Here is a 1,131,255-nt window from a genome sequence, read left to right on the forward strand (position 1 = left end):
ACATTTATTGGGCTTCTGTATAACACAGTCTGGAATGTCAGGGAAAGAGTCCCTGAAAAGACAGAAATTGACCTCAGCATGTAAGGCAGTACTAATCAATAAATATAGGATCCGGGGATAGAAAGGGTGTTCCAAGCCTTTCATTTTACTTCCTAAAATATCTCCCAAATCCATTTGCTTCCCTCCATCTCCAACACCAAATAATCCAAACTGCAATCCACTCCTGCCTAAACTATTAGAGTGACTTCAATCGCTGGCCTAACTATAGTCACTCTTGCCTCCTAGCTGTCTGGTCTCCACACTGCAGCCAGAGTGGTCCTTTCAAAATGTGACTCTCCCGGACTCCTCACCATGATTCCCCGAAAGGCCTGGATAATCTGGGCCCTGCCTGACTCCTCCTCCTCGCTGAACACCCCACATCCCCTCATGCTTCACTAACTAACCCACAGCAGCCTTCTAGGACTTTGTATTTGGTCTCTCCCTCCTATCCAAGGACGCTTTTACATGATGTTTTGACCTAAACTCAGGAATTTTATTTTATTTTAAAAGCAGTGGGAACTCTGAAGGACTTTAGGCAGAGTAGTGACTATATCTGAGTTAATCCATATTCCTAGAAAAGCATCCTGGCTACTGTGTGAAGAGTGGATTTGTGGGAGTGGAGGATAAAGCAAGGAGACCACTGAGGTCTCCTTTTATTTGGTAATGGATTTGGTGAAGGAGAGGGAGACAAACGGAGAAACTGAAAATGACCCCAAGATTCTGGCCTAAACGACGGAGTGGGTGTTGGTTTCACTAAAAATCTGTAATAAAAGGTGCTGGTGAGGTTGCAGAGAAAAAAGCAAACTTATACACTGTTGGTGGGAGTGTACATTTATTCAAGCTTTGTGGGAAAACAGTGTGGCAATTCCTCAAATACCTAAAAGGAGAGCTACCATTTGATGCAGCAATCCCATTACTGGGTATATACCCAAAGGAATATAAATCGTTCTATCATAAAGATACATGCACATGTATGTTCGTTGCAGCACTATTCACAATAGCAAAGACACGGAAGCAACCTAGGTGCCCATATATGGTAGACTGGATAAAGAAAATGTGGTACAGATACACCATGGAATACTATGCAGCCATAAGAAAACAATGAAATCATGTCCTTTTCAGGAACATGGATGTAGCTGGAGGCCATTATCCTTAGCAAACTAAAGCAGGAACAGAAAGCCAAATACCACATGTTCTTACTTATAAGTGGGAGCTAAATGATGAGAACGCATGAACACAAAGAAGCGAACAACATACACTGGGGTCTATCAGAGGGTGGAGGGTGGGAGGAGGGAGAGAATCAGGAAAAATACCTAATGGGCACTAGGCTTAATACCTGGGTGATGAAATAATCTTTACAACAAACCCCCACGACACAAGTTTATCTATATAACAAACCTGCACATGTATCCCTGAACTCAAACGTTTTTTTTAAAAAAGGAAGTTTGCGGGAGGGACAGCTATGCGGATAATACAGGCTCACTGTCCTATCTCTACTGATTACCTGGTGTTCCCAGCTCTTTGTGGCCTGCAAGTTGTTAGGGTCATGGGGCTGTGGAGCTCTTGATAAGAAGTAAACTGTGGAAGATATCAAAGTGTGGAGAAGATTGAAGAGCATGGCCTATATAAAGCATGGTGCAAATTCATCCCTAAGAGATGACCTTGAGATGTTACCTTGCTTGTCCATGATACCCAGCACTCATTTTCCTCTGTATCTCAGCTCCCTCCTGTCTTCACTTCCTTCCCTATCTAGCTCGGATGTCATTTCTTATCATTTCAACCTCTCTCTCACCAATACCCTTGCCCCATTGTTCCCCCAATCCCACTTCTGGAAAAACACCAACTTTGGATGAATCCAATTATCACTCATCTTTGGTTGCTAAGCACTGCTGGAAATCCACACACACTGGTGTCACTATAAATCATTGGTGCCACTCTAAATTTATGGTCTCTGACTTCAAATGGCCCCTCAGTGCTGCTTAGCAATCCTTCTGTATTTCCCTTGTCAGCTCTCTCTCTCATTCTCCACAATGGCTATTGTGAATATTAACCCTCTCTTCAAGCCCACTTCCCCTTCTGTCCCTGAGGATATGAATTCACTCCAATTCACAGAGAAAACAGAAGCCATTGGAAAGGTGAACTACCTGAGCTTTCCTCCATCAACATATAAACTTACTAAAGTCTGAAACTATCTTTTCTGACCTCTCACCAGTTACATGTCTCTTCTTCTGTTTAAAAGTGGTACTTCAGCCTGGATCTTATTCCTTCCCACCTGTTTGGAATATTCCTCTAATGAATTCCTTTCTTCCCTATATTGTTCATCCATTTCTCTACCAGCTCCTTCCCAACTGCGTGAAAACTTGCTCAGATAGCCTCATCTCAAAAAAGAAAAACAGAACATGTTCTTTCCTTTACCCCTAACTGGCTACTACCAGTAATGTAACTTTGTAATTCTTCCCATCAGCAGGTGGAGTCTATTTATCTGCCTCTTGAATCTAGACTGGCCTTGACCGACTTCGGCTAAGAGAAGATGGCAAAGCAACATTGTGGCAGTCCCCAGCCTGGGACTCACTGCCATATGAGCAAGCCTGTGCTAGCCTTTTGGATGATGACAGCCCTATGGTCTAGTCACTCCAGCCGATAAACAAGCAAGCTGCTGCTGAGTGAGGCTGTCTGAGACCAGCCAGCCTCAGTAAAACTTCAAAGCCTATTTTGTCACCATTATACTGCTTTCCCCAACCACTTGCAGTTCCAAGTACATAATACGTTCTCATGTCTCTAACTTCACTCACGCTGACTTTTATTCCTTAAGCATCCTATGCTTCTGCTTTTTCTTTTTTTTTCTTTTTTTTTTTTTAGCTTTTACTTATTTATTTATTTTAAATTGAAGTTTTGGGTACAGAAAGTTAATTATCTTTTTAATTCATACCATGAAATATTTTACCCCTACTCTAATTCTACCCCCACATTAGTATCCTTTCTAATTTTTTTTTTTATTATACTTTAAGTTCTAGGGTACATGTGCATAACGTGCAGGTTTGTTACATATGTATACTTGTGCCATGTTGGTGTGCTGCACCCATCAACTCGTCAGCACCCATCAACTCGTCATTTACATCAGGTATAACTCCCAATGCAATCCCTCCCCCCTCCCCCCTCCTCATGATAGGCCCTGGTGTGTGATGTTCCCCTTCCCAAGTCCAAGTGATCTCATTGTTCAGTTCCCACCTATGAGTGAGAACATGCGGTGTTTGGTTTTCTCTTCTTGTGATAGTTTGCTAAGAATGATGGTTTCCAGCTGCATCCATGTCCCTACAAAGGACGCAAACTCATCCTTTTTGATGGCTGCATAGTATTCCATGGTGTATATGTGCCACATTTTCTTAATCCAGTCTGTCACAGATGGACATTTGGGTTGATTCCAAGTCTTTGCTATTGTGAATAGTGCCGCAATAAACATACGTGTGCATGTGTCTTTATAGCAGCATGATTTATAATCCTTTGGGTATATACCCAGTAGTGGGATGGCTGGGTCATATGGTACATCTAGTTCTAGATTCTTGAGGAATTGCCATACTGTTTTTCATAATGGTTGAACTAGTCCTGGCTAACTCCTACTTTACTTGAATACGTCTCTTTAAGAAGTCTTTCAGCCTTTCCTTCCTTCCATGGGAACGGATTAGAGAACCCTCCTCTCTGTCACTATAACATCTCCTGCACACTTCCACCCTACTCTCACAGCATCATACTGACGTTATGTCTCTGCTCCTAGACTACGAGCCCCTTGGGGACAGGAACTCTGACCTCAGGAATAGTACCAGTGGGTGCTACATTCACTTCACCCAGCCAGACACCATAAGCCAATATACACCAAAGGAATCGTTGCTCAGATATCATCATGGTACTGCCCAAGGTCAGACAAGTAGAGCCCAAGTACCTAAAACTGCTCAAAATACCAGCTACTCATATAGAATGGAAATTTCAATTCATTTGGCAATTTCTAAGGCAGTGAATCTTCAAATGAACTTTTCACGGGTAGAGAATTTGCAAAACCACTCACCCTAAACTCAAATACGTGAGCTAGAAGAGAAACTGCAAGAGATCACGGGGTTCCTGCTCTTTCTTCCTTATTTCATCGATAGACAGTTTCTCACGAAAATAGACTCTAAAACGTGCTAGAAATGAAAGATTTAAGAAATGGAACAGGTCACCCTGGCTATAAGATTCAAATGGCCCCCAAAAGTCATTTTGTCTTTGACAATGAAAGCCATCCCTCTCTAGGATGGGTGGGGCTTCCCTAGAGTCCCCAGTCTTAAAAACTGCTGTTATCCGCTAGGGAAAGAAAGGTGTCATGCAGCACGGGGCCATCAGTTCCACTTCAGCCATCTTTGATATGATGAGACAGTGATGAAGGAAGCTGCCATCAGGAGAGGAGAGTACTTAGAGAACAACATCCTGGGTTCTAGCGAATGTCCCAAGCAATTAAAAAAACCATTATAAAGTGTGTAGGGAGCAAACACTGATATGTTGATATTACATGTCCAGAACGCATTTTGCAAAGTTTCTCAGTGAAACATCAGGGAATCTTTAGCCATCTACCTTTTAAGAGATTTCTTTTAAAAGCCCTGGATTCTAAAAGTAAGAGCACACCAGTGAGGGGCTGTGGAGCCCGCACGATCATAGGGTACTGTAGGTTGGTTTGTCCTTGGGTTAGTGGTGTTTGCATTGTAATTATGGCTTAGCATAATTTTGGAATGTAGACACTGTTGTACAGAAGTGTGGCAAAGACTAATGCTTCTTACCAAAAATATATCTTTAACTCTTCTTCTTGAGTACACAGTCAGGCTACATTTTCCAGTCTCCCTTGAAGTTAGGTGTGGCCATAAGACTAAGTTCTCATCATTGAAATGTGACAGAAAGTGATTTGTACCACTTCTAGGCTTGGCCCTTCAAAACCCCCATACCTCATGTTTGCAAGATGGAAAAGGTTCTAGAGATGGATGGTGGTGATGGGTGTGCACCAATGTGAGTGTACTTAATGCCACTGGACTATACCCTTTAAAATGGTTAAAATGGCAAATTGTATCTTATGTATATTTTATTACAATTTAAAAATAAATTTTAAAAGTTTCTATACATGTTTCATGATTGTTTTACTCCCTTTCAACTGACTGATATGGAGACAATTTCAGGGCAATCTTGGAAGCCACTGAAAATGTTGAAAATGACAGAGTCTCTGTAAGCATGGTTATGGGTAATTTGGTTACGTGAAATAAATTTCTATTGTATTTGGGCCCTTAGAACTTATTGGAGTTTGCATTAATGACCTATTGCTGTATAACAAATTGCCCCAAATCTTAGTGGCTTAAAACAACAACATTTATCATCTCAGAGTTTCTGTGGGTCAGGAATCCAGGTGAGGCTTAGCTGGGTCCTCTACTTCAAGGTCCCTGGAGACAGTAATCAGAGTGTCAGCCAGGGCACAGTTATCCCAGCCTTGACTAGGGAAGAAAGTATCTGTCTCCAAGCTCACTCATGTGATCATTGGCAAGATTTGGTTCCTCACAGGCCACTGGACAGAGGCAATCCTCAGTTCCAGGCCATGTGGGCCTCTCCACAGGGCTGCTCTCAACATGACAGTGGCCACCAAGCAAGAAAAGCCAGCATGAGGGAGTGAATGAGGCCGAACTCACCATCCTGAGTTACGTCGTCTCAGAAGTGACATCCCTTCTTTGTGCCACATCAATTCACTAGAAATAAGGAATGAGGTCCAGCCCGTACCTTAAGGGCTTTTACACAAGAGTGAAAAAGGAGAATTATACCAGAGTATGAGAGCCAGGAGACAGGGATCCTTGGTAGCCACAGGCTGTATTTGCTACAACAGCGATCCTACTCTCACTATCATAACGAGCCTAATGGATCAGGTTGCAGCTTTGGTATTGGTGAGCATTTTTGAAGGTTGTTTGAACGTTAGCCCCATGTATCCTGCCTCTCCCTGGGAGCAGAGGCAGGAATGCCCAATTTCAGGTTATTTGTAAATGAAGAGATGAGAGGCGGCGTTTCAAAGAAGACTGAGTTTTTCTGGCATGATCCATAGAAGCATCATGACCATAGCTGACCAACCATAAATCCAAGACCCAATGGAGAATTCATTTTCTCTTGCTACCAAATGCTCCTACTTCCTTTCACCCAGTGACTAAAACCCATGACAGCAGGATGTTCCCCATAGTGGTGGCTTTGCTATGCTCTTCCTTGAGGGGTCTGACCAGTTTCCACTACTTTGGGAGGTGGAGAAGGGAGCTTATAGGTCAGGCTTTCACAAGCTGAATGGAGGTGGGGCTGGCCAGACAGCTGTCAGATGCAAAGATCCTGGCTTTATGTGTCGTTCAACATAATTGCTCATCTGGCTGAGCCCTGCTTCTCCCCAGATGTTGCATCACTGCACTGCTGGAATTGCTGCTGCTTTCAGCCCCCTCTCATCACTCTAATTAAGCCCAAATAATAAGGCAACATGTTAGACATGATGATCGAGTTTTAATTAGACTTTGATAAACCCAATGTGAATTTGGTCTCATCAGGTGCAACATTTCTGATGAGAAGGAAGGCTGTGAATCATGAGATGGTTTTGGTATAAATAGCTGTTATGGTTTCAGTGTCATCTGTGTGCAGGGAGGCTAGAGGTTGGGCATGCATGTAATCATACTAACCCTTTACATTTGGGAAATACATTACTGCTTTCAAATTTCTTTCAGATCATTGCTATGTGACTGTGGGAGCTGAGGCTCATCTGGTACAAAGCGTGCAAGTCCAGATGGGGAGAAGAGGGAGACGATAATGTTTAGTCAGTTCCTAAGGCATACCAGGCACTGGGCTAGGAACATCATACATGGAATAGAAGACAGATGTCTCACCAAAGTCTCAGTACTTAAGAAGTGTCAGAGCAAAGACCCCTCCCTGCTCATGTCTGTTCATTTCCTTCATAGGTCTCTCTTTGCCATGTCAAGCAAACAGTCTTCCAAAGCCATCCTGGAAGATGACAGTCACAGAGGCGAAACCACAGAATTAGAGCTGAAAGTGCCCTTAGAGATAGATCCAACCTCCTCATTGTACTCATGGAGAAACTGAGGCACAGAACGGCAAAGACCATCACCCTGGTCACATGATGATTTGGTGGCAAAATCAGACAAGAATTTGTCTGACCCTACAACTCCCTCTAATTCATTTAATTCAATTTGATTCAACAAACACTTGTGGAGCATCCTCTATGGGCCAAGCACTGTTTTAGGGTTGTGTCCATAGATTAAAACAAATAGAGATCCGTCTAGTAGGCTTCCATTCTGAGGGGTGGGGAACAGAAAGTGCACAGTAAATACTTTATATAGTATGTTAAGAGAGGGTAAGTGCTATGGACAAGAGAGCGAGAGAGAGAGAGCAGGATACAGGACATTGGGAGTCCCAGAGATGAGAGAGCTTAAATTTAAAACAGTGTGATTAAGGTAGGTTGTACTGAGATAAGAAACATTCTAAAGGCAAAGGTCTCCATCCATTCCTTCACCTATCCATTCCTTGAGAATTTATTGAACATTTCCTGTGTCCAGTCTTTTAATGGCAGTGGGCTATGATGTCAGTAGGACCCAACCACCCATCTTTCTTAGGAATCTCTGCTAAATCCAAGGTCACCATGGTGTTCTGAGCTACTTTTTCCTAATAAATGGCATTCCCCAAGATCATGACCAGCCAAGTGGCTCCAATGGTATTGACCACTTCCACAGGGCACACAACCTCTGTATGCAAGGAGAGAAATACAATAGCGGGTGAGGAGGTGAGAAGGTGTCCCTTGCCACACTTGGGAGCAGGCAGTTTATCTGTGGGAGCCTTCCTCTCCTCCCACTCGCTCATCCCATGTGGTACCCCCGAGAATCCTCCCTTCTTGGAAAATGCCCCACCTCACCTCTACCCACCTCTTCCCTTCATGACTCCCTCAGACTGGAGCTAACACCACCATCAAAGCCCCATCTGAAACCCTCAGTCATCCCTGTGTGCTAAAGGAGTCTGTGGATTCCTGCGCCTACTCCAGTCTGCTAATTGGAGTCCACTGACCCCAGGCCATTCATCTTTCACCTTCTCCTAATTTGTTGAAGTAGCATTCTAGGATTCTAGGCAAAAGTGCTCTCTGTCAGGGATCTTCATATTACACTATGTGGAAGCAACAACCTTTTGTGCTTGGGTAGATTTTTACAATTGACAAACAAGGCACTTTCCCACCCATCATGTTATTTGAGCCCCACAAAAGTGCTGGGCCATTATTCCCTTTTTTCTCCCCTAGATTAGGAAGCCAACGCTCTTTGGAGTGAAAGATTTTGTTCAACATCACACAGCCATTGAAGCACAATTCAGTGTCCAGTGATCTTTCTGGAACCGTATGCTGGCTGGCCCTGTGGACATTTGGTGACAGGCCATGTGGACAAAGTAGAAGTAACAGCACTCCAAGTTGAGTAGAAAAGTAACACAGGGGTAGGACAGTGTCATATTTCTGAAACTTCAATGTGTGCAGAAGTCACCAGGGGATCTTGTCAACATGCAGATTCAGAATCCGCAGGTGTGAGGCAAGGCCTAAAATTCTGCAGTTCATGAAAACTTCCAGATGATAGCAATACAACTGGCCATAGGCCACACTTTAAATAGCAAGGGGATGATACAAGTCTGCTCACCACATTGTCCCATTGGATGGAGTTCTGCCGTTTAGGAACCATGTGACTTTGAGCTGGTCTCATGGACAAGCTGAAAGTCAGGGTGGTTATTTTTCCCTAAACTATGTGACAGAGAAATGCCATGGTGAACTTTCAGACAAGACTCTGATTGAGCTACATCCTGAAACTGCCATGTAATGTTATGCAAGGTGTACACTGCACAAAGGCACCTGCCTGTAGGGGATGGGTGTCCCCTAAACTCCAGCTCTCACTCCATTCACCATGCAGCACCTCTGCACCTAGAGAAAGGAGCACCATTTCTTTCATTGATACAAGGGCACCACATGGACAAGCAGAGGTCTTGTATACCTTCCTGCCCTCCTTGACAATTACTCATGGTCTAATTGATCCACCTCTATAGGGTTTGATATAGTTAAATAGATATCTGTCCTTTGTCTCCTCCCTCATGCCACTTGTTTCTGAGAGCTGTTCTGGTAATGGCCTCTTCTGTAGAGCTCTCTTTACCACTTCATGCAAACAAAGTCATCCTGGAAGATGACAGTCACAGAGGCAGAGCCACAGAATCAGAGTTGAGAGTGCCCTGAAAGGCAGATCCAACCTCCTCATCTCCAGACCTCTTCTGTGTCCTCCATACCTCTTCCATGTCCTCCAGACCTCTTCTGTGTCCTACCTCCATCAAAAGCTTGCAGTAGGGCCCACGTCAGTTCATTTCCATTCATCCATTCAACAGAAAATATTTATGGGGTGGCCTCTATGTGCTGGGCACAGTTCCAAGCATTGAGAATACAGTCAGTAGTAAACACACAAGACAAAGCCCCCACCCTTATGGAGCTACCATTCTCAAAGGGAAGAGAAAATACATAAATAATGTTTATGATAATGGCAGGCAATATTCCTTATGTATAATGAGGAAAATAAGGAAGGGTGGTCAGGAGATGACATTTGGGCAGGGACCTGAGGAAGGTGAGGGAGTGGGCCGTGGGAGGGTGGAGAAGGTGGTGGGCAAGCACAGTTTTGGCAGAGGAAGGGCCAAAGAGCAAAAGCAGCAGAGGAAGGGCCAAAGGTCCTGGAGCAGCAATGTGCCTGGCATGACTTTTCAAAGGGGACTGAATTTTTCTTGGCATAGCAAAGGAGCCCAGAGAAGGCCAGTGTGGCTGGGGCTGCACGTGTCAAAAGATGCATCTCGACCATGGGGAGAGCTTTGTGTTTCATTCTAAATGTGAGGGATAACACTGGAGCTACACACCCCGGCCATTGCTGCCGCTTTGTGATGCCCCCAACCTTTGTCTCTGGTTTAAGTGTTTTATGGGGGTAGGAGTGTGACACAATTCATTTAACAAATTCAACAGATATTTCTTGAGTCCCCTACCATGTGTGCCAGGCACTGTTCTGGGCCTTTTCTAGGTCTTGGAAATATACCAGTGAGTAAGAAATGCAAATTCCCCACCCTTGTGGGGCTTATATTCCCATCAACAGGAAGACGAATCTTCACACTGCACTCTTATCCTTGCTGAGACCCACATGGGGATGAGAGTGGGATGGGCACTGCATAATTGAGCCTCCCTCTCTGTAGATACGCATGTTTGAGAGGGGTGAAGCAAGCCAGCAAGGGCAGAAGGATCTGCTGCTACTCTTACACAAATGCTCTGTGTTGGTGGCTCTTGTGGAAGTCTAGAACAAGAGGTGGATATAAAGCAGACAGAAAGGATAGTTCCAGGAAGGAAAAGCTTGTGAGGTTGAGTATTTGCCCTCAGAATGTATGTAAATTCTGGAAAAAATAGAAAATGGGATGCGAAGCTTAACTTTGTTTGTATCTTACATGCACACAAGAGGCACAAAAACAAAAATAGACAAATGGGATTACATCAAGATGAAAAGCTTCTTCACAGCAAAGGAAACAATCAACAAGTGAAGAGACAGCCTACAGAATGAAAATATTTCAAATAATTCATCCAACAAGTAATTAATGACCACAACATATAAAAAACTCAACTCAATAGCAAAAAAACAATCTGATTTTTAAAATGGGAAAAGACTTGAATAGACATTTCTCAAGAGAAGACCACAAATGGCCAACAAGTGAACGAAAAATTGCTCAACCTCACTGATCATCGGGAAATACAAGTCAAAACCACAATGAGATATCATCTTACCCCAGATAGAATGGATATTATAAAAAGAAACAGAAAATAAAAAGTGCTGGTAAGGATGCAGAGAAAAAGAATTGCTCATACTCTGTTGGTGGGAATGTAAAGTAGTATAGCTATTATGGAAAACAGTATGAAGATTCCTCAAAAAACTAAAAATAAAACAGCAATCCCATTGCCTAGTACACATCCAAAAGGTAAAACCGTTGTATTGAAAAGATAGCTGCACTCCTATGTTTATTGTGGTACTATTCAAAATAGCCAAGATACGGAATCAACCAATGTCCATCAACAGAGGAATGGATAGAAACTGTGGTAAATATATACAATGGAACATTATTCAACCATAAAAAAGAATGAAATCCTGTCATTCACAGCACCATGGATGGAACAAGAGTTCATTGTGTTAAACGAGATAAGCCAGTCACGGATAGACAAATGTCATATGTTCTCACACGTGGGAGCTAAAAAGTTGGATCAAATGGATCAAACAGAGGAAGAATGCAGATTGGTGGTTATCAGAGGCTAGGAAGCCAGGTCAGGGAGGGTGACGATAAGTTGGTTAAAGAATACAAAAATACAGTTAGATATACAGTTAAATAGAAGAAATAAGCTCTAGTATTTGACAGTACCATAGGTAAATTATAGTTAACAATAATTTATTGTATATTTCAAAACAGCTAGAAGAGGATAATTATAATGTTCCCATCACAAAGAAAACATACATATTTGAAGTGATAGATAGCCCAATTACCCTGATTTGATTATTATGCATTGTATACAGGTATCAAAAGAGAACATGTACTCCCAAAATACGAACAACTATTATATATCAATTTTAAAGTGACTTTTAAAAAGACTTGATCTCTTCTTCCTTTCAACAGATGTCTCGCCCTACACCTAACTCAGTACTTCTGGTATCTGTCACAGAACCTGGCTTATGTCAGGTACTCGATAAATACACTTACTGGGGGAGTACTGGGATGGATGGATGATATGATGTCCATCTGACTATAATTTTATCTCAGAGTAGCTTGTTGTTCTAGGGTGTATGCATGTGGGGATAGAGGAGCCCACAAGAAAGTTCTGAGGCTCATTAATTCATCTATTTTTCACCCTGTAGCACCTACACGATGGTCTTGTACATAATAAGAGTTTAATAAGTATGTGCTAAATGAAAGAAGATAAGCTTTGACCAGAAATATGAGTCCAAGGATTCAGTTTTTCCCACGAAACTTTAATGCCATAAAGGATTTCTGCATATGAAATTTACCCTTCTCTGCTCACCTTTACATAATTCAAGCAGCATGTGGCTCCTTGGGGACTTCTTTGGACATTAAGTTCTCTCTCAACAGTCCTAGGATTGAACAGCTGCACGTAAGCAATTACCATTGATTTGTCATTACCAGGGGGTTATGGGGAGCCGTGGAGGAAGGGCATGGAGATGAGAGACAGTGTTGCAAAAGGGCCCAGGGACCAAGAGGCACGGGGATGGGGTCCGAGGCATGAGGCCTGCCTTTGTGGAGGTCCAAGCTTGGGGAAGTCAGGATAGAAGACAAGGCCATGAAAACACCCCAGAGGCATGGGGGACTTTAAGCCACTTCCTGGTATGCTTGTTTCTTTCTCCCTGAACAATATCTAGCTCATGGCCCCTCAACATCTGCTTGACAAGCACATCTCAACAAGGAAAGGCAGAAAAGGGAAGAGGTCGGAGAGGTTGTCTTTATTTTGCAGCGAAAACCCAGGAGATGATGAGGAAAAGCACTGAGGCACTCTTTGAAGATGGGAGTCCCCTGAGAGCTGTCAGAGAAGTGGAAAATGGCTCAGGCAGGGTTTGCTGGCTCCCCCTACACCCCTCAATTCCAAGAAACATCTGCACTGATGACTTGGTAAGGACAGACCCAGGCTGGAGATGACGCAGTTGGCTGGGACCCTCTGAGAAAAGATAAGAAACAACTCCTGTAGCGACCCAGGACGCAGGAGGACGCCTTCAGAAAAAGGAGAGGAATAATGTCCCTCTTCTGGCTCTTCATTTAAAATGACATTCTCTCCAGTGGAGGTAGAGGGGGAGAAGAAATCCTTTGATCCCAGCCACTTCATTGTGAGTTAGTAGTGCTAAACCCTTTCGAGGACAGAGGGAAAAGTAGAGGAGAACACTAGCATTTAACACCTACCCACTCTGGGGCAGGCTGTCTCCCACACCTTGTTTCAGGGACCTCTCACAACAACTCTCTGAAACAAGTTATGTGATTTTCATCTGTAGTAAATTGAATTGTCCCACAACCTCATCCCCTAAAAAGGTATGTCTGGGAAACTGCCAATGCAATGTTATTTGGAAAAAAAGGATATTTGCTGATGTACTTAAGGATCTCAAGAAGAGATCATCCTGGGTTATCTCTGTGGGCCCTAAATCCAAAGACAAGTAAGTGTCCTCGCTAAAAGACAGAAAAGGAGAAGATACAGGGAGAGAAGAGGAGAGGCCGTATGAAGATGGAGGCAGAGATTGGAGTCACAACCCAATCTCTGCCTCCATCACAACCTTGGTTGTGATGCAACTACAACCCAAGAAATGGCCAACACAAGTGGGAGGAGGCAAAGAGGGATTATCCCCTACTGCCTTCAGCCAGAGTGTGGCCCTCCCACCGCCTTGACTTCAGACTTCCAGCCTCCAGAATTGTGACAGAGTACATTTCTGTTGTTTAAGGCTACCTGGTTTGTGGCAATTTGTTATGGTAACCCTAGAAAATTAATACATCATTTCATAGATGAGAAAAATGAGGTTCAGAGAAATCGAGCACCCTATCTGAAGATACCTGAGTCATCTGAGACAGATCTGGGTTACAGACTTTGCAGTGGGAGCCAACTGTTGGCATTTTTCAATGAGCATCCTTCAGAAATGAGCCCATGAAGGTCCCCTGAAAAGAGTCCCATTGCCAGAAAGTGTGGGAAATGCTGTACCTCGTACTTTTCCACAGCTAATGTGCATAGTAAAAGCTCAACAAGACCTTCCCTTGCCCTGGAGAAGGGTAGGTCCTTACGTAGGCTGTTTTTCCTCTAACACCTTCCTAAGCTTCCCTCCTTGGCACTTAAAAATCACGAAGCTGAGTAAATGTATATCTGGAATTTGTTTTGGTCTAATGTGTCTCTCTCCAGCTGGACCCCAAGCTCCACAATCCAGGGCAGCATCTGATCTCTTCCCCCACGGGATTCCCAGCCTTTTGCATAACCCTTGGTGCATGGCGAGGGCCCATTGATATCTGCTGAATGAACGATCAAGAAAAAAATGAACTTTGTTTAAGCCCAAGGTGTCCCAAACTTGTTTACCAAACTCTTTCCTCTACAGCACCATAGAAGATCAGATTCGGGGAAAGGTAAGGGGCCTCACCAAGAAGTTAATCTGTCTGTGCTGTTTTCCAAGCTTGAGCACAGACCTCTATATGAAAAGCTCCTTGGCCCAGAGACTCTGTTCTCTCTCTCTCTAGGAAAGAGAGATGCTCATGCAATCCCAATGAACACACCTGTGGGATCTGGGGGGTGAGGAGAAACAGGTGAGATGATTTAAAGTCTACTTGGAAAAATAGCCATGTGATACTAGCCAGGAAAATTCTAAAATTAAAAAAAAATGGATAAAGGAAAATGACAACCCTTGCCAGATATATAAAAATAATAAAAATTGACAATACTTAAAACTGTTTGGTACTAGAACAAGCCAGTAAAGGAAGAGAATTCAGATAGAAATCCAAGAACACACAGGAATTTAGTATAGGAATTGTATGGTATTTCACATCAGTTAGGCAAAAAGGATTATTCAAGAAGGGGTGTTGAGACAACCGCCTTGCCATCTGGAAAAAAGTAAATCTGAATCTGGTCTTTGCTTCTCACACCAAAGCAAATTCCAGATGGAGCAAGGATTTAAACATAAAAAATAAGCCCATAAAAGTACTAGAAAGAAACATGGAAGAATTTTTTTTTTTTTTTATGGCTATGGAGCAGAGACAGCCTTTCTAAGCAAGACATAAACCCTAAACTGAAGAAGTAAAGAACTGATTCATTTCAGTAGAAAAATTGAATGTTCTAAACTTCAAAAAGTACAGTAAATGAACTCAAAAGTCAACTAACAAACTGGGAAAAAAATCTGCACCATATATGACAAAGGTCTGGTTTACTTAATATGTTAAAAGCTCTTATAGATTGATAAGAAAATGACAATCTATCAGGAAAAATAAATGAACAAAAAAACAACAAAATTATAACCTGACAACTCAGAGAAAAAGACTTGCAAATGGCTACTAATATATTTTTCATTTTTTTAAATTGACAGCTTTGCATGCTTTTATCACGTATAACATGATGTTTTGAGGTATATATACACTGTGAAATAGTTCAATCTATCTAATTAGCAAATGCACCACCTCATAGTTATCATTTTGTGGTGAGAGTACTTAACATCCATTCTTTTAAAATTTTTCAGGAATATATTTTATTAACTATAGTCACCTTGCTGTGACAATAGAACTCTTGAAATTTATTCCTTCTATCTAACTGTAATTATGTATCCTTTGACCTAAACTTCTTTTTGTAATTAAAGAAATGCACATTTTAAATGAGACATGATTTTCAGCTATTAGACTGGCAAAATTCAAAAATTTGATAGGACATAGTACAGTGGTAGCACAAGGGTAGAGAAAGATACTCTTGCCTACTGTTCATGGAACCATAAATTGGCGCAGGCCCTTTGCTGGGGAATCTGGTGACATTTGTCAAAATGGAAAGAGTGGACCAGATGCTCAGTGGATACAGTTCCTGCTTCAGTAGTGCTTAGGCTGAACCAGTGTTCGCCCTTGTCAAGCCCCTAGAGCCTCAAGTCCACCTCTCCTCAGCCACCTGTCAGGATCCTGTACACCCCTTGAACTACTTCCAGCACCAGAGACCTCCCTCAAGCCCAGATCACCCCGGAGCCGCGTGTCTCCTGCATCAACTCTCCATGGCTTACCACTTTGTTTGGGATGACATGGTTGTGAATAACTCTGCCAAATGTCTTCTTCTCAAATCCCATTAAGAGATAGAACATACTGAGACCCCATTGAAGCAGAACCTATGGGGTGGCCAATCTTCCTTCAGAACACCAAGAAAGTAGTCCATGGCAAATGGGAGGTGGTTGAATGTAGTGAAGTCTGCATTCCACTTGAGCGAGAGTGTGAGTGGTCGTTATTAAAATTGTGCGTACTGGCTGCCAACACAAACGACCCCTGCTTTGAGAATTCTCTGAGACCCATTACTTGAATGAGTACAAGTAATCCATCAAAGAATGGAGTGGCCATGAAGCCAACTTAAGGAAGATAGGGCCCTAGGAGTATGGCATGGTGGATAGCTTTCAGACAAGTATGTCCTAAGAGACAGTGCCTTTGAGAGCTAAGCCCAGGCTAGCTTCCTCAAAATCATGAGGTAGCTTCCCGAGGCAGCACATGCATCCTGGAGATATCTGTAACTTTTCCAAAAGCTGTGTCAAAACATCCCCCACATCTTCTTTGTATATGCCCACCATTCTTGCCAGAAAGAAATCTTGTGATCTCTGTCAAATAAATATTAAAACAGCACATACATTTTAACCTGGCAGTCTGTCTTCTAGGAACTTATCTTTCAGATATGCTCATGCTTGTGACAAAGACACACACAATTACAGGATCTGTAGTAAGAGTAGAAAACAAAAAGTAATTTAAATGTCAATCAATGGAAAACTAGTTAGATAAATTATAGACCATCATACAGTGGAAAATTAGGCAGCCATGAAAAAAGATGAGACAGCTGATATAGACACATCCAAGATATATTATTTATTTAAAAGCAAGGCACTGAATATTCCATCATTGATGCATAAAAAGGATTATATGTGCCTAGAATATTTCTAGAAGAAAAATTGTCAGTGCAAAAGGTGTACAGTAACAGGATCTGTCTATCTCACTGCAGACCAATGTCACCATAACTCAAAGGAGGGAAGATCCATTATCTGAAATGTTAGGGTCTTCAGGTATGGCCTTTCTCCCAGCCCAGTGGCCCAATCATAGATCTGGGTTCTTGTTCAGGGTTGTCCTCCAAAATCTGCTTAACTAACTAGGCCCCCACCAAGGTTGGGATAGGGGTTCTCTGTTCTGGCCAGGCTCCTAACAGCTGCGTATGGACTCACACACTGAGGCCAGAAACCCATTCCCACTATGTGTGTCTTCCTTACCGATCAGCAATGCTTCTGAGGTGTGGAGCAGTCTGTGTGGAATATCCAGTGCCATTTTCTGCAGTCCTGAGTTGTACCTCCTTCATGACTTCATGAGCACTATTTAATGGAGTATTGAGAACCACGCCTGGAGTATCAGACACAGCTTCCAGGAGTCCTGTGCTCTGCCTGGGGTGTAGATGGCCATCTCTCTGGAGTACAGAGCCCTGATTGCCTGGAGTCCAGAGCACTTCAATCCTGAGCACTTGCTGCCTGCCAGGGAACTGAGCAGGGCCTGTGAGTGCCGACTGCTATATGCCTGGACTGTGGGGTTGAGTGTGCTGAGAGTTTTGAGCACCCTCTCGGAGTTGTGATTCTATACCTGGCTGAAGAGAAGGACACCTCTCCACTACCACCAGCACCACTTTCTCATGAGTCACATGTTGTTAAATACTGTCTCAAGCCAGGATTATATTTTTCTTCCTGCCTATATGACCTCCTATTCAGCATCTTCCCCAAGATAAATCTACCCTACAATAGTAGTAACATATTTATTGAATATCTACTTCATGCTGGACATGGTGGTAACCTTGACATCTACTGTGTGCTGGCCATGCTGGTACCTTGATACCTACTGTGTGTTAAGTATAGTGGTAGCCTTGACAGCTACTGTATGCTGGGCATGTTCGTACCTTGATACCTACTGTGTGTTAAGTATAGTGGTAGCCTTGACAGCTACTGTATGCTGGGCATGTTCGTACCTTGATACCTACTGTGTGCGGGGTATAGTGGTAGACTTGACACCTACTGTGTGCTGGGCATGTTGGTACCTTGATACCTACTGTGTGTTGTGTATAGTGATAACCTTGACATTTACTGTGTGCTGGGCATGTTGGTACCTTCATACCTACTGTATGCTGGGGATGCTCGTACATTGATACCTACTGTGTGCTGGGTATGGTGGTAGTCTCATAGGATTGGTAGTAATAGAGAAGGACAGGACCTGCTTCCTTGCTCCAGGTCTTGCTCAGACATACACAGGGTGATCTGGCAGTTTTCTGAGCTGTTCAGAGTGAGTTTAGCAGTCAGCATATAGATCGTGGTTGGCCAAGCCCCCAGAAAGCCGAGGGCTAGAAAGATAGATTGACTTCATTTTAGGAAAGGCCAGAAGATCTGAGATTGGTTGTGAATGCTGATAACTCCATGCGTGTGTTCCATGGGTCAGAGGCTAGACTAGGGGAGCCGAGGCTATGCCACAGTACCCAAGACTCCATCTACATTCTTCTGTCCTGGGTACTGCACTCCTTCCACCAACACCAATTTAGGCCACAGTTATAATTAAACCTCTCCAGTTCTCAATATCAGATTCCTTCTACTAGGCGCTCAGTAGGAGAGGTATCAGCAGTGTTTTGCCTCTGGGCTGCAAGCCTGGGTGCATGGTCAGTGGTTAGTACACAGTAAATTTAACAGTCTCTCTCTCTGCCAGGGATTACTTTCTCTCTCACTTTTTCTCCATGCTGATCTGTATCTCCAGTGCTGGCTCAGTCTTTCTGAAGAAAGATGGCTCCAGGCAGTCTCATACCTGCTTGAAATACATCACAAATTCTAATACCAATCCAAAAGATTTTGCAGCCACTGCTATTATGTGTGACAATCCCACTGCTATTGTGTGTGACAATCCCATGGTGCTGGGTGTGAATAAGTGTATGAGCATCGGGCTGAAAATCTTAATCACAGGCAAGTTGCTCAACTTCTCCAAGCCTTAGTTTTTTTCACTGACAACAGAGGATAAAAGTTGAATCTGTTTCATAGGGTTATTGTGAAGATTAAGTGAATTAATATATTTAAAAGCCCTTGAAACTGTGCCTGGCACGCACTAAGCGCTAAATATAAACTAACATCACTACTAACAATGATATACTGAACATCAAACATTGTCCTTTATAAATGTTATTTAATTTTCACACAATGCCCAGGGCAGGTACTCTCATCCTTCCTTTACTCATGAGGAAACCGAGTCAAAGAAAGACAAGGTAACTTTACATCTAGAGAGTGGTGGAGCTGAGATGGGAACCTAGCGGATGAGGCTCAGAGCTCATTTTGACTCTAATCACTATGCTACACTGCCCAGCACCAGAAGCCTCCTCAGATGGTTTTGTTAGAAGCATCATAGGACAGCAGGTGTCTTCAGAAACGGGATCCTGCTGAGCTCTGCTTCACGTACAGCAGGTACAATGTCTTGTAGCACAGAAGGTTACCTGGGATAGGGTTGCCACAGGGGTGGTTATTGGTCCAGGTGAGCCGGCTCCTGCCAGTGTAGGGAAATCAGGATGGGAGCCAGCAGTCATAAGAGCTAAGACTTACCTAGTTCTGAGTTAAACACTTTGCCTTCATTTGAGCCTCGAGCAGCCCTATGATTTAGATATTATTTTTATCTCATTGTGTAGATTATGAAGCTGAGGCACAGGCAAGAAATCTACCCAAGACCACACAGTTAGGGAGTGGCAGAACCAGGATTTGAACCATACACAGCCTGGCTCCAGAGGCCATGCTCTTAAACACTATCCCAAACTGCATGAGGAATTGGCATACCTGACAAATTGCCAAGCCAGGTCCCACACACTGAGGGTTCAGAGTTGACCTCCAGGCCCTTCTACACTTCAGCAAAGCAGGGAGGAGCCCGAGCCACTGTCAGCTCCAAAGGGACACATAGGTGGAGCCTATCAGGAGGTACAGGACTTCAGTCAGCCCCAAGTGTCATGCTGAGAACTGCAGGAAGTGGGCCACAGAGCAGAGCGAGAGGGGCACCCAGCTGGGAGCCAGAGGAGTTGGTCTCCAGTTCCAGACACATGACCTGCAGAGCACCTTTTTCCTTTCTGGGCATCAGTCTTCTTGTCCGTAAATTAGGGTGATCTGTTTATATCAGCTGTAAGGCTCTTTTGTTCTGATACTCTTTGTTCTGTCAAGAGAATTATGGTCCACTCTGGGAACAGAAACTTATAATGAGTTGATCTGTCTAAGGATGACATTTCCCAGAGGGTGGGGACTACTCCCCTAACTTGTCTTGGGTGTATCTGACTGCGGACAGCAATGGCATTTGTGTTGGCAGAGGCTGAGAAGGTGATGCTGCACCTCTGATGTGGGTGGCCCTTTGAAGGGCCCAAGAGGTGGAGTGAATCCCAGGCAGCTCCCAGGCCAATACTTGAGCCAGAGGGTGGAAGTGGAAGAAGGACAGAATTCAGCTCTATATAGAAATAAAACAGTGTAATAAGTTGTCTTACAAATAAAGGACCTGCCTGTTACTGGCGATATCTGTGCAGAGGTGCATGTTTGTCTTCCAGGGGCCTTGGAGAGGAAGTTCTTTCCTTCCCCACTAGATGTACCATCTCTTAGTCCATTCATTCATTGATCAGTTATTCACACAATGAATATTTAATGAGGGCCTATGATGTGTCAGACACTGGGCTAAGAACAACTCATACAAAGGTGAACAAGACACGGGCCTGCCTTTGACCATAAAGGTTAATGTATGATCAAGAGTATTGAGAAGGACTCTCCTCCACAGGCCTGTAACATTCTTGTAGCTTCAAGGACCACTTGAAGAAAGCATTGGACATGCACACCTGTATAATATTTTATATCCAAATTTAAAGTTTGCAGGGGAATGAGAGATGATATCCTAAAGTTCATGCTTCCAAGCTATTACCTCCAATGCCTGCACAACTGAGCAGAGACTGGCTAGCTGCCAGCCATTCTGGGAGATGGGAGACACATACAGGGACATGACGATGGAGCTAGCAGGGATGCAGGGCAACTGCAAACAGAACAAGTGTCAAGGGAAGCCAGCCATGGTGACAGATTCCAAGCTCTAAGAGGGCAGAGGCAGACCTACTCCATCAGTTCATGGTCCGAGAGGAATCAGTGCTGCTGGCAGGATGAGCAGAGAAGGATATTTCTGAAGGGCAAAGTAATGACTGAGGGAAGAGTGAGACCCAAAGCCAGATCTTTTCTGGCATTCCAGGAGGGAAACAAAACTGAGCTCATTCAGGGGTGAGAAGAGTGGCCAAACTGAGGACCCAGGCAGAAAACAGGGTACCCTGAGCACCTTGGAGGATTAGATGTGGGAAGCTGTGGGCAGAAAACATGAAATAGCCAAGGGATGTGGGGAGGAAAATGCCAGGGAGCCACTCCAGTCTCCAACAAGGATTTCTCTGCTTTTGTTCTGCATAGAGCAGTCAAGACTATTCTAACCCGCTGCTGTTTCCAGGACAAAAACCTCTTGCTAGTAAGCTCTGAAGGAGGTTAGGGCTGGCCACAGACCAGGAGTGCCCAGGGGATGGAACTTTGAATGGGTGAGCACTGCCAAGAACCCTCAAAAAGACCACTAGAATCCAAGCCCCATGGCCAAGCCAGGTCATCTAGGGAGTAGGGATAGGGCCTCAAAGCAAGCCTCTCTCTGGGTTAATCCTGGAAAACAAAGGGGCTGGGACCTCCATGAGGAGGCCTTGGAAATGCTGAAAATGAGATGAAAAGTTGGGATTAGAGGACTTGCCTCATTTCAGAAATGAGGCTGACCATTGATTCATCTTCCATCAAGAAGGGGTTCAAAGAGCTTCTCCCAGGGTGACATTTTTCCAACTCTGGTCTTTCATCCCCAAAGCTTTGGGTACCTGCTCTGGTTGGCAGGAAGGCCCATAGGACAGAGGCAGCCTGTCTCTATCCACTTTTCCATTAACTTAAAAACGATAGTGCTCACAATCTCCCTGCTACTGTGTACCAGACACTTCTGGTCACTTTGCATACACATTTCCTGTTATCCTCAAGGACCATCATTGTCTTCAGAAGTCAAGTACAGAGAGAGAGAGAGGGAGAGAGAGAGAGAGATCTGGAGAATTTCAGTAATTGTCCGAGATCACCAGGTAGTAATGGTAGAGATAGAGTTTAGACCCAGGCCAGTTTGGAAGCTGCATCATTGAACATCCCCGCCCCCTTGTCACCGGTCCTGACTTGGCTCCTCCAGTGACATCACAGGAGCTTCTCATTTTATGGCCTTTCATATGGCATTTTGATAACCACACCAACCACACTCCTTGAGGAAGGCCTGGACTCAGCTCTGGTTGGCATCTCTCTGGCTTTCTTCCTCAGATGGCTGCATTAACTCCATGCAGCAGGCACAGATTTCCACATTCACTCTGGTGTAATCCATGTGGCAGCTGGTACCTCCAAGCCCTTGATTTCTAATGCCAATGCTTCTCCTTGGTTGATATTTTCCCCAAACTTTGCAATGGTGTTATCTCTCTGCCCACTTCTCACTCAAATATCAGCCCACTCATAGCTCTGCCCAGTGAGACACTGTAGGCAGGCTGGCTGAACCTGATACCATGTGCTTTGTTTCTCCCTTACTATGATGTCTCCCTTAGTATCTTCTGATGATGTCACAGACTTTAAGCCTGAGTCTCACCCACATTTAGTCCAGCTTTCCTCAGCCACAGAAAATAATCTTTCTCCAAAAGAGATCCTGCCAACTGAGATTTTTTTATCCTCAAATGTTCTAACCCAAGAGATCCAAAAGCCTGTCTCTAAGGTAACTGGGATCTGCTCTGTTGTATTTCAGTCCAGGGTGGATCTGGAAGTTCAGCAAATTGGCCATGATGATTGACAGGAGAAGTCCCATCTGGCAATCTCTGAATAAGTTCAGGCATTTGGCCCTTAAACAAATGTCATGGTGAGTCATGACTTAACTGGTTCTTGTCTTCTCTCTCCAACTAGGTTGTAGAGTCTCAAGGTTCATCTTGCTCTACATGTCCGAATAACGAATCAAAACAATAATTGTAGGAGGAGAGGGGAACTTTCGTTTACTGAGCATCTACTTTGAAAAAGGCACTTAGGGTTTGCTATGACCGAATTGTGACCCTCTCCCAAATTCATATGTGGAAGCCCTAACCCCCAATGTGATCATATTTCAAGATGGGGCCCTTGGGAGGTACTTAGGGTTAGATGAGGTCATCAGGGTGAAGGCCCTGTGATGGCATTGGTGTCCTTATAAGAAGAGACACCAGAGAGTGTCTCTCTTCCTCTCTCCTCCCCACACAAAGAAGTGGTCATGTAAGCCCACTGCTAGATGCTGCCCATCTACCGGCCAAAAGAAGAGGTCTTTTACCTACCCTGCCAACATCTTGACCTTGGACTTCCCAGCCCTTAATAAATTAATTTCTGTTGTGTAAGCCCCTCAATATTTGGTATTTTGTCATGCAACCTAAACAGATGAAGATGGGCATTCTGTCTTTTCTCCCTCTAGCAACGTGGGAAGTAGTGGGGTAGACAACTCTGGTTTCTACCCCAAACCATTTCCCCTTCTGCCTTAGTTTATAGATCCCCAATTGATTTTCTTATTAGCTAAGTCTAATATGCTCAGGAAAGTAGGTTGCTTCAATGGCCCCGGGGTCTCATCTTTTACCAGTCATGCTCTAAGGCTGAACAAGTGAACATACAACCATCATTTAAATTCCAGTTGCAGAACCTGAGCTCTATAGCCAAGCTATCTGGGTCCAAATCTCAGCTCTGACAGTTACCTGTTGAGTAGCTTTGGGCAAGTTGTTTTAACCTCTCTACATCTTAGAAATGGCACCTTTTTCTTGGGATCGTTGTATTAAGTTAATGCATGGAAAGTATATGAAAAGGTGCCTATCATGTAGTAAGTACTCGATAAATGCTACTGTTGTTGTTATTTCTATGAGCCATAAAGGGGAAGTCCCCTTGTTGCTTCTATGCAAAATTATGCTCCTTGATTAAAAGGGAAGTGACATAGAAAGCTGCCTCCTTTTTCCTTCCTTGAATTTGATTGCGATATGATTTGATGCCTGAAGCTGCCATTTTGAGATTTTGAAGCCATAACCCAAGGACAATACATATATATATATATATATATGCTGGTATGACAAGATCAAAACTTAGAGGAGCCTATGTCAGAACGTTATGTGAGATAACAGTGTACTATTATTAGCCCCGTTGTAGCAATGGGGAAACGGAGGCAGGGGAAGGGATAGGGAGTGGTTAAGTAATTTGCTTAGGATCACACAACTAGATGGCAGATCTGGGATTCAAACCCATGCCTAAGCTCTTTCCTTGGAACCAACAAGGCTGGAGGCTTGGAGAGAAGACAGCATCTCTTGGAGAGGGGTGAGGGAGGGGTGCACGCTCCCTGACTCCAAGCTTCCTCTGGAAGAGGTGTACTGGAGCAGGTGCCTGCCTGCCTCCAGTGCCTCAGCTGTCAATAAAACCCCCAGCCTGGCTGTGGCAAGCTGCAGATTCATGCAAATTCAGGGCCTATATTTAGCTGTAATTTAGCTGTCATCAGTCAGAGGGAGAAGAAAAAACCCTCCCCAGTGTAATGGTTATTCATATCGACTACCTACTCCTCTGGTGCCTCATAAATCCAGTGGAATCTGACTCCAAGTGGCAGTGGCATGCAGGGGTCTGGCTGGCTTGGATTATTCGACCTCCTGGGGCAGAGATGATGGGGCAATGACCTGAATACAAAGGGAAGGAGGGTGCATTTTTCATGGAGGGTGATGATAAGGAGAGAGATGGAGAAAGATGAGTCAGTCGTGGAAATCTAATAAAAAACCTGAAACAAGAAGGATGCCAATGAGTCAGAGGATGCTGGAGCTGGGAGGGCCCTCGGAAATCAAGCAGTCCAACCCCCAAGGAAACTGAGTCAGAGAGGAGAGCAATCATAATAACAGCTATCTTAATTACCATTAATTGAATTCTTGTACTCTGTGCCAGATATTGTGCTGAGCATTTTCCTGGCTTGTAGTCATTTGGTTCTCTCAGTAACCCTACTGGATCAGAATGATTTTCCCCATTTACACATCAGGAACCAGATACAGTCACTTGCCTTATGTCCAAAAATGGCAGTGCTAGGATTTGAGCCCGTGTCTGCCTGATGCCATAGATCATTGCTCATAACCACTAACAATACTGCGGGATTTGTGGACAAGTTCAAGGTTAGTAAATGTCAGAGTTGGACCAAACTTCGTCTTGACCAACTCTTGGTCCACTTGTTTTTTCTCATGTATCTCCCAGGTGATGATTAGTGAGAAGACAGAAGGAAAGAGTGATGAGCACAACGGAGAATGAATTTGTGCTTGAGGTGGTTGGATGTTTGAGGAAACTGCAACTACAACGTATGGTTTTCTCCCTTTAGTGATATGTCCATTCGATTTATTTGAGGGTGGTTATGGGACACCTCCTGTAAGACTGGAAAAGAGGGAGAGAGAGGCATGTCTAGATAGACATAATGATGGGGGAGCTTAGGGCATTATGAGGGCATCCAGAGGGTGAAGAGACTGGACCCAAAAAGGGAAGACCGTGAAGTTAACTCTGCCTTCTCATGCGGAAGGTCTGCTCTCTTCCCTAAAGTAGACCAGGAATCGCTTTGCATGAGGAGCCTTCAGGGAGAGAAACAACCCTAGAGAGAGTGATATTCAGGCAACACACTTGTCCTCATAACGATCGGGCTGGGAAGCAGCCATGCCCCTGCTCCCCGCCCACAGAACCTAACCACAGATGTGGAATGAACTCAGGTTCCGTGCTGGTGCCAGAATCTCTCACAAGCAGCCCCTCCAGGACTAAAAACACGGCCTCTGTACCAAAGTGCCTGAGTTCAAATCCTTATTAGCTGTGTGACCTTGAGTAAGTCACTTAACTACTCTAAGCCTCACTTTACACGACTGTACAATGGGAATAATAATAGTCCCTACCTCATAGGGTTGGTGTGAGGATGAAATGAGTTAATGTAAATGATGTGCTTCGTAAAGTGCCTGGCACCGAGTCAGTGCTACATCATGTTAGCTATTACTATTGCTTTTGTTGTTGTTAATTCTGAGAAGCTTTTATCTGCTGAAGCAGAAGGTCTGTAGGACTGAGCGTTTTCCCTCTGTAAACTCAGGATGATTAAATTATCCTCTTTCCATGCCATAGAATGTACACGCCAGTCATTCAGATGATATGCAAAAATATTATATTTCTATCCCTATCCTTTCCCCACAGTTCCCCACCCCCTACACACACCACCTCCTCATAACCACATTTATCCAGATAATAATAGAGAAAAAAAATTCCTGCTTTGTCCTCAAATTGCTCAGGTATCTTAAGGCCAGTTGGCTTCATTTGGATATTTTGGCTCAGAGTGACTCTGGCTAGCCTCCTCTTCTGCCCACACCCTCCCCCTCCCCAGCTGCTACTACATCATGGTCCCCCACCCCTGCCTGTTGCTGCTCTGGTCACCTGGGTCGGAGACCATCAGATCCCTCCTTCTGTCCTGGAAGTTTCAGACATCACGTGTAGCTTCGCAGTCAGCACGTTATATCCCAAGCAGCCAGGAAGAGGAATTGCCACAAATAACCATGCTAATGGAGGTAATGGAAGGAGGGAGACTGATGTCTGCAGTTCACAGGAGGGCTGGTGGCACAGGCTTGCTGAGCCGAGCCGAGCCCCCGTCTGAGTGCTTCAGCTGGCTGCCAGCACCTTAAGAAAAGGAGCTATGGAGCAAGCTGTCCTTCTGAGACCCTGCCGACAGTGACAGCATCTCAGGAAAGAGCTCCGCGGTTCTCAGGTCTGAGGAAGATCCTGAGAGGACATTCTATCCATCCTCCTGCCTCCACAAGGCTTGCTCCCATTTCCCCCTTGCAAAACCCTTCCTGGGAGGCAGGATGCACAGAGTGAATGGTGCCTTCCATCAGTGGCTCTCAGCATGTGGATCCTGCACTAGAGACAGTAGCACCACCAGGGAACTTGTCAGGAATGCAATTTGCTAGCAGGCTCCACCCCACAACTACTGAACACTGATTCAGAAATTCTGGAGGTGGGTTACAGCATGCTGGGTTTTAACAAGCCCTCCAGGGAATTCTGCAACACTCTCAGGTTTGAGAACCACCGGTTTAGTCAACAGTTCTCAAACTTTGCTGAATATTAGAATCACCTGGGGAGCTTTTAAAAATCCCAACGGCCAGGCTACACTCCAGCCCAATTAAATCAGAATCCTCAGGGTGGGATTCAGACTTCAGTGTGTTTAAGTTCCCCTGGGTGACTCGGGTGCACATTGAGAGATGCGAACCACTGATCTAAATATTTAATAGACAAATCCGCAAACATTCTCTTTCCAATATGACTGTGCTTAGCAGAAGCCATAAGGATATTTTGCCTCTGTGCAAGAGAAGAGACAACAAGATTATGTTATACCTATTGGATGCCAAGATATTACTGTATCTATTTTATCAAGGAATAAACGAAGACATGAAACTTAAGTACCTGTCCAGAGCCAGAAGCAAGGCTATTGGAGGGAGAACTACACAAATTCTAATCAGGGGCCTCAGGCTAGACCTTGGGTCTGAATCTAGACCACGACACCACATGCTGTATCAAATGTGCACACCATTACTGTCACAACAAACGTAGTTACTCCAACTCCGCTTCAGCTCTTGTGAATGACAGCACCACGTGACACACCTGAAGTGCATTCAACCAATGAGAATTCAGCAGGGCCAAGACTGCACACCAGTTGGACACAGAGTAATGCCTACAGGAGCGTCACAAAGCTGAAATTCAACTGTAGTTGTAGGGGGTGTGGCCTCATATAAAAAAGTAAAAATTCATTACCTCTGCTTAGCACCTAAAAATATAAACTAGAAATTTTTAACCATGGCAAGTACAACTTCTGACCTTGGTTCCTCATCCAGTAAATTTGGTTTTTCTGTTAAGTAAGAATTGGAGTCTTCCTCTTCCTCACCCCAAAGCTTAGGCACTTAATAGTACTCTTGAGGATTCATACTTAGGAAACAATTCAAAAGAAGCAAAAAATAGAAACATTTGCATGAGGATATTCGGCAAGGTGCTACCTATAACAGCAAAAAAGTTGAAAAAGCACAATAATGAAAATAATAGTAACGATGCTAGTGTCTGCCCTTTACTGAGTGCTCCCTAAATTCCCGGGAAGCCGTACTAAGAAATTTACATGTATTATTTCATTTTGCTTATATGTTGTAGAAATAATTGTAATAGCATATAGTTCCATACTTCTTTGCTGTGGAAATTATCAAATAGCTCTAGTTTTCCCTTTCCAGAGCACGAGGCAAAATTGTACTTCTAGTCCCCCTTGCTGGTGGGTGGGGTCATGTAATTCTGTCAAGTGAGTTGTAAACGGAAGTGACCCATGTTTGCTTTGTCAGTCAGAGTCCCTAAGCAACTACAATGAGAAAAATCGCAGCACCCTCTCCCCATTCCCACCCTCTCCCCATTCCCACCCTCTCTCTACTGCCACCCTCTCCCCACCACCAGTCAACCCAAGATGTGTGTGTAACCAAAGGAAGGAAAAACCTTGTTATTTTTTTAAGCCACTGAGACTTGTGGTTTGTTTGTTACCACAGCGTAACAGCCTATCTTGGCTGATACACAGTTGATACACACATTGATACACAGACTTATATGCCATTGACCCTTAAACAACACAGGGGTTAGGGCACTGAATCTCCATGAAGTAAAAATCCGAGCATTACCTTTGATTCCTCCAAAACTTAACTACTAACAGCTTACTGTTGACCAGAAGCCTTGCCAATAACATAAACAGTTGATAACACATATTTTATACGTTGTATGTATTATTACTATTATTACTGTGTTCTTACAATAAAGTAAGCTAGAGAAAAGAAAATGTTATTAGGACAATCACAAGGAAGAGAAAGTGTATTTACTATTCATTAAGTGGAAATGGATTATCACAAAGGTCTTCATCCTCATTGTCTTCTCATTGAGTAGGCTGAGGAAGAAGAGGAAGAGGAGGAAGAGGAAGAAAAAGAGAGGGTTGTCTTGCTGTCTCAGGGGTGGCTAGATGGAAGAAAACCTGAGTCTAAGTAAATCCCCATAGTTCAAACCTGTGCTGTTCAAGGGTCAACTGTGTAATATCTCATTTTAGGCCGGGCGCAGTGGCTCAAGCCTGTAATCCCAGCACTTTGGGAGGCCGAGACGGGTGGATCACGAGGTCAGGAGATCGAGACCATCCTGGCTAACATGGTGAAACCCCGTCTCTACTAAAAAATACAAAAAAACTAGCCGGGCGAGGTGGCGGGCGCCTGTAGCCCCAGCTACTGGGGAGGCTGAGGCAGGAGAATGGCGTAAACCCGGGAGGCGGAGCTTGCAGTGAGCTGAGATCCGGCCACTGCACTCCAGCCTGGATGACAGAGCAAGACTCTGTCTCAAAAAAAAAAAAAAAAAAAAAAAAAAATCTCATTTAACCCTGACATCTCTATGAGTTACTACTATTAATTCCATTTTATAGATGTAGACACTGAGACTCAGGGAGATTAAATTAACTTGCCCAAGTTCCCAGAGCTATTAGGTTTTCAATGAGGCTGGCTAACCCCAAGACCATGTTCTTAATCACTACATTAAGGAAATGGTATATCCATTCCCAAGGCCTACTAGGAAGTCATTAAGATCAATCATTTTAAAGATAATGAGGGAGGGTACATATGATGAAAGAAGTCAATTACCAAGTGATGGCAATATTGTGTTTGCAATTATATTTCTATGTATCTAAGATGAACAAAACAAGAAAAAATATGCAAAAGTAGAAATGATTGTTGTATGAGAAGAGTAGGATTATGTGTGACTCATCAAGTTTCTCCAGTGTTATTTCATCACTTGTTCATTAATAAAACAAATCAGTCTTCCTTTCCACATGCCTACATCTGCACAATGTCAAACACATGGGTGGAAGGTAAAAATGTGCCATCCGTCAGCAGCATGCATCTCTTGCCCAACATCAGACATCTGGAAAGTCTGAATGAGCCAAATGACTGAATTTTTCATGCCTCACTGAAGATTTTGGGGAGTGGGGAGGACAGATCTCTCTGAATAACTTGTGAACTTCACAGAGAAGCCAAGTTAGGCAAAGATGCTGCAGAGAGCAATGCCCTATGGAGGAAAAGTATGGGAGGGAGAGAACACAGTCTCCCCAGCAAATCGAATGCAAGATACTGCCCTGATTGGCCACCTCTACCTCAGGTCCTGGTAAGAAATGTGGTCACTGGGGACCACATGAGGTCATTTAGCTGAGGACAGACGTTGGGGCTTACAGAGCAGGTACTGTCTAGCCAGGACTCACTGACCTCCACTTCTGAATATGAGAAGCACTGAGGACTGTTTCAACCTACTTGAAGGAGACACTACCAGGTCAGTGCAGCTACCCCCATCGTGGCTCCAGCTGAGGGACCACAGCAGAACACCTGAGCCAACGGACAGGAAGCTACAGGCTTGCCAGTGGCCTCTGACGTGGTCTAGCCAGGAAGCTCTACTCAAAGTGACAATGTTATCTCACAAGACCACCAAACTCTCTCTAGTGGGAGTACTAATATGAGGCAGAGTCTGTGCAGTAAATAGCAAGAACAGAAGCAGAAAGACACAGAGGAAGAAACTAAGATGAGAATGTGTCCTGGTCACCATCATGGCAGAGGACTGGACACTCTCTTTCTTCCTGGGGCGGAGGATTGATACTGAAATGACTTGGCGGTTAAGCAGTGTTAAGCCCTGGAGGGTCTTTCAGTTCCTAAGCTATCTTCCGGTGTCAAGGTCACCTGGCTGTGGGACTGTTCTGAGGATGCCTTGTTTGGGGTTGTTTCCTTAGGGTCGTTCCTAAAACCCGCAGTGTGCTAGAAGGACAAGAAGCTTTGCCCAGGGAGCAGGTCTATGACATGGATGCAAAACAGCAATGAAGGGAAGTGATAAGTTCTGCAGGCACACTTCTAGTTCTAATTGGGTGGATTGTGGGGAAAAGAACGAGAGATCAGTTGGTTACCATGTCTATATAGAAGGAAGTAGACATAAAAAACTCCATTTAGTTCTGTATTTGAGATGCTGTTACTCTGTGACCTTACCTTCAACTTTGTCCTTGCAAGAGACATGTGCAAAGGTGACTTAGGTTAAAAGGATTTTGGGCGGTGCAGAATGTGCCTTGTTAAACAAGTGCCTAAAGGCTGCTTATGGTTAAAGGTCATCAACATTCTCTTAAATCTCAAGAAAGAGAAAAACATTTGTCTCCTGCCCCTCCCTGGGCAATGGAACATCTCCGGGTAACACCCATTGTGCGTTCTGTTTACTGAGCAAGGAGAAAACCACCTTTAGGAATAAGGTGGGGCTTGCTGGAGCAATACTGCTAAAAGGTTTATGGAGATGTTCGCATATGCATCTCAAGGCACAGCATTTTCCTTTAAACTTATTCATGTCACAGGGATTTTTGTTCATATGTCTTACTGCTGATTTCCTCCCTACCATAGTCCTATTGTCCAGTCACTCCCTTATCTTTTTGATGGTAAAGATAATTGTCAATAAATACTAAGGGAACTCAGAGGCCGGTGCCGGCGTGGGTCCTCTGTAAGCTGAGCGCCGGTCCCCTGGGCCCCGCTTTTCTTTCTCTACACTTTGTCTCTGTGTTTTATTCCTTTTCTCAAGTCTTTCGTTTCCATCTAACGAGAAACACCCACAAGTGTGGAGGGGCAGGCCACCCCTTCAGTGGATCAGGAATTGGCAAACTTTTTTCTGCCACATAACCCCTTTTCAGCTTTGAGAGCCAAACAGTTCCTATCATAATGACTCTACCGTCATGTTGTGGCTTGAAAGCAGTCATAGGCGAAGTGTAAATGAATGGGCATGGCTGCGGACCAGACACTTCACTTACAAAAACACGTGGCTTCGGTCCTTAGGCTGTGGTGTGCTGGTCCCTGAGGTGGGCCTGATGGTGAGTGTCCACATGCCTCTCGGGGTGAGGTTCCTAGAGCTCATTGGCTGGTCCGCCGACGCATGAGCAGCTGATAATGGTAGTGGAGGGATGGTGCATAGGGAAGACAGAGCATAATTGCTAGCTAATGTCACTTTCTGCCACTATGTGGCCTAGAGGTCTTACAGCTCCTGGATTTTGGGGACTGTCTGAAAATGAGGAGAGAGGATCCAGAGCCCTGCCTCTCATAATTCCTCTGCCTTCTGGGGAAAAACAACTTCCAAAGGTGTGGGAAGATGTTGATTATTTCAAGAAAAGACGCCATCTGCAAAAAAAAAAAAAAAAAAAAAAAACCAAAGCAAGAAACTTCTTTCTTGACTCCGCCCATCCCTAAAAAAATGTCCTTGCTTAGATTCTTTTTTTCTTTGAGACGGAGTCTCGCTCTGTCACCCAGGCTGGAGTGCAGTGGCGCAATCTCGGCTCACTGCAAGCTCCACCTCCCAGGTTCACGCCATTCTCCTGCCTCAGTCTCCCGAGTAACTGGAACTACAGGTGCCCGCCACCACACCTGGCTAATTTTTTTGTATTTTTAGTAGAGACGGGGTTTCACTATGTTAGCTAGGATGGTCTCTATCTCCTGACCTCGTGATCTGCCCGCCTCGGCCTCCCAAAGTGCTGGGATTACAGGTGTGAGCCACCGCGCCCAGCCCTTGCTCGGATTCTTAACAACACCCAGCCACTTTGGTGTCTGTCATTTCTCCCAGACGTGCCACACTGCCTGATTGTGAAGCCTCTACTCTGAGCTCCAGGTACAGACAGACAAGTGTCTCCACTTGGGGGTCCAGTCAACGTTTATTGATTGATATTTCCTAATTTCCACTCCTCATGGAGCTTAGATCTGTTCTTGCCCCAGCTATTCCATGTCACCAAAATGTCACCTTCAAATATTCAACTGCTCAGAAGTTCAAGAAATCCTTGTCTCTCATACCTCACACGTCTAATCCATTGCCTAGTCTGATCAGTTTCACCTCCCAATGTATCTCAAATCTTTTGTCCTGCCTTCACCCCCACTGCCCCTTCTGTAGCATAAGCCTGATCATCATCTCTCACAATAGCTTCCAAAGTCCTTTTTTTTGTTGTTTTTTTTTGTTCTTCTCCTGCACTCTGCATTCTATTCTCCATTGATCATTGATCAGCTGGAGTGATCATTTTTAAAGCAGAAAGACTGGGTGGGCTCATATTTCATCCTTCAATCTCCTGCTTGAAATCCTTCCTTAGCTTCCCATAGCTCTTAGAATAAAGCCCAAGATGCTTATATGGCATTCAAGGCCTGGAATAACCTGACTCCTGCCCACTTCTCCAACCCTTTGCTAGAACACTCTCCTTGTTCATAATACTTCCGTGCAGGTCTCCTTTCTCCTCTTCAAATACAACAAAGTCTCCAGGCCTTTGTGCTTGCTGTTCTCTCTGCCTGGGGGCTCCACCAAGTCCTCTGCAGGATTGGCTTATTCTCATCCCTCAGGTCTCAGTTCAAATGCAATCATCTCATAGAGGCCACAGTAGCTACAGCCTGGCCCCAAGGTACTATCACAATACCCACCTGTTTGCTTCAGAGCCCTTGGCTTAGTCTAAACTAATTTTTTGAAGAGAGAGAGGGGAATGCTTGTTTATTTGTTTATAGTTGTCCCTTCTACTGGAATTTAATAAATATGAGTACTTAAATCTTGTCTGCCTAATCTGCTTTTGCTTCCCAATGCCTAGAAGAGAGCCTGGCACAGAGTCTGTGTTCAGTAAATACTTGTTGATTGAGTGAGTGTGTAACTTCATCCTGCAACATATCAGGAAAAACTCCAGTGGCCCTACCTCTTTCCTTTCTCCTTCTCCTTCTTCTCCCCAGTCATTCAGGATACTTGGCCCACATTTCCAGCCCACAGGAGAAAAGAAGGAGCCCTTTTATTATTATTCTTATTGTAAGAACAGATCACATGACATCTACCCTGTTCACAAATTTTTAAGAGTAAAGTATGGTACTGTCAACTATGAGCACAATATTTTATGCCAGACCTCTAGGACTTATTCATCTTGCATACCTGACACTAGACCAGTTGAACAGCAAACTCCCCATTCCCCCTTTCCTCCAGCTCCTACCAACCAACCACCATTCTCCTTTGCGTCTATGAATTTGACTATTTTAAATACCTCAAATAAATGGAAGCATGTGGCATTTGTCCTTCTGTGATTGGTTTATTTCACTAGCATAATGTTCTCAGAGTTCATGTTGTCTCATATGGTGGGATTTAAGAGGGGATCTTGAAGTCTGCTGGAGGCCCTATAGGCTGCCCTCCCAGCCCAGAGCAGAAGGAGTATAACAAGACCCAGAAACTCTTAGTTATAACTTTAAAAATAAAAATAAAGGCCAGGCGCGGTGGCTCACACCTGTAATTCCAGCATTTTGGGAGGCCAAGGAGGGTGGATCACTTGAGGCCAGGAGTTCGAGACCAGCCTGCCAACATAGCAAAACCCCATTTCTACTAAAAACACAAAAAATTATCCAGGCATGGTGGTGCACACCTGTAATCACAGCTGTTTAGAAGGCTGAGGCATGAAAATTGCTTGAACCCGGGAAGTGGAGGTTGCAGTGAGCTGAGATCGTGCCACTGCATTCCAGCCTGGGCAACAGAGCAAGAAATTGTCTCAAAATTAAATAAATAAATAAACAAATGAAAAGAAAGAGTAAGTGGGTATGGTCAGGACTGTAATTAAATATCTCAAACCTGTTTGGGAGTTAAATACCGGTTTTAGCACCTGGGAACCTTGTTCTTCGGGGCTGTTATTTTATCCCTTTCTCATCTCTTTCCTGTTTGGACTCAATATATTTCCCAGCAGCCAGCCTTCCATATTACTTTTCTACCATGCTTCACTTACCCCAGACAGACTCTGGGATTAACTCGGGCAATCCATTCTCTTCAGTTGAGGAAACTCTTCGTTCGGTCTGATGGATGTGGAAACACAAGTAAATTATTCACTCAGAATCAGTCATTCTTTGTCAGATGTGGAGAGGATGCAGCAGCCTGGGCTTGAGCCTCTCTTGGTCCTGGCCCTGGTGCCTGGGACTGATGCTAGCAGGGCCCATCCAAAATTGTTTCATCTCAAAAGCTGCCAATTCCCTGCTAGGCCATTTCCCAAGGCAAAACAATTTACAGTCATTTGTGTGTGACTACTACCCACTTGGGATGTGAGTCTGAGCTTCTTGGCTAGGCTCAGAGTGTGGATGGAATTGAGGAGGGAGGAAGCAGCATCTCACATGCTATCTTGTCCCAGCCCTATCCTAAGCAGCCCTCAGTTTGAATGTCATCTGAGCTTCCACTCTAGCTATTTCCTATGCAAGAAAAAGGTTTCCCCTTGTTTTTTTCTCCTGGCTTATCCCTCAAGATTTAGCATAGGTATTTCCTGCAAGGACCCATGCTAACGACTTCTAGGAAATCTTCTCTGATCTTGCTGACTGAATCAAGAGTCCTTCTTTCTGACCCTGCACTGGCTCCTAACACAGCCCTTAACTCACTATCTCTCCAACTGCGTTACGCTGAGAGCTCCCCCAGGGAAGGAATCTGTCTTATTCCTCTTTGATCACCACTGTCTAAACAGAACTTATCACATAGTAAGCATCAGTGAATGCTGGCATTAAATAAATGAAGCAAGTTTCTGACTGCCACACAGTCCAGGAGTGACAAATTCAGGTATATTAGTCAGCTTTGAAGTATAATAAACAACTCCCAAGTCTCAAAGCTTAAAGCAACATGCCTTTACTTTGTCCTCATGTGGCATGTGTCTCTATACCATGTAACTTCTCATTCTAGGACCCAGGTCGAAGAATCATCCCCTATGTAGAATATGTCCATTCTCAGAGAAGAGGGGAAGAACTACAGGCAGACACAGAACACACATTTAAAGCTTCTGCCCAGACACGGTATATATCAATTCCACTCATGTTCCATTGGCCAAAGGTAGTAAAGTAGCAAAGCAAAAAGTCAGTGGAGTAGGGACGTACACTCATTCTTCGTGGATCATTTAAGAAGAATTAAGCGGTCTACCACAGCAGTTGGTGTAACTCCAAAGTTGCCCATCTTTCCTTTGCACCTGGTTTCTAGCTTAGAAGCTCCCTCCTGGCAGTATATGGTGGCTCATGCCTGTAATCCCAGTACTTTGGGAGGACGAGGTGGGCAGATCACCTAAGATCAGGAGTTCGAGACCAGCCTGGCCAACCTGGTGAAACCCCATCTCTACTAAAAATACAAAAATTAGCTGGGCCTGGTGGCGGGCACCTGTAATCCCAGCTACTCTGGAGGCTGAGGCAGAAGAATCGCTTGAACCCGGGAGGTGGAGGTTGCAGTGAGCTGAGATTGAGATCGCGCCACTGCACTCTAGCCTGGGCGACAAAGCCAGACTCTGTCTCAAAAAATAAATAAATAAAAAAGAGAAGCTCCCTCCTTAGGGCTTGAATAGGGCTTGAACCTCAGGAGATAAGAGAGACGATAGGATCCAGATATAAAGAGCAAGGCTGATGGTGAAGAATTACTGGGCCCCCTTCCTAAAAATGCTGTGTTTATTTTCCATCTTCATGAAAAATTTGCAATGTTTACAGCATCACAGCACAAGTAGAGCCATGACTTAAGTTCTGAAACTTCATAACTGATTCCATGCATTTTTGGCCGTCTTATCGCATTTCAAGGAATCATAAATTTTCTCTTTCGTGAGGGAACCATGTCCTCAAAATACAATGCCTATAGAAATAATTATAGGAAACACATACAACATAAGGTAAATCCTCTTCCAAGCCTACATTTGTGAGCCATGAAATATTAGGTGATGTAAGAAAGCACTGTACCGAGCCAGCACCTTCAACTCAAGTCCAGATTATGACAATGACCCCTATTGAGAAATGACAAGTCCCCTCAGGAACACAGGCCTGGCTTTCCCTCCTTCCTTAATGCTCTGCCTGTTGGTGGCCCATGTTTGACTCCCCTAGGAGCTGGGAAGAAGAAGATAGTCAGAATAGGACTAATGCCTATTTGCAAACTAGATAGGAAACATGAAAACAATCTTGAGATGTTACTCAAAAATCCAGATTTCCAGGCCCTAGAAAATTTGGAAGATGAAGCAAGGTTAGTCTGCTTTCCCACATGGCAAAAGTTGGCTAGAGCTGAGGGTGTGGAGCTATGTGAGGACTGCCTCAGCCAACTGGGACACAGACTCTGGTCTCTGGATGAACCCAATCACCACTAGGGTCTGAATGTGCACCTACATCTAGCCTGCTTCACTCATTTATGGTATCATCTGGTTCCTTAGGGTATCTGCTGTTTTCAACTCTTTATTAAGTGCTTACTGTATTCCGAATCTACTGTTCTCCTTATTTAGATACCTTCTCCAAGGTCAGTGTAAAAGACTGTCCCTTCCTTTCTAAACCTCCTACTTGATTCAGTGTTCTGTTGAGAGAGACCCATAATGACTTTGGGCCTAGGGTTGCAGGTAGCCCCTAAGGCCTAGTGAATGGCTTTGGTTAGGCCATTGACTCATTCTCTCTGGATCACTCCCTAATGATATGTTCATGTTAGCTCTCATTGTTCACCTCTAAGATGGTGATAAGATTGAAAGAAGATGAGCTTTTGGTCAAATCGGCATGGGCTCAAATTCCAGCTTCAATTCAATTCATTCATATCAATGCTCTGAGCCTGAGTTAATTCCATATTTTATTGTAATGTGGATAGAGTAAGTGAGGACATGTATATAAAAAGCAGACCACACATTGTAAAATATTCAATGTGTTATCTCTCTTTCAAAATCCCATTCACTTACAGTCTCACAAAATATGAATACTTGATGCAGGCAATAATTACACAGACAGAAAGTTAGCTAACATATATGAGTGGGAGAGAATATGAATATTCTCTCAAAGGGACAATGGAAGGCCAGAAAGCTCCCTTTGTTTTAGGAAAGAAATATGCTATTGCCCATTAATGCCATGTCCCATGACAAGGCTTCCTATGGACAGGCTATCTCTGTTTGGGGCTAGGAAGGTGTTTTCTTACTTATTATTTGTACTTTTGTTTCTTACCATTGCATTTTGCTTTATGAATTTGGTTAGGCAGATGGCCCATCTTACAGATACAGAAAGTAAGTCCCAGGTATTCTGGTCAGGATTCTTGGTTGCAAAAGTTGAAAGCCACTCAGGCTATCTTTGGTTGGGCAATCTAGTGAACATGCAAGGTCTGGAGTTCGAGGGCAACTGAGCCTTGCAGAGACAGAAATTGGTAAGTCGGAGCCCCGGCTGCTTTTTCCCTCGACACCCTCACAGTCTCTCATCTCTTCTTCTCTCTGATTACTAGGCTTTCAATTGGCCTAATATGGCCACCAGCCTGACTCTATCCCCTGTCCTTTGAACTTAGAGCTAACCACTAACTCTCAGTTTTCCATACCCTAAGGTTGAGATTCTCTCCTGGAGTCAGAAGTTCTTGTCCTGCTGCTGGGAATAAGATGCCAGATGGAGGACCCTACATTAGATACTGCACCTGCTTCCAGGGGATTTTTCCTGCCCTCTGGCCAGTCTTCATAATAGATAGAGTGGAGGAATGGGAATATTCAAAGAGAGGGTAACTTGGAATTTCCCAGAATTGATAAACGATAATATTAATATGTGGGCAAGTCCAAATAAATATTGGCTGTACACATGATGATAATAATAATGTCTAATTTGTGATATTAAAAAATAATGAACAAGAACAGCCTTTAGTCAAAAAAAGGATAATCGTAGCTAAAGTCCTAAATTCCTTCAATTGTCTGGGTGGAAAGCATAATCATTTTATTTATTATTTTAAATATATATAATGCAATTTCTAAGGTAACACTAAAAGGACAAAAACATGATGTGTAATTTCCATATTATTTGATGGATAATGAATAAGTTTAGGAGCAAAATTAATCAATCCAAAAGAAGACAAAAGAAAGTAGAGCAGAGAGGGAAAAAAACAAAAGGGTAGGACCAATAGAAAGCACAAAATAAAACGGTAGAATACAGTGCCACTCCACCAGTGATCTCAATAAATATAAAGTGACTAAATTCTCCAGGTAAAATTAAAAGGTTACCAGAATTTTAAAAAGCCACTTCACTTCTATACGATATATAAGACAGAAAGTAATCAAAAGTATACGAAAAGATTATAGCATAAAGATGGGAAAAAATGTGTCAGTTAGATACCAAACAAAAGAAAGCTGATATCGCTCTATCATTATTGTCTGATTAAATAGATTTAAGCAAAAATTATTACCAGAGATAAGAAGAGTTAGTACATATTGATAAAAGTTCAATTCACTAGGAAAATTTAACAATTCTAAGTTTGCATGCACATAGTGATATTGCTTCAAAATAAATAAAACAAGGACACATAGAACCACAAAAGAAGCTGATTAATCTGCCTCCATAAAGGGAGATTTTAAAGCATTTTCACAGTGCAATAATAAATACATAAGCAAGAAAAAAAAGTCAGTAGAGATATAGAAGATCTGAATACAAAATTAAAATCTTGATTTAATTGAATTCTGTAGCAGCAGTTGGAGAACAACAATTTTTCCCATGTAAATAAGAAACATTAAACAAAGGCTAAACAAATTCCACATAGTTTGCATTACACAGACTATGTTTAATGATCATAAAGCAAAAAAATCAGCTGATAATCACAAATGACTAACTTAAAATTTTATTTGAAAATTAAAAATCACACATTTAAGTAACTCTTATGTCAAAAGGAGAATTTAATGGAAATTAGAAAATACTTAAAGCTAAATAATATTGAAATACACAAAATTGTAGGATGAAGCTAAGATGATTCTTATAGGGAAATTTATAGAGAGAAATCCTTATTTTATAATGAAAATTGCAAATTAATGAACTAAGCTTATTCCAACTTTAATTAGAAATGGATAACAATGGAATAAGGAATAAAAGGAAAAAATAAGAATAGGAGCAAAGTTACTAAAATTAGGAATATGTGTGATACAGAGAATCTGCAAAGTCAAAAGTAAATACTTTAAAAAGATCAAAATAATTGCCATATCATAGAGAGGCACAGTTCATGACATCCTGAAATAATTACAATAGTAACATCGAAGATCAATGACTACAGATTACTATACAGATATAATAATAGCGATAATAATAAAAGTTTAAAATGTCAGCCAGCACCATGAGTCACGCCTATAATCCCAGCACTTTGGGATTACTTGAGCTCAGGAGTTTGATATCAGCCTGAAAAACATGGCAAAACCCCATCTCTACAAAAAATACAAAAATTAGCCGGGCCTGGTGGTGTGCACTTGTAGTCCCAGCTACTTGGGAGGCTGAGGTGGGAGGACTGCTTGAGCCTGGGAGGTCAAGGCTGCAGTGAGTCATGATCACACCACTGCAGCCTGGGTGACAAAGTGAGACTCTCTCTCTCTCACTCGCTCTGTTTTTGTCTCTCTCTCTCCTCTCTCTCTCTCTCTCTCTCTCTCACACACACACACACACACGCACACTTTAAAACATTGCAAGAGGCTGAGTGTGGTGGCTCACATCTTTAATCCCAGCACTTTGGAAGGCCAAGGCAGGCAGATCACCTGAGGTGTCAGGAGTTCTAGATCAGCCTGGCCAACATGGTGAAACCCCATCTCTACTAAAAACACAAAAATTACCTGGGTGTGGTGGCAAGAGCCTATAATCCCAGCTACTCAGGAGGCTAAGGCAGGAGAATCACTTGAACCCGGGAGGCGGATTTGCCGTGAGCCAAGATGGTGCCACTGCACTCTAGCCTTGGTGACAAGAGTATAATTCTGCCTAAAACAAAACTAAAACAAACAAACAAACAAAATTGCAAGAATTACCAAAATGTGGCATAGAGACACGAAATAAGCACATGCTACTGGAAAAAATGGCACCGAAATGGACTTGTTTGACACAGGGTTGCCACAAACCTTCAATTTGTAAAAAATGTAATATCTGCAAAGCACAATAAAGCAAAGAACAATGAAACAAGGTATGAGCCGCAGTGTTCTGGTTCACCACATCCCTCTATCTGACTTCTGCTGATGTGGTTGATTGGATCCATGAGTCACACACCTAATCTCTTTTGCAAGTAGTTGTCCAGTCCCACCCTTGTCCAGACCACAGTATTTAGATAGGATGAGAATTCTCCAAATCATCAATTGCTGATTTATTTTGGCTTAGCAATTCCTTCCTCAATTTATTTTTCTCCCTTCCCAGCAAGGAGACATCAGCCTCAATACTTTGCTGAGAAAGCTCTTCAGTTAAACATCCAGGTTCAGTGCTTACAAGTTCTACTTCCCATCCAACAGAACACAATTCAGCCAAATCCTCCACCACATTATAACAAGTCTGCTCCAGTTTCCAAAATGTCTCTCATTTCTATCTGAAATCTCACTAGAAGCACCTTTAATATTTATATTTTTAGCAGCATTCTGTTCCTGATGATCCATGTATTCTCTAAGATGACAGAAGCTTTCTCTACAACTTTCTTTTCTTTCAGAGACATCACCAGAATGTCCTTTTGTGTCCATATTTCTACTGCTAACTTAAAAACCACACAATTTCTATATTTAGAAGGGAGACTTCATTCCTTATAAAGAGTTGTAGCCTATGAGGTGGCCATCCTCACAGGCTGGGAAGCACACCCTTCAGCAGAAGCTAGAAACAGGCACTTCTAAGGAGGAAAAGGTGGAGCAGGGGCTTTATGATGAACGGATTGGCTAAACATACATATTCAACAGGCTATTGGAAGAGCTATGAATATTAATGAAGGTGGTCCTAACACTTGGGTCCTGAATAAATATGCATGTTACATGTGATCCCATGTTCACCTTGGGGTGGAGACTTAACAGTTCAGTGTATTACAGTTAGGCCCTGTACATCAAAAGGTGAAGCAGGGACACCAAAGCACTCAAGTGCAGCCTCTGTAAACCCGCTGGAACTAGTCCCTGCTTGGTGGTCTCTTATCAGAAGAAAGCTACTGAAATCAGTCTCTTGTCCAATCAAAGCTATAGTCATGGCTCATGGAACAGAGGGCTGTGGGGTGAATGTCTGGTGATAGATGAGCTGCAAACTGTTTTAATATTCCTGATTCGAATCCAGTGTTTGTGTAGCTGCTGGAGAAGAAGAAAAATCTTACGGCAATTAGAACATAGCTTCTACTTTAAGTAGAGGGGTGCGTGACTTAACCCGTACTTGCATGCCTTAGGTCCCATTTATAATTCAGTATCTGATTGCCACCGAATCTGTTCTATCAGTCTTATGATCTCTATTTTAACATTCATACTCGTCCGTTGTTGTGTCTACATCACAAAAGGGAGGGATATAACAAGGTGTGTCTGACCTTCTTTCCCGCCATAGCCAGGAACTCAGTTTTTAAGGTTTCTCTGGGGTCCCCTTGGACAAGAGAAGATCCTTTTCATGGTTGGGAGGCTTATGATTTTATTTCTAGTTTACACCACCAACAGCTTCTTCAAGGCATAGGCTTCAATTCAGTCTGCAACACTACTGGGAGGGTCATACATTAAACATTATTCGAAACACGCTTAATAAATTTAAAAAACAGTAGGGGGTGGGAGGAGGGAGAACATCAAGAAGAACAGATAATGGATGCTGGGCTTAATACCTGGGTGATGGGATGATCTGTGCAGTAAACCACCATGGCACACATTTACCTATGTAACAAACCTGCCCAACCTGCACATGTACCCCTGAACTTAAAATATAAGTTGGAAATTTAAAAAAATATGTGAAAAGCATATTGTAAATCCCAAGGCATACACTAAAAACAATTTTAAATATAGATGTATAGTTAATAAGATCACATGGAAATAAAAATTGAGTACTGAAAAAAAGAAGGCAAGGAAAGAAGAAAAAGAAATAAAGAACAGATGGGACAAACAGAAAACAAATTACAAAGTTGTAAATTTAAACCCAACCATATTGATAATTACATTAAGTGTAAATAAAAAAATCTAAGCAAGCCAATTAAAAGGGATTGTCATACTGGATTTATAAAGCAAGGCCCAACTCTGTGTTGCCTGTAAGAAACACATTTTAAACATAAAGACACAGGTAAATTAAAGTAAAATGACAGAAAAAGGTATACCATGCAAACACTAATTATAGAAATCCTGGTGTAATTATACAGATATCAAAGTAGGCCTCAATGCAAAAAAATTACCAGGAAAAAACAGATTCATTTTACAACAATAAAGGGTTCATTCTTCAAAGAGATATCTCCATCTTAAATGTGTACACACAACAGAATTTCAAAATATGTGAAATAAAAACTGATAGAGCAGAGAAAAGAAATAGACAAATGTATGATTAGAGTGGGAGATTACAATGATTCTTTCTAAGTAATTGACACAACAAATAGAAAATCAGTAAGGGTATAGAATACTTGATCTATCAAAAAAAACTGGAAATAATTGACATTTATAGAACACTCCTCCAACAACAGACTACGTATTCTTTTCAAGTGAACATGTAAGACAAACCACATACTGTATCATAAAATAAATGTTCACAAATTTAAAAGAATTGGGATCATATAGAGTATGTTCTCTGAATATAAAGGAATTAAATTAGAAATAACAAAAATCCACCTGGAAAATCTCTAGAGATTTAGAAACTGAACCAAACATTTCTAACTCATATCAAAGAAATAAATCACAAGGCAAATGAGAAAGTATTTTGAATTAAATAAAAACAAAAGTAAGACATATTCAAATCTCTGGGATGAAGCTAAAAGAATGCTTTGAGGAAAATGTAGAGCTTTAAATGTTCATGTTAAGAAAGAGGAAAGGTCTAAAGTCAGTTATCTAAGATTCTACTACCTTAAGAAGATAGAAAAAGAAGAACATGTAATACCAAAATAAGTGGAAAAAATATGTAACAAAGAGCAGGAATTAATAAAAAAAATGGATAAAAATGGGAAAATTAATAAAATTAAAAAATCATTTTAAAAAAAATGCAACTTAATTGATAAACCTACAGTGAGTGGGCTTGATCAAGAAATAAAGAGAGAAGACACAAATTACCAATATCAGGAATGAAAGAGGGACCATCGTGACATATTTTGTAGGGTGTATTATGAACAACTTTATGCAACAAACAGGAGAATTCCTTGAAAGACAAAATCTACTGTAGTTTACTTAAAAAGAAACAAGGAATCTGAATAGTCCTATATCAATTAATAAATGTGAATTTTTAATTAAACACCTTCCCGTAAAGAAAACATATGGTGTAGACGGCTTTGCTGATGAGTTCTAGAAGACATTTATGGAAAAATAATAGTACTACAGTTTTATACAAAATATTTCAGAAATAGATATGGAGAAAACACTTCCCAAATGATAATATGAGACCAGAATGAACATGATAACAAAACTACACAAAGATTGGGAAGACAATATTGGTTTAAAATATAAAATTAATCAACATAATTTAGCATATTAGTAGAATAAAAAGTTTTTTTTAAACTGTGATTACTTTAGTAGACAGAGAAAAAGCATTTGAAAATTTTCAGACCTATTCATGACATAATCTCTCAGCAAACTAGGAAGAAAAAGAAACTTTCTTAATATAATAACAGATGTTTACAAAAAATACCTGCCGACAGCATCATACTTGGTGGTGAAAGACTAAATGCTTTGCCCCATAAATTCGGAACAAGATAAAGACGTCTGTTCTCACTGCTTCTAACCAACTTTGTACTGAAGGTCCTAGCCAGTATAAAATGACAGGAAAAAGTTATAAAAAAAACTAAATTGATATCTCTAAATAGAAAATCCTATGCAGTGTACAAAAGAGCCACTTGTACTAAGAAGTGAGTTTAGTAAGGTCAGTATACAAAATAGATTGTAGTTGTAAAAACTACCAACGTTCAATGGGAATAAGAAAATCATGCCATTTAGAGTAGCATCACAAAACATGAAATACTTAGGGATAAATTTAATGACATATATTACAGATCTACACACTAAAAACTACAAAAATAAAAAGTGAAGAACTAAAAAATGGAGTGATATATCATGTTCATGGATCAGAGCACAATATTATTATGATGTCTGTCAATTTTTCCCAAAACAATCCATAGATTCAATGCAATCCTAATGAAAAATAGAAGTTGGAAAAGTGATTCAAAAATTAATATGGAAATGCAAGGGGACCGGAACAACACATACTATTTTTAAGAAGAACAAACTAGGGGACTTAGACGATCTAATTTAAGGATTTATGATGAAGCTCCTTTTAAAGGTACGGTAACAACACAAGGTGGCATTGGCACACAGACAAATATATAGATCAATGGAACAGTATGAAAATAGATCCACATATGTATGGCCAATTGATTTTTTTACTTTATTTATTTATTTGTTTGTTTGTTTGTTTATTTATTTATTTATTTATTTATTGAGAGGGAGTCTCGCTCTGTCGTCCAGACTGGAGTGCCGTGGTGCGAACTCAGCTCACTGCAAGCTCCACCTCCCAGGTTTACGCCATTCTCCTGCCTCAGCCTCCCGAGTAGCTGGGACTACAGGCTCCTGCCACCATGGCTGGCTAATTTTGTGTGTGTGTGTGTGTTTGTAGCAGAGACGAGGTTTCACTGTGTTAGCCAGGATGGTCTTGATCTACTGACCTTGTGATCCGCCCGCCTTGGCCTCCCAAAGTGCTGGGATTACAGGCAAAGGTGCTGTATTATTCTTCTATTGCTGCTGTAACAAATTACTACCAACTTAGTGGTTTAAAACAATACAAATGTTTTATTTTACAGTTCTGTAAGTTAGAAGTCCAACACAAGTCTCACAGGACTCAAAGTCAATGTGTCAGGAAGGCTGTGCTCCTCCTAGGGGCGTATCTGTTTCTTTGCCTTTCCCAGCTTCTAGGGGTTGCCCACAATCCTTGGCTCATGGCCCCTTCCTCTATTTCAGTTCAGTGATAGTAGGTCAAGTCCTTTCACACTGCCTCACACCAACCTCTGCTTCCCTCTTCCATTTTTTAAGGACCTTTATGATTACCTTGTGTTGATGCAGAACATTCAGGATAAACTCCCTATTTTAAGGTCAGAATATCAGCAACACAAATTTCATCTGTAACCTTAGTTCCCCTTTGTTATGTCATTTAACATATTCATATGTTAAGTTTGGACATGGACATCGTTGGGCAGAGAGGGACACTATGCTGCCTGGAACAGGCATCAAAGTCATTCCATAGGGAAAGGGTAGTCTCTTCAACAAATGGTGCCAGCAACATTGAATATCCATATGGAAAAAAGAAAGGGATCTTGACTGTTACTTTATCCCACCCACAAAATTATCTTGAAAAGGATCATATATCTAAACATAAAACCATAAAACTTCTCAAAGAAAATCTTCATGACCTGAAAGAGGTATTAGGAGACAAGATACCTTAGGACACAAAAGGTATAATCTATAAAGGAAAAATCTGGTAAATTGGTCTATATCAACATGAAAAACTTTGATCTTTGAAAGATTCTATTTAAAGAATAAAAAGTTAAGTCTCAGAGAAAATAGTCACATGCGTGTATCCGACAAAGAATTTGTAAACAGAATATATAAAGAATGTTTGTCCCTTAATAATGGGAAGACAAAAATTCAATTAAAAATGAGCAAAAGAGGTCAGGTGTGGTGACTCACGCCTGTAATCCCAGGACTTTGAGAGGCCAAGGCGGGCAGATCACTTGAGGTCAGGAGTTCAAGATCAGCCTGGGCAACATGGCAAAACCCCATCTCTACTAAAAATACAAAAATTAGCAGGATGTGGTGGTACACACCTGTAGTCCCAGCTACTCAGTAGACTGAGGCATGAGAATCACTTGAAACTGGGAGGCAGTGAGTCGAGATCGTGCCACTGCACTCCAGCCTGAGCAATAGAGCGAGACTCTGTCTCCAACAAAAACAAAAACTTGTACTTAAATGTTCATAGCAGCATTATTCATATTAGCCGTTAATTAGAAACAACCCAAATATCCAAATTCAGGAAAATTGCAGCATATACATATAATGGGATATTATACAGTAGTGAAAATGGATGAATAACTATTGAACACATCAAAATGAATGAATCTCATATATGTAATGCTGACTGAAAAAATAAGTCACAGAAGAACACACACAGGTTGGAGCCCATATATAAATTCATAAACACATTTTGTTTATGAGTTTATATATGTAAGATAACTATAAAGAGAAGCAAAAGAATGACAAACATAAAACATAGGATAGCGGTTACCTCTGGGAGGGTTAGGATGGAGTATGTTTTGCTGTGGGTCACACAGGAGGAGTACGTGGTGTTGGCAATATTCCATCTCTTACATTGAATCATGGTAACATAGGTTTCCGTTCCTCTTGATAAACACACTTTCTAATCATTCTTTTGTGCGAATGTTATACTTATATGTAAACATTTTAAATCACATAGCATTTCAACGGTGGAGCTGGAACTTGAACTAAACTCTCTTGACCTCCAAGACTCCCGAGTCTACAAATTCTGAGCACAGGGGGAGAAGCAGTCTTTGTGATGGTGCCTCCAGGTAGAAGTTGAATGTTTGGGGACACAGGCAGTGTGGCAGCTGGCTGGAGAGACAGCGTTCATTCCAGGGGCTCTCTCATCCATGGATCTAGTGGACATCAGCTGCCTCTTCTCTCCATCGAATATCTCCTCTTAGTACTAGGACATTGGACAGCAGATTAGACCCTACACAGGTTAGATCTCCACCACAAAGGGAGATTTTCTCCTTCCTAGTGAGAATCATAGACAGCGAGTATGCTAGCTACCCGCATGTGTTCATTCTATCCTGAAGCAGTTGGGAGCGCAAGGTTAAGCACTCCATTAGCAGACGAGCCACCTGCGGGGCTTCCTTCCCTAACCACAGACAGAGTGGATATCCACCTCTGATACAAGGGGGAGGCTTGCAAGCCTCCCTGGAAAAGACTGTCTCCATGTCACCCACCCTCCTGGTGGACATGAAGGACCCACCATTTGTTACTCCCCCAAGATGATATTAAAGTAAATACATATTCTTTACTTTGGACAGTCAGTTGGCCCCCTCCCATTAGCACATCTATACTGGTGAGATCAAATCTCTCTAGGGGTTGTTCCTTCATCTGCTCATTAGACTCAACATTTATTAAGCAACTACTAATGGCAGAAGTTGTCATAGTGGGTGGGGCACAAAGATGATGAAGCAGTCAATGTATCATTCCAGAAGGAGCTTTTAAAGGGAGAAAAAATATAGACATAGAATTGCAACACATTAATTTTGGTGCTAGTTGAGTTTCGTTACAGAGGAAGAAGTGGTAAACTTCTGGGTTTATCAGAAGTAGTAGTAAACTGCTGGGTTCATCAGAAGAGGTGACATTTGAGAAGAGGCTCAAAAAAGGGGTAGGAATTCACCAGAGAGAAAGATGGCAGCAGAGACCCTCTGAAGGTGTGGAAGCTTCTGGTGCTCTCAGGAGAAACAAAAAAGTTATCTCCACAGTTGGAAATTGAATATATGTGGGAGGGTGGTGTTCCCAGAGGCTCTTTACAAGTGCTGGGAGGAACAAGAAGCTTAGAGTTTAAGTTCTAGGCCAATCATTTCCAACTTGTAAGCCCCCAAAGACCTTCATAGGGCCATGAAGTTACTTGCAAGGATTCCTCAAATTCTTGTGTGCACTGAGCATTTTCCACTGAATGAATAAATGCTGCATATATATATATATATACACACTATTTAAAATGTAAATAAATATTTCAATAATTTTTAAAATTAAAATATATTTAAAAGTCAGAGCATTTGTTGGCATTATGCGTTTTCCCCACTGACAGTTACTAGAAGTACAGCTACTGTCATGGGTTGAGGTTTGAGGAAGTGTCTAGCAACATTTTTGATGTTAAAGGTGGGGATGATAGTCATCTTAAGTGAAGTCTGGGCATTCTCTAGGGTTATGAGAAAACATGGAACAGTATTAAGAAGGGGCAGAACATTGTCAGGTTTCTGTTTTGGAAGGCCCTATTGGCCACCAGTGGGGCAGGATGGGTCACAGAGGTGATATCCCAGCAGTCCAGGGACTCTGGCAGTGATGGAAATGAGAGATAAAGGTGTCCTGAATCAGAAGTGGAGAGAGAGGCATGTTCAGGAGGCAGTGGAAAAGAAGAATTGGTGGAACTTGGTGATCAGCAGATGTAGGAGGTGAAGGAGATGAAGGATTCAGGACAACATCAGTTTTCTTGCTTTGATGGTAGCTGAGACCATTTGTATTAATCTGTTCTCACGCTGCTAATAAAGACATACCTGAGACTGGGTAATTTATAAAGGAAAGCGGTTTACTGCACTCACAGTTCCACATGGCTGGGGAGGCCTCACAATCATGGCCGAAGACAAAGGAAGAGCAAAGGCATGCCTTACATGATGGCAGGCAAAAGAGCTTGTGCAAGGGACCCCATTCATAAAACCATCAGACTTCATGAGACTTATTCACTACCATGAGGACAGTACAGGAAAGACCTGCCTGGATGATTCAATTACCTCCCACAAGGTCCCTCCCACAATACCTGGGAATTATGGGAACTACAATTCAAGATGAGATTGGAGTGGGGACACAGCCAAACCATATCACTGTTCATTAAGGCTGTCTACATTACCCTCTGTCATCCCCACAGCCATCCTGTGTGGTGTGTCCTGCAATTAGCTCCTTTCTGGAGATGGTCTGAGCCTTTATATTCAGAAGTCAGTAAGCTCTGCATTTAAAGAGAAAAGTCTTGAAACTCCCGTGTTTGTGGGATAAGGGGGCAGAAGGAATGAAGTAAAGATGTGCATCCATGGATGAATCTCCAAGGAAGAGAGGTGATTGAATGGCACAGGTTACTAAATGCAGGTGCATAGTCATTATCTGGGTTATGGCCAAAAAAGGAGAAAACATTTTGAGCCTAGAGATCACAAAACTTTTCTGCTAAGCATTCTTACTTGCTTATGGGAATGGATATGCTACTACAGGGGGACTGTGAGGGTAGTTTTGAAGCTCCAGCTTAGATTAAGTCACTCACACAGTTTCACAGATGGTAAATGGTAGGGAAAGGGTAATAATAATATCTAACACTTGTGGAGTGCTTACTAGGTGTCACAAGCTGCTCTCAGTTCATAATATGTATGAATTTATTTAATAAACCTCCTAGCTCTGTGAGGTAAGTAGTATTATCATCCCCATTTTGCAAGTGAGAAAACTGAGGCTGACAGAGATTAAATAACCAATGTAAGATAGCATGCATAGTAAGTAGGGAAGCCAGAAATTAGCCAGCAACCTCGCACCAAAGTCTGCTCACTTAGCCACTACTCAATACCCCAGGTCTGGCTGTTCAGCCTGAGAATGATTGCGCTTAATTACTGAGCCACGCTACCCTGACATGGGAGGGAGTCCATGTACAAAGGGAGGTGGTAAAGCCAGTCCAAGCTCAGGGCAGTGACAGGCCAGGGACAGTGGGTGTCACGCAGGAGGTGCATTTGCACAGTAAGGTGGGTCCGGGTGAGCCTCTGGATCCCGAAAGCCTAGGAAAGAGTGGGGGCAGCAGGAGGATTGACAGCTATACCCCGCTCTGGACAGAGATAGGTGAGAGATTGAGGGACTGCAAAAATCCATTGAGGCTGGATCAAAGGCACGGTGGTGGGAGGGGCTGGAAGACTGGGGGTGCTGAAGCTTGTTGAAATTCTACAGGGACACTTTACAAGAAGAATCAGGCTTTCTGGGTCTTGTGAAATTGATTTTATTTTTATGTCTTAAGTTTGTGCCAGGATGTTATTTCTCAGTTGAATTCCTTCGACTACTTCTATCTCCAAATTACACTCTCATCTTCCTCCTGTAGCTGTGCATTCATTCCGACGTGCAAACGGGGACGGTAAGCGAACCTTGTTTCCTGTAGGCTAAACATGCTGTCTGCCCATTGGCCATGACCCAGAAAAAGAGTGCTCTTCTGACTCTAGAAACTCGTATTAATTCAGACCTTCTCCCTTAACATTGGTTTTGCTTATTTATTTATTTTTTAATTCCATTTGCCTCATTAGCTGTTCACTCCAGAGTCTGCTTTTTTTTTAACTGTAGAAATTCAGTGATACCAAAGTTTAAAAGTTCCAAGAGCACTAACCTTTGCTTCCTGCCTTTCCCCTTAGCTCGCAGGCTCTAGCTAAACTTCAGTGCCCTTGGGCAAGGCAACATCCTACTTAAGACTACTTTCCCAGAGGCTCTGAGAGGCTCCTTCTGATAGAAGTAACCTCAGGAACAAGCAGAAGGGAAGGGGGATGCGGATGCCCATTTACTGAGCCCCAGTTATGTATCCTGCCGACACTGGGCAGTCTCCAACTTAATACATTTACCAGGTGCTGGACTCCATGTTAAGTGCTTTATATACCACGGTGATCTTTAAAAATAAGAATCTAGGCCTGTCATCTTCCTGCTAACAAACCATTTAAAGGCTTCCCATTGCTGTTGGGATAGAATTCCAAGTGGAGTTCTTACCATGGTCTACAAGGTCCTATTGTTACCCGTAGAGGGTCTTTCTTGACTGCAAGTTGTCCAGGTTCTTAGTGTTTTAAGCAAAGAATTGGACAAAATGTACAGCAAAGCAAGGAAAGAATGAAGCAACAAAAAAATGAAAGCAGGGATTATTGAAAATGGAAGTACACTCCACAGTGTGGGAGCCAGCCAGAGCAGCGGCTCAACACCTGGATACAGAATCTTCTCCCGTCCAAATACCCTCTAGAGGTTTCCCATTGGCCACTTGGTTCATGTAAATGAACTGGTGGCCCCCAATCAGAGGCTGAAGTGAAGTTACAAAGATCACACTCCTGTGTGAACATCTGATTGGTTGCAGAAAAGCAACCAATCAGAGGCTAATGTGCAGTTGCAAAGTTGCACTTCTGTGCAAACGAAGACTTGGCCCACAACCAGTCTGAGCGGAGAGAAGTTACAAAGTCACACTCCCATGCAACCAATCAGAGGTACCTTCAATTTCCCATCTGCCAGGCAGAAAAGGTGGGGGTTTGCAAAGGGAGTAGCCTCTGGTCCATTTGTTACTTAGATGTGGAGAGTTGGGGTTTTCCTTTCAATTTAGTTCTAGGAAGTCAACGTGAAATGGCCTTAGGTTCCTTGCCTCCAGACCCTACTCTCCTACCTCACATATGGTCGGGGCCCTGACTACATCTGCAGCCTCACGGCATCATCATCTACTAATTTAACATTCATCCTTTAGATCTCACCTCAAAGGACATAGCATACAGGAGGCAGAGGAACACAGTGGTTTGATGCATGGCCTCTAAAGCCAACTAACTGGGCTCTGCACCTGATTGGTCTAATTTGGGTCAGGAGCCCATGGATACACCAATCACTGGCTAGCGTGAAGGCATATGCTGATCAGCTTAGCCAAGCTTCCAGTGCTATCCCCCAGGGCGCCGGAGGAATATCAACTTTATGGGGAGCCTGTGGGCTGAAAGCTGGGGAGAGATGATTCATCCAAGAAGATTAGGAAACGTTGCCCCAAGAAGGAAGAGTGGATGCGTGAATAACAAACGACCACTTCAGTGTCATGCTATGTTTTCCAGACTTTAACCATATGACCTCCTCCGTCATACTTGCCATATTCCTGTGCCAAGTGTACTATTATTTAATTAGTGTTTTTCACAACTCTCTTTTGTACTTGGAGCTTCATTTTAAAATAGATTTATTTATTTATTTCACTGCTGTGAATGAAAAACCAATATCACTTGCCACGAATAGGAGGTAATGTTAATTTTTTTTTTACATTGAAAACAAAACCATATTATTAAATTCCAGCTAGAGACTGTGGCCTGCTAAAAATGCTCTGAGACTGTGGCCTTGTTCTTTCTTTGTTAAGAAGAGAGATTATCAAGTGTTACAGAGGTGTAAAGACATACTAACACCAAACTGAGCCTTTCTCCCTGATGTAATCAGAAGGCCCAAGAAAGAATTGAAAAGGAAATTACTTTCTCACTGTGTGATTCAATGTGATGTGATGCCATATCCATACAGCATTGAGAAGTCATTTTCTATGCCACTTGCAATCATCTGGTAGACCACTAGTGCTACCTGCCCAACACTTCAAAGAACACTGTCTTGGAGTGTTTGAACTTGGTCAGAATTGTTAAATGCATGACCAAAGACAGTGAGACTGAGGACTAGCTGGTTATTAGAGAAGAAGAGAGCAAAATAGCCAGTACATTTTATCAATAGAAAATTACCACTTTGTCTAACTGTTCCTCACCTCTGGTGAGAGGTGAAAGGCAGTAGCTCAAGTCATCTTGTTTCTCACCCTGCCTTCCTGTGGAACTGCCAGTCCCCTATGTCATACCCTGTCCTTCTAAGCTGGTGCCTGCACTGTCTTCCCAGTGAATGACCCCTCCTTCCACCCAGCTGTAAACCTGAACTCCATCCTTGACACCTCCTTTTCACTCAACCCCTTCACTGTGATAATTTTCCTGATGTATTCAGTCATTTCCATATCCTATTTTCTCTAATCCGTCTGTTTCTGTTCCTCTCCATTGTGATCATCATAGTTCACACCACCATTTGGTCTCTTCCAGACTACTACAACTGCCTCCTATCATTCTGCTTCCCCTTTTTCTCCAATTCCCCAATCCACTTTCCAACTTCCATCCAGAGTGATCTGTCTAGAAAATGAATTGGAACACTCACCCCCCTCTATGAAGACTTCAATGTTTCATTGAGGTTAGAATAAAAGCTATTGCTAGGTCTACCTGACTGTCATCTGGACTTACCTCAGTCTGACTCCTAACCTCATACCACCCACCTCCTCCATTCCTGTATTGGAGAGAGACCTCTCATTACTCTTATTGGGGTCCTGGAATGAGTGACTCCCTGTCCCTGGAGCCCTCTTCCCTGACACTCTGCCCCTACTCCTCCTCTGGCTCAGTCCTTCTCATTCTTCATTTCAAATGTCACTCTTTCAGTAAAGCCTTCCCTGGCTCCCAGTACATCTCCTCATCATAGGATCCCCATTCCTTGCCTGTATTGTGCTTTTCATCATTCAAACTTTATATTTGTGTGTGTTTGCTTAATGTCATTCTTCCCAGTCTGATAAAAAGCCCTTTGAGAGAAGGGGCTATGTCTGTCTTTCTTATTCACTGATCTACCCCCCACCACTAGCCCAGAATGGACACTCATTCATCTCTGTTAAAAAGCGTACAGCAAATAATGTCCTTAAGGTCTAAAACTGGCTTAGAGGGAAACGCATTGCATTTGAAGAGAATTTGTAGGTTAAGCATTAAGTGTATTTAGTAAGAAGTTTGATAGTGGATAAGGTATAATTATGCAGCTTAAATATGTTTAAGAGTGATTTGTGTTTATGCATAGTTGGTGGAAATAAAAATCTGTTAAGTTGGGAATTCAAGAAAACATAAAGAGTTCATTGCATCATCGGAAGAAACAGGCAAAATAATTCAGAGGGTGTGAGTGTTCACCTCCATGAGACCACAGGATGTGAGGTGAGCAATGGATATGGCTGTATTCCATGTCCATAAAAGAGGACTCTGCAAAGGCTAACCTATGTGGCCACCCCTCCACTTGTCTCTCTTCCCATTAATTATGCCAGAAATGGAAAACCCACCTGCAAACGGGGCTAGTACAAAAGGGAGTCAAGCTAGCTCCAATTCAGAGAGAAGTTGGATGTAAACAGGAGGGGTTTGAGAAAAGTCTAAACTGTGACATCATGTGGGGATGACACTGAGGAGCGATTGATTATAGAAGAATACACTGAGACTGTGTGCTTGAGAATGTCTTGACCAAGTTACCTTACTGCATGTTTCTCCTGCAAGCATGTGGCAGCCAGTGTAAATCAATTACAAGTTTCTGAATCCACATTTCCTCTCCTGTCCTGCTCACCACTACTGCTACTTGAAAGAGAAAGGGAGCAGGGCAAGGAAAAGTCAAGAGTCTCCACCAGATGGTAAAAATCAGATGCCTTCATCCGATAATACTAATAAGGCCAGTGGGGTCGGAGACACGCTGCGTAGACAGGACAAACTCTCAGGGGATCAACACATACATACTTTGTGTGTGTAGTTCATAGACAATTCCCAGAACTTCAAAATAAGACAACTCCTTGAGAGCGAATTTGTCCAAATTGTCAACTAGAGAGTACGTCTGACCATCAGCACAAGGCCTCACTGCATAAACCAGCGATGTGCTAGAGCTAGCTCATACTGGCTTGCAGGAGTCCGTGGTTAAATTTGCAGAATTTTGTGAACCAGTTGTAAAGCACAAACATTATTGAAAGTTAAATTTTCTAAATCTGTAATTAATAAAATGTATTAAAAACAAAGGTGATAGGCCGGGCGCGGTGGCTCAAGCCTGTAATCCCAGCACTTTGGGAGGCCCAGACGGGCGGATCACGAGGTCAGGAGATCGAGACCATCCTGGCTAACACGGTGAAACCCAGTCTCTACTAAAAAATACAAAAAAAAACTTGCCGGGCGAGGTGGCGGGCGCCTGTAGTCCCAGCTACTCGGAGACTGAGGGAGGAGAATGGCATAAACCCGGGAGGCGGAGCTTGCAGTGAGCTAAGAACCGGCCACTGCACTCCAGCCCGGGCAACAGAGCGAGACTCCGTCTCAAAACAAAAAACAAAAAACAAAAAAACACAAAGGTGATAAATACTGAGAATTCATCATTTACAAATTACTGTACATCATTTTACTACTGTCTGTACTCTGGGGATTATTTGCATCTATTGTCTCTGTATGGTGGAAATATTACATCATGGTGTGCTACTGCACAGCTCTGCCAACTCAGGTTCAGTAACATCACATTGGTAGCCTGAAGTCAGTCAAGGTGGGTGTATTTATACCATGGAAATTAAAAAAAAAATGCTACAAATCAGGGCTTGCTTTATTGTTTTTTTGATTGTTTAGACTTAAGAAAGTGATGGAAAAAAGGGTAATAATGCAGATTAAACTTAAAAGCCTGTCATGTCTGGAAATGTTACATGGCAAATGGCATAAAAATTGAGGAAATATTCTTCCAGTATTTGAAAACTGTTATCTGGTTCAGCAAAGCAATCGTTCATCTCCTTGATGAACGAATGGAGTTCTGGCATGCCCTTGTTGCTTCACTTTCATCTTACTCGTTAATGTAAAAGAAAATATCAGCCGAAATTCATGTCAGAACTACATTCATTTCCCAGTTGCTTCCCTAGATTGGCAATAGATACAAGAGCTCAGCAAAAATCAATTAAAGTGTTCTATGAGAACCGATTGGCTACGTGGATTTTAAAATAAAGTGTTGTTGTTTGCTTATTTTATGATTTTATGAAGTGGTATACTATGCATCCTTTGTATCAGTTAAATTTTAACAAACTTACGTACATAAGTTCAATAGATGCATAATTTTTCGAAAGCTGGTTGTCAAATATTAACCCGCACACTGCTTGGTATCTCCCACAGCAAAGCAGGGGACTGATCATAAGAGGATGCTGGGTTCTAATGAATGACAGTAATAGTTTTGCAGGAAGAATGCCAGTGAAAGGAAGCTGGACTTCATGAAGCCCTAACAGGATCTGACAAAGGGGAATTTCATTGTTTATACAGCCCTGACCAGATGGGAGACACAGGGAGACTGGGAGTAACAGGCATTAAAGAGCTGTTTTTGTGGTTGTTTTGGGGAGAACAAAGGTTTCATTGGGTCTCACCACTGCCTACATCATGGTTTCTCAATCTTGGCTCTACTTGGGACCAAATAATTCTTGTAGTGAGGCTCTCCCCTGCACATTGCAGGGTGTTTAGCAGCATGCCTTACCTCCACCTTCCACATGCTGGTATGCCCTTCCCAGTTGTCTGAAGACATTCCCAAAATGTCTGAAGATGTTGCCCCAGAGTGACAGTATTGCACCTGGTTGAAAATCACTGACCCAGATCAAATATCACTTATATTTATTCAACTCAACAAATATTATCATCTTCTATATGCAAGACACTGTTCTAGGCACTTGGGATATAGATGAAGAAAGCAAAGAGGACTTCCCTCATGGAGCTGCAATTGTGATTTACTAATTCCATTGAGTTTTTTTTCCACCAGAATGTGAGCAGAAATTGAGTCTTATTTATCTCTGGGACTCCAGCCCGTCAGGGCACAAGGCCTGGCACTAAGGTCCTCACTAAATGTCTGTTGAACTGCGTCAGTCTGAACCCCCTTGCCGGTTGGATACCCTGCCTACCCCTACACTCTGTGTGCTTCAGCCATGCTGAATGTTCTCATGCTTTCTTTCGCTTGGAGATCTTTCTTAATGTTGTTCCCTGGTGTGTTTGTCTTCTATTGATGTGTTACAAACTGCTACAAACATGGCAGCTTAAAAAACATCTGTTGATCATCTCACGATTCTGTAGGTCAGAAGTCTAGGCACAATGTGGCTGGGTTCTCTGCTCACAGTCTTGCAAGTCTGAAATCGAGGCTTCAGCAGACTTCATTCTCATCTGCAGCTCAGGGTCCTCTTCCAAGCTCATTCATGTTGTTGGCAAAATTCAGTTTCTTGCTGGCTGTTCTTGGGGGGTTGCACACAGCTCTGAGAGGCGGTTCGCTTGTCCTTGTCACATGGGCAACTCCATGTTCAAAGGCTGAAGTGGAGAATTTCTCATACATCAAATCCTTCTCATGCTTCGAATCTTTCTCTAGGAAGGAACTTGTCCCTTTCAAGGACTCATGTGATTAGGTCATGTAATATGCCAGATAACATAACCTAACCATGGAAGTGATATCCTGTTATATTCACAGGCTCCTTCACCTCCTGATGCAGGGAACTAACAAGGCTATGGATCCTTAGGGATCATCTTAGCATTTTTGTCTCTGACACTTGGACTCCCCCACTCCTCTTCAACTTCATTACCCCATTCTTCTTGCCTTTTATAATAGATCTTGGCTTTTATGTCACTATTTAATAGCAATAGTAGTTTACTTTCATTCAGTTATTTTTAAAAGCTGTGCCCCATGCTTTACATATAGTATTGTATTTACTTTTCATGGCAGCCACATGAAGTAAATATTATTTTTATTTTTGCACTTAGAGTTCCCTCTGCCTACCACTCTTCCCCTACATAATCTTCCCTGATGATTCTATCTTAAAATAGCTTGTAGTAGAATGCCAACTAATACATGCAGAAGGAATGATGAAGGAATTAGAAAATCACCTCTTGGCAACCATTGTGCTAGTAATTGATTCAGGCAAGAATCATTAATGGATGTTAAAACCAGTGGGTAAAAGTTTGATGGGGAACAGGATAATTATATAAGCTCAAAGTATCTCCCTAAAATATTTTTAGATACTTTTAAAGGAAAAAGTGGTGTCTTTATGTTGAAGAAAGCTGGCAAACATCACTTTAACTAAATTATCAGAGTTAATGTTACCAGTAATGGGATAAAGCTGTCCCATATGCTCCCTAAGATGAAGTGCTGAGAAGGACATCTCACTTCCAGGGTTTTCCCGCCATATCAGATATGCCCAAATTGAGGGGTTACTCTGCAAAATAACTAGTCTGTACTTTTCAAAAATTTCAAGGTTACAAAAGGCAAAGAAAAGCTGAGCAACCATTAATTGATGGAAATTAAAGAAACATGACAATTAAATGGGACATGTGATCCAGAATTGAATCCTAGACTAGAAAAAAAAAGTACACGTGTTAAAATTTTAATAAAATCTGTTGATGAGATAATAGTATCAATGTTAATTTCCCAATTTTTGTAATTATATTATGACTGTGTAAGGAAAACATCTTTGCTCTTAGAAAATATACATCAAAGTATTTAGAGGTAAAGGGATATTATATCAGTAACTTACTGTCAAATATTTCAGAAAATAACAACATAAAAGAAAGAATGACAAAGCAAACATGGCAAAACAATAATAGAGAGCCTGAGTGAATGGTATATAGCAGATCTTTGTATTATTCTTGCAACTTTTCTGTATGTATATTTGAAATTATTTAAAAATAAAATTTACCAAAAGAAAATATAGTAAGATTAGCATCCCACTCTCCATCCCTTAACCTGCTTTACTTTTCTGCAGGGCCCCTTCTCTGCTGTCTGTAGCATATGTTTTATTTAACTTTCACAGCAACCATATAAATTAGGTACTATTATTGTTCTTTGCTTTTACAACTCCTTTTGCGTGAAAGGCTGTCCTCCCCAGGTATGTGATGCAATTCCCTAAGGTCTTTCTGGACGCCACTGAAATACCATTGATAATAGCAGCAATGTTAATTTCTTCCTTGACTAGGCTGCAAACTTCATGGGAGCAGACTTCGTTTTGTTCACTGCTGATTCCTCAGTGTCTTCAATAGTACCTGGTACAAAAGTAGGCACTCAATAAATATGTGTTGAATGAAACATCTAGATGTTAGAGAAGGGTAAGCTTAGGAAGAACAGTAGGTGGTAGAATCAGACTTTGAATACAAGAAAAATGATTCTAGAACTACTAACTACTGTTCTGTACTGGGGCTGCTTTTCCAGGCAACCCCCGGCTTTTCCCAATTCAAGACAAGACCACTGTGGTAGTCAGCTTCCGATGTGGCTCCCAGTAACTCTCACCTCCTGGATTCATGCCTTTGTGTGTTCCTCTCCTTGGGCTGGACCTTGTAACTCACTTACAGCAAATAAAATTTGAGAAAAATGGTGGTGTGCCACTTCCATGATTAGATTATTTACAAAAATATATAGTTATCTACAAAAAATATATAATTATCCACAAAAAAAGATTACACTTTTCATCTTGCTAGTAGACTCTTGCTGGCACATTTTCTTGCCTTCCTGCGGCTATGTTGTAAGATGCTCTCTGGAGAGCAACAAGGAACCAGGTAAGGCCTCTAGCCAATAGCGTGAAAAGAACTGATTCCTGCCAACAAACACAAGAGTACTCACTTTAGAAGCAGATCCTCTCCAGTCAAGCCTTCTAATAAGACTGCAGCCCTAGAAAACCCTTGGATTGCATCCTGTGAGAGACCCTAGGGCAGAGGAGCCAGATAAGCCATGCCCAAGAAAATGTGAGATCATAAGTGTTATTGTTTTATACCGATATGTCTTGGAGTAATTTGTTACACCAAGCAGTAGATAACTAACACTACAACCCTCTGCATCTCCGTGGCACCTGGAGAACCATGATAGTAGAAACATTTCATAGTATATTTGTATCTCTCACCCTCCCCATCACTCACACTATAAACTTCGTGGGCACAGTCTATGATGTGTTTACCATTTAATCTATGGTTAATGCCTATTTCATAGTTAGAGTTCAACAAATACTTGTTAAAAATTATTGCAGGACAGGCACAGTGGCTCACGCCTGTAATCCTAGCACTTTGGGAGACCGAGGCGGGTGGATCACGAGGTCAGGAGTTAAAGACCAGCCTGGCCAATATGGTCAAACCCCGTCTCTAATAAAAATACAAAAATTAGCCAGGTGTGGTGGTGTGCGCCTGTAGTCCCAGCTACTCAGGAGGCTGAGACAGGAGAATTGCTTGAACCTGGGAGGCGGGGGTTGCAGTGAGCCAAGATCACACCACTTCACTCCAGCCTGAGTAACAGTGCGAGACTCCATCTCAAAAAAAAAAAAAAAAAAAAATTATTGAGGAGTCTCTCATTAGAAATAAATTACAGTTGGGTTTATGCATTAACCAGTGAATTAGGTTAGTTCTGAGGCTCTGATAAAGTTTTTGAATTTGCAAAGCTCAGAAGCAGAACCTGAACTGAGAGCACTTTACTGTGGCTTTGCTCCCCTCAAAGCCCCATTTGGGTGGCCAGCTAGTCTCTAGACAACATCTCTATCTCAGGTACTTCAACATCATAATTTTTGAAAATAGTATTTGTAACACTAAACCACATGAGAGGACAAAGTGACCTGCCCGTTCACCTGTTCTAATTAATATGCTTTTAAACCTTTCAAGGAAAACCATGTCTCCTCCTTTCTTTATACCACACAAAGATTTAGCCATAAAATTTTGGCTCAGAATAATCACATCCTGAATCAATGGCTTGTTTTTTGAGTTAAAAAAAAATCCCTCTAACATGTTCATTTTAATTTTAAAAGTGCTATTTTAAATGGTAGGGAGCCTTTTAATTCTCCACTCTGGGTTATAAAAAAATAATAGATAGGCAGAAATGTGTTATTAAAGCTATTTTTCTTGGCGTTCTGGTAATTTAATAAACTGCTGAAGCTAAGCCTTAAGACTTTATGATGCAGCAAGAAGAGGACTTTTCTGTTGATTAATAGTTTTTGATCGCCCCCCACCCAACCCCCCTGCTTCCTGGGGTGATTCCTGAAGGACAACAGGCAATTTCTGAAGAATGAAGAGGATTTGGAGAAACATTGTACAAAAATGTTTTGTCCAGGGAATGTTAACATCTAGGAACATACACACACTCCTCTCTTCTCTAAGGCTTGGTATGCTTGTAAACTGGTGGAGATGAGTCTCAGAAGATAACTCTTGGAGAGAATTCACTTCCACATTTGATAACTTCAAGCATTCCACAAACATTCAAAAGTTCCCACATCAAGGTTATTGGAGAATATCTTAGTTTGCTCGGGCTGCCATAACAAAATAGTATAGACTGGGTGGCTTAAACGACAGGAATTTATTTCTCACAGTTCTGAAGGCTGGGAAGACCAAGATCAAGGTGCCAGCAAGTAGGTTTTATTCTGAGGCTTCCTTTCTTGGCATGCAGGTAGCTTCCATCTCACTCTGTGCTCACATGACCTCTTCTTTGGAGAGAGAGTAAGCTTTCTGTTGGCTCTTCCTGTGAGGACACTAAACCCATCTAATCTAATAGGACCTAATAGGACTTCATCCAATCCTAATTACCTCCACGGGTCCCATCTCTAAAAACCATCACACTGTGGGTGAGGACTTCAACATATGAATTTTCGGAGGATACAAACCTTCAGTCTATAACTGAGGGTTTTCTAGTTATTAGGCCAGTTACTTGGCTTCAAACCCATTCCCAGTGCTCCTGAAACTCTGTAAGCCATATTTCTGCTTTGCCTTCTGGTTGCCTGTCAGGCTCTGCCAATAAGGGGCACTAGAGGCTGGAGGAGGAAGAAGGGATTATTTGGTCCCATTTGGCTCCTATGCTGGTCAACATCAACCTAGCAACGGCAATTTTTTTTTCTAATAGCAATAGTTGCATCCAGTTTACTATTTTCCCAACACTTGCAAACTTGCAAAACCAGTCTCAATGCACCTCCCCCTCAGAGAATGGGTCCCTACCCCATAAAGCCCTCCTGTGTGCCCAGAAACACTAACATCAGCTAAATAGCCCCTGCTTCCCAGATCCGGACATCAGCTCCTCGAGGCTCCTCCTCCAGCCTTTTACGTTTTAATCATTACACCCTCTTCCCTTTGGGCAACAGCTGCTTCCTGCAGTTGCTACTTCTGTGATACCCTTGGAATTCTTGTTATGCCTTTTCAGCTTTTCGGTACAGACTTAATCATTACATATATTAAATTCTTTCTATTGAAATAATTGAAGTCACTTCTGTCTCATGCCTGGGCCCTGACTGATAGTGGGGACTTGGCCCCATTTATTGCACAAAAAGACGCAATGCTGGAAAAGATAGATAGGCCACCTTTGCATCCTCTAGGACTGTTTATCTCCTTGTAAAGTGAAGCAAATGACAAATATGTTTCATTTATGAGCTTGACCCCACCAAGTCAATTATCTCTTTCTCTGTTTGGTAACGTCTGGACAATGTGTTTGTGGCAAGGAAAGCTTTCTTTGTTGAAAAGTCTTTCTTCTTTCTTGCAAGATAGTTAACTCTGTGAGGTCAGAGCATACGATTGTTTACCTACGTAACTCAGCACCTAGCCCAGTGCCTGGTACAAGGGAGGCATTCAATAAATATCTACTAAATAATTGGATGAATAAATACAAAGATGGGTGAATGGAAGAATGGATGGATAAATGGATGGATGAACATTACCTAATATGAAGAACATCTGGTAGTGAAAAGAGGAAGGTGTTCTTGAAGGAATAGTGTTACTTCATTTTAAAATGTCAATTAAGGGTCAGGCGCGGTGGCTCACGCCTATAATCCCAGCACTTTGGGAGGCCAAGGGGGGTGGGTCACGAGGTCAGGCAATCGAGACCATCCTGGCCAACATGGTGAAACCCCATCTCTACTAAAAATACAAAAATTAGCTGGGTGTGGTGGCGCATGCCTGTAATCCCAGCTACTTGGGAGACTGAGGCAGGAGAATCACTTGAGCCAGGGAGGCGGAAATTGCCATGAGCAGAGATTGCGCCACTGCACTCCAGCCTGGTGACAGAGCGAGACTCCATCTCAAAAAAAAAAAAAAAAAAAGCATTCACTTTCCAATCATGTAAACAAAACCCAGGGATAGGCACTCCCTTGTGGGAGGGTTGGTTTGACCATTCCACAATCTTAAAGGTACTAAGAGGCCCAGTTCCTTCTTGAGGTTGGTTGATCTACCAACTTCATCATGAGGCCTCCACCTCTAGAAACCATAGAGAATACTTCTGCCTACATCCCATTTGGCCATAAGTAAGTCACATACTCTGGATGCCCATGTGTCACTCTGAAAGTGGGGTTCCTTTACTAAGGAGAAAGAGGGAATGCATATTTCGTCCCAACTGACAATCCCTGTCATGTGGAGGAACGTATAACACAGAACTGAGGAAGTTCTCCCAAAAGAGGGAGGCTGGGAAAATGATTTGAAGTCCTGGAGGAGGAGTTTGAAGGCTGAGAGCCGATTTCCCTGCTTCAGGTGATCTCTCCCTTTCTTATGGAGAATCCACCGCTGCTTCCCTGACCTCCTCAGCCCCTGCCTCCTACTTTCTTATGACACCGACTCATACCGGAAAATGTCTCAGAAGTCTTAGCTGTCTGAAATTGTAATAGCCATGAACCATATGGGATAAGTTCCAACAAAGTTCATTCACTGCAGGCTGTGTTACGAGAAACAGGGAAGGACCAGGAAAAGTGGGTAAGAATACTAGCTCACTGCGTGACCTGAAACAAGATACTTACTCACTGTGAACCTTAGTTTCTGCATCTGTAATAAATATATATATCTCACAGGGTTATTATGAACATTAGATAATAAAGGTGATGTATATAGCACTGCGCCTGTTCCATTGTAAGTGCTTGATGATTAGTAGCTGGTATTACTTTATGAAGTATTTCTAGAACTCCCACAAAATGCTACTCCTCAACTCAAACTACATAAAGACTACTGTTTGTGTTAAGGTTCACAAATAGGCTGGACTCGGTGGCTCAGGCCTGTAATCCCAGCACTTTAGGAGGCCAAGGTGGGTGGATCACCTGAGGTCAGGAGTTTGAGACCAGTCTGACCCATATGGTGAAACCCTGTCTCTACTGAAAATACAAAAATTAACCAGGCATGGTGGTGTGTGCCTATAGTCCCAGCTACTTGGGAGGCTGAGGCAAGAAAATTGCTTGAACACGGGAGGTGGAGGTTGCAGTGAGCTGAGATCATGCCACTGCACTCCAGCCTGGGGGACAGAGCGAGACTCCTTCTAAAATAAAGAGAGAGCGAGAGAGAGAGAGAGAGAAATTCACAAGTAGAGTGTGTCCAGGAAGAAAACTGGAGGCTTACAACTCGAAAACATGTCACATGGGAATTCACTGCAAAGACCAGGAATGTTAAAAGAGCAGACATCACTTGGCCAGGCACAGTGGCTCACGCCGATAATCCCAGCACTTCGGGAGGCTGAGGCAGGCAGATCACAAGGTCAAGAGATTGCGACCATCCTGGCCACCATGGTGAAAACCCGTCTCTACTAAAAATACAAAAATTAGCCAGGCGTGGTGGCGCATGCCTGTAGTCCCAGCTACTTGAAAGGCTGAGGCAGGAGAATCACTTGAACCCGAACCCAGGAAGCAAAGGTTGCAGTGAGCTGAGATCGCACCACTGCACTCCACCCTGGCAACAGAGTGAGACTCTGTCTTAAAAAAAAAAAAAAGAAAAGAAAAGAAAGAAAGACAAAGAAAAAAAAAGAGCAGACATCACTTATCTGACTCTCTGAACTGGATTGGGTGATCCTGGTATGTGCTCTCACAGCTCCCAGTGTGTGCCACTGATGTATCCCTAAGGATTCATTTTCAGTGACTGTGTGCTGAATGAATGGGGTGGGGGAAGGTGGGTTTGAAGGAACCCATAGAAGAGCCGGGAAGAGCTGGGAGTTTTCAGTCCCATCCAGACTTCATGATGCTGGATCAGGAAAAGCACTCAGGGTCCCTGTTCCCATTATTCTTCAACTATTTCTGGAATTCCCTGAGTGAGAGGTGAGCAGAGTCAGGGGTGCAATGTGTTGGAAAAGCATTGACCATTGGCTCCGGGCCCCCCTTCACCTAAATTCTCTTCATAAGAATTTCTTGAGAAAAAAAGTTTCTAAGGACTTCTGAGAATGTGATTCTCAAACATTCTGGGATGAGAGCTGGGGCAGTGAGCTCTAGCTGTGTCAGAAGGCAGCTTGATACAATTCAACAAGAATTTTTGATACCTACTGTGTGCCAAGCATCATACTAGTGTTCTACATGCAACTTCTCTCTCTTTTAAATAAATCCTTATTTTTATTAAAGTAATGCATATACATTGTTTAAAAGCCAAATAGTGCTAAAAAGTCTCATAAACAAGGCAGTGATCCCTGCACCGTCTTCCCCCACAAATCAATGCCCCTAACTCTCTTGACTCTTTATCTTGGTGTTTATCTCCAGATTTCTAGATAATTATATGAATTCCACTATCTCTGGTATCATCCATTTTAGATATTATCTCCTGCCTTCCTATTATGATAAATGAGGATTTTAGCTCTATTCACACCTTCTCTCCACCTTCATCCTCCCACCACGGTTACAATTTATCACCATTTTTTGTTAAATCTATATTTGAACTTTCTATTGTTGTGACCAGGTAAATATTGTTCACTGCTGAGTTAATAACAATTGTTTCTTTTTTAATTTGAATTTATAGTTAAAGCTTCCCACCCCCACCAATTGCTATAAAACAACTCTTAATACAATTTTCCACAGAATCAGCTCCATCAGAATAATCTATCATTTTTTTCTCCAGCCATTTCCCAACCCCCACTGACATGCCTCTCTTCTGGAGCTCACCAACTTCCTACTCCAATCTGGACTGGTGGCAGTGGCTCTCAGAGGCTCTGTTTCATGTCTCCTGAGTGAAGACATTCCTTTTCCATCATCCCAGGAATCTCCTTAGCCTCCCTCCACATTGAATACCTGATTCCTGGATTCCATGTCTTCTTCCTTTGTTTACCCACTTGTCTTATTGGAGTACACCTTCCCTCAGCTTCCTGACAAATGTGCAAGGAAGTAAATTTTTTGAGACTTTGCATATCTGAAAGCATCTTATTCTACCTTCACAAGGCAGAGTTTGGATTTAGAATTCTTGGTTGAAAATTATTTCCACTTGAAGTTCTGTCGCCTTTGTTTCAGGATGTTCTAGGTACCAGTGTTACTGTTGAGAACTCTGCTGCCATTTTGGTTCTTGAGCATTTGTATGTGAGTTGGTTTTTTGGGAAATTTTAGAATCTTGTCTTTATCTTTGCTCTCCTGAAATTTCATAGGGATATTCTTCGGTGTGCATCTTATTCTTTCACTTTGCTGAGCACTTGTTTGGGCCTTTCAATCTGGGGGATTTTCTTTTATTTTTTTCATTAGTATTTCCATCCCCTCCATTTTCACTCTGTTGCCTAGAATGTCCCTTAGCCAGATATTGGGTCTTCTGTACTGGTCCTCTCATTTGCTTATCTTTTATCTCCTATAACCCACCCTTATGTATTGTTTTATTCTTCTTTCATGAGATCTCTGTGATGTTAACTTCCAGCCCTTTCACTTAAAAAATTACATCAGCTATCGCTGTTTTAATTTCCAAAAACACTTTCTTATTCTGATTTAAAACAATAAGCATATGGCATATCATCCTTATTTTTAAAATGTACTACCTTATCTCCCTTATAATACTGCAGTCGGTCTCTCCTTAGTTCCTTCTTACCTTTGCTTTGATCTATTTCTTTCTTGTTGGAGATTGTCCTTCCAAAGAGTTGATTGGAAGGTCTTTGTAAAAGGGCATTAATCATAGGGTAATTTTCCCTGGTACCTCCAAATGCCTTGAGGCAATTCAGCTTCTCTAGTGGACCTTCCAAACCTCTGCTTCTTGGTTAAAGCCTAGCTGCTGGTATTGAGGAGTGTATGTGTATTTCACTTGATCCCCATTTTCCGTCTGGGCCATCTCCACCGTCCTTATGCATGGTCTGTACATTTCTCTGGAGAAAATGCCTCCTGTCTCCTACAGAACCGGCCACGGCTTTTGACTTTGTGGAGCCAGGTTGCTTTCACCTCTTCCTAGCCCCACCTTCCATGGAGTCTAGCACCTGGCACCTCCAGTTTCTAGGACCATCGGGGCTCTGCAGGAGAAATGGCTAGCTTCTTGTTGATATTTCCTTTGGCAGGCATTTCCGTGTGATCTTCCCCTGTTCTGCTAAGGCATTTATCTTTCCTCCATCCCATTTCTGCCTTTGTATATGGGATGGGATTACCAACTTCTCCGAGTTTCATTGAGGATAGAGTTCGTACAGGTTTACTTGTTCTCCTTATTATTTGGGGGTAAGTTTCAAGAAAAGAGGAAAAGAAACATCTTTACTCCACCATCTTAAAGCCACAAGTCTATGTTAAGTAGACAAAGTTTATGTTAAGTCTACATTATCTTTTAATCCTCACAACTCTTAATATGGCCACTCACGGAAAAGAGGTTCAGAGAAGTTAAGTTCTCTGCCCCAAGTCATAGTTGGAAAGCAGCTAAGAAACCAGGTCTGGCCGAAGGCAAACCCATGATTTTTCTTTTACTGTCTCCTGTTTCCCAACATGCTGAGATCAAGGGAGGGTGGCAAACTATAGTCTAGCCTGGATCAATAACTAGAAGTACAATATAAGAAAGACCTTTGGGACAGACTGTTAACCAAGGCTATCAAGAAGAAACAAGAAATGCCCAAAGTAGGGTCGAGCATTGGGGAAGGGAGTTGAAGGACGTCCAGGGAATCCTAGACTTAGGCCATGAAGAAAGTAAGAAGGCATAAGTCTTGAGGGAACTTGGGAGAGAAATTGGTTTCCAGGGACCCAGAAAGAAAGATGAGGCCACTGGAGTTACACTGTGAGAGCAAAAGAAATGCTCCTGTGGGCACTGGACTTAGGTCCATCCTGAAACACTGGTGACCTCCAGACCCTCAGCCTCCCATTGCTGTCTTGATTAGGACTCCTAATGTTCCCCAGACTGTCTCTCAATGGCCTCATTCACGGTGGAGTTCAACTTCCAGGTGAATAACTGGGTTGGTAATAGAGCAGGTGAGAACTGAGAATGCTGGTCCAACCTAGATGTGCATAGTTCAGTTTTTAGACCAAAGAATATCCTTACATTAATTCCTGTTTACACATGGCACATGGGTTTCATTTCACAGACCAACTCTGGTCAGTGACAGCTGCCTGGAGCACCACATGGAGAATGACTCTGTAGCTTTGTCCAAGCTTATGGGGATAGAATGACATAGCTGATTAGCGATGTCTGCCAAGGGGGTACAATAGAAGAGTTAAAGAATGTGCGCTGTTGGCCGGGCGCAGTGGCTCATGCCTGTAATCCCAGCACTTTGGGAGGCCAAGGCGGGCAGAATATGAGATCAGGAGATTGAGACCATCCTGGCTAACACGGTGAAACCCCATCTCTACTAAAAATACAAAAAATTAGCCGGGCGTGGTGATGGGCACCTGTAGTCTCAGCTACTTGGGAGGCTGAGGCAGAAGAATGGCGTGAACCCAGGAGGTGCAGCTTGTAGTGAGCTGAGATCGCACCACTGCATTCCAGCCTGGGCGACAGAGAGAGACTCCATCTCAAAAAAAAAAAAAAAAGAGTGTGTGCTGTCATAGATCCAGGCTATCTCCTCTTCCCAGAGTCATGTCCTCCATCAATGTGATTAAGTTGCTCTCAACGTCCTTATTCGAATCATTGGTAAGAGTTTGACAAGATAGGACTAGGGATGCAGCCATTAGGTGCAGTTTTGACACTGACCTCTATCTTGGTACTGATGTACAATCATTGGATATAGTCTGTCACATTTAGCGTTAGTTTTGAAATTGTTTTCCAGGCTACATTTTCCAATTGTTTGTCCAAAAGAGACCTTTTATGGAAAACTTCCACTTGGGATAGGAGAGAGTGCATTCCCTTTATGATGTCCCTTCCTGAGATGCATACACTGGGATGTTGAGAAGTGAGTGGATCACAGGGGAAAAGAGATAAGCCCTCTCGCTTATGATCCCTTAGGTCCCATATTTAGATAGCAGCACTCTGAGGACTCCAGCTTGTGGTCTCCTTTCATGTCCTGAGTAAACACTGAGTCTTGTGGGGAAAATGAGCAGTAAAGATTACGCAGAACACAACAAAAATAAACAGGCGCATTCCATTTGAAGCAGCTCATACTTTTATCATAAAATACAAACTTTCTAAAATTAAGTGTCTTACTTCTATTTTACCAACAACAACAAAAACAAAAATCACTCATGTTAGCTAAATACAGATGCATAAGTGGTTGAGCAAGCAAGTATGAATATGAGGAGCGTGTGTGTGTAGCTTGTGCCATGTGTGAGGGGGGCTGTTTGTGTGTCAGTGTTGGCCAATAGACGAATCTGATCTTGCTGTTTTCTGTCTGTGACCTGGTCAGAACCTTGCCTTTCCAAACTTCATACCAAGCTTTTGCAGAATCCAAAAATTCAAAAAGCCCTTAGCCGTGATCCGAGGGCTAAGGGAGGAAAAGGGGGAAGAGAAGGAGATCTAAAAGTTTATGCCATTCCCACTGGAGGAAAAATAGGGGCTGTGCATCAAGGGCCCTCCGGATGTTGAGCCGAACCTGGAAGAGAGGGAGGGTAGACGCCATGATGAGATTCCTAATGTTATCGGAAAGGATTAGAAAAAAATATATATTAATTTTTGAAACAGTGAAGACCATGACAGGCTTAGAAGGTAAAGGCTTTGCCATAAGAAAAAAGCTTTGGCCTTGGGAAAGTAAAATATTAAAATAATACAATTAGAGGACAACCAAGCACTTCTCCTTATGTTTACTTGGATCAGGAAGCCCCTGGGAGCCTGCAAATATTGTTTCAATGAAGCCTACACTCTCTCCCTGCCCAAGACCCATAGAACAGGGACCCTCTCTGGATTTAAGCATCTTACCTGTATTCCTGTGACCACTCTACCTGCCTTAGAGGACCAGATGTGTCCCTCAGGAAAATCTACAACATCAGAGAACTTAGAGGCAAGTCCAGCGTAAGATCTTCGAGGCTGGACAATCCTAGAGTCCCTCCTCCCCTTACCAGCACCAAACTAAATCAGGCCCTTCACTCCAACCCTGACTGAGAAGTAAGCGTTGAGACATCACTGAGTGCCTAGGTCTTTGCTAGACCCTCAGGGAAGGAAGAGTTAAGACGTGCGCCTCACCCTCTAAGAGCAGAAATGCACACGCCTCTCCTTTTCTCCCTGGCACACTCCTATCCATACTTCAAAATAGAGTTCAAAAGCCATCTCCTCTGTGAAGACTTCCCTGACCTCTCCAGATGGAATCATTTACTCACACTTCTGGAATCCTACTGTAATTTCTCCACCCATCTGCTCAGATATTTTGAATGAATGGGAACAGAACTCAATACAAATTACAGTAGAGCAAATGGCTAGATTTAATCTAATCCTGGATTCTCAATCACTTTTCAGCTGGCCAGATGCATGTTATACAAGAGATTCACGTCCGTGGTACCCTCCTATGAACTGATGAAACAATTTCTCAATTGGAGGAGGGAAGAAGCAATGGAAATAGACCACAGCATTCATTTGTAGTGCCTCAGCAACTAACTGTGTCTGTTGCTCACTGAGGGTCCATAGGCAAGTTAGTCTGGGTCGTGTCACTCCCTTCTCACTAAAATAAGTCCCAAGAGAGCACAGACTACCTATTTCACATCCAGTGCCCAGGACCTGACACAATGTGAGTGCCTCATAAGCAATCCATGCCAGCGGTAACCCAACCTCTATTTCTCTCTTTCAGAAATCATATTGGAAGATCATTCAGAAATAGTAATGATATTATTACAGGGATACCCTACCTTCTACTTTCAAAATAAAGGCTGTAACCCATACTTCAGTATTTAACAATTATCAGTAATCAACAATGATCATGACACAGCTCATATCTGGTTGCCACACATGCAGCTAGCTCCTCCAGGTTGAGAACTTCTGATCAGATCAACGGCCACCAGCATGATCAAGACAGTATGTACACTAGAGGGCCAGGAAGAGGAGCAATCTGTGTGGACAAGAGTTAACAAGGAATGCTTCCTGGAGGAGGAGGAGCTTGAGTTGCCTGTTGAGTACGATGAACATATGTCTTGGTTTGCCTGGGCCAGCCTCTATGTTGGTATTTCTGGTATAATTATTTTATAGTTTTTTATTTGAAACAGAGTCTTACTCTGTCACTCAGGCTGGAGTGCAGTGGCACAATCTCGACTCACTGCAATCTCTGCCTCCCAGGTCCAAGCGATTCTTGTGCCTCAGTCTCCCAAGTAGTTGGGACTACACGTGTGCATCATCACACCCGGCTAATTTTTTTATTTTTAGTAGAGATGGGGTTTCACCATGTTGGCCAGGATGGTCTCAAACTCCTGACCTCAGGTGATCCACCTGCTTTGGCCTCCCAAAGTGCTGGAATTACAGGTGTGAGCCACTGTGTCTGGCCTGGTATAATTATTATCTGTACTCCTTTTAACTCTCAAATTTATTATTGCTTGGAAGATAAATTGTATGGTTATCCCACTCTGATGAATGTATACAAATTGACTTGGCAGAGGGGAGGGTTCTACTTCTCCTTCCCTGAGGACATGGAAGCCCCTCTCTCCTTCCTCTCCCCTTTACATAGTTTTGTCTCTTGATTCCACCTTTTCTGCTAACCCTCGTTGTCTTCCACACTAAACTCTCTGCTTAGGCCCATGCGTCTTCCCCAGCCAGGTGCAGCCTCACCTTGATCTTGTTCCATCCAGCACCTCGCATCACCACCCCAAAACCAGCTCTTTGTTCAGGAAACACTTTCTTCACCTGGCTTCCTGCACTCCACTTTCCCATTTTTTCCCCACCTCACTAGGTAGTCCTCCTTATTGATAGAGTCTTTGCTGGTTCCTCCACATCTCTGCAGCCTCTACATGCTGGAAGTCTCAAGGCTCAGCCCTTAGACCTCTTCTCTTCTCTATACTCGTGTATTTTGGGCCATCTCATTCCATCCCATCCCATTCCTTGAAATATCATGTATATGCAAATGGCTCCCAAATGTATTACCAGCCCCAATCTCTCCCCTGAGTTCCAGACTCCTATATGCACCTACCTATCCAAAACTCCACCCATCTGTCTAATGACACTCACAATTTTCACATGTCCAAGACTGACTCAGTAAACAGATCCTTGTTCTAGTCATCATTACCTTGGTTGTTTTTTGTTTTTGTTGTTGGTTGTTTATTTTGCTTTGTTTTGTTTTGTTTTTGAGATGGAGTCTTGCTCTGTTGCCCAGGCTGAAGTACAATGGCATGATCTCAGCTCACTGCAACCTCCGTTTCCCAGGCTCAAGTGATTCTCCTGCCTCAGCCACCCGAATATCTGGGATTACAGGCACCCACCACCATGCCCAGCTAATTTTTGTATTTTTAGTAGAGACGGGGTTTTACCATCTTGGCCAGACTGGTCTCGAACTCCTGACCTCAAGTGATCCACCCACCTTGGCCTCCCAAAGTGCTGGGATTACAGGCATGAGCCACTGCGCCTGGCCCAATGACCTTAGTATTTTGGCATTGCTGCTGCTCCAGTTGCACAAGTCAAAAACCAAGGAATTTGCTTGACTTTTCCCTTCCCTCATTACACATTTAACCATCATCAAGTCCCACCAATTCTACCAAGAAAAGAACACATCACAGATCTTTTCACCTGCCCCCTTTCCCAGGGCCACTGCCTTCATCCATGCCACCAATGCCTCGTGCTCAATATAAAGCGCCTAGCCTACTCCCCTGCCTCAGCTCTTACCCTCACAGTCCATTCTTCAGACATTGGCCAATGTGATCTGTTTTATATAGAAATTTAGAACATGTCCTCATCAATTTAAAAGCCTACATGGTTTTCCACTGCTGCTGAAACAAGACTTCTAGCCATGCCTACCAGGCCTTGTCTAGTCTGGCCCTGGCTACCTCTGATTTTAATTCCATGCACTCCATCCCTCACTGTTTGTGCTGCAGCCACAGGTTCCCACCTCACAGCCTTTGCACTTTCTATTCTTTCTGCCCAGAGGCTCATCCCTGACATATATGCATGGTTCTTTCTCTCATTTCATTTAGATCCTGGCTCAAGAGGCTACCCTTGATTCTTCTCCCCACCCTAACCCATATCTCGAGGACCTGACTTTACATACTTACTTCTTTATCTCCTTATTGTCCTTTTCTCCTCCTAGAATGAAAGTTCCTTAGGAGAAGGAAAACTTTTGTCTTGTTCACTCCATTATCCCTGGCGCCTACAACAGTGCCAGGCACATACAAGGTGCTGGATCAATGTTTTTTGAATGAACAGATCATCCCCTCTGGGTACTCAGGCTTGCACCCTTGACCTCGTGATCCTGGTTTCTTCAGCCTCTCAGAACGCCAATCCACCCCGCTCCTTCTCCTCACCCTCCTCTTTGCCTCCACTGTCTCTGGCTCTCCCCAGGCCGTCTCCCACATCTCAGGCTACTCCTTCCTCGGGTTACCTTCCCACTCCTCCAACCTCTGCAGACCTGTGGAGACCAGGCCTCAACCTTCTGGTCTCACAGCTCCCAATTGGTGGTTCCCGAAAGCTGACTGAGGAGACATTAAGACCACTCTTCCTCCCAGACAGAGCCAGGGCTATCTTCTTCAGCAAGTCTATCTTCCCAGAAACCAGAGTCACAGCACAGAATGTGGGAAGTTGTCCAGCCCGCAGGCAGCTTATCTGGTCTCTATTCTCACCTCCAGGGGATGATAATCTCTCCCACAGGCCCTTAGAGCCACCTCCAGACCACATTCTATCTTGCTACCTGTTTCTCTTACTTCCAGCCCATCAATTCACTCTGATGTGCATAAATCTTCCCCGGATCCCCAGGCCTAGCAGTCCAAAGTCTTTCATAATCCAGTCCCAACCTCCCTTTTCCAATCCTGTTTTCCACCTTTTTCAGAGACAAATCTAATGCTTCAGCCAGACGCCTTTATTCCCCAGGTCTCCAGCTTGCCACATGCCTTCCCATCTGAGGGCCTTACTCCTCCTGCCTGGAATGCCCTCCTCCCAGCGCTGCTCACAGGAACCTCCCCCGCTGCAGGGATCCTGCCTCTGTCCTCGGGCCACTTTGATGGCTTTCACTTTGCCAGGGCACGAACATTGTTGTACCCACATTTCATCTGCTCTCAGTTCTCTGAAGGGAAGAAGCATATGCTATTCATCTATGGGTCCCCTGCAGGCTAAATTCAAATTAACTACATGTGTTAACACAGTGTTTCCCAGGGTGTGTTAGGTGGAACACACCATGATATACTCTGCAAGAGAAAGGAAAAGAGAGGGAGGGAGAGAGGAAAAGAGGGAGGGAGGGAGGAGGGAAGGAAGGAAGGAGGAAGGAAGGAGGGAGGGAGGAGGGAAGGAAGGAAGGAAGGAAGGAAGGAAGGAAGGAAGGAAGGAAGGAAGGAAAGGAAGGAAGGAAATATTTTTTTAAAAGGGTGTGGATGCTGGGCGCAGTGGCTCATGGCTGTAATTCCAGCACTTTGGGAGGCCAAGGCAGGCAGATCTCCTGACCTCAGGTGATCTGCCTGCCTTGGCCTCCCAAAGTGCTGGGAGTTGAGACCAGCCTGGCCAACATGGTGAAACCCCGTCTCTACTAAAAATACAAAAATTAGCTGGATGTGGTGGTGGACGCCTGTAATCCCAGCTACTTGGGAGGCTGAGGCAAGATAATCGCTTGAACCTGGGAGGTGGAGGTTGCAGTGAGCCGAGATCGCACCATTGTGCTCCAGCCTGGGCAACAAGAGTGAAACTCCATCTCAAAAAATAATAATAATAAAATAAAAAAGAGCGTGGATTTCACATTTAAATAATACTATTGACCACCTTCTTGAACATTCTCCATGCACCCTAGGAAATTAAATGATCTGAGAATTCCAACAGTTAAGAAATCTGTTTATCTCTGTTTCCCACAGCTTTTCCCAAACAGATCTGACTACTGAAACCACTTTCTGCATTTATGCCTTTTAACAAGCTATTTGGAGAAAATACTGATTGAAAGGATGAGAGTTTGGGGACATGGGTCGGCACAGCAGAGAAGGTTCTGTGATGGGGAGGTGGAAGGATGGGAATCACTGTCAGGCTGGGAAGTTTGGCCTTCATCCTATAAAGTGAGTTTCTCAAACCCGGGCATCCATTCCCCAGGGTGTGCAGGGGAGACTGGGATTCCCAGGAATGATACGGCACCACCTGACGCTTGGAGCATCCATATTAGTGGAAGGTTTGGTGGGTGGGAATGACTGGCTATGTATTATTATATTAAAACAAACACAAATTTATGACTCAACAGCATGCACAATTTGAGTAGAATTTTCAGCCAGAATGTTGAGTTTGTGCTGGCTGTTTGCTGTTAAGCCCTCAGACCGTCCCAGGAAATAGGAGCTCCTTGCCTCTGCAGTTTGGGGAACGTGGTGGAAAAGTGTGGGCAGCCCTGATAAGTAGTCGAAGGCTCTTCAGCAGGGCCCATCACAAAGTCAATGGGATGTTCGGGAGATTAGTCTGGCAAGGAGCTCAGGGTGCCAACAGTGGGAGGTGAGAGCTCTAAGGAGATTAGCTGGCCATGTCCTGTTGTAACCAAGCACATGGGTAAAGGCAAATGTATCATTGCACCAACTGCCCCTGCCTGTGGAGAGGGGTATCCATATGTTATGAACCACATAGTTGCATTTCTGCAACCAGACCTGAAATGCACCTACAAAAGGGGCCCACCAGGGCCCAGACCCTCTTCATCGCTGCACCGAGTCCCTCCAGGACCCACACAACCACTGGCCACAGGTACAGGGCCCATCCCATCCCACAGCCATGGAACACATGTACCAAGAAAGCACTGGCAAGCCCATTCAACTTGCCCCCACTCCCACCAGCTTTCTGGATACCCTTAGGCCTCCAGTATGGGCTGACTCACCCATATGCTTGAGGAAAGAGGTACTGCGGTCCATCTCCTGCCATTGGGGGAGGGTCTCGGGGGTTGGCAGACATCTTTGGAGGTGTCCTCTGAGGGTAGGGATAATTGGGCTGGACAAAAGGGATGTAGCTCAGTAGTGGGGTGTAGGAAGAGCGGAAGATCTGCTGTCCCATCTGCTGTGGGTTGTATGGCGTCACCTGCAGGCCACAGAGAAGAGAGGGGTGAGGTCACCATTCCCCAGCCCAACTCTAAGCCCAGCCACCCGCCCCCAGCCTCGCTCCTGTGCCCCTCAGTCACTGTTGGGTACATAGAAGGCAACATATTGGAATGGAGAAAGCCTAGGGCTCAACTTCTGTAGTGAGCCCAGCAAGTTACCGAATTTATCTGGGCCTCAGTTTCCCCATCTGCAAAATGAGAAAACACTACATTGTTAGTGGGGATGGAGTCAGGTGATACGAATAAAGAGACAGGCATATAAGCACATAGCAAATCAATATTATTTCCATTCTCTTCCCTGTTTCCCTAGCTTTTCCCTCTGTCAATAATCATCTCAAAAGCCCCTTGTTTATTTTTAAGGCTTTCATTATCCCCAGAAAGCTGTTGTGATTTACACAGCTCTGGCTTCTATCTCTCCTGAGATCCTTTCAACAGATTCCAAGTCTGAGACAGCCCTGCCCAGTGGAAAGTCCTGCGATGGCAGCAATGTCCTACATCTGTGCCATGTGACGTGGAAGCCACCAGCCACACACGACAATTGAGCATTTGAAATGTGGCTCATGGGCATGAGGAACTGAGTTTTGAATTATACTTAATTTCAGCTAATTTAAATTTATTTATTTATTTATTTATTTATTTTTTTTTTTTTTTTTTTTTTTTTTTTTGAGACGGAGTCTCGCTCTGCCGCCCAGGCTGGAGTGCAGTGGCCGGATCTCGGCTCACTGCAAGCTCCGCCTCCCGGGTTCACGCCATTCTCCTGCCTCAGCCTCCCGAGTAGCTGGGACTACAGGCGCCCGCCACGTCGCCCGGCTAGTTTTTTGTATTTTTAGTAGAGACGGGGTTTCACCATGTTAGCCAGGATGGTCTCGATCTCCTGACCTCGTGATCCGCCCGTCTCGGCCTCCCAAAGTGCTGGGATTACAGGCTTGAGCCACCGCGCCCGGCGCTAATTTAAATTTAAATAGCTACACATAGTTGGTGGCTGCCATCGTGGACAGTGTGAGTCTAGGAGGAAGGGCAAAAAAGGGCAATGGGGTGGAGCACAAACTCTAGGGAAATACAGGAATTCAGTGGGGCTTCCGAGATTGCCCGTGATGAGCTCCAACCAAGAGCTGTGGCTCCCACCATCTTGTCACAACAAGGCAGAGACCTCATCCATCTTGTTGACGCCTCTCTCCCCAGCCCTACGACAGTGTCTGGGACACAGTCGCTGCTTAACAAACATACGTTAAATGAATGAATGCAAGAAAAGGAGAGAGAGGAAAGCGAAGGGGGCAGAAGGAAGGAGGGAGGAAAGAAAAGACCACTAAGGCATCTTCTTGAATACCTAAATGATGCGGGGCTCGTTACCTTATGAGCACTACATTCCACTACTGACAGCTCCAAATATCAGAAAACCTTTTCTCATACGGAGCTGACATCTATCCTCTTCTGTGCTGAGGGGAGTATCAGTCAGAACTTGAAGAAACTTCTGGATTTCCATTTTAATAGCAAGTCTGGGGTCCAAGTGCTCAGGAATCGGGCACTCTGACAGCCCCCTCTCACCCCATACGCCCTTATCTAAAAAAAATCCACAGAGGGGGCCTGGTGCGATGGCTCACGCCTGTAATCCCAGTACTTTGGGAGGCCAAGGCGGGCGGATCACAAGGTCAGCAGTTCGAGACCAGCCTGGCCAATATGGTGAAACCCCGTCTCCACTAAAAATACAACAATTAGTCAGGCGTGGTGGTGCATGCCTGTAGCCCCAGCTACTCGGGAGGCTGAGGCAGGAGAATCGCTTGAACATAGGAGGCAGAGGTTGCAGTGAGTTAAGATCATGCCACTGCACTCCAGCTTGGGCAACAGAGCGAGACTCTGTCTAAAAAAAAAAAAAAAAAAAAAATCCACAAAGGCTAGCACTCATTGAGTGCTTAAAATGTGCCCAGCCCTTCACATGGATGCTGTCATTAAAACTCCAGAAAGCCCTGTGAGGTAGGACTATTATTATTTCCAGTTTGGAAACAGGAAATCTGAGTTTCAGAGAAGTAAAGCAACTTTCTCAGTGTTTCCAGCATCTGATTTGTGGTCAGAACCCTGGAAGGGTAAGCCCAGAGCTCATACCTTGTTTCACACCAGCCTCTCTGTGCTGTGTCCTCTCTGGAAACCTGGGTCCTCCCTCCTGGTCCTCCCCAGTGTTCTCCAGTGGAGATGTGAGGCCTGGTGATGCTGGGTGCAGGCACCAAATCCCAAGGTGATGAGCTAAAGGTCAGAACACACCAAGAGCACCTCCCAGGACAGATGGGAGTCGTGACCCTGTGGGTCAGCATGGCAGAAAGTACCCCTGTCCTCATGGGGGAAGAACTGCCTGGCCCTGGAAGGAGATCAAAATGGAGGAGGCAGGTTCTAGGGCTCACACAATGTCATAAAAAATGTGCCCCTGATTCCATGTATATGATGACACTATAAAGTAGAGCTTTGTAGCCTGCTCTGGAGCCGTCTCCAAATATAATCCTCACTGACAAAAGCAATGGAACAGTGTGCCCAGAATGCTGCATTTATATAAAAATGTTTATATAAATAGATATCGCCAGAAAAATATGTTTAAAAAAAAATTAAACAGTGATTACCTCCAAGTTTTAAAATTTTTTACCATGTTTTTATATTACTTTTTTCAAATACATACACATGCATGTGTGCGTACACATACACGTAATTGTCTAAAAATATTCTCTCTGGAGCCAGGTCGACGATATTCCTGTTCAGGGGGTGGAGGCAATGGGGCTGAGGTTTTCTGACCCAGATCATCTCTCATCCCAGCTTCGTCTCAGGATGCAAGGGTTCCTGCTGCTGAGAAATGAGTGCTGGCCCAGGTAACAAAGCTGCCTACACCTACGGGCTGTTCCCTACCCTCCTGAACGTTCTAACACATTTCAGGTCAGAGGTGCAGTTTGCACAGAGGGTGGGGCTCCCTGGGGAGACAGGAGAGGCAGAGGCCGTATGAGTTGGAGTGTGGGGGTGTCCACCTTTGTGTGGAGGAGCAAGGCCAACCTGGGGCTATGGCAGGCTGGGTGTTGGTGCCTTCTGCTCCTCCATTCTAAGCTCCTTTCCTCATACCCCCATCCCTGCCCCAAGACTCAATACCCCTCAATGTGCTTCTGTATCTATTTGTGTGCCTGTGCCTGCACACAGACTCCCGCAGCTTGGTGGCATGTGTACAACTGTACCTGTGTTTCTATCTGCGTGTGTGTGTGTGTGTGTGTGTGTGTGTGTGTGTGTTTGCATTTCTCTTTCTGCCGCTTTATTTTCTGGTGGTATTTTTGTGCATCTACATACAAGACGTAGTAAAGCATGGTCATTGGCACGCCAGCCTGCCAGAGGTCAAACCTCAATTATTGTCCCACAGGTATTTATCCCGACCTACCCATGAAAGTAGTGTTGCCAGATTTAGCAAATAAAAATACAGGACACCTGGTTAAATTCAAATTTCAGATAAATACATATTTTTAGCATAAGTATATCCTGTGAAATATTTGGGACATACTGACACTACACCTTTTTTCCTTGTTTATCTGAAATTCAAATTTAACTGGGTGTCCTGGATTTTAACTGGCAACCCTACATGGGAAGAATATGACTCCTCAGTCCCACTGATGCTGAGCAAAGCCATGTCGTTTGCGTTGGCCAGTGGAAGGTGGGTGGAAGTTCCCACAGACAGGTCTGAGCTGAGGATTTCAGAGGGATCACGTATTTCTTCTTGCCCTGTTGGGCTCTTGCCATCCACCGTGGAAAGAGCAACAGGTACTGAATCTTCAGCACTGGCCCAGAAGAGGCATGTGGAACCCACGTAAACCTGATCCACAGCCCAGCTCAGCCAGTCCGTAGACCCGAGCAAGAAATTAATATTCATTGTTGAAAGTCCCCGAGATGTGGGGGCGATGTATTGCCACAGCAACACCTAATTTATATGTTCACTTTATGACTTTGGGCAAGTTACTTAATCTCTCTGCACTTGGGTTTCCCCATCTATAACCCACCTCACAGGGTAATTTTGAAGGCTAAATTAGTTAGTGCAGACACAGTGCTTAAGGACAGGCCCAGCATGCAGGAGGGGCTCCCTTAAGTGCCCGGTGTTGTCACACAGGGACATCGGTTTGTGATTTCCACATGCATGCCAGTATGTGAGTCTGTACTCCAGAGCCAATGGTAGGCCAGGTGGCTGGTCACCATCTGGACCAAGAGGAGGGAGCAGATGCACCCTCTGACCCAAAGGCCTTCATGAAGCCAGGACAGAGGAGGAGAGAACGTCTACTCACCTGTTGGGAGTAACATCCTAGCTGGGGGTGCAAAGCCTGCTGATAGGGCATCCTCGCTGCCTGCTGTGGATACAGGCCCTGGGGAGAAAGAGAGGCTCAGTATGGCCAGGCAGGGGGCTCCCTGCCAGAAGGCAGCAGCTTCTCAGCTCAGTCCCCAGACAGGGTCGAGTTTGTTCCATCACATCGCTGGCCACACCCATGGGCTGTCTGAGGCCAGCTGGAATCAGACCAGGCAAAGCAGGACTCACACCACACAGGAAGCCCCTCTTAGGCAGCCTTCACAGCCTTTCTGGTGAGTGTGGGAGATAGGAGCTTCAGGAGCCTGACTGCCTCCTGGGTCCCAGATCTGTCTCTTAGTGGCTGTGTGACCTTGGGCAAATCACTTCACATCACATCTCTGAGCCTCTTTTTCCTTCTCTAAAAAATTACATGTGCTCAGGGCCGCAAAGCCTGTGAAGGTAGCCACATTATCTTTGTTGCTGTCCACACAACTTTTTAAATGCCTTCCCCTAATCCCATACCTGCCCCCTGAAGACACAAGGTGTCCATGCATATCTCTACGTGTGAGTGTTGGTTTGCATCCATATTTAAGTACACCTGCATGTGTGTTTGCACTTGTGTCTATACAGCTGTGTATTTCTGTGTACAAATATACAACTGTGAACCCAGGCGTGTTAGTGTTGCTGTGTATCTATGTGCCCATGCATATACCTGTGTCTGTAGCATACGGAGAGGGGCAGTGTGAGGATGAATGTGTTAACACATCTAAAGAGCTTTCAGTAGTGCCCAGCACATAGTAAGGACTCAATGTTCAGTGTGTTTGTCATCCCTCACTGCCTCTTCTCTTAAACAGCTTTCTGGCAGTTCAGCCAGATGGGAAATTGACATTTTACTCACAATTCTGTCTTGGGGTGCTCATGTGTTCACACACAGACATAAGACACACACACACACACACACACACACACCCCGCAGAACTGCTTCTGTGGCAATGGTAATTTCTAGATTTCTAGTCCCAGACTCTGCCTCCACCTGCAAATCCAGAGTTTTCCCTTAAGATAAGGCTCAAAACCCAAAGCACCTCTCAGCCCAGGACATCTCAAAAGATCTGCTGCCCGAGAGGCTGCCTTCATTCTGGGCTCAGCTTGTGCCAATGACCAAAGTACTGATGATGGCTAACCCTACATCCTTGAGGATTTCCTCATGGCCTGTGGACTTTCTGATATGGAGTCTGTGAGTAGGTCTCCCTGCTCTCCTCCTGCTCCATCTTCCAGGTCCCCAAGAGTGCACATCCTCTCAGAGCCCTCCTTGCTCTCTGCTCCCATGCAGGGGACACTCCTGACATTCCTGTGCTCAGGCTTCTCCCACTTCTGCCCACACCTTCACCTGAAACCACTCACTGCTGCCCTTTACTCCAAGCCCTACAGCCCGGGGCAGCCTCTCTCTCCCACTATGACCGCTGCCCAGTCCCTGCAACCCCAGCCTCTGCCTGAACCTGGACAGAGCAGTCAGACTGATGGGGTTGCCTTACCTGTTCCCAGCCCTCCATGAGCTCCAAGGCCACTAGGCAGGTTGCTAAGTGTCCCTCCTCTGTTTCACCTCCTCCTCCGAACCCCGTTAGCACTCGTCTCTGCTTTCTACAGGCAGTTGTGCACCTGCCTGTTTCTATGTGTGTACATCAGACATGCATATATATCGTTTGTGTGCATGTGTGTGTGTGCACAGCGTCATACACAAAGATCTCTGCTGGGAGCATTCCATGTCATCATTTTTGAGGCTCATCGTGCCCTCTCAGAGGGTGGCCAGAGCTATGCCACCAGACTGCAGAGCCTAAGTTGTGCAGCTGAGCTTCCTTATAGGACTCTTTCATCTTCCCTCTGCCTCTCTTTCATCATCTTCTCCCTCAGGTATAGCACTGAGCAATCTCCAGAATGCTCAGCATGGGCCACGCCATCCACCCCTCACAGGAGCCCATCCAGTAGGGACAGCAGAGCGCTTAAGCTGGTGGCCCTGGTTCTCCTGGCAGCACCAGGGAGGAAGGTGCCCCTTGCTTTCTACAGCCAACTTTCCCAGCCTCCGCCTTCCCACACCTGCTTGTGCCGGGCTGCCCTAGGTTCTGTGGATGGCAAACAGCTGCCTACCGCTGCTCAGTCCCGGGACGGATTCTCGGGAGATGGTGCCACACTCATGAGTTAGGAAACACTGCATGACTTCAGCAACATTTCTAGTTGTTAGAATTGCAAGTTTGTAAAATCACAGGGAAGGGTAAATAAACATTCACTCTTCTTTTCTTAAGCCATGGCTTCTTCCCATGCACTCTCCCTCCTTAACTGGGAGCAGAGTTCCTTTATGCCAAGTAGCCCAGGAGCCTCTAAAGCTCCTTGGTGTTGGGGACTTTGTCTTCCACATCTCGGAGTCCTCCCACCACAGAACTCTGAGTAAATTGGATTTGGGACCTCATCTTTATTCCCAGTACTAAGGAGGGAAGAGACTAGGCTAGACCGTTCCCCATTTCTCCTCTCTGTCCCCTCAAGGTCTGTGAAGCTCTCTGACCCCATTTCCTTGGAAGATTGAGGCTGAATAATAATAAAAACCAACATCTGTGTCACAGCTTAAATTTTACAGAGCCTTTGCTCTTCCATGGACTCAATTAATCCTTACAACCATATCAGTAGCTACTGCTGCTGCTGCTGCTGTAATTATTATGAACCCATTTCACAAGTGAGGAAACCGTGGCTCTGAGCAGCTAACCAGCCTAAGGCCTAACTTGGAAGCAGCAGAACCTTTAAAGCCAAGTCTACTGATTTCAAAACCTGCCTGCTATTATCTCAGGCCCCTTGATCAGCTATCTTGAAGCTGAACAGCATTGTGAGATCACAGAAGCTGGGAGAAGGTAAATTATGCTGTCCTTCCTTACCACCTGGGAGGACCAATGCCTTCCACAGCCAACTTCAGCTGGGCCCATTCAGTGCTTAAACGGTCTCATAGAACCCAGCAGGCCTTACCAGCCAGCGTCCTTCTGCTGCTTCTGCTCAGAAGCCCAGAAACCTCATAGTCAGCCCTATGATGCTAAAGACAGAGGACCTTCATGCTCAGAAAATGATATGTCCAAATCTCACCCACTCCAAAACGTCAGAAGAAATTAACATAGCAAAGAGATACTATCCCCACTTAATAAAGCAAACCATTGCAAATTAGTTTTACATGGTGAGCTCTGTGAGGGCATTTTAGAGTGAATCGGCTTATACTAAGTGAATTATGCAGTTGCTTCCCCTTTAGAGACGGAGATGCATAGAGCTGGTCTCTGGTTTATTCCTGAACTTGTATTATACTCCAAGCTTCTTTCTTAGTCATTTTTTTTCAGAGACAGGGTTTCGCTATATTGTCCAGGCTAGCCTTGAACTCCTGAGCTCAGGCAGTTCTCCTGTCTCAGCCTCTGGTGTAGGCTGGGGCTCCAGGCACACACTGCCACACCTGACTTTAGTCATCTTTGAATCCCTCCACCTAGAACAATGCTCAGCCTATAGTAGGGGTAGGGAGAAAAGCTTTTCAAAATTACTTAAATTAATGAGTAAATAAATACACAGAAATGAGTAAATCATGAGTAGGTGAGTAAATGAATGGTGAATAAGCACACAAAAATGAAAGGGTAGAAGCATATTGGTAAAGGAGTCAGTGAATCAATGAACAGGACATTTCAAGACCTGTGTAAGGACAATAGACTACTAATATGAAACTGGTCCATGACAATAGATTACTAATGTGAAACTGGTCCACTTCGGCTTCCTTCTTAGGTCACCTTTCATCACTACCTCTCACCTCCACAGTGGGGTGTGAGCTTTCCTTCCCTGGGGAGGGGACGGGTACTTGTTCTCTTTAGCAAACACACACACACAAACAAAAAGCTTGAAAACAAAACAGAGAGAGACTTTGCTAAGTTCCTTTAAGATTCAGAAGCTAAGCCTGGTGGACCAGATTGAAGAGTCTTTATATAGAGAAGAGCCAATCCCCTTTCCCCGTAGGACATAAGGCTTGTGCTGTGTTGAAAGGGAAAGAATGGCATAGGGTTCCTGGGGATGGAGAGGGGGGAAGGGACATAGCAACAGGACAAACCAAGTTGGAAATATTCCCTTCTCTGCTTTCTTACTTCAGGCTGTGCTGGGCCAAGCTGCGGCAGCAAATTGCCAAGGTCCTGGATGCACAAATTTGAGTTCCTGTCCTTCCCCATATGACATACAATTCTGGAGAGAAGCCAGTGAGGGGAACAGAAGACAGAAATCTTAGGCATGGAGAATCTTTCCTGAAAAAATTGAGTTCTACCTAAAGGGACTATTTAAGTTATTGGATTGGGCTAAGGCTTAAACCAGAGTGGACATTTATTTAATTTTTCCCTCCTTCTACCCAGTGGGTGGCAGCTCTTAAGGGATATTAAGTTAAATCGACAAAATAAAGAAACTACATTTTCCCTGCATAAATAAGTTCTGTGAGTAGAATTTCCAGCCCTGCTACAGGTGCTTCACTGTCCCTTTGTGTCTGGCCACTGGTTTTCTCCTTCAGCTATGAGCCCAAGAACAAGAATGTGTGCCAAACCACCTTGGTTGACACAAGATAAGACTGCTTGGGTGTAGTTTAAGTAAGAGGGCCATATACACTCATCCCATGGTATCCTCAGAGGATTGGTTCCAAGGCCACCCTCCCTCCCCTGCCTTGTGGATACCAAAATCTGAGGATGCTCAAGTCCCCGATATAAAATGACATATAAAGATGCTCAAGTCACTGATATAAAATGGTATTTGAGGGCTGGGTGCAGTGGCTTACGTCTGTACTCCCAGCTCTTTGGGACGTGGAAGCGGGTGGATCACATGAGTTGGGGAATTCAAGACCAGCCTGGCCAACATGGTGAAACCCTGCCTCTACTAAAAATACAAAAATTAACCAGGTGTGGTGGCACACATACCAGTAATCCCAGCTACGTGGGAGGCTGAGGTAGGAGAATCACTTGAACCTAGGAGGCAGAGGTTGCAGTGAGCCAAGATCATGCCACTGCACTCCACCCTGGGCAATAAAGTGAGACTCTGTCTCTAATAAAATAAAATGGCATATGAGGATGCTCAAGTCCCTGATATAAAATGGCATAGTATTTGCACGCAGCTTATGCACATGCTCCTGTATCCTTTAATCTCTAGATTACTAACAATGCCTAATAATGTACTATGTAAATAGTTATTATACTATATTGTCTTTTATTAGCATTATTTTTTGTTGTTGTATTTTTTTTAATTGTTTCCTTCTTCAAGTATTTTCCATCCAAGATTGGTTGAATCTGTAGATGTGGAACCCATGGATATAGAGGGCTGACTGTAATTTGTGGTGCAAACAAGGACACTTGAGAGTGAAAAGAGATGCCATTAATATTATTCTGAAACAGAAGGCCTAAATTGGGACAGTCCCAAATAATCTAGGATATATGTCATCCAACTTCAAAGGAAGTCACAGGAAGGAGGTGGGAAACAAGGACTGTGACATCATCTTCTCCTATGGAGCCCAGCACTTAACCAGCCACAACTAGCAAAGAGACTCTGCAATAAAGAGCACAGTGTGAACTGGAATTCAGACAGTGGAAAGTTAGGACTAAATATACATATATGTGTTTGTGGAGGTATGCACACGCATGCACATGAACCAAGGGGTAGATCTGATATGACCACAATGAAAGAAATAACCAACAAGATGACAAGTTGACAGTGCCCTTCCATAGCCCCAGCGAAGCTTCTTGCATGTACGGAAGGGATTCAGAAGAATCTAAAGACTCTTTGTGAAATAGATCCCCAGCCCCCCATGCCTCCTCTGTGGCCATAACCCCTGTGGATGTCCACAGGAGAGCCAGGCCCGCTCACTGACCTGATACTGCAGGAAGGTAGAGTGATTCGTGAACACTGGTGGAGGTGGATAGTTCAGGTTGAGCCAGAGTGGCTGGTTCAGGGTTGCTGAGGTCAAGGCTGTAGCAAAGCGTGGAGTGAAAACATTCCCTGTGTATTTCGGGTTGTTCTTATCAGCAACCGTCACAGGTGCGTTAACTGCAAGTCACAGGAGAGGTGAAGCGGGTCAGTAATGGAGGCAGGGAAAGGCCAGGACACCTTCAGCATCACAACTTCCCTAGGGATTCACAATCTCACAGGTCAGGTCCTTTAAGCTCCAAGAGGGTTCTTCAAAGTCCTAGTACATTTCCAACTATAGGTAAACATCATTAGTTCACACCTTGCCAATTTGGAAGGGATGAAAATCCCAGAAGGTCTGGCTTGGAGCTTTTCTTTCCATCATTCACTAGTAAAGAAGGCAGTTTAGCAAGGGAATACAATAAGCCAGATTGCTAGGGCTATATTTCACCTACTTACAAAATGAAATTCTTTCAACTGCTTTGGAAAAATCCAACTTTCTGTGAACCACTGCTATGCCATTGGAATTCATCCTTATCAAATGATTAAAGCAGCCCTCCCTAAGGACATACATTTGGCAACACTAAGAAACTTTCACAGGTTGTTGTATCTATATGGGAATTTTAAAAAATATATTTTAAAACATTAAATAATTCAGCATGCAGTGAATCAAAATGGGTCTAAACGAACGAAGTTAGGCTGAGTTGTTTCAAGATAAGAATCCTGGCTTCTTCCTTTCTACAAGATGTTGTGGGGGGTTATAAAACCAGAAATGGGTCCTCAGTTTCCCCCTTATTGGCATCCTTTTGGGAAAAGAGGTTTGACGAGAACACTTATAGGAAGAGAAAGCAGGAACATAATCTCAATGCAGAAATGATCTAAAGCAAGGATCTTTTGTTTTGGCTTGGGCAATTTGAGAGGATATAATACATGCTGGGTCAGGGCTATATTCAGAGGTGACCGTTAATAATGCTGATGTGACTCTTGAAAGCCAACTACATTTTTCTAGCAACTGTATTCCCAACAAGGGATATAGGGAGAAAGTTACCGCCCCCATTTTATGGGTTTAAAACCTGACACCTCTAGAAAGGCCGTAAATTGCCTATAGATAAGACAGCCACTTGGTGACAGAGCCACCCTGAAGCCTGTGAGGGCCGCTGCAATCCCCCCTCCCCTCCAGTCCCTCCCTGGGTAGGTCAGCTCACGTTTCAGCTCTGGCCCATCCACTTCTACTTTGTTTCGAAGTCTCGGCTGCCCACTTGGGTTCTTGGTGGCCCCAAGGAACTCATAGAGCAAGTTCTTCTTGGCTGGACATGCAGGTTTCTTGGGTGGCAGGGTCAGTGATGCGGTGCCCACTGGGTCACAGCAACCCTCCTCACCACAGGTGTCCTTCTGGCTCTGGGGCCACTGACTGAGAAAGAGACTCTCTTGACCCTTTGTTGGCTCCTTGGTGCCAGGGCTCCATTCTATAGCAGGAGAGAAACTGAGTCAATGCCTCTGGAAGGCCAAGTGCTGTCTGCCAGAAGCACCTTTTTGTGCACTAAATGATGAATCCTCTGTAGCATACACCTGAGGCTTGGACCACTCTGGGGGACTCTGTTCCAGCCAAATACAATCCCAATCTCTCCCTGAAACCCTCCCTGGCCCCTGCCCATTCTGATCCCCCGATCTCATGCATCCATCAATCCATCCATCTGTTCATTCATCCACCCATCTGTCCATCATCTTTTTTTTTTTTTTTTTGAGGCGGAGTCTTGCTCTATCGCCCAGGCTGGAGTGCAGTGGCCAGATCTCGGCTCACTGCAAGCTCCGCCTCCCGGGTTTTACGCCATTCTCCTGCCTCAGCCTCCCGAGTAGCTGGGACTACAGGCGCCCGCCACCTCGCCCGGCTAGATTTTTGTATTTTTTAGTAGAGACGGGGTTTCACTGTGTTAGCCAGGATGGTCTCGATCTCCTGACCTCGTGATCCACCCGTCTCGGCCTCCCAAAGTGCTGGGATTACAGGCTTGAGCCACCACGCCCGGCCACCATCTGTCCATCATCTTTGCCTTTCTTCCTTCTATCCATCTACTTATTCATCCATCCATCTGTCCATCCATTTGACTGTCTATCCATCTTTATCTTCCTACCTTCCTTCCATCCATCCACTCCTTCATCCTTCCTTCTATCATTCCTTTATTTGAATTACTTTTCTTTTCTTTCCTCTCCTTCCTTACTTTTCCTCCTTCCTTCCACCCTTCCTTCTCTCCAACCATCCATAGTGCCAGGCTGAGAATACAAGGATGTTGTGGACACAGTTCCTGCTTTCAGTGAGCACATGGCTTAGTGAGGGAGTCACACATTCCCACAGAACATGTGGTCTGAGCCACACACTTTGGTCTCTCATCCTGAATTCTACTTTCATTTTATTACTCACAGGTGATTCAGCTCACTTCTCAGTGCCAGGCCTTGACCTGAGTGCTGGGGACACAGTTGTGAGTCAGAGCTAGACTGTGCCCTGCAGGAGCTCATAACAAGGAAAAAAAGAGAGACATTCCCAGAAATAGCCCCAGGACAAGGCAGATGAACACCACGAGGTGGCAGAGGGAAGAAATGGAGAACAGGGTGGCTGAGACTGCTTCTGTCTGAGAAGGTTCCTTCCAGAATGAAGCAGGGTTGCAGCAAGGCCTTATATCCAGGGGTACTGGGGAGGAAGGCATGACAGGCATGGATAACTGTGGGCAAAGGCCTGGAAGCATCAAGGAGACATTGTGAGTCACTGGATATGGCTGGAGTGTGGAGCAGGGACACGATTGGTGGCAGACCCAGGTCTCTCACTAAGGAGACTGAGCATTTATTCTCCCAATGCAGACATACTTTGGGGACCATCACAGGATCCTCCACAGCAGTGGTGGGAAACCTGGCCACCCACTGGATGGCTATGCACTGCACTGTCCAACAGCAGGCACCGGGATCTCTCTGGATGCCAGAAAGGACCTGTGCCTCAGTGTTACCTGTTGATAATAATAGACCTGATCCCACCAGCTTTTGGCCCCCTAGCCCAGCGGCTTGGGGTCTGAGCTTGGGGGAAAAAGCTGTCTTCCTAGCACCATTCTAGCAAAGGAAAGAGCTGCTCTAGCCTAAGCCAATTTAGGAGGAAACAACATTTTTAGCAAAACATTCCTAGAGTCTTTTCCAGGAGTTCCTCCGGTTGCCGAATTCAGCCCCTAGCCAGTGAGCTGAAATAACGGTACCCACTAATAATAGCCCTTTCCCCAGAGACATACACACCTGCAGCTTCCCACTCATATTTACAGGTGCCTTAGACATCTACAAAGCTCCCTCTTCCAAGGTCTGGACCCACAGACACACACACACACATTCCTATCTGTTGTTCCTTTGACTTAGTGACATGTACACAACTACACACATGACAGACACATGCACAAATGTGTACACAGACATGCTTAGATACACCACTCCTGCATTTTCTCTAAGAAATACACTCAAACCTTCAAAACTCCTTTTGGCACACTTTTGCCCACACATTCGTACACACAGACATGCGCAAGTGGTGGGTGGGGTGGGTGGGACAGAACTGCCTCCAGTCCAGCAGCCCCATCCAACAGGGAGGTATCTATGGGTCCCTCCTGGAGAATAGGTAGGAGGAAGGTCTCCCCTCTGGGAAGAGCCCAACTATCTCTCTCCTACAGCTCCTCATCCTAAAGCCCTCTGGCTCCTAGAAACCTGTCCAGGACCCAAAGTTCAGCTTGTTATCCACAGCTCTGATTCCTTGGCCTTCCTGTGGTGCTCCAGGACACAGAATGTTCAGGATGACTTTGCTCTTATTTTCTCAGGTAGATGAATTTGGACCCTCCTGATACAGGTGTATCTCAGTTATCCATCCATGCTCATAGCCCAGAAGGAATTGTTCTTTTGGCTAACATGAGTATGATCACTCTCTTAGTGACTGCTAACGCAAGGCAATGGCCATGGCCATCAGCCTACCTTCTTGGAACCATATAGTCTGACTGGTTAGATTAGAACAACACACAGAATCCTGGGCATAAAGTAGGAGAAGATTGGGAGGTGGCTGGCTTTCCTGGGAAGAATGTGAGCTCCTCAATAAAGTAAGTCCCAGGAAACAGATCCCAGAGTCAACAGCCTGCACTGTGTCTGGATAATTTACACAGATCCCCCCTACCCCAGAGGGGGAGGACCAGGCCTCATGTCCAGAAAAGGTGCCTCCATGAGATAGATGTCAAACGACCCCAGCTACCAATCAAATTTCTCTTCTATACATCTTGGCATCCCCATGCTTCAGTTTTGCCCTGAACTCAGCTGGGGTAAACACTTCCTTCAATGTATTCTGGATACCCGTTTGATTCCAAAGTTAAGCCAGTTACTACATGGTGCCTATTTCTCTTCTCAAAGTATGTTGAGATCAGGGACTCTAGGTTTGCTTACAAAAGCTGTGTCCTGCACAGGGGCACCCAGCAAAAGAAGCCTGTGGGGGTTGGAAACAGCCTGTCCCTCGGGGCTGTGCCCACCAGAGAGGCTGCTTTGTCCTGCTTTGCACAAAGATGCTTTACATGCATGCTGCAGCCCTGATTGGCTTCCTGGGAAGGACCTCCTCCTTGCAGGCCCACTCTACCCCAGTTCCAGCCCCACTCACCCATCAAGTGGTGCCTCTCCACAGCAGGGTCAGCCTTGGGCTTGGAACAGATCTTGGCAAACACTGGGAGCTGCCTCTTCTGAGCAGGGAGCTCAGGGAGCTTGTCACGGGGTGCAGGGGGAGGTGGGGGAGGCAGCAGCAGAAACGGGCTCAGCCCTGTGGGCTCCTTGGGTTCAGGGCCACCAAACAGGTTGTCCTGTAGGAAGTCCTTGGTGACTCTTGTCTCGTTCAGCACCCTCTTGTTGTCGGGGGCCTTGGATGTCTCAATGGACTTCAGTGGGAACTGGGACAGAAGCTTGCTGACCTCCAAGTTGGAGTCACCCAGGATGTGGCCCCTGTCCTCTGTCCCCTTGCTGCTCTTGACCTTGGCGGCACGCAGAATGTCTGTGACAGTAGACGTGGCAGAATCGCAGTCCTGCCTGCTGCTGATAACGGGCATGGCCACCTTCTGCTTCAGAAGCTTGTCTCCGACAATCATGGAGGCTCTGGGGCGCTCATTACTGCCTGCCGCTAGAGGAGGGGCAAGAATGCAGGAAGCCAGCTCTCTGGTGCCCTCAGGAGAGCTGCCTGGTGCCTCCAGCTCCCCAGAACTCTCTTCGACCAGGATCGAGTGCTCTTTAGTGAGGCTCAGGAACTCCTGTTCCACTAACAAGGAGATCTCATCTTTGCCACTGCTGAGCTCCAGAGCTCTGGAAATGGGTCAGAGAGACAGACGGTGTTAGTGCCAGCTCACCAAGGCATGGCTCTGCAGAAGGACATAGGCCCCAGAAGATGGAGATGGATGCATAACATGATAGAAGCACACTTCCAGGTAAGAGAACCCAGCGGACACAGTGGACCCCCAGAGGGTCCTATACCACAGTGGTGGGATGCAGTACTGAGATCATGGTTTTGAAAAATGGGGAAACCTGGATCCTCTCCCAACAACCTTGCTGAGTGAGCTGGGGCAAGTCACAGCCTCACTGAGCCTTAATTTTAGTCCATTCCTCCATGTTCTTCATGCTCAGGACCTGAAGCAATGAAAGACCAGAGAAAGGGTTCACTGGGGAATTTTACCCAGCAGCAAAGGTGTCAGGAGCAAGCCAACAGCTCTAAGTGCAGAGTCTAGGGTGCTGGGGCTGAGCTCTGGGAAGCCCCCAGGAGCGTAGCGCAACCCCCATCACCTCACTGCAGAATGGTGGAGTGGACAGCCTGAGCTTACACCCTGATCCAGTCACTTCCCATCGGTATGACCCTGGGGAGATTGTTCAGCATCTTGGTATTCTGTCTCCTCCTCTCATTACTAGGAGTATCACAGAGGTGCAAAGTACTTTGAATGGTGTCTGGCATAGAGTAAGGGCGATTCAAAGGTCAGCTGTCATGTTTACACCACTGTCAGCCTTGGTTGGTCCCCGCCCCTGGATCTCATATAGTAGTCTCTTGGATACTCATGTTCACTCTGGCATGGCCTCTGACCCAATCACAGCCTGTAGACTGGGTCTCACTTCATGGGCAGCACCAGCAATTGGGAGATCCCTGCACTGATCCACTGGGGTCTTCCTGAAACTAAATATTGGCCTCAACCTGCACCCTGGACCCTGGGTCCTCCGCTGCACCCTTGCTGGTCAGCATCTGTCTGGTGCTGTCATAGCACCTGATGATCTCCTGGATTCTAGGCTCCTCGTTGCCACTTCTCTCCAGGGGTAGAAAGGATTGCAATCCTACTGGCCTGGCTGGTGGCCCCGGCCAACTCACCAACATCCTTGGCAAGCAGGCACCTTCCTTCCTAGTGCTCCCAGGAGGACAAGAACCACCAACCTAGAACCATCTGCTGTCCCCACTCAAGGGGCTCCTATGAGAGGTGGATGATGTGGCCTACACCAAGTATTCTGGAAATGGCTCAGCCTTCTATCATGGGAGCGCTAAAGGAGAAGATGATGAAGAAGACCCAAGGGAAAAAATTGAGGAGCCCCATAGGGGAGCTCAGCTGCTGTGGCTTAGGCTTTGCAGTCTGGAGGCCCAGCACATGATCCAGCTCTGGCCAGCCTCTCAGAGGGCATGATGAGTCTCCAAAACGGTGACCATGGAATGCTTCCAGCAGGGTCCATGCCTTCCTGATAATGCTCATTGTGTACAAGCGCACACACACACAGACACGAATAGAAACAGGCAGGCACACAATTCACATGTCACCAAACACAGACCCAGGGGAGTAGTTACTGCATTTAACAGTCAATCAGAGTGGACACAGTCTACAGTCTTAGAGGCTTCCTCCTGTGCCAGACAGGAAAACTTTAGTTGCTGAGTCCTGATGAGTCCTGAGGCAAAGACTTGGTGGTCCACGGTGCTTGGGGAGCTTGGGGAAGAGCTATGTACTAAAGACATGGGAATGTACCAATAGTCCAGCAGCCAAGACAGTCATACTTCTTGAACATTAGCCTCTCTACCCCCACGGGGAACCTTACCAAACTTGGAGGCAGAGAGTAATACCTGCAAAAAGCAGACTCCAGACAAACAAACCTGGGTTCGAATCCAGGCACCACTGCTCTTTTCATGTCAGACCCTGGAACCTCAGTGTCTTCCCCTGTAAAACGGGTGTGACACCTAACATCACCTGCCTCATGGGATGGTTGGGAGCATTCAGTGAGATCACTGGTATGTGAGCTCAGCACAGTGCCGAGCACAGGAAACATTCAGTCAGTGTCAGCTGTGAGCATTAGCTAGTGTGAGCTGGTCCTGGCCGGCTCCTGGAGGGCCACTGGAGCTGTGTGTGCAGTAATGTCACTCTCTATTATTTTTTCTTTCCTCCACTCTCTCTTCTGTCCCCTTTCCCTGACTTGTCACCTATTCCCTTCCTTTGCCTCCTTCCCATGTCTAGACTTAGGCCTATAAATAGGCCTCACTTTCCCGGCTGTGTCCCCCTGAGAACAATCAGAATAAAGGGGCTGCCAATCCGAGGTCTCAAGTTTTAGATCCCCCTCCTCTTCCTCCTCTTCACCATCCGCCTCAAAAGGAACGGGTGAGTCTCAAGTCACAGAAGTCAGACATTTGAAGGACTAGTTTTTGACTCCCCTTCCCAAATACTTTGCAAAGCAAGCCATACATCAATAGCTTCACTGAATTAGAAAGACACAGTACAATTATGTTAATTTTTTAAAATTGTGATAATGGTATTGTGGTTATACCTAACAACAACAAAGAGTCCTTATCTCTAAGAAATACATACTATTTACAGCGAAAATGATGCCTGGGACTGCCTTTAAAATTAATCCAGCAGAAGGAGGAAAAAGTAATAGATGAAACAAGATTGGCCATATGTTGCTCATTGCTAAAGCCAGGTAATGGTTACATAGGGTTGTAACACACTAGTCATTCTATTTGTCTGTATTTGCTTTCTGCTTTATTGTATACAAATATTACACATACATACTCAAAGTAGCTTCTAGAAGCCCCACAGGGCCCTGAGATCCCTGTACCAAAAAACACCCCATGATAGTCCCTTCTCAGCACCCGGGAGATCACTCCTGCCCTCCCCAACCTGAAGCCAGGCTAGCAGACAGGAACTAGCAGGGGCTGAGTGTGAATCCCTGCTCTGCCTCTCAAGAGCTGCCTTCTACACCTTGTATTCCTCATCTGTCAAGGTTAGACTGTGAGCATTCTATAAGTTGTACGAAACACTTAGCACAAGCCGGGTACACAGTGGGCCCTCGAGAAATGCTCACAGCATAATTATTATAATGTAATTATCAATGTTTAGATCTCAGTTATGAGGCATCCATATGTGCCTCTGCACAACTTCTCCTCATAGGCATCCAGAGCAACGAAGAAAGCATCTTCCTCATTCGTTCCCACACTGCAGCCTTTGTGGTGTTTAAGGAAACATTCATGTTCCCCCCTCCAACCGCAGCTGCAACCACCTTCTTCTCTCCATTCTGAACTCACAGTGGCTTTCAAGGGATATGGCTTCCAGACCTGACCCCTCCAGGCCATTCTCCTTTACATACCGCAGGAACCAATGAGACTTTTAGAAAGCTGGCATTGGTGTGCCGAGAACATAGGGGCCCACCCTGGCTGTAAGCCCTGCCAGGTGCCCTTGAAAGGTTGCCGTAAGATACCCATTCTCTTGCCAACCTCTACAAATTCATATTTCCCTTGCATTTGTCATGAGCCTACTATGGGCCAGACAGGAAGCCAGTCATCCACATATGTGTTCATATTTAATCCTCCCCACATGCCTGGGCAGTAGCCAGAATCATCCCCACTTTACAGATGGGAAGAATGACCCTGAAAGGCTAAGGGCCTTGCCACTCGGAGGCAAGAAATTGATGTAGGGACTTGGCTGGGTCCAGCTGCCTCCACTAATTCCTCCCCACCCCTAGCCTGGGCTTCCTTTCAGGAGATTGTTATCCAACAAGGTCTCCCTGATCCCTGGCCAGGCTTTCTTCCCCAGTCTGAATGGAATCAGGAATATTGCTGGTTTCGTCCCATCACTCCAGCCTGTGGAGGATCATCACAGTGAATCTTGAGCCTGTCATCTGTGGCATTAGCTGTCCCTGACAGCTCCATGTCAGCTGCATGTCTGATGAGCACATCTTCTGAGTCTTCCGCCAATTTACAAATAGAAATGTTGAACAGGAGAGAGTCTGGGGCAGAGCCTCAGGGACACTACCGGAGAGTCTCCTCCCAGTCTGACAGTAATCCTGGATCAACATTTTGGGGGAATAAATCAAGCCCATCACTGTCATACCATCTCCATTCCCTCCCAAGAGCCTTTATCAAACCCTTCGCTGCCATCGAGATTCGCCATACAGTTAAAAGTCCCTGATTCAGGGTCTCCTCCCAACACGCCCCTCCACTTCAAGAAAACAAGATCTGCTTGTTCTTATTTATTCTAGAAAACTGCGTGCCTGCCGAGCTAGGACATTCTCAGAACTCAGATCAAACCATTCCCCTGCTGAAAATCCTCCTGTGGATTCTCACTACACACAGGATAAAATACAAACTCCTTTATGATGCCCAGAGCACTACACAAATTGGCCACATCTCCTCCCTCTTCCAGCCATGTTGGGCTTTTATCTACCCCTTGAAATACTAAGTTCAGTCCAGCCCGAGGGCCTTTGCACTTCCTTTGGAATGCTTCTCCCTGCAACCCCCAAGTGTCCCTTGACTAGCTCCTCCTCATCATTCAGGCCTCAGTTCCAGTGTCACAGTCTCAAAGTAGCCTTTGAGACAGTGTCACAGTCTCAAAACAGCCAGTAGACTGTTATTTGAAAGGGTCCCTCCCCAGCCTCACTCCGTCGATATTTATTTTCTTCACAGCATTGATTACCATCATCTATTTTAATAGTATCCTTTTTGTGTCTTTACTCCACAAGGGCAGGGACTTTATCTTGTTCACCACAGAGGCCTCCAAACCTAGAATAGTGTTTGGTACATAACTCCAGCTCAGTCGGGATTTGAACAAAGGACTGAACTAGCTCACTTGCCTTTACCCATGCCAAGACCTCTAAGAGCTGATTGTCACCTGTCTGGCTTTGGTTCCATTTGCTGGCCTTCCATCTCACATCCCATCTCTGGCCTGGCATCCCTATGAACTGATCAGATGGCACTAACCATCCTGTTTGACCTGGTCCTAAGACCTCCCAAACTCCGCAAGGCGGTTCCGTGGCAGACCCCACACAGAACCCGCATTGACCTTGAGTAATCACCTTGGGGCTCACAGAAAGATTTTGTGGGCACCCCACCGCTTTGCTGGGTTCACGGTTAGACCTGCTCACCCCCATTCCCTGCAATCTACCTTTCCCCCCCAAGTTTTGCTAGTCCTGGCATCTCTCCCGTGCTGTTTGCTTTCTCTTTGGGGTTGGTAAAAGCCACCGAATCTATCACAGACACTATCACAGTGAATCATTCAGGTAGGTTAACCCAGCTCCTGGGCTCCTGACAAAGAAAGCAAGTCAGAATCAGTTCTGTGGCTCCAGCTCCACGCGGTGCCACCTCTGCTTTGCCCACCTCCAGAAATGATAGTTGCCCAATGGTAGCTCCATATTCGGATGCTGTGCATTATTTCTGCATTTGCAGTGTACAGAGTCATACAGAAATAAAGGCTATTGACTGGTTGGCACCCCTTCCCAGAATAATGACTAAGCAAGCATGCTGTTAGCTCCTCAACAGCAGTTCTGTGTACATGATAACACAGAGCAAAGATGAAAACTGCTATTCATCTGAGCCAAACAACAGAAAAATGCAAGTAGAAAATTGTTACTGCTGGAGGAGGATACCAAAACAAATATTTTCTTCCAGCAATGAAATTTTAGACCAATGACAAACACAGTACCCAAGGCAACCTGACTGATTAGAGTGAAGTGGAGGACTCTGGGGTCAGGCACAGACCTGGGCTTGAATTGTGGTCCATCTGCAGACTAACCTCATGGCTTTGGGTGAGTTTCTGCCATTATGTGTCTATGTGGGTGGAGCAGCACAGCATACTAGTTAAGAGGTCAGTCCCTGGAGGGAAGTGGAAACTAGATTCAAATCCCCACCGTTTAATGGGGGTGGGGGGAGGGCTGTCCTAAAGAAAGCTACCTAATATGTCAAAGCCTCAAGTCCTATTTCACAAAATAATAATAAGCGTTAATTATTTATTTAGTACGAACTAACAAGCCAGGCACTGTGCTAAGCACTTTACAAGAAAAACTCTCATTTTATTCCCCCCAACAGCCCCAGTGGGGTAGTGAGGTAGACTAATTATAGCAATGGCCCCCATTTTATCACAACCTCCTGTATGCTTACTCTTTGGTAGTTCCCTCTCATCCTAATTTGTAAGACATAGATACCTGAAAAGTGTTTGGGAATTAGGGCTTAGATTCTTATTTATCTTGGGACTTGCAACCTCCATGTGAACGAGCCCAGGCTAACACATCACACAGAGCAAAACTCCAAGTTGCATCAGCCAACCCAGACCTAACTAAGTGCAGATGCATGAGTGAGCATGAGCCAAGTTCAGCCAAGCCCAGCCCACAGCGGAAGAACCCCCCAGCTGAACCCAACCCAAATTGCCAAACTATAGAAATGAGAGCTAAATAAGTAATAGTTTTCAACCACTGAGCTTTGGGGTGGTTTGTTATATATCAAAAGCTTCCTGTCACAGATAGGTACAGTCATCTCAATTTTCAAAATGAAGAAGCCAAGGGACAGAGAAGTTAAGTAATTTTCCTGTGGTCACAGACTTACTAAGGGACAAAGCCAGTGGTCTGAGGCAATCTTGCTCTGATGCTGCTCTCTTAACCACTAGCTATGTTGCTCTGAAAACCAACAGTGAAATGCTGTGTGTGAGAATACTAGTAATAGGTACCTAAGTTAGGAGAGCAGAATAGGCTTCTTTGCACATTTGTCTTTTAAGTTGCGGCCTAAAGGAGAATAAAGACTTAGCCAGATAACGAATGCAAAGAAGAGCTTGTCAGACACAGGGAACAGCATGTGCAAAGACCATAAGGAGGGAAAGAGCTTGGTGCATCGTTGGGAATGATGTCCAAGTGGGTGGGGCACATGAATGGAGGTGGAGGGGAGAAGTTAGAGGCAAAGCAGGAGTTAGAATCTGCCAGGCCTTGGAGGTGATGCTAAGGAATTTTGTTCTAAAGGTATAGGGAAACCACTGGAGAGATTTAGGCAGGGAGATGTCAGGCTCTGGTTTCCATGGGTGAGAGTTATTTCTCCCAAGAAAAGCTAGAGGAGTGACAGGAGGGGACCGGGGCCTGAACCAGTATTTGCGAGGAGTTTGCTAGGTACTGGGTTTTGCAGGTGGCACTTGTCCCCACCACAACCATGAGGGATACAAAGCATCTTCCTTCCCAATTGAGAAAGAGGAAATTGAGGCTCAGGAAGGTTAAATGATGTATTCAAGTTGACCCTAGAGAATAAGTGTTGGGGTGGCATTGGGCCCCAGGCCCATGTGACTTCCAAATCTCCCCTCTTACCCCTGCCCTCCACTTCCCCTAACAGTGGAAGAAGAAGAAAGAGCAAGGGCTTTGCAGTCAGGAGACCTGGATTCAAAGCCCAACTCTGTCCTTTCTGAAGGGTGACCTTCTACAATTCACTTCCCTTCTCTGAGCCTCAGTTTCAGGCAGGGCCAGAGGCCAGGAGCCAGCCAGGAGCCAGCCAAGTGCCAGGAGGATGAGGCAGCAGAAGGCAGAACTCAGTGGACAGGCAGGGGTCCAGCATGGGGAGGGCACCAAAGGTCCCAGGCTAGGAGAGGCCCCTTATCCTGTAAGCAGTGGCTCTGACATTCAACCTAGCATCTTCCCCAGTGGAGCTCCACCCTGGCTCAGGCCAAAGCCGGTGGGCACTTCTGAGTCTACCTGTCTGCATAGGGATCAGAGACCCATGTTCTCTGACAGAGACCTATTTCTCTGGTGCATGTCACAGCACCCAGTGTGGCTCCTGCCCAGTGTGAAGGTAAGGGAGGTGGCCACTTCTGCCAAGCTGCCTGTGTCTTCCTTCATTTTCCTTCTCCTCCAGATCCAGGATTCACTGAATTACCCAGGTACCCTCTCCCCACATACACACCATAGCCACACACACACACACACAAACACACACACATGCACACACACACTCAGGCACATATACACCCATGCACCACACACCAGTCATGCACACACACTATGCACACGTACACCCATTCACACATGCACACACGTACCGCAGCCATGCCCACATATCACAGCCATGCACACAAATATACCACAGCCATGTACAAACACCCATGCACATATATACACACGTACACATGTACACACAAACAGTCATGCACACACATCCATCTGCACACGTCCTGCACGCATGGACACGCACTCATACACACACACACATCCGTGCATACACATGCACACCTATGCACACACCCACGTACACATACACACAACACCCATGCACATACACACACAAACACACAAATCACCATAGCCTTCCTGCCTGGAAAACCAGCAGGAAGGAAATAAAACAGGGAAGGAAGGTGGATTCTACCTCTCTCACTATCTGGGGGGTCTAGGCTGACTTCTTTCAGCTTGGCGGTAAGGAACAATTGAGAGAAACTGCAGATTCATTCAGTTGCTGTGCCAGGGCTTGTGAACCCATGTCCCAAAGGTACATGGAAACTCCTTAAGCTCTGTCTCCTGGGACTTTCCTGATAGGAGGCAGGGGACTGAGCTGAGGGCTGGAGAAAGCTTTGGCCTCCCCACACCCAGCCCTCCTCCACCCTCCAGGCCGCAGTGAGGATTAAGTGAGGTGATAAATGTGAAAGCACTCGGTAAATTGTAACCAGCGCTATGCAAATGTTAGCAGCTCTGACTGAGACAGCGTGGTGTGGGAGAGCCAAGCCTGGCTGCAGGCTTTGGAGTCCCACTGGCCCTGATTCACAGCCAGGAGCCTGGGTTACTAAAGGTATAAAATTGGGGAAATCACGGAGACCTCGGTCTCTTCATCTGCAAAGTGGGGATGGTGATACCCAAAGTTAAAGGAGGCAACACTGTGAAGTCTCTCAGCTCCCTTAATGCCAAGCCTGGACTTTATTTCACGTCATTTCTTACCAAAGGTCTTCGCACATAGTAGATTCAACTTTTTTTAAATGTCCCTGGCATACACTTAGAACTCAATAAAGGTCAGTCTCCTTCCTTCCTTCCACACTTTTCTCTGAAACACCTCCTTCTCAAAGATGTGCCAGACTAAGGTTTCGTCATCTTTGACCCCCTTCCAAAGTATCAGAGAACCTTTCATACACATGCATGAGTCACCTGTGGTGCTGGTTTCAAATACAGATTCCTGAGCACCCTTGGAGAAATAGCAATTCCACTGATCTAGAATGGGGCCCAGGTATCTGCATTTTGAGCAAGTATTCTTCCTCCACTTGTGGCATCCCCATTTTCCCCCCAGTCTCGCATACCACTTCTCCACCCTGGTTTTAATGCAATCGTGCACTTGCTGACACCCACCCAGTGAGAATTTCCCTCTAGATGCTTTGCAATAATTTCCTGCTCATTAGGGCAGGTGAGACAGCCTTAGAAGGCATATTGTCAGGTGGAAGTGAGAAACCTTGCTCCCCACAATGTCCTCCACCTGATTCTCCCTCCAGGGACCGGGTGAGTTGGGCAAGAACTAGAAGTGTTGGTTGGCAGGGCGGGGGGATTCAGTGAACTGGGGAATGAGACAGGAAATACCAGGGAATAAATACAGCAATAAAGGAACTTCGACTGGGAGGTACAGAGTGATTCTTATTGTTCAAATTATCTTTAAAACTTTTCATTTGAATCCGTTTAATAAGGAAAGGCTTACTCTAAGGAAGAGGTGTTTTTTTTTTTTTATTGTGACTTGGGAGCTGAATTGGAAATAACGTTGCAACAAAGATATTAAGAAGGGGATTAAACCAAACCACTGGTGGCCCATCTCTGCAGGCTCCCACAACCTGCGACACAGCTCCTGAAACCATAAAATTAAATTACAAAGGGGGACACAGGAAGTGGGACGTTAATCATGATTCATCTTTCTTCACCACTCATGGCTCCTGGTGCTAAGCAGACATGGAAGGGCTATTCAGAAGGGCCCAAGGTTCAGGGTAGAACTCAAGCCTTGAAGCCACATCAGACTCGTATCCCTGCTCTGCTTCCTCTGAGTTCGATGACCCTGGGCAAGTTGCTTAACCTCTCTGAGCCTCACCTTTCTCATCTATAAAATGGGAGTAATATTAACCATTTACTGGGAAGGGTTGCTAAGAAAGTGAAATAAAGAGGAAAATTAAAATATAGAGCCTGGCACATACAAGGTGCTCAAGAAAATATTAGTTCTGTTTTCTGCAGACTAAGACAGAAGGAGAAAAAACCTGCGATGTCTTGAGTTATTGATATTCTGTGCTTCCTCTGATAACCATGACCCCTTGCTTGGATCCTGGCTACCTCTGGGTGGTGGCAGTTTTATGGCTCATTCACCATTCCCTTCCTTATTTATTCATACCCACTGCATAGCCACCAAGTGCCAGGAACTCAGCTGGGCACTGGGGAGACAAAGATGAGTAAGACACAGACCTTGCCCTTAAGAAGCCCATAGTGCAGTAGCAGAAGAGGAATTGTTGCCACAAGGCAGCACACGATATGTGCCAGGTGCCCACCACCTCGTCAGAATCCCACACTGGAACTGGGCTGATAGCCCCGAGTAAGGGGCTGTGTCCTTCCCTCTGGCCAATGGTCAAGGAGAGAGCTAATTTTAAACTGACTCTTCCATTCTATCATCCTCAAAAGATCCATCCCACGTTGTTCTCAGTGCTAAGGAAGCATTTGTCTCTCATGATGACCCCTTCTGCTTTCTCCTAGAATACAACATGAGTTATGAAAACCGAATGCTATGATCTCCCTTTATGCCCTGGCTGCCAAGAATCTCAAACCAGATGCTGTCATCAGTTGAGTAGTTTCCCTTCAGCCTAAGTTTCCTGGCATATAAATCTCCTTGTCTCATATCAATCATGTCCTATCATTTTATCCATGATAATGACAATGATGACAGTGGAATGGTGATGATGATGATGAACATCAAGTCCTTCTCTTATTCCCAGTGCTGTGTGAGCTTTATATATATCGTTTCATTTGCTTCCATGGTAATCCCTTGAAATAGTTGTTCTGACTTTTCTCAGTTTTTCAAATGAGGAAAATAGGGCACAGAAAGTTTGGGGAACTTGGTTACAGCTAGAAAGGGTGCTGTAACTCTAATCCACCTGTCTCCTTATTTTTTGTTATCTGGGCCACCTTAAATCACTTAGGAAAGAGGTGGAATATAGTTGTTTATTTCAATTAAAAAGAGGACCATTGAAAAAAGAGAAAGAAAAATGTTGAACGATGTGAGCAACAAATAATTCAGAGGACAACACACTTATTCTAGGTCCTTAAGGACGGCTAAGATTTAGATAGACAGAGATATGGGAGGACATTCCTGGTAGAGGAATAACATGCGCAAAGGCAAGGTGACATGCACCTGCTGGTAGCTCCTGTTGGTTTATAGAGCAAGTGCAGGAGACCAGCAAGACATGCATCCAGAGATGGAGGCAGGGCCACTACAGAGACCCCTGAAAACCAGGCCCAAGGGGCCAGAGGACAGGGGGAGCCATGAGAGATATCTGAGCAGTGCTGCTGACCTGCTTCAGAAGATGAAATTGGCGAAGGGTGGAGGGCATCCTGGAAAGAAAGGCACCAAATGCAGTGAGAAGAGATGTGGTGAGGGTGGCAGAGGAGAGACGAGCAGGGAGGCAAGGTGCCAAAGGCCATCATGAAGGGGGACTGCTAGGACATGTGGCAGGCTGGAGGAGGGAAGGGCCAGTGTCTGCTAGCACTAGTTCACTTGACAAACAAGAACGGGGGTGCATCAGTGTCAATGGGACTAGGGTGTTGAGACTCAGCATTGGGAAGCTCAAGAGAGGGAAAGGCTGGGTGCAGTGGCTCACACCTGTATCCCAGCACTTTGAGAGGCCAAGGCAGATGGTTCCCCAGAGATCAGGAGTCCGAGACCAGCCTGATGAATATGGTGAAACCCTGTCTCTACTAAAAATACAAAAATTAGCCGGACATGGAGATGCATGCCTATAATCCCAGCTACTTGGGAGGCTGAGGCAGGAGAATTGCTTGAACCTGGGAGATGGAGGTTGCAGTGAGCCAAGATCACGCCACTGCACTCTAGCCTGGGTGACAGAGCAAGACTCCATCTAAAAAATAAAAATAAATTTAAAAATAAAATAAAATAAGGAGAGAGGGAGACACTTGCTTAAGGGTTGGGTTTCAGAGCAAAGGGTTCCAACTTGTGGCCCACGGGGTCTCTGAAATCATTCCCAAATACTGAGAGATGTGAGGATGTGTTTCAGACAAAAGGCTGCACAGAAGCTTTTTTCAGATTTTCAAAGAGGTATTGACCCCTCCAAGAGGCGAAAACACTAGCCAGGATTAGACTCCAAAGATCTTCAGAGCTGGCTTCTAGTCTGAGACACCAGCCTGAGTTTTCATGTCTGAGTCTTGTCTTTATCACTCCCATCACCAGGTTTCAAGCTTTTTAAAAAATAATGCCAAAAAAAAAAAGGCTATGTATTCCAAGCAACTTTTCCAGAGAAGTCGGGTTCATCCAATTGTTTAAATAACAGTAGCACAAATAGTTGTTCGTTGGGAGAGCAATTCAAGCAAGGAAGCCCAGTAGGTTCCCAAATATCACTTGCTCACCAGCATGGAGAACTGGCCAATGGAAGCCAACAGTGAAAGTTTACCAAAATAAGTGCAAAAAAGCCTTCTTCCTTCTTGCAACAAATAGCCCCAGAAAGCTGCCAATCAATAAACCACTTCTATTTTTTAAAAAATGCTTAAACAGATTTCTTTTATTTTGGTAGATTAATCTCCCTACCTGAGTCTGCCTTGGAATAATGCCCCAAAGCCTTTCCACTCTGCAGACCAGGTTTATTATGATGGGTAAATGGGAAAGTCTTGGGTGCTGACAGAGGGCCTGGAAGCATCCAGGGAAGCCAACCACACCCAGCAAGCTGGAACCACCTTCCCCTGGTCACTAACACATGCTACACTTCGCTCCCATGGAACTTCTCATCTTTCCCTGCACCTGCTGCTGGGCTGTTTCTTGTAGGCGGTTCTTTCTCTCTTCTCAAGACCTAGCTAAGGGACACAACTATGGAAACCTTTGCAGTTATTAATCATGACATTCCTGCTCCCAGGAGATTATACCTGCATCTTTCATCACACAGTGCAGGGGTCTCATCTGTTGCTGCTTCAGCTTGCTTCCCTGAGAGGAAGACTTCCCTAAGTACCAAGCCCGGTCCAGTGGTCAAGTACCATGTTCAGTCATGTGCGTCTCAGTGTGCTTCCACGGCACTGGCAATTCATCATCAGAACACTTACTATATGTGTTGCGATCTGCCTTTTGCAAGATGTTGAAGGTTCATAAAGGAGGTCAGTGACTGTCCCCAGCTTTTCCACCATTGTATTTTTTTTTTCAAACATTTCAGTAATAGGTGAATACTAATTTTTTTTTTGGGGGGGGAGACGGAGTTTTGTTCTTGTTACCCAGACTGGAGTGCAATGGCACGATCTCAGCTCACTGCAACCTCCACCTCCTGGGTTCAATCAATTCTCCTGCCTTAGCCTCCTGAGTAGCTGGGATTACAGGCACCTGCCAACATACCCAGCTAATTTTTGTATTTTTAGTAGAGACAGGGTTTTACCATGTTGGCTAGGCTGGTCTCAAACTCCTGACCTCAAGTAATCCACCCACCTCGGCCTCCCAAAGTGCTGGGATTACAGGCATGAGCCACCACACCCCACAATATTTGTTGAATGTCATTGTTGTCAGATGTATCTGTGTTCATCCAACCCACTAGACTGGGAGCTCTTTGAGGAAAGGGCTTCTGTTCTACTTATCTCTGCATCCCTGGGACCCACCATATAGCCTGGTACTGAGAAGGCAATTGCGTTTGTTGAATGAATTCATGAATGAAGAATGAACAAATGTCATTCTGTAGTTAGGGCAATGGAGTCAACAGCAAATCCAAAGACCTCATTCTGAGGCTTTGAAGTTTTAGAGATTAGGGAAATGAATGAATAAGTAATCCTTGAATAAGTGGCTTGCCACAATTCTCTAAGCCCAAACTTAAGACTAATTAGATTTTGGAGTTAAATCAGCACTAGACAGAACTACTGATTTCTCCCCCAAAACCTGTCGCTCCCCATTTCTTCCCCACCTTTGTAAATGGCACACTGTCCAACCAGGGGCTCAAGCTTGGAATACATAGCCTCTTTTATTGTCATTATTATTTTAAAAGCTTGAAACTTGGTGATGGGAGTAATAAAGACAAGACTCAGACATGGAACTCAGGCTGATGTTTTAGACTAGAAACTAGCTCTGGAGATCTTTAGAGTCTAATACTCTTAGCTAGTGTTTTCTCCTCTTGGAGGGGTCAATACCTCTTTGAAAATCTGAGGAAAGCTTCTGCACATCCTTTTGCCTGAAAGACATCCTCACATCTCTCAGCATTTGGGGAATGATTTCAGAGACCCCCATGGGCCACAGGTTGGAATCCTTTCCACTGAAGCCCTACACTCCCCACCTTGAGTTTCCCAGTGTTGGGTCTCAACATCCCAGTCACACTGATACTGATGCAGGCCGCCGTCCTTGTTTGTCAAGTGAACTAGTGCATGAAACAGAGCGTGAGCCTCAATGTCTCTGTTTGTGTACCCAAATCCTCAGTAGGTCCATTGGCTCATCTTAAAACACACATTGACACACATTGAATCCTCCACTTTTTCCATCCCTACTGCAGTCACTCCTACCCAGCCACTGCCACCATTAGGCCTCCCCTGGACTCTGACAGTATCTTCCCAGAGGCCTCCCACTTCGTCTCTCACATACTTACAAACCGTCTCCACACAGAAGTTGGACAGAGATTCAAACGTTAGTGAATATGTTCTTGTTACACCCCTTCCTAAAAACCTGCAAAAGTGTTCCATAACATGTGGAATAAAATCCAAACTCCCCGCAGTGATCCTCCAGGCCTCCTGAGGCCTTGCCTGCCTGTCTCTGTTATACTTATACCGTGGCCATGTCCCCACCCCTCTTGACTCTCTAGTCTCACTGTCCCTCTCTAGGCTCACTCCCACCTCACAGTCTTTGCATTTGCTCTTCCTTTTGTCTTTGTTTTGAGACAGGGTCTCACTCTGTCACTCAGGCTGGAGTGCAGCAGTGCAATCTTGGCTCATTGCAGCCTTGACCTCCCTGAGCTCAAGTGTTCCTCCTGCCTCACCCTCCCGAGTAGCTAGAACTACAGGTGTGTGCCACCATGCCCAGCTAATTTTTGTATTTTTTGTAGAGATGAGGTCTCGCCACATTGCCCAGGCTGGTCTCGAACTCCTGGTCTCAAGCGTTCTGCCCACCTCAGCCTCCCAAAGTGTTGGAACTGCAGGCCTTACCCACCACGCCTGACCATTGCTCTTCATTTTGTCCAGACATTCTTCCCAGAACTTCCTTTGACTGGCTCCTTCTTAGAACCCAGGTCTCAGCCCTGATAATCACATCTCCTCAGAGAAGCCTTCCTTGACACCTGGCCTAAAGGAGCTCTTCCTATCACTTCACTCTGCTTTATTTCCATCATCACACTTGTCACCGAAATTATCTTGTTTATTTTTATGTGTTTCTTATGGGTTTCCTCCACCTGGAATACCATTCTCTTCACATTCCGAAGTTATCAGTTTTTGTATTTACATGCTTCTTTTTTCTCCTATACTGGAATGTGAGCTCTAGGAAGACAGAGATTAATGGAGTTCACAGCTCCATTCCCCCTAGTTTTTCACACAGTTCTAGCATATAGTAGATGTTTAACAAATATTTGTTAACTCAATAATTGAGTGAATGAATTAATACATTGAAAATGTGTCCATAGAGTGAAAGTCGGCTTGGGGAAAAAGAGTGTAGTATTGGTCGTTGTTAACAGGAACCGGAATGCAGACAGGGAGGATCCAATCTACATGGATTGGATCACCCCGGATTACTGTACTTGACTTTCAAAGTTACACTGCCACAAGGACCAACTGTGTGGACAGGAAACTAAGTTGGCAAGTGGGGAGAAACAGAAAACCAGAGGTGATTAGCTTATAGAGACAAAAACATTCTGGAAGGAATGTTGTTGCTGTCTTGCTGTCTTTCACTATCTAAAGGGGTATTGAAAGAAAAAGGAAATAGCTTTGGCTTGGAGTACTAAGGGCAGAATCCAGATCAATGGGAATTAGTTTGATAGAGACATATTTCAGTGATAGAAAGCAAATGGTGTTTTGAGGGGGTTCATAGCAAGGGAAGGGGCAGCAAAGGGAAATGGTAAGCTTCCCATCTGAGAAACTGTACAAGTGGTACAAGTGCACCATTTGGCAGAGACACTAAGGAGGGGATTCAATCAGCAGAAGATGACCTCAAAAATCTCTTTCAAATTTGAAATATCTGGGTTCCTATGATATATAGGTACAGAGTCAAGAAAAACAAATTCTGGCCAAAAAGAGTTCTAGAATGCACTTACCTATCTACCCCAATAAAAGAAAACACCACCAAAACCGGGTCTACAAATTAAGCAGCAGAAAGACTAGCTGAGAGATGTCTTGTGCACCTGAAGGCATTCTAGAAACAATAAGAACAGCTTTCTGGCTTTTCACTATGTGTGTGATCATTCAGAACATGGGACTCCCAAATATTTTGACTATTCAAAGATGCCTCAGATTCTAAGAGAGGACAGCCGACATTAATGCCTCAGGGCCAAGGTGGTCTTGGGTTTCATTTCTGAAACTCTACCACTTCCTAACTGTGGGACCTTGGGCAAAGAAATTAAACCCTCCAAACCTCAACCACATTATCTGTAAAAGGAATTTCACTTACAAATGGAGGGGTGGAGGTAGCAATTGAAACCAGAATGGCACAATGTGATAATTATCAAAACTCAGTGATAGACACATAGATATTCACCATATTATTCTACGTGTTTGAAAATCTGCATAATAAAAAGTAAAAAGAGATGGAAAGTTCAAAAGAGTACCTACCTCATACAATAATTGTAGAGCTTAAAGAAATGATCACATCTGAATTGCAGGGAATTTTTACAAATCTGAATTATTACCATAGATGTTTAAATATCCCATTTAGTCATTCCAACAATCCTACAAAATGTGTAGTATTAATCTCCATTTGGCAGATGAGGAAACCAAAGTTTAGATAAATTAAACCATAACAAATTCTTCAAATGTCGTGGGGCTGAAATGGAATCTGAAACCAGAGTTTTCTGACTCCACCAGCACACCGCCTTTATTTTAAGAATAGCTGATTGTGTTCTATTTTGTTGACAATTAGGATATCATTTATTCATCTAAGTCAGTGGTTTCCTATCTCTTTTCTCAATAGCAGAAACGTATTTTTCAAATTCAGCCCTTCTCAGAACTCCAGTAAGTAAAACTGATGAAAGCTAAACAGCTCTGGCTGAAATGGATTTTGGGGCCCAGCAACCAGCCCATTTGACTCCACGGTACCCCTGAAGCACCTTGAGGTATATGGAGCATAGTGTGAAACCCCAGATTGAAGCCGTCAACAACAACAACAACAACAACAAATCTCAACCTGAAGAAGTACATGTTAAGGGCAGCCTGATTTGTATAATGCATCTTTCATTTCCCTGTCTCCCATCACATCGGATCCTCATTATCAACTCTGAGGTGGACAAGGCAGTGCATTATCATCCTCAATTTGCAAATGAGGAAATAAAGGCCAAATGGAGTTAAGCAGCTGGCCAAAGGTGCACCAGTTCAATTTTCAGCCAAGTGCAGACTGGAAGTAGAGTCTGTCTCCATTAACTCCGTGTGACCTGGCAAAGAGGGTGCCATCTACTGGAAATTGCTACTGACCCTTGGTCCACGAAGTGGACAATCAGCTCCTTGGCCACTAAGAGCTGAGCACAGCCCCATGGGCCCTCCTGCCAAGGCCCTGTCCCGGAGCAGATGGCAATGAGCAGGGGAGAAGGGCTCAGTGCCACTGAAGGGCCTGACAGCAGGATTTTGGCTGTAGATAGGCCATTCCTGTCTGAGCCATGTCGTGCTGAGCACAGGGCAGGGAGGCAGGACTAGCCAAAGTACCTTCCACCTTCATCTGCAGTAAGTAAATGAGCCCACAGAGGGACAGCAGGTAGTGCAGAGGTGAGTGTCAGTTACACTTTGCGTTTCTTCTTAGCTCTTGCTTTGGCATCCCTGAAACCTGAGGCAGCTGATAAATGCCTGAATGGCTCCCCAACTCCAGAGCATCTCTGAACTGAGCTGTAGCATGTGTTGGAGCAGGCAACACTTAATTATCGGTTAGTCTTTAATTAGCTCTTAATTATTAACACTTAATCCATCTGTAAAATGGGGACACTAATACCTGCCTCATAGGGACTCTGGGAGCATTAATTAAGTTTACAGTCCACTTTGAAGATGCAAAATGTGAAATAAGTGCTCAACAGTGGTATTAATAACCACAGCAGATTTACTTTCTTTTCCTAATGAGGTCCCTTTTTCCTCTCTGCTCCTTCCTTTCCTTTCGAATATCTATCCCCAACAATATCTGCCCAACTTTGCCCTGATGGAAAAACACTTAGCTCTGTGTTTCCCAGACACAGGATTTCCCATCCAGGAAACGGGCTATTTACAGCCATCTTCCCGCACTTTAATTTTCTATTATGTCCTCTGAATATGTCAGTGCCTTCCCAGTAAATATTTTGATGTGTGCTCTTGCAGCAGCTTCTGTGGAGGCTGAATGGGACAGCTGCTCCCTGTATTAGGGAATTCCAGATGTGATTTAAAACCATCAGTCTCATCCATGTGAATGCCTAGCCTTTAGGTGGGAGAGGGAAAGGATCTTCTAATTGCTTCTGGGGAAAGCCACAAGCCATATAACCCTTAGCCTTGGCTAGGGTGGTTTTTCAAGGACCTCAGATTCACATGTGTTTAGGATGAGAGATGTCTGCTTAGCAGGCTAGTGAAGAGGCAGCCTGAAATATAGCCCTAATCTGGCTCTTCACCCACGAAACATCAGAACCTTGGTCAGCTCTTCTATAACGCTTGGACAAAGGACCATGGAAGGGGCAATATACAGCCTTTAGGGTTTCAGCAGCCTCAACGGTGGGCCAGAACATTCCCCTAGAAGGTCAGACTTCATCTCCTCCCTCCTCCCTTTCTGCCAATGGAATAGGGGGGTACTCACTCTTCTCGAAAGCTGAGCTCATTGCCTCTTAGAGTTCCAGCCAAGGGGACAGAGAGCTGATCCATGGAGGTCCAGGGCTGTGAGGCTTCAGGCAGGCCTTGAACTCTCTTCCAGATTTCATGGCAAGTCTTGTCTAGGCTGTCTTGGGGTGTGTCCTGGTGGATCCAGATGTATCTGGGGAATGGGCCCAGGGCGCAGGGGTGCTTGGCCACCAGGGCCAAGGATGAAGGAAGCCCATTCCCACTGGCCATCCTCCTCCGCTCTTTCTGGAAGCCCCTCTGTCCACCCAGGGCTAGAAGACATCCACCACCACTCCTCATTCACCAGAAAGGGAGATGAGGATGGGTCTTGGCAGAAGTGGGTCAGTTCTGTCTGGCTGTCGCTCCCGCAAGGTGGTTAGGTTCAGAGGCCTTCGATTTGTGCGGGAGGGGTGGGTGGAGGACAGTTTTTTTGGGGGGAGGGGAGGGCTTATTTTGATTTGCTTTTATTTGCTCTTTCCTGACTTTTGCCGCCCTCCCCCTCTCCCTTAGAAGAAAATATTTAAAAGTCAACAAAAACCAGTAGCTTAGGAACAGTGGAATGCCCCGGAGCTCAGGAACCAGGCGCCTGGGCGGGCAGAATGACATCTGGGAACAGCTGGAGGGGGAGGGGTGGCTCTCCCCACAGTCCCTGGCACTGCCCCCTTGCGACGCCGCCGTGACAACTTGGCGGCGCCTGGGCTCAGCCCATGCTGGCCCGCTAAGACATGCGGAGAACTGGGTGCCGGCCTGACACCATGGTAGGCACCCGGGGGGCGGGGCCCCTCAGGAAACGCTCGCCTGGGCGTTCCCAGGGAGCCCCTCGCAGAGCGAGCGCCAACGGCCCGGTCCCCGCCGCCGGCCCAGTTCTTGCTTTACTCTCGCCCTACCCCACCTGCTCCCGGTCTCCCGCTGCTGCTCTGCCGCCCCGGGAAAGAAGGGACGCGGCGTGTGTGGATGGGCCCACAGCCCTCAGTCCCGGCCCCCAGCAGACCCCTGCCCCGGCCGCGCCGCGCCGCGGGGTGGGCACCGGGAAGGGCCCAGCAGCTCAAGAGCGCGCTGACTCCGCAAGGCAGGCTGGGCCGGGCGGCTCCCACCAATTTGCCCTGCCAATGGCTCCCACACCCTCGCCGTCGTCGAGCGGGGGAATTCTTTCTGTGGGCTTCAAACGCAACGGCTCGGTGCGCGGGACGCCCTGGGTTCGGAGCCCAAGACCCGCCAGTGGGGTTGGTGGGGGTGGGGCCCAAAGGACCCCAGAGCGCTTCGGGGGATCAGAAGTCAAAGCCAAACGCGCCGCCGCCCCACTTCACCGCTCCACACAAACCTCAGCTCCTGCCTGGGGGCCCCCCTCATCCTCGATTTTAATCCTAACTGCCATTTTATGGGGCGCTTGCCCTGTGCCAAGCACTGCGCTCACATTCAATCCTATTAAAGCTCGTGAAATTAGTACCACTTTTTATTATCGTTCTAAATGGGAGGAAAGCGAATCTCAAAGTCATAAATGATAGTGTCCAAGGCCTACTAAGAAAAGGGGAGCTGAGATTCAGACCCCAGCACTCTAGGCCTGATCTAGCCCTTGAGTACTGAGACTGCTTCAGAAGGTGGGCAGGAGCAGGGGTAGGAGGTCCGAGGTGCTGGGAGAAGGGCTAAGTTAGCTGTTTACTGATCAACAGGCCCCTACCCTCCCTGAAGCGGCTTCATTCAACTGACACAGTACCTCCGCTGAGGGAGACTTTCTGGTCCCAAGAGTCAGGGGGTTGTTTCTTTAATAATACTCCTGAAAAGGAAGAGCAAGAGGGCAGAGAAGGAAGAAAGAAGAATGGACACAAATAGAAGAAGATGGCAGTCTATACATGCAGGGCTGGGTTGAATCCTGACACTCACTTCCCCGCTGTGTGACCCTAAGAACTTTCTGAACTTCTCCTATCCCCATTCATAATTCCCCCAGTACTGATGCAACCCCTCCTTTGTGCCTGATGAGTTGCTGGGCACTGAAGAAGCATAAGGGTGGGCAAAAGTGGCATGGTCCCTGCTCTCATGGAGCCTGTATACTAGTGAGGAGAGATCGATGCAAACTAGCCAAGCAAGTAAAGCAGCAATAATTACAGATGCAATGGGGCTCTGACGGAAAATAACTATTAGGTTGGTGCAAAAGTTACTGCCGTTTTTGCCATCACTTGCAATGGCAAAAACTACAATTACTTTTGCACCAACCCAATAACAAAGTGAGGCATTGGGGAGAAGAGGGGAGGCAACATTCCATGGTGGTCCAGGCCCACCTCTTTGAGGAGGTAAATTTGAGAAGGATGAGAGGAATTCCTTTTCTGTAAAATGGTGTTCATAAATTATGAGGATCATGTTTCTGGCATATAGTAAGCACCCAAAAAATGTGTTGGATGAATTAATGGTATACTGTATGTAAAGTGCCTGTTATATAGTAGGTGCCCAATACACAACCCTGCTCTTTACAGAGGGGCTGAGTTCCTGGAAATGTTGACTCTAAATTTTGAAATCTGAGCTTCATTCTCCTTAGATTTTCATTACAAAATTGAAGATGTGTTCCTTTGGGGAAAATTCCGAGGGCCTCGACCGAATAAAATTATAGTTAAGAATGTAGAAACCCTTTTAAAATAGTGTATTTAAAGGAAAAGTGATCATTTCTGATGAAATATTAATAGTTCTGAAAATGTCACTCAGTGTTTGTGCTGCTTGGCATTTGGTTGGCTAACACCTAAGCTTAGAGCAGAACGCCAACGACCCTGCACTGCCCAGGCCCCAGGATTCTGGAAAGTTAGCCAGCTCACTCTCTCTTCCTGTTCCCTCGCCCCCTCAGCAGGAGACCAGGCAACAGGGGCTAAATCAGAAAGGACTGAAAAAAAAAAAAAAATCAAATACAGCAGGGATAGGGAACAAAGATAGATGTTTTTAGAGCGCACAGATGAGATTTCTAGAAAATTCTGCAAAAATCATAAGTGATGTACTTAGAAATAGCATAAAGCTATGTCCATATGGTAGCCACTAGCCACATGGGGTTGTTTTAATTTTAATTTTATTTTAATATAAATTAAATGAAAAACTCAACTCCTCATTTGCATTAGCCACATATTATGTGCTCAGGAGCCACATACGGCTAGTGGCTACCATATTGGACAGCATAGAGAACACTTCCTATCATTAAATACATATACTCGGGAACCAGAGTCCCTGGGTTCAGATTCTGAGTTCACGTTTTCTGGCAATGTAGGCTTGGGCAAGTTCCTCTGTGCCTTGGTGTATTGGTTTGGGAAGGCTGCCATAATGAAGTCCACAGGCTGTGTGGCTTAAACAACAGAACTTTATTTCCTTGCCATTCTAGAGGCTAGAAGGCCAAGATCAAGATGTTGGCATGGTTAGTTTCATTCTGAGGTCTCTCTCCCTGGCTTGCAGTTGGCTGTCTTCTCCCTGTCCTCACATGGTCTTCCCTGTATATCTGTCCCCATCCTAATGGCTCCTTTAAAAGACACCAGTCACATTAGATTAGGATACACCCTAATGGCTTTTTTTTTGTTTTTGTTTTTGTTTTTTAATCTTAACTACCTCTTTAAAGGACTCATCGCCAAATACAGTCACATTCTGAGGTATTTGGGTTTAGGATTGCAGCATATAATTCAACCCATAACACTTGATTTCCTAGTCTGTAAAATGGGATGATAATAAAAAATACTCGCTTTGTAGAATTACTATAGATATTCTATTACTCACCAATTGCTTAACACATGGAAAGTCCCTCAAACAACAACTGGCAGATAAACGTGTATAGTCATTTGCTTGTTGATTACACTGAAATGCATGCTTTTGGAGTTTCTGAATAGCAGATTTGGTGTTTTGTGTAGGTAGGGAGAATTTTGTTGTACTGGGGAAGTTGTTCTGTGATGGAGAGATGAATTCACATAATCACTTACTCTTTTCCAGGCTTTATTCAGTTTTTAGCACCCATCATGGGTCAAAATTGTGCAAGACACAGGGATTAGAGATGATGAAAAAGATGTCTACCTAGACAGAATCACCTAGTGAAGGAGGCAGGGGTAAAGCATTCCGTAAGTGCCTGGTGCAGAGCAGTGTGATGTAAACTGACTTATTCCAGTTTCCATCCAGCATGGAGTTATGTTCCTCCAACACATGTATCTATGCCCAGCACTGTTTGAGGTGCTGAAGATAGGGTAAGGAAGAAGACGAGCTTGGTCTCTGTCTTTTTTAGAGTTTGAAGTGAAGCATTTAATGGTCATGGACACCATTTCATCTGTGAATTATTTTTAGCTTGAAAAACTTCTTGAACTCCCCCTGACTAGCTACATTACCCTGGGCAGGTTGGTTTAACCTCAATGTCTCCATTTGCTCATCTATGAAACAGAGACAATAAAATACCAACCTCATAGACTTGTTTTATGATAATGAAATAATACATGTAAAGTGCTTATAATAGCTTGGCTAATGTATGTATCCAATGAATGTTGGCTATCATTATTTAGAATTCTGAGATTCTTAACTTTTCTCTGTGGAACCAGGAAGGCCTAAGGAAGAGGCAATTCTCCTTACCTCCCATCCAGTCAAAGCCTCTTGTCACCTGGCTTTCATCTCTGACACAAACATGGCTTGGCTGGAAAACTCAGGAACATGGGAATGTCCTAGGCTCTTTTACAATCATCATATAGTCCCTAACGCTGCTTACTCTTGTAGGTCCTTTTAGGTTCCTCATCTAACATATTTTAAACACACCCACCTCTCACCGTAAAAATAACTTTTTGGCTATAGAAGAAAATCGAAAGGCTTTTTGCCATTTTGCTTTTGAAAGTTTTTGGCCATGAGTAATTTATTTAATTTGTGATGGGCTGTGATTTCTCACCAATCTTAGTGCCTACTCGAGAAATCTTGTGCAGTGAGAAAACTCCAACCTACAAATTGTTACCAAATGCAATGAAATTTTTATGACTACTAAATACAACAGTTAATGAAGTTGACATAACGTTATACTCTGCATTTAATTAAATATTTACTGATTTCCATGTGGCAGTTTTCTTCTTTGTATTGTGGGACTAATCATAAAATGTTTAGGACTCAAAGGTTTTTGTAGGTCCCCTAAAATCCAGAGGGACCCCCATTCCCATGCGAATAAGGTTTAACGGGTCAAACTGCAAGAGGCAGGATCCATGCATAGGGGTATCCCAGGCAAATATCTTGGGGATTTAGCCATCAGAGCTAAAGGAAGGGGAGGTTGCAGCCATGTTTCATGGGAATGGGCCTCCCCCTCATGTTGTCTCAGCAACAGGACAGGGCTGCAGAGCAGCCAGCCATTTCTAGGACTTTGGAAAGGTACCTTGAATATTCTGTAAGCAAAGCTGTGACTCTGTGGCTTCTCTCTCCTGGCAACACCATCAGTGATCTCTGCCATTTCTTGGGGGTGTATTCCTTATTATTGCCTCATTCCTGGCCCACAGGAGAGGAGGCAGTTAAGAGCTTGGGTGGTGGCAGCTGACACACTTGAATTGGAATTCCTGCTCTACTACTTGATAAAGGTGACTTTGTATATGCTGAACTTCTCTGACATATCTTCATCTGCAAAGTGGTAAAAACAATAGGTTTGGGGTAGGGAGAAGGTTTAAATATGGAAATGCATGTGAACTTCTCAACATGGTGCCTGGCTTATGGTAAGCTCTTAATAAAAAGAAATGTATAATTATGATTATCACTAACTATTATTATTGACAGCCTAGCAATGTAAAAATGGCAGCCTATGAGATCTGCACTTAAAGTTAGGGAAAAAGAAGGTCATAGATGACAGAAGAAAAGAATATGGTGGTGGCAGTAGTGGTGCAGTGAGGTAGCAACAAAGTCAGAATTCAGCTGGCTTTCTTCCTGCTTTGGTCTTTCTGCCAGACACCAGTAGTGATAGGTACACCAAGGATTCCTGGCCAGGCCCTTTATGGGAAACCCTTCAGCTAGAAGCTTTGTATTGTGCCCTTCCTTCCATAGCTTCCATGTCGGGACATTGGTCACTAAAATGCATTCACTTAAGACTTCTTCTACCTTACTGCTGAGATGATTTGAGGCAGTCTTTCAGATTAAAAAGTACAAACTACACCATCAAAGAATAAAGGAAGAACTGACTCCATCTAAAGAAAAGCAGAAACAGTTGCTACTTTCCAGCACCTGAATTGGTCTGGCCGCATGGAGGTAATAAGGCAATAAAACTGAGTATCCTTATTTGTCAGCTAAAGCAAAAATGGAAACACGTCGAGTGGCAGAGTTTTTATTTTCTGACAGCAGAAAATACACATCTTCATCTGCAGATACAAAATGTTTCCAGGAAATAACCCCAAGCATGAATTTATCATGAGTCCTTGTATAAAGGACACTGAGTGACATAGTGGGCAATATACGCAATTCTGTTTTCATAAAAGACAGAGATGCTGTTAGGTTCGTCAGTTTCTCACATCAGTGTTCTCTGAAAACAGCATAACATTAAATCATAACTCAGTGAAGGCATTTCTTTAAGGAACTCAAATAATGAAGTCTAGAAGAGACACCTTTGGGTCCATTCCACAAACATTACTGAGCACCTACTTAACCATTCATTCATCCATCCACCCATCCATCTCTTTATCCATTCATTCAGCAAAAATTCCCCGAATGTCCACCATGTACCAGGCATTCTGAATGGCACTGACAAATACTGCTTGTAAGAACTGTCAACCTGGACTGAATTTTGAAGGGCAAATAGGAGAAGGCTAGTCACAGAAGGAGGAGGGGAGCTTTCTAGGCAAAGAGAACAAAACACAGAAGGACTCAGGGGAAAGGGGAGAGAAAGGAGGGCTGATTGCAAGAGTGCAAGGGTATCAGAATGGCTAGAGGTTGGGGCTTTGGGAGGAGGGAGATCTGAGGCTAGAGGAGCTGGCAGGGACAGATGATGGAGGCTCTTGTAGGGAGAGTCTAGCAGGGAGCTTGGATTTTACTCTGCAGGCCATGGGGGAAAGTCCGGAGAAGACAGAGGAGCTGTGAAATCAGGTGAGTGTTTTAAAAAGATAGCTGGTGGCAGAGAGGAAGACGCATTGAATAGGGCTAGAGCAGAGATGGGCATCTGTTACTCAGTTGTTGTAAGTAACCTGAAACACAGCCATTGTGGACTCTGGTTAGAATCTGGGAGGTATCTAGGAGGCAGAATCTGGAGGGCTCTGTGAAGGCTTGATGTGGGGACTGGGCAAGATGGGAGTCCAGGATAAATAGGTTTCTGGCTCAGGATCTGGGTGAATGTGGAAACTGTTTCCTGAATTGGGGAGCTGTGCAGAGAGGCAGGCTGGGTGGAGAATTAGAATTGAATAAGCCCAGGTCTGAGCAGGCTGTGGAGGAAGTGGTGGGGTGGGGCTCCTATGAGACATCTGAGGAGAGAGAATATCAGATACAATACAGACCCTGGGACTTGGGAGAAAAGAGGTTTCCGTCCTAGGATTTGCCCACCCATCAGCAGGGACAAATAAGAAAACCAGCAATTATGGAGAGACTGTTGAGTCAGAAGAGAGGTCTATTTCCACCCCCACACCCTTCCTTGGTACCCTGTGAGTGCTGCAGATTTACACACTGTGTCCTCCCTCCCTGAGCTGGTCCACTCTGTGCTTTCTTCCTGGAAAGTGCTGGTTCTCACCTGCCCTTCCAGTAGGCTGAGCTAGGAGCCCTTCTTGTTTCCATCACACGCTATATCTCTTCTGGAGTAATCAGTCATGCTTTGCTATTTAACTCTCTTCTCAATAAACTATCAACCCCTTGAGGACAGGGGCCATGGGAATGTCTTATTCTTCTTTATGTTTGTTTCCTCAGCACCTAGCACAGACTCTGACATGCAGCTCAGTGTGGCATGAACAAACAAATGAAAGAGTACGTGAAGAGTAAGTGAATGACTACACAGGATACTATGCAAAAAACGAGGAAGCCTGTATATGAGTATTGCTAGCTGCTGGAACAAACTCCAATATTTCAATGGCTTAACACTTTGTTTTGTCACTGGCATGAGCTGTTTTCCCTTATACACAAACGAAGAATTTTCTCCAAGAATGTCAGAATTTGGTGACCACAGCACGTGGTAGCACTAGAGGAACAGCCTAGGCTGTGGGCCCCTTCTCACTTCTCCCTCCTCATTTCAGAAGCCCATAGCCTCACCTTGGTGTGGTCTGGGCTTTTTCCTCATGAAGCCCCTCTCTTGCCACTCCTTGGACAGCAGATCACTGCCACCTCTATGGTGATAGCCTCACCCTTGGGAGATACTCGCTTTGGCTTGATCATGCTCATGATTTTAAAATTGTGCCCCAGTTGGGATCCCAAGCTTTTCCTCTGAGCCCATCTTTGTCCTGTAGCCCTTCTCTGCAGCCCTGCCTGCCCCTTGGCCTCTGTTTCTGCCCTTACATTGCTTGAATCTCCCATTTGCTCACTCTCTCTCCTTTGGCTTCAGAAGGCTTTTTTGATCTTTTCCTGGGTCAGAATGAAAATTTCAGGGCATCAGGTCTACAGCGCCTCCTTGAATGAGGCAGAGTTCTCCAGAGCATAAGGGTTTGTATTCTTTCTAAATCAAACTCTGATTTTATGTGGATATTAGGCTTATCTTGGCTAGTCACTAGACTGCATTGGGCTTTTTTGCAATGTGATACTGTAAAGACACCTCAACCCACGGCTGCCTGTTGTTCATAGAGAGAATGGGAGGGGGAGGCAGGGAGCCAGCACCGGAGGCTGGGCTGAGACCCACACTCTCCTAGGCTAGATGGGAGTGGGCTGTTGTGTCTGACTCCTGCCTCTCCATTGCCCTGCAGATGTTTCCAGGGTCCCCATCTCTGCCTCTGCCCCCATGTTCCCTCGCTCAGACCATCGTACTAGTCTTCCAAGTGGTACCCTTTCCCTTCTTACCCTTTCCTCACAGAGAAGCTAGAGTATATGTCAGGCCACATCACTTGGCTTCTCTTTCCCAGAAATGAAAACCTGCCTTTCGTATTCAGAGCTGTCTACTTTTCGCTAAAGGAGCCATGCTGTACACAGAAAATAAATGTAAACAGATATCTCTTTACATATATTTTCTGACTTCCAAGCATCTCTCTCCTCCTTCCATCTGAAAAGTCATCTCCTCCTGTTATAGGATGAATTGTGTGCCCCCCACCCAAATTCATGGGTTGAAGTCCTAATCCCTAGTACTTCAGGATGTGACCTTATTTTGAGTTAGAGTCTTTAAAAAGTCAATTAAGTTAAAATGAGGTCATTGGGTTGGGCCTGAATCCAGTATGACTGGTGTCCTTATTAGAAGAAGTTTGGACACAGATATGTACCATGGGAACACATGTGAAGACACAGGGAGAAGAAGGCAGAAATCTACAAGCCAGAGATAGAAGCCTCAGAGGGAACCAACCGTGTTGACACCTTGATCTTGGACTTCCAGCCTCCAGAATTGTGAGGCAATACATTTCTGTTGTTTAAGTCACAGGGTCTATGGTACTTTGTTGTGGCAGCAGCCCTAGCAAATTAATACACCTTCTATTTCTCACTGGCTAAGAATAAAATGCAAACTCCTCGCCATCCACTAATAGACCCTATGTGATCTGCCCCACTCCCCATCTCCCATTGCTTACCTCAATCCAGCCCCATCTTCCTCCACCTAGCCTGCTTCCCTTTTTACAGCCTTGCCTGTGCTCACTATACCAAAAGCTCTTTCCCCAACTTTGCATGGCTATCTTGCTTAATTCTATTATTACATTAATTAATTAATTAATAGACAGAGTCTGGCTCTGACACCCAGGCTGGAGTGCTGTGGTGCGATCATGGCTCACCGCAGCCTTGAACAGCTGGGCTCAAATGATCCTCTGGCTTCAGCTTCCTGAGCATCTTGCTTAATTTTAGATCCCACCTTTCCACCGTTGCCATCTCAGAGAGGCCTTCCGAGACCATCTCTTTAAAGCACGTCACTGTATTGTTTCTTCTAGCACCATAAACTTTCCTTTTGTAGCATCCTTAATTAGTAACTTTATGTGTATTTGTGTACATATTTCCTGCATTCATCAAGTCAGGAACTGTTCACTAGGTGTATACTCATTGTCTAGCACAGCACCTGGACACATAATGATGCTCAATAAATATTTGTTGAGTAAATGAATCTTCACCTTTTTAAGGTCTTTATCCATGTCTCAGGTTCCAGCCCAAATCCTACTTTCCTTCTTAAATTAGCCTTCTGATCCCCCAAGTCCAAGAAAAGCTCACTGTCTTGACATGCCTCTCGGTAGCATGCCAGTTCTTCAGTCATGGTGATTATCGCTGTCTGATGGTATCAGTTACATCAGTTATGTGTGGGTTTCCACCTCTGGCCTGCATCCTCCCAAAGGAGGACCACACCCTGTGCATCTCTGCATGGCCCACAGCACAGCCTGGCTCAGGGCCCCAGAGCACCCGAGGTAAATGCAAGTGGATCCAAATAGATCAGAGAGCAGGAATGGCGGAGAATGTGAGTAACCTGGCCTTTTACAGGGATAAAATAGGTGCCCCTGCCACAGCACCCAGGGAGAAGGATGACAAACACTCCTTTTGCCTGGGAAGGTTTTGGGGGTAAATCTCATCTGCCTGTTGTAGCCACAGAGCAAAGTTCTGGAGCTGAGAAGAGGGTAAGAGAAAGCCCATTGGCCTGCAGCCCTAGAATTACAGAGCAGCCCAGACTCTCTTCTGCCCAGCTGTGGGCTTCACAGGAGGCCTGGGCATCTCTGCCAGTTCCTTTCTCTGGAGGAGAACCCCGCCTCCAAGAGAGCGGTAAAGTCGGAGTTTAGAAGCCAGGAGCCCACCCCCAGGCAAGCGCAGCTAACAGCCCCCAAGGCCACCACCACCACTCACTCCCAGCGTAGTCAGTCCCTTCCTCCTCTCCAGGGCTGGTGGAAAGGCTGAGCCCTCTCTTTCGGGGGCTGAGTCTGGACAATGGGAAGGGAGAAGCCCCCTCCCCGCTGCCCCAGGGATATAAAGCAGGCCTTTCACTGAGGAGTTCTGGCTGCTTCGGTTGGTTCTTGGCACCCAGCAAGGCGGCGTCAGGAGGGGCGGGCAAGCAAGCGTGTTGGGGGTGGGGACCGGGCCGGCGATTCTGAGGAGGTTCGCCCGCCCAGGGCCACCGGGCTGGCTCCCCAGCTGTGGGATGAGCTCATGCAGGGAAACCGGAACAACTTGGGGTAGGGGGGAGGGAGGAAGAGTGGCATCTAGGAGGCTGCGAAAGCGTGGCTCTGGGGAGGAAGTTTTTCATGGGGAGTAGGGACAAGCCTCCACTCCTCCAGCCCTGCCCCCGCCCGCCAATTCATATCAACTCCACAGCCCCTCTTCACACCCTTCCTTGGATGGAAAGTCCTGGCCACGCGGACAGCCGGCGAACTTGGGTTGCCAACCACTCCCAGCCTGGGTCGCCATCCCTATAGTCCCTCTCTACACGCTTCCCCGGAAATTCTCAGGCCCCACCGCCTGCCGGCCACTGCCCCCTTGGCCACACAGATGCCAACGCTCCGTTTTGGCCAAAACGGGCTGCGCCTAAGCCCGGAGCACAGCTTCTCTGGGGTGCGTCGACAAAGCGGGTGGGGGCGCCCAACGCAGGTGCCTTTCCACTGCACGCGCCAGCAGGAGCCTCCTCTCCGGGTCTTGCCCCTCCCAGTTTCCTCCAGCCTCCCTCCATGAAGCGTCTCTTCCCTCTCGCCGAGAGTTTGGCGTAGACAGCGAAAGAGCCATCGTGACTGGCGGAGAAGCCTGGAGTAGACAGACAGAGACGGCGACCGAGTCGGGTGGGGGATGGGGTGGGGACCGACGCTGAGCCCTTGGGGCCTGGAAGCCGCGGCTACTGGGGAGGGGTGGGGAGTGGCTCACGCCCTTGGGAAGAACTCTCTTGGTCTGGGGCCTTGGCTGGGAGGAGGAGGGGGAGAGGAAGAAATAGGGTCCGATTATTTAAATTTGGGGATAAATTGTACTAGTAACTCTCGCACCGTCCTTTCACCAATCTCACTCCCCACCCCCAACTCCCGTGCACACAGGGACTGCCTCTGCCATCCTGAGGTTTTTGTCTTAGGGTAGGAGTGGGACCGCACTAGGTCAAATGAACAGGTCCCCTCTCCCCCCACCCCCACAACCCCGCTCCACCGCCCTCCAATTCTTAACCCTGCGTCTGTCTACGCACACACGCACCTCTCCTGGGATGGGGTAGAAGGCTATTGTGAAAGAGGCTCATAAGCATCGCCCCCGGCCCCAGATTGCAAGTTCAAAGCCACCAGCCAAGATCAGCTCTTAAGAACCAAGACTTGGGGAACCGCGTCCTTCTTTGGCTACCTTTTCCCAGACAGGATTCCAATTTCCAAACGTGGAAGAGGCGTGTGTGTATGTGCCTGTGTGTGTGAGTGCGTGTGTCTATGTCACTGTGTATGTGTGGAGAGGGGGATGTATTAATGGGTGATCTTATAAATGAAAACGGGAGGACTGAACTTAAAAGAAACTGGTCAATTGCAAAACAAACAAGGATAAACAACCCTTTAGATGTAATTTGTGGTTTATCTGGAGGTGGAGGTGGCGCTGAAGAGGAACCCTCACCCCCCAATATTTTTTCCTTAGCTGTGCCTCCACCCCCAGCATTTGGAGCGGCTGAGAAGCGGCTCCGGAGTGATTAATCCGGGGATAATTCACCCCCCCGCCCCCCGGCGCGAACCCCGCGAAGCGGGATTGGAGCGAGTCATTTCCGAGAGCGCAGCGCGCCTCTCCCCGGCCGGGCGGACACTTGGTTCATTCCAGCCGCAGAAGCTCCGGGCTCCCGCGTACCGGGATTTTTTCCGAGCAGAAAAAAGCTCCAGAGCTCTCCTGACCTCCTTTCTCCTCAGCGGCGAGCGGAGCCTCTCCCTCGGCGCTGCCGGCCGCGCCATGCCGCGCTCGCGGGGACTGGAGCTGGGGCGCTGCGGCTGCCCCGCGGGGAGGGCTCGCGGCGAAGCAGGGATTTCGGCGCTCGTGCCGGGCGCCGGGAGCCGCTGGGGCCGCCCGCCGCCGCCAACGCCGCCGCCTCTGCTGCTGCTGCTGGGCTGGGGGCTGCTCAGCGTCTCGGCCGCCGCGGGTGAGTCCAGCCGCGCCGAGGAGCCAGCGGCCGCCGCGCGCCCCACCCGAGCCCCGAGCCCACCCATCCTGACCCGGTCCCATTCCCTCCCCCCGCCTCTATCCCTGCCAGAATCTCCCACCCTCCCAATTGCCTACTCCCATTCTTATCGCCTGCTTCAGTCTCCCACCCCACCCTCAGCCACGTCCTCACCTCCACTCTCACCCTCATTGCTGCCCCAACCCCAGCCGCAACTTGGCCGGATGCGGCCGGTGTGGGGGCCTGGGAGACAGACATCCCCGTCCGGGGTTGCGGGGCACCTGGTCTGTGGCTTCAGTTTCTCCAACCTCCCAGCCCCCAAGGTGCTAGGCTTTTTTCCGATAAACTTTCCCGGAGCCCTACTCCCCCGGCTCCCGATTCTGCCAGGCACGCTGGTCCTGGGGGCTGCAGAGGAACCGTGCACCCCCTCCCCATTTCCGCATCTACAAGGTCTGCCCTTCCCTGCCCCCGCCCATTTTCTCCAGTTGAAACCGGTGCCCCCTCTAGAGCCGCCTGGAGACTGCGGCCGCCACCCCCCTCCCCAAATGCGACCCCTCCCTCGGCCCTCGGAGCTAGGAGGGGGTTCAGGTGGGCGCGTGCCCACGGTGGGGGTCCGGCGCATTCCTTGCAGGAGGGCTCAGGTGGGGGCTGGAGGGTGTTGAAGGACTGGAAGGAGGGGGGTGGGGGTTGTAGCCGGGGGCGGGGGAGGGAGTGTCGCCGCCAGGCTTCTCGCTGCCACATTCCCCTCGGTTCTCACTCCGCGCCAAAGTGCCCTTTCCCGCGCCCTGCTGCAGCCGAGCGCCTGGGCTGCGGCAGCGGCAGCGGCAGCGGCAGCGGCGGCACGGGCGGCTGGACCAGCTCCCGACGACCGAGTCCGGGAGGGGGCAGACCTAGCGAGTGCGGAGAGTCCCGGAACTTCGCGGGTGTCTGGCTGCAGCTTGCAGCGCGCGGGGGAGGTACGCGAACCTTCGAGGGAACCGGGTCCCCTGTGGAGGCTACTGGCCGCGACTGGTCCTCTCCCACTTTACCCACAGCACCCCTCCGAAGCTCAGTTCTAGCCACAACCTAGAAAGTTCCGTGTGCCCGGGTGGAGACGGGTCCAAACCGGGATGCCTGGAACCGCATTTTCATTTAGCCCTGGAGGCTGACACCCACTGTGGGAGAAACCGAAACACCTGCTGCCCAGGTCTGGACCTAGGGCACCTTCGACCTGGAGCCGTGTTTTCTTTTGTTTTTGTTTTGTTTTGAAACCACCGATTGAACCTCTGAAAGCTTGGCCTGGACCACCCCAGTTCCCCTTCTCGGGGAAGTGCGCCTCTCCTCAGGCAGGTCAGTGAGTGGCGAGCTCTGTGGTCCACTCTGGCCTCCAGCATCTTGTGAGTCTGTCCTCGCAGACCGTGTCGCCCACCGCTTAACCGCGGCGTGTTGGGGTTCTTGGTCAGGGAGGGCGCCCCGAGCCAGCTCTGGCTATCTCATTCCTAGCTGACGGGACTTTCTCAGGTTCTGCTAAGAGTCATAGCCACCGACACCCAGAGAGGGGCGCCCGCGGTGCGCGCGCCTGGGAGCTCTGGCCTCTCGCACACCCACACCCACAGGGAGGCTGTCCATACCGACGCTGCTGGGCACCCAGACTTGCCACATGGGCAGTGGGGGGATTGCTGCTACCTCCCGCCAGGCCTCCCGGACGTTTGTCGAGGCGAGGCCGGTGTCTGGCTTAGCTGATTGGAGAATGTCTCGGCATCGGACTGAATCGTTTTTCTGGCTAGATTTGTCCCTGCCCCTTGGGCATATCCTGCCCCTAGGGGAGAGAAAAAGGCCGACTCACTGGCGCTTGCACTGCTCAGCGGTGTTGGAATCCTGCCCTATAGAGATCCATTTGCTCGAAGCTCCTTGGTCAGTAGAGAAGTTGAGGGGAGGGGACCTTATGTTCATGGCTTGGGGTAGTTCCTCTCTGGCAGGCCCTGCTCTGGCTTCCAAGCTTCCAGCACATTTCTTTTCTTCTCTTTCTTTTTTTATTTTTATTTTTATTTTTATTTTATATGGAGTTTTGCTCTTGTCGCCCAGGCTGGAGTGCAATGGCGTGGTCTCAGCTCACTGCAACCTCGGCCTCCTGGGTTCAAGCGTTTCTCCTGCCTCAGTCTCCCGAGTAGGTGGGATTACAGGCGACCGTCACCACGCCCGGTTAACTCTTGTATTTTTAGGAGAAACGGGGTTTCACCATGTTGGCCAGGCTGGTCTCGAGCTTCTGACCTCAGGTGATCCGCCTGCCTCAGCCTCCCAAAGTGCTGGGATTACAGATGTGAGCCACCGCGCCCAGCCCAGTACATTTCTTTTTAAGCTTTTCCTGCATTTAGATGGGCTGTTTGGCCTTGCAGGCAGCAGAGATTTGGAAATGAACTTGGTGACAGAAGATCGGCAGGATTAGGTACATTAGAAGGGGAAACACATTCATTTTGTGTTCAGTTCACATTGTTGAATTTAAAAGATGCTCAGGACTGAACCGTCTCCCTTCCTCGGCTCAGTGATCACTGGATAAATATCACTGTATAAATTAAATGATTTGAAAAAGGGGAGTCTTCTTACCCACTATTTATACAGATCACCGTATAAATTAAACGATTTGAAAAAGGGGAGTCTCCTTACCCAACCATACCTTCTCCCCTCCACCCCTTTAGTCCCTGTCTTGCCTTATACTCCCCCTCCCCCAGCCTCCCTGGCGACTTCCCACCACTTACCTGCTCTCCCCATCAATCGCCCTCCTTTTTTTTTCTTTTTTCTTTTTTTTTTTTTTTTTTGAGAGGGAGTTTCACTCTTGTGGCCCAGGCTGGAGTGCAGTGGTGCAATCTTGGCTCGCCATAGCCTCTGCCTCCCGGGTTCAAGTGATTCTCCTGCCTCAGCCTCCGGAGTAGCTGTGATTACAGGTGCAGGCTACCATGCCCAGCTAATTTTGTATTTTTAGTAGAGACGAGGGTTTCTTCATGTTGGTCAGGCTGGTCTTGAACTCCTGACCTCATGATCTGCCCACCAAAATGCTGGAATTACAGGCGTGAGCCACCGCACCTGGCCACCCTCCCTTCTTAAAACATGTTTCCCTTTGACCTGTAAACAGGCTCATCTTTAACATAAAACAAACCAAGAAGACTTCTTGGCCCTATTGACCTGTCTAAGCCACTGTCCCATCTCTCTTTGTCTTTTACAGTCATTTCTCTTCAAAGGGGTCTTCATGTCACTTTTCTGTACTACCAGTCACTCCTTACTTCAGCCTCTGTCTCCAGGATGACACTGGAACACTCTAGAAGACAGCACCAGTGACCATCTCAATTGCCAAATACATTGTACTTTGTCTTTATTTTCTTTTATCTCTCTGTGGCTGTGGCCACTTTGGATGAATTTCTCTTCCTTGGGCTTCTGGGACACTGTGTCTTACTGATTTTTTCTCCTGTCTCTTGTGTGTTCCTTCTCAGTCTCTAACACTCACTTATTCCCCTCCCTGAAATATGGTGTCCTGCAGCATCTAATTCTTTGTACTTTTTCCCATTCCTTTTCACCACTGCCTGGGTGAGCTCATCCTTGCCCAACCCTTCCACTACCACACTCAGAAGCTTCCAGACAGATCTCTTCTGCCAAGACGTCTCTCCTGATATTCATCTATTGACTTCCTGGTCCACGGGAACTCTGGGTCTAGGTAACCCATATATCCAGCTGATTCTTGGACATCTTCACTTAGCTGTTTCTCTTCCGAAGCAATCTTATTAGCTTCTTTCTTAAGCCTCCAGTATTTCCTGTGTGAGCTGGTGGTTCCTGTAGCCTCCCAGTTATGGAGCCCAGAAACCTTAGGATTATCCTCAACTCCTTCATTATTGAGTGGCCATCAAATTCTGTCAGTTTCATATCCTCAATCATTCTCAAACCTAGCTACTTTCCTTGAGAAGCTCTGAACATTGAAAAAGCTATCTTGCCTTCCACTCCCTTACTAATTTTAAAAAAGCAATATTAAACTATAAGTAGACGGAATTCTGACAAAGTTCTGATTTTTCCCATGCCAACCACGTCACGGCTTAAAAAAAAAAATCAAATGCCAAATTAAAAAAATTTCCCCTGCTTTGTATGTTGTCTGAGTACTTGCTTTTAGTCAGCCTCTTGTAGACTAGAGCACTGACTGTACTCAATATTCTATTATAGTGCAAACTGAGTTGTATTAAAAAGCATTTATTTGTCTGCTTTATGTATTAAACTGTGAGCTTACTGAAGGCGGGGACGGTGCTTTATTTCTCTTGGTATCCCCTTATCCAGCTTAGGTTCTGGCATAGAATTGGTGCTTGGTGTATGGCTGTTCAGTCAGATAATTTGTACAGTTTTTTTTCCTTGGACAGTTTTCCAGGGACTGATAAGACTAAATCAGGGGTCAAGGAAGCCAGCTGGTTTGCAGAGGTAATAAGATGACATAGACACCTGGTCCCCTGTTCCTTTTCCCCACAACTAAGTATCACCGTTTGGTGACAGCTCCCTAGATCCTAGAACCAATGCAACAATAAGCCCTTGGCATACCACTCTCCTCCAACCCTGAGCTAAGGAAAGGCATTTCACTACTCAGTCACCAGTGTGTATATGAATTTGAATTTCCATTTGCAATCAAGCTGAGGGTTTATGGTTTTTAAAAAATGAGCTGACTGCAGCAGAGAGTGCTAGTGAGTGTGTGGCTTTGTTGAAGGTGAGATTAGAATCATGCACCAGGGACTGGAGGACCAAATTGCAGGTTCTTCTTGGACACTGCCTGGTTTGGGTTTCTCCGGCAAAGCCCAGCAGGCAGCTTCAGCAGCATCCCCTTCACCCTCATTCATGTCCCTGACCTGCCTATTTCACTCTCATCATCACGCTAGCAGGATTAAGGGAATCTGATTGCTTCGCAGAGCCTTGTTGGAGACCCAGCTGATCTTCAGGCCTCTCTAGGGCTCAGGCTCCCTGCTGTAAAAAGGACAAGTAATTCCTGAGTTTTTGGAAGGATTAGAAACCAGAGATGCAACCAGTCCAGTGCCATACCTCATCAAATGTGCCTATGAAATAGAAACTGTGGCCGAAGGAATCAGCCAGGAAGTCTGTGTGCCCTCACCATGTCCTGCCCCACCTACTATGCTCAGAATACTGTTCTGGGCACCCAGGGGAGTTACACTAACAGCTCATGTTTACTGAGTACTCACTGGCACTGTCTTAAGCACTTGTGTGTATTAACTCAATCCTCTCAGCAACCCAGTGAAGCCTGCACTATTATTATTCCCATTTCATAGATGAAGAAACAGGTTCAGAGAGGACACATAACTTATCTACACACTAAGTAAATAGCCAAGCCACAGTTTGGATGCAGGCCTGGCTGATGCCAAATCTTTTACTCATACCCTATTGCTATTCAACTTCTTGGGGACTCAGCTGGTACCACATCCCTGGAAGCTTCTGCCCAGGCTGCCTTCTTTGGCCTTGCTCTTCCCACTGGGCTGTCCTCGTCAGTTATGCTGTGCTGCTTTTGAGGCCTGAATCCTAAAAGTGCTTTTGAGGCACTTTTAATCCTCAAGCAGCTATTGTCCATTCCTTTCCACCACAAGCTCCTGGCAGGGGAGGCTGTAAAGTCATTCTTGGTTTCTATCCCCAAACACCCATCTAGGTGGAACTCTACTGTGGGTTCTTACAACTCCTCAAATTTCCTCTGTTGTCAGACTCATCAGGACATATTGAAATTTCTTGCTTAATGAGGTGATATCTGTCTCATTTCCCTAAAGGACTGTGAACTCAGGCAGGGCAGTGTAGCCCAGCTCAGAGCACATAGTGGACACTCATTGAGTGTGCTGATGAGACAGTCAGAGCTGATGAGACAATCAGAGGCAAGTTGTTTGGAACCCAGGGCTTCCTTTCCCTCAGACCACCCTCTTGGGCATTCCCAGGGCAACTGGGAGCTGAGAAGACTGGAAATGGGTTAAGGGGCATCTTCAAGTGGGAGGCAGCCCCAGGCCCATCTGCACAATAATAATAGCTCTCCTTTACCGAGTGCTGGTCAAATGCTTTATAGACATTACCATTTAATTATCACTGTAATCTTATATTTGAAGATACTGAGGCTCAGAAAGTAAGCAGCTGGGCCAAGGCTGTAGAGCAAGTAGGTAAAGAAAGCAGGATTAAACCTCAAGTCTATCTGACCCTAGGGCCCATCTTTATGGAAAGCACTTGTTACAGTGCTGGGCCCATTGTTAGCATTCAATATATATTACATACTATTACTATTAGTACAACTACACTCTACTTGCTTTCTGCACCAGCTTCCTAGAAATATAAGAGAAACAATTCACACACTCTGCCACTCTCAGGCACCACTATATGCAGTGGGGAGGGTCTTTTCTCTTTGCTCCCCTGGCTGAAAGCACACACCTTAGAACCTGGTCCCCTCACCCAGCCCATCAACCCAGCTCTGTGCTCTTCATCCAGGAGGGTAGGGAGGGAGAACCCCGTACCTCGAGAATGCACTGCATTGCCCTCCCTGGGTTTCTCACTGGGTAGCATATGGCCTCTCACCCTTCCTCTCCATCTGCTGCAGTGTCGTGAGAGCTTCCCCAACAACAGGGGAACATCAGGGTGAACCTGCAAATGGAGGATTATTTCAGAGTGTTTATTCTTACAAAGACTCTGTCTCAAGGTTCACTCACTTTGAGAAGGGCTTGGTTTTCCCTTGGACCCACAGAAAGCAAAGAGTGGGCTATGCAACATGGGACTTTCTCAACTTGAAAATGATGGCGTGGCTCTCAGAGCTCTTTCCTTACTCTTGTAAGTTAAGAGAAACAAAGGAAACTCATATTTGTTTTTTCCCTGGATCTAGAGAGCTCAACCTCCTGGACTGTCTTTTCATGCTCCTCTTCTAAAAATGAAATTCTCTATCTTCTTTTCTTTTCTTCCACCGAAACACACACTTAGTTCTTAGAGCTTTGGGAGAAGGTGAGACCCCTTTGGCCTTCTCAGGTAGCTTAATGTCACATAAAATATAGTCTTGGCCCACTATACACCCACAAATGTGAACTTTAGCCAAACAGCGTATGAGAGGGGAGGAGATGGAGTGGAACATGATGAGGTGGGATTGGAGACATAGCATAACTTGAGGTAGACTGAGCTCAAGTAGGAAGGCATAAACTGGGTAAGATCAAAGGTAGGTTGGGCTGTATTGGCACAGGATAGATAGAGTGAGATAGGTGATGGAATGGAATGGGATAGGATTGAGTGAGATGTGATGTTGGGGATGGGATTGAGAGGGTGGGGTGTGCAGTATTCAGGGGATTGACTGGGATGCGGGGTGAGGTGGGGAGGGAATGTGTTAGAAGACACTGGGGTGGGATGGGATAAGATGGGGTGGGTGGAGTTGGGATGGAGTGGAATGGAACAATTGGGATATGATGGAGTGGAGGTGAGATGTATTGTGGTAGAATGGAATGAGATAGAGGTGAGTCAGATTTATTGGGATGGTTTGGGTTGGTTGAGTTGGAACAAGAGACTGGGAGATAAGATGGAGTTCTTATATAACCAATTGAATGGGCACCAATTGAGTGGGTATGAGGAAATGGAAAGTGAGGGAAGGCACTGGAAATAGCTGGGCCCGCCTCACAGTGTCATAGCATCTTCATCTTCCTGAGCAGGACTTCTTGAACGTTGGTCAGTTTCTTTCTCACCTGTGAAATTTCCAGCAGATATAAAGTCTCCGTTAGCCTTTGGTCCCATATAGCATGAATCCTAAAATGCTGGAGGCTCCCTTTTCCTGCCATAAGGGATCATTCTTCAGAAAGACGCTGGGAGTGCCATGTGGCCACCACCAGGAATCCATCAGAAAAATATGCTTGGTACAAACCAGGAGCACCAGGGCATCTCCTATCAAGTCCACCATCAGAGAAAGACATTGTGCCTACCCTAGAGCTAGTACAGTGGCTCCACTCACAGAAAGGAAAGCCGAGGATGGAGTAGGGGTTTACCTCCACGGCCCCCTCTGCTGGGGGACTCTCTTTCCTAGAGACTCTTTTACTTTCCACCTGTTTGTGTCTGTATTGTTGGAAAATTTTAAACTGAATTTGTCTTTCAACGGATGTCAGTCCCACCCTTGAAAAATCATTATTATAAGGAACTTTTATGATGCTAAAAATAATGTATGTATAGTTAAATTACTGAGAGCACCAAATTACTCTGAGAAATTTACTTGAGAATCTCCTGTGCCATCTAACACAGAAAATAAGGGCTTATATTGCAACACAAATAGCCTTCCTACCTGCCAATGTCTAATTTATACCAATTAAGTGCAATTATAATCCAGAAACCTCAAAAAATTATGTATCCATCTTCAAGGTTTTCAAATAGAAAACAGAATAAGTTCTATTATTAAGTAGCTACATCTATTTATTGATTGAAAGTAAGCGAGTGTGACGGATGTAACTGTAAAGGGAAAAAGCAGAGACTTTGAAATTTGAGATACAAGTATATTATGAGAGAATGTGCAGACATTTTGTGCAGAATGATTGATGGCCCTTTCTGAGATGAGTAAGTGTGGTAGAGTCGACTCAGGCCTCGGGAGATTTGTCTTCAGGTTGCTGCCTGACCCCACCCCTTTCTCTACCCCAGCCTCAATCTCTCTACCTAACGACCTTCTTTGCTTCCTGCATTGCCGTTTCAGGAATGGAGGGAGTTCAGTGATTGGGTGGGACTTGGTGATGTGTGTGGACTTGGCAGTAAGAAGGAGATGACAGTTTAATAGTTTATTTTCAATTCATGCCAAAATGTTCCTAGCGTGAAAACAGACATCTCAATGTTGGCATCCCCTCCTGCCAGGGACCTATGTGGCCCTATCCTCCTGGCCTTATCATATGTGCATTCCTAGAAGGGCTGACCCATAGCAGATCCTCAGCTGGGAGAAAGGCCTTGTTCGGCCTGGGAGTCAGGAATTCAGCCTTCCAGACTTGGCTATGCCCCTAACCATCTATGTGACCAGAAGCCAATCATTTCATCTTCCTAGGCCTCTATTTTCCCACCTATAAAATGGGGATAATAATACACAGTGTGTCTATGCAATGATGGATTTGGAAGTTCTTTAATCAACAAAATAAAAAGAAGCCAGAGATATTAGAATAAGACCGAAAAAGTATCTAGTTTAAGCCCATCCAGTGGGAGATCCTGCCCAGGGCTCAGGCTTCTAGACTTTCGAGGGGTGGGGAGCTCATGACCTCTGCAGACAGCTTGCCAGGCTATTTTTCAGGTCTCAGAGCTGATAGGTGAAGGAGGGTGGGCTTGCTGAGCTTCTTGGCCTTCATCCATTCTTGCCCTCCAGTGGCCTGTGGGACTGCTCCTGAGAACTCAAAAGGGAAGAAAGAAGCCATCTCTGTCCAGAGCCCGTCAGACATCCTGGTTGCAGCCTTTTCCCCAACCACCACCCACTCCTGGGCAGCAGCACTGTGAGTTCAGTCTCAGAGAGTTGACTGCTTGGGCTTTGCTCTCACTAACACGTTCATCCAGGGTACGAGATCTGAATGAGGCCTTTAACTATAGCAAGAGGAAAATTCTCTGTATTCGAGAACCACTGGGACTCACATCTCCCACGATATTTTGTTCTAAGGAACATGGAAAGAAGACAATGTTATAGGGACAGTTTTCCTGAGTTACGTGGAAGGCACAGTTGACGTTTTCTGTTTTCTGCACCCCCACCAAGTCTCAGGTGCATGACATTTGAATTAATCCTACCCTCAGTCCACAAACACTTTATGATCACCTATCTGTGTGAAGCTCCTCTCTTATTCACAAAGTTTGCCTCCTTTCATCCCCAATCCTAAAGCTATCCCAATCCCAATAAGTACCCATTCTGATGTGTTTGATATATGTCTTCAAATATGCATGGATCCAGGCAGGGCACGGTGGCTCACACTTGTAATCCCAGCACTTTGGGAGGCTGAGGCAGGCAGATCACGAGGTCAGGAATTTGAGACCAGTCTGATCAAAATGGTGAAACCCCATCTGTACTAAAAATACAAAAATTAGCCAGGCGTGGTGGTGTGCACCTGTAATCCCAGCTACTTAGGAGGCTGAGGCAGGAGAATCACTTGAACCCAGGAGGTGGAGGTTGCAGTGAGCCAAGATCTCACCACTGCACTCCAGCCTGGGTGACAGAACAAAACTCTATCTCCAAAAAAAAAGTAAAATAAAATAACATTAAAAAAAGCATGGATCCTTATAAAATATATAGGGTTGTTTGTATGTATATGTATTTTTTATTTCTATAAGTGATATTGAAGTATAAATTTCATCTGCTTTCTTTATTTACTCAATAACATATTTTGCATATCTCGCCATGCCCATTGAGTGTACCTAGTCAGTGGTTTCTAACTGCTGCATTGCATTACGAGTTATACATCCATCACGTTTTACGTATCTGTTCCCCTGAGGATAGCCCTCTAGCTTATCAGCAACTCCCCATTACTCCACCACTCAAAGTTCTGAAGAACATCCTTGTACATTCCCTCTTGGGACCCTGTGTGAGAATAGTTCTGGACTATATGAAGGAGGATTTCGTACCTGGGTTAATGTGTTAATTTTTCATGTTCTGCCATGGTGTTTTCCAGAGCACCATGGAAATGGTGTGGCAAGTCACATTTCCACTAAGAGTGCCCAAGAGTTTCTGTCTTCCCACGTCCTCATGAGTACCTAATATTAGCCACCTGTCCAATTTTGCCATTTTTAGGAATGTAAAGTGCCATCTCATTGTATTAATTTACACTTTGATTACTAAAGTCTGAACCTCTCTTACAGGCTTGTTAGCTGTTTGAACTTCTCTTTTTCTGAATTACCTATTTATATTCTTTGCCCATGTACAAATTGGATTTCTTATCTTAGAAATCTTTTGGTTGATTTGTAGAAGTTTTGTTTATAGTCTAGGTGTTGCCCTTTGTTAATTTTAGAAGTTACAACTAGCTTCTTCTAGTCTTTTATCCATCTGTTTGGCATATGGCAGCTTTCTCTGGACAGACAGGCTTCCTTTTGATATAGTCAGATCCATCAGTGTTTTGGGGGAGGTGGAGATTGAGATATGAGGGCACTGATGAGCTAGACAACAGGGTGGGGTCCCATGGGACCTGCTGTCTGTGTGGAGGACTCTGAGGAGTCCTAGAATCTTCTTGTCCATCCTGGGCCCCCACATTCTACAAGAGGTTTCTCTTCTGGCTCAAGGCGCTGTGTTTCCTGAAGGCCCCAGTTAAAGAACAATTTAATGGATGGATGCTATACCTAGAGATTGGGCAGGATTGCTCAGTCCTTCAGCAGGCATTTATTGAGTGCCTCTGTGTGCCTGAGCTCTCAGCTGCACTGGGGACATGGGCAAGTTTCAGCGCTGAGTGTACATAAGAGAGGCAGCTCCACACAGGCTCAGAGCAGCATTACTCACAACAGCCAAATGGCGGAAGCAACCCATGTGTCCATGTGCAGATGAGCGGATAAACAAAATGTGGTATATCCATATGATGGAGTATCTCTCAGCTTGAAAAAGGAAGGAAATTCTGACACCTGCTATAGCATGGCTGAACCTTGAGGACATCATGCTAGGTGAAGGAAACCAGTTACAGGCCAGGTGCACTGGCTCATACCTATAATCCCAGCACTTTGGGAGGCCTAGGCAGGTGGATCGCTTCAGGCCAGGAGTTCAAGACCAGCCTGGCCAACATGGTGTAACCCCGTCTCTACTAAAAATACAAAAATCAGCCGGGCATACTGGTGCATGCCTGTAGTCCCAGCTACTGAGGAGCCTGAGTCACAAGAATCGCTTGACCCGGGGGGGTGGAGGTTGCAGTGAGCCGAGATCGCGCCACTGCATTCCAGCCTGGGTGACAGAGCGAGAGTCTGTCTCCAACAACAACAACAAAAAAAAACAGAAAAGAAAGGAGCCAGTTACAAAAGGGCAAATAAATACCTACCATATGCTTCCACTGATGTGTGAGGTATTTAGTGCAGGCAAATTCATAGAGACAGAAAATAGAATGTTGGTTGCCAGGGGCTGGGGAGGGAGAGATGGGGAGTTAATCGTTTAATGGGCAGTGACTTTCAGTTTTGCAAGATGGAGAGAGTTCTGCGGATGAATGGTGGTGATATTAGCACAGCAGTGTGAATGGACTTAATGCCACTACATTATATACTTCTAAATGGTTAAGATAGCACATCTTATGTTATATGTATTTCACCACAATTTTTTTTTTAAAAAGAGGGACAGCTCTTTAGACACAAGGGATCAAGGAAAGCTCCCAGAGAAGGATGTTCAAGCCCAGACCTGCCAGATCAACAGGAGTGAGCAGGTGAAGAGAGGAGCAGGAAACGGCTTTCGACAGTGCAGGTTCATCTGCATGGGCTCCTGGTTGAGTGAGAGTGGGTTGTTCCAGGTCTGGAAGAAGGTCTGGTCACCAAAGAAAGGCACTGAGAAGTCTGGAGGGTTTGGAGGAGGAGGATGGCCGGATGGCTTGGCTGGCAGCCACAGGTCTCTGAAATAACACAATGAGGGTAGGATGCTACTGGGGAAGGCAGGTCTAGGTGAGGGTGCCTGGAGCCCCATATCAGCAAGGAGGGGCTGAGGGGATCCTTTTTCTTCCACAAGTCCTCTATCCGGTGCCCCAGCCTCCCAGGGAGGGTAAACAGCTGAGTGAACAGCCCAAAGTACATGAAACCCATTCCATGAGTCGTGGGTCATAAGTCAATGTTCTGTTCATCGTGCCTCTGTGAAAATACCACAAAACTTCCATCTAGAAAGAAAATAGGCCAAGTGTGGTGGCTCACGCCTCTCATCTCAGCAGTTTGGAAGGCCGAGGTGGGAGGATTGTTTGAGGCCAGGAGTTTGAGACCCGCCTAAGTGACAAAAAGTGAGACCTCTTCTGTATATAAATAAATAAATAATTAGCTGGGTATAGTGGCATGTGTCTGTAGTCCTAGCTACTCGAGAGGCTGAGGCCGGGGGATGGCTTGAGTCCAGGACTTGGAGGCTGCAGTGAGCTATGATTGTGTGGAGCTACACTCCAGCCTGGGTGACAGAGTTAGAAGACCCTGTCTCTCTTAAAAACGTGACTGAGGCCGGGCGCGGTGGCTCAAGCCTGTAATCCCAGCACTTTGGGAGGCCGAGACGGGCGGATCACAAGGTCAGGAGATCGAGACCATCCTGGCTAACATGGTGAAACCCCGTCTCTACTAAAAAATGCAAAAAAAAAACCTAGCCGGGCAAGGTGGCGGGCGCCTGTAGTCCCAGCTACTCGGGAGGCTGAGGCAGGAGAATGGCGTAAACCTGGGAGGCAGAGCTTGCAGTGAGCTGAGATCCGGCCACTGCACTCCAGCCTGGGCGACAGAGCGAGACTCGTCTCAAAAAAAAAAAAAAAAAAAAACACGTGACTGAAAGAAAGGAAGAGAGAAAGGCGGGGGGAGGGAGGGGAGAAAGGAAGGAAGGGAGGGAAGAAAGGAGAAATAAAAGGAAAATAGAAAGTCTACCTGCTTGGGCTGAGTTAGCAAGTCCTTTCCAGGTGCTGTCTGTGGGGAGACCCGCTATATTCTACCTTGTCCAGGCCATGTGTGCCTGTCAACTTTTTGTTCCTTCTGCCTCTCTCCTTTTCTCTCCCTTCTCTGCCAATCTCCTCTACTTAAGTCTTTTCCTTTCCTTTCCTGTCCATCCTCTTCCCCAGTGCTGCTACTTCCCAGGAAACCAGGACTCCTCCTCATTGTGAGTCATCCTCCTCCCGATCCTCAGCCTTGCCATCTGTGAGAGCCTATTCCTGACCTTTGACCTTGCTGCCGCCACCCTCACCCCATCCAGGACCCTCCCCTCCGTGGCCTTTTCTTTAGCCAGGCTTCAACCCCATACCTCTGTCAACAAGGTGGCTTTTTAAGGCCTTTGGCTGCTCCTGTCTGCCCAGGAGCTTGGGGCTGGGTTGTGGAACAACCAACCCAGGGCCCATGGGCACAAATACCTTTTAAAACTAAGTTCCTCCCCGCAAGGACTGTTATAAGCTACTAAAGGCCAAAGGAGCTCCAAGCACAGCGGAGGGGAAGAGGGGAAGAAGGAAGACTTCATTCAGAAGGTGCCAGCAGGCTCTTCAAGAGTGAGCAGGCATTCGGTTGAAGGAGGGCAATTTGCAGGTTGAATATCTTAGAGGGAGCAGCTAGACAAAGGCTTAAAGCAGCAGGCTGTGCTTGGGAGATGTCAAGTTTGCATCCCCCCTTTATCAGCATCATAGTCTTCTTTGTGGAAGCTGTCCCTTAGTTTTTATTTTTATCTTTTTCATAGGCAGAGTCTTGATCTGTCACCCAGGCTGGAATGCAGTGGTGTGATCATGGCTCAATGTAACCTCGACCTCCTGGGCTCAAGTGATCCTCCCGCTTCAGCCTCCTGAGTAGCTGGGGCTATAGGCACATGCCACCACACTTGGCTATTTTTTTTTTTTTCTAAATTTTTTTGTAGAGATGGGGGTCTTGCTATGTTGCCCAGGCTAGTCTTGCACTCCTGACCTCAAGTAATCTTCCCCATTCAGCCTCCCAAAATGCCAGGATTACAAGCGTGAGCTGCAGTCCCTGGCTGGCTGTCCCTTGTTGAACACTCAGGCCCTATGCTTAGTGAGAGCTGCTCATTCCTCCCTTACACCTTACAAAACTCCTAAGAATTCTATCATTTTGCAGTTGAGGAAACTGAGGTTTAAGAAATTAAATTACTTGCTAAGACCACACAACTAGGACGAGGGAGAGCCTGGGTTTAAACCTAGTCTGATTCTAGAGCCCATAGGCTTAACCACTGTACAGGTTTCCCAGTTAAAAATGTAGATTCTGGCCAGGTGCAGTGGCTCACATCTGTAATCCCAGCACTTTGAGAGGCTGAAGTGGGAGGCTTGCTTGAGGCCAGTAGTTCAAGACCAACCTGGGCAGCATAGTAATACCCTGTCTCTACAAAAAATAAAAATATTAGCTGGGTGTGGTCGCAGCACACACCTGTAGTCCCAGCAAGTCGGGAGGCTGAGGCAAGTGGATTGCTTGAGCCCAGGAGGTTAAGGCTGCAGTGAGCCATGATTGCACCACTGCACTCTAGCCTGGGTCGTAGAGCAAGATCCTGTCTCAAAAAAAAAAAAAGTAGATTTCCAGGTCTTCCTCTGATTTTCTGAATCAGAGGATCTGAGAGCAGGGTGCAGGGATCTGCGTCTTTAGTGAGTTCTTCCTGCTCACCTTCTGATGACCCTGGTCTTAACCCCACTCAGGAATGACTAGAAGAAGGGCTCAGGTCTTGGGTGACTTTGAGCAAAGGCTCTGCCTCCACAAGTCAGCCCACACTTGGGCTGCCTTTGCAGCACCTCCTTCCCCTCCCTCTGTCCCTCCTTTATAATTAGCCCTGGCGCTGATGGCGTCAGGACCTGTTCCCAGGGAGTGCGGCAGCCCAGAGGTGGTCACCAGGGTGACCAGATTTGTGTTGATGAGATTAGGCAGCCCCCTGGAAGAGCCTGGGAAGGCACCAGCCCCGAAGGCACACATTAGCATTCCTAAACTGCTTCATACACTTCACAAAAGGCCTGTTGGTGAGGGTTGGCCTGACAGCTTGGAGCTCCTGAATCACTAAGTCTTTCCTCCAGCCCTGGATTTGTTAGGTGAGAAATCAGGACACTCAGGGGAGTCTTATCCTCAACTTCTTCCGTGTACTAATTCCCATTATTCTAGATTTAATACTCTCTGAAGAGCAGACACGCAGCACTGAAATGCCATTTTCTTCGGGCCTGTTGGTGGGGGGCAGCTGGCATTTCAGGATGAGGCATGGCAGGCAGGCTGAGGTGAGGTCAGCCAGCCAGGAGATGAGGAAGCTACAGAGGGTGGGGTTGAGGCGGCCAGGGTCCAGCCTTCGCTTTGTGCCTGGCTGGAACAGGACCTCGGACCCAGGGGAGGGAGCAAGCAGGGTAGAATGGCCCTAGCTCGGTGAACGGGTATTTAGAGAGTCTGTGGTCCCAGTGAGGACCCAAGGGGCTCAGCAGGGAAACTGAAGCAAATGGCCAGTTATGCAAATAGGGCCGTGAAGGTGGGAAGCACAGTAACACTGGGAGGCCCAGAGATGGCATTCATTCATTTATTCAGCCATTCCTGGGGTTTCATTCATTCCTTGGGTTTCAGGAAGTGAAGTAGGGACTAGTAAATAAACGCTCGAGGAGGGCAAAGGTTTCATGACCAGATGAGTGTGGGAAACACTAGACCCTTGGCTTCTGAGGTATGGTTCAAGGCCTTGCCAGGAAGCTTTTTAGAAATGTAGCCTCTTGGATCCCATCCCCCACCTACTGAACCTACATTTTAACAAGATCCCCAGGTCAATTCCTATGCCTGTGAGAGTCTGAGAAGAACTAGGTAGTGCATTCTCTGAACACGAACTTTAGAATAAGGCCGACCCCGGGCAAATCCTGGTCCTAGTTCGTTCTTGGCCTCAGTCGTCACATTAGTAAAATGGGGCAAAAATCCTGACTTCAAAGTCATGCTTGTAAAGGTCCATGCTTGCAGAGTGCCTGGCTCAGAGCATGCAGCTCTCCTTCCCCTTTGTCCTGATGAGTCTATGCCCCACTGAAGGAGGGGGTTTGGCCCTTTTGTTCTCTGCTGTGTCTGCAGCATGTAGCACAGTACCTGCAGCATGGTGGATGCTCAGTAAATATTGTGAATGAATGAATGAATGAGTGCTCATCAAGTGGTTGTCAGATCAAACTGAACATCCTGGAGACTGCTTTTGGGAGCAGCAAAGATGCAATTTTCCTTTTTATTTTCTGTTGCTGCACCAAATTATGGCAGATTTTTCAATGTGAAGGATTGCTGAGAGGCTGAGCAAGGGACTGGTAGAGGTTTTTGATGCACAGCAATGAGATAGTTGCTCTGTGTCTGCCTGCATTTCAGGAAAATTCTGTTATTATTGAAATCTTTAGTTTGAAAGCCGTTGTTAAAACTAAATATTTTGGGAAATGTTAGCCATTAACACCTTAGTAAGAATAAGCTGATTCATCCAGAAAGAGTAGGATCAGGTAAGGTGGTAAGGGGGTAGACTTCTGTGGATCTGGACCCTCCCAGTGTCCCTGGGCCTCAATGAGATTTTGAACCTAAAGTTCGTCTTACCCAATGCTGTGCCTCTCTTTACTCTTGCTCTAGCCCTTGTGGGCCCCTCCCTCTCAATTCAGTCCCTCGAGTGTCCTGCCTCTGGCTCTGGACCACAGGCTCTGTCCTGGGGCCATTCTCATCTCTGTGGCAGCCTCACCCGCTCACTCTCTTAAATAACCTTGTGTCCTACTTCACAGAAAAGTTGACACTAAAGGAAACAGCTGCGTGAGCCTTGCTACTGAATTTGTGCAGGGAAGCGCTGAGGACACCATACCCTGTGTTATGCAGGGACGTCACTGCCATAATTGGCATCCCTGTGCCCCATTTCTCTAACTTCTCCTCCCTCCCCTCTGTTTCTTTCCCATTAGCCCATGCACATACTTTCTTTGTGTGTTAATAATACACTAAAAAACAGCCCCTCCCTGACTGTGCACCCGCTTTTGGCTGTCACCCCGTCTCTCTCCTTTCCTCCCCAGCCATGCTTCCTGAGATGATGTCTGCCAACTCATTTCTCAGTGCCTGTTACCTGGCTTACACTTTCCTCAATCCAGGGGAAGTGCTACAGCCCAGGGCACCACATGACTTCCTGTTTACTAAATCCAAGCATCTCTCCTGGCTCCTAGACCTTCCACAGTCTGGCCACAGCCAAGCTTCTTGACCTTCTGACTGTCCTCCTCCCTCCCCTCCCCATCTTCAGTGTCTGACACTGCCCATCACTCCTTCCCACTTAACATTTGCTTTAATATTGGAACTTCCAGTATTTGGCCTTGACCTTCTCTTTTGATTCTTTCTTTCTTTTTTTTGAGATGGAGTCTCCCTCTGTCGCCTAGGCTGGAGTGCAGTGGCACGATCTTGGCTCACTGCAAGCTCTGCCTCCTGGGTTGACGCCATTCTCCTGCCTCAGCCTCCTGAGTAGCTGGGACTACAGGCACCCGCCACCATGTCCAGCTAATTTTTTTTGTATTTTTAGTAGACATGGGGTTTCACCATGTTAGCCAGGATGGTCTCGATCTTCTGACCTCGTGATCCGCCCGCCTCGGCCTCCCAAAGTGCTGGGATTACAGGCGTGAGCCACCGCACCTGGCCTTATTCTTCATTCCATTCGCTCCTATGGCTTTCATGCCACTGTCCAAATGCTGAGAATCTCCGTACTTAGGTCTCTGATGAAGACCTTGCTCCTGAACTCTGGACCCGCATAACTCCCCATTCTGCACACTGAATTCTTCATTCCTGCTGTCACCTATATGACTCTCTCCCACCCCCAGAAACTTTACCATCCCAAACTTTTGTGGCCCACCTCTATGAATTGCTTCATGCATCTTCACAGTCATGCATCTTCCTAAGCCAGAAACCTGGGACTCATCCTGGGATTCCACCCCTCTCTGCTCCCTTTCGCTAACAACATCTTACAGATTTTACTTCTGAAATAATTCTCAAGCATTTTTCTGCATCTTTGCTGGTGGCTTGAAACTCACCCCTTTTCTCCTGAACAGTTGGAACATAGCACTCTTGCAACTGCAGTGGCAGGGCTATGGCCTCCCACATCTGTCCTGGCTTCTTCCCATAGGTGGTTCATGCTTAAGTCAGACAAAGGGAGTGAGTTTACTCTCTAGAATGGAAGAGGAGGGGCAAGACAAAGGTCAATGAGAAGTTGGTACCTCTTGAAGAACTGGCAAAGAGTTTGAAGCTTTTGGGTTAAGAGTGACTTTGGAAGGTGCTTAAACTGATATGCCACTAACACCTGCTCCCTGCTGGGGCTCTGATGAGTAGGGTAAGGACCTAGAATAATGGTCAAAGGGAAAAGTACTGATTCATTTATTAATAGCCAGGCATGTGCTGGATGCCCCTCAAGACACAGGTCCTGAGCTGGGCTCTGGTGGTACATTCCTGTAATCCTGGTGACTCCAGAGGCTGGAGTGGGAGATTCACTTGAGCCCAGGAGTGATCATGCCATTGCACTCCAGCGTGGGTGACAGAGTGAGACCCTGACTCTAAACAAACACAAATCATTGGTCTTTGGTGTGTCATGTTGGAGAACATGGCTTGACCTGCTGAGGCTGAATGGGGCTTTCCACCTCCTTTCACCATGAATCTAAATCTTGAGAATGGAGCACTCAGGACATCTGCAGAGGCTGGGATTGTGCCTCTTGAGAAGCCTCAGTGTCCACTTTCCCAGCCAGCTCTCAGCACGAGAATGACAGAGGGCTTGTTCTACTCATCAGTTTCAGGTAGAACAGGGGGCGTCTGGTGCCTTGGGAGTCCTCTCTCGCCTGGGCAGAAAGGAGGTCCCCTCTCCTGTGTGTGCTGAGACTGCCATGGGAAGGCGACAGGACTCCTAAATGCCTCCCCCTCTCTCGACACAACCTAACATTGTTATGGCGAGGGATGTTCTCCCATTCTCCGAGTTCCTCCTAAGAGTCTTGTGTTTCAAGGCACTGTTTCTACCAGGCTGCAGTCATTAAGAAGGACATGGATTCATTTCCCCATTTCTATTCCTGTGTTTTCAGGTCTGCTGGCACAGATCAGCTCTCCCCAGATCCCACCTACCCTACAAAAATTACACTGGGAGATGCTGCCAAGGGGCAGGGAGGAGGTTCATTAGCATTCTCAGCTACAGAGCCACCCCTCCAGGCAGCAAGAGGGCAAAGCCATGGCCAAGTGAGGAGGCGCCACTCAAAGAAGCAGGCATGCAGCCCTCCTACCTTTCTGCTGTCCTGGTACAGAACCTCAGCCCCTCCCAACTTCTTATGGCCTCGACTTTCCTTTATCCCCCATATGTGGTCTGAGTCATGAGCTATACACTTTCCTAACTTGGGTAGTTCTGTTCTTTGGCCCTGGGAAAAGACATCTTCTTAGGACCTCATTCTTATTCCCTTTGTCTAAGATTGAGGCTACCCTCATTCATCTCCTAAATGCACCTCATTTCAACTTCCTCTTTCAAAGGAGCAGGCATCCTTGCCAAGGGGCTAAAGTTTCTCATGCAGTCAAGCAGAGGGGTTGGGGAACCACCATCCCTTAACTGGCAAGCCTCTGGGGTCCCCCAAGGGCCATAGCTCCGTCTTACCAATCAGAGTGGACAAAGGGCAGTGTGACCTCACTGACTGGGAGTAGTTCCAGCCCAAAGCAGACTTGGCATTTATTTGGCCTGTACATTTTGATCACGGATAAATGCAGTTTCCGTTAGGCTCTTTGAGATATTGAAAATAGCTCACAAACTCTGATTACTGCCTTTGAAGACCCACAGGGGTCTGGGAACCCCAGGCAGTGAAGACCATTCTTGCCCAGTTTCTCCTCTACACCCTCAACATCCCCTTCCTTTCTTCCCTTCTCAAGTTTGGAACGAACTGGGTAAAAAACACAAGAGGAGTCAAATGGAGAGATCAAAATGTCAGCTTCATTACCTTACCGATAAAGCTGATTGGAGGACGTGGCTTTGGATATGTGGCAAAATTGTCTTGTTAATACATCACTCTTGAATTGAAGAAGTTACCCACTCATTCACCAGCAAAGGAAACAACCTCAGGCTTCCCTCACAGGGGCAAGGCCTGCTGGATAAGTTAAGGAGGTGCAAAGGTGGGTTAGGGCTGAGCTAAGTATGCCAAGTTATTTCCGCACAAATGTGCTTTGGACAAGTCACTCTTCCTCCAGGATAGGGAGAGAGTTAGGGGTCAGAGAGAGACTGGAAAAATGTTTGTCACTGGTACTTGGTCCTCTGGAGCATGGACTGGGAAGTCTTTCCCCTCTGTGGAGACAAGAGTAGGATGAACATGTTCTCTCCTAACACTGCCCAGTGAATCTGGACCTGCGCTGGTTGGTACCGCCTGCAGCTGGGGATGACTGGGGCAGGCGGGACCTGTCCCACCCAGTCAAGAGGAATGGTAGGAGCCCCACCCACCTTGGACTCAGCTGTAGATACCAGAGAGCCTTGGAGGTGTCTCAAAGCTGTTATCCAGAATGAGAGGAAATGTTGACTAAGGCATTGATCCTCTGGCCCGCTTATCTCTGTGGCGTATTTAAATAAGAAAATAAATTGTTCATTTTTCTTTACCCTTCATTGTCCCCTGGAAGAGTAAATGGAGAATATATTTCAACTAGGTGACTTGTTAGGAAATGGGACCACGGTTTAAAATGCATCAGCTCTGGAGTCAGACCTGATTCTCCTTGGTTAACTCCTTGCTAGATACTGATGCCAGATTAGGGCTGGGCATCACACATTTGCTTTGCATACGAAGGGCCAAAATTGACTGGAATAACAGGTCCAAGGCAAGACAGGCAGGCTGGAGATGACAGAGACAGTTACTAGCGTAAGGCAGTAGCAACGCCAAGACTCTCCTCCTCCTTCCTTCCTTCTTTTTTTCTTCCATCCGTGTATCTGTTTAACCAAGTTGTATTGAGCTACCACCTTGTGCCAGATACTGTGCTGGGTTCTGGGATATAGAGTTTGATGTCATGCATGGGATCTATCCTTTGGCCCCCATCCCCCTAACCTTTCAGTCTTTCTAATATATACCTGTGGAGTGGACAGATAATTACACAGATAATTTAAATGCAATGTGGTGAACATCACAATAGAGTTTAAATGGGGCAAGGAGAGGGGTTATGGGAGCACAGGGAAAGGTCAGGAGTCCAGCCAGCAGCTATCAGGGATGACTTCCTGAAGGAGGCAATGTTAAACGAGACCTGGAGGTCCAGGGGACAGTTAGTGTAGAAAAGACCGAAAAGAGTCACAGCGTTTTCACCTGGTAAAGCTATTATTGTTAATGCCCTGGGAGGCTGCTGCTCTGGGTGGACAGGCACTGGGACCCATGAGGTGCCAGTCTGATTCTGACTCTGATTATGTTGAACACGTTGCTGTACCCAGGCACTATGCTAGATTTTTATATGATTATCATATTCCGTGGGCTCCAGACCCCACTGAAGGTAGGTAGTATAATGATTCTCATTTTATAGACATAGTCTGAGATTTGGTGGAATAAGATGGCTTGCCCAAAGATCACACAGCAGGGCAAGGATGGGGCTGGGACTGTTGTTACCACATAGCAGCATCCACATGGAATTTCTTAATCGTGTTTTTACAGCTGTTTCCACACAGCACACAATGTGGCAGCCCTAGATAGAGTCCAGCAGTGGCACAAATCACAAACCATTTCAATAGTAATAGCACTGATAATATCATCTTCATGTATGGAGTGCCTACTGTGAGCCTCTGTGCCAAGCATTTTATATACACCATCTAAAATAAGCCTTAAAACAGGCCCGTAAGATAGACAGCATTATTATCCCCATCTTGCAGATGGGCAGACCAAGGCTCAGTCATGTTAAGTCATGTCACACAAAGTCACACATGGTTGGTAAATGTTGGAGTTACATCCAGGGCTGCATGATTCCAAAGCCCACACTGCTGAGCAGAACACTATTTCATTCCTGATACAATTTCACACAAGAAGATGGAGTGAGGGGGCCATTCTCCTCTTCCATCACCCCCTGCCACTTTCCAGACCTTCGTTTTCTTATCTCTGTAAAGGAGACAGCCTTGTGTCTGCCTCAAACAAAGATGGTGACGGGATCACCAGAGCTTTGCAAAGGCCACTTCCGCTGGGCTTGTAAGATGCTTGCAGCTGAATTTCAGGACTTGTGTCTCCTGGGGCACCAGGTGGCTTCTGAAAGGACACTGAGGGGGCAGAGAAGAGCCGATCTTGGGCCTCGGCTCCAAGGACAAGTTGTTTGATTTGATCCTGCAGACCCTTCATCTCTGGATGAGTGTATCCCCATTTGCATGTAGTTATTAAATGTGTAAAGATAACCTATTTGGAGACTGAGGGGGCTGCCAGGACAGGATGATCCATCTCTTCCCCAAAGGCCATGGCAGCAAAAGAATGGCTCAGAGAAGCTGCTTAGGGACACTTCATGACTCATACACTCAGCAAACATATATGGGGTGGGCCCTGTACAGTGTCACAAAGAGGGAAGACAGCATCCCTGCCTTAAGGAGCTCACATTTCTATGAGGGAGGCACATCACAGCAGTCACCGTGCAACGTGGTGCCCAGAAACCTGGTGGTCACCCTTGACACCTCTTTCTCCCTTTCCTTCTCTCCCCACATCAAGCCATGAGCAAATCCTGTTGGCTCCACCTTCAAAATAAATCCAGGATCCCAGCCCCTGGTGCCACCCCATCACACCCCGGGGTCCAAGCCATCTTCTTTTGCCTGGACCCTTCCTTGGTTTCCCTCCTTGCATTCTCATCGCTTTCCACTTTCCTCCAACCTGGCAGCTGGAGAGCTTTGAACATGGTTAGGTAGATCATTCATTCCCCTGCCATCATTCAGAAATAAGTCAAGTGCTTTCCTTGTGCTCACCCCTCATTTTTTTCCTGATCTCATCCCCCTAAGACTTGCTCCTGCTTACTCTGCTCCGGCCAGTGGCTTCTCTGCTGTTTCTTAGACACACTGGGCGGTGGGGCATGCATGCAAATAGATTTGGGGCTTGCCATCCCCTGGGTAGCCACAAGGCCCAGCCATCACTTCAGTAAATTCTTGTTCCAACATCACCTCCTTGGAGAGGTCTCCTCCACCCCCTCATCCACAGTAATCCCTTCCTTCGCTTACCCTGCTCTGGCTTCCTTCATAGTCCTTAGAACCACCCAACATAGGATATATGCATTTTAAAACATTTACTGACTTCTCAAGCAAATCCCTTGAGATCAAGGAGCTTGTCTATCTTGTTCTCTGTGGTATACCCAACTCCTAGAACAGTGTCTTACACATAATAGGGGCTCGATGAATATTTATGGGATGTTTAATGAATGAATGCAGAGGGAGAACCAAGACATGAAAATCCAGTAGATGGAGTTAACTCCAGTGTATGGGGGTGGGTGGGGGGTACAGGTGGGTTCACTGTTGGGTGATGTGACATTTGAGATGGGACTTAAAAGGTGGAGCAGGCAATTTTCAGGGGAAGAAAGGAGTGGGATGTATCCCAGGAAGAACCTCCAAACCTCAAAGGGCCCTATATTCACAGGAGGAAATGAGAAGTTCTGTGTGTTCGAGTGCTCCTTGTGTGTGTGTGGTGGCTGGGGCTGCAGGAAGTGAGGCTGGAGAGGGGACAGGTTGTAGAGGAGGGGAAGGGTGTGGCTGTTCAGTGGGAAGTGATTATAAGCCTGGTCTCTGGAACCAGCCCAGCTGGGTTCAAATCCCAGCCCTACGTCAAAAACGTATAAGTCACCCTTGGAGGTGGCTATGAAATCTTTGCTTAGGACCTCAGAGAAAAGTGTTGTTCTCTGTTCTATATTCTGAGAGGCATGGATTGGAGATTGGGAGAGACCAAGGCTTAAATCCTGGCCCTGCTTGGTACTAGCCTGTGTAAGGAGCATAGTAATCTCTTTAGGCCTCAGTTCCCCATCTCTAAAACAGGAACAGTAGTGCCTCATTCACAAAGCCTTTGTAACAATGCAATGAGATGATATACATGATGCATTTACTTAGGCCTGGCCTGGTACTCCCTCATGGTTGCCAAGGTGATGGGGCCTGCTGAACACAGTGTGATCCGAGGCATTGGGAGAACACTTGCCTTTAAGCTCTCGGTCGGGCCGCAGGTGTTCTCTAGACATTTGCCAGGCCTTGCTTGCAAGTGGCGGTGCCTTTGCTCAGAGAGCCTGCATTTCAGCCTGCTGTCCCCTTCAGGTTCACAGAGGGCCATGCTTTCTTCTGCCGCTGTTTTTTTTTTTTTTTTTTTTTCCCACGTGCCAATTCCTCTGTCTGGAGTATTCTCTTCCCCTTTCACTGCATTAACCATGGCTCAAGTTTCACTTCCTCAGAGAAGGCCCCCTGCACCCCAGTCTAAATCATTCTCATAGAATTGTGTGTCTTGCCTTTAGATAACTTATCTCAGTTGATCATGATACATTGATCAAAGCCATTAATTATTATCAAGCTTGCTCTCTAGACTGGAAGGTTTAGGAGGTCAGGGACTTTGCCTGGCTTTGCTTATGTATCCTACCTCTGGACCACGGATGGTCCCTGGCAAATAGTAAGTCCTTAGTTATTTAGGCACCATGGAAATGACATGCACAACTCTAGGAACATCGCCTTTGCCTGTTCCTTCCCACACAAGACTGGGAGGACTGGGGAGCCACTTTACCCGTGAACCTCACAGCTTTAGGAGGGTTGCCAGTTTGTCTTTTTAATTTATAACAACAACAACAATGAATAAGATGTACTCAGTGCTCCAGCCGCTGTGCTAAGTACTCTGTAGACATTATTCCTTCACTTAATGGAAACATCATTATTACTGAGAGAAAAGAAAGATGCTGAGAAGTTTGTATAATGTGGTACAATTTTAAGGAAACAAACAATGGCAAACCCCTACTGTATATATAAATGTGTATATGTGGGCCTGTCAGTTTATGTTTGTGACTCTGTCTGCTTTCTGTAGCTTACAACAGAATTACCACAAAAATCTGAAGCCTATAACAAAATTGCCACAAACTATCTGTTGCTTATAATAGAATAACCACAAAATTCTAAAGAACAAAATTACCTGAAGATGGATAATTTATAAAGAAAAGGAATTTTTTTTTTTTTTTTTTTTTTTTTGAGACAGAGTTTTGCTCTTGTTGCCCAGGCTGGAGTGCAATGGCGCGATCTCGGCTCAACGCAACCTCCGCCTCCCAGGTTTAAGCAGTTCTCCTGCCTCAGCCTCCTGAGTAGCTGGAATTACAGGCATGCACCACCATGCCCGGTAATTTTGTATTTTTAGTAGAGACAGGGTTTCTCCATGTTTAGGTTGGTCTCGAACTCCTGACCTCCTGTAAAAGGAATTTAACTCTTACAGTTCTGAAGGCTGAGAAGTCCCAGGTCGAGGGGCTGCATCTGGTGTGGGTCTTCTTGCTGATGAGACTCTCTGCAGAGTCCCACAGTGGCACAGGGCATCACATGGTGAAGGGAGCTGAGTGTGCCAGTCCAGGAGTTCTCTCTTCTTCTTCTTACAAGCCACTACTTCCACTCCCATGATAACCTATTAATCCATTAACCCATTATGGATTAATCACTCCTGAGGGCAGAGGCCCTCACCTTTTAAAGGCCCTGCCTCTCAATACTGCCACTTTGGGGATTCAGTTTCAGTACAAGGTTTGGATGGGACAAACATTCAAATGGTAGTAGTATGCATGTGGTTTTATAAGAAAGCATAAAGATTTGGGAAGACGAAAACTAGATTTTAATATGGGTTGCCTAGGAGTGAGTGTTGGTTAAGGGTGGGGTGATGGAGAGGAAGCCAAGTGTGAAAAGGAAAAGTAAAACTAAAATTTCACTGAAATCTCAATATGATACATGAGAAGATCGTATTTGTGCATTCATGCAAGGTTATATATGAATGTGTATGTAAAAATATATAAAAATTGTTTCAAAAAAGTAGTATATGCTGGCAAGGGTGCAGGGCGATGGGTACTTTCCTAAGTTGCCTGTAGGGGTGTAAATTGTTACAAACTTACTGGAAAGGAACTTGGTACTATATTGTCAACAGCCTTTAAAATATTATATATTTGGACTCGATATTTCATTTCAAAGAATTTACCCTAAAGAAATAATCAGACATGTAGTCAACCATTTATGTATAAGATGCATAGCATTACTTATAATAGAGGGAAAAAATGAAAATGAAATAAGCAGCCAACCATAAGAGAAAAGCTAAGCTGTTACAGCAAAATCTTAATTGAAGTCTCCTGATAGTCCTGTAGATATGGTTACTCTTACCACCTCCATTTTACAGAAGGAGAAAACAGAGGTTCAGGGAGGTGAAGGAGGTTGGCTGCAGTAATACAGCAAGTGGTGGAGCAGGATTTGAACTTCTACATATTTGCAAACACATGAGAATCCTTACCTTAGTGACAAGTTTGTCACATCTGTCATTCAAATCCCTCTCCTGGAGGAAATTGTATGGCTCCAAAGTACAATGTACATGCTCCAAACCCTTAAAACCTTGATCTGGGACCTGCTTAACCATAGTATGTGGAGGCGCCCCAGAAGGATCATCAAAAGAACTTCACTTTGTTTTAAATAAATTGTAAAGCTTGTTTAGCCAGCACCTGACATAGACTTACCACTTAGTAAATACTACAACTTATGATTCACATGATTGTATTTTCTTGGTTAGAGAATCAGTTCAGAAAATGGAATGTTTTCTTGCTTATCATTCTGATTTCCCCTACTTGGTTTAGCTTGGAAATGGTCCTCTTGATAGCAGCTTGTTGGAGTGGCAAGGCCGAAGCTTTAGAGTCAGACCGGGGTTTGAATTCTGATACGTCTATTACATGTTAGGCTGTCTCGTAGAAGGCGTCTATTACATGTTAGGCTGTCTCGTAGAAGGCGTCTATTACATGTTAGGCTGTCTCGTAGAAGGCGTCTATTACATGTTAGGCTGTCTCGTAGAAGGCGTCTATTACATGTTAGGCTGTCTCGTAGAAGGTGTCTATTACATGTTAGGTTGCTTGCCTCCCCAATTGGAAAGCACATTCTTCAGTTTAATCACTGGATTGTGAGTTGTTTTAGCCAGGTTGGGCCAGGCTGGGACAGGGTGTACACTGGGCCAGGGGCACTGGCATCATGGCTAGGGCTTCACCCCAGGCTAGAGTTCAAAGGGAGGAGGGTGAAGGAGGGAAGGGAGCATATAGTTAGCTGGACCCAGAACGGACACTGGAGGTTACAGGGTAGTTTTGAGCCTGATGTGTTTACTCTTGTTGGTAGCTAGAAGTCCCAGCTGGTCAGAGACCAGCAGGAGAATCTGGGCATGAGAGGAAGAGGAGGGATGTAAATGTGGATAAAGACTTGCTGTTAAGAGTGCTCAAAGATGTTCTGGTGAAAGCTTAGTGGGCCTTGTCGAAAAAGTAATAACGTTTCAGTCACTTTTTTTTTTCTTATACTCATTGGGCCTTGCTTGCCCCAGTCTCTTCGCCTCCAGAGATATAAGTAAGTCTAGGCTATGGGGTGGGATGAAGAGGTGCAATTGCTGAATGGGTGAGTGGATGGATGGATGGGATGGATAGAGATAGTGGGTGATGGAAGAATGGATAGGTGGATGGGATGGATTGCTAGAGAGCATTCCATATTTGGGATGGGATGCTGGGATAGATATTTGGGATGGATGAATAAGTGGATGGGGTATTAGATGGGGGGATGGATAAATGCATGGATGACTAGGATGGAAGGATGTGGTTGATTGATGAGTGGATAAAGTGGAAGAATAGGTAGGCTAAATGGGATCAATGGATGGAATGGATGACTAAATGGAAAGATTAGTGGAACGGTGAATGGATGGATGACAGGATTGGCTTGATAGAGATTATAGCAATGAAATGAGATGGCTGAATGAAACAGTGGAATGGACAACAAGTAGATTCATGGGATGAGCAGACATATAGACAGATGAGTGTACAAGAGGAAAGACCCATGGATGGTAGATGGAAGGATGATTGGATAACGGATGGATCACAGTTCTCATAATTTATTGTTTAAGCAAACTCATTTGGGGACTGGCTGGACAAAAATGGTGATAAAGGGTGAACTGGATAATTTTATTAAAGGCATCATGGGAATTGATAAGCGAATGATGCAGAGATGAGTCCAGGCTCCTATCCCAAGGAAGTTTCTCTAACAAGTGCCCTTAATGAAAAATCATGATATATCAAGCCTGGAATCCCAGCACAGACCATGTTCATATAGCTCTGTGAAAGACTGTGTCTGTTCTCATGCACAAGCACTGTCTTCATGATCCCTGATCTGCAAATACAGGATATGTCCACACTGGCATTCACACTCACATGTAATATTTTATGGAGACCACTTGTTCACACTCTTTTTGGAACCAAAAGAAACTCAATGGCTAACATCCACAGCACATTCAACTGAGTGGGCTGAACTCACAGGAAGGAAAATCAGGTGGCTCAGGGGTTACCTGGTTTAATGGGTGTGAGTTTTTTTCTTAGTTAAATAAGTAATTAATTTTGAAAGTCAGTGAATTTATTTTGAAAGTTCAGTGAAATAGTTTCTAAGTTTTCTTTACCAGAGCAACCTGTGTGACTGAAGATAAAGTACAGACGAGATCTGTGAGTTTCTCAGTCAGGGCCTGGATAGTCTCCAGGATGCAGTTACCCAAATGACCTAATTTTTCTCCCCTTCTAGCCATGCCTCTCTCTCCCGCTTGCTCTTTCTCTTCCCTTTAAGTTTAATTAGTTATAACTACTTTTTAATTACTATAGAAGTAATACATGCTCAGGGCAAAAATTCAAATGGCATAGAAGAGCATATGGTGAAAAAAGCCCTTCTCCCCACTGCAGAGCTCAGTCCCACTTATCAACAGTTTCTTCTGAATTACTCCAGACATTTTCAAAACATACAAGAAAATGTAAATGAAACACAAATTATATTTCACAAAAATGGGATTATTGTAGATATATCATATACATTACTCTGTAACATGCTTTTTTCTCTTAGAAATATCTCTTATACCTCTTTCTAGGTAGGTGTACATAGATTTATCTCATTCCTCATAGTGGCTACAAGATATTTCATAAGTTACTGTAAATTAGTCAATCAGTTCTTTTCATTTTTTGAGATGGAATCTTGCTCTGTTGCCAGGCTGGAGTGTAGTGGCGTGATCTCTTCTCACTGCAACCTCCGCCTCCCGGGTTTAGGCAATTCTCCTGCCTTAGCCTCCTGAGTAGCTGGGACTATAGGCGCGCGCCACCACACCAGCTAATTTTTGTATTTTTGTTAGGTATGGGGTTTCACCATGTTGGTCAGGATGGTCTCGATCTCTTGACCTAGTGATCCACCCGCCTCGGCCTCCCAAAGTGCTGGGATTACAAGAGTCAATCAGTTCTTTGTTATTTAGGCTTTTTCTAGTTTTGGCTACCCTAAACAATATCACAACAAAATAATTGTGTGTGTGTGTGTGTGTGTGTGTGATTTCAAAATGAAGGAAGATGTCTATAGAATGAATTTGTTGCCTCAAAGGATATATGCATTTATGCTGATAAACTTGCCAATTTGCATTAATTTAAATACTGCCAATAGTATTTGAAAGTTCTTTGTAACGCTACACTTTAGGGTACATCAGAATCACCTGGAGAGCTTGTTAAACTACAGATTGCTGGGCCCAGGAGTTTCTGATTAAGTGAATCTGTGATCAAATAGGTCTGCAATAGAGTAGATTTGGGATGAGAGTATTTGCATTTCTAACAAGTTCTCTGGTGATGCTGATGTACTGGTCAAGGAACCACTGCTCCATCCTTTCCCAACAACTTTTTAAAAACTTGCAAGTCTGATGGAAATCAGAAAAGTAGCTCGTTATTGCATTCCTTTAATTATAACTGAAGTTAAGCATCTTTTCATGTTTCTTAGTCATCTGTATCTCTTCTCCTGAAAACTATCTGTTTATGCACCTTGCTCATTTTCTATGGCATTGTTTCTGTTTTTCTTATTGATTTATAAGAACTCTTTGCATATAAAAGACACTGGCTCTTTAATCTATAGTAGCATGGCACATCTTTTTTGCAGTTTGGACCTGTGTTTACACTCTGTGGTATCTGTATTTTATTTTTTACATAGAGAGGTTCTACATATTTATGCACTTAAATTTGTCTGTGTTTTGGCTTCTGGTTTTGTGTCGTACTTAGAGAAAGACCTTTTTCTTTTTAAGATTATATAAAATTTAACAATGAATGTGTCTTGATGCTTTCTTTTATAATAATTTCTAATCTAAAATAGGGCAGCAAATGTTACTATGGTAATGTAGTGACTGCTTATTTGGAAATGAAAATATGAAGTTTTCACATTTCTGAATTAACCTAAAGGGATCTTTGCAGCCTCTTTATCCCCTGGGTCTGTCAGAGAGAAAAGAAACTCCCATTTTGTAGCTTTCCCCTCTCCAGGCTATTACTGTAATGAGTTGAGATTTAAAGAAGAGTCTGAAGATGGAGGGCAAAGAGTGTTGGCTGTTGTCAAGCAAACAGATGCTTCTAAAGTGATGGAGGCACCAAGAGAACCATGGAGACCATAGGCATGAGGCAGCACAGCACACAAATGCTCCCTCCTCTTTCTGCCTGTTTGGCTGCCAGAGCTGCTCTTTTATTTTATTTTATTTTATTATTTTTTTATTTTATACTTTAAGTTCTAGGGTACATGTGCACAACGTGCAGGTTTGTTACATATATATACATGTGCCATGTTGGTGTGCTGCACCCATCAACTCGGTATTTACATTAGGTATATCTCCCAATGCTATCCCTCCCCCCTCCCCTAACCCCACAATAGGCCCTGGTGTGTGATGTTCCCCTTCCTGTGTCCAAGTGTTCTCGTTGTTCACTTCCCACCTATGAGTGAGAACATGCGGTGTTTGGTTTTTTGTCCTTGCGATAGTTTCCTGAGGATGATGGTTTCCAGCCTCATCCATGTCCCTACAAAGGAGTTGAACTCATCCCTTTTTATGGCTGCATAGTATTTCATGGTGTATATGTGCCACATTTTCTTAATCCAGTCTGTCATTGATGGACATTTGGGTTGGTTCCAAGTCTTTGCTATTGTGAATAGTGCTGCAATAAACATACATGTGCATGTGTCTTTATAGCAGCACGATTTATAATCCTTTGGGTATATACCCAGTAATGGGATGGGTGAGTCAAATGGTATTTCTAGTTCTAGGTCCTTGAGGAATCGCCACACTGTCTTCCACAATGGTTGAACTAGTTTACAGTCCCACCAACAGTGTAAAAGTGTTCCTATTTGTTCATATCCTCGCCAGCACCTGTTGTTTCCTGACTTTTTAATGATCGCCATTCTAACTGGTGTGAGCTGGTATCTCATTGTGGTTTTGATTTGCATTTCTCTGATGGCCAGTGACGATGAGCATTTTTTCATGTGTCTGTTGGCTGCGTAAATGTCTTTTTTGGGGAAGTGTCTGTTTTTGATGGGGTTGTTTGTTTTCTTCTTGTAAAGTTGTTAAAGTTCTTTGTAGATTCTGGATATTAGCCCTTTGTCAGACAAGTAGATTGCAAAAATTTTCTCCCAATCTGTAGGTTGCCTGTTCACCCTGATGGTAGTTTCTTTTGCTGTGCAGAAGCTCTTTAGTTTAATTAGATCCCATTTGTCAATTTTGGCTTTTGTTGCTATTGCTTTTGGTGTTTTAGACATGAAGTCCGTGCCTATGCCTATGTCTTGAATGGTATTGCCTAGGTTTTCTTCTAGGGTTTTTATGGTTTTAGGTCTAACATTTAAGTCTTTAATCCATAATCCATCTTGAATTAATTTTTGTATAAGGTGTAAGGAAGGGATCCAGTTTCAGCTTTCTACATATGGCTAGCCAGTTTTCCCAGCACCGTTTATTAAATAGGGAATCCTTTCCCCATTTCTTGTTTTTGTCAGGTTTGTCAAAGATCAGATGGTTGTAGATGTGTGGTATTATTTCTGAGGGCTCTGTTCTGTTCCATTGGTCTATATCTCTGTTTTGATACCAGTACCATGCTGTTTTGGTTACTGTAGCCTTGTAGTATAGTTTGAAGTCAGGTAGCGTGATGCCTCCAGCTTTGTTCTTTTGGCTTAGGATTGTCTTGACAATGTGGGCTCTTTTTTGGTTCCATATGAACTTTAAATTAGTTTTTTCCAATTCTGTGAAGAAAGTCGTTGGTAGCTTGATGGGGATGGCATTAAATCTATAAATTACCTTGGGCAGTATGGCCATTTTCATGATGTTGATTCTTCCTGTCCATGAGCATGGAATGTTCTTCCATTTGTTTGTGTCCTCTTTTATTTTGTTGAGCAGTGGTTTGTAGTTCTCCTTGAAGAGGTCCTTGACATCCCTTGTAAGTTGGATTCCTAGCTATTTTACTCTCTTTGAAGCAGTTGTGAATGGGACTTCACTCATGATTTGGCTCTCTGTTTGTCTGTGATTGGTATATAAGAATGCTTGTGATTTTTGCACATTGATTTTGTATCCTGAGACTTTGCTGAAGTTGCTTATCAGCTTAAGGAGATTTTGGGCTGAGACGATGGGGTTTTCTAAATATACAATCATGTCATCTGCAAACAGGGGCAATTTGACTTCCTCTTTTCCTAATTGAATACCCTTTATTTCTTTATCCTGCCTGATTGCCCTGGCCGGAACTTCCAACACTATGTTGGAAGCACAGCACACAAATGCTCCCTCCTCTTTCTACCTGTTTGGCTGCCAGAGCGGCTCACTTTTTTTTTTTTTCTTTTCTTTTTTTTTTTTTTTTTGAGACAGTCTCACTGTGTCACCCAGGCTGGAGTGTAGTGGTACAATCTCTACCTCCCAGATTCAAGGGATTCTCCTGCCTCAGCCTCCTGAGTAGCTGGTACTATAGGTGCCCACCACCACGCCCGGCTAATTTTTGTATTTTCAGTAGAGACGGGATTTCACCGTGTTGGCCAGGATGGTCTCGATCTCCTGACCTCGTGATGCCTCAGCCTCCCAAAGTGCTGGGATTATAGGTGTGAGCCACTGCACCCAGCCTGCCCGGGTTTTATATTCACACTCTCTACCTCTGGGCATGCTCTCTTTGACTAAGTAGCAAGATGTACCATGGGAAAGGAACATAAGGGATGGGAAAGTGTGAAACATAGTCTTTTGCATAACCTGTAACTATGGGCTGACTTTTTTTTTTTTTTTTACAGGGTCTTGCTCTATCACCCAGGCTGGAGTGCAGTGGTACAATATTGGCTCACTGCAACCTCCACCTCCCTAGTTCAAATGATTCTCCTGCCTCAGACTCCAGAGTAGCAGGGATTACAGGTACCCACCACCACACCTGGCTAATTTTTGTATTTTTAGTAGAGACAGGGTTTTGCCATGTTGGCCAGGCTGGTTTCGAACTCCTGACCTCAGGTGATCTACCCACCTGAGCCTCCCAGAGTGCTGGGATTACAGGTGTGAGCCACCACACCCAGCCTGGGCTGACTGAATTAATGGAAGCATCATTATTTGCGAGGCTTGCTTTTCTGTTATTCAGACAACTTCAAGTGCAGAGTTCAGTGCTCCATACTGGGACGATATCACTCACAAGTCACTGTACTGGCTTAGCAGGAACTGGCAGTCTAGTGGACAACTAGATACAGAAACAAGTGGTATTTCAAAAGAGGGAGAGAGGTGGTAATAGAAGGTGCTAGACTTTACAAGGACGGGGACTATGCCTTATCTGTCATTCTGTCCTAGGATGAAGCATGAGGCCTGACACTGAGGTGCCCAATCAATGTTTGGTGATTGAATGAATTAATTTGAAAGCTGTATTAGTCAAGGTTCACCAGAGAAATAGAACAAAAAAAAAAAAAAGGTGTGTTTGTGTGTTTGTGTGTGTGTGTACAAAATTTATTATGAGAATTGGCTCATGCAATTATGAAGGCTGAAAAGCCCCACAATCTGCCACCTGTAAGCCGCAGACCCAGGAAAGCTGATGGTGTAATTCAGTCTGAATCTGAAGGCCTGAGAAAAGGGATGTGGGATAGTGAGGGTGAACCCTGGTGTAAGTCCCAGAGTGTGAAGGCCCTAAAATTAGGAGCTCTGACGTCTTAGGGCAGGGGAATATCCCAGCTCAAGGAGAGAGAATTTGCCTCTCCTCTTTCTATTTCTTCTTTAGGGGACTTCAATGGATTTGATGGGCACACCCACATTGGTGAGGGCTGATCTATTTTATTTAGTCTACTGATTCCAATGCTAGTATTTTCCTGAACACCTTCACACACACATCCAGAAATAATGTTTTCCCAGCTGTCTGGGCATCCTTTAGCCCAGTCAAGTTGACACATAAAGTTAACCATCACAGGAACAGAGGGGAGGGAGCAAGTAACTACACCTGGAGGAGGTGTCAGAGGAGGGGATATTTGGGTCTTAATCAGAAGAAGAGGGGTGACAGAGAAGTGGGTAATAATCAAGATGGTTTTCCGTGGGTGCCACCTGTTACCCACCTGGGCCTGGGATGAATTCCACAATGTCACATGGCAAGAGTGAATCGGGGCTTTATTAGGGGAAGGGAAAGCTGACTAAGTCAGGGTCAGCAGGATGAGGCGCCACGGGTCTCCCATTCTCCCTTACATCCATGGAGGGGTGTGCTGGGGCCGTAGTGTCCAGCACCATGGCCTGACATGCATCCCGAGTCTGTTCCAGAGGCGAGTCCTCCCTCTCTCTTGCTTTACCTCCTTACAGATCAAGTGTGTGAATCACCTCATCAGTGAAGTGACGTGCAAGCTGCTTGGGTGTGTGCTGTTTTTAGGAATTGTCTATAAGGTTAGCTGTCCCATACTTGGGGGAATTTGTGGCCCATGAGAGGTTGGAGTCCCCCTTGTCTCTTGGGAAGCTGAATTTGGATGCCCCCGGTCCCAGCCAGCTCATGATTTAGGCAACCCCGAGTGAGCACTCAGAAGTATTTTCAGGGGATCCTGACCCTTGCATTGCAGTGGGAAAGGGTGTGTGGGCTGAGAGGTGAGCTTGTGCAAAGACAGAGCTGTGCCACTGGATGGGAGGCAGAAGAACCTCCTGACTGGAGGCTCTGGCCTGGGCTCATTTGAAAACGAGAAGGAAATCTTATGCCTGATCAGGGATGAGCAGCTTGGTGATGGTGGCCTCAGGGATCCCCACTCTGTGCTGCCTCAGAGGGAGGCCTGGGCCTGGAGGCTGTAGGTAGGGGTCAGCATGAGTCTGTGGCTTCAACCTGATTTCCACTCCTGCAGTTCCTGATGATGAGTAAGCCGCCCTCAAACTAGGTCCCTGGAGCGGAGTTCAGGAAGAAGGTGCAGGATGCCAAGATTGATATGATGCCAGGGCCAAGTCAGTGGGCAGGGTCTGGTCTACACCGTCTCCTAGAGAGTGTAGGACAGAGACATCCCCAGGCAGGCTGGCCTGTGTAAATAACTTGCAAGATATATTTCCCTGTTTGTTTATTGAAAAGAAAAATTAAGACTCCCCTCTCCTTCACCTCCCAATAGAGCAGACAGAACTTTGACTTTGGGTCAAATATAATTCATTCTTGTCTAGTACTTTCACTATTGGCTGGCTCTGCCAACCTCTCTTCACCTCAGTGTCCTCATCTGTAAAGGGGGGTTATAATAGCCCCTGCCTCATGGGATAGTCGGGAAGGAGAAATGAGAGCATGCACTCGCAGGGACCCAGTGCATGGCAGGTACTTAATAATGTTTAACAAAAACGAAGCATGGCCGGGCCCGGTGGCTCAAGTCTGTAATCCCAGCACTTTGGGAGGCCGAGACGGGCGGATCATGAGGTCAGTAGATCGAAACCATCCTGGCTAACATGGTGAAACCCCGTCTCTACTAAAAAATACAAAAAACTAGCCGGGCGAGGTGGCGGGCGCCTGTAGTCCCAGCTACTCAGGAGGCTGAGGCAGGAGAATGGCGTAAACCTGGGAGGCGGAGCTTGCAGTGAGCTGAGATCGGCCACTGCACTCCAGCCTGGGCAACAGAGCAAGACTCCGTCTCAAAAAACAAACAAACAAACAAACAAAACAAAAGAAGCATTGCTTGGTGAGGTGGGAGGTGGAGAAACAGGAGCAGGGAGGAGTATGGAACCCTAGGCAGAAAGGAGTGGGTACCACGTTGAATGCCAACATTTATTGAACACCTATTATATGCTCTATATGGTGGGGAGATACGTAAAGGAGAATCAGATGCCTTATGTTTTTCTTGATTCCTGGGTAGGATGGTCCTGGTTTGTCCTTTAAACCAGGAACCAAGCTGTGGATATGCAGAGATGGGGACCTGGGAGGGGTTTCTGGGAAGGAGGCCCTTGAAAACAGGCTCCAAGGGTTGCAAAATGGATACTATAGTCAGGAGTCATCAGAGAAGAAAGACATACTGAGAGAGGAGCCTGAGGATTGGTGGGGGGCAGGGAAGGCATTGAGGGCAGGGCTGAGCAGGGTGAGTATTTAAAGCCTTCTTTGTCTCTCCCTGGGACAGTCGATCCCTGGCTGGTCCACCTGCTTCCCCTGTTCTCACCTGTGGTTCCTTCTTCACACAGCAGCTGGAGAAATCCTAAAACATGCAGATCTGATTCGGTCACCCCTCCCACTGCATACACACAGTTGAAACCATCCTGATTTGATCTGGCCTTGACTGCCAGTCTATGCACGCTTCCCCTCCCGCCACTCCTGTACGCTTCTCCATACCCCAGGTGTACTTGCCTTTTTGCTTTTACTGGAAAACAACAAACTTTTTTTTTTTTGCCTCCTGACATTTCTTCCTGCTGTTTTTTTCTGCCTGGAATGCTCTCCCTCCTACCTTCACACAGTTCGTTCACTCTTACCCTGCAGATACCTGCTCAGGGACGGCACTGTCAGAGGTGACCACTGTAGATAAAGCACCACCACGTCACCTTCTTCATAGCTCTGATCATGCTCATTATATGATCTGTTGTTGTTTACTTGTTTACTGTCTGTCTTCCCCACTAGACAACAAGCAGCATGAGGATGACGACAGGCACTCTGTACCCCCAGTGCCACACACAGTTAGTGCTTGATAAATATTTATCAATTGCATGAATGAAAGGCACAGGGTGGGGTGGAAGGGAGAGAATGAGCAGTAATTAATGTTTCTTGAGCTCCCCAGGGCCTGGAGTCTCATGTTCATAATCTTATTTAATTTTCCCAGCATGGCTGTGAGGAAGGTATTATTAATATTATGCTTTCCTTATAGACGAGGGAGCTGAGACTCAGAGAGGGTGAGCAGGGCACCCCAGGTCACACAGCCAGCAAGTGGCAGAGTGGGACTGTGAATTCAGTTTTGTCTGACTCTGCAGGCCCGGCTTGTTCCTTCCTGTAGTGCTGCCGGATGCTCTGTGTGTGCAGGGAGCACTGAGCCAGCCAGAGCGGCGGATGCCCTGGCACGTGTGCATGTCTGCAGTAGTGGGTGGTGGTGAGGACGCAATCCCAGCTATCATGGGCTCTTTTAAATTCCTCCCTATTTACACATATCCTTCCATGTATTGTAACGGATACATGTAAGCACATGTGCACACACACATGCTTCTACACACAACATGTGTTCACACACACAGTTTCACAAGACAGGTACACTGCTTTACCACTCGCAAACAACACTAGGTGGAAGGGACACCCAGACTTTTACACAGATTCTTCCAGAAGGGCACTGATATCCTAGTGGAGGGAAGGGGTGGCAGCAGGACTCATGAAACCTCCATCCAGGATAGGAGGGTGGGTGTGCAGCCATGTACTGAAGAGCTATGTGCATGAGAACTGTGTGTGCAAAATGTATCTGTGTATGTGGAGGGGTACACATGTATGTTGTGGGCATGGACGTCTGTTTCTGTAGCTGTTGATGTGTGTGTGTGCATGTGTGAATTCTGCATGCCAGGACTTGGGCAGTCGTGAGCTTCTTGCTTAGCCTGGGTTCCAGCTCCCAGCTCTCCAGCCCCAAGGGTGGGTCAGGCTTTGACCTTGAACCTCCCCCATCCCTAGTCACTGTCCTTCTGAGCTGGCAGAGTTTAGGGACGACGCCCCTCCCGACTACACTTCAGGCTGTGTGTGGAGTGGCTTTCCTGGGAACAAAAGCCGGTCTACTCACTCCCGGATGACCCAGGATGTGAGTTTGCACTTGACAACCATGCCTGGCAACAGCCAGGGCTCAACAAGGCCGGCAGCTGCACAGAGCCTGCCAGGCTGTGTGCGTCCTTCAGGGAGGTAGGGGCCTGGTGCTCTGTGCTCAGCAAGACAGGTTTGTGCCTCTGCCTGAACTTCAGGCTTCTTTGAACACCCGGGTCTTCTCTTTTGGTGGAGCTGCCACCACTGTGACAACGTGCTGGCTTGGAACCCTCACTGTCTGTCTGTGCTTTCTCGGGGAGAAGGAAGGTGGAAGACACACCCTCAGACCCGAGCACAGCATCCCTTCCTGTGGGTACAGTCTTTGAAGGACATGGGATTCCCCCAAATTTCTACCAAGAGTCACCACTGAGTTGAACCGGAGAGGTTTTCCGCCTCAGTCTCTGCACTCAGTCCTTCAAGTGCTCTGGGGAGGAGCCTTAGAAGCTTCCAGTGCTGGGGTCTAAGTGGAGCAGGCAGGGGTCAGCTGCCTGGGTTTTGCTTGGAGAGAAGCCCTCAAACAAGGTCCCGACTGAGCTCAGGGTCCAGAGGGAATGTGGGAGGAAGGACACTCCGGTCTTGGGCATGCAGCAGAAGTGAGGTCAGGGAGCAGGTGAGGCTGATTGCTGAGAAGGTGGAAGAGGCCACTTCCCACAAGGAATAAATCAAGAACTGCAGCCAAGGGGCAAATGGAGGTCTTGCTGGCCTGAGAAGAGGGTGGGACGATGGGTGTGGTGGTGCCCAGCCATGCAAGGCCCCTTCGAAAGCTGGAGACCCTGACTCCCTCAACAACTCCTCTCGGAGCAGCCCCTTTCCTCAGTACAAAGGCCGGCCTGTCTCCACTGTGCATCCCTTGAACCACTGTTCCACTAGGACCCTCAGTCTCTACATGCTCCAGCCCTGGGTCAGTCCTGCACCTCAACTCTGGGCCTGCCACCTGGACTGTGAATCCTGCTGCCACTGCGAACTCACGTCTCTAACCTAAGCCCAGCACCCCTTAACTATCTTTCTATCAGCCACCTGGTTAGCTTCCTGTCTTAATCCTAAGAGTGGCCCTTCTGAGGCACAAATCCCTGGTTCTATCACAGGATGACTACCCTGGCACCTCACTGAGAACAGGCAGACCATCAGAATGGACTTCCACATCCTCCTCCTACCTGTGGTTACCTGCCTCTGCAGCCACTCATCCTCCCCCAACTCCTCGAGGAAGAGGTGGGGTCTCTCCTACAGTCCCCAGTTCCCAGAGCCCAGGACCCCTTTCTTCCATCTCTCTTCTTTGTGATATGTCCCTTCTCTCCCCTCTTCCCTCCCATTTTATTTTTCTTCTCCACTGACTTCACTCCTTGAATTTAAAACAGGTTCAAAATAGAAGGTAGAAGCTTTTTGGGCCCTGAACTCCTCTCTGTCTGCCACCCTGTTCTTTGCCATTTAAAGCTAAGTTCCTCAAATAGTCCATACTCAGTCTCTGGTTCTTCCAGTTAGCTCCCGTGGGGACCTGGGGGTTGGATACCGCTGACAGAGCCTTTGTTGTTAAGCTGTGCATGGCTTCTCGGCGTCTCACTCTAGGTCATGCCCTTGTTGCCTTCCACTGTCCCTGTCTGGTCTCTCTGTGCCTGTCTGCCTCTTTCCTGTGTCTCTGTCACTTTTCTGTCTCTCTATTTCTTTTTCTTTCCTCTTCCGTCTCCTCCCTGGCTTGCAGTCTCACTCTCTATCTGCCGTTGTGTCTTTTTCTATCTACCCATCTCTCTTACTGCCTGTTCTTTTCTTCGAGTCCCTGATTTTCTCTGCTCTCTTTCTTTCTACCTGGCTGTCTCTGCGGGTCCTGTCTCTGTGTCCCTACTCCCTCTCCTGCCCATCTCTCTCCCCATCTATGTCTCTCTCTCTCTCCCTGAGTCTCTCATTGCCTCCTTTTCCTTCCTGCTGGCCACAAGGACAGCCTGCCTTGCTGGCTGTAATGTCCCTGACAGCGGGAATCAGTGTTCTTTCCCAGTCCACTCCCTCCTGCAGTGTCATATGGCCTCCCAACTCTCCCCATCTCCCTTGTCTGGGTGTCTAACTGCTGCTGCAAGGGAGCGAGGGTGCAGGACTCTTAGAAACCCCAAAGGGTGTAGATTTTGAAACAAAATGAGCACAGCACCTTTTGTGTCCCACAGATAATACTTGGGGGATGGGCAGTGGCTGCAGGCTGGGCTCCCCATGAAACGCTACAGCTGTGCCACCTCCCATAACCATGGCCTTAGAGGATCACAGAGCCTGTGCTCATGGGCAAGGATCCTTGGGTTCTGCCTAGCTCCATTACGGGAAGGTGGTTTAGTTCAGGGCTCAACCAGGAGCAGGAAGTATGTGCTAGGTGGGCTCAGCCAGAGTCCAGGCCTGTGGGGAAGAGCTCAGCTTTATTTTCTAGGGAATGGATTGGGAGCTGCTGGAAGACTTTGAGCAAGGGAAGTGTCTTAGGTTTAGCTCCTGGGAGGCAGGCCTGAGACAAGGATTAAGTGTAAGTAGTTAAAATTGGAGGTGGCCCAAGAAATACCAGTTGAGGAGTGGTAAGGGAGAGTCATCAGTAAAGGGTTTGTCTGTAACCCAGCTACTGCTGTGGGCGACTGGAGTGGGTCTGGATCAGGGCATGGGTGGAATGGACTCTTGGCCTTCCCATGCCCTACAGTGACATTTATTGGATTTTATTTGGAGCTGAAGAAGTGGGGCTAGGGCTTTGCAGTCCTCTCCCTTCTGAATATCACTAGGATGTCAGGTCAGGGATGGTGTCACTGAACAGACGCCCACTGGGTCCTGGAGATCTACCCCTCAAAAACCCTCCTGGGGCCTGGACTGGAGCAGCATGTCTGGCTATTCTGGGGCCTGGCATGGTGGCCCCACCTAAAGAAATTCCTTCCAGACAACAGTGGGGCTAGGGGAGAGTCCATCTCTGTGTGGATCTGTGGAGCGCCTCCAGTTAGTGTAATTACATTCTTCCTGTTGACAGTTCCCACCATGGTCTCAATTGGATGTGACATTCTTATTAAATAACTTCACCAGTAACTAGTAATAATAACACAGTCCTTACTTCCTGACCTAAATTGCTCAATGCTATTTTGGTGAGCAACCACCGTGCTGCAGGGCTTCTGCAGAACGGCCTGCCAGATTGCTGCCAACACACACACACACACACACACACACACACAGCCAAGGTTGATGGGAAGTGTGCTTGCACCATCTGTGCACGGCCTACCTGTGTGTGCCCTGGAGCACATGTGAGTGCCGTACCCGCCGTCCAAATGAGGGAGCCCCAAATGCCTGATGGCAGGGCAAGTTTCCCTGGCAAGGGCTAACCTTCCCAGCCTGGTTGTTGCACAGAATGGAGATTTGACTTCCAAAGTACCTCTTATGCCATGTCCCTCTCTCTCTACCTGCCCCAGCTTCTGTGCATTTGTATCTGTCTTCCCTTGCCTCTGAAGTTTCCTTCCCTTCCTTTTCTACCTGTGAAATTTTATTCATCTTTCAAGACCCAATGCAGATGTTACCTCTGCCAGGAAGCCGTCCCTGATTCCACTATAGAGGTAGTTGTCACTCCCTGAGTTGGTATCCTTTATTTGGTCTGGTCTTACTCTATATTCTAATTATTTTAGCTGGATATATGATGGTCAAGGGCAGGGATTGGGTCATAATCACTTCTGATGTTTGATATACTCATTCCCATTGAAAGACTCCCTGAGTGTTTACTGAATCAAAGTGATGGAAGTGGATGTAGATTTATGGGGAGGGGGCATTGTTGGAAACAGATTTTTCTGGTGGTGGCTTTCTCCACAGAGACGAAATGCTTGCAATGCCCCTAGTTGGTCTTTGTTTTTATTTTTCATCTTTACAAAAAATGTGAGATGTTCACTCTTTCAGAACAAATAGATCTGTGACTTTGGTTTCACAATTTATGTGGCTGATTTTGTCTGCTTTTGACAGTTCTGTCGTGTTCCTGACAGTTACAATTTGGTTTCTCTCTGGGACCTCGGGATGATAAGTTGAGATGCCAACCTTGCTTTGATCCACTGGGGGAGCACAGACCCCTTCTTGTTTCTCCCCATGCTGTGCTTATGAATGGGAAGGTCTGAGCAAGCCAGTGAGAAGACAAATGGGGAGAAAATAAGGAAACATGAAAGTGTGCAGGTGTGCGCCAGGACCCAGGTGACCAGCCGATGGCATGAGCAGTGGACACTTGGATTTCTCCAGACCCTCTCCCCATATCTGTCCAGTCTCCCAGAAGGCAAGTGTAAGTGGACTCCTCTGCGCTCCTATGCCATTCCCTTTCTCCTTAGTCCACCCACCAGCATGTGGCATGTTCCCCAAAATTTATGTGAGCTCCCAAGCAGAGGGATCATGGTTGAATTTTCTCTGGATCCTCAGTACACAGAACAAGCCTCACTGGCAGGAAGCATCAGTATATGTGTGCTGAGTGCCTGATGGATAAATGAATGAATGAATGAATGAATGAATGGGTGAATGGTGCCACCTTCTAAAGCTTATAATTTCCTTCCTTGGCCTGAGCATGGAATTTCTGTTTTGGATTTGAATCCCAGGACCACGACTTATTAGCTGAGTCATTTTGGAAAATTATTTTGCCTTTGAGAAACTGGATTCCATCTTCAAAACCAACAGCAGAATCCAAGCCTGCCTGGGTTATTGTCAATGTCAAGCACATAAGGGACTGTATAGTACAGTGGTTAAATCCATGGGCTCTGGACCTAAACTGCCTGTGTTCACAACCTTACTCTACTACTTCCTAGGTGTATGACCGTGGACAACTTACTTAGTCTCTTACTGTTTAGGGAAAAGCTCTCTCAAGCCACATTTTTTTTTTTCTGCTCTCACACCACCACCACCACCACCACCACCACAGTCATCAATACAGAGGAAGACTTCTGTGACCAAAGGTGGGGTTTTTTTTTTCAGCAGTGGACACCAGCTAAGCGTCCTCCAATTCAACTCCTACCCTATCTACCTGATGATAGAGTCACATCCCATGGGTTGGGGGCTCAGTCCCCAAGACTTCCCCACTGCTTCAGACACCAGTCACATGTCCAAACCTCCAGAACTTCTGACTAATTGGCTTCAAGTTGGGGTTTCCACAACCCCCACACCTTTAAGTTCGATTACTTTGTTGGAGTAGCCCACAGAAGTCAGGGAAACATATACGTTTACCAGTTTGTTATAAAGGATATACAAAGGATACAGATGAACGTTAGATGAAGAGGTGTGTAGGGCAAGGTGTAGGGGGAGGGGCTTGGAGCTTCCATGCCCTCCCTGGGCACACCACCCTCCAGGAATCTCCAGTGTTCCACTCTCTGGAAGCTCTCTGAACCGTGTCCTCTTGGGTTTTTAGGGAAGCTTCATTACGTAGGCATGATTAATGAAACCATTGGCCATTGGTGATTGACTTGACCTTCAGCCCTGTCCCTTTCAGGAGTGGAGCTGTAAGTCCCAACCCTCTAATCCTGCCTTATTCTTTCCAGTAATCAGCCCCACTTTGAACCTATCACACAAAAGAAAGACAGCACTTTGGAGATCCCAAGGATTTTAGGAGTTATGAGCCAGGAACTACAGACAAAAATAGCAGCACTTAACCTCAGTCTGCTCATTATACATGGGGATGACCTTAGTACCTACCTGCCAGGACTCTTGGGAGAATTTCATGAGGCAAAGCACTTAAAGCAGGGCCTTCACCTAGCAAGTGCCCAGGATATATATGACAGGGTGTCCTGCCTGAGTTGCCACTGAAGTGGGATTAGGAAGGCATTTGGGGATCAGGCTATTCTCCCTCTAGTGGGCTTCTCTGTCCTCTGGTCAGATGCCCTTCATCTCTCAAAGAACTTTCAGGGTGACTGGCCCCAGCCCTGGTTAGCATGGGTACAGGAATTTCACGAGAAGGAACTTGAATCCTGAGCACAGATGGGGTATAGAAATAGGTAGACCTGTATAATGGGTGGGAGGAGGCTCTATGAAAATTAAAACTCTGGGGGAGATAAAGTAACACCAGAAAAGAAATAGGTAGACATGTATAATGGGTGGGAGGAGGCTCTATGAAAATTAAAACACTGGGGGAGATAAAGTAGCACCAGAGAGGAAATTCACCCACTTTGGTTGAGGAAGATTGGTGGAGTGGGCTGGACAGGGAGGGCCCTGCTGCTTGAAGGTAAGAGAAGACAGAGGTTCTGGATACAGCAAGAGGCTACTCTTGGACCCAGCCCTTCCCATTTTTTCCCCTGCAGATCCCGGACCTCGGTGCCTGGAGGAGAGGGTAGCTTGGTAAAGATGAAAGATGTGCCCCAACAGCTCAGCTGTGGGTCTCCCATCTCCTGCATGTTGTCTCAGCCTTGGGCATTTTGGGCTGGACACTGTTCTGGAGCACTATCCTGTGCATCATGGGAAGTTTAGCAGCCTCTTCAGCCTCCACCCACCAGATGCCAGTAGCAGCCCCCTACTCTGAGTTGTGATAATTAAAAATGTCTCCAGACATTGCCAGATATCCCCTGAGAACAAAATCGCCCCCAAATTTAGAACCGTTGTTCCACTTGACTAGAAGAGAATATTTCCCTACTAGCTGGAAAGAGAGGTGAAAAGTGGAAGTCAGGAGGTAGAAAAAAAAACAGAAAAGTTCCTTCCAGCTGCGTAAGAGTGTTGACTAACCCTGTTGTATATCCAAGATCAAGGTGTGCCTGTGTTCACCCATGGCTCTCAGCAGACACTCAGCAGCAATAGTGAAGTCTCAGCAGTCCTGAGGTTGTGGAGAAAGGGGACAAAAGCTGGAAATAAGGACTACAGGGCCCAAAACAATGGCTCTGCTTCCATTAGAGTTAGTGCCCTTGGAAGAGCCCCTGGAGTGCCAGTTCTCAACCTGAGCCATACCATAGCCAGAGTCCCATTCCCAGAGGGCTAATTTTAATTAATTTAATTTAATTGGGACACTGTGATTTTACAAAGCTTCCCAGGTGCCACATGGTTGAGAACCAGCCACTGTAAGCAAGAATTTATATCAGTATCACCTGGAAGCTTATTAGAAATGCAGGTTCTCAAACCCCACCCAGACCTACTGAACACCAAGGTGATTTGTATGCACATTAAAGTTTGAGAAGCACTGACCTAGGATATAAAAAGTGGGAAAAATGAGGACTTTTTATTCTAACAGTTAGAGTCTGCTGATTCAGTAAGAGCTACACCAAACTGGCAAGATCTAGTGGTCATAGCCTCCATCTTTTGCTGAACCAGAAGAGACTCAGGACAGGGACTGTATAGTAGACAGATATTCCTCATCCTTCATACTTCTCAAGCTGATCTGGCTGCCCCCACAAACCCAGTGAAAAGACATCTGTCCTTCCTAGTCTGTTACATGTCTTCCTCCCTCTCCTCTTTTCTGTCTTCCCCAAGTAGATTGAAGAACATAGGAGAAAACCCCCAACTTCAGATGCCCTTTGGCTCTCCTGACTTCCACATTCACTCATTCATTCAGTGACTGTTCACTGTGCACCTCTTGTAGGCACACACTCTTCTAGATTCTGAGGATTCAGTAATACACAAGAAAGTAATAAATTCCTGTCTTCTGGGAGTTTGCATGTCTGATTATTCACATATAATAAACAAATCCATTAGTAAATATGTAACATGTTGGGTAGTAAGTGCTCTGAAAAAAAATAAGGCAGAGAATGAGGGGTTGGAAACATCTCACTGGGCATATGGCAGGAGGGGGACATGTTTTATTTTCTTCTAATGGAAAGGTATGAAACTAAAGTTACCAGGCCGGGCGTGGTGCCTCATGCCTGTAGTCCCAGCACTTTGGGAGGCCGAGGCAGGCAGATCGCCTGAGATCAGGAGTTCGAGATCAGCCTGGCCAACATGGTGAAACACCGTCTCTTCTAAAAATACAAAAATTGGCCGGGCATTGTGGCAGGCACCTGTAATCCCAGCTATTCGGGAGGCTGAGGCAGAATCGTTTGAACCTGGGAGGTGGAGGTTGCAGTGAGCCGAGATAGTGCCATTGCACTCCATCCTGGGCAGCAAGAGCAAAACTCCATCTCAAAAAAAGAAATTCAAGTTACCAATTAATTGTTGTCCTACTGTACACCTCATATTGCTCTGTATAAAGCTTACACAATCTCCTATGCCCCTCGTTTCTTCACTGTAGTAAGGAACACATAATATAAAATTTACTGTCTTAACTACTAACTATACAGCACAGTAGTGTTAACTATATGTGACTTATTGTGCACATAGAACTCTAGAACTTTTTCATTTTGCAAAACTGCAACACTACATGCGTTGAGCAACAACTCTCCTTTCCCCCAGCCCATGACAATCACCATCTTAATTTCTGTTTCTGAGAGTCTCTGTTAGAGTCTGAGAGTCTATTTTAAATATCTCATGTAAATGGAATTATGCAGTAATGTCTTTTTGTGACTTATTTTTAGGCATAATGACTTATTGTTGGTTTATTGCACTTCATTTATATGTCTTCAAGATTCATTCATGTCATAGCATATGAAAAGATTTCCTTCTTTATTTAAAGGCGGAGTAATATTCAATTGTATGTATATACCACATACTCTTTATCCATTCATCCATGTAGGTACATTTAGGTTGCTTCTACCTCTTGTCCATTGTGAATAATTGCTGCAATGAACATTGGTGTACAAATATCTCTTGGAGATACTGTTTTCAATTTCTTTTGGATATAGACCCAGAAATAGGTTGTTGAATCAGATAGTAATTCTATTTTTATGTTTTTGAGGATCTTCCATGCTGTTTTTTGCAGAAGCTGTACCATTTTAAATTCCCAACAATGCACAAGGGTACCAGTTTCTCCACATCCTCACCAACACTTGCCATTTTCAGTTTTGTGGATGGTGGCTATTGTAACAGGTGTGAGGTGATATCTCATGGTGGCTTAAATTTCATTTCCCTAATGGTTGTTGAAATGATGTTGTACATCATTTCGTATGTTTGTCAGTCATTTGTCTGTCTTCTTTGGGGAAATGTCTATTAAAGTCCTTTGCTCATTTTAAAATCAGATTATTCATTCAGTTACTGTTGAGTTGGAGGAGTTCTCTATATATTCTGTAAAGCCACTCACCAGATATATGGTTTGCAAATATTTCCTCCCATTTTTTTTAGGTTGGCTTTCCATTCTGTTGACTATTTCCTTTGCTGCACAGAAGTTCTTAAGTTTGATGTAGTTTCATTTGTCTATTTTTGCTTTTGTTGCCTGTGCTTGTGTTGCCATATCCAAGAAATCTTTGTCAAATGCAATGTCATAAAGCTTTCATTTTATGTTTTCTTCTAGGAATTTTATAGTTTCAGGTCTTGCTTTTAGATCTTATTCCATTTTGAGTTAATTTTTATGTATAGTATATGGTAAGGGTCCAACTTTATTCTTCTGCATGTAGATATACAGTTTTCCCAACAACATTTGTTAAAGAGACCATTCTTTCCCCGTTTTGTAGCTTTGACACCCTTGTCAAAGACCATTTGACAATATATTTATTTCTGAGGTTTCTATTCTGTTTCACTGCTCTATTTGTCTTTCTTTAGTCCAGTACTATACTGTTTCGATTACTGTAGCTTTGCAATGTGTTTTGAAATTAGGAAGTGTGGGGCCTCCAGCTTTGTTTTTCTTTCTCAGATTTGTTTTGGCTATTCGGGGTCCTTTGAGATTCCATATATATATTATAATGGCCTTTTCTATTTCTGCAAAATGTGCCATTGGGATTTTGATAGGGATTGCATTGAATCTGAAGATCACTTTGGGAAAACATGAGCATTAACAACATTAAGTCTTCCAACTCATGGACAAGGGATGTCTTTCCATTTATTTGTGTTTTCTTTAATTTTTGTAAGCAGTGTTCTATAGTTTTCAGTGTACAAGTCTTTTGCTTCCTCAGTTAAGCTTATTTCTAAGTAGTTTATTCCTTTTGATGCCATTGCAAGTGAAAGACGAGATGAGGAGAAAGATAAAAAACAAAACAAATCTCCTTTTTAGATTGTTCATTGTTGGTGTATAGAAATGCAACTGATTTTTGTGTGTTAATTTTATATCCAGCAACTTTGCTGAAATTCTTTATTAGTTCTAACAGTTTTGTATATATGTGTGGAATCTTTAGGGTTTTCTACATACAAGATCAGGTTGTCTGCAAACAGAAATAATGTTAGTTTGGATCCCTTTTGTTTCTTTCCCTTGTCCTATGGCAAGGACTTCCAGTATTATACTGAATAGACTGGTGAGAGAGAGCATGCATACCTTGTTCCTGATCTTAGAGGGAAAGTTTTCAGTTTTTCACCATTCAGTATAATGTTAGCTATGGGCCTTTTATATATGGTCTTTACTATGTTGAAGTAATTTCTTTCTATTCCTAGTTTGTCAAGTGTTTCTTCTTTTTTATTTTGAGACAGTCTCACTCTGTCAACCGGGCTGAAGTTCAATGGCATGATCTTGGCTCACTGCAACCTTTGCCTCCTGGATTCAAGTGACTCTCTTGCCTCAGCCTCCCAAGTAGCTGGGATTACAGGTGCCCACCACCTTGCCCAGCTAATTTTTTAAAAAATTTTATTTTTAGTAGAGGTGGGGTTTCACCAAGTTGATCAGGCTGGTCTTGAACTCCTGACTTCAGGTGATCCACCCGCCTTGGCTTCCTGAAGTGCTGGTATTACAGGCATGAGTCACCATGCCCGGCCGAGTGTTTTTTCTTTTAATCATGAAAGGGTGCTGAATTTTTCAAATGCTTTTTCTCCATTAAGATGATCATATGGTTAACATGGGATATTATGTTGACTGATTTTCATATGCTGAATAAAATTTTTGCATTTCAAACATAAATTCCATTTGGTCATGCTGTACAATCATTTTATATAATGTTGAATTTCATTTGCTAGTATTTTGTTGAGGATTTTTGCACCTGTATTCATCAGGTATATTGGCCTGTAGTTTGTTTGTTTGTTTGTTTGTTTTTTGTAGTATCTTTGATTTTGGTATTAGGGTAATGCTGGGCTCATAAAATGATTTTGAAAGTGTTCTGTCCTCTTCAATTTTAGGGGGAAAGTTTAAAAAGGATTGATGTTAGTTCTTCTTTAAATGTTTTGTAGAATTCTCCAGTGAATCCATGTGGTCCTGGGCTTTTCTTTGTAGATAGGTTTTTGATTACTGATTCAGTCTCCTCAGTAGCTCTAATTCTGTTTAGAATTTTTATTTCTTCATGATTCAATCCTGGTAGGTTATACGTTTCTAGAAATGTATCAGTTTCTTCTAGGTTATCCAGTTTGTTGGCATACAGTTGTTCATTGTAGTCTTTTATAATCCTTTTTACTTATGTGTCATCAATTGTAAGTCTTCTCTTTCATTTCTGATTTTTATTTGAGCTTCTTTACTTTTACTAAGCTAGTCTAAGAAAAAATCAACTCTTAATATTGCTTATTTTTCCCCTATTTTAAAAATTATTTATTTCTTATGTTTTTGCTCTAATCTTTATGACTTTGTTCCATTTGATAACTTTAGGTTTCATTTGTTCTTTCTCTAGTTCTTTTACATGTAAAGTTAGGTTATTGATTTGAGATCATTCTTTTTTTTTAATATATGTGCAACGTGCTGCTATAAATTTCTGTCTTAGTAACACTTGCTGCATCCTATAAGTTTTTGGCATGCTTTATCTTTATTTTCATTCATCTCAAGATATTTTCTAATTCCCGTGTGATTTTTTCTTTGACCCATTGGTTGTTCAAGAGTATGGTGTTTAATTTTCATATATTTGTGAATTTCCAGTTTTCTTTTTGCTACTGATTTGTAGTTATATTCCTTTATAGTTGAAAAATGTAATTGGTATGATTTTAATCTTCTCGAATTTATTAAGACTTGTTTTATGGCCTAGCATGTGATCTGTCTTGAAGAATGTTTCATATGCACTTGAGAAGAATGTATATTCTGTTGTTGGATAGGGTATTCTAGATATGTCTGTTTGGTCCAATTGGTCTATAGTGTTTTTCAGGTTTTCTGTTTCCTTATTGATTTTCTATTTGATTAATTATCCATTATTGAAAGTGGGACATGGAAATCTTTCCTCCTTATCATGTTACTGTCTATTTTTCTCTTTAATTTTGTCAATGTTTGCTTCATACATTTGGGTGCTCTTCTGTTAGTTGCATATATGTTTATAATTATTGTATCTTCCTTGTTGAATTGACCCTTTTTTCATTATATACTGTCTTTCTTTGTCTCTTGTGACAGTTTTTGATTTAATGTATATTTTTTCTAATATAATTATATACCCACCTTGCTCTCTTTGGTTACCATTTCCATGAAAAATCTTTTTCTATTCTTTCACTTTTAGCCTATTGCATGGAATATCTTTGTCCATTGTTTTACTTTTAGTTTATGTACGTCCTTATGTATAAAACGAGTCTCTTGTAGACAGTGTATAGTTAGATCTTGTTTTTATAAGTCAGTTTGACCACTTTATGTCTTTTGATTGCTGAGTTTAATCCATTTACATTGAAAGTAATTACTGATAGAGGACTTACTATTACCATTTTCTTATTGTTTTCTGTATATCTTATAGTTACTTTGTTCCTTTTTCCTCTCTTGCTACATTCCTTTGTGTTTTGTTGATTTGTAGTGACGTTCTTTGATTTCTTTCTTATTTTCTTTGGTGCATCTTCTATAGGTATTTTCTTTGTGGTTACAATGGGGATTACATAAAACATTTTACAATTATAATAATCTGTCTTAGACTGATAACAAGTTTCAGTTGCATATAAAAACTTCACTTTATTACACCTCCTTTCTCCCCACACATGGTATTAGCAATATCACACATTTTACCTTTTACAATTTTGTATTCATTGACATAGTTTTATACTTACATTTTTATGCTTTTATCTTTTAAGTTTTATACTAGAATAAAAATGATTTAGGCATCACTATTATAGTATTACAGGATTCTATTTGTCTATATATTTATTTTTACTAAAGAGTTGTATATTTTTGTATGCTTTCATGTTGCTGTCTGGTGTGTCCTTTAATTACAATTCTTGTAAGGCAGATCTAATGGTGATGAACTCCTCACCTTGTTTACCCGGGAAGGTCTTTATTTCTCCTTCATTTTTGAAAGACAGTCTTGCCAGATAAAGGATTATTGGTTGACATGGTTTCTTTTTCCTTTCAGCACTTTGAATATATCACTTCTTTGGCTTCTGGGCCTGTACTGTTTATGCTGAGAAATCTGCTGATAATCTTGTGGGAGCTCTTTTGTAGGTGACAAGTCATGTTTCTTTGCTGCTTTCAAGATTCTTTCCTTCCTTGTCTTTAACTTTTTCTTGTCTCAATATTGACTTCTTTGGGGTCTTTTAAGCTTCTTTACTTTGGATATTGATTTTCTTCTTTAGATTTAGGAAGTTTTCAGTCATTATTTTTTCAAATAAGCTCTCTGTTCCTTTTTTTCTCTTTTCTCCTTCTAAGACTTTTGTAACACACATATTGGTCAATTTCATGGGGTCCTCTAAGTCCTTTAGGCTTCATTCACTTTTGTTCATTCTTTTTTCTATTTGTTCCTCTGACTTAATACTTTCAAATGACCTGTTTTTTGAGTTCACTGATTCTTTTTTCTGCTTGATTAAGTCTGTTATTGAACCCCTCTAGTAAAATTTTAAATTCAGTTATTATAGTCTTCAGCTCTAGAATTTCTGTTTGATCTTGTATTATAGTTTCTAACTTTCTGTTGATATTATCATTTTGTTTGTGCATCATTTTCCTGATTTTATTTAGTTTGTCTATTTGTGTCCTCTTGTAGCATATTGAGTTTCTTAAAGACAATTATTTTGAATTCTTTGTCAAATAATTAATAGATCTCCATTACTTTAGGATTGGTTTCTGAAGATTTATTGTGTACACCACTCTTCCTTTTTTTTTTTTTTTTTTTTTTTTGAGACAGGTTCTCATCCTGTTTCCCAGACTGGAATGCAGTGGTGTGATAATATCTCATTGTAACCTCAACTTCTGGGCTTAAGTGATCCTCCCACTTCAGCCTCCTGAGTAGCTAGGACTATAGGTGTACCATTATGCCCAGCTATTTTTTAAAAAATTGTTTTTAGGGATGGGGGTCTTGCTACCTTTCCCAGGCTGGTCTGGAACACCTGGCCTCAAATTATCCTCTTGCTTTGGCCTCCCAAAGCACTGGGATGACAGGTGTGAACCACTGTGCTCAGCCTATTTTCTTATTTTCTTCCTTTAGTTGAGCCATGTTACCTTTTTTGTTTGTTTGTTTTTGTTTTGTTTTTTTAGTGTGCTTTGTTATTTTTTGAGTGATTTCTGCATTTGAGAAACAACAACAACAACAAACAAGTTCTCCCAGACTTCACAGAGTAGTTTTACACAAGTGAAGGTCTTCAGCAAATAGAGGTTCTGGGGGCTTTCCTGAGGATATATATTCTCTGAGCTTGCATGTGTACTTTCTTAATTAAAGAGGTTTGCTGGGTCTTGTTTGTTTTTCCTTAAAGGGCTTGTAATTTCTTGCTCCCTCTTGTGTCTGATTATGGTACTCAGGTTCTCTGGTGTTGCGAAAAGCCAGTGAACTGTCTTTTGTTCTCAGTGGCCCCCAAGCATCGAAAGTATGCTGGTTCCCCATCAGCACTCTGAGTCAGGTGAGATAGAAACCAGTTCGTCTGCAGCCCACTGAAAAGTGGGAACATTGAATGTATGCTCTGCTCTTCTTCTCTTTCCTTTCCAAGGGGCAAGCTGCAAGTTGAACTTTTTCCTTCAGTCTCACTGAACTGTGACAGTGGGAGAAGGGTTTTTATGGTTGACATGAAACAATTTTTCTTACGCAATTCAGTATGGTGGTTTTTCACTTTGAGCTTGCCTGGGGTATTGTAACTTCTTAACTGGTTTCTAGAGTTCTCATAAAGGCTTTTTTGCACTGTATATTGTTGTTAAGTCAGTGTTTCTGTGGGAAGTAATGTCTGGGGCTTTCTATGCTACCATCTAGCTGATGTCATTCCCAAGCCCCTGGCACCTCCTCCAGGCACCTTTCCCCCACTGTCCCTCAGCAGAAGCCACAGGACTGTAAGGGCCATGAGGGGGCGCCAGGGATTTTCACTTGTAAAGGTCTTGTTGGGCCATAATAAAGTCCCTGTCAACCGACAGGTGACCATGGTGCATGTGATGGTCGAATGTAAGTGTGTTCTTGCTTTGTTCACCCATGTGCATGTTGCATATTATTCTTGCTATGGATGAACATGTGCTCCTAGTCGTTTCAAGGTTAGACATGTTTTGAGAGGATGTTGCATCTGTGACATGTCAGGAGTCAGAGGTCCTGGGTCCCTGCTCTGCCACCCCCATGTGACACCTCTGGCTCTCTCAACTCATGCGCTGCAAGACCCACACTTTCTCTTGGGGGACGTGGGGAGATAAATACCTCTTGATCCTAAGAATTCAGTTGGGAAGGGTCACAAGGTCACAAGGAGGGTATGAGGAAGCTCAGAGACACAACCATTTCCAAACCTAAGTTAAGAGGTCTGAGCCATGAGTAACTCAGCCAGGAGTAGAACTTAGTTCACAGTGATGGGGTTGAAGCTGGGTCCTACCTTCCCATCCATGTCCCTCTTTTTCTGCTTTCCTTAAATTCCTTGCTTTCCTATGTTACACACCCACACACCAGCTGCCCCTCAGCCACGAGCATTGTCAGGGAAGGGTCAGACTCTCTTTTAGGAGGCCCTGATAAAAATCCATTGAATTGGCTTGAATCCTTTTATTTCTATATCCCCATGCTACTCCCAAGCCAGTGCGTTTCTTGCCAGAAATCTCTAGCGTTGGACAAACTAGATTCTAGAGGCCTATATTAGATTTTACTCTTTATAGATTATCTTATTGGAAGGCACATTCATTCTTTCATTCACCATATACTTTTGATTTTTCTCAAGGCCGCCCGTATGACCCTGGAAATTCGTGCCTCTGTCTCTGGCATGATGACAAAGCATAGTATGCCCACAGGAGAAGAAGGCTAGCATTGGAAGTATTTCTGGAGGCTTTGAAGGGTCTTCAGGACCTTCATTCATGGAACTCTGCAGAGCAGTCCACTGGGAAACCCTTTGACTTACCTCATGGCTGCAGTGCTTATAGATAGAGCTGTCTGCTGCAGTGTGGAGGCGGTTGGACAGCAGATAGTTATATAGGCTGGGGCTGCAGCTGACAAGGTTGGGGAATCCCAGGGTGAGCAAAAGCCATTAAGGGTAGAACTGGGCATAAGGGGAAATGGCCATAGCAATGTCTTCTAACCAGAAGTCTGAGGTCACTGGGGTGGGTTCTGAACCCAGTGTCTCCACGTGCCCAGCCTGATCATGCTTTTCACCTTGGTTTGCATGTGTATGGGCAAGGGGCAACAATGGGCTTGTTAGGGTTTCCTTTTATAGAGACTGTAAGAGGAAGTACATTTCTCTACTCCCTGACACAATTTTTAGATTATCTGTCTACCCACTCAGATATATTTTTCCCTCAGTTCATTCAAACTGAGAGAGAGAGAGAGAGAGAGAATTTGAAATAATTTATTGAAATAAGTTCCCTTTCAACCAAGACTGCCACGTCTGTTCTTCTTCTGGGGGCAGGGAGACAGAGACAGGGCTGTAATGGAGTCGTGTCTAGTTGAGAAAAGCTTCTTAGCTCTGGTCAGCTTTTTTAGGCCTCCATGCTATGTCTGGCATATGACCAGCCCAAGTCTTTTTCTCTCTCCCTCCCTTCCTCTTTCATACCAATGAGGTGGTAGAGCCTATGCGTTAAGATCTCAGTCTCAGGAGTCAGAGAATCCTGTGTTTTAACCCCAGCTTTGCCAGATGTTATTGTATGTGTAAGCTTGGGCAATCTTCTTACCCTGATCCTCATTTCTTACATGGGGTGAAGAATAATATCTGCTTCTTTGGGATATTGGAAGTTTTAACAGAAATAACACAAGGACCGAGGTCATCATTGTGTGGGGCACACACAGTCAGTGCCTGATAAATGATGGCTGAAATTCCTTCAACTTCCTGCTTACTGTCACATGCATCCTGTGGCAGCTCTGTGCTGGGTCCTCAATGATGTAGCGGTAAAAAAGGCAGACCATGCTCTCTGTCCCTAAGGAACTCAGTCTGGTGGGGAGATGGTTATGGAAGTCATGGGCAAGTGGCATTCAGGATCCTTCCTTCCCAGATTTTCTTTGTGGGCTGGGTTTCTGGGTCTGTGTGCTACCAGACAGAGCCACACCAACTGGTTTGGTTTCCTAGGTCTTTAGGGAGTTGGGTCCCTATAAGTTGTATTTTTGTAAAAGCACTGGATTGCAGTTTATTCATTCATTCAACCAATATTAACTGAGTGCTGACTATGTGCCAGTCACTGTTCTAGGCACTTGGGATGTACCAGTCAGTAAAACAAAGGCCTTTCTCTTGTGAAGTAAATATTCTAGCAGGAGGAAGTAAACAACAAACAGTAAGCACAATATATAAGTAAATTACTCAGGGTGCTATAGAGTGATACATGCTATTAAAGTAAGAAAACATAGAGCAGGTAAGGGAGATTGGAGGTGCCAGGGATGAAAGTAGGGGGTTAGTTAATATTTTATTTCATTTTATTTTATTTTTTAACTTTTATTTTAGATTTGGGGTACATGTGCAAGTTTGTTATACAGGTAAACTCATGTCATGGGGGTTTGTTGAGTAGATTATTTTGTCACCTAGATATTAAGCTTAGTAACTGATAGTTATTTTTTGGATCCTTTCCCTCCTCCCATTCTCCACCCTCAGGTAGTCCCTGGTGTATGTGGCTCGCCTCTTTGTGTCCATGTGTTCTTATATTAGCTCCCACTTATAAGTAAGAATATGTGGTACTTGGTTTTCTATTCCTGTGTTGGTTTGCTAAGGATGATGGCCTCTAGCTTAAGATAGAGATCTTATATATATGCTCCATTCATGTTCCTGCAAGAGACATGATCTTGGTTTTTTTATGATTGGATAGTATTCCATGGTGTATATGTACCATATTTTCTTTATCCAGTCTCCTACTGATGGACATTTAGGTTGATTCCATGTTGTTGCTATTGTGAATAGTGCTTCAATGAACATACATGTGCATGCGTCTTTATGGTGGAATGATTTATGTTCCTTTGTATATGTACCCAGTTATGGGATTGCTGGGTTAAATGATAATTCTGTTTCTAGGTCTTTGAGGAATCACCAAACTGCTTTCTACAATGGTTGAACTAATTTACACTCTCACCAACAGTGTAAAAGCATTCTCTTTTCTCCACCACCTTGCCAGCATCTGTTGTTTTTTGACTTTTTAATAGTAGCCATTCTGAGTGTTGTAAGATGGGATCTCATTGTGATTTTGATTTATATTTCTCTAATGATCAGTGATATCGAGCTTTTTAAAATATGCTTGTTAGTCTCATGTATGTCTTCTTTAGGAAAGTGTTTGTTCATGTCCTTTGCCCACTTTTTAATGGGGTTGTTTATTTTTTTCTTATAAATTTGTTTAAGTTCCTTATAGATGCTGAATATTACACCTTTGTCAGATGCATAGTTTGCAAATATTTTCTTCCCTTCTTTAGGTTGTCTGTTTACTCTGTTGATAGTTTCTTTTGCTGTGCAGAAGCTCTAAAAGACTTAAATGTAAAACCCAAAAATGCAAAAACTCTGAGGGACAACGTAGGCAATACCATTCTGGGTTGGCAAAAATTTCATGATGAAGATGCCGAATGTTCATTGAATGATGAGTCCCTGCTGGCATCTAGGCTGGTCTGAGCTGAACCAGGTCCATACTGACCCCATCACTCATTTGCTTGAGCAGTGGGAGCTGATTTGAGCTCTCCCTTTTGATAGGAACAATTTTCAAAACACCATCAGTGCTCATACAATTCAAATGTGCAGTTGGGGTCATCAGAACACAAAACCCTTTCCTTTGTATGTAAAATGAGAAACACGTCTGCTAAAGATTGGGAAAACAAAGCGAAATTGCAGATGACCTTTGAATACCTTAATTTAAAGAATGATCTGGATTGAGCTTACCCTGGATCTGCTGCCACTGTCTTCATGAATGAACCTTCTGGATTCCCAGTGGATGTCCAGTCTGAAGCTGTCAGAGGAATGAGGGGGTTGGACTGCTATGGAGGAAGAAGAGGATGCATGCAACAGCTGGTGACCACATGTCATGCCCTCTTTGATGCTGGCCCTCATGCTTTCTGATTTCAAGTCTTCCCACCCCTCATCTCTAGAGGCATCTAGAGGCATATCTTCCATGTCATTGGCTGCTGAAGAATAAGTGCCAGAAACATCTCAGGAGTACACCTTGGAAGGTTTGCCCTCCCTATCCCAGGACTCCTGTGTCAAATCATCTCTGCTGTGGTTCCGTCTGGCCCAAGGTGGGAAGACAGAGTCTCAGGCACTCAGGATTCTGAATGGAGCTGCAGTGCTCTCTCTTTTCTACCTTCACCCCTTTCCCTCTTCAGTCTCTTTTCCTCTTTCTATCCCTCTGTTTCTTTATCTCACCAGTTCTCTTTATTATTTTCTTATCATTGTAGTTCCTTTTTCTTCTGGTGCAGAAATTATGGGAGAGGTTGGACAGGCGTCCCCAGTGGCTTAGGATCAGGAGAAACAACCTCCCCTGAGGACATTCACGATTCAGGACCATGGACAGGGCTCCTCTTGCTCCTGTCAGGCACCAACCACTCACTTGGGCTAGCTGCCTCAGAGCATCTCTGTCAATGTGGTCTTGAGAACCTCATTCCATAGAGGGGCAGGGGCCTTAAGTGACTAAGGGACTTGACCATATTCCTTGCTAGCAAGTGGCAAAGCAGAGTTAAGAACCCAGGCTTTCTGATTCCATGGCACTATCTTAGGGTTTTGTTTTCTCTTTTTTCTCTCTCTCATTAGGGTTTTGTTTTCTTTTTCTCTCTCTCATTTTTAAAATTAACTTTCAAATATGTGTCACATATGGGCACAGGGCTTACAGTTGCCTATTTTCTTTAGGGATGAGGCCAGTTCCACCAGATAAAACAGGAGCCATGTGTTTTTAATGGATAAAGAAACAAATGAAAAGAAAAAACAAGACACAGTTGACAAGAAGACAATTAATCCATTTATTTGACAAATATTAATGGAGTGTCTATGAAATGCCAAACCTTGTGTTGGGATTTAACAGTGAGTCAGGTGTGGTCCTGCCATCATGAGGTTCTCATGATGAGAGAAACAGCAGCATAGGCTTGGTTTCACATATTTTGACAATTCACTCCTATTTCCCGAGTTGTTATGTTTCTTTTTCTTCTGGGAAGTTCAATGTGCACAGATGTCCCCATGTGGTCCCCTTTCTGCCGCTGTGCTGAACCTCACCATAGGGGACTCATTCCCCAAATGTCAGGCAAAGGGGCAGAAGCCTAGGAGTTCTAACTGACATGACTGATACTTGAGGAAAGGGCTACCTAAGATGAAGTTCTTTGCTGTATGAGGGTGCTCTAGAAAGGGTTTAGCTTACTACATTGGCCACCCCTCATCCATCCACCCACCCATCTATCCATCCATCATCTATGATAGAGTAGTGGTTAAGAAGACAGGATGTGGTACCAGATTGCCTGGGGTTGATTCTTATTTCCACTATTTATCAGCTGTCTGACCTTGGGCACATTACTTAACCTTCCTAGACCTCAGTTTCCTTACCTATGAAATGGGGAGAGTAATAGCACCTATCTCATTCAGTTGTGAGAATGGAATGAATTATTATATGTACAATGCATAAGACAGTACTTAGCACAGAAAAAAATGTTTAATAATATATTATTATTAGACTGTAAGCTCCATGAGGGCAGGAATAATGCCTGGGACACAGTGGATGCTTAATACTATTTTCAAAATAAGTAAATGAATTAATCAAGCATTTGCTAAGCCCTCAACTTTCATGAATCTGTTCCTGTGCTTAGCCGTTGTCCCGTGGACAAAACCATAGCTCAGGCATCTTCTCAGCTGGGGAGAATTCAATGATAGTTCCTCGTTTTCACTCTGAAAGACCCAGACAGGAGTAGAACCAGCCTGGCAGAGGTTCCTGGCCCCAGAGATACCTGGCCCTTTCTCTTGCTGCTGATCCAGGGATGTAGCATAATGAGAATCAGTAAAGCAGAGTTGCTTCTGCTAGTCCAGGATTCCCTGTCAAAATAATAAACAACCCCTGACTAGTGTTGGCTCAGGATGATGGGAAATGAACTGCATCTGTATCGCCATGCAGGGAAAATCATGTTTGGTCCACAGTGGTGGCTTCTGTGTTAAACATGTCCAGGAGAATCAGAAAGCCTGGAGTTAGAATTAGGAAGCTGAGTGGCATGGGATTATTCTCACGGAGCAATTGGATATGGTACAGGGACAGGCTTGCTGCTTCACTCCACCTGCTATGCATTGTTTTGTGCCTTTGTTGCATGCATCCCCAGCTTGAGAGGAAAGCGGAGACCCTGTTTTGTATCCAGGTCCCTGAGGCACAGCAGCTGTGCTAAGCTCTTTTCAGTAAATCCCAGGCTCTGACCCCTGGCGCTGGGTGCAGAGTGGAACCAGGACTATAGCTTTAGGAGTATGTCCCAAGATGGTGTGTGAAATATTTGCAGCCTGGCAGAGGGAAGGGTGGTAGGGTTGAGAGCCTGAGTTTTGCTTTTGTACAGATCTGGGTTGGAATCTCGGTTTTTCCATTGCTATTTGTTTGACCTTGAACATGTTTTTAAGCCTTGAAGAGCCTTAGTTTCTTTACCTGTAATGTGATGGGGGTGGGGCTGTAGCAGCCATTTCAAAAGGGTCATTGCAAATGTTAGAGAGATAATGTTAGTGAAGCACAAAAATGTTGGTCCCTTCTCAGACCTGCATGAAAGCACCAGTCCTTTTAGGTTTGTCTATGCTCCTTTCTGTTCCCCTAAGATTGAACAACGTGGTTTCCCTGAACCACTTGTCACATGGAGATGACTAGTAAGATGGGCCATGTCTGTCTCCTACAATCCACTGTGAACTCCTTGAAGGCATGGACCACACTGTATGCAATCTGCTCCTCCCATCTCCACCAACTCCCTACTGCCCATTAACACCCCCCACCTATACACCCTGGAACGAAGCCAACCATTCCCCAGATTTGCTGAATGAAAGACTGAATTTGGCTTGGACCTCTGGGGTTCTTGATAGAATCCATGGGGTCCCTAACTTGGATGAGGACAATTGCATTATTTTCAGTAATCTCCTACTGAAACAACGTTTCTACCAATCATGAAGATAGGCAACAAACACCGAAGTGGTATTACCAGTACCTGTGAATTTGTCACTAGTAAGATCACCGATATTTCCATAGAACATTACAGTTGGTACAATTATCTTGAAGTAGCATTTATGCTTCAAACTATAATATGTATCAGGCCCACTGCTAGATCTTATTAATAATGCATTAATAAAGGAGCACTTATTAGTATATGATCAATTTTCAATATATTTTAAAAACTGTATTTCGATCTAACTGATTTCCTTTGCAATTCTATGTGTTTTGTTTTACATATTTAAAGACATCATTTGAGATGGTGTCACCAGGCTCCAAGGAGGGCATGGCAGAACGAAGATGAAGGATTTCAGGTCATGGGGGGTCCAGCGACAGGCTTCTTTGGCCTGCTAATCCCCTGAAATGAATGAAAACGGTGGGAGGTTAGTTTCCTATGTATGTGATTCTAGATGGAGTATTTCTGACCTTCATTAGGAACTTCAATATGGCTAAGAATTAGACTAGTCGTTCTCAACTAGGGGTGATTTTCCCCCTACGGGACATTTGGCAATGTCTGGAGAAATTTTGGTTGTCACATTGGGAGGTGCTACTGGCATCCACTGGGTAGAGGCCAGGGATGCTGCTAAACATTCTATGTGTGCAGGACAGCCTCCCACAATGAAGAATTATCCCACCCAAAATGCTGATACTGTCGAGGTTGAGAAACCCTGGATTAGGCTATTACACATTCACGGAAATCTCTCTGAATGTTAAGATCTGTAGTAAAAAAAAAATGCACATCTTCATTAGAAACATCTGTGATAACTGTCTCACCCAACACTTAATGCATGAAATAGGGAGATGAGGGTGGCAGAGAGAGAAGAGTAACTGCCTGCAGACTAGAGGAGGCTCCTTAGAGGAGATGAACTGAGCCTGGGACCGTGAGTTAGATTTGCTAGGTTGAGAAGGTTGCAGTGGGGAAGGGCGTATGAGGCAAAGGGCCAAGCACTGCAGGTGACAAATTAGTGGTGTGACTGAGGCACATGCTGTGCAGGGGAGTGGGGCTAAAATGAGGCTCAGTGCCAGCATCCCTAATGACCTAGTTCTTGGTCCTTTCCTAAAGGGTCATTGCAGAGAGCCAAAGATACTGTTTGACCCCTGCCTCTTTCATCAGCAGACAAGGTGCCCCTGCCAGAAGGCATACATAGTGATGGGCCAGAGGCTGACTGTAGACTTGAGGTGTCCAGCTGGCACTCTGTGTGGCAGGTGAGACACCTTCAGCAGGCACGATGATTTATCCAGCATCTGCAGCTCCCCCCTGTGTTTCCTCTTAGGGCAGTTTCATTAATTGCATGGCTTCAACAAATCCATATCTCCAGTCCAGACTGCACTCCCAAACACCAGTCTGTAGCCCTAATTGCCTTCTGGCCATCTCCGTCTGGATGTCCCACTGGCATCTCCAACTAAATTTGTCCAAAATTGACCTTATCAGTCAATAAATATTTGCAGAATTGAATTGGATTTTCCTGCCAAACTTCTCAAAAGAGTTATCTCCTTAAAATTATTATTATTTGTAGACAACATGATTGTGTACCTAAAACACCCAAGGGAACCAACTGAGAAATTTTTAGAATTAATAAGTGTTTAGAAACCTAGCTGGATGTGAGATGAATGTATAAAAATCAATAGGTTTTCTGTATATCATAAAAACCAGTTAGAAAAAAATAATGAGAAAAAATGGCATTCACTAGTGCAGCAAAAAGTGCATAAAATGTCTGTGAATGACCTTAACAATATGTGACTGGGACTTACATCAAGAAAAGCATGGCTCTTTACTGGAAGATTAGGTGGTGTTTGTTGTACCAAGTTCTGTACTGAACATTTAGCAACTCAGCAGATATCACATTAATCTGTACAACCATCCTAGAAGTGGGTGTTAATCTTAAAGATGTCAAAACTAAGGCTTAAAGAGTTTAAATAAGTTGCCCACACACAATATTAAGTGGCAAATCTGAAATTTGAACCCAAAGTTTTTGTTTCCAAAAACTCATGCTTTTAACCTTTCCACTAAGCCACTTCCAAAAGAAACCATAAATACACAGATAAGTGAAGTTGGTATTTTTTAAATATTAGATTAGTGCAAAAGTAATTTTTTTTTTATGCCATTACTGTTAATGGCAAAAACCGCAATTACCTTTGCACTAACCTACTACAAAAGATTAATTCATTTCACTCACTCATTCATTTAAAAAAATGTACTGAGTGTCTGCTATGGGCAAGTACTGGGCTAGGTGATGGAAATAAAATTGAAGAAAAGCTCAAGGAGTTTGCTGGTAGAGACAGCCACATAAGCATATCATTACATCACCATTGCTGAAGGCAATGACATTCATCATGAATGATGAACAAGGAGTGGACAAATACTTGATGGTGTCTTAAGGGTTCCCAGAAGGCTTTCTGGAGAAGGTAATGAGTTTGAAAATGCCTGGAGTTGGCCGGGCGCGGTGGCTCAAGCCTATAATCCCAGCACTTTGGGAGGCCGAGACGGGCGGATCACGAGGTCAGGAGATCGAGACCATCCTGGCTAACACAGTGAAACCCCGTCTCTACTAAAAAATACAAAAAACTAGCCGGGCGAGGTGGCAGGCGCCTGTAGTCCCAGCTACTCGGGAGGCTGAGGCAGGAGAATGGCGTAAACCCAGGAGGTGGAGCTTGTAGTGAGCTGAGATCCGGCCACTGCACTCCAGCCTGGGCGACAGAGCCAGACTCCATCTCAAAAAAAAAAGAAAAAAAAAAAAGAAAATGCCTGGAGTTAGCCGAGTGAGGGAACAATCCAAGCACAGAATGCTAGGTGGGCAATTAATATTCATTTATTCATTCATTCAACCAACAACTATTCTGTGAACATCTACTGTATGCCAGGTTCAGGTCTGGGAGCTAGAGACAGAGCAGAGAACAAAATGGCACCCCACTCTCATGGAGATTGCATGTTAATTGGGGGGGTGCATCAGAAAATAAACAAGAGGAAAATATATGTCAGAGGTGCTAAGTGCTGTGAACAGAAATAAAGCAGGCACCTGGAACACCTGACTTGAAAGGCAGGTCTGAATTGTACTTAGGGTGGTCTCCGAGAAGACCCATATTTGACTAGATACCGGAAATAAGTTAGGGTCCCATGGCTACTGGGGAAACATTTTCCAGGCTGAAGCCTCAGCAAATGCAAAGGTCCAGCATGGCCGGATTATAGGGATATGGCTGGATCACAGGGATATGGTTGGATCACAGGGATGAGGGGACAAGAGATAGGAGAGGAGGTGGACAGGCATCTGGGTACCCATTCCTTTAAAGTTTAGAGGACTATGGTGAGGACTTTGGCTTTTATGTTGAGTGAGATGAGAAGCCAACCAATCTTTAGTTGAGAGAAGTCTTTCTCAATGCGAACAAGGGAAAAATATTACCAAGAAAAAAAGAGATAAATGTGACTGCCTATAAAAAGTGACATTTTAATCTACATGGGAAATCTAAACAAAACAAAAAGCACACAAAAAGCACAGGTAGAAAACAATATTTGCAACAAATATGACAAAAGATTAAAATTCTGACTCTATAAAGAGTTAGTACAAATTGACAAGAAAAATAGTAAGACCTAATAGAAGATTTCAGTATATAACATTTAGAAACTTCAGAATGTCAAGCATGATAAAATTAAAGGCCAAACAACTACAAAACAGGTATGTAGCAATGCTATGCATAAAGGATTAATATATTACACATATATAAAATAGATAAATAGGTAAGAAATCAGGAAAAAAAAACAAATACCACAATGAAAAGTGAGCTGAGGGCTTAATCAGATAGTTCCAAAAAGAAGGAATTAAAATTATTAGAAAAAGTGAAAAAGATGTTGAATCTGAGTCATAAAACATCACTAACTAAAAAATTTCCAAATAAGATGATACACAGTGTTGGCAAAGATGCTGTGAGATAGGCATTCCTAGACATGACTATTGAGAGTTTAATGGGTGCACATTTCCTAGAAAGGATATTGTTAACCCAGAGCCAAAGCCTCAGAAATGTTCATACCCTTTGACCCAGTCTTCTGCTATTGGAAGTCTGTCCTGGGGAAATAATCCAAAACAAATGAATAAGCAATGACCTGAGGAGTCTAGTTCTCTGGGATTGTTCTGGAGCCTGATCGGGGTATCTGCATTGAACAGAACCTCAAGGCATGGGTGAGAGAAGGCAGACCATCCTGGCTAGAGAGAAATGCAAGGTGCCATCAAAATGATGGTCAGTAGCAGCATTCCTATCTACAGGGCAGAACATCAGTCACTAGAAGTGAAGAAAAGGTAGCGTTTTTCTTTTCTTTCTTTTTTTTTTTATTATACTTTAAGTTCTAGGGTACATGTGCATAACGTGCAGGTTTGTTACATATGTATACTTGTGCCATGTTGGTGTGCTGCACCCAACTCGTCAGCACCCCTCAATTCATTATTTATATCATGTATAACTTCCAATGCAATCCCTCCCCCCTCCCCCCTCCCCATGATAGGCCCCAGTGTGTGATGTTCCCCTTTCCGAGTCCAAGTGATCTCATTGTTCAATTCCCACCTATGAGTGAGAACATGCGGTGTTTGGTTTTCTGGAAACCATCATTCTTAGCAAACTGTCACAAGAACGGTAGCGTTTTTCTTGAAAGAAATTCAACATTTCATGGGCGTGAAAGGACAAAGCCATTTTGACATGAGCTCCCATTCCATTCACATTTCAATCTGGAGTGACTGCTCTGGGTTATAACTTCCTCAGCTTACTAACATACACTGGTTTCAGGGAGGTTTCCAAATGAGTCATGCTCTTAACCCTTTCTAGCCATCCCTGACAGAGGTCAGCCAGCCTAATGTGGACAGTACCTTACCTGACCCCACCTGAAACCAAAGCTGGAGGCAGTTACTGCATAGGAGAATATTCGTTCTGGGATTCTGGTCGTGGAAAGGCATTTTCTACTGCATTGACCAGCATTCTGTCACCAGATCTAACTAAGGGTCCAGGTCTTATTTACAATGGAACAAAAAATCCAGAAGCAATTTAAATGTTTGACAATAGGAGAATGGCTAACTAAATTCTAGTGTAACCGTACATTGAAACGTTGTGCATCCATTTAAAATGCTGTTTATGAACAGATTCAGTATCTTAGGGAACGTTCATGTTATAATGTTTACTGAATTGTTACAAAAGAAAACCGAGAAATGACCTGAATGGCCATCAACAGGGGGGTGGTTGCATAAATTGAGATACATCCATGGCATGGAATATTACACATTCATATAAAAAATAAGTTAGATCTGTATCTACTGACCTGGAAGGTGTCCCCAGCGTATTGTTATGTGAAAAAGCAAGTTGCAGAAAAATGAACTAAACTACAGTTTTATTTTTTAAACGAAATAATAAAAATTCTCCCAGAATGTGTCCATATGGTTTGCATGAGAGAGAAGAAGGTGAGGGAGGGACATATACCTGGCTGTTAACTTCGGTAATTTTGGATTGGGTGGGGAGGAGGGAGACTGGATATATATTTTTTATACTTGCATTGCAAATGTGCATATCTATGCATATTACAAGTCCACATTGCCTTTTTAAATTGAAGATTGAAGAATAACTTACTGAAAAAATAGCACACAAAATTATATATATGGTGTTATCTCAACAATGTGAAATATGCATGGAAAAAATTTCAAAAAAATGAAAGTATTAACAGCAGTTGCCTCTGGAAGGAAGAGATTATAATCAGTTTTCTCTTTATTATTTTTATTTTTTTATTTTATTTCATGTTTTTTGAGATGGAGTCTCGCTCTGTCGCCCAGGCTGGAGTGCAGTGGAGCGATGTTGGCTCACTGCAAACTCCGCCTCCCGGTTTCACGCCATTCTCCTGCCTCAGCCTCTCGAGTAGGTGGGACTACAGGCGCCCGCCACCACGCCCGGCTATTTTTTTTTCTTGTATTTTTAGTGGAGACGGGGTTTTACCGTGTTAGCCAGGATGGTCTTGTTCTCCTGACCTTGTGATCCGCCCGCCTCGGCCTCCCAAAGTGCTGGGATTACAGGCGTGAGCCACCGTGCCCGGCCAGTTTTCTCTTTTTAAATCTTGCCTATATTTTACAAAGTTTTTACAATGTAAAAGTTATTGTTTAGAATACAATGGCCTTCCAACTTCTCATCAGCCAGTCTTGCCTATTACAATCTGCCCTCTTTCCACCTTGCCATCCTCCCACCGGCCTTTGCTGAAATTGATCTATCCATTCAGCAAATACTTACTGAATTCTAGGCACTAGGGATGCAGCAGGGACCAGGTCAAGGCTCCAGCTCTTGACATTGCTTCCAGAGGGACTATTTAGACACCAGACAGAGTGACCTCATTCAAGACCCTCATCTTAGTCTTTCTGTGCTGTTCACCACATTGAGTCGCCCTCTCCTGCATGGAACTGCCCTCTGGATCCTCTCCTACTATTCTACCTGTTCCCTACTCTGTCACGTTTTCTGTCCCCTTACATGGGAGATGTTCCTGGAGGCTTTGTTCTGAACTCCTTCACTTCTTTCCCTATAGCAGAAGATGCCATTCTGGCCCAGATTCTTAATCAGAATCTCCAGTCCTTGGCAGGTCTGAGCCAAGGCAGAGGTCTAGGATGCTGGTGCTGGTGGTGAATGTTGATATTTCATTGGTTGCCCACAACTCGAATGGGGGAGGCCCTTAAGATGTGGCACCTGTGGCATCTATACTTCAGAACCACTCTAGCATGTGTACCCCTCCAGCATGTTATTGTCCAATGACTGGATTTACTTATTTCTAGTGTATGATCCAGGCTCCCTTGGCTTATCACAGGATCTATCCTAGAGGAATGAATGAAGGAAGGAAGGAAGGAATGGCATGATGCAATGACATTACCAGGCAGGTTTTAGGGACAGGAGCGAAGTAAATCTGGTACCTGTACCAGTGAGGGAAAGTTCAAGGAAGTGTACTCTGGGCTCCTCTGAAAGTTGTGGAGTTAGAGGCTTTATTTCATTATCACTGTGGCTGGATATTTTTCCGGCTTCTGGGCCATTTATGTCTTCTTTTGTGAACTAATTTGTTCAGATCCTGCCCAATTATTACTAATAGTACTTTCCGCCCTAAGTATTAGTAATAGTTCTTTCTGTATTCATGATATTACTTTTCTCCTAACATTTTTGTATGCTTTCTGATATTGTTTCTATTGTTGACATATGCATACTTTTCATATCAATCTTGTAGTATCCTCCACAGTTATTATGCTAAAAAGTCAGTCAGATAATTACCTAGGTTTTCTTCTAATTATTTTATGACTTTGTTTTTTAATATGTAACTCTTTGCTCCATCTGGAAGTTATTTTGGTATATGGTGTGATTTGAGGAGATAATTATTTTCCCAAACAGTTTATTAGTTGACCCAGCAGAAGTCTTTTTCTTTTCTCATTGTTTTTTTTAATATTGCCTGATACATATTTCCATTTTTATGTGCATTAAAGGTATTCATGTAATGCCATTTCATGTCCTACCTGTTTACTCCTGGACCACCCCCACACTATTTCATAAGAGTCATTTATGATGCTGTTTAGTATCTTGTGGAATGAGACTGCTAAATTTACTATTTTTTCTTAAAAAATGCATTGTGACAATCTGTTTTTCCAGTTAAACTTAGGTATCATTTTGCCAAATTTAAAACAGGTCATTGGGCTTTTCATCTGAATTGCATTAAACTTATAAATTAACTTTTCTATAACTTTTCAAGAGGTTAATATCATAAATTAACCTTTCTGTATCCACTCAAGATTATGCTATGTCTCTCCAATTATTCAAATTTTTTATCCCTCTGTAAAAGTCATTTTCATATGGCGCCTGCACATTTCTTGTTAAGTTTATTTATATGTACTATATGCATTTTGTGGTTACCATAAACAAGATATTTTTTCTTTATATTTTTATCTGTCATTGACATATAGGAATGTTACTGATTTTTGTGTATTATTTTGCATTTGGCTAGTTTATTAAAATTTCATATTATTTCTAATAGCTTTATTATGAATTCTCCTGGGTTTTCTAGGTATATTAATGTATCATCTACAAACCATAATTTTTCTTCCTCTTTTCTTATTTCTTTTCCTTGTGTCGCATGGGTTAACTCTTCCAATAAGCCGTGAAATCCCAGAGGTGATGGTGGCATCTCTGTCTTGTTCCCGATCTTAATCAGGTGTTTCACTATAAGTACAAGGTAGAGTATTGTTCTAAAATTGAAGCTTTATCATGGTAAGGAATTATTCTTTTTCTTGGTTTTGAATGCTTATTTTAATCAGGGTTACATGCCTAATTTTATGAAATGCCTGTTTAGGATTTATTCAGAAGACCTTAACATGTTTTTTTTTTTTTTTTTTTTTGTCATTTAATGGGATACTTCGTGTTAAGAGATTTCTTAATATTAAAGTCCTTTAGAGATTAACTGTCCTTTGTCGGTTAATCCCTAAAATTGGCTTTAAAAAAATTAGTGTCGAGTCAATTTATCAGCATCATGGTGAAGAAAATGGATTTGAAGTGGACTGCTTATGTTTGAGTCCCACCTTTGTGTAACAGTGACTTGGGCCCCATGCCTTAATTTCCTTCTGCCTTAGTTCTTTGTCTGTAAAATGGAGATGATAGTAATGGTATCTACTTATAGGGCTGTTGTGAGGATTAGACAAGTCAATATAGGTAGTTTTTAGGAGAGTGTCTAGCCAAACACCAAATAAATACAAACAATATATTAAATTTTTGAGAACTTACCACATACGTGATACTGAGCTTGGGACATGGATTCAAAGATGGGAAATTCACGTATGGTGTCTGCTCTCATGAAGCATTCGGCCTGGTGAGAAGACAGATACTTGTGAAACAATCATATGGAAGCGTGGAGATTTATAATAAGTGCCACTAAGGAGAAGTTACGATGTCATGACAGTGTATAGTAGTGGGCTTGATCTGACCAAGGAAGGACACTAGGCTGAGATCTGAAAGATGGGCGTGCTAGAAGTGTTGTAGGCAAAGAGAACCACACATGCAAAGGTCCTGTGGCTCTGCAGTACAAGAGTGTGGCAGGTACAAAGGACATAAAAAGGCAGGATTTGACTGGAAAACTGGTGGATATGAAGCTGGGAGATCACTAAGGGCCAGGCCACGTAGAGACCCTTGTATACTTCAAATGCTTTTTTCTTTATTGAAAAGCAAGGAGGAGCCATTGAACGTTTAGGGCAGATGGGAGGTTGGGATGACCTCACCGTATTCTGCCTGCAGTGTGAAGAACAGATTGGCAAGGACCAGAGCAAATGCGGCTGACCAGTTAGGAGTTAATATGGCAGTTTAGGAATGAGTTTGGCGTGGGGTGGGGACAGATGGACACAGAGATAGAGTGGTAGATTAGCCATGGGGTTGTGAAGAAGAGGAAGCTTTTAGGTGAGCCTTACTTAGATAAAGAGATGGAGGCACGATTCCATTCATTGAGTTGCGGAGGAGGCAACAGAAGAGGAGAGAGTGGGTGGGGGGACATCGAGAGCATCCCAAAGGGGTGATGGGCCTGGATCACAACATTGTGAGTAACCAATGCATAAGTGGGAAGTCCCCCAAATTGGAGAGAGGAGGAGAAGCCTTGGCATAGAGACTGAAAGGAGGCAGAGAAAGAGCGGGATCAGGAAAGGAGTATGGTATTGTGGGAGGAAGCTCAGGGCACTGCTGCTCAAAATATGGTCCCATACAGGGCATCATCACATCACCAGGGAGCAAGGTGGAAAGGCAGTCTCTCCAGTCCCACCCCAGTGTCGAGCTGAATCTCCATTTGAGACAGATCCCCAGGTGATGCGTGTGCACAGTGAGGTCTGAGATGCTCTGGCCCGGAGGAGTGTTTCGGAAAGGAGGGTGAGCAACAGCAGTCAGAGGTACTGAGCAGTCAATTAACCAGAAGATGGAGAAATAGCCACTGAGCCCATGGGTAGTAGACCTGTTTGGGTGGATCGATGGGACCAGAAGGCAGAATTGACAGGGTTGGAGAGTGAGTGGGAAGTAAGGAAATGGAGACAGAAAGTATAGACAGATTGTGTTTTCTATAAATTTGGCTGTGAAGAAGAAGAGAGAGAGACAAGACTGGAGGGAGATGAGAAGTGGGGTGGGGAATTGTTTTCTTAACGATAGTCTTGAGCACATTTAAAATGAGAAGGTACTAGTGGAGAGGAAATGACTGAACACAAGTTAGAGAGAAAAAGGATTGTATACTGTTCTTGAAGAGTAGGGAATGCAGTAGGGAAACCCTTCCTCCATTTAGGTGGAGGAAGAGGTGGCTCATCTGTAGCAGGAATGAAGACAGCTGGGATAGGCTAAAAGGGTTTGGAATGGGGAAGGCAAGGGAATCCTTAGGAATGGCTTTTATTTTCTATGGAGAGTGAGGGAGAGGAGTTGGCTGAGAGCCAGGAGGTTGTAGACAGTGGAGAAGATTTGAAATTGTCGTTCTGACATTCCATGTTGTAGAGGGGAAGTCTGAGTTCAGCCTGGTATTGGTGACTTTGTAGTTCTGACTCTCAAAACCTTAATTTTCTACTGCATAGAGTTGCTGTAAGCCTTGATTAAATGATACACAATCTATCACCTGGTCAGTACACAGCACACAGCAAGCCCACAGTCAATGTCAGTCACTCTTTGTACCTCCCTCAGTGCCAAGCACAGGGCTGGCTCATGGGAAGCACTTGGAAAAGTGGGTTCATGATTGGTTAACACATTACTCCTGACTCTCTAGAAGCTTCTAGGAGTTATTCCGGCTATTCTGAACTGCTCTGTTTCTCTTTCCCAGGCCAGAACTGCACGTTCCAATTGCACGGTCCCAATGGGACAGTTGAGAGCCCAGGGTTCCCATATGGTTACCCCAATTACGCCAACTGCACGTGGACCATCACCGCGGAAGAGCAGCACAGGATCCAGCTTGTGTTCCAGTCCTTTGCCCTGGAAGAGGACTTTGATGTCCTGTCAGTGTTTGATGGTCCACCCCAGCCAGAGAATCTGCGTACAAGGTACCATGCCGCCTACCTTCCCTGTAGCAAACAGCTGGGCTCTGAGCCAGGCTCACTAGGAGAAAGAACTTTCTTGAGTGAAAAGTTTATGGTCATCAACAAAGACCGCTGTTTTCATGATGCCCTTAACTCCTCTGGTTTCCCAATTCATGTCTCTTGCTTAGAGGTTTCCAGTTGGGAAGATTGATTAGTAGGACATTTGGGAAGACTAGAGAGAAAACACAAGAGGGTTCTAGACAAATTCAGCTCTTTCTATTGAAACTGATTTTTCATGCACAGGGTGTATTATTTGTATACACAGAAATATAAGTTGGAACCAACAGATGTGGGTGTTGAAGTGATGCAATGAATACGTCTTGCATCATGGTATTTGAAACCATCAATACTTTTTTGGAATCTGCTTTGCATTTGCAAGGCCTTGGTTGTGAGTGTAGACTCTGGAATTTGGGGGAGTTCCCACCCTTTTAATCCCCATCCCTGTGATGGAAGAGAACCCCATGGAGAGAGTAAGATGGCTTCCTGTACCCCTGAGGCCTCTCAAGGAGAAGATCTCACAGGAGGGAGATGGGAGGAAGGCTTCCACCCTCTACAGAAAAGGCAGACTTTTCTGGGGCAAAGGTGAAGACCCCAGTGTCATAACTCTCTAGGTGACCCAGAGGCCGGCCAGCCTGTGTCACAAGCCTTGTCCAGGTCAGGTCAGCGTGGCTTCCCATCTCCTCAGGAAGCCAAAGGGTTAATGGCTTACCAGCCAAGCCCTGGGGAGCCGGAGGTGCTAATTGCTTCTAATGACATGATGCACTAATGAGTGGTTCCCAGCCAAATGCTTAACCTCCAAGCTTTGTTTAAGATGCATCTCAGCCCTTGGCTTCCAAGCTCCTGCAGCAGGGTCTCACACACACATTTACTGCACAGTCTTCAGCCCTCTTCTCTTTCTCCTCAGGGCAGAAGTGAGTCTGGGAAGCCTACAGCAGAGGTGGGGGGCATCTGGGGCCCCCCTGCACCCCTCCTGCAGTTTCTCCCAGAAAAGACTGGGCTAATCATCTTCCCTTGAGGTTCAGCAGGGTTCTGTGAAACATTGGTAAAGGGCTAGAGTCCTCTTCACTCATTCATTCCACAAATATTTCATGGGTACCTATTATGTCTTGACACTGGCCTGGATGCTGGGGAATAGCAGTGAGAAAAACAAAGCCGCTGCCTTCATGCAGTGGCTACATGCTAATGGGGAAGGAGGCATGGAAATATATAACATGTCTGGTTCTGTGAAGACAAAGCACACAGGGTAAGAAAGTGATGGTAGGAGTACTGGCTTTATTATTGTTATTATTATTATTGTTATACTTTAAGTTCTGGGATACATGTGCAGCACATGCAGTTGTTACATAAGTGTACAGGTGCCATGGTGGTTTTCTGCACCCATCAACCAGTCATCTACATTAGGTATTTCTCCTAATATCCCTCCCCTAACCCCCAACCCCCGACAGGCCCCGGTGTGTGATGTTCCCCTCCCTGTGTCCATGTGTTCTCATTGTTCAACTCCCACTTGTGAGTGAGAACATACTGTGTTTGGTTTTCTGTTCCTGTGTAAGTTTGCTGAGAATGATGGTTTCCAGCTTCATCCATGTCCCTGCAAAGGACATGAACTCATCCTTTTTTATAACTGTGATTGCTGGTTTTTATAGGGTGGTCAGGGATGGCTTTTCCGAGCGGAAAGAGAGCTATGAGCAGAGAGCTGAATCATGGAATATCATGTATGGTGTGGTATCCTGTATAGGTATCTAGGGAAAGCTTCTAGGCCAAGGGCACAGGAAATGTAAAGGGTACAGGGCCAACCTTTGGAGGATGGTCTTGCTGTGGCACAGTCCACTCAGGCCAAGCCAACCATGTTGACTAGGGAGACCTGCAGTTTTGGAATCCTCATTCTAGATCATCCCAGGTGTGGTCTTTATGCTGTGCTAGTTTGAATTCCTCTCACAAGCAAAGGAGGGTATGCAGGAGGCCAGTGGTTAAAGACTAGAGCAAGCCAGTGGGTAGGAGTTACGGAAGGGAAAAGGTGAGGCTGGGAGGTGGCAGAAGGTGGTAGATCCTGCAGGGCCTCATAGGCCACACAGAGACTTTGGCCTTGATCCTGAGGCACAGGAAACCCTTGGAGGGTTCTGAGCAGAAGAGGGACCTGCCGTGACAGGCCTTTGCCATTGTAGGGAAAATGGAGTGAAAGGGGTGAGGCTGGAGGCTGCTGCGCAGGGCAGAGAAGAAGGAGGCTTGGGTCTCCTGGAACTGGGGACATGATGACAAATGGTCAGCTTTGTGCTGTATTCCAAACACAGAGCAGACAGGATTTGTTGTTGCATTGGGTGTGGGCTGTGGGAGAAAGGAGATGAGGATGATTCCAGTCTCCTTGGCCTTAATGATTATAGAAAGAAGTAGCTGTTTCCTGAGATGGGGACAGCTACAGGAGGAGCTGGAAGTTAAGATTCAGTTTGGCCATATAAAATTTTAGATGTCTATTAGATATCCAGGTGGAGAAGGCATTGAACATGCACTTGAATATGTGGGTTTTGAGTTCAAGGGCGTCAGGGCTAGAGATACAAATTTGGGAGACTAGGACTGGATGGTGCCTAAAACATAAGACTGGATGTGGTCACAAGGGAGCCAGTCTTCTCCATCAGATTTTGAGCTCATGATGTTGAATACATATTTGAAAGATAGAATGTCAGATCAGATCAATGGGGCACTGATTGAGGTGTGGACAGCTAGAGGCAAATTCTCCAATTCTACCTACTAGAGTTATTTAAGCTTGTCCTGCTCTTAAGGCAGGGTCCCCACATATGTGGTGGAGTCTTTGTTTTCTGACACTTGGGTTTTCTGACTCCGAGGGGAAGTATGGAAGACTCAGCAGAGTGGAGACTGGCCTGACCGGTGTTCTAGCATGGAAGGGTGGGAGTTTCCATGACCTGGAGAAGTGGTTCTGGCAGGGAGGCTTCCTCTTGTCCTTAGGATGCAGAAGAATCAGATGTGTCCCCAGCCACGGCACGGTGTTCCTGGCCAACCAGCCATGAGCATGAAGCTCTGGGGTTGAACCTTCATTAGGTTGTCCCTGTTTGTGCTCTGATCTCTGTCATCTTTATGATCTGCTTGTTCTAATTCGTTTCACAAGGTCACACGGGGTTAGCAAAGGGGAAGGGCTAGAAGGAGACCACTGCCTTTTATTGACCTGGAACCAGAGGAGCTCACTCTCTGGAGGACGATAGGAGGGGAAATGACCTTAGAGGACAGTCCAAGTAACATTGGAAGATGCTGTCCTTAATACTGGAATGGTGCTGCTCTGGGGGTGTAGAGAGGCAGCAGCAAGCATGCTTGGTGGGGACCCTTGGGTCTTTGTGAATTTTTTTTTTAATGTTCTTGCATGGTTTTTAGTCTACTCAGATTTCTTTTATTCACGAATCAGTTTTTGTCTGTGTGTTAGTCCAGGGAATCACCAATAAAATCACCTATTTTATTGAGAGTGTCAAGTCTCTTATCCTAGGGTTGTACATAGTTTTCCCACTCAGCCTTTCTTTCTCCATGGTGTCTGGGTCACATCCCTTTCTCACATCTGCTCCTGCGCATTTCTTTCTTTCTTTTTTTTTTTCCCCACTCAGTTAGTCTTGCCAGAAGTTTGCCTATTTTATTGGTCTTTTTAAAGTTCCAATGCTAGGGCGATCCATTTTATTCTCTTTTATCTGAATTATTGATTTCTGCTTTTATCCTTATCCATTTTTTTCTCTCACTTTCCTTAGGCTAATATTGCTCTTTTGCCAATTTTGTAAATTAAATTGGTTTTATTATTTATTGTTTGATAATAAAAACATTAAGAGGCATTTCCCCCTAAGTACAGCTTTGACCATATTCCATAAATTTTTATGGCTAGTTGTTAGTTTAGAAAGAGTTTCTAATTGCAGTTTTGTTCTTTCTTTGACTCTAGGGTTTTCCCCTTACATTTTCAAGTAATATTTGTTTATACTTTAGAAATTATTATCTAGCTTTATTTCATTGTGATTAGATTATGATTTCTACTTTGGAGTATTTGTTGACTTGTTTCCCTCTGTATAAGATCATTTTTGTCAGTATTCTATGAAGAAAGATATTCTGTGTATGAAGGGTGAAAAAATTAAGTTATTAATAGCATTCAGTTTTTCTAATTTCGTATCTATTGCCTAATTGATATTTGCCAAGATAGGCAATATATTGCTCTCACATTCTTCCTGTAGTTTATATCAATTTCTCTTTTTATTCCTGTTTTTATTTTATATACTGTGATTCTGTACTCTTCAGCATATTCATATTTTCAAACGTTACATCTTCAGAGTGAATTATATATATATTTCCAATATAAAAGTTGTAGTTATTCCCTATCTCTACTGGTTTTTTCTTTTTTTCTTGTTTGCTCTACATTCTACTTTGTACCAATATTACACGCTTTTTTTCTTTCAGATATGCATTGAATGAGTCCATCTTTGCCAATTTCTCTATTTTTAATATGTCTATATTCCTGTTTTAGGAATAGCTCTTAGCACAATATACATAGTTGTTGAATTTTTTAAAAATTGTGGCTGAGAATCACTGTCCTTCAACAGCAAAGTTTAGTTCACTCATATTTTTTGGTAACAACTGATATGTTTGCTCTTCTATTATACTTAATGCTTTCTATTATTTTTAAGCTTCCTTACTGTTGCTTCCTTTTATCTGTCTTCTAGTGCAAGTTTTCTTTGTTTTTTTTTTTCTGTGATTTTTATTCTATTAGTGCTTAAAGTTGCTTCTTTACAACATGTTTTAAGCTATATTTTTCTGTCAACATCCTGCCTAGCTAGCTTTTGTCTTAGTTAGGTCTTACTGACTATCTTGTAAAAATTTCTTTGTGTTTGCAGCATGTAGGTATCCATCTCTTTTTCTTAGTTTCCAAAGTTAATTGTAGATATTCCATCTCTTTATATACTTTAGATCATTTTCATGAGAATGTAGGGGGTCAGGCAAGGCAGAGTTTAATATGTTATCTTTCCTCTTCATATTGACAAGGAAATTTTTAAAATAAAAGTTTTATTCTTTTTGATGCTATTGAGAATGGATTTTAAAAAAATTTTGGTTTTGGACTAGCCATTGTTAATATATAGAAATACAATTGATTTTTGTAAATTGATCTTGTATCTTGTGACCTTGCTGAATTTGTTGTTAGTTCAGTTCTTTTACATCTGTGAATAAAAGTTTTAATTCTTCCTTTCCAATCGGGATACCTCTCATTTCCTTTTTTCCCTGATTGCACTGTCTAGAACCTCCAGTATAATATTGAATAGAAGTGGTCAGAGTGGCTAGCCTTGACTTATTCCTGATGTTAAGGGAAAAACATTTCATCTTTTAGCATTAAGTATGATGTTATCTGTAGGTTTTTTGTGGATATCCTTCTAATAAAAGTTTTTAAGCAGAGGATTTCGGCATGATTTTGTGGCAGTGTGGAAAATGCACTGGGGTGGAGGGCAGACTGGCGACCGTGGGGCAAGGAAAGAGACAGCAGTAGCCTGGACTAAAGCAATGAAGGGTAAAGATGGTGTGGATGTGTATGATGCTATGGGAAAGAGTTGTCCCCAGAGTTAGTAGTTAGTAGTGGATGTATAGGGACAGTGGAGTGGGAGTAAGAAAAGGAATGGAGGATGACTCCGCAGTGTCTGCCTTGGAAACAGAAAACAAACCAGATCAGTATGCAGTGAATTCCAGTCTCCAGTAAAACGTGTTCTTGGACCTAGCAGGATATTTGCTGCACTGACATTTTTTCTTCACTTGTCTGGTAGATAGAGCTGGTAGGTCACCTCCTCTCTGTGTTTTCCTGTGAGACAGAAGTGTACAGTGGGGACAGACCTAGATTTATACCTAGCTAGACTCTACATTTATTAATGCTGTGCCCTCATGCAAGGTTTGGCTTCTCTGAGCCTCATCTATAACGGAGGTGACATTTACCCTCCTTACAGGGTTGTTGTATGTGAGCCACCAGCTATAGATGCTTATGTGGTCCGGAAACATTGTTTACGTCCTTTCCTGCCCTTCTGTTCTTAGGACCCAGTAACTCAGACCTTTCCAGAGAGTTCTAGTGCCTGTGATGAAACTTCGTCTATGGCCAATTCATCAGACTTTTTAGACTTGGAATATCAGGTGTGGTAGAAAGACACTGAAGGAGGCACTGAGCTCAGGAACAGTCATTAACTGTGCATGTATGTATCATGTGTATGTTTGCAATGTGTATGTATCATAGCATTACTGATCCCATGATAACCTCCTCTCCTCTCCCTTCCCACACAGACAGTGGGGCCAGACCACCAAGAGGCCTGCAGCAGATTTTTCTTTGCTTGCATTACCTGGGGGATTTCCATGTTTATTGTCTAAAACTTAATGAGCTGGACACAGTGGCATCCACCTGTAGTCCCAGCTACTACTTGGGAGGCTGAGGCAAGAGAATTGTTTGAGCCCAGGAATTCAAGACTAGCATGGGCAACACAGTAAAACCTAATCTCAGAAAAATAAAAATAAAAAAATTTCATGAGTACAAGTTTTGCAATTACTGCTTTCACTACATTTTTTAAAAGTTATTTTTTTTTAGATTAGGAGGTTATATGTGCTGGTTCTTTACGTGGATACATTGCATCATGGAGGGGTTTGGGCTTCTAGTTTGTACCCATCACCCAAATAGTGAGCACTGTACACAATAGGCAGTTTTTCAACCCTCACTCCCTCCCAGACTCCTCCCTTTTGGAGTCTCCTCATTGCAATTTTTTTTTTTTTTTTTTTTTTTTTTGAGACGGAGTCTCGCTTTGTCGCCCAGGCTGGAGTGCAGTGGCCAGATCTCAGCTCACTGCAAGCTCCGCCTCCCAGGTTCATGCCATTCTCCTGCCTCAGCCTCCCGAGTAGCTGGGACTACAGGTGCCCGCCACCTCTCCCGGCTAGTTTTTTGTGTTTTTAGTAGAGACGGGGTTTCACCGTGTTAGCCAGGATGGTCTCGATCTCCTGACCTCGTGATCCGCCCGTCTCGGCCTCCCAAAGTGCTGGGATTACAGTCCTCATTGCATTTTTAAGGCATCTCTCTTTTCTCCTCTTCTCTCCAACACTCTGGTCTTCTTTCTTTATGGATGCATTCCAACAAAAGGCTGAAACGTTACCCACCTAACCCCAATCCCAGCCCGCTTTAATCTCACCTTTCTCCAGCTGCCTCCTCTTGGATTGTGTTGTGAGCAATGAGCTTTCCTCCTATTAGATTCTAAGCTCCTTAAGGCTGGGAGTCAAGCCTTCTTTTTAATTTTTTATTTTTTGCTTTGCTGTAACAGAGCCACACAGTGGAATATACACCAGTCTTGCCAGTAGACGACATGAGTTTGATCTCTAGCTCCTTCCTAGCTGCATAGCATTGGCAAGTCACTTTTACTCTTAACCACAGTGTCCTAATTGATAAAGGGAGTATATCAAGATCTGCCTTATAGGTTGGTTGATCAAGATTAAGTTAAAACAGTATATAAACTGCTTTAATTATGATGAGATAGAAACAAAAGGAATACTTGTGCATTTGTAGGAAAAATTAGAAAGTACAATTTAGCAAAAAGACAAAATAATACATTTGTGAGTCATGAGGTAGAGCAGTGGTTCTCAACTGAAGGCACTTTTGTCCCCCGGGGGACGTTTGGCCACATCTGGAGAAATCTGTGGTTGTCCCAACTGCAAGTGGAGAGGTGCTGATGACATCTACCAGGTTGAGGCCAGGGATTCTGCTAAACATCATCCCACAATGCACAGCACAGCTGTCTACAGTAAAGAATTATCTGACCCCAAATGCCAGTAAAGCTGAGATTGAAAAACCCCGAGGTGGATTGATTTGAGAGGTTCATACCTTTAGCATAAGACATACCTGGGTTTTCATCCTCTTTCTATGTCTGTGAACTTGGGCAAGTGAGTCAACCCATTCAAGCCTCAGTTTCCTCCTCAGCGAAATGGGAACTTCTCACTGATGCTATGTACTGGCGGCTGCACCTGGCATCATTGATGAAAAGGTGCCAATAGACACACTGCGCACAGCTTGTTCTATATGCAGATGCTATTCATCTCCCGGTGACTCCCTTTCTCTACCAGGAGTTCATAGCCATCTCCTTGAAAGCATCTCACATTTCATCTGGAGCTATTCACAAGCAGCCACATCCCAGGGTGCCAGAAGGCAGCGTCTGGCTGCTTCAAATTAAATTTACAATAGAAGCTGATCAGACTCTTCTCCTAATGGATCAGGGTGGGGAATGGGAGTAGGAGCTGGTCCTAAAGGCCAGGAGCCTGTAGGAGTTTGGAAATTAGCAAGGAAAGAACAAAGAACCTTCCAGATAATGCAGTGTCAGCCCTGTCTGGATGAAGTACTGAAACAATCCCCACGTCTCTGCTTTTGCACACTTAAATGGCCTCTCCATGCTGGCAAACATCCTATTGCATTGCAGTTTAATGTGGAATGAAGTTTTCTAATGGGACACGAGCAAACATAATCTATGAAGACACTGCTAATAAATTGCATCCTGTATATTGAAGGGTTTATAGGGTACTGGTGATGACTGCACCAGTTAAGCACAGCTAAACATCTCTTAATTTAGAGATTTGGGCTCAAGTTATGGGAAACACTACAACTCGTTCCCTCAATTACTGGCAATACGCATGCTGTCATCAGCCTAAGGTGCAATGTAGTTTTAGTCATTTGGAGCTAGTTGCAGATTTCACTCAACTGGCGTTAGACACCTGTTTGGAAGTTGTAAAAATCCACAAATTTGCCAGATTTACTGTCTTCTTATGAATATGTATCACAGCAGAGGCCCCCAAAGGACCTGTTTGTTGGATTCCTTAAAAGGTGTGCCTTGCACATCAATAGGGATGTCCTTGAAGGGTCCGCTGCCCAGAACCCCTCTGGGAATGTGCTCTTGTGGGCAGGAGGAGGCTGGGAGGACCTATGAGGATGAGGGAAAAGTATTTGTTTAAGATTGAAACAGAGTGAGGACACTGGAAAGGAGAACAAAGGAACGAGGACACCGAACAGCTACTATGTTCCAGCCACCATGCTGGACACATGTGTTCATGCTGTCATGGAAATTTATTCTATATTTATTGAATGCCTACCAGGAATGCCAGGTGTCGGAGATACGACAGTTAACGAGACAGCTTCTGCCTTCAAGGAACTCACGATATCTTTAGGGAGACAGTTAAATAATCAGGCTATAAGTGCTATGACTGGGGAACCTGATCTAGCCTTGGGGGAGATCTTTGTGGATGCTCATCTGGAGGTCTGGGATGAACCGCCTCCATCTGCCCCTTTGCTTAGTTGTCCCTTACTTATTCTTCAAATAATTCAGTTGTCCCTTCCTTGCCCAGGGACACCCTTTCCTCACAACCTGGTCAAACCCCTCCTGTGATACCTGCTCAGATTACCGTGCATTCACCCTTTGTGGTTTTACGTGTGTGTGTGTGTGTCTACTTCATTTATGCCCATCTACCGCACAAGGCTGTAAGCTCCTTGATGACAAGAACTGTTTCTCTTTACTCTTTACTTTTCATTGTAGCTCTTTACTTTTCATTGTAGCTCTCCAGGGCCTAACAGAGAGCCTGGCATATAGTAGGTGCTAAACAGATACTTATGGAGTGAGTGAATCAATGCTCTCTGGAGGAAGAGATCCCTAATAGAGAGTGGAAGGAGGGATGGGAGTGTTTTGAGCCAAGAAATAGTATGTGCATAGGTCTAGGCAAAAGTAAGAGAAAGGTGAGGTGCAGAATGACAATGGGTAGGTTCACTTTGGCTGGATTATAGTGGGAAGGTGGAGCAGTGGCCCAGGCCAGCTCCACCAGAGACCCTGTATGCCCTGCTGAGGAACTCAATACATATCTAAAAAAGATGGTTCATACTGAAAGGTTTTAAATAGACATTGTACATGTTTTCTAATAATTCAACAACACCCTTAGGAGGTGGGTGGTATTAATTCCCTTTGCAGAAGTTAAGCAAGCATGTAAGGCCTCTAAGCTGTCAAATAGCTGATATAGTTTAGATCTGTATCCCTGCCCAGATCTCATGCTGGATTGTAATCTCCAATGTTGGAGGTGGGGCCTGGTGGGAAGTAATTCGATCATAGGGGTGGATTTCTCATGAATGGTTATCACCATCCTCTTGGTCCTGTCCTCACGATAGTGAATGAGTTCTCACGAGATCTGGTCATTTAAGTGTGGGGCACCTCCCCTATCTCTCTTGCTCCTGCTTTTGCCATGTGATGTGCTTGTTCCCCCTTTGCCTTATGCCATGGTTGTAAGTTTCCTAAGGCCTCCCCAGGAGCCGGGCAAATGCCAGCATCGTGCTTCCTCTATAGCCAGTGTGACTGTGAGCCAATTAAACCACTTTTCTTTATAAATTTCCCAGTCTCAGGTATTTCTTTACAGCAATGCAAGAATGGACTAACACAACGGCTAAAGAGGGGTGGGCAAGGGATCCCCTAGAGCCAGAAACAAGGCTTTTCCCCACTACACCAAAATGCCTTTTCACTGCTTGGGATTTATTTGCATTCATTCATTCAATTTCCTTTTTAAAAATCCATTCCTTTTTCCTTTTTAAGCAGTTTCTCTAAAATAGAAAATGTAATAGATATTTTCTGCTTTAAGAAGGTCAGCAGTATATAGAGTGAGAAAAATGCACCTGCCTCCTTTCCCAGGCCCTTGTCCCAGCCTTGCTCCCTAGAGGTAACCGCTGTTAACAGTTTGGTGTGTGTCCAATTTCTTTTTAAATAAAGATTCATTAAACTGCCCATGAGGCTTATTGGGACATCCATCAGACCTTTAAAAATTGTTCTGATGAATTAAGTGTAAACTAATTAGAAACATGGATTCAATTACCCTTGAAACACACAAGGGTTTAATAATTAATAGGAAGAGGGTTTGAGGCCAAAGGCATTATGGATTTTATCAAACCCCTAACATCTGAAAAGTAAATATGTTTGATTCACCCTAAATGCTGGCAAATTTGCCATCCGGAGGCAAACTTGTTGGTAGGAGCTGTGTAGTTAATTAGGAAAGTTAGCTATGGTTAATAAGGAGGCAGAGGAAGTGGGCTGCAGAAGACAAAACCCGCTGGTTATTGCTAGGAGGGCTTCTTGGGATAGGGAAGTGGCCTGTTTTGTGGCCACTGCCACAAAAGTGGTTACTGCAGTCTGCTTCCTTCACAATCCTTTACCAGGTAGGCTTTGGAGTGGAAGGCTGGATACCTGGGACCCTGATATCTGCTTAACACCCAAGTTCACACAGGTCAGCACCACCTGACCAGCACTGAAGGGGGTTATGGAAGGGGAGGAGTGGGGTCTGCCAGGGATGAGGCTCTGGAAACCAATTGCAGTGACCCCATGGGGGCAGCCATGTGCTCCATCCCTAATGCCAAAGGGAGGGTCTGGGCAGATGTGGCGGGGGAGGGGTTGGCAGCAGGTGATACACAAAGCCAGGTGGGCAGCAGTGTCGGGGTCCTGAGCAATCTCTCCACTCACAGTAGGACCCTGTGGTTCAAGGTCAAAATCAATATTTGTGACAAAGCCTCACCTTGCTCATTCACCAAGTCTGCTGTTTAATAGCAGCCAAAATTTAACACTCCCTGGAGCCGGAGGCTCAGTCCAAAAGACTGTGCTGCCTGCATCACTTCTCACAATTGGTCCTGCTTGCAGCGTCATGAGATATTGGCCAAAGATGCAACATTCCGCTAGAGCAGAGGTGCCCACCTCTAGACCCTCGTCGGCCCCTCTCTTCCAAGTGGCTGCTGACAGCACTGTTGCTGAGATAGGATGTTTCCCCCTTCTTTATCCTCAACTCTTATTCCCTGAACTTTTGGGGCCACAGAATTTGCTCTTCAAGGGACCCTAGTAACATGGGGATGTTGTCTGCAGGGTGGAGGCAGGTTTGGACTTGTCATTCTAGTCTTCCCTCTGTTTCTTTTTCAGCAGACATGGTACCCAAATAAACACCTCCCAAATATTGAGTACCTCATTCTCTTGGAGTTAAAGTAAATCTAAAACTAAATCAATTCTCAACTTTTCAGGGACAAAAGAGTCAAATTATTGTACCCTTAAGTGGGTCTACTCTGTCACAAGATGTGGTGCCAAGAGCCAGGCCAGGGGCGTGGAGACCTGGGTTCTGTCCCAGCTTGGCCACTGGTTTGCTTGTGATCTTCACGAAGTCCTATTCCTTCTCAGGGCCAGCTGCATTTTCCTGACTTACAATATGAGGATTTAAATCTAGAGGAACTCCAAAGCTTCCTCCAGCTCTGAAATTGTGTGACTGAGTGATGCTGGAGATGCATGTAGAAGGACTATAAACTATCCCTGACCTTCTGGGATTCGTTCCACTCTACGTAGGTATCGCTCTTGGCTGTTTCAACAATTCCAGCATTTGTCTTTGGCAAACAGTTTATTTTCCAATGGCACGTTAAGCAGTGTGGCAGAGAAGGCTAATGGCCCCCATCAATCTTGCTCCTTTTCCACAGTGTAGGTGTTAGTGGGAAGCAGCTGCCTAGCTAGGGACAATATTTTCCCAGACCTCCTTGCATCTAGATGGAGCCATATGACTTAGTGGAAGGTAGATGGAAATGATGTGTGCCCCTTCCAGGTCTGGGCAGAAAGCCTCCTCTGCAATCCTCTCTTTCTATCTTTCCCTGGAGAGAGGAGATAGAGATGCCTAGATGCCCGAATGACTGCATGGAGCAGAACCCCCCCTCCCCTATCTGCTGCTGACTGATTGAATTTTACATAAGTGAGAAATAAACTTTCATGTAAACTTAGACCTCACGTATTACTGCACCCGTTGCCCCAGGAGCTGCAGCTGACTGGGGTTGCCTAGGTGACATGGTAAAGACTGTAGACATTATAGGCTACTAGCCTGGCTGTTGAATTCATGGAAGCAGTTTCTGACCACGTGATGCCCCTACCATCTTGCGGACTGGCAATGCAGTGTCTTCAATCCTGCCTGGAGGAGAAAATGTTTTCATGAATTTTATAGTGGCTAGCTCATCTGCACCTGGCAGTCTTTCGCTGTGCCAGTTCAGTCTCTCCCATCATCACTGCCACCTTTGTCCCTCCATAAGCAGTGGCTGTCTTATCAAGCCTCATAAGGAAGGAAGCCTGAACAATTGACTCCACCTTCCCAATTTGATTATTTTATCCCAAAGAGCTCTTAACTAGAGATGTGGGGGCTTTTGTGATGCCCTGGTCAGCTGGTAGAGCCGCATACAACTTCTCCCTTCTCCAAAGTTCCACAGCTACATATCAAAGACAAGGCAAATCTTAAACTTACATGAACCCTACAAAGCAAAGAGGAACAGGGACGGATCTCAGCTCTGATAGTTTAGCTGGATTTCAGTTATAAGAGGAACTCTTCACAGTCCAGAGATAAAGAAATCTGGACAATAAAGAAGCTTTCTAGTTCTGGAAGAAGCTTTGCAGTAGTGGATATTTTCAAACCTGCCTTGGTCTGCAAGGGTCGGGGAATGCAGACACAAAGAGTTCTTGCAGACAGAGGCAGATTTGTATCCACTACTGCAAAGCTCCACCCTTGTAAGTGCCCAGCGTTGCTCCTCTCAATTCCGTTTGATTGTTGTGGCTTCTCAGACGCATTATGTTATTGACTTCTCTCAACAATCCAACTGAAGTGTCGTATTAATCCCATTTTGCAGAGGAGAAAGCTGAGCTTCAGAATGGCTCATAAGCCCTATGCTAACAAGGTGTGGCTGAGTTCTTAGCATTTTCTCCCGGCTCTGAGCCAGTGCCCTCTAGCCACATGGGCCTGTGGAGGGCAGGAGAAAGGTCCTGGGCAACAGTCAGCCAGAATAAGGACCCATCTACCCTAAAGGACAGTGATGGATGAGAGGAAATCTGCCAGAGACACGATTCTACAGCCCTGTCTCCCTTGACGTTTGGAATTTGCCTGCACTTAGGCAAGAAGGAAAGGAAGAGGGAATGGCTGTCTTTTCTCCACTGCACTGTTCCTCCAGTGTAAGCTAGGTGAAGGCCTCAACGTGGCAAATTATTTGTAGAACTCCGAAGGAGTGGGCTTGTTCTATTTTGGAGTATGTAGAAGAGTAAAGATTTTCTTTAATTAGATAGTGCCGGATAGATTTAATTAAAGCTTCAAACCTGCAATTTTCTTTGTTTGATTGATCAGTTGGTGCTGATTGCCTGGAGTAATTATGAAGGGGGAGGTGGAGTTTTCAAAGTCTGATAGTGATAAGCAGACTGAGTCAACTCATGGATACTTGTTTGTCAGAGTGATTCTGAAAAGATTTAAATTGCACAAATGTTTGTTGGCTGGTCAAATGAAAAATAAGGTATCTAAATTACACTTTTGTCTAAATCATGCTCCTGGTGGATGTGCTTCTGCAGAAAATGTCCCCTTTTCCCCTCCTTTCTCCAAATATAATCACACCTCTGAGACCAGGCAGTATTCTGTTATTTTTATCTTTCTTTTATGAAATAATTGAAGCACATTGTTGGGAGTGTCTCATAATGGCCTTCTAAAATTTCTAGAGCTTACTGGAGGGTCAGGAGAGAAAGAGCATCTTATAATCTCCATGTAAATTTAGGGAATTCAGAAAGAGCTTTAAAGTCAGGTACTCCTGAGGTTGAATTCTGCCTTCACCATTTACTACCTCTTTGACTTTGGAGAAGTATCCTTGAACTGCTTTTTCCTCATCTGCAATGCAAAAGAGTTGTGAGGATTCTGTGAGCTGATGTATGCAAGTCAAGCACCCATGGTTAGCCTGTGATGGGTTCTTACTGGATTTCTGTCTCTTCCCCTTCCTGTGCTCTATTGCTTTGCTGAGGTCACCACCGTAAAAGTTCCATGAACTCATGGGACCAGAGATGTCTTGTTCACCACTGCAGAGAGAGACCCCAGCATACTGCTTTGTACATGGTGGGTCTCAGCAAATTCTTGCCCAATGAATGAATAAATGGTTGAATGCCCTGTATATTTAGGCCTCCCTAAAAGTAGAAGACATCAGTACAGAATAAAAGAAGGGGCTCCAAAGAGCTGCCACATTTATGAGACCCTAGGGGGTGCAAGATGAACAATGCCATGCAGCCTGCCATATGAAAGCATTAGTGGAGAAACTCTTCTATTTTTCCTCTGAACCGGTCAAATCATCTGTATTAGTTCATTTTCATGCTGCTGATAAAGACATACCCAAGACTGGGCAATTTACAAAAGAAAGAGGTTTAATGGACTTACAGTTCCACATGGCTGAGGAGGCCTCACAATCATGGCAGATGGCAAGAAGGAGCAAGTCACATCTTACATGGATGGCAGCAGGCAAAGAGCGAGCTTGTGCAAGGGAACTCCCCTTTTAAAAACTATCAGATCTCACAAGACTCATTCACTATTATGAGAACAGCAGGGGAAAGACCTGCCCCCATGATTCAATTACCTCCCACTGGGTTCCTCCCACAACAAGTGGGAATTCAAGATGAGATTTGGGTGGGGACACAGTCAAACCATTTTCAACATCTTGGGGGACTGAGTTCAGTTCTCAGTTACACACTGGAGTGGGAAGCTAATGACTGTCAAGACTGCTACAGCATAAAAAATGTTTGAGTTAAAAAATAACAAAACAGGCTACAGAATTATCTGTTTATTATGTACATTACCATGTAAGGATGTATAAGCAGGTGAATAAGACTAGAAGGAAATATAGCAACATGCTAATAATAATATGGGTATGAGGATGGCTTGATTATGAATGATTTTTTAATCTTTTGTATTGAAAAGGTTTTGTAACATAGTTATGTTATTTTTACAATAAGAATGCATGTTTTGGTTAATGTAAGGTTAAATGTAAAAGAAAAGAGAAAAGTTTAAGTATATGCCTTGCTACCCATACCCAAAGAGGGACACTGACAAACTCAAGTGGGACCACAGGAGAACGACCAGGATGAGGAAGGACTTTATGTTGCAAGATGGGTCTTGAAGGACTTCAGGCTGTTCACTTGAAGGAAGGAGACTCTTAGGGGAAATGAGGATTGTTGTCAAAAGCTGACATCAGATAGTGGCAGTCAGGCTGTGAAATGTACATTCCAGAGGAGCAAACTTAAAGTCATTTCTAACACTCATATCTGCCTAGAACTGAGGCTCCCTGCCTCGGGAAGCACCAAAGCAGAAATTGGGGCTCCTTGGGCAGCCCCTCTCTGGGCTACAGACATGCCATCTGCACAACGGGGCTATAGCTCTCTGTCAGTCATTCTTTACCTGGGGACATGCCTCCCCAATCCTGACTTCCTGGAGTCATGGAGAGTGGTTTTTGCATCATATATTGTAAGTGGGAGCCAGAAGGGAGGTATATGTGCAGTTTGAAAAAGCATCTTCAGAATGACCTTTGCTTTGACTTGTTTTTATTCATTTTATTTTGAATTTTAAACCACACTGAAGAAGGAGGCAATCATTTTATGTGAATCTTCATAAGGGGTTCCTGATTTTAAAAGGTTGACACTGCTCTGGAAAGGTGCTTCTCAAACTTTCACATGCATGCAAATCAGCTGGGAATTTGTGAATGTGCACAATCAGATTCCGTCTGAGACGCATTTCCAAGGAGCTCACAGGTGATGCTGGTGCTACTGGCTCATGGACTACTCAGAATCATCCCTGAGGCTCTTCCTGGCAGCCCCTGGGGCCCCTGGCTCCCTAGAATGGCAGAATATTGGTTTTTTATGTACAAGTCATTGGCCTATCCTTTGTAGAGTTTGTTGAATGGAGAGTAACCATGTAAGAACGTACCCACCACCTAATCCAGGCAGCAAATAAGAACTATCTTCAGAAGCAATATAACTAAGCATTCACTGCTCAGATTTACATCTTTTGTACGTGTTTAAATCTGCGCCCATGTCTGTTTATCACTTGCAAATAATGCTCTGTTGTCTTAATCCTACTTTTATGGCTAATGATGTGTGTTTCATTCTCAAGTGTAGAATTGGAGTAAATATATATTTCTCAATAGCTTTCCCTCTAATCACTACCCAGGGCTGTGAGTCATTGGGATAACTCATGTATGAGGAAGCTTGTATCTGGAGTCCGTCCCTCAATGCCAGCCTCTCTGCCTGCCTGTTACAGCCCTCGTGCGGGCATTCATCCTCGCCTGTGCCTTCCCTGCAGGCTGAGGGAGCCACCACAACTTTCTCCATGAGTCTGTAAGGGCATGACAGGCCTGCCAATACCATCGATCCTGTCCCCTTCCAAGCAGAATTGCTTCACTGTCATTTCCAGGAATTTGTGATGTTTCTAATTTGATGATTGAGTATCGCTCTCCCCATCCCTGCTCAGCTATAGATAGTGCTGTCTGTCCTGCAGACCCCAAGCCCATCCTGACTGTGGAGAAGCCCCATCATTCCCAGAGGGTGGCACAGGGCCGAGCATTTTAGGAACAGGACACGCAGATGCCTACTGTGCTGCAGTGTACCCAAGCCCCTGGCTGGTCCATACCCTGCTGCGTCCAAGTCTGCCAGACCCTTGCCTCCCTAGGCTAGGGCCAGACTCCACCTGCCTCTCTTGAGCCCACTTCTCTCCACAACTGGACTCAGACCCTGACTTCTAACTCCATGTCAGAGCCAGCTTCCAGGGCCTTAGCAGCTACCAAGACTTGCACCTCGAGCTTCATGGCATCCGCTATCTACTAGTCTGGTTTCTGAGCCCCAAACGTTGATTCTTTCCCCTCTTCCTTTCTCTGCCCATTATTTCTGCTGACTTTGTTGGTGTTTCAAGATGCCAAGGATCAGGGAATGCTGAGGGAGAGGAAATTCCAAGGTGGAGAGGGGGATGCAGGAGGGAATGAGCAAGGAGTAGGGTGCGATGAATCAACTGCAGGCTTTGGAATGGCACTTCCTGATCACAAAAATGAGCACTTATGTATTTGTATATGCAGTGTATATATTAAGTGTGCTGTGTGTATGTGTCTGCATAAAAAACACTCGTACATATAACACATCCTTGTGCCCAGCACTCTTCTCAGCTTGAAATGCAACGTCTCATTGAGTGTTCTCAGCAGTCCTGTGGGGAGTGTATTATCATTAGCCCAGTATTATGGATAGAAACTGAAGGAAGAGGAGGGATGAAGTGACTTCCCAAGGTCACACAGCTGGCTGATCCAGGTGATCAGACTTCAGAGTTGACCATTATATCTTGACTATTCTGTAATACTGTCTCAAGTTCCTAACTTGGGCAGGGTGGAGATATGGATCCCTCTGAACTTCTGATGACATCCAGGGACTCTCTCCCATAATATACACACATTGAACTAAAATTTTGCATTTAATTTCTATGGGTGGACTCACAAACTACTTGAAACTCATCTTTGAGCCCCAGGGTAACAACTCGTGCTTTAGAGGTTGTGCATATAAATGGCAATAATGATAATAGGAATTTACACTTTTTTTGAGCATTTACTGTGTTCTGGGTACAGTGCTAAAGGCTTTCCATGAATTATCTTGCTTACAACATTTCCATAACATTTCCATTCACCCACATTGCACAGATAAGAAAACTGAGGTTAAAGAGGTCAAGTCATTATCTCAAGCTCAAGCAGCTAGTAAGCACCAGAGATGAACTAAAACCCAGCTCTGCTGGTTCCAAAGTCAGTGCTGTGTGCACTATGCAGCTGGTACTGCTTAGGGCTGGTGGTGCCCTTGTAGACATAGGCCTGAGGGAGAGAAGGGGCAGTTTTGGGGATGGTTTAGAATGTATGCTTCTGGACTGTTTTACTGCCTAAACCTTTGGAGATTTGGACCCCAGCCCATGTCTGATGGAGTCTGCTGTTTGACATAAGGAATTCTGTGCATACCCGGCAATTCGGCCCTATCTTGCAGAGCAGAAAGACAGAGTGGGGCAAAGAAGGAAAATGCTAGTGCACCCAAAGGCAGAGATGGACATGGAAGAGAAAAGGAAGTCTGTTTCAAGCTGTCTGTAAGACCCTCTCAGAGTTAAGAGACCATCAGGAGGTGGGGTTGGGGGAGGGGAGCAAAGGAAGGGAAGGAAGGGGAGCAAAGGAAGCAAAGGAAGGGGAGCAAAGGAAGGGTAGGAGCAAAGGAAGGGAAGGAAGAGCTTTCAGGAAGCCTCCTTGATATGGTTTGGCTCTGTGTCTCCATCCAAATTTCATCTTGAATTATACTCCCATAATTCCCACATGTTGTGGGAGGGATCTGGTGGAAGGTAATTTGAATCATGGGGGTGGCTTCCCCTATATTATTCTCGTGGTAGTGAGTAAGTCTCATGAGATCTGATGGTTTTATTCGAGTTTTCCGCTTTTGCATCTTCCTCATTTTTCTCTTGTTGCCACCATGTAAGAAGTGCCTTGGCTGGGCGCGGTGGCTCAAGCCTGTAATCCCAGCACTTTGGGAGGCCGAGACGGGCGGATCACGAGGTCAGGAGATCGAGACCATCCTGGCTAACACGGTGAAACACCGTCTCTACTAAAAAAAATACAAAAAACTAGCCGGGCGAGGTGGCGGGTGCCTGTAGTCCCAGCTACTCGGAGGCTGAGGCAGGAGAATGGCATAAACCCGGGAGGCGGAGCTTGCAGTGAGCTGAGAACCGGCCACTGCACTCCAGCCCGGGCGACAGAGCGAGACTCCGTCTCAAAAAAAAAAAAAAAAAAAAAAAAAGAAGTGCCTTTCGCCTGCCACCATGATTCTGAGGCCTCCCCAGCCATGTGGAACTGTAAGTCCAATTAAACTTCTTTGTCTTCCCAGTCTCGGGTATGTCTTTATCAGCAGCATGAAAATGGACTAATACAGTAAATTGGTACCAGTAGAGTGAGGTGTTGCTGAAAAGATACCCGAAAATGTGGAAGTGACTTTGGAACTGGGTAACAGGAAGAGGTTGAAATAGTTTGGAGGGCTCAGAAGAAGACAAGAAAATCTGTGAAAGTTTGAAACTTTGGAACCTCGTAGAGGTTTGTTGAACGGCCTTGACAAAAATGCTGATAGTGATATGAACAATAAGGTCCAGGCTGAGATGGTCTTGGATGGAGAGGAGGAACTTGTTGGAAACTGGAGCAGAGGTGACTCTTGTTACGTTTCAGCAAAGAGACTGGTGACATTTTGCCCCTGCCCTAGAGATTTGTGGAACTTTGAACTTGAGAGTGTTGATTTAGGGTATTTGTCAGAAGAAATTTCTAATCAGCAAAGCATTCAAGAGGTGACTTGGGTGCTGTTAAAAACGTTCCATTTTAAAAGAGAAACAGAGTATAAAAGTTCAGAAAATTTGCAGCCTGATGATGCAGTGGAAATGAAAAACCCATTTTTTGAGGAGAAATTCAAACAGGCTGCAAAAATTTGCATAAGTAACAAGGAGCCAAATGTTAATCCCCAAGACAATGGAAAAATGTCTCTAGGCCATGTCAGAGACCTTCAAAAGCAGCCCCTCCTATCACACCCCCAGAGGCCCAGGAGGAATAAGTAGTTTTGTGGGCCGGACCCAGGATCCCCATGCTGTGTGCAGCCTAGGACTTAGTGTCCTGTGTCGCAGATGCTCCAGCCATGGCTGAAAGGGGCCAACATAGAGCTCATGCTGTGGCTTCAGAGGGTGGAAGCCCCAAGTCTTGGCAGCTTCCATGTGGTATCGAGTCTGCGGTTGCTCAGAAGTCAAGGATTGAGCTTTGGCAACCTCCACCTAGAATTCAGATGTATCCAAATGCCTAGATGCCCAGGCAAAAGTTTGCTGTAGGGGTGGGGACCTCATGGAGGACCTCTGCTAGGGCAGTGCAAGGGCAGTGCAGAAGGGAAATGTGGGATCAGAGCACCCACACAGAGTCCCTGCTGGGGCACCGCCTAGTGGAGCTGTGAGAAGAGGGCCACCATCTTCCAGACCCCAGAATGGTAGATCCACCTACAGCTTGCAGTGTGTGCCTGGAAAAGCAGCACTCAATGCCAGCCCATGAAAGCAGCCAAGAGTGGGGCTATCCCCTGCAAAGCCACAGGCTGGAGCTGCCCAAGACTATGGGAACCTACCTCTTGCATCAGCATGACCTGGATGCAAGACATGGAGTCAAAGGAGATCATTTTGGAGCTTTAAAATGTGACTGCCCCATCTGGATTTCAGACTTGCATGGGCTCTGTAACCCCTGGTTTTGGCCAATTTCTCACATTTGGAATGGCTGTATTTACCCAATACCTGTACTGCCATTGTATCTAGGAAATAACTAGCTTGCTTTTGATTTTACAGGCTCATAGGCCTGTAGGAAGGGACTTGCCTTATCTCAGATGAGACTTTGAGCTATGGACTTTCGTGTTAATGCTGAACTGAGTTAAGACTTTGGGGGACTGTTGGGAAGGCATGATAGGTTTTGAAATATGAGGACATGAGATGTGGAGGGGCCAGGGGCGGAATGATATGGTTTGGCTGTGTACCCACCCAAATCTCAACTTGAATTTTACTCCCATAATTCCTACAGGCTGTGGGAAGGAGCTGGTGGGAGGTAATTTGAATCATGGGGGCGGTTTCCCCCATACTGTTCTTGTGGTAGTGAATAAGTCTCATGAGATCTGATGGTTTTATCAGGGGTTTCTGCTTTTGCATCTTCCTCACTTTTCTCTTGTGGCCACCATGTAAGAAGTGCTTTTCACCTCCTACCATGATTCTGAGGCCTCCCCAGGCATGTGGAACTGTAAGTCCAATTAAACCACTTTTTCTTCCCAGTCTAGGGTATGTCTTTATTAGCAGTGTGAAAAGAGACTAATACACTCCTCTTGCCCATGAAGGTTTGGCCATAGGTTTCTATAGCCAGTTGTGTTGCTTTGCTTCTCCAGGGACCGTCAGTGGTGGCATCAGAGAACAGAGTCACAAACACCAGCAGAAGTAAGGGTGTGGCTGGAGGCCTTTCAGCAGAACAGGCCAAAGCAGAGCCAGTTCAGCCACAGATGTTGAAGGCTGCCCTTGGCCATCCTGTCCTCCCTTGTCTGGCTGTCCCGCCCTTGGGATGGACACTCACCTTGGGATCTCTTGCTCATGATCTTACCCCTGGAGCCCCTCCCTCTGCCCTCTTCACCACCTTCCCTGTCCGCCATGTCCTTCCTGTACCCCCTGTCTTCACTGCCAGCTTGAATGCATGTCCTGAAACATGGCCACAGCGGGACTTCCTGGCTTGGCTGTTTTAAAGCATCCACATTAAAGTGACTGTCAGAATGTATAAGCTACTCTTTTGTTACCAGTCGTGTGGACCATGGACACCCCAATGGATATCAATGACATGTGTTACTTGGTAATAAAAATAGTTAAAGCTTAAGGGTTTATTTTTAGGCTGGGTCCAAATGCTACCTCAAAATGCCTCTGCAGAGTCTCGGAGGGCCTGGTGGGTGCTTGCCTGGTTTTGCTTTGAGCTATTGCCAGCACCTGAGTCCCAACAAGGTCAAGGGCTATGGTAAGATGTGCTCTTGCTGATTTTAGATTCACCAAGTTCACAAAGAAGTTAAGAGTCCAAAGATCTATGTTGCTGGACTTCCCATCAGAGGGGAAGCCAGCATACTCGTGACATTGGGATCTTATCCCATCCTGATGACCTGAATGCTTTCACCTCTAGGGCCATGCACATAGATGACAATAATAGTGCCAGGTTATAAGGCCTCCAGGAGGTCTTGTAGGAGCCAGCACTGAAGCATGTGCCTTTGTGTGTGATGGTGGGGATTGCACTGCAGTCACAATGAGCTATGGTGCCCAGCAATCTCTTTCACTCATCTGAGTAATAATATTAATAATATTAATGGCTACTATTATTGAGCACTTACTATGTACCAGGTACTGCTCTAAGCACTTTGCATATATTAACCCTTTTAAGTCTTACAAGAACCCTATGAAATAGGTGTTGCCATTCTACAGATGAGGAAGCTGAGGCTCAGGGAGATTCAGTGACTTGTAAGTGGTAGTGCTGGGATTTGAGGCCCGTAAGTCAGGTAGTTGAGCCCCTGAGCCCGTCTCAGAACACAGATAGCAGAGAAGCAGTGAGTGGTGGCCCTGGGTGCTAAAGAAGAGCCGGGACATGGTCTTCCGTGGTGAGGCAGCCTTGGTGCCCTGTGTCCCGGCTGCTCCAGCCATTGCTAAATGGGGCCAATCCAACATCTGGATCAGCTAAGGATAGACAGCCATCAGAATGCAGTCTGCCTTGCGGTCAGAGTGAGATGTGGCACATGAGGGCCTGGTATGGAGCCTGGCACACTGTCCAGCAGGCTTCTCACCACGGCACCCTTGACATTCAGGACTATGGAATTTCTTCGTTGTAAGGAGCGGTCCTCCACCTTGTAGAATATTTAGCAGCATCCCTGGCCTGCCAGTAGCCACCCCGTCCCCATTGCAGAGAAGAAAAATGTCCTGAGACATTGGCCAGTGTCCCAGGCAAGGTGGGAGTGAAGCAAGCTTGCTGTGGAGATTGGGAAGTGTGAGCTTCCCTTTCTGCCAAAGACTCTTCCACAGCTACAGGTTATGGTTTCTTATGGAATAGCTGTCTCCAGTTGTGACAGAAAGCTGACTTTTCTGACCTAGGGGATACAGGTGGGTAGGGCCTTTGTGTATCTTAACCACCAGGCAGAAGCATGTCTGGAGGAGGAATGGGGATCACGAAGATGAGGCCTGACTGAGAGGGGACTGGACAGTGACCGCTTTCCAAACCTTCACAGCCTTTTTATCCTTTTCCATTAAAGGGATTCATGACACTTCTGTTACTCCATTTCTGCGAAGAATCAATTGAAAAGATAAAAAATATGGCATCTGGAGAATGTAAAATTAGATTCTTACAGAACACAAAGTGGAAGAGAGAAGAAAAAAAAAAAAAAAGAAACAGGGAGCCCCATGACTTGCACAAATCCTGCATTTGTTGCCTGGGAGCTGAGCAATCCTGGCTCCAGATGAGAAGGAATTCCAGGATGCCTGGGGGCGAGGTACGCTGGGGAGGGCAAGGCAGATTCAGAGCTCCCCCAAGGCTGCCGCGGTTGCATGTCCTCCCCCAGGGTCCCTGCATCCTCCGCCTCCTGGTCTTTCTCCTTCCCATCTTTTGATATATATGTTTTCAGTATATAAATACATTCTAATTATAGAAAACTTGGAAAATGAAGACTGTCATAAAGAAGAATTTTTAAAAGTCAGCTGTCGTGTTGGCAACCAGAAAGAGGCACTGATAACACATCCTCACACACTTATGCATTGATTTTACCCAAACTGAATCCTACTGTCTGTTCCTTAGCTGCCTGCAGTCATGTTTCAGAGCCTCCCTCGCCTGCAGATCCACTTCTTAGGATGTTCATTCCCCTGACCCAGGGGCCTGTTCTTGGCTGGTCCTCAGGGGCCTGTTCTTGGCTGGTCCTCCTTTTCCTCTGTGGCATCAATCCTGTTGACCTTTCCCATCCTGGTCCTCACCCTCAGCTCCTGGCGCCCTGTACCTTCCTGGCATTCTTCTTTCCCTCTCTTCTAGAGCTCACAAATGTGATGAAATCCAATGAGCCAATCGCGGCCATGGCTGTGGCTTCCATCAGGCCAGAGGTGGCCCTCTGATGGTCCTGATGGTCCAGCATGGTGGGGGTGAGAGGGACATTTGAATGAACACAGATGAGATGGGACCAGCCAGGCAAGAGTCCAAGGGAGTGGTGGTTGACGGGGATTCAGCCCAGAGGGATCTAGGCAGGGGAATTAGGAAAGCAATTATCCACCACGATCCAGGGTGTGCTGCAGTACCGACAATGTCGACTTTTACTGCTTGTGTTCATTCATTCATTCATTCATTCATTTCATGTATTCATTCCCCACATAGTTACTGAGCACCTGTTAGGGGCCAGGCACTGAGGGAGACCATATAATGTGTTAATTATACTGGGCCATGTGGTCACTCTGCAGGGTCAGGCATTGCGAAAACAGTGGGGGAACAAAATACACAGATTCCCATCTCTCCCAAACTTAGTTTCTAGTAAAGGAGATTAGTAAATAAACTAGGAAACAGACAGAATGATTACAGACTTGATAAGCTTCTGAAGGAAAGAAATAGGGTGCTAGAATTGACATGGCCTGGGGGACCTACTTGGGTGGCTTGAATATTCTGGAAGGACCCACTTAGGATGAGGGGGCTGATGGAAGAGAATGTCAGATGGAGGCTCATGTAGCAAAAAGCTGTGAGCCAGGAAGGCAGTGGCCTTTTGAGGCACAGAAGGGCCCATGGGTCTCTGCTCCACCCATCTCAGCCCTTGGAATGTAGCTTTTGTTGGTCACTGGAAGCACCTTGACTTCTGATGATACTGATAGCTTCATCCTTTTGCATGTGTAGCAGTGACCTTAGGGTCACAATGTCACCAAATACTTGAGCTATGACTTGGGGAACCCTTGAGCCTAGCAGGGCCTTAGGGATATTATTGTCATTGCTCACTTACTTGTGTCCTGCCATGACCCCTCATGCTTCTGTCCTGTGAGACACAGCAAGTGGCCCAGTCTCTAGATTTGCAAATGGGGAGCAGGGCTGGGTTTCATTGCCTGGGACATTCACTGATCACCACCTAAGAAGCAGCGGGTCCTAAAGTTTGGTTTAGACGAGGGCCCCACCCAAGGTTCAAGGCTAGTTGAGATCTAAAAATATAGCATCCATGGGTTCCAGCTTGTAAAATGGCTTTATGTCTGGCAGGTGGTAGAGCAATCATGTAATTCAGGGCTGGGGTGTGGGGAGCAGGTTCCAGGCTTCTGGGGACCAGGACTGACCAGCCCTAATAAAGTAGGGTGAACAGTGCTGAAGGCCAGGTATGTGGTTGCAACCAGGGTGGGCAGCCTACTGGGCACTCAGACCCTCAGACCTGACACCCACTCCAAACCCAGATCCCCAGACAGCAGGCATAGGTGGTGATTCCAACTCTAAACCCTGCCTTCTCCCTGTCTCGTCTGCCTGGGTGGATATAGACTTCCTCTGCTACCGTGGGCCATTCACATATTTCATTCTGATTCCACAACCTTGCACACTGTGACTCAACAACTTCCCTCTCCTTAGGGTAGGTCTTGGTTGATTTATCTTCATAAATTTTGTTTGATAGCTATAGGAATGTAGAGGATTTGTTTTTATATCATCATCACCATCATGATCATCATCATCATTTCAAGCCCTTGCACTAGGTCAGGCATCGTGCTAAGTGCCTTCCCTATACCACCCTGTTGAATCATCACAAAGATCATCTGGGATAGGTACTGTCATTATCTCCATTTTGCAGGTGCGGAAACAAGGATGAGAGAGGGGAAGTGACCTACCTGGGGTAACGCAGCAAGTAAATGGCAGAGCTGGAGTCTGACTGAAGTGCACCCATGCTCTACCCAGCTCCTATGTGATGCAGGAACCTGGGAATGGGACCCTGTTTCTCCCAGCTCAAAAGCCATCCTTGGCAAATGGAGTTATCACCCCACTACAGTTGTGCTCATCCCTGTCCCAACTAGGTGACTATGATTGGCTTTCCCTCCTCCCACACCCCTACACCCAGGCTAGTTTTCTCTTTCAGGCCAGGAGAAGCCAAGCCTGCCAGAAGTAGCTCTGGCCAATGTCACTGCCAGCCCAGAGCATGGCTCACCTCCTCACCCCAACCCCCAGCTCCCCTGCCAGTGCTCAGATGTGTGGTGCTATAAAAAGCCAAGTAGTAATATGCAAATTGCCCTGATTATTTATGGCCAAGTTAGTAAATAAGCCAGAGAGACTAGGTGGGTAGTTGTTTTTATGATCTCTGCAGTCCTTGCAGGAAAGTCTACAGTAGGCAGAGTCTGGGTGAGCAGAGCTGGAGCCCGTGGTTTAACAAACACAGCCTAATTATCAGGCACTGGGGACAAACAAGCAAGGGGGCTTGTGGAAGGGAGTAACGGGAAGCGGTGGCCAAGAGGTGGAGGCAAGGGGCTGGAGGACTGAGTCTGGCAGCTGGACCCTATCTGCCCACCTCTCTCTGGCTCAGCCTTTGAGCTGCCTGCCGGGAGGGGGTGGGGACTGAGACACCAATCAGTGTAAGGGGCTGTAGTGTTGCTGGGAGGAGAGGGGTCCTGTCAGTTTGCCAGGACATCGCCTTCACCAGGAGCCTCCCACTCTAAAGCTGCAGGAAACAGCATAGAAACAGCGAGAGGCTCAGGGCTTAGGGGGTCTAGGAGAAGGAAGAACGGAAGCTTCCTGCCAGCCATTAGCCTGTGCTGAGGTTGGCGTGGCATCCTGGGTGTGCACCTGAAGTAGTTTTCAGCACTGTTGCATTTCTGTGGTTCCAGTCCTTGGGAGATTGTGATCATGATGGAATCAAGCAGAGAGACCAGGGCAGAGGCTGTGGTGCTCGAGAGACTTGAGGAGATCAAGACTCCAAGCAGCCACAAGACTCCAGCAGCAGAGCTGCTGGGCTTTCACTCCGACTCTCTGCTCGGCTCAGGTATCACTGGGAGTGGAGGGGAGACACAGCAGATCTGGTAGATGCCACATCCATAGTTCATTGGTTGGAGCTAATGACCCCGAGAGCAACCAGCAACCCAAAAGGAGGGAGTTAGTGGATTGATACCCCAGCCTCCTCTCCCTGTAATAGGATGACTCTGAGTTGTGTGTTCTATGCCCACTCCCAGTGTTCTCTGATAGGATTTAGCTCCATTGACTCCCAGTGGCACCTTATATGACTAGGTCCCCTTTCTCAACTGCCTTCTCTTTCCTGTTTCATATCCCTCCCCTCACTGTGCTCTTGGGGTCAACTCCCAGATAAGCTCACTCATAGCCAAATCTTTAACACAGGTCCTGTTTTAAGTGGAAATCCAACTCAGATGATATAGCTAACAGGTGCTGAACATTTTGATAGAAATAATTGTGATAACTATGAGCACTTATTCTGTGCTAGGCACCATTCAAAACATTTTGCCTGTATTAAGTTATTGAAACCTCTCAACAGTCTGTAAGGTAGATACCATTGTTAACTATACATTTGACGAAGGAGAAAATGGAGCACACATATGTTAAGGAACTTACCCAAGGTCACACAGCCGAACCAGGATGCAAAACAAAACGCTACTAGCTTTAGAGACTATTTTCCTAATTATTACACTAAATTGCAGGCCTTTCAAATATTCCCCAAAGGCCTCTTCATTCCAGGCATTATGCTTAGCATTGGGATCCAGAGATGAAGCAGATATGGGCCCTGACCTTGGAGAGCTCAAAGTCTTGAGGCAGAAACATGAAGGAAATAGACAAGCCAGTGCAGCGTCGAGGGGTGTGTCCAGAGCTGGGGCGAATTTAGAGGCAGAGCACCAGGAATCTGGGAAGGTGTCACTAAGGAGATGTCACTTGAACACAAGTCTTAAAGAAGAAATGGGAGTTGAGAGATAGCAGGGGATAAATGAGGTGGGAAGAATAGTCCAGGCAGGGGAACAGTGGTATAAAGGAGGTGAAGTGAGTGTACCGTGGTGATAGTCAGGGAATTGCATGCCATTCTATATGGCTGGTGTGATATTGTGAAATATATATTTGGTCTTTGTCTCTTGTCCTGACATACGGCTGCTGAAATCCTTGGAATCTCCAAAGTGATACACATCTTATGAATGCTAATGGGTTGACTGTTGACTTGCCATCCCTAGATATCTTCAAGATGGGGGTTGGTTACTGGGAAGACCAAGCCATGATTAAAGAGTTGGGATTTTCGGTGTCAACTTGCAACCTCAGGAGGAGAGAGGGGCTGAAGGTTGAGTTGATCACCCCTGGCCTGTGATTTAATTAATCATGCCTATGTAGTGAAGATTCTATAAAAACTCAGAAAGACTGGGTTCAAGGAGCTTCCAGATAGTGGAACATGTGGAGGTTCTTGGAGAGTGACATGCTCAAAGAAGATGTGGAAGCTCCATGCCCCTTCCTGCATACCTTGCCCTGTCCATCTCTTCATCTGGTGGTCATTGGTATCTTCTTGTAATATTCTTTATAATAAACCAGTAAATGTAAGTAAGTGTTTCCCTGAGTCCTATGAACCACATTAGCAAGTTAATCAAATCTGGGGAGGGGGTTCTGGGAATCTTGCTTTACAGTCAGTTGGTCAGAAGTAAAGGTAAAACAACCCGGGTCTTGTGATTGGCATCTGCAGTGGGAGGCAGTCTTGTAAGACTGAGCCCTCAACCTACAGGACCTGATGCTAACTCCAGGTAGATGTCAGAGTTGAATTGTGTCATAGGACATCCAGCCTGCATCCACTGCAGAAATGATTGCTTGTTTGCTGTGTGGGGAACCCCATCCCACCTCCTTTTGGTTACAGAGGTATTCTGTGTTGATTGGAGTGACAGCAGAGGAAAAACAGTTTGTTTTTCTACTGCTGAAAAGTTGGGAGTAGGCTGGCTATTTGCTTGTTTATTGTTATTGTTGTTTGGGGAGAGAGTGGATGACTGCTGGGAGAAGCAGCAGAGGCCAGATTACAAAGGGTCTTGTCACCATGCCAGGGGGAGGCAGAGCTACCCAGAGCTCCAACTGTGTTTACAATGTTTTATTTCCTTTGTGGGTGTTGTATATACAGGTGCTTATTATATTATTCTTCATCTTTGTGTCTCTGAAAGATTCTTATTTTTGAAAATGATATAGAAAAAATAGAAGCATTTAGGAGGTAAACAAACCCAAAGGATAGACTGGAATCATCACCTCTCCTTACAGAGACATAGTTCTGGGAAAGTGCCCTAAAGTCTCAAGCTTTCTTTGCACAAGCTCACACGATCAGAGAAAATCACAAACTCCAGAATGTTAGACAGTGGCCTGGTTAGAAACCACTTTTATAGGTTGGATCTCAGACCCAAGGACAAAAGTTCACTCATGTCTGTCTTTAGTGCAAGTTCTCTAGATTAAGCCTGAGGAAACTTTTAGGATTCTGGTCTTAGTTATCTAGGACGTTCCTGCTGGCTTCATACTAGTCAAAAGTTGATCAGTATGACACCTCTGTTCCCAGAAAAGATATTAAAAATTACAGGCAAATGTAGTATCCCGGATTGGATCTCGGAAGAGAAGAAGGACATTTGTGGAAAACCAGGCAAAATCCAGATAAAGTCTACAGCTTAGTTAATAGTAAAATACCTATGTTAATCTCTTAGTCTTGACAAATGTGCCATGGTTATTTAAGCTGTTGACATTTAGGAAAAATTGGATAAAGAGTATATAGGAACTTTCTGTGCCATCTTTGCAGCTTTTCTATAAATCTGAAATTATTTCAAAATTAGGAGTCTATTTAAAAATTCAAGTGGGTTGGGCAGGGCTAAGGATTTAGCTCTGTCGCAGGCCACTAGAGCCCTATTCCCAGTTGACGACTCTGTAGAGTTGTTGAGCCAGTAATCCGTGGGTCTTATTGTGATAAATTCTAGCTCATCTTTCCCTTTCTTATGCATTTATAAGTGCCTTGTTGAAGCTAGTATATTCCATATCTGTTGTATTTTCCTGCTTTCCCACCCAGTAACTCTTTTCAAAAGGAAATAAAGATGATAATAATGCACTTTGCAGAGAAACTCAACTTGATCAAAAGATTTGCCAGAGGATGCCTGGAAATAGCATGGTTTCTTACCACATTTGAAGAAATGTATCTACTAAAGTTGCATGTTCATATGCCTTTTCAGATTCTGAAGCAATGCAGACTTGTTTTGCTGAAGAAACAAAGGGAGAAAGAGGGATTCTAGGGTAGTAGAGCACTGCAATCATAATGGACCTGTATTGAACCTACACGTGCCATTACATGTTAACCTTTCTTGGAGCTTTCTTGTGTCCACTTTGCTAGGAGGGACTCAAGAAGGTGGACTAAAGAAGAGCCAGTCACCCATGGAAGCATCCCATTTTGACTTCGAGATCTGGTGACCTTTCAGTCTTTCCCAGACAGGCTACATGGCAAATTGTCCTCCACTTACATCATTCTAATTGTCCCTGCTGATTAATGAGGTCATTTACAGTATCAATTATTATCCTATCAAGAGAATGAATATGAGACTAAAACAAATGTCCATGAACCTGCTTATTCTATTAAAAAATAAAGTAATGAGAGATGATTGATGGTGGGTGCCCCAAGAGAAGGCATGGGAGAAGGGATGGACAGGAGAGAGGGGTAGAAATGAGCATGTTCTGATTAGGGGTTAAAAGAGGCTTTTGTTTAAAAGTAGTTTGCTGTTGACCTCTTCCTTCCAAAGCCACTTCTTGAGAGAGCTCTCCAAACTCCTTGTCTCACGTGCTTCCTTCCCATCACCAGCTTGCCCTTTGTCCCCCAGTTTCAGCGTTGCCACTGACACTGCTCTCGAGCAGGTCACCACCACTGTCCTCATTGCCAAATCCACAGACCCTCTTGGTCGTCTTTTATCGAGCCCCTCAAAAGTGTTTGCTGCCAATGACCTAATTCTTCTCGAAACACTTATACCACCAATTCCTCATTCATTCATTCATTCATTCATTCAATCTTGTGTATATTTACTGAGCATCCACTGTGCACCAGGCACCGAGCCAGGGACTGAGCATACTAGAGTAAGCATGATGGACACAGTCCTTCTTGTTCTAAATGGAGTTTGCATTCAGATAGGGGAAGATAGGCAATTAACAAGTACACACATATAAATGAGCTGTGTTAATCTGGGTTCTCCAGAGAAATAGAACCTACAGGATACTCAATAGATCCTATAGGATACTCTCTCTCTCTTACACACACACATACGCATACACACACACAGACACAGTTGTCTCACAGGGGATTGACTTCTGGACCCCCCATGGATATAAAAATCTGCAGATGCTCAAGTCTCCTATATAAAATGGTGTAGTATTTGCATATAACCTCCCATATCCTCCCATATCCTTTAAATCATCTCTAGATTACTGACAATACCTAATACAATGTAAATACCATGTAGTAATTGTACTGCATTGTTTTAAAGTTTTTATTATTTTTATTAATATTATTTATTATTATTTAATATTTTCAATGCGTGGTTGGTTGACTCTGCAGATGTGGAATGCTACTGTGTGTATGTGGGGTGTGTGTGTGTGTTTGTGTGTGTTTACATATGCTTTATTATAAGGAATTGGCCCACATGGTTATGAAGACTCAGATCTGCAGTTGGCAAGCTGGAGACCCAGGAAAGCTGATAATGTAAGTTTCAGTCTGAGTTCCCATCAGAAGACAGGAGAGAAGACCAATATCCCTGGCTGAAGACAGTCAGAGAGAGTACCTTCCCCCTTACTCAGATTTTTGTTCTATTTAGGCCCTTAATGGATTGGATGATCCCCACCCCCGTTAGTGAGGGCAGTCTACTGATTCAAATGTTAATCTCAACCAGAACCTCCTTCACAGACACACCCAGAATAATGTTTAACCAAATATCTGGGCATCCTATGCCCTGTAAAGTTGGCATCTGATATTAACCATCACAAATCCACCCCTTGTCAACTCAGCACTATATACCTCTTAAAACACACTTAATTGCTAAATAAAGACAATAACAAACTTACAATTTTGCCTAACATTATATGACTATCCTGCATACTATTGAAAAGGCATTAACCCCTCACCCAGAGGAGGAGACAAAATCTTGAAATGATGTTTACTCTTCTCGATATCCTGCAACTTAAATACTATGGTGTAAAAATAACAATACTTAAATACCATAACATAAAGTTATTATATCTTATGTTATATGAAAAGGGAATAAGAAAACAAATATGTGTTACTTAATATGTATGTATGTGTGTATATATTTATATTTATGTATATTTATATACACATATATGAATAGATATATCCTTACATACACACGCAAACACTCATAACAAAATCAAGAGGGATACCCATAACAATGACAGTCTTTATTTCTGTAACTGGCCATGTGGTCACAGCTGGTATTTATAACTAACTCTTTCACTACCCATTCTGTATTCCTTTTGTCTTCAGCAAGCATCACAGCTGATCATGGTTCTTTCCCACGTGGGGTGACCTAAACTTAAAGTGCCTGAGCCATTAATAGTCCTGCCCTGATTGAGTTGTTCTGATTTTTTCATTGACCTTAATCATAGGCCATGATAATACTAAGAGATGCCCTAAGGGATCTTCTTTATTCCAGACATACTCTTCCTTACCTCCATTGTGGAGTAGCAGTCCTGTTTCCATTTGGTAGTCACAATCAATCACCCTGGCTAACATAGTTACTCTTTTCTTTGCCTGTTGATTCAGAGGTATGAGAGGTATGAGGAGTACAAAGTGGCCAGGTAGCAGTCTTAACTTTCAGCACAGTAGGATCATTGTTGTAACACCTGGAACTAAGACCTCTGGGCTAGCATAGCATTAACTTTCAGCTCAGTAGGATCATTGTTGTGACACCTGGTGGAGGCATATTCCTCCCTTTGCAACTAAGACCTCTGGGCTAGCATAGCATAAGGTCATAGAACAGGAAGCAAACATTTTGTTAGTCTGTCACTAGAGGTGATAGTGAGTGGAGCTACTGCTATTTCCATCCCTTGATTTCTAGACTTGTGAATCCTGGCTGTGGGAGAAAGAGCACTATATATAGATGATGATTCAGAGCATATACAACCTTCTGGAGAACCTTGCCCCAGCCCTGCAAGGTATTGCCACCTAGCTGGCATTGTAATTGAGTCTTCAAAAGGTCATTTCACTGTTTTACCAAGCCAGCTGCTTCAGGATGGAGGGCTTACATGGTAGGACCAGTGAATCCCATGAGCATGAGCCCACTGCCACATTTCTTTGGCTATAAAGCGAGTTTATTGGTCAGAAGCAGCACAGTGTGGAATACCATGACAGTGGATAAGGCATTATGTAAGTTCAAGGATGGTAGTTTTGGCAGAAGCATTGCATACAGGGAAGGCAAATTCATATCCAAAATAACTGTCTATTACAGTAAGAACAAAACACTTCCGCTTCTGCAATGGAAGCAGCCCAGTGTTATCAAACTACCAGGGTAGTTGGCTTATCACCCCAGGGAAGGGTACCATATTGGGAACCCCACTTCTGGTACCAAAATCTGTTTTGGTCTCTTTGGGTTGCCATCACAAAATACTCATAGACTGGGTGGCTTAAACAATAGAAATTTATTTTTTAACTGTCCTGGAGGCTAAAATGCAAGATCAGGGTGCCAAAATGGCATGATTCTTGTGAGAGTTTTCATTCTGGCTTGCAGATGGCTGCATTCTCACTGCATCTTCACATTGCAGAGAGAGTTGGCAAGAGAGGCAGAGAAAGGTGTCTCTTCTCATAAGGGCACTAATCTCATGATGGAAGTCCCATCCTCATGACCTCATCTAATCCTAATTACCTCCCAAAGATCCCACCTCCAAATACCAATACATTGAGGTTCAGGGCTTCAACATATAAACTTTGGGAGGACACAAGCACTCAGTCCATTACATAAGCCATTCAGGTAGTGGTAAATGTTATGAGAAAAATAAAGCAGAGCAACTGGCAGAGTATGACAAGGTGCAATCAATGGAACCTTATTGGGAAGTGATACCTCAATTGTTTTCACATGTCAGTCCCTTAAATCTCACCACTGTCTTCAGGGTTTCATGTCTTCTTTTGTGGCACCTCACTCTCTATACACTTGGATTGGATCTTTCGGGTGAGCAAGTCCCTGTTTTACAGAATGTGTCACTAAAAGTGATTCAAAAGATGGCATCTGGGGTTGGGGGGGCAAAACCCAGTTCCAAATTCCAGCTGACAATTATCCTAAGGGTCCAGGCAGAAAAACAGAATTCAGGGATAAGGCAACAGTTCAGAATCCAGGGTCATCTACCGTAATATGAACGATGCTCCTGAAAGATGTGCGACATAGTGACCCTGAAAAATCCTAGAAGCCGAAGCAGAGTTACAGGTTCACAACAGACACTGGGAAGCAGGGCCTGAGAAAGTCCCTGAACCACCTGCAAAAACTCTCCAGTGATGAAACTCTCTTACTGCCCCTGTGGCTCCTCCCTCTCTTAGTTACAGATGAGGCCCACAGGCAAAGCCTCTTTACTATTAACTGCAAATATCAATGGTTTGGATATAATTCAGGTTGACCCTCCACTGTTCACAACGTGTGACCTGGGCTTGGGTAATCACGTTTCACACTGCACAGCTGTAGGCTCAGCAGACCCTGCAATCCCAGCCTGAGCAAAACCCCCGGAGCCCCTCTTGCTGAGAAGTTTCTCTCCATAGTTCCTTCTGGAGAAGGAACCATGATTCTGGAGACCATGGTTCTGGAAGCTCCTGTTTATCCTGGTTCCCTGGAGTATTGGAAACAATGGACATGGTGTCCTGGTGCCTGACCCTGCCCTCCAAGTGGGCCAACAAGCATTTCTATCTAGTTCACAAAGACAGGGCCTGATATTCTCCCATTTCATGGCCAACACCTTCTGGTGGTGGCTGTGCAGCAGCTGATAATAATGATGATGTTTGGTATTAACCTGTGCACAGGTGCTGCCTGTAGCACTCTGTGACGTGCTGTCTTTAAATAGAGACCTAATCTTTCAAACCAGGTGCAGTGCTCAAAACCAGCTCTGGCGGCCAACAGGAAGGGCATTGTGGTACAGAGCAGGTAAGGAGAGGACTCCCATTCTCTCTGCCCATCTTCTCCATCCTCTTGCAGGCATGTTCAGCATCTTGAGCCTTCTTAGAATTCTCAGAGGCTCCACCTGCTCCCTCCCCAGGTTGGCCCCAGCAGCTGTCTGAGGGGGTAGGTGGGTACAAAGCCCTCAGGATGGAGAATCTGCTGGCCATTCACTGATATTTTTACAATTGTTGTTGTTTGTGTCTCTCTGGTACACGAGGAACAAAAAATGCAGAGATCTTCCAGATGATGCCAGTCCTAGCCTGGCACCATCTGAGGGCCTGGGTAAATCTCAGCTGTTCCATCAAACCTCCTGGGGTGATCCGAACTTTAAGGACTGCCTTGACAGAGAGCAGTTTCCATTCCTGAATGGGTGATGTCACTAAGCCTGATTTAGGGGAGGTGGCTATGGAAGGTAGCACCTGTGTATGGGCTAATACCAAACATCATCATTATTATCAGCTGCTGCACAGCCACCGCCAGAAGGTGTTGGCCATGAAGTAGGAGGCAGGCTTCTGGAACATGACGACCTCTTCCTCAAAGCTTGCTTCCCCATTTCCATCCTTGCCAACCTCCTGACACATGGTGTTGGATGCTTCAGTCTCTGTCATGGAAGACCAAGCTGGCTCAGGGGTTTTCAGGCTTCTGTGGAAGTAAATGAAGTCTGCATCTGCTAGAAGGTTGGGCAGCCTCCAGAAAAATCCCCTCTCTTGGGGAGCCTGGTAATTAAGCAGTCATGGCAAACAAGTGGAGGAGGAACATCTGTTTGTATCCGTTTGTTCTCCTGTCATTGGTTGGGGAACAATTTTATAAATTACATGTAAAGTTGTGTTTTGTCTTTCCTCTGCTTGTACCATCCTCTTTGTTTAAGATGACCTCAGTATCCTACCACAGACCGCCATGCCCTTTGGATGACTGGCTAACAATTTATCTTTTTAGATCAGCTCAGACTGGTGCATCAGATTCCCTGGATGCATCCTTATCACTGCACTTACTATTTTGCATTATAACTGTGTGTTCAATAATAATAAAATTAATTATCTCCTGTGGTGTATCTGGCACTGTTCTCAATGCTAGGGTTAGATAAGTGAACTAAATGGATAGAAATCCCTGCCCTCGTGGAATTCACACACTGGTGGGAAAAGGTAGACTTAATAAATAAGGAGTGATCAAATATATAGGAAGTCAGATTATGGTAAGTGTTAGGAGAAATGCAGGACAAGGGGAATCAGGAATCAGGAAATGGGACAGGAGAGGAGGAGGGTTGCAATTTTAAATAGAGTAGTCATCAAAGCCTTGGTGTAAAGGGTATGTGAACAAAGACCTGCAGAAGATGAAGGAACAAGCCATACACATCTGGAGGAAGAGATGAGGTAGCTGGAGGAAACTGAGAGAAGAGCAGGTGTAAAGGCCTTGAGGCAGAACTTGCTAGGTGTGTTTTAGGAACAGCAAGTGGCCGTTATGGTTATAGTGAGTGAGCAGGGGGAAGTAGTTGGTGTTAAGGAGGGTGGTGATGGAGTGGGAACAGGTAGTGGCAGCAGAGGATTCCCCAGGGACTTTAGACCATTATGAAGACTTTGCCTTTTTTTTTTATTGCTGTATTTATTTATTTTTAATTTTTATTTATTATACTTTTAAGTTCTAGAGTACATGTGCACAACATGCAGGTTTGTTACATATGTATAACTGTGCCATGTTGGTGTGCTGCACCCATTAACTCATCATTTACATTAGGTGTATCTCCTAATGCTATCCCTGCCCCCTCCCCACAGTAGGCCCCAATGTGTGATGTTCCCCTTCCTATGTCCAAGCGATCTCATTGTTCAGTTCCCACCTATGAGTGACAACATGCGGTGTTTGGTTTTCTGTTCTTGTGATTGTTTGCTGAGAATGATGGTTTCCAGCTGCATCCATGTCCCTACGAAGAACATGAACTCATCGTTTTTTATGGCTACATAGTATTCCATGGTGTATATGTGCCACATTTTCTTAATCCATGGACATTTGGGTTGATTTCAAGTCTTTGCTATTGTGAATAGTGCCGCAATAAACATACGTGTGCATGTGTCTTTATAGCAGCATGATTTATAATCCTTTGGGTATATACCCAGTAGTGGGATGGCTGGGTCAAATGGTATTTCTAGTTCTAGATCCTTGAGGAATTGCCACCCTGTTTTCCATAATGGTTGAACTAGTTTACAGTCCCACCAACAGTATAAAAGTGTTCCTATTTCTCCACATCCTCTCCAGCACCTGTTGTTTCCTGACTTTTTAATGATTGCCGTTCTAACTGGTGTGAGATGGTATCCCATTGTGGTTTTGATTTGCATTTCTCTGATGGCGAGTGATGATGAGCATTTTTTCATGTGTCTGTTGGCTTTATAAATGTCTTCTTTTGAGAAGTGTCTGTTCATATCCTTTGCCCACTTTTTGAAGGGGTTATTTTTTCTTGTAAATTTGTTTGAGTTCTTTGTAAATTCTGGATATTAGCCCTTTGTCACATGAGTACATTGCAAAAATTTTCTCCCATTCTGTAGTTTGCCTGTTCACTCTGATGGTAGTTTCTTTTGCTGTGCAGAAACTCTTTAGTTTAATTAGATCCCATTTGTCAATTTTGGCTTTTGTTGCCATTGCTTTTGGTGTTTTAGACATGAAGTCCTTGCCCATGCCTCTGTCCTGAATGGTATTACCTAGGTTTTCTTCTAGGGTTTTTATAGTTTTAGGTCTAACATTTAAGTCTCTAATCCATCTTGAATTAATTTTCATATAAGGAGTAAGGAAAGGATCCAGTTTCAGCTTTCTACTTATGGCTAGCCAATTTTCCCAGCACCATTTATTAACTAGGAAATCCTTTCCCCATTTTTTTTTGTCAGGTTTGTCAAAGATCAGATGGCTGTAGATGTGTGGTAGTATTTCTGAGGGCTCTGTTCTGTTCCATTGGTCTCTGTCTCTGTTTTGGTACCAGTACCATGCTGTTTTGGTTACTGTAGCCTTGTAGTATAGTTTGAAGTCCGGTAGCATGATACCTCCAGCTTTGTTCTTTTGGCTTAGGATTGTCTTGGCAATGTGGGCTCTTTTTTGTTTCCATATGAACTTTAAAGCAGTTTTTTCTAATTCTGTGAAGAAAGTCATTGGTAGCTTAATGGGGATGGCATTGAATCTATAAATAACCTTGGGCAGTATGGCCATTTTCACGATATTGATTCTTCCTATCCATGAGCATGGTATGTTCTTCCATTTGTTTGTGTTCTCTTTTATTTCACTGAGCAGTGGTTTGTAGTTCTCCTTGAAGAGGTCCTTCACATCCCTTGTAAGTTGGATTCCTAGGTATTTTATCTCTTTGAAGCCATTGTGAATGGGACTTCACTCATGATTTGGCTCTCTGTTAGTCTGTTATTGGTGTATAAGAATGCTTGTGATTTTCGCACATTGATTTTGTATCCTGAGACTTTGCTGAAGTTGCTTATCAGCTTAAGGAGATTTTGGGCTGAGATGATGGGGTTTTCTAAATATACAATCCTGTCATCTGCAAACAGAGACAATTTGACTTCTTCTTTTCCTAACTGAATACCCTTTATTTCTTTCTCTTGCCTGATTGCCCTGGCCAGAACTTCCAACACTATGTTGAATAGGAGTGGTGAGAGAGGGCATCCCTGTCTTGTGCCAGTTTTCAAAGGGAATACTTCCAGTTTTTGCCCATTCTGTATGATATTGGCTGTGGGTTTGTCATAAATAGCTCTTATTATTTTGAGATACGTTCCATCAGTACCGAATTTATTGAGGGTTTTTAGCATGAAGGGCTGTTGAATTTTGTCAAAGGCCTTTTCTGCATCTATTGAGATAATCATGTGGCTTTTGTCTTTGGTTCTGTTTATATGCTGAATTACGTTTATTGATTTGCATATGTTGAACCAGCCTTGCATCCCAGGGATGAAGCCCACTTGATCATGGTGGATCAGCTTTTTGATGTGCTGCTGGATTCGGTTTGCCAGTATTTTATTGAGGATTTTTGCATTGATGTTCATCAGGGATATTGGTCTAAAATTCTCTTTTTTTGTTGTGTCTCTGCCAGGCTTTGGTATCAGGATGATGTTGGCCTCATAAAATGAGTTAGGGAGGATTCCCTCTTTTTCTATTGATTGGAATAGTTTCAGAAGGAATGGTACCAGCTCCTCCTTGTACCTCTGGTAGAATTTGGCTGTGAATCCATCTGGTCCTGGACTTTTTTTGGTTGGTAGGCTATTAATTTCAGAGCCTGTTATTGGTCTATTCAGGGATTCAACTTCTTCTTGGTTTAGTCTTGGGAGAGTGTATGTGTCCAGGAATTTATCCATTTCTTCTAGATAGTTTATTTGCATAGAGGTGTTTATAGTATTCTCTGATGGTAGTTTGTGTTTCTGTGGGGTCGGTGGTAATATCCCCTTTATCATTTTTTATTGCATCTATTTGATTCTTCTCTCTTTTCTTCTGTATTAGTCTTGCTACCAGTCTATCAATTTTGTTGAACTCTTCAAAAAACCAGCTCCTGGATTCACTGATTTTTTGGAGGGTTTTTTGTGTCTCTATCTCCTTCAGTTCTGCTCTGATCTTAGTTATTTCTTGCCTTCTGCTAGCTTTTGAATGTGTTTTCTCTTCTCTAATTCTTTTAATTGTGATGTTAGGGTGTCAATTTTAGATCTTTCCTGCTTTCTCTTGTGGGCATTTAGTGCTATAAATTTCCCTCTACACACTGCTTTAAATGTGTCCCAGAGATTCTGGTATGTTGTATCTTTGTTCTCATTGGTTTCAAAGAACATCTTTATTTCTGCCTTCATTTCGTTATGTACCCAGTAGTCATTCAGTAGCAGGTTGTTCAGTTTCCATATAGTTGAGCGGTTTTGGTTGAGTTTCTTAGTCCCCAGTTCTAGTTTGATTGCCCTGTGGTCTGAGAGACAGTTATCATTTCTGTTCTTGTACATTCACTGCGGAGTGTTTTACTTCCAACTATGTGGTCAATTTTGGAATAAGTGTGATGTGGTGCAGAGAACAATGTATACTCTGTTGATTTCGGGTGTAGAGTTCTGTAGATGTCTATTAGGTCGGCTTGGTGCAGAGCTGAGTTTGATTCCTGGATATCCTTGTTAACTTTCTGTCTCGTTGATCTGTCTAATGTTCACAGTGGGGTGTTAAAGTCTCCCATTATTATTGCATGGGAGTCTAAGTCTCTTTGTAAGTCTCTAAGGACTTGCTTTATGAATCTGGGTGCTCCTGTATTGGGTGCATATATATTTAGGATAGTTACCTCTTCTTGGTGAATTGAATTCTGTACCATTATGTAATGGCCTTCTTTGTCTCTTTTGATCTTTGTTGGTTTAAAGTCTGTTTTATCAGAGACTAGGATTGCAACCCCTACCTTTTTTTTGTTTTCTGTTTGCTTGGTAGATCTTCCTCCATCCCTTTATTTTGAGCCTATGTGTGTCTCTGCATGTGAGATGGGTCTCCTGTATACAGCACAGTGATGGGTCTTGACTCTTTATCCAATTTGCCAGTCTGTGTCTTTTAATTGGACCATTTAGTCCATTTACATTTAAGGTTAATATTGTTATGTGTGAACTTGATCCTGTCATTATGATATTAGCTGGTTATTTTGCTCATTAGTTGATGCAGTTTCTTCCTAGCATCGATGGTCTTTACATTTTGGCATGTTTTTGCAGTGGCTGGTACTGGTTGTTCTTTTCCATGGTTAGTGCTTCCTTCAGGATCTCTTGTAAGGCAGGCCTGGTGGTGACAAAATCTCTAAGCATTTGCTTGTCTGTAAAGGATTTTATTTCTCCTTCAGTTATGAAACTTAGTCTCGCTGGATATGAAATTCTGGGTTGAAAATTCTTTTCTTTAAGAATGTTGAAGATTGGCCTCCACTCTCTGCTAGCTTGGAGAGTTTCTGCCGAGAGATCTGCTGTTAGTCTGATGGGCTTCCCTTTGTGGGTAACCCGACCTTTCTCTCTGGCTGCCCTTAACATTTTTTCCTTCATTTCAACTTTGGTGAGTCTGACAATTATGTATCTTGGAGTTGCTCTTTTCAAGGAGTATCTTTTTGGCATTCTCTGTATTTCCTGAATTTGAATGTTGGCCTGCCTTGCTAGGTTGGGGAAGTTCTCCTGGATAATATCCTGCAGAGTGTTTTCCAACTTGGTTCCATTCTTCCTGTCACTTTCAGGCACAGCAATCAGACGTAGATTTGGTCTTTTCACATAATCCCATATTTCTTGGAGGCTTTGTTCATTTGTTTTTACTCCTTTTTCTCTGCACTTCTCTTCTCGCTTCATTTCATTCATTTGATCTTCAATCACTGATAATCTTTCTTCCAGTTGATCGAGTCAGTTACTGAAGCTTGTGCATTTGTCACGTAGTTCTCGTGTCATGGTTTTCATCTCTGTCAGTTCGTTTATGGACTTCTCTCCATTTGTTCTAGTTATCCATTCTTCCTTTCTTTTTTCAAGGTTTTAGTTTCTTTTGTGCTGGGTACATAGTTCCTCCTTTAGCTCTGAGAGGTTTGATATACTGAAGCCTTCTTCTCTCAAGTCATCAAAGTCATTCTCCATCCAGCTTTGTTCTGTTGCTGGCGATGAGCTGCGTTCCTTTGGAGGGGGAGAGGCCCTCTGACTTTTTGAATTTCCAGCTTTTCTGCACTGCTTTTTCCCCATCTTTGTGGTTTTATATGCCTTTGGTCTTTGATGATGGTGATGTACTGATGGGGTTTTGGTGTGGGTGTCCTTTCTGTTTGTTAGTTTTCCTTCTAACAGTCAGGACCCTCAACTGCAGGTCTGTTGGAGTTTGCTGGAGGTCCACTCCAGACCCTGTTTGCCTGGGTATCAGCAGCGGAGGCTGCAGAAGATAAAATATTGCTGAACAGCAAGTTTTGCTGTCTGATTCTTTCTCTGGAAGCTTTGTCTCGGAGGTGTACCCAGCCGTGTGAGGTGTGAGGTGTCAGTCTGCACCTAGTGGGGGATGTCTCCCAGTTAGGTTACTCATGGCTCAGGGACCCACTTGAGCAGGCAGTCTGTCCGTTCTCAGATCTCAACCTCCGTTCTCAGATCTCAACCTCCGTTCTCAGATCTCAGCCTCCGTTCTCAGATCTCAGCCTCCGTTCTCAGATCTCAGCCTCCGTGCTGGGAGAACCACTGCTCTCTTCAAAGCTGTCAGACAGGGACATTTACATCTGCAGAGGTTTCTGCTGCTTTTTGTTTAGCTGTGCCCTGTCCCCAGAGGTAGAGTCTACAGAGGCAGGCAGGCCTCCTTCAGCTGTGGTGGGCTCCACCCAGTTCAAGCTTCCAGGTGGCTTTGTTTACCTACTCTAGCCTCAACAATGGCGGGCACCCCTCCCCCAGCCTTGCTGCCACCTTGCAGTTAGATCGCAGACTACTGTGCTAGCAATGAGGGAGGCTCTGTGGGCGTGGGACCCTGTGGGCCAGACGTGGGATATAATCTCCTGGTGTGCCATTTGCTGAGACCCTTCGTAAAGTGCAGTATTAGGGTGGGAGTTACCTGATTTTCCAGGTGTTGCATGTCTCAGTTTTCCTTGGCTAGGAAAAGGAATTCCCTTCTCGTTGCGCTTCCCAGGTGAGGCAATGCCTCGCCCTGCTTCAGCTCTTGCTGGTTGGGCTGCACCCACTGACCAGCACTGACTATCCAACACACCCCAGTGAGATGAACCCGGTACCTCAGTTGAAAATGCAGAAATCACCCGTCTCCTGTGTCGCTCACGCTGGGAGCTGGAGTCTGGAGCTGTTCCTATTTGGCCATCTTGGGTACCCCGTAATTGCTGTATTTGGCTTTTATGCCAAATTGAGTGGGATGCCTTTGGATGAGTTTCTAGCAGAGAAGTGACATGATCCTACTTAAGATGATCACACAGGCTGCTGTGTTAAGGAGGATCTCTAGGTGGACTAGGGGGAAAGTAGGAAGACTGATTAGGAGGTTATTGCAGTAATTGAGGCAAGAGATGGTGGTGTCTTGTTCCAGGGTGATAGTAATGAAGGTGATGAGAACTGGCTGGATTTCTAGATAAATTAATGTAAATGCCTCCATTTGAGGGTAAATCCCTCGAGAGCAAGTCCATGTCTTATGAATTTTTATCCCGAGAACAAAGCATAGTACATAGCTTTTAATAGGGCATACAATTAATATTTGTTGAATGAATGATTGATGAGAAAAATGTGTAATTGTTACCAGTGGGAATATGCCAGCCTTTAATCTCTTTTGTGAACCTATCAGATCATAGAGAAAAATCATGAATAACATCTATTTTATTTTCTCAACTGATGTCATAAATAAAGCTATTCATGCATGTACTGAACCAAGAAGTGTGGGGCCTGCTGGATCCAACTGTCTTTGTCTATTACTCAGGACTTTCCAAAGCTTTTCATACAGTAATGCAAAGGTTCCCAAAGTTTCTTAGGTGCCATTAGTGTCTCAGTAACGTTTCCACGGTGCTCCATGGGTAAAAGAAATACCCATTAGCTCTACTTATTAAGCATTTGAGGTCCAAATAACTGAATAAGTATTTATATCCCAACACCTCTGTATCTGTTTGGAAAGATAATATAAATTGAAAGAAAAATATTTTTATTTCATCCTTAAATAATTGTTAAATAACAATTGATTGCTAATGGTATGTGTTTCCTTGTTGGTCATTGCAAAGATTCTCAAACCTTGGGCTCAGATTGGACACTACCACCTTCATATCCTGTTCCACACTGATTCACACATGGTCCCTACTTCCCATCACACCAACTACCAAAGCTTTGCAAAGATATGATGTCATCTAATGCAAGGTAGCTTTACATTGAAGCTGTGAACCACCTTGAGCTAATAGTTTGTGTGTCCAGCAGATATTAAGTGCCACTATTTCCTTTGAAAGTTTAAAATATTCCATGGTTACCCTTGTAAACTCACTGCAATGCCCTGGGGCACCATGGTGCACTTTTTGGGAAGCATGGTACATTTCCCAAAATTACTTATTTTTTTCAGGCAAACCTACTAACATCACACTGGATAGTATTCTGTGCAACATTATTTGGGAACTTTTGAGGTAGAGCACATCAAGAGGGCTCCCTGCTGCAGAAGGAGAAGCTGCAGTCCAATGGGAAACACCCCTGGGTTTTGACGGAGCGAGTGTGCTTAGAGGATTTGCATTCTGAACGTAGTGCTTCTTCCCTATTTTTAGACCTCAGCAGGCGGGTCTGCTATGACTCCAGATCTTGCTTCTAAAGAGAGTCCACATCCTAGAAAGTGTACTGTATATGGAGATTTGGAGGCCTAGCTTTGCTCCCATCCAGTCATACTTAAGACAGGTATCTCAGCCTCCAAAAGTAAATGCACATGTGCAGCTGAAAGCAGAGGTTTGCAGAGCCAGTAGATGTTTTCTGGAAAGGCAGGGACATTTTAGACAAGATCCTTTGGATGTAAGTTGGGCTTTTTCAGCAGCTATCTAGCTAATGCAAGATCACCCTCAGAAATGGGAGTTTATTACAAGGATCTCCAGATCTCAAGACAGCACAAGAATCATCTCTTTAGACTTCCTCTCATTCTAGGTTTCAGGGTGTTGAAGACTGAGAGTGTCAGTGGTCTCATAGCTAATGTAGCTACAGCCTCAGCTCCATGATCTACCTTCTGTGGGCATATCCTTTCCCAGAGTGTTCCACAGAATCCCAGCCCACAAGATGCTTTAAGAATAAAGGGGTCTCAGCCATCCCACTACTGGGTATATACCCAAAGGATTATAAATTACTCTACTACAAAGACACATGCACACGTATGTTTATTGCGGCACTATTCACAATAGCAAAGACTTGGAATCAACCCAAATGTCCATCTGTGACAGACTGGATTAAGAAAATGTGGCACATATACACCATGGAATACTATGCAGCCATAAAAAAGGATGAGTTTGCGTCCTTTGTAGGGACATGGATGCAGCTGGAAACCATCATTCTTAGCAAACTATCACAAGAAGAGAAAACCAAACACCGCATGTTCTCACTCATAGGTGGGAACTGAACAATGAGATCACTTGGACTCGGGAAGGGGAACATCACACACTGGGGCCTATCATGGGGAGGGGGGAGGAGGGAGGGATTGCATTGGGGAGTTATACATGATATAAACGTCATGCACATGTACCCTAGAACTTAAAGTATAATAAAGAAAAATAAAAAATAAAAAAAGAATAAAGGGGTCTATGATGTATATATAGAAAGGCACAAAAAGCCTAGATTTTCCAAGTTTCCCAGTTTTAGAGGCTCTTGATGAAATGCAAAGGGGAATTACCAGTGAAAACATGTGTTTGCAGGTGTATGTGTGTGTGGTGTGGTGTGTGATTATGACTAATGTCCATCAATTACCTGCAAATTACTAGATGATGCCTGTAATGATAGTTCTGTTTTTAGCTTAATGGTTTATGTATCTAACCAGTGGCTGCTGTCTGGAGTAGGGCTGCTGGCAAATCAAAACACTATTTGCCAAGCCTGTCAGTGTGACAAGTGTTGCTTACATTTACTCTTTTATTCCCAAGGTCAATTGGTATGTCTTTTTTCATATCACTGTTTGACGTGCTAACAGCCTTAAATGAGAACCATTCATTAAAGGCCCAATTTGCTTTATTACTATTTATTCCTGGGTAATTCTATATTGGGCTATTTAATATTGCAAAGAAGAGACATGCGTAGATCACCCTCGGAAGTGGAGGCGTAGCACGTGGTTCTCTAGATCTTGGGGCAACACAGAACTGCATTTCAGACCTTTGGTCACTCTGGGTTTCAGAACTTTCAAGACAGGTAGTGTCAGCAGCACCATGGCTGACATAGCAACAGCCTCATGATTGTTGCAGCAACAGCCTCAGCTCAACAACCTGCCTTCTCTGGGCATATTGTTTCCCAGAGAGGGTTCCACAGAACCCTAGCCCACAGGATGCTTTAAGAATCAATGAGGCTATAATATAATGGGTTTGGGATCTGTTACATAATCTATTCCAGCCTTGAAGGTTTACATTGACTTCGCTTGTTCAAAGTCCTCCTATGCATTTTATTTTTTATTTGTTTTCTGAAAAATCCTTGCTTTGTTTAACCCAGCATCTCCCAATTCTGTTTAACTGGTGAACACTCTAGAAACATGCTTTGAAAAATAACCTAGTTTTGGTACTTTCTAGAAAAATCTGGTTGTAATAATTTGTCACCCTCTGTATTGAGGGGTCCACATCACCACCCTCATGATTTATTAGGACTCACATGATTCAGGATATATTTGTACCCATGGCTATGATTTATTATGGTGAAAGGATACAGAGCAAAGTCAGCAAGGGGAAAAGGCACATCCTGGGGCGATGGCTGGGAGAAGCCAGGCACAAGCTTCCAAGAGTTCTCGTCTGGCAAAGTCACACAGGTCGTGCTTCAAACCCCCGGCAACTAATTGTGACAACACGTATGAAATATTGCCAGCCAGGAAAGCTTAGCAGAGACTCATTGCCCAGCGTCTTCCCACAGAGATGATTACCTAGACCCCTCTTCCTGATACATACCAACATTCTAGGCTCCCAGGTGGAAAGCAGGTGTTCAGCATAAACCATAATGTTTGTACAAATTGTTTAGACCTCTCCTGAAAGTACTAGAAATGGAGGGAACCCTCCTGAAATCCCTGGTTCCCAGATGCCAGACAGGGATTATACTTGTAAGCGGGCCTTTCAAAGGATAGCAGTCAGGTCTTTTCTGTCTGCTTTCTCATAGTAAAACCTTCATTTATTCACTCTATATTACATCTAATATGTGCTGTGCACTAGTGATATAGTGAAAAGGTTATAGATAGTCTTTGCCTCCAAGAGACTTACCATCAAGAAGGAAAGACAGATATATAACAATTCAATAAGAAAATCGATTCATGATCATTGGGATGAATGTTACAAAGTAGAAGTACTCTGTTATCTGAGGACATTTATCAGGGATCCCTAAACTCTTTCCCAGAGGAACTGATGCTGAAAGTGAGCCCTGAAAAGCTAATGCAGGGTTGGGGGGAAGATAAGATGGAGGCGGCCTGGATGGCTAAGGGAGGCATCTGGGCACAGAGTCCTAGGGATAGCATCTGCAAAGGCCCTGAGATGGGAAGAGATGTGGCACCTTCAAGGACAGTATAAGAAGCCAGCTCACACCTGTAATCCCAGCACTCAGGGAGGCTGAGGCAGGCAGATCACAAGGTCAGGAGATAGAGAGCATCCTGGCTAACACGGTGAAACCCCGTCTCTACTAAAAATACAAAAAAAATGAGCCAGGCGTGGTGGTGGGCGCCTGTAGTCCCAGCTACTTGGGAGGCTGAGGCAGGAGAATAGCGTGACCCCCAGAGGCAGAGCTTCTGTCACCCAGACTGGAATGCAGTGACATGACCATAGCTCACTGCAGCCTCAAACTGCTGGGATCAAGCAATCCTTCTGCCTCAGACTCCTGAGTAGCTGGGACTACAGGCATGCACTACCGTGCCCAACTATTCTTGAAAGTTTTTGGAAAGACAGGATCTCACTATATTGACTAGTGTGGTCTCGAACTCCTGGCCTCAAGTGATCCTCCCACCTCGTCCTCCCAAAATGTTGGGATTGCAGGCACAAGCTACTGCACGCAGCGTAACACCCTCTTTAAAATAAAAGCTCCCACCTTTTTATTTTTCCTGGGATGATTAGGAAGAAATGGAGGTGTTCAAAGCAGTCTGCTTTTTCCTTATATCTCACCTCATTTCATGGGTATGAAGGGGATTTGCCACATCAATAAGTGTTACTTAGCCCAAGTCTGGATGTCTCTCCCTCCTGTTGTCCATACTGCCAGCATCAGAGTTACCTAAGATGTGTGGCTTCTTATGCAACTAGAAGCCACACATCTTAGGCTTCTTAGTTTGTGTGGCTGCTCCTAGAAACACCGAATAGCTTGCCACTCATTCATTCATCCATTCATTTAGAAACACACATTCAAGGTGAGCAACACAAACTCAGCCATGGCTCTTGTGGTGCTTTCATCTAGTCAGGGAGACCTTAATGAAAACTATTTACCCCAATAAACATCTAATTAGGAATTATGGTTAGTGCTAGTAAAGAAAAGACAAGGGATATCAGTCAGGATTGGTCAGGTTACACTCTGTGTACTAATCATGTTTTTAAATTGTCTGTATTTTCTGATACTTTGACATCTTGGGACTTTGTTGACCTAAAATAGCAAACTTCTTCCCGAAGTGTGCCTTTCGTATGCAAACTGATTATCCCAATTGGGTAGAGCACAACTAAGTCTTTTATTTATTTTTTTTAATTTCAGTTTAATTTTTCTCTTTTTTTGAGTTAGGATCTCACTTTTTTACCCAGACTGGAGCACAGTGGTACAATCATGGGTCACTGCAGCCTCGAACTCCTACGTTCAAGTGATCTTCCCACTACAGCCTCCTGAATAACTGGGACCACTTCAGCCCCCTGAGTAGCTGGGACCACAAGTTTAGCTGAGTAATCAACACATTCAGACAATTTTTTTTTTATAATTCTTTGTAGAGATGGAGTTTCACCATGTTGCTCAGGCTGATCTGGAACTCCTGAGCTGAAGTGATCCTCCCACCTTGGCCTCCCAAAGTGCTGGGATTACAGGTGTGAGTCACCGTGCCTGGCCTCTACCTCCTTTATTGAGATCTCATTGTTTATCTACTATCCCCGTGCCCTAGTTACCCAGGGCCAGAAATCAGACAACTAAGGGTGGTGCACATACCCTGGTACCCTCTGAAATTATTTAAACTAGGCAATCCTAAACCTGCTCAGCTGCTTACCTGATCTGGCCCATTCCTTCTTGGGAAAACCATAATAAAGGCTCTTGCCCACGTTTTCCCAGGCTCCTTCTGCCTTGTCACTGACCCTGGAGCTTCCCACATGCTTGTGGCTCTGCTTGGCGTAGTATGCCCCTTCCTCTAGGAAACCGTGTGTTATCTTTTCAGCGGCAATGTCTTCTGATCTGTTGGCCTCACCATACCTGAGTGGTAATAACAAAACCTACAATTGAAAATATGGTGGTAGCAAACAACACTCGAATTGAAATGGCTTAACTCACCAAAAGTTTATTTCTTGCTCATGCTGCAGATTCAAAAAAGGTTTGCAGGGGCTCTCTGCTTAGGGGAGTTGCTCAGAGACCGTGACTGACAGAGGCCAAGGATCACTGACCTTAGATAAGGGGAAGGGAATTCAGCACAAGGTACACAGGCTGTTCAAGCCTCCCTCCTGGCAACAGAAACCTTCACTGCTACCTACATCTCCCTGGCCAAGCTGGTGTCTTGGCCAGGCCTGACCTCAGCAGGGATGGGAGGTGCTGTTCCACTCCGTGTCTAGAAGGAAAACTGGAAATACAAGGTGAACCGTACCAGTGACTTCCACTGGGACCTCTGAGCATGCAGCATAGGCTGGTCTGGGATGTCAGGAATGCACCTTTCTAGAAGTAATGTTGAGACACTCGTGATAAGATTTGAATGGTGAGAAAGAGCTAATTAGACAAATCCCAAGAATTAGAAAGTGTTCTAAATAGGAGACAGTGTGTGCAAAGACCCTGAAGACGGGGCATGGCAAATTGAAGGAACTGAAACCAGAGGTGTACGAAGGAAGGGAGCGGGAGAAAAGTGGGGGAAGAGTATTTAATCACTGACATTATTTAGAACATGGATGCGTGGTAATAAGAAGTGAACTCTTAAAGTCCATTTTATTATTGATTTCAAATTTCCAACAGGAAATTCATGCCCTTATTGCCTGCACTTTGGGCTGACCACTTCCTTTGCCCTTGGCATGGCCTTGACCAAAGAAGACTGGGGGGCTGGAGCCAGGCAGGAGACAGAGCAGAGAATCTATCACGGCCAACCCATGCAGGCTTCGTGAACCTCGTCAGGGATTCTGGCTTTAATCCTAAGAACAGTGGGAGGCTGTGGATAGATTCTGAGCTGAGAAATGAGGAGTATATGGGGTCCTGGCCATACTGTTTTCAATACTTTGGGTTACTTTTGGCAGGAAGGCAAAAACAAAAGGCACTGGAGAAAATGGGAAGACAATAAGGCTGATGTAAAGCAGAAGATGAGTATTGTTTTACATGTTTGGCTATGCCACCTGTTTGCAAAATGCTGTTCTCTGTGCGTTTTAGAGTCTGCAGAGAGGATAACTAATAGCAACAGAGGCCTCTCACCTGCCTTGCCATCATTTTACTACATTTCTTTACTAAGTCTGGATTTCACTATTAAAGGATACCTCACTCCTTTCAATATGGTATTTAATCTTGTCAAATAAAAGATGGGAAAGTCTGAAAGTTTTATTTGCTCATTCCGTCACGCAACACCATAGCTCCTCCTAACTGCGGGGTCATCCGCGTGTCTAAAATAGATCTCAAAGATGAGTGGGTGGGGGAGTGATGATTCAGGTATCTAGCTGGGGAGATTCAATTTCCCATCCCCTCCCCCAGCCTTAGCCAGCGGCTTTGAGGAATCCTCCCTGCTAGAATTTACCAACCCTGGGAAAGAGCAGAGCAGTGGTAAATATCTGATTAGAGAAGATGCCTAGCAAGCTGCAATTTCATATATTGTAAGTGATAAAACTGTAATTGTTTGTTGACAGTGTACATTAGCTATTCACAGCTTGCATCAATATAGTACCAAGAAACTAGGGTCTAGGAATTTTTAATAGCAATGCAAAAATATCCCGGAACTAAGTTGGGGGAATAAAAATCAACCATTTCTGTTTAGTGAGGGGAATGCCATTCTCAGAGAGGACTTCATATGAGAAGCCTTGGTGAGGTTTGAGATTCCTCCATGAGGCTCTATGTAATTGAAGGAAAGATGGTCCCTATGCTGAGTGTCTGGGAAGGGCACCCAAGGGCATAATTCTGGTAGACATGGGTGAGAGACAAGTTGCACCTGCTGTGAATTGGGCCCACTTGGAGATAGAGGCAACCAGAGCTTGCTAGGATGGGGCCTGGGGAGCCAGATATAGGTCTGGCCTCACTGGGGACAATTTACTGTTTTAATCCTTAGGGTCCAATGGGATGATGTCAGTCTGTCACTGAAGATATGAATATTTCGGAAGAGGGAAAGGGCAACTGGTGCATGGGCAAGTCAACAGGAAGCCAAGGAATAGGCTAACGGGGACCCTGTGGCCCGAGTTCTGGTACTGGTAGTCAGCAAGGCTACAGTCAAATGCTGCTGGTGGGGGCAGGGAGGGTGCAGTACAGGCTGGAGTGGACAAGAGGTGTCTGGAGTGAGGGACCTGGAAAAGACAAAGCTCAAAGCCCAATCCAGGGAGACTGTATGTCTGGTCTAATGGAGGACTGAGGTACTGTCCAATAGCAATATAATATGAGTGATAGATACAATTTTTTAAAATTTTAAATTAAATTAAATTTTTTTTGTTGGTAAAGGGTGTTTTATTGGGGAAATTCACAGAGAGAAGCATGGTCTTGGGTAGCCACAAGGCAGATAGATCTCTGCAGTCTTACTCCCTAGAGCCAGGGCTTATGGACCATAGGGAAAGGGTGTATGTGTCCAGCAAGGAAATGAAAAGCAGCCTCCAGAACAGGCAAGGGGACTGTATGTGTCATAACCTATAATTTGTATGATAACATCAAGATTGACATGTTCTTATGCTAGGAACAGTAAATAGGAATCAGGAGGCATTCTCAAGACTGGGGCTAATCAGAAGTCAATATGGTAGATCTGCATTCATAAAACTTTTTATTTTGAAATAATAATAGATTCACAGGAGAGGTTCCATGTACCCTTCTCCCAGTTTCCTCCAAATAGTTACATCTTACATAACTATAGCACACTCTCAAAACCAGGAAACTGCCATTGGTGCAATGTGTGTGTATACTTCTATGTCATTTTATTACATGCAGATTCCCATAACCATCACTGCAATCAAGACAGAATGATTCCATCACCCAAAGATCTCCCTCATACTACCTCTTTATGGTCATACCCATTTCCCTTCCTCTTACGATCCCTAATCTCTGGCAAGCACTAATCTGTTTTCCATCTCTTTAATTTTATCATCTCTAGAATGTTATATAAAGTGAATGATATGGCATGTGATCTTTTGAGATTAGCTTTTTTTTCCTACTTGGCTTAATGACCTTGAGGTCCACCCAAGTTGCTACATGTATTCATAGTCCATTCCTTTTTATTGCTGAGTAGTATTCTATGGTATGGATGTACCCCAGTTTGTTTAGTCATTCACCTATTATTGTAGGACATTTTGGTTGTTTCCAGTTTGGGCTATTAGGAATAAAGCTGCTATGAACAATTATGCATAGATTTTTTTGCATAATGGATATAAGTTTCCGTTTCTCTGGAGTAAATTGCTGAGTTGTATAGTTAGTGTATATGGGTTTTTTTTCTTTTTTTTTTTTTCATGTTACCCTATTTTGTTCTTTATTGTGTGATGCCTTTCTGAAATTGTTATTTTTTTTCTTTTTTCTTTTTTATTGTACTTTAAGTTCTAGGGTACATGTGCATAACGTGCAGGTTTGTTACATATGTATACTTGTGCCATGTTGGTGTGCTGCACCCATCAACTCGTCAGCACCCATCAATTCGTCATTTATATCAGATATAACTCCCAATGCAATCCCTCTCCCCTCCCCCCTCCCCATGATAGGCCCCGATGTGTGATGTTCCCCTTCCCGAGTCCAAGTGATCTCATTGTTCAGTTCCCACCTATGAGTGAGAACATGCGGTGTTTGGTTTTCTGTTCTTGTGATAGTTTGCTAAGAGTGATGGTTTCCAGCTGCATCCATGTCCCTACGGAGGACGCAAACTCATCCTTTTTTATGGCTGTATAATATTCCATGGTGTATATGTGCCACATTTTCTTAATCCAGTCTGTCACAGATGGACATTTGGGTTGATTCCAAGTCTTTGCTATTGCGAATAGTGCCGCAATAAACATATGGGTGCATGTGTCTTTATAGCAGCATGATTTATAATCCTTTGCGTATATACCCAGTAGTGGGATGGCTGGGTCATATGGTACATCTAGTTCTAGATCCTTGAGGAATTGCCATACTGTTTTCCATAATGGTTGAACTAGTTTGCAATCCCACCAACAATGTAAAAGTGTTCCTATTTCTCCACATCCTCTCCAGCACCTGTTGTTTCCTGACTTTTTAATGATTGCCATTCTAACTGGTGTGAGATGGTATCTCATTGTGGTTTTGATTTGCATTTCTCTGATGGCGAGTGATGATGAGCATTTTTTCATGTGTCTGTTGGCTGTATGAATGTCTTCTTTTGAGAAATGTCTGTTCATATCCTTTGCCCACTTTTTGATGGGGTTGTTTGTTTTTTTCTTGTAAATTTGTTTGAGTTCTTTGCAGGTTCTGGATATTAGCCCTTTGTCACATGAGTACATTGCAAAAATTTTCTCCCATTCTGTAGGTTGCCTGTTCACTCTGATGGTAATTTCTTTTGCTGTGCAGAAGCTCTTTAGTTTAATTAGATCCCATTTGTCAATTTTGGCTTTTGCTGCGGTTGCTTTTGGTGTTTTAGACATGAAGTCCTTGCCCATGCCTCTGTCCTGAATGGTATTACCCAGGTTTTCTTCTAGGGTTTTTATGGTATTAGGTCTAATGTTTAAGTCTCTAATCCATCTTGAATTAATTTTCGTATAAGGAGTAAGGAAAGGATCCAGTTTCAGCTTTCTACTTATGGCTAGCCAATTTTCCCAGCACCATTTATTAACTAGGAAATCCTTTCCCCATTTCTTGTTTCTCTTAGGTTTGTCAAAGATCAGATGGCTGTAGATGTGTGGTATTATTTCTGAGGACTCTGTTCTGTTCCATTGGTCTATATCTCTGTTTTGGTACCAGTACCATGCTGTTTTGGTTACTGTAGCCTTGTAGTATAGTTTGAAGTCAGGTAGCGTGATGCCTCCAGCTTTGTTCTTTTGACTTAGGATTGTGTTGGCAATGCGGGCTCTTTTTTGTTTCCATATGAACTTTAAAGCAGTTTTTTCCAATTCTGTGAAGAAACTCATTGGTAACTTGATGGGGATGGCATTGAATCTATAAATAACCTTGGGCAGTATGGCCATTTTCACGATATTGATTCTTCCTATCCATGAGCATGGTATGTTCTTCCATTTGTTTATGTCCTCTTTGATTTCACTGAGCAGTGGTTTGTAGTTCTCCTTGAAGAGGTCCTTGACATCCCTTGTCAGGTGGATTCCTAGGTATTTTATTCTCTTTGAAGCCATTGTGAATGGAAGTTCATTCATGATTTGGCTCTCTGTTTGTCTGTTACTGGTGTATAAGAATGCTTGTGATTTTTGCACATTAATTTTGTATCCTGAGACTTTGCTGAAGTTGCTTATCAGCTTAAGGAGATTTTGGGCTGAGACAATGGGGTTTTCTAAATATACAATCATGTCATCTGCAAACAGGGATAATTTGACTTCTTCTTTTCCTAACTGGATACCCTTTATTTCTTTCTCTTGCCTGATTGCTCTAGCCAGAACTTCCAAGACTATGTTGAATAGGAGTGGTGAGAGAGGGCATCCCTGTCTTGTGCCAGTTTTCAAAAGGAATGTTTCCAGTTTTTGCCCATTCAGTATGATATTGGCTGTGGGTTTGTCGTAAATAGCTCTTATTATTTTGAGGTACGTTCCATCAATATCGAATTTATTGAGCGTTTTTAGCATGAAGGGCTGTTGAATTTTGTCAAAAGCCTTTTCTGCATCTGTTGAGATAATCATGTGGTTCTTGTCTTTGGTTCTGTTTATATGCTGGATTACATTTATTGATTTGTGAATGTTGAACCAGCCTTGCATCCCAGGGATGAAGCCCACTTGATCATGGTGGATCAGCTTTTTGATGTGCTGCTGAATCCGGTTTGCCAGTATTTTATTGAGGATTTTTGCATTGATGTTCATCAGGGATATTCGTCTAAAATTCTCTTTTTTTGTTGTGTCTCTGCCAGGCTTTGGTATCAGGATGATGTTGGCCTCATAAAATGAGTTAGGGAGGATTCCCTCTTTTTCTATTGATTGGAATAGTTTCAGAAGGAATGGTACCAGCTCCTCCTTGTACCTCTGGTAGAATTCAGCTGTGAATCCATCTGGTCCTGGACTTTGTTTGGTTGGTAGGCTATTAATTATTGCCTCAATTTCAGAGCCTGCTATTGGTCTATTCAGGGATTCAACTTCTTCCTGGTTTAGTCTTGGGAGAGTGTAAGTGTCCAGGAAATTATCCATTTCTTCTAGATTTTCTAGTTTATTTGCATAGAGGTGTTTATAGTATTCTCTGATGGTAGTTTGTATTTCTGTGGGGTCGGTGGTAATATCCCCTTTATCATTTTTTATTGCATCTATTTGATTCTTCTCTCTTCTTTATTAGTCTTGCTAGCGGTCTGTCAATTTTGTTGATTTTTTCAAAAAATCAACTCCTGGATTCATTGATTTTTTGGAGGGTTTTTTATGTCTCTATCTCCTTAAGTTCTTCTCTGATCTTAGTTATTTCTTGCCTTCTGCTAGCTTTTGAATGTGTTTGCTCTTGCTTCTCCAGTTCTTTTAATTGTGATGTTAGAGTGCCAATTTTAGATCTTTCCAGCTTTCTCCTGTGGGCATTTAGTGCTATAAATTTCCCTCTACACACTGCTTTAAATGTGTCCCAGAGATTCTGGGATGTTGTATCTTTGTTCTCATTGGTTTCAAAGAACATCTTTATTTCTGCCTTCATTTCGTTATGTACCCAGTAGTCATTCAGGTGCAGGTTCAGTTTCCATGTAGTTGAGCGGTTTTGATTGAGTTTCTTAGTCCTGAGTTCTAGTTTGATTGCACTGTGGTCTGAGAGACAGTTTGTTATAATTTCTGTTCTTTTACATTTGCTAAGGAGTGCTTTACTTCCAATTATGTGGTCAATTTTGGAATAAGTGCGATGTGGTGCTGAGAAGAATGTATATTCTGTTGATTTGGGGTGGAGAGTTCTATAGATGTCTATTAGGTCCGCTTGGTGCAGAGATGAGTTCAGTTCCTGGATATCCTTGTTAACTTTCTGTCTCATTGATCTGTCTAATGTTGACAGTGGTTTGTTGAAGTCTCCCATTATTATTATTATATGGGAGTCTAAGTTTCTTTGTAAGTCTCTAAGGGCTTGCTTTATGAATCTGGGTGCTCCTGTATTGGGTGCATATATATGTAGGATAGTTAGCTCTTCCTGTTGAATTGATCCCTTTACCATTATGTAATGGCCTTCTTTGTCTCTTTTGATCTTTGATGGTTTAAAGTCTATTTTATCAGAGACTAGGATTGCAACCCCTGCTTTTTTTTGTTCTCCATTTGCTTGGTAGATCTTCCTCCATCCCTTTATTTTGAGCCTATATATGTCTCTGCATGTGAGATGTGTCTCCTGAATACAGCAGACTGATGGGTCTTGAGTCTTTATCCAGTTTGCCAGTCTGTGTCTTTTAATTGGAGCATTTAGTCCATTTACATTTAAAGTTAATATTGTTATGTGTGAACTTGTTCCTGCCATTATGATATTAACTGGTTATTTTCCTCATTAGTTGATGCAGTTTCTTCCTAGCATCGATGGTCTTTACATTTTGGCATGTTTTTGCCATGGCTGGTACCGGTTATTCCTTTCCATGTTTAGGGTTTCCTTTAGGGTCTCTTGTAAGGCAGGCCTGGTGGTGACAAAATCTCTAAGCATTTGCTTATCTGTGAAGGATTTTATTTCTCCTTCACTTATGAAACTTAGTTTGGCTGGATATGAAATTCTGGGTTGAAAATTCTTTTCTTTAAGAATGTTGAATATTGGCCCCCACTCTCTTCTGGCTTGTAGAGTTTCTGCCGAGAGGTCTGCTGTTAGTCTGATGGGCTTCCCTTTGTGGGTAACCCGACCTTTCTCTCTGGCTGCCCTTAAGATTTTTTCCTTCATTTCAACTTTGGCGAATCTGGCAATTATGTGTCTTGGAGTTGCTCTTCTCGAGGAGGACCTTTGTGGTGTTCTCTGTATTTCCTGAATTTGAATGTTGGCCTGCCCTACTAGGTTGGGGAAGTTCTCCTGGATGATATCCTGAAGAGTGTTTTCCAACTTGGTTCCATTTTCCCCCTCACTTTCAGGCACCCCAATCAGACGTAGATTTGGTCTTTTTACATAATCTCATACTTCTTGCAGGCTTTGTTCATTTCTTTCTCTTCTTTTTTCTTTTGGTTTCTCTTCTCGCTTCATTTCATTCATTTGATCCTCAATCGCTGATACTCTTTCTTCCAGTTGATCGAGTCGGTTACTGAAGCTTGTGGATTTGTCACGTATTTCTTGTGTCATGGTTTTCATCTCTGTCATTTCGTTTATGACCTTCTCTGCATTAATTATTCTAGCTATCAATTCTTCCACTCTTTTTTCAAGATTTTTAGTTTCTTTGCGCTGGGTACATAATTCCTCCTTTAGCTCTGAGAATCTTGATGGACTGAAGCCTTCTTCTCTCATCTCGTCAAAGTCATTCTCTGACCAGCTTTGATCCGTTGCTGGCGATGAGCTGCGCTCCTTTGCAGGGGGAGATGCGTTCTTATTTTTTGAATTTCCAGCTTTTCTGCCCTGCTTTTTCCCCATCTTTGTGGTTTTATCTGCCTCTGGCCTTTGATGATGGTGACGTACTGATGGGGTTTTGGTATAGGTGTTCTTCCTGTTTGATAGTTTGCCTTCTAATAGTCAGGACCCTCAGCTGTAGGTCTGTTCGAGATTGCTTGAGGTCCACTCCAGACCCTGTTTGCCTGGGTATCAGCAGCAGACGTTGCAGAAGATAGAATATTGCTGAACAGCGAGTGTACCTGTCTGATTCTTCCTTTGGAAGCTTCCTCTCAGGGGTGTACTCCACCCTGTGAGGTGTGGGGTGTCAGACTGCCCCTAGTGGGGGATGTCTCCCAGTTAGGCTACTCAGGGGTCAGGGGCCCACTTGAGCAGGCAATCTGTCTGTTCTCAGGTCTCAACCTCCGTGTTGGGAGATCCACTGCTCTCTTCAAAGCTGTCAGACAGAGTCGTTTCCGTCTGCACAGGTTTCTGCTGCTTTTTGTTGTTGTTGTTGTTTAGCTGTGCCCTGTCCCCAGTGGTGGATTCTACAGAGACAGGCAGGTTTCCTTGAGCTGCTGTGAGCTCCACCCAGTTCGAGCTTCCCAGCGGCTTTGTTTACCTACTTAAGCCTCACCAATGGCGGGTGCCCCTCCCCCAGCCTCACTGCTGCCTTGCCGTTAGATCACAGACTGCTGTGCTAGCAATGAGGGAGGCTCCGTGGCCGTGGGTCCCTCCTGGCCAGGTGTGGGTATAATCTCCTGGTGTGCCCGTTTGCTTAAAGCGCAGTATTGGGGTGGGAGTTACCCGATTTTCCAGGTTTTGTGTGTCTCAGTTCCCCTGGCTAGGAAAAGGGATTCCCTTCCCCCTTGCGCTTCCCAGGTGAGGCAATGCCTTGCCCTGCTTCAGCTCTCGCTTGTCGGGCTGCAGCAGCTGACCAGGACCGATTGTCTGGCACTCCCTAGTGAGATGACCCCAGTACCTCAGTTGAAAATGCAGAAATCACCGGTCTTCTGTGTGGCTCGCTCTGGGAGTTGGAGACTGGAGCTGTTCCTATTCGGCCATCTTGCTCTGCCCCTGGTTTTTTTTTTTCTTAAAGAAACTGCCAAACTATTTTCCAGAGTCACTGCATGTTTTTGCATTTCTACCAGCATTGCATGAGGAATCCAGGTTTCCTGTATCATCACCAGCATTGAATATTGTGACTACAGTGTTTTATTTTAGCTGTTCCAGTGGGTATGTAGTAATATTTCTTCATGGTCTTAACCTGTATTTCTTTAAAGGCTAGTGATGTTGAACATCTTTTCATGTGCTTATTTGCCATACATATATCTTGTTTGGTGAAATGTCTCTTCCATGTCTTTGCTGATTTTCTAACTGAGTTGTTGAATCTTTGCCTTGTTCTCAATCTTAAGAGAAAAGGATTCAGTCTTTCACCATGAAGTGTGATGTCAGCTACTGTTTTTTGTTTTGTTTCGTTTTGTTTGTAGATGTTCTTTATCAAGTTCAGAAACTAACACTGTATTTGTAGGTTTCTGAATTTTTTTTTCGTTTAATTGCAAATGGGTGTTTAAATGTGTCAAATACTTTTTCTGCATCAGTTGATGTGGTCATGTGATTTTTCTGCCTTTAGCCTGTTAATATGGTAGATCACACTGATTAATTTTTCAAATGTTGAACTAGCCTTGCCTCTTTAGAATCAACCCCACTTGGTTATGGTTTATAAATATTTTTATATATTGCTGAATTCTCCTTGCCAATATTTTGTTAAGGTTTTTGTGTTTGTATTCATGTGAAATATTGATCTTCAGTTTTCTTTATTTGTACTGTCTTTGGCTTGGCATCAGGGCAATACTGGTCTCATAATATGAGTTTGGAAATGTTCGTTCTTCTTTTCTAGAAGAGATTAGAGTAGAATTGGTGTTCATTCTTCTTTACATGTTTGGTAGAATTCTCTAGTGAAATCATCTAGGCCTAGATATTCTTTTTTGGGAGTTTTAAAATCAATTTCCTGAATAGTTATAGGTCTATTCAAATGATCTCTTTCATATTGGGAAACTTATGGTAGTTTGGGCTTCTTAAGTTTGTGCCCATTTCATTTAATGTGTCAAATGCATGTGTATAATTTGTAGTATTTCCTTATTATCCTGCTGTTAAGTGCAGGATCTGTTTTCCTTAGCCTTTGCCAACTCTAGATACGTGAAAAATGAGTCTTGGGGTTTCAGTTTTCACATTTTTATATTAATTAGGTGGATCGTTAATTTGTATTGTACCTTTTGCTCTTTTCCTCCTAGCTCTTTTCCATTTTCTTACTGATTTGTAAGTACTTTTTCTAGGTTGTAAATACAAATCCTCCTCCCGTCACATATTCATAACCTTTCAGTTTGCACTTTTCCCATTACCTTTTACAGTTTTTTGTCACACATACATGCTTTTAATTTTCATGTAGTTATTAATCAGTATTTTCCTTTAAGGCCTCTGGGGTTTCATGTTGTATCCATTAGTACTCAATTTCAAGAGATAGAAAACCAAGTCAAGCTAGTTTAAGAAAAAAAGAAAGAAAGAATGTTGGCTTATGTAACTGGGCATTGAAGAGATAGATCGCACTGCGTGGATTAAGGATCTGAAAAATACATCATCAGGGTTCTGTTTCTCTTCTCTTGCCACTGCTTAGCTTTTATTTATATCTATCTGGTGATATCATTTTCTTTAAAGCAGGTAATCTCTGTGTGATGATAAAAAGGCTGCTGGGAGTCTCAAGCTTACATTGTGGTAGTTTAAGGTCCAAAAATAAAAAGCTTTCAGAGTCTGTATATTATATCCCATAGAAGGACTCAGAATGACTCTGCTTGGGTGATATGGTCTCTTCCCTCTTCCCCATACCCTGAACCAGTCAATAAAAATGAGGGATAGTATGTCGTGATTGGTCATTTACCCAGCTCTGTGGCTAGTGGGCAGGTGGAGTACCTGTCAGAAATCCATGCCATGGACAGCTCCCATGGAAGATTGACAGGCAAGTAGGTGCAAAGAGAGTCCTCTGCATGTCTTGCTTAGAAGACCTTTCCCCAGCATAGGATGATTAAACAAATTTTGTTTCCTTATAATATGTATGATTTCATTGTTTTATGTATACATTTTTAATGAGAGAGAGTATATGAATATGGGGTGAGGTAGGGATCTTTTGCTGGATGTGTTTATATTTGAAAAGAAGATGCCCTTGAAACTATTTGGTTACCTGCTGCATAATTTGATCATTTTTTCTTTGCTTTTTCTTGAGTCTATTCTGAGTTAACATGAATCCCACAAGGTTAGGATGGTGAGAAGGGCGAGGGCTTCATCTAGCATAAGGGTTTTCACAGTGTCTGTTTACAAATATCTGATTTAACTCGTCTGAACCCAATACTCATGCCCTTTGGTGGATATCCTGGGCATCAAGATATTGTATAGCAGTGGGAGGTATACAGAGGCATCCAGGAGAATCACGGATATTTCAAATTACCTGAAAATGGGCACAAAGTTAAACCTTGAAATTCCTCCTAGATTCCTACCTGGGTGTGGTAACGTAGGCTGAGGCTTAGAGGGAGTTAAGGACAAAGGTATGTAGGAGACTGGCCACCTCACTATGACCTGTGTGCACAGTCGGGTCCCTGTGAGGGTCACCATGCATGGACGCCCAGCGGTGGACAAGGTCTTTCCTAAATGTATTCCCAAGTGTTCAGTGGTATCTTTTTCTCTTAGAGGAATCTTTAAAAATGATAATCTTGTGCTAAAAGTATATTATTTCAGGTTCAACAAGTCCTTTAGCTTCACACCTGTTTCCTTTTATTCAGTTAAGTTCCAGAAAGAAAGTTTAAACATTTTAATTTTAATAGCACACACAGTTTGATCCCATTTGTATGAAATTATTTCATTGAATATGATTCCGTCTATTGATCCCAGCATCTCTTTGTATGTCAACTGTCAGGAATAATTATTTCCAGATTGTGTTGGTTTCTTATTTTTTGCTTTCTTTAAAAACTAATAGGCACTTATTTCTATAAAAGCAGTAGACATTCCTTTGAAAGAATAAAGTCTATGATAAGAAGCATCCTCATTCTTCTACTTAGAGTTGGCTCTATTTCCCTTACTATGTGAATAAATATTGTCTACTGGCAATTGTTAGTTGTAAACTCATGGGGAATTATACCCAGAGCCTCACAGGCCCTCAGCCAGAAAGAGAGAAGACAGGAAAAGAAATCAGAAAAGGAGAAAAGAGGAAACACAAAGGAGGCAGGCAAGCCTCCAGGTGGGAGATTAGACCATGGCTTTGGGGGAGTCACTTCCTCATGTTTCTGGGGCAGAAACCTGCTAGTTTTCATCACCTCTGCTGAGAATCACTTTGTCTTTGAACACCCTCTATGTGCCTAGATCAGCATTGTGTATCCAGTAGGCACTCAGTAAATGCTTCATGGATGTGTAGTTTCCCAAGGGGGTCATGCTCCCTAATCCACTTCTTTGTCTTTCAGGCTCACAGGCTTTCAGCTGCCAGCCACCATTGTTAGTGCAGCCACCACCCTCTCTCTGCGCCTCATCAGTGACTATGCAGTCAGTGCCCAAGGCTTCCATGCCACCTATGAAGGTAGGTGCCTCCCTCATTGGCCACAGGAGCCTGAGATGTGATGTCCTAATAGCCACAAGCAGGACTGCATCACTCACAGATGCAGGGAAGTGTTCTTCAGACCCAGAGCTTGCACCTGTCCAAACAAGGCTGGTTACTAACCAGTAACTCAGTTACTTTACTTAAATTGTCCCTCTTGGTTCCCGGGAAACTGGGAATGGATATCAAAACTTGTGTGCAGTAGTTTATCCTGAGGGCCTGGTAACGTCCAATTCTCTGTCCCCTTTAACTGGGTTTTGTTGTGTTTTTATTTTTTTAATTCTGTTTTATATTGGGCTTCATTGTATAAGGTACCTCAGGTTGTTTTTGAAAATAAGAGACATATAAACCTTAAGTAAAAGAAATAAAATAAGCAGCTGAAAACACCATACAGTGACTGCCAAGAGTCAGTTTTATATCATTCAGAGAAGAACAATCGATGTTTCCTTAATAGCATGGATTAGGGGCTTTTGGTTCGCGCTATGCAAATAATTTGTACTTCTCTCAGTCTGTTTAAATATGGTGTTAGAATTCAAATTAACACTAATATCTTCAGATTATACACTATTATTATTATTAACTTTATTATGTTAGTTCAGAAGATGGTACTTCTAGATCTCTGTCATTTCCCTGGGAAATTTACATCTCATTAATAGGTAATTATGCCGCTCTTGGCTAAGACCTGCACTGTTATTTTGTGTTAAGATCATTAATAGGCGTATTTTAAGACTATTAATGATAATTAATAACAGTAATGACATAATACCCTAGTAAAGCATGCCAGATATCCAAAAGCTTTTTTTTTTTTTTTGCCTTTGCCTTTGTTTAAGAACTTAAAGAGTAAGCGATGCTTTCTCGAATGAAGCTATAGCAATATAGAAACAAATACTGCCTGTCTTGGCCAGGGGTGGTAATGCATAAAGAGGACAAGTTCTGCCTCCTTAGCAAAAAGCCACCCCTGGTGGCAGGGGTATGGGGAGATGGTTTGATGCTTTAACCTGAGCAACTGGGGGCTCCTGGGAAGGCCTCAATTATTTTTAACTAAAGGTTGCTCAGAAGGCTCCTGAGAAAGTTCCACCTGCCTTTTGCTGAGGGCTTCTGACATAACTCTGTTTCACCTTAACTGAGGGCTCCTGACAAAGACTGACCTTAAAGTGAGGATTCCTGAAATAGCCTAATTTCTTTTTTAAAAATGATCAGATTTCAGCCGGCTGTGGTGGCTAACTCTTGTAATCCCAGCACTTTGGGAGGACGAGGCGAGTGAATCACTTGAGGCCAGGAGTTCGAGACCATCCTGGGAAACATCCCATCTCTACTGAAAATACAAAAATTAGCTGGGCATGGTGGTGCACACCTGTAATCCCAGCTACTTGGGAGGTTGAGGCACAAAAACTGCTTGAACCTGCGTGATGGATATCACCCCACTGCACTCCAGCCTGGGTGACAGAGCGAGACTATGTCTCAAAAAAAAAAAAAAAAAAAAAGTTCCTCCTAATATCAAGCCTGTGATTTTTGTCATCCTATTTATACCTTCACCCTGGCCCTGAATCCAAAGTAATTTTCTCCAAGTTTGAGCAACAAGCTCCTCACGAAGAGAGGCCTCTTCAGAAGCTTCCTATAGTCTCTCTGGCCATTAGCTCCTTCCACTATAGGTTGGCCTTGGGGACATTGACTACATTTGGGGCCCAGGGCCAGGGAAAGGGAGACCGGGTCAGGGACACTAGAAGAGGTGCCATCAGAGATGCTGGGAGTGACTGACACATGGGAGACCTGGCCGGGCCCTAGATTCTCATGGTGCCCTCATTTCTCAGTCCTGGTTGATCTTTGAGGCCCTGGCTTCCCTGAGGCTTGAGGAAAAAGGTGTCCCTGAACACACTGCCCTGTTAGGGGCACAAGCACTTCTCATTAAGCAGAGCAGATCTGAGGGCACATTCAGAGTCCTCTGAAAACAGACACTGTAGCCTGGAAATCATGAGCAGGGTCTGTAGTTGGGCAACGAGAGGTTTGTAAACTCCATGACATGAGAGACAAAAGTTCTGAGGGTGGGTGTATCTTTTTCTAAGGAGAATATACAGCAGGCATTAGAAAACTCAGATCGCCTTGGCCGACTCTAGCCAGCAGCTTGTTTTTGTAAATAAAGTTTTATTGGAACATAACCATGCCCATTTGTTGACATGTGTTTGGTGGCTGTTTTCATGCACTACAACTGCAGAGTTGAGCTATTGTGACAGAGACCCTATGCAAAGCCAATGAGATACTTAATTTTTGACCCTTTACAGAAAAAAATTTGCTTACCCCTGGTCTACAGCTGTATTGTCTAATACAGTAGCCATTAGCCACATATGGCTATTTACATTTAAATTAACTAAAATTGAATAGAATTTAAAATTCAGTTTCTTAGTCACACTAGCCTTGTGTCAAATGTTCAGTAACCACATGTGGCTTGTCTACCATGTTGAACAGCCCAGATACCCAGATACAGAACATTTCCATCATTGCAGAAAATTCTGCTGGACAGAGCTGAGCTGGAGCTTCCATCAGATTCATAAAGAGGCCTGTGATTCTAAAGAGATTGCAAAACATTAGGGATAAATTAGAGGCCAGTGGATCCCTCCTCTCATCTGCCTGGCACAGGTGAGGCCATCCAGGCATGAGAATGCTCAACATTGCACAGCAAGACTCACAGGGCAGAAGGAAGAGCCTGCTTCACCTCAACCACATGATGATGTCAGGTCTCTAAGTCATGGGCGCTAAGAAAATAAAGCCTTGGAGGCAAGGCCCCTGCAAATGTTAGACCAATGCTAACAAATTGCTGTAGCCGAGCGAGTCTCTATGCAGTCACCTGTTGCAGGGTTTCTGCAGACTTTGCAGGATGTGTGGCTGGCTGTTTTGTACTGCATGATAAAGTGGGTCACAGGTGTCTGTGCTAACAAAGGAGTCAGACACCCATAAGCCAACGCTGTGGCTATCACTGAAGCTCATTAATTTGACTTGGGACTGGGCTATGTGGCAATCCATGCATTTGGACAAATGTGAGTTGCACTCACTTCTGAAACACCCAAAGTGGATGGACAAGGATGGAAGGTGGGAGGCATGAGTAGGGGCAGCCCCTGCTGTGAGCATACTCATCTGATATATGCCCTGGGATCTCTTTATCTCTGAGCTTATTCAACAGGCAACTGAAACATGTTGAACCCGTACCTGACTCACTGGGTGACCTTGGACAGATTTTTAAGCTCTCTGAGCCTCATTGTGGAGTGGAGGAGGGGAGATTCAATAGTCAAAAGGAATTTGTGAAGATTTGGCTCTCAGGGAAGGGGCTCAGCCCCCTTCCTCCATTGCAGAGTCCCCTTGGACATTTGTGCTGGGTGGCAAGCAGGGAGAATGACAGGCTTCAAAGGAGAGGCCCCCACTTCCAGCCTAGGCTGCCGCAAGTCAGGATGGTTTCCTTATATTTTCTATTCATCATGTTGTTGTGTCCATTTCAAAATGGCATCAGGGCGCTGCTCTTGGTAGCTCCCCTTGGCTGACATCCCCGAATGTCTGCTATCAAAACGAGTTTGATCCTCCTCCACCCTCATCCGGAATGTGAAAAGTGTAGATAAGGAACTGAACTGCTGCTAGGGATTTTGGAGAAAGGTGAAGTCAGGTGATGAGTGTCAGCCCACGGCTGCTGCTGCTGCTGCTGCAAGGAAAAGATCAAAAAGGCCGGTAGTCAAACCCTGAGATGACAGAAGGTGCTTGGTTTGTAATCCCTGGGGGCAAGAGCATGGGCTGCAGCAGCTGAATGGGAGGGAAGGGGATCAACCTGTATTAAGCACTGACTGTATGCCAGGCACTTTACATACATTATCTCATTTAATCCCCCACCACAACCCTGTGGACAGACGTTGCTATCCATCTTACAGAAGTACACGCTGGGCCTCAGGGAAGTTTTGTGTGCAGTTTAGGGCTTGATGGCCAGGAATTTTAACGTGGCTTTTCTGCAAAACTCTTTGAGTAAGGCAGAGGCTAGTGACTCCATTTCACGGGCAGGTAAACTGGAGCTAAGCCAGAGGCAGGAGAGGATGTGGGAACTTCCAGGCTGGCGTGGGTCATCCATGGAGGCAACAAGAGATGTGTTCCTGAGCTTCTCAGCTAGGGTCACCAGATAAAATACAGGGTACTCAGTTAATTTGAATTTTAAATTATTCAGATTTTTGAAATGGGAATAATATTTAGTGTAAGCATACCCCAAATATACTTATTTTATGGTTTTTTTTTTTTTTTCTTTTGAGATAGGGCCTAACTTTGTCCCCCAGGCTTCAGTCCAGTGGCACGATCTCGGCTCACTGCAGCCACGACCTCCTGGGTTCAGCCTCCTGCCTCAGCCCCCAAAGTAGCTGGGACTACAGGCATGCGCCACCACAGCCAGCTAATTTCTTTGTATTTTTGGTAAAGACAGAGTTTCACCATGTTTCCCAGGCTAGTCTCGAATTCCTGAGCTGGAGTGATCTGCCTGCCTTGACCTTCCAAAGTGCTGGGATTACAAGCATGAGCCACCACACTGGGCCTGAAATTTAAATATAACTGAGCACCCTGCATTTTCAGTTGCTAGATCTGACAATCCCATTTTCAGCATGGAGTCTAAAAATAGCCCCCAGGAGCCCTCACCCCACTCACCTCCTCCTCTTCCTCCTCCTGCTGACTCCCAGGTCTGCCCACGTCCTGCTCTGCCCAGGTAGGGCTGTCTGCCCAGGTCTAGCCTCAGTTCTGCCATTCCAATGAATATACATTTAGACATCCCTCTGCACACACACATATGCACACAGGTGTGGATCCATGGGCACTTGGGATTATGCTATCTGTGCAATTCTGTAATCTGGTTAATGAGGCCAACGTTTTTCTGTGTTAATAAAAGTAGCCCTGATTTGTCTTTCTAATGAACATCACTGAGGGAGCCATTGTGGTTTGCATATACCATAGTTATCTAACCAGTCATCTTCTGTGGATATTTAGGTGAAGAACATCCTCGTACATACAATTTAAGCCCTCATCTAATTATCTTCTTAGAATAAATTCTTGGAAGTACAATTGCTGGGTCAAAGAGTATGTAGATTTTCCATTTGATACATAATTCCATCGTGTCTTCAGAAAGGTTATACGAACGTATACTTCTACCAACAGTGCACAAGCAGGCCTGAGCCCATTCCTCCCACCTTGCCAGGGTTACATGTTGGTGAGTTTTAAGTCAGTTTCATGGATTAAAATGGGTAGAAAATGACATCCCGTTTGTTGTGATAATTTGCATCTCTTTGATTGATTATAGGTAAGGTGAAGCACCTGTCATCACTTACTGGCCATGTATCGATAATTGTATAAATCCTCTCTCTTGGTCTCTGCCATGGGGGTGTTAGAATTTTTCTTATCTTCTTTGTAAGTGCTTTTTGCATATTAAGGATATTAATGTGATGGGTTTCCTTTTGAGGTGCATCAGTTTTCATTTTTATGCCACTCATTTTACATTTTAATTTTTTAATTTTTCTTTTATGCTCTCTACTTTTGGTGCCATGCTTGGAAAGGCTTTTTCTGTGTGAAGATTAGATAAATGTTCATTTAAAGGCTCACCTTATTCTTTTCGTTTTATTTTACTGTTTATTTATTTATTTATTTATTTTTGAGACCGAGTCTCACTCTGTTGCCCAGGCTGGAGTGCAGTGGCGTGATCTCGGCTCACTGCAAGCTCCGCCTCCTGGGTTCATGCCATTCTCCTGCCTCAGCCTCCTGAGCAGCTGGGACCACAGGAGCCCACCACCACGGCTGGCTAATTTTTCATATTTTTAGTAGAGATGGGGTTTCACTGTGTTAGCCAGGATGGTCTCAATATCCTGACCTCATGATCCGCCCGCCTCAGCCTCCCAAAGTGCTGGGATTACAGGCGTGAGCCGCCGCACCTGGCCTTTACTGTTTATTTTTAAAGCTTCCTGGAACCCAGTTGTGTTGGTCTTGGTTTCTGTGACTCCCTTTCTGTCTTTGGCTGTCTGATGCTCGCCATGTGTCACTCTGTCTGAGTTCACAGAAGCCTGCATCTTCCCCACTTTACCACCAGTGTGTCTCTATCTGATGTTTCCAGTCACCCTGCCATTTGGACATTTTTTCTCACCCTAGCCCCAGACTTCCCACCTTCCTCACACACAGCTCCCAACTCTTGCATGGGATTGTTTCTGACTGTTCCAGACTGATCACCAGGTAAGCGAGCATGATGGACAGATCAGAAATGCCAATTAGGGAAGAGTCTCTGCAGGTTTTTGGTGCTTAATCCTGGTCGCACCTCTGCATTGTAGCAGCATGGATCTTGTGCACTCTGACACTTTTGTGAAGGAAAGCCCATCTCTGAGTGTTAGGACTCAGTCTATTAGATCTACTTAATACTCTGGCTCTCAAAACAGGTATTTCTTTGCTTAGCGAAGTCTAACTGTGATCTGGGCATCTCAGTATCAAACTATAGGCTTCGTTAAAAATCATACCTCTGGCCGGGCGCGGTGGCTGAAGCCTGTAATCCCAGCACTTTGGGAGGCCGAGATGGGCGGATCACGAGGTCAGGAAATGGAGACCGTCCTGGCTAACACGGTGAAACCTCGTCTCTACTAAAATAATACAAAAAAACTAGCCGGGCGAGGTGACGGGTGCCTGTAGTCCCAGCTAATCGGGAGGCTGAGGCAGGAGAATGGCGTAAACCCGGGAGGCGGAGCTTGCAGTGAGCTGAGATCCGGCCACTGCACTCCAGCCTGGGCGACAGAGCGAGACTCCCGTCTCAAAACAAAAACAAAAACAAAAAAAAAACATACCTCTTCTGTTCCACTGATTATCTCTATAAAGAATCTTAGAAAGATGACGTACCCTTATTTTCTATTATTTTTGTGGACTCCTTGGTAACCATAAGGGGAGAGGTGGCATAGTACAAGAATTAAGATCTCAGGTTCTGAATTCAGACACCTGGAATCAAATCCTATCTTGCCATTCACTTGCTGGGTGACCTTGGGCAAGTTATGTCATTTCATTGAGCTCCAGCCTCTGTGCCTGTAAAATCAGGATAAGAATAATACTTACTTCATAGAGCTGTTGTGAGGATTAAGGAAGAGAATGCACAAGTCACAAGATGTGCTCAGTATGGGACCTGGCAAATTGTCAGCGCTTGATAAATGTCAGCTAATTAATTAAGTCACTCTCATCCTAACCTTAGTTGACTGGGATTATTTCAGGGATGGAAGGAATATGTCAACTTCATAGCTCACAATCCCAGCCCCACCCCAGTACCCTGGCTCCAGAGTTTGCACAGAATTCTTAATCCAGCCGTTCGTGGTGTGTCTAGTTTTACAGCTAGACCGTGGCTTTTGGAGGGAAGAAGCAGAATGTTCTTCATATTCATGAGCCTCCAGCACTGCTTGAGCCTGTGTCCATTGGATAGGGATGAAGTCTCAGGCTTTGTCACCTGGTAGATGGGAGCTAATGAGGCCAAGCCAGGAACTTAGTCTGTTCATGGCCTCTTCTCTTTTTTTTTTTTTTGAGACGGAGTCTCGCTCTGTCTCCCGGGCTGGAGTGCAGTGGCCGGATCTCAGCTCACTGCAAGCTCCGCCTCCCAGGTTAACGCCATTCTCCTGCCTCAGCCTCCCGAGTAGCTGGGACTACAGGCGCCCGCCACTTCGCCCGGCTAGATTTTTGTATTTTTTAGTAGAGACGGGGTTTCACCGTGTTAGCCAGGATGGTCTCGATCTCCTGACCTCGTGATCCGCCCGTCTCGGCCTCCCAAAGTGCTGGGATTACAGGCTTGAGCCACCGCGCCCGGCCGGCCTCTTCTCTTTGTATCAGAGATGTTGGCTTTAGAGCTAAGGGTCCTAGTAACAAGTCAAGTAGGCCTTAGGCTTTTGAGGTCATGGATTTGACACACATGTGCATGTACACATATTCACACAAATACGACTCTTTTCCATAAGATTCACAGGGAGTTCACAGATGCCCTGTGGCCACCCCGATCCCCTTGTTCACCTAAAAAAACTGAGCCCAGGGAGGTTGACCTCACACATTAAGTTGATGGTAGAGATTTCTTCATTCATTGAGCTAATATTTATCGGGCACCTATTGTGTGCAGTCCTTGACTTTCATCCCAGCTTCATTTTCATTGTCACAATTTGTGCTCTCACCCTAGTCTATCTCCCCTCCCAAAGGGGAGCAGGGGGAAAGAAGAAATGCTCCACTTAGTGTCACTTCTGGAAAAAAAAAAAAAAACACAAAAACCCTGGTATGCTTTTGCTACCAATGGAAGATCAGTAATATCATCTCTGCATAAGGACCACAGTGTGTTGCAACAGGGTCAGACAGACTCATCTGTGAGGAATGGACAGATGGAGCCGGAGCTGCCTGTTTTGCTGTACCAGGAGAAGCAGGTTAGGAGCAAGCTTCAGAACAAAATGTGCTTCTGTGATGTTTGGAGGTGGGAGTAGGGTTGGAGGTGGTCATGCCACTGTGCACACAGATAAATTGGGGCCCAGAGATGGAATTGGAACCAAGTGCATGGGAGAAATAGACCTTTCCTGGTTGTATTTTTTCCTGTAATTAGACCTGCTGATTCTCTCTCTCGGCCTCAGCCTCTCAGACAATTTCCTCATTCCAAAAGAGTTCCCCAATTCTGGGACATTATGCAGACATCTCAAAATTGGGCTAATGGAAGCCATTTGATCACATATATATATAGATAGACATACACTGAATATGCAATTTGCAGCATTTAAGCCACTCCAGGCCAGAACAGCAGAACAGCAGGCCAATGCCTCCTTCAGGGAGGGAGGTGATAGATGTCCATTTCCCCCGTTCAGGAGGGGTGGTGTGTGCTTCCTGAGTGAACCTGTTCCATTTCCGATGGCTCTGCCTTGGGAGTTGGAGAACATTCATTTTAATCAGTACTGTGGAGTAGCAAATTAATACATAGAGATGTGACATTTGAGACAAATTGGGCAGCACTTCTCAATAAGTGGAGAATCAGGATGATTTTCATATCACGTCCTCAATAATCCCACAAATAGTTCATCATGCATAGTAATATTTTACCCCTTTGGGGAAGAGTATTAACATAGCTTTAAGATGATATTATGCCAAACTCTAGTGCCCTGACCCTCTTCCTGTGAGGGTGTCAGAAGAAACAGTGATGAGGAGGAAGGAGCATTCTCAGGCAGCTGCCTTCCTGCAGATACAGTGTACCTCTGCTTCACTTCTCTGTCCCCATTCATTCATTCTTCATTCATTCAACAAATATTTACTGAACGCCTGCTATGTTATCAATCCCAAAGTAGTCTTTAAGGATACAAGAATGAATAAGAAGTGGCCCCTACATTCAAGGAGCTCTGAAACCTAAAAATGTTGGGAGAGAAGTAAGGGCATAAGCCCAGGAGATGGGAAATGTGGATCCAAACCCTGGCTTTCCCTCAGGCTGGCTGTGAGACCTTGGGCAAGTCTCCCATCCTCCCTGCCTGAAATGATTTTTTTGCAAAACAGAAACTATAATGCCCACTATAATAGGTTATAATGAGGATTAAAGGAGTTGGTGCATGAAAAGTGCCTGGCATAGAGTTGCAATTCAGTAACAACCAATTCCTCTACAACATGGAGAAAATTGCTCTCATGCCTGGTTAGGTCTCTGGAGATCAAGTTTGAGCTCTGCTACATCCCCACTGTATGCCCTTAGATAAGGAACTACACCTCTCAGACTCCTCCTAAATTTTCTCTCCATTTCAAGAGGACTGTGAGCATGAGTGACAAGGTCTAGAAAGAACCTAGGGTGACATTTGGCACATAGTAGGCGCTCAGTAAAAGGAAGCTAATATAACAAGACATGGTGGGTTTTATGGCGGTGAAAAAAAATTCGTTCCCCTGACAAAACCTTTGGTCAAATCTTGTGGGTCTCCAAGGGCAAGAACGATCACTTATTTTTTTGTTTTCTCTGCCACCATGATACCTCAGTCCAGAGCCTGCCACACAGTAGGAGCCCTGCAATGGTAGCTATTGCTTGCATCTCCTGACTTGGATCCCTGCTAGTCTATATAGGGCTTTTGTGCGAATTAACACAAGTGGCTACTCTGAGAAGACACTATCCTGTAAGCATATGGCTCAGTGGATGGCATATAGGCTGGATTTTAATCCTCATCACCCCTCTGCCTGGGCATACTTTCGCAGTACTCAACTTGAACAACTTGAAGGTTCTGCAGCTTTTCTCCAGAACCTTCCTTGGGTTCTGCGGTCATTCACTATCCAACAAAAGATTCAGAGATTCATTGGATGCTTGGGAGCAAAGATCTGAGAGAGCTTTCACTTGAAACCCTTTAATTGGGTTAAAGGGTTTAGCCCTTTAAATCTTTCGAGTGTAGTGGCTTACACCTGTAATCCTAGCACTTTGGGAGGCCAAGGCCAGAGGATCATTTGAGGACAGTAGTTTGAGACCAGCCTGGGCAACATAGCAAGATTCCATCTCTACAAAATATTAAAAAGAAAATTAGCTAGGCATGGTGGCATGCACTCGTAGGCCTACCTGTTCAGGAAGCTGAGGCAGGAGGATCACTAGAGCCCAGAGGTTTGAGGCTGGAGTGAGCTGTGATTGCGCCACTGCACTCCAGCGTGGGCAACAGAACAAGATTCTGTCTCAAACAAACAAACAAACCAAACCAACCAACCAACCAAACAAACAAACAAAAAACCCAACCATTTAATTGCTTCCATGATGGAGTACAGACTCCTTGCCTGGCCATCAAAACTTCCAGCATCAGGCCTACTTCCGCCCCCTTCCAGTTCTCAGATGCACCATACCCTGTCTTCCCACTTATCTTTCAAACACACTGAGTCCCCTCTCCTGAACCACCTCACCACTACCACCCAATTCTTCTCTTCTGTCCTCTGCCTAAACTAAATCCAAGAAGCTGCCTCTGTGCACAACAGCCCTATTCTATTATCTCTCGGCTCCCTGCACTTCTCCTTCTATCACGTGCATCACTCGTGTATTTCCTGTTCCTTGTCTACCTTCTTTACTCTTGTGTGTGCTTCTGGGTGGGAAGAACACTCAATAGAGCACTGAAGTCAGAGCTCAGGGTCTGAAGGAAGACGACTCCCAACTCGTCCAGGTAGTAGCCAGCATGTGACTTTGAGCAAGTCACTTAACCTCCTCTGACCTCATCATAGGAGGACAATAAGAATAATAAACCCTACTCCATGGGATTGTTATAGGGAAGAAATGGGACAACACATCAAGTGCTCCTAATAGTGCCTGGCATAGAATAAACAGTAAGTGGACGTGTAAGCTATTACGATCACTCTTCACAGTTGTGCCTAGCCCAGGGTCAGACACATAGTAGGTGCTCAACAAATATCGATTAAACAAGTGAATGGATGATTGTCTTGCCCCATATGAAAGGCCCAGACAAGGAAAGAGATTTAGGCTCAAGGCATCTGATACCATATTTCATTGACTCTAAGATGCCCCCAGTCGTGAGATCCAGCTTTAGTTGATGTACCATTAAGAAACAAAAAAATGCTGCCAATTAAAGTGTGACATGTCATTGACTATAAGACACATCCCAATTTCAGAGATATTAAAATATGGAAAAGCTTGCATCCAAGAACCGAAGAAATATGGTAACTGCTTAATTGCTCCTAACCACCCCTTAGCCTCAGTTGAGATGTACTTATCTTTCTGACCTCTTCTCTGACCCAGAGCTCTCCGATGGTCAGGACTTCTCCTTTTCAGCATTCAGGTGGAGGCTCTTAACCATGTGATCACCTGTTAATTTATTCTCTCGGCTCCAAGTCTCATTACTTCTCAATTTTCTGCATTGAACTCTATTTAACACTTATTAGCACAGGTCTTTAGCTGATAAACACCCTTTTCATGGGAAGCAGCAGGGTGCCCCAGGCTTGACCCTGCCTCCCATAACCGTGCTCAAGGCAGGAGGGCCCAGAGACCCCCAGACATGGCTAGCTCAGGACCACTGGCAGCCCATTCCCCTCCTAGCCCCTCCTAGGATGGACCCCGTGGTACGGAAGAACCACTGAGTGGGGACCTGGATGTGATTTCTCCCATGTGGATAGAAGGGGAGAGGGCTGTCCTTTAACTGTTGCTCTGGTAGGGACTGTAGCTGGACATGTGTATCTGTCTCCTTCCTGTGCCCTTGGGTCAGGTAACCCTATTGGAGCTTCTTCCACTGACCCCAGCCCTAGAGGTTTAGGGGATACATGCCTTTCTGCCACCTCTTCCTTGGGGTGACTTACTTCCCAACCCATGAGCCCAGCATCAGTGGGGAGAGAACGCTTCCAAACAGAAGTGTCAAATTGGATATTACAGTCCCACTTCTTGCCATTAATGAAGAACTCGCGAGTGATTAATCACTGTTTGGGATTATTCTTTCTACCTTTTCCTTCATTAATGTGAATAATTGAGAGTTGAACCCACTGACATTTCATTTTAACAGCAGGAGAGAAAAGTAGTTACCCCATTAGGTAGGAGATTCTGATTTGGAGATTTGGCGGTGGACAGATGGCATCCCTGTCTTTCCCCTGTGGATGCCATTGCATGATAGGAGTTGTTTCATGGTCTTTTATCCTCATACAAGCTGCAGGGTCCATAGCTCAGGGCCTGTGAGATGAAGAAAACAAAGGAACTGACACTTGTCGAGCACCTTCGACCTGCTCAGCGATGCAAGCGGACCTTTATAGACAAGCGACATATCACCACCTCATGAGCAAGGCCTTAGGATCCCCATTTTACAGATAAGGAAGTTGAGGCCCAGAGAGGTGAGTTACCTTGCCTGAGGTGAACCAGGACCTAAGGGTCATGCACAGTTTAAAAATCAGTCTGGTTCCAAAGCCCACACTCTCTCCACTATGTTCCCTCTGAAAATAAGCCCCGCACAGTTCTCCAGGCCTGCCCCACTCACCTATCCCTACCGGACAGAAGGAGGGGCCTGGGAGAGTTGGGTGGGCCAGCAGCATGGTGCTGGGGCATCTTCCTGGGCCTGTGGTCCCCAACCCTGGCCTTGCTCGGGGCGTTGTCACTGCCTGAGACCTGTCTCGTGGACAGTGGCTTTGCTTCCCAGCTGTGTCATCCTTCCTTCCAGCTCTCCGTTTCCTGTTTTCCCTCAAGACCTTTATCCAGCTATATTTGCGGAATAAAACAGACTGGGTTGGTAATGAATTACTTGACCAGGAGCTAGTCTTGGGAAGTGGAGGGTTAGGGCAAGTGAAGCACATTTGAGCCTCAGGGTCTCCATGCATTCTGTTCCTCTTGCCTGTATCTGGTGGCCCCAAAGCCCTCTCCCTGGCTCCATTCAGCTCTGTGCTCATGTGTCTTCTTATTGAGAGGCCTTTTCTGACCACACTGTGTAACACAGACCCTGTTACCCATCACTCCCTATCACCTCCTGACATATGCTATGATTGTTTGTTTGCTTATTGTCCTTCTCTGCCAGAAAGTGAGCTTCCTGGGGTCAGGGGCTTTGTATTGTTTTGCATTGCTATTGTTCTTTGCTGAATCCTCCGCTCCTAGGACAGGTCCTGTCATATGTTAAGTACTCAGTAAATATTTGGTGAATGAATGGAATCAAAGACCAGAAGAAAGAGCAGAGGCATTTGAGCAACTGCAAGAAGGGCAGTTGTAGAGTAGGAGGGCAGGGGAGTGGCAGGAGCTGAATTGGCTTGAGGGACAGGGAACAGCTCACGCAGGACCTAGGAGGCCACAGGAAGGAGTTTGGACTTCACTCACAAGAAGGGGACAATCGCTGAAGGGTCTTAGGCAGGTAAGTGGCACAGTGAGATTTATGCTTTAGAGATATTGGGGAGGGCAGGGGCAGACTGGGGGGAAGGAAACCAGTCACAGGAGGCAAAACAGGGACCATTGTCCAGCATAGAATGTTTCTGAACCTTCACCAGCACTGAGGATGGTACCAGGACAAGGGGAGACCAAGCCCAGGGCTCAGTCCCCACATTGCTTTTATGGATGGACATTTACACTGCTGGAACAGAAAGAATGCCCTCTACATGGAGCAGCTTAGCCTTCACAATTAATGTTTGTGATATTTCTGTCTGTTCTGCTGACATTCACGATGTGACTGTAACTGATTGAACAAGCTCACCTGAAGAGTCCTGCTGAATAGAGGAATGTTCAAGTGCTGGGGTCTCCAGTTGTGAGTGATGTGGATGGAGCCCTAGAGATCATACTTCAAAATTATGCAGAGGAGTCAGCGCAGGGAGACATAGCAAATGCTTTGGGTGATTATGATTGTCAGGATGATAATGAAAGCTAGCATTGCTGGGGCTCTTACCAGGTGCCAGGCACTCTTCTAAGTGCCTTACATTTTAATGTTTAATTCTTAAGCAGTCCTTTGAGGTAGGCACTATTATTATCTCCATTTTACAGATGAGGCACTGAAAGGTTAAGTAACTTGATTGAGGTCACACAGCTAGTAAGAGGTAAAGTGTGGGTTTGAACCCAGACAGTTTGACTTCAGCCTACAAAAAGGAATAAAATAATTTCACATAGTTGCAACTATTGGATCCAAATTAAATATTCCACTATAATAGGGAGCAGTGTCAAGCTTTGTACCTTAAATAATCTAACAAAAGGAAAAGATTAGTGATCAGACCATATTCAAATGTAAAAGTTCTGCACAGTAAAAAATCACGTAAAATGGGAAGAGAAACAACAAACTTGAATAATATTCTACCAAATGTGGCAGCAAAGGGTTAACCTCTGCATTGTATCATGAACCCATACAAAGTGGTAAAAAAGGTATCAAGGAGTTCACACCAGAGGAAATAGAGTAGCAAATAAATACACAGCAGCACTACCTGGTCCTGATAGTTATCAGTGTAATGTCAGTTAAGACAATGAAATGGTACTTTATCCCTATTCAGTTAGGCTGAAGAACTTCAGTGGGTATGATGCAGTGCTGGAGTCGGGGCAGAGATACAGACACACTCGCACATGGCTGGTGCTGATGTAAATTAGTCCTTTGGGAATCCAGCTTGACAATGTGTATCAAGAGTCATAAAATGCTCATGTCATTTGACCCAGTAATTCCCCTCCTGGGAATATATCCTAAGGAAATAATTCAACAGAAGAAGAAAGTTATATGCATCAAAGTGTTGATTTCGGCATTATTTATAATGATGAAAAATTGGAAACTGTAAAAATGTCCAACAATAGGAGCATGGCCAGGCAAATTATGGTAGATCTACCTAATAGATTTATGCAGCCATTTAAAAGTATAATAGCATTATTTGGCAATACAGAAAGATGTTTATGATATTATTTTCCAGGAAAAAAACAGAATGCAAAATTGATTCTTCATATTTATGACAAACATGTAAAGTAGGTCTTATATGAACAGGGACTGGATGGAAATAAAAAGAGAAACAATTGACATGGGCGGGCAGTGAGATGTGGGTGAATTTTTTTTTAAGTTCTTCTTTATGGCTACTCTAGTGTTGTTTGTGTGATAAAGTAGCAAATGGGAGAAAAAACAAAATCAGAGTAAACTAAAACTCAAACCAACATCAGTGAAGTGCTGACTTGTATGAAAGCTACGTGTGGGTGTCAGTTGGCTATGAACATAACATGAATCAAATGTCACATGGCTCTATTAATCGAAATATAGACTCTGGATCTTGGGGGATGGATGCATTCAGAAGAAGGAAATTCATGCAGTAAAGCGTTGATCAGTAGCAAGATGTTTTGTTTTATTGAGATAAGGCCTTACTCTGTCGCCCAGGCTGGAGTGCTATGGTGTGATCATGGCTCACTGTAACCTTGACCTCCTGGGTTTAAGTAATCCTCCTGCCTCAGCTTACTGAGTAGCTGGAACTACAGGTGAAGCACCACTACACTCGGCTAAATTTCTGTAGAGATGGTGTCTTGCTACGTTGCTCAGGCTGGTCTCGAACTCCCGGGTTCAAATGATCCTTCCATCTCGGCCTCCCAAAATGCTGGGATTACAGGCATGAGCCACTGTGCCTGCCCACAAGATGTTTTTGAGGGTCATGGATTGTATCTCTGGCACAACACCCAAAACTAAGTAGGTATTTGGGAGAAATTAATGAGACAAGTAACTATGACACAAAGAATAGTTAAAGAGAAGATCTTGAAGTGATGAGAGTTTGTCTCACATAAGACAAATAAGGATTCGTTCTGCATTGCTGCAGGGAGTAGAACAACGTCCAATGGAAAGATGTTAAAAGTAGGTGAATTTCAGCCAAGAATCAAGAAGTTGTTTTATATAGCTTTAATTACCCTAAATTAGAGTAGGCTGCCTTGTGAGGTAGTGAGTTCCTCATTTCTGGAGGTGATCAAGCAAGGCTTTGATTGATCAAGCTCTGCCAAGGATTCTGTTAACATACTTTCCAAACTGGTGTATATATTGGATTTTATCAAAGTTGACATTCTGTTGACTGTAAGATGCACCATTATTTTATGCACCACTGAGAAAGAAAAAAGTGCCAATTAAACGATCACATACCCTTGCTTGTAATACTGATTCTAATTTGTGAATTGCTTATATGTGAAAAAAAATCTATGAAATACTATATAGCCTGGAGGGTTGCACTATGGGAACACCCAAGCCTACAAGCTAAATGTGGCACATTTTCTAATCTTATCATAAAGCAAATATATATGAAATCATTCTATCTATGTATATCAAATACTAAAGTAAATACATATATTTCAACAAAATATATATTTTAAAAATATGTTTCTTTATGCAGTCTATCATTGGTAGGCATTTGGGTTGGTTCCAAGTCTTCGCTGTTGTAAATAGTGCTGCAGTAAACATATGTGTGCATGTATCTTTATAGGAGAATGATTTATAATCCTTTGGGTATGTACCCAGTAATGGGATTGCTGGGTCAAATGGTGTCTCTGGTTCAAGATCCTTGAGGAGTTGCCACACTGTCTTCCACATGGACACCATGAAATACTATGCAGCCTTGAAAAAGAATGAGCTCATGTCCTTTGCAGGGACATGGACGAAACTGGAAACCGTCATCCTCAGCAAACTAACACAGGAACAGAAAACCAAACACTGCATGTTCTCACTCTTAAGTGGGAGTTGAACAATGAGAACACATGGACACAGGGAAGGGAACATCACACTATGGGCCCTATTGGGGGGTCGGGGGAAAGGGGAGGGAGAGCATTAGGACAAATACCTAATGCATGTGGGGCTTAAAACCTAGATGACGGAATGATAGGTGCAGCAAACCACCATGGCACATGTATACCTATGTAAGAAACCTGCACATTCAGCACATGTATCCCAGAACTTAAAGTAAAATTAAAAACATGTATGTTTTTATATAAATAAAATAGTAAACTATAAATCTGAACTAAATATATGTATATAAATAAAATATTCATGCATATAGACTAAATACACACACACACACACACCACACACACACACACACACACATACACAGAGAGGGAGGAGTCCAGTGTAAATGGGCATCTTTCAAAAGATAGAGGAGGAGACTTCAGAGATATCCTGCTGGTGGCTGGCCATACTATCTGGAGTCCCATGTCCCAGGTGCGTGTACCCACATTCTTTTCCTGCTGAAGATTTATTCATGTGAGAAGCTTGGCTGAACTGCGTAGGGGCTTGCTCTAGATGCCTTCTAAAATCCATGACAAATCTAGGAGTCACTAATCCAGTGGATCTATAATACTTTATATCAGCAACTCCTTATCCACTCATGCCATTGACTTTGATTCCAAAGTGCTTTCTTTTTTTTTTTTTTTTTATTTTATTTTTTGAGACGGAGTCTTGCTCTGTCGCCCGGGCTGGAGTGTAGTGGCCGGATCTCAGCTCACTGCAAGCTCCGCCTCCCGGGTTTACACCATTCTCCTGGCTCAGCCTCCCGAGTAGCTGGGACTACAGGCGCCCGCCACCTCACCCGGCTAGTTTTTTGTATTTTTTAGTAGAGACGGGGTTTCACTGTGTTAGCCAGGATGGTCTCGATCTCCTGACCTCGTGATCCACCTGTCTCGGCCTCCCAAAGTGCTGGGATTACAGGCTTGAGCCACCGCGCTCGGCCCCCAAAGTGCTTTCTAATTCCTAGTATTGGTCTAGGCCCTGCCTTTCAGGTGCTGTCAACAATAAGACTGCAGGGATCCAGACCCATGGCCCTCCTGTTGTCCCATAGCCCCAGCATCTCTGGAACCACTGCAGCCCTTTGTGATCCAGGAATCTGCAGAGGGCCTGGGAAGGGATGGACGCTTCACCCAGGCATTAGCTTTCCCCAGGCCCAAGTAAGCCTAGACCCAGTGCCATAGTGGCTCCTCATGCCTCTCACCTAGCTACTTTCCCACCCGCTTCTGGAGGCAGGGAGAAGACAGGACGCCGCTGGGATGACAGGATGAGTTTATACTTTGGAATCATAGAGTTCTTGGGTTAATCTGCCAGTCACTGTGGAATGCTCTGTAATATCTCTGAGGCTCAGTTTTCTCCGCTGTAAAACAGGGTAGGAGCATAATGAGGTAACAGTGGAGCTCACATACAGCCATGCCCAGTGAGGTTGAATGTGCTAACCCGCCAAGATCCCATTTTGCCCTGGGAAGGAAAAGAATTTTCAGCAGGAAAAGAATATGGGTGCATGCGCCTGGGTTCTGGGGCTCCAGCTAGTATGGTCATGGGATTCTTCTCCTAAAGCTTCTGTGTCCATCTAAAATGAGGGGTAAGATGCAGGAGGACTTCCTTCCTTTCTTGAGAAATATGTGTGGAAGACTGTAGTTTTAGCAGCTCTCCCCTTCATGAGCCAGGGAGAATACATACTTTCTTTCCTGTGCTGCACACCCAGCTGCCTTGGGGAAAAGCACAGACCCTGCTTAGAGGCAGCACATGGACTGGTTAGCTTCTGGCTGAGGCTTCCTGGTACAGAGAGTATCTTCGTTTCTCATTGTCCAACCAAGCACAAGCAAGAGGAAATGCCCTCAAACACTATAAAGGTTCTGCAAACCTAGGTGTTTTGTTGTTGCTGTTGTTAACCTGCTCATCCATCCATTCATATGCCTTGAATACCTCTTCTGAACAAGGCCTGGAAAAACCCAAATGGGTAGCATCAGCCCTGGCCCTTGGGCAATCATGGTCTAGTGGAGGAGACAGATAAAAAATCAGACAACTGTGACAGCTGCTGGAGAGCTGAGCACTTAGGGCACAGTGGTCGCTTGCCTAGGCTCCAGGAAAAGAGCACACTGGAGCAACTGTGGATTCCACACCATGGCCTAGTGGGGAATTCTCAGGCTCTGAGCCAGCAGCACTTCTGACCTCTCAAGGTGAGAGTTTCCCTGGCATATCTGGAGAACAGAGATACAACCAGTGGTCCTGGAGCAGAGTGAGGGAGACGAGTGGTACGCAGTGATAAAGTTGGAGACAAGCGACCAGGTCACAGACAGCCTTTACATTATGGGAAGAACTTGGCTTTTACTCTGAGTTTATCAGGGCCCATGGGCAGGTTCTGAGCAGAAGCTGACCTGGTCTGACCTACCTTTAACCAGCTGCTGTGCTGAGAATATGCTAAAGGAGTGCAGAGTGGGAACAGGGAGACTGGCCCGGAGTCTAATGCAGCAATGCAGGCGAGAGGCCAGGGGGAGCTCAGGGTGAGAGCCATAGCAGTGAAGGCGGAGAGAAGTGGGCCTCTTCCAGACAGAGTTTGAAGGTGGAGCTAGTAGAACTGGCTGGCAGATTAGAAGTGGGTGCTGGAGAGGAGCCAAGGTTGGCTCCCAGGTTTGGGGGATCAACGGGCAGCATGGAGCTGCCCCTAACTGAGGTGGCAAAGCCCATAGCAAGAGCAGGTTTGGGGTACGGAGATCAGGAGCTCAGTTCAGACTGTTAGGTGTGAGATGCCTGCCAGGAATATGGGAGGAACTGGTGGGTAGGCAGCATGGATGGAGAGAGCCTATCTATATATGTAAGTTGGAGCATCCTTAGCGTGTAGATTGTATTGAAAGCCATGAGGTCAGATGAGATGACCTGGCAAGGGAGTAGAAATAGAAAAGAGAGATTCTCTTTACTCCCCAAGGCTGCTTTTGCCTGTGGTATTCAGAGAGTGCCCTTTGCCCCTTTTTTTCCCCAGGTGTGGACCTGGAAAACAGTTATGTCTGTTTCTGGTTCTTTTTTTTTTTTTTTTTTTTTGAGACAGAGTCTCGCTCTGTCGCCCAGGCTGGAGTGCAGTGGCCGGATCTCAGCTCACTGCAAACTCTGCCTCCCGGGTTTACGCCATTCTCCTGCCTCAGCCTCCCAAGTAGCTGGGACTATAGGCGCCCGCCACCTCGCCCAGCTAGTTTTTTGTATTTTTTTTTTTTTAGTAGAGACGGGGTTTCACCATGTTAGCCAGGATGGTCTCGATCTCCTGACCTCGTGATCCGCCCGTCTCGGCCTCCCAAAGTGCTGGGATTACAGGCTTGAGCCACTGCGCCTGGCCTGTTTCTGGTTCTTGCAGCAGTTGTAGTGTCAGCTCCTTCCAGAGGTCTAAGAAGGGGCAGATCAGGCTGCAGAGAGCTGGGAACCAAGGATAGTACCGCCCCTGGCAAAGGAGACCCGGCCCCTGCCCCGAAGGGCTTCCCATCTCCCTACTTATCTCCCTGAAGCAGGTGCCCAGCCCCCAGCAGGAGCTCAGCACATGTTGGCTGAGCAGAGGGATGTGGGGTCTCAGGAGAGCTGGTGGGTTCTACCCCACGGTCCTGAGAGAAGCAAGGACTGTTGTCGAGAGGATGCCCCTCTGAGGGAAAGAGGCAGGTCGTGTGTGTGCATGGGTACCAGGGAGCAGATGGCAGCGCAGACAAAGTCTCGCTCGCAGCACGGGGCACGGAAGCTCATCTCTGCCTGGCAGGCACCTATTGCCAAGGGAACGATGGATTGAAAAATCCATAACGGCACGATGATGACTGATAATACTTGAGGGGAAACCGCAATGTCTGCTTTCAAAGCAGCCCTCCCCAGAATGCTGAACTGCCCTCGGCTCCCATCTCAGTGCCTTTGTCGATGGCCATAACGCTCAGCCAGCTTGCTGGCATTCACACCTAGATAACAATTAATCAATTTGTGGCTTGGGCTTGGTGTTTGGCTTCTTCCTAAAGGCTAATTGTTGGTTCACAAAAATGAAACTTTGGCGGCCCATTGCAGATGGGAACCGCAGGAAAACAAAATGTGGAAAAGCCTGGAGAGGCAAATGAATCCCCGTTGTGCCCAGGCTCTGGCAGCTATGATGAAGGAAGCTGTATGGGACTTGGTTATATTTCACTGGCTTTGTTTATGTGACTGTGTGTGTTTGAAGGAGAATCTTTTATTCATTCAATATATATTTCTTATGTACTTACTACTGTGTGCCAGACACAATTTGAAATTCTAGGCTCAGAGAAGTGAATAAAACAGATAAAAATTCTCTGTCCTTATGGAACTTACATTCCAGTGTATGGAGCAGATAATAGTCAAGCTACATGGTGAAACCCTGTCTCTAATAAAAATAAAATATAAACATTAGCTGGGCGTGGTGGTGCTACTCAGGAGGATGAGGCAAGAGAATCACTTGAACCTGGGAGGCGGAGGTTGCAGCGAGCCAAGATCACGCCATTGTACTCCAGCCTGGGTGACAAAGCAAGACTCTCTCAAAAAAGAAAAAAAAAATAGACAAGATAAATGAGAAACTTGTGTAGTATATACATGTTGATGTGCAAAGCAAATTAAGAAACAGAGGACGGTAAGATGGATCTGGGGCAGAGAGATGACCATTTTAGATGGGCAGTTGGGGGAGACCTTGAGGGCGGGGAGAGAGGCACAGGTGGTGGAATCAGAGAGGTCATGGGGCCGCATGACGTAGTTCCTGATAGACTGTTCTAAAACTGGAAGAAAACTGAACCACTCAGCCCAAATTCCCAGTTTTTCAGATGAGGAAACTGCCGCTAGCCATGCAAAGCAATTTGTCCATAGTCTTACTGTCAGTAGCAGACCTGGTTCTATCACTTGAGTGCCTTGACATCCAAATTACTCCTTTTCATTTAACTCATCTAGTCACTCAGAATGTGCTTATGGGTTACCAGAGGCTGGGAAGGGTTGTGAGTGGGGAAGGAGGAGGTGAGAATGATTAATGGGTAGAAAAAATCATTATAACGAATAAGACCTACAATTTGATACCCCAATAGGATAACTATAGTCAATAATAATATAATTTATGCTTTAAAATAAGTGAAACAGTATAATTGGATTGTTTGTAACACCAAGGATACATGCCTGAGGAGATGGATACCCCGTTCTCCATGATGTGATTATCACCCATTGCATGCCTGTATCAAAATGTCTCATGTACCCCATAAATATATACACCTATGTACTCATAAAAGTTAAAAATTAAAAAAAAAAAAACACACCCATAGGCTTTTCATTCACTATTAGGCATGAGCTAGAAACAAAACTGGTGGAGAAGCCCCTGGAACTAGGGTGGAGAGAGAATGGGCTCTCATAGGCACGTGCTCTTAGCCTGTCTTTGTTTCTGTTTCCCATCTTGATGGAAACACTGCAACGTTTACCTAACCTCAGAGCAAATGGAAATTGGACTCCTTTGCCAGTTTACCAAACTGATTTCTGGACTTTTGAGTTTTAATATCAGTCCACCCCAACCCACCTTTATACCTAGAAGTTATTAGAAAGAGTTATTAGCCTGGGGCTCAGCCTCTAGTGGGAAAAAGAAGGGAAGCATATAGTAGTCTGATCAGGAATTACTAGCACAGTGCCAGGCAGTGGGGATTCACTCACAAGCACAGGCAGCCTCTCCCTGAGACCTCCTGGAGCCCCCAGCCCAGCTTGGGGCTAGACCAGTAGTCAAAGCACAGTGACCAAGGCTGTGATAGGGGTTGACAGGGGACCATGGGAGTGAAATGGAAGGGCATCCAAGCCAGACTTAAGGTGCTTGGGTTAGGGAAAGCCTCCTAGAGGAAGTAAAGGCCTAAAGGATGAAAAGAAAGTGGCTAGGCCTTACCAAGGCAGAGGAAGCTCAAAAATCACTGGCCGGGCGCAGTGGCTCATGCCTGTAATCCCAGCACTTTGGGAGGCCGAGGTGGGTGGATCATGAGGTCAGGAGATCGAGACCATCCTGGCTAACCCGGTGAAACCCTGTCTCTACTAAAAATACAAAAAACTAGCCGGGCGAGATGGCGGGCGCCTGTAGTCCCAGCTACTTGGGAGGCTGAGGCAGGAGAATGGCGTGAACCCGGGAGGCGGAACTTGCAGTGAACGGAGATCATGCCATTGCACTCCAGCCTGGGTGACAGTGGGAGACTCCATCTCAAAAAAAAAAATTTTCATCAAGAGAGTCAGGGTGGCAGGCTCTGCTGACAATAAACCCGGATTCAGGCCCAGCTCCATTGGTTACACCCTTTGTGACCTTGGGCCAGTCACTGAACCTCTCTATGTCTCTCAGCTTCCATGTTTATAAAATGAGACTAACAATAGAACTTACCTTACAGAGTTACTGTTATAAGGATATAACAGGAGAATGCAGGTAAACTACATGGCACATTTTAAATGCTCATAGATGATGGATTATCCTTATAATCCAGTATGATAGAGGGTTGTGGATGATAACTGCCTGCCCAGGCCCTGCTTCCTGGAGGTGGCACCACTGTGGCGGAGTCTTACAGGAAAAGGGTCAGTGAACCAAGGGAAGGATGAAGAAGTGGAGAGGAAGGGATTCCAGACAGAAAGAGGAAAGACTGAGCAAAGACTGGAGGCCAAGGCCCACATGGAGAGGTGGAAAGTTACATGTCATTCCATCTCTGGGAATAATACCAGAAGGCAAGGAAGGCTCTACAGTGGTCAGACCTGTATGAATATTAAGGATCTGAACATTGTCTTGTAGACAATGGAGAGCCACTGAGAGGCTCTTAGAAGCAAGGGTGACACTATTAGACATTTCAAAAGATCACTCTGAAGGGGGAATGGATTGCAAGGATGCAAGACTGGAGGCTGGGAGCCTGCTTAGGAAAACATTGCCTTGGCCCAGATGAGAGATGATGAGACCTGAGCTAGGATAATGGCCGTGGGAATGGGATGTAGAGGAGAGACTAGGGTTGAGTCACATAGGACTGAAATCAGCAGGAGTTAATATTTTATTAAATGTAGGGGAGTGGGGGTAGGAGGAAGCAATAAGGCAAAGGAATGTGCAGAATGTCCAGGAAGTCAGCAGTTTTAGGAAAGAAACTCCTAATGGATTTAGGAGTTAAGCACTACTATATGCTAGTTAACCGTATAAGAGGGTGTGAGATCACTCAGGGAGAGGCAGTTTCAGTGGGGAGTGCAGTGGTTAGTGAGGGAGGCTTGGGAGAGACCCAGGGCAGGCAGAGGGAGAGGCTTAAATTGAGGGACCATCACTGAGGTCCCAGGAGAGTTGGGAGTAGATTGAGCAGATATTGGGGTCAGATCCTCCAGGAGCGGTGTCAGCAGGGTGAAGGCCCAGAAAGATTGGGGCTGCACAGTGTCTCCTGGCTTCGGCTCTCAGATGCTACCCTGGAGTATGCAGAGTTCACTGTGGAAGGCCCTTCCACCCTCCTCCACCCGACCCTCAATTCAGGGAGCTGGGGCAAGAATTGGAGGTGAGCAAGTAGAGAAGGGTGTCTCGTCACCTCTTACAAGACATTAAAATGATAAGGAGAGATGCGGGGCCAGGTTTGTTTGGCTTTGTTTTTCTCATAAGAGAGACAAGGGTGAGTTTAAAAACCAAGGAGAAGGAGCTTGCTGGAAAAGAGAGAAAAGGATCACTAAGTCCTGAGAGAGAGAGGGTCCTGAGAAGGAGGAAGAGCCCCTTATTCTCTGCAGCTGGCTCCAAGTTGTTAAGGGTGGGGAAGGATACCAATGTGTTTGTGTGTTGTGTTGTGTGTTGTGTTGTGTGTGTGTCGGAGGGTGGATGGGGTAGGCAAAGAAAGCTAAGGGAGCTCATTCCCAAATATCCTCAATTTCCTCCCAACAGGCTGAAGAGAGAAGGGTTGTGAAGATGCCAAATCACCATTCATTTATTCATTCATTCAGCAAATAGTTATGGTGCACCCACTGTATGCAAAGCATTTGAGAGGCACTGGGAATATAGTCATGAACAACACACACCCTGTCCTCATGGAACTTACAGCCTAGTAGGGGAAGAGATGTTAAACAACCACACAAATAAATACAAAGATATTCAGGAATAAATGAATATCACAAGACTTCACTTATATTCCTACCAAGCTTCAACTTTATTAGAAGCTGCCCATCTGCGTGTTTAGATGAGAAAGAGTTTTTGAACCTGAACCTGTTCTGCTTAGTTCTGTTGAACAGAACAGAATCATGACAGAGCCCTGAGGCAGACCACTAGAGACCACCTTCAGATGGGCACAAGTCTACTAACTTAACCTACATCTTTTTATTAGTACTCAGACCTAGCAGTTCTTCGTATTGACTCCCAGAAGCTTCTGCCCATCCACAGTAATTTGGATGAGAAAAAAAACAACATGGTACAACTAAAAAAGTTGGGATTTGGGGTTAGAAAACCCGAGATTAAAGTCCCAGTGATGCTGCTCACTAGGGGGACAAGTATGAATGAGACATTTAGCCTTTCAGGGCCTTCATTTCTTCCTGCATCAAAATAGGTAGAATCCTGACACCTGCTCTGCCTTCTTCATAGGGTACTTGGGAAGGTGAAATGAGGGAACCTGTGGGGAGATGGGCAGTGAACGTAAAGAATAGAGCATGTCTGTGGTTTTATTTTTTACCTGTGCCCACTTTGAGTTGGAGCCACTGATGGATGAGTGCAGAGAACTGACAGCAAATTTCAGAATTCTGATTTGGTTTTGCGTACTCTATCAAGCATAGTCATTTGTTGGTTTAAGTGAGATCTCCAGGCTTTTTCAAAGAGTCAAACAATTTATACTCAAACTGCATTTGGACTGCCAGCCTTGGATAGGCTCATCTTTTTTCAAGACCACATGTCTTGCTTTTACAGATTATGTTACATGTTCATGGAAGAAAATGGGAGACATTCACAAGAGCACAAAGAAGAAAATTAAAATCAACTGTTATCAGACCCCCTAGATATAACCACAACTAATATGTAATTTATTCTTCCAGGCATATATGTGCATGTTAGTGCATAAAATTAAAAAAATATATATTTATGCTATTTATATTGCGGTAATTATTCAGCCAATCCCCTGTGTTTAAATTTAGATTGTTTCTACTCTTCCCCTATGACAGATAATGCTGTCGTGAAAAATTCCTATGGCTAAATCATTGGGTTGTATCTGATTATTTCCTTAGAATAAATCTATAAGGTCATGGCCATTTCAAAGAGTTTTGGTATGTGGTTTCAAATTGCTTTCCAGAGAGATTTATGTTCTTACTAGTAATGCATACCCATTTCTTCACTCCCTCCCCAACACTGAATATCAACACTTTTAGACCAATTAGTTTCAAATTGGATGGGTAACAGATGGCTCAACAACAGGGGTCAGAGGAGGCTAATCTTGAGGGATTGCCCATATCCCAGCAGCTGTAGGACTCTTAGCAGAGCTCCTGTTTCTCAGAAGCTTGTTCCGTGGCCAGGCTCTGGCCTGCTTCCCATCCACAGAGGACCGAGTAAGTGCTGTCTGTATGCTTGCCCCAGAGTGGGCACTTCCATGAGGCTGAGGTCAGGTGTGATGCTCAAGGGCATCTGAGTCCTGGAGAGAGAGAGAGGGAGCTTCAGGTTGAGGCAGGCCAGTCCTCGCTTATCATCTTAGATGCAATTCTGGACTTCGACTGAAATAAAGGTCCTTTTTTAGGCTCCACCAGAACTGGGCACCAGGATGCTCTGGTCATTCACAGGGCATGCCTCTTTACAGACTAGATGCAGAATCTCCAGAGGCAGTGAGCTAGCATCCTGCTCTGGGAGAGGACATTTTTTATGCCTAGATGGGAACGTGTCAGAGTTTCCATGCCTGAGAGAGTCTGGCAGTGGACTCCCTGGGGATGCTCACCTTCCTCACTAGCACTTGCATACTCCTTAGGGGGTTTTACTCTCATGGACCTGGGGAACCTTGGGGTAGTTATGACTCCACCCTGGACATGGCTGGTGGCTTATAGGAGATGAGAAGGCAGAGAGCGTGAACTTCCTAAGCCTAGTACCCAAGAATGAACTGTGGCTCATTCGCTTGTTCATCCCACCTTGCATCGTGCTAGTTATTAGGGGGTAAAAAAATGAAGATAAACAGGACCAAGTATTTTGGTGACTTGCAGGAACTCACAATTAAGTAAGACAGACAAACCCATCAACCAGCAATTGCAAAACAGTGAAGCGTTTGATAAGCCCTAGAATAATTTCTTTCTGAGGCTCTGGAAACCCAGGCTACTCACCTATCTTTATCTGTTATTTATACTCTAGAAAAATTCCTATGGAAACAGTGTGGAGGTGAACTGGTAGTGAGAGGGTCAGGTAATGAGATCTGGGGTGGGCTGGGGTGGAATACGAGCAGTTGGTCTATTGGTGGCTCTAGGTTGAAGCTCCTGGAATAATAGAAGCAGGTGTAGGTGGGGTCTTGGGGCCACAGAATTCTCCAGGTGTAACATGCAGCATCCCCATCCTCCAGGCAAGATATTAACCTCTGAGTTAAGGACTAAGGGACTCTGGTGAGGTCTGGGAGGACTGTCTCGAAGGTTCTGTAGACTGAGGCACCTTGGCTTTGTATTTGGCTGCGATTCAGGATGGAGTGAGTGATGAACCAAGATGGGTTGGAGTTCTAAGGAACAGAGGGCCAAGTGTATACTGTTAGAAGGATATGGTAGTGAGGGCAAAATGGACTTTATCTTGTATTGCCACTATCAGTCAATTGGTTGTGGTTGACAGGAACCATGTGTTGAGGCCACATCTAGATTCACTCAGAAGAGGGCAGAGATCAGTTAGTGATGTCTGCATGGGGGTGGATGAGCAAAATAGTGGCACATATGCTATTTGTGTCATTTCTGACCTCAGGCATCACAGAGCATATTGCTGGATGGCAGAGAGGACAGCATCATGACAGTATGCATGATTGACGCTTATCCCTGGGAAGTGGGCTGTGTAGGCTTTGCTAGAATACAAATCTGAGGTATCAGAGGAGTAGGAGCCATCCGTGGAAGAAAGACTCTTGAGCTCAGCAGGGTCCCAAACCTTGGTGACCAGAATCTGACAAGCTTCCAGTGCTAGGAGAGCTATAGCATGAGTCAAGGAAACTGAGGCAGAAACTCAGTCATAGACACTAGACCAAACCGGTGAGTGCAAGGAAGATTCAAGCTTGATGGGTTCCTCTTGACTCATAATATTTGGCCTGTGGCCACATGGCTAATTTGGACTCCACCTTCTAATAATGTCCTTGCCCTAGTCAGGACCAAATTCAAGGCCTGGGCATGGTAGAGCCTACAGTAGCCACATGGGTTATACCTAATCATAAATATATCACAGATTGCTTCTACAAAGGGGAAGTGGAGGATTCCTGGCAAGTGAGATATGAGGAGCATTTAAAAGTTCTCTTTTCTCCCCACACTTAATCCTTTCCCGTAGCCTAAGCACTGTCTATATTTTCACTATCAGAGATGGCCCCATAAAATGCCTAAGCCAGAAATGAGCACATGACCTGTCATTGCCCAGGAAGTAGATCTCTCTCTCCCCCTCTGCCACTTGGCCAAGGCAGAGAGGGTCTCCCTAGCTGAATGTGCTTTGGTCTGGGCACTTTCTATTACTCTGGGAAGATTTCTGTCTCTCAGATCTGATTAGCTTTCCTATTGAGAGATCACTTTCTTTAAATGGGAACTCTGTTCATGGGTTTCCCATGTCAGCATGAAGAGCCACTGATGGAAAGTGGTGGGGGATTATACAGTTGCTGAACCATCCATGCCCATTGTCTTCAGGGGTAATTGACAAATGACCAACAGGTCAGGGCTCAGCCCAGCCCAGAAAGGATGGAGGAGAGGTAATTGCTGGGGAAGAAGGAGAGAGAGTGAGAACTGGCAAGTCCAGAGCCAGATGGGGAACACTCTTAGAACAACATCAAGCTCCTAGATGTAGGAGAGAGTTGGAAATAATAGATTCGGTGGAATTAAGATGCTGTTTGACCAAGCCATAGGAATACTTCGACCCTACCTCAGGCCATCTCTTTCTAAAAAGCCCTCCAGGGAGATTTCATACATCCTCAATTCCAAGATGTACTCCCTCCCCTCCTACACCCTAATCAATAGTTTAATCTTTTGGAAATCAAAACACATCTTACTATCAACAAATGCAGTTTGTACTGTGTTTTTCTTTCTCTCTTTTTCCCAAAAAGCCCTAATTAAATTGACAGCACATGTCATTATTGATGTCGTGCTTGAATCAAGAAAATATAGTATATGTACAAAGAATGGCACTGACAAAATAAACAACAACAACAAAAAAAACCCCTTGATTACTAGGTAAAGTTGTGGCTCCAAATGCTCTAGCAAGCTGGCTAGATTCCAATGAGAATGTCTTTAGCCTACTTCCATGATTTTTGTGTATGAGAGAAGGCCTACTCAAATTTTAACATGAAAGGGAATCTATTGGCTTAAGTTCCAGGGAAATCCAAAGGGTGGCAGATGTGGCCTCAGGAACAGCGGATCCAGTGTCACTCATTCATCTCTCAGTCCTGCTTTATCTCTTTTATGTGGCAACAAGATGGCTTCTGGGAGCTTTGGATTCACATGATCCTAGAGAAAGAGAGAGATGATATTTCCCCTGACATCTGCAGATCTGAAGTCATGGAAGAACTGTTACTGGTCATGCTCAGGTTATGTGCCTCACCTCAAGAGAAATCCCAGCGGACTGAGGGATGGGATGTCATATAGGCTGGTCTCCTGGGGCTAGAGGACAGGTAGGCATTGTGATTTGATTGAGAGTCTGCACAGAGCCACATGGGATGGGGGGCAGGGTGGTTCTCCAATGGGAAGAGAAATGCTAGACAAATAAAAGCAATAGCTGTCCACTCTTGGATCAGCCTGAAAGGCCTTGGACTAAGACTTCTTCCTTCTAAAGCTCATTCTGAGACTTGACTCTTACCACTTCTGTTTGAGGAAAGGCCGGTCTAGACTAGACCATTGGAGTGACAGAGGACAAGGAAAGGAAGAGGCAGGGTGTGGTGCCTGGATGGTGCAGTAGAGTCCCTCCAGGGTGTTGGCTGCCTCTGAACATGTCCCCACCAAGGGGATATGAGAAGAAGCAAAACAGCCAGAGAGGCTTAGAGCAGCCTAATCCATGCCGGCAAAGAAGGAAGAAGCCAGAGAGACTGCATCCTCCTGTGAAGATAATGTATGGGAATGCTTAGCCCAGTGCCTGGCACCCGGCGCCCAATCAATAAATGGTAGCTATTATCATTACCCATTAGGGATCATCCCTCAGCGCCTGCAGTCTGGGCATGATGGATGCAGGCTGTGCTTGTGTAATGGGGATTATTTATTAGTCACCTTGTAAAAAGCAATGACAGAAAGGCGCAGAACTATGTTACCACAGAGGGATCTTATCTCATGGAAATCAAAAGCTTCTCCGTTTTTCCACTAAGAAACAAGAGCACTTGTTCTCAGAGATTAATCCAATTCCACTGTTAAGACCTCAAGGGGAAGGAGGAGATGTAATTCCCACAGATTTCAGCACTGCTTTTGGGATAATACTCCTCCAGCTCCTAACTACCTGGGACTTGGGCATGGACGAGAGGGAGGGCAGGGAATGGGAGTTGGAGAAGGAAGTGGGGAGTTGGTGTGAAGAGGCAGGAGAGTCCCCTTGGAGCTCACTTAGGCCTTGCCCGGCTTTCTCTACTGGTTCAGGGCAAAGCCCCCAGAGGTACTGTTTATGCAAGTCGGTTGCTATCCAATGAAGGAGGCTGACCCACTTTGACCACTCCCTATAGCTGTACCTGTTTTCAGCTTCCTCACCTGGCCCACTGCAGACCCAGGGCTCATTTTACAAAACTTGGGCCCATTACCTATTGCCATTTAATTACAAATACTGTTGCAAACCACTTTAATTTTTTTTTTAATTTTATCTTTTCCATTAACAGATGTAGCAAGAGTATATTTATGTGGCAATGCTTATACAACAATTCAGAGTGGCCACTAAATCCCCATGTGTGGGCTTAGGCCTTTTGTTAATTATTTGTTTAATAACAGCTCAGCCTGACAACAATCAGCAATGGCTCCCCAAAGAACATGGGAAAGTTTAAAATTTATGTGGCAAATAGGAGGCAGCGTACAAATCACTTCTAATTAGCATGCCACAAGCCTTTGTGGCCACCCTGAATATTAACATTGATTAAGCACTTAAGTTGCCCCAACCCCTCATAATAATTATGTTGTTTATTCCCCACAACTATCCTCGGAGGCAGTTGTTACTAACTATTATGTGCCCATTTTACAGGTGAGAAACTGAGGCACCAGGAGAGTAATAGCCTGGGGGAGTGTTGAACCCAGAACTTTAGAACCAGGCCCTGCCACTACCACCAGACAAGGCATCCTGGTAGAAGCCACCTCATCAGCTTGTAAACAGGAATTATGATTTAGTCTTTTAAAATGACCCATGTCTGTTATAAGCATTCAAACAATACAGTAAGAATATAAATATGAGACATTTTATAATCACTCGCAATTCAACATTCCAGAAGTAGAGCAGTGTCCAGGTTTTCAGGGCATCACCCTTGACATCTAGCTATCTGGAGAGATAACAAACTAATGCTAATGCTGGAAAGAAAAAATTTTCAAGAAAACACAATGAGATTGCTACATACTCTCCATTTCATTTTTACTTTTGAAAATTTTACTTAAATTCAACAGATGAAAAAAAAACAAGGAAAGGTTGAAGGAATCATTAAACTCCAGATCATTAGACATTAGCTCCTCAAATATGCCTCTGAAGCTAAGAACAAAGTTCAAATAGCACGTTAAGAAGTTGCAGTCATTACTATCCTTTTAAAATTATTATTTTTGCAGCATTTATTAACCACCCCTGCATTGAAGATGAAGAGGTTGGCACATGTATATTTGTTCTTATTTCCATAAACTCCCTTTCCTGGTATATATATTTTTTAATTTGGCAAGATCTATAACATTTATATTCTGTTCTGTACAATCCTCAGGGTTGTGTAATCTTAGTTCCATATTTAATAGGATTTAACATTCACCACCAATTTTCTTGCCATACACTTTACATTCCAAAGTGTTGTATTTTGATTGATTTCTTCATTTGCCGGAGTCCACTGTCAAATACATTTTACAAGAAAGGTTCATGGGTATTGTATTCCCCGAATTCATACCCGTGAATGTCCACCTATTGTCTAAATAGGTAAATGACAACTTCAATGAGTATACACCTCTTAAGCTGCAATTCTCCTTGGAGCTTGAATGGCTTGACTGGAGGCTGGAGGCCAGCCAGACTTATTTCTCTCTTGTTTAGCTTGGTGTTCCTGCCTAGATGTCCATATGATTCATTCTTTTCCCTTGAAATGTAGTATCTTCACCAGAATACATCTTGAAGGTGATTGCTATACATAAAATTTTTGGAGACCTCATGTGCTCTTTTGATCTTGAAATTCAACTTTCACTATTTCAGGGATGTTTTTGTCCATTATATCTTTGTATGTTTTTCTCTATGGATACGTTGAATTTCTTTTGTCGATATTCCCTATCTGTGATCTTCCCTGTAATCATGTTTATATATTTGATCTTTTCCATGTATTTATTTAATTTTCTCAAGCTTGTTTGCCAAGTTCCTGAGTTGGGTTTTCAGACACGTTTAATTCATTCCTCCTCCTCCTTTTCCTCCTCTTTTCTCTCCCTCCTCTTCCTCCTCCTCCCCTCGCTCCTCTTTTCCCTCCTCCCCTTCTTCCTCCTTCCCCTTTCTCCTTCTCCCCTCCTTCCTCCTCCTCTTTCTACTCCCTTTCCTCCTCCACCTCCCCTTCTACTTCCTCCCTCTTCTCTTCCTGTTTTAGCTGTTTTCAGTGTGGTACTCCTTTTTCTTTCCGAGCTCATCTTTCATGGTTTTTGCTTATCTTATAATTTTTCTTTTCTTTTTTTTTTTTTTTTTTTTTGAGACGGAGTCTCGCTCTGTCGTCCAGGCTGGAGTGCAGTGGCCGGATCTCAGCTCACTGCAAGCTCCGCCCCCCGGGTTCACGCCATTCTCCTGCCTCAGCCTCCCGAGTAGCTGGGACTGCAGGCGCCCGCCACCTCGCCTGGCTAGTTTTTTGTATTTTTTAGTAGAGACGGGGTTTCACCATGTTAGCCAGGATGGTCTCGATCTCCTGACCTCGTGATCCGCCCGTCTCGGCCTCCCAAAGTGCTGGGATTACAGGCTTGAGCCACCGCGCCCGGCCATAATTTTTCTTTTAGGTCCTTGAAACTCTTCTTTGAATTCCTTTTTAAAAACTCAGTAATTTCTTTGAGATTAGACAACAATGGTTTTCTGAATTCATCTTGCTTCCTTTGACAATTCCCTCTGAGGTCTATGTTTTCTGCAGCCTTTTACTTTATTCATTTCTTTCTTTCTTATTTTGTTTGTTTATTTTGTAAATTCTACTGACACTTCTGTGGTTAGTTCCCTACTAATTATCTCTGTCTTTTTTGGAGTTGGACCAAATATTTGCCAAAGAATAGTGTGCAGAACTCTGGGGCCTGGGAAAGGGGATTATGAACTGAGCAGTTCCACGTTGCCGGTAAGGTTTTGTGGTCCATTTGTCGTCTGTCTCACCAAATCCAGCATTTCTCTTTGCTCTGTGCCAAAGCTGCTGTGTGTGGTGGTTTGGGGATGGATGCCTCATTTGTCCACTGCCTTACTCTTCAGACTCCCTAGGACAGAGGCAGGGCCATCCATCATTCAGGTGGAAAGGCACATAGTCTCTCCTTCAGCCTCCTCACATTCCTTCCTGCTTGAAGTGCTGAAGAGATTTCTGCTGGACACTTCCATGGCTGGTCCACATTCCCACATCTTGTCACTTTCATTGAAAAGTTTATTGAAGTCCTTTTGAGGGCTGAGATACTTTGTTTTAAGAAAATTTTGCTGAAGGTCTGAGGATTTCTGTATAGACTATCAACACTTCTTCTTGTTTAGATTCACGTGTCTCAGTATTTGGCAAATATGCCTAATGGTTTGTGGTCAGGACCAATTTCCTTGTTTCACTGAAGATAGTTTCTACTCCTCTATATTTTTGTTGTTGTCATTGGATTTCAAGAGAGATTTAAAAATGTAAATACCTTTGCTGGACATCTTTATAAAGAAATCTCCCTTATCAGTGTTGTTTAATGGTTATACAGAATTCCACTCTGCAAATATATAACATTTACTACAATTCTCTCTTGAAGGACATTAATGCTGTTTCCTTTTCTTCTTCTTCTTTTTTTTTTTTTGAGTATAAACAAGGTTATGATGAATAGCCTTGGGTATTGTCCAGTTATCCTCATCATAGTTTAAAGAACTGGGGGAAAGTATTAGAGAGGTTCAAGGGTTTACCCAGGACCAAGAATCTAGTTTCTGGTTAGGGATGGCAGCTTATATCTGTAACCTAGCACTTTGAATGACTGAGGCAAGAGGATCACTTGGGTCCAGGAGTTTGAGGCCAGACTGGACAACATAACAAGACCCTTTCTCTAAAAAAAAAAAAAAAAAGAAAGAAAAAAAATTAACTGGGTGAAGTGGTGCACACATGTGGTCTCAACTACTCAAGAGGCTGAGTCAGGAGGATCCCTTAAGCCCAGGAGTTAAAGACTGCAGTGAGTGAGCTATGATCTTACTACTGCACTTGAGCCTGGGTGGCAGAATGAGACCCTATCTCAAAAAAAAAATTTTTTTTTTTTTTAATTTTTAAAAAGAGTGTAGTTGCCATAGACCTGGATGCAAGCTCAACCTTGACACGCCCATTTCAAAGCTGTCCAGCCTGCCACAGCCCTGCCTCTCTGTTCATCTCAGGCAAGACCCTTCCCACTGCCCGTCCTCTCTAATTTTATTGCCTCCTCCTCTGGCTTTGCAGTCTTGTAGATTTAGCCCCTGTTCTCAAAGGGATTAACTGTAAGAGGATTTCTGTGCAGCTTTTCTCCTGGATTCACACAAAAGGACTTAGATAAGTCTTGGCTTATGGGGCCTTAATGGGCTATTAGGGGAAAGTGGAACATCTGGGGCCACTCAAACCAGAGGGAGGCATCAGAGAGGCTGGCCATGCCTGGGGAGGGCCTTCCAAAGCCTCTTCTTCAATGTCCTTATTAAGGACAGAATCTGGGAGCCTGGGCTGTTTATGCAACCCAGATATTTGGACTTCCTAAGTTGAGGACCAACTCTTTGGGGGCATTCACACATCAACTACAAATAATTAGGTATCTAACAGGTAGCCAGAGCCAGCTTCATAAGCATTTAACCTATGCAGTCATACAGGGCCCTGCTTAGGGAAGAACCCTGAGCTTGGTTTAATGCTCTTCTGTTGACCTCTTGAAATTAATAATCATATTTGAACCAGGGTCCCTGCCTTTTCATTGTGTACTAGATGGTGATTATGTAGCTGGTCCTCCATGTGCCAGACACAACACCAGGCTCTTTCACCTGTGCCAGCTGAGGCTGCCATAGGGAGAAGCAGAGAACTGGATCTGAGGGCCGCCAGGCTGGGAGTCTACAGATCCACAGGCTGTAGTCTGAGCAGCCTTGCATGAAAATAGCAGGAAAGTTAACGAAGCTGGGCAGACAGAAGGACACCTGGACAAGGTGACTGTTCTCTGGGCCTGTAGCCACAACTGACCCTACTACAGACTAGTCATTTTGCATGTACATGAGCTGGAGATCTTAGTCTGTTTTCTGTTGTTTATAACAGAGTACCTGAAACTGGGAAATTTATTTAAAAAGGAATGGAGGCTGAGTGATGGAGGCTGAGAAGTCCAAGGACTAGGGGCCACATCTGATGAGGGCCTTTTTGCTGGTGGAGACTCTGCAGAGTCCAGAGGAGGTGCAGGGCACCATGCAGCACACAGCAAGAGTGCTGAGCATTCTGATGTACTAGCTGAGGCCTCTTTTCATTTTCTTATAGAGCCACCAGTTCCTTTCCCATGCTTGCCTATTAATCCATTAACCCATTAGCCCATTAATCCATGAAGGTATTAATCCATTTATGAGGACAGAGCCTCATGACCTAATCGCCTCTTCAAGGCCCCACCTCTCAATACTGGCACATTGGGGATTAAATTTCAGCATGAATTATAAAGGGAACAAATTTTTAAAATCATGACAGAGTCCTCATTTTGTACCTCAGGGGCAGAGGAGGTACCCATCCCAGCTTGCTGGACTGCAGCCTGATGACAGAGGCTTCGAGAAAAGAAGGCATTCCTTAGATTGCCACTACATTTTTCTCCCATCACTAGTCACATCACTGAAGCAAAGGAGTCCACTTCCAATAATTGTGCAGACAGAGCCTCGCATTTCATCCTAGCTAACCGTGGCTGGAAGATGGCCTCCTTCTTTCTCCCTCTCCAACTCTCTCTTTCTCTCTTTTCTTTCTTCTGTTTTATTAGCTGCACACACACAAAAGATTTTTATTACTCAAATGAGCTCTCAGCACGTCTGCTAATACACTCCTAATGGGTTTTAAGACCTAAAAGCAACAGCATGGATCACCATTTGCCTGCTCAGCAAGAATTTGCCTGGTGGGAGGGCGGGCCTGAGAGAGGGGAGGACGACAGGGAACAGGAGCTACCTCTGTTGGCCAGGCCCACCATGCAAATAAGCTGGGATGCGGTCCCAACATATTAAATGGATCAGAGCAGCTTCTCATTCACATGTGCAAATTAGATTAATCAGACCAGACGCAGAAAGAGGAGAATAATAATGCTGTTACTAAGGACTTGCAGGCACCCGCAGGGACCCTCAGGAGCCATACCTGGACTGAGAATCATATTTGGACGCCGAGTCATGACCTGGCTTCTCTCACTAAGCCATTCCACTGGGGCCAAATCTGCCACATGATCCCAGCCTCTGCAGCTCTCCAAGCCCTTCCTGTTGGGCCCAGCCTGCCCAGGCAGCTTCCAAGGCACCGACGAGCAGGGAAACCAACTCTGGTTTCTTCACAGCCCCCTTGGTGCCTAGGTCTGAGCCCTGCACAGAGGATAGGCATCAGAGAGATCCAGTGTGGCCTGAGGATTGAGAACACAAAACCCAGAGTGTGTTGAACTGACATGGTCCTTACCCATTGTATGACCTTGAGAAAGTGACTTGAACTTCAGTTTCTGCATGTGCAGAATAATTCTCTCAAAGGATTGTTCTGCAGGTTAAATGAGATAATATGTACAAAGAACTGTGCCAGATGCAATAAATATTATCTATTATTGTCTTTCTTTTTCTGGTCCCTTTGTTCTCCTTTCTGCCTACCTTCCTGCCTTTCTCTCTGCTTTCCCCTCTTCCTCCTTCCCCTTCCTCTTCCTCCCATCCTTTTCTCCTTCCTTTCCTCCCTTCCTTCCTTCCTTTCTCTTTTCTGCATCATAGAATTGGTTCCAGTTTTCTATAAGTTGATTCATAGAACTGATTCCATGATTTATCTAATTTGATCTTCCAGGAGAGGCACACAAGTCCAGAGATGGTGGTGTCCTTTGGATACCCCAGATGCCTGCCTAGAGGGCTGGCCCCTTGAGTGAGCAACCCTTTCCTTCCAGTACGTGCATGCTCCTGGGTCTCCTTCCTCAGGGCTTGGCTCAGTCCTCTTGTCTGCCCAGCTCTCAGTAGCTCCAGGATGAGTAGGACTTGCTGCCAAGACATTCTGTTTGTTCCCTGCATGTTGTGCCCTGACAGCTGATATATGCAGAATCCACACACCTGTGCCAAGGCCTGTAGGCAAAGAGGTTTTCGTGGAAAAGCCAGGGCGTAGGGATTCAAAGCTTGACCGAGTGTGGCTTTTCATCATCCTCTGACACTTTTTCATCCTTCTCTGAGTTTTATTTTAGTGGACACTGTGTGTCCAGGATTGGAGCAGAAGGAAAGGGTGGCAGATCCAGCCAGAGGGCAGGTGATTGCATATTGCTTTGATTACCAGTGAGGTGGAGCATCTTTTCATGTTTATTGGCCATTTGCATTTCCTTTGCTGTGAATTTTCTGTCCATATCCTTTGCCTGTTTCATTAGGTCGTTTGAATTTCTTTTCCTTTTTCAGTAATTTGCAGGAGCTATGAATAATATTAGGACATTTGTTATTTGTTTGTTACGTCTATTGTGCACATTTTCTTTTAGTTGGCTGCTTGTCCCTACCTTGTCAATTGTATTTTCCACAAACTGACCTCAGTGAGGGATGCATCAGCACCAGGGGGTGCATTAGCAGTAAAGATAGCTGAAGTCACACCTGGGAATCATATCCATCAGGTGCATATCAACAGAAAAATCTAGATGAACCTCTGCTCCCGGTTACTGAATATGAACACAACTGGACTTTAGAATTTTAAAAGCATTGCTTTTCCTATTTGCAACAAGTCCATTTCTTTCTTGGGTGAAAGAGAGCAGAGATATGGTAAACTCTCATAGCTCTGCTGTAGCTGGAAGCTGAATTTGAACAAAATCATGAGGGGGTGGTTCAGAAGTGGGGACTGGTGAGACAGCTGCCATACTTTTCAGCTGCCATATTTTTCTGTCTCCTGAGAGCTGAGCAGGATCTCAGACCTTTGGAGGAATCGAAGTTTTGCAAAAGCCCTGGGTCTTGACCTGGAGGCCGATTGCAGAGACCATATCGCACAAGCAGGAGGCCAGACTGGCTTTTGGTCCTAGATTGCTGGGCTGGTAACAAGTGGAATCCAAAGAGACAAGGTCCGATGTCCCAGAGTATAGCCCTGAAGCCACCAGGCCCGGCTGAATCATCTACTTGGCAGCCTCTGATGGTGACAGTGTAGTCATCCTGCAGCTGAGGGCTTAACTTGGCTGAGTCCAGCTTTGGTAAAGCCAAAGACCCAACATGCATATACAACTGGGGCTTTTCATTCTGTGAGACGTGAGGACAGCAGAGTCGTCCAACTGTGGACTTCGCAGGAGTCTTGCTGGATCCACTTGTGGAGAATTTATACTCTTGCAGAACCTTTCTTCTCTTTCTCTTCATCACTGGAAACATTTACGAAGAACCCATTGTGTTCAGGACTGATAAGAGCTCATGGAAACACCTCTTTTTTTTTTTTTTTTTTTTTTGAGACGGAGTCTTGCTCTGTCACCAGGCTAGAGTGCAGTGGGGCGATCTTGGCTCACTGCAGCCTCCGACTCCCTGGCTCAAGCGATTCTCCTGCCTCAGTCTCCTGAGTAGCTGAGATTATGGGCACGCACCACCATGCCCAGCTAATTTTTGTATTTTTAGTAGAGACAGGGTTTCACCGTGTTGACCAGAATGGTCTCAACCTGACCTCATGATCCACCTGCCTTGGCCTCCCAAAGTGCTGGGATTACAGGCATGAGCCTTCGTGCCCAGTGGAAATATGCCTTAACTATGTAAACCAACTGATCTATGAATGAGGCCAGTGAGATTAGATTCCTGGGCCCATCAGTGTTCGAGAAGTAGAAGTGGGTTTAGGGAAGTGGTTCAAGGGTGAAGGGCATTGTAAGTAAGAATTAACTAAATTCCTTTTTTAAAAAGATGAATATTTATGGAATATCTGCCATGTGTTGGGTACTGAGTTGGGCTCTGGAAATATAATGAAAAACAAAAATAGGTACAATCCTTCCTTTCATTGATCTTAAAGGAGAGAGTAGGAGACAGACATTAATCAAAGAGCCCCTAAACATATGTAAAAGACAACTCTGAAAACGGTCATTCATGGTGCTGTGATCATGGGATTGGGAGAGCTGGCCTAGTGGGAGGCAGTGGTCCCTGAGCTGGCTCTGGAGGAAGAGGGGATTCATCAGGGGGAAGATAGGCCTTCCCAGCTCAGTGAAGTTTGCCTGCCTGTCACTCGTTCTCCCTTCTTCCTCTCACTCACCTACGCCACTCTCATAACCCACAGCATACCCCCCTGGATCCAATGCATTATTATGTCCTATTTATTCTACCTCTGAAAAATTCCTCAAATTTTAACCCCCTTTTCAGATCCCCCTACTGGCTCTGCCTCAATTATCTTTTTATCTCTCCTCCAGATACCTTTAAGGGTATCTTCACTGTCATATTGCCCTCCAGTGTCTCCCTTCACTAATTCACACATCCTGGAGTCAAAGAATTGTCTCCACCCATGGGCAAAAGCCTTCTTAACAGAACATGACCTTTTTCATTTAACCCATTCACATTGAAAGGTGGTTATAAGTCAGACACTAAGGAGGACATTGGACTTACTAGAAAGAAAGGGCTAGATTTCTTGCAAGGGGCAGCCTTTGAGTGGTACAAAGAAGAAAGGATAAAATATGGATATAAGGGGCGGGCAGGGGAGGCCACTGCAAACAAGCAAAAGAGTAGTGGTAAATATTTCCAAGGGGATCTAGGAGTGTGAGTTTTGAGAGAAAGCAACTGGGTGGGGCAGCCAGGAGGGGGACTTCCAAGGAAGTGTTTCCTTAATGTGATAGGAATAGATAGAAACTAGATAGTATAGAGTTATGAATCATGAGAGACATAGGCAAAGGAATGCATTTCTTTTTCAATATTATTGGTCATAAGAAGAGCAAAGCAAGAAGGTGGCTGGAGGCAGAAGTAGCAAAGGAAAAAAGAAGTGACGAGAGAGAAACGGGGAGAGGCTGGCTGAGGGTGTAGTAGTGTGGACTTGCTGATAGAGAAGGGCCCAGCAGACACAGAGTGGGCAGAGGCGGCTGAGATGGGGTCGAGAACACAAGCCCAAGGACTCCCAAAGAGAGAAGCCCTCCTTGAGAGAAGAAGCAAGTGGAAATCAGTAGCACTGGTGGAATGAGATGGATAGAAGCAAGGTGAGGGAGGGAGCCAGTGTGACCTGTTGTGGTTCTATAAACCAAGTTTTTAAATAATAAAAATAAATATTAATAGTATATTTTGCTATAAAATTTTCAAACAATGCAAACTACAAACTGAAGGTCCACCTTCACCAGCCCTCTCCTGCCCTCCCCTCTCAGAGGTTTATAGGGTTCATGGATTGATGTGTAACCCTCCAGGTTCTTTTCTATACATTCACACCACTATAAATATATCTAGATAGGGATATATACATAGACACAGACATATACATATAGAGAGACACATACATGTGCACACAATACACATATACATATGCAGACATAGTCATACTTTTTTACAGAAGTGGGACAATACGAGATGTACTATTCTGGAACTTGCTTTTTTTCATGTCATATGTCTTTAGAGCTCTTTCTCTATTCATATTCATTCTTCCTAGTGGATCTATGCATCTCTGTGCCATGAGTTGTTTAACTTTTTTTTTTTTTTTTTTTTTGAGATGGAGTCTTGCTCTGTCGCCCAGGCTGGAGTGCTGTGGCACAATCTCAGCTCACTGCAAGCTCCGCCTCCCAGGTTCACACCATTCTCCTGCATCAGCCTCCCAAGCAGCCGGGACCCCAGGCTCCCCCGACTACTCCCAGCTGATTTGTTTTTTTGTATTTTTAGTAGAGACAGAGTTTCACCGTGCTAGCCAGGATGGTCTCGATCTCCTGTTCTCATGATCCGTCCACCTTGGCTTCCCAAAGTACTGGGATTACAGGCACGAGCCACCATGCCCGGCCGAGTTATCTTTTTTTTTTTTTGAGACGGAGTCTTGCTCTGCCGCCAGGCTGGAGTGCAGTGGCCGGCTCTCAGCTCACTGCAAGCTCCGCCTCCCGGGTTCACGCCATTCTCCTGTCTCAGCCTCCCGAGTAGCTGGGACTACAGGCGCCCGCCTCGTCGCCCGGCTAGTTTTTTGTATTTTTTAGTAGAGACGGGGTTTCACCATATTAGCCAGGATGGTCTCGATCTCCTGACCTCGTGATCCGCCCGTCTCGGCCTCCCAAAGTGCTGGGATTACAGGCTTGAGCCACCGCGCCCGGCCCCGGCCGAGTTATCTAACATTTTATTGATGGACATTGAAGTTGCTTCCAGTGATCTCTGTTAAAAAAGCCATGCTAGGGCTGGGTGCGGTGACTCATGCCTGTAATCCCAACACTTTGGGAGGCTGAGACGCTGAGCTGGGTGCATTGCTTGAGCCCAGGAGTTCAAGAACAGCCTGGGCAACATGGCAAAACCCCGTCTCTACCAAAAATACAAAAAATTAGCTGGGCGTGGTGAGCATGGTGAACATGGTGGCGCATGCCTACGGTCCCAGCTACCTGGGAGGCTGAGGTGGGAGGTCAAAGCTTCAATGAGCCGTACTGTCATGAGTACCATCATCAATGCACGTTTATGAGCTTATATAAGAATGTCTATCAGATGGAAAGTGAGGAATGGAATTTTTGAGTCAGAGACTATGTAGGCTGTAATTTTGTTATTGTGAGATTGTCTTCCCCAAAGCTTGTTTACACTCCCACTAACCACCTGGGTTGATTCCCCCACCCTCTCCCAACACTAGATTTTATCAGGCTTTTTCATTTCTGCCAATCTTATTGTCAGATAATGCTATCTCATTGTTGTTCTGATTTGTATTTTCCTGATTAGCAACTTGGTGCCTCTTTTTGTATACTTACCCTCTATTTGTTTTTGTGATTTTTTTTCAAGTGGATTACCTGTTCATATCTCCTGCCCATTTTTTTTTTTTTCTGTTGGGTTATTTGCCTTTTTTTATTGACTTGCAGCACTTAATATATTCTGAGTGTCACTGTATCGTCCATTATATGTATTATGGCTTTCTTTTTCTACTGTGTAATTTGTATTTTAACTTTGTTTTGAGGCCCATTTTATTGAGACAGAGACAGACAGCTTAAAGGATTTGCCCAGGGTCCCTCTGCCTAGAGCTGTTTTCTGACTCCTAGTGGTGTTTCACCAGATCCAGTATTCCTCTGCAGAACAGCAAGACCATGTCTTCCTCTGGCTCCCGTTCAGGGGGATTTTTTAAATTAAATTAAAAAATTTTTTAAATTATACTTTATGTTCTAGGGTACATGTGCACAATGTGCAGGTTTGTTACATATGTATACATGTGCCATGTTGGTGTGCTGCACCCATTAACTCATCATTTACATTAGGTATATCTTCTAATGCTATCCCTCCCCACTCCCCGCACCCCACAACAGGCCCTGGTGTGTGATGTCCTCCGCCCTGTGTCCAAGCATTCTCATTGTTCAGTTCCCACCTATGAGTGAGAACATGCGATGTTTGGTTTTCTGTTCTTGCGATCGTTTGCTGAGAATGATGGTTTCCAGCTGCATCCATGTCCCTACAAAGGACGTGAACTCATCCTTTTTATGGCTGCATAGTATTCCGTGGTGTTTATGTGCCACATTTTCTTAATCCAGTCTGTCACTGATGGACATCTGGGTTGGTTCCAAGTCTTTGCTATTGTGAATAGTGCCGCAATAAACATACATGTGCATGTGTCTTTATAGCAGCATGACTTATAATCCTTTGGGTATATACCCAGTAATGGGATGGCTGGGTCAAATGGTATTTCTAGTTCTAGACCCTTGAGGAATCGCCACACTGTCTTCCACAATGGTTGAACTAATTTTTTTAGCATGCACTCTTGGAGTAGCTAACTTTGATCCTGTTGCAAAGCTGGCTGAGACAGGGAGACCCATGACTGTGGCTGTTGCTGGGTTCTACTCCACCTATTCCATTTCTCTTCTCAATTTTGATGGAAGAATTTCCAAGATTTTCTAGCCCACACTTCAAGTTCACATAGGATGTGCAGCAGTAAACTGAAAGGTTTCAGTGTTCTCTGAAACCCTAAAGATTCAAGGATGGTGTATCAGGAGCCACCTGGAATAAGGTTGCCAGATGTTCCAGTTAGAAATACAGGACACAGCCAGGGGTGGTGGCTGATGCCTGTAATCCCAGCTCTTTGGGAGTCTGAGGGAGGAGGATTGCTTGAGGCCAGGAGTTCCATGCCAGCTGGGACAACATAGCAAGATCCTGTCTCTACAAAAAAATGAAAAATATCAGCCAGACATGGTGGCGAATGCCTGTAGTCCTAGCTACTTGGGAGGATCACTTAAGCCCAGGAGTTCTAGGCTGCAGTGAGCTAAGATTATGCCTCTGTACTCCAGTGTGGGCAACAAACAGAGGCCCTGTCTTTAAAAAAGAAGGAAAAAAAACCCAAAACACCCAGTTAAGTTTGATTTTCACATAAATAACAATACTATTTTACCATAAATATGTCCCATACAATATTCTAGTATAAATAAGTATGACCCATGCAATATTTACTTATACTAAAACATTATTCATTTTTATCTGGAATCAGTTTTAGCTGGGGTTGTATATTTTATCTGGCAACCCTAATCTGGAGGAGACAGGAAAGGGTAGGAGGTAACTGAGTGAGCTTAGTAGGCTCACCCCTGGCCTCAGCCTAAGGCTGGCACTGTTAAATGTCTTAGATTTTTAGATTTAAGAATGTAAGGTACGAGGAGATCAAGTGACTAGGCAGAGCTGAAGTTTGGATCAAGATATGTATGATTGAAGAGCCCATTGTTTTTCCCAAGTCCCTTGAGTTTGGGGTGACTGATTCTCCTCTTCATATCCTCTCCCCAGGGTGTGGAAGAGACAGCCCCAGAGCAGCAAACAGTGTGAGGAAATAGGCCTATCAGAATCGGGCTTCCCATGTGCAGAAAGTGTGGGGTGAAGGGAGAGTAATGTGTTTCCTGCAACACTCTCATCACCTTAAATGGGGTGAATCCTCATTAATTCAAATTAAATAACTGTTTAATTGGTTCTAACTCCATTTCCAGGAGTGAGCTCACAGCCCATGAATGGATCTTTGGACTTCTGACTACTACATATCTTACATTACTACTACATCCTATCACTTTTTTTGATACCTAGTCTAAATTTTTTTTTCTTTTTTTTTTTTTTTTTTTTTTTGAGATGGAGTTTTGCTCTTGTCCAGCCTGGAGTGCAATGGCACAATCTCAGCTCACTGCAACCTCCACCTCCCAGGTTCAAGTGATTCTCCTGCCTCAGCCTCCTGAGTAGTTGGGATTACAGGCGCATGCCACCATGCCTGGCTAATTTTTTTGTATTTTTAGTAGAGACGGGGTTTCACCATGTTAGCCAAGCTGGTCTCGAATGCCGGACCTCAGGTGATCTGCCAGCCTCAGCCTCCCAAAGTCTAAATTTTTAAATCACTCTTATTGTTATGTAATTAGTATACAATAAAATACACCATTTTGGAGTGTACAGTTTGGTGCATTTTGACAAGTTCATGCATACGTCTAGCTACCACCACAATCAAGACATAAACATCTCCATCGCTGTAAAAAGTTTATTTGTGCTGGTTCTTAGTTATTTTCCTCCCATCCCTCACTGCAGGTAACTGATCTGCTTTCTGTCACGTCAGATTAGATTTCTCTCTCCTAGAGTTTCACATAGCGGAATCGTACAGTGTAATCATACAATATATACGCTTTTGTGTCTGACTTTTCTCAGTATAATGACGATGATTCATTCTTGTGTTGTTGTGTGTATCAGGAGTTCATTCATTTTTTTACTGCTGAAAACTATTCTGTTTTATTAATATACCATAATTTCTATATCCATCCAAATATCCTTTTGGTGAAAATTTGGGTTGTTGGTTTGGGGTCATTATAAGTAAACCTGCTGTGAATGAGCATTCATATAATATAAGTCTCTGTGTGATTATATATTTCATTTCCTCGGGGTCAATTCTGAGGAATCAAATTACCAGGTTGTGTGGTCAGTGTTTATTTACATAAAATACTGCTCAACTGTTTTCCAAAGTAGTTATACCATTTTACACTCCCATCAGCCATGTATGGTGGACATGCCCTTGTTGCAACTTGGTACCTTTACTCTTTTAAATTGTAACCGTTCTAATGGGTGTGTGGTGGTATCTCACTGTGGTTTTAATTTGCATTTCCCTGATGGCTAATGAGGATAAACATTTTTTTAACCTGTTTATTGACCATTTGGAAATCATCTGTTCAAACTTCTGCCCATTTAAATTGAATTGTTTGTCTTATTAGTGAGTTATAAGATTATATGTATGTGTGTTTTATTTATATATAATTCATATATATTAATATACTATAATTTGTTTATGCATCCATATATATATGGAGGGAGAGAGAGACTTTTATCTGTCCCAAAGCCATGAAGGTTTTCTCTTGTTTTCTTCCGCAAGTTTTATAGTTTTAGCTTGTATATACACTTAGATGTCTGATTCCTTTTGTGTTAATATTTGTGTATGGGGTGAAGTGAGAGCTGAGGTTCATTTTTTTCCCTGTGTGAATATCCAGTTGTTCTAGCACCATTGGTTGACAAGGCAGATCATATTTTGAATAAGATGCAGATACAACATGATTGATTCCCTATCAGCATCCCCTCCTTGTTTTAGTATTTTTTTTCCATCAACAAGTATTTGTTGATTTTCTGTGACATGTCAGGTGTTGTTTTAATTGCTGGGCATCAGTCCTAAATAAAGTGGAACAAGTCCCTGCTCTCATGGAGACCGTGGCTTAGCCACAGGAGACAGTCAACAACTTAACCCAAAATAATAATAGTAGACCTGGCCCTAGAAAGATAACTAAAATAGGGTTAGGAAACAGAGAGTGGCAGGACATTCTGGAGTGAAACGGAGAGGGCGACATTTCTCAGAAGGCAACGTTTGAGCAGAGGCCTGTAGGATAGGGGGTGTGAGGGCCTGGCTCTCTGCAGATGGGCTAAGTGGAGACCCTGATTGCCAGAGCCTCCCATTCCCGGCCCACCTTCTCAGACACTCCCTTAGGGGTCTACAGTTGTGGCAAGGGCCCTCTGCAGAGCTAATGTACCATCAGATGTCAGTCAGGTCTCCTCCATGTCCTGGCTACTCCAGCCACTGCTCACAAAGCTGCATCTGACAGCAGGGAGTGACTTTAGCAGATTTCACTCCTTCATTTATTTCTTTAATTAAAAGGTATGTATTAAGCCCAGTAAGTGTGCTTGGCACTGCGCTAGACTCTGGGGAGGCAGAGATGAACAAATGAATGGGCCCGAAGGTGTGTCCGAAGAATCTTCAGCAGGAGCCAGCTCAAGAAAAGTCTTAAATGCACTTGGTACATGAGGTTTTTGCCCTGCAGACAGGAGAGCTCCGTGAATGGCTAAAGCGACTGGATTTGGGGGAGTGAGGAATGAGAGACAAGCAGAGTTTAGCCTAGAGGACGGTTGCAATAGGTCAGGTAAGATATGATGCAGGTGTGAATTAAAGCAGTGGAGATGCCAGGGGATGGGAGAAAGAATATTGGACACTCCAGGTTTCTAACTTGAACACAAGGACATGGTGGTGCTACTGATTTTAGGGGACACAGGAGGAAGAACAGGTCTGGAATTAAGTGAGTTCATGAGTAAAGTGATAAAGAGTCTGTTTGGAGGCACGGCAAGGGTGAGGTGCTCCTGGTAGAAATGTCTAGGACTTAATTGCACTTGAAGGTCTGAAGCTCATGAAGGAGATCTGGGTGGGAGGTCAAGCCTTGCAATTTATCCACAGAGGAATTACAATTGACAACAGAGATGGAAGAGATACTCCTGGGAGGTATCTAAACAAATACTTGCTCTGTGTCAGACTTTTGCCTAGCATGCTACTAAATGTTTAATATACTGGTTAGGACATTGGGTTCTGATGCCCAACTTCCTGGGTTAAAACTTTAGCACTAGCGCTTACGAGCAGGATGACCTTGGGCACGTCACTTCAACTCTATATTCCTCTGCTAAATGTTGATAGTAATAAATTTACCTGTTCTTGAGATCGTTTGCTGAGAATGATGGTTTCCAGCTGCATCCAGTTCATCACCATTAGACCTGCCTTATAAGAAGAGTAAAGGGCATTCTTCATGTTGAAAGGAAAGATGCTAATTAATAACATGAAAACATATGAAAATGTGTAACTCACTGTAAAGATAAGTATATAGTAAAATTCAGAATACTCTAATCCTGTAATTGCCAGTGTGTACATCACTTCTAACTCTAATATAAAAAGATAATAGACAAAAGTATTAACAATAACTAAAGCTATAATAATTTGTTAATAGATACATATTAGTAGATATAAATTGACATTAATAACAAACTGTATGTGTGAGAAATAAAAGTGTAGAGTTTTTGTAAAAAAATAAATAAACTTACCTTTTGGGGTGTTATGAGGATTAAATTATCTAGTATGTGTATAACACATAGAATAGTGTAATACCATGTGATTGGTAAATGTTAGTTGGTTCTAGTATCCTTTCATCCTCACAACACACCTATAGCATAGGGAGTATCATTACCTGTTTTACAGATAAGGGAATTGTCCAAGGTTATGGAATAAGGTAGTGGAAGAACAAGGACTTGAATGCAGGCCTATGTGTCTCCAGAGTCTACCATTCAAGGCTGTTTTCTATTGTGGGGAAAGGTCTGTGCATTCATTGGCTACTTGATGAACTTAGCCCCTCTGAGCAGAGGGATTCCAATGCCTGGCTGAGCCCCCATCCCTGCTGTGCCATCGGCCATGGCCAGTATCTTCTACCTGCAACCTGGAGCCAGCAGACCCCGCAGCCCCTCCTGCAAGCCTTACACCCACATGAGAAGGATGCTGCCTTTCTCACCTCCTCCAGATGCTTGTACCTACTGTGCCATGTTGGAGTCAGGGGCTGCATGTCCCTGCCTTGGCCCCAGAACAAAGGAAGAAAGGAGCCCTGGAGTCCATGCTGACAAAGGTCTGTTTACCATCATGCCCAATGCCCTGCATTATGCTCCAGGTGTTCCATCTGGAGAAGAGAGCGAGTCAGGATCCCTGTCTGAGAGACTGTGGCAGCTTGGGGTTGAAGCCAGGAGAGCAGACTTGGAAGGACTTTAAGCTATTAGCAAATACAGCACAGAGAGAGGCCAGAAGTTCTGAGAGGAACTGGGGTTAGGGAACAGGCTGAGTCATGGCCTGGCAGGGAAGCAGGAAGGCAGCCAGCTCTGGGGAGGGCACTGAGAACAAGCAGGCCTGGGCTGGATGCCTGGCTCTACCTACCTGCTCTGTCACAAGATGTTGTGCTTCTCTGGGCCTCAGTTTCTTCAGCTGTAAAATGGGCATGGCAAGCATACATCCCTTCTAGGGGTGATATGAAGACTCCTTGCTATGCCAAGGACGTTATATGTTAGTTTCCCTTCCCTTGCCCCTGGCTACCCAAGGAGGGAGGATTTCCTGCAGAAGGCAAGCTTTCAGCAGCACTGGGAAGGTACGGAAGGACATGGATTGAGAAAGTGAAGGAGGACAGTGTCGCTGCAAAGGCATGAGCCTTGTATCCCCGGAAGCCGGGGCTGAGTGGAGAGCTTCAAGGTGAAGGGATTATTGGGCGTAAATATGTAAAGAGGAAAGGAACTGGCTGCTGTCATTCTAGTAATCCTGGCTGGTGCCAGCTCTGTGGCAGGCATTGGGCTGGACTGGGGTAGTGCTGAGGTGAATGAGGTGCCACCTCTGCCCTCAAGGAGCTCCTGGGTTGGGCCAGTCAGACTTATTAATGGAGCGTTTAGCATCCAGGGTGCTAATTGATGCTGAAGGGTTGGACAAGGGAAACAACTTAGAGCAGAGAGTGACTGCTCTTTCCAAATGAGCACGAGTCGCTGTGCCCTGGCAGCCGGTGAGTGGACTGAGGCCCCATGCATTCCTCTAAGGGTGGGGCGATCAAAGAGGTTCCTGGCCTCTGCTCTATAGACTGGAGGCTTGAAAGGGAGCACAAGTTTGTACCAGCAGGACTAAGCTTGGCAGTGCACCGAGGACCTTGACCTCCAGCCAGGAAAAACAAAGGCACAAGATCTACTGGGGAGCAGGGACTTTCACATACATTATCCCACTTAACCTCCTTAAAGTACTGAGTGTCCTTTTTTTATCCAAAGCCAAGAGATGTTAAACAACCTACCTAGAGACACACAGTGAGCAAGTGGCAGCACCAGGATTCACACTCGGGCACGTTTCGACTCCACTGGCTTAATCTTTCCTACAAGCACCCTCCTGCCAGCCCCATGCCTTCCCAACAGATGGGCCACTTCTACCTCTCTGCCAGCCTCTGCAGACGTGGCTACGTCCTGCCTTCCTCCAGAGGAGCCTGGGCAGCCTCAGGGCCTGGCCCACCACGGTCCCTCCTGTCCTCCCCAGCTGCCAAACCACTAATTAGTGTGCCTGGCATTGTGGACTGCAGTGTGCACTAACAATTGTTCCTCACAGCTTCCCTCTCACTCTCGCCTCCCCTAGAAAGCCTAGCTCCCAGCTAAATTTAGCTGTGACTGCTTCCCAGGGAGGGGTGGGGTGTATGGGGAAGGAAGGCTAAGTCCTGAGCTTTGAGTCTCCATAGTGAAAGGGAGACAGCCCAGGGCTCCATCCCTCCAGGACAGCCTCCCCTCCGTCGACCTGCTGGTGCAGCCTTGAAGCTGTGGCATTGCATTACTGCACACACTTGGCTTGAATATGATGGATTCTGAGGTCCACGTACAATAGCAATGGGAACCTTTAACACCACGCCTCTGTCTTCAACAAAGCTGCCTTGTTTTCACTGACAGGTTAAGCAATCATTACCCGTTTGTGCAATACTTTTATATTAGCATCACCTCTTTTATACACTGGGGTTCTGGGGTTCTGTGTGAGATTTCCTTCCTTCCTTCCTCCTTCCTTCCTTCCTTCCTTCCTTCCTTCCTTCTTTCTTTCCTTCCCCTTTTCCCTTTCCTTTTCTTTTTCTTTTGACAGGGTCTCACTCTATCACCCAAGTTTGAATGCAGTGGAGAAATCTCAGCTCACTGCAGCCTTCAACTTTGGGACCGAAGGGATCCTCTCACCTCAGCCTCCCGAGTAGTTGGGACTAAAGGTGCATGCCACCATACCTGGTTAATGTTTTTACTTTTTGTAAAGACAGAGTCTCACTGTGTTGCCCAGGCTGGTCTAGAACTCCTGCAATCCTTCTTCCTCCATCTCCCAAAGCACAGGCTTGAGCCATTGCACTCAGACCAAGATTTCTTTTGGGAGGGATTTGTTTTCTTAAAAAGCAAGTTTGGAAACCAGAGCTTCACACTTGAGTGCCTTGCTGTTTTGAGTGTGATCTGAGAAGCAGCTGCATGGGCACCCCTGAGAGCTTGTTAGGAATGCAGAACTCAGCCCCCACCCCACACTGAGTGAATCAGAGTCTGTTGCACTTTACAAGATCCTCAAGTGATCTCTACACTGTTTGAGAAGCACTGCCTTAGTCTAAATCAGGATCATTGAGGAGCTTGTCAAAATGCAGATTCCCTGGCTTGCTCCATGAGATTCTGACTCAGGAGCAGGGGAAGGCCCAAGCTATGTCAATTTTGTCCCCTTTTTTTTTTTTTTTTTTGAGATGGAGTTTCGCTCTCGTTGCCCAGGCTGGAGTACAATGGTGCGATCTCGGCTCACTGCAACCTCTGCCTCCCAGGTTCAAACAATTCTCCTGCCTGAACTCCCTAGAAGCTGGGAGTACAGGCATGCATCACCGCGCCCATCTAATTCTTTGTATTTTTAGTAGAGATGGGGTTTCACCACATTGTTCAGACTGATCTTGAACTCCCGACCTCAGGTGATCCACCTGCCTTGGCCTCCCATAGTGCTGGGATTACAGGCATAAGCCACCACACCCAGCCTATGTCCATTTTTCATAGCACTCCTGGTTATGGTGCAAGTCTTTCGTTTGCCCTGAGATGTTAATGTTCACTCTCTGCTAACAGCTTCAGGGAGGCAGGCTGCCAAATAAATGCGCAGAAACAAGCTTCCTCAAAACATCTTTCTCTCCTTTCCAGAGATCCTGTCCTCTGATGTCCCTGACCTTAGGGGTAGTGGGATGGGTGATGGGCTGGGGAGAAAGCATGCCTGTGACCTGTAGCTTAGTTCCGATACCACTTTATCAGAGAGACAAGTTCTTACTTTAGCCTTGACCACCGAGACATCCTTCTGCTACAGGGAGAGATAGACTAAGACAGAAGACGTTCTGTGAGAACCAGGTCTGTACCCAACAAGAGGCAGTCTTGCAGACTACAGACCAGATCTGCAAATTTTCCTGCAGACTCTTTGAAATTACTCTCTACATAACCAGTCCCCAAGGATTTGGTGCCAGTTCTTTACTCCCTTCTTGCCCGCTAGACCTTCCCACAGGGAAAAATGTTCCCAAGTAGAGAGATGTCCCAAGAAAGGTGGCAAGGAAGGGAGAGGCAGGTGATTAGACCAGCTGAATTGCCCACATCCTGGAGCATGAGGCCCCGAATGAGTTCTTGGCATCTGCTAAGTGCTCAAAAAATAATCATTGATTTTTTTTTTTTTAAAGAGCCATCTCCCACCTGGATTGTTGCAATGCCTTCTAAGCAGCTTCCTGCCTCCAATCTCCCTCTGCAGAGGGTACAACTATAGAACCCTAAGAGAGTGTCTGAGAAGCTGGGCTGGCAATGGGAGGCTCTGACAATCAGGCTTTTCCCATAACAGCCCATCTGCAGCGAGCTGGGTCCCCACTTCCCCGCTCCTGCAGGTTTCTGCTCACATGTTGCCTTCTTAGAAGTGTTACGCTCCTCATCTCACTCCCCTTTAATTCATCCTTCTTGGGCCGCTAGCCCTGCCATCCCTTGTTCTGAGTCCCCCAAGACTCCTTGGACTCCCAGGGTCTGGTCCAAATGCCTTGGATGTACAAAGCCTTCATGAGCTAGAGCTAGGTTCTGCCTGCCCCTTCACCCGCATCTTTGCCTATGCTCCACCAAGGCCACCGTAGGTCCAGAGCCTTGAGGGTGCCATGCCCTTGCGGGCGTCTCTGCCTGTGTACCTGCTGCTCCCTCTGCCAGGGATCTCCTTTCCTCCACCCACTGGCGGGTCTCCTATAACCCATCCCAGCAGTCTCTTCATGGGTCCATCATTCATTCATTCAACAAGAATTGAGTGAGTTCCTACCATGTGCCACATACTAACCTAGAGTCTGGGGACATACAGTGCCTACGATAGATTCATCAACTCATTTAAAATACTCCTGGACCAAGAAGCTTCAGGATAACCTCTCCCCTCCCTTCCACAGTTTGCTAATGAGGAAACTGAAGCACGGTGTGGTTAAATGACTTTCTCAAGGACAAACTACTAGAAGATAGAGGGTCAGGACTGGAGCACAGAGTCTGGCTCCAGAGCCCAGGGCCTGGGCTCTATGCCATTGTGCAGCCCCTTTGCAAAGGTCTGTTTCTCAATGTCTCCTGTGCTCCTGCTCCTCCTTCCTCCCACCCTGGTTCTACTCTGGTGCTCCCAGCTCAGAGGATGGAACCTCTGTTTATCAAGTAGCCCCCCCAAAACAGTGGGAGTCATTTTGGCCACTGATCTTTCCATTACCCAGTTCTGCTTGCCTCCTGAATGTCTCTGACTCTGTCCACTTTCCACTTTCTTCACCGTCCCCTGTCACCCACTAGCCTGAGGTTCCATCTTGTCTCACCTGGACAGCTGCGGTAGCTCTAAATTGCCTTCTGTGCCTTCACCCATGCCCTCAGCACAAATCGACAGACTCAGAGCCAGCCTGATCAGGGCACCCAGCCTGACTTCCACAGGCCTCCCATACTGCCCTCCCTGTCCCTTCTCAGCCCTCCCTCCGAAGCATCTGCACAGGGGACCCCCTCTGCTTGGGGGTGCTTCTCATCCTCCAGCTCCACCCCAGCGGAATCTCACTGTGCCCATTCCTCAGCTCTCAGCTCCAGATTCATTGTCCCAGGGGTTCCCCTCTGATGGCCTGTCCAGCCCAAATGCTTTTGCTTCCCTCATGGGCCTGTCTGGCTCTATGATTACATACTTGGCAGTGTCATTGCTGTATGAGCACCTGTCTCCTTCATGAGACTGAAAGCTCCAGGAGAGTGGCAACATATCTAGTTCTGGTCTCTAGTGTATACTCAGTGCGTGGCCCAGGGCCAGATACAGAGTAGGACAGAAATATGTGATGAACAAATGAAGGGGTTATTATGACGATCAAATCAGAAAGTATAGGTAAAAGTACTCAAAACAGCCCCTAGCATAAATCAGGTACTCAATTATAAGCTAATAGTAATGAGTCTTGTTGTTAGAACCACTCTTGAGCAAGCCTTACCTGATGCCCAAAGAGGGGATGAAAATTGCAAATAACGAGGATGGCAACTGCACACAGCTGGAAGGGACTGTACAGAGCTGAGGGGGGAAGCTGCAAACAGCTGGGAAGTTGATTATGAACAGCTGGGGTTGTGACTGCACATTCCTGAGGATAAGGCCTGAAAGTAAGTGGGAAGTGGTGCAAATAACTGGACTGTTGAACTGCAAACAACTGGAAGTAAGGACTGCAAAACAACCGGAGCAGAGGCTGCATCTGGGGCGCAGAAGAGCCTCGGAGCGCTCACATCACCCACTGCCTCTGCAGTACTGGGTCCCTGCACTTTCTGCTCTCTCCCAACAAAGTGTGCCCAAGAGATCCCGGGGGGATCTTTCATGAGCCCACAAACAAGACTGGTTCACCTGTTCTATTCTGATCACCTAAGTAACTTTTTCCCTCCCCTCCCATGCTCTACCATGTCACCTTCCCTCAGTTCTTCAGATAGGTTTGCATCCCACTACCTGAGCTTTGCACATGCCAGGCCCTCCTTCTGGAAGTTCCCCACCCCTCAGATCTTAGTTCCAATACCACTTTATCAGAGAGACAAGATCAGATTATCCTTCTCTATCTTCCTTCATTTCATCATCTTCAGTGAGAACAATGATTAGCATTTGCATATACTTGTTGGGCTTTCTGATGACTGCCTACCACCCTTACTAGACTCTAATCTTCTAGACAATGGGGCTTAGCACCTAGTTCAGGGCCTGACACGTAGTAGCTGCTCATAAATGTGAGATGGATGGAAGGGTGAATGGAGGAACTGGAGCAATGGTCAAGTGGACAGAGAGTTCCTCAAAGGCACAAGCAAAGAAATAAAGCAGCTGTCTTAATTGAGTGCCTACTGTGTACCTGGCCCTGGAACAAGTCATCCCTTTCTTGTTAATGCTTGGGATGTATATGAATGAATCATTCTTCATCTCTCCAGGAAGTCAGAAGATCTTGATTCTTTCCTTTGTTCAGCCAGTGTTTCACTGTGAGACCTGACCTACTAGGAAACCTGTTAGGAAAAGACAAAATGTTCCTGCCAGTGCTTTGCACTGACAGCTACCCTTCCTGCAGCCTACCTCAGACAACAGCAAGGAAGGAGCCAGTGGCCCTGAGGCTCCAGTTTACCCATTTATAAGAGAGGGATTTGGGTTCTAAGATGATCCCTAAGGACCATGCCAGGTGGGATAGTCTGAGTCTGTGAAACTTCTCAGAAGGTTCCTTATATCTTTATTTTGGAGCTGGTCAGGTTCCAGAGTCCCAGCCCCAGATCAGAGTCGAGGGTTTTGGCCACTGGTGCCCACTGCCTTGGCCAGGAAAGGGTCCACAGTGAAGGCTCTCCCCTGGCTCCATGTCACTTGTTCTATCTACCAAGTTGCCTACACAAATCTCACAGATCTCTGAAGTGGGCACAGAACCAAGACTCACACAGACACAGAAACCCACTAAGAAACCCCCCAAAACAGCAATAGTCGATCTTTATAAAGCACTGGCTAGATGCCTGGCATTGCTCTAAACTGAAGCTCAGAGAGGTTAAAGAACTTGCCCAAGGTCACATAGCTAGTAAGTCAGAGCTGGGCTTTGGACCCAGGCAGATGGGCTCTGGAGTCCCTGCTCTTAACCCCTGCATCATAGTCTGAGACACCCTGTCACACTCACCACCAGACACATAGGCTCACAAAAGTACACACACACATAAAACACACACAAACTTTTCCGGTGAAGGCAACAAAATGGCTGCTGTCTCCCTTCTCTTTCCTTTCTTGTAGTGATTTAGGCTCTGTGGGATAAGAACTCCGCACAAAGCCAGAAAGGGTCTCTTGTTACCAGTCGGTTTCTCTCTCAAATGGGTTGGCGTTCACAGTTGCTCTGCCAGCCAGGCTGGAAATGAGACTTGGGAAGCACTGAACCTGCAGTGCCCTTGGATACTGGAACCCACAGTAGGAGGAAGGGCAGGGCTATTTCTCAGCAGATTGACGACTGCTTTGGATGGTAGCCGAAATGCCTCCTTTATCTCTGTCCTGTTAAATTCAAAGATGCCGTAGGAAACCTGTTAGGAAAACACAAAAGAGGCTTGTCTGGCTCTCTGCACTGACAACCACCCCTACTCCACCCTGCTTCAGACACAGCGAGGAAGGGAACCCGGGCAGCTGTGATGGGGCCAGGTCCTACTGGGCACAGCCACCCTGGGCATCTCACTGGCAGGGGATCTGGCAAGGGAGTGGGCAAGGAGAACCTCAGAAAGACTGAGAAGGGCAAAGTAAACCAGCAGGAGCGACAGGAGCATGTCAGATGGGCAAGCAGAGCAACAGAAATGTGGAGTTCAAGTCCAGGATCTTCCGGAAAGGTATATGTACCTGCAATGATGGGAGGGTGGAGATGACTGTGGTTGATCCTGACTCTGATTCTTATTGACTATGTGGCTTTGGACAAGTTACTTAACTCTCTATGTGTCAGTTTCCTCTTCTGTAAAATAGAGATGGCAATAGTACTCACTTTTCTTTTTTTTTTTTTTTTGAGACGGAGTCTTGCTCTGTCGCCCAGGCTGGAGTGCAGTGGTGCGATCTCTGCTCACTGCAAGCTCCGCCTCCCCGGTTCTCGCCATTCTCCTGCCTCAGCCTCCTGAGTAGCTGGGACTACAGGCGCCTGTCACCACGCCCAGCTAGTACTCACTTCTTAGAGTTGTTAAGTGGATTTAATGAGATAATTTTGCAAAGAGCTTAGTATGATGCCTGGAATATCATAGACATGCAATAAATGTTAGCTCTCATTCCTGGAAACAATGAGGATGATGAAGATGCAGCGGGCTCAGGAGAGACAGAAGAGTCTGTGCCAGGGCTAGGTGGCTCTTAAGCATTCTTGCATCACCCCAGCCACTCTGAGTTTCTATAGTTCTTAGGTACGGTGTCCTCTCCTGGCCTTCGCATCTGCTGTTCTCACCGCCTAGAGCACTCTTCCTTCTCTTCTCTGGATTAACTCCTGCGTATCCTTCAGGTGTCAAACTTAGACCTCACTCTGCCCAGGAAGCCCTTCCTGACCCTGACCCTGTAGGTCTGGCTGAAATGCCTTCTCTCAGAGTTCTCACGGCTGTCTAAACAGCTCGGCATGACCTTTCTCGCCCTGGAGTGGGTTGTGGGTCTACCTGTCTGCCCTCTATGGTGTGTCATGCTCAGCACCAAATCACCAGAGATTCACAGAGCCTGGAACACAGTGGATGCTAAATAATATGTTGAGAATGAATGAAATAATGACTCTTATGTTGGATAATAGAACATTGTCCCATTACACCCAGCTGCTTCTCAAAGACAAAATTTGAAGCACCAGACATAATGAGATGCTGAATGTGATGGGGCCAAGAGTACAGGCTCTGGAGTCAGACTTCCTGTGTTGTAATCTCCTGGCCTTCCCCAGTACCTGCATGACCTTGGGAAAATTGCTTAACCTTTTTCTTCCTCAAGTTCCTCATCCATATAATGGGAATAATAAAGTCTCCGCCTCGCTGAGTTGCTGCAAGGATAAACAACGCACTTAAAAGTTTTTAGACAGAGCTGGCCCAGATGAGCTCTCAGCAAGCCTTAGTCTGCCTTAGAGGTGATGCTCCACCTCACGCCTGCCCTTCCCACGTTGTGAATCATGTTAGCCCTGACCGGGCCTCCTGCCCCCTTCTGTTGACTCTTTCAGTAGGTTATAGAAGCTGTTGCAATTTTTTTCTAATTTAATATTTATATCCTTTTATGTCCTGACCAAAAACAAATGGCCCAGGAGGAAGGCTGGAGAGAGGGGACATCTGAGTTGAGGCTTCCAGTCCCACCATTGTAGGTTCTGTTTCTTGGGCTCTTATTCCACAGGGTCAGCGTGTGGAAGGGTTGGGTCAGGACAGGGCGTCTCAGGCAGAGGCAGCAGCAGGAGTAGGAGCTGGCAAGAGTACAGCTCAGTGCTCCTGCTGCAGCAAAGGATGGGGAGGTACAGTGAGGAGTTGGCAGGGGATTGGTCATGGGGTGCCCTGAGGGTCCCTGGGAGTTGCTTGGAATCTAGGCTGCAGGCAACAGAGCACCACTGAGGGCTCTGAGCAGGTGAGACCTAAGAGAGACTGCCCTGATGGAGGGATGGATAGAGGAGATTTGCTGGGTAATAGGGAAGGTATCTGAACATTCATGGGGTTGAATCTCCTGCTCCCACAGAGTCCTGTTCTGCCCTGATGGAGGGATGGACCGAGGAGAGTTTGCTGGGTAATAGGGAGGGTATCTGAACATTCATGGGGTTGAATCTCCTGTTCCTACAAGGTCCTATTCTTGCCCACTCACCTCCCTCACCACCCACACCCACTGGGCCTGTTTGCCCATCTGCCCACTCCCCACCCAGCCCGACTGCCAGGCTGGGAGTTCTATGGGAAGGGGGTCATTCCCTGCCAGCTCTTTACCTCCAGCACCCTGGACAGCATCTGGCTCAGCATAGGTGGAAGTGTTTCCCTCCATCCTTTCTTGCTAACTTCCTAACCCCTCTCCTCCTAACTTCAACTTTCGTTTCTACTTTTGTCCCTCTCTGCCTCTTTGCTTGAATAACAGCCTCGGCTGCGAATCAATTTCTGTCCTCTGTTTCCCCTACACCCTCCCCCATATCCCATAAACTGCCACTTCTTTTCTGGAAAAGCTCCGAACTCTGCAACACTTGAGGAACCTAAAGGGAGGGGGTAAAGAACCAATATCAGTCGAACACCTTTCATATGCCAAGAACTATGCTGGGAGCTCTATATGGATTCCTTCATTTACCTTTTAAAACAGCCCAAGGAGAAATGTATTAGCATCCCACCTTATCAATGAGGAGTTCAATGAGCAGTTCAAAGTTGCCCAGTGTCACATTGTGGCAGAGCCAGAGGCCTCATCAAAAGAATGGTTCTCTAGTGGTGGAACCGCAGGCATTTGGATGGGGTAGCGGGAAAGATTTGGAATAAGGAGACCTTCCTGGACCACTCACATCATGCCCTGGTGGTGTTGCCTCCATTGCTTCTGCCTTGGGTCAGGGATTCCTGATCCACAGCCCTGCTCTGAGCTGGAGTAGATTCCATGAACATCCCTGGGTCAGATGGTACTCCAGGAAGGCAGAGAGAGCGTCCCGCATCCTGCTGAGATAGTGCTGCAATGGTGGGGTTGGAGCCAGGGAAGAAATGAGGCCAGAGGCCAGATCCCCATGGCTAAAGTTACACCCTAGGCTGGGAATCTCCAGGGGCGTTCTGAGATTTTGTTTCCTCATCCTCAACCACCCCCTTTTGGATCCATCAGCCTTTGTTTAAACCCATTTTACCAAGTCCTCAATCATCTCCTGCCCCTGACCCTGTGCATGTCTCTGGCCCCGGTCACAGCCCTTAGCCAAGACAGCTGAGCTCCCCTTCTGGGTCTCACCATGGCAAATGGAGACCTGCAGCTGTCCACATCCCGAGCTTCCTCTGAAAATTGAATCAGCACATTCTACTCAGGTTAGACAGCAGCCCAGGTTCCTTGGCTCAGCATCAAAGGGTTGGGAATCATCATCAAGTTGCTGTTGAGAATAGAGAAATGAAATGTGTGAGGATATAACTTTTAACGTAAAATGTGGTGCCCCCTGCATTTGGATGTCAGGAGGGATCTTGAGTGACATTTGTGGAGCTGCTGGAGTGAGCGTGTGAGGTCAAGTATACTCATTAGCCATGCTTAGAGGCAACGGTGGAGGGAGCAGAGAATTACACTGGTTCCACCTGCTGGGTTTCTCCCTGTCAAGAGGGAAGTAGAGCTCAGATTCAGTTCGACATCCCCAAAGCAGGCCCACAGCCATGCAGAGAGAGAGCATCCACAGAGGCCACTGGAGCATCAGAGGAGTCCAGCCAGGCTGTACCAGCTTCCAGATGCCCTTCACCTGCTGCAGAGGGGAGGCCCCCAGGTGGTTCCTTTCAATGGCACCCATGTAGCATCATCTCTGCTTGGAATAAACCATGTTTTGGCTGTCAGGAATCTTATTACAGAAGGAATCCGGGTGGATGGCCAGACTTTGTGTGAGATTCCCTAACCTGCGGACTTGGGAAATTTGTGCGCTCTTGTGTACATGTGTGTGTGTACACTTGGGAGAGGGAGGATCCATGGATCTACTGAATGTCTTCTAATTCTGAAAGAGATCTATTCATTTATTTAAAATAATGCCATATATTATGTCCCTGATACTGTTCCAGGCACTGGGGATATAGCAGTGAACAAGACAAAGACTGTTTGTACTCTAACCCAGGAGACAGAAAATAAATACATGACTCTAAAGCTGTCAGGAGCCCTTTGATTACAGTAAGTGGATTCCAGTCTATGTGAGGGGTACCCCTGGATCCATTGCACCTTGCAGAGGAGGTCTGAGTGCAGCCTGGATACCCTCAGAGGCCAGGCCCTCTGGTGCTGGGCATGGACCCTGGAAATAGACACAGTGACTCCTCCCAGTCCTCGTTCCTCTACCTAGCCTGAGGCCAGCCTCCTGAAGGAAAGGGTGGGACTTGCCCAGCGAGGGGCAGTCTGAGCAGAGCTTTGTGCAGTGGGAAGTGCCTGGCTTCAGAGTGTTGTGAGGTGAACTGGGTGGACGCATCTAGCATCATGCCTGGCTCAGGGTGGCTATTCCGTCCATAGCGTACCCTCTTCATATGCCTTATTAGGGACACTCAAAGATGAAAAGTGTGCAGTCATCTGAGTGCGCTCTTGTAGGAGGGGCCAGGAAGCTCCAGCCCTAAGAAGATCATTCCTTGGAGATGCTCCTTCCACTCTGTGGGACTTGGAGGCTTAAATGTGCAATGTAGGAATTGGATCCTGAGATGGGCCTTACCTGGCTTTCAAGCTCATGCTCAAACACTTGCCAGTGTTCCCCTGAGGTGTGCTTTGTGTCAAGCCCTGTGCTGAGATGAATAACTCTCAGCTTCTGACCTGGGAACACTCACAGTTCCATGCAAGCAAAGCACCTCTGCCACTGACTAGCCCCGGGACATCAAGCAAGTGACTTAACTTTCTCTCAGTTTCCTCATCTGTAAAATGGGGATAGTTGGAGTACCTTCTGGGACTTTTGCAACATATAAAGCACTTAACATAGCATTCAGTAAAACTTGCTCCTTGCGGGCAGCCTGACTGGCTCACGTCCATGTCCGTGGTGCTTGGCCCCATGCCTGGCTCAGAGGAGCATTTTCAGAAGAAAGGCAGAATGAGCAAGCAGTAGGAGGAATCTCCTCTGTATGCTGCTGGGTTATCAGTTTCCAGAACCATGTGAGATTTGTGTGAACCCACGTGACCCACAGACAGTTCTTGCAGGCTGCTATAAAGCTATCGCCAACACCTGTCCCTATGAGCCGCTGCATTGTGTATTTGAGCCTTTGATATACTGGGGATGTTTGCCAAGGGAGAGAAATGTTATTGGACATTTTTCGTGGTTGTAAAGATTACTTCTTGATGAAAACACACACAAAGAAAGACTTACAAGCTGCCCTTAAGGTAGGCAAATGAATGATGTGTGTTTACAGCATCCAAGCCATTGCTCAGGGCTGTCAGCTCTGCAGACTCCTTGCAGGGGCTGAAGCAGAAGAAGGGAAGTGGCCAGCACATCCACGTGGCTGAGCAGAGGGCAGTTCTGTGCTCAAACTGCAGCAGCCCATTATTCTGATTCATCCCTTGACTCTTCCTACTCCTCTCAGCTTGTTGACGTCTTTCCTATAAAGACCGAGCCTTTTACCTGAGCTCTGTCCTGGTCACTCCCCATTCCCCAAACTAGAAGGCACCTTCTCCTGAGTGCATCTGCCTAGAGAGCCCGTCCCTGCTCAGGCACCCTGGGGGCTCTTCCCTTCTCATGTGGGAGTCCTGTCTCCCCAGCCAGATCTTACGTGCTAAAGGGCAGGGTGCCTGACCAGTCTTCTTAGGCTCCTTCTACCCTCAAGTGCATTTTCCTGCACTAACAGGCAGGCGAGAAAGAGAAGAGGAGAATCATCTCCCCAGGTGCACTTCACCTTCTCACTGCAGTTATCACACTCAGCTACCTTATACCCTGACCTGGGAGCCCCCTGGGGCAGGAAGCTTGTCTGGTTCAACCCAGGACCCCCTCAGGGTCTGCAGAGCCTGGGGCAGTTCATGGAGTAAATGAATATCTGAATGAATGAGTGAATAATGAAACCCAGCTTTAGCTTCTATGCTGACCCTTCCCCTATTCCGTTTCAGACCCCATCTCCTGTGCAGGAAGCCCCCTTGACTTCCCTAGTGGGTGGCAATGTCCCCTCTCAGCTGTCTGCACTGCCTCCTCCTCTGAGTCTGCTTACTGGCATTGAGTGTTCTTCCTACTGTCAACACAGCTTGGGGACATGCCAGCGTGCTGGGCAACAGGCCTGGCACATCCTAAAGCAGATAGTGTGGGCAGGGGAAGATCCTAGCAGGGCTGGATTCTGGCAGGGCTAGGCCTGGGATCTGGTTGAGTAGAGGGTTAAAGAAAGACCGGGTCAGGAGGGGTGGCTGGGAGCTGACTCTTGGGGTCAGAGGCTGAGACCTACTTGCAACTGGGCAACCTTGGATGGATGGCTTACCCTCTCTGAACCTCAGCCGTCTCTCAGTCTGCAAGGGAGACGCCTGAATGGAGACTCTTAGTCTTTTAACTGTGAGGGTCGTCCTGCTGCTTCGGGTCCTGTGCTGAGCCTTGGAGAAATATCAGTAGATGAGTCAGTTGCGCTTGTGCAGGTCGTGGTCTGTGCGTTGGTTTCCTATGGCCGCTATAACAAATCTCTACAAGCATAATGGTTTAAGACAGCACAGATTTATTCTGTTACAGTTCCAGAGGCCAGAAGTCCACAATCAGTCTCACTGAGCTAAAGTCAAGTGTTGGCAGGGCCGATTCCTTCTGGAGGCTCTAGGGGAGACTATGTTTCCTTTCCTTTCCCAGCTTCGGAGAGGCCACCTGCTTGGCTTATGGCCCCATCCTTCCACCACTCTGATCTCCCACTTCCATGGTCATAGCCCCTATTACTGACTCCAATCCTCCTTCCCCCTTCTTATAAGGACCCTTGTGATTACACTGGACACATCAGGATAATCCAGGATGACCTCTCCATCTCATCCTTAACTTAATGATATCTGTAAAGTCCCTTTTGCCATGTAAGGCAACATATTTCCATGTTCTGGAAATCAGGGCATGGACATCTCTGGGTGGGAGTGAGGAGTATTATTAAGCCTGCCAGTGTGGTCGAATCTAAAACTATGAATCAAATAATCATCAAATAAATGAATTACTATGAACTCTAATGGTGCTAGCCACAAAGCAGCACTGTGTTGTGAAAGCATCACAGGGACCTGGCTTAGCCTTGGGGACAGCAAGGGCTGGGCCACATTCCCCTTTTTCTTTTCTCTGTTCTCTCAAGCCCTGTTCATCCCACTGCCCCCTCTGCTGTCCAGAAGTCCCCAGGGAGTCCCTTTCTGCAGCCACCCACCACCCACTCCCACGGTCCCTGCCCCACGCTGGGACATCCTTAAGGAGTGGCTGTCGTGAACGTTAGCAATGCTTTCACCTCCTAAGCAACAGTCCTGTGAGGACTAGCTTCCCTAGGGAGGACCAGTGATGGAAATATCAATATTATTAGTATTTGTCTCCTGGGCTGGAAGAAGGATCCAACTGTGATTTAGTCAGTTGTGCTGCCTCTCTCTAACCACCCAAATTCTCCTTTGCCTCTTTGGAAGACTTAGAGGAATCGATCTCATCAACTCTCCATGGCTCCCAGGGCACTCTGAGGAACCAAGCTGAGAGGGTGAAGTCAGGTAGAGTTTGGGCTCCTTGGAGGCACTCCCTCTCACCCACCTCCCAAAACAGGCACCGCCCAGCCTGCGGAAGGCACTTGAACTAATCCCACGTGACCTTCCCAAGCTTGCAGAAAAGGCCAAGAAGTAATCAGCTGCTTGCCACTGTGCTCCACGGAGAAAACTCAGCTCTGTCCTTTCATGAGGATGTGACTCCCAGAGCTGCTCGAAAGCTGGTGGCTCTGCTCTCACCCACGCACATTGCAGAAAAGACATTGGAATATGTCTGGCTTTGCACAAAAGCTGAAGCAACCAGGAACAGGAGACAGACCTGAGCCAGGCACGATGTTTCCCGAGGCAATGCAGATCTCCCAGCCTGTGAGCAGTGTCAGGGCTGGACCCAGTGGCTGCCCCACCCGTGAGGCTGGAGGAAGATTGGTCACGGGCGTTGATTTCCATGAAGCCACTACACTGGCTCACCCATGCACGTGAGACACTTCTGCCGGCCTCAGGGAGTCTGGAGGTCATGGCTAATGTGGCCCAGGTGGGGCCTCAAGGGAGGACAAAGGCTGGTGTTCATCCACCGCATATTAGTCGCGAGTCCTGCTCTCCAGGAGGGTGTCCTTGGCCGTGCCAGAAGCGTTGAAGGAGATCCTCTTAACTGCCAGTGACTTCCCACCAGTCCCAGCAGACACCGCAAGGGCTGCCATAATGATAATGATAATGGTTCCGGTAATGATCATTGCTCTCATTTGCCGAGTGTTTATGTTGTGCCAGGCACTGTGCTAAGCTCTTTATGTGCATTACCCCAATTAATCCTCCCAGCAATCTGATTGTTATCATCCTGATTTTACTGATGAGGAAACTGAGGCAGAGGGAATTAAGCAACAATGCAGATGGTTGGTTGAGGAGAGAGGCAGCATGGGTTATGGTAAACAGAGCACACATTCGGGAGTTACACAGAACTGGATTCAAATCTAGAGTTTGCCACTTACCAATTAAGTGACCTGGAAAATCACCTGCCTGCCCTGAGGCTCAGGGAAGCAGGAGGGAGCAAGTGGATACATATGGACATAGGGACCCCTTCCCGGGGGTCCATACCTGTCCCTGCACACACCTGGACTCAGGTAGGCCCTGAAGGCTGGGGATGAGCCTCAGAGGAAGCCATCTCCCTTCTGAGGATGGAATGGGCTGGGAAGGAGAGCTGCCCTATTGAGTGGGCATCTGATCTTTCCTGCCAGGAAGGACGGGGGGCAGGAATGTGCCAGGTGAGCACCTGTAGTATCATCTGCTCCTGGGTGCCCAGGCCTGAACTCAGTCTTGGGTGCCATTGAATGTCACTATGAGATCCCACAAGCTGGCCTCACTTTACCAGAACAGAGACAATGGGCAAGATCTGGAATGAGGGTGGGATTAGTGATTGCAGACACAGGGATTCCTGAGGGAGGGAGAAAAAGAGGGAGGGGATTGAGTCTTGGGCACCATCACCACACGGGGCCTGCTGTTGCCTAGAGGTCTGGTGTGTAAGAGCTGAAACTGTTCCACCTTTCTTCTCCATCTGAAGCACACACACTTACTCACTCATGTATTCATTCATCTAATGAGCCAGCCAGCACGGTGGCTAAGAGCACAGGCTTTGGAGTCAGATGGACCAAGCTTTGAATTTCTACCTTTTCATGAATTCTTAGTGTGATCTCAGGAAAGTCACATACAATCTGAAGCATACATATTCATTCATTCAGTCAGTCATTCATTCATTCATCCAAGGAGCCAGCCAGCACGGTGGCTAAGAGCACAGGCTTTGGAGTCAGATGGACCTAGCTTTGCATTTCTGCCTTTTCATGGATTCTTAGTGTGATCTCAGGAAAGTCACTTACAATCTGAAGCATACACATTCATTCATTCATTCAGTCATTCATTCATTCATCCAAGGAGCCAGCCAGCACGGTGGCTAAGAGCACAGGCTTTGAAGTCAGATGGGACTGGCTTTGAATTTCTGCCTTTTCATGGATTCTTAATGTGATCTCAGGAAAGTCACTTACAATCTGAAGCATACACACTCATTCATTCATTCATTCAGTCATTCATTCATTCATCCAAGGAGCTAGCCAGCACGGTGGCTAAGAGCACAGGCTTTGGAGTCAGATGGGACTGGCTTTGAATTTCTGCCTTTTCATGGATTCTTAATGTGATCTCAGGAAAGTCACTTACAATCTGAAGCATACACACTCATTCATTCATTCAGTCATCCATTCATTCATCCAAGGAGCCAGCCAGCACAATGGCTAAGAGCACAGGCTTTGGAGTCAGATGGACCTGGCTTTGAATTTCTGCCTTCTCATGAATTCTTAGTGTGATCTCAGAAAAGTCACTTACCTCTCAAAACCTTAACTTTCACATGTGTAAAAGGGAAATAATAATACCTAATTCACAAGGCTGAAGGTAGGATCCAATGAGGTAGTGTTGTAAATCACTTAGCATAGTGCATGGCATGTGTAACTGCTCAATAAATAATTTCAAAATCTATCTATCTATCTATCTGTCTGTCTATCTATCTATCCATCCATCCATTGCACTGTCTAGTAGAAATGTGATCTAAACCTCAAATGTGAGCCCTGCCTATAATTTTACATTTCTAGTAGCCATGTTAAAAGACTAAGAAACAGGTGAATCAAATCCAGTAGTATAGTTTCTTTAACCCCATCTGTTCAATATATTACTATTTAAAAATGTAACCAATGTAAAATGCGATATTTTACATTGTTGCTTTCATACTGTCTTTGAAATTGGGTGCATGTATTATGCTTAAAGCACATTTCAATTCAGACCAGCTGCCTGGAACGGTGTGGCCATTCTCCAGGGTTTGGTCCTTGTTTTCTTCTTCTCTGACCATGTTCTTTCTCCTGTGATCTCACTGACTCCCACTGTTTCAATTATCACCTCTAAGTGAACAACATTGGGAGTAACTTACAGGCCCTACTCCAGAGAGCTTGAGAACAGACAGGATGTATCCAGAACATGCCAAGGGGGACATGTGACCGACAAGGTTGAAGGCTAGCAGGGGCCTGAAAAAGTAGCATCAAGGTGGTAAAGTCCCAGAACAAGCTGGATGTATGAGTTTCCTATTGTTCCGGATAAATTATCAAAATTACCAACAATCACAGTTATAGTTAATCACAATTATAAAATTGTCACCAACTTAGTGGCCTAAAATAACACACATGTACTTTCTCAGTTTCTGTGGGTCGGGGGTCTGGGTATGGCCTTGTGGGTCCTCTGTGCAGGGTTTCAAAAAGCTGCTGTCAAGTGATGGCGGGGCTGCATTCTCATCTGGAGGGGGATCAGTTCCAAGCTCATTCAGGTGTCTGGTAGGTGGATGTCAGGTGGGGGCCATCCTCAGATTCTAAAGGCAGGCGTTTCACCCCAGAGGCCAACTTCAATTCCTTTACACATGGCTTCTCCAACATGGCCCCTTCCTTCATCAAGCCTGCAAGCAGAACATATCTCTAATCTACTAAGACGGAGTCTTACACAATGTAGCATAATCATGGTTGTGACATCCCATCCCCTTTTTCATGTTCTGTTGGCGAGAGGCAAATCACAGGCCTCACTAATACCAAAGGTGATGGAAATACACAAAGGCATGAACACCAGATGCTAGAGGATTGTTGGGAGTCACCTTGGGGGCCATCTGCCACCTGGAATTTGTAAAAAACTCTAAAGATGGACAGCAAGAGGTTAGGGGGCTTAAGACTCACCCCAGCTCCCATTTGAGTTCTAAATCAAGGAAGGATGAGATGCAAAGATAACTCACCCAATAGAACTCAAAGAACCAGCTTGATTCATTTCTAGACAGGCTCCCAGAAGTGTGGGACTATGACAAGGCCAGGATGGAAAATGGGTGGGGCTTCTCATCTTCCTCCCAAAGAGGAGACCGTTAAACTCGTGGGGCAAGGCTGACCAGATTGACCCAGCTGGCCACACAGGGAAAAGGTGGGCCACAGGGAAGGGATGGTGTATTTTCCCCCTAGAAGGCAGATTCAGTCAGAACAAAATGCAAGAGTCAGCCCCTTTTACTATTGCTGTAGTGACCCTGTTCCTAATAAAAAGCACTTGATAGATAGCAGGTTCTTGATAACTAGTTGCTACTCTTTTTCTTGAGGAACAAATAAGGGCAGGGACAGGGAGGAGAGAAAGAAACCAGAAGTGTCCTCTCCTGGATGGATGGGAGATAAGGACTTCCCTCAACACGCATAAAGGGAATTTTCAATTATGTTGGAGTAGGAAGAAGTGCCAGGTCCACTGCTAGACAATCAATAACCCCTCACCCATGCATGGGAATTTATAGGCTGCTGAATGCTTTTGTGTCTGCTGACCCATTGGGTCTGCATACCAGCAGCAGTCACAGCAGAAGTTTAGAAGCCGGAAAGCTGAAGCTCAGGCTGTCATGTGGCCTTGCTGTCAGGTTGTGGGGCGGGACCTTGAATCCAAGTGCCCCAGTTCCCCAGCTAGTTCTCCTCCTACTCTATATTTTGCTGGTCACAAAATAAAGAGAGAATTCAACCTCTCTCTGTCATGGGTTCTTATTTTTTATGTCAGTATCAGGGAAAGTTTAACAAAGACCAATAAATTAGTAGCTGGAAAGCATCTAGGGTCAGCTCAACATAGACACACTAAGACCATGACCCATCAAATTTTCCTTGCTTGTGATAGTTAACCAGGGGTTGAAAATAGTCGCAGAGATGGGCAGCTTCTATGCTTTAGCATCTAAGAATACTCCTGCAGTGATGGGATCTCATCTGTGGTTTCTGATCACCTTGCAGAAAACTATCTAAGGAAGACATGGCATCCTTCTGAGTCTGTTATCCTAGAGGATGGGGCTCTTCAGACCAGCCCTCCTTCCTTCATCTCAAGGTTTATCCTGCCCCGTGGAGGTTCTTCTTCACAGACTGGAGGTCACAAAGTGCAAACAAAACTGAAACAAAGAATGTGACCTGAGATCTTCTCAGAGACCCATTGCCCCAAGTGAGGCATTGGCACTGGGGCACCCCAAACCTATTGGCCCTAATCTCATTGGGAAGGCCCCCTGAGGCATTCCCTCCAAGATGGAAGCCCTGACTTCCTGGTTACAAGGAGTTAATATATTGTTTTTCATAATACCTCTAGAACACCTGTTGGGTGACCATCATGGACTTTTGGCTGGGATTTCACGTGGGGAGTGCAGAGGGGGATGCGGATCACTATGGAGAGAAAGAAATCAATAGAGATACCTTTAGGGTGTAGGGAAGGAGGGTATGCACATTTGAGCCTGGGTTCCCCTGTGGGTGCAGGTGTGCTGGGTGATGAAACAGGAGTATATACATGCATTTGTTCACACCGGGGTGTGGATGTCTACCTGTGTGTTTAGAGCCTTGGAATTCAAGCCAGGCCTATCCTGAGAACCTGACATTCCCAGATCCTCAAATATCTTTATAGACTACCCCCGCTACTAAAAAAAAAATCTGTAAAGTATGTACTTAAGAAAAAAATGTTTCGGTGACCTCTTCAGACCTTTAATGATTCCATAAATGTGAGATCAAAGCCATTTATAAAATATTAAAATCAATTCTCCACTAAAATATACTCTCCTCTACATCGCCCCACATCATTATGACCAACACATTCACATGGAGTTTAACTAAAGCTTCTAAGACGAAATAGAATCGTGATGAATAATAATGCCACGCCCCTATTAACTTCTCCTGTGGCAAGGGAAAACGCTTTGCGAAACATTTAAACCTTTTCTCAAGCTTAAAGGTCAGCTCAGCAGCCACAGGACTGCCTCCACCACGTGGTGCTTTATGGAAATGTTGACGTGGCTCCCAGCTGTAGTCTGAGCGCATTTCCACAGAGAGTCGTGGGATTCCTGGGCATATACTCACAACACTCTCAACCTCCTTTTTAGCTGTCACAAAAGTATTCATTCCCACTCAATGAGCAATTTTTGCCCTGGCTGAAGCACTTGCTGAAATGATTTCATAAATCATCTTTTTCTTGTTTTCAAACACTGGCAAATCAGAGCCACCATCAAATTCAACATCCATTCCTGAATTCACCCGCAGCTTCTATTTTCTTGCTAGAAACCATTACTTCCTTAGACTCCCTCGCTTACTTTTCACTTTCATTACCACCCTGGGCAGTTGGCTCTATTTTGTGAAACGACTTTTCACAATAAAATAAAGATTCTTATTACTTTACAGAGCTGCTACATAAGCCCCAACAACAAACGCCCCTAGAACCCAAGATCCTGAGGGGTCAAGAAGGTTTCTTCACTAGCTGAGTGTCTCCCTCACATGCCAGCCTCCTGGCACATGTGATTCACATTTAAGCCTCAGTATAATTGGGTATTATGTCCTGGACCAAAAGTCTACTTTATGTAGACCAGGCCTTCGAGGATTTGCAACCATCAGGGCAGAAAATTTCCATGGTTGCTGCTAGGGATGTGCAGGTGAGATCAAGGTTGGCCTAGAATTGCAGTCAAGAAGGCTTCACTGCTGGTGGGCTGGCAGAATCTGGAGTCAAGACCAGAGGCTCAAGGCTGGACTCCTTGGATTAGGAAACTCCATGGAAGTTCAGGGAGCCATGTGGGTTTCCTGTCCTGTAAGATTCAGGTCTTGCATCATTTCTTCCTGGAAGCCATCTCTGACCCCTCCCTTGTCTCCCCAGAGCAGGTGAGCTACTTCCACTAAGCTCATGCCATTCCACCTCATTCCTTGACCATTGGACTTATACCCTATGCTGTGCTTACTGCTAGTTTCTCTCCTCTCTGCATCCTGCATTAGGTTGTGATTCCCTGAGGAGGGACTCCTTGTCTGCTTATTCATTTTGTTGCCAGTCATATGGCTTATGGAAAGGATGTGCCCCTAATGTGGCTATCCGCATTCAGGGTCAGCTTCATGGGTTCACGAACTGTGTGGTCACACAGGGCACCGAGGACCCTATGCCTGGTATTATGCTCTGCTACTACCATCTTGAAATTATGAACCATTTTTTTGAACAAGAGGCCCTGCATTTTCATCCAGCACTGCACCCTGAAAATTAGGTAGCCATTCTTACCTGCATTTAATAAACTGGTAGACAGGAAGTATTTTTAGAGGGTTGTTGTGCCTAGATGTCTAATGTCAATGTAGCATTAGATGAGAATCCCTGAAGGCAAGGACCCCAGTTATGGAGCACTTCCTGACAGCACCCAGCATCAGCTGAGGCACAATGGCATCCTTCACCATCATACTTATCCCATGGCCATGGTTGGAGCAAGTTGAAGGTATGGAGAGTGTCACCAGCACCTAAGAGGACTCTTCAACAAGAACCTGGAGGTTGTTTGTTTATGGCACTAAGTGTGGCATGCATTTGTTCTCTTGCATAATTTCAGAGCCAGACAGTGAAATTATAAAGCTAGGAATGACAAGAATGATGAGGCCTTGCAAATCAGGGAAGACACATCACCCTAAACTCTTTATCAGGCCTTTGCCCAAGAGGCCCTCTGTGGAAAGTGGGAAGCAGGAGGGCCTTCACTCCACGGTCGAGGGGAAGAGGATGAGTGGAGAGAAGACTTCTAACCCCATCCCGGGTGATTTTTGACTCAAGCTCCATGAGGTTTACCAAGGAGAAGCTTGCTGATTCGAGGCAACGCACAGGGACAGAGTCAGTCCAGGTGCCTGGGCCAAGCAGCCCTCTGCCTCTGCACCTTTGAGGTATACAGAAGAATAGTAAATGTTTCCTGAGGGCTTTCCATGGGCTACTTGTCGCAGTGCTAAATGCAAGTTCTCATCTGATCCTCCACAGTCTTGCTACAGAGGTGTTATGAGCACTGACATTTCATCAATGAGGACACTGAGCACAGAGAAGTCCAGTGATGTGTCCCCAGTCACTCAGCTCATAGTTAAGGGGAGAGCCAGAATATAAAGCCAGATACACTGGTTCTGTAACCTGAACTCCCAGTGCTGCAGTACCCCACCTGTCAACCATCTAGGGCCAGGAAGGCCCCGCTTCGGTGGTCTGGGAGCAGAGGCTTTCATATGATGAGAGGGGTTGTACATCTATCTGCTAGGACAGATCAAAAGGAGAGAAGAGGCTTGGGGTCCCCATTCTCAGAAATAAAAACAGAAAAGTAGAAGTCTTGGTGGGAGTGGGAGGATGAGTCCTAAAATTATCTCAAAACAAGTCAGAAACCTGGAATATAGAAACATTAAGGCTTCTAGAACCTCTGCCCTTGTCCTATTCCAGTTGCTTATTTCTTCATTCATCCAGCAATTACCTCTAAGGAGCCTAACATGTGCCAAACAAATTTTACTGGGGACTAGGAGTGCAGAGATTCAAAGAGAATTACAGATATGGATGAGGTACTGATCATGTGCCAGGGGCTGGTTTAAGTACATTCTATGTACTTCTTTCTTCACAATAGCCCTGTGAGGCAGGCACTGTTATTATCATCTCTGTGTTTTAGCTGAACACATTGAGACATAGAGAGGATACGTCCCACACCTAGGAAGTGGTAGAACCAGGATTTGAACCCGGACAGTCTTGCTACAGAGCCTTCTCTCTCCATCACTTCATGGAACCACTTCAACCTCAAAGATCTTACTGTTTAGAGCTGTTGTTCTAATCCCGAACCCCACATTAGAATCATCCAAGGATCTTTTAAAAATCTGTACACTCATGGAGACTCTCATACACTGTAGGTGAGAAGACAAAATGGCACAACCACTTTAGACAAAAAGCTTGGCAGCTTGGCAGTTTCCTGAAAAGTTAAAGATACATCTGCCATCTGACACAGCCATTCTACTCCCAGGCATTACCCCAAGGAAAATAAACACATATGTCCACACAAAGACTTGTACCCAAATGTTTATAGCAGTTTTATTTGTAAGAACAGAAAACTAGAAATAATGCAAATGTCCATCAACAGATGAATGAATAACTAAATGGTGGTATATCCCTTCAATGGAATACTACACAGCAATAAACAAGAATGAACTGATACAAGCAATAGTATGGATGAATATCAAGTGAACTACCCTGAGTGGAATAAGTCAGACCAAAATGAGTCCTGTATGATTGCATTTATATGAAATTCTGTACATTTTAAACTAATTGAGAGTGAGGGAAAGCAGATCAGTGGTTGCCTGGGGAGAGAGGATAGAGAGGAGAAGAGAGAGGGACTGCATGGGGTGGGTCCCAAGGAAAATCTCGGGGATGATTGATACCTTCATTATCCGGATTGTGGTGATGGTTTAAGAGGAGTATACATACTTTAAAATATATCAAAGTGTACACTTTAAATATTTGTAGTTAAAATAAAGTGTGTACACTTTAAATATATGCCAATTATAACCTCAAAAAGGCTGTAAGAAAGCCCATGCTGAGACCTCATCCCAGACCAAATAAACTGAAATCTTTGGGAGTAGAACCCAGACAGCTGTATTTTAAAGTTCCTCAGAGATTCCAATGGGCTGTCAAGGTGCAGAAGGGCAGATGCGGTGGGGAGACAGGTGCGTAAGCCGGGGGTAGGTATTCAGATTAGGTGAGAGGCCCCATAAGGGACTTTGAGAGGAGAATGGTGTGGCCAGGGTTGCATTTAAGACACTGCTGTTGGATCCAGGATGAGGAAGACAGGTTCTAGACTGTCAACCTTTTGACAGCAAGAGCTGCACTTTCAGGCAGGTGACACCTGCTCTTCATTCTTCCTTTCCCTTATTCATTCATTCATAGATATTTACTGAGGGCCAACTACATGCCAGACATTGCTCTAAGCTCTAAAGACAAAAATAAAGGAAACAGACAGCAACCTCTTCCTTCACGAGCTTGCATTCCAGAGAAAATAAACAGTGTGATTACAGGTTCTATATGATATATTAGACGCTACGAATGAAAAGGAAACAGGGAATAGAAGTGAAGAGAGATGGGTCTGGATGCAGTTTTAAAGAAGATCTCTCTGAGAAGCAGACATGTGTGGAAACACCTGAAGGAAATGAGGGAGTGAATCTTGCTGATTTGGGGGAGGAAGATTATTCCAGGCAGAGGGAGCTGCAAGTGCAAAGGCCCAGAGGCAGGAGCAAGGGAGGGGTAGAGAGGAAGGCAGAGAAGAAGCAACTCACCTGGGGCCCTGCAGGCCATTGCAAGGACCTGGCATTTCCTCTGAGTAAGAGGGGAAGCTGTTGGGGCATTGGAATAGAGAAGCCGTAATAAATTTGTTCCCTCAAGGTTCCTTGTAAATCAGATGTTTGTCAAGTGAATCCTGCTTCAAATCCCCTATGAGAACCCAGGCTGACCTTGCTTGAAAGCGGCTGGATTCCACAGAGCATGAGTGTTTGCACAGACGCTGCACATGCTTTACTCAAATGAAGTCTTTCTGTGGCCCCCTGAACCCCAAACTCTTTTGGGTAAGAGAGCAAGCCCCCTAAATAGTAACACTGCCCACATACAGAACCCGCTCCCCCTCCTCAGGGGCTGCTTTCAGGCAGACCTGCTCCTCATCATTAAAAGTGGATGAAGCCTGCACAGAGGAGGGAAGCATGCAAGGAAGACGTCAACTGTGAGTGAGGCTGCTGGCCCCGCAGTACAAGTCCTGAGCAAAGGAGCCTGAACATCCTCTCTCTTGCCCAAACCGCATGAATTTGCTGGAATGTTTTCCGTTCCCTCCAGCCTGAACAGCTAGTGTACCATTTTTTGAGTCCTTACTAGGTGTCAGTGTCTGTGACATGTGTTTTTCACATGGTCTATCTCATTTAATCCTCTGAACCTCCCTGAGTCTTAATAACTCCCTGTATTCATCCATTTGTGTTGCTATAAAGGAACGTGTGAGGCTGGGCAATTCGTAAATAGGTTGATTTGATTCACGGTTCTGTGGGCTGTACGTGAAGCATAGTGCCAGCATCTGCTTCTGGTGAGGCCTCAGGAAGCTTACAGTCATAGGGGAAGGTGAAGAGGAGCCAGCATGTCCTATGGCAAGAGAGGGAGCAAGAGAGAAAGAAAGGGGATTTCAGGCTCCTTTAAATGATCAACTGTGTGAACTCATGGAGTGAGAACTCACTCATTACTGCCAGGACAGCACCAAAGCCTTCATGAGAGATCCACCCCCATGACCCAAACACCTCTCACTAGGCTCACATTCAAAGCATCTCACTCTCAGCTCACTGATGAGGCCCCTGAAGATCAGAGAGGTATGTAGTTCTCAAAGTCACACAGCTAAGGTAGATGCCTAGGCCTATCTGATTCCAGAACCATGCTTGGAACCACACCATGACATTGCCACTCCCTCCCAGATGTCACTGAGACACTGCGTCCTTTGCCCTCCAAGCAGGACAGGGCATGCAGAGCCAGGAGACTCCTGTCCCGGTGAGCACAGCTCCCCAGTCTTACACAGGCCTAATGGAATGTCAAAGGCAGAGGCAGGCTGTGAGAAAGAGGTGGGGTTTGGGATCAGGCTGGTCTTGAACTGGGGGAAGCACAGCCCTTGTGAAGATGCCCAGTGACATCAGCTACAAAGCCTTTGACACCCACTGATGCACCTGCAGGGGGCTCTGGGGTGATGGTGAGACCAGGCAGGGAGGCTGCCAAGCCATGAGTTGTAGGTGCTCCTCCTTGGAAAGTGTGACTACAGCTGGCAAGTAGGGGATTGGCAGGGGAGGGGGCTGATGCCCTCTAGTGCATGGATGGTCTGGATTTCATTTAAGGACCAGTAAACCAGAAACAATAGAGAAGGGCAGGAGACGGAGTCAGAAATCGTGGCCTGGGGTTGTCTATGCTCACACAGGGATCAGAAAAAGGATGGCAGATGTGGCCCACGTAAGACCCCACCTGCCGTGGACATGCTTCCTGAATCACTGCCTTCCAATAACTCACTAATTCCAGAGTCACCCTCAAACCAGATATGTCCCTAATCAGTGGGCGCTTTCTAAAGACATCATTATACATATACATATACTGAGACCGAAATGCAAAATTATCGTCCTCCAGAGAGATCCTGTTAGCTGGGAGAGGAGGCGTCTGATTCCCGAGCTTAGAAAGGTTGGCAAATGAGAGTCTCTGTTTCCATGGGAAATGCGTGCAGTGCCCCTGGGCTCCCGTGGTGCCTGGCACAGGCTTCCACTGCAGCACCCCCTTATCTCTCTGTAATTATTTGGCTGCACGTCTGTCTCCGCCACAACACCATGCAGGACCTATGTCTGATCAATGTCCCTGTCCCCAGTGGCTGGCCCAGACTGCTCCACAGAGTTATAAAATAAATTATTGAATAATTAGGAAGAAACTGCTTCCAGAGAGCATCAAGGTTCCAAGTCAGTGGTCTGATAATGTCTGTGTGAGCGAATCCACCTCCCGTGGATTTTGTGTGTTGAATAATTGAGTGAGGTATGCCAAAGGCAGAACAGATGTGAGATTGCTCAAACCTCTGACAAATGAAAGACAGTTTCCAGCACAGAGGAGGTGGTCTGAGGCCGAGACCCATTCCAGGGAGCTGGGCCTCTGGGGATTCCCGAGAGGTCCGCCTGAGGACGATGATAGGGTGGGGCAAGAGGCCAGCTTGAGTTGAAAGATGACAGTCAGCACAGCCCTGGAGGCACCAGGGATGGCAAGAGTGGGCTGGGGGCAGGAGCAGGGTAGGGTCCTCACTGTGAACCAGTGTGACCTCCTGAGACCCAGAGGTCTTCTGTCACGTGGAGATCAGGATTTGGAAAGGGGCTGCAAGTCAAGTTGCCAGACAAAGCTTTATTCATTCATTCATTTGACCTATGCCCACGCTGCTGGGATCCAGCAGGAATGCAAAAAAAGCCGCTGTCCTTGTAGAGGTTGACTTCTAGTGGAGAGACAGCCAGGGGACAGGCCAACCAAAAAATAATCTAATTTCAGACTGGGATAAACGGCATGCAGAACAAAAGCAGGGTCAGGGGAAGAGAGTGGGGAGCTGCATTACATGGGACAGGGCAGTCTGTGAGGGCTTCCTGGAGGAGCTGACCCTTGAGAAGAGACCTGAAAGATGTGAAGCCAGGAGTTTTTGCAGACACTGCAAAGGGCTTTGAGTTTGGCAGGTGTGAGGAGCCTCTTGAAGGCCCCTATGGAAGGAGTCAAGGGCAGCAGGAGGGGGAGGGGTCAGGGTGAGCAATTGTGCTGCTTTGCTTTGACAGAGGATTTTCCAGGACACAGGACTTTCAGTACTAAACCTGGATACGTCCCAGGCAAACTGGGACTAAATTGGTCACCTAGAGGTAGGGCCCGAGGACAGAGAGGCTGCTGAGGCCAGAACACGCAGGCCCACCTCTGAGGTCACAGGGAGGACTTTGGGTTTTATTCTACATTTAATGGAAATAGGAGGCAATAACTCATTTCTGACTTAACAAATATCTGTGTGTGTCTGGCATTGTGCTGGGCCATTGATAAGGATGAGGCATACACGATCCCTGCCTTGGCGGAGTTTCAGGCTTTTGTGTTTTCTCACATTGGCAATTAAGCCAGCAGTGTCACACATGTCACCACACGCCTTCTCTGTGGCATTTTTTATCTAGGCTCAGAGTAAACAAAGAGAAGCATCCATAGTCTTCAGAGCAGACACTTTTCCTCTCCACCTAGATGAGCAGGTCGCTATTTCCAGATATCATCTCATTGTGACCGTGAGGGAAGCACATGTTATCTGATCTGGAAAACTGAGCAGGGGCTCACCTTTACTGGGCACCTGTGTGGGAAGGTCACAGGTCAGCAGGGAGTCAAGATAAATGGGCAGCTACAACACAGTGTGGCGAGGGTCTTGTGCAGGCAAAGGGGTATCATATCCGCAAGCGTGAACATCTCTTCAATACTGTTTCAGCTTTCTACTGCTGCATAAAAAAATCACCACGTGTATAGCAGCTTAAACCACATTTATTACCACACAGTTTCCATGGGTCAGAAGTCCAGGCATGGCTGAGCTAAGTTCTCTACTAAGGGTCTCAAAAGCTGTCATCCAGGTGCAGCTGAGGCTGGGGTTTTATCAGAGACCTGAGGGCCTCTCTCAAGTTCATGTAATTGGTGGCAAAATGGTCTCCTTACAGCTGTAAAATCAGGACGGCTTCCTTCTTCAAAGTCAGCAGAAAAGTTTCTGCTGCTTCAAGTCTCTAACCTCCAGACCCTCAGAGCTTTCCTGATTTGACCAGGCTCACCCAGGAGAATTTCTTTTTGGATTAACTCAAAGTCAACTCATCAGGGACCTCAATTACGTCTGAAAAAAAAAAATCCCTTCATCTTTGCCATAGAACTTTACCTAGTCATGGGGGTGACAGCCCATCATCTCTATGGGTCCTATTCACACCCAAGGGGAGGGTATTGTGGAGATGGGACCAAGGGGTGGGATGCTGAAGGGCATTTCAGAATTCTGCTTACCGCACTAACCATGGAAGAGGTGCTTCACACCAACTCATTTCATTCCTTAGAACAATCCTATGTGATAGATGCTATCATTGTCCTCATTTACAAGTGAGGAAACTGAGGCAGAGAGGGGGTAAGTAATCAAGTCAAGGTCCCACAGCCAAGAGGACCCAGTGCTTTGGAAAAACATAGCCTCATAGAACGAGGATCCCTGTGGCAGTCAGGGAAAGAGGCGTGGGGGTAGGGGGAGCCTACCAAAGCTCGCCTTGCTGTTTCATAAAGCGTTGCCATGGAAACCCTGCATGAAGCATCACTTAAAGAGCTGTTTGATTATTTTTTCAGGGTGGCATCTGCAGTCACCTAGCAGCAGCACTGACACACACATGCGCGCACACACATACACACACACACACACACACACACACACCACACACACACACACACATACACAGTGACTGAGTTAATGGGTCTAGTACAGGCACATGGCAGGAGATCTCTAAGGTCTGTTGATAAAAGAATTGCTTATTGACAGGATCAGGGTTCTGGTCAGTGTCTCTACTGCAGGGAACCCAGATCTGGGAACCTTTCAGATCCCGATGGTCATGGTGCTGTTGGTCTTCAGTCACTGTGGGTCCAGAGAGACTCTCAGCTGCCCCCTCCGTCTCCTCCCACTGGCTTATCCTTTCAGCTCCAGCCCTGCCTGCCCTTCTTGGATCTTCTCATGTCAGCAATCTTAATGTCTTTTCCCCACCGGGGAGTGGGATAGGACTGTGTAGAACTCATGAACGTTAAGCCTGGACACACAAACCTATAAGGCATGAAACTTGTTCACTCACAGCCCCTTGGATGAATTCCAGCTCCCATGATGACACAGAAAGTCCTGGACACTTATTAATCTTGTCCCAAATCTTCAAGCAAGGTCTAGCCTTGCAGACCAATGAGGCAGGAGGCCCAGGGTAATCATTATGATGACAATGATGATGATAATAATTCTGCCATCTAGTACAACGTCTTGCCAAGCCCCATGCAAAGTGCTTTCTATATATTGTTTCATTGCTCATTTGTCAGTTCATTCAACAAGTATCTATTGAGCAATGGCTCTCTGCCAAGTTCTGGGTCTATACTAATGAATGGGTTAGACAGGCTCCCTGCTTGCATGGAGTATACCTTCTGGTAGGGAAGACAGACAGTAAACAAAGCGGGGAAAGACAGCCAGTTGTGATAAGTGCCATGCAGAGACTTAAAATAGGATAGCCTTGGAGACAGGACCAGTGAGCTTCTGCCTCTTTGATTTGTGTGGTGAGGGGAGGCCTCTCGGAGGAGGTGATAGGTAAATGCACGAGCCCTGAGGTGGGAACTTGGTAAGCCTAAGGACCAGAAAGAGGGGCCATAGTGGCTGGAGCATGGTGAGGAAGGAATCAAGGGCACCAGCAGAGGTTGGCCATGGAGACTGCAGGTCTAGGACAGGAGGGTGGGTTCTATTTGAAGGGAGATGAGAAGACTTTGGGGAGGGTGTTAAGCAGGGGAGAGACATGCTCTAATTTGTGTTTTAACAGATCCCTCTGGCTGCTGTGGAGGCAAGAGTGGAATCAGGGAGCTTAGTTAGACCTTTGCAGACACCGGGTGAAGGATACTGAGGCTTGGGCCATGGAGGTAACACAGGAGCCAAAGAGGAGTGCTTGGATTAAGGTATGGTCAGCAGGGCTGACTGATGGTGTGGATGTGGGGGTGGAGAAAAGAGAGGATTCTGGAATATTCCTAAGATTTTGGTCTGAGCAAGAGGGTAGATAGAGATTCCATCTTCAGAGCAACTCTAAGATGTCATGTTTTCTGCACTGCATAACTTAAAAAGCAGACCCACAATGGCCTGTCACCTGCTACAGCATGGATGACTCTCAAGGACATGCGAAGTGAAGGAAGCCAGTCACAAAAGGATAAAACGATATGACTCCGCTTACATGCAGTGCTTGGACTAGTCAAATTCATAGAGACAGAAAGTAGAATGGTGGTTGCCAGGGCTTGGGAGGAGGGGGAAATGGAGAGTTATTGCAGAGTGGGTACAGTTTGAGTTTTGCAAAATGAAAACAGTTTTGTGGATGGATAGTGGTGATGTTGTACAACAATGTGAATATTCTTTTTATTTTATTTTTTTTTTAATTTTTATTATACTTTCAGTTCTAGGGTACATGTGCATAACGTGCAGGTTTGTTACATATGTATACTTATGCCATGTTGGTGTGCTGTACCCATCAACTCGTCAGCACCCATCAATTCATCATTTATATCATGTATAACTCCCCAATGCAATCCCTCCCTCCTCCCCCCTCCCCACGAAAGGCCCCAGTGTGTGATGTTCCCCTTCCCGAGTCCAAGTGATCTCATTGTTCAGTTCCCACCTATGAGTGAGAACATGCGGTGTTTGGTTTTCTCTTCTTGTGATAGTTTGCTAAGAATGATGGTTTCCAGCTGCATCCATGTCCCTACAAAGGACGCAAACTCATCCTTTTTGATGGCTGCATAGTATTCCATGGTGTATATGTGCCACATTTTCTTAATCCAGTCTGTCACAGATGGACATTTGGGTTGATTCCAAGTCTTTGCTATTGTGAATAGTGCTGCAATAAACATACGTGTGCATGTGTCTTTGTAGTAGAATAATTTATAATCCTTTGGGTATATACCCAGTAGTGGGATGGCTGGGTCATATGGTACATCTAGTTCTAGATCCTTAAGGAATTGCCATACTGTTTTCCATAATGGTTGAACTAGTTTACAATCCCACCAACAGTGTAAAAGTGTTCCTATTTCTCCACATCCTCTCCAACACCTGTTGTTTCCTGACTTCTTAATGATTGCCATTCTAACTGGTGTGAGATGGTATCTCATTGTGGTTTTGATTTGCATTTCTCTGATGGCGAGTGATGATGAGCATTTTTTCATGTGTCTGTTGGCTGTATGAATGTCTTCTTTTGAGAAATGTCTGTTCATATCCTTTCCCCACTTTTTGATGGGGTTGTTTGTTTTTTTCTTGTATATTTGTTTGAGTTCTTTGTAGATTCTGGATATTAGCCCTTTGTCAGATGAGTAGGTTGCAAAAATTTTCTCCCATTCTGTAGGTTGCCTGTTCACTCTGATGGTAGTTTCTTTTGCTGTGCAGAAGCTCTTTAGTTTAATTAGATCCCATTTGTCAATTTTGGCTTTTGCTGCCGTTGCTTTTGGTGTTTTAGACATGAAATCCTTGCCCATGCCTATGTCCTGAATGGTACTACCTAGATTTTCTTCTAGGGTTTTTATGGCATTAGGTCTAACATTTATTCTTAATGTCACCAAACTACACTTAAAAATGGTTAAGATGCTAAATTTTATGTTATGTATATTTTACTATAATTAAAAAGAACGGAGCCAGGATCTCATAGTTGGTAAAAGGCCAAGCCACGTTTGAACTCAGATCTGGTGTGTTAATTGCCGCATCACCCTGCTTCCAGGAACACATGCCCCAGCCTGGATGAGAGCTCCCTCATGGTACCAGTGTCGAGGTAGAGATCAGCCCACATCATACACTGGTGTGGCCACCATAGGAGGACACCAATCCCCAGGTGTGGCTGGTTTGGCACCTGCAAATGGGATGTTTGACTGGAGAGATGAACAATAGAAAGTAGAATGAACACCACCACTTTATTTTGTCTAATAGTGTCAGCAAAGTAGCCCGATAGAAATGATGATAGTGATGATGATGATGGTGGTGGTGATGATCAGGGTGACACAAAGTCAGCTTCCACACACGGGCATATTGGTGCCAAGCCCTTCACACATGACATTTTATCAATCCTCACCACAACCGTACAATGTAGGTACTTTCATTATTCTACATTTCATTCTTCAGATGAGAAGACTGAGGCTGAGTGACTTTCGTTAAGGTTACCCATGAGTAAGCGGGAGTGGAAAATCAAAACGTGGTCTGTCTCCAGAGCCTGAAAGCCTTTCTAGAGATGACCCGGTTAAATGAGGAAACTAATTAAGAAGGTATAACAGCACTCACTCCTGAGTGTTCTATTTTTTGGGCCAACTTGAAGGGACACCCGGGTAATTATTTCCTAGAATGAGCATCCTCTGCACAGGCCCCAGGATGCTCCACACTCAGCCTCCTGCGCAGAAGCTGACACCGCATTTGCTTGGCGACAAGTCACAACAAAGCTCTGCACACTCCCACCCCGCCCCACTCAGGCGGCGCTTCGTGGGGGAAAATAAGATAAAACAAAATCAAGCTGAGCTCCTAATTCACATTCCATCTCCGGCAGCTCCTTGATGATAAATAATTCTGGAACTGGAAATGAGGCAGGAGAAAGGCAGATGAGGATCCGGGCAGTGTGGCCCAGCAGCCCGTTCTAGTTGGGATCGTCCTCTCTTCTTCCTTGGGATGGTGAGACAGGGTCCACGGGTGATGAATAAACACCTTGACCTCCTCCTCCTTTTAAAAGAATCATTATTTTCAACCGTGGTGAAATACACATAACACACCACTCATTATCTTAACCATTTTTAAGTGTGGAGTTAGTTCATTGGCATTAAGTATCTGAAGTACATTCACACTGTTGTATAACCATCCCTGCCATCCATCTCCAGAACCTTTTCATTTTCCCAGGCTGAAGCTCTGACCCTAGAGTCTATAGTAACTTCTCTTTTCCCTCTCCCCCAGCCCCTGGTAACCTCTATTCTGCTTTCTTTCTCAATGAGTTTGACTACTCTAGGTATCTTATTTAAGTGGAATCATACAGTATTTGTTGTTTTTGTGACTGGCTCATTTCACTTACCATGATGTTCTCATGGTTCATCCATATTGTAGTATGTGTCAGAATTCCCTTCTTTTGTCAGGGTGAATAACATTCCATTGTTCGGATGTACTATGTTTTGTTTAGCCATTCACCCATCATGGACACTGGAGTTGCTTCTCCTACTTGGCTGTTGTGAATAGTGCTGCTATGAACATACCTCCTTCTCCTTTACTGCAGGCTTGGGCAAGTTAATACTGACTTAACCCTGGCTACCTTCAGTTGTATAATTGTCGGTATTTGGATGACCAGAGTTAAGTCAGCGTTCCCTCCCCCGCCACCAACAGAACTGCCACCCGCACACCCCTCACTTGGCCTCCACTAGATCTTACCCTGGGCCCTGCTGGTTTCCATAGCAACCCAGTACCAATCAGCTGTGGAAGGCAATCAAGTTTAGGGGTTTGAGTCCAGGCTTGTTACTTACAAGGTTTATGACCTAGGGCAAGTTAGTTCATTTCTCTGGTCTTGTTTCCTCATTTGTAGAAACAATATCATGATAGTACTCTACCTACTTCGACTCTCAGGGGAGGGGGTTGAAGGAGATAATACTAGCCCTAGGTCTGTGCCAGGAATTGTGCTGTGCCAGGTGCCTTGCATGGATTATCTGCCTGGATCCACACAACAACCCTAAGAGGTAGTTATATTATTATCCTCTTTATAGATGAGGAAACTGAATCTTGGGGAGGGAAAGGACTTGCTCGAGGTCACAAGGTAGCGTGGGGGGTTGGAGAAGGGAGTGAGCGTGGCAGGGAACCAGCATCACTGGGCAGTGGTACTGGGATTCTGAGCACTGGGCTTGTACCCTTATCCATGGGAACTGCCCTGCAAATGAAGGCTAGTCTGACAAATTTTTGACGTGGTCATGGCTGGCTCCTTAGTCAATAAAATCAATCCATATCTCTCAGGGAGCAGGATCAGCTTGAACAGGCAAGGCCCTTCTCTGGCGGGGATATTTTAAGCTTGGAATGGGGCTGTCAGGTGAGCCATGCTGGGCAAAAGCACTAGGAACCCATGCCTGACCTCGGGGGCCTGTGGCTCCTGTCTTCCTGGGAGGAGGGTACATGTGTTTTATCTTTTCTCAAAAGATCCCTGACTCCAAAGTAGTAAAGACCCTTTTGCTTCTAGCCCATGGATCTCAGAAAAAGCTACAGACTCTAAAAGGACTATGAGCAACAGAGATTGGGTTCTACTGAAAGCTTAGAGAGGGCAGGTTCCTAGGTCAGCTGGACTGTAGACATCATGGAAATGTGGCGAGTTGGCACAACTTGAGGTTGCAGGACAGACAGACTGTGAGGATTCCGGGGCATGTGAGAGAAGCTGGTCCTGGCTGTGTAGCAGAGAATGGGTAGGCCATGGTGACCACAAGACACCACATTTCTACGACTCTGCAAATTTAAATTCATTTACTGCTCATGTATCTGTCCTGGGAAGGTGTTTAATGTGGTGGGGAACTCTACTCCACCCGGAAATTCAGGGATAAAGCCTTCTTCCACCTTGGAGACCCACATCCCCTTGGGTCTGATCAACAACATCCAGCCAATGTAGGAAGAACATGCAGGAGGCTGCATGGAGGTTTTTATGGGCTAAGCCTGGCCATGGCCTATATCACTTTTGCCCATGGTCCACCTAACTGCAGGGAGGTCTAGGAAAGGTTGTCTAGCTGTGTGCCCCAAGAAGGGAAGATGGAATTTTGGTGGAGCTAGACTTTTTTGCCACATGCAGCCATCCAACAAACATTTGCTGGTGCCCAATGCCTTAGGGAATGTTTAAGGAACAGAAGCCCCCTGACGTGAGTTCAGTAAACATATGGCCAACAATCTCAAGAAAGCTAAGTACATTGAGGTGTCATCCATCAACTCATTTATGCATCCATACAGTCATGGAGTCATTGATTCAACAAATAGTTTTTGAGTGTCTACTGTGTGCTGGCCACTGTGCTATATGCTGGGATACAAAAGTGAAAAAAGTCAGACAAAGTCTCTGTTTGCATGGAGCTTACATGTTACTGTGTGTGTGCCTGTGTGTGTGTGTATGTGTGTGTGTAAACAACAAAAACAAGAACCACGTAAAATGATTACTCATGACTGTAAATGCTCTGGAGATATAATAAAGGGTGGTGAGGCAGAATAGCTGAGGTTGGATTAAATGTCAGGGTAGGCTTCTCTGAGGAGGTGACATTTGAGCTGAGTGCTGAAAGATGATCATGAGTGAGCAATGCAGAGTGGAAGACAGAGCACTTCTGGGCCAGGGAATATTGTGTAAAGGCCCTGGGACAGAGAAGAACTTCATGTACTTAAAGATTATCCACCATCACTAGTGTTATCCTTATTCAGACCTCTACCTCTTTGCTCTATTACTTTTCCTCTGTTTAATACCACTGGTTCTATAACTGGACCATCAAATTCAACAGCTCTGTTCAGTCATCTTCTGGCTTCAGCTCTCTTGGTGGCATTTCATACATTGCCAGCCAAGTTGTCATTCTCAAGATACTTGTGGGCATCATAGCCTCTTGGTCAGAGTTTCCTAGGACTCAGCCCTTAACTGCTCTTCTCGTTCTCTCTGCCTTGGCTCCTGTGGTCTCCCCACCATGCTGAGTGTCATTGGAGGTGTGTACAAAGCACGCTGGACCACTGGGCTCCACGGAGGAGAAGGGGATGTCTTCCCAGAGGTGATATTTGAACTGAGTCTCGAAAGGTGGAGAAGGATGTGCCAGATGAGGAAAACCAGAAGAGTATTTCAGAGGTGGGGCCAGCAACCGCAGAGGCCCAGAAGCATGAAAGGGCACACAGGAGAGGTCATGGAAGGAGAGGTGATAATTCCAAAGGAGCAGGAATGTGCATGGTTGAGGGTGTGGTAAGGATGGAAGTAGCGGGAGGAAAATCTGGACAGATGGCTGAGTCCAGATCATGCAGGACCTTAAATGTCTTGCTAAGAAGTAGACAGTTTCTTCTGCTGGCATCAAAGAGTCACAAGAAGCTTAAGGATGGTGCCTGGGTTTGTTTTATAGGCAGGTGAGTGTCGGAGCAGGAGAACTGGAGAAGGAGGTGAGCGTGGCAGGGAACCTGAAGTGGAGGATGGGTGGGTAGATGGGAGAAAGGCAGGGAAGAGATTGATTTTTCTTGGCAATCAATGATGTAAATGGCTGGTATAATTGCTTGGCACAGAGCAGATCCTTGAAGGTCATTTGGCCTCACCTCTTCTTAGGGATTGCAGCCTGGAATGGGCTCTGATAGTTTTCTAAACACAAGAGCACCTTTTGTAGAGTGTAAGCATGATGAGGGCAGGGAGGACACTCATCATCAGTTCCCAGCATACCACCGGTGTGTGAAGACACCGGTTGAATGAGTGAATGAATGAGCAGCTCCAGTAAGCCATGTGCCTCTTGAACAGATGACAGAGTGGAATGCAGTGTCCCTAACATTTAGACAAATTCTTGTCCTTTTGCTCAAGGGAGGAAAGAGAGAACTAGGCTGGCTTCTGAAGCCTCCCTCCTGCCCTGGAGATGTGTGCTAACAGACTGGCCTGGGAAAAGAGGGTGGAAGGTTAGAGACTTGGCCAATGTCAGTCAGGAATGACTGTGGGTCAGATTGTCCCATAGAGGACCAAGGGGAAAGATAAATTGGGGTTCTCAGGTGTCTAGAAAAACACCCAAGGTTCTGGATGAGGCCTGACTCAATGCAGTAATCAGTTAGGAGTTGGAATTAACAGCTTTCTGTCTTTGGTGAACAATCACCATGGTGGGATGATCAGGTCAGCAGCGGCTCTTCAGAGACATGAGACAGATGCAGGCTGTTTGGAGGCCTCTCATCCCAATCCTTGGCTGAATAGGAAGGAGGGAGACAAGATACCCAGGGATATGGCATAAGGCTTCTTCTGTGCATATGACCTGTGCCCCAGGACAGTTGCAGGCCAGGTCTGGAGAGTGGGGAGTGCAGCTCCCTTGATTTCACCTGGGAATATTCAGGGCCTGGTAACACCTGACTCCTAGGCCTTGATTTCCTGGACCTGTCAGTAGCCTAGCCTTTGCTGTAAATGTCATCTTGCCCAACTATGCCAACCACTGGCTTCTCAACCATGTTTCCCTCAATGCCTATCCTCAACAGGCTCTCCTACCTAAATACCCACATGCCACATGCCGTGTCCCTGCACATACCCACATACCCACACATTTCATACATATGTAGCTTACATGCATACATAGACACACACATGCTCGTGTAACACCAACACACCAGCATGACTATAGACACTCTCCTCTCTCTCTCTCTCTCTCTCTCTCTCTCTCTCTCCTCTCTCTCTCTCATCTCTCTCTCTCTCTGCTGGAGGAGATATAAGGAAAGCCATTGTTGCTGGAACATTGGGTATGAGGAGGAGACAGGGGTACGTACAGTTGGAGACATGGGTGGAGCTAGCTCATGGAGGACCTTGAGTGACATTCTAGAACTTGACACCAACTGAAGAGCTTTTAGGAGTGAATAGCCATGATCCTACTAGTTGTTTAGAGAATGGGTTGGATTGGGGCAAGTCTGAAGACAGAACAATGAGGAGGCTATCTCCAAGTCCAAGAGAAGAAACTGAGATAGGGTAGGGGCTGGTCCTGGAGCCTGAGCAATGGGGTGGGGGCAGATATAAGAGATGGAAGAAAGCTAATTCAAGAGACTGGATGTGAGACCAGATGAGGTCTCGGCTTGGATGGCTGGCTGGATGATGGGCCAGTCCCAGGTGCAAGGAACCCAGGGGAGAGATAGGTTTAGAGTAAGGGCAGGAGAATGCTTTGGGTCATGTGCAGTTGGAGGTATCTCTGAGATTTTCACTTAGAGAAACCTGAAAGTAGCAAGACTTGGGGTCTGGAGTCAGGAGGAAGGTCTGTACTGGGACTTGGACTGCAGACAGGAAGTTAAGAGTCACTAACCCTGGGAATAAGAGCCTGGAAAGCAAGCAGTGGGGGCTTCTGTACTCCTGGCCATGTGCCACTTCCTCTCTCTGGAACATCCTTCCTTCTCTGTCAAGACTGTACCAAATGCCTCTTCCAGGAAACTTCTCTGAATTATTCCTTCCCCTCATCCCTGAAGCTGTGAGCCACTGGCTGGTGGGCCAGGGCCCAGCACAGGGCAGCTGAGGAGAGGGTCAGAGAGGGGACCAGGTCTGAATCCAGTGATACATAGGGTCTCCTCTTGCATTTCAGTTTGCAGCTGGGTAGGACTATTCATGAGTAATGCTTATTAGGCTGTAAGGGACGTCTTTAGAATTCAAAGCAGCAGACCCCTCCCTGGCTCAACAAGAGCAGTGTAGGTCTAAGGGATGCTGCCTGCCTGGTAGAGCCAGGGTGCATCCCATGTTCTGGTTCCTGGGGCCATCTGCTCTCTCCAGCCACTGTGCCCGGCTTCTCTTCATTTCAGCTCCAGCCTCTCCCACGCTGCCCTGGCATCTTCTCCCAGGGAACTCCAGGGGCTTATATGTAATCACATCCTAAACTTATTGAGCACTTCTTGTGTGTCAGACACTGAGATAAGCACTTTGCCTGGTTTATCGGACTTAATCCTCTCAACAGCTCTCTAAGCTGGGTGCGATTATTACCCCCATTTTATTGGTGAGGAAGCTGAGATGCAGGAAGGTGAAGTAGCTTGCTATTTAAGTAACAGTGCTGGGCTTTGATTATGAACCAGAGTCCACCTCCAGAGTCCACTCTCCTAATCCATACCTGTTATATAACCAGTAACCCACAGCCAGGAGAGGCACAGATGGAATTCAAACCCAGGTCTATGGGACGCCAGAGACATTTTCTGGACCATGACGCCCTGTGTCTCCCTGATCCTGACAGCCCGTGATCCCTACCTCTGAGATCACAGACTGAGCCAGCAGATGCTTGAGACGTCTCTAGGGTTAGAACTACCTCCACACCTCTATCCCTGCATTCTGTACTGTGTCTGGGAAAACAGAAGCTTAAACACAAGTGTCAGGCAGGCCCCATGAGTGTGTGATATAACACTGACTTCTGAGGGCTGTTCTGGTTGTATAAAGAGACATCTGTGTAAAAGTTTATTAATCCAGAGAGGCTACACGGAAATGGATCGGTATCTTGAGGTGGACACAGGTTGTACATAAACATGAGTGGTTTATTCAAATATGTGGGAGAGTAAGTGTGTTGTATCTTTTGTCATGTGTGTGAATGTAAGAGCTGTGTTCAGATGCATCCTGAATTTGTCTGTTTTTATATGTGTATGTTTATGTGTATGACAATGTATGTGTGTGCATGTCTCTTGTAAAGGGGAGTATGTGCATGGATGGATTTGTGCATGTTGAGTGTGAGAGTGTGTTAGTATGCTTGTGTTTCTCTGTAAGACATTTCTGGGTCTTCCAAGTAAGGAGCTTGTCCAGGGTAGAGGGCAGAGGGCAGAGGGCAGAGCCCGTTCTACCACTTGCCTCTGTGATGTCAGAGGACCTGAACAGATGGCCTCCCCCTGCCCAGGGGCCTCCATGAGGCCTTTGGAGAGTAGTTGGACTTCAGAGATGAGTGAAAGTGAATGGATGAGGCAGGGGCTCTCCTTTCCTGCTGTTCCTGATCCTCAAACTGCAAAATGTTCACCAAGCACCATCTTTGGTCCAGTTAGAGGGACCTGTAGAAAACAAAGCCTCAAAGCAGACTCCGTAGCCAGCAAGATAGTCTTGTGACTCACCAACTCTTCCTCTGCTTCTACAGCAGCTAAGAAAGAAGGTGCCAAAGTCAGGCTGACTAGGTGTACATCCCAGCTCCCCTGGTACCATGCTGTGTGAATATGAGCAAGTGACTCACCCTCTCTGAGCCTCAGTTTCCTCTCCTGTCCAATGGGCACAGTATCCACCTCAGGGCTGTTATGAGCATTAAATGAGACAGGATTAAGTATGAAGTTTGTCATAGAAGTGGTCCGTAAGCAATGGTGCTGATGCTGAAGGAGGAAGTGAGGAGAACGAGGATTCACAGGACACTCTATGGAAACTCAGGTGCACCACATGTTGAGTCCCTGTCTTTTGTAGTCACCCTGTTCACCATCCTTTGCAGAAGGTACAAGAATCAGATGGATGATGGTGGTCAGACACCACTTCCTCAGTTCCTCTTTGGGCCCCCTGTCTAACTTTTCTTGGAAGGAGAGAAGCCATGGGTCTGGAGCCTTGGGAACATTGTGCTTCTTCCAGTAGAATATGAGTTCAGCTGTCTCTTGCCTTAAGAAGAGAGATGGCTGTGAGGTGTGCTGGGGCTTCAGGGCCCTGGACAGGGAGCCAAGCAGAGGAAATAGGGGCTCTGGAGTTCTGTTGTCTACGGGATTAGTTGATGTGTGGGACATTGCTATGGGCATCCCAAGTAATGCTGGTCCTTAAAGCAATACTTCCCTACCAGTCAGCGGGATATAGGGGACTAAGACTCAGCCTTGGGCAGGGACAGCAGAGCCTGACCCAGAGCAGGGCTCCCACCCTGGGGGAGGTTAAGGAGATAACAGGGCTAGTTATGCAGTCTGTTGGGACAGCCCTGGCAAGTGATAGAGTGACTTCCCAGGTGGGCAGCCTCACCGATAGTTATAACCCCCAGCCTCAAGGCAGGACACTCCAGCTGGGTTCAGAGCCTCCTCCTCTTTGAGCTCCTTTGCCAGGATTGGTTCAAGGCTGAGGCCATAGAAGATGACATTCTGTCTGCAGCTGGACGGGGAGGTGGGCCAAACATGGCAGCCCTGGCCATAAACCTCCCAAAGCCTGAGAGTCATTCTGCCCCAGACAAACAGAAAACATATCCTGCTATAAAAGTTGCCAGGCAGCTGGGTGCGGTGGCTCACGCCTATAATCCCAGCGCTTTGGGAGGCTGAGGCAGGTGGATCACTTGAGGTCAGGAGTTCGAGACCAGCCTAGCTCACATGGTAAATCCCCATCTCTACTAAAAATACAAAAAAAAAAGAAAAAAAAATTAGCTGGGCGTGGTGGTACGTACCTGTAATCCCAGTTACTCGGGAGGCTGAGGCAGGAGACTTGCTTGAACCCGGGAGGTGGAGGTTGCAGTGAGCCAAGATTATGCCACTGTACTCTACCCTGAGCAACAGGGTCAAAAAAACTCTGTCTCAAAAAAAAAAAGTTCTCAGATGAAAAGAAAGAAGGTTTTCTTTCTCTTTGTTTGGCCTCTTTGTCCTTCCTTAACATGCTACATTCATCTGGAAGCGATTAGTTTACCTCTTTGGTAAGAATTGATTTTACCACCACAAGTTACTAGCCAATGGGTCATAGAAGACCTTAGGCCAACCCTGCCCCCAGAACAAACAGTTCTTTGCGTGTTCCAGTGGGAGACATGTTTGTCAAGAAAAACATTTTCATATTAACCTGGAAAGTTCTATGTAAATGTCAACTACCCTGGCTATTGTTGTTTTATTTTCGTGATGACTAATACAGAAAGTAAAGCAACTCAGGTTTATCTTATCCCAGAATCCAATACTTCCCAAAATGTGTTTCACAGAACAATTCAGATGTTATTAGGCATTACTGAGAGAAAAGTTCCAAAGTCAGGGCAGTGATTATATAGTCACATTTTTGGAAATTCTGGATTAAGCAAGGTTAAGCTGGTTTCTCCTGCAGAAACTCAGATCAACTTGTAAGCACTGGTTTCTTCACAAGGAGGGAGTTTCTGTGGTATTTTTAAAAATTACCTGACACACTGAACGTTTTTCTCGTTACATTTATTTCTCAGCCAGTGTATCATGGAACACACCGGAAGATATTTCTCGACCCCATTATGCAGTTGATCAAATTTAGCCCCAAATTGCATATTTAGCTATTCTAAGACTAATTTTAACAGTATTTTGCCATGCTTCACCATAGGGTACCACTGATTTTCCATGTGTTTTTCTGTCTAGATACGTTTGATTATCCCTGTGCTAGGGTGCCATGGGGGCATGTCGAGCTGAGCAGGGGGCAGAGAGGCAGGTGCTGGAGAGGATCACATAGGCCATAGGATAAAGGACCTGGTGCCAGCCTAATGCTCTTCCTCCAAGGAACCAAGGCTTGCCATAGTCTCCTGAAACAGGGGCAGCACATGTTATCGGTTTGGAAAAAGTGCACTTCCCCCAGAGAGTGACAGGAGAAAGAAGGAGGTAATGTGGCTCACTGCTCCCCTACAATCTTGCTGTATCCCAAACCTTCTCAGGTCCTACCCTAGGAGGCCCTGAAATGTTCCCCTCTACGTCCACTCTTCTAGTTCAATATTAAATTCCTTAAAGGCAGGGTCTAGCTCTTCCCCTTTTCCTCTACCCCATTTCCCCAGAGAAATGGCCCCAACTTTTTAAGAGGTTGAAGTCTTCGATGTCGAAGAGATACCTCTTCCCTCTGGGTCGGGATTGCCCAAATTGGCAAATGAAAATGCAAGAAACCCAGTTAAATTTGAATTCCAAATAACAAAGTCTTTTTAGTATAGGTATATTCCAAATAGTCCAAGGGATATGCTTATACTATAGAAGGGTTTGTGTTTCTCGAACTGGGAGTCCTGTACTTTACTTGGCAGCTCTATTCTGGGGCCTATGATGTTTGCTTCTTGGTGGTGCTTCTTTAAAAGAATCCCAGGTGGAAGAAAGGAAGCCATGGGTTCTGTGGTTAGGAAGCAGCAAGGAGAGTTCTGTTCTGACAGCCTCTCTGCGGCCCCTCTGGTGCAATGATGGATAGATTTGCAGCCCCAGCTAGTCCAGGTTGGAGGAAAGGGGCCAAGGAGAGCTCTGACTGGGTGTGGGTTGGGCATGCTCTAGGCCTGGCAAGGAGAGGAACTCTGAAGGTACCAAGAGCATGGACTTCACACCGGACAAGCAGTGAAACAAACATAGGTCTTCAATTCTGGGAGATCAAATTACAACATGGCAAAGGGCACAGCCCTTAGATCAAGCAGCTTGGGTTTCAACCCCAGCTTTGATCCCAACCTGCAGTGTAGCCCTGGGTCAGAGTTAGCCCAGCTGTTCCTCAGTTTCCTCCCTGTAAAAAGGAGACATTTGTGCCTCCGTCCAGGTAAGATGAAATAGAAGATTACTGAGCAGTGTGCCCAGCTCATAGTAAACACTCAAGCCGTGACTATTATTACTTTCACTACTTCTATTACCTGTGTGACCCTTCGGGTCTCTAAATTCAGCTGTCTCTTTGGTAAAATAAGGTCATCATTACCAACCTAAGGATTAGCTATAAAGACTAAAAATGAATCCCATTTTGATGGGGAAGGGTGGAAGCTATAAATACACAAGCCCTTCCCTGCAGCCAGCACAATGTCCACCTGTCCCCAGGGCCACATGGAAGGGAAAAGGAAATTTGATGTAGGTCTCAATATTCAAGTGCCACCTGCCTGTCCCTTCCAGTACCTGCCAGTCACCTCTGTCCAGCACCCTCCCTGGTGCAGCTCACTTGCCCCACAGTCCCTTCCCATCTTTGACTCCCATCAAAACTGACCTTTCCTCACTCGCCTTTATCACAGGAGAGGGGTGGTTCCTGAGATATGAATCATATGCCTCACATAAGTACATAACTGAATAAACACTAGTTCAGGGTCAGCAAACCGTGGTCTGTGGGTCAGCTGGCTGTTTTTATAACTAAAGTTTGGTTGGAACACATATTGCCTGTGGCTGCTTTCACACTGCATGGAAAAAATCAGGTCCCTGTGACAGAGATCATATAGTCTACAAGGTCAAAAAAATTTTCTGTCTGGCCCTGTATGGAAAATGTTTACCAATTCTTACACTAGTTTATTGCTTCGTGTGTGTGTGTGTAATTCTGATTAATATATAATATATATTTTATTATGTATACATATAGATTTCATTCACTCAACACATTCCGGCTTCAATTGAGCACTCTCTTCCTGCCAGACATGAAATCAAATGCTAGATATATAAAGAATACAGTACCGTTCCTGCCCCTCAAGGAGTCCAGAGATGAAAATAGACACCTAAAGAAACAATTACAAGCAGGCTCAGCTCCTGTTTGGAAGCCAGGGTGTTATAAATGGATGAATGAATGAATTACAACATATAACAAAGTGCAGGAATTGAAGCTCAAGGAAACCCCCACATAACTCCTTAGGTGGGGTCCAAAAAAAACCCAATCTTGTAAAATGTGGGATTGTGAGATTGCAACATTAACCAAATGAGCGGAGGGAGCCTGCCTATTTCGTGGGCCAGGAGATTCAGGATTCTAAGAGCCAATCTCCACTGACACTGTGACAGTATTTATATTCAATCAAGATGTGTTCTTGCGGGATCTTATGGGTTATACAGGACACCAAGGGTATCAAGGAGGGCTTTACGGAGGAGGTGACATTTAAGTGTGGTTTTGATGGAGTTTGCCAGATGAAGAATTTGAGAGAAAAAGAAGGAGTGCTTGGGGAGCCTGTAGTTTAGAGTAGCAACGGTAGAGAGGACTAGATGAGAGAAGGCACAAAACATCAACAACAGTCAGATCACAAGGATGGGGGCTGCCTAGGCCTAAGCTTTAATTTATACTGAAGGCAACAGAGAGGTTCTTAAGGTTTTCTTTTTATTTCCTTTTTTAAATTAATCTTTCAAATCATTACATATTCTCATTAGAGTCACCCAGAAGACCAGAGGTTCTGTGTTTGCCTGTGCCTTGGTGGTAAGGAACTTACTTTTTTTTTTTGAAACAGAGTCTCACTCTGTTGCCCAGGCTGGAGTGCAGTGGCCAGATCTCGGCTCACTGCAAGCTCCGCCTCCCAGGTTTATGCCATTCTCGTGCCTCAGCCTTCCAAGTAGCTGGGACTACAGGTGCCCGCCACCTCGCCCGGCTAGTTTTTTTTGTATTTTTTAGTAGAGACGGAGTTTCACCGTGTTAGCCAGGATGGTCTCGATCTCCTGACCTCGTGATCTGCCCGTCTTGGCCTCCCAAAGTGCTGGGATTGCAGGCTTGAGCCACCGCGCCCGGCAGAACTTACTTTTATAATGTGGGCTCCCGGCAGGGTCAATAGGGCAGTACCATGGTGAATTTGTCATTCTAGAATGCTGGCTTCAGCATTGCTGGGTACAATGCATTGGAGAGGGCAAGGCCAGCAGTGAGAAGATCAGAGTTGGGTACAGAAGTCCAGGGAAGAGGCATGAGGGTCTTCAAATGAGAGGAAAAGTTGTAGGGCTAATGTGGTTTATGGAGGACAGGGAACTCCAGGAGAGAGGCCAGGTTTGCTACTCTCAGAAGTAAAAACCTAAAAGCAAGAAAGGCCCTGGTGATTGAGCAGTTAAAGCTCACAGAGGTAAACCCAGCTGGGCCAGTGGAATAACTTACATGAATAGATTACTGGGAGTTGTTCTCAATCTCAGCTTTTCATTCTCCTGGAGCAGCCCAGGCTCTATTTCTCATATTATGATTCAGTAGGTTTAGGGATAGGGTCTAAGCATCAGTATCTTTATAAAACTTTCCACATGACCATGATGCTGAAGGTTGCAAAATCACAAACGTGAGTAGAGAGAATAGGCTTATGGCGGAGGACTTCCGCCTGACAGTGGTTAGGGCAAAGCCCAGCAGGGCGGGGCCCACTGACTAGTTGTGGGTAGCATCCTCTATCTGATGCCCTGGCACCCTTGCCTCTGTTTGATTGACAGGTAGCAGGAAATATACAGGACCAACCTAGAGGTCAACTTGCCTGGTTGTCACCCCAAATCCTCTCCCTGAGGAGAATGCATGTGAATTCCTTGTGAGAATGTTTCAAGGTACACTAGTCACCATAGACTTCCTGTGGAATGGTCAGTGCAAGACTGGCCTAGTGCAGGCAGAAATGTGGAATCCCAGGCAGTGATGTGAAAACCCACCTCTGTCCCTGGAGTGAGCTGTGTGGCCTTGGATAAATGCTCCAACATCTCTGGCAACCATGCTTATCTCAACAAGGGATGATAATAGCACCTCTCTCAATACGTTGTTGGGAGGATTGCATAAGATCACTAAGTCTCTCAGTAAACTTTTATGAAGGTATTATTATACATCAGGCACTGTTCTGGGAACTGAGAAACAGAATTGAACAAAAAAGACCAAAAAATGTGTGTCCTTATGGAGCTTACACTGTTGCAAGGTGAGACAAATAATAAACAAATGGATGTATCAAGCAAAAATATATATCATATGTAGTATATGATGTATATTAACTTTATATATGACATATATAAAATGTATAATTATATATCTCATGTATAATAAAATATAAATATATATCAGTTGAGTGGAGAGGAAATGGAGACAGCAAGTATAGAAAACTCTTGGGGATGGAAATACATGAAAAGCACTTGACATTAAGGATAGCACAGAGTAAGTATGCAATGAATTATGTTTAAAAGGCCAAACTGCTAAAAATAAGGGAGTTATAAAGATTGAATAAGCTAATATATGATGTAGAAGTGCCTAGCACAGATCCGGGACTCAAAAAAGAGTAGTTCCTATTCCTCCCTCCCCGATCCTGCCCACTGCCCCCGCATCACACACATATGGACACACGTACACAAGCATCACCTTCTCTTCTTTCCATGCTGAGGATTGTGGGAAGACTAAATCCTTCTCCCTGAATTCTTCTTCCCAACTAGCCTACCACTTGGTATCAATCGTATGGCCATGGAGATGAAACAAGTTACTTGATGGAAGATAAGAAATCAAAACATATGGAGGGTGCTTGTCCAGAGAGCGTAAATGACTCTTCATTATAATATGGGAACCAAAGTCTCAAGTTAAAAATAAAAGAAGGCATGGTGTAGCTTTTGCTGCACTTGAGCCACAGAGGAGATTCATTGTCATACAGTCACTGAGAATATTATGTTGATTGGCAAGAGTCAGGCTTTGTAGAAGGGACAGAAATTCCCCACAGCTAATCTACAATGGAATTGTTCAATGTCAGGCACCGCTTTAATAATATTGTTCTGGGCTGCGCTGGATGTAAATATCTCCCTCTTCATTTTGTAAGCAATCAAAGGGAAGCTTTATAGATGGGAGAGCATGAACGGTTATAGTGTCTGTGCTAAAAAATACATGGACATTCTAAAAAAAATCAAAGAACACGGTACCTTAGAAAGGATTGGCTTTGTAGCTTATCTCCAATCTCCTATGTCTGTCCAGCAAGTTGCGCATTAGACACATAACAAAAGACCACACTTTAAATGTTGCCCTTGACATTATTAAAAAGTATAGGATTGGCAAATCAGACTGGGAAAAAAATCAGGCTATTAAATCTGGACAGTCAGGTAATCTCTCTTCATCTTACTGCAGTGCCTAGAATGATGAAGGGAGTAAGGGGGCTCTTGTTTATTAAGCACCCACTATGTGCTTGGACGCTTTGCCTCTGTCAGAAGCAGGCTCATATTCCAGAGTGCTGAACAATGGAGGCAGAAAGACCAAGGTCCTCAACCTAGCTCTGAGATTTTCTAGTTGTGTGGCCTTGGACAAGCAAGTGAATGAAGCTCTCTGTGCCTGGTTTTTTGATTTTTTTTTTTTTTTCCACCTGTAAAATGAGGATACTACATATCCCACAAGATAAAGTGCCTAGTATGTTTCAGGTCCTGGACTAAAAGTAAAATAAACTTTTAGTCCAGGACCTGAAACATACTTGGCACTCAGGGATAGGTATTATAAGGTGAATTTTAATCTGCACAGCAGCCCTGCGATGAGCTGAATTGTGTCTCCCTAAAAGCTATGTTGAAGACTTAACCCCCAGTACCTGTGAATATGACCTCATTTGGAACAGGGTCTTTGCAGATGATTAAGTTAGGATGAGGTCATTAGGATGTACCCTATCCAATATGAGTGGTGTCCTTATAAAAAGGGGACATTCAGACACAGAAACAAAGCGAGGGAACACCATGTGAAGACAGAGGATTGGAATGACGCATCTGCAAGGAACAGCAAAAGTTGCCAGCAAACCACCAGAAACTAGGAAGAGGAAAGGAAGGATTCCCCTACAGGCTTCAAAGAGATCATGGCTCTGCTGACACCTTGATTTTAAACTTCTAGCCTTCATAGCTGAGAAAATAAGTTTCTGTTGTTTTCAGCCACCTAGTTTGTGGTGCTTTGTTACAGCAGTCCTAGCAAACAAAAACACCCTTACATGATGAAAAAGTATCCCCATTTTCAGAAGAATTGAAGGCCATTTGAACCCAGGTCTCTCTGAGCCTAAAGTCTGCCCTTTCTCCATTCACTGTGGGACCTCTCAGGAGTGGAGCTTGGCATAAAAAAGCAGGTGGGGTTGGAAATGAGCCCCATTCATTACACCCAGGTCCCAATGGAAGCGTCAGGTCAGAGTGGTCTGATTATGAACAGCTCATTAAGTAAAGAGCAGTGAGCGTTTGAGAGTGACTTTTTAAGAAGAATCGACTTTTATTTATAGTGACGTTCCAGTCATTAATTTCGAAGGAAGAAAGCCCAAAGCAGAAGCAGGTTCATTAAAAATTTGACATTAGTAATTTAATTAAATTGGGTCTTTGCATCTCATTGCGGAAAATGAAACGTTAGTTCTACACCAGTTCTCAGCTCATTTCCCCTAGTTGGCTCCCTCCCCTCACCTTACCTTGCTTTTTTCTCCAAATGTTTACCTGACCTGTCCGTCCCACCCCCAACACTCATAAACATGCACACATCACAGTTATTGCCTCTGCTGTAAGCCAGCTGCATGGGATTATGGGAAACGCCAAGTGAACCAGCAGCAGGGCATCATGGGAAATGCCAAGTGAACCAGCAGCAGGGGACTGATCATAGAAGATGCTAAATAAGCCAGGAGCATGGGATCATGGGATACGCCAAGTAAGCCAGCTGCAGGGGATCATGGGAAATACCAAGTAAGCCAGTAGTGTGAGATAATGGGAAATGTTAAGTAAGCCAGCAACAGTACAGGATCATGGGAAACACCAAGTAAGTCAGCAGCAGATCATGGGAAGTATCAAGTAAGCCAGCAGCATGGGATCATGGGAAATGCCAAGTAAACCAGCAGCAGAGGATCATGGGAAATGCCAAGTAAGCCAACAGCAAGAGATCATGGAAAGTACCAACTAAGCCAGCAGCATGGGATCATGGGAAATGCCAAGTACGTCAGCAGCAGGGGATCATGGGAAATGCCAAGTAAGGCAGCAGCAGGACAGGATCATGGGAAACACCAAGTAAGTCAGCAGTAGGGGATCATGGGAAGTACCAAGTAAGCCAACAGCAGGAGATCATGGAAAATGCCAAGTAAGCCAGCAACAGGGAATCATAGGAAATTCCAAGTGGCAGGGGATCATGAGAAATGCCAAGTAAGCCAGCACTGTGGGATCATGGGAAATACCAAGTAAGCCAGCAGCAGTACAGGATCATGGGAAACACCAGGTAAGTCAGCAGCAGGAGATCATGGGAAGTACCAAGTAAGCCAACAGCAGGGGATCATGGGAAATGCCAAGTAAGCCAGGAACATGGGAACATGGGAAATGCCAAGTAAGCCAGCAACATGTGATCATAGGGAATGCCAAGTAAACCAGCAGCAGGGGATCATGGGAAATGCCAAGTAAGCCAGCAGTGTGAGATCATGGGAAATACCAAGTAAGCCAGCAACATGGGATCATGGGAAATGCCAAGTAAGTCAGCAGCAGGGGATCATGGGAAATGCCAAGTAAGCCAGCAGCAGGGGATCATGGGAAATGCCAAGTAAGCCAGCAGCAGTACAGGATCATGGGAAACACCAAGCAAGCCAGCAGCAAGGGAATATGATAAATGCTAAGTAAACCAGCAACACAGGATCATGGGAAATGCTAAGTAAACTAGCAGTGTGGGATCATGGGAAATGCTAAGCTGGGACAGTGGACAGGGCAATAGAGATAAATCTGTTCATCTAGGTCATCTCGCTTGTCACAGGTAAAGAATGGGCAAGGGAAAGCTCTTCAGTCGTTAAGATTCACTCTCACAAAAGCATAAGCCTCTGAGGGCTGGCCCCACTGTGCCAAGCACAGAAATCCCATGATGAATTTTTGTTGCATGAAGGAATTAATACATGAATGAGTAACTCCCCAAATAACTAATTAATGGACATGCACATATGTCCCTACAAGTGCCAGGCACTGTGCTAGTCTCCCAGGATATACCTGTGAACCAGACTAGGCCCATGCCCTCATGGCCCTGTGGCCTAATGGAATGAGAACATTTGCCATTTTGTGAGCACCTACTATGTTCTGGGCATTGTGCCAGGTGTGCGGCATTTATATTGGTAACCCCCTCAACTGCTAAATATTTTTGGCCTCACTCCTTTCTCAGTTGAAGAAACTAAGGCTCAGAGAGTTCATGTGGCTCAAGGTCACACAGAATAAGACACGATGGCACCTGGTTTCACACCCAGATCAGGCTGGTTCCAAAGTCTACCATTACCCTCCACACTGAGCTGTTTCCTCTCAGAAGAGGGAGAGAGGAATGGGGAGGGAATACCTTTTTTCAGAGGGTTCTGAGATCATCAGGGCTGGTAGAGAGGGTTCTGGAAAGAAGATACTAACAGCAACATTGGCAGGAAGGGGGTATTGCAAGGACTAGGGGAGCCATTTAGAGTCCAGACCTACCCACTTCCACTTCCCCATCACTGCCACCCCACTCTTTTACTCCAGGCTCCCTCAGCTCCTGGGTTATCTCTGGCCTCAGGGCCTTTGCACATGCTGTTTACTCTTTTTTGTTTAGCTAAGTCTTACTAATCTCCCAGGGTTCTGAAGAGTTGTCACTTCCTCTAGGAAGTGATCTCTGACCTCTCGCCCAGCTGGATTTGGTTCCCTACCTGTCCCTGTCCCATCATAACACTCAGTATGCCATTAATTGTGCACACCACCCACTGGACTGAGACTTAGATTCATTTGTGTTGTACTCATTGTACATCAGGCCCTGTCCTAAGCACTTTGCATACCTCAACTGGCTTAATTCTTGCAACAATTAATTTGATATAAGGAAGGTGCTGTTGAGCTCCCTATCTTACAAATGAGGAAACCGAAGTGCAAAAAGGTTAAAAGACTTGCTCACGGTCCCATGGGTGGTAAGATGTCAGGCTGGGAAGTGAACCTAAGCACGCTGGCTTCCAAGTCTGCACTTTCCACCATCTGGCTGCATGGCCTCTCAGAGATAGCCTCAATAAATCATTGCCAGGTGGATTAATGGAGAGGTACTTAAACGGTAGTCTGGCCATGACTAAGACCCCTACTCCTCACCCCATGGGGGTATCCTAGAATGATAGGAGGTGTTGACCTTTAAGGCACAGGCAGTTCCAACTCTGGGGGACAAGGCAGAGGGCAGGGGGAGCTGGGTCAGGTGGAACAGGTGACTGACTTATGGGCACAGAGAAGCTGTGTCCTCCTCCCTCCTTACTGCCAGGTCGTGTTACTCTTGCATCTTCCCCAAGACTATTTCCTCTGCCTCATGAGAGCACACTTGCAGGTGACCATGATTGCTTGACTCTGGCCACACACTGTGCATGGTGTTCCCTGGCTCCCAATTTTCCCCCTTTAAACCAGTCAGGCTGATGAGAACCCGGGCTCTTGTCTTCCCACTTCACTGCCTATTCTGCCTAATCCAACCCTTTCAACTCCCCTGAACCTGCGGGGCCAAAGTGCCCCTCTGGCTGCCAGGGTGGATCACACATGAAAGAAAGGACACTGGATTTAATGAACACCTACTCTTATGCCATGCCTTATGTCCCTTCTATGGTATTTAGTGAGAAGGAGTGTGGAGTCTGAAATCAGGCCAGCCATGCCCAAGAGATTAAAGTGATATTCCTGGGATTGCATCTCTAGTGATCAGGATGGACATAATTCACATCCATGGCTGCACATTAGAAAAGGCAAGAAACCTGGACGTCCGATTGTAAATCTCATGTGTGAGATTTTGAGTAACCCCTCTCTCTTCTGAGTAACCCATTCTCAGGGAATCCACAGCCTTGAGAAGCGGGCAGATCAGCAGTGGGTAATGCTGTTCACAGAAGAAGAAATGAGTTCCAGGAAGCCCAAGTGACCTAGGGAGATGCTACTAGAAAACCTGGCAGGGCTCCAGCCCAACTCACAGGCTACCTGTCTCTTTCTCTGTCTCTCCTCACAGTTCTCCCCAGCCACACATGTGGGAACCCAGGGAGGCTGCCCAATGGCATCCAGCAGGGCTCAACCTTCAACCTCGGTGACAAGGTCCGCTACAGCTGCAACCCTGGCTTCTTCCTGGAGGGCCACGCCGTGCTCACCTGCCACGCTGGCTCTGAGAACAGCGCCACGTGGGACTTCCCCTTGCCTTCCTGCAGAGGTAGGTGGCCAGAGAGGGGTCTGACGGAGTGGGGCAGTGGCTGGAAGGGGATGCTGGAGCTTCCAGTGACATCTAGTCTCAAAGGGGAAAGCTACACCCCAGCAGGGAGGGAGGTGCCCAAGTCTGGACAGCACAGAGGGTCTTCAGGGTACCCAGGTGTTCTAGGGGCGTTTCAGCCTCACCTGACCTCCTCACCCTCAGGCGTGCGCTCCCTCATTGTTTCTCCTGCATCAACAAACTTATATGTAGTCAGTCTTCCCTCACCTCTAGCCCTCCTGTCTCAGAAGAAACATCATTTCTCTTCCTATTGCAGACCCTCTCTCCTCTTGTGGAAGCCAGATCACTTTCCCAACAGCTTTCATACTGACCTCGCTGTAGGAATTATTCTTTTCTCTTTCCTACAAATTCAGCCTCTCTCCCTATCTAATAGTTTCTTCCTCTCAGCCTCCAAATATGCTCAAAATCTCTTTACTCCAACAACCTCCTCCCCTAGAAAAACACCTCTCTTCTATGCCTCAGCCTCCCAGCTAGGATGACCAACTTGTCCATATTTGTGTAGGACCTTCCCACTTTTAGTCCTGAAAGTTCCGCATCCTGGAAACCCTCTCAGTTTCAGGCAACAGAGACATTTGTCACCCTACTCCCAGCCTATTCCTTACACAATCTTTTTTTTTTTCTCTTTCTTTTCTTTTTCTTTTTTCTTTTTCTTTTTCTTTTTTTTTTTTTTTTTTTTTTTTTATTTGAGACAGGATCTTCCTGTGTCCTCCATGCTGGAGTTCAGTGACATAATCATGGCTCACTGCAGCCTCAAACTCCTGGGATCAAGCGATCCTCCTGGCTTAGCCTCTGGAGTTGCGGGGACCTCAGGCATGTATTACCATGCCCGGCTAATTTTTGTTGTTTTTGTTGTTGTTGTTGTTTTTCATGGAGACAGAGTCTCTCTATGTTGCCCAGGCTGGTCTTGAACTCCTGAGCTCAAATAATCCTCAGGCCTTGGCATCCCAAAGTGCTGAGATTATAGGCATAAGCCACCATACCTGGCACATGATCATCTTTAAAAGCTTAGGAAATACAGAAGAAAATAAAGAAGAAAGAAATTTTACCTGTTTTAACCGTGATTTTAATGTATTTCCTTTCCATCTTCTTCCAATACATATTGCACATAAGCATATATTACAAATATGTATGTAAATTGAGATTATGATGCATGCAGACAATTTTTAGCCACCTTTGAAAAACAATCACATCACACTGTAAGATTTCCCATGCCATCTACACAGCCCAGCATCTTGAAAGCTCCATCCAGCCCTGTCCCTCCTTTTCCCTTCTCATTTGCTCCTCTGCAGACTGGCCTTTGCCCTCAGTATTTGCATCATTTTGCCAAATCAGATGGGAATTGTTTTGGCTCTTATATTTCTTGACCTCTTAAGAAACCTTTGCACTATTGACCACTCTTTTCTTCTAGTAACGCTCATCTCTAAATTCCATGGATCCTGAACATCCATATATCAGTCTAGGAGGAACATTTCCAGGAGTTGAGAAGTCATTGGAATAAGTAGGTCCACCTTAGTTCAAGTTTTATTTTTCTTTTGGAGGAAGGTTTTCTGTAATTACTATAAAAGGCTAGCTCCAGGGATAAGCAACTCCCTCTTCCTGCCACATGCACACACTTTTTGTTATTGACACCAAGGATAAAAATTACATGGCGTGTATACCTATTTCCCTCCTTCCCACTCCCATGGCGGACATAATTGGTCATTGCACCCTTTCTGCTTGAGTCCAGACGCAGCTGTGAATTCCCTCCCAATAGGCAAGCCACAGCCAATCAGTCTGAGTTGCCACTTGACTTCACCTTTGTTTACCTCTCCTCAACCAATAGAATGGGCCTTGGCCATGTTGAGCCTTCTTGGTGGAGGGCAAGGGAACTAGAGTTCCCTTTCCTGATTTCCTAAGTCCCATCTTCCCAGGCTCCATTCCTAACTCAGGGCCTGCCTCTTTCCATGATTGACTTCAGGAATTACCAAACCAATCAGGTGAGACCTTGGCCCCTACACGCAGGTGTGTGGCCCAACCACAGCCTGAAAGCTGCTGTATCTGCCCTTTCTTATAGCATCCTTACCCACCTCCTGCCTTGAGGAAGTTACAGTTAACATTCTGATCTTCCAAGGAGGGTGTCAGAGTTGTGAAATGACGATAGAACTGACATATGATAGTAAATAAAATCAAGTGTCTAAGTTATGAAATATAAACTGCAGTTCTTTTTCTTTTTGCAGCACTGTAAATGTCATGCTATTTTGTTCAAGATAAAATCCAAAAACAAATGTAATCCAATTATCGGATGCAGTGGGGGTATCACTCTGCTTAGTGAAGTATAATTTGCAGCAATATCCCATGCTAATATGGTGGAAATCCACTAACCCTCCTAGTATCTCCAGGAATCTGTCAGCTTTAGCTTCCTCTGAACCTTGAACTCACTACCATGTCTCCCTTCCCCTGATTCTGCTCTGCCAACTTAGGTTGGGAACTGAGTCCATTTTTCTTGGATCCCCCACTTCTCCAAAATACAAAATACAAGCCAACAAGCAAAAACACCAATAAAGGTGTCGGCATGTAGTTCAGGCTTTATGGAAGCTGTGGCAATGCAAGGAGCTTACATCTTAGTAATGCAGATGACTTAAAATGAAAGTATGAGCAACCAGGAGCCTCACAGTCTTTTGGCCCCTCCTCCCGGGAAGCTTCTCCCTGGCTTCTGTCTTGGCAGACCCCAGGTTCCCCTGTAATGTGCATTGTACCCTCTCTTCTTTCTCCAGCCTCTTCCACCTTGGTGCCACCTGCACCTTGAGCCCATTTCAGAATTTCCATCAACTTCTTAGGCACAAGAGCCTGATTTCCTCTTGGTTTTGTCATCTCCTTGCAGTCTAATGTCTCGCCTCCTCATCCAAGCTGTTTAGGTATAGAGTAGTATTTTCCTGAACAAAGAGAACTCTCATTCTATAAGAAACTCTGGGGCTGAATGTTAACATATCTTTTTGTTACCCCATCAGCCAGAGATAAGTGATGATGAGGGGCACCTCATGGAGGTCTTCTACCTCTTGGAGGTCTTCTAGGTCTGACCAAGGCTCACAACCCAGTGTCTTTGTGTCCAGGCCCAGCAGGCAGCAAGGGCTGGCCTTTCTGTGGGAAGGAGCAGGGTGGAGAGATACCACTCTTCTAGCATTCACACCACACAGAAATTCATGGGCCTGGGCGGAGGTGGCATGTCTTTTGGTGGCACGACTCTCTGAAGTCTTCCAGTTCTTTTTTCGTCTTCTGAAATAATGATGATTCTTTCCCTCCTTCTCCTTCACTGACTTTCCACCCTCCTTCCCCTTAAATACTGGAGGGCCAAGCGTGGCCTCTTCTCTGGGGACTTCTTCCATCTCTTGGAATTTCTCATCTACTATGTTGCTGTAATTGTTACTAGGGAGCAACTCTCCAATCCCCACCTCTAACCCCATTCTCTGTCCTGAGCTTCAGGCCCGCGTGGATAGTGAACCGTGCTGAAGTTCTCCTCAGCTTGTGTTTCAAACTTGGCCCATGAAAACCTCACTCTTCCTGCTTTCCCCAAACCTGCTCTTTTTGCTGTCTTCTCCAGCTCAGTGAAGAGTGTCCCCACCAACAGTGGCCAAGCCAGACCCCTCAGGGCATCTTATACTCTTGCTTTTCTTGCTGTTCACATCGCTTCATTGGCCCCCATGTCCCTCTGCACCAGCCCACTCCTTCCACATCTCTGTCGCTCTTCAGATGGTGGTCCAGGCTCTCTTGTCTCTCACTTGCCTCACTGAAGGTTGACCCTCCGTAGGCAGGTGTGCCCCTGTTCTCTCCTGCTCACACCAGCCCATTCCTACCTGTATTGCTAGGGAGAACTTTCTAAGGCACAGATCTGACAAAACTAAGTGGCTCAGTCACTTAGTGGCTCTTCATCACTGACAGGGTCTAGTTCAGATTCCTTAGCATGGAGCACAAGGTTCTTCCAGAAAGAGTCCCACCCCAATCTTTCTAGTCTGTCTCTTAGACTTATTTTAAGTAGCTTCCACTTTAGCCACACCAGAGAATGCTCCCTTCCAAATGCCCTAGGGAAGCCAGCTGAGGATGTCAAGTCCTGCTTCCAGAAGGGCTTCCAGCCCCCTGCTGCCTGAGGGGACTGAGATGTGGTTCTGCTCAAAAGCTGGGAGAGAATAAAATGGCTCTTCTACTCTCAGACACCCTAGGGTCTCCCCCCACCCCCATCTACCTCCCTACTTTCAGGTTCATCTCTCTATTCTAATTCCCACAGGCTACAAGAATATCCTAAGAAACATCCTCAATAATGTCAGTGATTTTGCAAAAGTGATTTCCCAAACTGTTCTTCCTTAGGAGGCCAAGCTAAACAGGAACAAAGAGTACCCACCATACACCCATCCTGTGCCAGCAGCGGTAGTCATGCCAGAGTGAACGGGTTCATACTTGGGAAGCATTAAAAGCCTTTTGGCCTTTCTTCCTCTCATGTAGAACTCTCAAGAGCTGGCATCTGCGAGCGGATTAAACCTCATCCACTGGGCAGTGGTCCGTAAATATTTGCTGAATGAAAGGCTGTCTGGATGGGTCTAATTCACCATCAGAATCATGCTGGCATACAAGCCCGAAAGGGAAATTACTAGCCTGGGTTACCCCACCTGCCCGGTAGCTCTGAATGACAATCTCTTTAAGTCCAAAGCTTCCCAGAGCAGACTGGAGAGTCATGTGTGTCTGTTTTATCTAGGAAATGTCATGTGCCCAGCTGGAGGGTGGACTTGGTCTGGGGATACAGCACAAACTAGGAGTGGGGGGAATAGGAAACAGCTGGGAATAGGGGGGAGCAGGTGTGAGGCCAACCCCCAAGGAGGCCCATCCCAAAGATCCTGACCCATCAGGACTCGGTCCAGCTGACAGAGGGAAGGAGGTGGGGCCTGTGACCTCCCTTCACTTTGTGTCGCACCGGGCACATTTTCAAAGGCAGAGGTCCCTGGGAGGGGCTGAGCTTTGTGTCATCTCTTTGATCCACAAGAAGGAAGACCATGTGGATTTCAGCAACAGGCCTCTGACTTGTAAGGGCCATTGACCCTGGATCAAAGAAGGCTGTATGGGGAAGCAACGGAGTTCATATGCGCTGGGGGCTGAGAGGCAGGTGGTAGGGAGAAAGCTGGCCAGAGCAAGAAGTGCTTGGCCTCTGAGGTTCAAGCCAAACACGGCAGGCTGTAGCCATACCTGGGGAAGAGGGAATATGGTCTGCAGAAGCTTGGACTGCAAGTGCTGAGCTGTATTCCAAATTTTCTGGCCCCAGGGGAAGAAGCCTGCACAATGTGAAACAGAAGCAGTGGTGTCAGGTATGGACAGTACATAGAGACAGACTGGCCTGGGTTCAGCCCTAGCTAAGCCAGCCCCTAGCTGTGTGGTTGCCAGGGTGCTGCTAAACCCCTTTGAGTTTTAAAGGTGGGACACAAGTAGCAGCCTTACAGGGCTGATTGCATCCTCATTCATTCACTTGGCTACTCAACAACTTTCTCTTGAGTGCCTGTTATGAGCCAGCCAGTCATTAATTCAATTATCATTTATTGACTGCCTATTAAGTACAAAATATTGTTCTAGGCTCAGAATTGCAATGATGAACAAGTCAGACCAAATTCCTTGATCTCTTGGAGTTTACATTCTAGCAGCCAGGAGGCAGAAAACAGATACACAAACCAAATGAACAAATTTCGGGTGATGGTAGGAGCTATGAGGAAATAAAGTCTTAGCCAGTGATGAGGAAAGCTACCTTAGACGGAGCAGTCAGGAGAGGCCTCTCTGGGGAGGTGGCCTCTGAAATGAGTCCTGAATGACAAGAAGGAGCCTGTTGTGTGAAGACCTGGAAAATGGCGTTCCTGGCAAAGGCAGCAGCAAGTGCAAAGGCCCTGAGGTGGGGGAAAGTACTGGACACGCTAGAGGAACAGAAAACAGGCCCCTGCGGCAAAAGTAGAGTGAGGGGTAGGTGGAGAGGGCAGGGATGGGGTGAAGCAGGGTAAGAAGGTAGAGGCCGAGGCGGGTGGATCACGAGGTCGGGAGTTTGAGACCAGCCTGACCAACATCATGAAACCCCGTCTCTACTAAAAATTAAAAAATTAGCCGGGCACGGTGGCACGTGCCTGTAATCCCAGCTACTCAGGAGGCTGAGGCAGGAGAATCTCTTGAACCCAGGAGGTGGAGGTTGCAGTGAGCTGAGATCATACCACTGCAACAGAGCGAGACTCCATCCCTCAAAAAAAAAAAGATACAGGCTTGGTTCTGAGTCCAGGAGGCAACCAGGGGAGAGTTTTAAGCAGAGGTATAGTTCAATTTAACTTAATTTTTTAAAAAGATCATGCTGGATACTAGCTGGCAAGAGGCACAATAAGAAGACCAGTTAGGCAGCAGCTATTATGGGCAACCAGCTTGGAGATGCTGCATCTTGGTTGAGGGTGGCCGGAGTAGAGGTGGAGGGACATGCATAGATTGGGGCTGTGCTTTGAGGGTACAGCCAACAGACCTTAGGGATGGATTGGATGGCTGATAGAATAAAGGATCAAAGTTGACTCCTAGGCTTTTTCTGGAGGGCTTGTGGGTGGGGATTGCAGTGACCAAGATGGAGATGACTGGCACAGAGGGCAGGAAGTGTGTGCCCTAAAGGGAAGCAAGACAGCTCACTTTGTCCGGGTAAAGTTTGAGATGCCTGTGAGACATCCAAATGGGGGCATTAATTCTGCATCTGGGAGGAGTCCTAAGCTAGAAAGGTATCTGGGAGAGGCATAAGAGGGCAACACTGGGCCAGGCATAGTGGCTCACGCCTGTAATCCCAGCACTAGGGGAGGCCGAGGCGGACGGATTACGAAGTCAGGAGATCGAGACCATTCTGGCTAACACGGTGAAACCCCGTCTCTACTAAAAATACAAAAAATTATCTGGGTGTGGTGGCAGGTGCCTGTAGTCCCAGCTACTTAGGAGGCTGAGGCAGGAGAATGGCGTGAACCCGGGAGATGGAGCTTGCAGTGAGCCGAGATCACACCACTGCACTCCAGCCTGGGCGACAGAGCAAGACGCCATCTCAAAAAAAAAAAAAAGGAGGGGGGGCAACACTGTAGATAGCAAAGAGGGTCTGGGCATTGCATGCTGGACACCATTGTGTTGATCAAATTTAACAACACGGAGAAGACACTAAACACTATGCACCTTGAGTGATTCTGAGCACTGGGGCCTCAGCAGGGACCACAGCTACCCAAGGCCACTCTTTGCTATAGGATACCTCTGCTGCTGCTGGGATCACTAGCCTTCCATCACCTTTGAAATTACTGTTACTATACCAGAACATTTCACAACATGGGCTCTGGAGGCCAGTCACCTAGATTCAAATCCTGGCCTTGCCACTTACACCCACTGGCTGAGTGGCTTTGGACAAGTTACTCAACCTCTCTATGCCCCAGTTTTCTCGTTTGTAAATGGGAATAATAATGATACTTAACTTATAAGTTGGCAGTGAGGTTCACATTGATAAATGCTAAGCACATAGCAGAGGGGCCTATTCATGGTTATGACTCAGTGAGGGCTATCAATCATTGCCATTCTCACTGCCACAGCCTCACTGGCCACCATTTATTGAGCCCTAACTAAGTGCCAGGTCCTGCGTTACCTGTTTTAATCCTCACAAATCTGAAGGAGGTTAGGGTATTATTACCTCTTATTACAAATGAGGGAACTGAGGCCCAGAGAGGTGCAGTGCTTTGCCTGTGATTACACAGCTTGAGAGTGGTGGAGCCAGGATTCAGCTCAAGTCCACGTGCCTAACAGCCATGAACTTGACCACCACCCTCCACTGCAGGCAAGGATGGTGGCCTCTGGCCCACAGCAGGAGACTCACAATGACGCTGTGATTTCCAGAGCTTCTCCAGCCTGGTGGTTCAGGGCCTGAGAGCTTGGCCTGCAGGTGCATGCATTCACTGCATGGCTCCACCAGTCAGGGACTGGCAGTCTCTTGTGGTTTACCCTTGACCTTCCACTTGAACTTGTTCCATGAACTCCTCAGGAGAGACACCTCTGGGAAAGGGCCTGAGGTTATTCTGCTGGACAGATGCTGCTTCAGGGTGGGGGTTGGGAACTACTTTTCCATCCTATGAAGAGAGCCAGACCCAAGGTTCACCCTTGGAAGCGTCTCATGCCTGGAAAACCCCATCTCCACGGTCTGGTGCTTCCAGGAGCCTGCTCCTAGCCCGTGTCAGGAACAGGATTACAGTGACTGAGGCCCAGGAGGCAGAGAAATAGGTGGGTAATGGTGTGGGCCTGGAGTCACAAGGTCTTGGGTTCAAACCCTAGCTACAACATTTAGTAGCTATGTGGCACAAAGAAGTCTTAAAAGCTCACTGAGTCTGTTTCCTTATCTGTAAAATGTGCATGATAATACCTGTGCTCTCGAAGGTTTGAGGATTAAAGGAGAAAATGCAGGTGAAACATTTTGCACAATGCCTGACCCATAATGAAAGCTCAATAAGAAGTGTCATGTAATCAAATACCATGTCCTGTCTACATTCTTCCCCTCAGAAGGATACCTCAGGTGGCTGTAACTATAGGAGTCTGGGGGCAAGAGTGATGTTCTCGGAATTGGTCATTTCCTCATTTTAAGGAGTGTCACTGATAAAGCCAAGGATAAATGGGCAGAGTCCAAAGTCCCCGGGAAGAGGGGACTGAAGAAGTTGAGCAAGTTATGGGGGCCCCAGCATGGATAGGCACACGGAACGATTCACCACAGGAAAAGGGGGCGGGCTGTAGCTTTGGGGCACTCCTGCCCTGATGCTGTCAGTCTTGCACTGGAATTGCAAGATGGTGGCTTCTCCTCTGGGGCCTGTTGGCATCTTCATTTCCACAGAGGCTGAGGGGTCCTGGGGAAGATGATATGAACAGAAACCAATTCCAAGAACCCCAAATCTTCTAGGCATGCAAGATGGTACCCTAGAGCTCGCCTGAAGTGGAGAGGATAATGTCCTGTTTTCTCCGTTTCCCACCTGAAATTTGTCAGTCATTGTAGAGTTAACAGATATCAAAGAGGATTGAGGGATAGTTCTCTAAAATTATGGTTAATTGAAGAGATTTCCATAGAACTTAAGTCGATCGTAAATAAAGTCATAAACTTGGAAAGGCAACTATCAGCATAACACACCTGCACCTCAGAATATGCATGACTTAATGGTGGTGCAAAATGCCCATTGCCAGAGAAGGAGAAAGAGTGTAAATGAATATTTTAGGACTATGGTGTCAGCTGAAGGTTGTATTTTATGACTCTGGAGTTGTAACCATGAAATATGATGCCTTGTTTAAAGTGTGAGAAAACCTCCAAACAGCTTTTGCAGGATCTTCAATCAAAACAGGATGATGCAAGGGCCAGGGTGTCAGATGAGCCCAAGAGGCAGGGTTGGCTAAAATGGTAAAGGTGCCACCTTAAGAGGAGACTGGTAGCTCTGGCCAGAGGATCTCAAGTTCTCAAGTCCTCAGTTCTAGCACAGTCCAGAAATCATTGCCTACAGTTGGGAAGTTTGAAAATCTCAGGATGGCTTACTAAACCACTGTCAAGCAGGGACGTGCCTTATAGCAGAGGAGACTACCATCCTGGTACCAGAGAGACTCAACTGAAATCTTGACTCAGCCACTTCCTATGTGACCTTGGGAAAGCTACTTAACCTCTCTGAGCTTCAGTTTCCTGTTACATTTATTTATTCAGCAGATATTAGTCAAGTGCCTGCTATATGCCAGAAAATCTCCTAAGTGCTTGGGACAGAACAGACATGGCCTCTGTTCTCATGGAGTTTACTATCTACATGTTAACTAAGTAATGACATAATTGATCAATTAATTATGGAAAATCAATTATGGCAAAATATGTGGTACTCAGAAAGTATATGATGGGGGAGGGGTTATTCTGTTTCTATAGAGATCCTTGAGGAAGCAGCACTTGGATTGGGACCTAAAGGCTGAGGGCAGTGGGCAGTCAGGCCCAACAAGATAGGGAGGAAGTTTCCAGAAAGAGAAAATAACACTTTCAGAGACCCTGGAGCAAGGCAATGCTTAGTGAATCGGAAGAGCTGCGAGGAGGCCAGGGTGGCTACAGATAATAGGGAAGGAGAGACTGGCATGAGGCAAGGCCCTGTAAGGTCCTTGTGAGTCATCGAGTATTCCACTTTATCCTGAGTGACAATGGAGGTTATTGACGGTTCCAACAGAGAGAGTGGCGTAATCAGGCCCATGCTTTCCAGTATTACTCTGGCCTCTGTGAAGAATGGACAGAGGCTGCAAAGCAATCTACAGATTCAATGTAATCTGTATCAAAATACCAGTGTCATTTTTCACAGAAATAGAAAAAACAATCCTAAAATTCATATGGAACAACAAAAAAAGCCTGAATAGCCAAAGCAATCTGGAGCAAAAAGAACAAAGCTGGAAGCATCATGCTACCTGGCTTCAAAATATATTACAAGGCTATAATAACCAAAATAGGATGGTGTTGGTATAAAAACAGACACATAGACCAATGGAACAGAATAGAGTCCAGAAATAAATTCACATACTTATAACCAACTGATTTTCAACAAAGGCACTACGAACATGCATTAGGGGAAGGACACTTGCTTCAATAGTGCTGGGAAAACTGGATAACCATACGCAGAAAAATGAAACTAAACCCCCATCTCTCACCATATACAAAAATCAACTTAAAATGAATTAGAGACCTAAACTTAAGACCTGAAACTATAAAACTACTGGAAGAAGACATAGGGGAGTTATTACAGGATATTGGTCTAGGGAAAGATTTTATGGCTAAGACCTCAAAAGCACAGGCAACAAAAACAAAAATACACAAGTGGGACTCTATTAAACTAAAAAGCTTCTACAAAGAGAAAGAAACCATCAACAAAGCGAAAAGACAACCTGTTAAAGATGAGAAAATATTTGCAAACTATTCATCCGACAGGGGACTGATGTCCAGAATGTGCAAGTAACTCAAACAACAGCAAAATAATAATAATAATAATAATAATAATAATCCCATTAAAAAGTGAGCTAAGGACATGAATAGACATTTTTTTCAAAAGAAGACATAAAAATGGCAAACAGGTATATGAAAAAATGTTCAACATTTCTAATCATCAGGGAAGTGTAAGTCAAAATCACAATGAGATACCATTTTACCCTAGTTAGAATGGCCATTATTAAAAAAGCAACAAACAACAGATGTTGGCAAGGATATGGAGAAAAGGGAGCTCTGATACTTTGTTGGTGGGAATGTAAATTACTACAGCCACTATAGAAAACAGTATGGAGATTTCTCAAAAGACTGAAAATAGAACTACCATATGACCAAGCCATTCCACTACCGAGTATTTATCCAAAGGAAAGGAAATCAGTATATCAAAGGGATACCTGCACCCCCGTATTTACTGAAACACAATTCATAACAGCAAAGATAGGGAATCAACATAAGTGCACATCATTGGATAAATGTATAAAGAAAATGTGATATACATATATACGCACACATACATGGTGGAGTACCACTCAGATGTTAAAAAATGCAATTAGCTAGGTACAGTGGCATGCGCCCATAGACCCCAGTTACTTGAGAGGCTGAGGCGAGGGATCTCTTGAGCCCAGGAGTTCAAGTCCAGCCTGGGCAATGTCCAGCACAACTCCATCTCTTTCTTTTTTTTAGAAGAGTGAAATCCTGTCATTTGCAGGAACATGGGTGGAACTGGAGGTCATTATGCTAAGTAAAATAAGCCAGGCACAGAAAGACAAATATCACCTAACACTCATACGAGGAGTTAAAAAAGTGGATCTCATGGAGGTTGAGAGTAGAATGATTGATAGTTCCAGAGGCTGGGAAGGCTGTGTGTGTCCAGGATTGGAGGATGTAGGGGACAAAGAGAGACTGGTTAACAGGTACAAACACACAGTTAGGTCAGTGGTCCCCAACCTTTTTGGCACCAGGGACCAGTTTCATGGAAGACAATGTTTCCATGGACAGGAGGTGGGGGATGGTTTCAAGATGTAACTTCCACCTCAGATCATCAGGCATTAGATAACTTGCTCAACACTCACCTCCTACTGTGCAGCCCAGGTTCTAACAGGTCCCAGTCCACGGCCCAGGGGTTGGGGACCCCTGAGTTAGGTAGAAAGAATAATAAGTTCTAATGTTCAATAGCAGACTAGGGTGACTATAGTTAAAACAACGATGTATTGTATATTTCAAAATAGCTAGAAGAGAGAACTTGAAATGTTCCCAACACATAAAAGTGATAAACTGTTGAGGTGGTGGATGTCCTAAATACCCTGACTGGATCATTATACCTACCGTGTTAGGCTTTTCTTGCATTGCTGTAAAGAAATGCTGGAGACCGGGTAATTTATAAACAAAGGAGGTTTAACTGGCTCATAGTTCCGCAGGCTGTACAGGAAGCATGGCATCAGCATCTGCTCAGCTTCTGGGGAGACCTCAGGGAGCTTTTACTCATGACGGAAGGTGAAGTGGGAGCAGACACTTCACATGACCAGAGCAAGAGCAAGAGAGGGAGTGAGGGAGAGGTGTCACACAATTTTAAACAATCAGATCTTGAGATGAGTCACTCACTATCACAAGGACAGCACCAAGCCATGAGGCATCCCTCCCCATGACCCACACACCTTCCACCAGGTCCCACCTCCAGTATTGGAGATTACATTTCAACATGAGACTTGGGAGGGACATTCAAATTATATCACTCACCTACTGTGCATGTCAGAAAATAACACACATACCCCATAAAAGTGTACAAATATTTTATAACAAAGTTTTTTTAAAGGAGTGCTCCAAGATAATGTTCTCAATGCAAAAAAATAGTATGTGAAGTGATTGGTATGTTAATTAGCTTGATTTAATCATTCCACAATACATACATATATCAGAACATCACAGTGTATTCCATAAGGACATACAACTATTGTCAACTAAAAATAAAATTTTAAAAACTGCAAAACCAAAAGAATGGATGGGCTGGAGGAGGAAGGAGGCTTGGAGACCAGGAGGGGGCTTCATGGCTCTAGTTAACTTGGAGTGTGACATGGCTTGGGGTAGAGCAATGGCAGTGATGGCGGGGAACAGAATTGAGAGCCACCTAGATGGACTGCCAGGTGAGTGCCTGGCTGGATGAGGGGGTGCGGGAGGAGTTGAGGATGTCCCCTGAGCCTCTGCCATGAGGAAGTGGGTGAATAGTGCTGACACTCCAAGATGGGAAAGTCTGGAAGAAGGCTAGGCTTCTGGGAGGAAAGAATGAGAGTGATTTTGGTTGGGTTGGGTTTGAGAGCAATGTGGAATATCTAGTTGGGTTTCTAAGACTGGAGGTAGGCAGAAGGCTCTGGAGTCACTGTCTTTCCCCCAAGACCTGCGTTTTTTCTGGAATTCTTTGTTGTCCACCTGGTTGTGCAGGCCAGATTAAATGAGACCATGTGGACCAAGGGCCTGATTAGAGACTTGGCCACACAGAGTGGCTGCACCTGCTCTGCAGCTCCTGAGCCACTCCCTCCCTCTAATGTTTCTCTTTGGTCCCTACTCACTTTCCACCTGAGTGCCCCTCCCTTCCCACCTTCTCTTCTTTCAGGTATCTTTGCTTCTGCCTGCTCTGTACATGTCTGTTCAGTCCCCAGCCTTCTCCACTCCTGTGGTGGGAGGTTCCCTCTTTGTCCTGCTGATTCCCTGCCTCACGGTCTCTGGGATCCCAGACCCATAGGTATCCCCATCTGTTTATTCCCCAGGATCTCACACTCAACATGGGAGTACGGAAGAGCAGGGGAGGAAGGGCCATCACTCTTCCTGCAGAGCTCCTCTAGTGTCCCTGTCTCCGCTCTCTCCTTCACCATCCATTTTCTGTTGGAGACCTCACCCTCTCATTCCTCCACAGCCTGCCTCCTAAATCCCTTCCTGCTGCTTCTCTTTCTTCCCTCCCTAGTTGCGGCTTTGATGATGGGAACAACCTCTTCTTCAGTCTCTGTCTCTGGTCTCCCTACCAGCCACCTTCCTTGGCCACCAAACCATATCATTCATCCATTACTACGGGACCAAATCATCTTTCTAAAATAGGTCTGAACTTGTACTTCTTGCTGAAAACCCTCTTCTCCACACCTACTGTGACTCCCCTGCACCTGCAGAGGAAAGTCCAAACACCTCGGCAGCGCCATCAAGGCCTTCACCCAAGCAGCGTGCCCTTCCAGGCCTTCTTGCCTCTGAGGGCCCGTTTGCTCTGCCTGGAACCCCTCTATTTCTTCCCTTCCAGCATACTCCTACACCTTTTTGAAGGTTCGGGGTAAAAGGCCCTTCCTTCACCACGATCCCTTTCCCCAGTACAGTCGAGACTCAGCCGTTGTGCCCAGGGCTGAAGACAGTTCCACCTGGTGTAGTAAGCGCCAGTGACAGGACTGTCGGGAACCAGTGGGCCCGGTGCTTGCTGGGAACAACATTGACAAATCTCCGTTTGTTGGCTGGCTCCTGTGGCTTATCTCCCTGGTAATGTTCACGGTGAATTTATTTACATCAGAAGGAGACAAACTCTGCCTCAGATGTCAGACATCATAGCCTCCTGCCAGAGAGATACTCAAGGCAGAAATACTGTGCAACTTGATAAAACAAATCAACAGCACCACTAAACTGGATTTAAAGCCAAGCAAGGCCAATCTTGCCTACCTTCTCTCCCTTCCTGCTTCCTGGGGCCTGGGCAGCTGGGTTGGGGGTAGCAAAGCAGGAAGAGGGGAGGAGAATAGAACCTCAGCTCCTCTACTTGGCATTCAAGGACCTTCACAGTCCAGCTCTTGCCTTCCTGCCCAGCCCAGCTCTGTCATCTCTGCATGTCCCTTTCAGTTCACATGGTCCTGCCTAATAAGTCCCTAAACATGCCACAATCCCCAACTTCAACTGTCCTTGCTGTTTTTCTGCCTAAAACACCCTCTCCCCTGAGGTCTACCAGGCAGGCAGCCCTCAGCTGATATATGCTGCCAGCTCAGTGTTGGAAACGAAGCCAGACTCTGACTATGTCTCGCTGTTACCACCTGGTCTAAGCCACCATCGCCTCTCACTGGATTATCGTGGTAGCTTCAAGAGGCCCCCAGCTTCTTCCTTTGCTCTCTTAGGTCTGCTATCTACATGGCATCCCAAGGGATCCTGTTAATACACAAATGACATCATATCATCCTTAGCCCAGAACCCTCCACTGCCTTCTCAACTCATTCTGAGTAAAAGTCCACATCCTTACACTGGCCTCTCAGGTCGCCCTGCCTCTTAGCTCAGTAGTCCTGCCTCTGCTAACCTCATCCCCTGCCACTTTCCTTCTTCTTCCTGCATTCCAGCCCCTTGGGTCGGTCTCTCTCTCTCTCTCTCTCTCTCTCTCTCTCTCTCTCTCTCTTCTCTCTCTCTTTCTCTCTCTCTCTCTCTCTCTAGATGGAGTTTCTCTCTTATTCCCCAGGCTGGAGTGCAATGGCACAATCTCGGCTCACTGCAACATCCATCTCCTGGGTTCAAGTGATTCTTCTGCCTCAGCCTCCTGAGTAGCTGGGACTACAGGTGCACACCACTATGCCCAGCTAATTTTTTTTTTTCTCGTATTTTTAGTAGAGATAGGGTTTCGTCATGTTGGCCTAGCTGGTCTCAAACTCCTGACCTCAGTTGATCCACCCGCCTCGGCCTCCCAAAGTGCTGGGATTACAGGCGTGAACCAGCGCACCCAGCCCTTGGGTCTCTTGATGCTCTTCAATGTGCCAGGCCTCTGTACCCTGTGGCCTTTGGATTTGCTGTTCCATCTGCTGTGAATGCTCTTCCCCCAGATAACCACGTGACTCCCTCTCTCATTCCTTCAAGTCTTGGTTCAAATGTCAACTTCTCAGTGGGTCTTTCCTGACCACCCTTTCTGAAATGTCCATACCCTCACTTCCAACACCAGCCACCCCATTTTCCTCTGCACTTACCACTTCATTTACCATAGAGTTAATTATTTATCTTGGAGTTGTCGTCATCCTTCTGATCAGAATGTAAGCTCTGAGAGAATAGGAATTTTTGTTTCATTCACAACTGAATCCCCAGCACCTAGAACAGTGGCTGACACGTAGTAGGTGCTCAGTTAGCATTTGTTGAATGAATGAATGAATGAATGAATATTAATACAAATTCTGTCTCTTCCATAAAGCCCTTCCTACCTATGTGCTATCACTGTGCCTTGAGCATCCCCGTCATAACTATTCTGTGTTGCCATTGCTGGCTTGCCTGCCCACTTCTCTCAGAAGAACTTGAGGGCAGAGAGGAAATCAAGCTTTTCACATTGTAGTGCTGGCCCTACCCAGTATTTGGCCCACAGTAGGTGCTCAGTTAATGGGTGTAGGAGGGAAACTTTCATAAGCACCCACTCTGGGAGAGTAGGTGTATTTCTTACATTTCTGCACTCATACAAACTTAGAAGTTAGCAGTGAGAAATGCTATGAGTTGGCTCATGATTGTCTTGACCTTGTAAAGAACATTAATAAGAATAGTTCAGAACTGCTAAACAAGATCACTTTTATCTCTAGCCCAGATGGCTCCTATAGATCTGTTAATCTGAGCTCACCATTGGAGGTCTCACAGACATACCCACTTCTACGTGTCCAAAACTGTTCTCCTGGTTGCCTTCCATACCACAAGGAGCTCCCTTCCTGGGTTTTCTGCCTCAAGAAATAGCACCTTTCATCCATCCAGATGTTTATACCAGCAACATGGGATTTTATACCTCCTAGTTGCTGATTCCTAGAGATTCTCCTTCCTGAATATCTCTCAAATAAATCCTTTCCCACCCTCCACATGACCTCAGCTTGATCTCATCCAGCCTCACCTGGACTTTGGTGATTTTGGTGATACCAAGAGCATCCGATGTGCTTCCCTGACTCAGACCTCCTTTATACCATAGCCAGTGTTCTTTCTAAAATGCAAGTTTAATCATATTTCTTCACTGCCTTTGATCCTTAAGATGAAATGGAAGGAAAAAGGAGAACCTTGCATTAGCATCTACCACATGTCAGTCACTGGCTAATACTAGTTACCGTCACATTAACTATCTAATTCAGTTATCATAACAGAGAAGCAAACTGAGGCTTAAAAAAATAAATTTCCCAAAGTTATGCAGGTGGCTGGGAAATTGTGGAGCCTAAATTCAAATCTAGACCTTTCTTACCCTAAAATCCATTTCCTTTCCAATGCGCTCCCCTGTCTCCAAATCTTTTTGACTCGGTGCTCTCTGCCTTGTGACTTCTCCTACATGCCATTACTATCTTATATTATTCCTCTTTTTTACCCTGTGATGAGCCATCTAGAGCTGTTTATCTTAGACATGCCTTGCACATTCATATTTCTCTGCTTATGACCATTTAGTTCCTTCTTCCCTGAAATGTCCTTCCCTTTCTTCTCTATCTAGTGAACTCCTACTCATTCATCAAAACCCAGCTGTAATGACACTTCCTCTGTTAAGGCTTCTCAGATGGACTCATCCAAACAAAGTCATTTGCTGCTTTATCTATATCCACAAACTGTGAATTGTACTCTTGGGAGACAGAAGGATGTATTGCAGGTAAAGCCCATTGGTGAGTGCTAGGGGCTTGAAAACCAGACTACTCATGTGAGCCTCTTGTCTCTGTGCCCACAGCTGATGATGCCTGTGGTGGGACCCTGCGGGGCCAGAGTGGCATCATCTCCAGCCCCCACTTCCCCTCGGAGTACCATAACAATGCCGACTGCACATGGACCATCCTGGCTGAGCTAGGAGACACCATCGCCCTGGTCTTTATTGACTTCCAGCTGGAGGATGGTTACGACTTTCTGGAAGTCACTGGGACGGAAGGCTCCTCCCTCTGGTAAGCACAACATCCCCTTCATTTTCTACCCTATTCTCTGCAACTGTGAATTACTAGGATGCTTACAGTCTCCTCAGTGCCTGGACCCACAGCCAGAGGCCTCTTAGCCTCTTCCGTATACCTACTGTTACAGTCCTTTCATCTCATCCTAATGAAAAAGCACTACATATTTTTAGAGCTGGGATAATTTTTATAGTGATTTCAATATCTGATTTGAAACATGTTCTTGCTGAAGAATTTTATGATGGGTCTTGGTTGAATAACTTGCATTAACACTAAAAATGTTCTGGTCTCAGGATGTGGACAGGGTCTAGTAAAATGATTTGAAATATTGTTCCATTTCTGGAAGACATATGCATAGCATCCAAAAAGGGACTAGAACCATAAGTGACCATTGCTGACACAAGAACAATTTTTAGTCTTAATTCTTCCCACTCCAAGGGTCCTGAGACATCAGAAAAGCATTATGTCTCAGTGTCTGAAGGGCTAAAATGTGCAGGCTCTTCTGTAGTGTGCTCCGTGGAGAGTCTTGGTTGTTGATGGGTTAGGGAGGATGTGAGTTGTTGAAGATTTACAGCCATCGTGTCTTGTCTCCCAGACTTGGGCTCGCAGGATGTGCTCAAACTGAGCATGGCTTAAGGAAGTATCTGGCTTCCTGTTTGGGTGACAAGCATCACAAGTGGTATTGTGGCATTTGGAACACTCTCTTGTATTCTCATTGTGGCTGTGTTATCAGGAGGACTTTTGTTAGCACATCAGGAGCCAATAGAAGGATATGTCCAGGTGTACTTCAGGCAAGGATGGGGCATCATTGGAGCCTTAGTTGCTGCATGGTGTCAGCTGAAGATGGGGATTCCACTTCCTGGCGCCAGGTGGGCGTCGCAGCGTTGGCTCCCAGGGGGCGCCTTGGTGGGAATAGCAGTTCTGGTGGAGGCCCTGGGTGCGGGGCTGGGCCAGGCCGGGTCTGGTGGGCCACACTCCAGGAGTGGATGGAGGGAGGGGATAGGAGTGGGAGGAGGTGTCACTGAGGATTCTGAGCAGAGCAGAAAGTGGGTGTCTGCAAGAGTCAGAGAAGACAGAGATGTGGCAGTCAGTGGGAGCAGGGAGGAGGAAGACAGGAGGGAGAGGAGGAAAGGAGGGGAATGAGGCGCATTTATTGCACACCTTCCCTGTGCCGGGTTTCATGGTGGTAGGAACACCAGTTGAGTGAGACGTGGTTTTTTAAGGAGCTCATTGTCTATTAGGTAAGAAAATCAGACAAACCATGGTAGGAGCCAAGTGTGACTGTTAAATATTTAAGAGGGATAAAGGGGGATTGGATTCTTCCCAAATATAGGCTCAGATTTGGGAACTATAGTGTAACCAGAAAACTCAAGTTTCCTGGTGCAGTGGAAGGTGAGCCGACATGGGAGTCAAAAGACCCTGGTGTCACTGCTAGCTTATCACAGGAAACTGGCCAGGTCATTTCCTACCCTGGTCAGAGGGCTGAGAGAAGCACAGGTGAATGAGGACAACCTGCTCTGTGGGGGGTGACAGTCTATAAACTAGTCCAAGAGTAAAAGCTGGTGATTTTATGCTAGGAGTTGGGTTGAAGGTTTAGGTGAGTCTTCACTCAACTGGAATCCTGATGACCTGCCCAGTGTGAAGACCCTTGGACCTCTGCCTCTTTTTGTAAAATACCTGTTTACTGATTGTAAATGTAATGCATATGCTCCTTGTAGAAAACATGGAAAATCGACAAAGGTATGGAAAAATTAAAATTATTAAAATTTTGACGTACTCCTCTTTGACCTTTTTTCTTGGCCTAGGTCAAGCTAGCTGGCTATTTATATATATTTTAATATTGCCAAATTAGGATCGAAAAATATCTGTAGTTATATATTTTTAGCTAATCATTGTGTCATGAAATTTTTTCCTGTACCATCACAGATGCCTCCAAAATATACCAGGTCTGATAGTAATATCATTTGTTGACCCTTTATTGCCAATATGTGCCAGACAGGTTATAAGTTCTTTAGAGCTGTAATTTCATTTCATCTTTATAAAAATTCTATGAATAGGTAGAATAGTTTTCCTCCTTTTACAGAAGAGGAAAATGAGGCCCAGAGAGTTTATAGTACCTGCTTGAGATCACACTGGTGAGTAAGGAGCAGAGCTGGGATTCAATCCCAGGTTAGTTTGATACTAAAGCCTGTCTTCCAAGCCATGACAGCATGCTATTATGCTATTAACATGTGATATCTGTCATGGGTTTTCCGGGCTGTGTAGCATTCCCTTGTTAAGTCTGTAGCATAGTTTACTCATCAAACCTCTTGTTAGGTGGTTCCCAGGTTTTCACTTCTATAAACAGGTGCCAAGATGAATATCCTTGCCAGTTCCCTCTCTTCCAGTCCCAAGGCCTTTTCGACTCCCTTGTTCATCCGCGGGCCAAATGGTCTTCTATAGCTTCTGCCCTCCAGGAGTGAGTCTACACATTGTCCAAACTTTTGGAGTGAAACAAATCTGAAAGAGTTCCTTTTCCTATTAAGTCACTCAGTGGGGAAGGAATTAAGCAGAGGAAATTGTTAGGGGAGTCATTCAGAACTCTTTGCTATAAGATTAAATTATAATTATTTACAGGGTTAGTGTCACCACTGCCAGGCAGGATGCAGTTGTTGTTCTAGTTTATACTTGCATAGCAATTATGGATAAACAAACTTGGAGGCTCAGGACGTATGTGTGGGAAGAATCAGCTCTCTCCCTTGCCCCTCTCCTTTATGGATCCCTGGATTCCTGTAAAAGTTTGATGCTGCTAGTTTATGAGTATACTGCTTTTGTAAGCATACATTAAGATTTCAGGCTGTTCTCTTGCATTCTGTGCCAAGGCATATAAAAACAACAAATCCTGTTAGCAAAGATGGATTTGGACAACTGGGCACCCCCTTCACCTATCAAGAAGACAGGAATTCCTTTGAGAGAAAAAACATCCACTACCTCCGTTACCAGATAACAGGTTCCCACTGATTCAGAAGGGCGAGTGGCATGCAATCTCCCTGACTCAATTTCCCTACTCTTCTCCTCCCCCTAAATGGGATAGCAACAGGAGAGTTTAAATTAGGGCTTCTGGACTAGTAGAATTTCCAAACAATTGGCGAAACATGGGATTGGTCATTTTTTATTTTGCCAAGTAAGGATGTTAGAAGTAAACCTGCCAACTCCTCAGAATATTATTCATAAAACAAAGGACAATTCAAAGCCAAAACTGTGGCAGGAAGTAATCAATTGGAAGTGTTGTGCTGACATCATGAAAGATAAGGTGGGGGGAGCACACATAAATAACAGTGTGTGCCCATCACCGGAGTGTCCAACAGTATATATGCAGCAATCAGTGGACCAATTCTCCCTGTTTTGCTGGTCCTGGACCAGCCTTTGGAGATCCAACAATACGTGTTTTGAACAGGAAAAAGCTGTTACTATGGTGAGCACTGGACCCTGTAGCTCTGACATGTTGAGAGATTCGCTAGTATTTTAGACTTAACTCCCCCTAAAAGTTAATTGCATTTTTGTATGTGTGACCATGAGCAAAAGCTGGGCTTGGACTGACTGAGGATTACAACCCACAAAGAAGAATGGGTATTATACCCTGACTACACATACATGTTTGCAACCCTCACTCCAACACACACACAAACACACACACACACACACACACTGCCAAATCATCTCTGACACATACCTTTCCAAGTCACTGCCAAATTCACATCACCAAGTCATCCCCTGCTCTCAGACCACGTTAAGCACATGTACACACCTGCCCCTCCTTACACACAGTTCCATTTCCAGTTCAATATAGGAGCCAGATTTTCTCTCACTGACCCTGCTGGAGGGTGGAGGTGGTGGGTCTTCCTTCTCTGCTCTGCTCTGCTCTGACCCAGTCACTTGGCTCTGACCATCATGGAGCTCCATTCCTTTCCATCACGTTCTAAGGAAACACTCTCACCTTTGCTAAGCTTCCTCCTGAGGCCCCAGGACTTTTTTGAAGGACTGGGACTGGCAATACAGAAGACCCTTTTAACAATATGGGGATGTAGGTCCCTGGAGGGTATCGGGATCACGTTATACTGAGTACAAGTTGTCACCAGCCCATCACAGAACTGGCCTCTCCGTTGGTGGAGAAAATCAGCAAAGTGAAGACCCCTGAGAAGCCACTAGATCCAGAATCTGTCTCCTCCTTCCTCTGCCTCATACCCAACGCTCTCCATCTGAGTCTCTCCAGAACCCTCCCCAGACTAAAAGAAAGGAGGGAAAGCCAGACATCCTCTCCTAGAATATGGGAGAGGAAGTTTGTGCAGTTTCTCTGGAATTAGATATCGAGACTGCACCATGGCATCGAACTGGGAAGGGGGCAGGCTTGGAAGTCGGCAGATAGACTTGGTCTCAAAACCAGCTACCTCTCAGTAGTTGTGTCATCTTAGGATATTTACCAGCTTTTCTGAGTCTGTTTCTGCATCTGAAAAATGGGTCTCAGTATACCAACCTACAAAGCATCTTGAGAGTGCAAAATGTGGCAACTGCTGCCTGGCTCACCATAGGTACAATACTCCTAGGATGAGGCTTTGAGAAGAAAAAAGTAAGATGAGGCAACCGCAGCAATTCATAGCCTTGTTGACCTCATTTTTGGTGGTCCCACTGAAGTCAACATATGAGCTTTCCAGCCCAGTGGCATCTCACCAGCAGAAAGGCACAGCCTGGCTGGCTGGCTCTATCTAGCTTCCAGGGGAATTGCCTGGAAACTCAAAGAAGGTTAATGTGAGGAGAATCTCTGGGTGAGACTGGAGGATGTCCTTGCAAAGTCAGAAGAGGGGACAGTGATTTCGCTGGAACTATCTTCCCAGGGCTGCACTTGGCAAGCATGTTATGGGTAGCATCACTTCTGTGCCTAGATCTAGCCCCAGGCTGGCCAGTTAGCTGCTTTGTTAGAAAAGCAGAAGAGAGCCGGATGCTGTAATCCCAACACTTTGGGAGGCTGAGGTGGGTGGATCACTTGAGTCTAGGAGTTCAAGATGAGCCTGGGCAACATGCAGAAACCCGTCTCTACAAAAAATACAAAAATTAGGTGGATGTGGTGGCACACACCTGTAGTAGCTGCTACTCAGGAGGCTGAGGTGGGAGAATCACCTGAGCCCTGGAGGTAGAGGCTGCAGGGAGCTGAGATTGTGCCACTGTACTCCAGCCCAGGAGACAGAGTAAGACTCTGTCAAGAAAGAAAGAAGGAAAGGAAAGGAGAGGAGAGGAGAGGGGATGAGAGGAGAGGGGAGGGGAGGGGAGGGGGGAGGGGAGGGGAGGAGGGAGGGGAGGGGAGGCGGGAGGCGAGGGGAGGGGATTCTACCAATGCAGCTACCACTAATCACTCTGTGCAAGACTAGGAAAGCAGAGGCACTCCACAGTGAGTCAGGCACAGCCCCTGCACTGGGGTGCTCACAGAGTAGGGGGATGGGGACCGTAAGTATGGAGAAGGCATTCAGGAGACAACTACCAGAGACAGGAGGGGTATCTCTTCCTGGCCCCCCTCGCTCTCTCTGGACCATGTGATTGGAGGGTTCTACTGGGGGGCCTTCTTCTCTCCTTCTTTCCTCTGCCCCTCCCCAAGGGGCAATTTCTTCCTACAACAGGGAAGGTAGGCAGGCAGAATCTGACCTGCACTCAGAATTGAAGCCACCCTTGTCTTGGGGGCCAGTGGAAGTGCCAGCCTCAGGAATGTTTGTGGGGTGTGTATGGTTTGGGGGACATCCAAAGCTCCTTCCCACCTGTGGGATTTCTGTGTAGATCCTGGAACAAACCTCTGCCCCTCCAATTTCCTTGGCTGTGACTCTGTGGGTCAGTTTCGGCCAGTGGTTCCCAGCCTCTCTTCCTCGCCCTGGCCACTGTACATTGATTTTCCTTTATATCTGTTTCACTCTGATCACCCTGAATGGGCTCTGCCTGCCTGTTCTCTATGTCCCCGCACTCCCAGGCCCAGTCCCCACAGACTTTTGTGCCAACAAACTCCACCAAACATTCAAAGTAGGAAAAGAGAGGAGAGCACTGTCCTGGGGCAGGAGACCAAGGCCTCAAGGCAGAGGCTGCACTTGAGACAGGTCGAGAAGGATGCATACCATTTTAATATAGGAGATGAGGTATTGGGAAGAGCATTCTTCTAGGGCTTCTGCCTAGTCCTCCTGGCCAAAGTGTGGGAGTTCCTTGATCCCTGGGAGGCAGTCCAAGAAGAAATAGTCCCAAAAATTCTCTAAGGAAGATGTTCTCCACCGTGCACCCACCCCAGGGCTCTGGCATCTACCTTTGAGCCTAGGCATCTCCCTCCACCTGCAGAGGAATAGAATGCCTGCTCTTATCTGTCTGGACTTCCCAGATCCTGGCCCTGTGGCCACTGGGTAGACTTTGGCTGTTTTTGGAAAGAGAATTTCCCTGGAAACCAGGCTCAACCTACTCTGTAGGTCCAGCAACTAACCCTTTTGAGTTTCATCATTAAATTTCCTTAATTTCACATCCCTCCTTTTCATGTCCTTAGAGCTTCGATGGATTTGCTCCACTTCATTCCCTTCATTCGTTTGCTTTTGTTTTTGTAGGTGGCAATACAAAAACTCTTGTCTATTCTGCAGACGTTCACTTTGAAAATTTTGCCAGCAACACTGTTTCTCCTCTGGAATGATCTTGCTTTAGTTATTAGGCATTTTACACATGGAAGTTGAGCCAACTAGAACCATTTGATCTCAGCGACTTTTAACTAGATATTTCATTTAAGAACCTTTAAATCCAGATATAGTTAGAATGAGAATTACACGCCAATGGAGATTTGTTAATAATAACTATCCACTTATTTATTTATTCACATATACTTTATCAAACCATTGGTTTAGCTCATTCACGTTCTTTGTTACTTTCCCCCTATTTATTTTCTGTAATCATTTATTGAGACTCTTCTATGAACGAGGCTCTCCTAGGTGCCAGAGGGACAAAGCCACAGTCTGGGTTCCTAAGGAGTTATTTATTCCTTCCACAAATGTTTATGTAATAGCCAAGCACCATGCTGGACCCTGAAGCTCACAGTTGGGGCAAAGAGGCAGAATATAATTAAATGCTTTGCAATATCATGTGTTAGGTGCTTTTCTAAGAGGTATAAAGAAGTTCCCCTAGGAAATAAGGAGAAATGTAATGGCCAGGATTCTTTGGGTTTAAGAAATAGAAACTCACCTCCAGCTAACTCAAGCTACAAAGGGAATGTGCTGGCCTCTGTAACTGAAAAGTCCAAAACTTGACTTCAGGCGGCGCTGGACCGAGGCATGCAAATCATGTTTCTCCCCGTCCCGAGGCTTTGCTCTCTTGTGTGTTAGTTTCATTCTCAGGCAGGCTTTCCCAAGAGATGGCAAAGGTGACCACCCTCAGCTCCCTATAACCTACCTGTCTTGGCAATCCCAGCAAAAAGGGAGCATATCTTTCCTAATGGGTCCTACAAAAGCCCTCAGATAAACCTTGGTGGACCAGCCTGAGTCATGTGCCCACCCCTCAACACCAGTGTAGCCAAGGGATGTCCTCATTGATCTCAGATCATGTGACTGTCTGCCCTCCCAAAAACTCAGGCTGGGAGTGGCAGCCCTGGCAAAACCAAAACTAAGACTGTCCTTCAAACAAGTCATCAGCCTTCCTATAAGAGGGTGGTGATTCTGGAAGGGCTCAGAAAAATTAGTCCCACAGGATGATTTTTGATTTGAACTGAGGGGTAAGATTTTGCCATTGGCATGGAGCCAAAAAGAGCCCTGGTGTGTTTGGGGCATTGCAAGTCAGGTGCAGGAGCAAGGGAGGAAGAGCAGAACACGAGACCCGAAATGAACACAGGAGGAGCATGGACCAGGAGCAAGAACCCTGCCCCTTGTTCATAAGCCAGAGAGGATTCCATAAGCTATGGAAAGCTATTAAGAGACTTTAAGCAGGGAAGTAAAATAATCATTCTGAATTTTAAGTGAGTTAAACAGGAAGGCCCAGAAATCAGCTGTAAAACTTTTTGTGTAACTCCGCAGGCAAAAGAATCCAGCCTTGAACTGAGACAGCTGTGAAGGGGTAGAGAGGAGGAGGGGCTGATGATTACCAAGTTTCTGGCTGAATGACTGTGGTGGGGCCATGTGCTGAACAGAGGAACGCAGGAGCAGAAGTGGGCTGGGGTGGAGTGGGGAATGGCGATGCCCATTGGTCTCTCCAGCACAAAATGAGCACTAATAGGGGAGTCAAGGCTGCAAGAAGGAAGAAGATAAGGCTGGACGTGCAGGGACGCAGCTGCCCTTGGTAACTAATTCACAGTCATTGGGATAAGACTGGTGAGGGTGGTCAGGTGAAATCAACAGCTACACCTGAAAACTTGGTGTTCAGTACCCTGGCAGACCATGAGCAGTCATCTTCACAGTGAGCACCAGCATCATCTTTCATAGGGAAAATCTCCTTCATTATGGTCACTGTCTTCTCACCGTTTCATCTTCATTACCAGCATCTCTCTACCATCATTCAGTCATTCAAACAAGCTACTCAGGCCCTTCTCCTGCTTGACATTGAGCTTGGCACTGGGAATGCAATGGTGGAGAAGACAAGGCCTCTGCCTTTGTGGAACTTATGGTCTATTTGGGGGAGACTGAAGTTAGTAAAATATTCAAACATAAATGTAAAACGTATGACACATGTCATAAAGGAAATGAACAGGATGGAGAATAACAGCAGTAGGGACCCTCTTCTGAATCTGACCTCTCTGAGGAGGGTAGGATTTAAGCTGAGACCTGACTTTTGAGGAGTCACAGGGAAGAACTCAGGCAGCAGCCTTCCAGGCAGAGGGAACTGCATATGTAAAGACTTATCATTTCTATGTCCTATTTGCTCCTGAACTTCGTCCATGGAAGTAGCATAGATCTGGTACCTGTCCTCCGAGATTTCCTCTTTGGATGTCAGGAGCAAGGCAGAGTCAAGGTTTCAAGCTAGCGGAGACGCTCAGAAAACAGCTCAGATGGTGCATGACTAAGGATGCTGAACCCATGTTGGCTGAGCTGGTAAGCAAATAAGGCCCATTCTAACCGAGCCTCAGACCTCCTGCCTTCCTGTGGGCTTGTGACGCCCTTGCTTCTCTCTCCTTCCTTGACACATCACAACTCTTTAAGTCACAGTAAGTAACTGTCCTTTTTTGATGGAACCCATGAAATTGCATCTGCTGTATCCATCAGGAGCCAGGCCATAAATAACTAGCCCTTTAAAATCTCATCTCCCGTATCTCTTGGATACAAGCTCTGCAGCAGAGCAGTAGGAAAAGATCAGTGCCTTAGCATGCTGCTGGCACAAATGTGTCCGGAAGGGTGAAGGCCAAGGCTCCAGCACTCTCTATGGAGTATCAGTGTGACTTCCTTGCTTCCACTAGTGAGAACTTGCTCTCAAAAAGAGAACAAAAGCCACAGCTGGGAGGAGCAGGAAGTGAGCCGGTGTTGTCACAGTGGGCACAGCGGCTCTGCTAAAGCTTGTGACTTGGCAAAGTTCTGTGCATGGGAAGCTGAGGTCGAGCAGCTGGCCTGCCCCCCACGGGTCTGACTGCATGCCACAGGTTTGTACTAAGTGCCTCGTCTGTGAGGAGGCCTGTGCCAGGACTGCGAAGGGCACCAGACAACAAGATGCTGTCCTCGACCTCTCTTGAGGAGCTGCCAGATGCCTGATGGTGCCGCTAAGAGAGATGGAAGGAGTTGTTCCGGGCCCTCCAGAGCCCCTCGTTCTGGCAAGACCTGTCTTCTGGAATGACATTGGTTCATTCTGAATGTTCAAGACCCCCTCCTGGTCTCTGTTTTCATGTTTGGCCACAAATGTTTGTTCCACTCACTCACTCTCAGCTTAACCTACACGGCATTTCACATTGGTTTACCTCTCTCCTGCTACTGTAGCCACTTCCCAGGTTCCCAAGACTGAGTTAAGTCTTTAGTTCTATCCCTTAGTCTGTTATTTTTTTTTCTTTTCTTTCTTTCTCTTTTTGTTTGTTTGTTTGTTTGTTTTTTTGAGATGGAGTCTTGCTCTGTCACCCAGGCTGGAGTGCAATGGCGTGATCTCGGCTCACTTCAACCTCTGCCTCCCGGGTTCAAGTGATTCTCCTGTCTCAGCCTCCGAAGTAGCTAGGACTACAGGCACGTGCCACCATGCCCAGCTAATTTTTGTATTTTTAGTAGAGACGGGGTTTAGTAGAGACCATATTGGTCAGGCTGGTCTTGAACTCCTGGCCTCAGGTGAGCCACCACGCCAGCCCAGTCTATACTTCTTTTCATCCTAGTTTCTCTTTATCCAGTGGCTGATGAGTGACATCCATAGACTCACCAGAGAGGCAGGATTCACACAGAAAACTAGCAATGACAGTCCGATGAAATGGCAAAATCGCCATTTCACATATGGCGAAACTTCAACAGTTCAGATTCACATATGGTGGATCTCAACAGTTTGGGTCATTTGGGGAGGGAGAGGGCAAAGTTTCTTTGAACAAAATGAGGTGGCTTCATGGAGGAGGTAGATCTCTAGCATCCCTGGGAATTTCTCACCCAAGCTTCTTGAAGAGTGGTCTACACTGGCTACCTTCAAGTCTTCTCTCCCCTTTCATTCCTTACCTACTTCACTCCCACTCTTGAACCCTCCAGCCTCCCCCTGAAATCATTCACATTAAGATAATCATCAAAGGGCCGGGCGCGCTGACTCATGCCTGTAATCCCAGCACTTTGGGAGACTGAGGCGGGCAGATCACGAGGTCAGAAGATCGAGACCTTCCTGGCTAACACAGTGAAACCCCGTCTCTACTGAAAATACAAAAAAAAAAAAAAAAAAATCAGCCAGACGTGGTGGTAGGTGCCTGTAGTCCCAGCTACTCAGGAGGCTGAGGCAGGAGAATGGGGCAAACCCGGGAGGCGGAGCTTGCAGTGAGCCGAGATCACGCCACTACACTCCAGCCTGGGCGACAGAACGAGACTCTGTCTCAAAAAAAAAAGGTAATCATCAAATAACCATCCCCACCCCTACCCCATTCCAAAGACTACCATTTCCAATTACCAACGCCAGAAGGCGTTTTTCAGGTCTCACCTTCTGGACATTTCTGCATTACTTTACACTGTCAGTCATTTTCTCCCCTGGGGGCTCTGCTTTCTCCTTGCCTTCATGCCACTCTTTCTGATTCTTCTTGGATCTTTGTGGCCATTCCTTCTGTGTCTCCTTTGATGTCCATTCCTTCTTGCTGTGCTGCTCTGCTCACTCCACGCATCTCCCACGGTAGTCTTACCTGCTCTCAAAGTTTCAGATACCACCTATTTCCTCCCAAATATGGCTCCCTAGCCCAGCCTACCCAGTGAGCCAGTCAAACTGTAGAGCCAGCTACCTGATGGACATCTCCACTTTGGTGGACCACCAATATCTCCAACTTAAGTTGTCTCAACTTTGCTCATAATTGACCCACAAAATCATCAGTCTGTGTCCTCTCTTAATTTATGGTACCATTCCCTACCTAGTTATCCAGAAATCTGGGAATATCCCTATTTAATCCCTCTCTCTCACTAGCCACATTCAATTGATTGCTAAGTTCTCCCAATATACCATATCTTTCCATCCTTTCTACCACTTCCTGAATTCAGCCCATCATGTTTTCTTCTTTGAGGGAGGTAATAGTCTCCTTAGTGATCTCCCAGCATCTTGGCACTGTCCAAGTCATTCTCCTCACTCCTACCAGAATGGCTTAATTAAAATGCAGATCTGACATGCTAAGCCCCAGGCAAAAGCTTTCAATCATCTTCTGTTGTCTACAGAATAAAATTCAATCCCTTGATAGGGCACACAAGGCCCATCTGGATCTAACCCTTGCCTAAAGTAATTGCCCCAGCCTCACATCTTGCCACTTCCTTCTTTAAATTTCATTAACCGTTAAACTCAGTGGTATAATATCACAAAGATTTCTTTCTTGCTCATGTTACACATTTGTGATGAGCCAATGGGAGTGGCTCTGATCCACATCGTCACACATGTGGGTACTCAGTGTGGGGGGGGGGTTGCACCATATTCTTTTTTTTTTTTTTTAATTATACTTTAAATTCTAGGGTACATGTGCATAACGTGCAGGTTTGTTACATATGTATACTTGTGCCATGTTGGTGTGCTGCACGCATGAACTCGTCATTTATATCACGTATAACTCCCAATGCAATCCCTACCCCCCGCCATAATAGGCCCCAATGTGTGATGTTCCCCTTCCCAAGATCAAGTGATCTCATTGTTCAGTTTCCACCTATGAGTGAGAACATGTGGTGTTTGGTTTTCTGTTCTTGCGATAATTTGCTGAGAATGATGGTTTCCAGCTGCATCCATGTCCCTACAAAGGACACAAACTCATCCTTTTTTATGGCTGCATAGTATTCCATGGTGTATATGTGCCACATTTTCTTAATCCAGTCTGTCACTGATGGACATTTGGGTTGATTCCAAGTCTTTGCTATTGTGAATAGTGCCGCAATGAACATACGTATGCATGTGTCTTTATAGCAGCATGATTTATAATCCTTTGGGTATATACCCAGTAATGGGATGGCTGGGTCATATGGTACCTCTAGTTCTAGATCCTTGAGGAATCACCATACTGTGTTCCATAATGGTTGAACTGGTTTACAGTCCCACCAACAGTGTAAAAGTGTTCCTGTTTCTCCACATCCTCTCCAGCACCTGTCGTTTCCTGACTTTTTAGTGATTGCCATTCTAACTGGTGTGAGATGGTATCTTATCGTGGTTTTGATTTGCATTTCTCTGATGGCCAGTGATGATGAGCATTTTTCCATGTATCTGTTGGCTGTATGCATGTCTTCTTTTGAGAAATGTCTGTTCATATCCTTTGCCCACTTTTTGATGGGGTTGTTTGTTTTTTTCTTGTAAATTTGTTTGAGTTCTATGTAGGTTCTGGATATTAGCCCTTTGTCAGATGAGTAGGTTGCAAAAATTTTCTCCCATTCTGTAGGTTGCCTGTTCACTCTGATGGTAGTTTCTTTTGCTGTGCAGAAGCTCTTTAGTTTAATTAGATCCCAGTTGTCAATTTTGGCTTTTGTTGCTATTGCTTTTGGTGTTTTAGACATGAAGTCCTTGCCCATGCCTATGTCCTGAATGGTATTGCCTAGGTTTTCTTCAAGGGTTTTTATGGTAACAGATCTAACATTTAAGTCTCTAATCCATCTTGAATTAATTTTCATATAAGGAGTAAGGAAAGGATCCAGTTTCAGCTTTCTACTTATGGCTAGCCAATTTTCCCAGCACCATTTATTAAATAGGGAATCCTTTCCCCATTTCTTGTTTTTCTCAGGTTTGTCAAAGATCAGATGGCTGTAGATATGTGGTATTGTTTCTGAGGACTCTGTTCTGTTCCATTGGTCTATATCTCTGTTTTGGTACCAGTACCATGCTGTTTTGGTTACTGTAGCCTTGTAGTATAGTTTCAAGTCGGGTAGCATGATGCCTCCAGCTTTGTTCTTTTAACTTAGGATTGTCTTGGCAATGCAGGCTCTCTTTTGTTTCCATATGAACTTTAAAGCAGTTTTTTCCAATTCTGTGAAGAAAGTCATTGGTAGCTTAATGGGGATGGCATTGAATCTATAAATTACCTTGGGCAGTATGGCCATTTTCACGATATTGATTCCTCCAATCCATGAACATGGTATGTTCTTCCATTTGTTTGTGTCCTCTTTTATTTCACTGAGCAGTGGTTGTAGTTCTCCTTGAAGAGGTCCTTTACATCCCTTGTCAGTTGGATTCCTAGGTATTTTATTCTCTTTGAAGCAATTGTGAATGGGACTTCACTCATGATTTGGTTTTCTGTTTGTCTGTTACTGGTATATAAGAATGCTTGTGATTTCTGCACATTAATTTTGTATCCTGAGACTTTGCTGAAGTTGCTTATCAGCGGAAGGAGATTTTGGGCTGAGATGATGAGGTTTTATAAATATACAATCATGTCATCTGCAAACAGGGACAATTTGACTTCTTCTTTTCCTGACTGAATACCCTTGATTTCTTTCTCTTGCCTGATTGCCCTGGCCAGAACTTCCAACACTATGCTGAATAGGAGTGGTGAGAGAGGGCATCCCTATCAATACCGAATTTATTGAGAGTTTTTAGCATGAAGGGCTGTTGAATTTTGTCAAAGGCCTTTTCTGCATCTATTGAGATAATCATGTGGTTCTTGTCTTTGGTTCTGTTTATATGCTGGATTACGTTTATTGATTTTCGTATATTGAACCAGCCTTGCATCCCAGGGGTGAAGCCCACTTGATCATGGTGGATCAGCTTTTTGATGTGCTGCTGGATTCGGTTTGCCAGTATATTTATTGAGGAGTTTTGCATCGATGTTCATCAGGGATATTGGTCTAAAATTCTTTTTTTTTTGTTGTGTCTGTGCCAGGCTTTGGTATCAGGATGATGTTGGCCTCATAAATGAGTTAGGGAGGATTCTCTCTTTTCTATTGATTGGAATAGTTTCAGAAGGAATGGTACCAGCTCCTCCTGTACCTCTGGCAGAATTCAGCTGTGAATCCATCTTGTCCTGGACTTTTTTTGGTGGTGGGCTTCATTATTGCCTCAGTTCAGAGCCTGCTATTGGTCTATTCAGGGATTCAACTTCTTCCTGGTTTAGTCTTGGGAGAGTGTAAGTGTCCAGGAAATTATCCATTTCTTCTAGATTTTCTAGTTTATTTGCATAGAGGTGTTTATAGTATTCTCTGATGGTAGTTTGTATTTCTGTGTGATCGGTGGTGATATCCCCTTTATCATTTTTTATTGCATCTGTTTGATTCTTCTCTCTTTTCTTCTTTATTAATCTTGCTAGTGGTCTATCAATTTTGTTGATCTTTTCAAAAAATCAACTCTGGATCATCATTGATTTTTGGAGGGTTTTTGTGTCTCTATCTCCTTCAGTTCTGCTCTGATCTTAGTTATTTCTTGCCTTCTGCTAGCTTTTGAATGTGTTTGCTCTTGCTTCTCTAGTTCTTTCAATTGTGATGTTAGAGTGTCAATTTTAGATCTTTCCAGCTTTCTCTTGTGGGCATTTAGTGCTATAAATTTCCCTCTACACACTGCTTTAATGTGTCCCAGAGATTCTGGGTGTTGTATCTTTGTTCTCATTGGTTTCAAAGAGCATCTTTATTTCTGCCTTCATTTCGTTATGTACTCAGTAGTCATTCAGGAGCAGGTGTTCAGTTTCCATGTAGTTGAGTGGTGGTTTGATTGAGTTTCTTAGTCCTGAGTTCTAGTTTGATTGCACTGTGGTCAGAGAGACAGTTTGTTATAATTTCTTTTCTTTTACATTTGCTGAGAGTGCTTTACTTCCAATTACGTGGTCAATTTTGGAATAAGTGTGATGTAGTGCTAAGAAGAATGTATATTCTGTTGATTTGGGATGGAGAGTTCTGTAGATGTCTATTAGGTCCGCTTGGTACAGAGATGAGTTCAATTCCTGGATATCCTTGTTAACTTTCTGTCTTGTTGATCTGTCTAATGTTGACAGTGGGGTGTTGAAGTCTCCCATTATTATTGTATGGGAGTCTAAGTCGCTTTGTAAGTCTCTAAGGGCTTGCTTTATGAATCTGGGTGCTCCTGTATTGGGTGCATATATATTTAGGATAGTTAGCTCTTCCTGTTGAATTGATCCCTTTACCATTATGTAATGGCCTTCTTTGTCTTTTTCATCTTTGATGGTTTAAAGTCTGTTTTATCAGAGACTAAGATTGCAACCCATGCTTTTTTTTGTTCTCCATTTGCTTGGTAGATCTTCCTCCATCCCTTAATTTTGAGCCTATGTGTCTCTGCATATGAGATGGGTCTCCTGAATACAGCACACTGATGGGTCTTGAGTCTTTATCCAGTTTGCCAGTCTGTGTCTTTTAATTGGACCATTTAGTCCATTATTTACATTTAAGGTTAATATTGTTATGTGTGAACTTGATCCTGTCATTATGATATTAACTGGTTATTTTGCTCGTTAGTTGATGCAGTTTCTTCCTAACATCGATGGTCTTTACATTTTGGCATGTTTTTGCAATGGCTGGTACTGGTTGTTCCTTTCCATGTTTAGTGCTTCCTTCGGGGTCTCTTGTAAGGCAGGCCTGGTGATGACTAACTCTCTAAGCATTTGCTTATCTGTAAAGGATTTTATTTCTCCTTCACTTATGAAATTTAGTCTGGCTGGATATGAAATTCTGGGTTGAAAATTCTTTTCTTTAAAATGTTGAATATTGGCCCCCGCTCTCTTCTGGCTTGTAGAGTTTCTGCCAAGAGATCTGCTGTTAGTATGATGGGCTCCCCTTTGTGGGTAACCCGACCTTTCTCTCTGAATGCCCTTAACAGTTTTTCCTTCATTTCAACTTTGGTGAATCTGACAGTTATTTGTCTTGGAGTTGCTCTTCTCGAGGAGTATCTTTTTGGCATTCTCTGTATTTCCTGAATTTGAATGTTGGCCTGCCTTACTAGGTTGGGGAAGTTCTCCTGGATGATATCTGAAGAGTGTTTTCCAACTTGGTTCCATTTCCCCCCTCACTTTCAGGCACCCCAATCAGATGTATATTTGGTCTTTTCACATAATCCCATACTTCTTGAAGGCTTTGTTTATTTCTTTTTACTCTTTTATCTTTAGACTTCTCTTCTCCCTTCATTTCATTCATTTGATCCTCAATTGCTGATACTGTTTCTTCCAGTTCAGTCAGTTAATGAAGCTTGTGCATTTGTCACGTATTTCTTGTGTCATGGTTTTTATCTCTGTCAGTTCGTTTATTGCCTTCTCTGCATTGATTATTCTAGTTATCCATTCTTCCATTCTTTTTTCAAGATTTTTAGGCCGGGCGCGGTGGCTCAAGCCTGTAATCCCAGCACTTTGGGAGGCCGAGACGGCGGATCACAAGGTCAGGAGATCGAGACCATCCTGGCTAACACGGTGAAACCCCATCTCTACTAAAAATACAAAAAAACTAGCCGGCGAGGTGGCGGGCGCCTGTAGTCCCAGCTACTCGGAGGCTGAGGCAGGAGAATGGCGTAAACCCAGGAGGCGGAGCTTGCAGTGAGCTGAGATCTGGCCACTGCACTCCAGTCCGGGCGACAGAGCGAGACTCCGCCTCAAAAAAAAAAAAAAAAAAAGATTTTTAGTTTCTTTGCGCTGGGTACGTAATTCCTCCTTTAGCTCTAAGAAGTTTGATGGACTGACACCGTCTTCTCTCAACTCGTCAAAGTCATTCTCCATCCAGCTTTGATCCATTGCTGGCGATGAGCTGTGTTCCTTTGGAGGGGGAGATGCGCTCTTATTTTTTGAATTTCCAGCTTTTCTGCCCTGCTTTTTCCCCATCTTTGTGGTTTTATCTGCCTTTGGTCTTTGATGATGGTGACGCACTGATGGGGTTTTGGTGTGGGTGTCCTTCCTGTTTGTTAGTTTTCCTTCTAATAGTCAGGACCCTTAGCTTTAGGTCTTTGGAGATTGCTTGAGGTCCACTCCAGACCCTGTTTGCCTGGGTATTAGCAGCAGAGACTGCAGAAGATAGAATATTGCTAAACAGCGAGTGTACCTGTCTGATTCTTGCTTTGGAAGCTTTATCTCAGGGGTGTACCCTGCCGTGTGAGGTGTGCGATGTTGGTCTGCCCCTAGTGGGAATGTCTCCCAGTTAGGCTACTCAGTGGTCAGGGACCCACTTGAGCAGGCAGTCTGTCCGTTCTCAGATCTCAACCTCCATGTTGGGAGATCCACTGCTCTCTTCAAAGCTATCAGACAGGGTCGTTTGTGTCTGCAAAGGTTTCTGCTGCTTTTTTTTGTTTGTTTGTTTAGCTGTGCCCTGTCCGGAGAGGTGGAGTCTACAGAGACAGGCAGGATTCCTTGAGCTGCTTTGGGTTCCACCCAGTTCGAGCTTCCCAGCGGCTTTGTTTACCTACTTAAGCCTCAGCAATGGCGGGCGCCCCTCCCCCAGCCTGGTTGCTGCCTTGCGGTTAGATCGCAGACTGCTGTGCTAGCAATGAGGGAGGCTACTGCTGTGCTAGCAATGAGGGAGGCTCCGTGGGCGTGGGACCCTCCCGGCCAGGTGTGAGATATAATCTCCTGGTGTGCCGTTTGCTAAGACCCTTGGTAAAGTGCAGTATTGGGGTGAGAGTTACCAGATTTTCCAGGTGTTGTGTGTCTCAGTTCCCCTGGCTAGGAAAAGGGATTCCCTTCCCCCTTGCACTTCCCAGGTGAGGCGATGCCTTGCCCTGCTTCAGCGCTTGCTGGTTGGGCTGCACCCACTGACCAGCACTGACCGTCCAACATGCCCCAGTGAGATGACCCCAGTACCTCAGTTGAAAATGCAGAAATCACCCATCTTCTGTGTCGCTCGTGCTGGGAGCTGGAGACTGGAGCTCTTCCTATTCGGCCATCTTGCTCCCTGGTCCAGCCAGGTTGCACCATATTCTAACCATACCATCTGGAACATGTGGCCTTCTCTAATACCATGACAGGGAAAATGAGTGGAGAATCCAGCATGGCTTTCCACCACCCTAGTCCAGATATGCTGTACATAATTTCCAACTCATATTTCATTGGCCACAAACAGTCGCACGGTCCAACTTTGCTGCGAGGGAGCCAGGAAATGTGGATGAGCAGATGAGATGCTTGGTGAGCCAAGTTGTCTGCCACACCTCGTGCTTCTGTAGACAAGATGCCCTGGTTCCTGTCAAAGGCCAGCCCTCTCCTGTGCTCCAGAGCTCATCTTCCTCCAAAACTTCCCTACTATATGTATCTCCTTTTTCTTGCATTCCACAATTGTTCTCTCTATTGAGCCCTTCTAACACCATAAAGGCATGTTTGTTCTAATATCTACCACCTAAAATCAAAATAAAAACAGCACCCATCAGACCCCTATTACTCCATCCCACCCAGCTACCATGGAATGGCTCAGCCACTGCCAATTGCTGAGACAGTTCCTTCTCAGTTTCTGTCCTGCTTTGTCACTAAAACTGACCTTGCTAAAATTGACAGCAACCTCCAAGTTGCCCATTCCAGTGTCATTTCTCCATCTTTATCTGACTCAGCCTCTTGCAACATATGACACTGGTCACCTGTCCTTCTTGGACTATTTCCTTCTCTTGGCTCCTATGAAACCATGTAGCTGGTCACCCTGTGGCCATTCCTTCTTAGTCTGTTTTGCTGTTTCTTCCAGTGTCCACTCTCTATCCAGCCTTTATGCCTGGACTGCCCAGAGTGTCCTGGGACTCTCCTCTTTTTTATTCTCTTTCCCAGCTAGCCCCAACCAATCACACATGGGCTTTCAATATCATCCAGATGCCAGTGGCTCTTGATTTAAATTTTCAGCCCTGAAGGGTCTTCTGGGTTTCATGTATATTAACAGGAATATTAAAATGAACATATCGCCAGGCATGGTGGCATGTGCCCCTAGTTTCAGCTACTTGGGAGACTGAGGTGGGAGGATTTTGCTTGAGCTCAGGAGTTCAAGACCAGCCTGAGCAACATAGCGAGACCCTGTCTCTTAAAAAAAATACGGAAAAATATATATAACATAAAACCTATCGGCCGGGCACGGTGGCTCATGCCTGTAATCCCAGCACTTTGGGAGGCCAAGGCGGGTGGATCATGAGGTGAGGAGATCGAGACCATCCTGGCTAACACGGTGAAACCCCATCTCTACTAAAAATGCAAAATATTAGCCGGGCGTGGTGGTGGGCGACTGTAGTCCCAGCTACTCAGGGGGCTGAGGCAGGAGAATGGCATGAACCCAGGAGGTGAAGCTTGTAGTGAGATCGCACCACTGCACTCCAGCCTGGGTGACAGAGCGAGACTCGGTCTCAAAAAAAACAAAAACAAAAACAAAAGCAACCTACCATTCCATTTTTTAAGTGTACAATTTAGTAGCATTAAGCACTTTGGCTATTTAGCAGTGGATAACACCACTATCTATCTCTAGTACCATTTTTGCCTTCCCAAATGGAACTCCATGGCCGTTAAAGAAGAATACCCAGAATAACCAGATTTATAGACAGAAAATGGAAGAGTAGTGACCAGGAGATGGGCCATTATTTCTTTTTAAGGCTGAGTAATATTCCCTTGTATGTCTAAACCACATTTTGTTTATCCATTGATCTATTGATGGACATTTGGGGGTTGTTTCCATCCAATTCAGACTTCTCATCCCCTCCCCATTCATAATCTGTTCTTCTCCTAGCCTTCCCTACAACCTCCCACATCTATGTTTTCCTAAGAGGAAGCTGCTTCTGCCCATTTGGTGCTGCCGGCACCTTTGGGCTACTCGGGAGCCTTATCTCCCTGCTTCTACCCCTCTGTAATCCATTCTCCAGATGGTACCCAGAGTGACTTGGGTTTATTAATCAAATCATGTCTCCCCTGTTTAAAGCCTCCTGATGGCTTACCATCACATTTAGAATAAAATCCTACAAGACCCTATATTGTTTATCCACTGCCTACCTGTCTGACTTCCCTCCTATCCCTTATACACACGCATTCTCTGTGCCCTTCATCCTGTCCCTAGGGTGGGCTGAGCAGGTTCCCTCCTCAGACCGCTGCACTAGCTGTCCCCAGGGCTTAGGATCCTCCTCCTTCACAGTCTTCAAATCTTCCTTCCAAGTTTAAAAAAATAAATAAAAAACTGGCTTTTTTGAAATATAGAGTTCAATGTAAATTTCCTATCTTTAGAAAAGCCTTTCCCATCCATGCAGCCTAAAGTAACCCTTGCTCTCTATCTTGTTTTGTTTTAAACATTCATCAATACCTGATATTTTCTTGCTAACTTATGTATTTATCTTTCTTCTGTGCCCTTTCCCTCCCCTGCCATTGCCAGCAGAACCGTCACAAGCCCCTAATGTGCGTCTTGGCACTTAGTAGGTATCCAAGATTGATTTGTTTGGGGGAGAGATCTGCTTCTGCCTTGCCAGTTACAATGTCCTGTGGCTAATTGCAAAGGTTAACATGGAGCCTCTCCACCAAGTATTTTAAGTAATAACCTTCCTGGGGGACATTTGCAAATTAGCACTGACTCTTGCTGATTACTCATCCTAAACTCAGTCTGATTAATAATTAATCAGCAAACTGCTTGGCCAGAGCGGGCTGATCAGTGCTAGAAAGGATCTTAAATTATGCAAGTCACTTGGCCAGTCTTAAAAAAGAAAAGCTCAGCAGTCGACAACAGAACTGGAGAGGTTTGATTGCAATGTGAGTGAGGTCTCTCAGTTGTTTGTTTTTCCTTTTTGGCTTTTTTTTTTTTTTTTTTTTTTTTTTTTTGACTAAGAAATCAATTAGGCTCAAACTTGCAACCTCAGAGAGAGACTATGTAGCACAGAAATAGAAATGTGTTAAATATCACTTTCTTTTTGTTTCTTTCCTTGAAAAGAGTTCTGGTCTGGGAGGCAGAGGTTAAAATTAGCCAATTTGCTAAGCAAATGCCTGTCTGGCACTTGATGTCAATTTGTGCAGCCACGTCAGTTTCAGCTATTCACTCACTTCCTCTGAGCTGCAGTGCACTATGTCTGGCAGGAAGCAGGTGAGAGATTTGATGGGTACTGTCTGCTTGCCCACCCTGGGGTTGGGGTGAAGTCAATTTGCCAGCCACCTGTACCACCAGGAGTCTTTATAGTGCTCTTTGTCTCTTGCCGACAAACCCCAGGGAGACAGGAGGAAAGGCGATCGGAGGGTGATAAATAGGCTTCCTACTCAGGAGTGAACTTGGGGACCACCAGGGACCCCTCTTAAGCCTTGTCTGTAGCCTCCAACCTCCAGGGCCAGTCCTGCATGTGGCTTTTTCTTTCTTCTCTAGATACCTCTTCTGGTCACTGGAGATAGGGCTGAGGGGGATACTCTGTGAAAGCTGAGGGGTCTGTGGACATTGATCTCTGGGCCAGAAAAAAGGTGAAGGGATAAAGTGTTTAGTGCAGTCCATACAACCCAGATCCTGATTAGGACCAGCAGGGTGACAAGGTGATGCCCCAGACCAAATAAGTCAGCATGCCCAGGGAGGGACCCAGGCATCCATGATTTTTACAGCTCCCCGTGGATTTGTGTGCACCAAAGCGGAGAAACTTGATGTGATGGAGCAAGAGAGGCTTTTGGGAAAGAGATTATGAAGGACATCAAAGAGTGAAGTAGAAAATGGGCTTTTCAGGAATTGGTTGTCTTTCTGGAAATAGAGAGGCATCTCTTTATGTTGTGTCAGGCAGGGTGAGGGGAGAAGAGGCGGCCGGATGAGGTGGCTTCCAGGAGCCCTGCAGTTTCTGATCCATCTCAGTTATACCCCCCACTTTAAAAAAGATACCCTGCATTTCCTTTAAAAAAAAATGCTCTCCAGGACTTATCCCATGTCTCTCAAACTGGGTTGCACTGACCAGCTCCCTGTTTCAGAAGACTTGCTTGAATGCTGTTTGGAAGAATGCAGATTCCTGGGCCCCACCTCTGTAAAATCATGGATTCCTGAGGATGGAACTCAACTAATTCAGTATTTTTAACCTTCTCCTGGGTGTTCTGAAATAGACTTACGTTTAAGAGCTACCCTGGGCCTAAATAGAATACTTTCCAGAATGATAACATAAAGGAAGTGGATTTTGCCCATTATGAAATGTTTTGTCTTTTAATGAATGGATTCATTATTGAATTTCTTCCCAGTTATGTTTGACGTATAGGTTTGGTTACAGCTTATGTGTGAGTTTGGGCAAGCACATCTATTCCATAAAATGAAGCACATTGACTCCTAATAAACTGTATTAATTTATTTCACAAACATTTTTGCTTGCCTGCTGTGTGCCAGTTTCTGTGATAAGCCTTGTGATTATGATGCTGAACTAGGAAGTCTCAATCTTTCAAGGAGCTGCTAAAGTTTAGTCTTGAAGTCTAGTCTCACCTCCTTGTCTACCTGGTATAAGCCTATTAAAGGGGTCTCCCTCCTGAAACCTTTAGATGCATTGGTACCTCTGCCCTCCCTCAGCCCCACACTGGGCCACCCCAGGCTCCTACGCCACTGGCACAAGCCAAACTTTTCTAAAATACAGAATCCTCCTCCCAACATGAACTCTTTCAGAGAATGGACTTGGCCCATCATCTCTGAATCCTCAGGGCTCAGTAGAGTCCTGGCACAGACAGGTGTAAAGATTTTCTGACAATTTGTTGAATAAATATAGCCTCTGAGATCTTAGAGTCTCAGCACCTTTCTCACAGCCAGCCGCATCTCACCAGCATCAAAGGGAAAAGCGTATGGCACTTGGCTCACCTTGCGTGGTGTCAGAGCCCTTTGGCAACAGGACCAATGTCAAGATAAATAGGCAGATAGTCATTGTTTGCCTCTATGATTGAATTGAGGCCATCACATGTATGGAATACCATCTTGTCCCACTGGGTCTTCACCCCTACGTTTGAGTTAGGTAGTGGTATACCCATCTTGCAGATGAAGAAACTGAGCCTCAGAGACTTAGCTTCCTCCTCACCTACACGTGGTCCTTCCCAGCTAGGTTTTCCCATTTTGTTCCCTCTGCAGATCCTAGGCCAGCCACTCCTGGGATCATTTCTCACCCTTAGAGCAGCCTCTGATGCAATCTGTCCCCTTTGAGTCTCTATCTGCCTTCCTCCTGCCTTAATATACCTTCCACAGTATAATTACTTTTAAGAGCTACCATGTGTCAGGCACCGTAGTAAGGTTTTTATGTGCATTGTCTCATTAATGCTTACAAAACTCTTTTTTTTTTTTTTTTTTTTGGAGACAGAGTTTTGCTCTTGTTGCCCAGGTTGGAGTACAATGGTGTGATCTTAGCTCACTGCAACCTCTGCCTCCCGGGTTCAAGCAATTCTCCTCACCTCAGCCTCCCCAGTAGCTGGGATTGCAAGCATCTCCACCATGCCTGGCTAATTTTTTTGTATTTTTAGTAGAGACGAGGTTTCACCATGTTGGCCAGGCTGGTCTCGAACTCCTAACCTCAGGTGATCCACCACGGCCTTCCAAAGTGTTAAGATTATAGGCATGAGCCACTGCACCCAGCCACAAAACTCTTGTAAAATAATAATATTATCATAAAGAGATTAAGAAACCTGATGTAATATAGCTGTTAACTGTCTGAGCCAGAAATTAGACCCCCATCGTCTGGACTCTAAATCCTGATCTACCCCTCCTTCTCTTCTGCTCTTCCGGACTCTAATTCATTTTCTTTCCTGACACGAAGGAGGGCAGCATGGAGCATAGATAGCATTTGGAGTCAATGTTGGGTTCAAATACCAATTCTGCTACCAACTAATCACGTGACCTCAGTTAACTTTCTGACCCTCTCAAGGCCTTACATAGAGTTATAAGAAATAATTGGGCACAGAAGACTTTGAACAACCCCAGGTTCCCAGATTGTAAATCTGGCTTGTGTCCTTCTTCTGACCTTGCATGGTTACAGCACCTGGAAGGACCTTCATCCCCTCCTCCCCTGCCCCTCTCTCACCCCACTCCCAGAGCCTCCCAGCATGTGCTCCGTGCAGACAGCTGCACACAGCTTCTTTCAGAGATTCAAAGTCCTGTGGGTCTTGGCCTCTGCAGTTGATAAGTCAGGGAGGCAGCTTCTGGCTGACCGAGGCGGAGGCCACAGCAAGAGGTTGTCATGTCTCCTTGGGCCAGGCAGCTCTGAGGTCCCAGGGCCATTTGGCAGTACCCTGAAGGGTACATGGGGAAAGTCGGGGTTGAACAATAATGGCTTTTACTCTTCTCTTATAGCAAGTCACTTAGCTTTCTGAACTTCAGTTACCCTAGTTTTATAAGGCAGGTGATGGGTCCTCACCACCTCCACTGTAACCTGCTGGAAACATGCAGCTTGGTACACAGAGACTTCCTAATTTTTCACATATAAATCCAACCCCACAGGTTCGCTTCCAGTGGGATCTGCCTCCTAAGGTGATTTTTCTGGGACTGAGAGGGTTTTAAGGAAGAAAATACAATTACTATGTGTAGGGTACCAACGACATGCCAGGAATCTACACTGATTATTTCCTTTGCGCCTTTAAGCAACTCTGAGAACCCGAGACTCAGTGAGGTCATTTACCCAAGGTCACAGAGCTAGGAAGTTGCAGCCTGAAGCCAGGGCCCTTTGCCTCCCAACCTCTGCTCTTTCTGCCCCTCTGGATTTTGGAGGTTGGGAAGAGACCTTGGGTATCCTGAAAAGATGGCCCTGGGCCTATGCCGTTGGCTTCAACTTCTTCCCCCTGGGGCTGCTTTTATCCCATGGGCTGTGGTTGCTTGAAACTGTGGGCTGGCTTCACAGATAGCCAGGCTCATCAAGGCCTTGGCTCCCACATCCTGCCAGCTCCCTAGATGCCAGCCCTGGTGAGCATAGGACAGACCGCCATCAGCCTTCCCCTTTCAAGAGAGCCCTGTCAATGCAGATAAATGGCCCGTGTCATTTAGCCACATCCGTCGCGTCCTTCTCATTGCTGGTCTGTGGCCTGGGTTGTCCAGATAACCCTTTTCATTTAGTGTTGTCTTTATGGATGCCACAGAGGTCCCCAGGCAATGACAGCCCAGCCTTTGCCCCGACCAGGAAGAGTCACAAGCAGGCCTGCTTCCTGACTTCTGTTTGCTGTCTGTTCGGCTCCCACAATTATTGGAATCTGTCAAGCTCCATCAAGTGACATTTTTCACATGAGGGCAATTGTCCTTTAGGCCTCACTCTGAGCTGGAAATGACATCCTGGATGCTGACGTGGCCTCCCTCCTTCCACCAGCAGTTTCCTTCACAGTTGCCAAGCTTCCTTCAGCCCTGGCTCAACAGTGCCCTCCTGAGCTCTCCCCTCAATCCCCCCAGTCCCTCTTCTTGTAATTACCCTCCCCCAAGCCCTTTCCCCAGCCCCACATCCCCCTGGTGCCTTAGCAAGTAATTACCTTCACAGGGAAGTTGACAAGTCTCTGGCGACTCCTAGCCCCGGCTGGAAAAGATTCATTATTCTGTATCTAGAAATTACCAGCTCCATCAGCACAGGGGCTGAGATAACACCAATGTAAAAGTTCCCTATTCAGGGGGATTAATTAGGATTCCTTATTAAAGATCCAATTAGGCAAAAGGGCATTTTTATCTGTGATAGTCAGCTGCTCCTATTTTTCTAAAGCTATAACTCTAAGTTTTTTTTAAAAAGGAAAAAGCAGGGGGTTGTGTTTTTGTCTAAAACAATTCACTCTTTCATTGTCAGCTATGTCTTCATCAGGATGTGAAAATAGATTTTCTCATTCAATTTGCAATGCTTTATCTCTTTGGAATGTGGTAACGACTCCACGATATCCCTTCAACAAGAACCGCAGTTCAGATGGATTGTTTGGGGAGTGGGATGTTTGGTTAGCAAGAGAAATAGTAATAGCATTTTTTCGCAACCTGACTCCATGGGCTGGCAGGAAATGCCATCTCTGCCATGTAATGTCTGTGTGACCTTAGGCAAGTTGTTTCATCTCTCTGAACCTCAACGTTCTCCTCTCTCAATCTAACTCCAAGGATCAGGGTAAGGATTTTTTTTTTTTTTTTTTTGAGATGGAGTCTCACTCTGTTGCCCGGCTGGACTGCAGTGGCCGGATCTCAGCTCACTGCAAGCTCCGCCTCCCGGGTTTACGCCATTCTCCTGCCTCAGCCTCCCGAGTAGCTGGGACTACAGGCGCCTGCCACCTCGCCCGGCTAGTTTTTTGTATTTTTTAGTAGAGACGGGGTTTCACCGTGTTAGCCAGGATGGTCTCGATCTCCTGACCTCGTGATCCGCCCATCTAGGCCTCCCAAAGTGCTGGGATTACAGGCTTGAGCCACCGCGCCCGGCCAGGGTAAGGATTTAACTGGGGCAATATTACAAAGTGACTAGGAACCCAGGCTCTTGACTGAGACCATTTTACACCCACACTCACAAGCCATGTAGACTTCTGAACCTTGGTTTCCTAATCTGCACAATGGGAGGGAAATACCTCCTCCATCGGGTCTCTGGGAGGATTGAGAGAGATGACATTTGTGGGACCACCTTGCCCGTGGAGGGCCCTTGATACGTCTTTACCAAACATGAATCAACTCATTTTGTATTTCCCTCAAAGAAGCTCAGTGAGGTTCCCTGGAGTGAGCTGTTGCCACTCCCCACCTCAGGTGAATGGAGCTCATTTTGTCCCTGGTAGTGCCTGGGTGATTCCACAGCACAGTGAGGCTGAGACTCCTGGCTCTGTGTCACCCGACTGTGTCCTGAGTGGCTCCCTATGGAAGCAGTACTGGCTCTAGGAGGGGTGACCTCTTGACCTCAGTCATGATGTGGACATATACAGCATGAACCCACAAGTTTTTACTTGCATTGTTAAAGACAGCAGCAGCAGCTTGTTTACCCCAGGAAAGAGAAGCCCTGGAGAAAAAAAAAATAATCTGACTTCCAGAAAGTTCAATAGAAAGTGTTTTGTCCAATTGCCGGATTCCACAGATGAGGAAACTGAGTCCTAGCATCACTCAGCAAACATGTGGCAGAGCCAGGGCAGAATCCAAGCTCTCCATGTCTGATCCATATCTGTTTCCACCACCTTCAATGTTTCCTGGCCACCTAGCACTGAGTCGGCGTTTGTAGACTTCACATGAGAAGGTCATAGCAGCACCTGGTTCCAGCAGGATCTGAATCCACATAAACCCGACTTCACGTGGTGTTCCTCACCTGTCTGCCTGTCCTAGCTCCTCAATGCTTGTGCCTCAGTGCCTCAGTTTACCCCACAGAGGAGCCATTTTAGCTTCCGGTTCATCTTCTCACCTTTCCACAATATTGTTTTGGCCTGAGTATCCTCTTTTACAGGCCCTGCCCCCTGTAACCCTGCCCCCTCCACCATGGCCTCTCTGACCTTTCCTCCTCCTACCCTCCCTCTTATTCACTTCCCCAGCCACAATGGCTTCCTTGCTGTTCCTTAGATGCCATGCATGCTCTTCCCGCCTCAGGGCCTTTGCACATGCTTTCCCCTCCACTTGGAATGCTCTCCCCCCGAGATATCCACACATCTCACTCTCTCCCCTCTTTCAGGTGCCACCTTTAAGATCACATTCTCAGTGAGGCCTTCCCCAACCACCTATTTAAAATGGCAGGTGCCTCCTCCCAGTCAGTAGAGTGTCTGCCCATGTCTGCTCCTTTTCAGCCTGGATCTTCACACTTCAAAGTGTGCCTAGCTCACAGGGAGCCTGGAACTTGGGAATTCAACCCCTCTTCTTGGTTCCAGTCCTGAAAGCTCTGTTGCTCGACAGCCATCATTCTCCTTCGCCAGATGAAGAAACTGAGGCACAGGGAGGTGGCATGTGACTTGCCAAAGTCACCCAGGGAGTTCGTGTCACAGGAGTGACTGCTGGGGTAATCTAAAAACAATGGTAAAAATAGTTGTACTTGTGGGGTTATTTATATCTCTCTACCTGGTTTGCCCTGGATCTTGGTGTGACCTCACCAGGTGATGTCCTCAAGCTTCACTGAGGCCTCCAGTATGTGGCCATGTGTAAGACCCATGTCGCAGAAACAAATGGTCCTACTGCAAAAATGTCTTGCTGGAAGAGAACTCAGCCTATGCTGAGAACCAAGAAATCCTCTCCCCCTCGCTACTCCCCTCCTTACCCTCCTACCCCCTCTGCCAATTCCCCCATCAAATAATTCCTGATAATGAAGTTAGGATGATTCATTGGTTTTCTGATGAGCATGAATTCATCATCGAAATCTGCATATTTCAATCCCCTGATATGTGCTTTCATATTCCTAACCTGATTAATATGTAAAGTGCTTTATCCTGTGACTTAACAAAAGAAAAATCAGCTTGGATTTAGGGACCTGCATGGCTCCCAGACTCTGGGGTTCTAGGAAGTGTGGAGAGATGCCACTGCCTCTGTCTTGGGGGAAACGACAGCATCTCGTCAGGGACTGGGTCAAGGTGCCGGCAGGTGCTACAGTGGAGAGGGGAGTTGGTTGCTCAGGACCAGGCCCTGGGATACCTGAGCACTGCAGCTTCAGACCCCTCATCCCATAACCCAGAAAGACCTGGCTACAAAGTTGTTCAATATTCACAACCCCGCAAACTCGTGGGGGCTGGGAACAGCCTGCATCCCATGCCTAGGAACCTGGACAAGATGCAGCATCCCCCTCTAAGCCTTTCTGGAGGACAGCCAGTGTGGTCTGCCCCTCTCTGCCGAGGCCACCTAAGCCACATCCCTGCACCAAGTCCCCCTGCCTCTCCAGAGGGCGGGCTCAAGCTCTGCATGAAAGCCTCAAGCCTCCCTTTCCCAGCCACCACCCCTGGGGTGACTCTGCTGCTGTTAACCTCTTGTCTTATCCATGATTCCCTCAATATAAGATACAGCCTCCCAACCCTCTGTCACTTCATCCTCCATACATCCCAACCCCTCTACTACCAATTGTGGGCCACACCTCCTTGGACTCAGACCATTTCCCAGTACCCCCATGTAAGACCAATCCCTGCCTCTTTCACCACTGACCCACAAACCCATACACCACACAGGCATTCCCACCAGGTGCTCTGTGCCTGTATCATGAGAAGCTGTTTGCCTAGAGGGCTCTGGGGTCAGATGTGAATTCCAAGCTCTGCTCCAGGATTTGGGGAAGCTATTTAACCTCTCTGATCCTCGGTTTCTTTAACTTTAAAACAACGCTATCAGGAATAATAATTTCTATTTCTTAGGACTGCTGTCAATTTCCAATTAGCATTAAGCAGAGAATCTAACATACAACGTATAGGTAACACTCAATAATGTAGCAATTATTGATACTCATCCTTATGGCTACTGACCGAGGTGGGCAAGAATTACTTCCATTTTTCTGATGTGGAAGTGGAAGCTCAGAGATGTTGGGGTTGGATGTGGTTGAGAGGAGCCAGGCAGCACCTCTTCTCCACAGAAGTACCTGGGGCATCTTGAGGGAAGAGGATTTGGGACCCTGTGGAAGACAGGATACCTGAGAGGAGACTTGCCCTGCAGGAGATGGGGACCCAGTCAGTGACCCAGATGCCCCAACAAGACAGAGGTCCCAGAAGAGGGCCGCTCCTAGGCATATTATGTGTCTGATGCCTGAGTTCTTGCCCCTCTGGAACCAGGGTATTTTCTAAGTTTGGGTTCCCCAAAAGCAGGCCTGAGATAAGGATTCAAGTACAAGTGTTCTATTAGGAAGTACAGGTGACACTAGCAGATAAGAGGGACATAATACAGGGAAGAGACAGTAGCTAATAAAGGGTGGTCATACCAGCTACCACAGTGGGGGCCTGGGCCGTAATTCCACAGGGATACTCTGGGAAACCCAGGTCTGCAGAACCCAGATCTTAGAATTATCCCATACAAGGAATGAGGGAGCTGAGGTATTTATACACCAATTCCTGAATGTCATTGAATGAGGACTGCTCCTGAGGGGTTATTAATTCCCTAGCCCTTCCAGCCTGCTGTGCACATGGGCAAAGTGGCCTAGCATTGGGGGAAACAATCCTTTGAGCACAGGGATACAGACGCGGGGAGCTTGCAGTCAGCTGGCCCACTCTGAAAGATGAAGTATTACAGGCAGGACACTAGCAGCACCTGCTACAGGTGTACATGTATTAAAGGGCAGTGTTACTGACAGAGCTGTAACACTGGGGGCCTAGGCAGCCCTGGGGTGAGACCCAGCTCACTAAAAGTGACCTTGGAAGGACCACCTTCCGTTCGGCCTTGGGGAGCCACTGAAATTTGGGCAAATCCACAGAAACCTGTGGAGTAGACAGTGGTCCTAGTAAGCAGGCACAGAGAAAAAGAAGAATTCATTATCCAGGTAGCCCCATTAACAGTAATCCTCCTGTCCCCGTCACTACTGTCAGACAACGGCTGTAGACCCCACATCAGGATATGTTTGGTCTCCTGCCCTTCTAGCAGGCTGCAGCCAGTGAGCAAGAGGACTGCCTTAAAGCCCAGTATCACCCACCCCAGCATCCTGGGAAAAGGCATGGCTGCCTGCTAGCTTGGCAATTAGCCATTGAGATTTGGAAAGTCAGGGCTATGAAACTTACTTTGTATAGTCACAGAATGGTAACTTCTGTGGATTTAGGTCACACACACACTCATACAAACCAATTATTCACTGGAACGCAAGAGAGTCTGCTGTCAACATTCAAATATTTTTGGAAAGTTTGTATGTTTCTGGCTGTTCTCTGAGTGAAGTCGTGCTTATTTCACAAGTTGTAGGCTGGAGGATGAAGTCACAAAGAGCTCATGCATAGCTGAGCAGGAACACCCACTTAGGGGCTTTATTTAGATGTGCCCCAGCATTCCGTCCATCGCTCTCTTGAACCGCCAGGAGAAGTTTCAGAGCTCAGCCTGGGGAGGAAGAAAAGGGCTCAGAGTTCAGACACATTCTTCTCTAGAGTATGTAGGTGAAAGCTGCTTTGTGCGCACTTCCCCATCCTTTCCCCTCTCCCATCCTCTGCCTGGGAGACCCGTGGGAAGAGGCCAGGATCTGGACTCAGATAAACCAAGTTCCACTGGGCAATCTTAGGCAAGTGGACTAATCTCTCAGTGCTCCCAGCTGCAAAATAGGTAGAATAGTGTCAAAAATGGTTCTTATGAGATAAGTAGCACAGAGTGAGTGCACCATAATAGCCACTCCCCCTCCTTTCTTATAAGTAATTTTAGCTCCCTCTCTGTTTTAATTTCTTTCCCCTCCTCTGCCATTCAGATTGTACCAGGCAGAGCTGTGACCCAGATATTTCTCCTGATGTGAGAATCAGATGGATGGAAAGCATGATGATCCATTCACAATCGTAATCAAGCATCATCAATTTATTATACACACACGATTATGCTAGGAAAATCCCATTAATCATTTTTGATAGGATAACATGAACCCTTTCACCAGACCTGTTTGCTCTTGAGCCTGTCTGCATTTGGTCATTCACCTCCTACAAATGCACTCGAGTCGGTGCTGAGGGCCCAGGGATGCCCAGCCTCACTTTCTGCTTCAAAATCACCCAACCAGACTCAGAGGGAAAGAGAAATTATTTTACTGCATTTGCTTACAGCAAAAAGTAAGCAGAACTTTAAAAGAATAAAGAGTATTAGTAGCACAATTTGCAATTGCAAAAATAAGAAACCAACCTAAGTGCCCATCAACCAACGAGTGGATAAAGAAAACATAGTATATATACACCATGGAATACTACTCAGCCGTAAAAAGGAATGACACAGTGTCTTTTGCAGCAACTTGGATGGAGCTGGAGACCATTATTCTAAGAGAAGTAGCTCAGGAGTGGAAAACCGAATAACTTATAAGTAGGAGCTAAGGTATGAGGATGCAAAGGCATAAGAATGATATAATGGACTTTGGGGACTTGGAGGAGAAGATTGAGAGGGGGTTAAGGGATAAAAGACTACATATCGGGTACAATATACACTGCTCAGGTGATGGGTGCACTAAAATCTCAGAAATCACCACTAAAGAACGTGTCCATGAACCAAAAACCTGTACACCCAAAAACTATTGAGATGAAAAATCAATCAATCAATAAAAATTTTTAATTTTAAAAGAATAAGCTGGGCACAGTGGCTTATGCCTGTAATCCCAGCCCTTTGGGAGGCCGAGGCGGGCAGATCACGAGGACAGGAGATTGAGACCATCCTGGCTAACATGGTGAAACCCTGTCTCTACTAAAAATACAAAAAACTAGCCGGCCGAGGTGGCGGGCATCTGTAGTCCCAGCTACTCAGGAGGCTGAGGCAGGAGAATGGCGTGAACCCGGGAGGCGGAGCTTGCAGTGAGCTGAAATCGCGCCACTGCACTCCAGCCTGGGTGACAGAGTGAGACTCTATCTCAAAAAAAAAAAAAGAAAGAAAAAAAGAATATATATATTCTTTTATATATATCTCCCCACAAAAGCAAATGAGTATTATATTTTTTTATTTCCATTGTAAACATAAAGCATGGTCATTAAAGACAATTTAGAAAATAGAGAAAAACTGAGTAAAGAAGTTCTATGCATGAACATTTTGATTCATTTCTTTCTATTTTTTTTATAGGTATGACTTTGTTTTGTTTTTAAAGAGCTGTGTTCATAGAGTGTGTGTGTGTGTGTGTGTGTATGTGTGTGTGTGTATGTGTGTTTAAATATATATCCATTTTTATTATAAGAGCAATTTATACTCTTTGTGAAAAATTCAAAACATACCTGAGAGTACAGAATAAAATGTTAAAGTCGTCTGTGTGTTAAATCCCTACCCTAATTCCACTGTCTTCCCTAAGCATTATTAAGTTGATCTATTAGCCTAGGCATTACACACACGCGCGCCCACATGCGTGTGCACACCCACGCACCCACACAAACACACACAGGATAGGAGGTGAAACATAAACATATTATTCTACAGCTTGTTTTTATTCTCTTAAATGTCTACGTTACATATTTTTCAATGTCAGTACGTGTATCAGCCTCTTTTTTTTAACAATTTCCCTAATAATTGCATTTTTCACTATTTTGAATAATGTTACAGTTAACGTCATCATGCATATATCTCAGTGCACATTGGCGCATTAATAGGATAGCTTTCTTTCAAATAGAATTTCTGGGTCAAAGTATACATTATTTTTAAATGTAGACTCTGCTAAAGTGTACTCCAGAAAGACTGTGCCAATTTAATGTTTCCATTAACTATGTATAAGAGTGGCTATTTCCCTACTCCTTCCCAAATTAAAGTTTTGTTTTTATCCATCTCAGTGGGTGAAAAACATTTCTCCAATTATTAGTGTAGTTAATAATCTCTTCATATGTCCATGGTCACTTTTATATTCTGGATTGCCTGTTCATATTCGTTACCTATTTTTCTATCAGGTCATGTTTGTTTTTCCTATTCATTTATAGGAGCCCTTTGTATATTTCTAACATTAATATTAAAATCAATATATGTTGTAAAAAGGTTTTATCCATCAGTAGCTTGTCCTTTAGCCTCACTGTATTGTCTCTCACAGCATAAATTTTATTTTGTGTGTGTGTGTTCAAATCAGTTGATTTCCTGATTTGATCACATAAAACTTCTCAGTTTTGTATCTTGGTTAGGAATACCTTCCTGCTTGGAGATTGTAAAAATAGTCTTCTTTGTTTATTCTGGAACTCTCAGAATTTTTATGTCTTACATTTAGCTATTTCATCTGTGTGAATTATATTTTTGTACCAGGTGTGAGCTATAGATCTAGCTTTATTTTAGTTATAAATGAATAATGAATTAACTCCAAACCTGTCCTTTCTGATTTGAAATAGTCCTTTCATCATAAACTGAGTTCAGCTCTATTCATGGTTCTACGCCTGGACTTTCTCTTCTATTGTATTTCTCTATTATTCTATTTCTGTGTCATAATTGTATCATTTGAATTTTACCATAGCTTTATAATAATTTTTGTTTTCTAACCGGAAAAGACCTCCTTCATTATTATTACTTTGAAAATACTTGTTGGTGATTCTTGTGCGTTTACTTTTCCAGATGAATGTTAGAGTAAGTTTTTCAGATTTCCCCCAAAGAAATTTCATTGTGACTTTTGTTGGAATTTCACTGAATTTGTAGATTGATTTGGAAAGAATTAACATTTTTACAGTAGTGAATATTCCTATCCTGGACCATGGTATGCCTCTTATTTTTCAGGCCTTTTTTAATGATCTTGAATAAAATTTTATAGTTTTCATCACATAAGTTTAGTAAATTTCTTGTTAGATTTTTTCCTAGGTCCTTTTATAGTTTTTATTGTTACAGTGAATAGGGCCATTTTGTCATTGCATTTTTTTTCTAGTTGCTCATTGCTGGTAAATAAGAAAGCTATTGATTTCTGCACATTTCTTCTGCAACCAGCCATCTTACTGAACTCTCTCATGAGCCCTAATAGTTTTAAAGTTGATTATTTTAGATTTTCTAGATTAGACAATCATATTAGCTGGAAGTAATGTAATTTTATTTCTTCTTTCCCACATGGATGCTTTTTTTTTCTTTTTTTCTTTTTTTCTTTTTTTTTTTTTTGGCTTCTTATATGGCTACTGCCTCCAGAATTATATTATATTAAAGAGGAGTGATAGGTTTGGCAGCTCTAGGATTTCTGAATAAGAGGAAATTAAAGGCAAGCATAGTTTTTACTAAATTCTATATGACAGATCAATAAAAACAGTAAAATTAGTTCTAGAGGTTTTTTTCTCACATTATATAACATTGAGAAATTATATGTTCTTCTTATTAAGTAGTGTTTGTTTTTTTTTTAATCTGGAGTGATTTGGAAGGAGCTGAATGGAGGTTGGAGAGGAAAGTACTCTAAATGGAAACCCCAGTGGCTCTATAACACCATCGCTTGATAAGGCTAAATACAATTTTGTATCCTGATTATTCTGCACTTATAACATTAGCATTTTCTCTGTTATTATAAACCTTGACCTCAAAATATTCCATTAAGTGGATATATCATAGCTTACTTAACCATTCCTCTTTCTGCGAACATTTAGACTGTTCCTAGTTGTTTATGTTATAAATATTGCTGCAAGGAACATTTTTGTGTGCAAAGCTTTTTGTTTTCTGAATTTATGATTGTTTCTTTAGGAGCAATTCCCAGAATGAATGTTTCTTAAGACACTCGATTCTTATTGTCAAATTGTTTTCTAAAAGCATTTGATCATTTTACACTGCCACAGTATGTGAATGTCTAAGGAAACAGACCTTTTAAAATTAAGGATTATAAAATATGTTTTATAATCCAAAGTCCATTCTCATAGAAGAAAGAGAATGCACTTTGCAATCAAAGCAATGGGTTTGAATTCTGAAACTGAATTCCACTGAAAAATGTTCATATTTAAATAAATTAAAAAAAAAAAAAAACTCTGAGTCTCAGTGTCCCCTTCTGTAAAATGTGCAGCTAATTCTTCTGCAGTCATGCTGAAGGCTGGGTGAGAACAAACTGGCGATGGCGCTCAGCACAAAGTAGCTCTAAACAACTATGGGAGCCACTTTCCCTGTATTTGGACTGTTTTCAGAGGTTTTATTTTCTAAACAGCTTTGGAGACTTCCCCTGAAAAACATGCTGTAATTAGGAATGACTTCTGTCCCTTAGCCGAGGCCTGTCTGCCAAGGGGAAACCCTTTCCTGCGGCTGGCTGCTGGCCCCAGCTGTAAGCTCTGAGATCTGTTATGCAGGAGAATTTCCCATTGGCTGCCCACTCTGCCCCACGCTGTGGCAGGCCACTCATGAACCTCTGCTCTGTGGTGGGGCAGAGGAACGAGCAGCACTCAGTATTCCCAGTGAAAACAGTGGCCGGGGGCTTCCTGAGAGGCCCTCAGCTTCTCCCCTGATTCCCTAACTGGATTCTTCTTTTTTGACATTGCACAGAGCAGGGTCGTTGTCATCTGCTCCCATCTCTTGGTTGCCAAGTCCTGCCAGTTCTGCCTCCTGAGTATCTTTCCAATTTTTCCCTTTCTCTGCAACACCAGTACCCCCGAATTTGCTCAGGTGCTCTCACACTTGGAACACGGAAGCAGCCTCCTGCTTGTCTCCAGAATTTCTCCCTCCTGCCCATCCTCTATCCTGGTCCAGTGTGACCTTTCTCAACCAAATCTGGCCGTGCTGTTTCCTTGCTGAAAACCCTTCGATGGCTCCTGTCACCCATGGAATAGAGGCCAGAGCCTTAGCTCAGCATCCAGTATCCTCTAGCTGTCTGTCTCTCCTAAGTTGTACATTCTATTCATGCATTCTTTTATTCAGGAGACATTTATTAAGTATCAGCGACCAGACTAGGTATTGGAATTATAATTATTATCTGTTTCGAGCTAACCAGTGCAGAATAAGAATTGTATTCACTAACACTTTTTGCACTTTTTCTAGGCACTTTGGGGCCGGCCTAAGTGCTTGATATTCATTATCTCTCTTAACCCTTTTAGTAACCCTATGAGGCTGGTATTATTTTCATTCCCCTTTGACACGTGAGGAAGTTGAGCCCAGAAAGTTAACCTAGCCTGCCCAAGATGGCTCAGCTAGGAAGTAATAGAGCCAAGACTTTGTCTCCCAAGCCCATGTTCTTAACTACTCATCAATCCCAATTTCTTTCATATATATTAGGCCTGAGAATGCCTATTAAACTGGTGACATCTTTCTCCATACACATATTTTGTAAGAAATATGGGCATAGAATTCATACTAATTAAAAATTACAAAGCTTGCTGCCAACCAGACACTGGCATAGGAATTTGGCAAGTTCTTCTCCTGAGTGCTCCAGGGCTGACCACAAGTTCTTGCCTTGAACCCCAGATCCCAGAACCCCCATTCCTGCTTCCTCATGTGGTGCCCATGTGGGCATCTGCCTTTCTCTCTGGACCAGCCCTATGGGGTGCATGGTGGGCACTCGATAACTGCACTGAATTAAATCGGATTGAATTGAACCAAACTGAATTCACAGGCAAATATTCTCCAGCAGTGGCTGGGATTTAAGTTCATTGTTGTCTTAATCATCTTGTGGTAGATTGCATTGCTTCCTCCATAAGCCAGGCTAAGCGCTTAGGTTTTTGAGAATAGTATATCTTAAGGGATTTCCATTCAAGCAGGGTAGCTCTTCTGCATAGGCCACTGGAAATAGGTGTGAGTTGTACATGTTCTCTGATGTAGTTTTCTGATATGTCTCGGAAGTCAAACAATGTGGGCTTAAGAATCATCTGTACTGCTTACACTGCTGCATGACCTTGGGCAAGCTACTTAACCTCTCTGGGTCTCTGGTTCTTCATCTGTCTGTCCCATCAGGATACTGTGAGAATTAAAATGAGAAACGTAATGTGAACTCTTACTATGCACAATGCATAGTAACAGAACATAGCTTTTGGCAATAATTATAACAACAGTTGCTTTTCTTTCCCTGTCTCTCCTGTCCATGCTGAATTGAACAGTGAGCTGGATTGAGAGCAGGGACAATAAGGAAGTGACAGGCAGAAATCAGAAAGCATGGTCTTCAGTGGGGGTTGGTCAGCCTAGGGCTCTGGACGACGGGTTAGTTCTTAGCTTCTATGCCTGAGAAAGTAGCTGGACGATATGGAAAACTGAGAGAGGATGAGCCTGGAGAGATAGATGGAGGCCAGACAATTTGTATTTTATTCCGAAGGCAATAGGAAGCCACTGGAAGGTTTACAGCAGGGAGTAACATGATCAGCTTTGCATTTTTGAAAGACCACCCTGGCTGCTGCTAGAGAACAAGATAGAAGGATGGATACAGGCACAGACACAAGCTGCTCGTTGTTGCAGTTGCCCAGGTGAGATGATGAGGCCTGAATTAACACAGACAGTATTAATGGAGACTGAGAGAAGGGAGGGATTTAACAGACTTTAAAACAGCATAATTTGGTTAGCAATGCAATTAACATGAGGGACAAAGTGGGAGGAGGAATAAGATGGCTGTCAGCCCTTGGTTTGAGTGGCCAGTGTGTGGGATGGCAGGAATTGGCAAAGGGGGTGATGGCATCTTAAGTTTGAAGTGCCCTGGGACACCAGAGGTAGATGGATGTAAGGATCTAAAGTTTTGGGGAGGAGTAAAGGTGGAAAATAGATGTTTGGGAGACATCAGCATAAAATTAGGTGTGAGGACACCTAATTACAACTGGGACACAACAGGCAAAGAGGGAGGATGAGAGGACAAGAGGACAAGCGGAATAAATTAGAGTGTTGGAGTTCCTGGGAGCCTAGATACATCCACTAGAGAGGGTGGACATGGAGTTGATTGCGCTGACATCCAGCATGTCAGGGAAAGGCCTGGGAATTCCACTGGGTGTCCACTGTGTGTCTGCTGTGGTCATGGGAGGCCCTCTAGCTTCCTGCCTGGCCTAGAGAGTCCCCTGAATTCCAATCGGTTGCACTGGCCCATGAACCCCAGCCATGCCCTGCCCAGCTTCTCCTCCTTCCAGGGCTGGCCCTCTCCTTTGAGTTATATTGAAGAGCCCTGGTCTTCATTGGCCTTTCCCAATCTCTTCCGAGTTCCACACTCCAAATTCCATAATAAGAGGGAAGGCTTCTCTATCTGAGAGTGAGCAAAAGAGACACCTTGAAAGTGGGGCCTTGTTTTCCAATTCAAGGCATGTGTCCCAGGGATCATATGAGTCCTTGATTGTAGACTCCCTGAGAAGGCTTGGAGAGTTCCCATATGTGTTAAGGCCTTCTAACTTCTTGGCTCCATGGATACTTCTCTAAACTAAACAAATGAAAGTGACTAGATTTCATACTCACAGACTCACATACTTAGTTGATTAGGAGTTGATTCAGAAATTTACATTTTCAATACTCACCCTAGGCTATCTCAATACAACTAGTCAGAGACCACCTTAGAGAAACACTGACTTAAAAAAAAAAGGTGGTGGCGATTCCAAGATGGCCAAATAGGAACAGCTCCAGTCTATAGCTCCCAGCATGAGCAACTCAGAAGACAGGTGATTTCTGCGTTGCCAACTGAGGTACCGGGTTCATCTCACTGGGGCTTGTCAGACAGTGAGTGCAGCTCACCGAGCATGAGCCAAAGCAGGACGAGGCATCGCCTCACCTGGGAAGCACAAGGGGTCAGGGAATTCCCTTTCCTAGTCAAGGGAAGCTGTGACAGATGGTATCTGGAAAATTGGGTCATTCCCACCCTAATATTGCACTTTTCCAATGGTCTTAGCAAACGGCACACCAGAAGATTATATCCCACACCTGGCTCAGAGGGTCCCATACCCACGGAGCCTCGCTCGTTGCTAGCACAGCAGTCTGAGATCTAACTGCAAGGTGGCAGCGAGACTGAGGGAGGGGCGCCCGCCATTGCTGAGGCTTGATTAGGTAAACAAAGTGGCTGGGAAGCTCGAACTGGATGGAGCCCACCTCAGCTCAAGGAGGCCTGCCTGCCTGCCTCTGTAGACTCCACCTCTGGGGGCAGGGCGTAGAGAACAAAAGGCAGCAGAAACCTCTGCAGACTTAATTGTCCCTGTCTGATAGCTTTGAAGAGAGTAGTGGTTCTCCCAACATGGAGTTTGAGACCTGAGAACAGACAGATTGCCTCCTCAAGTGGGTCCCTGATCCCTGAGTATCCTAACTGGGAGGCACCCACAAGTAGGGGCAGAATGACACCTCACACAACTGGGTACCCCTCTGAGACGAAACTTCCAGAGGAACGATCAGGTAGCAACATTTACTGTTCAGCAATATTCGCTGTTCTGCAGCCTCCGCTGCTGATACCCAAGCAAACAGGATCTGGAGTGAACCTCCAGCAAACTCCAACAGACCTGCAACTGAGGTTCCTGACTGTTAGAAGGAAAACTAACAAACAGAAAGAACATCCACACCAAAACCCCATCTGTACGTCACCATCATCAAAGACCAAAGGTAGATAAAACCACAAAGATGGGGAAAAAAGCAGAGCAGAAAAGCTGAAAATTCTAAAAATCAGAGCGCCTCTCCCCCTCCAAAGGAACACTGCTCCTCACCAGCAACAGAACAAAGCTGGATGAAGAATAACTTTGACAAGTTGAGAGAAGAAGGCTTCAGACGATCAAACTTCTCCGAGCTAAAGGAGGAAGTTTGAACCCATCACAAAGAAGCTAAAAACCTTGAAAAAAGATTAGACAAAAGGCTAACTAGAATAACCAGTGTAGAGAAGTCCTTAAATGACCTGATGGAGCTGAAAACCATGGCACGAGAACTATGTGACAAATGCACAAGCTTCAGTAGCCGATTTGATCAACTGGAAGAAAGGGTATCAGTGATTGAAGATCAAATGCATGAAATGAAGTGACAAGAGAAGTTTAGAGAAAAAAGAGTAAAAAGAAACGAACAAAGCCTCCAAGAAATATGGGACTATGTGAAAAGACCAAATCTACATCTGATGGTGTACCTGAAAGTGACAGGGAAAATGGAACCAAGTTGGAAAACACTCTGCAGGATATTATGCAGGAGAACTTCCCCAACCTAGCAAGGCAGGCCAACATTCAAATTCAGGAAATACAGAGAACACTACAAAGATACTCCTCAAGAAGAGCAACTCCAAGACCACATGATTGTCAGATTCACCAAAGTTGAAATGAAGGAAAAAATGTTAAGGGCAGCCAGAGAGAAAGGTCAGGTTACCCACAAAGGGAAGCCCATCAGACTTAACAGCAGATCTCTCAGCAGAAACTCTACAAGCCAGAAGAGAGTGGAGGTCAATCTTCAACATTCTTAAAGAAAAGAATTTTCAACCCAGAATTTCATATCCAGCCAGACTAAATTTCATAAGTGAAGGAGAAATAAAATCCTTTACAGACAAGCAAATGCTGAGAGATTTTGTCACCACCAGGCCTGCCCTACAAGAGATCCTGAAGGAAGGACTAAACATGGATAAGAATAACTGGTACCAGCCGCGGCAAAAACATGCCAAATTGTAAAGACCATCGAAGCTAGGAAGAAACAGCATCAACTAATGAGCAAAATAACCAGATAACATCATAATGACAGGATCAAGTTCACACATAACAATATTAACCTTAAATGTAAATGGACTAAATGGTCCAATTAAAAGACAGAGACTGACAATTGGATAAAGACTCAAGACCCATCAGTGTGCTGTATTCAGGAGACCCATCTCACATGCAGAGACACATATAGGCTCAAAATAAAGGGGTGGAGGAAGATCTACCAAGCAAATGGAAAACAAAAAAAGTCAGGGGTTGCAATTCTAGTCTCTGATAAAACAGACTTTAAATCAACAAAGATCAAAAGAGACAAAGAAGGCCATTACATAATGGTAAAGGGATCAATTCAACAAGAAGAACTAACTATCCTAAATATATATGCACCCAATACAGGAGCACCCAGATTCATAAAGCAAGTCCTTAGAGACCTACAAAGAGACTTAGACTCCCACACAATAATAATGGGAGGCTTTAACACCCCACTGTCAACATTAGACAGATCAACAAGACAGAAAGTTAAAAAGGATATCCAGGAATTGAACTCATCTCTGCACCAAGCTGACCTAATAGACATCTACAAAACTCTCCACCCCAAATCAACAGAATATACATTCTTCTTATTACCACATCACACTTACTCCACAACTGACCACATAGTTGGAAGTAAAGCACTCCTCAGCAAATGTAAAAGAACAGAAATTATAACAAACTGTCTCTCAGACCACAGGGCAATCAAACTAGAACTGAGGATTAAGAAACTCACTGAAAACTGCTCAACTACGTGGAAACTGAGCAACCCGCTCCCGAATGACTACTGGTTACATAACGAAACGAAGGCAGAAATAAAGATGTTCTTTGAAACCAATGAGAACAAAGATACAACATACCAGAATCTCTGGGACACATTTAAAGCAGTGTATAGAGGGAAATGTATAGCACTAAATGCCCATGAGAGAGAGCAAGAAAGATCTAAAATTGACACCCTAACATCACAATTAAAAGAACTAGAGAAGCAAGAGCAAACACATTCAAAAGCTAACAGAAGGCAAGAAATGACTAAGATCAGAGCAGAACTGAAGAAGATAGAGACACAAAAAACCCTTCAAAAAATCAATGAATCCCTCAGGAGCTGGTTTTTTGAAGAGATCAACAAAATTGATAGACTGCTAGCAAGACTAATAAAGAAGAAAAGAGAGAAGAATCAAACAGATGCAATAAAAAATGATAAAGGGGATATCACCACCGACCCCACAGAAATACAAACAACCATCAGAGAATACTATAAACACCTCTATGCAAATAAATTAGAATATCTAGAAGAAATGGATAAATTCCTGGACACATACACCCTCCCAAGACTAAACCAGGAAGAAGTTGAATCCCTGAATAGACCAATAGCAGGCTCTGAAACTGAAGCAATAATTAATAGCCTACCAACCAAAAAGAGTCCAGGACAAGATGGATTCACAGCTGAATTCTGCCAGAGGTACAAGGAGGAGCTGGTACCATTCCTTCTGAAACTATTCCAATCAATAGAAAAAGAGAGAATCCTCCCTAACTCATTTTATGAGGCCAACATCATCCTGATACCAAAGCCTGGCAGAGACACAACAAAAAAAGAGAATTTTAGACCAATATCCCTAATGAACATCGATGCAAAACTCCTCAATAAAATACTGGCAAACCGAATCCAGCAGCACATCAAAAAGCTGATCCACCATGATCAAGTGGGCTTCATCCCTGGGATGCAAGGCTGGTTCAACATACGCAAATCAATAAACGTAATCCAGCATATAAACAGAACCAAAGACAAAAACACATGATTATCTCCATAGATGCAGAAAAGACCTTTGACAAAATTCAACAGCCCTTCATGCTAAAAACTCTCAATAAATTCGGTATTGATGGAACGTATCTCAAAATAATAAGAGCTATTTATGAGAAACCCACAGCCAATATCATACTGAATGGGCAAAAACTGGAAGCATTCCCTTTGAAAACTGGCACAAGACAGGGATACCATCTCTCACCACTCTTACTTAGCATAGTGTTGGAAGTTCTGGCCAGGGCAATCAGGCAGGAGAAAGAAATAAAGGGCATTTCAATTAGGAAAAGAAGAAGTCAAATTGTCCCTATTTGCAGATGACATGATTGTATATTTAGAAAACCCCATCATCTCAGCCCAAAATCTCCTTAAGCTGATAAGCAACTTCAGCAACGTTTCAGGATACAAAATCAATGTGCAAAAATCACAAGCATTCTTATACACCAATAACAGACAAACAGAGAGCCAAATCATGAGTGAAGTCCCATTCACAATTGCTTCAAAGAGAATAAAATACCTAGGAATCCAACCTACAAGGGATGTGAAGGACCTCTTCAAGGAGAACTACAAACCACTGCTCAACGAAATAAAAGAGGACACAAACAAATGGAAGAACATTCTATGCTCATGGATAGGAAGAATCAATATAATGAAAATGGCCATACTGCCTAAGGTAATTTATAGATTCAGTGCCATCCCCATCAAGCTACCAACGACTTTCTTCACAGAATTGGAAAAAACTAGTTTAAAGTTCATATGGAGCCAAAAAAGAGCCAAGACAATTCTAAGCCAAAAGAACAAAGCTGGAGGCAACATGCTACCTGACTTCAAACTATACTACAAGGCTACAGTAACCAAAACAGCATGGTACTGGTACCAAAACAGAGATATAGACAAATGGAACAGAACAGAGCCCTCAGAAATAATACCACACATCTACCACCATCTGATCTTTGACAAACCTGACAAAAACAAGAAATGGGGAAAAGATTCCCTATTTGGTAAATGGTGTTGGGAAAAAATGGTTCTGGGAAAGGATTGTCTATTTAATAAATGGTGCTGGGAAATATGTAGAAATCTGAAACTGGATCCCTTCCTTACACCTTATACAAAAATTAATTCAAGATGGATTAAAGACTTAAATGTTAGACCTAAGACCATAAAAACCCTAGAAGAAAACCTAGGCAATACCATTCAGGACCTAGGCATGGACAACGACTTCATCTCTAAAACACCAAAAGCAATGGCAACAAAAGCCAAAATTGACAAACGGAATCTAATTAAACTAAAGAACTTCTGCACAGCAAAAGAAACTACCATCAGAGTGAACAGGCAACCTATAGAATGGGAGAAAATTTTTACAATCTACTCATCTGACAAAGTGCTAATATCCAGAATCTACAAAGAATTCAAACAAGTTTACAAGAAAAAAACAACCCCATCAAAAAGTGGGCGAAGCATATGAACAGACACTTCTCAAAAGAAGACATTTATGCAGCCAACAGGCACATGAAAAAATGCTCATCATCACTGACCGTCAGAGATACGTGAATCAAAACCACAATGAGACACCACCTCACACCAGTTAGAATGGTGTTCATTCAAAAGTCAAGAAACAACAGGTGCTGGAGAGGATGTATGTTTATTGCAGCACTATTCACAATAGCACAGACTTGGAACCAACCCAAATGTCCATCAGTGATAGACGGGATTAAGAAAATGTGGCACATATACACCGTGAAATACTATGCAGCCATAAAAAAAGGATGAGTTCATGTCCTTTGTAGGGACATGGATGCAACTGGAAACCATCATTCTCAGTAAAGTATCGCAAGGACAAGAAAAACAAACACTGCATCCTCTCACTTATAGGTGGGAATTGAACAACAAGAACACTTGGACACAGGAAGGGGAACATCACACACCAGGGCCTGACGTGGGGTGGGGGAGTGGGGAGGGATAGCACTAGGAGATATATCTAATGTAAATGACGAGTTAATGGGTGCAGCACACCAACATGGCACATGTATACATATGTAACAAACCTGCACGTTGTGCACATGTACCCTAGAACTTAAAGTATAATAATAAAAAAAAAGACAACTGTGAGGGGACCCAGCATCTAACAACCATCCACAATTTGCCATACTATTGACATTTCATTTAGTCAATGAGGTGAGGGAAATGTGTCATCATGTATTGTCGAGGAAATAATCTAAGGCTCGGAGATACTTAGCAACTTACCCAACTGCACATAGCTGGTTGGTGGCAGATTCAATATTGGAAGCCCAGGTCTTTTTCACTCCAAAGCCTAAGACATATTCCAATGTATCACCTACTGAGAGGAAAATGGCACCTGTTTGGGGGTAGCTAAATGTGCATTCTATGGAAGAAAGTTTGAATAACTGGCAAAAACTGAACCAATGGGTAGTTGCAGGAGTCAGACCTTGACTCAGTGCAAAGGCCTTTGTAGTAAATCGGTACAGCTTCCTTGGCGAGACCACTGGAAGAGTCAAGGGGGGACTGGACAAGCACCAGCTGGAGGCGTGGTAAAGAGAGTTTATGAAGTAGGCTGAAGTACATGACTCTGAATCCCTTTCAAGCCTGTGATGTCTAAGATATGGAGCTTTGATAACTTGATTCCCTGAATTTGGTACTCCTGTTGGCCCTAGACAGCATCTGTAGCCACGAATGGGAGAAAAGAAGGAAGAGAAAGGAGGGAAAGAAGAATGGAAGAAAGAAAGCAAAGGGGGAAGTTAGCTAGTAAATTCAAGCTATGAGGATTGAGAGAACTCTGGATCCTGAATCTTTCATTCTTTATTGAGTCATTTCTTAATTAAGAAACAACTGAGAAAGCATATCCTGTGACCTCAAAGAGATAGGTACCCCCATTTTCCTTTATGGATGATTGAAGTGTATGCTCAGTGTTGACCTCTGCAGTGAACTCGGGACATTAATGGGGAATCCTCCGTGAACCAAGTTTTAGAGGAGCAGACAAGTTTTCACATGTGCGCTTATCACTAATGCCAGTCTAATGCCTGATTCTACAAAGGATTAACAGTCAATAGAAAGGTAGATATGTTTCATTTCTCTTTGGTCTGAACATTCTCAAGTGGGAAGAGTCGTGACATAGGCAGTTTTAGAGAAAGTATGAAATTACAAGTGTTGTCCATTGACGGCCTGTCCTTTGAAGCTGTCTCATTAGACCATCAATCTTCACCTAAGTCACTTTCAGTCTTCCAGACTCAATTACTTCTGGCCACCCCACTCCCATCTCCCCACAGAAGTTCTGCCGTAGCCCTGTGGATACCAGTATTCACATTTGACTCCAGTTCTCCATTCACAGCTGTTTAATCTTAGGCAAGTCTCTGAACCTCTTAGAGCCTCATATCCTGTTGGTGGGATTATAAATGGCACAACTTTTTTGGAAGGTACTTTTCACAGTAGGAATTAAAACGTGAAATGTTTTAGGGATTTATACCAAGGAACTAGGGAACAGTGAGAGGCTAGTGCAAAATGATATGTCAAGGATGTTCACTGCATCGTTATTTATTATAATGGGGAAAAGGAAATAGTATATGTCCAATATTAATGGTTCCATAAACTGTGGCACCTGTGACTGATATAACGTGGCAATTACAATTATAATTTCAAAAAATATTCGAATAAATTTGAAAATGCTTAATATAGGATATTAAGTAAAAAATCAATATACGAAACTGAATATATAGTTTAAATACACAGTACAAGTTAAAATGTATTTTTAGAGCTCCCACCACCTACAGGATTAGGAACAAACTTTCTAACAGAAGATTTTATAATCAGACTCCATCCCAACTCAGCTCCCTCATTTTCTGTCACTTCGTCCCCATCATCTCCAGTTCCCCACACCATTCCCTCCCTTGCACCTTGCTTTAGCCACCCCAAGCTGCTTGGCATTCTATAAACACATCATAACTATGCATACTGCCATGCCTTCATGCTTCCTGCTTTCCCTAGCCAAAACAACCTTCCCCACATTTTTCAAGAACTAATTCAGGCATCGCCACTTCTTCCTTGACAGTTAATTATTTCCTGCCCCTTTCTCCTACAGAACAGTTTTTATATACTTAATAATTACTTATTTAGTAGCTGTCATCTCATTTTACCTTTCTTCAACATTTGTGGGAACCCCAAGGAGGGAAGACTGACCCTGTCTCAGAGGATCAGGAAAGGGTTCAAAGAGGAGGGTTGCAGGAAAATGAATAGGAGTTTGTCCACTAGACAAAAGACAATAAACGCCCCCACAGAATTCCAGAGTGAGTTCCCAGCTTGTATCTATTTCTCTCGTAACTCTTTTCTCACTGCGTAGTATGTTGCTTATGGGTACATGTCTCTCCCCTAGCAGCACGGTCATTAAGAGCAGAAAATGTGCCTTGTTTGCCTTGTGGTGTTCAGCACATTGCCTGGCACATACTGGGCATCATAAATATATTTTTGTCCCAGAGTAGGAAGGTCTGAAAATAACAATACAGTAATTACCTTTCTCCTTGTCTCAGGGTGAATGGGGAAAAATCATATTCTTGTTGTTGCTTATCACTGGTTTCAAGTGTGAGCCCAGAGATGCTGAAAATGCTTTATATTTTGCTAATTTGAACCAAATTGAAGAAGTTGTTCCCTTGGTAGGCCTTAAGAGGATATTCTGCAAAATTTGTACTTTGAGTATAAGAATTGTACCAATATGAGCTGTGCTTCCCCTTTAAACAGCGTGCCACAAGAGTTATGCCTTTGAAATAAATCCTGTTTGAGTAATGTTTCTCTTGGACTCATAAAATCTTTATGGAAATCTTTTCTCATCTCATAGACTATAAGAAGAAAGAGAGAGCCAGAACCACTGAGCTAGAAGTGAAGAGCGAAGTATTTTCTCATATGTGGGTCACACTTTAATGTAAATAGTTTTTAAATGCAAATCCCATACCAGCTACACATTAGCTCAAAAATCCTAGCTCTGTCCAAGTGCTGAATCTCTGAGTTAAGATCTCTTAATCTCTGATTATAGAGTAGGTGGTATGGAAATGTATCCATTCAGATAGAAAGTTTGAATGTATTAAAAGATCCAGTAACAGCCATACTAGGGATAAGAACACAAATGCTGGCAGAAATAAAAACAGCTTTATGCCCTCCCTCAAAAGGAGAGAGAGAGAGAAGCAGTAAGTTGGCAGAGGTGAACTCTCAACCCAGCTGTGCAAAGGGGCACTGACTTGGGAGGCACACACTCATTCAACATACATTTTTGGGGGGCCTGGTATATAACAGTATTATACAATCACATTAAATTAGATAAATCATCATCTTTGGTCTCCATGAGGTCACAATCAGTGTTTGCTCATCCACTGACTAGCTGTTAACTTTGAGGAATTTACTTAACCTTTCAAGCTTCAGGTTTTTCATTTTAAAAATTTGGATAATAGGATCTTAGTAGATTACTATGCAGAATAAATAAGATAATGTTTACAAAGCACTTTGCGTAGAACTTAACATATGATAAACTCTCCATGAGTGTTACATATTAGTATGAGGTGTGATGCACTATGCTAAGTTCTTTGTATTCATGGTCTCATTTGTTCTCTCATTTGCTCTACACCTGTCACCTTGAGTAGGATTTAATTCACCCTTTACACAGACAAGAAGAAGGAGGCTCAGAAGAATGTGGTTTGCTAACTTGCCAAGTTCATACAGTTAGTAGTGGGAACAGCATTCAAAGTCAGTTCTTTCTTCGTCTAAAACCAATGCTCATGATTATAGTGCTCGTGGTGTTGGAGCAGGAATTGGGGACAGATACCAGTGCTTGTTATCAGCCACCCAATATTGTAAGACAAAATCTCCTACCCTCATCAGGACTGGCATTTTGGGGAAGGCAAAGTCTAAGGGAATGAGGTAGTCACATGATTCAGGTATTTGTGTGACTTTCAGGTCAGGGACGTTTGTGGGTTAATAGATATGGGGCAGATAAATCCCAGCCCTTGGGAGAGTAGGCCCAAAGTCCATCCATCCAGAAACAGTTTCACGAAACTGCTAGCCCATGGGGGAGCAAGAAATGGGACCAGAGATTGAAGCAGACCAACCAGACAGGTGGGCCGCACTTAGGTGGAGTGGTTAATGATCAAGGCTGCAGGGATTCCAGGGACGAAATCCCTGGCTCCTGGAATCTTAGTGGGAGGTGGTGGGGAGGATAGCAGACTATATCCAGAATCCACTTGACAAGTGGAAAAGGAGATCATGATGAATTTCCTGCTGGAGACAATTGTAACCGGGACAAGGTAGGTCGACCCTGAATATGTGACCAAGCAAAGGCTGAGCAAAAGCTGGCACCGTAGAAGCTACCAACTCACACACTCCAGTTGGAACCTCCAGCTGAGAGAACTCTTTGATTGTGTTGGTCTGCATCCTGTGGCTTAGGGACAGTGGGAGCTCTGAACTAGTGACCACGCATTGTTACCTCAGTGAGAAGAATGTGCTTTTTCTTTTCGCTCAAGAGCTTATGATTCAGTCCTATGGATTCACATAAATATTCTCTTTGCTTTACTCCCTGTGGCAAATAGGACTACAAAGCACAACAGCACCCCCTCCCCATCCCCAGGGCTGTCCCATAAATAGTGGGAGTTACCTGAGTTCCCTTGATTAAAATTGGAAAGATCATATCTCAATAGTATCTTTAGGGCTTGCGTTTCCCATTTGTGACAATCTTGGACTGTCCTCAGGACTCCCTAAGGCGTCCTTCCAGCTCTGACCTTCCATGGGTGTCTCTCGGACACAGAGAGTTTGGCCAGCCATCAAGCAGGTAAACGGATCAATGAGGGCTGTTCATTGAATTGTGCTCCTGGGTCTCTACTGCTACTTTCAGCCTCTGCTGCCACTGTCAGATCAATGGGGGGAGCAGACAGCTGTGCTGTGTCACAATAATGGCTCCTTTGAAGAGACTTTGTTCAGTCCTTCTCCTGTAGGCTAGGGAGGTCAGGGGCAGCTGCGCCCAACACCTGGCAGCTCAAGGGAGGCCCATGTTGGCTTCTAACAAAAGCAGCAGGGGTGTCTGGAATGGACCACATGCAGGTTTCCCATTCACCTGTGAGGCTGTCTGTCCCCATCAGAGGGGAAGTGTGGTTGCTCACATCTCATGTACATCTAGCCTATGTGGTGCTGGCCTCATCGTCTACTGAAGCTGAAAGAAAGCATGTTGTGTCCAAAAAACACAAAGCAGGATTTTCAGCTTGTTTGCAGTAATGGCCTCACGGGATGGCTCCTGGCTTAGGAATCAGAGAGTTTGCTGAACAAATACATGGGGCAGAAAGTGCTGAAAAGCAACTCTCAGATATTACATGGTCTATTCCCCTTCTCTCTGCTTGGTCCCAAATGGTCAGTCAAGCCCCTGAGTCTGCCTGACCGTCAAATCCAGGAACCCGACTCCCAGTCTTAATTCAAACTATCAAGAGAGAGAATCTGACTGGCTCTGCTCATCAGTCAAGTGTCCACTCCTTGTCCAGTCAGCTGCAGCTAGAAAGGGGCAAGCTCAGCTCGTACCAGTATAGCTACAGGAACCCCTCCCTTCAGCAGCGCAATCCTGAGAAGAGGGCAGGGGCTTGGCAGCAACCCTCAGGGTATTTTCTGCATTAAATTAACCTCTCTCTTCTCTTTGGTCTCTCTCAGAAAGTAATGGGGAAAAGTATTCTTTTCAATTTGCCCCCTTGAGGTACACAAAATAATACAGACTAAGGTCCTGGCATTCAGTGAAGAGAACTTGAGAGCAATTTCAGGGTGTCTTCACCACTACAGTATTGTCTATCTGCCTTTCACAGTCTGCAAAAGGGAGCTCTGTAAATACCAGGGATTTTGTGATTATTACGAATCCTCTAAGCAGCTAAATTTCCCAAATTCTCAGAGTTGTAAATGCCTTGGGATTTGGAGATATAATTAAGAACAGATGAGCCTTACAAAGGTTGATGGTGAGGATCTGGGATTGCATCAAGCCATAGAGAGAATTTTGCTGTGAGTTCCAGGCCCTCATCTCCCCCAGTGCGACAAGGGGGACAAGTCCAGTGGGACAAGGACTGGAGGGGGTCATGGCACACAGGACCTCTGTTATCAGAAACACCGGGCCCAAGAATCCTGGCCTTTCATTCTCCCAGAACTTGTGACACAGCCTATAAACCCACTCAACAGGTTAGGGAGAGGCAATGCTGAGTCAGCCCTGGGCTGTGCGCCATAGCCATCCTGAACAGCTTTCTGCCATTACAGGATAGAAGAAGACTGGCCAAGTCTGGCCCATTTCCTCTCAGCAGCCATTTGCCTTCTGCCCACACATCAATCTTGCCAAAAGAGGGCTTGTGCTGCAGCATTGAGTCATTCTTCTACCCTCTTTAGTTTATACTCATTTCTCAGGGTTTTTCTCTGACTCTACTACTTACTGAAAAGTGTAGAAATACTAATAAGGCAATACTATGTTTTATTTGATCTATGGACTGCAGCAATCTGAATCTATATTATCTGTCATGCCAAGAATGTTTTGACCTTCTAAAAGGAAATGAATGCTCTCCGGACCAGAGCCAAGCAAGCAGCTTAGACCCATTCGCAAGCAAAAGTCTGGGGCCTTGAGAGTTCCAGGGCATTAAATCACCATCAGAATATGACTAGGGTCTTGAAGCTCATGATCTGGAGCACTGAGAGAGGAGAAGGAGCAATGACCCCACAGCTACTGTGACACATGGTAGAGTGAGGGTGCTGCAGCCAGGATGCCTGAGTTCTGCTACTTGATAGTTGTGTGACCTCCAGCAAGTTGCCTAACCTCTCTGTGTCTCCAATTTCTCACCTGCAAGCCACAGGTTATAAAGGGTTGCTGTAATAGACAGTAAATACATGCAAGGGACTTAGAAAAGTGTCTGGCGTGCAGTAAATGCTCAGGGTAGCATCTATGTCCCAAGTGGTACATAAGTGCTTTATGCCATGTCTTCTCATTCTATTCCCATATGACCCTGAGAAACAGCTTTTGGTGTTGCCATTATACATAAGAATAAAGTGAATTTCTCATGTTCGACAAATTGCCCAGGCAATTGTGGCTAGTAGGTGGCAATGACAGATTCCCAAGGCGGACATCTCTGACTACAAACCCTGTGTTTTGTCTCTTGACCAGTTCCCCTCATGGTCAGCCTGGCTTCCTGTAATTACAAACTCTCCCCTTTAGTTCCCTCTATTGTCTCTTGATGCTCACTTGACTTTCAGGGACTCTGGGATCCCTGCTACTTCCCAGCTATGAGACAACTAAGACCAGTTCATCTGTTTTTGCCTCAATTTCTTTATTTCTGTAAACTGGCATAGTAACAGAGCCTGCTGAGAAGGAGAACAGCAGCCCCTGATGGCTGGAAGCTGGCCTGGCAATATCAGTAAGGCTTTGTGCTGCCGAGAGCTGGCCTGGCACCCACACCTAGACCTTGGGGTTCTCCTGTTGACCGTAAACAATTTCACTGAATGTCAATGCCGGACAAGGCCACTCTAGGACCCTGATATATTAAGACAAAAACAAGACCATTTCAGCAGCATGAACTCAGACAAAAACAAGAACATTATTCAAAATGCAAAGATGACCTAACAGTCCCTCTCCCTCCACCTCTTGACTGATGTGAGTGATGGCTGCTTCTTTACCAATTACAACTCTCATCTTCCTTCATTCCTCCTGCCTTGTAAATAAAATTTATGAAGTACCCAACCAGAGAATTATACCTACCTCCAGACAGTCTCCAATCCAGGGCAAAGCTCTGCTTCCTTGAACCCTCCCCCCGACAACTAACACAAGCCCGAATCCTACAGTGAATTATTTCTTACCTTCTGAGACACTGCACAGCCCCCTGTGGTGTGCATTCTCCCTCACTGCCACCAGTCAGCAAGCCCAACTTTGTTCAGCTACAGGGAGGTCCATGGTGGTCATTGGCCGAGGGCTGACACTGCCTCTAGAATTATATGTGATGATGCCTGGAGAACACTTAGAAATAGGGCCTAGTCGATAGTAAACACCCAATACATGTCAGTCATGAGCATGACGTTTATTGTAAGAAATGCCCTTCCTCTTTGGACAGAGCTAAGGAGCATACGTTCGCTCTCACTCACCAGCCCCCTTCTTTTCTAAAGTCCATGCATTCCCCCCCACCCCCTTGTTTGCCCTGGGCACTGAAGCATTCTCTTTTTGCATTTCACAGATCTTTACACTGCAGACCTCAAACCTAGAAAAATCTGTTTTGCCCATGACATTGGAGGCTGTTGTCTGCCCTGTCTTTGGGATCCCAATGAAGGACATCCTCTCTGGGTATTTCGACAGCATAGATGGGTGGGAGGCGGGGCTAGATGAGAAGTGGACTGATGATCAGGCCTTGGCAGCCCTTTCCCACTTCCTGGCAGAGTAGATACTTTGCACATGGAAGTTCCCTTACCCACTTGCCAGGGCTGTGAAGGCCAGAGGAGCCTGGCCAGATTCTTTATCGCAAATGTACTCGCACCTGCATCAGCGAGGGACAGCCCCAGGGACCACAGAGTTCTTCCATGCCCACTGCTGCTAATTGCAGATAATACATTAAAAATACAGAGCCGCATCTGTTCATTATAACATGGGTATCGAGGAATTTACATGGTTTACAATGACAGGGTGTGGGGAGAGGAAAATGCTGATTCTATCTGGGAGCCAGAGGCACAGCTGTGGGCAAAGAGCTGGAGATGTGGTTTCTGGTGCCCATCAAACTCTCTGGGTGCTAACCAGGCCCTCCCTTTGAGACACCCAGGGATAGATCCAGGTATTTATCTGGAAATACCAAACTACGTAGTATAACCAGTCAAGCACAAAGTGGATATCCAGATGCCCAGGAGGCCTTCTGGCCCAACTCTGGTATTTGCAAAGAGTTTCTGATAGAAGGGAGACACAGGACAGAAGAAACAACATGCTTCTCATGATTCAGTTGTTCATTTTCAATCAAGCATGAACTGAGCACCTAACCTGCTCTTCAAGTTGTCTGTAAAATGGGGTGTTTAAAGTACTGCTCTCACTGAATGTTTTTCTTGAGTAAAATAATTGCATTAAATGACTTCAAACAGTACCCAAATCATCTAACACAAGCCCAAATCCTGCATTGAATTATTTCTTACCAGGTATGATGCAGGCACTCAATAAAAGTGTGCTATTATCATTCTGCTCCATGTGAAGCATTGTGTTAGATTTTAGAGCACTGGGATAAATAAGGCAAGATCCCTTCCCTTCTCTACCACTTGGGGGGACAGTTGCTATAATGTGTTGTGCATTGGGATAGCATTGTATGGACTTACATAAGCTATTATGGGAACACAAAAGGGAGTTGGAGCATCAAAGACAGCTTCCTAGAGGAAGGGATACCTGACCTAAGTCCTGTAGAACAGGTTGAAGTCTACCAGACCTAAAAGGTAGGAGAGATGATCCCAGCCATGAGAAGTATGTGCAAAGGCCCTGGGGAGAGGGAGAGAGTGTAGTGTTTCTGGGGAAAATGCAGTGTAGCAGGACCTTAGGGCAGGTGCATTACGTGTCTGTTGCTGTGTCACATATTACTCCAAAGCTTAGTGGCTTGAAACAACATTTATTAGCTCATATTTTCTGTGTGTTAGGAATGTAAGTGTGGCTTAATTGGGTTCTCTGGCTTAGGATTTCTCATAAGGCTTCAATCAAGGTGTCCAATAGGGTGGCAGTCAGCTCAAAGCTCAACTGGAGGGGAGGACAAGCTTCCAAGTTTCTTCACATAATTGTCTGCTGGATTCCTCCATGCTATTGGCCAGAGACAGCCCTCAGTTCCTCTCCAAAGGGAAGCTTTCAACACAGCTGCTTCATCAGAGCAAGCCAGAGAGTAGAGCCAGAGAGACAGGATAAGACAGAAGTGACAGTCTTTTATAACCTGATATGAGAAGTGACATTCCATCACTTTTTCTGTATTCTATTCTTTAGAGGCAAATCACTAGGTCCAGCCCACACACAAAGGGAGGGGATTGCACCAAGGACGTGAATACCAGAAGAGAAAGAACACTTAGAGTCATTTCTGAAGCTGCCTATCACAGTCTACCCTCTGGCTCTCCGATGATTCCTGTCCCTTCCACATGCAAAATATATGTCCCTTCCACACACAAAATATAATCACTCCTTCTCAAGGTCTCTAAACATCTCCTCCCATGAGAGCACCAACTGAAAGTCCAGGATCTCATCATCTAAATCAGGTGCAGGTGTGGATGAGGCTCTTGGGTATAATTCCTTAAGTACAAGTTCTAGAATACTGTTATTACAGATTTGGTGATTTGAAAAGCTAACGAGATAAATTATCTGCCCCCTATATGCCCAACATACAATGGCAGGTTAGGCATAGAGCAATGACTATAAACACTGCTACTCAAAGGGAAGAAAATGTGAGGTACAAAGGCGTCACTGGTCCATAACAATTTTGAAATCCAGCCAGGAAAAGACTAGAAGTTTCTTGGTTAGGTTTCAAAGCCTGGGGATAATTCTCCATGACTCTTAGCTCCACCTTCTAAGCTCTTAGTTCTTCCTTCTGAGTAATCCTTCCTTTTTCATGAACGGAAGCCTGTGTTTAAAGCTGACTTGTTTTCTCAGTCTGTTTCCTGCTGCGAATTTTAGGGGTCCAATGGTCTCATTTTATTTTGTTATGTCTCTGTTCGTTTCTGTCCCAGCTGTGTTTCTTCTTATAGGTTTTCTCAAAAACTTTTTGGTTCTTCTATAAATTGCACTGAGATTCCCTCTATTACACAAAAGCCAAACCCACAAATTTCTTTGAGGACTAAACACTTTTCAACCTGAACCTCTTGAAAAGATGGCCAAGGGACAGGTGTTTCGCTTCCTAGAGTCCCTGTTATTTGATCTGGAGGATCTGTGAGGCCTACCCTAATCTCTTTAAAGGGCCTTTGTATGACTGAATAATACCATGATCTTTTGATCTTTCTGAGGTCTTAACCAAAGGCTCCACAGCCACACCCTCAGCTTTATCTCAGACCACCTTTTCTTGACAGTGCTGCTCAAAAGCCATTTCTTAATTTTAGTACGTTTTGCTGACTTGGGAGACTGAGAATTTTCAAAACTATCAGGTCCTGGCTCACTTTTCTTCTCTCTCTTCTCACATAAGGGGTAAGAAGAAATTATTTTCAGCACTTTGCCTGGACATCTCCATAGCTAAATCACTAGGTTTATTAGGTACATATTTTGCTTTCCATGTAACTGCAGACAATAGTGGCACTAAGCTTTCTACCACTACCTAACAAGGATGTCTTTCCTCCATAATACAGTTTGCATGGGTCCCCCAAATGTCATGTGCTGGAAAATTAATCCCCAATGTGGTAGTGTTGAAAGGTGGGGACTTAAAGAGGTGATTGGATCGTGAGACCCCTGTCTTCGTGAATGGGTTAATCCATCCATGGATTTATGGGTTATCACAGGAGTGGAACTGGTGGCTTTATAAGAACAGGAAGAGGTCAGGCATGGTGGCTGTGCTGTAATCCCAGCAATTTGGGAGGCCAAGGCGGGTGGATCACTTGAGGTTGGGAGTTCGAGCCCAGCCTGGCCAACATGGTGAAACCTCATCTCAATGAAAAATACAAAAATTAGCCAGGTGTGGTAGCACATGCCTATAGTCTCAGCTACTTGTGAGGCTGAGGCAGGAGAATCACTTGAACCCAGGAGGTGAAGGCTGTAGTGAGCTGAGATCACGCTTCTATACTCCAGCCTGGGCAACAGAGCGAGACTCCATCTCAAAAACAAAAAGAAGGAAGAAGAGAGACCTAAGCAGGCACATCAACATGCACAGTCCTCTCTTTAGGCAGTCCTCACCAATAAGAAGGCTCTAACCAGATGCAGCCCTTTGACCTTGGACTCCTCAGCCTCTGTAACTGGTAACTGTCAGAAATAAATTTCTTTTCTTTACAAATTACCCAGCTTCAGATATTCTGTTACAGACAATAGAAAATGGACAAAGACATTCCAGTTTCCAATAATCTGTTCATCACTTCTTTTAAGCCTCCACCAGCTGTATCCTCAAAGTCCAGATTTCTATAGTATCTTCAGTTGTCTTTGAGGCAATTGAAGATTTCTCTAACAAGCTCCTCAGAATACTCCTCACCTCTGTCCCACTGCCTGGTTCCAAAGCTATCTCACATTTTTAGGTATATGTCACGACACTATCCTTCTCTTGATGCCAAAATCTGTACTCATCATTTCAGTTTGTAACAAATTATCGGAAGCCTTAGTGCCATGAAACACCTATTAGTTTCTATGGGTCAAGAATCAGGTATAGTTTAGCTGAGTCTGTGACAAGGCTACAGATAAGGTGTCCACTGGTGCTGCAGGCATCTCAAAAATTCAGCAGAGGAGTGGTCCACTTCCAGGCTTACTCATGGTTATCGGCAGGGTTCAGTTCCTTGCAGGCTGTTTGACTGAGGGCCTGAGTTCCTTACTGGGTGTTGGCCAGAAGCCACCCTCTGTTCCTTGCCACATGAGCCTCTCCATAGGGCAGCTTTCAGCATGTCAGTTTGCTTCAAGTGATACAGAAGAGCCAGAGACAACGGTCACAGCCTTTCACAGCCTAACATCAGAAGTGAAATCCTATCACTCTGGCCACCAGGTCTGGCCCACACTCAAAGGGAGGGGATTACACAGAGTATGAATTTCAGGAGTTGGGGATCACTGGGAGCCATTTCAGAAACTGCCTTCCACGGTGAGTATCAGGGACAGCACAACTAGCAAGGCCCCAGTGGCCTGATTATGCCATGTCAGACTCCCATAAGTGATGGACAACCACTGAAATATTTCACCGTTGAAGAGGAGAAATAGAAATGTCACCCAGCAGCCAGAGCAGAGAAAGCATTAGAAATGGAGCACTGGGTAGGGAGAGCTGTTGCAACGCAATTGCTTCAAGGGATGGCCTCATAACGAAATGTTCATTGTGTCATTGGTAATCCAACCCAGTGACCAAGGCCAGCCTGAAGGGTCGTATCCCCTTTGGGCCTTTGGCCAAACTATTTCTCCTGCTTGAAACTATCTTTTTGTGTGTTGCTCTTGCCTTTTGAACCCATCCTTTAGAGACTGGGCAGGCACCCCCATTCCTAGGGCACTCCTTAGCATCAGACACCACTTATGGTGATGTCCCAGGCATTTCATTCAGTCCCTAGCACACCTGTGGGGCAGATACTGTTTAGTGGAAATGTGACAAGTGGTCACATGATAGGACAAAGGGGCATCAATGCCTTTGTGACCTCATCCTGGTGACCTCGCCCCATCCACAGACCTGATTTCCTATCTTAAAGGCCCAGGAACTGGACATTTTTTGCCCCCAAATAATTGACGTTTTAGGGGAGGCTGAAACCAAGATTCCTATGCTGCTGTGTGGCCCAGATGCCAGTTGATTGTTTTGCAACTGATATCAACTTCTCTGTTGGAATTTGAGGGAAACCCAATAAATAAATATACTTATTCCCCCCTCAAGTGCAGAATCAATTGACAGATGCAAGAGAAGAGCAGACGAGGATCAGCATGTCACCTTTATTACTGATGAACTGATTGGAGAGCTGTCTGAATATGCTCTGCAGCTAGGCAGATGGGGAGAGAGAGAAAGGGAGAGTGGGGAGGGCTAACTGAGCATGGTCCGCTCCTCCTCCCAAACCCACCAGATGAGCCATGCCTCTTACACAGAGTGAATGAGAATTTGTCTGTGGTCCTGGGTCCAGGAGCATCAGTATCACCTGGGAACTTTCAGAAATGCAAATTATAGATCCAACTCCCAGAAATGCTAAATCAAACTCTGGGGGTGAGGCCCGGCACTCTGTGTTTTAATAAAGCCCTGCAGATGATTCTAACACTGGCTTAAAGCTGAGAACCACTGGCCTGTTGGGAATTGTTCCCCACAAGGCCCAGGAAGAAGTATTCCCCTGGAATATTTTGCCACCCATGCCCACCCATTTCCTCCACTTCCTAAGAAAACATATCCCAGAGAGAGGATTCACAGTTCCCACGTTTGGTTTTTAGCTTCCAGCTGCTCCGAGTAATACCAAGTGGAGGCTTCTCATTATCTCCCTTCTTTCCTAAGGAAAAAAATGCCATGGATTTGGTGTCTTCTTTCTGCAGTCCTATAGAGGGGCAAGGGGTTAATCCCTTTGTTGGCACTTGATAGTCCCTGAAGACTCTAGAATGATCAGCAACACAAAGTCAAAGATGGAAGCATGTGGCTCTCCACTACTGAAATCTCTCTGTGGCTCTCAGTTATGCTTAGATTTCCACATAAACCCCTTGCCAAGGCCTTCACCCTTCCAACCATGTCTCACCCATTTGTTCACACCTCCAGTCGCTCTGGCCTCCCTCTGTCCCTCTAATATGCCAAGCTCCCTTCTGCAAGGACCTTTGCACTTGCTTCCCTGTTGCTTGGAGGACTCTTCTCGCACACGTTGGCTTGTATGGCTCCTTCTTGCCCTTTAAATCCAAAACCAAATGCCAGCTCCACAGAAATCTTCTGACCACCCATTTCAAGTGCCCTCTATCCTATGCATCATCATTTATCTCATTACCCACGTTTGTTTTCTAGTGAGTACTTGACACTATCAAAAACTGATCCGATATATTTATTTGTGTTGTTTGTTTGTTAAGATGGAGTCTCACTCTGTCGTCCAGGCCAGAGTGCAATCGTACGATCTCGGCTCACTGCAACCTCCGCCCCTTGGGTTCAAGCAATTCTCCTGCCTTAGCCTCCTGAGTAGCTGAGATTACAGGCACGTGCCACCATACCTGGCTAATTATTACATTTTTAGTAGACATGGGGTTTCACCACGTTGATCAGGCTGGTCTCGAACTTCTGACCTCATGATCCACCCACCTCGGCCTCCCAAAGTGCTAGGATTAATAGGTGTGAGCCACCGTGCCTGGCCTATTTGTTTTTTTTTTTTAATTCTCTGTCTCTCCTCACCAGAATGTGAGACATGAGGGACCTTGTTGTATTCCCAGCACCAGAATAGTTGCTGTTATATTGCAGGCATAAGATTTACTTAAATATCTGTTGAATTAATGAGTAAGTAAATTAATGACTACATGAACACAGGAAAAGGGTTGAGGAGAGAAGGATCAGAGTTGAGTGATTCAGTCATCAAGATGGTGATGGGCCTGCCTTCCTCTTCTCAAGGACAGGAGCACCTGAGGCCAGTTGAGTGGGCCTGGAATGCTGGCACCACACCAGATTGTCTGCCTACTTTTTCTCTTACCCGTTATCTTAGGTCCAGGCTCCCCCAACTTCTCCTCCTCCTTCCCTCCCTCTCTTTCCACTGTCATTACATTACAGTCATTAGAAACCAGCAGATTCAGACCCTCCTGTTGTCTTTTTAATAAAGGACTGTTAATGGAGTTAGTTTTCAGCAGGGGAACTGCAAACTGTTGTCAACTCTGACTTGGCCACCCACATTCACATAATTAATCACACAGGAAATCAGAAAGGGGTGGCATGAGGGCTGGGGCCTAGCTGTGTGGGGGCCCTCTTCCCAGAGAGGAGTGTGGTACATCACACAGCTGCTGCCCACCAAGAGCCCACATTTCAGGTTGGAAACAAGACAACCCAACTGGAACCACTACAGGGTAATACAAGTCAGGATCTAATTAGCACTGGAGGGTAGGAGGTGGCCCTCCACCTTCAAGATATTGGTAACAAAGGAAAGGAAATTAAATGGGGAAGGTAGAGGCTGGAGATAGAAACAAGATTAAAGACAGACTCTTCTAGAATTATAAGGAAGAGGGCATTTATTGAGTAATGTATTCTCTATTGCTGTATAACAAATTACCACAGACTTAGTGGCTTAAAACAAAATACACTCATATGGTTTAAACATTTATAGTTTTAAACTTACATTTGTACAGTTTCTGTGGGGTTAGGAGTTCAGTAACAGTTTAGCTGGGTGCATTGCTTGAGACCTTGGTCAGCCAAGGCCAAGTTCTCCTCTGGTGGCTTGACTGGGGAAGGATTCACCTCCCCACTTGTGTGGCTGCTGCAGTATTAAGTTCCTTGTGGTTGCTGGACTGAGAACTTCTGTTTCTCACTGGCTGATGGTCTGAGGCCACCCTCAGCTTCTAGACATTTCCCACAATTCCTTGTCATTCCTTGCCACGTGGGCTTCTCAAACTTGACCACTTATTTTATCAAGCAGCAAGGAGAATCCCTAGAGCAGTGGCTAGCAATATGTAGTATTATTTATCATTATGTAATCACAGAAGTGACATTCCATCTCCTTTGCCACATTCTATTGGTTAGAAGAAAGTCACATGTCCAGCCCACACTTAATAGGAGGGGATTATACAAGGGTGTGAACACCAGGAAAGGGGGAAAGGATTATGGAACAGCCACCCTAGAGTATATCCGCTACATTACCTATTAGGTTTAGGACTATGCCAAGTACTTTTACATGTATTACCTCAGTTAACTGCTAAAACAGCCTGTAAGGCAGGCATTATCCTCCTTGAACAGATAAGAACATGAGGCTCAGAGGAATGAGAACTTGCCCTAAGTCCTGCCAACATTAAGATGGGGACCACCATATCATAGCATCAAGTGAACTTGTATGAGTGTACACGCTGGAGGGCCAGCACCCTTACAGTAAGGAGCAAGGGCCCCAGGGAGGCGGGGAGGGGGCAGCAAGAGCAGGAGGGGGTTAGCTCTCCGTGAGGGGCGAGACCAAGAGGAAAGGATGGATATGGATTACATTTCCAGAATGAAGGAAGCTGAGAGCATTTATATCTGAGGATCTCTATTTTCTCAATGAAGCAGAAAATGAGGGCGTCTCCTGAGAGGGTGGAGGTTGGGCTGGAAGGGAAGCAGAGCCAAGTTGGAATAGCAGCTGTGGGGAATGGGGAATGGGAATTTTGCCAGCATGCCTACAAAGTTGTCAAGTGGAATAAGGCTGCTTCCTTCATGAAGACTGCAGCATAGGCTTGGTGGGTGGTCCCCAGTCCCTCCCCTATTACTTTCCATATTCACTTTCATCATCTTGCTTTGCAGTGCTGCAATTTACGCCCAAGTCCATCTCTCTTGTCAGAAGGAAAGTTTGTATAGGGTGGGAACTTAACAGTAGTGTGTAATGTGCCTCTCCATACCCAGCACAGGGCCTGGCACATGAAAATCCTCCGCAAATGACCTGTTTGCTTCCAGACCCTGAATTTCTAAATCACTGTATTACCTCTCATCCCCTAAAGGCTCATGCAGTTCTAAAAGACTGTTCAAAAATATGTATTTTTACTTTTCAGCACAGTCGAATAGAAAGTGTAGGTCCCTCTATCATGGAATAGGGGTCCTTAGAGGTGGAGTTAGGGAGGTCTGTTGCATGTATAAACTGGTGACAAAAAAAGCAGCTTTGCATTTTGGCCCAGTATTTTTGATGTCAAGAAGCCAGAAGAACCATTTCAAAATATTCCATTTCAGTCTTTATTGATTGGTATGGAATGTTGCCCACAGTATATTCTTGCCTGAAAAATCTAGTTACCGGACAGACACTTAGAGCACAATCCCATTTGTGTCAAATTATAGTGAAGTAGACAAAAAACCTAAGTCAAACCATCTCAGGGAAAAAATGCAATGTGTTGTTCATCTTCAATGAAAAGTTTCGGAGACTCTTCAGATGCCACAGGGATTCTACCATCTCGGCCTCCTTCTTGGGCCCTATGAGATGGCAAATGGCTGTCCACATTCCCTGGACTGCAGTGTCCCCCAGGACTCCTTACACAGGCCCAGAGATCCACACTGATAGGACCAACTTGGGTCACATGCCCACCACTGAGCCAATGACTGTGGCCAAGGCGATCCTGCCCTCTGATCAGCCTTGGTCACAAAAGGGAGTCAGGGTGTTGTGAACAAGAGGAAGAGGAGTGGATGCCACATATTATACCTCTATCCACTGAAAAACAACTGCTCTGGTCCCCAGCCCCCTGCTTTTTTTTGCTTTTTTTTTTTTTTGTAAAATCTGCCCCTTGCCTCCTCCTGATTAAGGAACACCCCTGGGGCTCACCCTGGCCCCACTGAGCATATCTAAGTGTTGCTGGAAATCCTGGGTCCCCTCAGGCCTATCTCAACTCAGATATCATATGTTTCTCCTGGGGCCTGAAGTGGGAGCTTGAACTCTAGGCCTTCTAGCCCTGGCAGTCTTCCCAGTCACACCTTTAGTTTACTGCTGACACTTCTCTCAAAGCTAGCCCTTCCCTCCCTTTCCCTCCCCTCCATTCCCGTCCTTTCTCTTCCCTCCCTCTCCTTCCCCTCTTCTCCTTCTCTCTCCCCATCCTCTCCCTCCCCCTCCTCTCCCTTCTCTCCCTCCATCCCACTCCTTCTCCCTCCCTTCCCCTCCCTTCCCTTCTCCTCCCTTCCCCTCCTTTCCCTTCTCCTCCTCTCCCTTCCCCTTCTCTCCCTTCCTCTCCTCAGGATCAGTTTCCCTGCCCCAATCTCTCTCTACCAAGCCACTCCCTCCTCCACAAAGCGTCAGTCACAGCTACTCTAATGCCACATGTGAGACCAGGAACAGGAAATATGATTGAATGGCATTTTATTTTTTCAAACTGGATCTATCAGCTCTGCCTGCCTCTTTTCCCTCTGCACCGGTTTCTAGCTGACATTCGGTACTTCTTCCTGGCATTACATTGTTTACATTGTTTACGGTAGAGTTCAAGTTCCTCGAAGTACTTAGCTCTCAGGAGAGCCGCTCTCTGCTCATAAGGGTGCTTCTCCAGGTCTGTCGTTGCTGACCACATCTTCCCTGTGGCCTTGGCCACCTGCACCACCGACCAGCTCGGGTTCTCCCTCTTCAGCTGAGCATAGTGGTCTTGGCAGAAGAGTAGGAAGGATGATGGAGGCCGTCTGGGTGCCTGGGGATCCCGCTTTCTCCGTTTCTTCCTCTTGCCAACGTAATTCATCATTTCTTCCTGGTATCGGGCTTTGTCGAGTTTGGCCAGGGCTTCGTATTTGGCCTTTTCATGCTTTGAGATGGATCTCCATTTTTCCGAACACTTTCTAGAGAACTCTTTAAAGCCAACGTAGGTATTTGGCTGCTGCTCCTTGAATTTGTTTCTGTAATTCAGCAAAAAGTGGATGTAAGAAGAGACATTTGCCTTAGGCTTTAGCTGGATTTCTTTTCCCATGTTCGTAAGTTCATCTTTTTTCTGGATTCAGTAACTTGAACAGGAGAGACTGTTGTCCCCACACTCCAGGAGCAATCTAGAAGGTGCTCTGCTTGCGGTGAATTTTTCTGTCTGCAAGAGCTGCAGTCAGGGCTCAGCCTTTTCAGTGGTGATGGCATTGTTGAGTCAGAGGAGGGAAACTGTGACATCATCCACAAGCCAGCCAATCCCAGCCAACACCTGTGGGCATTTGTGTACGGGTGTTCTTATTGGTTGGTTACTTGAGGGTCAATGGTTGCCTCTCATGAAAGATGATGGTTCATTCATAGAAGGCTATTAGGCAGCTATGTCCCCCAGAAATAATTTTCCTTGGCTTTCTAGAGGCAGTGGGTTTTGCTGCACTTTGGGGGCTTAAAATCCCTAGGCTGTAGTGACAGGCCATGGGGTCTGCTTTCCTCACTATACGATTGTCAGGATGCCGCCTCATCCCTTCCAAAGACAGGCTGAGAATAATGAACATAGGGAGGTGGATAGCTCCAGGGCTGTCATGATAAAATGTGAAGTCTTTCTGTTTGCCTTGAACAGTGGCAGCTCATGCCATACAAAGGGTTTAGTAGTAACTCTAAAAGTAATCAGGTATGACAGCTGTGACTTGGTTCCTGTCAGGACAAAGTTGTCTAATTTAAAACCTGAGCGCTTGGGCTGTGAGTTTGAACTCTTCGTTTCTCTGAAGAAATGTGAGGGGAAAGAGGGAGGAGAACCTTGAGATTTTATTAATTAACACTTGAGTCTATGAAAATGAGATGGAATTTGTAGCACATCCAGAAGCCTCCCCACTCTCATGTGAGGGGTCCCCATTTCTTAGGTTTAGAACGCAAAGCTGTAACAGCTACACTCAAACTGGCTGGCTTCTGGCTTTTGGTCAAAGTAGTTGTGGATATTCCACTAGTCTTTTAATTGGAGGGAAGAGAAAAGATGAAAAAGTGTCATTTTTTGGGCCTTTGGACACTGCTAGGTACGTGCCTGTGTAGTGTTGGGTTTAATATAACTTAATGGTTGATGATAGCCCCAAATTTATAGGACTAGAAAACCAGGTTTCATTAACATGAAAAGTAACATGTTCAAGGTTGAACAGCCACTCACGGGTGGGAGTGTGGATTTTGACTGCTGATTGCTTGACCTAAGCCTGTACTTCATCCTGCCTGCACAGAGCTGCTGCCGGGGCACTGAGGGTCCAGATGCGTGGTCTCAGCAGCTGAGCCGGACAAGGAAACTTGCCTAAGACGACCATAGTTTGAATTTTTCCGGGTTCATTCCCAGGGTTCCAAGACTTCAACATTCATCTTCAGTAAAAGAAAGATGGAAACTAATAAGAGTCTCCAATCCTGAATTCTTGCCCCAGCTCTGCTGCAAGGTGGTGGCCCAAGCCAGCCCCTTCCCCTGTGTGAGCTTATGATCTTTCATAAATTGGGTATTCTGGACTGGCCAGGAAAGCCCCTCCAGGGGACAAGCTGTAGTTGTGTGGCAGGATTTGGGGGTCTATAAGATATCAAGTGCCAATCAAGGAATTCTGGACTAGCAGGGGGTCTGGCAAAGGAACAGATAACTTTGGGGACACTTCTCAGCCTAGGTAGTCTTTTTTCCCCTGGCTCTTTCTCCCAAGGGGCCGGAGGTTGACTTATACATTTGCTGGACATGAGCAGGACTGCATAGAAGAATGGGACACAGCTCCTTTCTGAGATCAAAAGATGGGACATGAGGAAGAACTTTAATGAAAGTCCACATATTAATCAGACTCTGCTTAGGCTCAGACACACACACACACACACACACACACACACACACACAGTAGCTTATCTGTGTCTCTGTTCATAACCTTCCATCCCTCTCATGATGATAAGATCCAGGAAGATTAACCCACAATAGCTATCGGGAAGCTAACAGATTTAAGAAGAAAAAGCAGTAAAAGGGAAAAGCTATGTCAATCTCCCCTAAAGTCCTTGTTTAGGGGAGCTTAGGAAAGGTAAATAAATCTGGCTTCCTAAATCAATGCTGTGTGCTGGGTATCTAAGATTTGCCATTCCAGATCCCCTTTCCAGCCTTCTCCAACCTTCTCTTTTCAGCCTTCTCTGGCCTGGGAATCTGGTCTGTATGAGCCACATCAATGGATCCCATACCCTCTGGTTTCCATCTCACTTTGGTCAATGAGGTCCCCCATAGGAGATCAGAGATGGAGGAAAATTAGGTCAAGGCATTTATTCTCCTGGATCCCCACCCCAGGGTCACCTGTAGCTGGTTCTGTGTCCCTGGACTAAAGGTCACTGGTCCTCATAAGATGTTCTCTCTAAGTGACTCTCTCCTTCCAGTACAGGCATTGCCCCCACTCTTTATCTCCTTATGCCTAGGGTAGTAAAAGCTCAACTTTTATGAGCCTTTGAGGTCTCTGCTACTTTCCCACACTCTGCCCTCACCAATTATTTTAATTTTGAGTGGCCATCTGTTTCCTGCTGGGACCCTAACCAAAGTACCATGTTTTTAGCCTTTCACCATGTAGGCATCAGTTTAATAGAGAAGAGTAATGAGCTTCTGGAGATCCAAGTGCCCAGCAGTCACAGAGCCTGGAGTGGTCTGCAGAGCAAGCATGCCTGCAAGGACAGTGGCATGACCAGACCACATGCCCAGGAAGAGGCGTTCAAAATTCCCTAGATTATGAGATGATCTCCAGGCAGGAGCATTGGTCTAGAGGGCCAGATAGTAAATATGATAGGCTTGGTGAACCACAGGGTTTCTGTTGCAAGTACCCAGCTCTGCCACTATACCCCGAAAGTAACCATAGAAAATACCTAAACCAATGAGTGTGGCTGTGTTCCAATAAAACCTTATTTTAAAAAAATAGGCTGCAAGCTGGGGGTCATAAATCTGCCAACTCGTCATCCACAGATGTGAGTTCAGTATTTTCAAACATCTTGTTTGCAGTCTGCAATAAGAAATACATTTTACATCATGACTCATTTACATACATACATACTTAATATTTATATAATACTTAATATGAGCCAGCCTCTCTTCTAAGCACTTTATGTGTATCATTCTATTCAATCCTCATAACAAGCCTATGGGAGGGCTATTTTTATCTCCATACAAGGATAAAGGTAGCAAAGCACAGAGAAGATATAGAGATAAAAATGTTCTACTTGTATGACGTACTCTTATTTTCTACTCTGTTCTAGTCACTTCTACTTTATGTTGTTATTTAAAATGCCACCACAGACTGACCTCATGACCCACTGATGGGTCACACTCCAAGGATGGATTTGAAAAACACCATCCAGACAAGCTGAGAGGGAGCTTCCACCTTGGAGACTGTGAGATCCTCTTTACTTGGTGACAATAACATGAAGTGGAAAGAACATGGCCTTTGAAGCCAGACAGATATAAGTTCAAATTCTAGCTTTACCATTTATAGCTGAGTAACTTTGGGCAAGTCTAGCTCATTACAACCATATCTCTGAGAAGTAGTGAGATGATAATAAAGCCATGAGGATGAAACAAATTGAAATGATAGAAATAAAAACAGCTGGCACTCCCCATCTCCTACAGTGTGGGCTGGACTTAGCCACCCACTCCTAATGAATAGAACGTGGAAAAAGACAAACAGTAACTTTACAGTGGGGAAATCTGGCAGACACCACTTTAACCAAGTGATCAAAGTAAGCATCATCAGTAACGGGTCATGCTGAGATCACAGAACCCCCTTCCGTGATGCTATAATAAGAGCATCTCACCCCCATGATACTCTTCCCAAAAATCCATAGCCAAGGTCTATGAAAAACCATTAGACAAACTGAAATAAAGAACATTCTACCAAACACCTGATCCGTACCCTTCAATAATGTCAAGATCTTAAAAAAACCAAGGCAAGACTAAGAAACTAATGCAAATTGGAAGAAACCAAGAAGACAGGACAAGTGCAATGAGAGATGCTAGACTGAATCCTGGGACAGAAAAAAAAGTGGGGCACTGGTGGAAATCTGGGAAGTTCTGAATAAAATGTTTCATTTAGTTAATAGTACTGTACCATTGCTGATTTCTTAGTTTTTACACATGTCCCAGGGTTATGTAAGATGCCAACATTAGGGAATCTTGGTGAAGGGTATCCAGGACATTTCTGTACCATCTTTGCACTCTTTTCTTATTTCAAAATAACATTTTTTGAAAAAACGTCTTCCCAGTTAATAGCAATGTGCACCCAGGGTAAAGACACCCTGCTCTTGATCCATCACCTCCAGGAATCACAGGGCTAGATTTTACCCTCAATTACATCAGCATATGGTCTTAGCATATCTCTGTCAAAGTATCTCTCAAATGTTGGAGCATGATGGAATCACATAAGCTTTTCAAAACCGTCCGTACTCAGGCCGCAGCAACAACACAAAAATACCTGACATAGCCATGTGTTTGTCAAATGCTTTGAAACTTCCTTCATCCCCCTCCTGCTCCTTCCTCTGTGGAGTGGGACTCACTGGTTGCATTGACCCTCTGAGCAAGGCATCTGCAAGTGGCAGAAGAATGCCTCTCCGAAGATGCCGGCATCCTAAGCCCTGAAACCTGTGAATTTGTTCCTTACTTGGCAAAAGGGACTTTGTAGCTAAGATTACTCTAAGGATTTAGAGATAGGGAGATGATCCTGGATTATCCAGGTGAGTCTGATAGAATCACATGGCCTTTGTAAGAGGAAGGCAGGAGAGTTACAGTCAGAGGAGATGTGATGAGAGAAGCAGAGGATCAGAGATGGAGAGAGATTTGAAGATGCTACACTGCTGGTATTGAAGACAAGGGAAAGAGGCCACAAGCCAAGAAATGCAGGTGGCTACTAGCAGCTGGAAAAGGCAAGCAAAAGGATTCTCCCCTGGTGCCACCAGAGGGGCTCAGCCCTCCCCACACCTTGATCTTGGCCTGCTGAAACCCGTTTTGGACTTCTGACCTCCAGAATTATAACACAATACATTTGTGTTCTTTAAGCCCCTAAATGTGCCGTTATTTGTTAAGGCAGCAATAGGAAACTAGCACAGTGTCTTTCTCCTCCAGCTTCTTGTCTGTAACTTTTCCTCTGCCATTCTTAACCCCTGCTTGTGTTAATACAGAAGACACATTTTAAGGTAAAAGTTTTACACCACCGCATACTCGATTTGTTGAGGGAGGAGAACATGATATATTCAATCCTGCACACTCTTCTTCACTCACTTGCTGACTCATTAAGTCACTAATTCACTCATCCACTTACCAATTAATTCACTCTTATGTTCTTTCAGTTCATTCACTCACTCATGTACTCACACACCCATCTCAATAAATAGCTGTTGAGTTGCTGGAGCAGTGTGGCTGCTGCTTTGATGGCCAGTGATGAACAGTGTTTGAGAGATGGATGTGTCTCAGGAAGGAGGGTGGTAGTCCAGGGAATCATCTGAATTCACCTGGATCGCTACATAGTAGAAGCCAGATAGGGAGCCCAGGCCATAAGCAGTCAGTCCAAGACTCTTTTGGCACTGACCTCTTGCCAGGAGCTGTTAATCAGATGTGAGCACAATATTTTAATAAATATGATGATCATACTTTGGGTACATCATCTCTGGAAGCCTGGAAGCATGAAAAGAGAGATTAATTTATCCAAGGCCACAGAGCAATAAGTGGCAGAGCCAGGCTTCGAACTCAAGCTTGTTTGACCCTTTGGCTCATATGTTTAGCCTCTGTGGGTAGTCTAGGATCTCCCTTGGTTGGGGCTGGGGTAAGGAAGCAACCGGGAAGGAACAAGGCCAAGAATTTCAGGAGGAGTGAAGAAGAAAGGAGAAAAGGTTGTCTAAATCTCAACGTTTAAAAAGATTCAGGTGAATCATTTCTAATCTGGGTTGATCCTCATTCTGGATAGATCCAGTCAACTTATCTCTAGGTTACGGGATATTCCAAGTCCAGGAGATCAACTGACCTGGATGACCTATAGAACTTCACCAGCATCTGAAGATAAGCACGGAGCCTGCATCTCCTCCCAAGGGCAGAGGCTTGCCAAAGCCAGGTGAGGTGTCAGCACCCAGACCAATGGACTAGTGGACAGGTGGGCAGGCAGTGGTCAGATGATTAGACACAGAATGGGATCAGCATGGTGGGGGGATGCCTGGCTACCTATGAAAGGATACGGGACAGATCTAGAACAAGACCAACTCTGGGTTGATACCTCACACAGTGATCTATGGACACTCCTCACAGGTCTTTAAAAACCTACTCCTTTATACCACAGAATAGGAGAGTGACCCTGATCATTCAGTCCACCTACTTCTCCTTCATCCACAGTAGACGTCTTTTGTTTTGTCTGCCTAGTGCTCCTCCCTTCTTTTGAGCACATTCCTTCTTTTTGGAGAATTGTCCCCAAACTAGTCATGGGGTCTAGTGAGGGCCACCTCCTTGGCCCCAGGAATGGGCACATTCCCCAGCTAAACTAATCAGAGGCCTCTGATGGGCTTTTTCTAATTAGAATCATGGGGAGAGATCATCATCTTCTCTCTAGTGGTGAAGGTGAGAGAGTGAATCACAGAGCTACTAAGGGTGGTCCATGGCCCCAGCCTCAAGCAGCTGCCATTTGCAATAGAAAGAATGATGCCAGCGGGCAGACCACAACATAGATGGGGCACAGAGAGAGAGGCTTTGTAGCATCTGAGTTCCTGGTTCTGGCCATCCCTGAGGCCAGCTACAACTCTCTTCTTCCTATGGTTTAGCTACAATCCATAGCAGCCAATCATTTCTTCTGTAGGTAGATGTGATCTGGATTTCTCCCATCTGAAAGCCAAAGTATAAGGCATTAATCCAGATGGATGGCAGCAAGCAATACAAGAAGAGAGAAATTCTCCTCTCCCCTATTTTTGATGCTTTTTGGGCACATGCTATGTGCCAGGCACCTTTTATATGCATCACCTCACTTAAACCTTTTAACAGATCAATGAAGTGGGTGCTGTTATTATCCTTACTATATAGATGGGGAAACGAGGCCCAAAGCAGGTCAGTTACTTGCCCAAAGTGAGGCAGCATGTTTAGAGCTGATGATACTTGAATCCAGGCAGTCTCCTTCTAGGGCCCATGTGTGAAGTCTCCACCCCAAATTGCTTTCTATTCAGTAAATCTTATTCCCTTTGCCTATGAGTCTACCTTGCTGTACAGAGATATGGCAGGGCCAAAAGTTGTAGATGTCGTGTCTTGAGGCTTTAGAGGGAACTTTGTAAGCATCACTCACAATCACACTATGAGATATAAACTGGGGAAAGAGGGGCTCAGAGAAGTGAAACCACCTCTCCAAGGTCACATGGCCAGCAGATGATGAAGGCAGGATTAGAACTCAGCTCTATGGGACTCTAGGACCACTTGCTCGCTAGCCTTGGTGTTTTTGAGATGTTTAGCCCACCCATTCTCCAGCTGTTGGGCAGCTCACTCATTCTTCTGGGCATCAGAGCTGCTGATCTCTGGCAGGGCCCACTAGCTGCCTCCTGACAGGGGAAGGAACATCCATGATGCTCAAACTCAGAGTGGCAGTTGAGTGGCATGTACACACTGATGTGGACAGCTCCTCAAGAAGCCATTTACAGCAGTCCCTCTGGGTGAGAAATAGTACTAATTACAAGCAGTGGAGGCTTCTACAAGGCAAGCGGTGCCACCCTCTATGGCAGGAAGCAGGTTCCTTCTCCAAGTCATGTCTGCCAGTGACAGGTGGAAAGTGGGCAAGGCTGAGGAAGCAGGGGCCAGTGGAGGCCAGGCTGGGGTTCCCCAGAGAAAGACGGAAGGTGATGGCCAGGTGTACTGGCTGGTCTGGGTACAACAGAGTGCCCTGTCCTTCTACCCCTGCACTGCTCTGTCACCAGAGTAGATGCAGGTGCCTCGTTTCCCTGGAGAAAACTGAGCCAGGCTGCTCTGCAGTCTGCTCTGAAGGGAAGGGTTCAAGGCCCTGGTAAGATCCCACCCCCTCTTCTCAAACCCCAGCAAGGCAGGGGGAAGATAGCTCACGTTTGTGAGGCACCTACTGTATGCTAGGCACAGACTTGGTCACATTACACACATGAGCACTGCTGCTCAGAGGAATCCCATTGCACAGATGAGGAAACTGAGGCTCAGAGAAGTTATGTCACATGCCTATGTTCACACTAGGAAACAGTGGAACCCAGATTCAAATATAGCGCTGTCTGGTTTCGAAGGCCTGGCCCTTAACCCTTAACCTTTTTAAACCTATTGCCTCTGTGGGGAACAACACAGGTGATGAGCCAGATAGGTGTCATCTTCACTTAGAGACTCGAGCCGGGAAGAAGAGGGTTGAGTAGAGTTGAGTGTGAATGTGCTGTAGTCACCACACTCTTGAGGGCTGCACCCTGTTTCTGGGCCAAGCCTGACGGGGATAGGCTTTAACATCCTAGAGCATGGAGGCTGCCAGTCCTCAGCGCTGCCATCCCGGATCTCAGATCTAATGTGTAATAGAGACTTGGGCTGGGGACAGGGGACAGCCAGCTGAAGGCTTAGCAGCTGGTCAGAGTGGAGACTGCTCTTAGATTATGTCCAGTCAGACTGGCTCAGGACCTGGAGGATAAATGTACAAGGTTCAGGACATCATATAAGAGTAATAAGGGCGGCCGGGCGCGGTGGCTCAAGCCTGTAATCCCAGCACTTTGGGAGGCCGAGACGGGCGGATCACGAGGTCAGGAGATCGAGACCATCCTGGCGAACACTGTGAAACCCCGTCTCTACTAAAAAAAAATACAAAAAACTAGCCGGGCGAGGTGGCGGGCGTCTGTAGTCCCAGCTACTCGGGAGGCTGAGCCAGGAGAATGGCGTGAACCCGGGAGGCGGAGCTTGCAGTGAGCTGAGATCCGGCCACTGCACTCCAGCCCCGGCGACAGAGCAAGACTCCGTCTCAAAAAAAAAAAAGAGTAATAAGGGCAAGTTGGGGAGGCAGCAACAGACATGGAAGAAATGATGCTAGGACACCGTTTCCCAAATCTCCCCTGGGAAAGCCACGCCTGTGGAATCTTTTCCTCATCAAAGTGAGTAGGCAGCCCTTCTCTCCATCCAAACCTCAAATGGGGGCCATAGGGACCTACCTTCCTGATAGAAGTTCCATCAGCTGATTGGCTTAGTGTGGGACACATGACCACCAGGATCCAATCACCTGTAGCCTACGAGTCATATGATGTACATATGCCCCTTTCAGGAGCTGTGGGTTGAGGGAAGGAGACTGGTCTTCAAAGGCTTCTAGTCCTCATAAGAAAGTAGAACTGCCTGATTTAGACCTGGAGACAGTAAAGGATGGAGTGGGCAACTCAGAAAAGCTGCTGGGGATCAAGCCTCCTCACCCAGAGCTTGGCATCAGCACCAATTCTGATCTTCAGACCCAACCCTGTTCTGTCACTTCGGCACGATGGGAAGATCCTCTCCATAGAGGCAGGAAACACCTTACCCATCAGCTCTGCCGACTGAGCAGCTGAGCTAGCAATGGAAGGAAACTGACACACCAAGCCACCCCCTAGACCTTCACAATATGCCACTACCCAATGCACAAGGCCCAGCATGTTGGTGAGAAAGCCCTCATCCCTACAACAAACACAGCCAGGCTCCCTGTCCCTCAGCACTCCCAGCCCCAGATATATGTCCTCCAGAGAGCTGTGCATCTGGAGGAAAAACATTTACCTGATGTGGTTTGTGTGGGTTCCCTAGAGCTAATAATTAGCTGAGCAGGAAAGAGCTCTGATAATTTGTTGAGTTTATTGAGTTGCTTCTGGGGAAAGGGGAACATTTGCCCACATTGATTAGCAGACCCCACTGTTGCTGCTTTGGGGATAGGTCAGCATGACAAGAATTCCCAGGAAGGTACCAGCAGCTGCTAAGTGAAGCAGGTAGTGGGGCACAGCCAGGGCTGAGGAACTAGGAGTGGGGAAGCATGTCTTGACAGGAGTGGGCAGTGCCATGGGAAACCCGGGTGAAGCCCGCATGGCACTGGAGGCCCTCCCTCCTATTCCCTGGCTCACCTGCTCACTGCCTCTTTCTCTGCTTTTCCCCACATGTAACCTCTGCTTTCACCAGCAGGATCTCATTCATTCATTCATTTGGCCAATCATCCCTTCTTCCACTGAGTGATATTTACTGAGCCCTTTCTTTGTATCAGGCACTCTCCAAGGTACCAAGGAAAGGACTGTGAACAAGAAAGAAACAGCTCCTGTCTTCAGGGAGCTCATAGTTCAGCAATGCATGGTGAGACAGGCACTATGGTAGAGAAAGTGCTGGGTGCCCAGAGGGAACAAAGGAGAAGTAAACCAGACTCAGCAACAATGACAGGTTTCCTGAGCCAGGGGATGATACACCTGCAGGATGAGTAGGAAGTAACTAGGAAAAGAGTGGGGATGGATCAAGATTGGGAGAGAGAATTTGGCAAGAAGGTAAATTCTTAATTGTTGGGAGCATTCAAAATAGATCAAAATTGACCATTTTTCAAGAATGCTGTGGTTGAGATTCCTATATAGCTGGGCATTAGATCTAGAAGACCTCTGAAGTCCTTCTCAAATCTCAGATTTTAAGATTAGCTGGTTCCCACTCTCCTGATAGCAGAGGGGATATAATTTGATATCCCACCACTGAAAGCAAGCCACTGCTGTTTGTTCATTTATTCATTCATTCACAAAGCATGTCTAATAAAAGTGTTCTTAACCCACTCCCCTCCCCCAAAGAAGCCAGTTGGACTACCCAGCACTCCCATGGCCTCAGTAGATCTTCCTGACAGGTGCCCATGGCACCCCCAGCACCTGCTGCCTACAGGCCATCTCCCACCCCCACCCTCAATGCCTGTGCACTTCTGCTCCCATCAGCTGAGTCTTGCACTTTCCGAGATTCAGTTGGGTTTGTTGCCAAGTCTGTCAGTGCCAGTCATACTTGTTATTGTAATTATGTGATTTAAATTAAACATCACATAAACTGATGAAATATGAGTGTGAAAGGAAATATAGATGCATCTATGGAAACTAAATTGAATACTTTGGAATGATTCCACAAAGGGGACAGTCTCTTAAAAGAATTGCTTACTAGGTATTAGGTGTGAGTGAATGAGACAACTGTACCCCACTGGATAAATTACATGAGGGGAGGGGGATGGGACAAAGCATCCTTTGCACCTTGATGAGAATGGGTGTCAATGCCTGGCACATAGCAGTTGCTCAAGAAGTATTTGTTGACTGGACGATCTGTAGCAACATTGGAAATGGTGAATGATGCATTATGGTTGTAGTTTATATAAGATAGACAATGTGGAGAACAAACTCATGATCAAAGGAAGGGCCTTAGTCCTGCATTAAACTCATTGGCAAATAAGTGTATGTTTAAGTGTTTTACGTTATAATTAAATGTTGAAGCTACATCTGTGTCCTTTTTTATGATTTCCTACTTAGAAATGAAATTTTTATTTACCAACCAACTACATCATCTGTGAGGCTTCTATGGTAGGAATTAGCAAACTGTTTTTTTCTGTAAGAAGCCAGAAAATAAATATTTTGGGCTTTGCAAGCCGTCGTCTTGCACAACTCCTTAACCCTGTCATTGCAATATGGAAGCAGCCACAGACAATATGTAAAAGAATGAATGGGCATGGTTGTGATCTGGTAAAACTATATTTACAAATACAGGCAGCAAGCTATAGTTTGCCAACCCCTGTTCTGTGAAATTTATTTGTTCTGTGTGCCAGGCACTGTGCTGTGCACTGGAGATACTGAGACAAAAAGAAGATTTTATTCCAGCTCCCATGGAGTTTGCCTGCTAGTTGGAGAGATGGTCAACTCAAAAGATGAGTACAATTTGGTATGCCCAGGACCATGGCAGGGTCATGTCTATTGGGAGCAGCGAGAGGGAGAGATGGAGGAAAGGAAATATTTAGTTAGGTTTATAAGATTAGGATCAGTGATATTTTCCCAAGTAGCCAGGTGGGGCAACAGGAAAAGAGCATTCCAAATAGAGGGAATAGCACGTGCAAAGGCATGAAGACATGAAAGTATTAGTCACATTCCAGGTGTACCAGCCATTCTGTGTAGCTGGATCTCAAAGTGTGTGTCACTGAAAAGGAAAGACATTAAAAAACTTGGACTTTATTCTGGAGCCAGTGGATTCAACCATTGCTGCTGGCTTTCCAGCAATGCAGGGATTTGATCAAATCTCCCCACAAAGTATGGAAGATGGAACACAGGCAGAGGGCAAATCAGAAGCCCATCTCTGTAGTCCAGGTGAGAAGCAATGAGGACATGAAATGGAGAAGACTTGGCTACGATTGGCGATAGGGGTGAAGGAGAGGGGGGAGTTGAGAATGCTGCCTGGGCTAGGTGACCAGGAGGATGGTGTGGATTAGGGGGAGCAGTTGCACTGAGAAGCAGGAATGACTGGGGGAAAGCCTTGGTTTGTTCAGAGCATAGTAACCAATCCCAAACACTTACTAGGTAGCTGGGAATTGAATCTTTAAAGGCTGGCTCAGATCTTTCAGAGCTGTCCATACAACCAGGGTGGGCAGGCACTGCTGGGAAAGAAAGTCTTGGGAGGCAGAGGGGGATCTTTTCAAAGATGAGGCCCAGCGACTCATATTCAAAAGAAACTTCCATTTGTCCCAGGCATTCACTCAGTTCCTGGAAAATATATAACATCATGGGATTGTCTTGGGGAAAGAATTTATCTTGACATAGCAAGTCCTAGGAATTTAGCTAAAGGAAAACTGATTTTGGAAAGCGTTTTGATGAGAATGGGTGTCAAGGCTGAGCCACTAAAGGTTTGCTTAAGGAATGAGAGGTGGCTTAGGTGTGGCAGAGGAGGGATCAGCCTCAAACAAGGATCTTGGGACTATTTGCCCACCACTGACCAAGACATTTTCAAAAGGGTTTCTCTGATTGTATCCTGGTGTCCTCTCCATTTATTAGGGAGGAAAGCAGGTAACAGGTGGGAAGGGAAGGGGGCTTGGGAGTAGGGATGAGGTGGTGAGGACCTCCTATATTTCACATTCTCCTAGGCCAGCCTTGGGGATGGGGAAGGATGGTTTATGCTTAGTACTGGGATGCAGAAGTGCTTCAACTCTGAATCAGACCAGGGCCATGCACATAGCTTACTTAACAGTCAATGCCCACAGAAGATGCTCTGGGAGGACAGAAGCCAGATGCTATTGATGGAAGAATGGAGACTGAACAGAAAAGAAGACATTGCAGCTGAATCATATACATTACAGGCTTTTCAGGGACTCCCTATATCTAGGGAACCACAGTGGGAGTGGTCCTCACTTGCAAGCACAGTGCCTTGTACACGAGATGTGCTTGGTGACTGCATGAATGAATGTTCTCCTGAAGATGTCAGTTTTCAGGGATGCTAAGATTTAAACCAATATCTCCTAACACTCCTCCCCCTCGACTTACAATTAGGCAGCAATTCCTTGCACAGTCACTGTTGTCATCTTGGTGGGGATCACTCAGCTCCCCAACATCCCGACTGCACATGAGAAGCTTCTTAAGAAGAAATGCTTCCCACAAAATTGGCTCTGAGCTCTCCTTCACGAAGAGAAGGGCTCAGAGCTTTCTGCAGAGGAGCTCAAAGCCACTTTTCTATAATCAACTACATGCATTAAAGGGAGTGATTTTTTTTTTAATTCTCCCCAAGCCAGATTCCATTAATGAAGCCCCATTTAACAGAAGTCAATTTACCAAAAAGAAAAAAAAATTGAATGTAATTGCTTAAATACATTTTATGTTGTACTGCAATAGCAATTTTCTGGGCGAACTTGGAATTCCCCAAGCCCCCCGTAGTGAAGTTAATGTGGACAGAAAGGTTTGAAGGGGAGAATCTCTCTTTGTGTTTCTCTCCTTTAATTATGATTCTAAAAGGGAGCAAAATTAAAGAGGATCCTGGGGGAAGTCAGGAGGGGGAGAAAAGGAACAGAATGGAATTCAGCCTAAACTGTTCAACTGCCTTCCTTCATGCTTGCATGTACATGTCAGTGTAACGTAGTGGCTGAGTGCATAGGCTCTGGATGGGTTGGCTGGATTTAAATCCCACCTCTGCCACTTAATAGCTGTGTGACCATGAACAAGTTTCTTTCCCTCTCTGTGCAGCCAGGTGGTGCAGTGAGAAAAGGCATAAAGAGCATCAAGGGCAAAGGCAGAGAAGCACACAAGAACAATGTGTATTCCTGAATACATGAACTCTTCTGTTTGACTGGAGAACAGTGTGTGTGGTGTGTGTGTGTGTGTGTGTGCGCGCGCGCGCGCACACTCAGGGTGAAAGGCAGGCAGGCGTCAGACCAGGAAGGCTTCACTGAGAAGGTGACATTTGTTCAAAGCCTTGGAGGAAACAAGGGGCTGAGCCAGGTGGAGTTCTGGGAGAAGTGCCAGTGTAGCACGCAGAGGGGATGTCAACTGCAAAGACTCTGAGGCAGGAGCAGGTCTGGCCAGTTTTGAACAGCAAGGAGACATCTGTGGCTGGAGCATAAAGGATAAAGAGGAGGAGGCAGAAAAAGTAAAGGCACAGTGGCTTTTTCAAGGCCTTGTAGGCTGTAGTAAGGTCTTTTACCCTGAGGATTAAAGCCATTGAATATTAGTTTTGTTTTTATTTGTTTTTCACTAACTCCATTGTAATATAGTTTACATAAAATAAAATTGCCATTTAATTTATTTACCTATTTGTTTATATTTTGGAGATGCTGTCCAAAATATAAATAAATAGGTAAATAAAACGGGGTCTCATTGACTTGCCCAGGCTGGTCTCCAACTGCTAGCCGCAAGCAGTCCTCCCAACCTGGCTTCTCAAAACCCTGGAAATACAGGCATGAGCCACTGTGACTGGCTGTAAATTACCTATTTTAAATGTACAGTTCCTTGGAGCTTTGACCAATGTATACGTCTCATCTAATCAACATCTCATTCAATATGTAAGACATTACCATCACCCCCAAATGTTCCCTTGTACTCTTTCCCAGCCAGACAATCCCCAACCTTTATCTCTCATCCCCAGCTCTGACAACCACTAATCTGTTTTCTCTCTCACTAAACTCTTTTGCAGAGTTTCCTATGAATGAGTCACTCAGTATATACTCTCAGTATATCCTCTTTGATGGCCCAATATAATACTTTTAAGAGTCATCCAAGTTGCAGGTATTGGGAGTTGGTTCATTTCATTGGAGAGTTTCTAGCAAGGCATGACACCATCTCAATGGCAGAGTCTGATGTGATGATTCTGCCATGTAAGCCCCCAGTTCTTTGATAGATGCCAAGAAAACTCTCAACTGCCCAACATTTATGTCTAGGGAGGCAGCAGCAGAACAGAGTAAAGATGCATGGGCAACACAGGGCCCTGAGAGTTTAAGCCTTGGAAATGAACAATTAACAGGATTTCTAGGAGTGGGTAAAGGTGTGGGAGAAATGGGGGGTGGGAGATGCCTCTTAGGGCTTCTCCTGATCTCACAGGCCAGGGAGGTCTCACTGACTTCCTGCTACAATCTTGATCATTCATCTCATCCTGCTCTTGAGACCTCAGCACCCTCCCCTCATTCCATTTTGCAATAAAGAGCTTTTGGTCCTGAATTATTCAGGTAAATTCTCCCTACTTCTACTTCCCTTATATAAATAGCCTCCAAGCTTTGTCATTGAGATAGAATTGAATTTGGCCTGGAGAAAAAAAAACCCCACAATACGTTTGTGGCTCCTTAGAAAACTTAAATGACTCAGTCTGTAATAAACTATTTTAAATGGGATCTGGTGAAATACAGTAATTGGTTTTTATAATAGTTTTTAGCATAGCAGTATGGGTTATATTCCTGAAGTTTGGTGTGTGTCAGCATTTTCATTATAGTAAGAATTCAGTTTTGCAGTACGTGAAGCTCCTTGGTTAGTTCTTTTGTTTAATGCATATTTATGAAGACCCACTATGCTGGATGTCTTCCATTTGCACCTCCAGATCCTCTCCCTTGCCTTCTCCTTGCTCGATGCCTGAGAAGACTTACCCAAGGGGCTGCATCAGTATGCTCTCTTGCTCTCTGGCTTCCAGTTGGGCTAGATCAACCGGAGAATCAGTAGGAGATTGGAGGAGGGGAAGGAGGAGAGTGAGTTCTGGGTATTCATTCTTTGTCCCCTCTTGATGGGCTTTTCACAAATTGGCTATAGCCCCAGATTGTGAAAGAAGATCTGGGTCCTATATGGTGTCTTCTTACATGCAGCTCCCTGTTTGGAGATAACTATTTTCTCTCTGCTGCAGGATTGGGAGTGGTAACAAGTCCCCCAGTTGCCAGCCCCAGGATACTGCCCCTCCCTGGTGGTTCCCCCATAGTCAGCCCTCACCTTTATAGTTCCAAGAGTTTGATGAATGACTGTTTCACATAGGGTATAAGGACCTATGTGAAAGAGTGTAGAGAAAGGGTATAAGGACCTATGCAAAAGAGTCATTCATCAAACTCCTGGGACTCTTCTTATATGACTGTGACACCTGTTTTCTGCTGGAACTCTGACAAGCCTACTTTGTGTCCAGTATTGTGTTAGATGCTGGAAATCAAGATGAAGAATGGAACAGCAGCTGCCATTACTGACCTCTTGTATGGCCAGGGACTGTGCTTAGAGCTTTTTTTGTGTATTTTCTCATTTAATCCTTGCAGTCTTTTGAGAGAGGGGTCATTACGATCCCCATGTTATGGATAAGGTCACTGAGTCTCAGAGGGTTTCTGTAGTTTTCCTGAGATCACACAGCTGATCCCTCCAGAGCTCGTTTCTTCACCACTAGGCCACATTGCCCGCTTTGAGGAGTTATATTGAGGAAACCACACACTTCTATAACTGAATTATAATTTGAATTAAATATTGTGGCATCACAGAGGAAGACAAAGGAAAATTATAATTATTAAGCTAATATGTGCCAGGTACTGACCTCGATTCTTTGTGCATATGATTTCTTATTTATTGCCACAAACTCTTAGGGCTGGTATTACTCCCGTTCTCAGAGCATTCTCTGAGGTCCAAGGTGACACTGGCGAAACCCGGATAAGAACCCAAATCTGTGCTTCAAAGCCAAGGAGAGTAGGGAACACTTTACTGCAGATGTGATACTTAAGGGGCTTCCCAAAGTCATCTTGGGGGACGTGGATGGGCAGGAGGAAGGGTCACAGGTGAATATATTCCAAGCAGAAAAGGCAAAGAACTAGAAAAAGGAAAAAGGATGGAATGCTTAGGGAGTTTAAGCAGGGGGTGCTGTGGTCTGAAGGATCAGTTGCCTCCTCCCAGCAGCTGAGGGAAAGCCAGCAGTGTGATGAGGCCCCGGAGGAGCCATCTCACACTGCTCAGGCCTAGGGTACTGGAGGGGGCTGGGGCAACACCACCTTCCCTTCTTGCTCGAGAGCTGGGCTGAGGCCCTGGCACTCAAGGGAAGTGGGGGAACTCCTGAATGCTCATATAACTCTACTGCTCAGCTCTGGTCCCTGAGCCCATCTACTTCCTGTTCCCACAGGTTCACCGGAGCCAGCCTCCCAGCCCCCGTTATCAGCAGCAAGAACTGGCTGCGACTGCACTTCACGTCGGATGGCAACCACCGGCAGCGCGGATTCAGTGCCCAATACCAAGGTAGGCAGGTCCCAGGACTGTCCAACTTCCTCAGCGGGCAGCGGAGATGACACCTGGAGGGCTCATCGCCTCCCCGTACTGGGGTGTGGCTTCAGGCTTCCTTGCCTTCTTTGTACGTTTCTATTTGCAGACTAGAGGTCTGCACATTTGCATTTCTGCATCTGCCCTTGTCTTTTGCCCCAGACAGGGATGTTTCCCAAATTATGTAGCTGGAGCTGCCCCTCAAAGGCCAGGCTAATCATAATAGTGAATACCAGGTGCCTGCTAAGAGCCAGGCACAGTGCTAGGCACTTGACGAGTACCATCTCCTTTTATCTTCATCATTACCCTGCAAAGGAGACACGGTCATCACCTCACTTTATGGACAAGGAAGCTAAGGCTCAGAGAGGTTAAGCCAGTTTCCCAAGGCCATCCGAGCTGCTGCCTTTTGAGTCCAGAGCCCACCCTCTTAACCACCAGCTTTTGCCAACCTCTGCAGCCTACATTTCTACTCTTTTTCATTTTATCTAGAACATGAATATATTCCAAAATCACTTTAGGGAGCGTGCTAGCTTTGATGCTCAAATCTGTGACAAACCATCTAGTGGCAACAGATCAGACCAGGAATGGCAGGTGGAGATCGCAGCTGAGCAGATTTCTGCTGCAGTAATGAAGAATTTCCTAACCGAAGAACCGCCTATAAAAAGGAGTGGGTTAACCCAGAAGCAAGGAGCTGTCTGTAACTGGAGGAGATCCAAAAATCCAGCTGATAGATGGGAGCGGACCAGCACATTCCTTTTCGACACTGAGCGTATTCAAAGTACTCAACATTTATAGAGATAAACACCAAGGGTTGGCCTCATAACATGCTCATTAAGCCTTTAACTATTACCGTTCTCAGATTGTCTTTTAACAGAATAGACAGCAAGCTTATATTGTGCACCTGTTAAGTATAAGGACCTATGTGAACCCTGGGCTCTGAGGCCAAATGCCTGCTGACCCACCCTTGAGGTAGCATAGGGCGGAGGAGAGCTCCCTCCACAAGGCCCCTGGGGCCAGGCTTTCTGGCTGGAAACTGGGATGAAAGCAGCCCTGAAGGAAGAAGCGTTACCTTCAAAATCTGAATCTTTTAGGAACGGCCTAATTTACTTAGCCTTGGGTGTACACATTTGAAATATCTAGAAAGTAAACAAGAAACCAACTTGGTTCAGTAGCGTAACAAAGCCTTACGCCGAGAGCTTTCTTGGAGACGTTTTTCCACTGCTGAGGCTGGGTCTTTGTATGAGTGGAACAGCTGTCTGTATCTTTCTGCTGTGTTGTTCAAAAAACAAAAGCAGAGCTGAATGTTATAATTTTATCTGATTAAGTAAGTGCTGGGTGTTTCTAATATTTCAAGTTACGGAGGGCCCGTTTGTCCGTTTTTAAGGTTAAGGTTTGATGCCAGCAATGGGCAATAAGAACCCAAGCCAGGCAGTCTCCAGATCACACATCGATTCCACATCTGTGCACATCAGACCCCGTGCTAGGCACTGTATGTGCATTGTCCCACTCAGTACTCCCCACAGTACAGTGATACATTTGTTTTTATTTCTGTTTTTTTTTCTTTCCTCCAGCTGAGGAAGCTGGGGTTCAGAGAGGTTGTGTAACTAGCTCAAGATCACACAGCCTGTGAACCGTAAAGCTCTAATTCATTCACAGACCTCTGTGAGTATTTGCAGAATTATAGGACCTCCTTTTATGTTGCTTTGGGTGTCTTCCCTTTCCTATTAACCAGTAGCTTTCAAACTTTGTTTTGTTCATCTTACCCCACTGTAAAAAAAAAAAATCACAACCCAGTATAAGCATACATCTGTAGAACTAAAAGGAAAATATGACCAAGTGGTATTTACTATGTACAATGTGCTCTGAAAATGTCATTTTTATTTTTAAATGCTAGTTGCAGCCTCTAAATTAATTTTACAAGTCTGCTGCGGGGAACAACTCACAATCTAAAAAGCACTGTTTTAGTTGCAAACTTCTTGAAAGCAGGCCCTGTCCTCTGTTCTATCATCCTTAGCATATCGCAGAATGAAGTTTTGCATGTTAGTGTGTGCCAGTGTATAAAGGGACTTGCTAGATTTTTAGGCACTTGGCATTTATGACTTTGTTCAACCCTAACAGCAACTGTGTGAAGGAGATACTACTACTCGTCCCATTTTACAGTTGAGGAAAGAGAGTCATAAGGTAACTAGCTGGCTGAGGTCTCGTTAATAATATGTAGGATCCAGGATTTGAAGCCCAGCAGTGTTAATTAGGGTCTGGCATGCTCAATTATTGTGATTCTGTTCATAAATGATTCTTCCTTGAAACCTACTTTTTCTAGTGTTTTCCTGACCGAGGCTACATAGTGCAAGGATATATAGTGATCGTTTAGTAACTCCACTGGTGACTCTCTAAAGCAATGTTTCTCAGCCTCAGCACTATTGACATTGTGAGCTGGATAATTCTTTGTTGTGAGGAAGTGTCCTGTGCATAGCAGGATGTTTAGCAGCATGCTTGGCCTCTGCCCGTTAGATGCTAGACACAGTGCAGTAGGAGGGAGCCACAGGGACCAGCAGCCAATAGCAGCCCCTCCCACACACATAGTCATGACAACCAAAAAAGTCTCCAGACATTGCCAAATGTCCCTATGTGTATAAGCACCTCCAGTTGACAGCTACTACTCCAAAGGAATAAAAACTTTGGAGCCCGTAAAAACCAAGCTAAGCTTTATTATTGCAAATACATCCTAAAACAGTGGCAGAAATAGATTTCAGTCAGGAGTCGAGCAGGAGACAGAAGGAATACTGCACAGCTTTAACGGTAGAGGGTTTAGTGAAGGCACAATATACAGAGGTGAGGGTGGAGTTAAAGGAGCCCGCAAGAGCTGGTAAGGCCCCTGAGGACTAAACAGCAGGTGGCCTACATCACCACTAGGTGTGCAAAGGGACCAGAGAAGAAGATGGCAAGAGCTGGAACCATAGAAGAGAGGGCTGCCCCTTGGCAGACCTGAAAAGCTATTCCCTACCCACAGTGCAGGAGGAGGAGACCACAGGGATCCATAGTAGCCAGTGCACAAGAGGGGATTAGGGGATCAGTAGCTTGACCTGTCTCCTCTCTCCCTCCCATGCACTGTGCTTCCCATCTGCCAATCCAACAGGAAGCCAGGAGCAAGGGAACAGAGGCCCTGCTGTGTCCTGCTCCATGCCCTGGGATCCTGGCTGGCATTACCACCAGACTCCCTTGCTCTCTAGCAGTCCACAGAAGTCAGCTTCCTGGGGCACAGAGCAGGACAGAGAGGTTTAAAGAATGGACCTGGAAGGACAGGGGAAGAATCATTGGCATTGGATCAGTTTCACCCACAGTCAGCTTTGTGGCACTAGATTCTTAAGTGATTTATGGCACTTCAGAGCTAATGATTACCAACTTCTAATGGTATTGACAGATATTTTTTCCCAGATAAACAAAAAGAAGTAAACTTAAATTAAAAGATAACCTACAACATAGTACATTATTTTCTTGTCTCAGTCCAATCAGAATTTAGGATGTTTGTGGCCAAACACAATTTTACCTAATACCACAGGGTATTAGAAGGCCTGAGTTCTAGTCGGGCTCTGCTTCAGACTGGTTATCAGCAGGTAGGCAACTGTGTTCAATTTAACAAGCATTTTGGAGTGACATTACTATGTGACAGCAAAAAAGATGAATGCTACTAGGCCAATCTCTGCTCTTAAGGAGAACAGGTTAAAGAGAGGCACAGACATAAATCTATAACTTCTGTACAGCATGATAAGAGCTGTAACTGAGGCCTGATTAAGAGTTCCAGGGCTAGAGATAAAAGGGCAATTAGTTTTGCCAGAAGGATTTAAGGAAAGCCAAAAAAGAGGCAGTGACTTAAATGTGGGTCTCAGAAAGATGCCAGACAGACCATGGGAAGACATGTTCCAGGTCAAGCAAAGGCAAGAAAGCATGAAACTACCACGTCTAATGAACCACAACTATTTCCATGCATCTAAAGCAGTGGTCACAGACCAAATCCAGCCCTCCACCTGCCTTTGTATGGCCCTCCATCAAAGAATGGGTTTTACATTTTTGAACAGTTAAAGAAAAGAAATTGAAAAAAATAATATTTCATGACACGTGAAAATTGCATGAAATTCACATTTCGGTGTCCATAAAGGTTTATTGAAACACAGCAACGTTCATTCATTTACACCTGGTCTACAGCTGCTTTAGCACTACCAGGGCAGAGCTGAGAAGTTTATGACTGAGACAAGTGGCCCACAGGCCTAATATATTTACTACCAGGCCCTTTACAGAAAATGTTTGCCAACCTAGAGGTAAATCTGCCACCTAGAGAAAAGCAAGCAGGAGAGGTAGCAAGCACTGAGGCTAGAAAGTATGGTAGTGGTCAAGTAGTGAAAGCTTCAGTAGAGTTGGGCTTGATTCCATGAGTCATAGACAAGAAGTGATCAGAAGTTGTTAATGAGAGGGGAGACATGATCCCATTTTCGTTTTAGGAAGATCTTTGCCCTAGAATCCAAACTGAGAAAATGGTTAAGAATCTTGGGGAATTGGTAACAAGAGCCAGAGTTTAAACAGGAGTGAAGATGAAAAGGAAGGGACAGACCAAACATATTTCTGGTAAGCCCCACTGGACTCATGACTAGTTAGATTTGGTGGGAGTGGGAGGGGATGGGGTTGAAGAAGATGGAGGAGTCAGGGATGAATCTAGCTTAAGTGGTTTAAAAAAATGATATTAACAAAGATGGTCTGGGGCAGAGACAGATGGGGAATGAAGTTTGCTTGGGACACATTGATTCTGGGTGATGTTGGGATGTCAGGGATCGGGAGACTATCTAGCGAGCAGTTGACTATTCTGTGGGTCTGTAGCTCAGGGAAGAAGGGTCTGGGCTAGAGATAATGATGTGAAAAGTTCAAACCAAAGTAGAGGCTGAGACCACCATTCCCCTCCCCACGTATAACGTGAGAAGATAGGGTCAAAAAAGTGGTTTTCAAAGTGGGTTCCTTGGAGACTAACAGGTCTTCCAGCATGGTTTGATAGGGGCTGAGTGGGTGGGACTTCAGGTTTCCACCCCTACTTCAACCTGAGCAGTTTCTCTTTGAAGTATTTTATGTAGTGGGTATTTACCTAAGAGTATGTTAAAATGATAAGTTCCTGTAGCTAAAGTGTTTGGCAACCACAGGACTTTAAAGTTCCTTAAGAGTTTTTTTTTCAGTTCTGGTGGGCGGGCCTGTTGAGGTTGTGTAATCAATCCGTCTGCCTCCCGGCCAGGAATGTTGCAAGTCTATGGAAATGATGGTGAGGAGAGCCTTTTTTAATGTACTCAATGGCTGCTAATCGCCACTGGTGAGGGGCTTCCCTGGCTGGGAGGACAGCACCTTCATTATCTCCCTCCTCATCTGTAGAGAGGGGCTCTTATTAACCCTACAGCGCTATTGGAAATGAAAGAAGATCCCAGTATAAAATACCTGGCACTTGGTAGATTCTGAGGAAATGGAACCCTCAGTCCTCATACTCATCAATCACTTTGACTCGCTTGTTAAATAGTGAAACCACAGTGAGAAAGAGCTGGCTCCTCTGGCTCTTCCTTAGACACCTGCTCTTTGCCTTCCACTCTGACCTAATGATCATCATTTGGCCCCTCCCTTCAGTCAGATCCCAGCCTGCCTTTCCTATACCTGTCACTGCCTCTCTTGCCAACTCAACCCTGCTGACTGAGAGATGGAAGATATTCCACAGTGAAAACTATTGGCTTCTCTGCCTTCTAGAAGTCCTGCACTGAGTTTCAATTGTCTGCAGAATGAACTTATTCATTTGAAAACGTTTGCATTGATTGAGATGGTTGAGGCTTTTTATAATAGCAAGCTGAAGCTTCTGTTTTCCATTGAACATGTTGGGTTCTTGACTGTGACATATCTTCAATCTCAGGCCAAAATGAAGGGCTTCAGGCATCCTGTGGTCCATGCTCTGATTCTTTTGTCCTATTCTTCTTGGCCTGCTGATCTGCCAAACTTTCCAGCCTAATGTCCAGGTTCTGTACCTCCAATGGTCTCTGCAAAAATTGCAGGCTTGTTGCTACTTGGCTCAGGAGCCCAGGGTCCACAAAACTGAGCTTGTGAGTTCAGTCCAGAGGAAGCCTGTTACTGATGCATGAACACAAAATATGGCGCCCGTGAACTCACCAGGTTTCAAGTGTAACTCACTCCTTTTGACAGGAAATGAATTTAAAGCACATATTCTTATAACAGTCATTCATTCACTCAGTCATCAAGCTGTTATTGGGAAACTTCTGTGTGCCTGTCTCAGTGTCATCACAGAATATAGATGCACAAGCTCATGGGGCAACAGCTAGAAGAACAGGACATGATTTTGCAGTGCAATGGGGTTTCAACAGAGGTCTGAAGGAACTCTTGATGAGGGCAGTGACTTCTACCTGAGAGATGTAGACACCCATAGGGAGGCAATAACATTTGAGTGAGGTCCTAGGTACCTACAAATAAGAGGTAGCCAGGCAGAGAAGGGGAGGAAAGAATGTTCCAGGTAGAGAAAACAGTATTGCTTAGGCCACATAGGCTATCAAAACCAAGAACCAATGGTTAGAGTGATTTCTTAAACATCTCTCCTTTCTCTCATCATTGTCTCCAGCTGAATTCACCGAAGTTAGTGAATAACCCCACATGGCTTATTAATAATGGCAAAGCACTATTCTGGGAACTGGAACATGCTACTCCCAACACCACTTCCCATTTACCATGCCAGATCCTTCTCTTCCTTAGGAATTCCAGTGGTCTCAGTTTTGGTGTGGTTAACCGAGAAACCACCGAAGCCGCATCCAACAAGGCACTTTTTACAACCTTAGTTGAGTTGATGGCCATTTTTTCTACCATTTTCAGAAAATCTCTGAGCATAGTGCATAACCGGCTTCTGGGGAGCTTTGCATAATTTTCTCAGCTGTCGGTGGGTGATCCTTCAACACCTGAATTCTTAGCAACAGCTATTGCCAGAATTTTGAGTGTTCTTTTAATTATTTTTATACTAACTTTTTACTCTTCATTAGTTGGAGCAGTGAATCTAAGGATGAAATGTACCAAGGCAAAGCACCCAAATGATGTATTTTTCAACAGTAACTCCTGTAGCATTCAGTGTATCTGACTCTATTTTTTTTTCATTCTCTTCGACATCATTTTTCCCATCAACCTTCAGCACAACTACTGCATCCAAAATTTTGCCAGATGTTCTTCTAGTTTTCCTTTTTCATAGACACTAATAGTAACTAACTGCTGAATTATTTCTTGCATATTTTTCTCAGTTTGAGTCTTGTCACCTTTTCCTTCAAAGAACATGGCATCATCTTTGGTCACAATGACTGCTCCAACTTTTCCTAAGTCATGAAACTGAACATCTTCAAGCTTTAAGGTCAAGCTCTCTTTTCCAAACACCATACCATCATAGCAATAGCTTTGTTTGGTCTTTCTATGTTACCAAAGCCTGGAGCTTTGACTACCGTACCCCAATGCCAACTTTTATCCTATTTTAAATGATCATACTGAGAGTGTCTTCAGCAATTATGACCAAAGACTTTCAGTGGAGATTGGCAATTTTAAGGGTGGGTACAATTGACTGCTTACCAGAAATCCCAAGCATCCTAGAATTCTCCTTTCTGGACTTTTGACATGTTATTCAAGTTGGGAGAGATGTAATCTTGGTCAATCTCTGTTGTCTAATTCATTCAGGGTTTTTCTGTCCTTTACTGTGATGACACCTTTCCAACCTTTGTGATTACATCAGAAATGATGTTGCTGATTTCTTTGTCTCCATTGGCAGACATTGTGTAAATGGAGAAATCTCTTCAGGAGTTGTCACGGGTTTAGGCTGCTTCTTAAGTTTGGTAATTACAGTATCAACACACAACGTCACTCCTTTCCTGGTTTCCACTGGATTAACACTTTTGCTAATCTCTACCAAGCCTTCCATGGTGACAGAGCATGCCAGTACAGCAGCAGTGGTGGTACCACCCCAGCCTCTTCATTTGTGTGTTGGCAACATCCAGATCAAATCTGATGCCAATATTTATCTTGTAAGTCAATTGACCTGCAGCAGACACATCATCCTTTGTTACTTTGAGGCTTCCCTATCTCTGTTCAGGAACCACTGTTCTTCCCTTTGACATCATAGTAATGGCTACAGCACCTGCTAGAAAGTCTGTACCTTGAAGCATTAGGTCTCAAGCATGTGCAATGGATTTTCCATCTTTGGGATAACTCTGAGTGAGGTGAGGAAACAGTGTGCCAAACCCTGGCTTCATCTGGCAAAGGAGTGTGGGTAATGAAAGCATTTCTGCAGGACAGGTGGCTAAATGATGAGGCACCTTCAGCTATAAGGGAGGGGCAGAATGCAGGATGTACACCCAACAATTTTTCAAGTAGGAAAAAGGCAAGGTCAGATTTCAGTTTTTGAAAGATCACCCCCTGCAACTTTTTAAAAGATGGACTAGAAGGGATGAATCTGCAAAGAAAACTCTAGCAAAAGAGGATGAGTATAGGTAGGAGTATCTTAGAACATTGAAAGAAGGATACATATTGGAGAAATTGTATAAAGCTGAGCAAAATGGATTTGGTGAAGGAGTAGTGGCAGGAAAGGAAAAGATGGTTCAGCGAGCAAGACTGCCAAGTGGCAGGGCAAGGGGAATGACCAAGTTTAGTGGAGGGGCTCACCCTCATAAAGAGAAGTCTGAATCCATTGGGAAGAAAAGAAGATGCAGATTCCCTCCACTTCTTGACTCCCAGAGCCTTGGAGACAGGTTAGGCCTCCCTTTGCTCTCTCCTCCCCTAACGGGTCCTTGTCTCCCACTAGCTCAGCCCAATAACTCATGCTGCAGACTAGAGAGGCATTTGTATTGCCAGATTCTTCTAGCTAAATGTGTACCATGTGTCCCGCTAACCTTTACAACAGCGGGAAAATGTCTTGTAATTAACCAGAATATAAAGGATGAATGGAGCAGCCTGGCAGTCTCCTGTAGTCATTATCATTCGGAGGAGATGAATATACCTAGTAAGATTTCCATCAACCAGTTACAGTCAGCGCTCTTCCCTTGGGAGTCCTGACTTTGTTCACATACGGTAAAAACCATGCACAGTGTATGTGTATGACGTGTATGACTTCTTTTTTGTATGTGAATATTTGTATCCGTGTGTTTACGTGTGCATGAATATGTACTTGTGAGTGTGCTTGTTGTAGGCAGAAATGTGCATGTAAACATGGGTAAGTGCACAGTACAAGAAGCAGCCCAATGAATATTCAGCATACTATCAGGGGGTGTGCATTCAATTGTAGCCAGACCATGGAGCCAGCCCCAGGCTCCATTTTACCTCCACTGCGTTGATAGTTACAGAATCTTCTTTTTACAGACAAGTGGTTCAGTATAATATCATTGGCACAAGGCTAGTGGATGCTCCATGAAAAAAAATCCATGTACAAACATCATGAATGAGTACATCCCAGAAATTCTCTAGGTTCTTTCTATTTTGTTCATCTTATTGTTTTGACCTTCTTTTCTTACTGGGTCTGCTGGTAGTACACTCTGGAGTTCTGGAGACCTGCCCTTGTTCTCTGACCCTTCACAACCTGGTCTTTCCCAGTCTGTTGAGTTAGCTCTTCAATGAGCTTATTTCATGGCTGATTTCCCATGGTGCTGCACATTCCGTGATCACTCATCACCCCACCCACCTGGGCAGACTGTTACAAAAACAGGATGGCTAAATATAACTCCCTGGGATTGCTCAAAAACTGAGACCCCAGCATCTGGAGGTGATGTCTTAATGCTAATATTCCTGGTGATGTGGATCTTCCCTAGAGCTTACCCCTCAGTGAAGGAACTTACATGACCTGTCAATCAGCTCCCATATGGTGTGTGCCAACTGTAGGTTCTACCACCCCAGAGCCTGGGCCCCGGTCAGCTGGGCTTGAATATGTATCTTGTAGAGTTTGTGGTGTTGGTATGCGGAACCCTTGCTCAAAGAGCTGTAACTCCTGTATTTCCCCGGGCTAAAATGATGAGGACAAAGACTCTATCTGTGGATTCTAATGTGCATCCGATGACCATGTGGTGGCTACAGGCAACCCTGGTGATGCAATCTCTCAGATCCAGCTCAAAGTGGTGATCACCAAATTCATATGTACATTATGGAGCTCCCTACAGCTTTTCAGGCTCCTTCTCACTTGGTTCTCACCTTGACAAACGCCATCCTATGCTAAGTAGCAGGAAGTAAAGGAGGAAGAACAGAAGTTAGCTCAAGCTTGGGATGCATGATGACATCATCCATTACTAGAAGCAGCCCAGTGAATATTAAGCACAGATCCACTAGGTAAGGCAGTCTTTCCCTGTGGAGGAACAAGTAAATAGGGTGGACACAGAAATCAGAAGTTTCCTTCTGGGCCCTTGAGAGAGGCAAGGAGCAGGAGACTTTTCCTCAATGCAACCGTGAGAAAAGAGGAAGGGGAGGCTCCGTCTTAGCATCGCCTCCCCTCATGGCCATGCATATCTCACAGTTCCCACATCAGCCCCTACAAGGAAAAGCCAAGCAGCTTTGCCCCTGGGAATGGCCTCTGTGGTGCTGATTCCCTTCCTCATTCCCCATCCTCTAGTGACACTAGAGCCAGAGACAAGGAGACGACAAAGACTCTTTCTTCACCTCCCACTCGACCAGGTGCCCTGAACCATCTCCACAGACCTGACCACAAATGGGCCGCACTGGGTCATAGAGACCCCTCACCCACTGCTACCCTGATGCTGGGGCACTAGGGGTTTCAGGCTCAAATTGTCGCGGTGCTGGAACTGCTCCTGTTCTCCCAGGGATGGTGAATCAGAGGGCTATCCCCCTGCTGCACTGTATTAGCTAGGCTTGAATAATGTATGTTTCCCTACTAATGCCCTCTGTTTGATCATGTGTCCACGTTAGTGTTCATTGGAAATTTTCCTGCTGGATACACATGGAGAGTAATGCACATTTATAATAACAGTTTGAATGCATGTTGGGAGGCTATGACTCTGTGGTAATAACTGAATTTTATCAGGCATTCAGATTAGACAGTGAGTTGCCTGCCAGGGAACAAACCCTTGGGGAACTTTTTCATGTAGCCAGAGTTGGGGGACTGGGAAGCAGCCTTCCTTGCATGTCTGATTACTGTGAGCTTTGATTTGGGGATTGGCATGTTACTTCAAGTCCAGAGCAAATACCTGAGTTTTCAGAGCCTGAGCTTGGGAGCAGATCCTGGAGAAGGTTGACAGTTTCCTTGGGATTGCTTTGGGTGCAGATCACAAGAAAAGAGGCTGAGGCTCAGTGAAGAACACAGCTGCTTCCTGGTTGTGTGACTTATAGCAAATCACTTAAACTACTCTGAACCCTGATTTGATTATCTATCGAGTAGGTATAATAACTACCAGTCAAGGTTGTTGAAAGTATAAGGACCAAATGAAATGATTCTAGGCATTGAGGATACACCCATGAATAAAAATTCCTGCCTTTGTAGAGCTTACATTGCAATGTGGAATGACAAAAATAACTACATAAATGGTATAGTACGTTAGGAAGTTGGGAAGATAAAGTTGGGAAGGAGACAGGGAGAGCTGGGGTTGCAGGTGTCATTTTAATGGAGTGGTCAGGGAAGGCCTCAGTGAAGAAGTGGTGTTTGCACAAACACTTAAGGGAAAAGGGGAGCAAGTTGTAGAGATATCTGGGGGAAAACCTTTTGGGGAATTGGCAGGCTGAAGCAGAAGCATGCCTGGCATATTGTAGGCACATCAGGGATGCCCATGAGGCTGCAGAAGAGTGATCGAGGCCAAATACAGGGTCAGAGAGGTCATGGGGAGAACAAATTGGTCTTGCAGGTCATCTTAAGGACTTTTACTCTAGAAAAGATCGGTTGCCACTGATGAGTTTTGAGCAGAGATATAATATGGTTTTATTTACGTTTTAATAGGATCCTCTGGTTCTTGTGCTAAGAACAGACTATATAGGGACAAGGGTGGAAAATGGGAGGCCATAGTCATGAAGGGAAAGGTATCACAGACTTGGATCAGGATGATAGACAATGGAAATTGTGAGAAGTGGTTCCCTTTGGGATATATTTGGAAGAATTTGTTGATGGACTGTGTGTGGGTTTGAAAAAGAGGAGTCAAGTACGCTGCTTTAAGTAAAGAACTTGTAAAGTACCCTGGACCTGGCATATAGGAAGTGCCCAGTTACAGTTATTGTCACCACTGCTGGGTATCAATCTGAGCAGGGCTAAGTCAGCAGGCGAGGCCAGCTGGAAGATGGCACAGTGGGGAGCTGGGATTGAACAGCTGCTCCATGGCACATAACCAGAGACAGGGAGAAGCCGTTAGAGGCCAAGAGAATGCCTTGGGTAATGGGGGTCGTCAGACCAAAGGAGGCTGATGGGTACAGAGGAATGGCCTTTGGAATTATGGAGTTCTGACTCTGGCACCTTTTGTGTGCTATTTGACAAAGTTCTGATGAACTGAGGACTAGGCTGGACTTAGTGACAGGGTCAAAGCCAGATCTGATCCATCAGGCACCCACTTGAGTCAGGCACCATCTCCCAGTGACCTCCAGGACTCAGCTTCCTCTGCCCATAAGAGGTTGGCTTATGTAGACTGGGCTTGACTTGGCTAGTTCACTCTTCCCCCATGTGTCTCTTATCCTCCTGGGAGCAGCTACGTTGTCTCACAATGATGGCAGACATGCAAGAGGCCAAGCCTAATCTGGCAGGTGCTTTTAAGCCTTTGAACACATCAAGGCCTCCAAATTTCCCATGGCCAAAGCAAGTCACAAGGCCAAACCCAAAGTCAAGGAGTGGGGGAATGTACTCCACCTCTATAATGGGGGGAGCTAAAAATCATATTGCAAGTGGTGAGAATACAAGGAGCAGCAACAATTTGGGCTCATAATCTGATCTACCATACCCTGTCAGGGCTGGCTCAGAATTGAGGTAGGAAAGAAGCTGTAGAGAAGCAGAGGTGGGCTGCAAGACTGCACACGTCAATGCTCGTGAAAAGTTTGCTGAGGAGCAGATTGAATTCAGTAGTTCTAGTGAAATCTTAGACATCTGTGAGAGGCTACCGGGGGAGTCCCAGAGCCCCTCAAAGCCCACCTGGTGGGAGATCACATTTTTGGCCTCCCCAGAGGGCCAGCCTTGATAGTAACTTTTCCTTCATGTCTGAGGTCCTATTGCCCTTGACTGCTCCCCTTGGAATGTCCCAACCCAGAGAAGTTCCTGGCTTTGACCCATCATGGAATTTTCCAAGGCACACGAGGGGATCCTTCTGGAGGGACCCTTATTGCTGGTCACAGGCAACAACTCACATTGTTTTTCCTCTTACCTCCTTTCTAGTCAAGAAGCAAATTGAGTTGAAGTCTCGAGGTGTGAAGCTGATGCCCAGCAAAGATAGCAGCCAGAAGACATCTGTGTGTAAGTGTCCGCCTGCCAGCCCGCCTGCCAGGCCTCTTGCTCGAGGTCAGACACCCAGGCACTAAACCATGGGGAAGCCAGATGATGCTGGAATGACTTCCCTTCAACCCTGCTTCCTCCATCCTGGGCTCTGGGCTTGGACACACTGACCCAGCGACCAAAGAGCAGCCCTAGGGCCTGTCCTTTGCCTTCTCCTCTTCCTGTTCCCATTTACCTCCTTTTTCCTCTTTCTCCCTCACTTCCCATTCGAACTGCAGTCCAGGGAGTCATTACTGCTACATTTCTCTCTTTATTTTCCTTTTGAATCACTTCCACCTGCTAAGACGGTCCTCCTTCGGCTCCTCTTTTAGGAGTCAATAACCTCGGGCTGGAATCTTGGGGGCTGCAGGGCCCCAGTTCCAGCTCCCAAGGCCAGATTGGGAAATGGAGGCAGGGGAATGACGAGCAACCTCCTCCAAGGGCCCCTGGACCTGGCTGGGCAAAGAGAGGACTGGGGAAGTGGTGGGGGTTGGGGGGGTGTTCCTGCCTTGGGCCAATGGGGAAGCACTGGGGGCTCTCTTCTTGGGCAAGGGGAGGATGACGTCTTTGAGAACATGTTCCTGCTACCAGTGTTTGGAAGGTTAATAGGGGTCTAATTCTGGGGAATGGTCTGGAATGTGGGTCCCAAAAAACACCTGATCAGGGCCTGTGCTAAGGGGCTTTTGAGCTAAAGCCCAGGAAGGGCTGGGGAAGGTTCTGGGCAATTCCACAAGACTGGGCTTGAAAGCAGGGGAGGTTTTTCCAGAAAACTTCCACTTTCCTTCTGGGCCGAGTGGTAGGGAGCTTTCCTTGGTCCTCCAAATGACTGACCTGGTTTTCCTTCTCCTTCCCTCCCTTTGCCCTTCTCCTGCATCTCCGGTCCTCTCTCCCTCCACTTTTTCTCCTCTTGCCACTTTTTGCTCCATCATTCTTCTCACCCTTCTGCTCCCCCCTTCTCTCCCTGCTTCTCATCCTGTGCCTGACTTGCTCCTCCCACCCTCCCCGTTCCTCCCCTTCCATCTTGCCTCCATGTGCTCACTTTCCTGGAGATGCTAGAAGCACTTATTGAGGAGAGAAGGACATAGGGTGGCACCGGTGGTTTCCAAGCTCTGTGCCGATGTGTGTGGCCGGGACAACATCAGGGCAAGAGACACTTTGGTCTCAGGCTCCGACTGAACTGAACCTGGGTTGGGGATTGTCTATGGTCTTTCAAGTCATCTGAGTGGAGACAGTTGCCACGGGCTGTTGGGTACAGCTAGGAACCGGCATCTCCAGTCACCCACCCTGAGAGACTGGATGGCAGAGGGCACTGGAAGACCCTTCTTCTGTGCTTGACTAGAGGTTTAGGGGAAAGGACAGGGTGCTGAGAGAGCCCAGGGTCAGGCCAGGAATCTGCAGAGGGCTCAAGCCATGTCCCTGACCCTCACAGGCTTTTTCTTTCTGTAGCCACAGGAGACCCAATGAACTGAGGCAGGCACGGTTTAATTTCACAGTTTGCCCTGGAGCCACAGGCAAACTTAAGGAAATGGCCCTGACTTAGGAGATCAAATGTTTATCCCAATTGTGTCCTCAGGTAGCATGTTACCCCAGACACCAATGTTTCAGTTTTCACATCTGTAGAATGGGAATGCAAAACCCTACCCTGCCTTCCTCCCAAGAGTGTTGCTGGATCTAAGATGGGTCTTGTTGACCTAGGACTTCAGGAGGCCCACAGACTAGCCAAAAAAGTACACGTGATGCTGTGGGGGTGCATTTTTCTGAAGACAGGGTTCAGGGTTTTCATTAAGCAGACTAATGAAGATGCCAAAAACTCCCTCAGGAAGATAAAGAGAAACCCTGTTCTAATGAAAGAGTACAAATGCTCTTTGAAAAATAAATATACATATCTCTATCAAGAAGATATTAGCCTCCATTCTAAGAGTTCCTCAGAAAGAATGGGTGTGTGACTCCAGCTGCCTCTGACCCAGGTAGCCACGTGTCTGCAGGTGGCTGGCCCTCTGTGTTCTGCCCAAATTCCCTGTGGACAGCTGTCCTGAAGTTCACAGGGAGAGTGGATCCAACTCTCTACCTTTACCCTTGCCATTGGTTCTGACCACCCACCCACCTGTGACTCCCTGCATTGGGTAGAAGGCGTTGCCTTCCTGAGCATGTTGCAGCTTCTCCCTCACCATAGTGGCCCTCCCAGAGTAGAGTAAGGATTACTCCCCGTTCCTGTCCCTCAGTAGCCAACAGGAAAGCAATGCTATAAACACAAGCAGTTGGTTTTGAGTAGGCAGAGAAGGCTGGAATTAAAAAAAAAAGAAAGGGAGAAACACCTCTTGCCTCCGTAATTCAGACAGTAAACTGATCACTGAAATTTAAGTTTGCTTGTTTCCTGGAGAAGCTTGAAGATCCTCATGGGACCACTGTTCCCTGCTCAGTCCTCCCTGGAAGGGGGCACTGGCTGGGTGTGAGCCGCGTCACCATTGGGTTTGTGACTTTCTGGATGGTGCCTGGGTTTCATTTGGGGCTGGCTGAGGAAAGGGGAGGTGGTAGGTTCTGCTCTGTCTGTCGGGGGCTTGTGGCTTGGTGGGTGGGCTTTGCCATGGTCTTGCCTCTTGAATCCAGCCCCATCTGGGGCAGCCTTCTGTTCGTTCTGCTTCCTGGGTGATGTCAATACTGAATGAGAGGGCAAGAGAAGGGGACAGGGAACTGCTATATGTTCTTCACATGCTGCAAGGGGGCTCTGTGGTTCCCATGAAATGGTCAGCAGAGACTTTGGGATGGGTATGACTCGTGGGCCACAGGGTTGACTAGAGAGGACCTAAAGAAGGTGGGTGCTTAGCTGGGAAGTCTGCAGTAGGGATGGGTCGCTGTGAAGCCATAGGGGGATCTGGCTTATCAGCAGATAAGGAAGCTCAGGCTTCCTCCTCCTTCCCACCCTCTGGGTGCCTTAGAGGACCCCCTAGTTATCTCCGTTCCATTACTTGCAAAACACCGAGGCTTCCAGGAAGCAGGAGCTTGCTCTGCTTTGGGAACGGCACTTCCATCTTACTTTCCCAGCCTGAGGTGTCTGGACTGGTGGGAATGGTGCAGGATGTGAAAGCTTTGGAGATAGAGGCTTGGCAAGGAAGAGGATGGGGGTAAGAGACAAGTAGGGGTAGGGGTAACTGGCTTGAACGTGCTGTGTAGAAGGTCAGGCAAAGGGAAGCTACCCAAAAGGCTCTGCTCACTGCACACAACCAAGAGGATGCCTGTGTCTGGCTTGAGCATGCAGTCTGTCCAAATCCTCAGGTTCCGTGGCCAGCCATAGCCTGGGCTACCTGGAGGTTTAAACATGGTCTACTCCAGGCCTCTAACTGTAGACTCCCTCAGTGAGTCTGAAATGAGCTCCCCACCTTCCTTACCTTCTATGAGACTACCTGCATCCTCACAGGTACCCAGGACCTGGAAATGCCTTGCTCCCTCTCCTCATACCCTAGGTCCCCTGTGAGTCCCAGGGATTTTTTCTTTGCCACATCCATTCCTGCTGTCTCATGTCTAGCCTCACTCCAGGCTCTTGTCCTCAGCCTGAATGATCATAAAACTTCCCAACTCATCTCTAAGTAACTGGCCCACCCTTGAGCCAGCGGGTCTCACCACGCCTTCTCCCCACCAGAACTCTCCAGCGGCTCCCCATCATTTTCAGGATCAGACTCGAACCCTGTAAAAGTCTGATCTCTGAAATGAAACCTCACCATCCACTCTTCCTTGTCACTCTTCACCTTCCCTCCTACTCTGGTCACACTGCATAACACTCATGCTCTTTCCAGGTTTCCACGTCACTCCTCGTGCCTATCTTTGTCATCTCTGTTGCCATGTGTCTAAATCCTATTAGCTCAGAAGGCCCATGTTCGATGCCACCTCTTCCAGGCAGCCTCACACGCTGGTGCATCCTTCATCCCTCCCCACTGTGGTCCCACAGTCCGCTTCCATGGTTTATGTCCTCACTCAACTGGAAACTCCTTGAGGACAGTGGTCTTATCTGACTACCTTTCACATTTCTCATGGTATTCAAATAAAGCCTTGTACACAGTAGGTGCTCAATGAATGCTTGTTGTGTACCTATGTGAGCGAGTGGGTGGGTGAGTAATGGAGTGCTTTGTTCACCTTATGGGACATTGAATGGGATGGGGGGACATACGTACGCAAAGTCGGAGAATGCCAAATGCTGTCCAGATGCCCTGGAACCCATCTAGAGGTTGCTGTTGGGATCGTGGGATTGGTGAGGCTTTTAGTGGAACTGCTCCGACCAGGCTGTGTGCCTGGCCCCAGCTCCTGGTCATCCTCAAAGCCAGGAATCCAGCCTCTTCAGTACCAGCATCCCGACAAAAAGGAACAGGCAGGGGCCAAAGGGTTGCCTACCCTCCCTACTGTATGTGTATCTGCTGCCCTGACCAAGCTTCTCCTCTAGCCAAGACAACTGTGCATATGGTTTTTGTAAATAGGACTCTGGCGCTGGAAAGTGTCAGAGCATTGCACCACCTACCAGAACCATCACAGGTGCCATCTCTGCCCGGTGCCCTTGATGGGTGGCACCGGGTAGGGGATGCTCTGGTGACTGCTTACTCTGGTTCGAGAAGTATCTGATGGGAAGAGGCTTCTCAAAAGAAATGTCTGTGTTTGAGCTAAAGTCCCAGCTTTAAACTTTGACTGCAGCTTTCTCTTACATTCTTTACCGTTTCTGATCATGCAACCACCTTTTATTTAACTTTCTTTGGGTCATTTCTCCATCTGGGGCTGAGGTGGGGGGTTCATTTCATCTAGAGTCTCTACCCCAGATCTGAAGCATAGGCGTGGGTGGGAGGTCACCAGGGTCTGTGGACGGTCCACCTCTGGCTGCTCGTGTGGGGCGAGGGAAGCAGGTGGTGGCTGGCATGGAGGGCCTGTCTCTGAGCCCACACACTCGTGATGACTTTGCTCCCAAAGGACTTTGTCAAAAGCAGCTTCCTATCTTGCACATTCAAGAAACCCCAGGCCAGTAGACTCTGGCTACCCCACGCAGCCCCAGCAAAGCAGGGCCTCATTCTGTCTCTGCCTCCACCTCCCACCCTGAGACATTGCCCCAACTGGTGCCTCCCTGTGACTGTCCATCTCTGTGTGTGCTGTTTTTTGTTTTTTTTTTTTTTTGCCTTGTAGTAACTCAGGTTGGTGTGTCCCAAGGACATAATATGTGTCCAGACCCTGGCATACCTGAAAGGGGCAAAAGACTAGGCTCGGATTTCAGGTAAGATCTATTTGGGAATTTTCTGATTGCAAGAAGGGTGGGGTGGCCTGGCTGGGAGGAAGACAGGGGCTGGCCTTCCTGCAGGTGGAAATGGAGAGGATGGCATGGATGTAGGAACAGACAGTTTCTGGAGAAGAGCTATGGCTTTGACATTCCCTCCTGGTTCAGTCCTTGGCACAGTGCTCATGCTTTAGTGGGAGGAGGGAACGTTAGACTGCCCATGTTATCCAGAAAACCTATGCACCCAGGATACAAAGGGCCACCATCTCAGCAATGATACGCCAGCAGGCAACTCACGCCTGCAATAATCTAGGAGACCATTTTCCTTAAAGTTTATGGCTATCATCCACCCACTCTTAGCTGCCCTAACTGGTGCTTATCTCCGAGGATCTGTTTTGCTCACAAAGTCACCTTTTAACTCAATTCTAAAACCATTAAACGGTCTAAAAAAAGAAGATGAAGAGCAGATGTTCCTTCCAATGGAGATTTTTAGTGATAAAACAGTGGAGCAGAGATTAAGGGCCCGCAGGAAAAATAACAGGTGGGGCTTCTTTATGGAATCAGGAAGGACTCGGGGTGGGGCTTGGCAGGCCCAGGGATGGAGCTCACAGACACAACTTGTCTCCCAGGTTAGGATCCAGCGTCCAGTTCACCTGCAACGAGGGCTATGACCTGCAAGGGTCCAAGCGGATCACCTGTATGAAAGTGAGCGACATGTTTGCAGCCTGGAGCGACCACAGGCCAGTCTGCCGAGGTGAGGGTGCCCTGGGGAAGGGAGGCTGGCCAGAGAGTTTGGCTGGGCATGGAGCATGAAGCCCAGCTCCCAGCAACTGAGGCCCAGGCTCTCAAGCAGACTGGCTTCCCTCCCTCCCTCCCTGCATTTATTTACCAATAAGCATACTTATCTAGCCCTTTCTCAGTATCAAGGCCTGTTCTAGGATCAGGAGATACAGAGGTGGGGAAGATAAGCATTGTGGTGCTTGCCCTGTATGCACCTCACAGTCTAATGGAGGAGGCACATAGGAAACAGCTTGCTATCTCATTGAACAGATACCGAACCACACCTAGATAGGAAAGGAAGTCAGTCACCTTTTATACAGTCACCTTGAATCCCTCTGCTTTAACACACACACATCTTGAAACCTCTATCCCATGCCCTTGTTTCTTTCCCCATATTGCAACAGACAGACTTGTGACTTCTGCAAGAGTGTTTTTACCTGTGTAGTAATGACATGCTTCTAACACTCCACCTGGGTGTTTTGTTCCCCAGGGCCCTGCCACTACATCCCCAGGTATCACATGAGCCAAGCCTGGGCTGGCCTAGCCCCTATCCCCCAAATAATCTTAAAATAACAGAGCCAAGCATATTCCTGCTTTGAGGCCGGGGTGCAGCTGCTTCTGTGGTAGAGAAGCCCCTGACCTCATCCCCCAGGAAACCAGCAGAGAGCGCCCCTGTGCACTAGGCTGTTAGATGGTCTTTAAAAGCCAACTCTTTTGAGTGTCCCTTTAGAAGAGAAGATATGTTGTCCACTACAAAGTCCATTCTGGATCCTTCTGATCTAAGAAAGAGGTTCTTTGCCTCTCTTTGGCATATGCATCAAGATGAAATTCATGCAGAGTAAGAGGATCTTAGGAAAAATAATATCTCCTTATTATACTGAGAAAGGGACAGAGTTGGAGCCGAAACCCATACCCTGTTGTTAAACTGAGTCTATAAGTAATCTAGAAGAGTGTCACTATACCATCTTCCAAATAAGCCTTACATCCTCATTCAACTTTGAGGTAGCCATGTTCCACAGTTTATAATGTTCTTTGCATTTTCACTGATTTTAGCTATATTATCTCAAGGATTCTACATATCTACTATGTTTTTCAAAAATCAAACAACAAAAAAGAATTCTTGTCATAACTCTCAGCAACTGGGCAAATCACCCATTTTCCCTAAGCCTTTCTTACCTCTACATGTTGCTAATAGTACATACCCTACCCTTCTTCTGTTTAATGTGGAGATTGAATGGAGTTGTGAATATGTAAGCACTTTATGAATTGAAAAGCGCTAGAAGAAAAACAAAATATCCTCGTGCCAGTAGAATATGAGCTCTACAGGGCAAGGACTTCTGTTTTGTTCACTGCCTAAAATGGGGCGTGGCACGTAGTAGGTACTCAGTAACAGATGTTGAGTGGATGATGGAATGAATGACTCATTGAATAACATACCACTCCAATGCCAGGGAGCCCAGATACCAGCTGTGCAGAGAGGCATAGAATTATCAAGTCTGAGGACCGAGGGACCCCTGCCCATCTGTGGTTTCAGAATTCCTTTTGAGAAGCCAGGATGACAATGCTTTTAGGCAGTGGTGGGATCTGGTCTCTTCTCAAGACCTTTTTACTGGAGTAAGGTTGTTCTCTTAATTCTCAAGAGATGATGATTGTTTACATGAACATGCCGAGGGTGGTGTTTTGGCCTGAAGGAAATTTGTGGCTGAAAAAGTGTATTCTTCGTTTTCTCCAGTGATTTGGACCCACTGAAGTCTGAATTCTCTGCTGCATTGTCACTAAGCCTTGGGCTGGGCTTTTTCACATGGTCATCTCATTCCATCACCTGCTACTGTAAAACAAAAGGAAATCATGATACAAATCCAACCATCATCATTTTTAGCTGGGGCCCTTGGGCCAGTTTCTTCACCTCTCTGAATCTCTTTTTTCCTGCCAAAAAGTGGTGATAATAGAACATTACCTTGTGGGGTTACTTTGAGGGCTAGATGAAGCAGTCCTTGTTTAGAAGTGATGCAGCTGGAAACCATCATTCTCAGCAAAGTATCACAAGAACAGAAAACCAAACACCGCATGTTCTCACTCATAGGTAGGAGTTGAACAATGAGATCACTTGGACACAGGAAGGGGAACATCACACACTGGGGCCTTTTGTGGGATGGGGGTAGTGCGGAGGGGAGAGGGATAGCCTTAGGAGATATACCTAATGTAAATGACGAGTTAATGGGTGCAGCACACCAACATGGCACGTGTATACATATGTAACAAACCTGCACTTTTGTGCACATGTACTGTAGATCATCAAGTTTAAAAAAAAAAAAAAAAGTGATGCTAGTACGTCTATGAGGCTTACGTGCACACACGTTCGGCTTAACCTGCTGGGTGCTGTCTGCATAAGCTTCCTCAAGCCCTGGAGCAAACCTCAGCCTCTGGTTGCTGCGGGCTCTTTTAGAAGCTGTCTTGTCTAATCCTATTGCAATCATACAGTTTGGGAGTCACATGGACTTTGATCTAGATCACAACCTTTTAGCTTGCTGGCCCTGGGCGGGTTCCTTCATCTTTTTTAGCCACAGGGCCCTCATTTGTGAACAAGGAAAACAAAATCTTCCCCGCCTACTGATGATGAAATTTAAGCAAGGCATTTTCTAGAAAGTGACCAGCCCTGACAGTGGTGGAGGGTACATTCTCAACATGGGTTAACGTTCCTGCCTTCTTCTCTCTTTTTGACCCCCTCCTATAGGCCATTGTGAAGGAGAAAGAGAGACTGCTGAGTCTCCTGGGTTTGAACTTGGATGATCTGTCCTGGGCTTCCCTGATGGCCCAGGGCTGAGATAGATATTAGAGTTAAGGCTCTCTTTAATTTGGCAATTTTTAAGGTTTTTATTTTAAAATCTTTTGTTTTTAATTAATTGCAATTACTATTCTGTGATTTTTGGGAGAGTTTAGGTGAACCCCACCTTAAGAATAAAAACAAACGAAACTCTTTCCATTCCAAGAAGTTCCACTAACAAGCAGGTTACCAAAAGATCACATTCGAAAAAGGATTTTACCATAATAATGGTATTATTTTTTTCTTTAATGCAGTTAAAATATGATTTGATTAGAAATACTCATTTTCCCACACAATTAATTCTACTAAAACACGGGGACTGGCAAATAATAGGTTCTCAGCTAATGTTTGAAGACCACCTGAATGAATCAGTGATTGAAATGAATGAACAATATGGGACTGTGCCCTCATTTTGAGATATGAAATCAGGCATTCACAGGCCTTTCTTTTCTTTCCCTCCCATCAGAAGAAGTAAGCTTCTGATTTGACTCCTAGAAAATTTTCATCACACAAAGGAGATTGAGGGCAATGTGAAACACTGTTAAACTAATTCTGTTCAGCCCCAGATACAGGCAGAGTCCACAGATAATAGAGCTTTTCAGACTTATTTTACATATGGAGCCCAATATTTTAAAATGTTTTTGCAGAACCCTAATAAATAAAACAGATACAAGTGGAGCTTCTCTGATTAAAGTTGGGTCAGGGGATTTCTAGTCTCCCCTCCACCACCATTTTTAGTAGCCTTTGAGTCCTGGTACCCCTGGGGTTCCAGGGAACACTGTAAACCACTGGTATAGTGAGATGACCAAATTAACAACCAGCTCTGATTTCTTGTGATCACAAATTGGTGTCGATGGAGTTTAGGGACTGAGTACCAGGCCCAGATGAAACTCTTACAGTTACAGATTCACAAAGTAAATAATTAACAGAAAATTATATATTATTTTTCCTTTGTGGCTAAATTCATACATATACACATACATATGTGTACATATACACATATGTACATATACATATGTATATACATATTTTATATATTTATATATACACACATATATGTATATATGTATATACATATTTTATGTGTGTGTATACATACACACACATATATATATGCCTCTGGGTGGCTAGAATACCAAGCTTGGGACTTAGAGACCTAAGTTAAAGTTCCAACTTTGTTATTAACCATATGGCACAGGGAAAATCACTGAAACACTATGAATCTTTATCCTCATCTGTAAAAGGGGAGTGAAACAGGGGAAATATGGCACAAGCCAGGGTGAATTCAATGCCATGATAATTACAGGTGGCTGTCTTCTTGGTGGATTTCATTAGATCAGCTTTCTGGTTTTACTCCTTAAACATAATTGTTATTCAGAGTTCTATTTTCAAATCTCTTCTCTTCTTTCCTCTCTCCTCTCTTCTCCCCTCCACTTATTCTCCCTGGATGACACAGACTGATTGTACTAGAGTGCATGCCCCATTATTCGAGCCCTGAGAATGTCCCTGAGTCCCTTATCTATATGTGCTAATGATAAAGCTCTTATTTATTAAATTATGTATACTTGTATATAGCATTGCACTAGGCATTTTTCATAACTTCTTTATGAGTAAAGTGGCAATAACCATATTTTATGTTTAGCTGAAGCTTAGAGTGGGCAGCCAACTTGCCCAAGGGCACAAAGCTACATCTCTTGAGCTGAATTTCAAACCCTGACTCCAAAGGCTGAATCTTACTTCTACTTGAAAATTGTACCTGGACATCCTTCGGAGTCAATATATTGGATGGAACCATGCAGAACAACTCCCCCTCCACTCCCCACTTTTTTTGGGTAACTTTTTATTTTGATATAATTTTAAACTTACAGAAAAGTTGCGATTAATGTGCAAAAAGCTCCCATGTACCCTAGATTTAAACAACTACTTTTTAAAAGTTAGTGGAGAAGAAGAAAACTAAGAAGAAATTCGGTCAGAAAGGTAGGAGAAAAGCCAAAAAGCATCACTGAAGCCAAAGAATATGAGTTTCACAAAGAGAGAAAGATCAGTAGTGTCAGATACTCCAGAGAGGCGAAGTATAATCACAACTGAAAAGTAAACATTGGGGTTAGTGACTCAACCAAGTGTTGAATGTTTGAACTTGTTTCTGCAAGGAACTGGTGAAGGAAGACAAGGGAAATGATAGACTTGGCTAAAGTTTCTATTGTGATGGCAAACCATGAATCTGTGGTGATACCACAGTTCTCCTGGTAGCCCCCCAGCCCCCAGGATTAGAGAGAGAAAAGGTGAGTGGTAGAATTGATAGAAAGCAGGCATTTCACCAAGCAGATATGAGAGCGTTGAGGAAGATGAAGGTATTGGTGAGTGGTCTTGAGGTCCAGACTGGGTAGTGAGGGAAGAGGGGTCAGGCGAGGATCAATAGATGGGATGAAAGTGGGAGCCAGAAGGCTAGAGAGGCCTATAATGTAGGACAATGGTGCATTGAGACCAAAGTCATTCTCCTGGGAACACAGGCAGTGGGGGAAAGAATGGAATGACTGGGTTTAAAATCTGTGAGTTGGACTTCCCTGGCTCCCAGGATAGCAGGGTCCTGGGTATGGCTATAAACGTGGTTGATCATGAGTTGGAGGAAGAGCAGGGTGTCAGATCTCATAAGAAGGCACTGGCCTCCAAAAGAAGGGACATCGCTCCATTGAAACAGGAGGGAAAAAGGAATTGAGTACATATGCATAGAGGATTGCATTTTTAGAGAGTAGGACAAAGGACCTGCCTGCTAGATGGCTTCTGTTCCCTCCAAAGAGAGAGCCAAAGTCATCAGCTAAAAGTAAGGGGAGATAAGAGGAAGAGGAAGATGTTCAAGGGATGTCTAGAACACATGAAAAAGTCTTTGAGCAGAATGAGAGAGTGAGCTAATAGAGTTAAATGGTAGGGTCACTGGGCAATAGCTAGGATTTTTTTGAGATGAGTAATGAGGAGTTTATAATAGACATTCATCTTCTTACTCGTGATTTTTTTCACAGCAAAACTCAACTCTATGGTGGCAGGTATGGAGAAGGCAGGTAGAGGGATTCATTCCAAACTGATGTCTTCTAGGCAACTGACTAAAAGAGGAAGAAGAAAGGTACTTGGGACAAGCAAGAAAATGAGCCTAATGGTGGCCCATGGGATCAAAGTTGCATAAGGACAGAAGAAAAGACAGAAGGAGCTGATGGGTAGAGAGGAGATATTGCTGTCAACAGAGTGGAGGTCTCAGTAGGGAAAGATGAATTCTACTGGAGGTTCAGAAAACAACTGTGAAAGAGATACCCAAGGGTGGGAGCAAGATCTTGACTACAGAGGGCTGCGTAGGAGGCAGTAGCGTAAGAGGGGAAGATGGGCCTCAGTCAAGGCAGTGGTGGGAGCAGGAGGTTCCAAAAGATGTTGCAGCTACAAGTAGGATTTGTTTTCCTTAGAATTGGTAGTGGGAGGTGGTTCCAGAGGACTGTGGAAAGGGTTGGGAGGAAGGTCAATAGGAGAAGCAAGGGAAGGCAGCATGGAACAGCATAGGAATCAGATTTGGAGAGAAGATATGAGACTAGAGACACTTGCACCTGGAGCAGTTCCCTTCTTTAGCACCATGTTGTTTCAGTGTCAGAACTGGCTGTGGGTCCAGGTGGTAGCTCCCTATGGTCCCTTGGGATACTGTTCCTATTATATGGTAATGTCCGGAGGAAAAATGGGAGTGGCTGCTGAGCTCAGGCATGGAAGATCTCAGAGAAGTCTCTCCTGAAAGCGATCCAGAAGAACATTTGAAGGAAAAAGGCCAATAGAGGAACAAAATGATATGTTCATTCATTTAGTGAGACATTGAGCACCTACCATTTTGCCAGCCCATCTGGGTCACTGTGATGAGCTTTCTATCTGTTGGTGGGATCCCATGGAGCTGGCTGCTCAGCATGATGTCTGTCTGTCTGTCCACAGAACCCCGACTTTGCCCAGATAGCAGAGGAAAAAAGTAACTAATGCTTCATTTTGAACCTAGTTTAAGGTGTTCTATGCTATCTGCAGACTGTAATATTTTAATTAAACCCCTCTAAGCCCTTAAAGTGGTAAATGCCTTTTTGGCCTGTTCTCTCTCATTACCTTCAGCATGTTTCAACAGACTGCAAATATACCATCTAATTCTTGGAAACAAATACAAGATAAATTGAGTCTGAAGATGAGGGCTTTTGGCAGCAAAATCTGACTTTCCGGAAGAGGTGTAAGATGGTGCTGGTGGAGTTTTGTAAGGATTCTCTGCAGGGCTAGAGTTCTGAGTCCACAGGTCCTCTTTGCAAAGGTGGGATGGAATCAGGGCTTTGATTATCTTATTCTAATTTGTTTAGTAATATTGTCAGTCTCAAGTGTACTTGTGGGGGAAAAAAAAACCTGTGTCAAGAAACTTCAGGAAAGGCAGAAAAAGGATCCTTAGCCTTGAGAGAAATCCTGGGCATAGAGAAACAGAATAGACATGGCGCTGGGAGTCTGATGATCTCTGGTCCCAATGGTTGAATATTGACCACATCCCAGGCCCTGGGCTGAACCTTCACATCCATCATCTCGTATAATTTCATCCTCACCATATCTCAATGAAGTGGTATCATTTGTCCCATTTTACAGATGAAGAAACAAAATCAGAGAGATTTTCTAACTCATCCGGACTTAAACGACCAGCAAATGAATTTATATCCAGAAGGCTAAGTTCATAAATTTTAAAGCCTGATCTCGCTTTAACCATGCCACATTGCCATAGGGCCCAGTTGTATCAAGTGCAATCTAGGAATCTATTTCTCAGTACAGAACGAAAGGAGCAATCAGATATACATGGGGAAATGGAGTGGGGATTCCCCTGGGATTTGTCCAAACTTGATTCAACAGATTCTTGAGCTCAGGATGAGGGAGGAGCAGATCCTTTCAGTGCAGGACTAGAGTGAGAAGAAATCTCCCAGGAGGTGATGAGCTAACAAAGAGGAGATAACAGACCTGACCCAAAAGCCCCTTGCAAATAACCCTCTGACAACACCTGCTCTGCTTGATGGTGAATGTTTTTCCAGCTGCTCCCTTCACTTGCCGTGGCCCTTCAGAGAGGAGGGGCTGTGTCAGACACTTTTTTCTCCCCACACTTTTCCTGGCCCATAATAGGCACTCAATAAATGTTAGAATAAATGAGCTGAGCACAGGGATGAGTGCATGAAATGAGAAGAGATTCATTATGTCTGGGAGCTGCAGAACCTGCTTCCCAGACCCTCCTAGGAAGGGCACCCTGGGAAAGGTTTATCATGGCCCTTTCCACACATGGCAAGGAGCTCTAGGATATTTGGCCCCATCAGAGGAAACCAGGTTTGACACCACTTTCATTTTATATAGTTAGGCTTGTTGAGTTTGCTCACTATTTCTTTACTGTTAGGCACTTTGTCTACAATTAGGATAAATTGTCATGTGGGCAGCATGAGAACAGGCTCTTAGAACCTTTTATTAAAATAGCTGAGCACTAACGTTAAAGAATGAAGTGGCTAGAACTAAACGCACATTTTTAAAGAAAGCAAATACCTAGGTACAATGTAGTACCTTAACTGTTATCAATCACTACTTAATCTAATTAGTTTAGAAGCTATTTTAAAGAGCTTAATTAGATTAAGCTGTGATTGATAACACTTTATATCTACTTGAGTAGAGTACTTCTAATTCACCTTGAATCTTTATGCTTCCAGTCAAAAGCCGGTTTCAGGGATAAGCTGAGTTTGGAGACAGATTTGGGAAGCACTGAAATCACTCTGGGTGCCTGGCACTGAGCCGAGTCAGGGGCCTTGGCAGAGCTCTTGGGCACAGACATTCTGTGACCTAATGGAGTGGCCTTGACAAGGATATTCTAAAATTCCTCTTCAGGAGGACTGAGGGGGTCATGAAGGAAGGAACTGAGGGGCAGGCAGAACCTGAAATGAGGTCAGACTCCTAGTTAAGCTGCGTTAGGTCCACACCAGCACTCAGCTGGTTTGGGGAATTGGAGTACAAATTGGGAAACAGGTCAGCAGAGTAAGGCGTGGGCTGCTTAGGTGTCCACAGGTGCCCGGGATCCCCCTGGCTTTGTGTCACCCAACAGGTTCTGGCCCACACCCTCTTGACAAAGAGGAATTGCATGATCATAGTGGAGTTGGGTGTGGGGATAAGTGGGGCATGCAGAGGGGTCGTTTAGCCTGCCTTGGATGTTCATCATTGCCTACAGAATGGCAGTCACAGTGCTCCAGGCACTGCGGCTTCCCTTCAAGCCTCCCAAGAACTGTAGGGGAAGGACCCAGGAAGCAGAAGGTTGTGTCCAGGGTGGGAACTGTACAGATGCAGTGTCTTCTGGGCTGGGAGTGGGAGGCAAGAAGAGGAACTGGACCTAGTCTTAACTCAAAGGCTTGTCTTTCATCTCCTCTGCAGCCCGCATGTGTGATGCCCACCTTCGAGGCCCCTCGGGCATCATCACCTCCCCGAATTTCCCCATTCAGTATGACAACAATGCACACTGTGTGTGGATCATCACAGCACTGAACCCTGCCAAGGTAAGGCTCTTGGGGAGCAGGGTGGTGTTCTGTGGGCAGGGCTAGGTTGGGAACAGTTGGCCTACAAGGTTTTTCAAACTCAGAACTTACTGGTGGTAGATTCTCTGCAGACAGTTCTTTTAAGTTTTTAAAATTAATATCGAGTGGATAAAAAGCAGAATATAAAATACAAGCAAAATATAAGGAACAACAATACAACAAACACCTGTGCAGCCATCGTCCAGCTTAAGGGGAAAAGAAAATCAGTTACCTTAGTGATGCAGGTTCCTCACCAATCCTGTTCTATTCCCTACACCCTCAGAGGTAACTATTACCTCAACTGTGTGTTTATTATTCCTTTGCTTTTCTTTATACTTAGCACTTAGGTGTGTATCCCTAAAAATACATTGCTTAGTATGCTAGCATTTGAACTTCATATAAATGTAATCATGTATGTATTCTTAATCAACCTCACTAAAAATTATGCTCCTAAGATTTATCTAAGTTATTGTACGTAGTTTTGCACTTCTACATACATTTTTTCGTATTTATTACCTGTTTAGTTTTTCCTGCGCCCTTTGTTCTCTCTTGTAAATTTTACAAGTATGTTGCCAAGATCCACAAAATAACCTGTTGGAATCTTTATTTTAATTTTATCAAAACTACAGATTAATTGGAGAAGAACTGATATATTTTTGATACTGAGTCTTCCAGTCCATGAGTATGGTATATCTCTTTGTTTAGGGTTTCTTTAATGGCTTGCAATAAATTTGTATACTTTTTTCCATTACATATTTTATGCATTTCTTAATATATTCACTCCTAAATATCTTGTATTTATTGTTGCTATTATAAATCAAATCTTTTAAAATTACACTTTCTACCTGTTTCTTGCTGGTGTTTAGAAATGCAATTGATTTTGTACTTTGATTTTTATATTAGCAACTATCTTGTTAAAATGTATCTTAATTCTTTGGGGTTTTCTACGTGGATAGTCATCATCTGCAAAAAATGTTGGTTTTGTGTCTACTTTCCAATCCTTATACCTTTTCTTTTTTATTTTCTTGCCCGTTCTGGCTGGAACCTCCCAGTATAACATCGAGTCATTATTATGATGGTGACCCCTGTGGTCATTGTTTGATATTTAATATAATGTTTTTATTTCTTCACCATCAGTATGATGTTTGCTGAAGTTTATTTTTCATTTGTAGGTACTCCTTTTATAATAGAATAGGGGAATTTACTTTCTAATCCTAGTTTGCTAAGGGCTTTTATCAAGAATGGATATTGAATTTTATGAAGCATCTTCCTATATCTATTGATACAATCATATAATTTTTCTCCTTGATTCTCTTAGTATAGCAAATATTGCCTTTTCTCCTGTGAAACCAACCTTGCATTCTTAAGATTAACATAATTTGATCATTTAGTATTGTCATTTTTATACATGCCTGTATTTGATTTTGTTTAGTAATTTGTTTCTATTTTGTTAGTGAGCGTGGCCTGTTACTTTTTTTTCATATTGCCTTTGCCAATTTTTGTGTCAATATGTTGCTAGCTTCAGAAAATGATTTGAAGAGTATTTCCTCTATTTCTATCCTTTGGGGTTATTAGTGGAAGATTGGCATAACTTTTGCCTTGAAAGTTTGGTGAAATTTTTCAGCAAAACTATCTGCATCTGGTGTCTCCTTTGTTTGAAGATTTTAGACTATAGACTTAATACATGTAATGACTAAAGAATTATTTTGGTCGTCTGTTTTTTTCTTGACTCCATTTTAGTAAATATTAAAATTTATCAGATATAAAGTTATATATACTATATCTTATTATAGTTATGATACCTGCCATTGTTGTGTTTCGATTTCCTTTTTCATTTCTAGTATATATCATTTTTTAAAGTGGTATTGGCAGAGGTTTAACATTTGTTAGTCTTTCCAGAAGATGATTTTTGTCTTGTTACTATTCCTTTTAATGTATTTATTTGCTAATTTATCAGTTTCTGCTCTCATCTTTATTACTTTCTTCCTTCTAATGCACTTGGGTTTATTCTGTTGTTTTTCTAGCATCTTAATTTTGATGCTTTGTTCATTATTTTTCAATCTGATTTCGGCATCAAAGGCTACAAATTTCCCTCTAAGGACTACTTTGGCTACATACCTACAGATTTTTACAGTTATTTATTTTCTGTTATAGTTTAGTTCTGAATATTTTTAATTTACATCATTGTTTCATCTTTTAACCATGAACTATTTAGAAGTATTTTTAATTTCCAAAGGATTTTTCTAGCTGTCTCTTTCCTACTGTTTCTAAATCTTGTGGTCAGAGAACATTGATCTGTATTTGAATCAGTTGAAATTTGTGCTTTTAGGACCGGAAATGGTCATTTTTCACATAGATTCTGTGTAGGCTTGAAAAAAAAAAAAACCCTGCATTTTGCAGTTTTTGTTATCTAGTATGCCCATTACATCAAGTTTGTTCATTGTGTTTGTATCTTTTATATCTTCATTGATTTTTCTTGTCTTCTTGATCAATCAATGGCAGATGGAGGAATATTAAAGTCTTCCAATATGATGGTGGGTTTGCCTATTATTCTTTAAAGTTCTGTCAATTTTTGCTTCATGTATTTCGAGACTGTGTTATTGGAGCATGAAAGTTGAAACTCAGAATTATATATCTTCCTGGTAAATTGAACTGTTTCAAAAATAATGATGTAGTAACTCTTTATATCTGTAGTAATGTTTTTAACCTCAAAGGCTTTTTCCCTCCATCCATTGCATCAGTTTTCTCTTGGTCTTTGTCTAACAAATATTTCCTATTCTCTTACTGTTAACTTTTCTACTTCCTTGTGCTTTATATGTGTTTTATGGATTTTCAAAATCCCCTCTGACCATTTGTCTTTTAACTAAAGAATTTAGACCTTGTGAGTTATACAATCATTTTTATTCTTTGAAAGTTGTCCTAAAATATTCTAGAAATAGCAATATGCCTACTTAATAAAGTCTAGCATTAAACAATAATTTTGTGTTCCTGAAAAGCCAAGGATCTTAGGACACTATGACTTAATCATTCCATCCGATTCATACTCTATGGTGTGTGTATATTATGTTACCTTAATTTTTCTCATTATTATTGTTATTGTTTAATAAAGCCACTGTCCACTTAGATTTACTCATATATTTACCACTCCTTTTTTACCACTCCTTCTTGTACATCAGTCCTTTTCTTTGGAATATCTTTCAGTGCAAATACATGCTTTAAAATTTATTTTCTTGTCGATAACAAACTCTATTAGTTCTTGTTTGTCCTTTTAAAAAACGATTTCAACTTTTATTTTAGATTCAGGGGGTACATGTGCAGGTTTGTTACATGGGTATATTCCATGATGCTGAGGTTGGGGTATGGATCTTGTCACCCAGTTTGTAAGCATAGAACCTAATGTGTAACCCTCGTTCTTGAAAGAATGCTGGTATTCACCAGACGTTTGATTATCAGTTGATAGTTCCATTCTCTCTGCACATGGAGATATTCCTATGTCTTCTGGGTTTCACTGTCAGTTTATTGTCATTGCTTTGTATGACATCCTTCTGGCTGCTCTTACTGTCTTTTACTGTTCTTCAGTGTTATGTAGTTTCACCCTTATATGTCTAGGTGTGAATTTTTTTATTTTATTTTTTTTTTTGAGATGGAGTCTTGCTCTGTCGCCCAGGCTGGAGTGCAGTGGTGCGATCTTGGCTCACTGCAAACTCCACCTCCCGGGTTCACGCCAGTCTGCTGCCTCAGCCTCCCGAGTAGCTGGGACTACAGCTGCCCGCCACTGCATCCGGCTAATTTTTTGTATTTTTAATACAGACGGGGTTTCACCATGTTAGCCAGGATGATCTCAATCTCCCAACCTCATGATCTACCCGCCTCAGCCTCCCAAAGTGCTGGGATTACAGGCATGAGCCACCGCGCCTGGCCGGTGTAAATATTTTTTGTATTCATCCTGTTTAATTAAGTTTCTTGAATCTATGGATTATGTCTTTCATCAGCTTGGGAAAATGTTTAGCCATTATCTTTTCAAATGTTACCTCTTTTATTTTCTTTTTTTTGTCTTCTAGAAGCCTGACAAGATATGTTCATCTTTCTTACTCCATCATCTGTGTTTCTTAACCTCTCTCATACTTTCCCTCTCTCTCATTCTGTTCATTAATTCTCTGTTCAGCTGTGTCTAGCCTCTGTTAGATTTATTCACTGAAGATTTATTTTAATTTCAAATATGGTTTGTACTTTATGAAGCCCTATTTGATTCTTTTTCAAACGTTCTTAGTCATATTGTCATGTTTTATAATCTCTTGCTTACTCATATGTTTAGATCATTCTTGAATTCTTTCAATAATTAAACATGCTTATTTTACACTTTGTGTCTGTTAGTGTCAATATCTGAAGTTTTTGCAAATTTGATTCTGTCTGTTGTTTCTCACCTCTTGCTCCCAGAACCATGTTTCCTTCTTTGTTTTATATTGTTTGATTATGTGGTTAGAAGGGTAAATTTTCTCTCTGGTAATTCTTTGAGACCTGGGTAGAAGGTGGTTTCTTCCAGAGAGGGTTTGCATCTGCTTCTGCCTAGTGCTTGGGGGCATTACCAGCCAGAAACCTCTTCACACAAAACTCTCAGTATGGAGGTTTTAAACCACTCAAGTAGTATGAAGGCTGCAAACCCATGTGAAAACTGACTTATGGTTATGAATTCTCAGTGGAAATATTGTTTCTTGCCTACTCAGCATCAAGGTCTAAGATAAACAGTCAGCCTCCAGATCCACCCGGAGGGTGATAGTGACAGGTGAGGAGGAAGATAGGCTCATTTCTAATTCACCCTCACACTATGGGTGCACATTTAACTAGCCCTGCTCTATCAGAAGTGTCATATTACAGTCGCCATCATGCTGGGCCCTGAATTTTGTCTCCTGTTCCCTCTTTTCTATGAGTTGCTGAAAACTGAAGCTATATCGACGAAATTTTTAAAAGGTACTAAAGACCAAAGCCAGCTTCATGTTCTGAATCACATTTTGGGTCCCTACATTCATTGTGTTGAGTATTCCTTATTATGCTAGTGTAGTCTACCCAGGCTACTGTAACAAAATACTGCCAACTAGATAGCTTAGACCATGGACATTTGTTTTCTCACCGTTCTGGAGGCTAGAAGTCCATGATCAACGTGCGACTAAATTCGGTTTCTGGTGAGGGCGCTCATCCTAGCTCGTAGATGGCCACCTTCTCACTGTGTCCTCACGTGGCTTTGCCTCTGTGCACACACCAAGAGCGTGTTCTTCGATGGCTCCTCCTCCTGGTGGTAGTAGGACTCCACTACCATTGGATTACAGCTCCACCCTTATGACCTTATTTAACCTTAATTACCTCCCTAAAAGCCCCATCTTCAAATATATTGACATTGGGGATTCAACGTATGAATTCAGGGGGATCTATTATAATTCAATCCTTAACACTAACTTGGGAAAAGCTGCCTTTTTTTTTCTGTCCTTTTAACATTTTACCCAACACTTTAAAATTGTTTGGTCCAGGTGCCTGGAGCCATAGTGCTGGGAACACTGGAAGCAGATTTCCTCTGCACAACATTTTACAAAGAAAAATTCACATTTAAGTAAATTATTTCATGATGTACCTAGTTAATGGGAAAGGACACTTCAGCCACATGGGGTGAGGGTGGGGGCTAGACCAGAAGGGCTTAATACCATGAAATCATATTAAGTTGTTGACTAGAGGGCTCTTTCTTGGGCACTGTTGCAATCCTTGTCTCCAATATCTTTTGAACCTGAAGGTGAGGTGTCAGGGGAAGTCTAAGTGACGTCTGAGAATTTTCTAAGAAACAATTAGATTCACCCCCAGAAGGCCTAGCCTTGGTCAGTGTGTGGAGACTGGTGACCTCCATAGTGTCACTCCCCTACATGCCTTGCAAGAGATCCCACCAGCCTGGGTTTCTAAAGATAGCACCTCTGCAGAGCACCCCCTTAGAGAGTGCAGAGCGGTGTTCACAATATCTCTGTACGGCCTTGGTGGGCTTCAGGTAGTGCTGAGGGAGTCCAGAAAGGCTGAAGGGAACCCTATCCCGATCCAGGTGGGAGGAGAACCAGGGAACATACAGTGCAACAAGGAGAGCAAGGAGGGTCTAAGTGTGGAAACTCAAAGTCTAAGACTGAGGAATAGAAGCTATCTTCTGGGAAACAGCAAGGACAATGGATGCTGCGTTCCTTACCCTGTTCGTGGAACTGGCCTACAGGTGAGATGCAGGCGTGTGCAAGGACTGCCTATCCACTCACCTTCAGATGTCTCCTTCAGCAAAAAGCACAGTCTCTGAGCTCACAGTATGTCTTATGAGACGAACATCCATTCATTCATTGACTGTAGATGTGGCCTCTGCCCTTGAGGAATGTGCATATAAGAGTGAAGAACAAGTCTATAAATAAAAATAAATACTAGAGTGCAGATAAGTGCTGATGGAGGCGTGTCCAGAGACCTATGGGAAAACTCAAGGAAGAACTGCTAACTGGGAGATAAGGGAAGTTTTCACAAAGGAAATGACATGTCAGCAGGGTCTTGACGGCTTGGAAGTCAGAATCTCAGGGAGGACACATGTGCAAAGGCACTGAGGTTTGGAACAGCACCTTAGAAGTAATTCAACTTGCCTGGATGCAGGTAAGGACAGAAAGGTAAGCAGAATTCAGATCATGGTGAGCCCACATGCTTGGCCCAGAAGTTTGGGTTTTATCTCAAAACACAGATTGCTAAGGCTAGCAGTGTTAGGCTGTTGTTAGCAACAATAATAGCTCCTATTGTATGCCTGTCCCATGACAAGCACTAAGCTAAGCTCTCTCTATATGAATTACTTTATTTCATTCTCTTAATAGGACAATGAATTTGATTTTAATAGAACTATTCGATAGATAAGGAAACTGAATCATGGAAAGGTTAAAGGTTAGGAAACAGCTGCAGTACAGAGCCAGTAAGTGGCAGAACTGGGATTTAAACCTCGTCTTTCTAGATCCAAAGCCCATGCACTTACATAGCTGGGCTGTGCTGCTGGATGGAACAAGGTCTCAGAGTAGATGAAAGGGGCTGGATTTGACCTCAATGGAAGGAGCCTGGAAGGACGAGGGTCATTCTATCTCCTGCATTAAAGCAATAGCAGGAAGATCTGAGTTTTTGGAAAATTACTGTAGCAGCAATGGAGAAGTTTAGAGGTGGATACTGGAAGGAGCAAGACCAGTTAGGAGGATGAAGCAGTTACCCAAGTAGGAAAAATGGGGGCATCCATCAAGGCTTTGGAAATGTGGAGGGGAAAACAGATGAGAGAGATTTAGGAGATAGAGTGAGACTTGGTAGCTGATTGGATGTGCGAGCTGAGGGAGGAAGAGAGGTCTTATTCAATATTGTATCCCAAGTGACCAACACGGTTCCAGGCACATAGTAGGTACTCGGTCTATATTTATTCCGTGAACAGATGAATGATGACTTAGTGCTTTCTGACTTGGTCCAGTGGGAGAGTTAAAAAGGAAATACAAATGGAGGAAGATGCTTTGCAGGGGTCAGGAGGGAAACAGTGCATTTAGAATGTCTGTGGTTCATTCAGTGTCATTTGGATATACTGGCTGGAAACTCTGGATAAATCTGGGCTTAAGAGAGAGGTTTGGGTGTTATCTCAGCACGTGGTGAGAATAGAAGCCTAAGGAATGGATGACATTTCTTGGAAAGACTGAAGAGAATAAGAAAATTCAGATTGGAGCTGAGAATACCATTGTGACAGGAGAAAGAGCAAAATCCAGTGAAAGAACAGAGAAGGAGCAGTCTGAGAGGCGGGAGGAGAATCGGGATGCAAACACAGGAAGAGTTTCCAACTAGGGCATGTCTGATCATGGCAACAATGACAAATGTCTTGCTGGAAAAGTGCTAGAAGGAGACATTGGCTTTGGCCTTGGAAGAAGACTTTGCAGTGAAGCTCTAGGGGCAGCAACAGACAGCAGTGGGGTGGGAAGCAAAGGGATGGGAGGTGAGGCTGTGGAGGCCAGGATGGGCAGTAGCCTGTGAGGGACATAGGATAGAGAGAAAGTTTGGAGTTACTTTGGGGCATGTGTTTAAAATATTGGAAATGGAGTATGTTCGTAGGCTTAGGAAAAAATAAGCAAAGAGGGAGAGAGTGAAGGTATAGGAGAAGAGGGATGGTGACAGAAGGGAGATTCTGGAGTGAGAGGGCCGTGGGATTAAGAATGCAGGGCTCCCTTTACCAGGAGCAGGGGGAGAAAGATGCTGTTGGGAGAAGGGGCTGAAAGATTTGCTTGTGGGACTGTAAGAGGGACATGTGTCCCCTTGGTCTCCTCATAGTCATGGAATGATTATGATGCATCCCTGGCACCTGCACAGGAGGATCGTTCCTATAATTCCATCTCCCTTGTAGGACTTCTGCTACCTGGGCGTGGCAAGGAGCTAGGAATGTCCCAGGGACTGGGGCCCTCCAAGGGCAATGGGAAGGCCCAAAGAGAGAAACAGGGATGCTGTGGTGTGGGAATGGCCAAGAACCTACATCAAGACACCAGCATTAACTGAGCATCTATGGACTGTGCACCTCTGCACTGTGGGAACAGAACTTACAGTCTTATTGGAGAGACAAGTTAAGGATATGTCTGTACTCAATAAACTAGGAGTAAGACAAATAAAGACACCCCAATCCATCCTCCTGGAAACTTCGTAGATTCAAGGAACAGAGGAAAGAAGGCTCAGAGCAAGTGATGCAGGTCTCCTCCACATGCAGTCTCCATGCCCTCTCTTCGACTGGGATGTCTTGGGCAATGCTAACCTTGCCTTGGGCATTTGGGTTATCTCAGTCCTTATAATATTAATCTAACATTAATTGACATCTACCTATAATAATTTTTCCCAAATTTCATCAGAAATGCCTCGGAAACACTTTAAAACCACAGATTCCCAAGCTCTTTTCCCCAAAGATCTGAGTCAGTGAGTCTAGGGTAGGTACCAGAACTTATTTTTAAAGAGCACCCTGGTGGTTCTGACCAGCTGAACTTCTGTCAACAATGCAACTCCTTCCAGCAAAGCACACAGTGGCCTCCCCGCTCCATCTCTCCCTTTGGGCAACTCCAGGTTCAGCCACGCTGAACTCAGGTTCAAAGACATGCCTGGCCCTTTAAGACCTGTCTGGGCACATCTGGTTCCAGTGTGCCTTCCCTTCTCCTCCAGGCAAATTCCTATCCTCCTTTGAGACACAGTCCAAACAACCCCTCTCTGAGAAGCCTTCCTAACTTCATCACGTGTTGCTCCTTCCTGTTCCTACAGCACTTTTTGTTTTCTTGCATTTAGAGTCTATTTCCCCCATAGCTCCTGAGCACCCGGAAAGCAGGAATAGCACTTTGTTTATTTCTTCCACAGTTAGCACAGTGCTGGGCACAGAGAAGCAGCTCAGTGATGTTTGAACATATGAGTGATCGTTGGAGGAGGAGCTCCTCTGGGATGGTTCCACCCATATTGGGCTTGAGATTCAGGCCTTCTTCCTCCAGGGCCTCCTCTTGTTAGGACCCTTCAGCTCAGCCTCGTGGAAAAACAAAGACGTAGACAGGACGGAAATCCAGACCCGCCTCGATGCCCCCTACCTACACACATCTGTCTTTCTTTTGCAGCTTCTCAGTATGAACACAAAATATGTGATCCAATTTGCACATGAACCTCACTTGATTTGATCAGGAAAGTTAATCCACCTTTGCTAGAAAAGAATGAAATGCGAGACAGGAGAGAGATAGAGAATGAGGATGGGGGGAGAGGGAGGGAGCAGGGAAGGAAGAGGGAAAGGAAAGCTCATTTCATGAACTTCAAAGCCAAAGATAACAGCGTTTTGATTATTCAGTCCTTGGGGATTATCACTGTCACTCTTCCCTTTGTAGACCTGAAGAATTGAGAAATAATTCTCCAGGCAGGTGATCAGCAGCTAGTGCAAATGTCAGGGACATACTCGTTGGCCCATTTGTTCACTCACTTATTCATTCAGCAAACATTTACTCACACCCTCTCTGTGCCAGGCCCCGTGCAAGACGCCTGCGATCAGAGGTTTCCCGTGTGCTTCCACAGCCCCTCCTCACGTCTGGGGGACCATTTAATAACCTCCTCAAGTCCAAAGCCTCATTCCTTTCCCTTTTACAGCTGCCTCCACTTCACATCATGTGCTGGCATTTCCCCTCCCCCAGATCTGGCTGTGGCCATGTGGTATCCCCACACACCTTCTCTGTTGCTGAAGACAAACCCTGCCCCCTTGCTAGCCAGGATTTTGTACCCCTCCTGCCTCCCATCCAAGCTTCCCTGGTTTGAGCCCTCATCACACTGTATTGTAGTCTGTGTACTCAGGGTCTGCTGTGAAGCTTTCTAGAAACTTTGAGGTCTCTACAGGCAGTGGCCATGTTATCTTGCCTGCTAATGCCCCTCCAAAGCCCAGCACTTGGCAAGTGTGTAACTGTTGAATGAATCAGTGAATAAATGAATCCGTCAATCAATGAGTGAATGAGTCAGTGAATGAGTAAAAGGACTTACTGCTCTCGAACCACCAAAATGAAACTTCAGGTAGTGACCAAAGTTCCAGAACCTCTGACCCTTCTCAGTCCCTGCTGGAGGCCTCTGTTCTTGAACTCCTGGGGGCTCAGGTCTTCAGCCTTCCCACTGGCCTCCCCTCCTCCTCACCCCAGGAGCTAATTCTCTAGCTCTTCCCTAGGGCCTCAGCAAGGCCCTAGAAGGAATCATGGTTCAAGCAGTGCCCAGGAAAAGTGAGTTCCCTTCCTTTCATGGAACTAATAGTTACACTGGCAGCAACATTGTAAACTGAGGCTGGGTGGGCCAAGGTCAGCCTCAGGAGCTTAAAGGAATGCTCTGAGGAGGAATATGGGAGGTAAGGTTGGAGCACAGCATTATGGCAGGGCCTCTAGCTAACCAGGAAGTGGCAGGGGCAGGCCTTGGAAAGTCTACAGTTTCCAAGATGCTGAACTCTATCCTGCAGTTTCAGGAACTGGCAAACTCTTCTGTGGTGACAAACACCTGTCTTCAGAACCTATAGCCGTTAGGTTGTTATTGACTGGGAGGTGCAGAAAATTCATCTGCAGAAGCTTAAACAATACACCGTTTATTTTCTCCACATATCAAAAGTCCAGGGCTGGCTTGGTGGTTCCCTCTGGGTCTCATGCTCCTTGTATTTTTCCCTCTGCTGTTTTCCATATGGCTCTCATCCTCATGATCACGAGAAGGCTGCTCCCTCTCTGTCCTCACATCTGTATTCCAGGAAAAGCAAGGAGAAGGATGAGGAAATGGTCTGAGCACTCCTCAACCCATGTTTCATTGCCCAGAGCTCTGTCACATAGCCACCTTTAGCTCTGAGGTTGGCTAGATACATTGCCATACTCCCAATACGTTTGGGGTTCTGTTAGGGAGAAATAAATGGAGGAAGGGACATTAAGTAACCCACTATCCATGTTGTTCACAGCATCCCAAAATAGGAACTAGATCAAAATGGAACTGTTTTGGTTTAAGCAGAGGCTTCCCTCCTCTGGCTCCTCTTCCATCCTTGCAGGTTGGCCCTGGAGTACCTTTATGGAACTCTGGGGTACCTGAGAGCCCAGTTTGAAAACCATTGCTCTAGGGAAGCTGTCAGCAAACTTTTTCTGGAAAGAGCTAGACAATAAATATTTTAGGCTTTAAAGTCCATGTAAGGTCTCTGTTGCATATTCTTCTATGTTGTAGGTTTTGTTTTTTCGCTCATTGAAAGGGTAAAAAAAATCATTCTTAACTCTAAGGGCCATATAAAAGTAGGCTATAGGACAGATTTGGTCTGAGAGCTAGTTTTCCAACCCCTGCTGTAGGAGATAGGGAGGCACTAAGAGTATTCGGTACAGAGTGAAGGATGGGCAGCAGAGACAGACAGCCCAGTTAGGAGAGTGTTGTAGCAAAACAGTTCTTAAACAAAACAGCCTCAGTCTACATCTCCCAGGACTCTAGCTTCCCACAAAACTCCCCTGAGCTGGCATATCCTCTGCAGCCTTGTGTAGGCATTGGGCACAGGCTGGCAGCACCCGGAGTCCTGTCTTTTGGCTGATCCTGGACAGCATGTGGCAAGAGAATGTTCTCCAGGGCCTCCAGTGGGTGTCCTCCAGGGTCCCACTCCATCACCCATGATTCTCAGGACAAAGTGGCTGTGACACCCCCTAATTTCTCCTCATGCTCTTGGACCCTGCATCAGCCTGGGGGAGACCCCTGGTCTCTCTGCCTCTAGTCCTCCCTTCACACTGAATTATAGCTTGCCATCAACTTGACCATGAAGTCCAGACTGCCTGCTCTGGCTACAGGTAAAATCACCTGCAGACTCAGCCAGGCTCTTCTTCCTGTCCCACCCTCCTTGGCCCTTCACTGCTCACAATGTAGCCTGGGCTGAGCCCACACACACCCTTCTCCATCCCGCCAGGCCCAGACCCACCTCCTCCATGGACCCCCTTCCGTCTCTCCTTTGCACTCCTCCAGCACTCACCAGTGGCACCACGTCCTCAGCATTTAGATTCTGCTGTAAATTTTCAGGCAAGCAAGATAACTTATGGGAAGCAGCTAGCTCTGGGCTTGGCACATGGCAGGTGCTCAGTAATTATGTCCTAGATGATGGGTTTGTTTATTCATTTATCTAATGGGTTTAAATTGGGTGTCTGAGCTGTATACAAATGTGCCTCTGTGATCATGCCTATTTCATGTGCTGCCATTTCTCCTGCCTCCGAAAGGCGCTTTGTGAGCTTGATTGATCTGCATGTTAGTTAATGAGTCATTATAGGAGCCTGTCTTTAAACAAAAGCCAAAGCAGAAAAGGAAAAAAAGAAAAGAAAAAAAGAGAGTGCTAGTACATTGTGCACTAGAGGCTCGTCCCGAAACTGCAGCATTGTGTATGTTGAACAGTCTTCTTGTGTAATTAGCTCCTGCATCAGGGTCGGCACTCTGAAATGTGGTTCACGTCAATGGCAGCTCTAACCAGTGATGTGAATCATTTTATAGCTCTGGGTTCTGGCCTTCAAAGCAATATTTTCCCATTATAGGCCTAATAATCATACACTCCCTTTTTGGAGGTGGCTGGGTGAGCAGTGTTCTCTGCCCCAGGGCTGGCTGGAAGGGGCTGATATGGTGAGAATATGCAGCCGGTACCCTCAGTCCCTGCAGAGCCCAGGCCCTTCCTCCAGCAGAAGACACTACCTGCCTTGTGGTGTTTTATATGCGGCAGCTGTTTCCTGACCCCCTGCTGGGACCCAGAAAAAAAGAACTCCAGAAAAGTTTGAGAGAAAACAGAGGCTTAAGTCATGCTTCTTACCTTGTGGGCCTGTGACCTTGTTGGAACACCATGAGGCGGTAGAGCAGAGTGACAAAGAGCCTGGCCTCTGACTGCCTGGTGGGAGTCCCGGCTCTTCCACTTACCTGTGTGACCCCAGGAAAATTGCCTAAATTCTGTGCTTAGCCTGTCCCATTTGTGAAATGGAGGTACTCAAAGTAGCTATTGTGCTGTATTGGGGGAACCTGCCCCCAATATTTCAGCATAGGTTCTTTCTATTTTCCATAAGTGTCGGCCAGCTGAGAAATAAAGAGAAAGAGTACAAAGAGAGGAATTTTACAGCTGGGCCTCTGGGGGTGACATCACATATCGATAGGAGCATGATGCCCACCTGAACCTTAAAGCCAGCAAGTTTTATTAAGGATTTCAAAAGGGGAAGGGATGCAAGAACAGGGAGTAGGGTCACAAGATCACATGCTTCAAAGGGCAAAAAGGAGAACAAAGATCACCTGCTTCTGAGGAAACAGGACAAGGGCAAATTCAGAACTACTGCTAAGGGTCTATGTTCAGTGGTGCACGTATTGTCTTGATAAACATCTTAAACAACAGAAAACAGGGTCGAGAGCAGATAACTGGTCTGACCTCAAATTTACCAGGGTGGGGTTTTTTCCCCACCCTAATAAGCCTGAGGGTACTGCAGGAGACCAGGGCATATTTCAGTCCTTATCTCAACTGCATAAAACAGGCACTCCCAGGGCAGCCATTTATAGACCTCCTCCAAGGAATGCATTCCTTTCCCAGGGTCTTAATTATTAATATTCCTTGTTAGGAAAAGAATTTAGTGATATCTTCCCTACTTGCATGTTCATTTATAGGCTCTCTGCGAGAAGAAATATGTGGCTGTATTCTGCCCGACCCTGCAGGCAGTCAGACCTTATGGTTGTCTTCCCTTGTTCCCTGAAAATTGCTGTTACTCTGTTCTTTTTCAAGGTGCACTGATTTCATATTGTTCAAACACACATGTTTTACAATCATTTTGTACATTTAACACAACAGTGGTCCTGAGGTGACATACATTCTCAGCTTACAAAGATAACAGGATTAAGAGATTAAAGTAAAGACAGGCATAAGAAATTATAAAAGTATTAATTTGGGGAACTGATAAATGTCCATATTAAAATGAAATCTTCACAATTTACGTTCAGAGATTGAAGTAAAGACAGGCGTAAGAAATTATAAAAATATTATTTGGGTACTGATATATGTCCATATTAAAATGAAATACTTACAATTTATGTTCCTCTGCTGCGGCTCCAGCCAGTCCCTCCATTCGGAGTCCCTGACTTCCTGCAACAGTACTGAGTTTCTCATTAGACAATATGTGTAAAGTGTTCAGAACAGAATTGAGCACATTGTAGGTATCAGCTCTTGGAGTGATGAAATCTCGTAAGAGAAGATGATCAAAGACTATGATTGTCTTGAAGAATCTCCTAGACCAGGGATCAGCAAATTACAGCCTACAGGCCAAATACAGCTCTTTGCTTTTTTTTGTAAATAAAGTTTTATTGGAACACAGCCACACCCATTCATGTACACGTCATGTATGGCTATGTTCATGCTACATCAACAGAGCTGAATATCTGTGACACAGATCACATGACACACAAAGGGGGAAATATTTACCATCTGACCCTTTACAGAAAAAGTTTGCCAACCTTTGTTCTAGAAGGTAACAACTGTGACGGGTCTGAAAGCCTAGCAATCCATCCATGCTAGAGAAGTGGGAAAGGTTTGGAAAATGTTCTCCCAGTCAACATTTTGTCAGCCCCTGGCATGGGCCTGGCCCACCGACAGAAACTGGTACAGAGGCAGTGAGGCCTGACCCCTGCCCTCCAGGAGTTCATGGTGTAGTGGAGGAATAAGTGAACAGACCCATCACAGTCCAGCAGGTAAGTGCTAAAACAGATGAGAGGAAGGGGCTGAGCAGGGGCTGCTCCCCTTGTCAAGGTTATTCAGAGAGAACTGAGACAAGTCAGGCTCACGGATGAGGAGAAATATGCTAGGGCAGTGACAAGGAGCTGGAAGAGCCTGCGTAAGTCAGGGTCATGAATAGGCTGCCTTGGTGTGAATGTCCAGGACCTCAAGTGGCCACACAGGCTGTGCAGTGGAGGACAGTCAGCAGGCAGCAGGTGCAGAGATGCCCTCCTTGTGTTTCATGCTAGGAAATGAGACTCCAAAAAATGTTCTGTAAAGCAGGAGTGTGGAGTGTGAGAGATGGGTAGGAGATCCCAGCCTGAGCAAATGATCCCGTGATGATGCCATTAGCCAACAGGGAACATTCTGGATAGGAAACCCAGAAAGGGCAAGTGATCCCCACTCATTATTGACAAATCTCATCTCCTCTTTACTAACTTGCTCCAAATGCTGCTTGCTGCAGGCTCACATCCCATCTCACCTAGAACTTCCTACAGGCTCACATCCCACCTCACCTAGACCTTGCTATGGGCTCACATTCCACGTCACCTAGACCTTGCTACAGGTCCACATCCCGCCTCACCTAGACCTTGTTACAGTTCCACATCCCACCTCCCCTAGACCTTGCTATGGGCTCACATCCCGCCTCACCTAGACCTTGTTACAGGTCCATATCCTGCCTCACCTAGACCTTGCTACAGGTCCACATCCCACCTCACCTAGACCTTGCTGCAGGTCCACATCCCACCTCACCTAGACCTTGCTACAGGTCCACATCCCGCCTCACCTAGACCTTGCTACAGGTCCACATCCCGCCTCACCTAGACCTTGCTACAGGTCCACATCCCGCCTCACCTAGACCTTGCTACGGGCTCACATCCCGCCTCACCTAGACCTTGCTACGGGCTCACATCCCACCTCACCTAGACCTTGTTACAGTTCCACATCCCACCTCACCTAGACCTTGCTATGGGCTCACATCCCGCCTCACCTAGACCTTGCTACAGGTCCACATCCCACGTCACCTAGACCTTGCTACAGGTCCACATCCCGCCTCACCTAGACCTTGCTATGGGCTCACATCCCGCCTCACCTAGACCTTGCTACAGGGTTAACATCCCGCCTCACCTAGACCTTGCTACAGGCTCACATCCCGCCCCACCTAGACCTTGCTACAGGCTCACATCCCACCCGACCTAGACCTTGCTACAGGCTCACACCCCACCTCACCTAGACCTTGCTACAGGCTCACATCCCACCTCACCTAGACCTTGTTACAGTTCCACATCCCACCTCACCTAGACCTTGCTACAGGTCCACATCCCGCCTCACCTAGACCTTGCTACAGGTCCACATCCCACCTCACCTAGCCCTTGCTATAGGGCCACATCCCACCTCACCTAGACCTTGTTACAGTTCCACATCCCACCTCACCTAGACCTTGCTACAGGTCCACATCCCGCCTCACCTAGACCTTGCTACAGGTCCACATCCCACCTCACCTAGCCCTTGCTATAGGGCCACATCCCACCTCACCTAGACCTTGTTACAGTTCCACATCCCACCTCACCTAGACCTTGCTGCAGGTCCACATCCCGCCTCACCTAGACCTTGCTACAGGTCCACATCCCGCCTCACCTAGACCTTGCTACGAATTGCGCTCCTGGCTTTCAACTCTCCCTCAATGCTCCTGTTCCTAGATCGAAAATCTCATATCATGCCTTTGCTGCCAACCCTTCCATAACTCCCCGTTGACTTTAGGACAAAGCCCAAAATTTTTAGCATTGCCGGCAGCCTCTCATAATCTGACTCCTCCTATTTCTCTCATATCGCCACGCTCCACCTCCCCCACCCCCCACTTAAACAGCTACACAGTAGTTAGACCTCTCTGGACAAGCCACCCTGTTCCACGTCCCTGCCCTTCCCTCTGCCTGGGTTGCTTTCCCTTCCATATCCGTTGGTTGAATTCCAGTTCATCTTCCAAACTCAGCCTGGGTTTCATTTCCTCCAGGAATCTGCCTTTAACCTTTCTTCTAGTCAAAAGCAATCCTCTTCTGTGTCTATCTGTAGACCCACTGATGTGCTCAGATACTATTATCCAGAGATACATCTTTCTGTGACTCTCAGGCCACTTCAGAGGGGCCCTGCATAGATACTACCCAGGCTTATGAATGAGGGCAGTGTCAGTTTGCCTCTGGGATACCTGAGACAGCACCTTGCGGTAACGGTTTGCAGGGTCCCTGGCAGGACGTGGGTGCTGGACTGTTTGGTTTGGATGGAGGAAACCTGCAGAAGGTGTCAGCCACAACTAGGAAAAAATATCCACGGAAATTATATACTCCTTGAGTTGTAGAACAGAAAGCAGAGGAGCAACTTCAGTCTCCCTGTTGGGGGAATGAAGATCATCATCAGATCGAAACCAGACTGAAACAGACAAAAAGAGATACAAATTAGACATCAGGAGTGGGTGACTGTGTGTGTCCTGTCCTTATGAATGGCACCATCCCCCACCCATCCAATTGCACAAGCCAGAAACCTACAACTTATCCTAGATCTTTCCCTCCCCTCAGCGCCACATGCATCCTGTCGCAAAGCCCTAAATATCACAAGGAACTGCCCTCTTCTCCGTCCACACTACTACTCCTCCATCGTTCACCTGCACTACCACAAAAGCCTGCAACCATCCTCACCACCAGCCTCACTCCTGCCAATCAGTTCCACATATACTGCCACAATGACATTTTCTCAAACACCTATGTGTCCCTGTCACCCACTATTTAAAACTCTAATGCTCCTCCCCTGGAATTCTAATTTTGGAGGGTAGACGTATGAGACTTTTTGAACCAAGCTCCAGGGAAACTTTTCAAATTCTAGACCTTCGCAAGTCACCTCCTTGCACTGAAGGGCTGGTCACATTATCCCCCAGAGCCAGGCAGCTAGCAGGTATGTTCAGTTTGTAGATCTGCTAGCAACAGACACTGAATAATTTGTTCTGGAATGTTCCATCTCTGCCATAACTCAGGCCCTGTGCACCTGACTCCTTCCCAGAGCATCCCCCTCCCTCCCTTTCCAAGCATCCCCCTTTGGCCTGACAGGGTCATCAGTAGCCTTCAGAATTTCCTCAGACACCCCCATGTCCAGTAGTGCCTGCCCCTGACTCCAGCTGGGTGAGCCATAGGCTCCTCTTCACTCCCCCAGCCGCCTGTAGCATCCATCGCACCCCAGTGCCGTGGTTATCAGTTTGCATTTCTATCTCCCCTTCTTACCAAGGGCAGGGACCATGTCCTGCTCACTGTGGAAACCCACTGCCCAGCCTGGCATATGGTGAGCGCTTAGTAAATATTTGTGGAAGGCAGGATTAAAACAAGAGAGAGGAATCTTGTTGAAATCTCTTTCTGAGAACATTCATTTATTCAACAAATAAACAAACACAAGGATGGAGAAAAGCAGGCAGAGGAGAAGATGAGAGAAACTTCTGCAGGTCCCTGGGGGCAAGAGAGCTGAGATTCCACATGTGGCCTGAAAAATTGCCAACAAGCCAGTGGGGATTTCTATGCATTAAGGCGTGAAGAAAGAGTCTAATCATCTCGCTGTTGGCCAGATGTGCCAGTTGCTGTGACAGCCACCGGAATTGGCCAGATGTGCCATGAACATCTTCAGAAACATCGGGGGCCCTAGAGACCACATGGCCTAGAGAGAATAGTTCACTCATTCAAGTGGCACAGAAATGGTCAGTTTGTGTAGGATGGTGTTACCAGTGACTCTGAGCATTGGGACATAACACAGAAAATCCTTCCTCCCCTCAAGGCTTTGGGAGCCTTCCTCGCAACCCCTACCTGCTCCTAACCCTGTGCTCCCTCCCCAGGTGATCAAGCTTGCCTTTGAGGAATTTGATTTGGAAAGGGGCTATGACACCCTGACGGTCGGGGATGGTGGTCAGGATGGGGACCAGAAGACAGTTCTCTACATGTAAGTGCAGTGGGGCATGTTGTTTGGAAAGTGGAATGGTGGCTGGGGTTAGTGGGGTGGGGTTTGTGGAGTCCTGCCTGGTCCCTAGACCATGCTACAGCAAAGACAGTATACTGCAGTGTTCCTAGTTTCAGTAATAATCCCTCCACCTCTCTCTATTCTGACCAAGGGGAAAAGAGCATTGGGCACCTTCTCACTGAATTCATATGAAATGTGAACAGAATGAGCAGTCTTGGGAGATGGAGGTTTTGTGGATGAACCTGGAGCCTTCCACTGGCTGGCTGCTTCCATGCAGACCCTGATTCTGCCACCTTGACAGTTTTTACTCCAGGCCACATCCAGCCGTGACAGCCTGACCTCAGACAGAGATAACGGAAATGAGCTGCTAATCTTTCTGTGTGCTCAGAACTCCCTGGGAAATGAATGGTTTCAGAGAATCAGGACCATATAGACATAGGGGCCACACTTCCTGAGCCGAAAAAGACCAGTATGACATATTACAGACAAGGGAGAGGAGAATATCAAGCTGTTATGGGATCCCACTATGTTGAGCCTGTGCTCTTGGGGACCATTTAGCTTCTCTTTTGCCCACCACCAATAGCCTGACTTGAAAACCAGGAAAAAGGCCAAGCGTGGTGGTGCACTGATGTAATCCCAGCACTTTGGGAGGCCAAGGTGAACAGATTGCTTGAGCTCAGGAAGTCGAAATCAGCCTAGGCAACATGGTGAAAACCCATCTCTACAAAAAATACAAAAATTAGCTGGATGTGATGGTGCACGCCTGTAGTCCCAGCTACTCAGGAGGCTGAGGCAGGAGGATAGCTTAAGCCTGGGAGGTTGAGGCTGCAGTGAGCTGAGAGCATTGCATTATACTGTAGCTGGGTGACAGAGTGAGATCCTGTCTAAAAAAAGAAAAAAAAAAAATCAGGAAATGCTTCTGTTCAGGGCATGTGGCTTAGCTTCAGAGACAAACAGGCCTGGCCACATCCATCTCCCTTCCAGGAAGGGAGGGTCACCAACATTAAACACCTACCATGCTCCCAGGCACTGGGATGGAAACTTTTGCATCAGTTATCTCACTTAAGCCCTGGTGTTATTATTCTTGTTTAACAGATGGGGAGACTGAGGCCCAAAGGTTTCAGAGAAGGTTGATAGCAGAACCAGCACTCAAGTTCATTCTTTTGATTTCAGCCAAGGACAATGTCCCATGCCACACTCCCTCCCAACAAGGCTAGCTCCAGGATATCTCTTTCCGGTTCTAATGCTGAATGAGAAATGGCCATTTAGTAACAGCTGGCTTGACCAGAGGCTGTTCTTTTCTGGGTGTTTCTCGCAACTTCCCTGCACCTACCTGGAGATGATGCTATACAGTTACGTGACTCATCTTATCCGATGGTACCCAGTGAATCAGGTGACATGGCTGGGACCTGGGGTTTCTCCAGACAAAGGAATGGAACGTGAGCCCACAGGACATTCTGCCCCATGCCTAATACACTGTGTTAGTGAGGGTTCTCCAGAGAAACAGAACAATAGGAGATAGAGAGAGAGAGAGAAAGAGAGATTATGATAGATAGGTAGAAAATAGATGATTGATTGATCGATTGATTGATAGATGATATACAGATAGATGATAAGTAGATGATTGATAGATGATAGACAGATAGATGATAGATTATGATAGATAGAAAATAGATGATAGATGATTGATTGATAGATGATAGATAGATGAACACAGATGATAAGTAGATGATAGATGATAGATAGATAGATAGATAGATAGATAGACAGACAGACTGACTGACAAATAGCAATTAGATGGGCAGACATAATTTGTTGTAAGGAATTGTCTCATGTGATTTTGGGAGACTGACAGATCCTAAGATCTTCCAGGTGAGTTAAGAAGCTAGAGACCCAGGATAGTCAATAATGTAGTCGCAGTCCAAATGCCAGTAGGTTCAAGATCCAGGAAGAGATGATGTTACAGTTCAAATTCAAAAGCCGGAAATAAGCTGATGTCTCAGTTTAAAGCCAATTGAACAGGAGGAATTCTCTTATTAAGAGGAGGGTCCATCTTTTTGTTCTGTTTGGCCCTTCAACTGATTGGATGAGGTCCATCCACCTTGGAGAGGGCGATCTGTTTCACTCAGTCTGTTGATTTCAATGTCAATCTCATTCAAATGCACTCTCACAGAAACACCCAGAATAATGTTTGACCAAGTATCTGGGTACCCTGTGGCCTAGTCAAGTTAACACATGCAATTCACCATCACACTTACCTCTCCCCCTCACTTGGTGCGTCCCCATCACTCATTTTCTGCCCTAGTTTACTGACCCGTATGGTGCCTCAGCTCTTTGTGCCCAAGAGACTAGGATCCTAGCTCTCCTCCTGCCACAATCCCAGTGTGCTTTGACATAGAGAAAACCTTGGAATAGCAGAGCTTTTGAAAAGGCTATTGAGGATCATACCATACAATCCCCTCATTTAACATAGAGTGAAAAAGCCCAGAGAGGCTCAACTGCTTGCCCAAGGTCCCACAGCAAATGAATGGCAGACTCAGAGCCTGGTGTTGTAATTGGGTCAAACAGAGGAAAAGCAGGGGTCCCAGCCTTTTCCCTTGCTCATCAGCACCCCAGAGTCAGGAGCCAGCACTGGCCTGGCCACAATCCTTACTCAGCTTGTCAGAGCCCAGGCTCAGGGACATCACACAGGCTAAGCTGTTGGATCCCAGGTGCTCTATCCCAGCTCCACTTCCATATCCCCCATGGTGTGATGACCTCTTTGCAGCCGACTTGACAGCCTCCCAAGCTCTGAGACCCTGGGTGAAGCAGAGATTAGGACTCATTAGTTCAGTTGCCCACTCCACAACCCCCTGCCTCCATCTGTGCTGGTAATTTGTCTGATCTCAACAAAATAATGAGGTTGGATTTCTTCTGGAAATCCCAGCCTGTACAGGGGACTCCCAGCTCTGCCGCTGTATCAGGTTGACCCTGGGGAAGCCACTGCCCATTCTGCACTCCGTATTCTCATCTGTACTATGGGCTGACAACCCCTACCTTCCTGGCAACAGGGCCATTAAATGAGATAATGGGTAGGAAAGTGATAAGCACAGTATCTTACATGGGTAGGTGCTTGGGGTTGGGATTCTGAATTGAATTCCCCCTCCCCCCACACCCATGCTTAAACCCTCTTCTTTGAAAAGAATGTGGCCCTCAGATAATGACTATGCTTTAAGCCCTGTTCCTTATCCTGGAGTGGAAGGAGATGGCTCATTGAAAGAATGACTTGGGTTCCAACTGGGGAAATGGGTTTCTGTGAGGGGAAACCCACATAAAGACAGCAAGGAGGTGGGGGTGGGGGAGGTCTTTTCAGCAATACAGGTCACACAAAAGATCAAAAGTTGCAAGAATGTAGATACCCCCTTGATTGGATTTGGCTCTAACTATCCCTGTCCCCTGAGCAAGTAAGGACACAGATCTCCCTTGTGAACCCAAGGGTCTGGGCTAGGGAGTAAAAGTTGAGATTCAACCCATGAGATTCTACCCATGGCCGAGGGAGAGACAGAATGAATCTTCCCAGCACATGGAGAGCATGCTGCTGGGCTCCAATGTCAGAAACGCACTGGGGCCCAGAATTTACCCAAGTGAGCCTGGATCCTGGATAGTCCTTTAGATATCATTGGTCAGGCAGTCATTCTATTCGGGTGTCGTGGTAGAGAGCATACCTCTAAATATCTCTCTCCTGCCAGCCTGACAGGTACATCGGTCCCGGATCTCATTGTCAGCACCAATCATCAAATGTGGCTCCTCTTCCAGACTGATGGCAGTGGCAGCTCCCTGGGATTCAAGGCTTCTTATGAAGGTAACTGCTTTTGGCAAGCCAGATGAACTGTGTCCTGGGAGTCAGAGACTTGGGGTCTGGATTTGGAGTCAGAATTTTTCGTTTTTTTGTTTTTTTTTCTTGAGACGGAGCCTCACTCTGTTGCCCAGGCTGCAGTGCCGTGGCACGATCTCAGCTCACTGCAACCTCTGCCTCCCAGGTTCAAGTGATTCTCCTGCCTCAGCCTCCCGAGTAGCTGGGACTACAGGTGCACACCAACATGCCCGGCTAATTTTTGTATTTTTAGTAGAGACAGGGGCTCACCATGTTGGCCAAGCTGATCTCGAAGTCCTAACGTCAAATGACCCACCTACCTCAGCCTCCCAAAGTGCTGCGATTACAGGCGTGAGCCACCGCTCCCAGCCCTGGGATCCTGGTTCTCCCCTGCACTAGCTTCCTCCCCCTTAGGCATGTTATTCCACTTCTCTGAGCCCCAGCCTTCTCTTTGTTCTGAGGGCCTTCTGGTTGTTTTGAGGATGATCTGGAATAAAATACTTAAAATACTAGGCACCCAGCATCAGATGCACACCTCAGTTCCATCCCCAATTCATACCTGGTTCATGGAGACTTTTAAGAGGCGTCACTTATTTTTAAAATCTTTAGAGAGGACAGTAGCTTCCCAAGCTGCCCGATTTGGGTAGCATGTGATGAGTGAGTGACTCTGTGCATAGGGCTAGGAACAGATAAACACCACTGTTGGTGGCCTGAGAAAGATGCAGACAAGAGTCTTTATCTCTTGCTTAGAATAGGCATTAAGGGAACTGCAAAACCTGGGGCCCAGAAGATACCCTCAACATCATCCGTCTGAACACTTCCAAACCCCCTTTGGCCGATAACAGCTAATGCCAGTCCCTACAAAGATGGAAGGAGAAGCCATCCACAAGTTACTGTTAAGCCCCTCTTAGGTACCAGACACTAGACCAGCGCAACAGGGACAGACACATCAAGTCTAGGCGTTGCCTCAAGGGACTTGTGCTCTAGTGGTGAGATGGAGGGGAAAGCAAACGAAGTGGCATGCAGAAGAGCTGCCTGGACAGTGCCAGTGGAAGCACAGAGAAGGGAGCAGACATCTTTTCAGGAACATCTGAAAGGGGATCAGGAAAGGGCTTTGTCACAAAAGTGAGCCTAAAGTCCTCAAAATGACCAGGTGGCTACTAGGGAGACAGGGGCCCAGGGAGTGGGGAGAAGGTGTCCCTTCAGTGTGGCTCACACACCATACCCCCAGTGTACCATAGGTTCCTCCTGCTCCAGGACCTGTACTCTGTTTCCAAACTGGGTACAGGTACACAGGAGGTGTATTCGTGTTCTTGGGCTGGCTGACTTCACACAATGGACATTTATTCTCTCACAGTCCGGAGCCTGGAAGTCTGACATCAAGGCTCAGCAGGGCCATGCCCCTACTCTGGGTAGAATCCTCCCCTGCTTCTTCCTAGCTTCTGGTGGTGGCTGTGAGTCCTTGCTGTTGCTTGGCTGTAGCTGTATCACTCCAGTCTCTGCCTTTGTCATCACATACCTTCCTGTGTGTCTCTCTGTCCTCTTCTTATAAGGACACCAACATATTAGACTAAGGGCCCTCCCTACTCCAGTATGGTCTCATCTTAACTTGATTACATTTGCAGCAACTCTGTTTCCAAATAAGGTCGCATTTATAAGTACCAGAAGTCAGAACTTCAGCACGTCTTATTGGGGAACACAGCTCACCCCATCACAGGAGGCCAGCCCATCCTACACTAACACTGTCATACCATGATGTCTCCTGGGGTTAAGATGACAGCTATACTGAGATTTTTTAAGAATAGGAGGCTATGTGTCTAGGGAAGGCAGAACAGCAGACAGAAAATACTTAGACTCTGAGTGCAGATCCTGGTTCTGTCACTTTCTAGCTCCATGGCAGATCATGGAACCTTTCTCAGATCTGTTTCTTCATCTGTGAAATACAGATAATAATACAACCTGGGTCACAGGGGTCCTGTGAAGATGGTTAGATTAAGAAATGTGAACATAAGAAATGATGCAAATTGCAAAGCAATTAGTGAATGACTAATGAGCCAATACACAGGTAGTTCAATGAGTGGGCTGTTCTGGTGCATAAAATTATACATCAGCAGCTGTGGGGCTATGAGAGGAGCGCCAGACAAAACTATCAGGAGACCTTGATTCAGGACCTGAATCAAGTCACTCACTACTTTGAAAAGGGGAGTGGAGATGGATGCAAAGTTTCTAAGTTTTCCCCCGTTTCAGAAATTCTATGGATGTTCAGCAGTGAATGTTCCCCAAAGCAGGGAGGAACGATTCCATGTCATCCACATGCCCTTAATCTGTCCATATTTTGCCAATGGTTTGGATAAGCTGTAAACAGCGTGAACTTGAAAGGGACGACAATATCAGTCAGCAAACAGAGTGCAGAAAGATCTGGGTTGGGTAGAGTCGTTGACTAAATTAGTAGGAAAAGATAAAATGGGAATAAATATCAAGTCATGATTTAAGACTTAAAAAAAATTAGCTGCTGGAATTTATCCCAGGAAGTTAGTTGTGCTTTATCGTGCCCTGAGCAGGCACCAGATAATTGAGCTTAGATGTGGGACCTCAGCTTGGGATAGATAAGGAGAGGATTTAAGGCAATTCCTGTAAGAAATGATGATGGCCCCCGAATGTTTATTCAGGGGAGGAAGTGGACTCGGGAGATTTGAGAGCTGTGTCTGGATATTTGAAGGGCTTTCATGTGGGAAAGAGGAATTAGATGCGTTTGGTGTGATTTTGTTGGAAAAGAAAGGGACGTAACACTTGTTGAAAGCCTGCTATGTGCCAGAGCTTTATGTTCATTATCTCAGGGTTTTCACAGTGTCCTGCAAAGACCTGGGGTACCCTCCAGGGACCTCCATGGTGGGATAGGGCATGCCCAGAATGGAGGGTTCTGATCACCCTGCCTCTGTTTCTTCTCTTTTCTTCTCTTTTGCTCTTTGTAAGCCTTGTTTTAAGACAGAATTCATAGCTAACCACTGGCTTGAAAGACATTACTTCATCTCATTCATTGCTTACAAGGATACAATGGCTGCTGTTTTATAGATGAGGAATCTGAGACTCAGAGGGGTGAAGTAATCTGCCTGAGATCACACAGAAGTGTGGAAAGTAGCAGAGCTGGGATTTGAGCCCAGGTCTTCCTGGCTTCAGAAGCCCATGGATTTTCCCCTTGCCCCAGAAGCCTCCCATGGTTACATAATTTCAATTCCTTATAAAATCTTTATAGAAGCCAAAGCTTTGCCCCAATCAAATAGACCATGTATCATGAACCTGGATTCCATGTCACCAGAGGTTGGAGATTTTGTTCACAAGTTCATTTGTCCATTTCACTCAGCTAGTACTGGCTAAGCTTTTGTTATGTGACCAAAACTTTGCTGGGTGCTGTGATTATAATAGCTAGCAGCCTAGATGTGGTATAAAGCATACGCTGTGTGAATGCTGGTCACGGACTAGGTGTCAACAGGACTTCTCCTTGGAGCCGTGACAAATTAGGAAGGGGAGTCTGGGTGTTTAGAGACATAGCAAACCCACAGGGACTATGTCAGGTTCTGTGCATAGAGGCAGTGGATTCTAGAAAATGGCACAGACTCTGAAATTGCACCAGACCTAGTAAATCCCAGTGTGGTCCCAGCTGTGTAACCTTGAGTCTTGTGGTCTCTCTGAGCCTCAGTTCCCTGACTTGTACAATGGAAATAATAATGCCAATCTTAGAGCATTGTTATGAGAGTGAAATGAGATCTCAGAGCTCCTTGCACATTGTCTGGCATAGAGATACTGCCTTCCCCTGGGGGTGTCACCAAAGTTTCTCTCCAGCCAAACCTTCCACATTTCCTGTCCTCCAGGCCAGGCATCTGGATCTGCCACCAGGTGCTCTGACATTCCTTGGGTTTAGGTCCCTGCCTTACACCAGTACTCCCCACCTAGGGCCCTCCCTCCCCAGACTGGCAGAGAAATGAGGTGACTCTCTAAGGCCTCAGTACAGAGTGTGGAGCCAGAAGTGGCAGGAGGCAGAATCAGGCTCGCAAGAGCCTGGAGGACTCACAGTGTGTTGGAACCTGGCCCAGTGGAAACTCAAGGGGCTAAATTGGGTGGGCCACTTTTTTTGTTTTTGCCCCTTCCACCTTTGACTTTTTGTTTGAGGGGTGAAGCCCATCGTTCTCACACCCTCCTGGTGAGGAGCCCCCTCTACTATAAAAAGGTGGGTGGGTTGAGTCCCCGGCACCCCGATGTGATTCCTTGTCCTTGCCCATGCTGCTCCCTGGGCTCCTCTTACCTCCACCTCCTGCTTTTCTTTTACCTCTCTGGCTGTTCCTTCACAGCTCCTCCATGGCTCCCCACTGCCCCTCAGAGTCTGTCCTCAGCCTTTAGTCCTCTTATTCTAGAACCTTCTGCGGTCGATCATGTGTACTTCCATGGTTGCAGGCCTCAACCCAAACTCTGGTGACTTCCACATCTGTTCTCTACTTGCATTTCTGTCTTCCTGTTACACATTTTGATAAGGCTTCCCTCCCAGCCGTCCCAAACCTACCCACCTGTATAGTCTGCTGACAGCAAAATGTCAAGACTGGGTGGTTTACATTTGCAACAACTCTGTTTTCAAATAAGATCACATTTATAGGTACCAGAGTCAGAATTTCAACAAGTCTTTTTGGGGGACACAGTTCACCCCATAACGGGAGGCCAGCCCATCTTTCCTGCATGAACACTGTCATACCACGATGTCCCCTGGGGTAAAGATAACGGTTGGACTGTTTTAAGAATAGGAGGTCATGTGTCTAGAGAAGGCAGAACAGCACCGAGTTTCCTCCCAGTTCTAGGGGCTAGAAGTCCAAGGTTAAGGCTGCGGCCAATTTGGTTTCTGATGAGGGCTTTCTTCCTGGCTTGCAGACAGCCACCTTCTCACCATGGCCTCGCACGGGCTTTCCTGTGTGCATGCACACACAGGAGAGAGAAAGAGAGAGAGAGAGAGAGAGAGAGAGAGTGCATGAGCCTTGTGGTGTTTCTTCTTAGAAAGACATCTATCCTCTCAAATCGGGGCCCTGTCCTTATGACCTCATTTAACCTTAATTACTTCCTTAGAGGCCCCATCTTCAAATACAGTCACACTAGGGGTTAAGAGCCTCAATACAGGAATTTGGGGAAGTTGGGGGAACACACAAGTTCAGTCTGTAACACCATCCAAAACCAAGCTCGCCATCTCTGCCCCCATGCTCATGACCTACACCTGTGTACCCCATCTTCACGAACAGCACCACCATCCATCCCATCCCTAGGCCTCATCTCTGCCTCCTCCTTTTCCCTCTTCCCACCTCTGACTCCATTCCCAGATTCTGTCAGTTTTCCATGTCCCACTTCTCTTTCACTGCTGAGTTGAGTCCCTCCCTCATCCACTCTCACTTGAATAACAGCAGAGTCTTCCTAACCAGCATCTCTGGCTCTAGTCCTCTTGCTCCATCTACCCATCTGCCGCATGGAGCAGTGATCTTCCCAGAATCCAAATCTGGCACAGTTCTCTCCTAGTTAAAAAAAAATGACAACTTCTCATTGATTTTAGGATAAAGTATAACACTTTCTACATGACATCCAAAGTTCTCCATAATAATAATTCCACCAAGTTCTGATTTCTATGAATCCATTCAAGACAAAAATCTCTCCAGTCCTATAGGACCTAATTCAGCGTCTGGAACAGAACACATGCTCAGAAAAGCTTGTAGAATTAAATTGTAATGAGGATCTACTCAGTCACAATCAGATACTCTCCCCAGCACCCTCTCAATTCCCTTTTGGTCCACTTTACCACCGACCTAGTGCACAGATGCCAAGAGTCCATGCATTCTCTATTGTCCCGCAGGATTTGTGGTTGGGCAAACCCAACTTATAATCAGGATCTTCCTTTGACTCCCTGTGTGGCAGTCTCTCCTCATCAATGAGCCTGAATTTCCTAATCTGTGAAGAGGGGCTGATGAATGGTTATCTTTCCAGGGTCTCATGAGGACTCAGTATAGTGAAGCACCCAGCATAGGGTCTGACATTTAGTAAATGCTCAGTTGGAAGCTTACTCCCTTCTCTGCTCTCCAAGGCCTGCAGCTCTTCTTCTAACCTACATCATTGCCCGAAGCTTCAGAATTACCTCTTCCTCCTTTTTAGCCCCCTGTTATTCCAACTCCTGGGGAGTTCCATGCAGGATAGACATCTCAACACAGGAATGGGTGGGGTGGGGGAGCGGCGGAGCTGGGATGCAGGTTTCCCATAGGATGGCATAAGGCATCCAAGGGCAGAGACCTCCCATATCCATCATTTCCACCCATCCCTTAGGCAGACCTGGCTGCATCATCATCATCAATACCCACTCTGTCCCAGTTTGAGCAGAGAGATACAACCTTAGGGGCAGGCAGGTGGCACTCCAATATCATCCTTTCTTCCTTGTTGAAAGTATTAGCCTGGTGGGAAATTTGGGGCATTTGCTTCCCAGAAATTCCTCCAGTTCTGCTTGTCACAATCCCAGGTCTTGGGGTGGGGGAGGGGACTCCTGATCTGTCAATATCTGAGCACTCTGAGCCAGTCTCCCTCCATGGGGGCGACCAGCTGTGGGAAATGCATTCATAGTTGCAATTTCTTTGCTTCCCAGTAGAACAAGAAATATTTAAGGAACAGGCAATTAGCACTTACCAGAAACATTATAAAATTACATACAACTTGCTAACAAGTTTTAGCATCAATCTGGAAGTCTCCTTGCTTCCTTGCTGGAGTCTGGAATCTGGCAGCTTAATGCTGAATCTGGGAGGCTGGCCCAGGGGAGGAAGAAGCTGAGACCTGGATGCTGCAGACATGAAGAAGCAGGGCAGTAGAGATTATGCAGAGGGGGTGCCCAACAGTCCAGGGCACTCATGTTAGAAATGAGCTCATCTGTTTGTTCAACATTTTCTAAGGCCCTATGATGTGTTGCAGACAATGTTTAGAACACTGAGGTTACAAGGACAGCAAGACGATCACTTCTTTCACCTAATTCATAGTCCATTTTCAGTAGCATAGAACAAGTGTTAGAAGACAAGGAAATACAAAGGAGGGGCAGCGAATCTTGCTCAAGGGCATCAGGGGAGTCTCCCTGGAGGAGGTGATGTCTGAAACTGAGACTTGCTTGAAGGATGAAAAGGAGTTCGTCAGACATCCTTGAGAGAGGGAACAGGTAGGCTTAGAAAGGTGACATGCAGATAAGATTGAAGCTAAAACCTCAGTAAAAATAAAGTCTGAGAGCAAGTTGGGGAGAAGAGGGCCAAGACTTGCTCTCTGTAGGCAGTGCCGCATCCCCTTCTTTAGAACTTTACTCCAGTGGTGGGCACTGCTGAGCCCCTGGAAGAGGTGGTGTTGGAGGGAGACTTCAAAGGAGGCCCAGGGCAACTGACCAGCATCACTGACCACTCCCTCTAGGACACCGCCCTTCCTCTTGTCAGATGCCAAGCACATGGCTATTTTCAGCCTCTCTTCTATTATTTTCGGTACACCTCTACTTCTTGTCTTTTCCGCATAAACTGGAAGGCCCAAACATTCCAACTTTGGCCAGGAATATCACTAACATGTTCCTAAGACGCTCACTGAGTTTCCATGATACCTCTAAAAGTTTTTCAGGCACCGGGAGCCAAAGTTGAGCTGGATACAAGCAGCAGCTGCCTCTTCTCAAAAAGTCCCAGTGGGATCCAGCCTGTTCTAGCCCCTGGAGACTGGGCTGGCAAACAGCAGAGGATGTTACCACATTAAAATTTGGCAGGAAGTAATTTGTCAATGAGATGTACTCTCTAAATACACAGCTTTTGCAAATGGTAAGCTTCAGTTTGGGGCTAACGCAGACGGCTTGGAGGCTAGCTACCTCCATGTCCATTGTTTCCAGCCTCCTTTGGCTGGTGACAGACCCATGCAGTGTTATGGAGGAAGGAGATGGGGAGGGAAGAATGTCACCCACTTTATCCAGCCATACCTCCATTCCACTTGTGGAAATCGTGTGCGGAAAAACACATCAGTCCCCATAGGTACACGTATAGATGTGGGGTCTCTCACCTCCCAGTGCCCTTCGCATCATCAGAAGTAGAAAAGCAGAGTGGGGTGTGGTTCTGAGGCAATCCAGGCTATCTGGGTATGCCCACAGGGTGATCCTAATGCACCGAAGATGTCCTGGTCACTCACTAGGAGTTTGTGCTGAATCAACAACGGGTCTGAGCACTTAGTAGGTGTAAGACACTGGGCTTGGTTCTGGAGATACAAAGAGTGGACGGGATGTGACCCCTGGCTCTGAGGAGCTGACAACCCACAGGATGAAGCTTAAACGAGTTATTGTTCATCAAACCAGGCCCTTCAGGGTCTCCCTCCAACCATCTCTCTGGCCTCTTCTCTCCATCACTTGAGCTTCCCACCACACTGAGCTTCTAGCTCTTCTGTAGACTCTACACTCTTGTCCTCCATTTCTCCTTTCCTCCTGCTTTCCTTCCATCCTCTCCTCCATCCTCCCGTCATCATTCCTCAAAAGTTTATTGAATCCCCTCTCTGTGCCCTGCACTTCACTAGAAAAGCTGGGATATAGACATTTCAAAAAACATTGGCTCGGTCTTCAAGAAACTTACCAATTCACAGTGGGAAACACACACCCAAAACTGCAGCACCCGTTGCTATAACAACAGAAATGTCCAAGGGGGCTGGGACCGAGAGAGAAAGAGCTCCTAAGGCTGCCTGGGCGATGCGAAAGAAGGTCCCAGATGGGAACGCACTTGCACCAATGCTGAAAGACAATTCTTTGTCTGGTAGACAAGCAAAGGGTGTTCATTTCAGGAAGAGAGGATGGCAGGTGCCACGTTAGAGCCGTGTGAGGGGCGGTTGGGCTCTGCAAACATCAGCGACAATAACACTGAGGAAATACAGCTAGTCACTGGTTACACACTGCATGCTGGACATTTTGACAATTATCTTGTGTACAGAAGCTCATTTAATCCTCACAACAACCTTGTTATTATTACCATTTCCATTTTACAGATGGCAAAACTAAGGCTCAGAGAAAATAAGTCACATGCCCAAGGTCTGTTCCTTAGTATCGGAGCCAGGATTTAGATCCTGGGCTTTGTGATGCCAGAGCTCTTGCCACTGCACTATTCCACCTCCCTACGGATCACCCAGTACTGTGCCGTGTGCATCTCAAGGTCGTCAATGACCAAAGAGCAGGCTGGGTGGGAGGGGTAGGCCAGGGTCCTGCCATGCTGAGGAGTTAGGGTTTTAGTCTGTGGACTTGGGAAGTTGTGAAAGGATCAATGAGCAGGGGATGGTAATCATCAGATTTTTATTTCTTGTGTTGCTTTGTAGAGTATGAAATAGAAGGAAGAGCCAGGGGAACCATAGGCTGCTACTGGCACCCAGATGAGGAGCTGCAAGGGCTGAACTCAGGCAGGGAGAGACGGGGTGGAGAGCAGAGGGTTCTGGGTATGTGGGAGGAGGAGTCAACAGGAGGGGACTAAGGAGAGCTGAGGGAGAAGGACAAGGCAGAATCCAGACTGACTCCCAGATTTGAACAACCTCTAAGAAACCTGTCCAGCGCTCCCAGCCAGAGGCCTGAGCTGCCCCTTCTGCTATCAACCAAGTCATGTGGTCAGGTCTACATCCTCTCCATTGCCCTTGTCATTTGTATTGGAATTACCCACCTGACTATGAGTTCTCCAGGGGCAGGAGCTGTGGGGCAGGCAACGCTGTACCTTTAGTGCTTAGTGTGACATTTGGCACAGTTTCCATGCAAAATGTTAGCTGAGCTCATACATTAAACAGAGTATTCTGTGTGTTCAAGGGACTGTGCTAAGTGCTAGGTACACCGTGATCAAAGATACATAATGGATACCTACCTTCATGGGGCTTACATTCTACGGGGTGGGAGTGAGGAAGGCCGGGTGGTGAATCATCTTGTGCCCGATGCCCAGCCAGAGCTCCAGAAGAACAAATTCTCATCCTTTTATTCACTGTTATATCCCCACTGTCTAGAACAGTAACCAATAAAATACTTGTTGAATGAATAGATGGGTAATTACAAGATGCATCATTGCTATAAAGGGAAAGAATAGGGTGCCAAAGTGGGAGGATTGCTTGAGCCCAGGAGTTCGAGGCTGCAGTAAGCTGTGATAGCACCACTGGACTCCAGTCTGGGCAACAGAGCAAGACCCTGTCTCAAAAGAAAAAATAAAAAGAATGGGGTGCAAAGAAAGAAAAGTAAAAGGGAAATGTCTAAGATCTAAGATGTGTGGTCAAGGAAAATGTCTTGGAGGAGGTAACATTTTAAACCAAAGTCTGTTAATGCAAGGCGTTAGTCATGCCAACGGAAGAGGAGAGGAAGCTCAGGCTAGGGGAACAACGAGTTAGTGAAGGAGCCAGTGAAGCCTCCCAGCCTCATGTGAAAGGCAGCAAATCCTCATCTTCCTCCAAGCAGTGCCTCCCCTCTTGGAGCACATCAAATAGTCAGTGAATTTATAGAACCACATGATACAGTCCATTCTGTACAGACATTTTCATAAAAGATGATTCCAATTTGGTATTAGAAATGGAAAAACCTGGGGAGAAGAGTGAGGTTGATCACAGATGATGGGGATAAAACAGCGGAGAAAGGGGAGAGCAAATATGCTGAGTGGCAGAGCTCAGTCATGATGGACTTCTGAGGCATCTTAGAAGCAATCATCTCATGTTTTCCAGTTTGCTTTTGGTAGGCAAAAGGGGAGAGACAGGAAAAACACTCATAAAACAGAATTATATTAAACCAGGTAGCAGGAAATTGCATGTGTGATTTTTCTGAAGTCAAAATCCATTTATCTGTTTGCAATTCTGGGTCCTGACGTCAGACTTGGTCAGCACCTGACCAGAAGTGTCAGATCAAACACCTTTCAGGCAGGGCATTAGAGCACAGGGAGCCCTTTGCAGGAAGACAGGGGCCTTGGTCCCTGTGTTTCCAGCAGGAGTTGACTCTGAGCTTGGAGAGAAGGCTTAGGCCAGGACAGGAGGTGTCAAAGGGACAGAAGCCAGCCAGCAGCCCCCTCTGCCTTCCTGGAAGGAGCTCCCAAACTCTCACCCCACCCTGCTCTGTTCTTCCTCTTTCTTCCACCGAATCTTCGTTCTCTGGGCAACACATCCCCCTATGCTTTGGAACTCTTTGCCAAATGCTCCCTTGAACCTGAGTTCCCATGAGGTCACCACGACCCTGTAGCCCTCTGCAGTGCTAGCAGCCCACTTCCCCACACCAAATGAACTTCACCTTGAGAGGGGCTCGTATGCTCTCTCGCCAATGCCATTCCACCCACGTGTAAACCCCTTCCCCTTTGACCTTATGCTGTCTCCAGCTCTGATACTTTCTACCCCTCCTCATCACTGTCACTGGTCTCCTCCTCCCTATTTGCCATCACCTTGCCTCTCAGGCCTTGACCTTCTCACTTTCTTTCAGTGTACTTCACCCTGGCTGCAGCTGGACCTCATCATCAAGCACCTCTGAAATCTCAACTCCACATACTTCAGCTTTTTCACGTGACACTCCCTCTACTCCTGCCCATCATCCCTTCCCAACCCCTATTTCCCCTATTGCCCCCTGCTCCCTTCACCTCTTTCCTTCTTCATCCTAAGCCCCTTGGATAACACTTTGGGCATCCTTTTGAACATCTTCAGCTCCTTTGCCCCACTGTCTTCCATTTCTCCAAGCCCAATCACCCCTCACTCGGTCAACACCCCTCACTCAGTCAATCCTCCTACCCCTTCCTCTACTTCTACAGGAACCGAGTGGCCAAGGGCTGCTGGGACAAGTCATATAGCCCCACTGGGTGGTATCCCTACAAATGAATCATCTGCACCCTCGGTGGGCCCCAGAGGTGCATTTTAATCCATCTAGGCATGATTTCCTCTTCTCCAGAGTGACAGCTTCAGACATTCTCCTCAAGTTGTTTTTCCATGACTTGTCCCTCACCTTCAGCAAAGACTGTGACCTCCTCCACTTAGAAAATAGAGCCTGTGTCATCACAGGATCTCTCTCGGTCTCCTGCCATCCTACCTGAAAACTCACTGCCACCACTTCTTCCCTCTTGACTGTGGTCTCTAATGTGTGCTCTCAGTCCCATGCCTCTCTCCTTCTCTGGAGCCCCTGTAGGGACCCCGTTCTCCTCCAGATCTTCAGCTAACCATTCAATACATCTTTCCTCCCACCTCTTTATTCTTCTCTAGCATTTCAATATGGCCAAGTTTCCCCTGTACTAAACTACTTTAACCACTCCCACCCAGGCCATATGCCTCATGAGCTGCTACCTAATTTCTCTGGATAGAGTGATATCACCTTCTCGTCTCCTGATGGGTGTTGGCCTCATCAGTACACACAATCCTGACAGTATCAATGTGACCTCTTTTTGCTAACCTGTTTTACAATCCTATATAAACTTCCCTGCAGCATTCAAGGCTTTTTATCTTCTTGAAACTCATTCTTCTCTAAGTTCCTGTGACCCCACTCTCCCAGTGTAACATTCTGCTGGTCCCTACATTGTCCCTAACTGTCCTGTCCTGGACCAACATCCCTTCTCACTCTCCTTGGGTCGTTTCATTCTTCTCATGGCTTCTTTTACAATCTACGAGCTGAATTTCTAGATCAGACTTCTCTCTTGAACTTAAGACCAAGGTAGCTACTTCCTGCTAGATATTTCTACTTGCAGGTCCCACTAGTACCTTAAAACTCAGCATTTCCTACTGATGATTCCATTCAGACCTATCTATACCCTCTTCTTGCATTCTTGTCTCAGTGAGGGTACACCCAAGTGCCAAAACCAGGCACTTAGTTATATAACTAAAAGTTAGCTGTGACAGTAACTATTGGGTAATTACTGTCACTCCTATATCGCAGTCCTACAAACAGTCTTACCTCTGGAACTTGGCAAGGGTTCTTCCCTCCATCTAAGGCCCTTCCTTCTCTCCTGCTGTTCCTTTTCACCTTCCTGGTTCCACCACAGCCTTAGGGCCTCAGCCTGGACACCACATCCTCCAAGAAGCCTTTCCTGACCCAGGACTGGGACTAGGGTCAGGTGAGCAGGGCACTCATGGGCACGAAATTTAAGTGATGGGGAAAAAAAACGCAGCAATTAAGATATGTAACACTTAATGCAAATTGTTTTCAAAAATAATATTAATGCAAAATGTCCATGTTAAAACACATCAACATTTGAATCAAAGACAGGCTGTGACAGTGCTGGGACTATGGTGAGACCAGTGAGGTGAGTCATCTGAGCATAGGGTTGGATCCAGGCTTTATTTTAAATGTTGGTATTTTTCTTCATTGTGAACTGGATTTATGGCATTAATTGTGATTTTCTAAAAATAATATTGCACTAAGATATTATTTGTCATGATAACTGAGATTTTGGTGCCCCTTGAAATTTTGGAGATGAGGTTAGTACTTCCACTCTCCACACCCTATTTCCAGACTGATCCTCCAAGTTTGAGTTAGGTGCTTCTCCTACGTGCATCCACAGCATGAATCTCCTGTATCATAAACGCCTGTTTCCTTGTCTGTTCATTTCTTGAGGGCAGAGACCATGTCCAGATGTGAAGGATCTAGCACAGCAACTGGCACACAGTAGGTGCTCATTGCATTGTGCATAAGTGGGTACCTGTGATTGAATGATGGTAGGAGAAAGTGATGGGTGGGTGGATGTGGGCATGTGCGCAGGGCTGTGCCTGCACAATGGGAAGGCTGGGCAGATTCCTTCATCCCCCTTAGTATCCCCTTTCTCTTAAGCCAATCACAGCCTCAGACTAGCTGCTGTGGGCAGGAACACAGGCACACGTACCCCACATGCGTATCTCCTACAGAAATGGCGGGGCCGCGCTAGGAAACCTTATATCTGGGTTCTGCCCCTGGCAGCAGGAAGGATCTAGCTCTGGCTTCAAACGCTGTGTAACTTTCACCAGGTCTCAAAATGCCTGCAGTGACAGCCCTCACACCCCAGGCTATATCCCAGAAAGCATATCTGGAGACATCTGGAGGCAGGTGGGTCCTGCTGCTTGCTTCTCCACATTGACTTATCACAGGGGCCCCTTCTTCTTTCCTTCAGATGCCCTGGAGCTCTGGGACCTGGAGCAAAGGGACTATGTTCCTGGAATGCCTCAGTGTATCCCCTCCCCCATCCCTGAGCCTGAGCAAAGCCAGCTTCAGAGGGGGTTCAGCTATGTTTTCAGCAGGCGTACTTGTAGAGGGTGAGGCTGGGGCACATGTGAGGTGAGAGGCAAGTGGGCTGACTTACATTTGAGATGCCTCACACCTGGCACATGGTCACACAGACTCCCCTGCACAAAGGAGAGGACCCTTGTAGCTCGACTTAGATGATCACACATGCACACACTCACTAACACACACAACCCCAGCCATAGAATGCCTTGTTCTGCCTGCTCTCAGCACAAAGCTGGCAGCCTTCATTCTGCAGTAACATGAATGCAACAGTCAAGAGCCCGTCCATAAACGGCAGTGCCTGGAGCTGATGGCAACTCTGACCAGCCCTCAGAAGCCCCACAGTGTGGTAGGAAAGCCTTTGCAGAATCATCCCTGTCAGGATCACACACACCAACTTCAGGGACTGTGGTGCCTGACAGCCCATGATGGTGTCTACAGAACAGGCAGGGTCCCTTTGTCCTGAGAATCCTGGGTAGGTGTCCAAAAAACTCCCCTGATGACTCTGGGCCCCTCTCTCCCAAATCTCAGGACTCATACAGTCCTCACCTCACTGTCTGGCACTGGCTTCATGACTTCCTGTCTGTCCTGCAGGACGCCCTTCTCCCCGGAAACAGAGCTCCTCCCCAGAAACAGAGCTTCTGTCCTTCCCTCTTCTTCCTCCTCCCTTCCACCACCCACTCCTTGTCCATCTCTCACAGCATTAAGCACAGCATGAGTGGAAGTGGGGGTGACTCCAGAGGAAGCTCCAGAGGCTTGGCCAGGACATACTCCTTTCCAGAAGCATCTGGGTCCTGACTGCCTCTCCAGTGAGGTAGCCAGCCCATCATGCCCACTGGGTTCAGGACCCCCAGAGCTGTCTCAAGGAACCCACTCCATGTCTGACTCACCACTGTTGACTCAAGTGAACTTTCAAAGCATACTCAGTGAGTCATTTGCTTCATTTTGCCTGCTACCATCTCAAATTGAATTAAGGAAACATTTCCATGAAGGTGCTTTCACATCAGCAGGCAGTGAACATTTATTCTCAATTAATCTCTGGTTTGGGAAAAAGACAGGGAGCAAAGCTTCAACTGCTGTGTCATCTTGCACTTGCCTTTGCTGCTCAGAAATGGACTGTACTTGAGATCTGTTATGTGACATTAGCAGTTCAGATGCAAGATCAGGTTCAGTGAGGAAGTCTCCAAAGACTTCTAATGCTGTGGAACTTGTTGCTCCTGGGACAGGTAACCTGTGAAGAATGTAGACCCACCTTCTCCCTAAAATTGCTTCATCTCATATTGGATTTAGGGAGGAATAAGGGGTCAAAACATCCAAGCATCTAGAACACTTTATGTGGACACAGAATCTCAGGCACTTGATAGCTGGAAGCCCATTCATCCTAGGATGCTGCAATGAAACAGGACATTGCAGGATTTCTCACAAACCTCATTCCTTATAAGAACATTGAATCCTGCCTGTGTCACTCTAAGCACTGACTTATGGCAGAAGAGCAGCAGAGCATGTCATGTGGACCTTCAGCTCCAGGAGAGGTATAAAGTCACCTTTTGTCTCTGTTTTCTCATCTTCCTGTCTTTCAGAGATCGAGCAGGGCAGTTGCGGTGACCCTGGCATACCTGCGTATGGCCGGAGGGAAGGCTCCCGATTTCGCCACGGTGACACACTCAAGTTTGAGTGCCAGCCCGCCTTCGAGCTGGTGGGACAGAAGGCAATCACATGCCAAAAGAATAACCAATGGTCGGCTAAGAAGCCAGGCTGCGTGTGTAAGTGAGCAGGGAGGAGGCCACACCAGGGTCTTCACCGAGAGGCAGGGGCCCATTTCCTAGCTAGTCCAGGGGCCCCGTCCCTGGGAACCTTGCAGGTTGTAACAACAGCTGCACTCTGGTTGGTTTATTCTACTCCTCGGAACGTTGCTGGTGGGGTCCTCATTTCTGGCAGGCAAAGTCGACTATAGCACGTGAGAACAAGTGCTCTTGACATTTGGTGATGTTCTTCAATGCCATCTTACCCTTCTTGGTGATCCTTAAGAGCAAGGAGATACCACTGGAGCTTAGCCCACCAGGCTCAGACTCAGACATTTCCTGCTCACCCTCATTGCCACCACTGGCACCATCTAATCAAGCAAGGTGGAAGGGACTGGCAAGTTTGTAAGATTGTAGACACCACCAACCTTCAGTGCTGTGGGAAACCGGCCTTGCCAGGATATAAACAGTTTCCTAAAATTGCTTCATCTCATATTGGATTTAGGGAGGGATAAGAGATCAAGCTATCTTTGGACTGTTGATCTTTTGGGGAAGGGGTTGGTGTTGAGTGGTCTGTTCTGTGGAGATAACAAAGAAGCCCTTCTTCCTTCCTCTTGGATGACCTGACCATACTTTGCAGCACAAATGACATCTTAAATTTTCAGTCACAGCGGGATTGGCAAGGATGAGGGGCTGTGTGTAGCCAAGGAAGGCCCAGGCATGGTCTTTGTTGGGAAATCAAAATTTCCAGCTTCTCTGGGCTATCATGTCTTCTCCTATCCCTTGTCACTCCACCTTCTCCATCTCTTTCCATGTGCTTCTCTCAGGGAAAGACAGGCATCCTGATCCTCAGATCCTTCCCCCGGCTCAATGTGTTACTTGGGGTCTTGAGTTCTGCACACTAGAGATCGGTGATCCCTCGGGGCTGGGAGAGGAATAGCCTGGGAGACTGTCAGGGTCTCTGTGATGACTGAGAGTTTGGTGTATGAGTTGATGAGTTGGGATGTACCATGGTGATTATACTTTCTAAATGAAACAAAAATCACTTTGTCTGACAAAGCATTTTGATGACTTTTGAGTTTATTTATGTAAAAAGTCTTCAGATGTTTAAAGATCAAATCACCCTTAAATACACATTGAACAAATCACCTTTATTGAAAAAAAATAATTTAATAATATCTGCCCATCTCTGCTCCCCACTATGGTTAGAACAACAGCATTAGCCGTGTAGCATGCTGGGAGCCACAAGGACCTGGAGGAGCAGGGAGCAGCTCAGGGCAGGCAAACACAAAGGCTCTGCCCATTGCAGAGACCAAGCCCAGGGACGGGTGCACAAGGCAGGGCTCTGTAGAGGCAGGGCCTGAGAAGATAAAGGTACACACAGTGGGAGCCCCAGGTGCCATGGGGGCTTAATCTCTTCAATCCATCTAAATAAAACAAGGCAGGGAGAAATGGAGGAGGGTCTAGCTTCTGCAACAAAGAGCTGGGAGGATTGACATGGGAAGCAAAACCAGCCAGCCTCTTAGGACCAGGATAAGGTTCACTGTCCCTCAAGCTGAAAGAGGCAGGTAGCAGAATGCCAGCTGAGGGACTGTTGCTTGACCCCTCCAAGAGTTTACTTGGCTCTTTGACTCTTAGGAGCAGGTTTAGAACATCCTTGTAAAACCTTTACCAAGGGCAGAAGACCTTGAAGTACTGCCCAGCAGGCCCTTGGTGTACACAAGCAGGGCTGGCAGCTTCCAGTGAGCTGGGCACTGCTTGCAAACAGCTGAGAAGAAAAGAGGATAGGGCTGTCTCGACAAGTATGTGTCAGTGCTCCCTGTGGTTTAAAACAAGGATGAGGGGCCTGAGGCTTATGGATGAAAGCTAAGCAGATACTCTGGGGAGATGACATGGCATTTCTTCTTCTAGACAATTCTGGTTTAGAGCAGGATGACATCCCCAAGCACTTCCATCACTCAAGTGTGTCTGGACATTGGAGAGTAACGGGACACAGCTTGGATCTCAGGGATGCTGGCTTCCATGGAGGAAGCCAGAGGGAACCAACTGGCCCCACGCCTTTGCAGCATATAGCCAGGTCGCACTTGCATTTCAACAAAGTGAGGGACTTCCATCTGCCCACTCTCTACTGAGTACCCAGCAGGCAAGCTGATGCTTTTATAGGTCCTGGGCTTTGCCCTCAGAGAGCTCATAGTTCAATTGCTGATAAGAAAGTATGGTGATAAGAAAGGCCTGGTGCACTGAGATGACTTTGGTTTCAAAATCTGAAGACCAGGTTCTTAGTTCTAGCTCAGCTTTGTGACTAAAGCCAGGCATCTTCTCTCTGGATTTTCATGTACTGACCTATCCAATAGGGTAGCACTCCATTCTGGCTCCAAAAAATCTAAACCTCTATGATCATATTTATAGAAAAAGATCACTATGACATGAATAGTCCTCACATTTTCCACAATAAGTACCTGGAAGCTACTTTGAAAGTGGATCATTACAGAGTAGGTCATACTTTGGTTGGGGGACAGTGTTAAACTTTGGTGTTCTGCTGTTAACTCTAGATCAAATGTATTATAGTGTTATCAATAGAAAAGGGACAATACCTATAAACGTCTATAAAAATATAAAATATAAGGTTGGTCTCTGTGTTTTATAAAGTGCTTATAAATGTACATACAAAAGCTCCTCTGGCAAAAGTCAGCATAAGTGCCCTAAATTTTACAATACATTAGTCACAATAAATATTAATGCAATACTTGGCAAACAACATTGCCCTTTCCTTATTGAGAGCTAGAAGGGGATTGGGGATATTAGTTCAATGGCTCAAATTTCTTTGAGAAGTTGCCTGAATAGATGCAAAGTATTATATTGTTCTTCTCTTGACACATTTTCTTCAAAACAACTCTTTACTAGGGAATTACCCTGCCAAGAATACACAAATACACGCTTCCTTCATGTTCCAAAACATTTTCTGTAGCAAGCAGTGACTTCAGAATCATTTTGTTGGCTTTTGAGCTGCCCGCACAGTAGTAGATGCTCAATAGATAGTCTTTTAGTTAATTTAATTTTTAAGAAGATGATTTATCTCACAGTGAAAAACGTTTTGAAAAAAAAGATGGAACCAGCTTCTTTGCTCTTACTCTCTGGTCCTTAGTTAATTCACATCTTCAGGGACCCCTGCTCAAAATCAATGGGAAGTAATACCACTTTCCATCCATTCAAGCTATTGACCGCCTGTCTTCCCTGTGCTGAGCACCATGCATTGGATTCAGAGTTGTTCAGTCTCTGCCTAGGAAATTTGCTCATCCTGGCTATCATGGTGGGAAAGCTTTGGCCAGGCTGCACATATTCTTTACCTTCCAGAAGCTTTGCCCATTTTACCTCCTTCCTTACAAAAGAATAGAGAGCATTTCCCATACAATCTTGTCCAGTTATTCTTCCACCACAAGAGATACAATGGGAAGAAAGATACAAATAACTCTGATGGTGGTTTGCACAATACTTGATGCTTTGTTGACAGGCTGGCAGAATGCTTCACACTTCTTAAGGAAGTCAGGAAACCAATTATCAATCCATTAGCAGCCACTTTCAAAAGAAGCTTCAAAATAGCCTTCACCAGAGATATGCCACGAATGCATGAATGCACACTTTACTTTGCCATTTTGTAAACCACCTTAAGATGTGAATCCTAATTGCTCAGTTCTTTTTTTTTTTTTTTTTTTTTTTTTGAGACGGAGTCTCGCTCTGTCGCCCAGGCTGGAGTACAGTGGCCGGATCTCAGCTCACTGCAAGCTCCGCCTCCCGGGCTTACGCCATTCTCTGCCTCAGCCTCCCAAGTAGCTGGGACTACAGGCGCCTGCCACCTCGCCCGGCTAGTTTTTTGTATTTTTTAGTAGAGACGGGGTTTCACCGTGTTCGCCAGGATGGTCTCGATCTCCTGACGTCGTGATCCGCCCGTCTCGGCCTCCCAAAGTGCTGGGATTACAGTGCTCAGTTCTTAATGTGTGTAGTATGTGTGTGAAATGTGAAGGCAGGGACTTCTTGGATGTATACGATTTAAGTTACAAATCAGCAATCTAATCTTGAGAGGTCAAGGGAGGGAAAATTGGTGCTTGGTGCTCAGGGAAAACGTCCCAGAAGATACAAGACTTGAGCTGGGCTTTTGGAGAGTTGGAAGGGAAAGTAGGATTTTCTAAACAGAGATGCTGTGGGAAACAGCCCTCTGCTGGTATCTTCCAGTCCTTTACCCTGACTTCCTCCTTACTTCTCCCACCTTCTGTTCTGGTAACACACACAAACACACACACACACACACACAAACACACACATGCTGGAATGAATTGGGTAATGGGATCTGCAAGAAGCTGGTCTCTCCTGTGGATCATTACTCTAGAGTAGTTTCTCAAACTTAGCACTATTGCTATTTTGGCCCAGATAATTCTTTTTGTGTGGGGCAGTCTTGTGTATTATAGGATATTTAACACATCTCTGTCCTCTGTCCACTAAATACCAGTAGCACCCGCCCCACACACCAGTTGTGGCAGCCAAAAATATCTCTATACATTGCCAAATATTCCTTGGGGGAAAAAAGATCACAGATGAAGAACCACTAGTCTAGGATAACTTAGTTTTGTCAAATTCCAAATATGAAGAATCCTATGGATTTGTGTTTTAAGTGAGGCTATGATTAAAGTCTGTAGCATTATGACAGTGGGAAGACATGGGTTAGAGGAGGATGCAAATTTTATTAAATGTTCTACATTATTGGGAAGATATGAGTCCTCCCTACTATGTTATGGATTCTCTCAATTTATAGATTAAAACAAGGTTCAAAGAAATGTAACTAACACAATGGCCATAGAACCACTAAATAATAGGCTGGAATTTGAGCTATTAATTGACAGAGCAGCAATTTGCACCCAGGTTCTTGCTGCAAGTCCTGCACTCTCCATTGCACTAGATTTCTAGAAGTTTAGGGATCATCTGAAAAGTAAGGCCAAGGAAGCCTGAGGGCAAAATTCTAGGCCAGAGTACAGAAGCAAACTGCTGGCTGAGTTACCTTCATGCAGTAACAAAAGTTGACAAGAGTTAGACAAATCCAAGAAAGATAGATTTGTGATCCTTATTGGAACTCTGTCAATATTGTATACCCCCAACACACAATATACTGGGGTTGGAACCTCTTCTTAATCTTTACTTTTTCTCTGTTCCTTCTACCCATTCATTTATTTATCCATCTTGATTTATTGAGTACCTGCTATATACAAAGTCAGGTGCATAAGAGGGTATGGCTGTTTCTGGTCAAATTCTAAACTGAAGGGCCTTTGGGGATGATCCTGCTCAGGTTAAAGAGACAATCTCATGGTGCCATGTCCTATATAATGTGCTGTAACTCTATCTCTAGACGTATCTGGAGCTCAAGGGCCAATACTTGACGTAGACTTTTGGTATGTTCTCATATTTTTAAAGTTTAAGCTCATTTAATGGTTTAAATAAATCTAAAAGTTTAAATAAAGAAAATATTCGTATTCTCTCTCCCTTAAACCAAACTGACTTCAAATTTGACCAGTCTTTTTTTATTCTTACCCATCTATACCCATATGTTCTGTGGTCTTCATCAGAGTGGGCATACCATTTTGCATTCTATGTTTTAAAGCCCATATTCTGTTGTGAATCTTACCATGTTGCTACATGTATTTCATAGTTATCATTCTTAAAAATCTATAGGTTCTTCTGTCAAGTGAATAAACCATGACTTATTCAACCAATTATATTCAATTATTTTATATAAGGCTATAATGAACATCTTCAGGCCTATGGCTTTTTCTTCTCTTGAATTATTTCCTTAGAATAAATTTCTAGGAGTGACATTATGGGATCAGGGCGTGAATATGTTTATGACTCTTCATGCATACTGTTGTATGGCTCCCCCCATATATTGTGTCCGTTCATAATGCCGTAGCAAAAGCTGTAAGATTAAGAACAGGATTCATAAAATGTGTGATCTTTCCATCCAGAAACGTGGCATGCCTCTCTTTCATGTATATCTGCTTTCACTTTTCTAAACATAACAACTTTGTGTTTTTTTTTTTTTTCATTTAGGTCACGTATATATTGCTTGTAAACTTTGTTCGCTTCACTAAATTCCAAATATTTGTGTGGCCTTTTAAAAGCTGCTAATCGCTAGAAGTTGAATCTATTTCTGTAGCACACCTTTGTTGACTACTGTAAAGAGCCCAAGGTTTAGTGCCGCGAGTTCAGAGATGAATTGGGCACAGTCCATGTCCTCAAGGAGCTCTCTTCATGTGGTGATAGACACCATTATATAAATGAAGCGGGCCCTTGGGGCTTATAATTTAGTTTTTCAATGAGAAAACATTGGTGCCGTGAATATTAGGTTCATTCTTTTATTTAACACATATTTATTGAGTGCCTGCAATGTCGCAGGTATCATAGTCGGTACTGAACAGAAGAGCAACAGCCCCTCTTCTCATGGGGCATAGACTTGACATCATCTCTGTTAGAATGGTTGGGCCCAAAAGATGAGAGGCCCTGCTGGAAAAGGAGACATTCAAGAGGCAGCAGTGGGTTCTGGGAGAAGCCATAGGATTTGGGCCTATGCAAAAGGGACACGTTCCATAGATACATTGACGCACACATAAACACCCATGCACACACGCACGCCCACACTGCAGGACTGGGTACTTGGGTTTGCAATGATTCCAATAGGGGTTGGCTGCTGCCTAATGGATGTGAGTGAAGAAGGGAGGTGGGTTTATGGAAGCACAATCTGGAGACAGACTCCTGGGTAGCCATGGGCCAGAGACATGTCCCTCTTGGGGTAAGAGGTATAAAAGAGGTATCTGGAGGACTGCCAAGATTGCCATCGCAGGACACTGGATGGAGACTTCAGTCTTGGCCTTTCTTCAGCCGACCTGGGTCCAGCCCTGTCTAGGAGGGACACGGGGCATTTGCTGTTTCCGATCCCTGTATAGCGACTATTGGTACTGACATGTGGCTACTGGGGTGTTGGTATTTTCCTTCCCATTTGAAGGCATTCTTTCTATATTGTCTATAGAAATTCTTTGTGGTATTTGATATATGTATTTTCCCAATCTCATTTTCCCTTTTTGTTTTCTATTTTTCACTGTTTAGTTGTCTTACATTTCCGTATAAATAAATCTCTCAGTATTTGTGATTTCTTTTCAAAGCTGACAAAGTTATTCTGCCATGGATCTGAGAAACAGTTCGTTTTATTTTTGGTTATTTGTCAGTAACTTGATTTTTTAAAATATAATTTGTTTATCTGGAGTTTACTTAGATGAATGTATAATATTGTCCAAACTATCATGCAGTTTTCCAACACAATTTATTAAGTAATTCATTTCCCTTTTGATTAGAGGGAAATGAATTGTTTTATTACATACTGAATCCTCAAATGTAGTTAAGTCTATTTCTTGAGTCACCACTTTGTTCTGCTGCTCTATTTCCATCTTAGCACTGGTATTGAATAATTTTAATTGTTGTTTTATAATGTGTTCTAATATCTGGCAGAGCTAGAAACAACTCCTTCCTCCCTTAATTATTTTCTCTTTCAGAATATTCATTGTTATTCTCATCTGTTTGTTGTTCAAGATTAATTTTAGAATCATTTTGTCAGAGTAAAAAAAAAATCCTATTGGGATTTTGTATGTGCACTCCTGTTAAAATATAAATTAACTTGAAGAAAATAGGCATTTTTATAATACAGAGCCCTCCTATCCAGACACATGTTTTTGTTCGCCTACTTTCGTTTTTCTAAATATAACAGCTCCATGGTTTTCTTCATATAGGTCACATACATTGCTTCACATGCATTGCTTGTTACCTTTATTCTTAAATAGGCAGGTCCTTTTTTCACTTCTCCTCCCACCCTGACCTCAGTGCCACATGCACAGGTGAAGCATGCTCTATTTTCCCTCCTCTCTATGGCTGAAACCTAGTGTTCCCTGTAAACATACAATCCCAGATTTTCCAGGACAAATGTAATTTCAAACATCATTTCCCTTGGCCCAGAAAATATGATCACAATAGCTAGAGTCCTTGGAAATTGCCTTTTTCAAATGATCAGAGCCAGAGTTGGGATCAGCAAAGGTTTAAATGTATCAGCCTCAGCATGGGGGATAATATTCCTGGGAACTGTTTGTGATCAGGCCAGGGACGGTGATCAGTGTGAGCTTCCTCTGGTTAATGTAACATTCTCCTCATTTCCCTAGACTTCCTTCAAGGTTTCATTGACCTACAGATGGCCCCAGAAAATAAGCAGGGAATTTAGGGAGTCCCAGGGCTTCCTCCCTCTGTTATCCAACCCTCGAGAGCCTGAACACTGAAGACCTGTGTTCTCCCTTTGCTAGTGGTGGGCAGAGTGGGGGGTGCCCGCTCTACAGAGTGCTCCCAGTGATATGAAGGGGACGTCGCCTTGAGTGGAAAGACAGCGGTGGTAGCAGGATGGGGGAGGGTCTGTATCTGCTACTGTACTGGAGAATGGGCACTAGTCATAGCTAGTCAAGCATCTCAGGACCATGGGGCAGCCTGGGAAGGGTATGCCAGAGTTGAGGGAGTCCAGGGCTGAAAGAGCTGACCCTGGATGAAGGAATGGGTCACAAAGGAGGCCGCTGGTGTTGCCTCTCAGAATGTACAAGGAGGTGGAGTCAATTCTTGTGCTACCAGGCTAGTGTAGGTCACATCATTGCTTGTTACCTTTGTTTTCAAATAGGCAGATACTTTATGGGGGAAGGAAGCTTCTGGATTGAATCAGGTCCTTACCCAAGGGAATAGGGTCTATTCCAGCCAAGTATATCCCTGACCCAGCCAGCGGCTTCAGTCTCCAAAAAGAGACTTCAGTCTCACATCAGAGACTAGAGAGGAAACCATGAACCAGAACAGAAGCCCAGTCCCTGGGCTGGGGCATACATCTTGAAGAAGGGTTAGCAGAAGAGGGAGATCCTAAAACTGAGTGAACCTATGGGTATGCTGGGCTTCTCACAAGCCCACCAGTTACTGGCCCTGTGCAGCCACACACACCTCACCCCACCAGTTTGTGGGAATGGACCTTCCCAATGTACCATCATGCTTAGCTGGGCTTGGCTCAGAATCTGGCTGTAAGAACCGAGCCCATGGGATCCGGGTCTTCAGTGTACCTGGCCAGGGTGAGATCACGCAGACTGAAGGGATGGCTCACAAAGGAGGCTCCCAGCATTTCCTATCAGGATGTCCAAGGAAGTAGTCAACACTTTCCCTGCCAGGCCAGTGTGAGTCACATCACTTGTTTCCTTTATGTCTAAATAGTCAGGTACTTTATAGGAGAAGGAAGTGTCTTTGGTGGCCCTGCCTAGTCTAAAGTAGACCCAAACCGAGCTAACCATTAGAATCACTCATAGGCCTTTTAAAGTATAGAATTCTTGACCTTGTCCCCCAAAATTCCAATTCAGTAGGTCCAAAATGGGGCCTAGGAATTGTAGTTCTAAAAGACTCCTAGATGATCTAGAGATTAGGTCATATTTCTGAACAACTAGTATGGAACACATACTGTATGCCAGTTCCTTGGGGGAAGTTTTGTGTCATTTCTGTGAGGTTTGGTCCCTTGAATTCCTCTCTTGAGTTCCTTTCTTGCATTCCTCTGGGCTAATGGGAAGACTTGAGCTCTTGGATTACATCATGCCAAGACACTTTTTTCCTAGCTAATACTTGTGTCATGCCAAGATACATGGGGTTGTGATGCATGTGGTGATATGTTGTGTTCATATGCTGTTGCTATTAAGTTGGCCAGGCTGCCATAACTCAGTTGTTATGATGATTGTAGTCTCCTAGGGTCCATGGGATGTTGACCTCCATGTTGGTATCCCATCAAGGAATGAGATGCATGGTCCAGTACTCTGACATTACAACTTGATGTTTTTCATTTAATTTAAATGCAGCAAAATGTGGAAGGGAGTGGGTACTATGTACTGGCCATTGCACTCAGCACCGGGCAAGTGATGAAGATGTTTCAAACATGGTTCTTACTCTCCAAGAGCTCATACTCCAGTGAGTAAGATAAGCATGTACTTTTATTTTGAAGCAGTCTCTGAATTATTGCAGCCATAGATGTGGTCACAAAGTGCTACCAGAATGTAGAGGAAGAAAAATTCATTCCAACTGGCAGAATTTCAGAAGTCTTCTTGGAAGATTGTAGCACAGGCAAAATTTCAGTCCAATCCAACCCAGGAATCTGTCCAAAACCAAACTGTGAACACAGCTTAATCCAAGGCCCAGTTCAAAGGCCTTATTCCTACAACTAAGAGTCCTGGTCCAAGGTATATTAGGACCACAGCTACCTGCGTGGAATAGGGACTAGGAAAACTGGCCAAGCTTTAGGAGTCTAATCCTGGGCTATGACCTCTACTTGTAGGGGGATGGGGTATCTCTGTCATTCTCACTTCAGCTTTCACCTTTGGGATCAAGCCAACAGGCTCTGTTTTCTCTGTAAAATGTGCAAAGCTGTGTGTATGCATTCTCCACTGTGCTCTGCCATGCCTGACTCAGAGAGCTATGGAGGCCAACACAGAGTTTCCCTAACCAGGGTCTGTTTTCATAGCTGCTGGCTCAAAAGCTGGAGCATGAAGTTCTGTCAATACCCCAACCCTGTTCTTTGAGCCTCTTGGTGAATTTGTCATCTTCCTTGAGCATATGTGCATTACTATCAGCCCTCAGTGACGTGGGTGTCCTCAGACTCTGTGGTCCTTGGGGAAGGCACTACATACCTTTTCTAGGATTTGGCTTTCTAAGAGAGCCTTGGGTTACCCCTCTTGTGTTGACTGGCCCTTCCTCTAGGCCTTATGTACAAGAGCAATCTTTTGGGGGACTCAGGGGAGGTGGATTCAGAGAAAAGGTTCCTGGCCCTAGGCTACCTGATCAACTCTCATCTTGCTCTGGGACTCAGATCAGACTCCCCCATGGTCTTACAGGGAGCTCTCCCAGGCTACCTGTAAACTCCCTTGGATTATTGTATTTCCCCTGGAGGAAAATCCAAATGTACTTCCTTGTGTTCATGGAGAACAACCAGCATGTATTCTTTTCCAGTCTTCAGTGGGTCGTGGTCTGAGGCATGAATGGACTCTGGCAGTTCTAGACTCCCTGAGTGAGGATGCTCTGATGAACAGGCTTAGAATGCATGATGAAGGTCTCTAACAGAGCTCAGGGGCTCAGGTGAAGAGGACAGGCCCTGGGTGCCTCAAAGACCCAGGGACCTGGGCCTATAGTCCTGAGAACATCCCCTGAGTTGTTGAAGATGTGGTCCACACCCTTTCTTGAATTCCTCTGGGCTAATGGGAAGGCTTGAGCTCTTGGATTACATCATGCCAAGATACTTTTTTCCTAGCTAATACCTGCGTCTGGCTGACCAGGTTAATAAGAGCAGCTGAAGCTAACCTTAGCTGGGCATAGAGACCAGCTGGGATCTACCCATGTAGCAAGGATAAGACCCTATGAGTATCACTCATAGGATCCTGGGGGCTAGGTGCAGGCAGCTGTGGGATCTCACAAGAGATAAGCACTTTTGAGTAGCCTTTGCTTGGGACATGGAAAGACTGGGTCATCTGGACTTCTCTCTGTTCCCCAACATGTCACAGTTCCTCAGAATCTCACAGTGAGACTCAGGACTGACAGAATATCCAACACTGAAGTGAAGAGCTGTTCAGTACCAGGTACCCCCGTGCAGCTGATAGTGCCTCTCCTTTCTAAGTGATCTGCCCACAGATCTGCTCACAGAAGGTGCCTCACCAGGTCGCAGTTGGCAGCCAAGCAGTCAGTCATTCCTGCAAATGGAGAGTTTTGTCAGAATCTTCTGGACTTGGAGTTACCTGTTCATTCCTTGAGGAGAGGAGGGACTGATAATCAAAGAGCAAATCTTTTGGCCTGGGGTCTTGCTGGATTGAGGGTGTGGTACGGGAGAAGTGGGGAGACACCACTTTTGCTGCCTTAGTAGGCTGGTTAAGACTAGGAGATACACCAAGCAGAAACATGCATGGAGACACCTATCAGCAGCAGAGTGAGGATGTCCCTCTTGTTTCAAATTCAGCCAAAATTGAATGTATACCTTCCCTGAGGCCAGCACGGTGCTGTGCTCCATGCCTTCACAAACTTCATTGCATTGAGTCTTCACAACAAAGCTGTAATTTAGAAGTTATTAATCCCATTTTTATATATGAGAGAAAGGACTCAATGATATAAAGTAACTGCCCTCTTCCTCCCTCCCAAATGTGTACAACTAATAAGTGAAAAATACATGCAAACCACCAATTTTTAGAAGGATTCATATTTGCTCCAACTTTGGCATGGTGGCTTGGTCTGGCTATATATATTTTCCAAAGAACTTATGGTCTGTTTTCAAGGTAAAAGCTAAGCCCCAGGAGTGTGGACTCAGCTTCTTCCCAGTAGCATAGGCAGGGGATCTTTTTCATGCTCTGTTCCATAAGGTATCAGAATCTTTCCTGTGAGTTGGGAACATGAGTTCCTTAGCCAGCTATTGAGGAATGCATGAAAATCCCAGTGCAGAGCCTGGCCTTGGGAAAGACCTCTAAACATCTCAATGAAGAGGGCCTTAAGGCCAGGGTAAGCACCCGGAATGGTTTGGCAAGGGCATTGCATTATTCCAGAGGTGTGGCAAGAATCAGTCATGGCCACAGACGAACTCCCGGCAGTGGGTAATTTCCAGAGGTTATGCTGATAAACAGTCATGTAATTTATACCAAGAACCTAGCCAACCTTTATAGGATACAGGTAACAGGGTTCAGCCATAGAGGGCAAGAACTTAGCAATCATCAGACCCCTACCAATGAGCTTCAGTTTAGGATTCCAGTTCCAGAGGGGACTGAGTTATGAATGAGGAACTTGAAGCAAAGCTAGTTTCATGAGTAGCTGCTACCATGAGTAGGGTGACAATATATCCCTGTTCGCTTGGGACAATCCCAGTTTACATCTTTTGTTCTAGGTAATTATTCATAGTGCCACCTTTCATTCTCAAAACTAGTTTGGGCACTATGTTATGTGGGCACCCTGATATGCCAAAGACTTCATGCCAAGAAAGGAATTGGGCCTCAGTGAATGATTTGAATGCCAAGAGGGATCTCTGAGTCAAAGGTCTATGAGGCTATATGTAGTGGTTTATTTTTTTTTTTCTTACTTGTCACTGACTTGAAACTCGGGCTCTGGGCCGGGCGCGGTGGCTCACGCCTGTAATCCCAGCACTTTGGGAGGCCGAGACGGGCGGATCACGAGGTCAGGAGATCGAGACCATCCTGGCTAATTCAGTGAAACCCTGTCTCTACTAAAAATACAGAAAAAATTAGCCAGGCATGGTGGCGGGCACCTGTAGTCCCAGCTACTTGGGAGGATGAGGCAGGAGAATGGCGTGAACCCAGGAGGCAGAGCTTGCAGAGAGCAGAGATCATGCCACTGCACTCTAGCCTGGGTGACAGAGAGAAACTCTGTCTCAAAAAAAAAAAAAAAAAAAGGAGCTCAAGCTCTATATGATTAACCCCTTCCTACCTCGCTCCCCCTCATCCCGTGCCACTCTTCCATGAAAACTCTTGCCTACCTCAATGCCTTTCCACTTACAGTTCACCATGTTGGAATGTCCCTCACAAGACTGGCTCCAGCTCATCATTCCTTAACTGTCACATTCCCAGAGAGACCATCTCTAACCACCTTATCCAGAAGAGCAATCTTTCACTTTTTATTTCCATCATACCCTTTTTTACAAGTGTGTTAGTCAACTTTTGCTGTGACATCAACAGCCCAAAACTCTCAATGACTTGCAACAATAAATATTTATTTATTACCCTTATCTCAAGAGGGCTGTAAGTCAGCTGCAGCTCTGCAGGGCTCTCCTGGGCTCCACATAACATCTCATTCTGGGACACAGGCTGAAGGACCACGTTGTGCCTAGAGCATGTTGTTCTCATGCCAGAAGGCAAAAGCTTCAGGGAACAGAGCCAAACTACCCAAGTACCTTTAAAACCTCTGCTTGGAAATGCGTATGTCATGTCCACCGACAATTCCGTGGGCTAAAGTAAATTGCAAGACTAAGCCCAAAGTCAGTGGGAATAGGGAAGAAAGCACCACCTCAAGAGACGTATAGCAAGGGCAAGGAGAGAACAAATGATTGTGAACAGTTAGTATGATCTACCGTAATAAGTGATGCTTATTTTATTTGTGGATTACCGGGCACCCTCACTAGACTATAAACTCCCTGAGGGCAGACCTGTATATGTCTGATTCGTTGTTGTACCAGTCATACAGCACATTCTTTGTATTATTTTCCTATTTTTGTTATAGTTATTAGTAGCAGTGTTATATTGCTGCTATTATATAAACAAAGCCAACACAGCTGGAGTGAAAGAGCATTTGGTTTGGAAGATGCTTGGCCACCCATGGTCTATGGCAGCAGGATTTTATTCCACAGCCCTCAAGCTAGTGTAGTTATAGCCAAGAGTGGCTGAGGCCCTGAGTGCAATGAGCCTGTCATATAGACTCTATCACTGCAGCTAGGAAGGACAAGTGGGGGAAGAGAGAACATTCTAGAAAAAATCACTGGGGCCTTGCACATTTGGAGAGCTGCAAGTAGTTTAATCTGACTGGAGTGTAGGGTGCAATCGGGGAGGCTGGGGAGAGTGGGAAAATAAAAATAAAAAAGATTGGCAAGGGCCTTAGGTCACTGAGAGTCTTTTGTACCCCTATGAGGAGTCTAGACTTTATCTTCTATGCAGCAGGGAGTCTTCAAGAAGTCCCAAGCAAGGATGTAACAGCAAAAGAATTTGTGATTTTCAAAATTGACCCTGGAGCCGATATGGAGGATGGATTCAAGATGAGTGAAATTTAAAATAGGACATGAGGTAGACTATGGCAGTAGGAAGAGGGCTTCCACTTAATAGGGATGTGATGAGGATGTGACAAGTACAAGAAATACTGAAGAGATAGAATCAACAGAAGTTAGTTACTGATTGAATATGAGAGCGAGGGAGAAGGAGTTGATATATTTTGCCTAGGCAACTGGGTATTGTCATTCGTGGAGATAAGGAATGAAGGAGGCTTAAGAAAATAGATAAAGAGTTCAATTTTGGGCATGCATTTGAAGTGTCAGTAGGATCTCCAGGAGGGATGTACACCAGACAGTTTTGCGTCAAGTCTGGAGTGTGGTAGGAGGCTTTGGGTTACTAGAATTTATTTTGGAGGCAGTGGCATAAAGGAAGCAAGAGTAGGGAGTGAGAGGAGCGCCTAGGGCAAACCCGTACCTGGGTGATGCAAGGGCTGAGTCATTTGTTAATGCCAGGGAACATTCCAGGTCCCAGAGAACCTTGGTTCCCTTGAGAACCAAGTTTGGGGAACGTTGGCCCCTGAGAACCAAGTTTGGAGAAGAAGACAAAAAGTTCAGTTGTGGACATGTTTTGTTTAAGTTGACTGACTCTCATGATTTTTAAAAGACTTTGTCATCCTCTTCAGTTCGTCTTGTGTTCCTTACTCCATCTATCACCCTGCTTCTACCTACCATGCTGCTCTCCCTTCTGTCCCTCACATGCACCAAGCTCATTCCCACCCCAGGGCCTTTGCCCTTGTCATTCTTTCCCCCTGTGGTGAACCTTCCTTAGAATGATTGATTCCTTATCATCAGGCCACAGTTCAAAGGCCACCTCCTCAAGCCATTCCTGCTGCCTTATTAAAAGCAACCCACCCCTATGCCATTCATTCTTTTTTTGTCACCTCTTAGAATGTAAACTTCAGAGGGTCAAAGGACTTGTTTATCCATCTTGGTGGCTGCTGATCCCATACCTAGAATAGTGGCAGGCACACAGCAGGTGCTCCATCACTCCATCAATACTTGAGCTAGGTGGAGACATTTCAAAGACCACTGGATACACAGGTCTGGCATTCAGAAGAAATGTCTTTCCTGCAGGCATGCATTTAGGAGTTATGTGGGGATGAGGTGCCCTAAAGAGGACAAGCAAGTGAGAAGATGACCCTGAAATGGATCCGTTCATGTTTCAAAAGGTAAAAGTCAGGTAGAGGGGAAAGCTTTCAAATGACTGCCAAGGGATGGTCAGAGCTAGAGGTGGAAAACCTGGAGAAGATGTTATGGAAGAACCAAAGTGTCTTAGGAATGCCCGTCTAATTTGTCTCAGAACACCTATGCTCAAATTCTACCTGTCCAAGGGGTAGAAACTGGGCAGAAAAAAAAAGAAACACAAAAACTTGAGTACAAGCCAGGTGTCTAAGACCAGAATGAGCAACATAGTGAGACCCCCTCCCCCTCCTGCACACACACATCTCTAAAAAAAATAAAAATAGTTAGCCAGGCATAGTGGCACATACCTATAGTCCCAGCGACTTGGGAAGCTGAGGTGGGAGGATCACTTTTAGCCCAGGAGTTCAGTATTACAGTGAGCTAGGATTGCACCACTGCACTGCAGCCTAAGATAGTGAGACCCCCATCTCTAAAAAATGTTTTAAAGAAAAAATAAATAACCTGGGCACAATGTATGGCTTTTGGACTGGATTATATCAAATATGAATCTAGGAGGACACGCATGTGCTCAGGAAATGCGCAGCCAGTATTGCCCATTTATCCTTCATACTCCTTTCGGAATGTGTGTGAGTTTCTAGACTGCATCCTCAGTACTCTCCTTAGAGAGAACGGAGCCTACAGTTAACTTAATCTTGTTTATGATAAGGATAAGCCCTACCCAGTAACTAGCTTCGCCCTGATGCAGGTGACCTTGAGAAACTCACACAGTGTCTTTGGAACTAACACAGTTAAATGATAACTTTCACCAAGCTCCAGTGCCAGATATGACATTAAGATGACTGAGACACAACTTTACATACATGGAGCTTCTGACCAGAAAGAGGTGAAAGAAATTTAAGGTTGAGTTTGTGAAGCCTCTGTTTCCAGCTCAACAATAGCTTAATCAGTAGAGCTGCCTCAGTTTACAGATCTAGATACATACACTGAAGCAAGAACAATCCGATTGGGCCACTTCTGCTTGGGTGAGCATTGCTGGAGAAAATTGCCCAGCCAGGCAAATTGGCACTGCTATAAATTCATGAACACCAATCTCAGTCAGGCTTACAACAGTACCTGGCAATCCATCTGTGTTTCTCAAGTCATTCTCTTCTCCATTTCTCCATGGAAACTACCCCAAACATTCACTACCCTCCTCGAACCTATGAATAGCCCCTTATCCTCACTTTACTCCACCTCACAGCCAACACTCTCAATTTTCAAATACTAAAGATGCCAAGCCTACAGACCAACACCCATCCTCACCCTTCCTCTATTCTTCCCACCTTTTATAATAGATTATCAATCCTTTCTCCCATCAAAAAACAATTCCCCTTTAAATTTCTAGCATAACTCCATTTATGCTTTAGATAAGGAACCTTTAAAGACTTTTAACAGAGCAGTGAGAAATGTATTTTTACCTTGTGACTTTGTATGCACTTGCACACAATTGCAATATACATTTCACAAACAGTACTTACCTTTACTACTTACATTGAACTCAGATATTTCCTATTCTCTTCCTTTATTAGCCCATTCTTGCATTGTTATAAAGAAATTCCTGAGGCTGGGTAATTTATAAAGAAAAGAGGTTGAATTTGGCTCACAGTTCTGCAGGTTGTACAGGCATGGCACCAAGATCTGCTCAACTCCTGATGAGGGCCTCAGGAAGCTTACAGTTATGGCAGAAGGCAAAGGAGAGCCAGTGTATCACAGGGAAAGAGTGGGAGCAAGATGGGGGAGGGGTGGGTGGTAGGTACTGCATTCTTTTAAATAACCAGATCTTACATGAACTACCAGAGCCAGGGTTCGCTTATAACCGACTGGATGATGCTAAGCCACTCATGAAGAATCTAACCCCTTTATCTAAATACCTCCCACCAGGCCCCATGTCCAACATTGAGGATTACATTTCAATGTGCTATTCAGAGGGGACAAATATCCAAACCATATCATTCTGCCCCTGGCCCCCCAAATCTCATGTCCTTTTCACCTTGTAAAATACAATTATCCCTTCCCAGTAGTCCCCCAAAGTCTTAACTTATTCCAGCATTAACCCAGAAGTCCTAAGTCTAAAGTCTCATCTGAAGATGAATTCCTTCCACCTATAAGCTGGTGAGATCAAAAGCAAGTTGTTTACTTCCTGGATACAATGGTGTACAGGCATTTGGCAAACATTCTAATTCCAAAAGGGAGAAATTGGCCAAAAGAAAGGGGTAACAGGCCCCACACAATTCTAAAACCCAGCAGGGCAGAGATTAAATCTTAAAGATCCAACATAATCCTGGACCCCATATCCCACATCCTGGGCACTCTGGTGCATGGGGTGAGCTCCCAAGGCCTTGGGCAGCTCTGTCTCTGTAGCTTTGCAGAGTGCAGTCCTTGAGGCTATTCTCATGAGTTGGACTTGAATACCTGATGCTTTTCCAGGCTCAGGATGCAAGCTTGCCATGACTCTACCATTTTGGAGTCTGGAGGTACTTCACTGGTGGGACTCTTTGTAGGGGTTCTAACCCCACATTGCCACTGCACACTGCCCTAGTAGAAGTTCTCTTTTAAGGCTTAGCCCCTGCAGCAGGCATCTGCCTGGGTACCCAGACTTTCTCATACATCCTCTGAAATCTATGGAGAAATTGCCAAGCCTTCTTCATGCTTGCATGCTATGCACCCACAGGCTTAACACCACATGGAAGCTGCCAAGGCTTTTGGAAGTTTACACTCTCCAGAGCAGCAGCCCAAGCTGTATCTGGAGCCCTTTGAGCTGTGCTTGCAGCTGGAGCAGCCAGGATGCAGGGAGTGATGTTCTGAGGCTGCACAGGACAGCAGTGCCCTAGGTCTAGTGTCTGAAATCATTCTTTCCTCCTGGGCCTCTGGGCCTATGATGGGAGAGGCTGCTGCAAAGATTTCTGAAGTGCTTTCAAGGCCTTTTTTCCATTGTCATGGACATTAGCACTTGGCTCCCTTTCAGTAATGCTAATCTCTCTAGCAAGTGGTTGCTCTACAGACTGCTTAGATTCTTTCTTTACCACAGGGCCAGGCTGCAAATTTGCCACATTTTTATGTTTTTCTTCTCTTCCAAATGTAAGTTCCAACTTTAAGTCATCCCTTTGCTCCTGTGTCTGATCATGGGCTGTTAGAAGCAGCCATGTTAATTCTTTTTTTTTTTTTTTGAGACAGAGTCTCACTCTGTCGCCCAGCCTGGAGTGCAGTGGCCGGATCTCAGCTCACTGCAAGCTCTGCCTCCCGGGTTCACACCATTCTCCTGCCTCAGCCTCCCGAGTAGCTGGGACTACAGGCGCCCGCCACCTCGCCCGGCTAGTTTTTTGTATTTTTTTAGTAGAGACGGGATTTCACCGGGTTAGCCAGGACGGTCTCGATCTCCTGACCTCGTGATCCCGTCTTGGCCTCCCAAAGTGCTGGGATTACAGGCTTGAGCCACCGCGCCCGGCGCCATGCTAATTCTTGAATGCTTCGCTGCTTAGAAATTTTTTCCATCAGATACCCTAGGTCATCACTCTTAAGTTCAAACTTGCAAAAAGCCCTAGGATATGGACTTAATGCAGCCAAGTTATTTGCTAGAGAGTAGCAAGGGTGACCTTAACACCAATTCCCAATAAGTTTCTCCTTTCCATCTGAGACCTGTTAGCCTGGCCTTCACTGTCCATATTTCTATCAGCATTTTGGTGACAACCATTTAAACAGTCTCTAAGAAATCACAAACTTTCCCTCATTTTCTTGTCTTCTTCTGAGACCTTCAAACTCTTTCAACCTATCCTTGTTACCCAGTTCCAAAGCTGCTTCCACATCATCAGGTATCTTATAGTAACATCCCACACCCCTTGTACCAATTTTCTGTGTTAGACCTTTCTTGTATTTCTGTAAATACTTGAGGCTGGGTAATTTATAAAGAAAAGAGGTTTGATTTGGCTCATGGTTCCGCAGGCTGTACAGGCATGACACCAACATCTGCTCAGCTCCTGGTGAGGATCTCAGGAGGCTTACAGTCATGGTAGAAGGCAAAAGGGAGTTAGTGTATCATATGGTGAAAGGGGGAGCAACGTAGGGTGGGGGCACCACACTCTTAAGAAACCAGATTTCATGTGAACTACCAGCACAGAAATTCATTTATCACCAAGGGGATGGCACTAAGCCATTCAAGAGGGATCTGCCCCCATGAGTCCCACCAGGCCCCACCTCGAACACTGGGGATTACATTTCAACCTGAGATTTGGAGGAGACAAAAAACCAAACTATACTTTTTGTTGTTTTTTGTTTGTTTTGTTTCTTAACATGAAATTTATGACCAGCTAATAATGGGTTGCAATCTACTGTTTAATACATTTAGCTATAAATTCTTCCTCACCTTTCACCTTTTCAAGAACCTTATGCTTCATATTCTTCCTCCTTCTGCTAACTCTTCAGCCACTTTCCTTCTGCAAGTTGCATTCCATCAACATTGAAATTTTCTCAGGATGCGCTCATCTAAAAAAAAAACAAAAACAAAAACACATATTGGCTGTGCGCAGTGGCTCAGGCCTGGAATCTCAGCACTTTGGGAGGCCAGGGCAGGCAGATCACGAGGTCAAAAGATCAAGACCATCCTGGCCAACTTGGTGAAACCCCATCTCTACTAAAAATACAAAAAAAAAAAAAATTAGCTGGGCGTGGTGGCGCACACCTGTAGTCCCAGCCACTCAGGAGGCTGAGACAGGAGAATCGCTTGAACCCAGGAGGTGGAGGTTACAGTGAGCCAAGATTGCGCCACTGCACTCCAGCATGGCAACAAAGTGAGACTCTGTCTCAGTAATAATAATAAATAAAAAGCATCTTTCTTCACACCCTCATCTCCTTGCGGGTTCTCTAAGTCTCTTTCATACCCAAACTTCTGTAGCAGGATGTCCATGTACCCTTGCTATGTTCGTTTCTCACCTCCCAGTACCCTGTTACTCCACTCCATTCTGACTTCTGAGTCCACTACGTCTCTGAAATTGCTCTCACCAAACTCACCAATGAGTCTCATGTTGCTGAAACCTAGTGGATCATTTTCAGCCAAGATGATACCTGGTGCTCAGCAGGCTGTCAAAACAGATGGCCCTTCCTCCTTCTGGAAACCTTCTTTCTTTATCTATATGACACCACTCTCCTGTGTTTCCTCCTACCTCTTGACTACTTGGTCCCTATCTGCCCTGCCAGCTTGTCTCCTTTCTCTCAAAAAGTTCCACACCATCTTTTTTTGTTTTGCCAACTCAATAGCTCTGTTGTTTTAAGTTTTTGTTTTCTAATAATATTACATGTTTTCTCACCTGTTTATTAGCCAACTTTATTTATTCTTTGTTGGTTGCCTCTTAACTTCCTTGGCCAATATTTCTAAGTTGAGTGTACATCTTTCTGTCAAATTCCAATTCTTTATAAATGAAGGATAGTAAATATTTAAATGTAGTAACTTGCACATATTTTCTCTCCATTCGTCTGTCATTATTCAGCTTTTGTTTATGGTGATTTTTGAAATCTAAAACCTTCCATTTCTGTAGTTTAAAATTTCCCTTATGATTTCTAATTTTAGTGTAATAATAATAAAGTCCTTCCTTACCTCCGACATTATACAAATATTCCTTATATTTTCTTCTAGGACTTCTCTATTGTACATGGAATGAAGTGTGAATCTAATCCTGTCAGTAACTGGCTAGCCATTTGTTCTAGCGTCATGCATTGATCAATCAACCCTCTCTCTGCTAATCTGAAAAGCCCCCTTCATCATGTATTTTTGTTTCCTTTTCTGGACTTTCTTTTACAGCTCTGTTGATCTCTCTTTTGAAGTCAATATAGTATAAATTATTATAAATTATATTATTACAGCTTTATAATATGTTTTAGTATTTAATATCTGGGTTGGCAACCCCTTCCTCCACTGGGAGGAAGTAGGCGTCATGGTTGAGAGCTTGGGCTCTGGTACTGGCCTGACTAGTTCATCTTCCCAGCTCTATCATCTGCAGTGATTGTATGACTGTGGGCAGGTTAACTTAACGTTTGGACTCATTGTCTGTCTCTGTGAAGTAGGTTAATAATAGTACCCATCTCAGAGGGTTGCTGTGAGAGTTAATGAGTTAAGATACAGGAAACTCTCAGAATGCCAACTAGCACCTTATATGCTGTTATTCCTTATCTGTCTCAAAGAGAGCTTGGCTGTTTTCACCTATTTACCAACAGATGTATCTTGCAATGGTTTTAAGTTCCAGAAAAAAAAAAGACCTTGCCTGGAATTGTGTTAAATTTGTACCATGATTTAGGACACTTTTCATCTTAGTAATATGAATTTTTCACACAGGAACATAGTTTGTCTCTCCATTAAAACAATTTTTTTCTGCCTATCAGTACAGTTTTGTTGTTTTTGTTATATTGGTCATGTTGGCTTATTGTTGTAGGGCTGAATTAGATCTTCTAGCACTTTGCATGAAGGATTTTTTATACTGTAGGTGTGTCATTGTGTTGGTGGATATGATTGTGTATGTATCATACATATCATTGTTATGGGAGTATTATATCAAAATCAATTTAAATAACATGGCTATTACAAGTTTGTTTACAGTTTTGAAGCACTGGCCATGAAACTACCTACCCACTAAGTATTTTCCAGTTTCCTCATGTTTTTCCCTTCGTGCTAATTTTGGTAATTCAAATTTCTCTAGGAAATTCTCCATCTTATCTGTATTTCATATGTTATGTTTAGTATTGTTTTATAGTTGGTATCACCTTAGTGTTATTATAGCCTCCTATCTCTATGTACATTTATCTTTTCTATTTCTACTTATTGAGCAGACCAATCAGAAATTTGTAATGATCTCTTCAGAAGCCAATTTTTTTTCTGTTTTCATCTTTTCTGAGTTTGTTATCTCTTCTCTTCTTAATCATGTTCAGTTATTCTTTTGGTAACTTTTTAAGTATAAACACTAATTGCACTTATTTTATTTCTTTATTGTTTAATCATGAATAAAGCTATGAATTTTCTCCTTACTACAGCTTTGGTCTAGTATCATCATCATTATAAGAAGTCTGTTTTGACAGCTTTGTTTCCTCATTGAACTCAGGAACTTATTTGGAAAGAGTTTTAAGAATTTTAAAGTGATTATGGATTTTTCCTTGTTCTTTTCTTATTGATGTCTAGTTTATCTGTACTGTGAACAGAAAATGTGGCCCAACAGTTTTTGCATTGTGGTAGAATTTATGGGGATTTTCTTATAGCCTAATGTAAGGTCAATTTTGTAATAGTCCATGGGCATCTGTAAAGAAGGTTGCATTCCTTGTTTGAAGACTACACAGTTTCATATAATATACACACTCATAATATTTTCAGATCCTTTTTATCTTGATCTTGATTTCAGGTTAGTATATTTTATTTTGTCTCTTTTCATGCTTTGACAATAAAGTATTATAACGGTCATATCTTTATTTTGGAATGGGCTCATTATCCATGTTTTAAATATGATACTTGGTTTTTATTTTAGGTCTCTATCAAGACTATTGCAAACTCTCTTTGTTTGGTGACAACACCAAAAGAAAAACACAATAAAAGAGGGGTCTTCAACAAGCCCCTTTTATTTTCTACTCAAGCTCATGTCAAAAATAACCTAATGTTGGCCGGGCGCGGTGGCTCAAGCCTGTAATCCCAGCACTTTGGGAGGCCGAGACGGGCGGATCACGAGGTCAGGAGATCAAGACCATCCTGGCTAACACGGTGAAACCCCGTCTCTACTAAAAAATACAAAAAACTAGCCGGGCAAGGTGGCGGGCGCCTGTAGTCCCAGCTACTCGGGAGGCTGAGGCAGGAGAATGGCGTAAACCCGGGAGGCGGAGCTTGCAGTGAGCTGAGATCCGGCCACTGCCCTCCAGCCTGGGCGACAGAGCGAGACTCCGTCTCAAAAAAAATAAAAAAATAAAAATAACCTAATGTTACGCACAGTAATTACACATCTACTTGTTAATAAGTTTCCCACCTTTATTATTTGTCAACAATCTGAAACTTCTGACTTAAAAGTTTAGTCAAGGTCAAGATCCATGAGCACAGCCTGGTCACTACTCTGAAGGAGGAAGGTGCCTGATCTCTCTCTTTTAACCTGGGTGATTGATGGTGATGAGATCCAATTACAACTTTTTTTTAAATCCCTCATTTGAGACACTGAGGAGCAGGCTCTTCCTATTCTCTTACAGAAATATTACAATACAACATGCGTACATAATTTTCCAGAGCAACAAAGATTAGATCTTTGTAGAATAATGCACACTTCCTCTTCCTGCCCTTGTTGCAACAGGTCTGAGTACTCTCTTGAGATGGAAGACAGCTTTATAAGGCCACATTCTTGTTCTAAGAGTGTCAGTTTATCAGCCCTGTCTCCTTCCAGGTATAATAAGAAATGTCTCTTGGTAGCTGTCCAGAAAACTCTTGGCATAAGAAAAGGATCATCCAAGAGTCAGGTGTAATATAATATCCAAGGATCTGATATTAATATTAAAATTCCTTTTTTGTTGTTCACATTTGCCTCCACCAGTAGTTCTCAAACCCTGACTGCAATTTGGGATCACCTGGGGAACTTTTTAAAATCGGTGATGCCCTGAGCCCAGTCCACCAATTAAATAGGAATATTTGAGACTTGTATTGATAAATTACAACACTCTACTAATGTAAAGCCTGAGCTATCTTGGCCTATTCCTTTACTTTTGAGTATTCACAGTCACTTTCTCTTAGCTGTGTGTTTTGTCCCAAAGAGAGGGTTATATATTACTAGGAGATTAACCTGTATACATTTGTTGTCGTAAATGATGTTTTATCTTTTTAAAAGCATCTTATGTTACAACACCCCTACCCCATGCTTCCTTGTTGTTTCCTTTGAATTTCTTTTTTCCTCCCTAAACTGACTGCTTTGCTTTTTCCCCTTTGGTAATTTTGAAGATAAGCTATTTCATATTCTCTTACTAATTATACCTAACATCTTTAAAAGCATGCTCCAACCTATATTTCTCTAATTAACTACAGAAACTACAAAACAGGATTTCTCGCAAGATGAGCAAATTAGCATATCTCCTTGCTCCAACTTTACTCTTTGTGTCAGTATAATCTGGAATATTCTACCCTGAGGTTAGGCAGGAATAATGTCTTATATTTTCTCTTTCAAGGAATATTTGTCACACTTGCATTTCATTTTATAACTATGTTTACAGAAATTATTTAAATTCATCACCATATTGCTTTATTTGCTCATTGTCAATCTTTGTTTATGCTTTTTGTTAACCACAACTTTATCCTACTTGAGTTTGTTGTTTAAATTCATCTCTAGGTTGGATAGGAGACGTCTTTGAGTGGATGTGAATAGGACTTTTTTGAGGCCTTTGATATTTAAGAGCAGCTTTCTGTTGCCTCTGCTGTTTAACAGCTTGGCTCATTCATACCCTTTTCCACTGTAAATTATTTTGGGGCACATCTGTACTATGTCTAAGATAAATACATGAAGGGTTATGAAGGGTTACAGCACAGTGTTTTTCTCTGTTTTCCAGAGTTGACACAGGTATCCATCTATTAATATTTGTACAGACTTTGGTCAATCTATTGGTTGAGGTTTGGAGTGGGATGGGGTTATGAGGCCCACATGTTCATGTCACCTTCTTTCAGAATGGTTTCAACCATTAGGTACTCATTGATTCATTCAGCAAATATTGGTTGAGCACCTACGATGTGCCAGGCATTGTGGGAGCCACTAGGGAGTCAGCAGAATCAGATGAGATTTCTGCTCTCATGAAAGATATGTGTATGTGTTGGGGAGAGGGAGGGACTGACCATCAACAGCTAAACATGTAAACAAGATAATTTTAGAGAATGATAAGCAGAGCTATCATATATAGCTGCTCAAATTCCAAAATGGTGCCCCTGGAGCTTTGCAACATGGCAATCCTGGTAAAAGGTTCTAGAGAAAAAATAATACACTGATAGAGTGATGGAGAGGGGGAGAGGGGCAGGCCTTCTTAATTAAATACTCCTCTGCAGCAAATTTATTTGCTCACATACTCACAATACCTCTGACCATCTTCCCTCTGAAACTGTAGCACCTTTCTTTGTCTTCATCTGCCTTGGACTTGCTCAGCAGGCCCTGTGATTTGCCCCCTCTGTCTTCAAGGTCTTTGCCTTTCAGTTTTGATCCCTCATTATTTGCATTATGTTCCCAACTGAACTCCCACAAAGCTGGAGATAAGATAGCTGTGTGGGGGCATCCATGTCCAGCCTAGAGACCCCCAATTCAGTGCTAATGTAATATTTCAAGTTGACAGATGAATCTTCAGCAGATTCAAGGAACACCTTCTAAGACTCCACGGTCACATAGGCCCAGTGGGAAGTGTTATTATCATACTGAGAGACAGCACTGGGGAGTTAGTAAGAACTTGGTCTCTAGAATCAGGCTCATTGATTTGGCCTTGGCGCTACCATGTACTGGCCCTGCATTACTTAACCTCTGTGTGCCTCAGTGTATTCATCTTTAAATGGGGTTAATAACAATACCTACCTCGTAGCGTTATAGTGACAGTTACATTGATTAATTGATGAAAGTGCTTAGAATGGTGTCTACTCTTGGTAAACCCTCAATAATCTATAATAATAATTGCCATTAACTAGATCTTCCATTACCTAAAAGCTTTTCCATGTCCTTCTCTCCCCTTGGCTCGAATTCTTTCTATACTTAAAATATACATGGACTACAGGGATGAGACCGAATGCGTCTTAGGAACCAGGCTTACTTTGCTGAATTGCATACAAGGGCTTTCACAGCTGCAGACTGGAAAAGAAATACTTCATGCAGAAAAAAAGAGGGAGCTGGGCAGAGTCAGGGAGAATCAGGACTAAACTCATCACAAGGAGTCACCAATTTTTTTGTTTTATGTTTTTTTCCCCCTTTGGCAAACATGATTTTATTATTTTTCATCTTAGCATCATTACATTTAGTAAGTCTAATATTTTACTCACTTACATATCAATTTAATTAACACCAAACATCTATATAAATGTTATAAATGGACTTAAATGTTTATCCATATATGGAATTACCTTCTTCTTACTTGTATATATTAAAAGATGTTTAGAATGAACCTACAGCATTTTTGCAATCAGCAAAATTAAATGTTGTTTCATTTTGAATGCCTATGACCCTGATACAGTTTTTATTTGGGGACTCATGTCCAGTCTTTATCCATATATAAACAAATATTTAATAGCTGTAATCAAAAACATGCATATAATTTTATGATCTACTGCGTTATTTAAAATTATGTTTAACATTCTTTCTACAGGGTCATATTTATCACTTTAATGATTGCACTCAAACTGCATCACATTAAAGGCTGTAATTTACCTCACATTATTGGGCTGACATATAGTTTGTTCGCATTTTTCCTCTATAATAAAATTATGTCATTGTAAACATCTTTGGCTAGGTTGCTCTTTTTCTTTTGAATTAATTCCTAGAGATTACTGAGTCAGTCTTTGAGTAGTTTTGTGGCTCTGGTTAAGAACTTATATACTCCCTTCAAAAAGGATCATATCAGTTTTGCTCTGCAATTGGCAGTAAATGCATGTATCAGATTCCATGAAACCTCAACAATACTGGATCGTATATTTTTTTCTATTGAAATGGACTGTGTTGTCATATTAATTCTATTTTCTTTCATATGAATCCTCTAAGCACTCTCTTTACTCATCTTGGTGATGTTCTTAGATAAAGATTCTAATTCAATATTGATACTTTTCCTGTGTCATAGGCATTGCAATTTTTTTCCATTTTATTATTTTCTTTTATAATTTTGTGTTAGTATTTGTTTGTTTTCTCATTTATAGCACTTTCTTTGCCTATTCTTATTCCAGAGTCTGCTAGTAGTTGGCATGAAAATGGCTTAAAATAAGGGTTTTTAGAAGGGTGGACCCTTAGGGTGAAATAGGGGAGAGAGAACAGGACGTGGATGGGGATCATAATGGACGCTGTCACCTCCCTCCCCCAGTTTCTTCAGAAGCTTTGGTCTCTGAAAGATGGTGCTCCTGGCATCTCTTCAGCATAGTGTGGTATCTTGGGGTTGTCAGAATCCCATGGCACACCTATCATTTTCCCATCAAAAATGTTTGAAGGAGACACATGGTCCTGGACTGTCTCCACCCAGTTACCGCCTGGGAAATTAGCATCGCTGTGTCATTAAGCAGTGTCCTTTTCTTCTGCTGCAAACCCAGCTGAGAGAGGTCAGGGACTGTGACTCTACACTTAGGCTTGAGTTACGGCTTTGCCCCACCCAAGGGACCCAAAGCGTGAGGACACTGCCTAGGTGAGCGTGCTGACCAGGGGAGAGGGACCAAGAGAAGACCAGTTCTGCCATGTCTGCCTTTTGCCAAAGGGGCCCCTATCCATTGCTAAGTCCAGCATGGAGCCCAGCATGTCTCCTCGCCTGGAGCTCAGAACCCAGCCAGTCCAGCCCAACCCTGTGCCAGTCTTTCTTTCTATTGCTTTTTAGACTAAGATGTTCCCCCTGCCAGCCCTCAGTGGCTTAGGCAGAATGTTGGGGACGCTTACTGACCTCCACTGCTCTTCTCTTGCAGTCTCCTGCTTCTTCAACTTCACCAGCCCATCTGGGATTGTCCTGTCTCCCAACTACCCAGAGGACTATGGCAACCACCTCCACTGCGTCTGGCTCATCCTGGCCAGGCCTGAGAGCCGCATCCACCTGGCCTTCAACGACATTGACGTGGAGCCTCAGTTTGATTTCCTGGTCATCAAGGATGGGGCTACCGCTGAGGCGCCCGTCCTGGGCACCTTCTCAGGAAACCAGCTTCCCTCCTCCATCACAAGCAGTGGCCACGTGGCCCGTCTCGAGTTCCAGACTGACCACTCCACAGGGAAGAGGGGCTTCAACATCACCTTTACCAGTGAGTCCTCCCTCTGTCACCAGCTGGCCCTCCCTCTGAATGTCTGCCTCTGAAGATGATTGAAGGTGCTCCCATGGAGGGAGGAGGGGATGTGGATGGGGTAGTTCCCAGAGCATTGCAGGGCTGCAGTGCCAGGCATGGAGCTCCCAGCATGACCAAGAAAGGGCATAAAGCACTGGCTGCCAGGCAGGGTGCTCTTTTCTGGAAGTCCCTCTCTGAAGGGCATTTATCTCCCATAGTTGTGATATATAATGTAAAAGGAGCCTGGAACCTCATTTTTGCCCCAACCTTCTCCATCCTACAAGACCCAGCCAGAACTAGGGAGAGTCCAAGAGAAAGAAAGTCTCTATCATTCTCATTCATTCCTGATGCCCTCTCTGAGGTGCTCTCCCAAAACCCTGAATGCCTGCCTGCTGCTGACCTCTGCATTCCTGGCAGGGCTGCTCACTTTGCTTTGCCCAGTTCCCATTCCTATAGTCAAATCAGAATCACAGCTTTGGAGCAACACTTCTGTTGGGCTCCCAGACTTATTGGGGACAACTCTTAGGGAATTTCCTCATAGCCCCTCTCAGGGCCATCATCTGAAAGTTGCCACCTCCAGTTTCAATCCTGGGCACCTTCCCTAGAAGCAGCCTAAACTCTGCAGTGATTATTTTTATTTCTGTATCTCGTGGTTACAGAGGGGGTTGGGGGGCGGCAGAAGCTTGGAGACTAGAAATAGCAAGCCACCAAAGATAGCAAGAAGTGGTTATCAGGTCATAAGAAGCTATAAATCCAATGGACTTGGCTGATGACAGACAGTCAAGTGTGGCTGGAGGTGGGTCCATCTGAGCAATTAACTAGATCCTTTCCCAGAGGCTGCTTGTGAAGGGCAAGTCGCCAGTGCAAGCTGTGCCCCATGCCCACAAACACATACTGATCTCCCAACCCCCATTCCCACTCTTGGCATAAAGGCCTTGCCTCCGTTTTCCACCTATCTCTGGAGTCCGGTTGGACTGAAGACATTAGGTGCTACCTGGTGGGCCATTTGGGATCCCCAGCCAGGTAAAGCCCATTCCATACTCCTCACCACTCTTCTTTAGGACACAATGAACCTTCTCAGGGCATGTCTCCTCCAGGGGATTCCTGTTTCATCCCCTGTGGGCAGGAAGAAGCAGGGTGAGAGCCTAGTTCTGTCTTTCCTAACCTTCCTAGTCTAGTACTGACCATGCTGCTTCATACTACAAAGGGACGAGCATGCATTCCTTATCTTTATATCCCTCGGCCCAGCACAGGGCCTGGTGTGTGCTAAGGATCAACAAATGTTTACGGAATGGAAGGATCCATGAATGAGTAAATGCTTTTTCTTGCCCTGGCGGAGTGAAAAGAACAGGGATAAGAGGTATCCTGGGGAGCACACTTATCCAGGATGGTGAGGGCCGAGAACTCTAGGTTTGCAGCAGGTGTGGAAACTGAGCGGGAACTTGGGAGAGGAGGCAGCTGGTGGCCCAGGGGCTGAGCTTCATCTTGAGAGCAGCAGACTAATCTGAGGATAGCTCTTACTCGTATTTCTTTCCAAGGTTTCTCTACCATTGTAAAAATGATACACACCCAATATGTAAATACTCAAAAAACGGGACAGGTCAAAGGAGAGATGTTAACCACCACCCAAAATGCCCCCAGCCAGAAATGATCCTTGCCAACAATTGATGGATGCTTTTACAGGTATCAGATAGTTTTCATGCATTTATACAAATAGACAGTTGGATGGATTGATAGAAAGAATTTTTAAGAATCTGGGTCGCATCCTAGACCTGCTGAATTAGAATCACTAAAGGGATGGGGCCCCAGAATCTACATTTTTGGTAGGCTTCTGAGGCGATCTGGATGCAGTCAATGAAACAATCATCCATGGCCAAGTGTCAGGGAATTAGTGTAGTCTCTCCCACAGGACTTTAATCTCCTCCTACATCCCGACTGATGATCACTGAGGCTGAGATTGAATTTGCCCAGTGTCAGGGAGCTTGCCGCCTCAGACAGCTCTCTCCACAGCTAGCAGGCACTCCACAGCTAGCAGGCACATCTGTGTCCCTGTAACAAGGATCAGTGATCCTACCTCCACCCCTAGAACTCCTGGGAACAAGGCTAATTCTTCTTCCACATGGAACATAATGAACAACGATGACAGTAGCTGCCATTTATTGAGCGCCTACTATGGGCTGAACCTGGTGCTGAGTACTCAACAGTCATCACTGGAAGCCTCACAACAAAAGCTCCATAAAACAAGATCTACCCCTTTCACATGCCAGAAAACTGAGGTTTGGAAAGGTACACAGGGAGAAGTGGGTCCTTGACTCACAGCTTTTGCTCCCAGATGTTAGAAATAGCTCCATATTCCTGCTTTGTGCATTTGCATGTGTGTGTGTACATGCATGTGTGTGTTCATATGTGGGTGTGTGTATCTGTGCCTGCATGTGTATGACTGATGGGTTTGAAAGAAAAATGCCTGGACTTCTAGGCCCCAGGCATCACTTTTTTTTCCCACACCACATTTCTAAATGTCAGGGTGACTTCATGGTCATAGTTTTCAACGAAGAAAGGTTGGGAGACTCAAGTCTGGGCTGACCTAGGCGTTCAAATGGAAGGGTATTGGACACTCAGCTGAAGCCCTGCATGGGATCATCACAGTCATTTCCCCATCAGAGACTCCCTTACTTCATCTGCAATGGGAAGGGTCAGGTTTGCAGGCCTCTTGCCTCTAGCAAGATCGAACAGTCTCCAGGGTCACTGCTGTTTCTGAATGTGCAAGTGTTTCTATCACTAGGGAATTTCAGAGGCCTAGAAATTTTTTTTTCAAGTGGCCTATACCCATGCAGCCTTAGATCCTGGTCTCCACTAGAAAGTTGCCATCCTCAGAACAACAGGGGTGCAAATAGAGCCTGGCTTCAGAGACATTTAGTGAGAGAACTGTGACACCCCTGCTGGAGGAAGGCAGGGAATGTGCTTGGTAGAGACCGAGCAGGAAAGAGTATCTTCCCATGCAGAGGAGGGAAGAAGGAAGGGAACTCATCTTCAGTTAGCACTTACAGTCTGTCATGTGCTGCACCAAACACTCGCCACTCTCATATTCACATCAACTTTCATTTTATTTCTATCTCAGAATGACCCTGCAGGTGAAGGATGATCTCCATATTATCAATCAGGAAACTAAGGCTCATCAGGATTGCATAAGTTGTCCAGGACCATGTAACGAATAAGAGGCAAAGCACGATTAAATCTGCAGCGTTCTGACTCTGTCCTCTCTCCACTCTTTGCATTATCAATTGCCTGGGTAGAGTGAGAGGCAGCCCTGTCAATAGGCAAGGAAATAAAGGAAATAGCTTCAGACAGGGTTAATTCTAGGGCACCTCCTTTATGATGCTTAGAGTCTATTAGCATCACAGGATTGAGAGTCCGGCTCACCTCAGGCAGAAATGATCCCATAACTGTCTGAAGTTAGGGAAATGTGGAATGGATTTGACACTGAGGAGACAGATCAGCTCATTAACCACACTGAGCCTCAGTTTCTTCATTTGTAAAGTAGGGTAACAAGATCCACTTCATAGAATCCTTATATGGTGTAAGTGAGCTAACAGCAGAAACACTTAGCTTACTGCCTGATCTATAAATGTCCATTAGAATGCAGTGGTGGGATTAGGTGCTCGGGAAGGCAGGAAATCAGGTTTAATGAGCACCTGCTTGATGGCCAGGTCCTAGGATGTCTAGCTCTCCCTCCAACCTGGCAAGTTCTTGGGGAGGTGGTGGAGTTCTAGGGTTTACCATCCCAAGGAAGCTTGTTTTCTTTGAGGATTCTTCTCTACTCCAGCAGTGTCTGATCTTGTCCTTGAACTCCATCTACACAGCCTTCCGACACAATGAGTGCCCGGATCCTGGCGTTCCAGTAAATGGTAAACGGTTTGGGGACAGCCTCCAGCTGGGCAGCTCCATCTCCTTCCTCTGCGATGAAGGTTTCCTTGGGACTCAGGGCTCAGAGACCATCACCTGTGTCCTGAAGGAGGGCAGTGTGGTCTGGAACAGCGCTGTGCTGCGGTGTGAAGGTATGTGCCTGCAGGCTGGGGGCAGCAGCTGTTGTCAGCCAGAGAGGCTGGGGAGGGGGAACAAGAAGCCCAGGCCATGGTGGTTCCTTTCTGTATTTGTCCTTGCTCTTCTCCTGGGACTGAGGGCCACTCTCTCACCCTCATGATGGAATAACGGGGGCTTCATGAGGACACTGTGCACAGGAATTTAAATCATAAACAGAGATTAGAGAAAGAGCTCTGGACGTCAGGCATCAAAAGCACCTCTTCTTTCAAATGAGAACTCTCAATATCATGGCCATTAAGAGCCCTGTTTCCAGCTCCTGCCCAGGGGAGCTCCAGCAGCCCGAAGTAGCACTGGCAGTGCTGCGAGTTTTCGGGTCTTTCAAGGTGCCTACCACTCTTCCCTTCTCCACATGTTAATTTTCCCCAATTCCCTGGGATGTCTCCTAGTCTCGGCCTTTGTGCCTTATCAAATGCTAACTTGATATCCTCATGGTCAATCTCCAGGAGTCTCAGGGCCAACCAACTAGAAGAAACACAGCTTGCAGCAAGCACACGGCTTATGATGGCAGCTCCTCAGCCCTGCCTCGCTACACAAGACAGTTTTTGACTCAATTTGCAAGACCAGCCATCTGTTCCACCAAACTACAAACATTTAAAATACAGATAAAGCTTCTTGAGGCAGGAGTCAGATTAAATTTATGTACCAAGCACAGTGTACCAAGCATTTGTGCACCAGGCAAATTTGTGTGCCAAGCATTGTGTACCAACCATGGTGGCTGGCACAGAATAGGTACTTAATAAATATTTGTGAATAATGGATGAATAGTGAGTATCCCAAGGGCCCCTTGGGGAAACTGACAGTGTCCAAGGAGACGAAGGATGTGATTCTCTCCTTTTAGGAGGCAGAAACCTTCTTCCTCACATTTCATGTAATAGAAAGAGGATAGAGACTTAAGAGACCTCTTGGCTTACCCAATTCCTAAACTCAAATCTGGGCATCGTGGCCATGAACAGGAAGGACAGGAGAATGAATAAGGGAGTATGCCTGAGAGAGAGTATTACCCAGAGCTTACAGATGGGTGGGTGGAAGACGAAGAACCACTGAGAACACTGGAGGTGGCAAGGGGTCCAGGTGGGCATTTGAGTGAGAGGGGCCCAGGCTGGGATCCTGGCAATTCACTTTTCCCCTTGAGCCTTTGTATTTTCCAGCTGGAAAAAAAAGAGGGATAATGATAGTTATCAGATGTGTATGGAGTAGGCAGTCCTGGTATAAAGTAAGTCCTCATAAGCTGCGGCCTCACTGTCATGTACGCTCCATGAGGTTAGGGTGTCTTCCTCGGCCTCATATTCCCACAGCTGGCGTGTTGTTTGACACTTGGTAGATGCTCAATCAATACTGGTTGATGAATCACTGAATGAATGAATGAATGAATGGCCTTTTAAACTAGGCTAGAGCCTCCCTAATGAGAAGCATATACATGAAATGCCTCCAGAGCCCTGACTCTCACCAGACCGCCTGCTGTCTCCACCCTGCAACATATCATCCAAGCCACCCTCGGGAAGTGACTTGACCTCTCTGTGACTCAGCTGCCCCACTGTAAAATGCAGGTCGATAATGGGAACCCCCTTGCAGAGTTGTCTTGAGCATGCGCAGTTCTTGGAGCAGTGCCTGGTGAGAGGTAGCACTCAATAAGTGTTGACCATCAGCGTTAACTTGATTTTAACTATTTATTCATTGGACCAATCAGATCAGTATTTGCTCCACTTTGGAGCATCAAGTGGTACATTTCCATCCTCCCAGGAACTTGCCCCAACCGTGACACGAATAGACATTTCTTTCTGGCTTCCAAGCTTCCCACAGTGTGGTCTATACAACCTCATCTGCCATTCTTCCCCAGTGCAATCAGCACTTTTGGAAAGAACGGAAGCTGTGGAGTTAGAGAAACAACACGAAACTCAGTTGCCATGCTTCCCAGCTGTAGAACTAGCAGGCTTAGGTTAAGTAACTAGACCTAGACCTCAGGTCCCTCATTGGCAACAGGGGAATAAGTATGTATATCTGATGGAGTAATTTGCTGGTGGAACAGGTCACTGTACAAAGCATCCATGCAGAACCCAGTCTGTAGGGTTGTCAATCAGTGGTCTTTCACATTCCTACAGACCAGCCCCCTCGTTTTCCCTCGCACTCATTGACCACTTATAATGTCTTTAGTTTTCATTGTGTTGGTTCATTTCTCTGAGATCTTCCCTGCTGTCTCTGGCTTACCTGATCTCTTCCTTCTCCTAATTTCTATTATTTTTCATGGGCCACCACTACTGGACCACTGTCTTGGATACTGGTTCTTACCATTATTACATTTACCAGTTCCACAGGCCTTGGTTCTGTCTCCCCACCAAGATTGTGAGCAGTCTCAGGGCAGAAGGCCAGATTCCCATTGCCCCTGAACCTGCAGGGACTTAGTCCCAAATGAGTTGACCCCTCTGAGGAACCCTCAGGACTTAGTAACTACACAATCCTCCTCTCCACCCCCCACCCTCCTGAATCAAGTGCTCCTAGACTTTAGCTCTGCGATGCATTGAAACTCTCAAGACCATGTATGAACACGTGAGATAATTTGACCTTTGTTAATGGATCTTCAAGTGGCTCACTATTTCATAAGCAAGGTCTTCATTTTAAAGTTAAAAAGGTCTTGTTCATTCTATCCCTGGAGGGGGAAAGGCTGTAGGGTTGGGGCAGTAGACCCCAGAAGTAAGGGACAGTCTATTGGAGACCCTGACCCCAGGGAGAGCCTGCTCGGTTTTCTCAGAGTGATGGGCATTTGATGCCAGCATGGTTTTCAGGGATCTAGGGAGTAGCACATCAGCCAGAGTGTGACAGCCTGATGCCACTTAGGGTGGCTGAATCCCAGCCTTAAAATCTTAGACGAGCTGGCTAAATAAGCCCCTGGGAACCTTTCCCTTCTTGGCTCCTCTCCCTCCTTTTGTCTGAGCCTTGGTAGAGCTCTGCTTTGCAATCAGCATCTTTGTCTTTTCCGTTTTTTTCTAGTTTTGTTTTTGATTAAGTATCCCCACCTTGTGGACAATTAAATGCAGAAGTTAATGGTCTTTTAGAAAATCTTTTAATATATGCTAAGAGCCACTTAGCTTTTGAGAGGCTATAATAGGACAAGAGAGACGATGGCTTCTCCTAAATTTAGAAAGAAGGATGATTATCTGGAGGATCTAAAGCAGGGGTCGGCAAACTTTTTCTTAAAGGGCCAGCTAGGAAGTATTTTCGACTGTGTGGGCTCTAACTCTGCTTTCCTAATGCAACAGCAGCCTTAGACAATACAGAAGCGAACGGGCTCGAGTGACCAAGTCTGTGATCTTGAGTTCACAGGACATAGGAGTCCCTTATGTTTAAAATCAGAAATTTCCCAAGAAAGACTTCTGGGTAGTGAAGGCAGCTACACCGGAGTACCTGCCTGCCTTTCTCTCTGCTACACTTACCCCTTCCTTGACTCTTTTAAGGAAAAATAATCAGACCCCACTAGGATAAGTGTCTGACAGAGTCGCCTCATTTCAGCCTTGCACCAGTCTAGGAAATAGATGTCGTTATTATCCCTCCTTGGGCACAGAGAGGTTAAGGCACCTGCCTAGGATCTTCCCAGCTTGTAAGTGATGGAGCCAGAATTCAAATCCAGACTCTTGGCTACCCTGTTACTGCATTTTTCTTGAATTATATCACTGGAGAGAATATGATTTCCAACACATCTATGAAAGACTTAAAAGCATCTCCAAATAGAATGAAAAGCAGGATTTCTACTTTCCACATTCCCGTAGAAAATTAAAAGGAAACATATTGCCTAATGCATAAGACACAGAAGACAGGACATCACATGGAAATGTCGGAAATTGACAGCATGAAACAAAATGACAGCAGTAAGACAAACATATCAGTTATGATAATAAAGATAATTAAACTCCCTATTAAAAGACAAAGAGCTGAGCTTTAAGAATATTCTGCTTACAAGAAATACACACAAAAAAGATAAATTATCTACAGTGAGTGTGCATTTTCTTCTTTCTTTTTTTTTTTTTTTTTTTTTTTTGAGACGGAGTCTCGCTCTGTCGCCCAGGCTGGAGTGCAGTGGCCTGATCTCAGCTCACTGCAAGCTCCGCCTCCCGGGTTTACGCCATTCTCTCGCCTCAGCCTCCCGAGTAGCTGGGACTACAGGCGCCCGCCATCTCGCCCGGCTAATTTTTGTATATATTTTAGTAGAGACGGGGTTTCACCGTGTTAGCCAGGATGGTCTCGATCTCCTGACCTCGTGATCCGCCCGTCTCGGCCTCCCAAAGTGCTGGGATTACAGGCTTGAGCCACCGCGCCCGGCCCTTTTTTTTTTTTTTAAGATGAAGTCTTGCTCTGTCGTCCAGGCTGGAGTGCAGTGGCGTGATCTTGGCTCACTGCAGCCTCCGCCTCCTGCGTTCAAGTGATTCTCCTTCCTCAGCCTCCCGAGTAGCTAGGACTACAGGTGTATGCCACCATGCCTGGCTAATTTTTGTATTCTTAGTAGAGATGGGGTTTCGCTATGTTGGCCAGACTGGTCTCAAACTCCTGACCTCATGATCTGCCAGCCTTGGCCTCCCAAAGTGTGGGCATTACAGGCCTGAGCCACCACACCTGGCCCCTGTATTTTCATTTTTTAATTTTTAAAGAAATACTTGGAGGATTGCTTGGGCCTGGGAATTAGAGGCTACAGTGGGCTATGATTGTACCACTGCACTCCAGCCTGGGCGACAGAGCTAGACTCTGTCAAATAAATAAATAAAGGAATACTTGGTGGTTGTAAAAATTTCAAACAATGCACAAGTGCAATACAGCTCAAAGTAAAAATGCTCACTTCCCAATCCCACTCCCCAGAGGAAAATGGTTTAACAGTTTGGTATAAACACATCCACATTTATTCTCTATCTACACCAAATGTGTTACTTTTAAAATCAGGAAAAAAGCAAGTCCTGTAATAAAGAAAGAAGGTCAGTTCTCCTCATGACCACAAAGAAATCTAAGTGGTGGTGGTAGCTCATTTAGGCATCTAAAGAAGAACTGTAAGGGCAGTTATTGGGTTTCTAGCAATCTCTCATTTAATCTTCTTGCCATTCTTGTGAGAAAGATGTAATTATGTTTTATCCATGAGAATCCGGAAAAACAGTGAGGTGAGTTGACTTTCCCAAAATCACCCAGCTAGTAATCATTGAGCACGTACTATGCGCCAAATACCAGGCCAATTGCTTTACATCTATATTAGTGCATTCTCACATTGCTATGAAGAAATACCCAAGACTGGGTAATTTATAAAGGAATGAGGTTTAATTGACTCACAGTTTCACATTGCTGGGGAGGCCTCAGGAAACTTACAATCATGGTGAAAAGCAAAAAGAGAAACAGGCACCTTCTTCACAGGCATCAGGACAGAGTGAGTGCAAGCAGGGGAAATGCCAGATGCTTATAAAACCATCAAATCTCCTGCGACTCGCTATCATGAGAGCAGCATGGGGGATACTGCCCCTATGATCTGATTACCTCCACCTGGTCCCGCCCTTGACATGCAGGGATTATGGGAATTACAATTCGAGGGGAGACTTGAGTGGGGACACAGAGCCTAACCATATCAACATCCACTGCCCCACTGAATCTTCATGACAACCTCATGAAGGAGGTATTGTTATCCTCACTTCACAAATGAAGAAACTGTAGCTCAAAAGGGTTACATAACTTGCTTAAGACCACAGCTAAGTGAATGAGAGAGTCAAGGTTCAAATCCAGATATTCTGATTCCAGAATTACCACTTTTAACCTCCAAGTGAGGTCTGAGTCCAAGTTCATTCTGCTTGTATTCTACCACAAAACAGTGGAAGACAGGTGGTGAGGGGCACAGGTGGGTAGTGGGGGGGCAGGGCTGGAGAGTAGGAGGTCACACTTCCAGCTGCAGGGCTGAGTAACTCGAGAGTCACCCTGATCAGAGGAAAGGACTTCCAACTCCTTCTGGTCACTCACACTGGACAACTAGTCAACAAAACCCCTTTAGCAGCGGCCTACATTCCGTTACAGAAGCAGTGGTTGAGGTGGGCATTCCCATGTCCACCCATAGTGGTTAAAAATGCAGGCTGTGGAGCTGGACCGCCCAGGTTTAAATCCTGACCCTGCAGCTTCCTAGTGTGTGTTCCTGGCCAGTCACCTAAGCTCTTTGTACCTCAGATATGTTCCCTCAGCTATGAAATGAGGCTAGTGTCTGTGCCCGCCTTATAGGAAAGTGAAAGCATACATGAAGGTCAGCCTCTGGCATGTTGTAGAGCTCAATGCTCAATGAGTATTTGTTCTTTGTATTCTATTCTGTCACCATTCCCTATTCCTCTTTGCCTTGCACCACTTTAGCATCAAGGTCAGGAGACGTGGCTTATCCCTCACAGGGGACAGCAACCCCTCGTTAGAAGCGCAGTGTATCAGTCAGCCTGGGCTGCTATAACACAGTGCCACAGACTGGGTGCCTTAAACAACAGAAATTTATTTTCTCACAGCTCTGAAAGCTGGAAGTTCAAGATCAAGGTACTGGAAGGGTTGGTTTCTCCTAAAGCTTCTCTCCTTGGCTTGCAGATGCCCATTTCCTCTCTGTGTTCTCACATGGCCTGTTTCCCGTGCACGTGCACCCAGGGTATCATCCTCTTATAATGAGGACACCAGTCCTACTGGACTAGGGCTCTATCCTCATGACCTCATTTAACCTTATTTACCTCCTGAAAGGCTCTCTCTCCAAATGCAGTCACATTGGTGGCTAGGGTTTCAACCTATACATTTGGGGAGGACACAATTCCATCCATAACACCCAGTATCCCTACCTATCAACCAGTATTTCATTCCTTCAACAAATATTGAGCATCTAGTGAGTACCAGGTGCTGGGACAGGCACAGAGTCCCTCTTTTGTCTTATTACTGAGCTCTTCTCCCTATTCAAGGGAGGATCCCCCCCTTTTTTTTTTCCTTCTTTTCTTTGTATGTGTGTATGCATGTGCACGCACACAGGCATGTGTGTGTTTCCCTGTTTTTGCCTTCACCTTGTTTAAATGAAAAACTTCAAACCCATGCCAAAACAGAGAGAAGAGTATAATGAACCCCCATGTACCTATCAGTCAACCTCAACAATTATAAACTCATGGCCTATTTTGTTTCCATTTAGACCCCCACCCATTCCCCCCACCACCACCCTGCTGGTTCTGGGATTATTTTGCAGCAAATTTCAGGCATCACACTTCATCGATAACATTTTAGTAATGTGTTTCCAACAGATGAAACTAACTCTTTAAAACATAACCACATTGCTATCATTTTAAAAAGCTAAAAACAATTACTCAATACAGTCAAATTTTCATGATTGGCTAATACGTTCTTTGATAGTATTTTTAAGTCAGTATCCTTGTTAGCTTCATACATTATAATTGGCTGATATGTCTCAAGTCTTTTCTAATCTATAGATGTCTACTCCCCACCCCCTTGAGATTTTTTTTGTTGTTGCAGAAGTTGGGTCTTTTATCCAGAGATAAATGAGAATTATTCAGAATGAGAAGTCTCCTGCATTCGGAATTTTGCCAGTTGCTTCCCTGGGAGGTTGTTTAACATGATTGTCTCTCTTTTATGTTTCCTTTAATTGGCAGTAAGATCTAGAAACTTAATCAGATTGAGCTTCCATTTTTTTAGCCAGAGTATCTTGTAGGCAATGTCTCCAACAGAATCATATAATATTTGGGTATCTCTCTGTTGGGGTCATTAGGAACCATTAATGATCAGAGCCTAGGGATTACAAAATGGTAACATGCTATCATTTATTTTTTCATAAGCTGAAATGCTATACTTAAAGAAAACTTGTCTTCATCAACTATTTGGTTACTCTGAGATGTAGTTTGTAAAGGAAAAGCAAGGAAATAATTATTTGTATTTACCTGTTTTCATATTAATGAGTTGATTCCCTAACACCTTCCAAAGTTGCACATTTTTAAATATCATTACAATCCAAACATATTTTATGTATTTAAATCCACTGCAGTTTGTTCTAATTAATGCTCAAATTGTGTCACTGGCTAGTGGGAGCCTTTTGAAGTTGGCCTAACATCATCTTGGATGATTTCTGTCTCTGACCTAGAATCAGTTATTTCTCCTAGAAGCCCTGGTTCCTTTTAGTGGAAACTGATATTTAAAATGTGGGTAGTAGGGGTACTTTTTATTATTGACTTGGTTCCTGTTTCTAAGCCTTTTCAATGAACACAGCTGGAAAGTACTTTTTAAAAGAAAATTCATCATGGGTTTATTTCATTTCCAATGTAAAAATACTTTTACTTAACTTCTTTAATATCATATCCATATCTTCTTTCACTCTTGCTGAAAATCCCAGTCCCCAACACCATTAATATAATTTTGCAATTCATAGCACAACTTCAAAATCACTGAGTTAACACCCTTATTTCCCATGTACACTCTATAGCAGACACCTAAACAATATTGTCCTTTCTGATACATTTTCTTTACTGCAACTTGAGTGATCTTGCTAAAATGCACAGCAAATATCCTTGATTCCCAGGTTCTTCTTTGCTCGCTAAATTGTAAGATGAATCTAAATCCCGTGCAGTGATACTTGAGAGTCATTGTTACGTGCTCCCTGTCTGCCTCTCCCATCCCATCTTTCAATATTCTGTCCCGGGTACCTTCATTTGTAAGAGTCGCAAAGCAGTAATACCAGTAACTATCAACAATCATATAATTACTGAAAATAGTTTAAGGGGTTTTTGTTTGTTTGTTTGTTTCTGTATCCTACTAAGGTAGGCTATCAAATCACTGTGTTTTAAAATCTCTTTTACTAGTTTCTTCATGTAGGATTATGCCACCAACTAACCTAGTATTGCATTTATGTATTTCACTCTGCCTCTGAGTTTTTAGAAACTGTTTATCAGTTTATTGATTTGCTTAATCTTTCATTTTAATTATTTAAAATATTTATAGTTCCAAAGTTAAATATATTAAAAAAGTATATTCTGAGAAAGCCTAGCTTCTATCCCTATCTTCTCTACCCTGTTCCCTCCATCCTTCTGTGAATAATCTTTTTAGTTTTTGGTTTACCCTTTCATTGATTGTTAATGAGTGAATATGTGTGGATGCCTCTACCTCTTTCTTAGATAAAGAGAATCATACTATACCTATTATTCTCTACCGTGCTTTTATTCACTTAACAACATAGTCTGGAAACCACTCCGTGACATTATATAGAATATCCCTCATTCTTGTTTTATAGCTGCATAAATAGTCCATTTTGTTGATTACCCTAGTTTATTCAGTTAGATCTGTACCACTGAACATTTGGGCTGTTTCCATGCATTTGCTATCACAAATAGTGCCACCTTGCATAACCTTGTACATATATGTCATTTCATATTTTTGCCAGTGTATCTTTGGGAGAGTTCTAGAAATAGAATTGCTGGGTCAGAGAGTAAATGCATGTGCGTTTTGTTGGATATTATCAAATTCCTCTGCACAGCAGTTGTACCATATTGCACGTTCACCAGCAAGGTACTAGAATCCTTGGTTTCTCACAGCCTCATTTGTCATTAAACTTTGGATTTTGCCTATCTGATGGATGAGAAATAATATTTCACTGTGCTTTTAATATATATTTTTCTTTTTAAGAGTGAGGTTGATCATCTTTTCAAATGTGAAAGAGACATTGCATTTAAGAATCCTCCCCTCCAAATCCCTTCCAGGCAGCTACCACTCTGCAATATGAAGATGAACAACAGAGAAAGTGAAGGACAGAATGAATAGAGAGGTCACTGGACAATCACAGGTGCACAGGAAGAGATTAACTAGCCAAACTAATGAAGCAACACAGCAGAGAAAGAAAACAAAGTGGTGACCGCCAAAGGAAGGGATTGAATTTCCCTCTCTGGAGATTGCAGATGGGGTTTCATTGATGTGTATGCACTGAGTGGAGAGTGTCCTAGACAGGCAATGGAGACTGCATGATCTATAGCTCCTCAGGAAGTAAATGAGGAGATCGCAGTCCAACAACCAGAGAGGCTGGGCCTGTGCTGAGATGGAGCCAAGAAAGAGTCCCTCCTCACTGCTGAGATGCAAACCTGTATTGTAACAATGGGATGTAGCAATAGGCACACCCCTCCCCACCTCCAAGGTCTCACGTATCCACCAGAGAAGTAGAGGAAAGCATTAGTAGTTGCAGTGAGATGGATGGATGGGTTTTGAAAACGGGTTACCCAGAAAGTGACAATACACATATACAATTTACTCTCCCAATGTTTGATATAGCTCTATGTAATTATTTAGTTTCTCTAAGCCTCAATTTACTGAAAATGGGGTAATAATCCCCGCCTATAAAATGAGGTTAATAATAGTATGTGCCATTTAGCATGGCTGTTGTCACAAGGATAATCCACATTAAGCCCTGACACGTGGTAAGTTATCGGTACACATGAGCTTATTACTGTCGGCTGTGGTTGTAGCACTATTATGTGTCACAGGGGGATTTAGAGACAGAAGTCTTGAGATTCAATCTCAGCTCTAATTTCATTAGCTCTGTGTCCTTGATCTAGTCTCTTAACCTACTTGGCCTTAGTTTTCTTCTCTATAAAATAGGGATAATAACTTCATAAATATATGCATTTAAATAAGATAACACATGTGTAGCAATTAGCATAGTAAGTTATCAGTAAGAGTTGACTACTACTACCCTTATTATAATCTTCTTTGTTAATTAAACTTCCTAATATAAGTTTCTATTAAGAATACTTGACAACTATTTTAGATAATTCTCGAAGATTATAGCATTAAAAAAAGAAGATTGGGTATATTAGACTATCTTTATGAAACTGATTGCCTGTAGAAATCTACAAAACTTTGCAAAGAGAGAAGTGCTATGTAGCTCTTTATTCCTCCCCATTCTTGTTCAGGGAATTTTTGGCATCTGATAGCTCCATAGTAAGAGAGTACAAAGGAGCAGAGGTTCCTTTGACATGGGAGGTGGCTTAGCTTAACATCTCTGGATTTACGCTGTCTTGCCTAGGTCTGAATACAAGCTCTGCAACTTGCTAACCCAAGGCTAGTTACTCAACCTGCATAAGCCTCAGCTTTCCTAGGAGGTAATAATAGCACCAGCCTCACAGGGGATTTTGTTTTGCAAAGAGTGAACATGATTACGTATGTACGCTCAGTGCCTGATGTTGAGTTAGCCCCCAGTCAATGGCAGTGGTGATGGCAGTGACAGAAGCAGTAGTAGTGGATGTCATCATCATCCTCATCATCAGCCTTGTGGAGGTGTGCTAGTCTTAGTGGGCTAGGCCACATGGTGTCAACTTCCAACCTCCACATCCCAGTGGCTTAAAAATCAGGAGCTTATTTCTGACACAGACCACTGAAGCTACATATTTAGCATGGGTCATCAGGGATGTCTGCTCCTTAGAGTCACTTAGGGGCCTAGATAGATGGGACTTCCCTCTTGACACTTGCTTCCACAATTACCACTTGCTTCCACAATTACCAAGGCAGGAAAAGGAAACTGTGCAAGTCACATAAGCAGAGAGGCTGGGCCTGTGCTGAGATGGAGCCAAGAAAGAGTCCCTCCTCACTGCTGAGATGCAAACCTGTATTGTAACAATGGGATGTAGCAATAGGCACACCCTTCCCCACTTCCAAGGTCTCACGTGTCCACCAGAGAAATAGAGGAAAGCACACAGGCTTGTAAAGTTTCCACAGAGACATGATGTACAGCACTTCTGCTCTCATTTTGTTGGTCACAGCAGTCACATGGCCTTGCATAACTTCAAAAGGGGTGGGCAATGAAATCCAATCATGTGCCCTTGAAAGAGGAATAGCTCTAATGACTACCTTAGGGGCTGAGGGTCTGGTTGCAGGAAGAGACACGGGTGGTAGGAAAGAGGCAGCTGAGAGTGGGGAAGCCCAGGATGGGACACATGAGCAGAGGCATAAATAACAGGGTTTGCAAGACCAGAGACAGCCAGCAGCTGTGCCTAGGCCTCCCAATGTCCTGTGGCATTCCCTGCCTTGGACTGTATTCATTCATCCTGTTATTAACTCATTTATTCATCCAACCAGCAATCATTGAGGAAGAACTGCGTGCCAAGCACCATGCTAAATGCTGGGGATACCCAGTTGTGTAACACAATTAACACATCCCATGCCTGGAGTTTACAGTGAAGCAGGAAGTACTGGCGCCCTGAGCTGAGCATCTGGAATTGTAGGGTCCTGGGGTTCTGACCCTCTCCAGGGCCAGATGTGAGGAGGTTGGCTGGATCTATGCCCCTGCCTCAGGCCTGACAATTGAGTGAGGAACAAAGGAAAAACACAGTGTGGCCCAAATATTAGCTGTACTTCAGCCCTTCTAGAATGATAAAGGGACTCTGCTTAAGGGATTCTTTTCATTTCTCCCCTCTGGCCTTTAATAACAGTCCACATGATATAACTGGACCTACCCATAAAGGTCCCAGTAGACAAAACTCACAGTTTACAGTTTATGTAATTTTCCATAAAAACAAAAAGAATACTTGTTGCCTGACACATTGTATAGAGAGATTTTCTGTTTGTTTACTCATTTATCTCCGAAGAAAGCTGCTTCTCTTCCTTCTGTCCCCCCAGCTCCCTGCGGTGGTCACCTGACTTCGCCCAGCGGCACCATCCTCTCTCCGGGCTGGCCTGGCTTCTACAAGGATGCCTTGAGCTGTGCCTGGGTGATTGAGGCCCAGCCAGGCTACCCCATCAAAATCACCTTCGACAGGTGCTTGTGACCACAGCCTTGGGGGAGAGGGCAAGGGGGAGATTTTTATAGAGCCATGTGGGAGGGAATCCAGGGTGGATAGAGGACCAGTACCAATGCTGAAATGTCAGCAAGATTGGAGAACACTGGACCAGACTGCCCTGGGTGGGGCAGACCTCACTGGCTCTGCCCTTGGGCTTGGTTTGTGCTGTTTAGGGGACTATGGCAGGAGGGGTAAAGAGAAGGCTTGGGTGCCATTTGGGATGTCAGAGCCCCCCTCCCCAGCCCCCAACGAGGGAGAGTGGGCAGACAGGCACCATCAGATGTTAAAGCACGACACTGACATCTGACTAGCATTCTCCTGGAAATGTCCAACGTGGGAAGGCAGCCCCCGACCTCTGCCCCAAATCCTGCTCATGTGCCCCACTTCTAGCTCCCACCCTGGCTATGCCCCTTGGGTGGAGAACGTAGCCACCTAAATGTGAAAACAAACTTCTTCCGGACAAAGTGTTCCTGGCCTGGAATAGCAGTCTGCAAACTTGTGTGTGAAGAGCCAGATGGTAAATATTTTAGGCTTTGTGGGCCACTTGCCTACTTGCATATCTCTGATGCATGTTCTGCTTTGCCTTTTTTTTTTTTTTTAGCATCTCTTTACAAATGTAAAAACCATCCTTAGCTCTCCAGGCTATAGACCAGATCTGGCCCTGAGGCTTTAGTGTGCTGACCCGTGGCCTAGAATGTTCTGACCTCCATGAGGCTAGTCATTGTGCCTCTAGGTCTTAAGCTAGCTCACAGATCAGGCCATAGAGAGGATGAGAGCAGCTTCCAACCATGGAAGGAGGAGGAGGGATGTTAAATAGAGTGGAGAAGGTCCTTCTGCATCGCTAGTGAATATGTGGAAATTATATTAAAAGATCCCAGCCTGCCAACATCTGGTTATTCTGAAGCCCTGGGTCAGGCAGGGTTTTTGTCATTTGCAAATTAATAAGGTTGGATTTCTCAAGAAGGCTTCATTTCTGTCATTTGGCAGATTCAAAACCGAGGTTAACTATGACACCCTGGAAGTACGCGATGGGCGGACTTACTCAGCGCCCTTGATCGGGGTTTACCATGGGACCCAGGTTCCCCAGTTCCTCATCAGCACCAGCAACTACCTCTACCTCCTCTTCTCTACCGACAAGAGTCACTCAGACATCGGCTTCCAGCTCCGCTATGAGAGTGAGTCTCAGTGGGTGGGCTCAGGAAAAGGGATGACAAGGTCAACCCAGTTGGGTCAAAGGCCTCAGGACTATGCTCCACCAGAGGCCCCTGCTTGGCCCCATCCCCATGGTGTTCTTGGCTAGACTGTGCCCTTCAGAAGCCCCTGCAGAAGGCACTCTGTTGCTCTCAGCATCCCTCAGGTCACGGGAGCTTAGAGTTGTTCACGACCTTCATACCAGGCCCTTGCGTGCAGACCTCATGGCCTCTTCTGTGTGCAGGTGATTCGGTGTCACCACGCTGGGCACCCCGGGGTCAGAACATTTGACTGACCATGAGGTTAACCTGAGATGGCATCTCACACCCGCACTTGCCCTTCCTCGTCACCTTCCACATTCAACCCCTCGATTTAAAGGATCATTGTCACTTCAGTTCTCTGTAGACCGATATAGAAAGCTGGGGCTGCGAGCGCCATGAGGACAAGGTCATTTTCTTACTCCTGTTGTATCCTGAAGCCTTAGCATAGCACCTAAGCCACTCTCAGCAAATACTGATGGCCACATTTCATGAGTCAGTAATTGGCAACTTCTGCCTTTAATAAACTATGGCTCTCTTCCCCCTCTTTGGAGTCAACTGGGGGTCCCCCTGTGGTGACAGTGAGCTGTCTGTCCCAGCTGTGGCCTCTCTCTTTCAGCTATAACACTGCAGTCAGACCACTGTCTGGATCCAGGAATCCCAGTAAACGGACAACGTCATGGGAATGACTTCTATGTGGGTGCACTGGTGACCTTCAGCTGTGACTCAGGCTACACATTAAGTGACGGGGAGCCTCTGGAGTGCGAGCCCAACTTCCAGTGGAGCCGGGCCCTGCCCAGTTGTGAAGGTGAGGCACACCATGAGGGGGCGCTAAAGTAGCAGACTCCTCTCCTGCCACAGAAACACAGGTGCTCAAAAGGCCCCTGACTCCCTCACCCCATCAGCGAGGGTTGGGGTTTCGAGAGATGGGGGATGGGGTCCCAGGAGGATGACAGGGGTGCTCCCTGAGGCCCTCTGGTCTTTCACTGCCCTCTTCACTCCTTCTATAGCTCTCTGTGGTGGCTTCATTCAAGGCTCCAGTGGGACCATCTTGTCGCCAGGGTTCCCTGACTTCTACCCTAACAACTTGAACTGCACCTGGATCATCGAAACATCTCATGGCAAGGGTGAGTGTTTCGGCCCATAGCAGGCATTGGGATGTGAGTGGTCAGGGACCCAAGTTCCTCAGGTCAAGTTGACCTCGATGGGGATCTCCCTAGATAGTGACCTCTGGGCTTCGTCTGAACTTTTCTCACCAACAAGAAAACCTCCAGAGTCTTTTCATCTCTTTGAATGGTAGAACTTGTTCAATAAGTATTGTTGAGATTCTAAAATCTCCCTGCTGGAAGAGATCTTGGAGGTTACCAGCTATCCAATATCACTCAGTACAGGAACCTTCTCTAAATCACTCCCCCCAAGATGGCAACACACCAGCTCAGCTCACCCTTTGCCTAAACATGCCTGGTGTGGGGAGGCCACCAACCCATTCAACAAATGGGCACCTACTATCATTTTTGCACAGATGCTTTCTTCTCCTAATAGTCTATTAGGTGTCTCTGAAAATGTTTTTCTTGTATCGCATCCTGGAGGAGCATCAAATACACCTGCTCCCTCTTCCTCACATTCACCCATCAGATATTGAACACAGCGATCCTCTTCTTGCATAACTCAGCTCCTCCTCTGATGCCATCTTTCATATGGATCACCAGCCTGTACTGCTGCCTCAACTCCCCTAACATGAGTGACCTTTGGGAGTCCAAGTTCAAAGTAAAGGTGCTGGTTATAAATAAATGTGAATTAATATATTAATACTCTTTTCTCAACAAATATGTATTCAGTGCCACCCATGTGGCTGACATTGGGGCTGGGCATCGGCAGTAACCAGGCAGATTTGGCTTCCAGCCTCAGAAGCTTATTGCCAAGTTCATCCAGAGTCATGGTTCTTGCAGTTTGGCAAATACACTAATGTTTAGGCCCAAGGCTAGAGGTTTTGATTTTCTACGTTGGCGGTGGAAACCAGGCATCTATGTTTTCAGAACACTTTGCCAGTAATTTTGATGCATGCTTTTAATTAAGAACCTCTGATCTAGAAGAATTAACATGCAGAAGAGCCAAGAAACAAATTTTAAAGGAAGATTAATCCTTCCGGATATTAAAACATCATTGTGAGCTAAATTAATGTTAACAGTGTGGTATGAGTACAAGAGTGGACATACAAATAAGACGTGGAGAATAGTTGTCCAAAAATAGATCCCTCCGTGTGTGCACACACATGCCTGTGTATGTGTGAGAGAGACTTTAGTATATGAGTAAAGTGTCATTTCAGATCCATTGAAGAAAGGATGGATTATGTAATAAATGGTGCTAAAACAGTGGGTTGAACCATTTGGAACAAAAGAAAAAAAAAACATCTATACCTCAAGCATTTTCGAGCATTTAATCACATAAACTCCAGCACTAGAGGAATGTGAATCTGTAAGCTCAGGTGGGCATGTACTTTAAAGAGTAACAACAAAGGTAGAATCCATAAAGGCAAAGACTGCTAGATTCAATTTAAAAAAAAAAACTTTGAAAGGATTTAGGTTAAAAAAAAAAAAAAAAGAAAGAAAACTCCATAAAAATTCAAAGTCAAATACTACATAGAAAAAAAAATATTTGCAACATATGATTGACTAAGGATTAGCTACCAGACACACAAAGAGTTCTTAAAAAGTTTCAAGAGACATATGCCTAGCCAAACCAGCCTGCAAAATGAGCAAAGCTATAAAGTAACACTTCGTAACAGAGGAAATACAAATGGAAAATCATTGACCTCATTAATAATGAAACGTGTAATTTTAAAAGGAAAATAGCATTTCCCTTTTTAAATCATCAAAGAAAATTGTAACAGTCTGGGGGATAATGCGGACCCTGGAATACTATTGACTGCTGGACTGTGTGAAATGGTTCAAGCATTCCAGAGGGTGACTTGACTTGGTGATGTGAATCAAAAGCCTCGAAAATATATTGTAAGGAACTTAGGAATCTGCAGATTTTGGTATCCAAGGGTGGTCCTGGAACTAATCCCCTGCAGATACAGAGGGACAACTGTACCTGCCTTTGCACCCAGCAATTCCACTTACTGGAATTTATCTGAAGAAAATAAGTAAAACTCTACATCAATATTTAGCTGCAAAGATTTCCCCTGAAACCTTATGTATTATACTGAAAAATTAGGAACTATTAAAATGTCCATCAATAAGGAAATGTTAAATAAACATAGGGTATGGCCATAGAATAAAATACTAGGCAGCCGCTAAAAGGAATAACGTGAAAGAATATTTAAAGACCTACAGGGGTGGTTGCAATACTTTGTTAAGTAAAAAAAATAAGTTTGCCACAGGAATATATTTAGTTTAAAAGACATCCTTGTTTGCATAGAAAACAGCCTGAAAAAATATACCCCAAGATGTTGTCTCTTATTTTCATCTTTGGGCTTTTCTCTAATTTTGAGCAATAAACATATTACATCTAAATTATACTATTTGTATAACAAAGAAAATTTGAAAGAAAAGTCATTTATAGTCCCACCACATGTACTTAAGTGTATCACTTGGCCTTTACTAGGGCTGCCCTAGCCAGGGATAGGATGGCCTGGAGCTTACTGCATCAAGGCAAGACTAGCTGGGTGGTCAGGGTGAGGCCCAGGATTGTCCCCTTCTTCCCACAACATTGTTCCTAAGGAGGGGAGGGATGGGACAGTGTCCTTGTTCACCCTGAAGAGCTGTTTCCACCAAGCCTGGTCAGAGGAGACCATTGGAAAGAAAAGCAGCCCGTCACCATCCCTAGAGAAACAACCCCTGTCATTACGGTTTTCTCTGTGTCTGGGCATCTGTGATTATAAAGGTGTATGTTTTTCTATGAGTTTCTACGTGTGTGTTTTTGCCTGGAAGTCAATCAAGCTCACCAACTATTTAGCAAATGCTTATTTGATACTCGCACTACCCAAATTGCTAGGAAAACAGCTGAACGAGCCACTCTGCCATTGCCTGCAGAGGTGTGAAAACTTCCCAAGCCCAGCCCAGGGCTTAGGAAGGTGTCCTGGAGTTGAGACTTCAGCTGGTCTTCAAAGACCAACAGTACGTAGCCATGTTGAAAGGTACTCAGCAGAGAATCAACAAGAAATCATGGATGAATGACCAAATCGCTTCTTCCTTAGAACCACTTAAAGGCATCACCGAATTCTTAGCATAGATCCCCAAATTATAAAATCGCTAGGCCAGGCACGGTGGCTCACACCTGTAATCCCAGCACTTTGAGTGGCCAAGGCGGATGGATCACCTGAGGTTGGGAGTTCGAAGCCAGCCTGACCAACATGGAGAAACCCTGTCTCTACTGAAAATACCAAAAGAATTAGCCAGGCGTGATGGCACATGCCTGTAATCCCAGCTACTCTGGAGGCTGAGACAGGAGAATTGCTTGAACCCAAGAGGCAGAGGTTGTGGTGAGCCGAGATCGCACCATTGCACTCCATCCTGGGCAACAAGAGCAAAATTCCATCTCAAAAAATAAAAAATAAAATAAAATAAAATAGCTAGCAAAGCCTCATAGTCCTTACCTTTCTCAGCCTCATTCTGAGCCCTCTAAACTAAGTTCTAGCTACACAGAACTTCCTTCAGTTTCTAGAACTTGCCAGGCTTCCCTTCTCCTCTAGAGCTTTGCACATTTTTACAATGTTCTTCTCTCTGAACACTTCCTCTCCCCGAGCAAGGGGAATGGGAATCTCTACCATCGCCCTTGCCTGGCCAGCCCTTCATCCTTCTGAACCCCCTTCCTCTAATAAGCCTTCCCTGACCCCGTCTCCCCAGCTCTGCATCTGCATTGGGCTCTTCTCCCCTGGGCTCCCATAGCATTCATTCTGTACCCCCACGATTTCAGACTTTGCTCCACTATAGAGAACTTGCATTTTCATCGTCAGTCTCCCTGACAGACGAGGAGTTCTGTGAGAGATCGGTCTGTCTTGTTTCCTGCAGTTTCCCTGGCTTCTGGCTCTATGCCTGGCACATAAGGAACACAAGAAGAATTTGGTGATATGAATCGAATTGAACTGAGCCCAGGCCCTTCTCCAGAGGGCATTCTTCGTTCTCTGTTTATAAGAGTCTTGGGTTAACAGACCTCTTAAGCTGCTCTCTGTGATTGCTCCCTAAGAGGCAGCAGTATGGCTCAGGAAACTCAAAACTCTGTGAAATGTGAAATCGTTCAACTTGCCACCTGCCCAGTCCAAGGGAACAGCCAATTCAGGAGTCCTGAGAATGTGCCCTTGCTGAAATCCCAGAGCTGACACCTTTTAACCCATGAGGCTGTCCGAGAGTTAGATGAGTTGAGCAAAGGGAACACCTTCTGTTGCACCCCTACTGTGTGCCAGCCACTGTGCTGCGTGCTTTGCACATGCTTTCCCAGTTATGCCTCACTTCAGGGGTAAATGTCACCTGTAAGAGAGAGATTATCGCCTACATGTTACAGTTGAAGAACCTGGAACTTGGGGTGTTAAGCAACCTTAGCCAAGACCTTTTGATCCAGGTGTGTCTTACCCCCAAGTGCATGACTTTTCCACTGCCCTGCTCTTTCCACTCCTGTGTGGTGTTGATGTCATTGGTATGATTCTGCATGGTTCATTCAAGTGAAGTATTTGTTTGTGGGTCCATCTGTCACATCAAATCTGGATTCAAACTCCAACATGGGGCCTCTGTATTTCTGCGGACAATGTCTTCATTTTCACACAATGGCCCAAAAAGCCCCAGGCAATCAGCACAGCTGGGAAACCCAGAGGTTTCATCTCAGATGTTTGCTCATCCTTAGAATCCCAGCCAAATGTGTACCCCTTTGGAAGGGGTCTATTTGCATGCTGGAAGAATAGAGTGCAAAGTGTGGTGCTTAATGAACTTTTTTCCACCTGTGACTGGGTCTCACCCACTCTCCACCTAACTCCATGTCCTAGGTAGGAGGGAAATGACATATATTTCCTAATCTGTATAGACTGAGAGCAGTTTTCTCATTTGCAGACATGTTTATGTGTCAGGAGTATAGCATGCATGTGGGCACATGTACCCACAAGCCTTTTCACATCAAGGATCTTGACCCCATGAAGCCTTCCCAACCCTTGAGGCATAGTTCCCCACTCTTCCTCCGTGCCCCACTCTGGATTCTCACTAGTAGTGATTTGTCTGTCTTCTCCACTAAACTGGGAGATCTTTCTCAGTGCTTAGCACAAGGCCTGGCACTTGGTAGGTGCTTTGGACTTGATGCATCTCAGTTGCCTGGGAACAGGGTATTTACAAGCTGCATCTCTGGTCCCATCACTTCTGTTGGGTTCTGTCTCCTCCACCTCTACTGTAGAAGCCCAAATCCTCCAGGATCACCAGCTTCTATCAACAGGGAGTCAAGGATATAAAAACCTTTAAAATGCTTTAGCATTAGAGGCTTGGCTCCAACCATCATTTATAAAAACTGTAGCAGTAATTATCTAGAGAAGTGCCTATAAATCATTTGGGATCTAAAGAGCATGCAGATTCTGATTCAGTAGGTTTTCAGTGGAGGCCAAAGACTGCAATTCTAGTAAGTCCCCCGGTGCTGACCACACTGCTGGTTCATGGACCATACTTTGAGTAGAAAGTGGGATCACACTTGGAGTAGCAGGTGGGTCCTAGTCTAACATGTTCCTGTCCTGGCACCATCCACAACACATAGTCCCATAGGCTACTCACTTGGTTGATTCTGCATGGTTCATTCAAGTTAAGTATTTGTGTGTGCATCTGTCACATCAAATCTGGATTCAAGCTCCAACATGAGGCATGGCCCATGTGCGTGACCACGCACTTACACACATGCCCCACCAAACACAACTGCCACCTGGACAAGTTCTAGAATTGCTTTGGGTGTTAAGACCATGCTGCTCTATAACTTCCCTCACTCCCTGATCCCTTACCCTACCTGGCTATTCTTACTGCCTGCTCTCTTTCTGTAGCCTGAGAGGCCACACCCTGGAGTAGCTGGGAGCATGGCCTCTGCAGTCAGATTGCCTTAGTTCAGATCCCAGCTCTACCACATACTAGCTGGGTGACCTTGGACAGATGACTTTATCTCTTTGTGCCTCCGTTTTCTTGGGTGTAAACTGGAGATTATAATAATGTACCCACGCCACAGGGTTCCTGGTAGAATTAAATGAGTTTTCCTATCTCCCTTCCAAGGGACAAGGGCTGGCTATAGTGCAAGTAAAAGCAGTTAGGACAGCGACACTAAATATTTAGTGCTTAAAATGTTAATGAATATCATTACTTTGATTTTATTTTATGCTCTTAACCTTCCCCATTACTGAAGCTCCCTCCTCCTTCTTTCCAGCTCTCTGACTGCTCTTGGACCATCTCCCGCATCGCTCCTCCTTTGCCCAGTCTCCTACTCCCTGTCACTTCTGCCCATGCTTCCATTCACCCCTTCTCCGATTCTCACTCTGCCCTCTCTCTCCTAGCCCTCTTTTCCATGCTTGTGGCTTCAGATATCAACGATTTGCTGGTGACTTCCAGATCTACCTCTGTAGTCCCCACTTAATCCTGAACTTCCAAATCTGTCCTTCCAGTGGCCGACTAGCTCTCACTGCTTGCATGCAGAAAAGGCTAAGTCCATTACACTTCTACAACCCATACCTCCCTCCTATCTGCCCTTCCCCAGGTAACAGAAGACATCACCGTCCTCCAGGTGGACGTGCCACCGGATGTCATGTCATTTCCCCGTTGCATTAAATGCCTACTGTCTTGACCACCCTGCCCCGACCCCTGAGGACTCATGGCCATCTCCTGCTTTTGCTCTTTCTGCCAAGCCCCATCCTCTCCCAGTGCAGAGCAGCCACCAATATAACTGATCTCCCTACCTGCTCTCCCTCCACTTCATCCTCCTTACAGCCACCAACATCTTGCTAAAACTGAGATCTGGTCCACTCAGGATAGGAAGCCTTCTCATTGCATCCAGAAAATATTGGGTCTGGCCCCCCGTCTACCTATCCAACTTCAATTCCAGGAGTAGCCACACCCAGCTGCCGTTCAACAAACCTGGAATCAACAGTCCCTTTACATATATGGGTCTCCTGCCTAGGACACTCTTTCTCCCCTTATCTGGTTAATTCCTGTGCATCCTTTTAAGATCCATGTCAAATGTTTACTCCTTGGTGAAGCCGTCCTCCACCTGCCTCTTCCTGCTGTCAACTGCTTTCTGTTCTGCCCCCCATGGCATGCTGAGCTACATTCATTCCAGCACTCAGCACTCTGTATTGCAGCTATTTGTTTAATGCCTGGTATATCCCCTTGCACCTAACCCTGGATCCTAGCCCATAGTAAAGACTCAACAAATACACAAATGCTTGTTGAATTAATTAATGAATGTCTCTAAAGCATTCTCATAGGTGGAGCCATAAATCTCTCTTTTAAATTTTAGCAACTGTAAAAAGGTGTTCTTCTCCTTGAATCTTTGGGCACTCGTGTGTTCAGGTTCCTTCATTCAGGTTCACCTGTATGGTTTTTCGATGCATGCTTGTAGTCATACACACAGATAGACATTTGCAAATTGGAAATGTTTGTGTAGATCCTGTCTTGCAGCTAAGGTGCTCCAGCCATCTCGCCATCACCAACCTGACCTTCTGGTTTCTTGGCAGGTGTGTTCTTTACTTTCCACACCTTCCACCTGGAAAGTGGCCACGACTACCTCCTCATCACTGAGAACGGCAGCTTCACCCAGCCCCTGAGGCAGCTGACTGGCTCTCGGCTGCCAGCTCCCATCAGCGCTGGGCTCTATGGCAACTTTACTGCCCAGGTCCGCTTCATTTCCGATTTCTCCATGTCATATGAAGGATTCAACATCACTTTCTCAGGTAAAGAGTGTGAGGGTCCCTGAGGGGAAGAGACCATGAAGCTATTCGCTCTCTCCTGCTGCCAGTCTCTGGTTTTCCTAGCAGATGGATATTACTCCACTCTCCAGTCCCTGGGAAACTGACCTCAGTGCTTCAGCAAAAGATACTTGGGTTGGACCCAAGTAAGAACTTCCCTATAATGGTCTTGGAAGGAGTTAGCATGATCATTGAGGATTCTTCTTCTATGAAGGTGTTTAGGATTTGCTCTGTACATGGCCCACCTAGCTGGATGAACTAGAGGACTTCACAAAAGACCCCTCCTACCTCAGTTATTCCAGATTTTTCTTCTGATTCCACTTCCATATTCCCAACCCCAGCAATATGAAAAAAAAAGGAGGTTTGAAATTAACATATTGGAGTGATTTAGTCTCGTTTGGGATCTTTTTCATCAATGCTAATTTTGTAGTAATAGATAGTTATCTCTGTGTTTAGGGATTTGGAAAAGAAAGCGCTTTTATTTAGCATTCAGGGAGAAAAGAGGACCCTTGGCTCCTCTCGTACCGAGCCCTTCGCCATTCTCATCCCATAGTACCCCAGAGTACCTCCCTCCACCTTTCTCAGCCACGGCCAGGGGTATCAGATGGATTCCTCCTGGGATGGACAAGAGGTATCCAGCTTCTAGGAACTGGGGTATGGCCCAGCTTAGTCCCCTGTCAGCCCTCCAATGCAGAAGTCACCTGTCACATCCCTGGATTCGCTTGGCCAATGGGACATATCCAGCCAGTGAGACTCAACCCTTATGAGAGAGACCCTCCTTCTTATCACACGGCCCTGGAGGACTGCATCCTGAAGGGAGAAGCCCTTGCAGACAAGGGACTAGTCACTTCTGTGCTGTCACTAGAGGCCCCAGGCAGGGCTTTGGCCCATAAATGCCACCGGTCATGCTTGCCGTCTGCCTAAGTGCCAACATAGGCGAGACATGGCTTCTAGTCAGGCATTTGGAATGTCTTCCCCGGTGGGAGTTGCCTGAGGCTGGGTCATGTACTCTGACCTTCTAGAATCCCCTGGTTGAATTGATCTAATTCGGTGCCCGGAGAGAAGGAAGTAGGAGAGCCTGTGAGCCCCAAGGCACAGGTTTAAAACAGAGATGAAGGGACAGCACAGAGAAGAGCTGAGTGCTGAGGATCCTCAGAAATCCTCCTGGGAAGCCTGTCTAGGAAACACTGTGCCCTTTCCCACTGCTTGCAGGAGTGGGTGCAGACCGCCCACCCTGACCTCCCCATGCTTCTCTCTGCCTCCTTATGCTTCCCCATGCTTCTCTCTGCCTCTGCTCCCCCCGGGCTCTCACTTCTCTTTCGTGGGCCAGTGTCACCTTTTGTGGGCCAGTGTTTGCGTGCCCTCTTCTCTGTCTTTCGTTGTCCCTGGCCCTTTCCCCCTGGCATTTTGCCCGTGCGTTCCCATCTCCCCACAATGTCTCTGAGCCCAGATCTCCTGCTGCCTTTCCAGAGTATGACTTGGAGCCCTGTGAGGAGCCTGAGGTCCCAGCCTACAGCATCCGGAAGGGCTTGCAGTTTGGTGTGGGCGACACCTTGACCTTCTCCTGCTTCCCCGGGTACCGTCTGGAGGGCACCGCCCGCATCACGTGCCTGGGGGGCAGACGGCGCCTGTGGAGCTCGCCTCTGCCAAGGTGTGTTGGTAGGTGGTCACGTGCTTTCATTTTGCTTCACTAATGGGGTGGGACAGATTATAGTCAATTGATGTGAGGTGGTGGACGGCACACAGGCCAAGAGGCTGACTTAGCCCAAACTTAGCTGCAGTGGGACCTGGGGCAGGTGACCTAACCTCCTTCCGCTCCAGCCTCCTTATCTGTAAAATAGGGATGGCAATCCCTGCTTCATCAGGCAGTTCTGTATAAACTAAAGTGACCTTTCCAAAGTAGGTCCACAGTGGGCACTCACATGAAGTTGACTTCAGTAGTCTAATCTCCCCACCCTCAGGACACAGACCCATGGCTTAAGGATGCCTCTTGCCGAGGAATCTGGATGGGCACCAAGTGGGCCTGTAGGAGGGAGTGTGACCTTTACCCAGGGGGAGTCCCCATCTGGTGGAGTAAATAGCTGCTTTTACTAATCCAATGGCAGTGCTCACTCTTACAGACGCCTTAGGAAGACTTCATCCATTCAGCAGGGGAGGACCAAAGGAACAGGGCAGGGTCATGTATAGAGGACCCACTACATGTCAGGCATCTGCTGGGTTCTGAAGATACAAAAGTAGACGAAACAGAGACATTCTTCACTCGTGGCCCACATTCTGGTGGTGGGGACACAGGCTGTGAATATGTAGATGTGTGATGTGTCAGGCAGTGTTGGGGCATACAGAGAAAAATTCAGTCAGCTTAGAAAGTGCTGGAGCTAGGGTTGCTCTTTTATAGTGGTCAGAAAAGGCCTCTCTGATGAGTTGACATTTGGCCAGAGATAGATATCTGGGAGAAGAGGGAACAGAGGACCGAGACCCAAACCATGAGGACGCTCAGCATTTGGGGAACAGTTCAGAGGCCAGGCTGGAGCAAGCGGCAGGCAGAACAGGAGATGTGGAGGTTAGAGGCAGCTGTTGGAGATTGGAACCGGACCCTGCCTGCCTCCTTGCAAGAGCTTTACAGAAGTCCGTTCAGAGCCCTGTGCCCAGGGAGTAGGGGAAGCAAGTTTTGTCCCTGGGGCAGAGTGGTTGCTGTCTGTCCCTAATGTATGAGGCTCCTGGGTACCTGTTTGCTCAATCCCGTAGGGCTGGATAAAACACTAGCTGCATTCATGGAGTATTTTCCATGCTCACTGTTAGCCATGGACCTCACGTAAAGTGAAATATTATATAAAACCCCATAAAAATATACAAAACAGATCAAAGCAGCACTGCACTGACTGAAACAGGGACCAGCATCTCAAATGCCGGTGAGGTCAGCTGTGCCTGAGACAAGTCCATGGAGCCCGCAAGCTATGCCAAGGACAGCTTAGACAGGCTGGCAAGATGGGCCGGGCCCAGGCTGTGCACTCATGCAGGCCAAGGTGGGGTCACGGCTCTGCCACTTACCAACGCTTAGATCTCAGGCAGGCCAGCAAACCCCCTCAGCCTCAGCTTCCTCGTTTATAAAACAGAGATAACAGCATCCAACTCACAGGCTTTACTCTACATTAGATGACATCATTTACATAAACCAAGAGGTGGCATATAATTATCATTTTGCCAATAACCTTTTAATCTGTATTTATCAATAACCAATTATTGTTATTTTGCCAATAACCTTTTACAATCTCAGAAAGGAAACATTAAAACAAAGCGCAGCAGAATTCCGTTTCTGACCAATTAAATAACCCCAGAGTTTACTCCGTCTCCTATAACCATCCCCAAAGGCATCCACCCACCCTCATCTGGCCACACATGCTCAGAAACACATAGAACCCCGCCGCCCACCCCAGGAAGGTTCAGTTCATGTCTGGCTGCTAGCAGCTCCTTTCGTCTCTGGGAAAACATCCTCAGCTAAATGGTTCTGGGGGAAATTCTTCTTGAGTGGGATTAACCAGGACCACAGATGCACACAGCCCTTAAGCTCTTGCCTCACTGATCTCATTACATAAACTCATTCTTTAACTTATTATTCCAATTACTGTTTGTTCATGACACCTCACAATATTTTCATTATTACATTTGTCTTCTGTTTCACATGTTATTAATAATGCACAGTAATTATAATCACCTCTAATTACCACCAGCCCGGCTGCCAAGGCTCAGGCTGGAGGCATCTCGGCAATGCCCACTGGGGGCTGCTCCCAGTCGCCATGCAAATTGGATGATTTAGTCCACATAGTGCTACCAGGAACATTCCCAGCCGAGAAGGAGATGAACAGCCCTGGGCTTTAATTCATGGTGTGATGTGGGTGGCAGGGAGGGAGGTGACATAGCCCCTGACATCAGGGGCCCCTGAATTTGATGTAGAAGAGACAGTCCTGACCCCAGGGGACCCCAGTCTGCAGCAGGAGACATGGCGCTGTCCTTGGGAATCCTGGTGTGATGGAGAAGACCTAACCCTCTGCCTCAGAAGCCCCGGGCTGATGGATAAGGTATAGCCTCTGCCCTTAACAAGACCCCTTCTGATGGGGGCAACAGAAGTCATACATGCCAGAATCAGCCGCAGCACTTTCCTGTGGATGTGACTGTTTGTTTCTCTGGAGCATTTATTTGTTTCCATTTGTGCCTGTGTTTGGCTTCTCAGTGCATCTGTTCACCTCCCCTGTTATTCTGGAAACTCTCCCGGAAACAAGCGCCCCATCCCTCTATCCCTCCTGTCCCCTCCCTGGTGCCCAGGACAAAGGCCTGACAGGGAGTCAGGACCTGGGGATTGGCCAAGGACTGGCCACATCTAAAGCTATCAGCCCCTCCTTGTAAAGGTGTCAGGTGTGTGGGAAAGAGGAGAGGCTCGTGCTGGGGCAGAGATGGGGCATATAGCTCTTATGCAGGAAGCAGGGCCAGGAAGGAGGTGCAAAAACACATCAAAGCCCATGTTTAAGGGAAGCCAGCTGTTGAGAATTAGGCAGAGGGCAAGAGGCATCAGGAACCATGAGGTTGCTGTGAGCCTCGGGCAGCTAACGCACGCTTCCCGTAAGCTTCTCAAGCTTTCTGCCAGTCCCAGAAAGCAGGCAGTTAGGGCCCCAAATGGAAGCAGGTAAGCCATGTAGATTAACCTGGGACATTGGTGGAGAGGCTACTCTCTGCTAACCATTCCCCTATGTTTACCTATCTTATATATAAAATCTCACGCATTGATTCTACAGTCTTATGAGAATGCTATTATTGTCCAGATGAAGGCAGATGAAGAGACTAAAGTTCAGAGAGTTGACACAATGTGTCTAACTCCAAAGTCCATGATCATCCCACTGCACCACAGGCCTCTGCCTGGATGGAAGGGAAAGGTAGTGATCTCAGAGAAAATGGAGAGATGCTTCAGAAGGCTGCCCATGTGATATGACTGAGTAATAAATGTTTACATATGCATGGCCCTAAGCAACTCTGCCTACCCCCCACAAATCCCCACCCTCATCTGAGATCATCAAAGAAATGTACACATACTGGAAACGTCTATGTAAATTATCAGCAGCCACTGCCCCCAGGGAGCCTGTCCACCACTGTCCCTTAAGTTTTATGAGCCATCTCAGCACATTCATCATGATATTTGGAAGTTTTGCAAACAGACTAAGTTTAAAAGTATTGTAAAGTCAGATTTCTTCTCCGAGAGAAATAAATGAGGCCTTATATAAAGCCTTAGGAAACTGAAGCTGGTCCTGAATTGAGCAGAATGCAAGGAGGAGGGTCCATTGAGAAAAGCCGGGACTTGGTGGTGGGACATATGGCCCCCATCTTCAGAGGACTAAGGAGCAGCCTTGGGGACAAGAGAAAACACAAGACATATAACTAAGCCCATGAGCAGTTCAGCTCTGAAGGTTTCCATGTGTTCCATCTATGCTGCCTCAGTCTAGTATGCTCCTGGCTTAGGGTAATTAGGGTTAACTATAAGGTCCAAGCAATGGTCCTTTGGTCAACCCCAAGGCTTTTCCAGCCACAGACTGTGCCTAGACTAAAGGATACTGAGGGATGGTTTACAGAAAGCAGACTTGCTACCAGCTGCCTGAAAGATTCAAGGCATGCTCCAAATTCCCCATATGTCCACATGAATAACAGGCCTGCCATCTGGACTTGTATTTACATCCTTCCGGAACCTAATTATTATTTTTAGAACTGTACATCTTCTGAGGTCAGTGTATTCCATATCCATTCATTTATTCATTCATTCATTCAGTAAATATTTATTTTACAGACAATCCAGGCTAAGCCTTGGAAATTCATAGGTTCATCCAGCATGACCCTAGCCCTCAAGTTACTGACAGTTTAGGTGGGGGACACAGACAGGCAGCAAGCAGTCAAGGTGCAATATGGGAGGTGCTCAGATACAGGGAAGAACAGGGAGGGGCCCTCTAATTATTAAAGATCCCATTCCTCCTTGCATGCCCTGAGCCTGCCCTGCCCACTCACTGAGTGGGTGTTAAGGAGACAGTAACATGACCAAGCCCCAGAGGATCCACAGTGCAGTAGAGGACATAGAAATGTTAACACATAAGTCAAGTAAAATGGGATGACTGCTATAAATAAAGGTATGAGAACAATGGGGAAAGAATGACTAATTCTGGAGGAGGAGAAGCAGGTTTCCAGAGGAGGGTGTGATTTCATTAGCTGTTGAATGAAACAGGCTGCAATGAGACTATGCTAAAAACTTTCCCCAGGACCTAGGAGGTTGAGTTCTCAGTCCCCTCCTCCTCGTGAATCCACAGAGAGACTTGGTCTCAGTGGCTGAGTACCTGGTTCCTTATCTTTAAACCAGAAATGATAATTGTGCCTACTTATGGGACTGGGTGTTGTGACTAATGACTGAAATGGTTCTTGTAAAGTGTCAATCATGCTGTTTTGCACATAAGGGTTAGAGATTAATGTAATCTTGCCCCCTCTTACTTTCTATTCTGTGATACTGAAAGGTTTCATCTCTCCTCACTTAACTGCCCCCCCTTCCCCTGACCTCCTCCTTGGTCATTTCTGTTGCTACCCTACTATATGAATAGGTATGTGGCACGGCTGCTTTATAGAACTGTGAAATTGTAAACGGTGCCCGATGGGTTAGCTTCTGTTTCAGTAGAAGAGAGACAGACAAACAGAACAAGAGACAGAAGCAAACCAGGCAGCACCATAGGTAGAGAAGTTTTTTTTTTTTTAAGTTTGAGAGGCATTTCTGTAAACAGTCCAACAACTGGACAGACACACAGGCATCTTGGCAGGTAGACAGGCAAATGACTTGTCATCTTTGTCAGGTTCTCCAGAGCTGTGAGTTGCTTTCTGGATGCAGCTGATGGGGGTTAATCTATGGTTATTGTGATTCTCTTTCCAGCTGAGTGTGGGAATTCAGTCACAGGCACTCAGGGTACTTTGCTGTCCCCCAACTTTCCTGTGAACTACAATAACAATCACGAATGCATCTACTCCATCCAGACCCAGCCAGGGACGGGGATTCAGCTGAAAGCCAGGGCATTCGAACTCTCCGAAGGAGATGTCCTCAAGGTAAAATTGATCAGTTTCAGAGTATGTATGTTACACCATGCAATAGTCTGGTCAGTACTCACTCCTTTGTCTCTGTGTGAAATCCAAACTTTCTCCTTCCTTCCTGAGTCCCAAGATACTGTCCTCACTCATCTGGGAGAAAGAGAGGACCAAAAGAGAGAGGTATATGGGTATCTAAGAATATGGCTTTGGAGTTTGTTTGGAAGCTGCCTGCTGTCAAATGCATGTGTAATTGAGTATGGGTTGACTGCATAATAAAAGATAATAATTCAGCTCAGGGAACACAGCAAAACCCCGTCTCTACAAAAAATACAAAAATTAGCTGGGTGTGGTGGTGCATGCCTGTAGTCCCAGCTACTGGGGAGGCTGAGATAGGAGGATCACTTGAACCAGGGAGGTTGAGGTTACAGTGAGCCGTGATCATGCCACTGCACTCCAGACTGGGTGACAGAGTCAGACCCTGTCTCAAAATAATAATAAGGTTGGAGCAGCCAATGGATCCAGTTTTCCATTTTGAACCCTGGCTGTCAACATGGATAATGAAGAGCTCATAGAACATGTGTATATACGCATGTGTGTGTTCATTTGTGTAGCTATGTGTTTATGGCTATGGATACTTTTTAAAACATGTTTCCACATGTGTGTGAATCAGTGTCCATGTATTTATTTGGTTTTGGGGATCTGTGTCTGTGCACACCTGTGTCAGTATATTGTGTGTATGTGCACTTGTGCATTGCGTATGTTTTGGTTGAATAACAGGCTATTGCAGTTGCTTCAGTGTATCACGATGATGGCCTGGTGTGGCAGTGGGGTTAAAGAAAGTGAGTTCAAGACATATGTAAGAGAAAGAAATGGTAAGACTTGGATTATAGAGAGGGTCATAGAGAGGATTTGTTAAGACACTGATCATATATGTCTTGTATTTCTTTGCATAAATACAAAGAATATGGATTGAGTACCTCCAATAATGTGTGGTGTGTGTCTGTGTAATCAAAGAGTTGAGCGTGGAGAATTTATTAAAGAGCTGCCTTAATAAAATGAATGCCAATGAAAGCCTCATACAAAGCATGTTCATTTTCATCCTAGGCCAAGGAATATTTTTAGCTTTTTCTAATATAGTTTTATTCCTTGTAGCCGGAGAAGTCCTTACATTAGAAAAAGTTGAACCGAGCCCACTACTCTGGAAAATCCAAAGAGAAACCATTAAATTTCCATGCTTTCAGATTATCTCCAGATGTGATAAATGTGCTGTCCTTTTTATATACAGATGATGGATACTCTTGGCCAACCCCCTGAGGCATATGTCCTCCGGGGTGTATGGTGTGTGTGTGTGTTTGTGTGTGTGTGTTTGAAATGCATTTCTCACTCTTACCTAATCCTTTTTGAACCCAAGAAGATGCACTCATGAGATCACTGGCTGGAACTGGATGTGCCTGAAATGGGATAGAACAATCCCATTGGCTTCTTAAGCTCTGCTTTCCAACCCCACATGAAAACAATGTGTCTCCCAACAAGAGAACACAAGACAAGGGTGTTATGCCCTTCTAATAACCATGTCTTTAGGCATCACCCTTGACCTTCACATCTCTCCATCCATTTGAGTCTCAGAGGCTACAATCAGTCCAGCAGTGCCAGAGGGACCTCTTCTCTGTAGAAGTACAGATGGAGCGATGTGAGCTGGGCAATGCAGACGCTTTCTTGGATGAAGGCCATTAGCACAAAAAGCCAGCTTTGAGGCGTAGTTTACAATTTTCAGATTTTGAAGGGAGTATAAGCAGTGGTTCTGTGCAAGTGACCTGATAGAGCCAGCACAAATGGCTCCTAGGTTGCTGGAGGTCACATGGAGTATGGCCAGTGCCATGCTTCCTCACTAAGGGAGTCTAGATTCAGAATAGCACCTAAGGCATAGTCAGCAGGTGTGCACACTCAACGGCACTGTCAGGGTTCTGGCTTCAGGGTCAGGTGGGCAGCTTAGTAGATAAGCAGAGAGAGTCTTTCTGAGGTGTTCAGGGTAAAAAAGCAGGAGGGACATGGGGCATAAAACCTAGGTCAGAGTTCAGGGAGGACTAACAGAGGATGCGGGAGCCCAGGTAGTGCATACACGCACACACACACATGCACACACACACACGTACACACACACACACACGTACACACACACACAGGCACACACTCTTTAGCATCAGGGTAAGAAATGCTCCTGCTACGACCTCTTTGAGTTTAGCTCCTCTACTCTCCCTTAGAGACTGCTGAACGTTTCCATTCCCCATTTCCATTTTCCCTCTGTAACAGTGTACCAACCAGAAAATTAACCGGATATGTGTAAATATTCAGTAGATCAGAAGATGGAGACATGTCTGAGGAACCATAGCTAATTGCCCCTCTGTAGGCAACAAAGAACAGAAATGTACTTTAAAAGCTCCTAATTTGTATTCTTAAGAGAATTTTAGAGAATATTATATTTATGATACAAAAATAGGCAATAATGAAAACAGAGCAATCTGAGATGAGGAGAGATTAAATAGAGATGAAAAACATGATCACCCAATTAAAAAATGGAATGGAGGCAATGAATGGAAGATGGTAAACCACAGAAAAATGAAATCAGTTTATTAAAAGATAAATTTGAGAACTTTTCCCACGTCTCATAAGGAAATGAAAAAGAGGATTATTTTATATTAATAAAATGGATAATCAATCCACAGTAAAACTTTATGTGCCAAATAACACAGCACAAATAAATTAAATAAAAACTGCTGGAAATGTAAAAAAATTTAATAAAGTTACAGTCATCATGGAAGATTTTAATATACCTCTGTGAGTCTGTGACATATCACCTAAGTTAAAGATAAATAAGGATTTGGGTAACTTGGATGATGTAACAGAATAAAGCAGAAGAAAGTAGGAGAAAGATACTTTAAACATAAAGGCAGAAATGACTAGAGAAATAAAACTAAAAAACAAGAGCAATTGTCAATAAAACCAACTGGTTTTTTGAAAAATAATAAAGTAGACAAAACTGGCAGAACTGATCAAGGAATAAAGAAGCCACAAATATGTAATATTAGGAATTGAAAAGGGACGTAATCAAAGATATAGGAGAGATGATGGAAATAAGAAAATGTTTAGGGATCACACCACTGCTCTCTAGCCTGGGTGACAGAGTGAGACCCTTTTTCAAAAAAAAGAAGGAAAATGTTTAGAAACAACTGTAAGCCAAGAAATCTGAAAGCTCAGATGAAATGGAAATTTTTATAGATAAAAAGTACTAATATGAAAAAAAATTTGAAAAAACCAGTAATCATTAAAAAATTATAATTCCCCCATATCCTCTCTCAAAAGCCCCAGGCCTTAACTATTTTGCGGGTAAGCTTTACCAAAACTTCAAGAAGCAATTAATCCCTGCAATAAACTGTTCAGAAGAGAGAAAAATAAAGATCCATCTCCCAACTCATTTTTGTTAATGAGGCAAGTAGAAACTTTGGTATCAAAGAGTAAAATTATGGTTACCAGGGGATTGACAGAATGGGGAGATAATGGTCAAAGTATAGAAAGCATCAATTAGAAGAATTAAGGGGTTTTTTTTCCTTTGAGATGTATTGCACGTTACAGTGAATATAGCAAATAATAATGTACCATACATTTCAAAATCACTAAAAGTAACTTTCAAATGTTCTCGCAACAAAAAAAGATAAGTATTTGAGGTGATTGAGGTGATGGTTATGTTAGTTTGATTTACTAATTCCACATTGTATTCATAAATCATAACATTACTTTCTACCCCATGAATATATGCAGCTATAATTTATCAATTTATAATTTAAAATAAAAATTTTAAAAAGAACAGAAATCAGAAACTATTAGGGCATCTCACTTTTGATCATAGATCTAAAAATTCTGAGTATAAATCAGATTGAATTTGACTGTGTATTAAAACAAAGATGAGACCATCCTGGCTAATACAGTGAAACCCCGTCTCTACTGAAAATACAAAAAAAAAAAAAAAAAATTAGCAGGGCGTGGTGGCGGGTGCCTGTAGTCCCAGCAACTTGGGAAGCTGAGGCAGGAGAATGGGGTGACCCCGAGAGACAGAGCTTGCAGTGAGTCGAGATTGCAGCCACTGCACCACAGCCTGGATGACAGAGCAAGATTCCATCTCAAAAACAAACAAACAAACAAACAAAAAAAACAAAGATGACCAAGTAGGTTTGATTCCAGGAATGTGAGGATGTGTCAAAATTAGAAAAGCTCATAATGTTATTTGTTAGACAAACCATATGAAATTGCTATTTTTGTAGGTCAAAACTGTTAAAATATTGGCAATTTCATGGCTCAACCTAATATCCTATAAACAGATTAGCAAAGAAAAAGACATTATCCCGCTAATACACCCCAAAACATCATGTGATTAAATTCAACACCCACTCATGATTTTTAAAAATATCTCATAAAACTACACATAGAACTTTCCTAACTTAATAAAAATATTTCTACCAAATGCTTACAGCAAACATTATACTTAATGGCAAAACTTCCTAAAAATTTTCAGTAAAGTCAAGAACAAAATCGGTAGTTCTACTATCACCAATAGAACGCAGCATTGTGCTGAAGAGACAAACCATTACATTTATACCAGAAAAAAAAAAGGAACTATAAAAATTAGAAAGGAATATAGAAAATTGTGACTTTTGTTTCAAAAATACAAAACAACCAACTAATAAACTCAAAATCAATAAGAAAATTCACAAAGTTTCTGGTGTTTCTATAACCAAATAAAACTTGCAATCAGGAGGGAAAGTCTCATTTATAATAGAAACAAAAACTATAAGACACCTAGAAATAAGCCCTCCAAAATGTGCATAATCTTAAATGAGAGAAGATAAAATTTTATTTTGATATTGATGTAACTAAAATAAATGCTGGGAGATTTCATGCTCATGGATGCACAGAGGGTATGAACAGGCAGCCAATTCACAGAGGAAGTAAGAACTGTTGATAAACATATAAAAAGATGCTCAACTTCAATGACGATCAAGGATTTACGTATTAAAATGAGATACCACTTTACACTCATCAAATTGGAAAATACCCTAAAATACCAAGTATCAGCAAGGATATAAAGCAATGAAAGCTGTCAGACGTTGCTGGTGAGAGAGCAAATTGGTATTCCTTTTCAAAGAGCAATCTGGTAATATCTAACCAAATTGAAGATGTGCCATCCCTGCAACCAGTTTTTCCATGCTAGATGTGTGCTCCAGAGAAACTCAAGCACACGTGTGCAAGCGGACATGCAGGAATATTCTGAAATTATGCTTACATTGTTTGTAATTGTGTATACACAATACACAAGCTTTCTGCTTAGCATATTCATTTTGAAACCAGCCATCTTGCTGACCTGCTTTATTGGATGTAATGGATGTGCATAGATGCTCTTGGATTTCTCAGGGAGACATTTCCATCACCTGCACATAATGATGAATTGGACCATCAAGCAATATTCTGTTAGGAAATAAGTGTGTACAAGGGCCCAATTCCCAATAGCAGTCAAAAATATAAAAATACCCAGGAATAAGAACAGAATGTTAGTGAGAGACATAGAAGACAACCTGATTAAATGGAGCTAGACACCATGTATATGGATTGGAAGACTCAATATCACATAGATACATTTTTCTCAAGTCCATCCATACGTTTAATGTAGCTCAGTCAGAATTACACAAGTTTTGTTTTGGAAGTTTTTGTTTTACTTTTTATAATTCAGGAAAATTCTTCTTGAGTTTAGAAGAGGACATCTGGGATAATTTTTTTTTAAGTTAAAAGAAGACAAATGAGGACTTTTCCTACTAATTATTTAAATATATTGTAAAGCTACAGTAACTGAAACTGTGGATCATTCATAGGAGTAGACAAATAGGCAAATGCAATAGAATAGAAAGCTGACAAAACCAAATGTATATAATTATATGTTAATTATATATGTGATAAAGATGGATTTAAAATTGGTAGTGTGTGGAATATTTACAAACAGAGTTTGGTTAAATGACTAATCTATCAGGGAGTTAAGGTAGAATTGTATATCATATCCCAAAATAAATGCCAGGTAGATTTAAGGACATGAATTCTAGAGGAAAATATTGGTTTATTTATCATACATTTACTGAGTGAACCTTATGTACCAGAGCACATATTTTGGACACTGATGTGTAAATAATTATATTGCAGATTGGGTTAATTTTTATTATAGAAATTCCTGCTGCCATTTAAATGCTGTTATGGAAAAAATATTTAATGACTTTAAAAATATATACATTGGCCGGGCGCGGTGGCTCAAGCCTGTAATCCCAGCACTTTGGGAGGCTGAGACGGGCGGATCACGAGGTCAGGAGATCGAGACCATCCTGGCGAACACGGTGAAACCCCGTCTCTACTAAAAATACAAAAACTAGCCGGGCGAGGCGGCGGGCGCCTGTAGTCCCAGCTACTCGGGAGGCTGAGGCAGGAGAATGGCGTAAACCCGGGAGGCGGAGCTTGCAGTGAGCTGAGATCCGGCCACTGCACTCCAGTCCGGGCGACAGAGCGAGACTCCGCCTCCAAAAAAAAAAAAAAATATATATATATATATATATATATATACACACATTATATTAAGTGAAAGAGCAGGTTGCCCTATAGTATCTATAATTTGATCTTATTGTTATAAAAAATTATAAAAACATAAATTTATATAAGGAATAAATGCATAGAACAAAGCCTAGAAAGATACTTACCAACATGTTGTAAGTCCTGAAAGCTATTTGCACATTTCTGTTTTATAAGTTTTTCTGCAATTAATATTTTATTGTAATGATACAAGTAACATTTTTGTTCTTGATGAATTAGGATGAATTATGCTTGGAAATTAAGGAAAATATGTTCCCATCATACTTTTTATTAATTAACCATCATTTCTGAATAACATCATATATCCAGTGAGTGTTTAAATTTCCAATTATCTCATAGATGTCATAACAGTTTTTAATGTATAGTTTATTTGAATCAGGATTCAATAATGTCCACACATTAGAGTCATTGTCTCATGTGTTTTTTAATCTACAGGTTTCTCCTTCCATCTTTTTTCTTTTCCCCCTTGTAACTTATTTGTTGAGGAAATCAGATCATTTGTTCAGTGGAACTTTCCACTCTGGATTTTGCTGAATGCCCTCACAACGTATCATTTCGTATGTTCCTCTGTCCTCGGTATTTATTGCCCGTAAGTTGGAAATTAGATCCAGTGGCTTGATCTGATCAGGTCTGATTTTTTTGGCAAGGTAACTCTGTGGGTGATGGTATATCTTTTATTAAAGAAACACATGTTGTCTGATTGTCTTCCTTACTGCAACTGATGATTATTATTTCTTATTGCAATTGATGATTCTTATTCCATTTATGATAAATGCCTTGGTCCATTGATTTCCATGTGTTTTGGTGGTTAAAAATATTTTTGTAACAATTTAGGCTAAACTCTTTGAACTTGTATTATCTTGATGTCTGTTGGAACCCTGGAATTCACTCAGTCTATCCGTGATATACAGCAGTTACACAAGGATCTGGTAACAGACTTCAGGCTCCCAGGAGCCTAAACAAATCTCTATAATATACAACACTGTTAGCTTGAAGGATAGCTTCTTTTAGAAAGCTTTGCTTCATAAATAGTACACTGGAAATATTGTTCCAATTTGCTGGCAGCTGGCATCACATTGTGTGCCATGCACAAATATTCATCACCCACTCATAGATCCCATCTTTGATATTTACCAAAGCACCAGGGGGTCTTTCACTCAATCACAACTTCTGTTGTTATTTGTACAATTATCTGGAAAGGAGCAGCAACCTCGAAACCTGGGGAGCCAGTTCATTATTCTCATGATTGTTGTCTTTGCTGGTACTAAGAAGTTCAGGGGACAGATGGGAGCAAGGGAAGCCAGATGCCTGTACGATTCTACCCTTGGCAAGCCCAGCAGGCCCTAGCTGGAGCCCTCATTTTGGCAGGGAAGGGGCAGAGGCTGAGCTTGGGGAAGAAAAAGTCACCATGACACGCTGGTCATTTTAACTCCATCCCATCTGATTCCCAGGGATGACATCCAGCAGAGTGGTCAAGACAGGCTACTGCCACAGTGGGGTGGGATCATGTGAGAGGATGGCTGTCCCATGTACTGGAAGGACAGGATTGCGGGTTTAGCAATGTAGAGATGAATGCTTTCAGCCTGTCTATCTGAGGAAACAGATAGTTTGAGAAGCAGACAACACAAACCTGGCCTCCCCAGGCTGCTAAAGAATAAGCTGGTGCTATATGGGGGTTGAGGGAACAAGAGCAGATCTCCACTGGAAAGGTTGGAATAGCAACCAGTTCCCAAAGACCAGGTTCACAGTAAAGATGGGCTGAGCATAGAACTGACATCAAGGAAAAACGAGATAACTTGCTCAGTTGATAGCTTCCCTCTGCCATCTTCCTTGCATCTGATAACTCACTGTGCCTCTGATAGTTGTTACCAGTGCTAAACTCCAGGAGTGTGGGTTGTGGGGTAAGAAGGTGTTGTTCAACATAAGGCCATGCTGACGACATTGGGTTGGGGGTCTCTCCTGTGTCCAGGTTTATGACGGCAACAACAACTCCGCCCGTTTGCTGGGAGTATTCAGCCGTTCTGAGATGATGGGGGTGACTCTGAACAGCACATCCAGCAGTCTGTGGCTTGATTTCATCACTGATGCTGAAAACACCAGCAAGGGCTTTGAACTGCAGTTTTCCAGTAAGTCTTTCTTGCATCCGTGTGGTCAAGGAAGTCAGGCTTTCCCATTTTATTCATTTACTTGAGCTTCTGCTTGCCCACAAGATACAAAGAATGTGCTCTTAAGACTGTTTTAAAATCCAATGTGTATCCATCAGTGGATGCATGGGTAAACAAAATGTGATATGTTCATACAATGGAATAGCATTTGGCCATAAGAAGGAGTGAAGTGGCAGGGCACAGTGGCTTATGCCTGTAATCCCAGCACTGGGAGACCAAGGCAGGTGGATCATGAGGTCAGGAGTTCGAGACCAGCCTGGCCAAGATGGTGAAACCACCTCTGTACTAAAACTACAAAAATTAGCTGGGCGTGGTGGCGGGCACATGTAATCCCAGCTACTTGGGAGGCTGAGGCAGGAGAATCACTTGAACCCAGAAGGCAGAGGTTGCAGTGAGCTGAGATTGCACCACCGCACTCTAGCCTGGGTGACAGAGCAAGACTCTGTCTTTAAAAACCAAAAAATGAGTGAAGTACTGATAGGTGCATCAATGTGGATGGCCCTTGAAAAGATTGCACTAAGTGAAAGAATCCAGTCTCAAAGGCCACATATTGTTTGAGTCCCTTTGTAGGAACTGTCCAGAACAGGCAAATCGGTAGAGCCAGAAAGTAAAGGGCAGTTGCCTAAGGCTGAGGGAGTTGGGGGAAAATGTCTATGGAACTTCTTTTTGAGGTGATAAAAATGTTGTAGAGCTGATTATGACAATAGTTGTACAACTCTGTGAATCTACTAAAAGACATTGGATTGTACACATTAGATGGGAGAATGTATGGTATGTGAATTGTATCTCAATAAAGAAAGCTATTGGGGAAAATAATCCACAGAGTATAGTCAGGCTTCCCCTCGCCTGGGCTTGAGGCTGCCTGGCAGAGGATCCTTGCCTGTTACAGCAAGAGGTTCAGTGGAAGAGGATTAGAGACATGTTTGAATTCCATTTCTATCATGTGAAAATTGTGTAAGTTTGGAACAGTTTATTTAACCTTCCCAAATCAATGCTCTTAGTTGTAAAATGCAGATAATTATACCCACCTGTAAGACTCCTGTGAATAACAAATGAGAGAGAACACATGTATAGCGCCATAGAGTGGGAGCTCTGCATAAATCTGTTTCCTTTTCCAGCCCGTTTCCACAGCATATGTTTAAGCAGGTCATAACCAAGCTTTTAAACATATATTTAAGGTGACTTCTCCATATTAACCCATCTTATCAGAATGTCTCAATGAGCAAAATGAAAAGAACACTCCTGCTAGCAAAAATGCTATGGGGTCAAACAAAAGAAATAGAAAATGCAGACCTTAGGCCTGAAAACTATTAAAAGCAGAAATCATTTACATATAGCAACAGAGAAATGGATGTTCCTTAATACACCCTCAACTGAGCATAGAAATGAGGAAATCCTGACTGGTGAATCCATCAGAACCCAGGGGCTGTGGCTGAGACAGCTTCCTTGAGGACATGGGCTTCGAGGGAAGAGAGGAAGTGTGGTTTCTGCCACAATAGGTCTTACTCACTCTACCTCTTCTCTCCTCACCAGGTTTTGAACTCATCAAATGTGAGGACCCAGGAACCCCGCAGTTTGGTTACAAGGTTCATGATGAAGGTCATTTTGCAGGGAGCTCCGTGTCCTTCAGCTGTGACCCTGGATACAGCCTGCGGGGTAGTGAGGAGCTGCTGTGTCTGACTGGAGAGCGCCGGACCTGGGACCGGCCTCTGCCCACCTGTGTTGGTAGGAGGGCTCTTCCTCTGTAGGGCACCCTTGGGTCTCCCATAATACCAAGGTCTAGCCCTGGTCTCATTCCAGTTAGACCCCATGCTCCAGAGCCTGGGGGCCATCTACTTGGACTGAATCCTCTTGTTAACAGACATCATGGCTCGCCTGCACCCCTTCTCCACTTCCTCACTCTCACACCTCATTACACCCATGCAGCGGTGCAGTCAGGCAGGTAGCTTGCCTTTGTCATACATTCAGCAAGTGGGACCACAGCCAAGTCATGCCCTCAAAATTGTAACGCGGGTGATAGCGACGAGGTGGGAGAGTCCACTAGAAAGAGAGAGATGGGGCTTTTGCCTGAGTTCCAGGGCTTATTGTAACACCAAGACTCAAATGAGTCTCCCACCCGCTCTGGGTCTCAGTTTCCCTGTAGGTAAAATGGGACTCATTCTCCCTTTTCTAGAGGAATGTCAAAAGAAAGAGTAAGATAAAGAGCAACCATTGCTCTCACTGATAAAGAATGTAATAATGAACTTGCATCTTTAAACCTGTGGGTCTTCCCGAATGTCATCAGAGGTTCTCTAGAATCTTTACACATGTGTCACAGGACAAGGGACAGTCATCCGAGGCAGAAGTGCAAAATAGGCAAAAATGGTCATTCTGTTTGGCCTTTTCATCTCTTACCACCCATCTCCCTGCTAATGTGAATTCCCCCATACTGCTTTGTCCTGCCTCCTACCTTTCCAAAATCAGACCTTTCTCTCTCTCCACCCCCTTTCTCATGTGCCACAACCTCAATGTGTCTGTGCCAGCACTGGCTAATCTTGTAAGAACAAAACCTCCACTGGAAAAACACGTACATGCCTACCAAGCCCTACATGCCAGAATTGGTGCACATGTATGTCTGGGTATTTGTGGAGGCAGAGAAATAAATGAAAAATAAAACCTGTACACTGCCCTTGTAGGGGCCAATACTCTAGCTTGAAGAACAGACACATAAACAGGTAAGTATAATATAAGAGAAGCACTGTAGAAAGAGTTAAGTGCAAGATGTTGGGAGGATATGAGAATGTTTTGCCTGGGAGGTGATATTTCAATTGAGACTTGGAAGAATGGGTTAGAATTCACCAATAGGAGGGAGAGGAGGTGAGGTGGACAATCTAGACTGAACACGTGCACGGGTGAAAGTGTGAACCGGCATGGTGGGAAGTGTTAATGGCCACAGATGCTTCTTTTCCCCTAGATGACTACATTTTCATAGGATCTTTAACACTCTTATACAGCGGAGGGTCTAAGTGGACCCTCTGCAAGTGGACAGACCAAAACAGTAGCCTTTATGGAGCTTCTAGGGTCTTCTTCTCCCTTTGCCTTTGACCTGGTCTTCAAGCATCTTCCCTTTCGCCCTCCATCTCTCTTTTTATATTTCCCCTCATTCATGTTCCAGGCCCTATGCTAGGCACTAGGAATACAGAGGAGAGCAGATCTCAGGCCAGGAAGGGTGATGCTTGCATAAACACACAACAGTATAATGCCACAGACAAGCAAGCCAGAGCACGCAAAATGAAAAGGAGGGATGATGACTCGCATTACAAGATAATTATTTGCTTTGCAGAAAGGATTCACTGTAAGATTACTTTGAATATCAAATATGCCAGTTGGACTGGACTTATTGGATTCACTCAAGCAGTATAAGAGCATTTAAGCTTAGAATTACACTAGAACCTTGGAGGTCTTCCCCATTGAGACTGCCTCTAGCCTGCTAGAGGAGTGAGGCTGTGTATTTGAGATTATGTGCATATTTTTGTATATGTCATGTTGTGGTCGACTTCATCATGGTCTACCACAAATGACTGCTGTAGCTTAAAACATCCAAATGTTTTATTCTTCAGTGACTGGACTCTGCAGCCCAAACAAAGAAGCCAAGGCTCTAGGGTGGGAAGAAGGGAGAAGACCAGAAAGAGTAGAGTTATATGTTCTCAGTGTTGTTGAATCTGCTACATGCTGGCCCACTCAGCCCCATCCTGCCCACCTGCCAGACCCCAAGTAGGGTATCTAGTTGTCCATGATGAGATGCTCCCAGTGCTGCTACCTCCAAACCCTCACTTCCCAGGAAGCAGGAGGTCCTTCTCTGTCTGGAATATGGAAGAAAGCTCTAACCAAGGACATGGATAATGCCCTCCCACCTTTCTAGCTACTTCCTCTGTTTGTGGACCAGTCAAGCCTCCTCCTCACAATTGTAGTCCATCCTCTCACCAGCACCCTACTCCCTGCCATGGCCCCATTCAGCCTGGCATCTTTCAGTCAGGTTCACACCTCCCACTGCAACAGCACCTTGGAGAGAGGGCTCACAGTGAAGCTTGAGCAGAGGGTCTGGTAGAGGGCCTCTCCTGCAGCCCTTCGTTAGTGGTCCTGTGTGAACCCAAGGGGTCCATGAAATGTTGGATGAGTCCTTTATAGCAACAGGTAGGGATCAGTCTTCCATCTGTGACCCTGATCCCTTCTTCTATTTCTAGTATCTTGCCTAATCAACTATTCCTTTTCCTAAATAGCTCTGCGATGAATATCCTCCTCTTCATTTGTACTCATTCTCCCTTGATTCAGATGCTTATAGTAATTTGCATGGAAAGCAATAACCTGCTTCCATTCATTTGATTGTCCAGCCATCCATTCATTCAATAAACATTAAGCATCTATAATGTGCCAAACAGTATACTAGGTACTTGATGTGCAGATATAAGATAAGCTCCCTGCTGCCAAGGAGCTCATAGTCTTGTGGAGGAAATAGACATGATTTTAATAACATGTTACACATGCTACAATAGAAATCTATTCACATTGTAATGGAGACACAAAGGAGGGCAGTGTCAGTTCTACCTGGGGAGGCGGGGTATGCCACAAAAGGTGTCATAGCGAGGATGTTTATTCAGGTCCTCCATCCAAATAGAGCTTGGATGTGGACTTCATCAGGCTGGACCAAAGAGTTCAGAGAGGCCAAAGGGAGCCACTCTGGTGGGCTCAGTGGGCTCTACTGAAAAGCTTAGACTTCATTTGGGGAGTGAATGCAAGCAGTCACTTGTTTGCATTTGATAAAGATCTGTTGATAGCACTGCCTAGAGTGTGGGCAACTGTGCCAGCCTAGAGATGGTGAGGGCCTGAGTCAAGATTCCAGCAATGTGGGGGGAGCAGAGTCAAACATGGATAATATCACACAGGTTTAGCAACTGGGTCTCAGAGGGAGATTAGATGTCGGGGAAAAAGGAGGAGAAAGCCAGGAAGAACCCCCAGCTTCTGACTTCAGTGATTGTTCCAGTGGGGAATGTGGACCTCTTCACTTGCCTCCCTACCTCCAGTTTTACCCCTGCTGTACCCCCTCATACTGCCACCACAGTGACTTCTTCTAACATGCAAAGTTCACTGATGTGTCACGCAGTCAATTAACTCACGCATATAAACACTGCAGTTCTTTCCTGGAACAGTAAATATATGACAGCCTGGTATCCAAGGTCCTTCAACCTGTGATGCTTGCTCACCTTTCCAGTCCCATCTCCCCCCTCTCCCTATCTCATACCCTGGCCTCCAGCCTGCCATGCTCTTCCTCACTTCCAGGAACTTTGCAGTTACTCTTCTCTGTCTCTCTGCAGTGCCCTCCTTCCCATCCTACCCTTGCCACCCACCCGACCTGGTCAACTCTTGCTTCTCCTTCAAGGTTCATTTGAGACCAGCACCCTCCCTGACTCTCGCTGTCCTTTGCTTAGGGAGATTGGTCACTTCTGCTACCACTTGCTATTAGGACGCATAGCACACAGTGTGGCTGTCTTCTCTACTAGATGGTAAACTCTTCCAGAGGAGGGCAGTATCTTGCTGATCTCTGCTGTCCTGGCAGCTAGCAGAGGTCCTGTTGCTATCAAGAAGCAGGTTGAAGTACTTGCTTGTTCCTCCCTAGGAGGCTTTGAGGAGGTTGGTCACAGAATAGGCAATCAGCCCTCCATTCAGGGACTGTTTTTGTTTACCAGTGTACAATTCAGTTGCTTGTAATTATATTAGTCTGTTCTCACACCACTATAAAGATACTACCTGAGACAAGGTAATTTGTAAAGGGAAGAGGTTTAACTGACTCACAGTTCCTCAGGGCTGGGGAAGCCTCAGGAAACATACAATCATGGTGGAAGGGGAAGCAGGCACCTTTTTTACAAGGCGGCAGGAGAGAGAAAAGTGAGAGAAGGAGGAACTTGTCAAACACTTTTAAAACCATCATATCTCGTGAGAGCTCACTCACTATCACGAGAACAGTATGGGGGAAACTGCCCCCACAATCCAGTCACCTCCCACCAGGTTCCTCCCTCAACACCTGGGGATTACAATTCAAGGCGAAATTTGGGTAGGGACACAAAGCCTAACCATGTGAGTAGTATATGCACAGGGTTGTACAGCCATCACCACAATCTAATTTTTGAACATTTTGTCCCCCACAGAAGAAAACCCATGCCTATTAACAGCCACTCCCAGTTGTCCCCTCCCCCAGGCCCTGCAACCACTAATGTACCTTCTGTCTCCAAGATTTGCCTATTCTAGGTATTTCATATAAGTGGAATCGCACAATGTGTCTGACTTCCTTCACTTAACTGATGTTTTCAGAGTTCATCTATATTGTAGCATGTATCAAGCCTGGATTCCTTCTTGTTGTTGTGTTGTTGTTGTTGTTGTTGTTGTTGTTTTGAGATGGAGTTTCTCATTTGTTGCCCAGGCTAGAGTGCAATGGTGCGATCTCGGCTCACCACAACCTCTGCCTCCTGGGTTCAAGTGATTCTCCTACCTAAGCCTCCTGAGTAGCTGGGATTACAGGCACGTGCCACCATCCTGGCTAATTTTTTGTGTTTTTAGTAGAGATGGGGTTTCTCCATGTTGGTCAGGCTGGTCTCAAACTCCCAACTGTAGGTAATCCACCCACCTCAGCCTCCCAGAATGCTGGGATTACAAGTGTGAGCCACTGTGTCCGGCTGCCTTGATTCCTTTTTGTGGTTGAATACTATTCCATTGCATGGTTATGCCACTTTTTGTTTATTCATTCATCAGTTGATAGACATTTGGGTTGTTTACACTTTTTGATAACTATGAATAACGTTGTTATGAACATTCATGTTCAAGTTTTTATGTGAACATGTTTTCATTTATCTTGGATATATGCCTAAGAGCAGAATTGCTAGGTCATATGGTGACTATGTTTAACATTTTGAGGAACCACCAACTTGTTTTTGAAAGCAGCTGCACCATTTTACATTTCCATCAGTAACGATGAGAGTTCCAGTTTCTCCACATCCCCACCTGCGCTTGTATAGTCTTTCTGACCACAGACATCCCAGTGGATGTGAAGTGATATCTCATTGTGGGTTTGATTTGTATTTCCCTAATGACTAACAATGTTAAACATCTTTTCATGTATGTATTGGCTATTTATATATCCTCTTTGGAGAAATGTTTATTCAAATCCTTTGCCTTTTTAAAATTGGGTTATTCATCTTTTTGTTGTTGATTTGTAGGGGTTCTTTATAAGTTCTGGATATAAGTCTCATCCAGGGACTTTTTAATATGCTGTGCTCAGTCACTTGGAATGAATGAGAGAGACTCAGGAGCAAACAGGCAAAAGGAGCTGCTTAGTGACTGCTGGCAGGTCAGGCCACCTCGTGAAGCTCACTCTTTTGGGATTTCTTTCAGCCGAGTGTGGAGGGACAGTAAAAGGAGAGGTGTCGGGGCAGGTGCTGTCACCTGGGTATCCAGCTCCCTATGAACACAATCTCAACTGCATCTGGACCATCGAAGCAGAGGCCGGCTGCACCATTGGGTAAGTGTCAGGGCTGGCGAGTTGTTCAGGGGAGGCATCATCGGCATCATCACCAGGCCATCCAGCTAGTGCCTGACCCACCTGCCTCACCTGGAGAACCTTGTGATCAATGGTGGTTGCTATGCTGGATGCCTGAAAAAATCTGGAAAGGTCAGTCTCAGCCTCTCAGGGCTTCATGCCAAGTCCATACACCTCACTGGCCCAGATAGCACAGTGACAGCAGAGTAGCCAAGGGCATGGATTGAAGGCATGCAGACCCCCATTTGAATCCAACCCTTCCATGTACTGTTTGCAGGACTTTGGAAAAGTTCCTTATCCTCTCTGCATCTCATTGTCCTCTTCTGTAGAGTATGGATCTCAGGATAAAGCACTTGAATGAGATATTGCATGTAATATGCTCAGTGTCGTACTTGGAACATAGTGAATATTTAATAACAGCTGCTGTGGTTATTTCTGACAGTTAGCAAGCGCTAACTCAGCTTTAGCGGTATGGCCCCTGGCAGATTGCGTCCCTTTTTCAGGCTGTTTCCTCATCTTTAAAATGAGGACAGAAATGCTTGTATTTTTGAGTTGTGGAGGAAGTAAATAGCAGAAGACCAGCAGCGGTATGTACTTCTTCAAAAGATAACTTCCTTCAAAATAGGTATGCCATCAACATGTAACTTCCTTCCAGGAATTCCTTATTGGAATTTCAAGGATTCAGAGGAGAAAGAACCATCACCGTTTACTGAGCACAGAGCCTGCATTATTAACTCCCCACAATAGCCCTACTGATAATGATAATAATAAGCCCTAATAGCAAATGGACATTATTGTACTTCCCATTTCGTAGATGAGAAAACTCAGATTCCAAGAGGATGCATAGCACTATTAAGTTTGCACAGGAAATCAGAACTCTGAGATCTGAACCCAGGTCTTTGTGAATCTTCACACTATTGTACTGCTGGCAAAACGGGGCCTTGAGCCGTGGCTCAGGTGAGTTAGGAGGAAAAGAGCAGGTTAGGGTAGCAGTATGAGCAGAGGTGTGAAAGGAGGATAGAATAAGGGAATTGGAGAGGAAACAGTCTGGCTGCAGTAGGGGAAACACATGGATAAGGAATGGGAGATAGATAGGGTTAAAGTATGGCCTGGTTATGGAGCATCTTAAATGCCAATAACTAAGAGGGAGCCATGGAAGTTTCTTGAGCAGGGTCGGTCCACCAGGGTTATTTGCAGTGTAGAGAGTTCATGGGGAGGCACCATCAGGAGTCTGTTACAATGATCCAGGAAGTAAGTGCTAAGGATTTGGAACAGTGAGGAGCCAAGAAAAGGAACAAAAGTGTAGCTAGGAGAAGAGTCCTGCATGTAAGAGTTTCCAATTAAGGAGAACTGGCTGAATGGGTGTGTTGCTGCAAGAAATGTAGATATTCACTGATGTACACAGTTCAATTAATGTTAAAGAAATGTATTAAGTGTTTACTATGTACAGATTTTTTAGCTAAACTCTGAGCAAAATAAGGTCAGCAGCGTACATAGGGACTTTGCATTATTAGGGGGACAAGTTAAATATACACATTCATCCTGCACAGCACTGCTGGGATAACCTTCTGGAAGCATACCTGATCAGTTCACCCTCTGATTAGAAACTTTCCGTGGCCACCCCACACTTACAGAATAAAAGCTAAACATTTTATTCTGGCCTTTGAGGCTACAGCAACTTCAACCTCCCTTCCCAACCTCATTTTCCACCACTTCTCTTCAATGACATTCTGACAAGGCAAAATTATTGGTGACCCCTGTACATGGCCTAGCTCAGGGCCTAGGTCAGGGCCTTTGTTTCTACTCCGCCCTTCCTCTGGAATGCCCTCCTCCCTCCAAAGGCTTACATCTAAAATTCTCCATCCCTCAAAGTCAAGTGCAAATGTCAGCTCACCCAGGAGCTCATCCCTCACCCCCTCTCTTACAGGGCTCCTAGGAGTCCTTTCCGCCTCTTCGGAACTTCCATTGCCTGCTACCTATATTTTCCTGATGACACTGACCACTTTTCTCCTTTATTTATGCTCATGCGTTACCTCCCCTCCTGGAACTGTGGTCTCTGCCTGATTCATCTTTGCAGGTCTCCCAGCTCTTAGCCCAGTGCCCCTGGCTCAACAAGTGTCAAGTGTTTGATGAATGAAAGAATGAATGAAGCAAGACCCAAGTATAAAGGTAGTTTTATGCCTAGTGGATCTGTGATAGTTCCTCAGTGACTAGTGATTGAACAATGAGTGGATCAAGAACATAATTAACTACTTCACTTTAGTATATACATGTGCAAATCAAGAGGTTTTCTCACTTTCTTCACTTGGAGCATCATTCATTGATGCATTCATTCCCTCATATTCACAAATATCTGTTTGTTTACTACCTGGCTGTGCCTGTGCGAGGTGCTGGCATTATATAAATGAATGAGATGTGGCCGTGGTTCACAAAGAGCAGACACACATGTCGGTCCAGAACAAGGTGGTGGCACAAGGAGGAAGGAGAATGGAAAAGCAGGACAGGAGGAGATGGGAGGAGTCATTCTGGAAAAGGTGACCCTAGAGCTGAGTCCTGAAGGAGGGAGAGGAGGTTGCCAGGTAGCCAAGGAGGAAGGTGGGTGGGAGGGTAATGAGCTTCTAGGCAGAGAGTGAAGCAGTGCGGTCAGCCTCAAGGAGCTGGAAATGGTTCCCGCAGCTGGATGATCACCGGCAATTTGGTGAGTGGCAGCTTTCATGAGAGAAGAAGCTGGTGGCGGAGGCTGTAGGGAGCACAGAGGGCCTTGGGGCTGTGATGCTGCGTTTGGACAGCTCCTGGCAGTTTTGTGGAGAATGGGCGGAGTGGGACAGGCTGGGCCTGTAAGCACAGTGAGGAGGCTGTCTCCAGAGTGTGGCTGGGGACAGACAAGGAGGCCGGAAGCCGGGCAGTGGCAGTGCAGACGGAGAAGAAGAGAAAATTCAGGAAAGTCAGTGTGATCACTTGAATTTTCTCAACTATTGTTTGTGACAAGAGTATACCAAGTACATGCGTACCTACTACCTACACCCAAATGGCGTTACTATTTTGCCATATATGCTTATGTGCTTTCTTTGTTCTTCTCTTTCCATCCTTTTGTTTTCCTTTTTGCTGAGCCACTGGAAAGTACACTGTCAACATCATCATACTTCATTTCTAGGTGCTTTGGCACACATCCTCTAAAGAGAAGGATGTGTTCATCCATGGCATAGCAGCCGTAACCCACCTAAAAGGCACAGCACTAATTCTCTGGGAATTAAAGAGAGCAGAGCAGATCTAGGTGTGGCTGACACAAGGAAATTACAAGAAGTTGATGAATGGATTTCTGGGCAGTAGTGAGGACTGTTTTCACTGATGAGAATGGTGGCTGTGGGGGTGGAGGGGAGACAGGAGATGCCCTTTCTAGCCCTCAGGAAGACAAGATCAAAACAATACAGGAAACGTCCTCTCCAGAGTAACATAGCAAGAAATATGAAGTCATGGGGTGTAGGGACCAGCCCCATAGGGTCGATTGGTTTTTCTCCCTGTACGCGGAGACAAGAGATTGTAGAAATACAGACACAAGACAAAGAGATAAAAGAAAAGGCAGTTGGGCCCGGGGGACCGCCACCACCAAGACGCGGAGACCGGTAGTGGCCCCGAATGCGGGGCTGCGCTGATAGTTATTGGATACAAGACAAAGAGGCAGGGTAAGGAGTGTGAGCCATCTCCAATGATAGGTAAGGTCGTGTGGGTCACGTGTCCATTGGACAGGGGGCCCTTCCCTGCCTGGCAGCCAAGGCAGAGAGAGGGAGGGAGAGAGAGAGAAACCGCATACGCCATTATTTCTGCATATCAAAGACTTTTAGTACTTCACTAATTTGCTACTGCTATCTAGAAGGCAGAGCCAGGTGTACAGGATGGAACATGAAGGCAGACTGGGAGCATGACCACTGAAGCACAGCATCACAGGGAGACAGTTAGGCCTCTGGATAACGGGGGGTGGGCCTGACATTAGTCAGGCACTCCACAGGAGGTGGTGGAGCAGAATCTTCTCTAAACTCCCCTGGGGAAAGAGAGACACCCTTTTCCCATCTGCTAAGTGCTTAGTGGGTGTTTTTCCTTGACACTGATGCTACCGCTAGACCATGGTCTGCTTGGCAACGGGCGTCTTCCCAGACGCTGGCGTTACCGCTAGACCAAGGAGCCCTCTGGTGGCCCTGCCCGGGCATAACAGAAGGCTCACACTCCTGTCTTCTGGTCACTTCTCACTATGTCCCCTCAGCTCCTATCTACATGACCTGGTTTTTCCTAGGTTATGATTGTAAGAGCAAGGATTATTATAATATTGGAATAAAGAGTAATTGCTACAAACTAATGATTAATGATACTCATATATAATCATATCTATGATCTATATCTAGTATAACTATTCTTATTTTATGTATTTTATTATACTGGAACAGCTTGTGCCCTCCGTCTCTTGCCTCGGCACCTGGGTGGCTTGCCGCCCACAATGGGGGGTACGCTGAGGATCCCAAAATGGAAAATAGTCCAAAGAAGGTAAAGATAACATCAGTCCTTAGTCTGGATGGCTTCTTGGAGCCACAGCAACCTCAAAGGAGCTAATGTGAAGTAAGGTCTTCCCAGTTTCATTGAGAACTGCAGAAAGATGGAGATAGGGTGGCAAGACACTGTCCCTTCCTCATTCCGCCACCCCAGCCTGCCATCCCAACTAGTGTGCATAGCGTGCACACGTACAGCAGTACTTGTGTGCTTACTCAGTCCTCCCCCTTTCCCTCCCCTTCCCTCCTTCTTTCCCTCTCCCTCTCTCTCCTACCCTCCCTCTCTGTCTCTTTCTCCTCTCCCTCCCTCTCCCTCAACCCCCAACACACACACACACCTGTCTTGAATAACCAGCAGCAAAGTTAGGATAACTCACATTCATAATTAGACAAACACAAAAAGCCCCTTTGTGTTTGAGTCCTTATTTAGTTATTATCTTTTTTATTGGGAATATCTTTATATAATTTTTCTATATACAAATTAGGTACTCTTTTTTGGGAGGGGGTTGGACAGTCTTGTTCTATCGCCCAGGCTGGAATACAGTGGCACTGTCTCAGCTCACTGCAACCCCCACTTCCCAGGCTCAAGCAATTCTCATGCCTCAGCCTCCCAAGTAGCTGGGATTATAGGCGAGCGCCATCACGCCTGGCTAATTTTTGTAGAGACGGGGTTTCACCATGTTGGCCAGGCTGGTCTCGAACTCCTGGCCTCAAGTGATTCTCCTGCCTCAAGCTCCCAAAGTGCTGGGATTATAGGTGTGAGCCACTGCACCCAGCCAGATAATCATTTTTTAAAAATTCAAAATTTAGGCCAGGCGCGGTGGCTCAAGCCTGTAATCCCAGCACTTTGGGAGGCCGAGACGGGCGGATCACGAGGTCAGGAGATCGAGACCATCCTGGCTAACACGGTGAAACCCCGTCTCTACTAAAAATACAAAAAAAAAACTAGCCGGGTGAGGTGGCGGACGCCTGTAGTCCCAGCTACTCGGGAGGCTGAGGCAGGAGAATGGCGTAAACCTGGGAGGCGGAGCTTGCAGTGAGTTGAGATCCGGCCACTGCACTCCAGTCCGGGCGACAGAGCGAGACTCCGCCTCAAAAAAAAAAAAAAAAAAAAATTCAAAATTTAAACAAAGAAATGTATAAACTTGAAATGAAACGTTTCTACAGTCTTACTCTGTAGTCTTACCCCTCCTCACATCCCACATAAAATAACTATTAATGTCTGTTTGCTCTACTTATTCTTTTGGACATTTTGTGTGCCAATATGTACGTAAAGCAAATGTAATACACGTGTTTCTAAACCAAGTTCATCCACATCCACATGCGTGGCTCAGTAACTTGTTTTTTGTTTTACTACTTGATCATATGTCACCATCTCATCATGTCAATGTATATAGATCTACCTCATCCTGTTTGATGGGTACAGAGAATTATATTATATGCATCACCGTAATTTATTTAACCATTCACCTGTTGAATAAGTGAATCTTTTCAGCTTTTCACTCCAACATTCTTATTCCTGAATCTTCGAACAGTTGTCCATTTATTTCCTTAGGATATATTTTTAGGAGGCAAATTTTGATACGTAACCTCAAAATTTCCTCTAGATATTATAGCAATTTATGAGTCCACCAGAAGTCTATGAGAAGGCCTGCTACCCCACACAGTATCACTAGACATTGTCAATACTTTTAGTCTTCACCACTTAGATGGACAATAGGATATTTAATTGTCTTTGCTGCTTCTGGTTCTTTGTGTGTTTTTTGTTTGGACAATTTGTCTTTTTCATATAGAGTGTTCAACTGGGCTCATTTCTAGTCAATAACTCATTTAGGTTTCTCTTAAATCCAAGAATATTTAAGAATTTTTTCAGTTACTAAGTGGTTTATAGATTTTGTATGGTTTTCATTATTTTTATTTTGACTGTGTTGTGCCTTTTTTTACTTTTTGAATATATTTGTTTTATTTGTGTTCCATGGGCATTGAAGAACATGAAAGGAGTACAAGGGACTATATTTCTTTTACATAAAATGTATTATGCTTTCTTTCAAACAAAATACATTATGCTTCTGTATTGCTTTTTTTATTGTTAACTCTTCCTGTTGTTAGCTGATCTGTTGTAATTGGCTTTTTGTTCTAGTGATTTCAAAGTTCTATATCCCGTTTTTATTCTGCCAGTGATCTTGTGTTTTCATTACTTCGGTTCTCAACAATAATTATCCTGTTCTTTAGCCTCTTTTTATTTTGGAAATCTTGCTTTTGTTTTTATTTCAAGGAAACTACTTTTTCTGTTTCTAGACTACTCTTGACAGCCTACCTTTGTTTTTATCAATATGTTATCATCTTGTATCTCTGAGAATACTATTTGTGTTTTGTTTTACAATGTTGTCTGTTTTTCCCTGCGTCAGCTGCGTTTTGCACTTGAGCCATTTGGTTTGATTATTCAGCTGGATTCTTTATGTCCCATGAGTTTTATTGTTTATTGACTATCAAGTCATAACTAAGAGCTGGACTCTGGTACCAGCCTACCTGCCACTCTTATTTGCTGTGTTGCTCAGGGAGCTCTTTAAGCCCTCTGTTCCTCAATTCTCTTATCTTTAAGATGATAATTAAAGAGGGTACCCTCCTTAAGGTTGCTATGAGGATTGAGTGAGCATATATAAAGCACCTAGAACATGACTGGCATGTAATTCCCAAATGATGAGAACTCCCACCTGAAGCTGGGTGGATTGTCAATTTTACCCAAACAGAGTATTCCTAAGCACAGCAGGCTGTAAGTCACCCCTAAAGGATCTCAGGTGGTGGGTGCTATACTGTGAGTGGGAGCAGGTATGCCAGATGGGAAGGGACATGGGCTAGGCAGCAGGCTAGCCCATGAGGTTATTTCCAGGGGCACAGACAGGAGAAGCCTTTCAGGCACATCTCCCTACCCTGCTTAAGCCCTGATCAAGCACTGGAGGTGACCAGAGGGATTTGTAGCCAGGTTTGCTCCAGCAAGCTGGGCAAGGATGGTCCCTTCCCAGGAGTACCCAAGAGGCGAAGTGGTTGGCTGCAGGAATCTATGGTCAGGCTTACCCTTGGGTGTGGTCCAAGCTGGAAAATGGGTCCTGCTTGGATGTGTGTGACAAGAGTGGAATAGAAGAATGGGGCGGATGGGCCAATGCACTCCATCCAGGCCTGGCAGCTGACAGCAGGAGGGCAGACCCATGAGCTGCTCTCTCGCTGTCACCCTTGCCTGTGTCATCCGTACATAGAATACAGAAGTTTCATCCTGTAGGAGTGGAACCTCTTCTCAGCTTCTAGTGTTGAGCTGGAGGATTTTGTTTTGGTTTGGTTTGGTTTGGTTTTTAATAATCAGTGGGCCAGCTCAGATAAAACTTGGATAAGAAAGGGAGGGAAAGCCTTTTGCTCTTGGTCCTGCGCCTCTATCTAACATTTATCAAATACCTATAGCACACCAGGTTCTGAATCAGTTATTACTGTCCCCATTTTATAGATGAGATCATCAAGGCCCAGAAAGGATAAATGACCTTCCTTGAGATCTCACAATCACCCCGGATTGTGGATTTTGAACATGTTCTGTCTAATGTCAGTCTTTGCTCTTTCCAGTCTGCCATTCAGGCTGTGATCTGATCCTATCTAACAAAATATGCATTGAATACCTGCTCTGTGCCAGAGACTGTGTGATGCTGTGCAGTTGGAAACACAAAGACCAGACCAAGGCCAAGCCTTGTCTGCCAAGAGTTCACATTCTAGTGGGGAAATAGTCAAACAGACAGCTACCTCCAAGATAAAATAAATGCTATAAGTGCAAGCCAAGCAATGGAGTTCAGTAACAGAGAAGAGAGAGAGAAGTTCTGCCTGGGACTGTAGAGGCAATCTTTCCAGGTAGGGGTAGGAGAGCAAAGGCATGAACATAGGGGAAAATATAGGATCTGACCATGAAAGGGCACTCACTTGACGTGGCTGGAGCTGCATGCATGTGGGCAAATAAGGCTGTGTGGTAAAGAGGAGTCTTTACACACTGAAGGCCAAGACGAGAACTCTGAATGGATTTCTCAGCATAATAAGGAGCTGTTGGAACATTTTAAAGACAGTAACAACTTTCAGTTCAATTTAAAAACTTGGAGCATTTACTCAGTGCTGGGCATGCTGCCAGGCACGGGGGTATAAATATAAATAAGAAACAGCTTTTCCCCTTGAAGGTCTCCGTATTATAGATAGAAATTATATCAGTTAGGAATGAAAATAGAAAAACGGACTAAAGCTGGCTTCAACAGATGGGGGTTCATTTTTCTCCTGGAACAAGAATCTGAAAGTCCCATCCACACTTGGTACCACTGCTCAGGAAGCCATAACCTTTCTTCTTGCTCTGCCATCCCGAGATTTTCATCCTCATGGCTACCTAGTTGGCTGCCGCAGCTCCAGACATTATGTCTGTGTTCCAGTCTAAAAGAAGAGGGAAGAGGAAAGGGCACAGAGCTCTCTCCTAATGAAAGTTTGCTTGTGTATTTGGGAAAGACCACTATCCTTAGAGATATTGTCCTACATCTCATTAGTCAGAACTTGCCACGCCTGGCAGGGGAAAAGTGGAAAATCGATTTTGCTTTGCTTTTAGAACCTCAATAGTAAAGAGAAATGAGAGGTTTGGAAATGAAGCACAGATCATCCAACCCGCAGTTTCTGCTATAGATTCTAAGATAATGCGATAACTGCTATAGTAGAAGTATGCACGAAACATAATAGAAAAGTGTCTGCGAGGACAGATCGTAATTCTGTATGGCAGTTGGGAGTGGACTACAGAGAGGAAGCACTTTTACAATTTAAAGAACCATAGGAGCTCACCATGCAGGGTGGAGGTGAGGCCCTCCCAGGCATGTGAAAGGGAGGAAGATAGGAATGTACACAGCTGCTTCTGGAAGAGCTCATTGTCTAGGGGGGATATGAGGGCTTCAGGAAGATCTGTGGCAGCAGTGCAGAGGATAAATTGGCTGGGAAGCCAGGGAGGAGCCTAGGAGCACTATTTGAGGGATCCTGGTTATATTCAAAAGAACTGAGTCATATTGTATGTGCAAATGTGGTTAGGGTTGAAGCTATAGTTGGCTGGCTTCATGGAGGGGGAAGGAGGAAGGGAGAGGAGACAGTCCTCTGCTGACATGCTTTCCCTACAGAGGTCTGGGACCCATGGAAGGTGGAGAACTTCTCACTCTGGACACTTGGATTTCTGCTCCTGATGCCCATAAAGCTCGTATTTGGCTAATAGTCCTTGTTTTTTAACTTTATGGATACTTCTTAATGATTAACATATAGGGAAAACTGAAAACTCCATTCTTAGATTTTGGTCACCATGCAGCAGGCATTGGGGGGCATGGTTTTGATTAACCAGGACCCCTGCCCAGTAGAACTTGTCTTCCTGGGAGGATGCTGGGCTAGAAAAACATCTGGTTGTGCCTGAAGCCTGGATTCCCTTGCTGTCATTTCAGATCAGTCACAGGGCAGCAATTCCCCACTGTGGTCAGTGTTGCCTCCCTCCAGCCAGCAAGTGGGCGGCTGGCCCAGAGGAGGCAGAAGGCACCAGAAGTGAAGCTTGCATTCACAGCTCTTGCCAGGAATTATAGCTGCAGGTTCAGTGGCTTCCAGAGGGTTTATTTCTGAGCAACTACAGCAAGTTAAACCTTAAACAGAGAAGGTCCATGTACTTACACTGCAAGAGCTGACCTCCTAAAGGAACTGAACAGAGAAGCAAACACACAGTGGGGTATTCCTTTGTCAGATTTAAGGCTTCAACAAATCAGGGAATAGCCAAAAGGAATGTAAACATTTTTTGAAGAAGAGGATGTGGGTAGCCTGGTAGGTATAAATGTAGCTTTGAGAATGATGGCACTCTCTGGCCATTCAACTTTTCGTGGAACACCTCTAGAGAAAGAAACTCAAACTACTTCAAATTATCCTCATACGATAATCCAACCGAGCTACAGTGAGTAGTTGAATTAGCCGGAATGCATCAACTTGACTACCGGTTTAAGATCCTAAAACTTAATTCCAACATCTCTTAGGAGGAGAATAAACTGTTCAACCAAAGAAATGCACATTCCCTGTGGGTTGACCATACTGAACCAGTATAGATCTCTCCCTTTCCAAAAATAAGTAAAGAAATAAAAAATACATAAAATAAACTTGTGTGATGCCACTTAACACATACCATTCATTAAAAGAGAAACATGTCCCTAAAAAAATACAAAATTTTTTTTTCTAAAAATGTTTTACTATAATAGACAAGAAAATGTAAATAGGTATAGACATAATAATCTCATTTGAATAAAAGAAATATGGATGATCAATAGAAGATAGATGATGGAATGCGAGAGGACAGATTCTGAGATAGACAGACAGTGATGAAGGTGACAAAGGAATGCGAAGAAATTAAACACACAGTAACAACTAAAATCCACGACAGCAGCATTTGCCTTGTAAGAAATAAAAGCATTGAAGTAGTAGACAAGCTAGACTCCAAGTAATGAAAAGTAGACAAACATGGAAGACAGAGTGCCAATCCAGGAAGCACAAATGCAGAACAGCAATGAAACGGAGCAGAAGGAATAATAAAATACAAAAGGCTACCATTGCCCCTGGGGAAAAGGTGGGGAGTGGGGTGACCAGGGCTAAAATGTTCTCAGTGAAGTGAAAGGATTCATTGAATTTCCAGACAAAAATTAAATTAGATATAATGTGATGAAAAATGAAATCATTGCAAGGGGTGGGAGTGCTTACTCCACAAAATAATTCAGGGCTCTAGGCCTTGGGTGAGGTAGAAGGGAAAGCAGGAGGCAGAGGCAACCTCTGGAGCAGACCAAGGGTATAGGAGCTCAGGATGGATCATAAAAAATCCCTACAAGCATTTGGCAAAACCAACTCACACAAGCAAGTACACAGTCATCCCTCATTCTATAAAATATTCATTTACAAAACCACCACAACTAATCCAACCCTCCTAAGACTCCTTTTCTTTAACATAATACCAAAGTCCGAAGTCAGTGGTGTTATTGGTCCCAAGAAGTGTTGATTCAGCCAGGAAATATAATTCACTTACAAAGGTGACATATTATTCTCAGATATGCACAAAAGCCACATAAAATTGACTCTCATAGGCTTCCTGAGGAACTTACAAAAACATTGTAGTAGGCTGAACGGTGGCCCCCCAAAGATGTCAGGTTCTAATGCATGGAACCTGGAAATATTGCCTTCTTTGGATCAAGGATCTCTGCAGCTGTGATTAAGGATTTTGAAATGAAGGGGCTATCCTGGATTATCTGGATGAGCCCTAGATGCAACCACATGCAACTTTGTAAGAGAAAGATGGAGGTTTTGTACACGTAAAGGAGAAGGTGATTCAAAGACAATAGTAGAGTTAGAGTGATATAGCCATAAGCTAAGGAATGCCAACAGCATCAGAAGTTGGAAGAGGCAGGAATAGAGTCTATTCTGGAGCTTCCAGAGGGGGCATGGCCCTACTGACACATTGACTGAAGCACAGCAATACTGATTTCAGATGTCTGGCCTCCAGAACTATGAAAGAATAAATTTCTGGTTTTGTTTATTTTTGTTTGTTAGTTTGATTGATTGATTTGGATTCTCGCTCTGTTGCCCAGGCTGGAGTGCAGTGGCGTGATCTTGGCTCACTGCAACCTCTACCTCCTGGGTTCAAGTGATTCTCCTGCCTCAACCTGCCGAGTACCTGGGGTTAAAGGCACCCACCACCACACCCGGCTAATTTTTGTGCTTTTAGTAGAGACGGGGTTTCACCATGTTTGTCAGGCTGGTCTAGAACTCCTGACCTCAGGTGATCCACCTGCCCCGGCCTCCCAAAGTGCTGGGATTACAGGCATTAGCCACCATGCCTGGCCAAATTTCTGTTGTTTTAAGCCACTAAGTTTGTTGTAATATGTTACAGCATCCATAGGAAGCTAATACAGACATATAATTTTTAGCCTACTGAGATGTTTAGAAAAACTACTCAGTACTAAGAATTGGTGACCATGAAAGACTATGCATAACTTGGGCCTGTAGTCCCTACTTATATTGTCAATGGTTTGATGGTTGGGGGAGGGCATAGGGAAAGGTAAAACCTTTTTAAGATTTACTGTCTTACATAAGAAGAAGCAAAATGGTATAATATATTATTTTTCTTAAATTTGATGATTAGGAAAAATACAAGTTTAGGAGTACTTTTGAAAATGCTTAAAGACAACCACCCATAGAATTTAAAACAAAATGTGTACTTTGCAAATCACTAAAGAAAACTTAAAAACTAAGAAATATAACCCCCAAAAAGCAAGAAAATATAATAAACAAAAGCATAAAACACAGCCAGGCATGGTGTCTCATGCTTGTAATCCCAGCACTTTGGGAGGCTGAAGGAGGTGAATTGCTTGAGGCCAGGAGTTCGAGACCAGTGTGGTCAACCCGGCTAAACCCCATCTCTACTAAAAATAGAAAAATTAGCCGGGCATGGTGGCACGCACCTGTAGTCCCAGCTACTCAGGAGGCTGAGGCCCGAGAATCACTTGAACTCAGGAGGCGGAGCTTATTGTGGGCTGAGATGACTCCACTGCACTCCAGCCTGGGTGCCAGAGTGAGATTCTGTCTCAAAACAAAACAAAACAAAGCATAAAACAGGATGATGGAAATAAGCTTGTATTATTACCAACAGTAATGGCTAACTGATATAACAGATAATCCCCAAATCTCAGTGGTTGAACATAATAAAGGTTAATTTTTCACACACTTCACAGTCCAGTGCCGCTCTGCAGTGGGAACAGGGTCCTGGGTGGGGCTGGAGGTATCTATCCCACAAAGTAATTCAAGGCTCCAGGCCTCATGTACAGAAAAAAGAATAGGGGAGTGGAGGCAGCCTCTGGAGCAGATCAAGGTTACAGGAGCTCAGGATGGGCAGGAGACTGGGAGGGTGACCGGATATAAGGCCCAGAGCATAGAAGTGCTATCATCTGAGGCTTCTCTGAAGGATCGGCAGAGAACTAAGGTCAGGTGCCTGAGCAGAGTGCAAAACTCAGATGCTGAGCAAAGGGTCTGCAAAGGGAGCAAACACAGGCTCCCAGAGAGAGACCCCGAGATGATGGTGCACAGGGAAAGGAAGCCAATACGGTAACGTGTAGAGCAACTACTGACTGACCTATGGCAGGGAAAGCAGGAGGTGTAAGGAGCTATGAGCTGGGAAACATTCATATTGCAAGGCAAAGATTCTTGGGTTGGATAAAATTTAAAAGAATGCTGCTAAGCAGAAGAACAACAAAATTTCAAAAATAAAAGGTTGGGACAAAAGAATAGCATGAGAACACATGGAAGTAAAAAGCAGGGATCACAATATTGCTTTTCTTTAAAAGAAAAAAGGTAAAATTCAAGGTTAAGTAATATTAAAAGAGACACAGGGAATGCTTTCATATGATCAAATGCATAGTCCACAATAATGCTAACAGTCATGAATCTTTCTGCACTAAGTAACCTAATGAGAAAACATAAAGCAAAATCTGTCAGAAATATGAGGAGAAATTGACAATCCTTATAGGAGACTTTAGCACATTGCTCTTAGTCAAGTAAAAAATAAAATAAATTGAACAAAAATGGAATTATTTTAGGTGATTTTACCATTTGATGATTTTTAATACTATGTGCTACATGCTTTATATGTGATTTCATTTATGATAATACTCTTAGCAATGCTGCTTGATAGATTGAAATTACAGCCATTTTACATGGGGTAAACTGAGGCTCTGCAGGGTCACCAAATCAGCTCTCTCAGAACTAGTATTTGAGGCCGGGTGCAGTGGCTCACACCTGTAATCCCAACACTTTGGGAGGCCGAGGCAGGCGAATCACAAGGTCAGGAGATTGAGACCATCCTGGCCAACATGGTGAAACCCCGTCTCTACTGAAAATACAAAAATTAGCTGGGTGAGGTGGCATGCACCTGTAATCCCAGCTACTCGGGAGGTTGAGGCAGAAGAATAGCGTGAACCCAAGAGACGGAGATTGCAGTGAGCCGAGATGGCACCACTGCACTCCAACCTGGCGACAGAGCAAGGAAAAAAAAAAAAAAAAAAGAACTACAATTTGAACCCAGGTCTTTGGCTCCACAACCAGTGTTTTTACTTTATGGAAACATTTCTTCCAAGGACAAAGATACATTGGCCCCTCACAGAATCCCTGACACCGACAGGGCAGACTCTGGACTCTGTCTAGTGATAGGCAGACTCAGAGCCTCTGGTTACAGGGTGATGAGGAAGAGAGGGCAGCTGGCCTGAGGTCGCCCAGCACGTTAGAGGGAAGCACAAGGTCACAGCCTAAGTCCAAGACACCAGTCACTACCCTGGAACATTCTGCGGCATTTTCAGTGACCTGAAGCCCAGTTTTATTTTTCCACTTTAGAAAATAACCAAAGAATCTTTTATTTCTTTTGAATGCCAGCTGGTCCCTGAAGAGAAAAGCCTTTTATTTTGCTCTAGACACCAATGCTGGATTTGGGCTTTGGGCTGTCTTCTCAGTTTTTGCTCTTTGGATAGCGTGATACTTAGTTATTATTGTCTGCTATTATGATCATGGTTTAATTGTTAGTTTGCAGCTCGGGCAGCTTAGAGGGGGCATGTGATAAAACAAGTATTATTTTCTTATTGCCCTTTCCAATGTAACCAAGGATAATTTCAACTGCATTCTCATGTGGGGACAGGAGTGATTTCTGACCCCCTTCCCCCTGCAGCAGCTGTTCATTCACATGCCATTTTCCCCTAATGTAAAGATCCACCATCGTGACTCACATCAGTGAAGGGTTTATTGTGTTCCTGCGATGGTGACTGTTGGTTAGGAGCGTCCAAAGCCCTTTCATATTCTGGGGCCCAGTCAGAAAGCAAGTAAAATCAACATGTCAAGGTGCCATGAATTTTTTTTCTTTTCTCATTTTTGCATGTCTTTCCAATGTGCAATGGGATAGAGATAAACTGCCTATAAGCAGGGAGGTGGGAATCTTTTTTTTTTTTTTTTAATACCTAGTGTGTCCAAGTTTCCTTCAGACTAAAAGAACTGAGGACCATAATCCCAGAAGCAAGTTTCGCCTATGGACAGCACTTGAGAGGGACAGGCCCCTGCAGTGAGAATCCACTGTCCTCCCAACTTCTCAGATCTAGGCTCGGTAGAAAATCTCCTGTTGCTGAAGCTGAGTGTCATGAACCTTACGCTAGCCTCAGCAAAGCACAATGGAGTCTCAGAGGGGGCTGGTGGGAAGAGGTAAGGGAGTGAGGGCCAGGTGGGTGCACCCTTAGCTAGGGCCTGCTGTTGGTTGGTGGAGGGGAGGGTGGGTGTTGCTGTGGGAGATGGAACTCTGAAAACACTATGAGGAAAGGCGTGTGGAGATCTCAGACTTGAACAGAAATATCTGCACATCCCTGGATGTCCCTGCAGTCAGCAATGAAGTCAATATCCAGCCGCAGGGCAAGCAGAACTTCAGGGCAGCCCCACCAAAGAATGGGATGGAGAACAGGGGCCCAATGAGACCCAGCTACCTGAGCTGGCATACTTGCTGGAGTTAGACTGCAGATTATCATGAGTGCCCAAGATGCAACCCAGGCAAACCAGATAGCAGACTTAGGAGACCAACTCAAAAGCCCTTCTTTGGTGGAACCCCTCGCTCACTGCCCTCAGCCCTGCCCCAGCACCAGGGAAACTGTTCTCACTAGGAGAATGGGGACTATGACTTCCTCGCTTCTCTGCAGCTTGGACGTTATCACCATTCCCTGAGCCACCGCTTCAGGTCTCAGCCACCTGCACTTCATGCTTTGTCTTCCTGAAGAACTTGTCATTTCCTGGGTGGGCCAACCTCTACATCCCATCTGTGTCTTTGCATACCCTCTTTTTTCTGCCCACATTCTGTCCCCTTCTCACCCTCCTCACCCACTCCCTTCATCTGGACTCATCCTGTTAATCGCTCATCTCTCTTTTCTCTTATAAAGATATCAAGACTCAGCTCAGTAGTTACCTGTCCCAGGAGGCCTGGTCTCATCTCCCTGTCTTAAGTTAGGGGCCTTCTCTGTACATACCTTTACTGTAGATTGTACCACATGCAGGGGTGGAAGCATGCCATGTTCCTATCTGAATCACCAGTGCCTAGTACTTACTATTTATAGATTTAAAGTGTGACTATCAGTATCACTATAGGCTCAGGGAACCTACAGGGCTGAATTTAAAAAGTGTGAGACTGTGGTTGCAGTATCCCAGTTTCTCCCAGGTTTAGACTCAGCAGCGAGCTCTGGTCCAGGTTCTGTGTGGCTAGATTCTATATCTTTGGTAGTGTAGAGCACCAAAGATACAGCTGTAAGATCCAAGGGGCTGGATGTGAGTGGTGAAAGGAAGAGCTCAGAACTTCCAGAGAAATAGGAAGTATCTTCCTTCGTATATAGGATGTGTTTGAGTTGCCTCTTGCAGAGTGACAGATGCTTGGCAAGGACAGTGGGTGAGTTTGGATGAACCACAGGGGTCCCTGAAAGCCGGTGAGCCATTCGTTCATTCATCAATTCAATCAAACAACATTCACCAAGGAGCTAGTATGGGTCAGGCCTCATGCTGGGTACTAGAGATATAGAAGTGAATGTGACACTGGCACAAGAGTTAAGGGATTCAGCAAGACACGGAAGTCAATGGATGACTCTGATAGAGCAGGAGCCTGTAGAGGGAGCATCTCACCAGACTTCAGGGATGGAGAGGACGAGGAGAAGCCTGTGGGAAAGCTGCCCACTGGATGTAAGGCACCTACCAGTACACATCAGTCAGGAGGTAGAAGAATTTACTAGGGCTTCTGCAACAAACTGAATAGTTTAAGATAACAGAAATGTGTTTTGTTCACAGTTTTAGAGGCTAGAAGTCCAAAATCATGTCCTCAATGGGCCAAGGTCCCTCTGGAAATGCTGGGGAAGAATCTGTCTCATGTCTCTCGTGGCTTCTGGTGGTTGCCAGGAACCCTTGGCATTCCTTGTCTTGCAGGCACGTTACTTCTATCTGTGCCTCCATCACATGGTCTCCTTCCCTGTGTCTTCCTCATGTCTCTGTATCCAAATCTCCCTCTCTTTTCTCTTATCATGATATCAGTCATTGGATTTAGGGCCAACCCTAATCCAGTATGCCCTTCTTGTCATAACTTGATCACATCTGATTATATTTCCAAATAAGGTCAAAGTCACAGGTACCAGGGGTAAGGACTTGAGCATATCCTTTTGGGGGACACAAGTCAACCTGCTACAGGTGGCATGGGGGCATGTGCAGGGGGAACTTCCAGGCAGAGAGAAGGCTCTGAAGCAAGAGAATAAGAAGGAAATCAGTAAAGGGTGAGAAGAACGGGAGAAGGCAACTGGGGCAGCCCAGGAGAGACTTGGTGTGTCCCCTTGGAAGTCTGACTTTATCCTTAGAGAAGGAGGAGAGACTGGGTCAGAGGAGTGGTTCAGAAGGATCGCCCTGGTCCTGATGGAAAAGGTGGATTGAAAGGATGGGAGGGAAACTGGATCCCGGAAGGCCAGTTACACTTTTGATGCCTCTGAATATGCTTTTCCCTCTTTTGCCATCTTCCTCTCCCTCAGTTTCTCCACACTTTCCTTTCTTCAAAACTCTTTCAAAGACACTGCCTCCTGGAAGCTTTCCTTGCCTCTTCAAATTAAAAGAAGAAGATGGTGTAAAAGAAAGGCCTTTGGTACCAGACAGACGTGGTTTGAATACCGGCTCTGACCCTTGCTAGTTGCCTCTGTTAATCCCTTGGAACTCCAGTTCTTCCAAAGCAAAATAGTGAGAATTCACTCTCAACTGCAAGGTTTTATGAGGATACTCGGCAATGTACATAAAGCAGTTGGCACATAGGAGATTTCCTACAAACATTTAGCTCTTTTTCTCCTCCGGTTATTTTGATGGCATCTTATTTATCTCACTCTTTAGCACCTATTGCATATATTATTATGTTTTGAGTGTCTCCTTCAGTAAGTTTCCTCCAGGACAAACGCGGAGCCTTACACATTTCTGCACCTCTCAACACAGAACTTGACATGCAACATGCTTCATTCCTCTTCCCTGGAAATGGCCTGGTTTGTGTTTGTGGCCCAAAGAAACGGGCACGCAGACAAGCAAGTCATCAATAGAAAGGAAGATCTTTTCACCTCTTTCCTCCACTTCAGTTTCTCCTACCTGGGGGCTCAGTGCAAGGGGGAGGAGGGCCGAAAACTGTTTTCAGGATATCAAAAGTCAGAAGAAGACCCAGTGTGCACCTACAGGGGAGCTGCTCACACAAACCCCAATGTCTGTTATGGCCTGAAATTATCTCTATTGATCAGAACTGCTCATTAGCATTTATAGACTCTGATTTCTATAAGATGAGAAAAGTATTCAATAACATTCTTAATAAATGTTGTTGAGTTTGGCAAACCAAGTCTTTGCTGGTGACCATCAGAGATTTATAATAAAAGGGGTCACTGGCCCCCTGTGGCAGCCCCTAGCTAATTTCCCTGCATCCACTCTTGCCCTTGTCAATCTTTTCTTACCCAGGCACCAAGAGTGATCTTAAAATGTAAATTGGAACTTGTCAGATCTCAGCTTAAAATATACCAGTGACTTCCCTCAGCTCCTATAGTGCACGCCAAACATCTTCCCCCACCCGCGGAGTCCCGCCAGCCCTGACCCTGCCTGCCTCTCCTGGCCCAGCGTCAGCCTCCATGGCTTTTCCATTGGGGCCTTTGCACATGCTGTCTTTTATTCACCACAGGCTTCCTCCCACCTCTCGCCCCGCCTGCTGTCCACGTGGCTTGGCATCTTGCTTAAATGCCACCTCCTTAGAAGGTCTTCTCCGGCCACTCTGTCTGAAGTGGATACTCTGCCTCAGCACTCTGCCATGTCCTGCCCTGTTCTGGACACAGCTGATAATTTTTGAGTGAGTTTGTGTCTGGGGGGTTATTGCCCATCTCCAGAAGCTCCCGGAGAATGGCACCCTGTCTGTCATCTTCACTCTTATACTGCAGCACCCTGCATATGGGAGGAGCTTAAGTGAACACGTGCCGAAACGGGCTTGAACTTGAGCCTCTGTCCTTTCCGTTGCCAACTTGTATTGTTTGTGCACACAGAGAACCCCGCCTCCTCCTCCCCTCTTCTGCACTCCTCTCCACAACATCAATGCCAAGTCTTTCACTTTGTCTGTTTATCAGATCAGCTAAGCCGAATGCAATGAACTGGCATTTTTAATTCATATCAGCTTATGTATGACTCACATGTAAACTGTTGATGACTGATAGAGCCTCTCCAGCCCCTGCCTAGCTCTCAACCACAGCCTCTTCCTCCTAGAGATGTGGGCAGCATTGTCAGGAGAAAGAGTAGAAGCACTAAGGTCTGACCTGGATTAGTATTAAATAATAGCAATTCCAGCTTAGTGTCTAACTAGCCCATGACCTTGGGCAAGTTACCTACCCTCTCAGAGCCTTAGTATTCTCATTGTTAAAGATGAGACTAGTCCTACCTACAAAATAAAGATGCTTGCATGGACTCCATGGGCTAATGTGAAAGTGCCTTATACACAGTGGTTGTTATGGAAACACATTTTCTTTCATGTCTATTTAGTCCCCATATTCTTGCTTTTCTCAGCTTCCTGTCAGACTGGGGTTTCGTTTGTTCATTCATTGATTCACTCACTCATTCATTCAGTTGTTCACCCTTAGGATTTCACATGGCCTCTAGAGTCAGTCTCTAACTAGAGCATGATAAAGCCCAAACTCCCATAGCTAATTTTGAGACTCTTGTTCTCTTCCCTCTCACAATCCAGCTGTATTCTCTATGGCATCCTAATACCACCTGAACTCAAGTATGGAGTTGACTTTCTTCCCTCTCACAATCCAGCTGTATTCTGTATGGCATCCTAATACCACCTGAACTCAAGTATGGAGTTGCCTTTCTTCCCGGACAGCTTCACCTTCTCTCTGCCTCCGGATCTTATCTCATGTTATTAAATTCAAAGAAAGCACTCTCCTTTCACGCCACCCAAACTTCAGGTCTCATTTCCTTTTGCCTTCCCTGATGAGTGTGGCCCACAGCAACCTCTTTTCTGAGAGCATGTACAGCCACACCACATGGCTGGCACTTGGTCTCCTCTTGGCTGCTGATTTCATAGTGCATTGATCACTGCAGAGAAAGCAGAGAAGGCAGGGGGCAGCCTGGCACAGCAGTGGGTATGCATGTTTGTGCTCTGTCCTAGGGATCTCCTTCTCCCTCTTTTCTATCAAATATGGGGCCCCAGCCTCACACAGGTCCGGGTTTTGAGGAATCCTTTCCTATATCTATAAAAGATTCCACCTAGGAAATCCAAGAGATTCTCTTGGTTTCTAATAGTACTAACTAGTGACTGAAAGTAAGAAACACACACACACACACACACACATATGTGTATATATACATATATATCTGACAATAAATAACTAGAAAATGTAACTAAACATTTAATCTCATTCACAATAGAACCAAAACCATAAATGTATGGACTGCCAAAGAGGAAATTTAACAAGAGGTGTGCAAAGAAGAAAACCATAACAAAGATGAAAAACATAAAACTTTGCAAAGTACATAAACTAAGTTATCTACAATGTTCCTGTCAGGGGAAAATTAGTAACATAAAGATATCAATTATCTCCAAATTAATCAATGTGTGTATAATTCCAATCAAAATCTCAATCACATTTTTTGGGACTTGGTAACCATAAAGTTCATCTAAAAGAGTAAATTTGGGAAATTAGTACGTTTTAGGGAAAAAAATCAAAATTTGAGAATATGGAAACCCAAGTAAGCTGCATAGCTATATTCCTGGTACCACAAGTAGATTCTAGTATGGGAAAGGAGAGACCACTGGAATTGAGAGAAGAGTCCAGAAACGGCCCACAACCAAGGGAACATTTCAAACCAGTAGGGAGAATCAGGATTCTTCAGCTATGAGCGTGTCATCATCCATGGGCAACATGGGCACCATCCAAAATGTCAGACACATCCTAGGCAAGCAAGGCCTGGTTCCACACTCGTGAAAATTATGATCTAGTTAGGGAGAAGCATGGTCTACAAATAAGTACACTAAAGATAGACTGGTAGATGCTACGGAGGGAGTAAACAGATGTTTTGGTAGGCGGAGTGTGGCAGAGGCTACTTTAGATAGGTGTTGGGAGAATCGAGTGTCAATTTGGAAGAACAACGAACTTCTTAGCCTCAAAAAATGAAACTAGCCAGGCGCAGTGGCTCACACCTGTAATCCCAGGACTTTTGGAGGCTGAGGCAGGAGGATTGCTTGAATCCCAGCATTCAAGAGCAACCTGAGCAACATAGAAAAACCCCATCCCTACAAAAAATAAAATTAGTCAAACATGGTGGCATGTACCTGTGGTCTCAGCTACTCAGAAGGTTGTAGTGAGCTATGATTGCACCGGTGAACTCCAACCTGGGTAACAGACAGACCCTGTCTCAAAAAAAAAAAAAAAGAAAAAGAAAAAGAAAAAAGAAAAGAAAGAAACTATACAAGTCACAGGAAAGTATTAAAGTTTTGATTAAAGTTTTGTTTTGTTTTTGAATCATTGGGTGGGGAGAGGTTTGCCCAAGCATAACATGACATCCAGTATCCTTAAAGGAAAATATTAACATATTTGATTACATAAAATGAATCACTTCTATACCAAAATGGATACCACAAACCAAAGTTAAATGAGAAAAAGTCACCAGACACTAGAAGAAAAGATTAGCAACAAATATATCATATAAAAGAGAAATCAAGATATATAAGATAAATAAAAGTCATAATATATAAGTAGAATTTTAAAAGTTTGCATCCATCAATTAAGATGGATAAAGAATTTGAAAGATACAAGTGCCCAGTAAATATGTGCAAAGATACCCAGCCTTACTAAATCATCTGAATTCAAAACTGCCAGCAAGATTCCATTGTGGCCTAGCAGATGGGGGAGCATTTTCATAAAGAATATATTTACAACATTATAATATCTAATGCTGATGAGGTGAAGTTTAGAGAGAATAGTAACATCAATACTGATTAGTGGGAATATAAATTGAAACAATCACTTGAGAGGATAATTTAGCAGGATTTATTTTAAAATTTTTAAATAGATGCCCTTCTCCCCCCAGAATTACTTTGGCAAGTCAACTGAAATATCCACGGAAATGCACAAAGCTACGTAAATATGAGAATGTTCCTTGCAATTTCATGTGAAATTGTGTTATATAACAATGTCTGTTTCTGCAGAAAAAAAAAATGAGGGTGCTGTTTTGTCCATGATGTAGTATTAAATGAAGAAAGAAAGTTATAGAGAACTACATAAAATATGTCTCATTTTGAGGGAACAATGTATATGTGCGCTCATTGAAAAGAACTCTGGAAGCATATGTACCAAACCTACTATTAATTGAATAGCTCTAGAGAACAGGTTGGCTGTGTGAAAGAGAGACTTTTTTTAAATTCAGTACATCTGTATATTGTTTGCCTTTTCTCTGCCTCGAGTATGTCTTATTTTTAAAATTTAAAAAGATGTTTTTAAAAAGAGATAGTGATAAATGGATTGGATCCTGAAACACAAAAAAAGACATCAGTGGAGAAACTGGTGAAATTCAAATAAAGTCTGGAGTGTAGTTCATAGTAAGTGTGCCAACATTGCTTGCTTAGTCGTGACAAATGCGCCGTGGAAATGTAAGATGTTAGCAATAGAAGACATGGTGAAGGGTCTATGGGAACATTGCACTATCTTTGCAACTTTTCTGTAAGTCTAAAATTGTTCCACAATAATAAAAAAAGGGATTAAGAGAGAGAATCACACAGGCTTGTAGCCAATATATCTTTGGCTGTTGGAATCTTTGGTTCCAGAAAAATTCAGGTTACTACTTGAGCCCCCTTGCTCTGAGAGCTCTGTCTGTGTCCTGCAGACCACCACACAGGGAGACCCCTATCTGGCCTCCTGAGGTCTGCAGAGATTATCTAAGCCAGGCCTATATATAGCTAATATCCCCAGAGTTCTGCTCTGGGAAACCGAGGTATGAGGTCACCCCTACCTGCACCGTGGCTGGGCCAGCTTCTCAGAGACTCCACAGTTCCCCCTGCCTTCTAGCCCCAATTATTATTTATTTTACCTATATCCTTTGTCCAAGCCAGATCCTGCCTTCTCAGTATTCCCCTCCCAACCTAGAATGGTAACAATATGGGCTCGGGGAGAGGTCTGCGGGCTGTGTAAGGTTGAGGAGAGGGATGCAGTCTGATGATGGCAACATGGAGCTCATAATAAGAAAAGGATGCACAAAAGCTACACTTCCCACTCTTGCACCCATTGCTGGAGGCCCCATTGGGAGGAGCTGGCCTGGTGAAATCATGAGGATGCTGCCAGACGCCGCTGCCTTCTCTGCCTTCCTGCTGGGCTTCGTAGGTTTAGGGCTTTGTAGGTTTAGGGCCAGGCTTCGTAGGTTTAGGACCTTCTGACCAGAAGCCCCTGGAAAGAAGGGGCTGAGCCCAGATGACCGCTGCCTCTTCTCTCCATGCAGGCTACACTTCCTGGTGTTTGACACAGAGGAGGTTCACGACGTGCTGCGCATCTGGGATGGGCCTGTGGAAAGCGGGGTTCTGCTGAAGGAGCTGAGTGGCCCAGCCCTGCCCAAGGACCTGCACAGCACCTTCAACTCGGTCGTCCTGCAGTTCAGCACTGACTTCTTCACCAGCAAGCAGGGCTTTGCCATTCAATTCTCAGGTCTGTGCGTGCCCTCTGCCAGCCCCACTCCACATATCCTGACACATGGCACCCACCTCCCTCTGGCCCTCGCTTTCCTTCACCCCTCAGTCCATGTAAGGATAGTTATTGAGCATCTGCTATGTGCCTGGTACATAGTTAGCACCTGTTCAAATGTCTGTGCTGAGCTCACTCTGGTAGGGAAGACAGGTGGGTTAATAGATACTTACATACAAATAGATAAGCATCTGGATGGAGACATATGGGCTATAATGGTCACCTTGGAGCATCAAGGAAGATGTTCCAGAAAAGATGATGTCCAAGCTCAGACCTGAAGGACAAGCAGAAGAAGCACTTTCTTTTCAAGAAAAGAAAGTGTTTCAAGGAGCAAGTAGTCATCTATGACAAGGAAAGGTGCCACTGAAATGGACTTTGGAGGACTTGTGCACCCTATTACATGGAAAACAGAGAAAAGGGCATCTTAGATGCAAAGAACACATGAACAAGTGTAGATGCCGGAATGTGAATTCCAGAAGTGGAGGGCTACCCCATGTGACTGAAGCACAGGGAATGAGGAGGGATGTGGGAGGTACAAGTAGATGGTGGCTTGAGGCACAATTATGAATGAACTGATGGGACATGCTGCACGCTCGGGTTCTTAGTTGAGTGCAGGTTTCAGCAAAGACTGGAAGCCAACATGAGTCATCTACATTTTATTAATTAGGCACTGCAATAGCCAATTATGGAGGAGCATGACAAAGAGCTACCCAAAATGGCCAATGCTCAAACATCCAAATCCCAGTATGAGATAATTTATATGATTGGTCCTGCCTCTCCCTGGAATGCATCATCTCATGTCCTCTGAAGTGCCTCTTCCATCATTCCTCTCCCTGAACAAGTGACTCTGCCTCGGTTTCTGCTCATGTTTATTATACAGCAGCTGTCTTCATTACCATCTCCTTACTCTACCGTGTGTGTGGTGGGAGGGAGGGGGAGTTTCCATGGTGATTCCAGAGCGATTTCTTGTGGCACCTGTGCTATGGCTTTGCCCCCGAGCTCTTTCCAAGTTGGTGTATCAGCTAAGGGTGGTTGGGGTATATCCCTGGCACCACTGAGTTGCAAATCTTGCTTCTAGCTCTTTTCTTCTACGTCTGTTATCTCTGTGGAAATGAGCATTTAGCAGCGTGGGGAGCAGATGAGAGTCTCCAGCATCACATTGCTGTATACTTATTAATTTGTTCATTTAACACTCATGCATGTTTCCAGTCTAGCATTTTCTGTCTATTCCTAAGAGTTCCATGGAATACTAATTGATATTGCAAGAAAAAAGAAGTTTGCATGATCAAGTGATGCTGGAGAGGTGCTTAGGCTGATGCAGACCTAAGGAAATGGTCTGCAATATGGGACCTCTGAGAACGTTTGCTATGCTAATGCACTTAAATTCAAAAGATGTCTGGTAGGTCACAATTTCCAAACATATTCCATCATGGATGATGTTTTTCAAGACCATCTCAAGAGACTAACGTTTCGTGGAACAAACTTGGGAAATTGCTGGGATAAGCAATGGAAGGATCTCCCAGCAGTAGGGAGGGTAGAATGCTAAAGAGATGGCTCAATCCACTCTCTGTGGAAAGGAGTATTATGCATAATGAAAACCAGACATATTTTCTCCAACTGTGCCCAAGCTGATGGGTACAGCTTAAAAAAAAAAAAAAAAAAAAAGTCCATAATTGTGCTGACAAATTCCCTCACAGATTTGCATGATCTGACCTCCACTGCGTCCTCAGTGTAGCCACGTGGGACAGAGTCCCTGGGTGCTCTCCTATGCTGTATGCAGGCTGCTTTCTCATGCACTGCCCAGCTCATGGAAGTCCTATTCATCCTTCAAGGTTCATCTCAGATGCCATTGCCTCCTAATCTCCCCATTCAGAGTAAAATTGCTGTAGCCCACGGCACCCTGGCACTTTACTTCTATTTATTCAGCACATTGTCAATACCAGGCATTCTGTCTCGTCTTGAAGCTGGGCACGTACTTGACATCCCACTAAAAGCTCTTAGAAGACAGGGTCATGCCATGCCTCCCGACTCTCTCATAGTGTATGTATGCAATAGGTGCCCGCTCACTGCTTAGTAAGCAAATGGGCACATGAAGATATGAACACATGAATGGATGGTTTTCTCTAACACAAGGGTTTCCTTGGGCAAGCTGCCCTTAGCATTGCTTAGGCAGAGTAGCATGGTCAAAGCTACCTAGCCTGGGCTCCAGAAAGGTCATGACAGCATGGCCCAGTGTTATGGACATAACCAAGGTTTGGGAAAGGTCACCTTCCCTGTTGCTGTCATCAGTTAGCAAATACCAGGACTACTCTAGGGAAGAGAGAACGGCTCACCCCATGTTAACTTTATAGTGTGTATTTGACAGGGGATTGTACAGAAATGCCAGGGACGATTAGTGCAGGCTTGGCTTTATTAAGTAAACATGACTGTGTAACATCTAACATCCTGTCTGTACCACGTGGATCCAGCCTTTCCCCAGGTGCTTCGCCAAGCAGCTCCAATTCAGGAGCATTAAAGAGAGAAAGTGAGAACAAAAAAAAAAAAAAAAAGGTGAGCAGGAAGCATAATTGCAACCATCTATTGAGTAGGTGCCACATTAAGCTCTCCACTACATCAACTCTTATAATTTTCACAAGACCCTTACAGTATGGGCACCATTATTACTCCATGTTGCAGATGTGGGCTCTGAGGCTTCTCATACAAGGTCATCCAGTTAATAGCAAAACCCATGTGTCTGAGTCTTAAACCTAAGCTCTTAATCATTGTACTCTATTCCCTCCCATATAAATAATCCTTCCAAGTATGGCCAGAACAATGAGCTATTTTTCTTCTAGGGGATCATTTACATGTGTACAGTGCACTATAAAGCTAGAGATGAAAGCTACGTCTGATTTTAACTGGGAAGGAAAAAGATTGATGCATATTTGACTTTATAAATAAGTTCAGTAGCTGTCAGATGTTGATATGTAAACAAATGAGTGTGCCTGTGTTCCAGTAAAACTTTATTTACAAAAATAGGCATAGGCCCAGATATGGCTGTGGGCCATAGTTTGCTGTATGCTTCTTTACGTGTTATTGAATAGAAGGTATCAGATTGTGTAACTCAAGACTCGTATACAATCCTAGAGATTATAATTAGTGACATTAGTGTATGCAGTTGCCCTAGGCTGCTGCTTCTCAAACTTTTCCATTGACGTCCTCCTGATAGCAGAAGAGGATGGGTGTGTATCCCCAGGAGGTCTGGAGGGTGTAGCAAGCATAAAATATCTTTAAGGCTTCACATTTTTGCTTAAAAACTAATGTGAATTTTACCTTGTAATCCAGAATAAATTATTTTGTTTTAGTATAAAAGTAGTTTTTCCTTAAAATGTTGAGAAAACTGATATTCCAATCAAATGAGTATGATTTATCCTGTGGTTTCAAGAACCTCCTTGCCCTAGAGTCTGCTGAGCACAGTCTATGAGGGATGACATAGCTGGGGACTGGGACCAGGCCCCACTGTTAGCTCTGGGCCGTGGAGGCAGCCAGGGTTGTTCCAACTCTTGAGATTCCTTTCTCTGGACTAACTCTTGCACCTGTTCCTCTGGTGTGTTTTCTCATGCCGCATTTGTTCATTCATTCACCCACTCATTCTTCTATTTATGTATTCTTTCCATCTAGCATTCATTCAGTATTCGCTTATAAAACACCTGCTCTATGTTAAACTAGGTTAGATACTAGATACGAAGATCTCCCAAATTCCTGAGTATTTTGGATTTTTAATATATCTCAGCTATTTTTGAACTCTTCTCTGCCCACTTGCTACAAATATCTGACTTTTCTTCAAATATGGTTTCAGTCTGATGGATCCTTGGTTGTCTGCCATTGCAAGAGAGAGCGTGATCTTGACCTAACTTCAGTAACTTCCTGTAACCTCACAAGCGCTGCTCAGCATTTAGGCAGACCAACTCCCAAAGTCCTTTGCAAACCCTTCCAATTGAATACATGGAGTTTATGTGTTTGTTTGTTCGTTTGTTTGTGAGATGAGATCTTACTCTGTTGCCCACACTCGAGTGCAGTGACATGATCATAGCTCACTGCAGCCTTAAACTCCTGGACTTAAAGGATTCTCCCATCTCAACCTCCAGAGTAGCTAGGACAACAGGCAACCACCACCACACCCAGCTGATTTTTTTATTATTTTTTTTTTGTAGAGTCAGGGTCTTGCTGTGTTACTCAGGCTGGTCTCCAGCTCCTGACCTCAAGTGACCCCCCTGCCTTGACTTCCCAAAGTGCTAGGATTACAACCGTGAGCCACCACACCTGACAACATGGAGTTTAGGCTTGATTATCTTGTCACTTCCTCCTTCTGATCATGTTAGTTACGTTATACAAACTTGCAATGCTTTGTTTATGTAACAGTGCTTGTATTCTTAAGCTGAATTCAGTTCTATAATTATAACAGTTCAATCATGCTTAACTCATAGCATCTCATGACAGGCAGATGACAGTAATGGTGAAGTACTGGAAGAATGGTAGTGGTGATATCAGTAAGAGTGACAAGTGTGATCACAAGTGATGGTGGAGGCAGTGATAGTAACGGGAGTGAGAATAGTGGCACTATGGCCACAGCTGCTGCTGATGGTGGGGAGGTGATGCTGGTTGTGGCAGTGCACGTATGGGGCAGTCAGTGAGGGTGATGAGCTGGGAGCCTCCTGAGTGGCAGACACCCAGGCAACCTTACCCTCTCTTCTATTTCCTTGCCCCAGTGTCCACAGCAACGTCCTGCAATGACCCCGGGATCCCACAGAATGGGAGCCGGAGTGGTGACAGTTGGGAAGCCGGCGACTCCACGGTGTTCCAGTGTGACCCTGGTTACGCGCTGCAGGGAAGTGCAGAGATCAGCTGTGTGAAGATCGAGAACAGGTTCTTCTGGCAGCCCAGCCCGCCAACATGCATCGGTACAAAGCAGCTGCAGGGTGCACTCTGCCCTTGGGGCTCACAGTTGTGTGCTCCAGAACCTTCCATGCTCTGCAGCTGCATCTTGGGCCTGGGGCCAAGAGAATTGAAACAGACGAAAGTTGCAGAAAGCCCATCATCTGCCCTGCTTTGCATGCACGTGTCCCCACACGCACTCACTCACATTCACACTCTACACACAAAGCACTACAAATTCCTCACTTGCTAAAATGGTCCCAGAGATTTCCAAGTCAGACAAGTTTGTCCCTTTCTCTCTGGCCCAGGCTGTACAGGTCAGAAGGAGGAATGAGTCATCTTGGGTAGTAAAGGCTAACAGGTTCCGAAATGACCCTTCTATTACCTGAAGCAATAGAAGGGCACCCACAGGCTCAGAATGTAAAGAAAAGAACCTTACTTTTCCTGTTCTCAAGGAAATTATTGGTTACCTAGCTTTTGGTTCTTTTCGGTCTTAGAGACAAGGTCTCACTGGAGTGCAAGTGGCACTGTCACAACTCACTGCCGCCTTGACCTCCTGGGCTCAAGTGATCCTCCCACCTCAGCCTCCCAAGTAGCTGGGCCTGCAGGCCTGCACCACCACACCCAGCAAAGTTTTGTATTTTTGTTGTTGTTGAGATGGAGTCTCACTATGTTGCCTAGGCTGGTCTCGAATTCCTGGGCTCAAGTGATCCTCCTACCTTGGCCTCCCAAATGCTGGGATTACAGGGTTTGCTTTCTTCGGACTTAAAACCTTCCTGTATGAGAGATGAAAACATGAAGGACCTGAGACTTGTCTAAGGTCCCATCACTTAAAAGGGGTGGGGCCTGAAAAATCCTACCTCTAACTACTTAAGACTGAGCGGAGAAGGGAACTTGAAGGGAGGCTGGGATGGGAAAGAAAGGTAAATAGAAACGAACACTCCAGGTGCCCACTTCCACATGGCTATTTTGCTCAGGTGAAATAATGAGTGTTTATCTCCCCTGTCAATGCTGGCTGTTAGAGGACAAGAGAACCCATGGTCACTGAGTCCTTACTGTGTACTTGCCCCACACTGGACATTTACTTAGATAACCTCATTTAACTTTCCCGGCAGCTCTCTGAAATTAGCACCATTTCCTCATTTACACTTGAAACTGAAACTTAGACAAATTTGGGTATCTTGTCCCAAATCACAGAGCTAAGATATAGCAGAGCCAAGATTTACACCCACGCCAGTCTGAATGCAAAGCCTCTCATTTTCCTACCTCCCACACCACCTCCCCTGCTGGAGATGGGTGCAAGGGACTTCCTGAGACAGCTCCGGCAGGAGCGTCTGCCCTGGCCTGCACCCACAGGCTTAATGGGAAGCAGTGCACTGTCCAGGCATCTGAGGACTGGCCTATTCCAGGCCTGGCTCTGAGGCCTGGCCCTGAAGGTGAGACACTAAATCCTGCTCCTCAGTGGGAATTAGGAGCCACATAGGTGTGTGGGGCAGGAGGTTGAGACCCCGGTTTCAGAGCCAGCTGAGTTCTTCACTACGTATTCTGCTGTGTAGGGAACAGTATGGGATATTGAAGTAGACACAATAAGATTTAGTTTCTAGCTCTGCCATTTACTACTTTGATGACCTTGGGAAATTGCTTCAACTCTCTGAGGCTGGGTTTCCTCATCTGTGAGGATAAATACACTTCCCTTATGGCATTGTGGGGTGAGGACATACCTAAACCCAATCTCAAGAGATACTAATTTCCTTCCTTTTTATCTTCCTTCCTTCTTTTCATCCTTCGCTTCTTTGAATCCTTCTTTCAAATCTTCAGGCTCACTTCCCTTCCCTAAGCCAAGATTCCATCTGCTCAAGGGAATTCCGCTGAGGCCCGGGAGAGAATCTGGGAACCTCTGAGGCTCCTTCCAAATTCAGCCTTCTACAAGGCTGTGATTCCTTAGACTCATTTTGCAGAAAAGCAGGTCCTGAGATGAGATTGTCCCAAGTGGAGAAGGAGGATTGTGCTAAGCTGAGGAGAGCAATCAATGTGCAGTGGGCAGGGTGGAGAGGTTAATTCAGTTTTCATCACCCGTTCTTCTACACTCGGCTGTGGGAAATGTTTCTCAGGCAACAGAATAAATGCCTTTGCCTCTTCTCTCAAACGAACTGGAAATCCCAGTGACATGCTTCTAATTTCCAGCTCCCTGGGCGTTCTGCCATGAGCGGGTCTAGCTGGCCTTGATAACCCTTCATTACAGGGAGGAGGCAAAGGAAGAAAACAAATACTCATTGGATGCTATCCCCATGATAGGCACCAAGCTAAACATTTTAGCTACATTATTGCAGCTGAAATCACTCTGTGGTGAGGTTAGAGCTCGGGATTCCACTCCCTGGCTCAGGTCTGGCTTCACCACAGCAAGCTGTGTGGCCTTAGACAAATTGCTCAACTTCCCTGTGCCTTAATTTCCTTGCCAGTAAAATAGAGAAAATGATAGTACTTACCTTCCAGCACTGTTTTGAGAATTAAAAAGAAAATACTATAAAGCAAATAAGAACTGTGCCTGGCTCATAGTTAGCACTGTGTATATTAGAAGCCATTATTATCATTATTCTTTTACTTTCGAGATGAGGAAGTAGAGGCTCAGAGGGGTGGACAGTTAGCCCAAACTCACACAGCCAATGAGTGGCATTGTCAGAATTTGAGCCCGGGATTGTATGACTTCCAAATCAATGCCCTTTCCACAACTCTTGCCCTCAGTCCAACCTGCCCACTTCTTGGCTGTCTAGAAGGATCTGCAGCTTGCACCCACTCCTATCTGGGCAACCATGGTTTAGTAAGCTCAATAGGACCCCACAACTAACCCTGAGCAGTGGGAGCCTTCCTGTTGGTGAGGCAGCCCAGGGATCCATGCAAGGCCTTGGGGCACAACTGGCAGCAGCCAGTGAAGCCCATGCTGGGGTTCTGAGTGGGAAGCACGTGCCCGATGCCATGGAGCCATCTAGAAGAGAGCTGTGCCCAGACAGCAGCCTAGAACCCAGAGACACTGACAGTACTTTGGGGGTTGGTGGGAGAGTAACAGGCGCCGTTTCAGAAACACAGAAACTCACCCCATCTGTGGCAAACTTAAGGGAGGAAGCCCCTGAGCTGGCAGAGGGAGGTGGAGGCTGGGAACCCAGAATGGAAGCCTTGTTGTGCCCCCTTAGGAAGATTTCCCCAGAGTTGGGACTTCTGATAACGACACTCACTTTCCACTCTCACTGGCCACATCAGGCTCTGTTTCTAGGCTGGCCTGGGCAAGGCCACACTCCATGGACTAGACATTACAGTCTTGCTTTGTTAAGCTCAAGGGTCTAGCCTGATTGTACTGGCCTCTGGTTGGCCCTATTCATCTTGCCCTCTGCTCCCAAAGGATTCAGTGGTGGAGACACAAGTGAGACATAAGCAGACCCAACTTAAGGCACCATCCTCGCTCAGAAGCTCCTGCAATAACTGTGTTCTCCTCTGCTGGCCTGTGGGGAGAAGCACTCCTCTTCTACTCTAGTTACTGCCACCAACCATATGGAAGTAGAAAAGGGGAAAACAACAGACTTTGGAGCCAGTCCTGTGTGAGTTTGAGTCTCAGAGTGACTCTGGGCAAGTTACTTAGGCTTTCTGAGACTCACTTTCCTCCTTTATAAATCAGGAAGAATAATCCCCATTGCTCGTTGAGTTGTTAATGAGACATAAATGAAATAGTGTATCTAAAATGTGATTTGTTGAGTCTGATACGTAATAGATGCCTATTTGAGTGTTTCTGAAACTCAGGATGGTTCTTGGGATGTATTTTCCCATGGAACAAAAAGCAGACTACTCACAACCACTCCAATTTTATGTTCAGCCACATTAGGGCTCTTGTGGCCTGACCTGAAGATCTACCATTTGTTAGAGACCCTGTTAGGGATTGACCCAGCCCTTTAAGCCTCACCCTGAGTGAAAACCACAGCCGGAGGTGGCTCCACGACACAGCCAAAGCAGCAGTGCTCAGCTCTATGACAAACCAAAGGCTGCTCCCAACTTTGGAGTCAGGTATACCCTTTTGCTCTCCCCACAAAGACTCATCTTGGATTTTCTAGCCAGCCCCTAAATGGCTCTCTGTGTTCCTATGGGCTCAGTGTTTACAACCTCTGATGGTGCCCTGTGGTTTCCAGACCAAACCACACCTATAGTCTTGGCCATCCTGCTAATGACCTCACACACTTCCCAGCTTTTACTCTATCCAGTCCTCAAGCCACGGTACAGCAGCCCCAGCCATGGAGGAAGAGACCTGAGCCAGGCTCTGGGGAAGCTGCCCAGAAGGTCCCGAGGTAAATAGGTTGCTGTGTTACCTGGCCACTTTCTCCCTCCCCACCTGCTTGAGAGACCTGTCATCTCAGGGGAGGGCGACCATGTAGACTGATTGGGGATTAGTAGTAGCTCCATACAACTGAGGTACACACATACTCTTGAACAAGGCCTTTTGGAAAGTTGGAAGGTATCTGCAGCCGCGAGCAGATGCCAGGAGCACTGGTAGCGTAGGAGACCAGCTGCGCTTGGCAGGTGAACGTGAGCCTGTTTCCCACTCCTCCTGACATAGAGTGCACAGGAACTCACAGTCAGTACCCACAAAGCTCGCCTGGAAGCCGATGTGAGGCAGTGAAGGAAGGCCATGTACTTCATAGGTGTGCAGACAGTGCCGGCTCCATCTATCAACCATTCACTCTCTACCAAATGCTTTAGCAGACATCTCCCATAATCTTGACAACCACACCACAAAGAAGGTATTGTCTCTTTTTATGACGGGAAAGACATCAAGGGCTAGAGAGGCTAGATGGGTACCCTAAGTTCACAGGAACCCTGTTGCTAGGAAGCAACAGGGCCAGGCAGTTTTAAAAATAATTTATTGAGGTGAAATGCACCTAACATAAAATTACCCGTTTTTCAATGAACATTTCAGTGGCATCTGGTACTTTCGAAATGGTGTGCACCACCACCACTATCTCCAAAACATTCCCACCACTCCAAAGTAGAACTCCATCATTTCACCTTCCCCTGAGTCCCTAAGCCAGGTTTAACTTCAGCCTGTCAGCTTCAGCCCCTCCTCTCTCGATAGTGCATTAGCAACGCCCATGAAAATGAACCCAGGGTGAAGAGGCAGCCTCACCCTCGTCTTCTTCTCTCCTCAGCTCCCTGCGGGGGAGACCTGACAGGACCATCTGGAGTCATCCTGTCACCAAATTACCCAGAACCCTACCCACCAGGGAAGGAGTGTGACTGGAAAGTGACCGTCTCGCCAGACTATGTCATCGCCCTGGTATTTAACATGTATGTACCTTTCCCCCGGGTGGGAGACGAAGGGTTCAGGGCATCTAGGGGCTCTGGGACCTGGGTCTCCAGGTAAGAATTCACAGGTGTGTGAGCAGAGTTCTCAGCTCCATGGGAGGTGAAAAAGCCGAGAGAGAGAAACTAGCATTTATTGAACATCTATGTGCCAGGCACCACACTCAGTAGTCTCATGCATATCATCACATCTAATCCTTGTAGTAATCTGTGAGGAAGCAATTATTATTTCCTCTTTACCTCTGAAGATACTGGGACCCGGAAAGGAGCCCTTTGTTGGACGCCCTTGTCCTGCCCTCTGCATTCCCAGTCTGTTTCCCCAGCCCCTTCCACCCCACTCCAGAGGTATAAACGGGCGGGCTTGGGTTCCAGGCACCCCCGCATCTAGTTCCTGCACTTACTCTTCCATTCCTGCTACAGGAAAGCTCTTCAAAAGAACTGCTCTGCCTTTGCCTACTTGCTCACCTCCCATTCACTCTCAACCCACTGGAACCTGGTTTCTGCCTCCACGGTTCTACTGGAAACTCCTCTGCTAAAAGCCACCCACAAACTCCTGGTTCCAAACAAAAGGCCTTTCCATGTTTTATCCCACTCCACCTCTTGATCACCCTTTCCATCCTTAGGCTGCTTTTTTGCTTGGTTTGTATGAAGTTACTCTTTCCAGTTCTTCAAGCTCTTCTGTGACATCACGTGGACCTCTTATTAACCCATCTTCTTTTGCCGGGCTTTGCCAAACCTCCTCTTCTTACCCTACACCCCTTTCCTGGACAAGTTCAGTCATTCCTGTGTCTCCACTCTCCTCTTATAAATGGAAGACTCCATTCTGCCGCCCACCCTGGCTTTATTCTGAGCGTCAGCCTCGCTATCCAGCTGTTGGACATCTCTGTCTGCGGCCTGCAGACACTGCAAATGAGCATGTACAAAATCAAGCATATTTTTCTCCCCCACAAGAGCTCTGTTCTGAGCCTCGGGGCTGGCGTTGACACCTGCTCTCACGGCTTCTTCCACTAGCAGCAACCGAGGCGTGCAGCCTCTACCGCCTTCACTCTCCTCATGTATTTTCCTCTTCTCCATCCTCCCAGCTCCTGTCCTGGTTTGAGTCCTATCATCTCCCATCTGAATTACTGCCCTGATCGTCTAGCTGATTCCTCTGCCCCCTCTTGCCTCCCATGCCAGTCTCTCCCCTAGCTAGCTGTCAGAGTGATCGTGTCACTCAAAAATGCTGAAATAACCACCCTCCTTTCCATTTTCACATCCTCTAATGACAGTGCTCAGCAATAAAAAAGAATGAACTACTGATACATGCAACAACGTGGATGAGTCCCAAAAATATTATGCTGAGTGAAAGAAGACAGACATAAAAAAGTACATAATGTATGATTCAACTCATATAAAAGTGTAGGATCAGCAAAACTAATCCCTGGTGAAGAATTCTGATCAGTGCTGGCATCTGAGGGTAGGGAAGGTTGAATGGGAAGGGGCACTTGGAACTCTCTGTGGTGGTGGGACAGTTCTGGATCTTGATATGCATGTGTCAAAACTGATAGAGTGGCACACCTTAGAGCTGATCATTTCACACAGTGTAAATCATATCTCAATTCAAAAACAAAGAAACAAACAGATCCTTTATTTTTAAGTCCTAACACAGTCCTCTATTGCTTATAAATAAAGGCCCGAACTTTGGAGTTTCATTCCAAACAATCTGGTCTCTGCCTACCTCTCCAGTCAGCCCCCCCACCCCATCCTAAGCCCACCCCATCCTAAGCCCTGAGCTCCAGCCAGATGGAACTCCTTGCAGTTCCAGGGCCTCTTGGATTCTTTCATGCCCTTATGACTTTGCCTCTGTTTCTGCCTTCGCAGCAACTTCCTGTTCTCTCCTTGCTATCTCTAAGGGTCTTCTCATCTCCCAAGACTCAGTTCAGGCTTGATTTCCTCCATAAATGTTTGATTTTTCATCTTCCCCAAGGAACCTTGCTTTGTGTTTCTGCTCTGCCTCGGGCTGACTTTATACATTATTTTGTTGTTGGCATGTCTGTCACTTCCTACAGCACCATCAAATTTTGAAGACAGAAGTGGTGGTGTCTGACATGTCCCCATGTCCTTGGCACCTTGCACAGTGCCTGGAATATCGAGGGTGCTCAAAATTTGATGATGGAAGGAAAGGAGAGACAGAAAGCAGGCAGTTAGTTAGGAAGTGGTGATGCCATCATTTGTGACCAAGACTGACTCCCTCCAAAACCCTTCACTGGTGACTTTCATAAAAGCAGATGTCAAGAAGCTGAATTACAGGGGCAAGAAGACTGTGTCACCCAGCAGTGGTGTGGTGAGCCTGCAACTGACACCAGTGTGACAGGGTGCCAGGTGGGAAGGAGGCCAGTGCACATCTGGCTCTGCGCCCCCTGCCTCCCATTCCTCCATCCTGTCTCTTAGCCAGCCTTATCTCCTTTGTCATAGAGATGCATGGCCTCCTCCCCATGCTATATATCTTAGCCAAAGGGTAGAGCAGTCATTTTACTCTCAATCTCAAATAGAATACAGTAAGTCCTCCATGTCATCAACAGGTTCTTAGAAACTGTGACTTTAAGTAAAACAAAGTACAGCAGGTCCTCAAATGTTTCCTTCAACGTCATTTCATTATATTGTTTTGTTTGGTTTGGTTTGGTTTGGTTTGGTTTGGTTTCTGAGACAGAGTTTCATTCTGTCACGCAGGCTAGAGTACAGTGGCATAATCTTGGCTCACACAACCTCTCCCTCCCGAGTTCAAGCAATTCTCATGCCTCAGCCTTCCAAGTAGCTGGGAATACAGGTGCATGCCACCACACCCAGCTAATTTTTGTATTTTTAGTAGAGACAGGGTTTCGCCATTTTGGCCAGGGTGGTCTCGAACTCCTGGCCTCAAGTGATCTGCCCACCTTGGCCTCCCAGAATGCTGGGATTACAGACATGAGCCACCGTGCCCAGCCTGTGTGTTGATGAGAAACAAACAGTTGGTTTTGTTTTATGTCATTTCACTTAAAGTCATGGTTTCTGAGAGCCTGTGGACAATGCTGAGGACTTGCCGTATCTGAGTATCCCAGCCCGTGACTGGGCATGAGCAAATTTGCATCTGAAATCTATTCTCTCCAAGCTCATTTACTTTTCTATTGTTTTCATCTTTGCACACTTGATTGCTATCAATTGCCTTTGTTAGATATATACTTAAGAGCAGAATTGTTGCACCAGAGGGCAAGCATACAGGGGGGACTTCAAAAAGTTTGTGGAAAAATTGAATTTAAGATAAAAATAAAAAATATAAACTTTATTACTCAACATAAACTCCATCAAGTTCAGGACACTTTTGTAAACAACAATACCAGTCATTTCGTCCATCCCTGAAGAACTGAGGGTCCTGGTAATGTAACCATGTCAGTGTAGTCTTTTTTGCTTTGTTAACCGAAGAAAAAAAATGGGTGCCCTTTAAAGATGTTTAAAGATTAGGAAACAAAAAGCAATAAGAAGGAACCAAATCAGGACTGTAAAGTGGATGCCTAATGATTTCCCATTGAAACTCTTGAAAAATTACCCTTGTTTGATGAGAGAAATGATCAGGAGCATTGTTGTCAGGGAGAAGGACTCTCTCCTGAAGCATTTTTCTGCTAAAGCTTTAGCTAACTTTCTCAAAACAAACTCCTAAGAAGCAGATGTTATCATTCTTTGGCCCTTCAGAAAATCAACCGCAAAATGCCTGGAGCATAAAAAAAAAAAAATTGCCTTGACCTTTGCTCCACTTTTGCTTCAACTGGACAATTCCATTCCCTGGTAGCCATTGCTTTGATTGCGCTTTGTCTTCAGGATTGTACTGGTAAAGCCATGTTCCATCTCCTGTTCTTGGGAGAAATGTTTCAGGATCTTGATCCCACATTTGTAAAATTTCCATTGAAAGCTCTGCCTTTGTCTGTAGCTGACCTAGGCACAATGGTTTTGACACCCATCAAGCAGAAATTTGGTTAACTTTAATTTTTTAGTCAAAATTGTGCAAACTGAACCAGTCAAGATGTCTATGGTGTTGGCTCTCATTTGTGCTATTAATTATTGGTCCTATTCAATTAGGACACAAACAAGATTAATTGTTTTCCTCTCCAATTGATGTGGAGATCTGCCTTGGCAGGCTTCATCTTCGTTGTCATCCCCTCCCTACTTGAAACAAGTTATCCATTTGTAAACTGCTGATTTCTTTGGGGCACTGTCCTCATAAACCTTTTGTAAAGCATCAGCGACGTCACCATCCTTATACCCAAGCATCACCATAAATTTTATGTTTTTTCTTGCTTCAATTTTAGCAGAATTCATGTTGCTCTGATAGAGGCTTTTTTTCAAGCTGATATCTTATCCTTTTTAATGCCTCACATTCGATCCTGTGCAGACATGTTAACAAGTTAGTGGGAGTTGATTTTGATACAAAAAACTTTTGAACTCCATGCATAATTTTTTCATAATATGCATTTTCCATCATTTTCACTTGAGCCATTCCAGTGGGATAAATTACATTCATGAACTCAAATATTCAATTTGCTCATCTAAGTTTTTAAAATGGATTTTTCCCTCACACCAGGGTCAGAATAGCTAAGGGTGAGGACATTTGTGGGTGCTAGGAGTGGGGCAGTAGCAGACCCTGAGGAGAGCTGGAGCACTGGCTTGGGATGAAGGCACGAAGCTAGGGTCCTTCATGGTGACAGGCCCCTTCCTCCCTGAGAATGGCTCCCTAGTTGGTTCATTCTCTCTTAGAAAATGAGGTTCAGAACAGCACAGTATAAGGACATTAGTGTCAGGTACGAGACCTGGGTTTTGGACCTACTTTGGTTGACAGCTTGGTGTCTAGAGTTGGCAACTCATTTTCCCTTCTGTATAAGGAGGACATTAGGTTTTCAGCTCCAGATTTTTGGACACTGACTGGAATCTGGCTCCTCTGCCCCTGAGCCTGCCTCTTCCATCTTCTCACCTGACTAAGGTCATCAGGGCCTCATCTTCTCCCTTCCCACCAGCCAGTCTTCAGGGGTTGGGTACCAGTGGGATGGTGGGCTTGCTCCCCGGGAGGCCCCATGCTTTAGTTGAGCCTAAGACCCCAGCAAAAGCCTTTATTTGACCTTAGTGGGGTGGGGGTGGGATGTTTTTGTTCCCCAGCTTTAACTTGGAGCCTGGCTATGACTTCCTCCATATCTACGACGGACGGGACTCTCTCAGCCCTCTCATAGGAAGCTTCTATGGCTCCCAGCTCCCAGGCCGCATTGAAAGCAGCAGCAACAGCCTCTTCCTCGCCTTCCGCAGCGATGCATCTGTAAGCAATGCTGGCTTCGTCATTGACTATACAGGTAAGGGCCCTGGTGCCAGAGAGTACTGAGGATAGGTCCAGCCAACATGGCAGAGGGCAAGTAGTGTAGCGTAGTGAGGAGAACCTGGGCTGGACCACAGCAAACCCATACCAACCCTAGCACTGCTGCCGCCTGCAGAAACCTGCCTTTCCTGAGGCCCCCCCCAGATGGCTTAGTCTTTCACCCCTATATTCTCCAGGGGTGGGAAAAAAGGGGACCAGAATTCTTTTTGCACCTCATCTATTTCCAACCACTACTCTTCTTCTCCTCTTTTTTTATGAGGGTCATTCCTAACTCTACTTCAGCCTCATACCCTCACTTCATAGCTGTCAGCTAATATCTCCCTGGGTACTCCACTTCACTAAAGAGGGTTCTGATATGAGGCTCAATCTTCCTTTCCACCCAGAGGTTTTCACCATCCTGGGTAACTTCAACATCCCTGTGGACAGCCCATCTAATCCTAGGGTCACGGTGCTTAGACCTGTGTCCCAAGGACACTCCTTGGCCATACTCTGACACCTCGTCATAGATTGGTTACTTTCTGATACCTCCTGATCACATTTGCTCATCCTTCCAGCTGTGCTAATTAAGGCATGTCTGTGCTAATTAAGGCAAGTTCAATAGTGTTGTGGTCGAAAGCAAGAGTCAAAAATTTTTCTCTTAAAAATAGTAAATATTGTAGGTTTACCTATCACAACTACTCAGCCCTACTACTGTAGTGCTAAAGCAGCCACAGACATAAACAAATGAGTGTGGCTGCATTCTAAGAAAAATTCACTTACAAAAACAGGCTGTCCCTGCCCAGTTAAGAGCATTGACTATCAAATTAATTGGATTGAAAGTTCATGTTTACGACTTAACATGTGCGTGACCTTGGATAAAGTATTGAACCTCTTGAAGCCTCAATTTCTTCCTTTATAAAACCATGGTAGGAAAATTCCTGCTTCATAGAAATGGAAAGATCAGTGAGTGCATGCATGAAAGTCCATGGTACAGTTCCTGGCACATATCACGCATTCTGTAATGTTCAACTATTATTAGTGTAGTAAGAGGAGTTCCAGGCTCTCGAGCACTCTCCTGTCTTCTACGCTATTATCTCTTTTTGACCTTTTAGTCTTCCCTAATTATCTCAAATCCCATTATCTAAATCCCAGCTCCCTTCCTTGCTTGATTTGTGAGCTGGGCAAGTTATCATCTCTTGGAACATCATCTACAAAGTGTTGCTAGTAATAATTATGTTGCAGGAGGTTAAGATTAAAAGCTATTTTATACATGCATATTATACATATATATAAAATATATATGTATGTGTGTGTGTGTATATATATAATGCTCCATATGTACTAAACACTCTACAGATGCTCTGGGAATGATAGATTTTGTTATTGTAACTATAACCCAGGTTCACCCAGGCCTCATCACCCTGAGCATACAAATGGGGTCACATTACCAGTTAAAATTAAAAATTTTCTGGCTCATGTTCCCCACTTGCATAACATAGGACCTCAGATACCTTTTAAAGTGTCCCCTAATTAAATATTTCCGGCCACCCCTGGGAATATCTCACATTCGCTCACACATAACACTAATTAGAACAGTGGCAGACTTAGTGTTTGCCCGCTGCCAGAACCATCCTAAGTGCTCCATATCCATCAACTCATTGAACTCCTCATAGTTCTCCATTATCTCCTGTTTGTCAGGTACAGTTCTAGAAGACTGGTGTGCAAAATGGAGAATGTTTTACTTGTAGTCTTCTTGCCTCACGGGGCTGGCCTAGGGAATGGATATTCTGCCATCCTCTCTTCCTGCAGGCACCTGCCATTTGGTAAATCTCCTGGGCCCAAACCCTCTTCCACACACTGATATCAGCACAGCCAGACACTTTGGAATTCTAACAGAAACCATGACTTAGACGCAGTCTGGGACCTCCATTGCTTTCACCACCACCGTCCCCACTCCCATGTCATCACCATTTCTTATTATTCATCTCTTCCTTCATATTCTCATCAGTACCCTCAATTGCCTGCCCCCTAGTCCTCAAAGTGTATACACCTTGCAAAACTGTACCCTTTGTTGAACCTGAACCCACACCCACACGGCTGAGGACACCCAGACGAAGCTGCACAAACATGATACTTAGAGTCACTACAGGTGATGTCGTTTCCCCCAGCCAAGTCTCAGCAACCACCAGAGAAGCCTCTGACTTGACCCAACTGAGTTCTTCTTGGCAGAGATTCCAAAATTCACCCCAAATGTCACCCCTGTCAGCCTCATTTTTTATAAGATGATTTCATTTCAGCTTCCCTGGATACAGTAAGCTACTGGGTAGAAACCCCCTCAGCTTCCTCTCCAGTCACCTTGTTCATGGCTCCCTGACTGTGGCCATCTCTCCCCCAACTCTTCTCCAGGGAAATTCATGGTCTGAGAGCCATACTTTCAAATCCTCTTTCCCAGTGAAGTTCTTTCCACTTTTGCCTGTTGATCCAAGGTGGTATCTAGAGGGGTCTTTCGGTCTAAACCATAACCCAGGGAATAAGACCTCCCCAGCTGCCATCTGAGTCAGCCAAGCAGCCAATTACTGGAGAGAGGGGAGAAGAGAGGCACAGCCTACAGATGCATCCCGCATCACCCTATGAGGCTCTGTAGTGCAAGTACCAAGATAAAGATAACTATGTGTGTTTGAGGGGTGGGGGGTGCCTGTTGAAAGCCTCAAGCATCCTTCATTAGTTCCTTCCTTCCTTCCTTTCTTCCTTCCTTCCTTCTTTTCTTCCCAGACTACACACCTCCTAATGTTAGTCACCCTCTACTATCTCCCTGGGCCTCTGGTCTAGTAGCCCATTTGGTGGAACCCAGGGACCCCTGCCTTACCCTCCGGTCTGCTTCTGCCTATGCCAGGATTCTTGGTTTCCTGGAATGGGTCTACTTTGCTATCAGGTCTCATGGCTTTGATGATATTCTCCCATGCACAGTATCTTTCTTTATAGGGCAGGCTCCATCACTTCATAACTGTATGGCCTGCAACAAGTTGCCTAACTCCTCTGAGCGTTGCTCCCTCATCCACAAAAAAGGGACAGTGACACTAAATGCAGGAGTTGTTGTGAGGGTTAGCAAATAGACACAGCACCAAGCAGAGTGCCCAGTGCCAATAAGTACTTGACATGTACTTTGATCCACCCACTTTCATCCCACCTCCTTTTTCCTACTATGTCATTGGTATTGCATTTGCTGTGCCTTTGTTTGGTAAGGGAGAATGGGGCTCACCCAGGGGAAGACAGTACATGTTCTTTTCTGTTTGCTGAAGATATAAAGTGTGAGCATAATGTTTTGCACATGTAATAAGTGTGGGATATTTATAATATGAATATGTGTGATAGATGTATGTGTCCCATGTCCCATATGCTTTACCAGTCCATGGCAAAGAACTTAGACATTCCATAGCCTGTGAGTCTGGAGGGAACCATAGATGGAGAAGCAGCCCACTGAGGACCTCCACATGGAGGCAGGGCTGGGTCCTCAGGAAAAGCAGAATTGGCCTCTGCATCCAGGAGGCATCAGTGTCCATGTCTTTTAGAGAGATCCATGGCTCTGCTAATGCTGAGAGTCTGAATATCCTGGGAGCTGTGGCTTCAGGGGTCTTGCTAAGGGAAGTGAAAGGGGCCTACCAGAGCCCTACACAGAAAGATGTTGCTGGACTCAGTTGGGTTTAGCACAGTGGAAATTACTCTCTGAGATTAACCCTTCCTCTGACCCAAGGCAGAGAGACCAGGAGCCTTTCTCCACACCCAGCTTCCCAAGTGACAAGCAGAAACAGTTTGGTAGAATCTTAGGAAATATCTAGTTTCAAATCAAAAAACCAGTCAGAGCAATTTAAGCAAACAAAGGGGTAACTTATTATAAAAACACAAGAAACAGAAACCCACTCAAAACAATCTGACACAAAAAAGAGACATTATTATAAGAAAACAACTAACAACCTAAGTAACTTAAGCTAAAAGATGTCTATATTTTAACAATACAGATAACAACAACTCTGACACAAAAAAGCAAGTATTTTTAGAATACAAGAGTCCAAGGACAGAAAGCATCAACTCCCCAAGGACTGGAATCAGGATGGCAGAGGCACATACCGAGACCATCATCCACACTCCAGAATTGTTCTCTCTCCTCCCTGCCTCCTTCTAAGCACTTGCTACATTCTCCCCTCCCTGCAGATCAATTGTCCTTGCTTTGCCATTCTCCTGGGATAAGTGTGGCTGTCTCACTCTTGACATTTTTTTTTTTTCTTTGAGACGGAGCGTCACTCTGTCACCCAGGCTGGAGTGCGGTGGTGCAATCTCGGCTCACTGCAACCTCCACCTCCCAGGTTCAAGTGATTCACCTGCCTCAGCCTCCTGAGTAGCTGGGATTACAGGTGTACATCGCCACACCTGGCTAGTTTTTGTGTTTTTAGTAGAGGTGGGGTTTCGCCATGTTGGCCAGGCTAGTTTCGAACTCCTGACCTCAAGTGATCTGCCCACCTTGGCCTCCCAAAGTGTTGGGATTACAGGTATGAGCCACCATGCCTGGATCACTCTTGGCTTCGAATCACTTCCCAATTTATATTCCAGTTTCAGATCCAGGCTTAATTCAAGTGTCCACTGAGCAGCATCATGGGATTAGGCTTTTGCAGAAGGGGCAAGAGCAGATCAGGCATTTTTATTTGTTTATTCATTCAGTAAATATGAATCGAGCAGCTACCATATGCCAGACCTTCTTAGAACAGACCAGGAAACCAAACAAAGTCTCTGCCTCCATGGAATTCACATCCTCGTGACAACTAGACTGACGGACCCTTTGGTAGATGAGATGTTGGAAGGCCACCTGGTTCTAAGGCAAAGGGGGTGGGGCTTTAGATGTCTCTGTTCAGTTGCTTCTGAAGGGTGATTGTAGTGTCTTAGTCATCTCTGGGCAGACTTTCTAGGAGATGATTCTGAATGCAGTCATGTCATCTGTGGATTTCTGTTAGACCATTGATCAGAGGCACTTCTATTCTGAATTCATCCTCCTAGATGGCTTTACCCTTTGCTAAAAAGAAACAGAGAACAGCAGGGATCCTGTCTTTTGGATACAGTTACTAAAATAGAGTCACAGGGAGGTGTATGTCTTTCTCCAGGCCACGGATATCAACAGAACCAGTGGGGTGGAAGGCCCTTTATTCTCATATACCAGCATGTGTGGCAGCCTTTTCCTAGGCAGGAACGTGCTGAAACATCCACGCACATGCAAGACATATTCATTCATTCAACAAATGCTTGGTGACTCCTACTTCATGCCATGCACTGTGCTGAGTGTTGAGAATACAGCAGGGAACAAAGTAATCATGGTCCCTACCCTAATGTAACTTACAGGTGAGTGAGGGAAACAGCAAGAAGTAAGAAGCATAAGAAGTTAGGAAAGAAAACAACAGGCTTCTCTGAGAAAGAAATCAGAAGGGTCGTTAGTGAAGGCCTCTCTGAGCAGAGTCCATTTAGACAGAGCCCTAAAGGTTAAGTAGAAGCCCTCTGTGCCAGAGTGGGGGCCAGGGGCATTTCAGAGGGAAGAGTTTGAAGTGTGTGTTAGAGAATCTGAAGTAACACAGGAAAGACGAAAGTGAATCGATTTTTAATGGAAGGTCCTAAAAAGCATGTATCTTCTCTTTCAAGCCCTTGGAAGAAACACTGTAGGCCTGGAAGCTACGGCCACACTGGCTACCACCCCTATTCCCACTACCCGCTGCTGTTAGGGGTCATTCTTCTTAAATGCAAAATAGAACTATCTTCCATTCTCCCTCCTTTTAAAGGAATGCATGTTTGTTGGAAAAATACAACAATATAAAAGCATATAAGATATACTCTTAAAGACTTAGCATGCCCCCAAATACCATCATCCTGTGCAGTACCATTATTAACAGCTTGGTATCTCATTTTGGATATTTTCTATAAATATAAAGTAATGTAAAGTCTGCACCAGGAGTTGGCAAACTTTTTCTGGAAAGGGCCAGAGAGTAAGTATTTTTACTCCAGATGGTCTCTGTTGCCACTGCTCAGCTCTGCTTTGTAATGCTAAAGGTAGCCACAGACAATATGTAAACAAATGGCTGTGTTCCAGCAAAACTTTATTTACAAAACCAGGCAGCCACCGACCTGTGGGCTGTAGTTTGCTGATCCCTGTTCTATATGAATGAGATTGCACCATATGTACTCATCTGTAATCTGATTTTTTTGTATGTGAGCCCAAGAATAGATCTTGGACTCCTTCCGATACCAGTATTCAAAGAATAGTGCTATTCTTTTAAAAGGCTGCTAGTGTTTCAGTAGATGGTCTTAATCCACCCTTTGTAACCAGTTCCTTACTGGTTGAATGTTTGGGTTGTTTTCAGATTTTTGCAGTTATAAGGTTTGGAAGTAAGCCTCATCTATTAGGACCAGAGAGAAGCTGGCTCTTCTCATTTTCCCATTTTGAAGGGCTTTGGTTTTATTTATTATAATCACCATGATGTTTTAGTCATTGAGTGTTATCAGTCACAGCTGAGCTTTGGTTTGGCTGACTAAAGACCTGATTTTGCTCTTAATTCTACCTCTAAATAGCTGAAAGGCTTGGAAGACTCATTTAGCCTCTCTGATCACCATATTCCTCATCTATAAACTGAACATGAGCATAACTGGCCCTGCCTTCTGCAGAGGGTATTGTGAGACACAAATGAGATAACGGTTTGGAAAGTGCCTTAAAAATTATGAAGTGATATTCCTATGTAAGGGGCTATCATCACTATCATTATCCTTGTCATTATTATTAATGTGGCAATGCTTGGGATGATGAGCTCATCTTTCTCTTACGTGTGAGTAAATATAGAATAGAGTCCGTAGTTGGAATCACTGATGTGGTTGTTGATTTTCCAAGCCTCAAAGTATTCAGCCAAACAATTCAGCAGCCATTTATTAAGCCTCTATTATGTGCCAAATAGGGCCAGCCTTGGTGCCAAGTTCTGTGCTAGTTGCCAGGGTTATGAGAAGACTAAGTGATGAACCCTCTCCTCCAGGAGCTCAGAACCTACCAGAAAGAAATACCCTTACCAAAGCTACCAAAATAGTGTGATACATGTTATAACCAGGGAAAGAAAAACAGAATTCTGCCAGAGAGAAGGTGGCATTAAAAGTGTAGGGGTTTGCCACACAAATAAGGAAAGAAAGGACGTTCTGACATCTGTAAAATTCTGGGCCAGTCATACCCAGCTAGGGTCCAGTGCTGGTGCAGCAGTTACCCAAAAACACAGTTGCTTAAATGAGGTAGACGTTGATCAGCCTTCCTATAAAAGAAATCTGGAGGACAGAGCCCAAGATTGATAAGGGAATTCCACCTTGGCTCCTTGTGTCTCCCTACTCTACCATGCTAGTCCATGGATCCCATTTCAAGGTTATTTCAGATCCAAGATGGCAACTGAGGTTCCAGCCATCATGTCTGAGTTCTAGACTCACAGAAGAGGAAAGATGGAAAGAAGGAAAGGCCAATAGGCATTTCCCTCAGCTGAGTCAACTTCCCTTAAGCAGCCTTTTCAGAAGTTCCACAATAATCCACTGAAGATATTTATTAAGTGCCCACCATGTGACAGACACTGGAATACAGCCGTGAACAAAACTGAACAGCTGCCCTTCTGAAATCTATATTCTAGTGGAGGAAGACAGAAAAAAATAAGGTTAATATAGAGTCGATGACAGCATTAACTGCAGTAGAGAGAAATATAGCAGAGGAGGGTGTTGGGGGCATTGGGGAGAGGAGTACTGCAATTTTAAGTAGCTGCTCAAAGAGTGTCACTGAGGGAGAAATTGAGCTAAGTCCTGAAAGAGGTAAGAGAGGGAGCCACAAAGACCAGAGGCCAGTGTGGTTGGAGCAAAGCTAGCATAGAGACAACAGGAGCTGAGGTCACAGAGGGGATGACTGGAGCCACATGTGCAAGGCCTTGAAGGCCTGTTAGGATTTTGGTTGTACCCCGAGTGAGACAGGAGGCTATTGGATTGTTTTCAGCAGACATGATCTAACTTGTGTTTACATCTCTTTGTCCAGACCTAGCTGCCCAGGAGGCTGGGAAATGTAGAATTTGACTGATGCCTTGAAGTTCCGGATAAAATCAGAGTTCTGTTATTGAAGGATGAAGGTGGGGAAAGTGGTTATTGGGGACTACAGCTAGTTTTGCCTCTTATGAGCTGTGTGAACTTTGATTCCAAGTTACTTAATTTTTCTGAACTTTAAGGTTTAACCCACTTTGAATTTATAGAAAGAATAGAAGAAACAAAAGACATGATGACAGATCCCTGGATCTCTATGACTCACATATGGGTCACCCAGTGGCCGGTTCTATTCTCGCCAGAGCCACTAGGCATATGGAGAAGACAGATTTGATAAAGGAGGTCAAGGCAATGCATCACGGGGCACATGGGGAAACCGCTGAGGAGTTCCCTGCAATGAGTGGCCATGCTCTGGGTCCCACTTGGGTTTAAATGCAGTAGTGCATCCAGAGCTGCTCCACTCTCAGCTGTGGGCAACGACTTAAGGTGCAGGATGGTCTCACATGCTCCCATGCAAGAGTGAGACTCTCAGAGTCCCATCCCATCAGTCAACCAGATGATTGGCAGCTGAGTGACAGCCTCAAGCAGCACTGCCTCCTGTGTAGGTAATCTAGAAGGTACCCAGGTGACAAGGACCACCCTCAGCAAAATTCCTCCTGAGCCATTCATCTCTGATGAATAAACTCTGATCCCTTCTATTCTGGTTCTTCCCTCCTTAGCTCCACTCTTTGAATTTCTGAGTCCTTCTGCAAGGACTGTCAGCACCCATTTGTGAGTCCCCATCTCTAGACCTCTCTGTTGCCCCCCAATAATGTATCTTCCAAAATGCTCATCAATCAACCTGATACTCAGTTGCATATCCCTGGTATTGACTGGCCTCAGCTGTGTCCTGTTACTTCCCAGCCCTGGTGACAACCCTCTTGACCATCAGTTATCTTAGAACAAGAAATCTGTTCTAAGGAACAGGAACAAATGAGGAAAGGCAATCATGCATAGAAGCAGGAGCATGGGCTCCCAGGAGCTGCTCGGGATTTCTAGCTGATGGTGAGGGATGCTGGAGAGCGTCCTACAGAGATTCGGGACCTGGACTAGTACTCCCAAGCCACAGGTAATGTCAAGAGCTGTCTTGTCTGGTGCAGAGGGACAGAGTAGAGGACTGTGACTCACATCACTGTATGACTGATAGGGAAGAAGACATATAAGGATCAATAGCCACATGAAAAAATACTATAGTTTTCATAAACTGGCAAGCACCCAATACCCAACGCAAAGCCCTGGAAAACTGCACTGGAGACATCAACTTATCCCACTGGTCGGGTAACCCAACCCAGAGGTGGAAGTGGGTTTTGTACTTCCTCCCTGGATCTAAGTATTGGTATCCATGCACTCAGAAGTACCTGCAACAGATGGGTGTGACTGGGCCTGCAGAACGGATGCCAGCTCCACTCCCCAGCCAGTGGTACAGATGGGGCAGAAGTGAGAGGAAAAGAGTATCTCCAAAAGCAGGCTGTCTGCCTTGCTTCTCAGAGGAACATCAAATGCCAGGAGGCTGCTGAGTGTGAGGGGTCAAAGATGAGCAAAGAGGCGGGCTGTGCCTAAGCACTGACTTTTACCACAATGAACCCTGCTGGCAGCCGAAATGTGGGCCAGGGACGGTCAGCCCCCACCAGCCAGAGAAACACATGCTTCCTTTGGGGAGGAGCAAGCAGGGGATGAGAGAGGGCCTCAGGGATTTTGCTGGGGCTCCTTCCTTTGCGGGTCAAGGCAAGAATATGGGGAGAGGCAGGGAAATTGCCCTCTTCAATGTGATTTCCATCCTTCAATTTCTACCCAAATGTAGAGACGTTTCTAGACCTGAGGGGAATAGGAACCAGAGTCGCGCATCCCTGTGTGCTCTGTGGCTAATTGAAGTCGGGTTCTCCTCCTGGGCCCTGCAGCCCAAGAACGGCCTCCTCATGAGCCCTGTGTGTGTGCACGTGTCTGTGTTTCTTTTTCCCAGAAAACCCGCGGGAGTCATGTTTTGATCCCGGTTCCATCAAGAACGGCACGCGGGTGGGGTCCGACCTGAAGCTGGGCTCCTCTGTCACCTACTATTGCCATGCGGGCTACGAAGTTGAGGGCGCCTCGACCCTGAGCTGCATCCTGGGGCCTGACGGGAAGCCCGTGTGGAACAACCCCCGGCCAGTCTGCACAGGTGGTGGGAGCCCGGGGATGGCAGGGGTCTGAGGAACTGAGGGCATGCCAGGGGTAGAAGGCGCTGTGGGCTAGGGAAAGGAAGGGGACATGGTCCTCAAGGCTGGCTCCTCCAAGCCTGGCACGCCTGGGTTTGCCGTGGATGTGTATAGAAGTGGCTTATAATTCACTAGGTGTGCAGTTCCTGTCAAGGTGTCATCTCAGGTCACATGGTGTCCCCACCCCCATTCATATAGTTGCTCATGCCCTCAACAGAGGCCTCCAGACATGCCACATCAGGGGGCTCACACCAGGGAGAAGTCGTTTAAAGGTGGCCCCTGGACTAGTTCCTAGGCCTAGGGAAAATCACCGAGAGATGAGTTATATCGAAGTAAGGCCCGCTGATTCCAGGTGGGTCTGGGTGAACCATGGGGGTCCTGACAAGAGGGATAGGAATGAGTAGCAGGGCTTTAAGAGCTTGGTGACCTACCCATTGAAAAGCAAAGGGTACCCCTTTGTCATGGTAAGAGAGGCAGGCTCAGACCCACCCTTTGTGGAAAATGGGCATGGTGGAGGGGAACAGAAGGTGGCTGGGTCACATGGCCTGGCCGCTCCCCGTGGGGTTAGTCCAGGGAAGCGTCAGCTCCCTGCTCATGCTGACACTCACTCTCCAGGTCAGATGTCAGCCGGGGGCAGCAGATCATTTCTAGGCCCCACGTGTAAGCAGAGGAGGTTCCTAATATGCTCCCTAAGGCTGTGACTTCAGGGACTAATGCCAGGGTTAATAGGTAGAGGGCAAGAACTGACACCTGCCCAAGAGAGCCCTCGGGAGCTTCAGGGCAAGTTTCAGGCCACATGGCAGGCCAGGGGTGCGTGTCCTTGGGCAGGGCAGGGTCCGCAGGACTTCCCTTCTCCAAGCTAGGGGCCGCCTACCTCAGGGCAGCCCTACTGGGGTCAGAAGCTCAGGCTGGGGCAGAACAAAGCATGGTCACTGGTAAGAGGCCCACAAGGTCACCTGACTCTCTATTTCTTTCTCTTTCAGCCCCCTGTGGGGGACAGTATGTGGGTTCGGACGGAGTGGTCTTGTCCCCCAACTACCCCCAGAACTACACCAGTGGACAGATCTGCTTGTATTTTGTTACTGTGCCCAAGGACTATGGTATGGGTTGTTGTTCATATGTTTTCTGACTCCTCACCCTCATTCCAGAATGGGCAATTCCTCAGACTCCTCGTAATTATACAGCCCCATTGTGGGAACTGCAGAACAGTCTCCCAAAAAGGACAGCTCAGTGCTGACGTTCTAAAACGGGCTGTAGAATACATTCCTGACACAAGAGGGCAGAAGGGCATAAGTGAGCCCCGCCAGAACCAAGGGGACAGAGTTGGTGAGAAACTGGCCAAGACAGAGGGAAGGCAAGGTGCCCCAGGGAGCTACCCAGTATGGCCCAAGTCCTAAGGGAGGTGCCGCAGATCTAGACCTGTTAGGAACCCAGGGTGAGTGGCCAAGGAGCAGGAGGGAGGAAAGGAATGGGATGGAGCTGGGCTTGAAAGTGCAGGTGAGGGAGACCAGGAGCCACATCATTGTGGTGTCCCATCTCAGAACCAAAGCCTGATCCAGAAGCTATTGGTAGGACAAGCAAGAAAAAAGTGAAAAACAGGCCAGTGCCCTGGGAAGACAGAGAAACTTCCAGATTCCAAGAGATGTGGGCAGAAAAAACCAAGCTCATTACCTTGTTGGCAGTGGGGACATTCAAGAATCCTGCCAGCCCTGGAGGCATTCAGAAAGAGGAAGGGCAACCAGGTGACCAGGCTGGCTTCTTTCTTCCTGGATCTCCTCTTTGTAGGAGGACTAACAACCATGTCTAAACACAACTGATGTTGGGTGTGGCAAAGGACATCAACATGTCCCAACCATCTAGGGGAGAAGCAGGAGGGAGGGAGCAGCCTGCAGAGAGCTAACTCCTTATTCCCCAAGACAGGAGGGGCAAGCACAGAGCAAGGCCTGATGCTTGAGGCATTCACCAAACATTTAGTAAGCACCCACTGGGGGCCATGCACTCTACTGGGTCCTGGAGTTGCAGAGATGAGAAAGACATGTTCTCTGTCCTCTATAAATTCCCAGTCTCATCTCTACCCGTAGCTCCAGCCATCAGTACACCCACTCCTTCCCCAGAACCAGGACACTTACGTACATGTACACACACTCCCCAATATACTGAGGTGGCAGGAGCCTCAGACCTGCAGGATCACAGTTAGAAAAGCCCTGAAAGGCCGCCCAATCTGATCTGCTACCCAGAGCAGAATCCTTGATAGGTGGGCATGCAGTTTGTGCTTGAATCCCCCCAGTAATAAGGAGCTCACAGCACTCACTACAGATCTCTGTATACAGTTTTCACGTCAATGACACTGACTAACTGGCCTTGGGACACCTGAATGTGGAGTCCTGACATCACATGGAGAAAGGGATGGTACCAAAAGCTCTCTGATGGCCTCCAGTAGCTGCTGCAGCTGCTATCTGGGAAAGGAACAAACTTGGTTCCGTTTCGCTTCCACCCGCCTGACCTGCGGGTGCAGCGGGTGTTGTCTTGACCCTTGTGAAGCGCAGCCCGGCCTTCCCAGCTCCCCGCCTCCCTGTGCCCTCCCTGTGCCGGGTGTCTGGCCACTGCCAGACTGTGCGGCTGCACTAACCAGTGCAGCAAGCCACGGCCCAGGAACCAACAACTTCCCCAGGGCTGCCCTCCTCCTGGCTTGGGACGCTAGATCCCGAGATCCCCTCTCCTGCCCCCAGCGTGCCTGCCCAGTCCCCACGCCGTGTCTCCTCCACAGTGGTATTTGGCCAGTTCGCCTTCTTTCACACGGCCCTCAACGATGTGGTGGAGGTTCACGACGGCCACAGCCAGCACTCGCGGCTCCTCAGCTCCCTCTCGGGCTCCCACACAGGTATCCGGGACTCGGCCAGGGTGGGGACGGTTATGGGCTGGGGGCATCACGGCCGGCTAAAGGAAGGAGGCTCTAGAAGCACCCCATGGCCGTAGGTGGAACCCTAGGGCTCTGCGTGCGTGTGGTGCTCTGGTGGTGTCTACAACGCAGCGGCCAGCTCCTGAGAGCTCCGACTAGCCGGGCCTTCAGCAGCTGCCCTCACCCAGGCTGTGTCTACAACGCCCCCTTGTGGTGTAGCCTTCTGTTGGTTCTTATTCAAATGCAACTTTTTTCTTATTATTAATGTGTTGCATTTTCATCATAGAAAACTTAGTGACAAAACAAAATAATTGCATACAGAATCAAAATAAAGACTACCCCGAAAGAGCCACTGACAAGATGTAGTGGATTTCCTTCCGGTCTTTTTTTTTTTTTTTTTTTTGAGATGGAGTCTCGCTCTGTCACCCAGGCTGGAATGCAGTGGCCGGATCTCAGCTCACTGCAAGCTCCGCCTCCCGGGTTCACGCCATTCTCCTGCCTCAGCCTCCCGAGTAGCTGGGACTACAGGCGCCCGCCACCTCGCCCGGCTAGTTTTTTTTTTTGTATTTTTTAGTAGAGACAGGGTTTCACCGTGTTAGCCAGGATGGTCTCCATCTCCTGACCTCGTGATCCACCCGTCTCGGCCTCCCAAAGTGCTGGGATTACAGGCTTGAGCCACCGCGCCCGGCCTCCTTCCGGTCTTTGCATCTACTTCGACGTTTCCATATTTTATTCAACAAACCAATATACATATTTTATTGAAATATTCACTGCGAGCTTTTCTCTGTCGTTTTTTTTTCTTGTAGGCTAGGATTTTTAAGTGCCACATAGTAATCTCTCATACAGTTAGTTAAAATGTATGTAACAAATTCCCTATTATTGAACATTTAGATTGTAATGTTTTGTGCTTATGAATAGTAATGCAATGTATTATACATACATCTTTACATACATTTCTGTCACTTTAGAATATCTAGAAGTGGAATTGTCAGCGTAAAGGATATGTGAGATCTTTAAGGCTTTTTGTGCAGATTATCAAATATCCCTCTAGAAAGATCTTGTCAGTTTGATCACCAACAATAAGAAAGAGAGCATGTTTTCTTCTTATAAAAACCAGGTAATTAAAAAAACAAAAGCGTCATCAGTTTGAAAAGTGAAAAATGGTATCTCATTTTCTAATTTGCCTTGTTTTATTACTAGTTAGGTTAAATTTTTATATGTTTATTGGCCTGTGCATTTTTTATTTGTGAATTTATTGTGAATTTGTGTCGATTTTTCTATAAGCACTTATTTTCTTATTTCTTGAGCAGAGCTCCATATTTTAACCTATATAAATATATACATAATATGCTATGAAAAGCCCTCCTCTCCAGCTTGTCTTTTGCTATATAATTTTCGTCAGGGTGCTTTAATGTCAGAATATGTAAATTTCTCATGCTATCAAATCTATCAATATTTTCTTTTATGGTTTTCTCCTTTGCTTTTATGCTGGTCAAATAAATATTCCTCTGTGTTTTCTTTCACTTCTTAGTTTCATCACACTGCTTTAATACCTTTGGAATTTATTTTGATTTATTATTTGATATAGGGAATCTAACCATATTCTTTCAAATATAGTTAATCAGTTGTCCTCGCAGAATTTTCAAAATGCCAAATTTACATATACTAAATATTTATGAAGTGTCTGTTCCTAGACTTTTTATCCATTTCTTCTAAATGTCTATTTATTTCTTTTTCAGTTTTAATTATTGTAACACTATAATAGTGTTTACTATATAATAATTTTAAACACATGGTATTATAAGTCCCCAGAGCCATCCTTTTTTTGAATTTTTATTGGCTGTTGTTGCTTACTTTTGCCTCCAAATTAAATTTAGAAATATTTTGTCAAGTTTAAAACATTGCATCAAGATCTTGACTGAGATTTAATAAAACTTACATGTTAAATTAGTGAACTCACATGTTTATAATATTAACTCTTCCTCCCATCCAGGAATACAATATGTCTCTCCATTTGTTTATCTTCTGTAGCCCTTGGAACGATGCTATAATTTTTATTTAGGCAGTATTCATTTTTTGTTAACTTTATTCCTAGACATTTCATGGAGACTTTTGTTGCTGTTGTAAATGGGTCTTTTTCCCCCGTTATGTTTTCTAGCTGGTCTTTGCTAGTATATTCAAAGACTGGCGTTTGTGGCATATTTGCTTCATAAAGTCATTGGACTCTTCATAATACTGCTTTCACTGCCAACTAATTCTCCTGGCTCCTCTAGGCAAGAAGTAATATCATCTGCAAATAAATTTGTCTCGTTATTTTATCTCCTCCTTTTCAGTGGCTTTTCTTTTATTTTTTTCTTTCACAGTTGTTGGTCTATTCAGGTATATGACTCTAATATCAATGTTGATATTATAGCTTTTAGTAAAAAAATCCATTTCGTAATTTCCTTTACATTTAGTACCACAATTTATATAATGTACTACGGCGATGTTTACCCTGCTTTGTATTAGCGGTGATATTCCTGCCTTTGTTATGCTGCATCGTGCATTCATCATCCCCTTTTTCCTTGGCTGTACCAGGTGTTTTGTGTTTTTTTTGTTTGTGTTTCTTTAATTTTTATTGCTGCAACTTATCAATTATTCTGCAGAGTTTGTTGTTTTTTTTTATTAGTCTCTGCCTTTATTTCATCATATCCTTCCTCATATTTTTCTTCTGATTATTTTGTTCTTGTTCTAACTGCTTGAATTGAGAGCTCTGTTCATTATTTTCTCTGCATAATAAGGAACATGTTTACAGCAATGTATTCACCTCCAAGCATAGTTTTGGCTTCATGCTATAAATTTTGATATGTACTATGTTCATCATAATTACTTTTTAAATAGCTCGTCATGGTGTTGTTTACTCTTTTTGCCCAAGAGTTGGCTAAGAATGTCTTGTCTTTTCCCCTAAGAACATGGATTTTGTTCTTGTTGCATTAAACTTTTGTGTTAATTTATATTTTTATTTCCATGTAGTGAGAGAATGTGGCCTGTACCATTTCTTCTTTGAGGATTAACTGAGGTCCTCTCAGTAGCCAAGGACCTTTTTTTTTTTTTTTTTTTTTTTTTAGTTTTCTAAATATCTAAGAAGGATGTGTATTCTCTGTAAGGTAAAGAAGCAGGACGAATGAGCTGAGGCTGTACAATCACACTCTTTTCTTAGCTCTCCTATTTGCTTTCTAGATGACTTAGGGCACTATACTTGACCTCTCTGAGCTTCAGTTTCCTCCTCTGTAAAATGCAAAGAGAAAGAATCCTACTTCCTATAGTGTTAGGAGTAAATGAGATTTGTAATTGCCATTAAATCAATCTTACTCAATTTTGTTATTCAAATCTATTGTATCAGTGATTCTCAACCAAATGATTTTTTTGTAACCACCACCTCACACATACACACCCAACCAAGAGTGTAAATCAGGAACTCCTGGAGTAGGATGCCTTTTCAAAACAGATAGATAGATAGATAGATAGATAGATAGATAGATAGATGTATAGCTATAGATTTAGAGGTATAGTAAGGATCAAGTAAAGAGAGAGAGGTCTACATTTAAGACCTATAGATATAAATATGGATATAGATATAAGTGTATAGGACCAATAGAAACAGGAAGGAAGGGAAGGGAAGGGGAAAGGAAAGGGGAAGGGGAAGGTGGGGGAGAATCCCAGCACTTTGGGAGGCCGAGACGGGCGGATCACGAGGTCAGGAGATCGAGACCATCCTGGCTAACATGGTGAAACCCCGTCTCTACTAAAAAATACAAAAAACTAGCCGGGCGAGGTGGCGGGCGCCTGTAGTCCCAGCTACTCGGGAGACTGAGGCAGGAGAATGGCGTAAACCCAGGAGGCAGAGCTTGCAGTGAGCTGAGATCCGGCCACTGCTCTCCAGCCTGGGTGACAGAGCGAGGCTCCGTCTCAAAAAACAAACAAAAAAAAAAGGTGGAGGAAGAAGAGAGAGTGAGAGAAAGAGAGAGAGAGAGAGAGATGTATAAGACCTGTAGATATCAAACTCCTGACCTCAAGTAATCTACCTGCCTCAGCCTCCCAAAGTACTGGGATTACAGTGAAACCCTATCTCTACTAAAATTACAAAAATTCGCTGGGCATGGTGGTGGGTGCCTGTAATCCCAGCCACTTGGGAGGCTGAGGCAGGAAAATCACTTGAACCTGAGAGGCAGAGGTAGCAGTGAGCCAAGATCGCGCCATTGCACTCCAGCCTGGGCGAGGGAGCGAGACTCCATCTCAAGAGAAAAAGAAAAAAAAACCTGTAGGTATCAATGTCAGTGTATTCAGAGAGTCCCTTATTCCTCATTTGGAGAAACACTGTAACGAGCCATTGATACTGATGGGAGTGCACTACGTCCCTGTCCCTAAGTTGTGTTGGGGGAGAAAAAGCTTAAGGACTGCTAGTCAACAGTCTTCATTTTGTTTTTCTATTTGATGTATCGATGATTGTGAATGTTGCATGAAAGTATTTCCCATTACAATTATGATATTTTGTTGTCTTCTTGTATTTCTAGCAATTTTTGCATCTGTTTTCCTGACATATCTTCTCTCATTTTCTCCAACTCTTTTTCTTTTAAGAGGAAGTTGACTCATTTATTTTACAAGTGAATTATTTGGTCTGATATCTGTCATCTTGTATTGTTCTTCCTGTGCTTTTGTTTGTGTTGTTTCGATTTTGCTTCCTCGCTTTTCCATACATACCTGACCCATCTCTAAATTTTCACGTTCTTCTTGATATATTTGGACTTTTATATTAATGTTATAGTGGTTGTTTTTTAAATTGTGGACTTCTTCCCCAAGAGCAAATTTTTGCATTTGCATTTTGTTTTGTTAGCTCATTTTGTTTTGTTAGCTCATTATACTTTTCTGGTTGTATTTATCCCTGCTGGTTCCTGAATTCCCTACTTTAGTTTTGGGTTTGTTTGTTTTTTTTTTAGTAGGGCTTATAACTGCAGTACTTTCTGTCACCGTGCATATATGAGAATGCTTTCCTTTTGACATAGGATATAAATAACCACTTGATTGCAAATCAAATTATGGGTCAAACTGTATCTTTCAAAACTGCAGTAATTATTCCACCATTTACTGTTACAGACAAATTGGAGTCCAACGTGATTCTTTGTCCTCGTACATAACCTGTGCTTTTCTGTCTATCTGATTTTCTTTTTTGTTGTTAATGAAAAAGCCCACTAGGATGTGTTGTGGTGGAGGTCTCTTCTCACTCATTCTGTCTTGCACCTGGCAAATACTTCAGTCTGAACCTCACATCTTAGGAAAAGTGTCTTCTTTCTTAAATGATTTTTTTGTGTGTGCGGGGGAGACAGAGTCTCACTCTGTCGCCCAGGCTGGAGTGCAGTGATGCGATCTCAGCTCACTGTAACCTCTGCCTCCCAGGCTCAAGCGATTCTCCTGCCTCAGCCTTCCAAGTAGCTGAGACTCCAGTTGTGCTACACCACACCTGGCTAATTTTTATGTGTTTAGTAGAGATGGATTTTCACCACGTTGGTCAGGTTGGTCACAAACTCCTGACCTCAGGTGATCCGCCCGCCTCGGCCTCCCAAAGTGTTGGGATTACAGATGTGAGCTACCGCACCCTGTCTTAAGTGATTTTTTTTCTCCTTCAATTTCTCTGTCTTCTCTTTCTGGAATTCCTGATATATGCATATGGATTTTTTTTTTCATCTTTCATGTCACTTGTCATTTCTCTCGTTATTTTAATCTCTTTATACTTTTTCTGTGGATTCTGAGAGAATTTCCAAAATTTCATCTGCACTTCACTGTTCAGTTTCTGTGGAATCCAGCTGCTTGCACTAGCATTTCTCATCTCTATTGATCTCAGATCCTTCATCCTCTGACTTCACAGATGCAATGCTAGATTTAATCTCATGACAACCATGACTGAACATCTGCTGAGAGTTTTGCCTGTTCTTTATTGTGGTTCAAATAAAGTATTTGCTTTGACCTCTCAGAGTGATCTCCTTCCTCAAAACTTTAACATTTTTTCTTATGTCCAGTGATTTTACTATTTGCTCTCTCTCAAAGATGGAGGCCCATGTGCCTTCAGGGCTGAAGTTGACATGGCTTCTGTGAGAGCTCACTAGGGTCCTTATCCACATCTGTCAGGCCAAATAGAAAAGCTGAGTTTCACTTTGTTCACATCCATCTGGAGGACGAGTTGGAGATGGCAGTGATAACAAAGGGAGGCTTTGTCTTCATGAGTTTCTTTCTGCTTTGGCAGCTACATGTTAACTGGGGCAATAACTGTTAGCTGGGGCAATGACTCCTAGCCAGGCTCAGCCCTCTGGGTCACATGTACATCTAAGCCTGTTTTGCAAAAGGCTCTCTGCTCCCGTGTTGGTGGCATCACTTGAGCTTCCTGGAAGTACAGGTGGACCTCCCAGTAGCTCCTTTGTGGGTCCTAACTCTAGCCCTCACTGTAGTGGAGATATAGCCTGGTTCTCTGTAATCACTGTTTCCCTCCTGAGAATGGGGTCTGGGGTCAGCAGCCCTTCCCAGGGGTCCGTAAGTCTGCAGGGGGCCAGCAGGCAGAGTGGCCATGCTGCTGCCTCCACCCATGTTCTCCCTGGGCTTCCCCAGGATGGCGACTACACTAAATGGCTACAGGTCTCGTTGGTGCTGTCTCTCCCCTGGCCTGTACCACACCAAGCAGAAGATGCACCTTTGTCTTCTGCTACAAAGGCTATCAGCCTACCCTGGTTTCCTGTGGCCATGCAGCTTCCCCCCAGTTTGTGTGTTATTGGCCGGCAATAGTACATCCTGGTTTGCCTGGGACAGTCCCACCGTAACTATTGATAGCACTTTCTTTGACTCTCAGAAGTTTTCTAGTATGAGCCATAAATTACACCATCGCTCTGGTTATCGACAGGATGGTGGGAGAGTGTCTGGGAAAGACCAGTTGCTCCCAGATGATCACATCATCCTCCTTCCCAGAAGCCAATGCTATTTTTAAAAATGCAGATTGATGTCAGTTTTCCAAGTAAACCACCAGTCAGTCTGCTTAGTAACAGCCGCTTTCTCCATCCCTGTCGCTCCACACATCCTTAGCAACCTTCTCCTTTCCGGCACAGGTCATTTAATCTTTCTGGGCCTCTCTTTCTTTCTTTATTAAATGAGCGTACTCAGCTCTGTCATGCCAACTTCACCATGACCACGGGTCAAGTTAAGACTGTGGATGAAAAGTTTTCTAGAAACTTTACATAGTAAAGCGCAGTAAAAAATGTAAGATTTCATTTCAGGAAGGCCTGGAATGTGGAAGGAATTGCTGCATGGGGTACTGGAAGGAATTGCTAGGAATTGCTGCATAAAATCCTTCCTGGCCTGGATTTTATCTTCTGGACCCACCTGCTGGACTTACTGTTCTCTCCTCCTTGCCCCTTATCTCTGCAGGAGAATCATTGCCCTTGGCCACCTCCAATCAAGTTCTCATTAAGTTCAGTGCCAAAGGCCTTGCACCAGCCAGAGGCTTCCACTTTGTCTACCAAGGTATGGAGGACATGGACGCCAGAGGTAGGAAGGTGATCTCGGTTCTTAAGGGACTCATGATCGAAGGAACAGGGCTCTTTGACCTCTAGTCTCAGGGTGTTTGGGGGCAGTTACTAGTTTGTAGGGCAAGTCCCTGAAATTCAGTTGAATTTTATACATTCATTTACTCAGCAGACATTTCTTAAACAAGTTCTGTGTTAAATGAGGAAGGAAATCAGACAAGGGAAGCTAATTTGTTCCCCTTCCCCACCCCATCCATTGTCTGGCATTGTCCAGATGGCACTGAAGAGGCCAACCCCAGGCATCTTACCTAGACTCCCCTGGAGCTTGGTTTTGTCTGCCAGGCACAGTAAAGGTGCGGGGAAAACACAGGCTTTGAAGTGCCGTGGACAGGGATTTGAATCCCACCTCCCCACCTTGGAGCTAGGCTCCAGCTACGCCAGTCCTCAGAGCCTGTTTGCTCACCTTTAAGAAGAGGGCAATTGCAATGCCTCACTGATAGGATGCAAAGAGGCTTCGGGAAGTAGCTGGTACCAACCCGCCGGTCGGTGTTAGTTCCCTTCCTTACAGGCCCAGAAAGGCAGTTTGGAGCACCCTGGCTTTCACCCCCAGGCCCCAACCTCCACGTGCCCAGGAGAACATCCACTTCTCTAGGGCCCAGGTTCTAAGCACGGTCCTGTTCATTCGACTCTGCCCAAGATGAGCTGTGTTTCTCTGCAGGGGTGATCCTGCCACAGGGGAGGCCATCCCGGGCCCATCAGCCATTGTGGACGGCAGGAGGGAGAGAAGACTGGGGTCATGGAGGGCAGGGCCCCAGGCAGGATCTTAAGGCACATGGGGAAAACAGGACAGAGGCAGGGTGAAGGCCCTGCGAAGGTAGAGGAGGAAGGCCCATTCTCCTTGCTAGGGAAAGTGGGACCCTGTTGAGTGAGGGGCGTCACTGGGAAGGCAAAGAACAAAACTGGGCCTAAGGTCTGTGGGAGGTCCACGGCTCTGCCTCCCGTGCTTTCCAGGAGCTGTGCTGTAGCACTGTGTGTCCAACCATGCTTCAGTATAACAGGCATCTTCCTAGTTAGCCCTCAAGCCCTTCCCTACGGGAGAGCTTCCAGGGCCTCTCAGGGTTTCATCCAGAAGGTCTTTGTTCCAGACCCGTTGTATGTCTGTCCCTGGGCCAGTTTCTGGGGAGTGAGTCCTCCCCTCAGTGCCCTTGTCCCCCGCAGCGGTTCCCCGAACCAGCGCCACGCAGTGCAGCTCTGTGCCGGAACCCCGCTATGGCAAGAGGCTGGGCAATGACTTCTCGGTGGGGGCCATCGTCCGCTTCGAATGCAACTCCGGCTATGCCCTGCAGGGGTCGCCAGAGATCGAGTGCCTCCCTGTGCCTGGGGCCTTGGCCCAGTGGAATGTCTCAGCGCCCACTTGCGTGGGTGAGTAACCAGGACCCGGGTGTTGGGGGTGCGGGGGGCGACACGTAGTCCTTTCCCTCTAGGGGAAGCAGTCAGCCCCAGCGATGCCCCACGGCACACAGCGGCCGCTTCCCCCCGCATGGCTGAGGTGGGGTGTTCCAGTCAGCTCCAGTCCCCGGCGCTGTGGGCTGTGTGGAAGACAACTGGGGTACTGGGGACGGGGCACACGTGGAGAGAGGAGCGGAGCCCAGGGCCCCAAAGAGAGTTGCATGGGGAGAGGCCATGGAGAAGGCAGGACTGGGGACATTAGGGAGACGCTCCCATGGGGAGGAGGACAAACAGAGGCTGGGGGCCCTGAGGGAGGAGTCTGCTTGGGGAGGCTCCCACGGGAGGCCACAAAGCCTCTGACCCGACGGCCTCTCTTCCCAGTGCCGTGTGGAGGCAACCTTACAGAGCGCAGGGGCACCATCCTGTCCCCCGGCTTCCCAGAGCCATACCTCAACAGCCTCAACTGTGTGTGGAAGATCGTGGTCCCCGAAGGCGCTGGCATCCAGGTAGGGGCAAGGAGGCGCCTCTGTCGGGCAGGTGGCCGTCTGCTCACAGGTAACTGCTCACAGGTGGCCGACCACAGATGCTGGCTGGTGCCAAGGCCTGAGTCAGGGTAAGCCAGGAAGAGACATATCAGCCCTGTACTTGGCCCTGTGGCTAAGGAGGCTCAGTCCAAATGTGGAGATGTGGCCCCCAAGCAGAAAACACAGCAGGTTCCAGACCCCAAGAGCTTCAGGGGCATGCGGTGGGAGTTGGGTAATCCAGGAAGGAGGAGAGGTGGACATCGCTTGGCCCTGGCCAGGAGGGGAGGCTAAAAGAAGGAATGGGCCTGGAGCTGGAATCTGAAGTGTGGGAAGGATTCATAGAAGTTGTTTCTCAAATGGCTGAAGATTTTCATAAGATTTTGAGGGTTTGAAGGGGAGGCAGTGCTGATGAGAAGAAAGAGCAAAGCACCCAGCACAGCTGAAGCACAGAGAACCTCCAGGCACACACCTAGGGAACCTCGCACAGCCTGAGCTGTAGAAGCTGAACTGGGGGCATAGCTGGTACCCAGGGGTAAAAGCCAGGCAGAGGGAGTCCCCAGCATTGGTGCCAAGGCATGGAAGAGGGTCAGGAGCCTGCAAGGCCAATGGAGAGGCAGCAAACTGGGACTCCAGCAGACAGATCCGGGCAGGAGTGGGTTACAGGATCATTGCTGCAGGACATCTGATGCAATCAAGGCAGAAAAGTGGGGAAACCCAAGGAACGTTCCAGAGATGAGGAGACAGTCAGTGAGACTGTCTTCTCACTTCCTGGAATTTCTTTTCCCCATTTTCTACTTTACAAAATATCCCACTGTCTTCTAATCATTTTTTTCCACATCTGTCTTCCCCACTGGACAACGAGCTCCTTGGAGTCGGGGCTACATCTTACTTTTATTGGAAGGGACTAGCATAGTGTTAGGCCCAGAGTAGATTCTCAACAAATTGAATTAACTATGGGAAGGACAGAAAGGGAAAGGAGAGAAGGAGGGAGGGACGCAGGCTGCCTAACCAACAATTCAATCCTCTGCCTTCCCAGATCCAAGTCATCAGTTTTGTCACAGAGCAGAACTGGGACTCCCTGGAAGTATTTGATGGTGCAGATAACACTGTAACCATGCTGGGGAGTTTCTCCGGTAAGCTGGGTTTCCAGGGACTTCAGTTTGGGGGGTGGTGCTAGAACTCTTCATCATGAACATTGCTATTATCATTATTATTATTGAGATATAATTTATATTCCATAAAATTCACCATTTTCAAGTGGACACAGCAGTGGTTTTCAGTAGATTCAAAAGGTCCTACAACTATCACTACTATCTAGTCCCAGAACATTTTGACCACCCCAAAATAAACCAGGTACCCATTTGCACTCCCCTCCCCAGCCCACACCTAACCTCTAGTAACCGGTAATCTACTTTCTATCTCCATGCATTTGCCTATTCTGGGCATTTCATATAAATGGAAGCCTTCTGTGTTTGGCTTCTTTCACTTAACATGATGTTTCCAAAGTTCACCAAGTCACAGTATGGTTCAGCACATCATTGTAAGGACAGAGCATATTTTGTGTGTCCGTTCATCAGTCAATGGCTTGTTTCCACTTGTGTGCTGTTATGAATAATGCTCATGCACAAGTCTTGGTGTGAACACACATTGTCACTTCTCTTGAGTATACACCTAGGAGTGGAATTGCTAGGGGAACTCTATGTTTAACTTTTGGAGGAACTTCCTAACTGTTTTCCAAAGTGGCAACACCATTTTGCCATTCTAGTGATGGAATTCTGACTGAGTGTGGTATATAGCTGTGCCCAGTGGCCAGGGCAATTATCTGAATCTTTTAGGCCCAGAATTCTAGATGGCCAGGAGATAAAGAGGAGGCACATGCTCCAGATAAACTGTCCACACTGCAGGACTGCCCAGAGAATAATACAGGTCAGAGCTATCCTGAAGATGGCTAAGAGGAGACCCAACTCATACCTTACCCTCCTGTGGGCACATGGCTCTGCCACTGCTCATTTTATAGGAAGCAGATTAGGGTTTCCCCTCCCTCAGCCATTGGACACCTAGCCCTCTGAGGAGTGCTAATTTGTCATTTAGTGAGTTTCATAACTGGGGACATCTGGGGGCCTTGGGAGCAGAATGTCAGCAGGTAGCAAAATCCAGAAGAATGGGGAGGAACGCAAGGGCCTGGAGGAGCCAAACTTAAATGACCCCTGGTGTCCTTGCCCTAGGAACAACTGTGCCTGCCCTTCTGAACAGCACCTCCAACCAGCTCTACCTTCATTTCTACTCAGATATCAGCGTATCTGCAGCTGGCTTCCACTTGGAGTACAAAAGTAAGAATCCGGGGTCTTGGCTGGTACAGGGTTCAGGGTGGGACCTAGCAGTTACTGAGCCCCTTCTGAGCAAGGGTTATATTGGAGCTGCATGTTGTCCATCCCACGTAAGCCTTCCCACAAGCCTAGGTGAGGATGCTAAAGCCTGGAGAAGGTCTGAAACCTCCTCAAGGCTGAGTTCTCGTCCAAGTATCTGTTACTCAAAAACCTGTATGCCTGCTCAGTATCTACGCCAGGTATGGAAAGGGGACTTGCATTGGCCAAGGTCCCAGTATATAACTGGGATGTAAGAAAATTGTGCCTTCCTCCCCCAGTTCTAAAACCTGGCCTCTCTAACCCCTAGTTCTGTGATGCGATTATTTTTGAAGTTCCTCCTCTCATTGGATACCTCACTCATCTTCTACCAGATTTCTCACTGCAGGCTCAAACCCTTATATCCTGGCTTCTGGCATCTCTAAGTGGTCACTACTAAATATACTCTTCACAGAAAAAGATTTGTAGATGTGCCTTCTGGGGATCAAAGAAAGAGGTTTCTAGGGAAACTGCTTGCATACTGGGACTGCCTGCCCCACCCCCTTTCTCCACTGGGTACAGGGAAGAATAGATAGGCAGCAGCATTTTTTACACTTTTATTCAGCATATACTTATTGAGCATTTATAACATGCCAGGCACTGTGCTGGGATTGGGAACAATTAAGATGGGTCAGTCAAAGTCCACTAGAGAGAGGTAGATACAGAGAGGTGCATGACAGCATTACAGGTGCTCTCTTGGATGACTCTAGATGGTAGAGAAGTGGTTCAAGGGAGAGAATGGTTGTGGGCAGGTGAAGATGCAAATGTCATGAAGAAACATTGAGCACCTGCAATGTGCCACGCCCTGTGTTAGGTCTCCACAGAACAAAGGTGAATAAGACAAGGCCCCTGCCTTCAAAAACACAAAATCTAGAGGGAGAGATGGACATGGACACAGTCATTTTAGTGAAACCTGAGGTGCTAAGAAAGTACAAAGGAAAGGAGCTAAAGCTAGGCCTTGCAGAAGCGGATGCCTGAGTTAGGTTTGCAATGGGAAGAGAAAAATGTAGGAAGGCATGGTTGGCTTGACCATCTGTGACAGCATGGGCCTGTGCAGAAAGAAGGCCCACTTGGTGCTAGATGCCTGATTGGGTCAGAACTATATGTTACACACATGCCCACCTGGGTCTGTGAAACAAATGAACTTCATCCACCTGCTTCGGAAAGAATTACATAGATCCCAGGATGCTCGTCACCGGAAAGAACTGAAGCATGCACCTGGAAAAAATAAAAAAGACCCAGCCCAGGACAGCTAGAAGCAGACCCTGCAGGGTAGAGGGTAGGACAGGGACCTCTGAGACTCCTCCCAGCAGATATGTAAGGCTTCACTCCCCTGGTGCAGTGAAATATCCTGGGTTTCTTGACTAAATCACATTTTTTTCCTTTTACCCCTTCTTCTCTGTTCTCTCCAGTTTTGTTTCTCTATCCAATATTTTGAGTTCTTAAATGTTCCCTAGAATCCTCTCTGTTCTTTCTTCTTCCAAAGACACATTTTCTTCCTAAATCACTTTACCATTCTACTGCTTCATTCCCAGGAAAAAATCCACCTCTTCTCAATTTTATTTGTCCAAAGGGAGTGGCAGTTTTCTCAGTAGCTGACATTTCATGTGTTGTCCCCTCATGATGGGAAGAGCTAGGGAGAAACAGAGCTTCCCGCTGTATTTGGAGACTGGAATTCCTAGGAGCCAGGGCCCTGTAGTTATACTTTATTTTGTAGGATAATCGACAAAGAGCTCACAGACGATAGAGAATTAACTGCTATTGTAGAGGCAAATGGTTTTGAAGGGTACTGAAAAGTCACATCCACTGCTATGATTCATAATTAATGTTTATTTAATTTAAATGGAAATGGAGCAATATGCTTTCAAAAGTAATAAATTATATATGATAAAAAAATTTTTCCTTTGCTGTAAGCATGGCTTAAATAAAATCAATCTGTGCAGCATAAGATAAGTTAGCATGGACTTTTCTCTATCTCCCTCCCTTTTTCTCTTCAGCCTCACATTTCTCCCATTCCATTTTTCTTCCTACCACGCTTTTTTGTTCTCATTCAGCTTTTCTGTCCATCACTGGACAGTAAGTAGGTCTTTCCAATAAGTCAGTCTACTTAGTTGCGACCACTGCACTAAATAGTGAGTTTTGTTCTACTTGGAGTATGGAGAGGAAGGGGGAGAAATAGACAAGATGACAAATGAATCACTTGAAACTCAGTTTGATGGTTTTTTTAATGCTTGTCCTTGGGGTCCTTTGTCTCAGCTGCTAAGAGTTTTGGACAAGGCTCAGAGAGTTTTCATTTCCAAATATCACACTCACATCTTAAAAGCACATGTGGGACAGGAATTGCCTGCGAAGAGTGCGAAGGAATCTCCAGAGTGATAGCAACATTCTGTGGTTTTGACAGGTGTTTGGGTTACAAAGGTACAGGCATTTGTCAAAACTCAGCACAGGTACACTCAAGATTATGATGTTTACTTGATTATTACCATGTTCACGCGCAATTTGTGCATTTTGTTATGTGTGAGTTTCCCTCAGAAGGAAAAAAAGCCCATGTAGTTACCAGAGTCTCACCTCTGAACGCGGCATGAGGACTCATCTGCTGCTGCCTGGGAAGATGGGTTGGTGGCTGGTGGTCTAGGCTGATTGGTCCTTCCCTGTTTCTTTTCCATGAGCCCCTAGCTGCCTGTGGCCACTGGATACACGTGGACTCCTCAGGGAGCCTGTATCCCCCAAGGGAGCCTCCAGAAGGGCCAAGGCTGCCGTCTCCCACACTCTCTGGGCCATGCCACCCAGATACACAGTTTGCCATCCACCCCTTTCTGCCGCCTTGGTGAAGAAGACCACTTTAGAGTTTACAGCTACCTCTCCGCCTCCTCATGAGTCTTCTGGCCCTTGACCCTGGAGAAGTGCCCTCCAAGTCCAGTCCAGCAAGACACAGAAACTTTTTAGTGCATCCGAAGCACCTGCACCTGTACATGGACTCCTGCAAAGCACAGAAGAGGCAGGAAGCCCCCTGTCTGGAAATGCTACACTCCCATTTGCTGTGTGAGAGGCAGCCAGGGAGGGATTCACAGCAGGATGAGGACCATTTTAGGAGGGGAGGCAGGGAGAGCAGGGGACAGGGTCAGACATGGGCTCGTGTGGCCTCAGGTCTTGGCCTCCACTTGGCAGACCTGGGGTCAGACTGGGTTTGGTCTGACTCTAACTGACTCTAACTGAGCCCATGAACATCGCTGATATGTCCCTCCCTGCTCTCCTTCCTTCTTGACTTTCTTTTCTCTCTCTCTCTCTCTCTCTCTCTCTCTCTCTCTCTCTCTCTCTCTCTCTCCCCTTCTCTCCTCTCTCTCTCTCTTCTCTCTCTCTCTCTCTCTCTCCCTCCCTCCCTCCCTCCCTCTCTCTCCCTCCCCACAGGATCTGTCTTCTTAGGATAAGGAAGACAGAGGGGAGTTAAGAGTAGGAAGCAGGAGGGATGTGGGAGGAGAGCATGCAGAGAAGTCTCCCTAGCTAAGCCCCCTCTCTAAGAGCTTAGTGGGTGGACAGGACAGCCAGCATCCCCTGGGATCACACCCACCTTCCCCAAGGAGCTTTGGTCTGTTGAGCCTCCATGCCATGTAAATATTCTGTTTTTCTCTGTGTGCTGCAAGGTGAAGACAGTTGGGAAGAACTAGCCTACAAGATGAGAGAAAGCACAAATTAGAGGCACCCCTTCTCCCTGCCGCCAGCATCACCCCAGCCTACCGCCGTGCTGACCTGCTGGGCTAGTCCATTCTCCTTTCCTTCTGTCTCTATCTTGTCTAGCGGTGGGCCTGAGCAGTTGTCCGGAACCTGCTGTGCCCAGTAATGGGGTGAAGACTGGCGAGCGCTACTTGGTGAATGATGTAGTGTCTTTCCAGTGTGAGCCGGGATATGCCCTCCAGGTACCTCCCCTGACACCCTAGAGCAGGAAACAGGTGTCCCCTGAGATGTGGTTGACAAGCCTTGTACCAGCAGAGCTACAGTCACCAAAGAACAGGGAGCAGCCCCCAGGTCCCCTGGGTACCCTTATCCTCTCCTGGAGCTGTTCATGCAAAAGATAAACTCTGCTGACTTTAACAATTTGGCACAAGCCAACCTCCAATGTGTTCCTGCAAAGTTGGGTTTCATTCGGCTTTAGGGAAATTTAATTTCCCTTTGAAGGCCATCAGGGAATTTAGTAATTAAAGGAATCTCACAAGGAAACCTCTAATAATGAGAATTCTTTAGTAATGGTTGTTAATAATTGTCCTTCCCCAAATTCTCTCTCCCTCTGCCTTACTCCCATCCCACAGTGGATCTGTGTGTCTTTGTGTATCTTGTTCCTTAACATGAGGCCCCTGAACCAGACCCCTGTACAGCCCCTGGTTGTACATACAATTGTGCCCACGGGGACAGCTAGCCCATCCCTGTTCCTGATTCCTCCAGGGCCACGCCCACATCTCCTGCATGCCTGGAACCGTGCGGCGATGGAACTACCCTCCTCCACTCTGTATTGGTAAGAGAGCCTAGACTTTACAATTCATTCCAACCCATTTTCTCTCAGGGATCTTAGCTCAGTAGTGTATCATTGAGTTCAAGTTCAAATCAGAAGAAAGTTTGATATTCTGGATTTGTTCCAAGTCAGTCATTTTAAACTGATGTTTTTATAATCTCTAACTCCTGTTTAACACAGTCATGACTTTTGGAAACCTCTGCCCCACCAAATGAAAAGTTACAGGAGGTCTGCCCGTTTGAAAACATGATGATGACCGTTCTGGCTCCAGTTAATCCATCAGATCCCAGATGAAATTTCTAGGCACTTTGGGCTTCCCCCATAACTTCTTGTGGGACAGACAGACAAATCTAGTAAAGATATGCTGAGGGTGGCTGGGCACAGTGGCTCATGCCTGTAATCCCAGCACTTTGGGGGGCCGAGTCAGATGGATCACTTGAGGTCAGGGGTTCGAGACCAGCCTGGCCAACATGGTGAAACCCCATCTCTACTAAAAATACAAAAGTTAGGCAGATGTGGTAACACACACTTGTAATCTTAGCTACTCAGGGGGCTGAGGCAGGAGAATCACTTGAACCCGGGAGGTGGAGCTTGCAGTGAGCCAAGATTGTACCACTGTACTCCAGCCTGGGTGACAAAGCAAAAATCCATCTCAAAAAAAAACATAAGAAAAGAAAAAAGAAAAAGAAATGCTGAGGGTTACGTGTGAAACATGGACTTGGCTTCGTCCCTTACCCTGTGCTACAGCAGTGATGAGCAGATCAGTAGACACAAGAAAAGACAGCATCTCCCCTTCAGAAGCTTCTGGTCCATCTAGGCAAGGAAGAAAGGCACGTTTATTTAATATCTATTATATGCTAGGCATGGAGCTTCATGTTTCCTCATATCAGCCCTTCAGGGGAGGTACCATTACGTTCAGTTTGCGAACAAGAAATCTCAGTCTTTTAGGATTTAAAAGGAAGTGGCAGAGTCAGGAACGGAAACCTAAGGTTCTCTGGTGCCCAGTCGACTGTGAGGTGCCCTTCAAGGCTGACCTTGGGCACTAGGAAGTGCAGGGAGGTAAGGGAGTGACACTCAAGCACGACAGCATTTCTCTTCTGTGGTTTCACCACGGCGTAGGGCATAGGCATCTGTGGAACAGGTCAGAAATATGAATGGTCAGCCCAAGGCACTTTCCCCCATTAGAGACTACAAAGACCTTGCCATGGAAACCATTCATTTAACAGCAGCTGCTGTTCTTTGGGGGTTTACAACATATGCCAGCCTTGTCCTAAGTAAAATGCAGTCCTTTCTGATGTGACCTCATAACAACCCTATTAAATAGGTGCTGTCACTAGTTCCATTTTACAGTTGTGGGAAACCAAGTTCTGGAGGGTTTTGAACTTGCCCATGATCCCATCGGAAGTGAAGGTGGGATGGTGACCCAGGCAGTTGAGGCTGGAGCCTACTCTGCACTGTTTTCGGGTCTGTTTGCCAAGCTGCCCTCTCCCCAGAAAGCACTTGCCTGGACCTGCCAATCCCTGTTCTATGATCCTTTCCCTGGGTCTCTAAGACTGGCTAGCCCTTTTCTGTTCACACAACCTTTTCCTGATAAGATGCAAAAGAAAAGAACTGATGTCAACTAACCAGACTGCAGGAGCACCCCAGCCCTGCATCCTCAGATGACTCTGAACTCACCTTGATTGGCATATCAGATGTCCCTAAGCCCTGGGGTCACTCAGACAGCCTGATGGTTGGCTCCTGTGAAATACTGATCACAGGCCGGGCGCGGTGGCTCACGCCTGTAATCCCAGCACTTTGGGAGGCCGAGGCGGGCGGATCACGAGGTCAGGAGATCGAGACCATCCTGGCAAACACGGTGAAACCCCGTCTCTACTAAAAATACAAAAAAAAAAAAATTAGCCAGGTGTGGTGGCGGGCGCCTGTCGTCCCAGCTTCTTGAGAGGCTGAGGCAGAAGAATGGTGTGAACCTGGGAGGCGGCGGAGCTTGCAGTGAGCCAAGATCACACCACTGCACTCCAGCCTGGGCAACAGAGCGAAACTCCGTCTCAAAAAAAAAAAAAAAAGAAAGAAATACTGATCACAGTCACTTTTCTGAGGATGGGATCGTGGTGAGCCTCCCCTGCTGGCCACTCTGCCCCCTGAAATACATATTTGAGAAGAGCCTGGCATGGTGCTGGGCACAGAGTGGGGACTGGGCCTTCTTTCATCCTTTTTCTGCAGTCTTGGAAGAGTGGATTGGGCAGTGAGGAGAGGGAGATTTGGGGGATAGGGTAAGAAATGATCAGACTTCTTTTGGCACAGAACTTCCTCACTTTTCCTGCACATCGTCACCGGGGAACTGACCTGTGAAGGGCATGTTCAAGGTCAAGGGTCCATAACTTGGGCTTGTGGACTTTTAGGCTGTCCTAGAATGCACTTCCCTTCCTGAATGTACATACTGAATGTTGCCCATGGGCACAGTCTTTTAAGAAGATTCCTTTGGATTCTCAAGGGGTTTATGACTCATGAAAGCTTAAAAACTGCTGCTTGAAGGGAGCTTCCAAACATTGGCAGGGCGCTGTACACCCCTTGATGTTGTCCTGACCCTCTGTCTCATCTCATTGTCACAGCACAGTGTGGGGGAACAGTGGAGGAGATGGAGGGGGTGATCCTGAGCCCCGGCTTCCCAGGCAACTACCCCAGTAACATGGACTGCTCCTGGAAAATAGCACTGCCTGTGGGCTTTGGTAAGTCTCTGCAACCCCCAGAGGAGACAGGCTTCATGCCCAGACCCCTGAGCTTAAAACCACTGTCTGCCAAAATCTCTTAGCACAACCTTGGGCCAAGCCTGTTTAGCACTCTGCCTCTCTGTTTTCTCATCTATTGACCTCTTGTGCAATTGTGAAGACCAATTAAGAATGGCAGAGATTAACATACAGGGAGAGAAAAATCTTAGGGGTTGCCATTATTATTATTTGAGCCATAAACTAAAATCCAGGAATGTGGAATGAGAAATTACTCGGGTTATACCTAACACTGTATCACTTGATATTAAAAATTAAAAATTAATTACTCGGATTTTTTTTAAAAAAAAAAGGGGGGGGAAATCTGTCGTACAGAGATTGGACCTCAAGTTGTACTTTTAACTCCAATGTCTGATTTATAATCCTAATTAAATTGAGCCAAATCAATATGAAATCGAGTTTACATTCTTCTTCATATGCACATTCCAGCTGGCCTAGAGATTGGGAAGGTTGTTTTTTTGTTTGTTTGTTTGCGTGTTTGTTTGGGGTTATTTTTGTTTTTTGTTTTGTTTTTGGAGCTCGACTATGCCAGGCATGGGAGGTTGTCAGGGTGTGGAGGACATGAGTGTGGGTACAAAATTTAATTGCTGGTGATCCACGTATTATGCACTGGGAATATCATTTAACCCCAAATGTCTCAGTTGAAGGGACGACGGCTTTGTCCTTACATGGAACTGATGGGCTGTACACATGGGTCATCTTGCCCCAGCCATTGCCCTGCTTCTAGGAATGAAATGTCCCAAGGAGATTATGCCCGCACAGCCCTGAATGCCAGTCTGTGAGCCCCAGAAATGAAGATCTCCCATTTTACCCTTCATTATTCAGCCTGGAGTGTGATTAGAGATTAGAGAAGGGGCTTTTGGGAAAAAGCAGTCTAACTGGACTTCTCTAAATCCGGTTGGAGGGGAGGAGAGAGCTTGGTGGCCCTCTGAAAGATGTTATTTTCTGTTCAGTACCATCTTCTGAAGGAAACTGGGTGTGAAGCGATGACACCCTCGGCAGCCTTAGGAGACTCCAGGCTTTGAGACATTAAGAGGATCTGGGAGACCCTATACCTCTGCATCCAGTCTTGGGACAGAACCAAGATGATAGAAGGTGGGGAGGGCAACATCCAAAGGCAAACAGAAGTGTGAATGAGGTGGTTTTCCCTGTAAGTCCTTATGTTCAGCCACCATTTTCATCTCTAAGTTCTGGGTGCTAATTCAGGCTTCAGGGAAGAAGCTACTGCTGGGTCCAGTCGCAGAGGCCCCGGATCCCTTGCTTTCAAGTTAATGTTGGATTCTGCCGAGGTCCCTAACTCGGTACCTGGTCTCAGCTTGTAAAGAGCTGCTGCAGCTACATGCTGCTCCACTAGATGGCGATCACAGTCCAGTTCTTTCCGCAGAGCTCAAGTCAGAAATTCCGCCATCCTTAAAGAGCCCCTTTGGTGAGCATGCAGCCCTCAGTGCTCCTGTGTAAGGGGACGATGCCTGGGCGGTGGAATGAAAAGTAGAGTCTCCTTAGATAATGTGTACAAAGATGCTCATCACAGGCTAACACTGTGAAACCCCGTCTCTGCTAAAAATTAGCTGAGCGTGGTGGTGGGCGCCTGTAGTCCCAGCTACTCGGGAGGCTGAGGCAGGAGAATGGCGTAAACCCGGGAGGCGGAGCTTGCAGTGAGCGGAGATCGCGCCACTGCACTCCAGCCTGGGTGACACAGCAAGACTCCGTCTCAAAAAAAAAAAAAAAAATCGCAAAATTATCTGCAACTTGGGAACAATCTGCATGTTCATGAATTGGGGAGTGAACTGTGTGGCTGGATAATTCATAAAATGGAATTAACATGCAGTTAAAATGAATGAACTATCTTTTTGTATATTAACATGGCTAGACCTTGAAAAACACAATATTATGTTTTTAAAAAGTATGTACAGTATAATATTTATGTAAATGTTGAAAACACATAAACCCAGATACATATTTAAGAATTCAAAACCATGAACTGGAAGGATATCTTCCAAATTCATGTGATTGCTTCTGTGGAGGGCAGGAGGGGAATGGAACAGGGCAGGAGATGAAAGGTCTTCAACATTAAGTGTCAAGTCTTGATTTTGTTCTTTAAATGATCAGATGCAAAAAAAAATTACACTCGTGCTTATTCTAAGCTCATTCGATAGTACAGATAAGCCAATTTTCAAAATAAAAATCCATCTATAATCTCATCATGCAGTGATAATCACTAATGACTTAGTCCCCCACCGTTAGCATGTCAGTCTCATGAAGACAAGGACCTTCTTGATCTTGCTCATTCTGTACAATGCCTAGCACAGCCCTGATGTACAGCAAATGCCCAGCAAATATTCTTAGCAAGTGAATTAATATTCTTCCATGTTTTATAATACAAAAATTAGAATTGTATACAGCATACTATTTTGTCCTCTGATTTTTACAATTAGCAATGCAGTATGGGCTTTTTCCTATGCTCCGTAAATGTATTTCTTCAATAACATTTTCCATAGTGATCTAATTTTAAAAAATCTTATCAGTAAACAAACATTAATGTTCCCACCTTTGTTCTTGAAACAGTATATTAATATGTACATTAAGAACTTAATTAGATTTATTTAACCTGTCAGGTTACTAGAAGGTCTTGATTAACTCACTAAGATCCCAAAGTGTAAACTTTGTTTGGCTTCTTTATGGAACAGAGGGGACAAAGTATACTTCTAAGCCCTATGTTTCTGAATTATCATAAGGGGTCTAGAAAATAGCAGTATTGAAGGTCATGTCTTTTGATTAAGTATGGGGGGGTGTTATTTTTAAATGAAAAGTTTATTCTAGCAAAACTATCTTTATGCTGATATTGGACATATGAATCATAAATTAAAACAAGTGTTGACCCTGAACTTTGTTTTCAACAAAATAAAATGAACTCCAGTGGAGCTCTGAAATGACTGATGCCTTTATTTTTGAATGAATAATACACTTTTAAGTTCAGCCCTGTCAAAGACAAGAGACTTGACTGGACCGGCAATTCCCAAAGCCTGTTCTAGGAGCCTAGGCTGGGTGGGAAATCAATAGCCAGGACTCATGGCTCTGGCAGGAGCTGCTTCCAGGAGGCAGCACACTTGAGGCAGGACTGTGTTGCTTTGGGCACTGTCTGCCTCTGTCTTGCTCCCAGGAGCTCACATCCAGTTCCTGAACTTCTCCACCGAGCCCAACCACGACTACATCGAAATCCGGAATGGCCCCTATGAGACTAGCCGCATGATGGGAAGATTCAGTGGAAACGAGCTTCCGAGCTCCCTCCTCTCCACGTCCCACGAGACCACCGTGTATTTCCACAGCGACCACTCCCAGAACCGGCCAGGATTCAAGCTGGAGTATCAGGGTAAGGACAAGGAATACCGCCTTTGCTTCTCTGTCTATCCCCATCTCTTGCCCCAACCACCCACCTTCCCAGCCTTCCATGGGGAAGACAGAACACCAGAAGGGGTGGGTTGCAGTGGCAGGCCCAGCCAAGGAAGCTTCCTTTTGGTGGCACATCACTCTGGCCCCACGGCCATCTAACCCTATTTGGCAGCTTAAGTTCTCCCACAGCCTTTTCAAGAGTGGCAGGCCCAACAGCACCCTCTGAGGCTCCCAATCTGTACAGTTATCCCTGGGCAAGTGTCCCATCTGTGCCTTCTCAGGTATCCCCAAGTGTCCAGCCGGTCACTTCCCTTCAGGCTTAATAAACTGAATTACTTGCCCAGGGTCCTTCCCTGCACATCAAGCCCAATTACTCTCAGCAAAGCTCTTCCTATGACAGGATGGAGGATTCTAGTAATGGTCCCAAGGGCACCTCTAAGCCTTGCACAAGGAGCAGGTTTTCCTGTGAGGCTCAGCCACACTCACCACAGCTCTACCTCCCTGAGGTGGGATCCCATGACAGGCCCCACTCCTTCCGGGACATTCCCTGGAAAGAGCCCCATCTACACTCAGATTCCCCTGTGTTGTGGACCATCCATCACCTGTGGATGTGGAGATTGTGCCCAACCTGTGCAACTGTACATGGTGGTCCTGAGTAAGCCCAACATCTCACTTGGATGCTTCCCTTATTGTGACTGACTGAAGCATTTGTTCTAACCCCTTTCTCAGATTCTTCCACTGAATTTTTAAAAATATTTTTAGATTTTTTTTCCAATACTAATTCATGTTTGTAAAAAAAAAAGAAAATCTAAACACTGTAGATAATTTTGTGAGCACATTGTGTTAGCTCAGGCTGCTGTAACAAAATACCATAAGCCAAATGGCTTATAAACAACAGAAATGTATTTATCACAGTTCTGAGGGCTGGGATGTCCAAGATCACAGTGCCAGCAGATTCCATGTCTGGTGAAGACCCACTTTCTAGTTCATAGACAGTATCTTCTCACTGCATCCTCACATGGTGGAAGGGGCAAAAGAACTCCCTCAGGCCTCTTTTATAAGGGAACTAATCCCATTTATGAGGGTAGGCCACCAAAGGCCCTGCCTCCAATACCCTCACATGGGGGATTAGGTTTCAACATAGGAATTTGAGGGGACAGAAATATTCAGGCCCTCACACCCATCACAGAAAGTCAAAATCCTCCCATAATCCCACCCCATCACTACCCTATGCAGAGATATACACTTTCAACAATTCAATATATATTCCCCCCTTTTGCAGTATATATATTGCTGTAGCTATATTTTTAGCCAAAATTGGATCACACTCTAGTTTTGTAATTTTGTTTTTTAAAGTTAATTTTTAATTAAACAAACAATTTACAAACATATTTATCTTGTTTTAAAAAAGAAAAATACAAGAAAGAAATTAAAACCTTACAAGTTAGGCCAAAGCTCTTTGTCTACAGCCTCCAAACCCAGGATTATTCTCCAGAAACAGCTAGTATTGTTTAGGTGTGACCTTTCCAGGCCTGGATATATGTATGCTACATGTACCTGTGAAAACTATGTAACATTTCATAAAATTTTTTGAGCATGTTTTCTATATAAACAGTACCATCCTATATGCGGCTTTCTGAGACTTGACTTCTTTATTCTGGAAATAATGTGGTGTGGATGGAGCTCCTCCCTTGCCAGAGAAGAATACTGAGGGGGGACTGGGCTTGTCATTTAGGGAAAGCCTTAAAGGGCATCCCACGAGGTGGGTGCAACTGAATCAGTTCTACAGGAGACTTCAGGGTTCCAGGGTCCGTCTCAGGGTAAACTTTGGTGAGTGTGGCTGGGCTTGTCACCTAGAGGGAGCCTCAGGAGAAGCTGGGCCTTACACCCAGACAGAGCCACTTCACTGGTGTTAGCACAGCTGCCACACCCAGGGAAGGTGTGTGCAGGCTCATCACAGAGGCCAGCCTTGCCCAAGGATGTCTGTGCCTATTATCTGGGAGGTGTGTACCTGTCAAACAGGTCATGATGCTACGGATGGCTGTGATGTCACAGGAGGGACTTGGTCCCAAATGTGTCCTCTCAGAGTCAGATGCAATGCCTTCCCCCAAGGCATTCCCTGTGTCTTAGTTTGTTAGGGCTGCTGTAAGAAAGTACCACAAACTGGGTGGCTTACACAACAGAAACTTAGGGTCCAATGGCTCTGGGCCTGGATGTTCAAGATCAAGGTGTCAGCAGAGTTGGTTCCTTCTGAGGCCCGTGAGGGAGACTCTGTCCAGGCCCCTCCCTTGGCTTCTGGTAGTTCATGGCAGTCTTGGCATTCTCAGCTCTTAGAAGTATCGCCTCGACCTCTGGCTTCATCTTCACTTGGTGCTCTTCATGTGCCTCTGTCTCCAAATTCCCACTGTCTATAAAGATACCAGTCATATTGGATCAGAGCCCACCCTAGTGACCTCATTTTAATATCCATAAGTTTGGTCAAGATCCTATCTATTTCCCATAAGGTCATATTCACAAGGAGTGAAGTCTTGAGCATATGAGTTTCGGGAGACACATTTCAGCCCCTTGCACCCCTGCCAGGCCCAAGTGCTCTCTCCCTGAGACCTTCCCTCTCTGATAAATATAAGGAATGGTGGTGCCACCATTGTGCCAGGGACAGCTGCCTTGGGCCCACCCTGTGCACTGTGCCTTAACCCTAGACAACAGGCACAGTCGTGCCACTGAATCCTTGTGATGGGACCGGCCACTCGCTGTGCTCCCTGTGTGATGAGCCCACTTGTCCTTGTAAAAATTGTCCCTGTGTGGCCACTTCAGATTCTCCATTGACTCCCCCAACAGAAGAGGCCTAACTACCCCCACAGAGCCCTGGCCTTGGGCTCACTCGCCCCTGCTTCCCTAGCCCCCACCTTGGGAAATGCTCCCACTATGGCCACCCTGCACAAGGGGCCCTGCTGTCCCCCTGAGGTTTCCTGGACAACAAGCCAACTTTCGGGGCTAGTGTCCCTCCCTGGGATGGGCCTGTCTCTCCTGCTGAGATTTGCAGCCTCCAGAGGCCCAGTCCTCCTCTGAAGACTTTGCCTATGTAGGGAGGCCAGGGAGCAGCGAGTTGCCTTCAGACACCCAGCTCCTTCACCAGGAGTTGGCCCAACATGTGAGAGGCACAGCAACGTCCAACGGGGCTTCCACCCTGTGATGGGCCCCCTCCTCCCACAAGTGTGTGACCTTCAGGACTCGCCTGGATGTTCGCCTTCAGTCCCAGGCCCAGCTACTCCCTCAGCATTCACCTGTCTGCCACAGTCCCAAGGACTCCTGTGGAGCCACACATGGCACCGGGGCACCTGCCCCCCTTAGACTTGGGCTACACCCCCATTAAGGCTTCTCATTTGGGGTGATCCCAACCTCTCGGGCTAGGTTGTCTCTAGGGCCAGAGGCCTAAGTACTCCCACAGAGACCTCATCGTTTGTGATAGACCCAAATAATTCTCCCTGACCATAAGCCCACACTCTCCGTTTACACCTTCCTCTGCCATATGGAGCTGCACTTTGTAAGCAAGCTCTGACCACTCTCCCCAGGTTTTTTCTCTGGGGAAAGACCTAGCTTCATGAACGAGTCATTTATCCCCACTGAGGCTGTTTCTGACAGACAAACCCAGCTCTCTATGGCCCCTCGACTTTCCTTAGAAATCCAACCCTTTACTCTTTCTCAAAATTCCTCCAATTGACACTCTGTGCTTCCCATGCTAGGGTCTTCTTTTCTCTTCTTCGAGTAAAGATTCCCATCAAGTTCTTAGTGGCAGCATAAAGAACTCCTAGCCAGGCCTCCCGGTCCTACATGTTTAATGTGTTCCGTGACAATTTCTCAGGAGGGTTCTGTTTATAAAGAACTTAGCGAAATAGCTAAGACGTACAACTGTCCCCAAATACTAGGCATCATCATTATTAATGTCTTAAAATAATGGCATTTTGGTTGAAATGGTGTCTACCTGATTGTGGCACTGTTTGGAAGTGTGTTCCCACTGTCACCACTTGTGTCCCTTTAGAACAAACCCACCTGCTCCCCTGAGGAGTCCTTCTTTGGGGAAGTTCATGCTTCCTCCTCTTAGGGTTTATTTCTGCCTTACATGGCCAACCTCTCCCTTTGACGCTTCTTCCAGGGGAACAGGCTCTGAGGTTTCTCTGTGTTGAGGTACTCTCACTGAAGTTTCTGTCTTTTTGAAGAGCCTAGATCCTTCCACTGGAGATGATTCCTGTAGGAGAGGCCCAGCTGCTCTCATCAAGGCTGCTCCTGGCTTCTCACACACAGCCACTCCCTTCATTCTGTCCCCATCTCTAGGTCCACATGGTTACCCTGAGCCTTTCTGCAAAGACCCAACCCATCCCATTGGGTTGCCTCCCTGGGCAAAAGGCCCCCTGCTTTCTCTAAGACTTTCATTGCCAAATGGTCCAAACCCCCGTGTCATAGGGCCAGGCCTGTCCTGGGGCTGAGCAGCCGCCCCACCCAGTTTTTGGAACATCCAATTACCTCGATGATTTCCCAGGGAAACCTGCCCAATTCCTCCCCCTGAGACTTCCCTGTGAGGTACTGAATGGAAACACAGCCACCATTATCACGTGAGTGCTCAGGAAATGTTAGCTTCGAGATCCGCGTTATTGACGTTGTTATTACGTATGAGAAACACATCTGTTTCCAAGGAGCATCCAGCCGGTCCCAACTACTTCCACTGAGGATTCTCACTGTAGGAACATTCTTTCCCCTCCCACTGCCAGTTTCCTGAGTGGAGTGGGCCCAGTTACTGCCACGAAGGCTGTTCTGTGTTCTGTGGACCCAATTCATCAAAGGCCTTGCTCAGGAATCTCTCACTGGCCTCTCCCCGATGGACTGACCTCAGCTGCTTCCACGGAGGCATCTCCTGTAGAGTCAGGCCACCCACTCTCATGGAAGCAGCTTCCCTGCTCTTTGAAGGGACTTGCTTTATGACAGTCACACGTCCCGTAGCTCAGCTACTCCCTCTGAAAAGCTTCTCTCCTTGCCACAGATTTGACTTACTCCCACCAGATTTCTTCCTTCCTGAGAGGTTTTGATCTCTCGGAGTTGGAAAGAACCAACTCAACTCCTCCTGTCGCCGCTTCCTATGTCTGGGAACTTGATCCTGGTTGTGAAGGTTCAATGAGATAAGCAACATGAAAGGAGTTAGGCCAGCGCCTGGCCCCCGCTAGCGCTCAGTGAATACGGGTTCAGTTGAGCAATGTCTTCCTTGAGCCTTCTTTTCCTACGGAATTACTAATAATAGATACTATTTACTGAGCTTTCACCATGTGCCAGTACTGTGGAAAGAGCTATGTATGTGTTATCCTACGTAGTCCTCAAAATAATCATTCTATACACAGGAAAACTGAAGCATACAGAAGTTAAATTACTTACCCAAAGCCAACGACTCGTACATGACAAAGGTCCATCTGAGTCCAAGTCTTGAGGCTTCACCACTATGCTCTCTGCCACGCCTATTTTCTGGTCGGAGAGAATAAAGTGACCTTTTCTCCCAATCTTTTCCAGCCTATGAACTTCAAGAGTGCCCAGACCCAGAGCCCTTTGCCAATGGCATTGTGAGGGGAGCTGGCTACAACGTGGGACAATCAGTGACCTTTGAGTGCCTCCCAGGGTATCAATTGACTGGCCATCCTGTCCTCACGTGTCAACATGGCACCAACCGGAACTGGGACCACCCCCTGCCCAAGTGTGAAGGTATGTCCCTCCCTCATCCCCAGCAGTTCTTCCTGGGGTGCTCGTAGAGACTTGTCCAGAGCGATCCCCTGTTCCACCTGCCTGCTCCGTGGGATCTCCAGGGCTGGAGGTCCAGGCAAACCATGGTCCATCCTGTTTTCACATGGTGTGATGGTCCAGCCTCTCCACGGAGAGGGTCCTGGTAACAGGGCTCCGGGCCAGCACTAGGGAGGACCTGGAGGAGATGTAGGCCACAGCCAAGAGGAAGACATACCCAGCCCTTGGGAAGATCCACCCTGACAGACTGGAGGACCCCCATTGAAAGGGAAGGTTCCACGTGAGGGAGTGGGAGCCCAATGTATGCTGAGGGCTAGAGAGATAGAGTTAATCCAGGCACCTGCCCAAAGGGAGAAGAGAATGAAGCCTCTTTCTAAGAACTCTCTTGCTCGCCTCTTCATCTTCCCCCTCCCTGCTCCGTTATACTCTCCTTCTACACGGGACTGGAGAGACCTGAGTTGATCTATCAGGGAGCTGGAGGTGGCACTTCCTTGGGTCTTCTTCCTTCCCCAGAACTGGGATGGAAGGTGACCAAGAGCTTGTGCTGCCTCCACCCTCAATCTGCACACTTCAGTTCCATTTGCCTTCCCTGTTCATTCTGGCAGCCCAGCATTTTCCTGGAGGAGAGGCAGGAATTTGTCTTGAAAGAGGAAGCCTTAGCAAGGGCAATAACCCAGGAAAGAGTGCCCCAGGTCTGGGATCAGATTACCCCAGGCTCCAACTCGTACCCCTTTGCCTCTCTGAGCTTCAGGTTCTTCCTCAGTAAAATGGAACTTCTCATCTATATTTCACAAGAGCTGAAGGATTTCACAGATGGCTTACTCTCAGACTCAAACTCTCAGTTTAACTCTCGATGGAAAGAGGGACCTTGTTTGTGAAACTGAGCCATTCTGGTGTTGGAATGTAAAACCATGATTTCTAAAACTATTATAGCCTCAGTTCATTTTTCAGATCTTCAGAGCTCTGCTGTACGTAACCAGTGGGTCATTCCGCAATTGTTGGCCCATCACGTGCTGTGCAACAAGCCTCATCGTGGGCTTTCTTCCCTTCTCATGCCTTGTTTGTCTTTTTATGGCATCATGGGAGAGAGAAAATAGCAGCACTTTCTCAGTCTGCTGGCTTGAGCCAGAAGCTCCTCTTCTTCCTCAGAAACCTTCTTCCCTTGGCTTCTCTGACACCATACTCTCTTGCTTTCTCCCATGTCCCTTATGGTAAATTTTAAGCCACTTGATATAGCACACATGACCCTTAGGTTAGGGCCTAGTCCCTGCTGACCTCCCATATTCTCTACTCTTATAGATTTTATGTTCCAGCTAAGCTGAAATACTTTGTTTTCCAATGTGCCATGTTTTCTTGCCTCTGGGTCTTAGCATATGTTTTTCCTTTCCCATACAGCATTCCTCTCTCTTACCTTGCCTACTTAGCCCTAGTCATCCCTTAAGTCTGAGTATAAATGTGAATTATACCAAGAATCCAAGGCTAGGTGCGGTGGCTCACACCTGTAATCCCAGCACTTTGGGAGGCTGAGGCAGGCAGATCACGAGATCAGGAGATCGAGACCATCCTGGCTAACATGGTGAAACCCCATCTCTGCTAAAAATACAAAAAATTAGCCAGGTGTGGTGGCGGGCACCTGTAGTCCCAGCTACTCGGGAGGCTGAGACAGGAGAACTGCGTGTACCTGGGAGGCGGAGCTTGCAGTGAGCCGAGATCGCGCCACTGCACCCCAGCCTGGGCAACAGAGTGAGACTCCATCTCAAAAAAAAAAAAAAAAAAAATTCCTTTCTTACAAAACCAGATGCAGGGCTCCCCCAAACACCCCTGTGGCATTCACGATGATGACATGGTCCAGCGTGTGCTACAGATGCTGGTGTGTTTGGCTGTGTCCCAGTAGTGTGCGTGCCTGGGACAGAACTAGAGTACCTTGCTCCCCACTGTCTCCCAGGCGGTGCCTGGCACCCAGGAGATATTCAGCTTATGTAACAGGGATGGCGTGTACCTGTGCACCACTTTCGGGATGTACGTTCACAGGACCCCTGGCCTCTGCTTGGAGTCTACTGGGATTCTCTCTCAGTCTGGTCTGCCCCATCCAGATGTCTGCTCGATGCCCCATGTCAGCTACAACACTCATTATTCTGGACCATGGTGTTTGGGGATTTTTGTCCACCATCCCTGTCTGTTTTCCTCCCCGGTGACTGACTCTGAATACCATGAAGGTGTCAAAAGCCTCTTCATCCCCCTGCCTGAGGCCTAAATCAGTGAGACTAAAATTGGGTGTTGTTTTTGGGGAACAGGAAGATAAGGAGAGAGGATCTTATCTACATAGCAAATGCCTCCTCTTCTGGGGCCTGGGCTGAACATTTTGCCTGCATTGTTTCACCTCATCACCACCACAATCCTATGGGGGAGGTATTCTTAGTCCCATTTTACAGGCGAGGAAATGGAGACTCAGAGAGGCTGAATTACTTATCTAAGAGTATCTGCTCAATAAATGGTTTAGCTATGATTTGAACCCAACCTTAACCTCACCCCAGGAACCCTCAACTCAAAGTCTAGACCACTAGTACCATTCTAGAAAGAGCAGATCAAAGAAAGAAAGATTTTCCCAATTTCTTAGCTCTTCCCAGCAAAAGCACTGCAGCTCTGACCCTAACATCTGCTTCCTCCCATTCCTGGGAAGGGAAAGGGGACAGCTTCAGTGCATCCTTTCTTCTTGGCAGTTCTCTTCATAAGAAAGAGAAAGAGGGAGGCTGAGGCAGACACACAGAGGGGCCTGCAGTGACAGTTGAGAGCTAGCCAGGGTGTTCTGTATGGGGACTGGTGGGTAGAAACAGGTGTGGCCATCGTCATTTTGGCCTCCCCTCCCGCATCCCACCTGACCTCCCTGACAGGATGATTAGTTCTAGGAGCTGGGAGTTCCTCCTGAAGCCATCTGAATTCTTAGGTGGGTACCGAGGCCCTGCACTTATGTTTGTGTTCCCTTCTTGGCAGTCCCTTGTGGCGGGAACATCACTTCTTCCAACGGCACTGTGTACTCCCCGGGGTTCCCTAGCCCGTACTCCAGCTCCCAGGACTGTGTCTGGCTGATCACCGTGCCCATGGGCCATGGCGTCCGCCTCAACCTCAGCCTACTGCAGACAGAGCCCTCTGGAGATTTCATCACCATCTGGTAGGCCAGGTGCCATGTCAACAGCCAATTAGATAAGAGTATTAGTGGGGTTCTATACTGGGTTACCAGTCAGTTACCTATTGGTTTAGAAAAACCAAGAGCTGAGTGGTTTTAAAGGCTGTCAGCCTCCTGGGTTTCAAATAAACATAGTGGAATGGGGCTCAGCTGCAATGGGCCATTATGGCTCCTTGAAGGGAGAGGAATGGGAGGGCAGTGGCTCCCAGCCTGCAGCTCTGCCAGGGCCAGGGAAAGTACCAACAGGTGTGTTAATGGGAGTAGGCGTGAGTACACAGACTTTTCTTAGTATTTCCAGAGTTCAAACCAACATTCTACATGTACCTGGGCTAAGCCACCCAGACTAATTGAAGAGATTTGAAGTGAAAATTTGTGATGTCCCATTGGTCATCTGGTGCTGAGCCAGCACTTTTCAGCAGAACTTTCTGCAGTGATGGACATGTTCTCTGTGTATGCTGGCCAATATGGTAGCCACTGGCTACAGAGCATTTGGATATGACTGAGGATCTGATTTTTAAATGTTATTTAATCTTGATAATTTAAATGTAAATAGCCATGTGTGGCTGGCAGTGGCTGAATTGGACAGCTCAGCTCTGAGTTAGGTAGTTATATATAACCAGAGTTAATTTTAAATTGGGAATACAAATTAGCATTTGATATGTGCAGTTTCCTGGACAGTTTCTTCCCAAACCACTGGATCTTCAGAAGAGCACATAATTTTAAAATTCCTTCGTTTGGTGGTTACTGCCATTCTGGGAATCATCAGGGGTTAGGGGAATTCTCTTCCAAAATTCCCAGGGCTTGGATAACTATAACCAGACTGCCCCGGGTTAAGTTCCAGCATGATTTCCAAGCAATGGCTAGGAACAGATAGGAGGGGTTAGATAAGGTTTCAGGGAAGAAATCCTTTGCCCCAGAAGGCATTGTGGGTATACTCTTTGCTTGGAAGACAAGGAAATGGAGCCGGTGTGCATAGCAGTAGGTTCCTACACCAACTCCTCAGCCCTGTCCTAGTGCTGCCCTAGACTGAGAGGACCTGTGGTAAGACCCACACCCTTGCTCCATGGAGCCTGAATTTCCCCAGGAGCCCATTGAGCTGGTGAAGAATCAGGTGAATGAGGAATCAGTGTGAGCTTCACCGAATGGTTGGGAGAGGTGTCTAGGGCGTGATGTGGGGGAGTTTGGTACAAAAAGAATCATAGCTTCCTACTCCAGGTCTGTCCTAAGGCCACCGATGGCACCAAGTGGAGCAGGCAGCTGTGGTGACTAGTGACATGCCAGGACCTTGTTTCCTACGTACAGGGATGGACCACAGCAAACAGCACCACGGCTCGGCGTCTTCACCCGGAGCATGGCCAAGAAAACAGTGCACAGCTCATCCAACCAGGTCCTGCTCAAGTTCCACCGCGATGCAGCCACAGGGGGAATCTTCGCCATAGCTTTCTCCGGTCAGTATGGAAACCTGGCCTGGTGGGAAGGGCCGGGCTTTCAAGTCAAGGCTGAGCTTGACTCCCAGCTCCACCATTTGCAGATCAAGTGACCTTGAGTGAGTTGAATAACCTCATGGAGCCTCAGTGTCTTCAGAGTTATGAGAATTAAATGTATTAGCCTATGTGAGAGCTCTCAGCGCAGGGTTCTGTAAATGCAACTTTTCCTCCTATTCCATGCTGCCAGGGCAGAGAGGCACAGAAGCCCAATCCTTGGTGCCAAGTCCACTCATTCACATCAACTCACTGGCCGAGTCGTCCCTTAGCACTTTCTAGAACATTCTCCCTCTCCAAAGGAATCTAGAGCCCCTGCTGACCTCTCAAGGAGCACTGTGTTTTTGTGCACAAATGAAGGCATTGTGATTTCGAGTAGGAAGAGTATGAACAATTCAGGGTAGGTGTGTCTTTATTGGCAGCCTGTTTTCTTCTACGAGTCCCAAGTTAGGGATCTGGATATTTCCTCATTTTTATTACAGTGGAAGTGCCTAGAGAAACTTACAGAATGTTCTCTGTGGACTTGTGCCCTTCTATGGAATGATGCACATATTTGCAATTTACAGATCACTGCAGATATTTTAACCAGAAATCAGGAAAGCTGGATTTTATTCCCAGCTCCACCTGGGGCCAGCTGTGTGAAACCTTGCACAGTTCCCTTCCCCACTTGAGACCTCAGTTTCTTCACCTGTAGAATTACAGATTTGGAGTTTGTGACCTGTAAGAATTCTGTGAGGTAGTAAGGCAAATATCCTAACCCCCATTTTACAAATGAAGAAATGGGGCAAAGGAAGGCTCAAGTACTTGCCCCAAAAAAACCATGTAGATAGAACTGGAAACAGAACCCAGCCCCTGCAGTATCTGCTACAGTATCTGCTCTGGTGTGACTATACAGTGTTACTACATCATGCATGCACTCGCAGAAACACACTAAGACTGTGAAAGAGGCAGTGAAAGAAACAGAAACTGACAGAGAGAAACAAGGATGTAAAGAGCCTAAGCAGCTGTGACTGCCATTCCCAGGAGCTATCATCCAGGGTGAGTGCAACGTGGGAATGAGACTCTGCCCTCTCCATCTGCTCAGTTCCCATGCCCCTCTTGTTGGGCACACCTGTTGCTCCACTAATGAGGTCCAGGCTTTAAGGCTCTGTCATTTTGACTCGTGACTTTCCTATAGAGTGATAGAGTATGGACTTCAGAGTCACAGACAGGTTCAAACCTTGGCTCTGACACATACAAGCTATGTAATCTTGTCTGTTGTTTCACCTTTCTGAGCCTCAATGTTATTGTGCACAAAATAGGAATAGTATAAGTACTTAACCTCCTAGAGTTAAATGAAACAATGCTTGGAAATCCTTAGCTCTAGGCACAGAGTACAAAAGATGATCAGTAAATTATAGTCCTAATAGTCATCATTGTCATGATTATTTGTATTATATTTAGATATTGACAGTCTTGGTGTGAAGTTACCTTGATGCTAGGCCAGGTCTCATGTTCCTATTCCTGAGCCCTCACCTGTGCCAGAACCAGGTAAAGGAGGCTCAGCACAGCCCCAGGCCATCCTTATTTCCAAGTTCTTCTCAGTAAGGTCTTTCAGTGAGAGTGCTTGCCTAAGGGCACAGTGCTCCTTCCGTCTCTCAGATGAGACATAAGGCCCTTGCTATGGTGTAAATGCTTAGGTCCCCCCAGAATTCATATGCTGAAATCCTAACCCCCAAGGTGATGGTATTAGGAGGTGGGGCCTTTGGTCAGACAACAGAGCCCTCATGAATGGGATTAGTGCCTTTATAAAAGAGACCTACGGAATCACTGCTCTGAAGCCTTCTCAGTGGAAAGAGCTAAGAAACACAGGAAACACAGAGGCCCAGGCGGGTGGATCACCTGAGGTGAGGAGTTCAAGACCAGCCTGACCAACATGGAGAAACCCCATCTCTACTAAAAATATAAAATTAGACAGGTGTGGTGGCACATGCCTGTAATCCCAGCTACTCAAGAGGCTGAGGCAGAAGAATCACTTGAACCCAGGAGGCGGAGGCTGCAGTGAGCCAAGATCATGCCATTGCACTCCAGCCTGGGCAACAAGAGCAAAACTCTATCTCAAAAAAATAAAATGAAAATAAAGAAAAGAAAAGAAACGAAACACAGGAAACTCATTTGCCCCTTTCACCACATGAGGACACAGCATAAAGACAGCTGTCCATGAACCAGTAAGCAGGCCCTTACCAGACATCAAAATTGCCAGTCCCTTCAACTTGGACTTCCCAGCCTCTAGAACTGTGATGACTAAATTTCTGTTGTTTAGAAGTCACCCAGTCTATGGTAATTTGTTATAGCAGCCTGAATGGATTAAGACAGCCATTCATTCCCAGCTTAGACCATAGCCCAAGGCTTCACTGACCACAGGAGCAGGCAAGGGTCTGGGGCAAGAAAGGAGGAACTGCTGTGCCCAGATCAGCAGGTTCAAGTGGGAGAGGCACTGGACTAGGGGATGAGTGAGCAAAAGAGGCACATTCCATGCCTCATAGAACTTTTGGTAAGTTGTGGAATATATCCTACATATAAAAAGTATATGTAACATGTACGTGCAGTTTAAAGAGTAATAAAATGAACACCATCATTGAGCCTAAAACAAAGAACACCTAAGCCTTTGAAGCTCTGTTCCTTCCTCAACACATTCCCCTACCCTACCCTGAGAGTTAACCATGATCCTGTACTTTTGGTTAATCATTCATTGCTTTTCTTTTTATTTTACTCCATATGTGTGTCTCCAAAAATATGTTGCTTAATTTTGCATGTTATTTCTGTTATGTAAAGACAATCATTCTATAAATGTTCTTCTGCAACCTGCTTTTCTCACTCAAAATTTAGTTTTTGAAATTCATGTTGGTGCATGTGACTGTACTTAACTCATTTTTCAATGCTGTATGATTTCATTGCATGAAAATGTAACAATGTATTTAGTCTACTATTAACACTTAAGTTGTTTCATTTCAAGCAATATGAACATTGTTGCTTATTCCTTATTGTGAACACGTACAAGGGTTTCTCTTCAGTACATGTCTGTGTGGAGTTGTGAGATTGTAAATATCCACATATTTAGTTTCACTAGGTAATGCCCAATTTATCTTAGAAGCAGTTATAACCATTTACACTCTTCCCAGCAACTGAAATAGAGTTCCTATTGCTCTACATCCTTGAAAACACTGGGTTTTAGCAGACTTTACATTTCTACCAATCTGGTAGATGCATGAAATGTCATTTCACTTGTATGCTTGTGATGAGGCAGAGCATGCTTTCCTGTGTTACTGAGTGTTCATGCTTCCTGCTCTGTGAAATGTCTGCTCCCCAGACAGCTTTCCTGCTCCAAGGAGAGAGAGATAATGAGTAATTAAGAGGACAAAATTTTTGCGAATCATAACCAATGCTATGAAAGACATAAAAGGATAAGATAGTAAACAAAAACTTGGAGAATTCCATGCAAAGTAATTGTGGAAAACCTAAGAGTGGATATTCAAGATAAGAACTAAAGAAAAAAAGGAACTAGACTTGCAAAAAGTGGACACTGAAAGTGGGGTTGGGGAAATAATTTTTGCCTTTCTCCAGGCAAACAGCCCTAAGGAACTTTCTTTTCATATGAGGATCAATAAGAAAAAGGAAAAATACCTTAAGGAGACCTGTGAAAGATTTTATAACATTAAAAATTAGAACATGAAATTTGAATTACAGAGAAAAATGCCCTTCAAAAAAAACATGGTTTAGGAACTAGAAGTAATAGAAATAAATTTTGGGAAGCATCTTCTTCTAGTATAAATCTAGATAACATGGACTCCAAATAACAGGTGAAATGTTCAGACAGCACACAAATGAAAAGAAAGGTCTGGCCAAGAGATAAATAAAAGGAAAGCTAAATCTCTTCCCTTCCCCCCTTGAACAATTCAGTCCTAAAGCTGTGAGATGGGACAAAGCAAAGACATCTAATATGGTTTGGTTGTGTCCCCACCCAAGTCTCATCTTGAATTGTAGTTCCCATAATCCCCATATGTCATGGGAGGGACCAGATAGAGATAATTGAATCATGGGGGCCAGTTTCCCCCATCCTGTTCTCATGATAGTGAGTTAGTTCTCATGAGATCTGGTGGTTTTATAAGGGGCTTACCCCCCTTCGCTGAGCTCTCATTCTTCTCCTTCCTGCTGCCATGTGAAGAAAGACATGTTTGCTTCCCCTTCTCCCATGATTGTAAATTTTCTAAGGCCTCCCCAGCCATGCTGAACTGTGAGTCAATTAAACCTCTTTCCTTTATGAATTACCCAATCTCAAGTATGTCTTTATTAGCAGTGTGGGAACAGACTAATACAGCATCCATACTTGTCAGGCAAGAGGGAGTGTGAACCATTGTAGCTGAGGCCAGGGTGTTGGGGGAAGCCACACTGATGGGCTGCCTGGCACGGGCAGCTGGAGTTTAGGTATCTGTACAGGGATGGAACTGGCACAAGGTGTCAGAGCTCTGCGCAGGATGAGCAGACATCTGTGTAGGATATTGGAGCCCAAGCAGAGGAAGTCGGGCATCCACACAGAGAAGGATCAGCCCAGCAAAGGAAGTCAGAGCCCAAGTAGAGTGAGGAGGGAGGGGTCAACAAATGAGACCTTGGTTCCAGATGAGTTATTGATCAAATAAGTTAATACCTTAAGGACAATAGAAGGCAGGTGTCTCACTGTCAGAGAAGAGGGTTAGAACTATATAGAGAGCAAAAATTATAATATACCCAATGGTGTTAAATTTGAATTGGATGTATTAGTGTGAGCTTATGGTTTTCAATGTGTAGAGAAATGGAAGAAAATATGAGTGTGTGGGTGGGGCATGTGTGAGTACATGTGTGTATGCACATACATTTCTTAGCTTTTTCTACTGAGAAGGCTTCAGAGCGGTGATTCTTCAATAGTAATGAGCACATCTAGCTCATTAGTTCCTGAATCTAGGCATTGATTCCTAAACAACATTTTCTGCTAAAATGGACCAGGGTTTCTTGAAGAAATGGCTGATCCCAAGCCTGGAGCAGAGAAAGTAGAAGACAAGCCAGGAATATCTTATGGCAGAAAGTAAGGAAATGCCCAAGGCATGATGGAGACATGTCAAAGGGACATAGAAGCTAGCTTGGAGGGGTTCTCACTGACCATATTGGGAATAATTTGAGAATCAAAGTCTTTTAAAATAGCAAGAAATGGTGGTAACCTATTGAATCAAGCAGAATACTATGTATATCCACACAGACATTAATTACAACTTTTTTTTTTTTTTTTTTTTGAGATGGAGTCTCACTTTGTTGCACAGGCTGGAGTGCAGTGGTGCGATCTCGGCTCACTGTAAGCTCCGCCTCCCGGGTTCATGCCATTCTCCTGCCTCAGCCTCCTGAGTAGCTAGGACTACAGGCGCCCGCCACCTTGCCCAGCTAATTTTTTTGTATTTTTAGTAGAGACAGGGTTTGACCGTGTTAGCCAGGATGGTCTCCATCTCCTGACCTCATGATCTGCCTGCCTTGGCCTCCCAAAGTGCTGGGATTACAGGCATGAGCCACCACGCCCGGCCAATTACAAGTTATTTTAAGGAATGGGATATTTACATAACTTCAGACTACCCACCACCATACACACACACACACACACACACACACACACACAATAATAACAAAGGGAAAAAGAAGTGGAGAAGACTGGAAGACACACCCACCTCATCAATAATGGGACAAATTGAAATCATACCCTGGCTGAGAGGATGCAGTGAGAAGAAGCTAACATCAGTTCTGTGATTATCCAGTTGCAGAAGCATAAGCTGAACGTAATCAGGAGGAAACACCAGGCAAACCTAACTTGAAGGACATAGTGTCAACTCCCCAACAGGCAATCTTCAAAAGTGTAAAAGTCCTGAAGGTCAAGTAAAGACATGGGAACCATTCCAGACTAAAGGAGACCAAAGAGACATAACAATGAAATGCAACATGTGATTCAGAACTGGATCAATAAATTTTCAAGGAATTTATCGGAAAAACAGGTGAAACTTGAATGAGATGTGAAGATTCGATGGCAGTAATATGTAGAATACAATTCATTGATTTAGGGAAATGTTTATTTTATATTGTTCAGTGCGGAAAAAAAAGCAGGTGATTTTAAAAACTCAGGTGATGGTATCACAAGAAAATACAGTGATTATGGACTCCCACCCTAGACCACACTCACCACTCCTTGTGATGTTCTGAAAAAGAGATACAAGCAAGAAACAAAGGCAAAGGAAGGCATTTCAATATTGGCTGGGCATGGACTCCAAATTCAAAAGCAGAGCCTCAGTCCTTTGGTAAGCTCAAATGAACCATGTGAGCTCACGTTTTTTTTTTTTCTAAGCTAATTTGGTTTTAAAGGTTTCAAATGAGGCTGAGTGTAGTGGCTCACGCCTGTAATCCCAGCACTTTTGGAGGCCAAAGTGGGCAGATCAACTGAGGTTGGGAGTTCAAGACCAGCCTGACCAACATGGAGAAACCCCCATCTCTGCTAAAAATACAAAATGAGCCAGACGTGGTGGTGCATGCCTATAATCCCAGCTACTCAGGAGGGTGAAGCAGGAGAATTGCTTGAAACCAGGAGGCGGAGGTTGCCATGAGCCAAGATCACACCATTGGGATCCAGCCTGGGCAACAAGAGCGAAACTCCATTTCCAAAAAAAAAAAAAAAATAGATGAATAAAAGCTTCAAATGAAAGGCCAGTCCAGGACACCCAGCAGCTTGAGGAATAATGTTCCCAGGAAGACGATAGGGACCATTGCTCACAATGGCTGCTGCTGAGTCCACTGCTGCCTAACATTAATAAAGCAGCTGCCCACCGCCCAGCAGTTCACATGTTCACACACACCAGAATCTGGCTACGCTCTCTCAGCACCTCACCCTCTTCCCCCCAGGGGAAGAAGGAGGGTATTCACAAAATGAAATAGGGAGTCAGCTTTGGATGTCCCCGGCCCCAGACTTCTGTAGCAATAACATGGTAGATACAGTGGGATACCATCAACGTGGTAAGAGTGTGTGTGTGTGTGTGTGTGTGTGTGTGTGATGGGAAACAGGGAGGGCGTGTCTGTAAAAGACCCAAGATCCTACAGCAAAATCTTTACAATACTTATGCCTAGATGGTGAGAGTTGGGAAATTTTTGTTTTGCTGCTTTTTAGTATCCATTTGGGAGGCCAAGGTGGGAAGATCACTTGAGCCCAGGAGTTTGAGACCAGCCCGGGCAATATCATGAAATCCCATCTCTACCAAAAAAAAAAAAAAATGTAATTAGCCAGGTGTGGTGGCATGAGCCTATGAGCCTGTAGTTCCAGCTACTTGGGAGGCAGAGGTGAGAGGATAGTTTAAGCCCAGGAGGTCAAGGCTGCAGTGAGCTGTGATTGTGCCACTGTACTCCAGTCTGGGTGACAGCAAGACTCTGCTAAAAAAAAAAAAAAAAAAAAAAAAAAGGAGTTTAAAAATGTAATGGCAAATGACCCCAGTCAAAACAGTAATCACAAAATATAAAGTACCCAGGCTGTATTTAAGTGGGGATTTGTTTTTATTCACTTTTTTCCTGGAAAAGTTTAGTATGCCTTAGAAGTTTCGAAGATAAGTATGACGCTGGGAATGGAAGGCACCAATTTTTTTTAACTTATTTAGAAAAAGTATAATTGGCTACATAAAAACGTAATACTTCTACAAATCAAAAGTGCCATAAATAAAACCAAGCAAATGATAAACTGGGAAAATATAATTAACCGGCTAAGGTCAACCTTGAATATTCAGAGTTCTTCAAATTTATAAGAAAAATAGGGACAAAGAAGGTCTTTCATAGCTAGACCTTCTTTCTGCCTAGAGTTTTATAATGTCTCACGCTGCAAGGTTTCACAGTGCACTGGATGTTGATGACACAGTATGCAGTGCACAGAGGCACTGTTTTGTCACGTCATATTGCTGGGTGATCATGAAGTGACGTTTTAAGTATTTAAACTTCTAACATATTGGTTTATCGCAACTCTTTTAATAGACAGTTAAAAAGAGAGATGCAAATAGGCCATTAACATGTGAAAAATGTGTAGCCTAATTAGTTATTAAATGCCAATTAAAATAAAATAAATGCTGCTTTTTTGTTTAGCAAGTTAACAAAGATTAAAAACAGACGACTATCTCTCCCAGCTGGCCCTAAGTTCTGTGAGGGCAAGGGATGTATTTGTTTTGGTTGTTCTTGTATCCTCAACACCTGACACAGTGCCTGACCCAGGGTGAGTCCTCCATACACAATCATTACATGAACTGGGTAAAAGAAGAATGATGGCGCCCAGTGCTGGAGGAACTGTCACTCTGTTCACAGTATCAATGGGAACCGTTTTCCTGGAGGGCAAAATGGAAGCATGCAGCGAGCGTGGATGCGGCCCTTCCTGGTTTATGTTAAATCAAAGGTAAACCCATTTGGTTACCTCAAGAGTGCCTCTTAGTTTTAGCACCCACATTTCAGAGAGCTTACATATCTCTCAATACAATACATTTCAGCGAAGGCGTCTACAGAAAACATTTACATTTAGATCCCCCAAAACATAATACACCATTTTAAATAAATCTATATGCAGGGAAAGTCTCAAGTTGCATTCCAACTACAATTGGTAAAATGTCAGAATCTCGTGCGGACTTTTGGAAAGGGGCTCCAATTCCATGGCGGGGATGTGTGTCTTAGAGGCTGCTGGCTCTGAGATGTCGCTCCATGCTGTTCATTGTGAACTGTACTCTACCACCTAGCGCCAGTCCTGAATGCATTCCCACCAAGCCTTTCATAGCTAGACCTTCTTTCTTTTTTTTTTTTTTTTTTTTTTTTTTGAGACGGAGTCTGGCTCTGTCGCCCAGGCTGGAGTGCAGTGGCCGGATCTCAGCTCACTGCAAGCTCCGCCTCCTGGGCTTACGCCATCCTCCTGCCTCAGCCTCCCGAGTAGCTGGGACTACAGGCGCCCACCACCTCGCCCAGCTAGTTTTTTGTATTTTTTAGTAGAGACGGGGTTTCACCATGTTAGCCTGGACGGTCTCGATCTCCTGACCTCGTGATCCGCCCGTCTGGGCCTCCCAAAGTGAGACCTTCTTTCTGCCTAGAGTTTTATAATGTCTCAAGCTGCAAGACTTCACGGTGCACTGGATGTTGATGGTACAGTATGCAACGCACAGAGGCACTGTTTTGTCACGCCATGTTGTTGGGTGATTGTGATGTTTTAAGTATTTACTAACATAATGGTTTGTTGCATATATGTAGGTATTTTATTTTGTCTTAATTACTTTTTGGATTTTGGGTTGAAATACAACATAGTATCATTTTTTCCCACTTAAAATGATGGGATATAGGCTCCTAGTTAATGTCTTTACACAGAACATTTGATTTCCAGGAAAGGATTACTGACACTCAGCAGGAGACATCTGTACTTTCAAAAGGGTCATGTACTTGAATCTTTTCTAGTTAAAAAAGAAAAAAACCATAAAAGATGCATTTACAAAAAAAGATTTCATGGCAGCTTTATTTTAAATTGCAAAACTTTTGGAAACGTCAATGGTTAAGAGGGCATCTGTTAAATACATTCTAGTAAATCTGTATGATTAAATCCTATGAAGTTATTTCAATCATATTTTTGAAGAAATTTAATTATATGGGAAATTCTTGCAATGTAATAGTAAGTGTGCAAAGATCAACACAAAATATATAACATATAATGCAAGTTGTGTAAAACAAAAATATTTATATATGCAGAGAATAAACACTCCAAGAACGTACTGTAATTGGTTAACAGTCATTATTCTGAGAGAGCAATGGATGAGTTTGATTTCTTCCTACTGTTCCATAGAATACCTCAAATTTTCTTCAATGAGAATGATTATATTTGTGTTATTAAAGAACACTTTTTTAATATAGCCCAGATTGGGGTGATTGGAAATAGTAACAATAACAATAGCAGCAGCAGCAAGAGCAGCTAACACTTGTGTAGAACTTGACTCTGTGCCAGTAATAAAAGCCAGGTTATGAGCCCGTACGGAACTTTGCCTCAGTAAATAGCATCCTGCCTCTAGCATCATTCAGTCTCTGCCCATAGGGATGAATTCCAGTCTAGAAAATGTGTGAAGCCAGAAGTATCTGGTCAAAGATCAGAAGGGTCAGCTTGTTAGCTGACTTCGGTGGGTAATCGCAGAAGCCACGTACAGCATGTGATGCTCAGTGGTGGGAAGAATACAGGGTTTGGGAGCAGCCAGACCTGGATTCAAATCCTGCCTGGGCCACCTAATTACTATGTGACCTTGAGGAACTTACTTCACCTTTCTGAATCTCACTTGCTCACGAGTTGAGTAAGAGCACCTCACAGCGCGGTCAGATGTTATGAGGGTTTGAGTGGCAGCCTATAAAACACCTAATATCCACGAGGCACTCAGAAAACGCTCCTCTCCCACCCTTCAGTGCTGGTGATGGTGTCACGGACTTCTTAGATCGCCCCTCCTTTGTTATTATTGATTTCAATAAGGATGACAGAAGATAAGCAAAAAGGACTTGGCTAAACTTGCCCTGTTTACAGATAAGTACTCACGAATATCTGTATGTGAATAAATGAGGGATGAGAAAGTGAAGAATTGAACAAATGAATGACAGCATAGCTGGAGAGCGATGATCTTACCCTAACTTGCCTGCTTTTATCTTTTCAGCTTATCCACTCACCAAATGCCCTCCTCCCACCATCCTCCCCAATGCCGAAGTCGTCACAGAGAATGAAGAATTTAACATAGGTACCGCCTCCCAAGCCAGCAAGAACTGCGAGCCCAGGACTGGGGAAGGAAGGGAAGGTGGCGGTGGGAGCTGTTGGGTCAGTGGCTATTACCCCCTGCTCCTGTCTATGGAGAGAGAAACACTAGGACCTGTGCCAGCAGGTTCTGTCCACTGAGTTTGCACCCAAAATAAAATCAAAAGGGGAGCCAGGAAAACAGTTTTCTTCTGTGATTCAAGTCAGCATCTTTTTGAGAAATAAATCCATGCAAGACAGTATAAAATGTCCTGAAATATGAAACATTCCGAGGCTCAGGCAAGGCTGAGCTGTGAGAGGGGAGCAGTTGTCTGGGCCATTTGATGGGAGCCGAGCTAGTTATTTAAGTGTGAACAGAACATGATCCGCCTCTGATTATCTCACCTGGAAGTGGGTTCAAGGTACTAATGGGTGCCCATCAGCCCTGACCAGACTTCTTAAGAGAGTCTACATGTTAGTCTTTCTTTGACAGGTGACATCGTACGCTACAGATGCCTCCCTGGCTTTACCTTAGTGGGGAATGAAATTCTGACCTGCAAACTTGGAACCTACCTGCAGTTTGAAGGCCCACCCCCAATATGTGAAGGTAATTGCATGGAGCCGCATCTGTATGGGGCCTAGAAGTTCCTCCTAAACAAAGCCCTTGTTTTGCTCCTCTTTCTATTCCCAGTTCTCAGCTCAGTCACTGCCCCGTAACATGGAAGTTGTCTTGGTAAATGTTGTCTGATGAATGAATGAGTGCATGTGGAATGAGTGAGTGATCACTCTGGATAGGTTCTCTGCCCTCTTCTGATGTCTGAACCTGTGAATTGGCCACAGTGGCCACATCTATTTCCATCTGCTTTTTTTTTTTCCTGGAAATTTCTTGGAATTTCATACTGAGTACTGGAAGGAGGAAGTCCCTCCCTGGGCCCTCAGGGAAGGGTAGGCTCACACACCATCCCTGCTTTACTGATGCATGGATGCACTCAAGGTGCTGTGTGCCAAACCAGGCAACTGAGAGACCACAGCAGTCTGTATTCCAGTGTACTATGCCTTGATAGAAATGAATTCTCTTCAGCTAGTCACCCCAGCTAAGATCAAAAAATAGTCTCCACTCATCAGGCATATGACCTAAGGCAAGGTACCTGATTGTCCTACCCTTAGTCTTCCCTTCTATAAACTGAGGATAATGATAGTACTTATGCAATGGGGGTATTAAATGGGTTAATAACATAAACAAGTTTAAGATGATGCCTGGCATGCAGTTATTGCTCCATGTCTGCTGTTAATATTATCGCTAGTGCAACTACTGTTGCTAGAACTACTGCTACCTGCAAATATTCAGTAGCCTATGGGGAAACAAGTTAGCCTTTCCCTCACTTCTGGGAAAGCAAGAGTAGGAAGAACCTGCAATATGGACTGACAGTGAGGACTAGCAGACCCGGTAGAGGCAGGAGGGGACCACGAGGCCTAAGAGAACTTAAGTATCACTACATCTCAGTGCCCTGTGCTGGTCATCGGATTAGTGAAATCAGGAGCATGTCACAGCTAAGCGAGTTTCCTCCTAGAAGACATTTGTTTTCCTTCTCTCCTTAAAATTAAAAAGGAAGCTCTATTGGGAAAAGTCAGTGAGTACCTTTCCAAGCTACTCAGGCAGAAGCCTGGATGAGTCCTGTGAAATTCTGGGCCATAGCAAGACTCTGTCTAGGAGCCCAGCCCCACTGCTGATTACCAAGCCTCACTTCTCTGAAGGCAGAGGTGAGATGGGTGGACAGCCCGTAGCAAAGCCTTCTACCCAAAATAGCATTACCTGAGATTGTAATCCAGGGATTAATTTTTGGCCTTGCAGTTCCAGAAACTCCCTTTTACCAGTGTCCCAGAATCCAGCATGCCCAGGAAGCCTGTCTAAAGGCACATCTACTGTAAAATACTGATTTCTCTGTGTGCAGTGATCAGAATACTTACAACTATTGTCAATGCACACCTTTGTACTGAAAGAACAATGTAATAAAGAAGCTGATTTAGTCCTCAGAATTTTGCTTTGGTGTCCACAACCCAAGCAAATGGCGGTGGATTGTCCTGAAATTGCTTTCATGCTGTGATGCTTGCCCGTGCTCCAGGACTCAGTGCTGGAGAAGGGCCTCTCTGAACCAGCAGCTTCCCTCCTATTCATGGTGATGACAAAAAAACCAATCCTGCTCCTCCAGCTCCTCCTTTCCTAAGTTCCAAGCTCAATGTCTTCCTTAGAATGACATTTTTTTCTTTAGCTATGTTACTCCTACTAATTAGGCCACAGCCAAGTTCTGAGACCTTTCTGTCCAAGATGCAGTTATCATCATTCCCTCTACAATTTATTGCAGCACTATGTTGCATGCTTTACATATATTATTTCATATTATATATTTTTTTGTTTGTTTGTTTTTGTTTGTTTTTTTGTTTTTGAGATGGAGTCTCACTCTGTTGCCAGGCTGGAGTGTAGTGGCACAATCTTGGCTCACTGCAACCTCTGCCTCCCGGGAAGTAGTTCTCCTGCCTCAGCCTCCCGAGTAGCTGGGACTACAGGCACGTACCACCACACCCAGATAATTTTTGTATTTTTAGTAGAGATGGGGTTTCACCATGTTGGCCAGGATGGTCTCGATTTCTTGACCTCCTGATCCACCCGCCCCAGCCTCCCAAAGTGCTGGGATTACAGGCGTGAGCCTCTGCACCCAGCATATAATGTTTTATATAATGCTCACAACAGCCCTGTAAAGTCTGTGTTATCTCTGTGTTAGAGATGGAGAAGCCATCACACAGAGAGGAGATAACTTGTTCAAGACCACACCAGTAGGAAGCGGCAGAGATGGGCTATAAATCCAGGTGTATTTGACTCAAAATCCCATGTACTTACCTCTGCCCTATATAGCACCATCTTTGTTCCAATAAAACCCATTTTATAGATTATCTTCTTTGGATCTGGGGAAGCCTTACTGCTGTCTGTATGTATGTTCCATCCTCCCCTACTCAAAACCAGGTAGTAGAACACACAACTTAACTAGGAAGTGATTCCAACCAACTGGCGAAGCCCAAGTCCCAGAAAGACTGCAATATTGACACAAGATCTAAGGCCACCTCATGTCATGGAGCAGCACAGTGATGGATGTGGGATCTGACTTGAATGTGCTCAAATACTGATTTTCTAATGGTTGTCTTTTATATTGGGAAAAGCAAATGTGTTGGCCATAGTTTCATCTCCACCCCCACATACTTGGTGTTTGTCTTTCTTTCTCCAAGTGCACTGCCCAACAAATGAGCTTCTGACAGACTCCACAGGCGTGATCCTGAGCCAGAGTTACCCTGGAAGCTATCCCCAGTTCCAGACCTGCTCTTGGCTGGTGAGAGTGGAGCCCGACTATAACATCTCCCTCACAGTGGAGTACTTCCTCAGTGAGAAGCAGTATGATGAGTTTGAGATTTTTGATGGTAAGTCGGTCAAATGCTGCATAGTTCTCTGCTGCGGAAGACATGGACTTGCTCCAGAACCCGAGGAGTCTGTGCTGCAGTTTTCCTATCAGGGCTTGCCAGAAGCTCCACAGGATGTCCCTCCCTAACCACAGCAACCCCAAGGCCGTGGGACCTGAGGGGTGGCATGGCCCAAGCAGCAGAGCTGCTTGTACTGCAACTTGAACCTGTTACCGAACCTTTTCTTAACTGTAGCTCCCATTCAAAGCTGTTCCTGTTAATGTCAACAGATAAATGGGTCATACCAGTATTCCCAAGTGAAGAGTGTGCTTCCTCCAGAACCCAGAGATCTACCAAACTACTGCTTCTTTGGCTTTAAGAGGGAAAACGTGCAATAATTTGCTCTTTAATTTGGAGGGCATGTCTCAGCATGCTTCAGACCACTGGACCCTAAAAATTTCACAGCAAAACTTTGTAGGATTTATCTCTTACCCTCTGGAGCACATGCATCTTGCAAAGGCATCTTGCCAAAGCACTAATTGTCCCTTCTTACTCCTCAGATCTGATTAATATGATGTCCTCAATAAAGTGAACTAATATGTTATATTCTGCAAGATGTCCAGATGGTCCACATCCCTTTATACTCTATTATGACAGAGAGCAGGAGAAGTAACATAGCTCTGGGGGAAACCATGAATGTATACTGTTGTCTACCTCATGTGAATGCAAACTGCTTCTGATCCTCCTTTCTGAAGGGTATGAAAAAGACTACATGGACAGATCAATAGCTACATTCTATGTAACCAAGGCTGTGTTAATCTGTGCTAATAAAGATATGCGCCTACACAGCTGCTACAGTTGAGGCTCCTACTTTATTAAGTGTGTACTGTGAGACGGACCTGGTCCAGGACTCCATTTATTCTCAAAACAACCTTCATATACCCCTCCTCTCACGGAGGAGGGGTGTGATAATGCTTTGGACCCCCAGGTATCAGCATCAACTAACATCCTGTATCCAGAAGTCTTTGATATATCTGAACATTCCCTTGTCTATAATATTCTGTTTTCTGAGTACATAGTAGTAGGTCTTTGGGGGGAAGAACTGTAGGAACAACTGCTATATACAATTGCTGTCATTGTGCAGGGACTTTTTTCATAGGGACCCAGCCTCTTGGGAAATGAAACCTGGCTCAAGTCTGCAAACTGGGCAGGGGATTGCACCTTTCCGCTGGGGGCAGCTTTTCTCACCCTGCTCATAGATCTACTCATGATCTATTTTGTTCATCTAGTCATACTTGTTTTGGCTGCTCTTCTTGGCTTCCTATTTACTTTGCCCTTAGGAACATCATGTTCTCTGAGCCATCTTTGTAGATCCCGTAGGCCAGGCTCTCCCAGCTGCCATTCCAGCCTTGCTTCCCATTTTAGTAATTACGCCAACTTTGCTTCTGACTGTTAAGTAATTCCACCTGGCCTCTGTATTCTAGGATCTTCTCATCCCCATTACTGCTAGGGAGCCGAGTCTCTCTTCCCATCAGTTTTGACCCACAGAGGATAGCCATTAGTTACTCAGGTTTTCAGCAATGCTGGTGCTCACCCCCTCCAGGAAGACTGGAGCTCCTTACCTCCTGATTGCTTTCGTAAATGGAGTGTCCTCCAGGTCTTCCTGAGAACTATGGTCAGCAGACCTAGCCCAGCATGCCACTTCTCCGACCTTTTCCCTTCACAGTTTGCATGGCAGTTCTGGTGTTTAATATGATCCATTACTTTTTCCAAGCTTCTAAGAGCTGTCTTAGTGGCATAGTAGAGCCATCACTCAGGGCCTTTTCCAAAGTGATAAATCCTGTGTTATGGATTATCCAGCTTTATATTCTGTGCCCCTTCAACCAGCCCCTTCGGGATGCAATCTCAGGCACTTAAGGTAGAACAAAAGAAGAGGGAGGTCTTTCTCAAAGAGCTTTCAAAAGCAGTATTAGGGAGCTCTATTACTTATGACCCCCAGATATGACATTTTCTTCTAGCTTTATTACTATGTATGCATTCCATAAATATTTTTTCTATGTGGCAGGCACTGAGCTGTTTTGTTTTTTTTGTTTTTGTTGTTGTTTTTGTTTTGAGACTGAGTTTTGCTCTGTCACCCAGGCTGGAGTGCAGTGGTGCGATCTTGGCTCACCGCCTCCTGGGTTCAAACGATTCTCGTGCCTTAGCCTCCCCAGTAGCTGGGACTACAGGTACGCACCACCATGACCAGATAATTTTTGTATTTTTTTAAAGTAGAGATGGGGTCTTGCTATGTTGCCCAAGCTGGTCTCAAATTCCTGGGCTCAAGTGATCCACCTGCCTCAGCTTCCCAAAGTGCTGGGATTACAGGCGTGAGCTTAAATACACACAAGAGAAGTAGGGTGGCCAAGTGGAAGAAGTTCCCAGTTTGAAAACCAGCTCTTCCACTAACCAGCTAGTTGACCTTGGTCAAATCTCAAAATGCAAATCAATTTCATCTTACCTGCCAGCTGCTATAGGTAGGCAGGGACTTCCTGAGTACTGCTTTAGAGCTGGGCTCGGGAGAAAAGAGCACCTTGAGCAATGCCTGTGGATGCAGAGAGAGGAGTGCAAGTACAAATGATTTTGCTGACTCTGAACAAGTCACCCCACCCTCTGAGCCCTGAGGTCTTCCCTGGAGGCTCCCTGTGATGACTTCCATGGTCTGTAATCCTGCGTCCTTCTCACCCCAGGTCCGTCAGGACAGAGTCCTCTGCTGAAAGCCCTCAGTGGGAATTACTCAGCTCCCCTGATTGTCACCAGCTCAAGCAACTCTGTGTACCTGCGCTGGTCATCTGATCACGCCTACAATCGGAAGGGCTTTAAGATTCGCTATTCAGGTGAGTGAAAAAAACACACAAATAAGCCACAGGCCCTCTCCTCATCAAAGCTGCAAGCTCCTCTGTGGAGACTGGGCAGCCATTCCCCTCCTCTAAGTCTGCCTCACCTGAAGCTAAGTGGTCTTTGCTGTTCCCCTACCTCCTGTTTTTCTATTCCATTCCCCTCTTTGAACCTCTTCCCTCTTTTCTTCTCATACAGCCAGACTGTGTCTTCAGGATAAGTTTAACTATTTTATATGATCTGATAGTACCTAACAGTGATCCTGTCCCTTTAAGAAAGTTAGGAAATGCTAATAAAAGTTTCTTAAAACTAAAAAGCCCTAAGGCATGGATCTCTGACGGGCAGATGTTAAGCAGGCAGCAAAGGATGGGCTATATTTCAAGGCCAGGTGCCTTTCTTCTGCTCAGGAAGCCATATCTTATAAACAGAGTCAGATCAAAAGGCCAAAGACTGACCCAGGCAACAATCTATAAGGACCAAAAAAAATATTCCTGGGAATATAATGAGATGGAGAAAATTGAATGTATCTGATCTCACATCATGGGAATTACTGTCTGTGGTTGGAAGAAAACTTCACAAGCTGCTTGATGCTCACTTTGAAGGGAGGTGGGTTCAGTGAACTGCTGACTGGGCTCCGCAAGCTTGGAGGCAGAAATGAATTACTTAAGACCATGGGGGGTTCCATCATGCACCAGTTCCCTTTCAGCACTCTTTCCCCTGGCTACCTTTGGCCTACATTCCAGGCAAATGATGGACAAATTTCTAACGAATATTGGTTGGGGGCCGGGTGCAGTGGCTCACACCTGTTATCTCAGCACTTTGGGATGCCAAGACGGGCAGATCACCTGAGGTCAGGAGTTTGAGACCAGCCTGACCAACATGGTGAAACCCTGTCTCTACTAAAAATACAAAAATTAGCCAGGCGTGGTGGTGTGCAACTGTAATTTCAGCTACTTAGGAGGCTGAGGCAGGAGAATCGCTTGAACCTGGGAGGTGGAGGTTGCAGTGAGCCGAGATCATGCTACTGTACTCTAGCCTGGGCAACAACAGTGAAACTCTGTCTCAAAAAAAAAAAAAAATCTTGGTTGGAAGGAATGTCAAATTCAGTACCTGAACTCCCACTTGCCACAGTCCATCTCTTCTCATGGGTCTCCTACTTGCAAGACCAGCCCATACTCAGCGGGTGAACAGCCTTAAAGAATCCCTGGGTGTAGCTTTCAGGGAAGAGCCAACCAGAGGAAGCTGAGGGCTCCTGGAAGGAGGTGGGTCTTGACTGTCTCAGAGCCTACATCCTCTGCAAAGTCCATCCAACCTCTCCTTTCCCTGGTGCACACAGAGGAGGGGTCTGGGAGGCTGCAATGACTGAGTGCCCCAGTGTCAGTGACCAGCTCTCTCACCCACTAGCTGTGGGATTATTAAGCAAGGCACTTCAGGCCTCAGTGTCCGCATGATGAAAAAGACACTTTAAGGTGCCTCTTAGGGGTGACTCAGGCTGAGTTCCTGGCAGCTGCTCACTCCAACAGGAAATACAGCAGTTTGGTAGCATTTCACTCTACTGGTTGCTAATTAGGAACTGAACGCTATTAAGGAGTTACCCTTTCCTTGATGTTCTAAAGACTAACATGTTTGAGGATAATGAGTCAGTTGTAATTACAATACGTATGCCACCTAGAAAGTGAATTAATTACATGGCGCAACAATTAGTACTTAATAATTCAGATAGAGTAGACGAGTGTAATTTGCACCTGCGTCTGTCACTGTGACTAAGTATATTTTACAACTGAGATTCTTGTTCCTGAGGGAGGTAACCACGTGGATATGGCACACATAGGACACAAGGGGCAAAGCAGGAGTAGGGAAACAAATCCAGCTTGGAAGGCAGCTATTTAAAACACCAATTTCACTGGCAGAGGGATGTGATCACCAAAAAAGAGGCTGTAAGGGCCCTACACCCAAATCCTGCCTTATCCATCTCTGCCTGGAAGACCCCACCAGGGACTCCTAGGGCAAACAAAGAGAATTATCTGCCTGCTCCTTTGGTCATCCCTCTTTGCTGGCCTCACAGAACTCCCCCTGAGGATCCCTGGCAGGCTTTATAATGTGAGTCCTTTCAGGCTGGGATTTTTTGTTTTGCTTTTATGTTTGTTTGTTTGTTTTTTGAGACAGAGTCTCACTCTGTCACCCAGGCTGGAATGCAGTGGCATGAGCTCGTCTCCCTGCAGCCTCCACCTCCTGGGTTCAAGCGATTCTGCTGCCTCAGCCTCCTGAGTTGCTGGGACTACAGGCGCATATGCACCACCACTCCTGACCAATTTTGTATTGTTATTAGAGATGAGGTTTCACCATTTTGGCCAGGTTGGTCTTGAACTCCTGGCCTCAAGTGATCCACCGGCCTTGGCCTCCCAAGACCAAGGATTACTGGCGTGAGCCACTGCGCCAGGCCCAGGCTGGGATTTTGGTCTGTTTTCTTCATTGCTGTATTGCAAGCACTTAGAATAACACCTGGAAGATAATAGATACTTGATATCTATTTGTTGAATAAATGAATGAAATAAGTTGAAGTCATATGTGGAGGGGAAATGAGCACTGTAGGGAAATGTGTGTCCCGGGTTGCCACAGGTCCGTCTCAGCGCATTCCCCCACACAATACGAAGAAGGACAATGACCATTTATTGAGCATTGAACAGTGAGTGCCCCACGCTGTGCTGGGGGCTTTATGTACACAGTCTATATATACAGTTTAAACTGACCAAAAGTCCATGAGGTAGGTATTACCAGTCCCAATTTACAGGTGAGGAAATTGGAGCTGAAGTGATTTGTCCCCCGTTACAAAACTGGTCAGACCAGAAATGGGACTGGAGCCCAGGATTGACTAAGGTCAAAGTCCCCACCCCTGCAGTCACAGCTTTCTGGAACCAACCCCATTGGGTTCTACTTTCTAAGTCTGTTTGGAAGCTGAAGGGATTTGAGAGCCTGAACGTAGCCATACAACCAGATCTACCTTTGGACCGCAAAAGGGACCCAGTGCTTCATGAAGCTGTTTTTTTGTTTTGTTCTGTTTTTTAATTTTGTTTCAGCTTTACCAACCTGACTGGGTGTTTCTCAATATCCACCATTCAGACCTTCCTCAGTAGCAGAGGATGTGGCAATGGCAAAGACAAGGGGATGGGGGAGAAGAAAGGGAAAGGGGCCTGCATGAAAGACCATGTCTGTCTTCCTGCTGGTACCAGTTCCCTGAACCTCATCTTGTTGTTCAGCCCCTTACTGCAGCCTGCCCAGGGCTCCACTCCATGGCTTCATCCTGGGCCAGACCAGCACCCAGCCCGGGGGCTCCATCCACTTTGGCTGCAACGCCGGCTACCGCCTGGTGGGACACAGCATGGCCATCTGTACCCGGCACCCCCAGGGCTACCACCTGTGGAGCGAAGCCATCCCTCTCTGTCAAGGTGAGAAGCAGGTGGAAAGCGGGTCACAAGGTAGCTCAGATCCAACTCACATCTTGGGTTTGTCCCAGGACTAGTCACTTCCAAATGTGGGTTTCCTCTTTGATAATTATTTCATTCTTTCCACAAGCATTTACTGAAGATCTGTAGTGCACAGCAATCTCAGTGTTTTGAGATCCATGGGGGAGATGGGTATGTGAGCACATCAATGCAAAGTGGCAGAGGAAGGAAGTGTTGTGTCAGGAGTATAATCAGTGTTTTGGGAGCCCAGAGGTGAGAAGGGATCTGCTTCCTCCTGGCCAGCTGGGGAGGGCTCCCAGCAGAGGGGATGCTTGGGCTTGGGCTCATAGAGCAAGTGGGTTGATCAAACACTTGAAATGTGTCAGTCAGTTTGCATGCATTACCTTTTATGATTTATGAGTATTTTCCCTTAAAGTAATATACATTTAAACTAAAAATCTGAAGAAGAAAAAAAAAAACGGTAGATAATGCAAAAGAAAAAAGTGAAAATGAATGATAAACCTGAGATCACCACTGTTAACATTTCAGCACATTTCCTTTTGTCTTTTATGTATTGATTATAAAAATAGGATCATCCGTGTACAAAGCTCTTATAGATTTTGTTTCCCATAATGCTGTGCAACCATTGAAAATCATGGTGAGGAAGTATATTTAACTATATACTACTTTTTGAGATGGAATCTCGCTCTGTCACCCAGGCTGGAGTCCAGTGGCATGGTCTCAGCTCACTGCAACCTCTGCCTCCCATGTTCAAGCAATTCTCCTGTCTCAGCCTCCCAAGTAGCTGGGATTACAAGCACCGGCCACCATACCTGGCTAATTTTTGTATTTTTAGTAGAGACGGGTTTCACCATATTGATCAGGCTGGTCTCAAACTCCTGACCTCAGGTGATCCACCCACATCGGCCTCCCAGAGTGCTGTGATTACAGGCGTGAGCCACTGCGCCTGGCCTCTATTGTTAACATTATACCTCCTCACCATTATTTTCAATAGTTGCACAGCATTATGAGAAAACTGTCATTTATTTAAGTATTATTCTGTTGTTGGTCATTTGGATTTCTATATTCTTTGTGACTATAAACTTAGAATTCCATCTTTATGAATATTACATATTTGCTTAAAGTAAATTCCCAGAAATGAGATTGTTGCATCATTGTGTATGCAATTGACAGCTGTCGATACTGACTGCCCCCCACAGAAAGTTTGTCCTCATGTATAGCAGCATGTAAGAGCTATCTTTTCTCCCATGGTCTCAATGTTATGCACTGCATTTAAAAAAAGAAGAAAACATTGCCAACTACGTAGATGAAAACAGGAAATCGCATTGCTACTTGATTTTTCCTTTGGTTCCCAGTAGTGGTGAAGTACTTTTTAATGACATCTCTCATCTCTAATCCTCACAACCTTCTCGCCTGTGCCTGTGTTTCCTCAAAGAACAAAAACAATGTGCTATTAATAATCTACTCCTAAGCAAAGGTCACAGTGAACTGGCTGTCCACAAATGGCAAATGGCATTTGGCTTTGGTCGCTGCATCTCTGACTGCATTAACACAGACAAGTCTTTTTTCCAGAGCACCAGTTGGAACGTACCACGCCTCTCATTTCTGTTACTTTACATCACCACCCAAAATTAGGCCTCCCCCCAGGCTTCAGTTGACCCATCCCCATACTACTGTGCATGTCTTCTCCCGACTCCACCCCACGTGTCCCACTGATGCCCTTCCTCTGAGCCTCCCACTGCGTTCTCTGGAATCCTAGTTCCATGGCCAGCAAGCATACATGCTCTGTCCCTACCCAGCTGGCTGTCTTCACTTCCTCCCTCCATGGAGACCATGGCTGTCCTCTGAGAGCACGTATACTGTGGCCCTTTCAAGTGGAGTGTTAATCCGCCTCCACCCACCTCCTACTTCCCACAGAATTCTGCGCCAGGAAGGGCCTGGCATTCTTCTACTTCTCTACTGCTGCTTCCAACCCATGATTTTTTCCACTCCTCCTTTAGAGACTCTATGCCTCCTAATGCCTTCTCTCTCCTTCCCCAGCCCATTCTCTCACTCCGTGTCTCTCTCCCTCAGAGATCTCATTCCACCACAAGCCTCAAATACTTTGTGATTGTATCCCCTCCCCTCCTACTCACAGGAAGTGTCCCCGTTACCACCGGGTTTGGGGGACTGCATTCTGGCATGGAGATCATGAAACACAGGCTTTTAGTATCTCAGGCTAGAGTATTATCTTCTGGGCCCTTAGTTATCTACAAGAGCAAGGCCAAGCCAGGGCCCGTGAGAAGTGGCTGCTGCCCACTTCCTTCACTGCCCTCCCTGGGTTGACTCTCCATACAAGACACCAGTGGAGATCCAAGTATTTCTTCCCAAAGGATTCAAGGAAGCTGGGCAGGTAGTTGATCTGATATGACAGCTTGGCTAACCTAGTTCCACTGAAGGAGCTCACAGCCTTTCTGTTTAGTCATTAAGAGTCTTATGTTTAAACACTCTCTCATTTCTCATTCCTTCTGTGTTCCTGATCCTCCTCTTCTGGAGAGTCCCACGCCTAGACCCTTCTTCCATCTTGGTATTCCAACTTCTCTCCCTCTGAGCAGTCTACCCTCCCCCATTTATAATGGAGCCCCAGCCTGATGCCTCTTATTGGTTCTGGAAATTCTTATAGCATCAAGCATCTTGTTAGGCAATCTCAATGGGACTCTGCCCAAGCTTATTCTGGCTCTGAGCAAAAAAGTTCTGAGCTCTAGACTAGTTGTCAGAGGGGATAGTGGATGGAGGCGGTAGTGGGTACTTTGGCAGATTAATCTTTCCATCTGTAATACCCCCTGAGCTATCAAAGGGCAAGGATGATTTATAAGTATTACTTTCTTTCAAAGATCAAACAGTCTACTCTTGCCAAAGTAATTCCTATTCCTCCTATAAACATAATGTCGACCCTACTCCTTATAAAATAATAACCCTGGCCATGTTGCTGCAGACATTTCTCCCCTGAGTTGCCCCTTTGAGATTCCTTTTCTTTGTATTCCTAAGTTAGTTCTGTCACTTTTTATATCCCATATCTTGTCCTTTCTTGGTTTTCACCCTCTTTTTCATGGGGTATATCCTTAAGTAAATTCTTCAGAAAGGGTTCATGAGGGGCACACTTTCTGAGACTTTACATGTCTGAAAGTGTCTGTCTTTTTGCCCTCACACATGCTTGGTCAGTTGACTAGGTAAAATTCTAGTTTACAAATCATTTTCTTCAGAAGTTTAAAGCTTTGTTCCGTTATCTTTGAACACTCAGTGTTGTTGATGGGAAGTCTTATGCCAGTTTGATTCTCATTCCTTCACAGTTATGTCTTTTTTTCCCCTCTTTCTAGGAACTTGGAGGAATGCCTGTGTGTCTCTGGACTTCTTAGATACACAAAATTCCATGATGGTGAATCTACGAGTGATTATTTTTGCATTCCTTTGGCTCCCTTTCCATCTGAAGACTTGTGTCTCTCTTCAGCTCTGAGAAATTTTCATCTATGATAATTCCGTCCCTTCCACTTTTTGTGATCTCTCTTTTTGGAGCTCTGAACAGTTGGTTGCTGGACCTCCTATATTGAGGATTGATCTTCTGTGTTTTCAGTCCTTTTATTTCATTTTTGGTCTCTTTTTTTAACATATTCTGAGAAATTTACTTTTAATCTCCAATCCTTTAATGCTTATTTGGGCAATCATATTTTTCATTTCAAAGAACTTTTCCTTGTTTTTTTGTTTTGTTTTATTTTGTTTTTTCCTTCAGAGCACACTGATTTTATTTTATGAGTACCACATGTCACCTTGACTTTATCAGGATACTACTGATCAGAAGTTTAAAGATTATATATCTTCTGTTTCCTGAATTAACTCTGTTTCCTAAGGGGACGTTTATTTTTTAAACCTTATCTTGGTTTGTCTTGTTCACACTGCTGATTTTCTTCATATATATGATCCTTGATTGTATTTTAAAAGTAAGGGCCAGGTTGATTTTTTCAGATATGAGATGTGGATTACCTTTGTTGTTTTTATATACAGATATCTTGGTCCACTAAGTCTCTCCTATCAATGAGAAGTTGAGTATGTGGCAGACCTGAGTAGGCAATGGGGCAGCCTTCAGGCCAAGAGACCATAAATCCTAGAATTAAAAGAGCTTTCCTCGGGGATACCAACTGCCACCATAGCAGCCCTAATTCATTCTAAGAGAGTTCCCCTTCCATGGAAAAGAAAATTCTCTCTTTTGTTTGGAGAGTACTTGAATGTCTCTACACCGTGTTTGTGGGAACAGATGGCAGAGAACTGGTTTCACCCTGAGGCTCCCTCCCGTGTATTTTGAGCTACAACTTCTTTGCACTTCTATCTTTATTCCTTCTTCCAAACAAACAAACAAAACAACAACAACAACAACAAAAACCACTCCTCTGATGACGATCCTCCCATTTTCTTTTTTATTATGAGACTTTACCTTTTTATTAGTTTTTACTCCAGTTTTATTGGGACCTTGAGAGGGGAGGAAGGATAAAAATAGTTTCTCAGAATACCATCTTAAACCAGAAATGCTCATGACATTGTTTTCCTTTTGCTAGCTCTTTCCTGTGGGCTTCCTGAGGCCCCCAAGAATGGAATGGTGTTTGGCAAGGAGTACACAGTGGGAACCAAAGCCGTGTACAGCTGCAGTGAAGGCTACCACCTCCAGGCAGGCGCTGAGGCCGCTGCAGAGTGTCTGGACACAGGCCTATGGAGCAACCACAACGTCCCCCCACAGTGTGTCCGTGAGTCCTTGGGCAATGGAGGCGGGTGTAAGGAAGGGCTAGGTGGGCAGCTGGAAAGATTCCTACAAGAAGTGAGCTAAAAGCACAGTAATGAGGAAAAAAAGAAAAAGAAAAAAAAAAAAGAAACATGGAAATGGAAGTTGGGGGATTTCAGAAAAGGAAGCAGGTGCTGAAACTGCTCTCAGCATTGATGACCATTGTGCCCTAAGATGTTTCCACAAACCACCATGGAACTTAGGAATGGCCTGGTCCACTCCCTTTTAGATGGAAAACCTGTCAGAAAGTTTGCATGAATGTCCCTTGATTCCAAAGCTCTAAAACAACAACTTTTAGGTCAGATCACAAAATGGTAACCTCTTCAGCTATGTTTAGTCCAAAGACAGAGGTTTTTGTTTGGTTTCGTTTTTTGGCCTACACAGTGCTTTATAACAAATTTTGAATTACTCCATGATCTTTTAAAATCAAGAAATTTTCATTAAAATCCAGATTTCTATCTTCTCTTGAAAAATGAAAATCTAACCAAATGTAACTCGACTGAGTACTATTTCCCTTTTTTAATTTTTAATTTTTTGGCAGAACTGTATTTCCCAGTTAGCCACATCCCCCACCCAACCCACTCTGTTCATTTACCAAACCTGCCTGAGAACTGAAGATTCCTGGATTCTTCAGTATTGCATTAAGGTCTCCAAGTCCCTAGATCTGGGGTCTTGCAAGGTCTTCCACAATTAATCAAGTAATTAATCCTCCTCTCTGTTCCTCTTTTCCCCCAGCTGTGACCTGTCCTGATGTCAGTAGCATCAGCGTGGAGCATGGCCGATGGAGGCTTATCTTTGAGACACAGTATCAGTTCCAGGCCCAGCTGATGCTCATCTGTGACCCTGGCTACTACTATACTGGCCAAAGGGTCATCCGCTGTCAGGCCAATGGCAAATGGAGTCTCGGGGACTCTACGCCCACCTGCCAAAGTAAGCCCAGGAAGGGAGGGTGGGCAAGTTTTGCAGAGTCCCTCCTACCTAAGCTGTCCCATGCATGGGGTGAACTGGGGTGGGGGAAAAGGGAGTATCACCAGGGATTGCAGTGTACTGCTTTTTAGACTCTCATCTAGTAGAATCAGGAGCTGGGAAAATGCCTACTCCTTTACTCCTTTATGGAAGTATTTCTTAGCATCTTCTCATCTTATCAAAAGCTGCCTTTCTCCAGATGTGCATCCACTAATTCATTTCTTTAATATTCATTAGGCTCTTACTATACGCCAGACACTGTAGAGGTATGAAGGTAAAAGGTTTTGGTTTCTGCCCACACGGACTTTATAGTCTACCGGAGAGGCAGACACATAAAGAAGCAATGATAATGTGGTGTGATAAGACCTGAAATGGGAGTGTATATGGGAGGAATGAGGGTAGCACAGGAGACTGGTCACCTAAGCCTGCCTGCCTTCTCCAATGTCAGTTGTTTTTCTTCGGTTCCTTAATGCAGTTTCAAAGGTCAGAATCTATGGGAAGACAGTCTGAGACAGGCTTATTAGGGGGTGCTCTTGAGAACACCACCTACAGAAGGGAAAGGAAAGGAGGGAAGGAAGCAAGACTGGGCAGAAGGAGAATTGAGCTCTGATGCAGTATCCGTGAAAGCCTCAGCTCACCCTGCGGGGAGCTCTGCAGCTGGGATGACCCCTCAGAATTGTCACAAGTTGGAGCAAGGGAACTGTTATACTGCCACACTGACCAACCACTGGATGTAGGCTGGCCTAGGAAAGGGACATGACCTTCCTAGGTGGGTGGACTCTTCAACCACAGCAATCTGAAAAGGGCTGCCAGCCAAGGGTTGTTTGCCAGCAGCTGGGGAAATAAGTCCCTCAGTCCTAAAAGGGGCTCTGAGTGGCTCACCGCAGCATGCACAGCAACAGGGACATGCTCATAATATTTATGTGACCAGTGCGGATGTCATAGAGGAAGCAAATGATTATAAAGAGGTAGAAGGAAGTGGTCAGTGAGAAGTGGGAGTTTGAGACTGGGAGGGAGGAGGAATGGTGTCTTCCAATGCCTGTGATCCAGGTTCGACATAGATGCCAGCATTTGAGAGGCTGAAGTGGGTGGATCACTTGAGGTCAGGAGTTTGAGACCAGCCTGGCTGACATGGTGAAACCCTGTCTCTACTAAAAAAAAAAAAAAAAAAAAATTAGCCAGCATGGTAGTGCCCACCTGTAACCCCAGCTACTTGGGAGACTGAGGCAAAAGAATTGTTTGAACCTAGGAGGCAGAGGTTACAGGGAGCCGAGACTGTGCCACTGCACTCCAACCTGGACTACAGTACAAGACTCCGTCTCAAAAAAAAAAAAAAAAAAAGCCAATGTCTGTGATTCAAGACACTGTTGTCTTTACACACTGTGGTGCAGACCGCACAGTGGGATGTAACCGCATGTGTGGCAGAGTAGTCCCAAACGTTTGACAGCCTCACTACAATGCAGCCACTCACATTTCAGTGCAGCCTTGGCAATTAGGCCTCACCTCATACCTCAGCCAGAGGCTCTCAGCAGTGCTCTGTTGACAAAGAGTGTGAGGCTGCTGCTGAGCTCAGAAAAGAAGGGCAAGGAAATTGGTTAGCAGTGTTTGCCCAAGGCACTAAGGAGCATACCACAGAATCACCATCTCTTCCTAACCTAATCTCAGCCATCTGAGGAGGATTAAAAAAATACACAGGCCAGGGCCCTGTGTCCAAAGCTGGTGAGTCAGGCACCTGCAGTGGAACCAGGCATTTTAAACAACCTTCGGGGGCTTCTGGAGACACCTCCAGTTGAGGTGCCACATCACACAAGTCAGCACCACAACCCATATTCTGGTCAGAAATTCCAGCAGAGTAAGGTTGAACAGGTCCTATTTTCATCACAGTTCTTGCTAAGCGGAAGCAGCCATGTCCCTCCTCTTGGGGCTGGCTTACTGAGCATCTTGTGATCCTTTTAGTCATCTCCTGTGGAGAGCTCCCGGTCCCCCCCAATGGCCACCGCATCGGAACACTGTCTGTCTATGGGGCAACAGCCATCTTCTCCTGCAATTCCGGATACACACTGGTGGGCTCCAGGGTGCGTGAGTGCATGGCCAACGGGCTCTGGAGTGGCTCTGAAGTCCGCTGCCTTGGTAAGTGACCTCTCCAGGCCTATTCTGCCCAGTTTTTCTCCACAAGATAGATTAGATCTTTCCAAAGCTGGGATCCAGTCTTTGAACAGTATTATTTCACCTACTGACATAAAATGCTTAATGCAAACACCAACTATTGGGCATTAGGCATGACTAAAACCCTGGAATAGCTTATCCCGGGCCACCCAAAAGAATGAGAAGAACTTCAGATCTAAAGAGACAAACCTTTGAGGGGTTCTCATTCTGGTTAGAAAGACAATTCCTTCCCATTGGCCTTTGAATAATGAGTGAAGCCTCAGTCTCCATTTTTTGAAAACTTGCAGACATATTCCTGTAACACACCTAAAATACCTTTTATATTATCTATTAGCAAATTTTACACACAACATATAGATCTATACATATATACTAAGCAAATGACAGAAACATAAAACAACCTGGCTTCCAAAGGACAAAGTTATCATTTCCTCCATGGCTAATCCACTCCTTGGTTCTATGGTTCTGTCTCCTCTCACGCCTTTCTTGGACCCCTAGAGTCTAAAAGAGGGCCCCAGCCACAGAAACCTAATAGGATAGATTGGATGGTCTGTCCTCAGATGAACAGTGCAGTCTTGCCACTGTCCCAGGCCCATTAAGGACACAGTCACAGGTTATTTCCACAGAGAGCCAAAGGAAGCTGGCAGAAATGCCAGAAATATACTGTACCCAAATAAAAAGAACTCATCTAGGTGCTACTCAAGGAGAAGGAAAGAAAGATGAATTTAGCCAAACCATCTGTTTGTACATAGTTGTTTCAACACAGCGGGTTTTGATTGCCTTAATGTAGACAATGGTGCCCTCCATGCAGTAGATGCTCAGTGAAAAACAAGATACCCGGGCTGGGTGTGGTGGCTCATGTCTTTAATCCCAGCACTTTGGAAGACCAAGGCGGGTGGATCACTTGAGGCCAGGAGTTTGAGACCATCCTGGCCATCACGGTGAAACCCCGTTTCTACTAAAAATACAAAAACTGCTAGGTGTGGTGGTGCATGCCTGTAGTCTCAGCTACTCGGGAGGCTAAGGCAGGAGAATCCCTTGAACCTAGGAGGTGGAGGTTGCAGTGAGCCAAGATCGAGCCACTGCACTCTAGCCTGGGAGACAGAGTAAGACCCTGTCTCAAAAAGAAAAAAAAAAAAAAGATGCTCTTGAGTTTGGGTTTTTGGAAGGGGGTTGTTTGTTTTTTACAGAAGGCTGTTTTGTATCTGATTAGTAAGAAAAAGAGGGGGATGATCCTGGGGGCAGGGAGGTAACAGTGATCATTTTGCACACACCTGTGTAGACACAGAAACTGAAGCTCAGAAGTGAGTGGCCATTTGGGATACAACCTTGGGATTTGGGGCGTCAAGTCCTCAACACTATTTTTGTCATGTTGAGGGTTCCTGAAGTCACCCCTAGATTGCTACTCTCAGGGAGAGGTGGGAAAAGTGATGAGTTATGGGATAGTTGGTCCTTTCCCCACCCTCCCTGTCTCTCGCCACCCAGACCAAGCTCCACTTCATTTTCTATAAGCTTCTCTTTGATGTACTCTCTTCCCCATCCCTCACCAAAGCTGGACACTGTGGGACTCCTGAGCCCATCGTCAACGGACACATCAATGGGGAGAACTACAGCTACCGGGGCAGTGTGGTGTACCAGTGCAATGCTGGCTTCCGCCTGATCGGCATGTCTGTGCGCATCTGCCAGCAGGATCATCACTGGTCGGGCAAGACCCCTTTCTGTGTGCGTAAGTATGTCATCCACTCTCCCTAGTCACGGGGCTCAGATTCAACATGGACTTTCTCCCGCTCTCTTAATTAGATTAGCTAGAGGGTTTTTTAATATATATATGTATTATTGCTAATTTTTTTTTTCAAAACTGAAATCATTGTTGATCTAATGTTTTCCATTCTTTGCGTGATTAATCACTGTTTTCACCTTTATTATTTCCTTCCTTGTGATTTCTTTTGGTTTTACATTTTTGTTCATTTTCTAGCTTTTGAGTGGGAATTTAATTCATTTAGTTTCATTCTTTCATTTCTATTGAGTTTTATTGCTATAAGTGCTTAAGATTATGAAATTTTCTCTCATCACTGCTTTAATTGTATCCTATAGAGTCTAATAATAAATGTTTATTATTTATTAGAAATTCTATAATTTTGGTATTGATTTCCCCTTTTACATAGAAAATTTTTAATAGAAGGATTTGTTTCTAGGTGAAAGGCCCTTTTTGTTTTCATTATGTTATTCATTTCTAATGTTATTGCATTGTATATAATATTTCTACTTCACAGAATTTACTGAAGCTTTCTTTGTGAAAGCTTACTAACCTAATAGTTGGTCAATTGTTATGAATGTCCCATGTGCACTTGAGAAGAAAGGATATTAAGATGTCATGTTTTATTTATATATTCATGAGATATATCTGAGTGATTATGTTGTCTATGTCCTCTACATTCTTACTTTTCACCTACTCAATCTGTTTTATTCTGAGAGATGTGCTTAAAGTTTTATATTATTAGTGTGTTTCTATTTTTCCTTGCACTTCCTGTAGTTTCTGTGCTATAAAGGTGGTCGCTGTGTTATTTGGTGCATAGATACTCATAACTAGTATCTCCATTGCACATTGTGGTTTTTAGCCTTTAAAGATGACTTTTTTGTCACTTTTAATATTTTGTAGCTTGAATTGTACTTTGCTTGATATTAGGCTTACAATCCCTGCTTTAATTCTTTTGCCTGATACACTTTTGACCATTTATTTTAGCCTTCTGATTCTCTTAGGTGTGATTCTTGTATGCAGCATCAATTGCCTTATGAGCTAACTTAACCATCTTTTTCTTTTAGTTGGTTACTTAAAGTCATTCACATATATTAATATGACTGACATGTTTGGTCTTAATTTTGCCATCTCCCATTTTCCCCACTTCTCCACCCCTGGTAACCACCATTCTACTCTCTGTTTCTATGCATTTGACTTCTGGAATTATAATATTAGTTTAATTCTACTTTTCTTGTAGGTTATTTGGTGATTTTTTGAGGTTCCTGATTATTTTTCCCTATATCCTAAAGTCTAATATTTTTCCTAGGACATGCTTCAGAGTTACTTATTCCAAGACAATTTCCCCAGGTATTCTGTGGGTCTTTGAATATATAGATTCAGGTCTTTCTTTATGTCCAAAGACTTTTCTTGGATTATGGTTTTAAACACTGATATTGCTTTGTTTCCCACTGTTTTTCTCTCTTCTTCATCAGCTCTGATTATGTGTATGTTGAATCTTCTTTGCCTGTCTTCTCTCTCAGCCTCTCTCTCATTATTTTCACCTCTTTATCTCATTTTAATTCCCTTGGTTTTTGCCTGACTTTCTTCAGTAACTCTTATTAAATTATCATTTGAGAATATTCTTTCTTGGACCTCTTATAATTTAGTCTTCATTTCTCAGATGGTTTTGTCTTTTTCTTCTATCTGTTTAAAGCATACCATCAGTTATCTTTTATTTTCTTCCACCTTTTGTCCATTTGTGCTTGTTAGTTTTTGATTTTCTGATTTTCATAGTGTTTTTAAAAATATCTCCAGATGCTTATTTGAGAATATTTAGTTCAGTTTAGAATGCTGCTACAGTTTTCTTATGCTTCACATGTTTTGTTTTTGGTGAGGAGGTTTTCATCAGATGAAATGCTTGAATTCTTTCCTATTTGTTCTTAAAGTAGCTTCCTCTATATTTAGGTTGATGTTTTCTATGCATTTTATGGCTTTAGTGTGGTTTAGTAGTACCCTCTTCTGTCAGTGTTACAAAGTCTTTCTCTCTGATCATTTTTACTTCTTTATCTCATTTTGAGTCTCTTGGATATTTGCCTTTTTTTGTTTGTTTGTTTGTTTGTTTTAATATAAGGCTTTGTGTGTGGTAAGGAAGAGGTTATGTGTCCTTCATTTTTGTTTGAGTGTTTTTCTTTTGTCTTGCAGAACCCCGGGTTTTCCCATCATTGCTTCTTATTCCCTTTATCACTCAGAGGATGTCACTTTCTTTTCTTCCAGAAGCAATGGGGGAGAATCACACACACTTTTATGTCCCTTTTCTGTGGTTATACATTGACATACAAAGATTTGTTTTCTATATATTCATACACGAGATGGACTTTCTCCTTCTGGAGGTGATTTTAGATCAGCGTTAAGCCCTTCACCTGCTCCTCTCTTCTCATTCTCATCCAGTCTTGCTCTCCACAAAAGCTTGCCACAGAACCATGAGAAGTAACTCTGCCTGGGCTTCGTGTGTATTTCTCTACTTACACGTAATTTAAAGTTTGTAGCACTCTCTGGCTTCTAGTTAGGCTGCAGGCCTGGGTTTTCTATTATTTGTTCTTCTGGTTAATCTGCATTTTTTTGATTTAGGCAACCGTTGTTATGCTCAGCTCCCTGGAAGTAATTTGGAAAATTCTTCACTTTTTGAATTTCCCTAAAGTGAGCCTTAATGTAAACCACAAGTTTTCCTTCTTAATTTTTGTCAGGCAGGTTTTTAATTTTAATTCTTCTTCTTTTGGCTTTTTATATATGGGATAGGGCCATAAAATAATGAGAACTTCTCAAAAAACAGTGCATGAAATTAGTCTTAATAACTTCTTAAGGTTTACAGAAAGCAAGACCCAAGCCAGATGTCGTAGCTTGTGCTTGTGGTCCCAGCTATTCAGGAGGCTGAGGTTGGAGGATCAGTTGAGCCCGGGAATTTGAAACAAGCCTGGGCAACATAATGAGACCCCATCTCAAAAATAATAAAAAATAGGCCGGGCACAGTGGCTTACACCTGTAATCCCAGTACTTTGGGAGACCAAGGTGGGCAGATCACAAGGCCAGGAGATCGAGACCATCCTGGCTAACACAGTGAAACCCCGTCTCTATTAAAAAAAAAAATACAAAAAAATTAGCTGGGCGTGGTGGTAGGCACCTGTAGTCCCAGCTACTTGAGAGGCTGAGGCAGCAGAATGGCGTGAACCCAGGAGGCGGAGCTTGCAGTGAGCCGAGATAGCGCCACTGCACTCCAGCCTGGGCAACAGAGCAAGACTCCGTCTCAAAAATAAATAAATAAATAATATAAAAAATAAAGATCCATCTATATTCAGTCACTCTTTCAGATGTGTCTAAATAAAACATATTTAGTTTCACCCAGAAGAAGAACATGCAGATGCCCTCAGCAAATTGGTGTACAATGTATACAGAGAGATTTAGGTAATAAATAATAGACTGTCGGGGTCTGGATGGAAAATGTCTGCCTGGCCTAAAGACATTGAATGTTAGGTTGGACCATATTCAAAGGCAGTGAGTGAAGTAGTTAGGCACTCAGGTGTGGACCCAGATTGCCTAGGTTTACATCTCAGCTCTACCACCGGCTCTCCTGTGGCTATGTAATGCTAGGTAGGTCGGTGTACCTCACTAGGTCTCAGTCTTGTCACCTGTAAAAAGCAGGCACCTCAAAGACTACTGGGAGCATTAAATAAATTAATACACATAAGATAGTTAGACCGGTGCCTGATCCAGATGTTAAGCAGCAGTTGCTGCTGCTGCTGCTGCTGTTGCTGTTGTGTGATGATGATGATGATGATGATGATGATGATGATGATGATAGTGGTGGTAGTAATGCTGCCACCATCACGTCACAGAATCCAGGATCTCTTGCACTAAGCCCCATTCTCTCTTGGAGCACAGAGGTTTGGGAATTATCTGAAGGAGGAAAGCAAGAATAAAAGAACAAATATTTGTAAGTGTTTATTCTGCGCTAGGCACTGTGTTAGCTGCCAGTACCTATAAAGTCAAGGTTTCCAATGTCAACCAGACTCTCAAAACTTTCCAGCTGTTCTCTTCATTTCCTCAGTCAGCTCCCTTGTCCTTTCTCCACACAGCTGTTTCACAATTCTGCCTCCTTTCTGAAGACCTATATTCCATCCCCCCTACCTACATTCTCAGCAAATAACTAAGTTAAATAGTTAAGATGGCCTGGAACCAGAGAAGCTGGGTTCAAAACTCAGATGAGCCATTTAGAAACTGTGACCCTTGAACAAATCTCTTGAGTCCTCTGAAATTCTGTTTTCTGTGGGTATAATGGTGGTGCCTACCTCATAGGGTTGTGAGGATTAAGTGAGACAGTGACTGCAAGCCCCAACAATTATTAGCTAATCATATAATATCACTTTCTATTCTGCAGAGATGATAGAAGCCATCAGACAATAGCTTCTCCTACTTTTAGCTTCCCCACCCACACATCTAGTGTGTGTATACATCCATCCTTGCCCCTTCTCTCTCACCTTAGTAGAAGAGTCTCTCTCCCAGCCCACAGCTAATCCCTCCATCAGTCTCTGGATCTTCTCCCCTCCTGCCCCGCTTACTGAACTTAGTCTATTCTTTCTTTTTTGTTTTTTTTTTTGTTTCTTTTTTTTTGAGACAGAGTCTTGCTCTGTCGCCCAGGCTGGAGTGCAGCAGTGCTATCTCGGCTCACTGCAACCTCCGCATCCCGGGTTCATGCCATTTTCCTGCCGCAGCCTCCCGAGTAACTGGAACTATAGGTGCTCACCACCACGCCCGGCTAATTTTTTGTATTTTTAGTAGAGACGGGGTTTCACCGTGTTAGCCAGGATGGTCTCAATCTCCTGACCTCGTGATCTGCCTGCCTCAGCCTCCCAAAGTGCTGGGTTTACAGGCATGAGCCACTGCGCCCAGCAGAGCTTAGTCTATTCTTAATCCTCTCCTGTGTTACCATGGACCTTTCCTTTCTGTTTCCCTCAGCTTCTAAGACTATATTCAATAAAGATTTTCTTAGCATCTACTACGTGCCAGACCCTGTGTTAGGTGTTGAGGATTAACATGAATTGAATGTGTCATGCATCATCTCTGCCCTTAAGAAACTAGGTCAAATTGTCCTGAAATGTGCTCAAAAGCCTATTAAGTGCTCAAGCCTCATCAGGACCTCTACTTTCTTCCTAATGATGCCTTATTCTTCTGCTCATGGCAGCCTGTATTAGTTCAGGGTCCTCCAGAGAAACAAAACCAATAGGAGATGTGTCTAGAGAGAGAGTGTGATTTATTTTAAGGAATTGGCTCACACAGTTGTGGAGGCTGGAAAGTCCAAAATCACCAGCATAGGCTGGCAGGCTGGAGACCCAGGAAAGAATCACAGTTCAAGTCTGAAGGCAGGCTGCTAACCGAATTCCCTCTTCCAGGGATGGCAGGCTGCCTTTTCTCTTGAGGCCTTCAACTGCTTGGATGAGGCCCACCCACATTATGGAGGTCCTCATAATCTATTTCACTCAAAGCCTCCTGATTGAAATGTTATCACCTCTAAAACATACCTTCACAGAAACATCTAGAATAATGTGAACTAACATTTGGCCATATGTCTAGGTATCACAGCCTAACCAAGCTGACACATGAAATTAACCGTCACATGGCCATGCTGCTTGAGAGAGTTGCCTCCACTAATTGCCTCCACCTCTCCCCTCTCATTAGCAGCAAAGGCCACTTCTCCGCTCTATCCAGAAAGAAACTCCATCCCAGTCAACAGGACCTCTGGTCCTATGCCATGTTCTAGAATGCTCAGAGCCTCTGTTACCCAAGAGCTGCAGAGCAGGAATCTGAGAAGTGCCAGCCAAAACTTTCAAGCAGCCAGAAAGCCTGGGACCTAAAGAGAGCATGAAGAACTTATACAGGGGTGCCAGAATGACACCTGGTGGCAGCGGCTTCTCCTGCTTCTCCTGGTCCAGGGCCTGTGGCTTGGGAATATGTGGGAAGCAGTGGGTAAGAGCCTGAACCAGGCAGAGGACACTTGCAAGTCACCAATGGTCCTACTGATGAATCCGATGGATGCTTTTTCATCTTTATCTTATTTGATCTATCAGGGATATCTGACCATTCTTGAGGCTCTTGGCTCTATGACACGGCCGCCTCCTGTAGAGCTTTTTGCTTTACTACTTTTTTGATCACTCCTCGGTTTCCTGTAGGTTTTTTCTTTAACATCTGCCCTTCAAAAAGTGGTATTCCCAAAGGGTTTAATCCTCAATGCTCTTCTCTCTCTTTATGTGAGTTATTTCTACCTTCAGAGAAGGGGCATCATGACCTTTTCCAAATCTGGTGAAAGTAGTGGACCCTCTCCCGAGCTGGCTGCAAACACCCAGTACCTTGCGTATAATTTCAGGGGTTCACAGATGCTGCGATGCTTATCCCTGCTCTCCCACAACCTTCTTGACCTGGCAAAGCTCTACTCACCCTTGAGACCCAGATCAGACCTCATGCCACTCCCTGTGGGACCCTCTTTGACCCACTCTCTCCCCAAAGGAGGGTAAAAGACACTCCTCTACACTGGGCTCTATCTCAGCACCAGCCCACTGGGTTTAATGGCCACTTCCCTGCCTGCAAGTCTGTGAAATGAGCTTCCTGAGGTCAGAGAACATTTCAAGTTCTTCTTTGCATATTCCACTCCATAGCAGAGCACCTAGCTCATAAAAGGCACTCAGCAGACATTTGATTACAAACAATTATGTGAATTGAATCTATTTTCAAAGCAACCCTGTGAAATGCATATCAAAATTCTTACTTTGCAGCTATAGAAACCAAGCCTCAAAGTGAATTATCCTTAGACCCAAAGTCAGGAAGGGGCAGAGCTGAGCTGGAAATCCTGGTCTGCTGGCCTTCATAGCTCATTCTCATCTCACCGTGCCAGGCTGCTTTGAACCCCTGTGGTCCACTAACAGCATGTCCCCTGCTCTTCCTAGCTCCCTCCACTGGAGTCAGAGTTGCTACTGCTGAGATTTACAAAAGAGAACTAGCCCAGAAAACACTAGATCTGGCCACAGCAAAGACTGGGTGCTTCCTCATCTTACACCCCCATCACCATTATCACCATTTGGGTCTTAGGTGGGATCCTCATGGACTTAAGTATTGGGCAAAGAGAACATCCCTGATGGTTCCTCATCTTCCCACGAATTAAAACCCAGAACAAAGTGAGAGGCCTGGCAAAAGCATCAGACGGGAGTTCAACCCCATGAGACCAGGGTGCCAGGCAGGGACAAAATGGACCTAAGGGCTAAGGATCAAAGCAGAAACCCAGGCATCCATCAATTCATGTACTTACTCATTTGCTGAATCACTCAGCAGATATTTATCACACTCCCGCTGAATGTCAGGCACTGGTACATACACCAAGGGTGTAGGAATAAGCAAAACAAAGTCCCTGACCTCAAGGAGCTTGCATTCAGCTGAAGAGTGATAAGCAATAAACGAATGCAGAAGTGCTATGGTGCGTTGGTTGGTGACAGTGCTATGAAGAGACATTGAGCAGAGCAAGGCACCTGGAAGTACTGGCCATGCTGGCCCACTGGGGACTAAGGGAAGGCCTCACTGACATGGTTAATTTGAGGAGAGACCTGAGAAGAGGAGGGCAGGAGTTAAGGGATATCTGCAGGAACAATGTCCTAGGCAGAGAAGAAAGCAAGTGCAAAGGCCCTGGGGCAGGAACTTGCTTTGTATATTCATGAAACCTCCAAGAGGCCAGTGCAGCCGAGTGGAGCGAACTGTACCACTGGGAGGAAGGGGGAATCTGAGGGATACAGGGATAAGCGTGGTGACCTGCGAATACCACATCCCTCTTCTCTTCCCTGCTCATGTCTGAGCAAAATGTTAAACAAAACAGAGTGGCAGGTGGAGGCCCAAATATTACGTCGCTCACTAACAAAGGCTAAGTTGGAAAATGGAGCTGAATGCGAGAGTCATATGGAGGCTGCTATATGAACCCAGAATGAGATGGATTCATCCACCCACAGAGGTAACACTGCAGTGGGGCGTGCAGCCCTGCAATGTTGGGGATAACCTGCCTCCTCAACAGCTGAGAGCAGCCGAGAACATTGCTCCCTGCAGATAACTAGGTCCCTAGAAGAATAAGGGATGCTGAGTCAAACATACCAGCTCATTTTTCCCAAGTTGCACAGATCGAAGTGCACTGACTGAACTCCCTTCCCATGGAAGGAATGGGAGGTAGTGGGTTCTCTCCAAACAGCAGCTCTGTTTCCCCAGTTTACCTGGGCCGTTGGTATAGCAGGGTGACTGAACTCTGCACCAGGCTTGGTTAGTATTCACTCTGGTTCTACAAGATTGCCTCAGGAATGAGGATGGGCCTAAATCAGCTGATGGTTGGCCATCAGTATACTCAGCAATTAAGAATGGATCTAGGGGGCCAAGGGCATCAGAGGCAAGGAAAATAAGATAGCACTGACCACTCAGACCACAGAGAACCACAGTCCAGGTCTAACACCCTATGGGAAGTCATAGAATGATTGATCTCAAGTTGTCCAAGCCACAGACATATCTTCAAGGAGGACAGAATGTTCCCCTGACAATTTCAGTTTATAAAGGTTTTACAGCAAAAGAGAGTGAAGTTAGACTTAGGGCTGAACTTCACTGATGTGCGTAAGAGATGCCAGGTGAGAGGTGGATAAATTTTGAGGGGTGTGGAATAGTAGGAGGGCTTACCTATCTTCTGTTTTGGTTGCAGCAATTACCTGTGGACACCCAGGCAACCCTGTCAACGGCCTCACTCAGGGCAACCAGTTTAACCTCAATGATGTGGTCAAGTTTGTTTGCAACCCTGGGTATATGGCTGAAGGGGCTGCTCGGTCCCAATGCCTGGCCAGCGGGCAATGGAGTGACGTGCTGCCCACCTGCAGAAGTGAGTCACCCTTTCTTGCCCACTCCACTCCCCACCATCTCTGCCATATGTGGTTCTGTAGCTCAGAAAAAGAAGCCAGTGAATTCATTCTGGCGTCATGCTGACCCAGATAGGGAAGATGGAGCAGAGAAGGGTCATAAATGAGGACTTTCTCAACCCTTAGATAGAGCCACATAAAATTTCATCGTCATGGATTATATAAGGAAAGCAAAACTTCGTTTTATCTTTCAGGTCTTCTGTACATTTTCATTGAACAAATAATGTATCCTTATCATATAAAGCCCCATTATTTTTTAACAGAGGTTTATTTTTCTCACATAAACAGGAAATCTAGAAGTACTATTATTTCTATGCTGCTCCAGGAGATCGGGAGCAATATCTTGGTCTTTCCTTGTGGTTGCAAAATGGCTGCTGCGGCTCCCTTGGAACCACACTTAAGAGATCCCCATTCTTGATGAAAAAGCAGAGGGTTAAAAAGGAGAGCCTAAGAGTTGAGATAAAGGGGGTGAGGGCTGGGGGAAAATACACAGAGAGGAAGCCAAAGACTCAAAAAGCAGACAGAATAGAGAATGTCCTGGCTCCATTTGCAGTATTTAGGAAATAGCTTCTAACATTTTTAGAGGCTTTTGACAGCAGTGAAGCCTCAGAGAGGTTCATCAAAAGTAAAAATCCTTAAAGGCTTATCAAAGATTTTTTTGAAATACCTTCCTGCCCACTTCATATGATGAGTTTGAGACTCAGGTAAGATAATGGATTTGAAGATGTTTGGAAAGAAAAGTATAGTCATGGGTTATGAAGAATATTGTCATTTTTCTAAAATCTTATCCTGATTTTGAGTTAAACTGCTTTGGAAACACTTTTAAGATTTTAAAGTCAAATATATCCCCCAGGATATTAATGTGTCCCTGAAATACTCATAAAAGTGATTAAAACCATTTTCAAAAGAGCCCAACGCTGTTCAAGTCAGTTCAAATGCATCAGTTTTACAATTGACAAGCTTTGTTGTGGGAGGCACATTGTGCTAGGATCAGACACATGGAGACTAGACATTCATGCCCTCAAGGGACTCATGTGTTCAAACAAGTCACAGCACAGGCTGGTAAAGTCAGCAATAGCGATTCGTGCAAGGGAGTACCAGAAAGGGAGTAATCGGTCTGGGAAGAGGTGGGAAGGGTTCTCTAAGGAGGTGATGTCTAGCTGGACATGGAAGGATGACTATTCTGACCAGGTAACCAAGCTGAGGGGAGAAGTCCAGCAGCCTCAGGACCAGCTCACGCTTCAGAAAGGGTCTGCTTCATTGCCTAGTTTTGCTCTAAATATTTTGCTATACTGGGAATCCATGCCTGTTTGGACTTCTGTTCAATTGCAGTCATCAACTGTACAGATCCTGGACACCAAGAAAACAGTGTTCGTCAGGTCCACGCCAGCGGCCCACACAGGTTCAGCTTTGGCACCACTGTGTCTTACCAGTGCAACCACGGCTTCTACGTCCTGGGCACCCCAGTGCTCAGCTGCCAGGGAGATGGCACATGGGACCGTCCCCGCCCCCAGTGTCTCTGTAAGTAGATGTCACCTGCTCAAAATGACTGATGGGGTGGCCCATGTCAAAGAACAGTCCTGCCCTCTGTGCATGTGCGTGTGTGTGTGTGTGTGTGCACACATGTATGTGTTGCCTTACGGTGACAGTCACTCTGGCTACTCCTGGGATTTCAGATTCCTTCTTGAGCCCCTGTTGGGTGACTTGCCATACCAATTTTTGTGTTCTCACTTTCCTAGCTAGAGGCCTGGTCCCTTTCCTCTCTAGAGTTACCACCCTCTTCAGCTTACAGAGTTCCCTTTTCTCAGAACTGGCTGCCTAGCGGGACACCATCTCCCAGCTTTACCCCTTCCTTGCCCTTACAGAAAGACAGCACATGAGGCCGGGCACGGTGGCTCAAGCCTGTAATCCCAGCACTTTGGGAGGCCGAGACGGGCGGATCACAAGGTCAGGAGATCAAGACCATCCTGGCTAACACGGTGAAACCCCATCTCTACTAAAAAGTACAAAAAACTAGCCGGGCGAGGTGGCGGGCGCCTGTAGTCCCAGCTACTCGGGAGGCTGAGGCAGGAGAATGGCATAAACCCAGGAGGCGGAGCTTGCAGTGAGCTGAGATCCGGCCACTGCACTCCAGCTTGGGCGACAGAGCGAGACTCCGTCTCAAAAAAAAAAAGAAAGAAAGAAAGACAGCACATGAACCCCTTCCCTTTAAAGGACTGAAGGAGAAAAGTCCCAGACTCTGGAGGCAGACCAACTTGGACTGGAATTCTGGCTTTGCTACTGAACAAGTAGTATGGTTTGGGGAAAAGTTCACTAACCTCTCAGAACCTCAGTTTCTTTATCTATAAAAATTATGCCAGTACCTATTCCATATAGTTATTAGAGGATTAAAGAAAAAAATCTATGAAAAGTGCCAGGATAGTATCTGGTACATAGTAGCTACTCAATAAACCATGACCACATTAATTATTGTTAGGAAAAGATATGAGGACAGCAGGTTTTTTTCAAAGGGGTTGGGGAGGTGCTCAGAATCCTGATGTATTAGTCTGTTCTCCCACTGCTATAAAGAACTGCCCAAGACTGGGTAATTTATAAAGGAAAGAAGTTTAATTGACTCACAGTTCCACAGGCCAGGAAACTTACAATCATGGTGGAAGGAGAAGCAAACATGTTCTTCTTCACATGGTGGCAGGAGAGAAAAGAATGGACAAAGCTGGGGAAAAGCCCCTTATAAAACCATCAGATCTTGTGAGAACTCACTCAGTATCACGAACAGCGTGAAGGTAACTGCCCCCATGATTCAATTACCTCCCACTGGGTCTCTCCCACAACACAAGGAGATTATGGGAACTATAATTCAAGATGTGGTTTGCGTGGGGACACAGCCAAACCATATCACCTGACATCTGGTCCCTGGCCTTACATGTCCTTATGAGAAGACAACCCCTTGGTTTCCTGCTCTCCCCTCTGGTTCCTAAAGGTGAATCCACACAGATTTCTCTCTCCCCCATCTTCCAAGAAGCAGAGAGGTGAAGATGCACTCAAGAGGGAGTACTAGATATGCAGTTAAGGCCATTCAGCAGAGTCCACCTACCTTTGGCAGATTATATACATTTTGTAGGCCCTCCAGTCCGGGCGACTGCATTTTTTATGCCCTAATGCCTGTAGGTCTAACAGGAGCCTAGTATAGCTGCTCACTGCTTGTAGTTTCCTTGCTTGAGAACTCTGGCCTGGCCATCCAATCCCATTTATGACCAGCAAATTGTTTGGGGTCAGAAATGGACACCATCTGTGTACGGTGGTGCCAGCTGAGATTAAGAGCGCCTAGTGGGCTCAAATTGTTTTTTCTTCTGGTAAAATGCAACTTTTATCATAATAAAGTGACCATGTCCATATTAACTTTTTGTCCCAATGCTTGTTTTATCTGAAGTTAATTCAGTCACATATTCAGGCTCCTCTTCTAACTCTGTTTCTCTTGCTGCTCTAATTCTAGTTCTCTTGATGCTGCTTCAGGGGAGGAGTGAGCTCCTCCATTGAAGTCTTGAACCCATCAAAGTCATGCATGAGGGTTGGAATCAGCTTACTCCAAACTCCTTTCAATGTAGCTGTTGATATAACTAATAGTTATATATATTAATATACAGGCATACATTGGAGATATTGCAGGTTCAGTCCCAGACCACTGCAATAAAGCAAATATCGCAATAAAATGAGTCACACAAATTTTTCAGTTTTCCAGTATAGTCTAAGTGTGCAATAGCATCATGTCAAAAATATATGCATACCTTAATGAAAAATACTTTATTGCTAAAATATACTAACCATCATCTGAGCCCTCAGCAAGTCATACTCTTTGCTGGTGGAGGACTTTGCCTCGAAGTTGATGACTGCAGACTGATCAGGATGGTGAAGACTGGTGTGGCTGTGGCAATTTCTTGAAATAAGACAACAGTGAAGTCTGCCACATGGACTGACTCTTCCTTTCATGAAAGGTTTCTCTGTAGCATATGCTGCTGTTTGATAGCATTTTATCTACACAGTATAACGCCTTTCAAAATTGCAGTCAGTCTTCTCAAATCCTGCTGCCACTTTATCAACTAACTTCATGTGAAGTTCTAAATCCTTTGTTGTTGTTTCAACAACGTTCACGGCATTTTCACCAAAAATAGTTTTCTGATTCTTCTTAGGAAACCACTTTCTTTGCTCATCCACAAGAAGCAGCTTCTCATCTGTTTGAGTTTGATCATGAGATTTAAATAATTCAGTCACACCTTCAGGTTCCACTTCTAATTCTAGTTCTCTTGCTACTTTTACCACATCTGCAGTGACCTCCTCCACTGAAGTCTTGAACCCCTCCAAGTCATGTGTGAGGGTTGGAATCAGCTTTTTCCAAACTCCTGTTAATGTTGATATTTGGACGTCCTCCTATGAATCACAAATCTTCTTAATGGCATCTAGAATGGTTAATCTTTTCCAGAAAGTTTTCAATATACTTGGCCCAGATCCATCAGATGAATACACTATCCATGGAAGTTACAGCCTTATGAAATGTGTTTCTTACATAATAAGACTTGAAAGTCAAAATGATTTCCTGATCCATGGGCTGCAGAATGGATGATGTGTTAGCAGGCATGAAAACAACATTCAATTCCTGTACATCTCCAGTTCTGATGTACAGGAGCTCTCCATCAGAGCTCTTGGGTGACCAGGTGCATTGTCAATGAACAGTATTATTTTGAAAGGAGTCTCTTTTTTCTGAGCAATAGGTCTCAACAGGGGGCTTAAAATGTTCAGTAAACCATGCTATAAACAGATGTGCTGTCATCCAGGCTTTGTTGTTCCATTTATAGAGCACAAGCAGAGTAGATTTAGAATAATTCTTAAGGGCCCTAGGATTTTCAGAATGGTAAATAAGCATTGACTTCCACTTAAAATCACCAGTCGCAGTCATCCCTAACAAGAGAGTCATTCAGTCTTTTGAAACTTCGAAGCCAGGCACTGACTTCTCTCTAGCTATGAAAGTCCTAGATGGCATCTTCTTCAAACAGAAGGCTGTCAGTGGCTCATGCTTGTAATCCCAGCACTTTGGGAGGCTGAGGCAGATAGATCATGAGATCAGGAGATTCAGACCACCCCGGCCAACATGGTGAAACCCTGTCTCTACTAAAATACAAAAAAACTAGCCAGGCATGGTGGTGTGCACCTGTAGTCCCAGCTACTTGGGAGGCTGAGGTAGGGGAATTGCTTGAACCCAGGAGGCAGAGGAGGTTGCAGTGAGCCGAGATGGTGCCACTGCACTCCAGCCTGGTGACAGAGCAAGACTCTGTCTCAAAAAAAAAAAAAAAAAAAAACAAAAGGCTGTTTTTTCTACCCTTAAAATCTGTTGTTTAGTGTAGCCACCTTCATCAATTAGCTTAGTTAGATCTTCTGTGTAACTTGCCAAAGCTTCCACATCAGCACTTGCTGCTTCACCTTGCACTTTTATGTTGTAGAAATGGCCTCTTTCCTTAAACCTCATAAGCCAACCTCTGCTTGCTTTGCACTTTTCTTCTGCAGCTTCCTCAACTCTCTCAGCCATCATAGAATTGAAGAGGGTTAGGGCCTTGCTCTGAATTAGGTTTTGGCTTAAGGGAATGTTGTGCCTGGTTTGATCTGCTGTCCAGATCTACCTACCTTCTATAGTAGGTGGAAGCCAAGGACAATGCTAAACATCCTACAATGCATAGGACAGCCCCCTACAATAAAGACTTACTCAAACTGTCTCCATATCAGCAGTAAGGCTGTTTCATTTTCTTATTCATGTATTCACAGGAGCAGCCCTTCTAATTTCCTTCAGGAACTTTTCCTTTGCATTCACAATTTGGCTAATGGTTTGGCTCAAGAGGCTTAGCTTTAGGGCTGTCTCGGCTTTCGACATGCCTTCCTCACTAAGCTTTTAATCATTCCTGGCTTTTGATTTAAAGTGAGAGACGCAACTCTTCATTTCATTTGAACACTTATAGGACATCATAGGGCTATTAATTGGCCTAATTTTGATATTGATGGGTCTCAGGGAATAGGGGCCCTCAAGGAGAGGGAGATAGACAAGGAATGGCCAGTCGGTGTAGCAGTCAGAACACACACAACATTTATCGATGAAGTTCTCCTTTTTATGTGTGCATGGTTCATGGCACCCCAAAACGATTGCAATAGTGACATCAAAGATCACTGATCACAGATCACCATAACAGATGTAACAATAATGAAAACCTTTGAAATATGGTGAGAATTACCAAAAGGTGACGCAGAGACATGAAGTGAGCATGTATTATTGGAAAAATGGTGCTGTTAGGCTTGCTCAACACAGGGTTACCAAAAACCTTTCATTTGTAAAAAAAACACAACATCTGTAAAGCACACTAAAGCAAGGCACAATAAAACTAGGTGTACCTGGCTGGGTGCGGTGGCTCACGCCTGTAATCCCAGCACTTTGGGAGGCCAAGGCAGGCGGATCACGGGGTCAGGAGATTGAGACCATCCTGGCGAACACTGTGAAACCCCATCTCTACTAAAAATACAAAAAATTAGCTGGGCGTGGTGGTGGGCGCCTGTAGTCCCAGCTTCTCGAGAGGCTGAGGCAGGAGAATGGCGTGAACCTGGGAGGCGACGGAGCTTGCAGAGAGCAGAGATCACGCCACTGCACTCCAGCCTGGGAGACAGAGCGAGACTCCGTCTCAAAAAACAAAACTAGGTGTACCTGTAACTTATAACTGGCTTCCTTCTTTTAGTATTGGCATGATTTTTTAATCATTTTATTTTTAACTGCTCTCCATGTAAAAAGCAGGTAATTGTGATTTTTAAATCCTATCTGACAATTTTTTTCTTCCAGGTGGAAGATTTAATCCTTTTGCATTTTTTCTTTCTTTTTCTTAGTGAAATATAATTCACACACCATAAATTCATTCTTTTAATGTGTACAATTCAGTGATTTTAGTGTATTCACAGAGTTGTACAAGCATCATGACTGTCTAATTCTAGAACACTTTCATCATTCTCAAGCAGCCCTTAAAAGTCACTCCCTATTGCCCACCCCCACCCCAGCTCCTGGCAACCTCTAATGTACTTTTCTGTCTCTATGGATTTACCTATTCTGGACATTTCATATAAATGGAATTATATGTGTGTCTTTTGTGTCTGGCTACTTCCACTTAACATAAAATTTTCAAAGTTCATCCATGTTTTAGCATACATCAATACTTTATTCCTTTTGGCCAAATAGTGTTTCATGACATGAATATACCATATCTTGTTTATCCATTCGACAATTGATAGATGAATTGGACTATGATGAACATTTCCACTTTGGGACTATTATGTTTCCATTTTTTAGCTATTATGAATTATGCTTCTTTGAACATTTGTGTATAAGTTTTTGTGTGAACACGTGCTGTCAATTCTCTTGGGCATATATCTTGGAGCGAAATTGCCAAGTCATGTAGGAACTCTATGTTTAACTTTTTGAGGAACTGCCTAACTGTTTTCTAAAGTGGTTGCACCATTTTCCATTTCTACCAGCAGTGTGTGAGGATTACAATTTCTCCGTATTCTTTCCTATGCTTGTTATTGTTCATCATTTTTATTATAACCATCCTAGTGGATGTGAAGTGCTATCTCATTGTAGTTTACATTTGCATTTCTCTAATGACAAATGGTGTTAAGCATCTTTTTATGTGTTTACTGTGTAACAAATCATAGTGACTTAATGCAACAGCCATTTTCTTGCTTATGATTGGCAATTCTGGCAGGATTTAGTGGAGACAGCTCATCTCTGCTCCACGTTATTGGCTGTTGTGGCTCAGGTGGGCCTAGAAGATCCGAGATGGCCTCACTCACATCGTGGCGCTGGCTGTCAGCTGGGGCATTGTGATTGTTCTCCACATGGTCTCTCCCCTCATTTGAGTTCTTGTCATTTGGTAGTCTCTGCCAAACTTCCTTACATGGTGGCATAGTACTCCAAACAATGAAGGTAGAAGCTGCCAAGCCTCTTAGGATGTAACTTGTCTCAATATCACTTCCACCATGTTTTGTTATTCAAAGCAAGTCACAAGGCCAGCCTGATTCAAGGGGAGGGGAAAGGGGAAACAGGCTCTACTCCTTGATGGGAGGAATTGTTAGTAGCAGCAGTCTGCAGATAATCTACCATAAGCATTTAGAACAATGTTTGACCCATATCAAGACCACACTGAGAAGTGAAGATACCTATTCTTACCATCCCAGTGCCAACCAAAATTCATCATCAGGGTCAGCACTGGCAAAACCCAGGTTTTACCACTTGATCACCTGTTGTGGTCTGCCTCCATGCTATGTCCTGTGTCCTTCCTGGGTACCATGTCTACAGGGATCTCCTACCAGACTCCAAGATTTAGTCCAAGTCATTATCATCTCTCCTTGAACTACTGCAACAGCTCCCTCTTTCTTGTACCACCTGGTCCTTTCTCTACACAGTAGCCAGTATAATCTTGTTAAAATGTAAATCAGATCATATAACTCCAGTGGCTTCCCAAGATGCTCATAATAAAATCCAAATTTCATGCCACGATCTGGCTGGTAGTGACTTCTCCACCTTTGTCTTCTTCCATTCTGTCCTGGCTCATTCCAGTCCAGCATCCCTGGCTTCCTTGCTGTCTCTCAAACACAGCAAACTCACTCTGGCCTCTGGCCCTTTATACCTGATGTTCCATCCCCCACAATACTCTTCTCTGAGATTTTGTATGGCTGGCTTCTTCACATCATTCAAGTCACTTCTCAAAGTCACTTGATCTTCCCTGATGACCCTGTTCAAAAATAGCACCTTCATCTCATCCCAGAACACCTTTTCCTGACACAGCTTTACTTTTATTCATAGCACCTCCCTGGAATTACCTACTCATTTTCTTACTTGTAATCTCTCTTCCCCATGAGAATATAAGCACAGACTTTGTTCTCACAAACATGCGGAGTGCCTAGCACATGACAGGCACTCAATAAATGTGTGTTGAGTAAATGGGAGAATCTTAGGATCAACTTGTGACAAAATCAGTGGGAAAGCCAACCCCAGTGATGTTGAAAGCATTGCCCTGCCCTCGCCTAGACATCTCAGTTCTGGTGTTCTAATCTTGTCACTTGTTTTCACAGTTATACTTCAGTACTTTAGTAAAGGGAACTTGCATACTGTAGGGCACAGGTTGGGGTCAACTGATGAGGCAATTGTACGATGTAGCTGGAAAAGAACTATAATTGGCTCCTGTTCCGAAATCTGGGGCCAATGAATACAGTCCAAGGGTGACAGAGCTCCCATTTTTGTCTTGTGTATACTCTGTGTACCACCCTCCTGCCCAGAGACATCTTGAGTATGAGGAAATAGGGAGAGGTAAGCACAAGAGACAAGAAAGAAAAAAAATCTAATGTTATTGTGTATCTGCTACATGCTAAACAGGTATTATTCCTCATCTCATAGATATGGAAACTGTCCACTGAAGTGGATGGGCATTGTCTGCCAATGCCAGGTGGGTGTGTCAGCAGGAAGTTTGCTTCAACAGATACCCTTGGGTTTCTCTTCTTCCCTGCCTCCTGCTTCAAGAAGCCTGGCATGGGTTATGTGATGGTGATCCATCCCTGTGCAGAGTCACTGAGATGTTTGCTCTTCCCCCACAGTGGTGTCCTGTGGCCATCCGGGTTCCCCGCCTCACTCCCAGATGTCCGGAGACAGCTATACTGTGGGAGCGGTGGTGCGGTACGGCTGCACTGGCAAGCGAACTCTGGTGGGAAATAGCACCCGCATGTGTGGGCTGGATGGACACTGGACTGGCTCCCTCCCTCACTGCTCAGGTATGGTGCATGGCATTGAGGAAAGGGCTCCAATGGAATGCTTGACTGATGGGAGGTGGACGAGCCCCCAAGGTGTGAGAGTCACTGATGGATGTGAGGGAATCAGACCTCGGAACCCTTATATCTTCCCTCACAGGTAGAGAGCACAGCGAGACAAAGTCCCAATGGAGCTTTATCCTCTGGTGGGCTGAGTCCAGCTTTATCCCCTCAGTCAGGTCTGACCATGCCCAGGGATTGCAAAACTAGGAAGGGCACAACTTTTTAGGTCAACCTGTGGCCAGAATCCTGTCCAGATACTTGGTTTTATGAGTTCCTGGGGACAGTTCAAGTCTTTCTGATCAACTCAGGTCCAAGCCCACTCCTGTGCTCTTTACTTCTCTGTTTCAGACTCATAGGCCCCAGCTTCCTTCCCTTTCTTATCACTGTCCCTCAACTTGTCCTATGTCCTGGCTACCTAGTGGGATGCAGTCTTCTTCCCTACTGCCTTGAAACACCAGTCCCCAGACTTTTCCTATTAAGTTCATTTTACTGCTAATGAGAACACTGACAGATGCTATCAAAATAGCAAATGTAGAGAACTGCCAGAGGTCCTATAGCCATAGTACCCAAACCAGAAATGAATGTGTAATGTCATATAACATAACAAAATTTTGCAAGTGAATTGTCCTGCTAATAGCAGAAACTACGAGGCTAAAATATTAGCACCTAGCAGCTTTGTCTTCTTTGAGGGAAGCCTGCCTGGCCCTAGGAAGGGATTCCATGTTGCCCGCAAGAGGGCAGCTGCTTGTGAAGCTTGATGCTCCTCAGAGGGCCCACCTTGGCATTGAAATTAACCCCTAGCCCTTCCCATGCCAGATCCCTTCAGAGGAAAGGATCATGACCTCCTCCTAATACAGAAGCCTTCTCCTTGATGTGGGACCTTACCTAAAAGATGTGCTACTGTTCTTGAAGTTTGACATTCCCAGATAAGCCTGCCTCCCAAAAGTTAGGTCACTGCCAGAATATTTAACGAGATATTCATTAGATCTCTCCAGAAAGAAGAGAGTCCCAAAGCCACTATATCAAAGGGCTGTTGGTTGCCCAGGAAATCCCAGACACATCACTCTATATGACCACCCAGGACTTTGGCCTCTCACCCCTAATAATCTCATTAATCACCTAATTAAGGAACTGGGCAGGACTTTATAGGAGCCATGATGACTCATTCAGCTGGGCTAGAGGAAGGCCTGTTAACTGCGCCCTGGCTTATTTCTGTTTGGACATCTGGTGGAAGGGATAGGCAATACAGCATGAGAGAACAAGGGTCATGTACATTGCCTCTCCAGCCTCCTGGAGCTCTCTGAAAACAGAATTAGAAGGGATTCAATCTACACGAAGGCTGGACAATGAGTGAACCTTAAATCCCTTGGATGAGAACATGAGGGATGAGAAGAATAGGTGATTAGGAAGAAACATTAGGTATATACCACAGATCTAGAGATAGTTCCTCCCTTCCTGAAACAGATGTCATCTTTTGCAGTGGCATGTCCTGCCAGTCCTATGAAATACACATTCATGAATTCCAGGTCAGAGTTTTTAGTCGCATTGTGTGCAAGCAGTGGACCCAACTGTTGCACAACAAAACCTCCTAAGTCTTTGAGTCATACACCACTGGGCCACCAAGGCTATGGAGAGATTTCTGGAGTTTGAGACCTACTTCAGGAAGTTCCCCACCTATATCTACACTGTCATTCTCTTTACCTCTTTGGCAAATAGTTGCCATCTATCTGCTCTGCCCCCATGGTGCAATATCCTATCCAGACTCCCTTCTACCACTGAACTAGAAGCCTCCAATACTGTAGTGGGGGCCATTCTTTCAGAAAAAGCCCCTAGGACAGAACACCATTGTATGAGTCTGTTCTCATACTACCAAAAGACATACCTGAGACTGGGTAATTTATAAACAAAAGAGGTTTAATCAGCTCATGGTTCTGCAGGCTGTACAGGCTTCTGCTTCTGGGAAGGTATCAGGAAACTTACAATCATGGCAGAAGGGGAAGCAGGCACATCTTCACATGGCTGGCAGGAGAGAGAGAGAGCAAAGTGCGACACAGTTTCAAACAACCAGATCTCATGAGAACTCACTCACTATTGCGAGAACAGCAAGGGGGAAATCCACCCCATGATCCAATCACCTTTCACCAGGTCTCTTCCCCAACTTGGGGATTACAATTCAACATGTGGTTTGAGTGGGGACACACAGCCAAACCAGTTAACCATCTTGTGCCTATTTTACAATAGTGCAAGCTCCAGCTGAGGTCAGCTAGCCAGTGTGTGGGTCAGAGCTGCTCACCATCAAGATTGTTTCCAGGGAGACCCAGTTGCGTGAATTACATCCTAGAAACCTTCAAAAGATAAGAAAACCTAGCCAAATGTGATGAGCTCTCTTTTATTAATGTTTACATTGAAGGTTGAAAATGAATCCCCCTTCCATGGTGGGAAGCAGAATGGAGAACATGTGGTTATGTAGTGTCTTACAGTCTGAGTCTAGACTAGGAAAGGGAATAATCCCAAGGCTGAGAAGTGGAAGAGACGTAAATGGCAAGTGGTGAGATACACGTGACTTAAACATTTATTGGCTCCAGCAAACTAGATGTGGTCACTCAGATGTTACCATTTGATGCCCACACATGGTTACATGAGGAGATAGATTCCATGACAGTTGTAACTTTATCTTTTCATGCAGTTGTCATTTATTCTGTAACTTTTCTCCTCTTTCCTCATGTTTACCATGGCCTGGTCTGATCTAAGGACATCTCCTACACATTTCTGTGTCATGACATGTGTTGATCCTGCAGGGGACCATAGATCTTGTGGCTTTGTTTCCTATTCTCTACCCTTCTTCGCCCCTTGGGTCCTTATAGGTCTCTTGAGTGGGTTTGCACAATACCAGAAGCCAGAGAAATGCAGGAATGTAGCAAGAGGAAGGGGATGGAGCAAAAATGAAATAAGAGGGTCTGAGATGTTTATTCTAGAGCTCACCTGTATTGCATAATTTGTGAGTAGCGAATCCTCAATGAAAGGCCCAGCATCGATCACCTTGAATATTTATCATTTCTTTGTGGTAAGAACATTTAAAATTCTCTCCTACAGCTACTTGGAAATATACAATACATGCATGAAAACATCACCTCATACCCCATAAATATGTACAATGATTATTTGTCAATTAAAGATAAAATGAAACTTTTTAAAAAGTAATAAATAAATAAATAAATAAATAAAGGCCCAAGATCAAGATTCAAGCTAGACAGTTGAGAAATGAAGCTATGCTAAGGAGTTTGGACTTTATCCTGTGGGCATTGGGGAGCCAGTAGAGATGTTTCTGCAGGAAAAAATTTTTTGAAAAAAAAAAAAAAAGTCAGCTGGTTAGTGATTGTTAAGATTAGAGGAAAAAGTAGAAGATGGATTCAAGGGAGAGTTTACAAGGAGGGGACATCAGTTGGGAGGCTCTTGCAAAAGAATGTTGAATGTCTAAGCTAAGACAATGGCACAGGAGAGGAGATGGGACTACAGAATCAGCTGGTATTTGTAGGGAAGAGAGGAAGGGGAGAAGGAGGACCTGTGGCCAGTTTGGATCACTGAAATTCCAGACTGGCACAGGCCACAGAGCCTTTCCTCTGCCTTCTTGCTTCCCCTCCCTGTGTGGTTCCCGGGGACTTACCCATGGCCTCAGATCTTTGTGTTCTTCCATCATTGCACAGGGAGACAGGAGCATGTGCAGGTAACTTGTGCTAGGCCTCATTCATGGGACCCACTGCTTCCTCTTAGTCACATCCCAGTATCTTTCTCCCCTGCTTCTCCACTCCCTTTTCTTCCCTGAAAAACAATGGGGTCTGTGTGGTTCTGGTCCATAGGAACTAGCATGGGAGTTTGCGGTGACCCTGGGATCCCGGCTCATGGCATCCGTTTGGGGGACAGCTTTGATCCAGGCACTGTGATGCGCTTCAGCTGTGAAGCTGGCCACGTGCTCCGGGGATCGTCAGAGCGCACCTGTCAAGCCAACGGCTCGTGGAGCGGCTCGCAGCCTGAGTGTGGAGGTAATGTATGTGACCATTCTGCTTCTCCCCTTTGCCCAGTCCTAAAGCTCGCCCCTACTCCTGCTCTTATTCCCAGGCACCTGCCCTCACAGAGGAAACCATGGCCCCATTTGAACCCTCAGCCTGGCTGATAGGGACTGCAACAGAAAATTCATGTGCATATTCATTAGTAATCAAAAGACAAACATATTCCCACCCTCACCTCAAAAGGGAAGAAATAAAAAAAAGACTGAATTTGACTCACTATATCCTTCATTTCTCATATAGTTTCATTCAGCAGCTATATGCCAAGTGCTGTGGAATGGGGACACAATGGTGACCAAGATGGACATTGCCATGGTCTGGATGTTTGTGACCTCCCAAAATCATATGTTGAAACCTGGTCACCCAGTGATAGTATTAGCAGGCGGGGTCTTGGGAAGTTGTTAGGTCATGGAATGGCATTAGTTATCTTATTGAGAAAAGAAAGTACCTTAGAAAGCTCCCTTTCCCTTGTGCCATGTGAGGACACAGCAAGAGGCACTGTGTCCGAGTCTGAACAGACGGAGACACACATCTTGCTCTCCTGGGGCTTACAGTCTAAGGGAAGAGGCTACATGAAGCAAATATTCAGTGTGCCAAAAGATATACAAATCCAATTTTAGAAAACTCTCAAAATAATCTCGGCCCTCAGTGATGTTGCCTGAGGTAGTGCCAGTGGGATAAATTATCATTTTTCCATATATTCCCAAGTTTCTGGGGAAAAAAATATATTTTTTAAATCTCTCTCTCCTCTTGCAGCTGGTCCCCAAATCTCTCTGTCTCTCTCTTTCTAAAATTCAGCCTGCATAGTACTCTCCTAGGCAGGAAGCAGGTTTAACAGCTGAGAGTAAGGTTGAGTGAGAAGATCTGGAAGAGGAAGGAGATGATATGAAATAATCATCTAGCAAGATACGAGTGGAATGGAATTGGGAAGTGTGTAATGGCCAGGCAGCACTGAGCACTCACTTAAGGTGGGGGATCATTAATTTAAAGTGAGAGCAGTCAGCATGGGACCGTGTTTTTGTTCAAGCTCATTTTGCTACCTAGTTGTGGGCACAGAGCAGATAGTGCATTGGGTACAGAGCTGGAGATTTGCCAAGCAACTAAGACGTTGGCAGAAGCGGCAAGGGAAAAGAGGGTGAATGTGAGGCAGAGATGATGATGGATCTTGGCATTTAAGCTGGGTAAGGAGGGAGCGGATGTTTAAGTGGAGTAAAAGGCAGTGAGAAAGTGGTAGGATCAATGGATTATAGGTCACCATAGGACCAAATAATCACCAGAAAACGAATTCCAGAGGGAGGGAGCTGAGGGGACAAGAGGCGGTGGTTAGAGAGCAGGCTGCTGGAAACTGAGATTGTGGAGTAGTCCTGCAGAGCAAGGGGAGATATGCTAGCCCAGGGGAATCCAATCTTTTGGTTCCCTGGGCCACACTGGAAGAAGAATTATGTAGGGCTACACATAAAATACACTAACACCAACAATAGCTGATGAGCTGAAAAAAAGTCACAAGAAGGTCTCATAATGTTTTAAGAAAGTATATGAATTTGTGTCAGGCCGTATTCAAAGCCACCCTGGGCCACATGCAGCCTGTGGGTTGCAGGTTGGACAGGTTTTCTCTAACCCGTCACCACCAGGGGACTCCTGCCTAGGAAATGAAACAATGGCGTCAGAGCCCTCTCCCACTTGTCTCCCCAAAATCCTGCCTTTTCTGGGAGTACTATTTGCAAAGTTAGTTTCTATAGAATTTTGCAGGCATAGCAAGAGAGGTTTGTGGCATTGGGAGAGTGTAATGCAAGGGAGAATTTAGTATATTCTCGCATATGAATGTGACCCACATCCACATCCACACCACTGAGATCCCAGCGTGGAGTCAGTTACTATGTCAGTTACCTGAATGTTCAGAGACAGAAAGTGAATGGTTGTGAGTGTGGACCCAGAAGTGAATGTTTGTTAAATGAAAGAGAGAGAGAATACACATATGCACACAGCTCTGATGACTGCTCTTGACAAACTCCTACCTGTCCTTAAAGGTTCTACTCAAACTCCTATCTCCAGCCCCAATAAACTGCTTCCTTCTTAGTGCTTTTTCTTTTCAACTATAACACTTAATATGTCATACCTTAATTCATCTGTTGATAGGTAGATTTCTTAGAATAGAATAAGCTCCTCAAGGGCAGGGGACATAGCCTGGTCATTGTTGTATTCTGGGCACCTAGGCAGCACGAATGTTCGTTGAATGAATGAATGCAAAGGCCTATCTGTTGTGCTAATTGTATAGGAATCATTTTGTAGATTTTATTTTGGGACCACATAAATGTTGTACATATTCAGAAAATTAAATCAAAGATTAGAAACATGCGATCTCTAAATATTAGAATCCTTATGGAAACAAATGAACCTAACTATGTATCAAGTTGATGACGTAATAACCCCAATAATTATTTCAACTGACTTGAAAAAAATGGAATTTGACTGTGGTGTGTATCCTAAGGACAAAGAGAACTACAAAAGAATCTTAAACTGTTTTCGGCAATCATATTGTTTTTTTTTTTTTTTTTTTTGAGACGGAGTTTCGCTCTGTCGCCCAGGCTGGAGTGCAGTGGCCAGATTTCAGCTCACTGCAAGCTCCGCCTCCCGGGTTTACACCATTCTCCTGCCTCAGCCCCCCAAGTAGCTGGGACTACAGGCGCCTGCCACCGCGCCCGGCTAGGTTTTTGTATTTTTAGTAGAGACGGGGTTTCACCGTGTTAGCCAGGATGGTCTCGATCTCCTGACCTCGTGATCCACCCGTCTCGGCCTCCCAAAGTGCTGGGATTACAGGCTTGAGCCACCGCGCCCGGCGGCAATCATATTGTTAACAATAACATTGATATTACTATCCTGAAACTATTGTATATGCAATACCATAATATATATGGATAAAAAAAACACAAGTTATAAGTTATTTATTGGCCGGGCGCGGTGGCTCAAGCCTGTAATCCCAGCACTTTGGGACGCCGAGACGGGCGGATCACGAGGTCAGGAGATCGAGACCATCCTGGCTAACACGGTGAAACCCTGTCTCTACTAAAAATACAAAAAACTAGCCGGGTGAGGTGGCGGGCGCCTGTAGTCCCAGCTACTCCGGAGGCTGAGGCAGGAGAATGGCGTAAACCCGGGAGGCGGAGCTTGCAGTGAGCTGAGATCCGGCCACTGCACTCCAGCCAGGGCGATAGAGCAAGACTCCGTCTCAAAAAAAAAAAAAAAAAAAAAAGTTATTTATTGTCATTAAGAAGATTTTCAGAATAAAAGAGAGAAAATATAAAAATTTAAAAGTTAAGGAAAAAACTTTAATCCTAAATTTGGATTGATAATATCAGTATAAACTCATAATACATTTTCTCTTTTTAATTATGTTGTATTTGTTCATGTATGGGGTACATGTGAAGTTTTGTTTTATATATACATATAATGCACAGTGGTCAAGTCAGGGCATTTAGAGTATCCATCACCCAAGTACAATACATTTTTGACTACAGTCTCCCTACTCTGATATCAAGCATTGAACTTATTTCTTCTTTCTAACTGCATTTCCATGCCCTTTAACCCACTTCTCTTCATCCTCCTGACTCACCCTTCCCAGTCTCTATTATCTGTTTTTCCACTGTCTACTTCCACATGATCCCAGTGTATTTTCGATTTAAGAAGTTATTTTGCCAGCTCTGACTCTAAAAGTCTAGAATCAATGACCAGGTCAGTGGCAATGAGTACTCTTAGTGCCTGGATTGTGGTCCGTTCTCCATTAAAAGAAACTAGACTCTTTGGAGAAATGACTAATTTCCAGGCTGGTGCAGGAAATATACAAGACAAATACGGAACATCTTGTCAATCCAGCAAGGATTCCACCAAAGATAACTGAGGTCATGTTAACGGGACTCGGGAGCCAACTGGAAGAGGCTCCTATTGGCTAAAGATGGAGAATCTGAGCATCAATAAGAATAATAATGGCAATGGATGGGAACATAAAAAATATCTTTAGACCCATGAGTTCAAAATGATTCTTAAATAAACACATTGGTTACCTTTGGAGTTTGCTAGGAAACCAACTCATTATTCTGACATTTGATTTAAAATAAAAACCACACACAAAAAATCAAGCATTATCTTGCCTTCCTATATGAACGGTATTTCAGGATAAGCAAATATTTGATGATAGAAAATTTCTTTCTTAAAGAACTCTAGCTAATGCAGAAAGAATGATAGAATATCACCACTTTCCAATCCCTAATGAAATAATGAATCTGGTCACTGACTGCTAAAACTATTAAGTGAAAAACTAATGGAAACCTCATAATGCCACATTAGGCAGATAAGCCGGAAATCATTGATGAGCCTCAACATCATGAACCAGAAAACACACAGACATTCTGTGCTTCCTGATCCAATGCAGTAGGAAAGGCCCAAAACCACCTATGAATACCATTGCCAAAAGGTGGAAGTTGATTACAGAAAGGAACTACAGGGGATAGAGGAATATGTTAAACTATATCTCATTGATGCAGTTAGCAAAATCCAGAAAGTGTGACGTTCTACAGGACAGATGTTCTGGTTTCTGTAACAAATAAATTATAGAAGCAGAAATAATCGTCTCTGGGTTTAAAGTCTTAGAGACGTGTCAACCAAATGTCATATGTGGACCCTATTTGGATCCTGATTCAAACAAATCAACTGTTAAAAAAAGAGAAAGACAACTGAGGAAAATCAAGCACTGATTGGATATTTGGTGATATTACGCAATTGTGTTCAAAATTTTAAGGACGATAATAGAATAGATCATCTTTTTTCTTTAAAAAACTGGAATTTGTTGAGAAAATTCGAAAGATTCATAGGGGTCTCTCCTTCCTGTCTAGGGGTGAGATAATTCGATACAAAAGCAGCATGAGAGGCATTTCTATCCACAGGGTCCCAAGGTAGCATGTGGCTTCCACTGGGCAGTTCTTAGTCCCCCCAGATGATGACCACCATTGTTCTGTTGAATAACATGTGTTTTTGTCTTCCTAGTGATCTCTTGTGGGAACCCTGGGACTCCAAGTAATGCCCGAGTCGTGTTCAGTGATGGCCTGGTTTTCTCCAGCTCTATCGTCTATGAGTGTCGGGAAGGATACTACGCCACAGGCCTGCTCAGCCGTCACTGCTCAGTCAATGGTACCTGGACAGGCAGTGACCCTGAGTGCCTCGGTGAGAGCCCAGGCCCTATGGGCTCCATGGCCAACAGTGGCCCAGATCCTGCATGCCAGAGAAGAAGGCTGTCCATGGAAGATGGTGCAGGATGGTTGGGATGGTGGGACTTGAGCCTGAACGAGAATCACATGCATAGCCTCTGTTGAGCATATGCTGTGTGGCAGCCACTGAGCGAAGTACTTTGTTTCATATGCACATGTCGTTTGATCTTCACCATAACTCCAGGAAGTAGCTACTGTTATCCCCATTTTTTATATGAGATGGCTGACTCTCACAGAGGCAGAGAATGTATATTGGCCATTTCTCAGGCTCTAGCCAATTCCTTGGGCTTTCCCTTTTCTCTCTTAGGATCAAACCCCATAGCTCAACCTGATTCTCTTTTCACTTCAAAGATGCAGCTATCCGCCATCTTTGTTGCTTCGTTCTCTCCTTGTACTCGACCCCACCCAGTAGGGGTTCCTGAGCACAGTGTAGCCTCTCAGCTCCCATTTCTTGCTTCTCTCAAGGGTCATCCCAGACCTTTTCCAGGAAAAGTGAGTCACTGTGGGATCCAGATGGAGGGAAGAGATGGGATGAGGAAATGTGATAAGATTCTCCCTGTCAAAGCCCTAGTCTGTGATTTCAGCTCCGTCTGAAATCCCGTGTCAAGTTCACTTTGGTTTTGAGACCAGAGCTCACCAAGCCCCACCCTCAATTATATGATGACATAGGCATAACCCTTTCATGGGCCATAAGACCCTGCTTCCAGGCTGTCGTCCCTACGAGTCCTCTGTAGGTGCTGTTGGGCCTACAGAGGCCTTCTAGGTACAACAGCAGGTGATAAGATGTACCCCTCAGCAGACAAATCAATTGTCTTATGTGATTCATTAATATACCTGAGGCTCTTCAAACAGAAAACTCCCTTTCCCTGGGCCCCAGCCTCTTTTAGGAACTGAGGCCTCTGGATACTTCCTCTTAGAGGGGGCACTTTGAATAAGGTGAACCTTCATAGCCCAAGTTGCAGTGGTACCTAAGGACAGTGTGGGCAAGAACAGGGCTAATGCCAGGGATTTGACCAAACAAAATTTAAAATGGGCAAGCTGGTGTGGTGGCTCCTGCCTGTAGTCCCAGCTACTCAGAAGACTGAGGTGGGAGGATTGCATGAACCTAGGAGTTTGAGGCTGCAGTGAGCCATGACTGTGCCTCTGCACTCCAGCCTGGGTGACAGAGTGAGACCCTGACTTAAAAAAAAAGAAATTTACAATGGGTAATGTCCAACTGGGATCCTGTGAGGAGACAGGGCATCCCTGATCTGACAGTTTCCATTCTTGGATGTGTGCAGGGAGTGATAGGGATGGTATTGGAGAAGTGGGGTCCCGGCTGGGAGTGAACAATGCTGTATCTCTCTTATCCTAGTCATAAACTGTGGTGACCCTGGGATTCCAGCCAATGGCCTTCGACTGGGCAATGACTTCAGGTACAACAAAACTGTGACATATCAGTGTGTCCCTGGCTATATGATGGAGTCACACAGAGTATCTGTGCTGAGCTGCACCAAGGACCGGACATGGAATGGAACCAAGCCCGTCTGCAAAGGTGTGTCTGGGGCTGCAGATGTGGACAGAGGGCCAAAAAGATACGAAAGTGAGATGTAGGCCCTGAGCATCTATCTAGAGGGGAGAGGGATGAAAGGCCAACCCTAACATCTTATCAGGGAATGTTCAAGGTGAGAAAACTGTCCCCTGAACATCTGCCAGGAGAGAATCAGAAGTACCAAGATAAGGCCTGGGCCATGAACATTGAGGGGAGGATCCCGCAAACAGAGGACTGGGTTGTCACACTTGAGAGAGGGCATTGTAAGGTACAAAAAGATCAGAACTCCCACAGTAAGAGGGCCCCATTCTGGTTCTTCCTGCTTAGCCCAGGCTCCAGGCGGGTGCAGGGTAGTCGGTGATATCAATGACGGTGATGCGGGCTGGTTTCCCAGGACAGCATCAGAACTCAGCCTTCTTTGGTCTCCCTCCAGCTCTCATGTGCAAGCCGCCTCCACTCATCCCCAATGGGAAGGTGGTGGGGTCTGACTTCATGTGGGGCTCAAGTGTGACTTATGCCTGCCTGGAGGGGTACCAGCTCTCCCTGCCCGCGGTGCTCACCTGTGAGGGAAATGGGTCCTGGACCGGAGAGCTACCTCAGTGTTTCCGTAAGTTGCTCACAAGGGCCTTTGGTGCATCCTATTCAATAGCTCCTTCCCCTTGCTTCCTTGGAGCTTTGTGCCTGGAAGGCCCAGAATCGGTAGTCCCCTCCCCAAAACCAGGGAGGAGCTTCATCAAAGACACTATCAAAGAGGGAAGGAAGTGGAAAGGAAGAAAATGAGGATCCCTTAATTGAGCCCTGGTGTGAGACACTGTCTAGAGTCACAGAAGGAAATTAAGCTGGAGATATTGGCGGTGGTTTTTTTACCTGAAGGGTTGTTAACTGTATGGAATAGTACTAAAAGATCTGGGGGTACCCAGTGCTAGATACATATCTGTTTTCATGAAAAATGGCCTGCACAGAAAAGACTTCTGGGAAACCTGTGCTTTTCTGGTGAGTTGCTTTATTTTTTATCCACCTGGCCCAATTGTATCCTGAGGAGCCCCAAGTCTATTCCAGGGCTTACTCCTTACTGAGATCCCCAGTAAGCAGGTTCTGGGTCACTTATTCTTGTCACACCCCGTGAATGGGCTCTGGAAGGTTTTCTCCATGCCCGTGCTTTGGACGAACAGTAGGATGTATTTTTCTAATTGCCATTTATCTAATTCTGCAGAAAACTATCCACCTACTCATGATGCTGTTTTGAGTTCCTCTGAAAATTTGCTTCCATCTGGGAATTTCCTCAGAGGTTAGGGCCAGCAGCTCAAAACTGGACACAGACGTTTGGTGTAATGTTACCCTCTCCAACCTTCACATACTACCAGGGTCAAGTCTGGACTCAGCAACCTTGCTTTTCCTCTGGAGAAATAGCTGAAGTGCCTTTTAACAATGAATTACGTCATCATGGAAAAATTTTACCCATTAGAAAATACAAAAAAGAAAGTAAAAGTCATCTGAACTCGCACTTTCCAATGATAACCACAGTCCAGCTTTTGATGGTGTCCCATGTGAATCACTGTGCATTTTTGCATAGATAGTGATATGTATACATTTTCAAGAACTGGTATTGGCTCATGCTGTACGTACTGTTTCATAACTTATATTAATTGATAGGCCACCAAAACCTTTTCATCAATACCTTTCTACCTTTCTTTGTCAGTATTTACTGATCTATGCATCATCATTTTTAATGGCTTTAAAGAATTTCCTTGTAGATACAAGTTGTTTAATCTTTTCGCACTGGTGATGAATTTAGATTATCTCCAACTTAATCATGTTAGAAGCAGTTCTGCAATATGTATTCCTGAAAATTGCCTTTCTTGGCCGGGCCCAGTGGCTCACGCCTGTAATCACTTTGGGAGGCCGAGGTGGGAGAATCACGAGGTCAGGAGATAGAGACCATCCTAGCTAACAAGGTGAAACCTTGTCTGTACTAAAAATACAAAAATTAGCCAGGCATGGTGGCGGGCGCCTGTAGTCCCAGCTACTCGGGAGGCTGAGGCAGGAGAATGGCGTGAACCCAGGAGGCGGAGCTTGCAGTGAGCCGAGATTGCGCCACTGCATTCCAGCCTGGGCGACAGAGTGAGACTCCGTCTCAAAAAAAAAAAAAAAAAATTAGCCAGGTGTAGTGGTGCACATCTGTAACCCCAGCTCCTTGGGAGGCTCAGGTGATCTGCCTGCCTCGGCCTCTCAAAGTGCTGGGATTACAGGCATGAGCCACTGTGCCTGGCCAATGTGTGTTTTTTATTAAGCTGGTTTAATACAGTGATTTTAAATTTCTGTAATCACCAAAACCCTCTTGTCATTCTCAAAAAAAAAAAAAAATTGCCTTTCTTTACTCCTGCAGCAAAGCCCTAGGCATGACAATGCTGGGCCGAGGGCAGTCACGCCTCCCTTCTTGACATATGTTGTCAAACTGTCTTCTAGAAAGTGTCCCAATTTACATTCCCCACAGCAGTTTATGAGAATGTTTCTGGATGCACAGCCTCATCAACAATGGATTGTGCCAGTATTTTTAAATATTTACCAGCCTGAGGAGCTTAAAAAGATAGCTCATTACTTTAATTGGCATCACATTGCTTATGAGAAAGGCCACGCCATTTGCTCTTCACTTGTCAGCTGTTTGTGTTTCTGGTTCTTCCTGTTGCCTCCTTCTGGATACAGTAACTTCTCATCAATCAATTTTTAAACTGACTTCTAACTGGTCAGCATAGACTCCCCAACCTTCAGGGCAGAGGCTGCAGGTCCAGCTTCATTTTATTTTGCATGTGGTTATGTACCTCATGACTCTATGTACATATACAAACACACACACACACACACACACACACATTTGCATTATAGCATAAAGTGATGCTTGAAGTGATATCATGGTGAGCTTTGCCTTTGGTAGTCAGTTTTTAGTGACACTCCCTGATGTTAACATGGCCTGAATGAAATGGGTATACCCGTATACTACCCAGGTCCAGCTTCATTTTATTTTGCATGTGGTTATGTACCTCATGATTCTGTGTACACATACAAACACACACACACACATTTGCATCATAGCATAAAGCGATGCTTGAAGTGATATCATGGTGAGCTTTGCCTTTGGTAGTCAATTTTTAGTGACACTCCCTGATGTTAACATGACCTGAATGAAATGGGTATACCTGTATACTACCCCAGTCCAGCTTCATTTTATTTTGCATGTGGTTATGTACCTCATGTCTCTGTGTACACATACAAACACACACACACACACACACACACATTTGCATCATAGCATAAAGCAATGCTTGAAGTGATATCATGGTGAGCTTTGCCTTTGGTAGTCAATTTTTAGTGACACTCCCTGATGTTAACATGGCCTGAATGAAATGGGTATACCCGTACACTATCTACCGCACTGTAAATGTGTACCCTTTAGGGAAAGACATTTGACACTACACATCAAGAGCTGTGAACATGTTCAACCCTTTAGAAAGAATAAGTTCACTCCTAGAGAATTCTCCTAAGAAAGTAATACACATGAAAAGAAAAAACAAAAAAGAAAATAATGCCTGTGAAAGAAGAGTTATATATAACTGTATAACAGAAAATGCCCAATATAAGGGTTATGATAAAATATAATTATGGCACAACCACTTGTTGCTAATTGTGTAGCCAATAACGATGATGATGTCATAAACATAGAAAATGTTTACAAGATAATGCTAAATGAATGAAACAAGATTTACGATCACATGGACTTGGCTTTGCCACTCCGCACAAGTTTACATACAACTGAACAAAGACTAGAAAAGAATGTGTGTGAAAATGGAAAAAAAAGTTTTGGAGAGTGGGATTGTCATTTATTTTCCCTTCATGTTATAAACTTCCTGTAATGTTACTCCATTACTTGGATCATTATTAATAGGCACTTTGAATGTAGAAGGGAGAGGAAGCCCCCATCAGCCGCAGCACCGCAGTGGGCGGAAGCAGCTACCTGGGCTGTCCCGGTTCCCAGAGTTCAAGCTCAACTAGGAAGGGAACAGTGCAAAGAACAAAGGTGGGGGTGTGGGACTGGAAGATTGGGTTCCAGAAAGCAGCTTAGACGTGCCTTTCTCCCTTCGTCTTCCCAGCTGTGTTCTGCGGGGATCCTGGTGTCCCACCCCGTGGTAGGAGAGAGGACCGAGGCTTCTCCTACAGGTCATCTGTCTCCTTTTCCTGCCATCCCCCTCTGGTGCTGGTGGGTTCTCCACGCAGGTTTTGCCAGTCAGATGGGACGTGGAGTGGCACCCAGCCCAGCTGCATAGGTGAGAGGTCATCTGGGGCAGAGAGTATCCTGGCTGGGGAGGAGGGACCTTCTTTGGGGCCTGAGATGATCACTTTCCTTCCATGTCTTCAGTGGTCTCATCTGCAAAAGGGAGCATCTCCTCCTCTGAGCTTCTGCAGCAGGATGTAAAATAGCCAGAGCTAGTGTGCTTCAAAGAGTCAAATAGGCAGCTAGGGCCAAGGCTCAGGTGGGGATCTCAGTGGGCAGGGAGGTCACGATGTGGCCCCATTTTCTTTTCTACACCTATTTCCCAGAGTGAGACGAGGCAGTGAAGGCTTCCATGACCATGTGATCTGTGTCTTTGTTTTGGCCATCCAGATCCAACCCTGACCACGTGTGCAGACCCTGGCGTGCCACAGTTTGGGATACAGAACAATTCTCAGGGCTACCAGGTAAGGAGGTCAGCCAAGATAGGGCCTTCCTACATCCTATCCCTTCCTGTCACTGCCGTAAGAGGACCCAGGGGCCGGACGCAGTGGCTCACGCCTGTAATCCCAGCACTTTGGGAGGCCGAGATGGGCGGATCACGAGGTCAGGAGATGGAGACCATCCTGGCTAACACGGTGAAACCCCGTCTCTACTAAAAATACAAAAAATTTGTCGGGCGTGGTGGTGGGTGCCTGTAGTCCCAGCTACTCGGGAGGCTGAGGCAGGAGAATGGTGTGAACCCAGGAGGCGGAGCTTGCAGTGAGCCGAGATCGTGCCACCGCACTCCAGCCTGGGCGACAGAGCGAGACTCCATCTCAAAAAAAAAAAAAAGAGGACCCAGGGACCTTCCTCAGGACAGCACTTGGGAAGGACAAGAGCTTGGAAAGCGCAGAAAGAAAGCCCTCTGCCTCTTTGAACAGTGCTCCATGGGAGCACCCTGCAGAAACAGAAGGACCCTAACATCCATCAGAGAAACTGATGAGAAAGGACAGTGGCGTGCAGTTCCACGAACACTTCCAGCCAATCCTGGGCAGGGTGGTTGTGGAAATACAGAAATGAGTAAGACAGACAGACCTCTGTCCTCAAGGTGCCCACCCCACCCACAGACACTGGGCTAATGCACAGTGGCAATGAACATGTGTCACACATGAGGCAGGCCCGTCGGCATGCCTGGCCCATCAGGATGCAGGCCCTGCGGACACATCTCAGATGAGCTTTGGGAGGAGAGAACCTGAACAGTCTGGGTTGGGATACATTGAACAGAGAAAAGGAAGAAGAGGAAAGTATGGGTGTGTTCAAGGCAAGACAATTAGCTGGAGTCCAAGACTTGCCCAGGAAAATATCAGACTAACCTGGACATGACAGGCTGGGATCTAGTCAAGTAATGTGACTTATTCACTCGGTCTGTACTCACTCGGCATGTGCTTATGGCACTGAACTGTGCTAGGTGCTAGGAATACAGCAGGAACAGGACAGGCTGGGTGCCTGTTTGAAGGGAACTGCCCGGCTGAAGATGGTAAATAAATAAACAAGCTAGCTTCTGACAGCACTAGATGCTACACAGTGTGATATAAAGGGGTGTGAACGGGGTGGGTTGCCATTTTAAGAAGGGTAGTTAGGGAAGGGTGACATTTGAACTGTGGCCTCCATGATGAGAAGGGCTAGCCCTGTGCAGAGCAGGGTGACATTCCTGGCTGAACGAAAGGCTGGTGCACAGGAGTGCTGAGGGAAGTGTTTAGCAGCCTGGGATGAAATCCAAGACAAAAAAGTGTTCAGCATGGAAGAAGGGAGTGGAAAACAGGCCAGCTAGCAAGTTTTCAGCCCCATGAGAGAGGAGAAGGAAATGTAGTCCAGAGCGAGGCTAGGGTGGAAAACAGCTTGGTCCTGGTGTGTAAAGTTAAACATTCACACACTCTATGACCCAAAAGTTCCACCTCTGCAAACATATCCCAGAGACACTCTTGCACATGTTACCAAGAGACAGGAAAGGTTGTGGGTATAGTCACGTGGTGGATTATTATACAGCAAAGACAATGAATGAACTACAGCTCTGCATGATATAGATGCATCTTAGAAACATACTATCAAGTGGCAAAGGTGGCATGACACAACTTTTATAAATATTAAAACCAGCAAAAACGTATTAAATTGTTTAGAGATATGTATGCACATATGTGGTAGGATCGTTTTTTAACAAGGCAAGGAAATTAACACAAATTTCCAGACAGCCTTTACTACGGAGGAGTGTTGAGGAACAGAACAGGGAAAGAGCCCCTAGGACATTACAACCATGTCCATAACGTTCTAGCTCTTAAGTTGCATGTGGATTCAATCTAAAATGTCCACTTTATTATTATACTTTATATGTGTTCCATATATTACTTTGTGTATGTCAGATATCACATAATTTTTGCAAAGGCAGCAGCGTCGGACAGGTCATGCAGGGCCTTGAAGCCATGATAAGTATTTTCGATTTTATCCAAAATGCCATTTGAAGGTGACACAATCTGATTCTTCATTTGAAATATTACTCAGGCAATTGAGAATGGAAGCACTTAGACAAGGAGGACACTGTTGTCATGACTTCAGGGAAAGAGAAGGTGAGAAGTGATCCTGAACGCTTGTTCAGGATACGTTTTGTAGGTAGAACCAAGAGGACTCATTGATGGGATGGATTGTGGGGTCAAAGGGATCAAAGATGACTGGAGGTTTTTTATTTGCACAACTGCATGGATAAAGGTGCCATTTGTTAAGTCAAATGATGAAATCCAAGATAAAAAGTGTTCAGCATGGAAGAAGGGAGTGGAAATTAAGAGTTACACGTTGCATTTGCACATATTCCAGTAGGTAATAGGGACATATGAGTGTTTGAGCTGGGAAGTAGTATAATCCAAGTTGCAGTGTAGGAAACAGATCTAGCCACATTACACCAAGTGGATTGGGTAGGGAGAGATGGAGACTGTAGTTGCGGGAGTGTCGGGTTGTACAGCGAGGGGCTGGTGGAGGGTGAAGACGGGGAACATAACTGAGCAGAGTGGGGAGGGAGGGTGGCAGTTCATTCAACAGATTCTGTGGGGGCCATATCTGTAAAGACAAGTCTCCCATCCTTAAAGAATTTGTAGTTTCATCAAGGAAAGGGACACACACACGATATTTAATTTACGCTCTTCTTCACATTTTGTAAAACGCTGTCAAACCCGCCATCACATTTGAGTGTCACAACATTCCAGTGTGATTGTGGCAAGGATGGTCATCCCCACTTTATCCTTAGGAAGACTAAAGTTTAGAGCATTCCACGTAGCCTGTCCTGAGTAAATGCAGAAGCCAGAACTCGGATCCAGGGTCTTCTGACTCTGAATCAGGCACTGTGTCCACAACAGAGTGTAATATTATAACTTTGTTCAGGCTATTAGATGAGGCCTTGTGGAGGAGGCATCATATCAACTGCCTCAAAGGAGGAAGAAAATTTAACCAGGCAGAGAATCAGAAAAAGAGTTTTGCAGGCAACAGCAGGGGAGGAGTTGGGCCGTGGGAAAGTGGTCAAGGGACAGATGTAGGAAGCACTGCTGGAAGGAAGGGGCCGATGGGACTTTGTGTCCTTGCCGCAGGTTGGAAGCACAGTCCTCTTCCGCTGTCTAAAGGGCTACCTGCTTCAGGGCTCCACCACCAGGACCTGCCTCCCAAACCTGACCTGGAGTGGAACCCCGCCTGACTGTGTCCGTGAGTGCAGACTTCACCCACATCCCAGGAAAATTCCTCTTGCCCCAGCTGGGCATCTGGGACATGCTTGGATCCTCTGAATGACAGGGAGCTCACAACTCCCCATGTGAACCGACATTGGTCTCTTTGTAGTCCTTACGCGTTAGGGCCTCACAGAGGACTTCCACACAAAAGCCTCTCTGATGCTGGAAGGCAGTCCCTATGCCTTAGCAAAGAGAAAACTATCCAGTGGCAGCAGCAAAAACTAACAACTACAAGGCCAGGCCTCAGGGTGGAGAGATCAAGCTTTTGACCCAATGACTCCTTTACCCTCAGGAAGTGCTGCAGGCTTAGGTTCCCCATGCCCAGAGTCAACCAAGCCGATATCCACATGATCTCCATCTTGGCCATTCCTCTCGACACAGAGCTTGCGGTTAGGGTGGAGGATTAGGGAAGGGGGATGCTTGGCATGAAAGGGACTAGAAGGGGAAGGAAGAGGATATTCTATCTAGGAACAGAGGAATGCTCAAAAGGGCCCCTGAAGCCCCTAATCTCCTCCGGTCCAACAAGATCTTTCCTCTCATCCAGCCCACCACTGCAGGCAGCCAGAAACGCCAACGCATGCCAACGTCGGGGCCCTGGACTTGCCCTCCATGGGCTACACGCTCATCTACTCCTGCCAGGAGGGCTTCTCCCTCAAGGGTGGCTCCGAGCACCGCACCTGCAAGGCGGATGGCAGCTGGACAGGCAAGCCGCCCATCTGCCTGGGTGAGTGTGCCTGCTCAGGGAAGCTCTCCAGGGTGGGAGGCTGAAGGTGCCAGCTGAGCTTGAGCTGAAAGAGGGCAAAAGAGAAGGAAGGAATCGCATTTCCAGGAGCTGGATCCTGCTTCTGATTTTCTAAGGTTCTGGGTCTAGAAGAGCAAACCAGAGAGCGGTCCAAAAGGGTGCATACTCAACCCACCCCAAGGGTTGCCCCCTTTGCCTGGGCTGAAACACTCACAGGATCACATTTCATCATCGGGCAGAGGAAAGTGCTTTCTTCCACCAACCTGGAGTGACACATTACGCATATTATACCCTTGATAAAACAGCACCTGCCTGTAGGTCCCTTGGGGTTATGAGGATGTCCCAGACCTCCTTCCCCTCTTCATTCACTCGTTCTCTATTGATTGAGAGTTCATGAGGCCCCATGCCTGCACTAAGCATGAGGGATTCGGAGGGGAAAAACACAACCCTGCCATGTGGAAGACAGACATATTATCAGATTTTATATCTGGAGTACCTGGAGGAACATGGAGATGTGCCAAATGCTGTAGGAATGAGGAGGAAGGGCACTAAAGTGGGAGAAAGGAGAAGTCAGGGAGGACTTCCTGGAGAAGGTGATGTCTGAGTCCAGTCTTGAGAGAAAGGATTAAGGATAAAGGATTAGTTCAGTGCTGGAATAGCATTAAACTCTCTAATAGACACTGACCTTACCAGATACCAGGCATTGTGCTACGTGCTTTGTATGTTTCAACTCATTTAATCTTCACAAGATCCTATGAGGCTATTTAATATATGAGGAAACTAGGGCACAGAGAAGTTAATTAATGTATCCAAGGTCCCCAGGTGAGAAAGGTTAAGAGCTGAAGCTCCATACCCTGATGGTCTAACTTTAGGATCTATGAACTATTTTGCTATCCTGCCACTCAGAGGGAAGCCTTCAGGGTCAGAGATTGTATCAGAGCTAGAACTTACTAATGGTGTTTTATTTTCATTGTATCGCTTGTAAATTTCTTTTGTTTTCCACATATGGTAGTGATATAAAGTACATTTATTGAAGTATGTTTATTAAGTTTTTATTGTGATAGAATATACATAATATAAAATTTTAAGTGTACAATTCAGTGGCATCAGTTATGTTTATGATATTGCACAGCCATCACCACTATCCATTTCCAGAATTTTTTCATTATCTTGAACAGAAACTCCATACCCATTAAACAGTAACTGCCATTTCCCCCTTCTCTTAGCCTATAGAAACTGCTGTCATACTTTCTGCCTCTGTGAATTTGCCTATTCTAAGTACCTCATGTTAGTGGAATCACACAGTAGTTGTTCTTTTGTGTCTGGCTTATTTCCCTTAGCACAACATTTTCAAGATTTATCCATGTTGTGGCATCTGTCAGAATTTCTTTCCTTCTTATGCAGGAATCATATTTCATCATACGGACGTCACTTTTTGTTTATCCATTCACCTGTTGATGGCTCTTTAGGTTGTTCGCACTTTTTGGCTATTACAAACAATGCTTCTGTGAACATACATGCACATGTTTTTGTTTTAATATGTTTTCAGTTCTCCTGGGTACATATCTAGGAGAACAGTAACTCTGTGTGTAATATTGTGAGGAACTGCCCAAGTTTTCCAAAGTGCCTGCACCATGTTATTCCCACCAGCAATGCCTCGGGGTCCAATTTCTCGACATCCTTCCCAACAGTTGTCTGTCCTGTTTTAGTGTATCCATCATCAGTGGGTATAAAGTGGTATCTCATTGTGGTGTTTTTTATTGTTTGAATTTTCATCCAATTAATTATTTTTTAATTGACAAAAGTTGTATATATGTAGAGTGTACAGCATGATGTTTTGATATACGTATACATCGTGGAGTGGCAAAGTCATGTTAATCAACATATCCATTAACTTCATATACTTGCCATTTTTTGTGGTAAGAACACAAAATCTACTCTCAGTAATTTTCAAGTACACAGTGCATTGTTATTAACTGTGGTCACCATGATGTACAAGAGATCTTGAACTTATTCCCCATCTAACTGAAATTCTGTACCCTTTGACCATCATCTTTCCAATTCCAACCCCCCAGTACCACCCCACCCTAGCCCCTGGTATCCACCATTCTCTACTTCTATTAGTTCAATTATTTTAGATTCCACAGATAAGTGAGATTGTGCAGTATTTGTCTTTCTGTACCTGGCTTATTTCACTTAACATAATGTCCTCCAGGTTCATCCATGTTGTCACAAATGGCAGGATTTCTTTCTTTTTTAAGGCTGCATAGTATTCCATTGTGTATGTATTCCACATTTTCTTTATCCATCCATCCACTGATGGACACTTAGGTTGTTTCCATATCTTGGCTATTATGTTGCAATAAACATGAGCGTGCAGATATCTCTTTGACTTACTGATTTTGTTTCCTTTGGATGTATACTCCATAGTGGTATTGCTGGATCATATGGTAGTTCAATTTTTAATTTTTTGAGGAACCCTCATACTGTTTTCCATAATGGTTATATTAACTTAAATTCCCACTAACAGTGTGCAAGAGTTTCCTTTTCTCCACCACCTTACCAACACTTGTAATCTTTAATCTTATTTATAATAGTCCTAACAGGTAGGAGGTGATATCTCATTGTGGGTTTCATTTGCATTTCCCTGATGGTTAGTGATGTTGAGCATTTTTCATATACCTGTTGGCCATTTGTATGTCTTCTTTTGAGAAATGTCTATTCAGATCCTTTGTCTGTTTTTAAATCAGGTTATTTATTTTCTTGCTATTGAGTTGTTTTAGTTCCTTCTATATGTTCCTTAGATGTTAACCTCTTACCAGATGTATGGTTTGCAAACAATTTCTCCTATTCCATAGGTTGCCTCTTCACTCTGTTGTTTTTTGTTTTTTGTTTTTTTTCGCTGTGCAGAAGCTTTTCAGTTTGATGTAATCTCATTTGTCTACTTTTGCTTTTGTTGCCTGTATCATTGTGCAAAACTGATTTATATTTCCTTAATGGCTAATGGTGCTCATCACTTTTTTTGTGTATGTTTTCCTTAGAGAAATGTCTATTCAAATACTTTGTCCATTTTTTACTGATTTATCTTTTTACTGTTGAGTTGAAAGAGTTCTTTCTCTATCTAAAATACAAGGCCTTTATAAGGTACATGATTTGCAAATTGTTTCCCATTTCATGGGGTTTCTTTTCACTCTCCTGTTGGTGTTCTCTGAAGCACCAGTGTTTTTAATTTTGATAAAATCCAACTTACCTATTTTGGGGGTTGCCTATGCTTTTGATGTCATATCTAAGAAACTTTGAAACATCCAAAGTCACAAAGATTTATGCCTGTGTTTTATTCTTAGAGATTTATAGTTTTACCTCTTACATTTATGTCTTTGATCCATTTTGAATTGATTTTTTATGATATTAGGTTAGAATCCAAACTCATTCTTTTGTATGCGGACATCCAGTTATTCCAGCACCACTTGTTGGCAAGACTGTTCTTTCCCTATTGAATTGCCTTGACACTCCTGTCAAAAACCATTTGACCATAAATGTATGAGTTTATATCTGGATTCTCTGTTCTATTCCATTGATCTCTATGACTGTCTTTATGCCATTAACCACCCAGCCCTGATTACTGTAGCTTTGTAGTAAGTTTTCAAATTGGCAAGTGTCCCAGTCTGAGCAACCTAGGGAGACTACATGTCTACAAAAAAATAAAAGTGAAGAAATTAGCCAGGAGTGGTAGCGTATGCCTGTAGTCTTAGCTCTTCAGAAGGCTGAGGTGGGAGGATCACTTGAGCCCAGGATTTGGAGGTTACAGTGAGCTATGATTACACCACTGCACTCCAGCCTGGATAACAGAGCAAGACTTCGTCTCTAAATAAAAATATTTTTTTTAAATGAAAGAAAAGAAAAAAATTGGAAAGTATCAATTATCCAACTTTGTTCTTTTTTAAGATTGTTTGCCTATTGTTTTGCCTTTTGTTTCTACACAGATTTTAAGATTGGCCTGTCAATTTCTGCAAACTAGAGAGCTGGAATTTTGGCAGGAATTGCACTGAATCTGTAGATCAATTTGGGGAGTATTGCCATCTGAACAGTGTTAAGGTTTCCAATCAATGAACATGTGATGTCCTTCCATTTATTTAGATGTTTTATATTTTTCAGTGTACAAGTCTTGCATTTGTTTGGTTACATTTATTCTTAAATATTTTTATCTATTATTATAGCTACTTTTATTTTAAAATATATAATGTTTTAGATGCAGCTGAATTCAACGCCTTACTGTATGATCTTGAGCAAGCCCTTTCATTTCTCTGCCTCTCAACAAGTTTCTCTGCTGTAACACGGGGACAATAATCTCTACTTCAGAGTTTTGAGAGCAGAGTAAATGAAGACGTGCCTATCACAGTACCTCACACATAAGATGCTCTCTCCTTCTTTGCTCCCTTCATCTACGAAACCTAAGATGATAAAGCCTTCTGTTCAGAAATACACTTGCATTGAGTCACTGCAGAAACTTTCTCCACAGCCTTCTGTATACGCAGGCATAGGCTGACCTCCAGAGTTGAAGGAGGTTTGCTAAAGCTGTGCTCCCCGCCAGGGCAGACAGTGGGAAGCCTGCCCTTAATGGCAACAAGGCAGATTTTCTATTGTTTCTCTGCAAAAGAAGAAAAGACATTAATATTTACTGACCATGACTTTCTGTTCATAACCTCATTTATTCAGCATAGACCTGTGAAGTATGTTTTAGTTTTTTCCATGTTTCAAATGAGGAGGCAAAGACTCTGAGTGGTAAAGTTACTAGTCAAGGTCACACAGTCATTAAGTGACACTGCTGGGACCTAAACCTTGGCTGTCTGGCTCAGGCCCAGAGCTTTTGCCTTTGCTTTGCCTATGAGGGCTTCTTGGTCTTAATCTCATCATTCCAAGGGAGGAATGCACTCCTCTGCAACCCCCACCAGGGCTCACGGAGCTCACTGTTGATGGGTAGAAGTTCCTCCTTCATGCGAGGCATCTGGAAGGAAAGCACAGTCAAGGACAGGACTTTTTTTTTTTTTGAGATGGAATCTCGCTCTGTCGCCCAGGCTGGAGTGCAGTGGTGCGATCTTGGCTCACTGCAAGCTCCGCCTCCCAGCTTCACTCAATTCTCCTGCCTCAGCCTCCCCAAAGTTTTCAATGAGGGCATTCAGGGAGTCTGTGCACTTGGATGGGAAAATGTATACCTTTATTTTCCGTTACTTTTTACTGGAATGTAGCAGCTCCTTTAATTCTGAACATAGACAACAACCATTAGGAGTGTTAGCACCTGTGACTTTGTCACCCATAGAAATTGAAGAGATTTTTGTTTACATTCCAGTTGCTACCAATATCAGGAAATATTGGTCATGTTCCTGACGACTTCAAGATTATGGTCATTTCTAGACTCGCTGCTAGATCCCATTTTTTAATATAGTGATAAAGAATCACATATACCACTATATGCTAATGTCTTGTCTACTATTTTAATAACTCCAGCTGATAAAATGGACTTCCTTTGTAACTCTTAGTATTTTTTATTCTGAGAGAGATCCGCAGCATCATCAGACCATCAAAGCAGTCCACCTCCTGGTCTAAAAAATAATAAGTCCAAAGCAAGATCTCAAAGAACCCATTGACCTAAGGTCAGACAGGTGGCCATTATTTTTCCAACAGAGTATGAACCAGAAGCTGAACTGTTTTCTTCCACACTTTTTCCCCAGCAGAAGTCCGGCCCAGTGGGAGACCCATCAACACTGCCCGGGAGCCACCGCTCACCCAAGCCTTGAGTATGTATGGTCCAGATCATTGGCTCAAGAAACTGGTGTTACTTTTTTCACAGAGTTAGCCAGAAAACACGAGTTGCTGAGAGTTGCTGAGGGCCTAGAGGAAGGCCATGAAAACTATCTATAGATCTGAATGGCTTTCCCTACCCACCTCCCCAGCCCAGGCAGACTTCAGAAGAAAGTGAGCCTGAAGGAAGCAGAAACTTCATCTGGAAGAAAGAGCCAGTGTCTTCCAACTGGAAGCTCTGGAACTGTTCATTACTACAGTCCCTCCTGGCATAGAACTGGCCAGTGTGTGGTCATACAAACACATCGACCCAGGTCATGCCCGGAGAGCTTCCTGGAAATGGTTACAGTTTAAGATAGGTCTGGGGTCTTTCCAAGTATCACATCCAGAACTGGATACAGACTGCAGATGTGGCCTGGCCGATGCCAAATTCTTAGAGACTATCACATCCTTTTATGAACCTTCTACTTTTATTTATCACATTAGCATGTGTATTATGCAGGAAACGAGGCTAGATTTGGCATTAGAAACTCAATTTGAGTACCATTTTGGTCACTGACCAGCTGTGTCCTTGGACAAGTGAGCTTCACCTCTTAAGCTTCAGTAAAATAGAGATCATAATAATTGCCATAGAGAATGATTACAAGGATAAATGACAATTTTAGTAGCTATCACTGATTAAGCGCTTTTACACATGCAGTATCATGTAACATACAATTTGTAACATTGGTCATTTAACCCCTACAATAACCCCGATAAGGTAGATGGGATGGCCACCATTTATAGGAATACAGGCATAGCCTTTACAGGGAGAAAGTTAAGCCTTTTGCACATGATCAGACAACTGATAAGTGACAGAGCTAAGATTAGACTCTGGGTCTGTCTGACTTCACTTGCCCATGTTCCGATTCACCATGCTATACTGACATGTCAGTTTTCTCTCTCTTCTCCCCTCTTCCCTTTCTCCATCTTTTAAACACTTCTCCTTTTCTCCTCTTTTCTTCTTCCTTCTTCTCTCCCTCATTTCTAGTTCCCTCTCTATATCTTTTTAAATAATTTAATTTTATTTGACAAATAATAAACATATATTTGTAGGATACAATGTGATGTTATTCTATATGTATACATTTTGGAATAAATAAGCTAATTAACATACCCATCATCTCACTTAGTTATTTTTTTGTGATGAGAACATTTAAAATCTACTCTTTTGGCCAGGCATGGTGGCTTACGCCTGTAATCCCAGCACTTTGGGAGGCCGAGGTGGGCAGATCACCTGAGGTCAGGAGTTTGAGACCAGCCTGACCAACATGGTGAAATCTCATCTCTACTAAAAATACAGAATTAGCCTGGCATGGTGACGCATGCCTGTAATCCCAGCTACTTGGGAGGCTGAGGCAGGAGAATTGCTTGAACCTGGGAGGCGGAGGTTGCAGTGAGCCGAGATCACACCATTGCACTCCAACCTGGGCAACAAGAGCAAAACTCCATGTCAACAAAAAAACTACTCTTTCAGCAATTTTGAAATGTACAATACATTCTTATTAACTATAGTCACCATGACATGCAGTAGATCACCAAAACTTATACCTCCAGTCTAATGGAAACTTTGTACCCTTTGACCATCTCCCCATCACCCTCCACTCTGCCCCAGCCTCTATAATCATCATTCTACTCTCTACTCCAATGAGTTCAACTAGATTCCGTATGTAAGTGAGATCATATGATATTTGTCTTTGTGTGCCTGGCTTATTCCACTTAACATAAGGTCCTCCGGTTCGTACATGTTGCCGCAAATGAAAGAATTTCCTTCTTTTTAAAAACTGTCTAGTATTTCATAGTGTATGTATATATACCCTTTTCTTTATTTGTTCATTCATTCACGGACACTTGGGTTGTTTCCCTATCTTGGCCATTGTGAATGATGCTGCAATGAACATGGAAGTGGATATTTATTTCAGTTCCCTCCACCCATCCACTCTGAGACACAAGAGGAGAAGAGGCCAGAGCGTTCTACCACCCTCCCCACACGTTAGACGTTGGGGAAAGGAAACAATCCCAGTGAGTGGGCTGGGATCAGTCATCAGGTCACCCCAATTCTGGCAGCACACACAAAGTCCTCCTCACATCTATTTCTCAATTCCTCTAGTTCCTGGGGATGTTTTTGCCAAGAATTCCCTGTGGAAAGGGGCCTATGAATACCAGGGGAAGAAGCAGCCAGCGATGCTCAGAGTGACTGGCTTCCAAGTTGCCAACAGCAAGGTCAATGCCACCATGATTGACCACAGCGGCGTGGAGCTGCACTTGGCTGGTAAGGAGCAGACCCCTCTATGGAAGCCAGGAGGATGGATGGGCACACACCCTTAGCAAGGATGAGCCTAATGGCATTGCATCATACTGTGATGCAAGGCTCAGACTTGTCTGGTGGTCAGGGAAGAGGAAATGTCTATTCATCTTTACGTAATAAAGCACCATGGACTAAAGGGAAATGTTTAAATGACAAATATTAATAACTTGAATATATAAAGAACTCTTATAAACAAAGGGAAAAGACTGATAACCCTAAACTGAACCCAAAATAGGGGCAGAGACTTCCCAGAAGCCAAAGTACAATCAGTCAACAAACAAAGGAAAAAATATTTCTCAGCAATCATCAAAAACAATGTAAACACGAAACGTCGTTTTCCACTTACACTATCAACTCAAGAGTGTTTTTAAATGATAACACTTAGTGCAGGTCAGTTTCAGCCATGAAGACCAAATTCTAAAATGGTACAGTTCTGGGGAAACAATTTGGCAATTTGTATCAAGATCCTTGAAAATGATTGGACCCATTAATTACATTTCTAACCATTTTTATCATAAGAAGATATGGAGGGAGTCAAACATTTTTAAATAAAGGCTGTTCCCATTACAAGGCCATTTGTAGTATGTAAAAACTGGAACTAGAAAATTTTCCTAAAATAGAGAAATGGGTATTTTAATGATCGTATATCTACTAGATGAAATATTATGCCAGTGTTGAGGGAAATGCATTCATTATAATATATTTAAAATATGACTCCAGTTTTTTAAAGGAAAACATTACATTCATAAGAAAGAAAACTGGAATTATTTACAGTAATGTGGTTATTTCTTAGTGAGATCAGGAGAGATTATTTTTTCTTCATGCATCTCGGCATTCTCTAAAATTTTCCCAATTTTCAATCTTCCTATAATCAGAAAAAGTAAGTACCTTAGAAAATAGTGTTGACTAAATAGATGGATAGATAAATCAATGTGTGAGTGAATGAACATGTTAATGCACAACCCCACACACAATTCTATCTACGCATTCATGCGTGCACACACCTATGCAACTGCGGGATGACATTTGCTCATTTCACACATGATAATAGACACGTTCACATGCTCCCATGGCCATGCCCTCGTGAACTACTGCACCCATTGAACTGTCTGTGCATCAGGGGACAGATTAAAACACACAAAATCATATTCTCACACATGCCTGTGTCAATAGGATCACAACCTCAACCCAGTAATCCAATTATTAACATACATATGCATATCTTAATAATTCTTGCATATAAGCACATTCAGCCTACACAAACCCACACTCAACACTACACTTACAACTTAAAGGTATGTGGGGAATGTTTATATCAGCAACTACACATGAAATTCCACCCAGAAACTTACACCCACCAACCCACAAACTTTAGTTTTGAAATTTTTCCAGATCTTTCATGTGTAACCCCAGAACTTTATTTCCCAGGAACTTACAAGAAAGAAGATTTTCATCTCCTACTCCAGGTGTACCAGATTACAGGGCCGGTGGAGATCTTTGTGAATAAGTTCAGAGATGATCACTGGGCTTTAGATGGACATGTAAGTTCAGCAAACTCACCTCCTCCCCTGATTCCCAGATCACTGACAGGGAAGGGGAGGACAAAAGGGTGTGCGAACTCCTAGGATCAATCTGGAAACTTGGGAGGAGGTTTTCTGTGAGGCCCTGCCTAGGAGCAGTAAGAGGGTCCTCATCTGCTAATGAAACAGGCAAAGGAAAAGATTCTAAAAGCCAGAAAGTTGGAGTAAGTTCTGTTGTTTGAACAGAAAGCAAGGGATGAAGATCGGGGACAGAGGGAATTCAGGCTAGCTGAAGGTTTTGATGTGGTGGGTGGGAGCTGGAAGAAGGCAGTGAGTCTCACGTGACTACCTTGAACTTCTGCTCACACTTGAGGATGCAGATTGTCAGTGATTTAGCAGAGCTTTGAGAGACCAGGACATGGCAGTGGGATAGGACTTTCTTGCATTCCCTTGTGGAAAAGACATTCTATTCTAGGGCTTTCTTGAGGTGGAAGCTGGGTCTCCAGTGACACTTCTCTGGCCATACCTTCCTATTTCACACATAGTGGAGTTGAGCATAGCGTCCCCTGCTACGTCCTCCATTTCTCTGTCTTGGATTGCTGGAGCTAGAAGAGAAAGCATAGAATGAAGCGAGAGGTCATGGTAGAGCAGAATAGCAGAGAGCTAGGGAGTCACAGTGCATTCTCATGGACAGGACCAGCTGGTGGAGGGCTGTGGCAGAGTTGACTTTGCTTCATAAGCACATCAGGAGAACCAAGTGGCTTCTCCAGGGACTGGCACATGCGGGTAGTTCCTTGGTAGGCCCAAGGGTATCTGTAGGTCCCCTTTGTAATCCAAGTATGAGCCAGCTTCAATCATCGTGGCCCAAAAGCTGTGCAGGAACAATAGACTCCACCATCCAGGAGGGTCAAAGCTGGGACATGGAGCTAGGAGTGCAGGCCAGGGGAAGATGATGATGGGGCTCCAGAGGGCCAGGAACAGCTGGAGCTACTGCCTAGGATGCCAAACAACCATGGAGCCTTTCGATAGCCAGTGAGGCGTGTTTTGGGGGACAGCTGGGGAGGGCAGACAGAGGCTGCTTCTAGCCACGGAGTATAGGCTGGAAGTAGCCAGGAGCGCAGGCAACCTCACAGCATGCCCTCAGCTGCTGCGGCCGCAGACTGCACATTTTGGGGTCTGCATCTGTCACATGAGCATCAGTGGCAGGAGTTAGGTCCCCAGCTACGCCCCCTAAAAAATTAATAGCTCTTAGAACTGTGACGAACTCTCCAATACCTTTAATCTGCAAGGGACATTTTCACCATGTTCTGTATGTTCCTAATGCTCCAAAAGATGGCTTTTTCATCACAGTAATAACAGCTACCATGCATCTAAGGCCTATAAATTAAGCGTTCTGAAGTGTTTCATCTTTATTAACTCATTTCATCCTTACAGCCACCCTAGGACACAGGTACTGTTACTATTCTCATTTTGCATATGAGAAACTGAGGCACAGACAGATTAGGTGATTTGACCAGTAGAAAATAAAATCTTCCTCCTACCTCATACATGTAGCTGGTGCCCCTGCCCCACCCCGGGCTCCCTGGTCACGCCTACCCTTGCCTGGGTGTGGGCAGAGAACAAACCCTGTGTGTCGGAGCAGCAGGTCAGTGGCTGACTCTGACCTGCTGGGCAGCATGTACGATGAGAGAGGAGTTCTAGATCCTTCCAGCAGCCTCCCACTTGCTCTCTGTGCCCCCCTCCATCACAGGTCTCGTCAGAGTCCTCCGGAGGCACCTTCATCTACCAAGGCTCCGTCAAGGGCCAAGGCTTTGGGCAGTTCGGCTTTCAAAGACTGGGTAACTAGTGCTTGTCCCCCGGAAGTGTGGGCCCGGGTGGGTGGGAGAGAAACCGTGTGTGCCGCAGTCAGGTAGAGGACTGGGGAAGTTGAACAGTGTGAGGTGGGGGTGCTTGGCCTCTTTGGGATAGGGATGCCTTTTGAGATTCTGACAAAAGCTATGGAATATCTCTCCAAAAGCAAACACATATGCATAACCCACTCAACCTTTGACAGAGTTTCCTGCTCAGACCTGGAGGGGAGAGCCCCCAACTCCAGGGACACTGGGTCTTAGATACAGCCCCTAGCCACACCCCCAGCCAGCCCTCAGGGGTCACACCTGCCTCAATGAACAACGACATTGTGGAGTGTCTTAGGGCTCCCTGGGTGCCTTTACTGTGATGTCGTTTCTGCCCTAGCCCAGTCCTAGAAGACTGGTTTTGTGCCCATTGTACAGATGAGAAAACTGAGAGTCAAGGCCACTTCCCTCCCTGGTCCTTCCCTGGCCTCTTTACCTAGCATGCTTCCTGTCATTCATGTCAAACATCCACACCTTGGAGCCTGGTCCTGGCCCAGAGCCTCCAGGTGCCCAGCCTTGGACTCTGGTAGGGGGAGAGGTCTGGTTTCTCAGAAATAGGGGAGGGGGAAACAGGAGGCAGCCATGGGTACATGAGAGCCTCTCTGTACCCCAGGCACTGACACCTCCCGTCCCCAGGGCCCCTGCCTGCCAAGGCAGTCCACTGCACGTCCTCTGGCTCCGAGCTCCGGAAAGCTTCTCTGGACTGAGCCACGGTCTGCCCCCGCCTCTCCCACCCACACTGCTCCTCCCCCGGAATTGCCCCAGCTCTGCCCTCATGAGCTGCATGGACTGAGACCACTGTCTTCCACACAGCACTCTTCACCTACTCCAAGATGACCAGGCATGCTGCAAATGCCTTCGAAAATCACAGTTTTTGTCCTGGCTCCACAGCAGACATCCTGTCCCCTCAGAGCTCCAGCCCCTCAGTTAGCAGGGTGCCTAACGGGGGCCACAGTGTCTACTTGTGTTATTCCGAGCCTTCCCAGTCTGCAGGGAGAGGGCGAGGAAGGAGGATGCCTTCCAGAAGGAGGTGCCTCAGCTTCAACCAGAACAGTTTTGCCTTCATCTATCTTATATTTTGGTGTCCCTGTAAGGTTTCATCTGATAAAAGGCTGCTACAGCCAAAAGAACTTTAGAGATTTCCTTGGAAATCTCTAAACTCTGCACCCTTGTAAGAGTTTCCATTGAGCCATGGTTTCGGGCTCCTCTGCGGGTGGTCCTCTGGGTGCCGTCTGAGCTGCACAAGGTAGATGCATGCAGGACCCTGCTCCCAAGGACTGAGTGCGCACATGGAGCTAGGCGGGCGGCCCTGGGTATACCCGCCTCCCGTGCTGAGCAGGAGTGTGAAGCACCCTGAGTGGCAGCCCTGCTCCCCAGGAGTGTGTAGTCAGGGAGGGCAGCCGAGAGAGCCTCAAACTGTGTCTCTGTGACTTGATTTTTTTGCTTTGGGACTTTACAGACCTCAGGCTGCTGGAGTCAGACCCCGAGTCCATCGGTCGCCACTTTGCTTCCAACAGCAGCTCGGTGGCAGCCGCGATCCTGGTGCCTTTCATCGCCCTCATCATTGCGGGCTTTGTGCTCTATCTCTACAAGCACAGGTACCACGCAGGAAGGAGGCAGGACGGGCATCAGGCGGGCCCTCCCTCTCTCCCTGCAGCGCCCCCTCCCCCCCACCCCCCGGCACCGCACCAGACCCCTAAGCCTCTCTGTGTCACTCTTTTCATGCTGTGGTCACTTCCTCTTTTATTGCCAGGAGAAGACCCAAAGTTCCCTTCAATGGCTACGCTGGCCACGAGAACACCAATGTTCGGGCCACGTTTGAGAACCCAATGTACGACCGCAACATCCAGCCCACAGACATCATGGCCAGCGAGGCGGAGTTCACAGTCAGCACAGTATGTACAGCGGTATAGCCACCCGGCCTGGCTGCCACCACCGCCACCGAGAGCCCCGCCTCCAGCAGCCGGTGAGCAAGGGTGTGGGAGGAAGACAGGTCATGACAGGCACAGACAGGGACCTGTGCATGTCAGGGGCTCCACCCAACGGAGTCGCACACGCCACACAGACACACCCAGTGACAGGAGAACTGTGCACTGAGCATCATTGTATATCAGGCACTGAACCAGGCCCTTTGTGGATCTAACATTGAATCCCTGCACCCCGTGAGGTAGAGGCTACTGGGAGCCCCATTACAGATGAGAAACCTGAGCTGCAGAGAAATTAACTTGAGCAAGATCACACAGCTCAGAAGGGGTGGGTTCAAAATCCCATCCCAGGCTGGCTGGCTGCAGAAACTGTTCTCCCCATCCCTGGACTTGGCAGAACATCGACGTGTATTAATCTGTTTCTCTCCAGAGAAACAGAACCAACTGGATATATACATCCTCTGGGTCGAAGTCAAGCCCTGGAGATGTGTAGAGCAGATACAGATCTGCTCTGTATGTGTATACAGAGATGCACATATATGTGTGTATATAGGTAACGTGTATATATAAACATTCATACACTATAAATGCAATACATATACCTACACATCTCTGTAACAATGTATATCCATACCTATCCATCTATATATAGATATGCATCTCCATAGAGTTTTATGTGTATGTTATATACAGATAGAAATATAAATAAGTACATATATTTAGAGAGAGAGACTCATCTAAGGAACTGGCTGGCAAGGTGGGAATCTACAGGGCAGGCCAGCAGGCTAGAAATTGCAGCAGGAGTTGATGCTGTCATCTTGAGTCCGAAGGCAGTCAGAGAGGGAATTCCTTCCTCCTCAGAGCACCTCAGTCTTTTTCTTAAGGCCTTCAGCCAATTGAATGAGGCCCACACACATGGTGGAGGCTCAAAGTCTACTGATTTCAATGTTAATCGTATCTAAAAAGATACCTTCACAGCAATATCCAGATTGGTGTTTGACCCGTCAACTGAGCACCAGAGCCTAGGCAGGTTGACTTACAAAATTCCCCATCACATTGAGCACAACAGAGGGGAGGAGCCCCCCAAGATATGGACAGAGGGGCAGACAGACCTGCATGTGTACACGGTCATGCACACACACACGCACATACGCACACACGCACGCAGGCATGCATCTGACAGGTCCACTGGGAAGGAGCTGATGAATCTAAAAGGCACTGCCTCTTCCTCACTGTGTCCTCCTTCGATGACACCCTCACCTCTGGGACCTGGGACCCTTCAGGAGTTGCCCCAACACAATGTCCAAGCTGCACTCCTCTGAGAACTGCCCTCCCACACATCCTGCTTTCTGGGGATAGGCAGGTGCCCTCTCTCAGGTCCTGGGCTAAAGGGCTCTGGGGAGCAGAGTCACAGAGCCAGCCAGGTAGGGATTCCCAGTGAAGGCAGTGGAAAATCCACCAAGTGGGCCACCAGCCAAACCCAGGGCTAGTGCCGCGCTCCCTCCCCATGCTCCTGTGCGCGGCAGCTCACGTGGTGGATATTCCCAGCCACACACAAATGGCAGTGCAGTGAGGAAACAGGCTTGTATGAGGGGGCCTGAGAAGGCCACCAACAGGGATGTTAGGGACGGTTCCTGCTGAGGGGGGTTACAAGAGCAGCAAAGGTCATTATCACTGCCCGGTCCCTGACGTGCTTTACTCCCTTTCCGCCTCACAACTCCAGGAGGATTTCACAGTCTCAGCCTGAGTCCCAGATGGTGAGCGAGTCAGGGATGCAGCAGATGCAGCTCCTGAATACAATTTATGGAAAGAGCTCTTCCCCATCTTTTTACGTCTCTCCAAAACAAACATTTAAATAAGGGTTCCCCCTTATTCCAGTGTGATTGTTTTAGCCTGCCAAACTTACTCCTCAAGTTTCATCTGTATGCCCAATCTTCACTTTTTCCTACTCAGAACTCTTATCAACAGAAGGCAAAAGAGAAAAAGAAAAATCCCCTCTGACAATGTAAATTGGGGCTTGGAGATGATCAGTGACGAATCTGATTCACTGCATGAATTATTGAACAGTGTAGGAAAGAAACAAGAATGCCCCTGACCTCCGCACACGCACTCTTGCTGCACGCTTGGGCTCTGCTGGGTTCCAGGTGCTGGTGTGCGCCATGCTGTCACCTCCGGGTCGGCTCCACGTCTGGGCAGGCCTCAGCATTGGCCCCTTGCCAGCAGGCTCCAAACCCACTGCCCAGCCGAGCAGTCTCCAGCACGGCCCCTCTGACCACTTCTGCCCACAGCTGGAGCACAAAGAAAGCAAGAGCCACCCTGAACAGACACCCACATATTTCAAATGAGTGACTAGATGGTAATTTTTTTAAAATAATGCCAAGGAGAAAAGCAGAAATTAAAATAAACACCCTACTAGGGAAGCAACGAGGCCTGTGCAGCCAGTGAGTAACAAGGCAGAGGAACAGGGCTGTGTGATGATGTTTGCCGACCCTTCCTCCATTAAAAACAAGTATTAAAAATGAGATTTCACAACTGTGTCACTACAAAAATGAATATAATCCAGCCTGGATTCTTTATTACCGATCCATTATTATCCTAGTCATTTTTTTTCATCTGATTTTGAAAGGAACTAAAATTAGAATGTTTTCCTGGGCTCCTAAAAGTATGGTGGCCCCCAAGCAGCAGGCCTCCAGGTCTAATGGCGAAGTTGGCCCTGCAAGGGAAAAAGACAGAAAAATTCATGTTCCGCTGCACGCATTCCCTACCTGCCCCCACCCCCAACCTGGGAAGATTAAAAATCAAAGTGAAGATCGAGGTGATTCATCTCTTTCCCGCTTGTTCCTTCTTTGCTTTGCTGCTTTGCTTTTCCTCCTCTGCTCCCGGCCCCTCCCCTCCCACTGCCTCTTTTTCCTTTGCAAACCCAGGTGTGATCTGTTTGTTCCCAGTTCCCCAGGGGGCAGGAAGTAGGCTCCCCTGAGCACAGCGCCCAGTGCCCATCTTCGTTTGTCTCTCTGCCTGTGTCTGCTACTGCTGGGACTCGGACCCTCGTCCTGCCGCCATCTATGCCTGTCACCCTGGAGAGGACTCCTGCTGTGTCCTGAAAAGGCAGAAAAGAAAGAGGGGTTGCAGATGGAGGAAGAAAGTTTATGGATTTAAAATAGCAAAGCAACTTGTGGATGTGTGTGTGTATGTGTATGTGTGTGTGTGTATGGGCCTGACCACACACACACACACACACCCCGCTCCTCCATTCACGTCCTCCGGAAGAGACCATAAAGGCTTCAAAAATAGAAGTGCACATGAAGGATGCTTCATGCCCTGTTCCCCGCACGCAGAGAAGAGATGAAGACGGGGAGGTACGGTCAGCTTTCAAACCAATACGCCCCCCGCCCATCCCATGTGTGAGGACACGGTGACTCAGCGACTGTAAGAGTAGGACACATCCCATGGTGTGGTCAGCGTGCAGAAACCAGCTGTCTGCTGATGGACGGCCCCAACTGCACAGCAGCAAGGGCAGGAAAAAACTCTTTGGAAATAGATTGAAAATCAGTTTATTTTTTTCAAACACAATTTTATTGAGTTCTAAACCCAGTGGACTAAAAAGTCGTTTGGGTCCTGGGAAGCACTGGGAAAGAAGGGAGAACCGGGGACGATAGGGCAAGAGTCTGGCTGGGAGCCCAAGGTCAAGTCTGGCTGTCAACTGAGAAAGAAGAGAAGACAAGTCTGTGGCCCAGAGAGGTTGCCAGGTCTGGGGGCAGCAGCAGGGTTCTTGAGAGAACAGGGGAGCAAGCCTGCCCTGGTACCCAAAAAACAATGGCTATCATGTACTGGGTTTATTCTCTGTGCCTGACACTTTACCTATAGTATTTCTAGTCTGCACAATAACACCAAAACGTAGGATTTATGATTTGCCTTTGACAGGTAAGAAAACAGAAGCCTGGAAAAATAAAGACATGTGGGCCACAGAGTTAGGAAGTGTGGAGTCAGAATGCAAACCCAGATCAGTCCGCCCCAAAGTCCACTACACCAGCTGCCAGAAGCCCCGGTCTAGAAGGGGCAGCTAAGAAGGGAGGAGCCGATGAATCTCTATGGTAGCACTGTGGCCAGGTCTGGAAAGCCAGACAAGACACCTGTGTGTCCTACCTGGGTTCTGCTATCTCCGCGTAGGCAGCCTCGGGGCAAGGACTCAGCTCCCCAGGCCTCCTGCGGTTGGTGCTGGCTCCTTGGCTCCCAGCAGCCGCTGACCATAGCCAGCAAAAGGCCTGGCAGGTCCTGAATCAAAACAACGGAGTGGCTGAAAGTCACTCTCTCCAGCTCCTTGCAAGTGGGTCTGATTTATTTTGACAGCTATATTATGCTTGGGTCATTCATGAATTCCATCAGCATTGTTGGGAAGTTCAAGAGTTTAGGAATCAAAGTATAGCATTTAGAGCCACTTTCTCTGTCCTCGGGAAGGCCCCCACAAGCTTAAGCCCCTGTACATGTGTGATATGCTGGCCTCAGAGGGTCATATCACATATTGAAATAACAAATAGAAATGTGCAGGAGCAGAGGGAAAGCGACACCTGGTTCTTAAGCAAATTCTAGGTTGGAACAATTAGAAGATCTGACTGATGTTAAGAGTAAAGTGAGAGGCGTCCATTTCCAGCAGCCACAGTGGAGGCTGACAGAGGCAGGAGCCTACCCCTGGCCGCACCACCTCTGGCACATGGCACCCTGGGCTCGGAGGGAGACGGCCAATCCAGACACACTCACACTCTCATCTCTTTCCTTGGCTGGAAACAAGTGCAGGAAGCTCCCCTCCTGATTTCTTACACTCCCTTCCCCCCGACGCTCCTCTCCTTTGACTGCTCCCTTCCCCCTTCTTATGCCCCTCTCAGACCACCCAGCGGACACCTTCCTGCCCCTCAATCCCTCCCCTGCGTCTCCTTGTAAAGTTCCATGAGATGCTCAAGGAGCACCTGCTGGTGGGGCACCCAGCACTCTGCTGGGCATCACCCTCCACATCCCTGGCATTTCTCTCCACCTCCAGAGGCTTGGAAAGGAACAGGGCAGGTGAGGCCCTTCACCCACCATCTATGCCATATACCCATCACCATCCCATGAGGAAAAAAAAAAAGTAAAACAAAAACAAAAAAAATCTTTTGTACAGAGATATATTTTTATTATACAAAGTTTGTACAGTACCAAAAAAGAAAAAAAAAAGGTGTAAATTTTTTTTCATTATTGTAGGTAAACGGTAGTGGAAGCCTTTTTTGTAAATGTAATAAAATGTATAAATATGGTTTTCAGAAAACATCAAGTGCTGTAAATATGTAATCTACACACCTTCTTGGCTTGTCTGCAGTATATACATTTAATTTATCTGTCTCTGTATATGAGGCTTCCCCCTGGGGTCCTGCATTATGGTACTTTCCTGAATTTGAAAGCAATTTTAAATTTTTTGAATTCAAATAAAATATAAATTTTTGCATTGGTTTTCTTACATTTTTATGGCCTCTTTCATGACTAGGGGCAAGTGTTTGTTGGGAAAGGGGATGAAAGACATATTTTAGCCTACAATCCAAGGTAGAAATATGGGAGTCCGTTTCTTAACTGCATTGTGTTACCACCGCTACATGTTGGAAACTCCGAGCAAAAATGATAGTGCATACCCCACATACAAAAGTTAACTCAAAATGGATCAAAGACCTAAACATAAGACCTAAAATTATAAAATGCTTACAAGAAAAAGTAGGTGGAAAGCTTCATGACATTAGATTTGGCAGTGATCTCCTGCATATGACATCAAAAGTATAGGCAACAAAAGAAAAAACAGATAAATTGGACCACATCAAAATTCACAACTTCCGTATATCAAAAGATACAATCAACAGAGTGAACAGGCAAACTATAGAATGGGAGAAAATATTTGCACATCATATATCTGATAAGGGGTTAATATTGAGACTCTATAAAGAACTCTTATGAAAGATGTGTACAGTCATTTCTCCAAAGAAAATATACAAATGGCCAACAAGCATATGAAAAAATGCTCAACATTACTAATCATTAGGGAAATAATCAAAGCCACAATGAGATGTCACCGCACACCCATTAGAATGGCTACTATTGAAAAATAATAATAAGTGCTGATGAGGATGTGGAGAAACTGGAATCCTTGTGCCCCATTGGTGGGAATGTAAAATGGTGCAGCCACTATGGAAAACAGTATGGTGATTTCTCAAAACACCAAAAATAGAATTACTATATTGTCTAGCAGTTCCACTTCTGAGTATATACCCAAAAGAGTTAAAAGCAGGGTCACAAAAAGATATGTTAATAGCGGCATTTATTCACAAATGCCAAAAAGTAGAAGGAACCCAAATGTCCATCAACAGATGAATGAACAAAATGTGGTACATATGTACAATGAAATACTATTCAGCCTTAAAAAAAGAAGAAAACTCTGACCCATACTGCAACATGGATAAGGATATTATGCTAAGTGAAGTAAGCCAGTCACACACACACACAAAAAGATACTGTGTGATTCTATTTATACAAGCTATCTCGAGTCATCAAATTCATACAGAAAGTAGAATGGTGGTTGCCAGGGACTAGCGGGAGGAAGGGATGGGGAGTTACTGTTTAATTAGTACAAAGTTTCAGTTTTATAAGATGAAAAGTTTCTGGAGGCCTGGAAGCCCTACGCGTTCTTCTTGTTTTAGAACAAAGAGCTCAATTGACACCAGGTATGACTTGTCAACCTCTACATGATCTCCTGATGGAAGAGTTATTTTTTAGTTGAATATGCTACGAAGGCTGTGCAAAATAGTAGTACAGCCACTGGACTCAGAGGTAAAGATGGTGGTGTCTTTGGGGTAGAAAAGGGAGTCTTCCTAAACTTTATGAAGAAGGCTCCAACAAATGACTTTTTAATATTGATTGGCATGTTGGAATGGTGGTAGCAGGTTTGTTGACAGATGCTTCTTCTTTGGTAACAAGAGAAGAAGCTTCCAACTTTAGATCTAACTTTGGCTATAACATTCCACAAAAACATCTTGTAGACACAGTTGCCATGCATATACATTCTGCAGTGCTTTTGGCTATAGTTTTACAGTAGGTTCTTACAGAGTGAATGGCAGGGCACAATTCTGCAAGATATTTCATATGGTTATTGGGATTGTGCCCTTGGCAAAGACAGGCATGCTGCAAAGATAGAAAATACAAAAGCTTCCAGTGAAAGAAATGACCTGCCATGTTATTGTTAAGAAGTTGCAAAAATATTTACATAGTACATGATGAAGTTAAGAATAAATCTTTTAAATTAGAACTCAGCAGGGTTGGTGAATTAACTAAAGGAAGACATGAAATTATTCCAAAAGGTATAAGGGAAGAAGTAGAGAAACATGCCAAGGAATCTTTGAAGGAAGATGAATCAGATGATGACAATATATAACATTTACTCCAGCATCTATTCTAAGTTTCTTCTGCAGTCCCAGGTAACATTTAGCCCCCTGTGGATTATACACACTCACTAATCAATTTTCATTAAATTTTTGTATTGTGAAAAAGGAGAAAGAAAAGTTCGGGAGATTGCACAATTATGTGAATATAGTTAATGTACTTAATGCCACTTAACAATGGTTAAGATGATCAATTTTGTGTTATATATATTTTACCACAATAAAATTGTTTTTTATTTATAGTGGAGGCCACATCAGCTCAGACCTAGAACCTGGGGACAAAGAAGCTGCTCCCCTCAGGGTTGGAGTTTGGCCTGGACTGAGGAGCTCAGGATCTGAGGACCACAGTCTAAGGGCAGGTGGGCTTAGGCAGTAGAAACTCCATAGCAGAGAACGGCCAAATCAAGGAGGGTCATCCAGGCAAGACAGTCATGAGAGGAGTGGTGAGGAAGAAGAAGAAAGAACTGGCAAGAGCTAGGAGCCTATCCTTTCTTAAATGTACTATGCATTTGTTAGCAGTCATCATTTTAGGTGGAAAATTCATCCAAACTACTTTCAGTTTTCTGATTCCCACTACCCTTCGCTTTTGCACTGTACCTCAGCTCCAATTGCCCCCCTTGTCACCTCAATAACCTGATTTAGACCAACATTCCCAGTCTTTGGCTTTTGGGTTCTTTTTTTTTTTTTTTTTTTTTTTGAGACACAGTCTCACTCTGTCACCCAGGCTAGAATGCAGTGGCGCAATCTCAGCCCACTGCAACCTCCGCCTCCCGGTTCAAGCGATTCTCCTGCCTCAGCCACCAGAGTAGCTGGGATTACAGGCACATGCCACCATGCCTGGCTAATTGTTGTATTTGCAGTAGAGACGGAGTTTCACCATGTTTGCCAGGCTGGTCTTGAACTCCTAACCTCAGGTGACCCACCTGCCTTGGCCTCCCAGAGTGCTGGGATTACAGGTGTGAGCCACCATGACTGGCCCCCAGTATTAATAAAGGCATTCCATCTGGGACACACTGCCTGGTATTTCTCTCCCGGCCACGGGGAATCAGCAGGGTGGGTGCAGCCCTCCCACTGAAACCTCAGGTAGCTTGGCAGGGATTCAGGGTCAGGAATTGGACTGTTGTCCAACACAAGGTCCTGTTGGATTGGGAATCAAGAGAGCAAGGGAGCAAATATTAAGTCTAAGTTCAGAATACAAGTTCATACCAGCATACAAACATGCAAATACTTCAGAAGAAAACAGCAGACAGGCTGGGCCCAGTGGCTCATGCCTGTAATCCCAGCACTTTAGGAGACTGAGGCTGGCAGATCACTTGAGGCCAGGAGTTCAAGACCATCCTGGCCAACATGGCAAAACCCTGTCCCTACTAAAAATACAGGAGAAAAAAGAAAGGAAGGAAATAGTAGACAATTTAGTAGACAAAATAGTAGACAATTGCTGGACACCACATAGAGTGGGGAAAGACTTCCAAACAGAACAAGTGTTCATAAACCGAAGGGCATAGATAGAGGGGCAAGCCCAAACTACGATGCCTTTGAGACAAACTGCACCCCACAATATCTACATATACCAAGAGAACAGTGTCCCTGAACTAAAATCAAATAAACACTAACACCACTCCATTCCCTCACTCCAGTAGAAGCACCTGTTATTGCTGGTCTAGGAAAATCCTACATATTTATTTTCTCATGGACAAAAAAGGTTCATGGACATATCTTCAAAGTTTCCATAAGAATAAAACAGAAAATGAGTAGTAAAGACATTGTAACTTGGGTATATACCTAAGAGTGGAAAAGAGAAAAAAAAAGCAAAGAAAAGAAAATGTTATAACTAATTAAAATACTCCCCTAAAAAATAAATGAAGGAAAGCATCCCAACATTAATTAAATATAATCAAGCAATTGTAAATATTAAAGTTTAATACAAACCAGAAGCGTGAAAACTCAGGATACAAATAGACATAAAACAGGAAGAAATAAATGACAGCTTACAATAAAAGAACAAGCATATCTCAGAAATGAAGAGCAAACTGCAAAGTGTTTAACGGGAAACACACAGAAAGAAAGTATAATAAAGCGCATATGGGAAGAACACTTAAATATCCAAGAAAACAGAAATTATGTAAAGAAGTAAAAAAATATGAGACTAAAAGTGATAAAAGGGCACTTTGGGAGGCCAAGGCAGGCAGGCGGATCACTTGAGGCCAGGAGTTCAAGACCAGCCTGGCCAACATGGCAAAACCCTGATTCTACCAAAAAATACAAAAATTAGCCAGGCATGGTGGCACGTGCCTGTAGTCCGTTACTTGGGAGAGTGAGGCAGGAGAATCTCTTGAACTCGAGAGATGGGGGTTGCAGTGAGCTGAGATCACGTCACTGCACTCCAGCCTGGGCAACAAAGCGAGACCCCATCTCGAAAAAAAGAAAAAGAGAAGAGAGAAGAGAAGAGAAGGAAGGAGAAAGAAAGAAAAGAAAGGAAAGAAAGAAAGAGAGAGAGAGAGAGAGAGAAGAAAAGAAAGGAAGAAAGAGAGAGAAGAAAGAAAGAAAGAAAGAAAGAAAGAAAGAGAGAGAGAGAGAGAGAGAGAAAGAGAAGGAAGGAAGGAAAGAAAGAAAGAGAGAAAGAAAAGAAAGAGATAAAAGACAGGCAAAGCAAGCCAATTTATGTACAATAGGAGTCCCTAAAGAAGAAAACCTAAACAAATTAGACAGAATTAATATTTAAAATTATACTCTAGGAAAACTATTTAGAACTAAAAGAAAAACTTAATATATATATTGAAAGGTCCACCAGGTTCCTGGGAAAATTATCCTGCAATGCTCAGCTCCAAGACAAACCCCAGTAAAACCATAAGATTTTAAAGAAAAAGAAAACATTCTCTGAGCCTCCAGATTATATTAGGTTGTTAACAGATTTCTTAATAGCCACACACAAAGCAAAACTGAAGGAAAGAAAATACAAGCCAAGAATTTTATTTGCAGTGATTTTTATGCATCCAGATGATGAGAACACAGTAATGAATATTCAAGAATTCAGGAATATTTTCCTCAGGAGCCCTTCCTGAAGAATCTACTGGGAGGACAAGTTTTAACCAACCAAGTGATAGCTGAGGAATTTCAGCAAAAGGACTGGTGTTAAGAATTGAAAACTGCATATTGAAATTTACAATGAAGATGAAAATAAAGACCGAAGAATAGTATGTAAATGTCCTAGGTTCTGACAAAGTGGAGATAACATGATTTTGTAATGGGAAGAGAAAGAAGAGAGAAAGGGGAAAGTAAAATGAGCCCATTGGTTGCCACACAGATAACAGGTGTGAATCAAAGACCATCTAAAGGTTTCTCAGACTGGGCACTATGGACATTTTGGGCCAGATGATTTTTTCGTTGTACAGCCTGGCTGTCCTGTGCATTACAGGATGTTTAGCAGCATCCCTGGCCTCTCTGCCCAATAGATGCACACCTCTCCCAATTGTGACAACCAAAAATGCTTCCAGACATTGCCCACTGTCTTCTGGGGAACAAAATGGATGCACTCCTCCCACCTCTGTTGAAAGTCATTGATCAACAGATGCATTGGTTGAGAACCAGTTAATAAAACAGTAAGAACCTAAATAGAAAAAAGAGGACTAACGACATTATATAAATATATTAATATAAAACTAATTACTAGAATAAAAATATAAATTTTGCCAAATACTAATACACATATTTTAAGTACTCAAAAAAACACACTGTGAAAGAACCAGTGAATATGACAAATGCATGAAGTAAATACAACACAAAAATAATATGACAGACCTGAAAAGAAACGTAGCCACTATATCATTAAATATAATTAGGTCTAATTTTTTTATATACTTTAAGTTCTAGGGTACATGTGCACAACGTGCAGGTTTGTTACCTATGTACACATGTGTCATGTTGGTGTGCTGCATCCTTTAACTCGTCATTTACATTAGGTATATCTCCTAATGCTATCCCTCCCCTCTCCCCCCACCCCACGACAGGCCCCAGTGTGTGATGTTCCCCACTTTGTATCCAAGTGTTCTCATTGTTCAATTCCCAACTATGAGTGAGAACACGTGGTGTTTGGTTTTCTGTCCTTGCGATAGTTAGCTCAGAATGATGGTCTGCAGCTTCATCCATGTCCCTACAAAGCACATGAACTCATCCTTTTTTATGGCTGCATAGTATTCCATGGTGTATATGTGCCACATTTTCTTAATCCAGTCTATCATTGATGGACATTTGGGTTGGTTCCAAGTCTTTGCTATTGTGAATAGTGCTGCAATAAACAAATGTGTGCATGCGTCTTTATAGCAGCATGATTTAAAATCCTTTGGGTATATACCCAGTAATGGAATGGCTGGGTCAAATGGTAATTCTAGTTCTAGATCCTTGGGGAATCGCCACACTGTCTTCCACAATGGTTGAACTAGTTTACAGCCCCACCAACAGTGTAAAAGTGTTCCTATTTTTCCACATCCTCTCCAGCATCTGTTGTTTCCTGACTTTTTAATGACTGCCATTCTAACTGGTGTGAGATGGTATCTCATTGTGGTTTTGATTTGCATTTCACTGATGGCCAATGATGATGAGCATTTTTAATGTGTCTGTTGGCTGCATAAATGTCTTCTTTTGAGAAGTGTCTGTTCATATCCTTCACTCACTTTTTGATGGGGTTGTTTGATTTTTTCTTGTAAATTTGTTTAAGCTCTTTGTAGAGTCTGGATATTAGCCCTTTGTCAGATGGGTAGATTGCAAAACTTTTCTCCCATTCTGTAGGTTGCCTGTCCACTCTGATGGTAGTTTCTTTTGCTGTGCAGAAGCTCTTTAGTTTAAATAGATCCCATTTGTCTATTTTGGCTTTTGTTGCCATTGTTTTTGGTGTTTTAGTCATGAAGTCCTTGCCCATGTCTATGTCCTGAATGGTATTGCCGAGGTTTTCTTCTAGGGTTTTTATGGTTTTAGGTCTAACATTTAAGTCTTTAATCCATCTTGAATTAATTTTTGTATAAGGTGTAAGGAAGGGATCCAGTTTCAGCTTTCTACATATGGCTAGTCAGTTTTCCCAGCACCATTTATTAAATAGGGAATCCTTTCCCCATTTCTTGTTTTTCTCAGGTTTGTCAAAGATCAGATGGTTGTAGATGTGTGGTATTATTTCCGAGGGCTCTGTTCTGTTCCATTGGTCTATATCTCTGTTTTGGTGCCAGTACCATGCTGTTTTGGTTACTGTAGCCTTGTAGAATACTTTGAAGTCAGGTAGCATGATGCTTCCAGCTTTGTTCTTTTGGCTTAGGATTATCTTGGCAATGCAGGCTCTTTTTTGGTTCCATATGAAATTTAAAGTAGTTTTTTCCAATTCTGTGAAGAAAGTCATTGGTAACTTGATGGGGATGGCATTGAATCTATAAATTACCTTGGGCAGTATGGCCATTTTCACGATATTGATTCTTCCTATCCATGAGTATGGAATGTTCTTCCATTTGTTTGTGTCCTCTTTTATTTCGTTGAGCAGTGGTTTGTAGTTCTCCTTGAAGAGGTCCTTCACATCCCTTGTAAGTTGGATTCCTAGGTATTTTATTCTCTTTGAAGCAATTGCGAATAGGAGTTCACTCATGATTTGGCTCGCTGTCTCTTATTGGTGTATAGGAAGGCTTGTGATTTTTGCACATTGATTTTGTATCCTGAGACTTTGCTGAAGTTGCTTATCAGCTTAAGGAGATTTGGGGCTGAGACGATGGGGTTTTCTTAATATACAATCATGTCATCTGCAAACAGGGACAATTTGACCTCCTCTTTTCCTAATTGAATACCCTTTATTTCTTTCTCCTGCCTGACTGCACTGACCAGAACTTCCAACACTATGTTGAATACGAGTGGTGAGAGAGGGCATCCCTGTCTTGTGCCAGTTTCCAAAGGGAATGCTTCCAGTTTTTGCCCTTTCAGTATGATATTGGCTGTGGGTTTGTCATAAATAGCTCTTATTATTTTGAGATACGTCCCATCAATACCTAATTCATTGAGTTTTTAGCATGAAGAACTGTTGAATTTTGTGGAAGGCCTTTTCTGCATCTGTTAAGAAAATCATGTGGTTTTTGTCATTGGTTCTGTTTATATGGTGGATTATGTTTATTGACTTGTGCATGTTGAACCAGCCTTGAATTCCAGGGATGAAACCAACTTGATCATGGTGGATAAGCTTTTTGATGTGCTGCTGGATTCAGTTTGCCAGTATTTTATTGAGGATTTTTGCATCAATGTTCTTCGAAGATATGGGTCTAAAATTCTCTTTTTTTGTTGTGTCTCTGCCAGGCTTTGATATCAGAATGATGTTGGCCTCATAAAATGAGTTAAGTAGGATTCCCTCTTTTTCTATTGGTTGGAATAGTTTCAGAAGGAATAGTACCAGCTCTTCTTTGTACCTCTGGTAGAATTCGGCTGTGAATCCATCTGGTCCTGGACTTTTTTTGGTTGGTAGGCTATTAATTATTGCCTCAATTTCAGAGCCTGTTATTGGTCTATTCAGGGATTCAACTTCTTCATGGTTTAGTCTTGGGAGGGTGTATGTGTCCAGGAATTTATCCATTTCTTCTAGATTTTCTAGTTTATTTGCATAGAGGTGTTTGTTTGTTGTTATTGTTGTTGTTGTTTGTTTGTTTTATTAAGACTGAGTCTCACTCTGTCGCCCACGCTGGAGTGCAGTGGCACAATCTTGGCTCACTGCAAGCTCCACCTCTGGGTTCACACCATTCTCCTGCCTCAGCCTCCTGAGTAGCTGGACTACAGGCACCTGCCACCACGCCTGGGCAATTTTTTATATATATATTTTTTTTATTTTTTTAGCAGAGACAGGGTTTCACTGTTAGCCAGGATGGTCTTGATCTTCTGACCTCGTGATCTGCCTGCCTCAGCCTCTCAAAGTGCTGGGATTACAGGTGTGAGACACTGCGCCTGGCCACGTAGAGGTGTTTATGGTATTCTCTGATGGTAGTTTATATTTCTGTGGGATCAGTGGTGATATCCCCTTTATCATTTTTTATTGCATCTATTTGATTCGTCTCTCTTTTCTTCTTTATTAGTCTTGCTAGTGGTCTATCAATTTTGTTGATCTTTTCAAAAAACCAGCTCCTGGATTCATTGATTTTTTGAAGGGTTTTTTGTGTCTCTATCTCCTTCAGTTCTGCTCTGATCTTAGTTATTTCTTGCCTTCTGCTAACTTTGCAATGTGTTTGCTTTTGTTTCTCTAGTTATTTTAATTGTGATGTTAGGGTGTCAATTTTAGATCTTTCCTGCTTTCCCTTGTGGGCATTTAGTGCTATAAATTTCCCTCTACACACTACTTGAAATGTGTCCCAGAGATTCTGGTATGTTGTGTCATTGTTCTCATTGGTTTCAAAGAACATCTTTATTTCTGCCTTCATTTTGTTATGTACCCAGTAGTCATTCAGCAGCAGGTTGTTCAGTTTCCACGTAGTTGAGTGGTTTTGAGTAAGTTTTTAAATCCTGAGTTCTAGTTTTATTGCACTGTAGTCTGAGAGACAGTTTGTTATAATTTCTATTATTTTACATTTGCTGAGGAGTGCTTTACTTCCAACTATGTGGTCAGTTTTGGAATAAATGCGACGTGGTGCTGAGAAGAATGTTGTTGGGAGCAAGCTCCCAAAAATCTGGCCATAAACTGGCCCCAAAACTGGCCATAAACAAAATCTCTGCAGCACTATAACATCTTCTTAATGGCCCTAACGCCCAAGCTGGAAGGTTGTGGGTTTATGGGAATGATGGCAAGGAACACCTGGCCCACCCAGGGTGGAAAACCGCTTAAAGGCATTCTTAAGCCACAAACAATTAGCATGAGCAAACTGTGTCTCAAGGGTGTGTTCCTGCTGCAGTTAATTCGGCCCATCCCTTCATTTCCCATAAGGGATACTTTTAGTTAATTTAATATCTATAGAAACAATGCTAATGACTGGTTTGCTGTTAATAAATATGTGGGTAAATCTCTGTTCAGGGCTCTCAGCTCTGAAGGCTGTGAGACCCCTGATTCCCCATTCACACCTCTACATTCCTGTGTGTGTGTCTTTAATTCCTCTAGTGCCACTGGGTTAGGGTCTTCCCAACCGAGCTGGTCTCGGCAAATGTATATTCTGTTGATTTGGGGTGGAGAGTTCTGTAGATAGACATCTACAGACCTATCTGTAGATAGGTCTGCTTGGTGCAGAGCTGAGTTAAATTCCTGGATATCCTTGTTAGCATTCTCTCATTGATCTGTCTAATGTTGACAGTGGGGTGTTAAAGTCTCCCATTATTATTGTGTGGGAATCTAAGTGCCTTTGTAGGTCTCTAAGGACTTGCTTTATGAATCTGGGTGCTCCTGTATTGGGTGCATATATATTTAGGATAGTTAGCTCTTCTTGTTGAATTGATCCCTTTACCGTTATGTAATGGCCTTCTTTGTCTCTTTTGATCTTTGTTGGTTTAAAGTCTGTTTTATCAGAGACTAGGATTGCAATCCCTGCTTTTTTTTTTTTTTTTTTTTTTTTTGTCTTCCACTTGCTTGGTAGATTTTCCTCCATCCCTTTATTTTGAGCCTATGTGTGTCTCTGCACGTGAGATGGGTCTCCTGAATGCAACACACTGATGGATCTTGACTCTTTATCCAATGTGCCAGTCTGTGTCTTTTAATTGGAGCATTTAGCCCATTTACATTTAAGGTTAATATTGTTACATGTGAATTTGATCCTGTCATCATGATGTTAGCTTGTTATTTTGCTCATTAGTTGATGCAGTTTCTTCCTAGCATCAATGGTCTTTACAATTTGGCATGTTTTTACAATGGCTGGTACTGGTTGTTCCTTTCCATGTTTAATACTTCTTTCAGGAGCTCTTGTAAGGCAGGCCTGGTGGTGACAAAATCTCTCAGCATTTGCTTGTCTGTAAAGGATTTTATTTGTCCTTCACTTATGAAGTTTAGTTTGGCTGGATGTGAAATTCTGAGTTGAAAATTCTTTTCTTTAAGAATGTTGAGGCCGGGCGCAGTGGCTCAAGCCTGTAATCCCAGCACTTTGGGAGGCCGAGACGGGCGGATCACGAGGTCAGGAGATCGAGACCATCCTGGCTAACACAGTGAAACCCCGTCTCTACTAAAAAATACAAAAAACTAGCCGGGCGTGGTGGTGGGCGCCTGTAGTCCCAGCTGCTCGGGAGGCTGAGGCAGGAGAATGGCGTGAACCCGGGAGGCGGAGCTTGCAGTGAGCTGAGATCCGGCCACTACACTCCAGCCTGGGCGACAGAGCGAGACTCCGTCTCAAAAAAAAAAAAAAAAAAAAAAAAAAAAAGAATGTTGAATATTGGCCCCCACTCTCTTCTGGCTTGTAGAGTTTCTGCTGAGAGATCCACTGTTAGTCTGATGGGCTTCCCTTTGTGGGTAACCCGACCTTTCTCTCTGACTGCGCTTAACATTTTTTCCTTCATTTCAACTTTGATGAATCTGACAATTATATGTCTTGGAGTTGCTCTTCTCGAGGAGTATCTTTGTGGTGTTCTCTGTATTTCCTGACTTTGAATGTTGGCCTGCCTTGCTAGGTTGGGGAAGTTCTCCTGGATAATATCCTGAAGAGTGATTTCCAACTTGGTTCCATTCTCCCCATCACTTTCAAGTACACCAATCAGACATAGATTTGGTCTTTTCACATAGTCCCATATTTCTTGGAGGCTTTGTTCATTTCTTTTTACTCTTTTTTCTCTAAACTTCTCTTCTCACTTCATTTCATTCACTTGATCTTCAATCACTGATACCCTTTCTTCCACTTGATCGAATCAGCTACTGAAGCTTGTGCATGTGTCACGTAGTTCTCGTGCCATGGTTTTCAGCTCCATCAAGTCACTTAAGGTCTTCTCTATGCTGTTTATTCTAGTTAGTCATTCGTCTAATCTTTTTTCAAGGTTTTTAGCTTCTTTGCAATGAGTTCAAACATTCTCCTTTAGCTCAGAGAAGTTTGTTATTACCAATTGTCTGAAGCCTTCTTCTCTCAACTCGTCAAAGTCATTCTCCATCCAGCTTTGTTCCATTGCTGGCAAGGAGCTGTGTTCCTTTGGAGGAGAAGAGGCACTCTGATTTTTAGAATTGTTAGCTTTTCTGCTCTGGTTTCTCTCCATCTTTGTGGTTTTATCTACCTTTGGTCTTTGATGATGGTGACATACAGATGGGGTTTTAGTGTGGATGTCCTTTCTGTTTGTTAGTTTTCCTTCTAATAGTCAGGACCCTCAGCTGCAGGACTGTTGGAGTTTGCTGGAGGTCCACTCCAGACCCTGTTTGCCTGGGTATCACCAGCAGAGCCTGCAGAACAGCAAATATTGCTGCCTGCTCCTTCCTCTGGAAGCTTCATCTCAGAGGGGCACCTGGCTGTATGAGGTATCAGTTGGCCCCTACTGGGAGGTGTCTCCCAGTTAGGCTACTCGGGGGTCAGGGATCCACTTGAGGAAGCAGTCTGTCTGTTCTCAGATCTCAAACTCCGTGCTGGGAGAACCACCACCCTCTTCAAAGCTGTCAGACAGGGACGTTTAAGTCTGCAGAAGTTTCTGCTGCCTTTTGTTCAGTTATGCCCTGCCCCCAGAGGTAGAGTCTACAGAGGCAGGTGGGCCTCCTTGAGCTGCGGAGGGCTCCACCCAGTTTGAGCTTCCTGGCTGCTTTGTTTACCTACTCAAGCCTCAACAATGGCAGACATCACTCCCCCAGCCTTGCTGCCACCTTGCAGTTTGATCTCAGACTGCTGTGCTAGCAGTGAGTGAGGCTCTGTGGGTGTGGGACCCTCTGAGCCAGGTGCGGGATATTATCTCCTGGTGTGCCATTTGCTAAGACCATTGGAAAACGGCAATATTAGGGTGGGAGTGTCCCGATTTTCCAGGTACCGTCTGTCATGGCTTCCCTTGGCTAGGAAAAGGAATTCCCTGACCCCTTGCACTACCTGGGTGAGGCAATGCCCTGCCCTGCTTTGGCTCACACTTCGTGGGCTGCACCCACTGTCTGACAAGCCCCAGTTAGATGAACCCGGTACCTCAGTTGGGAATGCAGAAATCACCCATCTACTGCATCGCTCACGCTGGGAGCTGTAGACTGGAGCTGTTCCTATTCGGCCATCTTGGAACCCCACCTTTAATTAGGTTTAATTATAAAGATGTTCAGATTATCTCACAAAATAAAACTCGACTCTGTGCTATCACAAGAGGCATAAACAAAGTGATTTAAAATGGCTTAAATATCATGTATTGAAATCTAGAGCAAAACAAAGGAATAACGGGCATATGCAAACAAGAAAACAGGAATCACCATCTTCACACCAGGTAAGTTAGAATTCAGGGACAAAGGCATGAAATAGGACAAGGAAGTACACTTTACAGTACTAAAGGAGACAATTCACAATGCAGATATAACATATCAATAACTATGCACCCAATAAGAAAATGCATGTGTCATAAAGCAGAAACTAGGAGGTGCAAAGAGAAATCGGAGCATGCCAATAACAGCATTAACTCACCACTCTCAGTCCATAACAAATCAAAGAAACAAAAGGAAGGCTGTAGAAGACCTAACCAAAATAATCATAAGGAAGTTTTTATGAATATGAATATATGTCAAACTCTGTAATCCAATATTAGAGAATATGCTTTCTTTTGAAGCATACATGGAACATTCATGCAAATATCCCTTATATGTAAAGAACTCTTAAAAACTGACAAAAATAAGTCTGAAAGTACCATAAGCGAACATTCAAAGACTATGAAAGAAAAGACATGCAAAAATCTTGAAATATATGAAAAAGTACTCACTTTCACTCCATTATTACTTACCTATTAGATCAGCAAGAATCCAAAAGCTAGACAACACACTGTTGATAAAAATGTGGGAGAAACTGACACGGTCACTGCTGGCCCAACTCACAGAGGAGAATTTGACAATATACACTATTTGAGCAACAAATACACTAAAAGCCCAGACTCTACCACCACACACTATATCCATGTAACATGACTGCACTCATACCCCTAAATCTAGAAAAATAAAATAATAATAATAAAGGCAATGGATGGAAACATAGTAACTGTGTTTGAATCTATGAGTTCATAATAATATTTTTAAGACAAATAATCCTATTTAAAAGTGAGTAAAAGGCATGAATAGACATTTCTCAAAAGAAAATAGATAGTCAACAAACCTATGAAAAAATGCTCAACATCACTATTCATGAGGGAAATGCAAATTAAAACACAATGAGGCCGGGCCCAGTGGCTTACACGTGTGATCCCAGCACTTTGGGAGGCAGAGGCAGATGGATCAACTGAGGTCAGGAGTTTGAGACCAGCCTGACCAACATGGTGAAACCCTGTCTCTACTAAAAAATGCAAAAATGAGCCAGGCATGGTGGCAGGTGCCTGTAATCTCAGCTACTCGGGAGGCTGAGGCAAGAGAATCGCTTGAACTCAGGAGGCAGAGGTTGCAGTGAGCCGAGATCGCACCACTGCACTGCAGCCTAGGTGACAGAGCAAGACTCTGTCTCAAAAAAAGAAAAAAAAGAAAAGAAAATCCACAATGAAATACCACCTTACTCCTGCGAGAATCGCCATCATGGATAAGTTAAAAAACAATGGATGTTGACATGGATGTGGGGAAATGAGAACACTTAGATGCTGCTGGTGGGAATGTAAATTAGTACCTCTATGGAAAGCAGTACGGAGATTCTTTAAAGAGCTAAAAGTAGATCTGCCATTTGATCCATCAGTCCCACTACTGGGTATCTACCCAAAGAAGAATAAGTCATTATATGAAAAAGACACTTGTGCATGTATGTTTAGAGCAGCACAGTTCACAACTGCAAAGATGTGGAACCAACCTAAGTGTCCATCAACTAATGAGTGGACAAAGAAAATGTGGTATACGTACACTATGAAATACTATTCAGCCATTAAAATCAATGAAATAATGTCTTTTGCAGCAACTTGGATGGAGCTGGAGGACTTCATTCTAAGTGAAATAACACAGGAGTGGAAAAACCAAAAACAGTATGTTCTCACTTATAAGTTGGAGCTAAGCTACGAGTATGCAAAGGCATACAGAGTGATACAATGGACTTCAGAGACTCAGAAAGCGGAGGCTGGGAGTGGGGCTAGAGATAAAAACTACACACTAGGTACAATGTACACTAACTCACACAGGTGCACTGAAATCTCAGAATTCACCTCTATATAGTTCATTCATGTAACAAAAACTACTTGGACCCCAAAAGCTATTGAAATAAACACAAATAATAACATTTTTTTAAAAACTCATTAGTCACTTACAGAAAATATTAAGAAAACAGCTATATTTTGATAACCAGTAAGTAAAAGGAGGGAAGAACAAGCATTCATCCTGCTTTTTGTATGCAATGTATGTCAGGGTAACTAAATATTAAGAAGGGGAGTCTCTTTATAAAAGTATTGCAGCCAGTAAATGAAGAATAGAATTTATCACCATTTTGAAACCTTTATTAAAATAAATTCTGGCAATGATCATAAATGACTGCTAATATCACAAAAAGCGAGGCAACCAGACATTATATGCCTTCTGATGGAAGTACACAACAACCACCTAGGAAGTATTCTTGCCAAGAAAAATATCAAATTTGAATCTGTTTAAACCCTTGGATCTAAATACCAGTTTACAGGAAATACAGATGACAGAGAAACAAGTTCAATGATACCATAATGATGTAATTGACAACATACAGATTCTGGAAAACTCCTCAGTGAAAATGACCTCATCTTAAATCCAGTTGTGATGTATGACATTAACTGAATTCAGATTCAAACAAGCTGTTCTTAAAATTTTTGAGACAATATATGAAGTAGGAACTTCATGTATGGTTGGTTCCATTCATATATTTGAGACAATATATGAAGTAGCAAGTTATTAACCTGAGCCTCTGTGGCTCTGTGGTAAACTAGGGGTAGCAACAACAATACTTCATTGAGTTGTGCTGAGGCTGAAATGATATCATCCACCCAAGGTCCTTAGCAGCATGCCTGGCCCCTAGGCTCTTTATAGCTATTGGCTGTCAATTACTGGTTAAATGAATAGGGAGGAAAGAAGCTATGATCTGGAGGCAGGCGCAAGGAGTGAGGAGAAAGAACAGCAAACCTGCCTCCCACCAGGAGGAACTTGGGCTATATGCAAATAAGCAGCCTCCATCTGAAAGGGCTGCAGGGAGGTGGGATCCTCTGGAGAGAGCCAGGTTTCTTATTTATCTATTTAGTAGAGATGAGGTCTCACTGTGTTGCCCAGGCTGGTCTCCAACTCCTGGCTTCTAGTGATCCATCCACTTCAGACCTCCAGAAGTGCTGGAGGTGGGAGTCACTGCACCCAGCCCCAGCAGCTTCTTGACATGGGGCCAACAGATGGCCAGCCCCAGCCATGAGGCATCTCCCTCAGGTAGGGCTTTTTCCTACTATTACATTCTCAGTTGTACTGGCCTTGGCCAGCTCTCTGGCTACCTACATTGGACCCCTTCAGATAACAGTTCTTGTTCCTGCCTGAATTGGCTGGCCAGCCTGAGTGGACCCTGACATTTGTAACTGACCTGTATGCCTTACTGCACTTGTGGTCAAACTACAGCTAACAGCAAGAGCATAGAGTATAAGGAGTCTGTGATCTCTGTCCTGTCTTCCAGGAAGGTAAACCCTGTGGGTCTGGTCAGCCTGGAGTAACTGCTAGAAAGAAGTTACATAAAAACATGTAAGCAAGACCCAGAGCTTGCTCCTCAGGGAGACAATGACTCATTTCCTCCCAGATCTCATCTTTGTCTCAAGACATGCAGAATATTAGTACATGCCAACCACTAGTAACACCTATACTTGAGATCCGACCCCTACAAGAAAAAAACAAGTTCTCAGTGGATTGTGAGCAAAATGAAATCACAATCAAAATTCAGTGATAACAGAGCTGTATTAGTCAACTTCCACGCTGCTATAAAGTACTGCCTGAGACTAGGTAATTTATAAAGGAAAGAGGTTTAATTGACTCACAGTTCCACATGGCTGGGGAGGCCTCAGGAAACTTACATTCATGGCAGAAGGGGAAGCAAACATGTCCTTCATCACATAGTGGCAAGAGAAAGAAGTGCAGAGCAAAATGGGGAAAAATCACTTATAAAACCATCAGATTTCATGAGAACTCACTCACTATCACAAGATCAGCATAGGGGTAACCGCCCCCATGATTCAGGTACCTCCCACCAGGTCCCTCCCATAACACATGGGGATTGTGGGAACTAAAATTCAAGATGAGATTTGGGTGGGGACACAACCAAACCATATTAAGGTCCTAAAAGGCAAAGTTGCCTATATCCCGTTCAATAAGGACAAAAGAGTGTGCATGTATTAGGAAACTTCAACCTTGAGCTACAGTCTTTTGAATGTTGTCAGGAGGAGAATGGGTGGAGGAAGGCGAGGAAAAAATACAAAGACCCTCCAGCTCTCCCCTCTTTCTCAAGTACAAAGTGTGATCAGTTCTGTTCCTGAACCAGGAAGCAAATGAGAAAAATCAGGTAAGTTTCAGCCCTCTGGGAACTCTTTCCTGTCTTTTCATTCATAATCATCCTTGTGGTATTTGGATTTCAGACACCTCTGTTTTCTTAGCACAGGGATCCTGAGAGACATATCAAAGTAGATGCATAGGGACCAGCAGACCGAGATGCCACTGGTATGGGCAAGAGGCCATGGCTCCTGGGGTTGTGGATATGCCTGAAGAGCCACCCATGTCTGAACAACCACAAGGAACAATGAAAAGAAGACACCCACCCAGAACAAGGGGCTTGAGACCTTGGCCCCAATCTCCCTGACAGCCTGTGTCTCGGTGACTTCCCTTCTTTTTCTCCTCCATGCTTTTGGTGTAACCAGGAAGAAGCCAGAAGAATCCAAAACCCATTCCTTTTTTGGCAGTTTAATATAATTTATTAACTTATCAGGCCATTCCATCCCAAAATACAATTTGACCAGCTTTAAGAGATGTACATAAGAGCACAAGAAAAAGAAAATAACAGAAAATGGGGAAGTGAAAGCAAAGCCAAATAAAATGAAGCCAGGGATTGGTCCACAAATTGCAAAACAAAAGGGCCTGTTCAGGTTTTAGAATTGGATATTAAATCCCTGAGGCTCCTGGTGGACAAAATTTCATCCATTTTAATTTCACAGTCCCCAAGAGGAAATTAAAATCAATCACAAATGTCTCATTTCCATAAGAAATTAGTTGGTTGAGAAAAGTCCTGCGAGATGACACCTGTGCTTCCTGTTTCTCTAGGACACACCAGCGAGGTTTAGCACGAGCTCCTGCCCCTACTACTGATGCTGGTGCTCCAGCCTAGCTGGACTTACCTCTCCATCTGTTTCTAGGAAACTTCAGGAACAGGGTTGGGTTGGTGACCTCCATACGCGGTCATGAACAAGCCCTTTCCTCTCAAGTGCTGTCCACAGAGGGATTCTCTCCTGCTCTGGCCGCCTGGGTGAAGTCTGCAGTGGAGGATTGCAAAGTGTCTCACCACCATTTCCTGCTGGTCCCTGGTGCCTATAAATAGGTGGAAGCTTCTCTGTGGTCCATGAATCCCCACAAAGCACTGAAGCCAAGTGTGTTCTATGTGGAAGGAGAAGACTCCTTTCTCCTCTGTTCCACATTTGTCACCTGCCACCAAGTTAGGGCTCCGTGAGCCCCAGTGACTTGAGATTCTAGTGATCACAGCTCTGCCAGCCTTGGCCTGTGGCTCCTCTCCTGCTTGGGCTCTGACACATCCGTAATGCTGCTCCAGGACCAGCTTAGAGAGTGACTCTTGTTTTCCTAATCCCCCGTCCTGTGGCCCTCACCCTCAAGGTGGCACAATTATGGGATATTTTTCTACAATGAAAATGTGGGGGAAAAAAAAGTGACTTTAGAAATAAGAATCATGTAATGGCAGGCATGATCAGAAGCATCTTTACACACAGAAAGAATCACCAACAGTGCCCTGATTAGAAAATCAATGTCTATGTGAATCCCTAGTCGACTATAGCGTGTTTAGGTATAATTATCTAATTGGATTATTCCTTTTACTCATCTAATGCTCTTGACTTAACCAAGTGGCTCTTAAAACAAAGAAGCTCTCAGCTTTGAGAAGTGGGGGAATTGAACACACACCAAAAAGAACTGGGACCTCTCAAACTCTCTGTCTCTTTCTCCAAGCAGCATAAAATGGGGTTACCAGGGTGCAGGTTCCTGTAGGGTTCCTAACAGAGACCAGGTGAGAGATGCAGCACACGGAGGTGAGGAGAAAGGTCACCCGCTCAGCTGCAGCATGGGGTGCGGGAAGCAACAATAAGGTAAGGAAGGAACGTGCCTTTGCCCCCCAAAAACAGGCATTTATTTGGAGGTAAGTGCAGGCTTGCTGAAAGTCAGAGGGAGGGCAAAATGATGCTAAAGACATGGTAGCAGTAATACTGATGCTGGGAGTGTGAAGAAATAGCCAGAAGCTGTGGGGAAAAAGGCTCCAGTGTCTTCCATCCCAGGCCTCCAGGCCTATTTCAAATCCCTCCTTTCCTGCAAAGCCTTCCCTGAGCTCCTGCTGCATAGAGCACTAACCCCTTGTTAGCAGATTGGGGCAGGGGCTTGAGATTGGTGTTTGCTATTAACAGATGGGTGGGCTGAGGGATGCCCAAATGGAGGATGGGATCAAAACTGAGGTAAGGGGAGCTTCGGGAGGCTGAGCTGGGAGGATCAAGATCAGCCTGGGTAACACAAGACCCCCATCTCTCCAAAAAAAAGAGAAAAAAATGAGGTAAGGGAATATTTTGAATGATTAATTTTGACTTTAGATATTGACGCCATTCAGAAAGAGACCACTCAGGCAGCTGGGTAACCCCAGCCCAACTGGAAATGCTCTTAGAAGGAAGAAAGTATTGGCAGAACCGAGTCCAGGATGAGTCCGAATGGGTAGGTCTCTCCAGGCATGTGCAGGGGATGCTGGGTGGGAGCCACTGAGTGTGTACATCAGTGCATGTGCTGGATGGGTAGGCCAAGAGCCCCATGATGGGTAATGGTAGACACGGGGGCTTTGAGAGGCCCAGGAGTCACCCAAGCACAGCTGGTTGGCAGACAGCTGGGCTCCTAAGAGGAGAGGCCACACAGCAGGAGACAGATCTGGAAGTCATTAGCATCTACATAGAAGAAAAGAGAGAAAGAAAAGAAAAGAAAGGGAAACAGAGTGAATGAAGAAGCAAGCCCAGGACAGAACTCTGGAGTACAAAGACCCAGAATAGCCTGGGTGAGGCAAGTTCACCTGCAACGCCCATACCCACTCCAGACATCACTGCCTTCATTACTTCAAAACTGCACCCCTGTCCCCAAAGGGTGTTACTCCCCTTCAGAAAGTGACTCAATTTTCTGCAGCCCGAAAGCAGAGAGCTATCCCCACTGGGGGCCCCAGAACAAGATGAGGCAGGAAGGACTAGCCAGAGCTCCTGACTACACTATTTAGCATGGAGGGAGCCTAGCTGCTTTACACTGCTTCTGGGAGGAGGCCACAGGGGACAATAAGGCCGAGGCAGCCATGACCATGAGTTCAGCTGCTGAGGTCAAGGCCTAAGAAAAAACCCAGTATCGGCCGGGCACGGTGGCTCAAGCCTGTAATCCCAGCACTTTGGGAGGCCGAGACGGGCGGATCACGAGGTCAGGAGATCGAGACCATCCTGGCTAACACGGTGAAACCCTGTCTCTACTAAAAATACAAAAACTAGCCGGGCGAGGTGGCGGGCGCCTGTAGTCCCAGCTACTTGGGAGGCTGAGGCAGGAGAATGGCGTAAACCCGGGAGGCGGAGCTTGCAGTGAGCTGAGATCCGGCCACTGCACTCCAGTCCGGGCGACAGAGCAAGACTCCGCCTAAAAAAAAAAGAAAAAACCCAGTATCTGAAAAAGTCTTGGCCCCTCCTTTCCCTGCCCCTACCTTTGGGTCTGCTGCCTCCTGGGGGTCTGGGGAATGCGAGGCCTAAGGTCCTTTAGGTACCTTTTGGTCACTTCAGAGGAGCTAATGCCCTTCTTGGGGTGGAGGGTGAAGAAATCAAGGGAGGCAGCCATCTGGGGAGACAATCCTGCCTTTAGCAGCTCACATGATGTAACACCCTCCCAGGGCAGCATTTGCTAGTTTGGTTTTCCATAACCAGGGTCTGACCTGTGGCCAGGAAGGCTGAGAAACTGTCCATCCATTCTACAGACTCCCAAGAGCAGACTCACGCTAGTAAAGCTCAGGGTGGGTAAAACGAGATGTCAGTTTATGTGAGCAGTACAGACCTACTGGAGGGTCAGGCCTGGAACACTGCGGCCCCCTGAAAGAGTGCTTTTTCCAAAGGAAGTCGGGTAGACAAGGAGGAAGGGACCACCTGGGCCATTTTCTCTCCTGGCCCACATCGGCCTTGCTTTCATGACTGAACCTCAATTAAGATTCATGAGACAAGAATGGCAGATAATAAACATCAAAACTCTTCTCTAAAGACATGAGACACTAACACTACCAAGCCCAGGGGAAAGAGTGACCAAGTGGAGAGAGGACTATCACCTCGCATCCACACAGAGCTCAGCCTGGCTTCCACAGTGAGCGCTCCAGAAAACTCGGGGCTACAATGAAGAATTCAGGGGTCAGTTACAAGGAAGACAGGGTCCAAAAAATGATGGTGGGGGGTGGGAGTGGGGAGTGGTCTAGATCTCCTTTGAGGGCCATCTTCCTCTCCATTCAGTGCTATCAAGTAGCTCTGTCCTAGGCCCAATACTTGAATCTGAAATTCTTCCTTTCTCATTAGTTTAACTACTCTGTATACACAGATCTCTAGTCCTAACCTCTCCCCTAGCTTCTAGCTGACATCCAAAGGCATAGCATCACCATGATTTCCCTTAAGCACCTCAAGTTCTAGACATCCCAAACTAAACTTCTCATCTTCTGCCTTCCTGCTCTATCAGCCTCTCCTCCTTGTGCTCCCAATTCTGAATAAGGACATGCTCTACCCCGTCACCAAAGGCATTCTAGCTTTCCTCTGATGTCCTCCCATCTGCCTGAGACCTCTCCCATTATTCCCTCCTCCTCAGTGTCACCACTGCTCTAGTTTAGACCCTAGCCTTTAGCTGAAATATCACAACAATGTCCCAACAGGCCATCCTAATTGCAGCATATCCAAGTTCCATTCAGCTGTCAGATTTCAACCATGCACATCTGAACACTGCCCCTGCCCTGGTGTTGACACTCCATTTATATGTGAGGTACTCAGTGACCTTGCCCCAGCACCCCTCTAATATCAGCTCCCTGTTCCCAACCTCCCATCATACACCCCCACCCTGAATCCATGCTATTCCTTACAACAGTGCCTTTCCCTAGAACTCCCTCACCTCAGGATCCTTCCTCTCAGCTCACATTACTAGACAATATCACTGTATTACTGCAGTTACTGACATCTGCTGACTTCTACCCAGGGTTCATCCCATGACCCCTGCCCTGCAGAGAGAACGTGGGCCAGGAAAGGTAAACTGGGAGGGAGTTGACGGTGATCCTAGTGGGGCTGGTTCTTGGGAAGGGAGGTTCTGAAGCAGGGGAAGGGGTTAAGAAGGGATCTCACTCTGTGGGAGTAGCAAATCTCTCCACCGGCTTCCTCGTGTGTTAATAAAAGCTCCGTTCTTCAAGGCTGCTTCACATCCACTATCTGATAGGTACTTCCCCAGTCCATGAAACAAGCAGGTTATGAACACATCCCAGTGTCATAAGAGGATGGCAGGAGGGGGATTTTCCTTTAAAGTCCTGTGGAAACTAAAGTCCTTGGTCAACCGTTTTAAACCCTTCTAATGAGAAACTCTGGAGGCCAAAGTGCTGCAAATGCTAAAACCATCCTATGTGAAGCTTTCTAATTTAGCCTGTCCATGTGGGAGGCGAGTGTGAAGGGCCAACATACAGAAAGCCCTGGGCAGGCCTGGGACAGGATGGCTCAGGGTAAAACTGTGCCAAGAACCTGGAACGCAGAACAGTGGTCAAGGCCCTTTCAGTAGATGACCATACACACCAGCACCTTCCACCTCAGTCTTGGCATAGGGACCAAGAACAAAGCTTCTGCTTGCCAAAAGAAAAGGCCAGACAGGCAAAAATGTGGGGACCCCAGGCTTCTGTTAGGGTTAACCTATGATCAGTCAAGCGTGGCAAGAAGCAGGACTGACCCCTGAGAAAAAGAGCTCTTAGATCCCATTTCCTTAGCCAAAGCAGTATCTTATTGGAAGAAAAATTACTTAGGCCACATATTCTTCCCAACCTCAACCCACCTATATCTCTCACCCATATTATTGAGAAGATGGAAACTCGCATCAAGTATTTTGATAATAGCTCATCCTTGCTCAAATCATTTCACCAATTCTGAATATCCCAAGTCCTTTACTCCTTAGGGATTCTCAATTTCCATATTTGTTTAAAAACTTCAAAATGTAGAAATTTTATAACAGGAAATGTGGTCTACAAAGTGCATTGAGATTCTGGCCCCTAAGTTACCTAACATGAACGGGAATTCAGTATAGCAATAAGAGCACGACAGACTCAAGACAGACAGATCTGTTGAATCCTGCCTCTCCCACTTACAGATGTGTGACCAGTGCAAGTTACTTAATTTCCCAAGCCTCTAGGAAATGGGGAGAAAGTTAGTAGTTATCTCCTGGGGCTGTTGTGAAGATTAAATGAGATGATGTATACAAAGTTCTTAGCACAGAGCTTGCCAAAGAGCAACAGCTCAATAAACACCAGCTATTGCTGCTATTAATGATTTTGTAATGATGTCACTGTTCTTCCTACTCTGTTGCTGAGCTCACAGTGGCCTGCTCTAGGCCAACTCCTCTCTCACCAGAGTCTCAACATTCTCCCGATATGCCCCCACTGAGAAAGTACGAGAAGCACTGCTGATGGGATGGATTACACATGGACAGCATGAAGGCACAGTGAGAGCTTGGAATCACTGCTCAGGACCACTGATTTAACTCTAATCTCCTAAGTTGCCAGTTTGGCTCAAATACTGACATAGCTCTTACATGACAGCAAATACAAGGACAGTCTGAGGATTCCGTGTGGGTCTTTACAGAAGAAAAACAAATTACACTTAAGCAAAGTGCCTTCAAATCTGGATCCTTAGTATTTGTAATTCACTTCCAAATTACCTGGTTTATACCTAGATAACTTCCCTGGGTACACACCAAGCTTAAAAATTGCAAAGTTTCTCTCTAGCATACATCTTATGATATAAGATATACACACTGAGTCCTCTTTTGTTGTTGGGGAAACTGTCCCCTACGATGCCTTCCCTCCTGCGTGGGTTCTCCGGTGAGCACTGAAGTGGGAACTGTTGTTGAAGTCTTTGCCACACTCTGTGCACTTGTAGGGTTTCTCCCCTGTGTGGATTCTCTGGTGAATAATAAGACTGGAGCTCTGGTTAAAGCATTTCCCACACTCTCTGCACTTATACGGCTTCTCTCCCGTATGAATCCTCTGGTGAGTAATGAGGTTAGAACGGTCACGGAAGAATTTTCCACACTCAAGACATTTGTAGGGCTTCTCTCCTGTGTGTACTCTCTGGTGTGTGATGAGCTTGGAGCGCTCACTGAAGCACTTCCCACAGTCCACACATTTATACGGCTTCTCTCCGGTGTGGGTGCGCTGGTGGTTGGCCAGGGTGGAGCTCTTACTGAAGCTTTTCCCACATTCGGCACATTCATATGGTTTCTCTCCTGTATGGATTCTTTGGTGACTAATGAGGGCAGAGCTCTTAGAGAAGCTTCTTCCACATTCAGAACACTGATAAAGTTTCTCCCCTGAGTTTGTGCTGTGTGGTCCAGGAGAATTCAAGTCCTTATTGATACTTTGAGGTTGTTCAGGAGACGTCTCCTCTGTAGAATTCCTCCAGTGAGCACTAAAAGATGGGCTTTGGGAAAAGTCTCCCCTGGGCTCACTACACGGGTCAGGATTTCCTCCCAAGTGGATTCTCTGATGTTTCAGAAGGTTTGAGCTCTGGTTGAAGCTTTTCCAACATTCTCCACATTTATAGGGCTTTTCCCCTGTGTGGATTCTCTGGTGAGTGATGAGATTAGAGTGGTCGCTAAAGCTTTTCTCACATTCAAGGCATTTATAGGGCTTCTCTCCAGTGTGGATTCTCTGATGGGTATTGAGGTTAGAGCGGTCACTAAAGTTTTTTCCACATTCAAGGCATTTGTAGGGCTTCTCACCTGTGTGGATTCGCTGGTGGGCGATGAAGTGGGAGCTTCGACTGAAGCTCTTCATGCATGTGTCACACTTGTAGGATTTCTCTGCAAGGTACAGGCCTTGATGGTCAATAAGTTTTTCTAAGTCCTCTTCAGAAGAACTTTCTTGCCACCGTTCCTGTGAGGGATTTTCCCACTGCCCTTCATCTTCATTCTCATTTTCACTGTCTTCTCCCCAGTCAAGAGGTTGGCAAACAGCTTCTGTAGGACATTTTGATAAGGCTCCAGGCAAATCCTCAAAAATGTCCTGCTCTGAAATCTGGTCTTCATCCTCATGCCTCATTTCAAAACCTGAAAAAATGGACAGAAATGCAGTTTTTCTTCACTCATTAGTTAGCATATGTGTGTGTGGGTGTGTGTATCGTACATCTGTGAATTTGGCTAACATGAATTTGATTCTTATATCTTATATCTCACATCTTATAAATGTGACTAACATGAAATTCATCAAGTTTTGGTACATACAATGCTTCTGTCCTGCAGAGCTGAGGAACGGACTCTGGGACATGGTGACCCCACCAAGTGAGCCATGGGGCTCAGCCCAGCAGCTATAGCCAACCTGTTTCCCTGGAAAACTCCTCTATCTTAGTACTCAATCATGAACGCCTCCTTCTTCTAGTACATTCCATATATCCTGTGTCATACTGGATTGAATAAAGTCTCTAACTGCCCAGATATACCTAGTAAAAGATAGAATGACTGACTGACTGACTGACTGACTGACTGACTGATTCACACAAAGCTTAAGACTAGATAATCTGAGCAAAGCAGAAATCCTTTTTCCTATTCAATGCCATTCTCTCTTTTAGTAAAGAGACAAAAGGTAATGAGCCTGGCTTCTTCACTCTTTCCACATGCCCACGGATTTTGAGAACATCCAATTACTCTAGGCTTACCCATGTCTGGGGCTTTAGGACACAAGGTTGGAGGTTTGACAGCATCTTCATTGGCCACCTCACCCCAGGCCTCCTGGGCATCAGTCTCAGCACTGCTCTGCCCACACCTAGGGAGACCTGCAGCCTCCCGGACAGTACCCATGGATGTGACTGCAGTCCGAGCCCTCATCAGTGAGTCCAGTTCCTCATAGAAAGGACACGTCCCTGGTGGGTGACTGCTCTTGGCTTTCCGGTAGCTTCGAAGGAGGTTTTTGAATCTGTAGCGACACTGCTCCAGTGTCCGCAAGAAGCCCAGAGCACACAGCCGCTCTGCGATGGCCCGGTACACCTGGCTGTTCTGGTGACAGGTGCGAAGCTTTTCCGAGAATGGGGACTCACTGAGAATTGCCAGGAAGGCCTTGGTCTCCTCATAGCCCCAGTGCACACCTGCTGTCAGGAGTGAAGAGTTGAGAACTGTGAGACTTAATGAGATGTGCCTAGGTCATCAGAGAATAGAGTCACCTGCCCTTCGAAATACCTAGAACATAGGCATGTCAGAAACTATCCAGGTACCTGGGCAATATCCCTTTGCTTCTCAGGGGCATGCTAGGACAGTCAGCCAGAGCTTCCCACCCTCACTCTCTTCTAAGAGATTCTATTAACACTTCAAGTCTCGGCTGAAGGTGAGGACTTAGGTAGTCATATTATATCAGTTATATCAGGTGATCCCATGCCCCTGGCTTTGCTGATTAGTTCAGGGAAAAGCCTGTAACCGGGATGCATGTGATTTTCCCCATATTCACTCAATACCTGTCCTCTTATTTATTTTATAAATTCTTTTTTTTTTTTTTTTTTTTTTTTTTTTTGAGATGGAGTTTCACTTTGTTGCCAGGGTAGAGTGCAGTGATGCAATCTCGGCTCACTGCGATCTCCACCTCCTGGGTTCAAGCAATTCTCCTGCCTCAGCCTCCTGAGTAGCTGGGGATTATAGACGTGTGCCACCACACTCAGCTAATTTTTGTATTTTTTTTTAGTAGAGAAGGGGTTTCACCATGTTGGCCAGGATAGTCTTGATTTCCTGACCTCATGATCCGCCCGCCTCAGCCTCCCAAAGTGCTGGGATTACAGGCGTGAGCACCTGGCCATAAATTCTCCTTTTAATAAAACATGAAAACTGAGATATCCTAAAGATTAGAGACATAAATGAATTTCAAATAGTCCTGCAAGAAAGGCCAAATGAGGACACACTTTCCTCCTTTGCAGAGGAATGAAAAGGAGGTGGTCTAGTCTCAGCTCCTCCGCAGGAAAGTGATGTACCCCAGGAAGGCAACCATGTAAAATCAGCAGGCAGGAGCCATGGGCTCTGATCCGGGCTCTGCTCCTACCTGTGTGTCTATAAGACACCTCATCTCTTGGACTTCCATGCTGCACCTTTACAATGACTGGGTGTTTCCCAGACATTGATTATTCAAGTCTACGCTGTCATGATTTCTGCCATTATCTGTTCAATATTTCACTCGCCATCACCCTTTACCTAAATTTGCTATCTGTGAAATCACAGGTTGATGCACTCACACAAATTAAGAGAAATATATAAATACAAGAATTTCAAGTTCATTCATGTAACGTCGATGATCATCCCATACTACCAGTGACACACTTTTGGAAATACCAGATTCACTCTTTGAGGCCCCTTAAGGCTTTAAAAATGTTTCCTTCTATAACTAAGAAGACTTTTGCAAAGAGACTTGGTCACGGAAAAAGAGAGTTGGAGTTTGAGGATGACCTAAGAACGTAGCTCTTCACTCTAGTGGCTTCAATCCAGACTTGCAGCCTGTGCCCTGACCTCAGGGAATAGCAGTCTAGCTGGTAGGAGGGTTGGAATCTGAATCTGACTAAACCCCGATGTTCTTACCAATACGGCTCTGGAACAGGGCTGGGGCCCCTGCAATCCTGGGCCCCTGGGTAGACTCATCAGTGACCAGGCCAGCACCGTTACAGTCTTCTGCCATTTCTTCAGGCTCCCAGCCCCCTTCCTCCTGTTCATCCATCTCTGCATCACTATCCCCGAGCCTGGGGAGTGCTACGGCCTCTCCTGGGCCATCTGTGGCTCTGATGGCTGTCCGAGCCCTGACGAGGGCCTCCAGCTCCTCATAGAACGGGCAGGTACCTGGTGGGTGGCTGCTCTTGGCTTTCCGGTAATTCCGTAGGAGGTTTTTGACCCTATAGCGACATTGCTCCAGTGTCCGCAGGAAGCCCCTTGCCCTTAGCCGCTCTGCTATAGCCCGATATACCTGGCGATTCTGGTGACAAGTCCGGAGCTTTTCAGAGAAAGGAGACTCGCTCAAAATTGCCAGGAAAGTCTTGGTCTCCTCATAGCCCCAGTGAACACCTGATACCTTCATGTCCTCCACATCCCACTGGTATTGTTCCTCCCAGGCTCTTGACTCCCTCCAGGTCAATGCCTGAGCTGGCTCATTATCCAGGCTGTAAGCTGCAGTGCTCCTTTTCCTAGAATTTGTAAGACTTAGACCCCAAAACTCTGGTCCTTGCTCTTTCTCGGAGGTGATACTTGGTTTTGAAACTGGAACTCCTACAAAAGGAAGAAGAGAGATGACAGAGTAGAAACGGTCTGCTGAGCAGCATGTTTGTCCAAAATCTCCCTGAAACTTCTATCTTTTCGTTGCAAGAAGCTGACAAGAAATTCCCATGCTGATCCAATAAAATGTCTGCAGGAATAGGGAGAGAGAAGAGGTGACACGACCACCATATGAGAAATGTTAAGTGACCTGTTTGCTTTGTTCATTTGTTTGTTGTTGTTGTTGTTGTTATGAAACAGGAAACATCATATAAGAGTGATTCATTGGTCCACAGATGGACACATGACCTAAAATGGCCCAATCAGACTGAATTCCACAGCTGGAGGAAAGGGGTGTGTGTGTGTGTGTTAGTGAGTCTCTGTCCTGCTAGGCATCCATTGCCACCACCAGCATCTATCTTTTGACCATGAAACAAAACAGCTTTAATATGGAGCTAACACTGAGGATGGCAGACAGAAAGAAGAACAAAGACCCACTAGGACATTGCTCAGCTAATCTGTACTGTGGTTGGAGCATGTCCTCCTCAGGATTTCTAATGTGAGAAAATTAATTTCCTTATTTTTAAAAGTTAGCTATGTTTCAAGGACTGCTATCCCAACAGCTCCCAGCCCTAACAAAATAGGAAGCCTCTAATTAAAATAAATACTTGAAGGAAACTAGATGAAAAGGGTTTAGAAAGGCCTAAGGACAATCTAATTCAGCATTTCCCAAAGTCTGTTCCTTTGAACACTATTTCCTCCAGATATCATGTGTAAAAAGGGGTTCCACTGTCAAGCAAGTAGCCAGTAAGCTTCCGGTATCTAAACTTACCATGAGTCACGCCTATCAGAGTCTCTTCTATTTCAGCTATTCACGTGTCTAACTCCCCGCACAGTGATCCCGGGCTCCACAGGGAAACGGCTCCCTATTATTTGGCTTGCCACATAGGAGTGCCCACAGAGAAAGGAGTCTGTGCTGGTTATATGGGCTTCAGGTATTTTGGGATCTGTGACATTTATTCCTTCTGGGTTTAATTCATTGGTCTCATGGGTTTAGTTCACTGAAGTCTGCCTGAGAGAGAGATCCTATTTATAATGCTGAAAAAAATCAGATTTCTGAGACAGCAGGCCAGGTCTGGCCTCTGGTCTCTGGTGAATGGACTGAGGTAAGGAAGGTAATATGCCCAGAGAGGGCAGGGTCTTGGAAGCCATCCTGCCACCCCATCTCCAGGCAGCCTCCATCCCTGCCATGAGAGTGCTGGCTACAAAGGGCAAGTCTTCTTCCTATGTCTGAAATTCCAGAGACTGCAGAGCCATGATTCTTAAAGGAGTGGCAAAACCCTCTTTGGGAACTGAGTGTATCAGAAGCATGACAACATCACCTTCAGAGGGCACATCTCCTTACCCAGGTACACGCTGTTCCCACAGTCGTCTCCTGGGGGTTCTTTACAGAGCTCCTTCTCAGCATGTTTGCCAGGGCCCAGGGCTTCCTACGAGATGCACAAGACAAGGACCCCAAACATCACTGACCTTTGACAACAGCCTAGGAACCCTAGCAGGCCCCAGGAAAGATGATGGGAACAGAGGGATACCATGTGTGAAGCTGGCATCATAAGGAGCAGGATGGCCGTTTGGTACATACATGTGTTTGGGGATGTTTGGGGCGTAGCAGACTGGGGGTGCAGGGCAAAGGCTAACACCCTGGGCCTCATGCCCTTTTGCTGAGCAGAGGTCATGGAGAGAGAGGAGGAACACTGGGTGGGCAAGAGCACAGGAGCAGCAATGGCAGGAAAGGAAGAACGAATAGCAGCTTACCTGGGACTCAGCTGTCACCTCCCAATCTCCAATGCTCCCCATCTTTGGGAGAGTAGGGACTCGGGGAGTAAGGACAGCTGAGGAAAAGAAAAAGTCTCTGAAACCCAAGCTCTGGTTCCCAAAAAATCACCTCCCTCTGAGATTGGCTTTCCAAAAGTCACACTTGGATCAAGCTGGGGCTATCCCTATGGCCAGTGCAGACTTCCCTTTTATTTCCCTTCTAGAGTGTGTAGCTCCTAAGCTGCTGTGAGTGGTGTGCCACGTGGGAGAGGCCAGCCCTGACCTCCTGTGGTCACCACCCACTCCTGTCCCAGCCTGCACCTGCTGCAGGACTCCAGCTACAGCGGGGCATGCTGGCATCACCCATAGCCACAGCCTCTTTACGACGCTTGCTTACTTCTCAGTAAGTGTGCCCACCACACTGCAGCCTATCCCTTGCCTTGAATTCTGCACATCCTTCTTCCCCATGCACCTTTCCTCACCTCCCATTCCTCTGCCCTGCAGAAGGCCTCATTCCCTAATGTTCTCAGATTCTTGTACTCACCACTCTCTTTCAAAGGCTGTGGTGCCATCTTGGCATTTAGATGATTGGGAAGGTCAAGGCACGTATTCTTCACCCCCTTCTTCTGGGACTGTCCCTCAGGCCAGGGATCCACTGGCTGCGGCTGGAAGCTCTGAGATTCTTCCCCTGTCTTTAAGGGCCTGGTCTCTTCTGTATACAATTCCAGTTCCTACACACAAATAGCCAAAATTCCCACTCATCAATTTAGTAAGACCCGCTTTGGTATTTTGAGTATAACTGTGGTCCAGAGGTTAACAGGCTCTTTTAAGATCCAAAATGACTTGAAGTAGGATGAGAAAGCCATCAAAGTGAGTTCGGTAGGTAGATCAGCATTCATACCACCAAATGAGTAGTCTGTTGAACACACGGTGGCTATCCAAGTGTTTCAGTGAGAGTGCCACTGTTTAAAACATTTTTGATCCACAGAGATAAATTATGTAAAATGTGTGTAACATTAAAAAATAACCCATAAGCATCAAAAATAGGTTGCTTAGTTTTTAAGTGATCAAAGAGAGATAAAAGTTATCAAGTTGTATATTAAAAGGCAAAGGGAAGCATAAAAACAGGAAAAAAAGATAAAATCATAACACCAAATGCAATTGCTCTAAATATCTCTGCTGAAAGACAAAGCTATTTTTAAAATAAAAATTTTTTAAAGGGCAAAGAATCGCAGATGGAGACTGGGTGCAGTGGCTCATGCCTGTAATTCTAGCATTTTGGGAGGCTGATGCAGGGGAATCACTTGACGCCAAGGGTTCAAGACCAGCCTGGGCAACACAGCAAGACCCTCACCTCTATAATAAATAAATAAATAAATAAATAAATAGAATTAACCAGGTATGGTGGCACATGCCTGTACCCCCAACTACTCAGAAGGCTGAGGCAGAAGTATCACTTGAGCCCAGAAGTTCGAAGTAACAGTAAGCTATGATCATGCCACTGCACTCCAGCCTGGACAACAGAGTGAGATCTTGTCTCAAAAAAAGAAATTAGCTGAAATTTTAAAATAAGATAAAAGTATGTGTTGTTAATCTTAAACTAGAAGGACATGCAAAAGACAAGGCACTCTAACTCAAAAGGAAAAAGGAAGTGGCAATTTTCATTTCAATGTCGGATTTCAGGCAAAAAAAAAAAAGGTACTCAGAGATATAGAGAAGATATTTAAAACAAAAGGGAATAATCAACTAAAATAACATTACCCAGTCAACTTCATCAATCATATAGCTAATTTCTTATCTCTATTTCTCAGCTGGTTCCAAGTTCAGAGGTAGAGAGGTCAAGGTATTATCCTGGCTGTAAAACCTCAACAATATAACAATCTCAATACTTTATAAAAACACCTAACTTTTAAAAATGTATTTCAATTTTTTTTCAATAGATAATAGACTCACATGGTTTAAAAACAGAAAATACATACAGGGGTATATTCAGTGAAAATGCCCCACCCCCATCCATCTCCATCCCGTCGATCCTGTTCTTTTCCCCTCTTCTCATCACAGGAAACCCATGTTCTTCATTCTTTCAGAGTTTCTTTCTACATACAAGCAAATGTAAATGTGTATTCTTAGCTTCCCTCTTTTGTATACAAAAACTTATGACTAGATATACTGCTCTGAGTCTTATTTTTTTGAACCAAAATAATAACAACTATCTTCATTAACTTACTGAGTTTGCCAAACTTAGCTGTAAAACTCTTTGGTTGGCCTGAAAATCCAAATCCACTCACAGAGAAGGATTTTTACCATTGAAAAGACATATAGGAATGGGCCATGAGCATCAAGGGCCATTCCAAATAAGAAGATCCACCGGTGTCCTGTGTGACTTCACAGGGAGAAAACATCTGCTTATCAACCTTCTTATATGGTCATGTTAAAAAAAAATTCACTTTGTTATCATTATAATCTACAGAGGAGCTGTGTGACTAAATTCAACAACAATCTTTACTCTCAACCCCAGTTCCTCCAACTATTACCATCCCTAAGTAAAGATTTTGATTCCATGGATAGTAATTTTGGACACAGAAAGAAGCAGATTCAAGTGACAACCAGGAGGCAAAAAATTAGTAGGTCAAACTTCTAGTTTCCAAGAAATCTGTAGAGTCTAGAATTTGCCACTCTAGACTCTACAGTAACAAGTAAAAAGCTGAACAAACTGAAAAATCAACAACTCTTCTTAGATCTGTCAGAGAAGTGAGGCCACAAACCACTCTCCCCAAAACTGGAGAGACAAACAGGTGGAATCAGAGAATCGCAACTTAGTGGAGCAGAAGCATCTGTGGGAACCAGTGCCAGGGGAGAAAAACCTAAACTGTAATTGACAAACTGCTGGAAGGACAGTGCGGTGGCGGACAACTCTGAGAGGTAAAAACTCCAGGGCACTTAATCACTGAGCAGGGGTACATTTTCATAAGTTTTATCTCCAGGAGTTCAACCAGATCCTCACAGTGAATATCAGAGAAAAATCTCTTCTTGCTTATGGCAGATGGCAGGAAAAAGGAACCATTTTTGAAATATGCCAGGGCACGCTGCCCTTCTTAGTAATGCCTGTCCTCAGCAGAAACTATTTTACCAAAGCCTAACCTAACTGTCGGAAGAGAAATATGCAATTCCAGCTCCCTCTACTCTTCCACATGGAAGATGAGAAATACCCAATGCAGCCCCCTCTAGGCATCCTGTGCCACCTCAGATGGGAAAAAATTGGGAAGCACTGGCAAAGGTCAGAGTCCAGGGACACAGGTACACCAACATAAGACCTAGAAAAAAGAAGAGCAAATTAAATCCAAAGTAAGCAGAAGAAAAGAAACAAAAATTAAAGCAGAAATAATGAAATTTAAAACAGGAAATCAATACAGAAAATCAACAAAACCAAAAGCTAGTTCTTTGAAAAGATTAATAACATCAATAAGCCTCTAGCCAGACTAAGAAAAAAGACAGTCCAGGCACGATGGCTCACACATGTAATCCCAGCACTCTGGAAGGCCAAGGCAGTGGATCATTTGAACCCAGGAGTTCAGGACCAGCTTGGGCAACGTGGTGAAATCCCATCTCAACAACAAAAAAATATATACAAAAATTAGCTGAGCCTGGTGATGTGGTCCTGTAGTCCCAGCTACGCGGGAGGCTGAGGCAGGAGGACTGCTTAAGCCCAGGAGGCGGAAGGTACAGTGAGCCAACGTCCCACCACTGCACTCCAGCTGGAGTCACAGAGCAAGAACCTGTCTCAAAAATAAAAAAGAAAAGAAGACAGAAGACAAATTATCAATATCAGAAATGAAAACAGAGATATCACTACAGATCCCATGGACAATGAAAGTATGATAAAGGAATATTATAAACTACATAAAGGTTAATAAAAGAGTATCTATGGCCACACACTTGATAACCTGGATGAAAAAGACCAATTCCTTTACCCACCCCATCTGCCAAAACTCACACAAAAATAAACAATCTGAATAGGCCCATATCTATTAAGGAAATTGACTGAATAATTAATAACCTTCAAAATAGAAAGCACCAAGCTCAGATGGGTCTACTGGTGAATTCTACCAAACATTTAAGAAAGAAATTATAACAATTCTCTACTATCTCCTCCAGAAGATAGAAGCAGAGGGAATATTTCCTTATTTATTCTATAAAGTCAGCATTTACCCTAATACCTAAACCAAAGAAATTACTTACAAGACAAGAAAGCTACAAACCAATATTTCTCATGAACAAAGATGCAAAAATCGGCCAGGTGTAGTGGCTCACGCCTGTAATCCCAGCACTTTGAGAGGCCAAGGCAGGCAGATCACAAAGTCAGGAGTTCGAGACCAGCCTGGCCAACATGGTGAAACCCCATCTCTACTAAAAACACAAAAATCAGCCAAGCGTGGTTGCAGGTGCCTGTAGTCCCTGCTACTTGGGTGGCTGAGGCAAGAGACTCACTTGAACCCGGGAGGCAGAAGTTGTAGTGAGCTGAGATCATGCCACTGCACTCCAGCCTGGGCGACAGAACCAATGAGACGCCATCTCAAAAAAAAAAAAAAAAAAAAAAAAAAGATGCAAAAATCCTCAACAAAATATTAGCAAATCAAATCCAACAATGTATAAAAAAGAAATTACACACTACAACCAAGTGGGATTTATCCCAGGTATGCAAGCCTGGTCCAACATTTGAAAATCAATTAACGTAACTCATCACATCAACAGACAAAAAATGAAAAATCACATGATCATATATTATATCAACAGATGCAGAAAAAGCATTTGACAAAATCCAATACACATGATAAAAACTTGGCAAACTAGGAATAGGGGGAAACTTCCTCAACTTGATAAAGGACGTCTACAGAAAACCTACAGCTAACATCCTACTTAATGGTAAGAAACACAATGCTTTTGCACTAAGACCAGGAAAAACGCAAGGATGTTCTCTCTCACTATTCCTTCATACTGGAAGTCCAGACTAATACAAGATAAGAAAGGAAACAAAAGGTACGTAGATTGGGAAGAATGAAAAAGACTGTATTTGTTCACAAATGACATGATTGTCTATGGAGAAAATCTGAGAGAATCAACAAAAAAAACCCTCTGGGAACTAATAAGCAGTTATAACAAGGTTGCAGGGTACAAATATGCAAATAAGCAAAAGTCAACCGCCTTCCTTTATACCAACAATGAAACAAGTAGAATTTGAAATTAAAGGCATAATAACATTTACATTCTCCTCCAAAAAAAAAAAATGAAATATTTAGGCATAAATCTAAGAAAATATGTAGAAGATTTATATGGGGAAAACTAGCAAAGAAAGGCGTCAAAGAAGAACTAAATAAATGGAACAATATTCCATGTTCACAGATAGAAAGGCTCACTGTCGTCAAGATGTCAGCTTTTCCCAATTTGATCTACAGATTCAACACCCAGCCAAAATCACAGAAGTTTATCTTGTGGATATCAACAAACTGTAAAGTCTTTGTTGTTCATTTGCTTTTTTTTTTTTCAATAGCAATGGGGTTTCATCATGTTACCTAGGCTATTCTTAAACTCCTGGGCTCAGGCAATCCACCTGCTTCGTCCTCTCAAAGTCCTGCGATTACAGGTGTGAGCCACTGCACCTGGCCATGTGCAGTTTATATGAAGAAGCAAAGACCTGGAATAACCAACTCAATATTGAAGGAGAAGGAAAAAAATCAAAAGACTGACACACCTGACTTCAAGATTTACCATAAAGCTATAGTAATCAAGATAGTGTGGTATTGGCAAAAGAATAAAGTGATCAATGGAACAGAATAGAGACCCCAGAAATAGTTCCACATAAAGACAGTCGACTGAATTTTGATAAAGGAGTAAAGGTAATACAGTGAATCAAAGATAATGTTTTCAAAAAAATGATACTAAAACTGGATATCACATGAAAAAAAAGCTTGTATCCTTCACAAAAATCAACTCAAAATGGATCACAGACCTTAATGTTAAATGAAAAACTACAAAATTCCTAAAATATAGGAGAAAACTCAGATAATGTTAGGTATAGCAATGACTCTTTAGACACAAAATCAAAGGCACAATCCATGAAAGAAATAATTGATAAGTTGGACTCCATTAAAATTAAAAAATTCTGCTCTATGAAAGATACTGTCAAGAGAATGAGAAGACAAGCCACAGACTGGGAGAATGTATTTGCAAAACACACACCTGATAAACAACTGTTACCCGAAACACACAAAGAACTCTTAAAACTAAACAGTAAGAAGACAAACAACCCAATTTAAAAATGGGCAAGACTTGAACAGTCACCTCACCAAAGAAAATACACAGATGGCAAGTAAACATATGAAAACATGTATAACATGGTAGGTTATTAGTGAATTGCAAATTCGAACAACAATAAAATACCACTATCTACCTACTAGAATGGCCAAAATCCGAAACACCAAATGCTGGCAAGGACATGGGGCAACAAGAACTCCCATTCATTGCTAGTAAAAATGCAAAATGGTACAGCCACTTTGGACTACAGTTTGGCAATTTCTTACAAAGGTAAACATACTCTTACTATATGATCCAGCAATCATGTCCCTTGGTATTTACCCAAATGAACTGAAAACTATGTCCACACAAAAACCTGCATATGAATATTTACAGCAGCTTCATACATAACTGCCAAAACTTAGATGGAACCAAGAGGTCCTTCAGTAGGTGAGTAGATAAATAAACTGTGGAACATCCACACAATGGAATATTATTAAGCATTAAAGAGAAATGAGCTAACAAGCCATGAAAAGACATGGAGGAAATTTAAATGTATACTACTAAGCAAAAGAAGCCAATCTGAAAAGGCTATATACTGTATGATTCCAGCTATGTAACATTTTTTAAAAGGCAAAACTATGGAGACAGTAAAAAGATCAGTGTTGCCAGGGGTTGGGGGAAAGGAGGAATAAACAGGTAGAACACAGAGGGTTTTTACAGCAGTGAAGCTACTCTGTATGTCACTACAGTGGTAGACACATTACTATGTCACTATAATGGTAGATACAGGTTTATAATAGGGTCAAAACATACAGAATGAGTAACATTAAGAGCCCTAACATAAACCGCTACTTTGAGTGATGATACTCATGTATCGATGTAGGTTCATCATGGTAATAAATGCACTGCTCTGGTGCAGGGATGTTGATAGTTAGGGAGGCTTGTGGGGAGGGATGTGAACTCTCTGTACCTTCTCCTCAATTTTGCTGTGAGCCTAAAAGTGCTCTAAAAAATAAAGCCTGTTTTTTAAAAATCCCTGTGCACCTGATGGAGGGGGCATCTGACGGAGAGGGGGATTCAACAAGATGGTGATGACAGAAGAAACAAGATAACAATCACAAAATAGCAGAGCTGAAAGATCCCTTTTAGGAAACTATCTTAGGGGACGTTTAGTCTTGTAGGCACCAACCTTTTTCAGGTGGTGGTTCACGAATATTATAACTATATTTCATCCCATTATTAAGACTTGAAAAATTTTACTTGCAGAGAATGCAACTAAGTTATATATCTTGCAATATAAGATCACAAGCTACATTTGCACCTGAAAAAACAAGCTCCGCTGCTACTTGTTCATTTGTTTTGAAATTTATGAGCACTCAGGAGCAAGTAGGAAAGTTTAAAAATAAAATAAAAAAAAGTCACAGTAAAAACAAAAATACATAATAGAGAAGATTCCATTACCTTATTTTTTTCTCAATTTTAGAAGCAGTTCAACTTTTGGTCAGCTCACAGGGCCATAATTTGTGAACCTTTGGTCTAGTCCAACCCTCTCATTTTACAGATGAAGAATCATAAAGACCCTGATTTAAATCAATTTTCATCTCTGGGTCTTAAGTTCTTTATCTTCCAACTCTGAAGCCCTAAAACTTCCATTTGTTTCTTCACTGCCACTTAAGACAAATAGCTGGTTTCTTTAAAAGAAATAATATAGGCGGGTGGGGTGGTATATTAAAATAAGGCACACTCTCTCATACTTAGTTTGTAACTTTATATATTACTCTCCCTATATCTTCAATCAGTTTGTAAAGGAATCCAAAGAGCAAAGTCACAGTTCTTAAACTTTGCTCCCCCGATCTCACACTGTATAGAACTTTACAGTTTAAATGTACAGAAAACCCCTGCCATTTGCAAGGCATATGTTCCCCAACCTGTAATTTCCCCCAGCAAAATGTGGGTAAGTAAAATATCACAAGAATTACTAACTATAACAAGTGGAGAAAAACAGTCATGTTTAGATGAAGGTTCTGGATCCAGCCAAAGGATCTGTTCTACATATACCAGCTTTGAAGCAGGATTCAAAATTTCTGTCAGAGCAAAACTATGCATTACATCATGGGCCTTCAGTGGTCACTTGCAAATTGTTGAAACTGCGAATGTTAAATCCATACTTTCATTTCCCTTATCTCAACTCTATCACATAGTTATATAAAGTTAGATAAGCTACTGACCTCTCCATCTGTGTTTATCCATTTGACAAATGGCAATGATAATAGCACCTGCCTTACTGGATTGCTGGGTTGATGAGGGACATATATAAAAAGCTTAGACCAGTATCTGACACACAGTGAGTACTCACAAAATGTCAATTAATATCTCATTTGAGCCTTATGGCTCAAAGGTATTTTAATTCCCATGGTTTGCAGAGGAGGCATCTGATATGCGGTAGAACGAACAATGACCTTGGAACCTAAGGATCTGGCTTTAGGCTCTGGTCTACTCACTGATGACCTTTGTGGGCCACTTGGCATTTTGCTTTGTTTCATTTGTACTGTTTGTAGAGACAGGGTTTTGCCATGTTGCCCAGGCTGGTCTTGAACTCCTGAGCTCAAGCAATCCATCTGCCTCAGCCTCCCAAAGTGCTAGGATTACAGGTGTGAGCCACCACTCCTGGCCAACTTCTTGGTTCTTAGTTTAATCTATAAAATGGGGGCAACAGTACTATTTCTGTCTATCTACATTACTGCTATAAGCACTCAGAGAGATCACATATCTAAAAAGGTTTTGTTAGGTATAAAACACAAGTTAATCATATTGTGAATATGGTAGTGGGAGGCAGTCTGGAGTAGTGGTTAGGAATACAAGCTTTAGAGTTAGAATGCCTAGTTCAAATCCTGACTCTACCATCTAGCAGCTGTTCAGACCCCAGGCAACTTACCTATCTTTTCTCTGTCTCCGTTTTCTCACTAGTAAAATCAGGATAACAGTACCTATCTCATTAAATTGTTGACAGGACTAAGTGGGTTAACACATGTAAAGCACTTAGAACACTGCCTGGTAGACAGTAGTGGTCAATAAGTGTCAGTTCTCAATAACTATTGTTATATTTATTGTGAATTTGGCAATTATTAACCTAGTCACAACCCCACTGCCTTGCCTGACCCACTCCTTGGAAGAGACTGTCTCACCGGCTGTCCTGCAGTCCTGGTCTCTCGGTGCCAATCCTCCACCAGGGCCACAGCCTCCTCACCACTCTCAGGGTGGCGTGCCTGCACCCAGGTCTGGACCTCCCTAGGCAAGATAGTCAGGAACTGCTCCAGCACCAGCAGCTCCAGGATCTGCTCTTTGAGACGGATCTCTGGCCTCAGCCAACGACAGCAGAGAGCCCAGAGCTGGCTGAAGGCCTCATGGGGTCCAGCTGCATCCCTGTATTGGAACTGCCTGAAGCGCTGGCGGGAGGCCTCTGGGCCAGAGACAGAGTCGCGGTCCTTCTCCCAGAGTTTGGATTCTGATCCCCACGAGTCCTCTTCCAGTTTCACAATCAGGAGTTCTTCAGGCTCTGGCTGCAGAGACGCCTGGGCTTGCGATTCCAGGGCTACAGCCATTGTCTACCCTAGATGCCTTACTTCAGCTGTGCTGTCCACATCCAATGTCTTCCTTCATCTATAGTGAGTCCTTCAAGAGGATCCTAGAAAAGGCACTGCTCCCCAAGGCTCTAAGGCAGAAAGACAAAGGATAGCGTGTAAGCAAAAGAATGCAGAAGCTTCATTATCCCCCTTACCCCATACCTTCCGTCACCTTTGCATGGGGGCAGAGGTGCTAAGAGATGCCCCTTTCCCATAGGCAGGAAGTGAGGCCACAATCTGGCACCAAAGCCAGTAGCACCTACCTTACTTGATTGCTGGGTTGATTAGATAAGCGATATATATAAAAAGCTTAGACCAGTGTCTGACACACAGTGAGTGCTCACAAAATGCCAATTAATATCTCATTTGAGCCTCCCACTTTGGAGGAAGACAGCACAGTATTCAATCCTCTAGGTCATGACTGAACACCTTAGCCTGGCATCCCACACCTCCATGACCTGGCCCAGTATAGACTTTCTCCCTCCTACACATGTCCGAAGTCCAACCTTCCCTCAAATTGGGTTTGAAATGTCACCCCCTCCATAAGGCCTTTCTTCCCGAATCTTAAAGCTTGGCTGGCATTACTCTAGGGATGTTCTCCTTGCAAAATCCAACAACTCTATGCTATCCCCTAGTCATCCCACCCACTTGGCATTATTCACCATCCCTATACATGACTCCTAAAACTCCAGCAAGGACCTGTTTCCAGATCTCCAGACCCCAAAATCCAAACCCCTTCATGACATTTCTACTTGACTGTCCCTTAGGCACCTTAAACTCAATGAGTCAAAAACTGGATTCGTTATTTTCTCCTGCAATCATGTCTGCCTTCTGAAGCTCCCCCTTCAGTGAAGGCACTGCCATCAAGTTCTCCACACCAGAAACCTGGTCATCATCATTCTCTAAGATCCCCCAAAACAATTCATCACCACGCTGTGTCCACTTGGCATCTCCATCTCCAATGCTACCACTTCAGTGCAGAGAATCATCATGTCTTCCACCTGATCAGTCTCCTAACACATCCCTGCCTCCACTCACCTCACCCCAACCTCTGCTCTATTCTTGGCACAACAACCAAACTAGATCAAAGCCTGACTACACCACCTCCCTGCTAAACACCCTCCAGTGATCTCCCATTTCCCTCAGGTTTTAAAGCGCAAGCCTTACACAAGTCTCCAACTCATCTCTTTACCATGGTCCACTAGTCATGGTGCTCCAGAAGCACAGCTTTCAGATCTTACACCAAGCTGCCCTCTGAACCTTTCCCTCTTTGGGAAGGTCTCCTTTGGGAATGGTCTCCTCCCTTCCTTCAGCTAGCAAGGTCTCAGCTTAAATTGCACTTTTTCCATGAGGCCTTCCCTGCAACCTGAAACAAGATTCAGTCCTCGACCACAAGCTCCCATAGCATCTTACATTTTCTCTACCATAGCCCTGATCATCCTTTACTGTAATTTTCTTATCCACTAGATCATTAGCTTCCCAAGAGACCTAGCACAGTGCTCAGCACATATAGGGAGTACTCAATAAATAATAAAGTCATGAATGATCGACTAATGATGACGGTGTATCATTAAGCAAGGATTACCATTAATCCCTTTCTGTGCACACTAGATAAAAAATAAATGACCGTCCTGCTCATGCCAAAAGGAATTCCTTTCTCTTTTATTTCCATGTTTCTGTGACACTTACCACTTTCTACACTGTATGACACACTGTATGAGAAAGATGTGTGTATCTATGTTGTCCCCAAGGAGATTACAGCCTCTCTGATGGCACCCATGCTGGGTTATCTGAAAAAATGAGCTCACTGTGTTGTCCCAACAAGTCTGGGTGACAGTAAAAAAAATGCCCACTCAAAGGAGATCATTAGCTGCTTCCAAGTAGGAATGATACAACTGAATTGAGAATGGAGAGATGGTGGTATTTTTCATTTTGGGCAATCTGACTGGACTGAAGAGAAACAAGGCAAGGGTCATAAAAATTAAAGTACTGCCCTAAAGGCCTCCATATACTTAGGAAGAGGCCTAAAGCACCACTCATGGCTACCTGGCAACTTCCTACTCATCCTTCAACTACCAGCTCAAATGTCACCTCCTTTGATAGGAGTTCCTTGACATGCCCTTTTCATGTCCTGCTCTCCAAGAATTGCCTCCCTAATCCTATATCCCCAAAGCAATTGGTACATACCTCTAATATAGGTATTATCCTACACTATTGTAGTTACCAGTTGCTACATGTGACAGCCCCATTAGACTATATTACTAGAACCAATATTGTATGTTACTCATTGCTGTATCCACAGTGCTCAACCCAGTATCTGATAAATAGCGGGGCCATTAAAAAGTTTTATTACCATTTATTAAAATAATAAACCTAGTATATCAAAAGCCTAATGGGATATGGATGACCCATAATTTATATTAAAGAATTCACCTTTCATGAAATTTCTTTTTGAACCACAACCTTACTGATGCATGAGTTCAAACACATTTCTGTCACTCTCTCACACAAGGAGTAATTCATCAATCATTTATAGAGTACCTGCTATACCCTGTTTGGAAGCTACAGATCTAACAGTAGCTGGGACTGACAGTCCCTACCTTCAAGAAAATTACAGTCTAGTGAGACAGACAGTCAATAAGCAAGCAAAGACAATTGCATTCCTGCATAAAGAGGACACCACAACAAAACAGGCAATTAGCAGTCATACCAGGCCCAAAGCTCAGAGTCTCAGATAATAGGTATTTTCTCCTGGAAAGACTTGAAAGTCCCAAAGGTTTGTTTCAAATAGAAATCGGAAAGCCCCAGGGACCATATATCACCATAACCTTTTCCAGTCTAAGGAAGTTAGACTGAAGTATGGATAGCAGGCTATTGTGGGGAGAGGGAGGCCAACAGAGTCGGCCAACAGCCGGCTGATTTCACACAGAAGTAAACAAGGGAAAATGGACTGGGGCATTCCTCGGTTCCCAGACGACCAGGAATATTGGGCCTCATTAGGACCAGCAATTTCTAAGAGTACCCCTTGACTGAGTGCCCACAGGGTTCCAGGCACAGCGCTGTGTTCCACATTCATAATCTCACTGAATCCTCCAGGCAGCAACTGGAGTCTCATGAGGTGTTGAGCTGCATTTCACTGACCTGTAACTTCCACTACAAAGATCAGAAAGAAAGAAAGAGGGCTGGGCGCGGTGGCTCACACCTGTAATCCCAGCACTTTGGGAGGCCGAGGCAGGTGGATCACAAGGTCAGGAGTTCAAGACCAGCCTGATCAACATGGTGAAACCCCATCCCTACTAAAAACACACATACAAAAAAAAATATCTGAGTGTGGTGGCTCGCACCTGTAATCTCAGCTACTTGGGAGGCTGAGGCAAGAGAATTGCTTAAACCCAGGAGACGGAGGTTGCAGTGAGCTGAGATCACACCACTGCACTCTAGCCCGGGCAACAGACCAAGACCCTGTATCGGGAAAAAGAACAAAAAAAGAAAGAAAGAGAGAAACAGCATAATTTAAATAGTGCAGCCAGTTCCGCTCACTATCTGTTCGAGAATAAGCATGTGGAGATGGCACCTAGGACTTGCTATTCACCAGGTTGGTCTTGATTCCCTCGTGCCTCTCTTTCCACTGAGGGTGAGTCAAGTGTCTTTCATATCACACAGTCCCTAACACAAGCCAATTCTCATCTAACGTTCAAACAAGAAAGCCTGGCTGTGCTGATTAGTTTATTTATTGAAAGGCAGCGGGTTAGTTTCTGAAATGGCCCCTTGCCAAAGGATTTTCAAGCTAACTGTGATTTTTGGCTAAAGTGATTTTCACCCTTAGAATATAATTATCTGATAAGGTATGACTGCACTATATCCTCAATTATCTAAAGGGAAACTGACTGTTGATGAAGAGTCACTTAAGGTTACACAACTAGCAAGTGGCAGAGTTAGGGTCTAAGCCCAGATCCCTTTTCTCCAATCATTTTTCTTAACCACGTCCTATAGCCTCCTCTATGTGTGCTAGCCATCCAAACTCCTAAGATGAGAGTGGAAAGAACATTAAGGCAGGTGTGAGCAGACTGGGGTTCTAATTCCACTCCTGCCACTAATCAGCTGTGTTACTTTGGACAAGTCATGTAGCCCCTGTGGCTGCCTAGCTAGGCCGCAGCTTACAGCCTGATCCTACTCACCAGTTGCCCTAGGTTCCTTAATTAGTATGACAGGGTAGAGCAAGAGGGAAGGAAACTAGAGTCAGTGGCTACAAGTTTAAATGAGTATAAGGACCTAGCAATGTAAATGAGTCAATGACTGAAGTGAACTGGGTGGGCACTACAGCCAACTATAGAGTGCCAGGGGAACATATGCCCAGAATATTCCTAGGCCTGCTAGTTTTTCCAAAAGAAGCTAGCACTCTAGATTTTTAAATGTTGGCAAGCAACTCAAAATTGCTTCACACACTATGAGATTAAATAAAGCATGATGGTGGACTTCATTCAGCATAGGCTGTCGCTTTGCCACTTAGCTTCAGCTAAGTGATCTCAAAGCTCTCTTTCAATATCCACAAAGACCTAGAAAGAGTACAGAGGCTCCCAGGTCATGAGGGATAAGTGCTGACTGCCATCAAAATCAAGATCTCTTTACAAACACAGGGAAGCTGAGGGGCATCTTGACTCCTAGGGTAGTAAGTATGAATGTGTCATGAGGAGCCCACTCAGTGAAAAGGGAAGAGAAGATGCTCCCCAGTTCCATGGGAAAGGCCAAGACTGGTCTTCGACCTCCAAAGAGAAAAAACTGGGAACTCTCAAAGGCTGTCAGGCCCATCTGGCTGACAGTCCAAGCTATGGCTTAAAGCAGGCTGACCTGACCTCACACATAAGGGCTTAAGTTAGGGAGAGCAAATAGGTTTCATTTAAAGCAGAAACTCCAATCAACTGGAAGTGGCTGCCTAGAGTAGTGTGCTGAGGGCTCTGAGTACTGTGTGAATATGTGCTGTGAACCAACCAATTAGCCATGACTGCCAGGAACACAGGAAGGGGCACTGGCAGCACACATTCCATGTATTTGTCACCCCTGGCTTAAACTCCCATTGGCAATGAATCAGCTTCAGCTTCCAGCAGATGGCCCTGACAGGCAGAGGAAGACTAAAGCTCCTGCCCTGGAAATCCACTGGAAATAGAAGTCTTCAAGGCTGGCATAGCAAAGCTTACCCTGCATGGTCTTCATTCACACATACATCAAGTATTTACTGCTTTACATCAAGTGTTTACTGCTCTAGACTGGGCAATGGGGAAACAGAGGTGACTGAGACACTGTTCCTGTCCTGGAGATGTTCACAGTCTAGTGGAAGAGACACACAAGTCACAGATAATTATGATCAAATGTGGTAATAGGAGAATTTATGGAAGCTGAGGGTTGGGGGTGACTTAATTTGCTTAAGGATATTGAGCAAAGTAAGAGTTAATTTTTTTTTTTTTAAGTTAAAGTAGTTCTCTTGGCAAAGAAGGTGAGGGACAAGGAGAGAATATTCTAAGCTGAGAGAACAGCATTTATCATGACAGAAAACCAAATGGCCTACCCAGGAAATGAGGAAAATCTTGACAGCCCTGGAGTGTGAGGTGCATGAAGATTAGGCTGCAAAAGGAGTTTATGAAGGACAATGTGTTTGGACTTTACAGGTTATGGGAGCCAATGAAGGTTTTCAAGCAGAAGGCATAATCAGATTTGTAGGTTAAACAGATAACACTAGGTGCAATGTGTGTGTTCATGCTGGGAAACTGAAAAGGCTTCTGCAAAAACCCTACAAGAAAGAGGCCCACTGAAACTAAATTAAAGAAATTGAAAGATCGGAAGATCCTTGAACGTGGAAGAATGCAAGAGGAATCAGAGGGTAAGTAGGTAGATAGGTAGGTAGGTAGGTAGGTAGGTAGGTAGGTAAATGGGATGATGGTGCCACTGACTTCCATAAGGCATAAGGAAAGAAGTGCAGGTTTGGGGCAGAACACAATAGCCAGTCCCATCCACTGGGTTCCAGAGGTAACAATCATTAGGGAGGTAACAAATTAGATATGCTTGTTCTAGACGGGAAGGTTGAGATTGAAACACTATTTTTAAGGTCAGGCTTCAAGCTCAGGCCCTCTTCACTTCTTGCCAGGGCCCCAGACCCTCTATCCTTTCCTCTGTGGTCTCCAGACCTTTCTATGGCTCTCCAACCTCCCTCAACCCCCTCACCTTCAGACCTTTCTAAGGCCCTCATTCCCAGGGCCCTCTATCGCCTCCTCATCCCCGACCCCTGTATGACCCTTCCCATCTCCGGCCGCTACATCCTCTGACCGTCCCTCACCCTCCACCCCCACATATAAGCTTCTTTCTCCACTCTCACCTTCCCCAGTCCCCTGTGTCACCACCACCTCCTAAGTCTCCAGCCCAGAGCCTGCGTCTCAGCTGCCCCCGCCCCGCCACCCGGACTCACCCACCGAGACACCCACTTCACAACAGGGCGGAAGTGCTCCCGGGCTGATGCAGGGAATGCTGGGACGCGGAGTCCGAGCGGCGCCACCCCGGGAATGGAACGTCTGAGACCACAATTCCCAGAAGGAACCGCGCGAGCGCCGGTGGGCGGCCCCTCCGTTTGCTGCCTTTCAGACGTCTTCAGCCAATAGATATGTCATCGTCTCACGGATGCTGGCGCTGGAACAAGTCGGAATGGGCGCGACACATGGGGGCGGGATCTGTTGCGATCCTGGCCTTTTCCATAGGCTCCCGAATAACAGCACTGCCCAATGGGAGGGCACTCGAGCAGAAGGGGGCCGGGTTCTATTGAGCAGTCGAAGTGAGAGCTTCAGACCGCGAGAGATCAAAGCAGACAGAATAAGAAATAAGAAGAGAGAGTGAGTAGAGGTGACCAGCCCGATAGGCAGGAGAGAACTGGACAGTTGTAGCTTCAATTTCCAGCTTACAGCTAAACTGTGTGCCTTTGGAAGAATTCTGAACCTCGTTCTCTTCACCCTTAAAATGAGGGTAGTGGCCGGGCGCAGTGGCTCAAGCCTGTAATCCCAGCACTTTGGGAGGCCGAGACGGGCGGATCACGAGGTCAGGAGATCGAAACCATCCTGGCTAACACGGTGAAACCCCGTCTCTACTAAAAATACAAAAAACTAGCCGGGCGAGGTGGCGGGCGCCTGTAGTCCCAGCTACTCGGGAGGCTGAGGCAGGAGAATAGCGTGAACCCGGGAGGCGGAGCTTGCAGTGAGCTGAGATCTGGCCACTGCACTCCAGCCTGGGCGACAGAGTGAGACTCCGTCTCAAAAAAAAAAAAAAAAAAAAAAGAGGGTAGTAATGACATCCATGTCACAGAGTTTTGTGAACCTTCAATGAGATAATACACCTAAAACGATTAGCTCAGGGCCTGGTTCCTAATAATGCACAATGATTGTTAGCTATTATTATGTAAATCAGTTAGTACAGAGCTTGGCACTTCGTAGGTGTTGAAAGAATGTTAATCATTATTACAGAATAATCCTCATATAAATGCGTTTGCTCTGTACCACTGTGAATACTTTGGGGCATGAACAATCTAATATGGTGTTGAGAATGTGGGCTTTGTAGTCAGACACGGATCCAAATCCCAACTCAACTACTTCCCAGCTATATGGCCTTGAACAAACTACTGCATCTACTCTGTCTTTGGAATTTTCTTCTATAAAATGCAAGTAATGTAAGAGAATTTACATCACAGGGTGTTGTGAAGGTTAAATGAGACGATTTAGGTAAAAGTCTCTGAAGTCAAGCTGCTTGTGTCTGAAAGTTCTTCCTTTCAAGTGAAGGATGCAGGTCTTACCACTTGCTAGTTGTGAAACCTTAGGCAAATTACTTAGCTTCTTTGTGCCTCCATTTTCCCATCTGTAAAATGGGAATGATAATGCTTGCCTCTTCCTGAGAGGGTTGTTGAGAGGAATAAATGGGAGAAGGTATGTAAAGAGCGTGACACATGTCTGATACACAGAAAGTGTTTAATAATCATTAGCTAGTCCAGGCACGGTGGCTTATGCCTGTAATCCCAGCACTCTGGGAGGCTGAGGCGGAAAGATCGCTTGAGTCCAGGAGTTCGAGACCAGCGTGGGCAGCATAGTGAGACCTTGTTTCTATTTTAAAAAATAGAAAATACAATAAAATACTTAATCATTAGCTATTATTTTTATTATCAATGGTTATGCGGCTTAGGGAAAGCTGACAATACCTAGCATCTGGTAAGGGCTCGATGCATGTTGGCTAGTATTAAAATAGGAGAATTCTGAGTTCTAATGACCCAGTTTAAATTCCTTCTCTGTGAAACATGTTCCAACTTATTTGTAGTAATAACTCATGTGATTTTACTCAGTAAACATAATAACAACCTGTAAATACCCCTTGGTGTTGAAGTCTCACAGTAGCCCTATGAGTTGGTATTGCTTGCTCCACTTTACAAAGAGGGAATGAGACTTAGAGAAATGAAGTGACCTGCTCAAGATCACAGAGCCAATAAGAACCAAGGCTGGGATTTGTCACCCCGTGGGCATGTGACTCCAAAGGTCCTACACTGCATGAGGAAGAGACCGTCATGAGGAAGAGACCGTATATGGAAGTAAGAGGGTTGGAGATGGGGAGGGATAGTGCAACAGTGTGGGGTGCCAAGGGAACCGGAAACGTTTGAGAGAGTGTCAGGATCTGAAGCTGGGGAGGCAGCTTTGCAGGGTCAGGTGAGGGCGTGTCCACTTCAGCATCATCTGCCCTAAGGGGAAGAGAGGCAAGTGTGCAGAGAGAGGAGAGGACACCATTAGGACACAAGAGGGCGCGCCTCGCCCTAAATCCAGCCTCAAATTATTCTGTGGTTTCCCTTAGCCTTTGTCTAATTAAAGTCTGGCATTCTATAGAAGAGGAAAACTAAGGAAGGCCCCAAGAGGCCAAGTGCCCTTTAGTGCCATGTAAAAATAAGCAACAGAGCCTGAACCTGTTCCAGGTTCTCTCTGGTTCAGCACCCATCAGGATTTGGTTTGCAAGCATTCTGTCTGCATTTGTCTACCAGCATTCTCTCTGATTTGGGCAGACACTAGGCTCTAAAGATGCAGAGATGAAGCAAACCTTGTCTGTCACCCCAGGGCCTGATCTCTAAACTTTCCCAATAGAGCGCTCCTATGAGTGAAGCCTTTTTGAGTTTTCAAGTTGAGCACACACTCCCAACATATGTGTATTTATTTATGTATAAATGATGTGCCTGTATTAGCTAACTTTCCTTGAACATTTGCAATGCATTATTAGGTCCCGCTCTCAGTGCTTTATATGTATTAACTCGTTTAATGCATCCAAAACCCTTTGAGGGAGAGTCTAATACTATCCCATATTACAGAAAAGGAAACTATGGTATAGAGAGGTTAAATAACACGCTAAAGGCACATGGCTAGAAAAGCAGGCAGTCTAGCTTCAGAATAAAGTGAGATTTAAAAAAAAAAAAAATAGAAGGTATAACAGTTTCTTTGCAACCCTAGTATGATTATGTCGTGCACTCAGCTTTGGAGACCACTTCTATTGCTTTCAGACCTGTGATTAGTCTTTTGAGAAAGGGAGGGGCAGGAAATTGTGGGAGCCCAGAGGCAACTGCTACCTAGGCTGGAAGATCAGGAAAGGCTTCTGAAGAAAGTGATGGCTGAACTGCATCTTAAATAATTCTTAGGAGTTCTCCAGGGAACAGGTATTTTTCAGTGCAGGAACAGCATATGCAAAGGCCCAGAGGCAAAAGGTGTGATGGTGTCCTGGGACCTACAGGTAGTCTAGCATAGTCAGAGTACAGAGTGACAAGGGGGTAGGCTCCTCCTCCCAGTGTTGCTATGAGGCTTAACTGGAGATAGACGGGAACAGGCTTTCATGTTTTTATTGAGGGAACAGGCAATCAGTCTATTGTCTCCTGGGCAGCATCCCAGCTTTTTTTTTTTTTTTTTTCCTGAGACAGAGTCTCGCTCTGTCACCCAGGCTGGAGTGCAGTGGCACGATCTTGGCTCACTGCAACTTCCACCCCTCCAGGTTTAAGCAATTCTCTGCCTCAGCATCTGGAGTAGCTGGGATTACAGGTGCGTGCCACCATGCCCGGCTAATTTTTTTGTATTTTTAGTAGAGACGGGGTTTCACCATCTTGGCCAGGCTGGTCTTGAACTCCTGACCTCGTGATCCACCCGCCTCAGCCTCCCAAAGTGTTGGGATTACAGGCGTGAGCCACCGCGCCTAGCCGCATCCCAGCTTTTTGATCCTTAGCTGCCAATACCTCTATAACCCAGATGGCAAAAGGGGCCCCTTGGCCCCTTGAAGATCTGGTTGAACTTGGCCTGGACCCCATTCCACAGCTTAGGACTGGCCAAAGGCCTCTCTCTTTGCCCTCTCTCTCCATGAATTTCCAGCCTTATTTCCTCTGGGCTACAGTTTCTGTGAATCCAACCCTTTCACCTTCTGCCTCATTGGCCTCCAGCCTGGGCAACAAGAGCAAAACTGTGTCTCAAAAAAAAAAAATCAATCAAGCCAAGCATTTCACAGATTTAGTACATTTATTGAGGATTTGGAGATCTTGAGATTACATTGCAAACCACATGGCTACCTGCCATCTCCCAGATTTTCTCATTCAGCCTCCAGAGCCTTCCCAAGGCCTGTGTTCCTATTTGATCCTCCCTTGCACACACAGTAGCCCCACCTTCTACTGAAAACTGAGTTCAGTCTCACAGCCCACACATACTCACTATCTCCCTGCCAAGCTGGTTTGCTTTTCTTACCCCCACCTTCCAACACACATGCACCCCATTCTACCCTATTCTAGGCTGCTCCAGCCTGCTCCCTAATCAAGCCCAGAAGTCATTATTTCTTTCATCTTCCTTGGGCCGCAAGCTATAGTCTCTTCGGCAGAGCAATCAGGCCAATCTATGGTAGCAGGGGAGCTGGTGGCATAAGATGGGCTCCAGGAAGACCAGCAGTAGCCCTGGGGGGGCGGATGTGGGGTAGCCAGCAGAAAGGCGGTGGCCAGGTGGAGCTCCAGGCATCAGCAGGGGGTGTGCAGAGCCTGGTGACTCAGCACACAGAGTGTGACCCAGCTGCCCACCATGCTGTCTACCGCATTGCCAGCCACATCCTTGCCTGGCTCAAAATCATGCTTAGGGAGGCAGAGGCACAGCCCCTGGCCAGCTGGAGAGTAGCCCTCTAGAACAGGCAGCAGCTCCTGCACCATCCAGTCCTGGTCTTGCCTGCAGTGGGACACAAACACATCATAAAGGAACCTCTTGCCTTCACCCTTCCTACTCCTCAGACTCTGGAACCAAACCCTGATCAAGACCTGGAGATAGATAATCCAGGAGTTCCTGGCTTCCTTTAGGAAGGGCAAGGAGACCAGCAGAAGCAGCAGGGCAGAGCTGCCCAAAAAGAGCTCCAACCCCGAAGTCTTGGGGCAGTGGCTCCAGAGAAAAGGGGAAAAGAGATTCTTTGAGTGGCCCCCAGCTTCCGAATGGCACAGCTGCTGTGATACTACGTGCATGTATGTTCTGGGGGACTGCTAAAGCCAGGGCCCCACCCAGGCATTGGGACACTGGCAGGCCAAGGATGAAGTCAGAATATAGATGTACTGGGGCATCCGAGGACTGTGCTCCTGGAGGCTGTCATCCAGCATAAGGTCTTTCTCCCTGTCTAGTACTAAGACCTGGAGACTGCCTAGGCCCCTGAAAGCAGCAGCAGACAGTGTCTCCAACCCTGTTTGGGACAGCTGCAGCATGTCAAGCCTGGGCAGCTCACCCACCAGCTCCTCAAGCCGCACTGGGCGGGCGCGTGCTTGAGACTGCAGTGCCTACAGCTTCAGCTCCTGTAGGCTGGGCAGTCCCATGGTGCAGCAGGGTCTAGAGCTGTGCCCGTTTCCCCATACCTTCAAGGACTTGAGCCTGGGTAGCTGCCAGAGGAAGAAGTTGGAGGTGTCCTGGGGACAGAGGGGCTCCAAGCTACCACCAAGCAGGGAGAGTTGATGAAGGGCAGGGAAGATCTTGGAGAATTCTGGGTCTCTAGCTGCAGTCCCCAGCCCTTTAAAGTCAGGATCTGCAAGACTGGAAAGACATTAGGAGACAACCTCCAATGCTTCATGCCTGAAACTGCATGGACCTCCAAGCTAGTCAGCCTTGTGGGCAGGGAAAATGCTACTCCAGCAGGACCAAAGGGGAATTATATTCTCAAGCTGTACAGACTTTCTGGGCCCCGGAAGTCCCAGGTTGGGTTCTGCACCATGTGAGTGTCTACCAGGTTTAGGGTGGTCAGTGCAGGCAGAGGAGCCAGCCAGCCCTCACCCAGGGTTACCAGTGGATTACTGCCCAAGTTCAAGGTCTGTAGCCTCGGTAGGCCCTGGAATACCCCGCCTTTCAAGCAAACCAGTTGGTTCCCCTGAAGTAGCAGCTCCCGCAGGTGGGACAAACAGGAGAAGATGACTGGGGACAGGGTACACAGCCTATTCTTAGACAGATCCAGGGCCCACAATCCTGACACAAACCCTGTCTCATTCATACACAACATGGCGCTCCTCAGTTGGTTGTTAGCCAGGTTCAGTCTCTGAAACCTGGGCATGGCAGCCAGGAAACCTCGTGGTAACTCAATCAGGCCATTGCTCTGAAGACCCAAGCTCTTCAGGCTGTGACAGGAAGCCAGGCCTTCCAGGGCTACATGCCCTGTCCCATTAATCCCCAAATTCAGCTCGTTCAGCTCAAAATGGGCAACCATCTTGGCACGCAGCTCATCCATGTTAGTGAGCGTCACAGGGCATCCAATCTCTGCAACCCTAGTCCCACCAGTGCAGCTGCCTTCATCTTTGTGTGGTCCAGATTCAGAGTCCCCAGCTTGAGGCCCTGGAGGGCTCCAGGACTGGCCAGCTTCAACCTACCATTGAATGACAGGTCCAACATGTCCAAGGCCCAGGCAATCCCCAGAGGAGGGGTCATGCACCAGATCTGGGAAGAAATCAGCCAGCACCCCCACACTGTGAAGGAAATTGTACCTGATCAACAGCCGTCACAGACTGGGAAGCAACTGGACACCCAAGTTCCCATCCAGGAAGGGACCCAAGAAAGCAAGGTCCTGGAGGGATCTCAGGTCACCAAAGGCATCAGCGGAAGGAAGACGAATCCTCCCATGGTGGGAGCTATGAAAGAGACGATGCAGCTGCCCCAATCCCCAGAGAGCTCCTGGCAGGAGCCGGGTGAGAGGCAGGTTCAGCCCCAGGACCTTGAGCCCAGGAAAGCCAGAGTAGGCATCCTGAGGCAGAGCAGAAGTGGAACCAGATTGACAGAGACCCTCCACATTCTGTGGCACAGTTTTCACGGCCCGCACCAAGTTGATCACTGAGAGGCATGTGGTGAGAAAGGGCAGGCTGGAGTACAAGAGGCAAATCAGGAAGAAGCAGGAGACCAGAGACAACCGGGAGCCTTCAGTCACTAGGCTATTGGAGATGGTCCAGCCTGCGGCCAGAGGAAGGGACAGGAGCAGACCAGGCAACAGCAAGTGCCTGTCCATCTCAGCACCAAATCTAGTCCACAGAGAAGCAGAATCAGAATCCCACTCTATCCCCTTCCCTTTTCCAGACCCTGTCCTCCCCCTCTAAAATACACATACACAATACTCAAAACAGTGAAAAGATACACAGCCCCCAGTGTACCATGGTCAGAGGACCAACAGTAGAACTGCTAGGGAGCTGAATGGAAGAGTGGGACAAGGAGATACTTATAGCTGAGGCTCCAAGGGTCAGGAAAAAGAAGAGGCAGACTAATGGTGAGATGGGGTCCAGGTCTCACTTCTCTGTTTTAAGGAAGCAAGCAGGCTGGGTGAAGTGGCTCACGCTTGTAATCCCAGAATTTTGGGAGGCCAAGACGGGCAGATCACCTGAGGTCAGGAGTTTGAGACCAGCCTGGCCAACATAGTGAAACCCCATCTCTACTAAAAATACAAAAACTAGCCAGGCATGGTAGCAGGCTCCCAGCTACTTGGGAGGCCTAGGCAGGAGAATCACTTGAACCCAGGAGGCGGAGGCTACAGTGAGCAGAGACCATGTTACTGCACTCCAACCTGGGCAACAAGAGTGAAACTCTGTCTCAAAAAAAAAAAAAAAAAAAAAGGAAGCAAGCCCTGTTTCTGAGCACAAGATTTGGGATCATAGGTCTAGGAACCCACTGGGTCATTATTCCGGGCAAGGTACTTCACCTCTCTAAACTTCAGTTTCCTCAGCTGTAAAATAAAGATATTACTGCCTGCTTCATAAGATCACTGCAAACAACATATGGATGTCAGAATGGACTTTCACACCTCATCATCCCTCATTACTACTTGCTCTCCTTACTCCTAATAGAAAGTAGGAAGAAATCAGGGTTTTTTTGTTTTTTTTTTTTTTGAGATGGAGTCTTGCTCTGTCGCCCAGGCTGGAGTGCAGTGGCCGGATCTCAGCTCACTACAAGCTCCGCCTCCCGGGTTTACGCCATTCTCCTGCCTCAGCCTCCCAAGTAGCTGGGACTACAGGCGCCCGCCACCTCACCCGGCTAGTTTTTTGTATTTTTTAGTAGAGACAAGGCTTCACCGTGTTCGCCAGGATGGTCTCAATCTCCTGACCTCGTGATCCGCCCGTCTCGGCCTCCCAAAGTGCTGGGATTACAGGCTTGAGCCACCGCGCCCGGCCGAAATCAGGGTTTTTTAAAAAGCAGAAGTCTTGTAAGCAAAATAATACATCGAAATGTTGCTTTCATGGATATCTTGCAGTGTTCCAAATGGAAGATTCCAAAAAGCCCAAACTTCAGAAGACTATAAGGCTCCATTCCTGCTCTTCCAGGCTGCAGCAAGGAAGGAAGGGCCCTGTATTGGGCCATTCTTTGCATTGGTGTAAAGGAATACCAGAGACTGGGTAGTTTATAAAGAGGATTTATTGGCTCATCGCTCTGCAGGCTGTATCAGAAGCAGGCACCAGCATTGTTCAGCTTCTGGTGAGGCCTCAGGAAGCTACATTCATGGCAACAGGCAAAGGGAAAGCAAGAGCATTGCATGGCAACAGTGGGAGCAAGAGAGAGAAGGGAGAGCTGCCACATGCTTTTTTTGTTTTTTTAAACTTTTAAGTTCAGGAATACATATGCGGGTTTGTCACGTAGGCGAACTGGTGTCACAGGGGTTTGAGGTACAGATTATTTCATCCCCCAGGTATTAAGCCTAGTACCCATTAGTTATTTTTCCTGATCCTCTCCTCCTCCCACCACCAACCCCTGACTCAACCCACCAACTCTCAGGTAAGCCCCAGTGTCTGTTGTTTCCCTCTATGGCCACACACTTAAAGAACTAGATCTCAGTTAACTTAGAGCAAGAATTCACTCATCACCCAGGGGATGATGCTAAACCATTCATGAGGGGTCTGCCCCTACAATTCAATCACCTCCCAGGGGTGGAAATAAAAAACCTTGAGATTCTTCAGCCACAGTTATAAAAGCTCCCTAGCTTTTAGGTAAACACTTGAGCTGAGGAGTTATGATATGAGCCTGTACACTATAACTAGAAGCAACCATCCTGCCTCATGGCCCTTGAAATCTTTGTGATCCTCAGATTGCTTTACAGCGATGGCCACTCTGCCTCTTAGAGGCTTGCTTTCACGGGGCACTTCATTCCAGGTGACTAGAAATTTTAACGTGATTCTTTCACCAGTGTATGCTCAATATGTCAGAATCCCACTGTCCGATGCTGGATTTTCACTGCCCTCAGTCCCAACAGGCCCAAATAACCAGTTCTTAGATTCCCCCTCTTTTCCCGAGGGTCTCTTGTCAACAACCACTTCTTGTATAAATTTCTACATCAGTCGGGTTTTGTTATATGCAACAGAAACTGATTCTAGCTGATGAAAGCAGAAAATGAACGTATGAAAAGGATTTTGGAGTATTTCATGGAGTCTTCAGATACAGGGCAGCCAAAGCGATGGTAATACCCACTAGTCTGTATGAGACGTACTGAGTTCATGATACATGCCTAGAACTGTGCGGTTAGGGGACAATGCTTCTTACCCACTTCTGATGTTTTCTTCCATGTGAAGGGACATCCATTAGTATAACCCTCTGGCTTGTCTTCATCCCTTCACAACTCCTCTGGGAGGAAGTGGGACTTATGTTCTTTTTTTTTTTTTTTTTTTTTTTTTTTGAGACGGAGTCTCGCTCTGTCGCCCAGGCTGGAGTGCAGTGGCCGGATCTCAGCTCACTGCAAGCTCCGCCTCCGGGTTTACGCCATTCTCTCGCCTCAGCCTCCGAGTAGCTGGGATTACAGGCACCCGCCATCTCGCCCGGCTAATTTTTTGTATATTTTAGTAGAGACGGGGTTTCACCGTGTTAGCCAGGATGGTCTCGATCTCCTGACCTCGTGATCCGCCCGTCTCGGCCTCCCAAAGTGCTGGGATTACAGGCTTGAGCCACCGCGCCCGGCCGGGACTTATGTTCTTGATGAGTTTGTGGGAGAAGATGGGCATATGTAGCTCCTTTCCCTCTGGGAGTACCTTTTATTTTATTTTATTTTATTTTTGAGACAGGGTCTTGCTCTGCTGAAGCACAGTAGTGCAATCATAGCTCACTGCAGCCTCAAACTCCTGGGCTTAAGCGATCCTTCTGCCTCAGCCTCCAGAGTAGCTGGGATTACAGGCCTGCACCACCATACCTGGCTAATTTTTGTATCTTTACTAGAGACGGGGTTTCACCATGTTGGCCAGGCTGGTCTCGAACTCCTGACCTCAGATGATCCACCTGCCTCAGCCTCCCAAAGTGCTGGGATTACAGGAGTGAGCTACCATGCCTGGCCTGGCTTTTACTTATTTTAAAATGAGAAGAGTGGAATTTGCAGTCAAGCAGAAAGGAAGGAAATATTTGAATGGGACTGCCTCATTCTCCTTGTAATGGTAGCCAGGAGATTGATTTGCTTTACCCTAATTTCCCAAGTGAGGGATGTAGGGGTATGCAGTGTTTGATGGGAAATCCTTTGGGACTCCTGTTCATGTTTCTTTCCTTTCCCCAGTCATACCCTTCAGGGGTCTGAGACTTACACACAGCCTGAGTCATAAAAACCCTCTGAGTTCATTTAGTCCAACACCTTCCTTTTCATATGGGAAAACTGAGGCCCAGACAGAAGAAGGGGATTTTCCAGGGCCAAGCAGAAGGCAGGTGGCAGAGCTGGGATGAGAACCCAGGGTCATGGTCAGGCTGGGTGGGGATGGGGTGTCAGTAGCAGCAAACAGATCCACTCTCAAACTTGAGAAGTAAAATGTAGCCCTCAGAGCCCAGAAGACCCACCCATCGCCCCCTTGCCCATCGCTCCCCACACACACCCAGAGGACTAGGTTTGCACCATCCGCACCTGAGGCTAGCGTGAGAAGTTTACAGAAGGAGGTTGAAGTCAGATCAATTCTCATGCTGTGGTACGGCCAGGGCTGCCCAGAGAGAACTGTTCTGGAAAGAAAGAGAACTGAGAAACCAGCATTGCAAATAAACAAAATAATAAATTGAATGAAATGAAAACAGACATCTTTGCTTTGGTCCAGGCCACCTTCTGGAGGGGCCTTTCTTTTTCTGTCTCCATCCACCTGTCTCTCCTCCCTCCATGCTCAGTGGCTCCTTTCTCCTCACACATGCTCCTGACCCTCTGTCTCTGCCACCCCCTTTTCCACACACTCAGTGCTCCCCAGCCCCACTTAGGCGCTCCTGTCCTCCTGGAGGACAGACTTGTGACAAACCCAAGCGACCACACTTGCTGGGAGTGGTTAACGGGTCAGCAAATATAATCCCTACTCATAACAAGTGTTTAGCAATGTCATTGCATAACCATATTAGGATTCTAAATAAAAAGAAGAAACTGTTCATCCACAGCTCCACCACCAATTCAAATGGTTTTCATGGGCCTGAGTTCACTTCAGTCCTTGTCCCACCACTAAATATTTTTCATAAAGTTACCATTTTTGGCACCTTCCTATGTGCCAGACAGCCTGAAAAGCACTTTTTTTCTTTTTTTTTTTTTTTTGAGATGGAGTCTCACTCTGTCACCCAGGCTGGAGTGCAGTGGCACAATCTCAGCTGACTGCAAGCTCCGCCTCCTGGGTTCATGCCATTCTCCTTCCTTAGCCTCCTAAGTAGCTGGGACTACAGGTGCCTGCCACCACGCCTGGCTAATTTTTTTTGTACTTTTAGTAGAGACGAGGTTTCACCGTGTTAGCCAGGATGGTCTCGATCTCCTGACCTCGTGATCCGTGCACGTCGTCCTCCCATTCACTTTTTTATGTATTTATTTTTATTTTTATTTTGAAACAGGGTCTCACTCTGTTTCCCAGGCTGGAGTGCAGGGGTGAGATCTCGGCTCACTGCAGCCTCTGCCTCCCAGATTCAAGCAATTCTCCTGCCTCAGCCTCCCGAGTAGCTGGGACTACAGGTGTGCACCACCAGGTCTGGCTAATTTTTGTATTTTTTTGGTAGAGATGGGGTTTCAACATGTTCAGCATGTAGGCCAGGCTGGTCTCGAACTCTTGACCTCAAGTGATATACCCACTTGACCTCCCAAAATGCTGGGATTACAGATGTGAGCCACCATGCCCAGTCCAATAAGCACTTTAAACAACATAACCAGAAATGTTTTATTTCCCAGAATCTCCTTTTTTGGCTAACCAGAATTCCTTTTACTAATAAAAATAGCATTTGTTGAGAAGATACTGCGTGCCCCGCTACGTTCTCTCCTAATCCTAACCACCCAGTTTCTGTGTGCATGTTCCCCCTGACCCCAGTTCTCCAGATGAAGAACTGCAGCCCAAGGAAGGCCAGTGACTGGCCAAAGTCCTCGAGACAGTTTCTTCCTCTGCAAAAAGTGAGAAAATCTTAGTTATGACTTCCTCATTTGGGCATCCAGGGGACAGTTGGGATTTGACTGCAAAACCCTGTCTCTACTTAAAAATACAAAAAAACTAGACGGGCGACGAGGCGGGCGCCTGTAGTCCCAGCTACTCGGGAGGCTGAGGCAGGAGAATGGCATAAACCCGGGAGGCGGAGCTTGCAGTGAGCTGAGATCCGGCCACTGCACTCCAGCCTGGGTGGCAGAGCAAGACTCCGTCTCAAAAAAAAAAAAAAAAATTCCTTTGTTGTCATTGCCTTTGTGACTTTGGTGTTTCCAGGTATAATTCCCAGACAGCCTTGAGGAAAGGGTGTCCTCATTTCCTGTTATTCCAAACATCATGAGAATAGGCAGAGAAGTCTCAACAAAAGCTGTAGAACAAGGAGATATTTTTATTCATCCGCAGAACAAATGGGAATGCAGCCAGGGGCAGCCAGGCAGAACGTTCAGAGATTTCCCTATATATAGACCTGCAGGGAGGCAGCAGCATCAGCCCTTTTGGGGAAGTGAAAGAGGCCAGGCCGAGAGTAACCGGATTACTCTATTGTCTGAGTTGGGGTTCCTCTTCTGTCCAGAAATAGAAATTCAGACTACCCAGGCAGAATTGTTGGGAGGGTATGTGGGTGTTCATGGAACCCTAAATCAGCTGGGCCTGGAGAAGGACTGAAGCCAGGGAGTGGAGCCATCAGCCAGGCCATAGTTGCACTGTCTCATCTCCGCTTCAACCTTCTCTCCTCTCCATTGAGGAGGAACAACAAGGGAACACCAGGCTGAACTAAAGCGAAAAGCCAGCTGAGGTGGGTGCAGAAGCTCCTCTCCTTCCTGATCTAGTCCTACTCATCCCCCACCCCCTACCACCCCCCAGACCTGCCTTACCTCCCTTCACGTGTTGATGCTTTCCCCACTCCCAGTCCTCAGGGGATCCACTGTGGGATCTCAGAGGGAAGGAGAAGCCAGCTGGGGTATCTCTCTCCATGTGATTCCTACTCTATCCTGTGAGCTTGCTGAGATGCTCTGCCTGGGAATGACGGGGTTCTTGACAGTCCTGGGAAGAGAAGTAAAAGATTCTCTCACTCAAGGGAGCGGCAAAGCACACCACTCTTCCATCCCCAAAAAGGCTAGTGGGTTGGACTCTCAGGAGTCACCTGGTCCTGGTTTCTCAGGATCTTTTGTCCTTTTGATCTGCAGATTTTATTATTTAGAATCCCCTCTTTAGGCTGGGCGCGGTGGCTCAAGCCTGTAATCCCAGCACTTTGGGAGGCCGAGACGGGCGGATCACGAGGTCAGGAGATCGAGACCATCCTGGCTAACACAGTGAAACCCCGTCTCTACTAAAAATACAAAAAACTAGCCGGGCGAGGTGGCGGGCGCCTGTAGTCCCAGCTACTCGGGAGGCTGAGGCAGGAGAATGGCGTAAACCTGGGAGGCGGAGCTTGCAGTGAGCTGAGATCCGGCCACTGCACTCCAGCCTGGGCGTCAGAGCCAGACTCTGTCTCAAAAAAAATAAAAAATAGAATCCCCTCTTTAGATCATGTGAACAAGGCCTGTTAGACATTCACTCTGTTCACTCATTCAGGCCATAGCTACTCTGAGCTGGGCACTTCTCAGGCAAAGGTGGCAGAGTCCCTGCTCCTGGTGGATGGGGATGACAAACCCATAACAAGAGCAGTAGCAGTGACTCAGATGTCTTTTTGTTTCCCCTGCCAGCAGGCCACACTTCCTTTTAACGTGTAAGCAGCCATCATCTCAGCTCTCCACCTTCAGGAAATCAGGTCTCCTACCACGTTCCCATTCCCGAGGATCTCCAAGAATTATTACAAGCTCCACCAATTCACTGTGGTGTCACTTGTCACCTCTGTCTGCCCCACTAGACCCTGGTCTGGTCTCTGGTAGAGCCTGCCTCTGGACCTTAACTCCCTCATCTGCTGCTTCTCATTCAACTTTGCCCAAACATGAGGATATTCCCAGGGAACACCAGGCTCCCTTCTCATCTCTTCATTCTCTCCCTAGGTGATCTCATCCAGTCTCATGGCTTTTAAATACCATCTATTTGCCAATAACTTACAAGTCACTGTCATCAGCACTGACTTTTCTCTGAGCTCCAGACTCATATCCAACTGCCTATTTGTCATCTTCACTTACAGGTCAAACAAGCAATTCAAAGTTAACTTAGTCAAAGCAAACTCCTGATTTCCAGCCCTGCCGTTTCCATCCCAACCTGCTCCCCGCCAAGTGTCTCCGTATCAGGGGAAGTTTCAGCACACAGTATAACACCATCCACTTAGTTGCTCCATCCACAAACCTGAAACTCATTCCCAATTCCTCTCTTTGCTCATCCCCAGCAGCTAGCCCTGTTGTTGATGCCACATCAGGACCTATCCTGAATCTGCACACATCTGCCCATCTCCATGGCTAGGCTCCTAGGACACAGGGCCATTATCTCTTGCCTGGATGATGGCAGTGGTCTCTTGACTTGTCTCTCTGCTCTCATTCTTGCCCCCTGCAACCCATCCTCCACCCAGAATCTCGAGTGAGTTTTTAAAAACATACTGTAGCCAGGCGCAGTGGTTCACGCCTGTAATCCCAGCACTTTGGGAGGCCGAGGCGGGAAGATCACTTGAGGTCAGGAGTTTGAGACCAGCCTGGCCAACGTGGTAAAACTCCGTCTCTACTAAAAATACAAAAAAAAATTTAGCTAGGCATGCTGGCAGGCACCTGTAATCCCAGCTGCTTGGGAGGCTGAGACACAAGGATTGCTTAAACCCAGGAGGCAGAGGTTGAAGTGAGCCAAGATCGCGCCATTGCACTCCAGCCTGGGTGACAAAGCGAGACTCTGTCTCAATAAATAAATAAATAAATAAATAAATAAATATAAATATAAACCATATCACAGCACTCTCTTGCTTAAGCCCTTCAATGGCTTCCCATCACATTTATAATTTTTTTTCTCTGACCTACAATGCCTTCCCTGAGCTGGTTCTTGCCCACCATTGAGTAATAACCATGCGACTGCCCCCATCTCTCTCTCTCCCTCTGTTTCCCAACACACTTGGCCTTCTCTCTGCTGATCAGAAGGGCCACGCCCACCTCCACCTAAAGGCTTTTGCAACAGCTGTTCTCTTTCCCTGGTAAGCTCTGCCCACCTGTGATGGGTTTTTGTTTTTTGTATTCCGGTAGATTGGTTGTTTGTAGATGTTTCTGTTTGTGTGCGTGTGTGTGTCTGTTTTTACTAACCATGAGTTAATGCTACAAGACCGATGGTTTTACATATGAGTCACCACGTTAGGAACTTTTGCCTGAGACAAAACAATTCTCCCAGGCCATTAAGAGGCTCTGTTCTCCCACCCTATTTTCTTAGCAGATAACATGACTCTGAACCTAAAACAAAACAAAACTCTTTGAAGTCTTTCCAACAATAAAAAGACATAACTTGGTAATAATAACAATAATATGAAAACAAAGTAGAATTTAAGACAAATCATTAAGTGATTAAAGAGGATCATGTGGAAATAATAAAAGCTCTATCACTAGAGCAACAGAACACACACATCAAAGCTTTTAGAACTATAAGGAGAAGGTGACAGAAGCACAATTGTAGTTTTTATTTCACCCAACAAATGTGCCAGGCATTGTGCTAGATGGGAAATAAGCAGTGAACAAAACATCTAAAATCTCTGAGATTGTGGAGCTTACTTTTAATGGGAGAAAACAGACAATTTTTTAAGTAAATAAACAATATGTAATATAATCACGAGTTATATGGTGAAAAATAAAGCAATGAAGGTGGATGGAGAGAAACAAGGGTAGGAATCAAGTTAGAATTTTAAGTAATGTGTCCAGGAAGACCTCTCTAATGAAGTGACATTTGAACAGAAGCTTGAAGAATGGAGAGGGAGTCACCCAGCTCTCTGGCAGAGGAAGCAGCAAGTGCAAAGGCCCTAAGGTGGGAGGTGAAAGCCAGGAGGCCAGGGCAGCTAAAGTGGAATGAGCCAGAAGAGGGATAGCAGATAAAGTCGGAGCCACTCAGGGTGGGGCCTGTAGACTGTTGTCAGGACTCTGGCTTTTATTCTGTATGAGAAATGGGGTCATTATGGAGTTTTCATCAGAGGAGTGACAGAAGCCTGTTTATACTATCAAAGAATCATTCAGGCTACTATGATAACAGCAGAATTGCTGCAGATAGTGGTGGTTGCATGAGGACACAAGCAGAGGGATAATTGAGGAGCTGTTGCAATAAATCAGATGTGAGATAATGTGGACTTGAACCCTGGTGATAGACTTGGGATTAAGGGGTTAAGACATGGTTAAATTCTGGATATATTTTAAAGATGGAACTGACAGCATTGGCTGATGAGTTGGACGTGGGATGTGAGGAAAGAGAAGCCAAGGATGATGCCAAGACTGTGGGAGAACAGATTTAGAAGAATTAGTTCAACTTTTAAAGCACTCAGTTTAAAATGACTGTTATAGGCCAGGCGTGGTGCCTCATGCTTATAATCCCAGCATCTTGTGAGGCCAAGGCAGGTAAATTGCTTGAGCCCAGGAGTTTGAGACTAGCCTGAGTAACATGGTGAAATCCCATCTCTACAAAAAAAATACAAAAATTTGCTGGGCGTGGTGATGCATGTCTGTAGTCCCAGCTACTCAGGAGGCTGCGGTGGGAGAATCACTTGAGCCCAGGAGATAGAGGCTGCAGTGAACTGTGATTGCACCATTGCCCTCCAGCCTGGGTGACAGAGCGAGACTCTGTCTCAAAATAAATAAAACAAAACAAAACGACTATTATATACCCAACTGACTGTGTCAAATGATGCAAAGTGCTAGGCATAGGAGGCACTTGATACCTGTGTGCACATGTATGTATGTGTATACATGTATGTGGCACATTGCATGTGCCGCATACATGTAAGTATATTGTGGTTAGAACTACATCCGCCTCTTGGTGGCTGTGTGATCTTGGTGAGTTACCCAGCCTCTCTGGAATACAGAGATAACAGCACCTACTTCACAGGGCATGGTGCTTTTAAAACATGTCCACAATTTTTTGATTTTCCCCTTAAAAAACGGTGATGTCTAATTCCTCTCCCTTTGCATACAAGCAGGCCTTAGTGACCAGCTGCTAATGGGCGGAATGCGGCAGAGGTGGTACAAGAAGACTTCCAAGGCCAACTTAGGAAAACTTCCTCCTGGCTCTCACTCTGAGGACACTCACCCTGGGAACCCAGCCACTATGTTGTGAAAAAGCCTAGGCCACAAGGAGAGGCCACATGAAGATGTTCTGTCTCACAGCCCCAGCTAAGGTTCCAGCATCCACTGCCAGACTTGTGAGTGACAGCCCTCAGGTGATTCCAGTTGTCCCAGCAAATGCCAAATGGAACAGACAGGAAATGCTCCTGCCAAGCCCTGCCCAGGTTACAGGTCTGAGGGCAAACGGATGTTGCTGTTTGGGGTTGGTGTGTTATACAGAGGTAGGGAGCTAGAACCCTGGGAAATTGTGAAAGCAGTTTGTACACTGGAAAGCCAGCTACAGAAATGGATCATTAGTTGGTAGGCATCCTGAGCTACTCACTAGTGACTCCAGTTAATTCTTCCGGAGCAGAATGTCATCTCAGGCCAGGCTCTGACTCCTTCCAGCACCAGGTGGCACTACAGTCATATCTGGCCCCTTATTTCCTCCTGCCCATCTTCTGTCAGATCCTCACATGCATCCCTTGCTACCACAGCACTGAACTTCAATATGCAGCACCCAGCTCCGCCTCTGTGCCTTTTCTCATACTGTTCCTTCTGTCTAAACCACCTTTTCCTCCCTGGCCCCCCAGAACCTCAATTCCCAGACACCTCCTTCCTCTCCTCTGGGCCTCACTTCACCCAGTCTCATGTAAAACAGGATCCAAAACCTTCTTGTGGGAAGAGCTTCTTTCCACTTCCCTAAAGGCTTGAGATCTGGGGGGAGGGGGAGAGCACTCCCAGAAATATGCAGGGCACAGTGAAGTCCCAGAATACGGGAGAAGGAGGAGGAGAGGTGCTACCCCCAGCGCTGATAGAGAGGGAGGAGAGGAGGAGAGGGGAGGAGGGGTCGGGACAATATGTGGGAGTATGTGAAAGCAATTTTCAGTAATCAGATCATCTCCAGCCCCCTGGAAAGTGTCCCAACTAAGTTTTGTTTTTTGTTTTTTGTGTGTTTTTGTTTTTTTGTTTTTGAGACGGAGTCTCGCTCTATCTCCCAGGCTGGAGTGCAGTGGCGCGATCTCGGCTCACTGCAACCTCCGCCTCCTGGGTTCAAGTGATTCTCGTGCCTCAGCCTCCCAAGTGGCTGGGATTACAGGTACCTGCCACCACACCTGGCTAATCTTTGTTTTTTGTTTCTTTTTTAGTAGAGACAGGGTTTCACCATGTTGGCCAGGTTGGTCTCGAACTCCTGACCTCAAATGATCCGCCCGCCTCGGTCTCTCAAAGTGCTGGAATTACAGGCTTGAGTCACCATGCCCAGCCCTCACCAAGTTTTATTGGTTCCTAGGGCAAGTCTCACTTGTGCCAAAAGCAAGTCCATTCCCACAGTAGCACTGCTGCGTTGCTGATCCCCGGGGTCTCTCCACACTCCTCTGTGGAGCTTATCCACCCTTCTGAGCCTGATTTCACACAGCTGCTCTCTGCAGACGCCTGCAGCCATGCTGCCAGGGACCCCAGGCAGTGTGCTGCTCCCACTCTGCTGCTGGGCAGGGCATGCACAGCTGCCACTTCCTGCTGCTCCATGGGGTGCCTCGTCCTTCACCTGCCAGGCCTCACAGCTTTCTGAGCCCCGAGGATGATGTGCAGTGCCAGGAAGCACAACAGGGGAGAATGGCTCTGCATTTGTTTTCCAGGGCTGCTGTAACAAAGTTCCACTCCCTAGGTGGCTTAAACAACAGAAATGTATTCTCTCCCAATTCAGAAGGCTGGAAGTGTGAGATCAGGGTGTCAGAAGGGTTGGTTCCTCCTGGGGGCTGTGCAGAAAGGCTCTGTTCCAGGCCTCTTTCCTTAGCTTGTCAATGTTCATCTTCTCCGTGTGTCTCTTCACATTGTCTTCCCTCCATGTGGCCTAGCTTTGGGTTCAAATTGACCCTTTTTATAAGGCCATTGATCATATTGAATCAGAGTCCACCCTAATGACTTCATTTTAAAGTAATTGCCTCTGCAAAGACTCTACCTCCAAATAAGGTCACATTTTGAGGTGCTGGAGTCAGGACTCCAACACATCTTTTTTAGGGGAACACAATATGATCCATAACATGCTCCTTCCCTTTGTTGATCTTGAGGCCACAGACCTCGTTCATTTGAACAAGGCCACAATAGCGTTTGGACACACATCGTGCTAGCTCAGTATTGCCCCATGTACAAACCAGGTAACTGCAGGGCTCAGGACCATCACGAGGTTGCTTTGCCCCTCAGTGTCTTTGGGATTCCTGCACTGTCTGAGCCAGGCAGGGCCACTGCTCGCACCACCTCCTCCACGCTGGCCTTTGACTTCACTCTGATGCTCCGTGTGGTGGATGCTCATATGGCACCACTTGCTCTAGGCTGCCGCTTCAAGTTCTGCACGATGCTGCCTGCCACCCCTCGCAAATCAATGCCTGGGACCCTGATCCTGGACTTTGCCTTTTTATTCCAAAAAGGATAGAGAAACTGATCTGTCTCCCCTTAGAGGAGAACCACAGCAGAATTGCTGAAGTCCTGAGGTGGTATATTATCTAGAAAGATGGCGGCCGGGCGCGGTGGCTCACGCCTGTAATCCCAGCACTTTGGGAGGCTGAGGCGGGTGGATCACGAGGTCAGGAGTTCAAGACCAGCCTGGCCAAGATGGTGAAACCCCATCTCTACTAAAAATACAAAAAAATTAGCCGGGCATGGTGGCACGCACCTGTAATCCCAGCTACTCCAGAGGCTGAGGCAGAGAATTGCTTAAACCTGGAGGGGCGGAGGTTGCAGTGAGCCGAGATCGCACCACTGCACTCCAGCCTGGGCGACAGAGCAAGACTCTGTCTCAAAAAAAAAAAAAAAAAAAGAAAGAAAGATGGCTATTTTTCCCCACATCTACAGATACATACAGATGTTGGACCCAGAGCCACAACCCACCTCCATTCCTCAGATCCTCTGCTAAGTTCTGTTGTTCATTCCAGACTCCTTTATTCATTCAGCTACTATTTACTGAGTCCCTAATATGTTTGAGAGACCTAATAATAACTGGACGTATTAGTTTCCAATTGCTGCTATAACAAATTACCACAAATGTAATGGCTAAAGGCAATATAAATGTATTCTCTCCCAGCCCTGGAGGTCAAAAGTCCAAAATGGGCTTTCGTCTGGAGGCTTGAGGGGAGAATCCACTTCCTTGGCTTTTTCAGCTTCTAGAGGCCTCATATTCCTCAACCTGTGGCCCCATTCTGTCCTCTATTTTTTTTCTTTTTCTTTTCTTTTTTTTTGTTATTTTAATGTTTTTGAGTACATAGTAGGTGTATACATTTATGGGGTACATGAGATATTTTGATACAGGCATGTGATATGTAATCACAACTTATAAAATGGGGTATCCATCCCTTCAAGTATTTATCCATTGTGTTACAAACAATCCAAGTATACTCTTTTGTTGTTTGTTTGTTTGTTTTTGAGACAGAATCTCCCTCTGTCACCCAGACTGGAGTGCAGTAGTACAATTTCGGCTCACTGTAACCTCTGCCTCCTGGGTTCAAGCAATTCTTCTGCCTCAGTCTCCCAAGTAACTGGGATTACAGGTGCCTGCCACCATGCCTGGCTAATTTTTGTATTTTTAGTAGAGACGGGGTTTCACCACGTTGGCCAGGCTAGTCTCAAACTCCTGACCTCAAGTGATCTGCCTGCCTCAACCTCCCAAAGTGCTGGAATTACAGGCATGAGCCACTGTGCCTGGCCAAGTATGCTCTTTTAGTTATTTTAAAGTATACAATTAAACTATTATTGACTATAGCCACCTGTTGTGCTATCAAATACTAGGTCTTATTCATTCCTCCTATTTTTTTGTATGAACTAACCATCCCAACCTCCTCCACAACCCCCCTAGCCTCTGGTAACTGTCCTTCTATTCTCTCTCCCCATGAGTTCAATTGTTTGATTTTTAGACCTCAAAAGTTAGTGTGAACATGCAATGTTTGTCTTTCTGTGCCTGGCTTATTTCACTTAGCATAATGACCTCCAGTTCCATCTGTGTCACTGCAAATGACTGGATCTCATTCTATTTTATGGCTGAGTGGCACTCCATTGTGTATAAGTACCACATTTTCTTTATTCAATCATTTGCTGATGGACACTTAAGTTGCTTCCAAATCTTGGCTATTATGAACAGTGCAACAAACATAGGAATGCAGATATCTCTTCAACACACTGATTTCCTTTCTTTTGGGTATAGACCCAGTGGTGGGATTGCTGAGTCATATGGTAGCTCAATTTTTAGTTTTTTGAAGAACTTCCAACTGTTTCTCCATAGTGATTGTACTAATTTACATTCCCACCAACAGTGTATGAGGGTTCCTTTATCTCCACATCCTCATCAGCATTTGTTACTGCTTGTCCTTTGAATATAAGCCATTTTAACTGGGTTGAGATAATATCTCATTGTAGTTTTGATTTGCATGCCTCTGATGATCAATGATTTCGGGCAGTTTTTATATGCCTGTTTACCATTTGTATGTCTTCTTTTGAGAAATGTCTATCCAAACCATTTGCCCATGTTTTAACTGGATTATTAGATTTTTTCTTATAAAGTTGTTTGAGCTCCTCCTATATTCTGGTTATTAATCCCTTATCAGATGGGTAGTTCGCAAATATTTTCTGCCATTCTCTGGGTTGTCTCTTCTCTTTGTTGATGGTTTCCTTTGCTGTGTGGAAACTTTTTATTTTTATTTTTTTGTTGTTTATGGTTTTTCTTTCTTTTCTGTAATCCAATTTTTTTTTTTTTCAAAATTTGGGAAACTTGATTTTCTTTTATATTTTATTTGTTTTTATTTTAACAGTTTTTGGGGAACAGATGGTGTTTGGTTACATGGATAAGTTCTTCAGTGGTGATTTCTTTTTTTTTTTTTTTTTTTTGAGACGGAGTCTCACTCTGTCGCCCAGGCTGGAGTGCAGTGGCGCGATCTCGGCTCACCGCAAGCTCCGCCTCCAGGGTTCATGCCATTCTCCTGCCTCAGCCTCCCGAGTAGCTGGGACTACAGGCGCCCGCCACCTCGCCCGGCTAGTTTTTTTGTATTTTTTAGTAGAGACGGGGTTTCACCTTGTCTGCCAGGATGGTCTCGATCTTCTGACCTCGTGATCTGCCCGTCTCGGCCTCCCAAAGTGCTGGGATTACAGGCTTGAGCCACCGTGCCCGGCCTTTCAGTGGTGATTTCTGAGATTTTAGTGCACCTATCACCCAGATGAAAAATGCTCAGCATCACTAATTAGCAGGGAAATTCAAATCAAGACCGCAATGTAATACCACTTTACTGCTATAAGAATGACCATAACCAAAAAAAAATAAAAAAATAATATATGTTGGCATGGATGTGGTGAAAAGGGAATGAACTAATGGCATTCGCAGTAACCTGGATGGAATTGGAGACCATTATTCTAAGTGAAGTAACTCAGAAATGGAAAACCAAATATTGCATGTTCTCACTCATAAGTGGGAGCTAAGCTATGAGGACACAAAGCCATACAAATGACACAATGGACTTTGGGGACTCAGGGGAAAGGGTGGCAGGGTGAAGGATAAAAGACTGCACACTGAGTACAGTGTATCTGTACAGGTGTACAGTGTGCAAGTATCTTTTTCATATAATGGCTCCTTTTCCCCTGGGTAGAAACCCAGTGGCAGGATTGCTGGATCAAATGGTAGATCTACTTTTAGTTCTTTAAGGCATCTCCACACTGCTTTCCACAGTGGTTGTACTAGTTTACATTCCCACCAGCTGTGTAAAAGTGTTCCCTTTTCACCACATCCACAGCAACATCTATTTTTTTTTGTTTTTTGATTATGGCCATTCTTGCGGGAGTAAGGTGGTGTCACATAGTGGTTTTGATTTACATTTCCCTGATCATTAGTGATGCTGAGCATTTTTTCATATATTTGTTGGCCATTTGTTTATCTTCTTTGGAGAATTGACTATTCATGTCCTAAGCTCACTTTTTGATGGGATTGTTTGTTTTTTTTTCTCTTGCTGATTTGTTTGAGTTTCTTGTAGATTCTGTATATTAGTCTCTTGTCAGATGCATATTTGCGAAGATTTTCTCTCACTCTGTGGGTTGTCTATTTACTCTGCTTATTATTTCTTTTGCTGTGCAGAAGCTTTTCAGTTTAATTAAGTCCCATCTATTTATCTTTGTTTTTGTTGCATTTGCTTTTGGGTTCTTGGTCCTGGAGTCTTTGCCTAAGCCAAAATGTCTAGAAGGTTTCTCCAATGTTATCTTCTACAACTTTTATGGTTTCAGGTCTTAGATTTAAGTCTTTGATCCACTTCGAGTTGATTTTTGTATAAGGTGAGAGATGAGGATCCAGCTTCATTCTTCTACATGTGGCTTGCCAATTATCCCAGCACCGTTTGTTGAACAGGGTGTCCTTTCCCCACTTTATGCTTTTGTTTTGTCAAAGATCAGTTGGCTGTAAGTATTTGGCTTTATTTCTGGGTTCCCTATTCCGTTCCATTGGTCTTTGTGTCTATTTTTATACCAGTACAATGCTGTTTTGGTGATTATGGCCTTATAATATAGTTTGAAGTTTAGTATTGTGATGTCTCCAGATTTGTTCTTTTTGCTTAGTCTTCCTTTGGCTATGTGGGCTCTTTTTTGGTTCTATATGAATTTGGGGATTGTTTTTTCTAATTCTGTGAAGAATTATGGTGATATTTTTATGTGAATTGCATTGAATTTGTAGATTGCTTTTGGCAATATGGTCATTTTCACAATATTGATTCTACCCATCCATGTGCATGGGATGTGTTTCCATTTGTTTGTGTTGTCTATGATTTCTTTCAGCAGTGTTTGGTAGTTTTCCTTGTAGTGGTCTTTCATTTCCTTAATTAGTCATATTTGTAAGTATTTTATTTATTTATTTATTTTGCAGCTATTGTAAAAGGAGCTGAGTTCTTGATTTAATTTTCAGATTGGTTACTGTTGGTGTATAGCAGTGCTACTGATTTGTGTACATTAATTTTGTATCCTGAAACTTTGCTGAATTCACTTATTAGTTCTAGGAACTTTTTGGATGAGTCTTTAGGATTTTCTAGGTATACAATCATATCAACGGTGAACAGCGACAGTTTGACTTCCTCTTTATAGATTTATATTCCCTTTATTTCTTTCTCTTGTCTGATTGCTCTGTCTAGGACTTCCAGTACTGTGTTGAATAGAAGTAGTGAAAGTGGGCATTGTTGTCTTATTCCAGTTCTCAGGGGGAATACGTTCAACTTTTCGCCATTTGGTGTAATGTTGGCTGTGAGTTTGTCACAGATGGCTTTTATTACCTTAAGGTATGTCCCTTCTATGACAATTTTGCTGAGGGTTTTAATTATAAAGAGATGCTGGATTTTGTCAAATGCTTTTCTGTATCTATTGAGATGATCACGTGATTTTTGTTTTTAATTCTGTTTACTGTTTATGTGGTGTATCACATTTATTGACTTGTGGATGCTAAAGCATCCCTGCATCCCTGGTATGAAACCCACTTGATCATAGTGGATTATCTTTTTGATATGCTATTGGATTCGGTTAGTTCACATTTTATTGAGGATTTTTGCATCTATGTTCCTCAGGAATATTTGTCTGTAGTTTTCTTTTTTTGTTATATTCATTCCTGGTTTTGGTATTAGGGTGATACTGGCTTCATAGAATGATTTAGGGAGGATTCCCTCTTTCTCTCTTTTGGAGGAGTGTCAATAGGATTGGTACCAATTCTTCTTTGAATGTCTGATAAAATTCAGCTGTGAATCCATCTGGTCCTCGACTTTTTTTTGTTGGTAACATTTTAATTACCATTCCAATCTTGCTGCTTGTTATTGGTCTTTCAGAGTTTCTATTTCTTCCAGGTTTAATCTAGGAGGGTTGTATATTTCCAGGAATTTATCCATCTTCTCTAGGTTTCCTAGTTTATGCTCATAAAGATGTCCATAGCAGCCTTGAATGATCTTTTGTATTTCTGTGGCATTGGTTGTAATAGCTCCCATTTCATTTCTAATTGAACTTATTTGGATCTTCTCCTTTCTCTGTTAATCTCGCTAATGGTCTATCAATTTTATTTATCTTTTCAAGGAATGTACCTTTTGTTTCATTTATCTTTTGTATTGTTTTTGTTGTTTCAATTTCATTTCATTCTGCTCTGATTTTGGTTCTTTCTGTTCTTCTGCTGGGTTTGGGTTTGGTTTGTTCTTATTTCTCTAGTTCCTTGGGGTGTGACCTTAAATTGTCTGTTTGTGCTCTTTCAGACTTTTTGATGTAGGCATTTAACACTATTAACTTTCTTCTTAGCACTGCTTTTGCTGTATCCCAGAGGATTTGATAGATTGTGTCACCATTATTGTTCAGTCTCTACTTTTGTTCTCATATCGCTTTCTATGACTCTGTCCCTCCTGCCTTCTTCTTTTTATTTTTTAGACGGAGTCTCGCTCTGTCACCCAGGCTGCTGCCTTCTTCTTATAAGTTCCCTTGTGATCACACTGGGCCTACCTGGATAATCCAGGGTAATCTTTCCATTAAAAAATCCTAAGTTAATTATACCTGCAAAGTCCCTTTTGCTGTGTAAAGTCATGTATTCAAGGGTTTCAGGGATGAGGAAGTGAGCATCTTTGGGGGGCTGTTACTCTGTCAACCACACTGCATATCCAGTTGAATGGATTCTACCTCACAGTTTATCTTCCAATTTGCCCTCTGTCGCTGCCTCCTTCTCTCCCAGTTGGCCCAACATACCTGTTCATAACTAACCCCTAATCATGGACAAAGTTTAAGCTCTTTCTCAGAAACTTCCTCTTCTGCTACCTTGTAAATCTGGGCCAGAACCCTTTGCTTATTGGAGAGCTCTTCACCCTCAAAGGTGAGGCCTCTAGCTCTCCTGTTAGTGTCACAAGCCACAGTCAGGTATTCAGATAAGGATAATGCGTCTATGGTGTGTGTGTGCAAAGCACAACCATTAATAAGCCTCCTGTGCTCTTCCATTTGCCCCTCTAGACCCACTCTCTGCCTTTTTCTACCTTGCTTTGGATGCCAAGCCCATAAACTCTAGGAACCAACCACATCAGTGAGCTCTCTTATCCTCTGGCTTCCTGCTGGACTTAGTCAGTGAGAGCACTGGCAGGAGATTGGAGGGCGGAAGGAGGATAGGGGTAAAATATGGACTCCTCTGACGCCCCTGCAAGGCTGCCATGGGCTGCTGCATCCCTCAGTGGAAGATCTCAGCTCCTGCCGGGTGGCCCTTTCCACAGAGGCCTCTCTGAGTTCAAGCAACTTATCTTTCCTCTCACACTTTCCGGTCTAGTTTTGCTGTCACCAGCCCTAGGTTCTGCACTGTCTCTTGTGCTTTTGCTAAATCCTGCTCACACATTTTTAAAGACTCTTCATTAAACTTTTCTCAGATTACCCAGTGTGAGGGTGTCAACTGTTATCTGCTGGAATCCTTACTGTTACACTCCCCAAAATGTAATTTAGATGTCCTCCAAGCTTCCCCTGCTTATGGCTACAAATTAAACTATACTGTAATTTAGATTCAGATGTTGGTATTTCAACCCCACACCTGAATCAGAGCAGAAACTCACTTCCCTTTCAAGATTCTAGAACTCCTGCCTCCCCAGGGATATCTCAAGCTTGGCTACTCCTCACATTTCCTCCTTGTCCCATATGCCGTGGAATCCCACTGAGAGCATGGAGCTATCCAGTTCCTTGGATCCAGGTTCTTCCTGAAGCCCAGAGGCCCTCCTGGCTTTGGTATTAAGATACTCCAGGCTGGGTGCGATGGCTCACGCCTGTAATCCCAACACTTTGGGAGGCCGAGGCAGGTGGATCACCTGAGGTCAGGAGTTCGAGACCAGCCTGACCAACATGGAGAAACCCCTTCTCTACTAAAAATACAAAATTAGCCAGGCATGGTGGCGCATGCCTATAATCCCAGCTACTCAGGAGGATGAGGCAGGAGAATTGCTTGAACCCAGGAAGAGGAGGTTGCAGTGAGCTGAGATTGCGCCACTGCACTTCAGCCTGGGCAACAAGAGTGAAACTCTATCTTAAACACAAAAAACAAAAACAAAAAGCTTCATACTTTTTCTCTAAGCTAGATTGAGCTGGCTTTGCTAGACTATGGATAGGTGAGTCAAAGTCACGTGACCCTGAACCCGACTGAATCTAGGCCTGGCTGCACAGATTCCTTCATTGCTGATTAACCCTCTGCCCCTTCTGTGCCAGGAATCCTCTCCCTCCTGGTTTACTCAGAAAAAAAGAGCTATAGGGCAGAGATTGTTTGACTCACCTCCCCACCCCATATCCACAAATGTAACCACTTCCCCATCTGTCCTCACTGCCTTCCTCTCATCTCAGAAGAAATGTTTCTCTCTCTCCATCTTCGTGCTTGATTCCCTCCTGCCTACTCTGAGAGCTGCCTCGATGGGGTACTGACTCCTCTCTTTCCCACATCTTCAAACTCTTTTCTATGAAAATAGTTCTGTTTGCTTGTAAACATTCTCAAAGTTGTCCCAAATGGTTTTTGAAAGCCCTCCTTTGTTCTTTTGCTCTAGATTTGGCTATTTCTGTCTCTCTTTCCTTCCCTGCTCTTCCAAATGACTCAAAAGAGTTGTCTAATTCTTCCAGCTCCATATCTTCACTTCTCAGCCTCAACCCTACAGACTGGCTCCTGCCCTTTGAGGCCATAGAAACTCTTAAACGCCAAGCCCAGTGGGCTCCCTTTGTCCTCATCTTACTGGGCCTCCCTACTGCATCTAACTATTTCAAAGCCCTTGAGCTCTTCATCTCCTCCCCGAAGGGCAGGATACCCATAGCAGAAGCTTGGGATTGCCCTCAATGAGCTTCCATCCCTTCCTTTTTTTTTTTTTTTTTTTTGCGACGGAGTCTGGCTCTGCCGCCCAGGCTGGAGTGCAGTGGCCGGGTCTCAGCTCACTGCAAGCTCCGCCTCCTGGGTTTACGCCATTCTCCTGCCTCAGCCTCCCAAGCAGCTGGGACTACAGGCGCCCGCCATGTCGCCCGGCTAGTTTTTTGTATTTTTTAGTAGAGACGGGGTTTCACCATGTTAGCCAGGATGGTCTCGATCTCCTGACCTCGTGATCCGCCCGTCTCGGCCTCCCAAAGTGCTGGGATTACAGGCTTGAGCCACCGCGCCCGGCCCATCCCTTCCTTTTGTTCAACACCCCCCACAGAGTTTTACTGGAGAATACAGATGTCCAGCAGTGCTCTAGCTTCCCCATTCTCCCCTGCAGCTGGGCGTGACACCCTGAGTTCTTGCCACTAGGATGTGAGCATCCTTGTGCTGTGAAGCCAGAGGTGGGAGCCTCATGTTAAGGGTAGTAGCATCAACTCACCAACCAGGTCCCCAGAAGACACCCTGAGGCAGAGCTGGCCCTGCAGCCATGGACTGCTCCTCTCTGGACTATAAAATAAACTCATATCTCATTTAAGCTATTATACTTTGGGGACTTTTTTGTTATAGCAACTTGACCCATACTCTAAGTAATAGAGTATTGGCTGTAAGGAAGGCGATCTATAGGCCTTATGAAACCTCCTCTCTGACACCCAGTATAATTTAGGTCCTCCTGTTACCCTCTCTTTTAGCACCCTGTACCTCTTCCAAGTGCTTATCACAATTTGTGATTCAATAATGATTTGTATAACGTAGTGGTCACTGGTGATTGCCTTCCCAGCAACTATCCTCCACCCCTTACTTTCTTTTTACCCCACAGAAGCCTGATTTTATTCAGGTATGCATGCCTCCTTCATTCAGATTCATGCTGCATAAAATGGTGAGCTTAGACCAATTAGGTTCTCTCTCGTAGATTCTGAACTAAAGTAACAAATAATGAGCCACTTACCGAGAGGATCTAAGACTGAAATTTATAATGTAGAGAGAGCTAATGAAGCTACAATGGACCACATGCATGTCCAAGTGCTAGGGAAACCAAAACTTCCTGCAGGTTCCAGCAGGAAGGACAGAAGCAGCACGTGATGTGCAGGCTCACCGCATCCGAGGTGACCCGTGCATCCAGCCTGCGGAGGACCCAGAACCACCTTGGGTCCAGTGTCACCTCCAGGCTCCAGTCTCTGCTCTTGGCTTTCCATAGATAGTGTATTAGTCTGTTCTCACGATGCTAATAAAGACATACCTGAGACTGGGTAATATTTATAAAGGAAAGCAGTTTTATTGACTCACAGTTCCACGTGGCTGGGGAGACCTCACAATCATGGTGAAAGGTGAATGGGGAGCAAAGTCATGTCTTACACGGCAGCAGGCAAGACAGCTTGTGCAGGGGAACTCTCATTTATAAAGCCATCAGGTCTTGTGAAACTTATTCACTGACACGAGAACAGTATGGGGGAAACCACTCGCATGATTCCATTATCTCCACCTGGCCCTGCCTTTGACACATGGGGATTATTACAATTCAAGGTGAGATTTGGGTGGGGACACAGCCAAACCATATCAGATAGGTTCCACAATTATCCCTAAAATACACCACCTTTCCCTGGACTTGCAAGAGTGCACCCCTCTTTCTCATAATCAAGTAAGGCTGGATTCAGCTCTCCAAAAATGCTGCCTGTCGTACAGGGAGGAATATAGAATAGATAGAAACCGACCTGGATTGCTCCAGTCTGAACTCAGATCACGTAGGACTTTAATCGTTGAACAAACGAACCCTTGATAGCTGCTGCACCATTAGGATGTCCTGATCCAACATCGAGGTCGCAAACCCTATTGTCGATATGAACTCTGGAATAGGATTGCGCTGTTATCCCTGGGGTAACTTGTTCCGTTGGTCAAGTTATTGGATCAATTATAGATACTGGTTCGCTTTGACTTGTGTAGTCTTGGCATAGGTTATTCGGAGGTTTAACTATGCTCCGAGGTCACCCCAACCAAAATTTGTAATGCAGGAGTAGAATAAGTTAAGTCCGTAGATTTATGTGGGTTTTGGTTGCATTAGTAAATTAAAGCTCCATAGGGTCTTCTCGTCTTATTATTTTATGTCCCCCTCTTCACAGGCAGGTCAATTTCACTGGTTGAAAGTAAGAGACAGTTGAACCCTCGTGTTGCCATTCATGCAAGTCCCTATTTAAAGAACAAGTGATTATGCTACCTTTGCACGGTCAGGGTACCGCGGCCGTTAAACATGTGTCACTGGGCAGGCAGTGCCTCTAATACTAGTAATGCTTGCAGGCTTTGCATGTACTCTGCCATCTACTTCAACATGGTAAGCAAAGATAACAGGCAAGAATAAGGATGGTGATGGTGATAGTAACATTACCATTTATCAAGCATTCATACACATCTTATATACATTATTCTTTATAGTAATGTTGCCAGCTAGGTTCTGCTCTCCCTACTTCATAGAAGAAAAACACTGAGGCTTCAGAAGGACATTGACTTGCTTCAGATCACAAAGTTAGAAAATGGCAAAGCCAGGATTTGAATCCAAACCTATTTGACTCCAAAAAACAAGTTGCCTAAGCCTGCTGTCTCTTTGTCATTTTTTAAACTCAGTCTCTGGAGGCAGACAGACCCGGGTATGAATTTGTGGCTCCAACACTTCCTAAGTGGGTAGCTTTGGGCAAATCACTCCATCTCACTGAGCCTGTTTATTCATCTGTAAAATGATTTCAGCAATAAAACCCACTTCAGAAGGTTAGTGAGTTAAAATGAAATTAATGTAAAGTATTTGGCATGTACCTGGCCCATCATATCAATGAAAGCAGACATCATTGTTTGATTATCATTTTTACCCTTTTCACTTGGGCAAAAACTCTGTCTCCTTTGCCCTGCCCAAGTTAGAGCTCTGCATCCTGTCACAGACACAGTCTAAGAGCTGCTTCTCCACAGGGCCTCCTGGGGCCAGGCCTGCATAGCTCTGTGGAAGTAAGCTCGGGTTGGCCGAGGAATGGCCTGTAATTGATCCCAGTTAGGGCTGGGTTGGTCCTGTCCTCCTTGGCTGGGGCCACAGGAAGCAGGATGCTGCCTGATTTATGTCCCTGTTGCACCGAGGATGACCTGGTGCCCTCTCTACGTGTTCCAGCATCAGACAAGGCCATAAAACAGAATTGGTGCTGCACGTTTGTTCCTTCAGGGCCAACATGTACACCGTTGTACCCAGCTTAGATCAATCCCTTTCAGGGTCCTCCCTGGAAAATACTGGTATGTGTGGCCACGTTGTGAGATCAGGCCACTGGGAGTTCAGGACCCTGTTCTTAGCTCAACATCCAGGGATAATGTACAGAAGGAAAATCACAATCTCATGTGCTATTGTGACTTCAGTGACCACCTATTTGCAAATGACCCCAATCCACATCCTGAACCTACACCTTCTTCCAGCCTCAGTCTCAGCTATCCACTGGCCTGCCAGGCACCTTCTCCCTTATGTCCCCCAGTTCCCAGCCTGAACTCATCATCTTCATCCCTCTACCTGCTCTTCTCCCTGTATCTTCCCTCACTGGTTAATACCACATCCAGCCTGAGGAAGCCACTTCCTCCTAGTCTGATACAGCATCTTGTACATCTTCTTTATAGTTCTGATCACTCTGTTTTGTAATTAAGATACATATCTCAGGTTTACCATTATCCATATCCTTGTCTGTCTCCTCCAACAGACTATGAACTCCTGGAAGCAAAAGACCAGGTCTGACTCATTCCTCTACACCCAGTGCCTAGACAGAGCCTGGCACAGACAGCACACTATCAACTTTTGATTGAACAGCTAAATTGAATGAGCAGATGACCAGAAACTGGCAGTTTATCAAGATTATCTTTCAAGATAGTTTTTAAATAAAGAATTCACTCGGAATGGTGAAATTAGACATTAGCATCTTAGAGCCAGGAAAGACCTTATTAATTGCATGCTCTGAGCCTTTCCATGTATAGACACTCAGATCAGAGAGGTTAAACAACTTTCCGAGTTTGAACAGGGATACAGTGGCAGAGACCCTGAACTGGCCCTCAATGACCCTAACTTCATATTCTGTGGCCTTTTCCTCTCTTTCTACATGCTGAGCTGAAGTAAGCTCTTTACAGACCCCTGAGCTTGGCTTCCAAACATAAACTTTAGAAGGCAGAGGGTATTCTAGTCTCTACAAGGTTTTTTTTTTTTTTTTTTAATGACAATTGGATCCATTGCAGAAAACTGAGGTGAACCTCTCAGAAACATCCTGTTCTAAAAGCAAATATAAAACTATATGACTGTGTGGTCCTTATCCTCTCTAAGCCTCAGTTTCCTCATCTGTAAAATGGCAATAATAAAAGCACCTGTCCTAACATGGGATGCCTGACTTTCATTTTAGACTCTTGTGGTAGATACTATTATTATTCCCAACTATTCACTGGACTTTCAGAAAAGAGATTACCCATCCCTGCCCACTGCAATAAGATGTACAGTGTCTGTCTATGGAGGGTATATACTTCACTGGTCCCAAAGAAGCTTTAAGAGCTATTGCAAGATTCAATTATTGCATTTTTCCTGCTGTCTTCAGACTGACATAGGAGCTGCTCCTTCAGTCTGAGACCTAGAATATGAGGACACGTACAGCAGAAGTTTAATCTGCAGCTGTTATTAACATAAGTGGGAAGAAAATCTTTGTGGTTGTCAGTCATTGAGATTTTGGGGTGGTTTCTGTAGCACAGATTAGCAAATGCTGACTAATAACCCTTGGTTATAATATAAACAAATCATTTGGGACACTTTAAAAGAGAAGGTGGGGTTTGTGGTGAAGATATCCCTAAAATGCATCAAACCCCAGGTAACTCTAGGGCTAAGTACTAGTTGGTGTTCAGGGTAAGCTGCCATAATAAAGAGGCTCCAAAATAGGTTGGTGCAAAAGTCATCTCAGTTTTTGTCATTACTTGCAATGGCAAAACTCACAATTACTTTTGCATCAATCTAATATGAGTCTTAGTAAGGCACACAATTACTTCTCTCTCATGAAATGGTACAGAGGTTGTTAGGAAGCTCTGCCCCATGAGGTTGTCCAAAAACAAACCCAGGTTCTCTCTAACTTATTGCTCCTGCTATCCCCTCTGGGTCTGTCCTCTCTTATGCCATGTCTGCATTCCACCCTCAGGAAGGGGGAAAGGAAGTAAGTAGGGCCCCCAGTGATCCTTTGAAGGATGTGACAGAGAAGTTGCCCATATCATTTCTGCTCATAGCTCATTCCCCAAATCATACTTACATGGCCATATATAATATAAGGAGGCTGGGAAATGTAGTTTCTAGCCAAGTAGCCACATACCCTGATGAAACTGGAAGAAGGCTTCCCATTAGAAAAAGAAGAAAGAAGGAAGAAGAAGGAGAAAGATTGGGGGAGAACAGAGGAGGAAGAAAGAGGAAAAAAGAGGAGAAAGGAGGAGGAATGAGAAGGAAGAAGGAGGAGAAAGAGGAAGAAGGGGAGGAGGAGGAGGAAGAAGGGGAGGAAAGAAAGAAAAGGAGGAGGAGAAGAAGGAGGAAGAGGAGAAGGAGAAGGAGGAGGAAATTCAATGGTGTCTTCTGTCCTGGAGCTGACTGTCATAGGCTCATGAAAGGCAATGGCATGCATTTTTCCCCCATTTCTGCATTCATTGTCATGACTTGAAATCAGCCTTGATAGGAGTACTTACACCACAGAAATTGGCAAACACTACAGATCTGGACTCCGCCCCTGTCACACCCTCCACACACCAAGAGCCCATTGTTAAACACTTGTCAGCACTGAGGATAATAGATACTGGGAGGCAATCAGCAGTATCTGCTGAAAGTCAGGCCATGTTTCCTTGGTGCCTCCGCTGCCTTCTCTCCCTCGTGCTCCAGGTCCTTACTTTCTGCTCTGTGAGCAGTCTTCCTTTGGTTCAAATTTGTGAGGTTAGCTCATCTGTTCTAGCTTCTTCCTTGCCTGTAGATTGCCTGCCCTGGGGCCTGGTACCCACACTTGGGCTACTCAGCTCTGCCCAGGGGTGGAGAAGGTGGATCAGGATCATGCATAAAACTGCCTTCAGAGGAGCTGTGGGCAGAACTGGTGCCAGAGCAGGCACTATGTGGGGGCGTGAAAGTGCCTTCTCCCACCCCTACCAGAGTTTAGCTTTGTAGACAGCTGTCCTTGTGTAACTTTTCTAACATTCTTTTGTACCTCTGAAGATTGGATGGCTCAATTAGGTGAAATATGTACCTGCTGAGGTAGCAGGAGGCCTCTGGCTGAGGCACGGCTGTGCTATATATTACAATGGTAGTTTTTGTTATTGTTGTTTGTTTGTGTGTTTGTTTGACAGAGTCTAACTTTGTCGCCCAGGCTGGAGTTCAGTGGTGCAATCTCGGCTCACTGCAACCTCCGCCTCCCAGGTTCAAGTGATTCTCCTGCCTCAGCCTCCCAAGTAGCTGGGATTACAGGCATGCACCACCATGCCTAGCTAATTTTTGTATTTTTAGTAGAGATGGGGTTTCACCATATTGGTCAGGCTGGTCTCAAACTCCTGACCTCAGATGATCCTCCTGCCTCAACCTCCCAAAGTGCTGGGTTTACAGGCGTGAGCCACTGCATCTGGCCAAGGGTAACGCTTTATGGTATAGGTAGTACAGTAGTGATTTGCAGATCTGAGGTCCACACCAAGGACTGAGGAAAGGAGGCTGAATGGGCAGAGGCAAAACAACCCCGGAGGACAGAACAGAGACTTCAGAGCCAGGAAGACCAGGACCCAGAACCAAGCCCTATCCCTTCTCTGCCAGGTAATCTTGGGTGGCCGGGCGCGGTGGCTCAAGCCTGTAATCCCAGCACTTTGGGAGACCGAGACGGGCGGATCACGAGGTCAGGAGATCGAGACCATCCTGGCTAACACGGTGAAACCCCGTCTCTACTAAAAAAATACAAAAAACTAGCCGGGCGAGGTGGCGGGCACCTGTAGTCCCAGCTACTCGGGAGGCTGAGAAGGGAGAATGGCGTAAACCGGGAGGCGGAGCTTTCAGTGAGCTGAGATCCGGCCACTGCACTCCAGCCTGGGCGACAGAGCGAGACTCCGTCTCAAAAAAAAAAAAAAAAAAAATCTTGGGCAAGTTCACCTAACGCCATATTCTTCATATCTGCTGTGCCCTCTGTGCCTGAACAGCTCTGCCCTTTGCTTGTCTGGTTAATTTCTAAAGTCCTTCAAAGGTCTCTCATCTAAAAGGGAGTCTCTACATGTTTTTGTCCATGCTTTCTCTTTGGATCACTAGTCAGTTTGTTAGTATATGTTTGTCTACTTAGCTCCTAATTTTTCATCTGTCTCTGCACCAAGCTGGACTCTTCCATGACACTTTGGTTCAGCATTGTATCCTCAACACTTAGCTCAGGGCTGGCAGAAAGCTGTCACTCAACAAAAATGTGCTGAATGAATGAATGACCATGTGAAAGAATGAATTAAGTTAACTTCTCTAAACCTTATCTATAAATAAGGATATTTAAAATATCTGACAAGTAAGGCAGGACAGGAATGGATCAGAAAGCAGGTGAAGTGTCCAAGACAAAGTTGTAGAGATCCTGGAGGCCCCTGCTGTGCCAGTTATTAACTCTTTAGTTGCTGGAAGCTGCAGAGGTCTGAGGGATCCTGGGGGAGGAACTGGGAGTGTCAAGGAAGGTTGGAGCTGGGCACTTAGGGGGCTTAGAGCAGCAATCAATAGAAAAATATTTTGCTACTCACAAGCACTTGAGGCTATACTGGTGCAAACCAGCTAAATGTCAGCCTGGTCTGGAAAATGGAGGAACTAATATGTAACTGATCAAAAGAGGTGCTGGAGGAGATGACATAAATCAGCTCCGTGACATGCTAGGAGAGGCAGGCCTAAAATAAGGAAAACACCAGAAGCTTATGTAATAGTAGGATGGAAACAGCTGCACTTCACCTTCCTGCTCCACATCTTAGCCCCCAGTCACAAGAGAGATAGATAAGTCCTAAGCACCAATTCCAGGTGTGTATGGGAAATCCAGCTCAATTTGGAAAGGGTATCAGTGTCTGAGGAATTGTGAGTATGAAGAATCAGAACAGGCCCTGGGCATGACAGGCAGCAGAAGAGACTATGGCTCTTCAGAAGATTCTTCTTTGGCCAGGGAATGTTAGAAATAAGAATCCTCTCCATGAAAGCCTGGCCAGACACCCAACTAGTATTCAAGACCTCAGGTAGGCCCTTTCTTCCTCTCTGTGCTTAAAGATCCCTGGCCCAAAAGCTTATTAAAATAGCAACAGAGGCCCAGAGCTGGGCTAGGGCTTTTTGGTCTTGAGACTCCAGACCAGGATCCCTGAATTTACTTCTCCCTTAAGCAGCCCTTGGGAAACAGACATCTTGAGCATGGGAGGACCAGCCGTTGGGGATAAAGCCTGACTTCCAGGCATCAGGTAAAAACAAGTTATGCCCCTACATCAGACTTAAGCACAAAGAGGAACTGCTATAAGGGCAATTGACGAGTCACAGAATCCAAGGCTGGAGATGGTGCTGGGCATCGGGTTAGGGAAGCAATCTGGAACCTTAGCACCCTAAAAACCCAAGCATTGACTTTTCTTTCTCACTGAAGACTGACTGGCTCTATTTTCTGGTATGCATGGTGGAAAATGTCTGCAGCCAACGGCTCTTGCATTTACACCACCTCCTTTCCAGAGAGCAACCAGAGTCAGGCAGAATGGCTTCAGGGGCCTGGAGATGGGATATGATTATATGATTGGTTTAGTTTGGGTCAGGTGTCCACTTTGACCAATCATCTGTGGCCTGGGGTCAGGGGTGGAAGCACAGGTATATTTGACTGTTCTCTCAGCCTTCTAGATACAAAAGGAGCAAGGCCATTTCTAGAACAGGGATTCAGGGAAGGCAGGAGACAGAAGGTCTTTTGCATGTGATTTGCCCAGTGCCATGCAACTAGAAAATGCAACACCAAGTCCAATAGATTCTTAAGTTTTTTCCACTTTGCTCTATTTCAAGATTATAAAATGAAGGTCATTGTGCCTAAGGGACACCAGAGGTGAAGCCCAGAGCCTCAGAATCCAATAAGGGTTTGGAGAGCTAAAGGTAATGAGTAAAACAGTGCTTCCCAATACTGACTTCCCAGGTAGGCCATAAACTGGGGAGAGGCTGGACATAGTGGCTCACCCAGTAATCCCAGCACTTTGGGAGGCTGAGACAGGCAGGTGGCATAAGCCCAGTCTGGGCAATATGGTGAAACCCCATCTCTACTAAAAATACAAAACATGAGCCAGACATAATGGTGTGCACCTGTAGTCCCAGCTACTCAGGAGGCTGAGGCAGGAGGATCATCTAAGCGCGGAAAGTCGAGGTTACAGTGAGCTGAGATTGCACCACTGCCTGGGTGACAGAGCAAGACTTTGTCTCCAAAACTAAAATGAAACAAAAAGCTGGGGAGAATTATGTATATCTAGCCTGGGTCCTGGCAGGTAGGAGTACTCAGTATTTAGTTGTAGAACAAATGAATGAATGAGTGAAGGAAGGACTGTGCTTCTAAGTCATTTGTAGAGCCTGGTAAAAAAGAAAAATAACAATAGTAAGCATTATTTAGTGAGCACTTAGTATTCCAAAACTTTGCAGGTATTAAATCATTAATCTTCACATCAAACCAAGGAGCTGGCTATTATTATTCCCTTTTATAGATAAGATACTGAGGCATAGAAGCATTAAGAAATTCACTCAAGTTCAGTGTTCTAGTGAGAAAAACATCAAAAACCTAAGCAGCCAGGCCCGAGTGTCCACACTCAGCCACTGTATCACTGCCTCTCAAGATGTGAGCAGCCTGTCCCAGATTTAGGAAATCAGAATCTCTGGGGGTGGAACCTGAAAATCCATAGTTTAACCAATTTCACAGGTGATTCTGATGCACAGCCAGAATCAGACCTAAAACTATGCATCTAAAAATTAGCAGTAAGCCCAGAGCCATATGGCGAGAATAAGCAAGGTTGTTTCCAGGTTTTTAAAGTTTATCTGATTATGTGAACATAAGGTCTGCGGAATAATGTTGACTGATTATATCCCCCTTGTAAGGGGGGACCTCAAACCCAGATCAATTACAAAGAACCCTCTGAGGACCTTCAAACAGAAAGCCTGCTCAGAGGACCTGCTTATGAGCCGCTTTCCCAAGGGGCTCCGGCTAGCAGGCCCCCATCCTTGGGAGAGTCAGGACTGACAGTACCTGCCCTAGTTCCTGGACTTTGATCTCCAGTCTGACCTCCTTCTCACCCCTGCTCTGATCTGACAACTCCTGCTGGGTTGACCCCATCTCTGACCCTGGCCTGCCCCAGTTTTCAGGCTCACTGCTCCAGACTGATATCTCACATCATGACAGCTCGAGGCAGGACAATATTTGTATCAGCCAATAATGGAATCAAAATACCATCTCTTCTAATGATGTAGTGGTAAATGGAATATTCACGTCAAAACAACTGTGACTTTGAGAGTGGAATTCAGGTATCTTAAACCAACTCAGCACTGTCACTGAGCATGGGATATAGAAACAGTAAAACATAAATAGCCCTTGGTACTAACTGGAGCAATGCTCTTTCATTCATTGAACAAATGGTTATTGAGGGCTGATTCCACCATGGTTTCTGTATTAGCACTGGGGACAAAAAAGATGAACGAGATGTTATCTCTGCCCCAAGGAGTTCCATTACACCCAATTTTGCAGTTGCACCCAGAGATGATGTTTCAAGGATTAGGCAATTAATTAGACCAATTAGAAGAATGACTACAGGATTGCACTTTTAGAGAGGGTGTTTCTAACTTTGTCCAAGGCTCCAACGACCCTCAAATACTGGACCAACCTATGGAAGCTCAGGGAAGTTGGTAATGCACCTCAGAACACAAACATCTTTTAAAAACTTAGATCTGTCTATGCACCAAAGGTTCAGGTCCAGGGACTGATAATCTTCCTAGTAGTCATCAAAAGGGCTCAGGTCTGGACTTTGACATACCTTGTTTGACATACCCTGTTTGACATACCTTGTTCTGTTCCTGGCTGTATTCTAACTTGATGTGTGATCTTAGACAATTCACATCCACCCTCTGGGCCACAGTTTCTTCAGACCACATATTGTCTCTCTGCCCAGCTCCTCAAAGAATATTTGATAATTGTTTGTTGAGTGAATGAATGACTCCCCAACGTCCCTTCCAGCACTGGTATTGTAAGTCTGTGAGCTAGAGACTTCCTTGGGAAAGAATGGAATCGGCCTAGAAGAAAAAGTCTGGCCCATTCTTGAGGAACCCTTGGTCACAGTTCATTCTGTTCGTGTAATCTGCCCCTCATGAACAACCTCCCCTTTCTCTTCATTCCCTCCCTTCATTTTCCATCTCCTCTCCATTCTACCCCAAACATATTATTGTGGGTTATGTCCCCCAAAAGGGTATGTTCAAAGGATATTCACAGGGACTAGCCCCCAGTCCCTGTGATTGTGACCTAATCCAGAAATAGGGTCTTTGCAAATGTAATCAAGTTAAGACAAAATCATACTGGATTGGTGTGGGCCCTAATATCATGACTGGTGTCCTTATAAGAAGAGGTAAATTGGGATACAGATACACAGAGAGAACACCATGTGGCAACAGAGGCAGAGATTGGAGTGACACATCCACAAACCAAGGGGTGCCAAGGATTGCTGGCAGCCACCAGAAACTGGGAGAGAGGCATGGAACAGATTTTCCCCCTGATGCCCCAAGAAGGAACCAACCCTAATGACATCTTGATTTCAGACTTACAGCCTCCTAAACTGTAAGAGATTAAACTTGGGCTGTTTTAAGCCACCCAGTTTGTGGTATTTTGGTAGGGCACCCCCAGCAAATACATCTATCCAACGCCATTATTTGGAAATCACCCTACTGATGCATGTTAACAGAGCCCTAAAAAGCTCCAGGGGTCCTGACATCGCTCCAAATGCACACTGAAGATGAGTCATCACTGTGTCTATTGTGGATCTCTGACGCCAAGAAGCCTAACTCTCCCATGGGGAAAGGAGGGAGGCATCCCACATTATTATTTATCAGAAAGGATGCTAGGGGGTGGGGAGGAGGGTCACCAGCTGCTTTTATTCCCACCAGGGAAAGCTCAATAAGAAATGGACTTTTGTCACTATAGAAGGATGTCATAGTGACTTATTTTCATTCATTCAGTAAATGTGTATGGAGCACCTACTATGCCTGGTGCTGGTGGGTGGCTGGAGAGAGTGTATATATGGATGGGGGAAGGGTGCTAAAGAAATATAACGCACATTCCCTGGGTCCAATGAGCAAAGCTGGAGTTGGAGGCCTGCATACAGTATGGTGGGTTACTAGCATGGACTTGGGAATCAGATAGTCCCAGCTTGGATCCTGGCTCAGCCACTGACTTACAGTGTGATCTTCTTGAATATGTTACTTAATCTCTCAGAGGCTTAGGTTTATTTTAGGGATTAAATAAAATGATGTACATAGCACAAGGCCAGGGTAAGTGCTCCATAAATGTTAGTAATTCTCATTAATGTAGAGCAACGATGTTTACCAGAAACAACACAGGTAAAGAAGAGGGTGATTTTGATGATATATGACCTCTATCCAGTTCAGGCGCTCATCACCTCTTGCCAGACACTATCTGATTGAATGTTCAGAACTCTGGGAGGAAATTAGTCTCATTTCACAAATAACAAAACTATGGCTCAGAGATGTAAAATAACTTGGCCAAGTTCACAGAGCAAGGAATGTGGCAGAGCCAGGTGCAAACCGAAGTTCCCAAGCACATGTCTTCCTGCTCCTGGGCAACATTTATATGACAATCAGAAGGCGGTTGGAGGGCAGCACATCGGAGAGGGCCTAGGCACTTCACTTAAGGCTGTAGTGGCCTCTATAGAAAGTACGTTGTTTGTACTGGATTTATACACTTACTCTTGTTTAATTAGCAAATACTTCTCGAGCGTATACCATAGGGTGTTCTAAGCAGTTTTTTTTTTTTTTTTTTTTTTTTTTTTGAGAGGGAGTCTCGCTCTGTCGCCCAGGCTGGAGTGTAGTGGCCGGATCTCAGCTCATTGCAAGCTCCGCCTCCCGGGTTCCCGCCATTCTCCTGGCTCAGCCTCCAGAGTAGCTGGGACTACAGGCGCCCGCCACCGCGCCCGGCTAGTTTTTTGTATTTTTTTAGTAGAGACGGGGTTTCACCGTATTAGCCAGGATGGTCTCGATCTCCTGACCTCGTGATCCGCCCGTCTCGGCCTCCCAAAGTGCTGGGATTACAGGCTTGAGCCACCGCGCCCGGCTCTAAGCAGTTTATGTTGGTAACTCATTTCATCCTAACAAGAGTCTATAAAATGGGCACTGTTATTATTTCCATTTTACAGATGTGGAAATTGATATGCAGAGAGGTTAAGCAAGTTTCCTAACATCACACAGATTGTTGAATAGTAGAAGTAGGATTCAAATCTGGTTCTTTGGTTCCAGAGACAATGCTCTTAACCAGTATTCTATTCTGCGGTATCTTTTTATCAGGAGGGAATAGGTTGGCTGTTGGAGTGTGCACATAGTGGGGAACTGGGGAGGATCAACACCACACACACACACACACACACACACCACCCTTTGGTGCTATTACTGCAATAAGACCATGAGTCATTTGACCCTCTAGGGTGAATGGCAGGATGGGGGCTGTTTAGCCCTGGGATTCTCTGAGTCAACAACTTCTCATCCCTGGCCTACTTCCTGAAAACTCTTTGCGCCTCAGCTTTGGAAACCTTTTGAGCACAAAGAGCTCATTTCCTGTGGTCAGGAAGGACAGGACGAGTTCCTGATGACAGCTCATCTCCCTCATTAAGGCACTCATAAAAGTGTTTCAAGGAGCCTGACTTATGGCTCCACTGTTTGTCAAGATCCTCTTCTGCAAGGAGCAACTCCGGTAATTTGGTGCTAGAGATGTGCAAGAGAAACCAGCTCCTTTGAGTGCAGGAATTATTTATGATCTCAAGAAGAGAGAATGTAATTTGGAGAGATAACAAGCCTTCAGCAGCACAACAGGCTGTTTAATATGCCACGAGGGATGGAAGGCAGCTTCAGAATTCCAAAGCTAGCTAGGAAGCCTTGAGAGATTGTGTACATGTGGGTTGTCTGTTCCTAGGAAAGCTCCTGGGATGGTAACAGAAATGACAATAGCTATCAATTATGGAGGGTTTATCCCTGGGCCAGGGCCTATATGAAATGCTTATATTATATATGTAGATATATATATATATATATAGTAAGTCATTACATTCTCACAACATTTCTATCCTATTTTACAAATGAGGAAATTGAGCCACAGAAAGTTTAAGTAACTTGCCCAAGGTCGCACAGTCAATGAGTGGCCAAGTCAGGATTTTAACCCACGCAGGTCTGCTTCTATGTTTGTGCTCTTAAGCACCAAACAGTCACGTTTTAGGAGGAAATCGGGTTTTAAAGCAACCCAGGAAGGTGAAATGTACATATATTCAAAATTACCTTTGATAATCCCTTTAAATGCCTATAAACTTTAGTATATTTAGTTTGAGGCATAGAGCCCTGTCCAGTAATCCATAAATACATTAAAGTTAGAGAACCACGGCCAGATGTGGTAGCTCACACCTGTGAATCCCAGAGTTTTGAGGAGCCCAAGCAGGAGGATTGCTTGAGGCCAGAAGTTTGAGACAAGCCTGGGCAACATAACAATTACCCGGGTGTGGGGGTACATGCCTGTAGTCACAGCTACTCCTCGGGAGGCTGAGACAGGAGGATCACTTGAGCCCAGGAGTTCAATGTTATAGTGAGCTATGATCGCACCATTGTACCCCAGCCTGGATGATAGAGCATAATTTTGTCTCTAAAAAATAAATAAATAAATAAATACAATAAGAATCACTGAGCTAAACAAGTCTGTACACAGATGTTTGTGTTTTTAAACTACTGTGCCTTTAGCTAAACTATCAAATCCCTAGGGTAAAAATGGAAAGACAGGTTGGGCACGGTGGCTCACGCCTGTAATCCCAGTACTTTGGGAGGCCGAGGCAGGCAGATCATCTGAGGTCAGAAGTTTGAGACCAGCCTGGCCAACATGGCGAAACCCTGTCTCTACTAAACGTACAAAAATTAGCCAGGTGTAGTGGCAGGTGCCTGTAATCCCAGCTACTCAGGAGGCTAAGTCAGGAAAAGAGCTTGAATCCTGGAGGCGGAGGTTGCAGTGAGCCGAGATCACACCATTGCACTCCAGTCTGGGTGACAAGAGCGAGATCGAACTCAAAATAAATAAATACAATAAAATAAAAGGAGAGGAAAGACAGAGAATTCTACAGTGCTCCTACCTATTGGTGACTCTATTCTCTTTTACTATGTAGCCTCTGTGACCTTAACACATGTCACTTGTCACAAGGTATATTTGCTGTAGGATTAAGACATAACACCAGCATATCTTGAGAGGAGACAAAGTTCTATTAGAGAAGAGGTTCTAAATCCAATCCTAAATTAAATAAATGTGATACGATGAGACTAGCTTTGGGGCCAGATAAACCTGGATTTGAACCTTAAATCTGCTACTTACTAGCTGTATAACCTTGGGCAATTTGCTTAACTTCCCAAAGTCTCGGATTCTTAATCCATAGAATGGTCACAGTAATTCCACCATGTTGAGAAGACTGAATTTACAAGTTTTCTAAAGTAATGAGCTTCAGTGTAAATCACTGTAACTACGCATTAGCTCTTAATAGGTGTTTGACCAAAATTATGTCACATGGCCTCTCTGAGCCTCATTTTCTCTCCTTTGTGATACAGGCGTAACTGTTCTGCCTACTAATCTCAAAGGTCACCGTAAGGAAACAGTAAGACGCTGTACAAATTATTTACAAGGATTTTCTCAACTGCTCAGCACACCTGGAATTGTGAGGAAGTGCTAGGAGACTCCTGCTGGATAAAGAAAACTCGCGATTATCCCGGATCTGAAGTCAAAAATGGTCTTAGATCTCCACTTTTGCCATTTAATGTTGTTGTATGATTTTGGGTGAATGATCTAACCTCTCTGAGCCTCCACTTTCCCTACTATCTAGTGAGGTTAATAGGACAGACATCACATTCTGCGGCAAAGTGTTAAGGCACGTAGTAAGTGCTCAATAAATGTTGGCTGAATCTGGGTCTCTCTGGCTAGGCTAAGACAAATCTCTCCATCCGCGAGGTGGGAAAACTGCGCGCGGTCGCCATGCGGAGCTCAGGTATGGGAGATGCTCCCCGGGGCACCGGGCTCCGGAGCCTCCCCACTACCCCGCCCACCCGCCCGTTGCCATGGCCACCGGTTCAGGCTGGGAGCAGCGCTAAGGCGTGTTCCGCCCAATCCCCGCCCTTCCAGGGTGACCATTGGCTGGAGCGGCCACGTGACGCGCGCTGGTATGCTAATATATGGTAATGAGGCCCACGCCCCTCCTCCGCGGGCCGCGTCCGAGTAGCCAGCAGGGTGCGCGGCGCCGAGCCGAGGGGGCGGGCTGAGGGGCGGCCCCCGGGAGAGAGCGGCCAGGTGGAGGAGGAGCGCGGAGGCGACCGCAGGTAACGGGCGGGCGCGTGCGCGCTGGGGCCGGCTTGCGGCTGACGGGCAGCGCGCGGGGGACACCGGCCGCCGCGCTGCCGGCTTAACCCTTTGGCCACCCAGCTGTCACGGTCGGGCCGGAGCGCTCGGCCGGGACGGGCCGCGCGGGGCGGGGCATTGCCATGGGCACGGACAGGCGGGAGGCAGGCGGCCTGACCCCTGGTCCGCGGCGTGGAGCCCGCGCTGGGAGCCCGCAGTCCCGGCCAGCGACCGGTAGAGCGCGGCGCCCCCGGGCCGGTAACCCGCCGCGAGGAGGGCTGTGGGGAGCTCTGGGGCCGAGGCTTGCCGGGGGGCTGCCGGGAACGGGAACGGGCCAAGGTCCCGTCACTGGCACCCTTTCTCCGGAGACCAAGCACCCTCCCGCGGAGAGGCCCGCGCCGCGGCAGCCCGTGGCCTTGCGCGGCCTGCGCCTGCTTCGCTCTTCCCGCAGAGTGCGGGGAGACCCGGGGTGCGGGCCTGACCAGGGCGCCCGCTCCCCAGCCGCGGCCTGACAGCCCAGCCTCTGGCACTTTCGGTCCAGAGTCAAGCGTAGCGTGGTGGGCACCAGCAGAGGGAACCTGGGTTGCTAGAACTGGGAGGAGAGAACAGTCCCCTAGAGGAAAAGCGGGCCCCAAGGTTGGAGAAAGAGGGATGCCCTAGAAAGGCGCTGGTCCCTTGTTTTCTGTGCTGGGTGATGACCTGACACCCATGGGAAAAGGTCGGTGCTGGACACCTGGATCGGGTCTGTCATGCACAGAGGAAGCGGCTGTTCTACGTGAGTGTCTAACACATTTCTTATAAGGCGAAGCTTAAATTCATCTTGCTCCCCCAACCCCCTCCTAGGTCTGCTACAGAAGTGTCTTCTTGTAATTATCCCCCCTCCCCCATTTCACTGAGACTGGTGGCAGCTTTAGGCTCACAGTGTAATTTAGCTTTCGCTACAATAGAAATGGTAGGAGGAGAGTTGCGCCACTGATATTAAGCTTACCCTGGGAGTTTCTTGGAAGTGTAGGGGAAAAAAATATTTCTGTCACTAGTGGGGATGAAAATCGGCTAATGCGTCCGTGATATCAATAGAGTTTCTTTTATGAGTCTAAACTCGTTCCTTCTAAATCAAGAGAAAACGCGGTTACACATGAAAAGTACCAGGAACCAATTTGATTTTGCAAGTGAAGTGCAAATTGCACTTCCACGTTGCTCTTGATGTCTTTTATCACCCAACAACAAATACTTGGCATATGCCAGGCACTCTGCTATGTCTTGGGGATGCAAAGATGAATAAGATAATTAGTCCTTGTCCTGAAAGAAGTGGTGGCAGAAACAAATGAAATTGCTAGTAAAAGTGATTAACAGCACAATAGACGTGAATGCAAAGGACTGTGGAAGCACAGAGGAGGGAACAATTAGCTGTCTGAGAGGACCAGGGAAGGCTTTCCAGAGAACACATTTAAATAAGGTGTTGAAGGGTGAATAGGAGTTCACCTTGCAGAGAAAATTGGAAAGGACTGAAAAGGCAGCCAAAGCGGGGGAACAGCCAATGCCGCCACATAAAGAATATGTTATCTCTAGGGAATGGCTCTCTATTGTAACTATGGCTTTTTTCCTTCCTCTGTAATGTAACTTTCTAAAAGTAGCCTGGAATTTCTCATTCCCAGCCCAGTTGTCCAGTGATATTTTTCTTATTGTTTTCTCTGCCATATTTTCCCCTCATCAGTTTTTCTGAGCCTCATCCGTGGTCTTTGTCACCCATGTCTTTCCAAGTAAGAGTCCATCATGTGGAGGTGGAATAGGAGTGGTTTTCAATCGCTCTAAGGGAGACAGCCTGAAAACTGGGCATAATGTTTGGCACTAGAGGCAGCATCTGAGGAGAGCAAATCTAAACCATACAGAAAGAAAATACATGGCCATAACTAGGGAAGCAATGCTGGATGTCAAATCTGTGAGACCTGGGGAAATAAGTATTACGATCAGAAGCTGGAAGGATCTGGATTAAGAGAGGACTGGAGTGTGAGATGGGTCAGGGCAAGTAGTCCAGGACTGAGACCATGAACCGTGCAAATGCAGCTGACCCCACTGTTGCATGGTGCCAGCTGTGCATAACAGCAGTGGATCTGCCAGACTGGGTCAGGCCCTCCATAGGCTTTCCAATGCCTCCTCCTTTCTGTTTACCCTCCCTCCTTACTATTATCCTCTTCTCTTCATCCCAGTTTCCACCCATGTCTCACACGTATTGGGCTTCTTTTAATGAGGTCTTAGCTACCAGAGCAGAGAAAATCCCATTCTGCTGTCTTAGTATCTATCTCTAGAACTATAAATAGTTCATTTAACCTCATCAGCCATCAACTAGCCAGCCTATTTTTACTTCCTGATCATTTAGAAGCTGAGCAAGGTTGGGCCTAGAGTAGCAAGGTGGACCTCATCCCCAAAACTCTCCTATATTTGAATCAGATAAAGGCCTTTTTGCTTTGCTTAGACCAAATTTATTTTTAGAACAGATTATGGCGAGTTTTTGGCAAATTTTCTGTTTTGAATTATATTACAGATCAAGTCTAAAGAAGGTGTCACTGGGGTGTCATGCTTAATATGCTCTGCTAAGATTGATGATACTGTAAGTGCTGGAAAATCATGGGCGGTATTTAAGCAGTCTTCTCAATCAGCATATTTACCGAACACCTGCTTGTGTGCAAATACTATCCTGTATTTGTGATGTGGAGGAGATAGGAAAATGAGAGGGGTGGTGTAATATGGGGGTTATTCTCAGCTAAACAAAGATTTGGATCCCACTTCTACCAGGTACTTGCTACATGACTTTGACTTCAGTTTCTTCATCTGTAATAATGCCACCTACCCAATATTGATGTGATGAGTAAATGAAATCACAAATGTATAGCAGTCATTTAGTACCTTTTTGAGATGCTTAATACGTGGTATTATAGGAGCTGAGAAAAGAAAAAAAATGGTGATAATTGAAGCCATATCATTAGTTGAGTTCACCGGTGGTAACAGCATAGAAATAGAATAGAGGATGAAGGATTGAAACTTGGAGATATATCCCACAATTAGGGAGGGAGGGAGAAGCCATGGAGTTCGTATGGTAGAAAATAAGGAATATCAAAGAATCAAGACAACCATCTAATTTATTCATCAAACAAATACATTCTATTCACCACCATTTGTTGTGTACCTGACAGATGCCAAGGCCGGTTAGACATGCTATTAACCATGATAGTGTAGTATCATAAAAGTCAAGAGAAGAAAAAGTTTTGAGCTGCAGAAATTGGTCTGCAGTATGAAATTGTACAGAAAGAGTGGGAAACATTCATTCTATTTAGTAAACAGAAGGTCATTAGTAACTTTTTGAAAATGATAGCTTCACTAGAGTGGCAGGGGTGGCCATGGGGATATTAAAAGCCACATTAGAGAGAACTGTGGCATGAGATGCAGATAAGAAGTGGAGACAGCATGCGGATCACCTTTTGTATGTTTGGCAATGAAAGGAAGAAAAGAAATAGAGAAGTGATTAGCAAAGACAGCACAGTCAAGTGGAAGATTTCATTTTCCCTGTCTGCTTCATTATTTTAGTTGACCTAAAATATTATTCTTTTTCTTTCATATCCTTAATAGTAAGTCAGCAGTCCATTTCTTAAACTTACTGCTTTAATAACTACTTGTATGTTTCATTGAACAGTAATAGTACAGCTATCATTTGTTGAGTGCTCACTATGTGCTAGGCATTGTGCTAAGCTCTGTATACATTCTGTTCATTATCCCATTTAATCTTCCCAGCACCAGATTATAACCACGCAACCTCTTGGCAACATGGAAAGACTAAGTAAATTGCCGGAGGTCACATAGCTAATGAGTGGCACAGATGGGATTTGGATCCAGCTCAGACTCTAAAGCTTTCCTGAAGGATCATACTATACTGTCTCTGAAGTCAGGGCCAGCTTTGTGGGTATGCAACCTGTGCAGTCTCCCAGGGCCCTATGTTTAGAGGGGCCTAGGCTTGGTTTAATACTCTCTTGTTGCTGTCTTGGAATTCTTGATAATTTTTAACAAGGGGGTTCTACATTTTCATTTTGCACCAGGCCCCACAAATTAGGTACCCAGTTCTGCCTGAAGGTATCTGTACTACCTCCTGAAGGTAGGAAAGCATTTTGCGCTGTGGCCTTTGTTTTGGGTAGGTGGCCTAAGTCCTTGCTGTGTCATGCTGCACAATCACATTTTCCTATGGTCCCCTCATTTTGAACTCCATGAGTTGGCTGGTGTGAAGGGCAAAAGGAAATGCCTAGTCCATATGAAGAGAATAGAGAATAAAGAGGCAAGGAATTGCTTACTTAGAATGACTTCTGGAAACTCATCCACCATATTTTGAGGGTATTATTAGAGAGAGTTATAGTCCTGATGCTATTGTTACTCCCAGTTTAAATACAACACAAGTTCATTTCTATTCCTTTTTTAGTTAGATATACCCATTTGTTCATGGGAAGATATGGAGACCATTTTTCAACCTACTGAAACAGAAATTGGAGTGGAACAGGTACACTACGACTTGTCTGCCCTCATCTGGTGCCTTTTTAACCAAGTTGATGCTACCCTTTGACCCTCAAACCATGGACTCCCCCAGCAGCTTTGAACCCCACTGGTTGCCACCATTGTCTGGAATGCTTCTGTTCTCTCTTGCCTTTGTTGCCTACTCTGTTCCTTCATCTACCCACATGAATCAAGAAACACAGAAACTTCTATTTTCTCTAATTTTTGGCTTTACAGTCACTACTTGGAACTGACAACCAATTAGGTTTTTCTGGGTTTCATGGTTATGGTTCTCTCAGAAACAGTTTTTAATCGTCCTGTTGTTCCTCTCACTTCTGGTCTCTCTGAGTAATGATTTGACCAAGTCCTGACATCACTTGACACTTACCACTTGACCAAGTCCTATGCCAACCAACCTGGATTCCTTTGTGGGGGAAATCAGACAAGACTGAGATTGTATTGCCTCCTCCCATTACCTGTCTCATCCCCGTTCAGAGTGTTTGTTCTCATTTTCTATGCCCAACATGGATCAGGTAAGCCTAAGAATACGTGAGAAGAAAAATATGAAGAGATGTCCAATATAACCTGCAGTATACACATGAAACACAGTTTACATGACTGGGCTGGGTCTTCTCCATAGTCTCCTAGTTGTGCTATAGCATGGTCTCCATAAGGCACTGTAGTAGTTATCCATTGCTGTATAACAAATTACCCCAACATTTACCAGCTTAAAACAAAATTTTCTACTTATCTTTTAAGACTCATTTCAAGCATTACCTCTCAGAAGGCATTTCCCAGCTTGCTTTTTAAGAATTAGTAATCTCCTCTTTGATATTTCTTCATACGTTAGCATCTCATTATAGCATTTGCCACATTGTTATAATTGCTAAGGACCATGTCTTTTTCATACCCTTAAGTTCCTAAAACTATTTCTTGAACATCATAGATGCTCAGTAAATGGTTGTTAAAAGAGCTTAAGAATAACTCATACCTTTATCGGCTTTCACTCTATTCTTTATAAAATGTAGGTATATTGCAAAGTATCTAACCTTGTTTCCTGTGATAGGCTCATATATCATTGTTGTTGAAGTTTAAATACAAATAAACTGTAGTATATGTCCAAGACTGCTTGACTTGCCAACTTATCTACTCCAGTGAAGGCTTCTTGAGCTTATCTTTATCTATAGGTCTCTGTGCCATTCCTAGTCTGAAAGCAATTTTGGCCTTTATAGGAAATTATACACTGAGCACCCCTAGTCCAGAGATACTTGGTTCAATAACAAAGACAACATGTGTTCACTATTCAGATATGTGACTCTCAATTTTATGAGGGTACATCTGTGTCTGGCTTATTCACTGCTCTTTTCCCAACACCATGCCCTAGTAGATGCACAGTAAATACTTAGTGAATGAATTAATGAAACTCAGTTCTTGATAACTCACGTCCCATTCCTGTTATCCAGGTCCTGACCTCTGATCACCCAGAATCTTAGGCCTGATTCATCATTTCATGTGACCCAGACTTTTTGTTTTGGTCCTTGACTTTTATCTTCCAGGACCTTACTATAGCTGGATAAGAATCTGACCCTTTGCTTACTCAGAACTAAAGTATCTCTTTGTTTCTTGATTGTCCTAACTAATAATATAGGCCAGATGCCCTTAGAAAAATATTATTTTCTCTACCTGAAGCCAGAAACATTCAGAATACATATTAAATGTATTTAAAAATATTTAAACTGAAGATAATTACATTCAAATTTCTAAAGAAAGTAAACAGGCCCTTTAAGAAACAAGTTTTGGGCAGAGACCAGCATCTAAAATTTTGTGAGTCTATTAGAATGATTAACTTGTAAGCTTCAGCAAATCAATGCAAATTAATTTTTATACCAACCAGTGAATCAAAGGAGGGGAGGGAAATGAGTGAGTGTGTAAATATGGTTGCCAGGGAAACTTTTCCTGACAGAAGAGAGAACCTCTCAGGAATGTATACAGGCCCACAGAAGCAATGTAACCTGATCTTTCTCTGTTCTCTTTCTGATGGAGGAAGAAAAGATGTAGAAACCGTGGGTACAGATAAAGATGGCTTTAGGCTTTTCAAGAGATTTGAGGAGTAAGTTCTCCAGGACAAATGATGACTATTATAAGGCACCCATTCCTTCTAAGGATCCATCTAGAAATGAATCTATCTCTAAAATAGTATTAATGAATCAATCTCTATAATAGTATTAATTTACTCAATAAATATTTATTAAGCACTTTTTTTTTTTGAGACGGAGTCTCATTCTGTCCACCAGGCTGGAGTGCAATGGTGCGGTCTCAGCTCACTGCAACCCCCTGCCTCCCAGGTTCAAGCAATTCTCCTGCCTCAACCTCCCGAGTAGCTGGGACTACAGGTGTGCGCCACCACACCCGGCTAATTTTTGTGATTTTAGTAGAGATGGGGTTTCACCACATTGGCCAGGCTTGTCTTGAACTCCTGACCTCATGATCCACCCTCCTCGGCCTCCCAAAGTGCTGGGATTACCGGTGTCAGCCACTGTGCCCAGCCTTATTCAGCACTTTCTAAATAAAATATATATATTTCCTTTGCCCAGAAGGAAATATAATTATAAGCAGTTGATAATTTGAAAGTACTGCATTATACCTAGTTCTTTAAGTTTTGCCCCAAATTAATTTTTTTAGTATAGGGTAATGTGAACTTAACTAAATATTTAATGCTTTTTCTAGAAATAAAATTCTGTTTCTGTACAAAAAGCTTAACACAAGTGTATCTTGTGTTATTTCTATTCTTTGGTTGCTGCTCCTGAGAAAAACCTAATTCATTGGTCCATAAAGCCATACCCCAAAGTAGATGTTCATCTACTGACAGTGTCATCTTAATTTTAGATACAGTACCAGTGAAGGACACATCCATCTCCTTGATGGCTAAAATAGCGAGATCCTTCTTATTTTAGCTGTACGGGATGGATGGTTTCAGGTCTTAAAATCTTGGCTGTAAAATGCGTTTGGATTGAAATATGGAACACTGTCCCATATCTGAAGCCTACCATTCAGTGTCTCCATTCCTTCTCTTCCCACTTTTATTTTGTTTTCAGTTACAAATAAGGCTTGCATTTGTTTGAAAAAATATATAATTTTTAAGTCCTTTAATACTTTAATGTGCTAGAGTTGTGTTCCAAGCACAGTATCTTCCATTGGCCTGCAGAGAGGCAGTCGGAGGTAAAGGTTCACTGCAGGGACACTAGAGCCGTAATGCTGGGGTTCCAGCCTTGCCTCTTAGCCACTCATGAGCTGTGAACTTCCCAGCCTCCTTCCATCTGTTCTCTCTCTGCTCCAGTCTTCTTGGGTATAGTGGAGGAGAATCACAGTCCCTACCTCCAAGAATTGTAGATTTAAACAGGTTAATACATGTGAGGTACATAGTAAGAATTGTGTAAGTTTTACCTTTCATTATTTCCTATGGCCTCCTAGATAGAGTTGATCCCATTGAAGGAAGAGAAAGTTGAGATGTATAAAGGTATAATAACTTTCCTAGGGTATACAGTAAGTTTAGATTCAGACTATTCTCATTCTTAAGTTAGCACAGAAGTTTTCCATTCCACTTAGTAAGAGAGAGAGAAAATGAGAATTAGAATAAGAGGGCAGAACTTGACTTTTAGGGCATTTTGAAATAGAGGTTACTTCACATGAGATGGTGACACTAAAGCATGTGAAAATGAAATTGCTTTATCCAAGGCGGAGTATTAGAAATGGTTTGGAATAATATAAATAGGGAATGTAATACTGGATCAGGCCCATCGTATAACCAGCCCAAAATTTGGTTTCTGATCGTGATAACAGAGCTCAATTGGAGGGCATATTGTAGCTGCTAGCCATGACAAAATCTTCCGATTACAGGGATGGACTTGCCAATCCCTAACTGTCTTTTAGTATCCTGCTGTCTTTGTTTACCTGAGTATTTAAGCTTTATTTCTATTTTTGGCTTCTACAATCTTCTTTATTTTTTCAACAAACATTTAATAAGCTTCTATACCCCACTCTAGCAGCTGGGGATGCAAAGATGAGTAGAACCCAGGCATGGTACTACAGAGGTTTCTAAAGAAAGAAAGACATGGAAACATTAATTATGGTACTGTGCTTAGTACCATAATAGAAGTATGGACCCTGCTTAGAAATGTTAGGAAAAGTTTTCTGGAGAAAGTGACATTTGAAGGGTAAGAGGGAGCTTCTCAGCCAGACAGGAAGCAGTGTGTGCAAAGGTGGGGATGTCTTTGCTTGAGAGAGCACATATGGGAGACCTCCAAACAACCTTCCAAGACCACAGCAGAACATATGAGGAGGGTTGTTGCAGAAACGAGTCTGAAAAGTAGGCTGGCATCAGATCACAAAAGGCTTGGTTTACCAGGCTGAGGAATTTGGACTTTATGGTGGCGACCAAAGGGAGCTGTTAAAGCCCTTAGGAGTAACGTGATCAAATCTGCCTTTTAGAAAGAACACATCAGCAATGTGAAGGATGGTTTGTACAGGAGTGAGACCAGAGACAGAATCATGCAGCTAGCAAAGAACCTTTAATGAGCCTTCTCGTCTACTGCCAGTATGTTTACTCTTGAATATATATGTTTGTTCATTCAACCCCAGTTTGTTAATGGCATATGAGATACTGGACTTACTGCTGAAAATACTGAGAAACAACATACTACCCATGTCTTGAAGTTGCTTGCAGTGTTTTATTTGTCCTAAACACAAACTTTCTTGAGTTTTCAGCTTCTCTTTTCTATCCTCTACTTCATCTCAGTCCCAGGACTGGGGTTCTGGTATGTTGAAGTAAGCTCATTTGGGTTTATCTTGTCTGTACTCCTCATGACATCACCCATAACTCCTTCCTTTCAGCCCTCATATTTCCAGAGTTCAAAGTTCTAATCATTTAATAAGTTCCTGTAGAGAATGCATCTATTACATCCCTTTATTTAGACTTCTGCTATTTAAATTCTTATGTTTTTTCTTATTTCCCCCATCCTCAAGTACTATATGTTAGCCCTCTTAGTCACACACTTTGCCCTACTGCCTGTCCTTTACTAGCTTACAAAGTCCCGTCTTTATTCCTCTTTTCCTGTTTCCCCAAGTATATGCATACCAGAATTGCAGACTACATTATTTTCTTTGCTTTTCCCATGTGGGTGCCTTTCCCCCATGAGATCACAGTCCCTAGAGGAATAGCTCCTGACCATAAAGAAACTGAATATGAGGAAATATTTCTCCTGAAATAGAAGAGAAGATAGAGTTGTATTAGAAACACTAGTGTTTATTACATAATAATAATTGGAATTACAACTTATTGAGCACTCGTATATGATAATTGTCATGCGAGAGCATTACGTGAATTCTTATTTAATCCTCACAGACACTCTGAGGTAAGTACTCATGTTATTTCCATTTTACAGATGAAGAAACAGGCTCAAAGAGGTGAAAATAGTCTGGGCACGTTGGCTTACACCTGTAATCACAGCATGTTGGGAGGCCGAGGCAGGAGGATTACTTGAGCTCAAGAGTTCGAGACTAACCTGGGCAACATGGCAAGGCCTTGTCTCTAAAAAAAATTTTAAAAATAAGCCAGATGTGGTAGCATGCACCTGTAGTCTCAGCGACTCAGGAGGCTGAGGTGAGAGGATCACTTGAACCCAAGAGGTCAAGGTTGTAGTGAGCTGTGATCGTGCCACCACACTCCAGCCTGGGTACAAAAAGGAAAGAAAAAAGGAAAAAAAAAAGGTGAAATAACTTGTCCAAGTTCAAATCATGAATACATTAGCCAGATTTTGAACTGAGGACTGACTCTAGAACTGAAGTTCTTCATTACTGTGTAATGTAGGGTAAACATGCAGGCTTTGAGTTCAAGTACCTATGGTCATTAAGAGTGAGCTGATTTTTTTCAATCTTCCTTTCGTTATAACTGCCATCACCAAATCTAGTTTATGTTTATCTTCTTGATTCTTACTAGTGATCTTAATAAGCTGTTTTATTTGAATCACAAGAAGGTCCAGGCATGTTTCCCTCCCCCAAAGTTTGTGATCAGTGTCATAATTATATAGATTTGAGTTTGTATGTTAGCACTATTGTGGTGTTATAGTTCATTGTAGATATTATGCTTACAGTTTTGGAACCTACCTCTAGGTGAATGGATTGTGCCTTGAAACATGGTTGCATAACAGGTTTGTTGTAGAGAGAGCTAAATATCCTTTAAAAAGAAATGTTGTTTATGTAATAATTTCCACACCACATCAGCCTTCCCTAGTGATAAGTAGTAGACTGAATAATGACCACCCAAGTATATTAATACCTTATCCCCAGAACTTGTAAATATTACCTTATAAGGAAAAGGGGTATTTGCAGATGTGATTAAATTAAGGATCTTGACATGGAGGGGTTATATCTGGGTGGGCCCTAAATACAATCACAAGTGTCGTTATAAGAGAGAGGCAGAGGGAGACACAGACAAGTGGGAGGCAATGTAAATGCAGAGGCAAAGATTAGAGTGATATGGCCACAAGCAGAGAGAGCCAGCAGCAACCAGAACCTGGAAGATTCAACAAATAGATTCTTCCCTAGAACCTTCAGAGGGAGCACAGCCTGCTGACCCATTGATTTCTACCCAGTAAAGCTAATATTGAACTTCAGGCCTCCAAAACTGTGAGAGAGTAAGTTTCTGTTGTTTTAAGCCACTAAGTTTGTCATTGTTTTTATGGCAGCAATAGGGGACTAAACAATGAGGGTAGTCACTTATACTGCCTAGCTCATTTTGAGAGAAAATATTATGACTTAATAAAGATAACAACCAACTAATATAACATGTATAATAATAATTTCGGCAAACATGTATGTAGTCTTTACTATGAGCCAGGCAGTGGTGTAAGCATTTGAAATGTATTTACTCATTTATTCTTCATAGCAACTCCCATAATGGGAGTTCTGTTTTAAATGGGAAGGGCACAGAGAAGTTAGGTAACTTGGCCAAAGTGATGCAATTAGTAAATGGTGGGGCCAGGACCTGAACCAAGGCAGACAGTTTGATTTCAAAAGGCCATGCTATTAAACACTATGCTATACGGGGCTTCACACTGGGCAAGCATTCCACAAAGGACAATGTGACAATGTCTAAAGTCTTTTCAATCTTCTAGTCTGTTCTTCATGTTTTCTGCTGTGTTCATTGTTTTTATGCTTTTCCATTAGGTAGCCTTTATCTTTAGTATTTTTTCTCTTCTAAATATCCTTGTGTAGTTTTGGTATCAGGGTAATTCTGGGCTCATGAAATGAGTAGGTAGGAGTTTCTTTTTCTGTTTTCTAGAAGAGTTTATTAGTATTGGCATTATTTCTTTTTTTGAATATTTAATGGAATTCACCAATAAAGCCGTCTGTGCCTGGAGTTATCTTTGTAAACAGATTTTAAACCAAGAATTCAGGTACTTTAGTAGCTATAGGGCTATTCAGGTTATCTATTTCTTCTTGAGTGAGCTCTGATAATTTGTGTCTTGAAGAATTTATCGGCCGGGCATGGTGGCTCAAGCCTGTAATCCCAGCACTTTGGGAGGCCGAGACAGGCGGATCACAAGGTCAGGAGATCGAGACCATCCTGGCTACACGGTGAAACCCCGTCTCTACTAGAAATACAAAAAACTAGCCGGGCGAAGTGGCGGCGCCTGTAGTCCCAGCTACTCGGGAGGCTGAGGCAGGAGAATGGCGTGAACCCGGGAGGCGGAGCTTGCAGTGAGCTGAGATCTGGCCACTGCACTCCAGCCTGGGTGACAGAGCGAGACTCCGTCTCAAAAAAAAAAAAAAAAAAAGAATTTATTCATTTCACCTAAGTTGTTTAAGTTGTTGGTATAAAGTAGTTCATAATATTGCTTCATTATCCTTTTAATGTCTGTAAGATTTCTTTCATTTCTATGACTGGTGATTTGTGTCCTTTCTCTCTCTCTCACTCTCTTTCTCTCTCTTGCTCTTGCTCCTTTTTCTGATCAATCTGGCTAGAGGTTTTTCAATTGTGTTGATCTTTTCAAAGAGTCAGCTTTTTGTATCATCGATTTTTCTCTATAGTTTTTCTGTGTTCTACTTCATTGTTTTCCACTCTTTATTATTTCCTTCCTTTGCATTTTATTTACTCTTCTTTCTCTCACAAAATAGAAGCTGAGGTTAATGATTTGAGATCTCTCTTATTTTCTAACACTAGTGTTTTCATGCTATAAAATTTCCTTTAAGTACTACTTCACCTGTATCCTACAGATTTTGATACATAATGTTTTTGTTTCCACTAGGTTTAAGATATTTTCTAATTTTCTTTAGGATTTCTTCTTTGATCCATGAGTTATTTTGAAGTGCATTGTTTGGTTTTAAATATTAGAGATTTTCCTAATGGCTTTCTGTTACTGCTTTCAAGTATAATTCTGTTATGCTTAGAGAATATGCTTTATATGATTTCAGTTCTCTTAAATTTATTGAGACTTATTTTATGGCCCAGAATGTATATTCTGTTGTCATTAAGGTGGAATGTTCTATATATCTAAATTAGGTTGATAGTGTTGTTCAAGTCTTTTATATGTGTATTAATTTTTACATCTACTTGTGTCATCAATTACTAAGAGAGGAGTATTGAAATCTCCAACTATAATGGTAAACTTGTGTTTTCCTCCTTTTAGTGCTATCAGTTCTTACTTTATGTATTTTGAACTCTGTTACTAGGTACATACACATTTAGGATTGTATGTCCTCTTGATGAACTGCCCCTTTTATCATTATAAGATTACCTTCTTTTTTCTGGCAATATTCCTTCTTCTGCAGTCTATTTTGTCTGATATTGATATAATCACTGCAGCTTCCTTATGGTTATTGTTTGCATGGTGTATCTTTTCCACCATTTTACTTTTAGCCTATATATGTCTTTATTTTTAAAGTATGTTTCTGTAGAAAGCATATCTTTGGTTTTTAATCCAATATGAAAATTTCTGCTTTTTAATTGGGATGTTTAAACAATTTACATTTATTATAATTATTGGGATAGCTGGCCTTGAATTGATATTCTTGCTGTTTGTTTTCTATCTGTCTTATTTGTTCTTTGTTCCTTTTTTTCTCTTTTTTTTTTGCCTCTTTTAGGATTATTTGAGTTACTTAGTTTTGACCCCATATTGTCCTCATTATTGCATTATTGCATATGTGTCTTTGTTTTGTCTTTTCTTAGTACTTGTCCTCCTGTTTATAACATATGTCTTAAACTTATCCCTATCTCGAAATAATATATATCACTTTACATATAGTGGAAAAACATTAAAACTATATACTTCCATTTTTCCCTTCCGGCCCTTTGAGTTATTGTCATGTATTTTATTTAACATATTTTATTATTACTTTAAGTAGTCAATTATCTTTTAAAGATACTTAAAAATGAGGAAACATGACCTTTATATTTACTCACCTATTTATTGTTTCAGATGTCCTTTTTATTCCTTTGTGTTTCTGTTATCAATTTCTTTAGACTAAATAACTTTCTTTAATATTTTTGGTAGTGCAGTTATACTAGAATTAATTATTTCAGTGTTTATCTGTCTGAAAAGTTCTATTTTACCTTTATTTTGAGAGATATTTTTACTAGGTAAAGAATTCTAGGTTAATAGTTTCTTCCAGGACTTTAAAGATGTCTATCCAAAAAAAATAAAAAAATAAAAAATAAAGATGTCTATCCATTGCCTACTGACTTGCATAGTTTATGAGAAGAAATCTGCTGTAATTCTTTTTTCTTTGAGACGGAGTCTCACACTGTCACCCAGGCTAGAGTGCAGTGGTGCGATCTCAGCTCACTGCAACCTCTGCCTCCTGGGTTCACGCTATTCTCCTGCCTCAGTCTCCCACGTAGCTGGGACTACAGGTCCCCCCACCACGCCTGGCTAATTTATTTATTTATTTATTTATTTTTGTATTTTTAGTAGAGTCGGGATTTCACCATGTTAGCCATGATGGTTTTGATCTCCTGACCTCGTGATCTGCCCGCCTCAGCCTCCCAAAGTGCTGGGATTACAGGTGTGACCACTGTGCCCGGCCAGAAATCTGCTGTAATTCTTATCTATGTTACTCTAATGTCTTTTTTCCTCTGGTTACTTTTAAGGTTTTCTTTTTATCACTTCAGCAGTTTTATTATGATGTTCCTTGGAGTCACTTTCTGTATATTATGCTTGGATTTATGGATTTCATCGAATTTGGAAAACTTTTAGCTATGGTTTCTTTAAATATTTTTTTATGTTCCCTTCCTCCCCACATCTCTTTTCCTTCTGAAGCTCCAATTTCATGAATATTAGATTGCTTGATATTGTCCCACAGGTCACTGATGCTCTGTTCATTTGTGTTCAGTCTCCTGTGTCTCTGTGCCTCATTTTGGATAATTTCTAATTCTGTGTCTTCAAGTTCACTGATCTTTACTTCTGAAGTTTACAATCTGTTGTTAATCTCATCCAGTCTATTTTGGGTTTCAGATGTTGTATTCTTAGTCTCTGAAAGTTTAATTTATGTCTTTTTTACACTTTCCCTCTCTCTTGTCCTCATGTTCATGTTTTCCTCCACTTCTTGAACATGTGGAACATATTTAGTAAAAGTGTTTTAATATACTTGTTTGCTAGTTCTTTCATCCATGTCATTTTTGAGTACATTTTTACTTATTTATTTTTTCTTCTGGCTTAAAGTCTGATCTTCCCATTTCTTTGCATGCCTGGTAATTTTTTATTGGGGACTAGGTATTGCTTATTTTATATTCTTGATTACTAAATTTCATTATATTTCTTTAATTAGTTTTGGCTTTTATTTTGGATGCAGTTATGTTACCTAGGATTATTCTGATCCTTTCAAAGATTGCTTCTAAGCTTTATTATGGTGGGTCCAGAGCAGCCATTGGTCTAGAACCAATTTAGACCTCACTACTTTGGCAATATCCTTTTGGGGGTTGTATCTAATTCCTTGTCTATTACAAGGTCTTTCTACTTGGATAGATGTGAACACAAACTATTTACAGCCCTGTAAGAACTCTGGGAATGGTTCTGCCTGCTCCTTTCCAGTAGTCTTGAGTGGGTTCCTCTCATGCATGTGCAGACTAGTACTTAGTCAAAGACTCTAGGGAAGCCTGTCGGTAGAACTCCAGAGTGTTCTCTCTCTCTCTCTCCAGTTCTCTGTCCCACAAATTCTAGTCACTTTGCCCTCCTGAATGTCTAATCTCAGTCACCTCGACTCAGTGAGATCTAGTCCCCCTCCCTGTAGTGCATCCAGGAACTGCCTGTAGGCAGTAAACTGGTACACTCATAGGACTCACTTTGTTTGTGTCCCTTTTCTTAGAGATCACAGACCTGTGTTGCCTGTCAGCCATGTCTGAAAACCATTTCTTTCTATATTTTGTCCAGTTTTTTTAGTTGCTTAAGGCAGGACAGTAAATCTGGTCCCTGTTTTTTAACTTCTAAATAGAAGTCTCAAACTTACTTTTTAGGGAACGTACATGTTGACTACTAGTAGATTCCTTTCTTTAAAGAAATTCTGTCATTTAAAATATGGCTTGTGAATAGTTAAAAAGTAGATCTGCATTTAAAATAACAAAATTCTACATGATAAATTAAAATAGGATTTAGGAGATTTAGATCTTCCCCCACCTTGCTATCTAGCATATGATTAGAGAGTAATTCATTACTATTAGAATGGCAGAGGTTTGAAAAAGAATTTCAAAATAAGGCTAAGGCAGACCAGACTGTGATTGACTGCAGGTCCATGGTTGTACAGAGCTGTAACCAGTTACTGAGTCTTGGCTGTAAATCCTTTAACTGCCCTACTGTCTATTTAAATTCTTTGTCAGTGGGCTTCAGTGTTTAAATGTTTACTTTGATAAACATCCCAACATTCAAACAAGGAGTAAAACATTCAGAACCATTGAGATAAAGATCAAAACAATAGTGAGAACATCTGACAAATGCTAACTTTGTAAACTGTAGAAGCCTCCACTAACTACAGACTGTCTGACCCCAGAATTAGGACTTTTCTCCCTGTCCTTTCTGGCCACACTGAAAATAAGTGAGGCTAATTACAATAATCTATCCTAGGGACAGGTTATTTGGGGCAATAAATCAACCTCAACTGTTAACCTTTCGTGTGTGGTGTGTGTTTGTGTGTGTGCGTGTGTGAGACAGGGAGAGAGAGAATAGATATGTAAACATGATGCATGGTCACTTATTTATTTAGTATCTTATATATGCCAGGCATTTTAATCTTCATAACAGCCCTGCCAACTCAGTTTTTAGGTATACATATAAGGGATTTAATTAAAAAGTTGAGATCTAGAGATACTAAATGATGAGTTCAAGTTTTTCCATTATACCATGCTGTTTCTCACAATGCCATGCTGTATTACCCTCAGTAGCACCATAATTCAGTTGTCAGTAGACCACAAACACAACCTTGGGTCATCTGTCTTGCAGTCATGTACTCTGGGCCACAGGAGGCATTGGAAGACAGAGTTTGTTGGATAATTACAGCTTTTTTCATTGGGAAAATAATTTGAAGTTCATGGTTTACATACAGTGGATCAAAACAGCAATAAAGCAGTGAATACACTTTGTTATTATCTATCTAGGCCAGTTTTACTGAAATAGACTGATATATCCCCAATACCATACCACCTGCTGCTCAAAGACAAGCCTTTTAGTTTGAGGTTGTAGTCACTATTGGCAAAGTCTGACTGTGTTTGCAACTGTCTTTTAAACTTACAGTCTTCATAAAGAGCCTTCACTTTTGAGATTGTTGCCATTGAATGATTTTTCTGTGGCTGTTTACTAGCTGGGCCTGAATAATCTCCTGCACCAGCCACTTTGCCGGCGGTCTCCTTTATTTCATTCATCATGAGGAAGCCACCTCAGGCTCCCGTTGTCATTTCTCTCTGCCTATATGTCAGTGTCCAGTGTCGGTGGACTGGCTATATTTCAATACTTCAGTGTTAGATAGTAGCCCTAATAAATGCTTGTCAATTTAGCAATAGTAGTTATCCAATTATTTCTGTTGTCATGGTATAGACAGTCTTGATTATAACTACTTAAAAGTCCGGGCCAGGCACCGTGGCTTACACTTGTAATCCCAGGACTTTGGGAGGCCGAGGCGGTGGATCATCTGAGATCAGGAGTTTGAAGACAGCCTGGCCCGTCTCTACCAAAAATAGAAAAATTAGCCAGGTATGGTGGCACGTGCCTGTAATCCCAGCTACTTGGGAGGCTGAGGCAGGAGAATCACTTGAACCCTGGAGTCAGAGGTTGCAGTGAGCCGAGATCGTGCCACTACACTCCAGTCTGGGTGACAAGGGTGAGACTCCATCCCCTCTCCAAAAAAAAAAAAAGTCCATATGTAAGATCCCTGATGATAACCCTGAGTTTCCTATAAAGACAAAAATGCTACCAGCCTTTACTTTGGCTTGTGACTAATTGGGCATTAGTACCTTACTTTTGAAATCTATGTCAAGCTTTTAATTCTGTTTCTGAATTTTTCAATGACCACGCTATCTTTCAATTACAAGATTTATGCTCCTGATGCATCATCAATACTCTTCCAAGTTTTATTTTCTAGTACTAGAGATAAGTTGCACCGAACTTGAGTATTCGCCACTTATTAGGGTAGGGGCTAGATAGGGTACATATATCTGGCACTGTATTAGTGAGGGGTTTTTTCAGTGTGAAATGTGCTGGCCTGTACAAGGATTAAATCTATAACTTTGGTTTTATTAGTGATCATGCTTTTTATATACAGAATGAGGATTCCAGATTCATGCATTGTTTATTTATTCCTCTTCACCAAAATTTAGGGTAAAGCTGGTGGTAATTGAATAGAAAAGGAAAAGTGATGTTTAGTGTTTGCGTGCATACCAGGTGTGTGTGTGTACAGTGACACTTTGATTTTTAAGTTACCATATAAATAATAGTTAAGAGAAAGGCTCCAAGGCCAGTCTAACTAGATTCTGGCTCTTCCAGTTATTAATTATAATTGTAACCCTGGTCAAGTTACTTAACCTCTCTGTGTTATTATATCTTGTGACCTTGATCAATTTACTTTAGTTCTAATAGATTTTTTTTTTGTGGATTCCTTAGGATTTTTTACAAACACAATTATGTTGTTGGCAAATACAGTTTTACTTCTTCCTTTCCAATCTTTAAACCTTTTTAACCTGCCTTATTGCACTGCCTAGTACCTCCAGTATGATATCGAATAGACAATTGAATGGCCATTCTCAATCTTAAGTCTTTCCCTTAATAAATATGATGTAGCCGTAGGCTTTTGTTAGATGTTCTTTAAGAAATTGAGGAAGTTTTCTTCTATTCCTGGTTTGTTGTGAATTGTTATGGTGGTTGAGTATTGAATTTTGTCAACTGATTTTCCTTTATCTATAAAGATGATCAGACCAGGTGTGGTGGCTCACGCCTGTAATCCCAGCACTTTGGGAGGCCAAGGCAGGTGGATCACGAGGTCAGGAGATCAAGATCATCCTGGCCAACATGGTGAAACCCCACCTCTCCTAAAATACAAACAATTATCTGGGCGTGGTGGCTCGCGCCTGTAGTCCCAGCTACTCGGGAGGCTGAGGCAGGGGAATCGCTGGAACCCAAGAGGTGGAAGTCACAGTGAGCCAAGATCATGCCAGTGCACTCCAGCCTGGGCGACAGAGCAAGACTCCATCTCAAAAAAAAAAAAAAAGAAAAGAAAAAGATGATCATATGATCACCTTCTTTATTAATATGCTGATTTACATTGCTAGATTTTTTATGTTAAACTTTTCCTTAATATAACAACAACAAAAAACAAAAACAAAAAAAAAACAGAGATGTTCCAGTATGTTTTTCTGTGCATTTTTGGGGAACTAGCAGTATCTTAAGGTAGTTTAGAATCTCTAGGTTTATTCTCTAGTTATCTCTCAATTTAAAGACTGTATGTTAATGATATAATAATCAACAGCAATATATCTTCTGGGAGGGAACAAATGATTGTATAGAGACTTCTTGATTAGTGATTTAAGTATATTTTAGTGAAATATAAACTAGTACAAGGAGAATATCATATTTATACTAACTTTCAGACTATTTATTTCTCCCATAATTCATAGAAAAATAATTTTAATGCTTTTGAGAACTTCCTTTTTAAAGAAATGAATATACTGGGTAATGAAGCTGGCTGGCTAAATAAGACATATAATTATCTAAATGTAATTCGTTCCATATTTAGAAATTATTTTGAGCTAGTAATCATAATAAATGGAAGTCTCCAGGTAAAGAAAGACTTGGTTCTTCATGGGGGGATAAACAAAACAAGGACCTCCATAGTTGGTGCCTTTATTTATCATTCTTGCTATTTAACTGTGACCATAATATAATGTTTGTTCTCTTTATATAAAGGAAGGTTTTTGTTGTTTGTTACTATTTCCAGTCCTGTTTAATTATAATGGCTACTATTTTTGTAAAGAAGGTATTTTAAAATCAATGCTTAAATGTAGTAAAAATGATTCATTCCCCCAATGCCAGTTCCAGTCCTACAAATGGAAATAGCATTAAGGAGGACATCAGCTAATTTAATCTTCCATTAAGATTTTATTTGCATAGCCCTTGATCCCTGAAGGCTTAGTCTGCCCATTGCCTCAACAAACCCTTTGTACAAATAAAATTGAATCAAGCAGATGAGTGAGTAAGTGTGTCTGGATAGCAGCCCTGGAATATCACTACCCTTCTCATGTGCAAAGCTACATTTCCCAGCCCTTTCTGCATACACACAGGCTGTGGGGTCAAACCCGATTAGGTGCTCTCATCAACTCTTTTACAGCATTGGCCTTTTCAGCTTCAAGAAGCAGCATGACCTGTTCCATTCAGCGACTGTTCTTATCCCATTCTTTAGCTCTGTCTGTTACGTTCCCATGGAGTGAGGCTCTGGCTTCTCCTGCACATGCTCCCTGAGAGAGTCATTCACAAAGACAATCTGCTCTCCAAGGAAAAGCAGCAAAGCCAGCTGAGGAAAGAGATGATGGATCATGCCAACCAGAGGGGAAGAGTAAGGCATATTAAAAATGACATCAGTGCAGTAATCCCACAGGGATTAATACAAATTGAACTGGTATGTTTTTCTTGGAAATTCCAGCTCATTCCAGGGATTCATTTTTTCCATAAAGGAGTGGGGGTAGGTTTGATTCTCTCCATGTGACAAGCAATTCAGCAGCAGAGGCAATTAAGCCTTATTGACCGGCACTATACAAAACTACTAAATATTCAACAAACAGACCTTCCAGAGAAAATACATGAGGTCATTATAGTAATAGTTTCCCCTTTGGTTATTCTTTCAAAATATATTTATTTAGTTTGAGTGTGAGAGATAATATAATGCCTATAAGGATAGTTTAAAATGGCAGAAAACAATCATGTTTTAAGTATGTGACATTCTGTTAGCATTATGTGAATAAATTTCTGCCTCTTTCCAATGAGTTCAGTTCACCAAATATATATTATGAGCCACCTACCCAATGATGGATGAATGTTACTCTTCTAGGTGGCCGAAAACCTATGTATGGACCAAGTGGGACAGATTATAGAATTGGAAGAATGTGGACTTCTGTGCTAACCGGTGATAGATAGGTTGGGCCTGGAAAGGGCTGGTCTGAGGTCGCCTGTTAGATATAAAGGAACTCTAGTTTACTTTTTAATAATGAATATTATTTTTATTACAAAAGTATATATTTTCATTATAGAAGATTTGGGGGAGGGGAATAAGCACAGTCAAGAAAAAAACCTGTTATCCTAGCACCCCGAAGTAATGCTGTTAATATTTTGTTTTATATCCTAGTTTTTTAAGTTTATGAGTGCATACATTTTCTTATTTTAAAAAAGATCTTGTCTTACTCTTTCATAAACTGATTTTATCACCTTACTATGAACCTTTTTGTGTCATTAAATATGATATTCTATTTTATGAAAGTACAATTACTAACCCTTACCAATGGGATTTTAAATCTTTAATTTCCCCTTTTGTAATGACCATTCAGGTAGCTAAATCTTTGTGAACCCCTGGGATTATTTTTAAGATACATTCATAAAAATGGAATTACTGGGTTAAAACCTGTATAAAATACTATGGCTCTAGATGTATATTTTTAAAACATACCCCAATTTATATGTCTTTCAGCAGTGAGTATATGAGAAAATTTGACTTCTAAGCTACTCATGATTGAACAATATCAAATTCTATATTTGTATTTATTTACTTGTATATTCTTGCACTCTGATTAAATTCTCAAGCTTGATGTAAAGTAGTTATCATTGTTCTCAGTATTCAACTAGTGGTCTACAACAAGTATGTAGGAGATGGGGGAAGAGATGAATTCCTGAGAGTCTGGTTCTCTCCTGGGGCTCTTAAGCCCTGGGATGGTAACAAGGAGGAAGTCAAGAAGACTGGCATTTTATCTTTTTGTCCTAGGTCCTAGATAAAGGATGAGAGATGTACTTAACACCTCCTAAAAACAGGCCAGGCGTGGTGGCTCATGCCTGTAATCCCAGCACTTTGGGAGGCCAAGGCAGGTGGATCACAAGGTCGGGAGTTTGAGACCAGCCTGGCCAACATGGTGAAACCCTGTCTCTACTAAAAATACAAAAAAAATTAGCCAGTGGTGCATGCCTGTAGTTCCAGCTACTCAGGAGGCTGAGGCGGGAGAATCACTTGAACCTGGGAGGCGGAGGTTGCAGTGAGTCGAGATCGTGCCACTGCACTCCAGCCTGAGCAACACAGCGAGACTTCATCTCAAAACAAAAACAAAACAAAAAGAAACCTACTAAAAACAGAAAGGGTATCTAATCTTCAAGAGCTTACTGTCTAGTCAGGAGAAAGAACATAGATCCACGTGAAGCAAACTAGTGCAAATAAATTCATACAATTCAAACTATTTTCTTATTGGTTAATGATTTAAATATGTTATTCTTTTTGCTTGTAAACAGATTCTGACGTGATGTGACAAAAATAGACTAATGGATTCACTCCCTCTCCAGCTTTCCATCACACTTAATCCAGAAACTTTCACTTCCAGTAATGGTGAGCTAGGTAATTAGGATGACAAGCATTATTCACATAATGCTAACAGAAGTCACGTTTTAAATTTTCTTACATGTACTAAAAAGCTAACAAAATAATAAAATAGGCTTAGGCCAAAATCTAGGGTAAAACAAGAACCCACAGAGGTAAACTCACCATTCAAAGCCTCTTTCTCCCTGCTCACACCTTGTTTGTGCTCCAGACCCACATGATCAGGGACAGGCCAGAAACTTGACCACAGAAAACACCAATATCAGGAATGCCATCTCCTGAGAAAGCTAACCTGATGACTACTTCATTGTATTTAACTTCATCTATTTCTATGAAACACATTGATTGTACCATTTTTTTAAAGTGTTGATATTATTAGGTATATAAATTTGCTTCAATTGTTTTTAAATACAAATACTCTCTCTTAGAATAGTGAATTTTAAAAGTACCTCTCTTTCTCTGAAGGCATTTACTAGTCTGAGTGAAGTATCTGTGTAGTCAGGCTGAGTTTTTGGTAGTCTTATAGGGGAAGGAAGACAGGAATCAAAGCTGAGAGCCTGCCCAGGGTAAGAAATCTGATAAACCACTTCCCTGTTCAATCCAGGAATCTCAAGCACTCCATCTTCAAAGTAAGAGTGAACTAGAAGTAAACCATTACTGGAGCAGCTCAAGTTTGTGTCACTCAGGTAGTCCAGGGAACCTCAAACTTTTGACATAGATAGACTAGGATGGTTCCATACTAGCAGTGTCTTCTGGTGCTTGACAGAAGCAAAGAAAAATCATTTCTAGAGAATGGTGCCATTATCTTAGGACATTTATTAACCTTGAAAATATTTATTTTCTAGTATAATGACCAACAGTCAAAGATAACACTTTCACAAAATAACAAGATACCCTGAGTAGTAAACAGCAGAAACAACACAGAGTCGCACAGAAACTTCAGAAATTGCAATCATTAGATAGACTGTAAAGTAACTATCCTATGTATAAAGAGATTTTTTAATGAACTTGAAAATATCTGCAAGAAGAGAATCTATAAAAAGTGTTGTAACAAATTGTTTTAAAACTAAACAGAACTTACAAAAGTGAAAAATATAACAATCAAAATTATGAACTCAGTGAACATATTAATCAGTAGATCATACACAGCTGAGGTCAGAACTGAAAGATGAGTCTGAAGAAATCATCCAGAGTGTAGCAGAGAAGAGGAAATGATGATAGGAAAAGATAGGGTAAGAGACATGGAGATAGAGTAAGAATACCTACTAACATACCCTTATGAAAGTCCCAGAAGATAAGGAAAGAGAGTTTTGGTACAGAGGCATATTAGAAGAGATGGTAGCAGAGAGTTTTCCTTAATTGATATAAAACACCAATCCACAGATTAAAGAAGCCTAATAAATTTATTATTCTGATAAGTAGACCCAGGCAGAAGGAAAATTTATCTCAGATGGGTATCCCAAAAGGAAAATTAAAGGCATTTTGAGGCAAACAAAAACAGAGTTTGCCTCTATTACATCAAATGTAAATGGACTAAATGTTCCCATTAAAAGACAAAGATTGTCATACTGGATAAAATAATACTAAAACTCTCTGCTGTTTGTAGAAGACACACCTGAAATATGTCAGTAAGTTTTCAACTGTGGGTGATTTTGCCCTCAAGAAGATATTTAACCGTGTCTGGACTTATTTTTGGTTGTCATAACCTGGGCAAGTGCCATTGTAAACTACAACGCATAGAACTGCACCCCCCCCACACACACACACGGAATTACCTGGCCCAAATATCATGGTTGGAGAAACCCTGATCTAAGTAAACAGAAAAGTTAAAAGTGAAAAGATAGTGAAGAAAATACATACCAAAAGTAAGCCCAATTGCTACGTTAATTATAGACAAAATTATAATGACTCAGAAAATACTTCTAGAAATAAAAGGGATTACTTCAAAATAATAAATGTCCACTTGCGAGGAAAATCTAAGAATATTAAATTTATATTCATCGAATAAAATGGCCTCAAAATACTTAAAGCAAAAATTCCACAACTCTAAGGAAAAACACAAATTCATTATCAAGGTGTTTTATATTTACATTCTTCTCTCAGCATTTGATATAAAAAGCAGGCAAAAAGCCCCAGTAAGAACATATAAGATTTGAATAACACAATTGTCAAATTTCACCTAGGAACATATATATAGCACTGTACTTAACAACTGCAGAATATATATTATTTTCAAGCATACCTGGAAGGAACATTTATAAAAGTTGATTCTGGCCGGGCGCAGTAGCTCACGCCTGTAATTCCAGCACTTTGGGAGGCTGAGGCGGGTGGATCACGAGGTCAAGAGATCAAGACCACCCTGGCTAACACGGTGAAACCCTATCTCTACTAAAAATACAAAAAATTAGCCAGGCGTGGTGGCAGGCGCTTGTAGTCCCAGCTACTCGGGAGGCTGAGGCAGGAGAACGATGTGAACCCAGGAGGCGGAGCTTGCAGTGAGCTGAAATGGCGCCACTGCACTCCAGCCTGGGCGACAGAGCGAGACTCTGTCTCAAAAAAAAAAAAAAGTTGATTCTATACTGTTTCACAGAGCTAGTGTCAACAATTTCATAGGATTAAAACCACACATAATTATGCTGTCTGACCACAGTGTATTGTTAGCATTCAACAAGAAAAAGATGACTGGAAATACCAATATTTGGAAATTAAGCAGTACACATATATAATCCATCACAGTAGAAATTAGAAAATATTCCTGACTGATAATGAAAAATACTATATATAAACTTTTCAGAAAATAAAGCTGAGCTTAGAGGAAAATTTATGGCTTTAAATTCACTTATCTCAAGAAGTTAGGGAAAAAAACAGCAAATTAAATCTGAAGAAAGTAGAAGGAAAGAAATAATAAGAAAAGTACAGGAATTAATGAAATAGAAAACACTTACAGAGAGGATATGCAAAGCCAAAAGGTGATTCTTTTTAAAGACTGATAAGACTACTGCCGGGTGCAGTGGTTCAGCACTTTGGGAAGCTGAGGCGGGTGGATCACTTGAGGCTAGGAGTTCAAGACCTACCTGGCCAACATGGCAAAACCCTGTCTCTACTAAAAATACAAAAATTAGCCAGGCGTGGTGGTGCATACCTGTAGTCCCAGCTACTTGGGAGGCTGAGGCACAAGAATTGCTTGAACCCAGGAGGTGGAGGTTGCAGCAAGCCAAGATTGCACCACTGTACTCCAGCCTGGGCAACACAAAGCGAGACTGTCTCCAAAAAAAAAAAAAAAGAAAAAGAAAAAAGGAAAGACTACAAATCCTTATAAAGACTGATTGAGGAGAAAAGAGAAAAACACAGATCAACCAAAATCAGGAATGAAAAGGAAGACATCACTGCAGATCCTAGAGATATTATAAAGAATACTTTTTAAAATAAATGAACTTCTTACTCTGGGTAAACAAAGCCCTATCTCATCTAATTCGTACATTCATCTCATTTTATACAGTTTTCGCTCTTGTCTACTGTACAGCCATTAAACATGCCAAGTTTGTTTCTCTCATAGGGTCTTCATTACCAACTAATGCAAAGTAATGCAATGACTGTCTCTTTGTCTCAGATTTAAATATAACCTCCTCAGAAAGGCCTTTCCTGACCACTCAATCTAAGGTAGCCACCTGATATTCTTCATACCATTCAGTTTTAACTCCTTAATTAGCTCATGCTATTTACTTCGTAATTGTTTGTTCCCCACTCCAGATATAAAACACATCAGAGTAGGAACCTTATCTTGCTCATCACTCTATCCCAGAGTGCTCGATAAATATTTGTTGATTGAAGTACCGTCTTCTGATTCAGTCACAGAGAGGTGGGCCATGAGGGAAATAAAGAAAAACGTAGAAACAGGAAATAAAGAAAAATCAGAAACAATTTAAGACCCTATTGTGTGCAAAAGTGAAGTGGAAAGAAGACACAAGAAAATATATAAAGGGATTAAAAGAAAGAGAAAATTAGATAGTATTGCTGTTATGTTTTGGAAAAACTCTTAATTAGAAGGAAAAGAACTAACTTTATTAAGCTACCTCAATGTAGGAAAACTAAATTACCAGATGATGTGGGTTTTTTTTTTTTTTGAAAGATTTTATTTCAATTTACAGTCATCACCAAAATTATTTTCCTCATTTTCATCCTTTTCCTAGGAAGAAAAGAAAGTGAGTTATTTTATTCTATAGAAGGAAAAATAAAAGCCTATTTGTTTTAATCAAGTAAAATTGTCAAAGATGACTGGCAGTGCCATTCACTGAGAAGGAATATTAGGAGAAGTGTTTTGCAGGGAAATCATGAGTTTCAATTTTAACAGGTTAAAATTTAGATATTTTGAAATATCCAAGTAGAGGTGTTGACAAGATAATGGGATACGTCACTCAGAGGAGAGGTCTGAGCTGGAGATCTAAATCTTTGATGTATGGATGGTAACTGAAGCCATAGGCATAGATGTGAGTGTCTAGAGAGAAAGAACAGCATATGAAAAAAATGGGGTTTTGTGGATGTATCTTAAGGAGCTCCAATATTTAATGGTTAGGTGGTAAGAGACAAGCCTTTGAAGGAGACTGAGAAGGAATGGTCAGGAGAATATGGTTTCATGAAAGCCAAGAGAATTTACTGTTTCAGGGAGAAGAATGGTCAGCAGTGTTGAATGCTGCTGAGACACCAAAGAAAATGAGAATTGAAAATGTTTATTACCTTTAGTGACATTGAAGTCTTGGACCTCAGTGAAAGTAATTTTAGCAGAGTGGAGATGGAATCTGAGTCGTTTTAACATCCACAGTACCTTTCGTTAGAGTAGATATTTGATATGATTTTTCATTTGCTTTACCGTGAAATGTATAATTATGCAGAATAATATATAATGTATATGTAGTATTTGAAGAAAAAAGTGAACAACATTTATCCATAACCCAAGTTAGGAAACAGAACTTTAGAAGACACCCATATGCTCCTCCCTGTTTGCATCTACCTTCTTCATCTGCCCAGATGTATCACACTTAATATTGTAATAAGTTTTCCCACCAAGTGCGGTGGCTCACGCCTGTAATCCCAACACTTTGGGAGGCCAAGGCTGGTGGATCACAAGGTCAACAGATCAAGACCATCCTGGCCAACACGGTGAAACCCCATCTCTACTAAAAATACAAAAATTAGCTGGGCATAGTGGTGGGCGTCTGTAATCCTGGCTACTCGGGAGGCTGAGGCAGGGTAATCACTTGAACCTGGGAGATGGAAGTTACAGTGAGCCAAGATTGCGCCACTGCACTCCAGCCTGGTGACAAAGCAAGACTCCATCTCACAAAAGAAAGGAAGGAAGGAAGGAAGGAAGGAAGGAAGGAAGGAAGGAAGGGAGGGAGGGAGGAAGGAAGTGGTCCGGGCACAGTGGCTCACGCCTGTAATCCCAGCACTTGGGAGGCCGAGGCGGACTTATCACGAGGTCAGGAGATCAAGACCATCCTGGCTAACGCAGTGAAACCCCGTCTCTACTAAAAATACAAAAAAAAAAAAGGCCGGGCGTGGTGGCAGGTGCCTGTAGTCCCAGCTACTTGGGAGGCTGACTGAGTCAGGAGAATGGCGTGAACCTGAGAGGCGGAGCTTGCAGTGAGCAAAGGTTGCGCCACTGCACTCCAGCCTGGGCCACGAAGCAAGACTCCATCTCAAAAAAAACAACAACAAAAAAGTTTTCCCTTGCTTTTCTTTTATAGTTTTACCACATATGAGTGATTTCCTAAACAATATACTGTTATTTTTACAATATACTTTTTTAGTTTTAACTGGTTTTGAACTCTATATAAATGGAATTATACTGTATTCATTGAGTCTTGCTTCTTTTGTTCAACATTATCTTTCTGAGATTTGTCTGTGTTGATACCTGAGATTGTATGTCGTTTTCATTGTTGTATAGTATTCCATTGAATTAACATGCTATAATGTACTTTTACAGTCTGCTTTTGATATTTGGGTCATTTCCAATTTTTTGGTTTTTTGCTTTAAAAAGCAATTCCACCATGAACATCATTATCATGTCATCTTATGAATATGTGCAAGAGTTTGTCTAAGATAGGTACATAGATAAGAATATAATTGCTAGGCTGTACTGTATGGGTATGTTCAACTCTACTGTGAAATACCGAACTGTTTTCTAAAGTGATTGAATCATTTTTTACTCCTACCCATTCCATATGAACATTACCATTGCTCCATATCCTCCCCAGTGTTTGATATTGTCAGTCTCTAGAATTGTTGCCAATTTCATGAGTATGAAATTTTATCCTATTGTAGCTTTAGTTTGCATTTTCTTGATTATTAATAAAGTGAAGTTTTTAAATGTCTATTGGCCATGTAGTATTTCACAAAAGAGAAAATTCAATTCAAGTGTGATGCCCATTTTTCTGTTTTATCTTTTGCTTTTGAGTTACAGGTATTTTAAAAATATTTTTGATGCAAATTCTCTTTTTGTTATGTATGACAGAAATATTTTTTCTCAGGGTAAGGCTTATTATTATGCCTTTGATGAACATAAATTTTTTCTTTTAATGTAGTCAAATTTATCTGTCTCGTTTGAAATATCCTTTCCTACTCTTAAAGTCATTATTTTCTCCTACATTTTCTTCTAAAAGTCTTGTATTTTTGTCTATTCCTCTTATTTAGTCTACTTTAACTTGGCGGGGGTTTGCTGTGAGGTGGGAGATTAGTTTCATTTTTCTATGTGGATGCCTGGTTTTCCCATACTATTTAATGAGATGTCCAGTCCTTCCCTACTGACCTGATAAACCCATCTGTCATGTAACAAGTATTCATAAATGTGTGGGTCTATTTTGGGAACCTCCGTTTGGTTCCGTTAAGTGGTAAATGTTTAGCAACTAGCTCTTCCCACTCCTTTCCCATACACAAAAAGCCCTGATTTGTAGTATTTGCTGATTTCCATGGTATAAATACTCCTACAATGACCAGTTGCAAGCTTCCAATTTGGTACCACTAAATGCAGAGTTGGTAAGAGGTGCTAACAGTTAGAGGTCAAGAACAGGGTCTATCCCAAAGATAGTGCTAATGCCAAACTTTCTTAACTAGTAGAGCTTGATATCAGGGCAATTCTCATTGTCTTCTTTAGGAGTGATCTACCTATTCTTGGTCTTTTGCATTTCCATATATATTTTAGAATTAACTTATAAAACCTCTTTTAAAACATTTTTGGGATTTTCTTTAATTACACTTAATCTATAGATTGATTTGGGAAGAAATAACATTTCTATAATACGGAGTTTTCTAAACCATTAACATAGTATATCTCTCCATTTATTTAGGTCTTCTAAAGTGTCTTTAAATTTGTACGATTTTCCCCCATAAGTGTCTTGTGCATCTTTTGTTAGTTATATTCCTGGATACTTCATCCTTTTTTCTTTCTTTTTTTTTTCTTTTTTGAGACAGAGTCTCACTCTGTCACCCAGGTTGGAGTACAGTGGCACAGTCTCGGCTCACTGCAAACTCTGCCTCATGGGTTCATGCCATTCTCCTGCCTCAGCCTCCTGAGTAGCTGGGACTACAGGCGCCCACCACCATGCCCGGCTAATTTTTTGTATTTTTAGTAGAGATGGGGTTTCACCATATTAGCCAGGATGGTCTTGATCTCCTGACCTCGTGATCCACCTGCCTTGGCCTCCCAAAGTGCTGGGATTACAGACGTGAGCCACTGCGCTGGGCCATACTTCATCCTTTTTATTGCATAGGTTTTTGTTTGTTTGTTTGTTTCCTAAGAGACAGAGTCTCACTCTGCCATATAGGCTGGAGTGCAATGATGTGAGATGTGAGCATAGCTTACTGCAGCCTCTAATTCCTGGGCTCGCTCAATCCACACCCCTCAGCCACCCAAGTAGTTGGGACTAACAGGTGTCAGCTACCACACCTAGCTGAAGTTCTTAAAAAAAATTCATTAGAGACAGGGTACTGTTTTGCTGCTCAGGCTGGTCTCAATCTCCTGGCCTCAAGCGATCCTCCCACTTCAGCCTCCCAAGTAGCTGAGATTGCAGGTGTGAGCCACCGCCACAGTGTAGTTTTCAAAATTTCATTTTAACTCTTTGTTGCTAATACATAGAAATACATTTGGTTTTTACATATTGACTTTGTAGCCAGAAATTTGTAAAACTTTTATTAGTTCTAATCATTTAACTGTAAATCCAATCAGAATATATTTGTATATAAATTATGTAATTTGCAAATAATGACAATTTGTTTCTTCTTTCCCTATATTTTTACTTTATCCACTCGAATTCTTTTTCTTACCTTACTATGATAGCTAGGATTTCCACTACAACATTAATGCAGTGGTGATAGCAGGTACCCTCTCAGTTTTCACCATAAAGTATAGCATCTTATCACATATTTGAAAAGAATATTGAGGGTTGTTAGGTTGTATAGACTAGAAAAGCTATAGGTGTCTTTGCAGAAGAGACCTATGGTTAAGGAAGGCTCTTGGTTAAAATCTTGAAATCCAGACTGAATAGACTTTGCACAAATAAGAAAAGCCGTGCCAGGGCAGGAGAAGGGGAATAGCAAGAACAAAGTCAGGAATGAGCATGACATTATGGGTGGGAGTGTAAGAAAGCTTAGTGTCCATTTTGATGAAATCAGCAAATCCTATCAGCTCAATCTTCAAAATACATTTAGAATCAGACAACTTCTTACTACCTTTATCACAGCACCCTAGTTCAAACTAACATCTCTCTTGCCTATCTAGATAAAGTACGCAGATTGTTGCAAAAGCCTCCCAAGTCTCTGCCTCAGCTCTCCCTTCTACAGCGTCTTCTCCTTCTCCGTGTATCTCTGTGATACTCCATGTGGTATCATCCAGAGTGATACTTTAAAAAAGGAAGTTAGTTGATGTCACCCCTTTACTCCCAACCCTCTAACAGCTTTCCATCTCACATGGAGGAAAGCTGAAGTCCCTGTAGTGGCCCACAAGACCCTGCATCAGGGTTTCTCAACCTTGATACTATTGACATTTGGGGCCAGTTAACTTTATTGTCGGAGTGGGGGGCGGGGGGCGGTGTCCTGTGCATTGCAGGATGTTTAACAGCATTATAGACCTCCACCTACTCGTTTCTATAGCATGCCACCCCTAGCTGTGACAATCAAAAATGTCTCCAGATATTGCCAAATGTCCCTTAGGAGGTAAAACTGCCCTCAGTTGAGAATCACTGGCCCACATGATGCAATCTGCACCATACCCCATTCAACCTGACTTTAGTCATACTGGGGTCTTTACTCTTCTTTGAACACACGAAACATGTTCCCACCTCAGGGCCTTTACAGCTCTTCTTTTCTTTGCCTGGCATGCACTTGGCCCAAATAGCTACATGGCTCACTCCCTCATTTCTTTCAGGTTTCTGCCCCAAGGCTCCTTACTGGAGAGTCATTCGATGACTACCCTATATAATAGCAACCTCTCCTACCATCCCAGCACCCTGTCCCCTTGGCCCTACTTTACTGTTCTTCAACGCATTTAACACACCTGATACTCATTTTCTGTCTCCCCCAACTAGAATGTAAATGCCACAAGGGAGGGACTTGGTCTGTTTTGTTCACTGCTGTATCCCTAGTGTCAAGAACGGTGCCTGGCACATGGTTGATGTGCAACGCATTGTTGAATGAATGAACAGGGATGTTGGATAAGTGGAGCCAATTAGAGAGCAGTGACTGTCACACTAAGTTGCATGAATCCTTTCTAAAAAGTTAACCATTAAGGTCTTTAATTAAGGGAACGGACTATAAAACCAGCGTTATAGAAAGATTAAACTGGTGGAGCTGGGAATGATGAGTTAGAGGGAAAGTGACACCAGAAAGAGGGAAAACCTATTAGAAGGCCGTTGCATTTACTCAGGCACATTATGATGAGGGCCTAGTGGTAGCAATCAGGATGCCCAAGATTGGAGAGAATATATATTGTACAAGTAGCTGCCAGATGCATGAAGAGCCATGACATGACTTAAACTCCATTCAGGCAGATACACATTACCCACGCCACATTTCCTGACACACTCCACATCCTGCAGATGGCCCAGCCTTTATAGACCTCCTGCTCAGCCGGCTACTGTGACATCTGCACATGTTCTTCCTATGTTTCTGCAGCTTTGTTCCATCCCACACGTGGCCATTGGGAAAGTTTTCCTCCAAAAAAAAAAGTGATCATCCTTGGATACAATTAACAGTATCCCCGGCCGGGTGCAGTAGCTCAAGCCTGTAATCCCAGCACTTTGGGAGGCCGAGACAGGTGGATCACGAGGTCAGAAGATCGAGACCATCCTGGCTAACACGGTGAAACCCCGTCTCTACTAAAAAATACAAAAAACTAGCCGGGCGAGGTGGCGGGCACCTGTAGTCCCAGCTACTTGGGAGGCTGAGGCAGGAGAATGGCATAAACCCAGGAGGCGGAGCTTGCAGTGAGCTGAGATCGCGCCACTGCACTCCAGCCTGGGCGACAGAGCGAGACTCAGTCTCAAAAAAAAAAAAAAAAAGCAGTATCACCAATGGCTTTACCTCTTTCCTGTTGTTACAAAGGCATTTTTAAAATCTAAAGTAATTAGCAGTATGCAGTAATTTATGGTTAAAAGGAAACAAAAGGCCTCTAAAAAGTGAGATCATATCACTCACTTATTTCAATAAACAAATCAGTCACTCGTTTCTATAAACAGACCCACAGTATTTCTGTGTTACACTTTAAATCTAGAACTGAGGGAATCTCTGAGCCTCCTCTGGCTCAGGAGGCTTCCCAAAAAAAATAAAAGATAAATCTAAAACTGGGCTTGGCCTTCAAGATTCATTAACAGTTTTTTGAAGCCCAACCCTAGTTCTAGATTTAGTTTTTATTTCTCCCTCATTCTTTCAACTCCTGTTCTCTCACTATGCTAAGGAAATAATGTCATTTAGGAATACCACTATTAAAGTACACATTCACCACTGCCACCCCCACCACACAAATAAGATGGATATTATTTATTTATTTAGGGGCAGAGTCTTGCTCTGTTGCCCAGGCTGGAGTGCAGTGGCGCAACCTCGGTTCACTGCAACCTCCACCTCCCAGGTTCAAGCAATTCTCCTGCCTCAGCCTCCTGAGTAGCCGGGATAACAGGTGCCCGCCACCACACCCAGCTAATTTTTTGTATTTTTAGTAGAGATGGAGTTTCACTGTGTTAGCCAGGATGGTCTGGATCTCCTGACCTTATGATTCGCCCACCTCGGCCTCCCAAAGTGCTAGGATTACAGACGTGAGCTACCATGCCTGGCCCAAGATGGATATAATTTTTATATTACAAAAATATTTATAATTGCACTGGAATCTGTTAACCTTCAGACAATTCCTTTAATGCTTTTATTTATTTATTTATTATTATTATTATTATTATTATTTTTTTGAGACGGAGTCTCGCTCTGTCGCCCAGGCTGGAGTGCAGTGGCCAGATCTCAGCTCACTGCAAGCTCGGCCTCCCGGGTTTACGCCATTCTCTCGCCTCAGCCTCCCGAGTAGCTGGGACTACAGGCGCCCGCCATCTCGCCCGGCTAATTTTTTGTATTTTTTTTTAGTAGAGACGGGGTTTCACCGTGTTAGCCAGGATGGTCTCGATCTCCTGACCTCGTGATCCGCCCGTCTCAGCCTCCCAAAGTGCTGGGATTACAGGCTTGAGCCACCGCGCCCGTCCTATTTATTATTTTTTAATGTAGACAAGAATGAGATGATGATGCACTGACATACCTCCTTTTTTACTAACACAAAGGGCAGCTATCTGAAGCACATTTTTCCAACATGGATCTTTTCAGTTAATAATATACCTCAGAGATCTTTCCTGTCAACATGTACAATTCTTACTCTTTTATGCTTTTATACTTACTATACTATTTTAACTGCTTCAGAGTATTCAGTTATGTGCATACGTACAGATGTGGGTATGAATGAATGTGTGTGATAGTGGTTAAGAGCTTGAGTTCTGGAAGCAGACTGCCTGTCCCGGAATCCTGCTCTGACACCTTCTATATAACTTTAGACCAGTATCTTAACCTCTGTGAGTCTCATTTTCCACATTTATAATAAGGTCAAAGTAGCAATGCCTATGACATGGAATTGTTGTGAAGATTAAATGAGATAATTCATGTCAGACATTAGAGCCTGGCTGCCACATAGTAAGTGCTTAATAAATGTTAACTGCTAGCATTTTCATTCTTGTCTTTGCTGCTATTATTATTCCTAGTACTGCATTACTGATAAATACTTGATTTGTTTCCAGGTTTTTGCTATAACAAACAATGCAGTGGTAATTATCCTTGTACATAGATCTTAAAATAACTTGGGGGATGTGTTATCCCTGAGTGCAAACTCCTATAAACAGAATTGTTGGGTCAAAGAGTATGCAGCTGAAAATGTTGCCAAATTGCCCTCTGAAACAGATATTCCAAATTACATTCTTACCAACAGTATAAGAAGTATATAACCTTACATCAGCCCTCAGTATTATCAAATTTCTAAATGTTTACCAATCTTATACTTAGTTTGACCTGCATCTCTTTAGATATGAATGAGGTTAAACATCCTTTTATAGGTTTATCACTTATATTTTTTTACAAATAATAATGAACTACTTGCTCATATCCTTTGCCTGTTTTCTACTAAGTTATATCTTTCTTTCTTACTGATTTCTAAGAGTCCCCAGTGCCTTATAAATAAAAATACTGACCTATCAATTTCCAGAAACATAGTTTCTATGGAAATTAGATATAACTGTGAATTACTTATATTCACTTGATTTTATTTTGTAAATATTTTAAAGCTCCCCCACCTCCACTGCCCCCGCCAGTCTCTTGAGCATTCCTACCTAAAGTCACTTGGGGTCAGGGATTATAACTTCTATTCCTTTATTTCCGATTGTTCCCTGTGCCTCTAGTAGCACCGGGCTTCTCTGCCAAATTCAGTGACTGGTGGAGGGGCCTTGCTATAGAAATTTCAAAAGAGTAGATTGAGTCATGGTCCTGAAACATAAGCCACACATTAGATTATGTGAAGGCCTGGAAAACAAGAAAACATGTCCAGAGGCTAAGCAGTCTCCTTCTATGCTAGGCACATCTCCAATGGCAAGATGCTTAAGTCTGTTTTAGCAAATAAGAAGACTGACCTGTTCACATGGCATCTGACAGGAAAACGTGGAGCCAAGAACTTGGAGCTTTTTGGAATCCATTCATCTATAAATCTGTGGCTCCTTAGAACTTTTTCCAAATGGGGGCAGTGATAATGATAATGTGACTATAATGTGGCCCTTGTGAGCTGAGTGTCCAAAGTAATAATACTTCCAGCACCTTTTGTAGGGTGCCTGCCGTGTGTGAGTACTATTCTAGAAGTCTTACACACATCCTCTTTCTTTCTTGTAGGGTCCCTTCAAGGGTTGTTATTTCTACTTTAAAGACAAGGAAACGGTGACTCAATGTAGTACAGCACCTTGTCCTAGTCACACTCATAGTGCAGCGCAGAGGTGGATCCTATTCAGGCCTGAATACCCCAGCCCCACACACTGCTTTGCTCTACTCTTCACTTTGTACATCTCTAGTAGAATTTTTTGCATTTTGCCTTGTATATAGTTTCATTGTTCTTCCAATACTATAAAAGTCCTTGAACTCTGGAACCAGACTGCCTGTAGGCAGAAACCATGTCTTTTTCACCTACTCTCCAAGCAACAATCAGCGAGGCTATCGAGGTCGACTGGACTTGCCCCAAGAACAGTTCATGGTCAATGTCTGAGTCAGGAATTGACTTTAGCCAGCTGTGCCCTCTGTTGTGAAGCCATCCTAGAAACCAGTGCCTCCCATCTGTGCGTGCTTTCTAGCTCTGAAAAAATGCCAAAAGGTCCCTGGATCTACTAGAATATAGCTTTGGGAAACCAAGAATGCCTGCAACCCCTGGTTCAGCAGGTACTTCAATGCAGAGGGCCAATGTGGGCACAACTGCACTACCAGCTTCTGAATGAATGTTCTGATGGGAAGTGAGCATCCTTTCCCTTATGTTTTGTGCTAAGAATACGGTGGTGTTCAAGCCTAGATACTTTAAGATATATAGACATTTGGAAAATAAAGAAAAGGACAAATGAGAAAATAAAAATCAGCAGTAACACTATCACCCAAAGCAGCCATTATTAACATTTGGTATATATCCTCCCAGCTAAACTATATATTAAGTAACATGTACTTAACAATGGGATTATGCATATTACATTTGTAACAAGCTTAGTGCCATTTCGATTGGTTATTCCAAATCTAGGGGAAGCCTATTAGACAAAAGTTCTCTCCTTCCTGTGGCTGTGATTTAGTGGGGGTAGAGGTGGGGTTTAAATCATAATTATTCTTACTTAATGTCATTTAAAATGTTGCAAAGCACTTCACATCCTACTGAGGAATCTGATAGTGCTGAAGCAAGACCAGAGTCTACATCTGCACTCCAGCCTCAGAGTCTTTCCACAATGCTTTTCAGTTTCAGGTTTCAGGAGGAAAGAGAAGCAAAAGGCAGTGCTATCATAAGCAGGGCTAGATGATCTAATGGCAGAGCCAGATGGGGTCTTGATTTTAGATGCAATCTATCTGAGGCATTCTTGTTAATATTATTTAACAATTAAGTATTTTTTTCATGCACAGGAAACAAAGTCCAAAAGATACAAAAGAATATACAGTGAAAAGCATGCCTCTCCCTACTCCCCGGGAGGCATCACTGTCAGCGATTTCTTGTGCATACTTATCTGAAGCATTCTGAGTTCAAAGGGCAGGCAAGCGTTTGCAGAGGTCATCAAGGGTATTTTCCTCTGTCGCATCAGTATTCTCTACAGAGGTCATCCTGGTAACCAGGCTTCAAAACCCGCAACAATATTCCAAAGGAATATCTCCTCCTTTCAACGTGCATGGTGGATGTATCCTGAGGCAGGGTCAAAACCACCCACTGAGACCACCCCAAACAAAGAGGCAGAGCTGCCGTGCTGCCAGAGGAACAGACTCAGGAAGGCCACGGCTGAATCTGGACCAGTCTCAGAGTCAGGGGACCGAGGCCTCATCTGATCTCTGCCATGGATGGCCTGTAAGCAAGTTACTTAACCTTTCTGCGAAGTCCCTTCCTTGTCTAACAGGGTAAGATTATAATTAAGAGGATGGCTCAAGGCCAGGTGCGGTGGCTCATGCCTGTAATCCCAGTACTTTGGGAGGCCGAGCTGGGTGGATCACAAGGTCAGAAGATCGAGACCATCCTGGCTAACACAGTGAAACCCCTTCTCTACTTAAAAAATACAAAAAATTAGCTGGGCGTGGTGGCAGGCGCCTGTAGTCCCAGCTACTCAGGAGGCTGAGGCAGGAGAATGGTGTGAACCTGGTAGACGGAGCTTGGAGTGAGCCGAGATCGCGCGCCACTGCAGTCCAGCCTGGGCGACACAGCAAGACTCTGTCTCAAAAAAAAAAAAAAAAAAAAAAAAAAGGATGGCTCAAAACAATTTCTCTTAAGCTTTAATGTGCATGTGAGTGACCCAGGCGATCTCGTTACAATGCAGATACAGATTCAGCAGATCTGGGGTGGGGCCCAAGATTCTGCATTTTCAACATGCTCCAAAGACTCAAGAAGTGGCCCTCAACTGCTGGTCTGGGACCTGTTCCCAAGACTAAGCACCTGGTAATGTTTATTTCAGAGCTGAGCAGCTCCCTCTGGAGAACCCTGGCATTCAATTTCCTAAGATTTTTATTTGGCCTCTGGTGCCTGGTGATGGTGCTGCTGCCAGACCCTGTGCTGAATGCTCTGAATATATGGTTCCTCTCTTAATCCTCCCAGCTACTTAGTGAAGTAGGTGTTGTGATTATCCCCATTTCACAGATGAGAAAACTAAGGCTTAGAGAGGTGAACGTGCTCAAGATCACACAGCTGGTAAGAGGCAGAGCAGGCCTTCCCACAGACCATCTGATTCTAGACGTCTCGTGTTAACACTAAACCAAAGAGCGAGTGGCATTCTCCATTTCAGCCTTGAAAGTGAACACCGCAGGAAGTGCTGTACTATGGGGCCTCCTCTGGTGTCTGCGTGGGAGGCGGACACTGCTGTCCATCAGCCCACAGTGTCTCCTCCAAAGATATGCATCTCAGCTTGCAAATCTTCTATCTCAAATTTTTGTGAAAACTCTTCAAGGATTCTGACCACAGCTCTATCAGTTATGGGGCAGGAAGTCTTCTTCCACAAGCCGCTCTCTCCCCATATGAGAGGGTTCCTTGACTGTGAACAGCACTTAGATTGTGTCAGAGGAAGGCCATGGGCTTTAACAGGCCACATCCATTTTCATTTACCTTCTGAAAGAAGATTAAGGAGAAAATTCAATTTTGCCTAATGCCTCCCCCAAATGGCTAATTTATATGCTAATTAGCAAGATAGCGATCGATGAAACTGGTAATCAATATGATATCCAAGGCAATGGTAATGAAATTCATTCTGAGATGCACTGGCAGTGGAAATGAAGCAATTATGCAGAATAAATGGGGCATCTCGGGGAATAAGGGCCCCAGATTGCACTTGACTGCATTATTTCCCCTTTTACCCCTCCCCTCACCCTTCTGCACCCCATTAAAATCAACTGTCCATTCAGATCCTTTGAGGTACCACATGCCAGCTTCTCACTCTCCAAATACCTGGTCCTGCATTAGCCCTGTGGATCTGTGGCCCACCATGGGGAAACGGAGCTACAGAAAACAACAGGCTCTGAGAAGACTAGGGATACAAACCCTGGAGGAGAAGCAGGGGCTAAATAGGGGCTCTTAAGCCATAGACTGAGTGGTGAATTCATCCTTTACTGTCACACCTACTGAGGTTGGTTTAAGGTTTTTTAATTCTAAAGCATTATAGATACCATATTGCCCAAAATTTCCACAACTGTCCTAATTTCAAATATTTTGTCCCACGAGGCCATATGTTAAATGATGTGTCCTACATAAGTCCAGTGAGAAGTAGGCCATAGAGTTTCTGTATGATTTAGCCTAGTACTAGGAAGTCTTGTTTCAATCTGGACATTTATTCCAGTGTTTCAGATACTTTGAAGGAGAGGGGAGAGGTGTGATTGCAATTATCTCTGGAGATTTAGGGGCGCCGTAGTATCCATTTCACACTTTTCAACTAAGATCATCGAAATTTGTCTTTTACCCCGATGTCTGCTCATTGGAATCACTGGTAATTTGTCCCCGAGTTTTCTTATGAAAAGTTCTGAACATACCAAAAAGTCGAAATAAGTATACAGTGAATGTCACATGTATCCTATCCCGATTCTACAATTAACATTTTACCATACTTGCCTTATCACATATCTGTCCAACTGTCCATCCCCCTATCCATCATCACTTCATCTTTTCTTAATGCATTTCACAATAAATTGCAGGCATCAGGATACTTCAGTCCTAAACACTTCAGTATGTATATCATTAACTAGAGTTCAATATTTATTTATTTATTTATTTTTCTCTTAAGGTAAAATGTATATACAACAAAATGCACAAATTTGAAGAACGCTATTCTGTAAATTTTGATAGAGGCATACATTGATGTAGTACAAATCCCTATCAACATCACCCCAGAAATTCCCTCTTCCCCCTTCCCTGCCATTCCCCACCCCTTACCCCACAGAGGCAACCACTGCTCTGATTTTTTTCTATCATAGATTAACTTTATTCTGAGAACTCCATATAAGTAGAACCATATAGTATGTACCCTTGTATAAGGCTTCTTTTATTCAGCATAGTATTTTTAAATTCATCCATGTTGTTGCACATATTAATATTTTATTTCTGTTTATTGATGAATAGCATTCCATTGTGTGGATATACCACAGATTTGGGGGCCATTATGAATAAAGCTGCTATGAACGTATTTGTACAAGACTTTTTATGAACATATGTTTTCATTTTGCTTGCGTGAATTCCTAAGGATGGAATTTCTGGGTTATAGGGTAGATTAATGTTTAGTTTTCTAAGAAATTGCCAGACTGATTTCCAAAGTGGTTGTGCTATTCCTGGAAAGTGGTTTAAAAATGCTGTTTCAGCTGGGCATGATGGCTCATGCCTATAATCCCAACACTTTGGGAGGCCAAGGCAGAAAAACCACTTGAATCCAGTAGTTCAAGACCAGCCTGGTCAGGAAAGCAAAATACCATCTCTACAAAAAAATTTAAAAATTAGCCAGGTGCAGTGGTGTGTGCCTGTACTTCGGAGGCTGAGGCAGGAGAATCACTTGAGCCTAGGAGTTCCAGGCTGCAGTGAGCCATAATTATACCACAGTTGTACCACTGTATTCCAGCCTGGGTGACAGAGTGAGACCTTGTCTCAAAAAAATAATAATAAAATAAAAACATTGCCTCTCTGCTCCCCCTACCAAAAGATTCTTAGTTAATTACTTGATCAGGAGTGGGGCCCAGGCACTGGTGTTTCCGACATGCACTGCTGTGGTTCTGATTTGCAGCTAGAGGAGAGAGTCACTGAAGGTTTAACATTTAACCCTAGTTTAAAGACCTTTTGGTGCCTATGATAAGTGCAAAACGTTGACTTGACTTTTTTTTGTTTTTTTTTTTTTTTACTTTGAAAACTGGCTTTCTGTTGCTGTTCCCGTTTTTCCTTTACTGTTTTTTTTTTTTTTTTCTTTTGCTGCTATAAAGACTTGTTGATGTTTTTGGATTATTTGGACATCAGAGTCCACATGAGTCAAAAGATCTGCTTTTTAATCCCAGTTTTGCCACTTTGTAACTGTATAAGTTTGAGCAAGTTACTCATCAGTGTCCTTTTCTGTAAAATGTGGTTTCTATTAGGTATTCCAAGGCTATGAGGATAAAAGCACCTGACTCAAAAATTTTCTGAAATTTACTATAGGACAGGAGTGGCAATAGAGTTATCAATTGCCCTCCCCAATCCCCAGGATACGTGAGATTCCTTAACTCTGCCTTTCTGAACGAAGGCAGATTGACGGTTCTTTTCTTTGGTTTCATAATATGGCTCTGGATGTGAGGCCGTGAATGTCAGAGGTTGGAGAGCTGTTACCACTTCCTGTAACGATTAGAGTATAATTACCTCTTGTCTTACAAGTATGTAAAACTCCAAATCAGTAGGCTAGGGATTTTGAATTGGTTTTCCATTCCTGATGGTGACATGGGCTGATCCATCTCTTCATTGTCCCCATGTAACCCACAACACATCTTTGCAAGACTGCTAGGTAGAGTTGGTATTAAGAGAACAGTGAAGAGCTGTGCAGCAGCTGAGGTCATAGTTTATTCTTGCCTTCATTGGCTCTGGATTACTGAGCATCGAGTCAATAACAACAATGACAGTAAAAGCAACCTACCTTCCGAAGCCTGGCCTGCTCACTCTGAGGAGACAGGCTCGGAGACTGTCTTCTCAGTCCACTTCATATGGTTCTGGTCCACACAGACTGCACTGGTCCCTGAGCACAGAAAGTTGGTGTGTGTGGCTCCTGACAAGATTTACATCAAATACTCAGAACTTGTTGGGAAAAAAAAAAAAAAAGGTCTTATAAGTGATGTGGCTTCTCTCATTGTTTTGTTCAACCATTTAAATGAGGATTTTCCAGGCAGCACCAGGAAGAATGCACTTGAGGCCAGCATGGGCGTGCAGATGAGGCTTCTAAATCAGGGTAGAAGTGCCAGGCTTTAGCTCATTTCTAAACAGGAAGGCTGAGGATTCTCCTTCACACCCTCCCAGACAACTACTGAGCATGCAGCATGCATTATTTGCCTTCCTAGGAAGGTAGGGTTTTCAGAGTATTCGAGGTTGCTCTGGGCGCCAGTTATCAGTGATAACTAACAAAGATCCAGGGAGAATGATGGCTGCTAAGGAGCTTCTTTTCAAGTTTATGGCCTCCCTGAGTGTCTGTCTGTGGAACTCTCATGCTTTTGTAAGGGGGTACAGGATAGAGGGGACAAGGGAAGAGATCAGATGGCCTGCTATCTGAAGCATGTGCCTGGCTTCAATAATCCCCTTTTGGGTTGGTTTATTCTGTAATGTGTCCCCTGAGAAGACAGACTAAGCAGCCTGGGTTACCCTGCAATTTCTCCAAACTATTTGCATGAAATACTGCAGGCAAAAAGCCCAGCCTCTGATTGGCTGTTGCTAGGTAACAACATAATCATCAGGAAATTAGGCTGTCCTTTTTTTTTTTTCCCCCAACACGGAGTATGTGTGTGATTGCAGTGTTGTGCAGGAAGAGAGAGGGAGTGGAACAAAGACAGATAAATGGGATGATCTTGAAGGCGGGGACACCACAGCCACAAACCTGCATCCCACGGTAGGACAATCTGCTTTGGGTTGGGCTCTTTACTCAGTCAAACCAATATTGGTACATTTTCTTTTTTATAACAATGGCAAAGCTAGGAGGGCCCTGCAGACAGCAGGAACAGGAGCTATAATAGAAGCAACTTTTAGATTTGAAGTGCTTTTTAGAAGCAAGAGGTAATATTTAATATGTGGGAATGACTCTAGTGAAGTGAATAAATGAGTGTGTCTGGAGAATGTATATAGGCAGGTAAGAATCCATTAGTATGGCCGTAGAGCACCTGCAAGGAACAGAACATGAGAATGCGCATGTGAATGAGGCGTGACAGAAAAAACAAGCATGCTTTAGGATAGGAAAGGAAGCCCATAAACTGAAGTTTAGAACTGTGTCTCTTATGACTCCGCCAGTGTTTAGCATGTGGTCCTCATGTTAGAACCTCATAGACTAGACAGGTGGATGAAGAGGCAGCAGTCTAAAGAGAGCATTTGTGTATGTGCATGTGTGTGTGTGTGTGTGCACGCATGTGTGCACACAGCTGAAGCACCTAGTTCATTTTCAAGATTGTGTCCTGAATAACAGTGTGCAGAGCCCTGACAAGTACACGCCACACCTGGATGCTTCCACTGGGCAATGAATATCCATGAGACCCTGAGCACTTTCCTTTCCCTCTGTGCTAGCCCCAGGTGGCTTTCTCGCCTCTAACCTCCCTTATCTTGCCTTCCTTTTGAGTACCCTAGCAATGACCCTGCCCTTACACTAGAGCCTCAGTTGCAATACAGCATACTTCATTGGCTTGCTACAACCCCAGCCAAGTTAATTGCCTTTTGCCATTCATTGTCTGCCAGATTAACGACTCCTTGTGTGTCTGGTTACCCATCGCCTCCTCTGAGATTCCTCTGTGTACTCTCTCTGGCTTGTCTTTCCCTTCTTCTGTCTCCTCAGCTCAACCTCTTTGAGCATCACATCTGAATTTTTGGAAGCTATTTAATTTAAATGATAGGAGCATTGCCTTTTTTTTTTTTTTTTTTCCGATCAAAGGGAATACTATTAGGCATGATGCAGAGGGGACCATTTTGTAGGAGTGGTAAAAAATATGCAAATGTATCAGAAGCAAGACAGAGTATGTGCCAATAACCAAGAATCAGAAGAAAAGATCTTTCCAAGCATGCAGTCCCCTACAGCGATTTGCTGTCTCCAATGGGTGAGCCTAACAAGGCTCAAAGCTCCTGCCCTGAAGGAAAAAAGTCATCATTAACGTACAGTGGCTCAAATCCCTTTTCTGAGTACATGTTCTAAATGGAATGAACTTGATGCCCTGCAAAGCCTTTAGGACTTGAAGTGCAGATCATCTTCCTCTTCTGTCTCCAGTGGTGACTTTCATTACCTTTTAGTTCTCAAACATTAAAATAGAGAACAGTCTGTCTTTCACTTCTGCTTCCCCACCATTCTCCAAGACAGTGGTTCTCAAAGTGTGGTCCCGGTACCAGCAGCCTCAGAAGTCAGGGGATGGGTGGGGCCCAGCAATCTGTTTTAACAAACCCTCCAGGTGATTTTGATATATGTTCAAGTCTGAGAACCACTGTGGACCTGAAAATTTGCATTTTTAGTAAGATCTCACTCTGAAAATCTCTGCTCTAAGAATAGAAAAGATGGGACAATGTGTGATGAGCATGATCTCATTCCACTTAGAAAGCCCCCTCCCTGTTTCCAAAGTCCCAATCAAACCCGTCTTTAAAGATCCACCCCACATGAAACTTTAGCTGATGCAAGTGAAAGTTATCACTTGACAGCTGACTGCATTTCAGGAGTGCACAAACTAAGGGCCAAATCCAGGCCACAGCGTGTTTATGTAAGGCCCTCAAACTAAGAATAGTATTTGCATTTGTTTAATGGTTGAAGGGGGTGAGGAACTGAAGAAGAATATGCAGCAGAGACCATATGTGGTCCACCAGGCCTAACCTAGATACTCTACAAGGCCTAACTAGATACTTTACAGAGAAAAAAAAATGCTGACTCCTGTTATATTTATTTATGTACTTTTCTTATGTTTCCTCTTAAACTGTTAACTTCTTAAAAACAGAGTCAATATCTGAGTCATGTTTGTATTGCATTCAGTCCCAAACATATAGTAATTGTTCAGTAAATATGGGAAGGGGCGGATGGTGGTGGTTGGACAGCTGACAAGTGTTGTGGGAATCCAAAAGAGATGGACTTTTATATTTGACCACTTTGTGGCTGTCCTATCCTTAAAATAAGAACAATGTTTTTCTCCACCTTAAGTAGATGATGGGTATCCAGAAGTTCATACTAATGGAATTTACTCCAGTAACTAAAATGGTGAAAAGTAGTTGGGAGCTGCCCTGCAGCTTGAAAAACAAGATTAGTATTGAAAAAGTCCATAAATGGATAAATTAAAAATAAGCAAAAAGCTTAAAATTTCAGGTGGATTTCTGATGTCCAGTAAAAAGTGTTCATGTAATTATATACTACCATGGTTAAAAGAGCCTCTAGTGGTGATGCTGCACGAATTCCACCTGCCCCGTGGTTGCCCAGCCTCTGCTTCAACACCTCCACCGACTAGGAACTTGCTTCCTCACAGCCAGCCCCACTCTACTTTTTAAACAGCTCCAGTTGTTAGGAAGCACTTTTTTTCTATTCAGTTGAAATCTATCTTCTTATAATTTCCACCCTGTAGTCCTAGTTCTGCATACTTTGATTTCAAAATTAGCCACCTACATTTTATAAATATGATAAAAGAAGTAGGGTAGAGTTATGCTTGACTGGAAAGAATGGGAGGTTGAGGGGAGCCTATTTGGATAAGGGAAAATTTAGATAGCTTTCCCCTGCAAATAGGGAACAGGTTAGAAATACAAGAAGCTAAAAGCCAAGATGTATGTTAACAGAGGAAAGGCAAACTTATGAGTATAAAATGGAATAGAACATTCCAAATATGGCAGGAAACAAAAGATCGGTGGTCACAGTAGATCACAGGCTGACCACAGATGTGCATGCTATGTTTCTGCTTGAAATGAATGTTAATAGCAATTAAAGGCTATTATTTGGGGCAAATGAGAGTAAGGAGGCCCCAGAGCTAGGCCCAGGGGACTCTGGAATTGCTTTGTGATTCCAGAGCTATGAAACAGCTGCCAGGACAAGTTGCCAGGGCAGAAGCAAGCAGGAGGAAGTGTCCTGGGAAGGGCTGAACCCTCTAAGTGGTGGCTAGGCCAAAGCAACGAGGCCTTCAAAAGGAAACTCTCCCAAAGAAGATGGAGGAAAGGAGTGGAGAAAGAAAGCTAGGAGTTCAAGTTATACTTCTGTTTATAATGTAATGTAGGCTTCAGATTAATCCAAACAGCCTGAGAACTGATGAAGCATTTCATGAACAATATCCCCAGGAATAATGTGTATTGAACGTTCACTACTCTGGATTTCTAAAATGCTTTTACTGCACAGAGCTTGGAGTTGCGTGGGGGATTGAATCTAGTAATAGCAATCACCAGCTAGCTTCTAGTCTCTCTCGCTCCCCCCACACCCTGCCACACACCCACTGCATGCACAACCCGTGGCTTACGTCTGTCCTGGTTGTCACTTCTTCCAGCTTCATCTGTAGAAGAGGGTTTATTTATTTATTAACAAGAACATTTCTTGGACTTGAGAGGACCTGGGCTTTTGGGAGCCTGGTGGAAAGTTTATGCCCAAGCCAGGACTAAGAGTGTAGTCAAAAATTGTAAGGGATTAAAAGCCCATGTTTGAGAATCTTCCCTTCTCCACATTCAAGGCACTCCCACATTACAACCTGGACATGAGCTCCAGATTCAGACTCTGTTGGTTTATGCCACTTCATAGTTTTATGATCTTAGAAAAGTTACTTTACCTCTCAGAACCTGTTGCCTCATGTAGTCACTGCTCTAAAGCAATGCTGGAAGGATTAATCAGGCAGAGGAGAGTTGATCATGATTGAATGATGCCCATCCGTGCTGCACATGGTGCTAGGTGCTTTCTTTCTATGTATCTTTTAGGTGCTTGCATTTTCTTATTTAGTTTTCCCAATACCTCTTCATAATTGCTGTCATTGGGCCGGGCGCACTGGCTCATGCCTGTAATCCCAGCACTTTGGGAGGCTGAGGCGGGTGGATCACCTGAGGTCAGGAGCCCGAGACCAGCCTGGCCAACGTGGTGAAACTCTGTCTCTATTAAAAAGGCAAAAAATTAGCTGGGCATGGTGGCGCATGCCTGTAATCCCAGCTACTTGTGAGGCTGAGGCAGGAGAATCGCTTGAACCCAGGAGGCGGAGGTTGCAGTGAGCCAAGATCACACCATTGCACTCTAACCCGGACAGCAAGAGCAAAACTCCATCTCAAAAAAATAATAATAATAAAATAAAATTGCTGTCATCAGCACTGTTTCACAGATGAGGAAACCAAGGCCTGTAGAGGTTAAGTAACCTGTCTCAGGTCTTCTAGCTGAGGCAGAGACAGGAATCGAGACAGTTTTCTCCAACTATGAAGTTCCTCCTCTTTCTTATAAATTATGATGCCTCCCTGAGCCTATGCCCAGCATGTGGTGGGCATTCAGGAAAGGTGGGCATTCTCTATCCCCTCTCTCCTGTGGGACAGTTGTTTTTGTTTTGTATTACTTTTCAATTAAATAATTGCAAATGATTTTGTAAACATTGCTAACAGGACCAGCCTTATGTGTAGATAATATATGTTGAAATACTTATGAACAGGAAAGGCCTACAAATGTTAGACATGCCCCAATTATTACTCAGAGTGTGATTTCGGGGATACCAGGCAGGGCCCGAGAGAGTTCTAGTTGACACGTTTGCCTTAGACTGACGCTGCAGCGGGAGATGACTCTTGTGAGACAGGCTAGTAAACGGAAGGCTATGGGAGCCAACTGAACTTCGTAAGATCTGACTGGACCACAGAGGCCTGGACTGGAATAAGCATGAGTAATTCTGCCTCTTGTGCATGGACTTTGAAACCTTTGTTTCCAATCCTACACCTGCCATTTGCTAGCTCTGGGGCTCCGATAAGTTACAGGGCCTCTATGAACCTCAATTGTCTTGTGAGAAAAATGAGGAAGTAATCTCTGTACCAGAGAGTGGTTGTGAGGAATAAATGAGATCATGTCCCTGAGTGAGCAATAAATGGCAAGAATTATTATCACTTACCAGTGGCTGGCCTAAGAACACTGGCCTCCTAATGGATAAAAGACCATCTACATACCTAATTAAGGCCCTTGTGATGGGAGACACCCCATCTATGCCTGGCAGTCTCTCTTCAGAATATATCAAAGTGCTTAAAGCCCCATTCCCTTCGTCTCCTTATAGGGGATGTAAAGGGAAACTCCAAGGGAGGCAGGCTGTATCCTTGGAAGAAGCTCTAGGGGGAGCATGCTCAGATCTTCACATGAAAACAGGGCACCCAGTACAGTCACTGCTTCTCTAGGGCACTCTCAACGCTAGTGTTCATGAAAGTCAGCAAAATCCTTGACCCCAGTGTCACAATTAAGTGGTACCTCTAGGGCCACTGGTAGGGCTAAGATACGGCCCAATTTCAGGGGTGGAAGAAGAGAAAAAGGTCAGTAAAAAATTTCTAGGTAAGTGTTTAGGCCCTTGAACTTTATTCTGAAAGCCTGAGAATTAGCCATTTCCCATGATCCCTGTGTTGGCCTAGTCATACTTGTCAGGACGTAGCAGTGGCAGAATGGCCAGCGTACTACGGTTTCACCATCACGTCAGTTCAAGGCTGAGCAGGAGCAGCAGAAAGTGGCCAGCTCTAGAAATAGCAGCCGTGTGTATGTGTATGTGCACATGCGCGTGTGTGCTGCGTGTGCTGTGTGTGTGCTTTGTATGTGTGCAGGGTGTGTGTGTGCACACTGTGTGTGATGTGTGTGTACACTGCTGTGTGCTTTGTGTATGTGCTATGTGCACTTTGTGTGTGTGTGCACTGTGTGTGTGCACTGTATGCTGTGTGCGTGCTATGTGCACCATGTGTGCCTGTTGTATGTGTGCTGTGTGCTTTTAATATGTACACTTTGAGTGTCTGTGCTGTGTGTGTGTGCTCCGTGGGGAGATTTAGTGTGGAGAGATTTTGTTTTTAAGATGAGTTCTCACTATGTTGCCCTGGCTGTCGTGAACTCCTGTGCTCAAACAGTCTTCCCATCTCAGTTTGGATAGCAGGGATTACAGGTGTGCATCACCACACCCAGCTTGGAGAGATTTTTGTAGAGGTCTTTTTTTTTTTTTTTGAGAAAGAGTCCCACTCTGTCACCCAGGCTGGAGTACAATGGCACAGTCTCGGCTTACTGCAACCTCCGCCTCCTGGGTTCAAGCGATTTTCCTGCGTCAGCCTCATGAGTAGCTGCGATGATTACAGGTGCCTGCTACCACAGCTGGCTAATTTTTGTATTTTTAGTAGAGACGGGGTTTCACTATGTTGGCCAGGCTGGTCTTGAACTCCTGACCTCATGATCCGCCCGCCTTGGCCTCCCAAAATGCTGAGATTACAAGCGTGAGCCACCACACCTGGCCAGGGGTCTTTTTTTTTATAGCAGTCTTTTTTGTGGCCTTGGCTACTGAGATTTCTATGTACAAATCCCCAAAATGCATACCATTATGAAGGCTAAACAAGGAAGAGCTGACTGAGATTATAGCATAAAAAAAATTTACTCTGGGCCCGGAGCAGTGGCTCACGCCTGTAATCCCAGCACTTTGGGAGGCCGAGGCAGGCGGATCACCTGAGGCCAGGAGTTCAAAACCAGCCTGGCCAACATAGCGAAACGCCGTCTCTACTAAAAGTACAAAAATTAGCTGGATGTGGTGGTGCAGGCCTGTAATCCCAGCTACTCAGGAGGCTGAGGCAGGAGAATTGCATGAACCTGGAAGACAGGTTGCAGTGAGCCGAGATCATGCCACTGCACTCCAGCCTGGGCGACACAACGAGACTCTGTCTCAAAAAAAAAAAAAAAAAAAAATTTACTCTGTTACTAGATGCAAGAAAGTAACTAGAACTGAGAACACTGTGCTGACTATAACTGGCTTGGAGAGTGATCTTATTACAGGTCTCTATTGCCCACAGGGCCTGAGACTAGTAGGGCTCAAAATATAACCCGAGACTAGCTGGTCTCAAAATCTAACTGAGTTTATTGAAGGAAATTATAGTATCTTTTTTCTCTGAGGGAAAAAATGTCACCTTCTATCCTACTTTAATATATTCTCTTTGTAATCCATGCTTAAGCTGTGCTGGATGTTTTAAATGCATTGTTTTACCTATTATTTAAAACCAATGAAGTCTGCACTCTTGTCCATTTTACAGAAGAGGCAAATGAGGCGCAGAGAGGTTAAGTAACTTGGCCAGGGTTGCATTCCTGTATGTAAACCCTGCCCTGGCAATGTTTGCTCATTTTTATGGAGTAGAACGTCTCTCTCCTTTTCTAAACCCTCTCTCACGATACTTTGCGTTTGTGATTTTTATTTCTGAAATGCTTTCTCCTATCTATGTTGTTTAATTTTCCAGAAGCTCTGGGAGGTCGGGGTGAGGTATTACCATCTCCACATAATGCTGCTGCCTAGCTCCCACCTAGTCAACGTATGGCTGGGTCTAGTCCCGGCCTTCCGGCCAGGACCATCTACATCTGCTCTTTGCAGTGACCACAGTCCCATACCCATTGCTCCAACACCCCACTCATCTTTCATTTTCCCCTCCCACTCCATTCCCAAATCAAAATTTACCTGTCCTGGGCCCTATTGAGAATAGCCATCTGGACACACAAATTTGAGTAAAGGTGCTAATTGGCTACTAATAGTTTCAAAGGTCCCTTCTCAGATAACATGGTATTTCCACAGCATGCTTCAGTATCTTAACCTCAGGTTCCTCATCAGGAGGTGAAGAGCTTCCCAAAGAGCTTCAAGCTTTATTCATTCCTCATTTAATAAAATCTTACTGTTGCTGGCTCAGCACCATGTTAGGCATTAGGAATCTAAAACTAATGGAATCACTGCCTAGTGAATAAAATCAGCTGTCCTGCCATGCTATTAAAGTTCAGCAGAAGGCACCAAATCCAGGCTGGGGTACAAAAAGGAAGTCCCTAGGAGGAGCAGACGTTACAGCTGAACTGCAAAGGGTAAATGCGCTCCGGCCAGGGAGATGGGGAGTGAGGGGCCTGGGGAGTGGCCCAGGCAGAGGGAAAGGTCTGGGCAAGGGATGAGACAGCATGTGACTAATTCTGGAATCGGCTGTGTGGGCCACGTGGTAGGCAATGAAGCTAGAGAGAAACAGGAAGATCCCTAAACTGAGTGCTGCCAAGATTGTCTTCTTTCCATGCGGAGGTATTTTGAGGCTTCAGCAGGGAAGAAACTATGTTTGGTAACTCTTCCCATCTCAAATTCTAGTCCCTTTTAGCAGGGACTTCATTATGACCATCTTAGGGCATCAATGGTGACTGCCCCTTTTAAATCTCATATTCAAATTGCCCCTTAAAGCAGTGGCTCTCATACTTCATAGGCATCAGAATCTCCCAGAAGGCTGTGAGAACACAGGCTGCTGAGCCCCACTCCCAGAATTTCTGATTCCATAGGTCTGAAGTGGCGCCTGAAAATTTGCATTTTTGGAGAGTTGCCAAGGGACCACATTTTTGAGAAGCCTTGCCTTAGAGCATGCAAAGCCGTTATATTAACTGTTTTTAATGCCTTTGCACCCTTTTTTTTACCATTAGTTTCAGTTGACCTTTTTAGGCTGGTCAGGTTGAGTATTAGGCAGCATAATAGTTCCCTAAGGCCGCCTTAACAAATTACCACAAACTAGGTGGCTTAAAACAACACAAATGTATCGTGTTACCGTTCTGGAGGCTGGAAGTATGAAATCCAGGTGTTGGCAGGGCCATGCTCCCCCTGAAGTCCTTTCTCGCCTCTTCCTAGCTTCTGGTGACTGCAGGTGTTGTTTGGCTGGTGGCAGCATAGCTCCTTTCTCTGCCTCCATCTTCACATGGCTGGCTTCTCCCCGTGTGTGCCTGTGTCTTCACATGGCATTCGTTTATAAGGACACGACTTGTATTTGATTAGGGGCCCATAGAAGACACACAATGTATTTTGCCCTGCCTTACAGCAGTGAGTACAGAGCTGCCCGAGTCTAGATGAACTCATCCATCCCCTGTCCCCAAGCACTCAGCATCTGCACAATGTGGCTTTCACTGTACATCCCTCCCAAAGGACAGCAAATCCTTCTTTTTCCTCCTCATATTCTTCAGCCAACCAGCACCAGCTTGTAATAGAAATCCTTAATATAACCTGCCTTTTATAAATTAGGAAGAAAACAGTAAGGTTTCAAAAAGAGTTTATTCATTTAAATTTATAGTGTTTTGCTTCACAATGAAATCATTCTATTTGGATTGCTAGGACTATATGACCAGCTTCAATTCATCATCCTTCACTTCTATTTTCGTTGGCCTTCATTTACTAACTTAGGTTTCTAGAGACACTAAAGGTGGCAACATGCAGAGGACAGGGATGAGGGAGGGACCTTTTGAGACAGTTTGAGCTGCATCCATTTGGACTGCTCCCAGTGAGTCAGTGCTTCAGACTGGAACAAATCAGGACACTTACATTCATGCAGCAGCTGGGAGGTGCACGGAGGCCTTCCCCAGGCCCCCTAAGTCTAGGGAGTCTGAATCTTCTGTTGTTACTGCCTTATGCCTCTGGCGGAGAGGCAACCAGAGAGGAGAAGCAGAGCCACAGCAAAGGAATACATTCACCCATCTCTTCAGACTCTCCGTACCAAGCCACCACATGATAATACCAGCAGCCACGATAGGACTGACTAGACTTCTCATTTCCTGCCCAGCTCTGATACCATTAGGAAAAACCTCACCCTGCCTTACCCCAGGGCTTTAGGCTAGATTTGGAGAGTGGTTTTCAGTATCCTTCCCCTCTGCTTTCCCGGAACCTCTGTCACAGCTGTAATCCACAGCAAATGGATTTCCCTGACACTGGGGACAAAGGCCTAGTGTTTCGTAGACTTGGCGGCTCCTGGGAGGACAGAACCATCAGCGTTTCTCCAGCTGCTGGTCTCAGGCCCTGTGGGCAGCAGAGACCTGTAATAAGATCACTATCCAAGCCAGTTATAGTCTGCACATCATTCAAAGTGGCCCCTTGCGGTTAGGAGCGGAGAAGTGACTGAAATAGGAATCATAGCCCTTCAGAGCGGGGACTTACACAAAACCACACAGTGAGTGGGAACCCAGAGAAAAACAGACTTCTAGCTCTGGATGTTAGCCATTAATGAGATTTGGCTGTGATTTATAATGGGAGTCCACAGGGATGGGTGGCCTTGGGGAAGAAATAAGGAACTAGTTAGAAGGAAGAGAAGGGAAGAATAAGAGTAGGAATTCAAAGGAAATTGAAAAGGGGTGGGTAGAATGCTGAAAGCCTAGATACTGTGAAAGTTTAAGGATTCAGATTTTCTAATGTAGGTCACCAGAGGGAAGGATGTAAGGAGAGTCCACAGATGCCTCAGTAGCCCTCACTGAGACTCGAAAATGCCTCCACTACTCCCCAGCAACCAGAACTTTGAGCAGAAGGAAGGTGGGAGGGGGAAGATATGAAAGCTCTGGTTCAAAAGGGGAACTGTAGGAAAAAAAAGTTTTAAAGCTGTTATATGGGTCCACACTTCCTAATTGTGTTTCCTTCCAACTCAAGTTCCCTTCAACTAGGAGAGCAATAATAAAGTGACATATGGCAGGACCCTAGCTTCTGCTTTCTCTGCAGGGCAAGCTTCACCTCTCTCATTGATAAGTTGCTACCACCATGCGGGCAGGAGGTTTCCTGAGGTGCCTTCCATGGCACTGGATGAGAATCAGGGGAGCCATATCACCCCAAGTCACTTACCTCCCCCACACTGGGTCTCCATTCTTGCAAGGGGAAAACAAGGGAAATGATGGTAATGTTTGATTTCTCACACTGGTTGATGGGTACACATGCATATTACCCTTTATATATACATTACATACAGATAATATTTTGTAAGTATAAATGGACATTAATTAACAATTAGGGAATTACATTCAGAGGTCTCAGTTTGTTTTCAACTGAAAATCAAGTATGCTTTGACATGGACTTTGCCCAGTGTGGTTGAAATAATGGCTCAACCTGTAATCCCAGCACTTTGGGAGGCTGAGATGGGCGGATCACGAGGTCAGGAGATTGAGACCATCCTGGCTAACACGGTGAAACCCCGTCTCTACTAAAAATACAAAAAACTAGCCGGGCGAGGTGGCGGCGCCTGTAGTCCCAGCTACTGGGGAGGCTGAGGCAGGAGAATGGCGTGAACCCGGGAGGCGGAGCTTGCAGTGAGCTGAGATCTGGCCACTGCACTCCAGCCCAGGCAAAAGAGCGAGACTCCGTCTCAAAAAAAAAAAAAAGAAATAATGGCTCAAGGTGAAGTTGCAGAGAGTATCACCGGAAGCACTCTGATTTTGGAGTCAGACCTGGTTTTGAATCCCAGTTCTGTAATTACCTTACATAAATTGCTTAGATATATTTCTCATTGACAAAATTGGGATAATCATACCCACACCATAAGGGAAGTCGTAGCATCTGTGATAGTGCCCACAGTAGTGCTTACAAGTAGTCAGTGCTCAATAAATAATCACTATTATTAGTATAGACACCATTGATGGAAGGTACTGAAGTGAAATCACAGCTGGTTGATGTTTTAAACTAGTTGGTGAGAAATTTGTGGACGAGGTAGAGATTAAGCTTTCAGATGAGGAGTGGGATGGAATATGGTGCATTTCAAGCAATTTTATTCAACAAACATCTATGGAATGAAGCACAAGGTATTATGGGAAAATATGACATAATCCCACCCCCAAGTGAATCACTTTCTTATAAGGCTACGTTGTAAGTGCTAGGAGAGAGGCAGGCACAGAGTGCTCTGGGAGCAGCCATCCAGCTGGATGACTTAAGTGAAGACATTGGAACCTAATTTGAAGGAAGCAAGAGGAGAAGGGTTGAGGGGGTTGCATTCAGTGCATATTTCACAAGAGAGACTCAAGAGTTTTGAAGATCTAAGGAGCTGGTTACGTGAAAAATTGAAGGAAGGCATTTCAAGGGAGGGGAATAGTGTGAGTGAAACCACAGCAGTAAAAACCACAGAGGTAGGAAGTAGCAAGGCACCCAAATTCCAAACGACCTGGCCACCTTGGTCATAGTGCTGAGACCAGAGACAGTGGAATTGTGGAAAATGAGGCCAGGAAGGCAAAATGGGTCAGATAATGGAGGGTTTCACATACTACATGGAGCAGCTTGGGGGCTGGGGGCACTGGGCGGGCCCGAGAATGGGTAATTCAATACATGATCCAGGGACAAATGGATATTCACATACCAAACATGGAATAACATATGACCCAGAGATTTCACTGCTAGGTTACACCCAACAGAATAGAAGCAGGGACTCAAACAATCTGTGGCATATAACCCTTATATTGCCATGTTCATTCCATTGCAATATTATTCACAGTAGCCAAAAGGTGGAAACCACCCAAGCGTTCATCAGCAGATGAACAAACACAATGTGGTGTGTATGTAGGTATCCAATGGAATACTATTCAGCTATCAAAGGGAAAGAAATTCTCATACATGCTACAACATGAATGAACTTTGAAAACATTATGTTAAGTGAAACAAGTCAGACACAAAAGGACAAATATTGTCTGTTTCCACTTGAATGAGCTATCTAGAACAGGCAAATTCATAGAGAATGAAAGTAGATTAGGCTGGGCGCAGTGGCTCAAGCCTGTAATCCCAGCACTTTGGGAGGCCAAGATGGGCGGATCACGAGGTCAGGAGATCGAGACCATCCTGGCTAACACGGTGAAACCCCGTCTCTACTAAAAAATATAAAAATCTAGCCGGGCGAGGTGGCGGGTGCCTGTAGTCCCAGCTACTCAGGAGGCTGAGGCAGGAGAATGGTGTGAACCCGGGAGGCGGAGCTTGCAGTGAGCTGAGATCCAGCCACTGCACTCCAGCCTGGGCGACAGAGCGAGACTCCGTCTCCAAAAAAAAAAAAAGAAAGTAGATTAGAGGTTAGGGGATAGGCAGGGGACAAGGGGCACTGAGTGAGGAGTTATTGCTTAATGGTTATAGAGTTTCTGTTTTGGGTAATGAGAAAGTTCTAGGAATAGATGGTAGTGATGATTGCACAACAGTGTGAGTGTAGTTAATGGTACTGAATTGCACACTTAAAATCTAGTCATATTCTGACCTTTCTTCCTTTATCCTTTACATGAGTATTTGAGAGAGAGAGCAGTCAAGAGAGTGAGAGAGCACACTCAAAAGACAGCCACAGCTATCAAAAGCATAAGCTAGAACAGAGGGGCAAGCTGGGGACAGAGAGCAACACAAGCATGCACTATCCAGGGAGTAAGAGAGAGTGTGTGTGTGAATTAAAGAGACAGACCTGCTGATCAAGCCTGGGATGGCAGATGCTCAGAGAGGGGGAGACCACAAGCGACAGGAGAGAGAGCTGGAGCACGTGCAGCAAGGATGCAGGCACTTGGGAGAGCCACAGGGAGCCAGAGGCAGAGGGAGACTGGTCAAGGGCAAGCAACCCGGGAGGCAGCAAGAAGGTCAAGAGTAGGGGAGACAGCTCATTAGAGGGAAATAGAACTACCAGTCTGGATCAATCACGGGGGGGCAAGAGGGCAAGAGTGGGAGCAAGAGTGAGGGGAGGACGTGCTTGTATTCAAGAGAGCGAAGGCATAGTGAGGGAGGGTGAGCACACTGAGGATGGGCCCACCCAATGAGCAGCTCTGAGAAATCAGTGGTGAAAGGGAGCGTGGCCACAGGTGTGAGAGAGGGCAGGGACCAGGGGCAGGGAAAGAGCGGAAAACCAGGGACTGGGGAATCCAAAACTACTGTCACAGAAAAGACACGTGTGGTGGGGGGTGATAGCGAGGGGAAGGGGGAATGGTGGGGGGGTGGGCGGGGGGGATGGTGGTGGGGGTGGGGAATGGTGGGGGGGCAGGGGGGTTGGGGGAGTGGTGAGGGGGGGCAGTGGCGGGGGAGGTGGGTGGGAAGGCAAAGCCTAGAACTGGAGAGAGAAGAAAGGAATGGCATGCTTGCCCGCAGGAGGAGGAGACAGGCGACAAGAGTGTGAGAAGTGTACTGTGCCCATGTGCCCAGGTTGCTGCAGTAAGTCTCTCTCCCCTGCATGGGGAGCAGTGGCTGTCCTGGCCTGTACAGTTTTTCTGTAAAGGAATGCTATGCTCCCTCAATAATTTTGTCTTATTTCTTAACAAGATTTGAGTGTACACTCTCCACAGTGTCTGCCCTAGCTGCTGCAAAAGGAAAAAAGAAATAGAAATTATAACCCTCAAACTGAGCAGTATTGGGGAGATAGCAACAGGATATTAATGATGACTTTGGCTCTTTGTGCTAATCATGCTCTTACTAATTTGAAAAATTATGTTTTTTCCCCGCTTAAATGGGTATACTCTACAAGCAGAGGACTGAATGTCTGTGATAGGATGATAAATAAATATTATTTTTCCATTTAGGAAGGAACGGATAGAAGGAACAGACTCTACACAGCTTCTGTTCTAGCTCATGCTTTTGATAGCTGTGGCTGTCTTTCAAGCGCACTTTCTCACTCTTGATTGCTCTCAATCACGTAAAGGATAGAGGAGGGAAGGTCAGAATATGACTAGATTTTAAGTATGCAATTCAGTATGATTAACTACACTCACAGAAATAGAACTGAGACTTGATCATCCAGGATGTAGATTATTCTACCCTCTTAATTTGCTGTGGTTGCTGCCCTATTTTCCCATTTTATTTTTTATATTTATAAGTACTCCAGTTGAGATTTTCTAGTGTGGAATGAAAAGCAAGAAATGAAACCCAATTCTGGCCAACATTTGGGAAAAGGGAGGTGAGACTTTGAACTAAGAGAAGATGTTGGGATTCTATGGGGTAGTCTGTGTTTGAATGGAACTCTCATTTACTGATTTGTTGCTTGATGATCCTTATAATTTCAATTGCACCTCATCTTTACAATTAGTTTTTCAGTTTCTGTGAGATCAGGAATTATACCTTCTACCACTTTTTACACAGCCTAATTTTCCCTCCCTAGAACATAAGATAAAGTGGATTTTGACAGCGCCAAGGCATAGGAAGTGCTTGTTGACTTTGCCGCTTCATTGATTCCTGCATCATCATCATTATCATAAGCATCCTTAGCAAGTCAGCAGCCATAATAAGGCCCAGCACTTAGTGCAGCTCAGGACAAAGGGAATTAATTTATGGACAAGCACCTTGCCCTATGGCAGTAAAAGCAGACATATGAACATAAGGAAAAATCACTGCTTGAAGAGTAAGGTCAAGAGTGCAGCTTGCAGGCTGCTACACTGCCTTGGAAATCATAAGCAGCTTGCTGCCTGCCACCTGAGAGGGCCTGGGGTTTCCAGACTCCCAACATTCCTGTCTTTTAGCCTTTACCCACACTTTTTTCAGCCCACAATGAAATTTCCCCAGTCTGAAGAAGGCAGCCTGAGAAATGATAACCCTGAAACTGAGCAGTATTGGGGAGATAACAGCAGGATAGTAATGATTACTTTGGCTCTTTGCACTAATCATGCTCTCATTAGTGTGAAAAACTGTATTTTCTTCACCTATTAAATCGGTATACTCTATAAGCAGATGATTGAATGTGATGGGATGACAAACACATATTATTTTTCCATGTAGGAAGGAATGGGTAGAAGGAACAGCCTCCACACAGAAATGAGGATGTTTAAGAAGAGCATGGAAAAAGAAAAAAGGAGGAACTTAAACTCAGATCTGGGTGTGCCTCTCCCACCACCCTTCCCTTCTTTCCCAACCCCTCTCCACTGCCAAGCACACAGCCTCAAGGGAAGGTGCAATTTCCAGTTCTGTATTCAGACCATAGGATGGGCCCTGAAGGAATTTCTGGCCCTCCTTACTGACTGGCATAGGAGGTTCCAGAAGGCTCTGCCAGTTCTGTCTCAGGAGAGGCCTGATCTATTGGATCCAGGCAGTGTGAACCAGGCCACAAGAGCCAGTGCTTACAGAGCACGCAGGATATGCTTGGCATTCTGCTGAGCACCCTACATCATCACTTTTCTTTATGTTCACCACAGCCCATATCCTATCACATCTAATTGATTAAGAAACAGGTCAGACAGGTGTGACATGCCAGGATTTCCTAGCTAGAAAGTGGCAGAGCCAGGACAAAGCCAAGTCTTTCTGATTCCACAACCTGAGATTTTAACCAAATTGGTCAGTATGGTACCCTCCTGAGCGTTAGATCCAGAGGGCACTCAGTAAGTGCATACCTAATAAAGATGGAGACCTCAAACACACTTGAGCTCTTCTGGCTTTGCAAACTAAACTAAATAAACACCTCAGTTTATTGGACTGCCTTCTGATGTACCTCTTTCTCTTATTCTATTCTCTATAGATTTCTTTTTTTTTTTTTTTTTTTTTAGGACGAAGTCTCACTCTGTCACCAGGCTGGAGTGCAGTGGTGCAATCTCAGCTCACTGCAACCTCCGCCTCCCAGGTTCAAGTGATTCTCCTACCTCAGTCTCCCAAGTAGCTGGAACTACAGGCGCATGCCACCACGCCCAACTAATTTTTGTATTTTTTGTAGAGATGGGGTTTCACCATGTTGGCCAGGATGGTCTTGATCTCTTGACCTCGTGATCTGCCCACCTTAGCCTCCCAAAGTGCTGGGATTACAGGTGTGAGCCACCACACCCAGCCTTCTCTGTAGATTTTTATTTTATTTTATTTTATTTTATTTTTGAGACGGAGTCTCGCTCTGTCACCCAGGCTGGAGTGCAGTGGCCGGATCTCAGCTCACTGCAAGCTCCGCCTCCCGGGTTTATGCCATTCTCTCGCCTCAGCCTCCTGAGTAGCTGGGACTACAGGCGCCCGCCACATCGCCCGGCTAATTTTTTGTATTTTTTTAGTAGAGACGGGGTTTCACCATGTTAGCCAGGATGGTCTCGATCTCCTGACCTCGTGATCCACCCGTCTCGGCCTCCCAAAGTGCTGGGATTACAGGCTTGAGCCACCAGGCCCGGCCTCTGTAGATTTTTAATCCTACTGCTTTCACTAGGTGGCTGTATAAATATGGACAAATAATAAATTCTCCGATGTTCAGTGTCCCCACCCCAAAAATGAAAAGGCTGATAGGGTGAGAGGTGATCCCTGAGATCACTGCTAGGGAGAACGTTATAGGAAGTCTGTCTCCTAGTTTTGCCTCCTCCAGCAGAATGAACAGGTCACAGACTTTAGAATCAGCCAGACCTGATTTCAAATGTCAGTCAGTGAACCGAGTCTGCCCTGTGTCCTTCTGAGGGCACGTGTGTCTAAAGACCTCAGTTCCCAAGTGGCCGGGCACGGTGGCTCATGCCTATAATCCCGGCACTTTGGAAGGTCAAGGCAGGCAGATCACTTGAGATCAGGAGTTCAAGACCAGCCTGGCCAACATGGCAAAACCCTGTCTCTACTAAAAATACAAAAATTAGCTGGGCATGTGGCGGTTGCCTGTAATCCCAACTACTCGGAGGCTGAGGCACGAGAATCACTTGAACCCGGGAGATGGAGATTGCAGTGAGCCAAGATCGTACCACTGCACTCCAGCCTGAGTGATAAAGTGAAACTCCAGTCTCAAAAAACAGAGACTTCAGTTCCCAAGTGGCCCCACCACAGACTGTTTGGAAAGCTGATGTATATACTGCATAGTCGTCACTTGGTATCCACAGAGGACTGGTTCCAGAAATCCCCTTGGATGCCAAAATTCATGGAAGCTCAAGTCCCTAATATAAAGCGGCATAATATTTGTATATAACTGACCCACATCCTCCTATATACTTTAAACCATCTCTAGATTACTTGTAATACCTCATACAATGTAAATGCTATGCAAATAGTTGTTACACTGTATTGGTTAGGGAATAATGACAAGAAAAAGTGTACATGTTCAGTACAGACACCGTGTTTCTTGAATATTTTTGATCCGTGGTTGGTTGAATCCATGGATGTGAAACCTACGGATACAAAAGGCCGACTCTGTGAGCATTCTCTGTCTAGTAAGTGTCTGTCAAACCATTCACTTCTGCCTCTTCCCTCCTAGCATCTGCCTGCCCTTCTGCCATCGGAGCGCCCTGACTGCGCCACACTGCAGGCCATGGAGAATGAGCTGCCAGTCCCTCATACATCTAGCAGTGCCTGTGCCACCAGCAGTACCAGCGGGGCCAGTAGCAGCAGTGGCTGCAACAACAGCAGCAGTGGTGGAAGTGGCCGCCCCACCGGGCCTCAGATTTCTGTGTACAGTGGTATTCCAGACCGGCAGACCGTGCAGGTAAGATTGTAATTGATCTGAGAATTTTACTCCTTAATCATCTCCAGAGCTAGCAAGGAGGAGGTGTTGGCATGGTCTGGTGGGATAATCTAGATGTGGACTCTAGAACGGGCATATGGGAGTGAGTTCGTAGATATACATTTATGTATTGTTACAGGGGGTGAAGGATGCAAAATGGCCCAACCAGGGAGTTTGGAGGACACGTGTGTGAAAGTGTAAAGGGCAGACAAGTAACAATAACAAATAATACATGATCAAGAGCTTCTCAGCCGCAACCTAGACCTACTCTCTAAATGACCATTGTCCGGTGAAGAACAGATCTCAGTTTTTCAAAGACCAAAAACCAAAAAGAACCCCCAAATAATCCTTTGTCATTGCAGCTTTTTACCTTCTCCCCTAAAGCAGCAGTTGGCAAGTGTCATCCACAAGGCCTTCCAGGTGGCAGCTCACTGCTCCTAAATGCAGTCAGGGCCATGCACTACCATCTGCTGTGTGCCTGACACGGTACTAAGCATTTTGCACACTTATCATTTTGGTTATTATTAGGCACAATTCTGTAGTTGAGAAAACTGGGGCTCAGAGAAGGTAATAACTTGTCCAAGGTCATTCAGGTAAAGACAAAGAAATTGAAGCTAACTCTCCCCAGACCTGTGTTCTTAATCACTACAATGGTTTTTTTTTTGAGATTCCCGGATAATACAGGCAGAAAAGAGAGACCACAGCTGAGAAGTGTTTACTCGCAGTGACTTTGCTATTACAGTTTGGGTATACTAGAAAAGTGACCTCATCCTGCTTTGAACTTAGGCCCAGATAAGGGAACAGGGGAGAACCCACAGCAGACAGTAAGAGGGCCTGAAAACCCGAGTTAAAGAAGATGCCATCAGATACCCTAGACTCTTCCCTCTCCCAGTTATTTCCACCTCGTGCTTAGTGAATCCATGTTTCCTGCCCCTACCCTTGCCCCCAACCCCAGCGCCCGGCCCTGGCCCATCATGCATGAGGACTTTATCTCTGATTTCTAGCCACAGCATTCGGATGTACCCACTCCTGCCATTCATCACAATTCTAGGCAAAAGGGGGTCTGGGGTTCTGCTCTGGCGAGTGGAATCACCCAAGGTTGCATGCAGAACCATTCTGGGCTCTTCCTGTCTCCCTTTGTTGACATCCTCTTATGAGGAAGGGTCACAGGATCTCAACTACGCGAGCTGGACTGCTGGGGAGGTCACTTTCAGGAGTCTAATAGAAAGGCCTAGGCAAAGGGAATACAGACAAATAATTCTGGGAGAGCAGGAGGGAAAAAGAATAGAGTTAAAATAAAACAGGATCTCGGAGAGGGGTGTTCACATCAGAGGAGTGGAATCTGGGGGCAGCATGTGGAAGAGTTGGGATGGGGATGTCTGGGGAGACACCAGAGCCCACGGAGGATCTGCTATAATAACAGGCTGTTTTTACAGAACCCCAAATCTGAGCCAGAGGCTGTTTTGTCCTAGAGCTGTCAGCCCTAGAAGTCACACCAACCTGGGGAAAGCCTGACCTGACCCTGGGCCCCATCCTGGCAAGGCTTGCTCGCCAAGATGGGGACCACGGTCAGGAGCTACCTGTGGCCAGGGATTCAGCAGAGGTAAGGGTAGAAAATAGGGAGAAGCCTGGTCAAGGCCACTGCAAGGCATCAACTGGGAAGAGATGACAGGAGGGTGACCAGTGGGAGAAGGGAGGAGAAATGTCTCTGAGACTCACGGGAAGAAGTCAGAGGATCTTAGGGCTGGGGAAAGGCACTCGCTGTTCTTTGTTCCTGGGGATGGGGAGGATCAAAGGACAGCCTTTTGTCCTTTCCAGGAGATTGGCCAATCCCATCAGGAAAGAAGGAATAAGCAGTACAGTCAGGGAATGGGAGACAGAAGCTAAAAAGAGGGAATGATGGAGAGAAAGAGAGAGGGAGGGAAAGAATAAAAGGGGACCGGGCGCAGTGGCTCACGCCTGTAATCCCAGCACTTTGGGAGGCTGAGGCGGGCAGATCACCTGAGGTCAGGAGTTCAAGACCAGCCTGACCAACATGGTAAAACCCTGTCTCTACTAAAAATACAAAAAAATTAGCCAGGCGTGGTGGCAGGCACCTGTAATTCCAGCTCCTTGGGAGGCTGAGGCAGGAGAATCACTTGAACCTGGGAGGTAGAGGTTGCGGTGAGTTAAGATTGCACCACTGCACTCCAGCCTGGGCAACAAGAGCAAAACTCCATCTCAAAAAATAAAGATAAAAAAAGAATAAAAGGGGAGTGTGCTGTCCCTGTAGCACTGGTCTGCTCTGCAAGACCCAGGCAACCTTCCTCTAAGGGATTGATGGGACTCTGAGAAGCTGTGGGCCTGGGGAGCAGCCCCAAGTCTGCCTTACAGCCCCAGCCTCAAGGAGAAGGCGTTGCCTGCATCTAAGTTTTCCTGTGGCTGGCTGTTGCTGAAGCTGGAGTAGGCCCCCTGCTGACTTTGCTCTTCCCTCCACCCCCATTCTTTTCCTTGCCTTATTGAGCTTCACCCTCATCTGAGGCTGCAGAGTGACAGAGGGAGAGGAGTGCCTGACAAGCCTGGTGGAGACCCTTCTATCTCCCTGAGCCTCCCTCACTGCCCAAGAGTTGGTTAAAGCAATGGTGTGCGCTCTGATTCTCCTCACCAAGGCAGATGATGCAGGAGCAGGCCGTGCTGGGGAGGAGCTGCAGAGACAGGCAAGATAGATAGGGTTAGACTTGATGAAGAAGCTCTGCGAACAGCTGTCCTCCCACTGTTCTAGAGAGTGGCCACAACTGGCTATGGTGGTGGTCACAGATCTTGGCGTCTCCTGAGCAGTTACAGAGGCCTGGGGTAGGCAAGGCATTATGCCAAAGGGGTATTCTGTGTGGCAACTGCCAGCCTGGCTCTTCTCCCTCCTCCCTCTTCTCAGGTGATCCAGCAGGCCCTACACAGACAGCCCAGCACGGCCGCTCAGTACCTGCAGCAGATGTACGCTGCCCAGCAGCAGCACCTCATGCTGCAGACTGCAGCGCTCCAGCAGCAGCACCTCAGCAGCGCCCAGCTCCAGAGCCTGGCGGCCGTGCAGCAGGTGAGATTTGGGAAGGACCTCAAGGCTGGTGCCAGGTGTCCTGGTTGTGGAAGCGAAAGGGAGAGGAAGCAGGCACCGCACCCATGCTTCACATCCTTCTCTTACTACAACCTAAAGAAGTCCTTGTGATGCGGGTACTGCTATCATTATCCCCTTTTAGCAGGTGAAGGACAGGGCCCTGGGTCATGCAGCTAGTGAGTGGAGTGGCGGAATGCTAGCCCAGGGAGGAAGTGCCAGGGATACCCTCTCCTAACCACCTTACCGCAGGTCTAGGGAAAGGACTGTGGGTTCCAGGGAAGCATTCATGAACGAAGGGCACTGCCTATTTATCTTGTCTGCCCGTTGTTGCTGTCTCTCCTCCTTAGCTAAGAACACATTTATTATCCATTTAGAAAAACATTTTATGTACCTTCTGCGTGCAAAGTTTATATCAGGCACTGGGTATACTGAGCACCCTGTCTTCTTGGCACTTCTAATGGGAGACAGCAAGTAAACAGGAACCAAAATAGCCAAGGAAACAAAATATTTCAATCTCTAAGTTATAATAAGCACCATGAAAGAGAAGAACAGATTGCTCTGACCGAAGGGCAAAGTGGACGGCCTTGCATTGCATGGTCAGGAAAGGCCTATCTGCTGGAATAACACTGGAGCTGACACTTGAAGGATGAGAAGCTGGCCACAGGGAGAAGGGCAGCTTGGACACTATCGCTCATGTCTGCAAATTCTCTGTGTGGGGGTGGTGGCTGGGTGTGATGATGGTGGCTGGGCGTGAAGGCGGTGGCCGGGGGTGTGGCGGTGGCCGGGCGTGATGGTGGTGGAGCGGAGGGCTCCACACATCGAAGGCCATGGCCTAATAGTTGGAGTGCTCAGTGGCGGTGCCTTGCCTTATTCAGTCCTCTCAGCAATCCTATCAGGCAGGTACTGTTACCATCCTCACCTATTCACAGAGGAGGCGGGATACTTGCTGTGGGCCACACAGAGGCAGGTTCGGGGCTGACCTCCAGAGGCTGTTCTCCTTTTTTTTTTTTTTTTTTTTGAGACGGAGTCTCGCTCTGTCGCGCAGGCTGGAGTGCAGTGGCCGGATCTCAGCTCACTGCAAGCTCCGCCTCCCGGGTTTACGCCATTCTCTCGCCTCAGCCTCCCGAGTAGCTGGGACTACAGGCGCCCGCCATCTCGCCCGGCTAATTTTTTGTATTTTTTTAGTAGAGACGGGGTTTCACCGTGTTAGCCAGGATGGTCTCGATCTCCTGACCTCGTGATCCGCCCGTCTCGGCCTCCCAAAGTGCTGGGATTACAGGCTTGAGCCACCGCGCCCGGCGGCTGTTCTCCTTAACACCATCCTGCAGTACCTCCTGTGGATGATGATAGCCCAGGAGTGACTGGGGGAGGTCTAGGACTCTAAGAGGAGTTTGTTCTTTCCTAGGCAAGCCTGGTAGCCAACAGACAAGGAAGCACTTCAGGCAGCAATGTGTCTGCACAGGCCCCGGCCCAGTCATCTTCGGTGAGTAGAATGGGAGAGCAGCAGCAGAGTCCACAGCCCCAGGACCAAAATGCCCAAGTTCCCAGACCCAATTATGGTGAATCTGTGGCTATGTAACATCACGGCTGGAATCTGTTGCTCCTGCCGGGAAGAAAAAGAAAAGGACGTGTCTCTTACTGACCTTTAGGTTAGTAACTTCCTGTCATCCTCCCAACGTCAGGGCTCTCTGTGGATAGCTCAGTTCTCCCAACATCAGATCCCCCTGCAGCTCTGCACTAAGGTCAGAGGTGGGGCAGGACTGGGGGATGCTCCAAGGCCAAGGACCACAGATGGTCCTGAAGGAGGCTGAATAAACCAAGGGGCAGAAGGGGGGGAGAAAGAAACGGATGAGGGGGACACCGTTCACCAACAGAACCTCCTGTCTCCTACCGCACATCAGATCAACCTGGCAGCCTCCCCAGCAGCAGCCCAGCTCCTCAACCGGGCCCAGAGCGTGAACTCTGCAGCAGCCTCAGGCATCGCTCAGCAGGCTGTGCTCTTGGGCAACACGTCTTCCCCAGCCCTGACTGCGAGCCAAGCACAGATGTATCTGAGGGCACAGATGGTGAGTACCCATGGCTAGGGCCATGGCTCAGGGGCACCAGGACAGAGGCAGAGAAGCTGGGAGCTGGGAGCTGGAGAAGGGTGGGGAGGAAGCACTAGGGGCAGGGGAAGGAGATAAGGGGTGTGATAAAGAAGGGGGCCTGGAAGGCTGAGTGGAAGCTTTGGTACAGCCTCGAGGAGTCACGAAGGGTGGGGCTCCAGGCTGAAACAGAGAAAGTTACCTGCAATGCCACCTTTCCTTCGCCTCCTAGAGTGAAACAGAAGTGTCCCCTTATCAGAAACTCCTCAAAATTAATCAGGATGGGCAGAGTGGTTCATGCCAGGTGGTCCTGGACACCCAGACATCCATGTGCTTGACAGAAATGGGGTCTTCCCCTTCCCACCATCCTTATAAGGACTGGCCACCTCTAAGTCAAGGGCCCAAGATGCTTTCCAGCTTCAGCGTGCCTCCATTGCCCTCCCAGCTGGGCCCCATTCTAATCAGAGGCCAGGTGAGCTTGTTTGGGCAGGATGTCCTCAGGATAGCACCAGTTCTTTCCTTTGTACCTGTCCCTGAGGGGTGCAAAAGTCCTTAAGAGCCTACCAAGTCCCTAAGATTTAGGAGAATGCCCTGGGAAAATGGCAGCATACTCCCTGGGTGGCAATAGTATGCAGCCTCAGCTAGGGCTCAGTCACCGTGGGTCGTGTCTCATACCTCCCATTCTGAAGTCTGCTCCTTCGGGCCCTTGACACACTATCCCGAAGGTAACACAGTCCCACCCCTCTCTTTGCTCTTATGGCCAGGATGTAACCTTTGGAGCTTGTCTGGTCGTGGTCCCACACATTTGCTCTTGGCTCCAAGTTCATCATTTGAAGCCCATCTCCATCCCCAGGGAACAGCCTCTTAGGCACAAGGCATGAAATGGACTTCCATCTCCTAGGGAACTGGACAGACACACTGTGATGCTGCTGCCCAAAGCTGACTGTGTCTGCAGGTTTCTTGTCCCTGTGTTCTACTCCACTGGGGTTGTGACGCCTGCCTGTCTGCCTCCCTCCCCAGAGCAGGGCATACACCCACAGAGGAACAAGCACAGCTGCGCTATCGCAGAGTTCTAGGGAAAGCACCCTGTCAAGGCACCAGCACATCCACATTGACGCAGAGCTAGACTCCCACGGAGGTCGAGGTGTCAGGCAGAGAATACCATAGATCCTGCACCCCACAGGATGGGATTCAGACACGAGGACGGCTCCAGGCAGTCCGCTTCCTCTGCCGTTGTTGTCTCCAGGCCCCTCTGAACCTAACTTTGACTAGAAAATGACCAAAAGGATACATCGAACTTGATCCCCTGGAAGGCAGTCTCATCGTGGCTCAGGCCTGGGTTCAGCAGTGGGTTAGACCTGCAAGGTGGTCCTAGGGCATCCATCTCGCTTCCCAGGATGCTGAGGAGGCAGTGGCTTCAGTGTATCCTGGGGATATCGGTCTCCCCTGGGATGAGCCCCTCACAGAGGGTTCTGAAGGGAACTCGGCTTTGGTGTAGCCCCAGAGCGGCTCTCCCCACCCACCCCTACACCAAGCCTGGGTCAGGACACAACGAGCCTCTGGAGAAAGGCAGGTGCTCCCCCTGGACTCCCCCTTCCTTGTCTTTCTGCTTCTACGGTCCTGCTCTTCCTCATAGCCGCTCCTGGGCTAAACAGTTGTGTCCTGTGGCTGAGTCCACATCGGGCAGGTAAAAGGCGCCTCGTTTCCTGTGATTCCAGGCCCAGCCAGGTAACCTGGTGCAGGTAGCTAGGAGCCTAGGCGGCACTGTTCCTTTGTCCCCTCAGCTCATCTTCACGCCCACGGCCACCGTCGCTACTGTGCAGCCTGAGCTCGGCACTGGCTCCCCCGCCCGGCCCCCCACCCCCGCCCAGGTGAGGACTCCATGCTTGTGGGAGGGCAGGGGGGTGGGCACCCCCGTAGAGGGGCACTGATACTGGGGAGGGGCACAAGGAGAGGCTGGGATCAGCTAGGAAAGCAGGCGGGAGACAGGACACCCCAGTGCCCCCAGGCCTGCGCATCTACCCTCCTCCAAAAGGCCTCGGCCCCTCCTGGCTCTGTTTTGTTCCCTCAAACACAGGTCAGGAGCCAGAGGGCAGCCTGCTGAGGCCAGCATGATTGCCAGGGAGGGCTGGGCTGTGCTACCCTCCATGCTTTACACCTGCCCCAGGATTGCTGGTCTGGCTGCTGCTGCTCCATAAGTGGAAAGTCCCACTCTGGTTACACATGGTACCGCTGCCAGGACTCGAGAAAAATGGCATGGAAGAGGGAGCAGAGACATGTCCTGCTCTGCTAGGAGTACACAGATACTACTGTGGCTGGGAAGATTCTGTGAGCAGCGGGGGAAGGAACCCCTACCACTCGCCTCTCCCCATCTCTACAGAATGGGGAGGGCGATGGGAGAGGGCTGTTAGCAGGATTTTCAGTCTGGCACAGCCTCCATGTGTCCAGCAGAGGGCGCCAGGGACCAGGCTGAGTAAGCGTGCTGGCCGTCTTGGAAGGGCCGGTGGCAACCTTATTCTGAGACAAGATATTTGCCTGGTGACCTTGCTGGTCAGTTAACTTCCACTTTTGCCCTGGCCTTTTGCAGTGTGGGAAGCCCCATGCTCCCCGACGCTGGGAATTATTTCTGGGTGGTGTGCATCCAGTCCTGAAAGTGTAGGGGAGGAGGGAGGTCAACAGAAGGGACAGAGCCCGGCCTCCCCACCCCTGCCTGCCCAGCTGGGCAGCAGGCCCTTCTCAGAACTCAGCCTCTTCTGCTGCTGGATGCAGTCACAGCGAACTCTCTGGCCCTCTTTAGCAACTCCACGTGCTTCTGGTTCCTCTTCCAGCCACTAACACATTCTCTCTCTCTCTGATTTGACAACCTCCTGTTCTATTCAGCCATTCCTGGATCCATCCCTCTCTCCCTCTTAGTTGTGTACTGGCATTGCTTCTACCACATTCTCTGGACTCCCACAGACCCCTCTTTTCCAGGTACAGAACTTGACCCTCCGAACACAGCAGACGCCAGCAGCAGCAGCCTCGGGCCCCACCCCCACTCAGCCTGTCCTGCCCAGCTTGGCCCTGAAACCCACGCCAGGCAGTAGCCAACCTCTGCCTACCCCAGCACAGAGCAGAAATACTGCTCAGGCTTCCCCCGCAGGTGCCAAGCCTGGCATAGCTGACAGTGTGATGGAGCCACTCAAGAAAGGAGATGGCAACAGCAGTGTGCCAGGGAGCATGGAGGGCCGGGCTGGGCTCAGCCGGACGGTTCCTGCTGTGGCTGCCCACCCCCTCATTGCACCAGGTAAGGTCTTCAGGAAGCAGGAATCCTTTCCCAGAAAACTCAGGGCCATGAGTCAGAAGGAGACTTTCAGACTTTCCTTTTTCCCACGGATTTGCAAAGATACCAGCCATGGGTCTTTCTCTTCTCCCTCCCTGTCTCGAAGAGTCCATCAGCTCCTGGCTCTGTGCCATGCTTCTGGTCTAACTTTATGCAGGGCAGCCATGTCAGTTGGAATAAAGGAGTCCTTCTGCACAGTGGGCACAGCGATGAATCAGGGTACACAGCCACAGCTCTGAGCTGTGGGCACAACCTGGAGTGGCTGGAGGCGGGCAGTTGAACTATTTTGAAATTCTCCAAGACTCAGCAAAAAGGCCAGGGGCTAGCCAGAAGCATGTGAGAACCATACAGGGAGATGGGAGTGTAGAAAGTTTTTCTCATCATTCAGCAAGCATTTGTTGATTCGTATTTGCCAGTCATGTTGCCAATTCTAGGTGTGCAGAGATAAATGAGACTCAGGTCCTGCCCTCCACAGTCTAGCTGGGGAGACAGATAAGTGCAGTGCATATGCCATAATAGATCTAAGCTCTGAATGCTGTCAGAACAGAGGAGCTATCTGGCCTTGAGGAGAGGAGCTAGGAAAGGCTTGCCAGTGAGGGAGACACTTGAGAATAGGAGCTTGCTTGTGAGGCAGGCCCAATGAATCCACATGCCCTGCTAGACCCCTTTCCCTGCCTCCTAAAACTATCCCCATGCTGCCCATTGTAGGCAATCTTTCATGGGAAAATCTGCCAAGAGCCCAAGAAGCCAGGCCTATAGGTCTAGGCAACAAGACCACGCTGTTTTACCATAGAAATAAATAGTGTGGCAGAGCACACGGCTTTGCATTAAAGAGAGAGTCACGCTGATCGCATCCCTGAGACAACCACTAACTGCAGTCTTCTCTCAAACCATTTTACCATCCAATCTAACCTGCAGGTCTTTTTCTTGAGAAAATACATCAAGAATATATCTCAATACATCTTTGGCAAAATAGGATAGGATTTTTTTTCCCTAAAGGAGTGTGCAGTCAAAAGAAGGGAGCCAGATATAGAAGCAAATCCATTCCACTTCATAAATTCTATTTTAGGACTAAGTACCAGGCACAGTGTGGGCACAGATGGTCAGCTGCCTGCCAAGCAGAATGGGTCAGAGACGCCGTCCCTCAGAGGACACGGCATATGAGCCTTGCGGCACGAGCACGTGACCCGACAGACAGAGTGGGTAAGGTTCCCAGGCGGAGAAAAGCAAAGCAGTGCACATGGCACTGAGTTAGGAGGAAACGGGGTCAAAATCCCTCATTCACCTTCTCGAGGCTTCAGAAATTACCCAGGGGCAAAGGGTCAGTCGCTGCATTCCAGCGGTCACTGCTGAGCCAAGAAAGGCGCCTCCCCACGGAGGCCTCACGGCCCTGTGGCTTCAGATGTTTCTCACTGTCTGGCATGGCTTTCTCCAGAAAGTGGCCCAGCTTCTTCCTTTTATGGAAAAAGAAAGTCAGGCTCAGAAGGGTAGACTGGGGGCTCTTTCAATGCATTGAAAGCAGCTTGGACTAGAGCTGAGACCCCAAATGAGCACTTCTAGTTTCTCGTTCAATCTGCATATGCCCCGGAGGACTATCTGCATCTCAAGCCTTCCTGAGAACCCCCTTCCGGCCCAGGCCGACATGTAACCTCTTTCTAAATCTAAGCCAGCACCCCAAGTTCTAACACTGTTGAAAAGAGAGACTAGTTCTTGGGTTCCTCCTAAGGCTGCTAGGCAACTCAGTTCTCAAGAAAACTGGACAGAAACGGGACCAGCATTCACAGGACATCCACCATGTGCTAGATAACGTGCCCTGAGTTGTACGCATCACGCTTCTTTAAACCCTGTAAAGATCCCTGTCCAGTAGGTGTCCTTATCCATTTTACAGATGAGCAAACAAGCTCAGAGAGGTTCTCCAGGAGCTTACTACATCTGTCACGTACTCAAAGTCACCTAAGTAGTAAGTGGCAGGACTGGGGGCCGAGTCAAACACTATTCTTCATCTCAAGCCAGATTGTCCCTCTCAGTTCTTACAGTAATCTGGGGCCTCCTCAGCCTTTCCTGTTTCTGACCCAAAGCTGAAAGAGTCTGGGGAGGTCTAAGCCTATTCAGGGTTTGCAGAGTCTGGTGGAGACCCCATGTAAAGGTAAACACCAACAGGTGACAGGCTTGAGGCCCAAGGGCCTAAGCCTAACAGTGCCTGGCTAGAATGCAGTGCAGAGACCAGTGGCTTCACAGAACTTTCTCTGGAGCAGCTGTGAGCTGCAGTCCCACAAAGAACCTCTCCCCAGAGACACAAAGCAGTGGGCCTGCATTGTTCTGCCTCCCACTATCCCGTTCATTCTTCCTCTCTCCCACCCCTTCCTCTCTGTAAGCCCGGATATTGAGCTCCCTGACTCCCACCTCCCAGATGGAAGGCAGCTGGGGAGGTTTAGTAGGGGAAGATCCTCTCAGGGCTCCTGAACAAAAAGGACTGAAATCATTCTTAGGACCTAGTGCAGGGCAGCCAGGAGCAGCACCTGTCTTGGGCTACACAGTTCCCTGGGCAGAGGTGACTTCTGGCCTCCTGCCCAGCCAACCCACTGTCAATGAACCAAGGGATCTGAGAGCAGGAGAGAAGAGCGTGCTTGAGTATGCATGTGTGTATGTGTGTATGTGTGTGTGTGTGTGTGTCTGGGAGAGAGAAAGCAAGCGAGCGTGCACGCATTTTTTGTTTGTTATTGGAGCATTTTTTGAGCTGGCTGGCTGGCTGCCCCCAGGGAAAGTAACCAGTGGAGACTTGCAGTGGGGTAGTTGGGGGGGTACGGCAGAGAGGAATGTGTTCTCCTGGGGGCTGTTTCCTCCCAGAGCAGGCAGACCCTCCAGTCCCAGCTGGGACTGCTCCCACTGACAGCTGTTTGGGGGCAAAGCCCCTCCCCCATGGCAAGCTCCCTGCTGTTCCTGCTCCTGTCACCTTGGCAACCAGCTTCTTTAGGCTCTGCAAATAGAAAAGGTCCCTTATGCCGAGAAAAGGGGTGGGGGAGCAGGTGGGGGAGGGGAGTAAGGGGCGGAGAACAGAGCCTAAGAGGTTGGGCTTTGGAGGGGAAGGAGAAGGGCCTGGCTTGCCCTTCTCACTGACAGGACTGAGCAACGGAGGGCAGAAGAGGGGCAGGCAGCAGGGGTCCCTTGGGCCTGGCCTCCAGGGAAGCCGAATCCTAAGGAAGTGGGCCACAGCCCCAGATAGGAGACTTGGTTTTTGGAGTTCTCATTCTAGTGGATAAACTCCGGGCTTTGGGTGCACACTCAGGCCCAAAGGTGAGGAGAAAGTTGCTGACCGGGAGGGACACGCTGTGATAAAAGGGAACTGTCAGGTTGTTGAAAAGCTGGGGCCCTTTCACCCAGTTGGGCCTTCAGATGCCAGGTCTTTGTTCTGCATCCTCAGCCCGTCTCAGGTCTCAGCTGAGGAGCGAGAACTCTGCTGGAAGGCCACACAGCTGCTTTGTTTGAACACAGAGAGCGTTTTGTGCAGGGGCAGTGATTTCTGTCTGCGATAGGCTGGACAATGCGATGTTGCTGATTCTAGGATTCTTGGGCACCCTGTTTCCCTCCCAAAGCAGCCTCCAAACTGCAAGCACACTTTTACCTAGGGAATCCAATAAAAACCAAAGCATACAGGAGGGACTGTCATCCGCTAGAAATCCCCAACGATTTTGATGTTAAAATCGTGGAACCAGCCACGGAGGTCATTTCAACTATCTACTGTAGCACCAAATTTAGATGACTAAGAATCTCTTTTTATGTTGGGAGAAAAATCCAGCCTATATCAATAGGCTATCAGTGGAGGAGCTTTATATTTTGCTTAATATCTTTCACTGTGCATACGAGCCTGTGTGCGTGTATGTGTGAGAGAGAAAGCCGACTGACACACAAAGGGACTTGGCCTTGGTGGACGTTTCTTCTTTCCCAAAATTCTTCATCCTAGGCTTCTATTAGACTATTTCCCCGGTTGCTGTGGACTAATAATAATACTTACCAGTTAAAGAACAGCCATGTTCCACGTACTGTACTAAATGCTTTACCTACATATCTCACTTAATCTTAACGGTGATTATTCCATTTCACAAATGAAAGAGGTATGGCTCAGAGTCACTGTCATCCCCAAACCATTTGTCCCTTTAATTATGTGGCTCAACAGATACTCATTTAGCACCTATTATGTGCCAAACATTACGCTGAACACTATGGGTATTAAAGAGATGAACAAGAGTTTAAATTCTAATGGGGGCTGCAGAAATTTGAGTTGTGCTTTGAAAAATGAGTAAGTTTCAAGAATGGAACAGGAAAGAGGAGGATCTCAGCTGGCACTGGGAAGTACCTAAGCCCAGAGTGGCTGTGTGCGCGTGTGACCATCTGTGTGTGTAAGTGGGACCCTCCTTCCTTTTCCCTTGCCCTCTGCCATTAGCTGTGGGTCTCCTAAAACTCAGTCCTGTGGCCTGTGTTTCACTCACAGAGGAGTTTGTTGGTTCATACCTTTCAGACATCCACCACCTGTCTGCCAGTGACTTCCTAATACACATCCATCCCTGTCCTCCTCCCTTCTCCCCATACATTTCAGCTGTCTATAGGATAGACATCACCCCACCTACATACAAGTTTTTTTTTTTTTTTTAATTTGGAGAATTTGTAAAACAAAAACCCTGCATCTTCCTCTCTGGAAAGGGCCCCTCTACTGTATCCTGAGCACTGTCCACAATTGCAAGGTCCTCCTGCACCCCAGACTCACAGAGTTATTTTGACTTCACATTCAGATAACAGGTAGTATTTTTTAAATAGCTACCATTTACTGAGCATCTACTAGGCATTGAGCAAAGGCAGTGAACCTCTTTGTGGTTTAAACAAAATATTCCGTTTGATACTAACAACTATGTGGTATGTATCACCATTTACAGAACAGCACGTCTAGATCCGGAGAGGTTAAGCAATTTATCTAAGATTGCACAGCCTGTTGGTGTCAGAGCCATCAGGGAGGCAGAGTGTTACAGTGGGAAAAGCAGTGGGCTTCGGAGTTAACCTAGTTTCAGACCCCAGTTTCATCACCTATTAGTTTAATGACTATGATCAAGTTACTTAAGCTCTGTAAACCTCCATTTCCTCATCTGTAAAACAGAGGTGATTATATTTCCCACAGGCTGTAAATGACTGAGATGGCCTGCGCAAGTGACTGGCACAGAGAAAACCCTCCCTCATTCCCATGCTCCATCACCACCCAGCTTGTCACCAGTTTGTCACCAGGTTCTGATGACACTTCCTCTTGTTTTGGCTTCCTGCTTTGCTTAAGGCCTGCTGATGGGATGAGGCTTAACTGATCGCCAGGACATCCTACTCACAACTGCTAGAATTATCTCCCTCAGAGACTGTTATTTCCTTCTTGTTTAAAAACCTTCTCTGTAGCCCGGCACAGTGGCTCATGCCTGTAATCCCAGCCCTTTGGGAGGCCGAGGCAGGTGGATTGCTTGAGGTCAGGAGTTTGAGACCAGCCTGGCCAACATGGTGAAACCCCATTTCTACTAAAAATACAAAAATTAGCTGGGTGTGGTGGCTCATGCCTGTAATCCCAGCTACTTGGGAGGCTGAGGCAGGAGAATTGCTTGAACCCGGGAGGGGGAGGCTGCAGTGAGCCGAGATCGTGCCATTGCACTACAGCCTGGACGTCAAGAGCAAAACTCCGTCTCAAAAAAAGAAAAAAGAAAAAAACCTTCACTGTGTCTTTATGTCCTCCTTGATCAGCTGGAATGTCTAGTCTATAGTAAGGGCTCACTAAATATCACGTTAATGACTTCTGACTGACTGACTCCGTGGGGGACCTTCAAGACCCTCCCCCCACTGCCCACTGCACCTCTCTGACTGCTTCTGGTGTCCTCATGCAGACCCTCTGTTATGGCCAAGCAAATATGCTGTTGTCTCTCTCTCCGACTCCTACCCCTTTGTGACTTTCTTGGCGCTTTCCCTCCCTGCCTCCTGGCATAACAATCCCCTTTTGTTGTCCATGTCTCCAAGATTGCCTCCAGAATTCCCAACTGCCTGCAACTAATACTCCTAGGCTTGCTGTACTCGCTCGTCCTTACTGACTCTTGTTATTCACTTGGCCATCAGCATCTTGTAATATGCAAGGCACCATGCCTCACCTGTCAAATGAAGTCAAGTTTCCCTTCACTTACTGCATTGTACAAGTCACTTGGAAACTACTCTCAGTTCTTGCTTGTAAAATAAAAACACTTCTCAATTGCTTCATGGGCTTCTTGTTAGAAATAAATGAGATTTAAATGATAAAAATTCTTTGAGAAGTTCAGAGCAACACACAGTAACAGATAGTATTTTAAGAATAGCTGCCATTTACTGAGCATCTACTAGGTACCAAGTGTTGAGCAAAGGCAGTGAATCTCTTTGTGGTTTAAACAAAATATTCCATTTGATACTAACAACTATGTGGTATGTATCACCGTTTACAGAACAGCAAGTCAAGATACAGAGAGGTTGAGCAATTTATCTAAGATTGCACAGCCTATCAGTGTCAGAGCCAAGATTTAAACCCAGATCTGACTGACTCTAAAACCCATGCCTTTATCGACTTATGCTATACTGCCATCCTCTGCCAAGGGCAGGCTAGGGGCAGAGATGCAGATAACAGTTTATTTTATAATGCTCCAAGCTGCTTAGCAAAGAATCCTGTACACAGCAAGTATTTGGTAGTTTTTCCAGAGGGCTGCAGAAGAGGCCTGAAAACGTTCAAGCATAATCAGACTATCATAGAGTGCCCCTGCAGCTGGCAACCCAACACTGTTTTATAAGTTTCTTACAGGGAAACTTCCCTTAGCTCTACTTCCCCTATCAAACTCCTCCTGACCCCAAGCCAAGGGAATGCATCATGGAAAATTTGTGTGGCTATTGCTTTAGAGTTTTCTAAAAGGAGCTTCCTTGTCTATTCTTGTGTATGCGGAGCACTGACCTCTAGAGCCAACCCCAACCTTAGTTCCCTCCTGCAGCCTAATCACATGAAACATCTTTAGGGATGAGCAGCCTCTAGAAGGTGCTAGCATAACTTAGACCCAGCCAAAAACTGCCTCCTCTTCTGACTCCTCTCTGTTAGACACCTTGGGGTTCAACTATACATGATGACCTGGAGATCCCTGAATTCACCACAGTATTTTATGCCTCTGAGTCTTCCCAAATGCTGTTCCTTTTGTCATCTTCCTAACTCTGAATCATGTTAAACACTTGCTCTGGGAAACCTTCTCTGCTCTCCTTCCAAAGCTGAATCCCCTTTTGCATGTTCTCAATATTCTGTGCTTATCGCCTATCATAATATTTACCAAATTATGCTAAGAGTATCTGTCTACCATCTGTCTCTTACTAAACCGTAGTCTCTTCTAGGGACCATGTTTTAGCCAGTACCAACCATAGTACTTGGTGTGTGGTGGGTACTTAATAAATTGTTTGTTGAGTGAATGAATGGTTGAAAGTATATCTTCCCTTAAGAGTAGTGGTTAGTAAAAAGATCTGCCATTCCTCTCCCACAGGCATACTCTCCTTGCCTGTAGGCCAGGTAACATCAAACTCTAATCAATTATAGTAGACTTCTGGGAAAATGAGTGCATAAGTAGTCCTGCAACTGTAGCTGGTATGCTTGCCGCTCCCATATACTTTGAGGCAAGAGTTCCAGCATTTCTGGGACACAGAGTTGTTTCTTGAATACTTGAAGCCTTGAGAACAAGTTTTGTAGGATAAACAAGTCCCACCATGTTGTCTGTCATTCATTCATTCATTCAGCAATATTGATTGAGCATCTACTAAACTCAAGATATTTTGGAGGAAACAAATGACTCACATAAATTCTGCCTACTAAAAGAGATAAGTCACTTACTGAATAACTCTGAGACAGGTATAACCCTTACCTCTATTTTAAAGATAATGATGGCCGGCGCGGTGGCTCAAGCCTGTAATCCCAGCACTTTGGGAGGCGGAGACGGGCGGATCACGAGGTCAGGAGATCGAGACCATCCTGGCTAACACGGTGAAACCCCGTCTCTACTAAAAAATACAAAAAACTAGCCAGGTGAGGTGGCAGGTGCCTGTAGTCCCAGCTACTCAGAAGGCTGAGGCAGGAGAATGGCGTAAACCCGGGAGGTGGAGATTGCAGTGAGCTGAGATCCAGCCACTGCACTCCAGCCTGGGTGACAGAGTGAGACTCTGTCTCAAAAAAAAAAAATAAAATAAATAAAAAATAAAGATGATGATACAGAGGTACAGAGAGGTCAAGTAACTCACTCACCCCATGTCACAAAGCTGGTAAGCAGCAGAGTTGGAATTCAAATCCAAGCATTTTGGCTCAAGAGCTCATACTTGACTTCTGGGCACACTGCTTCTCTGAGGGCAGTGCAAAGCAAAGCGGCCTGAATGTCATCTCAGAGAAAGGGGAAAGTCCTGTCAGCTGTAAAGGCCAAAGAATGGTGACTAGAATTTGATTTGTGGCACTCTAGACAGTATGAGAAAAGGCATATACTCTGTACAGGGTACAGTGAACGGTAAAGATTGCTTGGGTCAAATAAATGATAAAAATTAAAAGGGTGGTTTATGTTGTAAAGAGATCCTGAATTCTTGCCAGGGGCTTTAGACAACTGTAGACAAAGGAGAGTCCCTGGCAGTTTTTAGTGAGAGATCAGATCTGTGCACTAGGAAGATTAGTTTGCACTCTCTAAGCTGGATTACAGAGAAGAAACTGGAATCAGGAAGACCCTTTACTGCAATACTCTAAACAAAAGGATTTTTTTTTTTTTTTTGGATCCAGGATAATGCTGGAGTTAAATCATGATCTTTGTTTTTATTAATCTCAAAAAGTTAAGGATGTATTAATATATACCCCAAATACCTTGGGGTCTCTGATCTGTGAATTGATTCAAGCCTTATGAGCTTGATTCCACCCTTGGTGTATAGTAGCCTGGTTTATCCTAAAACAATTGCTTTCAGTTTTCCATGAGCAGCACCGGGTGGGGAGAGAATGGGATAGGAGAGGAAGCACAGGAATAGAAGCCAGGACAGCAGTCCCCTTTCCCGGTCTTTTGGGAAAACAAATGTATGTTTATGCTATATAGATACAGAATCTTTTCCCTCTGTAACCCTTTTTCCTCCTTAATAACCCTGAATTGTAAACTACTTTCCTACTATAGCCACTCAATCAAATTCTAGATGTGGAAGAGATTTATGTGATCACCTAGCCCAGACCTCCTCTTTCACAGATTAAACTCTGAAGCCCTGAGAAAGAAGAGTACCTTGTCTCAGGCCACACAGCCAGCAAGTACTGGGGCATGCCATTGATCCTCTCAGCCTCCCTGACCTGGACCATCTCCAGCTCCCACCTCACATGGGCAGCCCCTAAGAATGATTCCACATTCCAGGGGCAGGAATCCATGATTTTGCATTAAGGGAGAAAAAGTTTTGGTTGCATTTGCAGTGACGACGCCCATCATTTGCAGATTGTTCTGACTGTGGGCCCCTAACAAAGTCCTGTGTGGCCTCTTCAGTGTCTCCCAGGTGCCTTATCAACAGCCTTCTCAAAAGTGCCTGATTGTTAAATTCTGACCTATTCAACGTGAGATAAGGAGACACAGCTTAGACTGGGGTCAGGGACAGTTTATAATTACCAAATGCCTGCAGGCATTTCCACAAAGGTTCTGCCATCAACCCAAACCCTATACACTTCCCTCAACATCACACTGGTGTCCAAGTTTCCCAAACCCGTCATTCAGTATCCTCCATACTAAACCCCTGTGGGCCATCCATAGTCCATCTCTCTCTGACTAGACAGTCACCAAGACCCATTTTGCTTTTCCTTTGTAACATGTCTTATTTCTGTCCTTTCAAATCCTATTGGAATTCTGCTTGGAATTCCATGTCAGGCTGGGATGAGACCATTCAAAACTTGCATGTGAATAGACAAAATTCAAGAAGGAAGGCACCTCCCCTAACTCAGTTTGAAACCTGCTTACTTTGCATCCGTTGTATCACAGGATCCTTTTAAAATGTGAACTCAGGGCCCAGAATTCGCCTTTATCCTTACTGGCTTGAGGCTTTAGTTGTAAAAGTCCATTTGCAGGCCTCCAGCTGTGGCCTGACATGCATTTGGCTAGCTCTCCAGCCAGGGAAGTCTCTGTGGAGGGCAGTTTTTAAACAGGACAGATTCAGCTGAGCTGCTTCGTCCTAGGCTGGCCTGGCACTAGCCAGAGAGTGATCTGTGTAAAGACAATCTCTGAGATGAATTTCCTGAATCCCTACTCTAAACAAGGCATGAGCTAGACGCTGAAGGGATTACTACAAAATATAAGAATTCTCACCTCAAAGAGTCAGCCTGCTTAAAATGGAAGAGGGTATAGCAACACATGGCAAAAAATAAATTCCTGTCAGGCACTGTGTTAGGTTCTGGAGAGAGATACACGAAGTTTCTGACCACAAGGAGGTCATGATCTGGAAGATAGATAAGAAACAATTACAACCCACCTTAATAAGCATTATTATGATAGAGGTAGACCCTGGATACTTTGAGAACCTAAACCAGACTGATATAATAGTTATGACTAGAAATGATTGAATATGACTACGTGCCAGGCACTGTGCTGTGCACATTAAGCCATTTTTCTGTCATTTTCTTCTCATTTCATCCTTTTAACAACTTCTATACAGAAATTATATTTTTAATTTTTAGATTGGGAACCTGAGGCCCAGAGAGTAGTTAGTCCCAGGTCCCTTGGTATATAACAGAGGGAACCAGGAACCCAGCCCTGGTCTGCCTGATGCCAGGATCCAATAACTACCATTGTCTACTGGCTCTTCCTGGAGACGGCCTTGCCTGAGCAGAGCCAGAGGCTGGATGAGGACTAGCCATGCAGAGCTGGGTTGAGTGGTGGAGAGGCTGTAGCTGTTGCAGGTACAGAGAACAGCAGATGAAGGGTGCGGAGGAGAGAGACAGCATGCCACACTTAGAATCCAGTATTTCTCTGAACTGCCAGAATGGCCAAAGAGGGCCTCACAGAGGAGGTGAGTTTTGAGTTGCGAGGAGTTAAGCTTTGCGGGTGGGGGACAGCTCAAAGAGCCCAGTGTTCCTCCAGCAAAGGAGGAAAGCAGGAATAGAGTGAATGTGTTAGGCCATGGCAATGAGCAGGCCAGGCTCAGGGTGAAAAATGAAAGGGATGAAAACCAGAGACATTGAATTTGGGAAGCCATTTTTATTTGGATGTGGGAGGGGCAGAGTTGGAAGACAGCAGAAGAGAAGGTCAAGCCATGCTCTCTAACCTGGCCGTTCCCCCTTCAGCTTATGCTCAGCTGCAGCCACACCAGCTCCTCCCACAGCCATCCTCAAAGCACCTGCAGCCCCAATTTGTGATCCAGCAGCAGCCACAGCCACAACAGCAGCAGCCACCGCCCCAGCCATCACGACCTGGGCTCCAAGCTCAGCCCCACCCTCAGCTCGCCTCAGTCTCTCCAAGCGTGGCCCTCCAGCCCAGCTCAGAGGCCCATGCCATGCCACTAGGCCCGGTTACACCCGCCCTGCCGCTCCAGTGTCCCACTGCCAACCTGCACAAGCCTGGCGGCAGTCAGCAGTGTCACCCTCCCACGCCTGAGGCTGGGCCTCAGAATGGACATCCGGAGGGCGTGCCCCACACTCCTCAACGCAGGTTCCAGCACACTTCAGCCGTCATCTTACAACTGCAGCCTGCTTCACCAGTGGTGAGTAAGCCAGCCCCAAGGTCCAGGGAGCACACGGGGCGACCACAGCTCGGACGACCCCACAGCCCCTTCAAGAAGTGCTTCTGGGTAGGCTGACAGGTGAAATCATCTTTGGGGATTCCAAGAAGGAAAAGAGGGCTTTCCCCAGTTTGAGGATGACTGAATCTTAAGGTCCTTGCCTGCCTCCCAAGCTCCACGGAAAGCAGGGAAGTATCCAAGAACGCAAAGGCTATTTCTGAGAGGCCCCTCTCTCTGTCCTGTCCTTTGACAGCCCCAGCAGTGTGTTCCTGATGACTGGAAAGAAGCGGCACCAGGGGAGAAGAGTGTGCCTGAGACTCGGTCTGGCCCATCACCACATCAGCAGGCTATTGTCACTGCCATGCCTGGTGGCCTGCCTGTACCCAAGAGCCCTAACATCCAGCCGTCCCCAGCTCACGGTATGAAGCACAGTGGGGTTCTGGGGGAGGGGAGAAAGTTGGCCTTTCTTGCAATGCCCTGGCACATTTCACTTGAGCATCTGCAATGGGAGGGCAAACTATTACAAGCAGGGAAGCTGGGGGGTTGGAAACAGAGGAGGGATGTGAGAAGATGAACCAGAAATAAAGTAAGGGAGACACCGAAGATATTAGAGCAAGAGGGTGGAGAAAGGTGAAAGTTCTAGAGCCAGACACTGGGGCCTGCCTGCATGTCACTGGTGTCAGATGTATCCACAAAGACATACGCCAAGTGGAGAGTGGAGGCAGGTGGCCAGTTGTCACAGTTCTCTGCTTCCTTTGGTATGAAAGGGGGTTCTTGATATTGGAAATATGGCAAAACAGCTACCACATCTCAAAAATAAGGGAAATGCCAGGGAGAGGCAGAAGGGGACTCAAATGAGTTCAGCTCACAGGAAGCATCTCTGAGGAAACTGTGCTCAGCTTTGGGATCCCCATCTGTCTGTGCGGGCTCAGTTACAAGTGGACCTCTCCCCTCCTGAGGTTCAGGAGACTCTGCTGGGTTCCTTCATCTGGATGGGAGAGGCACGGCAGTACCTCCGCCTTCTGCAAAGATCTGCTTGCTTGCCTTCCCCTCTCTGCCAGTTTGCACAGCACTGTTGGTCCAGATCTCAGTGACATTCTGAGCCATGGACCCCCTGCAACTCAGGTAGGCAGTTGCAGTCATTGTGCTGTGTTTGCTGAGGAGGGGTGGGGGACAGCCAAGAGAAAAAGAGTTTGGAAGTTGATGGAGAAATAAGAAAAAAATACCTTAGCACAAGGCAGGGCAAAAAGGGTACAAAGGTTCTACAAGGAACAGAAGCAGGATCAAGGAAAAGAATATGGAGAAAGAACAGCAGGAAAATTAAAGGATGGGAAGGAGGTCATCCCTTCTCTCTCTGCACACTTGCAGATGAGAATGGGTTTTGAACAGCAGTCCATTCCACTGTAGATTTGCTCTAATTATCAGAAAGCTGCTTTTCAAGTGAAGTCAAACCTGCTCCCTTGGAATTTGCCAGCATTGGTCATGATTCTGTCTTGTGAATTGTAAGAGTCCATCTTATACAGTGTTTGTAGACAGTTGTCGGACTGTCTCTTGCCTCTCCCCCCATTAAAAACGAGAAAATCTCCAGGCTAAATATCTGAGACTTTTTTTCATTTTTTACTTATGACAGGTCAAGACCTCCATTCTTATCATTCTGGTCAGGCTTGTCTGTCTACATTCTACCTTTTCATTAATTTTCCTAACATTTGGTCCCCAAAATTAAGCACATTAATTTCAAATATAAACAGCTACTAGTCTTTAGAAGCCTGTTTCAGGGGCAGGGCTGTTCCCTAGATTCATGTTTTATGGTAGGGAGGAACTACAATTTGTTGAACACCTGAGTACTGTTCCAAGTTGTTTACTCACTCACGACAGCCCTAGGACATAAGTAGAACTGTCCCCATCATTCAGAGGCAGAAACAAAAGCCGAGGGGCTCCAGGTCCTGTGGCTGTGAAAGGGCAGCACCATGACTCTGACTCCTACAGTAGTCACTCCCTCACCTTCCTTCATCAGCATGGTGCATGAATGGCCCCCGTGAACTCTCCAACGCTATAGGAATGACACTGTTGTTCACAGAGCACTGTCACCTGAATTCCAGAGAGCTGGGTTTCATTTTTGTTTCTGAGGTTTCATCTTACCTGGAACTGCTGTCATGCCAGCTCTCCCTAGTCTAGAACTTGTATAATTTATAGTTTGAACCAAAATATAATTGCTTACATCTGTTATCTTGTAAATTTAGCCCATAGTTCCAGCCTAGCAAGACAACAGTAATGGTTACTAGTTAATATTTATTGAGCCCTCTCTGCTAGACTTTACACATATTTCCTCATTTAATTGTGACAATAACCCTCTGAGGTAGCAACTTTTATCCTCATTTTAAAGGTAAGACCACTGAGGCATAGATAAAAGCAAGTGGTGGGGCATGAATCTTTTCTATCTGAATTCTGCTATTCATTATACTAACTCCTCTGCTTAACTTTGCCACCTGTAAATTATATAGCATGTTTTATTTGCCTTTTACCAATTTGTTAATAGAAGTATCATACGAGACCCCACTGAGGATTCATGCCGTCTCCAGAACAGTGGTAATCAACATTTTTTGCTCAAGTGTTTGTAATCCAGAATCCCCTAAATGAACTGACATTTGCCTGTCTTTCTTCTCCATAAAGCTCTCAAAATTTTCTTTCTGAAATCTAATCATGGTGATATACAAACAAGCATCCTCCTCTTGAGGTCCTATCTCATGACAGAAGTAAGCTTTACACAGTGGAAACAACTGTCAACCACCCAAGACTTAAATATCCATTCTGTGTATGTCTTTTTTTTTTTTTTTTTTAAGATGCATTCTTACTCTGTCGCCCAGGCTGGAGTGCAGTGGCATGATCTTGGCTCACTGCAACCTCTGCCTCCCGGGTTCAAGTGATTCTCCTGCCTCAGCCTCCTGAGCGGCTGGGATTCCAGGCACACACCACCATGCCCAGCTAATTTTTGTACTTTATTAGTAGAGACGTGGTTTCGCCATCATGGCCAGGCTGGTCTCGAACTCCTGACCTCAGGTGATCTGCCCACCTTGGCCTCCCAAAGTGCTGGGATTACAGGTGTGAGCCACTGCGCCTGGGCCATTCTGTGTATGTGTGAATGCCTACTCTGTGCAAAGCACTGTGGGAAGGGAGGTAGCACATAGAGAAACACAGTCTGTACCCCACCTCAAGAGCTGAAGGTCTACTGGGAATGATGAAAAATGCACAGGAAAAAAATTACAATAGAAAATAAAATGTGATAAATGCCATAGACTGATTTGAGGTAAGTCATTTAAAAGCTACAAAACAGGAAAAGTTACTGCCAACTAGAGATTATCAGGATAGATTTCAGGGAGGACGAGGCATCGTTCTAGAGCAGAGGTTGGCAAACTACAGCCCAATGGCCAAAACCATCACATTGCCAGTGTTTGTACAGCTCTCAAGCTAATAATGATTTCTACATTTTAAATTTTTTTTTAAAAAATCAAAATAATTATATTTCATGATACATGAAAATTATCTGAAATTCCAATTCTAGTGCCCATAAATAAAGTTCCATCGGAACACCACCACACTCGTTCATGTACATATTGTCTGTGGTTGCTTTCCTGTGGCAACAGCAGAGATGAGTTGTTGCGACAGACCGTATGACCTACAAAATCTAAAATATTTACTCTCTGGTCCCTGGCAGAAAAAGTTTGCCAACTGCTGTTCTTGAGTCTGGACCTTAAAGGATAGGTAGGACCTGGACATACAAAGTTGGGGGAAAGAGCATTCCAGGAAGAACTGGTGGAACTTAAGAGAGGGAGGCAGGAAAGTGTGCGCATGTTAGGGAACAGGAGTTGAGGATACAATCCTGTGTTACCCTAGTTTATAAAACAAAATGTAAGTGTAAGAAATGCAGAGGCAGAGGAGAAGGGAATATGAATATTAATGAAAAGGGGGGTTGAAATTTTGAAAAATAGAGGAGAAAGAGAGTTAAGTAAATATTCGGGGAATGTAAAATAAATGTAAACAAAGAAGATGGGATGAGGCCTGAGAGTTGAAAGGGGTGGGGGGAGAAGAAAGGCAGGGAACGAATATGAATACTAAGGCAGGCAAGAAAATGGGGCCGTGTTGGGAATAGAGGGAAGTCAAGAATGAAGTCCCTGGCATGGGTCCAGCACCTTCCTGCGCCTCGCGCTCCCGAGGGTGGGGACTGTGTCACGCTGCACCTCTCTGTACCCCAGCAGCCCCTCGCGCGCGAGCTGAATGAGTACGCTTCGCCACGACGGCGCAGGTTCACCCTGTGCGCTTGGGGAAGAGAACTCCAACTGTGTGTCAGGCACGGCGGGCCGCCTGAAGCCACTTCCTCAATAATAAGCCTCCGCCGCAAGCCCGAGGCCGCTCATAGAGGTGTGACCGGGGCACTTGGGCCATGACTTCTCTCTGATCCTCGGTTCCCAGTAGGAAGGAGAATGACTTGTAGGGTCGTTGTGAACAAAAGTGGGGAGAGTGCGAGCTGGGTTTGGCACGAACTGAGCTCTCGGTGACTGGCGGTCATTAGTCTTCCGAGAGCCCCCCAGGCCCCTCAGGGAGTGAACGGTCCAAGGCGGGAGTCGCGGGCCGCCCCGCCAAGGAGCACTTGCGCAGGGGGCCAGGGCAGCCTCCTCGTGGCGTGGCGCCCGCCTCCCTAAGCTGAGCCCCGGGCGTCCCTAACCCGCCTTCCGGAGGGCGCGAGGCGGGGCTCGACGCACAAAGGAAGCGCGCGGCCCGTGTCCGTACCGCCCCTCCCGCGGCCCCGCCCCGCCGCGCGGCCCGCCCCGCCCCGCGCCCTCGCCCCGCCCCCGGCAGAGGCGGCCGCGGGAGCGGTCCCAGACGCGCCGCATTGTCTCCGCGGCGGCTGCAGCCCTCGAGCGCCCGCCGCGCGCGCGCGCGCAACCCCGGCCGCCGCCCGCGCTCCCGCCCCGGCCTCGCGCCCCCCTCCCGGCCTCGCGCCCCGGCCGCTCTTTGTTGACGCCGGCCAGGCCGGTGCGGTCGGATGCGCCGCGGCAGCCCCGGGCCCCGGCTCGGAGGCTCCCGGCGGAGAGAAGGCGGCCCGCCCGGGCCCGGGACCCCGCGCAAGTCGGCGCCCGGCCGAGGGGCTGCGTAGGCCCCGCCCGGCCAGGCCCAGCCGGGCCCTGGACAGGTCAGTGCCGGGGCGGGGGAGGGGTTCTCGCCAGGAGGGAGGCCGGGGGCCGCGCTCGCCGCCCTGGAAGTCGGGCACCGCCCTCGGTGCCCCTAGCGGCCCGGGCCTACGCGGCTGCCAGGCCGTGCCAGTCGCGGCTCTCGCCCGCTTGGCGCCTGGGAGGTGCCCTGTTCCCCTGCCTCACTCGCCTGGGGATCCTGCGCGCCCGTCGCCCCTGGAAGCCCTGTGTCACCTCGGCGCGCCGCAGCTTCCGCGTCCCCAGGCCCCACACACCCCACCCCAGCCCCGACCTAGGACCGGTCTCCCCGCCGCTGCGACTTCCCGGGGACGGACGGTGCGTTTGGGTGCATGACTACTGGCATCTGCCGTACTTTATTGGTGGTGGACTCCCTATCTTGGAGGCGCCTCCGGCTTCGCTGGAGAGTTTTGTTTTTAATCTAGTTCAGTCTCAGGAGGTTTTTAATTGGATAGAAAGGGACAAGCTGTTCTGTGTCTGTCTTCCATTTTTAGAAGAGCGTTTTCTCTCCTTCTGCCAAATGAAGGTAGACTATATTTGTTGCTTCTTTACATTAAAATCGGGTTTTGTGAGATTCTCTATTTAAACTGAAGTCCACAGACGGAAATAATTGGCCCAAGGTCAGATTGCAAACCAGTGGCGAAGCTACCATCTGAACTCCTCAGCCCTGGGCCCCAGTCAGTGCCCTGCTACAGCGCACCCCCACCGGCCAACCCCACCCCCACCCCCCGTCTTCCATAACCTGAACTTATCTCACCCACATAGTTTCGGTTCTGATCAACTTTCCTTTCCTTCCTACTCCATACCTGCGATGTGTACCTTCATGTGCTGTGTATGGAACACACTCTTCTCATCTTTTTCTTGCCTTACAAATCAATGACAGTCTTCCCCTCGGGTATCTCTCATGTTTGATCGTTAATCCCCTCTCCATTAGCATATTGGGCCCAGAGGATCCCTTGCAAAATAAGCTACCGACCTAAATCCATCATATGTCCCTGATTTTTCTAGGACAGCCCCAATTTAAACTATTCCATCCCATTGTCTATCAGCCCGAGTATCTCCATTTTTGGTTTAAAAAAATAATGTCACTTTGTACCAGAGCCTACTGACCTAGCCTTTTCCAGCCATTTGACTCTGGAGCATAACTGGGTAATCCAATTACCATTCACCTGGGATTTTTCTTCCCCGCCTGAGTCAACCCAAATGTTGGAACTGCCAGGATTTCTAGGTCAGCATGAACATTACAGGCTAATGAGGCAAGGAAATTCCTTCTTGTTCTTGTATATCTTCCCACCTCCCCCACCCGCCCATCTATTATTCTGGTACAGGGCAACAGACCTGTGGCAGACCCTACTGATGAGGGTTTAGGTTTAGGTCACAAGGGATGTAGGGCTTTGCATCGTTTTGACTTTAGAACAGAAATAAAGTACCTGACTGTGCTGGTTATCGGGGCAAGAGGCTGTCTTGAATCTGAAGATAACAGCACAGCTAAGTAGTTCTGGTTTCATTCAGTTAGACTTAACATACTTTTATTTGGCTCCCATTTAAGGTAAAGTACTGCCCTAGGCACTGGGGAATATCAAAGTGATTTTAACAAATAGCTCCCAACATCTGGATTTACATTTGGGAGTACTCACACTTTCTAACCAGCTGAGAAACTGTTTTCCACTGGTGATTTCTGCACCCAAGTTCCAGCCCCTGCAAGGCGGGAACTGGGGCCTCTGGCTTGGCTCACTCACAAGGGCGGGCTTGTTTCGCAGAAGGTCGGGCAGATGGGGAGTGGTGCTCTTTTGGCACCTGCTCTTTCCAGGCACTCTTCATCACATGAGCTCTGCCTCTCAGCCCACCCAAGATCTGTTTCCAGGCTCGTCCATGCACACAGGGAAGAACAGACATCTTTTTCCTCCAGCCTTAATCTTGAGAAAGGGGGTAGTTTCTTAATCCACTTTTCTCTTGTACTTGAGTCGGTTTCTCAGTTGTCCAACTATGTTTTCTCTCCTGTTTTCACCCCCTTCTTATTTTCCCCAAACTGTTCTTTACTGACATGTGGCACATAGGTGCTTAATGAATGTTGGTGTTTCATCATGTCCCCACCTCCTGGCCCTTTCCACTCTCTCCCAGGTCCTGGGTTAATTTTTAATTTACCTTTGTCAAGCTCACTCCATATATATTATTTACTCTTCCCTCTGAGTAAAGAGGGACCTCCAGCCCGTTTTCCTTCTGTCACAGTCATCATTCTCCTGGCTGTGGGTCTCATCAGCCATTGTTTCTGCATTCTCTGCCTCCTTCAGGGAAGAAGAACCTCTTAGGAAGGTGCTCTGCTGCTTCCCCAGACATATCTGCTCTGTCATTAACTTTCTAGTCTAAGCTGACTGACCCTGAGATTTCTCTTCCTGCCACCAAGCCCTTCCCTCAGCTATGACCCTGTGTCTGTTACTTGCTCTGGCTCAGCCCCAGAATCCACTCTTTTTCAGACCACATCCTTTTTCCTGTGTTACTCATTTCCTGTCTCAGATACTTTGGATACCTTGGTTCTGATCTTTCAGGGGGAGAGGGCGTGTTAAGAGGAGTAAGTAGATGGTCAATCTTACACAATTGAACTCTTCTTACGTCTGGCCTTGCATGCTCTTACACAGGCTGCCCCTCCCTACGTTTTCTTATATAAGGAAAAACACAGAACACGATTATTGTCTCAGAATTAGGAACCCCTACTGGTGTGCTTGTAGGTGTTTTTTGTCTACTTTTCTCTGTTGTGAATGTGTAAAGGGGATGACCTGACTGCCTTAGACTCTTCCCCTAAGTCTCTGTCCTCCCTTAGGCTGTGGACCTCAGGCAGGCGTTCAGTAGCCATTTACCAAAGTTCCCCCACCTCCTCCCTTTCATCCAGCATGGATCAGCAAGCCAAAATAAAGTTTAAAAAACCTAGGGAATAGGTTGGCGGCTCCAGTTCCTATAATGCTGCTCATCATTAGCACGGTATTTACCAAGAGTTTTTCCCTTTTCTTGAGTCCATCTAAATTTACATTAAACTTCTCCCAGCTGTTCAATATTTAATCTCCAGACAGATTTAGTTCCAGCCATAGAAAGATTCTCTTCTGAAAAGACACCTACTGGAGATGAGAGTAGGGAAATGAGAATGAGAAGTCTTCATAATTGATAATTTCTCTTCTATTCCCTTTGTTTTGTACCATTTTGCTCCTGAAAGATGATGATGATGATGATGATGATGATGATGATGATTTTCTGTGGTCAGGAGGAATCTCACAAAAGTGGTTGTAGAGAGAGGCTTTTGTGTACCTCTCAGGAGGCTGTCCTGGAGTGAGGTCTCCCTCTGAGCCTGCCCACCCTCCCCACCTCCCCACAGTCCCCAGCCCTATGGGAAAGCAGGGTGAGAACTGACTGCGTTATGCAGTCTACTCTGATGGGGACTGATGACAGAAATGGCTCTCTCTTTGGGAACTTAACACCTTGTTTCATGGAACCCAAAACTAAACTACCCCTCAAGATGGGAGTCTGAACACATAGATTTATGCTTTAAATGTTTTTAGGGCATGGTTTAAACTATGAGTCACCAGTTAAAACCCTTTTTGAGTATGTTTTCTGTTTTTCTTTTTTTTTTTTTTTTTTTTTTTTGAGACGGAGTCTCGCTCTGTCGCCCAGGCTGGAGTGCAGTGGCGCGATCTCGGCTCACTGCAAGCTCCGCCTCCTGGGTTTACGCCATTCTCCTGCCTCAGCCTCCCGAGTAGCTGGGACTACAGGCGCCCGCCACCTCGCCCGGCTAGTTTTTTTTTTGTATTTTTTAGTAGAGACGGGGTTTCACCGTGTTAGCCAGGATGGTCTCGATCTCCTGACCTCGTGATCCACCCGTCTCGGCCTCCCAAAGTGCTGGGATTACAGGCTTGAGCCACCGCGCCCGGCCCTGTTTTTCTTAAAAAAGTTGCCTATTTAAGATAACTACTTATTCACAACTCAAACAGAAGTAGGCTTCATTTGAAGCACTGACTTATTTAAAATTTTTCATTTGAATTACTAGCCACATCAGAACACTGATTTGATATTTCTAAAGATATTCGGAGGCAAACCATCTTTAATTCTGCTTTATGATGTGGATATTTTGGGAATTGTTAGGAAAATAATCAACCATTTGCATATCCAAGACATAATTATTACAAATTCTGGGTTTTTCCCCATCAGTAACAAAAGTCCAATATAATTGACATGGTCAAGAAATGGGCTATTTTATAACAGTCAAGAATTATACAATTTAGAATTACTAGTTTTTGAAGAAATAAGTATGCTAAGGAACACAGCATATAATTTAAGTCATAAACTGTTGCTCTGAGATTCATTGTAAGACCATGTAGACCAGCATAGAAAACTTAAAGGTTTTTTTTTTCTTCTCCTTCCAAATTATTTTTATAGTTAGTGAAAAAGAATATGTTTTCCTATTCTTCCAATTTCCAAATGATACTTAGGTAAGTCCAAAAGAAGAGAACATTCTTTCTACATCTGGTAAAGACATGACTGCTGTTAAGCGCAGATTGCCAGTGCTCTGAGATGAATCCAGATGTTGAAGAGAGTCCCAGTTTGCTATTATGACTTTCTTTAAAACATAAGCAAATGTCTGTTTTTTTTTTCCAGATGATTGTCTTCTTAGCAGTGAAATTTATTATTTGTATTAAGAAGAGATGACTGTTAGATGCCATGCCATAACCAACTCTTCTCCAGTAGATTAGGAGGACCAGGCCTGATACTGAATATTGGAACTGTTGGCAAGAAAATGAAAGTTCGTGACTGCTTGAGTTATTTTTAAAACTCTAGTTGCATGGCTGTTATGTCTCAAATACTATATAATTATCCCTAGTTACTGGTATCTTTAGCATATTTGAAACCATCCATATGTGGCCTAAAGCCACACAGCTATATTAAGACATTTTTGAACAATCAAAGCAAATGACACTTTAAATTAAAACGAAACTAATACGAAGCAACTACTTCAAAAAAAAAAAAAAAAATTGGGACCAGGCACGGTGGCTCATGCCTGGGAGGCCGAGGCAGGAGGATCACTTGAGCGCAGGAGTTTGAGACCAGCCTGAGCAATATACCAAGACCTCACCTCTACAGATAATTAAAAAAAAAAAATTAGCTGGGCAGAGTGGTACACGCCTGTGGTCTCAGTTGCTCAGGAGGCCGAGGTGGGAGGATCGCTTAAGTCTGGGCAGTTAAGGTTTCAGTGAGCCGTGATCATGCCACTGCACTCCAGCCTGGGTGACAGAGCAAGACCCCATCTCAAAAAAAAAAATTAAATTAAAAAATGTGATTAAATCCACATTTTGAGGCCTCCAGTAATCAGTATTAATCTGTTCTGTCAGTTGACTGGTGGCAAAATAGGGTGACTGGAAGCTTAGACAAGGGTTATAATGAGGAAAGGAGTAATGTTTCCATAAGCAGAAATGATCAGTAGGACTGATTTACAAGGTATAGAGTATGTAGTCCATAATATAGGTAGGACAACTGAGGCTTAGTGTTCCCTCCTGCAGCCTCCCCCAACATTTATCTAACAATATTAGTGATCCTGCAGTTGAGAACCAAAAAAAATAGTCATCATATTGGGGAACATGGCTGCCTTTCCCTGTTATCAACCTGAAAATAACTGGAGAGTTTACTAAACATTTCTAGATTTCTTTTGTAAACTGGTAGAAATCCATCTTCCATTAGTTTATCTTTAAACTGTGTTTATTTTTAGCCTTTTAAACTAATTTCTTTTCATAGGCTAAATCATCTGGCATTACAAGTTACATAAATTTAGTATTTTCTAGGTAAAGCAGTGCTTCCTTTTATTTGTCTCAAAGTTAACTTTTTTCTGGTTTCTAGGATTCTTCTGCACTGTCTGCTTCAAACCCCCTTTATGAAATAACTGCATAGAAAGAGAATCTGGTGCTTGTCTTCTTGTCCTTTAGATTAATAGCCATTGAAGGTGACTTGAGACTTTGCTTTGCCCTTTAGGGCAGAAGCATTTCTGTTACGTTGCAGTCACAGTGGAGGTAACATTTCTTCCTGAAGCCTGACCTCAAGAGTACAAGGACAGGACTCTCGGCATAGGCCAAGGCATCTGAGGAACACAAACCTCAGATACCTCAGTTTGGGCCACAGAAAGATTAGCCCTGCTCTGGGGCTGTAAGAGACCAGACTCAGTGTAGAGTGAGATTAGGATGATTTCCTAATCTCACAGGTCTCAGTGACGGTGGCACTGTGTCCAAGCTCAGCCTAGTCCAGTGTGTTATGTCGGCATTACATTATTTCATCCTCACCACAGCTGTATGTAAGACAGATGTAAGTACCCCATTTCATAGATGAGGAAACGGGCCTAGAGTAACTTGCCCGGCATTGCAGAATAGGATTTAAGCCTAAGGTCTTTCTTTTTTTTTTTTTTTTTTGAGACAGTCTCGCTCTGTCGCCAGGCTGGAGTGCAGTGGCGCGATCTCGGCTCATTGCAGCCTCCGCCTCCCAGGTTCAAGTGATTCTCCTGCCTCAGCCTCCCAAGTAGCTGGGACTACAGGTGCTCGCCACCACACCCAGCTTTTTTTTTTTTTTTTTTGTATTTTTACTAGAGGCGGGGTTTCACCATGTTGACCAGGATAGTCTCGATCTCTTGACATCGTGATCCACCCACCTCAGCCTCCCAAAGTGCTGGGATTACAGGTGTGAGCCACTGTGCCTGGCCACCTAGAGCCTTTCTAATCCCACAGTCTTAACTGCCATGTAGTACAGCTTCTGCGTGTATTCAGTGCCAGGCATTTTACATATATAATATTTACTGAAACCTCCCAGACAGGTAGGTAGTATGAGCCTTGTGGTTACAGATGGAGAAACCAAGACTCAGAACAGGCAGTGAGTGCTTGAAGTCACACAGATAATCAAAGATGAACCAGAATGTGAGTCCAGGTCTGGTCTCCAGAGCCCATGCTCTTACTACTCTGCTGTTCTTCCTTTTATCTCCCCTGATCTTGGTGTATACTGTAGAACCTCTCCCATTGGTTTTAGACATTTTGCGTTTTGAAATCATAGCATGGGCCGGACAACTATGATGTGAGACTATCCGGAGCACTATGATGTGAGACTATCTGGGAGCCCTCGACCCTGGCATTGGATACCAGTGGACTGGCCTCCATCACCAGGGCTAAGTAGAACTCTTTGAAAACTCCTCCCTGACTCCCTGCAGCCAGGGCCAGCTATTATTCCCTGCTGTGTTGACCTGGTGGAAGTCACTCTGGTCCTGCAGGTGCTGCTGCCGAGTTTGAGCTCAGGCCCCTCTTGCAGTCCTCAGCCTGTGGGCTGGGAAGCGTTCAAGCAGCTGTTTGGAAATCCCCCACTGCTCCCGTTGTCCTGAACTGCATGGGGTGGGGGGAGGGTGTCTGTTCGCTCCATTGATTCCTTCCTGCATAGCTGGGGGTGGCAGCTTGGAGCACATTCAGCTGTTTACAATTCAGCTTATGTACACTTTAGCTGGGGATTGTGGGTGAGTCAGAAGGGCTGTTCTCTTTGCCTGTGTCCTGAGAGACAGCATGAAAGTCAGCTGTATGGTAATGGCTGCCAGCAAGGGAGGAGCCCCCTCCCTGCTAGATGCCTTAACTGGAGCTGGTCAACCCAGATGCTTAAAATCCAATAAGCTCTCCAAGCCTTTCAACCCAGACCCAGCAAGGGCATTTTGCAGTGACGCTGAGGGCAGGGCTAGAGGGTCCCCTGGCTCGGCCTCTCCTTCATCCTGCTGGCCAGCCCCCTGCAAGGAACCCAGGTGTGGATCTCAGTCATCCTCAAACTGAAAAGCTCACCACTTTTCTCAGCAAAGAGCCCCATGGGGTCCTCCTGTCACTGCTGTGTCTTCCCTTCTCTGGGAGAGGTTCTTCAGAGGAGGTGTGAGGGGCAGGGCAGTGGTGGCGTCAGTGTGAGGGAGCCACAGCCTGCTGTGTCAAGGCAAGGAGTCCTTGCCCTCTGACAGCTCTGTCCTTAGCAGATTTGAAAAGGTTGTAGACACTGGACGTTCCCCCTGCCTTCTGCTTTTCAGAGGACCCCAGGTGGGAAGGGTCTATAATTTTCCCACCACTAAGAGCTCATTTTGTGCATGTTTTATAAGATACTGTTTTCCAAATAAATGGCATTTGCTCTTGTTTTATTCTAAAATGTACACTTTTACAATCTGTACTTGAGACGCACACATAATCAATGTGTAAATTCCTTGTGGGGAAATGGGTCATCTTAACAACTGATCGCATTTTAGAATTTGGGAAACATGGTAACATGGTATTAAATAATAGCGTGTTTTGCCCTCCAGAAGGTATATATATATGTGCTGTTTCCTTTTCGGCTTCTTGAAATATTGAATCCAGCTTGTGCGTCCTGATTAACTAGATTCAAGGATCCGGCTTAGTCCTCCAGGAATCCCAATTTGGGAATCACTCATCTAGATCACCCTGTGCTTCCAAACCCAAATGCTCCAGCCCACACGTGATATCTGGCCTCTGCCTCAAAAGGTCCCAGAATACAGTTTACATGTCCTATCCTCTTTTTCCCAAGTGCCCTGGTGCTATCCATGGCTAATCAGCACAGCTCTCCCTCCACCTGTGTGGCCCACCTGGAAAAATCTAAAGCACTGGGTTCTAGTATGGGTTCTGCCACTGCCTGCCTTTTGTGACCTTGGGTAAATCACCTCACCTCTGAGGCCAAGTTTCTTCATCTAGGACATTTAAGATGTTAAACTCAGGGCCCTTCTAACTTTAATCCTCTGGGATCTAGTGCCCTGTGATCCAAAACAGTCACTACCCACCCCCTCCCCGGCCCCTGTCCCTAAATTGGGAGGAAAGCAATCTGTTTATCTGAGTCAGGTAATTCACAGTAAAGTGTGAATGACTGTAAGATGTATACTTGCATTTTAAAGAAATTGTTAACCAAATGAATCTCTAATTAATGGACTCTGTCAGGGTCCCAGATAGAGCTCAGCCTGCCTGTTCCCCTCCCTCCCCCCCTCCTTCCCCCAGCTCCCCTCCCCCCCTCCTCCCCCCAGCTCCCTCTCAGTCACTTTTCTACCCTTCACTTACCCCGCCCTGGGAGTTAGGTGTCAACAAACTGGTGCTTGTGAAATCTCTTACCTTCCTCACTTTCAGAGTGGCATTAATTTCTTTGGGGGCCCAAATATAACCGAAGAAATTGTAAAGCGTAGCCCCAGATCTTTCCATGAGGACTGGGCACTGTGTCCTCAGCTAACCGCACTGCAGTACGGCCTGTTGCTTGGACCAGGTGTGTGCTGTGTTTGCTGCTGTCTCCTGGATATGGTTTAACTGGGCATCACTCTGCAGTGCTCCACTGAGGCAGTTTCTAGAGCAAATGGTTCCTTGGGAACCCTTCAGTCTTCACCCTGGCCACATGGCTGGGCCTGGTGAACACAGCACAGTGAGCATGACTTCAGTGCTGGGAGCTTGGAGGGTGTGCTCTGTGTTTTATAGGTGACCTCGTTTTGCCCTTTGTTGAGCAGAATTTGTTGTAAGAAGATGATCCATGTTATCATCTACTCTGCTTCTTTAAATTCTTTATTCACTTCATGAGCTCTGTCATACTCCTACTGCAGCCAAACAGTAAATAGAAGTGTTTTAAGTTAAAATACATACTCCCTTCTCATGATAAGGTGGAAATCAGCCATTGACCAAGCTGAGGGGGTAGAAGGAGAAGCTCTGTTTGGTCTCCATTGCCTTTGAAGCCAAGTCTTCAGGCTATTTTAGGGTCAGATGGAATGAGTGCTAGGCCATCTGAAATACCCGTTGCAAGTGTTAGTACAGATTGAGCATCCCAGATTCAAAGTGCTCCAAAATCCCAAACTTTTTGAGCACCTACATGATACTCAAAGGAAAGGCTCATTGGAGCGTTTCAGATTTTTGGATTTGGGATGCTCAACCAGTAGGTATAATGCAAATATTCTAAAACTTGAAAAAATTCCAAAATTAAAAACACTTCTGGTCCCAGGCATTTTGGATAAGGGATACTCAATCGAACATCAGAACTGGCTCTGAAGTGGCCCAATTGTGCCTAACTGGCAGTTAGCCTGACGTCTGTCCTTAGCAGGCTGGAGAGCCCATCTGCTCTGGACATCAACCCACTGGTCCTAGGAGCCTCCCTGCCTCTGCCTCTAGAGGTCATCCTGCCTTGGCAAGTGCCTGGGTCTGGCAAAAATGTTTCAAAGGGGACAGGGAATTTAGAGGTCTGCCTATACCTCTCTTCTGCTGAGGAAATCCCCACTGTCACAGGAAGACATGGGCCAAAAAAACAGCTCTTATTCTTCATAATCAGGTACCTAGAAATGCCGCTCTGGTAGGCAGGTCCCACCAGCCTAGCTGCTCTCAAAATATCATAGCTTCAGAAAGCAATTTGTAAATCTCAGCTAGTGCCACATTGCTTATCTTGGCACTAGGCAGCCCTGTACTCTTTATGTAGACAATGAAGACTGAGATCATGGACGCCACACATTCCAATTTAATGATCATTAAGCACCTATCATATTTTGGACATGGGGTTAGCCCCTGAAGATCTTGAGGTGACTGAGTGGTAGCCCCCTGCCTAGAGAAGTCTGCTCTGCTTAGGAGACGTGACCAATCCCAAAGCAGATAATTTCACAAACAGGAACTGAGTGGTCATTCCTGTTTTATTGTTTTATCCCACCCCTGTAAGGGCTGTTTCTACCAGAGCCTGTGAATGAGACCAGAAATGAGAAACAGCCTAGAAGTTGACACATATGTTAGGCAAGACTCCATGGAACATGCTGCTCTGTTCATTCTGACCGGAATACTTGGCCCTTTGTGGTCAGTGTCAACTAAAGGCCAAGATTCTAACTCCTCCTTCCCCCCACTGAAGCCTGGCTTTACTCCCCTCCTCCAGCCTCTCCCACTCGCCTTATCCTGCCTCCGCCTTTCGGTTTCAGGTGCCTGACTGTATACAGGCATTTGAGACCTGTGGGAATCCCCGGCAGCACTTACAGCCTCTGAACTGGTCAAGGGAATTGAGTAAGGAACCAAATTCAGAGTATTTCTTTGTCTCTTTTATCTGGCCTCAGGGCCAGCAGGGCAGGTTTCTGCAAGTTTCCCTGTTAAGCTGCTTTCCCCCAAAAGCCGCAAAGCAGTCTGGGAGAGCAGAAAGCAGATTAAATTAATCTCAGTGTGCTGAGCTTGGCAGGGGGCGAGATTGTGTTTGGTCATTCCAGGAATAGCCCAAACTCCTTTGTTACTAAAGCAGATGAGGAGCTATTGGCCTACAAGATGACTGCAAAGCGAAATAGCTGTGAACCTTTGTATATTCATAAAGCACTCTCCCATCTGTCCCTTGGATTCTGTCTCTCTGTTGATCTGCCCTGGGTTACAATGGGGAGTGATAGTTTCTAATGTGGTGCAAGAGTTTTTTAGTGTGTTCTCTCTCTTAACAAGATATTTTTTTAAAAAAACAGCCTCAAATTCCAGAAAGTTTTGCTTCCCAGAGTTAAGCACTGGCTCTGTAGCCTTTGAGCTAGTGACCATATCTGTTCACGAATGTATCTGGCATGAGGACAGAATCTGACCTCAAGAGTGATCTTCTGTCTCGCAGTGAACATTAATAGGCATAGATCTGAGACAGGAGGGGTGACCCGGGCAGGGAACTCAAGCAAGGATAGAGGGATCCCATAAAAGACAAGGTCTGAGGGGCTGTTTTCTGATGAATATCAGCGCAAGAGGCAGGAGGTGGGAGTGATCCCAGAATTCAGAGGAGAATGGATTAATTCCATGGAGGAATTCATGAAACTGAAACAAGGGCATTACCAATTACTTTCTACCTATGCTGTCAGTCAGAGGTGTGACTGTCTTTAAAGCAAACACAGAAAACCAAAAATCTTACTAACCAGATCTCTTACATGACTACACCTGACAGATGATGCTTAGTATTGACTAGGTACATGATATTAAAAGATGTAGGCAGAGAGGGCCTAGGATGATGAATTTGTAACCTTTTTATGTAAGAAATACTTGAAAGAACAGAAGGGATTTGGCCTGGAGGAGAGAAGATAAGACTGTGGTCATGAGTGACGACCTTCGTGACACCAGGAGCATTCTCAAGCATTTCCTCCTAACCTAGCACGCGCTGCCTTTCACTGGCTCATTAGTCCTCACAGCAGCACTCTGAGGTAGGCGTAGGATCCTTATTTCACAGCCAATGGAGCCAAGGCTTAGAGAGGGACAATGACTTGCCGGTAATTTACTCAGTGATAGAGACCAGTCTCTAAGCCAGGTCTAAGCCCATGTCTCTTGCTTGTTAGACAAATCTGATTGGTCTTGTTTTCTGTGAGTTTAAGGAACAGTATGAGGATAATTGGGCCGAGATTAATAGAAAGACAGATTTTGGGCTCATTATATAAGGAATCATTAATGAGCCATCCAAGGTGGGAACAAACTGCTTGTGAGTAGTGAGTTTGTCACTGGAAGTATTCAAATAAATGCCAGAAAATCATTGGGTGGGCATATTATAGAAAATATTCAAGCACTGGTAAGAGATCAAACCAGACTTCCAATCCTGTAATTGTATAATCTGCAGTTCATTAGACTCATCGGGGAATATTTTACCAGGCTGTAATTGGAAGGAAATAGCCATCATCTAAAAAATAAAATTTTAGCCTTCATAGTAATCTTTCTATGTTAGTAATTCATTTTAAATAAAATAGATGTTTCTTAGCATATTAACCTAAAAGCAGGGAAAATGTAATTGTGTAAAGGCAGACTTAAATATTTAAAATTTAAAAGCACAGAAACTTAATTTGATTGAATCATCAACTCATTCCTCCTAGTTATTCATAGATTGTGAGGGAAAGGGGTTTTTTCTAAGTTCTCAAACACGGATGTGAGGGGCCATCTGGCTGCGACACCTGTCACCCCGTTGATTGGCAGAGTTGATTCCGCTGATCTGGCTGGCTAGGTGTCCCCTTCCTCCCTCACTGCTCCATGTGCGTCCCTCCTGAACCAGTGTTCTGGGTCAAAGAGGACGACCATCCCATAGAGGAGGGCCGTCCCTCAGTCAAGGGCATACGAGTAGCTGCGTTCCCCTGCTAGAACCTCCAGACAAGCTCTCAAGTTCTCAGACACCTTTGCAACTGGAAAGACGAATTCCAAAAGAAAGGAAATGTTTCCATCTCTACAGAAAAGCCAAAGCTGTTTAAAAACCTTTCGGCCGGGCGCGGTGGCTCAAGCCTGTAATCCCAGCACTTTGGGAGGCCGAGACGGGTGGATCACGAGGTCAGGAGATCGAGACCATCCTGGCTAACATGGTAAAACCCCGTCTCTACTAAAAATACAAAAAACTAGCCGGGCGAGGTGGCGGGTGCCTGTAGTCCCAGCCACTGGGGAGGCTGAGGCAGGAGAATGGCGTAAACCCGGGAGGCGGAGCTTGCAGTGAGCTGAGATCTGGCCACTGCACTCCAGCCTGGGCGACAGAGCCAGACTCCATCTCAAAAAAAAAAAAAAAAACCTCCTTTCAAGTGAATATAGGCACTTAATGGAAATTTTCTAACTTACTGGTATAACTGTGTCTCAAACAAACAAAAAAAAATCATTGGTCCTTTCTCTTAGATGGCCCCTGCTCAGCTCTGAAGTTTATTATATAGCTGAATTATGGAGGACTGAGTAGTAAAGACATGTGTCATAGTCAACTCTTGTTCATTAAAGAAGGTTTATCCTGGTTTAGTTAGCATTAGAACCATTAGTAAGAACATGAGCTTGAGGCTGGATGCGGTGGCTCGTGCCTGTAATCCCAGCACTTTGGGAGGCCGAGGCAGGTGGATCACCCACCTCAGGAGTTCGAGACCAGCCTGGCCAACATGATGAAACCCCGTCTCTACTAAAAATACAAAAATTAGCCAGGTATGTTGGTGCACACCTGTAATCCCAGCTACTCGGGAGGCTGAGGCAGGAGAATCGCTTGAACCCAGGAGGCAGAGGTTGCAGGGAGCATAGGTCGCGCCACTGCACTCCAGCCTGGGTGACAGTGAGAATCCATCTCAAAAAAAGAAAAAAAAAAATGAGCCTGAGTGGACCAAGACCTATTGTGAACCAGTTATAAACCACCTTTTCTTTTTCCCCCCCCGCCGCAAGATGGAGTCTTGCTCTGTCGCCCAGGCTGGAGGGCAGTGGCACGATCTCAGCTCACTGTAGCCTCCTGAGTTCAAGCAGTTCTGCCCGAGCCTCCCGAGTAGCTGGGATTACAGGCATGCGCCGCCATGCTTGGCTAATTTTTGTATTCTTAGTAGAGACAGGGTTTCACCATGTTGGCCAGGCTGGTCTTGAACTCTTGACCTCATGATCCACCCGCCTCAGCCTCCCAAAGTGCTGAGATTACAGGTGTGAGTTGCCGTGCCTGACAATGTATCTGTTTTGACTTTTCCATACTGTATAATTAAGCACAAGCAATTCCTATTCTGTGGTGGTATTATGGATCTTTAACATGAAATATGAGCATCTTCATAAAGTTTTATGCAAAGACACTTAACAAGTGTGCTGAAATCATTTTTAAAGTATGTATCACTCATATCCTGCTGGGCTATGCTTTATATTAATGGACTTGTTGCAATAAAGAAATGGCTTTTTCTTTTTTCTTTTTTAGGAAGTTCCAGGTTAAAGGCAACCTCAGCTCACAGGGCAGTTGGTGGTGGTAGAGAACAGCCCTGGGAAGGGGGCGGGAGAGAGTTACAGAAGTGAGGAGATGAAGTCTTGCAGGTCTAAGACAATGAGACAGCTCATGAGAGATGCTGTTCGAAGTGGAAGAGAGGAAGTCCACTGTGGTGTGGTTGTGTATAGGCACCTAATCTCACTTTCTGGAGCACTCTGTTAGGTCTTTTAGGGGAAGGCTAGCAGGCCCATGGGAAGGAGAATTAGGAAAGGTTGTCCACAGAGAGACAGAGGGTCTATGATTTGGTGAGGATCAGATTAGATAAGGAGCTGAGGCCTGATTTTGAGAGCACCCAACTCAGCAGAAACAGCAGAGAAAATCTCAGCTCTGCCTAGCAGCCTTCTTAGCAGAGAAATGGAATCTCTACATATTTCAATGCACTGACCCCAGATAACCAGTCTGAATAGTCAAATCTACATGATCGTGTTTACTTGGGGTTCAGCCCCCACATTCCCTTGGCATCAATTTCTGGGGTTCCGTGTTTTGACATTTCACGGGGCTCTTAAAATCCCTCCTCTAAGGAACCTCATAGAAGCTTCATTTAACCTCTGTTGATCACACTGAAAGCCCTATACCTAGCTCAGCTTCTTGTCCTTGTTTTAGATGTCACCTTGAATACTTTTCTCCCTCAAACTGAGTATTAACTTTATTTGTTCAAATCAGTATCGACCAAGGTCTTAACTCCTGGAAGACAGAATTCCCGTCTGTTTAACCGGGTTAACTGTTCATAGCACGATTGGGAAATTAAGGAACACTGCTAGCTGATTAGCTGCATGCGTTGTTGTAGAACTGACTATACTCATACTTGATGTGTCCATTGAAACTGTGCCACTTTTAAATGGGTCACTGAGGGGAAGGGACTGCTTGGTTTGCATTGTCGCTTGGCCCCACGGAAAAAGCCAGGCGCGCGCAGTCTGAGTCCTTGCTGTCCCTCCCTGGGCATGGACTCTGGTTCTGATCTCCCCTGCTTTGTTTTCCTACTCTCTCTCATGCAGAGACAGGGCAGGGCATTGTTCATGCACTGACCGACCTCAGCAGCCCCGGCATGACCTCAGGGAACGGAAACTCTGCCTCCAGCATCGCCGGCACTGCCCCCCAGAATGGTGAGAATAAACCACCACAGGCCATTGTGAAACCCCAAATCCTGACGCATGTTATCGAAGGGTTTGTGATCCAGGAGGGGGCGGAGCCTTTCCCGGTACGGACTACTTCTTTTCCCCTTTTTTTTTTTTAAGTATATTTTGGATGTGTCTTAGAATATTTTTACATTTCCATGTAAAATTTCTGAAAATGTGAACAATTTGCTCTTTCCTTGCTAACTTCCTCCCCAAAAGAATACAGAGCCATTTCTTTCTAGGATTATCTTTCCAGGGTCCAGAAGGGGCGGGTCAGTGATCAGGAATGATTGGCAAGATCCTTGGTTAGAAGTTTCCACACACAAACTCAGGTGTATCCCTACCTGATGATGTGTGAACCCTTGGTTAAAACAGACTTCACTGTGGGATATTTGGTGAGAGATGATGGGCTTTGGGAAATTAGGTTTCATTGAGTTTTGAATGCCAAAACCTCTAAATGGCAAAACTTCGGTCAGTTAGGAACAAAAGAAACTGCACAGAACAGAATTCTCAAGATACGTATATCCGAAATGAATGTGAGGGAACAGGGTCACAACCTGAAGCTTGTTTTCTGGGGACAGGGCCTTGAAAGGGGAGTTGAGATTGAGGGGCAGTCAGAAAGGTCACAATGGGAAGCCTAAGACTAACAGGAAATATCCAAGAGCCACGAAGATGGGTTATTAGACCAAAGCACCCAGAGCTGCTTCTGTGCATTGTGGACTGGAGACAGTGGTGCTGCCCTGTGGGTGTGGAGGAGCCCAGAGCCAGGGGCACACCAGCCTCTGTTTTGATGAAAAGTATCTGCCTGTTGGAGAGACACCTTTCTGGGATACCATCTGCCTTTTCTTCATTCTTTGGTTCCATGAGTGGTTTGATTAGTCCCCAGAAGATGCAGAGCTTCATTAACTGAGATGGGTGAACTGCTCCTGTAAAATGCCAAAAGACACACAGCTTCTTATCTTCTTTCCCACTGGAGGTTGTCCAAGGCCAGTGGCAAAAAAAATCCACCTGGAACACCTGAGCTAGAAGCGGCTCTAGCTCTGTTACATCCCTTCCCTGTTAGACTGGGCCTCCTAGAGTAACACGAGAAACCACCTGATCTCATGGGGTGGAGGCAGATTGCATACCACCCCCAGCATCGCCCTAGAGTTGGTGCCACGTGACTGGCTACCAGGCTGCCTAAACAAAGGCCATAAAACGAGATCCAAACATGTAAATAGGCTGCTCTGGGGTTCTGACAACTGAGAGGTCATTGGCTCTATGGCCCAGGGTCTGTTTTTTCCTGCTGTCCTCTGTGGCTGCCTGTACCTCTGGCTTGGGTCAGGCACTGGGGTAAGATGGAGAACAGTAAAAAGTCAGAAAACGGGTGCTGAGTCTCTCTCTTGCATATGTACAGCCTCACACAGACTCCACTCTGTCCTTGCCTGGAGATGTGTGGGCACTGGGTCTTGGTGCTTGATCTGGCACTGTGGGAAACCTGATCTCAGCCTTAGACTCTTACTGGAATAGATATTTTCCTATCTCCTGAACCATCTATTGGTCCCGGACAGAAGCCATCCCTTTACTTTGCCCATTAGCATCTTACCTCGTGAGCCAACTAGCAAAATAGGGCCTTGAGCCCAGCACACTTGGATGATGACATGGGGGAAGGTTTGAGGAGGGCTGGTCTCTGTGCCTGGATACTTTATACATGTAATTGTGATGAGGATGGATAGCAAGGAAGCCTCTCCCACCTGACCCTCATGGCCTCCATGTCACCTGTCCTCTAGGTGGGACGCTCGTCCCTGCTGGTGGGGAATCTCAAGAAGAAGTATGCACAGGGGTTCCTGCCTGAGAAACTTCCACAGCAGGATCACACCACCACCACTGACTCGGAGATGGAGGAGCCCTATCTGCAAGGTGGGCATCTCAGACCCTGAATCTCTCGGCCTCCCAACGTGGCTGGAGAGGCAGGCCTCCCACACTTCCTCTCTTGGTGTCCTCAGAGGAACCCTGAGCCAGTGAGTCTGTAAACATTTCCCCCAGCACCTCGGCCTCCTTCCCTCAAAAACAGGGATAGGGGAAATCAGGGGAACCATGTGTCCTCTGCTCCCCCAGTCCCCCTCCGGCCAACCACAGGATTCCAAAAATGGCTTTTCCTGTGGGAATCGTTGGCAAGTTTTAGGCGTGATTGTAGGAGCGGCTCCAGGCAAGTCCTGCCCTTCGTCCCTACCTTGAGACTGGGGCCACGGCAGCCAGCTGCATAGATCAAGGTGGGGTGATGCCAGCGGAGCAGCTGTGACAGCATCCAGAGTATTTCCTGGGGGCTCCTGCTTTCTTCCACAGTCATTTGATGCTGATTCTTCCCCACCTGTGTTTTGCCTCAGACTCAGAGCACTTGGAAGAAAAAATGTCAGGTATACAAGGGGCATCCCCAGACACCCTTGAGTACATTCCAGGGGTGAGAACCACTGGCATTTTCCACGCTAGACTGCTGCTGCATGTCACAGCTATAGGAGCAGGAGGACCAGGCAGGATGGAGTAGGGACGCCCAGCGGTGGGGCTGGCCACAGTGCTACAGGAATTTCTCATTCTCCACGCTACCCATTTCTGTACTTTGCAGAATCCAAAGAGGAGGGTGCTCCCCTCAAACTCAAGTGTGAGCTCTGTGGCCGGGTGGACTTTGCCTATAAGTTCAAGCGTTCCAAGCGCTTCTGTTCCATGGCTTGTGCAAAGAGGTGAGTGGCCCCAGCCCCCTCCGTTTCCTCAGGACTGCACTTTATGTCCCACCTCCTGCCATTAATAGTCTACCCCAGGAGGCCCATAGGGGTGGTTTCTGCGGTTTCCTAGTTCCTCGACCCACCTAGAAGCAGGATGGCATCCCTAATTCAACAAGCATGAGAAGCCAGAACCCTAAGAGCAGGTGGGAGAGAGCAGCAGGGAGTCGAAGGAAAAGCCGCAGTGCTGGGCCCCACTGGCATCCATTCGCCTTTCCTAGCCTTGACAGCCCCTGCCTTGTTAGGGTAAGCCTTGCCCAGAACCACAGCTACAGCGTTCCCTTGGTGAGGTCTCACCCAGCATAGAGCACTAATGGTCATCATAAAAACCACTGTCATTTCCCAAGAACCTGCTGTGTGCTAGTCACTGTGCCAGTCAATTGATACGATTATCTCATTTTCAAAATAACTCCCAAGCCAGGTATTACTACTGTCCCTTTATACAGGTTATGAAGCCAAAGCACAAAGGAGCAGTAGTGCCTCAAATGACATAGCTAATAAACCATGGGCCTGGGGATTTAGGCTTGTCCAGTTCTAAACCCCTGTGTGGTCTTTGTACCACAATGGAAGCAGCAGCTGACCTTGAAGCCCTGAAATCCCAGAAGAGAAGAAATCTCTAGGTCCCAGGCAGAGGTGCTCTGCATGCCAAGCTAGAGTTCAGCTATCTTCAGCCCTCATTCCCCTCAGGTTGTTGGGGCAGCCAGGCCACTCCCCAGCAGGACAGTGGACGGTAGTTTCCTGGCACAGGACAACATTTACAGTGGAATAAGTCAGGTGTGAGCTCTCACCCTGGTCCAAGTACAGGTGTCATCTCAAACATTTTACAGACATTATCTCATGTTGTAAGACCAGTCCTAGAAAGTGAGTGGTATTAACCCCAACTCCAGATAAGGAAACGGAGGATCAGGGCTTAAGTGACTTAAACCCAAAGTCACACAGCTAGTAGTTGGTGATGGAGTTAGGATCTGAACCAATAGATGGACTCAGATTTGTCAGACAGCTTGGCTGTGCTCATTGTGCCTACGGCCCATAAGCATGACAACTGCTCTGACATCCCCTGTTCCCCTGTCCCTGAAGGTACAACGTGGGATGCACCAAACGGGTGGGACTTTTCCACTCAGACCGGAGCAAGCTGCAGAAGGCAGGAGCTGCAACCCACAACCGCCGTCGGGCCAGCAAAGCCAGTCTGCCACCACTTACTAAGGATACCAAGAAGCAGGTAAGAGGTCAGCAGAGCCTGAAGCTCCATCCCGGCAGTCCCCACAGTTCCCTTTCATGGCCCTCGACACCATGGTCCCCTCCAGCTGCTGACTTCAGCGCACTCTGCTGTGCTCTCATTCCTTGTAGACCTGTCCAGTTGAGCTTTCTGCACCCCAGTAGGTCCGTTCAGTTAGACCCACGGTGCTTACAGGGTTCCCTGCCCCCTTCCTTGGCCTTGCCCCAACATCACCCCACCTTCCAGTTTGCCTCTGTCCTTGGCTTCCGGGGCCACGGAAATGGGGTCTCCCCTGGGCTGCTCAGGTAACCTCCTGCCTTACATGGAGGGCTGGGTGAGAAGGCAGCCTCACCCCTTTGTTTTGCCACCTTTTTGCCTCCCCAAACATGAGGGCACGGAGTTTTTGAAGATCTGTACCAGGACGTGGGTTGTTAAACATTTTTTAGCACCAGCTGTATGCCAGAAACTCCGTTAGGACTAGGCTCTAAGGACACAGTCTCACCCTAAAGGAACTCCACAGCATGGTGTGATGTTTCATAACCTTATCTATAATTTTGCCTGTTGTTTTTGTCTTAAACCTCCTTAAAAATGGTCCAAAGCTATGGTCCAAAATGTACATACAGAAGAAATTTTACATGCCATTTCAAGTGGCTCTATGATCACCTCCTAGAACTCACAGAGCCCTGCTTTAAAACCCGTGTCTAGAAAAGATAATTGCAGTACTGTGTGGTACACACTACAGTACTGAGGGACAGCATGGAAGATGCTGTTAGATCTGGGAACTCAGAAGTGTAGTAGGCCAAGTAGAAAAAGGAGAAATACCTCCTTTGTCCATCACTGCTGCTAGAGATGGTTTGTTCCCCCATCCTGAAGAAAACTCTCTGCTCCCAGCCAACAGGCACTGTGCCCCTTTCGGTTACTGCTGCTTTGCAGCTAACACACAGCCAGGAAGACTCCAGCCGTTGCTCAGATAACTCAAGCTATGAGGAACCCTTGTCACCCATCTCAGCTAGCTCATCTACTTCCCGCCGGCGACAAGGCCAGCGGGACCTGGAGCTCCCCGACATGCACATGCGGGACCTGGTGGGCATGGGACACCATTTCCTACCAAGTGAGCCCACCAAGTGGAACGTAGAAGACGTCTACGAATTCATCCGCTCTCTGCCAGGTAAGACCCTTGGAAATTCCATGTCTCCCTGGAATAGCAAGGAAAGAGAAAATGAGACCCTCCCACCACCAGGAGGATTAGGTAGTTCAGTTAATGATTCAGGTTCAGGAACTGGGGTGCAGAGATGAGTGAGATGAGCTCCCTGCCTGTAAGAGCCTGCTTATATTCAGCATAGAATGCAAACTATAAATATCCCATAGCTGTAATTCTGTATATTTTCTGGCATGGTAAGTGGTCTGTGTGAAATACAGAGATGATAATATAATTAACTCTGTCTCTCTCCTGGGAGAGATTAGGACGGGAATCAGGTAGAGTGTAGGATATGTGTCAAGAACATCAAAATTAAGAAAATAACCAGATGTGGTGGCTCACATCTATAGTCCCAGCACTTTGGGAGGCTGAGGTGGGAGGATTGCTTGAGGTCAGGAGTTCAAGACCAGCCTGGGCAACATGGTAATAAGACATGTCTCTACCAAAAAAAAAAAAATTTAAGAAAATGTAAACTAAATGACAGTAGACAAGTATGCCTTTGTTGGATGGAGAAACTGCAGGAGGGCGCACATGCAGAGGCATGAAGATAGGGAAGTCTATGGCATGGCCAGACATGGCACAGAGCCCTGCATGGTGGAGCCCTGCGTGGTGGTGAGGCCCAGGATCTAGGAGCCAGCTGTAAGAGGCAAGCCTTACATCATTCACAAATGCCTTCAGTGGGGCCTGGATGCATGACTGTTTTTCTGCCAGTCTCACTCATACACCAACCAGGTCAGGTATTCATGGCAACCACAAGCCTCTTTCTCAGAGACTGCAGTTTGGTTAAGAGCACAGACTTCTGAGTCACACAGAACTGGGGTCAAATTCTGGCTCTGTCACTTAACCTAGTATGTTATCTCCTCATCCCCAAAATTTTTATTACACAGTTGCTGTGGGTAAGGAATTCAGGAGTGGCTTCCTGGGCAGTTCTGCCTCAGGTCTCTTATGAGGTTGCAATTAAGATATCAGCCAAGGCTGAGGTCATGTGAATACTGAAGAGCTGTGGGATCTCTTCCAAGGTGCTTCACTCACGTGATTTGCCCTGCGGGCTGGCTGTTGGCAAGAGGCCTTGGTTCCTGTCTACATGGGCCTCTCCAGAGGGCTGCTCGAGTGTTCTCATGATATGCATGGCAGTGGGTTTTCCCCACAGGTAGGGATCCAAGAGAGCAAGGTAGAAGCCACTGTGCCCTTTATGATCTAGCCTCCGAAGCCACGTACTGGCATTTTCACAATATATATATTTTTAAATTTCTTTTTACAATATCTTATTGGTCACACAGGTCAGTCTTATTGTGTGAGGAGACTCACAAGGGCATGAACTGGAAAGCAAGGATTATTGGGCACCATTTAGAGACAGGCCATGTAGTTCACCATGGCCCCCAGAAATTTGTGTTCCTTCCTCATGCAGAATACCCTCACCCCACCAAATCCCCAACAGTTTGGTCCCATGGCAGCATCAGTTTGAAGTCCAGGCTCTCATCGTTGAACCTAGGTCCAGGCATAAATGAGGCTCCTGGGGTCCAGTTGGAGCTCTTCAAGTATAGGTCCTCTCAGTCTGAAGATCTGAGAACTACAGAGAGAGGCTATCTGCTTACTTCCACAAACCCAATGCACAGTGGGACAAACACAGGATAACCATTACAGACATGCCCATCCAAAAAGGGCAGAAAGAGGGAGTGTACAAGAGTCGCTGATCCATTCCAGTTCCGAAATCCGCTAGGGTTTATGGTGGCATTTCCTCAATTGGGACTCAAAGCCCGGGAGTGATTTCTCTCTTGGCTCAGCCCTCTGAGTTCTCCTTCCTTTTCTGTGAAAAGTAGCCTGTATTTTCAGTGTAGTCGTTTTCTCAGCCTACTTCCTGCTTTTATGTTATATTACCTTTGACTCTTTTTTTTTTTTTTGAGACGGAGTCTTGCTCTGTCACCCAGGCTAGAGTGCCATGGCGCAAGCTCAGCTCACTGCAACCTCCGCCTCCTGGGTTCAAGCAATTCTTGTGCCTCAGCCTCTCGAGTAGCTGGGATTACAGGCATGCACCACCACGCACAGCTAATTTTTGTATTTTTAGTAGACATGGGGTTTCACCATGTTGGCCAGACTGGTCTCAAACTCCTTACCTCAGGCGATCCATCTACCTCCGCCTACTAAAGTGCTGGGATTATAGGCGTGAGCCACTGCACTGGGCCTACCTTTGACTCTTAAAATCAGTAATTCAGTACTTCTTTTTTGTTTGTTTTGAGACAGAGTCTTACTCTGTCGCCCAGGCTGGAGTGCACTGGCACCATCTCGGCTCACTGCAAGCTCTGCCTCCTGGGTTCATGCCATTCTCCCACCTCAGCCTCCTGAGTAGCTGGGACTACAGGCGCCCACCAGCCTCCTGAGTAGCTGGGACTACAGGCGCCCACCACCACGCCCAGCTAATTTTTTGTATTTTTAATAGAGACGGGGTTTCACCGTGTTTGCCAGGATGGTCTCGATCTCCAGACCTTGTGATCCGCCTGCCTCGGCCTCCCAAAGTGCTGGGATTATAGGCGTGAGCCACCACACCCAGCCAGTAATTCAGTATTTCTTAAAATAATTGTCAGTTTTCTGGGAATCTTGTTGGGGTCCATTCCATTAGACAAAACACACACACGGGCCGGGCGCGGTGGCTCAAGCCTGTAATCCCAGCACTTTGGGAGGCCGAGACGGGCGGATCACGAGGTCAGGAGATCGAGACCACCCTGGCTAACACGGTGAAACCCCGCCTCTACTAAAAAATACAGAAAACTAGCCGGGCGAGGTGGTGGGCGCCTGTAGTCCCAGCTACTCGGGAGGCTGAGGCAGGAGAATGGCGTAAACCCAGGAGGCGGAGCTTGCAGTGAGCTGAGATCCGGCCACTGCACTCCAGCCTGGGCGACAGAGCGAAACTCCGTCTCAACAAAAAAAAAAAAAAAAAAAAAAAAAAAAAAAAACACACACCAGAATTATCTTCAAGGATAAGCTGTTGTCTGCAGTGGGATTCTTCTGAAGCTGAGCGGCAGCACGGACAGTGCCCTTCACATTCTTAGAAACCCTGCTGTTGAAAAGAGGATCTGTGAGGCGTGCCTAGAAAATCCATAGAGAGCCTTTGGATTGAATAGCTCTTTGAGGCATCATTTTAGATCTTTCTGAAGTCTTTAACAAAAAGATTTAAGTCACATCCTAAGTTTAATCTGTAGACCATGTTTTCTTGACTGTGCCCCGAATTTAATCTTTGCCTAGAAACCATTTCTTAATTTTAGCGTCATGTGCCATCTGGAGAGGCTGGGCATTTTTTTTTTTTTTTTTTTTTTAAGATGGAGTCTCACTCTGTCGCCCAGGCTGGAGTGCTGTGCCCAGATCTCAGCTCACTGCAAGCTCCGCCTCCCTGGTTTACGCCATTCTCCTGCCTCAGCCTCCTGAGTAGCTGGGACTGCATTAGCCGGGACTACAGGCGCCCACCACCTCGCCCAGCTAGTTTTTTGTATTTTTTTAGTAGAGACGGGGTTTCACCGTGTTAGCCAGGATGGTCTTGATCTCCTGACCTCGTGATCCGCCCGTCTCGGCCTCCCAAAGTGCTGGGATTACAGGCTTGAGCCACCGCGCGAGGCTGTGCATTTTTAAAACCGGCAGATCCCGGTTCCTTTCTGTTGAACAGTTTTGTTTGTTTTTACCTTCTCTCTCTCCTGTTTTACTGTGAGCAGCAGTAAGAAGCCAAGCAACACCTTCCACGTTGTGTCTGAAAATCTCCTTAGCTAGACCACCCACTTCAGGAGGTACATTCAACTTACATTTCTGCCACCAACCACATTTTTACAAAATGTTCTTTTATTTCATAATAGTGACCCTGTTTCTTCCAATCTCCACTAAGAGTTTCCTCACTTTCCTTTAGGCCTCCCAGCAGCTTCCCCAAAGACCATGAGACTTCTACATACAGTCTCTCAAAGCACCTTAGACACTCACGCTTTCCACAAAGTCCTTCCGGCTCCTGCCTGTGGCCAGTTCCGAGGCCACACCCACATCTATAGAGCTGTTTTATGGCAGCACTCCTTTTCCAGGTACCAGAATCTGCATTCGTTACCTATTGCCGTGGTGTAAATTACTCCAGAACTCAGTGGCTTTAAGCAGCAATCACTTGTCATTTCAATGGCCCTGTGGGTCAGGAATTGAGTGGCTCAGCTGAGCAGTCCCAGTATGAGGCTCCTGGTGTCCAGTTTCTCTTAGTCTGAAGACCTGGAAACTAAACAGAGAGGTTATCTGCTCCCTTCCACAAACCCAGTGTGAGTTTGAGGTCATATGAGGTCTCAGGGAAGACGCCATACAGGGCTGCAGTGTCTGAGGTCTGGAGCCAGAAAACCAACTTCCAGCATGGTTCACTCACACAGCGAGGTGGCCGAGGACCACCAGGGCCTTGGCTGCTCTCCACGCGTGCCTCTCCAGAGGGTTGCTGGGGTGGCTTACTGGTAGCTGGCTTACTCTGCAGTAAACCAGACAGAAGAGTGAGGTAAGAACTGCTGTGCCCTTTATGATCTAGCCTCAGAAATCACACGCTATCACTTCCTCAGCACCTTAGTGGACATGGGTCCACTCAGTTCACAGAGCAGGGATCTGAACACGGGCACATAGGAGGCGGCCCGGATCGTGGCTGCTGTGGGTGAGTTGCCCAGCCTCTCTCAAGCTGCAAAATAAAAACAGCAGTGCCTTCCTCAAGGCGTGGTTATGAGGACTAAAGGAGATAATGGATGCAAATAACTAGATCTAGATGACTAGGCAGTGGCTGCCAGAGGTGAACACTGGCAGCTTGGATTGACACTGTCTTTGGTGGTACCCCCTCAGGCTGCCAGGAGATAGCAGAGGAATTCCGTGCCCAGGAAATCGACGGGCAAGCCCTGCTGCTGCTCAAGGAGGACCACCTGATGAGCGCCATGAACATCAAGCTGGGGCCTGCCCTGAAGATTTACGCCCGCATCAGCATGCTCAAGGACTCCTAGGGCCGGCGGCAGCCAGGATGCTGGCCCAGGGCGCCTCCTCCCGACTGAGAAGAGCCAGACAGACATTCCTGAGGGGCCCAGAAATGGGGCCAGTTGGAGGGCAGGGGCTCTCCCTAGGGGCGTAGCTGGTGAGGAGGTCTGGGCACCTCCTCCATGGCTCTCAGGGGCCTTTCATTTCTGTGGGAGGGGCAGAGAGGTAGGTGGCACAGAAGATGGGGCTTTATGCTTGTAAATATTGATAGCACTGGCTTCCTCCAAAGTCCCAATACTCTAGCCCCGCTCTCTTCCCCTCTTTCTGTCCCCCATTTTCCAGGGGGTATATGGTCAGGGCTCCCCAACCTGAGTTGGGTTACTTCAAGGGCAGCCAGCAGGCCTGGATGGAGGCCTAGAAAGCCCTTGCCTGCCTTCCTCCCACTTCTTTCTCCAGGCCTGGTTAACTCTTCCGTTGTCAGCTTCTCCTCCTTCAGCCTGTTTCTGCAGCAGCCAGGGTTCTCCCCGCTACACCCTCTGCAGGTGGAGAGAGAGAAGTTGGGCCCCACTGGGCCGTGCCTGCTGGCACAGACGCCTTAACGCTGTGTGTATGACTGTGTGACTGTGTGGGAGCCTGGACTGACAGATAGGCCAAGGGCTACTCTCTGGCATCTCCAGGTGTTTTGTAGCAAACAGCCACTTAGTGCTTTGTCCTGGACTCCACTCAGCCTCAGGATGGGGAATAGCCAAGAAGGGCAGCCTCAGTGCAGAGGCAAGGTCAGAAAGAGACGGCGCTTCAGTTTCCTTTCCAGACACCCCTCCCCGCACTGTGAAGTTCCGCTGACTGCCCTCCTGGTTCACAAAGAGCATTAAGAAAGCTGCGGTGGTCTGAGCAACATAGCTCAGAGGGCTGAGCCTCCTGGCCTGCCTGCCCGCCCGCCCACCCTGGGAGTCCCAGTGGTGGGGCCCGGAGAACTTCTAAGGGGAGAGAACAGCTGGAGTTTCTGTTGATGTGAGGAAGGCAGCTCTTGGCCTCCCACTCCCACACTTCTTTGCCCATAAAACTTCCTAGCAGCAATTTGAGCTACCTGAGAAGGAGGCAGGGCAGGAAGGGCGAGGGCCTGCCTCTGACCTGCCGTGTCCTTTGCAGGAAGGAGGTAGGCACCTTTCTGAGCTTATTCTATTCCCCACCCACACCCCCAGGCAGGGTTGGAAATGAAGGACTTTTTTAACCTTTGTTTTTGTTTTTTAAAAATAAATCTGTAAAATCTGTCTCTTTGGTGCCTTTCTCCCCTAGGAATGCCTGTCTCTGGGCCCAAATGGCTACTTTTCACCCATATGGAGACGGGTGGGTCCCTGGGCTGGGGAAGGGACCTTAAGTGGACAGCATATCCTTCACACTTTTCTGGGGCTGGGTCATTTGAGGGTGCCCTCAGCTGCAGTTCACATGGGTAGATACCAGCTTTCTTCACATGGTGTCCCTTGGAGAGGATCCAGAAGCCCTTTCTGCTCTGTGTCCCTATACCTGCCATTCCCCCTTGGGAGATGACTGTTGGGCTAGCAACCTCTAACACCTGGGACACAACCCAGACTCTCCCATCTTCCAGCACACACCTGTGGATAGAGCTGCACAGCACCCAGAATAGCCTTGGGATGGCTTTGGTTCACTCAGCACTTTTGCATGCTCAAATAGAAAATGATTAGGGCAGAGAGCAGGCATCTAAGCCTTGAATAAAGAAAGAGAAAGGGCATTCCAGACCAAGGCAGTAAGTGCAAAGGCACAAGCATGAATGTGGAAGTGCAAATGAGGGGCAGGTGAGCTGGCTGGACTAGACGTGTATGCTGCTAACTATGTTAGCCTATGTTGACCACATGCCTCTGAACCAGGCACTGTGTTAGCAATGAGACGGGGGTGAAGCACAGAATAACCACGTGCCCTCTTGGGTGGAGTGAAATCTACCCCACATCTATGGGGGAAGGGAAAAAGGGCAGCTTGGCCTCACTGCTCCTTCCCCTTCATCAGGTTTTTCCTTAAGGGACCATTTCCACCTGTTAAAAATTTAGGTTATGGCTGCTCACATCTGTAAACCCAGCACTTTGGGGAGGCCGAGGTGGGAGGATTGCTTGAGGCCAGGAGTTTGAGACCAACCTGGGCAACATAGGGAGACCTCATATCTACAAAAAATATTAAAAAATAGGCAAGGTGGTGTGTACCTGTAATCCCAGCTATTCTGGAGGCTGAGGTCAGAGGATCGCTTGAGCCGGAGAGTTCAAGGCTGCAGTGAGCTATGATTGCACCACTGTACCCCCAACCGAGGTGACAGAAAAACTCTACTTTTAAAACAAAGCAGAGATGGGGGTGGTTTGAGGGTCAGGCCATAACCTACTGAATGACAATCTCTAAAGGATGATTACTTACTTGAAAGTAACTTTCAAGAACCAACACTCACATCTTAATAACTCCTCTGGAAAGCCTATGAAAATGTAACTTTCTTGGAGGAGAAACACACTGATTAGTTGATCCCCAGAGGGTAGAACTAGGGCCTGGAAAGCCTGGTGTCCCAGGAGGCAGGGAATGGCTGGCAAGACCCTGAGCTGACGGGAGGAGGAGGATGCTGAGATTGGGGAGTGAGCCCTCGGGAGCCCCCAGGCAAGAACGAATGCCCCATGTGCTGCCTCCTCTCCTGTTGCTGGAGTGCAGGCCATGTGTGCAGGTGCACCACTGGCCTATAGGACTCTGGGCAGTTCTTTTCACTTTCTGGACCTTAATTTTCCCTTTATGGAAGAAAATGGAAACCAGGCCCCACCTGAGTTAGTTATGTGTGTAGCAAAGACGGAGGACACCAAACCTACTCCTTAAAGATGCGGTGCATCTGATTCACACCAGTAAGTATCCATCTTCTTTAGATGAAAAGCTCCAACCTACTGCAAGTTTGCAGGACACACCTGCAATAGGCATTTGCTATTCCTGTTGTTTACACTGAGTTTCACAAACCTATTTCCATCATGATCCACAATTTAAAGAAATATTTCCCAACCTCATATACACACTTCAATATCTATCAACTGAAACAAACTTCATGAAACAAAACCTACCCTTATGTACAATACAGAATATTTTCTTTTCCATTGTATTCCTGTTCATATTTTTAAAATCTTGGTCATGACCCACTGAACTCATGACACGACCCTCAGATAGGTCACAACTCGAACTTTAAAAAGCACTGCCCAGAGTAAATCACAACGGTTCGACATCCAGGATCTTATGTGGTTCTCTCCTGGGTGACTGGTGTACATACACCATTCTACTGAGAAGGTAAAGGGCTCCACTAGGTGAACTGTCCAAGGTCACAGGTGCCGAGTGCCCTTCAGATCTGGCTGAGGTTCCGTGCAGAACAGGGCCTTTCCTGGGTGCAAACACCATACCTTGATCCCCAGCCACTCCCAAGAACCAAAGACACTTCCCCTGTGGAGGGAAGAGGAGTCTGTACAAAATGACAGAGCCTCCAGCCAACCAGAACTGGCCTACTCAGACCCACCCTCTTCCAGGTGATTGGTCCCAAAAGGGTTGCCAGCCCCACTCCACCTTGGGGCCAGCTTCCCCCAAAAGGTCGCACCCCTGGCAGGTCCCTCCCAGGCAGTCCATCCTGACTGCTCCTGTGAGTGCAGCTCCTGAGGTAAAGGGGGAGAAGCTGCTTGGTCCAGGTCTCCAGGAACAGGCCATTTCTTCCCCGGCTCTGAGCTGGGAAAGTCTGCTCCAGGCCATCCTACCTACTTCCCCATATGGCTCTCAAGGAGGGACTCAGGTGAGTGGGGACAATGGTGTGGAGAGGAAGAAAGCCTGGGTTCAGCTGAGCTAAGAGGGATCCAGTCTGATGGCTAAAACAGTACCAAGGAGAGGCACCAGAGCCAGCCCGGGAATACCAGCTGAGGCCTCCGGTCCTGGGGAAAGGTGACTCCAAGAGGGGACATTGCCCCAGGAGAAGAAAGACAATCCGTGTGCATGGACATAGGGGTGGGGAAGGCTGTATTCTGCAAGATTTTGTAGCCAATGAAAAGCTGGACTCCCCTTGCTTCCCTTAACTCCAAACCCCCTTGGCAAGCTGGAAAGCAGAGACCCGGGCTACATTCCCTCCCCGACTATAACTGAGGGCTCCCTCTATCTCCACTAGGACTGATAGTCCAGGACTAGGAACCTGTGCCCCCTTAAGACCTAATGGCTGATCTTTAACCCTTTCTTGAAGCCAAGGAGAGTGGGCAACAGGGCACAGGGTGGAGCTTGAGGGACCACCTTCTGCAGGTAGAATCTGAACAAGAAATATGGAGGAGTGGGCTGGTCAGGGGCCTCCACAGACTATGGGTTCCCAGGCTGGGGCATAGGAGGGGCAGGAGGAGCTGGGGTCCCACCCAGTCCTGGGTCTCAGCACCCTTCCAGGCCTGACCACAGGAGTTCACACGACCAACTCTGCCTGTGTGCCCTGGCTGAGGCCCAGAGCCCAGAATAAGCATCGGTTTGCCCTTCCCTGGTTGGGAGGAAGCTGGTGAAGAGGGTGGGACAGCCACAGAGGGGGAGAAAGCCCTCCAGCCTTTTCCTGCTCCTGTAGTACTTTACGCAGTACCTCACATACCTCCCACAGTGCACCTCCAGAGGCAGCCTTGCCAGCTCCCAGTACAGGGTTTGACCAGGCTTCTTGGAGTTGGAGGAGCCCAGCTGCAGCCAACCATCCAGGAGCTCAGACGAGCTCAACAGAGTGGGAAGGGAAGCAGCCAAGCCCACAGGGAGAAATAACAGGGCTGAGAACCTTGTGAGATGAGCCTCAGGGTTGAGCTAGGCCCAGGTCAAATAGAGCCCAAATGCCATGCTGGAAGCTCTGGCTGGGGAATCTGACAGTTCTACTCAAAGCCCAAGCCCACACCTTACCCCCTGCGCAAATGCCTTGGTGAAAAGTATAAAAAACAGAAACGGCAAATGCCTATTGAAGGTGCGCCCTGAAAACTTGCAGTAGGCTTTTCACCTAAAGAACATGGATACTGGCCGGGCACGGAGGCTCAAGTCTGTAATCCCAGCACTTTGGGAGGCCCAGACGGGCGGATCACGAGGTCAGGAGATCGAGACCATCCTGGCTAACACGGTGAAACCCCGTCTCTACTAAAAATACAAAAAACTAGCCGGGCGAGGTGGCGGGCATCTGTAGTCCCAGCTACTCGGGAGGCTGAGGCAGGAGAATGGCGTAAACCCGGGAGGCGGAGCTTGCAGTGAGCTGAGATCCGGCCACTATACTCCAGCCTGGGCGACAGAGCAAGACTCCATCTCAAAAAAAAAAAAAAACACGGATACTTACTGGAGGAGAAACAAACTGATTAGTTGATCCCCAGAGGGTAGAACTAGGGAATGGAAAGCCTGGTGTCCCAGAAGGCAGGGAATGGCTGGCAGGACCCTGAGCTGACAGGGAGCCCCCAGGCAAGAACGAACGCCCCATGTGCTGCCTCCTCTCCTGCTGCTGGAGTGCAGGCCACGTGTGCAGGTGCACCACTGGCCTACAGGACTCTGGGTAGTTCTTTTCACTTTCTGTACTTTAATTTTCCCTTTATGGAAGAAAATGAAAACCAGGCCCCACCTGAGTCAGTTATGTGTGTAGCAAAGACGGAGGGAACCAAACCTACTCCTAAAAGAAGATGTGGTGCATCTGATTCACACCAGTGAGGCCACCCAGCCTTGCAGAGGTGAGATGTCACTGAGATCCACTCCAGGCCTCTGCGTGTCCTCTCTCACACAGTGACCCTGGCCCAGCCCCCTTGCTAAGTGCTGCCCTCAGGTATTGTGTGTCCCCTGGACAGCAGTGTTCACCTGGCTGTCCCAACTCAGTGCTTCTCAAGTTGCAGTTTGCATTTCCTTGATCTTTCCTTCTATGTTCTCAGCGGTTGATCCCAGTGACCCAAATGGACCCCTGCTTTCTCCCCTGAGCAACTGCAACCCTAAGCCAGTGAATTAACCTTTCTAAGCCTCAGTTTCCTCATGTGTAAAGTAGAGATAAGTACAGCATCTCCTTCAAGGGGCTGTGGTGTGCCTTTAACAGGACAGGCACAAAATACATTTGGCCAAGTATCCGTCTCAGTAAGTGTCTGGCATTATGCGTAAGGAGTGCAGACTTAATCCTGAAGAAAATGGAGTTTTCAGCAAAGGAGTACCAGTTCACTTGGAAGAGAGAATGAACACAAATAACTCATTCATTGTTTCATTCATTTGCTGAACAAATACTTATCAATAGCATGAATTATAAGGCAGGCTCTGGGATTTGGCACCAGGAATATAAAGGCTGGCGAAACAGAAACTTCGAGCCTAGTGGGGCAGACAGTCCCTAGCATCGCTTGGCAGGTACTAGAGGAGAGGTCTGGGAAAGGGACAGAGGCACAACCTGGGGGAGGGACCTAAGAGGAGGAGATGTCAAGGCCGGTTTCAGACAGCAGGAAGCTGGGTGCTGAGGAATGATGCAGAGCTTGTTAGCTGATGGGAGGAAGAGAGCAATCAGAGTGGAATACAGAGGTGCGGAAGCCTAGGAGACTTCATGGTGAAGAGTAAAAGATGGAGACCGGGAGGTAGGGTCAAGAGACTGTTATAGGAATCCAGATTAGAAACAAGGAGGCATGAATAGGACAGTGAGGGAGGCCAGGAGGGAAGTTTTGGGCACTAGGGAGGAGGCAAAAGCAACAACTTGGCTGTCAGGAGAGAAAGCAAGGGTCCCACTTGGCTCACTGGGATCAATCGCTGAGAACACAGGATGGGGAGAGTGAATGGGAGGATGGGGGAAGAGTGAGTGGGGGGACGGAGGACAGTGAGTGGGAGCACCCACAGGGTTTGCTGATGGACTGCATGTGGGGAATTAAATTATTTGTAACAATACTTTTATTTAACCCAGCACATCCAAATTTACACCTGTTTCACTGTTTTAATGTGGCTACTAGAAATGTTTAAATTACATATGTGGCTCACATTATACTTCCACTGGATGATGCTATTCCAGATCTCTTTCTACACATCATGAAAGATGCGGCCCTACATGACTGCAAAGGCTCGGGTACACAGGCACAGGTGCTACACGCTGCCAGAAGCAAGGTCTACCTCTCCATATTAGTTGTTCCTTTCTTTTCACCTTAACACATTAGGGTCTCTTTTCCAGAGAGTACATATAAATCTACCTCACCCTTTTCAATAGCCATGTTGATCTCCATTATACAAGTTGAGTACCCCTCATCCAAAAATCTGAAATCCTAAACCCTCTAAAATCCAAAACTTTTTGAGCACCGACAGGACATTCAAAGGAAATGCTCCCACTGGAGCATTCTGAATTTCAGATTTCCAGATTAGGGATACTTAGTCAGTAAATACAATGCAAATATTCAAAACTCCAAAAAAGTCTAAAATCCAAAACACTTTTGGTACAAACTTTTGGATAAAGGATAACCAACCTGTATAGATATGCCTAATTCATTCGTCCAGTTCCCCACTAACGAACCCTGAGGTTGTTGCATTAGTTTGCTTTTTCAGAGAAGGCTACAGGAACATCCTGGGACTAGTCACCGCAGAGTCTCCGTTCCTAGCTGCAGGCAAGCTGGCCAGGGGCTGTGGGCACTGACAGTGTTACGGTGGAGGGGCTGGACTTGGAAGGCTTCTCAGGCATGGTTAAGAGATGTGGACGGTGTACTGCAGTCAGCAAGAAGCCACAAAATAACCTAAATTTTGTGTGTGTGTAAATTGCTAACTTTGAATTTTTCCTTCATTAAAGAAGCAACATACTGTAAATACATTAAAGACAATTACAGAGAAAATAAGACACTAATTTTATTGCACATTCTTCCTTTTAGTCTTATTTTCTGGTGCATGTTTTTATTCTTGCTAATTGTAATCAGGGTGCACATCAATTTTAGATCCTGCTTTCTTCCTTTAATGTTCCTGTGTGAGAATTTTTCTATATGACTGCAGAGTCTTCCTAACACATTTATTTAGCCAGTCCCTTCGGCTAGACACTAGAGCCTTCTTCAGTTGTATTTGAGCAGCTCAGATAATGCCTCCCCCTGTGACCCAAAACGCCTTCTCCATGGGTGTTTTCCAGGCAGCATTCGACCAAGCTCAAGTCTTGCTTGTGTAAGGGAAACAAGCACGCACCCATTAATACAACCACCCCGTGCCCTCCAGTTGCCACCCATCTCTTTCCTCCTTACAGCCCGACTTCTGGAAAGACAGCCCCACTCCCACCCAACCCATGTGCCTGTCCCTAAGTCCTCTACCTGCTCAGTCTTCCTCCCACTCCCACCTCGGCCCTGGCCTCCTCTCCCTCTGTCCTCTCTCCCTCTCCTCCATGACATCCCTGCCCTCCTGGTAAATCCCAGAACTTTCTCCTGAGCCTGCCTGCCTTCTGGGCTCCAGCTCCCTTCCTCCAACCAGACAACCAGGCATCTTCTCCTTTCTGGTCCCCCAGCCCCATCCCTCTAATCCATGGCCAAGTCTTGCCCATGTGCCCTCCCCGACAGCCCCTCACCACCTATTCCTCTCCATCCAGCTGGCCAACTCCCTGGTGTTGCCCCTAATACCTCCCAGGGGCTGGCACCTAACTCATCTTCCTGCCTCCAGCAGTCTCCTCCCTGCCACCTCACCATGGCCAGGCTCCAGATTGCAGCTGGACTACTTCAGGGTTTGTGGAGGTTTTCTTTTTTCAAATAACAATCTGACTGATTCACACTCCCAGAGGAAATACCTTTCAGGGCTCCCCATGACCCTCAAGATGAAGTCCAATTCCCTGGGCCTAAAACATGGGCCCCGGGTGACTTGGCCCCAGCTCACCTCTGCAGCCTCATCCCTCCCTTCTCATCTGCTACTACCCTCCACCCTGCAGTTCCACAGACATTCCAGGAGTGAGGCTTCCTCACTTTTGCACACTGTTGTTTCTTTTCCATGGACCTCTCTTCCCTTTCCACGCCTTCTTCACCTGAAGAACTTCTATTAATAATTTTTTAGGTCCTAGCTTAGAAGTCAACTCCTCCTCCAGGAGGCCCCAACGACCTCTTCATCTACCAAGGCTCAGGTGCTACCCTCCAATTTGCCTCACAGCACCCGGCATTGCTCCCAATCACAGCATTCATTGTGCCGTGTTCCACACATCTGTCTTCAGTCTGTCATGTGACCCACTCCCTCACTCCCTCACCCACCACACCCACATCTTCCTGCCTCCACACCCTGAAGACAGGGTCTGTGTCCCATTCCCCTCTGAATCCCTGACTTAGCACAGTGTTCGATGCTGAGCTTGTGTCCAATAAATAGATGTTGAATGCACGACTTAACAGAAACTGATGAACATCTTTATGCATAAACTTTTCTCATTCTGAAGATTATCTCCTTTGAACAGATTCCCAGAAGCTGGGAATTACTGAATCAAAGTGGATGAATATTGAACACTTTCAATTCACATAGCTAAGTAGCTTTCCAAACGGCTGTAGCAATTTACACTCCCACCAGCAAGTGTAACAGCGCCGATCTCACTGCATTCTTGCAGCTTAGCTATTCTCATTATGCCTTTTATTTTTTAAATCAAGACAGAGTCTACCTCTGTCAGCCAGGCTGGAGTCCAGTGGCATGATCATAGCTCACTGTAACCTGTAACTCCTGGGATCAAGCGATCTTCCTGCCTCAGCCTCCTGAATAGCTGGAACTACAGGTGCATACCATCTGGCTAATTTTTTTTGTTTTGTGTTTGTTTTTTTGAGACAAGGTCTTGCTCTGTCGCCAGGCTGGACTGCAGTGGCACAATCTCAGCTCACTGCAACCTCCGCCTCCCAAGTTCAAGCGATTCTCCTGCCTCACCCACCTGAGTAGCTGGGACTACAGATGTGCGCCACCATGGCCAGTTAATTTTTGTATTTTTAGTAGGGACGGGGTTTCCCCATGTTGGCCAGGATGGTCTCGATCTCTTGACCTCGTGATCCACTCGCTTGGCCTCCCAAAGTGCTGGGATTACGGGCATGAGCCACTGCGCCCAACTCTGGCTAATTTTTTAATTTTTTGCAGAGGCAGGGTCTTGCTCTGTTGCCCAGGCTGATCTCAAACTCCTGGCCTCAAGCAATTCTCCTGCCTTGACCTCCCAAAACACTGGGATTACATGCACAAGCCCCTCCCAGCCCCATTATATCTTTTTTTTAAAGTGCTCATTTTTTAGGCAAAACATACCACCTTGTTCTAATTTGTATATCTTTGATTACCAGTGAGAGTGAACATTTTTCCATATATTTGCCTACTAAATGCACTTCTTCTTTGAGGATTTACCTGTTTGTGTGACATGGAAACTGTTAAGGCAGGTTGACTTGTTATGAGATGACTCTGGGGCTGTGGAGGAAGTGACCAGGAGCATGAAGAGTGCTGCTGCAATGATCCCGTGACAGAGGAGCAGGCCAGGGTCACTGTGGGGCACGGGGAAGAGCAGGAGGAGCAGAGATCAAGGAGACCAGGTAAACCTGGGACTGAAAGCAGAGAGCAGGTGCAGAGCAGGAGGGGTCAGGGTGCACCCAGGTTTCTGGCTTGGCGCAGTGAACTGGAGGAGGGGCTGTGCTCGGAGACAGTGCCCAGGTGGATCCACACACCTGCAAGGCAGTTCGCAGCACTCTTGACTAGACACACCTGCTAAGGAACGGTTACGTGGGGCAGCAGGAGAGTCAGGGGCAGGAGGGTCTGAGGTTGGCAGGCTTCTTGAAACAGACCAGGGGAGCCAGATTTTGAAAGGATTTGTAGGCCAGGCGTGGTGGCTCATGCCTATAATCCTAGCACTTTGGGAGGCCAAGGCGGGTAGATCACCTGAGGTCAGGAGTTTGAGACCAGCCTGGCCAACATGGCGAAGCCACATCTCTACTAAAAATACAAAAATTAGCCAGGCAAGGTGGTGGACACCTGTAATCCCAGCTATTCGGGAGGCTGAGGAAGGAGAATCACTTGAACCCAGGAGGCAGAGGTTGCAGTGAGCTGAGATTGTGCCATTGCACGCTAGCCTGGGCTACAGAGTGAGGATCTGTCTCAAAAAAAAAAAAAAAGAAGGGAGGAAGGAAGGATGGATGGGAGTGGAGTGAGAAGGCTGCCCAGGGGATGATCCGGGTGTGTTCAGGAAGAATGGTCATCACTAGCTAAAGCTGAGTGAACTATCGCAACATGAGAGACCTTGTTCTCATCAATTAGCTTGTGTGAAGGCAATGACAGCCCTAAGGCAGGTGTTATCACCCCATCCTATAGATGAGACTGATGTGCAGAGGACCAGACCTTGCCCCAGGGTCACACAGCTAATGAGTGGTGGAGCTGGGATTCGAACCCAGGGCTCCGGCCCCTGCGTCTGTGCTCCTTACTGTGTGGCTGCAGTTGCCCTAGATATGTGAGTACTCAGGAAGGTGGGAGGACAGTGGAGTGAGCTCCCCAGAAGGAGCTTATTAAGATTCTCGGCATTTGGGGCCCTTCCTGGAAAACAATGAACTGTGGACAAATCCCAAAGCCCACCTCTTTTGAGCCAGGAAGTGGGCTGCTGAGCTCCTCTTGGAGGAGTTCACCTGGCCTGGTGACTGCAGCCACCACAGACACCTGGTCTCTGACCACAGCCAGCCCAGTAACTCTTCTCTAAGTCCCAGACAGCTCTTAACTCCCAGTGACTGACACAGGAAGATTGTTTGAGCCAAGGTGGAGACAAGCCTGGGCAACATAGCAAGACTCCATCTCTTAAAAAAAAAACAAAAAAATTAGGTGTCTACAGTCCCAGCTACACAGGAGGCTGAGGCGGGAGGATAGCTTGAGCCCAGGAATTCAAGGCTGCAGTGAGCTGTGATCACACCACAAGACTTCAGCCTGGGTGACAGAGTGAGGCTGTCTCTTAAAAAAAACAAAACAAACAAAAAAAAAACACTCCCAGTCATGGAGCCACAAACACCTGTGCATCCTCTCCTGGCCTCTCCTGTCCAAGGTCAGTCCCACCTTCCACCCAGGATAAGTACCCCAACCCCTAAATGTTATTATCCCCCCAACCTGCCCAAGTTCATGCCCCTGCACAAGAAACTGGTAACACTGGCTACCTTCATGCAGAGGAACTGGGTGGCCAGAAGTAGGAAAGACTTTTCATGTATGTGTGCATATAAATATTTGTCTATAATATAAATGAGTTACTGATGCCCCCTTCCCGCCCCCAGGGCCTGGAAGAGAATCTTCTGGCGGCAGATCCTACTTGCACTTGGCCTCTTAGGCCTGTTTCTGTATGGCCTCCCTAAATTCAGGTACAAGCCCCTTTCCCCAGCACTTGAGGTGGGACCACAGATTCAGGTTTAAAAGGGATCTAAGTGCCTCCTTGAGGGATGGAGGGCAGAAGCTAGCTCAGCTCAAGTGTCCTTGTGAGCTCTCTCTCCTTGTAAGAAGCAAAGCCAGAGGGCTCCTGGCCAGGCTGACATGCTTCTCACGGCTGCCCCCCTCCCACCACAACCCGCCACAGGCATCTGGAAGCCCTCATCCCCATGGGCGTCTGCCCTTCTGCCACAATGTCCCTGCTGAGAGACAAGTTCACAGGTGCCCTGCATCCCTGGTAAGAAGCTCCCATCCCTCCTACTCCAAGGGCACCCCCAAACCCTATGGAGCTCTGCCCCATGTCCCTGCCCTCCACACATCTCCCACCCCAGCAGAGTCAGGCACTCTGCCACCAAGCCCAGCAGCCCCATCGGGCCACACGTCTCCCACCCCAGCAGAGTCAGGCACTCTGCCACCAAGCCCAGCAGCCCCATCGGGCCACACGTCTCCCACCCCAGCAGAGTCAGGCACTCTGCCACCAAGCCCAGCAGCCCCATCGGGCCACACGTCTCCCACCCCAGCAGAGTCAGGCACTCTGCCACCAAGCCCAGCAGCCCCATCGGGCCACACGTCTCCCACCCCAGCAGAGTCAGGCACTCTGCCACCAAGCCCAGCAGCCCCATCGGGCCACACGTCTCCCAGTCCTCTGTGTTGCTCTGAGCTGGAGGCTTCCAGGGGCAGCAACTAGGTCTCATCGGTCTACGGGTCCCTAGGGCTCAGCACTGGGGAGGTGGTAGTGAACACGCACCAAGTGGGTGGATGAATGGAGCCATTTCCCATCCCTGCCCTGGCCAGGGCCCGGCCTGAAGTTCTGACCTGTACCCCCTGGGGGGCTCCCATTATTTGGGATGGCACTTTCGACCCAGATGTGGCCAAGCAAGAGGCTACACAGCAGAACCTCACCATTGGGCTGACTGTCTTTGCTGTAGGCAGGTAAGGCCTGGGAAGGGGAGCAGTGCTGTCAAAGCTGTGAGTGGGAAGGGTGTGCATGTAATGGAGGGGGCGGGGACCCTGCTCCCCCGTGCCATGGGATCCCAAAGTGAAGCGAGAAGCAAAGACAGCACTTCTTGCCCCACACCCCCAGGTGAGCACAGGACCGACCACCCTTCTCCTCCTCCCTGGTAGAGCCCACCCAACACAGGCAGCCAGGGCTGTTCTAGAACCACATCTGGAAGGGACCTGCCTAGGGGCTGGGGCTGATCCATCTGGAGACACTAGTTTTGTAGTGAGAAAATGATGATATCTTTCAGGTGAGAGTGGTGAGAGGAGGGGAGTGTGACTGGGTAAGTAGAGGGATGATTCACTGCAGTAGGGGCCCATTGGAGGTCAGCAGCTCAGGTGCACGTACCCAGGATTGCGGGGGGCAGGTGCCAAGCAAGTCTGATGAAGGGAGAGGGGCTGGGGAGCTGAAGGATTGCAAGGGAGTGAATCTGAACTGGGCAGAGGGAAGTGAAGAGAGGAAGGGGGGGTGACAAATACTGAGAAAGTGGCAGGGTCACCAGATTAGAGATTCAGTGAGGTAGGACTGTTTTGGGTTGGGGATGGTAATCACAGTAAGTGAGCTAGAAGAACGAGGTCCTTACAGAGTGGGACAGACATTGGTGAAGACCAAGTCGAGGGAGTAGCCATGGGAACAGGTGACTGGAGGGAACAGGTGACTGTGGAGGGCACAGGCCCGAATCACTACAGGAAAGGAGGTCAAGAGAAGAAATGTCGGCCGGGCGCGGTGGCTCAAGCCTGTAATCCCAGCACTTTGGGAGGCCGAGACGGGCGGATCACGAGGTCAGGAGATCGAGACCATCCTGGCTAACACGGTGAAACCCCGTCTCTACTAAAAAAAATACAAAAAATTAGCCGGGCGAGATGGCGGGCGCCTGTAGTCCCAGCTACTCGGGAGGCTGAGGCGAGAGAATGGCGTAAACCCGGGAGGCGGAGCTTGCAGTGAGCTGAGATCCGGCCACTGCACTCCAGCCTGGGCGACAGAGCGAGACTCCGTCTCAAAAAAAAAAAAAAAAAAAAAAAAAAAAGAGAAGAAATGTCAGGAACACTGACCTCCCCACTACGGATGACAGGAGTGCCTAAGCTGGGTGTCCACCTTCCTCAATTGACACGAAGGGGACTCTTGGCTGACAGTGGCAGTCACATCCCATAACCTAGTTTTGGGCAACTAAAAGAAGCATTTCTAAAAACGGAACTAGTGGCTTTGGGAAGGTGGTGAGAACCTCCCATTCAGGAAGAGATACTCAAAAGGATGGGGAAGGAATTTTGTCACCAGATACCCCATACAACTGTTCAAGGCTCCTCGAACACCGTCCCCCACATCCTACAAGGGAGAGAAAGCAAGGAGTGCCACTGACAGGCAAGGGGCTGAAAAGGACCAAGGGTTGACCCGTGGACCAGGTGGGCAGAACTGTTGGGCTACTTGGGCCTTGACCTCTCCCAGGGCCTTGGTGCTCCCACTTCCATCACCCATGCTGACTAGGGCATTCCTGCCCCAGCCCCAGGGGTCAGACAATCTCAAGGTACAGAAAATTCTGGGATACTGAGGTCCTGAGCTCCAAGATTCTGAGTCCAACACTCCTAGATGCTGAGATTGCCTAAGTCTCTGATTCCCACTTCCCAGTCACCAGGAATAGAGCAAGTGCAAGTAAAGGTACAGGTTCTAGGGCCACGCTGGGTTCAAATCCTGGCTCAAGCACTTACCAATGGCACATACAAGTTTCTAACGCTCTTTAGATGAGACAATGCACATTGACTTAGAAAGCAGTGGCTGCCACATGATAAAAGTTCAAAGTATTATTAGGCACTATTACTATTATTTTAAAATCCTAGGATCCCAAGGTCTGTTCATACAATATTCCAGGTGGCCTCGTTATCTATACAGTGAAAGACAGTGACTTAAAATAGCTTATTATTATAGCTCATAAAATAATTCTGTGGAAGGCCAGGCGCAGTAGCTTATGCCTGTAATCCCAGCAGTTTGGAAGGCCGAGGCAGGTGGATCACCTGAGGTCAGGCGTTCGAGACCAGCCTGGCCAACATGGTGAAACCCCACTTCTACTAAAAATACAAAAAATCAGCCGGACATGGTGGTGGCCACTTGTAATCCCAGCTACTCGGGAGCCTGAGGCAGGAGAATCGCTTGAAGCCGGGAGGCAGAGGTTGTAGTGGGCTGAGATGGCGCCACTGCACTCCAGCCTGGGCAACAGGAGCAAAACTGTATCTCACTAATAATAACAATTCTGTGTGTCAGTAATTCAGACAGGGTTCAGCAGGAAGGGCTCCTCTTCTCATGCTCTCAAATACCTGGGTCTCAGCTGGGAGACCAACTGCTGAAGACTGATGGGGCCAGCTCGGGCTTCCTCACTCATGGCAGCACCCAAGTTCTGGGGCTTTTAAATGGAGGCTCAGCACTCTAAAGAGAGAAATGCTGCCAGTCCTCCAAAGGGCCAGTATGAGGCAGGATTGGCAGGCAATTTGCAAGCATCTTCAGTCCAACCCGCCCTGCCCCATCTAAGTTGAAAGATGCTAGGGCTGGAGGGTCTGGAGTTCAAGGCCGGGTGTGGGGAGGACCAGGCAGCACTGGTGGGGTGGGGGTAAGGTTGGGGTGGGGGTGAGGTGGGTGAGGTTGGGGTGCAGTAGGGGTGAGGTGAAGTGAGGTTGGGGTGGGGGTGGGGCGAGGTTGGGGTGGGAGTGGGGTGGGGGTGAGGGTTGGGTGGGGCGGCAGTGGGGGTGAGGCGGGGGTGAGCTTGGGTTGGGTGGGCTGAGGTAGGGGTAGGGGTGAGGCTGGAGTGGGGTGAGGTTAGGCTGGGGTGAGGGTTGGGTGGTGTGAGGTGGGGGTGACGGGTGGGGTGAGAGCTGGGTGGGGCAGGGGTGGGGGTGGGGGTGAGGTGGGGTGGGATGAGGTGGGGTAAGGGTGGGGTGGGGGTGAGGGTGCGGTGGGGGTGGGGGTGAGGTGGGGTGGGATGAGGTGGGGTAAGGGTGCGGTGGGGGGGGGTGAGGGTGCGGTGGGGGGGGGTGAGGTGGGGTGGGGGTGGGGGTGAGGTGGGGTGGGGAAGCCGGCCCCACCTGGCTTCACTCTCAGGCTGACCGTGGCCCCGTGCCCTTAGGTACCTGGAGAAGTACCTGGAGCGCTTCCTGGAGACGGCGGAGCAGCACTTCATGGCGGGCCAGAGAGTGGTGTACTACGTGTTCACCGAGCGGCCGGGAGCGGTGCCCCGCGTGGCGCTGGGCCCGGGACGGCGGCTGCGCGTGGAGCGCGTGGTGCGCGACCGGCGCTGGCAGGACGTGTCTATGGCGCGCATGCGCACGTTGCACGCGGCGCTGGGCGGGCTGCTGGGCCGCGAAGCGCGCTTCGTGTTCTGCATGGACGTGGACCAGCGCTTTAGCGGCACCTTTGGGCCCGAGGCGCTGGCCGAGTCGGTGGCGCAGCTGCACTCCTGGCACTACCACTGGCTGCGGTGGCTGCTGCCCTTCGAGCGCGACGCGCATTCGGCCGCCGTGATGGCGCGGGGCGAGGGCTACTTCTACTACCACGCGGCGGTGTTCGGGGGCAGCGTGGCGGCGCTGCGCGACCTGACGGTGCACTGTGCGCGGGGCCTGGCCTGGGACCGCGCGCGCGGCCTGGAGGCGCGCTGGCACCACGAGAGCCACCTCAACAAGTTCGTCTGGCTGCACAAGCCCGCCAAGGTGCTGTCGCCCGAGTTCTGCTGGAGCCCGGACCTCGGCCCGAGATCCGCCGCCCACGACTGCTCTGGGCCCCCAAGGAGTACCGGCTGCTGCGGGACTAGCGCCGCCGCCGCCGGCTCCTGTACCTCCGACTCTTCCGCGGGCCCAGCTGGCCCGGCCCAGCTCCCGCTCCGGGCGTCTTTGGCCTGGGGAAGGTACGGAGTGGGAGTCACGAGAGAAGAGATCCTGAAACCGGGCAGGGCCCTTCTGGACGCTGATGGCGCTCTGGAGGGCAGAGAGATACTGGATGCAAAAGCCCTACCCGCTTCGTGTGCGCCCGTCCGTGGGAGTGGGAGTAGGAGGAGGAGCTCCTCGCCTTTGGGGAGCTCCTCGGTTCAAGAGAAAAATCCTCTTCCCTTAGCTTAGCAGTGAGCGAGGCACAACTGCAGTAATGCCTCGAGCGATCAGCCTGTAGACCTTTCACCCCTGAGCCTGCAGAATGCAGCTGGTGCCTCTGGAGATGTTTTAGTCCCATCTGCACCCCCCACTTTTTAAATGAGGAGACTGAGACACAAAGAGGAAACATAACTGCCCAAGGACACAGAGGGTCTGAGTCCCTGTGATGTCAGCAGCTGGAGAGGCGTGGCTGGCCCCTCGGGATGTCTGGGCAGGAGCTACAGGAAGAAATACAGGTGGCACCCCGTCATTGGCTCTGCCCTTTTACCTCCCCTGCCCATAAGCATGGTTTGTACATATTTCGGTAATATTATGATAAATTATTCCTGTACTGAGACAAAGTAGCAAACATAAGAAGCCATGTTTGCTCCTTTCCTTTGCCAGCATAATTTCACAAAACCCTGACTGACAGCATATAGATGTCAAAACAAAAAACACAGCTCCCCACGTCCCTTACCGGAGTCACTATATTCCCTGAAAAAATAAGTGACTCTAGATATATCTCCATATAAGATAATGTCAATCGGGGTTAGTGATCGTGCTTCTATAAACTATAACCAGATGCACTCTTACACACAAGCTTAGATACAATTTTACGCATACTAAAGCTTTACCACCCTATATCTAAACTAAAATACCACATTCAGGCTGGGCATAGTGGCTCATGCCTGTAATCCCAGCACTTTGGGAGGCTGAGACACACAGATCACGAGGTCAGGAGTCTGAGACCAGCCTGGCCAACATGATGAAACCCCATCTCTACTAAAAATACAAAACTTAGCAGGGTGTGGTGGCGCACACCTGTAATCCCAACTACTCGGGAGGCTGAGGCACGAGAATCACTCGAACCCGGAAGGCGAAGGTTGTAGTGAGCCAAGATCGCACCACTGCACTCCAGGCTGAGCAACAGAGCAAGACTCTGTCTCCATAAAATAAATAAAATACTACATTCAAAGCGTCTGATAGAACCTCTCTAAAGAGCTCCTCCTGAGCCATAGGCCTTGGTCGATGGTCCTCAATAAGACTTCTAAATAACACTAACTTTAATTTTTTTTTTTTTTTTTTTTTTTTTAATTGAGACGGAGTCTCGCTCTGTCGCCCAGGCTGGAATGCAGTGGCCAGATCTCAGCTCACTGCAAGCTCCGCCTCCCGGGTTTACACCATTCTCCTGCCTCAGCCTCCCGAGTAGCTGGGACTACAGGCGCCTGCCACCTCGCCCGGTTAGTTTTTTGTATTTTTAGTAGAGACGGGGTTTCACCATATTAGCCAGGATGGTCTCGATCTCCTGACCTCGTGATCCGCCCGTCTCGGCCTCCCAAAGTGCTGGGATTACAGGCTAATTTTAATTATTTAAAAACTTCCTTTTACTCTTTAGTTGACATTTCCAAATTGTTATTGTGGCCTTTTCTCCTAGACAGTCAAAGTCCAAAATGACATTTTCTGGCCTTGGGGCTATAGCAGGACGACATTCGGCCACAGTATCTGGGAGGGAAGCTTCCACATCCACGGCAGCTGTCTAGACTTCTGATCCCCAGTGGGGAAACACAGGCTCTGCATAGGAGTGTGAAGGCGTCAGACGCTCCCAGGAAGGTGGTCACAGAGCCAAGAAGATAGGGAAGGTAGCCACTGAACTCCCTGAGATTATGTCTGACATTTGGGAAAACCGGGGCCCTGGGAGACTGGGAATTCACTCTGGCTCTCCTGAATCTTTTATGTAGTATTATCATTTTAATAGCCTCCACTCCCAGGTAGGGCAGCAATTCTTGCTATTTACCAGGTCCAGCCATTGATGGTGAGAGATCTGTCCTCTCAAAAGCAGTTCAAAATGTCTCCTATATAAACTAGATTAGCTAAACCCAGAAGGCCTTCTGGACTCGGGATTAGCGATGAGAATGGGCCAGATGTAGCCGGGCGCGGTGGCTCAAGCCTGTAATCCCAGCACTTTGGGAGGCCGAGGCGGGTGGATCACGACGTCAGGAGATCGAGACCCTCCTGGCTAACACGGTGAAACCCCGTCTCTACTAAAAATACAAAAAACTAGCCGGGCGCGGTGGCAGGCGCCTGTAGTCCCAGCTACTCGGAGGCTGAGGCGGGAGAATGGCGGAAACCCGGGAGGCGGAGCTTGCAGTGAGCCGAGATCGCGCCACTGCACTCCAGCCTGGGCGACAGAGCGAGACTCCGTCTCAAAAAAAAAAAAAAAAAAGAGAATGGGCCAGATGTGTCAGAACAGGCAATTTGGCCGGGCGCAGTGGCTCACACCTGTAATCGCAGCACTTTGGGAGGCCGAGGCGGGTGGATCACGAGGTCAGGAGTTCAAGACCAGCCTGGCCAGCATGATGAAACCTGTCTCTACTAAAAATACAAAAATTAGCCGGGCATGGCGGTGCGCACCTGTAATCCCAGCAACTCAGGAGGCTGAGGCATGAAAATCACTTGAACCCAGGAGGCGGAAGTTACAGTGAGCCAAGATCATGCCACTGCACTCCATCCAGCCCGGACAACAGTGCGAGACTCCATCTAAAAAAAAAAAGGCTATTTTCTGACTGTGAGCTGGGGAAGATGTGTGTCCTTCACCTTACCCTGCAACATTCACTCAGGGCCACACATGCAGACCCTAACAATTGCTGCAGACCCTGACAGTTGCTGGGCCATTCAATACCTGAGCATGAGCCAGCAAGAGATGATGTGAACCGGCTCTTCTTCTGTGTGTGGGTAGACAAGTTCTTTACCTTTGCTGGCCTCAGTTTTCTCATGCGTGAAATGTGGATGCCAGTCTCCCTCCCTGCAGGGGTTGTGGTGGTGCTCCAGAAAACATAACTTGCCTTCCTCTCCCTGCCTCCCCCTTCTCCAGCATGTTCAGAGAGTGCAAAGGATTTGCCAAAGAATAGTCATTTCCTGTTTTTTGTTTGTTTTTGAGACAGCATCTCACTCTGTTGCCCAGGCTGGAGTGCAGTGGATGTGATCATGGCTCACTGCAGCTTCAACATCCCTGGGCTCCGGTGATCCTCCCACCTCAGCCTCCCAAGTAGCTGGGACTACAGGCATGCACCACCACACCAGGCTTTTTGTTTGTTTTTTGTAGAGGCAGGGTTTCACCATGTTGCCCAGGCTGGTCTCAAACTCCTGGGCTCAAGGGATCCACTTGCCTTGGCCTCCCAAAGTGCTGGGATTCCAGGCATGAGCCACTGCACCCAGCCAGTCATTTCTGTTTTAAAGGGGGAATAAATGGAGTGCTCAGCAGCTTCCAAGGCATGGGCTGGAGGCAGCCTTGCGCTGTTGGAGATCTTCTTGAGGAGGGAGGGGTTCCAGGAAGCTGCAGGGCAGGCAACCCTTGGGAATGGCTCCCCTCCTAGTGCGCCCAGAGGCCTAAGGAGGGGTTGCGGGGGTGGGCACGGAGGGACTTGGATCTGAAGCAGGAATAACAAGAGGGCTAAAGCTCCTTCTGCAGCTGTCTCCATTACCATCAACACTGTCCTCAGCACCTAGCCTGAGGCTCCCCCAGGGACAGTGGCACTCACACACTCCCCACGTGAGCAGGTGAAAATCAGACTCAGTCCCCTGAGCATCACTGCTACATGCAAAATCTCCACCTGTCCCAGCCACCCCACCTTGCCATGCAAGCTCAAATGCCACCCCTAGGAATTCCCAAACATCTTCAGCTCTCTTAGTCAGGGATCATTGATCGTAAGAATCATAGATCCCTTAGGGCGAAGGCAAATAACAGCAATAACGGTATGGACATATATTGGGTCTTACAATGTGCCAGTTCTAAACATTAGACAGGTATTGATTCATTTAATACTCACATCCACACTGTAAGTTGGTTACTACTGTTTATCTGATTTTACATATGAGGAAATCGGCACAGATTTAGTAACTAACGCAATGTCATACCACTAGCAACTTAAATTCACTGCAGTGAGAACAAACAGGAAATTAAACATAGCCAGAGGATGAAGACTGACAGGAACAGAGGTTACCACTAGCTCTTGGTCTCCTTGGTCCATTTCTGCTCTTTCTCTGCTGGCTTTGTTCTTCTGCTTGTATCCAGATCAACACAGTCACCCCAAACCGCAGTCTATAGGGTTTTCCAGTTAAGGTACCTACCATCTCCTAACTTGTTCCTAATTCATGGAATAGAGAATCTGACAGGAGAGTCAGCTCCATCCGGTGGTGTGCTGGTGTATGTCTAGCAGTTGACTGGGGAAAAAGAAAGCCCTGATTTATAGTGTTTGCCAATATCCATGGTGTAAATCCCACCGTGGCTGATTTCAAGCTACCCATACTCACTGAATGCAGAGCTTGGAAGAGCTGTGCATAATTTTCTCACATAAATCAGGACAGCCATTATGCACCACTGGCTGCACCTATGTATCAAGTCACTGAGTCAGGTGTCCACCCTGGCCAATTGGCTGTGGCTACAATGGGGTCATGTGACACAAATATGGCTGCCAGAGCCCATCCTTTCATGGCAAAGCAGGCTATGGGAGGCCAATTTCAGAGAAAGAGATGAGGCCCCTTAGATTACTGAAAATATGCTGGTTCTTGGCTACAACACATTCATTTCCTCTTCTGCTAGTAACACACTCTAGTTTCCTCTTAGTGGAACCTCTTGTGCTTCAGAAAGTGAAGCACATGAGGGCTTCACCCTGTACTCCAGGCTGAGGGCATGGGCCCTAGACCCAAGCAAAACAAGCACACAACATGATCCAGTTAGAACCAGGAAGACCCAATTAGACTTGCTGGGCGCTATGGTTTGAATGTGGCCCCCCAAAAAAACACGTGTTGGAAACAACTCCCAGTGCAACAGTGCTGGGAGTTAGAACCTAGTGGGAGGTGTTGGGTCATGAGGGCTCCACCCTCATGAATGGATTAATGCTGATTATAAAAGGATATGAGGCTTCGAGTTCCATTTTTCTCACTCTCAACCTCTTTTTGAGATGGATCTTGTTCTGTCTCCCAGTCTGGAGTGCAAATGGTGCAATCACGGCTTCTCGCAACCCTGACCTCCCAGGCTCAAGCAATCCTCTCACCTCAGCCTCTGAAGTAGCTGGGACTACAGGCGCATGCAGCACCACACCTGGCTTTGTTTTTCTGTTTGTTTGGGTTTGGTTTTTTTGTAGAGACAAGGTCTCCCTATGTTGCCCAGGCTGGCCTCAAACTCCTGGACTCAAGTGATCCTCCTGCTTTGACTTCCCAAAGTGCTGAGATTACAAGCATGAGCCACCAAGCCTGGCCTCAACCTCTCTTACTCTTCTGCCTTCTGGCATGAGATGACATGGCATGAAGGCCCTCACCAGATGCTGGCACCATGCTCTTGGACCTCCCAACCTCCAGAACTATGAGACTGGAATTTATTATGAACAGAATGAAATTTCTTTTCATTATAAATTACCGAGTTTGTGATATCCTGTTATAGCAGCATAAAACGGATGAAGACACTGAGGCTTTTGTCAGAGAGACAGAGGCTTGATTGCTGGAACCCTGGGGACTGTAAGACTAGAGCTGCTGACCCCACAGGAGCCTCAGGCTGAAGCTGACTCAGAACAGAGTGGAGAGCTGGAGACACATCCTTTGAGCCCTGAAGGTGGCCTGACCACTGTCCTGTTACATAAACCAATACATCCTTGTTTGGATTGGACTTTCTATCATTTTGCAGCCAAGTCTTGACACATGAGGACTGTGAGGACTCAGGGAAATTAGTTCCCGATGATGACCTCCATGGTAGTCACTTCTGTCTCCCTCACGGTACTTCCACAGGGCCAGACTTGACAAACTTTTGGGGAATTAATTACTAAATTTCCTTCCTAGACAGTCAAAACATTGACTCCCATGGGAAAAAAAAATGTATGACAAGGACATCTTGGACTCCCCCTCCAATCCCTAGAATCACTTCCACAAATCAGGCACTCATGATGGACCCCACAGATGGGGGAGTGCCCCTCAGGGAGTAGTGAAGTGAGACTTATTGGTAGACCTAGTATATCCAAAAAGGCTCCAGAACTAGTAATGCTGGGTCAATTTATGTCACTGCTACTATACTGCAGCATGATCCTTAGCAAAGAGCCTCTCTTGGTTTGCTGCCCACTTCTTAGGGAGTTGTGAGGCAATCAACATAAAGCACTCAGTTCAGCACCTGGAGTGAGGCCAGCCCACAGGGAGGCCACTTCCTTCCTTCTCCAAGTCTGGGGGGCGGGGGAGGGGAGAGGAGCAATGGAAAGGTGCCCCCCAGCCCTGCCCTCGCACAGAGCACGCCAAACACCACTGCCACCCGGGTGCAGGTACAGTTTATTCTTCACAACAGAGAAATACAAAGAGCAGAGGGTTTGTAATTCCTTTGTTTCTTGCCCCCTTTAGTGTTTTCCCCCTACATTTGATTTTCATTTGCTCCCCACCCCCTTTTTTAAATAGAATGCAAACTACCTTCCTGAAGTGTCTGAGGGGCACCTGCCCTCACCTCCCTGCCTCCAAGATGCAGACTGAGAAGCCAACAGACTGTTTTTTCTTTTTTAATAAGGTAACTAGTTCTAAATATGGTGGCCTGGAGGTCCCATAGAAAAAGCAAAGGGGTGTTAACAGTATGTATAACAGCGTATTTACAGGGAGTAACATGCGGACAAAAAGCTACAATACTGAGTATCAGACGACGCAAGTCAAACAAAGGGCTGGGGGTGGGGGCAGAGAACCCCATGGGAAAAGAAACCCCAGGAAACGTTAAACTGGTAAATCAATGGCGAGTTAAGGCTTAAAAAGTGTATAAAAATAACACAGTTAATATTCAAAACGGAACTCCAGATACAGAATATATAGATGAGTTTCTGTCTAGTTTTCTTTTTTTTTTCCGGGGGGATGTAGGGGGCTTCTCCGGGCTCTGTACATGGTTCCTATATACACGGACACGCATGGCTTTCAGATTGGGGTGTGTCTGTGGGGGCTGGGGGCAGGGTCTGCTCCTGGGACCTGCCTCCCCGAGGATCCCTTCCTTGCTGAGGGGCCTAGGGCCTCGGCTGGGGATTCCCACTCCATGGCAGGGAAGACAAATAACCCCTCCCTGTGCACTGCCCCCATCTGGAGGAAATTCTGGAGGGAGGTCCCAGCCCCAGGCCCACTCCCTCCCCATCCCCCTGCCCACAGTCTGGCATGGTGGGAGAGGTAGCCGAAAGGTTTCCTGGCCAGCACCGAGGTAGACTGGGGTGGTCTTCAGGGCAGCAGGGGAGGGCCAGGTCTTACCCAGCCCATCCCCACCCCATTTCCCTGGGCCCGCCACCCAGCCCATCACTGCACCCTTTGGTCCTGTGGATCTCCCGCCCCTCTCATTTCTGCCTCCTGAAGCTGCCGCACCCCTCTACTCAGTGATGCCCGGGGCACAGCTCGAGGTGCGAGCCAGGCACTCAGGGGCGAAGGGCTCACTCCAGCTGCTTCCTGCCCCTCCCACCTGGGGGTCCCCTTTGCAGTCCAGAAACCCAGGCCTGAGCCTTCCCTCAAGACCTGAGGCCATGGCAAGAGAAGGTCCCACACTGCCCTCTGGTTCTCTGCGTCCATCTGTCCGATTCTTTAAATTTCTCGGTCTTAGCAGCACCAACTTCCTGGCCAATAAATATCTTTTCTGTTATTTCCAAAACAAACTTAAAAAAAAAAAAAAAAAAAAAACAGTGAAGCAAGTGAAGGGTGGGGAACAAAAAGAAAACTCAACAGAGAGGTTCAAAGTGCTCTGAGATCGTCTTTGGATGCCACCAAAACAGTCCAGAATCTTGCAGTTGGCCTGGCCGCCCCTGGACTGGACCAGGCAGGGCTTCTGCGGACCAAGCTTTCTGGAAGGTTGGGAAGGTGGTGAGAGAGCTTGGTGGTTCCTGGAGGGCCCCTGGAGGGAGTTGGGGCCTGGTGCTGCCTGGGTCTGTGTCTGCCAGTGGGCCGGGTGGGGCGGCGCCTCCAGTGGGCTCAGATGAGAGAGATTCGCACCGGGATGCCGGGGGACTCCGTCCTCTGGGGTGAGTGATGGCTCACCAGGTGCTCCACCACCGTGTGTTTGGACATGTGCTTCATCAGGTAGGTCTCCTGTGGGCAGGGGTGAGATTCAGAACAGGGAACCACTAGCAAGGGAGGGAGAAGAGGCTGCAGTTCCCACCAGCAGCCACTGGAGGGCTCTTAGTAGGCGGTCCAGAGGGTGGAGGACAGCCACAGCTTCGCAGGGTCAGTTGGGCATTGGCCATTGGTTCTAGAGACACTGCACTGCTGCCAAGGGTGAGTGCTGGCTGGAGAGCTCACCCCTCAGCAATGCCCACCTGTGGCTCCCCAGGGCCAGGTCCCCAGCCCCTTGCCACCAGGCTGTAGTTGGGTATACTGGCTGAACCTCAGCCCTGTCTGCCCGGTGGAGCACAGTGCCTGCATCTGGCTGGTGATCCCAGTGACAGTCAGGCAGCAGGACTGGGCATGAGCCTAGCTCTGCTGTTTCTTTTTTTTTTTTTTTTTTTTTGAGACGGAGTCTCGCTCTGTCGCCCGGGCTGGAGTGCAGTGGCCGGATCTCAGCTCACTGCAAGCTCCGCCTCCCGGGTTTACACCATTCTCCTGCCTCAGCCTCCCGAGTAGCTGGGACTACAGGCGCCCGCCACCTCGCCAGGCTAGTTTTTTGTATTTTTTAGTAGAGACGGGGTTTCACAGTGTTAGCCAGGATGGTCTCGATCTCCTGACCTCGTGATCCGCCCGTCTCGGCCTCCCAAAGTGCTGGGATTACAGGCTTGAGCCACCGCGCCCGGCCGCTCTGCTGTTTCTTAGTGGTGAGAACCTGGACAAGTCATCTTGTCTCTCTGAGCCTGTTTCCTCCTCTGTAAGCAGGCATGGGGGAGGAACAACCTCAACAGGTTGCTATGGTGACAGAGATCAAGCCCTTAGCATGGAATAAGGGTTGAAGGTCCACTCCTGCCCTAGTCTCTAAATTTCCTTTCCTTCCTTTTCTTTTTTTAAGGTCTCACTGTGTCGCCCAGGCTGGAATGCTGTGGCACAATCACAGCTCACTGCAGCCTCAACCTCCTGGGCTCAAGCAGTTCTCCCACCTCAGCCCTCCAAGTAGCTGGGACTACAGGTGGGTACTATCATGTCCTCCACTGGCTCTGCTGGATCTGACCTAAGGCACCAGGACTGGGCAGGTGAGGCTGTGACCCAGGGCTCACTGCAGGCCCAGAAGCTCTCACACTAAGCCATATCCTTCCAACTGCCTTTGCCAGAAGCAGAGGCAGTACTCCAACCTACCACTCCTTGACTTCAGGCCTCAATATGCTCAGAACCCAGCAGAGGAAGCCCTCAAATGTGGTGGCAACATGCTAACCAATACCAGAGGGAAGCAACCCGCAAATTCCTAGCTAGGAAACTATTCTTCAGTGGAATAAATAACAAAGAAAAAAAGTGGGCGTAAGGGGACTTAGAGATTAAAAGATATACTGGCCCACTATGATGTAGGAATCTTATTTGGATCTTGATCTAAAAAGAATAATGTAGGCCGGGCGCGGTGGCTCATGCCTATGATCCCAGCACTTTGGGAGATCAAGGCGGGTGGATCATCTGAGGTCAGGAGTTCGAGACCAGCCTGGCCAACATGGTGAAATCCTGTCTCTACTAAAAATACAAAAGCATAGCCGGGCGTGGTAGCATGCGCCTATATTCCTAGCTACTCGGGAGGCTGAGGCAGGAGAATCGCTTGAACCTGAGAGGCAGATGTTGCAGTGAGCCAAGACTGCGCCACTGTACTCCAGCCTGGGGATAGAGCGAGACTCCATCTCAATTTAAAAAAATAATAATAATGTAAATATACCCAATCATGGCATTCATGAGACAAATGAAAATGTCAGTGCTAAATGGGTATTTGAGTATTTGATAAGGACTTTGGTTAATTACTTTTTGGTGTTCCAAAGGTATTGTGGATATGCTCAAAAAAGGAGTCTTTATCATTAGAGACAAAGTGAAATGTTTAGAAATAGTATGATGTCTGGATTGTACTTCAAAAAATAGGAGTATGGATGAGGCAGGATTGGTTGATGGTACAGGAGGTTATGGAAAACTTGAGCATTGGAGATAGGCAGGGACTGACTGGAGATCAGCTAGCCAAGCAGGGGCTCCCGCTCACCCCTTTGGAGCCCTTTTCCCTGCAGATTCTGTCTTCTTTGCCTCTTGATCCTCCTCTGCCCTTTGAACTTCAGGGAAGAATAAATGTTACAGACTCAGCACTCAGCAAGTGGCAGCCCTAACTGGCACCTGACAAGTACTGCCAACGACCCCACCTACAAACCATGAACTCCCTCCAGCCAGAGTGACCTTGCAAAAATACCTTCCCTGCCAGGCACAGTGGCGCAACCTGTAGCCCCAGTTATTCTGGAGGTTGAAGCAGGAGGATCCCTTGAGCTCAGGATTTTGATTCCAGACTGGGCAACATAGCAAGACCCCATCTCTAAAATATACCAAAAAACAAACAAACAAATCTCCCTGACAGTCCCCTCCCTGTGGCTTCCCATTTCACCTCAAAAAATATCCAAACTTTCCTAACAGAGCCCCAAGGCCCCAACTGACCTAATTTCCTTCGAGTTCTTGTAACATGCCAAGTTTGTTCCACCTCAGGGGGTTTGCATTCAGTGTTCCCCTCTGAGGGCATGGAAGCTTCTTTCCCCTCTTTCTCCTCCTCATCCAATTATCCTTCAAGGCTTCATCTAAGTGGTGCTCCCCCAGGTGGTCAATCTGGACTCACCCCCCTTCCCAACTCCATTGTGTCCTCCTTGCTGTCCTTCAAAACACACTTTTATCACAGTGGTTCTCAATTGAGGTGATTTCCACCCCCAGGGACAAAGAGCCAGGATGAGAACCCAGGAGTGGCAGGGACAGAAGGAGTTCTCAGAGAGGACACAGAGGGGCAGAGTTTCAGGGCCATGCTGTCCGCCAGGATGCAGGACTTCAGAATGCAGGACAGCAGGGCCCTGCAGCTCAGCCCCTCTGTGTCCTCCCTGGAGACATTTTGTGGCTGTCACCACTTGGGGAGGGGTTGCTACTGGCATCTAGCGGGTGGAGGCCTGGAATGCTGCTCAGAGCCCTGCCACGCGCAGGCCAGCGCCTACAGTGGAAAGGCCCGGCCCAAATGTCCATCTGGACTAGGGCCGAGAGGCTCTGCTTTACAGCAGTTACACAATTTCCCATCAAACAATTACGTGTGCACTTGTTTAATACTTGTCTCCAACAGTAGTTCTTAACTTCCCTGGGGGCAAAAAATAGATCTGTCTGGCTCATCATCCCAGTGCCCAAGCACCAGGCAGAAGTGTTTAGTAAAGACTGAGTGAATAAATAATGGTACTAGCTCAGGTTGATTTGGCACCACTCTGCCAGCCAACAGCCCTGTGAGTTCATCCATTTGACAGATGAGGAAACTGAGGCTCAGTGACCTCTATGTTGGGGATATGGGGGCTGTTAACTAGAATATTAAATCGACCAGAAGCCCACACTCAAGCGACTCACCTGGGGGTGAATGGTAGTTCTGGGTGCCGAAAGGCCCTCGTTTGGGGAAATTCCCACCCAGGGACGGGGTCTGAATGCTCTGAGCTTTCTGGGCGGCTCAGGCCTTTCCTGAGATGAGGGTGGCTGTGGACGTCACTGCGCCACCTTGTGGCCGTGGTGGCAGTTGCAGCTTCCTGGGTGACAGGAAGGCCCTTCTCTCTCTGTAGCTGTGCAGAACAGGTGAAAAGCCTCCTGCCACTGCCGTGACTATTCCAGGGCCTTGGAGACTCAGGATAAAGGTAAGCAGGAGGCTAGGGGCTTGGCCTGGGGTAGCTGAAACCAGAAGTGGGAAGCAAAAGCCCTGGTTCTACTCTTCCCTGTGATCTCAGGGAGTCACTTCCCTTCTCTAGGTCTCAATTTCTTTATCTGGAAAATGGGAAGAGTCGGCACAGATCTAAAGAGGGGGAAGCAGCTGAGGCCTGGAAGAGGAAGTGGCTCCCCTGGGGCAGGGCACAGGCTGACTGGCACTCACCGAGGTGTAGGCCCGCCCACACATGCTGCAGCAGTAGGCCTTGGCGTGCTTGATGGCATGGGCCGAGAGGTGGATCTGCAGGGAGGCGGAGTCCGAGTAGGCCCGGTAGCAGTTGGGACACTTGTAGGGCTTGTCCTTGTTGTGCTGGCGCTGGTGAGACTGTGGGGGCACAGCAGGGAGTCAGGAGAGAAACAGGGCTCCCCTGCCCCACCCCCTTCCCACGCTCCCTTGTGGGGGTGGTGGGGGCACCAGGCCACCTGGTGGGCAGAAGGCAGGCAGGCACTCACCTGGAGGTTGGAGAGCTGAGTGAAAGCCTTCTCACAGCCAGGATGTGGGCACTTGTAGGGTCTGTCGCCTGTGTGGATTCTGCAATGGGCAGCCCAGTAAGGTCGAAGTCCCTGACACACACCCCAAGACCGCTCCAGTCCCCAAGTCCTTACTCTGGCCCCTAAGCCTCTCAGTCCCTACACTGCCCATGCTCCCCAAGGACCAAGAGTGAGCCCAGGCAAGAGCTGGAGACTTCAACAGCCATGGCTCCTCCTTCCTTCTCTGCCCTCCACTGCCAGTCTGACCAGAGCCTCCCGCTTCCCACAGGTCCCTGCTGTCCCCAGCCCACCACTAGAGCCCTGGTAGCAACCCAGTGCAGGTGTTGGAGGGGGCCTGATTTGACTGCCCCTCTCTTTCAAAAACCCCACACTACAGACCACACATTGCAAAGAACACAGATGCACGGCTTTGTCGGGACCTTCCCTGCCCACCCAGCCTCCTTCCCTAAGAAGAAGGAGACATCTCCCTCTAATTGGCCCCAGACACTTATTTCCTGTCCCTACCCTATGTCAGGCACATGTCCATGACAGCTACATGGTCACCCCAGCAAATGGGAGAATGTGGGACAGCACGGCCCTGAAGCTCAGCCCCTGTGTCCTTCCTGGGAGTTCCTTCTGTCCCTGCCACTCCTGGATTCTCATCCTGGCTGTTTACCAGCTGGGTGACCTTGGACAAACCACTGAGCATCAGTTTCCTCATCTGCAAAATGGGTATAAAAATACAGTCCCTATCTCATCGGGCTTTGTGAAGATAACATCAGATAATGCATGTAAAGAGCTTAGCCTAGTGTTGCTACAAAGTAAGCACTCAACGTTTGCCAGTTATCATTACTCATTCATTCACATTCATTACATTGGGTACCCATGCCCCAGGCACTGTGCTAGGTATTTGGAATGTATCATGAACAAAACAGACAAAAGCTACTGCGTGGAGGAAATAAGCAACAAGTGTGAAATAAACAAGTAAATCACATGTAGAAGGTAGTAAGTTCTGTGGGAAAAACAACAAGATGGGGGGACCATGAATGCTGGGAAAAAGGGGTACAGTTTTAAATGGGGGTAAGGGACTCATGGGGAAGGTGACATTGGCGCAGTGACTTGAGAGTTGATGAGCCTATACCTGCCCAACAGCCCAGGTGAGGATGGGGTTGTGGACTGGGCGATGATGTCCACAAATGGAGCTCAGCAGCCTGGCATGCACTAATAGTGGGCTTCCCGGCTTTCTACACTCATGCCTTTGCCCCATCTCCCTGGGCGTGTCTTCAAGCATCTATATGGGCAAATCCGCTGTACCAAGCAGGTGGGCAATGAAATGCCTGCTGGGCCTGAACCTTGTTTGCCTAATTTGTTGAGGAACAAAAGTGGAGGGGAATATCCAGATTTTACCAAAAGGGTGTCCACTCCTTCCTTCCAAGGCCCCAGCCCCTCTCACTGACTGGGTTTGCCATCAGCCCATCAACAAATTCACCAAAGAAACTAAAGCCCCTCTGGCCAGGCCCAGCGCTAGACTCAGGGACACAGGGTTGAGTAAGAAACATTCCCTGCTACCAACAAGCCCACTGGCTGCCATTATAAACATTGACAAAGTCCAAATTCCTTATATGTCATTCAAGCCTTCACCAGGGGGTCCAGCGTCCCCTCCCTGCTCATCCCCACCCTATGTCCTGGTCAGAGAATGACTCTTCCCTGCCAGCCGTGTCTGATAAGTCTCCACATACCTCTGCTATGTCTGCATCCTCAGCACTGGGACCTCCCTGGCTCTTTGGCCCGGTAAATGTCAGCTTATCCTTCTAGATATGTTGGCGAGTGGGGCTCTGCGGAATCTCCCGGGTGTACTGCTCACCCCACAGGCTTCCAGAGCACATTCCTCACCACAGAGCGAACCCCACTGGACCCTCGAGGCTGCCCACACTTCTCTCCCCTGCTAGCTGGGGAATCCTGAGGGCGGGGACGGGCCCCAGTCTCAGGATCAAGGCCCAGGGTCTGGCCTTCCACAATAGCTGTGCCAAGAGAAGCTGAGCTGATGCAGTTCTGAGCACCCCTATTCTACCTGCACATTTCTGGGTGTCACGTTCAGGATCCCACCCCAGGCCGCTGCAGCCTGTCTCTACAATGGCAGGACCTTAAGGGTCATCTGGACCCACTCTGCCTGAGGCCGGCATCCTCTTCAATTCCCCCCATCCTCATTCCCTCGAGAGCTGGGGAATTCGTTTAGTTAGGCTCCCCGTCACCTAACCCCAAGGGTCCCCAGGACTCATGCTGCCTTTGTCTTAAACCCCACAACCGCTTCTCCCCTTGCCCTGAAACCCAGCCACAGTGGCCTTGCCCTAGCTCCTCCAGCACTGAGCCCTTTCCCATCTCCAATCCTTTATCCAAGCTGTTCCCTCTACCAGGAACACCCGTCCCTCAGCTAACACCTGGTTAAAACCCAACTCCTGTTCTCAGCATAAAAGTCCCTTCATCAGGGCAGCCTTCCCTGACCCCCTAGACCAGGTCAGACTCCCTGTGGCCCACCTCACAGGCAACGGAGACATCGGCTTCCCAGAAGTCTCTGCATGGGTACTTACTTTCTCCATGTCTGGGCACTGCGTTCCTTCAGAGAAACTCCCTTGGGCTCATTCCCTACCATCACCCCAGCGCCTGACATGGGCTCAGCACAGAGGGGATTCCATAAATAGACACAGACTCAATGAAGGCAAGCAAGTTCTTTCTCTCTGAAGTCAATCACTGACAAGAGAAAGAGGTTCCACATCATCAGCGACTTCCATGCCCAGAGTGTATTTCATGAGGGTTTGCTGACTGACTGACTGACCAACAGTCCTTCAGCGGATTCGGGTTCTTCCTCAGGAACCAGGCAAGCCCTCTTGACCAGCAAGCTGCCTCTCTGGCCTCCTCCCATGCAAGTGCAACAACTGCCCAGCCTCCCCCTGGACTCCCAGCCTCAGCCTCTCCCCACCAGGCCTCGGCACGGCTGAAGCTGCAGGGCTCTGACCTGTTCACAGCCCAGTCTGGCAGCCTCCACGGTCTCCCTCTTTTTCCAGGACAGAGTCCATATCCCCTTCCCCAGCTTGCAAGGCCCTTCACATTGTGGCCTTAGTTTCTAAGGCCTCCTCCTCTGCCACTGTGCTCCCTGGAGGACCATCTTACCAACCTCCCCCAACACACATGCAGATGCAGCCCCCCAACAGGCCTCGAGCCTTTGCTCATGCCATTCTTCCTCCAACTGGGGAGGGCTGCGGACCCCTCCGTACTCAACCCAGATGATCCCCCCCAACCTCCAGCTCCTACTTCCCTCTCTCAAGGAAGTTTCCACATCTGCCATCCTCCCAGGTCACAGTGGCAGGGGCCTGCCTCTGCCCGCTCCTGTGTCCCTGTGCATGGCACCCAGCATGGGTCTGGCTCAGAAAAAGCTTCAAGGAGCAACTGTTGGATAAGGAAGGACCATGCTGCCTCTTCTTTTGGCCACAAACCTCTTGTGTTCAGTCCCTGAACTTCAAGTCAAGCCTGAGCCCTCAATTCTAACATCAGAATCCTCTCTTTGTAAGGCATCTTCCCACTAGGGCAGCACCCAGCCCCAGCTCCCACATCTGTGGTGATGGGAAGTCCACCCTGACTCTAGGTGGTCACTCTTCTTTTTTTTTGAGATGGAGTCTCGCTCTGTCGCCAAGGCTGGAGTGCGGTGGCACAATCTCCACTCACTGCAAGCTCCACCTCCCCAGTTCAAGCAATTATCCTGCCTCAGCCTCCCAAGTAGCTGGCCCGTGCCACCGTGCTCAGCTAATTTTTTTGTATTTTTAGTAGACCACTATGGTTCAAGACCGTGTCAGCCAGGCTAGTCTCGAACTCCTGACCTCAATAATCCGCTCACCTCAGCCTCCCAAAGTGCTGGGATTACAGGTATGAGCCACAGTGCCTGGTTGGTGGTCACTCCTCTTTAGGCAGCACAAGGAAGCTGACCTGAAGCTAGTGGCCCTGGACTACCCCCCTCCACCCTCCACTGTCCTAGTCCCACCCAGGGGCTCCAAAGACTTGCTCTGCTCTCTTGCCTGGCACTGCCACCCCCATGTGCTTCTTCTGCCTGATGCCCCAGCCCCTTCCTTCTTTCTGAACTGGGCTGCTCCTTGATGCACTGCACTCGAATCTTGCCTCTGCCCCCTCTTAGCTGGGTGACCTTGGGCAGGTGACTCTGCCTCCCTGAACCTCAGTTTCCCCCTCTCTAAAATGGGGATAATAATAAAGAAATTTAAGAATGTAAAGGGTATTCATAAATATTTTTGCAGTGTTAGTTTTTAATACATTAATTTCTATTTAAGTTAAGCAACTTATGAAAACAAGAGGAAATATATTCAGTGTTTCAATAAAATTATTAAGGATTCATGAATTATCACTTTTATTTCTCAGCCATGAGATGGCTTCAGGCATGCCGTGTTTTTTAACTAAAACAATGGCCATAGATATATGAAAGTTAAATATTCCTTGAGAGGATCCCCCCTCTGTGGCATTTTTCAAATTCATGATCTCTTATGAAGAAATAACAAATTCACACCACACAGGGATGTTATGGACACCCTGTATATTAAAACACCTGAAGCAGGACCTGGCACACAGAAGTTCTTTAACAAGGAATAGCTGTCATTGTTAATAGCATTATTATTAGACTTGAAAAAACTAAAATGACAGTTTCCTCTGCTGCAATGATCATTAGGCATGTACATAACATCGCCCTGCCGGGAAAACAAAAACAAAAACAAAACCACTTTGCACCCTGAATAAACAAACAGACAAATCCAGAGTCACTCTGTCTAGCTCTAGTTCACAAATAGATAGAACTTTCAGCCATTTCCTATAACTGACTAACTTCCTCCCAAAACAATGGTTTGTTTGTTTGTTTGTTTAGATAGGATCTCTGTCTCCCTGGCTGCAGTGCAGTGGCGCGATCTCAGCTCACTGCAGCCTCTACCTCCTGGGTTCAAGCAATCCTCCCACCTCAGCCTCCTGAGTAGCTGGAACTACAACACATGCGACCACACTCGGCTAACTTTTTAATTTTTTGTAGAGATGGGGGTCTCAACGTGTTGCCCAGGCCAGCCTCAGGCTCCTGGTCTCAAGCCCGAAACAATGTTATCCCTGACTCCCTCACTGTGATATCTGCCAGTACAGACAACCCTTACACATACACTAACGGCACGAGACAATGCTGGTTTTCTACCACGATCAGACTAACAAGAACAGAAAATGTTCTATTTTCTCTATAAATCCATGTGGTGTTTATTATGTAGAGGGCTGATCCTTCTGAAGCCTGGACTTGTGCAATACTTCGCAAGTCCCTCACTTTGCTCGTGCCTTCCTTTCACGCTGCAGGCCCATTAAGATGCTCCAGTGCCACTCAACTGCCTCACTCCGACAGTGCTCCCAAGCACATCCTCCTCAACTCCTAGGGCGGATCTTGCTTTGCCCTCTTGCTAACTCTACCTCTATTGCTTGACCGGGGCTGGCTCTGTTTTGGACATGACCTTCTTTTACGCCCTTCAGTAGTGGCTGTAACATTGGGAAGATGGATTTGATTATATGATCTGATGCCTGGTTCTCTGCCAAGGGACAAACAAGTAGGAAAGGGCCTCTGTCAAATAGAGGACAAGGAATCTGGAATCTGGTTGCTTCTTCAGCTTTGGCTTTGTTTGTTTGTTTGTCTAGAGAATCCTGGGAGTTCTGGGCATGTGGGACACTCGCCTCTTTGCCACTGAGTTAGGACACATTAGTTTAATTATATGTGCCAGCGCCTAGTGACTTATAAACTATCTTCCAATGCTGATAGAATCCTCTTTTGTTGTTTGTTTGGTTTCCTGCCATTATGAACTCAAATCAGTCCAAAAGAGTTGGGGGGGAGGGGGGAATTGTGCCCTCAGGAATGGAGAATAATCCCTGAGTCAAAGAACATTCTGGCAAAATACTCTCCTCTCCTTCAAAGGCCTGTTAATTTTTTGTTGCTTTTTTTTGGTCATGTTCTTAAATAATATTTTTAAACAAAGTCTACCTCTTGAAGAAAAAAAAAAAAAAACAGAATTCTTCATCATTATTATCACTTGCTCCTGTGTTTATTCGCTTGCCTGTTCCCTCAACTTTGTGCTGTCGCCTTTCTCAGATCCAGGTCCCAGATTCAGAAAGATAAAACTGCCAAGGTGCAAATGCAAATGCAAATGCTCTTGACGTTTCCAGATGGCTGCTGGGCAACACCAAAGACTTGCTTCCTTGCTTTACAAAAGGAGGGATGCTTACAATGATTGGGTTTTGTATTCTTCTTCTTTTGTTGTTTTTTGTTTGTTTGTTTTTTGAGACAGAGTCTTGCTCTGTCACCCAGGCTGGAGTGCAGTGGTGTGATCTCAGCTCACTGCAACCTCCACCTCCCAAGTTCAAGTGATTCTCCTGCCTTGGCCTCCTAAGTAGCTGGAATTATAGGCAGCCACTACCACACCTGGCTAATTTTTGTATTTTTAGTAGAGACAGGGTTTCACCATGTTGACCAGGCTGGTCTCAAACTCCTGACCTCAAGTGATCCATCCACCTTGGCCTCCCAAAGTGCTAGGATAACAGGCGTGAGCCACGGCACCTGGCTTATATATTCTCCGTATTTTTAATTAGCCAAACACTAGAGTGATAGCTGCCCTATGAAATCTGTAGCATAAGAAAGTTGACAAAAAGAGAAACCTCCCTGGGTTAATTTTATACATACATAAACATATAATATGTAATAATATATGTTCTTGTGCACTTTTTAAGATGGACCAAAAAAACCTAATCTAATGCACACAGGGTGGCATAATAAGCATCAACAAAGACATTTCTTTAAAAAGATTTTGTCTCTAGATTTAAAATGCCCTTAACAATTAGTGATAACGCTTTATGGGATTAAAAGACCCTGAAGATGGGCCAGTGTGCTTGCTGCCGATTATATGTTTTTTTTTGTTGGTGAGATGGGGTCTTGCTTTGTCACCCACGCTGGAGTGCAGTGGCACAATCTTGGCTCACTGCAACCTCTGCCTCCCGGGTTCAAGTGATTCTTCTGCCTCAGCCTACTGATGAGATGGGACTACAGGCGTGCACCACCACACTCGGCTAATTTTTGTACTTTTAGTAGAGACAGGGTTTGACCATGTTGGCCAGGCTGGTCTCGAACTCCTGACCTCAAGTGATCCACCTGTCTCGGCCTCCCAAAGTGTTGGGATTACAGGCGTGAGCCACTGTGCCAGCCTAACATGTTTTTAATATGAACAATTGATCATGCACTATACCTTCATAGAGGACTCTATTGTCCTCCATTGTGATATTGTTGATTATTACAATTAACTAACCGGAATCATTTGGTCTAATCAACAGGAATGATTTTTACCCTCACACTTGCTTAAAGGCCTCTGCTTCGAGCTAGAATAGACAAATGCATACAGGCTGCCACGCTGACGTCCTCTTCTTGACCAGACACTGCCAGAGGCCAGGGTGGACTCTAAGAGTCCTTGGTCCAGAAGTAGATAACTGTGAAAGCGGACTAACTAACCCACGATCAGAGGAACAGGAATTATTCCCCAGGACTGGATGAAAGAAACTGCTTTTACCCTTAATGTTCTACTAATGTTCTAATTTTCCAAAAGTCTTTTTTTTTTCTTTAATCTGTCTCTAATCCTCAGTTTAGGAGGCTGTATTCAATAAACTGGAATAAAATATTCCTAAAATGGTGCCTTCTTCCAACTAACTCTTCAGAATTCTGGGGGTGAGGGTGGGAGGGTGACTATAAAAATCTAACATAGATATGAAATAATAAATCATCAAGGAAATGTTGAAATAATCATTCTATTGAAAACAACAAATGTAATTGGCCTTATCTATAAAACTACATGGAATAATTGCTAAAAACTCTTCAAAGTATCTTTGCTGAGACTCTTTTCTTTTACGATCATTAGTTCTGTAAACAGGATCTGTAAGAATCCGTCCTCCTTCCTAACAGGATATAATTGGGTAAATCAAATTTGTAACCATGGCTGTGCCAGAAATGTCACATTTAAAGACGAATTTCATTTAATTAGGCATGACAAGTCTGAGAGTAAGAAACAAGGTCTGCACTTCAAAAGTGGGAATGAGGGCTCCCCGGGCCTCCAGGAAACCGGACTGGACCTGCTCTATGGCTTGTGGTATTTCAGCCTTTAAGGTTATGAAAAGACATCAATCTCTGCATGTCCAGAAACACTGACAAACGAAGATTCTCCAAAAAGAGGGTATCCCCCACATTATACGTTGTATAGGCACAATCTGGCAGAGGTGAATTGGATGGTTCTAGGTTCCTGATCTCTAATAATATAAAATTTTTTCACACCGACACACACACACACACACACACACACACACACACATACACACACGCTGTTCTGGCCTGGGGGCCTTACAAAGTCTCCTAACAGAGTTAACTCTCAAGCTTTTCTATCACATGCTCTAATTTTAAGAACCATACAACTGGGAGGACTTTATCAATCAACACCTTGTTACATACATCTCTGTACATAAACCTGGGCAAATTTTTTAAAAATCAAAGTAACAACAAAATCAGAAAATTTCTGAAACAAACTTATGTGGTCAGATTTGTGCCTCGGGAATCACGGCAACGAGAAAAGAGACTGACATCTGGCCCTGCTGCCACTGTACCATTTTATTCTTTTATTTTTTTTTCTTTTGAGACAGGGTCTCACTCTGTCACCCAGGCTGGAGTGCAGTGGTGCAACTTGAGCTCACTGAAGCCTCGGCCTCCTGGATTCAAGCAATTGATCCTCCCACCTCAGCCTCCCAAGTAGCCAGGAGTACAGGCATGCACCATTACTCCCAGCTAATTTTGTATTTTTCTGTAGAGATGGGGTTTTGCCATGTTGCTGATCTCGAACTCCTGAGCTCAAGCGATCAACCCACCTCAACCTCCCAAAGTGCTAGAATTACAGGCATGAGCCACTGAGCCCAGCCTGCCACTTGATTCTTACTATCATACTCACACATCATGTCCCAAAGTCAGAGAAATAGACAAGGTAAAACATCTTGCACCCAGGGATAAAGGATTCAAAGACAATGGAGATAAACGAATAAATGACAAAAACAAAAAAAAGCAAATAAAAGATAGAGCCCTTCTCATGGTGGCACACGCCTGTAATCCCAGTTACCTGGGAAGCTGAGGAGGCAGAGGTTGCAGTGATCCGAGATCATGACACTGCACTCCAGCCTGGGCAATAGAGTGAGACTCTGTCCCCCACCCAAAAAAAAAAGAAAAAAAAAGAGCCCTTCTGTATAGTATTGATCCTCAAAACAGAAAAAACCTTGAGTTCTTTCTGTAAATTACAAACTCCACAACAAAAAACAGTTTTATCCCTGACTTTTACAATGCTGATATTGGCAAACACGTGCCAATGCTCACACAGATGATCTCTCACATGTGAGAAAATGGTGCTGCTTCCCCTCTGAGTAGATGAACTGCAATCTTGGTAATCTTTGGCTCGTTTTTAAAAATACCAATGGTATTTTTATTTTGTGAGCCATTCTTTCTGATGGCTATGCCCTCCTGCACAAACTTTTCTTTTTTTTTTTTTTTCTTGAGACAGAGTTTTACTCTTGTCATCCAGGCTGGAGTGCAATGGCGCAATCTCGGCTCACTGCAGCCTCCACCTCCTGGGTTCAAGCGAGTCTCCCGCCTAAGCCTCCTAAGTAGCTGGGATTACAGGTGCCCACCACCACACCCAGCTAATTTTTGCATTTTTAGTAGAGAAGGGGTTTCGCCACATTGGCCAGGCTGGTCATGAACTCCTGACCTCAGGGGATCCGCCCGCCTCAGCCTCCTAAAGTGCTGGGATTACAGGCGTGAGCCACCGCGCCCAGCCACAGACTTTTCTTAAAGCATTTATAGCTTTGAATCTCCCTTTCACACACTCAACTAGACTGTATGCCCCATGAAGGCAGAGATTTTCATCCGTTTTGTTCCTTGCTGTATCCTCAACATCTAGAATAGTGTCTGTCATAGAGTAAAAGTTTCTGTAAGTATTTGTTAAACGGACGAATCATATGCTCTGTAAAAACCAGTTATATTTATTCCAAAATATTTAATAATTGCTTATTTTGTGCCACAAACTGGGGATGTGGAAATGGAAGAGACTGAGCTCTTGCCTTCAAGAACTCCCAGTAGACTGAGCGAGGTGGGCAGATAAACAGATGTGGCCGTGCCAGCCTACCACTGCTATGATGGACATGCACAGAGCCCTGTGGGGACACAGAGGTTGGGTCCCTTACCCAGCTAGAGCAATCAGGGAGGGCTTCCTGGAGGAAGCTAGACTGAGCGATGACAAGGGGATGGCCAGAGAAACAGGGAAAAGCGGGAGGAAGGTGTCTCTGGTAAAGGACATAGCATGTGCAAAGACATAGAGATGAGAAACAGTGGGGATGGGGTGCAGTAACAACAGCTAAGGCCAGTGAGGTCCTCAAGGGCCGTGACCCTGAGGGCAATGGGCACCTGGAGAAGGTCCTTGCCCCTCCTTGCACTGGCTCTATGTGCCAGGCCACAGGTGCTGAGTTGGGCTGCAGCAGGGCAGCAGGCAGGTCACTCACCTGGTGTGCTGCTGGAGGTGGGAGAGCTGCCGGAAGGACTTATCACAGTAGGAGCAGTGGTAGGGCTTGACGCCCAGGTGGATGCGCAGGTGCTGGGCCAGGTAGGAGGCGTTGGCAAAGGACTTGGAGCAGTGCGGGCACTTGTGGGGCTTGGCCTCTGTGTGCGACTTGGAGTGGATCTGCATCTCCGACTTGGTAAAAAAGGTCAGCGGGCATACCTTACACCTGCGGAGCAAGAGGCAGGTTCACACGCGGGAAGACCCCCAGCCTGTCCATCTCAGGGGAGGTCTTCTACATCAGAGAGACCTTGCACCTGGGACAGTTTTTTCCTGTGAGGAGCCCAAGAAGCACAGGCCCACCTGGGAAAGATGGGACAGTCTCCCAGCCTGGGCACCCTTAAATCTGGAGGAGGGAGCTCTTGCCTGGGGGAACATTACAGAGCCCGGGGCATAGGGTTATACCTCAGAGGGAAGACAGGCCTGATCCTGGTGAGGCTTTGCCTAGGGCTACATCCCATGGTTCTGGGGAGGAGGCTCTACCACGTGAAGTAGTTCTCAACCAGGCTGCTCATTAGAATCATCTGGGGAGCGTCTAAGAAATACCAACGCCTGCCCCACCCTCCACACCCTCCACCCTCAAAAAATTAACTCAGAATTCCTGGAGATGCAGCCCTGGCATCTGCATTTTCTGAAAGCTCTTCAGGTGATTCTTTAAAATTCTGGTGGTGGTGGTTGTTGTTTGAGACAGAGTCTCACTCTGTCGCCCAGGTGGGAGTGCAGTGGCCCCATCTCAGCTCACTGCAGCCTCTGCCTCCCGAGTTCAAGTTATTCTCTTGCCTCAGCCTCCTGAGTAGCTGGGATTACAGGGGCGCACCACCAGGCCCGGCTAACTTTTGTATTTTTTGTAGAGATGAGGTTTCACCATGCAGGCCAGGCTGGTCTCAAACTCCTGACCATAGGTGATCCACCCACCTTGGCCTCCCAAAGTGCTGGTATTACAGGCATGAGCCACTGCGCACGCCCTCTTCAGGTGATTCTAAGGTGGCCAGGGTTGAGAACACTGCTTAAAGGGAGGAGGAAACCGACTCTCACAACCCCAGGCTGGGGGGGCGGCTGCCAGGCACAGGCCACACCTAAGGGTCCAAAGCTCTATTCCCCTACCCAGCAGCCCTCCCCGAATCGGGACTCAGGATGTGGGTGGGGCTCTCCAGAAGGCCCCGCCCCTCTGGACCCTAGCCCTGCCCCCTCGGCCCAAAGGGTCCGTTTGAGCCCCACTGCTGGGCTCCTGGAGCAGCTGTGGCTCAAGTCCCAGCCCCAAGCCCACTCGGACCCCATCCCGCCGAGACCCCCACCTGTACGTCTTGCCCTCCTTGGCAGTCTCGCCCGAGGCCAGGATGGGGTAGGGGACTACAAGGACAGGCGGACCCCCCGGGTTCTCCGCCTTGATCTTTTTGCGGCCGCGTTCGGACTTGGGGGGGCCAAGCAGGCCGTGGCCCTGGATTGTCTTGATGGAGTCCAGGAGAGGGGGGCTGGTGATCCCTGAGATGAGGGTGGGGGACGAGGCGATGAGGCGGCTCTGGCTGGTGGTGGTGGGTGTGGACGGGGTGCTGGTACCCGTGCCCGTGCCTGTGCCCGCGCTCGACTCAGAAGTGCTCACAGCCGGGGTCCGGGTGGACAGCCCCAGACCTGCGAAGACAGGCGGGTGGGGGTACGGGTGAGCGGAGCTGCAGAGGTCAGCTCGGCTGCCCACCCAGCTATGTGATTTTGGCAGGCGAGTACCCCCTTAACGTTCATAAGTTACCACCCAGGGGTAACTAAATGAGACCTTGTGCATGTGTAAGATGCCTTAGGCACCTTAAGATTAAATTGAGTTATATAACAGAGGCACTTTGGAAAAATTCAAACTATAGAAAAAGACTGAGGCACAAAGAAGTTCACTGCTGTCTTATTTATAACAGCAAAATTTTAGAGACAACTGAAATATGCAACATTAGGAAGGAGTTCAGTAAACAGCGATTAATTGCCTCTACTGAACTGCCCATTGAAAAGGAGGTTATGTTTGTTTAAGCAAACTACATATGTATGCACAGAAAAAATAAGTAGGAAAGAATGTGCCAAAATGTGATATGGATGGTAGACTAGGAATAATTTTTTTTTTAAAAAAAGAAGCTTAACTGTACTTGATTCGACAATGAGAGTTTTAAAAACTTCTGTAGTAAAAGTTATTCTTTTAAAAATGAGAGGACTAGAAACATTTATAATATCAACTGAAGCAGACAAAAAGATGAAAATGGTATCTATTGTGTGGTTCTAACTACGTTTTTTTTTTTTTCTTTAAAAAAAAGCTAAAAATTTGTGCATTGAAAAAGATAATGTCAACTCAGCAGCAGAATGTTTTGTATCATACACTGGTGGTGGGAGCATACATTTGCAAAGCCTTAATGAAGGGTAGTCTGGCAACAGTCATTAAAATTTAAATATGGCCAAGCACGGTGGCTCACACTTGTAATCCCAGCACTTTAAGAGGCTGAGGTAGGAGGATTGCTTGAGCCCAGAAGTTGAAGACCAGCCTGGGCAACGTGGCAAAACCCTGTCTCTACAAAAATTACAAAAATTAGCTGGGTGTGGTGGCGTGTGCCTGTAGTCCCAGCTACTAGGGAGGCTGGGGTGGGAGGATCACTTGAGCCCCTGAGGTCAAGGCTTCAGTGAGCCATGATCATGCCACTGCACTCCAGCCTGAGTAACAGAACAAGGACCCTACCTCTTAAAAATTAATGATAATTAATTTAAACAAATTTTAATGTACATAACTTTTGGCAGAGTAATTCTACCTCCAGAAATTTACAATAAAGAAATATTCCCACGAGCATAAAGATGTGTGTACAAGTCCATACAAAATTGTGATCAGACAAAATTGAACACAACCTGTTTGTCCTCAGCATGAGCTTTGTAAAGAGCTGTGGTCCACTCTCATTAGGGAGAACTGCACAGCCACTAAAACAAGATCGATGTGATGCAGTGACAGAGAGAGAAGGTCGAAGTGTGCTGTCAGGTGAAAAAAGCCAATCACAGACATATGAGGTCATCTATTTTAAAGAACACACATTCAAACTACATACGTAGTTTGGACAAGATATATGTGCATATGTAAATGCACAGGAATAGATCTGAGAAGAGACACATCAAACTGCTAATTGTGGTTCTCTCTAGGGAAAGAGAAGAATTTTTTGGTAAAGGAGATTTTCCTACTTTGTCTATCTGATTCTATATTATTTGAATCTTTTACCTAGTGAATTTATCCATTTTTAACATCTGTGATTAAAGGACAAAATAAATTATAAACATGAAAATTCTCACAATAGTAGGATTAAGGTTATTTTTTCTCCTTCCAGCTTATCGGCAATTTCCAAATTTTTTATAATGACTATGTATTACCTTTATAATAAAAAGTGGAATATATATGTTTATGACAGAATGGTGAGTAGGAAAAGCAAGTTAAAACCATGGGTACAGCCCTACCACAAGCTCAGCAAAACACACACGAATATTGGAAAACAAAAAATATGGCAAAGGAAGGAAATGGACCAAGAGCCTCTCTGAGCTGCTGGGTGGGGAGCTGGGGATTATGAATGATTTTTTTGTTGCTAGTTTCTCTTTTTTCCAAATGTCCCTTAATATGCTTATATTACTTTTTTAATATTACTTTTATAATGGAAAAAATAAATTTAATAAAATCATAGTAACAGGGGATATGCAGAGTGCGGCTGGGGCCTGGATAGGTTTACCAGGCCCTGTAATTCTTGGGTGACTCTGGGAAAAGGCAGGAGAGAAGGAAAGAGGCAGAATCACCTGGCTGGCAGCAGAGGTGACAGGGGAGGAACAAAGGCCCAGCCACTGTGATCTCCCAAGAAAGCCTATTCACCAGGCTCCAAGGAGGGCCTCCGGTGGCTCCAGCCCCTTGACATTACCCCAGGATGTCCCCCTGGCACCCCAGCCTCAACCTATCCAAGACTTAGCTCACATCTTTCCCCAACCCTGTTCCTTCTCCAGGAATTTCATCGCAAGGGCAGTGGCCCGGGAGTCTCCCTGACCTCCTGCCTCGCCTCACACTCCTACATCCTGTCCTCTTGTCTCCCACAATGTATCTCAGATCTGTCCACTTCTCTCTATTCCCACTACCACCGTGTTGCCCAGGTCACCACACTCCTGAAGATCTCCCTGCTTCCATGCTTACCCCCTGACAACCTTGTCTCCACCTAGCAGCCAGACTGGGTTTTCTCAACTCATATCTGAGTGTTTCCTCCCCTACTTAAAAACCTTCAGTGGTTCCCCACAGCCCAAGGGTCAAATCCAAACTGCTTTGTGGCCTACAGGGCCCTTCTTAATCTGGTCCCTGCTTCCTTGAAGCCTCAGCAGAACTGAGCATCAAAACAGAGTGAAGACACGGGCTCTGGAGCCACACTGCCGGCCTCTGCCTCTTACTAGCTGTAAACCGTGGTTGCACGTGGCTTTACCGTTCTCTGCCTCAGTTTCCTCATCTGTTGAATAGAGACATTACGGTGAACTGCATGAAACTGCTGTTTTTCCAAGTCAAAACGGTCCGGTGTTCCACCTAATACCAACAGCACACACCTCACAGGCTGCCGGGAGTAAAATGAACACCGGTGAACAGACACGGGTGCTCCACTGCAGCTAGCTGCCACCATCACCATCATCATCACCATCTTCTAGGCCTTCCCACTCCAGACGGTCTGTCCTTGGCTTCCTTCCTACACACATACTCCCTCCGCCAAGTGCGGTTCCCTCTTCCTGTCCCATTTCCCTGGTTTGTTGCCAACCTTTCCTTGCGTTTCGGCTCTTACCCCCCAAATCTGGTCGTTCTCTGGGTTCCCAAAGAATCTCAGGATTTCCAAAGTTCTATATTGGAAACCTAACTTTCCTGGTGAGCCCCATGGGACAGTGACCCGCTCCTGTCGTGTCCACTGCAGGGAGAAGGGTCCTTCCAGTACAGGGTCGTTGGAACTCCGGTGCTGTGGCTCGTCGGGCCATCCCCGCCACCCCAAGCTTTGCGTCCTACCCCCAGGCCCTGCCCGCCCTGCTCTCACCTAGCAGGGTCCCATCCTCACCAAGTCCCCTCTACGCCCGCCCCGTCCCACCCAGTCCTCCCCGGCCCCGCCCACTCGCCGGTCCCGCCCGCGCCGCCTACCTGTGACGGTGCTGGTGGCCGGCCGCGCGTGCAGCGCCACGTCGGGCTGCGGCACCGCCTGCGGATGCAGCCCCGGCACCTGCTGCAGCTTGGGCAGCGACATGACGGCCTGGCTGCTCTCCGCGGGCGCCGGCGGCACTAGCAGCGGCTGCTGCGACGAGGCCGACGTGGGCGGCAGGTGAGGCGGCCTGATCTTCTCCGCCATCAGCTGCTCCTTGATCTTGTTAATCAGGACCAGGTTGTCCAGCTGCGGGCGTAAGACGACGGGCTGAGGAGGTCTGGACCGCGTCCCGCGCCTACCCCAGGCCCGCTGGTCCACCCGCGCCCCTCGCTCCTCACCCCTCGCCCCACAAGGCACAACCAAAACCCAGACGAAGCGAAGCAGCTCCAAGGAGGGTAGGGCATCCGGAGGGGCGACGTCAGTCTTACCTGGCTGGGCATGGTGGGAGGAGGGGGCCAGAAGTAGGGGTTGTTAAATCGAGGCTCGGCCATCCTGCGGGAAGAGAGCGACTGTCACCGGGAAGAGAGCCCTCCCCACGGCCTGGGGCGGGCACTCCTCAGCTGCGCCCACTCAAGTCGGGGCCAGTGTCTGGGATCTATGTCCCCATGGGTCCCCCAGCCTCACAGCACAGCAGGCCTCCCACCAGGCCTAGGGAGTCACATCTCCAGGCTGAAAAACCTGGCATTGAGTGACACGCCCCCACTTAGTGGGCCCCACAGAGCAAAGGTCACATCCAGACTGGAGTACTCTCAACCAGCTCCCCCCCGTCACCCCAATGCTGGCCAAGCAATCTCCACCCCCAGGGGGCCCCAGGCTGCTGTGCCAACCCCATGCGCTCCACACAGAAGGGCCCCCGAGTCCAGAGACAAACTGGGGAGGACTGGAGCAAATTTGTAAATGCCCATCCCTGATCCCTGCCCTTCTGCCCCCTGTCTCCTTGAGTACAGACATCCTTCTCAAAATCAGGGGGCAACATGGGGTCACCAGATATAGCCTTTCTGAGGTGCAGTTTGGCAGGACAATTTACAGTGACCCAAATGATTATTGCCTTTTGACTCAAGAAATTGTACTTCTGGAAAGTTATCTTCAAGAAACAGGCCACGTGTGGTTGTTCAATGCCACGTGCAACACCTGGCCTACAACGATGTGGATGAGAATGCTGTGGTTACGGAGGGGCCGAAGAGGCCTGAAGCTAGGGCAGTCTGGGGGCTCTTTGGTAAAAGTGTGTGACAGTCTGGTGGCCCTCACCTCTGGCAAGTTCCATGGCAGGCCTGTGCGGTTAGAAGGCCTTTTCAACCAGGGCAGTATGAAGGATGGGCCTTCAGGGCTATCTCAGTCTTCCAGAAGGTTTGTCTTCCTGCGACCCTAGAGTAAGTCAAGAAGTGACTTACAGGGACCATGCCTCACAGAGGGTTTCCATTAAGTCTTGCTCCCTGTCAAGTTTCTCTTGTCTCTCTTATAGAAATCACTTGCCTAACTGGTATCGTTGCTTAAATGACATTCTTTATTTTGACAGGAAAGACCAAAATGAAGCACTTTCAACCTCTCTTCCTCATCCTATGAGCTTGAAAAGCCCCTATTGGAATGGTAGCTATAAGGTTTCGGGAGAAAACCCTCGATAAGGACACGATCTAATCTCAATATTTTAAGAAAGAAATTTTAGATGAATTATCTCTTGTGACCTTTACTTGAAAGTAGGCACAAGAGGTATTATTATACCATTTTATCAGTGAAGAAACTAAGGCTCAGAGAGAAGGGAAGGAGGAAACCTGTCCAAGGCCACAAGGCGAAGGTGCCACAGTCAAAACTAGAAATCAGATTTGCTCAAGCTGGTTCCTCTGGGGAATTTGCTTTGCAAACCCTAGTCTTTGGTAGAGCAAATGCCCATATGCAAATGGCTCAGTATCTACAGGCAAACGTCCTTACCCCTCACTCCCAGCCTGAGGGCCAGTTTGGGTCGGAGCACCCTCCTGAGGCGGCTGGGGCAGCTCCTGCCCTCCATCAGCCCTCCTGCTCCTCCACCCACAGGCACCAAGATGCCCTTCCCTCTGCCCACCCATCCCTTACAGCCCTACACAAGAAGTACTTCCTGCCTGGAGTTCTCCCTGAATGCTCCAGACCCCTAGGACTTCTCCTTTCCCAGAACAAACTCAAAACAATAATTACAGTGAGAAGGCTGCAAGTTACCAAGTGCCTCTCTCATGCCAGGCACAATGACACTGAAAGGCAGGTAGGTACTCTTATCATTCCCATTTTACAACTCAGGAAACTGAATTCAGAGAGGTGGGGTGACTTATTCAAGGTCACACAGCAAGTAAGCAGAGAGCTGAGATTCCCACTCTAATCTGCCTGACTCCAAAGTCTAGTTCATCAGTCCCTTACCTATTCAGGGGAACGACAAAGCATCCTGACCACAGGCTTGTGAATAAGCCCTACCTTAGGATGACATGGCTGCGACCCCACAGGTGAGCACCTGCTCACACAGCAGTCTCAGGACCTGTCCCAACCCTGCTGTTGTCCACAGGGAGAAATGTAGAGGCGACTGAGATGTAAAGCCAGGGTAAAAAGGCTCCACAGCTAGGGGCAGGGAGCATGGACATTGGATATACCTGTCTTGTTCATCCGGGTATCCCCAGCACCCAGGTCCAAAGGTTATCAATAATGTGAGTTGCATAATGAAATGAATAAATGAAGTAATAATAATCAGAACGATTTTAAAGACAATCCCATACAATTATCTAGCACTGCTCACAGTTTACAAAGCTCTTCTGTGCCCACCAGCATTCTCATTAGAACCTCAGGAGGATGGCAAGCAAGGAAGAATTTTCACCCTCATTTCACGGAGGAAGAAACGAGGGCACCAGGAGGGAGGCACCTTGCTCAGGCCACATGCATGAGAAACAGGAAGCAGCACGGTGCTGTGATGCTGGATGCTAGCTCTCTAAGCCTCAGGTTTCCTCCTCTGTAAAATAGGGTGAAACAGGCTACCTTGCCTCACTCCGGCCCTGGCCCAGGACTCTGCCCACTGCACCTCGCTGCTTCTCAGATAGTTCTGGGAGATCCGTCTTTTCCTCCTCTTCAGTTCAGTTCAGTGCCAAGTTCAGAGCCACTATACTGGTCAGGGGGCCATGGGAAGAGGGGGCCTTGCCCAGGGTACCACAGCTGGAACATCCTCTCTGCCACTTATCAGACCCCTGGTCAGGCAGGGGCCACCCCTCATCCTAGTTGGGCCCCAGATCACTTAATCTGATCCACACCACCTCTGCCTGATTTCTCTGCATCATTTTCTGGCTGGTTCTAAGTAATGATTCAGTCAGTGACCCTAGTCCTGGTGTCCACCTACTGTGTGACAGGCACAGGGAAGGCAGGGCAGGGGCCAAACATTTCCTGAGCTCTTCCTGCGTGTCACACACATTGCATCTCATGTGAGACTCCCAACATGCCTGTGAGGTGGGTATCCCCTGTGCAGCCCTGGGACCTGGACAAGAGGGTGGGCCCTGGCGAGAGGTGAGGGGGGAAGGTAGCCAGGGCCAGGCCAAGCCATTCAGATCTTGCCTAAGGGAAGGGCTTGAAGCCAGAAAGAGACATGGTCAGATGCGTGTTCAGGACAGAGGGATAAGGCAGAAGGACATTCTTGGAAGAGGTCACAGCTTGAGCAAAGGCGTCGAGATGTGAAAGCACAAGGCAGGCTTGGGACAGTGAACAGCACACACGGGCGCCAAAGAGAGCTGCAGAGCAGAGAGGTGGGGAGACGCAGGGCACTGAATGCCATGCTAAGATGTTGGGTTGGAATGCTGGTGGTGAGAAGGCGGCAGGAAGCATGCTGGGCCAGGGGAGCAGTGACGCAGAGGGGACTATCTGAGGACCTGGTGAGGGCTAGGGGTGGAGACAGAGCAGCCACCCGGGGGTTGAGTGTGCATGCTAGAATGGGCAGAGGAAACACACTGGTGGCCAGGCCTCAAGCACGACAAAAGCAAAGACTCTCTACTGTCAGCCCCAAGACACAGGGCTGATGCTTGCAGGGGGGCAAATGTCATTTTGTTTCTCTGATTCTAAAAGGTGAAAAACAGTGGATGGGCAGATGAATGAAACACGCCTTCCAAAATACAGCCTGCTGATGGCAGCTGGCCCATCTATCAATCTGTCCATCCATTCATACTGGACAAATCCTCTGGGCCAAACTGGGGCCAGTGCTGGGGAGCCTTAGCCAACTGGAAAGAACTTGGCCCTCCCCGAGCCCCAAGCTAAGTGGAGGAAGCAGACAAGTGGCCCACAAGCTTCTGCAAAGAACTCCGACCTATGACACCACCTACACAGCACAGTGGCCGCCCTGAGGTCAAAGCTTATGGGCCACCTTCCAGTCCTGTCCTCCATGGCCTCCCTGCCACCTGGCCCCTCGGAGAAGGCCTGTGTGCCATGACACCTGGCTCCTCACTTTCTCAGCCTCCTTTATAGTCCCTAGCCTCTCTTCCCCACCAATTCAGCTCCTCAGGATAGAGTGGGAGCCCCCTCTCTCCCACCAGCCTCAGTTCCTGGGTGGCCCGACCATTTTAGAATCTAAAGACCAGCCAAGCCCGAAGACCCCACCTCCAGCCAGGCCTCTCCCTGACAGTCCCTTTGGCCAACTCCTGGGCTACTCAGACTCTGCGGGCCTGAGCTGGACTTGGTCTTTCCCTATGCCATGCACCTGGTCTGGTCATCCCCAGCTCACAGTGGGACATCCCCATCTGCCCAGCTGCTCCTGCAGACACACAGTGATCTACCGCACACCTGCCCAGATGCTCCTGCAGACACACAGTGATCTACCGCACACCTGCCCAGATGCTCCTGCAGACACACAGTGATCTACCGCACACCTGCCCAGATGCTCCTGCAGACACACAGTGATCTACCGCACACCTGCCCAGATGCTCCTGCAGACACACAGTGATCTACCACACACCTGCCCAGCTGCTCCTGCACACAGTGATCTACCACACATCTGCCCAGATGCTCCTGCAGACACACAGTGATCTACCGCACATCTGCCCAGATGCTCCTGCAGACACACAGTGATCTACCGCACACCTGCCCAGCTGCTCCTGCACACAGTGATCTACCACACATCTGCCCAGATGCTCCTGCAGACACACAGTGATCTACCACACTTGCCCTCCCTCCCCACCCACCTCAGACCCATCTCAGCCATGTCCTCAGGATTCCAGTTCCAAAATCTCTCTCAAGCCCACCCACTCTTCTCCAACAGTCCCAGCCACTGTTGCCTCACCAGGACTGTGGAACAGCCCGCTGTGTTTGCAGCCCAACATACCCGGGTTCCAATCTTGACTCCAACTCACCAGCTGTGTGATCTTGGGCAAGGCACTTGCTCCTACCCCCCATGGAAGGGATTAGCAGCCCAGAGCCAGGGACCTGACCCAGCCTGGAGAGGATCAGGGAGGACTTCCCAGGGGAGGTGATGCCTGCCTTAGGTCTTAAAGGATGAGTGGGAGTTAGCTAGGCAGAGGAGGGGTGGGGGCATTCCCAGCAGAAGCAACAGCTTGAGCAAAGCCCCCCCCAGGCGAGGAGCCCAACAGTGTGTGAGGGGAGCCATGAGTGTTTGGTGTTGCCTGGCAGGTGGGAGATGAGGCTGGAACCAGCAGCTGGGGCCAGACCTAAAAGGCTGCTCCCTGATTCCTAGGCCTGAAGGCTAGACTTGAAGCAGTAGGTGATGGGACAGAATCTGTGGTTGAGAAAGGCCCCTCTGAGTGCCCAGTGCAGAGGGGACTAGAAAGGCCAGGAGAAGAGGCAGCGGGAAGCCCCTGGGAAGCAGAGCAGAGAGGCAGGGGCTGCGCCTGGGCCAGGGAGGAGGGCGGCCTAAGAGGCCTGGAGCTGGAGGCCAAGGAAGCATGCAAAGTGCCCCCGACAGTGGAGCCCAGGGGGCCCACTGTATACCAATGCTGACAAACACAGCCATAGGAACATGCGGACAGACAGCACCAAACCCAGACACACATGACAGATACAGACCTGTGGCCCCAAACATGGACTGATGGGGACCCAGCAGCTGCCGTGAGGAGGAACCCACAGCCATCACGACACAGGAGGCCGCTACAGGAGGGTAAGCACACACCTCCCCCAGGGCAGACCCAGAGCAGGGCAGTAGGGGCACTCAGGGAAGGCGGGACGAACACAATGCTTTAATCCCCCGAAGAACAAACCCTCATTGACAGAGTGCAACCTGGAATCACAGGCTCCTTACCTAGAGTGTCCTTTCCCACTTGGTGAACTTCTACTCATCCTTCAAGACCCAGCTCAAGTGTTCCCTCTTCTACGGAGCTTTCCCTGAACCCCCAGCCAGTCACTTCCTCTGTGTTCCCAACAGCACCTTGTATATGGGAATAACAACAACAATAATAACAATAATAATAGTAATAAAGTGCCAGCTACCAGTGGTTTCAACATCTATGTGTTGAATATGTCATGATTCATGTCACTGAATCTTCCCAATGACTCTGTGAGATGCACAATTAACAGAAGGAAGTGCAGCACAGAGAGATTGATCAACTTGCCCCAAATCACACAGCTAGTAAGTGATGGAGTTAGGATGCCCAGCACTGACCCAGCACTACAGGGCCAACTGCACTCCAGGGCAGTTATATTTTCCCAGGTGTCCTCCCCACCAGACTTAAAACTCTTCACAAGCAGGGTTGGTGCTCATTCATTTCTGCCAGCCTCTAGCCCAAGGTGGCCACTTCCAAGGGACTGGGGACTGTGTCAGGATATTTTACAGCCATTATTTTACTCTCACAATAGACCTATTGTACAGATGAGGAAACTGAGGTCCAGAGAGGTTAAGCAAGTTGCCTTAGGTCAGAGAGCTGAGTCTGAACTTGAAACTGGGTCTGTTTATCACCCTGTCCCAGAAGGGTGTCTCTGAGGCCAGCCCAGCAAGTTCCACAGAGGGGAACTGAGGGAGGGGGTACTGAGGAAGGGGTACATCAGGTGCCAGGCCCTGCCACCTGGAGACTTTCAGACCTAGACAAATGGACACAAAGAGGACAGGCAGCCCAGGAGGAATGTCACAAGGCTCACCCACGGCAAGGCAGAGGGGTTCAGTAAAGCAACTTATGGCCACCCCCAACCTCCCACCCCAGCCCAACACACAGACATTAAAAAGTGAGATTTGGCTTGGCTGGGCTGGGCATGGTTCATGCCTGTAATCCCAGCACTTTGGGAGGCTGAGGCAGGAGAATTGCTTAAGCCCAGGAGTTTGAGGCTGCAGTGAGCCATGATCACACCACTGCACTCAAGCCTGGCTGACAGAGTGAGAACCTGTCTTTAAAAAGAAGAGACTTTGCCCAGACCCCATGGCCACATGGGAACTAGCTCCTCACAAAGCAAACACGAGAGAGCAGGACCCAAAACTGTCCGGACACTATGATTACAAAGGAGGCAAAAATAAAAACCTGCGTCAGAAAAAGAAAGCTTCAGGGAGCCACACCCAGAGGGAGGCTGGGAGCAAGGCAGGAGGCAGCTGGGGCCAATCTTGGTCTTTGTCTTTGTTTCTCTGATTTCCAAATTCTCTGTAATGCTGTTCCGCTTCTTAACGAAAACAATACATTTATTCTTAAAAAATGAAAGAAAGTAGTTGGTAGCCCAGTGCGGGAACAGATGGAGGGTCCAGAGGCATGGGGCAGTGGGAGGTCAGGGTCAGCTGCTGGTGGGCAGGCAGCTGACTGTTGCACGCCAGGCCCTGCACAGCCCCAGCCTCAAAGCACGCATGACTTGGAGGGTGGGTGTCAGGAAGGGCTACCTGGAAGAGGTGACATTCCATCTGCACCATGAAGCTGATTAGGATCCTACAGGGTGGGGAGAGAAGAGGGTCTGCACCACCTCCCCTGCCCTGATACAGGCTCCCTTCAGCTCTGTCCTCAGCTATTGTAAGAGCCTCCTCACAGGTTTCCGCCCCGCCTCGAACCCTCATCCTCCACTCCATTACTGCAGTCACGGTAATTTTAATAAAATAAAAGATCCCAACCCTGCCCTTCTTAGGACCCTCCATAGCTCCCTACTTCCCTCCAGACAATGTCTGGATTGCTTAAGCCTTACGTGTGCAGCCCCTGCCAATCTCTCTGGCTGTTCCACTTTGCACTGCATAGCAGACTGAGCATCTCCCAGTTCCCCTAGGGCTCTGCTTCCCTTCTCACCTTCCACAGGCTGCATCCTCTCCCTGGTATTCTCTGCCCTCCCCATTTCACTAGTGAATTCCAATGCATCCCTCAGGCCGCAGCTTACAGGCCACCTCTTCCTGGAAGCAATCGGGGACTACTGTGCCTCCATGCCTGGGCTGCACTGCGTGCTCTCCTCTCTGCTTCCTTTGTACTCTGCATTTCCATCATCAGAACCTCTCTCACCCCATGTTCTGTCTGTTTGCTCATCCATCTCTGCTGCCAGACATGCGCTCCGTTGGGGAGGGATCATGGCTGAATCATTTATCTTTTAAACCCTGCACAGTATCTGACAAAGGTTTGGATTAATTAATCAATTACTTAATAATCAGGTGGGGGGAACTGAAAGGGCTGTGGCCTGGATAGAAGGAAGACCCCTCCCCCTCCTCCGAGTCCCCTCCACCCACTCTGGCACTGTGCTGTCCTCCGTGTTAGACTGTTCACTATTTCCTGTATCTAAGTCCTGTCTTCCTAATTACCCAAGAAGGGGCTATGTGTGTTCTCTAAAGACTAGCCGATCCAAAAAGGATGTTAACAGCTAATAAAAACAGAAAATGATTCTGCTTCCATAGCAGTGAAAATTCAGTAAGTTTAACCTGTCAAAATAGCAATAAGAAATAAGAAAATGCTAACACCCAATACTGGTGAGGGTATGGTGAAATTAGCACGCCCATGTATTATTGGTGGGAGTGTAAATTGTAACAATCATTTCTGAAAACAATCTGGCATGAATTTGTCAAGAGCTCTAAAAATGTCCAAACTTCCTGGCCTAGTGATCCCATTCTTGGTCATCCATCCCTAGAAAAATAAAGAAAAAGTTATAAGCACAAAGCTGTTTGCATCAGTGGTTTTTTACAACAGCAAAAACCTGGAACAGCCGAAATTTTAAATAGGTTCTGTGTAAGTCATGTTACTTGGTGACACAGTCTATGGTCGTTAATAACAGCTAATGTTACTGGCCTTGTAATGACTCATTTAACACTCACATTGGCCTGTCAGGAACTGAAGGCACAGAGAGATCAGGAAATTTGCCCAAAGTCAAGCAGTTAAGTGTAGGATTTGAATACAGACAATCAGGCCCTAAAGCCCATACTCTCCACCCTGACACTGGATCCATTAAAAGGAAGGATTGAAACCACTCTGCAGTCATTTAAAAAACACTTGTGATGGGGGGAAATGGGAAGTTTTTTTTAAAACTGCATGTATAGATAGAGCAAGGATATCTATGTGAAAACTGGGTGCTGAGAGAAAAGAGGGGAAGAAAACACCAAAAGGCTAACAGTGGTGATGTTTCTGGCTTGGAGCAGGGGCAGAGATGAGGTGGGTTTTTACTTATTTCATATCCCTGTTTTCTAATTTTTCTCCATGTCACAGCTAATGGGGCGATAGGCCTGGAACAGTATTGTTATGTAACTTTTTAAGGGAATATTTTTAATAAAACCAAAAGTTAAGCAAGGTTTGACAAAGCAAGATACCCCAAACCCCAGCCCACAGCTCCACATAGGATTCTGGCCTAAGGCCTTGCAAGTTTACCCAAGAGAGTGGGGCTCAAGGAGGGACAGGGGCCTGCTCAAAGTCCCACAGCAAAAGCCTCCAGCCCCACCCATGACCCCAGCCAGGAGAGCAGTCACGAGGGGACTCCTGGTCCCATCCAGGGGCCCCAGCGGGGAGGACCAAGCTGAAGGAGAGCCTGCCCAGGGCACTAAGTCTACCACTTAAAATCCTTCTTGGATTCCCATCACTTTCGGGGTGCAGTTCAAACTCCAGTCTGATGCTCAGGCTTTCGCCAAGAATGTCCCCTGGCCACACTCATCTCACCAGGTGTGCCCCTTGGCACCATCCCTCCAGCATCAGGGCCCCCAGAACAAGGTGATCTGATGCGCCATGGCTCTGCACAGGCTGAGCCCCCCAACCTGGGGGCCATACCACCCAGCTGGAACCCTGCCTTCAAAACTCCGCTCAGCTGGCACTGCCTTAGGGAACTGTCTGGTTATCTGGTTATTTGTCCAGTCCCTCAAGTAGACTGGGCTCCCCAAAAGCAGGGCTTGGTCTGGTTCTTAGTTACAATCCCTACCCCAAGATAGCCCTACAGCTCACCCAGGTCTCCCCTCCTGTCTCAACTTAAAGGTCACTTTTGACGTTTCCCACATAGGAATTGGGCTACCCTGGTATACACTCCCATGGTCCTCTGCCTTCTCCCTCCCCCACCTTTGTATTAATACCATGCCTCTAAAGATGCCTTAGGCCTGTCTCCCCATCAGCCATCACTGCTGCAGCCCCAGAGCCCAGCGCCAGCCATGCAGTAGGGCCTCAAGTGCCTAGTATACACTAGGTACTCAACAGATGTTCACTGAAGGAACTGATGAGGAGTTTTTCCATGTGAGCCGTAAAGACGTGGGAGTTTACCAGGAATGCCATTGCGGCAGAAGGGCAGCGTGTGCAGAGGCTGGAAAACTGTTAACTCCCTGGGAGAGTAAAGGTTTCTCAAACATAATCCCTGTCCCCAGAGAGGGGCAACAGCTACTGCTGCAGTCGGGCTGGGAGGGAAGGGAGGGTAGTGGCAGCATTCTCAGGAGGGTGAACTCATCTCACTGTGGGAAGAACAGACTTCAGGCAGGCGGGACTTACTGAAGGGGGAAGGGGAAATTGCAAGAGATGCCAGAGGAGAGCATGGCAGGTGGCAAGAACTGCACGTGCAAAGGCCCTGAGGCAGGAAAGCACAAGGCATCACGTGGGTCAGGGATATAGTGCAGGAATTCACAAGGGAAGAAGGGTGGGGTGGCTGGAGCCATTCGTAAAGGACCAGAGTTCCAGGCTACGGTGCTCTGGTGAAAGAACATGGTGGGGGACATGGGAGGTCCCTGAGCAAGGGAGGGCCATGGCCAAGGTTTTCAATGGACAAGCTGTTACGGGGCCAGAAGGATGGCCTGGAGGGGATAAGTAGATGGTCTAGGAGAGGGAAACTGAGGCTTCCCATCTTTCAGACTCCTGAGACATGCTCAAAGTTTGCCTCCCATGGCCCCTCTGCCCTCTGCCACTGCATGCAGCTAGAACCCTGAGCCCCAGATGCTGCACCCCACCCCACCCTCAAGACCTTGGCTAGGCCTGGCCAGCCCCAGAAACACACTCCTGGGAACTTCCTTCCCCGGAAGGAAAGAGGCTCCCAGGGTCCTGGATCCAATTAGGCTGGGTTTCCACAGCCCCATGGGGCTGGGAAGGGCTGTTTTCATTGTGATGGCAGGGTTGATCAGTGGGAGCTGGGAGCCTGCCCCTTCCCCTCACTGTCCCTCCCCCTCCCCAACACCCTCACCCTCTGGGCCCTCCATTCCCACCTCCAGCCACCCAGAGACACCCAGGGTGGTTGACCCTCTCTGGTAGCCTCAGTGCCCTCATCTAGGGAAGGGGCCATGACACCCTCTCAGTTCTGAGAGAATATTCTACAGGCTTGGAACACATCCCCTCCCTACTTGTAGTTCTCCTGGGGACCCCCAGCTCCTATCCCCACAGGGAACTCCTTCTGCTGGTATGAAATGCTGATGGTAATAATAATAGTTGCTTCCTCCATGCCAGGCACCTTAAGATACTTTACAAGCATTTCTCACTCTGGCTCCTAACGACCCCATGAGGTAGATGCTGTGAGTGTTTTAAAATATAACATATATTCAGAAAGATGCTTAGAACATGAACAAACAGCTTAATGACTTATAAAGCAAGTATCAGGAGACTTAAGAAGCCCTCACCCCGGGTCCTTTCTCAATTTCAGTTCCCATGTGTCCTCCAAGCTTCTATGGTCATCACTTCTTTGGGGTCAGGAATGAGGCTCAGAGAGGTAACTAACCTGCCCAAGGCCATGCATCTGGTGCAGGCAGAGGTAACAGAACACTCTGGCAAGTCCATTTTCTCTCTGGGCCTCCTTTTCTGCCTCTGTAAGGTGAAGGGGTTCAACCAAATCATAGCCTGGGCTCCTGGACCCTTAAAGGGGAATGTGACAGCTCGAGGGTTAAGTCTGGATTCTGGAGACAGATAGTCCCAGCTCAGGCCCTTGGGATTGTTACTAAAATCTCCAAGCCTCAATTTTCTCACCTGTAAACTAGGGATGATCATGGTATCTCCATGGGTTGTACAGAGGACTAAGTGAGCTAATATGGATAAAATCTTTCGAACATTGCCTGACACACAGTGAGGACTCCTGAACAGTCAGCTGCCGTTGCTGTTGCTAGGTTTTCCAAGGCCTAAGGGATTTTTTCCCAACATTCGAAAGACCCACATGGAAATCTGACCAGCCAGTGATGCCATCTGGGGGGTGGGGAGTGGCAGTAGCTCTGGGCGGCCTTCAGGACCCACAGGGACCATTCTTTTGACTGGCAAAGATCCAGGTCTGAGATTAACTGAAAACAGGAAAGCCAACTGCTGGACCCTGGCTCTGGCCCGGCCCCCAGGAGCTTCTGAGACAGGTCTCAGGGGTCCTGGACAGGGAACCCCTGGCAGGTAGTCAAGCCTGCTTCCCTGCTATATCCCAGGACCTCCAGGGCAGGCAGCCTGTGGGGCAGGCCAAATAGGCCTCCAGCTGGGGTGCAGGCCAGCAGACAGAGCGGGCCCCAAGCAGGCCACAGCAGCAAAGGGAGGGCTGGGCTGAGCTGGGCAGAGAAAGGAGTGGGGAGGGTGTGGGGTGGACAAATGGCTCTCGGGGAACAGGCCAAGGAAGACTGGCTACACGCCCCACCAGACTCAGCCTCACCTGCTGCCTCATCCCCTGCACCTTCCCTAGGTCCCAGTGCCACCACCTTCTCCTTGTCCCTGGGATTTCTCACCTCGGGGTCTCCACCCAGGCTGTTCCCTCTGCCCCTCCCCCATCATCAGTCATCATAGTGACCAAAATCTCTAATCTTAATCATCATGTGGCCAGGCACGGTGGCTCATGCTTGTTATCCCAGCACTTTGGGAGGCTGAGGTGGGTGATCACCTGAGGTCAGGAGTTTGACACCAGCTTGACCAACATGGCAAAACCCTCTCTCTACTAAAAATACAAAAATTAGCCGGGTATGGTGGCACATGCCTGTAATCCCAGCTACTCTGGAGGCTGAGGCAGGAGAATTGCTTAAGCCTGGGAGGTGGAGGTTGCAGTGAGCCAAGACTGTGCACTGCAGTCCAGCCTGGGTAACAGAGTGAGACTCCATCTCAAAAAAAAAAAAAAAAAAAAAATCATCATTTGTGTGATCTTTTGTACAGTGCCTGTCTACCTCCACTAGGGCAGGGACCTATATACATTAGTTTTCCTCCCCTCTATCCCCAGCATCTAGCACAAGGCCTGGATATAGTAAATGCTCAAGAAATACTAGTGAATGAAGGCAGGAGATGGAAATGAGCTGCTGGCTCCACCATTTCCAGCGGATCTAGGCCAGGTGTGGGTGCAGGCGTGAGTGCAAGGGTGTGTATGAGACATGCTGCGCAAGGCCTAGAATTTGAGGCTATCTTATCTCAAGTGTAAATGAGTGTGCGCATGCAAGATTCATCTACATGTAAAAACACACGTGTGCACAAGGAGGCCTGAGTGAGCAGAGCTGTGTTCAGATGAACACCATGCGTGTGGGAGAATGTGCAGATGATCAAGCATGTGGCTGAGTGCTGTTTCCCAGGAGAGTGCACTTTAGTATGTGGTCCCACCAGTGGCAAGAGAGCATGCATGTGCTCCTGTGTGATGTGTGTACCGTGTGTGCATGCACACTCCAGCAGACATGCTTCCTGAACTCCTGGCTCCTAGGCGTCCAGTTTAGGACATCTATGCTGGTATTTCTGAAACAGTAGAGGAGTGCTCCACATTGGCAAGGATGGTGCAGGAGGTAGGGTCGGGGTGGTAATGGAAAAGCCAATAGTGTGAATATGTATAAATGTATTTGAGTGTGTTGAAGGGTTGTGCCCCCTCTCAGGCAGGTGCACCCCCACAGAGCCGCAGAACCTGGAATGGCTGCCTAGACTGTCCCCTTAAGAATCCTAAAGCTAGCTGGGCGTGGTGGCTCACACTTGTAATCCCAGCACTTTGGGAGGCCTAGGCGGGTGGATCACGAGGTCAGGAGATCGAGACCATCCTGGCTAACTACAGTGAAATCCCGTCTCTACTAAAAGTACAAAAAAAAATTAGCTGGGTGTGGTGGCGGGCACCTGTAGCCCCAGCTACTCGGGAGGTTGAGGCAGGAGAAAGGCATGAACCCGGGAGGCGGAGCTTACAGTGAGCAGAGATCGCGCGACTGCACTCCAGCCTGGGCAACAGAGCGAGACTTCATCTCAAAAAAAAAATCCTAAAGCTTTTGCCCTAAGTTCAGAAAGGGACCCAGATGGTGGAGACCCCACCAACGGTATCCTTGTGGCCACATGGATGAGGCAGGGAACAAAGCAGGACCTCTTAGGCCCCAAAGTCAAATCCCTCGGCCTTCCCTACACACCTTATCCACTAAAGACACTATTCAGCCACCTCTCCCAAATTCCAGCCAGCCTCCAAAGCCTAGTTCCAGCCCCAGGTTCTAGAAAGCCATCCCCATCACCATGGCCCCAACCCACTCTCAATGCAGCTGGCTTCCTCAATCTCCCCCCAAGTGCCAGGTGCACCCTGTGCATCCAAAAACGTTGCCCCCATTGTACAGGAGTTGCCTCTCCACTAGAGAAAAGCAGCTGTCCCATCGAGCACTTTCCCCTGCCTTTGAACCCCAAAGCAGATACTGTGGCAGCCTGTTGGCCTCTGGGGAGCAGACAGAGATGCACATGGCCTCGGACAAGGCCTGCTCCTCTCCCTTCCTACTTCAGTTTCCCCAACAGGTAGAATGAAGTTTGGCTAGATAATCTGGGACATCCACCTCGCTCCTAATAGTGCATGATTTTAGATCTCACATGATTCTCCAAGAATTGCACGTATAAATGTCATCAGATACACACTTTATTGGAGAGATAACAGTGTCTCCTTTTCCTGAGTACACCAAGCCTGACCAATTACCCCGGATGAGTGCCGAGCACCAGGCTAGAGAGATAGGAACTCAGAAATCCTGAGGGTTCATGTGGTCTTTGTGCATCAATTCATTCATTCTTACATTCAACAATGCACTGAGGCTGTCTGCCTTTCTTCCCACAACCCAGTGGGAAGAAAGAGGCTACTGAAACCAGGAATCCACAAGGTCAAAGGCACTGGGAAACCATGACACTAACATCACTTCCCAGGCGTTACACACAAGGGAGGTGCAGCACTTTACACATTGTAAAGAAGAAAATCTTACTAGCGATGAGAACTTTCTGACAACAGGAAGCTAGGTGGCTGGTTAGGAGGGAGCTCACTGGAGGGGGGTTTAGGCACAGACCAGAGGCCCTTTTCACAAGGGTGTGGGAAAGGGATTCCTGCTCTGTGCAAGGGTCAAGTGAGGTTGGGCTTCCCCTCAACAGTTGAGGGATTCTAAGGAGTCCCAGAGTGCTAGGTTCAAATCCTAGCAACTGCTCCATGATACCTAAGTATCTCTGTGCCTCAGCTTCCTCACCTGTAACTATGTTAATATTTATAAAGGCTTTTAGAACATGGCACAAATTGAGCACTCTGTGATGCTAAATAAGGCAGTGAGAGTCCACTTTGTAAGATTCTAAATCTAAGACTGGATCATGCTATCATGCTAAGATTCCAAGCGTCAAAGGTTCTGAGCCGGAAAGCTTCTCAGATGCTAAAGCTCTGAGATTGGAAGAGACTTGGATTCTTAGATTCCATGATTTAATCATCTCATTATTTCCTAACAACAGCCCTGAGTCTCCTGGAGGGAGGAGGAGAAGACACCCCTCGGTGTAACTTTATCTCCCAGGCAATGCGCTACCACACCTGGACTTTCTAGCATTTCCTCACCTCTACAAAAGCCCCAGCCACGCCACACCAGAACCACCTGCTCACTCACACGCATGGCGCTTCAGCATGTTCTAGTGGTGTAGACAGGCAAGAAGTGTGAATAAATACATGAGAGGGTTTCAGATACTAGTGAGAGCCACAAGAGAAAAGAAAAAGCGGCTGATGTGAGACAGTGAGAGTAGGAAGCTATTTTAGAGCAAGTGATCCAAGCAGACCCTCTGAGGAGGTAACATTCAAGTAGAAACCTGTGAAACAAGAAGGTGCCAGTCATGTAAACACTCAGGGAAAAGCTGTCCTGGTGGGGAAATGTGCAAAGGCCCTGCCACCAGGCTTTGTGAATTCAAGGTGTGGAACGCAACTGGTGTGTGGCTGGAGGTGGCGATGGGATGCGGGGAGCCAAGGTTGAGAGGTGGGCAGAGCCTGGACTACTAAGGGCCTTGTAGGCCCAGAAAGTACTTCAGATATGTTTTCTTCTAAATGCCTAGGAAACATTAGAAGAGTTTCAGCAGGGGAATGACAAAGCAGACCAGGGCTTGCAGGGTGCCCAGATCATGTGCCTCATTCTGAAACCACCATCACCATTCTCAAAATCATGGCAGGGCCTAGGACAGAAATCAGCAATCCTTATAACTCAGTGGGTACATACTGAGCTCCCACCACATGCCTGGTCAGGACGGGGAGACATGTCATACACTGTCTTGATATCACTCCCAACAACCCATGAGAGATTCACAGAAAGTACCCCATTTTAGGGTTGAGGAAACTGAGGCTCAGAAAGGGAAAGAATGTGCTCAAAGTCAAAAAAGCCATGTGACACAATGCGACCTAATCTCAGGACCCAGGTCTACCACTGTGAAGCTTTATGGGACTCCTTTGGTGTTTTCAAGACTTCCATTCTCTGGCGTAAACCCGGGAGGCAAGCTTGCAGTGAGCTGAGATCCGGCCACTGCACTCCAGCCTGGGCGATAGAGCAAGACTCCGTCTCAAAAAAAAAAAAAAAAAAAATAAGACTTCCATTCTCTGAGAGACCTCCCCTGACGACTCATGGAAGTGCCCAGCGAATACTGCCCTGGCTAGTGCTTCATGCACCTGCAGTCTCACCCCTTCTTCCTTGTTGGCTTTAGAGCCCTGGAGGACTACACTTGTATCTCACACGTCTGTGCAGTGTGGGCTAGGTGAGCTAAGGACTGCATAGAAGGACAGATGGGTAGATTGCTGAGATGACTAACCAATAAACTAATTAATGGATAATGAAAAAATAAAGGAATGATCTCGCAACAAATGAATGAATAAAATAGCCCGTGGCAGAAGAAGGAACGAATGGCTCCTCATTTTACAGAGGGACAAGGCAGAAAAGTGTCTGCCCCGGGAAGGGCTAGGGCCAGCCTGGCTTCAGACCCGGTCCCCACCTCACCCACACATCTGCTTCCTCCTTTTCATGTGGGACCAGCTTGCCTCCGTCCCCAAGCCTGCAGATAGCCTATTCCTTAGTCCCTGGGACAAGTTCATGTCTCCATGGAGCACTGGCTGTTATTCCATGACACCATCACCAGCACCACCACCCACTAGCAATTCCTGCCATCCTGGGGCCCATGCAGCCTGGGAATGGGTAGAGAGGCTCATTGTCCCTCTGAGTGTCACAGAGGAAGGGAGGCAGGAGATCAAGGTCTGGTTCTGAGACCCAAATCACTGACTTCCAGCCAGTGGCTTCCCCTCTGAGCCCAGGTGACCTCCTGACATCTAAGCCTTTTCAGCTCTGACGTTCTTTGGGTGGGGTGGGCCTCTTGGTTTTTACACAGTCACTGGATTCAGCAGAAGAATTAGCCCAAAACCTAGAAGAGTCCTTCCCACAAGCACCAAAGTCCACCTGGGAAAAGACCAGACAAGGAGCCTGCAGGCCTGAGTTTAAGCCTCCTCTGCCACTGCTCAACCTCTCTGAGTCTTGTTTTCCTTATAATGAGGTTCATAATCCCCACTAGGACAATTTAACCCCAACTGAGTTTCTGGGAGAACCTGATGTGATAACCACCACACCATACTGTGCAAATGTAAAGTTCAATTCTCTCAGGGAGGATTATTATGGCAGGGGGTAGGAGGGGGTGAAGGGATCATGCTGTCCCATTCTAGTCCAGTTCTGTTCAAAACGGATCTTCCAGGGGTCGAGGCCCCCCATGGAGAACAGTGGAGGGAGCCCAGCCGTGGAAGCCTTAACACCCAGCTCCTGGGTTCAGTCTCCTTCTACCTGGTAGTGTGACTTCGGGCAAGTCACTTCCTCTCTCTGGACCTCAGTTCCTCCATCTAAAAATCACCTGACTTGGTACCCTCTGGCCAAGGCATGCCAAGTTCCACAGCCCTCAACCCCTAACCCCAGCTTTCAACCCCCGACTCTGTCTTCTGGGAGCTCACTCTGTCTAGTGAAGCCAGGACACAAACCAGGAGTGAGACTAGAAGGGTCTCCCCTCCAAGAAATACTGGAGTAGGGGACAGATGAGAGGCCAGGCCCAACACTGCCCCAGCGCCTTGGACAGCGCCAGTCATTCACCCCAGACCTTGTGGGCCTGGCCTTCAGATCCCCCTCGGCAGCCTGCGGAGCCAGCAGGCCCTGACCTGTCCAGCAAGATACTTCAGGAACTTAACCGAAGTCCAAAGTGCTTCTACCTCTAGGGCGTAGGGCAGGAGTGGCAGAAAGGAATAAGAGCATACCACAGGAGTGAGCCTCACAGCAAGGGGGACTAGCAAACCAGATTACCTTTCCTGCCCCTCCCCTCAGACAGGACCCACTGGGCTGCAGGCCTGCAGCCAACCAAAAGTTCATCATAGGGTGGGGTCGGGGAGGCATTACCACCAGCTGCCACCTCTGGGGGCAGGAGGACCACCAGGTTGGGGAGGGGGCTCTCCAACTGCAAAAGGCCAAGCTCACTTGCCTCAGGGTCCAAGGGTCACCCCAGGGCCTAGGCAGGATTCCAGCCTACATGGGGGGTCCTGGCCACCCATGAAGGAGACAGGCCCACTGCCACACACACAGCTCCCAAAGGTTCCACACTGAGGACAGGGTGGTGGGACAGCAGGATTATTTCCTCATGCTAGGGGTCTTTGCTGGAAATCCTGGGCCCACTCTGAGCCCCTCTTGCCGGCCCTCTCCCCCAGATCTGAGGATCTAGCTCCTTACAATGCCATGTTTATAGAGCCCCTTCCAAAAAATGTTTCCCAGTTCCCCCAAAACTCCCATCCCCAACCCTCCACATCTGCCCCCCCTTCGGCCCCCCATCCCGCGCAGCTCTGAGGAAACCGGCAATTAACTTTTCCCAAAAATCCTGCAAAGGCAGCTGGCTGGGGGAGAAATGGGCCTCGAGATCCTTTCGCGGCATTTCACCGCCTTCCAAAAAAAAAAGAAAGAAAGAAAGAGAAGCAAAGCAAAGCAAACTTTCGGAGTTAACTTTAAATTCCCAGCCCTCCCCCCGCCCAAATCGCCCGGCAGCTTCCCTTTTTTTTTTTTCTTTAAAGTGCAATTGCATTGTGTCTCACCTCCCCGAAAGGCTCGCGGCTCTCTCCAAAGAAAAGGAAAAAAGCCAACCCTTCGGGTGCCCCCTCTGCTTCCAGCCGCCTCTCCCACATTCTCAGACAGTTTTATTAAAATTTTCAGACAAAAGAAAAACAAAAATGGCAGCCTGGCTTATTTTTAAAACAGGACAGGGACGCCATATTCTGCAGATCTGCAAAAAAAGGGAGAAATCCGGCACTGGCCGCTCCACCGGGCCGGCTGCAAAGTGCGCGAACCGCGCCGTTTGCAATCCGTTTATTTGCATTAAGCCCCATGAATCATTGTTTACCGGAGAATTGCAGCAGGGTTTGAATAGCCCGGCTTAAGAAAACACACACACACACGCGCGCGCGCACACACACACACGCACACACACTCGGAGACCAGCCCCAGACACGCCGCGGGAAACACTTCCTACCCCGCGCGCCCCGCCGCCGCCGCCGCCGCTCCGGGCCGGGCCCGAGGCGCAGGCGGCCCCGGGCCCTCGGAGCGCCCCGGCCCGCGCTGACAGCGCCCGCGCCCCGGCCCGGCCCCCGCCCGCAACTCGGCGCAACTTTCCCGCGGGCAGGCGCCCGCCGCCGCTGGGCCCGCTCCCCGCGCGCCCCGGGCCCGCACGGACCTGGCTGTACTGGCGGCGCCTCCGGGACGCGGCCGCAGCCCCGCGCCCGGCGGCCCGAGCAGGGCCGGGCTGGGGCTCCGGCGCAGGCTCCGGGCTCGGGCTCCGGCTCCGGCTCCGGCTCGCTGCGGAGCCGCGCGCAAACCTTCCGGGTCGCCTGCTGTTCACTTCTGGGTTCTGCAAGCGCCGAGGCGGCGGCGGCGGCGGCGGCGGCGGGAGGCTGGGTCTGCAGCGCCGCGCGGCCCCCCGTGCGCTCGGCGAGCCCCCGCGCCAGGCGCCCGGCTCTGGGGGGGCCGCGTCGGGCCCCCGCCTCTCCGGCTGCGCAGCCCGTCCGGCCCCGGGGCCTCCCGCGAGTGGGCAGCGCCGGGCGCTGGCGACTGCGCGCGAGGGGAGGGGGCCGGGCGGGGGGCGGGGGCGGGCCGCGCGCTGGGGTCCCCGCTCGGGCCCCGGGGCCTCGTCTCGCGCTCACCGCCACCGCCGCCGCCGCCGCTGCTGCCGCCTGGCAAAGTTGCGCTGCGCCCCCCCGCTCGCTCCGCGCCGGAGGCAGAGCCACAAAGGAACTCCTCGCCCCCACTCCGCCCCCCTGAGCCGCGCGGGGAGGGCACCGGCGCCCGGCCCTAGGACAGCCCCTTCCCCAGCGCGGGGGCTCCCGGGGCCCCGGCGGCCGCGGCCATTGTCCCGCCCAGGCCCGGCGGCTGCCTCGCCACCCCACTCCCGGGTGATGGCGGGCTGGGGACATGGGCCTGGCGGGCCACGGCCCTGACCAGGCCGAGCCCGTGCGGTACCAGGCTGCCCCTGGGGGTCTCCCTCGAAGACGGCCGCCTGGAGGGGACCCCCAGAATGGACCCTCACCCCTCATAACAAACGACCGTGCTCAAAATCCAGGCCGATTTTTTTTTAAGACGAGGACATAGGGGTGGGGTGTAGAAGTTTGCACAGGCCCAGCCACCCCTCCCTCGCCCTAGGCCGGATCCCCAACGGACGCGGCGGCCTGAAGCTGGCAGCGGCTCTTCTCGCAGAGTCTATCAGAGGTGGCACCGGCTGTCCCCCGGCTCCAGACCTCAGAGCCATCTGTATGACTCCTCCTCCCGCCTCACCCTCCCCAGCCAATCAGTCACCAAGTCCTCCTGATTCGGCCTCCCGAGCTGTGTCAGCTTCCAAACTTCACTTCTACCTGAGGAGGCAGCCGGTTCCCGGATCCCTTCACCGGCTTAGATTTCTATGACATCCACCACCACCCGACCGCTGGGCCAGGATGGATGAGGGCTGGCCCTGCCCTCAGGGAGCGCACAGTCCCCAGGCAAGGGCACACAGATAAACAATCATCTGCCGGTGTTTGTCCTCCAGGAAGCATTTCCAAATTCAGTAACTATTCATAGAGGACCTAGTAAACATCAGACACTGTGCTGATTGGCTAGGAGCATAGCTATTAAAAAACTGGATAATGCCCCTGCCCTCACCAAGATTCTATTCTAGCACAGGATGGCAAACACTGTGAGCAACTGGAAGACAGGGCCCATAGGGGCTGCTTGTTCTCAAGCCCCAAGCACAGTGCCTGGCACAGAGCAGAGGCACAAGAAACCTGTGTGGCCTGAATTAGTTGGAATTTTAAAGCATGGTGGGAGAACACAGAGGAGGCCACTCTTTTTCCCAGAGAGGTGGAGAGGGCTTCAGAAATTGGCTCTGGGGTGAGTGAGGTGGGGAAGAAAGGAAGGCCTTCGGTTTCCAGAAATGATGATAATCAAAGGACCAACCCATTGTTGAGAAATTCAGTGAGATAATAAATTAATAAACGGGGGAAGAAGAGACAAATTGCCTGTGCAGAAGAATTCCAAATAATTTATGTAGACACTCAGGGAGGGGGAGCATCACTCCCTACTCCTTAGGAGTAGGCTGCAGATAGTGACGTCCTCCCCAAGCGCACAGTATGGAAAGGGTGGGGAAAGGAGTAACTTTACGGGGAGAGACCTGATGACTGCTACTCGGACAAGTGATCAAGGCCAAGATCAACAGCCACAAATCATGCTGATACGTGCTTGATACTATGTGATGAAAATGACACTTCACCTTTGTGGTCTTCCTCCCAATAACCCATAACGCCAGCCTTGTGAGAAAAACAGACTCCAATAGTGGGCTATCCAACAAAATTGCTGGCTGACCAGTACCCCTCAAAACTATCAAGGTCATCCAAATCAAGGAAAAGTCCGAGAAACCGTCACAGCCAGAGGAGCCTAAAGACACGGCCAGGCGCAGTGGCTCACGCATGTAATTCCAGCACTTTGGGAGGCCAAGGCGGGCGGATCACCCTGTCAGAGTTTGAGACCAGCCTGACCAACATGGTGAAACCCCATCTCTACTAAAAATACAAAAATTAGCCGGGCATGGTGGCACGTGCCTGTAATCCCAGCTACTCAGGAGGCTGAGGCAGAAGAATCGCTTGAACTCCAGAGGCAGAAGTTGCAGTGAACTGAGATGGCAACACTGCACTCCAGCCTGGGCAATAAGAGCGAAACTCTGGCCCCCCCCCAAAAAAAGACAAAAGACACGTAACTACTAAATGTAAAAGACATTAGGTAAAAACAATCTAAATAAACTATGGAATTTAGTTAATAACAATAATGTATCAAGGAAAGTATATACCAAGAATTGTAACAAATTGTAACAAATAGTAACATAAGGTATTACTCATAGGAAAATTAGAGGAGGTATATGGGAACTCTCTGTAATATCGTCTTAATTTTTCTATAAATCTAAAAATGTTCTAAAGTCTACTATAAATTTTAAAATTAATACCTTTAATTAATTAAGGCTTTAATTAATTTTAAAAGGTATTAATCATGGCATTGCTGAGCGGTTCAATGAAATAATGCGGTCACAGCACCTAACACATTCTAAAGTTATGTTATCATCAGTATCATCATTATCATCATCATTCTAGGCACTTAGAACAACAGCACATGCAAAGGCACAGAAATTTAGAATGGAGAGGCATGTGGGAGACAGGATCCTGAAGGCCTTGAGTGCTGAGCTGGAGCCTTTGGAAGGAATTTATGAGGGAAGGGTACACGCTGGCCCACCTTTGCCCCACCAGTCTCCTCCCTAACCACCTGGAAAGCTGTGCTCCAGCCAGCCAAAGTGAGCTGCCATCTAAGGCCTTGCTATCTCACTTCTGAGGACTTTGCCTATGATGTTCCTTCTGCCTGGAACACCCTCCCTTGCCCTTTCACCTCACCTTTTCTGACTACCTTCAATTTATCCTTCAGGTCTTAGCTTAGACATTTTTTTAAAAGCCTTCCAGAACCTTCCAAGATGCTATGGATGTGATTTGGATGGAGGCAGTTGGGGTGAGGTGCAGGAAGCTAGGGATGGAGAAACTGAGCTCAGCTCTTTGCCACTGGCACCCATCCCCCTTTCCCCCCAAATCCAGCCACACTAGATGCTGCCCTGTCTTTGAACACACCATCCACCTTCATGATGCCTGGCCTCTGCTCATACTGTTCCCTCTATCTGGTATTCTTAGTCCTTTTCTCCTCATCTCTTATCTCTGTAGTGAACACCTACATGTCAAGTCTTAGCTCACGCATCACCTCCTGTGTGAAGCCATTCTAGATCCTTCACATGGAAAGGGCACTTTCCTCTGGTTCCCAAGGTGTCCATGGTCCTCCAGCCACACTGCTGGCAACACACTCATCATGCTGCATCGGAGTAAATGTTTGCTGAATGGATGGACAGCAAGCCCACTGTCATCCTCTCCAATTCTGCAAAACTTTACTCTCCTCTAGGAGGCCTTCCCTGGCGGCTCCAGCCCATTAACCCCTCTCCCTTTCTTTTTTTAGCAGTTAGCCCCTAATTGTATTCTAACTATTGTGTATGTAAGAATCAATCTCTTGGATTAAATTCTTTTTTTTTTTTTTTGAGACGGAGTCTCACTCTGTCGCCCGGGCTGGAGTGCAGTGGCCGGATCTCAGCTCACTGCAAGCTCTGCCTCCCGGGTTCACGCCATTCTCCTGTCTCAGCCTCCGGAGTAGCTGGGACTACAGGCGCCCGCCACCTCGCCCGGCTAGTTTTTTGTACTTTTTAGTAGAGACGGGGTTTCACCGTGTTAGCCAGGATGGTCTCGATCTCCTGACCTCGTGATCCGCCCGTCTCAGCCTCCCAAAGTGCTGGGATTACAGGCTTGAGCCACCGCGCCCGGCCGGATTAAATTATTTAAGGAAGGAACCATGTCTCACATTTTCTGTTTTTTCACTCATTCAAGTATTTACAAAGCGCCTACTCCAATGTTTCAGTTAGGGTCCCAGGCTCTGGAGAGGCAGCAGTGAAGAAGACCCCAGCTCTGCACAAATAGAGCACTGTCTTAACCAGACTATGCTGCAGTAACAAAGAACTCCAAAATCCCAGTGACATAGCACAAGAGTCATTTATTGCCCACTTGTGCCACATACCCATCATGGTTCCTCTGCTTTAGTCACTCAGAGACCTAGGCTGAGGAGTCCCTTCCATTTTGGAGCTGCACCCACTGGAACTTGTGACCTTCTCGGTTACCATGGCAGGAAGAAAGAGAATGGATGGTATTTCTGGTTGCTGTTGTTGTTGTTTTGAGATGGAGTTTCACTCTTGTTGCCCAGGCTATAGCACAATGACCTGATCTCGGCTCACCACAACCTCCGCCTTCCAGGTTCAAGTGATTCTCCTGCCTCAGCCTCCCAAGTAGCTGGGAATTACAGGCGCATGCCACCATGCCCAGCTAAGTTTGTATTTTTAGTAGAGACGTGTTTCTCCATGTTGGTCAGGCTGGTCTCAAACTCCTGACCTCAGGTGATCTGCCCGCCTCAGCCTCCCAAAGTGCTGGGATTACAGGCATGAGCCACCACATCCAGCCAAGAATGGATGTCTTTTTTTCAGGCATGGATTTTTCACTGCTTCTGCCTGGAGGTGACACACACACCCCTTCTCACCATCCATTGGCCAAGACTAGTCACATGGTCCTGCCTACTGCAAGGGAAGCTGGGAAATACAGTGCTCCTCTGGAAAGAGAATAGACTGGACATGGGTGAGCTCTTCCACTGTCTGTCCCAGGAGAAAGAATTTAGCAAATAATTACTGAAGTAATGCTTTAATTAGGTCTCATAAGTGCTCCAAAGGAGAGGCTGGAAGTGTCTGGAGAGCATCTGAGAGAAGATCAGGGACGGATTCCCAGAGTAAGGGACATTTAAGCTGGCACCAGGGAAGAATGTTTCCAACAGAGAGAACAGTATGTGAAGGTTCTGGGGCAGGAAGGAGTTTGACACATTGATGGGCCAGAAAAGAGAAGGGAGTTGTGAAGTGACACTGAGGGCTGGATGTCCCAGGCAGGCCCACATAGGTAAGGGTTTAAGATTTTAGCCTAAGGGTAAAGGAAGTCCCAGAGAGGAGTTAAGCAGAGATGTGATATGGGCAGAGTTTTTTCCAAAAGGCCCATGTGGTTGCTGAGGAGAGAATGGCTGGAATGGGGCAGAGTAGGGAAGCAGTGGGGGCGCTGGGGGCAGTGAGGAGACTTTCAGAGTCCTCTAGGTGAAAGGTGGCAATGGCTTGGACCTTGGCATTGACAGAGGTGGAGAGAAGTGGACAAACATGGGATTTATTAAGGAATCAGCCCTACTGGGACTCGGTGACTGATAGATGTGGGGAGTAAGAAAGCAGGAGGTGTCCAGGTGACTCACGGGTTTTGTAGCCCTCATAGTGCCCAGCACAAGTATTGTATCCCCAGCATGTTCACTGTGGGACCTTGACCTTGGACTCCTCTGGGACATCCAGCCCTCAGTGTCATTTTGCAATCCCACCTCATTCCACTCCAGATTCCCTGTTCTTTCTGTCCCTTCAGTGTGGCAAGCTCCTTCTTGCCATATAGCCTTCACACTCCATTCTCTCTTTTGGAAATACTTCTCTCAGATACTCCCTGATGTCGGCTTAAATGTCCCTCTCTGTCATCAAGCTAGCTAACCACCTCCTCGTTCTGCAGGAGGAGGGGTGTACCTCCCATCAGAACTAAAAACACTCTCAAGCATCAACACATGCACTTTCTTCTTCTTCTTGTTCTTTTTTTTTTTTTCAACTTTTAAATTCCAGGATGTGCAGATTTGTTACATAGGTAAATGTGTGCCATGGTGGTTTGCTGCACAGATCAACCCATCACCTAGGTATTAAGCCCAGCATCCATTAGCAATTCTTCCTGATGCTCTCCCTCCCCCTGCTCCCCAAACAGGCCCCAGTATGTGTTGCTCCCTCGCTATGTGTCCATGTATTCTCATTGTTCAGCTCCCACTTATAAGTGAGAACATTCAGTGTTTGGTTTTCTGTTCCTGCATTAGTTTGCTGAGGATAAAGGCTTCCATCTCCATCCATGTCCATACAAAGGACATGGTCTCACTCCTTTTTATGGCTTCATAGTATTCCATGGTGTATATGTAGCACATTTTCATTATCCCGTCTATCATTAATGGGCATTTGGGTTGGTTCCATGTCTTTGCTACTGAACATATGCACTTTCTACTTGGACCCCCTACAGTACTCCTGAGAGGGAGGCTGGTAGGAACATTATCCCCATTTCACAGTGGAAAACACTGAGGCCAGAGAAGGGAAGTGGTTAGCTACATCTTGGGGCCAGGTCTCTAGCTGAGGTCCTCTAACTCCTAGTTCAGAGTTTCTTTTACTGCAGTGCCTGGTACATAGTGGGTGCTGTATGGCATTTGCCAAGAGAATAAATGAATGAATGAATGAGCACATGACTGTCTGCCCATTCACTTCTTTACCTTTGCTCATTTTGTTTCCCTCAAAGAGGCTGTAGATTGAGCTAGTAGATCAGGTTTAAGAGTCCCAGAGAGCTGTTTGAACCCTAGCTTTGTCATTTAAAGACAGTGACTTTAGGCAAGTTTCTTCCTCTCTGTGCAAATTAAGGTTGCAAATACCTACTTTATAGAGCAGGTATTAAAAGAGAATGTGTGGGTAAGGCCAGAGTAATGTTGGCTGCCTGTTCTTCAGGGGCCTGTTCCCACCTTGCCTCCCTTAGAAAATCTTCCCTGAGAACACCAGCCTTCTCTTTTTTTTGAGACGGAGTCTTGCTCTGTCACCCAGGCTGGAGTGCAGTGGCCGGATCTCAGCTCACTGCAAGCTCCGCCTCCCGGGTTTACGCCATTCTCCTGCCTCAGCCTCCCAAGTAGCTGGGACTACAGGCGCCCGCCACCTCGCCTGGCTAGTTTTTTGTATTTTTTAGTAGACACGGGGTTTCACCAGGTTAGCCAGGATGGTCTCGATCTCCTGACCTCGTGATCCGCCCGTCTCGGCCTCCCAAAGTGCTGGGATTACAGGCTTGAGCCACCGCGCCCGGCCAACACCAGCCTTCTCTTACCCACACCCAATAAGAACCTCTCCAGCCCTTCTCATCTGTACCTCCCAGGTTATGACCCAGATGAAAAGTCATTTAAACTGCAAACTAGATGCTCTGCCTTCCCAGGGCAGTGGCATAATTCACATCGGTGTGAAACTCAATCTCTCTGTACTCTCTTTTCCACTTTCTTGGGGAAGTGGGGCAGGAAGGGGAAGACTTCTACCACTTTCTCTAGGGAGACTCTGAGTATCATTTGGCCCTCTGTTAAGCAGAGATATGAATGGAGCTTTGGGTAAACCAAAGCTGTCCCTGAGCTGAGGAGGAGATGGAGATCTAACTTGCTGTACATGATAAGTTGATGGGGAGAATGGCCTATAAGTCTCTACATGGCATGGTCGCTGCCAACTCTTTCATCCCCAACCAGAACTGTTCCCCGTTGGCCTCGGTGCTCCAGCCACATAAGCCCCCTGGAGTTCACAGAAGGCGTGCTGATTCCTCTTGCTACAGGCCTTTGCACAGGCACTCCTCTCAGATGTGCTCCCTCACCATTTCTGCCCCATCACCTAGTACGCTCCTCCTCACCCAACACATCGTGGCTCACAGCCACATCCGGAGGGTGACCTTCTGCCACCTTCAGGATAATCTCGTAGCTCCATGGACCTACCTTTCCTTTTTTGCAGACTTAACTCAGCTGCAATTATTTATTCTGATTTCTAATTGTTTGCTTTGACATCAGATTGTAAGCTCAATACATATTTCTTCCTTCATGCAATAAAAAGTGATGGAGATTGAATTTTTGAAGGTGAAGGGGCTCAGAAAATGAACAGGTTGAAATATTTGAGCATTATCTTGAAGTGTGGGGGTGATCCATAAAATGGGAGAGCCTGAGAAGAGCAGTGGCCGGCGCTGGTGGCTGAAGGACCCTGAAGAGCAGGGCTGGCCATTATTCAACTTGCTCCCCTTTACTTTGCTATGATACAACCCCTGTCTCCTCCAACCTCAGTAAAATAACCCGCATACTGAACGTGAAGTTGGCACAGGGTCGCCTGGCTTGGCACTGGGCAGAGAGGAAAGGTGAGCAGAGGAGAGACAAAAGGTGTGCTGGGAGGAGAAAATTGGGGCTGGAAATAAGCACAACTTTGCAAGTCACTGGAATTTGAGGAAATCTTGGGGCCATCACTGGATTTCTTCAAGATGTGAGATAGGAAATTCCAGTCCATTTTTATCTAAATCTCAAAAGACTCGTAATCTGGGCTCTCAGCAGGAAGAATGCTGTGACTCATTAGCAATGTCTGTCATGGGCACTGACAACTGGTTACATAGATCTGCAGTTGAGATCTTAGCCAGAGGGTGAAGGCTATGTCTTAGTCATCTTTCACCATCAGTCACCATCAGCAGTGAGCTGGGGGTTATGGGATGGAGGGAGATGGCAGTGGGATGGGCAGCAGGGCAGAGCCTTGACCAGGCAGGACAGGACATGGGGCACCAGATCCTGACAATGTTAAATCCTGGAGTGAGCTTGGGCAAGCCATGTTGCATCTCTGGGCTTCAATTTCTTCAGCTTTGAAATGGGCCAATAGTACCTGTGGCAAGTTATAAGGCAAGAGCATTAGTGCTTTGAGGTCAGACGTACAGGGCTCAAATCTTGGTTCCCACTAGCTTTAGGACCTAGGAAGATCTCAGTCTTCTCATTTATAAAATGGGGGTAATAATTCTTACTTCGCAGGTCAGCAAGGCACCTTGCTGGACTTTGAGGGGCTTGACCTCACCCAGAGAAGGGAGAGTGCCCAGCACAGTGCCCAAAAGACGACCAGTGCTCAATGACTGCTCACTCCCTTTTTCCTACCGAGTCTAAGGAGCTCACGGGTGTGGACGGGCTCTATCATCCATAAATTGTCTTCGGAAAGGGAGGCTGATGACAGCAACTACTTACAGCCTTTCCCCCAGCTGGGCTGACAGTCCTCCCATGCTGGACCCTCGTAGCACATCTGGACCCTCGCAGCACATCTGGACCCTCGCAGCACATCTGGACCCAGCTCCCTTTCACGACTGGCCCGGGGGCTGCCAAGGAAAAGGGCAGAAGTGCCATAATGAGAGGGCTGACAATTACCTTCCCTCATAATTACCATTTGCAGTAATTAAATAATAATAGCCTTTTGTTGGCCCTGAGAATTCAAAGCAGCCCACATCATAACATCTGGTTCAGCCTTTTGCCAGGAATTGAATGCCCATAGGGACAAGATGGGGAAATTGAGGCAGGGGGGGATAAGGGTAGCCATTCTTAAGTCACACAGAAATCAGAATGCTAGTGTTAGGGCAAAGTCCTTAAAGAAACAACTCCAAGTGGCAGATAGCCGCAGCCCTGCATTTTGGGTGCCAGCTCAAACCACTCACATGCTGTGTGGCTTGGGTGGTTCACTCCCTTCTTTGTGCCTCAGTTGCTCCATATGTAAAATGAGATAGAGTCAATATTTGACTTGCCCTGAGCGTATTGTTCTAGGCTTTATTTTGTTCATACATAATAATGGGAAATTATTTTTGCACACGTTGGATTGCTAGAAAGAAATCCATCATAGACCGGCAAATAAACAGAAAAACATGAGTTTACCAGTCTACTAATTCTAGAAAGGGTTGAACAGTCAGAGGTCCTGTGACCTCTGCTTTTTGTGTGTGAAAAAAGCAGAGGGCTCAGGAACAATTAAACCAGAGACCAGGACATCTCAAGTCCTCCTTCCTCTCTGCACCTCTTGAACATCAGCTTTATTCTTTCTCTACCTTTCTTCAGAGGGTGAGGAACATGGAGCACCAGCAGTTACTCCAACCTGCCGTTCAGAGTGTCAGCCACCTACAGGCACCTACCCTCACTGGTCTGGCTTGAGCCAGGCAGCCACCCTTGAACCAATAACTGTATCCAGTAAGGCAGGGTCTATAATGGCCTATAGCAACTTCAGGGATGGAGTAAGAGAAGGAGGGGCCAGTCACAGAGTTAGTAGGAGCCACTAGGCAGGCAGCATAATAGTCATCTACTAAAACAAAATTCCTGCACGTGACCTGCAAAACAGTGAAGGGAAAGTTGCTGTAAAATCAAAGCAATGGCATAAATCACCAGAACAGAGAAATACCAGAGGCTCCCCTTGCAAAGGGAAGGGGACAGCTGTACCATCTCAGGTGGGCTTGACTTCAGACCCCAGCCCTCTGAGCTGGGGAACCAGTCCAATGTGAGCATCCGCTTTGATCACTGCACGGACCTGGAAAAAAGCAATTCCCGGGCTTTTCCATGGCCGGAGTGAACATTGATTGGTGCTGCCTGCCAGGCCCCTTCTTTGGGGGTGTTTCTGGTGGGGACCAGCGGGTCACATAACCCAAGCCAGGCCAATCAGAATCCTTCTCCTGGTCTTTCCTTGAGAGACACCCAAGGCCACGACCCCATCCCAGAGAATAGACATCCCATGACGAGAAGGTAGCATTCCCCTGCCTAATCTCAGTCACCCCGGAGTGGGGCCTAACTGCAAGCCCTTCCCTTGGTTTGGCTATATTGAGTCAATCAAATCCCCCTTTGAGTAGGTATATTTACTTCCTGGGACTATTATAATAAACTACCACAAACTCAGTGGCTTAAGACAACAGGAATTTATTCTCTGGAGGCCAAAGTCCGAATAGAAGACGTCAGCAGGACCATGCTCCCTCTTCCTAAGGCTCTAGGGTAGAATCCTGTCTTGTCGCTTCCAGTTTCTGGTGGGTGCATAACTCTGACCTTTGCCTTTGTCTTCCCACGGCTGTCTCTCTCTCTCTCTCCCTTTTCTCTCTCTCTTTCTTTTTGAGATGGGGTCTTGTTCTATCACCCAGTCTGGAGCGATGATGCTCACTGCAGCCTTGATCTCTTGGGCTCAAGTGAGTCTCCTACCTCAGCCTCCTGAATAGCTGGGACTACAGGCACATGCCACCATACCCAGCTAATTTTTTTTTTTTTTTTTTGAGACGGAGTCTCGCTCTGTCGCCCAGGCTAGAGTGCAGTGGCCGGATCTCAGCTCACTGCAAGCTCCACCTCCCGGGTTCACGCCATTCTCCTGCCTCAGCCTCCCGAGTAGCTGGGACTACAGGCGCCCGCCACCTCGCCCGGCTAGTTTTTTGTATTTTTTAGTAGAGACGGGGTTTCACCGTGTTAGCCAGAATGGTCTCGATCTCCTGACCTTGTGATCCGCCCGTCTCGACCTCCCAAAGTGCTGGGATTACAGGCTTGAGCCACCGCGCCCGGCGTACCCAGCTAATTTTTAAAAATTTTTTGTAGAGACAAAGTCTCACTATGTTGCCCAGGCTGGTCTCAAACTCCTGGCCTCAAGTGATCTTCCTGTTTGGGCCTCCCAAAACACTGAGATTACAGGCATGAGCCACCGCGTCTGGCTTCCTTCCATCTCTCATAGAGACACTTGCTGTTGGATTTTTGTTCACAGTCGTATGCCTACCCAGGTAGTAATCCAGAATGATCTTCCGATCTCATCTCACGATCCTTAATTATATATGCAAAATCCTTTTACCAAATAAGGTCACATTTACAAGTTCTGGGAGGTAGGACATGGGCATATCTCTTTTTTGGGGGGCAGGGGGCACCATTTAACCCACTATAGCAAGCCTATGTCATTTGTAACAACAACAAAAAAATCCCTCGTATATGCCTCAGGATTAGGCATGGATTAGTCCTCCTCACTGTGTTCTGGTCCTGAACTCTGAAGCAACATGTTAATAACTAACTACAATCCTTTCTGAGAATGCAATCCATCTCTGAGCCCCAGGTTTTGTTTTCCACCTGTAAAAATGGGGCAAATACATCTGAATGGTGGTTGAGTGCGTTAAATGAAGAGTCATTGGTCAGATCCAGCCTCATACTTTAAACATCAGAGCTTTTTCCCAGCCTCGACGGTGGACTGAGCACTCAGGCCACTGTGAAGGAGCAGCCCTGCTTACAAATGAGCCACCTGACACCTGGTTCATTCATCAAATTCCCAGGAGTCCTGGCAGCCTGAGTTCACCCAGACTGGACCCTGTGCACCTGACAAAAATAAATTTCTGCTTCTGCAGAGTTGAGGGCTGGAGCCTCTGGCTAAGTCTGTCAGCCTTGTAGAATGACAGGAATCTGAAGGCTGATAAAATGAGGTTGGCAGTCCCATGAAGAAAATCCCAGAGATTAAACCCAAAAAACCCAACACAATATTAATAGCTGTTCCTTACTGTGTACCTCCTCCAAGCCAGGCCCACACTCAGGCCCTTGCCCCCGTTCCCTTTTAATCCTCACCACAATCCTAGGAGGTAGCTCTCGTGATCCCCGTTTTACAAAGTTGTTGAGGCTCAGAGAGATGAAGCCAGTGATCTAAGGCCACACAGCAGAGTAAATTGTGGAGCCTGAGGCAGCTCCGTACCTGTCACCTCAGCCATGATAAGTGCCTTCCCAGTCTCTCCTCCCCACAAAGGGTGGCATCAGAGCAATTAGCACCATGGTGAGATAGGATTCTGAAATATGAACTGAAGGGCTTTCCCTCACAAAATGTCCTTGTCCCCTTGGTCATTCCTCCATGGACTTTGTCTTGTTCACAGTAGTATGCCCAGTGATTAAAAGAGTGCCTAGCACATAGTCTGTACTCAATAAACATTTGTTGAATGAATGAATTCAGCTAGTGAGGGCATTCCGGTGGTTAGTGCCTCAGGGAAGAGATGACGTGATAACACAGACAACAAAGGCATCCTGACCTGGCCTTTAAAGTGTCAAAACCCTAGACCCAGACAGAACACCAAAGAGCTGGGAAAGCATGTGATATATAAAGAAACAGTTCATCCCTGATACTAGAATACACATCTCCCTGCCCTGCCCCTCTGGGAATGACCGGAAGGGGAAGGAGAATCAGAGGGGAAGCAAAAACCAAAAACAAAGCTCTCTGCTTTGTAAAAGCACTTGGAAAAACAGAAAGTACTCTAGACATTATAGTGATTACTCCAAGGAACCTCAATCCTGCTTCTCCCATCCCATCCCTCCACTGACGATTCTTTCACCAGTCTCCATATCCATGGACACTTTCTCATTTTCCTTTTCCTTTTTTTGTAAATTACACATTTTGTTTTCCATTCTAAAAATGATGCATGCTCATGATAGAAAATACATAAAAGTCGAAGGAAAACAGGAAGAATCTCCTTCGGGTCCATCACTTAACAATAACTAATATTTTGATGTAGTCCCTCCAAACACTTTTAAAAATTGTGGTGATCTGGGGCCAGGCATGGTGGCTCATATCTGTAATTCCAGCACTTTGGGAGGCCAAGGCAGGCGGATCACCCGAGGTCAGGATTTCAAGACCAGCCTGGCCAACACGGTGAAATCCCCCTCTCCACTAAAAAAAAATACAAAAATTAGCTGGGTCGGGTGGCGGGTGTGCCTGTGGTCCCAGGCGCGTCTGTGGTCCTGGCTACTCTGGAGGCTGAGGCAGGAGAATCACTTGAACCCAGGAGGCAGAGGTTGCAGTGAGCCAAGATAGCGCCACTGCACTCCAGCCTGGGCAACAGAGCAAGACTCCATCACAAAATAACATAGCATAACATAACATAACATAACATAACATAACATAACATAACAGTTGTGATGATTTGGTAATATAAAAGCACACACAATTATTTTGAATATCTCTCATTATAATACATTGTCACTGGGAAAAAATAGAACAGAAAGAAAACATAAACATGAACCAGAATCCCCCAATCTCAGACACAATCCAGGTTCCTCCCTCCACCTCCTACTGTTTTCTGGGACTTGTGGTTTTGGTATGAATGTTTTTCTAAGGACATATATGGGGAAGGGAGGAGGGGAAGCAACACTTTGGCTTGTCCAAAACAGAACTCATGACTTAGAAACACAACTGCCCAGTTTTCTGGTTGCAGTATATCTTCAGTTTCTGAACCAGGAGCAGAGAATGAGGGGAAAATGCGATATTTACACCTTGCACTTTCTTAATAAGTACCACAGGGGGTTTAATTCCACTTCTCAACCCACCTCCATCACTTCCTAATCCATGGGAAGTCTTGATTCTGGCCATGGGTTGATGTTCAATGCTGGTTTTTCAGTGTCTTTCTTAGAGAGTTTTTGTCTTTTTCCGGGTCTTCACAGGTATGTTAGTGGGTGTATCACTAACTGCTTGCTAGGCTCCACTTTATTTATTATTGACAAATTATAACTGTATATATTTATGGGGTATAAAGTGATGTTATGTGCAGAGAGTGTGGAATGAGAGAACCCACTTTAAAAGTTCATCCTTATCCTATTTGACCTCTCATGGCATTTGTCCCCAGTGACCACTTCCTCCTGCTCAAAATGCTCAATGCCCTTGATTTCTGTGACAGCATGGTCACTGCACTGTCCCTTTGCCTTCTGGTCTGTCCTTTTCTGTTCATTTTGCCGATTCCTCTTCCTCGGCCATCTTTCCCTAGGGTTCATTCTTGCTGTCTCTTCCATCCCCTCCATGACTTACACAAGATTAATTCTCCCCACACACACTGATCCATCCCTACAGCCTCAGGACCCCATGCCCAGTGGCTTGCTGCACACCTCCCCCTGCTCAGCCCTCAGGAATCTGAGATTCCACATGCCCACAGCCTCCTCATCACCTTTCCCAGAATTCGTTCTTCTTGCTGAAGTGATGCTCTCTCATCCTCTCGCACCCTCTTCCATTCACCCACAAGGGTTGGCTCAGTGACATCTTTAGCTCATCTCTCCCCTTTACCCCGCATACCACTGAGTCCAGCTTAACTTGCTTGGTTTTGGTGGTAGGGGTTGGGGGTGGGTACATTTTCATTGTGAAATAATTTCAGGGCCAGGCATGGTGGCTCACACCTGTAATCCAGGTACTTTGGGAGATCAAGGCAGGAGGATGGCTTCAGGCCAGGAGTTCGACACCAGCCTCGGCAACACAGCGAGATATTTTAACATTTCCCTTTTATTTCTTCTGGCAGCATAAGACCAGTATTTTATCTTGTTTCTCTCAGCTCTCTTCTTTGAGATTTCATACTCATTCCTTTATGATTTGTTGTCGCACAGTTAGTGGACTTTTCCATGATTTCTGTACACCAATCTTCAAGGAGAAATATTTATTTATTTGTTTATTTACTTACTTACTTTAGTGTAAACATAATTTTGTACAAAATTTTATTCATACAAAATTTTTTTTTTTTTTTTTTGAGATGGAGTTCAGCTTTTTGGCCCAGGCTGGAGTGAAGTGGCATGATCTCGGATCACTGCAACCTCTGCTCCCCAGGTTGAAGCGATTCTCCTGCCTCAGCCTCCCCAGTAGCTAGGATTACAGGCACCCACCACCACGCCCAGCTAATTTTTGTATTTCTAGTAGAGATGGGGTTTTGTCATGTTGGCCAGGCTGGTTTCGAACTCCTGATCTCAGGTGATACACTCACCTCAGCCTCCCAAAGTGCCAGGATTACAGGTGTGAGCCACTGTGCCCAATTCATACATAATTTTTTAAAGCTTGATATTTTACTCTCCAGTGATCAGGGCTGATTCTGGCTGATTCCAAGTATTTTTGTGTCAGATTCACCTTACCTAAAACTTCACACTTGAAAAGGACAACTCGGCCGGGAGGTGGGCGGGGGGGGATTGCCATATACAGCAAAAAGCAAAATCTCAACAGATTCCCCCTTTGGAATACCAGCACTTCAAAGGTTGGGGTTCACTTTTCAAGCACCATCTCTACTGCATGCACAGCTTCATGTGGTGCAATCATTTTGCATGGGAAAGTCTTTCCACTGTCACACCCTTATTCTGCAGTGTCTGCCACCAGCAAAGTGAGATTGAAAAGCATGAGCACATTTTTTCCAAAGTTCTGTAAAGTGTCACGCATGGGGGGAAAACACCAGGTAATCACATAGAATGTCAGAATCGCACTCAGGTTCAGTTTTTTCGCCATCACTCTGCTATCACTGCTTGTTTTGAATCTACTGTTTAAACACAGGGATATGGGATATGACAGGGGTTGGAGGTGCAAACTGCACCAAAGTTAGCTTGATCAGGAAGAACCAAAATGAATATACTCTGTAAACAAACAAATACATTTTGCAGGGTTTACATATACCAGGGCAAAATGTCTACTTGGGAATTCTCCAAATAAACATCCACTTTGAACCTAACATTTATGAAAAGATAAGTAGTAATAATTTGCTAATTTGAATTGTACATATGTATGGGTCTATGCATGTGTGTTTACGTGTGTATATATGTATACTGAATATATAATTAAATCTAAAAGCAATGGGAGCAATTGCTCAGATGTTTTAAGGGAGGACTGTTTTATCACTGAATTGTTGGCACATAGTGATAATAAAAAGCACCTCAATTTTAGTCTGTTTCACTACTTTTAAATTCTTAAAAAACACCACTCATTCACTCACTGCCTCCACCCAGACCAGATGATCCCCACCCTTGGTATGTCACTGATTCAATGCCTCATATCAGGAAGCAGGTGATTGTCAGTTTGTTCCAATATAGGCTGTGTTACCTTTGATCACTTGATGAAGGTGGAGTCCCCTGTAAAGTTACGTGTTTCCCTTTGTCACTAATAAGTAAGACCACACTAATATCCTGCTCTTCATCAGGCTTTCACCCGGGAGTTCTACCACCCTCTGATGATTTTCCAATTCTCATTTCTATATTTAGTAGTTGGCATTCTACTGTAAGAAAGAGCATTCCCTTCTCCCTACTCTATTTCCTTATGTCTGTCAATATGGATACATAGATTCATATTTTTTCAATGGGTGACAGTCTGTTATTATCATTATTTATTTTGGTTTTCAAATTATCCCTGATTTGGCCAGTGGGAGTGTTTTCAGTTAGTTCCTATGTCCTTCTGACATGTTTCCATCTGATATGATTTGGTTCTGGGTCTCCACCCAAATCTCACCTTGAATTGTAATCCCTGTAATCTCCACGTGTCAAGGGCAGGACAAGGTGGAGGTAATTGGATCATGGGGGCGGTTTCCCCCATGCTGTTCTCGTGATAGTGGGTGAGTCTCATGAGATCTGATGGTTTTATGAATCTGGCATTTCCCCTGCTTGCACTTACTCTGTCCTGCCCCCCGCCCAAAGCAGGCGCCTGCTTCTCCTTTGCCTTCCGCCATGATTGTGAGTTCCCTGAAGCCTCCCCAGCCATGCAGAACTGTGAGTCAATTAAACTTCTTACTTTTATAAATTAGTCAGTCTCGGGTATTTCTTCATAGTAATGTGAGAACGAACTAATACACTACCATTCTTTTGAGCACTTCCCTGCTTTCTGATGTGTACCACTACGTATTATTTAAAACCCATGTGAGTATAAGTACCAACAAGTATATGAGTACCAGGAAATGATCTACGGGATCCCAGAGGGAACATTTGGGGCCCCGATTAGGGCCCACGTGTGGGATCTTGCCAACAACATTGGAACAGGAGAGAGCAAATGTGAGATCTACCTTTAGCTCTGTCTGCGACTCCCCACCAGAGTGAGTGTGCTGCCACTGTTCTGTCCAGTATAAATACTCTGGCATATCATAATCTATTATTAATGGTATTTGATAATAGTGCCACAGACACAAATTGGGGGATGGAGTAGGTGTTATCTGGCTCACAGCGGTACTCCCAGAGCTAATTCACTGTGTTGGTAGTCTCCATGCCCTCAACAGCACCTTCTGGGAAACCACTCCTGCTGGGGCTGCCATAACAAAATGCCATAAACTGGGTGGATTAAACAACAGAAATTCATTTTCTCGCAGTTCTGGAGGCTGGAAGTGCAGGATCAACGTGCCTGCATGGTCTGATTCTGGTGAGGTCTCTCTCCTCAGCTTGCGGAGGGGGGCTTTTCATCGTGTCTCCACATGGCCTTTTCTCTGTGTGCACACATGAAGAGGGAGAGAGGGAGACAGAGAGAGAACACGCAGGGGGTGTCTCTTCCTCCACTTATAAGGACCCCAGTCCTATCGGATTAGGACCCCACCCTTATGACCTCATTTAACCTTAATTACCTCCTTTAAAGGCCCTGTCTCCAAATCCAGTCACATTGGGGGTTAGGGCTTTAACGTATGAAGTCTGGGGAGACACAATTTAGTCCATAACATCTCCCTTTGCTCTGGCTACATGACCCTTCCTTTCTAGTTGCATTGATTGGCTGAGGTGCAAGCACCTGACCCTGGCTTGACCAATCACAGTGCTTCACTTTCCTCAGCTATTGTGATTGGCTCTGCCAAGGTCACATGACTCAACTTGGCTTTCCAAGGGATTTTATTTTTTAGTTTGAAGCGGAGATCTCAATTTATTTTATTTTAATTTTTTTGAGACAGAGTCTCACACTGTCACCCGGGCTGGCATGCAGTGGCACGATCTCAGCTCACTGCAACCTCTGCCTCCCAGGTTCAAGTGATTCTCCTGCCTCAGCCTCCTGAGTAGCTGGGATTACAGGTGCCTGCCACCATGCCTGGCTAATTTTTTTGTATTTTTAGTGGAGACGGGGTTTCACTATGTTGGCCAGGCTGGTCTCCAACGCCTGACCTCTGATCCACCTGCCTTAGCCTCCCAAAGGTACTAGGATTACAGGTGTGAGCCACCACACCCAGTCACAGTTTTTTTTTTTTTTAAATAAAAGGCTAGATAGTAAATATTTTCAACTTTGGGAGAGAAGGAGTATGTGGTCTCTGTCACAACTATCAATCCTGTGTTAGACTCTGCCCTTGCAGGTAAAAGCCTATGAAGTGATTCATAGATTTCATAGATGCTCAATTATTAGCATGTGGTTCCAGCATCTTTAACACAGCCTTCCAGGTTTCCCTGTCCTCAGCAGCTGACGGAGTAAAGAAAGAGAAACCTCTACTCACATTCCATTGGCCAAAACTAGTCACATGGCTCCACCTGGCTACAAGGGGCCTGAGAAATGCAGTTTACTTATGGGCCCAGGAAGAAGAAGTGGGTCTGATGTACATCCAGCCATCCTCTGCCAACAACTCCACCACAGATCATCATGAGGACTGAGGGGAAGAATACGGTAAAGACTTAGGACAGCGTCTGGTCCACATAAGCATGCAACAAATGTTAGCTACTGAAGCTTCAGGGGGAAAGAGAAATCACTGTTTCTTTCTGGTAGTAGAGCCATATCGATGTCATCTTGGAGCAGCCTGCAGCCATGGCTACAACTGTGAAGAGAAGGTCAGGGTAGGAAAGAGATGCTGACACACAGAAAGAGACCAGTGAGATAGTCCTGACTGCACAGAAGTGTCTGTTGCAATCAAGCCTGTCCTTCTGCAGCCTTGGTCAGTCTGCTCTTAACAACAACAACAACAGTAATAGTACCTGACATCTATTAAACTGTGCTATGGGCCAGATGCTTCATTAAGCTCTCAACAGATAATATTTTTGTAATTCAAACCACAACCCATGGCAAGGGGAGGAATCATTAAATTATTTTAAGGAGTTGATACCAGCATTTAACAAAAAAAATTAAATTTTCTTTTTAACTGAAAAAATAATTGTATATATTTATGAGGTACGATGTGATGTGTGGTTTTGTTTTGTGGAGTTTTTTTGAGACAGAATCTCACTCTGTCACCCAGGCTGGAGTGCAATGGCGCGCGATCTCAGCTCACTGCAACCTCCACCTCCCAAGTTCAAGTGATTCTCCTGCCTCAGCCTCCCGAGTAACTGGGATTGCAGGCGTGGTGGTAGCCCAGCTAATTTTTGTATTTTTAGTAGAGACAGGGCTTCATCATGTTGGCCAGGCTGGTCTCGAACTCCTGACCTCAAGTGGTCTGCCCACCTCAGTGCTGGGATTACAGGTATGAGCCACTGTGCTTGGCCACAATGTGATATTCTGATATATGTTTACATAGTAGAATGATTAAATCAAGCTTATTAACAAATCCATCACCTCATCTACTTATCTTATTTTCCTGGTAAAAACATTGAGTGTCAGCATTTTTAAGAATAAACAAAATAGGCCGGGCGCGGTGGCTCAAGCCTGTAATCCCAGCACTTTGGGAGGCCGAGACGGGCGGATCACGAGGTCAGGAGATCGAGACCATCCTGGCTAACACGGTGAAACCCCGTCTCTACTTAAAAAAAATACAAAAAACTAGCCGGGCGAGGTGGCGGGCGCCTGTAGTCCCAGCTACTCAGGAGGCTGAGGCAGGAGAATGGCGTAAACCCGGGAGGCGGAGCTTGCAGTGAGCTGAGATCCGGCCACTGCACTCCAGCCTGGGTGGCAAAGCAAGACTCCGTCTCAAAAAAAAAAAAAAAAAAAAAGAATAAACAAAATAGACTGCACTAGACTAGACTAAACTAGAACACAAATTATCAGAGTATATCACCTATAGTAGTAAGGGCAAATATTGTGTGTGTGTGTGTGTGTATATATATATATTTTTTAGAGACAGAGTCTTGTTCTGTCACCCAGGCTGGAGGCTACAGTAGCTTGAACTCCTTGGTTCAAGTAAGTCTCCTGCCTTAGTCTCTTGAGTAGCTAGCTAGGACTATAGGTGCACACCACCACACTGGGCTAATTTTCTTCATTTTTTGTAGAGATGGGATCTCACTATGTTGCCCTGGCTGGTCTCAAACTCCTGGCCACAACTGATCCTCCCAAAGCCTCTCAAAGCACTGGGATTGCAGGCATTAGCCACTGCAACCGGCCTGTTTTATGAGCATTTGTCTTCGATTTATGTGTGTACTGGGTGATGACATAAAGTATGTTTCTTACTGTGGGCTGCAGTCACTGCACGAATTCATTGCACTAATCCAGCCTTCACCTAGTGAAGGAGGTGTTCTTATGAGCCCATCCTATGGATAGGGAAGGTGAAGCCCTGAGAGGTGACCTCACTTGCTGTGGGCTGCACAGTTAGGAGGGGCAACAGTCAGCACTTGCACCCCCACAGTCTGGCTCCTGAATCTCCCTCTAAGGTCTACACTAACATCCTTCCAATAAATCAGCAACTTCTCTTTCAGCTTGAGCTTCTTTAAGTTGGATTTCTGTGCTATGCAAACCCAAGAGTCCTGACCAACAGAAGGAGGGAGGAACAGCATTGATAGGACTGACAAAGGTCCACTGCTTGACCAAACTCTAGTCAGGCTTCTAAACCTTCTCCTAGGTCCACCCGTGTGCCTACCCGTGCCTGTCTTCAGTAAGAATCCTGTTAAGTCGGTTTAGCCAGAATTCCCCTTATCTCTGATGTTTCCTCTTAGTAATTTTCCATGCACTGACCCTCACCTTGCTTCTGGGCTATAAATTCCCACTTGCCCATTCCATATTCAGCATTGAGCCCAATCTCACTCGTCCACTATAAAATCCTATTGCAGTGGTCCCTATACCTATAGCCACGGTCCTGAGTAAGTCTGCCTCACTGTGCTTTAGCAAGCATCCTTGAGTAATTTTTTCTTTTTTTTTTTTTTTTTTGAGACGGAGTCTCGCTCTGTCACCCAGGCTGGAGTGCAGTGGCCAGATCTCAGCTCACTGCAAGCTCCGCCTCCCGGGTTCACGCCATTCTCCTGCCTCAGCCTCCCGAGTAGCTGGGACTACAGGCGCCGCCACCTCGCCTGGCTAGCTTTTTGTATTTTTAGTAGAGACAGGGTTTCACCGTGTTAGCCAGAGATGGTCTCGATCTCCTGACCTCGTGATCTGCCCGTCTCGGCCTCCCAAAGTGCTGGGATTACAGGCTTGAGCCACCGCGCCCGGCTGAGTAATTTTTTCTTTAACAAGGCACTGGATGTAGAGAGAGGAGCCCAGGTTCTAGGCTAGGCTTAGCCTGGAGTTTGCTGGAGACCTTCAAAAGGACACCTCACCTTTCCAAATATCTGTTTCCAAGTATCTGTTTCCTCCTCCTGAAAAATGAAGATGGCAATAGTGTCTCCCTTAGAGGCATCGCAAGGAAGAGAGAGAACCTAGGAAAACACTAATCATGTGTCTGGCCAGGAGTACCTGGGGGGTGGGGTTGGACAGGGACAGCACATGCAAAGGTATGGGGAAAGCGTTGAGCCGAGCAAGGAAAAATCAGCACAGGAAAGCAGGTATTACAGGGCCTCAGAGGCTGGATGACAACAAGCATGGTCCATTACCAAGCAGAGTCCTGGGCGGTTCCAGAAGAGTAAAGTGAGGAGTTCCCAAGTGTCCTAAGGTACAGGCAGACACTTCCTATGAATTAAACTTGAAGAACACACAGCATGGTGCCTCCATCACAGGCGGCTAACACAGAAGAGTCAAGCATCTCAAATCTATGACCCGGGACTGCGGGGGGAGTGAGGAAGCCCAGTGTTCAACCTCAGCTGAGGCCTCAGCCATTCCCAGGGCTGAACAGCAGGCTCTGTGCAGAGCAGGAAGCCAGGAGCTGCTCAGAGGGCAGGCAGCTGTGAGGCCTCCTCTGGGAAACCACTCTTTGATCTCCCTGGCAGCAGAGGGGTCTCGCTTCCTGCATCAGAGAATGCCTGCTCTGGAAGAGACCTTAGAGCTCGTGGACCCAACCCCATTGGACAGATGAGGGCAATGCTGCCCTGAAAGGTGCCGGCTTTGGTCAAGGCTACACAGGGAGTCAGTGGACAAGTCGGGACCAGCATCCCAGCCGCCGTGCTGGCCCTGGACCTCCCTGTTCCTCTTGCTTCCTCTCGCTCAACGGGAAGGCAGCAGGGAGGGCCTGCTCCTTCCGATCTCTCTGATGCGGAGGGTCCATTTCCTGCCAAAGCTGAATGAGTTCAAAGGCCCCTGGATGGTCGGGGGATCTGGACAGTAGAAGATGGGGAGGGGGGTCTTTAAAATCACAAAGACTACTTTCTCCTTTGAGATTTTTTTTAAGTTGGAAAGAAGCCAATTTCCTAGCATTCCTTGTTCTGATGTGGCCCTTGGCAAAAATGACACGGTGTGGATGGGGAAGGAAGGAAACTTAAGGTATCTGAGCTCCTACTGTCTGCTGGGCTCTGTGCCATGTGAATGTAACAATCTTTCATGGCAGGTGTTAGTTCACTCATTTCACAGTTGAGGAAATGGAGATGGAGATAGAGGGAGGTGAAGTAACTTGTGTAGGGTCACACAGCTAGGATTGGAGCCCAAGTTTCTCTGATTGAGGAGCAGTATTTGACTTTAGGCCACATCAGTGCCCTAGGGGTTGTATGCTGGGTTATCCGAGTTCCACTGCCCCGTTCGTTCTTTCAACAGACACTTGGTGAATGTCTGGTAGGCAGCAAGTGCTTCAAGTACAGGAATAATCACAAAAATAGACGAGACTTATTGAGTACTTCCTATATGTCTGGCCCCAATCGTCCCAAGTGTTTTACATGCAGAAACTCATTTAATTCCTGCAACAGTCATGTAAGGTGGAAACTATTAAATATCCCCATCTTAAGAGTGAAAGTGAGGCACACAGAGTTGAGAGGAGGCATCCCAATTCCATATTTAGGAAGTGATGGAGCTGGAAGTCAAACTCTTGCATGCCAGAGTTCACTCTCTGGACCATGTCACTGCACTACCCTGCCAGGGCTCCAGAGGCACAAAGTCTCAGGGGAAGACAGACATGACTCCAGGTAACCATAAGAAAGTGTGAAAAGGGGTCGGGCGCGGGTGGCTCATGCCTGTAATCCCAACACTTTGGGAGGCCGAGGCAGGCTGATCATTTCAGGTCGGGAGTTCAAGACCAGCCTGGTCAACATGGTGAAATCCTGTCTCTACTAAAAATACAATAATTAGCTGGACGTGGTGGCATGACCTATAATCCTAGCTACTCAGGAGGCTGAGGCAGGAGGATTGCTTGAACCCAGGAGGCGGAGGTTGCAGTGAGCTGAGATTGCACCACTGCACTCCAGCCTGGGCAACAGAATGAAACTCTGTCTCAAAAAAAAAAAAAAAAAAAAGTGTGAGAAGGGATGGGTGAGGGAAGTGTAGGGCATTGCAGGTATGCAGAGAAAAGACAGGCTAAAGTCAGCATGGGTGGTCAGGAAAGGCCTCTGAGAGCATGTGATAATGCAATCAATGCCTAAAGAGTGAATCCTGGCCAGGAGCAGTGGCTCAAGCCTGCAATTCCAGCACTTTAGGAGGCCAAGGGGGGCAGATCATGAGGTCAGGAGATCTAGACCATCCTGGCTAGCACGGTGAAACCCCGTCTCTATTAAAAATACAAAAAAATTAGCCGGGCGTGGTCGCGGGCGCCTGTAGTCCCAGCTACTCGGGAGGCTGAGGCAGGAGAATGGCGTAAACCCGGAAGGCGGAGCTTGCAGTGAGGCGAGATCGCACCACTGCACTCCAGCCTGAGCGACAGAGCGAGACTCCGTCTCAAAAAAAAAAAAAAAAAAAAAAGCCGGGCGCAGTGGCTCACGCCTGTAATCCCAGCACTTTGGGAGGCCGAGGCGGGCGGATCACGAGCTCAGGAGATGGAGACCATCCTGGCAAACACGGTGAAATCCCGTCTCTATTAAAAATACAAAAAATTAGCCGGGCGTGGTGGTGGGCGCCTGTGGTCCCAGCTACTCGGGAGGCTGAGGCAGGAGAATGGCGTGAACCCGGGAGGCGGAGCTTGCAGTGAGGCGAGATCACGCCACTGCACCCCAGCCTGGGCGACAGAGCGAGACTCCATCTCACAAAAAAAAAAAAAAAAAAAAGAGTGAATCGTAGAATCGTAGTCAGTCAGGCAGAAAGGAAATAGACTAGAAGGAGCAATCAGAGGAACTAAACGATTTAGGTCTGGCCAGGGCTTGGAGTGAGAGGGGGAGCACAGAATGGGGAGATCTGAAGCTGAGGAGGAGAGAAAGGATCAGAGAGCCTGAAGAGTACTGAATGCCACGTTAAGAAGTTTGATTTTTATCCTACGGGCAACTGAGTCTCGTGCATGACCCTGGACAAGCCACATAACCTCACTGCATTTCAGTTTTCTTCTTAGTAAATTGGGACTAAGAGAACCTATTTTGCATACTTGTAGTTATTCAGTGGAAGAAATGAGATGATGCATTTGTAGTAAGAACCTTACAAATGTTAGTCTCCAGCCTCCACCTCTCCATCACTGAAATGAAGAACACAGAGACACAGTTGAAGAAGTAGGCAAGTGTCACAGGAGTGGCTGCCGTGTGCCCATCAGGAGGCGTCAAGCAAGGAACAGAAACCCCAACTAAATACGGCTTAAGTCATAAGGAGTTCATTTTCTCACGTAATAACAAGAGTCTAAGTTCTGGGGTTTGGAAATTCGGTGGCTTAATGATGTCTTCAAGCAGTGTCAGCTTCCTTCCCATACTGGCAATGCCTTGCCTCATGCTAACCAGATGAATGCAGCAGTGCCAGCCACCATCCACAGACATGACAATGTCCAGTGAAAAATGCATTTTCAGCTGGGCGCGGTGGCTCACGCCTGTAATCCCAGCACTTTGGAAGGCCGAGGCGGGTGGATCACTTGTCAGGAGTTTGAGACCAGCCTTGCCCACATGGTGAAGCCTTGTCTCTACTGAAAATACAAAAAAAATTAGCCTGGCATGGTGGCACAAGCCTGAAGTTACTTGGGAGGCTGAGGCAGGAGAATCACTTGAACCCAGGAGGTGGAGGTTGCAGTGAGCTGAGATCACACCACTGCACTCCAGGCTGGGTGACAGAGTGAGACTCTGTCTCAGAAAAGAAAAAAAAAAAAAAAAAAAAGTACATTTCCACTTATGCATCCTTAAAGGAAGAAACCCTTTCCTGGAGACCTCTCCATCAGACTTCCCCTTAGGTCCCATTGACCAGGATTGGTTTGCATGCCCTTTGCTAAACCAATATCTGGCAAGGGGAGTATAATCATTATGATTGGTGTAGATCAATCATGACTCGTGCCCCAATACTGAGGAGTGCCCTGTCCTCTGAGTGCTTGGCCTCAAGGAAAAAGGACCCAAGCAAAACAGTCCTTTCCAGCCAGGAAGAAGGAGGGATGGATTTACACAGGTCATCAACATCATCTGTGACTCCAAGAACCGAGTCCAGGCTCTGGGCAATAACAGTAATTTCAGTTCCCACCTACTGCTGGGCTTAGGCTCCAGCATCCTTCTATAGCCCCTCAGGTCAGGACAGGATAAGCCAACATCCTGAGCCTTAGAAGCTGCCTTAGTAGGGCTGAGGGAGCTGGGATGTGTCCCCTGTACCCCCTTGTTCCAGCTCAGTGCCTCCGGAGGAACCCATCATTCGCTCATTCAGTCCACAAATATTAATTGAACATCTATTTTGTAGTGGGGACACAATGATAATGAAAATCCAGCATGGACCCTGCCCTCACCGACCTCACTCTCTAGTTGGGGAGACAACGAAGTTACTACACAGGCATGTGTCAAATGACAACTGTGTCCGTTGTGGACTGACAGGTAAGTGGTGCTATAGGAGGAAATTTCAGGGGATTTGACTCCAGGAGGGAGATCGAGGACTGTGGATTCCCCAGGTATTTTTTGGAGCCCACGGTCAGCCACTTACTGGCTGTGCAACTTTGCAATGATGATTTGTTTGACATCTCTGTGCCTTGGTGTTCATTGGGAAATAGCTAAAGCAGGAGGAACTGTCTCTTAAGATTGGTAGAAAAAACAAATGAGAAGATGTGGACATCGTGCAATAACTGCAGTTCTAAAAAACCTCATGCAATCAACAATCCAGTAGGATAGCACAATGGCTGTGGCTCTGGCTCAAGCTAGCCTATATATGTTTGAGGGCCAGTTCTGCTTCCTTCTAACTGATACTGAGCAATCATCTCATCTCTGTACGCCTTGGTTTCCCTATCTGTAAAATGGAGCCAATAACAAAGAGCATTGCATGAAAATTAAGTAGATCATTATGCAAATCTCTTAGCACAAAGCCATCACATAGTAAGTTCAATAAGCGTTAGTGAAGGTTATTATTATTGTTGTTGTGGTTCTTTTGAAATTAATCATAAAAATGAACGTGAAAATGTGGTTGGGTTAGAGATTCTCAGTCTAGCAACTGCAAAGTCATTTTTCTTGTTGATACCTTAATAATAACAGTGTTTGCCCTAGCAATATGTGTATGGTTATGAAAGTTTTATATCCCTGAACATCCCTGAGCTTTGATTACATCTAGATTTTCTTTCAGAGTGCTGGCCTTCTTATTTCTAGCACCACCAGCACCATCAGTAACACACCATGAGAAGCAGCCATTGTTTGGATAAACAAAGCAAAACCCAGCCAGCAGCCTCACGACAGCCACGGCTTCCAGGCTGCTTCCAGCTTGTGCTGCTATAACCAATCGCAAGCCGCAGGATGCAAATCGTGTTCCCTAACTGATCCATCAAGGTATGCACAGATCAGGTTAAGAAAACTGGCACCGTGGGAGGAATGTCTGCACGTGCGAACACTTAGCACTGGGCCCGACACACGTGAAGTATTTGGTGAACACCAGCTATTGTTATTAGTATTATGTATCCTACAGATGGTGGGAGCATCGGACTCTTAGAAGCTGGAGAGAGCCATGACTAGTTTTGCTTTCCCTTTTCTTGATAAAACCACTGTAGCTTCTTTAGGTTATCGTGTTATTACTACACCTGCTTCATAGGGTGGGTATGAGGATTCCATGAGTTAGTGTATGGATGTATTTGGAATGGTACCTGGTACAGCATAAGCACTCAGTAACAACAACAATAGCTAATATTCATTAAGAACTTATCAGGTTTACTTTCCAGATTTAATCCTCACCACCTACCAATGAGGTAGGTATTAACACCATTCCCAGTTTACAGGTGAGGAAACTGAGGCATTGGAATGTTAAATAACATGCTTAAAGTTACACAGTAAACATAAACATCAGCTGCTATGGTTGTAAGTTTTTTCCAAATAGGGCATTCATCTGAAGAGTCAGTAGAAGCACGGCTATATGTTAAAAAACAAACAAAAAACCCCAACTTTTGCATAGAAGAATGCTTCAAAACGTAAATAGTGCTTATCTCTCTCTTGGAGAGAGATGGTGATGGCTTCCAGAGGGGCAGAGTCACAATGAGGAGTGGCTGGATTCTGAATCTTTCAATAGAGCTGATGACATATCCTGACTTCTTGGATTGTGGTGCAGGAGAGGAGTCAAGGGTGAGTCCCAAATTTGTGGCCCATGGAACTGGAAGAATGCAGTAAACAATTTCTTAAGAAGGAGAAGACTGCCTGAGAACCAGATTTGTGGAAGGCGAACCAGATTTGTGGAAAGCAAACCAGAGTTTGGATATGTTGAGTTTGAGATACCTTTTAGATGTCTGTGTGGAGAGGTCAGCTAGACAAGTGGATGGACTGGAAACAAGCTCAGAGGAAAAGTCAGGACTGGAGACAAAAATTTAGGAAGTCTCAAAGTATAGATGATATTTAAAGCTTGAGTACCAGATAGGAAGGTCTAGGAGTGAGTATAGCAAGGGAAGGATGACTCCTGGGTTTCAGGCTTGAGCAACTGGAAGGATAATTTTCCTTCTTCAGAGATGGAGGGCACAGGAGCAGGAGGAGGTGTGGAGGGGAAGATGATGTGCCTACTTGCAGACACACGGAGTCGGGGTCCTGGAGGACATCACAGAGAGGCAGGGAGTAGCCTGGCTGTAGTCCGATGTAGAGGTCATGGGCTCAGAAGAGAGAGCTGGGAAAGAACCAGAGCCAGAGGGTAACTGAGGTCCCAAGAAATTTATGTAAAAGAAATGCAAATCTCCACAACCCTGAGCCCTTTTCACAATTCCCGGAGTCAGGGCAAACAGGTGTCAATGCAGGTGTTCTAGGGATTAATAGGAATTTGAACTCACAGGTGAATTTCAACCTTTTCTGAGGAAACACGCTCAGAAAAGAACTGAGTGAAAAAAAAAAAAGACCCCTTCTCTCTCCATTTCTGAGCACCATCTGGCTTCTCTAGGGCACCTGAATGAGGGACTCTTGAGAGATTAGAAAGGGATCCAATGGGACAGAGATAGGAACTGTAGAGCCAGGAGTAGGACTGGTGGCCTCTATAATCTGTTGGTGCATAGCAAATACCCTAGCTTGGCAGTACAAAGCAACATTTTTCTTAGGCTCATGGATTTGGCAGTCAGGAATTTGGACAGAGCACTGTAGGAATGGTTTATTTCTGCTTCTTGATGTCTAAGGCGTTTAACTGAGAAGGCTCCAATGGCTGGGGACTGGAGTCATCTGGGGGTACCTTCACTCACCTGTCTGGCTCCTGGCCTTGGATGGCTGAAGGCTGGGCTTAGCTGGGAATGTCTCCTTCATGGCCTATATATGGCTTGGGCTTCTCATAGCATGGCAGTTGGGTTCTGAGCAGGAACGTCTGAAGAGTCAGTGTCTAGAGAGAGCCAAGTGGAAGATGCCCAAAGGCCTAGCCTCAGAAGTCACACAATGTCACTTCCACCATATTCTATTGGTCAAAGCTGACACAAGCCCACTCAATTCAAGGGGATGGGGCATCGATCCCACTTCTTCATAGGAGGAGCTTCAAAGGATTTGTAGCCAATTTTCTTAGTAACAGTTTTATTGAGATATAATTCACGTACCATATGATTCACTCATTTAAAGTATGTAGTTCAAAGGTTTTTACTATATTTACAGAATTGTGCAATCCATCACCACAACCAATTTTAGAATATTCTTATTACCCCAACAAAGAAACATTGTACCCTATAGTTATCACTGTCCCCAATATTCTCAGCCCTTCCCTCAGCCCCTGGCAACCAATAATCTACTTTATATCTTCAGGGATTTACCTTTTCTGGACATTTCATATAAATGAAATCATATAGTGTGTGGTTTTTGTGACTGGCTTATTTCACTTAGCACAATGGGTGTCTTGTTTTGTTTTGTTTTGTTTTGTTTTTTGTTTTTGAGATGGAGTCTCAGTCTATGGCCCAGGCTGGAGTGCAGTGGCACAATCAAGGCTCACTGCAACCTCTGTCTCCCGGGTTCAAGCGATTCTCATGCCTCAGCCTCCCAGGTAGCTAGGATTACAGGCATGCGCCACGATGCCCAGCTAATATTTGCATTTTTAGTAGCAATGGGATTTCACCATGCTGACCAGGCTGGTCTTGAACTCCTGACTTCAGGTGATCCGCCCACCTCAGCCTCCCAAAATGCTGGGATTACAGGTGTGAGCCACTGTGCCCTGGCCTCACTTAGCATAATGTGTTCAAGGTCCAACCGTATTGTAGCAGGAATCAGCACTTCGTTACTTTTTATGGCCAAATGATATTTCATTGTATGAATACATCACATTTTGTTTATCCTTTCATCGCTGATGCAGATTTGAATTGTTTCTATTTTTAGACTATTATGACTAATGCTGCTATGAATATTCATGTGAAAGTTTTGTGGCCAATTTTTAAAAACTATTACTGACTCAGGCAGGAGCTCCAGGGCTGTAGACCCCAGACAAGATTTTGACATGTCTTAGCTCTGTGCCCTTTGGAAAAATCACTCAACACTTCTGAGCTCATCTGCAAAATGGGATAACAAAATATTCCTGGACAGGTGAGGATTAATGAGCTCAAGGCTATGAATGATTTTTAAAATCATAAACTGAAAAGCTTTGTAAGAGATCTACATGTTGCCAACACAACAGCACTCCCTTTCTTGGTAAAAGAACCCTGATTTTGGTCAGGTATCTGCCTCCTGGGGGCTTGACTCCCACCCTCCCACCACAGTAGACAAATCATGATCAGTCTAAACCAATCACAACAGTCCATTGTCTTTGCCTATTTATGGTTTTGGAATGACCTAATGATGGATTACTGGTCGATGAGACAGAGGGGGTCTGCTGGGGAACACTGCAGTAAATGGGTATCTTAGACCTAAAAGACATGCAAAAGTAAAAAACATCTCTTTTTAGCAAGACATCTTCATGTCTGCTTGTGAAACTGCATAGTAATCAACTTACTGAGTGTGATAAAATCTGAAAATTGACAGCAAGTTGATGTCAGCATTGAGCTAACCCAGGAGAAGTCTTGCCTCTGGATGACTTCTTATGTGAGGTAATAAGTGTCTTTATTCTTTAAGTCACTTGTAATTGGGTTTCCTATAACTTGCAACTGAAAACATCCATACTTAAACACATCTCAGTATCTGTCTGTCTGTCTATCTATCCCATCTACTTTCAGAGAGGATTAGTCTTACCTTACAATAAAAGACCCAGGGAGAAATCAATACAAGGGTAAACAAGCAATGATGGGAACTCATGCTTCTGACATCATGACATACCAAATACCTTGAATGACCCTTCCAATTAAAAGAACTGTAGTTATTTTTAATATACATATTTTTAAAATAAATCAGTTACATGAATCAGCTTACAGTTAAGTAAAAGGAGAGCAACAACACAAAAAGTATAAGTAGGTAAAATATATAATATGTCAGAAGGTAATAATGCATAAAGAAAAATAATTCCAGGAAGAAGGATGAGGAGTACCAGGTGGAATAAGTGTGTTATCATTTCAAAGGGGTGGTTAAGGTAGGCCTCATTGGAATGGTGACATTTGAGAAAGGACTTAAAGATGATGAGGGCAATAGTTACATAAATGTCTGAGAGAGAAGAACAATCAAGTAGAGGAAACAGCCACTGTGAAGAGTATAGTGTGAATGTGTTTGGGATGTACAAGGAATGACAAAGCCAGTATGATTAGAATTAAATGAGTGAAGGGAAGAGTAGAAGATCAGTTTATAGTTGTAATGGATATGGAAATCTAGATCGGCAGTAGTTGTTGTCTTCTGGCTCTTGTGGTTTCTGTGGAGAAGTCCACTGTCAGTCTTATTGTAGATTCTTTGAATATATATCTTTTTCTCTCTGGCCTCTTTTAAGATTTTTCTCTTTGTCTTTGACTTTCAGAAGTTTGACTACTGTGTGCCTGAATATGGTTTTCTTTGTATTCATTCTGTCTAGAGTTCATAATTCTTAATGCATCTTATGACTTGCTCTCTTTCTTCAGTTTTGGAAATTCTCAGCCATCATCTCTTCAAACATTGCATCTGCCCTATTTTCTCTTTCCTTTCACTTTGAGATTCCAATTACACATAATTTAGACATGTCCATGTGTTTCATGTGTCTCTTACATTGTTATTTCTTATAGTTCTCTTGCAATTATAGATCCCTTCCAATTATGTAAGAGACACATGAACCCCAGTGGATACATTTAAATTATGTATCTCTTATAGATAACAATGTAAGGGACACAATGTTATTTGTATTTTTGCATCCTTTACACTCTCCTTACTTAGGTCTGGAAATTTTCTCTTAGTCTATTTCCAGTTCACTAATTCTCTCTTCAGTTGTATCTGATCTGTTGCCAAACCCAACTGTTGAGTTTTTCACTTGTTATATTTTTAGTTCTAGAATTCATTTTTGATAATTTCTATAGTTTCCAGTTCTCTGCTGAAATATCCCATCTTTCCATTTAATCTGTTTATCACTGTTATTTTAAAGTCTGATAGTGCCAATATCTGGACTCCTATGGGTCTCTTTCTATGATTTTTTTTTTTTCTCTTGATGTTTTGGTAAATTCATGTCTCTTTGCATGTTCAGTAACTTTTTAACATTGTGTATGAAAAATGTAGAGATAGGCCGGGCGCGGTGGCTCAAGCCTGTAATCCCAGCACTTTGGGAGGCCGAGACGGGCGGATCACGAGGTCAGGAGATCGAGACCATCCTGGCTAATACAGTGAAACCCCGTCTCTACTAAAGAATACAAAAAACTAGCCGGGCGACGAGGCGGGCGCCTGTAGTCCCAGCTACTTGGGAGGCGGAGGCAGGAGAATGGCGTGAACCTGAGAGGCGGAGCTTGCAGTGAGCTGAGATCCGGCCACCGCACTCCAGCCTGGGCGGCAGAGCCAGACTCCGTCTCAACAAAAAATAAAATAAAATAGAAAAATGTAGAGATAATTTGAAACTCTGGATTGTGTTCTTTTTCTCAAGAGAAGATACACTTTTACTTGTGACAGGTAGTAGAGACAGATCACCTTAATGAAGTCAGGTACTAAGCTGATCCAAAGCTGGTCTTCAGTCTCTTTTTTTCTTTTTCTTTCTTTCTTTTTTTTTTTTTTTCGAGGTGGAGTTTCACTCTTGTTGCCCAGGCTGGAGTGTAGTGATGTGATCTGGGCTCACTGAAGCCTCCACCTCCCGGGAGGTTCAAGTGATTCTCCTGCCTCAGCCTCCCAAGTAGCTGGGACTACAGATGCATGCCATGACGTCCAACTTTTTTGTATTTTTTTGTATTTTTGTATTTTAGTAGAGACAGGGTTTCACCATGTTGGCCAGGCTGATCTTGAACTCCTGACCTCAGGTGATTCACCCTCCTCGGCCTCCCAAAGTGCTGGGATTACAAGCATGAGCCACCCTGCCCAGCCTGGTCTTCAGTCTTTAAGATGGCTAATATACTTCTGACTCACCCAAAGTTACAAACTGAAAAGTACTATCAAGGAGATAAATGGTAATAGAACAGAGAGTAATTTGGGATGGGAGAGAGAAGTATATACAGCTTTAGCTAAGTGTATTAGTCCATTTTCATGCTGCTGATAAAGACATACCTGAGACTGGGCAATTTACAAAAAAAAAAAGAGGTTTATTGGACTTACAGTTCCACATGGGTGGGGAAGCCTCACAATCATGGCAGAAGGTAAAAGGCACATCTCACAGGGCAGCAGACAAGAGAAGAGAGCTTGTGAAGGGAAACTCATGTGTTTTTTTGTTTGTTGTTTTTTTGAGACAGAGTCTTGCTCTATCACCAGGCTGGTATGCAATGGCTCGATCTTGGGTCACTGCAAGCTCTGCTTCCTGGTTCAAGTGATTCTCCTGCCTCAGCCTCCGGAGTAGCTGCGACTACAGGCGCATGCCACAACACCCAGCTAATTTTTGTGTTTTTAGTAGAGACGGGGTTTCACCATGTTGTCCAGGATGGTCTCGATCTCCTGACCTCATGATCCACCCACCTCGGCCTCCCAAAGTGCTGGGATTACAGGTGTGAGCTACCGCACCCGGCTGGGAAGCTCGTTTTTAAAACTATCAGATCTCATGAGACTTACTCACTAGCAGGAGAACAGCACAGAAAAGACCTGCCCCCATGATTAAGTGACCTCCAACCAGGTCCCTCTCACAACACGTGGGAATTCAAGATGAGATTTGGGTGGGGACACAGCCAAACCACATCACTAGGGTACTCAAAGACGGCCTCTATGAGAGGTAACACTTGACTGCCAAACTGAATGATGAGAAGGAAACAGCCATGTGAAGATGTAGGTTCTCTCAGACAGATTAAGCAGCAAATGCAAGTGCCCTGAGGCTGAAATGAGCTTGGCAGCTTTGTGCAATAGAAAGAAGGCAGGATGACACTACAAGGTAGATAAGAGCTAGCTATTAGAAGTCCTGACAAAGAGTGTGGATTTCAGGCACAGTAGGAAATTACTGGAAAATTTTACGCAAGCAGTGGCATGTGATTCATGTTTTTAAAAGATCACTCTGGCTGTGAATGTGGAGAAATATTCATGGGGAAACAAAACTTGAAGCAAGGAGACCAGTGATGTGACTATTTGCAGTGATGTAGATGAGAGGTGGTGGCGGCCTGGACTAGGGTGCATTGCAAATGAAGAGAAATAGATGGATTTGAGATATATTTTGGAGGTAGGATTTACAGGACTTGTTTCTAGGTTAGATATAGGGTTGGTGGGGGACCAAAAGGACTTGAGCAATTGGATGGATGGAGATGGGGAAGTATGGGGAAGGTATAGTTTTGAAGATAAAGGTCAAGCATTCCATTCTGATGCCATTTCCATGGTATACAAACGGCATTAATTTGGTGTCTTTTGGTTGCAAGTGTCAAACTGGCTTAAGCAAACATGAGAAATTGTTGGCTAGTACTCTTGGGAAATACAGGCTCATGGACAGCTCATGAGCCTATACGAGGCACTGTAACTGTCCTCAGAACACACATATTACCTCACTCTTTCTTTCTGTCTCCTTGTCCCCCTCTTCCTCCTCCAACTGCTTCTCCTTTTTCTCTCTACCTTCTTTGCTGGGATGACTTAATCTTGGAGTGGGTGCAGCCACACCCCACCCATGGAGGAAACTGTCTACAGTAGGAAGAAAGGCGGCCTTCCCATAGCCTATCCACTGCATCCTACTGCCCCATCGTTCATGCTGGGTGAGAATATTTATCTGTTTAACCCTCTAGGAACAGACCGGACACACCTTAAAGTTAAGGACCAGTTCTTACTCCCTCTGAAACACCAGCTTAGTGAAATGAAAAATGAATTGTCTTTGGAATGAGCCAGTACCTGGCTCTGACATTTAGTAGCTGCTTGGCCTTGGACAACTCACTCAACCTCTCTGAGACTTATTTTCCTCGTGTATAAACTAGTGATTACAAATATGTAATTGGGCAAGCTGTGAGGATTAAACAAGATCTTGATGAGAAATGCCTGGTACAGTTTGGGCACTCTATGTTTTGATAACTGTGGATATACAAAGACGGCAGCAACCCTGTGGGTATAATCTTGGCAATGTGGGTGTGGAGGAGTGAGGCTGGACTGGTTCCTGGCAGCAGGGAGGAAAAGCCAGTTTGGGACAGGGGTGCCTGAAACTCACTGTGCAGTTTCCTTGGGCAGGCCCACCCCAAACCTGGCCTCAGCCCAAGCCTGCCTGGTGGGGGCCCTTCCCAGGATCCCCACCCACAGTCAGGACAGGTCCTGGCCTGTACCTCACTCCTCTGCCTGCGGCTGGGGTTTGCTTAAGCCTCTTACATTCCGGAGGGATTGATAAGATTCCGGAAGCCACACCCACCACCCACTGCCAACCCCAGGGTCAGGAGAGAAACACCGGGTCTTCCCCTCCATGCCACGGGCTGACAGCCAGCACCCCACTCCACAGCACCACCCTTCACATACGCACGTGGCCCTGTCTCTTCTTCACGGAACAGCACAGCTTTAAGGAACCTCAAGGAGCCCTGCCACCCCCTTTCTGCTGACCTGTCAATCTGATGGGCCACACCCTTCCACATTCCCCACAGAGCACCAGCCGGTTTCATTCCTTTCCTCCCCACGAAATCCACAAATTAAAAGAACTTGCCCAGAATTCATGGCATTAGGAGGACCATGGCTCTAGGGTGACCTAACGGTGGTTGAATGTACCCACACCCGCTGAGTTGGTTCACTTAGATTATAGCTCCAAAGACTCTGGGTTCTTGGGACCCCATGTTGGAAACCACTGTTGGACAGATAGGGAAACTGGGAACCAGAGAGCAAAAGGAACTCGCCCAAGTCATAGTCAGGCCTGGCTGGGCAGTGGTAGAACCCAGGCCTGCGATGTCGCAAGCCAGACTCCTGAGGCCTGCCCTCAGGACAAATGACCTCCGATGGTGCCTCCATACCCACAGGGACACCTTCTAGTGGGTGCAGGACATAGTCCAACTTGACTGTGGGGGGTGGGTTTGAAGGAACTGGCGGCAAACAGATGGCTCTGCCTTGATTCCCTGACTCCTCGGTGTGGCCTAGCACAAGTGGCTTAACCTCTCTGAGTTTCTGTGTCTACATCTTAAAGTGGAGATCAATCCAAGGTAAGTGAGGGTTGGAGGAAGTAATGCTTATAAAGAGTTTAGCAGGAGGCCCAGCATACAGTAAGCAATCTACAAACAGCTGTTATTGCTGTCATTATTAATAAAAACAATGGAATACAAGTCTATAATCCTGCCTTATTCATGGCACCAGGTTGGAGATTGAGGGAAACTCAGGACAGGCTCCCCAACCCCCCACTGTGGAGTCCTGTGACCTTACAACCCCTTCCCCGCCCACCTTTCCTTCCCCACAAAGCCCACAGCCTCCAGGGCCTGGGCCCAGCCCTCATCTTCTCCTGCTCCACTGCGCTCTCCCTCTGCTGGCTGTGATGATTCATCCACCCCCAGGCCATAGTCATGCCCATCAGAAACCCATTTTTCCAGTTTCCCCTTCTGAACCAGGGGCCTCTTTGGCCATGCCTTGTTCCCAGTATAAGGGAGGAGTAGGGGACCCTGAGCTGGAAAAAGGGCCCTGAGCTGGAAAAAGTTGGGGTAGCAAGGAGGAGGATGGGAAAGGAAGTAAGGACAGAAACAATTTCCTCCCTTGACCTGAGTTAGTCTAGAGAAGCTCTGATCCCTGGGCAGGGATAGACCCAGGTTTTTGGGGTGTGAGAGGTGGGGAGAGGTCAGGCTAGAGCCGTGATTTCCCACTGCTGAAAGGATCCTGGAAGTCTCTCCAGCACCTCAAACTCAGCAGAATGCAAGCAGAACTTACCTCCATGACAAAACTGCCCCCACTCCCTGGCTGTCCACAGAGTCCCCCCAGGTAGGAAACCAGGGCATGCCCCATCTCACCCCTCCTCTGGCCAGCACATCTCACCCATGGCCATGCACTGGCCTTTTCGGCCTGGGAACACCATATCTTCCTGTTGGGCCCTGCTGCCAATGCTACCTGGTTAGGTCTTCACCAGTCCTCCCCTTCCTCACTGGGCTCCTCCCCTGCCATCTCCCTCCATACTACCCAGTGAATCTTTCTTAGACACAGAATTAATCAAACATGTGGGCAGGCTTGAGACAGCAGGAGCCAACTTGTCTCTGTTCTCCCGATGAATGAATGGCAGGCAGAGGTTGGGGAGTGGGCTGGGCAGGCCCACTGTGGGCTCACACTCACTGAGCACCAACCGTACACTTTACCTTCATCATACCCAATGAAGGTGGGTACCACTGGACCCATTTCACAGATGGGGAAATTGAGGGTAGCGAGGTCATGAATGTCACACCCAACCCCCAGCCAGGAGATGACAGAGTTGGATTTTGAACTCCAGTCTGACTTCAGAGCCTGAGCCTGATTCTCTTCAATGTTTAGAGGTATCTCTAGAGACTAAGGGGAAATCATTTGTGTTTGGGCCCTTAAGGGTCAGTGAATCAAGTGGCTTCCTGAGAAAGGAACGCTCTTGCAGGGGTGTGTACGTATGTATGTGTGTGAGTGTGTGTGTGTGTGTGTGAGTGTGGGTGTGTGTGTCCAGCTCCTGGGCAAACCTGTGCATCCAGACTGAAAGTGAATGTTGCTGCCACTGCTGCCCTCCACTGACCAGAGGCAGAACTGTTCCAGTCTCTTGGGAATCTGACTTCACAGGGGACTACATTGCCCAACTCCAGGGACCCTAAGAAACCAGCTGGGTTAAGGTTAAATCCCTAATATACAAAGAATTCTTAAAAAGCAATAAGAAACAAACAAATGTAATCCAACAGAAAAAAATAGACAAAGGACATAAACAGGCCATTTCACAAAAGGAAACATCCAAACATCCAAATAAGCAGATGATCGGTTTCACTAATAACCAAATAAATGATAATAAAAACAATAATGACAAGTTCACCTGTTAGATTACAAATTGACAATGCCTTCTTTTAGAAACAGTGCTGAGAAACAGGCATTCATGTATTGTCGGTAGCAGTGAGATTGGTACTAGCTTTTTGGAGGGCAATATCAAAAATTTTAATATTCACATCTTTTTTGAGACAGGGTCCAGGCTGGAGTGCAGTGGTGTGCATAATCACAGCTCACTGCAGCCTTGACCTCCAGGGCTCAAGTCATCCTCCTGCCTCAGTTTCCCAAGTAGCATGGAATTTTTAAATTTTTTTGTAGAGGCAGTGTCTCCCTATGTTGCCCAGGCTGGTCTTGAACTCCTGAATGCGAGTGATCCTCCCACCTTGGCCTTCCAAAGTGCTGGATTACAAGCATGAGCCACCATGCCTAGCCTCTACATTTTTCTACCTAACCGTTCTGCATCTAGAAATTTATCCTAAAAATGCAAAAGAATATATGTTTAAAAGTGTTTGCTGCTACAGTGTTTATGGTCCATCTATGGACTATAGAGAAAAATAGGGAGCCACTAAAAATAAAGAGGTAACTGGATTCTGCTCATGTTCATGCTGATCACATTTATACATTGATGTAAATTGTATATTTGTATGTGAGTGTGTAATCAAAGTAAAACTTTGACAGTAATAAGATAAATATATTTTTACATAGATATCCATGATATATTATGGAGTGAAAAACTGAGATTGCACCATAGTTAAAATACTATGATCCAGTTTACATAGAGATGTGTGTGTGTGTACATAACGAGTTATCTTGGAAGACTGTTATCAAAATCTTAATGATGGCTACCTTTGTATAATAAGATTTCACTTGAATTTTACTTTCTCCTGTATACTTCTCTTATGGTTTAAATTTCTTTTTAATGAGCCCATATTATTTTAATAATAAAAACAATAAAGCTGTTTTCATTTTGAAGAAAGAAAACAGAGGATCTTGCTTCCCCAGGTGATGGAGCCCAGTGTTAGGATACGGGTGGCCCTGCTAGGATAGCAAGCTGGTGGATTGGGACGTTAAGGTGGGGCGCAGAGATCTGGAGCTGCATCTGACCCAGTGTAAAGTTGCCTGGAATGAGACAGAGGAAAAGGCCTGCTAGTCTAACACCCTGTGTGTGAGGCAGGAGTGACAGATTACATGGGTCAGATTGGGCGAGGGACTTGGCCAAGGTTACACGGTGAACAAGTGCTGAACTGGGCACCAAAACCCAGGACTTCAGACCCTAGGCCAGGGCTCCTTCTTCATTGCTCTCACTTCATAAGGTGGATCTGAAGGTCAGAAGTTAGATCAGGTTAGACAGCAGGTTTCCACTGAGATGGTGCTGTTACTCATTTGCTGGGAGAACAATTCTCTCCAATTTAGCCTCCTTATCACTGAGCCAGGAAGTCATTGTTCCCTGGGATCATCTTTGTGCCCACATGCCTGTTCCTGATGCTGAGCTGGAAGCTGGATTGTAAGGGATGGATTGTGGCCTCTCTCCATCCTCAGTCTTCCTGCCTCCAGGACCGCCTCAGCAATTCATTCTCTATACCACCCTAGGAGGATTCCTTGAAAACGCTACTCCCACACGTCGCCTCTGCTTGGAAAAGCTCTCTGTGGTTCCCCACCACCCTTATTCAAGGCCTTCAGTGATGTGAACCCACCCTCCATTTGCAGCCCTCGCCCAGCCCCTCCAGCCACCTACACTGGGGTCCCATCCTATGTGCTGACTCTACCATGTCTTTTTACCTTCCTGTACCTTGGCTCATGCAACCCCTTCTATTTGTTATTATATTCCTGCCTTCTGTAAGTGTGAAGCTTTTGATCCTTCTTTAAAATCATCCTAAATAAATGTTCTCTCCTCCAGGAAGCCTTCTTTGACTCCCAGAGGAATTTTTTTCCTGTTTCTTAAGAGCATGCGTTATTCATTTTTGTACCATCTGTGGCTAGCCCTGTGCTTAGCATACAGTGAGCAGACAAGGGATGCTGGTCAAATGAAGAGTCAACTGCATTTGACTAAACCGTCTCATTTTCCCCTCCTCTCCCACCACTTCTATTTTAGAATGCAAAGGATGGAGAAACTCTAAACTTTTTCAGAGGAGAAGAATATAGGAGGTATTACATTTCACTTTCAGTATAAGTACAGTACTGGTCTTAGAGTTAAAGTATTATGGAAACATTTGTTTTTATAAATATATCACAGGTTGGAGATACTGATATATAAAAAGGTGAAAATATTAGCTCAAGGTTTAGTTGGCAACACCTTGACTGTATTTACTTTTATGATCGTGAGAAACATTGCTTCAAACCATGCTTGTTATACATAATAAGCATATCTTAGGCACCTGGTTTATGGCAGAAAAACTTTTTCAAAAAATTTATGACATTAAGAAAACATTACAAGCATCAGCGTATTCCTATGCATGTGTGCTCAATTTCAAAATTTATTTGAGGATTTATTAGAAAATATCACTCTGAATGTGACCGTGAATTTCATTTTTGCAACAGTACCAGGGTATGGAATTTTCATATTCATTTTTAAATTTTTAAGAAATGTTAATGACTATGGGTACTCTATATTCATGGAGTACATGCAATGTACTGATCCAGGCACTCAATGTGCAGTAATCACATCAGGGTAATCAGGGTATCCATTGCCTCAAGCATTTATCGTTTCTTTGTGTTAGGAACATTCCAATATTACTCTTTTAGTTATTTTTAAATATACAATAAGTTACTGTTGACCGTAGTCACTCTGTTGTGCTATCAAATACTAAAATACTAGGATATTATTCATTCTATGTAAGTATACTTTTGTGCCCATTAACCATTCTCCCCTACCCCACCCCACTCCCAGCTTCCTTCTCAGCCTCTGGTAACCATCATTCTACTCTCTAGCTTCATGAGTTCAATTGTTTTAATTTTTAGCACCCACATATAAGTGAGAACACGAGAAATTTGTCTCTCTGTGCCTAGCTTATTTCACTTACATAATGTCTTCCAGTTCCATCCATGTTGTTGCAAATGACAGAATTTAATTATTTTTATGGCTGAATGATATTCCACTGTGTACATGTACAACATTTTCTTTATTTATTCATCTATTTGGGGACACTTAGATTGATTCCAAATCTTGGCTATTGTGCACAGTGCTGCAATAAACACGGGAGTGGAGATACCTAATCGATATACTAATTTCCTTTATTTGGATGTATACTTACCAGTGGAATTGGTGGATCATATGGTAGTTCCATCTTTAGTTTTCTGAGGAACCTCCAAACTACTCTCCACAGTGACTATACTAATTTCCAGCCCCAACAGTGTACGAGGCTTCCCCTTTCACAACATCCTCACTAGCATTTGTTATCACCTGTCTTTTGAATGAAAGCCATTTTAACTGGGGTGAGATGATATCTCATTGTAGTTTTGATTTGCATTTCTCTGATAATTAATAACGTTGAGTGTTTTTTCAAACACCTGTCGGTCATTTGTATGGCTTCTTTTGAGAAATGTCTATCTGGATCTTTTGCCCACTGTTTAATCCAATTACTTCATTTTTCCAATCAAGTTGTCTGAGCTCCTTATATATTCTGGTTATTAATCCATTTCAGATGGGTAGTTTGCAAATATTGTCTCTCATTGTGTGGGTTATCTCTTTAGTTTGCTGATTGTTTCCTTTGCTGTGCACAAGATTTTAGCTGGATGTGATCTCATTTGTCCATTTTTGCTTTTGTTGTCTGTGCATTTGAGGTATTACTCAAGAAATCTTTGCCCAGACCAAAGTCCTAGAGAGTTTTCCCAATGTTTCCTTTTAGTAGTTTCATAGTTCGGGGTCTTAGATTTAAGTCTTTAATCCATTCTTACTTGATTATTGTATATGGCAAGAGACAGGGGTCTACTTTCATTCTTCTGCATATGAAGATCCTGTTTTCCTAGCACCAAATATTGAAGAGACTTTCCTTTCCCCAGTGAATGTTCTTGGTACCTTTGTCAAAAATGAGTTCACTGTAGATGCCCCACAGGAATTTTTAGGGGTGTGCATTCAGCTATTCCTGTATGCTTTCCCATGGCTTCAATTACTCTCTTATTTTGGGTCTTTCAATTTACATGCTTTTTATTTGCTTCTTTTTTCTTATTTCACATTTTTAATTGGATTGATTTTTTAAAATTCTATTCTTTTGCTCCCTCAACTAGCATGGAAGATAAGTATACATCATGCACTCTTAAAATCTAGAGCTCAGTAAAATTGCTAGACTTTTACCAACTTCCCAACCAAGACAAAATCAGATGTTCTCATTCAATCTTTTTTTTTTTTTTTTTTTTAACGGAGTTTCTGTCTGTTTTCAGACTGGAGTGCAGTGGCATCTCAGCTCACTGCAACCTTTGTCTCCCGGGTTCAAGCAATTATCCTGTCTTAGTCTCCCAAGTAGCTGGGACTACAGGCACATGCCACCATGCCCAGTTAATTTTTGTATTTTTAGTAGAGATGGGGTTTCACCATGTTGGCCAGGATGGTCTTGATCTCTTGACATCGTGATCCACCTGCTTCAGTCTCCCGAAGTGCTGGGATTACAGGCGTGAGCCACCATGCTTGGCCTCAATCCTGTTTTTTTTTTTTTGTTTTTTTTTTTTTGAGACGGAGTCTCGCTCTGTTGCCCAGGCTGGAGTGCAGTGGCCACATCTCAGCTTACTGCAAGCTCCACCTCCCGGGTTTACGCTATTCTCCTGCCTCAGCCTCCTGAGTAGCTGGGACTACAGGCGCCCGCCACCTCGCCCGGCTAGTTTTTTGTATTTTTTTTTAGTAGAGACGGGGTTTCACCGTGTTAGCCAGGATGGTCTCGATCTCCTGACCTCGTGATCCGCCCGTCTCGGCCTCCCAAAGTGCTGGGATTACAGGCTTGAGCCACCGCGCCCGGCCTTAATCCTGTTTTAAAACCCCCAAAATAGTAAGTATTATTATTATTACTATAGTAATCAATACTTATTTAAATTCACCAACACATTTACCAGCTTCTTTGTTCACTTTACTGCTTCCCACCCTCCTTCTGGGATTTTTTTCTAACTGATTTATTGAAATACAATCGACAAACAATCAACTGCCCACACTTAAAGTGAACAATTTTGAGAGGTTGTTATATATGTTCGCATCTGTGAAATCATCGCCATGATTAAGAAAATGAACTTCAATCTGGGCGTAGTGGCTCTTGCCTGTAATCTCAGCACTTTAGGAGGCTGAGGTGGGTGGGTCATCTGAGGTCAGGAGCCAAGATTGCACCACTGCACTCCAGCCTGGGCAACAGAGTGAGACTCCATCTAAAACAAAACAAAACAATATTCTAAAAGTTTATATGAGTAGTATAATACATACATACTCTTTTTTGTCCATCTTCTTTCACTCAGCACAATTATTTTGAGATTCAGCCAAATTTTACATTGCACATGTAAAATTTATCCGGTTTTTTTTGCCAAGGAGTATTTCCATTGTATGGTTGTGCCACATTTAGTTTATGCATTCATCCATGGATTTGGGACATTAGGGTTACTTCTAAATAAATTGTGACTATTATAAATAAAGCAGCAATAAGCATTTGTGTACAAATCTTTGCATGCACATATGCTTTCATTTCTCATATAGTTTGGCTGTCTTCTCCAAATCTCATGTTGAAATGTAATCCTCAGTGTTGGAGGTGAAGCCTGAAGGTCAGAGATGTTTGGATCATGGGGGAGTATCCCTTATGAATGGCTTAGTGCCATTCCCTTGGTGATGAATGAGTTCACACAAGAACTGGTTGTTTAAAAGTTTGTGGCACCTCCCAGCTGCACCCCACCACCTCTCTGTCTTACTCCTGCTCTCGCTGTGTGATAGGCCAGCTTCCCCTTTGCCTTCTGCTATGAATGTAAGTTTCCTGAGGCCTCACCAGAAGCCAAGCAGATGCCTAGCGCCATGTTTCCTGTACAGCCTGTAGTACTGTGACCCAATCAAATCACTTTTCTTTATAAATTATCCAGTCTTGGGTACTTCTTTACAGCAATACACTAATATCCTAATACAGGTACCTAGAAGTGGAATGGCTCAGTATATGTTAGAGATACCTAGCTAAATTATTAAGAAACTGCCAAACTGTTTTCCAAAATGGCTGTTGTACTAGTCATTCTCACACTGCTATGAAGAAATACCTGAGACTGGATAATTTATAAAGAAAAGAAGTTTAAGTGGCTCACAGTACTGCAAGCTGTATAGGAAGCCGGGCTGGATCTGCTTCTGGGGAGGCCTCAGGGAGTTTTGACTCATAGTGGAAGGTGAAGGGGAAGCAGGCATGTCTTATATGGCTGGAGCAGGAGGAACAGAGAGAAGGGGGTGGTGCTACACAATTTTTAACAACCAGATCTCATGAGAATTCACTATCATAAAGACAACTCCAAGGGAGATGATGTTAACCATGAGAAACAGCCCCTGTGATCCAATCACTTCCCACCAGATCCCACCTCCAACCCTAGGGATTACAACTGAATGTGAGATTTGGGTGGGGACACAGATGCAAACCATCTCAGCTGTACATTTGGTATTCCCACCAGCAATATAAGAATTATCAAGACCAAATCTACTTTTGATTGGTGTACCTGAAAGTGATGGGGAGAATGGAACCAAGTTAGAAAACATTCTGCAGGATATCATCCAGGAGAACTTCCCCAAGCTCGCAAGGCAGGCCAACATTCAAATTCAGGAAATACAGAGAACACCACAAAGATACTCCTTGAGAAGAGCAACCCCAAGACACATAAATGTCAGATTCACCAAGGTTGAAATGAAGGAAAAAATGTTAAGGGCAGCCAGAGAGAAAGGTCAGGTTACCCACAAAGGGAAGCCCATCAGACTAGCTGATCTCTCTGCAGAAACCCTACAAACCAGAAGAGAGTGGGGGCCAATATTTGACATTCTTAAAGAAAAGAATTTTCAACCCAGAATTTCATATCCAGTCAAACTAAGCTTCATAAGTGAAGGAGAAATAAAATCCTTTACAGTCAACCAAATGCTGAGTGATTTTGCCACCACTAGGCCTGCCTTACAAGAGCTCCTGAAGGAAGCACTAAACATGGAAAGGAACAACCAGTACCAGCCACTGCAAGAACATGCCAAATTGTAAAGACCATCAATGCTATGAAGAAACTGCATCAATTAACAGGCGAAATAACCAACTAGCGTCATAATGACAGGATCAAATTCACATATAACAATATTAACCTTAAATGTAGATGGGCTAAATGCCTCAATTAAAAGACACAGACTGGCAAATTGGACAAAGGGTCAACACCCATCGGTGTGCTGTATTCAGGAGACACATCTCACATGCAAAGACACACATAGGTTCAAAATAAAGGGATGGAGGAAAGTCTACCAAGCAAATGGAAAGAAAAAAAAAAAGCAGGGGTTGCAATCCTAGTCTCTAATAAAACAGACTTTAAACCAACAAAGATCAAAAGAGATGAAGAAGGCCATTACATAATGGTAAATGGATCAATTCACCAAGAAGAGCTAACTATCCTAAATGTATATGCACCCAATACAAGAGCACCCAGATTCATAAAGCAAGTTCTTAGAGACCTACAAGAGACTTAGACTCCCAGACAATAATAATGGGAGACTTTAACACCCCACTGTCAAATATTAGACAGATCAACAAGACAGAAAATTAACAAGGATATCCAGGACTTGAACTCATCTCTGGACCAAGCATACTTAATAGACATCTACAGAACTCTTCACCCCAAATCAACAGAATGTACATTCTTCTCAGCACCACATCTCACCTATTCTAAAATTGACCACATATTTGGAAGTAAAGCACTCCTCAGCAAATGTAAAAGAATAGAAATCACAACAAACTGTCTCTCAGACCACAGTGCAATCAAATTAGAATTCAGGATTAAGAAACTCACTCAAAACCGCACAACTACATGGAAACTAAAAACCTGCCCCTATTTCATTATTTACTGGGTAAATAATGAAATGTAGGCAAAATAAAGATGTTCTTTGAAACCAGTGAGAACAAAAACACAACATACCGGAATCTCTGGGGGACATTTAAAGCAGTGTGTAGAGGGAACTTTATAGCACTAAATGCCTACAAGAGAAAGAAGGAAAGATCTAAAATCAACACCCTAACGTCACAATTAAAACAACTAGAGAAAGAAGAGCAAAAAAATTCAAAAGCTAGCAGAAGACAAGAAATAGCTAAGATCAGAGCAGAACTGAAGGAGATAGAGACATAGCAAACCCTTCCAAAAAATCAATGAATCCAGGAGCTGGGTTTTGAAAAGAACAAAATTGATAGACCACTAGCAAGACTAATAAAGAAGAAAAGAGAGAAGAATCAAATAGACACAATAAAAAATGATAAAGGGGATATCACCACCGATCCCACAGATATACAAACTACCATCAGAGAATACTATAAACACCTCTACGCAAATAAACTAGAAAACCTAGAAGAAATGGATAAATTCCTGGACACATACACCCTCTCAAGACTAAACCAGGAAGAAGTTGAATCTCCAAATAGACCAATAACAGGCTCTGAAATTGAGGCAATAATTAATAGCCTACCAACCAAAAAAGTCCAGGACCAGACAGATTCACAGCCGAATTCTACCAGAGGTACAAAGAGGAGCTGGTACCATTCCTTCTGAAACTATTCCAATCAATGGAAAAAGAGGGAATCCTCCCTAACTCCTTTTGTGAGGCCATTTTATGATACCAAAGCCTGGCAGAGACACAACAAAAAAAGAGAATTTTAGGTCAATATCCCTGATGAACATCGATGCAAAAATCCTCAATAAAATAACTGGCAAACCGAAACCAGCAGCACATCAAAAAGCTTATCCCCCACGATCAAGTTGGCTTCATCCCTGGGATGCAAGTCTGGTTCAACATACACAAATCAATAAACGTAATCCATCACAAAAATAGAACCAATGACAAAAACCACATGATTATCTCAATAGATGCAGAAAAGGCCTTCGACAAAATTCAACAGGCTTTCATGCTAAAGACTCTCAATAAACTAGGTATTGATGGAACATATCTCAAAAATAATAAGAGCTATTTATGAAAAACCCACAGCCAATATACTGAATGGGCAAAAACTGGAAGCATTCCCTTTGAAAACCGGCACAAGACAAGGATGCCCTCTCTCACCACTCCTATTCAACATAGTATTGGAAGTTCTGGCCAGGGCAATCAGGCAAGAGAAAGAAATAAAGGGTATTCAACTAGGAAAAGAGGAAGTCAAATTGTCTTTGTTTCTAGATGACGTGATTGTATATTTAGAAAACCCCATCGTCTCAGCCCCAAATCTCCTTAAGCTGATAAGCAACTTCAACAAAGTCCCCGGATACAAAATCAATGTGCAAAAATCACAAGCATTCCTATACATCAACAACAGACAAACATAGAGCCAAATCATGAGTGAAATCCCATTCACAATTGCTACAAAAAGAATAAAATGCCTAGGAATCCAACTTACAAGGGATGTGAAGGACCTCTTCAAGGAGAACTACAAATCACTGCTCAATGAAATAAAAGAGGACACAAACAAATGGAAGAGCATTCCATGCTCATGGATAGAAAGAATCAACATCGTGAAAATGGCCATACTGCCCAAGATAATTTATAGATTCAATGCTATCCTCATCAAGCGACCACTGCCTTTCTTCACAGAATTGGAAAAAACTACTTTAAATTTCATATGGAACCAAAAAAGAGCCCACAGAGCCAAGACGATCCTAAGCCAAAAGAACAAAGCTGGAAGCATCATGCTCCCTGACTTCAAACTATACTACAAGGCTACAGTGACCAAAACAGCATAGTACTGGTACCAAAACAGATATATAGACCAATGGAACAGAACAGAGGCCTCAGAAATAACACCACACATCTACAACCATCTGATCTTTGACAAACCTGACAAAAACAAACAATGGGGAAAGGATTCCCTACTCAATAAATGGTGCTGGGAAAAGTGGCTAGCCATATGTAGAAAGCTGAAACTGGATCCCTTCCTTACACCTTATACAAAAATTAACTCAAGACAGATTAAAGACTTCAATGTAAGACCTAAAACCATAAAAACTCTAGCAGAAAACCTAGGCAATACCTTTCAAGACATAGGCATGAGCAAAGACTTCATGACTAAAACACCAAAAGCAATGTCAACAAAAGCCAAAATAGACAAATGGGGACTAATTAAACCAAAGAGCTTCTGCACAGCAAAATAAACTATCATCAGAGTGAACAGGCAACCTACAGAATGGGAGAAAATTTTTGTAATCTATCCATCTGACAAAGGGCTAATATCCAGAATCTGCATAGAACTTAAACAAATTTACAAGGAAAAAACAAACAACCCCATCAAAAGGTGGGCAAAGGATATGAACAGACACTTCTTAAAAGAAGACATTTATTCAGCCAACAGACACATGAAAAAATGCTCATCATCACTGGTCATCAGAGAAATACAAATCAAAACCACAATGAGATACCATCTCACGTCAGTTAGAATGGCGATCATTACAAAGTCAGGAAAGAACAGATGCTGGAGAGGATGTGGAGAAATAGGAATGCTTTTACACTGTTTGTGGGAGTGTAAATTAGTTCAACCATTGTGGAAGACAGTGTGGCGATTCCTCAAGGATCTAGAACTAGAAATACCATTTGACCCAGTAATCCCATTACTGGGTATATACCCAGAGAATTATAAATCATGCTACTATAAAGACACATACACACACATTTTTATTGCAGTACTATTCACAATAGCAAAGACTTGGAACCAACCCAAATGTCCATCAGTGATAGACTGGATAAAGAAAATGTGGCACATATACACCATGGAATACTATGCAGCCATAAAAAGGAATGAGTTCATGTCCTTTGCAGGACATGGATGAAGCTGGAAAACATCATTCTCAGCAAAATATCACAAGGACAGAAAACCAAACACCTCATGTTCTCACTCATAAGTGGGAGTTGAGCAGTGAGAACACATGGACACAGGGAGAGGAACATCACACACCGGGGTCTGTTGCGGGGTGGGGGGCTGAGGGAAGGCTGAGAGAAATACCTAATGTAAATGATGTAAATGATGAGTTGATGGATGCAGCATACCAACATGGCACATGTATATCTATGTAACAAACCTCCACATTGTGCACATGTACCCTACAACTTAAAGTGTAATAATAATAATAAGAAAAGGAATTGGCAAGTTTATCCATATCCTCCCCAACAGATGGTATGATCTTAGACATTACAACAGGTGCACATATTGTAGTTTTAATTTGCCTCTCCTTGATGCTTAATGATGTCAAACATATTTTTATATGCTAATTTTCCACCCACATGTATTATTTAAATGTCTGAAAGTTTTTTTGCCCATTTTGGGAGAGTTGTGTGTTTTATTATTATTGAGTTTTCAGAGTTCTTTATACATTCCAGTTACAAGTCCTTTATCAGACACTAGATGTGCAAATATTTTTCCCCAGTCTGTGGCTTGTCTTTTCCTTTTTATAATAGTATTTTTTTTCTTTTTTTAGAGATGGAGTCTCACTGCGTTGGCCAGGCTAGAGTACGGTGGTTATTCACAAATGCAATCATAGCACACTGTAGCCTCAAATTCCTGGACTCAAGTGATCCTCCCATCTCAGCTTCATGAGTAACAGAGACTACAGGCTTATATCACCATGCTTAGCTATAATAGATTCTTTTGAATAACAAATTTTCTTAACTTTGATGAAATCCAATTTATCAATTTTTTCTTGTTTGTTGTAGTCATTTTTCTAAAATTTGGGTATTATATCCAATAAATCTTTGCCCATCTCAAGGCCCATAAAAATTATCTTATATGTTTTCTTCTAGAAGTTTTATATTTTTATGTTGTACACTTAAGTCTATGATACATTCGAAGTTATAGCTCAAGTTTTATTTTTGTTTTGTTTTTGCTTTTGCACATGAATATATAATTGTTCCAATATTATTTGTTTTAGAAGATTATCTTTTCTCAAATGAATGGCCTTCACGTCTTTGTCAAAAAACAGTTGACTATATAAACATGGGTCTATATTTGGAATCTCTACTCTGTTCTATTGATCTATTTGTGTATTTTTATTTATTTATTTATTTTTTGAGACAGAGTCTTGCTCTGTCACCCAGGATGGAGTGCAGTGCTGCGATCTTGGCTCACTGCATCCTCTACCTCCAAGTTCAGGTGATTCTCCTGCTTCAGCCTCCCAAGTACCTGGGATTACAGGCACCCACCACCATGTCTGGCTAATATTTTTGTATTTTTGGTAGAGACAGGGTTTCATGATGTTGGGCAAGCTAGTCTCAAATTCCTGACCTCAAATTCCTGACTTACTTCAGCCTCCCTAAGTGCTGGGATTACAGGTGTGAGACACCACGCCTGGCCCTATTTGTCTATCTTAATACCAATACCAAAATATCTTGATTAATATAACTTTATAATGTCATAAAGTCAAATAAGAAATAAGTCCTTCAACTTTCTTTTTTTTTTCTTTTTTTCTTTTTTTTTTTGAGACAGAGTCTCGCTCTGTTGCCCGGGCTGGAGTGCAGTGGCCGGATCTCAGCTTACTGCAAGCTCCACCTCCCGGGTTCACGCCATTCTCCTGCCTCAGCCTCCCGAGTAGCTGGGACTACAGGCGTCCACCATCTCGCCCGGCTAGATTTTTGTATTTTTTAGTAGAGACGGGGTTTCACCGTGTTAGCCAGGATGGTCTCGATCTCCTGACCTCGTGATCCGCCCGTCTCGGCCTCCCAAAGTGCTGGGATTACAGGCTTGAGCCACCGCGCCCGGCCAACTTTCTTTTTTTTTCAAAGTTATTTTTGCTATTTTAGATCTTTTGCATTTTTTTTTTTTTTTTTTTTGAGACAGGGTCTTCATTTGTTGCCCAGGCTGAAGTGTGGTGGTGCAATCATAGCTCACTGCAACTTCCATCACCTGGGCTCAGGTGACCCTTCCACATCAGCCTCCCAAGTAGCTGGGACCACAGGTGTGCGCCACCATGCCTGGCTAACTTTTTTTATTTTTAGTAGAGATGAGGTCTCACTATGTTGCCCAGGCTTGTCTTGGGTGAACTCCTGAGCTCAAGTGATTCTCTTGCCTCAGCCTTCCAAAGTCCTGGGATTATAGTCATGAGCCACTGTGCCCAGCCATTCTCTGCATTTTTATGGAATTTTAAAATTAGCTCATCCATTTGTACACACACACACACACACACACACACACACAGCCTGCTAGGATTTGCATTAGGATTCTCTTAACTATATAGATGAATTTTGAGAGTTGACATCTTAGCAGTATTGAGTCTTCTAATCTAAGAACATGGTATATCTTCCCATTTATTTGAGTCTTTAATTTCTCTCAGCAATGTTTTGTAGTGTTGAATATATAGGTCTTCCACATATCTTGTCAGATTCATCCCTAAGTGTTTCCTATATTTTAATGCTGTTATAAAAGATGTTTTTAAATTTTAATTTCTGATTGTTGCTAATATATAGAAATACAATAGATTCTCGCATATTAATTTTGTATCCTGAAGCCTTACCAAACTCACTTCTTATTCCAGTGGGACTGGCAAGAACCCCTAGTACAGTAACGATGAATAAAAGAGATGAGTGCAGACATCCTTGATTTGATTCTGATCTTAGAGGAAAGCATTCAGTCTTTCACCACGAAGTATGCTGTAAACTGTAGGTTTTCCATAAATGCCATTTGAAATTGAAGAAGACCCAAGTAAATGGAAAGACATACTATGTTCATGGATTAGAATTAATATTGTTAAAATGTTCATACTACTCAATTCTATATACAGGTTCAAGCCAATCCCTATGAAAGTGTCAATGGCACAGAAATAGGAAAAGCAATTCTAAACATTGTATGGAACCACAAAAGACCACAAATAGCCAAAGCAATTTAGAGAAAGAAAAACAAAGTTGAAGGATCACACTTCCTGATTTTTAATTATATTATAAAGGTATAGTAATCTAAACAGTATAGTACTAACATTAAAAACAGACACATAGACAAATGGAACAGAATAGAGAGCCCAGAAATAAACTCGGTCATACATGGTCAATTAATTTTTGACAAGGGTACCAAGAAGACATAATGGGGAAAAGATAGCCTCTTCAATAGGTGGTGCTGAAAAAACTAGATTTACACATGCCAAAAAATGTGGAAACTGGACTCTTACATTATGCAGAAAAAAATCAACTTAAAATGGACAAAGAACCTAAATATAAGAACCAAAACCATAACATAATTTCTAAAACAAAACACAGAGGAAAAGCTCCTTGACATTGGCCTTGGTAATAATTTTTTGGCTATCACACAAAAAGCTTAGGCTATAAAAGCAAAAATAAATAAATCGGACTACATCAAACCAAAGAGCTTCTTCACAGCAAAGGAAACAGTCAATAAAAGGAAAAGGCAGCATAAAAAATGGGAGAAAATATTTGCAAACCATACATCTGATATCCAAAATACATAAGAAACTCAAACAATTCAATAGCAAGAAAACAAATAACCCAATTTAAAAATGCACAAGGGACTGAAAAGACATTTCTTGAAAGAAGACATTAAAATCGTCAACACGTGTATGAAAAGGTGTTCAACATCACTAATTATCAGGGAAATGCAAATCAAAACCACAATGAGATACCACCTCACACCTGTTAACATGGTTATTATTAAAAAGACGAGAGATAACACATGTTGAGAGTGTGGAGAAAAGGGAAACCTTGTACACTGTCGGTGGGAATGTAGATCGGTACAGCCATTGTGGAAAACAGCATGGAGGTTTCCAAAGAAATTAAAAATAGAAGAACTATATTACCCAGCAATCCTTCTTGTGGGTATATACCCAAATGAAATAAAATCGTCATCTCATAGAAATGTCTGTACTCTTATGTTCATTGCAGCATTTTTCACAATAGCCATGATATGAAAACAAACTAAAATACCCACCGATGGATGAATGGGTAAAGAAACCATGGTGCACATACATAATGGAATATTATTCAGCCTTAAAAAAGGAGATCCTGCAATTTACCACAACATGGATGAACTTGGAAGACATTATGCTAAATGAAATAAGCCAAACACAGAAAGGAAAATATTGCATGATCTCACTTATATGTGGAATCATAAAAAAAAAAGTCAGAAAGATGAAGAATAAAATGGTAGACAGGAAGGAGTAAATAGAGAGGTGTAGATCCAAGGATACAGTGTTGTAGCTATGTAGGATGAACAAATCTGGATATCTAAAGTAACACATGAGGACTATCACTGATAATGTTGTATTATATTTGCGATTTTTGTTAAAATAATGGATTTTAGGTGATATTCCCACAAAAGGGAAGGAGTAACTATTTGAGATGATGGATATGTTAATTTGCTTGACTACAGTAACAATTTCACCAAATGTATGTATACCAAACATCATATTATATACCTTAAATATATACAATAAAAAATTTTAAATAAAAAAGTGATCTTTATTGGGCTGAGGAACTCCACTATCGTTCCTAGCACATTGAGTGTTTTAATCAAGATTGAGTGTTGGCTTTAATAAAATGTTTTTTTCTGCATCAATTAAGATGATTATATAGCTTTTCTTTCTCAGCCTCTTAACGTGATGAATTATAGTGATTGATTTGGGAAGCCTAAACCAATCTTATATTCCTGAGGTATTGTGTCCTTTTGGTCATGATATAGTGTCCTTTTTTTTTTTTTTTTCAAGATGGAGTCTCGCTCTGTCACCCAGGCTGGAGTGCAGTGGCGCAATATTGGTTCACTGCAAGCTCCACCTCCCGGGTTCACGCCATCCTCCTGCCTCAGCCTCCTGAGTACCTGGGACTACAGGTGCCTGCCACCACGCCTGGCTAATATTTTTTGTGTATTTTTAGAAGAGATAGGGTTTCACTGTGTTAGCCAGGAAGGTCTCAATCTCCTGACCTTGTGATCTGCCTGCCCTAGCCTCCTAAAGTTTGCTGGGATTACAGGCGTGAGCCACCATGCCCCGCCTGATACAGTGTCTTCTTTATATAGTGTTAAATTCAATCTGCTGGTCTTATAGAATGAATTGGAAAATATTCCCTCCTCTTCAATTTTATGAAAGATTTTATTTAGAATGTGTATTATTTCCTTCTTGTATGTTTGGAAGAATTCCTCAGTGAAGCTGTCTGGACCTGGAGTTTTATTTGTGGAAAGACTTTTAAATACAAATTAAATTTATGTCATATTTGATGACTCTTCAGGTTATTTATTTCTTCTTGAGTGAATTTTGGTAGTTTTTATCTTTGAGGAATTTGTCCATTTCATCTAAGTTATCCAACTTATTGGCACAAAGGTGCTGATAGTAGTCCCTTATTATCCTTTTGATATATTTAGAATCTGTAGTGTCGTCACCCTTTCATTCTTGGTATTGAAATAATTTTTATTTTCTTTCTCTTTTTTCCCAAATCAGTCTGGATAGAGATTTGTCAATTTTATTGGTCTGCTCTATGAACCAGCTTTTGTTGTCATTGATTTTCTGTGTCACTTTTGTTTTCTATTTCATTGAATTTTGCTTTTGTCTTTATTATTTATTTCTTCTGCTTACTTTACATTTAATTTTCTCTTTTTGTTGTTTCTTAAGGTGAAAGCTAAGGCCCTTGATTAATATAGAGCATTTAGTGCATAACTTTCCTTCTATGTATTATGTAGCAGCATCCTACAAAATTTAATATGTGTATTGCCATTTTAATTCCATTCAAAATATTTTAATCTGTCTTTTGATTTCTTCTTTAGCCCATGGATTGTTTAGAATTATGTTATTTAGTTTCTAAATATTTGCAAATTTTCCAGAGATCTTTCCATTATTGACTTTTAATTTTATTTCATTATTGTCAGGAAATATACTTTATATGACTTGAGTCCATTTAAATTTATCAATCTTTGTTTCATGCCCCAGAATACTGTCTGTCTTAGTAAATGTTCCGTGTTAGTTGAAATTAATGTGTACTCTGCTGATGTTGGATGAAGTGTTCTATAAATGTCTATTAGATCAAGTTGGCTGATAGTGTTGTTCCATTCCTATATCTTTACTGATTTATGCCTACTCTTTCTATCAACTTCTATTAGAAGGGTGTTGGAATCTCCTACTATCATTGTGGATTTGTCTCTTTTTTCTTACAGTTTGTTCTATCAGTTTTCACTTCATGCATGTATTAGTTTGCTAGAGCTGCCATAATACAGTACTATAGACAATGTGGCTTAAACAACAACAAAAAATTATTTCCTCACAGATATGGAGGCCAGAAATCCAAAATCAAGGTTTCAGCAGGGTTGATGTCTTCAGAGGCCTCTTTCCTTGTCTAGTAGATGGCTGTTTTCTCCCTGTGTCTTCACATGATATTCCCTCTGTATCTTGTCTGTGTCCAAATTCTCTCTTCTTATAAAGACACCAGTCATAGTAGATTAGGGCCCACGCTAATTTAACCTAATTATCTCTTTAAATATCCTATCTCCAAATATAGTCACATTGGAGGTTAGGACTTTTTAATATGATTTTGGAAAGGGTACACAATTTAGCCCATAACAATGTATTTCAAAGCTCCCTTACTAGTTGTTTAGGATTTCTATGTTCTCCTAATTAATTGACCCCCTTTTCATTGTGAAATAACTCACTTTATCTCTAATAATAACCTTTACTCTGAAATCTACTCTATTTTGATTGGCTATGGTGTGATATATATTTTTCCATCCTTTTAACCTGTTTGTATCTTATGTTTAAAGTGGATTTCTTATAAGTAGCATGTAGCTGTGCCTTGCTTTTTCATCCAGTCTGAAAATCTATACTTTTTAATTGGAGTATATTTAAATCTCTTACATTAATGTAATTCTTGATATGGTTGAGTTTGAAACATGGCTATTTGATTGCTACTTGTCCCACTTGTTTTTTGTTTTTTGTTTTTTTTCTTCCATTTTTTCTCTTTTTCTGCCTTTTTCGGATTGAGTATTTTCTTTTCTTCTCTTTCTTTTTTAAGAGAGAGGGTTTCACTCTGTCACCTGGGCTGGAGGGAAGTGGCACAATCATAGCTCACTGTAATGTAACCTCTAACTCCTGGGCTCAACTGATCCTTCCACCTTAGCTTCTTGTCTAAGATATTTTGTCACAGCAGCAGGAATAGACTAAGACAACAGCCTACCTCCAAGTGATAGTACACCACCTCACATAGAGAACATGACCCTTATAACAGTACACTTCCACTTAGCCCCTCCTGGACTTTGTGCTATTATTGTCAGATATTTTACTGTTGTTTTTTGTTTGTTTGTTTGTTTGTTTGTTTTTGAGACGGAGTTTTGCTCTGTTGCCCAGGCTGGAGTACAGTGGCACTGTCTTATCTCACCACAACGTCTGCCTTCTGGGTTCAAGCAATTCTCCTGCTTCAGCCTCCCAAGTAGCTGGGACTACAGGCACCTGCTATCACACCTGGCTAATTTTTGTATTTTTAGTAGAGATGGGGTTTCACCATGTTGGCCGGGAGGGTCTCAAACTCCCAGCCTCAGGTGATCTGCCTGCCTCAGCCTCCCAAATGCTGGGGTTACAGGCGTGAGCCACCATGCCCGGCCTAGAGATTTTACTTTTACTTATATGATAACCCCACAGTAACAGTGCATTGTTACTGCTTTTGCTCTAAATTGTTGATTATCTTTAAGGGGATTTAAATATTTTTTAAAAGGCATTATTTTTCACCCACATAATTGCCATTTCCAGTACTTTTCATTTCTTTACGTAGATCCAGATTTCCATCTTGTATCATTTTCTTTCTGCTTGAATAACTTCAACATTTCTTGTAAGTACAGGTCTGCTGGTGATAAATTCTTTCAATTTTTGTATTTCCAAGAAAGTATTTATTTCACCTTCATTTTTGAAATATATTTTCAATGCGTATAGAATTCTAGCTTGATAGATTTTTTCTTTCAGTACTTTAAAGATGTTGTTCCACTATCTCTTAGCTTGCATTGTTTATAATAAAAAAATCTGCTGTCATTCTTTGTTCCCCTGTGTAATGTTTCTTCTTCCTTTGGCGGTTTTTACGATTTTTCTCATTATCACTTGTTCTGAGCAATTTGATTGTGATGTGTCTTGGTATATTTTTTCTTTATGTTTCCTGTGTTTGGGTTTGTTGAGTTTTGTGGTTATGTGAGTTTATTGTTTTCATCAAATTTGGAAATTTTTCAGAGGTTTCTTCAATTTTTTTTCTTTTCTTCCCTTTCTTCACTCCTTAAGGGACTCCAAATATACATACATTAGACTGCTTTAAGTTATCCCATGACTCACTGGTGCTCTTTTTATTTGTTTCTGTCTTTTTCCTTTCTGTGTTTTATTTTGGATAGCTTCTATTGCTATATCTTCAAGGTTGCAAATCTGTTCTTCTGCAGTGTCAAAACTGCCATTAATCTCATCCAGTATATTTTTCACTTCAAACATTGTGATTTTCATGTTTGGATGTTTGATTTGGGTATTTTTGTTCTGTTTAACATGTTTAATCTTTCTCCTGGCTTTTTGAACATATGGAATTCAGTTACAATTGGTGTTTTAAAGTCCTTGCCTCCTAATTCTATCATATGTCACTTCTGGGTCAGTTTTGATTGATTGACTGATTGACTTTTCTGTTTTTAAATTTTTGATACAGGATCCTGCTCTGTTGCCCAGGTTGGAGTATAGTGGCATAATCATGGCTCACATCAGCCTCAACCTCCCAGGCTCAAGTGATCCTCCCACCTCAGCCTCCTAAGTAGCTGAAACTAGAGGCATGCACCACCATACCCAGCTAATTTTTGTATTTTTTGTAGAGATGGGGTTTTGCCACGTTGTCCAGGCTGGTCTCAAACTCCTGAGCTCAATCTGCCCACCTTGGCCTTAAAAAGTGCTGGGATTACAGGCATGAGCCACCAGGCCCAGTCTTGACTTTTCTCTTCTTTATTATTTTTATTTTTTAAATTTAAAAGAGATAGCACCTTGCTATGTTACCCAGGCTGGTCTTGAACTACTGGGCTCAAACACCTTGGTCTCCCAAAGTGCTAGGATTTATAAGCATGAACCACCACACTTGGCTGACTTTTCTCTTCTTTATACATAGTATTTTTCTGCCTTTCACTTGCCTGGTAATTTTTTATTGGATGCTAGACATTGTAAATTTTACCTTTTGGGGGGCCCTGGATAATTTTTGTATTCCTATAAATATTCTTTAGCTTTGTTCTTAATGTGGTTAAGTTACTCTGACATAATTGGATCCTTTCAGGTCTTGCTTTTAACATTCTTAGCAGAACCCCAGTAGCATTTAGTCAAGAGTTAAATTTCCTTATTACTGAAGCAAAACCCTTCTGAGTGCTCTACCCAATGCCTTAAGAGTCATGAGATTTTTCTGCTGTGGCTGGTGGGAAGATCACTATTCCTGAGTATGTGTGAACTCTGAGAATGTTTTTCTGTACTCTTTTTGGGAAGTTCTTTCCCCAGGCTTGGGTCATTTCCTCACGTGCACATGTTCGGAACTCAGTACTATGAAGCGTTCTCCTCTCTGGGGCTCTGCCCTGCGAACTCTAGCTTCCTTGGCTTCCTTGGCCTCTCAGCTCTGTCTCCTCCTCTCAGAAAGACCTCCAGGGTTAGCTTGGGTTCCTCCTCCCTGTACTGTGGCGTGGAAACTCTTTCTAGGCAGTCAGCTTGGAAACTGTTTAGCTCACCTTGCTTGTTTCCCAGAGATTGCTCCCCTTATTGCCTGATGTCCAATGCCTTGAGACCTATTGTTTCATGTATAGTTATGCACTGCATAACGACTTTTGGTCAATGATGGACGCATATGTGACAGTGGTCCCAAAAGATTACAACGGAGCTGAAAATTTCCTATCCCCTAATGATGCCATAGCCATCTGTATGAGTCAGGGTTCTCCAGAGAGACAGAACTAATAGGATATAGGCATATATGAAAGGGAGTTTATTAGGATTGGTTCACACGATTACCAGCAAAGTCCCACAAGAGGCTGTCTGCAAGCTGGGGAAGAGAGAAGCCAGTAGTGCCTCAGTCCGAGTCTGACAGTCTCAAAACCAGGGAAGCCGACAGTGCAGCCTTCAGTCCGTGGCTGAAGGCCCAAGATCCCCCAGCAAGCCACTGGTGCAAAACCCGAGTCCAAAGGCCAGAAAACCTGAACTCTGATGTCCAAGGGCAGGAGGAGCAGAAGAAAGAATCCAGCACAGAAAAAAAGAAGGAAGTCAGAAGACTCAGCAAGCAAGGTTATCCCACCTTCTTTCACCTGCTTTGTTCTAGCCGTGCTGGCAGCCCATTGGATGGCGTCCACCCACATTGACGGTGGGTCTTCCTCTCCCGGGCCACCAACTCAAATGTAAATCTCCTCTGGCAACACCCACACAGGCACACCCAGAAACAGTACTTTGCCAGCCATCTAGGCATCCTTCAATCAATCAAATTGACACCTAATATTAACCATCAAAATGTCATAGTGCAATACATTACTCACATGTTTGTAGTTACACTGGTGTAAACAGCCTACTGCACTGCCAGTCATATAAAAGTCTAGCACATACAATTATGTACAGTACATAATACTGGATAATTATATTAAACAGCTGTTACTGGTTTATGTAGACTATGCTATACTTTTTTATCATTATTTTAAAGTGTACTCCTGGCTGGGTGCGGTGGCTCACACCTGTAATCCCAGCACTTTGGGAGGCCGAGGTGGGTGGATCACGAGGTCAGGAGATCAAGACCATCCTGGCTAACACGGTGAAACCCTGTCTCTACTAAAAATACAAAATAGCTGGGCGTGGCAGGCGCCTGTAGTCGCAGCAACTCAGGAGGCTGAGGCAGGAGAATGCATGAACCCGGGAGGCAGAGGTTGCAGTGAGCCGAGATCACACCACTGTACTCCAGCCTGGGCAACAGAGCAAGACTCCATCTCAAAAAAATAAAAAATACAAAAAATAAAAATAAAGTGTACTCCTTCTACTTATTAAAAAAAGAAAAGTTAACTGTAAAACAACCTCTGGCAGGTCCTTCAGGAGGTATTCCAGAAGAAGACATTGTTAACATAGGACATGACAGCTCCATGCATGTTATTGCCCCTGATAACCTTCCAGTGGGGTGAGATGTGGAGGTGGAAGACAGTGATATCGATGATCTTGACCATGTGTGGGCCTAGGCTAATGTATATTGTGTCCTTGTTTTTTATTTGTTTGTTTGTTTGTTTTTGAGATGGAGACTTGCTCTGTCACCCAGGCTGGAGTGCAATGGAGCGATCTTGGCTCACTGCAACCTCTGTCTCCTGGGTTCAAGCGATTCTCCTGTCTCAGCCTTCCGAGTAGCTGGGATTATAGGCGCTTGTCGCCATGCCTGGCTAATTTTTGTATTTTTAGTAGAGACAGGGTTTTACCATGTTGGTCAGGCTGGTCTTGAACTCCTGACCTCAAGCAATCCACCTGACTTGGCCTCCCAAAGTGTTGGGATTACAGGCATGAGCCATCGCACCCAGCTTGTTAGTTTGTTTTTGAGACGGAGTCTCACTCTGTCGCCCAAGCTAGAGTGCAATGGCGCGATCTCGGCTCACTGCAGTCTCCACCTCCCAGGTTCAAGGGATTCTCCTACCTCAGCCTCCTGAGTAGCTGGAATTACAGGTGCCTACCACCATGCCCGGCTAATTTTTGTAATTTTAGTAGAGACAGGGCCTCACCATGTTGGCCAGGCTGGTCTCGAACTCCTGACCTCAGGTGATCCGCCCGCCTCGGCTTCCCAAAGTGCTGGGATTACAGACATGAGCCACTGTGCCCAGCCCGTGTCTTTGTTTTTAACAAAGAAGTTTAAAAAGTAAAACCTAAGAATAATAATTTTAAAAATACAAGAAGACTTATAGAATAAGGATATAAAGAAAATATTTTAGTACAGCTGTACAACGTGTACATGTTTTAAGCTAAGTGTTATTACAGAAGAGCCCAAAAGTTTTTAAAAGTTTAAAAGTTTATAAAGTAAAAAAGTTACAGAAAGCTAAGTTTAATTTATTATTGAAGAAAGAACTTTTTTTTTATAAATTTAGTATAGCCTTAGTGTACAGTGTTTGTGAAGTCTACAGAAGTATACATAATGTCCTACAACTTCACATTCACTCGCCACCCACTCACTGACTCACTCAGAGCAACTTCCAGTCCTGCAAGCTTCACTCATGGTAAGTGCCCTATAGAAGTATACCATTTTTTAATCTTTTATGCCATATTTTTAGTCCGCCTTTTCTATGTTTAGATATGTTTAAACACAAATACCACTGTGTTACAATTGCCAACAGTATTCACTACAGTAACAGCCTGCACAGGTTTGTAACCTAAGAGCAACAGACTCTACCATGTAGCCCAGGTGTATAGTAGACTACGACATCTAGGTTTGTGTAAGTATCCTCTATGTTGTTTGCATAAGGACAAAAACCACCTAAAGGTGCGTTTCTCAGAATACATCCTCATCATTAAATAATTATCAATAATAACTGTTCTGTCCAGTTTTAGTTGTGTTTTTTTGTTTGTTTGTTTGTTTTTTGTTTTTTTGAGACTGAGTCTCGCTCTGTCGCCGGGGCTGGAGTGCAGTGACGCGATCCCAGCTCACTGCAAGCTCCGCCTCCCGGGTTTACGCCATTCTCCTGCCTCAGCCTCCCGAGTAGCTGGGATACAGGCGCCCACCACTCGCCCGGCTAGTTTTTTTTATTTTTTTTGTAGAGACGGGGTTTCACCGTGTTAGCCAGGATGGTGTTGATCTCCTGACCTCGTGATCCGCCCGTCTCGGCCTCCCAAAGTGCTGGGATTACAGGCTTGAGCCACCGCGCCCGGCCAAGTTTTATTTGTTACTCCAGGTGAAAGGGTAAATCTGGTTCTTGTTCTTCCATTTTGATTGGAAGATTCTTTCCCTCTGAGCTGAATGTTTTTCTTGCTGAAGTCCACCCTTCATAAATTATTTAAGCAAAAGTCTGAAATTAGTAAAACCTCAGTCTGTGTATATCTGAAAATGTCTTTATTTTACATTCATCTTTAAATGCTGGTTAATTGAATGTCGAATTTAATTGTTTTTCTGATCACTTTGAAGGTATTAGTCCATTGGCAGCTATTGTTGCTGAGGAGAAATTGGCTTCAGGCAGAACACCATTCATTTGTGGATGTTTCATTTCTGACGGCTTTTCAGATTTTTTTCTTTATTTTTATTGTTTTTCAGTCTCTTCAGTATGTCTAGAGATGAAATTTTTAATTCTACTCAGAACTCACTGTGCCTTTTCATTCTAGAGGCTCATTTTTCTTCACTTGTAGAAAATCCTTCATCATTATTTCTTCAAATGGTGCTTCTTCTCCCCTATTTTCTCCTTGTAGAACTACTAATCTAATATGAATTTTGGAACTTCTCATTTTCTCCTCTATGATTTTTATCTTTCGTATTTTCCATTACTCTATAATACTGAGCACTCACTATGTGCCAAGAACTATAAACTCATTTAATCCTCATAGCAACAGCATGAGGTAGGTACTATAACATTATAGTATATCTCCACTTTATAGATGAGAAAATTGATACACAAAGAGGCTTAAAAACATACCTGAATCTCTATTGCTATTAATAGTAAGTATCAGAGATTTAATACCATGTGTGTGTGGCTTCAGAGCCCATGTATTTTTTTTTTTTTTTTTTTTTTCTTGAGACAGGGTCACACACTCATTGCCCAGGCTGGAGTGCAGTGGTGCAATCTCTTTGCAGCCTCAACTTCCCAAGCTCAGGTAATCCTCCCACCTCAGCCTCCCAAGTAGGTGGAACTACAGGTATGTGCCACCATGCCCAGCTAATTTTTTGTATTTTTAGTAGAGTTAGGGTTTTGCCATTTTGCCCAGGCTGGTCTCCAACTCCTGGGCTCAAACAATCTACCCACCTCAGCCTCCCAAAGTGCTGGGATTACAGGTGTAAGCCACTGTGCCCAGCCCACTGCACTAATATTCTACACTATTATAATTTCATCTCTTTGTGCTGCTTTCTGTGCTGCCTTCTGGGTAATTTCTTCAGATCAATTTGAGTGTACTAATTCTCTCTCTCCATCTGTGTCTAATCTACTCTTCAAAATATCTATTGCATTTTTAATAGTTCATTTTTGCTATTTCTATTTGCTTCTTTTTTCATAAGCTCTTCTTGCCTTATGTCTTCGATTCCTAATTTTATCTCGTTTAAACATACTTACATTAAAGTCTCTCAGGTTGTTCTATAATCCTAATTTTTGGCATATGCACCACTAAGATCTCCCTTCGAGAAAGAACTTGCTCTTCAGCCACACAAGTGCACTTGGCTGGCTACCTCCAGCTGTTAGTATCATTGGTGCCTTCAAAATCTGCCTCCGTTTTTTACTTAAGGCTCTTCTTTGGCAGTCCCTAAGCAATAACTTTGTGAACATGGCAAGTGTCTTGCTATTTCTGCTCAACAAGGGACTTTCTCTAACAGGTAGTATTTGTTCTATAGTCCCCCTTTGGGTTAGCCAAGACTTTATCACATTTGGTCCCATCTAAGGTTCTCTCTGCCCAATCTTGATTCTCCCCATTGTGTCTTTTACAAGCATTACCCCTCAATAAACCCCTTGCACTCCTAATCTCGTCTCTGCATTTACTTTCTGGAGGACCCAACTAAAACAGCATGTGAATTATCCAGATTATTTCATCTTCTGACTCTTTCCTAGCAATCCTTTTCCTCTCATACTTGGTAATGTTTCTTACCATGAGATGATCTTCAGTGGGAGTTGTTTTCTATAGAAGTCCTGTGTGCCCTGCGTTGTGGAGGAGAACCATAGGTCGTTGCACAGGAAGGTCCATTCGTTTAGCCAGTTCCAAGACAAACTTTATGTCAATTTCTTGGCTAGGGTTCCCCCAAACACCACTGCCACCGTCACACAGTTAATGCAAACTTGTGAACTTAATTCTCACACCCATACCAATGCAGATTGTGATTACAATTGCTTCCAGGTGACTCTTTCCTAGCTCTTGTCTACCTTTTCTAGCTCCACCTGAGCTTTTGAGCTCAGCTCTATATCTTCTAATGTATTTGTTATATTTTACCTAACATTTCTGTTTATTTAGAGTAAGAGATAAAAGGGACTTCTTTTCTTTCTACAGTACCCCATAGTCAATGAAAGTAAACTCTGGAACCTGCATGTATATATATATATATATATATATACACACACACACACATATATACACACACACATATATATATACGTGTATACATACATATTTCTACATAATTTATATTCTTGGTCATACTATCTATTTTTTAACTTTTTATTTTGAAATAATTATACATTCCTAGGAAGTTGCAGAAGACTCCCGAGTACACTTCACTCAGTTTCCTTCATTCAGGGAATGTACTCAGGAATCTGCAGGTAATCTGCGTTTTAGCAGGTAATCAGAGGACTCAGTTGTAGGTGCAGGTTGTTGCAGATGCTGTCAGTTCCCCATCCATATCCCTTGGACCTTTCCTACTAACTGTTAGCATCCACTCTTAACCAATGATTCTCAGCATTGGTATATAAATACCCTTGTCCCCTTACCCTTCATATGAGTTACTTCTGAGGCGTGTTTTGCACCATTTCCCAGAGTCTCCCTGCTAAATTAACCTTTAATAACCCACTGTGGTAGCACTCTTATTGTCTGCCTTCATTTTCTTTATCATTTCCCACTTCTCTACCCAAATAGTCACCTTCCAAATAAGCTAATTTAACTCAAATATTTGTGTGGTGGTCTGAATCTGGTCTTCTAAGCTCAGACAAGAATTGGTCTTAGATCCCAAGGATGGATTCTAGGATTGTAAAATTTGTCAGCCAATGGCAATAAGATCCAATTATTGATGGTATTTAACATGTTGTAGAGGCCTAGGATGAATTGGGGGACAAGATACAGATACAAGGGGATACAACCATTTATGAAGTCTCTCTAGCATCTGAGAGATGTGGAGGCAATGGTAGTTAAAGAACTGGTGGAGTTTGCTGGTTGTTGTTAAGTACCATTGAAGTGCTACAGGAGGAAAATGATAGGGTCAAATTAGTCAACCACCAGCCTAGGGGATGGTATGAAACCTAAAAAACCACTGACAGCATTTTAAAATCCCCTAATTTCCTACAGCTGGAGGGCAGATAGGTCTGAAAACCATGTCCAGAACCTAATGATGAGAGTAGTAGAAGTGTCTCACTCCCATTTGCTAGAGGATAATAGGCTTCCTTCTCTTGCCTGGAAACTATGCAGGGGCCTCCCCTAAGGCAGATGCCTTGCAAGATGATACTTATCCTCTTCAAGATCTGCTTCTACATTCTCTTGCATCTTCTAGGTCAATCACTAGGGTTAAATCTCATCACTCAACCATTGAGGAAGTACTATCTCTGCTTAAAGAAACAGGATTTTGGCCAGGCACAGTGGCTTATGCCTGTAATCCCAGCACTTTGGGAGGTTGAGGCAGGTGAATCACCTGAGGTCAGGAGTTTGGGACCAGCCTGGCCAATATGGCAAAACCCTGTCTCTTCTAAAACTACAAAAATTAGCCAGGTATGGTGGCACATGCCTGTAGTCCCAGCTACTTGGGAGGCTGAGACAAGAGAATCACTTGAACCTGGGAGGCAGCGGTTGCAGTGAACCAAGATTGTGCCAATGCACTCCAGCCTGCCTGGGTGACAGAGTGAGACTCCGTCTCAAAAAACAAACAAAAAAACAAAACACAGGATTTTTACTAAAAGAACTACAGGACCTGCTTAATAGGTACCAATAAAAAGCTGGAAGATGTGCCTGGGAATGGACATTAAGGCTACTGAGTCAAGAAGGGGAATGGAACATAGGAATGGATAAGAGAAGAGTTGTAGATATGGAGGAAGTCTCCTGGGCCTCTGCATTTACCCTCCTGGCAAGAACACCTGGAGCTGGGATGGTTCAGAGGACAAAAGGATCAGTGTCCAATCAAGAGGTAGAAACTACACCACTAATTTAAATAGAGATCTAATGTAGTGTGTTGTTAAGTAGGTATAAAGTTATTAAGTAGGTAACTGCAAAGGTAAAAAGAGAATGCTAAGTTGTCACAAAGGTAGCAATGACAAAAGCAGATACTATGTGCAGGGCTGGTGAAACAGAATAAGAAGTGGAATTATCAAAATTTAGAAGCTTACAAGAAAAGTTCCAAGAAACCAAAACTCAGATCTCTGAGGAGGAACACCAAAGTGTTGGAAACTGGTGTGAGGAAGTGTTGGGAAACTGCAAACTGGATTCAGCTGCTGCTAAGGAAAGATGCTGCTGATGCCAGGGTGAAGAAGTGTTGCTAGGGTGATGCTCACAGGAACAAGAAGCTGACAGGAAGTCAATAGGAGGAAGCAAGTCCCTCCTTCCTGCCCTCTTCATTGGCAGGAGCAACTGGCAATGCTGGAATGTGAATTTCTGAACAACAACCCCAGCACTACACAAGTTGATAAAGAAGGGTGGTTGTGGTGCTAAGAGATAACAGCTTAACAACTGACAAGAGTTACAATAAACGATATAGAAATGCATGAACTGACGTAACTGGAGAAAGCAGTCAAAAGTTCAGAGGAGAAATGTATTGCCTAAAACCAAAAGACCACCAGCTTAGTATGTTTCCAGTACATCTTCACTGGAGCAATAAAGCATGAGCTCCTATAGGGGCACTGACATGCTTGAGCAACTCAGTGGTGGCTGTCCCTTCTAGATTATGTTGTAGCTGCTAGGGAACTGGAGTTCCTACTGTTTGTTAATGGTGACAATAGGATTCCAGAACAGCAGAGGCCAGGTAGCAGCACTTAGCCATCAGACACCTAGTGTATGGAATTACCATAACGGGCAGCAAAGTCAGAAAGTCAACCAAGGGGCCCTTACCCACAGAGATCTGTGGGATTACTAATAGACCCTGGAGTTCCTAAGGGCGAGATCAGTGGGTGACTAACAAGGCTATTGCTGGCCAATATAATAAAAACAGATCAAGAGCATGTAATGTGAAGACTGATGTGAGCCATCACAGTGGAAAATCACTATCCCTCACCCATTTTTCATGCTTAAGCTAGTCCTCAGACCCAGTACCACAGTAACTGTACACAGGAGAACAAAAATATCCAGATAGTTCTATAGTTTGGGGATTCAGGGTCCGGACTGACACTGATTCCAAGGGATCCAAATTGCCACTATAGCTCTCCTGTTAAAGTAAGGAGATATGGAGGCAAGATGATAAATGGAGTCTTTGTCAAAGCCCATTTTACAGTGAGTCCAATGGGTCTTCACACCCTCCTGTGACCATTTTCCCCATCCCTGAATACTTAATTGGGATTAGTAAACTCAGCAGGCATTATAAACCTCACATCAGTTTCTTAATCTGTAAAGAAACTGGCGAGGGTCACCCAATGCAGAAGTGACAGCAGTCATAACACACATGAAGCACCTAGCACAGTGCCTGGCACTCGGAAGTTGCTCATGTATATATAATATGTGAATTTCTGAACCCCAGCCCCAGCACTACACAAGCTGATGCAGAAGGGTAGTTGTAGTGCTAAGAGGCAACAGCTTAAAAACTGTTGTTTTGACAAGAGGTACAATAAACGATGTGGAATATATGTATATATGGGGGATCAACTGATTATATAGCCAGAGTTTCCCACTGTAAATTGTGTACTGTCAGATCCACCAAACTATATAGTCGGGTGTGTGCAACAGTAATCCACTGAAGAGTGGACATGGAACATTGTCATGGACTAGGCCTAAGCAGGACCAGAGGTCACAAATAAATTACAGAAGCAGGCCCAGAATCCCCTGTTGTGACCCCGCATTGGAACCTCTTCCCTCAGCTCACACCTATGAACTCATGAGAGATTCCTGATGACTAGGTGACAGAGGAAAAAGCTTGGGCTTGGTGTATGGACAGGTTGGCACAATAGGTTAGTGGAAAACAAAAATGCACTCTTGCTACACTACAGTCCCACTCAAGGGCTCCGGAAGAACAGTCATAAGGAGGATTTTTCCCAGGGGCAGAACTTTAGGCGGTGCATTGAGTCTTCAACTTGGTGCAGAAAGAGTGGTGGCCTGAGGTCAGGACTCCCAGGCAGTAGCGAACAGTTCAGCTGATTGCTCAGGGACTTGTGAAGAGCAATACTGCAAAATTGCAGTTAAGGAAGTCTGGGGAAGAAGCGTGTGGATTGATCTTTGAGAGAAGACACAAAAGTGTGTGGGTCTCTGTCTCATTTCATTATCTACCAGAGGGTGCCCATTGCAGAGAAGGTGCCAAACAATCAGTTAGATAGAATGATTCATCCAGTGGAAATGAGCTTACCTCTCTCCTCAGCTGCCCTAGAGCATGCACAACAGACCCATGAACTGAGAAGGCATGGTAAGAGGGACGGAAGTCATACATGGCCCAACAGCATGGACTTCCTCTGGCCAAGGCTGACCTAGGTATTACTACTACTAAGTGTCCAATCTGTCAAAGCACAAGCAGGGCTGAGCTCTTGACATGGTACCACCCCTCAAGGAGGGCACTCTGCCACATGGTGCCAGTTGATTACACTGGACTCAACCACCCCGGAGGTACTGTGACTCTTCTATGACTTCATGGGACTGACACAGATTTGCCTTCTCTGTCCACAATGTCTTCATCAGCAGCACTCTCTCAGAGTTCCCTGGTTGTGCAATTTATCATCATGGGATTCCCCCATAACATGACCATGTTATTCACTGGTCCTGCTATTTACCATATCAACCAGAGCTGCATCCTGAGAAAATGTTGGAATAACCACTTGAAGGCATAGCTAAGTCATCAGCTTGAAGATGGGGTTGAGAACCTGTCCTTACATGTTTTTCTTTTTGTTTTCTTTGTTTTTTTTTTGTTTTTTTTTTGTTTTTTTTTTTGAGGCAGAGTCTCGCTCTATCGCCCAGGCTGGAGTGCAGTGGCCAGATCTCGGCTCACTGCAAGCTCCACCTCCCGTGTTTTACGCCATTCTCCTGCCTCAGCCTCCCAAGTAGCTGGGACTACAGGCGCCCGCCACCTCGCCCGGCTAGTTTTTTGTATTTTTTAGTAAAGACGGGGTTTCACTGTGTTAGCCAGGATGGTCTCGATCTCCTGACCTCGTGATCCGCCCGTCTCGGCCTCCCAAAGTGCTGGGATTACAGGCTTGAGCCACCGCGCCCGGCCTGTTTGTTTGTTTTGAGATGAAGTCTTATTCTGTCATCCAGGCTGGAGTGCAGTGACGCAATCTTACTTCGACCTCTGCCTCCTGGGTTCAAGCGATTCTCCTGCCTCAGCCTCCCAAGCAGTTGGGATTACAGATGCCCGCCACCATGCCCGGCTAATTTTTTTGTTTTCAGTAGAGACGGGTTTCACCATGTTGGTCATGCTGGTCTCAAACTCCTGACCTCGTGATCTTCCCATCTCAGCCTCCCAAAGTGCTGGGATTACAGGCGTGAGCCACCACGCCCTGCCTCCCTTACATGTATTTCTACACTTGAGACAATAGCTATTGTAAGGGTGCTACATCCCCGACAGGCAGAACACATAGGTCTGGAAGCCACGAAATGAGTGGCCTCTCTCACTTTTATTCCCAATGACCCACTTGGCAAATTTATGCTTTCTATCGCCAAAGCTTTAGGCTCTGTTGAACCAGAGATCCTAGTTCTCAGAGGGTAGGGAAAGATCACTTCTATCAGAGGACATAATTATGATTTTACTAAACCTAAAATTGTATCTGCCTCTGGTAATTTTGGGATCCTCATGACAGCAGACCAGCAAGCTAAGAAAGGAGTTTCTGAACTGGCAGGAGTAAATGACCCCTGCTGGACCAGGTAAGGGGCGTCTAGAAAGGGTGGTAGAGTCGGAAGCTGAGCATCAGTTACACTTCAGGACCAACTACAGCAGTGGGGTCTGGAGCTTGTCCCTCCTCTTATCTGTTGTCCTTTCCACCTCTTCCTCCTCCTTCTTCTCCTCTCTTCTTGTAAAAAATCGTGACTTTCCACCACCCAAAGAAGCAGTGACAGAACATGAAACTTAATGTGAATGCAAGTTTATCTGAGCAGGTGCAAGGGTGAACTGTGACACATAATGTCAATGCCCTGCCAATTTCTCTCAAACCTGTCAATGTATTCACAAGACTTCCGACTGCCAGCATCCACATGGTAGCTGAGGGATCATTTTCCCAGAACTACAGAGAGTTGACTGTACACATCACAGTTCACAAGTGCCAAGGAATTAAACACCACTGGGGAGCAGCCTAAACACTCAAACATGGTGTATAAATACCCCAGCTCCCTCACCCTTTGGGTGGGATGCTTCTGAGGCATCAATCATTCTGAGGTTTTGTACCATTTCAGAGTTTCCCTGCAGGATAAATCTTTAGTTCCCCTTTGTGACAATAGTGCACCCTTATGGGGCTGCCTTCCCTTCCCACTTCCCTATTAGTGTTACTTGTGCTCCCCAAATAAACTATTTTCACTTTAATCTTTATCTTAAAGTCAGCTCTTGGAAGAACCCATTCTAAGACACATGTGGCTCAAGAACCACACATTGAGAAGCACTAATTTAGAGAGTGAACTCATTTCTATTTTTTAAAAATGTCTCTTTCTCTCTCTCTCCCACAACTCCCCTTCTCCTTCCCCCTACACCCAAGTGTGTGTGTGCACACATGTGCATACATATATAGAATATGTGAAAAAGATCTGTAAGGATATGATCCAAATATTAACAATAGTTCTTTCTGAGTGGTGACTTCTTAGTTTTCCTCTCTTTTGTTTTTCTACAGCAGCAACTGTGTCTCTGAAAGTATTTTTAATTGGCAATTAGGAGATGATGAATGGAGCGGTGGGGAGCAGAGCTAGGCTGCAGTGAGCTGATGCTGGCCCAAGAGAATGCACAGGCCATGGTGAGCTGATGCTGGCACAAGAGGATGTGTAGGCTGCAGTGGACTGATGCTGGTCCAGGAGGATGTGCAGGCTGCAGTGGGCTGGTCCTGGCCCAGGAGGATATGCAGGCAGCAACGAGCTGGTCCTGACCCAGGAGGATGTGCAGGCTGCAGTGGGCTGCTGCTGGCCCCGGAGGATGCTCAGGCTGCAGTCGGCTGGTGCTGGCCCAGGAGGATGCGCAGGCTGCAATGGGCTGATGGTGGCGCAGGAGGATGTACAGACAATTCTCTCAAGGTGCTGGGCTAGAGACAGGCAAGAAATGAGGTGGTAGCTAAAGGTGGAACAACTGTAGAGAGTATCATTTTAAGAGGAACTTGAGCCTGTTTCTAGGCTGAGGAAAAGCAGCCAATGACAAGGAAGGAGACAAAAATACAGAGTCAAACGTGGGCTCATTGAAGGAGTCACGTCCCAGAAGAGGCCTGAGGGAATTCGAGGGGTCCTAGGGGAGGAATCTGTTCTCAATGAAGGTAAGCTTCATCCTCCAGGACCAGGGAAAGGGAGTGAAGATGAATAACGTTAGAAATGCATTTATTTCCGTCATTTTTTTTTGTTGTTGTTCTACTCTCTGCCTCATTTCACAGAGGATTTGAGGTGTTTCTACAGATAAGTTGATAGGTTGGAGGGACTGGAAGTTGAGACATCCCCACGGAGGGGGCTCCACTTCCTCCATGGAGCACAAGGCAAAGTCCCCCACTGAGAGGAAGCAAGGGTGTCACTGTGCAGTTACAGGAGCCAGGCAAATGTTTGGAATAGGGGGGAGGCACCGAGAGACAGAGCCCAGCTTGCCCATTTATAAAGTCTGCTGGGTGGAGCTGACCACTCTGCTGTGGCCCAGCCAGGCTGCACAATGTGGAGTCATCTCCAGCTGCTTGGGCCCCAGGGGAAGAATTGCAGGAGGAGCCTGTGCGGCTTACTTGCTGTGGCTCTAGGTAAGTCACTTCTCCCCTCCAAGCCACAGTTTCCTCATCTGCCAATGGGGAGAAACAAGTCAAATCTGGAGATTTGATCCTATTGTGAGGATCAAATCAAATAACACACATGAAGCACAGTGCCTGGCACTCAGAAGTTGCTCAGTATTCCTTCTCCTGCTCCTCTGCCTTCAAGTGGGCTTGAGCAAATGTAACCTGGATAGGAAGGGACGTGAATGTTGTATCTTGTATTGGTGGATGCTATTACATGCAACAATTTTAGATACAGCCGACTCTCATTACTCTCTGTAGCCCTTAAAGGAACTACAGCATCAGGCTCCTGTGAGCCTCTGGCCACATTTTCAGCAACCAGTCAACATACAACTTTGATTTATTTATTTATTTATTTATTTAGAGATGGATTTTCGCCCTATCGCCCAGGCTGCAGTGCAGTGGTGCAATCTCAGCTCATTGCAACCTCCACCTCCTGGGTTCAAGTGATTCTCCTGCCTCAACCTCCCAAGTAGCTGGGATTACAGGCACCTGCCACCATGCCTGGCTAATTTTTGTTTTTTAGTAGAGATAGGGTTTCACCATGTTGGCCAGGCTGGTCTCAAACTCCTGACCTCAGGTGATCCTCCTGCTTCAGTCTCCCAAAGTGCTAGGATTACAGGAGTGAGCCACTGGGTCCAGCCACAACTTTGTTTTATGTGTGTTTCTGCTTAAAGACACCTTATTTAATATATGAATTATTGATTTATTAGCATTGAACTCACAGCCAATACTACTGTAACTCATGTCTGAACAAAGCTTATCAAGCACATGTATTTTGTTCTTGTGCTTGACAACACCAGAGAGCACTTCAGCACAATGCTTGGGGCCATTTTAAATAGCAAAATCACCAACAAAAAGCACACACACACAAAAGAGAATAATTAGCACCAAATAAGTCACAAACACAAAAAGAATACTTGTTTACACCATGAGAGCTGAGACAAGAAGGCAGGGTGTCCCTTTGTTCAACTTCAGCTGTGAACATATGTGTGGGTAAGTCAATATTTTCACCTCTGCACATAAGTATGTCCACAAATAATAGCAATTGTGCCTCAAGTATTAATTTGAGGGTTACAAATAAATTTTAGAAGTAGGTGATTTTGCAAATATTGAATCCATAAATAATGAGGATCAACTGTATCTTTATTTTTTCTGATTACAAAAATATGTATAACAAACAGAGCTATCTAATGTAAAAGTTAAAGTCCCCCCATAATCCCAGCCCACAGATGAACACAATTAGAATATAGCTCTATAGAATTTTTGTTATGCAAATAATGCCTGTGATTGTGTCTAAGTCTGTGAGTGTCTATGTGTCTATGTGTATTTGGGTCTTTCTTTTCTTTTTTTTCACTCAACAATAGCTCTTGGATAGCTTTCCAGAAAAAAAATTCCTGATGTTAATTTCTGGAGTATGAATGGCAGCAGATGGCATACACTGCAGTCAGGATCTCTAAGTCTTAGTTCAGACCATTCAACCACATCAGATATGGGAAGAGCAATCAGTGACTTGCCAAATGTAAAGAAAATCAACAGTTTTGGTGTTCTGCATCTTAATGGAGATGGAATAAGGTCAAGAGAAGAACTGCTCAGAGAATAAAAGGACTGAACACTGGAAAGTAAAGTGAAAGATAAGAGACTGGGCCGGGTGCGGTGGCTCACACCTATAATCCCAGCACTCTGGGAGGCCAAGGTGGGCAGATCACTTGAGGTCAGGAGTTTGAGACCTGGCCAACATGGTGAAACCCCATCTTTACTACAAAAACAAAAATTAGCTGGGCATGGTGGCGGGCACCTGTAATCCCAGCTACTCGGGAGGCTGAAGCACGAGAATCGCTTGAGCCTGACAGGTGGAGGTTGCAGTGAGCCAAGATTGCACCACTTCACTCCAGCCTGGGCTTCAGAGCTCTATCTCAAAAGAAAAATAAAGAGACTGTGAGTTTTGGCCAGGGAAAGCCATATTCTATGTCCTTTGGAGGAGATTAGAGCTACATATTAAGACTATGTACTGAAAGGACTTAGACAATAGAGTAAAATAGTACCGGAGCCTCTTCTAAAAACAGCTGCAAAATTGGCTGGGCACAGTGGCTCATGCCTGTAATCCCAGCACTTTGGGAGGCAGAGGCAGTTGGATGACCTGAGATCAGGAGTTTGAGACCAGCCTGACCAATATGGTGAAATCCTGTCTCTACTAAAAATACAAAAATTAGCCAGGCATGATGGTGTGCGCCTGTAGTCCCAGCTACTAGGGAGGCTGAGACAGGAGAATCACTTGGACCTGGGAGGCGGAGGTTGCAGTGAGCCGAGATCACGCCACTGTGCTTCAGCCAGGGTGACAGAGCGAGACTCCAGATCAAATAAATAAATAATAAAAACAGCTGCAAAATAGTATGGAGAAAGCTGGGCTGCTGCAACAAAAGACCCAAAATACAATGGCTCTTGGAAAATAAGTTTACTTCTCACTCTCTAGTCTATGTCAGGTTGGCTGTACTTCATGCAGTCATTCAGGAACTCAGGATCCTCCCATATCTTTGCTCCATCAGCCCTTTTGAAGCATTATTGAAGTTGGTACTTCTGTGTTCCAACTCAAGAGAAGAGGAAATGGACCATGGAAGAGCAAAAGCCTCATGCCTTAAGGTCTATTTCTATTTATGTTCTATTAGAAAGACCTTAGTCACCAAGTCTCACTCGGCTGCAAGAAGAGCTGGGATATATGGTCTCTAGTGGATCAGCTATTCCTCTGACTGCTACTCTATTATATAGAAGAACAGGAGGATGAATTTTAGTGGACAGCTAGCAATTTCCATCACATCTCCTTTATTTGAGGCTTGGTATCTTCCTCTATAAAATGGAGATAATAATATAAACTAGTTAAGGCTGCTTTGGGACTCAAATCCAATAATATACGTGAGAATGCTTAGCAAGCCGGACTGTGTCGGATAAGAATTTCTCATTGATTTTGCCCTCTAGACCACCAGTTCCTTGGGAGCAAGGAGCATAGTTTATTTCATCCCCTCACAAAGACCTGGTCGGAGTCAGCATCAGTAAATACATGTTGAATAATGAAGTCACTGTTTCATCCATCATCAAGTCTTTTTTTTTTTTCATTTCATTTCAAATGCTTCAATAATTTAGACTCTGCCCTGTTCACCTTCCCCACCCCCTCATTAGGGGTGCACATCAGTGTATCAGTTGGGATTCTCTGGGTTGCAAAGTGACAATGCACTACTATATTAAACTGGCTTATGCAATAAGATGGACCATCTCACATATCCTGAAGTCCAGACTCTGCATCAGAATAAAAGTTTCTCTTCCCTAGGACTCTCTTGGCCTTGCCCTCCCTTCTGTATCTGCTGTATCCTCAGACTGGGAGCAAGATGGCTACTGCAATTCCAAGCATTGCCACCAAACATATCCCAGCAAAGGGGCAGACTATTTTGCAAAGTCAAGAGATCCTTTCCTGAATTCCCCTCTCTGCCATAGGCTTCCCCTTTAGTTTTTCAGGCTGGACCTGCCCAAATCATCATGGGCAAGAGGAATGAGACCACCATAATGGACTTGGACCAAACAAGACTCACTCCTGGAAATGGGCTGGGGTCAGCCTTCCTTTGGTCACATGGGGAAGGGGCCACCTGAACAAAATCAGGGCTCTGCCTATAAGAAAAAGTCGAGTAATTGCTGTTGCATGACCAACCAACTATTTTTCTGGCAGTGATGGAGATTCTGGGCCAAATGAGGGTGTGATGCAGAAAGTGTCTAGAGAACTAAACTGAGAACTTTTTCATAAACTGTACCTCAATAAAGTTTAACACCAATGAAGATATTTCTGGAGGAGGCAGAAACTGGTAGCCACCCTCAAAGCCTCATTTCCCTCACCCCCGTATCCAACCATCACCAAATGTCACTGTGTCTGTACTTGCAATACCCTAGCCTTCTCTCCTTACCCACTGTTGGGGCCCCAGTTCGGGTCTCACCTCCTGCAGGCACGATGACAACAGCACCTCAGGGGTGCCCAGTCTTTCCTTCTCCTGCAACCCCTGGCATTGATGCGGTTATTCAGCTACACACCTTTACTGTGTGCTGAGTGCTGTGCATGTGCAGACACATCGGAAAAGCTCCCTGTCTTCTTCACCTTGCAGATGGTATAATGAATATCTCCGAGACTTCCTGAAACTCAATCGGACCAGGTCATTCCCTTGCCTGAATGCCCAATGCCTTCAAGAAATTCTTTACCATGACCCACAATGCCCTCCAGCCCACCCAGGCCCCTTCTCCACCCCACCCCCGACAGTACAGAATTACTTGCACTTCCTTCACTTCGCTCTCCCCTTTCACGCCTCTATGCTTTTGCACAGGCTGTCTCCTCTGCCTAGAAATCCCTTATCCCCTCTCCATCTGGCACACAAGACAAGTTTTCCTACTACTTTTCCTCCCTCTCTCCTGCACCACCCCTCATCCCTTACACACACACACACACACACACACACACACACACAGCACTCCAGAATTGTTTGCCAATGGAGGCAGCCTCCGGGGCCAGATG

The 1,131,255-nt window shown here is 45.3% G+C and overlaps 7 protein-coding genes, 1 long non-coding RNA gene and 1 pseudogene across 20 annotated transcripts; 4 read left to right on the plus strand and 5 right to left on the minus strand.

Annotated features, from left to right (window-relative positions):
• Positions 1-69,484: 69,484 nt before the first annotated feature.
• On the minus strand, positions 69,485-112,374 carry CUNH1orf94 (chromosome unknown C1orf94 homolog). The gene is made up of 7 exons (XM_033227191.1): positions 111,141-112,374; positions 91,377-92,065; positions 87,928-88,188; positions 86,688-86,863; positions 80,787-80,864; positions 76,279-76,475; positions 69,485-69,924 (listed from the first exon to the last, which is right to left on the minus strand). Exons 1-7 carry the CDS (start codon positions 111,458-111,460, stop codon positions 69,849-69,851), a joined length of 1,797 nt encoding a protein of 598 aa, XP_033083082.1. The 5' UTR covers positions 111,461-112,374; the 3' UTR covers positions 69,485-69,848.
• Positions 112,375-178,116: 65,742 nt separating this feature from the next.
• On the plus strand, positions 178,117-780,804 carry CSMD2 (CUB and Sushi multiple domains 2). Its single transcript, XM_033228874.1, has 72 exons — positions 178,117-178,216; positions 196,154-196,370; positions 259,036-259,148; positions 361,389-361,583; positions 379,325-379,532; positions 461,496-461,608; positions 475,023-475,100; positions 480,276-480,363; positions 480,993-481,117; positions 490,406-490,527; positions 509,685-509,788; positions 513,535-513,647; positions 529,473-529,655; positions 558,320-558,646; positions 562,528-562,722; positions 575,396-575,534; positions 576,544-576,731; positions 577,405-577,593; positions 577,796-577,912; positions 585,466-585,681; positions 587,167-587,355; positions 592,643-592,812; positions 601,442-601,598; positions 603,171-603,362; positions 609,060-609,186; positions 633,345-633,547; positions 638,332-638,523; positions 643,684-643,822; positions 648,998-649,185; positions 659,266-659,460; positions 660,481-660,597; positions 662,265-662,378; positions 669,843-669,938; positions 671,159-671,362; positions 671,771-671,895; positions 672,950-673,046; positions 674,139-674,243; positions 678,111-678,229; positions 678,753-678,822; positions 681,432-681,548; positions 684,766-684,975; positions 690,031-690,156; positions 690,549-690,737; positions 693,765-693,942; positions 695,260-695,405; positions 706,172-706,252; positions 706,739-706,852; positions 709,525-709,713; positions 712,422-712,568; positions 715,827-716,015; positions 720,620-720,805; positions 721,576-721,770; positions 723,763-723,936; positions 725,525-725,698; positions 734,478-734,651; positions 736,021-736,209; positions 744,361-744,534; positions 748,431-748,613; positions 753,675-753,851; positions 755,250-755,429; positions 755,860-756,033; positions 759,572-759,745; positions 760,084-760,157; positions 763,302-763,413; positions 763,981-764,160; positions 769,911-769,973; positions 772,127-772,288; positions 773,753-773,865; positions 775,595-775,682; positions 777,199-777,337; positions 777,493-777,705; positions 780,610-780,804. The coding sequence occupies exons 1-71, from the start codon at positions 178,117-178,119 to the stop codon at positions 777,650-777,652; spliced, it is 10,860 nt and encodes a 3,619-aa protein (XP_033084765.1). The 3' UTR covers positions 777,653-777,705; positions 780,610-780,804.
• Positions 443,385-445,137, minus strand: HMGB4 (high mobility group box 4). Its single transcript, XM_033227192.1, has one exon. It carries the CDS (start codon positions 443,991-443,993, stop codon positions 443,424-443,426), a length of 570 nt encoding a protein of 189 aa, XP_033083083.1. The 5' UTR covers positions 443,994-445,137; the 3' UTR covers positions 443,385-443,423.
• On the plus strand, positions 780,363-785,112 carry LOC117093562 (annotated as a pseudogene).
• A 21,334-nt stretch (positions 785,113-806,446) lies between these two features.
• ZSCAN20 (zinc finger and SCAN domain containing 20) lies at positions 806,447-830,194 on the minus strand. Of its 4 annotated transcripts, none has more exons than XM_033227196.1 (8): positions 830,084-830,194; positions 823,189-823,715; positions 814,254-814,440; positions 813,710-813,786; positions 813,300-813,384; positions 811,232-811,909; positions 809,338-809,763; positions 806,447-808,732 (listed from the first exon to the last, which is right to left on the minus strand). In XM_033227196.1, the coding sequence occupies exons 2-8, from the start codon at positions 823,603-823,605 to the stop codon at positions 807,474-807,476; spliced, it is 3,129 nt and encodes a 1,042-aa protein (XP_033083087.1). In that variant the 5' UTR covers positions 823,606-823,715; positions 830,084-830,194; the 3' UTR covers positions 806,447-807,473. The 4 variants fall into 4 exon arrangements, with proteins under 4 accessions (XP_033083087.1, XP_033083085.1, XP_033083086.1 ...); XM_033227194.1 differs by having other exon boundaries at positions 809,338-809,766; XM_033227195.1 differs by having other exon boundaries at positions 809,338-809,766; positions 830,088-830,179.
• A 44,943-nt stretch (positions 830,195-875,137) lies between these two features.
• Positions 875,138-989,386, plus strand: PHC2 (polyhomeotic homolog 2). Of its 7 annotated transcripts, none has more exons than XM_033227198.1 (16): positions 875,138-875,252; positions 936,425-936,652; positions 939,582-939,740; positions 941,164-941,241; positions 941,660-941,824; positions 943,561-943,713; positions 944,816-945,128; positions 956,506-956,921; positions 957,193-957,358; positions 977,866-978,068; positions 979,755-979,884; positions 980,588-980,702; positions 981,819-981,960; positions 982,849-983,125; positions 987,045-987,210; positions 987,989-989,386. In XM_033227198.1, the coding sequence occupies exons 2-16, from the start codon at positions 936,479-936,481 to the stop codon at positions 988,266-988,268; spliced, it is 2,937 nt and encodes a 978-aa protein (XP_033083089.1). In that variant the 5' UTR covers positions 875,138-875,252; positions 936,425-936,478; the 3' UTR covers positions 988,269-989,386. The 7 variants fall into 7 exon arrangements, with proteins under 7 accessions (XP_033083089.1, XP_033083090.1, XP_033083095.1 ...); XM_033227199.1 differs by lacking the exon at positions 875,138-875,252 and adding an exon at positions 875,567-876,046 and having other exon boundaries at positions 987,989-989,385; XM_033227200.1 differs by lacking the exon at positions 875,138-875,252 and adding an exon at positions 918,140-918,272.
• Positions 978,499-981,809, minus strand: LOC117092919. The gene is made up of 3 exons (XR_004440972.1): positions 981,323-981,809; positions 980,198-980,361; positions 978,499-978,911 (listed from the first exon to the last, which is right to left on the minus strand). It is a non-coding gene; the product is annotated as an uncharacterized LOC117092919 (long non-coding RNA).
• Positions 989,387-991,896: 2,510 nt separating the features above from the next.
• A3GALT2 (alpha 1,3-galactosyltransferase 2) lies at positions 991,897-1,005,258 on the plus strand. The gene is given in 6 exon segments (XM_033227206.1): positions 991,897-991,919; positions 1,000,321-1,000,404; positions 1,000,617-1,000,706; positions 1,001,264-1,001,401; positions 1,004,578-1,005,200; positions 1,005,203-1,005,258. Coding segments are annotated over 6 exon segments (1,014 nt in total).
• Positions 1,005,259-1,011,862: 6,604 nt separating this feature from the next.
• ZNF362 (zinc finger protein 362) lies at positions 1,011,863-1,054,342 on the minus strand. Of its 4 annotated transcripts, none has more exons than XM_033227207.1 (9): positions 1,053,986-1,054,262; positions 1,039,987-1,040,112; positions 1,034,177-1,034,240; positions 1,033,748-1,033,994; positions 1,029,894-1,030,227; positions 1,028,543-1,028,767; positions 1,017,881-1,017,959; positions 1,017,594-1,017,752; positions 1,011,863-1,013,647 (listed from the first exon to the last, which is right to left on the minus strand). In XM_033227207.1, the coding sequence occupies exons 2-9, from the start codon at positions 1,040,022-1,040,024 to the stop codon at positions 1,013,531-1,013,533; spliced, it is 1,263 nt and encodes a 420-aa protein (XP_033083098.1). In that variant the 5' UTR covers positions 1,040,025-1,040,112; positions 1,053,986-1,054,262; the 3' UTR covers positions 1,011,863-1,013,530. The 4 variants fall into 4 exon arrangements, with proteins under 4 accessions (XP_033083098.1, XP_033083100.1, XP_033083101.1 ...); XM_033227209.1 differs by lacking the exon at positions 1,039,987-1,040,112 and adding an exon at positions 1,034,997-1,035,113 and having other exon boundaries at positions 1,053,986-1,054,116; XM_033227210.1 differs by lacking the exon at positions 1,053,986-1,054,262 and adding an exon at positions 1,034,997-1,035,113 and having other exon boundaries at positions 1,039,987-1,040,085.
• Between the last annotated feature and the right edge of the window lie 76,913 nt (positions 1,054,343-1,131,255).

Source organism: Trachypithecus francoisi, unplaced genomic scaffold (assembly GCF_009764315.1).
Source record: "Trachypithecus francoisi isolate TF-2019V2 unplaced genomic scaffold, Tfra_2.0 Lachesis_group12, whole genome shotgun sequence".
Taxonomy (NCBI): Eukaryota; Metazoa; Chordata; class Mammalia; order Primates; family Cercopithecidae; genus Trachypithecus; species Trachypithecus francoisi.

Bases quoted from the DNA above. Each gene is read 5' to 3' on its own strand.
- CUNH1orf94 (XM_033227191.1), bottom strand. From the start codon at position 111,460: ATGAGGAGTGGTGGTGGATGTCTTCTAGCCCTGGGTGGACAGAGGGGC. The intron at 86,864-87,927 runs GTGAGCTGACCT...TGTGACTTGCAG, and splicing joins GGATGGGCCAGAGCTGAAAC to TTAACGCACCTGTGACGGTT. The intron at 80,865-86,687 runs GTCAGTGAGCGG...CTTTCTCCCCAG, and splicing joins CTACCTTCCTGCAGTATCAG to GGCCTGTATCCACAGCAGGC.
- CSMD2 (XM_033228874.1), top strand. From the start codon at position 178,117: ATGAGGGGGCGCCAGGGATTTTCACTTGTAAAGGTCTTGTTGGGCCAT. The intron at 577,913-585,465 runs GTGAGTGTTTCG...GTTTCTTGGCAG, and splicing joins CGAAACATCTCATGGCAAGG to GTGTGTTCTTTACTTTCCAC. The intron at 736,210-744,360 runs GTAAGTAGATGT...CTTCCCCCACAG, and splicing joins TCCCCGCCCCCAGTGTCTCT to TGGTGTCCTGTGGCCATCCG.
- HMGB4 (XM_033227192.1), bottom strand. From the start codon at position 443,993: ATGGGAAAAGAAATCCAGCTAAAGCCTAAGGCAAATGTCTCTTCTTAC.
- ZSCAN20 (XM_033227194.1), bottom strand. From the start codon at position 823,605: ATGGCTGTAGCCCTGGAATCGCAAGCCCAGGCGTCTCTGCAGCCAGAG. The intron at 814,441-823,188 runs GTGAGACAGTCT...ATTTGTGTGTAG, and splicing joins CCAGGACTGCAGGACAGCCG to GAACTGGAATTGTATACAGA. The intron at 809,767-811,231 runs GTAAGAACATCG...CACTCCTGACAG, and splicing joins CCTGTTCCAGAGCCGTATTG to CAGGTGTGCACTGGGGCTAT.
- PHC2 (XM_033227198.1), top strand. From the start codon at position 936,479: ATGGAGAATGAGCTGCCAGTCCCTCATACATCTAGCAGTGCCTGTGCC. The intron at 957,359-977,865 runs GTATGAAGCACA...TCTCTCATGCAG, and splicing joins CCAGCCGTCCCCAGCTCACG to AGACAGGGCAGGGCATTGTT. The intron at 983,126-987,044 runs GTAAGACCCTTG...ACTTTCCTTTAG, and splicing joins ATTCATCCGCTCTCTGCCAG to GCCTCCCAGCAGCTTCCCCA.
- ZNF362 (XM_033227207.1), bottom strand. From the start codon at position 1,040,024: ATGAGTAGAAGTTCACCAAGTGGGAAAGGACACTCTAG. The intron at 1,033,995-1,034,176 runs GTAAGACTGACG...TTACGCCCGCAG, and splicing joins CTCCCACCATGCCCAGCCAG to CTGGACAACCTGGTCCTGAT. The intron at 1,028,768-1,029,893 runs GTGGGGGTCTCG...CTTGCTCCGCAG, and splicing joins AAGGAGGGCAAGACGTACAG to GTGTAAGGTATGCCCGCTGA.